At 42.1% G+C, this 1,153,433-nt stretch overlaps 1 protein-coding gene and 1 pseudogene across 6 annotated transcripts; both read right to left on the reverse strand.

Annotated features, from left to right (window-relative positions):
* Positions 1-19,261: 19,261 nt before the first annotated feature.
* Positions 19,262-521,573, reverse strand: spock3 (SPARC (osteonectin), cwcv and kazal like domains proteoglycan 3). 6 transcript variants are annotated; one of them, XM_072255934.1, is made up of 12 exons: positions 521,502-521,573; positions 521,183-521,344; positions 339,205-339,250; positions 259,228-259,336; positions 220,988-221,102; positions 193,877-193,991; positions 136,668-136,847; positions 89,638-89,763; positions 63,508-63,729; positions 30,893-30,955; positions 29,551-29,688; positions 19,262-20,804 (listed from the first exon to the last, which is right to left on the reverse strand). In XM_072255934.1, exons 2-12 carry the CDS (start codon positions 521,342-521,344, stop codon positions 20,641-20,643), a joined length of 1,440 nt encoding a protein of 479 aa, XP_072112035.1. In that variant the 5' UTR covers positions 521,502-521,573; the 3' UTR covers positions 19,262-20,640. The 6 variants fall into 6 exon arrangements, with proteins under 6 accessions (XP_072112035.1, XP_072112033.1, XP_072112034.1 ...); XM_072255932.1 differs by having other exon boundaries at positions 89,638-89,766; XM_072255933.1 differs by having other exon boundaries at positions 89,638-89,766; positions 521,507-521,570.
* Positions 521,574-971,975: 450,402 nt separating this feature from the next.
* On the reverse strand, positions 971,976-978,852 carry LOC140197068 (eukaryotic translation initiation factor 4E transporter-like; annotated as a pseudogene).
* Between the last annotated feature and the right edge of the window lie 174,581 nt (positions 978,853-1,153,433).

Below are 1,153,433 nucleotides of genomic sequence, written 5' to 3' on the forward strand. Positions count from 1 at the left end.
TTGCGTGGGTTACCTTAACAAATGCCTTGCTGAAATCCATGCACACTACATCTACTGCTCTACCTTCATCAATGTGTTTAGTCACATCCTCAAAAAATTCAATCAGGCTCATAAGGCACAACCTGCCTTTGACAAAGCCATGCTGTCTATTCCTAATCATATTATGCCTCTCCAAATATTCATAAATCCTGCCTCTCAGGATCTTCTCCATCAACTTACCAACCACTGAAGTAAGACTCACTGGCCTATAATTTCTTGGGCTATCTCTACTCCCTTCCTTGAATAAGGGAACAACATCTGTAACCCTCCAGTCCTCTGGTACCTCTTGCATCCCCACTAATTATGCAAAGATGATTGCCAGAGGCTCAACAATCTCCTCCCTTGCCTCCCACAATAGCCTGGGGTATATCTCAAGTCAAGTCAAGTCAAGTCACTTTTTATTGTCATTTCGACCATAACTGCTGGTACAGTACACAGTAAAAACGAGGCAACGTTTTTCAGGACCATGGTGCTAAATGAAACAATAGAAAAACTACACTGAACTATGTAAAACAACACAAAACTACACTAGACTACAAACCTACCCAGAACTGCATAAAGTGCACAAAACAGTGCAGGCATTACAATAAATAATAAACAAGACAATAGGCACAGTAGAGGGCAGTAGGTTGGTGTCAGTCCAGGCTCTGGGTATTGAGGAGTCTGATGGCTTGGGGGAAGAAACTGTTACATAGTCTGGTCGTGAGAGCCCGAATGCTTTGGTGCCTTTTGCCAGATGGCAGGAGGGAGAAGAGTTTGTATGAGGGGTGCGTGGGATCCTTCATAATTGTGTTTGCTTTACGGATGCAGCATGTGGTGTAAATGTCTATAATGGCAGGAAGAGAGACCCCGATGATCTTCTCAGCTGACCTCACTATCCGCTGCAGGGTCTCGCAATCTGAGATGGTGTAATTTCTGAACCAGGCAGTGATGCAACTGCTCAGGATGCTCTCAGTACAACCTCTGTAGAATGTGGTGAGGATGGAGGGTGGGAGATGGACTTTTCTCAGCCTTTGCAGAAAGTAGAGACGCTGCTGGGCTTTCTTTGCTATGGAACTGGTGTTGAGGGACCAGGTGAGATTCTCCGCCAGGTTAACACCAGAAATTTGGTGCTCCTAATGATCTCTACGGAGAAGTCGTCGAAGTTCAATGGAGAGTGGTCACTCTGTGTCCTCCTGAAGTCAACACCCCCACCTCGTCTGGTCCCAGTGACTTATCCAAGTTGATGCTTTCCAAAAGCACCAGCACAACCTCTTTATAATGTCTATTTGCTCAAGTTTTTCAGTCCACAGTAAGTCATCCCTAAGATTGTCAAGGCTTTTTTCCATAGTGAATACTGAAGCAAAGTTATCATTAAGTACCTCTGCTATCTCCTTTAGTTCCATACAGACTTTTCCACTGTCACACTTGATTGGTCCTATTCTCTCATGTTTTATCCTCTTGCTCTTCACATACTTGTTGAATGCCTTGGGGTTTTCCTTACTCCTGCTCGCCAAAGCCTTCTCGGGCCCCTTCTAGCTCTCCTAATTTCATTCTTAAGCTCCTTCCTGCTAGTCTTATAATTTTCGAGATCTCTATCATTCTCTAGTTTTTTGAACCTTTCGTAAGCTTTTCTTTTCTTCTTAACTAGATTTTCAACAGCCTTTGTACACCACGGTTCCTGTACCCTACCATCCTTTCTCTGTCTTATTGGAACGTACCTATGCAGAACTCCACGCAAGTATCCCCTGAACATTTGCCACATTTCTGCCGTATGTTTCCATGAGAACATCTGTTCGCAATTTATGCTTCCAAGCTCCTGCCTGATAGCCTCATGTTTCCCCTCACTTCAATTAAATGCTTTCCTAATTTGCCTGTTCCTATCCTTCTCCAATGCTATGGTAAAGGAGATAGAATTGTGATCACTTTCTCCAAAATGCTCTCGTACTGAGAGACCTGACACCTGACCAGGTTCCTTTCCCAATACCAGATCAAGTACAGCCTCTGCCCTTGTAGGCTTATCTACTTATTGTGTCAGGAAACCTTCCTGAGCACACCTAACAAACTCCACTCCATCTAAACCCCTTGCTCCAAGGAGATGCCAATCAATATTGGGGAAATTAAAATCCCCCACCAAGACAACCCTGTTATTATTGCACCTTTTCAGAATCTGTCTCCCTATCTGCTCCTCGATGTCCATGTTACTATTGGATGATCTATAAAAAACACCCAGTAGAGTTATTGACCCCTTCCTGTTCCTAACTTCCACCAACAGAGTGTCAGTAGACAATCCCTCCATGACTTCCTCCTTTTCTGCAGCAGTGACACTGTCTCTGATCAGCAGTGCCACACCCCCACCTCTTTTGCTTTCATCTCTGTCCTTGCTGAAACATCTAAAGCCTGGTACTCTAAGTAGCCATTCCTGTCCCTGAGCCAGCCAAGTCTCTGTAATAGCCACAACATCGTAGCCTCAAGTACTGATCCATGCTCTAAGCTCATTTGCTTTGTTCATGATACTTCTTGCATTAAAACCATCAGCCTGAGCATATCCCTTCTCTATCACCTACCTATCCTCCCTCTCCCACTGTCTGCAAGCTCTCCCGATTTGTGAGCCAACCACCCCTTTCTCCGTCTCCTCAGTTTGGTTCCCAGTCCCCAGCAATTCTAGATTAAACTCTCCCAATAGCCTTCGCAAACCTCCCTGCCAGGATATTGGTAACCCTGGGATTCAAGTGCAACCCGTCCTTTTTGTACAGATCACACCTGCCCCAAAAGTGGTCCCAATGATCCAGAAATCTGAATCCCTGCCCCCTGCTCCAATCCCTCAACCACACATCTATCCGCCACCTCATTCTAATCCTAACTCACTGCCGCATGGCAGAGGCAGTAATCCCGAGATTACTACCTTTAAGGGCCTGCTTCTCAGCTTCCTTCCTAACTCCCTGTAGTCTGTTTTCAGGACCTCGTCCGTTTTCCTACCTATGTCATTGGTACCAATATGTACCATGATCTCTGGTTGCTCACCTTCCCACTTCAGGATATCATGATGCGATCAGATAAATCCTGGATCCTGGCACCTGGGAGGCAAACTGCCATCCATGTTTCTTTCCTGCATTCTCAGAATCACCTGTCTGACCCCCTAACTATAGAGTCCCCTATTACTGCTGCCATCTTCCTTTCCCTACCCTTTTGAGCCACAGGGTCAGACTCTGTGCTAAAGGTGCGGGCACTTTTGCTCCCTCAGGTAGGTCGTCCCCCCCAACAGTACTCAAACAGGAGTACTTATTGTTAAGGGGGACAGCCACAGGGATGCTCTCTGGTATCTCACTCTTGCCCTTCCCTCTCCTGACTGTTACCCACTTATCTGTCTCCCTCAGCCCCAGTGTGACTACCTGCCTATAGCCCCTCTCTATCATCTCCTCACTTTCCCTGACCAGATGAAGGTCATTGAGCTGCATCTCCAGTTCCCTAACCTGGTCCTTAAGGAGCTGCAGCTTGACACACCTGGTGCAGTTGTGGCCATCTGGGAGGCTGGGAGTCTCCCGGACATCCCACATCCGACACCCAGTGCAGAACACCGGCCTCACAGACATGTTTCTTACTCCTATTCACAAACAACTTACCTCACCTTGACCCTTTATTGCCGAAACCCCGTTGAGCCAAAGCCCTCCTACTCTGACTCCCTCTACTCCATCGCCTGCTCCCCCTCCTCCACCTGCTCTACAAAGCAATCTTCTTTTTAAATTCTTCCCACCAGTCTAACTCTGTGACGTCCTTGCATCTGCACAGTCATGCTTCGATCAAACTGCTGAAGAAAAATAAATATTGAGAACGTAAGATGAAGACTCCTTGAATGTGTCTATAGGTTGTGCGAACATTTCAGTGATGGGGTAAGTGAAGTTGAATGAAGTTATCCCCAGTGGTTCAAGAGCATGATGGTTGAGGGGTAATAACTGTTCCTAAACCTGGTTATGTGAGTCCTGAGGCTCTTGCATCTTCTTCCTGATGGCAGCAGCAAGAAGAGAGTATAATCTGGGTGGTAGGGGTCCCTGGTAATGGACTCTGCTTTCCTGTAACAGTGCTCCTTGTACAAATGTTTGTAGGTATGCTCAATAGTGGAAAAGGCTGTACCCATTACATTTTGTAGGATTTTCCATTCAAGGGCAATTGGTGTCTCCATACCAAGCAGTGATGCAGCCAGTCAATATTATCTCCACTACACATCTATGGAAGTTTGTCAAAGTTTTAGCTGTCATGCTGAACTTTCACAAACTTCTAAGGAAGCAGAGGTGCTGCTGTGCTTTCTTTCTAATTGCATTTACATGCTGGGCCCAGGACAGGTCCTCTGAAACAATAACACCAAGAGATTTAAGGTTGCTGACCCTCTCTACCCTTGACCTCCTGATGAGGACTGGCTCATTGTCCTTTGGTTTCCTCCTCCTGAAGTCAATGATCATCACCTTTGTCTTGCTGACATTGAATGAGTTTGCTGTTATGAAACAACTCAGCCAGATTTTCAATCTCCCTCCTTCATATTGATTTGTCACCATGTTGGATTCAGCCAATGACAGTGGTGTCATCAGCAAACTGAAATATGGCATTGGATTTGTGGTTAGCCACACAGTCATAAGTGTAAAGCAGGTAGATTGGGGCTAAGTACACAGCCTTGTGGCGCACCTGTGCTGATAGAGATTGTGGAGGAGATGTTGCCAATCTGAACTAACTGGGGTCTGCAAGTAAGGAAATTGAGGATTCAGTTGCGCAAAGAGGTATTGAGGCTAAGATCCTGAAGCTTATTGATTAATTTTGAGGAGATGACAGTATTGAATGCTGAGTTGTAGTCAATTAAGAATATCCTGATGTATGCACCTTTGTTGTCCAGATGTTCCAGGACTGAGTAAAGAGCCAATGAAATGGACCTGTTGTGCTGGTAGACAAACAAATAGCGAGGTGATGAGCAGTAACTGTAGGAGTTGTTTAGGTGCAACCATGATTATACAACACAAGAAATGCTACAGTTTCATTTAGCCTTGTTGGACTGAAGTGCTCATTGAATTAATGTTGGCTTTGAGATCCTTATTGATGTGTTGGCAATGCTTCTTTTTACATTATGTGTCAATGATTTGGATGATGGAATTGATGGCTTCGTGGCCAAATTTGCTGATAATAGAAAGATAAGTGGAAGAGCAGATAGTTTTGAGGAAGTAATGAGGCTACAGAAGGATTTAGATAGATTAGGCAAACGGTAAAGAAGTGGCAGATGGAGTACTGTGGCAGTAGGTATATTGTCATGCACCTTGATGGAAGAAATAAAAGTGTAGACTATTTTCTAAATGGGAAGGAGGTTCAGAAATCTGAGGTGCAAAGGGACTTGAGACTCCTTGTACAGGATTCCCTGAAAGTTAATTTGCAGGTTCATTCAGTGCAGATGCAAAGATAGCATTCATTTTGAGAGGAGTAGGATATAAATGCAAGGGTGTAATGTTGAGGCTTTATAAAGCAGTGGCAAGGCCTCACTTGGAGTATTGTGAACAGTTTGGGTCACTTATCTAAGAATGGATGTGCTGATATTGGAGAGTGTCCAAAGGAGGTTCACAAAAATGATTCTAGGATTGAAAGGTTTGTCATATAAGCAGTGGTTGATGCCTCCGGGCCTCTACTCACTGGAATTCAGAAGAATTTGAGGGGGATCTCATTGAAGCATATCGAATGTTGAAAGGCCTCAACTGAGTGGATGTGAAGAGGGTGTTTCCTATGGTGGGGAAGCCTAAGAACAGAGGACACAGCCTCAGAATAGAACGGAGATGAGGAGGAATTTCTTTACCCGGAGAGTGGTGAATCTGTGGAATTCTTTGATTTAGGTTGCTGTGGAGGCCAAGTCATTTGGTATATTTAAGGCAGAGGGTGATAGATTCTTTATTAGTCAGGGCATGAAGGGATACAGGGAGAAGGCTAGAGATTGGTGTTGAGAGAGAAATGGATTAGCCATGATGAAATAGCCGAGCAGACCCAATGGGCCAAATAACCTAATTCTGTTCCTATATCTTATGGTCTTATAACTGGCTATAACGCCCTTCCATTATTTATCTATGTTCCTTGTGGTGTGCACCCATATTCAGTGCCCACTTTTAGCTCTCTTATAAGGCCCAACAGTCTCCCCACTGAAGACACTTAGAGACTGGGAGATGGAAGCTGTGCTTCCGGATAAAAGTTCACAAAACTTCCAGTTTTGAAGTTTGTATCCTGCTCCTGATACCAGCAAATTTCCACAAGGATGGAACAAGTCACCACAGAGTAGAATCCTACAGTGGTTAGGTCAGGGCTCATCTCACTGAATTTCTGATAATAATTCCAATCTTTCATAATATCAAAGAAATTGATCTATTTGTAATTTGGTCATATTAATAGAACATAGAACATAAAACAGTACAGCTCAGTGCAGGCTCATCAGGTCATAATGTTGTGCCAATATTTTAACCTACTCTCACAACAGTCTAAGCTTTCTCTCCAACATAGCCACTATTAAGGACCCCCATCACCCAGGACATGCCCTCCTCTCATTGCTACATCAGGAAGGAGGTACAGGAGCCTGAAGACACACATTCAATGATTCAGGAAGAGCTTCTTCCCCTCTGACATCAAATTTCTGAACGGACATTGAACCCATGAACACAACCTCACTACTTTTATTGCATTACTTATTTAATTTAATTATTTTGTGTGTGTGTATATATATACTCACTGTAATTATGTATTGCAATGTCTTCTCCCAGCGTGACAGCTCAGAATTGTAATTTCACTCATTCATCTCCATTGGGCTGGGCACGTAGTTTGCATGTCTGACACTAGACTTCTGAAACAATAGTTCAATTCTGAGTTCTATTATGAGAAGAGATTCCTAGATGAGTTCTTAAAGTCTCTTTGGAAAAAAAATGCAACATCCAGCTGACACTTTGGAATCTCTGACCATTAACCACTCAAAGCAGGAAGGAGAGTTCAGGATCGTATTGATAATCTCAAGTCTATGTACCGGGAGTTCATTGGAAAGAGTGTATCATTGAGTAACTGCCTACTTGCCTACCTTATCAGGGTGCTTCTTTTCACACATGCAATGGACTCTGCTGTACTACATTGGCTACATCAGTCACTTTCGAACCCATAAAACCAAATAGAAACAGGTTATCCTTGAAGCAGAGGACCTGCATAAGAAAATAAGAAGCTAAGGCAAAAGGGAAATTGTAGAGAAAAGCTGAATAGTTTGACTTTTGATGCTGCTACAAAACACAAAAAAATCCAAATTATTTCTAAATTAGATTAAAAATTCTAAATTAAAGCATAAGTTGATTCACAGGAAATGAAAAATAAAGAGAAATATCAAGAAGAAGCCATAGATGTTAGGGATGTGCTCAATGACCAAAACAGAGACTAGACAGAGCCATAATAAACCTTAAAAGCCAAAACTGTTATATTCACAAAGTTTCCTTCAAAATCTTAGACCAGCCCGAATATTTGATCTTAAGTAAAATGCTTCTACTATAAACCCATGATGCTGAATATGTTCATTACAGAGGACATTATTAAATAAATCATTTAGGACATAATGCCCGATGAGAGGTTTCACTTTATTTTTTTAATTACTCATAAAACATTATTAATACCTGTTTATTTACCAAAAAATGCTATACAGCCTTGAAACAGGCATAACTCTAAATCAGTGAGATTGATGATGAAGCACTTAAATGATCCAATCTAATCCCGGCACACAGAACTGCTTGAGAGACACTGTTGATGAACTGGGAAATCTAACACTGCCATCTTTGTATTGGCAAACTGCCTGTGGTAGTGTGACCAGAACTAACAGCCTGGAGTGGAAACACTGATCAATTTTCATCAATCCTTAGAACTTGCTATTGGACTGAAAAGGGCCACAAGCACTAGAAAATGTGTTTGTGGATTGCTTTTTTTTTGATAAAGTTCAAATTTGATCAGTTTACATTATTATATCAGTACTTTAAGTTGCTGGCACCTTAAAATGAAGACAGAATCATGCAAATTTGCTGGAACCAGTGGGGGAAGAGAGAGGGTGAGGATGCTGTTGCTGCTGCTTCTGCTTGGGAAGGGAAGGGGGTGGGGAATGTATCTGTCATTCATTTGCATTTTTTCTTCTGTTTCATGAACGTCTGCAAAGAGGATGATCTTCAGGTTGTATACTGTATATGTGGGCACGCGGCCAAGTGGTTAAGGCATTCGACTAGCGACCTGAAGGTTGCGAGTTCGAGCCCCAGCCGAGGCAGCGTGTTGTGTCCTTGAGCAAGGCACTTAATCACACAGTGCTCTGCGACAACACCGGTGCCAAGCTGTATTGGCCCTTGCCCTTCCCTTGGACAACATCGGTGTCATGGAGAGGGGAGACTTGCAGCATGGGCAACTGCCGCTCTTCCGTACAACTTTGCCCAGGCCTGCGCCCTGGAGAGTGAAGACTTTCCAGGCACAGATCCATGGTCTCGTAAGACTAACGGATGCCTTTATTTATACTGTATACATTCCCTGATATTAAATGGAACCATCGAAATTTTGCATATTCAAATTTTATCCTGGATAAACCCGGCATCATTACTAATTCAGTTTAATCCAGGAACTTTCCAAAGTGATGAACGTATCTTGAAATGAACTCGCAACAAATAGATTGAATGTCATAATTATATTTTGCCTAGCTCCATCACAGGTACTATTGTTCTAATATTTCCTGAAGGCTACGTTTTCCTGAAAATCTCAGGATAGATTTTGATGATGGATCACGCTCCTTGTTCTTGAAGGCTGATAGCAATCAAATTAGTTTTGATTTGATTGCTGACTGATTTTGATTGAGTGTAGAATATTATGTTGAGCTAGAATATTATGTATATTTTCTTTATTCTTTTCATAGTTTGTTCCTTTCTGGAAGAATGCAATCTATTCATATATGTCAGCAGGAATAGAATATAAATGAACAGCAGATCACTTTATAATGACATTGATAACGATGCTCAAATTACACAAAAAATAGATTGAATTGCATTTAATAAAACATCCACCAGTTCTTGTAGTTGTACAATATCCTTCAGGTTGCTGATCCTGAGGCCCTGAACAAGGCTGCAAATTAGGACGACAAATACACAGGTATCTGACCTGCAGCACCTTCCTGTCTTCTATATTCCAGTACAGTGAAGGCACAAAAATCAGGAATGCACTGACTGACCCATACACTTCGGCTTGTCAAATGCTCCTCCACGGACCTAGCAGCTGGCAATCAATATGATCCATTCTAGTTTGCAGAATTTAGAGAGATTTCTTCCCTCAACAGATAATAGTTCTTGCTGTTGATTTGTCAGATACTAGCTAGATATGATCACTGCAGTGTCGGAAAAAGTATTACTGCATCTAAATATGAGCAGTTTAATCATAGTTTAATCACAAATACTGCAACCTGGTGTCTCAACTTTTATAAATGATGCTTTTGCTTATGAAGTGCCAAAGCCTTTTTTCTCTAGCCTACCCACCTGTGTCACTACTTTTTAGGGAGTTATATAATTGTTTTCTAGGTCGCTCGAAAAGAGAGAGCATACAACAAAGCACAAATGAATGGGAAGACAGTGGATTGGGAAGCTTTTAAAAATCTATGGAGAACAACCAGAAGAATCATTAGGAGGGAAAAGATGAAATATGAAAGCAAGCTAGCAAACAATATCAAAGTGGTTATTAAAAGCATTTTCAAATATGTAAAAAATAAAAGAGAGATGAGAGTGGATATAGTTCCATTAGAAAATGAGGCTGAAGAAATAATAATGGGGGACAAGGCGATGGCAGATGAACTAAATGAGTATTTTACATCAGTCTTTACTGTGGAAGACACTAGCAATGTCCCAGATGTTGAAGGGTGTGAGGGAAGAGAAGTGAGTGCAGTTACTATTACAAGGGAGCAGGTGCTCAAAATGCTGAAAGACCGAAGGGTACATAAGTCACCTGGGCCAGATGAACTGCACCCTAGGGTTCTGAAAAAGGTAGCAGTAGAGATTCTGGAGGCAATAATAGAAATGATCTTTCAAGAATCATTGGACTCTGGCATGGTGCCAGAGGCCTGGAAAATTGCAAATGTCACTTCACTAAAAAAGAAGGAAACCAGCAGAAAGGAATTTAGAGACCAGTTAGCCTGACCTCAGTGGTTGGGAACATGTTGGAGTCAATTATTAAAGATGAGGTTATGGAGTACTTGCTAATACAGGACAAGATAGGACAAAGTTAGCATGGTTTCCTTCAGGGAAAATCTTGCCTGATGAACCTGTTGCAATTCTTTGCAGAAGTTACAAGTTGGATAGATAAAGGGGATACAGCCGATGTTGTATACTTGGACTTTCAGAAGGCATTTGACAAGGTGCCACCCATGAGGTTGCTTACCAAGTTAAGAGCCCATAGTATTATAGGAAAGTTACTGACGTGTTTTGAACATTGACTGATTGGTATGAGGCAGAGAGTGGGAATAAAAGGATCCTTTTTTGGTTGACTGCCAGTGACTAGTGGTGCTCTGCATTGGTCAAGGTTGGGACTGCTTCTTTTTGTGCTGTATATCAATGATTTAGATGATGGAATAGGTGGCTTTGTTGCCAAGTTTGCAGGTGATACCAAGATTGGTGGAGAGGCAGGTAGTTTGTTGAGGAAACAGGCAGGCTGCAGAAGGACTTAGACAGATTAGGAGAATGGACAAGAAAGTGGCAAATGAAGTACAATGTTGGAAAATGCATGATCATGCACTTTGGTAGTAAAAACAAATGTGCAGACTATTTTCTAAATGAAGAGAAAATCTAAAAGTCTGAAATGCAAAGGGATTTGTGCAGAACACTCCGAAGGTTAACTTGCAGGTAGAGTCAGTGGTGAGGAAGACAAATGCAATATTAGCATTTAGTTCAAGAGGTCTTGGATACAAGTGCAGGGATGTGATGCTGAGGCCTTATAAGGCACTGGTGAGACCTCACCTTGAATATTGTGAACTGTTTTAGGCTCTTCATTGAAGAAAATATATGCTGGCTTTGGAGAGGGTTCAGTGGAGGTTTACAAGGATGGTTCCGGGAATGAAGGGGTTATCATATGAGGAACGTTTAATGGCTCTGGTTCTACTCGCTGGAATTTAGAAGGATGAACTGGGATCTCATTAAAACCTTTCAAATGTTGAAAAGCCTAGACAGAATAGATGTGGAAAGGATATTTCCCATGGTGGAGGAATCTAGAACAAGAGGGCACAGCCTCAGGATAGAGGGGCATCTATTTTAAACAGAGATACAGAGAATTTTCTTTAGCTAAAGGATGGTGAATTTGTGAAACTTGTTACCACAGGCAGCTGTGAAGGCCAGGTTGTTGGATGTATTTAAGGCGGAGGTTGATAGGTTCTTGATTGGACATGGCATCAAAGGTTATGGGCAGTGGGGCTGAGGAGGTGGGGGGGAAGGATCAGCCATGATTGAATGGTGGAGCAGATGATGAGCCAAATGGCCTGATTCTGCTCCTTTGTTTTATGGTCTCATGGAAACATCAATGATCAAAAGGTCCCTGTCATTTACTTTCTATGTCCAACCAAAATTTGACGACCCATTAGCTCACACTAATTGGAATAAATTTCAGCTGTCACTGTTGTGCCCAACTTTCTATCGATCTATGTCTTGTGGTATTTTTAGACAACCTTCTCCATTATCAATGATAGTGGCAATTTTATGTCATTTGCAAACTTACTACTCATACCCCTATAGTCTCATGCAAGTCATTTAAATATATTACTAATAAAAAATGTCCCAATACCAGTCCTGTTGGTACATCACTGGTTACATCAATGTGCTGACATTGGAGAGGGTTCAAAGGAGGTTCACAAAAATGATTCCAGGATTGAAAGGCTTTTCATATGATGAGTGTTTAATGATTCTGGGCCTCTACTCAATGGAATTCAGATGAATGAGGGATGAACTCATTGAAATCTATCGAATGTTGAAAGGCCTCAATAGAATTGATTTGGAAAGGATGTTTTCTACGTTGGGGTGTCTAACACCAGTGGTCAAAGCCTCAGAGTAGAGGGACGTCCTTTTAGAATGGAGATGAGGAGGAAATCCTTTAGTCAGAGAGTAGTGAACCTGTGTAACTCGTTGCCATAGGTGGCTGTGGAGGCCAAGTCATTGCATATATTTAAGGCAGAGGTTGATAGTTTCTTGATTAGTTAGTGCATGAAGGGATATGGGAAGAAGGTGGGAGACTGGTGCTGATAAGAGAAATGGATCAGCCATGACGAAATGACAGAGCAGACTCAATATGCCAAATAGCCTAATTCTGCTCCTAAATCTTATGGTTAAGATTTTCATTCAGCGAAACATCCATCTGTCTCGTATTACCCAACTGATAATGAATCCAGGTTACCTACACACCTTGCCTTCCTTGTGCTTTCATCTTCTGGACCAGACTGCCATGCAGGACCTTGTCAAAGCCTTACCAAATCTAAGTAAACCACCTTGCCTGGTCTCCCCTCAATGACTTTCTTCATCACTTCCTCTGAAAACTCAATCAAGTTTATGAGACTTCTGCACAAATGCACGCTGACTCCACCAATCCCTGCCTTTCGAATTGAACTAAAATCTTATCTTTCAGAGTGGGGAAAGAAAAAGTCAAAGGATTTTGACTTGAAATTAGCTCACTTTAGTGGACAAGGAGAGTGTCTAAGATTAATTGAATCAAATAAACTGAGAAATCTATGCGTAAGAGATATTTAAATCTGAAATAGATCTATATAGTGAAGTATATTCTCACCACAAGAATAAATTATAGAGAAAAAAAAGGTTTTAATAATAATTAAGCAAGGAATAATATGGAAATCATAAATCTATATAAAATAAAATGCAGGTATATGAATGAGCACAACCAGCCCAAAGAGGGAGAAATAGCAGATGTTTTTAAACACTTGTAAAAAATTAAAGAATGGAAAAGGAGTGGTGAGAAAAGACATGATGGGTTTTCTTAGAAAGAAAAAAAAGTGCTTTTTACATTATTTATATTTTCAGGGAGAGGTGATTATAGAGAAGTGTGATGAGTGTGTGGCAATAAATATTTAAAAGAAAACACCGGATGGATATTTCTCTATTAGGATGAATAATGTTATGAGATGAAATAATTGCTTGGGTAGCACAGAGATGATATTTTTGCTTGAGTGGCTCGTACACTTCAGTGAAGTGTAAAATTAGGCACGGTGTATATGATTAATTCTACAGAGTATCTCACTTACTTACGTGTTTTAGATTTTGCATGGGATTATTATTTATGATGATAACCTGAACTTGAATTAAGTTTTCTCCATTAGAACACAATGACTTACATATCAAAGTATCTATATCAACATTACATGGAAAGTAATTTATCCAGGAGTATCATATATCAGATACAAATGGTTATCAGCATCAAATGAGCTTGGTCTGATGATATGTCTGGAGACTGTAACTCAAACGGTTCATTACTGTCATGGGAACAATAGCCTCTCTGTTATTAATGCATAATATCACCCACATAAAAAGATTAATGATTATGACATAATTAATAGAATCATAAAACAGCAAGGGTGTGTATATTCTATTAAAATAAGCAATGTTGACTATTGGGCTTGTCTCTGCTGAAGAGCATAACAAATATTTCCAGGCATTCTAGTATCAAAGGTAAAATCATATTCTTCCATCTTTAAGGAGCCAAGGGTGTTACTGACTTTGATATGATAATCATTTGAAAATCGAACAGAAAGTTGACCAGTCATAAAAGTGTTTGATAATGTGCAGGTCAAATTATTCATTTAAACATCATTAAAATGCTTGAACAGTTCGGTGAAAGTTTACAAATAATAATTTTCACTGTTTCTTTATACAGCAATCTGTTTAATCACTGTGATAATTTATTTATACTCTGGCCCACATCTAATTTGTGTTGAAATCAATTCACTTGTTTTATTGCTATGGTAAAACTCTATTTTGTTACCCTAATTAAAATTAGATTAAAGCTAAATTGCTCACTTTTTAGATGCAGTATTTATTCTTCAGATTCTGCAGTAATCACATCTAGCTGGCGCCCAACAAATGAAAAGAAAGTATGGTATTATTTGCTGAGATGTGCATCACCATTCAGACAGAACCCTGTTCACAAAGTTGTCCCCACGTTTCATGGAATTAAAGCAAACCTGACAATACTCACAAAGTCAGACAGCATCGATGGAGAAAGACAAAATTATCTTCTTTTTTGTCTATGAAACTTTCTCTCTTCAACGATTCTATTGACCATTTGAGTGTTCCAAGCAACTGAAGTATTTCCTTTTCACCCATCTCTTGTGAACGAAACTGATTGCCATGTAGTTAACTGGGAACAAAGCAAAGGTCTGCACGAACAGAAGGTCACGCCAATCCTGTCTGCAGCTTTGTTAACACACACTAATTTTGTTGAGGGTTGCCATTTTTTTTTTTATTTTCATATTATCCAATCCTGCCTGAAATATAAACAATTTAACTATGTATCATAATAATTTTGGTGAATAAATTCTGATTGTCCCTTTTTCCTTCTGGTATTAGTCTGAAATTCTGACCAAATCAACCAATAAGATTAATCTAGCAATCAGAAGGTCTAGAAAGGATAAAAGATCAGGGGAGGAATCCATGTGGGTCAGGTTTTTGAAGATGAGAGTAGAGGTGAAGGTGGTGAAAGAACTCAAAACATCTGTTAAGCTTGGAAATAATTGAAATGAAGATAAAGTTGAGGCCTCTTATGAGGATTGACGATTTGGAATCTGAGAGGGTAAGATTGAAAAGAGTAGTGAAAACATGGCTGAGGTCAGATCAGTTCAAGGGATGTGGTCAGGGGAAAGTGAAGGGACAGAAAGATCTGCAAAAGAGTGGAAATTCAACAATTCTAATGTCCATTTCTGCTCCATCTTATCATCCCGAAACTGAACTCTGTTCTTTCATCTAGATCCTGAGTGACCTGTTAAATATTTTTAGCATTTTCTAATTTTATTCCAGATCTCTTACACTTGCAGTTTATTTTTTGCTTTTCAATTACTACACAACCAATTATCTAGTTATTTTCATCCTTGTTCCTGTGTTCCTGTGAGGTTGATGTATGCAAGATAATCTGCTTAGTTTACTAATATAACATCTATTTCACACTATTCCCTTGTATGAAAAAAGTTTGGGATATTAAAGGTCATGAGCAGCAGCATATATTAATGGAAGTTTGCTTTTTTTTCAATGTTCAGCGTACTTTTGGTTTGCTATGATTTCACTCTCATATGCATGAATTTAGCTTTGTTTTGGCCATTGTTTTCCTCATTTGTGAATGTCTTCAGGTCTCCCACATTCTTTGGCACTTTACTAGCTCACAATTTATTCCAATAAATCTTGTGATATTCTGTTTTGCTTCTGTGCAATTAATTAATGTTTATAGGAATAGATTTTACAAATTAATGATCTTTGCGAGAAAAAGGCATTTATTTTAGAGATTCGGAACCGAAGGCAGAAACCCTTGACTGATTTTGGTATTTTAAATATTGGCGAAATGACATCCTGAAGTGTTCACTGCTCTCTGCTGATGAACTCCACTCATGCAAAGTTTTTTCCAAGTGATTTATTTATTTATTATGCTCACGTAGCTACTATTTCCTCCATAAAGTGCTTAATAAGCTTTCACAACTAGGAAGTAGCATTTGCATTAACTGTTGATCACTAATGAAATTTAAGAGACTACTAGGCAGGTATACAGAGGAATTTAAGGTGGGGGTGTTATATGTGAGGCAGGGTTTAAGGGTCGGCACAACATTGTGGGCCGAAGGGCCTGTACTGTGCTGTACTATTCTATGCTCCATTCCATGAAGATCCCCTTATAAAATGATCTAGATAGCATTTAATACTGGTAATTTCTACTAAATTCTTGAGCATTCCATTATGATCTCTTATTTCCATCTACTACTGCTGCATTATTGATATCCCGTTTCTCCTTGATTTCCCTGCTTGCACCTACTAAGTCTTCCTGGTATTCCACAGTAAATATTGTTCCCTGGTCCACTTCAGACTTCTGCTTTACAGCTCTTTCCCTTTGTTAAATGGGCCAATACACGAAAGCTTTGTCCTCCTTGGAGTGACAAAGAAGTTGCTTGTAAAATATGCAGAAAACTTCTGAAACTGCATGTTTAATGATTTGTAAAAAAGATATGCAATTTTTCATTTGAAAGCAAGGAAATATTTCATTATATTTAGTTTGTGCTGTGGTTAAAATACATCAAAGCTAATTAACTTCAACTAAATGCTGGAGCGTTGTATAATTTTAATTATTTGATTTGTACAAAGGCAGTCCTGTGATATTGTGAAATGACTTGATTTTGAAGCCTGATATTTTTCCAGGTGCACTTAAACCAAAAGATTTTCTCCAAAAAGTATTAAATTTTGTTTTGAAAATAATGTTGGTCAGTGACTGTTATTTGTGGATGACTGGTGAAAGATGTGGCAAGAAGCAGCCTCACTGGTAAATGTCGCTGTCTGAATTGCATCACTTTCATCTCATGTTTCCAGCTCTCCACCTCACCCTTGAAATGTACTAAATGATCAGGTTAAACGTTGGCAAAATATGAGGGGTGATTGATAAGTTTGTGGCCTAAGGTAGAAGGGGTCAATTTTAGAAATCCCAGCACATTTATTTTTCAACAAAGTCCCCCTCCTATACTTACTCACTTAGTCCAGTGGTCGTGGAGCATATAGATCCCTTCTTTGTAGAAGTTGGCATCTTGGACCTCCAGAAAGTGTCCATAGCAGGGGCAATTGATAAGTTCATGGCCTAAGGTAGAAGGAGATGATTTATACAGCTCTCGTTACATGCATGTGCAGTTCAACTCTTTGAGTGATTATGCAGAAAGTTTGAAGTTAATAACTCATCTTCTTCTACCTTAGGCCACAAACTTATCAATCAACCCTGCTGTGGACCACTTACTGGAGATCCAAGACGCCGACTTCTACAAAGAAGGGATCCGTATGATCCACGACTGCTGGACTAAGTGTGTAAATGTAGGAGGGGACTATGTTGAAAATAAATGTGCTAGGTTTTCTAAAATAGACTCCTTCTACCTTAGGCCACAAACTTATCAATCACCCCTTGTAGATACGAACTCACTTGTCCATTTCAAACAATATACTCCTCTAACATCTGCACCAGGAACTTTGATTTCCCTTATCCTGTATCTCTTGAAGCACGAAATACTCATAGCAATTTTAGTTTAATTTGATTTTCTTGCCCATTTTCATAGCCTTTTAAATTCTCATATATGCTCTTGGACGTTCCAGTAGGAAGACACTCAACAGATCTCACTTCATCTATTCTTGAGGCCATCTAGTAATACCATCAGTTATATTTCATAGGTTTCTAATACACCAGGGGAAATTGCTGTGTGATCTTCCTGACCTCCTGCAGTAGTTTCAGTTATTGGTGGAGGTAAAGATCAAAATGATGTTTACTATTTATCTCTCTGTAGACATGGTGAAGATTCACAAGAAGTCTGTTGAACATCCTACATTTGTTGGTACAACTTTATCTGATGATTATTAGTATGATAGAAATGTTCCTCCTGAATCATTTGTCATAGTATCAGGAAAATTGCAAATGCTGGGAGTCTGAAACAAAATAAAATGCTAAATATCCACTCAGAGGCCACCTTACAGGAGTACTTAATAAATTCAGAGGTTTTTTCCCCAGGGCTGAAATGGCTAGCATGAGAGGGCAGAGTTTTAAGGTGCTTGGAAGTAGGTACAGAGGAGATATCAGGGATAAGTTTTTTTTTTATGCAGAGAGTGGTGAGTGCGTGGAATGGGCTGCCAGCGACGGTGGTGGAGGTGGATACGATAGAGTCTTTTAAGAGACTCCTGGCTAGGTACATGGAGCTTAGAAAAACAGAGGGCTGTGGGTATCACTAGGTAATTTCTAAACTAAGTACATGTTCAGCAGAGGTGGGCCGAAGGGCCTGTATTGTGCTGTATGTTTTCAATGTTTCTAAACTGGCCACAGGAGAGGAACCCGGTGTGGCCTTCTGCTGCCGTAGCTCATCCACTTGAAGGTTCGATGTCTTGTGCCTTCAGAGATGCTCTTCAGTACACCACTGCTATAACATATGGTTATTTGAGTTACTGTTGCCTTCCTGTCAGCGTCAAACCAGTCTGGCTATTCTCTGACCCCTCTCATTAACAAGGCTTTTTGCCTACAGAACAGCTGCTCACTGGATGTTTTTTTGCACCATTTTCTATATATTCTAGACACTGTTATGTGTGAAAATCCCAGAAGATCAGTAGTTTCTGAGATACTCGAACCACCCTGTCTGGCACAAATAATTATTCCACGGTCAAGTTCAGTTAGATCACATTTCTTCCCCCACTCTGATGTTTGGTGACAATAACAAATGAACCAAAATGTGAATGTCTAGCAGAAGGTGCAAGGTGACTTCAATAGTGTCTGGGATAAGGAAGATTTGATGAAGATAAACAAGTGTTTAAGATATCAGAAACAGCAGAAATCTATTTCCACTAACAGACGGTTCAAGGATTAGCAGCATAAGTTTAGATTTTTAAGCAAAACATATCAGGAATATGTGAAGATTTTTTTAAATAGAGGGTGGATATGAACCAAAACACATTACTAGTAAAAACAAAATAAAGCATGGCTTTCAATAGGAAATAAATAGGAACTCAAAGGAAGTCAATTTGCAGGACTATGAGGTAAGTGGGGGGAGGGGACTGATTGCATTGTATTATCAGAATTCAGCACAGACTCAAAGAACTGAATGCTTTTGTGCCACTGACTGTACTATGATTGGCAGGTTGCTAATAAATACTAGCATATCTGAAACTCCTATTTTTCAAGGATGAATATTAATTTAGTATGTACTGATTGATAACAATTAGTTAATGGTAATAACATAACTGGCAATTAAAATGGAAAGATTGAGTAATGGTGAATACTTGGGAAAGCACAACTAAAATGGTGGTGGAAGCAGATATACTCATAGCATTTGTAAGCTAGTGAGTGGAAATATTTACATGTATACAATATATGCAGCAGATTGTATTTTTTGACAATGAGTAAACAGAAAACAGTAACGAGCTGCTGATACTGCTATGTACAGTATATATATTTTTGATTTTGCCATGTCAAAAAATAAGCAAAGCAATAATCATTTTCTTTTAATCAAAAGATCAATATTATGCCAAGTCAAATATTCTAATCAGCATAATTGGTTACAGGAGTCCTTTATTATTGTAAACTATACAGAAACAGTAAAAAAAAATGCAGCATAGCGTTTTCATTTTGTAACTTAAATCCAGTCTATAAAGGAAAATTAATTAGAATAAGTTACAGTGTTCACAATTTTCCTTTAGCTCAGATTTTAGGAGAAACATTTAAGACCAACAACCTTATGCTCTAAATAAACAGCACACAACAGTGTAAAGTTAATGTTAGTTACTACAAACAATGTTGAGCTTCATTGATAAAGGACTTAAAAGTCTTAACTCCAGTATGCATCAAGGCGGTGGAATTTCAATATGTCCATTCAATCAGTTAACATGCTAACATAAATACAGGGCAATTTAGTCTAGGCAAAATTGTTAAATGCTACTGCTACACGTTACTTGTATATACTTACAGTCCTTATGATGACTGCCATAACTATTGAAAATTAATTTAAAATTATTTTTCACTTATGCGAAGTTTGCAGCTGAAGTACTAATGCTGTGATCAGGTGTGCTTAAGTATTACCTGAACTCCTATCTTTAATACACAAAAAAAAATATTTCTATTTTTAATTTGAAAGGCACATCACCATGTGACTTCTATTTAGTTTGAACTAGTGGTTGAAATCATATATACTTTTAAAAAGATAACTAATTTTTGTTTTAAGAAAAACAAATCTCTCAGGTAGTCAAGGCATCCATGTTCTTTAGCAATATTCAGGTAGAGGCAAGAATGTTTTGACATCAACAACTGCTGTCTAAAAAAGCATTTTATCGGCTGTTAGCTGCAACAAATAACTCTTGAGAAATATCACTTGTTCATATAGAAAAGCTTATTAACTGCTGTCCAAAGTCAAATTTCTATTTGATGCAACAAGTTTATTTTAATTTTTACCTAGCCAGCCAAAAGTTTTGGAAACAAACTCTCATCAATGTTGTTTGCAATTTCAGAACTAATGAGCAGCGTGGGACAGACATGGTTAATGCACCTCAATCTACTGAGTCACGCTCAAACTAAGCATAATGACAAAACATGGCTTAAAGGGAACTGATCTTTGAACAAAAAAAGATTTCTTGCTTATTGTAATATTTCTCATTTAAAAGAATTACAATTTTGTTTCCAAAATGATACAGTGTAAAGAACTGCAACAATTTTTAAGGGATGCTGACTTCTTTCTGGAGTGTCCTTGTTTGAGAGTATAATTGTACAAAATATACACGCTGACCGAAATATTTTTGATCTTTTTAATATGACTAGTAACTCATGAAATCTGACTATAGAAACGTGCAAAATATTAAAGTTCTTGACATTTCCAGACTACCATATGTCACCACCTGCATCATATTCATCATCATCATCTTCGTCATCTTCATTGTCAACAGCATCAACTTCTTCATCAATGATATCTTCCTCATCATCTTCATCATCTGACCATTCATGAAAGTCAGCACTGCCAAAGTCACCTGAACTCTCTTGTTCACCTTCAAGAAAATAAACCAAGAATATAATTTTGAAAACATATGCTCCAATGTTTTTATTTCTGTGCTTACTTTGTTAAAATGCAAAGCTAATCTTAGTGTTAGTGTCTTAGGTTCATTGTCATCATATCAGTAATCTAAATGTAGCGATATTTGTTGTGTTTTACAGAGCCTAAATATAGATCAAATGGCAACTTACTGTTGCTCAGTGATCAAATACATCAATGTAGTGCCAAGCCAAGAGACTGAGTCACAAGCAAGGCGATTGTTTTTCCGTTCAAAAACAGCACTATTTCCGCAAGTTCTACTAAAGACTGCAAGCTTCACTTTTAAGCTTCTTAGAACATTGTCAGCTTTCCATGTACTGATGTACTGTTAGCTGTACTACTTACTTCAACCTGTTGCAAGGTTTCCCAGCTGCCTCTGGAAGCCCTGAAGCTGGGAAGCCACTCAGGACAACCACTCCAAGCAAGGTTGCCAGGGAAGTTTCTATGGAAATTAATTCCACACTAGTATACTGTGTTAATGTTTGCACTTTTAAGAAAGCTGCGATGTTAGCAAAATAATTGGTATCATGATTTCTGAGGTAAAATGGGATTTGGCATTCCCTTTGGGACCTCTGGGAGTTAGGAACTGAGTCAGCATTTAAACAATTCCCTGTGAAACAGCCACAGTTCTGTGGCAGGAATGGCTGCCTTTGTACCATAGAACCTTTACAGCATAATCAGCCCACACAGTCCATGCCAGCTTTGCTGAAAGCAATCCAAGCAGTACCATTACCCTATTCATTTTTTGTAACATAGAACATAGAAATTTTACAGCACATTACAGGCCCTTTGGCCGACAATGTTGTGCTGACCATGTAACCTACTCTAGAGACTGCCTAGAATGTCCCTATCTCTTCTTTTCTAAGCTCCATGTACCTATCTAACAGGCTGTTAAATGACCATTGTATCCGCTTCCACCGCCACCGGCAGTCTATTGCACATACCCACCACTCTCTGTATGAAAAACTTGCTCCTGACATCCCCTTAGTTCCTATTTCCAAGCACCTTAAAACTATGCCCCCTCGTGTTAGCCATTTCAGCCCTGGGAAAAAGCCTCTGGCTATCCACATGATCATTGCCTCTCATCATCTTCTACACCTCTGTCAGGTCACCTCTCATCCTTTGATGCTCCAAGGAAAAAAGACCAAGTACACTCAACTTATTCTCATAAAGTACGCCCTCCAATCCAGGGAACATCCTTGTAAATCTCCTCTGCACTCACTCTGTAGTATCTACTTGCAACTTCACTTCCTTTCAAAAGGTCCAATTTCTTTTTAAAATCATTATCTCTAATCCTATCACTCCTTTCGTCTGCAAGTCCTAAACCATTCTTATTTTCTGTGTGAAATGCTCTTTGTCTGGAATCTCTTGCCTAAATTATTAGATCAGAAACAGAATCAGGCAAATAAGACCATTGACTCTGGTCTGCCATTTCATAATGCCTGATCCATTTCCTCTCAGTCCCAATCTCCTGCCTTCTCCCGAGATCCATCCATGCCCCGTCTAATCGGGAATCTATCAACCTCTGTCTCCAATGACATGTCCTCCACAGCCACCTGTGGCAAAAAATTCCAAAGATTCAACACTCTCTGGCTAAAGAAATTCCTCCTCATTTCTGTTCTAAATGGACGACTCTCGATTTTGAGGCCGTGTCCTCTGGTCTTCGATTTCCCCCAAACCTAGTCTGTATCCTCCACTTGTTGTACCATCAGTTAATGGGTCTGCTTATGAGGTATCATCAGATAATAGCTTTCCTCTGTCTAACTTATCTATGCCTGACATCACCTTGTATAACTCAATTAAGCTTTCTCTAAGCCTCCTCTAATCCAAGACAATTTCACTTTATTCAACTGAAGGTTGTAGCTAAAATCCCTCATTCCTGGGAACTATTCCGGTAAATCTCCTCTACACCTTCTCAAAGCTCTTCATCACTCTCTGACATTATGGTGACTAGAATTGAATAAAATACTGTCTGTAGCTAAAGAGATCTTCATAATCGTTCAGCAGTAGCCATCGTACTTTGTGCTCAATCCCTCCATTTAGGAAGCTCATGATCGCACAGGGTGTTATGCAACTACCTTCTCAGTATGTCCTGTCATCTACAAAGACACCTCTAAGAACTGTGGTATCAAGTCTCTCCACTACTTCTGCCATAATGCATCATCATGCATTTGAATATATTAAATTCCACCTGCCACTTGTTCCATGATCTAATTTGGCCCTGTTACAGTCACACCCCACCAATTACATCTTCAGATTTTGTAATTGTTAGCAATTCTGGTTTCCAATATGAAATTTACTTCCACTTATGTGAAAACCAGTGGTCGTAACACTGAGAAGTACCATGTGCTATCCTCTCTAGCCCAAGAAACAAGCATTTACCAGGGTTTTCTGTTTTTGGTTCTCAAAGCCAATTTTTTTTCAGTCCAATTTGGCCATTTAAAGAGCACAAATATTGATACTTTCTAAGTTCCTGCATATTTCTGTAATCTTGCAAACAGAGAATCAATAAAAAAGTGAGGACCAACGTCAAACCAATTTGGTTCAATCTCTAACACCATTTTAAAATCTTTCTCACTGCAATGCTCTAATGCACCTGCAGTAAACTTCCGAAGAGAGTGAAGCTAATGCTCACAGCCAATAGGAAAGTCATTAACCTCTGCTGACTGCACGCAAGAACCAAGGTTAACTGAATACATGTAGCCAAGCTGCAGCGTGAAGATGTCTCTTAAGGTTGTTGTCACGTAGTAGGTAAACTCCAAGCCATTGTTAGCTTGCTCACTAAAGCATACAAGAGGATGGGCCTTATTCTCAACATGCACAAGACAAACTTCCCCTGCTATACAGCCCTGTCTTCCGACAGCAATCATTCACAGTGATACTTAAAAACATGGACACATGTGCTTGGAGTCATTCTCAGTGAAAGCGGATACTGATGATGTCTCATCTCGGTCTTTGGTCAGTGAAGGAAAAGGGTGTTCAAAGATCAAGATCTCAGAGCCAGCACAAACCTCATGGTCTGCTGATTCTTGAACTCCCATGTGCATCTGAGAACTGGACCACTTCCAGAATGTGCTTGAAGTCAATGAATGCAAGCAGTGCTCGATTAAAAAAAACCCTTCAATTGACAGGACGTGAATCAATCAATGGATTTGGAGGATGTCAACATCCCCAGCACTAAGGCACCGATTACGCTCAGTTGGCTCAAATAGGCATGGCATGTTGTTTGTGTTGCACCAGACTGCTGTAACAGACACACTGTCAAGGAAAAGGATTAGCAGGTGAACGGAGAAACAAATTTATGGCCATGTCCAGAGCCTCCTTGGATAAATGCAAAATCCCTACTCACACGTGCTCCATCATTCAGAGGAGAGAAGGAACATCAGGATGGTACTGACAATCCTAAATCCAAGCAGCAAGAGCTCACAGAAGACCTGCATAAACAATGGAATGGGTTCACCACCTCACAACCGTCCAGCAGTCTGACACTCCTTTCCCATTTTAGAAGATTCTGTAAATTGCACCCCAGCCTCATCAATCATCTCAGGCTACCTTAACTCTGAGGAATTGCCCAAGAATAATTTACCCTGTAAGTTTTCTCCTCTAACTCCAAGCCTACAGAATTATGAAGCGTTTTAAATCATGAGTCTAGGCTGCCTCTCAGTCCCTGTGGCGGTGAACAGAACCCTTCATCGAGAATGTATCTTGTTCACCACGACTTGCATGGGAAGGATCAACTGCAGTCTTTATGCTCTCCTTGTCAGCCAAAATGCATGTTACTACTACCTGGTTTTCACAGGAAGTGTGCTTTTAAAGGCAGACACCCTCTTCACCTGCTGCGCCGCAATAAGTTGGAAGATTTGCAAAATTAGGTGAGGTGCCACTGGCAATCTCACAGATCTTATGGCATAACACACTATGATGTGTTGTCATAATTAATTTTGTGATATCTTTGTGGAGAATCGATTGGGCTTTAGTGTGAAACACAAACACATCTTTATATCCCAAAAACTGGGCAATTCAACTTCTATAGAATTATTCTTTAAAGAAATTTCGTTACCACTAATCGATATATTGTTTTTTATTGGCTATCCGTTGGCTAGCCAATTCTTTGGACATTTATTAAAAGTACCAAAAAAGATTAAACTAGATAGGAATTCAATAAATAAAACTTGCTATTAGTGACTAGAAATATTTAGAAATGATTACAAACATTTAGAACTGCTGTTCTGAGAGTTTTTGCTTTATCCAAAATGGAACAATAATTTGGCCCTTACATGCAAATTTAGGCAAAATGTAAATAAGGCATATATGTGATTTATAAGTTTTTAATATATAAATCACATTTTTGAAGTATTATTATAAATATAATAATTACAGTGATGGATTTTGAGCGAGCAGATTTGGGCAGCCAGAGATGTAGAGAATTGCCTATGCTGATGAAAGGAATCACATTATTGGGCTACAGGGCAAGTAATGTAGAACTTTTGATGATAACATACCTCATCAATCAGAAGTGATCAACCTTCCACAGAATGCTGTGAGGCCATCTCACTGCATATATTTAAGAAGATGGACAGATGTTGTGATACAAAAAGGCATCAAGGAATATGGGGGAGAGGAGGGACATGTTAATGAGTCAGAGGATTTGCTGTGGGATGTCACAGAGGTTCAGTTAATAGAGTTGCTAACTTATAGCGCCAGCACATAACTTTAATCCTTAAAAAAGCATGGGGTTTGAACATTTTCCATGTGATTGCACAGGTTTCCTCTGGGTGACCAACTTCCCCTCCATTTCGTAAAATTTGCCCCTAGGTGTACAGCTACGTTGTGAGGGGTACAGGTTGCAGAGAGATTAGTGTCATGGAGCCATAGAACACTACAATACAGAACCCGGCCTGTTGCCTCATCCAGCCTGTGCCAAATCTACCTAATCCCATCGACTTGCACCAGGACTATAGTCCTCCATACCCCTCCCATCCATGTACCTATCCAATTTCTCTTAAATATTGAAATCAAACCCACATCCACAAATTCTGCTGGCAGCTCGCTCCACTCTCACCACCCTCACCACCCTCTAAGTGAAGGAGTTCCTTCACATGTTCCCCTTTCACCCTTCACAATGATGTCTATTCCTAGACTCACTCAACCTCAGTGGGGAAAGCCAGCTTGCATTTACCCTAAATATACCTCACATAATTTTGTATATCTCTACCAAATCTCCCCTCATTCTTCTACACTCTAGGGACTAAAGTCATAAACTATCCAACCTTTCCCTATAACTCAAGTCCTCAACTCTTGGCCACATCTTTGTAAATCTTCTGTGCACTCTTTCAGTCTTATTGGCATCTATCCTGTAGGTAAGTGATCAAAGCAGCCCACAGTACTTCAAATTATACATCTTATACAACTTCAACACCCCAACTCCTGTACTCAATACTTTGATTTACGAAGACCAATGTGCCAAAACCATTCTCTACAACTCTATCTACCTGTGATACCACATTTAGGGAATTATGGATCTGTATTCCCAGATCCCTCTATTCTATGTACACTTTAGTGTCCTACCACTCACCATGTTAAGTCCTACTCTGGTTTGTCCTCCTAAAATGCAGCACCTCACACTTGTCTGCATTAAATTCCATTTGCCATTTTTCCAGCTGATGCAGATTCTGCTGGAAACTTTGATACTCTTCCTCGCTGTCCACTAGACTCCCAATCTTGCTGTTATCCACAAATCTGCTGATCCAGTTTACCCCATTACCATGTAGATTGTTGATAAACAATATCGTCTCAACACCATACCCTGCGGCACACTATTAGTAACAGGTCTCCAGTCTGAGAGGCAACCAGCTACAACCACTTCTCCCACAAAGCCAAGGTCTAATCCAATTTACTACCTCGACTAACGTCCCAAAAGTCCTTGTCAAAGTCTTTTCAAAAGTCCATGTAGACAACGGCCACAGCTTTGCCTTCAAGTTAATTTCCGGATAACTTCCTCGAAAAACTATAAGATTGGTTAGATATGACATACCATGCAGAAAGACATATGAACTATCCCTAATCAGTATCCAAATATTTATATATCCCATTTTTTAGAATACCTTCCAATAATATACCCGCTCCTGATGTCAGCCTATAATTTCCTGACTTAATCTTAGAACCTTTCTAAAATAACCAAGCAACATTAGCTATCCTCTAATTCTCTGGCATCTCATCCATAGCTAAGGACATTTCAAACATTTCTGCTCAAGCCCCCGTAATTTCTGCATTCTCCTGGAGGGAATACATTGTCAAGGCCCAGGGATTTATTCAAAATAATTTGCCTCAAAACAGCAAACACTTTCTCCTCTGTAATCTGTACAAAGTCCACGACCTTACTGCTGATTTGCCTCACTTCTATAGACTCAATGTCCACCTCACAAGTAAATACAGTTTCAAAAACGCAAACATGAGGAAATCTGCAGAAGCTGGAAATTCAAGCAACACACACAAAATGCTGGTGGAATGCAGCAGGCCAGGCAGCATCTATAGGAAGAGGTACAGTCGACATTTCAAGCCTCTTCCTATAGATGCTGCCTGGCCTGATGCGCTCCACCAGCATTTTGTGTGTGTTGACAGATGCAAAAAGACCATTTACGATCTCCTCATCTCTTTTGGCTCCATGCATAGATAACCACTCTGATCTTCCACAGCACCAAGATCATCCTTTGCTATCCTTTTGCTCTTATTATATCTGTAGAATCCATTGGGATTCTCCATTACCCTGTCTGCTAGAGCAACCCCACGCCTTCTTTTAGCCTTTCTGATTTCTTTCTTAAGTGTTATTTTTATTTCTTATATTCTTAAAGCACCTCTTTTACTCGTTCCTGTCTATACCCGTTATGTACCTCCTTCCTTTTCTTCACCAAGGCCTCAATAGCTCTTCAAAACCAAGGTTTCCTAAACCTGTTATCCTTCTCTTTAATTCGGATAGGAACATAAAAACTCTGTACTCTCAAAATTTCACTTTTGAAGGCCACCCACTTCCCAACTACATCTTTGCCAGAAAACAACCGGTTCCACTCCACACTTGCCAGATCCTTTCTGATACCATCAAAACTAGCATTTCTCCAATTTAGAATCTAACCCAAAGACCTTCTCTATAATTATCTTGAAACTAATGGCATGATGATCACAAAATGAAAAGCGCTCCCTTTACGTCAGCTGCCCTGTCTCATTTCCTAATAGAAGATCTAGAATAACACTCTCTCTAGCTAGGGCCTCCATGTGCCAATTAAGGGCATTTTCCTGAACATAACAGACCATCTTTATCCCATCCAGCCCTTTTACTATATGGGAGTCCCAGTCAATATGTGGAATGTGAAAATCACCCATCACTGTTTCCTGCAACAGTCTGTGATCTCTCTACAAATTTGCTTCTCTAAATCCTATGGACTGTTGGCTGGTCTACAATGTAGCCACATTAATGTGGTCATCCCTTTCTTATTCCTCAGTTCCACCCATAAAGCCTCAGTAGATTAGTTCTCCAGTCTGTGCTGACTGAGCACTTCAGTGACATTTCTCCTGATTAGTGATGCCACCACTCACCCTTTAATCTCTCCCACTTTATCACATATAAAACAACAGAACCCTGGAATATTGAACTGCTAAGTCCTACCCCTCCTGCAATCAAATATCACTAATGGCTACAATGCAATAATTCCATGTGCTGATCCATGCCAGAAGCTCATTTGCCATTCCTATAATATTCCTTGCATTGAAATACACAATTCAGAATATTAGTCCCACCACGCTCATCCATTCAATTCCTGACTTTGTGTACAGGCTTAACACTATTCCCCACAACCACTCCACTATTTGTCCTGGTGCTCTCGTTCCCACCCCCCCTGCAACTCTAGTTTAACATCCACCCTCCCACCCCAACCAGGTGCAAATCATCCCTTCTGTACAAGTCCCACCTTCCTCTGGAAGAGTGCCCAACGATCTGAAAATCTGAAGCCTTCTCTGCTACATCAACATCTTAGCCATGTATTAAACTGAAAGATCTTCCTACTTCTGGCTTCACTAGCACGGGGCATGAGTAACAGTCCTGAAATCACAACCCTGGATGTCCTGCCCTTAAACTTAGCACAATCTCCCTGAATTCACTTTGCAGGCCACCATCACTCTTACTACCCTTGTCATTGCTACCGATGTGGACCACGACCTCCGACTGCTCACACTCCCACATAGGAATGCTTTGGACTCAATCTGAGATGTCCCTGACCCTGGCACCTGGGAGGTAACAAACCACATAGGAATCACGTTTTAGTCCACAACATATCCCTGTCTGTTCTCCTAACCAATGAATCCCCTAGCACCACAGCTTGCTTCTTTTCCCCCCATTCCCTTCTGAGGCACAGAGCCAGACTCCGTGCCAGAGATCTGACCACTGTGGTTATCCTTTGCTAGGTCACCCCCCACGCCCCACATCTCAATGCATCTAAACCTGTTGTTGAGGAGTACACCCTGGCTGTCTATTCCCTTTCCTCCTTTTAATGGGTAATCAGTTACTTGTGCCTTGCAGCTTAGATGTACGTCCTGTCGATCAACCCCTCAGCTGCCCAAATGAGGGAACAAAGGGATTGCTTTCTGAACTGGCATACAACTCAACACTTCATATAACAAATGGCTATGCTATAAGGAAATGTAAAACATACCACAATCAGAATGTCCATTTGATCTAGATCCTCCCAGTTCATTCCCGTATCGGTCAACACACCAGCATTGACCCACACTGCCATGGCACTGAGTGGCTTTATAATATCCATCTTCATCACAAGTGGGAAGAAAAATACCTGTAGGAACCAAATTCAAGTCATCATATATGTTGAAACATCTAAATCTCTGAGACAACCCTATCCTTTGACAGTTCCCTATTTGTCTATTGTCTAAAAACAGCAGTGATAAACTCTTCCAGTCATTCTTAACATTTGTTTAAGCACAAATCACTGGTAGAATATTTAAGTAGCTTATCTAGTGGCTCCCACAAGTACTACTAGTTATATAGTTATGGAGCAGGTTTATCCCTGGAAGTAACATACTGTCATCTACAGAGACAAAATAGAACGATCCCTTGGCAATTACTGAGACTCCTGGTGGCACAGCCTTAGCTGACTTAAGGCCATACGATTAATCATGATATCAACAAGAATGTCTTATACATCTCAATCAGTTTAGCATACAGCATTTTCATTTTCCAACTCAGTTAAAAACAGATAGCATAGGCTTATGACACATTGCCCTAGCTGAATAAAAAACAATTTAAAATAAACAATTCATGTCCAGGTTGCATCAGATTTCTGTTCCCACAAATTGTAATTGGAAACTGAACATCAAAAAGTAATTTGAAAGAGTAGAAACAAAGACAGACATGAGCTTTTGATTAAACTTCAAGTGAAATTGGATAAAAATAGTGAAGGTAATAGGGAAAGTTGATAAAATGTTGGCCATTATTCAGTCAATTGGAATGCAATAGAAGGGAAGTCATACCGTAGCTGCACTTGTGGGACCTCAGTACTGCAAGCAGTTTGGTTATTCTATTTATGAAAAGATATTTAGGTCTTTGGAGACAGACCAGAAGTTAACAGGCATAAACCCTGGAATTATGGTTATTATTCCGTCAGGAAAAGTTAAATAGATTGGAATTTTGACCTATATTATTGCCAGTCATAAAACTCAATTATTAAAATATTTCCAAAGAAACTGCTATCACAGATCCAATGTATTACAATGGCAACAATGAGCACAAATAAATCAATATTATATTTGTTCCAAATATTACCATGAACTGAAGAGTACTTGCTTAGTATTTAGATTAAATGCATATCTCTATTTAAATGTACAGCAGAGAGCTTTATTTGATCAGCATATAGTTCAGAGCACACTGAAAAATAAACTTAAGAATACTTTCAAATGGTTTTCAAATTATCTTATGATGCTGATTTACTTTTTCATGGTATTTCCAATTTAATGCCAGTTTGAAACAATAATTGAGCTTACCAAGTGGCTTCTTTCCACTTAGCTGCCTTTGAGTACTGGTCAGCTGCATCAGGCAGGGAGGATCTGCAAGGAATTCAACATGTTATAAGCCTTGTTGGAAACCACTGTTTTTATTAAATAATATTTTTATAAGATTTGTACTTTTTAACAAACTCATCTACTCTTCACACTCACTGCAGAAAGCCGTACGGCAGCTAAACTAATGGTTTATTACTTTTCCCATTTTTCATTGGTTGTGTATTAGCACATTACCCACATACTGTTTTAATTATGTAGCTTATTAACTAATTGACCACTATCGAAGGAATTTCTTTATCTTATCCATAAAAGTGATATATTTTTCAGAAGAACTACCTTTATTCTTTTATCTATACACCTCTTAGCAACGTTTCTCAGCTCTTTATTTGGCTTGCTTAGTATTTGTACTTTAAAACTGAAATCTCGGAATTGAGACTGCTCGTCATTTTTGACTGGCGGAGAACCGTGAGGATCCAACAGACATAGCGTTTAGCTCACCATTTCCTTGCTGATCACTAGTGAGTAAGTCATTGATGGAAAGAATTGTCCACTATACCTATCATTACTTTGCCATGCTTTTTGTTCTGTCCTAAGGCTAAACTGATAGTGTGATAATTAGCTGGATTGGACTAATTAGCTGGTTTTTCTGAACAAGGCATACCCGGGTAATACTATTGAGTAGTTGTTGGCATTGTAACAGTACTTGAAACGCCTGGGTAGAGATGCAGCTTGTTCCTGAACGCAGACCTGCAGTACAAGGGGTGATTGATAAGTTCATGGCCTAAGGTAGAAGGAGATGAGTTATACAGCTCTCGTTACATGCAAGTGCAGTTCAACTCTTTGAGTGATTATGCAGAAAGTTTGAAATTAGTAACTCATCTCCTTCTACTTTAGGCCACAAACTTATCAATCACCCCTGCTGTGGACCCTTTCTGGAGTCCAAGACGCCGACTTCTACAAAGAAGTGATCCGTGTGCTCCACGACCGCTGGACTAAGTGTGTAAATGTAGGAAAAATAAATTGACTCCAGCCTTGAACTCCAGGCCGGGTCTTTATGTGCTGCTATTGTGACTCCCGTCTCTCCTTCCCCCACCACCACTCTGCAACCCCGTCTCCCTCAGATCCCACCGTCAGCTCCTGGGCCCTCAGAGGCTCCATCTTCCTTTCACCCCAACCATCCCCTCTCCACTGACACCTCCAGCCTCCCCACTCCCGCCTCTGATCCGAGCTCTCAAGATTCCAGCCTTGAACTCCAGGCCGAGTCTTTATGTGCTGCTATTGTGACTCCCGTCTCCCCTTCCCCCACCACCACTCTGCAATCCCGTCTCCCTCAGATCTCACCGTCAGCTCCTGGGCCCTCAGAGGCTCCATCTTCCTCTCACCCCAACCCTCCCCTCTCCATTGACACCCCAGCCTCGCCCCTCCCCCCTCTGATCCCAGCTCTCATCCATGCCGGGTCTTTACAATCCTCTCCGACCTTCAACTGTCGGAGGCAGAGCGCTCTGTCCTCAGTAAGGGCCTCACCTTTGTCCCCCTTCGCCCACACCTCAGCGAGTTCCGCATTCGCCATGATGCGGAACTTTTCTTCCGCCGTCTCCGTCTCCGAGCCTACTTCTTCGGCAAGGACTCTTCCACCCCCACCAATGACCCCTTCTCCCATCTTCAACCCTCCTCTTCTTCATGGACACCCCGCTCTGGTCTTCTGCCTGCTCTGGATCTCTTCATCGCTAACTGCCGACAGGACATCAACCGTCTCGACTTCACTGCACCTTGTCCCCATTCCAACTTCACTCCTTCGGAACGCTCTGCTCTCCACTCCCTCCGCACTAATCCTAACCTTATTGTTAAACCCGCCAATAAGGGGGGTGCTGTTGTAGTCTGGCGTACTGACCTCTACCTTGCCGAGGCACAGCGACAACTCGCGCATACCTCCTCTTATTTACCCCTCGATCGTGACCCCACTAAGGAGCACCAGGCCATTGTCTCCCACACCATCACCGACTTTATCCGCTCAGGGGATCTCCCATCCACTGCTACCGACCTTATAGTTCCCACACCTCGCACTTCCCGTTTCTACCTCCTACCCAAGATCCACAAACCTGCCTGTCCTGGCAGACCTATTGTCTCAGCTTGCTCCTGCCCCACCGAATTCGTTTCTGCATACCTCGACACGGTTTTATCTCCCCTTGTTCAATCCCTTCCTACCTATGTTCGTGACACTTCTCACGCTCTTAAACTTTTTGATGATTTTAAGTTCTCTGGCCCCCACCGCTTTATTTTCACCATGGATGTCCAGTCCCTATATACTTCCATCCCCCATCAGGAAGGTCTCAAAGCTCTACGCTTCTTTTTGGATTCCAGACCTAATCAGTTCCCCTCTACCACCATTCTGCTCCGTCTAGCGGAATTAGTCCTTAATCTTAATAATTTCTCCTTTGGCTCCTCCCACTTCCTCCAAACTAAAGGTGTAGCTATGGGCACCCGTATGGGTCCTAGCTATGCCTGCCTTTTTGTTGGCTTTGTGGAACAATCTATGTTCCATGCCTATTCTGGTATCTGTCCCCGACTTTTCCTTCGCTACATCGACGACTGCATTGGCGCTGCTTCCTGTACGCATGCAGAGCTCGTTGACTTTATTAACTTTGCCTCCAACTCTCACCCTGCCCTCAAGTTTACCTGGTCCATTTCCGACACCTCCCTCCCCTTTCTAGATCTTTCTGTCTCTGTCTCTGGAGACAGCTTATCCACTGATGTCTACTATAAGCCTACTGACTCTCACAGCTATCTGGACTATTCTCCTTCTCACCCTGTCTCTTGCAAAAACGCCATCCCCTTCTCGCAATTCCTCTGTCTCCGCCGCATCTGCTCTCAGGATGAGGCTTTTCATTCTAGGACGAGGGAGATGTCTTCCATTTTTAAAGAAAGGGGCTTCCCTTCCTTCACTATCAACTCTGCTCTTAAACGCATCTCCCCCATTTCACGCACATCTGCTCTCACTCCATCCTCCCGCCACCCAACTAGGAATAGGGTTCCCCTGGTCCTCACCTACCACCCCACCAGCCTCCGGGTCCAACATATTATTCTCCGTAACTTCCGCCACTCCAACGGGATCCCACCACTAAGCACATCTTTCCCTCCCCCACCCTCTCTGCATTCCGCAGGGATCGCTCCCTACGCGACTCCCTTGTCCATTCGTCCCCCCCATCCCTCCCCACTGATCTCCCTCCTGGCACTTATCCGTGTAAGCGGAACAAGTGCTACACATGCCCTTACACTTCCTCCCTTACCACCATTCAGGGCCCCAAACAGTCCTTCCAGGTGAGGCAACACTTCACCTGTGAGTCGGCTGGGGTGATATACTGCGTCTGGTGCTCCCGATGTGGCCTTTTATATATTGGCGAGACCCGACGCAGACTGGGAGACCGCTTTGCTGAACACCTACGCTCTGTCCACCAGAGAAAGCAGGATCTCTCAGTGGTCACACATTTTAATTCCACATCCCATTCCCATTCTGACATGTCTATCCACGGCCTCCTCTACTGTAAAGGTGAAGCCACACTCAGGTTGGAGGAACAACACCTTATATTCCGTCTGGGTAGCCTCCAACCTGATGGCATGAACATCGACTTCTCTAACTTCCGCTAATGCCCCACCTCCCCCTCGTATCCCATCTGTTACTTATTTTTATACGCACATTCTTTCTCTTACTCTTTTTCTCCCTCTGTCCCTCTGAATATACCCCTTGCCCATCCTCTGGGTCCGCCCCCCCCGTCTTTCTTCCCGGACCTCCTGTCCCATGATCCTCTCGTATCCCTTTTGCCTATCACCTGTCCAGCTCTTGGCTCCATCCCTCCCCCTCCTGTCTTCTCCTATCATGTTCGATCTCCCCCTCCCCCTCCAACTTTCAAATCCCTCACTCACTCTTCCTACAGTTAGTCCTGACGAAGGGTCTCGGCCTGAAACGTCGACTGCACCTCTTCCTAGAGATGCTGCCTGGCCTGCTGCGTTCACCAGCAACTTTTATGTGTGTTGCTTGAAAAATAAATGTGCTAGGTTTTCTAAAATTGACTCCTTCTACCTTAGGCCACAAACCTATCAATCACCCCTCGTATTGCAACTGGGATGTTATGTGGTCTTATTGCCTTTGCAATTTCCATTGCTTTCAGTCACTTTTTAAATATCACACATAAAAGACTGGTTTCTTTATCAGCAGGTTGCTCAGGATGAATGATGTGCAGTTAAGCCCTTGTCCGGTCAGCATCCAATTTTCTTGCTACATTCTGCGTTTCTTCGAAATGTTGTTCAAATGAAGAAGAGTATCTTCATTGGCTGAGTAAAGATAGTAGGCGATGATCAAGAGGATGTTTCCTTGCCTACATTTGACCTTATGCCGCAAGACTTCAGGCAATATTGATGACTCTGATAAACTTCTACTCCTCGGCCTAATTACGCCACTATGCAATGGGATGTTGGATTTCCTAATCAGCAGACCTCAGTTAGTCAGGATGTACAACTGCTCCTCCCTCCCCATCATTCTCAACATACTTGTCCCCCAGGGCTGTGTGCTAAGCCCACTGCTGTACACTCTGTTCGCATATGGTTGCATGGCCAAAAGCACCAGTAATCACATAGTCAAGTTCGCCGATGCCACAACAGTGGTGGGGCTCATCACCATCAACGATGAAACAAACCGCAGAGAGGAAGTGGAAGAGCTCGAGGCCTGGTGCCAGGCAAATAACCTCTTCTTCAATGTCAACAAGACAAAGGAGATGGTTTTCAACTGTGGCAGGCAAGAATACCTCTACAGCGTGTAGTCAAAGCTGCTAAACGCATTACCAACACCAGCTGACCCAACATCAAGGACATATATACAGAAAGGTGCTAGAAAAGGACCAGTAACATCATAAAGGATCCCACCCAGCCTGCTGATGGGCTGTTTGTCCCGCTCCCATTAGGGAGGAGGTTATGTAGCATCCACACCAGGACCACCGGTCTAAAAACTGTTATTTTCCCCAAGCAGTTAGGCTGATCAACACCTCTACCCACTAACCCACCCCACCACACTCCCAACCACCACTACTTTATCATTTCCTGACAGAGTCACCTTATGTACAAATACTCCTGTGCCTAACATCATCTTATGGACATAAAATCAATCCATTTATATCAGCTAATATTTATTGCTTTTTTATTATTATTGTGTTTTTTGTGCTGCGTCAGATCTGGAGTAACAAAAATTTTGTTCCGCTTTATACTTGGGTACTGGACTGCCATTAAACAATTTTGAACCCTGCAGTCTGTATACCATTGTGCTGCCTCTTGTGGGCATATCCTGCCAATAGGACAATGTACCCAGGGATAGTGATGGATGAATTTGGCACAGATAGGTCAGGCTGTTTCTTCACAAGTCGGGGGTTAACTCTTCAAAGTAGTCATTAATTCCCAGATGTGGGTGAGCAGACACTGGTGAACCTACTGGGCTGGTAATAATTTTACCATGTCCAAGTTTTGGATCCTGTAATCACGCTAGTGGCCTGTCTGGTTAAATTTTTCTCCATTTGAATAAAGTATTTGCACATAATAAAACAAATGAATTGCCGAGAGGCCATTTCAGAGAGCATTTAACAATGGTATAGGCCAGATTAGATAAGGAAGGCAGATTTCCTCCCCTAAAGGAGATTGATGAGGCACATGGGTTACAAAAATGTGGTAGATTTTGTGATCACTGTTAAACTACTTACTAGGCCAAGATTATAATTTATTCACTGGCATCCTTAGGGATAAAACTTCCTTGAGATGTTTTTATGCTGTTCTTATTAAGGAATTTGCTCAAGCAGAGCTTCACTGTATGTATTATAAACCGTTTTTTTTTGTTTCTGCAGATACTTCAATGAGAGATCAAATGAAAAATCTTTCAAGTAATATTATGTTACTTCAAAAGAACACGATGTGCTCCAGTTGAACAAAGCCAATGTGAAAGATAAATATAGGATCACATCAGAGAACTTACAACTTGAAGAGGCAAGTAAATGACAGATGGCATTGCTCATTTCTAGCGATAATGTTTTCCAATTTAAAATCAGCACGCAAAGGCTTAACAAGAAACAAATAACAACCATAACATTAAATATTGCATTCAGTTCTGGTTGCCCATTACAGGAAGGAGGTGGAGGCTTTGGAGAGGTTGCTGAAGAGGTTTATCAAGATGCTGTCTGGATTAGAGGCAAATGTGCTACGAGAAGAGTTTGAATAAACTTGATTTATTTCTCTGGAGCACAGAAGCTGAGGGGAGACCTGATAGATCTTTATAAGAATATGAGGAGCATAGCTAGAGCAGAGCAAGTTGTTTTGTTTTAAGAGAGAGGGTGCATGGAAGGCATCATGATAGTGGAGGCAAATATGACAGATGCATTTAAGAGACTCTTAAACAGGCACAAGAATCTACAGAGAATGGAGGGATATGGACATATGGACATAATATGGATCTTAGACAGAATTAGCTAGCTTATGAGGTTTTTGATTACTTTAATTAAATGAGCACAATATCGTGCTCTGTTGCTGTACTGTATAGTTCTACGTTTGATGTTCTGTATACATTATTTATAGGAATACAGAAAGCAATTTCTATTTCTTATAGATACACAATGGGGAACATTTTGAAAGATAGCCAATAAATCATAGTTCTCCATTGTACCTGCCAACAAAATCTCCAAGGAAAATAGATTTGAAATATGCATTTTGAATGTTCTCATGAACAATAATCTAGTAAAAGCTTTACTGCTTTCAATGATGCACATGAATTTTAGATTCATTTCATCAGCTAGTTAATTAATTTTTCAGAAGCTGCGATTAACACTCAGACCCAAATCCAGAAATCAGCTCTGTGGTTGTGTTAACCTTTGGTATAATTTCTTGGCCTGTGCTTTTACTAGTAGGCATTCATTATGCTTCAGTTCAGTAATAGAGATAACTTTTGTTTTGTCTCAATAAATGACTTTTAAATTGTTGTTACGAGGTTAGACATTTACATGTAGAGATTAGGGGTGTATGTAAGTGCAACATTTTTCTGCTGTGAGATTTGGCTATTAAATGGGATTTGTTCAAACTAAGGAATCCATTTTGATATAGCAAGGAATAGGGGCTAGATTGAGGTGATATAGCAGATGTGAGATACATGATATCATATTACATATACTCAAGCAGCTTTTGAGTATCCAGGTGTACTGAACATGGCATAATTGTGTGGCTAAGAAAGTAGAGCTCTTTAAGAAACATGTCTGATTTTCCATTCATAGAATTAAATGAAAGGAAAGTGAAGAATGTTCCGAACAGGCATGCACTCAAACCCAGCTGATTTTCTGACGCTCACTGTGCCAAGCAATTTAGTTTGCCTGGGCACAGGCCCAATAAAGTGCTCCCTCAGAATTGGCAATCAATTCAAATTAGAGTACTTTTTTACTTATGTGACTGATTTCAAGAGACAGCACACTGTAATTCAGATTCATCGCAGCTTAATGGCCATTAATTCCAATTGAACATTCATTACTGATTTCCTGCCTTCTATTTATAAAATCTTCATGTTATTCTCCTTTTCTTTGCAGATAGTAGGGTACTCCACTTGACAGCTCTTCTTCTCTAGGACCTTCAATTGCAGCATTGGGCTAATTCAACATTCATTACAAGTTTACTGCTAATTCAACCTTCTTCTATGGAGATCTTCAAGTCTTTGGATCAGCTAGGTGAATGGACATAAATTAAGCTTTGGTAATTCATTTAAGTCTGGAATTTAGACCAATTAGAACCCATTTCAGGTGTTCATTGCAGGAGATCAGAGATGATGGGAGATGGTATGTGGTAAACCGAGAATGAATGGGAAATTGCAGACTTCAGAATTAGGCGCAGTGACAGGTAGACAATTGAAGGTTGGCATATTAACAAAGGAGGTTTTTTTAAGAATTTACTTGGACTTTCAGAAGGCTTTTGACAAGGTGCCTCACATCAACTGCTAAACAAGTATTACAGGAAAGATACTAGTGTGGATAGAAGATTAGCTAACTGGCAGGAGGTGAAGAGTGGGAATAAAAGAGGCCTTTTCTAGTTAGCTGCTGGTGACTAGTGGTGTTCAGCAGGGGTCAGATTTCGGAACTGTCAAGGGCCCAGCACATAAGTGCAATTAGGAAGAAAGCACAGCAGCATCTCTACTCCCTTGTGAGTTTGCGAAGATTCAGTATGACATCTAAAATGTTGACAAACTTCTATAGATGTGTGGTGGAGAATATATTGAGTGGTTCCGTCACAGCCTGGTATGGAAGCGAGCCCTTGAATGGACAATCCTACTAAAAGTAGTGAATACAGCCCAGTCCATCATGGGTAAAGCCCTCCCCACCATCGAGCACATCTACACGGAGCGCTGTCACAGGAAAGTAGCGTCCATTGTTGGGGTTCTCCACCACCCTGGATGTGCTCTCTTCTGGCTGCTCCCATCATGAAGAAGGTACAAGAGCCTCACAACTCAGAGCATCCAGTTTCAGAACAGTTATTACGCCTCAACCAAAGGGGATAACTTCACTCAACATCACCTGCCCCATAATTGAAATGTTGCCACAGCCTATGGACTGACTTTCTAGGACTCTTCACCTCATGTTCTTGATACTTGCTGCTTGCTTATCTATCTATCTATCTATCATTATTATGCCTTTCATTTTGCATTTACACAGTATTTGAATGCCCAAGTTGGTGCAGTCTTTCATTGATTCTATTATGGATTTATTGAGTATGCCCATAAGAAAATGAATCTTAGGGTTGTATATGGTGACATATATGTATATTGATAATAAATTTACTTTGAACTTTGACCTGGATGATGGAATTGTGGTTTTGTAGCCAAGTTTTCAGACAATACAAAGATAAGTGGGGGCAGGTAGCATTGAGGAAGCAGTGAGTTTGCAGAAGGACTCGGGCAGATTAGGAGAATGGACAAGAAAGTGGCAGATGGAATATGGTGCAGGGATAAGTATGGTCAAGCACTTTGGTAGAAGGAATAGGGATGTAGACTATTTTCTAAATCTGGAGAAAATTCAGAAATCAGACATGCAAAGGATCTTGCAAATCATAGAACATAGAACAGTACAGCATAGGACAGGAACAGGCCCTTCAGTCACAATGTTGTACCAAAACAATTAAGTTAGCAATAAGATAGCCAACTAAACTAACCCCTTCAGCCCATAGTGGGGGTGTCTAAACTAATCCCTTCGGCCCATAGTGGGGGTGTCTAAACTAACCCCTTCGGCCCATAGTGGGGATGTCTAGGAGCAGAGGGCAGAGCTTCAGAATAGAAGGACATCCTTTTAGAATAGAGATGAGGAGAAATTTCCTGAGCCAGATGGTGGTGAATCTATGGAATTCATTGTTACAGACAGCTGTGGAGGCCAAGTCACTGGGTATATTTAAAGCAGAGGTTGATAGGGTTTTTGATTAGTAAGGGTGTCAAAGGTCAAAGGAAAGTAGGCAGGAGAAATGGGCTATCAGAGACAATAAATCAGTCATGATGGCATGGTGGAGGAGAGCAGACTCGATGGGTTGAATGCCCTAATTCTACTCCTATGTCTTATGGCTTTATGGTCTAGGGAGAGGGGTCCCATTGTGATGCAGCTATTGTGAACAAGGTTAGCTTGGTGAAATCGGGAACTGCACTTTGTTGTGTTCATTACTGAGGGATAGTTCAGAGCACACCAGGACACCAGCATGTAGGATACACAACTGAACTTAATTGATAATCCTGTTTGTACAATATATGAACTCCTCTCATGTATGAGTGGCTAACTGAGTGGCCTGGGAATAACACTATTAACTATTACAACATCTCCCCTTCCTGTAAAAAACACTGGTATGCACTTCTTGCCAAGAGAACTGCATTATAATTGTAGTCACTGAAGCTGAGCCATTCAGTTCACTTTACTCATAGTACGCAACTTATGCTCCTTATATAACCAGCAAAAAGAATTACCACATTGTAACTGTCTTTCTCTTTGTTTTCAATGGTCTCTCACTCTTTGTTTCCCTCTTTTTTTTCCACCAATTCCTCTTTTTTTTAAAGACTAGTCTTATTTTCAGAAATATTTTCATATATTTCAGAAAATATTTCCCTAATAGAGGTCAGGGTAGACTACCTGAACACTCTGGCAGAGTGAGAGGATTGTTTTGCCTCTTTAGTCACTTGCCATAAGCAATTAGGTGATGGAGTATACATCTGTGGTGGGCCAGATAAATGACCCAATCTGGTATAGTTTCCTGGAAGTGTTGGAGCAGATGGGAGATTCTTGAGCAGATGCATCCACCTGAGGTAAGTGATTCTCATCTGAAGGCTCAGGACACTCTATTACTTTAGCTACATTTCACGGATTCTGAAGGCACAAGTGCACATGCCTCTTCCGCCTGAGTTCACCTTGTGATGTTCTGATCACGAACTATCATGGTGCATGCTGCCAGACTATTGTTCCTTTGGTGAATTGGTCTGAAACCCAAACAGCTTCACCACTCCTGAGCACAACAAAAATTCTGCTCTACATCTGAGATCATGCATGCTCTTCATTTTCTCATGCTGTGTTGACTCAAAACTTCTTGTTTTGTCTGAGTCCGGTAAGTGAGACTGGAGAAGGGAAGAAAAAATGGGCAGGCTTGTTCTCTCAGTCTCTGGCCCACCGACAGCTCTGATGGACTGCAGCCATTCGCAAGAGGTGTGGAGTGATAAGCTAGCAGTGCTTTGTAGGAGTCTTTCACCTTAGGTAGGACACTCCTAACAGTTTGCACTGCGTTTCTGCTTTTCCTTTTGCCTATGGGTATGCTGGACTGCTGGTCAGCTGCTTGAACTCACAGTCCCTGGTAAAGGCTTTGAATTGTGAGCAGCTGAATTGTGGACAGTTGTCTGACACAAGTATCTCTGGTATTCCATGGTGAGCAAGTACAGCTTTCAGGTGCTGTATAACTGTTGCTGACAATGTCGAGGACAGCCTGGACAGCTCAATATTCTGTGAGTAGTGATCCACAGTGAGAAGGCTTCATCTCTTTCAAGCTCGAAAGTATTCTTGCCTGCAATTTGCCATGGAAAATCGGGGAATTTTGTGGGACAGAGAGGTTCACCATGGTTTTTGGACAGTTTTCTGCAAACTTCACATAATCTCCTAGCTGTGTGCTTAGATCAGGCCACCATACAGATTGCATTATTCGTAGGTGACATCTTTCGATGCCTTGATCTCCTTGTTGGATTTGACTGATGATTTTGGTGCGCATAGAAGCAGGAATGATAGGTCTGGAGCCCTTTAGCTGCAAACCATCAAGAGCGGTGAGTGTGTCTCTTTCAAGCCAGTAAGGTCTGAGTTCATGAGCTCCTTTTGGAACAGTTGGCCATCCAAGCTCACAGTATTGCATGACCTTGCTGTAGTTTTAATCCTCTTTCAACTCAGCTTAAATTTCATCCAGTTTACTCTGTGATGCCGGAAAGCTTTCATGTACCTGAGCTAAGTAGATATTAGTAACCTCCATGAAGGCGGAGTCAGCTTCCATCCACTCACCTTTGCATGGCATCCTTGACAGTGTCTCGTGTTGTGAAAGTTTTGCCACAGTCATGTTCAATGTCATAACAGTATCACATAAGCTTCATTCTGAATCTTTGCAAACATGAAGGTAAGTCATCAAAGTGTTTTGAGCTGAGGAGGCTGACAAGTGGCTTGTGGTCTGTTTTAAATAGGAATTTAGAGCTTATCAAGCAGTGGCTGAAGCAGTCACAAGCTCACATGAGAGCCAGTATCTCCTTTTTGATTTAGCTGTAACGCTATTCAGTTGGAATCAGTGCCCTTGATGCATATGCCACCAATTTCCACACACCATACCAGTTTTGCATGAGCACTCCCCCTGGGACAAAGGAAGAGTCATCTGATGAGATCTAAGTTGCTTTACTCGGATCAAACAATGCCAGTGCTGGTGGAGAGAGAAGCTCTGCTTTAAGTGATGGGAATGACTTCCCCTGTGATGCGTCCCAGGTCCAAACATTTCTCTGAAAGAAAAGGTCACCTAATAGCTTTATTTTCTTTGCCAAATATGGAAGGAATTTTCCCAGCTGATTTACAAGGAAACTGAAGATCTCTGATACTTCAGTAGTTCTGAACTCCTGTCAACTTGTCTGAATCTGGTTGCACTGGTTCTGAGGACAGTTGGTGGCCTAAGAACTTAGATTAGATTAGATTATGAAGACACGCAGTCCTCTTTTATTGTCATTTAGTAATGCATGCATTAAGAAATGATACAATATTTCCTCCAGTGTGATATCACAAAACACAGGACAGACCAAGACTGAAAAAACTGACAAAACCACGTAATTATAACATATAGTTACAACAGTGCAACAATACCATAACTTGATGAAGAAGTCCATGAGCACAGTACAGTTCAAAGTCTCTCAAATGTCCCACATCTCATGCAGACGGAAGAAGAAAGAAAAACTCTCCCTGCCATGCCCGATCACAATCCATCTCTGAGTCATCCGAAAACTTTGAGCCTCCGAATCAGCTCTCTGACAGTGAGTACTGAGCGCCATCTCTGTCTGAACGATTCGACCTCAATCTCGGTCGCCAACAGCAGGCAAAGCCGGGGATTTTGAGGCCTTCCCTCCAGAAAATTCCCGACCGCACAGTAACGACAGCAGCGAACGAGCATTTCAGAAGTTTCTCTAGATGTTCCTCTGTGCTTTCACATCCTCCATCAAATCAGAATTGTCCACGGCCCCTATTTAACAGATACGATATCATTTTTCACCGGAGGGCTGCGCACGCACAGCGCGCTGCTCTCTCTCCTCCCGCCGTTTATCTCCAACTTTGCAAATTCACATTTCTTTTGGTTCAGAGTGATTCCAGCCTGTTTCATTAGCTCCAAGGCAGCTTCCACTCTTTTGTCATGTTCCTCACTTGAGCCTCCAAAGATAAGTATATCATCCATGTGGGAGTCTACTCCTTCCAGTCCCTCCAAAATTTTGTTCATCCTCATCTGAAGAGTTCAGAGGCTGATGAGATGCCAAAAGAGTGTGAGCTTCTGTGACTCAAGAACTTAAACAGATCTACAAGAACCCTGAGTTTGCATCTAGTTTGGTGAAGAACTTTGCTCTACCCAGCATACCCAATGTGTGCTCAATAGAGGACAGAATAAACTTCCCCCACCTCACTCACTGCATTATTCAATTTTGTTAGGTCAACACAGATCCTCACTGTGCCATCTGGTTTGGGAACATGGCCACACACCAGTTAGTAGGTCCATTCGCGCTAGTAATGATGTCAAATGCCTCCATTCTCTCAAGTTCAGCTTTGAGATTGTTCATCAATGGGATCGGTACACACCTCGCTGTGGTCAGAGAGTAGGCTGCCACTCCTGGCCTCAACTGGATAGGGCACTTTTCCTTCAGTACCCACAGGCCTGTGAACAACTCCGGGTACTTATCCTGCCACTGAAGATTGTTTAGCAAATCTAATCTTGCGATGAGGTTCCTCATCTTAATGCCATGTCATCCCAGTAGGATTGAAAAGAGACTCTGAACAAGGCAGACATTCTCTTTCAACTGTTCCTCATTTTTATAAATGGAAACATTTCTTTCACACTGAGCTTACGTTTCCCTGCCTCCAGGAGCACTTTCCTTTTTGGGTTTAGCATAATGCCTAGTTTGTCACCAGTTTTGTGATGGCTGTGACATCTGCCCCAGTGTCCATTTTGAAAGTCACTGCCTTATTTTGCAACTGAACCGTAGTACACCAGCCTTATTAATTTGAACCTAGAGCCCCAATGAAAGCTCTCTCTTTGTCTGAATTACGGTCTTCTATGACCTCCTGAAGAACTGTTTTAGAGTAACACTGGGTTTCCTAATGGCCAACTCCACTGCGCTGGTGGCATTTCACTTCTTTTGCTGGACAGAGCTCTTTGATGTGGAATGGAGACTTGCTGCATCTCCTGCAGTTGGACATTTTACCTGCTCTTTGTTTCACTTGTCTGTTTTGTTTGAGCTGAGTTTTACTGTCAAATCTTCCTGTAGTCTTTCTGTCTGCACCTTGTTTGTACCTTTCTTTTTATACAGCTTCCAGCTTTACCTCAGCATTGTTTTCATGCCTGAATTTTGCCTGTTGCTGACAAAGATTCTCACTGCCTGACCATAGTAATAGCTTTCTCTGGTGAGAGATTGCCTGCAAATGAAATCACATTGACAATTAGGTGTCCAGTAGCCCAAAAACAATCCTGTCTTAAAAAGCTCATCTCTCAGATTTCCATATGCACAGTTGTCTGACAGGGGATACACTTTCATCGGGCTCCTGTTTTCTGGAGTTGAACTTTGCTCTCTCATATATCACATTTTGCTTTCCAATGAAATATTGTTTGAATTTGTCCTGCACTGTTTAGTATTCCTTTTTCTGAGCACCTGTCAGTTCTAATCCACCCATGATGACATCTGCTTTGACACCCATACAGTATATCAGTGTGCTTACTTGATGCTCTTTGCAAGCTTGAGTGAGATTGCTTGCAGCCTCAAATCTCTCAAAGCATCTGAGCCATGTCTCATGGTCCCCAGTTTAGAGAAATCAAATGTCTTGCCGGGGGGGCGGGGTTCTTTATTAGGTAAGTAGATGTAGGTACTGGAGGAATTTGCTCCATTTTCCTGTTTGTTTGTCTATTTATTATTTTATTTATTTGGGCTACAAAATGTCTTTTCACTCCTTGGTAGTTGGACTGACTTCTCTGACATCACTGCTGTGTCTGTGTCTCTGTGCACTTCCTCAGGCTAGTGGACCACGGATTATTACAAAGTATCCACTTTTAGATGTAGCTTGAAGGTGTTGCCAAGCAACCCCGGCCCTTGCTCAGGTCATTATTCACGGTGCATACGATTAGCAACAAGCATAGGCAGTTTAGGTTGATAAGTCTCTGGATCATTTTCATATTTATATGTGAACAAAAACAGTCTTACTATAAATTCTTTCTTGCTGAGGATCTCACTTGGTTTGCAGCACCAATTTAATGATCAACCACTCCTGACACCATGTTGTGCTCGTTATTGAGGGATAGTGCAGAGCACACTAGGACACTAGCATGCAGGATACTCAACTGAACTTTATTGATAACCCTGCTTGTATGGGAAGTGAACACGTCCCATGGCTAACTGAATGGCACAGGAATAACGTACCATGACACACTTGTTAGGGTGGCTCATCTTGAACGATGAACAGTGCTTATTGAATTCAAATGTGTTTGATATATTTTACTTGCCTGGTTTACTGAGGCCCAGGTTCACCAATTGGTAGTGTGAAATTTAAAACTGTAGAAATCTGAGGTACACAATGCAGCATAATATTAAAATATGAAAATCAGCACTTTTTTTATTAAGTAATTGGGTAGCCGAATTCAGAGAGCTGGAGTGGATACTAATCATAGATATATAATACTTTAGCATTTTAACCCACAGGAAATTACATCAGTGATAGCTGAAAAACTTCAGGTCCCGAAATGAGACTATTAAAATAATGAGTATAATGTTCTGAAAAGATGTAAAAACCTAATCTCTCCACAGTCAAAGTAAAAGTTGTGTTTGGAATGTTAAATTTACTGTTCAGAATGACAGCAGAATGGCTAAAATATCTGGAGCCCTTGAGTTCACAGAATTGGTGTAATATTTGTTTCAAAATAATTCTCCTGGAGCACAAATACTATCACAGTGAAGTGGAACTTTTAGGGATGTGGTAATGTATAATAAGTAGAAAGAGGTTTCTGTTCTTTCAGCTTGTTGAGACAAACTTCATCTATTCTTGTCAGGCCATTGCTTGGAGGAGATGGAACCAGGTGGCAGAACAACTGTCTTCCACTTTGCTGCAGCAGATTGCATGAAATAACTTGTTGACTTCCTTCTTCTTCTAGAATTCTTCTCAAGTCTCTGAGTAAAAACTCCAATTTACTCGCTGTGAATTCTGTGACCCCCCCCTTGTGTTGGACTTCTTCATCCAACAACTTTGACTTCCGGCCCTGAATTTTTGATCTCTCTGTATTCCTGCACATTGTCAGGAGTTCTCTAGCAGTAGCATCAATCTTTCAGTAAATAAAAAGCAACCCCAGGAAGCACTTCATGCTTTATAAAACTTCTGGCAAAAGCAATTGGCTTCTCACTAATGTAAGACAGCTGCTGTTTGCTTTGATTCAGCAGGAAGACCAGGACAGAAGCCTCTGATTCAGTAAGTTTGCAACAGGATTATAGTATTACATATTTATGATCATTTTGCCCTTTGGCTACTCCTTCAGACTCCAGTAGTAACCAAGGCCTGTACCTTTGAATGACTTGCCATTGACACTGGATGAAAGTGTGGTTCGGACAGAGTTAGTATAACAGTGGAAGATGGGGGTCTAGAGGTGATGGGTGGGCTCAAAAAGGAGGAAATAAATAATGGGTCTTATCAGAGTAGCTGCAGGAGAAGCACTACATCCAACCTCATGTAGTACTTGCCCTAGGAGTGACTAATGGCAGCTGCACCCAAGGCAACATGGAGTAATTTCCCTAGTGATACTCCATGAGAAATTACAACATTTAGAGCACCTCTGATATGGAAATTATATCAGAAAAGCAAAATGTGGGTGTCTGTCAGGACAGGAAAAGGGAAACATCAGATAGTGGAAAGCACCACTGTGGCTGTCCCCCTCGACAATAAGTACTCCATTTTGAGCACTGTTGGGTAGACAACCTAGCTGGGGGAAGCAACAACAGCCATGCCTCTGTCACTGAGTTTGGCCCTTTTGCTCAGAAGGTTAAGGAACTGAAGAGGTTGCTAGCAGAATAGGGGACTCTATAGTTAGGGGGACAGACAGGCAACTCTGCGGCCGTGAAGAAGAAACACAGATGGTAATTTGCCTCCCAGGTGCCAGCATCTGCAATGTTTCTAAATACATCCACACTATCCTGAAAAGGGAAGGTGAGCAGCCAGAAGTCGTGATACATATTGGTACCAACTACATAGATAGAAAAAAGGGAGGAGGCCCTGAAAAAAGAATACAAGGAGTTAGGAAGGAAGCTGAGAAGCAGGAGCTCAAGGGTAGTAATCTTGGGATTGATGCCTGTGCCACGCAACAGTGAGGATAGTAACAGAATGAAGAGGCAGATAAATGCAAGGTTGAAGAATTGGAGTGGGGGCAGGGATTCAGATTTCTGGACAATTGGAACCTCTTCTGGGGCAGGTGGGACCTGTACAAAAGAGACGGGTTGCACTCAAACCTGAGTGGGACCAATATTCTTGTGGGCAGATTTACTAGAACTGTTGAGAGTGGTTTAAACTAAGATGACAGGGAGTAGATGGGGGCCAGTATGACAGAGCCGAGGATGAGCCAGAAGGTCTACAAGTAGATGATAGGTGTAACATGAATGTAAGGAAGGACAAGCCAATGATTGTGTACATATAAAGACAAAGCAAATAATTAAATTGTAGCACAGAGGCAAAATTCATAAGGGTGAAGAATGCAGGACTGAAGGTGCTGTGTTTAAATATATGTAGCATGAAGAATAAGGTGGATGAACTCGTGGCACAATTAGAGATTGATCTTTATGATGTTGTGGGCATCACAGAGTTGTGGCTGAAAGAAGGCCATAGTTGGGAGCTTAACATCAAAGAATATACATTGTATTGTAAGGACAGGCAGGAAGGCAAGAGGCAGTGGTGTGGCTCTGTTGGTTGGAAAAATGGAAATACAGCTTCATCTTTAGAAAGAGGTGACATGGGATCAGAGAATGTAGAACCTTTGTGGGTGGAGTTAAGATATTGCAAGGGCAAAAAAAAACGTTATGGGAATCATATTTAGGCCTCCAAATAGTAGCCAAGATGTGGAGTTGAGATTGCAAAGGTTGCTGGAAAGGGCATGTAGTAAGGCTAATGTCATGTCACAATTGTAATGGGGGACTTCAATATGCAAGGGAATTGGGAAAATCAGATTGGTGTTGGATCACAAGAATTTGTTGAATGCCTGTGAGATGGCTTTTTAAAGCAGTTTGTGCTTGAACCTACTTGGGGAAAGGCTATCTAAGATTGGGTGTTGTGTAATAACTGAGATCTTATTAGGTAGCTTAATGTAAAGGAACCCAAAGGAGGCAGTGATCATAATATATGATTGAATTCATACTGCAATTTGAGAGGGAGAAGCACAAGTCACGTGTATCAGTATCACAGAGGCATGAGAGAGGAGCTTGCCCAGATGGATTGGAGGAGGATACTGGTGGGATCATGTCAGAGCAGTGATGGCTGAATTTTCTGAGAACAGTTCACGGTGCAGGATAGATACGCTCCACAGAAGAAGTTATTTTCAAATGGCAGGGGTAGGCAACCGTGGGTGAAGGGAAGTTGAGGACTGCCAAGGAAAGGCATAAAAGGTAGCAAAATTGAGTGGGAAGTTGGATGATTGGGAAGGTTTTAAAATTCAACAAAAGGCAACTGAAAATGCTATATGAAGGGAAAAGATGAAATAAGAGGGCAAACTAGCCAATAATATAGAGCAGGATACAAAAAGTTTTTACAGTTATATAAAGAGTAAATGGGAGGGGAGAGTTGTAATTGGACCACTGGAAAATTATGCTGGAGGGGACAAAGAAATGGCAGATGCATTTAATAAGTACTTTGCAACAGGCTTCACTGTGGAAGACACTAGCAGTGTGCCAGAGGAGTGTCAGGGAGCAGGAGTGAGAGGCATTGCTATTACAAAGGGAAAAGTGCAAGGCAAACTGAAAGGTCTTAAGGTGGAAAAGTCACCTAGACAGGTAGACTACATCGCATCGTCCTGATAGAGGTTGCTGAAGAGATAGCAGATGCATTGGTCATGATCTTTCTGTTGTAAATCTAGTCAAGAATAAAAGGAGAGGTTAGGAAAGTTTCAAAAAACTAGGTAATGATATGAATCTAGAAGATTATAAGGCTAGCAGGAAGGAGCTTTAGAATGAAATTAGGAGAGCTAGACGGGGAAATGAGAAGGCCTTGGCGGACAGGATTAAGGAAAACCCCAAGGCATACTACAAGTATGTGAAGAGCAAGAGGATAAGACGTGAGAGAACAGGATCAATCAAGTGTGACAATGGAAAATTGTGTATGGAACTGAAGGAAATAGCAGAGGTACTTAATGAATACCTTGCTTCATATTTCACTATGGAAAAGGATCTTGATGATTGTAGAGATGACTTGCAGTGGACTGAAAAGCTTGAGAATGTAGGCATTAAGGAAGAGGATGCGCTGGAGATTCTAGAGAGCATCAAATTGGATAAGTCACCGGGACTGGACGAGGTATACCCCAGGCTACTGTGGGAACAAGAGAGGAGGTTGCTAAGCCTCCGGTGATGATCTTTGCATCATCAATGAGGAAGGGAGAGGTTCCGGAGGATTGGAGGGTTGCGGAAGTTGTTCCCTTATTCAAGAAAGGGAGTAGGGATGGCCCAGGTAATTATAGGCCAGTGAGTCATACTTCAGTGGTTGGTAAGTTGATGGAGAAGATCCTGAGAGGCAGGATTTATGAACATTTGGAGAGGCATAATATGATTAGGAAGTCAGCATGGCTTTGTCAAAGGCAGGTCGTGCGTTATGAGTCTGATTGAATTTTTTGAGGATGTGACTAAACACATTGATGAAGGTAGAGCCGTAGATGTAGTGTATATGGATTTCAGCAAGGCATTTGATAAGGTACCCCATGCAAGGTTTATTGAGAAAGTAAGGAGGCATGGGATCCAAGGGGACATTGCTTTGTGGATCCAGAACTGGCTTGGCCACAGAAGGCTAAGAGTGGCTGTAGATAGGAAATATTCTGCATGGAGGCCGGTGACCAGTGGTGTGCATCAGGGATCTGTTCTGGGATCCCTACACTCTGTGATTTTTATAAATGACTTGGATGAGGAAGTGGAGGGATGGGTTAGTAAATTTGCTGATGAAACAAAGGTTGGGGATTTTGTGGATAGTGTGGAGGGCTGTAAGAGGTTACAGTGAGACATTGATAGGATGCAAAACTGGGCTGGAAGTGGCAGGTGGAGTTCAACCCAGATAAGTGTGAGGTGGTTTATTTTGGTAGGTCAAATATGATGACAGAATGTAGAATTAATGGTAAGACTCTTGACAGTGTGGAGAATCAGAGGGATCTTGGGGTCCCAGTCCATAGGACACTTAAAGCTGCTATGCAGGTTGACTCTATGGTTAAGAAGGCATACAGTGCATTGGCCCCCATCAATTGTGGGATTGAGTTTAAGAGCCGGAGTAATGTTGCAGCTATATAGGACCTTGGTCAGGCCCCACTTGGAGTACTGTGCTCAGTTCTGGTCGCCTCACTACAGGAAGGATGTGGAAACCGTAGAAAGGGTGCAAAGGAGATTTACACCGATGTTGCCTGGATTGGGGACCATACCTTATGAGAATAGGTTGAGTGAACACGGCCTTTTCTCCTTGGAGTGACAGAGGATGAGAGCTGACCTAATGCAAGTGTACAAGTTAATGAAAGGCATTGATTGTGTGAATAGTCAAAGGATTTTTCCCAGGGCTGAAATGGATAGCACAAGAGGGCACAGTTTTAAGGTGCTTGGAAGAAGGTACACAGGAGATGTCAGGGGTAAGTTTTTTTAAGCAGAGAGTGGTGAGTGTGTGGAATGGGCTGCCAGCAACGGTGGCAGAAGCAGAAACGACAGGGTCTTTTAAGAGACTCCTGGATGGATACAAGGAGCTTAGAAAAATAGAGGGCTATGCGTAAGCCTAGGTAGTTCTAACGTAAGAACATATGCAGCTTTGTGGGCCGAAGGGTCTGTATTGTGCTGTAGGTTTCCTATGTTTCTACGACTGGAAAATTGCAAAAGTTACTCCAATCTTTAAGGAGGGAGTAAAGCAAAAGAAAGGAAATTACGGGCCAGTTAGCCTAACCTCAGAGGTTTGGAAAATTTTGGAGTCCATTACTAAGGACGAGGTTTCGGGGTACTTGGAGATTAATAATAAAATATGTCACAGTTAGTATCGTGTTTGTCAAAACAAATATTGCCTGACAGATTAGTTAGAGTTTTTTCAGGAAATAACAAGCAGAGTGGACAAAGAAGAGGCCGTGGATGTCATTTACTTGGATTTTCAGAAGGCATTTGATAAGGTGCCACACGTGAGGCTGCTTAACAAGATAAAGTCCATAAGACCATAAGACATAGGAGCAGAATTAGGCCATATGGCCCATCGAGTCTGCTCCGCCATTCAATCATGGTTGATTCTTTATTTTTTTCCTCCTCAACCCCAGTTCCCAGCCTTCTCCCCGTAACCTTTGATGCCATGTCCAATCAAGAAGCTATCCGTCTCTGCCTTAAATACACCCAACAACTTGGCCTCCACAGCTGCATGTGGCCACAAACTCACCACCCTTTGACTAAAGAAATTTCTCTAAATCTCTGATTTGAAAGGGCAGCCCTCTATCCTGAAGTTGTGCTCTCTTGTCCTTGACTCTTCCATCATGGGAAACATCCTTTCCAGAACTACTCTGTCTAGGCCTTTCAACATTCCAAAAGTTTCAGTGAGATCCCCCTCATCCTTTTGAATTCCAGCGAGTACAGACCCAGAGCCATCAAACGTTGCTCGTGTGATAACCCTTTCAATCCTGGAATCATCCTTGTGAACCTCCTCTGGACCCTCTCCAATGCCAGCACATCTTTTCTAAGATGGGAGGCCCAAAACTGTTCACAATACTCAAGGTGAGGCCTTATAAAGCCTCAGCATCACATCCTTGCTCTTGTATTCTGGACCTCTCGAAATGAATGCTAACATGGCATTTGCCTTCCTCACTACCAACTCAGCCTGCAAGTTTTACCTTCAGGGTGTTCTGAACAAGTACTCCCAAGTCCTTCTGCATCTCAGATTCTTGGATTTTCTCCGCATTTAGAAAAGAGTCTGCTCATTTATTTCTACTACCAAAGCACATGACCATGCATTTTCCAATATCGTATTTCATTTGCCACTTTCTCGCCCATTATCCTAATATGTCTAAGTTCTTCTGTATCCTAACCGTTTCCTCAACACTACCTGCCCCTCCATCAATCTTTGTATCATCTGCAAACTTAGTCATCTATTCCATCATCTAAATCATTTATATACAGCCTAAAAAGAAGTGGTCCCAACACTGACCCCTGCAGAACACCACCAGTCACTGGCAGCCAACCAGAAAAGGATCCTTTTATTCCCACTTGCTGCCTCCTACCAATCAGCCGGTGCTCTGACCATGTTGGTGACTTTCCATGTTAGTAACTTTCCTGTAATACCATGGGTTCTTAACTTGGTAAGCAGTCTCATGTGTGGCACTCTATCAAAGGCCTTCTAAAAGTCCAAATATACAACATCCACTGTACCCCTTTATCTTTCCTACTTGCAATCTCCTCAAAGAATTACTACATGTTCATTAGGCACAATTTTCCCCAAAGGAAACCATGCTGACTTTGTACTATCTTGTCCTGTGTCACCAAGTACTCCGTCACCTCATCCTTAACAATTGACTAACATCTTCCCAACCACTGAGGTCAGGCTAACAGGTCTATCATTTCCTTTTCGCTGCCTTCCTCCTTTCTTAAAGAGTGGAGTGACATATGCAATTTTACAGTCCACTGGCACCATGCCAGAGTCCAATAATTGAAAGATCATTTCTAATGCCACCACAATCTCTAAAGCTACCTCTTTCAGAACCCTAGAATGCAGTTCATCTGGTCCGGGTGACTTATGTACCTTTAGGTCTTTCAGCTTTTTGAGCACATTTTCTTTTGTAATAGAAACTATAAAAAAACTACAGCACAGAAACAGGCCTTTTGGCCCTTCTTGACTGTGCCGAACTATTTTCTGCCTAGTCCCACTGACCTGCACATGGACCATATCCCTCCATACACCTCCCATCCATGTATCTGTCCAATTTATTCTTAAATGTTAAAAAAGAACCCGCATTTACCACCTCATCTGGCAGCTCATTCCATACTCCCACCACTCTCTGTGTGAAGAAGCCCCCCCCAATGTTCCCTTTAAACTTCCCCCCCCTCACCTTTAACCCATGTCCTCTGGTTTTTTTCTCCCCCTGCCTCAGTGGAAAAAGCCTGCTTGCATTCACTCTATCTATACCGGTCACAATTTTATATACCTCTATCAAATCTTCCCTCATTCTTCTACGCTCCAGGGAATAAAGTCCTAACCTATTCAACCTTTCTCTGTAACTGAGTTTCTCAAGTCCCGGCAACATCCTTGTAAACCTTCTCTACACCCTTTCAACCTTATTAATATCCTTCCTGTAATTTGGTGACCAAAATTGAACACAATACTCCAGATTCGGCCTCACCAATGCCTTATACAACCTCATCATAACGTTCCAGCTCTCACACTCAATACTTTGATTAATGAAGGCCAATGTACCAAAAGATCTCTTTACGACCCTATCTACATGTGACACCACTTTTAGGGAATTTTGTATCTGTATTCCCAGATCCCTCTGTTCTACTGCACTCCTCAGTGCCTTACCATTAACCCTGTATGTTCTACCTTGGTTTGTCCTTCCAAAGTGCAATACCTCACACTTGTCTGTATTAAATTCCATCTGCCATTTTTTCAGCCCATTTTTCCAACTGGTCCAAGTCCCTATGCAGGCTCTGAAAACCTTCCTCACTGTCCACTACACCTCCAATCTTTGTATCATCAGCAAATTTGCTGATCCGGTTTTCCACATTATCATCCAGATCATTGATATAGATGACAAATAACAATGGACCCAGCACTGATCCCTATGGCACACCACTAATCACAGGCCTCCAGTCTGAGAAGCAATTCTCTACTACCACTCTTTGGCTTCTTCCATTGAGTGAATGTCTAATCCAATTTACCACCTCTCCATGTATATCTAGCGACTGAATTTTCCTAACTAACCTCCCATGCAGGACCTTGTCAAAGGCCTTACTGAAGTCCATGTAGATAACATCTACTGCCTTGCCTTCATCCACTTTCCTGGTAAACTCCTCGAAAAACTCCAATAGATTGGTCAAACATGACCTACCACGCACAAAGCCATGTTGACTCTCCCTAATAAGTCCCTGTCTATCCAAATGCTTGTAGATTCTGTCTCTTAGTACTCCCTCCAATAACTTACCCAGTACCGATGTCAAACTTACTGGCCTATAATTTCCCGGATTACTTTTCGATCCTTTTTTAAACAACGGAACGACATGAGCCACTCTCCAATCCTCTGGCACCTCACCCGTAGACACCAACATTTTAAATATATCTGCCAGGGCCCCTGCAATTTCAACACTTGTCTCCTTCAAGGTCCGAGGGAATACCCTGTCAGGTCCTGGCATTTATCCACTTTAATTTGCCTCAAGATAGCAAGCACCTCCTCCTTTTCAGTTTCCATGATCTCACTACTTGTTTCCCCTAATTCCATAGACTTCATGCAAGTTTCCTTAGTAAACACAGACGCAAAAAACCCATTTAAGATCTCCCCCATTTCTTTCGGTTCCGCACATAGCCGACCACTCTGATCTTCAAAAGGACCAATTTTATCCCTTACAATCCTTTTACTCTTAATATACCTGTAAAAGCTCTTTGGATTATCCTTCACTTTGACTGCCAAGGCAACCTCATGTCTTCTTTTAGCCCTCCTGATTTCTTTCTTAAGTATTTTCTTGCACTTTTTATACTCCTCAAGCACCTTATTTACTCCCTGTTTCCTATACATGTCATACAACTCTCTCTTCTTCTTTATCAGAGTTGTAATATCCCTTGAGAACTAAGGTTCCTTATTCCTATTCACCTTCACTTTAATCCTGACAGGAACATACAAGCTCTGCACTCTCAAAATTTCTCCTTTGAAGGCTTCCCACTTACTGATCACATCGTTGCCAGAGAACAACTTGTCCCAATCCATGCTTTTTAGATCCTTTCTCATTTCTTCAAATTTGGCCTTCTTCCAGTTCAGAACCTCAACCCTAGGACCAGGTCTATCCTTGTCCATGATCAAGTTGAAACTAATGGTGTTATGATCACTGGAATCAAAGTGCTCCCCTACACACACTTCCGTCACTTGTCCTAACTCGTTTCCTAACAGGAGATCCAATACTGCATTCCCTCTAGTTGGTATCTCTATATATTGATTCAGAAAACTTTCCTGAACACATTTTACAAACTCTAAACCATCTAGACCCCTAACAGTATGGGAGTCCCAATCAATATGTGGAAAATTAAAATCCCCTACCACCACAACTTTGTGTTTCCTGCAGTTGCCTGCTATCTCTCTGCAGACTTGCTCCTCCAATTCTTGCTGACTATTGGGTGGTCTATAATCCAACCCCACTAATGTGGCCATACCTTTCCTGTTTCTCAGCTCCACCCATAAGGACTCAGTAGACATTGCACCTTAAATTATATGATGAGAGGAGCGGAGTTAACGACATTATTGAACGTATCCGATGCAAGCTGTTGGTCTAGCCCTGTTTTTTTTTCTTGGGGTTTTTTTTCTCTTTTTCTTCTAGGTTTTTTTGTTTATATATAATTTTTTCTTTTTATTTTGTTTTTAATGTTTAATCTCATTATGAGTTTGGAAGTCTTTTATATCTATGTTACTTCAAATTCATGTTATATATGGTGATGAACATTTTTCCTCTTTGTACCAACTTTGTTATTGAGTTTATAATTTTGAAAAATTAATAAAAAGATTTAAAAAGAAAGAAAGAAAGACATTGCACCCACTTCTCGTCCTTCACACACATCGGGTATACTGCTAGTGTCTTTCTCAGTCAAGACTGACGCAAAATACTCATTTAGCTCATCAGCCATCTCCTTGTCCCAACGTTATTATTCCTCCTGCCTCATTTTCTAGCAGCCCTATATCCACTCTCATTTCTCTTTTATTTTTAACGTACTTGAAAAAACTTTTACTATCCACTTTGATATTATTTGCTAGTTTGCTTTCACATTTCATCTTTTCCCTTCTAATGATTTTTTTAGGTGCTCTCTGCAGGTTTTTTAAAAACTTCCCAATCCTCTATCTTCCCACTAATTTTTGCTTTGTTGTATGCCCCTTCTTTTGATTTGACAAAAGCTTTGACTTCCCTTTTCAGCCATGGTTGTACTGTTTTACCATTTGAGTATTTCTTCATTTTTGGAATACATACGTCCTGCACCTTTCTCATTTACCCAAGGAACTCAGGCCATTGCTGCTCTGCTGACATCCCTGCCAGCAGCTCCTTCCAATTTACTTCAGCCAACTGCTTTCTCATACCACTGTAATTTCCCTTACTCCACTGAAAAACTGCTACATCAGACTTTGGTGTTACAGGAAAGATTCTGGTATGGTTAGAGGAATGACTGACAGGCAGGAGGAAGTGAAGAGGAATAAAAGGGGACCTTTTCTGGTTGGCTGCCAGTGACTAGTGATCAGTATTGGAACCTCTAATTTTCACATTGTTTGTCAGTGATTTTGATAATGAAATTAATGGTTGTGAGGCAAATTTTGCAGATGACACAAAGACAGGTGGTAGGTAGTGCTGAGGAAGCAATGTGATTGCTGCAGGACTTAGACAAATTAGAATAGGCATCCGTTAGTCTCGTGAGACCATGGATTTGCGCCTTGGAAGGTTTCCAGGGCGCAGGCCTGGGGAAGGTTTTCTGGAAGACCAGCAGTTGCCCATGCTGCAAGCCTCCCCTCTCCACACCATCAATGTTGTCCAAGGAAAGGGCACTAGGGCCAATACAGCTTGTCATCGCAGAGCAATGTGTGGTTAAGTGCCTTGCTCAAGGACACAACACGCTGCCTCAGCTGAGGCTCGAACTAGCGACCTTCAGATCACTTAACCACTTGGCCATGCGCCAACACTAATTAGAAGAATGGGTTAAGAAGTGGCAGATAGAATACAATGTTGGTAAATGTATGTCAATGCATTTTGGTAGAAGGAACAATAATTAGATTAGTTTTTGAGGACACTCAGTCCTCATTTATTGTCATTTAGAAATGCATGCATTAAAAAATGATACAATGTTCCTCCAGAAAGGTATCACAGAAACACAGGAAAAACCAAGACTAAAACTGACAAAACCGCATAATTATAACATATACAGGTGGCCCCCACTTTTCGAACGTTCGCTTTACGAAACCTCACTGTTATGAAGAAAGGCAGTGCGCAAAAAAAATCAGTGCGCGTCCCGAGCAGCCGCTCCCCCTAGATTCGGAACTACATTCTTGCCGGCATTGCTTAAACACGTGCCTGTGAGCAGCTGCTTGCAGGATGAGTTCTAAGGTATCAGAAAAGCCTAAAAGAGTTCGTAAGGGTGTTACACTTAGCATAAAACTAGACATATAATTAAGCGTTTCGATCGTGAACGAAGTAAGGACAAAGTGAGTTTGGCTTGTGGAAGTTAACGAAGATGATGTTGTAAGAGGTTTTGGCATCCCATGACCAAGAACTGATAGATGAAGAGCTGATGCAATTGGAAGAGGAAAGGATAACAATCAAAACCAAATGCGATAGCGAAAGTGAAGTCGTCCAGGAACTGAACGTGAGGCAACTGCATGAGATTTTTGCTGCAATGATAAAGTACGACTTTAATTTTGAAAGGGTACGTCGATTTATTGCAGGATGGTTTGAGTGCTTACAAAGAACTGTATGATAGAAAAATGTGCAAGGCTAAGCAGTCAAGCAAGCCATCCACATCAGCCACAGCAATGAACCTCGACCTTCGCCACCAAGGCAGGCAGACATAAAAGAAGATGACTCTTCTGCCCTGATCAACAATGAGGTGACACCCCAGTGTCCTACCACCCCAACCCCCCGGCCCCGGACAGATACCGATTCGCGGAGAATGCAGCGGTAGCTGGAACGCACTCAGCACATCTTTAGAAAAAAGCCGAAATAAACAAGCTAATTAATTAGGTGCCGCCCGGCACGTAAATGTTGGCCCAGGTCAGAGACGATTGCCGATTGCGTCGCCTCTGATCTGGGCCGACATTTACGTGCTGGGCAGCACCTAATTAATTAGCTTGTTTATTTCGGCTTTTTTCTTAAAGATGTGCTGAGTACGTTCCAGCCACCGCTGTACCCCTGCATTCTTCGCGGATCGGTATCGGTTTGCTGCCCGGAGGGTGGGGGCCACTGCACCACCCAAACTCAGTCTAACTCACCATCATCAGTGTGCTCCATGTCTTCACGATTCCCGTAAGTGATACTACCCTGTACATACATTATTTCTACTTTATATTTGCTGTGTATTTTTACGTGTTATTTGGTATGATTTGGCAGGTTCATAGCTTAAAGGTTACTGGAGAGTGCTTGCGCCATGTTTCTGCCGAGAGCGCTTGCGTGAGATTTTCGCTACGGAGAACAGTGCGCAATGATTATGGAAAAGTATTTCTACTTTATATAGGCTGTGTTTTCATCATATCATTCCTGCTTTTACTATATGTTACTGTTATTTTAGGTTTTATGTGTTATTTGGCATGATCTGGTAGGTTATTTTTGGGTCTGCAAATGCTCACAAATTTTTTCCCATATAAATTAATGGTAATTGCTTCTTCGCTTTACGACATTCCGGCTTACGAACCATTTCATAGGAACGCTCTACCATCGGATGGCGGGGGAAACCTGTAGTTACAACAGTGCAAAGCAATACCGTAAGTTGATAAAGAGCAGACCATGGGCACTGTTTAAAAAAAAGTCTCAAGTCCCGATTGCCCCATCATCTCACGCAGACGGTAGAAGGGAGAAACTCTCCCTGCCATGAACCTCCAGCACCAGAAACTTGCCGATGCATTGGAAACACCAGACCATAGCCAACTCTGAGTCCATCCAAAAACCTCGAGCCTCCGACCAGCCCTCCGACACCGAGCACCAAGCACCATCTCTGCCGAGCGCTTTGACCCCGCCTGGGCCGCTGAGCGACAAGCAAAGCCAAGCACTCGGGGCCTTCCTCTCCAGAGATTCTGGATCACACAGTAGCAGTGGCAGCAAAGCAGGCATTTCAGAGGTTTCATCAGATGCTCTTCCATGCTCTCACATCTGTCTCCATCAAATCAGGATTGTGCACGGCACCCTACTTGATAGATAACCGATATCACCACTGGAGTGGCCGCTGCAAGCTGCGTTGCGCCACCATCTTCTCCTCCCATTGCGAACTTTATCAAAGTGGGGAGAAAATTCAAATATCAGAGGTGCAGAAGGACTTGGGAGTCCTCATGCAAGACTCCCAGAAGTTTAATTTACTGGTTGAGTCTGTGGTAAAGAAGGCAAATGCAATGCCGGCATTTATTTCGGGGAAATAGAACATAAAAATAAGGAGATAATGTTGAGACTTTATAAGACACTCGTCAGGCTGTACTTGAAGTATTGCCAAAAGTTTTGGGCCCATATCTCATAAAGGATGTGTTGTCATTTTAGGGAGTCCAGAGGAGATTCATGAGGAAGATTCCAGGAATGTACTCACTGGAATTTAGAAGAACGCGAGGGGATCTCATTGAAACCTACCAAATGTTGAAAGGACAAGATAAGGTTGATGTGGAGAGAATGTTTCCTGTGATGGGGGTATCTAAAACTCAAAATTCTGGGGAGACCCTTCAGATCAGTGGTAAGTAGGAACTTTTTTTAGCCAGAGAGTTGTAAATCTGGGGAATGCTCTGCTGCAGATAGCAGTTGATGCCAAAGTCTGTGCGTATATTGAAAGAGGAAGTTGATTGTTTCCTCATTGGTCAGGGCATCAAAGGACAGGGCGAGAAGGAAGGTGTATGGAGTTGAGTGGTGTCTGATGGAATGACAGAGTAGACTCGATAGACTGAATGCTCTAATTCTGCTTCTATGTCCTATGGTCTTCAGGTAAATTCTCATCAAGGCTGCTCAGTGGAATGTTTAGAGAGTGTGACCTGGAAACAAATACTACAATCCTGTTCCATGCTTGGTAATATATCCACTTCAAAAGCTTGGTGCTCAAAACTACATATCTAAATATCTAGGCTGAAGTATTTAACATTTTGATATATTTTTCACAAGCTACGGCAACATGAAACACACCCTTTTCACTATACAAACAGCCAGATTTTCCCCCATAATGGATTGGTTCTGGATAATAAATTCATCCTGTAAGCTTAGAGGAGATCCTTTATATGGCATTGGAGACCTGTACATAACCATTCCAGAATTACCAACAATTCACTCCTCCAGGATGACTTTCCCAAGGCCTGTAGCAATTTACTTTTCTTCTGGCTGGTGAAATAAGCTCCATAGAGTTCCATTTATGGAATATAGATGATGTTTATATTTTGAGAAAGTGAGTTGTATATTCCTTGCTGGGAATTCAATGAAACAATAAGCACAGGTAACAATTAACCAATCTGCTCTGGCTTATTTGTTATTTAATCTCAAGTTTTGACCACCTTGATATCTTCGCCCAGATTCTACAGTAAGGCTGATGACAAAATGATTCGTGTTTGTCTGCATGATTCGGTGAAACAAAGTGTAACTTCAGGATTTCAAGACACTAGCTTCACTCAGAAATCTCAGTTGCCCTAAGCTATTCAACTCTTCTTCGTGCTGTGCTGCATGTACTCTTCTTCTTAGACAGTCCCTCAAGATCAATGATAACCAGCTTCCACTCTGAATTGGTAGGGTTGAGGTTGCTAATGAGCCACATATTGTATCCTATAAATGGACGGGAGGTGGGTGATATGGAGGGTAGTTTAGGAGATGGTGCACTTCTTTAGTTGCCTTACAGGACTTTTGTGTGCATGACCTGGAGTTCGTCATATCATCCTGAGTGCTCCTTCAATACTTTGAATGTTCCACAGGTTCCCAGGAGCAAGTAGGGGTGCTGCAGTTCTTCAAGGAGACTGAGTACATCCTTGAATCTTTTCCTCCATCTGCCTGGTTATCTCTTATCATGACAGAGCTTGGAATGGAACATTTATTACAGAAGCTTGATAGTGTGTATGCAAACAACATGACCCGTCCAACATATTGGAACCAGGACTTTGACACTGAGAATATTGGCTTTGGATTAAAAAAATAATGTCTTTGGTTCACTTGTCTTTCTTGCGAATTTGAAGTTTGTGCATGAATAACACTGGCGGTATTTTTCCAAAGTTTTGAGATGCCTCCTCTGTACCACATGGGAGAAAGTTCTCTGTTATTTGGTAGACCATTCGTTTTTTTAATAGGTTCTGTGTCCTGATCTGAAAATAGCCACCTCCTCAACCAAGCAAAGGCTGTGCTGGGACAGCCCAGAACGTGGGGTAAATTTTACCATCAATTTCTGTCTTAGCAAAGAAGTCACTCTGAGATATGGGATTCAGTTATGTGACTTATTAACAACATATCAAGTCATAATTACTGCTTAGCTAATAATCTGACAAACAATTAATGTATGTAGTCATGATTTCTTTACATATTTCACTATATACAGCCTTTCTTTTTTAATATTCATTTCTGCTTCTATTTTAATCAAATGTATGTAATTGTTATAATTGCAATTGGTGTAATGATTTAACATTTAATTAGAAATTGCTTCTTCATTTTTCAGTCATGGGATTTTTTTTAATGTGATCAGTTTTCATCCCACTTGAAGTTGTATCAGCTGCTGGACATCAAGGATCACTTCGAATGACACTTAACACTAAACAGAATCAGGAACATAGATTTTTTTTTGCAGAGTGGTTGTCAGGACTTGAAGGACCTCTGACATTACTAGCAAGTGTTATTGTTTTGCTGCTCACGGTAAACCCTTGGCCCAAGTTCATACTTCTCATTTTTGTAACAATTCTTCTTTTGAACAAATTTGCTAAATCTGTGCATTGTATAAAGAGAATGGTAATCAATTTTCCTTCCTTTAAAATTAACATTAGATGAGTACAGAGTAGTTACATAATAAAATGAAGGATTATTTAGCAGAACAGAAAAGATCAAGAGGTTCGTCAGCATCTGTGGAGAAGAAAAACTGAGACACCTAAAATTTTCAGATCTCATGAGCATCCCTCAGAATGTACAATATATAGATAAAATAGTTAACATGCATATGTGCATATAGCACACCCATTTTAATCAAATCTCATCACAGGAGCTTTCACGAAAAACAAGATTCCTCAGAACAATAAAAAACTCAAAGTAATTAACTTCATTCATGCAATTTTGCTATTTACTATTAATCTTAATTTTACTGTATAATGGGAACTGTGCACTGTGATTTTAATTTAATGGATGATTATCCTTCACAGAGCAGCCAATTAAACAGTGATATAAGCAAAGCATCTATATCATACATAAAAGAAAGGAAAAACATCAAATTATTTACAATTTTAAATTGGAAATTATCACCAAAGACAAAATTTTTACAAAATTTTGTAACTAATTAATAAAAATATCCATCAACAATGAGCAATTAAATTGCAACATTGAGTGAAAACAACAGGGAAATCAAAATGAGAGAAACATGAAAAGCTTTGCTCTCAATGGAGACAAAATAATAAAAGTTCATTTACGAATTCAGCAGGGCTTGAGAAACTATGGTTACCACCATTACACTAAGAACTTTGCCAGAGCTTACCTTGATGTCTCTGAAAGCAGTAGCACCACTCATTGTTGGAAATGCGACCATCTCTGTATGTGTCACATGAGTTGAAAAATGGTTTCATGCATACGTCATGGTTATCAAAGTAAATGCTTCCCAGCTCTGATTGATCAAGTAATAGGTCATAGTTTGTGTCCAGTCTGTTAAACATCCACCCAAGTGAGTCCTTGCAAATGGGAAGAATGCTAGTGTCAAATCCTAAAGAACAGGAAAGGCAAGCAATGTTTAGTGAAAGAGTTATTATTTTGGAATTAATATTATATTCACATTAATGACAATTATGTATCAATTAAAATATTCAAACGATCCCTTGTAATATACAAAGAGATATAATTAATATCAAACCATTGCTTAGTTTTAAAATATGCTACTTATATGTAACTTGTTTTCAAGTACTTTCCAAGATGATGAAATTTAGGAGCACAATATCTAACAATACCTCTTACTCAATGTCAATAGGAACAAGGAACTGACTGTAGCCTTCCTTGGTCCATTAGCCAGTAATCATCAGAGGATTAGAGATGGAGAGGGTTAGTAACTTTAAATTCCTGGTTGTCACTATTGCAGAAGACCTGTCCTGGACCCATTATATAAATATAATTGCGAAGAAAACATGACAGTGTCTCTACTTCCTTGGGAATCTGCAGAGATTTGGCATGTCATCCAAAACCCTGACAAACTTCTATAGATGTGAGGTGGAAAATATGCTGACTGGCTGCATTATGGCCTGGTATGGGAACACCAATGCCTCTGAGCAGAAAATCCTACAAAAGGTAGTGGATTTGGCCCAGTACATCACGGGTAAGACCTTCCCAACCATTGAGAACATCTACGTGAAATGTTGCCTAAAAAAGCAGCATCCATCATCAAATATCAGACATCCCACCTCTCCCGGAAGTTTCAGGAGTCTCCTGCATATCGACAGTGGCTCCCTGATGTCTGCAAATTATATACAATATCCCAGAAATCGATTTTTTTGAAAACAAGTGAGTGAGAGGAAGAGAAGGGGAGGGAGGGAGGGGGAGAGGGAGAGGGAAGGAGGGAGAAAGAGAGCTTGAGTGACAGAGAGAGCATCCTGATTGGTCTCCCTTTGCGCTAAGTAGACCTATCAGTTTTCTCTGTGGGCGGGCTTTACAGTCGATTTAAAGGGGATTAGAGCGGGGTTTAAATTGGAGTGAAATTCCAAAAACGTCCGCAAAGACATTTTTAAAAACGCGATCGCAGCAAGCAAATTTTTCGTGGTTTTTCCCCGAAACACTTCCACTTACAGGTACATCAAAGCCCGCGATGGGCTGGGTTTAAGCACAGCCGTTTTCAGAAGAAAAACAGATTTTAATAAATACCCGGCCACCACCAAGGTCTCGTCATTCGGACAGTGAACTGTTTACCTGTGCTGCACACTTTATATACATTTTGAATTACACTTTATTAAATATGGTAAAGTATTGTTTTATGTGGTGTGCATGATGCACGTATTGTGGCTACAGATGGTCCGGACAGAGGTGGTTTCGTTTGTGGACAATCAGCCAGACGACAATAAACTTGAACTTGAAGATACAGAACTTCTAAATCACTCATTTAAAATCCCCCATATCGATGTAAAAAAGTAAGTTCTGATCCTGACTATTGTTTGGGGGGGGTGGGGGGTCTCTGTGTGTGTCTGTGGACGTATATGCGATCGGATGCAATAAGGTAAGGATACACCTTATGCTTTTATTTCTTTTAGGAACACAACATATTAGGGAGGCTAAGCGCAGGGAAGGCTGCTCAAGTATTTCACAGCTCTTTTCAGCAGAAAACCAAAGTCTGACAGAGAAGGTCACTAGAGCTAAGGCGTACTTTATATCTTTCAACGTTGAGCATAATCTGCCATCCAGGTGTGTAAGCACACAGGCTAGCTATTCAGGAAAATGTTTCCTGATTCAGAAATAGCAAAAAACTATGCCTGCTCGTCAACGAAGACAGCAGCTATTGTGAACATGGCACATTAAGACAGAATTCAGAGGTCAGCTGTCTCTGTGAATCTGGTGTCTTGCAAAATTAACAAATTCATTGACACAGACTGCTATGAAGTTGAGACCTCCCTGAAATGAGTTTTTGCAGGTTGGGATGTCTGAAATATCCTCACTATCCAGACCATGCTCTTTTCTCACTGCTGCCATCAGGCAGAAGGTACAGATACCTCAGGACTCACACCACCAGGTTCAAGAACAATTACAACCCTTCAACTATCAGGCTTTTGAACAAAAGAGGGTAACTACTATCATATAAGGACTCTTTTTTCTCGTTATTTTATGATCATTATTTATTGCTATTTATTTATTCTCTACCTTTGCACAGTTTGTTTACAATTTACAGATCCTATTTACAGTTACTTTCTATAGATTTGATGCCTGCAGAATAAGAATCTCAAAATTGTACATGGTGACATGTACTCTGATAATAAATTTTACTTTGAATTTTGACCTTTTAAACCTTGAACAGTGCTGTGACCCAAATTTAAAGTGTGATGTAGTAATCTGTGGAGATGGGATTAAAATTATGGGATGGAAGATCAGGCAAATTCTCTTTCAGAAACCATTTTTCCTTAGCCCAAAATTGGTTCACCAAACCTGCAGTGAGATTAGATAAATTCCTTATTTATTCCCTTAAAGGAGAAAACATTCAACAAAACATCAATCCTTGCTTCCACACCCCCCATCCCTTGTCATCTTTACCTCCTTCCTTCCAATACCCAACAGTTACCTTGCCTCTCTTCGTAACAGTAAAGAACTGAGCAAGGACTGGGAAAATGGCATTTAATCAAGCAATTTGAAATTACATGGTATGTCAACCCCGGTATAAAGGTTAGAATACAAAACTAAGATAGTCTTGCTGAGTTTCATGCTCTCTTATTTGCAGTACGGATGCATTTTAAGATCTCCATAATCTGGATGAATACTTGGCTTGGAGCCAGAGAATTAAAATTCAATATATTGACTTCCAGCTTGTCCTATGAAAAGACAAAAGCCTCAAAATCTTGGCTTTCAGTTGTGCATATTCAAGGCTGAAATCGACAGATTTGGACATGAAGAGGGTCAAGACAGGAATTAGTAAAATTGACAAGGAACAGGATCAGACAATATATTCTTCAATCATGAAGTAAGCTTAAACAGCTGGTAGGTATTCTGCCTCTATTTTCTTCACTTACTTTCCTAGGAATCTCCAAATTCATGGATTATTTGTTCTTCGATGTACAATCATATTTTTTAATCAACCATACTGTAGTTAGCTACATTCTAAAAGGATAAATAGATTCAACTACTTTCTTTGGGATCATGTTCTAATTCTAGTAATTTTTTTTCTATTCTCATCTAGGCAAAGAGCAGAAATACCCATCACCTCATTCATCAGATAAGGAAGGCCCCAAATCCTGCTAGCTATAATTTTCTTTCTATGAGCTTTAGGGAACAGAAGGATTATTTTGTGTTGGTAAACAATCTTCTCCATGTTGGCTGGCAGTCTCTTTTTCAATGCTGAGGCCTTTGTACATGACATTTCCTTCTTATTTTACATTTGACAGCATTTAGTCACTCAGCATTGAGACTAGAGCTTGAGGCTTTAAGCAAAATTGCCCAACATATACACTCTGTGGCCACTTTTTTAGGTTAACTCTTGTACCTAATAAAATGATCACTGAGTGTATGTTTGTGGTCCTCTGCTGATTTTAGCCCATCCATAGTACTCTTTTCCATAGATGCTAACTGGCCTGCTGAAAATTTCTCCAGCATTTTGTGTGTGTTGCTTGGATTTCCAGCATCTGCACATTTTCTCTTCTTTGTTGTAACTTGTGGTTATTTAAATTATTGTTATCTTCCTATCAGCTTGAACCAAAATGGCCATTCTCCTCTGACCTCTCTCATTAACAAGGCACTTTTTCCCACAGAACTGGATGTTTATCGCACCATTCTCTGTAAACTCTAGAGGCTGCTGTGCATGAAAATCCCAGGAGATCAGAAGTTTCTGAGATACTCAAACTACTCTGTCTGGCACCAATAAGCATTCCACGGTCAAAGTTACTTGGAATACATTTCTTCCCCATTCTGATGTTTGGTCTGAAAACAATTGATCCTCTTGACCATGTCTGCATGCTTTAATGTATTGAGTATTTGCTACGTGATTGGCTGATTAGATATTTGCATTAACGAGTAGGTGTACCTAATAAAGTGGCCATTGAGTGTATATTGTTTCAGTAAGGAGCCCGGCCATCCGGGATTAAGTGTCGGCTTCGGGGCGCCACCCAACTGACAGCCCGGGCCCCTGGCAGCTGGAAGTGGCAGCGGAGCCTCCCCCGTTACTCGGCCCGACCCGGAGCATACGACAACGCGACCAGCCGATCGATTCCTGCGGGACACGTCCACTAACATCAAAGAGCTGACAATAACACACTGCATCGATGGAAACCTGGAAAGATGCACTACTTACCGAGGAAGCGTGGGAAAAGAAGCCTGGGCTGCTGGTCAGATTGAAGCTGAAGGGCTTCAGGGTCCCTATGCCCACCATCCTCCTAGCTAATGTGCAAGCCATAGAAAACAAGGTGGATGACCTTAAAGGGAGACTCACCTACTGCAGGGAGATGCAGAACTGCTGTGTATTCTGTTTCACCGAGACCTGGCTCTCCCCTGCCACCCCCGACTCTGCCATCTCACCTGAGTGATTTTTATTAGGTGGACCGCACGGCATCTTCGGGCAAGAGGAGGGGAGGTGGTGTCTGCCTACTGATCAACACTGGCTGGTGCTCGGACACAGTGACACTGACAAGTTCCTGCAACCCGGACCTGAAACACCTGTTGGTGAAGTGTCGTCCCTACTAACTGCCACGGGAATTCACCCCGGTCATACTGACAGCGGTCTACATTCCCCCCCCCCAGGCAGATGTGGAGTGTGCTCTGAACATACTGTATGCCAACATCAGTGAACTTGAGACCAGGTATCTGGAGGCTTTGCTCATTACAGCCGGGGACTTTAACCAGGCTAACCTCAGAAAGGTGCTGCCAAAGTTATACCAACATGTCTCCTGCCCCACTAGAAGCCCGAATATACTTGACCACTGCTACATAGCAGTCAAGGATGCCTACCGTTCCATCCCACGACTTCACTTTGGAAAATCAGACCATCCTCCTGGCTTACAAACAGAAACTGAAGCGGGAAGTCACGGTGTCAAAAGTAGTGTCGCGCTGGATGGATGAAACGGATGAGGTCCTCCGTGACTGCTTTGAATCGGTGGACTGGTTAGTATTCAAGGACTCAGCAGCTAATCTCAACGAGTATGCTTCAGCTGTCACGGACTTTTATTTGGAAGCGCACGGAGGACTGTGTGTCTCGCAAGACGATCCAGGTATTCCATAACCGGAAACCTTGGATGAATTATGAGGTCAAGTCCCTTTTAAAGGGTAGAGCTGCAGCTTTTAAGTCCGGGAATACCAGTTGCTACGCAGAATCCAGGTGTGAACTCCGGAAAGCCATCAAGGGTGCCAAGAGGCAACATCAAGCCAAGTTGGAAGCCCAGGCTAACCAAAGGGATGCCAGTAGACCAGGGGTCCCCAACCTTTTTCGCAGTGCGGACCGGTTTCATATTGACAATATTATTGCGGACCGGCCGACCCGGGGGGGGGGGGGGGGGGGAAGGGGGGTGCGTGGGTAGGGTTGCCAACGGACAAGAGCAGCAGTCAATTACGTTGGGTTTACCCCCTGAAAGACTACAATGACCATGAAGCCTTGCGCGGGCACCAGTGCGCATGTGTGACTTGCGTATGCGCACACGTGCCGATTCTTTTGCTACAACTTGTCTTTGGCGATTCTGTTCGGGGGGTGGGGGTGTTAATCGCGACCGGAATATAGGTGATAAGTGGCTAATACACTCAATTTCGTTTCTAAAAGGGTTTATCTAACAAATTTAATATTAAACACACAGCGCATATTTTCCTCGCATGAATATAGCGATAAGACAATTATCAGGTGAGGACAGGGGAGTTTCAAGTAAGTGTTGAACGAACTTCCAGTAGAAGTGGCAGAAGCAGGTTCGATATTATCATTTAAAGTTAAATTGGATAGGTATATGGACAGGAAAGGAATGGAGGGTTATGGGCTGAGTGCAGGTCAGTGGGACGAGGTGAAGGTAGCGTTCGGCACGGACTAGAAGGGCAGAGATGGCCTGTTTCCGTGCTGTAATTGTTATATGGTTATATAAGTCAATAGCATCATAACATTTTAAGTAATGTTTGGATATTGAACACACAGCACATATTTTCCCCGTATGAACATATAAAATCATTGCAACGCACCAATATCGCTGAATCAGTGGGAGCCCTGGGCTCAAGATGGTCCTATCGAGGGGTGGCGGGAGACAGCGATACCCGAAGGGGGTTCCTTATGTCCAGTTTAGTTTTCGTTGCATTCATTGCAGAGATATGTTAGAAATGGAAGCAATGTTTTCGGTGCTTTCATGGCTATCTCAGGATACTTAGCCTTGACTTTGATCAGGAATGCCGGCAGAGATGTTATGTCAAACATACCTTGCAGCCCGTCGTCATTTGCAAGCTTGAGGAGTTGATCTCCTTCCCGCGCTGACATAGATGATTCATGCGTAATGACCCCGTGTGCATAGTAGCTCAACAGTGGGCGTGACAGGGAATGAGGAAAGGTGCAGCTGACTCATATCGCCAAATCATATCATTTCCTCGCGGCCCAGTAACGCATGCTCTGCGGCCTGGTACCGGTCCGCGGCCCGGCGGTTGGGGACCGCTGCAGTAGACTATGGCAGGGTCTAAATGAGATCACTGGGCGCAAAGAAAAGGCTGGGAATATCAATAACTGTGGCGCTTTCTCTTCCTGACGAACTTAACGTACTCTATGCAAGATTCGAACAGAAGAGGAGCGTCCCGCTCCCTTCGGATGAACCGGACCTGGTGGCATCGAGATTCATCGTCACCGAGGAGGACTTCAGAAGGGCCGTCCTGAAAATAAATCCAAAGAAGGCGACGGGCCCAGATGGCGTCCCAGGACGGGTTCTCCAGGCCTGTGCAAGTGAGCTAGTTAGAGCGCTTGCTGACATCTTCAACTGCTCCTTGCTTCAGTCTAAGATCCCCACCTGTTTTAAGAAGGCAACGATAATCCCAGTGCCGAAGAAGAGCAAGGTGGCATGCCTGAATGACTATCGACCTGTGGCTCTGACATCAATTGCTATGAAGTGCTTCGAGAGATTGGTTATGGCACACATCAACCAAAGCCTACTGGTCAACCTCGACGCTTTGCAATTTGCCTACCGGAGCAACAGGTCAACGGCAGATGCCATCTCTCTGGCCCTACATTCCTCCTTAGAACACCTGGAGAATAAAGACGCATACGTAAGGCCTTTTCACTGACTACAGCTTTGCCTTTAATACCATCATTCCAAAGAAAGTGATTCCTAAGCTCCAGAACCTGGGCCTTAGCACTCAGATCTGCAGCTGCATCTTCAACTTCCTCACAGACAGGACGCAGGCTGTAAAAATAGGGGACAAACTCTCCTCTACAATCACTCTGAGCACCGGTGCCCCACAAGGCTGTGTACTCAGCCCCCTGCTGTACTCACTGTACACCCATGATTGTGTAACCAAGTTTCCATCAAACTCAATATATAAGTTTGCTGATGACACAACAATTGTAAGCTGTATCTTGGGTAATGATGAGTTTGAGTACAGAGAGGAAATTAAGAACCTGGTGGCATGGTGCAAAGACAATAACCTATCCCTCAACGTCAGCAAGACAAAGGAATTGGTTGTTGACTTCAGAAGGAGTAGCGGATCACACAACCCAATTTACATCGGTGGTGCGCAAGTGGAACAGGTCAAAAGCTTTAAGTTTCTCCGGGTCAATATCACAAATGACCTGACTTGGTCCATCCAAGCAGAGTTCACTGCCAAGAAGGCCCACCAGCACCTTTACTTCCTGAGAAAACTAAAGAAATTTGGCCCGTCCCCTAAAACCCTCACTAATTTTTATAGATGCACCGTAGAAAGCATTCTTCTAGGGTGCATCACAACCTGGTATGGAAGTTGTCCTGTCCAAGATGGAAAGAAGCTGCAGAAGATCATGAGCACAGCACAGCAGATCACACAAACCAATCTTCCATCCATGGACTCACTTTACACCGCATGCTGTCGGAGCAGTGCTGCCAGGATAGTCAAGGACACGACCCACTCAGCCAACACACTTTTCGTCCCTCTTCCCTCCGGGAGAAGGCTCAGGAGCTTGAAGACTCGTACGGCCAGATTTGGGAACAGCTTCTTTCCAACTGTGATAAGACTGCTGAATGGATCCTGACCTGGATCTGGGCCGTACCCTCCAAATATCCGGACCTGCCTCTCGGTTTTTTTGCACTACATTACTTTCCATTTTTCTATTTTCTATTTATGATTTATAATATAAATTTTTAATATTTACTAATTTTAACTATTTTTAATATTTAATATTTGTAATCTAGGGAGTGGGAAGCACAGAATCAAATATCGCTGTGATGATTGTACATTCTAGTACCTTTTGGCGACAATAAAGTATAAATTATAAAGTATATACTCTGAGTCAGGCAGCATATACGAAGGAAAGAGATGGCAGGTGTTTTGGTTTGAAACCCTTCGTCTGGATTGACTATACACATTACTTATTAATAACTGGTGTGTGTGTGAAATTAGAGGTAAGACAGTGAAGCCATTTCTCGGACTTAAAATCTTTCTCGTGGTATATACTGGCATTCTTTGTGCTGGGATGGTGATGCTGGCAGAAGGCTGACAAAAGGGTGGGAGTGAAGATGCAGGAAGCTGTCTGGGACATTAGCTGCTAGGAGAGTAGGCAACTCTTGTGCAGGAGCACCCATCTTCAAAACAAGACCTCAAATGGCAGACAGCTCTACAACTCATACCTTCATCTATTTTTGATGAAGGGGCTGGACTTGAAACGTTGACTGTTTATTTCCCTCATAAATGCTGCCTGACTTAAGTTTCTCTAGCATATTGTGTGTTGCTCAAGGTTTTCAGCATATGCAGAATCTCTTATGTTTCTATGGAATTTGCTCTTAGCTGAAGAATTATGGTATGCAAGTCTCTTCATCTGTCCACACTGCTCACTCCCTTTCTCCTGATGAATTTACTTCTCTGTCCAAAGTACGCTTCACAACGGGACCAGGTACGGAGTACTGGCAGGCTATTGTCACGGTACAGGGAGTAAGGAGGAGGGGGAGAAGTAGCTGGAGATGGAGGAGGACATTGAGGATGAAGAAACTGTAGCTGCTGTGACAATGGAGATCATTCTACAACATTTCCTACTGAGTTGAAGGACAGAACACGTATCTGAGATAAATATTTTACCAGGGAGGCATCTGGCAATAGTGGGCTAGAGTATGACAGTAGGAGAAAGAAAACTATAAAGCTTGTGAATACAGTGAAACCTGTTGCCTGTCAGGGCAAATGGACAGGATAACTAAGAATAAATAGGTGTTTCTCTCATGCCTCATAGAAGGCTGTGCAAAGCCAGGAGTGTGTTATTACTACTCTGCTGATATGTAGTTCTGTGTGAGTCACTGTCAACATGCAGCAGCTTTTAGCTTCAGTGACAGAACCTGGTCCTCCCAGGGAGAAAAAACTCATCATGGACATATAATAAAGATAACGGCTTCCTTTACCATAAACGACCGGATGCCAACCACCGGGAGTGCATCATAACAATAGCCCTAGAACATCAAAGCCTAAAATGAATGGTAAGCACAGCAAGGAAGCACAATGCCTCACAAAATAAATTCACACATTAAGTTTTATTTAATGTTGATTTAAATGTAAAGCCACATATGTTCACATTATAATAAATAATAGTTCATGTTTACTCTGAATAAAACACTCACTTAAACAGCACTAAGAATGGGAAACAATTACAGAACAATGTATGGAGATGCTCAAAAGAAATAGACTAATTCACTGTTTATGTGGATTGTAACACAAAATATCAGGCGCAGCACCTGCAATAAAGTATAATTATGGATAGAAGTGATTAATCATTGACAGACAGGTCCCATATGCTTTTGTGATAATCAAAATTAAGGCCATGTCTAGAGTAGCCATGCCCAGTAACTGGGAGAGGCAAAACTGTTTTCAATTGCATGACACAGAAATGTAAACTCTTCTACGCTGGATCTAACCCTTGGTTTCTGTCTCCAATGGACAAAGAAACTCCCATCAGTAAATGTTTCTTTGCAGTTTGTGTAATAGAAACAATGTACCGATATTAAGGTAGCAATAGATACCTAATATTAAAGCAGAGAGTATCCTAAAACAGAAAAGAACCTTGAAGATCAATTTTGACATCAAGAGAAATAAAAGTCATGAAGGTTCACATCCCATTCTCAGAGGGTATTTGTATTGTTTAGTTATGGAACTTAAATTCTTAAAATTAATAATCCATGACTGACAAGAGTGTCTTCACCCTCAGTTTCATCATTCAGGGGCTCTCCTCATAAAAGGGTCAGGCACTCAGTTATCGGTTATCTGCTATAAGCAGAACCGACCAGAGATGACCTTTTAAACACAACCTTGAGAAGCAGAAGCTTCAGATACCACACACCGATTCACATTCTACAACTAAAAGTATCACCATTTAATCATTGTGTCATTTAATCTAACAGAACGTTGAGAATGCAGTTAGGTCACATCTTATTGGCTGTGAATTAAGTCGTGAAATTGACTGTTAACCACAAGCCTCTAAGAATACTGGGCTATTGAAAGCAAGAGTAGCTTATACTAAAAGGTGTTTGCCACGAGATATTGATAATGTTCGGAGAGTCCATTAAGAACAGCAGGTGTGATGTGCCCAGTCTGACTGGAAAGTTAGGAGCATTAATGGAGCCATTAGAGAAGGAATCAAAAGGGGTTGATATCAAGCTGAAACTAGTAGCATTATGAAAACATTCTTGCAATGTTTGCGTCTAAATCCTTAAGCCAGATACAAGTATACCATAATGAACTACCACGGTTGGTCTCCTCAAAATGCGATTTTTGCAGCCTACACCACTCTGAGATGTGCTGTCATTTTCACCTGTCCAGATCTTCAACTACAAGATTGCACACTTGGATGGAAATCTCTTGTGTTCATTTAATGAGTGTCCCTGCACTTTCAAGGACATTTCTCAATAGTCAGTGCAAACAAGGTCTGTGGGAGAAAACGGAACAACACTGAAGATTCTTTAAGATGGTATAAATAACCCTTGCCTGTAACGCAATTGTATCTTCTCTCCTATCTGGTACCTTACAAAGTCTGAGGGTGGTCTGGGATTCAATGCATATTTATCTTGAGAATCTGTGGACTATTAAATTGTCTCTAACAGAGTGCTCAGGAAGGCCTCCCTTTTGTTTTTTTCCATTGGTGTTGGGTCTGTTGACAGTGTGCACTAATGATTATTTACCCTCCCTTTGCTTCCTGCTCCTCCTCTTGCCGGGGCCCTCTGGCAAAGGCTCTGCTTGCCTCTTTATAAACTAGACAGTAAGCAGCTAATGAAACAGGATAACCTGTTGGGTGAAAATAGCAGCCCATCTCAGCGACCAACTGTGATAGCACTGTGCCTTCACTGTGCTTACACTCAGCTGCAGAGGCTGGACAAAACATGTATATGGAAGTCAGAAGTTTGCCATCACCCCACAATATCCATTCATCCGTTCAATGTTGTCCCTGAAAGTTACAGCTGTGATTGACTGTAAACAAAGGAATCACATCACCCCTCAACTGCACCCCAAAAGATGGAATTCATTGCAGTTAATGAAGTACTTCAGGTTGTGAACGGAAGTCTGCAGCATGTTGACAGCTAGAACCTTTGGAAAGCCTGTAAGGGTGGCAAACCCACTAGAGTAATGGCAGCTGCTACCAATCTGACATTAAAATATATAGCTCATGATTACTGAGTACTCCTGCTCCACGGAGATCTGCAGAGTCATAGAGTATAGAGCCAGGTCTTTCATACAAGCTAGGGCCATTTGTCTGTGTTTGGCCCATATCTGTTCAAACGTATCACACACCCCGGTAATCAAGCAGGTCACATTCACCACTGTCACCTCACATGTTGAGCAGCTCACATGGTTACAGCTTCGGAACATCATCTTCCAAACAAGTTTTAAATTATAACACTGCTAATTGTTTTATTTGTTCTAAAATGATGATGAATGATCGTTATCCTACCACTTTTGGCATAAGTATTCCTTTCTTTTCAGTACCTAAACACATGGAAATGACCTGATCCATCAGAAGTGAAGTAGTTAAATTAGGTGGAACATGTTCATTGAATAAACTTATATTTCATATTCCTGAATAGGCATTGTGGCTATATTGTTTCAATGGACAAACTGACTCTGGTTTTCCAATGAAAATCATGCCTTATCTGCATGGTAGGGTTTTAGAAGATTCTACCCTGTGCACCATTCACATACACACCTCAATCTTAAGACTTTGCTAGCTAAGCAAATAACAGTATTGAATCACTTTTACAGGTTTGAACAAGACGAGCTTCCAGTTTCTGTAAACTCTGTTGATGCACTCGACAGTACCAGGAGCTTCCTTTCTACAAGTCCTTTGCAGGGTATTGTTATTGAAACAACCCCCATTGTCTCGAGGGCAGTGTTATACAATTAATGACAGGATACTCACTGAATTGTTAATATGCTTTTCTGTACATTCTCGTGCTGAAGAATAAGTTCTCATCACACTTAATGATTTCTCTGAACAGGTTACAAATGATAATTGCTAAACAAAAGTCATGCATGAAAAGCATATTTGATAGCTTGTTTTAATCTATAGCACTTTCAACACATTCAGTATGACATGCAGACAACTGAATGTGCATAAACAAGTGGTTTCCCTTTTATTAGGACATTGGTTAATCAGGGCAGCAACTTATATGAGATCAGAACAAAAACTAAATTGAGAAAATAGCTGGGTTTCCCTTTGTTTATTTGGGACACTGTGCTACTAAACTGGCGCAGAAGACTGTTGTGAGCAGGTTCTAACTTGCATCAGTCGTGTGCACTTGCGTCAGACACAACTCCATGCTTACAGTGATCATTTTTTTAAAAAAATAGCATCAGTTGCATGTGTTTGTGTTCAAAAAGCAGTGATTTTTGTCACTGATAGTTGGCACGAAATAAGCAGCAAGGTAATTAGGAAATGTTTCACTCACTGCGGTTACAAGCATTCAGGCTTGGAGATGCCAGAAATGGCTGGGAGTGAAAGTGAAATGATTTCAACTACTTCAACGAGTTAGGAATTACAAAGGGATCTACAATCATCTTGAATGTTACAATAAAAATGTAGATTTGGAAAATGCAATTATCTAAAACATTGTATGAAGGCAGTCCATTATATGCATGAGGTATCTGTGCTGTTTTTGTTCATTTACAGTCAATCAGAAGAACACAGCAGATGAATACCTCTGTCAAAATGATTAGAAATGAATACAGTTTGAATACTGTAGAGGTAATGGTAGTGTTCTAATTTGTTTGGCATTTCATATAAATACATAAATTATTACTCGATTAAACAGTAGTTTGTATGTTTTTTATTTCAACAATTTCCACGCAACTTCCACTAATTAGGGCAGCTACTTATTTGGGCCAAAATGTACTGGTCCTGATGTGTTGCATTTGACCGTATCCACTGCATTTGCTATGTGCTTTAACATTTCGTTGTCAATGGCTTGTTATACTGGAACACAATAGAATCAATGAAAGACCTCAACTAATAGGATGGACAAACAACCAATGTCCATGAGACCACAAAGTGCAAATACAAAACAAATAATAATACCAGTAATAACAATAATAATAATAATAATGTAAGGGGTTTCTTCTTCTATGTTACTGTTAAGGCTAATAAAATGGCTTCTTTGTTATGTTATAATAAAATGGCTTCTCTGAGTTAACAGTAGCAGCTTGTTTGGGTTATAATTACTGATAACAAGAATTGTACTCATTTGCTAACCAATTGGGATAGATGTTATTCTTTCTTGTGCGTCTGTAAGCTTTTGTTTTCACGGGCTTTGGGGCAGGGGACGCGATGGGGACAGGGAGAGCAGCCGTGATGAGAGATGCTGTAAGCTGGGCGAGGATCGGACCCAAGAGGGAGTCCAACGCCCAGGGCTATTCGGGAGGAGAACCGAAGAGGAAGGACGTGCTGGACGTGCTCCGGTTGACCATCGTGGTTGGTCCCAGGTGGCCGGTCGAGAAGATCGGAGGGGATTGAATGGTGGAAAGAAGACTCCATTAATTGAGCTCCAACGGTTGTGCACGAAGTGGTTGAACTTTGATAAGTTTGGTGCCTTTTACTTTCTTTTTATATTGTATCTCTATTAATTACATAGTTCCAGTAAGATCTATAAAGCATAATAATTTAATCGCATATGGTGTACTGTCTGTTATTTGGCGTGGTGGGGTACATCACACAGCATCCACACAAACTTGATTACCCAGTTTGGTGGGGCCGAAGGCTGCTCCCCCTAGACGAAAACGAGCTGAGTAAGCCTGAGGCTTACCAGGAGGCTACAATAATAATAACAAATAAGCAATAAATATCAAGAACCTGAGATGAAAAGTCTTTGAAAGTGAGAGACCACAGGTTGTGGGAACAATTCAGTGATGGGGCAAGTGAAGTTGAGTGAAGTTATACCCTCTGGTTCGAGAGCCTGATGATTGAGGGGTAATAACTGTTCTGCAGCCTGGTGGTGTGGGGTCTGAGGTTCCTGATGGCAGCAGTGAGAAGAGAGCATGGCCTGCGTGGTGGAGGTCCTTGATGATGGGTGCTGCTTTGTGTAGATGCGCTCAGTGGTGGGGAGAGCTTTACCTGTGATAGATTGGGCCCTGTCCACCACTTTTTGGATGATTTTCTGTCAAGGGCACTCGTGTTTCCGCACCAAGCTGTGATGCAACCAGTCACTATACCCTCCACCACACAACTATAGAAGTTTGTCAGAGTTTTAGATACCATGCCAAATATTTACAAACTCCTAAGAAAGTAGAGATGCTTCTGTGCTTTCTTCATGAGTACACTTAAGTGCCAGGCCCAGGACAGGTCCTCTGAAATATTAACAGTAAGAAAATTAAAATTGCTGACTCTCTCCACCTATGATCCTCCAATGACGACGACTACTACTACTGTCAATAAGGCCAATGAAGACCAACTCAAGGATCTTCGGTTTCCTTCTTCTGAAGTCAATAATCAAGCTCCTTGGTCTTACTGACATTGAGTGAGAGGTTGTTGTTATGGCACCGCTCAGAAACAGGGAAAACTGGATGAAGGGGATCGACAGGCAAGGAAGGCTAAGATGGAGAAGACTGCATGAGTGGATTGCTTTAGGGGTAGCTTCTAGAATGGTCATTCCCGGAACTGAATGAATGTGGAAAGAAAGTGGGAATCCAAAGAGGTGATGTGGAATCAAAGGGGATAATGTCAGAAATGAACAAGGCAGGGAGAGGCACAACTTGAGTATTAAATCAAACTCATCTCACTGAATTGCAACTATTCAGATAGAAAAAATACTGAATAAAATTATCTAGGGTAAGAGGGAACCGCAACAAATGCTTCCAAGTCAATTGTCATTGTCGTGGCTATCCCTCAAGGTCGAGGATGATGGTCTTCATTCTGTTGATCTACTTATAGGCTCTCAAGTGGCTTATGAGTCCAATCTTCAAGTCAAACGTACCTACCATTTAATGGAGTCATTTGCTTGATTAGACATATTTGCCTCAGAGATACAGAAAACAGTTGACTCTTACCTGTTGGAAAAGGCAGCATGATTGAAAGGTTGTTTGCAGGGAATGCAGATGATAATCAGAGAAATGAATGGGGAGAGGTACGGGGTCCATAAAAGCAGCAGACATGTTGAATCAAGGACATCCATGCAATACTTGTTCTCAAACCTCCAACTACATTATGTTCAAACACAAGTCTGAAGAAGTCCAGATCGTCAAAATATCAAACGTTGTGGAGTCTGTCTCTGTTAACGTGAAATCAGGAATTCTGATGGGCTAGTGTATGGCTTCGCTCAAGACTCCAAATATGAGGGTCTGATAATGTGTGCTAGGCTTACTTACTTACTGTATGTAAAGACAAATACTCTGTCACTACAAAAGCTCAGACAGTGAAGGAACAAGACAGAGCCAGGATCACAAAAGCACATTCAGGTTTGAGCCCACCAAAAAAACAGGGAGCATTAAAATGCTCCTCACCTGAGCATATAACATCACAGATTCAAGATTAAATGTTCTCAGTCAAAGTGAAACAACTGAGGTGATTACATTACTTGGCCAACTTATACCCCCAATTTCACTTAATCCAAAAATTGATTCTAGAAAGAACAAGAACGCCTATGAAACCTAGAGTAAAGATACTCCACCATAATAAAAATTTAGGTCAAAGAATTCGAAAGTTACAATAACTTTATACTTTATTGTCGCCAAACAATTGGTACTAGAATGTACAATCATCACAGCGATATTTGATTCTGCACTTCACACTCCCTGGATTACAAATATTAAACATTATAAATATTAAAAACAGTTAAAAATAGTAAATATTAAACATTTAAATTATAAATCATAAATAGAGAATAGAAAAATGGGAAGTAAGTTAGTGCAAAAAAACCGAGAGGCAGGTCCAGATATTTGGAGGGTACGGCCCAGATCCGGGTCAGTATCCGTTCAGCAGTCTTATCACAGTTGGAAAGAAGCTGTTCCCAAATCTGGCCACGAGTCTTCAAGCTCCTGAACCTTCTCCCGGAGGGAAGAGGGACAAAAAGTGTGTTGACTGGGTGGGTTGTGTCCTTGATTATCCTGGAAGCACGCTCCAACAGTGTGCGGTGTAAAGTGAGTCCATGGGTGGAAGATTGGTTTGTGTGATGTTCTGCGCCGTGTTCACAACCTTCTGCAGCTTCTTTCGGTCTTGGACAAGGCAACTTCCATACCAGATTGCGATGCACCCTAGAAGAATGCTTTCTACCCTGCATCTATAAAAATTAGTGAGGGTTTTCGGGGACAGGCCAAGTTTCTTTAGTTTTCTCAGGAAGTAAAGGCGCTGGCGGGCCTTCTTGGCAGTGAACTCTGCTTGGATGGACCAAGTCAGGTCTTTGTGATATTGAACCCAAGGAACTTAAAACTTTTAACCTGTTCCACTTGCGCACCACCAATGTAAATTGGGTCGTGCGGTCCGCTACTCCTTCTGAAGTCAACAACCAATTCCTTTGTCTTGCTGACATTGAGGGATAGGTTATTGTCTTTGCACCATGCCACCAGGTTCTTAATTTCCTCTCTGTACTCAAACTCATCATTACCCAAGATACAGCCTACAATTGTTGTGTCATCAGCAAACTTATATATTGAGTTTGATGGAAACTTGGTTACACAATCATGGGTGTACAGTGAGTACAGCAGGGGGCTGAGTACACAGCCTTGTGGGGCACCGGTGCTCAGAGTGATTGTAGAGGAGAGTTTGTCCCCTATTTTTACAGCCTGCGTCCTGTCTGTGAGGAAGTTGAAGATCCAGCTGCAGATCTGAGTGCTAAGGCCCAGGTTCTGGAGCTTAGGAATCACTTTCTTTGGAATGATGGTATTAAAGGCAGAGCTGTAGTCAATGACAGTACCCTTTAAAAGGGACTTGACCTCATAATTCATCCAAGGTTTCCGGTTAGGGAATACCTGGATCGTCTTGCGAGACACACAGTCCTCCGTGCACTTCCAAATAAAAGTCCGTGACAGCTGAAGCATACTCGTTGAGATTAGCTGCTGAGTCCTTGAATACTAACCAGTCCACCGATTCAAAGCAGTCACGGAGGACCTCATCCGTTTCATCCATCCAGCGCGACACTACTTTTGACACCGTGACTTCCCGCTTCAGTTTCTGTTTGTAAGCCAGGAGGATGGTCTGATTTTCCAAAGTGAAGTCGTGGGATGGAACGGTAGGCATCCTTGACTGCTATGTAGCAGTGGTCAAGTATATTCGGGCTTCTAGTGGGGCAGGAGACATGTTGGTATAACTTTGGCAGCACCTTTCTGAGGTTAGCCTGGTTAAAGTCCCCGGCTGTAATGAGCAAAGCCTGCGGATACCTGGTTTCAAGTTCACTGATGTTGGCATACAGTATGTTCGGAGCACACTCCACATCTGCCTGGGGGGGGGGAATGTAGACCGCTGTCAGTATGACCGAGGTGAATTCCCGTGGCAGTTAGTAGGGACGACACTTCACCAACAGGTGTTTCAGGTCCGGGTTGCAGGAACTTGTCAGTGTCACTGTGTCCGAGCACCAGCCAGTGTTGGTCAGTAGGCAGGCACCACCTCCCCTTGCCTTGCCCAAAGACGCCGTGCGGTCCATCCGATGGATCGAAAATCCATCCGGTCAGATGGCACAGTCGGGGGTGGCAGGGGAGAACCAGGTCTCGGTGAAACAGAATACTCAGCAGTTCTACATCTCCCTGCAGTAGGTGAGTCTCCCTTTAAGATCATCCACCTTGTTCTCTATGGCTTGCACATTAGCTAGTAGGATGGTGGGCATAGGACCCTGAAGCCGCTCAGCTTCAAACTGACCAGCAGCCCAATTCTTTTCCCACACTTCCTCCGTAAGTAGTGCATCTTTCCAGGTCTCCATCGTTGCAATGTGTTGTTGTCAGCTCTTTGATGTTGGTGGACGTGTCCCGCGGGAATCGATCAGCGAGTTGCGTCGTTGGGCACTCTGGGTCGAGCAGAGTGATGGGGAAGGCTCTGCTGCCACTTCCAGCTGCCGGGAGTCCTGGCTGTCGATTGGGTCGGGCCCTGAAGCTGACACTTAATCCCAGATGGCCGGGCTCCTTGCTGAAACAAGTCCGTAAACCGAGTCACGGTGGCGGAGGCCTCCGCTCCAGCCGAGCCTCGGGCTCGATTTCCGAGGTCGGCGGCGGAGGCCTCACTTCCGATAACTGTGGATGGCCACCAACAGGGCTTTACAGTGGTCGCTCCAGGGAAGTGTCTGTGGCGCCTTGAGTTCTCCGCCGTCACTTCTGTGTGGTCGTCTGCTCCGGAGAGGTGCTGGTCGGAATGGGCCGTGTCTCCAAGCGCTCCGGCACGGTAGTAGATCGCGGGTCTTCAGGAACGTGGTGCACCTTGTTGGTCTGGTCAGGTGCGGTCCGGAGTTTAACACGCAGTTCTGGCGCAGTGGTCTCCAGCTGGGTCAGTAGCTTTGCCAGGGTGCTGTTGATCTTGATCTTGCTAGATTGGAGGTTTAGAAGGGTTTCTCGGGTATAGGATAGTGGAGAGGGCAGTTTGCTTGGGAGAGCACGCACAAAGTTGCCAGTTACCAGCGCCATCTTTAACGGTCTTTAACACATGTAGTGTAAAATAATATTCAACAGTAACTGAACCCTGTGGTTGTAGATGCTAACAGTGCGATTAATTGCTTTAGAAATTATGATGGCTTTAAGTCTACTGTGGAGATTTTATTTGAGAAATGTAATAATGTAAGTCCATTAAATGTGCAATCAGTGGCCACTGGATCAGGTACAGAAGTGTACCTAACAAAGGGCCACTGAAGTAGAACCTGGTGAGTTCTTTTGCTGCTGCAGCTCATCCATTTTGAGGTTCGGCATGTTGTGTGTTCAGAGATGTTCTTCTGCACACAAATGTTGTAAGGCATGGTTATATGAATTTCTGTTCTCTTCCTGTTAGCCTGAACCAGTCTGGCCATTCTCCTCTGACCTTTCTCATTAACAAGAATTTCCACTCTCTGGATGTGTTTCTTTTTTGCACCATTCTCTGTAAATTCTGGACTGTTGTATGTGAAAATCCCAGGGGAGCACCAGTTTCAAACCACCCCATCTGGCACCAACAATCATTCCATGGTCAACGTCACTTAGGTCACATTTCTTCCCCATTCGGATGTTTGGTCTGAACAACAACTGTATCTCTCGACCAAGTCTGTGTTATTTTATGCAGTGAGTTGCTGTCATGATTGACTGATTAGATGTTTGCATTAATAAGGTGTACAGGTGTACCTAATAAAGTGGCCACTGAGTGTAGCTCCAAGCTTAATTCATTATCATTTCATCTATAAAGAATTCCAATGCATCAAGTTCATGATCCAGACTGTGTATGATGACCTGCTTAGTTCAACAAACCATTCTACTTGGAGAAAAAGTGAGGCACTATCATCTAGTCTCTGCCCTGGCAGATGGACCGTGGAACACATCCTCAGGAGCTGCTCAAAAGCTTTGCGAGAAGGCCTCTTCTGCTGGTGCCATAACCAGGTGCTGAAGGCAGAGGCAGGAAATAGCAACACACATCAAAGTTGCTGATGAACGCAGCAGGCCAGGCAGCATCTCTAGGAAGAGGTACAGTGGACGTTTCAGGCCGAGACCCCTCGTCAGGACTAACTGAAGGAAGAGATATTAAGAGATTTGAAAGTGGGAGGGGGAGGGGGAGATCCAAAATGATAGGAGAAGACAGGAGGGGGAGGGATGGAGCCAAGAGCTGGACAGGTGATTGGCAAAAGGGATATGAGAGGATCATTGGACAGGAGGCCCAGAGAGAAAGGGGGAGGGGGAGAAAAAACCCAGAGGATGGGCAAGGGGTATAGTCAGAGGGACAGAGGGAGAAAAAGGAGAGAGAGAGAGAGAAAGGATGTGTGTATATAAATAAATAATGGATGGGGTACGAGGGGGAGGTGGGGCATTAGCGGAAGTTAGAGAAGTCAATGTTCTTGCCATCAGGTTGGAGGCTACCCAGACGGAATATAAGGTGTTGTTCCTCCAACCTGAGGCAGAAAATATCTCCTTGGCCATTAACAACAGAAAGCACTTCCACCAAATCAGAATGCCCATAGCCTCTGTCAAAGCTGGAGACCAACCACAGCCTCAGCCCAGATCACTAGCAGGTTTGCTCACCACGGAGTCTGACTGGCAACTGTAAATCAATCTTAAGCAATTAAAGTTCACTCAGGCCTGACACAGTCATCCTGTCAGAAACCCCAAAGCAGGTGGTCATGGTAGAACTGACAGTAGCGTGGGAAGACTAGAGTGAGGAGATTTTCGAGTGCAAGAAAGCCAAATACCAGGAGCTAGTGGAGCAGTGCCAGAGACAGGGATAGAGAACGTGATGTGAGCCGATAGAGGATGTGTGTCGGGGTTTTGCTTGCTATTCGCTCTGTAGAACCTACTCTCTCCTTGGCATTACGGGACTGCAATGAAGAGTCATCAGGACTGTCACCAAGGCTGCTGAGTGAGCCTCCAGATGCTATGGATCAAATGCTGTGACCTGTGGACCAATGCTGCTAGGACACAAGCTGTGGCCTTATCAACTCTGGATAGGACGTCTAGATGAGGGTGTCTAGTGTTAAAAGACCCAAAACACCCAATGATCATCAGTGATGACATGTCCCAGTGCATCTTAGGATGTACCTCAGCATCATACAGTGTAATCAAATACAGGTATGTTTTATGTAAAGAATGTTAGTAACTTTTCTCTGTGTCACGTTATTACTGATAGAACAGCTAAGTTACATATTTAAAACTATACTTCTAAAGATTTTGTATTGATCATCAAAACAAATATGGACCTTTTCAAACTCGGAGTTCTTCTCGAGCGTCTATGTACAAACAAGGAATTGTCTTAAAGAATGATTTTAGACATGTTGATTAGTTTTTCAAGAGAATATTATGAAAAAAATCAGATTACCATATTAAGTTTGTTTAAAGAGTGAAAAATAAGGAGTTTTAATTGTATATAAACATGGTAGACCAAAATCAAAATTGAGATTTCTTCATCACTTCTAATCTATAGCCATCTACAGCTCACGATATACAATTTTCACTGTAAATAGTTTTCATCTTATTGAAAACATATTGATAATTCTACGTGTAGGTCAGCATGATTTTAACAAGAGATATTCTTCTGAATGAATGACAAGCTAAGCCTTGAAGAAACACTGCAAAAACTGAATATCAAAGATTGTTCTTAAATACAAAATATTCTATCTAAACTAATTTGTGCTATTTAATTAATACTGACAGGTTACATAGTCAAATATTTTTCTAATCTCCATTATGTCATTAAGGGCTTTGCATGATTTTTTAAAATTGCTTTTTTATTTATTTAGAGATATAACACAGTAACAAGTGGCTCAACGAAACAAGCCTGCAGTATCCGATTACACTATGTGTAATCCACTAGTTAATCTACTAATACGTATGTCTTTTGAATGTATGAGGAAACCAGAGCAACCGTTAAAAGAAACCCACGGGGCCACTGGGAGAACATACGAATTCCTTACAGACAGCGGTGGAATTGAACCCGGGTTGTTGATATTGCAATTGAAATACGCGAACTGCTACAAAACCGTAGGGCATTCCATGATATTGATAAGAAATCAGTGTAAGTGTTTGTGCTTCTGTTACTTCCTCTGACAACTTGTCCCAGATAACTCAAAAATGCCACCACCAACAAATACACAATACCCTAAAGATTAACTTGCAGATTGAGTCAGTGGCGAAGAAGGCAAATGGCATGTTAGTATTCATTTCAAAAGGTCTAGAATACAAGAGCAAGAACGTGATGCTGAGGCTTTATAAGGCACTGGTGAGGCCTCACCTTGAGTATTGTGAACAGTTTTGGGCCCCGCATCTTAGAAAAGATGTGCTGGTATTGGAGAGAGTCCAGAGTAGGTTCACAAGGATGCTTCCAGGAAAGAAAGGGTTATCATACAAGCAACGTTTGATGGCTCTGGGTCTGTACTCGCTGGAATTCAAAAGGATGAGGGGGGGATCTCATTGAAACCTCTCAAATGTTGAAAGGCCTAGGCAGAGAAGTTGTGGAAAGGATGTTTCCCATGGTGGAAGAGTCTGCGGGAAGAGGGCACGGCCTCAGGAAAGAGGGACACCCTTTCAAAACAGAGATGCCGAGAAATTTCTTTAGCCAAAGGGTGGTGAATTTGTGGAATTTTTGCCACATACAGCTATAGAGGCCAGGTCGATGGGTGTAATTAAGGCAGAGATTGACAGGTTCTTGATTGGATATGTCATCAAAGGTTATGGGGAGAAGGCTGGGAACTGGGGTTGAGGAGGAGATTAAAAAAAAGGATCAGCCATGATTGAATGGCGGCACAGACTCGATGGGCCAGATGGCCTCATTGTACTTAAAATGTCTTATGGTCTAATATTATTACACTCTAAGTGCAAACATTATTTTTCTTAAGACTTTTGGATTGAGTTCTAAAAGATACTGATTCATAAATGGTATATTCCACAGGCATATATCTAGGGCTTGGGAGACTAATAACCAGGGGCTAAGAGAGCAGTGAATTTAGAATCATACTAGGAATGACAAACTCTAGAATATTTGATCAGATGACAGGAAAATGGGAAATAAGTGGATGAGTAGATACCGATAATAGGGATTAGAGAACAAGAGTGAAAGGGAGTAGACAATGTGATAAGAAACTGATAATGGAAAATGAAGATTGAGACTGGGAAATTAGTTCTGGAGGTGGGAGACTGGAATGGGGGCTCTGAAGGATTGACTGTCTGGGGAATGAGGGTTTATGATGTTTAGTGCTGGGCTCAGATAGAGATGGATACAGTGACTCAGGAGACTAATAAATGAAGGTTTTGGAAACTGGGAAAGGATTTGGAATTAGGGCTTGCAAATTGTAATATATCTTAAAATGCAAAATAAGGCAGATTCATAATCTTTTTTCTCTGCCTCTTTGTTTGTATTTTGGCATCACCGCCACATATTAAATCATAGAATTACGGAATTGAACAGTACAGAAACAGAAACTAAAGAAATCCAGAGGAGGGTCTTGGCCTGAAACATCAACTGTTTACACATATCCGTAGATGCTGCCTGGGCTGCTGAGTTCCTCCAGCATTTTATGAAGATAGAATCAGTTCCTTTCAACCCACCTTATTCATACCTACCATAATGCCTCCTAATGCGAAGCCTATTTCCTGCATTAAATCTATATTCCTCTAGGCCTTTCTCTTTAGTATCTCCCTTTCTAAGTATTTCATTTTAAACAGTGTAATTGTTTGTGCTTCTGTCACTTCCTCTGACAACTTGTTCCAGAAAACCACCAAACTGTATGAGAAGCTTACTTCTCTGATCTCCTTAAATTTTTCCTGTCTCTAGGTACACCTGTGCCCTTGAGTGTTAGATTCTCCAACTCTGAGGGGAAAAAAAAATCTATCCAATGTTTATCCCTTGTCTGGTGGGAATAAAGCTGGCCCATTCAATCTCTTTAAGTTTAAGCTTTTAAGTTCCTCGGCATCACCGAGGACCTCATGTGATCTGTACACACCAGCTGTATGGTGAAAAAGGCACAACAGCACCTCTTTCACCTCAGATGGTTGAGGAAGTTTGGTATGGGCCCCCAAATCCTAAGAATTTTCTACAGGGGCACAATTGAGAGCATCCTGACTGGTTGCATCACTGCCTGGTAGGGGAACTGTACCTTCCTTAATCGCAGGACTCTGCAGAGGGTGGTGTGGACAGCCCAGTGCATCTGTAATTGTGAACTTCCCATGATTCAAGGCATTAAAAAAGACAGGTGTGTAAAAAGGGCCTGTAGGTTCATTGGGGAACCACAATCTATTCCAGCTGCTACCATCTGGGAAACGGTACCGCAGCATAAAAGCCAGACCAATAGGCTCCGGGCAGCTTCTTCCACCAGGCCATCAGACTGATTAACTCACGCTGATTTGAATGTATTCTATGTTACATTGACTGTTCTATTTATTTATTTACTAAGATTGCACATTGCACATTTAGACGAAGACATAATGTAAAGATTTACCCTCCTCATGTATGTGAAGGATGTAAGAAATAAAGTCAATTCAATTCAACTCTCCTTGGAACTACAGTCCTTCATCCCAAGCAACAATCTTGCAAATTTCTTCTGCAGTCTCATTATTGCTACCATGTCCTTCCTGTAGTGTGCCAATTAGAACTATATACAGCTGCAGAAGGTTGTAAATCTAGTCAGCTTCATCTTGGGTACTAGCCTACAAATTATCCAGGACATCTTCAGGGAGCGGTGTCTCATAAAGGCAGCGTTCATTATTAAAGACCTCCAGCACCCAGGGCATGCCCTTTTCTCACTGTTACCATCAGGTAGGAGGTACAGAAGCCTGAAGGCACACACTCAGCGATTCAGGAACAGCTTCTTCCACTCTGCCATCCGATGTTTAAATGGACATTGAATCTTTGAATACTACTTCACTTTTATTTTAATATACAGTATTTCTGTTTTTGCACACTTTTTAAATCTATTCAATATATATAATTGATCAACCTGTTTATTTATTATTATTTTTATTGTATTTATTATTATTTTTTCTCTCCGCTAGATTATGTATTGCATTGAGCTGCTGCTGCTAAATTAACAAATTTCACGTCACATGTTGATAAACCTGATTCTGATTCTAATACTCTAAACGTGGTCTGTCTAATTATTTTGTACAGCTACCAATTGCCTTCTTCACTACTTTATTCAGCTATGTCACCACTTTCGTTGAGTTATGGACTTGCATCACAAGGTCCGCCTGTTCATCAATATTCCCTCAGGTCACTGCCAATTACTTCCAGAACTTGGCTTCACAAAATATACCTACCTCTTGCCAGGATTAAATTACATCTGCCACTGCCTTGCCCAACTTTTCATCTGTTCTTTGTGCTGCTGTATCCTAAGGCAGCCTTCTTTGCTATGACTCCATCATACAAAAAATTACTAATCAGATCACTTCCATTCTTTCCAAGTCATTTATATCTATTACAAACAACAAAGACCCCAGAACTGATCCCTGCAGTACAGAGTTCCATACAGAAAGACTATCCTCTGCCTTCTATCACCATGTCATTTTGGATCCAGTTCCAGCACTCCTCAGATCAATTGTGCCTTAACCTTCTGCGCTAGACTAAAGACCAGGAAGTTAACTTGTACAAAATAAAACATTCACATGACAACTGGTTATAAGTGAAAGGTTTTATATTACATCTTGCTTAAGAAAAATAGAATATTCAATAAAGAAAACATAATGAAAAAGCACTTACTAACTCGGTCCTTGTCCTGCCTCTGAAACGCGTGAGTCTTTTTGTTGTGGTTTCCATTTTCATGTAACACTTTGAACCAGTCTTTTAGCCCTGATACAACTTCTCTGAACTCTTTCTCACTGCATTCTGCTATAGAAATAACATTAGATCAGTTATTTAAAAAAGTGACCAAAGAGCATGAAACATTCTAATTTCCTCATTTCCTGTGGGTGCTCCAAATTCTTTGAAGTGAATATACCAACTCAATTTTTGGAAGTGAAGTACAAAAGGCATAAACCACTGTTTCTGAAATTTAGCACTTTGAATTAATTTTTAAAAATCTCTATTCCAAGGAGTTGTCAATAAACTGAAACACAACCCCCTCCCAGCACCCCCCCCCCCGAGTTTACTGCTAAAAGGAGGAACTTCAGCTCTTGTAGGTGTAGTACAACTGTGGATACAACTGTAGTAGATGAGGGCTTTATTTCAACATTTAAGTTTGGATAAGTACATGGATGTGAGGGGAATGGCGGGGTATGGTCCAGGTGAAGGTCGGTGAGACTAGGCAAAATAACAGTTCAGCACTGACTAGATGGGCTAAAGAACATGTTTATGCTGTAGTACTCTATAACAACTACCTATGATTATTCTGACAATATATTATAGCTGTATGTAGCTTCAGTGTTGGCACATGGCCAAGTGGTTAAGGCATTGGTCTAGTGATCTGAAGGTCGCTAGTTCGAGCCTCAAGTTGTGTCCTCAAGCAAGGCACTTAAAACACTCATTGCTCTGCGACAACACCGGTGCCAAGCTGTATCGGTCCTAGTGCCCTTCCCTTGGACAACATCGGTGGCGTGGAGAGGGGAGACTTGCAGCATAGGCAACTGCCAGTCTTCCATACAACCTTGCCCAGCCTGCGCCCTGGAAAACCTTCCAAGGCACAAATCCATGGTCTCAAGAGACGAACGGATGCATATTTATGTAATTTTCACACTGACTATATACCTTCTGTACTGTACACCGCTCTACGTACTTAGCTGGGGTTTAGAAGTATAAGTTTTAACAGTGTGTTTATGGTATAAATTTATTTCCATTCAAGCACATGAAACAATGAACAAGTGATTTTCAACAAAATCAAGACATGGTTGGGTTGAGTTATTCTTCGATCTTGGCAATCCATTTGCAACATTTCATCACCATACAAGAAAACATTATCAGAGCAGTGCTCATTTGTGGTGTATCTTCTTCTTCTTCTTCTTGCTGTTTTACAACGATTGGCCTTTATATACTTATTAATCAGCTGATTGGTCGTCACTATGGAAACTAAATTGTGACATAGGGAAGGGGTCACATGGCCATCACCCAGCCAAGCTACACATTTTTCGAGTTATTTCCAAATTCAAGGCATTTTATTATTTCATTCTCATACATGTCTGAAACAGACATAATATTTTTTGTGATCTAATACAGCCCAGCTCTCCAGATAACCCTATGGGTCTAGTGCTGGAAGTGCTAATAGGTTTTACAGAAATCTGTAGTCAGATGTAAAGAAGTAGGCCAGGATCATCCTGTGTGTGGAAGCTTTACCACCCAGACACTGCTTTAGCAGTGTAATTCTTTTAGAAGTAATCCTACTTCCTGAATAATTACTGTCAGTTGGAATTTCTCACAATTAATTAAGCATGGCTTAATGAATTAACACATAGTAACTAAAACATTAAGTAAACCAGTTACCAAGGACATTACTAAGCTAACCAGCCAAACTTCACATTGAATATTTATATTAAATAAATAGTGCGCGATCCACAGAATATAATTTTGTGCATTCTGTGACATGCTCTACCCAACTTTGACTACCATGGATACAACTTGCTTTTCTTTTCCATGGTTTAATGAAGCTCTTAAATTCTGACTGTAAACTATAAGAATATTTGCATCTGAAATTGCATTTCATTTTGATAATCTTGAGCATTCTTCTGCATTCCACTGCTTAAAATTGAATGGGTAGATTTATGCTGACTGCTGTTTATAAACTTAGCCTGTTTAGGGGCTTGTAAATAGCTTAAGAATAATTTTGTAAGGGTTTCCATTAATGAGGTAAACTTATACATGGAATGCCCTGAAAGTAAGGTTAAAAAACATTAGTATATGGATAACTTGCTTCAGAATTTACATGGACTTTTCACTAAGTTATGAAATTACCAAAGACTTTTGGTTCTTATGGGTGACCTCGCGTTCTGGTGTCTCGCCTTAATCTCTTCCACAGCAGGTAGGAAGCTCACTAAAGACACTGCACACTGAAGGCTTGAGAGTGGAGGGGATCTTTCACATGGCAGATATTTAATATAGTGATTTAAAGGTGTTTGGCAATTCACATATATTTTTCCAAAATCTCAATCATACTTAAAACAGTGATGCATTAAATATATTCTTAGAACACATTTTTAACACATGTTAACATAAACACATATTGTTTCAGAATCAATTCTTATATTTTTTGAAAATCAAAAATATACAAAATGAAATGCACTGGCTGCATATTTGATATTCTTAGATGTGAGCAGCATTGTTGAATGAAGTCATATTTCTTCTTGGATGGGCTGTTTCCAGTGTATAGTAGAGTTAAGCAGGGAATGCAAAGATCTGCAACTCTTCCGCTGAATATCAAAATTACAGTCTCAAGTATATTAAAGCAACATGTTGAGTTCTTCTTGTAAGGTATTACTAAAAATCAGCATACTAAGCAACTTTTTTGAACTCCCTAAGATGTCCCCTAAGATACTGTATCAATAGTAGTAGCTGGCATTGCAGTTGAAACTAGTTATAACAACCTTATTTCAAATCTCCTTTTGTGCACAAGGGGTTGATGTTTTTACCTAAGTGCAAGTGAGAATGTCAGACTACACACTTTTTTGCCTACAATATGATTGTATTAAAATGGAAGTTGTATGCAATCTACAGAACTTCTGTACATTGCACATTGAGTTAATCTGAATTATTTGTTTTAGGTATGCTTTGTTGCATTTTGGGAACCATAATACTGTGTTGATTAGGAAACTTTGGCTTGTCTTTGGGATGATATGCAATAGGTGTACATCCTAATTTTATTTATTTATTTATTTATTTATTGAGATATATCATGGAGTAGGCCATTCTAGCCCTTTGAGCTGTGCCTCCCAGCAACCCCCCAATTTAATCCTAGCCTAATCGTGGGACAATTTACAATGACTAATTAACATACCAGCCGCTACATCTTTGAGAGAAAACTGGAACACCCAGAGGAAACCGAGACGGTCTCAGAGAGAATGAATAAACTCCTTACAGGCAGTGGTGGGAATTAAACTCAGATCGCCTGTACTGTAAAGTGTTGTGCTATCCCCTACGCTACTGTGCCTCTCCAAATGAAAAGCATGATGATCAATGGAAATTGGTCCTCAGGACTGAAACTTGGCATAAGCGGCTGGGTTATTCCAATGTGAAATAATGGAAACTAATTTTGGACACTGTCTGACTGGCCTGACTTTCAAACCTATTTCCAGAGCGAGGACTAGAGGGAATAAATGTGGGAAGAATAAAATGACTGAAATTTTTTCCAATTAGAAAAGCCGTCTTACTGCTTCCGCAGGAATAGATTTTTATGTCTCACTGGGTTACAGGTGTCTGTCAAAGCTGGGTCAGAAGCTTGACAGACTTAACTTGAGCAAATGCCTTAGTTGAAGTGGATTCCCCTCGAACTATGAAGCTGCCTAGAATCCTTGAGTTAAGATGATTAGCCATTTTTAACAATGCCAACTCCATCTAATTCCTCCACCCATGCATACTGGAAATAGGCTTGAGCAGTGGTTGTGTTATCTGTTACTAATGTTGGCCAGGTGAAGCACATTTCCACTATGCAACTCCATGAGAGTAACCATCAGGTTCTACGCTGGAATATGATGTTGAGACAATTCTAATGTAAGGGCAAATAATACAAGTTCAGACTATTTCAAAATGAATCACGACACTTCTATCCCAAAAAGTAAAACTAGTAATTTAAACTGACCAACAAACAATTGGCTGTTAAAAAATATTCTTCAAAGGCATTGCTCTAGGGTTAAGAATGACTTATCTCAGATTCAGTCTTGTTTCTGAGGTAGCTGATGATATTGCTGTGGGGCCCAGAGACTCAGCTACATATGGGGACAGTGACTGGCAGAGTCAATCAAGAGGTAGTTAGAAAAACCGAACAAAGTTAGATGTTCAAATTTCAAAGTAAATTTATTATCAAAGTACCATATACAACCCTGAGATTCATTTTCTTGCAGGCAATCAATCACAGTGAGTACAAGAAACAAAACAGGATCAGTGAAAGACCACATACAACAGGACGGACACAATCAATATGCAAAACAAAACTAAACTCTACAAATACAAAAGCAAAGAGAGAGTAAAGCCATAAGACATAGGAGCAGAATCAGGCCATTTGGCCCATGAGTATTTTCCACCATTGATCATGGCTGACCCATTTCCCTCTCAATCCCATTCTCCTGCCTTCTGTCTGTAACCTTGTGAGCTCTGACTAATCAAGAACTTATCAGCCTCTGTCTTAGATACACCCAATGATCTGGCCTCCACAGCTGCCTGTGGCAATGAATTCCACAGACTCATCACCTTCTGGCTAAGGAAATTCCTCCTCATCTCCATTGTAAAGCAATGTACCTCTATTCTGAGAGATGCCCTTTGGTCCTAAACTCCCCACCATAGGGAACATCCTCTCCACATCTACTTGTATCAAGGTATTTCCACATCCCATAGGTTTCAATGAAATCCCCCTTCATTCTTCTAAATTCCAGTGAGTAAAGGCCCACAGACATCCATCCTGTAAAACTCCTCTGAATCCTCTCCGATGTCAGCACACCTTTTCTTAGATAAGTGGCCCAAAACTGCTCACAATACTCCAAGTAAGACCTCACCAGTGCTTTATAAAGTCTCAACATTACATCCATGCTTTTATATTCTAGTCCTCTCAGAATGAATGCTAACATTGAATTTGCCTTCCCTATTACCAACTCAGCCAGCAAATTAACCTGCAGAAAGATTTCCAAGACCCTTTGCACATCAGATTTTTAATTTTTTTCCCATTTAGAAAATAGTCTATGCATTTATTCCTTGCCACTTTTTTGCCCATTCTCCTAATCTGTCCAAGTCCTTCTGCAGCGTCCCTGCTTTCTCAACACTATGTGTGTTTCCATCTATCTTTGTATCATCCACAAGCTTCGCTGCAAAGCCATTAATTATGTCCTCCAAATCACTGACATACAACGTAAAAGGACTTATCTACCTTCAGCAGGGGCAGCGCTAAGGTGGAGCTAGCTGGTGCTATAGCCCCAGCAAAAATTGCAAAAGCACCAGCGTAGCACCACCAAGAAATTAACTGAAATTTCACATACTAATTGCAGCTGTTTTGCTTTCTCTGTATAGTTTTGAATACAACTTGTTTCTCCAGTTGATCTAGTGAAACAGCGCCACCAATTACTATAGCACCCAGGCAGCAATAAAGTTATAAACTCTGTCAGATCCACTCTACACTTCTGCTTATTCGTTCGTTGTCAATGTCTTGCCGTTGCTGTCCTCAGATCAGTTAAGCTTATCTAAGGGCACCGAAGGTGGTGTTGTCACTCACTCTCACTCACGCAAGAGATCGATAGTATACATCCAGGCGCAGATCCATGGTCTCGCGAGAATAACAGATGCCCCGCATACACACATTGTGCTTTTACAAGCTAGCGTGGGCCTGGCACGTGCAATATTTTGGCTGGCGTGAAAAATGGATCGATTTTTAGTGAGAAAATGACCTCATGGAATCAGTGGTGTCTCAGCCAAGGCCTGTCTTAATTGGAAGTGACATGCAGAAAGAAATAAGTGGGGATGAGGACAACAGCAGTTCATCGAAGGAGTGTGAGGGCGAAGTAGGGGAACAAGAAATGGAGCGCCATTCGGAAGAGAATGTGGATGAAGCTGCTGTTAGTGCTAGTGGGAATACTGTTAGCGATGTTAGCCAGCAGCCTGAGGAAAGACCCTGTCGGCCAGCATTGAAAAAGTACCCTTCGCTGCTTCCAACAGTTTGGCAATCAGCAAAGGAGTTTTATTCATGGCTGGTTTGACTGGCTGGAATATTCGATCACGAAAGATACTACGTTTTGCTTCGCATGCAGGCATTTCCTGTGTGGAGGATATGGGTTCCATTCTGAGTCTACCTTCACTGTCAGCAGTTACCCCAACTGGCGGAAAGCTACAACAGCTTTCAAAACCCACCATGTAAGTGCAGCTCATAAGTTTGCTATGGAAGCATGGGCTGAATTCAGATTGAGAAAATAAGATGGTTCAAAATTGAGAAATATGCTTGACAAAGGACATGCAAATATTGTCCAAGAAAATCGTGAGTATATGAGAGCAGTGGTTGGGTCTCTACGCTATTCTGCGTGCCAAGGCATTGCCCAGCGAGGACACCGGGGGGATAATGGATCTGGCAATAGGGGAAACTTTGTTGAATTGCTCAGTGTAATTGGTCAGTTTGATAAGACTGTAGCTAAAAAAAAAAATAGAGGACAGTTCTGGAAATGCAAAAAACACCCATCACGATATCCAAAATGAAATTATGGGTATTAATGGCAGATATGGTCAGACGTCAAATAAGTGCAGAAATCAAGGAGGCTGGGTATTTTGCCATCATGGTGGTTGAAAGTAAAGACTTGAGTAAAAAGGAGCAAATACCAGTGGTGGTGCGGTACTTGAATAACGAAACAGTGCTTGAAGAATTCTTGCACTTCACTCCAGCAGAAAGGTTGGATGCAGAGTCGCTTCTTAAAAGCATTGAACAGACACTCGCCCAGTGTGTTACTGATAAGAACGCGTGTATAGGTCAGTGTTATGACGGGGTGGCAGTGATGTCCGAGTGCAATAACGGGGTACAAGAAAGGTTCAGAAAAGTGGTCCCGCAGGCATTATACATACACTGCCATGCTCACAGACTTAACCTTGTTTTAGTGGATGTTGTGAGCAATGTACAACAAGCGGGTGAGTTTTTTTAAAATTGTGCAGCTGCTTTACAACTTCTTTTCAAACTCTGATGCCCACAATCTTTTCATGAAAAACAGAGAGAACTGGAATCAACTGCACAGTCCGTGGAGTTGAAGAAATTGTCAGATACACGCTGGGCATGGCAGTATACAGCTTTGTGGGCTTTAAGGAAATCACTGCCTGCCATTCTAGCTAGACTACAGGATATTAGGGGTCAACCAAATGCAGGGAGGAAAACGGAGGCCAGAGCTGTAAATGGACTGATTGACGAGCAGTTTCCTTTATTTCTCAGTCTGTCTGAGGATTTATTCCGAGTCACCAAGTTCACGTCAGACCAGCTACAATCTCACAGTTTGGATCTTTCATCCGCTGTGGACTTGGCTCAGTCTGTTATCGATGCACTCTCAGCAAAACGGGGAGAGGAATCATGGAGTGAAATTCAGACAAGAGCTCGGGACCTGTGCGTCAATGCCGGTATACAGAGCAGACCACATGAAAGGAGACAGGCCCAGCCACCCCGCCGCCTACATGATTTTGTTGTTGAGGCCCAAACCGAATGCACACTTGTCACATCCTCTGATGACCTTCGCAAACACTGTTTCTATCTGGTTATAGACAGACCTCTGACTGAAATGAAATGATGGTTCTTAATTGAGACTGGGGGTTTTCTGACTGGAGTTTCAGCATTGAGTCCCAAACACAAGTTCTTCCTAGACAAGAATTGTCTTTAGCCAATGGCCCAATACTATGGAGTGACTGAAGTGAACCTGACTGCAGAGCTACGTCAGGTTCGGTGTCTGCTGGAAACAAAACAAAAGCAGGGACAGACAGTGAATGACACAGTGGAATTTCTAGCTCTAATGAGACCCTACCGTGATATATTTATAGATTTATACGTTTGTACAAACTAATCTGCATACTCTACCTGTGACATCTGCCTCATGCAAACGGAGTTTCTCTTGCCTCAGATGCCTCAAAAACTACCCAAGGAATAGCAGCGGCGATGCTCGGAACAGCAACTTGGCTCTGTTGGCCATAAACAGCCGGAGGACCAAAGCACTTGACATCCAGAAAATCATTGATGCTTTTGCCACCAATTACAACAACAGACGGACTGTGCTTCCCTGAAAATATCAATGGCGAGTGCAGTTGCTTTTTTTAAAATTTGGGCCAAAACAAATGCCGATTATTATTATTATTTTGCGGTGGATACCATAGTCCTTATCTTTCCTGTAAATCCTAAAATATTGCATTTACTGCTATTAAACTTGCTTAATTTTTGCATAGACTTCCAAGCGGTGATTCTGTTGATTTTTATTTTAAATTCAGTAGCCGAACTAATTGAGGTATTGCATGGTCCGAGTACGATTTGTCCAACTCCTGGTAAAACCTTGCATCTGTTGTTTGCCTTATTTGACTTTAATAACGGTGTATCTTTTGGCATTGCCTATCTATGTAATGCAAATAGCAGTAGACATTGTGGGTTAGTGTTGTGTTTTCAGTTGAAAAGCATGCATTTGACACTGATTGCAGGATTTATGCGTGATTCACGTTGTGCGCTGTGGTTCGGATGCTCTGTTGGTTTGTTTGTTTATACCCAGGTTGTCTCTGATGCTGTTGACACTGTCACAGTTCACTTCCATATTATAGTTATCAATTGCTGTTGCTTGTGAATCAACAGAGGCATTTATAGTAGGCACATAATGCTTGAAACTGACTTTTGAATGCCACGCGTCTAGCCTTGCGAATACATCCCGAGTACATCCCTCAGCACCATCACTGAATAATTCAGCCCCACTGTAGCACCAACAAGAAAAAATCTCTGGCGCCACCACTGACCTTCAGACCTTTCAGTTCAAGCACCTTCTCTCTGGTAATAGCAACTGCACTCACTTCAGTCACCTGACATTCTCAAATTCCTGGCAGTCTGCTAGTGTCTTCCATGGTGCAGACTGATACAAAGTACTTATTCTGGTCGTCTGCCATTTCCTTGTTCCCCATTACCACCTCTCCAGCGTCAATTTCCAGTCATCCAATATCTACTCTCACCTCTCTTTTACTCTTTATAAATCTGAAAAAAAAACTTTTTGAATCCTCTTTGATATTGTTGGTTAGCTTACCTTCACATTTCATCTTTTACCCCCTTATGGCTTTTTCTTTGCCTTTTGTTGATTTTAAAGTTTCTTAATCCTCTAACTTCCGACTAATTTTTGACCCATAATATACCCTCTCTTTTGCTTTGATCCAGCTGCATATTGAAATCCCCCATGACTATCACACCATTGCCCTTCTGACAAGCTTTTTCTGTCTCACATTGTAATTTGTAGACCACATCCTGGCTACTGTCAGAAGCCTGTATATTACTCCCATCAGGGTTGTTTTATCCCTGCAGTTTCATAACTCTACCCACAAGGATTCTATTTCTACCGATCCTATGGCAACTCTTTCTAAGGACTTGATTTCATTTTTTTTTACCAAGAGAGCCACCCCACCCCTCTGCCTACCTGCCTGTCCTTGTGATACCATGTGTATCCTTGGATGTTAAGCTACCAACTGTTATCGTCTTTCATCCACAACTCAATGATGCCCACAACGTCATACCTGCCAATCTCTAAGTGCACTACAAGATCATCTACTTTATTCTGTATAAAACCTTCAACCCTGTATTGGACAGTTGAATAAGTTTAGCATGGAACCCCAAATCCTAAGAACTTTCTACAGGGGCACAATTGGGAGCATCCTCACTGGCTGCATCACTGCCTGGTATGGGAACTGTACTTCGCTCAATCGCAGGACTCTACAGACAGTGATGTGGACAGCCCAGCACATCTGTAGATATGAACTTCCTACTATTCAGGACATTTACAAAGACAGGTGTGTAAAAAGAGCCCAAAGGAGCATTGGGGACTAGAGTCACCCCAACCACAAACTGTTCCAGCTGCTACCATCCAGGAAACAGTACTACAGCATAAAAACCAGGACCAACAGGCTCTGGGACAGCTTCTTCCGCCAGGCCATCAGACTGCTTAATTCATGCTGATACAATTGTATTTCTATGTTATTTTGACTATCCTGTTGTATATATTATTATAAATTGCATATTGTACATTTAGAAGGAGATGTAACGTAAAGATTTTCACTCATTTACATGAAGGATGTAAGTAATAAAGTCAATTCAACACCTTTTTTAGTTTTGTCCCCCTTCATCACTGCAACTCATCTCACTGACTGCAATTTTGCCCTATCGTCTTGCCTGTCCTTCCTGACAGTCCCACTACACACCACCTCTGCTTGTAAACCAACAGCCCAGTCACTTCAGTTCTCTCTGCTAGGTTAGTTTAAGCCCCAGCAAAACCTGCCTGGAAGATACTGGTCCCCCTCAGGTTCAGGTCAAAAATTTGTCTGAAGAAGGGAGAAGAAGAAGGGAAAGAGTAATGAGCCAACACCCAGGTGTGTTAAGCAGGAGGGAAGGAACAGATGATATAATTGATGATCCATTTACATTAGCAGAAATGGTGAGAGCAATAAAGAGATCGAGACCAACCTCCCCAGGGAAAGATCTGATATGCTCTGTGATGCTAAAAAATCTAGGAGAAGGAGTGCTCTTGAAGTTGCTGCATTTTTATAACAGAGTGTGGGAGGAAGGAAGATTACCAAGTGCATGGGAAGAAGCAGTAGTAATTCCAATAAGGAAGCCTGGCAAGGATCTGTCAAAACCCACTAGCTACAGGCCAATTGCATTAACATCAAGTATATGTACGATAATGGAAAGGATGATAACAGAAAGGTTATCATATGAGCTTGAGAAAAGGGGAATGCTGGCAAGTTATCAGAGTGGTTTTAGAAAGAGAAGGAATTCCATGGACTCAGTGATTATGTTAGAGACTGAAATAAGGAAGGCCCAGGCAAATAGAGAGTCAGTAGTGGCAGTGTTCTTTGACATTGAAATAGCCTATGATATGATGTGGAAGGAAGGATTATTAATTAAACTGCACAAGATGGGGGTTGGTGGGAGAGTTTTTAATTGGATTAAAGATTTTTCATTTGGTAGAAAAATTCAAGTTCGGATTGGATCAGAAATATCAAAACAGGACATAGTGGAAAATGGCACACCTCAAGGTAGTGTGATTAGCCCGTTACTTTTCATCATTATGATCAATGATGTCTTCACAAAGGTACCAGTGGATATAGGTAGGTCACTGTTTGCAGATGATGGTGCCTTGTGGAAAAGAGGCAGGAACATGGACCATATAATCAGGAAACTACAAGAAGCAATTGATGAAGTGGTGGAGTGGGGTTATGATTGGGGATGTAGATTTTCAGTAGATAAAATTCAAACTGTTTTTTTTTTAACCAGGAAAAGGGTTGAGGTAGGGAAGAAGTTAAGGATGTATGGGGTTGAATTAGAAAGGGTTGCATCATTTAAATTTCTGGGAGTTATATTTGATTCACGATTAACATGGGCAGACCATATCAGGAAAGTTGAGGAGAAATGTAAAAAAGTAATAAATGTGATGAGATGTTTGACTGGTAGGGAATGGGGAGCAAGTTGTTCAGCTTTGAAGAGAATGTATGTGGCTTTAGTGAGATCTGTATTGGATTATGGAAATATAGTATATGGATCAGCAGCTAGGTCTCATAAGGAAACTGGATGTGATTCAGGCTCAGGCCTTGAGAGTATGCAGTGGGGCTTTTAAAACGTCACCAGTGTCAGCCCTACAGGTAGAAATGGGAATAATGCCTTTGGAACTAAGAAGGATGCAACTGATGGCAAACTACTGGGCTAACTTGCAGGGGCACAATGATTCTCACCCTACTAAAGGAGTGTTGCAGGAGTGCTGGGAAAATGGGAGGTTTCAGAGGGATACCTTTAGTCGGGTAGGGAATGATATCGCGAAAGAATGTGGAGTATTTGATCTAAGGATAAGTCCTTCAGTAGTTTATCCGGTTGTAGCTCCATGGAAGCTTGTATGGCCTGACATAGACTGGCATTTGTTAGAGGTAAAAAGGAAAGAAAGATATAAAACAGATTTGGTAAATGCATTTAACTGTCATGTGATGGAAAAGTATAGTGATTATACTCACATTTATACGGATGGTGTGAAGGAACCTGAAACAGGAGTGACAGGGTTTGGGGTGGTAATACCAGCAAAAGAAATTGGAATCAGCAGAAGAACATCTAATAAGTTAGGGGTGTTTACAGTGGAGATGCTGGCAGTGTTGGTTGCGTTGCAATGGGTGCAGAAAGCCAGACAAGCCAAAGCATTGATATGTTCAGATTCATCCTCAGTTCTAGCAAGTTTAAGGTCTTTTCACACAAACAGTCGGCAAGATGTACTTTATGAAGTCCTTCAGTTAGTTACAAGAATTGCAAATCAGGGAGGTCAGGTAAAATTTCTATGGGTTCCAGCACATGTAGGGGTGAAGGGGAATGAGAGGGTGGATGAGTTGGCAAAGAGGGCGTTAAAGAAAGAAAATGTGGAAATGCACATTAGTATCAGTGAAGCAGAGGTTAAGTGTGTAATCTGGGAAAAAGTCAACCGAATGTGGCAAGAAAGATGGGACAGGGAGGGGAAAGGGAGGCATTTATATCAAATACAAAAGAGTGTTGCAGTTACTAGGGTAGGTAATGGAAACAGAAGAGAGGAAATTGTGTGGACTAGGTTAAGGCTGGGGCATTGTGCATTAAACAAAACATTGAAAACGATAGGGAAACACCAGACAGGATTGTGTGAGGAATGTCAGGAAGAGGAGTCAGTAGAACATGTAGTTTTGTGTTGCAGGAAGTATGGGATACAGAGAGAGATGATGAGAAATAAATTAAGGGGGTTTGGGATGCAGGAATTTACATTAAAAGGGTTGCTGGGCATGGGTGAGAGAGCACAAGTCCGGGTATTTTTAAGCATTTTTAAGAGGTACAGGGGTTTTTTATAGGATATGACGAATAAAACAGGAATAGGATACTAGGATGGTCAAAGATGGGAGGGTGTAGTGTAGGTTTGTATATGTGTGTGTGTGTGCGCGCGATTGGGTGAAGAGGTTTAGAATGTATGTTTAGTGCACATTCCCGAGCAGAGGGTGGCGGTAACGCACCATTAAGCTGGATGCCAACCGCCGTAAAACAAGATACAGACAGACAGGTTCAGGTCCTGGTTGTACCAGTCATACCTTCCCCAGAAAAGATCCAATGATCCAGAATTCTAATACCCTACTGTTGCATATTTAATATTTCAGTAATATTTTGAGTAATCTTGTAAATATATTGTTTGATTAATCATTCTTTGTTGTTTATATAATTCATTATGGTTATATGTAAAAATATGTGAATTGCATAGGTCATCACGTGCCTCGCTTGTTTTCTTCTAATTAGTTTAACGTTTTGAAGTTACAAAACATAACAGTAGTAATGAGGTATTTTAAAAATGAGCCTGAAACATCTAACGATCTGTTGAAGTGCAACAAGATGTTTGAGTTAAAAGAAAAGCACAGCGAGGAACGGTGAGCAAAAAAATCAGAGCCGCACATGCAGAGACAGCCAAGATTTTTTTTTAAAGAAGACAGAAAACAAACAAATTCATGGGTTCATACACTGTGAGTACCAAGTGATAATACCAAAAAAAAAAAAAAAATCAGAATTGGCTACCTGCATTGGAAAGACAAATATGCTTGACTGCTCAACAGGTAACTGGCTCATGTAATCTGAGCAAATTGAGCAATATTTTGAAGCAAATAAAATACCCAAATAAAATAGTGCATTGGGTTTAAAGCGGTGGTCCCCAACCACTGGGCTGTGGACCGGTACCGGGCCGCAAAGCACGTGCTACCGGGCCGCGAGGAAACAATATGATTGGCGATATGAGTCAGCTGCACCTTTCCTCATTCCCCGTCACGCACTGTTGAGCTTGAACGCACGCGAGGTCATTACGCACGTGTCATCCATGTCAGCGCGGAAAGGAGATCAACTCCTCGAGCTTGCAAATGATGGCGGGCTGAAAAGTAAGTTTGACATAACATCTCTGCTGGCATTCTGGATCAAAGTCAAGGCTAAATATCCTGAGATAGCCACAAAAGTACTGAAAATGTTGCTTCCATTTCCAATATATCTCTGCAATGAATACAACGAAAACTAAACTGGACCTAAGGAACCCCCTTCAAGTATCGCTGTCTCCCATCACCCCTCGATGGCACCGTCTTGTTGCAGGGAACAAGTATTCAGCCCAGGGCTCCCACTGATTCAGCGATATTGGTGTGTTGCAATGACATTATATGTTCATACGGGGAAAATATGTGCTGTGTGTTTAATATCTAAACATTACTTAAAATGTTATGATGCTATTGACTTATAAAACCATATAACAATTACAGCACGGAAACAGGCCATCTTTGCCCTTCTAGTCCGTGCCGAACGCTACTCTCTCCTAGTCCCACCGACCTGCACTCAGCCCATAACCCTCCATTCCTTTTCTGTACATATACCTATCCGATTTTTCTTTAAATTATAATATGGGACCTGCCTCTACCACTTCTACTGGAAGCTCGTTCAACACTTACGTCAAGCTCCCCTGTCCTCCCCCGATAATTGACATCGCTATATTCATGCAAGGAAAATATGCGCTGTGTGTTTAATATTAAATTCGTTAGATAAACCCTTTTAGAAACAAAATTGAGTGTATTAGCCACTTATCACTTATATTCCGGTCATGATTATCACCCCCCCCCGAACAGATTCGTCAAAAACAGATTTGCAGAAAAAAATCCGCACGTACATGCATGCACACTGGTGCCCGCGCAAGGCTTCATGGTCATTGTAGTTTTTCCTGGGGTAAAAAACGTATTTGACTGCTACTCTTGTCCATTGGCAACCCTACCCACCCCGTCCCCCCTGGGGTGGCCGGTCCACAAGAATATTGTCAATAATAAACCGGTCCGCGTTGCAAAAAAGGTTGGGGACCCCTGCTTTAAAGGCACTCAGTTTGCTTCAAAGTTTAACTGCTCCAACTGAACCAGCTGAAATGAGCCTTTCTCCTATTGTGAAAGCAATGCAGGAACATTTCGAACCAAAACCATTGTTGATTGCAGAATGCTTTAGGTTTCATAAGTGGAATCAAAAGGAAGGGGAGTCCCTTTCAGCTTACACAGCTGAATTGAAGAGATGGTCTGAGAATTGTCAGCTTGGTATAAGGCTTAATGATGCACTGAGAGATGGTTAGTTCATGGAATCTTACAAGAAAGCATTCAAAAATGGTTCCTAATTAAGCACAGCTTATATTTAAAAGAGCAGTTGAAATTGCTCTATTAATGACAGAGATGCAATTGAGTTGCAGTCAGGAATGAAAGTGAGTGTGAACAAAATTGCAAAGTCTAAACAGAAACTGGCTGGCAGAACAAATTTTGTTACTGTTGTGACAGGGGCTCACATACACCAGACTAATAAACGTTTAAAGTTTATACTTGAAGAAATGCAACAAAATAGGACACATATAAATAACATGTTGGGTAGGCAAAATTAAGTGGACTGTATAGAGAAGTGAAAAAGCTAAAAAAAAAGTTGCAGTTTTAAAAAGAGCACTAATCCGCATGCTGATGATGAAACTTCTGATAATGATAAGAGTTACACAGGACTAAATAGCCTTGAGAGTTACTGTGAAAACTAGCAATAGACAAGCAATATGGCTTACACCAGAAATGAAGGGCAAATTAATTGGACAGTGGCTTGGCTGTTTCAGTCATACTATAAAATGAGTTTGAATGGCATTTCAAAGGTACTGAACTGAAGCCTGCAGATATCCAATTAAGAACTTATATTGAAGTGAAAAGATATCTCCTGTGGGAATGGCATTTTTAACAGTGAAATATAACAACCAACAAGCTGCATTGACCTCGCATGTGGTAAAAACAGAAGGGCCAGCACTACGGGGATGTGATTGGCTGAGACAACTACAAATAGCTTGGATATCCATTCACTATTTGCATGCCACATCCCCTGCAATTAAGCCAACTGAACGCGAATTAAGAAAAGTACTAGATGATGCCACAACTGTCTCCTTGTTGCACACTATGAACCATTGCCTAACAAAGAACAAACAAGCAACACACATCAAAGTTGCTGGTGAACGCAGCAGGCCAGGCAGCATCTCTAGGAAGAGGTACAGTCGATGTTTCAGGCTGAGACCCTTTGTCAGGACTAACTGAAGGAAGAGTTAGTAAGAGATTTGAAAGTGGGAGGGGGAGGGGGAGATCCAAAATGATAGGAGAAGACAGGAGGGGGAGGGATGGAGCCAAGAACAAACAAGTGTTGGTGCCAATCTCTGTGCCTCTGGTTGGAAAGTATATTGGGCCAAGGAAGGACCATGCTGCTCTGAGGAATTGTGAAAGTGATGAAAACTGTAGTCCGACTACAATAAGCATCATATCTAAGAATGCTTCTGATATGTTAATCAGGCAGTTACTTGTGAAATGTGGCTTGGTTTTAAGCTGGAAGAGAGTTCAAGGAGCTTAGAGAAAGTTGCATACATTCAACTTTTGTGAGTATAAAGAACCAGAATTTACTCTGTGTGCATTAAGGTTATTGCATGCAGTTCCAGTGGGAGACAAAAAGCTGCTTGTAAAAGTAGATGCAAAGACCAAAGCCCAGCTGGACGAATGGAAGGCCAAAGAGAAAGGAGTCATTGAATCAAAATCAGAATCAGAATCGGGTTTATTATCATTGGCATGTGCCATGAAATTTGTTAACTTAGCAGTACATAATATAGAAGAAAAAAAGTAAAAATAAATAAATCAATTACAGTATATGTATACTGAATAGATTAAATATCATACAAAAACAGAAATAATATATATTAGAAAAGTGAGTTAGTGGTCATGGGTTCAATGCCCATTTAGGAATCGGATGACAGAGAGGAAGAAGCTGTTCCTGAATTGCTGAATGTGTGCCTTCAGGCTTCCGTACCGACTATCTGATGGTAACAATGAGAAAAGGGCATGCCTTGGTTGATAAGGGTCCTTAATAATGGATGCTGCCTTTCTGAGACACCATTCCTTGAAGATGTCCTGGGTACTTTGCAGGCTATACCCAAGATGAAGCTGACTAAATTTACAACCTTCTGCAGCTTCTTTCGGTCCTGTGCAATAGCCCCTCCATACCAGACAGTGATGCAGCCTGTCAGAACGCTCTCCACTGTACATCTATAAACGTTTTTGAGTGTATTTGTTGACGTACCAAATCTCTTCAAACTCCTAATGAAGTATAGTCACTGTCCTTGCCTTCTTTATAACTTCATTAATATGTTGGGACCAGGTTAGGTCCTCAGAGATCTTGACACTCGGGAACTTGAAACTGCTCACTCTCTTTACCTCTGATCGCTCTATGAGAACTGGTATGTGTTCCTTCGTCTTACCCTTCCTGAAGTCCACAATCTGCTCTTTCATCTTACTGATGTTGAGTGCCAGGTTGTTGCTGCGACTCCACTCCACTAGTTGGTATTTCTCACTCCTGTACGCCCTCTCATCTCCATATGAAATTCCACCAACAATGGTTGTATCATCAGCAAGTTTACAGGTGATATTTGAGCTATGCCTAGCTACACAGTCATTGGTATAGAGAGAGTAGAGCAGTGGGCTAAGCACACTTAAACAGTATACTCATCAGATGATGTTGTGGATGAGGAAACCAAGAGGAGAGATCAGATCATAAAGGGAGCAATAGAAGGATTAATAAGAGATTACTGCAGTAGACTATGTGGACCTTCCCAAGATCAACATGCACAAACTAGAAGGAAGGGAAAGGACAGTGTCCAGAGGTGTCAGAACCACTTGCTGTAGTCTCAGAGTCACAGAGGAGGCCTCGGAATCTGAGATTGTTTGACAGCCTCAAGTCTCACCTGCCAAGCACAAGAGTAAGAAAGCCTCTGCTGCAAGTAAATCTTTAGGTCTGAATGGAACAATTTAAAAATTGACTATGCTGTGGATGTCTGCATTGTGGTTGTATTATATTGTATATTTTGTATCTAGTTGAAATGCACTCGATATTGAGTTAGAGTTTATAGCTAAGCAGGGAGGAGTTTTACATATAACCATTATGATTCCATGTAAAAATACATGAATTACATACATCATCACGCTACCTCATGATAAGTGCTCGCCTCGCTTAAAATAAAGAACAAACCAATAGTCGCATCATTTCAGACTCCCTTGTTTTTCTAATTAATGTTTTGAAATTATAAAACATGATGCCTGCCTCCTGCACCAGTTTCTCAGCCACACATTCATCTGCCAAATAATCTTATTCCTACCCTCACTGACGCGTGCGTGACAGAGGCAGCAATGCTGAGACAGCTGCCCTGGAGGTCCTACTTGTCAGCAGTCTACTTAGCTCCCTAAATTTTCATTCCAGACCGCCTTGCTTTTTTTACTTACGTCATTGGTGCCAAAATGTACCAAGACTTCTGGCTGCCCACTCTACCCCTTTAGAATATTGTGGACCCAATCTGAGACGTCCCTGACCCTGGCACCTGTGAAGCCATCCAGGTGTCTCTATCACATCCACAGAATCTTATGAGTACTTTTCTAACCTTAGAATCCCCCGTTGCTAATGTAGTCCTCTGCTCCCATTCTTCTGAGCCACAACACCAGACTCAATTCCAGAGGCCCAGTCAGTGCAGCTTCCCCCAGTAATTCATTCCCCTCAACGGTATCCAAAACCATATACATATTGTTGAGAGGAACGGCCATGAGGTAAATTAGAAAAAAAAGAAATAATAAGCATAAAAAAAGCAATAAATATTGAGACCATGTGATGAAGACTCCATAGATGATGGGAATATTTGAGCTATGGGTGAGTGAAGTTGAGTAAAGCTATCTCCCTGGCTGAAGAGCCTGATGGTCAAGGGGTAATAACTGTCTTTGAACCTTGTGTTGTGAGTCCTGAGGTTCCTGTGCGTTCTTCCTGATGGCAGTAGTGAGAACAGAGCCTGGGTTGGATGTGGGGATCTTTGATGATGGATGCCACTCAGTGGAGGGGAGGGCTTTATCTGTGATGGACTGGGCCATATTCACTGCTTTTATTAGGCTTTTCCGTTCACGGGCATTGGTGTTTCCATACCAGGCCATGATGTAACCAGTCAATATACTCTCCACACACATATATAGAAGTTGTCAAAGTTTTAGATGACTTGCAGAATCTTTGCAAACTTCTAGGAAAGTAGAGGTGCTGCTCTGCTTTCTTCATAATAGCACCTACGTGCTAGGCCCAGGACAGATCCTCTGAAATGATAACACCGAGGAGTTTAAAGTTGCTGACCCTCTCCACCTCTGATAACCTGACGAGGACGGGATCATGGACCTCTAATTTCCTCCCCCTGTGGTCAATAATCATCTCCGTGGACACTCAGTGAGAGGCTGTTGCTGTGGCACCACTCAAGCGGATTTTCAACCTCTTCCTATATGCTGATTTGTCACCACCATTGATTCTAGCAATGGCAGTGATGTCATTGGCAACTTAAAAATGGTATTGGAGCTGTGCTTGGCCTCACAATCATAAGTGTAAAACAGTTAGAGCAGGGGGCACCTGTGCTGATGGAGATTGTGGAGGAGATGTTGTTGCCGATCTGAACTGACTGGGGCCTGTGAGTGAGGAAATCCAGGATCCCATTGCACGAGGAGGTACTGAGGCCTAGGATTTGAAGCTTATTGATTAGTTTTGAGGGGACGCTGAGTTGTAGCCAATGAGGAACTTCCTGATGTATGCACCTGCCTTTGCTGTCCAGATGATCCAGGTTTGAGTGAAGAGCCAGTGAAATAGCATCTGTTGTGGACCTGCTGTGATAGCGGGCAAATTGGAGCGGATCCAAGTTGCTTCTCCGGCAGGAGTTGATATGTTTCATCACCAGCCTCTCAAAGCACTTTGTCACAAAGGTGCTAGTGCTATAGTAACTGAGGCAGGTTACTACGTTTTTCTTAAGACACCGATGTAACTGAAGCACGCTTGAAGCAGGTGGGTACGTCAGACTGCCTAAAGCAAGAGATTAAAGATACCGGTGAACACTCCACCCAGTTAATCAGCACAGGTCTTTAATACTCGACCAGGTAGCCCGTCTGAGCTGGATGCTTTCTGTCGGTTCACCCTCCTGAAGGATGCTCACATCGGCCTCAGAGAATGAAATCACAGGGTCATTGGGAGTAGTGGGCCTTCGTGAAGGCTGATCCAAGTTTTGATGGTCATAGCGAGCATAAAAGGCATTGAGCTCATCTGGGAGCAAAGCCTTTTTGGCACCTATTTCGCTTGGTGTTACTTTGTAGGAGGTGACAGCATTTAAGCCCTGCCACAGTTGTCGAGCATTCTTCACTGATTCAAGTTTGGTCCAAAATCGCCACTTTGCACATAAGATGGCTTTCCAGAGGTTGTACCTAGACTCCTGTATCTTACGATCACCAGACCTGAATGCCACAGATCTGGCAGATCTCATTGTTCATCCAGGACTTCTGGATAGGGAAGACTCTGAATGATTTTGTGGGGACACACTTTTCTATGCCTGTTTTTATAAGGTCCGTGACAACTGTGGTGTATTTGTTCCAATTCTCTGATGAGTTCTTGAATGCAGCCCAGTATACTGACTCAAAGCAATCCCATAGCTGTTCCTCAGCCTCCTGTGACCACCTCTTTGTGGAGTCTTGTGCTTTAGCCTCTGCCCGTGTGCAGGTAGGAGGATGTGGAGGACAGATAAGTGATCAGATTTCCCAAAGTGCGGTCTAGGCATGGGACGGTACACTCTTTCTGCTGCTTAAACAGGGCTGCTGTGTACTCTAGAATGAAGCTTTTAATGCCATTTTGAGTGAAAAAGGATCTAGTGCTTTCCCGGCATATATGACACATAAAGTCTTCTTGGGCTTCCAGACTGATCCAGGGGTTGATTTTAACAGACGTTTTGGTGACAGACTCCGGCAACTTCATTAGGGATGATGCTTCAGCATGTCTAGTCCAGAGGTATACCATATAAGCTCAACCCCCACTGTCCATTCCTCCTGATTTGTTAGTTCTCAATCAATCAGGTTTTTGCTAACCCATCTTGTTCAAAATCGCATTCCATTTCTTACTTAGAGTGAGACCTTCATCTTTGTTGAAATTCTTGTCCTCTAGTCCTACTTCAATGGCTTCTTTCACCAAGTGGTCCAAAAAGGCACTGGCGGCGCAGCACAGTAGTTTGTGCTGAAGTTAATCCTCTGATCTTTGTGTATGTAATGCTTTGCTATTGCCAATTTCTCTGGGTAACCTAAACCGATACATTTCCTATGCTCCTTGATGCGGGTTTCCACCATATGCCTCATCTGACTGATATAAACTGCTCTGCATTCACAGGGAATCCTATAAACTCCAGTCGTCCTGAGTCCCAGGTCATCCCTGACCCACATAAGCTGGGATTTGAGCTTCCTTACGCGTTTGAGGATGGTATTTCTTCAGGATCCTGGTGTTACGTCCAGAAAATAATTGAACTATAAGGAAGACAGGTTCCTTCTTGTTGTTAGGAAGCAAGCTCAAATCCCAGTTTATGCGAGTCAAAGACATCCAAACCCTGCTGGACCTGAGAAGAGTTTATGCACCATTCTGAATATTTCTTCTCTATTTCGAGCAATTATGCATCAAAGGTTCTGAAGAATTGGCAGTTATGACACTTTCCCATTGAGGTTTTGTGAGTATTTCTTCTATCTACCTTTAAATACCTTGCCATGACAGAGGTTGAGTAGTACAAATGATGAGAACTACTCATTAGTGACCAATTATTGCAATAATGGTCCCAATGCTGGGAATGCTGGTCTGGGAGAAGGCACTGGCATTTGAATATGCTTATATGCCATCAGTGGATTGGGAGGATTTTGTAGAGACAGTGTTGGTGATGGCCCTTCGGGGTTTAAACTGTATGCTATATCTCAGAGGAACAGAGGAGAACAGGGACCATTCAGATAAGAGGTTCTGAAATGCTGGAAATCCAGAGGAACATGTACAAACTGCTGGAGGAACTCAGCAGGTCAGGCAGCAACTATGGAAAAGAATAAACAGTTCGACATTTTGGGATGAGACCTTTTTCAGAACTGGAAGGGAAGGGGAAAGATGCCCAAATAAAAAGGTGAGAGGAGGGGAGGGGAAGGGAAGGAGGTAAAAGCCTGGACAGCAAGGAATTCGATCGGAGAAAAGAGTGGACCGTGAAAGAAAGGGCATCAGGGGGAGGTGACAGGCAGGTGAAAAGTGGTAAGAGGTCAGAGTGGGGAGTAGAAGAACAGGGAGGGAACAGTGATTTTTTCACTGGAAATTAGTGAAATCAATGTTCATGCCATCAGGTTGGAAAGCTACCCAGACAGAATATGAGGTGTTGCTCCTCTATCCTGAGAGTTGCCTCATCCTTGCAAAAGAGGAGACCATGAACTGATATGTCGTAATGGGAATGAGGATAGGAATTAAAATGGTTGCTCACTGGGAAATTCAGCTTTTGGCAAATGGAGTAGAATTTCTCCCCAATTTACATTGGGTCTCACCAGTGGAGAGGAGGCCACATGGGGAGCACCAGATACAGCAGGCAGGCAGATTGAAGTGTTGCCTCACCTGGAAGGATTGTTTGGAGCTCTGAATGGAGGTAAGGGAGGAGGTGAACAGGCAGGTGTAGCATTACTGTCACTTTCAGGGATATTGCCAGGACGGCGATTAGTGGGAGGGATGAATGGACAAGGGACTCATGGAGGGAGCAATTCCTGTGGAAAGCAGAGAGGGGAGCATGGTTTCTTTGGGGGGCAAATCTTGCCTGATAAATCTGAGGAAATAATAGGCACTACAGACAAAGGGGAGTCAGCAAATGTTGTTTACTCTGATTTTAAGAAGGCCTTTGAAAAGCTGCCACACGAGCTGCTTAACAACAGTCCATAGTTTTACAGGAAAGATACCAGCGTGGAGAGGAAATTGGATGACTTGCAGGAAGCAAACAGTGGGAACAAAGGGGGCCTTTTTGGGTCAGCTGTTGGTGACTAGACAATCACAGAACTGATATTTAGACAGATTAGGAGAATGGGCAAAGAAGTGGCAGATGGAATACAGTGTCGGGAAGTGTATGGTCATGCACTTTGATAGAAGGAACAAAAGTGTAGATTACTTTCTAAGTGGGCAGAAAATTCAAAAATCCGAGATGCAAAGGGACTTGAGAGTCCTCATGCAGGATTCCCTTAAGGTTAATTTTCAGGTTGAGCTGGTGGTAAGGAAGGCAAATGCAATGATGGTATTAATTTTGAGAAGATTAGAATATAAGAGCAAGGATGTAATATCGAGGCTTTATAAGGCATTGGTCAGACCTCACTTGTGGAGTATTCTGAGCAGTTTTGGGCTCCTTACCTAAGAAAAGATGTGCCAGCATTATAGAGTGTCCAGAAGAGATTCATAAGAATGATTCTTGAAATGAAAGGTTTAGCATAAGAGGAATGTTTGCTGGCTCTGGGTTGGACTCGCTGAAGTTTAGAAGAATGAGGGGCGATCGCATTGAAACCTCTCAAATATTGAAAGGCCTGGAAGTGGAGAGGATATTTCCTATAGTGTGGGGAGTCTAGGAGCAGAGGACACAGCCTCAGAGTAGAGGGACATTCATTTAGAACAGAGAGGAGAAGGAAGTTCTTTAGCCAGAGAGACGTAAATCTGTGCAATTCATTGCTATAGATGGCTGTGGAGGCCAAGTCACCAAGAATACTTAAAGCAGAGGTTGGCAGGTTGTTGATTAGTCAGGGCATCAAAGGTTAAGGGGAGAAAGCAGGTAAATGGGGCGAGAGGGATATGATGGAATGCTGGAGCAGACCTAATTCTTCTCCAATATCTTAGACTTATGGTCTTAATATGTGGAGCATTTACAATAATATCAATGAATTTATCACACAAGCATATGTAAATAGCATGGTATACTGTATCTGGGGTCGTGGAATTATAGCTGCAAGGAGATCAAGGATGAGAACTGAGTAAACATGGATAATCCATATTTAGGAAGGACTGAAAAATGAGCAGGTATAGTGTTGGAAAGGAAGGGTATTACCTTGGATGATGTGAAATTTCTTGGTGTGCATTAAGAAATATCAAGGGTAGAAAACATTAGTGCAAGCTGTACATAGATCTCCCAACAGTGGTGGTGATGTTGGGGTTGGTATAAAATAGGAAATGAGTGATGTGTAGAACAAGAGCACAACTGTATTCATGAGTAACTTTAAGTTACATATTGATTGGGCTAATTTACTTATTTGTCAATCATGTTGAGAAAGTAATCTTGGAGTTTACGTGATGTAGTTTTCCAGGCCAGCATATGGAAGAACCAACAGAAGAGATTGTGGTAGTCAGAGGGTTCAAACAACCATCACAGGAGGTTGCCACGTGCATAAAATCTTGATGGCCTGAAGTTCTATGAGAAACATCTAACCTCATCTTTTTGCTCCAGTCCTGAAGAAGGGTCTCAGCCCTAAACTGCAACTGTTTACTCTTTTCCATTGATACTGCGTGACCTGCATTTTGTGTGTGTTGCTTGGATTTCCAGCATCTGCAGATTTCCTCTTGTTTGCAATATGTACAACAATGTTTGTTGGCCCATTAGACACTCTGTCGTTACATGACTTGTTGAGGTTTGAATGAAATTAGTCTGATGTGATGAATGAAAAATCTTCTTGTCAAAAATTATTTGACGTGTGGATTTGTAGATTGAAGTATTTTGAAGATTTCTCTTCACATTTAAATAATTTGATCACAGAGTTACAGAGATCTGGGAAAGATGCTTGATGTCTTGTTTGATCATTTAAAAGCCTTTGAAATCAAACTGTGATACTGAAAATATCTCCTAAACCTAAAAAAATGAGATAGATTATAATTTCTGAAAAGCCAGACATCCAAGACATCATTGGTTCAACTATTGAACAAGTTCTTTAAGATTCACTAAGTTGAGGTCATTTGAAGAAACTGCAAAATCCGTAAGTAATGCAGCTAGTGTAACAGACAAACTAAATTTGGAAATGTTACAGTGGTAATCAGTAGTTATTTAGATCAGTTTGAAGTGCAATTGACTGATTTACAATTTGGAGACAAATGTTTCGTCAACTTAAGAACTGAACTAGAAAATACTGAAAGAGGTTAATTAGTGACTGGATGAAGGCATGAAAATCCAGACAATGTGATTCTGAAACTTTCATTTCTGAAGCTTTTAAATGCCTGGAAAATCTTGCATTGGCAATATTAACAGTATTTCATCTACTGTATATATTCTTGTGAGTCATTATTTTCAGTGACAAATTTAGTCAAATCTAATTATAATAGACTTACTAAAGGAACTAGTGCTACAATGCATAACTCTCAAAACAACCAAATACAAATTATATGTAAAATATTTGTCATTGTTAAAGCAGCAACAAATGTTGTACTGAGAATAAGGTTTATTTTCTATTCCCTGATCTTTTATAACTATGCACCAAAGATTATAATTTTGCATTCTCATTGCTTGTTACATATGAGCTACAACAACTGAACTATTTAGAAGTGGTGTTATTTTTAGATGTCTTTTAAAAAAATGTTAATAATTTTTGAACAGGTTTTCAAAAATGCTACACTTATTTCAATCTGTTTTGTTATAATTTTATTATTAGGAAAGCAATGAATACACATAAATAAGCAATAGGATACAACTTTTTTCCTCAAAGTCCATAATCACTGATGCTAATTCATTAATCAGTGATAACAACTACTCAGCATTACCATGACAGGTGAGAGGTTTGTTTTTAGGCACACACTCTCAAAAAGGTTCCCCACCCTGATCTAGCCTACACTGTTTTAACATACAGTGTGTAAAATAGGTCATTGTGGGCTACACTTTACTTAAGTAAGCTTATGTAATTTCTTTTTGTTGTAACAACTTCTCAAAGGATGATAACTACACATCTATATTAATGATTAATTTACATGCAAGTTCCTTAAGGTTTTTATAGCTGGGAGCGGTAATGGGGACAAGCTCCCATTAACTATTAAATGCTCCAAATGGTGTGCGCTTCAAAAAGCCTCTGACAACCAAGTCCAGCTCACTGCCTTCATGTGTAACTTAGCTACTAAGCCTGGTGGAACTGTTTCTACAGACAGGAGAAGGGGCAAGCTTGGGTTACTGGCGCCTTAAAACTAGGGAGATGAGGCTTGTCAGCAGTGGTTGGCAGCTCATCTAGAAGAAGCAAAGCTCTGATATCAAATATCCGCTGCCGTGTGGCTATACACGCCCATGGGGAAGTCTGTGTGTGTAAACACTGAGGGAAAAATCTGGAGCTGGAGTCCCTAAGGCAGTCCTACATTGAGGTCAATTCTAACTGGCAACTCCTGCGACATCGATGGTACCAAACTGTATCAGTCTCTGCATTTCCTTTGGGTTCAATTCATCAGTTGCATGGAGAGGGGGAGCTTGCTACATGGGCAACAGCTTGCTCACCGTATCATACTGCCCAGGCTTGCGTATCTAGACAGCTAGGATGCAATATCCATGGTTAATTCTGACCACCGGAGGTCTTAGAATTGGACAGACATGCAAGTATATATGTGCTTGTTTAACGCGTGCTCCCTGCAGTTTGTTTTAGTATAAAACAGAAAAATACACAGATTATGTATAAAAACAGCTTTTCTCTTTTTGAATACTTGCTAATTCCTGGAATTCCTCACAATGTGTTGAAAGTTTTAACATGAGTAAGGATATAATATTCAAGAATTTAAAAGGTGGCATGGTAGCACAGTGATTAGCACAACATTTTTATGGTATACACTACCAGGGTTCAATTCCCACCTCTGCCTGTAAGAAGTTTGTACATCTTCCCTGTGAGTGCATGGGTTTCCTCCAAGTGCTGAAGTTCCCTCCCACAATCCAAAGATGTGCCTGTTGGTAGGGTAATGGCCTTGTGATTAGGTTTAGATTAAGTCAGGGGATTGCTGGGCAGCTTGGCTCAAAGGGCCAGAAGGCCAATACCACACTGTATCCCGATTAATTAATTAAGCTATTACAATCAGGAATATATTTGTATTGAATTGTTTGCAGCCCAAAAAATGAGCACTGCGATTTAGAGTGTACAGTGCCTATAAAAAGAATTCACTCCCTTGTTTTCACGTTTTGTTGTTTTACAATATTGAATCTCAGTGGATTTAATTTGGCACTTTTTTGACACTGAGCCTCAGAAGAGCGAAAACAGATCTCTACAAAGTGAACTAAATTAATTACAAATATAAAACACAAAATAATTGACTACATAAGTGTTCACCCCCTTTAATATGTCATGCCAAATCACCTCTGTGCAGCTAATTGGTTTTAGAAGTCACATAATTAGTTAAATGGAGATCTGCTTTTGGAGAGCTATGTGCATTCAAGGTGTTTCAACTGATTGCAGTAAAAATACACCTGTATCTGGAAGGTCCAACTGCTGGTAAGTCAGTATCCTGGCAAAAACTACACCATGAAGACAAAAGAACAAAGGTTATTGAAAAGCACAAATCAGGAGATGGATGCCAGAAAGTTTCCGAGTTACTGAATATCCTTTGGAGTACAGTTAAGTCAACCATCAAGAGATGAAAAGAACATGGCACAGCTGTAAATCTGCCTGGAGCAGGCCATTCTCAAAAACTGAGTGACCATGCAAAAAAAAGGGGACTAGTGAGGGAGGCCACCAAGCCACCTATGGCAGCTCTGGAGGAGTTACAAGCTTCAGTGGCTGAGATGGGAGAGACTGTGCAGGCAACAACTGTTGTCCGGGTACTTCAGCAGTCACAGGTTTATGGGAGAGTGGCAAAGAGAAAGCCACTGTTGAAAAGAAAACTCACATCAAATCTTGGCTAGAGTTTGCCAGAAGGCATGTGGGAAATTCTGAAGTCACTGGAAGAAGCTTCTATGGTCTGATTAAACCAAAATTGAACTTTTTGGCCATCAAACTAAATGCATATAATCAAAAACACACCATCCCAAGCATGAAGGGAAGGCTCTGGAAGTCTTGTGAAGGTACAGGGTAAAATAAGTGTAGAAAAATACAGGAAATCCTGGAGGAAAATCTGATGCAGTCTGCAAGAGAACTGCAACTTGAAAGATGATTTGTTTTCCCGCAAGACAATGACCCTGAGCAGAAAGCCAAAGCTACACAGGAATGGCTTAAACACTACAAAGTTAATGGCCTTGAATGGCCAAGTCACAGTCTAGACCACAATCCAACTGAGAACTTGTGGCTGGAATTGGCTCACTCAAGATCCCCATGCAATCTGATAGAGCTTCATTAGTTTTGTAGAGAAGAATAGGGAAAAACTGCAGAGCCCAAATGTGCAAAGCTGATAAAGACCTATCCACACTGTCAAGGCTGTAATTCCTGTCAAAGGTGCATCTATAAATAGTGACTTGAAGGGGGTGAATAATTATGCAATCAATTATTTTGTGTTTAATAACTGTAATACATTTAGAGCAATTTGTAGAAATTTGAAAGAGTCTTTTCTCTTGATTAGTGTCAATAAAGCCACATTAAATCTTCTGTGATTCAATGCTGTAAGACAATAAAACACAAAATTTCCCAGGGTGGGTGAATACTTTTTTTAGGCACTGTACGTAATGGTAATCTAGGAGCACTTTGACAGATTCACAGATCTGGGATCATTATCAGACATGTTAGGATCTGCATGCATTTTGGATGTTGGGAGTCTGAGAAGAGGTTTGGGGTGCCTGTGGAAATACCTGGGAAGATACTGTAGAGCTGTCTGTTGGAATATTTCTGCTAATAGTGATGAGAGCACCTGAACAAATTAAATCCTGGGTCTAAGAAAACAGTTTAAGTTCATTCCAACTTGTTAATGAACATTGCCTGTTATCAGTGTGTAGGGTGACAGATACAGCATTAATAATGTCCCATAGAATGTGAAGTTTAGCTAATAAGGTACTCAAAAGTATATTGTACACACAGCATCAAGAGTTTTATAGTTAGCATAAAGCTTAGCCAAGGTAGAAGTTTTCAATGACACGTTATACCTGACTCAATAAGACTCTCAGGATATTAGTCCAACTGGTGGAATCAACATACAATAAGAAAGCTCTTAAATTTTGCTGTTCTTCTGGCCATGTGTCTGAATTTTCAGGCGATAGAATAGCTTGGGTTAAAATTTCAGGTCATCTATTCAGCTCAGCCCTTTACCATTATACTTGCAAGCATGACTGATAATGTTGCCAAATTAGTCCTAAAGTAAGTGCGGTGATTAGCATTCCTTAGTCTGTTTCCCATGACAGGGAAATCTGTTATCTGACACATGCAGATCTTAGCGCGTCTAGTTCAATAAAATATGCTGGTTAATCAAATCAGGGTTTGATTTGATTTACCAAGCTGACACAATAGCATAGCGGTTAGCACAATGTTATTATAGTGCCAATGATGCATGTTCAATCCCTCCACTGTCTGTAATGAATTTAAACGACCATAACCATGTGGATTTCCTCCGGATGCTCCGGTTTCCTCCCACCTTCCAATGACGTATGTGTTAGTGGCTTAATTAGTCATATGGGTGCAAATTGGGTGACGTGCGCTTGGGCTGGAAGAGCCCATTGAAGTGCTATATCTCTGACGAATCAAATGTCTAATGAAGATGATTGAAATCTAGGCCGTCCTGTTGCTGTTACAAATGATCTTGTCACATGGAGTGCAGCAGCAGTCATCTCAAATCATATAACAAGTCCTAGCAATTTCCTTGAATAAATCACGAATATCAACACTTTTTGTTGATTTTTGTCTCTTTTGCATTACAGTAGCATACATAATTAGCAGTGCTGAATACCAAGGCTGTGATTCAACGGATTGGAGGATAATGTTAAATTCAGCGGCAGCACTACCCTAGGTTATTTTGCCTCCTTCAAAAAAATCATGCTCAGAATTTTAATTACACTTTTTTCAGCACCTCAGATTCATTACCTTGTTTATCATTTCTGCAACAATTAACACAAGTATACTTCAATTGTTTTCTCTATTTCAAACACTCATCTATAATGCTATCATATAAATGTTCCACTTGGTTTATGAAAAGAACATTCATTATAATGTTAACAATTCCTGCTATGGTTGATTACTGATGTTGAATATTAAAGTTTTCAAATTCCTTTTCATTAAAATTACTTTCAACAAACATGACAGTGAGCTACAGTTTTCTCCAAGTTCTTACAATTTTATGTGTACTAAGTCCCATGCAAAGACATTGTAAAGTATCTCATAAATTCTGTAAAGTGACTGGAAATCTCAGTGTTGCTATAAATCATTGGTTTCATCAGGAAGATTTCTGATAGAACACACTTCAGGTTGAATGCCTCCTAGGTCCAGAGTTGTATCAAATGGTATACAGAGGCAAGAACATGGAGATGCTGATCGCTTAGAATGTCAGTAACATTTTATATCTTATACTCTTACTGTATTAAACCATACACAATGCACGTTAAGTTGACTTTGTCAGTTATTTCCAGCCATGACGTCTTTGCTGTAGCAGATTTCTGCCTCACATTGCTGGGCAATCCCTGGTGCACTATTAAACTACACCACAAGCTTTGACGGACCATCTTCCTTTCCTCATCAGTTTCTATATTATTATCATATGTTATATTGTAGAAAATCCATCTATACTTAAATCTGGTGTAGTGTGTAACCATTAGAACGTCTAGTTCCTAGGGCGGAACTGAGAACTGGGTTATTTGATTTGTAAAATTTGATTTGATTTGTTAACTTGTAAAGTAATTTTATTTTTTTGATGACGTCTAAAGTAAGATAGTTTTGAAGCTGTCAACCTAACTTTACTCCTATCTAATCAATACTGACTAAAAGATTACATGTTTGTGGATTGGACTCTGCAGTTCTAATTATGATGTGTTTCTGGTTTCCAGTCACTCCTTTTCCGGTTACAATTTTGGGCGATTTTTGAATCAGCATGGACTGCAGATAATGAAGTGAACTAAACTGAATATGCCTAGACTCTTTCGATTTTGTGTTTTATGGTCTGTATTTTGTTGCTGTTTGTGTGATTTGTTTTTTTTTCTTTACACTTGGGGGCTTTTGATATTTTTCTTTGAACAGGCTCCATGGTTTTCTTTGTTTCATAGCTGTCTGTGGGGAAGATGAATCTCAGGGTTATATACTGCTTACATACTTTGATAATAAATGTACTTTGAACTTCAAACAGGTAATTCCAAGGGTAACTTGAGCTCGCACAGAGTCTGATCTAAAACAACTGATATCACGGATTTTGATTTTTATACATTTTTTAAATTAATTTCTAAGCTTTGTCTTTTCCATTTAAGTTTTATTCATCAGTACATCAAATAGATTGGTAGCCTATTTCTTAATTACTTTAGTTCTGCTTATTTTACAGTTCTGTTAAATTGCTTTAATCTTCATTCTTGTATACAACCTTGTCTACTTATCAGCTTCTTTTCAAAATCATACCGATGAATTAAAAACGTGGCCAGGGAGAGACTAAGTCATCTTAGAGACTAGCATGTCTTAACCCACAGCAGTTGGGTGTTAATTTTAATGAGTAATTCTCCTTGTAGTTACAGAGGATAAAATCATGTTGACTCAGGAGACAACGGCAAAAAGGAAAATGTTTTGGAGAATATTCATATTACTTTCGAGGAGGTATTTTAAGGTGGATAGGTCCCCAGGCTCAGACCAAGTGCAATATTGATCTTTGTGGGAGTCTAGTGGAGAAACAGTGAAGGCCCTTCCAGAGATATTTGCTTCATCATTAGTCACTGGCAAAGTTTCTGAAGACTATAATGTAGCTAATGTTGTTCCGTTGTGCTGGACAGAAAGAACTACAATCTATAAATCAGTGAACAGTGATGAGCCAAGGGCAGTGGAAACAGATGAAGTAAAAGTCTTTGTTTTTGCCATGTGATGACAGGAATGAAGGTGACCATTTTGTGACTGGTTTGGTGAGCTGATTCTTGCTCTGGGATAACTTCGTCAGGGCATCTGAACATGGGCACAAAGAGGTTCTGCTAAAGCTGAGACCATTCTTAGATAAGATGCTGTTTGTTGTGTAAAATGGAAGGTTTGCAGAACGAACTGCCTGTGAGTTGGCAGACTGGGTCCAGTTTTTGGGTGACTGGTTAGACTGGTTTGAACCAGTCGAGCTGAACAGAATAAAACAAATAACATAAGATACAAAGATGAAGGGAGAGCCATAAAACAATACCGCTTGTAGCCTTGGACCACTTCCAGTCAGAAGATGACACAGGTCATTCAGATGACCTCATGTAGAAACGTTTAATAGAAATATTAGTTTAATTTGCTGGTCAGTGATGTCAAGGCAAACTTCTGTTTATAAAAGCAACTGGCCAGCTCTTAATTAGTGCAATATTTGAAACTGGTCAACTAACTTCTTGATACACTTTTACCAAGTTTATGAATCTCATCGTTTCCTGTATTTTTAATCCTTTTAGGACTAATAAGGTTAAGCAGTCTCTATAATTTGAAAAGCTTTCTGCTCCATGTAATTTTTACTGTTCTCTTGAATCAGCTGATCCATTAACAATTATAACCATACCATTAACACCATACCCACCAATCATCCCATCTCCCCAAACCCATGTTTTATCACTAGCTTTGTAAAGCATTGTTGTTACCTACTTTGGTTTCTCTCTGCAGATAGCTTGATTCTCATATTAAAATATGGTCTGGCACCAGAAAAGGTTAGGCTTTTCACCAACATTATTGGACAAGTAGGGCAGAAGCCCACATTTCCCCAGATTTGTCAGAATTAGAGGTTTAATATAATTTTCTAATACTTGTTTTCAATCTGCTCTTCATTAATTCTTTTTGTATTAACATTGCTGGAGAATATCTTAGATATGCCCTACTTATATTGCCAGCTATATTATTTACTGATTTTCTTTCACATAACAGGCTTCTCTGTATTTATTGTATAGTTCATCCTCCTTATATTGAGCTTTGGTTATAAGACTTACCTTCAGACAAGGTGCTATCCTGTTAACCAGCATCATCAGGCTTTTCCAGATACATGACTCCATTCACCAAGAATGCAACAAGAGTTGCAGGTAAAACCATCTTCAAGGGGCAAAATGGAGATTGCGGACCAAACTTGAATAAATGAGGCAACACACACAAAATGCTGGAGGAACTCAGCAGGCCAGGCAGCACCTATGGATAAGAGTACAGTCGACATTTCGGGCCGTGACCCTTTTCCATAGATGCTGAACCCTTGCTCAGTAAATCCTGAAGATATCTTGTTTTCAAAGCATGCCATAGAATTACCTTAGGTAAAACTTTCATCACTTCAAGTTCCTTAAGACCAGCTTTTGTACCCAAAGCCTTCCTGTTTACCACACCATGAAAGTTTTATGAGTTGTCCTCCAACAAATTTTGCAAGCAGATTGATGAAACCTGTTTTTTTTACCAGTCATGCTGAGTGCACCATCACTTGTCAAGTAAACTATTTTCGAAAAGTTAATTTGTTGACCAGGCAATTATTTTACTACTGCCTTACATATTTCAATCCTTGTGGTGTGTTCAGGTAACATTACCAAGTTAACCAGTACTTTCTATATTTCATCATCCCTATAAAATCAAGCAATAATGGCTAAGCCTAGCTGATGATGTAATATCAGCACTACCATCAAGAAAAATGGAGAGAAATTTACATGAACTGTTGTCTTTTGTTAGCTGTTCTGCTATGTTTGTTAGTATTCTATCTTTTACTGTGGTTCTGCTCACTGATGAACCCTGAATGTGCTAAATAATTTTATCTTTTTCTGGAAGACAATCAAAAAGGAAAGGAACACACTGCAGCAAATATATTAAAGGTTTAAAGTACATTCATTATATAAGTATGTATGCAGTATACAACTCTGAGATTTGTCTTCCCCAGAAAGACACAAAACAAATAAAAAACATGGCAGCCATTCAAAGAAAAGTATTAACCCCTCATATACAAAAAATAATTCACACAAATGGCAATAAGAACAACAAACCCCCTCATGCACAAAAGAACAAATAATTCAAATGACAACAAGACCATCAAGTCTCTCCCATGCAGTAAACAAATCATGCAAACAACAAGAACATCAACATAATCCACACGCCAAAAAAAAAGGCAAAAACAGAAACATGAGTGGGTTTTTTTTGAAACTTTATATCTGGCACTAACTTAAGCTGTAAAGACCTGAAATAACTGTTGAAGTATTTGACTATATTTTCTTGTTGTTGATTTATTTTCTCACAGTCATTTATAAACAGTTTCATAATGCCACTTTACAGACGAAGTCTTGCATATCACTGCTTCGCAACATAATCTGCATAATGCTTTATCATTTTTTGTTAATCATGTCAAATTTTTCACTCCACCAGTCTTGAAAATCTCTGCTGCTTCTCCTATTTTTTTTGTTTCTTTGCTGTTGTATCTTATATTCTGAACAAGCTTAAAAGGGCAAACAATTTAAAAATATTCATGGAGGCACTAAAGTGAATAGTGTTTATTATCCCTGAATATTCAGTGTTGATATACAAATGACAGAAGTAAAAATATAAGCAGATCGAAGCCAATTCCAACTGGCTCAACCCCTTATTAGTGAATTACCAATGCGCACACCAAGTCAGTGAGGATTTCAAAAAGTGTTATCTGAAGTCACATGCTCACACAACCATAGCTGGCATGAGACATTTCCTGTGAAAACATCTCACTGGTCTTGGGTTGTAAAAAGAATAATTCACTGCCTCATTTGGCAGTTAAGATAAACCATTATATACCTTTACATTGTGGGTGGGGTTTAAAGAATTGATGGGCAGAATTGCATGCTGTATGCCAATAAAACTTTTGCATGTGCTATCTTGGGTATGCATACCATTGGTTCACCACCCTCGGACTAGATCTTCCTCTCTTATCATTTTAGGCTATTTGTTGAAGTTCCCATTACCATGGCTAATATTCTGATATCAGGGTTATTAATATGATTTGGGCTCTGGACATTTGGCTGAATGGAATTGGAGCAGTATTTAGCAGTAAGCCTGCACAATAAGAAATGGCGAGTAGCATGACTACGCTATCAAATGATTAACAAGACATAATGGAAAATCAACAGCAATTCAGTTAACTTGTCTAAAAAAAAGACCAGAATAAAGAACTCTTCAATTGTCATTGACATTCCTGAATCCCCTTAGATCTTAATTACCCTCATTTTGCCAAGCACTAGAAAACTGACAATTTGTATATTTTCACTAATACCATAAAAATAATAAATCCTTCAGTGCAAATGTTATTTGGGTAGATTATTAAAATGCACACACACACGCGTTTTACTTCATCTACAAGTATAATGTATACCTGAAATAACTTTGTTCATCTGTAAGACAAGTGAAATTAGTAATTATACTAGGGACATGATGGTTTATTAGGTTGCTATATTAACATTTCACTTCTGTTGATATGGCATAAGTTGATGATGGGCAAGTCTATCGCTCTAAATTTTTAGTCAGAAGTTTGTCTAACTCTAGCTCCCACTGGGTTTAAAAGTGTTGTGCAAATCTCACCCAATTAGCATTATGCTGTACAGCTCACTTCGGTAGATCAGTAAATTTGCTGACGTAAAAGATTTACATCGCAAGTGGTTCAAGCTGCTAATACATATCCGGAAATACCCAATAACTGGAATAATGATAGAACCTACAAAAATTAGACAATTAAGATTTTATTATTACACCATGTATTATTATTTCTGATTTTATCAGTAAGTCATATTTGGCTTTCTTGGCTATGTTGGTATTCTGTTGTTGTTCTTTTTATATATATGATTTGATGTGGTTTCAGCCTTAATTAATAATGAACATTCCAAAACAAATTACATAAAAATACAGACTTTTTTTGGGGGGGGGGAATGTTAGCTGTAGCACTTTAAGCTAAAACAGGATCTTGCTAGATTCTGCCTTCTCATCAGAATTAAACTGAGGGACTGAAAACCATCATTGACTAAGACAACTGCTGAAAGCTGGGGGATACAAGTTTAAAAAGTTTCTCAAGAATTTTGGGAATGATATTCCTCTGTCAGACCTTTCATACAAATTGATCGATTCAGGTTTGCTAAGGAAATAAGAAAGCAGTAAGATACAGAGAATCATAAAGACGAGAAAATCCGCAGATGCTGGATATCCAAGCACCACACATAAATTACTGGAGGAATTCAGCAGGTCAGGCAGCATCTATGGAAAAAGGTATACAGTCGTCTGGGTAGCCTCCAACCTGATGGCACGAACATCGATTTCTCAAACTACTGGTAACTGCTGTCCTGTAAACTAAACTGGGAAAATGGTGCACGTGTGACAGGAAGAGCTATCAGTGTTGCAGAGGTAATGAATGGAGAATTAGAATGGCAGTTATACACACAAGATTCCTTTCTGTCCCTAGAGAACAATACAAAACACCTTACTCTGAATCTCATTTTTAAATGGCTGCTATGGATCTGAGGACTGATTAGCTAAAAATGTAGGCAAGGAATACAAGTTTCTGATGAAGAAATGAAAATCATGTCCTTCTTGAATCATGGTACAGAGGTTATTATGGAATGGATAACAACATTTTAAATGAATAAAATTGGGCTAAGAAATTTTGCTTTAAGGTGACTGGCTAAAATGTTGAGCAACACACACAAAGTGCTGGAGGAACTCGGCAGGTCCGGCAGCATCTACAGAGGGATATGAACTGTTGACATCTCAGGCCAAGACTCTTCATCAGGGAATGAGCCAGGATAAAAAGGGGAGAAGCACAAGTTGACAGGTGATAAATGATTCCATATGAGGGGAAATGCAGATGACTGGGGAATGGGAAGAGCAGTAAAGAGCCAAAGAATGATGAATCTGATGGGAGAAAATAAAGGGAGGGAGGTGATGGGTAGGTCATAATGCATAGAAGGAGAGAAGTGGAGACAGACAACCAGAATGAGGAAAAACAATGGGGGTAGAGGGGAGTGGTTACTGAAAGTTAGAGATAATTAATGTTCAGGCTATTAGGTTGGACACTACCAAGATAGAATGAGGTGTTGCTCTTCCAATGTGCATCTGGCCTCATTGTGGTAGCAGAAGCAACTACAGGTGGACATGTCAGTGTAGGAATGGGAGGTGGAAATGAAATGGATGGGCAGAGGGTGACCATGCCTGTTGTGTTAGATGGAACGAAGGTGCTCCACGATGGTGGTCCCACAATCTGTCTCAGGACACTCCTATGCAGCAGGGATCACACCGGTAGCATCAGATGCAATGAAATACCCCAAAAGACTCGTAGTTGAAACACTGCCTCACCTGGAAGGACTGTTTAAGGTCCTGAACGGTGGTGAGGGAGGAGGTAGGGGCAGGTGGAACATTTAACATGGTTGCAGAGATAAGTGCCGGGAAGGAGATCAGTGAAGAGAAGTGAGGGCAGATGTGCGGGTAATGTTAAAGATACAGTGAGGCAGCATCGACAGTAGTGGAAGGAAAACACCATTTTCTGAAAAAGAAAGAAAACATCTTGTATATGCTGGAATAAAAAGCCTCAACCTGATAACAGATGTGGCAGTGGCTGCATTTGAGAGACAGGAATAGCATTTTTACAAGTGACAATATTTTAAATGTTTAATCAAATGCAAATTAGATTTTCACAAATTTCAAGTGTAAACCATGACACCAATATGATCAAGTAACATTAATGCCAGAATGGTATCAAATTTTCTACATTTCATTTCTTCCTTCAGACATACATATAAACATGTGTGAGATATATAACTACTGGCTTTTAAACTGAATAGTTCCATTTCACAGATTTTGTAACTGTTGAAATAAAGGCTGCCAATATTATACTCACAATGTCAGTGTAAAAAGAGGTAGTTTCCTAATAATGCTTGAAAGGTCAAGGTGCATTACGTTAAGGATGTGGAGGCTCTGGAAAGTTTGCTCTGGAGAGTCAGGAACTGGGTGGGGGGGGGGGGATTGGCCGGGATAGATGCTTATAAAATTCTGAGAGGCAGAGAAAGGGTAAGACAGCCATAATCTTTATTGCAGGGCATAAATGTCAAGCACTGGAGCATATATTTAAAATGCAAAGGGAAAGTTTAAAGGAGATATGCAGGGCAAGTTTATGTTTTACACCGAGAGTGACTGGTAGCTTGAATAGGCTGCCAGGAATAGCGGTGGGAGCAGATGTGATAGTGGTCTTTAACAGGTAGTCAGATAGAAAAGTGAATATGCAGGAATTGGAGAGACAGGGATCTGGAAGAGGCAGAAATATTTCAGTTTAATTCGATGCCATGTTTAGTACAGATATCAAGGGCTGAAAGTCCTGTACTATATGGGTTCTATGAATAACCCAGATGTGAAACATCTTGCCTATTTTTCACCATAGATGTTGAAGTACATTTATTGTATTTTTAATATCAGAGTTGATTATGTACCAAGAGGCCCTTTACATTCCATTTGTCTAGCCAAAGCAAGGTGCAACATAATAAGAGATCTGAAAATAATAGTTGGCTTAGTGCTGAAACAATAAGTTGAGATTTTTTGAGGAGTTGCTATCCATTGAAAAGGCAATAAGGGACTGTAGCTTGATTTCTTAAGTACTTAGCAAAACATAATGAATTTTCTACTTCAGTTATCATGTGGTAAAGCATAATTAATAAAAACCCAAGATACGATATCAGGAAAGTACAGCTGCTTTTTCATACTGCCACAAAATTAATGTTCTGTGCATCAGACTTCTTCTGATTAATGTCTCAGAAAATATGGAATGATTTCATTTAAAGTGCTTTTGCATAAAATAAATTTAATCTATTTTTTGTGTGGAACTTAAGAAACCAATGAGCATCAATTGAAGCTGATTAATATAAAAGTGTCCCTAATGGAAGGTTCTACTTTTGTCTATTCATAAAATAAAAACTATTAGCCCCAGCTCAATCTAAATACACAGTAGCTTGCATATATTGAAATCATTGTGGCCAAATTCACACCCCATAGGGCGTAGCTATTAGCACAATGCTATAACATCTCTGGGCATTCTGGAGCTGGAGTTCAATTCTATCTCCGTTCTGTAAGAAGTCTTTGGATGTCCTCCCTGTGGAATGCGTGGGCTTTCTGCGGCTCCTCCAGTTTCCTTCCACAGTCCAAAGACGTGCCAAATAGGTTAACTGGTCATTGTAAATTGACCTGTGATTAGGTTAGAGTTAAATAGGGGCTGTGGAGTCGCTGGGGTGATGTGGCTCCAATGGCTGGAAGGGCCAACTCGGTGTTGTATTGCTAAAGCAAAAAAAAGACGTGGGGTTGCAATGTAATGACTTTAAGGAAAGAATCTATTTCACGTCCTTGGGAAGTGAGAAGTAACCAGAACAGCTAGTGCACCCACAGGCAGAGCTAGAACATACAAATCCCAGAAGATAGCAACCAAGGTCTTGAGAACTGGAACTGCAAACAAGCAATTTTGATTACTGCAACAGCATGCTGCCCAATCAATGGACCTGGATACAGCACTGCAAGCTCAAAGGTTCAGAAGCAGCTTCTGCCCCTCCACCATCAGATTTCTGAACAGCCCAGGAACTCAGCAAGACAACATCATTATTCTTGTTTTGCACTAATTATTTCTATAACTTAGATTTTTGTCTTTCAACTGTACTGCTGCCACGAACAGCAAATATTTCGTCAATTATCAGCATAACACACCTGATTCTGATTTTCACTATAGTGATTAAGGAGAATTATTATATCTTCCTATACCATATCAAATGTAATGGTGACCTAATGAACTGTCAATTCACCCCATCCCTTCAGGAACCTACCAATTTATTTTCTCATTCAGGACATCTGTTTAATCTCATCCTCAGTACAGTTAGCACAATTTGCAAGTGTCAGATTTACATCCCATAACTTATTGAGCCACTACTTCATCTGAACAGAATGCCAAACGCTAACCACCACTGTCCCTGCTACCTGAAGCACAGTTTGACCAATAGTTGTAATGTAGCCAACACAACTTATTACAGCAGGAACTAATGAGAGGACTCAGAATGATAGATATACTACTTGAGTAGGGGAGGTTGTCATCATCTTTAATGCATTAGGTCATGGCAATCAGAAGACACAAAACATTTGAAGGTATTGGAATCTTCATACCTAATTCTTCTCACATTTAACTCAAAACTTCCCGATGTATTTTGCAAGTATCATGAAGCAGGCACTCTTTACAGTTCCCCTCTCAATTTTACACATTTTCATAGAATTAGAGTTGTACAGCACAGCTCTGACTTATCACATCCAAGTTGCTTTGTCCTTCTACGTTAAACCCATTTACCAGCATTCGGTCCGTATTCTTCCTGTTAAGAGTGGCTATCCAAATACTTAAGCAGTGATTGCATCAGAATCTACCTAATTCTGGGCAGCATAGTCTAAACACTAAATATTCTCTTTAAGATTCCTTCTTCTCACCTCAAAACTATTCTCCAGAAATTCTCCACGTCCCATTCCCATTCTGATATGTCTATCCATGGCCTCCTCTACTGTAAAGATGAAGCTACACTCAGGTTGGAGGAACAACACCTTATATTCCGCCTGGGTAGCCTCCAACCTGATGGCATGAAGATTGACTTCTCAAATTTCCACTAATGCCCCACCTCCCCTTCGTACCCCATCCGTTATTTATTTATATACACACATTCTTTTTCTTTCTCTCCTTTTTCTCCCTCTGTCCCTCTCACTATACCCCTTGCCCATCCTCTGGGTTTTCCCCCGTCCCCCTTTTCTTTCTCCCTGGGCCTCCTGTCCCATGATCCTCTCATATCCCTTTTGCCAATCACCTGTCCAGCTCTTGGCTCCATCCCTCCCCCTCCTGTCTTCTCCTATCATATTGAATCTTCCCCTCCCCCTCCAACTTTCAAATCTCTTACTAGCTCTTCTTTCAGTTAGTCCTGGCGAAGGGTCTTGGCCCGAAACATCAACTGTATCTCTTCCTAGAGATGCTGCCTGGCCTGCTGCGTTCACCAGCAACTTTGATATGTGTTGCTTGAATTTCTTGCATCTGCAGAATTCCTCGTGTTTGCCTCCACAAATGCTGCCTGACCTGCTAAGTTCCTCCAGCATTTTGTGTGTGTTAAACTTGCGCCTTCTTGTTTTTGATACCTACCATGAGAAAAGATTCCAACAAATCTTTACCGTGACCCCCCACCATATTTTATAAAGCTTTATCAGGTCACCCCTTAGTTACCTTCGCTTCAAGAAAACAAGCCTTACATATCCCGTCTCTCCCCATAACTAAGGTCCTCCAAAACAGACACCAACCTGGTCAATCTCCTCTACTATCCTGACTCATAATCAATGACTTAGCCTATGAAGGTGAGCATGCCATATGCCGTCTTCACCACTATCTACCAGGATTGCTCTGACCATGGATTGTAGGACTTGAACCACAGGTCTCCTCATTCATCAATGCTCCTTAGTGCTCTGTCATTTACTATACATGTCCTATCGCTGTCTGAGATCCCAAAATGCAGAACCTTGCACTTGTTAGTATTAAACTTCAACTGCCAGTGTTATACCCAGCTTTCCATCTGATTTGTATTCTGCTGTAGCCTGAGACACAACACCAACAACAGTCATGCCATCTGCAAACTTACTAATTATACCTCTACGCTCACATCCATGTCATTAAAATTTATCACAAACAACAAGCATTCCAACACTGTTTTCTGCAGTACAGTTTCATCTCAAATACCCACAAACTGCAATAAGGTCAGGCAGAGAAGGAATGTGCAAGAAGTGAGTGGTGTTCTGTTCACATCCTGAATGCCAAGCTCCATCAGCACCAGCTCCAGCTTAGAAAGAGTTAACGACACAAAAATTGCTGTGTCCACCTTTTTGAGCTTCTAGGAATGCAATGCCTGGGCTGCACTGAGCCATAACTATAACTGCAACAGTTGGCAAATTTAACTGGAGCTATTCATATTATATCATTGACAGCAAGGTACACAAAATGCTCCAGGAACTCAGCAGGTCAGGCAACATCTATGGAGGAATTTAACTGGTTGACATTTGGAACCTAGACCCTTCATCAGGACAGTAATAGAAGGGGATAGAAGTTAGAATAAAATGATGGGGAAGAGAAAGGAGTACATACTTGTAGGTGATAGGTGAAACCAGGTGTAGGGTAAGGAGGGTGGTGGGGAGGGAAGATGATTTGAGAAGATGGAAGGTGATAGGTGGAAGAGGTAAAGGGCTGAAGAAGTTATCTAATAGAAGGGATCAGCGGACCATTGAAGAAAGGGAAGGAGAAAGGGCACTAGAGGGAGGTGATGGGCAGGTGAGGAGGAAGGGTGTGGGGGGAGCCAGAATAGGGAATGGAAGAGAGAAAAGGAGGAAGGGGGGAGAAATTACTGGAAGCTAGAGAAATCAATGTTCATGCCATCAGGTTGGAGGCTACCTGGACAGACTATGTCACTTCTTGTCAGTAGAGGAGGCTGACACCAGTAGAGGGGATCTGATATCGAGAGGCCACTGCATAAGATCAGAAAAAGTTACCTAAGGTTTCAAACTCAAGTCAGCTCCATCATGGGCATTAACCTCCCCAGCATCAATGACATCTTCAAAAGGCGATGTCTCAAACAGGCAGCGCCTATCTTTAAGGACCCCCATCACCCAGGACATACCCGCTTCTCATTGCTGCCATTGAGGAGGAGCCACAGGAGCTGAATACCCACATTCATTGTTTTAAGAACAGCTTCTTCCCCTCCACCATCAGAATGCTGAATGGATAATGACTCCACGTATACTACCTCACTATTTTTTTGCTGTCTTTTTGAATGGCTTATTTAAGTTAATTTTTATATACAGTACATATATATTTCTATAAGCTATATATTTATTGCTTTTTAAAACAATTATGTATTGCATTGTACTGCCTGATGTACACCACTAACTTTAAGCCTGATTCTCATTCAACATGTCGAAATAGGCAAATTCAAATTAGTGGTCACCAGGAAATCTGCTTTTCGTGGACAGAGCAAAGGTGTGTTGGGTCTCACTGATGTACTGGAGGTCACATTAAGGATGCCAGATACAGTAGACGACCCCGACAGACTCAGAGGTGAAGTGTTGCCTCAGCTGGAAGGACTGTTTGGGATCTTGAACGGTAGTGAGTGAGGAAGTGTGGAGGCAGGTGTAGCACTTGTCCCATTGCAAAATAACAGGCAGGATAGACAAAAGAGAGTCAGTGGATATTGTTTACTTGGAGTTTCAGAAGGCCTTTGACAAGGTGCCGCACATTAGACTGCTTAACAAGATAGTATTAAAGGAAAGATACTAGAATAGATAGAAGATTGAGTGACATAGGGGGCAAAGACTGGAAATAAAGGGAGCCTTTTCTGGTTGGTTGCTGGTGACCAGTGAAGTTCCACATGGGTTGGTGTTGGCACCACTTTGTTTCACATTATATGTCAATGATTTGGATGACAGAATTGATGGCTTTTTGGCAAAGTGTGCAGATGATGCAAAGATAGTAGAGGGGTACATTCTGTTGAGGAAATGGAGTCTGCAGAAGGGCTTAGACAGATTGGGAAAATAGGCAAAGAAGTGGCAGATGGAATTAGTGTAGGGAAGTGTATGGTCATGTACTTTGGTAGAAGGAATTAGATTCAAAGATTCAAGATTCAAAAGATTCTAAAAACTTTATTGTCATTCTAACCATACATCAGCTCTGCAGGGCAGAATGAGACAGTGTTCCTCAGGGGCAGTGCAATCATAACATAACAAACGCAACACTAAATAATAAACATAACAATAAATAGTGAAACACAACAGCCACATGCCAGTTAAATCAGATATAAGTGTCCAGTGCAAGTTAAAAGTGTCCAAAGTAGAGTCAGGTGGAGTAGCTATTTAGCAGTCTGATTGCCTGTGGGAGGAAGCTGTTTAGAAGCCTTGTGGTTTTAGTTTTGATGCTCCTGTAACGTTTGCCTGATGGCAGAAGAACAAACAGTTCATGGAGAGGGTATGAGGGGTCTTTAATGATGTACTGTGTCTTCTGGAGGTCTTTGACAGAAGGTTGGGAGATCCCAATAACCTTCTCTGCTCCCCTAACCACCCTCTGCAAGGCTTTTTTGTTGACAGTACTGCAGCTAGAGTACAAGGCTGTGATGCAAAAGGTCAGCACACTCTCAACCACGCCTCTGTAGAATGTAGTTAAGATGTTAGTGGGGAGTGATGCTTGTTTAAGTTTCCTCAGAAAGTGCAATCTTGGCTGGGCCCGTTTCACAATCCTAAGTGGTGTTCCTGGACCAGTACGTAGACTATTTACTAAATGGAGAGGAATTTCAGAAATCAGTGGTGCAAAGGGACTTGGGAGTTCTTGGACAGGATTCCCTAAAGCTTAACTTGCAGGTTGAGTTGGTGATAAGGAAGGCAAATGCACTTTTAGCATTCATTTTGAGAGGACTAGAATATAAGAGCAAGGATGTAATGCTGAGGCTTTATAAGGCATTGGTCAGACTGTACTTGGGAGTATTGTGAGCAGTTTTAGGCCTTTTATCTTAGAAGTGGTGGGCACGTGGACAAGTGGTTAAAGCATTCGTCTAGTGATTTCAAGGTCGCTAGTTCGAGCCTGTGGCAGCGTGTTTGTGTCCTTGAGCAAGGCACTTAATCACACATTGCTCTAGTGTCTCTGCGAGGAGTGGCGCCCCACACAGACTTCCAATCTGCGCCTTGTAAGGCATGAAAATGCCTGACGCAGGCCTCAAGGTCTGAGTCGACATTCCCTATCTTAGAAGTGAGATTTGTTCCGGGAATGAAAGGGTTGATGTATGAGGAGCGTATGATGGTTCTGGGCCTGTACTTGCTGAACATTGAAAGGGCTAGATAGAGTGGATGTGGAGAGGATGTTTCATATAATGGGCAAGTCTAGGACCATAGGTCAGAACTTTAGAATAGAGGGACATCCATTCAGAACAGAGATGAGGAGGAATTTCTTTATTTAGAAGGTGGTCAAAATGTGGCATTTATTGCCACAGATGGCTGTGAAGCTCAAGTCATTAAGTATATTTAAAGCAGAGGTTGAATGTTTCTTGATTAGTCAGGATATCAAAGGTTACAGGGAGAAGATAGGAGAATATAGTTGAGAGGGATAATATATCAACTATGCTGGAATGGCAGAGGATTCAATGGGCAGAATGGCCTAGCTCTGCTCCATTGTCTTATGATCTGGGAGCAAGTAGACAGCTTAAATGATATGACTGGTACACAATTAAAAAGAAAAACTCATGGTCACCAATTTTTACCTCATCTAACAAACAGAAATGAACATATTAATGTCTGAATGTTGTACATGGTGAACTTTCAATTCATTGGTAACCTCATTGGTAGATAGCCTACAAGGTAGGTTTGTAAAGGGTCAACAAATTGATGGATTATTTCTGATCAGATTTCAACTTACTTGGTAAGACTGAAAATTAATTCAACAGGCACCTCATAATTCACTTTCTTCAAGGAAGATTTTTCTATTGGCTTTTTGATATATATATTTTTCCACAAGATGGGGTTTTTCTAGAGAATCTAATATTTAATGAGAATCATGACAATAATAACATCACTACCCATACCAGACCAATGAGAGTCCAGTTGAAAGTTAACCATATTACCATAAGCCTGGGGTCATTTATAGATCAGATTGTTGAAGGGTGGCAGATGTGTCTCAAAGTCATTAGTGAACCAGATGGATTTTTATGGTATTTAGTCAGAAACTGAAAACCCTGAATATAATAATTGACAATCAGATGATTCATGATTATGCCTCTGAGTATATTACTGCCAGATGTGGCCTGGTTCTCAATGTCTACTGCTGTTAGTTTTAACTGGAATGGAGCAGAACTACCACAAAACTACCTTTAGCTATTCAAATGGCTGAAAATCCAAGATATCTGCACATGCACTGTTTAGACAGGTTTACTGCGTCTGACCATGATGTTCCAAAGAGTTGAGTATTCACAATATTGTTGTAACATAGGCTAAGCTTTTGTAAATATAATCAGTTTGATATCAATATGGAGTTAGCTTGGCTGCTGGAAATTTTTAAAACATTTACTTTCCCCAGGCAAACTGTATCTCATTGTGAGTATGCGTAATTCCATTCCAATAGGCCTCACAAGTGAAATCTTACTGAAGTGTCACACAGTAACTAATGAAACTGTTTAGCCATCTGGAATATAATTCAAATTTGTGGTTTTGTGCCATTTTAGTTTGCATTAAACAGCTGACACAAACACCAGGCAGGAGAGGAAAAATAAGTGGTGTATTGTTGTAGCACACACACAAAATGCTGATGGATCTCAGCAGGTCAGGCAGCGTCAATAGTGACAAATAAAGAACCAGCATTTCAGGCTGAGGCCCTTCATCAGGACTGGGAAGGAAGGGGGAAGAAGTCAGAATAAGAAGATAGAGTGAGGAGAAGGAGTACAAGCTAGATGATAGGTGAAACCAGGTGAGGGGGAAGGTAAGTGGGTGGGGGATGAAGGATGAAGTGAGAAGCTGGAGGGGATGGGTGGAAAAGGTGTAGGGCTGAAGAAGAAGGAATCTAATAGTAGAGCAGGTGGACCATGGGAGAAAAGAAGAAGGAGGGTCACCAGCAGGTGAGGAGATCAGATGTGGTAAGAGGAGCAAAAATGAGGAATGGAAAAAGAGAGGAAGGAGAGGGGGTTAGAAATTACTGTAAGTTAGAGAAATTGACGTTCACGGCATCAGGTTGAAACTTCAAAGTAAATTTATTATCAAAGTATATATGTGTCACTATAGACAATCCTGCAATTCATTTTCTTTTGGCATTTACAGTAAATACAAGAAAGACAATAGAATTAACGAAAGACCACACCCAACAGGGCAGACAAACAACAAATGTGCAAAAGACAACAGACCGTGCAAATACAGAAATAAAAAAAAACCAAATAAATGAACAAACTTACCATATATCAAGAACATCAGATGAAAGTGATGGGAACATAGGTTATGGGAACAATTCAGTGATGGGGTGGGTGAAGTTATCCCCACTAGTTCTAGAGCACAAACAAGGGAACATCTGCAGATGCTGGAAATCCAAGCAACACACACACCATGCAAGAGGAACTCAGCAGGCCAGGTAGCATCTATGGAAAAAAGTACAGTTGATGATTCACGCTGAAACCCTTCAGCAGTTCCAGAGGATGATGGTTGAGGGGTAATGACTGCTCCTGAACCTGGAAGTGTAAGCCCTGAGGCTCTTGCACCTCCTTCCTGATGGCGGCAGTCAGAAGAGTGTATGTCCTGGGTGGTGGGGGTCCTTGATGATGGATGCTGCTTTCCTGTGACAGCACTCCACGTAGGTGTGCTTAATGGTGGGAGCGCTTTATCCATGATGGACTGGACTGTATCCACTACTGTTTTTAGGCCTTTCTGTTCAAGGGCATTAGTATTTCCATAGCAGGCTATGATACATTCAGTCAATATACTCCCCACCACACACACATCTATACAAGTTTGCCAAAGGTTTAGATGACATACTGAATCTTCACTAACTTCTAAGAAAGTAGAGGCACTGCCAAGTCTGACTCTTTCCACCTCTGATTCCATGATGAAAATCGCTCGCGAACCTCTATAATCAGCTCCTTGGTCTGCTGACACTGACTGAGAGGTTGTCGTTATGGCACTTCAGCCAGATTTTCAATCTCCCTCCTAGATGCTGATTCATCACCACCTTTGATTTGGCCAATGACAGTGGTGTCATCAGTATACTTAAACTGGAGCTGTGCTGGGCCTCACAGGCATAAGTATAAAGCGAATAGGTTGGAGGCTACCCAGATAAAATATAATGTGTTGCTCGTCCAACCTGAGAATGATCTTATTGTAACAGCAGAGGAGCCTGTCTCATTTGGATCATCATCATATTGACTCTGAAGATGGCCATAAGTGAGATTCGGGACTGAGCATAAAGGATACAGAAAAAGGGAAGGACATGCATGGAATCAAAACAGTCCCTTAAGGTTACAGTGTTCTTTCAAGGTCATGTAAAGGTATTTTACCACAGAGTACTGAATTCTGTATTTACCAGAATCATTGTCACAATGTTTTCAAAGCCAGCAGTAGTTCAGTTACAATTTAATTGCAAACCTTGATAGATGGGGCAGTCATCATTCTGGAGCAGGGGATTTGCAACCTTGGTTAATGTGAGGGGACTATAAAAGGTTGGGAACTCCTAGTCCAGGGAAATCACTGGAAGCCACACTGCTTGACATACAATATATGACAGAGCCTGGTGTCAAAAATGCAGTTGTGCTGTTAGGCACTCAAGAAGAATCAAAATTTGTTAATTTTTTTTCCCCAGATGGACTTAATGTAGTGTGGATGGACAGAATAAATATCTATTAACAAAGGTAAATTAATTACTTTGCCCATATGTTTAGTATTTAGGAAATCACATTAAAGATAAATGCCTCATCCTGATTTGGAAAATATATACACACCTTAGCACAACATTTTACTGTACAGATGACCTGGGTTCAATTTCTGCCACTGCTTGTAAGGAGTTTGTACGTTAGTTTCCTCCAGGTACTCCAGTTTTCTCCCACAGTCCAATAATGTACAGGCTGGTAGGTTAACTGGTCATTGTAAATTGTCCAATGATTAGGCTAGGGTTAAATCAGGGGATTGCAGGGTGGTGAGGCTTGAAGGGCCAGAAGGGCCTCTTCCACACTGTATCTCAGTAAAGCCTGGTTTATACTTCTGCATCAACGCGTCACCGTAAGGTCTGCGTCGCTGCAAACCCTACGCAAAGCCGACACGGAACCCTACACGACAGCTAGCATTGCTGCGACGCGCACCTCTCCCAAAATGTAACCTCGCATTGTGGCAACACAGAACGCAACAATTGTGATTGGTCCACTTGGTAGCATCGCATGTCATCCTACGCTGTAATAGCTTCCCTTTGGGCAACTGAAGGGCAGGGAAGGAACTCTGGCTGCAATGCTTTCCATAAAGCCTTACAGACCTCCGAAATTATGGAGGACACATTTTGCCTGAGAAAAGACGCTCGCATCTTGTTTACCCCGAGACTACCATGACCATGAAGCCTTGCGCAGGCAGGTGAGTGCGCATGCGTGACATGCGCGAAATGCCGATGCAGACACACCAACGCTCAAGTATAAATGCTCACAATGCGCGTAGGCCACTTGCGTAGGTTACGGTGTCCAGTTAACGCAGAAGTATAAACCAGGCTTAAGTAAGTAAGGTGTGTGTGTGATAATACTGCAGCACCATGCAGCCTAAAACTTCCAGTACACGAAAGATGATAGAATACAGGGCTGAGATGGGTCTCAAGGAAAAGAAGCTAACTAAAGCATGGATGAAAGATGTAAGACAAAAGAATAAAGTTCAGATTGACGATTGCTGCAAGTGATGTTTCTATTCTCAACTCCAGTTCTGATATATCAAAAAAGATATGGATCTTGCACTTCCATATGGCCTTCATATCAACCCCAAAAGAGAGTTGCTAAAAAACAATGTTTCATAGGGTCTTGGATTTGGTATACAATATGATTAGTCAATATTTCCGAGAAGATCAACCAGTAATTCAAAGTTTTTTTAAATCAGCTAGTCAAGTTCAAAAATACGTAGTGGTGAGGAACTCAGCTGGCCAGGCAGCACCTACAGAAAAGAGTACAGTTGACGTTTTGGGCCAAAACCCTTCATCAGGACTGGAGAAAAAAAGATGAGCAGTCAGAGTTAGAAGATGGGGGGAGTGCTCCTCATCTTTTGTTCTGCAGTCCTGATGAAGGGTCTCAGCCTGAAATGTCATCTGTACCCTTTTCCATAGATGTAAACATGAGGAGTTCTGCAGATGCTGGAAATTCAAACAACACACATCAAAGTTGCTGGTGAACGCAGCAGGCCAGGCAGCATCTCTAGGAAGAGGTACAGTCAACGTTTCGGGCCTGAGTCCTGAAGAAGGGTCTCGGCCTGAACATCGACTGTACCTCTTCCTAGAGATGCTGCCTGGCCTGCTGCGTTCACCAGCGACTTTGATGTGTGTTGCTTCTTTTCCATAGATGCTGCCTGGCCTGCTGAGTTCCTCCAGCATTTTGTACGCGTTGCTTGGATTTCCAGCATCTGCAGGTTTTCTCTTGTTTGTACATAATGGTGGCTTTGTCTTAAGTTATTATATGTGTACATGCATTTATGGGAAGTTGAGATAAAAATCCATCATCACTAAATTAACTGAAAATTGAAACACTAGTTGGAGATCATTAGTAACTTTCTTCACTTTATGAATAAAGCACTGAAATTTCATCAGAGATTGAAGTGTCAGTGGAAATTTGAAATAGGAATTTCTACCAGGCAGGATGATCAGTAAATGCGAGACCTGGAACAATCACATGTACTTCATTAGATTTTCTGTTGACACCAAGCTGAAGGATTCAGAGAAAGCCTACAAAATCCTGTGTGGAATCAACACCTGGGTTGACAAATGGTAAACACAATTTAAAAGAGGGAAATATTAAATGGAACTTGTTCCTGGGGAAACAAATGCACAGCTATATTTAAGGGGAATCTGGGGAAACAATATAAAAGAGTATGTTAATCAGCTGGGATGATGTAGGGGTCAAATGGAACAAAAATATTACCTGGCAACACATACAAAATGCTGGAGGAATTCAACAGGCCAGAGAGCATCTAGGGAAGGGAATAAACAATTGACATTTCAGGCCCAGACCCTTCATTAGGACTGGGGAATAAAACCCTCACCCTCTGATGCTCCAGAGAAGACAACCCATTCATGTTTGTCTTAAATACCACATTATAACATTTGGACAATGACTTGTTCCGATGCTTTTCTGGTCAACTTTGCAAAAATCTGCATGATTGTGAAAACAGAACCTTAAGGTCAGGGCCAAGCAGAAGCTATTTTATAATTGTGCTACTGTGGATTTTGGAAGAAGCATTCTAAATTAGTCCTTCAGCTCAAACTTCTACCCAAAGCTTGTGCATATAAGTTCTTTATAAGTATACACCACATGTCCTACAGAAACTGTTTCTTTCATTGAACATATAACAGTACAGGAGCAAGCCCATTGATCCTGGATGTCTGTGCTGAATATGATTCCAATTTGGATAAATTCCACCTTCCCATACATGGTCTGTTCATCTGCTTGCCTAAATGTCTCTTAAATATTGTTATCACATTTGCTTCCTCTTCTTTCCCTGGCAACATGTTCCAGGCACCTAGCAATCTCCATCTCATAAATGTCCTTTAAACTTTATTGCTCTCTCCTTTTAGCTATGCCTTTTCTAATATTTAATATTTCCACCCTGGGAAAAAGACTCTGACATCTATCCTAACTATGCTTCTTGTAATTTTATACAGATCTATCGGATCACCCCTTAGCCTCTGATGCTGCAGACAAGGCAGTCCAAATCTGTCTAACCTTTCCTTATGGCTCATTCCCTCTAATCTAGCAAACACTTGGTGAGTCACTGCACCTTCTCCAAAGCCTCCATATCATTCCCGCAGTGCGGTGTTGGCAATGTACACTACATCTTAAGAGTGGCCTAACCGAAGTATTATCCAGATGCAACATGACTTCCCACTTGTACACTCAACATCCTGACAAATGAAGGCAAGTATACCATCTATCTTCTTTACCACCACCTTGTTGCTACTTTTCAAGAATTATAGATAGATAGATAGATACCTTATGGATCCGAAAGGAAATTACAGCATCATAGTAGCATTACAAGTGCACAGATATACAAATATTAGAAAAGAAGTAAGAAAAAATTTTAAGAAAGTTACTTCAAACAGTCTAACAGAAGGGATCATCACTTCCCTGGCTATAGGTTGACTCGTTATGGAGCCTAATGGTGGAGAGTATTGTGAACCCCCTACGGTTCACTTAGCTGTGGACTGTCACTTTAAGATGCAAAAGAGAAAGAGTGCTGAGTGTCAGCCGTTTTTTTGGATTCTGTTTGCTTTCTACCGAGAGAGAGAGAGAGGGGCGGAGCCATTCTTCGCTGGCAGCCTGTTTACATTTCTCTGCAGCGTGTTTGGACTTTTACAAGGACACACTCGTTTTCACAGTCAGAATCTGAGTGGGCATCGATCAGGGAAGAACACCAGTGACAGGGGGTCGCTGGTTAAAACTTTCAGTAGTCCACAAGGGGTGAGTCGAGTATCGATCCGGGGTATTGATGCGTGATTCTCATAAACAAAGTAGAGCAACTGTTAAGGACCGGGTCAGCGAAAGGAACTTTTGAGTGCCTACAAGGGTGGGTTAAGGATCGATCAGTGGCTATCACGGTGTGTATTAGGGTGACCCTGTGGTTACTGCCGGTGTGTTTACCCTAGCCTGGGTGGTAGTTTTCCCTCAAAGACGGTACCCTTTGTGATTAGCTACGTTTGGTTAACTCAAGAGGGGATTTGGAGTCCGACGATGGAAGACCAACAGCACCTGTTTATTCGTTCTTCTCCTATTGTGGATTGCAAACACCGCTCTCTCCCCCACCAACTCCGAGCATTGAACTGCACTTTCTTACATTACCATCGTAAGACTTTGAATCTTGTCACCTGAGCTTGACTGAGTTTGGGAATTATATTTACACACATATACATGCATAACACTGCTAACCTTTGATTTACCTGGTTTAAATTACTATATTAAGTAGTTACTAATAAATAGTGCTTCTTAGCATTAAAGCCAGACTCCAGGTGTGCTCTACTGCTGCCGATTCTTTTAAATCTGTTGCGTGTACGTAACAGAGGGTAAGAATGACCTCATATAACACTCTTTGGAACAGTGCAGTCGACTTAGTCTATTACCAAAAGTACTCCTCTATTCAGCCATGCTGGCTTGCAGAGGATCAGAAACATTGTCCAGAACTGCCAGAATTTTCCGGAGGGTCCTTTGTTCTACCGCAGCCTCCAGTGTGTCCAGTTTGACTGCTATAACAGAGACAGCCTTTCTAATTAGTTTATTAAGGCTGTTGGCATCCCCATGTTGATACCATTGTCCCAGCACATCACTGCATAGAAGATCGTACGGGCAGCAACAGACTGGTAGAACATGCAAAGGACAGGCCTGCATTCTCCAAAGGACTTCAGTCTCCTCAGGAAGTAGAGGCAACTCTGGTTCTTCTCGTACGCAGCCTCTGTGTTGGTGCTCTACTCAAGTCTGTCATCCAGGTGCACCCCCAGGTACTTGTAGATCCTCACCATCAATTGTAACAGGGAGCAGTGTATGCTTAACCTTCCTAAAGTCCATCACCATCTCCTTCGTCTTACTGATGTTGAGCTGCAGATGATTCAGCTTGCACCATTTGACAAAGTCCCTAACTAGAGCCCTGTATTCATCATCCTGTCCTCCCTTTATACACCCAACTATTGCTGAGCCATGATAAAATTTCTGCAGATGACATGACTCAGTGTTGTAGCTAAAGTCCGAGGTATACAGGGTAAACACAAAGGGAGCCAATATAGTCCCCTGTGAGGCCACAGTGCAGCTTATAGCAATGTCTGATACACAGCCCTGACGACTTACATCCCAAGATTTCACTGCACATCAATGCTCCTGATTCCTTTTTTTAAATTAAATATTGTTCTCTTAAATTTGCCCTCCCGAAGTGCACCACCTCACACTTACCTGGGTTACTCTCCATCTCACAGTTTTCTATTCCCATGTCGCACTGGTCTATATGCTGTTGAATTTTTTCAACCGTCCTTACTAATCCACACTCCACCAATTTTTGTAACATCCACAAACTTATCAATCAGTCCATCTGCATTTTCATCTGAATCATTTATGTACAATACAAACAACAGTGGTCCCAGAATGGATCACTGGTACATCACTGGTCATGGGCCTCCAATCAGATAGCACACTCTAACACTACCATCTGTCTTCTGTGGCTAGTCACTTTTGAATCTAACCTAAGAAGTCTCCATTAGCCTACAATGAGGAACTGCTGAATACTTTACCAAAATCCACATATACATCGCTCTAATGCCCTAACCTCATCAATCATTACATCACCAACTCAAAAGCCTCAAATTCCTAAGACACGATATCTCCTTCACAAAGGAACATTCACAATGCGCTGGAGGAACTCAGCAGGTCAGTCAGCATCAGTTGAAAAGGTTAGTCGACGTTTCGGTCCGAAACCCTTCGTCAGGACTGAAGGAAGAACTTTGGGGAGGGTTTGAAGAATGCTGGTAGTTGAAAAAAAACCAGTAATTTGAAAGACAAAGGGGTGGGGGAGGGGAAGCAGGGAGGTGATTGGCAGGAGAACAATGTGCAGTAGTAGAAGGAGGTGGAACTATGAGGGAGGTGATGTGAAATAGGGATAGTGGAACGGAGGGGGAGGGAATTACCGGAAGTTGGAGAATTCTCAGCCTAATGACAAGCCAATTTACAATGACCAACTAACTTACTAAATGGTACACTGCTGGAGTGAGGGAGGAAACCAACGTGCTCACGGGAAGAATGTGCAAACTTTCTTACAGAGGATGCCGGAACTGAAATGCAACATCCTGAACTGTAACATCCTGAACTGTAATAGCACTAACATGGCTCAAAAAGGAATAACATTAGCTGTTCATTAACTTAAGAGGTTCTGTAGATGCTGGAAGTGTTATTCCCCTCCATAGGTGTTGCCTGACTTGCTGAGTTCCTCTAATATTTTGTGTGCATTGAACAGAGCTATTCTCCATTCACTTGGGACTTTGCTTGGGGCTGCAGAGGAGACAAAGATTTCCATCAGGGCCCTAGCAAGTTTCTCTGGCTCTAATATGATCTACTAAGTTGATCTGATATGATATTAAGCAAACCTATCTTAATATTCTTGAAGCACCCTGATATTCCTCCTTCTTGATATGGAGAATAGTGAGATCAGTGAGGAATATCCGCATATTTCTCCCTGATCTCATGATTTTCCATGTCCTTCTCCCTAATGAAACCTGATGCAAAGTATTTGTTTCATACCTTGTTCACTACACTACATTGCGCATGCGCCGGTCGTGCATGCAGCTGGTTACAGTTGCTCCGTAGTTTCTTACTTTTAAACTTTTTAACTTAGTTATTTGTTGTATTTTTTTTCTCACTGTAACACGTTGAAGCTGCACCCTTTCTAACATGCTGGTGGAAAGAGTTTTATTTGTTTTTTTAGCGCTGGAATTAGTTACATTTGGACATGTCTCGTTAGCGTGGCAGCAGGATGGTTGCATTGTGTATTCCAGGGACCAATTGATTACGCTCATGCCCGCTGGTTTAGCGAACAGAGCAGTGGACATCCCGGCTGAAATCTGGAGGAAAACACACAGAGGATGCAGAGGGGGATCAAAAAGGCGAGGGAAGAGGACCGGGTCGAGACAACAGAGGCTTCTGGAGAAGAGAAGTTATAAGTCGGGTCTCCCCTCTCTTATCATGGGAAATGTGAGATCGCTGGGGAATAAAATGGACGAACTGACTGCGCTTGTCAGGAGTCAGAGAACATTTCGGGAGAGCAGTGTCATGTGCTTCACTGAGACGTGGCTGCACGAGGACATACCCGATCAAAGCGTTTCCATAGAGGGCTTCCAGACCGTTCGAGCTGACCGGAATTGCACTGAGAGCGGTAAGCGTAAAGGAAGGGGGCTGGCGGTTCTGGTAAATAACAGGTGATGCAATCCTGGGCATATTACGATCAAGGAATGTGTCTGTAGCCCTGATACTGAACTTTTTGCTGTTGGACTCCGGCCATATTATTTGCCAAGGGAAATCTCGCATGCAATTGTGGTTGTTGTATACATCCCTCCCTCTGCCAACCAGACGTCAGCATGTAACATCATTTACACCGTCATAGCCAGATTACAAACCCAGCACCCGAGTGCCCTCATTTCCATCTCCGGTGACTTCAACGAGGCTGTACAACCAGAGGGGAGAGGACTCTGGATTTGATGTACGCCTCCCCTCCCCCCACTGGGAAGGTCGGATCACAACCTGGTGCATCTAAAACCCTGCTACGTGCCTCTGGTGAAGAGAAAACCTGCAACCTCGAGGACAGTGAGAAAATGGTCGGAGGAGGCTTATGAGGCGCTCCAGGGTTGTTTTGAGGTGACAGACTGGCAGGCACTCTGTGAGCCACATGGAGAGGATATTGATGGGCTCACAGAGTGCATCACTGATTACATTAACGTCTGTGTGGACTGCAATATTCCGACAAGAACTGTCCTTTGTTATTCAAATAACAAGCCATGGGTGACAAAGGACATTAAGGACATCCTGAACGCTAAAAAGAGGGCATTTAGAGATGGAAATAGGGAGGAGCTGAGGGCAATACAGAGTGACCTGAAAGCCAGGATCAGGGAGGCTAAAGGCAGGTACAGGAGGAAGCTTGAGTGGAAACTCCAGCAGAACAACATGAGAGAGGTCTGGAGGGAGATGAGGACCATCACTGGGTTCCGGCAAGCTAGCAACAGAGGAGCGGAAGGCAGTGTGGACAGGGCCAATGAACTTAACCTGTTCTTTAACAGATTTGACATTGTGGCCCCTACTATCCCACTTGAGCCTTCTGTTGTCGGCCCCCGACCAACACATATTCCACTCTCCCGTCCTACCCCTCCTCACAGTCCCCCACCCTGCTCTCATGACTATACCTCTTCCCCACACGAAACCACCACGGTGGGCTTCACAGCCGAACAGGTGAGAAGACAGCTGAAACGTCTCAACCCAAGCAAGGCTGCAGGACCAGATGGTGTCAGGACCAGGGTGCTCAAAGCCTGTGCCCCTCAGCTATGTGGAGTACTTCGCCATGTATCCAACCTGAGCCTGAGGCTCGGGAGGGTTCCTGTACTGTGGAAGACGTCCTGCCTCGTCCCTGTGCCGAAGACGCCGCACCCCAGCGGCCTCAATGACTACAGACCGGTGGCATTGACCTCCCACATCATGAAGACCCTGGAGAGACTTGTTCTGGAGCTGTTCCAGCCTATGGTTAGGCCACACTTAGATCCCCTCCAGTTCGCCTACCAGCCTCGACTAGGAGTTGAGGATGCCATCGTCTTCCTGCTGAACCATGTCTACGCCCACCTGGACAAGCCACCGAACACTGTGAGGGTCATGTTTTTTGACTTCTCCAGTGCGTTCAACACCATCCGCCCTGTTCTGCTGGGGGAGAAGCTGACAGCGATGCAGGTGGACACTTCCCTGGTATCATGGATTCTTGATTACCTGACTGGCAGACCACAGTACGTGTGCTTGCAACACTGTTAGTCCGACAGAGTGATCAGCAGCACTGGGGCTCCACAGGGGACTGTCTTGTCTCCCTTTCTCTTCACCATTTACACCTTGGACTTCAACTACTGCACAGAGTCTTGTCATCTTCAGAAGTTTTCGGATGACTCTGCCATAGTTGGATGCATCAGCAAGGGAGATGAGGCTGAGTACAGGGCTACAGTAGGAAACTTTGTCACATGGTGTGAGCAGAATTATCTGCAGCTTAATGTGAAAAAGACTAAGGAGCTGGTGGTAGACCTGAGGAGAGCTAAGGTACCGGTGACTCCTGTTTCCATCCAAGGGGTCAGTGTGGACATGGTGGAGGATTACAAATACCTGGGGATACAAATTGACAATAAACTGGACTGGTCAAAGAACACTGAGGCTGTCTACAAGAAGCGTCAGAGCCGTCTCTATTTCCTGAGGAGACTGCGGTCCTTTAACATCTGCCGGACGATGCTGGGGATGTTCTACGAGTCTGTGGTGGCCAGTGCTATCATGTTTGCTGTTGTGTGCTGGGGCAGCAGGCTGAGGGTAGCAGACACCAACAGAATCAACAAACTCATTCGCAAGGCCAGTGAAGTTGTGGGGATGGAACGGGACTCTCTCACGGTGGTGTCTGAAAAGAGGATGCTGTCTAAGTTGCATGCCATCTTGGTCAATGTCTCCCATCCACTACATAATGTACTGGGCTGGCACAGGAGTACATTCAGCCAGAGACTCATTCCACCGAGATGCAGTACTGAGCGTCATAGGAAGTCATTCCTGCCTGTGGCCATCAAACTTTACAACTCCTCCCTTGGAGGGTCAGACACCCTGAGCCAATAGGCTGGTCCTGGACTTATTTCATAATTTACTGGCATAATTTACATATTACTATTTAACTATTTATGGTTCTATTACTATTTATTATTTATGAAGCAACTGTAACAAAAATCAATTTCCCCTGGCATTAATAAAGTATGAGTATGCCTATGAGTACATTTGGTTTCAGGCATTAATTTCCTCCTTTATGCTTGAGTGGCCCTAACCTCTGCCTTGTTACATTGCTTCAGTGTTCCAGGATTCTAAGTATGAAAGATATTCTTTTTGTTTCATATTTTTCTTTTATCTTGCTAATTATTTTAAATTCATAGCTTCTGAATGCTAAGGTTCTTGTCTGAGAAAACAATTTCTTCATTGCACTACCAAAAGCCACCACTGCTATAATTGAGACCATATCCTTAAGAGTCAGGCAGGTAGGTGACACATTCACACATTCACTGCTGCCTAAAACGCCAAGTGATATAAAGGGCAGTAAGTAAATTCTTAAAGGAAAATAGTTATAAGACAGGACTCTTGACTTTCCTAAAAAAAATCTTCCCAAGGAACCGGAAGCAACAGAAGTAACTTTTGGAAGCACAGCTCACCATGTGGCCAAACATTAAACAGTACTTCAAATCAAAACATGAAAATCTGCAGATGCTGGAAATCTGAGCAACACACACAAAATGCTGAAGGAACTCAGCAGGCCAGGCAGCATCTATGGAAAAAAGTACAGTTCACGTTTCAGGCTGAAATACTTCAGCAGGACTGGAGAAAAAAAGCAGGGGAGTAGATCTGAAAGGTGGGGGGAGACAGAGAAATGCCAGGAGATAGGTGAAACTTGGAGGAGCAGGGATGAAGCAAAGAGCTAGGAAGTTGATTGGTGAAAGAGACAGAAGGCATTGGAAGAAAGAAAAAATGTGGTGGGAGTGGTTGGAACAGCAGAGGAAGGTGATGGGTAGGCAAGGAGATAACAGGGGACAGGGACAAGGGGATGGGAAACGGTGGGGGGCAGGTAAGGCATTACTGCAAGTTTAAGAATTCGATGTTAATGTCATCAGGTTGAGGGTACCCAAGGCATAAGGTGTTGGTCCTCCAACCTAAGTGTGGCCTTATCCCGAAAGTGGAGGTGCTCATGGATGAAAATATTGGAATGGGAATAGGAAGTGGAATTAAAATGTGTGGTCACTAGGAGATCCTGCTTGTTCTGGCGGATGGAGCGTAGATGCTCCGTGAAGTGGCCTCTCAAACGACGTTGGGTCTCACCGATATAGAAGAGTTCACACCACACCGGGAGCACCGTACACAGTATATGACCCCAACAGATTCACAGGTGAAGTGCTGCCTCACCTGGAAGGACTGTTTGGGGCCCTGAATGATAGTGAGGGAGGAGCTGTAGAACTTGTTCCACTTGCAAGGATAAATTCCAGGAGGCAGATCAATGGGGAAGGACAAATGGACAAGGGAGTCATGTGTGAGCAATCCCTGCGGAAAGCAGAAAGTTAGTGGTGGGGAGGGAAAGATGTGTTTGGTGGGGGGATCCGATTTGAGATGGCAGAGGTTTCGGAGAATTATGTGCTGAATGCGGAGGCTGGTGGAGTGTAGGTAAGAACAAGGGGAACCCTGAACCTGGTAGTGTGGTGGGAGGATGGGGTAAGAGATGGAAAAGATGCGATTGAGGACAGTGTTGATGGTGGAAGAAGGGTAGCCCTTTCTTTGAAAAAGGAGGATATCTCCTTAAACTGTACTTGCTGTTTCTGACCATGGAAGATGTTCCTGGCCAGAGTAAATAGTGGTGACCTTTGGACTTGCAGACGACACAACCTGTGCGTGATGGAGTTTTAAGTGGCACAGCCATTGCACAGGGGCAATCCCACTCTCTTGTGCAGAAGAGACCTTGATCCAGTGGCACGGACAACCGTTACGGCTGGAGACCTCTCCTGCTGCAGTGGATGACCAGGACGTCTAAGTGCCTTGTCGTGCTCTTAGCGCTCCACAACGCCTGCTGGGCCTGCCTCCTTGACCGTTGGACCAGTAATCGGTCTCCTCCGCTCAATCCGCCAGGGCCAGACTTCACACGCTGGGATAGTCAGACCTCCTACCTCACCGAGGGTCGAAGACCCGTCAGCTACCCTCACCTGGTTTGGCCCGTCTGCCGAGCTGGTTTACCGGGGTGTGACCGCTGCGCGTGTTACAACCACTTGGAGCCACAGGTGAGAGCTGAGCACCACATGGGGACCAAAGGTGGACAAGTAACTAAACAATTCCCAAATAGTAAATTAGATTCTGCAAAGCAAGATGTAGATTAAGGTCTGTGAAGGATACTCGCACTGATACAAAATAATCAGAGGCTGGACGAAGTTGATAAGGATGGTTGACGGATAAAGATAGTCATTTAAGAAAATAATTGTATTCTGGAATGGAGGATTTATGTGGGCTGAAAGGCCTTGTATACCCAAATTTACCTGGTAATCCTGATTAACTGGAAAAATAATAATTTGCATTCATTGGCATGCCATGATTAATAAACAAAACTATCAAAGTAAATATGATATACATGCATGAATAACTGGATTTCAAGGTTTATATTATTTGTTCTAATAATCTTACCAACAGAAACGTAACAGCATGAGATATGAAATACTCCCATTTTTTAAATTACCACTCTAATTGTTTCATTTTCCAAAACATTACCAGAGAAAATAAGTGAAGCAAAAGAATAATTATCTCCCTTACTTAACATAAAACACACAAATGGGAATTAGACTACTGATGCTTCTTTTCAGTACAGTACAAACAAAAACTTTGGCTGGAGATAATATAAAACCTAACTAAAAAAGATCTGATAATACAGAAACCAAAATATTATCCTGGTTACATATATTAACATTTGATTACATGCACACTATTTTCATTCTTGATTTAGCAGTCAAATACTGCTGCAAAATCGAAATGTGGAGTGAGTACTGACTGTAATTGTTGTGTATATTCCACATGGTTTTAAAAATTCAAGCAAGAACAAGGACAGATTTAGCCTTTATTGATGAAATCAACACTTTACCTGTGTAACTGATAGTTTTGCTGGAAGCCGTGGCTTCAGTGCAACAACAAATGTGACACCTTTTGTATTTTATTTCTTAGTTATTTTTCTGAAAGTAGGTCTAAAAGGACTGAGCAGTTCCTTGATACCAACTGATCTTTACAACACTCCATTTTAAGTTTAATGCTAACGTTAGGTGATAGACAAGAGCTACAGGGAGGTAGTCACCCCAAGGCTACAGGAGACAGATAAATGGGTGACTGTCAGGAGAGGGAAGGGAGAACGTCTGATAGTGGAGAGCACCATTGTAGCCGTCCCTCTCAATAATAGGTACTCCATTTTGAGTACTGTTGTGGGGGAGCTAGCTGGTGGAAGCAACAACAGCACGGTAGGGAACTAAAGAGCATGGCCGCCGTAATAGGGCACTCAATAGTTAGGGGGACAGACAGGTGATTCTGTGGACACAAAAAAGACACATAGGTGGTAGTTTGCCTGTCAGGTGCCAGGATCAGCGATGTTTTTGAACGTGTCCACAATATCCTGAAAAGGGAGAGTGAGCAGCCATAAGCCGTGGTACATATTGGTACCAACGGCATAGGCAGAAAAAGGGAGGAGGTCTTCAAAAAAGAATCCATGGAATTAGGAAGGAAGTTGAGAAGAAGGACCCCAAGGGTAGTAATCTTGGGATTACTGCTTCTGATATGTGACAAGGAGAACAGGAATAGAACGGGATGGCAGATGTGTGGCCGAAGAATTCGAGTAGAGAGCAGGGGTTCAGATCTGTGGATCATTGGGACCTCTTCCGTGGCAGGTGTGACCTGTATAAAAGGAACGCCTTGCACTTGAATCCAATGGGGACCAATATTCTTGTGGGCAGATTTACTAGAGTTGTTGGGAGTGGTTTAAACTAATATGGCAGGAGGATGGGAATCAATATGACAGGGCTGAGGTTTACAAGCAGATGATAGATTTAACATGAATGTAAGGAAGGATGATTGGGTACAAATGTAGACAGAGCAAAGACTTTCATCGTATCACAGAAGAAAAATTGAGAAGGGCGAAGAATGCAGGACTGAAGGTGCCGCAGTTAAATGCAAGTAGCATTCGGAATAAGGTGGACAACCTCATGGTGCAATGAGAGATTGGTCAGTATGACGTTGTGGGCATCACTGAGTCATGGGTGAAAGAAAGACATGGTTGGGAGCTTAATATCAAAGAATATAGTTTGTATCGAAAGGACAGGCAGGAAGGCATAGGCAGTGATGTGGCTCTGCCAGTGGATGATGGAATTACATCCTTAGAAAGAGGTGACATAGGGTCAAAGAATGTTGAATCTTTGTTGGAGGAGTTAAGAAATTGCAAGGGTAAAAAAACATTATGGGAATCATATATAGGCCTCCAAATAGTAGCCAAGATGTGGGGTTAAGATTGCAAAGAGAGCTGGAAATCGCATGTAATAAAGGTTATGTTACAATTATAATGGAGGACTTCAATAGGCAAGGGGATTGGGAAAATCAGGTTAGTGTCGGATTGTGACAGAGGGAATTTGTTGAATGCCTATGAGATGGCTTTCTAGAGCAGCTTGTGCTTGAACCTACTCAGGGAAAGGCTATCTTAGAGTGGATGTTGTGTAATAATCCAGATTTTATTAAGGAGGTTAAGGTAAAACAACTCTTAGGAGGCAGTGATCATAATATGATTGAATTCAATTTGAGAGGTAGAAGCACAAGTCACATGTATCAGTACCGCAGTGGAATAAAAGGAAGTACAGAGGCACGAGAGAGAGGAGCTTGCCCAGCAGGATTGGATCAGCATACCGGCGGGGCTGATGGCAGAGCAGACGTGGCTGAAGTTTCTGAGAATAGTTCACAAGGTGCAGGATAGATATGTCCTACAGAAGAAGATGTACTCAAATGGCAGGAGTAGGCAATCGTGGCTGACAAAAGAAGTTAACAGCTGCCTAAAAGCCAAGGAAAAGGCTTTTCACTCACATAAGTGAGTGAAAATTTGGATGATAGGGAAGCTTTTAAAATTCAACAAAAAGGCAATTAAAAAGCTATAAGGGGAAATATGAAATATGAGGGCAAATTATCAATAATATAAAGAAGGATATCCAAAAAGGGAGTTGACAGTTGATACTGGACCACCAGAAAATGATGCTGGTAATGGGACAAAGAAATAACAGATGAACTTAATGAGTACTTTGCTTCAGTCTTCACTGTGGAAGACAATAGCAGTCTGCCAGAGGTCCCTGAGTGTCAGGGAGCAGGAATGAGTGCCAATGCTACTAAAAACGAAAAGTGCTAGGCAAACTGATCTTAGGGTGAATAAATCACCCAGACCAGATGAACTACATCCCAGAGATCTGAAAGAGGTTGCTGAAGAGATAATGGATGTGTTGGGTCATGATCTTTCAAGAATTACTTGATTCTGGCATGGTCCCAGAGGTCTGGAAAATTGCAAATGTCACTCAGCTCTTTAAGAAGTGAGAAAGACAAAAGAGAGGATATTATAGGCCAGTTAGCCTAATCTCAGTGTCTGGGAAAATGTTGGAGCCTATTATCGAGGATGAAGTTTTGGGGTACTTGGACACTAATGATAAAATAAGTCAAAGTCAGCATGGTTTCTGTGAAGGGAAATCTTGCCTGACAAATCTGTTCAAATTCTTTGAGGAAGTAACAAGCAGAGCGGATAAAGGAGAGGCAGTGGATGTCATTCACTTGGATTTTCAGAAGGCATTTGATAAGGTGCCACAAATGAGGCTGCTTAACAAGATAAAATCCTATGGCGTTACAGGAAAAATACTGCTAGGGATAGAGGAATGGCTGACAAGCAGGAGGCAGCGAGTGGGAATAAAGGGGGCCTTTTCTGGTTGGCTGCCAGTGAGTACTGGTGTTCCTCAGGGGTCAGTATTGGGACCACTACTTTTCACATTGTTTGTCAATGATTTAGATATTGGAATTGATGGCTTTGCGGCAAAGTTTGTGGATGATACAAAGAAAGGTGGAGGGGTAGGTAGTGCCGAGGAAGCAAAGCAATTGCAGCAAGACTTAGTCAAATTGGAAGAATGGGCAAAAATGTGGCAGATGGAATACAGTGTGAGGAAATGTACGATAATACGTTTTGGTAAAATTAACAATAGTGCAGACGATTATCTAAATGGGGAGAAGGTTCAAACATCAGTGGTGCAGACAGACTTAGAAGTCCTCATGCAAGACTCCCAGAAGGTTAATTTAGAGGTTGAGTCTGTGGCAAAGAAGGAAAGTGCAAAGTTGGCATTTATTTCAAGGGGAATAGAATATAAAAGCAAGGAGATAATGCTGAGGTTTTATAAGATACTAGTCAGGCTGCACTTGGAGTATTGTCAGGAAGGATGTGCTGTCATTGGAGAAAGTCCAGAAGAGGTTCATGAGTATGATTCCGGGAATAACAGGGTTAACATATGAGACGCGTTTGGCAGCTTTGGGTGGGTATTCACTGGAATTTAGAAGAATGTGATGGGATCTCATTGAAACCTCCCAAATGTTGAAAGGACTACATTAGGTGGATGTGGAGAGGATGGTGGAGGTATCTAGAACTAGAGGGCACCGCTTCAAAATTGAGGGGCCAGCTTTTAGGATAGAGGTAAGGAGGGATTTTTGTTTTTTAGCCACAGACTGCGGTGGAGGCCAAGTCCATGGGTATATTTAAAGCATAAGTTTATAGTTTCTTGATTGGTCAGGGCATCAAAGGACATAGCAAGAAGGCAGGTATATGGGTTTGAGTGGGAACTTGGGTCAGCCATGATGGAATAGCAGAGCAGACTCAGTGGGCTGAATAGCTCAGGTCTGCTCCTAAGCCTTTAGGTCTTATGGTTATTAAAAGTATTGTTATTTCTTTGTGCAAAAGGATATTTGCAGTTCCTAGAGATTACTGATGGGAAGATCATTCCAAGGTTAAGTGTCAATTTATTTCAACAGCTGGCAACAAGTCATTCGGGATGGCTACAAAACCCAGGGTCTTCTACAAATCTCCAAGACAAATTAATCACAGACACTCCACTCAGGACTAGGCAGGAAATGGGCTTATCCACAACAGGAGAACTGGCATCTATCCCTTTTGCCAATCAACTTCCCAGCTCTTGGTTTCGTCCCTCCCCCTCCTGTCTTTTCCTATCATTTTGGGTCTCCCCCTCCCACTTTCAAATTTTTTACCATCTCTTTTTTCCATTAGTCCTGATGAAGGGTCTCGACCCGAAATGTCGACTGTACTTCTTCCTATAGATGCTGCCTGGCCTGCTGCGTTCCACCAGCACTTTGTGTGCGTTGCTTGAATTTCCAGCATCTACAGATTTTCTCATGTTTGCGTCTATAACTCCTGTTCTCATTCTCTCTCTCTTCTTCCTCTCCTTTCCTTCTTGCCCCTCTATGCCATGCTCACCTATTCTCTGCCTCTAACTCCTTTTCCATTTCTTTCCTTTATTCCATCATTCTTTCACCCTCTTCCTTCTCCTGCCACAGCCTTTCCTCACACTCTCTTTCCCTCTCCTCTCCTTCCATCTCACTGCCTGTCTCTTCCTTTCCTCAAATCTTTCTGTTTGCCCTGCATCTCCTTGCATGTTATTCTTCTCTTTCTTGCTCTTCATTCTCCCTCTTTGGTCTTCATTTCTCCTACACCCTCCTGCATCATTTTTTCTCCAACCTTTACTGCTGTGAAGTTATGGTGGCTGGGGCTTATTATATTTTCCTGGAATGAATCCCCTTAGCAATTCTGGGAACATTTCCCACCTCAACTCATCTCCCACCCTTCCTCATCCCATTTTGGAGTATCACTGCGAGGTAAATTTAAGTATCATTCTGTGGTCTGTGGTAAGCCAAAACTGTACACTGCTAAGTAAACAAAGTCCTTTTTAATTTCTTTTCCCAGCCTATTATAGGTTGCATGGCACATTTAAAAAAAAATCACAAGGAAAATAAGGCTCTTTGTTCTGTATTACACACAAATTGCTGGAGGATCTCAGGTCAGGCAACACTATGGGGATGAAGAAACAGTTAATGTTTCAGACCAAGACCCTTTTCCGGGTTGAGAAGGAAAGGGGAACATGTCAGAATAAAAAGGAGGGGAGAGGCATTTAATTGTCTGCCTGCCCTTTCTCTTCTCTCTCCATTGCTTTTTCACGTCCTCTTTTTCTTCTGCCCATTCTCTTCCTCACTTCCCCTTCCACATTAAAAACGGGGTGGACCATTCAATATGGTACAGGGACTGGAGGTTATACCAACAAACATGCTTATGTAGTCAAAATAAGCCACATATAAATATTCAGCAGCAGGGGAAGAATGCAGACAGATTCATAAAGGTCTAAAGGGATGAGTTTGTAGTTCTGATTAAGCAACATGTAGCAGTGGATTAGCTGCCAGTACAAAGTAGGCTAACTGTGCAATGAATTTACCCACCTAGATTTTTTCAAATCAGCCTATTTACATAACAAATAATGATCTCATGTAGTTTTAGTCATGCATGGAAAGCTTCCCCAATGAGAGCACACTGATTAGGTAGTTATCTACGATCATGCATGTACTCCTTCAGTGTACAAGATTAAACAAATTGCTGTCGTGACACAGGAGGGCACATCTTGAATCTTAACTTGGATAAAATCTTTATACAAAGACCATGAAACCATTCAACGAAACCAGCTGCAGATGTGCAAGAACCTGGATAGAATAGGGAAATATGAAACTCAGTCATAGCACTAGTATCTATTTATATCTTCCACCCACTTTTCATTCAATTGCATCATTTCACAGACCTCTCATTTAGTAACCCTAGATTTCAACAAGACTGTTGATATGATGAATGGGATATTCAGTTGCAAGAAGCCTGGGCAAGTAGAAATTATCATTCAATAAGTACAAGTGTTAAATAATTAGTATGGAAAGAAGAAACTAAAGGAGAGATTTTCTATTCCAATACTTCTCGAAACTTACTGAGAGCGCAGTACACAAAAATCTCTTGCCGCAGTCCATCATTTTCAGTTCCTTCATGTTAATGAGTGGAAAATTGTAGACGAGGAGTGAGCTACTTTGTGTTATGTGCTCCAGCAGATTTAATTTTACAATATCAAAGTTAAAAAGCTGGCCTGCAAAAAAGGGGCCATGGAGTAAAAATACCTTTTCCAGAACGTATTGGGATCATGAAAAATTTCAATGGAAAAGAAAATTGGGTGTTGAATAAAATTGTTTGTGAAATGGGGACCTATTTTTCTCATCCTAATGGCAAAGGAAATTTTTGCCCTCTTGAGAAAAAGTGAAATAATGATACAGCTGCATGTTTGGGAAAGTTGTTAAAAAAAAACTGCTCAGTTGCAACAAAATGGGAATGAAGTATAGTAAAGGATTATGGTATCAAAATATTTTAAGTGCAAATCAAAACTAACACTGGAGAGAGTGTTGTTCAGGGGCCCGAATAAAAATATTTTGCAGTTCCAATCATTTAATAATATCCAAAGGGCAGAAACTCTAAAGTGTGGGGTGCTAATATAGTCTAATTTTGATTTAACCCAGAGAAGATCAGGCTGTAGACCATTTCTGAGAGCTATCGTTAGCAAAAGCAGATCACGCAATTTTTGCAATTAGTTGCCCTAGCTGGAATCGAAGGATGTTTTTTTTTGTACCATTGAACTACAGAGACTTGAGTGCCTCTGCTGGAAGATTGCAGGGACACCCTCTGCAAGTACCTCAAAGTCAGAATCAGAATCAGACTTATTATTACTGATTTATGAGCTGAAATTTGTTTTTTTTTGTGGCAGAAGTACAGGGCAAATAAGAATGAATATAAATTACCAAAAATAAAGACAGTGAAAAATAAAAGCAGTAGAAGATAGTGTTTATTGGCCATTCAGAAATCCAATAGTAGAGAAGAAGCTATTTTTGAATCAGTGACTTTGGATCTTTAGGCTAATGTACCTCCTCCCTGATGGTAGTAATGAAAGGAGGGCATGTCATGGCTGAGGAGTGCCCTTAGTGATAGATGCCCCTTTCTTGAGGAACTGTTATTTTTTTGAGATTTAAAATATGCAAAATTAGTCTACTCTGTACTGATAACCAAAGCACATCTCAGAATTATCAGAATTATGTGAACAAATGTATAATGGTATGTGCTCTTTAAACAAAAATAGTGGCTTACAAGATATGGCTGTGCAAACTGACACACACACGATCCCAGTATTAGAGGAAGGCAATGTAATTGGGCTGGGAATGCAAGCTGATGATGAGTCAGCGAGTGCAAGGATAAGGGATGAACATGAGATTCTGTTAAGTCACTTTTGAATGGACTCAGATTTATGAAAGATGAACAAATGTCTGCTGGGTGAGCTTTAGCATAGTTACAGTACGTTCACATTTGATAGAGAAACAGAAAACCAAGTGGTAAATTCACAAAAGAACAAGTGGGTGTATTTAGCATTTGAGTAATTATTGGATCAGAAACTTGTTTGGGTCAAATGGGTTGTAAGCATACTTCTTCTGCTTGAGATAACCACCAGGAAACAAAATGGAATATTTGCTAAAGATGCAGAACTCACGGAGAAGCTATGAGACAATAGAGCTGATCTTTCTCAAGTTTATTTGGATTACCTTTTCGGTCATTCAGGCCTGAATGTCAGACAGAATGTCAGAAGTAAAACTCATAATAAGCATGGTGAGCAGATTGCCAAAAATTTTCATCATCAGCTCATTTCAATACTTATTCATTGTTGCTTATGCAGCTTTATTTTGTGAAGGGAGCTGTACAAATGATAAATTTATAATCATAATTATAATTACTTATATTAATAATTTTAATAATGAATTAAAACTCAAATGGATATTTTAAAATAAACTGCTGCATTTGACAATAAACACATCAATCATTATGATGTTTAAAATCTATTTAAAATATTTGTCAAGTTCTCCTAACAAGGGCAGATAATGATAAATGAACTTATGCATCATGAACTACTGCTCATTTTCTGCAGAGGGGCCTGACTGTGAAGGGATGGATGTCTAAGTTAGACAGTTATACGGGACAGAGTATAAAATAGGAATAATATTCACAGAATGTAAAGAGCAATGGCTTTCTAGAGACAAGCCATGAAAAATGAAAGTGAAGGAATAGTTGAACAAACTCACAACTGAAGCACCAAGATGAAAAGAAAATGAATGGTTAGGCAGTGACAGTCTGAAATTATAGTTCATTAAAATAATTTCAGAGAAAAGTGTAATCTGTAGAGGGAGAAACAAAGTTATTGCTTTAAGTTGAAGACCCTTCAATGGATCTGTAATGAAAGGAAAAGTAATTGGCACAGATGATGGGACAAAGGCATCTCTGAAGATGTGCCAATGTTTGACAAGGGAAAAGCTGCAGGTAAAGTTATCCAGTTGGAGGGTTAATAGCAGAGCTTATTAAGCAAAGATACATAAAAATTATGTAATGAAGTCAGGTGCAGGCAACATAAATAAAGGAATGTAACTGAAATGCAGAACTTTCAGACATGGTCAGGCCAGGCAGTGGTTAAGGAGAAAAAGCTGAGCCTATAGAGATGGATAACTTACGGTAAAAGTAGCCAGAAAAATTTCTACCCCATCAATAAGATGTTCACATGTCAATGCAGTGATAAGAACTTAAGAAATTAATTAGTAAAATGATTTTATATAACACAATTCATAACCTCAGTACATTTCAAAGTGCAGCTCTACACGAATGCACTTTCTTTAAAGTAGGATGTCTGATGCACAACAGTTAAATTACAAACAGCAATGAAACAAATGAACTTTGTGTTTCTCATTCAATTCTGATTAATTAAACCAAGGGAAGAACTAATTAAGATTGCAATGATAAAGGATTTGTTCTGCAGTGTGATCCATGGCGAAAGCCCATCACAGCAGCAGTTACACGGCACCACAAAATGTTAAATAACATTGACAAGTTCTATTTAAAGATTTGTAACCTAGATATGTCACAAGGAGAAGAGTCTGTTGGATTGTGAATTTGCAGGTAGGTTTGTAGCTTTGAAACATTCCTCTGCCTTTAGAACATTTTCTCTGTAATATTGTGAAAAAAATAGATCCACATAAAACTCCAAACTAAAGGCAACTGAACTCCTTTCTTATTACACAGTTTTGGGTAATTTAGTATATTCATTACATTTTGGGGTGTGAATTGCTGCAATATATTGGAAGCCTTGGCATATTCATGACTTGAAAAATAGTAATAAAATCATATGTAAAGATGTATGTGGCATAGGATTCAGTAAAACAGGATTCCACTGTTTGAGTAAATGGCATAGGAAATATGATTGGTTTTGTTTAGTTTTGTTATGTTAATTTCCCTTTCACTTCTTTATATAAAATGGAGAGATACAAGATGGTCAATTAAGACGGTGCTGATAAGTGGCAGCTCCGACTGGAATTGAAAATTTCTCATTTAGGACGTGTACAGCAGACTGCACAGGCAATAATATGGATACTTAAGTACGTGGAATCGTTTTAAGACTTTTAAGAAATGTATTGAAACTCAAAATTGGTGGATCCCGGACTGTAGACTAGGGTCGTGAAGGCAGTTCCCCTTTAAGAAAACAGAAGCAGAAAAGACTTGCTGGGTTCTTAGAGGCCATAAACCATCCACTACCTTGGACTATACTTCTGGCAAATTTACCGTCCCTGGAAAATAAAACTGAAGACCTAAGAGCAAGATCGCAAGATTGCTGTATCAGAGGGACATCAGGGACTGCTATGTACGTTGTTTCACAAAAACAAGGCTGACCACCTCAATTTCGGATGAAGCACGGCAGCTCAGTAGCTTCACCATTCTCCGCAAAGACAGGACAGCTCAGTCAGTTAAAGGTAGAGGACGTGGAGTATGCTTTATGCTTAACTCATCATGGTGCACAGACATAGTGGTTCTGGTCTCTTGACCTGGAACACCTAGCATCTATTGTCCATTTTATCAGCCAGCGGAGTTTTCCGCCATCATCCTGGTAATGGTGTAAATTCCACCTCCATCCAGTGACAAGCAGAGATTGGAGGAGCTGGTCAGCAGTCACCAAACAGCGCAACCGGATGCCTTCCCCATCAGCGCGGGATATTTCAAGCAGGCCTGCTTGAAGCAGTCTCTGAACCACTAGTACCAACATATCACCTCTCCAGAGGAGCCAACGGACTTGACCACTGTTACACCACCATCAGGAACACTGACTGTGTCATCCCACACCTACACTTTAGAAAGTCTGATCATCCACTGTATCTCTACTCCCAGCACATAGGCAGAAATTAAAGACCGCATGACCAGTGGTGAGGACTAAGTAGGTATGATCAAGGCAGGTGGAGGAATGCTTACAGGACTTCTTTGTCAGTGGACTGGACCCTATTCAGGGATCTCTCTTCAAATCAGAATGCGAAAGCCACAGTTGTCACTGATTTCATGCAGACCTATGTGGATGAGTGTGTGCCTTTGAGAACATACAGGACATGCCCAAACTAAAAGGGTCATTGAACCAGGAGATTCATGGTCTGGTGAGGGCTATATTTTTTCATTCAAGATGGGTGATTGAGAACTATACAAAAAGTCCAGGTACAACCTACGGAAGGCTATTTCAAGAGTGAAAATAAAACAATTATGATTGAAGTTAAGAGTCAGAATTGGATTCACATCAGCTCTGGCAGGGCTTGCAAGCCATTAGATGTTGCCCGACCTGCTGAGTTCCTCCAGCATTTTGCACCTGTTGCAGTGAGAGATTGAAGATGTCATTGTTTAATTCTGCCAGTTGGATGACACAGGTTTTCAGTGCCCTACCAGGTACACCATCAGGGCCTGAGAATAAAATGGCAATGGATTAGCTTCTTGCAAGGAACAGAGGCAACTGTGCCATTATAAGCCAGGAATGTTGTATGTACATCACTGATGAGTCAGAGAATATAACAGATTTGGCTGACCACATCCAACAGTCAGTAGATAAGATATGTAGTGTAGGATATCAGCTCCATAACTATTATACCCCAGGAGGCTGGTGGGCTACTCTAATGCACTGGTGTGTTACTACAACCATTTTGTTTTTTGCTTGGTAGGATTGCAATTTGCTTGTAATATTATGGGGCATTTGTGGGGTTGTATTAAAGTCTGTGGGCCAGAAGTAATAGGGTTGTGACATTTGAGGGTCAAAATGTATTGTTAAGGGTTGATCGTCATGCTTGTTGAATGTTTCACCTTGAACATAACAGAATTAGTTGCAGGAGCTTGGAGAATGCAATACGACTATGGGAACAACCGTGGGGACATTAAAGTTAGGTGAATACAGGGGTGCTCTCGTGAAAAGTGGTGACAGATAATAATTAGCTCTGATTCGGTGGTTTCAGCTGGTGCTATGTATTGGTAATTTACTGCAGCATTACACATCAGCAGTTTAATATGGCACTGGTGAATCACAGTGACCACTTACTGGCAGCAAACAAAACTACTAACTACTTTATTAAGCACACATTCTCTGGAAAATGATCACTGCAATCAATAGTCTGTAATTTCCCTTTGGAATTGAGATTTTGAACCGCTTGCATGACCTGGCACTTTTGCAGTGTGAACTGAAATCTCAAAGGTGAAGGATGGTTGCAGCATGACATTGACAAGCTGAATTGAGGCCGTGGGGTATGGACCTGAGAGCAGGGAATAAGCCAATGTACGGTCATTGCTAGAGCTGACTTGGAGCTGATTCGAAGAGATGGATCCAAGGTGAGGCGAGCCGAGGCAGTGTGGCCTGTGTCTGAGAGATTCCTCACACCCTCTCCATGAACTGTTTGTTCTTCTGCCATCAGGCAAGCGTTACAGGAGCATCAAAACTAAAACCACAAGGCTACTAAACAGCTTCCTCCCACAGGCAGTCAGACTGCTAAATAGCTGCTCTACCTGACTCTGCTTTGGACACTTTTAACTTGCACTGGACACTTATAACTTGATTTTAACTGACATGTGGCTGTTGCGTTTTACTATTTATTGTTATGTTTATTATTTAGTGTTGCGTTTGTTATGTTATGATTACACTGCTCCTGGGAAATACTGTCTCATTCTGCCCTGCAGAGCTGATGTACGGATAGAATGACAATAAAGTTTTTTGAATCTTGAATCTTTCTGAATGAGGCAGTGTTTAACTCATTTAAATGCTGGGTCAGATTGGAACTGTCATGTACAGGCCAAATCGCGTCGACAGGGCCCAGGCCTAAGAGCATATTGAAGCATCAGGGAGTGGGTCTGAGAGTGAGGAACAAGACAAAGTTTGGCTGATTTAAGTGCTGAGTCAGACTGAAAAGTTCAGGGTATTGGGCTTGGAGATAGGAGACAGGCTGGAGTTCAGTTAGATGCTTTGCAAGGTTTAACCATCTCCGCAATGAACTGAGGCTGTAGCCTGCAACTAACAGGCTTCTGGACTGACTGTGACTGGTTCATGGCTGTGAACTCACTTCCATGAACTTTAGTTTTTAATGTTGTTTGCTTACTTTTTATGTTTTGCACATTCGTTTATCTTTGCAGATAGGGTGTTTGAGGTCTTTTTATATAAATGGGTTCTATTGGGTTTCTCTGATTTGTAGCTGCCTGTAAGGACACAAATCGCAAGGTTGTATATAGTACAAATGTACTTTGAATGCATATAAAAATGAAGCGGATAGGGGCGGGGGTGTGGCTTGGTTTATCAATGGGCTGGTCATTGATAGTGCTGCAAATCAGGAGGGAGGTGTGCTTGAGTGAGAAGGGCCTGCACACACCTAGATAATTGCTTTAATTTTTTGTCTGTTCTGTCCTAACAAACAAGGTTTTGTAGTTCTAAGTTGGTAAGTAGAGTTTGTGTCTTTCTGCCTTAACAAGCTGGTTCCAAGAACCTTTTGGTGTAACGTAACATCCTCCATAGCGGAAAGTGATGCAACCAGTCAAAGTACATCTACAGCAATTTGCTGGTCTTTGGTGACATACAGTAACAAATCTCCACAAACTCGTAATGAAATATAGCTGCTGGCATGCCATCTTTGTAATTATATCAATATGTTGGGCCCATGATAGATCTTCAGAGATGTTGACACCAGGAAATTGAAAATACTCCCCCTTTCTACCCATTCTCCCAGTTTCCCTTTCCAGAAGTCCACAATCAATTCCTTGGTCTCACTAACACTGAGCGCGAGGTTGTTGATGTGAAACCACTCAAGCAGCCAATATGTCTCAGTCCTGTGTGCCTCATTGCTGCCATCAGAGATTCTGCCAGCCGGGAGTTGTGTTACTGGTGAATTTATAGGTGATGTTTGAGCTGAGCCCAGCACACAGTCATGAGTACAGTAAAGAATAAAGCAGCAGGCTAAGCACACATCATTGGGATATGCCTGCGTTGATCATCAGTGAAGGGGACATATTATTACTGATCCACACTGTTACGGAAGTTAAGGATCTAGTTGTAGAGAGAGGCACAGAGGCCAGGGTATGAAGCTTATTATTAGTATTGAGGGGATGATGATGAGGAATGCTGAGCTTTCTTTCAGTGAACAGCAGCCTAACACAGGTATTGCTGTTGTCTCAGATACGGAGTGCTTGCCATCAGGTTTTCCTTTGAAGTCATTCTTCAGATATGAGCATTCTTAACAAAGGCAGGATTTATTGTCCGACCATTATTGATTTGAGAGGAGGATGAGGAGCCTGGTCTTAAAATGTTTCATATCAATGAACTGTTTGGTCCACCCATATGTATTGCTATGATTAAAAGTCACATATAGGCCAAAATTTAAGAATCACCAGCATAGTTTTCTAAAGAAAGAAGGGGAAGAAATTGTCCTCCGTCATTTGCACTAAGTGCATCGCAACGTGACAGCTGCAGATTGTAGATGTGTTGTCCACAAATGGACTTAAATTTACAAGCAAAGTATGAAGGACAGTGCATAATATACTTACACAACTAACTGAAAGAAAGTCTATGCCTGAATTTCTATTCTTGGGATCAAGCTTTGTGTACATTTGCCCCAACAACTCTGTGCAACCTTTGTAGTACCTAATAAAATATAACAAGTGTGAATTGCTCAGAAATTATGCCTCTAATTCTCCTGAGATCTAGCCTGTAATTTACTGGGTCCTTAAGAAGATCAAGACAGTGGGATTGGGTGATAGTGGTGGTCTTGTCAAACTAAGTGTTATGAAGCTCTTGTGTCTTATATACACATGGTTAATGAGCTTAAGTTAAACAAAACATGGATGAGATAAGTAAGTGAGGACAGTCAAGGAGAAACGAGATTCCAGAAGCTATTAACATCTCCTCTGCTTCATGAAATGTGGCACTGATTCTGTTCGTAATTATGCTGGTACACATTATGAAAGAGATGGAATAATTGGCTAAAAGCTGATGCATACATCTGTCAATCATTTCATTTATTTGTACTGAATCTTCAGAGGAAGTTTCTGACAGACTCAAAACAGCTATAGTCCAGGGAAGCTGAATCCACAAGCAACATTTCAAAGCTAAACATTAAAGAGAAAGATTAGCTTTATTTGTCATGTACATCAAAACATACAGTGAAATGCGTCATTTGAGTTAAGTGACCATCACAGTTCGAGTAAGTGCTGGGGGCACCCTGCAAGTGCTTCCAGCTCCAATACAGTATGCCGACAGCTTACTAACCCTAACTCATCCATCTTTAAAATGTGGAAGAAGGCCCACTGTCACAAGGAAAACATACCAACTCTTTATAGATAGTGGCAGGAATGAAACCCTGATTGCCAGCATTGTAATAGTGTTATGCTAACCGCTGCAGTACGATGTTGCCCTTGTAATTCTCAGTACATTGTACAGGCCAACTGTCTCTATATAACAGATGGGGCCACAAACCAGCAGATTAGTAAAACCGTTTGCCAATAAAGCTGCAGCGTGGTTACAGATGTGCTGGTGAGTTCTTGGCAGTTGCACAAACTGTTGTCTTATGATCACAGTCACATCTCATTTCAACATTCTCCAACTACTTGCACGTTTCCTCCAGTACATGCTTGCAAGTGGACAGGGTAACTTCATTTTCAGCTGAAACATGATTCAAAACTGCTCTCAGTATTACTTGGAAATTAAGAAAAACACCTTACAAGAATTTAAGCATAAGTATTTGGGGACCATTAACACAATGCTCCCTCAGTCAACATCTTCTGGATGGAGCACAAAACTATTTATTTCACTTCTTTTAAGTCTGTTTTTCTTCTTGAATGTGTTTCTGGAACTGTTGGAGCCTGTAATTTGCAGTTTGGAGATCATTTGACTGATTCAGCGCTTTGCTGTCTCCGAGAAGATTTCAGGAAGCAGCGAGCGCGAGCCTTGAGACAAGGAGGCTGCGGGGGTGCGCAAACCATTGGCGGAACTGAGGTGGTGCTTGCCAGTGCTATAGCACCAGTAGAAATTTCAATAGCACCACCAAGAAATTAACTGAAATTTGACATACAAATTGCAGCTGCTTTCTCTGTACAGTTTTGAATACAGCTTGTTTCTCCAGTTGATCCAGTGAAACAGCACCCCCAATTACCATAGCACCCATGCAGCAATAAAGTTATAAACTCTGTGCTGGTCTAAGCTCAGATCCACTCTACATTTCTGCTTATTCGTTCATTGTCAATGTCTTGCCGTTGCTGTCCTCAGATCAGTTAAACTGATCTAAGATCACTTACGGTGGTGATGTCACTTACGCGAGAGATTGATAGTATACATACATTGTGCAGGATCCAGGCGCAGATCCATGGTCTTGCGAGACTAAAGGATGCCACACATACAGTGCCTTTACAAGCTAGCGTGGGCCTGGCACATGCATTATTTTGGCCTGCGTGAAAAATGAATCTATTTTTAGTCAGAAAACGACCTCATCCAGAGGAATTAGTGGTGTCTCAGCCTGAGCCTGTCTTAATTGAAAGTGATATGCAGAAAGAAGTAAGTGAGGATGAGGACGACAGCAGTTCATCGAAGGAGTGTGAGGGCGAAGTAGAGGAACAAGAAATGGAGTGCCATTCGGAAGAGAACGTGGATGAAGCTGCTCTTAGTGCTAGTGGAAATACTGTTAGTGACGTTAGCCAGCAGCTTGAGGAAGGACCCCGTCGGCCAGCATTGAAAAAGTACCCTTCGCTGCTCGCAACAGTTTGGCAATCAGCAAAGAAGTTTTATTCGTGGCTGGTTTGACTGGCTGGAATATTCGATCAAAAAAGATACTACGTTCCGCTTCGCATGCGGGCATTTCCTGTGTGGAGGACATGAGCTCCATTCTGAGTCTACCTTCATTGTCACCGGTTACCCCAACTGGCGGAAAGCTACAACAGCTTTCAAAACCCACCATGTAAGTGCAGCTCATAAGTTTGCTATGGAGGCATGGGCCAAATTCAGATTGAGAAAACAAGATTGGGAAATATGCTTGATAAAAGACATGCAGAGTTGTCCAAGAAAATCGTGAGTATATGAGAGCAGTGGTTGGGTCTCTACGCTATACTGCGTGCCAAGGCATTGCCCAGCGAGGACACCGGGAGGATGATGGATCTGGCAATAGGGGAGACTTTGTTGAGTTGCTCAGTGTAATTGGGCAGTTTGATAAGACAGTAGCTAAAAAAAAAAGAGGACAATCCATCCTGGAAACGCAAAAAACACCCATCACGATATCCAAAATGAAATTATGGGTATTAATGGCAGATATGGTCAGACGTCAAATAAGTGCAGAAATCAAGGAGGCTGGACATTTTGCCATCATGGTGGTTGAAAGTAAAGACTTGAGTAAAAAGGAGCAAATATCAGTGGTGGTGCGGTACTTGAATAACGAAACAGTGCTTGAAGAATTCTTGCACTTCACTCCAGCAGAAAGGTTGGATGCAGAGTCGCTTCTTAAAAGCATTGAACAGACACTCGCCCAGTGTGTTACTGATAAGAACGCGTGTATAGGTCAGTGTTATGACGGGGTGGCAGTGATGTCCGGGTGCAATAACGGGGTACAAGAGAGGTTCAGGAAAGAGGTCCCGCAGGCATTATATATACACTGCCATGCTCACAGACTTGACCTTGTTTTAGTGGATGTTGTGAGCAATGTACAACAAGCAGGTGAGTTTTTTTAAAATTGTGCAGCTGCTTTACAACTTCTTTTCAAACTCTGATGCCCACAATCTTTTCATGAAAAACAGAGAGAACTGGAATCAACTGCACAGTCCGTGGAGTTGAAGAAATTGTCAGATACACGCTGGGCATGGCAGTATACAGCTTTGTGGGCTTTAAGGAAATCACTGCCTGCCATTCTAGCTACACTACAGGATATTAGGGGTCAACCAAATGCACAGAGGAAAACGGAGGCCAGAGCTGTAAATGGACTGATTGACGAGCAGTTTCCTTTATTTCTCAGTCTGTCTGAGGATTTATTCCGAGTCACCAAGTTCACGTCAGACCAGCTACAATCTCACAGTTTGGATCTTTCATCCGCTGTGGACATGGCTCAGTCTGTTATCGATGCACTCTCAGCAAAACGGGGAGAGGAATCATGGAGTGAAATTCAGGCAAGAGCTCGGGACCTGTGCGTCAATGCCGGTATACAGAGCAGACCACATGAAAGGAGACAGGCCCAGCCACCCCGCCGCCTACATGATTTTGTTGTTGAGGCCCAAACCGAATGCACACCTGTCACATCCTCTGATGACCTTCGCAACCACTGTTTCTATCTGGTTATAGACAGACCTCTGACTGAAATGAGATGATGGTTCTCAATTGAGACTTGGGGTGTTCTGACTGGCATCTCAGCATTGAGTCCCTAACACAAGTTCTTCCTAGACAAGAATTGTCTTTGGCCAATGGCCCAATACTATGGAGTGACTGAAGTGAACCTGACTGCAGAGCTACATCAGGTTCGGTGTCTGCTGGAAACAAAACAAAAGCAGGGACAGACAGTGAATGACACAGTGGAATTTCTAGCTCTGATGAGACCCTACCGCGATGCATTTGTAGATTTATACAAACTAATGTGCATATCACTGACTCTGCCTGTGACATCTGTCTCATGCGAACTGAGTTTCTCTTGCCTCAGATGCCTCAAAAACTACCTAAGGCACTGGGCCCAACCACCAGGCCGTGAGCATTTGCTACCGGGCCACACGGAAACAATTTGATTTGGTGATATGAAACGATATGAGTCAGCTGCACCTTTCCTCATTCCCTGTCACGCCCTGTTGAACTTGAACACTCTCCCCCCAACCCCCGTCGGCCAGTCCGCAAGAATATCGTCAACAGTAAAGTAAACCGCTCCACGGTGTGCAAAACCTTGGGGACCCCTGACCTAAGGAACAGCAGCGGCGATGCTCGGAACAGCAACTTGGCCCTGTTGGCCATAAACAACCCGAGGACCAAGGCACTTGACTTCCAGAAAATTATTGATGCTTTTGCCACCAATCACAACCACAGACGGATTGTGCTTCTCTGAAAACTTCAATGGTGAGTGCAGTTGATTTTTTAAAAATTTGGGCCTAGACTAATACTGATTATAATTATTATTTTGTGGTCGATACCCCATTGTCCTTATGTTTCCTGCAAATCCTAAAATATTACATTTACTGCTATTAAGCCCACTGGTTTTGCTTAGACTTCCAAGTGGTGATTCTGTTGATTTTTGTTTTAAATTCAGTAGCCGAATTTTTAATTGAGGTATTGCATGGTCAGAGTACGAATTGTTCAACTCCTGGTAAAGCCTTGCATCTGTTGTTTGCCTTATTTGTCTTTAATAACAGTGTATCTTTTGGCATTGTCTGTCTATGTAATGCGAATAGCAGTGGACATAGTGTTTTTTCAGTTGAAAAGCATGCATTTGACGCTGATTCTGGGATTGGTGCGTGATTCATGTGGTACGCCGTGTGTCGGATGCTCTGTTGGTTTGTTTGTTTATGCTCTGTGCAGCCCAGGGTGTCTCCGATGCTGTTGACACTGTCACAGTTCACTTCTATATTAGATCCATCAATTGCTGTTGCTTGTGAATCAACAGAGGCATTTATACTAGGCACATAATGCTTGAAACTGACTTTCGAACGCCGCGCGTCTGGCCTTGCAAATACATATTTACCATACAGTATATCCCTCAGCACCATCACTGAATAATACAGCCCCTCCGTAGCACCAGCAAGAAAAAAATCCCTGGCGCCGCCAGTGGCGCGAACCAATGCTCTATTCCATTCCGCCGACTAAAACTTCGATTGTTTGTCAAGGGAGGTTGAAACATCACGGAGAACGTGAAGGGTGAGTGCAGTCTGCCTGCCTTCTGATTGCTGGTGGCATAGCTCCAGTGCTGGAGAGAGGAGCATTTGTGGCCTCCCATTGTGCCTGGATGTTACCAAGGTTTTCTATGTTAATGGATGTGGATTCAGACTATGGACTTTTTCCAGTCTTATAGTTTTTTAAAAATCTGTGTCTTTGCCCATTCTTTTTAGTTTTATTGGGTGGGGGAAGGGAATTTGAAACTCGCTATTCTTGTTCCGTTTTGTGGGGGGGAGGGGGTCTAGGGGGGTCAATATTCTTGTTGCAATTTGTGCAGGGGACGGAGGTTGATGATTGTGTTCCTGTTCTTTTTTGTGCAGGGTTGGGGTGTGTTTGCCGTTTCTGTCTGAACTCCTGGCTATCTGGAGAAGAATAATCCCAAGAGTTGTATGCTGCATACATACTTTGATAACAAATGAACCTTGGAACACATTGTGGCTACAAGCTCAGGGTATCAGGAAGTTAATGAAGAATCTTTTAAATATGATTACCATTACAATGGTAGCAACATGGATTTCACTTCATTTTGTCATGTTAATTTTGCTCTAATGCCACATTGTGTGATGTTCTCATCCCTCAAAGAAACGATGAAGTACAACCTGAGGGCTGAGAAGTCCACTGCTACATTATTCACATTCTGACACATGAGAAGTGATTGGGGTAATTACAGAGTTCATTCCATGGTACTCAGGAGAAACCGGGGGAGGGCACTGGCGTAGAATCAGAGCAAGTAACAGTGAACTGCAGAAAATGGATTAGAGGAGGAAAAAGTTGGAAATTTGCAAGGGTGTCACCTCCCAATCCCCTTCCTCCCACAATGGGATGAGCCGATCATGGCACACGTCAAGTTATCAAAAAGGCACCGTAGGCAGCAGCAGCATGGGACTTCAGATCGAGGCATTAATGAACTGAAGATATCAGAGCACAGACACTTCAACATGAGCTCTGTGCTATCAGCAATCATATTTTTATACATTGAAATGACTGGCGGCACAGGATTTATAAAACATGAACACAATGTTTAGGCTGGGACATATTAAATCACACACGATTCACTACCTCCAGCATGATATACTCCTTGTTTTACTGAGAGTTATAAATGAGGATGTTAAGTATGACCCTTCGATCCAGCTTTTGTCAGGGAAAGTAAAGAGTGCTGCACATATTGATGATGTCATGATATGTGTAAAATATGATGAGGCAAATCTTAAAATGAGGATCATCAGAACAGAAATACTCAATACAATTTTTCTGCAATCATAGAAAACTACAGCAAAGCAAAAGGCCCTTTGGCCCAGCTAGTCCATGCTAGATCATTTAAACTGCCTACTCCAATCTCCCTGCACCAGGATCAGAGCCCTCCATATCCCGACCATCTACAATTTCTACATCTAAACACTTATGTCTCAGTTACATACAGTTGACGAAGATAAATGTATATTTTCATTCCAATTTCAAGGCAGGTCTATATTAATTACATTGACTGAGAGACAAGTATTAGTCAAGCTAGTCAAGTAGAATTCATGTGCTTCCCTTCAGAACTATGCCTTTCAATTGGTTGTTGGTCATGAGAACCCCAAAGTAATTCTATCAACCTGCTCTCTCTCCATTTACTGACTCAAATATTTACCCAACTTCCCCTTGAAAGATGGAGCAGTCTTTCACCCAGTCCCCATGACTGATCTTTTCGTGCTCCAAAATCCTTACTATGTTAGTGGTAATATTAAATTGACAGTCACCATATTTAAAAGGAAATCATAATTAAAAAGACATCTTTTTCTAATGCTTCCTAATAAAACTTGATAATTTTAAACCTCCACTTCAGAACTTTCACAGTTCAGTTGTGCATCTGTGTGAATGGAACGAACCTGGGCTGTTCTACCAGGACCATGTAATCTTACTTTAGTCATAGTCATACTTTATTGATCCCAGGGGAAATTGAAGGAATTAAAGGCAGATAAATCCACAGGGCCAGACAGTCTGCATCCCAGAGTGCTTAAGGAAGTAGCCCAAGAAATAGTGGATGCATTAAGTGATAATTTTTCAAAACTCTTTAGATTCTGGACTAGTTCCTGAGGATTGGAGGCTGGCTAATGTAACCCGAATTTTTAAAAAAGGAGGGAGAGAGAAACCGGGGAATTATAGACCGGTTAGCCTAACATCGGTGGTGGGGAAAATGCTAGAGTCAGTTATCAAAGATGTGATAACAGCACATTTGGAAAGCAGTGAAATCATCAGACAAAGTCAGCATGGATTTGTGGAAGGAAAATCATGTCTGACGAATCTCATAGAATTTTTTGAGGATGTAACTAGTAGAGCAGATGGGGAGAACCAGTGGATGTGGTATATTTGGATTTTCAAAAGGCTTTTGACAAGGTCCCACACAGGAGATTAATGTGCAAACTTAAAGCACATGGAATTGGGGGTATGGTATTGATGTGGATAGAGAATTGCTTGGCAGACAGGAAGCAAAGAGTAGGAATAAACGGGACCTTTTCAGAATGGCAGGCAGTGACTAGTGGGGTACCGCAAGGCTCAGTGCTGGGACCACAATTGTTTACAATATATATTAATGACTTAGATGAGGGAATTAAATGCAGCATCCCCAAGTTTGCGGGTGACATGAAGCTGGGCGGCAGTGTTAGCTGTGAGGAGGATGCTAAGAGGATGCAGGGTGACTTGGATAGGTTAGGTGAGTAGGCAAATTCATGGCAGATGCAATTTGATGTGGATAAATAGTCATAGTCATACTTTATTGATCCCGGGGGAAATTGGTTTTCGTTACAGTTGCACCATAATTAATAAATAGTAATAGAACCATAAATAGTTAGATAGTAATATGTAAATTATGCCAGTAAATTATGAAATAAGTCCAGGACCAGCCTATCGGCACAGGGTGTCTGACCCTCCAAGGGAGGAGTTGTAAAGTTTGATGGCCACAGGCAGGAATGACTTCCTATGACGCTCTGTGTTGCATGTTGGTGGAATGAGTCTCTGGTTGAATGTACTCCTGTGCCCACCCAGTACATTATGTAGTGGATGGGAGACATTGTCCAAGATAGCATGCAACTTGGACAGCATCCTCTTTTCAGACACCACCGTCAGAGAGTCCAGTTCTATCCCCACAACATCACTGGCCTTATGAATGAGCTTGTTAATTCTGTTGGTATCTGCTACCCTCAGCCTGCTGCTCCAGCACACAACAGCAAACATGATAGCACTGGCCACCACAGACTCGTAGAACATCCTCAGCAACGTCCGGCAGATGATAAAAGACGTCTCCTCAGGAAATAGAGTCGGCTCTGACCCTTTTTGTAGACAGCCTCAGTGTTCTTTGACCAGTCCAGTTTATTGTCAATTCGTATCCCCAGGTATTTGTTATCCTCCACCATGTCCACACTGACCCCCTGGATGGAAACAGATGGAAACACTTTCTCTTCTAAGGAATACTCTAGCACAGTGTTTCCTAACCTTAATTAGTGCAACACCCCCTAAGCACTTGCATAGTTGCCAACGACCCCCTGATGCACCTTCATACTTACCAATGCTCCTCTTAGGCACAAAACACTTTCAGTGCCCCCATAGTATAAAAAACATGTCTACTATATGCTAACATGAGAAAAATGATTTTGCTTTAAATGTTTATTTCTCTTTAAACCTAGCTTACACAGTACCTGTGCGCTGTACAGCAGCTTCGATATCAATGTGATCCTTGAGCCTGATGGTTTTTAGCAAGAGTTGAAATATCTGGTTCAAGTTGTGACAGAAAAATCCTTAAGTCCCCACGTGTAACAATGTCCAAGAGATTTCTGTTTTTTGTGAGTATCTGATTCACTGTGCTGAAGCCTCTTTCAATAAGGCAGAAGGATGAAAAAATACAATGAAGAGCAGTTTGGCTCTTCTCCAAAAATTAGGAAATTTTGTATGACAGTGTAGTCACATAACACAAAAATTGACATTTTTGAAAAACATTTTTGTTTCTTCAGCATTCTCAATTTCGATCATCTTCGCTTGCAAGCTCTCTTCCTGTTCCTCGACCTTGTAAAGAAATGGGTTAATTACCCAGTCTGGAATTTCCAGATCGTTTAAATCCTTAAATTGATTCTAAAAATCCTTCTTCGGTGTCCGCAGGTGTAAGCAGTAATCTTGCAAATCACCATCTGTGAAAGAGAGTGCCATAGTTTCTATGAAGGGAAACTGAGAGAACATTCTTCTCCCAATGTTTTACTTATATATTTCCAGTTTTCCAATAAAACTGGACACTGCACATTTTGCCTGCATTAAATTTAAATTCTCAGTTTCATATTTAGAATATTCACTTTGTCATATAGATCAGCTAAGTATGCCACATCTCCACGTAGTAGCTACAGTGCCTATAAAAAGTATTCACCCCCCGGAAGTTTTCATGTTTTATTGTTTTACAACATTGAATCACAGTGGATTTATTGACACTGATCGAAAGAAAAAGACTCTTTCATGTCAAAGTGAAAACACATCTCGACAAAGTGATCTAAATTAATTACAAATATAAAACACAAAATAATTGATTGAGTCAACACCTTCAAGTCAATATTCAGTAGATTTACCTTTGGCAGCAATTACAGCCTTGAGTGTGTGGGTAGGTCTCTATCAGCTTTGCATATCTGGGCTTTATAATTTTTCCCCATTCTTCTTCACAAAACTGCTCAGGCTCTGTCAAGTTTACATGGGGATCATGAGTGAACAGCTCTTATCAAGTTCAACCACAAATTCTCAATTGGATTGAGGTCTGGACCCTGAATTGGCCACTCCAGACAGTAACTTTGTTGTTTTTAAGATGCTGCTGTGTAGCTTTGGCTTTATGCTTGGGGTCATTGTCTTGCTGGAAAAGAAATCTTCTCCCAAGTTGCAGTTCTCTTGCAGACTGCATTAGGTTTTCCTCCAGGATTTCCTCATATTTTGTTGCATTCATTTTACACTCTACCTTCACAAGCCTTCCAGGACCTGCTGCAGCAAAACATCCCAACAGCATGACGCAGCCACCACCATGCTTCATAATAGGGATGGTGCATTTTTTGATGACGTGCAGTGTTTGGCTTACACCAAACATCGTGTTTAGTCTGATGGCCAAAACGCTCAATTTTGGTTTCATTAGACTATAGAACATCCTTTCAGCTGACTTTAGAGTCTCCCACATGCCTTCTTGCAAACTCTAGCCAAGATTTCAAGAGTTCTTTTCAACAGTGGCGTTCTCTTTGCCACTCTTCCATAAAGCTGCGACTGGTGAAGTACCCATGCAACAGTTGTTGTATGTGCCACTGAAGATTGTAATTCCTCCAGAGTTGTCTTAGGTCACTTAGTGGCCTCCCTCACTCAGCACAACCTTGCATGGTCACTCAGTTTTTGAGGACGGCCTGCTCTCAGCAGATTTACAGCTGTGCCATATCCTTTCCATTTCTTGATGATTGACTTAACTGTACTCCAAGGGATATTCAGTGACTTGGAAATGTTCTTGTATCCATTTCCTGAATTGTGCTTTTAAATAACCTTTTTGTGGAGTTGCTTGGAGTGCTCTTTTGTCTTCATGGTCTAGTTTTTGCCAGTATATTGACTCATCAGCAGTTGGACCTTCTATGTGTACAGGTGTATTTAAACTACATTGATTGAAACAATTTGACTGTCCACAGGTTCTCAAAAACAGACCTCCATTTAACTAACAGACACAAAATGCTGGTGGAATGCAGCAGGCCAAGCAGCATCTATAGGAAGAAGTGCAGTCGACATTTCGGGCCGGGATCCTTGGACCAAGGGTCCTGGCCTGAAACATTGACTGTACTTCTTCCTATAGAGTGTGTCTGGCCTGCTGCGTTCCACCAGCATTTGTGTGTGCTGCTTGAATTTCCAGCATCTGCAATTTCCTCATGTCTCCATTTAACTAATTATGTGACATCTAGAACCAATTGACTGCACCAGTGATGAACTGGCGTGTAATACTAAAGGGGCGTGAATACTTACGCTATCAAGTAGTTTGTGTTTTATATTTGTAATTATTTTAGATCACTTTGTAGAGATTTATTTTCATTTTGTACACAAAGATGTCTTTTTCTGTTGATCAGTGTCAAAAAAGCCAAATTAAATCCATTGTGATTCAATGTTGTAAAACAATAAAACTTGAAAATCTCCGGGGGGGGGGGGGTGAATGCTTTTTATAGGCACTGTAAATCTTGTTTCCCAAGCTCTTGTCCATTTTCAGCAAAAATTTAACCACAGCATGAAAAAGGTTAAAGAAGTGTTTTAAGGAGCAGTCTTTTGTTAGCCAATTTATTTCAGTGTGAAGAAGCAAGTGTTCAAACTCTTTCTTGGCATAACTGGTGAAATAGTCTATTTAATGGATGAGTTTTAATTTTGTTCATAGCAGATATTACAAGAGTCATGCTCGAAGAAAGTCACTGGATGAGGTTTTTCACTACGAGATGTAGACAATGAATTGCAAACAGATTTGGAATTTCTTTTTTCATAAATGCCACTAAACCAGCATGGCGACCTGTCATATATGGTGTTTGATCTGTTGCACAAGAAATCATTCCCTAATCAGAATACTTTTCTCCTCAACATACATTTTGAATTGTTTCTCTGCTGATATTTGTTTTGAATCTCTTCATAAACTTCTCCACTTTTGACAAACTATAATATGCCATCCTTGTTGTCACGCACAGTTGACTCATCCATTTGTATCCCAAATTCTGCTTTTTGTAGTTCTATGCATAGTTGTTGCTCAATGTCTTCATTCATTTTGTCAACATGATGAGCTATAGCATTATTACTCAGAGGAACTGATTTTAAACTACTGGTATCCATTTCGAGAAAAGTGGCAAACACTTCTGATACAGCAGGCATTATTAATCTTTCAGCACACTCTACAAATCTCTACAAATATTGCAAATTAGGGCAACTTATCTATACTCGTAGTTTCAATGGCCATAGTTATTGCTAAGTAAACCATCAGGCCTAAAGGCATTTATTTGCAATTCTTGCAGTCTGATTTCATCATATGAATTGTTCAAAAATAGATTTAAAAATAACACTCCTGTTAATTTCTAAAGCCTATTTCAGGTATTACAGCATATAATAATATACAAAAATAAAGCATGTTCCTTATTTAACACTTCAAATAATGTTTACAATAAACAAAAATTGTACTTTTTTTGATCTGCTGTCTGCAAAAATGCAGACAGCAAATGCTGATTTGCTAACCAGCATAATGAAAGCTCAGGTGCTGGGCACCTGCCATCAATGGGAAAGGAGGTGCTCATACCAGAGATCTTTGAGGAGAATTATCTTGGGTCACCTGTCTTTCATGGCTAATAATGGTGAGGGGCAAAGGATGCACAAGAGTGCAGAATTGGACAAGAGAATGAAGGTATTAGATCTGGAGAGGCAGGGCCATAGAGGGAATTTGAATACAATGGAAATTTAAATCATATCATTTCTGGTTATTAGGGTACATGATTTATCTTCAGATCAGTCTAAAGTTTTGATATTTTATTCTTTAATTACTTGACAGCCTGCATTAAGTTCCTTCCATCACTGGTTCCCCTTTGTTGCACCTTCTGCATTAGAAATAGTTCCAAAATATTTCCTTAGTACCCCAGTCATCCATTCGTTCCCAAAAGCAATTTCTCTTGCCATTGCCTCCATGGGATCCAGATTTATTTCTCAGTCATTTTCATATTTGTTCAACATCTTTTAAATTTTAAAACGTATTTCATGCTCATTTACTTTGCAATTCTCTTCCTATTTTATCACATTTTAATAATTCATTGCTGGTTCCTAAAAATTGCTCTGTTCTCAGGTTGACTGCTTGCTACTAGGAATCAGAGGAGCCTAAAGTGAACTCCGTTCCTCTCGCCATAGATTCAGGCTACACTGTTGTACATTTCTAGAATTTTCTATTTTTCCTAACGATACAAATTTCTTTTAGTATAACACAATCTTCATACTCTTTGCAATGGAAGAATCACTTCTTTCATGAATTTCTTAATTTTTCAACAAATTCTGAGCAAATCCTTTTGAACAGTGATGCAAGATCATCAGAGTGAAGTATTGATTGCTTTTCTCTCTGTTGATTCAGGCTGGCATGCAGATAATTCGCATAATTCATAGTTTTCATTTCAGTTTTCTGCTATTGGCAGGATTGAATTTATATTATTAACAATAACCGCACGTCTTGAAAAAGTGACAGTGTTCTATAACTTTTCATAATAATTTCCTTTCCAAACTGAAAATAAGTTCTCATAGAACACATAGAACATAGTAATCTACAGCACATTACAGGCCCTTCAGCCCTCAATGTTGTGCTGACCATATAACCTAGCCTAGAAACTGCCTAGAATTACCATACTGCATAGCCCTCTATTTTTCTAAGCTCTATGTACCTAGGAGTCTCTTAAAAGACCCTACTGTATCCACCTCTACCAGCTTCACTGGCAGTGCATTCCACACACCCACCACTTCTGTGTGTGAAAAACTTACCTCTGATATACCCCTTGTACCGACTTCCAAGCACCTTAAAACTATGCCCTCTCATGTTAGCCATTTCAGCCCCGGGAAAACGTCTCTGGCTATCCACATGATCAATGTCTCACATCATCTTATGCAACTCTATCAGGTCACCTCTGATCCTCCATCGCTCCAAGGAGAAAAGGCCAAGTTCATTCAACCTATTCTCACAAAGCACACTCTCCAATTCAGGCAACATCTATGTAAATCTCCTCTGCACTCTCTCTATAGTATCCACATCCTTCCTGTAGTGAGGTGACCAGAACTGAACACAGCACTCCAAGTGGGGTCTAACCAAGGTCTTGTATAGCTGTAACATTACCTCCCGGCTCTTGAACTCAATCCCATGGTTGATGAATGCCAATACACCATACGCCTTCTTAATTCTTTTGCAAAATTATAAAAAATGCTGAAGAAAAATAGCCAGTCTTCAAAACAAAGTTTCTATTATTGGTCCATGGTCTTCAGATACATTGAGTTAATCTATGAATTGAAACACTTTGCAGTGCAATCTGACAAAAGTTCCAGCAGACAACATGCTTCTACAATCACAAGGAAAAAAACTACTGTTGAAAATATGTCCCTGACATCAAGGCTTTTTATCAGAATATGAGAAGAATATCTGAGTTTGATATACTGAACCACTCCTTGTTAAGTAACATACACAAAATGCTGGAGGAACTCAGCAGGCCAGGGACTATCTATGGACAAGAGTACAGTCAACACCTCGAGCAGAGACCCTTCAGCAGGAATGGAGAAAAAAGATGAGGAGTAGAGTTAAAAAGTGGAGGACGGGGAGGGAGAACCATCAGGCGATAGGTGAAACCGGGGTGGGGGGGTGAAGTCAAGAGCTGGGAAGTTCATTGGTAAAAGAGATACAGGGCTGGGAAAGGACAGAAGGCCATGGAAGAAAGAAAAGTGGAAAAGTGGCTGGAGTAGTGGTGAACCAGAGGGAGGAAATGGGCAGGCAAGGAGATAAGTTGAGAGAGGGAATAGGGGATGGAGAATGGTGAAGAGGGAGGGGTATTACTGGAAGTTTGAAAAATTGATGTTTATACCACCAGGTTGGAGGCTACCCATATGGAATATAAGTCTGAGTGTGGCCTTATCGCAACAGTGGAGGAGGCCATGGATAGACATATTGGAATGGGAAATGAAATTAAAAAGGGTGGCCACTGGGAGATCTTGCTTTTTCTGGTGGATGGAACATAGGTGCTCGGTGAAGCGGTCTCCCAATCTACGTCAGGTCTCACCTATATCCAGGAGGCCACAGCAGGAGTACTGGACACAGTATATGACCCCACAAATACAGGTGCAGTGTCACAGGTGAGGTCCTCGGAGACAGCCAATCCTTATTAATATTATTCACTGTGAATCTTGGCTTTCCCTGAAATTAGATACATTGAACATTCCCAAAAATATCTTGAATTAGAGCATTGTAGACAACTGCCAAGATCTCAATTTATGAATCTGGATTTAGCAATTTAGGGAGACCCCTCCCTCTTCACCATTCCCCATCCCCTAAATCTTTCTGATCCTCTACCTCATTTTTCTATTCTAGAGGCAAACTTTAAAACCTATTTTGTTATCTGCCTATCACATATGCCCATGTGCTTTGATGTATTTTGATAGTATGATGAAAAATCATGAGATATTTTAATATGAAAAATGCAATAAAGTTTAAATTCCTATTACTTAAATCAGGTACCACATAAGCATTGATAGTAAGCATACAGAAAAATAAAAAAGAGCCTGCATTTATGTAACCTCCTTCAAGCCTAAGGACGTTGCTAAAACATCGCCGCCAATGTGTGATACAACTGAAAATCATGCAGCTAATTTGTACACAGCAAGGCCCAATAATAGCCCAATGAAAAATTGGTTGCTTTTTTAGAAATAAAAACACCGCTGCAATTGTTAATGGGAGTGCACCACAATATGGCTTGTAAAAACAGGACAGCAAATCAATTTTTTGTACTCTCTGGTGAATCTGACTTCCTAACTTGAGATTGGACTTTAAGATTGATTTTCCTGTTATGAATTATGTACATCACTGTTCACACTTTCCCTAGTGTTGATGAGGCAAACACAGACAATACCTGTTATCCTGCTGCCAAATGTATTTCCCCAAAGAGTAAGCAATTGAAAATTATCAAGGTCATTGCGCGTAACCTTTGTAATCAAGCAGAACCAGTAAGATATTTTTCAAAACACATCACCGGTGTACACTGCAGCAAAACTCTAAATACAGCAATCTTGATGCTATTATACACAATTCAAACCTACTTCACATCTTGAACTCATTTTATTACCAAGCTCTGACAATGCTTAAAGTGTACGGCCAGATCCAAAAAAATAGGAGTTAGTGAGTATCATGAAGGTTTAACATTTTACTAAAATACTCCAACTACTGGTGGGAAAAGTAAACCGTTCATTGAGGGTAAGAATTGGGCAGAGACAAGAAAACTTCTACAAAAATAAGTGTCCCAGAAAACAGCATTCTAAAAATGCATGTTAAATTGTTATCTATCAGTTTTCTGGAAGATTTCTGGGCTCAACCTGTTTTAACTGCATGAGATGCTGGATGTTGTCTGCCTTACAAAATTAAACTAATACAAAGGTCCTGTAATTGTGGAAGGTGGAGAGCAGAAAGTGATTTGGAGAACAGATTGGGGGCTGGGATGAAGAAAAGTTAAGTGTGGGTGAAATGCCAGGAAAGGGGATAGGTGGAAGGGTTCGAGAGCTACTGTTGAGATTACTGGAGGGAGTAAGAGTGAATAGGTACACTATCAGGGTTGAGTCACTAAGATGACTAGTTAAAGGGGGAATTTTGTTTGCACAGATAATGTGCGAAGTAGTAATGGTAGCCAATGCAAAATTAGTGGGGTAATCAATAAACACAAAATTCAAAAAGAAAACAGAAACTACATATTATCTGCCAATGGCCCTATTTGTGATAACCTGTTTCAGTGTTTGATGATTGCAGAATACAAGTGTAACATAGGCATAGAAGAATAATGTAAGTGATGTCAAAAGGGCTTCTGCAGGTCATTTGACATCCCTGCACGTGCCCAGCATGCTCTCTGTACTTGATAGACGTAAGCTTAGAACAATAAACTCTAATTTCCTTAAAATTGGACATAAGTTCTTGAGCATTTTGTTTTACAAGAGGTTATCACAGATCACAAGAACATTCTACTGCCTTGTAGAGTTTCTGGGCCTGTGAAATTGTAATGTTTCATTTTTGAAATTATGTTTGTTTTATCTACAAATTATTTGGGATTTGTATAAAGTAGTTATTATATAATTCTTTTAATTTTAAGGTACTCATCTCGTTATGACCTCTACAAGCAGAACACTAACTCTGCTCCTCTTCTCAAAGCGTCTTAAAAATGTAGCTAACTGCTGGAAAAAGCATAATTGAAGTTGCTCTGGCAGCTTTCAGGCCCACTCTTCAAATGAATGAATGTATAATAGTGACTTTATTTTAAGGCATCAACAAACCAAAAATCACCTTAAGCTGTTGTCAGCAGCCAGAAGGAAAAAAAGCAGCGTAAGGTGGCTGTGGTGGAGACCTCTGGCACAAACTCATGCGTGTTTGGCCATCAGAATTAACGTGGATGAGGCAAATTGGAGACAGGATAGCTGTGACGGCTCTTAGAAGATTGACCATCAGAACAGGGTGACCAACTAGCAGGAGGTTGCCAGTTATAGTACTGGGGAAGACTGGTACCAGTGAGCTTGACTGTAGCAGAGGGAGATATTATTGTAGTCAAGATAGATTGGTGGATGAAAGTTTCTTTAACAGTTGATATTTAAGAGAAATCGAACAAGGGACAGAAATAAAACTTGTTGGCTGTAATAAAGTCTATCAAGATCAGAATCAGGTTTAATATCACCAGCATGTGTCATGAAATTTGTTGTCCTTGCAGCAGCAGTTCAATGCAATACACAATAATAGAGGAAAAATGTGAATAACAATAAGAATATATATTAGGTAATTTAAATAAGTTATGCAAAAATTAAAATTAAATAAATAAATAATAAAAATTGCTTAATTGCAGGGAACATGGTCAACAAAATAATTGTGTTGCACAGAATATGAGTAACTAATGAAATACACCTTAAGTTCTTTTTCACGCTCCTCCTGGTAAAATTAAATCCAGTATTTTACTGGGTTGTCAAACTGGATATATTATGAAAGGGAAAGAAATACAAAATCAGAAGAGAATTTCATCACTGATGTATTTATATATTGTCTCAGAATAACTTGTTCTGATTTAAGAGCGGTTAGCTCAGATAGAGATAACATTAAAGTTAGTGTTTTAGGTTGATGATTTTTCATCAGATTTGATGACTTAGGTTGTCAACCTGAAATGTTAATTCTGTTTCTCTCTCTTTCTCTCTCTCTCTCTCTCCCCCCCCCCCTTCCTCTCCCTCCCTATACAGAAGCTATCTGACAGCTCAGCATTTGCTGCATGCTCTGTTTCATCGTTCATTTCCTGGTTAAGCATCTAGGTCGATAACCATTGAAGATCAATTAAGGTCAATTGACAGCAAAAACTGCAGAAATATTAGCAAGCTTTTGGTCATTTATGAAATTTATCTGGGCAACAGGACTTTGGGATAAACTGCATCTCACCACCGATCAAAAGATCTTATACCTTGGGGTGACCACATATCTATGTTATTCTGGGATAGTCCTTGAAGGAGGTAGAATGTTCCTGTACTCAGTCCACAAGCAATGTTGCGGAACAAGTGCTACACATGCCCTTACACTTCATCCCTTACCACCATTCAGGGCCCCAGACAGTCCTTCCAGATGAGGTGACACTTCACCTGTGAGTCGGCTGGGGTGATATACTGTGTCCGGTGCTCCCAATGTGGCCTTCTATATATTGGCGAGACCCGACACAGACTGGGAGACCGCTTTGCTGAACACCTACGCTCTGTCCCCCAGAGAAAGCAGGATCTCCCAGTGGCCACACATTTTAATTCCACATCCCATTCCCATTCTGATATGTCTATCCACAGCCTCCTCTACTGTAAAGATGAAGCCACACTCAGGTTGGAGGAACAACACCTTATATTCCGTCTGGGTAGCCTCCAACCTGATGGCATGAACATTGACTTCTCAAACTTCCACTGATGCCCCACCTCCCCCTCGTACCCCATCCGTTATTTATTTATATACACACATTGTTTTTCTCTCTCTTCTTCATCAGGTATGGTGCCTGGGCATGTCTAGTTCAGTGGTATTCATACCCCCAATGTCCCTCTCTCCTAATTGGATGGCCCTCATCCAACTGTTTCCACTGTTCCACCTTGTTTACAATCGAATTCCAGTTCTTACTTGCAACAAGATCTTCGTCTTTGTTGAAGTTATTTTCCTAAGTTTTATTTCAATGGCTTCCTTCACTGGGTGGTCCCAAAAGCCACTGGTGCTGCACAGAAGTTTTGTGCCGTTGAAGTCAATCCTATGGACATTACGGATGCAATGTTCTGTTAGCGCTGATTTCTCTGGGTAACCCAAACAGATATACCTCCTACGCTCTTTGATGCAGGTTTCCACCATTTATCCCGTCTGGCTGATATATGTAACTCCACATTCACAGGGAATCCTGTAAATGCCAGCTGTTCTGAATCCATGGTCACCTTTGACCTGCATAAGCTGCAATTTGAGCTTTGTTATGGGTTTGTGGATGGTATTTCGTCAGAATCCTGACGATCCTTCCAGAGACCATGGAAATATAGGGAAGACAGGTGGTAGGGGCAGGCTCCTCCTTGCCGATGGGTTTCCTGGTGTTCCCCTTGTGGCCATTCTTTGGGAACGTTGTATATAATCACCTTATTTCTTTATGGAGACTTTCCAGGACCAAAATAGTTTCCGCATGGTTAATCAAAATGGAACGAACCACTCTACGTTGGGAGGCGTGATGGTAGCTGTTGTTGTTGAGATACAAGTCCATGTGAGTGGGTTTCCAATAGACGCCACATCTGAGGCTACCGTCAGGTCCCCATCATATGAGAATATCCAGGAACGGGAGGCAATCATTCGTCTCCATCTCCATCATAACTTAAATGTTTGGATGTCTACTGTTCAGATGGTCCTGGAACTGTTGGAGTGCCTGGAGTCCATGAGGCCACACTACGAAGGTGTCATCGACATATCTGAAGAAGCAATTGGGTGTAAGGGTGATGAACTCAGAGCCCTCTCCTCAATGTCCTCTACATAGAAATTAGCAATTGCCGGTGACAAGGGCGATCCCATGGCCACTCTGTCCATTTGTTCACAGTAGTTCCCCTAATAGAGGAAGTATGTCAATGTAAGAATCTCAGGACAACTGACGTTTACAAGATTTTCTGTAAATGCGGAGCAGCGTATATCAGCCAGATAGGGATGCACGGTGGAAACCTGCATCAAAGAGCACAGGAGGTATATCCATTTGGGTTACCCAGAGAAATTCGCAGTAGCGAAACACTGCATTTGCAATAGCCATAGGATTGACTTCTACGGCACGAAAAGTACTGTGCCACGCCAGTGGCTTTTGGGACCGTCCGGTGAAGGAGGCCAATGAAATAAAACTAGAGGAAAAGAAATTTAACAAAGAGGAAAGTCTCATTCTAAATAAGAACTGGAAATCAATTGTAAACAAGGTGAGACAGTGGTAAACCTGATTGGATGAGGACAATCCAAGCGGGGGGGTAGGGCAGACGAGGGGGGTACATATACCACTGGACTAGACATATTTAGGCATTATCCCTGATGAAGATGGCAGAGTCTGTCATCAGAAAGTCAGTTAAAATCAATACCCGTACCTGCATGAAGCCCGAGAAGAGTTTATTCGTCATATAAACCGAGAAAGCACTAGATCCTTTTTCGGCAAATGCTTCACAATTAGCATACAGAAGTAGTAAGGACAAATCATATTCAATAACCCACTCTTTGGACATTCCTTGGATAATATGTATTACTGAGCTAACTTTAGGCCTAATGATTACACTTCACAAGAAACTAGCCCAGTTCACAATCTAAAATAAACACATCAAATTTATTTACTCTTTCTATTACATACGTGGATAGAGCGTTGGCTGATTGGCAGGAAACAGAGAGTGGGAATAAAGGGATCCTATTCTGGTTGGCTGCCGGTTACCAGTGGTGTTCCACAGGGGGCTGTGTTGGGGCCGCTTCTTTTTACATTGTACATCAACGATTTGGATTATGGAATAGATGGCTTTGTGGCTAAGTTTGCTGACGATACGAAGATAGGTGGAGGGGCCGGTAGTGCTGAGGAAACGGAGAGTCTGCAGAGAGACATGGATAGATTGGAAGAATGGGCAGAGAAGTGGCAAATGAAGTACAATGTTGGAAAGTGTATGATTATGCACTTTGGCAGAAAAAATAAACGGGCAGACTATTATTTAAATGGGGAAAGAATTCAAAGTTCTGAGATGCAGCGGGACTTGGGAGTCCTCGTACAGGATTCCCTTAAAGTTAACCTCCAGGTTGAGTCAGTAGTGAAGAAGGCGAATGCAATGTTGGCATTCATTTCTAGAGGAATAGAGTATAGGAGCAGGGATGTGATGTTGAGGCTCTATAAGGTGCTGGTGAGACCTCACTTGGAGTACTGTGGGCAGTTTTGGTCTCCTTATTTAAGAAAGGATGTGCTGACGTTGGAGCAGGTACAGAGAAGATTCACGAGAATGATTCCGGGAATGAGAGGGTTAACGTATGAGGAATGTTTGTCCGCTCTTGGACTGTATTCCTTGGAGTTTAGAAGGATGCGGGGAGACTTCATAGAAACATTTCGAATGTTAAAAGGCATGGACAGAGTGGATGTGGCAAAGTTGTTTCCCATAATGGGGGAGTCTAGTACGAGAGGGCATGACTTCAAGATTGAAGGGCGCCCTTTCAGAACAGAAATGCGAAGAAATTTTTTTAGTCAGAGGGTGGTGAACCTATGGAATTTGTTGCCACGGGCAGCAGTGGAGGCCAAGTCATTGGGTGTATTTAAGGCAGAGATTGATAGGTATCTGAGTAGCCAGGGCATCAAAGGTTATGGTGAGAAGGCGGGGCAGTGGGACTAAATAGGATAAAATGGATCAGCTCATGATAAAACGGCGGAGCAGACTCGATGGGCTGAATGGCCTACTTCTGCTCCTTTGTCTTATGGTCTTATGGTCTTATTTTACTCATATAGTATAGCAAGAAAGTGCAACTAAATCCAATCACTCATTTTAAATGCACAATTGCGGAGCTTTAGATTATGCATAGTGAGTATGTGCTAGATTGAAAAAGAGAGCAAGGCCTGTCAGGACTTCAATCAGAGCTTCAGATAACGTGAGCTATTGCTTGTGGTAAGCACCAGGTTTAACAAATGAGTAAGACCTGTCAGGACTTTCTGTGGAGCTTGAAATCACTTGCTTTATTATAATTGCAGAGCATTGCACATTGGTAAATTATTATTGTGTATATTATTATTCTGTACTTTTCTATTAGTTAATATTATATTTATTATTATTAATTACTACTGCTAAGTGCGTTTTTAAATGTTGCTGCTGTAACAAAATAATTTCCCATTTGGGATCAATAAAGTAATTATTATTATTGTGGAAGCAGCCATAGTGTGCATGGGTCAGTGTTAGCATGGGGGGCTGAGGCTTTGGTTCAAAAGGCTTTTACAAGAAGAGGCAGAGGTTAAGCTAAGTTTCTGATAAGTTTCTTTATTTGTTTCTGTCTTATTGCACAGTTAGAGCAGTAGGAATGACAGTCAGGATAGTGACGTGCTCCCCTGGCAGGATGTGGGAAGACAAGGTTCCCTCCAATTTCCCTGATGACAACACGTGAACTAAGTGCATCTTTTTAGAGACCACGCTAGGGAACTGCAGCTGGAGCTAGAGGACCTTCAGCATATTTGGGAAATGGAATGGTTGACTGGCAGGAGATACAGGAAGCTGGTTATACCTAAGGTGCAGGACACAGGAAAGGGAAAGGGGATGGACAGCCAGTAGAGGGTCTCCCTGTGGCTGTTCCCCACAATAACAAGTACATTGTTTTGGATACCATAGCGGGCAATCTAGCAGAGGAAACCACAGCAGTCAGGTCTCTGGCACTGAGTCTAGCTCTATAATTCAGCCGGGGGAAGAGATGAGCAGTAGCAATAGGGGATTAATTGTCTAGGGGAACAGACTGGAGGTTCTGTGGATGCGAAGGAGATTCCCAGACGCTGTATTGCCTCCCAGGTGCCAGGGTCAGAGACGTCTTGGATTGAGTCCCTAGCAATGTTAACAGGAAGCGTGAGTCCGCGTCACTACTAATGACATAGGTAGGAAGGGTGACAGCATCCTGCAAAGTGAGTTCAGAGTTCAACGTGCCAAATTAGCCAGCCGGTGGTGTAGTGTCAATTGCACTGGACTTCAAGGCGAGGAGTCCTGGGTTTGAATCCAGCCGGCTCCTTGCGTACTTTCCACTGGGCTGGGTTGGGTGTTGACCTAACAACTTGGCCTCATAAAAAACAGACACAAATGCTAAAGAAATAGCAAGGTTCATGCCCGGTGTGTCACAAGGCGCAAAAAGGAACAACAAGATGCCAAGTTAAAGGACAGGACCTCCAGGATGGTGATCTCAAGATTGCTACCCACGCTATGTTACAAATAGGAAGATAGGAAGTTGTATATTGCATATATACTTTGAAAATAAATGTACTTTGAATAATACTGTTTAATATTCGGCTAAGGAGATGATGCAGGAGGGAGTGCTTCAGATTTATGGATCATTAGGCACTCTTCCAAGGAAGATCGGACCTGTACAAATGGGACAGTTTGCACCTAAACTTGTAGATTAATTTGTCAATGTAAGTTGTCCCTAGCATGTTAGAATCCGGGTGGAGTTACTGGGAATGTACGGAGAATAAAGATTGTTGTTTGGTCACAAACAAGAGAAGATCTGCAGGTGCTGGAAATCTAAACAACACACACACACAAAATACTGGAGGAACTCAGCAGGCCAGGCAGCACCTATGGAGAAGAGTGCATTTGACGTTTCGGACCGAGACCCTTCAGGAAGTCTCGGCCCAAAATGTCAACTGTACTCTTTTCCATAGATGTTGCCTGGCCTGCTGAGCTCCTCCAGCACGTTGCGTGTGTTGATTAGTATTTGATGGTTGGCATGGACTCAGCAGGCAAAAGGCACTGCTTCAGTAATGAATGACTCTATCATTCCCTGGTCTATTGTACAGAGCATAGTCTTTTAAACAGCAATGATAAGATAATTACTTTATGATGCCAAAGGGAGATAAAAATTTAGCAGTTACTAGGGATAAGGCTACTACTCTTTCTCAAAGTAATGCCTTTGAATCTATTACCTCCATCTAGAAGTCTCAGTTTGACCTGTTAGCTGAAAAACAACACCTCAGAGTGCACTAGCCTTTCTTATCATCCTGAATTGCTTTTTGTATAAATTTCTGGAACAGGACTTTAACCCAAAAATTCTGACAGGCAGCTAATCGACAAAGGCATAGCTAATAGCTGCAGCTGTGCACATTTTGTAGACTGTTTATGATGCTTTTGCATTTCCTGTGTATATATTTTCTATTTGTTGTCTGTTATTCAATCTGCCAGGTCAACCCTATTGATCTTAGCTTTGTATGCAATCAATAACCATGCCTCCACAACTGTCCAGAATAATGAGCCTCCCTCTGAATGAAGACATTTCTCATTTCATTTCTAGCTAGTCTGCTCCTAATTTTGAGACCATAACCCCTAGTAGAAGACTCTTCAGCTAGGGGCAGCACTCTCTCTTTAGTTATTTCATTGAATTCTCTAATTTTCCGGTACATTTCCATGATGTCACGTTTTCATTATTACTAAAGAACTGAGGTCCAGTCTACACATCTCTGTACTAGTGATACACTGACTATCATGGGAAGCAGACTAGTAGATTTTCAGTGCAGTCTCCCCAATGCAGTCATGTCCTTTTTTCACCCTTTTGAGGTAAACTGTACACATTGCTTCTAGCTATGGTCTTACTAAAGACCTATAAAACTGCAAACCTCGTACATCTTTACCCTTGTACTCAAACACTCTTGAAAAAAAGAAGAAAAATACCGTTCATCTTCCTAACAACTTGCTGCACTAGATATTGACTTTCAGTGTTTTAAGTACAAGGGCATACAACACCATTTGAACTTCAATACTTAACCACTGAAAAGTACCAAAAGGAATGCACAACCACTTCCAAATCCTTAACCCTAAACTATCCAGCTAAACCCACTAGCACATGAAGGCACTAACAAGGAGAACTCGTGCCTCTCGTTATATCAGTGGCACAACAGTGGAAACTGCAAGCAGTTTTAGGCACCTAGGAGTACTCATCTCGCACAATCTCTCATGGTCCTATGTAGTCAGGAAAGCTCACCAATGCTTCTACTTTCCGAGGAGGCTGACGAGAGCTGGAGTATGTGCATCCACAATCACATCATTCGAAAGCGCCCTAACAAACCGCGTCATTGCTTGGTATGGAAACTGCACTGAGGCGGACAATGAGTAGTCAGAACGTCCAGCGCATCACTGGCATAAGCCTAATCACCATCCAAGGACATACATACAGAAAGGTGCCAATAAAGGGCCAGTTTCCTTCACATCCTGCTCATGGACTGTTTGGCCCACTCCGATCACAGAGGAGGCTACGTAGCATTTACGCCAGAACCACCAGACTCAAAAACAGTTACTTTCCCCAAGCAGCAAGACTAATCAACACATCCACCCACTAACCCATCCCTCCACACTCCCAGCCACCATGACGTTATCATTTCCTGCCAGTCGCCTTAAGTACAGACACTCCTGTTTCCAACATCTCTCAATGGACATACAAACAATGTATAGAAGCTATCTTACATATTTATAGTTATTTTTTATGAATAATATTAGTGTTTTTATCTTTTTGTGTTTTTTTTGTGCTGTACTGGATCCAGAGTAACAACTATTTTGTTCACCTTTACACTTGTGTACTGGAAATTGCATTAAACGATCTTGAATCTGATCTGGAATCTCACATTTAAATATTATGAAGCATAAACCCATCCTTTGTCATATGCACCAAAAATGTAATGCATGTTGAAGCCCATTTCTGAAGTTTGGTTCCATAGAACTTCAGAGTTTTAAATTCAGCTCCCATATATCAGACTCTATTTTAAACCTCCACTCATGGGGAATGCTTCAGGGGTAAACCCCAAGGAAGAAATCCGGAGCCGGGGTCCCTAAGGCAATTTGATGTTGTTTACGTCTTCACTCTGGCAACATCTGCGACTACACTGGTGCCAAGCTGTATTGCTGCTTGCCCTTCCCTTGGAATACATCAGTGACGTGGAGAGGGGAAACCCGCTGAATGGGCAACAGCCAGTTCTTCAAATCTTCCCACCCAGGCTTGTGCCCTGGAGAGTACACAGTCCACCAGAGCAGCAAACCTATGATCCCCTGGGATCAACGGTTGCCTACCACTCTACTAAGCCAGACAACTAGTGACTTTACATGGGGGCAGAATAATTCCTTAGCTCAAACCAGGCTAGCATTGTGGAGCAACAGGAGAAGCCTTACAATTTTGAGAGTTCTCAAATGCACATTTTTAGATGTAGATTCCTAGTTGTAGTTTTGACACTATTACAAGGACTTGAAGAAGACACACGAGCTCTGCTTTGGTGCTATTGTCATTTTCAGTTTAATTATTTATCTGATTTTCTGGCTCCATCAGAGCATTCTAATCAGTTACCATGGGAGTATACTGGAACACTGTGAATCTCAACTATTTGCTTTTCTTTACACGCTCATACATTGCCAGTTTTTTTGTACAGGGTGATTGTAGTGGTTCCATAATCAATCTTCAACTAGAGACACAATAATAACATTCATTAATGTTAACTAATTTTGGGAACTAAATAAGGTTTTGAATTACTGCACTGCTCCTTTGAGAAGTTGTCAAACAGAATTCCTGTCAATGTATCGCAACTGAAAGTCGAAGTGGCATGCTTATGTACAGAATTTTTCACACAAGGTATGACTTTTATTGTTAAAGAATATATACAATACTGAAGAGAGAACAGTTTTTGATTCTGATCTCTGACACAGTGTTGGAAGTGCCATTTTCTACAGTAACACTGTTAATTATTATCACACACAGAACAAATAAATATGCTCAAGAGTGATACCACAAGATTCAAGGAATATTTCCCCCACAGAATTTTATATCTACAATGAATGTCCATATACTTTCGTCACTTAAAGAATCATAACTTGAAAATGTGAAGTGACATGAAATAATTGGATTCATTGAGAAAGAATTGAGAAAAGTATCAATCATATCCATAAATGCTGCATTTATTAATATACTTGAAGAGTCTGATATTAAGAAGGGAATCCTCAAGTATGTATTAGATGTTCCCATTTACTTTTGTCTGGATCTAATTGATGAGAAAAGGCTAACGCTTGGGTCAGTTGTATCTAAATCTAACACTGCCTGTCAATTGGACGACCATCTCTGCGATCCATTGCCTCCAATGAGAAACAGTCTCTGCAGACAACTCAAGTACATTAATTAGGTTTCTGCTGATTAGATTTATTGGATGGGAATACTAAGATTCTGTGACAATAATCTGCTATCAATGCAGCTCCCACCAAGAAGTACAGCCCTGAAAATTGCCCATTACTATATAAAAAGCTTAAAATAATTTGTGCAGAAATTCTATAAGAGACTGTAATTGATTTTCAGGCTGTTATGAATTAAAAATAAATTCACATTTGTTAAATTTCAATGTAAATGACAAGAAATACTTCAAAATTATTTGAGGATATAAGAAGATATTTCGAGTTATTTTCCCCACAATTCAATAGAATTATGGTTAATTTTGTAGCTCAAGTCTATTTTGTATTTGATTCCTATTTCCTTAAGTGTCCAGAAATTTACTAGCCTTGATCATGAATGATTGAGCATTCACAGTTCTTTGGGGCAGAGAATTGTGAAGATCAACAACTTGCTGAGTGTAAGGATTTTCTCGTCTCAATCCTGAACAGTCCTTACACAGAAGTGATTATCCTAAGCTCCTGGCCCTCTAGCTTAAAAAATACATTCCTCACACCTACCCTTCATTTAGAATCTTACTTTCTAAGCTCAGAACAGTACAGGAAATCTTACTCAACCTCCTCCTCTCTAATCTTATCAATAGCTTCTTGGCAAATATATCATTCCACAAATCCGCCTGCAGTACTCTATATTGGTTCTTATTAAAGTCATATATATTTTTGCCAAGATTTCCTACTCTTGCCCAATTCCTTTGCAGAGTTTTTCCTTTCATTTCACATTCCTATCTAGTTTCATATTATAATCAAACTTGGATAATATTTTTTGCCCGTTTCCACCAAGTCATTAATATAGATCTAAATAGCTAGAGGCCAGGTGACACTACACTACTCTGTCTCCCATTCCTGTCCATGTTAATTATTTACCCCCAATCCCATAAGCCTTTATTTTTTATGCGGGGCCTGAACAAATAGCAGTGAACATTCCAATATACTTATTCATTGGTATCCTTTAAATATCCTGTTAATTGCATCCTTTAGATTTGTCAGGCAAAATTTTCCTGCCATGTTAAAATACCTTGCTAGCACATTCTTAATAATAGATTCTGGACTTTTCCTTAAGCGTCCAGAAATATATCAGCCTCGGTCATTTTGGAATTTCCCATTTATTTCTTATTTTATTGCATTTAGAGGTACAGCCTACAGGCAGTTCTTGACCAATGAGTCAGGCCACCCAATTACCTCCATGTGACCAATCAGCCTACTAACCTGTACATCTTTGCAATGTGGGAGGAAACCAGAGCACCCGGAGGAAACCCAAGTGTTCATGGGCAAAACATAGAAACACCTTAAGACAGTGGTGGAATTGAACTCAGGTTGCTGTCACTGTAATACCATCGTGCTAACCACTACTCCACCATGCCTCTTACAGGCATTTAGCTCTCTCTTTTGCTGTTGACTCTTTCAGAACTCTACAATCTAGGATGTTAGTTTTGCAGTACTGGAACAGGAATAATTCCGAATCAAAGTAACTGAAATAGCAGCATTAGAACGTTTCTTCAATGTGTAATTTAACATATATGCTCTATTTACAACATATAGGAGAAAATGTATTATCCACCAGAGAAATCAATGCTTTGAAACATAAACACGTAAAGCAATAAAACTTTTACGACTTACCTTTTGGTTGACTTTTTCCTTCGATTGACAATTTATCTGTTGAACAAGGGCATTGTCCTTCACATTTGACTGATATCTGCTTCCCTGAAACACAAGCTTGATATTCCAGTTTGCACTATGAGGAAATGAAGGAAGGACAGTGAAGAATTATTAAATCAGAGACAAACTGTTCACTAAATACTTTATTGCATACCTTTTTAATGTACAGTATTTTCCATAATTATGTAAGTTAATGAAACACACTTCATGTAGTATCAGTACAATCAATATGCAGAGTCTATTTGCAAGTAAGCTAACATCTCTTAGATAGTAACAAATCATGCAGAATTTTTTAACATTTGAGGAACATCATTTAGAACTCTTGCAAGATCATCAGTTGAAGTCAATGAACCAGTTACAGTTTTAAATGCATTTTCCTTTCTATGATAAATAATTTATTGACAACAATACTCAAGTTGCCTTTTATTAATCTGCTACTAGTTGTGATCTTTTGTACTAGCAGTACTGTTAGAATGAAATGCTCTTTTTGCATTACAAAATCATCTGAAATTCCACAGATTCCCTCTTATCTGTTTTTACTTCAGACCAGATTCTATCCTCCAGAGAACACAAGGATGTCATTCATCAGTCTAAAATACCTTTGCAGAAAGACCTCATTCTCCATCTGTTGATCTATTTCCATAACTCTACAATGTTTTCCCACGTTTCTTTCTATATATAAACCCCTTCAACCCAACAAGATCCAAGATATCTGACTGACTCTAAATGTAGTTTTTAAGTACTTCAGTCAATCATTTCTGATTCTATCTGAATTTTCCTCCCCAAACTGCATATCAACCTTTAAGATTCAAGATTGTTTATTGTCATTTTCAGTACACAAGTGCAAAGAACAAAATAGTTTACTCCAGATCTGATGCAGCATAAAATAAACATTAAAATTCACGATAAATATAAAAGCAATCCTATAAAGTATACTCTACAATTGGTGAGCACGGCCGTATATACATAAGATTAGCTTATATAGACTGATAGCATGTAAATAAAGTGATGTTCTGAACATAAGGTGACTCTGATAGGAAATTAACAGGTGAGAAAATGAATCTAGGCAAAAGGAGCTTTTCTAGGTAGCAGAAAGGCTTATGAAACCTGTGGAGGTGGGGTGGGTTAATAGGTGAATGTGTTGATCACCTGATGGCTTGGAGGAAGTAAATGATTTTGAGTCTGGTGGTCCTGGTGTGGATGCTGTGTAGCTTCTTCTCTGATAGGGGTGGGACAAGCAGTCTATAAGCAGGGTGGGTGGGATCCTTCATGATATTGCTGGCCTTTTACTGGCAGCTTTCTGTCTATGTGCCCTTGATGGCAGGTAGATGAGCAGTTGTGATACCCATTTGTACAGCCCTCCTATCTCTCTACCCAAGCTTTTGATCTGTGCCTTGACCTTCCTCTGCAGCATTGTGTCAAATTTTGTTTAATTGCTCTGCTGTGAAATGGTGTCAAGCAGTTTTGCTATTTGAGAGGTTTATAAATACAAATTGCTGTTGTACTTAAAGTTAGATTTTATCTGCTTCCTCCGCCTTTTTAAAGTCTTCCGGAACACGCACTATGCTTGAAAATGTTTATCTCCATTCCGATTCCCTCATTATTTTGAATCGTTGTTTCTAGGTTAATTTTGTCTCAGTTTCAATGTACTTATTCATAGTTTCACAAAAACTTTTCAAATACAGGTGTTCTGTGCATATTTCTTTGTGCTATTATAGTACTTGAATGATACTTAACGGAATTCAGTGATACTTAATCCTTTATTTGAGATGTAGCCCATACAATTTCCATACTACTCCAGCATCTTAGTTTCAGGTTCAACTTCATTGATTTGGGTAGAATTAGAAAAATTGCAAAATTCATTTATAAATCCAAGAAGCAATCCCTACAAGAAAGGGTAAGTAACAAAATGGTGACTTTGGAAAAATGATCCTTCTGCAAGTTTGCTCTGTTAGCTGCCACCGCACGTTCACGTTGCATTATCTCTTACTCTCTCCATTTACAATTCAACTGGCATTTAGCCCTTGTCGAGGAATGTTAAAATCTTCTCCCAGTTTAAGTTTTCAATATATGTCAATGGTCTTGCCTTTCCCTATTTTTACAACTTCCTCTAAGTCCTGCAACCCTTCAATATGTAGCCTGGAAATTTTTATTATCATTAGCAGTCATGCTGTCAGCTACCGTTGTCCTCAATTTTGTAATTCTGCACCTGAGTTTGTTGCCCCCCACCTTACCCCCGCCCACCAGAAGTTCTTCCTTAAAACTTCTCTACTCTTGCATGTCCTAGTTTTAATTTTGTTTTACAATTGTTCCTCTGAGTGCCGTTACACTTTTAAACAATACTAATGGCACCATTAGGACCATGCACTGTAGCTTCCAGTTTAATTTTATACTCAGCTCTTTTGTTATCTTTTCACCGCTGCACCATTTTCACTTTTGGAATATACCCAGTTAACGTGAACCTGCTTTTGTGCCCATACTGCTAAGGTTGGAAATGAAACAATCTACAAACTGTGGTGTTCTTTCTGTGTCTAAAACAAGACACTTCTGTAACAAACTGCTGTACTTAGGTTAATTTTAGTAGTGAACTTTGAATTCAAGAATCTAATGCAAGCTCACATTGCCAGAATAAAAATGTAGGTTAAAATTTACTGCTTCTACCTCTTTTAATATTTGCTGTGAATAAACCTGATGAGATATGAATCAAGTGAAACCCTTGTAATAATGTGTTCGAAGTAGTTGTTCAGTTGACCAATATTTGGACAATGAAGCTACTTTGCTCTGATCTTCAATAGATATTATGGGTTCCCGTTAATCTGAACAATTGAACCACTTGTGTGTTCCATAAATAACTGAAAATCTGCTAAACAGTGAACGTGTGATCCTAAGAAAGTAATTTACAAGCTGTACAAAATGCTTCTATGATTGGCTAGGGCCTTATCCTTCTTCAGGAAATTCTCTTCTCTACAGTGTTCTGTCCTGGTCATCATCGGTTTAGTTAATTTGATATTCTACTTCAAATGAGTCTGTGAAAATAATGTGTAATAAATTTCATCTTCTGCAGTCTAGGCCTTATTTTGAAAAAGGTTTCACAGGGCACTCAGTTGAGCAAATATTAAAATAAAACAATCATGTCTTTTAAGTCTAAAACATTTCTTCATACAGTTCTTGACACTAATCTTAAAATATTGGAATTTACCGCATAGTCTACTAACTCAATTGAAATGTTATACTAAAACTAGTGCTTGAATGATTAACGCAAACACGAGGAAATCTGTAGATGCTGGAAATTCCAGCAACATACACAAAAAACACTGGTGAACGCAGCAGGCCAGGCAACATCTATAGGAAGAGGTACAGTCAACGTTTCGGGCCCAAAATCTTCGTCAGGACTAACTGAAAGAAGAGGTAGTAAGAGATTTGTAAGTGGGAGGGGGAGGGGGAGATCCAAAATGATAGGAGAAGACAGGAGGGGGAGGAGATGGAGCTAAGAGCTGGAAAGTTGATAGGGAGAAAGAAAGGGGAGAAAGCCCAGAGGATGGGCAAGGAGTTATAGTGAGAGGGACAGAGGGAGAGAAAAGAGAGAAAAAAAAGGAGAAAAGAAAAAAAAATAAAGGATGGGGTATGGGGGGAGGTGGGGCATTAGCGGAAGTTAGAGAAGTCAATGTTCATGCCATCAGGTTGGATGGAGGCTACCCAGACGGAATATAAGGTGTTGTTCCTCCAACCTGAGTGTGGCTTCATCTTTACAGTAGAGGAGGCCGTGGATAGACATATCAGAATGGGAATGGGATGTGGAATTAAAATGTGTGGCCACTGGGAGATCCTGCTTTCTCTGGCAGACAGAGCGTAGGTGTTCAGCAAAGCGGTCTCCCAGTCTGCGTCGGGTCTCGCCAATATATAGAAGTCCACATCAGGAGCACCGGACGCAATACCCCTTCCCCTTCCTTTCTCCCTAGGCCTCCCGTCCCATGATCATCTCCCTTCTCCAGCCTTGCATCCCTTTTGCCAATCAACTTTCAGGCTCTTAGCTCTATTCCTCCCCCTCCTGTTTTCTCCTAACATTTTGGATCTCCCCCTCCCCCTCCCACTTTCTAATCTCTTACTATTCTTTCTTTCAGTTCGTCCTGATGAAGGGTCCCGGTCTGACTCTGATCCCGCTACACTTAACATGAACAGACATTCTAATTAAAACAACTGTTCTAAGGTTGAATGATAATAAGGAAAGTTGATTTGAAATGATATAACACTTGAATAAATGCTAATCTGATTCATGTCCATCATGTTTTACAATGCTTGGCATAACCAGTACTCCTACCATATTACAATTAAAGCAAGTGCAGACAACAATACAATGGCTTTGTCAACCTTTTTAAAAATATATATAATCCATAATTAATTCCTGAAGATGAAACTACATTCTAGCTGCTGGGGTCAATGTTGAATTGTACACCCATTAGGAACAACATATCAAATAATTCAATAACCGATGGCCTGGTTCCATGGTACAATTCTTGCCTTTTTAAAAAATTACTGCCCATTATGCCGCTGGCATTTAGGGAAGCACTCAGATGTAGAAGGATTTTTCATTGCTGTTTCCATAACAATTTTTTTTAACCAGTCAGGGTTGTTAGTCCTGAGCTGAACCAGCGAACCTGGAGGACTGATGGACTACTCTGTCTGTCCTTTACCCTTTGACCTGTTTGGCATAGGTGACCCTACCAAGATCCAAAGCATAAAGCCCTGATTCCAGCCAACACAGCTCTCTGGATCAACTGCGACAAGGCTGAGTTTCTCTTGAAGCCTTGCTTTGGAAACCAAAATTATTGGCCCATCACCATTCCAAGAAGATTACAGTTCAGTTGAACATTGAGGAATTCTTGGAGTTATTCCCTGCCATATGTTGAGCTAAATCCTTCTGCTTGTTGAAGTACTATTTAGAAGAGTCCTGATATTGTGGTTAACATTTACCCTGAAGTAACACATTTAAACAAGGAAGTTAAATTATTCATAATCTCCCTCCCTGGAAAATGCCAGTCTGTCAGTGTGTGTGTATGTGCGTGCGTGTGTGTGTGTGTGTGTGTGTGTGTGTGTGTGTGTGTGTGTGTGTGTATATATGTATTATATATATTATACATATACACACACACACGCTCAGTAACTCATGTGTTAGCCGACTCTCAAAATTCCTTCCCTGATTGCTGTGTATCCACCTGGGGATGAAATATTTTTCCCATAATACTTTCGCCCTCTGATCCTTTGTAGGGGAGGCTTATGCACATCTGGTGTGATCCGTAATAACCAAAACTTTCGCCATGTTGCTGGCATCGGGCTCTATTGATAGGAAATCCATATACACCAGATCAATTGGCCTCACACTCTGCAAATGGGATGACAGAGCGGCCCTCGTAGGCAGCGCCTTCCTCCGTACACACTGAACGCACAACTTGCAGTACTCTTCGACTTCCAGCTTCATTCGGGGCCAGTAAAACTGATCTCTGGCCAGTCCATAGGTTTTGCCAACCCCCAAGTGACCTGAATCACTATGATGTAACTTCAACACAATCCTTGAATACTGTACTCCTCAGGCAGAACCAGCTGGGAATGGCGAGGCTAGTCTGGAGGCAACGTGACCCGGTGTAGAATCTGGTTCTTCAACTCCAATCTGGGCCATTCTCTCAGTAGTAGAGATACCGCAGAGTGTTTAATCTCGTCTACTTAGGCCATGTCCCCTTTCCTAGCCACTGACCAAATGGTATCTATGCAGGGGTCATCTCGCTGAGCAGCAGCCACTTCCTCAGGACTTAACTCAAGCAACTGCTGTGTTTTCAGAGCAGTCAGGTTGCATTAGGCTTGAGGAATGGCACAACCAAAGGCTCCCAAATGATCTACCATTTGATTCTGCCCTTGCCTTGCCTCTTCCTTCCCAATGATGGAAAACCGGCATATTACTTTAACTCCAGGTCCCACTCTCTGTCCCTGTCCAGCCCTTCATGCGCACGTTGGGACAAAGCATCAGCATCAATATTCCAGCTCCCCGGCTGGTACTTCAGGCTGAAATCATAGGCAGACCATGCAACCGACCGCCAATGGCCTGTGGCATCCAATTTTGCTGAGGTTAGGATATAAGTTAATGGGTTGTTGTCCTTCCTCACCTCGAACTTGGCAGCATATAGATAGTCCCTTAGCTTATCAACAACAGCCCATTTCAACACCAGGAACTCCAATTTGTACGTGGGGTAGTTTTGCTCAAAAGGTGACAGACTCCGGCTGGCAAATGCAACAGGTCCCAATCCTGTGCCCTGATCCTGATACAGAACACCCCCTAAGCCTTTTCTGCTGACATCCATATGCAGTACATATGGCAATCAGGGGTCTGCAAAAGCCAGCACTGGCGCTTTTGTCAACAGCAACTGAAAGGTCTCTTCACATTTTGCATCCCATCTTGCTCCAAATCCCTCTCAAGGGCTAAAATACTCTTTACCCTCCTCTCCTTTTGTCCTCCTCCCTTTCTTGACTAAGGGAGGGTAACCACACAAAAGCTGATTCAAAGGGTGACTCACTTTAGAGTCGTCCTTCACGAACCTCCAATAGCACCCACAGATTCCAAGGAACAAGCACAAAGCACTCACAGTCTGGGGCCTTGGCCATATGGTCATCGCCTCTATCTTAGACAGATCCATACCTACTCCATTTTATGAGACTATGTGCCAACATAGTTGACAGACATCTTGCAGAACTGCCACTTGCCCAGCAAAAGTTTTACCCCTTCAGTTCTCAGGTAGCCCCTCGAACAGTACGAGATTGTCCCGGTACACCAGTACCTCAAGCAAGTTCATATTCCCCACAGTTTTCTCCATGACTTGCTGGAAAGTAATTGGGGCTCCTGATTTGCCGGGGGCATCCTTTCAAACTGGAAGAATACAAGTGGTCATATGAGTGCCATCTTCTCTTTGTCAGACTTACTCATGGTATCTGATAATACCTACTCAAGTCCAGCACACTGAACCACTTCGCACCACTCAGGCACGCCAACGTGTCCTCAATTCTCTGGACCGTATACTGGTTGGGGACTGTACCCGTGTTCAGAGTCTGATGGTTCACACACATCCGTACCTTCTTCCCATTCTTCTTCCTGACCACCACTACTGGGGACGCATAGGAGCTCCTGGACTCAATGATGATTCCGGCTTCCTTCAGCTTACGCAGATGCTGCTGAACATCCTCCACCTCTGCAGGTTGTCAGTTGCCATGACCTTTCTCTCAACGGGGTGTCCTCTGTCACCCAGACGGTGTGGCAAGTGCTCTTGGAACAACCCAGATCAAACTCATCAGCAGAAAAGACACCTTCTAGCTTCACCATTGTCTCTATCAACCTCTACTTCCAACGTCTAGGTACCGGGGATCCCTAAGGTTGAATGACTTGGATGTCAACTTTCCCTTTTCCGGAGGGTTTTTCCCCAGCTTGTCTCCCAGGGACACTAAACATTACCATCACCAGAAAGAGGTGCGCCATTGGCATCCCCCACCTGAGAGCGACCTCTCTCTCAGAGGTATTCCTGACAATCACTATCATCCTGTACAACCGAGGGCCTCACCAGCACCCCAGCAGGTTAAGCATGACTTCTCTTCATGGTCTTCTGGAGCACCCACCAAGAGAGCCTTGGCATCAGGCATTTCAGGAAATCTGAAGTTTCCCGTCACTCTAGCTACCTGCACAGGCTATAACATGATTGGTTTGAGCTGAGTGTAGCACATAGTCTTTTGTTTATGCTCATTATCCTGTCCTCCCTTCAGTGGGTCCGACTCCCTATCAGCTTTGTCTTGTGGGTGGCTACACCCGCTGATAACAACCGGGACATCTCCTTTCTGAACTCTGCCACAAACTCCTTTAACACTCCTGGGGGTGGCCGATCACTTCAGCAACAGGGGCTACTACCGAGGACTGTACTGAGCTGCATTCTCCTACTCTCGTAATTCTCTGATCAGCTCGATACATGAGGGAGGGGCACAGATTTTCCAAAACATTTGGAGTCCCAAGTGATCATGTCCTGTGCGCCTTTCGCCACTTGGTCCATTCTTTACTGATTCACCTGGGCCGTTTGAATGACTTCTTCATACCAGTGGTCCCCAACCACTGGGCTGCGGGCCGCAAAGCATATGCTACTGGGCCGCGAGGAAACAGTATGATTTGGCGATATGAAATGATATGAGTCAGCTGCACCTTTCCTCATTCCTTATCATGCACTGTTGAACTTGAACACCCACCTCCTCTCGGCCGGTCCGCAAGAATATTGTCAATATTAAACCGGTCCACGGTACAAAAATGGTTGGGGACCTCTGCCTTACGCCACAGGCAACTCAACTGTCTCTCTAGCCGGAAAATGTAGGCGGAATGTTTCTCCCCCTTCTTGTGAAACATATTCTGAAACCCCATCATAAGCTCCACTGGGCTTCCCGTCACACCAAAAACATTTTCTAGTGCTTGTGTGAAGCAGCCAAAAGGCTCTGTGCCCTTAAAGATCTCACTACATCAGCAGCCAGACCTCTCAGACTCTCTACCAATCGCTGCCTTTTCACATTATCAGAGCACTGCGACTCACCCAGCATCTCAGAGATCTGCTCCATCCAAGTCTCATATTCCTCTTCCCCGTCAGGGGTGGGCTTTATCCCTGAGAACACTCTGAACCTATGAAATCTGGGACTCTCCACCTGGGCACTTGGCCACTGATTTGCCAGGGAAGAAAAGGTCGATACCAACACAGAATGCTCACCCCTTGCTGGAGGACTCATTAGATCTTCCAAATCAGACCACTCCTTGCTCCGCAGAAACGAGAGCAATTTGTCTTTAAAGTCCCCGCCCACAGCTACGGGAAATTCGGCTTGCACATCAGCACCCTTCTCCACACTCCCCGCCTCCCGCAGAGTATGGACAGCCCATGCACCCCCCCCCAATAGTACCAGGCAGATCCACTGCCGTTACGTCAGTGCTAATCTGAACTAAAATGAAGTCTATGCCCACCATTTTGTCAATCCTCTGCTCCATGATCATAACTGTTCCCAATGCTTTAATGGTACTTAAGAGTCCTAATTAACAATTCATTGGGGCTATGAGTGTTCACCTCACTCAATTCACACACATTCGTTACTGGTAATTCCATTGATTTGCACCACTGCTCAATCCCTGCAGCGTCCATAACCATGTATCTTAATTACTTTACTGAACAATAGTTTAACGCATTCTCAAACGCACAACCCACTGGATCAATGCTAAGGGCAGTCACACAGCATCCAACAAAATCCATCCTGGTTGAGCCCCCACAATGAAACCTTGATTTCCTTGGGCTGCGTAAATCTAGGGAATACATACTCTGGTCCCACCAAATCCATGAGATTGGGACGGCTCTCTGATGCCAGTCCCAAGGTTTGTGTGAATGCAGTGTAATCTGCTATTCTGTTACAACTCAGTGCCAAGAAATACTGGACAGCACACTGCATACGATTAAAGGAATTATATTTATGAATAATAACTTAATAGAAGGGTTAGTAAAGGAAAGAAAGAAAAAAATAGCAAAAAGAGTCCATTATAATTAAACAGTCAAACGTGCACAGGTTGGAGCTCAGCTCTTCCAAAACTCATATTCACTGATCCTCAGTAGACTCCTGCACCTTGCTCCATTGAATCATGGTCCCCAACGGGTCAAACCCTACATCTGTTCTCTCCAACGTCTTCCAACTTCATCTCCTGCCAAACAAAGACCTCAACTCATACTGGGGTCAAGCACACAAAAAACCCCCGCTCCCCTGATTAACTAGCTCGCATTACGAAGCACCCGTTATCTCTAACCACAACCCAAACACTGTTTCTACAGAAAGACCATTATGTTAGCAGTGAAATCTCTACCTGGGCGTTACATGTACTATAGTTAATTCAGATGAAATATAATTTGTGACATGGTGTACAACTGTCCAGTCATAGACCTGTTTTTATTTCATCGGAGATAAATCAGAATTGAATTGCTTGTCTTAAAAATAATGTTACATCCTGCTACAGAATAACTGAGACAGTTTTGTTTTCCAGGTCATGTTTCTGGAACCCTCATCGTAAAATGCTTGGTTGGGTAGATGCAGGTTGTATGTTACTTAGAGAGAGCCACAACATGTTGTTTTCTTTCATATACTCACCATAACAACCAATAGATTAAATTATAAGCATTGGTTGTTATACTCATTATAAGCATTATAAGCATTGGTTGTTATACTCACCATAACAACCAATAGATTAGATTATAAGCATTGGTTCCTGCTATCCTAGATCTGTTAGCTCAATTTAGTAACTTCTCTGGTTACAAATTGAATCTTAGTAAGAGTGAATTATTCCCTTTAAATAAGCATGTACCTATTTATGGACATTTACCATTTAAATTGGTTACTGATTCATTTATATACTTAGGGATAACAATTACGAAAAAATATAAAGATTTATTTAAAGCTAATTTTTTACCTTTAATTGATCAGATTAAACCTTTATTTACCAAATGGTCCCCAATCTCTTTGTCTTTGATTGGTCGGATTAATGCTATTAAGATGATCATTTTGCCCAAATTTTTGTATATATTCCAATCCGTTCCAATTTTTATCCCAAAATCTTTTTTTGGTAACGTAGATTCAAAAATTTCCTCATATATTTGGCAGAATAAAAATCCTAGGTTAGGTGAAAGGTATCTACAGAAATCTAAAAAGGAGGGGGGGGCTCGCCCTCCCGAATTTTAGATTCTATTATTGGGTAATTAATATTCGATATTTAAAATTTTGGTTACAAGATTTGGACGCATCTTTAAACCCTCATTGGGTAAATCTTGAATCTAATTCATTACAAGGGTTTTCCTTGGGTTCGATTTTAGGAACTTTACTTCCTTTCACTTCTTTTAAATCATATAAACAAATGAACAATCCAATAGTTAAGCATACTTTACGTATATGGTTTCAATTCCGAAGATTTTTTGGGTTTAATCAATTTATTCTAGCAAGTCCCATTATATCAAATTTTCTTTTTCAACCTTCTACGATGGATCAAGCTTACTTTGATTGGAAAACCAAAGGTATAATATCTTTTCGCAATATATTTTTGGATAATTGTTTTATGTCTTTTGATCAACTCTCTAATAAATATAACTTACCCAGATCTCACTTTTTTAGATATCTACAGATTAGAAACTTTTTAATTACTGTCTCTCCTAATTTTCCACACCCATATCCAATGGACACATTGGAAAAAATCTTAGATTTAAATCTCTCTCAGAAAAGCATAGTAGCAATTATATATGATATAATTATGAATTTATGTCCTGATACTTCTAATAAAATTAAAGCTGACTGGGAAAGAGAACTTGAGATTAATATACCGACTGAAAAAATGGGAAAAATTTCTTCAGTTGGTGAATTCATCCTCTGTATGTGCTAAGCATAGGTTGATATAGTTTAAAGTAGTGCACAGGGCTCATATGTCCAAAGATAAACTATCTCGTTATTACTCTTATATTAATCCAATATGTGACAGATGCCATTCCGAGATAGCTTCTTTAACCCACATGTTTTGGTCATGTCCCTTGTTGGAAAAATATTGGAAAGATATTTTTGATATTATTTCAACGGTCCTAAATATAGACTTACAACCTCATCCAATTACTGCTATCTTTGGACTACCAATGATAGACTTAAATAATTTAACCTCTTCATCACGAAGGATGATTGCATTTCTTACTTTAATAGCTAGAAGGTCCATTTTGTTGAATTGAAAAGAGATTAACCCTCCTACTGTATTTCATTGGTTTTCACAAACTATGGTGTGTTTGAATTTGGAGAAAATTAGAAGTGCAGTTTATGACCCTTCCATTAAGTTTGAAAAAACTTGGAGGCCATTCATTCAGCATTTTCATTTGATGTAATTTGATCATTTCCAAACTTGTTTTATCTCTCTGTACCATTGTTGGAGGGGAATGGAGTCGTCGACACTAAGGTTTTCTTCTTTTCCATTTTTAAGTTGTTAGTTTTGCCCAAGTCTTTTAGTTTAATTGATTAATTTTGATTTTCTTTGGGGATGGGGTTTGTTTTTTTTTGTTTTTTTTTCTTTTTCATGATTTTTTTTTCCAGTTTTTTTTTGCTTTGTATTATCCGTGGTTAGTTCTACATGTTTGGGAGCTTTGTTAATTTACACTACTTGGTTTTGCAATTACTTTTTTTAAGTGTAACAATATATCTCCTACTATTTGTATTATTGCTATGTTTTGTTTCTATATTTTGAAATTAATAAAAAGATTGAAAAAGAAAGATTATAAGCATTGGAGCAGATATTTTATCAAGTGTTACACAGCCTATTTTGAGTGATTACAACTCATCTATCAGCTTTTCTCGAAGATGTTTCCCTCTGAAATGGGTTGTTTTTTTTTGAGAACTTGTACAATTAGGCCTTTCAATATTATTAAAAGTATCAGTGCTTGTGAATAGTACAATTTCAATGAAAGCATGAACTCCACATAATCTATTAAGAAAAAAATGATAATATAATGGACCAGATGTCCAACTGCTATAGACAGAAAAAATATGGATGCTGCTTTGTACATTACTATTAGGTAGAATGTTTTAACAATCTAGGGGATTCTAGTTACAAAATATCACCTCTGCATAAAACTGATAGATACTCAAACATGGATCACCCTTTGTAACTTCTGGTACTTTCTTCTCTATCCAAACACTCTATCCAGGTGAAGAAGCATCTTATTTGTACCTTTTCTAATTGACCATTGTATATTCACTGCTTACAAGGAGGTCGACTCTCTAATGGAGATTAGGTGATCACTTTGTAGAACATCTCTGTTAGACACTGCTAGAGTGAACTGAGCTTTTTATTTCGCGTCAGTTACCTTAACTCTCCATTTCATTCACATTCTAACGTACAGATCCAACAAACCTCCATGTAAGCTTCAGGCATATCACCTCATCTTTGACTAAACAAATTACTGCACAAAGAATTCAAAAATTGCAGCTGATCAACCATGCCAGTCTTGCATCCCACATAATGTTGTTTTTTTTAAAATCTCAAACACAAGAGATTCTGAAAATTTCGATTCCAATAATTGAATTCTGATGAATGATCTCAGCCTGAAATGCCAACAGCTTCCTGACCTGCTGAGTTCCTCCAGCAGTATTTCTATGCTGTTTTTCCAATCTCTACTCTTTAACCAATGTCATAAATTTATCGGCTTCTATTTACTCATCCACCATCAGCCTAAACTGGTATCGTTTGTATTATTATATTATCGAGGAATATAAAGAATGTAAAAAGAATCTTAAGAAAGAAATTAGAAAAGCTGAAAGAAGATATGAGGCTGCTTTGGCAAGTAAGGTGAAAATAAATCCAAAGGGTTTCTACAGTTATGTTAGTGGCAAAAGGATAGTGAGGGATAAAATTGGTCCCTTAGAGAATCAGAGTGGACGGCTATGTGCCGAGCCAAAAGAGATGGGGGAGATTTTGAACAATTTCTTTTCTTCGGTATTCACCAAGGAGAAGGATATTGAATTGTGTAAGGTAAAGGAAACAAGTAGGATAGTTATGGAAAGTATGACAATTAAAGAAGAGGAAGTACTGACACTTTTAAGGAATATAAAAGTGGATAAGTCTCTGGGTCTGGACAAGATATTCCCTAGGACTTTGAGGGAAGTTAGTGTAGAAATAACAGGGGCTCTGACAGAAATATTTCAAATGCCATTAGAAACGGGGATGGTGCCGGAGGAATGGTGTATTGCTCATGTGGTTCCATTGTTTAAAAAGTGTTTGAAGAGTAAACCTGGCAATTATTGGTCTGTGAGTTTGACGTCAGTGGTGGTAAATTGATGGAAAGTATTCTTAGAGATGGTATATATAATTTTCTGGATAGACAGGGTCTAATTAGGAACAGTCAACATGGATTTGTGCTTGGAAGGTCATGTTTGACAAACCTTATTGAATTTTTTGATGAGGTTACTAAGAAAGTTGACAACGGTAAAATGGTGGATGTTGTCTTTATGGACTTCAGTAAGGCCTTTGACAAGGTTCCACACAGAAGGTTAGTTAGGAAGGTTCAATCGTTAGGCATTAATATGGAAGTAGTAAAATGGATTCAGCAGTGGCTGGATGGGAGATGCCAGAGAGTAGTGGTGGATAACTGTGTGTCAGATTGGAGGACAGTGTGTAGCGGTGTGCCTCAAAGATCTGTACTGGGTCCAATGTTGTTTGTAATATATATTAATTATCTAGAAGATGGGGTGGTAAATTGGATTATTAAGTATGCAGATGATACTAAGATAGATGGTGTCGTGGATGATGAGGTAGGTTTTCAAAACTTGCAGAGAGATTTAGGACTTGTAACGCTCAGTTATATTGGCTCGTATATGTCCAGGGGAAATCCCGCCCAGCACCTGCCTCAACGCTTCCCACGGAATCAGTTGCTGCACCACAGCCACCCGAATCAATCCCAAACATCGATCATCAGCCAGCACACCCAGTACGTTTTACCAAGTACACTTCATAGATATTACTGTCTATGACATTAAAATAAATTCAATATGGAAAAGGAAGTATTAGAAAAAAAAGCGCCAGACTTATTAAAGTCCAAGTTCTTCGTGCACGTCCACCGTCCTCCCTGTCTCTCCTCCGACTCCCCACCAAAAACCCCGTTCCCAGTCATATGAGACAGTATTATCATCCGAGAAAAGCGATACATGAACACCCATTGGCTAAGAGCACCCTGCTGTCTGTATTAACCCAAGCAAATGTCTAGCTGGAGACTTTCTCAGCATTTAACATAACATAGAAGCATTCCCAAGTATAACATAACAAAGAAGCTATTTTAAATTTAACATACAAAAAAAAGACCCCATACAGACAGTTAAAAGAGTGGGCTGAAAGATGGCAGATGGAGTTTAATGCTGAAAAATGTGAGGTGCTACATTTTGGTAGAACTAATCAAAATAGGACATACATGGTAAATGGTAGGGCATTGAAGAATACTGTAGAACAGAGGGATCTAGGGATAATGGTGCATAGTTCCCTGAAAGATGGAATCTCATGTGGATAGGGTGGTGAAGAAAGCTTTTGGTGTGCTGGCCTTTATTAATCAGAACATTGAGTTGGGATGTAATGTTGAAATTGTATAAGGCATTGGTAAGGCCAAATTTGGAGTATAGTGTACAGTTCTGGTCACTGAATTATAGGAAAGATGTCAATAAAATTGAGAGAGTACAGAGGAGATTTACTAAAATGTAGCCTGGGTTTCATCTCCTAAGTTACAGAGGAAGGTTAAACAAGTTAGGTCTTTATTCTTTGGAGCGTAGAAGGTTGAGGGGAGACTTGATAGAGGTGTTTAAAATTATGAGGGGGATTGATAGAGTTGACGTGGCTAGACTTTTTCCATTGAGAGTGGGGAAGATTCAAACAAGAGGGCATGGGTTGAGAATTAGAGGACAAAAGTTTAGGGGTAACATGAGGGGGCATTTCTTTACTCAGAGAGTGGTAGCTGTGTGGAATGAGCTTCCAGCAGAAGTGGTTGAGGCAGGTTCCATGTTGTCGTTTAAAGTTAAATTGAGGAGATATATGGACAGGAAAGGAATGGAGGGTTATGGGCTGAGTGCAGGTCGGTGGGAATAGGATAGGGTAAGAGTTCGGCACGGACTAGAAGGGCCGAGATGGCCTGTTTCCGTGCTGTAATTGTTATATGGTTATTCACTTTCTCATGGTCTTCACCCTATCACAGACCTTTTGTTCATTTCATCCTCCCCTATTTTCCCCAATCCCACCCAATACAGGTGAGGAGCTGGAACTGAATGAACTCTGGATCATTCGGGAGGCTAAAGAGTTGATCGACAAGTGATACAGGGAGGTAGTTACACAAAAAGTGAAGGACAGAGGTAAGTGGGTGACCATCAGGAGAAGAGGCCGATAGACAACCGAAGTACTCATGCGCCCATTCCCCTCGATAACAGGTATTCTACTTTGGATATGGTGGGGGGGGGGGTGCAGTGGTCTGGTCCCTGACACTAAGTCTGCTTCTGTGGCTCAAGAGGGAGGTGGGGAAGGGGGAAGAAGAGGCAAACTATACTGATAGGGAATTCATTGGTTAGGGGAAAAGACAGGAGGTTCCGTGCACGAGAACTAGAATTACACATGCTATGGTGCTTCCTGGGTGCCAGGGTCAGAGGCATCTTGGATCGAGTCCACAGAAGTGTTATGTGGGAGGGTGAACAGCCAGAGGTTGTGGTCCACATCAGTACCAATGACACTGGTAGGAAGAGTGAAGAAGTTCTGCAAGATGAGTTCAGTGAGTTAGATGCCAAGTTACAGGAAAAGGACCTTTTGTGTTGAGATTTCAGGATTACTAGCCTTGCCATGGGCTAGTAAGGCCAGAAAGAGGAAGATCATACAGTTTAATACATGGCTAAGGAGTTGGTGTAGGAGGGAAGGCTTTAGATGTTTGGATCATTGGGCTCTCTTCCAGGGAAGTAGGGACCTGTACAGAAGGGACAGTTTGCACCCCAACTGGAGGGAGACTGATATCCTTGTGAGATGGTTTGCTAGTGTTACATGGTGGGGGCGGGGGCTGGGGTGGTGGGGAGAGGGAGTTTACTCTAGAGTTGTAGGGTGATGGGAATCAGAACACCAAAGCAGATAGTGGAGCAGTTAAGGGGAAAGATGTTAAACCTACACACAAAGTCAGTAATTAAAAGAATGTTCTGAGTTGTGTATAGTTCAATGCAAGGAATATCGTAGAAAAGGCAGATGAGTTTAGGGTATGGATCAGTATGTGGAATTATGATATTGTACCTATTAGTGTGATTTGGTTGCAAGAGGGACAGGACTGGCAGCTCAATGTTCCATGGTTCCATTGTTCTAGACAAGACAGAACAGGAGGGATTGAGGGGGAGTGGAGGGGAGGGGTGCATTACTAATGTCATTGCAGTGCTCAGACAGGACAGGCTGGAGAGCTTGTCTACTGAGGCTATAGGGGTAGAGCTGAGGAATAGAATCAGATGACCACATTAATGGCATTATACATCGACCACCCAAGAAGTCAGTGGGATATTGAGGAGCAAATATTTAGAAAGATTGCAGACTATTGCGAGAAACACCAAGTTGTGACAGTAAAGTGATTTTAACTTTCCACATATTGACTGGGACTCCCAAACTGTAAAATGGTTGGATGGGATAGTTTGTCCAATGTGTTTAAAAAAAAATTTTCTTAATGTCCAAATAGAAGTCCAAACTGGAGAAAGTATGATAGTAGATCTCTTATTAGACAGGATAGGTGACAGAAGTCTGTATAAGGGGACACTTTGCATCTAATAATCATAATGCCATTAATTTAATGATAATTATGGAGAAGGATAGGTCTGGTCCTTGGGTTGAGATTCCAAATTGGAGAAAGGCCAATTTTGATGGTATCAGAAAGGATCCGACAAGTGAAGATTGTCAAAGGTGTACTTGGAAAGTGAGCGGTCTTTAAAAATGAAATTTTGAGAGTACAGTTTGTGTGTTCCCATCAGAATAAAAGGCAAAGATAACAGGCCTAGGGAACATCACTTTTTGAGAGATATAGAGGCCCCAGTTAAGAAAGAGAAGGAGGTGCATAGCAGGTGTAGGCAGGCAGGAACAAATGAGGGTACTAGAGGAGTACAAGAAGTGCAAGGAAACACTTAAGGAGGAAATCAGGAGGGTTAAAGGAAGGCATGAGGTTGCTCTAGCAGTCAAGGTGAAGGAGAATCCCAAGGCATTCTACATATATAAAGCAAAAGGATTGCATCACACTGCTATGCTACCACGGTGCCTCAGTGTTTCAAAAGGTTTGCTAAACTTAGTCACTTCCCTAACACAATCAGCTAACAAGCCATAATCCGTAGCTCACTGTCAATAATCTCCAAGGTAACTCTTGTTTTGTAGAGTCCCAAAAGAAGTTGAAACAAAAATTCACCCACACACACAAGAGGAAAGAATGTACTGAGAGTGAGAGAATTCCCAAAATACTTTTACTGGAATAACCAAACTAAAAGTTCCTGTTAACCCTCCTCTCCGCTCAAGCAATACTGCAGCGTTTATGAAGCAGGGTTAGTTACTGATCCATAGTGATATTTCTTTCTATTGTCCTCTAACACACAGAGTAAAACGATAGTTTCTACTCAAGTGTTCAGAGACTCTGAAAACATTTTCCCTCCAAAGCAGAAGAATATGTATTCAGAAAAGGGAGAATATTCTAGCACAATCCTGACTTTTGCATTATAAATGGTGGGGATATCTAGGGGAGTGAAAAGGTGAATCACTCACTGCAGAATGTCCATTCTGGCCTGCTCTTGGAACCATTACATTTAACCAGTGCATTTGAGCTTCTAATTGATAACAACAGGCAGTGTATTGATTGTGGGGACTCGGCAACTGTAATGTCACTGAATACCAAAGATGAGTAGTCAGATTCATTTTTGGTCTGGATGGTTATTGCCTGGCACAAATATTGCAAGCTGCTTATCAGAGAACACCTGAACGTTGTTTTGATGTTATCTGAAACAACTCTATTTCCATCTTTAATATCTTTATTTTTCCCTTTCAGGGTTCTTTTGAAGACCCTGGCCCAGAGTTACATGCTGACTACGGTTCTTTGCGGGAATGGGACCCGCTCTCGGGGTTTCACGACTGGCCATTATTCGGCAGGCCAAGAGCTTTGCTGGCCTTTGAAGGTTCCAGATTTCGTGGCTCTGGAGACTGGCGGATCGAAGGTCGGTGTCCAGGCAGGAGATCGGTGTGTCATGGGAGGTGGAAGTTCTAAGGCTGTGTGCCCAGAGACCTGAAATCTTTGGGCACAGAGCTCGGGAAAAGCAATGCAACGGACTTTTAACATCGTAACCCTGCGAGTTGTTTGTTATATCTTCCCTCTCGCTATGAAACGCAGACATCTCTTTCTCCCTTATTAGGGAGAGAGAGAGACCTGCGGTATATTGAATACTGGGTGAACAAGTAGTCTTTGCAGTTGCTTTGCTCACGCTTGAGTGCTCCGTGGTGGGTGCCGATGCATTCCTTTTGTCGGTGGGGGGTGGGGGTGGGAATCAATGCTTGCTGCCGCTTACACGTGGGAGGGAAGGGAGCTGGGGGAAACTTTCGGGTTCTAACATTTAACTGTCATTCATTCTTTGGGGGCACTTCTCTGTTTTTTGTGGATGGTTGCGAAGTAAAAGCATTTCACGATGTACATTGTATACATTTCTCTGACATTAAATGTACCTTCGAAACCTTTGAAAGGTTGTGATGATCTACTGTCTTTTTCTGTGGAAGCGTTTTCCTATTTCGACGCTTTCATCTCAGTTTCACTAGGGCACATTTGATGCTGCACGCAGTCAAATGCTGCCTTGACATCAAAAGGAGTTACCTAACCTCACCTTTGGAATTCAGCTCTTCGATTCATGGGTGTGATGGATTTGAAGCTGGTAATCCTGCTGAGATCCAAACTGTACATTGCTGAATTAAATACAATGGACAACAATATTTTTTTTAAAATGTGTTGCTTCCTCAGCAATTTTTGTTGTTTATCATAGACCGCTTCAAGCTGGACACAGATATAATTCCAGAATAGTGTATCATTAGAAATTTGGAGAAATATATTGTATCCCCACATCACTTAGTTTAGTTTGAGGAGCTCTTGCAGTTAACACTTCGGCAGCAGTTATAGTCTAGATGTATTTGCATACTAAGTGCTTAATTAGCTAACTAATCAGAAAATGTCTAGTGAAAATAAACCTATTAACGTTTCAAAATAATTTTGTTCATATCATTTTTATCACTTCTGGTTAATGGATTGCTGCATTCAAAATGTAACTTTTTTGCAAAACAATGTAATTTTCACATTAATTAATGACACTGGCAGTTACCAATATTTTTACAGGAGCAATAAATGAATGATTACATTTCATACCGTTCCATTATGTTGCTACAAAAGGAAGATAAATCACTTTAGACAGAGACCTGGACTGTGGGAAAATGATGCAACGTAAGCACCACTAACATCCAGCCTTCAGATACAGTCCAAAGCATGAACTCTATCTTCCAGTGCATAATCACTGATGTATCAATAAATTCAATCAATAACAAGCACCTAAAATTGTGCCATGTTGTAGCAAGGGTGAGGTACTTTCCATCATTTCAATGAAAAATAAAACATAATAGTAAATGGGCACTAACTATAAATTTCAAAAAAGTTTTGTGCTTTTTCCTTCTGGATTCTCTGCTGTGCTAATGCATGGAGATACCCAATCATTGGCAATGGTTTCAGTGCCAACAAACACATACTGCAAGCAACTCTTTGCTATAAGGCTCAACACCAATTAACCTGATTTCTGTTATGAGCTTGACCATCGTAAGGTGCATGGAATTAAGACCTTTTGGTGTACAACGCCTATTTGCTGAAGCTTGATTTCTGGGACTTTGTGCGCTACGGAATATCAAAATAACAGAGCTTAAAACAAAGAAATGATTAGCTAACTACCAACTTTTAGCAGCTTCACCAGCACCAACCAACTTCCAGGTAAAGCTATTAAGTTGTAAACAACCTTACGGCTTGTGTGACAAGTTCTCTTCTACAAAAACTGGCCATATCTGTAAAATTTAATATTTCAAGCCTGCAATATTATTTCAATAGCAATCTTGCTCTGACTTTAAATTGCTATAAGGCAAAAGGAACTTTTCTCCATTTTTAATCGACCATTCTGAATTTGGTTATCCTTTAGTTCTAAGTTAAGGGATGGCATAGTAGCTTAGCACTGCCAGTGACTGGATTAAATTCCATCGCTGTCTGTCAGGAGCTTGCACCTTCTCCCCATGACTGTGTGGGTTTTCTGCAGGTGCACCAGCTTCCTCTCACGTTCCAAAGACATATGGGTTAGTAGGTTAATTAGTCATATAGGTGTAATTGGGTGGTGGGGGCTAGTGAAGAAAGCAATGTTCAAAACCCACATCATTCAAGGTCTTATGCTTGAGGCTGAGTTTCACTAAAGTAATATAAAGTCACACCAATTACTCATTGTCTATGTGCTTCTCTTAGATCCATTCAGGTTTGTGAGTTTTCAGGTGGCTGATAAGGTCACTGTCGGAACTGTAGACTCTCCCAAAAATGTGGCAAGATGTGGCTGACAATGTGGCCAGCTGATAGGGTAGTGCACCCCGCCTCCCCCCCGGGTCTTCTGTTGTCTACCCGCGATTTCAATACCATCCTGAATCCCGAACTGACTGCACGAATGCAGTGTTCAGTTGATTTCGTAAGCTAAGTGTTTAGGAGCATTGCACTGTGGCAAAGCTTAAACAAGCAAGATGGTAGAATACAATTATACATTAACTCTGACGGAGAGATCAAAGATCAGAAGGCACAGAGTTGAAACAATTGATAAAAGGGCGATGTGATAAATAGCCATTTTATCTGGCAGGTTGGTATGATCTGGATAAAGTTGCCTAAAGATGCATGGATGCAGATTGAATTGTGGCATTAAAAGCAGAAATGAATAAATATTTGCAGAGAAATAAATAGTAGGCTGTAAGAAAGAACAGAAGATTGGGAAGGACTGAACTTCTCTACAAAAGACTGGAGGAGCTAAATGCTTTCTCTGTAATTCTAATGTGTCTATTTCTTGAAGGCAAAGGATACCACAGAGAAAACCAAATTTCAAAATGGAGATAGGAGGGAGTTTCTGTGAGTCAAGCAGCATCTGTGGTGGCAAAGCAATGCTTGATGTTTCAGGCAGTAGATTAGTATAGGTCAGATTATTTCAAGAGTTATGGATGGAATGGAATTAAACAGGTTAAGGTTTGTGGAAATAATGAAAGGAAATGCCTGTACATATGCAATTCTTGTCATGGTGAGATGAAAAGTAGGACACTGAACATACTTCCAGCCTATCAGAAACTAAAGGAAACACTGCCAAAAGAAATATTCACAAAAAAAAAGGCAACGGTGTTTACAGTAGAGAGGGAATCTTATGAATTATGGACAACATGACAAATAGAATACTATTGAGTACTTCAAATGGTCACGCATCATAATGTGTTTTGCTTTGAGCTGTTAACCAGGATGAAAAATGAAAAACAACAATAAGTCATGTCTCCATATAAGTAAAGCAGCAACCCAAAAGGAAATACTGCGCATTGAGAACTGACCACTCCCAGGGCCGGGCAAAGCTCCCTACAAAGGCTGATGTTACACTGGTCCTTCTGGACCCTTACGCTTCATCTGCAACAAAGTAGCTTGGAAAATCAAGATTCAAGGTTGTTTAATGTAATTTCCCGTACACAAGTGTAAAGTAGAATAAAATAATTATTACTCCAGATCCGATGCATTACAAAAAATAATTAGATAAAGAACACCATAATAAAAATGAAAATGAATATAATTACATAAGATAGCTTATATACATGGATTGATTGTCTGTCCATAAAGTGACACTAGGCTCATAAGGTGACTGACAGAAAATGATAAAGTAGCGGTGGTTAGGAGCATGGAGGGGTGGGTTAATGGGTAGATCAGCCTTCCTTTTTGGGGAAAATAACTATTTTTGGTCCTGGCATGGATGCTATACAGCCTGCTCCCTGACGAGAGAGGGACTAACAGACCATGAGCAGGGTGGGGGTGGGGGGGTTCCTTCCTGATGTTACTGGCCCTTTTTCAGTACCTTTCTGTATATAGAGTATGTCCTTGTTAGTGGGTAGGCTGGTGTCAGTGATGCGTAGACAGCTTTGAGTACCTGGTGTGGAGCTTTTCTGTCTGCTGCAGAGCGGTTTCTGTACCAAGCAATGATGCTGTTTGTTAGGATGCTTTCTACTGCGCATCAGTAGAGTGATGTGAATGTAGATGTGCATAGTCCAGCTCTCTTCCGCCTCCTCAGAAAGTAGAGGTGTTGATGAGCCTTCTTGATTGTGCATTTTGTTTTCGGGGCCTATGAGAGGTTGTGTGAGATGTGCACTCCCAATTTAAAAAGGGAGGTATCTGTTGTGTAAATTCTCTTGAAGTCGATAACCATCTTTGACTTTTTCACATTAAGGAAGAGGTTATTTACCTGTAACCAGGCCATGAGCTCTTCCACCTCCTCTCTGTAGGCTGTCTCATCATTGAGCCCCACCACTGTTGTGTCATCGGTGAATCTGACAATGTTGATCTCTCGAGTGCTTAGCCATGCAGTCAAGTGTGAGCAAGGTGTACAGCGAGGGACTCAGCACACAGCTCTGTGGGACACCATATTAAAGATGACAGGGAGGGAGGAGTGGCTATACATTCTGACTATCTGAGGTGCGCTGGTTAGGAAGTCCAACACCCAGGTACACAGTGGTGTACTTAGACCGAGGAGCAGGAGTCTGTTCACCAAAGTCTCTGAGAGAATAGTGTTGAATGCCACACTGAAATACAGAACTAGCATTCTGATACAAGTGTTCTTGTTTTCTAGGTGTGTCAGGGCCATGTGCATAACAGATGCTATGGCATCTGTCGTAGAGCAGTTCTATTGGTAAGCATACTGGTGATTGTGGCAGGAATGCAGTTTTTGATGTGTGGCATCACTGGCTGTTCAAAGTACTGCATGATGATTGGCATCAGTGCCACCAGGCAGTAGTCATTTAGCTCCGAAGCTGTAAAATTCTTTGATACAGGTGTGATGGTAACTGATTTGAAGCAAGTGGAGAAAGCAGCCTGGATGAGTGAGGTGTTGAAGATGTCCATGGAGACATCAGTGAGCTGGTGTGCACACTCCCCGAGTACTCAGCCTGGGATGTTGTCTGACTCAGCTGTCTTACCTGTTGACTCTCTGCAGAGTTCTTCCCACATCTGATGCTGTTACAGGCAGTGGCTGCTCACCTGGGAGGGGGTAGCTTTTGTGGCCAGCGTTGTGTTGCATCCTTGAAGAGGGCATATAAGTTGTTTAGAGTGCAGAGAGGGAGGCCTCACTGGTACAGTCAATGCCGTTTTTCCCTTGCATAGTCAGTAATGCCATTGATATCCAGTCACATATACCATTATCAAACATATGTTCTTGAATTTTTAATGCATAGGCAACCTTTGCTTTCTCGATGCCTTAGATGAGGTTTCTGCTGGCTGTTCTGAGAGGTGTTCTATCACCAGACATGAAGGCAGCATCCAGCAGTTTTAATAGGGATCACACCCCTTCAATCAGCCAGGGCTTTCTAGTCGGGCTGTGAGATGACTGTTTTTGAGGTACCAATGTCGCCTACACACTTACTGATGTAGCCCGTGACAGATGATGCATATTCCTTGAGGTCGGTGTCTTCTCCAGTTGCGGCAGCTTCCTTGAACATCTGCCTGTTAGTCTATTCAAAACAGTCCTGAAGCATAGATTGCCTCATTAGACCACACAACTATGGTCTTCTTGACTGGTTTCTCCATTTTCAGTAGTGGTTGGGATTAAGATTATGGAGATATTGTCAGAGAGGCCAAGATGAGAGTGTGGGACAGATAGAGTTGATGATACTATGAAGCTCTCTAAGGTGTCTTTGGTGCTCGTGTCCAGTGCAGGTAACATATAGTGGTGATGAACACAACAATAAACTCCCTGAGCAGGTAATGTGGTCGGCATTTAATTGTAAGATGTTCAATTGCCCCAAATAACTACAGATGAATTTGTGCACCAACCTTTGTTAATGTACGCACAGATTCCACTCCTTTGGATTTCCCTTGCAGAGTTTCTGTTTGTGGGGAACAGAGTCATCCTGTTGAATTGGAATGCCAAGTCAGGCATGTTGTTGTTTAGCCACGTTTCAGTGAACCAGAATGCAGCTGTTTCTTATCTCTTTCTGTGCATTCCTCTTCAGTCTCAATGAATCCATTTTAATATCTAGTGATCAGACATTGGCCAGGAAATCAGATGACACCGCTAGCCTGGTCATGTTAGCTCTGATCCTAGCTAGTGCCCCGGCTCTCTTTCCACATTTCTGCTTCCTCTTGCGTCTCTTGAGCCTGCTGTTTCCTTGGCTGAGCCACCTAGTGCAGGTCACTGTTGCTTGGTCTGGTGCCTGTAGAATCCCTAGTCCACTGAGCACTGCTATTGACTCTGCTGAACAGTATTTTTGTCCAAGAGTTCAGCAGCGCTGTATTCATGGAGCTTTGGTTGACTGAAGACTTGGAAACATTATCTAAAACCATTACTGGGAGCAGGAGAAGCTGCTGTGTCTCTGCAAGCCACCATTTTCAATACCCATGACATGGAGTTTCACAACTGAATCGCAAATAGGTATCCTTTAGGTAACCTAACACAGAGCTTATGTGGAAGAACAGCGCAGTGGACAGAGCTGCTGCTTCACATCTCTGCCTATCTAAGGTCAGTCGTGATTTTCAGTGGGATTTGCACAATCGCCCAGAGAGCAAGTGTATTTCGTCCCACATCCCAATGGCGTGCCAAGTGGTAGATTAACTGGAAATTTTAAATTACTCCTAGTTGTAGGATCTGTGGGATGGGGGTATGGCAGTGTGAGGCGTTGACGAGTACTCAAGGAGAGTAAAATACAATCAGTAACAACCGGTTGCTAAATGGTTGATGTGCACGCAGAAGGTCAAAGGCCTGTCAAGCAATTACACAGCCCACCTGACTATACTAATCATCAAGTATCTATCTATAGTAATTCCATGCTAATTCTATATGAGATCTCAAAGAACATTTAATGAGGCTGTACAATAACACCCCGATTTCATATTCTAAACATGATAATGAAGACTAGCATCCGGTGTGTCTTATTTATCATCTTATCTACCTGTGCTGCCAACATTAGATCATTCACAGATCTTTGGATTTGTACACCAAGGTCTCTCTGTTCCTCCTTATTCCCCAGGGTCCCGCAATTCATTATGTATGTGTTACCCCCTATTTTACTTCATAAATAGTGCACCAATTTGCACTTACATCATTGCCATTGAGCTCAAACTTTACTCATGGGGATTCAAAACAGTCTTCCAACTAACCAAGGGAGATGTGGATATTCCATGCAGAGAAAGGTAATTTATAAAAATGACACTGCCTGAAACTAGCTACTCACATGTGTGGTCAGGGGGCCTTCGAAACATTATGGTTATTGATCCAGATTTAATCCAGCTATACAAAAGGGGGAGTATGAACAACAATGTCAATTTGGAAAAGGTTGAATTTTCATAACCATCATAAATACCTAAATCAAGAAATGGTCTATTTCAAAATTAGCTGCTGACATACTTGAATATACCACAGCAGTTATAACACTGAAGGAATAATAAGTCAACCAGCATTATAGAGGCATGCAAGGTCACATGTTTCTGAAAACATTTTTCTTGTACAATATATAAAGCTGAAATGAGATGGTTAGCTGAAGAGATTAGGATGGTGTTTAAATAACTATACTTAGATGCAGCTCAATCTTTATAAAGCTTGTTGAAGAGCCTATTTGACAATATTCTTTTAAAAAATGTTTTTGAATTCATGTTTTGTGATGCCATTTTCTTATCTTGAATTAATTGTGAGTTTATCACATTCCATTATGCAAAATTTTATATACGTACATATTATTTGAGTAGAATTTGTTTCCAGCGAAAGCTACAGTAACCTCATGTATACTAAAATGTCCATTCACCTTGATAGTGATACAGAAATCTGCAAATTTGATCAGCTTTTATGTCTTGGAAAAGACTGCTGAATTTATTGATTATCATTTAATCTAAAACTGTAGAATAACTCCATTAAGAGTCCATTATTATTAACACTTAATGTTTAAAAGTTTTTAGCCAAGATCAAGAAGTGCTGTTGTACAATCCTCAGTTGTGCCTCTCTCATAAACTGCCTTCTGGAAAGGGGTTTGTTAAAAATTAAGAATTACAAGGCAATGTGGTTTTCCTTAATAACAACTATAACCTTGTGATTTATCTTAAGATTTTTATAAACATAAATATTTCACTTATTTTTATATAGTCAAATAATCACTTATTTTTCAAGTCACACAATTCAGAAAGTGTCTTTATGTTTTCTATGTCAATTTGTCCTTACCGGAGATGAGTAGATGTGGCCATCAGTTCCACATACAGGATGAGGATGAACTACTGGACACGGTTTGCAGTTCGATCCTTTCCGTTGCTTGTGGGCCATATTGGTTACTTTCATACTGCACAAAATATAAGGTATAAAAAGGTAATTTCCTCACCTTAAAATGTTGTTGTATTTAAATAATGAACATCAAGTGGAAATACAGCAACATTTGCATTCATAGCAAAAATTAAGACAAAAAATCAACACATCTGAAACTCATTGTGCTTTTTTTTTAAAAGGTCTACGCAATCAACCAAGTTTATTATACAAAACAATGCACAGAATTTAATAATTTAATACAGCTCGCAACAGAATGCACTTCTAAGATAACGCTACCATCTGTGTCCTATATGACCAATGAAAAATGATTGCAAATTCTGACAGAGACCTAAAAATGGTTGCTTAAAGTTGACTCAAAGAATCCATGCACGTGTTTGTAATTCTGAAAGTTTTTCACCATAAATTTTTGGTACTTTTTTAATATTCTTTTTATTTTTTTTATTACAAACAAACAATACCCATGACATGGAGTTTCACAACTGATCCCAAACAGGTAACCTAATGCAGAATTTATGTGGAAGAACAGCGCAGTGGACAGAGCTGCTGCTTCACATCTCTGCCTATCTAAGGTCAGTCGTGATGTTCAGCGGGATTTGTACAATCGCCCAATTGTGCTTTTAACTTTATTCTAAATATCTAATTTAATTTAAATAACTATAATGTATATCATTGCTGCATATTTACCTGGAATATGAATCCAAATCTTTATAACATCAACTATTCTCTTAATTCAATTTCATATTTACTTTTTGCAGTTTTAAATTTATGAATATTTTAGTATATTGAAGTAATACTCTAGATTTCCAGTATGCAATATTTTCCATAGTTTGAAGAATTCCTTACTAAAAGTGATAAAAATTATAAATATATGCACCCCAGTTCAGAGTTTTCTTGTTCTGTACAGAAACAACAAAATTCTACAAATTTAGGTTTAGAGGATGGCATTTAAATGCCAGAAAAAAATATACAGACTGCTGTCCTTGAATATTTAACCATGATGCTACAGACTTTGGCTTAATATCACAACATTCTATTTTAATTGCTTTGCCTTCAATCGCTGGCATCATTTTAATGTCTCCATATTCCAATTAATTTTCATTTACTATGTATATATGATGTATAAACATTTGACAAGCGCATAATATTACATTTTTATTAAGATTGTCTCATTTGTCAACTGGCTGCCAGTTTCATGACCAATCTAAACACTTTTACAGTCCTTCCATATTTTCTCCAGTTATTTTAAACTACTGAAAACTTAACAGTTCCATTTTGTTTCATTTTACAGGTCATTAATGTAAACTAGAAAATAAAACATGATAGAAGCATGAAGATACTGCTAAACTCCATTCAACACTCTTCCTTAGGGTGGCTGTGGTGTGTTGACTATTCGTTCCAATAACGTGCCATCCCCTAGGATTGATCTTAAAATTACAATGAAACACTTGAATGTAAATTGGATTCACTAGCCATGTTATTGCAACCAGGTCTACATGTGTGCTACAAATATCAAAGATTGCACCTATGTGTTTTGAAATACATGTTCTATTGGAGAGATAATAATAGATGTTCAGCACTGTTGAGCAGAAGACAAGTGATATGGAAGTTATAAAGTTTACATTTTAAATAGTCCAAGGTATATACTTTGGTTTACAGAAAATCATTCAGAAAGGACAAGAGAACATATCTAACATGTTGAATAGCAAACACTTCTTGATCGGTGATCTGGGAATGCTGAAACTTAGTTTTTACTGAAGCCTGTTACCATAACCTTTATGCAGACATCAGCGTTACCAGCATCTGCAGATTTCCTCGAATCAGCATTACTTTACTGTTTTTGAATATCCATCAGAAACACTTAACTTGAAACACCTTTGTTTACGCTAATCAGCTGCCTTCCCACTCCAAATAAATTCAGAAACTTACAGGAACATAAACTCCTTTTATACTGAAAAAAGTGTCCAGTTCTGAGTGTTGGGAGTGAATGAAATACAATAAAACAAAAGTAGAGCAAAATAAAATGCATTCCTTCCTTCAGCAAAGAAAAGTTCAAGAGGAAGAGTAAAAGAGGTATTAATAACTTTGGAGTGAACAGGAGCTGTGAAGGGAAAAGACTTTTTGGAAAGCTGAAGTGGCAGAATGTTAAAATGCATTAGGTGGAAGTTTCCAAAACTGTGAATAGTGACCTGCTGAATATGCAGGCTGGTGAGATAGATAGACAGTCAAGTAAATGAAATCCCATTAAAATTATGGGAGTGGAAGTACCTGCCAAGTGTTCAAAGTAAAAAGTACATTTATCATCAATGTACAACTTTGAGATTCTGCTCTTAACAGGCAGCCACAAAACAAAGAAATCCAAAAAGCCTATAAAAAAGACCGTTGAACACCAAATGTGCAGAGACAAAAAAACACAAATCGCACAGACAATAACTGCAAGCAAATAATAATCTGAACTGACGTCCACAAAGAGAATCCAAAATCCATAATTCAGTGCAGAGTTGAGTAAATGTGGTGGAGCAGCGAGCTGAACCAGCCCTTTCCTCGCTTCAAGCCCCGATACCCTGACCTTTTCAAACTTGCCTAGCAACTAAATCAACGCCCAAACATCAAGTTCAACACCCTTGATATGGTCTGGGGTCTGGACTCTGACACCTCAATTCAGCCTGCACCCAACCTTTCCAATTTGGCATGGCATTTAAATCGATCGAACCTCGGTCTTCCTCGCTCTCAGCCAGCTCACCTTGGTTCCACCACATCAAGTTGCCACCAAGTCCAAAGGAAAGTTACAGACTATTACTTGTAATCACTGCTTGCCAGGACAAGTGTGATTAATAAAATATTTAGTTGTTTTTCTTGTTTTATTTGCCACCAGCTAGAATTCTCTGAGACTCACTAGCACCATCTAAAACCGGATGGTGCTAGTGAAATGTGGCACCTTGGTTGAGGAACATGGAAGACGATTTAGAAGTGATGTCTGGAACATTGCCAGTTCAAATCAAATTAAAATCAGAGAACATGGATTACGGGCTAAGGATTTGTTTGTACATTATATATAGCACAACACATATGAAAATTAATGTTTCCAAATTGAATGTTTTCTGCATTAGATGTACATATTGGGATAATATTGCTAGCATAGCATTTAGAATGTGCCCAAGGGAAACTATGTCATACTGAACTAAAGCATGCCTGATGTTAGTCACTTATAACTAGGCTCCAAGCAACTTGCTCTAAATCTGTGTGATTGCAGAGGATCTTCCTGAGCAGGACCTAGGATGGCCACGGAAAATTGACTCAAATTATATATCTAAGGTTATTTAATTACCAGCTCTTCTTCAGGTCCCTCTCCACCCCACACACAGTACAAATCTCCAGATCCCTTAGCTCCTCATTCTCATCAAATTACTGTACTAACCAATTATCTAACGGCGCTGTCAGTGTGTCCTAAAACACGCACTCCCAAACACAAGTCTTTCCCCATATACAAAAACTTCATCTCTTAGTTTGAGTCTCCTCATCCCACTGTTCACCAAGCCTCCCCATCACAGTCACCGACTCTCACATCACTGTCCTAACACTGGCGAATACTTGCTAGCCACGTCAACAAAAATTTCTGCCACCTATTCTTATCCTGCACTCCCTCAATTGGATCTACCCACTACTCATCTCCTCCCACCTCTACTGTTTCCCTTCTGAAATCCCCGACTTGGGTCACCAACTTATCCAAGTGCATGTGAAGAAGAGGCCTTTTCAGAATGAAGATGATTCAGGAATGCCTAACACACACTCCTGGAGCATCTGAAACTCCCAATGGCAATTCATGACACAAGTTTGCATGCAATCAAAACTAGCAGAGAGGTCTGGCCTGGTATACGTTTTTGTGGCATGGAATAGTAGTAGATCAGTGACACTGAAACTTGCATGTTAACTGTAGTATGAAGAATTCTAGTTGAGAAGATTATCGAAATGTTCAAGATGAAAATGCATTTTTCAGAATAAACAACTAAGCGTTAAGCACTTGCTTTAGTCAGTTGTACATTTGGTAGTAACCAAAACAAAACTGGTAGTGGTGCATTCCTATGTGGAAGGATCAAAATTATAATTTTGAATCATCTGTTATAAACTTATGCAAATAAAATGTACTAATCTATGCCTTATTTGTGTTCAGAGAATGTCTGAGTACCCTCTCAGCAGACTGAAATTCACATATAATCTGCTTGCAAATCAATTATGGAACATCAAAAATAACAATAGCTATTAAGTACCAGGAGGGAGGTCTGTGGTGGGGGGACAAATGAACCAGCCCACACTGCCCAATGACATCCATGTGACGAAATAATCTACAAACCCGTATGCATTTGGAACCATGTGGGTTTCCTCCAGGTGCACGGCCTTCCTCCTACATTCCAAATGCATACGTGTTTGTAGCTTACATGGATGTAATTGGGCAGTGTGGGCTGGTTAGGCCAGATAGACCTGTTTCCATGCAGTAGATTACTGCTGTATGTTAATTATCCCTCTCATCCCCCTGAAATATATTTTAAAGATCCTAGAATGTAGGCCTGCAAAGGTCAGACTGTGAAACAGTCAGTCAACGTCCATCAAAATAATTGTTGGAGTGGCTCTTCACGGTCGTTTGTTGAACAAGATTTCCACACAAAGTTCAGATCTAGTTAATCTGTGGCAGCAAAGCTGTTCAATTCTGACTAAGATAAAAATAGAAGATGTAGTATGATACACATTTTGTACGGATATGTAAAGTTTAATAAAAAGGATGGGGCATCTTGTTTTGCTGGCTATCAGTCTGATTTACAGACAAAAGTGATTTCCAGACAATGATCATTAGGAAGTAAAAGGCTGTTGCTTTCGAAGACCAGTGAAGGCTGAAGGAGGCAGCCACTTATCAAGTACTGCAATATACTCAGTGCCTTGGACATTCCATTAAATTATGTTCCTGTGACACTCGTACTTTCTCAAGTACTGCAGGCTGAGACAAGCATCCTAGGGCTCTAAATTGCATCTCCTTTTGCAAGAATGAATGTGTGAGATAGCAGATTTTATTTTGCTTCCAAGGAGAAGAATAAAGAATAGATTGCGTTTCATCATAAAGGAAAAATATATATTTTGAGAAGCAGGCATTTTAAAGATAGTGTATAGCACAAAATCTAATTATTTTTAAAGCCCATTTGAATTTGAATCAGAATCAGGTTTCGCATCACTGAAATGTGTCATAAAATGTGTTGTTTTGCGGCAGCAGTACAGCGCTATACACAAGTAATAAACCGTAAGACATAGCAGCAGAATTAGGCTATTTGGCCCATCAAGTCTGCTCCGCCATTCAATCATGGCTGATCCCCTTTTCTCCTCCTCAGCCGCACTCCCTGGCCTTGTCCCCATAACTTTTGATGCGTATCGAATCAAGAACTTATCAAGCTGCCTTAAATACACCCAACAACCTGGCCTCTACAATGCCTGTGGTAACAAATTTCATAAATTCACCACCTTCTGGCTAAAGAAATGTTTTTCATGTTGGTTTTAAATAAACACCCCTCTATCCTAAGGCTGTGTCCTCTTGTCCTAGACTCCCCCACCATGGGAAACATCCTTTCCATATTTACTCTCTCCAGGCCTTTCAAAATTCGAAAGGTTTCAATGAGTTCCCCCCTCATCCTTATAAATTCCAGTGAGTACAGACTCAGAGCTATCAGATGTTCCCCATATGATAAACCTTTCATTACTGGAATCATCCCGTCAATCTCCTTTGAAACTTCTCTAATGCCAGTACATATTTTCTTCGATAAGGAGCCCAAAACTTTCACAATACTCAAGGTGAGGCCTCACCAGTACCTTATAAAGCCTCAGCATTACATCCCTGCTCTTGTATTCGAGACATCTTGAAATGAATGCTAACATTGCATTTGCCTTCCTCACCACTGATTCTACCTGCAAGCTAACCTTTAAGGTGATCTGCACAAGGACTCCCAAGTCCCTTTGTATCTCAGATTTTTGGATCTTCTCCCATTTAGAAAGTAGTCTTCACATTTATTTCTACCATTAAAGTGCATGACCATGCATTTTCCAACATTGCATTTCACTGTATTACATATAAAAACATAAATGGCAATGTATAAATAAATAATAGAGTGAAAGAATGAGGTAGTGTCCATGAACAGCTCAGAAAGTTAATAGCAGAGCTGAAGAAGCGGTTTCTAAAGCATCAAGTTATGTCCTTACACTCCTGGACCTCCTCACTGATGGTAGGAATGAGAAGAGGACATTTCCTGGATGTTGGGTGTCTCTAATGATGAATGCAGCCTTTCCTAGCCATCACCTTTTGACGATGTCCTTGATGCCGGGGAGACTGATGCCATGAAAAAGCTGGCTGAGTTTACAACCCTCTGTGGCTTTTTCTGCTCCTGTTCATTGGTGCCTCTATACCAGGCGGTGATGTAACCAGTTAGAATGTTCTCCATGGTACATATGTAGGAATTTACTGAAATCTCTTCAAACTCCTAATGAAATATAGCTGCTGACCTGTCTTCATCGTATTTACATGAATAGGTTGGGCCCAGGATAAATCTTCAGAGACGTTGACACTCAGGAACTCGAAACTGCTCACCCTTTCCACTGCTGGGACCAGTGTTTTAGATTGCTCTGTGTTAAATGCTCAAAATCATTAAGACACTTCCCTTAAGCGGTGATGTATTCCCTTCTTTCTGGGAAAAGCAGTAAGGTCAGAGCAGGTGAACAGCTGAGTCCAGCTTGTATGCTTTCAGGAAATTCTAAGAATTTATAGTGGACATACATATTACACTAACAAGTCTCCAGGTGCATTTCAAACTGGGAGTCAGTCAGAAATGTTATCACTCTTAGAATTCAATATGTTCAGTACAGAGTCCGACGAAACAAAGTTAAGTTCTTGTTGATGTAGTAGCATAGCTGAAGCCTATAAGGGTCAGCTGATTATTCGACCTCCATTTGCTGAGGCTTCTCATAGAACAGGCAATTCAACAAGACACGTCAGTAAGGTTGAATGCACAGGGGTTTCACACTATCCAGAATAATAATTAATAAGTTAATCAAGACACATTAGAAGGGCAGCACAGTGGCATAGCAGATAAAGCTGCTGTCTTACAGCAACAGCCACATGGAATCAATCCTTATCTCTGGCACGGGCTGCGCAGATTTTGCATGTTTGTCTTGTATCTACATGGGTTTCCCATTGGAATCTCAGATTTCCTCCCATATACCAAAGGCGTGCTGTTCACTGTAAGATACCACCCAGTGTTGGTGTCTACTGGTATGGTATGCTACTGGTATGTTGATAGTTCGCTGTAAGATACCACTCAGTGCAGGTATGTACTGGTATGGTGTGCAACTGGTATGTTAATTGTTTACTGTAAGATACCACTCAGTATTGGTCTGCAGCTGAAGAATTGGAGGGGATTTGATGAGAATGTGAGAGAGAATATGTAACTGTGAATTTAGTGGGAGAGGGGTGGGAGGGAATGGTATTAATGCAATAGCTCTAAGAACAGCAATAGACTCAATGCATTGAAATAACTTCTACTACATAACAAAGATGTAAGATGAAATCTCAACATTGTTCCTTTTACCTCTACCAATTCCAGTCCCTCACTAGTGATACCCTGGAAATCATTAACGGTTGGGAATTAGTGTATTGAAGACAGTTTCTGTGGGTGCAAAACATAATGGAGGCTGTGTTTGCTCAGTGGGGCACTCAGCTCCTTGCCTGCATCAAGAAAACAAGTCATGGCTGCCACAGAGAAATATTGCCTCTATGCTCAGATCCAAATTCACACAAAAATGCTTTCACAGTAAGCGTGAAGCAGCCAACTCTCAGTGTCATTCCCTGAACTGTAGCGAGCCTATAGGTGACCTTGAAAGTCCTGTGTTTGGCCAGGAAAGGCAGTTGGCCGAGGGCATCTAACAGTGTTGGGCAATGAATAATGTGATCCTGAGAGTGGAAGCTAATTAATATTTCACAGAATGCCTCATGATCAGAATGAACAATCCTAATATTGTTTTCAGAAGAGGGATTGCTGGTGTACCACAGAATCCACAAAGCTCCTGCAAACACTGGAAACTAGAATATATTGGCAGCCAGATGACCTTGCATGGCACATCAGCTTCCACTGTCACATGTTTGTGTCTGTTGCTTCTGCCTGTGCTGCAAAAGAAACACCAGCCTTATGATACTTCTCATGGTTGGTTCCATATGAAGCCGGGCACCACTTTCATGCTGGAAAGCATTATGAAATAACCATCAGCAAAGGTGGAATGGTCTTCCCCATGTTCTGGGACATATTACACAGGTTTTCAGGCAGGCATTCTCACAAGCATCTCTATCTGCGTGCACGCAAGGATTCACAATATGGGCTGCCTCATTATAGGGGTCATTAACTCCTCCGGCGCAGGAATGATGTATGAGCTTGCTACCCAGAAAGGCAAACTTTCAACAAAAGTATTCAAACAAATTTGAAAGGATTGCATCACAGCTGGACTATTTTAGAACATGTTTTCACATGCCACTGAACATCCAGGATAGTATCTCCAACAGTGCGAATCTCCACAGTTAAACACTGTGTTTAAGTGCCAGGATAGCTTGATGGGCTTAATCATATTTACCTCCAGCTAACCTTTTGTAAAGGGCAGCTGGCAAGGTACCCCATGCAAGTGAACTCATTTCTGAATTCCCTGCACACCGAAAAGTTTAAGTCCTACATGAGCTAAAGATCAGATTGCCATGCATTTCATCTTACACACCACTGTCTTTGAGTACGATGTTACGTGGAGTTAAGACTTTGTCATTATTGATTCTTCCTTCTGCATGTGCACAGTTTGTTCTCTGCTGCACTCTGGTTAGGAGATCTTACACTGACTCTGTTATAGTTATTATTCTATAGATTTATTGAGTTTGCCCACAAGAAAAAAATCTCTGTAATTAAGTTCAATTAGTTGACAGTATATAAATTAATTAATTTTAATTTACCTAAGCCTTTTTAAACTATTCTTAACTGATTGATCATCAGACGTATTTTTGAGAGAAGCGAAACCTAGGAATCTGCTAGGCTGAGCTGCTTCTTCTGATATATTCTGTGTCATTGGGATGCTTGGACTCCGTAGTCCCTTTATACCTGGGTCAGGGGTTGGATACAGACGATTACACTCTGTGGGCCCTCTATACCTGGGTTAGAGCTTGGATATAGACAACATCACTCCGTAGGCCCTACATACCTGGATCACAGCTTGGATACAGACAATTACACTCCTTAGTCCCTCCAACCTGGGTCACAGCTTGGATACAGACAACTACACTCTGTAGGCACTCTATACCTGGATCGGGGCTTAGATACAGATGCTCTATAGGCTTGCCATACCTGGGTCTGGTTACTGCTGGCAAGTGGACTTGAGTTATAAATTCAGCACCTTCGCCCATTTATGAAGTGGGACATGAATTCACTGTGTAACACTTAATGCTGTTTCATTTTCAAAGTTTTGGATTTGAATCTAACCTTGAGTGATGAGAACTATTTTTGTTCTGTGTCACACAATGTGACAAGACTAGAAAATTTAATCCAATTTGTTTTTCCAGTCAATGTGTTCCATGCTTTTTCTAAAAACTGTTAATAAAACTGGCTGTTTCAAAAAAAAAAAATCTTCTCCTGAGGAAAATGGGACCTTCTTATTTAAACTAGCAATACCCTTTATGGTTCTATATACCCCAATTATGTCCCCTGTTTCAAAGAAAATAGCCTTAGCTTTCCCCAATGCTTGTCACAGTTATTAATTTTCAATTCTGGTCATGCTCTTATTAATCACTTCCGCAGCTCCTGCACAAGTTTTCCATAATATAGTGATATAAACTCTCTACAGTAGTCAAACTGTGGCTTAAGTAGTGTTGAATCCAGTTTAATTTTAGGGATATTGTTATTCTGAATTATTCCACTGTCTCCTGTATGTTTTTAACCACTGACTCTGTATTAACTTATCCTGCTATCTTTTAAAATCAATAGTTATATTACCTCAGGTGTTTTTATTCCACGACACAACTAAATATCCTGTTTTTTAAAAATGCAAACACGAGGCAATCTGCAGATGCTGGAATTTCAAGCAACACACATCAAAGTTGCTGGTGAACGCAGCAGGCCAGGCAGCATCTCTAGGAAGAGGTACAGTTGACGTTTCGGCCGAGACCCTTCGTCAGGACTAACTGAAAGAAGAGCTAGTAAGAGATTTGAAAGTTGGAGGGGGAGGGGGAGATCCAAAATGATAGGAGAAGACAGGAGGGGGAAGGATGGAGCCAAGAGCTGGACAGCTGATTGGCCAAAAGGGATATGAGAAGATCATGTGACGGGAGGCCGAGGGAGAAAGAAAGGGGGAGGAATGAAGCCCAAGGAATGGCAAGGAGTATAGTGAGAGGGACAGAGGGAGAAAAAAGGGGGGGGGGGGGGGAGAGAGAGAGAGAGAGAGAGAGAGAGAGAGAGAGAGAGAGAGAGAGAGAAAATATATATATATATATATATATCCTCCCTCACTACCATTCAGGGCCCCAGACAGTCTTCCAGATGAGGCAACACTTCACCTGAGAGTCGGTTGGGGTGATATACAGCATCCAGTGCTCCCGATGCGGCCTTCTATATTTGGTGAGACCTGGCGCAGACTAGGAGACCGTTTCGCTGAACACCTACGCTCTGTCCGCCAGAGAAAGCAGATCTCCCAGTGGCCACACATTTTAATTCCACATCCCATTCCCATTCTTAGACATACCACCTCTCCTGGAAGTTCCGGGAGTCTCCCGCATATTAATAGTTGCTCCCTGACGCCCGCAAATTATATACAATATCACAGAAATCAATTTTTTGGAGAGCGAGAGAGAGAAAGCAAGAGAGAGCGTGAGCGACTGCGAGAGAGCAAGCGAGAGCGCGTGAGCGACCACGAGAGAGAGACAGTGAGACATGGCAGAGTGTTCCAAAAAAAGAAAATATAAAAAGTACGTCACCTCAGACTACCCTAAAGTGTATCCCTGCCTAAAAGGGGTCAAAAATAATGACAGTGTTGCTCACTGTGCTGTTTGCAACAGTGACTTTTCTATTGCCCATGGTGGGTTAGGGCTGTAAAAGAGATGTTGAAGTGAGTTTAACAGGTGTCATTCATTCATTAGTATAGCTAACATTATTTAAACTAGCTGACTAACTGCTAAGGAGCTACTGTACTGCAGACATCCCACCTCTCCTGGAAGTTCCGGGAGTCTCCCGCACATTGATGGTGCTACCTCCCTGAAATGAGTTTTTGCAGGGTGGGATGTCTGCATTCTGATATGTCTACCCATAGCCTCCTCTACTGTCAAGATGAAGCCACACTCAGGTTGGAGGAACAACACCTTATATTCCGTCTGGGTAGCCTCCAACCTGATGGCATGAACATTGACTTCTCTAACTTCCGTTAATGCCCCACCTCCCCCTCATACCCCATCCGTTAATTTTATATATATATTCTTTCTTTTTCTCTCTTTTCTTTTTCTCCCTCTGTCCCTCTCACTATACTCCTTGACCATTCTCTGGGCTTCTCCCCTCCACCTTTCTTTCTCCCTAGGCCTCCCGTCCCATGATCTGCTCATCAATTTGCACTTTAATGCAAATTAAAATGATGAGAGTTCTTTGCTAGGATCAGAAAGCAGTAGCCTCCATGGCTCAGAGTTTACATCAGAAGGAGCTCAGAGAGTTAAAGTTCACGTAGTGGTCATCATTCCAGTAAAAACATTTAGAGGGGTTGTGCTCCCTGTGACAAAAGGGAAGGAAGTTCTATGATGGCCTGGCTCAAACCTAACACGCAGTAAGATGATTTCAGCAGTAATACACCACAGCAAGTATCTACTGAAATAATAAACATCTCTAATAATTACTCCATTTGAATGAAAAGACAGGTTTGCCGAATACAACCCAAAGTAGATCCGGTGAAAATACATTTTAATTGTTTTAATTTCTATCATCCCATAAATTGTCTGAATGCCAAAGAAATGCACTACCTTCACAAATTTAGCCAAGGTGTTCAAGGAGATCCATGAATGCTGCAGGAATGGGTCACATCCTAACCTTCCAACAACGTTATTAATTAGGCAACATGAATGCTGATCTAATCAAAGAGCAGCTTTGACAACATCAAGGCTTTCTACAAGTCATATTCACAATCGGTCTTGATAGTCTTAGCAAGTAGTTCATACAGAACTCACAGCATGTTGTCTGATAAGAATATTAAGCTTACATCATACTCGGGCCAGTCATAACTTGTTATGTCTAACTTGTTACCACCTGATAACGTGATGGTGACAGTTTCAATATGGTTTTTCAGCAGGGAATTTGATCAGTACTTTAGGACAAAAAATCTATAATTAAGGGTAGCAGAATTCACTGCGCTTGCAGAAGGCTGGTACATACTTAAAGGGCCAATATTACCATTCAATAATCCATGGAGAAACACTATGGATAAAGAAATCCAACTTCAGGTGCAACATCTTTTAACTTAAATAGTTCAAATGTTATCAAGGTTCAAAGTAAATTTATTATCAAAGTACATATATTTTACCATGTACAACCCTGAAATTCATTTACTTATGGGCATACTCAATAAATTGAATAATCATATTAGAGCCAGTGAAAGACCCCGCCAGCTTGGGGTTGGCACAATGTTTGGGGTGTATGGGGTGTCAGGGAGGGGTAGGACCTCTGGTGGGGTAACATGTCGCGTCCTCCCCACCTGGCACTCAGCTTTCACCTGTGGCTCCTTGTAGCTGTTTGCATGTGACAGCGGCCACACCCCGGGCAACGTCTTCGACAAGCCGGCTAAACCAGGTGAAGATAGCTGATGGGTCTCAAACCCTCGGTGAGATAGGGAAATGTCTATCCCAGCATGTGAAGACAGACTCCGGCGGATTGAGCGGATGAGACCAATGGAAGGTCCAACGGTCAAGAAGGCCGTCTCTGCAAGTGTCGTGGAACGTGTAGAGCACGACAAGACACAGAAGACATCCTGGTCATCCACTGTGCCTAGTCCCATCTCGAGCTGTCTCAATTCTTGTCTTGCCACTGGATCCAGATGGGAATTGGGAAGAGAGAGCGAGGCTGACGCTGCGCAACTCTTCTTCACTTAAATCCAAACCACGCGCTAGTCTCAACACCATCATCATCATTGACTAATGGTGTCGAGGTTTTCATCTATGATGACGATGGACGAACAACAATATGCAAAAGACAAAAAACGGCGAAAATACAAAAATAAATAAATAAACAAACACATACACAATAAATATTGAGAACATGAGATGAAGAGTCCTTGAACATGAGTCCATAGGTTGTAGGAACATTTCAATGATGAGGCAAGTGAAGTTGCGTGAAGTTATCCCATTTGTTTCAAGTGCCTGATGATTGAGGGGTAACAACTGTTCCTGAACCTGATGGTGAATGTGTTGAGACTTCTCTACCTTCTTCCTGATGGCATCAGTGAGAAGAGAACATGACCTGGTAGTGGGAATACTTAATGATGGATGCTGCTTTCCTGCGACAGCACTTCTTGTAGATATGCTCATTGGTGGGGACGGTTTTATTAATAATGGACTGGGCCATATCCACTACTTTTTGTAGGATTTCCCATTCAAGAGCATTGCCATTTCTATATCAGGCTATGATGCAGCCAGTCAATATACTCTCCACCACCCATCTATAGTAGCTTTTCCAAAGTTTTAGATGTCTGAGTTTGAGAGTTGGCAAAGATGCAGAATCTTTGCCAACTCTCAAGGACATAGATATGCTGCTGTGCTTTCATCATAATTGCTCTTAAGTTCCGGGCCCAGGACAGGTCCTCCGAAATGATACAACTGAGCAATTTAAAGTTGCTGACCCTCTCCACCTCTGATCCTCCAAAGATGACTGGTTCATGCACCTCTGGGTTTCTCTTCCAGAAGTCACTAATCAGCCCCAGTTCTTGATGACATCGAGTAAGAGGTTGTTGATATGTCACTACTCAGCCAGATTTTCAATCTCCCTCAGATTTCCTGAAATGCAGTCTGTGCATGGAACGGTAGGCATTCCTTAATTTAGGTTAACAGTGGTCTAGCACGTTAGACCTCTGGTCTTACAGATTATATGCTGATGGTAATTGAACAGGGTATCCTTTTAAATCAAACAAGCTTGGTTGAAGTCCCCACCTATGATTTGAAATGTGTTGGGATGGATGTTTCTTGCTTGGAGACACTGACAATTTTACCATGTTGCCAACGACATTCAGCCTTGCAATCACTCTTTTGACTCCAAGTTGTCAGGACAGCTTGTCCCAGTATCAAGTTTCTATAGTTAAATACTGAGAAGACAAATATCATGATCAATTAACCTTGTGTGAGAGCTACTCCTGTAACACTGATTCTAGCCATTTCCATGGAATTCTAGGGATTCCCTGAATAGTAGACAGACAAGTGATTTCATCTGAGAAACCTGGGGTCTCATACCTCAGAAGTCCAGCCTTCAAGACAACAGAACTTCAAGGTCTCAACCTCAAATGTAAACAGTATAAATACAGTGCCTTGTAAAAGTACTCAGCCGCAAACCGTTTGCTCACATAAATGAGTATTACAATCAGCGATTTTGATCAATTTAACTGAGAATATTTATTTGTGAATCACATGCTCATTTTTTTCAGATTAGAGCCGAAAACACAGGGAAATTTATAAAGCATGAAAATCTGAAAGATTCAAAAACTGAAATGTCAGTTTAAAAATATTCATCCCTTTTTGCTCAGTACTTAGTTAAACCTCCTTTCACAGCTATTACAATCAGTAGTCTTTTTGAATACATCTGTTAATTTTGCACAATGTCCTGGTTCAAGATTTGCCAATTCCTCCTTGCAAAATTGCTCAAGCTGTTCTTGGTTGACTGTGAAGCAGCGGCAGACAGCAATCTTGAGGGTATGCCAAAGATATTCAATTGGGTTAAGCTCAGCTCTCTGGGCCACTCAAGGGCATCAAATTTCTTCATTTGAAGCCACTCTATGGTTGCTCTAACAGTGTGCTTTGGGTCACCGTCCTGCTAAAAAATGAATTTCCTCCCCAGTTTAAGCTTTTTTTTAATCCAGGATCTCTCTGTATTGAGCAGCATTTATTTTCCAAGCAATCCTCACCAGATTTCCAGTCCCTGCTGCTAAAAAGCATCCACATAGAATGATACTACTTCCATCGTACCTTATAGTAAGGATGGCATTACCTGGCTGATGCGCAGTGTTAGATATACACCACACATATCGCTTAGCATTCAGACCAGAAAGTTCCACTTTAGTCCCATCCGACCACACGTCCTTCCACACCTTTACAGTACCTTCTAAGTGATGCTTTGAAAAGTCGTTACAGACAAGGATATGTTTTTTTTAGCTGGGACTACTTGACAATCTTCCATTAATACACTTTTTGCGCAAGGTCTTAGTGAGATTGTGGAGCCTTGATTGTTGCAGCCACTGACTTCTTCATCTCACTCAGGGTGATTGTTGGTATCACAGTAGCCTCTCTTACAAGTGTCATTCTTCTCCAGCAACTAAGTTTAGAGGAGCAGCCCAACCTAGGTAATGAGGTTGTCAGTTCATTTTTTTCCCATTTTTAACGACGGACCACACTGAGCTCCCAGATATGGGTCGGTTGGGCTAGGTGAGAATAAGAGTTCGGCACGGACTAGAAGGGCCGAGATGGCCTGTTTCCGTGCTGTAATTGTTACATAGTTATATACGGTTATATGTTCAGTGCCTTTAGGATGGTCTTGTACCCTTCCCAGATTTGTGCTTCTCTATTATCATTTTCCTGACTTGTCTTGAATTGTCTTCATTTTGGTTGGGTTTGTTGAAAATCTGCTATACCATTGGAAGAATTCCTTGAAAATGGGTGATCCTCCAATTGCATACATATACAAATTGGGTGAGTTCCTAAGGTAATATGCAGTAATGTGCCTGAAGAAAATTAACATATTAATTACAAAGGAGATGAATACTTTTGCAGCATCAAAATTTTGGTGTTTAATTTTTAGTAAATTGTTTACAGGTTTTGGAACTTTTCTTTTCACCTGACATGATGCACAATGTTTTGTAGGTTAGCTAAAAAAAAACTCTACTTCAACATATTTTAAATTCAGAAAACGGGACAGAAAAATGTGAAATTAACTGTGGGACTAAATTTTTTTCAAAGTACTTTATGTTCTGTGCTTAGTTAATGAAACACCTAGAAGGATCCCCAAGTAAATGGACAGTGCATTTCCCATGGCTAGTAAAAAAGTCAATCACAGATTCCAATGGCACAGAAACCGAACCCAGAGCCCAGCATGGCTGTGCTGACCATTTAGCACCCACTTACACTAATCCAAAACTAAATATTTTACTCTTCCCACAGTGCTATCAACTCCCCCTCATTGTGTATTTAATATTTCAGTAATACTTGAGTCATATTGTCCATATACTGTTTAATTAAGCATTCTTTCTTTGTTTAAAGAACTCATGATAGGTTCTATGTTAAAGTTTATGAATGGCATATGTCATTACGCCCCCATGTTATATGTGCATGCATCACTAAAGTAAAAATGAAGCTAAGGCACGTTCTCCTGAGCTCCCATGATTTATTTTTTCAAATTACTTTTATGTTTTGAAGTTACAAAACATAACAGTGTTGATGAGGAAGTTTTAGACAAAGCCGAGATGACTACCTACACACTGAAGAATTTTCAAGATTTAAAAAAAGCGAAACATGGTTGTTTCTTCACAAGAAGAAAAAGAAATCAAGTTTTTAAAAAAGGCAGAAAACAAATTTACCACTTCAAAAACAGTGATAATAATAACTTAAAAAAGAACTGAAACCATTGCTGATTGTAAAACCCTTTAGGTTTCATGAGTGGAATCAAATGAATGGGAGTCCATTTCAGCATATGTGGCTGAAATGAAGAGATTGTCCAAGTGCTGTCAGTTCAGTGATGGGCTTAATGACGCACTGAGAGACTGTTTAGTTCATGGAATCTTACAAGAAAGTATTCATAAATAGCTCCCAACTGAAGCACAACTCACATTTAAAAGAGCAGTTGAAATTGCTGTATCAATGGAAACAGCAGACGGTCACACAATTGAGTTGTAGTCAAGAATGAAAGTGAGTGTGAACAAAATTGCTACATGTAAACAGAAAATGGCCTGGCCAAACAAATTATATTACCATTGTGGTAGGGACTTACATACACCAGACCAATGCATGTCAGCAGCCACAAATAGGACTGCACAAGGAAGAGAAAAAGAAAAAAAGTTAACTTGCAGTTTCGAAAAGAACAGTAAATTGCATACCGTTAATGAAAAACTGATAATGATGAGTGACTTCAGACTTAGTCACCTTGAGATTTACAATGTGAAAACTAACAACAGACAAGTAATATGGCTCACAGCAGAAGTGAACAACAAATTAATTAAAATGGAATTGGACCCTTGCTTAATTGTTTCAGTCATTCCACAAAATAAGTTTGAACAGTATTTCAAAGATACTGAACTGAAGCTTGCAGATATCCAAATAAGAAGTTATACTGGAGAAAACTCCCATGGGAATGATATTCATAACAGTAAAATACAACAACCAACAATACACACTGGGATGTATGTGGCTAATAAAAAAGAGACTGAAGCAATTCTTTTCAAGATTAAGTGGAACCTATGGGCAATGCCAGTGGTCCCAGTAGCCAAGAAAAATAGGTCTGTCAGGATTTGTGGTGATTTTAATACTCAAAGGGTTTTATCACTGTTTTGGAGTGGTGTCTGCACCGACACTCTGGCAGAAAGCTATGGACTAGGTGCTGCAAGGCTGCCCAGGCACTCAGTGTTATCTGGAGGACATCACTGTTACTAGTGAGGATGACAAGGAACACCTCCAAAATCTCAAGACAGTGTAAAAAAGGATCACAAGATTATGGGCTCAGAGCACATCGAGACAGATGTGAATTCTTTAAACCAAGCATCACTTAGTGTAGTCACAGCATTGACACATAAGGATTACACCAGTGTGATGAGAAAATTCAAGCAGTGGTGGATGCCCCAAAACCAAAGGTCGGGTCAAATTTGCGGTCTTTTTTAGGATTTGTCTATTACTATTACAGCTTCCCGCCAAACCTGGCTACGGTGCTCCAGCCCTTGAAGTCACTACTGCAGATCGACAAGAAATGTCAATGGACAAAGCAGTGTCAGGTGGCTTTCCGAAAGATAAAGGAAATGGTGATGTCGGACACTGAACTCACGCATTATGGTCCACAACATCCAGTGAAACTTGCCTTATGGTATAGGTGTCACATGTTAAGAGTGATGGATTGAACATCACTTATCACATTCCTTTGCTGCTGCAGAGAAAAAATATGTACGGATTGACAGTAAAGCCTTGTGTCTGGTTTGGGGTATAAATGTTTCAACCAGAACTTGTATGGGAAAGAGTTTACCCTCGTTACTGATCATCAACCACTAGTGCCCGTTTTCAGTCCACAGAAGGGTGTTACACTAACAGCAGCAGCACAAGTGCAGAGATGGTCTCTGTTTCTTGGAGGCCATACTTAAAGGATTGAATTTAGGATGACAACTAACCATGGAAATGCTGGGATTGTCCAGTTCACACTTGGAAAAGGAAATACCCGACAAAAAATGTACAGAAGAGGACACTCCTCTTGACATATTCTCCCTAATGCACATTCAAAGTCTCCTCATTATACGGCAGAGATGACTGAAAGGGAAACGAGAAAAGACACCAAGCTGTTTCAGGTCTACATGGTCACTTGAAATGGCTGGAATGTGCAGCAGAAATATTGGTTCCTCCATTTTTACCAGCGTCAGGGTGAACTTGCCCTTGGCGGGTGTTGCCTTATGTGGGGATTGACAGCTAAAGAGCTGGGAGGAACAACATGACAGTCATCTAGGTGTGGTCAAAATAAAAGCTTTGGCCCAAAGCTCTGTCTGGTGGCCTGGGATAGATCAGCAGATCGGATAGCTTGTCACGCACTGTTCGGGATGCCAGCACGTCTAGAAGATGTGAAGAGCAGTGGTGCCTCTCCATCACTGGGAATGGCCTGTATTACCCCGGCAGAGGATTCATGCGGATTTTGCCGGACCATTCATGGGCACAAATTTCTTGGTTGTGCTAGATGCAGCTACAAAGTGGCCAGAAGTGCTCTTCATAGTCTCCACTACAGTGTCGCATCCTGTTGATGTGTTGAGAAGTCTCTCCCCAAGGACTAGTGTTCAAGAACACATAGTCAGTGACAATTAACTACAGTTTATTGCGGAACAATTTCAGTCATTCCTGAAAATGCATGGACCTGCACTGTACAACCCGGCTACAAATTGGCTTGGCAGAATGGTTTGCCTGGAGTTCAAAGGATGCACTGTAAGCAATGTCAGCAGAACACACTACACGAGCACTGAACCAGAAGCTTGCCAATTTTCTCCTTGCACATCGCAATGCACTACACTCCACAACCAACAACTCACCAGCAACGACGTTCCTGGGTCATCCCTTGTGATCACACCTATATCTCCTCACAGCCAATCTCAGGAGAAGTATACAGGACAAACAGCTGAGACAAATTGAGGGCTCTTCAAAAAAGGAAGTTCAATGTTTCACTCCTGGACAAACAGTCATGGCAAGGGATTTTAGCACTGATCAAAAGTGGGTACTTGGGTATACAGAGCTGTCAAAGCCATTTTCTCCAGTCCCAGAGTCAACTCCTACAACCACCACAGAGGAAGCTCCAGAATCTGAGATTGTTTCACAGTCACCTGCCAAGCAGTGTGATCCTCCTAGTCAGGAAAAATTTTATTCCACAAGAGTAAGAAATCCTCCACAGCAATCAAATTTTTAGGCCTGATTGGGACATTTTAAAATGTATTATGATATGGATATCTATCATCATCATCATGTGCCATGTTGTAAGACTATTTCTTGGCAAATTTTTTCACAGAGTGGTTTGCCATTGCCTTCTTCTGGGCAGGGTCTTTATGAGACAGGTGACCCCAGCCATTATCAATACTCTTCAGAGCTTGCCTGCCTGGCATCATTGGTCGCACAACAGGACTTGCATATGTAACAGCTGCTCATACGACCATCCACCACCTGCTTCCATGGATTCACGTGACCCTGATCGGGGTTCTAAGTGGGTGCTATACCTTGCCCAAGGGTGACCTACAGGCTAGCAGAATGAAGGACCACCTTGCACCTCCTTTGGTAGAGATTTATTTCCACCCTGCCAACCAAGGAAGTTGATACAGTAGTTGTATTATATCGTATACAGCGTATATAGTTGAGATGCATTCTATTTTGAGTTTGAATTTATAGCTAAGCAGGGAAGAGTGTGGTGCAGTTAATATTTTAGTACTATTTGAGTCATATGGTAAATACATTGCTCTTCTGCAGACTTAGGCTGTCTCACTTGCTTCTGTTTCTCCATGTAATCACAGACAGCCTTGAAGTTGTTGAGATCAGGGCTCTGTGGAGATCATATCATCTGAAAGCATATAAAAAATCTAGGTTGCCTAAGGAATTTGCACAGTGCTGTACAGCACATATAGTTATGAAAGCAGAAAAAAATGATATAAAATGACATAACCCAGGTCCCTGTCTTCAATAACCTGTGGATGGGATGCTCTCCCGGAGCCATGTTTCTGCAAGAACAAGTACCCAGCAGTTCCTTATCACAAGCTAATGCTGCTGCAGTGAACACCCAGCTCGTCTTCTGCTAGTGAACACTGGAGGGCAGCATTGATGGGAGGGGTCAGTTCCAATCCAGTACCGACTCCAGTGTGCCAACAGAGGGCTTTGCTCTCTCCCACACTGCTTCTGGCATCTCCTCTTTTGGGTGGCCGCTACAAGCGACACCGTGGCGGGAAGGCCTGGTCCGTGCAACATCAGAGGCAACACAGCTGCCCTGCCATTGAACCAGTGAATGAGAGTTGCACTATTCTACATTACCAACGTCCAACAGGGTCACGATCACAAGAAATATATCAGACATTTTGCACACTTGTAGCAATATCCATGGCCAACTAACCTACCAACTAGCATATCTGTGGAATATGGGAAGAAATGAGAGTACACATGCAGTCATGGATAGAACATGCAGACTTCAAACAGAAAACTCCCAAGATCATGTTCAGACCCAGTGCCTAGAACAGTGAAGGAGCAGCTCCAATAGCTGGCCACTGTGCTACTTTAAACACCCTATCTGGCCTTAAAACTATATACTCTATACCCTGAGACTTTTGACCCCAGTTTAGGTAGTAACCCCCTCTCCACAGCCTGTCTAGTCCTCTCAGACTTTGCACATTTCAATTACATTTCACATTCCTCTAAACTCCAGGCCACATTGACCCAATATCCCTTTCTACAATATTTCCCCATCCAAATTAGTCTGGTTTAACTTTTAAAGTACTCCCCATGACAAATATACACTTTCTCAAAAAAAAAGATGAAAAATGCAAGAAACACTACAGGAGTAGATGCTTTAATACCATGTATAATTGTAGTAAGACAAGTCTTGGAAACTATGGTGGTGCAGGCAATTTGTGAACATCAGGATGCAGGGGCCTGTTCTAAACAAATAGATAGCTTTCAAAGTGGCAGTTGTTACTTCTTCTTTGGTTTCAAGATCAGTTTGAACAGGATGACCTTACAGGAAAACTGCCCTGGGGAATATACAGACAATATAGCCAAGAATTACCAGATTGATCCCCGAGATGGCAGAATTGCCTTGGGAGGAAAGATAAAATCAACCATATTTGTATCCTTAGATTTTAGTAAAATAAAGAGGGTATATGATTGAATCTAGTTGAAAGTTTTAATAGAGCTAGATAGGGCTGGAAGTAGGAAGACATATTTCCATCTGAATGCATAGATCACAGTTTTAGGTTGCAGGGCAAGAGATTTAGAACTGAGATGCGAAACTTTTCCATTCTGGAGAATGTGTGGAATTTGTCACAAAGGGTTATAGTCTAAGTCACAGAATATATAAGGAGTAGATAAATTTCTAGATGCATAAAACATTAATGAGAGTAGTTGGCAAAAAGGAATCTGGTACTGAAATGTATAATCAGCCATGATTATACTGAATGCCAGATCAGGTTGCAGTTTCCCACGTTTCTTATCTTTTGCCAACACCCTGACACTGAGACCTGTTACAAAAACCTCAGGAATTATTCAGTGCTGTAAAGCTCCTAAGATTAATATTATTGTGTTGAAAAAGTTAAAATCCAATCCTGCAGGCCGGATCAGATAAACACAAAAAGTACACAACAGCCTGACATGGTGATCCGTGCTTGTACCAGCCCTCTCCAACATGGACATAGTGGCTGGCCATATGTCACAGCAAATCCCAGAATCATAGTTATGCAGACTACGTTGCACTAATGACATTTACATCAGTTCTGGAGGAATTACAGCTTTCAAAATGGTATTTCCAAAGCTGATGCGTCTGGTTCAACATAAATAAAGCAACAGTGTCAATGCTATGGTTGAACAATAAAGTTGCTGGGAAAAAGTTGAGTTCTTTCTGTATAAAGCTGTCTACCCATGAGCATCAGCCTGAATATTAGGATATCATACTAGATTAGATTTTATGTACTGATCAGTAAAAGTAAGAATAACTAAGATGACATTGTAATGAAATCTACCATAACATCTGGGCACATGGTGTGTCACTAGTCCCCATTTGCTGTTGCAGTATATTCCCCAATATCATAACTCCAACACAAATTAACAAATAAATGCCACCATATAGATATTCACCATCTGAAGGATGCCTTGGTAGAATCAGCAAAGTGATTCCTAAAAAAGAAAAAAGCACAAGGAATAAATGGATGACAGATGAAATCAAAAATCTAATGGAAGGAAGGAGACAGAAGAAAGCAAACCCTATAGAATATAAGTCCTTAGATAAAAAAGTTAAAAGCTTATGTCAAAAAGCCAAAGAAGAATGGTTAAACCAGGAATATGAGTAAATAGAAAGAATCCCTATTACAGATCCAAAAAGGTTACATCAACAAATCAAGAACACCACTGGTAAAAAGCTCCTCTGTTCTTCAGGAGGATGTTTGAAAGCAAAGGACGGTACTATTTTCATAGAAAAAGATGAGATTATGAACAGATGGACTGAGTATATTCAGGAATTGTTTGAAGACGATCGAGGCGAAAAACTAGAAATTAAGAAAAACATTGAAGGTCCAAGTATTTTAAAATCTGAAGTTTGTAATGCAATAAATAAGATGAAAAAAGGGAAGGCAGCAGGTCCTGATGAATTAGTAATAGGACAAATTATCACCCTTGAAGATTATGGAATTGAAAAACTTACTGATTTAATCAATGACATTTATGAGACTAGAATGATACCAGAAGAGATGAAAAAAATCAGTATTTATCACTCTTCCCAAGAAACCTGCAGCAATCGAATGTGAATTATATAGGAGCATAAGTTTAATGAGTCATATCACCAAGATACTTCTTTTTTCTTTTAAAATCTTTTTATTAAATTAGTACACAAAAGGTAAACCATATAGGCACTGATACACAGTTGCAATATAACTTTACAAGAGATATTAATACACAAAAAAAAGTTAGTACAAACAGTGCAGTTTAGATATAAAATATCAAGGTAATATAACAAGGTATACTAATTTTCAAACATGTCAATAAGGAAAAGGAAAAAAAAACCCAAAAAAACCACCGTGCAACTAATCTAAAAAGCAAAGCAAAGCAATGGGCTAAGTAAGTATCAAGTAGAGTTAAACAACTTAAAACAATCACATCCTCAAACCCGACCTCCATTAAAAACAGTTAAACAAAAAAAAGCAAGAAGGGAATGTCTATATGGCCAGAGAAAGGAAAAAAGTTACATTAAATGAAAATGTTGAATAAAAGATCTCCAAGTCTGTTCAAATTTAACTGAAGAATCATAAAGATTACTTCTAATTTTCTCCAAATTTAAACATAGTATCATCTGGGAAAACCAAAAGAATGTAGTTGGAGCATTAATCTCCTTCCAATGTTGTAAAATACATCTTTTCGCCATTAAAGTAAGAAATGCAATCAATCTACGAGCTGAAGGGGAGAGATTACTGGAAATTTTAGGTAATCCAAAGATTGCAGTAATAGGATGGGGAGAAATATCTATATTCAATACCTTTGAAATAATATTAAAAATGTCTTTCCAAAAAGTTTCCAAAGAGGGACAGGCCCAAAACCTATGAGTTAAGGAAGCTTTCTCCCCATGACATCTGTCACAAGAAGGGTTAATATGAGAATAAAAACGAGCTAATTTATCTTTAGACATATGTGCTCTATGGACAACTTTAAATTGAATTAGGGAGTGTTTAGAACAGATAGAGGAAGTATTGGCTAGTTGTAAAATATGAGCCCAGTCATCCCCCGGAATAATAAGACCCAATTTCTTTTCCCAATCTGACCTAATCTTATCAAATGGAGCTTTCCTAAGTTTCATAATAGTATTATAAATAATAGCCGTTACACCTTTCTGACATGGATTTAGGTTAATTATAGTATCTAAAATATATGTAGGAAGTAGCGTTGGAAAGGAAGAGAGTATAGTACTTAGGAAATTTCTAACTTGGAGATTTCTAAAAAAATGTATTCTTGGTAAGTTATATTTGTCAGATAATTGTTCAAAAGACATAAGGGAACCATCTAAAAATAAATCCAAAAACCGTGAAATACCATTAGTCTTCCAAATTTGAAAGGCACGGTCCGTGGAAGAGGGAGGGAAGAATATGTTGCCTAAAATAGGAATCGCAAGCCCAAATTGATTAAGATCGAAAAATTTTCGGAATTGAAACCAAATACTTATGGTATATTTAACTATCGGGTTACAAACCAGTTTACAGCGTTTCAAATCAAAAGGAAGAGAAGAACCTAAAATGGAGCCAAGTGCATAACCTTGAGCAGATTGTAATTCCAATACTACCCATTTAGGAATACTTCTAAGAATTTTGATGACAAGAGCTAAAATCAAGATACAAGCTGAAACAGGTAAAAGAACACTGTGGTTTTATGAAAGACAAAGGTACAAGAAACGCAATATTGATATTAAGGATACCACCAGAACGAGCTATTCAAACGCAAAAAGATATGTTTGTTTTATCAACTACACAAAAGCATTTGATAAAGTGAAGCACAATAAGTTATTTGAAATATTACAGGAAACTCTAGATCTAGATTCGAAAGACCTCCGCCTAATCAGCAATCTGTACTGGGAACAAACTGCCGCTGTAAGAATAGATGGAGAAGTGAGTCAGTTTACGAAAATCAAGAGAGGTGTTTGACAAGGGTGTGTTTTCTCCTCTGATTTATTTAATGTGTAGAGTGAAACAATATTACAAAAAAATAAGAGACATCTTGGGAATCAAAGTTGGCAGTGAAAACATCAATAATTGCAGATATGCGGACGACACTGCGTTAATTGCAAGTACGGAGGAACAACTACAAAACTTAATTGATACAGTTGTTGAAGAAAGTACAAAAATGGGTCTATCTATCAATTGCAAAAAGACAGAATGTATGGTGATATCCAAAAAGGAGAATCCTATCTGCAGGCTGAGAATAAACGGGGAAGACATAAAACAATTACAAAACTTCTGCTACTTAGGAAGCTGGGTGACATCAGATGGCAGGTGTGACATGGACATCAAAAGAAGAATAGGGATGGCGAAAGACACCTCTATGAGAATGAAGAGTATACTGACCAATACTAAATTAGGCATGACAACCCGCCTCAGAGTACTGACATGTTATATTTATCCAGTTATGTTATATGGCTCAGAATGTTGGACAATATCTAGTAACATGAGGAAATGAATTGAAGCAGCAGAGATGTGGTTTTTGAGGAGGATACAAAGAATATCATGGACGAAACGCAAGTCTAACGAGGATGTCATGAACAGAGCAAGCATAAAAAGAGGAATAATGTATGAGATCATGAAAAGGCAACGTAACTGATCGATATCGAAATGTGTTAACTAGGGGGCTGTGCACAATCCTGATTTGATGGAGACAGCCGTGAGAAGCACGGAGGAACACCTGGAGAAACTTCTGAAATGCCCGCTTCGCTGCCGCTGCTACTGTGCGATCGAGAATCTCCGGAGGGGATGGCCCCAAATCCTCGGCTTTGCCTATTGCCCGTTGCCGGGGCTGGGGTCAAAGCGCTCGGCAGAGATGGTGCTCGGTGCTCGGTGTCGGGGAACTGGTCAGAGGCTTGGAATTTTCGGACGGACTCGGAGTCGGACTGTGGTCGGATGTTTCCAGGGTGCAGCATCGGCAAAGTTGTGACGCTGCAGGTTCACTGACTTGCAAGAGACTTTGAGACTTTTACCGTGCCCATGGTCTGTTCTTATCAAATTACGGTATTGCTTTACACAGTTGTAACTATATGTTATAATTATGTGGTTTTGTCAGTTTTTCAGTCGGTTTGTCATGTGTTTCTATGATATCATTCTGGAAAAAACATTGAATCATTTCTTAATGCATGCATTACTAAATGACAATAAAAGAGGACTGCGTGTCCTCATAATCGAATCTAATCTAATTTCATTGGACCTGTGATTAGGAAAGAGGAGTTAGAATGCACGGTTATTATGGGAAAGATTAAAGGGAAGAAAGCAAGAGGAAGACAAAGACAAATGATGATGGAGACAGCAGCCAGAGAACTGGAAATGAATACCAATGAATTGATCCACTTGACCTGAAACAGCAGTGTGTGGGCCATGGCAGTCAAAGCTCAAACTGGGCACAGCATCTGATAATGATGATGATAGATATTAAAAGTGAAGTCCATCCAGACTGCTGCTGACACTCTCAGTCCTGTCTGTTATTAACCACAATTCCTACACTTACTGAAAGATGAGAGAGAAAAAAATCACAGTACCAAGTCTTTGCAAAAACACCAAAAAGGATTTAATATTTCTGCCACAGTAAAAAAAAATACAAATGTACGGGGTCTTTCTTTTGTTACATTTAAAATGGTGATTTTGTTATGTTAATCTGGGGAATGCGGCTTTGTTGTGTTTTAACGCTGCAGAGAGTTTGCGCTAACAGTTTGTTTTACTTTAAATTGAGGTAGCAGGTTCCTATTAGCCAATGGGTGGTTATGTATCGTTTTGTTTTTGGATACCATGCTGTATGATATGACTGCGGACGGGGTTTTGACGGGGAGTTGGAGGAGAGACGAGGAGGACCGCGGACGTGTGGAGAGGCTCCGGTCGGTCACTCAGGGTGGTCCCGAGCCATGAGTCGACGGAATTTGGGTGGTCGTCTGACATCGAATTGAGCTCCAACGGTAGCGCGCGAAGAACTTGGACTTTGATAAGTGTTGGCACTTTTTTTTTCGATTACTTTCCTCTCTGTATCAAATGCATATTAATGTCATAGAATTAGTAATATCTATAAAGTGTATTTGTTAAAATTTACTGGGTATGCTGGCAGATGATTGATGTTTGTGATTGATTCGGGCGGCGACTGACCCTGAGGGGAGTGTTGAAGCGGGTGCTGGGCGGGATTTCCCCTAGATATACACGAGCCAATATAACGGAACGTTACACAAAGATGTAAGAAGCTGTAGAAAAACATGTTCAACCTTGTAGCCATAAACTGCAATTTAAAAAGATGGAGCACTAAGGCCTTCATTTTGGTAAATTTGTTTTTTCTTTGTGTTTTCTGTATATCTGAACAACTCTCCACTGAGCCTGCAGCAGAGATCTCCAGGTTCATCTTCCCCTGCCATCAGTGGGCAATCTTCTGTACAGATTCAAGGATGTATCCACTTTATGTGCTCCACAAATGGCAGGTACTGGAAGGCCCAGAATTTGAAAATCTAAAGTCATGGAGTATCCAATGTCAACCTACACATTAAGATCTGTCATGCCTCATTTTTTCACTTAGGATCTCAGGAGACTGCTTACTTAGCTGACAAACTGGACATCTAAATTTGAGGCTGTGTATACCTCAGCATTACAAAACAAGACCAGTTGTCACCCCTTCAGGTTGCTCTGCAATTCAACAGAATCATAGCTGAATAACTTTCGGCTTAACACTACTTTCACTCTTTCCCCTTACCACTTGATCCCCTTGTAGTTTAAATGCCTGTCAGAGAACGCAGAACCATACAGCATTTGAACCAGCCATTTGGCCCATGAGCTGTTGTGCTGATCTTGACGCTAACTTTTATAAATGTTCTCCTTCTGTAGCTCTCCTTTCTTTTCATATTTTTGTGTTTATCTAAAACCCTCTTAAAATTCACAGACTGCCTTGCATCAATTTTTCTCTAGTAAGATATTCCCGGCACCTCCCACTCAAGTAAAAACTTGCTACTCACATCTCCATTAGTGTTCACCCCTCTAACCTTGAATGTATGCCCTCAACTTTTGCCACCTCTACTGTGGAGCAAAGGTTCTCACTGTCTACCCTATCTACAGTTCTCATAATTTTTAAGAACTGCTATCAAGTCTGTCAATCTTTGCCTTGAATACATTCAATGAGTCTGCCCCCCGACATTCTGTGACAGAGCAATCCAAAGTTTCTACAGCCTCCGAGAGAAGGTTATCCTTATAACTATCTAAACGGGATGGCCCCTGGCTCTGGATAGCCTTGCAACGGGAGACATCCTCTCAGCATTAATCTTGCCAATCTTTCTCATAACCTTACATGGCTCAGTAACAGTACCTCTGATTAATCTAAAAGCCAAATATTTGGAGGCTCAACCTGCTCAATCTCTCTCAACATTTCAATCCCTTCATGCAAGAAATCTATTCAGTACACATTCTTTAACCTGTCTCAAACATAAATGAATTCTTCCTTAGATAGGAAGACCAAAACAGAAATAAACATATCAGTACTCTAAAATCCCTTCAGCCCACAATGTTCAGCTAATCTTTTAACCTACTCTACAATCAATCTAATTCTTCCTTTCTTCAGAGCTCTCCATTTTTCTATCATCCACATGCCTATCCAAGAGTTTCTTAAATGTCCATAATGTATCTACCTTTACCACTACCTCTCGAAGGCTGTTTCATACTCCCATCACTCAATGTGCAAAAAAAACTTTACCTCTGACATTCCCTTCTATATTTCATATTAGCAACTTCAGGTATGGTCTCACCAACAGATCACCACTTCCATTCACTAAGACAATTAAACGCTCTACTAGAAGGTTCAAGGTACATTTATTATCAAAGTATTATGCAGTATGCACCCCGATATACATTCAACACCATGGAAGCCGTTCAAAAGAAAAACATCAACACCCCAACACACAAAAAAACCCAAAATCGCACAAATGGCAACAAGAACATCAAAATCCACATGTGCAAAGAAAAACAAATCGCACATAGGGCAAAAAGATCAACAGAACACTAACAACCCCCGCGCAAAAATTCAAGTCACGCAATCAGCAATAAGAACATCAACACACCAGTGCGCAAAAGGCAAAAGAACTTCAAACCACCCAATGCACAAAAAAACAAATCGCACAAATGGCAACAAGAACATCAAACGCTCATGTGCAAAAAAAAACAAATCATGGAAACGACAAGAACTCAAAAACCCCACCCAGCCTCGCACGCGCAAAAATAAACAAATTGCACAAATATCAAGAAGAACATCACAGCCCCCTGTGCAATAAACAAATAAAGGAAACAACAACAAGAACATCAATCTTACATGCACAAAAAAGATGATTGCAAATGGCAACAAAATCATCACCCCCACCCCACTCACACAAAAAAAATACATATCGTGCAAATGGCAATGAGAACATCAACCCCACCCTGCATGCAGAAAAAAAACAAATCATGCAAATGGAAACAGGAACATCAACCCCACCCTGCACGCAGAAAAAAAACTAATCATGCAGATGGAAACAGGAACATCAACCCCACCCTGCATGCAGAAAAAAAAACAAATCCCACAAACAGCAACAGGAACACCAACCCCAGCCCTGTCCCTCGCGCACAAAACAAAACAAATTGTGCAAATGGCCACAAGAGAGAAGAGGTGAAAACTCAATTGTTACATGCCTCATGGGTATCTTGTGACTGACTTATGACCATGATGTAATTGAGTATCTGATGAGCATGATGTAATGGTTGTAGAGATCACATGATGTAATTTTCCCACCGATGAGGTCACATGATGACATGTTCTCACCAGGTATATAAGGGGAGACCCCTGCTGTGATGCAGTTAGTTCTTCCAGTTGAGGTTTAAGTTTAGTTCGCTATTTAATTTATTAGGTACTCCGCTGTACTGCGTATTAATCTTATGATGCAGTTTCGTTTTAAAGTGGAGTTCTACTTTCTATTGTAAGTAGTGTTGGAGAGTGAAGACCTTACTAAAGTACAGGAACTTGCAGAGTCGAGTAGTGCGGATGTCGTTCGGCCGTTTTGGAGAGGATCGACCTTTATTGAAACTTCGTTCAAGAATTAGTGACCTGCATGAGATATCCTCTGCTAAAGCAGGAACGATTGTGCAGTGGCTATTCTCCAGAGGAAAAGGTCAGTTCCCTTAAACCGTTTGATTTCCGTCGTCGTGAATCCTGCGGACAAGGCAGGTTCCAGCTGGGATCAGTAGTAACGTCATGTCTTCGAGGAATTCTTTACTTCAGGAAAGTCTCTCCTAATTGACTGTATAAGTCTCTTGGACTTTTGAATTTACCATTCTAAGAACTGTGTTCGAATTTACCACTTTAAGATCTGTTTTCGCATTTACCTTTTTAAGAACTGTTCCAGAGTTGCCGTATAGCAGTTAACTTCTGGTTAAATTAGTCGTTTGAATATTTTTTTCGCTATTGTTGAGCAGAATTTAATAAATGTTTGTTTGTTTTTATAAAACCTGACTCAATTGATATTCATTGTTGCTGGTCACGTGACACAATATAAAAACATAAACTGCAGACCCAGAACTTTTGCACCATCCTCTGACAGCATCGAGGGAGAGACCATTCGAATGCAGAAGCCTTCCCTCTGACGGGATAGTAGATAGACTGAACACTTGCTCGCCTTAATGTTTCAATCTTCTTTGATGCCTTAATCAGTGAGATCGGCAATAAATAGAATCGATCATGGGCTTGTGCCCCATCTCAAAGCTTCTTGACTCAAGTACGCTCCCCTTCTGGAATCTTCTCGGAGACTGCAGAGCAGCAGGTTACTCAATCAACCCGAAAACACACCTTTAAACTGTAGATCACAGGCTCCAACAGTACTGGACACACAACTTCTTTTTATTTTAAATGTAAATGAAGTGTAAGAAACAGTTTTATGAAACAGTTTTGTGGTAGATGTTGCCTAGGTAACATTGTTCATTGATGCCATTTTGACCAGAAGCTTCAAGTTAAAGGGAGTTAGTGCCACACAATGCAAATATCACATCAACTTGCAGGATAGCAACAGTAATGTGCATAATAAATTCAACAGCAGGATATATGCACCGAATGCTGCCCGACCTGCTGAGTTCCTCCAGCGTGTTGTGAGTGTTGTTTATATGTACATATTCTCTACTCTCATGAATCTTTTCATTAAATTTAAGTTGTTGTAATATGAGACTTGTGGCAATGCTGCCATTCTGCCTGGATGTTAGAAATTCTCTAATAGCTACCTTGTTGACATACATAACATAAAGAGTTAAGGTGATTACCATTTTTTTACCTGATAAACTAAAGAATTAAAGGTATGCATAAAATTGAGCTGTTACATATGTAACTTCCAAAACCAAGTATGTTCCTTGCGCTTATGAAAGCAGTAGGAATGTATAGGAATGGAAAGCTTGCTCTCTGTTTCACACAACACACATAAAAATTGCTGGTGAATGCAGCAGGCCAGGCAGCATCTCTAGGAAGAGGTACAGTCGACGTTTCAGGCCGAGACCCTTCGTCAGGACTAACTGAAGGAAGAGTTAGTAAGAGATTTGAAAGTGGGAGGGGGAGAGGGAGATCCAAAATGATAGGAGAAGACAGGAGGGGGAGGGTTGGAGCCAAGAGCTGGACAGGTGATTAGCAAAGGGGATATGAGAGGATCATGGGACAGAAGGTCCGGGGAGAAAGACGGGTGGGGGGGGGAACCCAGAGGATGGGCAAGGGGTATAGTCAGAGGGACAGAGGGAGAAAAAGGAGAGAGAGAGAAAGAATGTGTGTATATAAATAAATAACGGATGGGGTACGAGGGGGAGGTGGGGCATTAGCCGAAAGTTCCTTGTTGATGGTTGAATGAACAGAGCATCACTGGCAAATTGTGTAGAATATTGAGCAGCTGCTTAACTGTAGAATATACAGAATGTAAGTCACAACATATCAGCTGGAAACATTCAGAGACAGTGTGTTCAAAGCACTCACCATTTCTACTTCAGTCAATACTAGTTTACTTTTTGAAGCAGTCTGGAGATATTAACCCAGAAGCTGTCATAACAAAGTAATTGTCTCTGAGAGATGGAAGTCTGACAAGGGAATACTAAAGAACTAGTAGAAAGACTTTTAACAATGACCTCTTTGGTCTGCAAACACTATTGACTGCATTTTACTGTTAACTGTTAGATATAAATGTCTTCTGCCATCTTTCAACCCTATTCCTTTCTGTTTTCATTCCTCCTCAGAACATAATGGAAAGATTCTCATTTTGAAATCTTCTGTTTCAGTAACAGGCCAAAATTTCCTATCCTCTCTATAGCTAATTGAGGATATTTTCAAAGAATTTACAGAGCACTAAACATTAAAAATAAATTAACACCCCAAGTCTCACACAGCTTCAGATGTACACTGAGTGGTGACTTTATTAGGTACCTCCTGTACCTAATGAAGCAGTCAAAGAGTGCAGGTCCATGGTTGTCTGGTGCTGTAGCCCATCCGCTTCATGGTTCAATGTATGTGTTTTCAGAGATGCTTTTCAAACTTCAAAATACATTTATTATCAAAGTACATGTACATTATACAACCTTGCGATTCGTCTCCTGACAGGCAGCCACAAAGCAAAGAAACTCAAAAGAACACAGAAAAATAGAAGACTGTCAAACACCTAATGCAGAGAGAGAGGAAAAAGCAAAATGTGCAAACTGTAGAAGTAAGAAGTAGCATTCAGAATGCAAGTGAGTCCACAGACACGAAGCCTGGAAATCCCTTGTGGCTAAAGGGATCAGGGGGTATGGAGGGAAGGCTGGTACAGAGTTCTGAGTTGGATGATCAGCCATGATCATACTGAATGGCAGTGCAGGCTTGAAGGGCCGAATGGCCTACTCCTGCACCTATTTTCTATGTTTCTGGACGAGTTTCTAAACAAGTTATCCTCTTGCTCCTGAGTTATAGGCACAATTCCCTGGGATTCTCTTTAATCTTACTTGCCAAACGCTTTTCATGGGCCCTCCTGGCTTTCCTAATTCCTTTATTGAGTTAGTTTCTGATTTCTTTATAATCCGTAAGGACGCTGTATGATTCTAGCTTCCTAAGCTTTCCAATTTTCCTTTTTCTTCTTGACCAAATTCTTTACCTGTCTCAACATCCAAGCTTCTCATACCTTGCCATCCCTGTCCTTCTTTCTGCCTGGAAGATACAGTACTTGTCCATTATTCTGTGCAGTTTGTGCTTAAACACACTTCACATGCCGGGTGTGGACTTGTCCAAAAACAGTAGTTCCCAATTAACTCTCCTCAGTTCCTGCCAAACTCTCTCATAATTTCCCTTACCCTAATTTACCCATATGGATTCAGTGAACCAACCCCCCCATTATCCCCCTTCTGAGTGCAGCTGTGATACTGTTCCTGATTGTAATGCAACTCTCCCCTCCTCTTGTACCTCCCACTCTATCTTTTCTAAAACATCAAAACCACAGGACATTAAACACTCATTCCTGCCCCTCTCTCAACCAAGTCTCTGCAATACCCACATCATATTTTCATGTATTGATACATGGCATGAGTTCCTCACCTTTACCTATAATACTCATAGCATTAAACCACACACACTTCAAACTATAAACTTTACCTGGTGTAGGTTCATCAGGCAATTTAGCCTACTTTGAATATTTGAGACTGGGGCGAAAGGTGGTTTATAACATCAGCACTTTTGTATTTGCTTGGGAATTCTGAACTTCCTGGCACATATGTAAAAAGTAAAAACAGGCCATCAGTTCCATGTGGAATTGTTGGCATTTTGCACTGTTAGGGCATATTCTGGAGATATGGACTATTAATTTCAACAGCAACCAGTCTTCAGATCTGAATATAGATTTTAGATTGGATTTAAAATGCAGTTCAGAACAGTGGTCTTCCTGGAGCTGCAGATTGGGGTTGATTGCAAACTAGGAAGCACCCCATTGACCTGAGATGTTTGCATATGTATGAATGTAGCTCAGACAGAGGTGATTAACATTTATCCAGCGTGTGTTGGTGTGAAGATCAAGGTGTTTGAAAATTATATGTAACTCAGAGAAGCATTATGAATATAGAAACTGTCTTATATAAATATAGAATTGTTCCATATAAATATAGAATTTGCTCTTTCGCATATAAATGTGATGTAATGTTGCACCAGAGAGCCTCTAATCAGAGTGACTCCAACTGTTGTTAGCTTGTGTGTGTGAATAAAGACTTTTATACTACCAGCTACGTCTCTCCAGTGGCTTTCATTGACAGTCACAACAGCGTGAAAATCAGAGTCAATGAATTTCTTTCTAAACACGGTAATTGTTTTTCTTAGCTAATATGCAGATGAAGAGATTTTACAACCAGTAAGGTGGCAAATAATCAGTTAAAGGAACTTGGTTATGAAGTATTAGTCATAGGTTAATTGGTGCAAACTTGATACTGAAATTGAGGTTGTGGTTTCAAATCATGTTCAAGAGACGTGAGCAAGAGTGTGTACTAAACCTTTTATGCAGTACAGAAATGGCTGCATTGTTGGAGGTGCTGTCTTTCAGATGTTCTCTCAGGTTATAAATATAGAACATTCAATGGCACTATTTGAAAAATAGCGAGGTTGATTTATCTTGTGTCCTAAACAATATCCCTCAATCAACGTTGTTAAAAATGACTCTTCTCACATCGTATTTATGGAAGTTTGCTTTCAATATTACAATAGTGGTTACACTTCTATACGTTCTCTATTATATGCAAAGTGTTTTTAGATGCCTTGAGGTTATGAAAGGCTTTGTTTAAATGTTTCGCTTTGGTTATTTAAAAAGCCTTGAGCAAGAGGTGAAGTAGAACAAATTTGAATCATGAAATGGGATCTAAGGCAGGCTAAACAGACAAATTAGAACTTGTATTAGTATCTTCCAAAGAAATACAGAAAGCTCTCTGCACTTTGATCAGCTAGCCTTTAAGCTAGGTTGAAAATTTCCTTTGTTATACTTCACAGTCATTTTTGGCTATTGTACTTAAGCCTCTTTTTAAAAATTCTTATGTGAGGGTACAAAGTACATGACGTTGCAGTTGATTTTTAGCCTCTTTTAGAAAGTAGATACTGGTGTCCCCCGCTTTTCGAGCATTCGCTTTACGACACCTCGCTGTTACAAAAGACCTACATTAGTTCCCTGTTTTCACTAACAGAAGGTGTTTTCACTGTTATGAAAAAAGGCAGCGCGCAGAAAAAAAGCTGCGTGCGCACCGAGCAGCTGCTTTCCCCCGGATATGGAACTGCATTCTCGCCGGCATTGCTTAAACACGTGCCTGTGAGCAGCCGTTTGCAAGATGAGTTCTAAGGTATCGGAAAAGGGTAAAAGAACTTGTAAGGGTGTTACACTTAGTGTAAAACTAGACATAATTAAGCGTTTCGATCGTGGTGAATGAAGTAAGGACAAAGTGAGTTTGGCTTGTGGAAGTTGACGAAGGTGATGTTGAAGAAGTTTTGGCATCCCATGACCAAGAACTGATAGATGAAGAGCTGATGCAATTGGAAGGAAAGGATAACAATCAAAACTGAATGCAGTAGCGAACGGACCGAAAGTAAAGTTGTCCTGGAACTGAACGTGAAGCAACTGCGTGAAATTTTCACTGCAATGATAAAGCAATGAAAGGGTACGTCAGTTTAGGATGTACTTGCAGGATGGTTTAAGTCCTTACAAAGAACTGTATGATAGAAAAATGCACAAGGCTAAGCAGTCAAGCAAGCCTTCTACATCAGCCACAGCAGACGACGAACCTCGACCTTGGACATCGAGGCAGGCAGACATAGAAAAAGATGACCTGCCTGCCCTGATCGACGATGAGATGACATCCTCGTGTCCCACCACCCCAGTGGTCCCAACCCCCGGGCCGCGGACAGATACCGATCTGCGAAGAATGCAGGGGTAGCGGGGATGCACCCAGCACATCTTTAAGAAAAAAGCCAAAATAATCAAGCTTATTAATTAGGTGCTGCCTGGCATGTAATTGTCGGCCCAGATCAGAGCCAATTGCCCATTGCGTCGCCTCTGATCTGGGCCGACATTTATGTGCCGGGCAGCACCTAATTAATTAGCTTGTTTATTTCGGCTTTTTTCTTAAAGATGTGCTGGGTACATCCCAGCTACCCCTGCATGCTTCGCAGATCGGTATCGGTCGGCGGCCCGGAGGGTGGGGGCCACTGCACCACCCCAACCTCCGAGGACTCAGCCTAACACACCACTGTCAGTGTGCTCGATGTCTTCCCGATTCCCGTAAGTGATACTACACTGTACATACATTATTTCTACTTTATATAGGCTGTGTACTTTTACATGTCATTTGGTATGATTTGACAGCTCCATAGATTAAAGGTTACTGGAGAGAGTGTTTTTGCCAACAGCGCTTGCGTGAGATTTTCTGCCGAGAGCACTTGCGTGAGATTTTCGCTACGAAGAACAGTTCAGGCAATGATTGTGGAAAAGTATTTCTACTTTGTATAGGCTGTGTATTTATCATATCATTCCTGCTTTTACCATATGTTACTGTCATTTTAGGTTTTGTGTTATTTGGCATGATTTGGTAGGTTATTTTGGGGTCTGCGAACGCTCACAAATTTTTCCCATATAAATAAATGGTAATTGCGTCTTCGCTTTACAACCTTCCAGCTTATGAACCGTTTCATAGGAACGCTCTACCTTCGGATGGCGGGGGAAACCTGTACTCAGGGGTTCAACCTCAGAAAAAAAAATGTGAATTTAAACTCAAACATTTGTTAGGTTATTCTGCTACTTAGCTACGTACTGATCCAAATATATATTTTAATCAAAAGATCATACTGAAGACAAATGTGGTGAGTAAATGACAGTTCCATGGATAGCTAATAAAACAGGATCACTGATTATTTGGTTTTTAATGTCTGCTGAACCTTTGCCATATTATCTATCAAGCATATAAAAGAATGTCTCTAACGGTCTGTAAGTTTATTTTTCTTCTCCTTATTAGTCTAGACAAACCTAGTGTAACCCTATAAATCACTTATATAATCAAGCTATCACCTGTGCTCAAAGTTAGACACAAATGTAGTATCATATACCCGTGTATATCTTTCTGAACAATTTGCAGTGTTATCTGGTGGTTTTTTGATAGATCATGAGTTTTAAAAAGTATGCTGCACATATTTTTTGTTATTCAGTCAAAAGTGTAGCTCTTGGGAAATTACACCTACCCACTTTAAACCAATCAGAAACACAATAATTAATATGATGCTGTAGAACACTATGTTAAATCCTCTTAGGTTACATAGCAGTTCACAGGGCAGAAATTCCACGGGATCCCAAACAATGCTCCAGAGGAGAATCTATGACGACCATGGAACAAAGTATGCAGAACAGTTCTAATATATCAATGACTTTGAGAACATTTTCTGTTTAATTCAGCTTGAATGATTTGAGAATTAATTAAAGCAACATTTGCCTCACAAAGGATTTACCATTTGGTAAAGATCAACTGCATAGTATAATGGAAAAAAAGATCAGAAATAAAAGCTCTATTATGTGCGAAATATATAAATGACCTCATTATTTAGCAGTTAATTGTTTAACATTAGCAAATCATATAAGCCTTGTAACTTTGATGAGGACAAAATTAATTAGCAGGTGAAAAGTAGTGAATATGTGGTATTAGTAATTTACCTGTGCGTTAGTCTTCTGTGACTAATGCAAACCACTCGATGGTTGTCTTGAGCAATGCACACTTTATGCCGGCTGCATTTCACATTTAGACAGGGATCTTTAGCAGCATCTAATTTTGGAGAAAGTAATTAGAAAGAAGTTAATATATTTGTGGTTCCAGATTGTACTCGTAATGGCTACAAAATTGAAACTAATTTGTTTGCACAACAGCTGTTAATTCCAGACCTAAATGTATTTGACATTTTTCTTTTCAGTTACAAGATGATTAGAACAGTGAAACGTTTTACCAAAATTGCAGTTGAGGCAGCAAGAATAAGCTTTTACAAAGAAATCTGATGATTGCATACATCATTGCATAGTAAATCCTGATTAAAAGCTATTTGCAATGTTATTTGGAATTAATCTAGGTAGTTGATACTGGTAAAGACTCATTTTGATAACTTGTCAGTTTCTGCTCTGTAATGTTTTTGGATTTCATATAAATAGACACAAGAACGTGTTAAGTACCTGAAGATATGAGCCACTAACACAACAATTTAGTTACACAAATTTTAAGTTTTTTATGGCGCTATCTGCTTGATGGATTTGAGTGATAGGAGTACACTTATATTGTTCTTTGCTATATAGTATATATCTTTCTAGTGTAAGAAACCATCACACACGATGTCCATTATAATTGAACTTTAGTGACATATTTATATAGACAATACTGAAAACTATGAAAAATTATTCTGAATATTGGTCTTAACTACTAGACACGCTAGGACCTTTGCAAATATATCTTAATTAAACATCCTTACAACCTGGCACAAAATGTGAATGTATTATTTTTAATTTAATGCTAATTCAGTAAAGCACAATGACAAATGTTATTCAACACTGAACTCTGCACTTGTGAGGAAGTCTACAATTTTTGCTTCTTTGGTTATTCTCCAAAGAAAATTAGCTTTCCTGTGGCATGCAAATACTTATTAAGATTAATGGCATTTCCACCATGTACCTACTTTGTGCGATTTTGTGAATAAGACATGTAAGGCTTGTTTTATGAGCTTTAACAAAATCTGCAGTCCTTTTCTTCCATTACAAACAAACCAAAACCAGTTGCCTTATACTGACCTCACTGCCTGTTAAAGCGAACACAACAACTCAATGATGGTGTTTGTGAATTATGTAGAACAGTACATGTCATCTATCACACGTAACATTATCCTATAACATAACCTGATTTGACAGACCAATAGAAGCAGGAAGTATCAGGGAAGTGCCGTGTGTAGATTATAATTTTTTCCTCCCAGTTTTGCTTAGAATAACAACTGACTACACAAGAATGAACTTACAAGATGTAAAAGTGAATGATGAAGAGCTGGCGAATTATCTACAGTGCCTTGGTCAATACTGTATCCTCAATCAGTGTCAATGAGATATTACAGCTAGCGGAGCTACAATCTCACAGCTCCACCAGCAGCTTACTCCATAACTCTACAGTTATAGGTCAAACTTCCAAATACATCTCACTGGCTGTAAAATTATGCAGTACATTTTACTAATCTCACTTAGTTTTCTATCTGAGATAAATTGACCATCACTTCAAATCTATTCTTCCTCCTTTCAGAAAAGACCAATCAGAAGTAGCAGGTTAGGGCAAAAAACACAACTGATCTGAAAACTTCAGACCCTCCTGATTCATTCAGTGAATGATACAACTCTCTCCCCTATAAAATGACAGTGAGTCTATGAGCTACCATTTGTATCTGATTTTCCAGTTTGTTCCTGTATAACTGATCATACATGACTGAGTTAAATCTGTGCTACTGCATATTACCATTGCTATCATTTGGTCCTGTAGAAGTTACTTAACCAAGGTGCCTCGTTAATTAATTATATTTCTTTTGGCTAATTATTTTGGCATACCTTTGAATACGCCACCGCAGTTCCCAACAACAATTTTAAACATCTCCAACACACAATGAGTTAAATTTGAGAATAAAGGCTGGGAATAGAAACAGACATTCTGACTCAATGAGTCTGGGTCAACCAGCAAGCCCCTATTTATATAAATCCCATTTTGCTCTTCTTACACTCTCATTATTTTTCCTTTGATTTTACCACCCATCTACACATTAGTGACAATTTAGTGGCTGATTAACCAACCAAACCACACTTCTTTGGGGAAGAAACAGGAGCACCAGGAGGAAATCCCACATGATCACAGGGAGAATTTGCAAATTCCACATACACAACACACTGGAATCAGCAGATTTCCAGCACCTGCAGTTTTTCTCTTGTTTGTGATTAGACAACACTGGAGACCCAGACTGATCTTAGGTTGCTGGAGCTATCAGGCAACAGCTCCACTTGCTGTGAACCAGTGCCTCCCAACTGTACTCACTCCTTTTATTTTGGGGAATCATGGAACTCAAGAAATTGGTGACCCTAGCATGGTGTTGTAATGTTTCTCCCGAGGAAAATATGTTAAAAAATCAAATATTCACCAGTTACTATATTATTCACTCAATTGGGTGTTGTTACTTATAATATCCTGAGATAGCTAGAAATGAAACTGTAGCATAAAAACTGGCATTAGTAGCATTTATAGTGATCAAGCTTGCAGTTCTCATAGTATTAATACCTACAATACCCGACCAATTGAATTGTACTAAAAAACATCACAGCTGGCGGCTTAGTCACGTAGCGTTTGGCGTAATGCTATTACAGACCTGGCAACACGGTTTTAATTCTAATGCTGTCTATAAGGTGCCTGTACACTTTCCCCATGACCGCATGGGTTCCCTCTGGGTTCCTCCCACATTCCAAAGTTCTACAGTATGTGTTAGTAGGCTAATTGGTCAAATCGATATAAATTTAGCTGTGGGGGCTCGTTGGGTCATAAGGGCCTGTTAATGTGCTGTCTCTAAATATAGCTAAATAAATATTGATGAGTGATCTTGATAATGTGATACTCCTGTCTCATAGTCCCAGCATCATCACTTAGTACTAATTTAGCACAAGCAACCAATGAAGAGTTTCTACCCCAATATTCACATCAAGCCTTACTTAGGTGTCAATGACAAAAGATGTCATAATTCAAAAAATAACTTATGACCTGTCATCATTAGAGCCCATCTCACTTACTGCTTGCTTCCAAGCCTGCCATGGTATAAACTGAACTACCTTATTTTTGGAAGATCAACTGAGTGAATTCTGAAAGCTTATCTGCAAGGCACAGCAGGCTAATTATAACATTCTGTTATGAAATACAGTATATGCCTTCCCTCTAATTATATCTATTTGTTGTAGAATAAATATAAGTTAAATATAACAATATTTAAGTGCTTCTTATGTTCATAACTGACTTCAAGCCAGGAACTGATTAGCAACACAAGGACACAGTATTCCCATAGGGTTGGAAACAAAGGAAAAGAGAAACATGAATTTCTAAAGGCCTTTTAATGACCTCAAAACATCCCAAGGATCTTTGCTGGTAACAAACTACATTTGTTGTCTAGTTACTGATATATTGGGAAACATTGAAGCTAATTTGTATAATCTAATAGGAATCAAAAACTAATTTTATTGACGTTAAATATCCTCAGCACCAACTTTAAATAGCCAGAACATTTACGTTCCTTTCCTATTCTGCTGCAAAACCCCCTCTATGCCCAATAAAGTCCAAGCAATCATTCTGTCAGCAGCTATTTGATCCCAGCCTTTGCTAATTGTCTGAGATCCTAAAATCCTCTCAATGTTATTCCACTCCAACATTCCTCTCTGTTGCCAGAACTGGGGTCTCCCAAATGATCTTCAGCATCTCATAAATGAGCTCCTAAACCATGTATTTTTCTTCAGTATTGCCATCACTCAAGACATAGTACTTTATGCTCCTAGCTTCCAGACTCACTTTTACATTCTTCATTTATATCCTTTTCCAGTACGTTCAGTGAGTAAAACTTCACATTAGTCACATAAGACATGGTGCAGAAATAGGCCATTTGACCCATGGAGTCTGCGCTGCCAATCGATCATGTCCCTTACTGCCACTGCCCGCAAGGAGTTTGTATGTCCTCCCTGTGAACGTGTGGGTTTCCCCTGGGTGCTCCAGTTCCCTCCTACAGTCCACAGCTGTACCAGTTGGTAGGTTAATTGTTGAGGCTAGGATTAAATCAGGGGATTGCCTGTCTCGAAGGGCCGGACAGGCACTTCTCTGCTGTATCACAACAAATTCAAAATAACATTCTTGGGCATCTTTCAGTTCCTATATATAAAGCATCCGTTAGTCTTACGAGACCATGGATCTGCGCCTGGAAAGTCTTCACTCTCTAGGGTGCAGGCCTGGGCAAGGTTGTATGGAAGACCAGCAATTGCCCATGCTGCAAGTCTCCCCTCTCCACACCACCGATGTTGTCCAAGGGAAAGGCAAGTGCCAATACAGCTTGGCACCAGTTCCTAATAGCTCTATAAACACTAGGAATGCTCTTCCAATGCCTGAACATCCCAAAACCCCAATACTGTCATTTCTAAGAGGGAGAAATTAGATCACAAAGGAGCACAAGTAATCAGATCATCTGTGCCCAACTAATCTGGTACAGGGTGCACATAAGGTTTGTGCTACATCTAATTTGCATAATCTCTCTGTCCTGGTAATGTTAACAACGCTGATATTGCTTTAAAGTACATTTGTAAGCCAAACTTCCAGAGTAGCCACAACAGTTAAAAATATCACACCAATTGAACCTTATCAGGTTGAATAACTTGCTTACAATCAGTGGCACAAGTTGTTCTGAAAGCCATGTAAATATAGTCAAAGCAAATTCAGAGCAAAAAGTCCAAATATTCAAGTCTGGATCTGAGTATTCCAGTTGGAGATATGCTCAATATGGCAGATGAGAGTGTAGTCTGTGAAATGGTGCACTCAATCCATCACGTATTCCAGGTATCTGTTTTCTCTCGTGGCTTTAGGCTCATGATCGTTCTCTAATTGAGCTGTCGTGGGCCGTGATGAAGCCATAGGCACTTGCATGGGCCTGAATGAGGACTGCCTTTTCATTGACTACATGAAGCAATCCATGTTCCAAACTCTTTCTCTAAATATTAAAGATCACATTCCTGGCGATTTGGGGCAGGACAGAGATGTGGTAAGCACACTGGAATCTGTGCTGTGTTGGGATCTGGTCCCTGTAGGCTGGCTCCCCTGTTGATGCTGCTCTCCAGTGTTCACTCCCTGGAAGACAGGCTGGATTGCTTTCATCTGTGGCTGACTCAGCCTGAGTTACTTGCACCGATATTATATTGTGACTATATATGCTATCGTAACTGTATGTGCTGTGTGTTGTGCGTGACTGCATGTACTGTGTTTTGCACCTTGGCCGCAGAGGAATGGTATTTTGTTCAGCTATGCACACGTGTATGGTTGAATGACAATTAAACCTGAATTTGAATTTGAACTTGAACTTGGATTGGTGCTGCCTCCTGCAACATGCAAAGCTCACCAATTCCATCACCTTCCATACTGTCTCCCACCCTACCCTCAAATTCAGCTGGTTCACCTTTGGCACTTTTCTCTCCTTTCTTGATCTAGCTGCTTCCATTTCAGGAGGCAGACCATCTACTAATATCTTCTACAAACCAACTGATTCCCAGAGTTACTTTGTCTATACCTCTTCCCACCTGTCATCTGCAAGGAGGCAATTTCCTTTACTTAGTTCCTCTGCCTCAGCTGCAACTATTCTCATGACAAGGCTTTTCACTCCATGACATCTGAGATGTCCTCCATTTTCTGAAAGTGGAGCTCCCTGACACTGCTATTGATGGAGCCCTCACTCGCATCTCTTCCCTTGCCCGTATACCTGCCCCATCACCCCGAGGCATAACAGGGACAGAGTTTCCATAGTTCACACCTACCACCCACCAGCCTACACACCAATACCTCATTTTACATAGCATTCACTGCCTCAAATGCAATCTCACTACCAGGAACATCTTGCCCACTCCTCCTCTCTACACTTTCCACAGGGAAAGTCCTTCCATGACTCTCTTGTCTGGTCATCCCACCCCACCAAACCACCTCCAGGCACTTATCTCTGCAACGGCACTAAGTGTTACACCCAGCCCCATACCTCCTCCCTCATCACCATTCAGTGCCCTAAATAGTCCTTGACATGCGAATCCGTCAACGTTAGTTATCACAATGGAGTTCTGTTAAATCGTTGAGGCCCAATGCAGATTGTGGGATAATTTTGGTGAGTACCTTCACTCCATCCGTACAGCAGCCAGGGTTCCCCTAGAGGCCAGCCATTTTAATTCCACTTCCCATTTCCACTCTGATATGCCAGACCTCTATCTCCTCCACTGCTGAGCGCAGTTAGATATAGAAACAGCAATTCATATTCCAGCTTCATGGTCTCCAGCTTGAACACTGATTTCTCTAACTTCTCATAGCCGTTCCCCCTCAGTTCCTTCCCCCTTTTTCTCCTGATCACACTGACCCTCACCATCCCATCTCTTTCCCCTTCTTCCAGCTGTGCATCACCCACATATTCCTCCCACCGGTTACCTCCCCACCTCCTTTCCTCTATCTCCTGCTCCATTGTCCTTTCTTATCAGATCACATCTTCTTCAGTCATTTATCACCTTCCAGGTTCCTACATCATTTCCAATCACCCTCTTACCCAGATTCACCTTTCGACCTGCCAGCTTCTGCTCCACCCATCCCCACACACCTTTTGACACTGTTATGTCCTGTCTTTCTTTCTAGTCCTGATGAAGAGTCTTAACTTAAAACGTGAACTGTCCATCATTTTCCTCCATAGATGCTGTCTGGCCCACTGAGTTCCCCAAGCTTCTATGTGCATTGCTCCAGTTCGCTGTGTTTCCCAGGTAACAGTGACAATGCCATACTTTTTCATGGAGACCTCCTCTGTCCACTTTCGCCATGAGACCAGAGAATAGTATTTATTTCAGGTATCTGTGTTGGCAGGTATAGAAAAAGCATGGAATTCCCCATGGAGTGAAATGAAAATTAGAGTCTCAATACTGAGTACATTAGCCTGAGTATGGAGAATGGCAATGATTTGCTTATTCTGCAAGTGTATTTGGCAGATTTTACAGGGACAGCATTGACTGTAGCTTATCAGGGCCTTAAGATGCTGTCTGTAGGTTCTGGATTTTGGTTTTGGTTTTGGTTATTACTGTCACAAGAACCGAGATAGTGTAAAACTTGTTTTGCATATTATTTTACAGATCAAATATTATACAGTGCATTGCGCTAGGATAAGGTAAAACAACAGCAAAGCAGAATAAATTTACCAATAAACTGCAGTACGGGAGTTCCGCCTGGTGCTCAATGGAGTAACATACAAATCCTGTGGCTGCCTTTAATTCCTCCTTCTCCCCAGTTTAATCCTTGAATTATTCAACTTTTATTTTCTGGATCTTGGAGGGAAATATAGAGGTTATTATGTCGTATCCTTTAAGAAGTGGAAAACAGCCTTTTGAACCCAGCAATGGAAAGGGAAAAACTTCGAAAGAAAAATCAGAAGACATGCCTGTCTGGGCTGAGTGTTTGGAATGTATGTTGATGGATCTCGATAATATAACAGATAACAACACTTCTGAGTTGAAGTCGTTCCAACATAGTTTACAGACTATTGAGGAAAATATTCTTTCCCTGAATACTGAGCTTAAAGAATCCAAATGTCAGATTGAGGATATTTCAACCCGACTGGAACAGGCTCAACGCAAAATTGTCGATTTAGAGGCAAAGTCTCGAAGAAACAACATCGTATTTTAGGTCTTTCGGAAGGTTCATAATCTGGAGATCTACTGGATTATTTTGCCAATATGTTTCAATCTCTGTTCCCGGATATTCTATCTCAGCCTCCCGATATTGAAAGAGCTCACAGAATTTTCACTGCGTCAGGTAAAGCTCGACCAATTTTAGTCAACTTTCTTCGCTTTAAAGCTAAAGACCAAATTATAAAATGTGCAAGAAAACAGAAAGTTTTTAAATTTAACGATTCCGAGATCCATTTTTATGAAGGTTATCCTTGGGAAGTTATGCAACAACGGGTTAAATTCAAACCGGTCATGAAGATTGCTTACGAAAAAGCTCTGTTTCCATCCCTGAGGGACCCAGCGAAATTAAAGCTATTCCCTAAAGACTCTACTCCTCGTGTCTTCTTGGATCCCCAAGCGGCACTGGATTTTGTCAATTCTGTTGTGGAATCGTCTGATGTATGAAAGATATTAGAGTCTCTGAATAATTCTCTGAAACAAAACATGTTTTTGGAGATCTCGGTATGCTGAAGATATCTTTTGCTCTTCTTGGTTTGATTAAAGAATGACTTTTTTTTTGAAGACTGTTTAGTACACGGAGTGAAATAATACAGCGGATAGATTGTGAACTGGTTTGATTATCTGTTTCTATTTTTCTTTATTAAGTGATAGGTTGCTTGCAGTTTATAGAGATCTTTTTTTTATTTTTTGGAGTGTTTAGTAATAGATAATTAGCTTTAATTCTTTCATTAAATAAGGTAGTAAGTTAAAGAATAATAGCGCAGCTATTCTCTCTTTAGAGATTAAACTGTTTGGGTTAATAGTATTGTTTTGGCACCTTTGGATACTGTCATTGCATTCTTTTAGCTTTTGTTTATTAAATATAAACATTTTTTTCTTTGCTGGGCTTTTTTTATCTTAAGGTTACGTATTTTCTTTGTAAGGAGTAGGGGGGAATTGGGAGAAAAAAACTTTTAATCATTATTTAAACTGAGCGGCACACAGAACCCCGTTCTTATGTCTTTTTTTGGGGATGCGTTCCGGCTCTTTCTATCTTTCGCCAGATTTTCTTCCTTGGGGATGGTGGGATGTCTGGGGGTATTTTTGTTTCTTGGGGTTTATTGTGGGATTTTTGTTTCACACACTTTTTGTATTTTTTCCCCATTATGGAGTTCTGGAGCATGCGCATTTTCTATTTGGTTATATTCGTCACCGCCATCTTTGATTAGCTCGCAATGGTATGCCTGTATTGCCGTGTTCAGAATAATATCCAATGGTATTTAAACAGATAAACTTTATTAGTTGGAATGTACGTAGCTGGAATCACCCTATTAAACGAAGGAAGACGTTTAAAGTTATTAATCGATTCCAGCCCGATATAATTTTTGCTCAAGAAACGCATATCAGAATGGGCGATCAAAATAGATATTTTAAAACATGAAAGGGCCTTCAATATCATGCTACTTGTCATAATAAAACAAAGGGAGTATCTATTTTTATTAAATCTAGTATTTTATTTATTCAAGAAGACATTGTTTCAGATAATAATGGTATATTTTTAATTATTAAAGGAACTATTTATAATAGAAAAATTATCCTGGTTAATCTATATGGGCCTAATGTAGATGATCCTTCTTTTTTTAAAAATGCATTTGGTTTATTACCAGACTTAAATGAATATATGCTGCTGATGGGAAGTGACTTCAACTGTTGTTAAAATCCTTTGATTGACAGAAGTTCAACCAATCAGCAGCCTCTGGTCGTTCGGCAACACTTAATAATTCCTTTTTAACTAATTATGGTTTGAAAGAAATCTGGAGAAATTTACATCCTAATGACAGAGAGTATTCTTTTTATTCACATGTTCATAATAAATATTCGAGAACTGATTATTTTGTAGCTGATTTCCGATTTTTGTCCAAAGTTCAGAAATGTGAATATGATGCTATTGCAGTCTCGGATCATGCGCCTTTAAGTTTAACTTTTGAGTTAAATGATGTTAGTAATGTAAACTTGCCTCGTAAGAGAGATGGTAGCTTAGCTTGTAACTATGAAGATATTAATAACATCTTTCAAGACTATTACAGTGAACTTCATAAATCTCAGTTTCCAGCTGACCCTTCTAATATGTATGCCTTTTTACAAAAGATTGATTTTCCTAGAATATCTGTTGAAGATCAGCAAATTCTTGATGCTCCTTTCACTGAAAGAGAAAGTCAGGAAGCTATTCTTTCAATGCATCCTGGATTGGATGGTTTTACTGTAGGATTTTATAAAAAATTTGAACTTTCCCTTACTCCTTATATGTTAGAAATGCATAAAGATTCTTTTATGTCAGGAGAGTTACCTTCCACATTTTATGAAGCTTCTATTTCCTTAATCCTTAAGAAAGATAAAGATCCTACTGATTGTGCTTCATAGAGACCTATTTCATTATTAAATGTGGATGCCAAAATTCTTTCAAAAATAATGGCTAATCGGATGGAGAATATACTAGCAAAAATTATCTCTCAGGATCAAATGGGTTTTATAAAAGGCCGTTATTCTTTTTCTAATGCTCGGAGATTGCTAAATATTATATACTCATCCCTCTCTAAAACCCCCCAATGTGTTGTTTCTCTAGATGCTGAAAAGGCATTTGATAGAGTTGAATGGGAATACCTAAAGTCTTAGAGAAATTTGGCTTTGATACTAATTTTAATAAATGGATTAGATTGATATATAAAAGCCCTGTTGCCACGGTTATCACTAATAACTGTAGATCCTCCTTTTTCCAACTTTCTCGGGGTACGAGACAAGGATGTCCGTTAAATCCTCTGTTATTTAATTTGATGTTGGAACCCTTGGCTATTGCACTTCGTGAAGCCAAAAATATTCAAGGAACTTCTATAAATGGGACTATTCATAAGATCTCCCTTTATGCAGATGATCTTTTGGTTTATATGTCGAATCCCAAAGAATCTATTCCTAGCTTATTGAAATTATTAAACGAATTTGGATTGTTTTCAAGATATAAATTAAACCTGCATAAAAGTGAATTATTTCCTTTAAGTGATTTTGCTTCTATATTTGATAAAATTCCATTAAAAGTTACAGATCATTTTAAATATTTAGGTATTACCATTACCAAAAATTATGCAGACCTTTATAGAGCTAATTTAGTTCCCTTAGTGGATTTTATGAAGCAATTTTTTTCTAGATGGAATCCTCTTACACTTTCCTTAGTAGGTCGAATTCATGCAGTTAACATGATGATTTTACCAAAATTTTTATATGTATTTCAAAACATTCCTATTTTTCTAACGAAGAAGTTTTTTGATCAAGTTGACTCTATTATTTCATCTTTTGTTTGGAATAATAAAAGACCAAGAATTGGAAAATGTCATTTACGAAAATTAAAAAAGGATGGCGGTCTTACTTTGCCTAATTTAAGAATGTATTATTAGGCGGTTAATATACATTATGTGTGTTCTTGGTTGTATTGGACCGATAAAAAGGAACAACCATCTTGGGTTGACTTGGAATTGAAAACTGTGAAACAATTTCATTTAGCTTCGTTATTAGGAGCTCCTTTACCTGTACAATTAGCCAAAATTTCTATTCTAAATATAAATCCTATGATTAATCAATCACTACGAATTTGGTATCAGTTTCATGAGTTTTTTAATCTCAGAAAAATTAACCACCTTAGTTTAATTTATCGAAACTATTTATTTAAACCTTCACTTAATGATCCTACCTTTTCTCTTTGGAGGAATAAAGGAATTTTTTCCTTTATGGACTTGTTTCAAGAAGGTTGATTGACGTCCTTTGAAAAATTACTAACTAAATACTCTCTCATATTCACATTTTTTGCAACATCTTCAGGTCAGACATTTTTTACAAGAATATTTAAGCAATTTTCCATATATACAAGATTCTGACCTGTTAGACATTATATTAAAAATGAACCCTTTAGTGAAAGGCTTTATTGGGAAAAATTATAATTTACTATTACAACAGGACAATTATCCTTTACTTAAGATCAAGCAAGATTGGGAAAGAGATCTTAATATGACCTTGATAACAGAGGATTGGTTGCGAATTTCGAAGCTGGTTAATTCTTAATCGATTTGTGCCAGTCATTCTCGAATTCAATTTAAAATTGTACATTGTTATTATTTGACGAAGGAGAGATTGTCTAAAATTTTTCCTAATGTAAATAATCAGTGTGATAGATGCAAAATTAAGACAGCTACATTGACACAGATGTTTTGGTTGGGTTCTGTATTGAAACAATTTTGGAAATCTATTTTTTCTATAATCTCTAAAGCTTTAAGAATCAATTTACAACCTAATAAATTGACAGTTTTGTTTGGTATAATTCCTCAACATATTCACAGTATTTCTATATCTGACCAATATGTAATTGCATTTGTCACATTATTGGCTAGAAAGGCTATTTCATTAAAATGGAAAGATGCCTCTGCTCCCACTTTGATACAATGGTTCTCTCAGGTGATGTTATGTCTTAGTTTGGAAAAAATTAGAAGTCAAACATTTGATTCTAAACACATCAAAGTTGCTGGTGAATGCAGCAGGCCAGGCAGCATCTCTAGGAAGAGGTGCAGTCGACGTTTCAGGCCGAGACCCTTCGGCAGGACTAGACGAAGGGTCTCGGCCTGAAACGTCGACTGCACCTCTTCCTAGAAATGCTGCCTGGCCTGCTGCATTCACCAGCAACTTTGATGTGTGTTGCTTGAATTTCCAACATCTGCAGAATTCCTGTTGTTTGCTTTTGATCCTAACTTTGACTTTTGAGAAAAGGTGGGGCTCTTTTGCCCGTTATTATCATTTGACTTGAGTTAATTAAGATGGTCCTTTTCTGATGCTTGGTTATACGAATTTGGTTGGTGGTTTGATGTCTTTTTTTTATGGAAACTTGTATGGCACCTAGCTCTGGGTTTGTGCTCCAAATGGGTTGTTTTTTTTTCCCCTTTTTTTTTTAGTTATTAGGGGTTTTTCTCTGTTTTAGTTAGTAGGGGTTCTTTTTTTTCCTTCTTTCCTTTTTTCCATAAAAAAAAGCTTTAATACTTTGTTTTTTGATTGTTATTGATATACTGTTTAGCCTGGTTGATAGTTTAACTTTTACTCTACATATGGATATGTTACCTTGATTATTTTGATGTATTTCTTCTGTTGTTGATTTTCAATAATAAATAATAAAAAGATTTAAAAAGAAAAGAAACTGCAGTACAGATGATGATAAAGTGCAAGATCATAATAAGGTATATTGCGAGGCCAAGAACCCAACTTACTGTACAAGAGTCTGGTAACAGTAGGGCAGAAGCTGTCCTTAAGCTGTCCTGGGGGTACATGTTTACAGACTTTATACCTTCTGCCAGATGGGAAAGGGAAGAGAGAATATTCAGGGTATGTGGAGTCTTTGATTATGCTGACTGCTTTACTGAGATAGTGAGAATTATAGACAGAGTCCATGTAAGGGAAACCACAAGAATTCTGCAGATGCTGGAAATTCAAGCAACACACATCAAAGTTGCTGGTGAACGCAGCAGGCCAGGCAGTATCTCTAGGAAGAGGTACAGTCGACGTTTCAGGCCGAGACCCTTCGTCAGGACTAACTGAAGGAAGAGTGAGTAAGGGATTTGAAAGTGGGAGGGGGAGAGGGAGATCCAAAATGATAGCAGAAGACAGGAGGGGGAGGGATGGAGCCAAGAGCTGGACAGGTGATTGGCAAAGGGGATATGAGATGATCATGGGACAGGAGGTCTGGGGAGAAAGACAAGGGGGAGGGGAACCAGAGGATGGGCAAGGGGTATAGTCAGAGGGTCAGAGGGAGAAAAAGAATAGTGAGAGAAAGAATGTGTGTATAAAAATAAATAACAGATGGGGTACGAGGGGGAGGTGGGGCGTTAGCGGAAGTTAGAGAAGTCGATGTTCATGCCGTCAGGTTGGAGGCTATGCAGACGGAATATAAGGTGTTGTTCCTTCAACCTGAGTGTGGCCTCATCTTTACAGTAGAGGAGGCTATGGATAGACATGTCAGAATGGGAATGGGATGTGGAATTAAAATGTGTGGCCACTGGGAGATCCTGCTTTCTCTGGCGGACAGAGCGTAGGTGTTCAGCAAAACGATCCCCCAGTCCGCGTCGGGTCTCGCCAATATATAGAAGGCCACACCGGGAGCACCAGACGCAGTATATCACCCCAGCCGACTCACAGGTGACGTGTCGCCTCACCTGGAAGGACTGTCTGGGGCCCTGACTGGTGGTAAGGGAGGAAGTGTAAGGGCATGTGTAGCACTTGTTCTGCTTACAAGGATAAGTGCCAGGAGGGAGATCAGTAGGGAGGGATGGGGGGACGAATGGACAAGGGAGTTGCGTAGGGAGTGATCCCTGCGGAATGCAGTGGGGGGGAGGGAAAGATGTGCTTAGTGGTGGGATCCCGTTGGAGGTGGCGGAAGATACGGAGAATAATATGTTGGACCCGGAGGCTGGTGGGGTGGTAGGTGAGGACCAGGGGAACCCTATTCCTAGTGGGGTGGCGGGAGGATGGAGTGAGAACAGATGTACGTGAAATGGGGGAGATGCGTTTGAGAGCAGAGTTGATAGTGGAGGAAGGGAAGCCCCTTTCTTTAAAAAAGGAAGACATCTCCCTCGTCCTGGAATGAAAAGCCTCATCCTGAGAGCGGATGTGGCGAAGCTTGCTCCTGCCCCACCGACCTCATTTCTGCATACCTCGACACGGTTTTATCCCCCCTTGTTCAATCCCTTCCTACCTATGTTCGTGACACTTCTCACACTCTGAAACTTTTCGATGATTTTAAGTTCCCTGGCCCTCACCGCTTTATTTTCACCATGGATGTCCAGTCCCTATATACTTCCAACCCCAATCAGGAAGGTCTCAAAGCTCTCCGCTTCTTTTTGGATGCCAGACCTAATCAGTTCCCCTCTACCACCACTCTGCTCCGTCTAGCGGAATTAGTCCTTACTCTTAATAATTTCTCCTTTGGCTCCTCCCACTTCCTCCAAACTAAAGGTGTAGCTATGGGCACCCGTATGGGTTCCAGCTATGCCTGCCTTTTTGTTGGGTTTGTGGAACAGTCTATGTTCCGTGCCTATTCTGGTATCCGTCCCCCACTTTTCCTTCGCTACATCGACGACTGCATTGGCGCTGCTTCCTGCACGCATGCTGAACTCATTGACTTTATTAACTTTGCCTCCAACTTTCACCCTGCCCTCAAGTTTACCTGGTCCATTTCCGACACCTCCCTCCCCTTTCTAGATCTTTCTGTCTCTGTCTCTGGAGACAGCTTATCCACTGATGTCTACTATAAGCCTACTGACTCTCACAGCTATCTGGACTATTCCTCTTCTCACCTTGCCTCTTGAAAAAATGCCATCCCCTTCTTGCAATTCCTTTGTCTCCGCCGCATCTGCTCTCAGGATGATGCTTTTCATTCCAGGACAAGAGAGATGTCCTCCTTTTTTAAAGAAAGGGGTTTCCTTCCTCCACTATCAACTCTGCTCTCAAACGCATCTCCCCCATTTCACGTACATCTGCTCTCACTCCATCCTCCCGCCACCCCACTAGGAATAGGGTTCCCCTGGTCCTCACCTACCACCCCACCAGCCTCTGGGTCCATAACTCCGTAACTTCCACCACCTCCAATGGGATCCCACCACTAAGCACATCTTTCCCTCCCCCCGCCCCCCACTTTCCGCAGGGATCGCTCCCTACGCGACTCCCTTGTCCATTCGTCCCCCCCATCCCTCCCCACTGATCTCCCTCCTGGCACCTATCCTTGTAAGCGGAACAAGTGCTACACATGCCCTTACACTTCCTCCCTTACCACCATTCAGGGCCCCAGACTGTACTTCCAGGTGAGGCGACACTTCACCTGTGAGTCGGCTGGGGTGATATACTGCGTCCGGTGCTCCCGATGTGGCCTTCTATGTATTGGCGAGACCCGACGTAGACTGGGAGACCGCTTTGCTGAACATCTACGCTCTGTCCGCCAGAGAAAGCAGGATTTCCCAGTGGCCACACATTTTAATTCCACATCCCATTCCCATTCTGACGTGTCTATTCATGGCCTCCTCTACTGTAAAGATGAGGCCACACTCAGGTTGGAGGAACAACACCTTATATTCTGTCTGGGTAGCCTCCAACCTGATGGCATGAACATCGACTTCTCTAACTTCCGCTAATGCCCCACCTCCCCCTCGTACCCCATCTGTTACTTATTTTTATACACACATTCTTTCTCTCACTCTCCTTTTTCTCCCTCTGTCCCTCTGCCTATACCCCTTGCCCATCCTCTGGTTCCCCCCCCCCCGGTCTTTCTCCCTGGACCTCTTGTCCCATGATCATCTCATATCCCCTTTGCCAATCACCTGTCCAGCTCTTGGCTCCATCCCTCCCCCTCCTGTCTTCTCCTATCATTTTTGATCTCCCCCTCCCCCTCCCACTTTCAAATCTCTTACTAACTCTTCCTTCAGTTAGTCCTGACGAAGGGTCTCGGCCTGAAACGTCGACTGTACCTCTTCCTAGAGATGCTGCCTGGCCTGCTGCGTTCACCAGCAACTTTGATGTGTGTTCCATGTAAGGGAGGCGGGTTCCCATGATATGCTGAGCTGTCTGCCACTCTGCAGTTTCCTGAGGTCACTTGCATAGCAGTTGCCATACCAAGCTGTTCTGTATTCAGACAGAATATTTTCTGTGGTGCGTCACTAAAAATTGGTAAATCAATGGGGAATGTCGAATTTCTCTATCCTCTTGAGGAAGAAGAGTGTACGCCACATTTCAAAAGCATACACAAGGAGAGGAGTCACAAATACTCAGAGGATAACAAAACTTTTCACATATCTGAGGTCTGTAATATTCATTTCCTCAATCAGCCAAAGGCTGCACTGAAATTTGCAGATAATTATTGATCTCCATTTTCACTCACACAGGGCTCCTGCAATTTGGGATGTAGTCAATGTGTTCTAGTATCTTGTAGAACTATCAGAGGGCACTGTTGTGCAACATAGGGAGGCTGGTTGAGAACTTTGATTAGCAGGTGTTAAATAAAAAAAAATCTCAAATACACGTCAGCACATAAGTTGGCAAGGACTTGTAACTCAGGCTCAAAACAATTGATTATGTAAAAGTAATTTGCATATCTCTATCTTATGTCATAAATGGGAACGGCATTAATTCTGGAGTGGATTGAACAGATTCATTCATTAAGAAGTGATTGAACAGTTTTCTCCTTAGCCTGATAAGCAGCTCCATTCAAGAGCAAAGCTCTTTGGAGGGAAGGTACAGCATTGCAGTGTTGGGGTAATGATGAAGCCTGCACTGAAAATTGGGATGTTGTGGATCTGTAGGGCTTGCATGACATCATGAAGCATACAAAAATTGGGCACAAATTTCTGCAGGAGATCAAATTTCAAAAAGATGCTCTATGATTTCTGAAAATAAAATCCCAAAAAGTATTGTGACATTGCTCCTTGCATTTTTCATGGAACTGTTGCTTGGTGAATAGACTGGCCACCTCACCTTTTGAAGTACTGAAACCACACCTATTCCAGAAGCAGTTGTACAGCCATTGGGAAATAATAGATCAGGAGGGGCCAAGGTGATAACTTTCCCTGCAGCAGAGAGCAGGAAGACCCATTGTAGTTACAATACTTGGATTTCACTTTTGTTGAAGGTGATTGTGAAGTATTTTTCCAGCATTTTTTGCTTTTATTTCAGATCAAGGCATGACTGCACAAGTTTCTGGACATCAGCCAGTTAGAACAGCGAGAAGAGTTTAAAAGAAGACAGCTTAAAAGACAGTTTAAAAGAAGGATGGTAGGGTACAGGAACCATGATGTACAAAGGCTGTTGTAAATCTAGTCAAGAAGAAAAGCTTAAGAAAGGTTCAAAAAACTAGGTAATGATAGAGATCTAGAAGAATAGACTAGCAGGAAGGACCTTTAAGAATGAAATTAGAAGAGTCAGAAGGAGCCATGAGAAGGCCTTGGCGGACAGAATTAAGGAACGCTTCAAGGCATTCCACAAGAATGTGAAGAGCAAGAGGATAAGACGTGACAGAATAGGACCAATCAAGTGTGACAGTGGAAAAGTGTGTATGGAACTGCAGGATATAGCAGAGGTACTTAATGAATACTTTGCTCCTGCATTCACTATGGAAAAGGACCTTGGTGATTGTAGGGATGACTTACAGCAGATGTTGTTCCCTTATTCAAGTGTAACATTCCGTTATATTGGCTGGTATATGTCTAGGGGACATCCCGCCCAGCACCTGCCTCAACATTCCCCACAGGGTCGGTCACCGCCCGAATCAAGCCCAAACATCAATCATCAGCCAGCACACCCAGTAAATTTTAACAAGTACACTTTATAGATATTACTAATTCTATGACATTAATATAAATTCGATACAGAAAGGGAAGTAATGGAAAAAAAAGGCGCCAAGACTTATCAAAGTCCAAGTTCTTCGCACGCTACCATTGGAGCTCAATCGAATCCGGACAACCACCCGAATCCTGTCGACTCACGGCTTGGGACCACCCGGAGTGATCGACCGGAGCCTTTCCGCACGTCCGGGGTCCTCGTCTCTCCTCTAACTCCCCGCCAAAAACCCCGCACGTCCGCCGTCCTCCTTGTCTCTCCTCCGACTCCCCACAAAAAACCCCATCCACCGTCCTCCCCATCTCTCCTCTGACTCCTCGTCTCTCCTCCGACTCCCCCCAAAAACCCCGTCCACAGTCATATGATACAGCATTGTATTCGAAAACAAAACGATACATGACCACCCATTGGTTAATAGCACCCTGCTATCTCTAATAACCCAAGCAACTGTCTAGTTAGAGACTGTCTCAGCATTCCCCAGTATAACATAACAAAAGAAGCCATTTTAAATTTAACAAAAAAGAAAGACCCCGTACACTCTCCCCCCACCACAAAAAGTCATGCTCTCATGACGTTAACAGAGTTCACCAGTGCTTCTTGGAAAACACAAATCCCAACCCAGGTGCATAAAGCAGTGACATAACTTCCCAGGGCAGTAGAGATCACACCCTGTTCTCCCGGCACTGTATAAGTTAGTCTCTCCGAGGGATGCCTACTCCTCTGAGGCCTCTGTACTTCCTCCGCTGACTCTCCCTGTTGAGGCACCGCAGGTGACCCCCCGGGCCTATCTGTCGGACCCTCCCCCTCACCGGGACCCCTCAGCCCCTGTGAGCCCTCTGCCTCAGGTTCTGGCTCCACCCTCTTCTCCCCCAATTCCGGCTGTAATACAGACGGCTCTGCAACACCCTCCCTCGGTTCCCCTAACTCAGTGATTGAAGGGTCAGGAGTCTCTTCTCCCGGCACCGGGGAATCAGCGAACGGAAACAGGTACCACACTTCCGAATCATCATCTTCCAATGACGTATCCCTTCCCGAGGTGGGGACCGGCCCTGTCTTCTTCACAGCGGCTCTTCCTTCACCCCGCGCCCTCGCAGAGTCCTCGTACTAGGCAAAACTCCCATTTCATCCTCTGGGAGGGTGTGGAGACCCCATGGCCCTGCCTCCCCCTGGACGTGGACTGTCGCTGGTAGTTCCAACGTCATGACGTCGGCACTCGTCCACACCAACATCCAGCTGGACTCCAGTTCTTTCCCACCCCTTCTAGCTATAAGTTCTACCTGCCCGATACCTTTAATCAAACTCAACCCTCGCACCAGTACATCTGCCGGAATGCAATAATCGACCCCACTTACCACACACGCATGATTCACCGGTACCTCCTCCCATTCACACCAACTTACAATCTTATCTCGATCCATCTTCGCACCACTTAACGCGACGACTATTACAGCTTTACCGAAAATCCAAATCCAGGACGGTAGCCCCCATTTATAACGTTCCGTTATATTGGCTGGTATATGTCTAGGGGACATCCCGCCCAGCACCTGCCTCAACACTCCCCACAGGGTCGGTCACCACCCGAATCAAGCCCAAACATCAATCATCAGCCAGCACACCCAGTAAATTTTAACAAGTACACTTTATAGATATTACTAATTCTATGACATTAATATAAATTCAATACAGAAAGGGAAGTAATGGGAAAAAAAAAGGCGCCAAGACTTATCAAAGTCCAAGTTCTTCACGCGCAACTGTTGGAGCTCAATCGATTCCGGACGACCACCCAAATCCTGTTGACTCACGGCTCGGGACCACCCGGAGTGATCGACCGGAGCCTCTCCGCACGTCCGCCATCCTCCCCGTCTCTCCTCTGACTCCCCCCCAAAAACTCCCGTCTGCCGTCCTCCCCGTCTCTCCTCCGACTCCCCAAAAACCCCCACACATCCACCGTCCTCCTCGTCTCTCCTCTGACTCCCCCACAAAAACCCCCGTCCACCATCCTCCTCATCTCTCCTCCAACACCTTGTCTCTCCTCCGACTCCCCGTCAAAACCCCATCCACCGTCATATGATACAGCATGGTATCCGAAAACAAAACGATACATGATCACCCACTGGTTAATAGCACCCTGCTATCTCTAATAACCCAAGCCACTGTCTAGTTAGAGACTTTCTCAGCATTCCCCAGTATAACCTAACAAAAGAAGCCATTTTAAATTTAACAAAAAAGGAAAGACCCCGTACACAAGAAACGGAGTAGAAATAGCCTAGGAAATTACAGACCAGTGAGTCTTACTTCAGTGGTTGGTAAGCTGATGGAGAAGATCCTGAGGGGCAGGATTTAGGAACATTTGGAGAGGCATAATATGATCAGGAATAGAAAGGCAGGTTGCGCCTTACAAGCCTGATTGAATTTTTTGAGAATGTGACTAAACAAGTTGTTGAAGGTAGAGCCATAGATGTAGTGTATATGGATTTCAGCAAGGCATTTGATAAGGTACCCCATGCAGGGCTTATTGAGAAAGTAAGGAGGCATGGGATCCAAGGGGACATTGCTTTGTGGATCCAGAACTGGCTTGCCCACAGAAGTCAAAGAGTGGTTGTAGACAGGTCATATTCTGCATGGAGGTCGATGTGCCTCAGGGATCTGTTCTGGGACCCCTACTCTATGTGATTTTTTTAAATGTCTGGATGAGGAAGTGGAGGGATCGGTTAGTAAATCTGCTGATGACACAAAGGTTGGGGGTGTTGTGGATAGTTTGGAGGGCTGTCAGAGGTTACAGTGGGACATTGATAGGATGCAATACTGGGCTGAGAAGTGGTAGACGGAGTTCAACCCAGATAAGTGTGAGGTGGTTCATTTTGGTAGGTCAAATATGTTGGCAGAATATAGTATTAATGGTAAGTCTCTTGGCAGTGTTGAGGATCAGAGGGATCTTGGGGTCTAAGTCCATAGGACACTCAAAGCTGCTACGCAGGTTGATCCTGTGGTTAAGAAAGCATACTGTGCATTGGCCTTCCTCAATCGTGGGATTGAGTTTAGGAGCCGAGAGGTAATGTTGCATCTATATAGGACCCTGGTCAGACCCCACTTGGGAGTACTGTGTTCAATTCTGGTCACCTCACTACAGGAAGGAGGTGGAAACCATAGAAAGGATGCAGAGGAGATTTACAAGGATGTTGCCTGGATTGGGGAGCCTGCCTTATGAGAATAGGTTGAGTGAACTCAGCCTTTTCTCCTTGGAGCAACGGAGGATAAGATGTGACCTGATTGAGGAGTATAAGATGACGAGAGGCTTTGATCATGTAGATAGTCAGAGGCTTCTTCCCAGGGCTGAAATGGCTAGCATGAGAGGGCACAGTTTTAAGGTGCTTGGAAGCAGGTACTGACAAGATGTCAGAGATAAGTTTTTTTATGCAGAGAGTGGTAAATTTGTGGAATGGGCTGCCGGCGACGGTGGTGGAGGCGGACACAATAGGGTCTTTTAAGAGACTCCTGAATAGGTACATGGAGCTTAGAAAAATAGAGGGCTATGGGTAACCCTAGGTAGTTTCTAAGGTAAGGACGTGTTCGGCACAGCTTTGTGGGCCGAAGAGCCTGTTTTGTGCTGTAGGTTTTCTATGTTTCTATGTCTATCTCCGGCATTTAGTGTTTTTTTTTTACCAGGTCTGTCCTGTAAAATCACATTACTGTGCCCCATATCTCAAATACGTGCACTGTACATTATTTAATAATGGATGACACTTAACCCAGAAACAGTACAACCTTAAAATATCTTCCTTTCCTGTAGAACACAGCACACAGACAAAGGTAAAGCTGGAACTTTACAAACATCTCCAGCAAGAAGTACCAAAAGCAATTTCCTCCTGAAATCTTCACCACTACAAAAGCCTCTCCAGTCAATTCAATTCACTTCAATATTAGTCAATGGCTGAATGGACTCAGTGTTATCAGCCTCAGGTACCAGGCAACATAGCTGCACTGTGTGTTCCACAATTTACTGTATCTCTGTAATCGTATAGATAACACATGGACATTGACTCAACAACATGGAAAATTGCCCAAGTCGGTGCATCCTATAAAAGACAAAACATATCTAGCTATCACCCATCAGCAATTATCTATATTGTGGTTATAATGCAAACTAGCCACTACATTTACTAAGCAAGGCTACAGCAACAGCACCTCCTGAAACCTATCCTCTGTTATTTAGAAGGGAAAGAGCAAAAGACCAGCTTTATGTCCTATGCTATAGAGGCTTTGAAGAATATTATATTTGCTCACGTTGCTGAGTCTAAATCCTGGAGTTCCTTAACATTTGTTCAAGGGTAACTGGGAACGCCAACCACTCCCACATTTGGAGGGATAAAGTTGAAGTTCAAGCTCAGTTTATTGTCATTCAACTGTACACATGTATACTGCCAAACAAAACATCCTGCAGACCAAGGAGCACAACATGGAATACAGAACTCATACACACCACACATAAAGTAAAATTATCATAGATAAATCAATAAATAACAAGGTGCATTTACAACATAAGTCAAAAAGTAAACAGTATAATGGCACTGGTGTTTCATACATAACAAGATCCGCTGGGTAGTGGTAGGGAGTTCAGTAGTCTCATGGCCTGGGGGGGAGAAGCTGTTTCCCATCCTATCAGTTCTTGTCCTAGTGCTACAGTACCTCCTGCCTGTGGTAGGGGATCAAAGGGCTCGTTGGATGGATGGCTGAGATCACTGACAATGCTCCATATCCTGAGTATGGAGTGCTTAGGGATAAATGTCTCAGATGGGTGGAAGAGAGACCCAAAAGATCCTCTCAGTGGTCTTCAACATCCTTTGTAGGGACTTGCAGTCAGATGCCTTGCAATTCCTGTACCATACAGTGACACAAATGGTCAGGACACTCTCGATGGTGCTCCTGTAATAAGTGGTTAGAATGGGAGGGTGGACTTGCGGTCATAATCCTTGCCATTCCTGTACCAGTCAGTGATGCAACTGGTCAGGATACTCTTGGTGGTGCTCCCGTAATGTGGTTAGAATGGGTGAGGGAAGAGGAGAAGAGAGCATTGCCCACCTCAGTCGCCTCAGGAAGTGGAGATGCAACTGTGCCTTCTTGACCAAAGAGGTGGTGAGAGGGATCAAGTAAGGTCATCCATTATGAGGGCTGCCTGAAGCTTGGTGCTCCGAACACTCTGCACAGAGAATCATTGATGTGCAGTGAGAAGTGGTCAGCCTGCACTTTCTACAGTCATTTCTTTGGTCTTGACCACTTTGAGATTCAAGCTGTGGTGCTCATCCCATTCTACCGGCCCTCTACCTCCTGTCGGTATGAAACTTAATAAATATTCTGAGCTGGAAAATGCAGACAAGTGGAGAGACAAGCCTGAGCAAAACAGCCTATCATGCTTTTGTTAACTACAGAGTCTGCCAGAAGCTGATACTGCTGCAGATGACAGCATTCTAATTCATTTAATTCTTCACACCACACTTTCCTTTCACATTACATTCTTCTGACAAATAAGCTGCAGACAATGTAAAGAGCCACTTCTTTCCAGACCCTATCTTGGCATGATTTCTCTTTTAGAAAATGAAGAACTCCCACCTGGCCAAGATGTAGTTGTTCATGAAGAGAAGTGTGATAAAGGCAGAGCTAATTTGAAATTCATCCTCTGTCAATGTCACATCAGAACAGAGAACAATGCATGATGTATCTGTGCAGCATGCTTAGTGCTATCCCAGTGGGACAAATTTCCAGGCAAAACTCATTTGATATGACATTCAAAGCCGCCGGCTTGGATACTGATACTCACCAACTTCCACAAGGCTTGAATGGAGGTTGGACATTATCCTTTCCAGCATGAAGTGGCGTCTACTTCTGTTCTGGCCATGTGACCCTAAGCACTAAGATAGTGACTCATATTCCACTACAGCAAAGGCAACAGCTGAGCAACTTAATATCTATGGACCTTTATTCACATGTTGTTCAAGCTCAGATGTTTATGATGCAAATTCAAATCACAGATGCTTATGTTCTGGAAAATAATCTTCAATGGGGCTCCAAGGGTTTCATGGCATATCCTCTAGCTCTATAGCACTGGATCCATGCAGCAACAATAGGTGTTTTCTCTCTGTAGGTCAGCATTTGAGATACCATACATGCCACTATCTCAGTCCTTTCACAATTGTCTTGACTGCCAGCTAGGTCAGAGTGCTGTCACTCAAGGTAAATCAGTGCAATCTGAAAGTGAGCTATTTTAGTATACTGCTGCTTAGTGCCATCTTCTTTGGCCAAATGCAGCTTTCTCCAACAGATGTGAAACATTCCACGAACTATAACACAGTCAGTGTAAGAACACTGCACAAGTATAAAGATAAGTGAAAGGCTGACACTGAGGGGGTTAACTACAAGTTAAATAATGTATATCAAAATTTGGTTCAATCATGCTTCTATCAATTAAACAAATAGTAGAATGACAAGAAGCAGTGGGAGGAAAGGTGGGAACCATAGGACACGTGGAAATTAATTACAGCAAGGCATTCAACAGCATTATACTAACCAACAAGCTTCAAAACCTGGTCTTTTGTACCTCCCTTTGCAATTGTTTCCTTGACTTCCTCATCGAGAGACCACAATCTGTGCAGATTGGAAAGAACACCTCCTCGTTACTGACAACCAACACAGGCACACCACAAGGATGCATGCTTTGTCTACTACTCTACTCTCTACAGTTATCATTGCGTGGCCAGGCACTCCTCAAATGCCCTCTGTAAATTTGGCGATGACACAACAGTTGCTGGCAGGATCTCCTACGCTGAAAAAGCAGCATACAGGGCTGAACGGTGTTGCAACAACTACCTCGCACTAAACCCATCAGTAAGACCAAGGAATTGATTATGGACTTCAGGAAGGAGAAGCCAGGAAAATCCACACAAACGCTCACTGAGAGACCAGCAAGGGGATGGTTGAGCAGCTTCAAGTTCATGGTGTGTCAACATCTCTGAAAATCTACTCTGTGACTAACGTATTGATGCAATTACAAAAATACATTTATTAGGAGTTTGAGAAAATTTGGTATTTTATTAAAGTCTCTAGCAAATGTCTACAGTTGTACAAAGGAGGACACTCTAACTGGTTTCATTACCATTTGGTATGGAGGTGCCAATGCACAAGATGGGAAGAAAAAGCTGCAGAGGCTTGTAAAGTCAGCCATCAAAGACATCTTCTATAAGTGAAGGTTCAAGGCGGCAATATCCCTCGTTAAAGACCTTCACCATCCAGGAATATCCTCTTCTCATCAGGAAGGAGATATAGGAGTACGAAGACACCCACACTCAACATCTTAGGAAAAGCTTCTTGCCCTCTGCATTTGATTTACAAACAGACCACGAACACTACCTCACTTTTCACTCTTTTTGCAATATTTATTTATACATTTCTTATTGTAATTTATAGTAATACTTAATATATTTCACTGCTGCCACAAAACAAGGAATTTCATGATATATGACAATAATAATAAACCAGATCCTGGTTCTGGTATGTGAAATACTTGTTTAATTTTACTCACTCATGAAATGTGGGTACTGTTGACAGCCCAACATTTAGTGATCACTCATTACTGCTGATCAGATGGTGGGGAGCCAGCATTATGCTTTATGAGCTGCTGCAGTGTGCACTTACAGCATTACTAGGTAAGGAACTTTAAGTCACGCACCTTCCCGTCTATGAGGTGAGCTGATAGCCTCAGTGTTCTGAATGTTGCTACTCCTACTCTAAGTTTCTAATAGGCCTAAGTGTTATCTCAGTTTTGCTGCTTGTAGTCATGGTGAGTTTCATTCTCTTAATGCCAGCAATTTATGTCACAATTCTTACTGCAATCAATCACTTCAGGATTGCATAGCAAGAGAACAACTCTCCAAATCACTCCTCTTCCTGTTTTACCACTACTGAAGAGGGCTGTGGAAGGCACAGCAAATCACCATGAATTAAGAGAGCCTCTCTGCATACACTCCTAGAGTGCTCCATGAGACAAAACCATTGGTTCAGCTCACCCACAGTCTGCCATGGCAGTGGGTGGCATGCCTCACATGTGGCACTTTGTCAAAGGTCTTCTGAAAATCAAGTAATCAACAGCTACTGATTCTCCTTTTTCTATCCTGCCTGTTATTTCCTCAAGGAATTCCAACAGATGTGTCAGGCAAGGTTTCCTCGTAAGGAAATCGTGCTGTCATTCTCCTCCTTATCATGTGCATCCACATAAACTGAATTTAAGGACCATAATTTCCATTTTCTGCCTTCTTCCCGTCTTAAGGAGTAGGGTAACATGTAATTGCCAGTCACATACTTGGAGGCTGCAGTGTGCAGTGATGTCAGGCAAAGTGGAATACACATCTGGACTTCACTTGAACAGATCATAACTTAAACAGTTTGATGTTTGCTTCTGTACACTAATAAAATGACTCTCCATGGAAGCTCAACTTTCTTTTGATGTGAGTTTGTAAATTCACACCAGAATCTAAGGGATTGTGCAAATGACAAGGGACTGGGAGGGTTGTTGACCAGACATGTGGTACCTGTATACATTGGCATAGAGAGGTGAGTATACGAGGGGTGATTGATAAGTTTGTGGCCTATGATAGAAGACATTTACACACTTAGTCCAGTGGTCGTGGAGTATACAGATCTTGGACCTCCAGAAAGTGTCCACAGCAGGGGTGATTGATAAGTTTGTGGCCTAAGATAGAAGGAGATGAGATATACGGCTCTCGTTACATGCACATGCAGGTCAACTCTTTGAGTGATTATGCAGAAGGTCTGAAGTTAATAACTCACCTCCTCCTACCTTAGGCCACAAACTTAATCAATCACCCCTGATGAGTTATTAACTTCAAACATTCTGCATAATCACACAAAGCGTTGAGGGGCATATGCATGTAACGAGAGCTGTATAACTCACCTCCTTCTACCTTAGGCCATGAACTTATCAATCACCCCTGCTGTGGACACTTTCTGGAGGTCCAAGATCCGTATGCTCCAAGACCATTGGACTAAGTGTGTAAATGTAGGAGGGGACTATGTTGAAAAATAAATGTGTTAGGTTTTCTAAAATTGACTCCTTCTACCTTAGGCTACGAACTTATCAATCACCCCTTCGTATTTTAGAAGCAAACATCAAACGCCTTAAATTATGATCTACCTGTGAAGCATATCTTGGCCTGCATTATGCATGTCTGCACATTCTCTTCAAGAGAAGTCAAAATGTGTATTTCACTTTGATTGACATCACTGCACATGGATAAATGAAAATTTTAAGTCTTCAGATGTAAATTCCCTTTAGGATAGAGATGAAGAGGAACTTTTTTTTAGCCCAAGGGTGGAGAATCTGTGGAATTCATCACCACAGATGGCTGTGAAGACCAAGAAATTGGATATATTTAAAGCAGAAGCTAATAGGTTCTTAATTAGTAAGGGCATCAAAATTACGGAGAATAGGTGGAAGAATCAGCCACGATGGAATGGGTGAAACACTCTATGAGCTGAATGGCCGAATTCTGCTCCAATGTCTTATCACCTAAAATACTTGTTATGAATACAAAGGTTCCATGTGATATTATTGTATTAAAATTATAATACAAATCTACCAAAACACACTTTGCAATACACTAAAAAAAATTTGTGATTATTTTGTGCTTTATCATACATTTCATGAAGATTCCATTGCATATCAGATCAATGAAATTACCTGAAATGCACAAACATATAAAACAAAACTCACTAGAAATGATCATATCTTTACATTCATTTTGTTGATAGAGATAAAGTATCTCAGAACAAGAAATCAAGGTGGGAAAAAGAGCAAGTTGCCAAACCCTACATTTAATGCAAAAAATAAGTTTTTCATTTCTCAAACTTCTGGATTATCTTGAAGATCGGGACTAGGTGACAGTCTCATTCACAGAAGCCATTATGTGAATAGAATGTCAATGTATGACAACAGCTTAAATGCATTTATGAAAATTTCCTTGATTTATTACCACAATGTACTTAAGAATTTACTGAGTAAAGCAAACAGCAAATCTCTACAGATATATTTGCAATGCCACTACATTTAGTAATCAGGAGGATTTTACTCTGGCATGAGCAACGGAAATAAAAATTACACTGCTAGAGAATGATTTGCTCTTTTAAACTGCAATTATAGCTTGGCATCGCAACATACAGCTTGTTACATTTTGTAACTTCGAAACAATAAATTAATTCAAAGGAAAACATGGGAGTCCAAAATATGTCTAACTTTGGGTTTACTTTAAGCGTGGCATGCATGTATCACATGCATGTAATTCATGTACTTATATATATAACCTGCAATGAATTATTCAAATGAAGAATGCTTTATCAACCAATATATATTTTACACAAGATTACTCAAATATTAAATACATAACTATAAACTTCAATTCAATGTAGAATACATGTCAACATCTTCAGCGCAGTAAATTTTTAAAGCGACCCCTTCAGGCCTAAAGATTTAACTGCTGCAGAGGCCTTCTTACTCTTGTGAGATAATGTCTTTCCTTACAAAGGGTGTCACTCTGCTCAGCAGGTGAGACTTGTGGCTGTGAAACAATCTCATGTTCTGGATTCTCCTCCGTAGTTGCTGAAGGAATTGACTCTGAAACTGCAGAAAATAGTTCTGACAGCAGCAGTCACCTTTCTTCCCCTTTTCTTGGCTTTTCCCTGTTTCTTTCTCATGTTCCTTCTCTCATTCGCATCTCTTTTCTTCTTGCACACATTCTTTCTCTCTGTTTCATCTCTCCTTTCCAACATATTGCCTCTCCTTTTCTCACTTTCCTTTTTCTTCTTCCCAGGATGTGCATCCCGATCTTGGGAAAGTGCAGTTAATCACTGGCTTATTTTCTTATTATTCCTTCTATTGCCCCCTTTACGATCTGATCTCTCCTCTTAGATTCCTCATCCACAACATCTGACAAATCCTCTGTTTTCATACTCCTCTCTTTTCATTTCCAATATTCTTATTATTGATTTTACATATAAGAATACACAGTACAATAAAAAAAAATATCAATACTCCTCTCTTTTGGCCTAACATCATCCAGCTGGGCTTTGGTCTTTGCATTACTTCCACAATATATTTTTGTCTCCCACTTGAAGTTCATGCTATAGCCTTAACACACACAGAGTAGATTTCTAGTTCTTTATACTTAAAAAAGCCAAATGCTTACAACTTTCAGGAAGTTGATTGAACTCTTCCAGCTTTAACCATTTCATAGGTAACTGCCTGATTAACATATCAGAAGCTTTTTCAGATATGTGGCCTACAAGCACTTTTGTGGTCAGAGCACTGCTTTCGTCATTTTCATGCTTCCTCTGAGCAGCATGGTCCTTCCTTGCTCCAAAGTGCTTTCCAACCAGAGGCACATGAGGTTAGCACCAACACCTGTTTATCCTCTGCTGGGCAACAATTCACGGTGTATAGCATGGAGACAGTTGTGTCATGCAAATGGTGAATAGATCTCCAATCTAGTTGTAGTTGTCTCAGACAATTATGTGGCACAACGCTGGTTCTCCTGTTCTTAACACATACAAGCTCAATGTGGCTTATTGGTTGTTGCATTTCAGTTACGAATGTCATTCCCACAGGAGGTACCTCTTCTCCAGTATAAGTTCTTAGTTGAATATCTGGAGGCTTCAGTTTTGTATCTTTGAAATGCCACAGAACCGGGGCTGGCTGGTGGTGCAACAACATCAGCGCCTGACCCGGAAGCGGAGGTTCCCGGGTTAGGAACTAGTCGGGTCCGCCCCCGAGTACGCTTTCCATCCGTGTCGGGTAGAGTGTCGAGATCGCAACTCGACCTCATAAAATAAAACGGAAAATACTGCAAAAATGTCTGTGTGAGGAGTGGCACGCCACACAGTCTCTCTCTCGCTCAGTGCCTTGTAAAAAGCCATGAAAAAGACATCATCACAGATGCGTGCATGAACACGCAGACGCACAGACTCGCACGCACGCAGGCACACACAAAAAAAAATGCCATGGAACCTAATTTTGTGGAATGACAAGCTGCTTGTTGTCCATTGTTGATTTTCACACAGTGAATCTCAAAGCTACACAGTCCTGTGTCACTCTCATCATTATCAGATTTTTCATCAGAGTGCTCTTTTTGAAACTACAACTTAACCTTTTATCTTTTTTCCTTCCCTCTGCAGACCATTTACTTTTGTCTGCCTGACATGCTCTTTAGAGCCCCGCCACAATGGCAATGCAATCTGTTTGGCCACCAGGCTGGTTTCTGTATAGATGCTGCAACTTTGTTCATGCTCTCTTTCATCCTGACGGCAACTCAATTGTGCCTCTGTCTGCGGTTTCCATTGAAATAGTGATTTCAACTGTTGTTTTAAATGGAAACCATGCCTCAATTAAATGCTTTTGCATGCTTTCTTGTAAGATTCCACAAACTAAACAATTTCTCAGTGCATCAAGTGCTTTACCGAACTGACAATGCTCAATCTCTTCAGTTCAGTCACGTATGCTGAAATGGACTCCCCTTCTTTTTGATTTTGCTTATGAAACCTAAATGGCTTTGGTTCTAAATGTTCCTGCATTAATTTGACAATATTAGGAAAGCTCATTTCTACTGGTTTGGTCTGAACAGTTAAACTTTGAAGTAAACTGTACGCCTTAAACCCCATGCACTCAGCAAAATGGTACTTGTTTCTTATTGGCTATCTCATTTGCTTCAAAATACCACTCAATCTGTTGAGTATATTAAATCAAGTTATAGTTTGTGTAATCAAACAAGTCTATCTTTTTGATGTAGCCAGCCAGTTCTGCCTTGTTTTTATGATTATCACTCAATATTCACTCTTTATGAACCCATGAATTTCTCCATTTACTGCCTTGCTTAAAAACTTGATCATGTCTTCTCTTCTGAAGAACCTGCATTTTTTTTTCAGTACAAACATCTCGTTATGCACCAACAGGTCAACAGGTTTTGGGTGCATTTTAAAAACGTCACTTTTGTAACTTCAAAACATTAGATTAATTCAAAGGAAGAAATGGGAATCTGAAATGTGAGTCTAACTCAATATGAATTATTTAAATAAACAAGATTACTCAAATATTACTGAAATATTAAATACACAAAGGGCTTTACACTGCAAATACAATGGATAGACTAGATCTTTCTGGAAGATAATATTGTTATCAAAGCATATTGTTATTGATGTGCAAGTTGGCCACAAAGTTCAGAGAATCAAGATATACAGCATGAGCTGCATGCCCCAAATTTCACTGATCAATTTAAACTCCTACTGAATGAGTGTCTCACATAATGGTAGCTCCTCGTTATCTTCGACAACTTGATGAATTTGCATATTAATTGCACAACAAACTCACCACACAAGGTTAACTAAGGCAATTATTCTGTAGGTACTTTTTACAATGTGATGATTATAAATTGAATATCAATCAAATTTTCTGGTCCAGAATGTGAAGAATTTAATGTATTCAATTCTATCCTTGCATGAGGTCAATGGTACAGATTTTAAGAAGGTCAGATTTAAATTGTTTTGATTCGTTACTTGAATACCGCCTTTTTGCTCATCTTTACAGAGGCCCCAAGTACCATCCCAGCAAGGTCAGGAACAGCTATTACTACACAACCATCAGGATCCTGAACCAGCATGGATAAATTGACTCATTTCAATGCTGAACTGTCTCCACAACCTGCAGAATTTCAAGGATTCAAAAACTCAATATTATTTACTTAATTATTTTTGTTTTTCTTCGTTTGCACATTGGTTGTTTGTCAGTCATAGATCTTCATAAATTCTATTGTGTTTCTATATTTGCCTGAATCTCAAAGTGACAAATACCTAACAAAGTAACCACTGAGTGCACGCTCGTGGTCTTCTGATGCTGTGGCCCCTCCACTTCAAATTTCTATGTGTTGTGCTTTCAGAGATGCTCTTCTGCACATCACTGTTGTAACATTTGCTTATTTGAGTTACTGTCGCCTTCCTGTCAGCTTGACCCAGTCTAGCCATTCTCCTCTGACCTCCCTCATTAGCAAAGCATTTTCATCCACACATTCTACTGCTCACCAGATGTTTTTATTTGTACCATTCTCTGTAAACACTGGAGACTGTTATGAATGAAAATCCCAGGAGATCAGCAGATTCTGAGATACTCAAACTACCCTGTCTGGCACTGACAAATGTTTCATGGTCAAAGTCATTTAGATCACATTTCTTCCTGCGTTCAATTGATTGATCTGAACAACAACTGAACCCCTTGACGATGTCTGCATGGTTTATGCACTGAGTTGCTGCCACATGATTGGCTGATTAGATATATGCAAAAATGAGCAGACATACAGGTGTACCTAATAAAGTGGCCACTGACCGTATATACTTTGAACTTTGAAATGTGGAACCAATTAATGAAGGGATGTTGGGCAAACGCAACTAATGTGAGGAAGGCAGAAGAGAACATGAAGGTGTATGGTAATAGGCCGATGGAAGCAGATGGGTGAGGAGAATAAACTACATGAGTTGGACAGTAGTTCACAATGACAGAGGTAGAAAGGGGAAGAGGTCCTGCATTCTGAGTATATGGAGTGAGGGAAACAGCTGAAGAATAGGACTTCCAAGGTAGTAATCTCTGAATTACTCTCAGTGCTACTTGCTTGGCCAGCTGGTGGCGCAGTGAGATCAGCGCCAGACTCCGGAGCGAAGGTTCCTGAGTTCGAATCCAGGTCAGGCCACCCCCGGGCCTGCTTTCCATCTGTGCCAGGTTCAGTGTTGAGCTAGCCACTCGGCCTCGTAAAAAATACAAAGGTCGAGCCATGAACGTTCATAACGTGACCCAGTTAATCCTGACACCACATGCCAGAATGGCTGAATGTCTGGTACAACACACTTAAAAAGTGCTACATGCTGATCAGGCCAGGAATAGGGTGATGGAACAGGTAAATGAGTGGCTGAGGAAATAGTAGAGGAAGCAGGATTTCCAAATTCTGGAACACTTGGATCTCTTCTGTGGAAGGTATGATCTGTGCAAAAAGGATGAATTACACCGAAACCAGAGGGGAACCAACATCCTTGCAGGCGGGCTTGTTAAAGCAGTTGGTGAGGCTTTGAACTAAGTTGGCAGAGGGCTGGGAACAGGAGTGATAGGGCTGAGGATGGAAGAGTTGGTAGCAAGTTGATGCAGCATGTAGTAAGACTGGGAGGAAGAACAGGCAGTTGTCGAGGCAAAATTGCAAGTCAGTGGGATGAGGTGAAATGCAACATGGGGCCACAATCAAAAAGGATGATAAATACAGGACTGAAGATGCTATATTTGAATGTATGCAGTGTATGAAATATGGCAGATGATTTTCTTGTTCAGTTAGAAAATGGCAGGTATGAAATTGCAGACATCATTGAGATGTGGGTGAAAGATCATGGTTGGAAGCTTAACATCACAGTTGGATATAGGTTTTCTCCACCATCCGAAGGTAAAGCATTCCTATGAAACGGTTTGTATGCCGGAAAGTCGTAAAGCGAAGAAGCAATTACCATTTATTTATATGGGAAAAACTTGTGAGCGTTTGCAGACCCAAAAAATAACCTTCCAAATCATGCCAAATAATGCATAAAACCTAAAATAACAGTAACATATAGTAAAAGCAGGAATGATATGATAAATACACAGCCTATATAAAGTAGAAATACTTTTCCACAATCATTGCCTGAACTGTTCTCCGTAGCAAAAATCTCACACAAGCACGGTTGACAAAAACACGGCGCAAGCGCTCTCCAGTAACCTTTAAGCTATGAAGCTGCCAAATCATACCAAATAACACGTAAAAATACACAGCTGATATAAAGTAGAAATAATGTAAGTACAGTGCAGTATCACTTATGGGAAATTGGAAGACATCGAGCACACTTATGATGGTGTGTTAGTCTGAGTTGTCGGGATTTGGGTGGTGCAGTGGCCCCCACTCTCCGGGCAGCGACCCGATACCGATCCGCCAAGCATGCAGGAGAACAGCGGTAGCTGGGAGGCACACAGCACATCCTTAAGAAAAAAGCCGAAATAAACTTGCTAATTAATTAGGTGCCGCCTGGCACGTAAACGTCAGCCCAGATGAGAGGCGATTGCCAATTGCATCGCCTCTGATCTGGGCCTACAATTACGTGCCGGGCGGCACCTAATTAATTAGCTTGTTTATTTCGGCTTTTTTCTTAAAGGTGTGCTGTGTGCCTCCCGGCTACCACTGCATTCTCCATGAATTGGTATCTATCCGTGGCTGTCGGCAAAAACACGGTGCAAGCGCTCTCGGCAGAAAATCTCACGCAAGCGCTCCCGGCAAAACACTCACTCCAGTAACCTTTAAGCTATGAAGCTGCCAAATCATACCAAATAACACGTAAAAATACACAGCCTATATAAAGTAGAAATAATGTATGTACAGGTGTCTCCCGCTTTTCGAACGTTTATTTTACGAAACCTCACTGTTACGAAAGACCCACATTAGTTACCTGTTTTCACTAACAGAAGGTGTTTTACGAAAAAAGCAGCGCGCGATAAAAGGCAGCACGCGCCCTGAGCAGCCAAGCTCTCCCCGGGATTCAGAACAGCATTCTCGCCAGCCTTGCTTAAACATGTGCCTGTGAGCAGCCATTTGCAAGATGAGTTCTAAGTGTCAGAGGAGACTAAAAGAGCTCGTAAGGGTGTTACACTTAGCGCAAAACTAGACATAATTAAGTGTTTTGATCGTGGTGAACGAAGTAAGGACTAAGTGAGTTTGGCTTGTGGAAGCTGACGAAGATGATGTTGAAGAGGTTTTGGCATCCCATGACCAAGAACTGATAGATGAAGAGATGAAGAGCTGATGCAATTGGAAGAGGAAAGGATAACAATCGAAACCGAATGAGTAATGATGAAGTACAGCTTTAATTTTGAAAAGGTACGTAGGTTTAAGGGATATTTGCAGGGTGGTTTGAGTGCTTAGAAAGAACTGTATGACAGAAAAATGCGCGAGGCTCAGCAATCAAGCAAGCCTTCCACATCAGCCACAGCACACGACGAACCTCAACCTTCAACATTGAGGCGGGTAGTCATAGGAGAAGATGAGCTCCCTGCTCTATCAGAAACAGATGACGATGGGATGACACCCCAGTGACCCACCACCCCAACCCCCAGGCCGCGGACAGATACCAATTCACGAAGAATGCAGAGGTAGCCGGGAGACACACAGCACATCTTTAAATAAACAAGCCGAAATAAACAAGCTAATTAATTAGGTACTGCCCGGCATGTAATTGTCGGTCGAGATCAGAGACGACACAATCGGCAATCGTCTCTGATCTGAGCCGACAGTGTGTATATATATATATATATACACACACACACACACGCGCGCGCACATATACATATACAGGTTTCCCCACCATCCGAAGGTAACCGGAATGCCATAAGGCGAAGAAGAAATTACCATTTATTTATAGGGAAAATTTTGTGAGCGTTCGCAAACCCAAAAATAACCTACCAAATCATGCTAAATAAGACATAAAACCTAAAATAACAGTAACATATAGTAAAAGCAGGAATGATATGATAAATACACAGCTTATATAAAGTAGAAATATTTTTCCACAATCATTGCCTGAACTGTTCTCCGTAGCAAAAATCTCACGCAAGTGCCATTGGCAAAAACACGGTGCAAGCACTCTCCAGTAACCTTTAAGCTATGAAGCTGCCAAATCATACTAAATAACACGTAAAAATAGACAGCCGATATAAAATAGAAATAATTTATGTACAGTGTAGTATCACTTACTGGAATTGGGAAGGGTACAGTGGTAGCCGGGAGGCACACCGCACATCTTTAAGAAAAAAGCCGAATTGCATCGCTTCTGATCTAGGCCGACAATTACGTGCCGGGCGGCACCTAACTAATTAGTATGCTTATTTCGGCTTTTTTCTTAAAGATGCGCTGTGTGCCTCCCGGCTACCACTGCATTCTCCGCGAATCGGTATCTGTCCACGGCCTGGGGGTTGGGGTGGTGGGACACTGAGGTGTCGTCTGTTTCCATCAGGGCAGGCAGGTCATCTTCTTCGATGCCTGCCGCCTCAGTGTTGAAGGTTGAGGTTCGTCGTCTGCTGTGGCTGATGTGGAAGCCTTGCTTGACTGCTGAGCCTCACGCATTTTTCTATCATACAGTTCTTTGTAAGGACTCAAACCATCTTGCAAATATCCCCTAAACTGACGTACCCTTTCAAAATTAAAGTTGTACATTATCATTGCAGTGAAAATCTCATGCAGTTGCTTCATGTTCAGTTCATTACTGCGTTCGGTCTCTATTTTTATCCTTTCCTCTTCCAACTGCATCAGCTCTTCATCTATCAGTTCTTGGTCATGCGATGCCAAAACCTCTTCAACATCATCTTTGTCAGCTTCCACAAGCCAAACTCAACTTTGTCCTTACTTCATTCATCACGATCAAAACACTTAATTATGTCTAGTTTTATGCTAAGTGTAACACCCTTATGAGCTCTTTCAGGCTTTTCCGATACCTTAGAAGTCATCTTACAAACGGCTGCTCACAGGCATGTGTTTATGCAATGCCGGCGAGAATGCAGTTCCGAATTCGGGGGAGAGCAGCTGCTCGGGGCGCGCGCTGATTATTTATCGCGCACTGCTTTTTCTTCATAACAGTGAAAACACCTTCTGAAAGCGAAAACAAGGAACTAATGTAGGTCTTTCGTAACAGTGAGGTTTCGTAAAGCGAATGTTCAAAAAGCGGGGGACACCTGTGTATCTTGTATCAAAAGAACAGGCAGATATGCTGAGGTGGTTCTGTTGGTAAAATGTGAAATCAAATCCTTAAAATGAGGTGACACAGGATTGGAAGATGTAGAGTCCTTGTAGGCAGAGTTAAGAACTAAAAGGGTAAAAACACCCTGACAAGAGTTTTATACAGATTGCAATGTTGTGATAATCATGGGGGATTTCAATATGCAGATAGATTGGGGAAAATCCTGTTGGTGTTAGATCCTAAGAGAGAGAATATGTAGAGCGGGGATAAAGGGGGCCCATTCTGGCTGCTGCCAGTGACAAGTGGCGTTCCACAGGGATGGGTATCGGGACCATTTTTTTCACATTTTACATCAAACATTTGGATGACGGAATTGATGGCTTTGTGGCCACATTTAGATTAGAGTAGATTATGAGGACACGCAATCCTCTTTTATTGTCATTTAGTAATGCATGCATTAAGAAATGATACAATGTTCCTCCGGTGTGATATCACAGAAACACAAGACAGACCAAGACCGAAAAACTGACAAAAACCACATAATTATAACATATAGTTCCAACAGTGTAAGCAATACCGTAACTTGATGAAGAACAGGCCATGAGCATGGTAAAAAAGTTCAAAGTCTCTTGAAAGTCCCATGATCTCACGCAGACAGGAGAAGGAAGAAAAGTCTCCCTGCCATGCCTCCAGTGCCGCAAACTTGCCGATGCTGCATCCTGGAAGCACCCGACCACAGTCTGACTCTAAGTTGTCCGAAAACTCCGAGCCTCCGACACCGAGCACTGAGCACCATCTCTGCCGAGCGCTTCGACCCCAGCCCCGGCCGCCAGCAACAGGCAAAGCCCAGGATTTGGGGCCAACCCTCCGGAGATTGTCGATCGCACAGTAGCAGCGGCATTGAACTGGGCATTTCAGAAGTTTCTACAGATGTTCCTCTGTGCTTCTCACGTCTGTCTCCATCAAATCAGAATTGTGCACGGCCCCCATTTAACAAATATGATATCATTTCACCGGAGAAGCTGCGCGCGCTGCGTCGCGCCACCATATTCCCCTCCCACCATTTGCAGACAAAACAAAGATAGGTGGAGGGGCAGGTAGGTTCAGGAAGCAGGGAGTCTGCAAAAGGACTTAGACAGATTAGGAGAATGGTCAAGAAAGTGGCAGATGGAATATAGTGTAGGGAGGTGTATGGTCATGCACTTCAGTAGAAGAATAAAAGTATATTATTTTCTGAACAGGGAGAAAATTCAAAACTCAAGAGGTGCAAAGGGACTTGGGGTCCTTATGCAGGATTCCCTCAGGGTTAACATGAAGATTGAGTCAGCAGTAAGGAAGGTAAATGTAATGTAGTTTTTGTTTTGAGAGGACTAGAATATAAAAGCAAGGATGTGATGCTGAGGCTTTGTAAGGCATTCTTCAAACTGCACTTGGAGTATTGTGAGCAGTTTTGGGGCCCTTATCCAAGACGTGCTGGCATTGGAGAGGATCCACAGGAGGTTCATGAAATTATTTCCAGGGAATGAAAGGATGAACACATATGAGGAGTCCTTGAGGGCTCTGGGCCTGTGCTCGCTGGAGTTGAGAAGAACAAGGGGGGAATCTAATTGAAACCTATCAAATACTGAAAGGCCCAGATAGAGTTAATGTGGGGAGAACATTTCCTATAACAGGGGAGTCCAGGACCAGAGAGTTCAACTTCTCTCTAGAGGGAAGAATAGAGGGACATCCATTTTGAACAGAAATGAGAAGAAATTTCTTTAGCCAGAGGGTGGTAAATCTGCGGGAATTCATTGTCACATACGGCTGTGGAGGCCAAGTCAATAAGTACATTTAAAGCAGGCGTTGACAGGCTCATGGTTAGTCAGGGTATCAAAAGCAGGAGAACAGGTTTGAAAGGGATAATAAATCATCCATGATGGAATGGTGGAGCAAACTCAATGGGCTGAATGGCCTAATTCTGCTCCTACGTCCCGTGGTCATTTGGACAGATAAAGGAGAACAGGTAGTGTGGGTTGCCTGAAGTTGAAAACTTCATTGTTTCTGCAGTTGGGTTGTATATTACCCAGAACAAGAATGAAGTGCTGCTCTTCTGATTTGCATTTTGCTTTACTCTGGCAGTAGAGAGGTCAAAGATAGATAGGTCAGTATGGGAATGGGAAGGGGAAGGGAACTGAGAGGTCACATGGTCTCTGTGGACTGAGTGTAGGATTTCTGCAAATCAGTCATATAGTCCAGCGGTCCCCAACCACCAGGCCGTGGACCGATACCGGGCCGCAAAGTATGCACTACCAGGCCGCGAGGAAACGATATGAGTCAGCTGCACCTTTCCTTATTCCCTGTCATGCATTGTTGAACTTGAATATAGGTTTGCCAACTGTCCCGTATTTGCCGGGACATCCCGTTTCTTGGGCTCAATTGGTTTGTCCCATATTTTTCCCACTAAGGTAGAGCGTTCCTACGAAACCTTTCGTGCTGAAATGGCGTAAAGCGAAAAAGCAACTACCATTAATTTATATGGAAAAATTTTTGAGCGTTCCCAGACCCAAAAAATAACTTACCAAATAACACTAACGTAGAGTAAAAGCAGGAATGATATGATAAATACACAGCCTATATAAAGTAGAAATAATGTATGTACAGTGCAGTCAGGAAGAATAAGCCAAAACTGACTTGTGGAGAAAAAAAATCGACACGCATGTGTACACATATGCAAGGTTTCATGGTCGTGGTAGTCTTCTCGGGGTAAACACAAGTGTCCCGTATTTGACTGTTACTTTTGTCCCTTATTTGGGAGTGAGAAAGTTGGCAACCCTAACTGTAAAAGACATGTTGAGGTGAGTTTAACCCTACTTGAACACCACTCCTCCCATCCCCCGTCGGCCGGTCCGCAAGGATATTGTCAATATTAAACCAGTCCGCTGTGCAAAGAAGGTTGGGAACCCCTGATTTAGTCTACCCATAGACTCACCAATGTATAGGAAGTTGGATTTGAAACCAGCTTAAAGCAGGAACTAAAAAGTAATGGATGCCAGTTGGTTTGTTGACTGCAAGCTTGTTTTCAGTGAGGATCTTTGGGGATTAGTGTCAGGTAGCTTGCTCTCTGCAGTATATATCAATGACAGGCATAAAGCTAGGACAATTAAGAATTTTTCAGATGATACAAATTTAGCAAATTTATTGACAGCGAGGAAGTAATGCTACAGACTGCAAGGAGATGAATAGACTGATCAAGAAGACAGAAAATGGTAAACATAATTTAACAGTGAAAACTATAAAACAGACTTGAGGGAAAGTATGCCCTGCTTTTGATGCTACAAGGTCATGATGAATATTCCCTGTAATACAGAAAAGATATGATTCACAGTGCATTCATATGGCATACCTAGGCCGGACGGAAGGCCTGCAAAACAGACATTAATTCTTTTCCTTTCCAATGCGGGCAGTGGAGGGTGAGAAGTTCCAGAGATGCCCAGTCTTCAAGATCTGTGAAGGGAGAAGTCTGGAGGATAATTCAGTGTGCCATCAGAAGGGTATAGTCAGCAACGAGGACTGGGCCTTCGTGAGGAAGGACCAGAGGGACCAGATGACAAGAGGTTTGCAGACATCTCACCTCTCCTGGAAGTTCTGGGAGTCTCCCGCAAATTAATGGCGCTATGTCCCTGAAATGAGTTTTTGCAGGGTGGGATGTCTGGGTTTGTGGCCTCAGGAACAGGGGAATTTGGCGAGGCAAAGAATCAGGTCACGAAACGTAGAGAAGGTCAATACCACAAAGAGTGGATTTTAGTTGAGTAGTTTCCCAGTTTGGTGGCTAAACCTCAATTGGGTACATGTCTGACACAGTCCCATTCTCATACAGTCTTGAATGTTACTTTACATCAAGCAATAAAAAGATAATCAAATACCTTCTGTTAAAGATTCAGGGGAGCATTACCTTTTCTCTCTCTTCCGCTTCAATTTTCCTACATGCATTTGCGAAGCAGCCAAGTGTTACATACTCCCATCAACAGCTACCTTATCTTATTGTTCAAACAGGACCCAGTAAATTACAATATTTCGCACAGCGTCTTCGGGCAAGACAAGGGGAGGTGGTGTCTGCTTACTGATCAACACTGGGTGATGCTCGGACACAGTGGCGTTGACAAGCTCCTGCAGCCCAGACCTGGAACACTTGTCGGTGAAGTGTCGTCCCTACTATCTGCCACAGGAATTCACCTCGGTCATACTGACACCTGTCTACATTCCCCCCCAGGCAGACGTGGAGTGTGCTCTGAACATACTGTATGCAAACATCAGTGAACTTGAGACTAGGTATCTGGAGGCTTTGCTCATTAGTCGGGGACTTTAACTAGGCCAACCTCAGAAAGACACTGCCAAAGTTATACCAACATGTCTCCTGCCCCACTAGAGGCCGAATATACTTGGCCACTGCTACACAGCAGTCAAGGAGACCTACCGTTCTGTCCCACAACCTCACTTCGGAAAATCGGACCATCAGGCCGTACTCCTCCTCCCGGCTTACAAGCAGAAACTGAAGTGGGAGGTCATGGTGACAAAAGTAGTGTCACGTTGGACAGAGGAAACGGGTGAGGTCCTCCGTGACTGCTTTGAATCGGTGGACTGGTTAGTATTCAAGGACTCGGCAGCTAACCTCGATTGAGTATGCTTCAGCTGTCACGGACTTTATTTGGAAATGCACGGAGGACTGTGTGTCTCGCAAGACAATCCGGGTATTCCCTAACCGGAAACCTTGGATGAATTATGAGGTCAAGTCCCTTTTAAGGACTAGAGCTGCAGCTTTTAGGTCCAGGGATACCATACGCTACACGGAATCCAGCCGTGAACTCTGGAAAGCCATTAAGGGTGCCAAGGGGCAATATCGAGCCAAGCTGGAAGCCCAGGCTAATGAAAGGGATGCCAGTAGACTATGACAGGGTCTAAATGAGATCATTTATGGCACACATCAACCACAGCCTACCAGTCAACCTCGACGCTTTGCAATTCGTCTACCGGAGCAACAAGTCAATGGCAGATGCCATCTCTCTGGCCCTACATTCCTCCTTAGAACACCTGGAGAATAAAGACGCATACGTAAAGCTCCTTTTCATTGACTACAGCTCTGCCTTTAATACCATCATTCCAAATAAACTGATTCCTAAGCTCCGGAACCTGGGCATTAGCACTCAGATCTGCAGCGGGATCTTTAACTTCCTCACAGACAGGACACAGGCTGTAAAAATAGGGGACAAGCTCTCCTCTACAATCACTCTGAGCACCGGTGCCCCACAAAGTTGTGTACTCAGCCCCCTGCTGTACTCACTGTACACCCATGATTGTGTAGCCAAGTTTCCATCAAACTCAATATATAAGTTTGCTGATGACAGAAAAATTGTAGGCCGTATCTCAGGTAATGATGAGTTTGAGTACAGAGAGGAAATTAAGAACCTGGTGGCATGGTGCAAAGACAATAACCTATCCCTCAACGTCAGCAAGACGAAGGAATTAGTTGTTGACTTCAGGAGTAGCGGACCGCACAACCCAATTTACATCGGTGGTGCGCAAGTGGAACAGGTCAAAAGCTTTAAGTTCCTCGGGGCCAATATCACAAATTACCTGACTTGGTTCAACCAAGCAGAGTTCACTGCCAAGAAGGCCCACCAGCGCCTTTACTTCCTGAGAAAACTAAAGAAATTTGGCCTGTCCCTTAAAACCCTCACTAATTTTTATAGGTGCACTGTAGAAAGCATTCTTCTAGGGTGCATCACAACCTGGTATGGAAGTTGTCCTGTCTAAGACTGAAAGAAGCTGCAGAAGATCGTGAACACGGCGCAGCACATCACACAAACCAATCTTCCGTCCTTGGACTCACTTTACACGGCACGCTGTTGGAGCAGTGCTGCCAGGATAATCAAGGACACGACCCACCCAGCCAACAGACTTTTCATTCCTCTCCCCTCCCGGAGAAGGTTCAGGATCTTGAAGACTTGTACAGCCAGATCTGGGTACAACTTCTTTCCAACTGTGACAAGACTGCTGAACGGATCCTGACCCGGATCTGGGCCACACCCTCCAAATATCCGGACCTGCCTCTTGGTTTTTTTGCACTACCATACTTCCCATTTTTCAATTTCCTATTTATGATTTATAATTTAAATTTTTAATATTTACTAATTTTAACTATTTTTAATATTTTTAGTATTTAATATTTGTAATCCAGGGAGTGTGAAGCTCAGAATCAAATATCGCTGTGATGATTGTACGTTCTAGTACCAATTGTTTGGCGGCAATAAAGTGTAAAGTATAGAGTAAAGTAATAAACCATTAATAGGTTCCTGAGTTCACCATTAAAATACAATCATTTCTGTCCAACAGGTGGTCAGCCTCATATATCAGTGTTTCGATAAAATGCTTGTCATATTGTCTTAACTGGGCACAATCCCAGGGGACACACAGGTTACACATTACCTGACTTTTAGAAATCCAACTTCAAACAAATTCTCCCAGACATTTTATAGAACATAGTACATAGAATAGTACAGCACAGTACAGGCCCTTTGGCCCACAATGTTGTGTCGACCCTCAAACCCTGCCTCCTAAATAACCCCCCACCTTATATTCCTCCATATACCTGTCTAGTAGTCTCTTAAACTTCACAAGTGTATCTGCCTCCACCACTGACTCAGGCAGTGCATTCCACGCACCAACCACTCTCTGAGTAAAAAACCTTCCTCTAATATCCCCCCTTGAACTTCCCACCCCTCACTTTAAAGCCATGTCCTCTTGTATTGAGCAGTGGTGCCCTGGGGAAGAGGCGCTGGCTATTCACTCTATCTAATCCTCTTATTATATTGTACACCGCTATCATGTCTCCTTTCATCCTCCTTCTCTCCAAAGAGTAAAGCCCTAACTCCCGTAATCTCTGATCATAATCCATACTCTCTAAACCAGGCAGCATCCTAGTAAATCTCCTCTGTACCCTTTCCAATGCTTCCACATCCTTCCTATAGTGAGGTGACCAGAACTGGACACAGTACTCCAAGTATGGCCTAACCAGAGTTTTATAGAGCTATATCATTACATCGTGACTCTTAAACTCTATCCCTCGACTTATGAAAGCTAACACCTCATAAGCTTTCTTAACTACCCTATCCACCTGTGAGGCAACTTTCAGGGATCTGTGGACATGTACCCCGCAGATCCTTCTGCTCCTCCACACTACCAAGTATCCTGCCCATTTACTTTGTACTCTGCCTTGGAGTTTGTCCTTCCAAAGTGTACCACCTCACACTTCTCCGGGTTGAACTCCATCTGCCACTTCTCAGCCCACTTCTGCATCCTATCAATGTCCCTCTGCAATCTTCGACAATCCTCTACACTATCTACAACACCACCAACCTTTGTGTCGTCTGCAGACTTGCCAACCCACCCTTCTACCCCCACATCCAGGTCGTTAATAAAAATCACGAAAAGTAGAGGTCCCAGAACAGGTCCTTGTGGGACACCACTAGTCACAATCCTCCAATCTAAATGTACTCCCTCCACCACAATTTTAAAAGCTTTTTTCAAGATAGTAACAACAATGATAAATTATCATGGTAAGTAATAACTGAACAATATACTCCGTGGCCACCTTATTAGGTACCTCCCGTATCTAAGAAAGTGGCCATTTAGTGTCTATTCGAGGCGGCTGTAGCCTATCCACTTCAAGGTTTGATGTCTTCTGCACACCACTGTTGTAATGCATGGTTATGTGAGTTACTGCTGCCTTTCCATCAGTTTGAACCAGTCTGGCCAATCTTCTCTGACCGCTCTCATTAACAAGATGTTTTTGCTTACACATTTTTGCACCATTCTCTGTAAACTCTAGAGACTGTTGTGCATGATAACACCAGGAGATCAGCAGTTTCTGAAATATCCCAGTCAGGCACTAACAATCAATCCATGGTCAAAGTCACTTTAATCACATTTCTTCCCCATTCTGATGTTTGATCTGAACAACTGATCCTCTTGAACACATATATTTGCATACATTTTATGCATTATGTTTTTAACTCTAAAACATAAAAACTAATTGAAAGACAAACACGAGAGTCAGGAGTGCAAGTCTAATTTTGTTTTTACTTTAAGTGAGGTGCACGCATATGACATGATGATATGATGACATATGCAATTCATGTAATTCATACATGTAATCATAATGATTTAAACAACCAACAAATGCTATATCAACAATATATTTACAACATCACTCAAATATTAATGAAGTATTAAATACACAGCAATGATTGGCTGATTATATATTTGCACTAACATGTAGGTGTTCCTAATAAAGTGGCCACTGAGTACATGTCCCATCAGCTTAATTATGGATAATGTTATTATTCAATGAAATAAAAGAACTATGGCAAGTGTACATAAAGCGATATAATCTGTGTAGTTTAATTGGTGTTAGGGACAGTTCTCAAAAGTGGAATCCTTATGTAACTTGGAGACTGCCTGTAATAGCACATTTCATTTGCAACAGCTTTTGGGAGTGCCTTTGAAATTATCGTCTGAAATGTGTTTTAGGGTACTACTCTATTTACATTCCTCCCAATACAGTAAAACAATTAATTTTCATGTGTATTATGCATAATTATTTTTTTAAATGCTCTCACCTAATCCTGCCTCATTTTTTAATGAGGCAGGATTAGGGAAAGGAAACTGTTAATCCTTTCAATCTGTTCCAAGCAGGAGGTTAGTGAAAAGTAGCTGCCTATTTTTGTCAGGTTTTGTGGCAAATCAACTGGGAACTATCCTATGCAATCCACCGCAACATGGGACTGGCAATCTTACCTGCAGACTTGCTCACCCAAGCTCAGGAAGGAAAGTGAGAAAGAAAACAATTTTGGTTCACTTTAAGTCCCAATGTCTGGTCTTGTAGGATTTCATTTTTACTAGCACTCGGGCTGTCTAGTAAAAATTGTGGTTTGGTCCATTGGCTTCAAAACCAGGCATACAGACATTGGAAAAGAATTGCTTCGTCAAATGAAAGTTCTGTCAGCTCCATGATATCCAAGTGACTGAGGCAAATTTATCAGTGGGTTGAGCTTTATTCAACACAGCATCAATAGAACTTCCACAGCAGTCTCAAGTAACGTTATAAATTATGCAAATATATATTCCTTTACACTTCTCCAGCCTATTTTTAGAATCACAGGATTGCACCACCAGGAATTGCCATCAAATAACGTATATTTGGCCTAATTGTGTGATTAATCCTCATACAAGATCTAGATTAATTTGGAAGTGTATACCAGTCATGCAAGGCTCCAACTGAGTTACACATGTATTTTAACCTAGTCATATCGTAGTTCAAATGTATCTTACAAATACAGCAAAATGTGCTAAAAATGGTAATTATAGTTAAAGTGAATTACAAATATTTCACTCAATTTATCAATTAATGGTTTCAATATTCTAAGCAGAAATCAAGTCATCTAAGACAAAGATATGTTTTCTGCAATGTGCAATAAACATATTGTCATGAGACTTCAGCTACACACTCTGCAATGATGAAGATCCCAACTGATTCAAGTGAATTCCAAAATGAATGATCACAACCAATTTTTAGAGCTGCTTACAATTCTGCTGAATATTCATCTTCCAACAACTCTTTATAAGTTTTGCAGTAGTTCCTAAAGACACAAAACAGCTGGAGGTTTCAAATGAAAACTTTATTCTAATATACCTACTTATGAAGCAAACTACACACATTGAATGGCATAAACAGCTGTGAATGCTGCCTGAGAGCATTTGGTCCATTTTTCTTTGTAATATTGGTATCAAAATCATCTTAAAATTGTTGAAGGATAATATTCCTATCCTGCATTCTGATGCAGTAGACTAAACTAAAGTTATAAGTCAATATAGTCCTCATTAACCATGTATTCTACTATAAAAGGTGAGGAGTGTTTTGGAAGTGTGCAACAAGGGAATACCCAATTCCACTATTCTTAGGTTTAGGTACATTGCATTTTACGAGCCATTTCTGGTCACACAAAGGACAGGTTACTGACAATAGACCTATTATAAAGAAGGTAATTCTATGCAACCACCGGCCTTAATGACGCACAGGATCTTTTAAACAAAGTAACTTAGTGGATGTCAGTAAGTGACATTTTGTTTAATTGATGGCTAATATTGTTTTGACATGATGTCAGCCTTGTATTTAAGTTTCCACCCTTTCATTTGTGCTACCTCAAACATCTTTATGAGTAGTCTGTGCATAAATGATACAGAGCATCAAAAGTGCACCCAACCACAATAATCAGTGGTGAAAGTGATCATGTCATGACAGGGAGGGTATCCTGAATGAACTGTATTGCACTGAATGAACAGAGAATAAAAGAATGGTTTATGATGTGTTCTAGCTTATAATTCTAGTCCTGGTCACTTTTTTCTGTTAATACTTTTGGGTGATTTTTGATTCAGGCTGGACTGCAGATAATGAGCTGAACTGAACTGAGAATTCCCTCTTGATTTTGTGTTTTATATTCTGCATTTTCGCTCATTTTTCTTCTTACTGTTTGCATGACTTTTTTGTGTGTGGGGGGAGGGGAGTATGATGTTTTTCTTTGATTGGGTTGATTCCATGGTTGTTCTTAGTTTCACGACTATTTGTGAGGGAGACAAAATCTTAGGGTTGTAAACTGCATACTTTGCTAATTAATGTACTTTTAATCTTGGAATGACTTCTCATCCACTTATTTGGTCATGTGATATTTGTTACAATTAGGTGGAGTGTACAAGGTGCATAATCCTGATTACTATCAGCCCACCTGATATTTGTACGAGGCAGCCTTTGGGTGCAACAAACTGACCAATTTGTTTACCACATACACACTCACTAATCTTCAACTGCCAACAATAGTTGGTGTTTATGTTTTGTAACTTCAGAAATTACTGGAAGAAGAACACGGGAGTCGGGAGATTTTCTTTGGTGAGACACTCACACGTGACACGATGGTGTAATGATATTATGCTATTCACATTGTTCCTACATAGAACTTGTAATGACCCATGTAAAGGTACAAAGAATGCCTAATTAATCAATATTTACAATATTACTCAAATATTACTGAAATATTGAATACACTACATTCCTTCCTGCTTACCTATAAACTCAAACATAATATAGAATGCATCTCAACTCAAATATGCAACGTATTATTACACGCAAACATAGTATACTATATAACACAATTACTATGTAGACATCTACAGTGTAGTACATTTTAAATTATCCCATTCAGGCCTAAAGATTTAATCACTGTGGAATATTTCTTACTCTTGTGGGATAACGTCTTTCCTGACTGGGGCAGAGGGGAGGGGCGCGGGGTCACTCTACATGGAAGATCAGAATTGGGGCTGCTAAGCAATTTCAGGCTTGGGATCCTTTTACCTTCTCCGGGGTGGTTGTAGAAGTTCACTCGGGGACTGCAGGAAGAGGTTCTGACAGCTCTAGACACTTTTCTTCTCTAACAATTGACACTGCTCTCCTCAAGTGATTGATGTGTTGTCTTGAGATAACATCAGATGACATCTCCACTGTGGAGGACAGTGGTCCATTGTGTCCTTAAGCTTTCCAAGTACCCAGCTTTGATCACCGCTGTAGTCCCTCACCAGGACTGCTCAACAAGGAGTGAAACATCAAACCTCCTTGTTTGAGAAGTCTTCAATATGTCTCGGCTGTTTGTCCTGCATGCTCCTTCTGAGATTGGGTTTGAGGAGATCCAAGCGTGATCACAAGGGATGACCCATAGCTGGTGAGTTGTTGCCGTGAAGTGTGTTGTATTGTGATATGCAAGGAAGGAGCTGGCAAGCTTCTGGATCCGTCTCAGTACAGAGTGTTCTGCTGACGCTGCTCACAATGAGTTCTTTAGACTCTGGACGGACCTTTCCACTGAGCCATTTGTAGCTGGGTGGGTGGTGCAGCGCAGTTGTAAAATGTCTTATTCCATTCATTTACAAGAACGATTTAAACTGTTCCCCCACAAACTACGGTTAATCATCATGAAGAGTTATGGAACACCAGTCCTTGAGAAGAGGCTTCTCAACACATTAACAGTGTGCGTGGCTGTAATGGAGGCTATTGTGAACACATCTGGCCACTTTGTAGCTGCATCCACTACTATCAAGAAATTTGTGCCCATAAATGGTCTGGCAAAATCCCCACAAATCTTCTGCGAAGGCAATGCAGGCTATTCCCAGGGATGAAGATGAGTTGGTCTTGGCATCTTCTGGAAGTGTTGGCATCTTGAACAGTGCATGGCGAATTCCTCGATCTTCTGATTTATTCCAGGCCACCAGACAAAGCTTCAAGCTAATGCTTTAATTTTGACCATGCCTAGGTGACGAGCATGTAGCTCCTCCAACACTTAAATTTTCAGCTTGGATAATACAACAACTCTCAATTCTCACATGAGCAAACCCTCATCAAGGGCAAGTTCATCCTGATAAAAATGGGGGAACTGGAATTTCTGCCACACATTCCAGCCATTTTGGCTTGCCATGTAGACCTGAGACAGTGTAGGTAGGGTCTTTACTAGTTTCCCTCTTGATTGTGACTGCCTTACTAGGGAGAGACGATCCGAAGTATTAAGATGACATTGCTGAAGCACAGTGATGACCTGCTGGTAGCAAAAACAGCTATTAACTACTTTATTAATCAATTTTTTTTCTGGAAAACGATTACCGCAATCAATAGCAATCACTACATCAATCATGCTCCCTTGCCGCTGCAGATAAAAATTACACACAGATCGACAAGAGAGGCCTTGAGTCTGATTTGGGTGTAAAATATTTCAACCATTACCTATATGGGAGAGTATATCAGCATACCCTCATTACTGACCATCAAGCACTAGTGTCCATTTTCAAAGTACCACATCTTTCCACCAGATTGCAGATGCAACTCCAAAAATAAGCCTAATATAACAATAAAGCCTCTTGTGAGTGCTTATGGTGAAAAACGCTTTGGACTCTTCATCCAACTCCATCTGCTTGTAGATCTCAGCTAAGTCCACATTATTTCAGTGTTTCCCTCAAGGGCAGAGGGTATTGGTATAATTTCAGTACTGGATGATGGTGACCTTAAAATCACACAGATCCTGACTGACACATTCTTCTTTGCTACTGGGACCAATGGCGTTGCCCACAGGCTCCACTCAACATTGGAAGGAATTCCTTCAGCCTCTATGAAATCTAGTTCACTGGCTACTTTATCATGTATGTTATAAAGAAATAGATGGGCTTTGTGAAACTTGGGTGTGGCATTTTCATTTAACAATACTTTACCTTTGATATATTTGAGATTTACCAGTGCCATCCTTGAACACAGCTGTGGCATCACGCAGTACCTTTCTGAATTTGTTTTCCGTTGATTCCGTTGCAGGAGGTGTGGCATGCAAATGGTGGATGGATCTCCAATCAAGTTATAGATTGACAATGGTTTGACAATGTTGGTCCTCTTGTTTTCTCCCCATATATAAACCCACTGTGACTTGTTGATTGTTGTATTTCACTGTTACGAATGTTGATCCCACTGGAGTATTCTTTTCTCCAGTACAAGGTCTTAGTTGGATATCTGCAGGCTTCAGTTCAGTATCTTTGAAATGCCATTCAAGCTCATTTTATAGAATGACTGAAACAGCTCAACTAGAGCAGTGTCCAGCTCATTTCTGATACTGCTTGTATTGCTGGTCTCTTGTTAGTCTTCACACTTTCATTCCTGACTGCAACTCAGTTGCATCTCTACCACTGACACAGTGAATTCAACTGCTCTTTTAAATGTGAGCTGTGCTTCAGTTAGGAACCATTTTGAATGCTTTTTGTAAGATTCCACAAATGAAACAATCTCTCAGTACATCATTAAGTCTATCACTGAACTAGCAATGCTCGGACAATTTCTTCAATTCAACCATATAAGCTGAAATAGGCTTTTTCCTTTTGATTCCACTTATGAAACCTAAAGTGTCAGCAATCAACAATGGTTTTGGTTTTAATTATTCCTACATTACGTTCATGATATCAGCAAAGATCACGTTGGCTGGTTTGTTTGGAACAGTTAAACTACTAAATAAACTATATGCTTTTCCACCCACTGCACTCAGCAACAGTGTTACACATTTTTCATTGGCTGTTTCAATTGCTTCACAATACTGCTCAATTCATTCAGTATACATCATCCAGTTACCTGTTGTGTAATCAAATGTATCTCTCCATCCGATGCAGCTAGCCATTTCTGTTTTTTATATATTTTTAAATTATCATCACCTGATACTCATTGTTTATCAATATGTTGCTTGTTAACTTTGTCCATTTTCTTCCTTTTTTTGAAACTCAAAAGTCTCTCTCTACTTTCAAGGAAAAAGAACGCACAGCACAAACTTCTCTCTCTCTCCCTTTCTGAAGAAAAATGTGCTGCATTTCAACAGGTAGGTGGTCATCGTAAATTCGTTTTAAAGCTTCATCACTGTTATGTTTTGTAACTCCAGAAACTAAATGAAAGAAAAGCACGGCAGCCGAGAGATTTGTCTACTTCGTTTGTTTTCAGTGAGGTGTTCACATATGTCGCACAGCAAAACAAGATATGCTGTTCGCGTACCTCTTACATGTAACGCATAATGAATTATGTAAAGGTACAAAGAATGCTTAATCAAGCAATATAGTTACAATATTAATCTGATATTACTGAAATACTGAATGCACTACAGTTGATTAGTCAGAAGTGGAAATACCTGTATATTGATGCTGGGTCAAAGCATGTAAATCAATGAAGGAGGATCAAGAAACTAAGCGGAAATTTTCCAGGAAGTTTTTAATTAATATACGAGAGGTGCAGAGGCAAAGTAGATGAGTTAGAAAACTTGCAAGTTACTTGTTCTCACATCACTGGATGAAGATCTGAAAATGGGAGGAAGGTAAAGCTCTGAGAAGAACAAGATCATTGCTGGATTTAAAGAATAATAATTGAAATTGAATCATTGGGAGACAAGATGGATCATTAAAGACTGGATGGTTGGAAGTCTGGTTTGTATCAGCTGCCTGGCAGTGTCATTTCTGATGAATTAAGAAGAAAGGTGGCTCAATTGACGAAGAGGGGAGTTAGAAGTCAGGTTACAAGACAAGGAAAGGATAAGGAGGAGTTAGAGCTCAAGACGGAGTACTCCATGATCATGCTCATGGACAGATATCAGCCGGCAAATGTTGTGGGCAGAGACCCGCGAAGACAGAGGATGGAAACCCCTTAGGCCAGTGGATCCTGCAGGCGAGAGACACAAGTGTGGGTGAACCCCTAGGTCGGCAAACCCGAACACTGAAGCTTGGAGTTCGGGGTCTCATCACCTACGAGTCCTGTGGTCAATACCAAAGATTGACATAGATGAATCTGGACATCAATGAGCAATGGTGAAGCCCTGGGTCTGCAAGTCCACTAGGGAAGTCGAAGGCCCCATGCCTGCGCGTCTGCAAAATGCAAAGACGCAAGTCCTGTGACGGCTGCAGATGGCTTGTCCTGTGTGTGTGTGTGTGTGTGTGTGTGTGTGTGTGTGTGTGTGTGTGTGTGCGTGTGTGCGTGTGCGCGCACGCGTGTGCATAAAGTGCAGGGAGGAAGGGAGAGGAATGAGGGGATGTGAGGGGGTGGAGGGTGGGAGAGGAACGAGGGGATGTGAGGGGGTGGAGGGTGGGAGAGGAACGAGGGGATGTGAGGGGGTGGAGGGTGGGAGAGGAACAAGGGGATGTGAGGGGGTGGAGGGTGGGAGAGGTGAGGGAGGAGGGGAGAGGGAGGAGGAGGGGAGGGGAGGGTGGAGGGCAGAGGGGAAAGGGAAGGGGGAAGGGGAGGAGGAGGGTGAAAGGGGTGAGGGGGTGAAGGGGGAAGGGAGAGGGGAGGGGAAGATGGGAAGGGGAAGGGGAGGAGGGAAAGAGGAGAGTTGGGTGGGATGAAAGCGGCAAGGGGATGGTGGGGCAGGAGGGGAAAGGTTGTGAGGGTGGAGAGGGATGGGGAGGGTGGAAGGAGGATTGGGGTGGGATAAAAGGGGTGAGGGTATGTAAGGGGTGAGGGGTTGGAGGGGGAGAGAAAAGGGAGGGGGAGAGGGGGGAAGGGGATAGGGGTGGAGTGGGGGGAGTGGGAGAGAAATCTTGTTTTGCTGTTCTTGTGTTGTTCTGCTGAACATTGTGGACATGTTATGTTGATGCCGGATTGTGTGGTGACGCGGGGTGCCTCCAGCACATCCTTAGGTTGTCCTGTTTGTTTATGCAAATGGCGCATTTCTCTGTTTTGATACATAAAATCGGAAATGAGATGCAGAGCGGTAAGTGAATTTGAGTTTCGAGGTGAAATGAATATTCATGAGTGGTCAGGAATAAATATAAGCTGTTGGAAGTACTAATGAGCAGTGCTATGAGGAGAGAAGGATTTGACTATTACATTAATTATCGCAGTTATACTTCAATGGATCTCTGTGTTCCTGTAATCAGTAAAATTCTTAACATGCATCCTGTGTTTTCTTCAAAAATATCAGTACTCCTATCATAGCAAAATATTAGAGATGTTTTGCAAATTTGTACACAACTCTTCACTTTGAACTGCTCAACGTCATTAGTCACCCAACATGTGCATCTATATAGTACATTACCAAATGGAAAATAACCTGTGCTACTTAATTGGCTGTCAGTCAAAAACATTGTTTCCATCTTTCATTAAACAGCTAAATGACCTTTTTTAAAGGTTGCTCAGAGCAATGTCCAGCTCTTAGAGACTGCCGAGCAATCAAGGAATGCAGACAGCATACAGGATATCAGCATGAAGGCATTTCCTAAAGGGGTGTTACATCTACTTCAGCCATGCTGGGATTTTTTTTTTCAGTACAATCATCATGCATTAAAAATCCTCCAAGTACACTTTGCTATAAGCCTGACAAATCTTGAATTCTGATACAGTGTGATCATCAAATATTTACTTGTTCCAAGAAGCAAAAATCAAGTAGCATAAGAAATAGGGAGCCAAGGGATTACACTCCCCAAATTCTAAAAGATAATGCTTTATGTTTTTTTAATAGTTTGCTTCAAAGGTTCTTGATATTCTCACAATGTAGACTCTAATATTTCTGCAATCTTTCAGAGAAATTTGAAGAAGCATGCAATAAAATTGTTTTCAAAGTGAACAATGATAACTGTATTTGCTGTTGTGCAGAAGAAAGAAATGTGTTCTGTATAGCCTTTAAACACTAAGGTTATTATGCAGCCTGATGGCACAATGTCATCCAATCCCTAATTCTTCAATGACATATCGATTTGCAGAACCTAGAGATGCCTCTTGGAGCTAAAACACTGTCATTTCCAGGCTATCAAACTTAACAGCAACAAATCAAGCTATCAGGGAAAAATAAGACTGCAAGTTTCAGCTTATCTCCAAGGTCACCTGGTTTTATACAGCTCCATTCCCACCCTCTCCCAATTTAACAAGGTTCTTTCTCTTCTTTACTAGTTCTGATGAAGAGTCTTTAACTTGAAATGTTAACTATTTCTCTCCCTTAGATTCAGTCTATTTTGCTAAGTATTTCCAGCTTTTCCTATTTAGGTTTTGAATATCGTAATTCTCATTTACTGGTCTATCTAACATTATGTCCCATCTCAAACTAAAGAAGACAATTATTTTAAAAGATGCTACATTCATCAATTTCAATAGATACAAGACCAAATGACGGTGGCAAAGGTTATCGGTCAAAATCAATTAAAAAAATCATTACTAAAACATATTAATATTCAAAATACATATTCTTGATTAGGTATTTAACAGTGATCTAATAAACAGAGAAGATTCAAGAGGTTGAGCTCATAAAAACTGAAGAATCTTTATATCAAACTTCTGTCATACACCACAGAAGGAGGCCATCTAGCCTATCATGCATAAATTGGCTCTTTGACAGAGAAATTATTAATCCTTTGCACTTTCTGCAATGTCTTGTGAAGTTTTTCATTATGCATTTATCTAATTACTTTGTGACTGACCCTATACTGCCACCCTTTCAGGCAAGAATTTGTAGGATGTTGTTATCTCAATGGTTGTTTCTTACTCAGCCACGTTAAGTTTGTGTCCATTTGCTACTGATTCTTCCGCTAACTAGCACAAATGTTCCCAATTTACCATAGGAAAGCCATTCATAATTTTAAACTTTTAATCAAATCTTTTAAACATCTTATCTGCTTTAAAAGCAACTCTACCTTCCAAATACTGCATATCACCATCATTTGCACTAACCTGTAAATCTCTACAGCTCTAACTCAAGTACAGGTGTCCCCTGCTTTTCGAACGTTCGCTTTATGAAACCTCACTGTTACGAAAAAAGGCAGCACGCGAAAAAAAACTGCGAGCGATAAAAATCAGCGCGTGCCCCGAGCAGCCGCTCTCCCCCGGATTCAGAACTGCATTCTCGCCGGCACTGCTTAAACACATGCCAGTGAGCTGCCATTAGCAAGATGAGTTCTAAGGTATCGGAAAATCCTAAAAGAGCTCATAAGGGTGTTACGCTTAGTTTAAACTAGACATAATTAAGCGTTTCGATCGTGGTGAACGAAGTAAGGACAAAGTGAGTTTGGCTTGTGGAAGCTGATGAAGATGATGTTGAAGAGGTTTTGGCATCCCATGACCAAGAACTGATAGATGAAGAGCTGATGCAATTGGAAGAGGAAAGGATAACAATTGAAACCAAATGCAGTAGCGAACAGGCTGCGGACAGACACCAATTCGCGGAGAATGCAGCGGTAGCCCGGAGGCACCCAGCACATCTTTAAGAAAAAAGCCAAAATAAACATGCTAATTAATTGGGTGCCGCCCAGCACGTAATTGTTGGCCCAGATCAGAGGCGACACAATTGGCAACCGCCTCTGATCTGGGCCGACATTTACATGCCGGGCGGCACCTAATTAATTAGCATGTTTATTTTGGCTTTTTTCTTAAAGATGTGCTGGGTGCGTCCCGGCTACTGCTGTACCCCTGAATGCTTCGCGGATCGGTACCAGTCAGCGTCCTGGAGGGTGGGGGCCACTGCACCACCCCAACCTGTGACGACTCAGCCTAACACACCATCATCAGTGTGCTCGACGCTGTCTTCCCGATTCCCGTAAGTGATACTACACTGTACATACATTATTTCTACTTTATATCGGCTGTGTATTTTTATGCGTTATTTGGTATGCTTTGGCAGCTTCATAGCTTAAAGGTTACTGGAGAGAGTGTTTCTGCTGAGAGCACTTGCGTAAGATTTTCTGCCGGTGGCCCTTGCGCCGTGTTTCTGCCGAGAGCGCTTGCGTGAGATTTTCGCTACGGTGGACAGTGCGGCAATGATTATGGAAAAGTATTTCTACTTTATATAGGCTGTGTATTTATCATATCATTCCTGCTTTTACTGTATGTTACTGTTATTTTAGGTTTTATGTGTTATTTGGCATGATTTGGTAGGTTGTTTTTGGGTCTGCGAACACTCACAAATTTTTCCCATATTAATAAATGGTAATTGCTTCTTCGCTTTACGACATTCCGGCTTACGAACCGTTTCATAGGAACGCTCTACCTTCGGATGGTGGGGGAAACCTGTGCTTGATATCCTTCCTAAAACAGAATGAAACAGGCTTCTCCACTTGAGGCCTGTCTCATAAAACTTTAAAACCTTAAAAATATCTTGAGCATCTGAGTCCCGAAAATGCAACAAAACTTTGTTAGAAATTTGAAATACAACAGGAAATAGTAGAAATGGTCAGCAAATCAGGCATCACTCGTGGAAGGAGAAATTGCTTTCTCTGCTTTTCCCAGTTCTAAGTAGGTGCTCCCCAACAAATGAGTACTTCCAAAAATTTCACTTATTATTTCACAACCAGACCATGGTGTGCTATTCAGTTTGTATTGGCCTATATATTAGTGATAAACGGCAGCATGTTAGTGGCATCTGCACTTGCATAATCAGAGAAGTTTATAAGCTTACTCATTTAGAGCTGGCACTGATCTCTTAAAGCTCTCTGTCATTCCACTCTCCAGGAAGGCCAGCCTGCTGATCTTCCATAGCTAGGAAAATTGTCTGACTGATCCTGCACCAGGGAATCTGCAAACTTTTTTCATATCCATAACTATTATAGGGTAGTCAAAAAGAAAGAGAAGGTGATCTTATTTCTTTCAATTTACTAAGTGCTAATGCTTTAAAATTAGGGTTAGCTCTATATTTTTAAACTATTTTTGAGATGTTTATGAATTTCGAAGCAGCTACTGGTAAAGTTGGTAAATCTATGATTAGCACTCTTCTCTTCAGGGGAGTTTTAATTGTGGATCTTGTCTAAAGATGGCGCCAAAGGTTTTTGCAGACCTGTACGACTTCTTCCAGCACATCTGTGAAACAGTTTAATTTTTCTCTTCTCATGTCTCTTTTTTCCTTTTCAAGGTGTCTGGGGTCCTGTTAAGAGTCCATGATGTACAGCTTCAGCTCAAACTACAGTTCTCCAAGAGCGATGCATTATTGCTCTCACAACTCGCCAAGTGGCCTGGTGTTTCGATATCTTTAGGCACGGCCAGGAAGACAAAAAGAAGGCACTCAGGCAATCTCTCCCTCTATTGATCTCAATGGTGAGTGAGAGTCTGCTGGTGCTTGAGTCAGAAAAACTCGAATAAATGATGCCACAGATTGTAACATCGAAACAGCGAGCTGTTGGTCTCGTCTCTTGTTTGTTGCAGGAGCAATATCTCTCTCTCCCTCGCTAGTGACGACGAAATGTTGGGATGGACAACAGCTTGTGAGGGATTCTAGATCATGGTTTCTAGGGACTTTGCAAATTCTTGCATGGTGGGTAGTGGGGGCTGATGCTTTTACTGGAGCAAGTTGTGGGAAGGGAGGTTCATGCTTCTGTTGCTGCTTGTGTGTGTGTGGGGGGGGAGCGGAAGGCTTTGGGGTCCTAAGGTTTTCTGTCATTCATTCTTCGGGGTTTTGGTTGTGTTTTGCTTCCAAACAGTAAGGATTTCAGCTTGTATACTGTATACATTCTCTGAACTATTGAATCATTTTGATGTCCGAAGCCCTACCACCATTCAGAGCCCTGAAAATGCAAACATGTATGCCTGGCAGAGCAGTCATCGTAGGTGGTAGACATGTTCCTGTCATGGTTCGGATTGGAGTCTCTTTAAATTTACTTTGTTTATGTTACGATCCGGACCGTTGACTCCCTGTTTCCCTTTGGTTCCCTGTTTTCCTGTGTCCCTCGGCCTTGGTGATTAGAGGCAATTTACTCTCGGCTGAACCGGTAGTTTATAGTCTCCGGTTTTCAGCCGTTTGGCGTGACAGCGTTTGCAAAGTCACTAAGGTATGGCGTGCCAATGTCCTCTGGCCGGAGCAAGCCTAGTCTCCGCCCGAAGCGAGTGCCGGTAATTCGCCTTTTCCTCACCGGAGTTACCTCGCCAAAGCGAGCCTGCAAAGTTTCCTCACCGAGGTGTGTCCATCAGTTAACCCGCAGGAGGGAATCAAGAACCGCTGTCTACTGTTCCCCGGCCGAGTCGAGAGCTCGCCACACCCGGAAGCTCCATGTCAAGTCCGGGCTCCGGGAGCATTCAAGTACCAAGTCAAGTCCTGGCTCTGGCGGCATCCAAGTACCAAGTCAAGTCCTGGCCCTGGCAGCATTCACGTACCAAGTCAAGTCCTGGTCCTGGTGCATCCACGTACGGAGACAAGTCCCGTCCCTGGTGGCATCCAAGTTCTGAGTCAAGTCCCGGCCCTGGCAGCATCCAATTTCTGAGTCAAGTCCCAGCCCTGGCGGCATCCAAGTTCCGAGTCGAGTCCCGGCCCAGGCGGCATCCAAGTTCCGAGTCCAGTTCCAGCCCAAGCAGCATCCAAGTTCCAAGTCAAGTCCTGGCCTTGGTGGCTTCCAAGATCCGAGTCAAGTCCTGGCCCTGGTGGTCGGTGATTCCTGTCCTACCCCCTGTCTGAGTCCCTTCTCTGCCCCTCTCGCCTCTAGCCCTCATCTGCACTTCGGTCTAGTTCTATCGCTGAAGCTAGATAGGTACTGTCTGGTGTTCTTTCATGTTGGTCTTGTCTTGTCCTCGCCTCCGTGGGGTAAGTCAGGCCGACTTGCTGTTGCCCCGCGGGGGGATCATGAGTTCCGGCCCTACGTCCTGTACTCAAGGAGGGGTCCCGGCTCTCTGTTCTGTGTATGTGTCCATGGTTCCATGTACCTGCTCTCCCGAGACCGAGGCTCTGTGTTCCCATGTTCCTCCTCTCCCTAGCCCATGTCATGCCCATGCCTGGTTCTGGGGTCCGAGCCCAGGGCACGACCCAGGTACTGGGTCCTTGCCCAGTCTCTGGCTCGGAGTCCATACCATAGCTTCTTCATGTCGCCTCTAGTTCTGGGAGCCGATTCCGAGTCCTTGCCCAGATTCCTAGTCCCAGTCTAGTCGTAGTCGTGAGTCCTTGTCCAGTTCACTATTCCTGTTTCTGCTTTGCTCTCCTGGTATCAAACAATAAACTCAATTTAATTAACCTCACAAGATGTGTCTTGCATTCGGGTCCATCCTTGCCCCCCCACCCCACCCCGCCATTATGACAGTTCCAGAAAAATTCAAATCAAAGGGCCTTCTAATTCTTTCCATCATCTCTCCATGTACTATTGTACAATTCTATTATAGCCCACAGCACCAGATTTTCCAGCAATTGCTTGCACACAAATTTCCTTTACATCTCTTACCTTGTGAATCTCCTCTTCTGACTGGTGCTCAGAGGTGCAGGTACATCAACACCTAAGCATCAATCACCATACGCTCCTCTGCTGAAAGTGTCACCTGTCCTCTCTTAGATCTACCACTCACCTCCTGTCTTCTATCATTTCGGATCTCCCCTTCCCCCTCCCACTTTCAAATCTCTTATTATCTCCTTTCAGTTAGTCCTGACGAAGGGTCCTGGCCCGAAACATCAACTGTACCTCTTCCTAGAGATGCTGCCAGGCCTGCTGTGTTCACCAGCACTTTTTGTGTGTGTTGCTTGAATTTCCAGCATCTGCAGATTTCCTTGTGTCTATGTCCTTTCGATGTTCCCTTCCCCAGGTGTACTTGCTCTTTCTCTACCAGATGGCGGAAGTGTAATCCATTTCTCATTCTCCATGACTACTGTGTTAAAGTTATGGCTACTGGGTCTGGTGCATCCATTTTGTGAAGCTTTAGCCTTCTTACATACTTTGACACCACCAGCACGGAGGCCTTATAGGGCAGCCAGTGCACAGATCAGGTTGCTCCAAGCCAACTTCACTGTTCAAAGCTGTACTTTAAAATATACAACCACTTAATTCTAGTGACTTAATCCAACCAATGGCAATGACTCCAAATGCACTGCACTGGCCCTTCACTACAAAAAGCAACCAGAGCCAATAACTACAACTATTCACAACTCAACATTCTTTCTTTCCCAGAAACTGTGAAGTTTCACCTGTACTTAGTCAACAAAAAGTGTTTGAATTATCTTCAACACACATATTGCCCGATGATTCTCTGGCTTGTAGCATATTCAAGATGCATACAGATTGATAAGTGCTCAACCTGTTGAGATACTCTGCACATTTATAGTACATTCTGTGTAACACCTCAACTCTACCTTTTGGCTCCCTTAAATTCTCACAAGTAATCAGACTCTGTCCTGAATATACTCACAACTGAGCCTCCACAGATCTTTTTGGACAAAGAATTCCAAAACCTTCCTAACATTGAATTAAAAATCTTCTTCTAAGTTCTGCTTGGAATGGCTGAACTTTTCTTTAAGACTCACACTTCTACAAAGCTAAGCCAAGGAAAACATCTTCCCCACTTCCGCATATCTACCCTGACGAATTTCTTTGGAACATTTTAGTAAGATTCTTCCATAATCAAGAAAATATAGGTCAGAGGGATGATCATGATGGGAAGAATGGAGTAGTAGTAGTGTGAATACTTACGTTGGGTAAGCTGCTCTTCTAAAGGTTTGCTTATGGCGGGTCCTCAGCGACTCCAGAGGCCAATCTGGGATCCATATATTCTGGTGCTGTGTGGATATGAGGGAAGCAGTGGCTATGGTTAGTGATTGGGTCTTTTGGTGGTCATTTTCTCCTTTCACAACTGCTGTTTGTTCTCTGTGGCACAGCAGAGATCGCCCTCATGTAGCACAGCTCCCTCTTGAACAGATTTCCTCTCGGTACATCTAATGAGTGCAATGTCTTCCTAGTTTTTAGATGCAATGTTGAATTCCTTCATGCTGATTTTGATGTGCTTCCTTTGCCCACTAGGGGCTCACTGACCTTCCTTCTTCTGGGAGTAAAGAATCTGTTTGTGGAGATGCGAGTTAGGCATCCAAATGGCATGAAATATCCTTTGGAGTTGGTATTGCTTTATCATAGTGGAGATGCTGTTGATGTTGGTTTCCTCCAGTATGCTGGTGTTAGTGTGCCTGTCCTTTCAAATGATCCTCAAGATCTTTTGTAAGGTTCTTTGGTGCTTTGCTCCAGGGTGTTCAGGTGTCTTCTGAGGGTGGTCCATGATTCAGCTCCATTTAGTAATGTCTGCTCTATAGACCAAAAGGTTTGTTTGGATCTGTGGGTTGTGGTCTTCATAGAACATAGAATAGTACAGCACAGTACAGGCCCTTTGGCCCACAGTGTTGTGCCGACCCTCAAGCCCTGCCCCCCATATAAGCTCCCACCTTAAATTCCTCCATATACCTGTCTAGTAGTCTCTTAAACTTCACTAGTGTATCTGCCTCCACCACTGACTCAGGCAATGCATTCCACACACCAACCACTCTCTTGAGTAAAAAACCTTCCTCTAATATCCCCCTTGAACTTCCTACCCCTTACCTTAAAGCCATGTCCTCTTGTATGAGCAGTGGTGCCCTGGGGTACCACTTCTTCAAAGATTCTTTTACTGAATTTTACATAGGCTCCACTATTGCTACTTAGGCAATGGTTGATCTCAGAGTTGATGTCTGCTTTTGAGGAGAGAATGATGTCAAGGTAGGGAAAGTGGAAAATATTTTCAAGGGCAATATCACCAATTTTTAGGGAGAGCTGGATAAATGGCTGGTTGGGTGACGGCTGATAGAGGACCTATGTCTTTATTTATATTCAAATACAACATCTAAGAATATACTGTGAATGGGAGATAATAGAAGGGAGGCTTGAGAACGGAAGGGTTAAATGTGGACAAAAAAGGGCATGAGAAACAGAACCCAGAGAGAAAGGCAGTGTGAGGAAGACGAAGCTCGTGGTGGTAACATGGGAAACGGAAGGAACAAGGAATCAAGACTTCAGTTTATCAGAGAAAGAAAGCTGGAAGCATGTACTGTATAAGGAACCTGGTTATGTAGCTAGAAGAGAAAATACTAAAGCAGCAGTAGGGAAGGGGCAGAGAAAATGTGGGAAGAGGACGTTGAGGGTGAAGATATTTGGAGGCAAGGGATTAGCAGAGAGAAGAATTTAACAGACCACAGATAAGAAAACAGGAATGGAGGAAAAAGACAAAGTCAGTACCATTATAAATTCAGAACAAATGTATTGAAATGCACTGCAACAGATTTGATCATGTTTAGGGATGTAATGTTAAATTTAAAATAACACATACAAAATGCTGGAGAAACTCAGCAGATCAGGTAGCATCTATGGAAAGGAATAAAGAGTCAATGTTTTAGGCTGAGACCCTTCTTCAGGACAGGTCATAATGAAGTGTCTTGGCCCTAAACAACTCCAGCATTTTGTATGCGCTACTCTGGATTTCCAGCATCTGCGCAATCTCCTGTATTTCTATTTTCAAATTAAAATATCTTCTGTTGTGCATAATTAATGATGTTTATTATAGATATGAGATCACATAGCTATTGTTTATTATAAACAAAAATTATCAATATGAAAATGTAGTTTGAAAATAAAAGTCACCTTCTTAAATTTCAAAACCTTTAAGGGATGACTAAAACCGTATCTTCATACAGGCATCATGAGATCGACTAGTCAGTTTTTAATTAAAATTTACCCTTTTGTAACCTGATCACTCCATGCATTTTAAGTATTTTGTGCTTTTAAAACATTCAGTAAAATCAGACTAAAAATTGTTAATGAATTTCGCAATTATTATTCTCCTGCATGACATTCCAGTCTCTACGATTAAAGAAAAAATACTCCTGTCTGAAGAATACTATATAGATCTTTGAATTCCATTAAATGTGCTTCACAATGGTCAACAACTACAATTGTCTGTATTTTTCTGTTCTGAAACTCTCTTTAGTTTCAACATCTGACACAAAAATCATTATTTATTAAAACCAGAAACCTTAATGTACAACCATGGTTTGTGGAAACAGACACAGGATGAACAAAATGACTCCCACCTTTCAAACAGATGAACATGAATGACTCCAACCATATTTCTATTGTGAACATTTTCTGCTATAATTTATTCATGTAATTGTTGAGATATTCCCACAGAAGGTTGGCGACTTCACTATGAATAGTGAGAGCTCTATCAAAGGGTCACTGAATAGTAAAAGGCAATCTTCTATAGCACATCCATAAACTAAATTAAATGAAATCGATTTCAAGGTTCCAGACCACTAATAATAACTACACCTCACCTGCAATCAAATGAACAGCCAATACTATACAAAACACAATGTTGTAAAAATCCAAATGCTGATCTCTCCAATTGTTGCTTATGTCATAAAATCATCTCTTAAATAGCTAGAAGGATCTTCTAATTCAGGAGAAAAATACATATGATATTTGAGAGGAGTTAAAGATTATAAAATAAAAAGCTATCATTCATGACTTTAGGCTCTCCAAATGTTTTATAGCCAATATTGTGCATTTAAAGTAATAGGAATTGTTGAAGTTAAGATCCCAAGTACTGTAATGAAATTAAAGAGCTTAGTGAAGATGATTGAAACATATCTATCAGTCAGGAAGCCAGAAGAGTTCCTTTGCCACTCCTTGAATAGCATCATCATATCATCTACATCTTCCTAAATGGAGAGACGGTGCCCTGATTTAATCTATCATTTGGATGGTGGCATAATTGGAAGTGTAGAATTCTCCCAGGACATGCTGAGTTACACGAGTGGGTCTTTAAACCATGACTCAGATGCCGGTATGCAATTGCCATGATCAATGGTGGTGAGGCTACTTGTCCATGAACATGCCCATCTGCAAACTGCCGTAAGGTTGCTCAGAGAATGCAGGTCAATGTCTTGCCCCCTCACTATCCGCAAAATGCAGCTTACACTCAAACCTTTCTGCTGGCTTTTAAATACTGCTTCAAAAAGTCTCTGATATTGTGCTTGCAAACTTTGACAGTTCCATCCACTGTGCACCCATGGTAAGTAGAATACTGCCCATCTCCATCCCACTCGACACCACAAATCTCACAATAAGCTACCAAAAAATTATATTTTAAAGTATAATTTTTCTGGGGAAACAGTGAAAAAGCACATCGTTACCTGGCACCAGATTATCTTCACGTCCTTCTGACTCAAAATTATTTGTGTCAACAGTGGCAGAAAAGAATGTGTGAATGATTGCTGCTGACAGGACCCAGTAACACACTTCAACCAATCTGACTGATTGGTTCTGACCAACTTTAGTCTCATTCTCCAAACAACAGGATTGATTCTGACAAGCTACAATCCGAATCTTAAAATAATCTGATGTGTTTTGACAGCCTTCAATCCAATCATCTGATTGGTTGATGAGGAAAATACCTAATTTCTTTGAAACATTCTCATCTTAAAGCAATCATGATTGGCATATATGGCCATTGCATTGCAGTATTTTAACATACATATCTCCTTATTATGAGGTATCTTTACATACAAGGCAGCCTTCTGGACTTCATTTCAACAATTTACAATCATCAACGTTGCCTCCCCACCAAACCGATTTTTGACTCACTTTGTTTCTGTTCCTGTTCCATAATTACCTCCTTGAATTTGTCCAGCCTTCCAACATGTCACAAATCTTCCCTTTAGTTCTTTCTGCATTTTTCCCTATTCTTTTCTATTAAACCAGATCATCATCCAGTCCTGACCTGGCAAAGAAGTGGCAGATGGATTACAGCGTAGAGTGTCTATAGTCATTGACCCTTGATAGAAGCGACAAAAGCACAGACGATTTTCTAAACAGGCAGAAAATTTTTAAAAACTCCGAGGTGGAAAGGGTCTTGAGAGTCCTTGTGCAGGATTCCCTTAAGGTTAACTTGCAGACTGAGTCGTGGCAAGGAATGCAAATGCAATGTTGGCATTCATTTTGAAGGGACTAGAATATAAAAGCAAGGATTTAATGCTTACGCTTTAAGGCACCATTGAGGCCTCACTCGGAGTATCGTGTGCAATGTTCGGCTCCTCATCTAAGAAAAAATGTGCTGACATTGGAGAGAGTTCAGAGGAGGTTCACTAGAATGATTCTGGGAATTAAACAATTGTTGTATGAGAACCGTTTCATGGTTCAGGGCCTATACTTGCTGGAATTTAACAGAATCTCCTTGAAACTTATCCTATGTTGAAAGGCCGAGATAAAAGTGGATGTGGAAAAGATGTTCCCTATGGTGGGGAAGTCTAGGACCACAGAGTCAAGCCTTAGAATAAAGGGATGTACATTTAGAACAGAGGTAAGGAAGAATTTCTTTAGGCAGAGGGTGGTGAATCTGTGGAATTCGTTGCCACAGAATGGCTGTGGAGGCCATGTCATTGGATGTATCAAAGGCAGAGGTTGATAAGTTCTTACTCAGTGGGTGTAAAAGGTTACAGGGAAAAAGCAGGAGAATGCAGTTGAGAGGGAAATGGATCAGCCATGTTGAAATGGCACAGCAGAATTGAATGGCCAAATTGGCTATTTCTGCCCCCATTACTTATGGCGTTATGGTCTAACATGGAAGGCTATCGCTTTCTATCTCATCTGCTTCTGCGTAACGTGAATTACTTTTACAGTGCTCCTCTCTTTTTATTAACATATTATGGTTCCAGTGCTACTTGAATGTCATACGGTCAACTGATTAGAGATTAATTTTACTTGTCACATGTATAGCAAGCAAGTTTATTGGTGTAGCACTTTCCAAACACAAGGCAGTTCAAAGTGCTTTACATAGAACAAGGTATAAAAATCAAACAAATCTCAGAAAATATACAAGAATAAAATCACACAAAAATAGATATGATAAATAGAAGTTACAGTGCAGGAGAGTCTAATTAAAAGCTAAAGCAAAAAGAAAAGTTTTAAGCCTCCATTTAAAAGAGCTTAAAGTTGGGGCAGACTTCAGATCCTCTGGAAGGTTTTTCCAGATATGTGGAGCATAGGAACTAAACGCTGCTTCACCACATTTAGTTTTGACCTTGGGGTCAGTAAGCAGACCTGCCCCTAGCCAACCTGAGCGTTCGGGAAAGTTCATAATGCAGTAAAAGATCGGAGACGCATCTTGGCCCTAGACCATTCAATGGTTTATAAACAAGTGTAATATTTTAAAGTCAATCCTCTGATGGACAGGAAGCCAGTGCAGCAATCTGAGATCTACTTTCTTGGTCTTAGTGAGGACTCTAGAAGCAGCATTCTGAATGAGCAGCAGCTGTTTACAAGACCTGGGAAAACGCCATTACAGTAGTCAAGCCTACAAAAGATAAACGCATGGACGAGTTCTTCTGGATCTTGCTGAGACATAACCTCTTTAAATCTCACTATATTTCTAAGATGGTTGTAGGCTGACTTTGTAATTGTATTAATGTGACGTTAAAATTTAAGTCTGAGTCCATCACAACACCAAGGTTTCTGGCTTGGTTATGGTCTGTAACAACAGAAACAATGAAACATACATTGAAACGTGTCACTTGCATCAGTAACCAACAGAGTCTAAAGATGTGCTGGAGGCAGCCCGCAAGTGTGGTAATGGTTCTGCTGCCAACATAGCACGCCAACTGTTTACTGACCCTTAATTGCCCATACATCTACGGCATGCGGGAAGAAGCCAGAGCTCCAAGAAGGAACCCAAGCAGTCACGGGAGGAATGTACTAACTCCTCACAGGCTACAGTAAGAATTGAACCTTATTTGAAGATTGCTGTTTGCTGGCACTATAAAGCTTTGTGCCAACTGCTATATTATCATGAAGCTCCCAACACAAAGCATATCAAACAATAACAGGAAAAGTTGCAAAAACTCATTAGCCAGTCAGAAACTAGTGTCAATATTTTATATCCTTTATCAGAACTTTATCTACGACCAGCAAAAGTATTGATGCTGAAATTATTTCCATTATTTTCTGTCCCTTCTCTGTACGCTCTAGTGGTAAGGGGAAACAGCGTCCAGTACTACATAATTAATGTAATTCACAAATATCCTTCATCACAAGATAAGACTACGGGATTGTTTCAACAAACTATCATAAAATGAAAATTGCTCAGGAAATTGCTGACTGCTTCCACTGCATAATGTCTAAAATATTTCAACCAGCACTGATGTTGCTAATCTTGTAAGTAAATCCCATTTGGTAAAAACAATAATAATAATAGCCTCAACGGGAAATTTTATGTGTGTGTGTGCACTAGAAAAATATACCACGTGCAAGTTAATGGTGTGCTTTCAGTAGACAAAAAAGCAGGCTACTGCACTGGGAACCACTGCACTTCTTAAGTTAACACTTGATAAAATGGAACCAGCCAATCACCACCTAATCAATTGTACTTCCAGAATACTTCAACTTCAGTGCAGATATCTACAAAATCTCAAATATAGTACTACATTATTTAGATAATGGACTTACAATGATTGCTACATTGAACAACAAGCATGATTCAATTCATGAATTATTCATAAAAATGTACACAGGTCTGATGCATATTTAAAAACTTAGTGGACCAGAGCTTTTTGGTGGATCCATGAATTTTGCACTATGAGTTTTCACAGGGACCTTACCATTTCTTGGAGGATACTTTCTGATGTAGTTTCTGACCACTACTTCAAAGGAAAATGATAAACAGGAGGTAATCCTAACAGAATGGATTTCCTGTATTTAGAATTACTGGATTTTGGATGTTGAAAGGAAGTAGCACAAAGCAAGGCAGAGGACTTCCACATCAGGATTCACATAGAGGGTTCATGGCTTAGTCATTCCACATGAAGCAGTCAGTGTTTACAACGGGGCTTCCTCCACACCGTAAAAATCAAATGCAGATTATGTCACCAACTCCATGCAGACTGCCAGGCACCACTGAGTTTCCAACTGTCCACCACTTTAAATCAACACAATCAATTTACTGCACTGTTCAATGGAAGACTAACATAAACTAGAGAAACATCATCTTCAATCAGCCTTTCAAACCACTCGGAATTCAACACCTTCAGGTAACTTGCCTTCTTTGTTTGTAACAGAATGGACAAGGTCTCAAAAGGTGATCGATCCGTAATATTTACTCAGTATTTCTCTTCACAAATTAAGAATTCATTTTTTAAGTTATTAATATAGGAATGTACTGTGCAAGTAAATTACAAGTTTTACTGTTTCTCAGCAGAAAAACAAACCGCATACATAAACACGAGGAAATCTGCAGATGCTGGAAATTCAAGCAACACACATCAAAGTTTCTGGTGAATGCAGCAGGCCAGGCAGCATCTCTAGGAAGAGTTGACGATTCGGGCTGAGACCCCTCATCAGGACTAATTGAAAGAAGAGCTAGTAAGAGATTTGAAAGTGGGAGGGGAGGGGAAGATCCAAAATGATAGGAGAAGACAGGAGGGGGAGGGATGGAGCCAAGAGCTGGACAGTTGATTGGCAAAGGGGATACGAGAGGATATTGGGATAGGAGGCCTAGGGAGAAAGAAAAGGGGGAGGGGGGAAAACCCAGAGGATGGGCAAGGGGTATAGTGAGAGGGACAGAGAGAGAAAAAGGAGAGTGAGAAAAAGAATGTGTGTATATAAATAAGTAACGGATGGGGTACGAGGGGGAGGTGGGGCATTAGCGGAAGTTTAGGAAGTCAATGTTCATGCCATCAAGTTGGAGGCTACCCAGACGGAATATAAGGTGTTGTTCCTCCAACCTGAGTGTGGCTTCATCTTTACAGTAGAGGAGGCCGTAGATAGACATATCAGAATGGGAATGGGACGTGGAATTAAAATGTGTGGCCACTGGGAGATCCTGCTTTCTCTGGCGGACAGAGCGTAGGTGTTCAGCGAAACGATCTCCCAGTCTGCGTCGGGTCTCGTCAATATATAAAAGGCCACATCGGGAGCACCGGACGCAGTATATTACCCCAGCCAACTCACAGGTGAAGTGTCGCCTCACCTGGAAGGACTGTTTGGGGCCCTGAATGGTGGTAAGGGAGGAAGTGTAAGGGCATGTGTAGCACTTGTTCCGATTACAAGGATAAGTGCCGCCCCCTCCAACGGGATCCCACCGCTAAGCACATCTTTCCCTCCCCCCCCTCTGCTTTCTGCAGGGATCACTCCCTACGCAACTCCCTTGACCAGTCATTCCCCCCATCCCTCCCCACCGATCTCCCTCCTGGCACTTATCCTTGTAAGCAAGGGGAAAAGGCATGAAGACAAATTTGTTTTTTGGTGGATACAGTGTGCATTATAGACTTCACTGTTAAAATTCATGAAAAGTTTATGGAAAAACTAGTATTGTTCTACAAATAATAAGCATGTTTGAGTGCTTGCCTAATTGTTCACAAACATGTGGTTCATAAGTTGTGTTGTGCCTTAAAGTAACAAGGAAGGGAATATTTTCAAAGTGGTTTCAAAATTTATAGTTTTCAGAAAGAGAATTTGATTAAATTTTTCAATAAGCTTTCTTAATCGTAGATTTAATTTGGATACTTGCATGTGTTGCAATTAAAATCTTCTCCAGCATGTTGTAATTTAGCAAAGTATCTGCACAAGTAACACAGGGACTGTTTGCAGATAGGTTCTGAATATATTTCAGAAATTGTAACTTTTAATTGTGATTTAAGTGAAGGAAATGGAGACATCTCAAGTGGGAAACTAGAGCTAGGAAGATCAAGTAGGCATAGTGAGGGAATACAATCTAAAAGAAAACTAAGGGGAGTATTGGATGGAGAAAGACGTCTCCAAACATGGAAGCAAAATGCTCGTAATGCTCAGAAATGTAAAGTAATGGAAGAAAGCCTCATTTTTCTGGTTCACTACTTAGAGGTGTTGGGTAGATTGCAGAAAGACACAAGAGGAGATGGGGAAGAATCAAGGGCAATGACCATAATCTCAAAGGTTAGAGCAAGGGAGGGAATTTCATGTTTGGTTTCAGGGAAGCAGCAGAAATATGACCATCATTGGGGCAGTCATAATAATTAAGATTTTACCCCAGTGCAGTGATTAATCATCCCAGAATACTATCTGACCTGCAGTCTCCTTTGGTTCACAGTTTATATCCAATGAAGATGTCAATACATACTTCTGACTTCTAAAGCAAGTAATTTAGCAAATTCTCCAATGCAAACTAGTTTGGAAAAGGTACTCCACCATTTACAGCAAGGCCCAGCATGCCAGAAGTATCTCCAATAACCCGACATCTCCATGAGGATGGGTTCAGATCAAACCATCTCATTATGCCTCTAGAAAACTCATTTCCTGTCTATCTCAATAACTTGGGGTACATTCCATCAAACCCTTGGGGCATCAAATTCAGCATTCTGCAAGAGACTCAAAACAATCTCTTCCATTATTTCAAAATGCTCTAGCGTATTGGCATGCTCTACCCCAATTTCCCTGTCCTCCATTCACTTCTCCTTGGTAAGCATTGTCACAAAGTATGTATTTAAGGCCTTGATCACATTTTCCACCTCCAAGCACATGTTTGTCCCTTTATCCTTGAGTGACCCTACCCTCTCCCAAGTTATCCTCTTGCTCCTGATGTATGCATAGAATGTCTTAGCACTCTCTGCAATCCTACCTGCTGAAGACTTTTCATGGCCTACTCTGGCTCTCCTAATTCCCTTAATAGAACATAGAACAGTACAGCACAGGAACAGGCCACTCAGCCCACAATGTTGTGCTAAACCATCTAAAAGGCAAATCAAAAACACCCAAACACTAATCCTCCTACCTACACCATGTCCATATCCTTCTGTCTTCCTTAAATCCATGTGCCTATCCAAACATCTCTGTGACGAGAATACACATAAATTAAGATGTTAGCTGGCCTGGGCTGGCACCAGTGGGATCAACAGTTGGTCTGCCACCTGTCTTCAGGAGAAAGAGAGATAAAGAAAACAATGGAGCAGCATTTGGAGATGTTAATGAAGGGACGGGAGAGTTTAACGGAAGGAGACACGGTCTGAGAGCTGTCAAGATCGGCTCCCCCTTTGAACCCTGAACTGTTTGAAGTGATGGACAGGCGATACCCCGGCAGGGGGATAAAAAGGAACAGGTTCGCTAAGGCAAGACACACGACACCCGAGGTAACGAGATCCTGGAAGCGGTTCGTCTCCCACAAGTCGGTGGGAAGTTTTGGAAGGCCGGTTGCGGGACCAGGCCATAGATGCACAGGGTGGAAAGGCACGATCGGTGGGAACCTGGTGTGTGTCCGCCCTTGCCTGGGTGCCAGGTTCACCGCAGAGAAACGATCGTATCTGGAAACGGAGGGGTCACGGTCGGTGACCTCAGATGACATCACAAAGGGCTCGCACGAAAGCTGACTGCGAAGGTCTGTGTGGAAGCCGTTTTGAATATTCATTCATCTTGCTCTCTCTCTCCTCCCCCCCCCCCCCACTGTCCATCTCCCACGGCAGCGATTACTGCGAACTGAACTGAACTAAATTGAACTGAACTTTGCGTCACTTTGAAACTGGTCATCTACCATGAGACAACGATAGAGCTTGATTGATCCTGTTATCTTAATTCTGTGTACATGTGTGTTTATCATTGCTGAACTGTTGCATTTATTATCCTTTTGATTAGAGTACTGTGTTGCTTGTTTCTTTAATAAAACTTTCTTAGTTCTAGTAATCCAGACTCCAACTGAGTGATCCATTTCTGCTGGTTTGGCAACCCAGTCACGGGGTACGTAACATAAGTGGGGTTCTCATCCGCGATTTTGAACGCTAAATTTGGGACGGAGTAAATTGATTGGGTTAAAATTCCGGAAAGAAAGAAAAGACAAACAGCAGAAATGGAGGCTGAGGAATTTATAAAGGCGTCGACCTTGGAGGCATTAGAGGATGCCAGGAAATCGGAATTGGTAGCTGTGGCCAAACGGTTGAATCTTGCTAAGGGGAAGTCGACAATGAGGAGAGAGGAGATACACAGAGCTATCGTAGAGCACTATGTATCTAAAGGTGTGTTTCCCCAAGGCGAGCTGGAGGTGGTGTCTATTGAAAAACCTGCTGGAGACGTGGTACAGGTGCAGCTTGAAAAACTGAGACTCGAGCACGAGTTCCGGGTACGGCAGTTAGAACATGAAGAGAAGCAGTTAGAAAGGCGGGAGAAAGAGAAACAGTTAGAAAGGCAGGAGAAAGAGAAAGTGTTAGAAAGGCAGGAGAGAAAGAGAAAAAGAGAGAGAGAGAGAGAGAGAGAGAGAGAGAGAGAGAGAGAGAGAGAGAGTTGGAGAGAGACAGTTGGAGCGAGAGGAGAAACAGAGGGAAAGAGAATTCGAGCTGGAGAAGTTAAGGATAAGGGCAGAGCAGGGGCTCGTGCCGAACCAAGGTGGAGGGTTCCGGGCGACCCAGGAGGTTCTCCCATTTGACGATACCGACGTGGATTGGTACTTTCTCCATTTCGAAAAAGTTGCTACAAGTCAGGACTGGCCAAGGGATAAGTGGGCTGTTTTGCTTCAGAGTGTACTGAAAGAGAAAGCCCAACAAGCTTACTCAGCGTTGTCAGCAGAAGATGCCCAGAGGTATGATGTGGTAAAAGAGGCTATACTCAGGATTTATGAGTTGGTCCCGGAGGCATACCGGCAGAGGTTCTGGAATGCGAGGAAGCAGTGGGACCTCACGTATTTAGAGTTTGCCCGTGAGATGCAGACATATTGTGAGCGTTGGTGCGCCTCGAAGGGGGTAGAGGGGGATTATGACAGACTGCTACAGCTGATCCTGATTGAGTAGTTTAAAAGTTGTGTCCCTGAGGGTATGAGACCCCACCTAGATGAGAAAGAGGCAGCCACATTAGCCCCAACTGCTAAGTTAGCGGATGAGTATGCGTTGACGCATAAAATGAAGTTTGCCCCGAGTAAAGGCTACCAAGGACGGCGGGGAGAGTCTGCCAGAAAAGTCAGAAAGTAAGCTGGGGACTAATGAGAAGGATAAGGTAGACCGGGAGCAGTCTGGTAGGAAGTCTCCTGGGGTCGTCTGTTATAATTGCGGGAAAGTCGGACACTTTGCGTCCAGGTGCTTTGCCCCAAAGAAGGAGACGGGAAAAGGAAAAACGGCGATTTTGACTGGCTGTATCGAGCTGGTAAACGAACCGCTAGACAGGTCTGCCAAAGTTCAGGAAGGGCGCGAGAGGTTTATCTCGGCCGGATTGGTGTCAGTGAAGGAGGAGTTAAAACCAGTTCCAGTGCGGATCTGGAGAGACATGGGACCGTGTCAGTCACTGATACTGAAGAGTGTATTAGAGTTTAGCTCAGAGACCCAGACTGGGGAGGTCAAGGTCAAAGGTATTGGGGAAGGGACAGAGGCAGTCTCTTTGCACCAGATACACTTACAAAGCAACCTGGTCTCTGGACTAGTCACGATTGGGGTGAGGTCCGAATTACTGATGAAAGGCGTGGAAGTCTTGCTCGGTAATGACCTCGCCGGGGGAATCGTGTTCCCAGCAGTGAGATTGACAGGTCAGCCTGCCAGCATTGAGGCCCCGCCCATGGACTCACAGGTTCATCACGGGACTGCAGTATTAAATTTAGCTGAGATGTTTCTGCCAGCCTTGTACGAGAAGGGGGTAGAAAGTGAAAAGAAGGAGTGTAGTGAAACAAGAGTTAGTGAGGGAGCTGGGACAGACTTAGCATTAGCCAGGAAAGAATTTGTGCAGGCGCAGGAGCGAGACGAGGGGCTGATGGTTCTGGCAGGGACAACTCTCTCTGACGCAGAATTAACAAGGGAATTAGTAGGCTATTGTGTGGAGGAGGAAGTGCTAAGGAGGAAAGGGAGACCAAGTACCATACCCACAGATGCAGAATGGGGGGTGGTGCAAAAGAGTTATGGGGATGAGATTTTTAACCTGGCCCACAAGGTACCCCTCGGTGGACATGTTGAGGTGCTGGAGGAAACAGTTGGTGGAATCCTGAAGGAGGTTCACTGGCTGCACCGGAGGAAGGATGTTATTGATTATGGCCGACGCGAACTGAGACAGTCACAGGCTTTTGATATGCTAACAAACCTAGTCGGTGTTAGCGCGGAAATCAATGAAGCTAGGGTCCCCCTGATAAGAGAAAAAAACCATTTTGAAAAGATGAGTATGGTATCGACCAGATGGGAGAAGGCTATTGTTTTGGCCAGCTCTGCTGATAAAGTCTCTCCCTTAATCCCCGAACAAAGCGACTCTTTAGGAGAAGTAATTAAACGACTCGCACACGTGTGTTTGATTGTCCTGAGGCAATGCAAAGAACTGGGACGTTGGGTGGTGTTTGTTATACTAGGCCAGCCTAGCAAGCAACACCCAATAGAATGAGTAATTCAGTGACGAAAGGGCTGACGAACACAGAGGTGTGTATTGGCGATGTAATACGGCTGTCTGAAGCCAGCTTGATAGTGAACCTTGAAAAAAACGAGTTCGGCCACACGAAGGTCACTTGCCTGGGAATTGGGGTGACACAGGGGCAGCTGGTAGCGATACAAGCTAAAGTGCGGGCTATCTCTGACATCCCAACCCCAACAGACAAGAGGGCCCTCAGAAGGCTCTTGGAGATGGTGGGGTACTGTAGGAAGTTTCGCAATAACTCCGCGGTTACTACCCCTCCCCCTCCTACTAAGCCCTTGCGAGAGAAAACTAAGTCGGAATGGGACGACCCTTGTTATTGTGGTCCGGGACGAAACCCAATGAGAGGTTACATTGATCGCAATTCATCAGTGTTTTTGGCCACTATGAAGTTTGCTAAGTTGGAGCCTGGTCTAAGGGATTATTAATAACACATATAAAAGGAACAGAAAATGTGATGGCTAACTGTCTGTCAGGTGTTGACAACTTCAAGTTCGCTGTATTAGCCAAATAGCTGATAAAGATGTATATTTGTGTGTATCAAATAATGTATTCATGTTTGTAATTTTTACCCCAGTAAAAATCCTTAAAGGTGGGAAGTGTGACGAGAATACACATAAATTAAGATGTTAGCTGGCCTGGGCTGGCACCAGTGGGATCAGCAGTTGGTCTGCCACCTGTCTTCAGGAGAAAGAGAGATAAGGAAAACAATGGAGCAGCATTTGAAGATGTTAAAGAAGGGACGGGAGAGAGTAACGGAAGGACAGCTGTCGAGATCGGCTCCCCCTTTGAACCCTGAACTGTTTGAAGTGATGGACAGGCGATACCCCAGCAGGGGGATAAAAAGGGACAGGTTCGCTAAGGCAGGACACACACGACACCCGAGGTAACGAGACCCTGGAAGCAGTGCGTCTCTCACAAGTCGGTGGGAAGTTTTGGAAGGCCGGTTGCAGGACCAGGCCATAGACGCACAGGGTGGAAAGGCACAATCGGCGGGAACCTGGTGTGTGTCCACCCTTGCCTGGGTGCCAGGTTCACCGTAGGGAAACGATCGTATCTGGAAACGGAGGGGTCACAGTCGGTGACCTCAGATGACATCACAAAGGGCTCGCACGAAAGCTGACTGCGAAGAATATCGAAGGTCTGTGTGGAAGCCGTTTTGAATATTCATTCATCTTGCTCTCTCTCTCCTCCCCCCCCCCCCCCCCCCCACTGTCCATCTCCCACGGCAGCGATTACTGCGAACTGAACTGAACTAAATTGAACTGAACTTTGCGTCACTTTGGAACTGGTCATTTACCCCTAGACAACGACAGAGCTTGATTGATCCTGTTATCTTAATTCTGTGTACATGTGTGTTTATCATTGCTGAACTGTTGCATTTATTATCCTTTTGATTAGAGTACTGTGTTGCTTGTTTCTTTAATAAAACTTTCTTAGTTCTAGTAATCCAGACTCCAACTGAGTGATCCATTTCTGCTGGTTTGGCAACCCAGTTACGGGGTACGTAACATCTCTCAAAAGCCTCTAATATATTTTTCTCCACCACCATACCTGGAAGCACATTCTAGGCATCCAGGAGCCTCTGAGTAACAAAACTTAACCCTCACATCCCATTTGAACCCAACCCATCTCACCTTCAATGCTTGCCCTCTGGTATGAAAAATTTCAACTCTGTGTAACAGATACTCCTTGTCCACTATCTACACCTCTTTATAGTCTTGTAAACCTCCATCAGATCTCCCCTCAGCCTCTGACGCTCTAGAGAAAGCAACTCAAGCTTATCCAGCCTCTCATGATAGAACATGCCCTTCAAACCAGGCAACATCTTGGTAAACCTCTTCTGCACCCTCTCCAAAGCTTGAACATCCTTCCTATGGTAGGTCAACGAAAGCTGTATACAATACTCCAGAGGTGGCCAACCAGAGTTTTATAAGGGTTGCAACATAACTTCATAACTTTTGAACTCAATGCATCGACCAATAAAAGCAAGCATTCCATAAGCCTTTTTAACCACCTTATCAACCTGTGTTGTCACTTTCAAGGAGCTGTGAACTTGGATCCCAAGATCTCTCTGCTCAGCAACACTGTTAAGGAACTTGCCCATTACAGTGTACTGTCTCCTTGCCTTTGCACTACCAAAGTGCAACACCTCATACTTATCTGGGTTAAATGCCATCTGCCATTTCTCAGCCCACATCTACAACGAACCTATATCAGGCTATATTATTTGCCAGTCTTCTACACTATCCATAGCTCCACCAATCTTGGTATCATCCACAAACTTACTAACCCACCCTTCTACGTTTTCATCCAGGTCATTTATTTACATCACAGACCGCAGAGGTCCCAGCACAGATCCCTGTGGAACTCCACTAATTATAGACCTCCAGCTTGAGTAAGTCCCTCCAACCTCTACCCTCTATTAAGCACAAGCCAGTTCTGAATCAAACAGCCAATTCACTGCAGACTCCATGCATCTTCAGCTTCTGGACTAGCATCTGATGAGGAACTTTGTCAAATGCCTTACTAAAATCCATGTAGACAACATCCAATGCTCTACTCTCATTGATCTCTCTTGTCACCTTGTTAAAAAAAACTCAATCAACTTGGTAAGGAATGACCTGTCACGCACAAAGCCGTGCTGGCTCTCCCTAATTAGGCCACGGGCTTCCAAATGCTCATACATATTATCCCGAAGAGTTTTCTCCAGCAATTTCCCTGCAACTGACATGAGATTCACTGGGCTATAGTTCCAGAGATTTTCCCTTGTTCCCTTCTTAATTAGAGGTACAACATCAGCCACTCACCAGTCCTCGGAGACCTCGTCTGCGGCTAGAGAGGGCACAGAGATACTGGGCAAGGGCCCAGCGGTCTTGTCTCTTGTCTCCTTCAATAACCTGAGATAAATCCCATCAGGCCTTAGGAATTATCCACCTTAATACTCATTAAGAGGCCCAACACTTCCTCCTCCTTGACTTCTAAATACCCTAACATAGTTATACACTCAGTACTGACCTACTGGTCCTCCATAGCCTTTTCCTTGGTAAATACTTCTTAAGTTCTTTTCTACCTTCTTTATAATTCTCAAGGGTTTTGTTTGATTTTAGCTTCCTCAATCTTGCATACCATTTCTGTTCTTGACTAAATTCACCACCTCTCATTTTTCTTGTCTTTCCATCCTTGTCCTTCCTTCTAACTGAAACATAACTGTCCTATAACTTGTGCAATCTCCACATGTCAGATGCAGATTTGCCCAAATATGGTTGCTCTCAATTAACTCTCCCTAGTTCCTGCTTAATACTCTTGTAATTTGCTTGGTCCTAAATCAGTACTCTTGCGCAAGGCCCATATTCATTTGGGTTATAGCTATCTTAAAACAAAGGAGCTATGATCATGTTTCCTAGATTCACCTCACTGAAAGCTCAGTCAGCTGGCTAGACTCATTTTTCAATACCAGATCCAGTATGGCCCCTCTTCTCAATGAATTTTCTACATACAGATTTAAGAAACATCCTGGATTAACTTAAAAATCTGTCTGTAATGGAGAAGTTGAAGCCACCCACAACAAGAAGCCTGGTGGTTTTGCTCTTTCCCTAATCAGCCTGCGTATCTGTTGCTTCACGTCCCAGTGGCTATTGAGGTCTGTAATATAATGCATCTTTACAACGTAATGTTTAAGAGTGCATGCATTTATTTCTGTTTCTATTCATTTCTGTTTCTACATCTTCTGAGTGCAGATGTGACACTGCCCCTGGTTAATTGTATAACTCCCTCCCACCTTTTAATTCTCTCCTCACCTTTTCTAAAACACCAAAACCCTGGAAGATCAAGCATCCCGTGCTGCCCCTCTCTCAATCAAGTCTCTGTAATGGCCACAACATCATAGTTCCATGTACTAATTCATTCTCTTAGTTCTTCACCTTTCATACTCTCAGTTCTTCATCTTTCATACTCCTAGCACAGAAATCAACACACTTTAACCCATTTGTCTCATCATTGCTCATGCCTCTTCTTCCTTATGATACTTATCTTGCTCTCTGCTTTCTGACCTGGTGCTCTGGTTCCCATCCCCATGTCAAACAATCTCTCCCCATCAGGATATTGGTTCCACTCCAGTTAAAGTTCAGAAGAGGTAGGTCAGGTGGGAGATATCTGCCACTAAGAATAAGTATTTCACTTCAGTGAATCTACCTGAAGCAGGTTCCCAGGCCAAACTCCATATGCTGTTACCTGCTCAGACAGGTTTTCTAAATTATAATGAATCTTCACTGCAAAAGCTTATTTCTGCATGAGTGCCAAACACTGTCCACAGGGCACACACATGCATAAAAACTAGACAACTAGCAACCAGAAGTGTACATACAACATCAGATACTGCTGCTCTCTTTATGTTAGGTATATGGAGGACAAAGAATGAAAATTATGGATTTTGTGGATGGCCCATTAGATTCCAGGTCATCCAAGAGTAAAGAAAAACTACAGGTACTAGATAAATTGCAATAGTAACAAGATAATGCTGGAAATACTCAGCAGAGCAGGCAGCATCTGTGAAGAACGAAACAGAGTTAATGTTTCAAGTTGATGACCTCTCATCTGAACATGCACCATCAGTTCATACTTCATGAGGGATTTTCTGATAAAGTTATATCTTAACTCCGCACAAAAATTTCAGGTCAGAGACCAGTAAAATGAAGGTAGATGTTTTAAATGCTGGGCACGTGGCCAAGTGGTTAAGGTATTGGACTAGCGACCCGAAGATCGTGAGTTTGAGTCCCAGCCGAGGGAACGTGTTGTGTCCTTGAGTAAGGCACTTAATCACACATTGCTCTGCGACGACACTGATGCCAAGCTGTATACGTCCTAATGCTCTTCCCTTGGACAACATGAGTGTCGTGGAGAGGGGAAACTTCAGCATGGGAAACTGCTGGTCTTCCATACAACCTTGCCCAGGCCTACGAGAGTGAAGACTTTCCAGGTGCAGATCCATGGTCTTGCAAGACCAACAGATGCCTTTATCTTTATTTATGTTTTAAATACAATATTCAAGTAAAATTCTCCTATAAATGATTTGGCTACTCACCCAACATGATCTCATTAGAACAATATTAATAAACAACTGCATCCAGCTTTAAAATTTTTAATCATTCATGCTATTTTAAAAACCTATTGGGAAAACAATGATTTTTTCAGATCATGTCAACATAACATTTTTTTTCAAATATCAAAGCCCCATTTTCATAATTGAAATAGTACCTTGGTCCATGTGTCGGCCAGTGTTCCAGTTCCTGAAATAGTCATCCTGAAAAAAGAAGAGTGATTACAATACTTCAATCTGTTTCTGGGTTAATAATGTTTTAACCTTGTGATTAAATAATGACAAGTACAATTTAAAAGAAGTACAAACCTCAACTTCCTACAAAGGCAAGCATGAGAAACAAGAGAGAAAGAATTAAATAATAAACTTGAAAATAAACTTGGTCAAAAATATAAACAAAACATAATTATGTCTAAGTTCCATTCTAAAATTTCACATCAATGTCATTTACAAGTCACAGAAATACCACCATATCTTAAGCACACACTACTCCATGACATTAGACGCGGTACAGAAAAACATTAAGATGCCAGACTAACTTATTCTCCAATTTCATAACCAATGTTTTTAGATCAATGAAAAGTAAAACAACTCAGCAATAGGGGCACAAGTAATTTGAATTGCTTGTATGACTGATATTTCATTATTCCTTTTTTTACTTACTTACATATTTAATGTCTTATTTTGAAATTAGTTAGGACGGTCTTTCCAATTAAACTCATTTTTTAAAAAAATTATCACACTATGGTCATTTGCTTTAAGTAAGCAAGCAATAAGAATTTGAGATTAAGAGTTCTGACTTTTTTATTAATATAGACTATATAAAAAGAAACTGATAGGCAAGTCCTATTTGCATGATGAATAGCAAGCCTCCATCCCCAATATTTATAAACACAAACACGAGAAAATCTGCAAATGCTGGAAATTCAAGCAACACACACAAAATGCTGGTGGAACATAGCAGGCCAGGCAGCATCTATTGGAAGAGGTAGAGTCGATGTTTCCGGCCGAGACTCTTCATCCCTCCCACTTTCAAATCTCTTACTATCTCTTCTTTCAGTTAGTCCTGACAAAGGGTCTCGACCCGAAACGTCGACTGTACCTCTTCCTATAGATGCTGCCTAGCCTGCTGCACTCCACCAGCATTTTGTGTGTGTGTTGCCAATATTTATAACATATTCTTTCTTTTAAAAGTAAACAAACTATGCATTCATCCTTCTCTGTATTTTTTTTAACTACTATCCTAAAGGCATTCTCCAAGGGTGTTTGTTGATTTCAGTTTTTTTTTCTGTAGTTTTTTTCAAATGTGCTGCTTAATCAGGTATCAGGGACAAAAATCAAAGTATGATATGATCTTGTTCTTATCAAAAATCCAGGATAACTTGTTGAAGTTATTGGAGAAGATAAACCATTCCTAAATTGTACTCCCAAATGAAATTGTAATACTTTTATTCTGGCACAGGTCAGTTGGCATTAGGCCTTTCTGCTCCCTGTAGTGCAATTATTTAAGTCAAATGCTCGAGAAATTATACTGAACTACAAAAGGAATAATATTCAGTATAAATTCCACCTATACAACATCTCTTCTCCAAGTGAAACTGGCTTTTAAAATGCATGCAGAGGTTCCCAGTGAATAAATACAATGGAATGAATTTTATGCAAATTAAATAGCAGTCAAACCAGTTTGGAAAGTGCTTCAACATACCAGGCATCAAACTAGGTCAAATCCATCAAACTCCCTTTCTAATGATACTTTGGGACAACCTTCAAAGTATGTACTGCAGAAGTTCAACAAGGTAGTTTACTACCATCCTTTCAAGGGCAATTATAGATGGGGATTTGGTTTTTCGCTAGTAATGCCACATTTCATGAATAAATTAGAGAAAACCTATTTGAATACTATTTTCACAAAAACTAATAATAAACAGTTGAAATGGAGTCTTCTTGTTCCTTGAAATCTCATTTGAGCCATATAATTTTAAAGAAGGTACTTTGTTTAAAACCAAGATCAAATGACTACCAATATCACAATGCATTCCGTGCATACTTACTACAATTTTTTTATATATGTGACTAGTAAAAGAATAGAAATGAGAAAATCTTTCATTTTCATCAATCCAGAACAGATCCACAGTCCACACTGCTTCCCGAACGGTTTGAGGAATTTTCCCTCTCTAGAAGTCTCGTCACTGATATACAACAAATTCTTTGCCCATTTGTTTACCTTTTTATTTTGGCAGAATTAATTTGGCATGGACCAGATGGGCCAAAATGTACGTTACTTTGCTGTAGTATTCTATGACTTGACAATTCAAAGCTGGTAAGTCAGCTACCCTGTTACATATCAAAACAACAGGCAACTCTCAGCAGAGCAGGAAGCCCTTCTTCAATCTGAAAGATGAATTATCTTTCCTTTCCATAGATGTTGTCTGACTTGCTGTCTTTTGAGCACTTTGCTTTTATTTCTGACTTCCAGCATCTGTAGTTGACGGTTTTCAATTTCTGCTGTAGATTGCTGCAGTAACCAGAGTGAACAGGATATAGTCACATTAACACACTCTTCCATGTATGTAAAAGTTACAAAACACAAGTGCCAGGTAATGATCAGCTCCAGCAAGAGAATCTACCCACCAACCTTTGATATTCGACAGTATTATCATCACTGAGTTCCCTTCCGCAATACCTTATCATTCATCAATGAAGACAGAGTCGAGTGGATAAACCAGAAATGCTATGAATATATATCTAAGTTAGATACATCTTGCAGTAAATGAGTCACTGGCGGAGTTAAGATGGTACCGGCAGGGTGGGGGGGGGTGTGCATATACACATACATAGATATACACATGCACACACATGGTGGGGGAGAGTTTGTTGCTGTAGATTCTTGAGTCAGAACTGGGTGGGGGGGGCGGGTGTGGAAACAGCAATGTGCCAGACTTTAATGTTGCAACCAGCAAACTGTTTTTTTTTGGTTTGTTAGTTTCCCCTCATGGTGTGACACCTCTCTGTCCCTTTATTAGGGGGATAGAGAGAGCCTCTGGCAGTTTAAGTCGGGTGAATGGTTACCTTTGTTGTACGGCAGATGATGGTCTCTCCTTGGGGGATTTGCTGTTGCTTGCCTGGTTGGTGTTGGGTGCTGATGTTTCCTGCTGAAATAAGTGTGGGAGGGGGAAGTTGAATACTTTGCTGTTACTTGTGCATGGGAGGGAGGAGAAGAGGGCTTTGGGGTTCTGGCATTTTTACTATTGATTTTTCTTTGGGATACCCTTCTGTTTTTGTGGATTTCTGCGAAGAGCAAGAATTTCAGGTTGTATATTGTATACATACTCTGATATTAAATGGAACTATTTGAACTGGCACTATCACAGAACACTTGCTTGAATGAGGGTAATTCTACAACACGCAAAAGCACCCAGTATAAAGTTGCTCTCACAATTGACACCCCGATTACAACCATAAACTTGCATTCCCTGCATTTCAAGTGAACTGCACCAGTCGTGTTTACCAGTAGAAGTTACGCAAAGTTACTTGCCAAGATTACTGCTACAGCACCCTCCAAATCAAAACATTAACAATAAGGAGAGCACAGGGATGCCACCAGCTCTTCAGGTTGCACACCATCCTGAGGAGGAAATTTACCAACTTTGTTTTGGTACTCTGTCTTAATCCCAGAGCTCCTTATATACAGTAATAGCAATTCAGGAGTGCTGACTCCGGGATTGTTGCGGTTGAAGGCAGCAATTTGTTGCTACCTTATCAAGATTAGAACATTAGAAATAGGATTTAAATGGTTACTCTTCAGTAATGTCAACATCGTGCAAATGAGTGATAATATCAGCATTATAATGGCTTTCCTGGGTTATTCATTTCAGACCATGGCTTGAGCACTTCAGTTTCATAGTACTGATGTCTCCATCTGACTGAGAGAAAAGACATTCTTAAAACCAATCTAAACAGCAATGTTAACTTTGGGGTATTTGCATCTTCCAGAGCCAACAGCAAATCCCACGTTTCACCTTGGACAGTTAGCATGGCAAGTGGTCAGATGAGATAGAGGAGAGCAAACAGTAGTGTGGGCAACATGGTGTTGCAAGTACAGATGGATATATTGCCAGCTGAAATATGTTAAACAATAGGTCTGACATCACAATTCAAATATATTTAACCTTCATGTTTATTTCTTTGTTAATTGTTAAAAATCTAAATGCAATACATTGATTGTTGATGTTGTTCCTTTCCATGCTCCGTGGCACACCTGGCAGCAATCTTGCTGTTTCTTTAGCACTTTTGTCTGTTTTGTTTTATGAAGCTAAGTTGCTAGCTCGATGCTCAACCCAGCACGGACAGAAAGCGTGCAAGGAGCTGGCCAGATTCAAACCCAGGACCACTCGCCTGGAAGTCTGGTGCAGATGTCACTACAACACCTACCATTTAATACATATAAATTAGCCTATGAATAAACGATGCACTATTTTGTCAAATTTGAAATTATTTCACTACTTTTAATGCTAGATACCAATCTTTTTCCAGAAAGATTAAGTAATGCTCACAACACCCCAGAAACTCAAAACTAGCTTACGAGTGCTTAAATTTATGAGAATATCATGAATAAAGAGCTTGACTTATATCTATATCACCCCTTTCATGACCTCAAGATCTCTCCAACCACTTGACAAACATTAAATAACTTACAGTGTAGTCACTATTAAAATGCAAGAAACATTAATGTTTGATTAATTATTCAATTGTGAGACACTCTGATGAAACTTCTGCACACTTCAAAAACAAGGGTTTCACCACTCCTGAACTTCATGCTTCATCTGCAACACAGGTGTCAAAGTATTATGTACAAATATTGTTTTGCTCAGGACTCTGATGATGATACAGAACATCGTAATAAAATCGATACTTTTGAGCAGTCATTAAGTCTGTATTGTCAATATCAAAACTAGACCTGAACTTTCATAAGACTGAAGTGGTAATTTTAGCTGGTTCTGAGGTATGAAAAGAACGTAATGAGAGTTGAATTGTTAGTCAATCATGCTTTCTTCAATAGAATGGGCCATGTCTCACAAAATCATTCAGAGGAACATTACTTTGAGTAGCAATTAAATCTAAAAAGGTGATTTAATTCTTTATCTACAAAGAAAATATTACTACATCAGAGGGTGTGCAAAAACTCTGGAGACAATCCACTCTAAACATATATGTTTTCTTATTCATCCATCACCAAACATCAGTTCACTCGATAAAAGTGCAAAACAATTTACACAATTGGTAAAGCAGCTGCAGAAGCCTCATAACTGCAAATTAGAAAATGAGAAATTGGGCCAGATTAGCTAACCCACTCTTACACCCTCCTTGTCCTTACCCAACCACCAAGCAGTCAGCTTATCTGGTGAATACTACGAATATCAGACTTTCACTGAATAACAGGTGATCAATCCTCATACTCACTGATCATTTATATTTCAAAGTTTATACAGACAGAGCTGAGGGAGAGAAGCCAACAAGTTTAGTAATACACTTCCTTACTGCCAAAATATTTCCTTGTGTGGCACAAACTTCTTCCTGAGTATTACCACCATATCCAAGGCAAAACACACTGCCTTTCCAGTCGAACAGCTCATTTTTCTCAAGTTAGTATGTCCGCATTTGGAAGACTATGGTATTGTTGACAGTGAAGAACAATCTACCAAATATTCCATTCTGTGATATGTATACATTGACATTATCCCATATGATAATGTAAAGTCACAAAACAGATTATCTAGCCTTACGTTGTATTCAGAGATGAAGTATTACATGAGTAATGTCAAGGGCTGGTTGAGGAATCAGAAAAAAAAAGCATTAAATGATTTTAGCAGATAGATGAAAATAAAAGCTTAAGTTTTGACAGCAGGCTGTTAAACGGTGTAATCTGAAATCAAGGGTATAGTTCTTAAGCTTTCCACACACACTATTATGAGCAAGAGACTCTGTACTTGGCACCTCTCAAAGTCAGAGACCCCAGTCAGATTCAATAATCAAGGGCACAAATAAGATGTTAGTAATGCTTGGATCATCAGGATCAGAGCCTGTCTGCTCTTGTGAATGCTGGAAGATTTATATTTGTATGGGAGCTTGGTTACATGGTGATGGACTAGATAATGGAGAGACTGAAAGGTCATTGGCAAATACCTTCAGCCAACCATCCACCCTCCAACCCAAAATGCCGTAATAGCTACAACTGTAACTGAAAGTTAGAGAATCAGACAATCTAGCCTTTTGTCCATCCAATAAGCATATTCCAGTGACCTTTCAAATAGTCTACATTTATATTAATATAAAATCTCAAGAGGCTATATTAAGAGCATATTTTTGTCTCAATTTTTCAAAGTACTTTTTTAAACATTCCTAGTAACAATTACAGGATAATCTAAATGTAGTTGTTCTCATCGATCAACTTTAATACCACTTCAGTGTGGAGATCAAGAAAAATAAATATTGTGGCTATGTCTAGTGACATGAAATGTTAAGCTGAGACAGACACAACAATTCTTTGTTAAAGCAGCCGTGGATGAGTGTGTCTCCATGAAATCATTTAAGGGTTTCCACAATCGGAAGCCCTGGATGAACAATGAAATCTGGAATCTGCTAACAGCCAGATCAGAGGTATTCAAGTCTCAAGATCAAGAATGCTACAAGAGGTTCAGGAGTGTTCTCTGGAAAGCCATCTCTCAGACAAAGTGCTGATTCCAGACTAGACTGCAATCAACAAAGGATGTTCAACAGCCGTGGCAGGAATTGAAGGCCATAACCTCCTGCAAAGTTAAATCCTGTATAGCCCCCAGTAAGCCTCAGGTTCGCTCAGCTCACTTTCGTCTAGGGGGAGCAGCCTCTGGCCCCGCCAAACTGGGTAATCAAGTTTGTGTGGGTGCTGTGTGATGTACCCCACCACGCCAAATAACAGACAATATACCATATGTGATTAAATGATTACACTTTATAGATCTTAGTGGAACCATGTAATTAATAGAGATAAGATATAAAAGGAAAGTAAAAGGCACCAAACTTATCAAAGTTCAACCACTTCATGCACAACAGTTGGAGCTCAATTAACGGAGTCTTCTTTCCACCATTCGATCCCCTCTGATCCCCTCCCCCACCCCGACCTGCCACCTGGGACCAACCACGGTGGTCGACAAGATGTTCCACACCAGTCTGTCTTCATCTCCTCTCCTCACCAAAGACCCTAGGCCTCGGACTCCCGCTTGGGGTCCGTCCCGCCGCCCAGCTTACAGCATCGCGTCTCCTCTCTCTGTCCCCATCGCCGTCTGCCCCAAAGCCCACGAAAAGCAATAGCTTACAGACACACAAGAAAGAATAACATCTATCCTAATTGGTTAGCAAATGAATACATTGCTCTTATCAGTAATATAACCCAAACAAGCTGCGAAAGAGAAGCACTTTCTCAGCAGTTAACATAACAAAGAAGCCATTTTATTCTAACATAACAAAGAAGCCATTTTCATTAGCCTTAGCAGTAACATAAAAGACGAACCCCTTAGAAGAAACCCCTTACACTTGTGACATAGGGAACAGCAGAACTTTACTTCCAGGTGAGGTCAATGGGCAATGCCTTCTATGCTTGCTTTGATCACCAGAACAGGAGGGCCGTGTCTCCTGATGATCGTTTGGTCTCAGTATCTGAAGATGATGTGCGGTTTGTCTTCAAGACAGAGTATCTAAGAAAAACATCTGGTCCAGATGGAGTACATAGCTGAATACTGAAGACCTGTGCCGACTAACTCTATGATGTATTCATGGATATTCATGGACAGAGAATCCAGGATGGTTTGTTGCCTCCCAGGTGCCAGGGTCAAGGATGTCTCTGATCGATTGCATGACATTCTGAAGTGGGAGGGTGACCAGCCAGATGTCGTGGTGCACATCGGTACCAATGACATAGCAAGGAAGAGTGAGGAGGTCCTGCAGAGTGAGTATAGAGAGCTTGGTAGGAAGCTGAAAAGCAGGACCTCAAGGGTGGTCATCTCAGGATTGCTACCTGTGCTAGGTGCCAGTGAGGGTATGAATAGGATGCTCTGGAGGATGAACAAGTGGCTAAGGAACTGGTGTAGGGGGCAGGGTTTCAGATTTCAGGATCATTGGGACCTCTTCTGGGGCAGGTGGGACCTGTACAAGAGAGACGGGTTACACTTGAACTACAAGGGGACCAATATCCTTTCAGGGAGGTTTGATAGTGCTATTGGGGAGGCTTTAAACTAGATTTGCAGGGGGATGGGAACCAGAGTGCCAGAGCTGACAGTGTGGCTGGGGTGAAAATAAATGTTGAAAGTTCAAGCAAATCTGCTGATAGAAAGGTTGTGAGTGGTGGTAAAAATCTTCTGAGGTGTATATATTGCAATGCTAGGAGTATTGCGGGGAAGGCGGATGAGTTGAGGGCGTGGATTGACACGTGGAATTATGACGTTATAGCAATTAGTGAAACTTGGCTACAGGAGGGGCAGGACTGGCAGCTTAATATTCAAAGGTTTCGATGTTACAGATGTGATCGAGGCAGAGGAATGAAAGGTGGGGGAGTAGCATTGCTTGTTAGGAAAAATATTACAGCAGTGCTCAGGCAGGACAGATCAGAGGGCTTGTCTACTGAGTCCTTATGGGTGGAGCTGAGAAACAGGAAAGGTATGGCCACATTAGTGGGATTGTATTACAGACCACCCAACAGTCAACGAGACTTGGAAGAGCAAATCTGCAGAGAGATAGCAGGCAACTGCAGGAAACATAAAGTTGTGGTGGTAGGGGATTTTAATTTTCCATACATTGATTGGGACTCCCATACTGCTAGGGGTCTAGATGGTTTAGAGTTTGTAAAATGTGTTCAGGGAAGTTTTCTAACTCAATATATAGAGGTACCAACTAGAGGGGATGCAATATTGGATCTCCTGTTAGGAAACGAGTTAGGACAAGTGACGGAAATCTGTGTAGGGGAGCACTTTGGTTCCAGTGATCATAACAACATTAGTTTCAATTTGATCATGGACAAGGATAGATCTGGTCCTAGGGTTGAGGTTCTGAACTGGAAGAAGGCCAAATTTGAAGAAATGAGAAAGGATCTAAAAAGCGTGGATTGGGACAGGTTGTTCTCTGGCAAAGATGTGATTGGTATGTGGGAAGCCTTCAAAGGGGAAATTTTGAGAGTGCAGAGTTTGTATGTTCCTGTCAGGATTAAAGGCAAATTGAATAGGAATAAGGAACCTTGGTTCTCAAGGGATATTGCAACTCTGATAAAGAAGAAGAGGGAGCTGTATGAAATGTATAGGAAACAGGGAGTAAATCAGGTGCTTGAGGAGTATAAGAAGTGCAAGTAAATACTTAAGAAAGAAATCAGGAGGGCTAAAAGAGAACAGGAGGTTGCCTTGGCAGTCAAAGTGAACGATAATCCAAAGAGCTTTTACAGGTATATTAAGAGCAAAAGGATTGTAAGGGATAAAATTGGTCCTCTTGAAGATCAGAGTGGTCGGCTATGTGTGGAACCAAAGGAAATGGGGGAGATCTTAAGTAGGTTTTTTGCATCTGTATTTACTAAGGAAACTGGAATGAAGTCTATGGAATTGAGGGAATCAAGTAGCGAGATCATGGAAACTGTACAGATTGAAAAGGAGGAGGTGCTTGCTGTCTTGAGGAAAATTAAAGTGGATAAATCCCCAGGACCTGACAGAGTGTTCCCTCGGACCTTAAAGGAGACTAGTGTTGAAATTGCGGGTGCCCTGGCCGAAATAATTAAAATGTCGCTGTCTACGGGCAAGGTGCCGGAGGATTGGAGAGTGGCTCATGTTGTTCCGTTGTTTAAAAAAGGATCGAAAAGTAATCCGGGAAATTATAGGCCGGTGAGTTTAACGTCGGTAGTAGGTAAGTTATTGGAGGGAGTACTAAGAGACAGAATTTACAAGCATTTGGATAGACAGGGACTTATTAGGGAGAGTCAACATGGCTTTGTGCGTGGTAGGTCATGTCTGACCAATCTATTGGAGTTTTTCGAGGAGGTTACCAGGAAAGTGGATGAAGGGAAGGCAGTGGATATTGTCTACATGGATTTCAGTAAGGCCTTTGACAAGGTCCCACATGGGAGGTTAGTTAGGAAAATTCAGTCACTAGGTATACATGGAGAGGTGGTAAATTGGATTAGACATTGGCTCAATGGAAGAAGCCAAAGAGTGGTGGTAGAGAATTGCTTCTCTGAGTGGAGGCCTGTGACTAGTGGTGTGCCACAGGGATCAGTGCTGGGTCCATTGTTATTTGTTATCTATATCAATGATCTGGATGATAATGTGGTAAATTGGATCAGCAAATTTGCTGATGATACAAAGATTGGAGGTGCAGTAGACAGTGAGGAAGGTTTTCAGAGCCTGCAGAGGGACTTGGACCAGCTGGAAAAATGGGCTGAAAAATGGCAGATGGAGTTTAATACAGACAAGTGTGAGGTATTGCACGTTGGAAGGACAAACCAAGGTAGAACATACAGGGTTAATGGTAAGGCACTGAGGAGTGCAGTAGAACAGAGGGATCTGGGAATACAGATACAAAATTCCCTAAAAGTGGCGTCACAGGTAGATAGAGTCGTAAAGAGAGCTTTTGGTACATTGGCCTTTATTAATCAAAGTATTGAGTATAAGAGCTGGAATGTTATGATGAGGTTGTATAAGGCATTGGTGAGGCCGAATCTGGAGTATTGTGTTCAGTTTTGGTCACCAAATTACAGGAAGGATATTAATAAGGTTGAAAGAGTGCACAGAAGGTTTACAAGGATGTTGCCAGGTCTTGAGAAACTCAGTTACAGAGAAAGGTTGAATAGGTTAGGACTTTATTCCCTGGAGCGTAGAAGAATGAGGGGAGATTTGATAGAGGTATATAAAATTATGATGGGTATAGATAGAGTGAATGCAAGCAGGCTTTTTCCACTGAGGCAAGGGGAGAAAAAACCAGAGGACATGGGTTAAGGGTGAGGGGAGAAAAGTTTAAAGGGAACATTAGGGGGGGCTTCTTCACACAGGGAGTGGTGGGAGTATGGAATGAGCTGCCAGATGAGGTAGTAAATGCGGGTTCTTTATTAACATTTAAGAATAAATTGGACAGATACATGGATGGGAGGTGTATGGAGGGATATGGTCCGTGTGCAGATCAGTGGGACTAGGCAGAAAATGGTTCGGCACAGCCAAGAAGGGCCAAAAGGTCTGTTTCTGTGCTGTAGTTTCTATGGTTCTATGGTTCTATATCTTCAACCTCACACTTTGGCAGTGTGTGGTACCCCCTGCTTCAAGCAGGCTTCATTTGTATTGGTGCCCATGAAGAGTGTGGTAACCTGTCTAAATGACTAGCGCCCAGTGGCACTTGCACCCAGTGATGAAGTGCTTTGAGAGTCTGGTTTGAAACACATCAACTCCTGTCTGACTGGTGACCTGCATCCACTCCAACTCATCTAAAAAGCAGCAAGTCTACAGTAGATTCTACCTCACTGGCTCTTCACACAACCCTGGAACATCAAGAATGTGAAGATGCTTACATCAGGTTGTTCTTTATTGATTACAGCTCAGCATTTAACACCATCATCCCCTGAAAACTAATCAGCAGACTACATGATCTGGGCCTCAATACCCATTGAGAAATTGGATCCTGGATCTCCTCACTTGTTGGCTCCAGTCAGTTCGGATTGGCAAAAACTTGGCAATCTCCATCAGTGCAGGAACACCACAGGGATGTGTACTTAGCCCCCTGCTCTACTTGCTTGACACCTACGACTGTGTGGCAAAGTACAGCTCCAACATTATACACAAGTTTGCTGACGACACCAGTGTTGTGGGTTGTATCAAAGGTAGTGATGAGTCAGCACATAGGAGGCAGATTGAAAATCTGACTGAGTGGTGCGACAGCAACCTCTCACTCAAAGTCAGTAAGACAAACAAACTGATGGTAAACTTCAGGAGAGGGGGACCAGAGGTCCATGAGCCAGTAATCAGAGGATCAGAAGTGGAGAGTGTTAGTAATTTTAAATTCAGAGGACCTGTCCTGGAACCATCATGTAAGTATAATTATAAAGAAAAGCATGACAGCGCCTCTACTTCCTCAGGAGTCTGCAGAGATTCAGCAGGCCAAACCTTGGCAAGCTTCTCTGGATGAGTGGTGGAAAGTGTGCTGATTGGCTGCATTACAGCCTGGTACGGGAACACCAGTGCCTTTGAGTGGAAAATCCTACAAAAGGTAATGGATTCTGCCCAGTACATCACGGGTAAAACCCTCCCAACCATTGAGCATGTCTACATGAAACATTGCTGTAGAAGAGCAGTATCTGTCAAAGATCCTCACTACCCAGGCCATGCTCTTTTCTCAGTACTGCCATCAGGTAGAAGGTACAAGGGCCTCAGGAATCACACTGCCAGATTCAAGAACATTTACTACTACCCCTCAACGATCAGGCTCTTGAACAAAAGGGGATAACTACACTTATGTAAGGACTCTGTTATATTGTTATTTCATGCTTTTTATTTATTATCTGCACTTGCACAGTTTGTTTGCTGTTTACAGTTACTGTTCTATAAATTTGCCAAGTATACCAACAGAAAAAAATCTCAAGGTTGTATGCGGTGATGTGTATGTACTCCAATAATAACTTGTACTTTGAACTTTGACGTCTACGTGCAATAATGAAATAGTCTGAAGTATATCATCATGGGACCTAGCAGATGATGAGCAGATGGAGTGAACAATGAAAACTAGAGACAGAAATTCATTACCAAAGTCAGCAGACTTAATTGCTGATTCCAGAATACCAAAGGCCTGAGAGAACATTTATGGTTCTTTATTCTAAAGATGAAAGGTCTGTCACACATACATTGACATACTGAAACCCTCTTGTTCTAAACAAGGAGGTGCATGGCACAGAAAATAAATTAATTAAACAAATATAGTAAAGCAACAGATTATAGATATGTGCAAAATCGTGTATATCCAACACTGAAATCTGCACATCACTTTGCATATTTGTATACAAACTGCTTCAGAAAATTATATTATCCTTATTTAAATATTGGTAGATTACATGGCCTTAATTCACTAAGAAAGAGGAAATGTGTTTTAATATATTTGTCTTAAGCACTTCCTTTGCATCCTGTTTTGATAAACAGTTTTTTGCATTGCTAATTTCTAGCACTTATAATCTATTTGGAAGAAGGGTTGAGCAGTTCAACAAGCAGGTCAAAGGAAGAATCTTTTTGATTGCATACAAACGAGGCAAAGGAATCTGAAATGCAGCCAAGCTTTCAGGCATTTAACAAAACTGTGTGATCCTTCTATAATCTCGACAGATCAAACAAACAAAAACGTTGAAAGAGTATTTCTCATTGGCTGGTTGATGAAAGTAACTGCAGATTTGTCACTTCCATAGCTACAGGACTGTGAAGCAAGGAACTAAAATAGAAGCATATGCCTAAGTAACAAATAGGTTAAAAGCAGTTAAAAAAAAACAAGTGCAGACATTATTGTACATGTGTAATCTTTCCAGTAGAGATTTGAGAATTGTTCCTCTGTCAAATAGACAATGCCAATCGGGAATTACAATGATTATACCAAACGAGAATAATTGCCTTGGAAATTTCTGCTTTTTTTCGGATATTGGACCAGGGTATATACTATTGAAGTATCATTAGCAGGATATTATTTTAAACTGAGTCTTTAAACTATAAAGCAATCTTTTATCAATATTGCTCAAATTAGCAGATGCCTAATTTAAATTTTTGCTAGAGTTTAGTGAAGACATGAGACCCTGTGTCGTGTGTTAAATCTCTTAGGATACAGCAGTTGCTAAGCATTAAATGCAGGAAATGCAAACAGAGATTGTTGTTGCAACATGCAAGGAATTTCCTCCAGAACTTGTCCTGACATGAAATGAGTGAGAAAATATTTCTCAAAAGATATCTATGAGTAGGATTTTGTTATTTAAACTGCAATCTAATTGTATTCCTATATTATCACACTATGTACACATAAATATTAACAGAATAATCGATAACCCACTTGAAAAGGAATATTAAAACAGTAGTATCTACATTCTCCCGCATAGAAATCTTTTATAAATCACTTGAAAGATGAGCATTTCCATTCATTACCACCCTGTAAATCACACCGTTTAAATTAGTGAATGATACAGTTCAGTACTGGATATATTAAGATGCAGTTCTTTACAGTTTTCCAACGTGTTTATTTAATGTATTTTTCAGGATCTGGGTATCATTAGCATTGCCAGAAAGCTCAAGTTCATTGTCATCTGACTGTACATACACAGAACTAAATGAAACAATGTTCCTTCAGACCATGGTGGCACCCACACAATATCAAAGTACATTTATTATCAAAGCATGTATACTTTATATAACCTTGAGATTTGTCTCCTTTACAAATATTACACACAGCACATAAACCAAAATATACTCCAAGTTACTAAAATATGATTCAAAATGCACCCAGTGACAAGACCTCAATGGTGGCAAGGTATTCATTAGTCTCAGAGCCTGAGGGAAGAAGCTGTTATCTAGTCTGGCAGTCCTAGTCCTGATGCTCCTTTAGCATCTCCTTGATGGTAATGACTCAAAGGGATTGTGGGATGGGTGGTAGGGATCCTCAGTACAGCTTCTGTAGCATTTATCCCTTACTGCCTTCGAGATGCAGCTGGAAAAGTCCTCTAGAACAGGGGTCCCCAACCTTTCGCGCACCGCAGACCAATTTAATATTGACGATATTCTTACGGACCGGCCGGCGGGGCGGTGGGGGGGTGTTTAAGTTCAACAGTGCGTGACAGGGAATGAGGAAAGGTGTAGCTGACTCGTATCATTTCATATTGTCATTGCATATCGTTTCCGCACGGCCCGATAGCACATGCTTGTGGGCCGGTGGTTGGGGACCACTGCTCTGGAACCATTACAACCCTTCTGATCTAACAACAATTAAGGAATGGCAAAATATTTCCAATTCAGGATGTTCTTTGAGTTTGAAAGGAACCTGCATGTACCAACTGCCACTGCGATGTTGGTGGTTGCAGATTTGGAGCTTGCTGTCAGAATAACCCAGGGAAGTAACTGCAGTGCATTTGTCGATGGTATACAAAGCAGCTAGGGTGCATGAAACATTGTGGTGCATGGCACACAAGTCAAGAGGTATGTCTCACATCCCCAACAATTCTCCATCTCCATTCATCCCAAGTCTCGCATCCCCAACAATTCTCCCCATCTCCATTCATCCCGTACCTCACATCCCCAACTATTCTCCATCTCTATTCATCCCGTACCTCACATCCCCAACAATTCTCCCCATCTCCATTCATCCCGCACCTCACATCCCCAACTATTCTCCATCTCTATTCATCCCGTACCTCACATCCCCAACAATTCTCCCCATCTCCATTCATCCCGCACCTCACATCCCCAACTATTCTCCATCTCTATTCATCTTGTGTCTTACATCCCCAACAATTCTCCTCCCAGTGCTTCTCCCATCCACCTCTACTTATTGCTATTTATACTAGCCAATCAAACAACACCTCTTTACAATGTGGGAGTACACTGAAGCACCTGAGAGAAACCCACTTAATCACAAGAGTGTGACAACCTCCTTGAACTGCTGAGAGATTCCAACTGCTTCTGTTTTTATTTCAGGTTTATCGCACCTGTATACGTTTTTTGACTTTCATCTTTAGTACTACTGCCAGAGTGTTGTCTAGTCCCTAATATTTCCTATATCCAATACTCTCAGCAGTTTCCATTGATCAATTATACACAATGGTTAAAACTGTTCTTTTCATGCATTGAGATAGCATGTATAGTGCCTGAATACTACTTTGAAATCTCATAAAGGGCACAATGTTTCATTGCAAATTTTAAAAGACAGCTTTTGTTGGGTTCCCATGTTAGAATGTGCTCCCGCTGTTTCAGTGCATGCAGCTTAAAATTACTAATGCAGTATCTCACAGCTGCCAGCAGTTTGTCATACAGCTGCAACCTCATCGGGCAGTCCTTAAAGACGCAAGTATCACACTATTGGCAGCCTTCCTGCTGGTGATTCATTTCCAATAGCAGCAGGTCTCATTCTTGAGGGGAAGGGCTGTGAACCCAGATTTAGAAATAGGTCAAAGGGAAGATGGTGGACAATATAACCCGTGGGAAATGTCCTGGGCCAGGAGAGAACAATAGAAGAGAGGACAGGGACATCGATACTGAGGGAGACAAACTTACAGATGTATTTCCCACAGATGTATTTCCAATGGGTAAGGGAGAAAAGCAGACCCTGCTTGAGACAAGCTTTTGTTTCATCTCAAATCACACTAACATTCTCTTACCAATACAAACTACATTTGTTTCACCTTCTCCGTTTCCTTTGTGGCATTTTCATGTCTCTGCTATTCTGCACGTATCCCTCCCAATCCCTAACTGCCTCCATTACTCTCATCTCCACGCGCTTCACTTCCTTTCCTTCTACCCCAAAATCAGTGTGTCCTATTTCCTCTGCTTTTGACCACTTCAGACCTCAGTTAGAAGCAAGTGCTCCCTTCACAGTGTGGACACTGAACAAAGGAGCTGTGTATGGCAGATGATACATATCAGCTGCAGCCCAGAAACAGTAGTAGAACTCACAGGATTCAATCCTGTCTGTGTGTAGTTTGTTTGGGGTTTGCAGGTTCTCTCTGTGGCTGCATGTGCTGCTCTGGGTCCTCCAGCTTCCTCCCTCATTCCAAAGATATGTGGGTTGGGAGGTTAACTGGCCATTTAGAATCGAGGGTGGGGGGGGTGGAGCTGAAAAAATATGAGGAGCATAAAAATTAGATTAATGCAGGATTAGTGTAAATGGACGGTTGATGGTTTGCATGAACTCAGTGGATTGAATGGCCTGTTTCTGGGCTCTATCTTTCTATGACATTAGAGTAGTGGAATTACATAATCACGATGCACAGCTAACTCACTGGATGGTACTCTGTGTTAGACATTAGATTTTTCCTGCAATTCCCCATACCAGAATCTGCTCTGATTATTGAATCAAATAATTGCTCAGAATTTAAAAAGGATATTAAAACTATCACTGTAAGTTGTGTTTTGCAATTGATTAGATCCCACTCCCTATAAATTTCCTTGATAGGTAAGCTCGAATAAATATACCAATCTACAGGAACTTCTAATCTGAATTTAATTCAGGACAAGTATTACACTATTCCAATAGTAACTAAAATTTGAAAATATCCAACATAAGCTAGTTTTCAAATTGTCAATTTATGAATAGCATGATTACAGCAGGAATCGTATTTGGTTATCTATTTACATCTTAATAAGGAGTTGAAGGACAAAAACAGCTCTTGTTGCAACCATATCTAGTTCAGTGATATCTCCACTTGAAGTATTAACCATAGTTTTGGTCTCAGGGTCTTAATAACTTAGTGTCAGTGAAGTACAGTCATGAAGCGATAGGACTTCCGTAGAAGAATGAGGGGAGATTTGATAGAGGCTTACAAAATTATGAGGGGTATAGACAGAGTAAATGTGAATAGGCTCTTTCTACTTAGATTAGGAGAGCTAAATACGAGAGGACATGACTTTAGGGTGAAAGGGGAAAGGTTTAGGGGGAACATTTGGGGAACTTCTTCACTCAGAGAGTGGTGGGAGTGTGGAGTGAGCTGCCATCTGACGTGGTAAATGTGGGCTCACTCTCAAGTTTTAAGAATAAATTGGATAGATACATGGATGGGAGAGGTCTGGAGGGTTATGGACTGGATGCAGGTCAATGGGACTAGCAGAATAATGTTTCGGCACAGACTGGAAGGGCTGAATGGCCTGTTTTCTGTGCTATAGTGTTCTATGGTTCTATGAAGCTATTATCTCAGAAAGAAGTCATCCTATGCGTACTGGAGTTTAGAAGAATGTCAGAGATCAATATTCAAGACATAACTGTTCACACATAACATGTTGAAGGAACTCAGCAGGTCAAGCACAGGTCTTGGCATGAAACGTCGACTATTTATTCTTCTCCACTTGCTGAGTTCCTCCAGCATCTCGAGTGTGTTGCTGCAGATTTCAATTCAAGTTTAATTGTCACTGAACCATATACGAATACCACCAAATGAGACAGTGTTACTCTGAGCCAAGGTGGAAAACAGTACCAACAGTCACACACAGCACAAAGCACATGTAGCATATACAAGGTGGCAAGCACATGTAGATATCTGTAAAATACATCCACACAAAAGAAGTCCAGTCCGAGTCAATGAATGCAGCTAAAATCTGCAGTTGATCACAATACAGCTTGTCTTCAGCCAAGCGAACACTGGAAACAGCACTGACTCCAGCCTGGTCGCTGTGCTACATGGCCCCCAGTGGAGTGCACCAGCTCAGACGCCTCTGTCCTGGTGGCTGTAAACAGGCAACACTGTGGCTTGAGGCCCTGAGTCCATGAACGCTGCAGTAATCTGCAGTCGACCACAATGTAACATGTCTTCTGCTGAGTGAATTCTTGAGGAGGGAGAGGAGGGGGGCAGTACTAACTCCTGCCTGTGCCACACCACCTCTCTCCTGGCGGCTGTAAACAGGCGACACCATGGCTTGAGGCCTAGTGCAGCCGAGGCCCAGCAGCACTCCTGCTGCCTGCTAATAAATCAGTGAATCAGACTTGCAGCATTGCACATGAACAATGTCCAAAAGGTTCTTGCGATCACAAGAAAAGCAACTAAGTCAGTCACTCACTATTAGACTGCACGCCTCCTTAACGCACCAACTCCTCCAAGCCTCCCTGATGCAAGCAACAGCACAATCTGCACCAAGTCTGGCTCCTTCACTTTCTCCACCAACAAGCAACTCGCTGATGTTTGAAGAGAAGAGGTAACACTCTTTGCTGACTCTGTAGAAGCTGCTGTGATCAAATGTGCCGCCATTTTTCCAGCATCTGCAAGACTCGTTTTCAAGGTGGATATTTAGATGTCAAATTTAGCATTTCCAGTAAAGCAGTGTACCTCGGTGAAAATTAGACCCTATAACTGTGCATCTTATCTGTAGAACTTGTGAATATGAAAGTAGTACCCCATTAGCATTAAAAATCTAGTATAATGTATCTTTATGGAAGATCTGATGAGTGCTTCCCTTAACGTGTTCCTTTTACACTGACGTTCTTAACTTGCCAAGCCTGTATATACTCAATTTTTGCACTCATACTTCAGATGGACATACTTCTACAGATCAAGAAAAGGAAGTTGTGAGCCTGAAAGGAATGTTTCAAATGACTAAATGAAAAACAGGGGTCTCAGTTGCACAAAAAAGTGTATTGTCTATAATGCATAATATGTGCAGACTAATACTCTTAAAGAATGGGAAATTACTCATATATGCATAATCCAGATGTACAAAAAATAGTGGTTTCTATCACCACATGCACTTGCAAATTTGGCAACTGATGATGTTGGGAATTATAGAAAGGTTACGGCACAAGACCATTATGTCCCCAATAACTTTCCACCATAACAACTCACCAACTTTATTGTCCCAGCTAATTCTCCATAGCCTTGTCAATTATGTCACAAGTTATTTATCTACTTTGTATTGAAGGCCACAATGAAATCTCTCTTTATTACCTCTGCAAATATGCATGTTGGATTTCAGGCACACACTGCATAGAAATTTTGCATCTATTAAAACCCCTCCACTCCTCATAGAACCAGCCACATTTTAGCTGCTCCATCTAGATCAGGGGTTCCCAACCCCTCAGTGAATCGTAGGGGTCCATGACATAAAGAGTAAGTTTGGGAACCTCTGATCTAGATGCATTATCATTATCTCCCCTCATTTTTCTTTTCTCTACACACCCCCCACCAACCACCCCCCACCTCCACCCCCAAATTACCATGTAACCATAGTTATTCATTCCAGAAACTATTCTTGGACATCTTTTCTGCACATTCTCTAATGTCTGCAAGTTGTTCTAATAATGAGGCAACTAGAACTCAACACAACATGTGTATTTAATATTTCAATCGTATTTGAAAAATATTGTAAACATATTGTTCGATCAAGCTTTCTTTTTCATTTAAATAATTCACAATGGGTTATATAAAAATATGTGAATTGTTTACATCATCACATTACTACTCGATATGTACACGCCTCGCTTAAAGTAAACACAAAGTTAGGTTCATTATTCTGGACTCTCTCGCTTTTATTACTATTAGTTTTTATGTTCTGGAATTACAAAACACAACAGTCTAGGCCAGGCCAGACAATAGTTTGATACAACTGATGAAACAGTATCATTAGTTAAGCATACACATCCAATGCTGAGAATATATATGCCAAAAGTGAGTAATTTATTGAAAGCCAGAATTTACACATTTTTGAGAATGAAGGAAATGAGAGCTCTGGAGACAGGGCAAGAAATACTGATATAGATCTTCAGTCATGATTTTATCAAATGATATCTAAAGATTTTAAGGATGACTTTAATTCCTAATTTCAATGCACTTATCTCACCATTCCCTAACATTGCATTCCATGTGCTCTATAATACGTTCATTTCCTCCTTCTCAGCAAGGATATTCTAATGAGTGAAAATTCTAATCTGTCCAAACATATTATAATCACTTTCAGTGCATTTTCTTCTTCACTAGTTCCTCTCATTCAGTTGTCTGAGTTCAAATGCAACCATTTGTATTAATTGAACAAAACACCAAGATTCAATTTCCAAAGTACAGAAACGTGCAATGTAAACTTATGCATTATTTAAAAGTAACACAGTAAGTGCAGGAAAGTCAGAAGAATGGTTAGTGTAATATTGACATCTACCATTGGCTGAATAGAAAGAACACCTATGGCTCTACAACGTTATGGCTATTAAAACAACAGATGTTGAGAGGGGGCTAGGTTGTACCATACATAATTAAACAAACAACCATACATAATTAAACAAACAATACCATCATACTGCCAGAATGATATTTATTTTCATCAAAATATAGTCTATATTCAAGGTTATTAACAGGAACTGCATCCAGTTGCAATTTTTAAGATAGTCTTATCAGTTAAATTGCATTCAAAGTTTATTTGAGCACAAATAACGTAACAACCCAGGCATCTGGTTTAGCTTTTGTTTGCTTTACACACAGCCAGAGCTCGGAAATTGTAAATGTACATTGCTGAGCTAATCAGAAAACTCAATTTGTTTCCTTTTAAAGTCCAAGCTAAATAGGCTGTAAAGTGCACTCACTTGTAAGTGGTTTTATGTTCATATTTTAAAATTGATTGACCTAATGTTGCATGAGAAAATCTCCAATTTCAAAGTTCAAAGTACATTTATCATCAAAGTATGTATATATTATACAACCTTGAGATTTACCTCCTTATAGGCAGCCACAAAACAAGAAAACCAAAAGAATGCATTTGAAAAAAAAAGACCAACACCCATGAGTAGAGATAGGGGAAAGGAAACAGAAATTGTGCTACCAATAACAGCAAGCTACATCATTCAGAACAAGAGAGAGTCCATAAACACAGACATCCCACCCTGCAAAAACTCATTTCAGGGAGGTAGCACTGTCAATTTGCGGGAGACTTCCGGGAGAGATGGGATGTCTGCAATAGAGCAGCTCCTTAGCAGATAGCCAGCTAGTTTAAATAACATTAGCTATGCTAATGAATGAATGACAGCTGCTAAACTCGCTTCAACATGTCTTTTACAGTCTTAACCCACTACGGCAATAGAAAAGTCACTGTTGCAACCCAGTGCAGCAAGCAACACTGTCATTATTTTTGACCCCCATTAGGCAGGGGTACACTTTAGTGTAGTCTGGGGTGACGTACGTTTCATATTTTCTTTTTTTGGAACTCTCTCGCTCTCTCTCGTGGTCACTCACTCGTGCTCGGTCTCTCGCGCTTGCTTTCCTGCTCTCGCTCTCGCGCTCTCTCTCTCGTGGTCGCTCTCACTCACGTGCTTGCTTTCTTGCTCTCGCTCTCTCTCTCTCTTGCTCTCGTGCTCTCTCATTCACGCTCGCTGTCTCGCTCTTTCTCGCATATTCTCTCACGCTCCTCTCAGAAAAATCAATTTCCAGGACATTGTATATAATTTGCGGGCATCAGGGAGCCAATATTAATATGCGGGAGACTCCCGGAACTTCCGGGAGAGGTAGGATGTCTGTAAACATGAAGCCTGGAACAGTAGAGCTGGCCTACAGCCTCAGCACAGTGAAGACCAGAGCAAACATCACTGCTTAAAATCGTGTCAACGCTGTTAACATGTTAATACTATTGTAAATGTTTTTACACTAAAATTCCATCATAATATATCCATTACCATCTCTAACATAACAGAGATGGTATAGATAGCAGAAAAATAAACCATTCTCAGGAGGCTTGTTGTTTAAGTATTTTAATGAGGCAGCCCAATCAGATATTGTTTGTCCTTGTTGGAAGCCCACCAGATAAAGGATTGCAGCATGGCTCAGGTGATGCCTATTCTGCAAAGCATTTGTGCACAAGACTGTAAATGTGCTGATCCCAGTATCACCCAAACTACCTACCCCACCGCCTCAACCTATTCCCCCTCGAGAGATCTCAGCCCTTTCCATTCCAAGAAGTGAAATCTTTTGTAACTGAAAGAAAAGGATATGTTTTATAATCATTGTACTTGATGGTACTGTTTATTCAGTCTGCTTACCACATGATGGCACATCTACACTCAGCGATGCATAACAACTGTCTAGTAATGTTGTTGTGTAACTATAACAAGTGTACCACATATATTGATGCCTACAACTATTGTATGCCATACTATATGGATCTGAATCTCTAACAAATGAAAGAACGACTGCTGGGCAGCAAAATTATGGTTTACCAAGGCTGTTTTGAAGGTAACTTGTTTACTCAGCAGCAGCTTATATATTCAGTCTCAGAATTTATTGTAATCCTTTGTCTACTGCATCATCTCATAACTGGAGCCTAGTTCTTGTCAACAACTAAACAGAGCAACGTTTGTGGAGCAGCAGTGACAAGTTTGAAACAAATGATGATCAGCGGAAAAGGAGCAACCTTTCCGGTCATGCAGCCTATCACCTTGAAACCAGATATCCTTACTCTACAAGTCCTCCAATTTCAAACACATTGCCAATATTAACTGTCATCTGCTTGAGTACAGTTTTAAAATATACACAGGTGAATACAGGTGCACATTCCTTTATCTGAAATTCTGAAATCCAAAAAGCTCCAAAAACCAAAGTTTTTATCGCCATGGTTTCACTCAGGTGTGACGTGGCAGCACTAGCAGAGGCCGCCAGACGCCAGTTGTGGCTCAGCGCTCATACTGGTTACATGTGCATTTGCTGTTTGCTGATATTTTGCGTTTATTGTTGACTTTGTGTTTAATTTCACCGTGTCTGAATTACCACTGTATATGATTTAAATAAACAGAAAGACAAGTCACTGAAGCTTTATAGTGACAGTGACAAAGATGTTCTACATTTATTCCAATAAGTCATTTACCATGTGTTTGATTCGGTTCGTTTGAAGCTGTATATTTTTATGTTTTATTGAATGTTTTTGTTGGAAATAAAAAATTTTCTTGTCATTATTCCCTAAACAATACAGTATAACAACTATTTACATAGCATTTAACTTGTACTAGGTATTATAAGTAATCTAGAGATGATTTAAAGTATACCAGAGGATGTGCGTAGGTTTGGCGCGTCGCTGGGTCTTAAAGTTCACAGCACTGAAACAGGTTAAATAAGGGACTTGAGCATACGTGTTTTTTGGTATCGGGGGGTGGGGGGGGGGTCTGAAATCCAAAAAATTCTGAATTCTGAAATGCAACTGGCCCCAAGGATCTCGGATAAGGGATTGTGAACCTGTACCTCACAGCGAGTGTATACATTAAGCTATCTATATACAATGTATCCTCTGCAATTTGCCTGCCTTTGTCCTGAATGTTTCTAGCATGGCTGGCTGCAGAGTCTTGGACAATTTCAATTCTAAGCTACACACTCCCAAAACAAGTAGTATTCACTCTATGTCTTTTATTAAGCTGTAATCAATTTGAAATTAGTTTCCACCATCTGCTGCAACTATACGGCACCTGCAGTTTTTCCAGACTGATCAATGTTAGCTACGTTTATTTATCACTGGCGACTAAAAAAAATGCTACTCCTTCTGATGAGATGCCAATCAACAGTACAGTTGATTTTGCTTAGTTCCTGAAATCAAGAAAATTCATAAACAGCGTCACACACAAAATGCTGGAGGAACTCAGGAGGCCAGGCAGCACCTATGGAAATTTAGATAGTTGAGCATTTCCAGCCAAGTCCCTTGTTCAGGACTGAGAAGGACAGAGGAAGCTGCCGGAATAAAAAGGTGGGGGGGGGGGAACGGGGAAGGAGGCTAGCTGGAAGGTGACAGCTGAAGCCAGGTGGATTGGAATGCTCAAGGGCTTGAGATGAAGGAATCTGATAAAAGAGGAGAGTGGACCACAGAAGAATGGGATGGAGGAGACGACCAAGGGGAAGTAATAGGCAGGTGAGAAGAGGTAAAATGTCAGAGTGGGAAATAGGGGAACGGGGGCGGGGAATTTGTTTACCGGAAGGAGAAATCGATATACATGCCATCAGGTTGGAGGGTACCCAGACGGAACAAAAGGTGTTGCTCCTTCACCCTGAGGATGGCCTCATCTTGACACAAGAGGTGGTCATGGAGCAACACATTGTAGAAGGAATGGGAATCATAATTAAAATGTTTGGCCACCAGGAATTCTCGTTTGTGGTGGGTGGTGCAGAAGTGCTTGATGAAGCGAGCACAGTATGATGTTGTTGCAATGTGAATTTGCAGAGCTATGGGGAGATGATGGGGGAATTGGTCCAGGTAAATCGCTGTTGCGTAATGCTGTATGAACTCAATGGGCATACTGGTCCCCTGTCACGCTGTAACTACTCTCTGCTTCTGGCTGCACCAAGTAAAGCGAGTGCATGTTATTTGTGCACCCTAGTCTCCAAGCCCATTTTCTACTACTTAGACTAAAGAAAATTACAGCACATGAAACATAACAACATAACCAAATGCAATGTTACTGTTAATGCCAGGTACAATCATGTAGATATGTTTGTGTGCGACAATCACTCATCATATACAAGGCTCTGACTCTCCAATTATGCACGCTGCACCTGTGGCCCTCTGCTGAGCGTTGGAAAATTTATCGTATGTCATACTTAAAAACAAGTTACTGAAAAATACGAATACACACACTATTTTACCCACTGTGAAGAAAAATAAAATCTTGATTCCTATAGCCCCTCCACTTAACAGAAGCTCCTGAGCACTGATACAAGTTTAGTAAACTTTCCTGCACTCTTAGCAAGGCTTTGACATTTTTCCTAAAAGTGTAGTGTATTGAATTAGATAAACTGGGATAGATTGCAGCTTTGTACAGAAGTGTAGGTGACATCTTCCTCACAGATCATTACACCTCTATCTTCCATACATGAAAGAGATAGACAACTGAAGTACCCAGCCAAGGAGCTGGAAACATTTCACACCTGGCCCCTTGTTTGTCACCACATAGCTGGCATAAAGAGTGTGACTGTACAGATTGAAAAGGTAATCTAGGACGATGGATTATTTTATTCATTTTCAAAGTTGTAAAGTTTAAAATTTAATTTCTAATAATGCAAGTTTCCTCTTTGTAAACATTAAAACCTATTTGACAATTAAGAACATTTACAGGATTTTGACAGCTATAAAGGTGTTTAAGAGGTGGGCCCTCGGGATCCATGGTAGAACAAAGAACAGCACAGCATAGTACAGGCCCTTCAGCAACAGTGCTGCACTGACCCTTTAATTTACTCCAAGATCAACCTAATTCTTGCCTTCTACATAGACCTCCATTTTTCTATCAAACATGTGCCTATCTAAGAGCCTCTTAAAAGTCCCTAATATATCTGCCTCTATCACCACCCCTGGCATCACATTCCATACTACTCTTTGTGTTAAAAAAAACTGCCTCTGATATCCCCCCATACTCTCCTCCCAATGCCTTAAAGTTATGTTGTCTTGTATTACCCATTTCTACTGTATATTCGGAAAAAGTTTCTGGCCATCCACTTGATCATCTTGTACACCTCTATCAAGCCACCTCCCATCCTCACTCTCTCCAAAGAGAGAAGCCTAGGCTCACTCAGTATTTCCTCATATGTTTTCTAATACAGGAATCAACCTAGTAAAGTTAGTAAATCTCTGCACTCTCTCCAAAGTTTCCACATCCTTCCTATAATGAGGTGCCCAGAACTGAAGGCAATATTCCAAATGTGGCCTAACCCAGATTTCATAGAGCTGCAATGTTACTCACAACTAATGAAGGCCAACACACCATATGCCTTCTTAAACACCCTATCAACTTGTGCTGCAACTTTGAGCGATCTAAAGACAGGAACCTCAAGATCCCTCCATTCCTCTACACTTTTAAGAATCCTGTCAGTAACCCTGAAACCATTTGATGCTGAGTGACTACTAATGCCTCACAATGCGATTTCAGGATCCAGTATGAGCCTGCTCATGCTCCAGCGGGCACCTAATCAGGGTCTTAGAAAGATTTAAATTCTTAAAGTATTAGTTAGAAGCTCTATTTATAAAGTTGAGGATATAATTGTAGAATTTGTGGTAAAGCAATGGTTAAAGACAATGTCCAGGCAAGGATAGCTCGGTGCAGTTGTAGCGTTCCCAGAGCTTTGAAATGAAACCACCAGAGTCAGTACTGCTCACTACAGAGAAGATCAGGGAGGGTGACTGCAGAGATGTGTATTCAAACTAGAACACAGCTTCCCCTACACGGTAGGGGGTGCCAGAGACAATCGAGATAGGATTAATGGAAGGATGTGAAATGCACCCAACAACCAAGGGACAATTGCTTTACTAACTTCAAAGTAGCTTCGGTTGTCAGCCTGTAGTTTCTATTGATTTTTAACACCTCTAATGTGAATGGTGATTGATTTTACATGTAAAAATATATACAATCTACCAGATGGTCAATATCTAACTGATAAGCCAATTCTGTATAAAAGTAGCAGTTTTCAGTCCTGGTTTCAGGGGTCATATAGACAGGGGTCAGGGGTCATATTGTTCTCATTGTGCACAAGTAAAATAAAGTGTGGCTGAGTGATAACAGTGTGTTCTGAATCCAGTTATTTTATTTTATTATCAGTGGTGACACCAACTACACTTTAATGACTATATAAACCTGACAGAAACACTTAGATCTTTGTGAACATTTAGTCTCTTCCTGCTCTTCCTATGTAACTGTGATATTCCGTTGATCTTGTCTCCTTCAAAAACTTATTTTTCCTTCAAAAATACACCTTAATTTAAATTATTGGCAATGCATTTGAATATCCTGTAATCCTCTCTATATATTCCTGAAGTTACTTACCATTCTCTTCAAAGCCATTTTATTGCATCCTATCCAACCTTTAAACTTGTCCCCAACACCCAATTCATTAATGTATACTAAAAAGAGCAGTGGTCCTCATATCAATTACCTCTATGCATATAATTCATCACTACTTTGAGCTCTCTGTATCTCAGCCCATTGCTTTATTCCTACATGAGCTGTAATCCTGTAGGCTTCAATTTTATTAATACGACCTTCATGCTGTTCCTATTCTAAATTGCATTATGATAGTCCATACATACACCTAAAGTAGCCCAAGTAAACTCCCAATTTATTAGAAATCAAACTATTGAAGTCAAATACTATCTAACTAACTAATTGATTCTGATTGTACTGATTAACCTACATTTTCTTTAAGACTTTTTTTCAGAGCCATCAGCTTCACAGAATGCAATTATGTCTTACTTTTAATTTTCTGAGAACAGCCATCAGAATTCCAACAGAGTTAAATCTGAAAATCTCTGAAAATGGACATAGAGATAGCAATGCATAATTAGCCTACTACCAATGCTTCCAAATCAGCTTGAACAATTAAGCCAGCAAATGTCTCAAGCAGGACTTCATTGTCACAAATGCTTAGCTGCACAAGAATTTAGTCTAGATTTTAAGCTAACTGACACCCAACAGTACTACACTGTGGCAGTATCAGATAGTAATAGGTGTGATAAAGGAAACCTAGAAAATAATGGAGATACGAATGACAACTGTCCATTTCCGTCTTTATAGATGCTGCTGGCCCACTAAGTTCCTCCAACAGCTTCAAGAAAATCTCCAGATTTTGGAAATCCAAAGCAACACGCACAAAATGCTGGGGGAATTTAACAGGCCAGGCAGCATCGATGGAAAAGAGTAAACAGTCGATGTTTCAGGCCTAGATCCTTCATCAGGACTGGATAAACAATGGGAAGTCAGAGCAAGAAGGTGGGAGGAGGGGAGGAAGAAGTACAAGATGGTAGGTGATAGGTGAAACTGGGAGAAGGGGAAGGGTGAATTAAGGAACTGGGGAGATGATTGGTGAAAGAGGTTTGGAGAAGGGGGAATCTGATAGGACAGCATAGAAGACTATGGAAGAAAGGGAAGGGGTAGCAGCACCAGAGGGAGGTGATGGACAGGTAAGGAAATAAGGTGATAGAGGGAAACGGGGATGGGGAATGGTGAAGGGAGGCCAATTACCATAAGTTTAAGAAAACGATATCCAAGCCATCAGGTTGGAGGCTACCTAGACAGAATATAAGGTATTGCTCCTCCAATCCGAATGTAGCCTCATCACGATAGTAGAGGAGGCAATGGACTAACATGTTAGAATGCGAATGGAAAGTAGGATTTAAATAGGTGGCTACCAGGAGAGCCCACTTTTTATGGTGGGTGATGCATAGATGCTCAGTCGACTAATCTACATTGGGTCTCACTGATATACAGGAAGGCACATCAGAAGAACCAGGACCAGACCATAAGATACAATGGAGCAGAATTAGGCCATTTGGCCCATTGAGTCTGCTCCGCCATTTCATCATGGCTAATCCAATTTTCCTCACAGCCCCAATCTCTGGCCTTCACCCCATATCCCTTCATGCCCTGACCAATCAAGAATCTATCAACCTCTGCCTTAAGTATGCATAAATACTTGGCCTCCACAGCTGCATGTGGCAAAGAATTCTGAATATTTCACCAAAGTTTAAAACAGTACAGCATCATTACTTTATAACATGGATTTTGTTTTCAACCATTAATAGAATCAAAAGAAAAGTCTATGTTTACAGTAGATGCCCCAGAAGAATCCCAGGTGAAGTGTTGCCTCACCTGGAAGGATTGCTTGGGGTTCTAATAGGTAGTGAGGGAGGTGGTGAAGGGGCAGGTAAGGCACTTATTCTGCTTACAATGGTAAGTACAATGAGAGAGATCAGTGGAGAAGAACAAATGAACAAGGGAGTCACACAGTGAGCGATCACTACAGAAAGCAGAAAGAGGGGGAAAGGGAAAGACAAAGATACAGTTGAAGTCAGAAGTTTACATACACCTTAGCCAAATACACTTAAACTCAGTTTTTCACAATTCCTGACATTTAATCGTTTTGGGTGGCTTTCCAAAAGCTTCTAACAGTGAGTTGTTGGAATTTTCTTCCATTCCTCCAGACGGAACTGGTGTAACTGAGTCAGGTTTGTAGGCCTCCTTGCTCACACACGCTTTTTCAGTTCTGCCCACAAATTTTCTATCGGATTAAGGTCAGAAAATGATGTCAAGTCTGGTTCATCCTTGGGAGCAATTTCCAGATGCCTGAGGTACCACGTTCATCTGTACAAACAATAGTATGCAACTGTAAACACCATGGGACCACGCAGCCATCATACCACTCAGGAAGGAGACACATTCTGTCTCCCAGGGATGAACGTACTTTGGCGCGAAAATTAAACCAATCCCAGAACAACAGCAAAGTACCTTGTGAAGATGCTAGAGGAAACAGGTAGACAAGTATTAATATCCAGAGTAAAACGAGTCCTAAATCGACATAACCTGAAAGGCTGCTCAGCAAGGAAGAAGCCACTGCTCCAAAACTGCGATAAAAAAGTCAGACGAGAGCTTACACGGGGACAAAGATATTAATTTTTGGAGAAATGTCCTTTTGCCTGATGAAACAAACATTGAACTGCTTGGCCATAATGACCATTGTTATGTTTGGAGGAAAAAGGGTAAGGCTTGCAAGCTGAAGAACACCATCCCAACCATGAAGCATGGGGGTGGCAGCATCATGTTGTGGCAGTGCTTTGCTGCAGCAGGGACTGGTGCACTTCAAAAAATAGATGGCATCATGAGGAAGGAAAACTATATGGATATATTGAAGCAACATCTGAAGACATCAGCCAGGAAGTTAAAGCTCAGTCACAAATGGATCTTCAAATGGGACAATGACTCCAAGCATACCTCCAAAGTTGTGGCAAAATTGCTTAAGGACAACAAAGTCAAGGTATTAGAGTGGCCATTGTTACATACCTCAAGGACATATGTTACATATCTCGTGACTTTCTTGTGAGAACGATGTAATAGTCTTTTGGAGGTCATCTGATGTAATTTTCCCCCCGATGTGAGGTCACGTGATGACATGTTCACCACAAGTATAAAAGAGAAGACCTCTGATGACGCTGTTGGTTTTCCAGTTACAACATCAATGACATACTCCGCTCCGCTGTGTATTTGCATTATGACACAGTTTCATTTTTAAAACGGAGTGTTACGTTCTATTGTAAGGTACAATAGTGCTGGACTGGTAATTTCTGCCAGGTTTGTTGACGTACCTTTTCAGTAGTATTGGAGAGTGAAGACTTCATCGAAGTACAGGACCTGAAGAATTAAGAGAAGTCAGTAATGTTCGGCAGTTTAATAAAGGATCGACCTTATTGAGTCTTCGTTGAAGAAGTAGTGACCTGCATCGAGATAACTCCTGCCAAAAGAGCAAGATAGTTCATGCAGGATTTGCTCGCCAAAAGAAAGGTCAGTTGTTTTAAGCCATTTATTTCCTTCATCTTGAATCCTTTTGGACAGAACCAGCAGGAAAGTCGCGTCTATGAAGAAATCCTTCTCCAGAGAAGTCTCTCCCAATTGAATGTATAAATCTGTTGGACTTTCGAATTTACCATTTTAAGAACTGTGTTTGACTTTACTGCTTTAAGAACTGCTTCCGCATTTATCGCTTTAAGAGCCAGTACCGAGTGGCGATTTGTTGAACGGCCACATAGCGGTTAACTTCCGGTAAAGGTTTTCGGTTTTTTTTATTGTTTATCCATGTTTAATAAATGCTTGGTTGTTTTTATATAACCTGACTCGATTGATATTCATTGTTGCCCGTTACGTAACACCATCACAAATCCTTGACCTCAATCCAATAGAAAATTTGTGGGCAGAACTGAAAAAGCATGTGCGAGCAAGGAGGCCTACAAACCTGACACAGTTAGACCAGTTCTGTCTGGAGGAATGGAACAAAATTCCAGCAACTTACCATAAGAAGTTTGTGGAAGGCCACCCAAAATGTTTGACCCAAGGTAAACAATTTAAAGGCAAAGCTACCAAATACTAACAAGGTGTATGCAAACTTCTGACCCACTGGGAAAGTGATGAAAGAAATTAAAGCTGAAATAAATCATTCTCTCTACTATTATTCTGACATTTCACATTCTTAAAATAAAGTAGTGATTCTAAGTGACCGAAGACAGGGAATGCTTTCTAGGATTAAATGTCAGGAATTGTGAAAAACTGAGTTTCAATGTATTTGGCTAAGGTGTATGTAAACTTCTACCTTCAACTGTATGCTTGGTGGTGGGATCCCATTGGTGATGATGGAAGTTATAGAGAATTATGTGCTGGACATGGAGGCTAGTGGAGTGGTAGGTGAGGACAAGAAGAACTCTGTTCCTGGTGGGGTGGCGGAAGGGTGGACATGCTCGAAATGAAAGAGATGCGGGTGAGTGCAGCGTTAATGGTGGAGGAAGGAAAGCCCCTTTCTTTGAAGGACATCCTCTTAGTCCTGGAATGAAAAGCCTCATCCTGAGAGCAGATGAGGCAGAGACGGAGGAACTGAGAAGGGGGATGGAATTTTCAAAGGTAACCGGGTGGGAAGAGGTATAGTCCAGGTAGCCATTGTTTATTTCTGGAAAATAATGGCACAACATGGGAGAAGATGAACACCAAGATTTCCACATTGGTACTGGATGTGCAGGAAAGTGGCAAAGTACAATATGCATAGTGTGCCAACATTCCCTCACAGGTAAAGACTATGAGGGCAATGGGATTAAAATATGAAGTTGACCAACGCTGCAAGTCACGTTCCAAGCGCTTGAATTCAATGTCTAATGGACAATGATTTGTAAAAGTGACAAATTTCAGTGAAGGCAGTATCCAATTCCAAAGCCCACCAACTACAGTCAAGCAATGCTCAGAACTATCTTACCCACCACAATATTTACTAATCAGGATTCATACCCAGCATTCATGGGTCCACCTCATCCCCAGTATTCACACACTTCCAGCTACATGGAGTTTCAGATATTCAAGCACAAAAAAACATCACCCAAGCATACCACAAGGGCTAATCAAAGGGAACTTGTGTGGCTTCATGAACTTGCCTCCATAGATGAGACAATTTTGCCATCAACCAGCATCCAGTGCTGAAGCGATGTACTGTGTTCAAACGGAAAATACCTTGTATCCCTTGAATCTATTTTTTTTCTTCAATCCCCTTTTTGCAAGAGCTACAACCTGGCCAAGCAATCTGGAACAGCAAGCTGATCACTAGAAAGAAGGAACACTCACTAATTCTGCATTCAAAACCACTAGCCCAGATACTTACTTCTTCCTTATAATTTACAGAATAGCTTAGAGCCAGGACATAGACAAGATAAGAGCCCAGAGTCAAATGAGCTATGTACACTGATCGATAAAATTGCTTGATAGCCTTCATCATTTGGATATTAAAACCCTCATCTTCAAGGCTTCTGATGCAAATCCCTTGGCAAATGTATCACCAGTTGCAAAAAAGAAAGCACCAAAATATTCATAACAAAAAGTGTATTAAAGTCTTAACAATGGATAAATAATTATCTCTTCTCAAAGGAGAACCTATGCCTGGTGGCTATTGTTATCTTTCAGCAACAAGGTAGGTTAGCTCTATTTATTGACAGACTGAAATATCACACAATTAAGTAAATACTAGTGCTTCCCTGGTTACCAAGGATAGGAATTATGGAAATCTGATCTTGTGCAAATACTCCTATAAGTTCTAAAGACATTGTTGAAATAGCAATCGTAAGATATTTAATGCTCATCATTGACAGCTGTGTACAGTGTATGTCACATTAGTTTAATTATGGAGAGTGATATGGTTAACATGGAAGATATTCAATGTAATGAAAGAATCCCAAGAGGTCAGAAAATGGATGCTTATGACCTCCGAAGAGAAAAAATCAGTTTATAAACAGTTCTCAGAAACATAGATCTAACCCGGAGACAGTCTGTATATGGATCAGACTCTCAAAATGCAGTGACCTTGTGATTTCCTCAACAATCTATAGTAATGTACAATTGACACACACAGATTTGGAAACTCCATTTTTACTATTATTAGGAATGATCTGTCATAAATAGAAACAGTGCACATAGTGAAACTTAGCCAGATAACATTCTGACATAACATCAAAATTGCTTTAAAAATCCTGTTAAATGTTGTTTCATTCGTACCAATGTCCTGGGATACAAGTTTCTAGTTACAGTGGATTACAGTTAATGAAAAACAACGGGGCCAGTACATTTTGGCCTGATGATAAGCAGCTGCCCCAAACAACCAAAGTTTCATGGGAACAGTTTAAAAGGCATAAAAAAGACGAACTACCATTTACCTGAGTAACAAATTATGTACTTAATTGAAATATAGAACAAATTAGAATACTACCAATACTACTACAGTACTATAAAACTGTGTATTAGTTCCTAATATTTATACTTGGAAGATTCATCGAGCGTACACTGCTATGTTCCCTCATTGACTGTAAATGAACAAAATCAGCACAGACACCTAGGGTAATTTTTTTTTAAAGTAGTGTCAAATTCATTAGTGGCATTCTGGCAAGGGTCTAAAACTTAAGGTCGAAATAAAAGAAAATAAAATTATCAAAAATCACTGCTTTTTAAAATCTCCATTTGTCAACCCAAATGGATAACATAAGTACATACAACTGATGCTATTTAAAAACTGTCCACTCTAGCTATATTGTAGTGTCTAATAGCCACGCAAGTGCACGCAACTGATGCTAGTTCCAAAAGTCTCCTGAACCAATTCAGTGGCACAGTGTCTCAGAATAATGAAGGGATTCCCATTTTTTTTCCTCAATGAGTTTTTATACTTTAAAAGCTGCCCAAAGTAAGTGGCTGCCCCAATTAACTGATAACCCATTTAACTGAAAATTGACTGTATATTAAGTTATAAAAGATCCAGTTGGAAATAAAATTCCAAACAGTGAAATAATTTTAAAAATAACATATTGTGGCGAACATTTGGTCCATAATGACAGACGAGGAAGCTCTTTAACTCAACAACCATTTCATTGTGATAAACACAAAACAGACTGGACACCATGACCCGGAGAGTGAACCAACCAGTCTCACACAGACGGAGGGAGGTGACCATCACACGCCCCGGTTACAGTTATGGTGATATACATGCAAATAACTGTATAACCCAAACTGAGGTGTAACAATAAATGAACTGGAACTTCCCACCATAATCCCACAAAAGCATTTTAACACAAGAACAATAAACAGTACTGGTCATTAGAAATGCAGGGGCGGGCTTTTGACAATGTCCCCCCAGATTGTCACAATATTAACCCCAATTAACATTAGTGTTATCAAAGGACAAGTTACTTAACGGATTTGCACTTCAGGCTACTGCCTACTGTTTGATCAGTAGGACTGACCCTCAAGATAAGTCAGATAGTATTTGGATGAAACAGGACATGATAAATGCATATTAATATTTACCAACTAGGTGAAATTTCTACTTACTAGGCCACAGATTTTGTAAAGCAACAAAATGCATGATTTTCATTTAATATTTAATTATCAATCCCCTGGTATTCCTTCTTTCCTCAGCCTCCAGATTTATGATCAATGAGTTTAGTGTGTTACGTACCCCGTAACTGGGTTGCCAAACCAGCAGAAATGGACCACTTAGTTGGAGTCTGGTTTAACAGAAGCTAATAGAGTTTTATTAAAGAAATAAGTAACACAGTACTCTAATCATAAGGATATAAATGCAACAGGTTAGCAATGATAAAACACACAGGTACACAGAACTAGGGTAATAGGAATCAACCAAGCTCTATCGCAGTCTAGGGATAAAATGATCAGTCTCAAGTGAAGCAGAGTTCAGTTCAGCTTAGGTCAGTTCGCAGTAATCGCTGTTGTGCCGTTGGAGAGAGAGAGAGAGAGAGAGAGAGAGAGAGAGAGATAGAGATATTCAAATCTGATTCAGCAGACCTTTGATGTTCTTCGCAGTTAGCTCTCGGGCGGACCCTTTGTTATGTCTTCTGTGGTCACTGACTGTGACCCCTCCGCTCCGGATACAACCGTTCGTCCGCGGTGAACCCGGCACCCAGGCAAGGGCGGACACACACACCAGGTTCCCGCCGATCGTACCCTTTCACCCTGTGCATCTATGGTTGGTTCCCGCGACCAGACCTCCAAACTCCCACCAACTTGTGGGGGCACACCGCTCTTCCAGGGACTGGCAAATGACACTTAAATGGTTGACGGTGGATATGCAATGGCAAGCATTTAAAAATCGCATGGATGAACTACAACAATTGTTCATCCCAGTTTGGCAAAAGAATAAATCAAGGAAGGTAGTGCACCCGTGGCTGACAAGGGAAATTAGGGATAGTATCAATTCCAAAGAAGAAGCATACAAATTAGCCAGAAAAAGTGGCTCACCTGAGGACTGGGAGAAATTCAGAGTTCAGCAGAGGAGGACAAAGGGCTTAAATAGGAAGGGGAAAAAAAGATTATGAGAGAAAACTGGCAGGGAACATAAAAACTGACTGTAAAAGCTTTTATAGATATGTGAAAAGAAGAAGATTGGTTAAGACAAATGTAGGTCCCCTACAGACAGAAAAAGGTGATTATGGGGAGCAAGGACATGGCAGATCAATTGAATAATTACTTTGGTTCTGTCTTCACTAAGGAGGACATAAGTAATCTTCCGGAAATAGTAGAGGACCGAGGGTCCAGTGAGATGGAGGAACTGAGGGAAATACATGTTAGTAGGGAATTGGTGTTAGGTAAATTGAGGGATTAAAGGCAGATAAATCCCCAGGGCCAGATGGTCTGCATCCCAGAGTGCTTAAGGAAGTAGCCCAAGAAATAGTGGATGCATTAGTGAAAATTTTTCAAAACTCTTTAGATTCTGGACTAGTTCCTGAGGATTGGAGGGTGGCTAATGTAACCCCACTTTTTAAAAAAGGAGGGAGAGAGAAACCAGGGAATTATAGACCAGTTAGCCTAACATCGGTGGTGGGGAAACTGCTAGAGTCAGTTATCAAAGATGTGATAACAGCACATTTGGAAAGTGGTGAAATCATCGGACAAAGTCAGCATGGATTTGTGAAAGGAAAATCATGTCTGACGAATCTCATAGAATTTTTTGAGGATGTAACTAGTAGAGTGGATAGGGGAGAATCAGTGGATGTGGTATATTTGGATTTTCAAAGGGCTTTTGACAAGGTCCCACACAGGAGATTAGTGTGCAAACTTAAAGCACACGGTATTGGGGGTAAGGTATTGATGTGGATAGAGAACTGGTTGGCAGACAGGAAGCAAAGAGTGGGACTAAACAGGACCTTTTCAGAATGGCAGGCAGTGACTAGTGGGGTACCGCAAGGCTCAGTGCTGGGACCCCAGTTGTTTACAATACATATTAATGACTTGGATGAGGGAATTAAATGCAGCATCTCCAAGTTTGTGGATGACACGAAGCTGGGCGGCAGTGTTAGCTGTGAGGAGGATGCTAAGAGGATGCAGGGTAACTTGGATAGGTTAGGTGAGTGAGCAAATTCATGGCAGATGCAATTTAATGTGGATAAATGTTAAGTTATCCACTTTGGTGGCAAAAACAGGAAAACAGATTATTATCTGAATGGTGGCCGATTAGGAAAAGGGGAGGTGCAACGAGACCTGGGTGTCATCATACACCAGTCATTGAAAGTGGGCATGCAGGTACAGCAGGCGGTGAAAAAGGCGAATGGTATGCTGGCATTTATAGCCAGAGGATTCGAGTACAGGAGCAGGGAGGTACTACTGCAGTTGTACAAGGCCTTGGTGAGACCACACCTGGAGTATTGTGCGCAGTTTTGGTCCCCTAATCTGAGGAAAGACATCCTTGCCATAGAGGGAGTACAAAGAAGGTTCACTAGATTGATTCCTGGGATGGCAGGACTTTCATATGATGAAAGACTGGATGAACTAGGCTTATACTCGTTGGAATTTAGAAGATTGAGGGGGGATCTTATTGAAATGTATAAAATCCTAAAGGGATTGGACAGGCTAGATGCAGGAAGATTGTTCCCGATGTTGGGGAAGTCCAGAACGAGGGGTCACAGTTTGAGGATAAAGGGGAAGCCTTTTAGGACTGAGATTAGGAAAAACTTCTTCACACAGAGAGTGGTGAATCTGTGGAATTCTCTGCCACAGGAAACAGTTGAGGCCAGTTCATTAGCTATATTTAAGAGGGAGTTAGATATGGCCCTTGTGGCTAAAGGGATCAGGGGGTATGGAGGGAAGGCTGGTGCAGGGTTCTGAGTTGGATGATCAGCCATGATCATACTGAATGGCGGTGCAGGCTTGAAGGGCCAAATGGCCTACTCCTGCACTTATTTTCTATGTTTCTGTGTCTCTTTATCTCGTGGTGTGTGTCGTGCCTTAGCGAACCTGTTCTTTTTATCCCCCTGCTGGGGTATAGCCTGTCCATTAAACTTCAAACAGTTCAGGCTGAAAGCAATCAGTCTGTCAATATCTGAAATGTGTTTCTTTCTTGTTAATCTCTCTCTTCTCTCTTATTAGCATTTTGAATGTTTCTCCATTGTCTCCCTTATCTCTCTCATCAGCATCAATCTTCTGATAACTTGGTTTGTCATCACAAGTGAAACTATGGTTATGCCTTGCAAAGTAAGAACACATTTAAAAATGGAGAAAATTTGCAGTGGAACTTCTTGTGATTTTCCATTAAGTGGCTGTATGGCTGTCACATCATCAATATTAGTCTTGCTACAATTACCTTTGTTCTCTTCTGAAATAAAATTTACAGTACGGTCTCATGTATGCACACTCCATTCATGGCACTGAGCCATTCTGAGCAAGAGCATGGGTTGTAAGAATGAACACAAAGCTCATTGATTATAAATGGACTATAATTGGTCATTGATTAAAAGCTGATGTCCTGAGATGGGATGTCAGGGAGGGGTAGCACCTCTGGTGGGGGGACATGTCATGTCCTTTTCAAGGCGGTTAGTCCACCATTGGTCCCCACCTGGCATTCAGCTCTCACCTGTGGCTCCCCATAGCTGTTTGCATGCGACAGCAGTCACACCCCGGGCAACGGCTTCGACAAGCCGGCTAAACCAGGTGAGGGTAGCTGACAGGTCTCAAACCCTCTGTGAGTTAGGGAGTTGTGTATCCCAGCATGTGAAGACAGACTCCGGCGGATTGAGCGGACGAGAACAATGGAAGGTCCAACAGTCAAGAAGACGGTCTCTGCAAGCGTCATGGATCATGTAGAGCAGGACAAGACACAGAAGACGTCCTGGTCATCCACTGCGCCTAGTCCCATCTCCAGACGTCTCGACTCTGTCTTGCCACTGGATCCAGATAGGAATTGGGAAGAGAGAGTGAGGCAGACGCTGCGCAACTCTCCCTCACTTAAATACAAATCACGCACTAGTCTCGACGCCATCATAATGGTGTCAAGGTCCTCATCGACGTCAACGATGGACGAACATGCCCTGAGAAGTTGAGGATCCAATACAAAGGCACAGAGTGGCGCTATGGTCAGCTGTTAGCCAAACTCCATTTTAGGATAACTTTATCCTGGAATTCAGTGTTAGCTTCCACTCATGGAATTTTATTGCAGGAATTCCTCCATCTTGTTACATCTCCGATTAATTAATTCTGTTGTTGTTCAGTCGTTAAGTCAAGTCCAACTCTTCATGACTTCATGGACTCCTGCACACCAAGCCTTCTTGTTGGAAACTGCCTCTCTAAGATCCCCCAAGGTCATACGCATAGTCTGAGTAATATTATCCATCCATCGTAGCATCTGCCATTTTCTCCTCCTGTTTACATAACTTCTGTTTTACATAACATGAGAATCTTCTCCAAGGAATCCTGTCTTCTCATGATGTGTCCAAAATATTTGAGCTTTTGTATCATAATCAAGCCTCCTAGTGAGCAGTCTGGCTGTATTTCTTCAAGTATTGACTTGTCGGATCTTCATGCTGTCCAACAAATTCTTAACACTTTGCTCCAGCATCTAAGTTCAAAGGCATCAATTCTTTTGTGTTCAGCCTTACATCACAACTGGAAATACCATACACTTGACTATGAGAAACTTGTACAAAGATCAAGAAGCAACAGTTCGAACTAAACACAGAACAACAAACTGGTTCAAGATTGGGGAAGGAGTACAACAAGGCTGCATACTGTCACCTTACTTATTTAATCTATATGCTGAATACATCATGAGGAATGCTGACCTAGATGACACCAATGTTGGAATCAAAATTGCCAAACAAAATAATAACCTCAGATATGCAGATGATACTACTCTAATGGCTGAAGGTGAGGAGGATCTGTGGAAGCTTCCAATCAAAGTGAAAGAAGAACGTGCAAAAGCTGGCTTGTTGCTCAATATTAAGTAAATTAATACAGGATCTTAAAAATACTATTTTACTTTTCTATGGCTTTTCATTCTCATGATTTATCTTGTTGTTTACAAATCGTGCTCCAAATTTAAGGCAGTTCAGAAGTATCGCCATCTCTCCTTTCACAAGTTGCAAAGGTTTTGTGAAAGATGAAATCAGTCCATAATCACTGATCAAAGTCTTCAGTTTCACTTTTTTAAAAAAACTTTAGCTCCTGCCATAGATGATAAGTAAAAGTTATCTGGGAAAACTGAAAACTGTGATCTGTGGTTGTCAATCACTCTCCTGACGAAAGGCAACAGAGTAGAGAAGTACCTGTAATTATATGGATTTTAACTTGGATGTCAGAAACTATTGTTTAATTAAGAACATAGCAGTTACAGGATACAAGGAAACATTTTTCTACATTCTCTATATACCAATGTAAGAATATTTACAAAAGAAGAACTGGCTGCAAAGACTCCTGTGGTCCTTCATGAATATTTCATGAATGTAGTATATAGTCTTTGATAAAGACATACTAAGAGGACCAGAAGTCTGAAATACATTCTAGGACTGAATTGCTTCTATCAAGATCATCTCAGTTTCCATTCTTTCTTTAACAAAAGTTCTATAAAGCCAATTCCATGTTACACAATTACATGAGATCATAGAACATAGAATAGTACAGCACAGTATAGGCCCTTCGGCCCACAATGTTGTGCCGACCCTCAAACCCTGCCTCCCATATAAGCCCCCACCTTAAATTCCTCCATATACCTGTCTAGTAGTCTCTTAAACTTCACTAGTGTATCTGCCTCCACCACTGACTCAGGCAGTGCATTCCACGCACCAACCACTCTCTGAGTAAAAAAACCTTCTTCTAATATCCCCCTTGAACTTCCCACCCCTTACCTTAAAGCCATGTCCTCTTGTATTGAGCAGTGGTGCCCTGGGGAAGAGGCGCCGGCTATCCAGTCTATCTATTCCTCTTATTATCTTCTACACCTCTATCATGTCTCCTCTCATCCTCCTTCTCTCCAAAGAGTAAAGCCCTAACTCCCTTAATCTCTGATCATAATGCATACTTTCTAAACCAGGCAGCATCCTGGTAAATCTCCTCTGTACTCTTTCCAATGCTTCCACATCCTTCCTATAGTGAGGTGACCAGAACTGGACACAGTACTCCAAGTGTGGCCTAACCAGAGTTTTATAGAGCTGCATCATTACATCGCAACTCCTAAACTCTATCCCTCGACTTATAAAAGCTAACACCCCATAAGCTTTCTTAACTACCCTATCCACCTGTGAGGCAACTTTCAGGGATCTGTGGACATGTACCCCGCGATCCCTCTGCTCCTCCACACTACCAAGTACCCTGCCATTTACTTTGTACTCTGCCTTGGAGTTTGTCCTTCCAAAGTGTACCACCTCACACTTCTCTGGGTAGAACTCCATTTGCCACTTCTCAGCCCATATCTGCATCCTATCAATGTCTCCCTGCAATCTTTGACAACCCTCTACACTATCTACAACACCACCAACCTTGGTGTCGTCTGCAAACTTGCCAACCCACCCTTCTACCCCCACATCCAGGTCGTTAATAAAAATCATGAAAAGTAGAGGTCCCAGGACAGGTCCTTGTGGGACACCACTAGTCACAATCCTCCAATCTGAATGTACTCCCTCCACCACCACCCGCTGCGTTCTGCAGGCAAGCCAATTCTGAACCCACCTGGCCAAACTTCCCTGGATCCCATGCCTTCTAACTTTCTGAATAAGCCTACCATGTGGAGCCTTGTCAAATGCCTTACTAAAATCCATATATATCACATCCACTGCACTACCCTCATCTATATGCCTGGTCACCTCCTCAAAGAACTCTATCAGGCTTGTTAGACATGATCTGCCCTTCACAAAGCCACGCTGACTGTCCCTGATCAGACCGTGATTCTCTAAATGCCCATAGATCCTATCTCTAAGAATCTTTTCCAACAGCTTTCCCACCACAGACGTCAGGCTCACTGGTCTATAATTACCCGGACTATCCGTACTACCTTTTTTGAACAAGGGGACAACATTTGCCTCCCTCCAATCCTCCGGTACCATTCTCGTGGACAACGAGGACATAAAGATCCTAGCCAGAGGCTCAGCAATCTCTTCTCTCACCTTGTGGAGCAGCCTGGGGAATATTCCATCAGGCCCCGGGGACTTAGCTGTCCTAATGTATTTTAACAATTCCAACACCTCCTCTCCCTTAATATCAACATGCTCCAGAACATCAACCTCACTCATATTGTCCTCACCATCATCAAGTTCCCTCTCATTGGTGAATACCAAAGAGAAGTATTCATTGAGGACCTCGCTCACTTCCACAGCCTCCAGGCACATCTTCCCACCTTTATCTCTAATCGGCCCTACCTTCACTCCTGTCATCTTTTTTTTCTTCACATAATTGAAGAATGCCTTGGGGTTTTCCTTTACCCTACTCACCAAGGTCTTCTCATGCCTCCTTCTTGCTCTTCTCAGCCCCTTCTTAAGCTCCTTTATTGCTTCCCTATATTCCTCAATAGACCCACCTGATCCTTGCTGCCTAAACCTCGTGTATGCTGCCTTCTTCCACCTGACTAGATTTTCCACCTCACTTGTCACCCATGGTTCCTTCACCTTACCATTCTTTATCTTCCTCACCGGGACAAATTTATCCCTAACATCCCGCAAGAGATCTCCAAACATTGACCACATGTCCATAGTACATCTCCCTGCAAAAACATCATCCCAATTCACATCCGCAAGTTCTAGCCTTATAGCCTCATAATTTGCCTTTCCCCAATTAAAAATTTTCCTGTCCTCTCTGATTCTATCCTTTTCCATGATAATGCTAAAGGCCAGGGAGCGGTGGTCACTGTCCCCCAGATGCTCACCCACTGGGAGATCTGTGACCTGAGCCAGTTCATTACCTAGCACTAGATCTGGTATGGCATTCCCACAGTCGGCCTGTCCACATACTGTGACAGGAATCTGTCCTGGACACACTTAACAAACTCTGCCCCATCTAAGCCCTTGGAACTAATCAGCTGCCAATCAATATTAGGGAAGTTAAAGTCATCCATGATAACAACCCTGTTATTTTTGCACCTTTCCAAAATCTGCCTCCCAATCTGCTCCTCTGTATCTCTGCTGCTACCAGGGGGCCTATAGAATACCCCCAATAGAGTGACTGCTCCCTTCCTGTTCCTGACTTCCACCCATATTGACTCAAAGGAGGATCCTGCTACATTACCCACCCTTTCTGTAGCTGTAATAGTATCCCTGACCAGTAATGCCACCCCTCCTCCCCTTTTTCCGCCCTCTCTATCCCTTTTAAAGCACTGAAATCCAGGAATATTGAGAATCCATTCCTGCCCTGGTGCCAGCCAAGTCTCTGTAATGGCCATGTATGTATCCAAGCTCTCAGTTCATCACCTTTGTTCCTGATGCTTCTTGCATTGAGGTACACACATGTTGGAAATGCTGGAGATGACATGGTGCCAAAACCAATACTGAATTTTATTTTTTTTTAATGTGCTTCAAGTTACTAGAAGTAACTTTTACAAGAGATGCAAATGTTTAAATGTAATGTCAAACTTGGTGAGTCCTTGAAGTTAGCTCAGTTCTTTGGTAGGTGGCTATTCCCTGATATCTGACCCATGATCCCATTTTAAAAAGTACTGCTTCTGAACAGAGCTGTGAAACCCAATGCATGATAAACAATGCTTCTGTAACATTAGTTAATCACAATTAAAGTTTGAAGCACAGCTTATGAAATTAGTTTGATGAATTTTGTAACACATTTCCTTGTCATTCATTACCAATGTAGGGAATCATTCTATGGTTGATTATAACATAAAACCTAACAAATAAAATGTTGTAACTGAAACATTAAGCAGTGTGAGCTATAGTCACTCAACCTTGAGTTTGCACCAATATTCACCAAGGTCATGAGTCATCTTCAACCTCAACACCAAATTTTGCACAATCCCCATGTCTGTTTTTTTAAATGTAATCAAAGGCTCATTTTCCACAGCCAGCCTGAGATACAGAATTCCAAGAAATTCCCAGCCTGTGTGAAGAAATTTCTCTAAATTGTCCTCTTAAATTTAACCTTTATTTTGAGACTATGACCCTTAGTTCAAAATTCCTTAACCAATGGGAAGATTCTCCCCGTATCTACCCAGTCAAATCACCCTGAAAACTTTGCATGTTTCAATAAGCTCACATTTCAACACAGGTGTCCCCCGCTTTTTGAACCTTCGCTTTACGAAACCTCACTGTTACAAAAGACCTACATTAGTTCCCTGTTTTCGCTAACAGAAGCTGTTTTCACTGTTATGAAAAAAGGCAGCGCGCGAAAAAAGCAACGCACAAAAAAAAAATCAGCGCCCGATAAAAGGCAGCACGCGCCCCAAGCAGCCGCTCTCCCCGGGATTCGGAACAGTGTTCTCGCTGGCATTGCTTAAACACATGCCTGTGAGCAGCCGTTTGCAAGATGAGTTCTGAGGTGTCGGAAAAGCCTAAAAGAGCTTGGGCGGCTCCTAATTAATTAGCATGTTTATTTCAGCTTTTTTCTTAAAGATATGCTGGATGCCTCCCGGCTACCGCTGGACCCCTGCATTCTTTACGGATCGGTATCGGTTCGCTGCCCGGAGGGTGGGGACCACTGCACCACCCCAACCTGCGACAACTCTGCTTAACACACCATCATCAGTGTGCTCTGAGCTGTCCCAATTCCGGTAAGTGATACTACACTGTACATACATTATTTCTACTTTATATAGGCTGTGTATTTTTACGTGTTATTTGGTATGATTTGGTAGCTTCATAACCTAAAGGTTACTGGTGTGAGTGCTTTTGCCAACAGTGCTTGCGTGAGATTTTCGCTACGGAGAACAGTGCAGGCAATCATTGTAGAGAAGTATTTCTAATTTATATAAGCTGTGTATTTATCATATCATTCCTGCTTTTACTATATGTTACCGTTATTTTAGGTGTTATGTATTACTTGGCATGATTTGGTAGGTTATTTTTGGGTTTGCGAAAGCTCACAAATTTTTCCCATATAAATAAATGGTAATTGCTTCTTCACTTTACAACATTCTGGCTTATGAACCGTTTCATAGGAATGCTCTACCTTCAGATGGCGGGGGAAACCTGTTTTCTAAGTTCTAGAGACTAGGGGCCAAGCCCAATTAATCTATCCTTGTGTGACAGACACAATATTAAAGTAACCAGTCTAGTGAATGTTTGAAATACTCCTCCTATAGCAAATATATCTTGTTTTCCAGATAAGGAAACAAAATTACAGTGCCTTACTTATAAGCATGTTGGTGATTATCATGATGGAAGCCTTGTTGCATTTCATGACACTGAACACAACTGGAAGACATTTTCCAGTAAGTCTGAATGAGGGCAGAACAGCTTATTATTGTTAATTTACTCTATTGTTATTTTAATGATCCGGCTAGGCATCTAGATGATTAAATGGCAAGTGGAGCTGGTTTGGTGGAAAAGGCTACCTTATTTATCTCACCGTACTGGATACCAGCTATCATTCAAAGAACTCCTCTTTCCTCTCTCTGTGTAAGAAATGCACAAGCAGGCAAATGTCCTTCAGAAGTATCAACATGCTGCCGAAAAGGCTGCCTTCCATCACCATAGCAACTTACAAGCTGCTCAGTGCCATCTCCAACTCAGCAGAAATCCAAAAGTTAGCCAGTTCTTTCTCGTGCCTTAAAGTGACAGTCCAACAGTTAGTCTTCGTCTCTCTCTCTCTCTCTTTCAAAACAACATGTCAGTGTTAAATAACTCTCTCTCTCTCTCTCTCTCTCTCCAAAAGCATAGTTCATAGGGGTAATTCAGGACGCCGTCACAGTACAAACTAGAATGCAACATAGGTGAAGCAATGTGGGTGGGGTAAGGGGAATGAAGTAAGAAGCAGGGAAGTGATAGGTAGTAAAGGTAGAGGAAGGAGAAGAAGGAATCTGATAGAGAGGAGAACGGACCACGGGAGAATGGCAAAGGAGGAAGAACACCAGGGAGAGATCATAGGCAGATTAGAAGAGAAAAGGTAAGAAAAGGGCCAGAGTGGGGAATGGAAGAAGAGGTAAGGGGGGAACAATTACCGGAAATTCGAGAAATTGATATTCATGCCATTAGGTTGGAGGCTACAAAGATGGAATACAAGGTGTTGCTCTTCCAACCTGAGAGTGGCCTCATCATGGCAGCAAAGAAGGCCAAGGACAGACATGTCAGAATGGGAATAGGTACTGGAATTAAGTGGTGGGCCATTAGGAAATCTTGCTTTTTGTGATGGAGTGAAGGTACTCAACAAAATAGTCTCCCAACCTACATCAGGTCTCACTAATGTAAAGGAAGCAGCATTAGAAGCACCAGACACAGTAAAGGACCCCAACAGATTCACAGGTGGTGTTGCCTCACCTGAACAGAGGTGAGGGGGGAGTTGAATGTGGAGCTGTAGCACTGCTTCCTCTTACAGAGGCAAGTGCCCAGAAGGAGATTAGTGGGGAGGGGTGAATGGACAAGGAATCTGTGTTGAAGTTGTCAATGGGTTAATCCTCCGCCACTCAGTTAGCTTCTCCCACATGGAGGAGTTGACATTCTGTACAAGCAGTGTTATGAATAAAGTTCAGTTGCATTGCCTGCATGTTGGTGTCCTGGTGTGCTCGGTACTCTCCCTCATACTGAACACAACAGACGGAGGGAATGATCCCAGTGGAAAGCGGACAGAGGGGGAGGAGGGAGTAAAGATGTATTTGATAGTAAGGTCCCATTGAAGGTGGCAGAAGTTGCAGAGAGTGATGTGGTGCATGTAGAGGCAAAATGGGGTGGTAGGTGAGGACAAGAGGAACCCTACTCTACCCCTGTTCAGACTGTGGGAAGAAGGAGGGAGGGCAGCATCAACGACAGAGGAAGGGAAATTCCTTTATTTGAAGAAAGAGGACATCGCTGATGTACTGGAAAGGAAAGCCTCAACCTTGGTACAGATGCGGCAGAGACAAAGGAACTGAGAAAAGAGACAGACAGATTACTGAGAATATGAGTTGTAAAGTCTTTGAAAGCTAGTCCATATTGTGGAATTAGTTCAGAGTTGAGGTGAATGGAATTATCCACACTGAACTGGTGTCATTGGCAGAGCTGGCCAATGCATCAAAGGGGCCGGCTGAGGCCGGGATGTTGGAGGAGGAGCCGACCAAGGTGACACTTGGGATATGGGATGAACCCACTACTGCATCAGAGGAGCCAGTTTGTATATGGAGTAGCTGCCCTGGCAGTAGACTGTGCTACCCTCTACTCAGAAGCCTCGAAGTTGGTGTAGTATAACCATGGGAGATCGTCTCAGATACTTCACTTGCAATTTCAGGACTCTGTTGGACAGTGAAAATGTAAGTTGCCACAGGCCTTTAAGCCTTGTCCGGTGGAGGGACAGTCAACATGGGAGCTCTGTAGCCTCAGTTGTAGTGAGAACTGGGCCACAAGCCTCGGTCTTTCCTGCTGCTGCACAGCAGGTGAGACACATGGAAGCACTACAGTATGGTAGAGTTTGGCTGGGGCCTGACCTTGCCCATCTGTGCTGTCCGCCTGTGTTTGACCTGTGGAATGTCAGATGGGATTGCACACATCTGTACACTTCCAGTAGTCTGTACCATCGTTTGCTGGACATGGGTGCTCGATTTATTTTGAATGTTTTGCACCTTGGCCCCAGAGGAGCACTGTCTCGTTCAGTTGTATCTATGTATGGCTTGAATAATAGTTAAACTTGATTTGATTTGCTTCAAGAGCCTGATGGTTGAAATACAATAACTGTTCCTGAACCTGTGGTGTGGGACCTAAGGACCTAAGACCTGAATGATAGCTGGTATCCAGTACGGTGAGATAAATAGGAGTTCAGATGATATAGACCTCAGACACATGTTTTGGACACGGAATGAGCGTTGTTGTGCCCGCAGAAACAATGGGTTTTTTTTTTGGAGGATCGATTAGACGGATCAATCAGTGGCTCTTGCACCGAAAAGAAAAGATAGTGACTGGTGGGGAGTTGTCCATGTGTCCACCCTTGCCTGGATGATAGCTCCATCACAGAAAAACGGTCCCCTTTGCTGAAGTCACAGTCGGTGACTTTTAAAGGATTTCGGAGGACAACACAAAGATCGATGGCGTCAGCTCACCTGAAGATTCAAATCTCTCCCTCTCTCTCCATCACTACTCAACTCAATACCACGAACTAAACTGAACTGAGCTTTACTCATCGTGAGACTGTATCTTTTTACCCCTAGACTTAAAGAAGCTTGGTTTTTCACATATGTTTCCACACTTACTGATTTACTTACTTATATATAATCATTGCTAACCTGTTTGATTTATCTTCATTTATATTACTGTATTGTGTAGTTACTAATAAATATTGTTAGTTAATAGCAATACTGGACTCCAAAGTGTTTTCTATTTCTGCTGGTTCTTTATTCCCGTCACGGGGTACGTGACAGTACTCTTTCCCCTCCCTCCGGTTTTCTTATTCTGGCTTCTTCCTCCTTCCTTTCCAGTCCTGATGAAGGGTGTCAGCCCAAAATATCCACTGTTTGTTCATCTCCTTAGATGCTGCCTAACTTTGAGCTCCTCCAGCATTTTATGTGTGAAATTTTGCTTCATTAGAGGCAGTTGAAGACTAGTAAAGAAATTAGCATTTGGGAAAGGAAAGAAATATTATGTGCTTGGAGTTCTACTTGTCCTTGAAGTATCTAAATGAAAACCACCCAGTATTACAGATGAATAGCTGTATTTGATGTAGCCATAAAGCTCACACAATATTCTGTAATTATTTTATTATGTGTTCATTTTTTCTAATCTATAATTGCTGTTGAGAAGGTGGTGGCGTAACTGCTGCAGCATCCCATTGCTGTTAGAAGAAAATTTAGAGGAAATTGATGCCATAACGATGCCGTTATCATTGTGTTTCCAAGTCAGGTTGGTGTGCAATTTGTGGAGAGATATTAATTTGTGATGTTTCCTTCAACTACCAACTTTGATGTCGTGCTGATGTCAGGCTTCTTGAATGAAACAGATACACCCCAGCATCTACATTAACGTTTAGCTGCAGTTAAGGTTAGGGTGGTTTAAGTAGCTGCCACTGTGGCCAGCTGTTTCATGCTAAAATAGATTGGTAACTATTTAACTGTAGAGACAAGTACAAATTCAGGTAGCTTGAAGGTCCAATTTGCCTTTGAAAGATCTGTTGTAGCTAAGTGTCAACTTAATGGTGATTATGGAAGATTCAATGCTCCAAAGAAATTCTCGGTCATAGATTTTGTTCTTGATGTCTATGGAACAGGAGATGACTTGTCCAGCAATTCTGCTTTAAGTATTTTCGAGATGGATGGCTCACAGGGAAGGAACTGAATACATCGGAGTGTTGTCTAAGATCTTTAGAATTCTCTTGCTGCCATACTATTTAAGTGTCTGACTTAACTAATTATTTTGGTCACTCATAATATACAGAACAAACTTCTTTTTTTGTAAAAGTGTAGTGGGAATGTTTTCAGATATCCATGGTGTAGTGACCAGACCAAACCAAAACAATTGCCGCTACCAGCAAACCTGCTTGCATGACGTGCCCTCATTCCAAAATTTGTTGCTCCAAAAATTGAGGATATATATTCGATCCTTTATTAGCAATTAGCAAACTTCCAATCTTGAAGCGATGAAATTTATGTTCTTGTGTAACCCAAGGGTAAGCTATGTGTGAGCTTTATTGAGTGGTCAGTAAAAGATACGACATCCACAGGTCCCCAGCTACTACAAACTATGATGAATAAAGCATGAATACATGACTTATTCCCTTCACTTTTCCCATGCCCCCCCCATTCATGTCACTAGTTACCATAACAGACATGCAACACAGAACAGGTGGGTGGCACCTGCACATGGTAAACAGTAAGATTTGTGCAAATCACATGCTTGTTACCATATATCACATGATACTGATAAATGGTAACAAGCCAGTTATGTTTGCAGATCTGGCTGATGACAGAACATTGTTTCATTTGAGCATAAGCTGCTTCTCTGTTTTGGAATTGAGCTAGAACAGTGAGATCATAAAGTGAATTGCAGACATACAAGTTTTGCGCTAACAGCGTATTGCCATTGAGGAGTTACCATTCAGCCCTGAGCCACAGGTCCGTTCAGTGCAGTGGCTGAAATATGGTGAGCAGGGACTGCCTCAGGATGAATATATTACATGATTTTCATGGAAGCAAGACATTAAGCTTTTTTTTGTGGCTACTCATAAATGACATTCAGGGTGTGATCACAGAGAATAGGATTGACATGGAACACACTGTGCCTTTTGGGGTATCTGTTTATTTCTTGAATCTTCAGATATCTCTGATCCTGGCAATTCCACGTTTCCATGATTTTTGTTAGTCTCTCCTCAAGGAAAATCAGAGAGGAGCAAAGCCGCTAAACAGACTTGCACAACCTTTGCCCCTAGTCTTGCGTTACCTTTGCCTTTGATCTATTGATCAAATTCAGTTCTGAAAGATGACTCTTCTTTCTCTGAATAGAGAGCATCCTTGACAGCATATATACAGCAATAAGTTGTAAACTCTGCTTTGTGGCAAGCAACAAGAAGAGCATATGGCCTAAATGGTGGAATTTACTGATGACAGATGCTACTTTCTTGCGTTAGTACTTCTCGTAGATGTTCTTAATGGTGGGGAGGATTTCCCATGGAATGGTATTTGGAAGTTGAAATGACTTGATGAACCGCCTGTGCCTACAAAAACATTCACTACATGCTCAATAACCAAAGTAAAAGATTGAAGTCCTAGAATTAGGTTCCTTTTGTATTCAGATTGTTAGAATTGATTGCAGGAAGAATGAGTGAATATTTTGAAATGTTGCTCGTGACATCAAAAAAAATTATGCAACTGATAGGACAACCTCTTGCAAAGAATGAAAATTCAGAAGGTGCCAGATGATTAGATCAAACTTTGTGTACTTCAGATTTGAACGCTATACTACCAATTTGGACAACAGTGATACACAGAACGTAGCATATAAGAACAAGAAATTTCACTGAAGTATTGGTCTTCATCCCAGCCCACAATATTTAAAAGGATTGTCAATTATATATTTCTTGGTAATTGACTGCAAGCATTGTCATCTGAGTAGGCTTAAGAGTGTTGTGGCTGATGAAACATTTTGCATAAATCAATTTGTCAAACATCGCAGGAAGAATAAAGAAAAGTGTTCAGTAAAGAGGACTACCTGTCAGAATTGGAGAAATTTGTAATCTAAATAGTACTCCATAAATTTCTAACTCTAGCTCTTTTCAAGGTATTGTCAGAGAAGTCACTCAATATTGCAGAAGATTATTTCTTGGTAGGGTAAGCATCTAGAACAACTTAGTAAAGCTTTAATAATCTGACACATTGGGATTTGGGTAGTGTCAGATAAGCAGGTTTTCTGGAGTATTACTTCACTTACTACTTAAAGGAACATCTGTTTCACTTTCTTTTAAAACATAACACCCAATAGTATGGTAAGTTTCCAGTGGACTCAGTAGCTTTAAAAAGGAGCCCAGAAAATGGTGTCCAGTTGAGTTGAAAGGTTGCACTGACAACATCAACAAATTCACAGCGTGCCCATTCCCAAACCCAATGATGGTTTATCCCCATTACATGAACAAATCTTCAGAGTCTGGTATCTTTGAGTCACCTGACCAAATTAAAGTCAAGTGCCATCTGCTCCACATTCAGTTCTTCACATCGGTTTGAGTCTCTTTCACAAGAACACGATTATACTTGTTATGTGCCCCGTAACTGGGTTGCCAAACCAGCAGAAATGGACCACTTAGTTGGAGTCTGGTTAACAGAAACTAATAAAGTTTTATTAAAGAAATAAGCAACACAGTACTCTAATCGTAAGGATATAAATGCAACAGGTTAGCAATGATAATACACACGTGTACACAGAACTAGGGTAATAGGAATCAAGCAAGCTCTATCGCAGTCTAGGGGTAAAATGATCAGTCTTAAGTGACGCAGAGTTCAGTTCAGCTTAGTACAGTTCGCAGTAATCGCTGTTGTGTCGTTGGAGAGAGAGAGAGAGGGGAGGAATATTCAAATCTGATTCAGCAGACCTTTAATGTTCTTCGCAGTTAGCTCTCAGGTGGACCCTTTGTTATGTCTTCTGTGGTCACCGACTGTGACCCCTCCGCTCCGGGTACGACCGTTCTTCCGCGGTTAACCCGGCACCCAGGCAAGGGCGGATACATACACCAGGTTCCCACCGATCGTACCCTTTTCACCCTGTGCATCTATGGTCGGTTCCCGCGACCAGACCTCCAACTCCGACCAACTTGTGGGGGCACACCGCTCTTCCAGGGTCTCGTTATCTTGTGATGTGTGTCGTGCCTTAGCGAACCTGTTCTTTTTATCCCCCTGCTGGGGTATCGCCAGTCCATCAAACTTCAAACAGTTCGGGTTCATAGCAACTGGTCTGTCAATATTCTGAAGTGTGTTTCTTTCTCGTTAATCTCTCTCTTCTCTCTTATTAGCATTTTGAATGTTTCTCCATTGTCTCTCTTCTCTCTCTCATCAGCATCAATCTTCTGATAACTTGGTTTGTCTTCACATACTGAAAATGAAGCAGATATCGAGTCCTCATATCCTTTTGTTGCCTGGATTGTTCTGGAAGTGGTTTTTGGTACAGCTGAGAACAGATGGGTGTTGTGCCTCATAAATTATGCAGAGAGTGTTTGCCATAAGTAAAGTGCAGGAGATGGTGGAGGAACAAAGAGAAGTGAATGAGGAGGAAAAGGGGAAATAACATTACAAGTCCTTCTTCAGCTGGGCAGTCAGAAGTAACCATTGCTTACATATAGTGAAAGCAGCCTAAATTTAATTACTCTGCATCAGAATGTGCCCTGGATTATCCACCACTGCTGCCCTAGCTCATTATGTGCAATGAGTTAACCTCTATTATTTGCAATACGTCAGTAGGTGAGTGTCAGATCAAGTGACGGACTGACATTTTTGTTGTCTGGCTGTTCCACTGCCACAACTCAAACAGATGGAAGCTCTTGCCTTTATGAAAAAGAGAAAAATGTAACCAGCCATGGGTAAGGTAAGAGATGTAGTAAATATGTATTAGCAGAATCAGGACATGCTTTCCTATATTGCTAGTGTTCCACATAGAACTGAAAACTTCTCCAAAATCCAGCTTTTTGTTATGAAGTGGTCATCATTAGGTTTATCAATCAAATTGTCCCATCCAGAAGTAATATAATAGCGACCACAATATTTGATATGTTATTATATTTGAGGCTTATATGTACACATTAAAGCCTTTCATAAAATGTACACCCTGTGTAAAAGAGATCAAAGTACATTATCAAATTATGTAGCAGTATACAACCCTGAGTTTCATCTTCCCCCAGACAGCCATGAAACAAAGAAACACTATGACACCTGCTCAATGAAATCAAACACCCAAAGCACAAAAAAGAACAAATCATGCAAACAGCAAAAAAAACACAGAATCTAAAACATCAAAATAAAGGGTCATTGAAATAGTCCAGGAGTGTTCAGTTTAGTTCAGTTCATTTCAAATGTGCACTGTGTCATTCACTGACTGCAGGCCGTAGAGCCAGCCTGCATTGATCAAAAATGCACAAAATAGCAATAAAAAAAAGAGTAACCAGAAATCAGAAACACATATAACATGAACTACAGCGTGCAGTCCAAAAACCATGTGATTAAGCATTGTCCAGGAGCCAGCAACATCCTCTGGCAGCATTGAGTGAAAGCGAGACACACAGGTCAAACGCAGGCACCTCCCTCCAGCCGCAGTGAGCGGGAGGGGGAGGGGGGGAAGGGGGGAGAAAAGGGGAAGAGGGGGAAGGGGGAGGGGGGAAGGGGGAGGGGGGAAGGGGGGACAGACCGACCGACTGGTCTAATGCAGGCACCATCCTCCAGCAGCAGCGAGTGAGAGGGAGAGAGAGAACAGTCAAACGCAGCCTTGCGCACTCATCCTCATTGATTTCAATCTTGCTCGACACTTTAATCGGCAAGAGTGATGAGAAATGGAGTCAATGATTGGCTTGTGTCCCGTTTCCAGGTTTCTCGGCCTCTTGCTGCGCACTTCGATTGAAACCTGACTGAACTCCCTCGGAGACAGCAAAGCGTCAGATCGCTCAATTTCCCCAAAAACACACCATCAACATGCAAGTCACAGGTTCTAACAGTAGCAGAATCATATTTGAAAGAATAAGCAAAAGTAAAAGTAGCAGTTGCATGAACTGGCTGAAGGGTGTAACCTTTGGTCATGTTGTTCACTGGTGCCATCTTCTTTCAACATTTAAAATGCACTGGACAGATAAGGAACAGTTGGACTGCAGAAGTTAACTTACAAATTGGATAGAAAACCAGCATGTGGAAAAGAAGCAGATGACATCATTCTAGCTAAAAATGTGCAAGATTTTATGTTATAACATCTTAGATATAGGCTACATGTGGATAGAGAATCTCACCTTGTGCAAACCAGGAGAGTCATCCACTGCAAAAATTCACTGAAAAATTTAGATAGAGAACTGGCAAGTGCAAAAGATCCAGATAAAATCAATCTGACCAAAAATGTGCTAAATTTTATAGTACAAATTTACATAATGTATTTTACAAACTAGCTATTTTATATACAGTAGTTGTATCTCTAACTTAGTCACAGAATCATACAGCATGGAAAATGGCCCTTCAGCCCAACTGGTCTATGCTGACTCAGATTCCCATCTAAATTGGTCCCATATGCCCATGTTTGGCCAATATCACTCTCACATTTTGCATCCATGTACCTGTCTAAGTACGTGTTAAATACTGCTAACATACTTGCCTCAACCACTTTCTCTGGCAGCTCATTCCATATAATGACCACTCTGAGTGGAGAAAGTTGTCCCTTAAATTCCTATTAAATTTCTCTCTTCTCCCCTTACACTAATGCCCTTTAGTTCCTGAATCCCCAATCCTGAAATAAAACAGTGCATTCACTCTATTATTTTATATACCTCTACAAGATCACCCATCCCTCCAACATTTCAACAAAGAAAAAAAGTCTCAACCTACTCAATTTCTCACCATAATTCAGATATTTGCATCCTGGCAAAATCCTTGTAACTCTCCTTTAAACTCTTTCCAACTTAATGTCATCTTTCCTCTAGCAAGGTGATCAAAATGCAACACCATATTCCAAATGTGGCCTCAGCAACATCCTGTACAAATGTAACATAACATCCCAACTTCTATACCCAATGCCCAAACTGACGAAGAACAACATGCTAAAGGTCTGCTTCATCACCCTGTCTACATGCAAAATCACCATCAGCGAACTATGTACTTGTACTCCTAGACCTCTCTGTTCTACAACACCCCTCAGATCCTATTGTTCACTGTGAAATTCCGTTCCTCATTTGGAGGACCCCTTCGCTGGGCACTCCGGCTCCATCCACCAAAAGTGCAACGTCACAGAGGCCAAGCATTTTAATTCCGATTCCCATTCCGACATGTCAATCCATGGCCTCCTCTTGTGCCAAGAAGAGGCCACCTTCAGGGTGGAGGAGCAACAACTTCTATTGAATCTGGGTACCCTCCAACCTGATGACATGAATATCAATTTCTCCCTCCCCTCCTCCTCTATTCCCTACTCTGGCTTTTCACCTCTTCTCACCTGCCTATTACTCCCCGCGGTCACCTCCTCTTTCCCTCTCTTCTATGATCCACTTGCCTCTCCTATCAGATTCCTTCGTCTCCAGCCCTTGAGCTTTCCAATCCATCTGGCTTCCCCTATCACCTTCTTGTTATCCTCCTTCCCATCCCTCTATCTTTTTATTCTGGCATCTTCCTCCTTCCTTTCCAATCAGTCCTGAGGAAGGGTCTTGGCTGTTCATTCATAGATGCTGCCTAACCTGCTGAGTTCCTCCAGCATTCTGTGTGTGTGTTGCTTTCCTCATCTACCTAAAATGCCACATCTGGCACTTATCCAAATTAAATTTACAATTACATATTTTGATTAATAATCCTATGACGTTTGTTTTAGCAGATGCTTTTGAATAGTAATCACAAGCAACCTTTACATTTGAGGAGCATTCTTCTTCCTAGAAAATGGCCCTGAATTTTCATGATGCAAAGCACGTGTTAAGAAATCCAGGTGACAAATGTAAATGCAAACAACAGGAATTCTGCAGATGCTGGAAATTCAAGCAACACACATCAAAGTTGCTGCAGCAGGCCAGGCAGCATCTGTAGGAAGAGGTGCAGTCGACGCTTCAGGCCAAGACCCTTCGTCAGGACTAACTGAAGGAAGAGTGAGTAAGGGATTTGAAAGTTGGAGGGGGAGGGGGAGATCCAAAATGATAGCAGAAGACAGGAGGGGGGGGGGATAGAGCCAAGAGCTGGACGGGTGATAGGCAAAAGGGGATACGAGAGGATCATGGGACAGGAGGTCCGGGAAGAAAGACAAGGAGGCGGGGGGGGGGACCCAGAGGATGGGCAAGAGGTATATTCAGAGGGACAGAAGGAGAAAAAAGAGAGTGAAAGAATGTGTGCATAAAAATAAGTAACAGATGGGGTACCAGGGGGAGGTGGGGCCTTAGCGGAAGTTAGAGAAGTCGAGGCTACCCAGACGGAATATAAGGTGTTGTTCCTCCAACCTGAGTGTGGCTTCATCTTTACAGTAGAGGAGGCCGTGGATAGACATGTCAGAATGGGAATGGGATGTGGAATTAAAATGTGTGGCCACTGGGAGATCCTGCTTTCTCTGGCGGACAGAGCATAGGTGTTCAGCAAAGCGGTCTCCCAGTCTGCGTCGGGTCTCGCCAATATATAAAAGGCCACATCGGGAGCACCGGACGCAGTATATCACCCCAGTCTCACAGGTGAAGTGTTGCCTCACCTGGAAGGACTGTTTGGGGCCCTGAATGGTGGTAAGGGAGGAAGTGTAAGGGCATGTGTAGCACTTGTTCCGCTTACACGGATAAGTGCCAGGAGGGAGATCAGTGGGGAGGGATGGGGGAGACGAACGGACAAGGGAGTTGCGTAGGGAGCGATCCCTGCGGAATGCAGAGAGACGGGGGGAGGGAAAGATGTGCTTAGTGGTGGGATCCCGTTGAAGGTGGCGGAAATTATGAAGAATAATATGTTGGACCCGGAGGCTGGTGGGGTGGTAGGTGAGGACCAGGGAAACCCTATTCCTAGTGGGGTGGCGGGAGGATGGAGTGAGAGCAGATGTACATGAAATGGGGGAGATGCATTTAAGAGCAGAGTTGATAGTGGAGGAGGGGAAGCCCCTTTCTTTAAAAAAGGAAGACATCTCCCTCGTCCTAGAATGAAAAGCCTCATCCTGAGAGCAGATGCGGCGGAGACGGAGGAATTGCTAGAAGGGGATGGCGTTTTTGCAAGAGACAGGGTGAGAAGAGGAATAGTCCAGATAGCTGTGAGAGTCAGTAGGCTTATAGTAGACATCAGTGGATAAGCTGTCTCCAGAGACAGAGACAGAAAGATCTAGAAAGGGGAGGGAGGTGTCGGAAATGGACCAGGTAAACTTGAGGGCAGGGTGAAAGTTGGAGGCAAAGTTAATAAAGTCAACGAGTTCTGCATGCGTGCAGGAAGCAGCGCCAATGCAGTCATCGATGTAGCGAAGGAAAAGTGGGGGACAGATACCAGAATAGGCACGGAACATAGATTGTTCAACAAACTTGCCTCTTGGCAAGTGGGCAAGTTGACAAATGTAAATTTAGTGTTTATTTCTTTATATTAATATAAATTCCATGAGAATGAATTTTATTCCATGCCTCAATTTCTTGTGTATTATATGTGAATTCTACAAAGGTGAATTTCTGTTAATCGAACAGCCATGAGATGGGGTCAACTGTATTTAAAAATCTGCACATATTTTCCCAGCAATTTGTGTAAGTCAGTTACATCTCAGCAAATCCAGGAACTATCATTTAGTGCATCTCAAATCAGTTGTATCTATGTGTTATGGGGAACAACACATGGGGAACTCTTACAGGGTTATTGCACAAAGGATATCTCTTGTTTGCATTTGTTAGTTTTTCTAGGAGTTACAATAAATGAATTGCACCTGGTGTAATTTTGCATTAACTATCATGTCACTGAAAGGACCAATTAAATATTCAGCAGTATAACAGCTTAATAGCATAGTAAGGTGCCACAATGTCTGAATGTATTCAGCCTGAGAGTACATGTTCCTAACCACAGAGCTCCTGATGGAAATAAAGTGCAGTATTGCTAAAAGTGCAGATCATTATAAAAGCAGTAACAAATACTGACCATCACAAAGAAGAGCAAAAGAAATGCAAGGGTACAGATAGATTATAGATTACTAGTGCATTAGTGAGTTAAAATGATGCTCAGGAAAAGACAATGCTGTTTGTCCCTGTACCATTAGCAGATGATTTATATGCACAAACCTAACGCAAGCACGTGTACACTCCTGAGAAAGCAGTCACTCTGTTTCCATTAGCACACATTAAGCACGACTAATTTCAGCAATGCACCTGCTGAATCTCAGCAGTGTTAAATGCTATCGTGTTTCTGTTTCATCAAAGTAACGTGCCCATAGAATACAACCGTTACTAGGGTCCATGGTGCAACTTGGGTAAAGAACATTCACTGCAGAAGTCCTTAGAGGGGACACCCTGCCTCATGATGCAAGTTTGGAAGTCCTCATTGAAGAGATGGGCATCTGTAGAGGAAGCTCATCTGTAGAATGATGCTTCTGTAGGACAAGGTGGCCAGTTTGGTCAATGCCAGAAGTCATGCTCAAGGATTTGGTTCTACTAACTCCTACAATAAAGCCGAGTGATCTCACATCTGTGTTCTACACATTACTCTGACAAACACACATTGCATCCCTAGCTATATTCAATCACATTAGCCATATCATTTACACACCTCGCAAGGATCTCAATGCTTCCCACTCTCTTATATTAAAGAGGATGCTTACAATTGAAAACTGGAGCAGCAGACTTGGAGGGAGACCCAATTGTGCTGAAAGGCTCGATCATTAGGTTGAGAAAATATTCAGATTTCATGGCATTGCAGCTCGTGGCCATCATGAAAAATTATGATAGGTTCTTAACAATTTTCCTTGTGTCCAGTTCTCCCTCAAACCATGCGTTCCTGCTTCATAATTTCCAAGTGATTCAAACAGGTACTTCTAAACTTGCCTACTCTTCTCCCTTGTGGCATACATTCTGCCTTTCTTTGGAATATACACCACAAGATAGAACATGGTAACAAGAAATGCAGAAGTCATTAACAAAATGAAGGAAATGCTAGGTTACTGCACCTGATACCTGGGTCCAGGCAGGCAGTGCCCAATAGAACTAGAGGGGAATTTATAGGCAGGTTCTGCAACCAAGATGGAAGGCAAGATAAAATGTACGTGCTGCTGCACAGAAAATGAACTCTCAAACCAGTGATAGCCCAATGAGGCCATTCACAGGTTGGAGGAGCATACCTCATGTTCTGTCTGGGCAGACTCGGATCTGACGACATGAAAATTGTCTTCTATAACTTCCTGTAATTTCTCCCCCATCCCCTTCTTCTTCCATTCCCCATTCGAGCTCACCTCTTACCCCTTCTCACCTGCTTATCTCCTCCTTCCAGTGCCTCTTCTCCTTCACATTGTCCACACTCATCTCCTATCACATTCCTTCTTCAGTTCTTTACCCCCTTCACCTATCAGCCCCCAGCTTCTCACATCATTCCCCTCCCTCACTCATCTTCCACCTCACAGTTTCAACTTTCACCCTCCCCACACCACTTTATTCTGGCTTCCTCCTCCTCCCCCCTTTCCAGTCATGCTGAAGGGTCATGTCCCAAAACATCTATTTATTACTATTTATTTCTCTCTATTGACGGTGCCTGACCTGCTGACTTCCTCCAGCATTTTATGTGTGCTGCTGTATTATTCTGTTACAGTAATTAATTTCTTAGCATCTCAGTGCTGCTGGAGAGACCAGATTTATTGACCATTCTATTTACTGCTTGCAAAGGTGTTACAACTGAGCAGCCATTTCAAAGAAAATATATTTAAAGGGTTAAAAATTTAGCATGTGTATGGAGTCCCATATAGATTGCACCTAATAAAGACAGCATCCTCCCTGACCACAGGAATAGTGCCAGAGGAAGGAGGATAGCAGATGTTGTTCCATTGTTTATGAAAGATAATAGTGGTATTCCTGGGAAGTACAGGCCAATGAGTCTTACAGAACATCAGTGGGGGGCAAACTGTTGCAAAGGTTTCCTCAGGATAAGATTTACAAGCATTTGGAGAAGCAGTCTTATTAGGGATGTTCTGCATAGTTTTGTGAAGGGCAGGTCATACTTCATGGGCCTAATTGAGTTTTTTTCAAGGAGGTGACAAAGCAAGTAACAGAAGGTACAGGGGTAAATATGATTTATATGCATTTTGGTAAGGCATTCAACAAGGTTCCCTGTGGCAGGCTCATCCAGAAAGCAGTAAGGCATAGAATCGATGGAAACTTGGCAGCATGAGTTCAGAATTGGGTCTTGCCCACAGATGGCAGAGAGCAGTAGATCAGTGACCAATGGTGTTCTGCATGCACTTCAAGGCCCCCAGTGCACTGTGACACCACTAGGCAAAATTAACAGCCATACCTTGCACAATGAGGTTGAGAGCTGTACATTTGCTACTAAATGGATGCCCTTCGAATGTAACACGATGGCAATCCAGGCACCATCACGACTGCTAGTATCTGCTGATGGCCAAACACATGATCATTCACCAAGTAAGCCAACTGCACCATGTATCCATCTCGTTACAACATTGCAAGAAGTAGATATCTGTCACTTCCAGCAGGTTGGCAGCATAGCGCCAGGGAGAGTGAATGTCAGCTTCCCCTTTCTGATAAACACTGGGCAAGAGTGCCCTGTACCTGCAAGGAAGCACAAATCTCCAAACTAACCTCCTTCAAAATTACTCTGTTCCCTTGCTGGTCTTTTACCGAATGCAGATGTGAACCACAAACTGGGCATTATGGCAAAGATTATCTTCAGGCCTAGAATGATCCAAAGACCAGCAAGTTGAATTTTATTATGACCTTAACCTTTGATCACCAGGTTAATCCTAGTGTGTTGCAAGTCTGGAATTAAAGCTACCGAGGTTACAGAACCCTGTGAGAACTCTATCAGTAAAAAGAAAGAGAAAATTAGAAATACTCAGCATGTTAGGCAGTCAGTCAGTCAGTGGGTGCCGTCCCAAATCCAGGGTTGGCGGCTATGCACCTCCATCTTCTTTGATCTTGCGACAGCACCGAGTACAGCCTCTCCTCCAGTTTTTTCTCGCTGACCGCCTTGGCACCACCCGCCGCCACCCCCACTGAACTCGAGCCCGAGGCCGTGTCGGCCTCCAGCCGTGGCCGCTTCTTCCGAGCTCGGCCCTTCCTTAGGCAGAGGCCTTGGGCAGGTCCAGGCACACAGTGCAGTGCCCAAGTTCATCATGTCTCTTCTAAGTGCATGGCATACGATTCATATATACATGGTGTGGCTTTAATCTCTTCCACAAAAGATGGCAGTTGGCTCACTAAGGAGCTCATCTGCCCTTTGTCAGGTCTTGTATATTTTTAGTCCTGCTGGGTGTCCTCACACCCTCCTCACCAGATTAAGTCCGGTGGGGGAGCCGGCCCAAGTCGCCGACCACTCGACCACGGCCCCCCGCTGAATCTCACCGAGCACCCGACTGAAAAACCATGGTTAGGCAGTATGAATAATAAAATGCTTCAACTTGAACAAAATGCAAGTTTCAAAGGAAGGGACACGGGTGGTATGTGGAAGGACATGGGAATACAGTGGCAGAGTGATAACAAAAATAAAGCAGAAAGTCTGTAATATGTTGGGGACCAGGCTAAATTGAATTAAGAGATTTGCAACTACAGCTTTAGTTAGGTGTCTCAGAGGTTAACCAGGAAAGACACCAAGGATACCATAACAGCCTGGCAGAAGACGATTACAGTTATTTCTTAGAGTTGTGAGGATCGTCATTCATTGGAGCAATGCAAAAATATATTTCACATTCCTATGAAAAATGTCAAGGAGAACTACAAGGCAGTGGAACTAGACGCAACAAGCATCTTCAGTAAATAATTCATGTCCATCAGTGCAGTCAGATCTGCAAAGCAGTAGACAAGAAGTTACTGTGCTAAGTTCTGGTCGCCTCACTATAGGAAGGATGTGGAAACCATAGAAAGGGTGCAGGGGAGATTTACAAAGATGTTTCCTGGATTGGGGAGCATGCCTTATGAGAATAGGTTGAGTGAACTCGGCTTTTTCTGCTTGGAGCGAGGGAGGATGAGAAGTGACCTGATAGAGGTGTACAAGACAATGAGAGGCATTGATCATGTGGATAGTCAGAGGCTTTTCCCCAGGGTTGAAATGGCCAGCACGAGAGGGCAGTTTTTAGGTGCTTGGAAGTAGGTACAGAGGAGATGTCAGGACTAAGTTTTTTTTTTACACAGAGGGTGGTGAGTGTGTGGAATGGGCTGCCGGCAACGGTGGTGGAGGCAGATACGATAGTGTCTTTTAAGAGACTCCTGGACAGGTATACGGAGCTCAGAAAAATAGAAGGCTATGTGTAACCCTAGGTAATTTCTCAGGTAAGGATACGTTCAGCACAGCTTTGTGGGCCAAAGGGCCTGTATTGTGCTGTAGGTTTTCTATGTTTCTATGTATCATTGGGGCCTTCACCTGATAATGGTCTGTTGTTAGTAACGACTAGAGTTTGGAAGAGTTCTACTTGTCTTCTTTGGAGTTATAATTCGACAGGATCCTTGTGAGAATCATCTCCATCAGTGAGTCCCTTGGATAGCACAAAGGGAGATGAAGCTGTGCTTGTTGACCAGGGACATCCTCTAAGCAGTTCTTCAGTCTTCATCCAAATCTTCTTTCTCTTGCTCTACTTCAGGTGCTGATGACAATCAGGCTACAAGTCTTCTCCCTGCTCTCCTTCCAGCAGCGCTACTACCTTTAACTTGAAGCATCTTATATCATGATTTTGCTCCTGTGTGTCTCTTTGAAATTGTTTATTTCAGGGGTCCCTAACCTTTTTAGCACTGCGGACCGGTTTAATATTGACAATATTCTTGCGGACCGGCCGACCCGGGGCGGGGGGGGGAGGGTTGCCAACGGACAAGAGTAGCAGTCAAATACGTTTTGTTTACCCCGAAAGACTACAATGACCATGAAGCCTTGTGCAGGCATCAGTGCGCATGCGCGTCGTGACCTGCCGATTTTTTTTTCCCAGCAAATCCTTTTTTGGCAATTCTGTTCAGAGGGGCGGGGGGGGGGGGGGGGGTGGTATTAATCACCACCAGAATATAGTTCCTAAGTAGCTAATGCATTCAATTTCATTTCTAAAAGGGTTTAATCTAACAAATTTAATATTAAACACACAGCGCATATTTTCCTCGCATGAATATAGTGATAAATCAATTATCACGGGAGCTTGAAGTAAGTGTTGAACGAACTTCCAGTAGAAGTGGCAGAAGCAGGTTCGACATTATCATTTAAAGAAAAATTGGATAGGTATATGGACAGGAAAGGAATGGAGAGGAAAGGGTTATGGGCTGAGTGCAGGTCGGCGAGACTAGGTGAGAGTAGCGTTCGGCACGGACTAGAAGGGCAGAGGTGGCCTGTTTCCATACTGTAATTGTTATATGGTTATATAAGTAAGTCAATAGCATCATAACATTTTATGTAACGTTTGGATATCAAACACACAGCGGATATTTTCCCCATATGAACATATAAAATCATTGCAACACGCCAATATCGTTGAATCAGTGGGAGCCCTGGGCTTGTTTCCCTGCAACAAGACGGTCCCATCGAGGGGTGATGGGAGACAGCAATACTCGAAGGGAGTTCCTTATGTCCAGTCTATTTCATAATTTAGTTTTTGTTGCATTCATTGCAGAAAACTCTGCTTCGCAGAAAAATGTTGGACATGGAAGCAACGTTTTCAGTGCTTTTGTGGCTATCTCAGAATATTTAGCCTTGACTTTGATCCAGAATGCGGACAGAGATGTTATGTCAAACATACTTTTCAGCCTGCAGTCATTTGCAAGCTCGAGGAGATGATCTCCTTCCGGCACTGACATGGATGACGCGCGGATAATGACCTCGTGTGCGTAATGGCTCAACAGTGGCTGTGACCGGGAATGAGGAAAGGCCCAGCTGACTCATATCGCCAAATCATATCATTTCCTCGCGGCCCGGTAGCACATGCTTTGCGGCCCGGTACCGGTCCACGGCTCCGTGGTTGGGGACCGCTGGTTTATCTCATGTGTTGGGCATGAGATGTAAAGAAAAGGTCATGGGTGCTACAGTATGTGGAAGGACAAAGGACTACAGTCACATAGTGATTACATGAATAAAGGAGGAAGCCTGTGATATGATGTTCCCTAATATCAGCAACAAGTCTCTTTGGAAAGGAGAGTTACAATCTCTCACAATGATGTCCTGGTCCTACAGAAGCTGTTCAAAAACGATCATACATTGTAGCCCTAAGCTGCAACTCATATCAAGAACTCTGGAAATGAAAGTTGTGTCAATAGCATCATTACCATTTGCACATCTGAGGCCAAGGTCTTCAATTTCCTCACTTGCAAACCCTAGTCAGTTCAGACTGGCTACAACATCTCCTCAACAATCTCCATCAGCACAGGTGCACCACAAAGTTGTGTGCTTAGCCCCCTGCTCTACTCCCTTTATACTCAAGTCTGTGTGGCTAAGCACAGCTCCAATGCCATATTCAAGTTTGCTGATGACACCACTGTCATTGGCAGAATCAAAGCTGGTGACAAACCAGCATATAGGAGGGAGACTGAAAATACGACTGAGTGATGCCACAACAACAACCTCTCACTCAATGTCAGCAAGACCAAGGAGCTGATTATTGACTTCAGGAGCAGGAAACTGGAGGTCGTTGAGCCAGTCCTCATCAGGGGATCAGAGGTGGAGACGGAGCACGGCAGTATCTCTACTTCCTTAGGAGTTTGCAAAGATTAAGCATAACAACTAAAACTTTGACAAACTTCAATAGATGTGTGGTAGAGTGTACATTGACTGGCTTTATCACAGACTGATATGGAAACACCAATGCTCTTGAACAGAAAGTTTACAAAAGTAATGCATACTGCCCAGTCTATCACAGGTAAAGCTCTCTCCACTGTTGAGTACATGCACACAGAGTGTTGTTGCAGGAAAGCAGCATCCATCCTGAAAGGCACTCACTACCCAGGCCATGCTCTCTTCTCTCTGTTACCTCAGGACCCACACAACCAGGCTCAGGAACAGTTATTATCCTTCAACCAAGCAGGCTCTTGAACCAGTGTGGATAACTTCACTCAATTTCACTTGCCTCATCACTGAACTGTTTTCATAACCTGTGCACTCAGAAGGACCGTTAATTTCATGTTCTCGGTACTTATGTAACCCTCGCTTTACCTAGTGGCATGATCGCGGGGCGTTAACCCCCTGCCTGGCCAAACCTTAGAATTCGCGTTTGGGTGGATGCTGTGCATTGTGTCCCGTTTCAAATTAGTGCCCCGAAATGACAAGCCGTACACAGTATGCAGTTAAGTAATTAAGATTTTATAACCCTTATTTGAACTATAGAATTAGTAGAGAACCAAAATATAAACTAAAAGGCATCAAGGATTATAATTAGTTTGTGCACAACGTTGGAGCTCACGCAATATCCTCAGACCATCATTTGATTTCGTCCGATCTCCAGCGGGTCCCAAGCCCCCGCTCAGGGTCCGCTCCGCTAGCCAGCTCACAGCATCTCTCCATGTGCGCCTTCTCTCTTCATCCCCATGGCGCGATCTCCCCAAATTCCACGCAAACAACGGCTTTCAGACACACAAGAGAGAATAACATCCATCCCATTGGTTAGCAAATGAATACAAGTCCCGTTATCAATAATTATAACCCAAACATGCTGCTATAGAGAACCCCATACCTCAGCAGTTAACATTACAAAGAAGCCATTTTATTATTACACTACAGAGAAGCCATTTGATTAGCCTCAGCAAGTAATATGAAAGAAGAAACCACTTACACTTATTGTTTTGTATTTATTACTTTCTTTTTCTGTATTTATAATTTGTTATCTTTTGCACATTGGTTGTTTGTCCATCCTGTTGGGTGCGGCCTTTCATTGATTCTATTGTGTTTTTAGATTTATGGTGTACGCCTGCAAGTAAATGAATCTCAGGGTTGTATATGATGACATATGTACTTTGATAATAAATTTACTTTGAACTTTGAAGGTCAGATGCACTAGTGTGAATCATTCATATAAATTCCAAGTGCAATTTCAACCAATTGTTAATGCAATCTACTCCCAACAACATATTTCTGCATGATGAATAGTTAAAAATATACCTCTAACTGATCCAAATGCAAGGCTGTATGTCCTTTTGAAATAAGTACCCTGCAATGGTAAAATCATTATATCCTGAAAAAAAAACACTAACTTATTCAATGCTCTTTTGTGCCTATAACGATCAATTTTAATCAGCAGAAAATACATGTGCTGCATACCTGCGACATCCCACAACACACTGTGTGATTGCTGTTGCCTGCAAATACAGAACTGGCTTTTAATGTGCTCTGTCATTGCAAATAGCAATTGCCATTTTCATTTTCCCTGTTGCATTAACTTAGTTTAATTCATCATTATTTGATATGTAATGCTATCTATCTATTGATTGAAATACAGCCCAGAACAGGCCCTTCCCACCCCTTCAGCCACGCCAACCAGCAATCCCCAATTTAAGGTTCTGGTTTAAGATGACACTACCGAAGACATGTGACACCTTACTGCTCGTTCAAAAGCAAAGGAATTTGATTAAAAACATTATTACATTTTTAATAACCTTTTTTTGAAGTAAATTGTGATGAACTATCACCACAAACAATGAAGAGGGGAGTGAAGGCAAAGACGTGACCTGCTGGGTGCGCTGCAAAATTGACGCACTTGGAGTTGGAGCCATGCTGGTTAAAGTGAATGATTCAGAGAGGAGAAGATGGGTCAGAGGTGTTCCACTTCCCATCCAACTGGCCAGGGTGTGGGAGTGCTGAGCCGATTTGGTGAGGTCAAGAATGGCAGCAAAATCTAGGTCCGGAGTGAATCACTGGGCGATGTGTTTTTGGCCCAGAGTGATTTGCCATGACGGGGCCTGGGTCCTAATGCAAGGTACAAGGCGCTGTTTGGACAATCTAAATGCTGGCCCAGATAGACTGGAAGGCAGGATGTCATGCGTGGTTGGATTATTCTGGGCTCTGAGCTAATTTGGAGCGGTCGAGAATGACTCTCCAGCAGCGATATCCAGGCCTGAAGTGATTTGCCGCAGCTAGGCCAGGTCCTAGTGCGAGGTTTGGACAACTTAAACACCAGCTCATATAGTCTGGGGGGCCCCTCTCTCCACGAAGCTAAGGTGGTGAGACTGCCCCCAGCAGCTGTACCTTGCGCCTGCCCCACTGATAGGATGAACTGAATACTGTGGCTTTGGGCCTACTATGGGCTACTCTGAGGATTTGGATCTAAGGACTCAATTTGGTTCGGAGTGCTGTTGTTTTTGCTCGCTTCTATTCTTTGCATGAGTTGCTTTGCATTTTTTATCCTCCTCTTTCTCTGTGGGCTCTGAGGTTTGGATTAATTTTTTTTTTAAATTGGGTTCTTTCAGGTTTCTTGCTTTGCGACTGCCTGTAAACAAATAAATCTCAAACACAAAATAATCTGCAGATACTGTTGTCAAAGGAACACTCACAATGCGCTGGAGGAACTCAGCAGGTCAGTCAGCATCAGTTGAAAAGATTAGTCGACGTTTTGGGCCGAAACCCTTCGTCAGGACTGAAGGAAGAACTTTGGGGAGGGTTTGAAGAATGCTGGTAGTTGAAGAAAACAGTAATTTGAAAGACCAAGGGGTGGGGGAGGGGAAGTAGGGAGGTGATTGGCAGGAGAACAACGCGCAGTAGTAGAAGGAGGTGGAACTATGAGGGAGGTGATGTGAAATAGGGATAGAGGAAGGGAGGGGGAGGGAATTACCGTAAATTGGAGAATTCTATGTTCATACCAAGGGGCTGGAGACTACCTTGATGGTATATGAGGTGTTGCTCCTCCAACCTGAGTTTGGCCTCATCATGGCAGTAGAGGAGGCCATGTATGAACATATCTGAATGGGAATGGGAAGCAGAATTGAAGTGGGTGGCTACTGGGAGATCTTGTCTGTTGTGGCGGACGAAGTGGAGGTGCTCGACGAAGCGGTCCCCCAATCTGCATCGTGTTTCACCGATGTAGAGGAGGCCGCACCGGGAGCACCGGATGCAATAGATGACCCCAACAGATTCACAAGTGAAGCGTTGCCTCACCTGGAAGGACTGTTTGAGGCCCTGAATGGTGGCAAGAGAGGTGGTGTAGGGACAGGTGTAGCACTTACACTTACAGGGATAAGTGCCGGGGGGGAGATCCGTGGGGATGGACATGTGGATAAGTGAGTCGCGGAGGGATCGATCCCTGCGGAAAGCAGAGAGAGGTGGAGAGGGAAAGATGTGCTTAGTGGTGGGGTCCTGTTGAAGGTGGTGGAAGTTGCGGAGGATAATGTGCTGGATCCGGAGGCTGGTGGGGTGGTAGGTGAGGACAAGGGGAACTCTGTCCCTGTTGTGGTGGCGGGAAGATGGGGTGAGGGCCGAAGTGCGGGAAATGGAGGAGATGTGGGTGAGGGCATCATTGATGACGGCAGAAGGGAAACCACGATCCTTAAAGAAAGAGGACATTTGAGATGTCCTGGAACGGAAAACCTCATCCTGGGAGCAGATGCGGCGGAGACAGAGGAACTGGGAATAGGGAATGGCATTTTTGCATGTGGCAGGGTGGAAAGAAGTATAGTCGAGGTAGTTATGAGAGTCAGTGGGCTTGTAGAAGATGTCAGTAACAAATAAATCTCAAGGTTGTATAATTTATACATTCTTTGATAATAAATGCACTTTGAATCTTTGAATTTAACCCTAGCGTAATCACGGGATAATTTATAATGAGCAAGTCAACTACCAACAGGTACATTTTTGGACTGTAGGAGGAAACTGGAGTACCGGAGAAAACCCACATGGTCACGGGGAGAACATACAAATCCCTTAGAGACAATAGCGACTAGGAACATTAGCAATAGATTTGCTATGAAAAATACTTTGTAATATGAAAATATCTGTACTTTTCTGCATTGGCTTGAAATGAGTGTTTTAAACATGAAATTCACCAGTATTCAGTCATTTCTACCACATCTATCTCCACTTGTGCCTTCCAAACATTGTTTTCATTTTTTTAAAATTTGTGTCAATTGACATAATTTTGCTTCAAGTAACCCAGACTACATTTTGGCTCATGTTCAAGGCAAATCATCTTGCAATAAATGCCAACACTAAAATTGACTTACTAATTGCTTCCTTTATACACACATTAGCTTCCAGTAATTCATCTACATGCATACCCAGATTACTCTAACCATGACATCTTTCAATTTTCACCATTAACAAAATATCTGCTTTATTCTTCCTACCAAGTTTGATAACCTCACATTATTCAACATTATTTCATTCCCTGTGTACCCACCTATTAACTTCACTTGTCCACATACACATCCCTAACCGTCTAACAGCTAACATAGTCATCTAGCTTTGTATCGTCAGGTAATCTGGAAATATAGCACTAAATCCCTCATCAAAATCACTGATATACTGATTCCTGTAGAATTCCTCCATTCACAATCTCACAGCATGAAAGGAAATGAAAATTATGGTATGCCTACTCTTCAAGGCTCCATAAGTTAATTAATATATTCTTTGGAATTTTTGAGCCTACAGGTGAGTTCCAGTGGTTTGCTGGAAGCTACAAAGACTGGGAGTTCTCCAAAAGATCAAATACCATCAAGGTTTTTTCCTTGTTTCCCTAGGTCGAGTTTCACTAATGGGATTTCAAGAGCAACATACTGAAATCTGTAATCGCATAGTCTACACGAGGCGTTACTTCTTCAAACAAATCGAAATCCCAACTTTTATTACACAGATAGTCCTGAGGTTTACTCCATTGACCAACAGCATTATTTCACACAGACTAGATGCTGGACTAAACGATTTGGACTTCCCCAATGCTCTTTATATCTTATATCACAAGTGCATAATCTGATTTAAATCGTTCCGCACCCATGTTAAAGAACTTCTTTATAAATGCTATCAGTGCCTTTTAATGTTCTCACAAGATGGAGTCAGAGATCCCATTCAAATTTCCATCAAACATACAGTGCATTGAAAAAGTATTCAGCCCCCAACTCTTTGTTGATATAAATGACTACTACAACCAGGGATTTTGATCAATTTAATTGAGAATTTTTATTTGTGAATCACATGCTCCTTTTTTACCCCCATAGTAGAGCCCCCAAAACAGGGAAAATTGTAAAAATACAAAAATGAAATGGTAGTTCAAAAGTACTCATCCCCCTTTGCTTAGTACTTAGTTGAACCACCCCTCACCACTATTAAAGTCAGTAGTCCTTTTAGCTAGATCTCTGTTGGCTGTGGTCAACATGATGGAGCAAGATGTGCCCATTCCTCCTTGCAAAATAGCTCAAACTGACCTGAATACTTTTGTCAAAGCACTGTAAAACTAAATCATTCATTTTATTTTCCAATCCCTTACTCACTCTTCCTTCAGTTAGTCCTGACGAAGGGTCTCGGCCTGAAACGTCGACTGCACCTCTTCCTACAGATGCTGCCTGGCCTGCTGCGTTCACCAGCAACTTTGATGTGTGTTGCTTTTATTTTCCACTATCGTTTTCCTGACCAATCCAAAAAGCGTATGTCATGCTCATGGAAAATAAATCTCTTTGAAAAAGTTAGAGGAAATGAAAATGTACAATTGCTACCAAAATTACTCTCTCAATGGTATGTTAGAAAAACATCACAAGATTGCTCCTATGTGCACTAACAAATTATGTAGCAGAATGTGAACAATAGCAGCACGGTTATTGTACCAAGCATCAATTGAAGAAAACAGGCTAACTGTTCCTCTTAAAAACTTACATTACTAAAAAAAAGATAGCATGCAGGTAAAATAAGATCTAGTGAAATCAAAGGGGATAGAACAAAATAATAACCAGCAGTCAGGAATAAAATTTTTACCATGGGAAGTCATTTCAAACTGCACAGCCAGAACCAAATCTTCACTCAATTATTAATTTTGAAGAACATAATGAATACAAATAGCACAAACCCTTATCTAAAAAAAACTAGGCTCCCAGTAACTACAGAAATTAAATTACTCTGTTGTCTGAATTTGTTGAAACAAATTATAAAACTAAAAGTACACGCCAACAGATGGACTCCACCAGGTGGCATTAGGAAAGGGCAGTCGCCATCAGATAGGAGATACAGAAGCCTGAAAACACACACTCAGCAATTCAGGAATGGCTTCTTCCCCTCTGCCATCCGATTCCTAAATGGACATTGAAGCTGTGAACACTACCTCACTTTTTTAATATATATTATTTCTGTTTTTATACGATTTTTAAATCTATTCAATATATGTATGCTACAATTGATTTACTTATTTTTTTCTTCTTCTATTTTATGTATTGCATTGAACTGCTGCTGCTAAGTTAACAAATTTCACAACACACGTCGGTGATAGTAACATAAACACGAGGAATTCTGCAGATGCTGGAAATACAAGCAATACACCTTGAGGAAGGGTCTCGGCCTGAAACGTTGACTGTACCTCTTCCTAGAGATGCTACCTGGCCTGCTGCGTTCACCAGCAACTTTGATGTGTGTTGTCTGGTGCTAATAAACGTGATTCTGATTCTCAGCAGTGTCTGTTTCACAACAGACTCATTATGGTACTCGGAAACAGTGGTCTTGTCTCACTGATTCCTCCTGACTTGGAGCATCTAGTGATTAAGTGCCAACGCATTCTACTTACCAAGAGAGTTCACCGCAATGACACTGACTGCAGTTCACATGTCACCAAAAGCAGATGACGCTCTAGCACTCGATGAACTGGGTGCCATAATTAATAAACAAGAAACAGACAATTCTGTTGACTTTCACATCCTTGCCGGAGACTTCAATTAGGCTAGCTTGAAAAGAATCTCTGCCCAACTACCATCACCTGCAGACCATAGGACCCAACGTACTTAACCACTGCTACACTTCCATCAAGAAAACTGCCATTCCATCCCTTGACCGCATTTCAGGAAGTTTGATCATCTGTATATTCTTCCCCTACCTTCATGTAGGCAGAGACTAAAGAGCAAGGCACCAGAGGAAAGGACAACAAAGAGATGGTTATGGGAAGACAGGGGAGCTGCTATGGAACTGTTCTGAGTTGATGAACTGGGGACTGGGTCATGTCTAAGCCTCCCGGATAACCACATCTAAACCAAGTGCAGCAAGCTGCAGATCCTGGGAAAACATGATAAGTAACTGGCACCATGACCTTTGTCTCATACAGGGGACTGGGAAAGTGATAAACAGCAGCTACAAGGAGGTAGTCACCCCTAGATAGCAGGAGGCAGGTAACTGTGGCAGTAAGAAGAAGAAAGGGAAATGGGCAGCCAGTGCAGAGTACTGCTATGGTCGTTCCCCTCAATAATAAGTATATCGCTTTGGATGCTGCTGAGGGGGACGAGGTACCGGGCTTGGGGTGGTGGGGGGGAGCCACAGCAACCATTTCAGGGCTGAGAGTGGTGAAGAGGTCTGCAGAAATGCAGGGAGATAGCATAGTCAGAGGAACAGATTCTGTGTGTGTGATAGAGACACTTGGATGCTCTGTTGCCTCCCCATGTGCCAGCGTCAGGGAAGTCTCGGATCAGGTCATGGCATTCAAAAGGGGGAGGGTGAGCACTTGGAAGTCTTGGTACATATGGGTACCATCGACATAGTAGGAAAGGGGAGGACGTCCTGAAGAGAGACTTTAGGGAGCTAGGTAGAAATCTCTGGATTGCTGCCTGTGCCATGCGCCAGTGAGGGCAAAAATAGAATGATTTGGCAAATGAATGCATGGCTGAGGAATTGATGTAGGAAGCAGGGTTTCAGATTTATAGATCATCGGGATCTCTTCTGGCGAAGGTACAACCTGCACAAAAAGTACGGGTTACACATGAACCCAAAGAGGACCAATATCCTTGCAGGCAGGTTTGCTAGAGCTGTTAGGGTGGGTTTAAACTAATTTGGCAAGGGGTTGGGAACTGGAGTGATAGTGCTGAAGACTGGGTAGTTGGTTTACAAACAGAGGCAGTGTGTAGTGAGACCGCTAGCAAAGAGAGGCTGATGATAGGGCAAAATTGCAGTTGATGGATGAGCTGTAATGTAAAAGGTGAGCAAAATCGAAAAGGGTGCATACAGGAATGAAAGTGCTAATATCTGAATGCATACAGTATATGGAACAAGGTAGATGAACTTGTAGCACAGTTACAGATTAGCACGTATGATGTTGTGGGCTTCACGGAATCATGGCTGAAAGCATAACAGCTGAGCACACACTTTGTATTGAAAGGACAGGCAGCTAGGCAGAGGGGGTGGTGAGGCTCTATTGGTAAAATAATGAAATCAAGTCATTAGAAAGAGGTGACAGAGTTGGAAGATGTAGAATCGTTGTGGGTAGAGCTAAGAAACTGTAAGTGTAAAAGGACCATGATGGGAGTTACATACTGACACCCAAACAGTAGTAAAGAGGCGGACTACAAATTACAATGGAAGAAAGAAAATGCATGCCAAAAGGGCAATGTCATAGAGAATTTCAATATGCAGGTAGATTGGAAAAATCAGATTGGTACTGGATCCCAAGAGGGGAAATTTTTCAAATGCCTAGGAGATGGCTTTTTAGAGCAACTTATAGTTGAGCCCACTAGGAGATCAGCTATTCTCGGTTGGGTGTTGTGCAATGAACTGGAATTGGTTAGCAAGCTTAAGGTAAAGGAATGCTTAGGGGACTAGTGATCATAACATGCTAGTGTTCACCTTGCAATTTGAGAAGGAGAAGCGAAAAATCAGGTGTACGAACATTACAGTACAATAAAGTGAATTTTAGAAGCATGAAAGGGGAGCTGACCAAAATTGATTGTAAGGGAACACCAGCAGGGATGATGCTAGAACAGTGATGACTGGAATTTCTGGGAGCAATTCAGAAGACACATCATATATACATCCCAAAGAAGTATTCCAAAGGCAGGATGACACAAAGGGAAGTCAGAACCAACATAAAAGCCAAAGAGAAAGCATATAATAGAGAAAAAAGTGGGGTGGGGTTAAGCCATTAGGAAGCTTTTAAAAACCAACAGAAGACAATAAAGTCAAAGAAGGAGAAGATGGAATACAAAGGTAAGCTGCAGAATAATATTAAAGAGGATACCAAAAGTTTCTTCAGATACATAAAGTGTAAAAGAGAGGCAAGAGTAGATATCAGACTGCTGGAAAATTATGCTGGACAGGTAGTAATGGGGGGACAAGGAAATGGCAGATGAACTAGGTAAGTATTTTGCATCAGCCTTCACTGTGGATGACACAAACTGTATGAAATACTTACATTACACGCAGCAAACCATGCAGTTCAATTATCTCTAACATAGCAGGTAAAGTTCAGTAGCCTCATTATCACCTGTCTGTTGTTCCCACTGTAAGCTGTACATCAACTTCCAACTTTATTCCACCTGCTAATTAATGGAGCATATTGTGGTTGACCAAATGTGCATGCACACAACTCTGAAAAAAAAGAGGAAGCAGCTGCTCATAATTTGTGTCACAGAAGTCACAAAAGTGTCAGCATACTGAAGGAGGTTGATTTCTTCAAGCCCACACGGTGAGCAATTCTATTGGAATACACTGAAATCTCACCATTATATAGTAATTTGTGAACAGTGCCAACTGAAGTCTGAATATTGTAGTGGAACAAAAATTTATGGCAACTCCAGCTGCTGTTATCTAGCTGAGCTCCTGTCATTTGGTTGTGGAACAGACAGGCTTGCATAGTGTTCTCCAACTACTGTTAGAATTGCTAAGAGTATTACAATTTTGCAGATGTGGCAATGACAAATCTGCTATCCTTTATCAAAGTGTTAGCATTCATCCCCCCATCACTGGCACTCTACCAGCCCCTTTGTCCATCAGCAAGTCAGTGCAAAATGTGTCTGCCATGCCGAGATGATACCAATCAAAGGTGAGTCAGGTTAGATGAACCTGCCTTTTATGACCACCCACAGAATCCACCACCAGGAGGTAACACAATAAATGACACAGGCAGATAGAACACTTGTATTAATGGAATAGCCAAGAACATTATATTTATATTTGCGTGTACAGGTCCACAATCCCTTATCCGAAATTCTGAAAACCAAAAGGCTCCGAAAAGCGAAGTTCCTTTCGTGGAGTGTAGAGCATGTCGTAACAAGGCTGATGTCACTCAATTCAAGTTAATTGCTGGCCTTGAACAACGTGCATTTATCAGTGAGCAAGATATCACGACAGTTTACTCAGTTAAAGAGAGATTGCTTAGGCTACGTCCACACTACGCCGGATAATTTTGAAAACGCTGGTTTCGAGTAAAAACAACAGGTGTCCACCCTAAGCGTTTTTCAAAATATCTCCGTCCACATTAGGCGGAAATTTGGGCGAACCTCCTCCTACTGGGCATGCGCAGGACACACAGAAAACAAGCGAAGAGGAAACTATATACTTAGCAACACACATCAAAGTTGCTGGTGAACGCAGCAGGCCAGGCAGCATCTGTAGGAAGAGGTACAGTCGACGTTTCAGGCCGAGACCCTTCGTCAGGACTAACTGAAGGAAGAGTGAGTAAGGGATTTGAAAGTTAGAGGGGGAGGGGGAGATCCAAAATGATAGGAGAAGACAGGAGGGGGAGGGATAGAGCCAAGAGCTGGACAGGTGATAGGCAAAACTGGATACGAGAGGATCATGGGACAGGAGGTCCGGGAAGAAAGACAAGGGGGGGGGGACCCAGAGGATGGGCAAGAGGTATATTCAGAGGGACAGAGGGAGAAAAAAGAGAGTGAGAGAAAGAATGTGTGCATAAAAATAAGTAACAGATGGGGTACCAGGGGGAGGTGGGGCATTAGCGGAAGTTAGAGAAGTCGATGTTCATGCCATCAGGTTGGAGGCTACCCAGACGGAATATAAGGTGTTGTTCCTCCAACCTGAATGTGGCTTCATCTTTACAGTAGAGGAGGCCGTGGATAGACATGTCAGAATGGGAATGGGATGTGAAATTAAAATGTGTGGCCACTGGGAGATCCTGCTTTCTCTGGCGGACAGGGCGTAGATGTTCAGCAAAGCGGTCTCCCAGTCTGCGTCGGGTCTCTGTCCCCCACTTTTCCTTCGCTACATCGATGACTGCATTGGCGCTGCTTCCTGCACGCATGCAGAACTCGTTGACTTTATTAACTTTACCTCCAACTTTCACCCTGCCCTCAAGTTTACCTGGTCCATTTCCGACACCTCCCTCCCCTTTCTAGATCTTTCTGTCTCTGTCTCTGGAGACAGCTTATCCACTGATGTCTACTATAAGCCTACTGACTCTCACAGCTATCTGGACTATTCCTCTTCTCACCCTGTCTCTTGCAAAATCGCCATCCCCTTCTCGCAACTCCTCCGTATCCGCCGCATCTGCTCTCAGGATGAGGCTTTTCATTCTAGGACGAGGGAGATGTCTTCCTTTTTTAAAGAAAGGGGCTTCCCTTCCTCCACTATCAACTCTGCTCTTAAATGCATCTCCCCCATTTCACGTACATCTGCTCTCACTCCATCCTCCCGCCACCCCACTAGGAATAGGGTTCCCCTGGTCCTCACCTACCACCCCACCAGCCTCCAGGTCCAACATATTATTCTCCGTAATTTCCGCCACCTTCAACGGGATCCCACCACTAAGCACATCTTTCCCTCCCCCCCCTCTCTGCATTCTGCAGGGATCGCTCTCTACACAACTCCCTTGTCCATTCGTCTCCCCCATCCCTCCCCACTGATCTCCCTCCTGGCACTTATCCGTGTAAGCGGAACAAGTGCTACACATGCCCTTACACTTCCTCCCTTACCACCATTCAGGGCCCCAAACAGTCCTTCCAGGTGATGCAACACTTCACCTGTGAGACTGGGGTGATATACTGCGTCCGGTGCTCCCGATGTGGCCTTTTATATATTGGCGAGACCCGATGCAGACTGGGAGACCGCTTTGCTGAACACCTATGCTCTGTCCGCCAGAGAAAGCAGGATCTCCCAGTGGCCACACATTTTAATTCCACATCCCATTCCCATTCTGACATGTCTATCCACGGCCTCCTCTACTGTAAAGATGAAGCCACACTCAGGTTGGAGGAACAACACCTTATATTCCGTCTGGGTAGCCTCCAACCTGATGGCATGAACATCGACTTCTCTAACTTCCGCTAAGGCCCCACCTCCCCCTGTTACCCCATCTGTTACTTATTTTTATGCACACATTCTTTCTCTCACTCTCCTTTTTCTCCTTCTGTCCCTCTGAATATACCTCTTGCTCATCCTCTGGGTCCCCCTCCCCACCTCCTTGTCTTTCTTCTCGGACCTCCTGTTCCATGATCCTCTCGTATCCCCTTTTGCCTATCACCTGTCCAGCTCTTGGCTCTATCCCTCCCCCTCCTGTCTTCTCCTATCACTTTGGATCTCCCCCTCCAACTTTCAAATCCCTTACTCACTCTTCCTTCAGTTAGTCCTGACGAAGGGTCTCGGCCTGAAACGTCGACTGCAGCTCTTCCTACAGATGCTGCCTGGCCTGCTGCATTCACCAGCAACTTTGATGTGTGTTGCTTGAATTTCCAGCATCTGCAGAATTCCTGTTGTTTGCGAACTATATACTTAGTGCGGGTTTGTCCAGTTACAGAGTAGAAAAACTTTAAAGGAATTGCTCTTGGCTGTCGCGCAGGAGGACTTAAAACTTAAAAAAAACAAATACTGGAGCGTATGGAGGCAACCGACAGGGAGTTCATGGACAGTATAACCCAGCTGACGACGAACATTGAAAAATTGACTAACTCTGTTGTATTAATAAAGCACCTTGTTAAATGTATAAAATGTCTGCATCAGCGTTATCTTGTATTTCCATACAATGTTACATTAGGCTGTTACACATCTATTGTCAGAGAAGTACTTGCATAAATATGTAAACCACCTTTATACAAGCAAGGACAGAAAACAGGGCGAAGTGAGCATACGTATTCACTTCTTCACTTCGTTGTTAAAACAACGAACATCTGTTCCGGCACGTCATGACAGGGTTTTTAAATATTCAAAAAAGCTCACTTTACAATTTAACTCTCACGCCGTTCACACCGACTGCGCGTTATAACAGCAGTACGGCAGTGCTTGCGCAGTGCCAAGCAGAAACAGAAAAAAGCATTGTTGTTGTGTTGTCATGACAACGTTTTTAAATCTCTCCGGTTATCCCGTACACACTACGCCGGATATTAAGCGTTTTCAGATTTATTCACTCTGGAGACTGTTTTCGAAAATCTCCGTTTTCGGGGGCTGAAAATGCCGGCTCAGTGTGGACTGGAGGGCAAAACGAAGAGAAAAAGCTTTGTTTCAAAATTATCCGGCGTAGTGTGGACGTACCCTTAGACATAAACCTATGTTAATGAGACAGATAACACTTGAAGAAGTCTTCAAAAACACCGTTTGTCATAACTTGAGAATCCTGTTCCAGGCCTATCAGGCATTTGTAGAGTATTGAGCTTTGTCTGCTGTAATGCAACTTAACTAGAGGTACCTGTACGTAATTAGCTTAGTTTGAACCTGTATACGTCCTAGAGTATTTACGTTCTACACTTATTCCAATAAGTCATATACCATGTGTTTGATTTGATTCGTTTGAAGCTGTGTATTTTTATGTTTTATTGAATGTTTTTGTTGGAAATAAAATGTACTGGTGTATTTATGATCTATAATTATCCCACTATTACATTTATCAGTATATTACTCCATAAATAAACTGTAATAGTATTCGTAAAAGTGCGTGGATCAGCAAAACCCAGAAGTTCTCTCTCCAGCACTCGTTGTTTGAGCATGTACAAACTTTTTTCTTGTCATTATTCACTAAACAATGCAGTATAACCACTATTTACATAGCATTTACATTGTGTTAGGTATTATAAGTAACCTAGAGATAATTTAAAGTATCCGGGAGGATGCGCATAGCTCCAGAGCTCCCCCAGGTCCTAAGATCCACCGGCACTGAAACAGGTTAATTATCAATATAATTATCAATTTTCTGAAATCCAAAAAATTCTGAATTCTGAAATGCAACTGGCCCCAAGAATTTTGGATATGGGATTGTGGACCTGTAATATCATTTACACTGATATGTAAATACGTTTCATTTTGTGTCAGTTTTGTTTTTATTATAGCATTTCGTCAAATAAGCTTCCAACAACAAAGGGAAAGTAGCCAATATGGCTGCTGACCAAGAGGTTACTGATGTCTTACTTACAAACATTGGTTCCTCTTTTTCCTGCTTGTCAAGCTGGTGCTAAATAATGTCTGCTCATGACAGAAAGATTTTGCCACTCAGGAATCTTGTTTGCCTTGAGGTTGGATCTGGGAAGGCTCTGCCAGAGCATATCAGGCAATGAAGCATGGTTTTATCATTACTTATCATATTTTATGTTTTAGAATTAACTTTTTGTGTCTGTATGTTTTATGTGATGATTGTTTACTGGAACTTTTAATGCTTGGTCATTGGAACATGAGTTAACAGCCACTTCAAAAGTCATAAAACTAGAGAAGCAAATCAGGCTAGATGCCAAGGGGACTGCTGAGAGAAGAGGAAGAGTTCATAATATACGACTGGATTTGAGCATCTGACTGAGAGTTGTTTGTCACAGAAAATAAAATAAATTATTTATTCTGTGCATGCAAATCAATGTACAGAAAGGCTGGAAGACATGGCAAATAATTGATGCTGAATGTATATATGTTATATGCTGGCTCTGTTTGTCGCACATCTGTTTAGATGGTTGTCTAATATTATACTGTGTAACTCATATAGAGAAGCACATTTGTCTTTCCATCATTCTCATACTTCTTTCATATTACATTTAGCTTCACTACAAAGCTGTCATTCACACACCATCGGGCAGCACTCTCCATTCTAAAAGCAAATACTTATAACTGTAAGTATCCAGTAAGATGACAGTGTGCTCAGATGCAACGGCCATTCTGGGTCCAATCAAAGGAGCATTTGTTCGTCTTGAGTCCTTTTTTCTACATTTTCTTGTTCCACAATTTAATAGAAGTGTTTTTTTTAGAAGTGATAGAAGGAGGAAAAGACTGTCCTTATATTGTTTTTAATCTATCATAGTCTGAAACAAAACAAAGGGCATGTCTTATGATGATAGACTGAGTGAGCTAGGACTTCTTTGGAGTGAAGGCGAGTGAGAGTTGACTTGACGAACATGGGGATGAGAGCAATAGTGAGATAGTGTTCATGTGTTCATTAACTGCTCAAAAATCTGATGGCAGAGTGTGAAGATGCTGTTCCTAAAATATTGAGTATGGGACTTCAGGACCTGTACCTCCTCCCTGGTGGAAATAATGAGAAGAGGCATTTCCAGATGGTGAGGGTCCTTAATGATGGATGCCACCTTCTTGAGCACGACATTTTGGAGATTATCTCAATGACGTGTGGTATCTTACTGTTCTGCACAACGTTACTCACATTTCCAAGTTCTGTGTCATTTGGAAATGTTGAAATTTGAGTCACAGAGTCATACAAGCAGTCGCTTTTGGTTCACCTTGTCAGTGCTCAACAGTAATCATTTGTGCACTAATCCTACAGTTACCCCATTTCATTTTCCCCACGGGCACCACCACGCACCCATGTCCTTCCACTCTTCTGGACAAGAACAGCACATTATGCCAGAATTGCAGAGGCTGGTCCAGTCCAAGAACCATTTGTCCCCCGGTCCTCTCCCTGGGTTTTGAACAGATTTTAAGATTTATAGTCCAGCTAAAGGAGGATTGCAACCAAAATTCTTAATGTTTCCTTCCTTCAGCAACCTCAGCAATATGTCATTCTGACTGGGAGACTATTCTACTGCTAAATACCACCTCTGCATTTCATGACACTCAACCGCTCTACCTCTCCTTGCTTGTGCTATCTATTTTATGATTCAAAGTGATTCATCTTGTAAGAAAGAATGGGGTGATAAAACGATTACATTTTAGCATTGTTATAAGAGGATGCAAAAACAGAGATTGGGGTTCATACATATAATGTGACAAGTTAATAAAGCTACAAAACATGCTTTGCTTCATAAATATTTTGAAAAGATGGAAATGTTTGAAAAAAAATAACTGCCACAGAGAACTTCTACAAAATGAAGTCTATCATCAGGTTACTGGTATTGACCTACATAGGGCCATGCCAGTTGTATATGGAAAGAGTGGGCTCTCCTTTTCTCCACACCCCATCATTAATTACAATGGTGGCCTGCATCACAATGAAGCTTAAAATTAGGGCAAGACATTGGGTTCAGATCTCCAGCTAAGATTTGCCAGGACAAAATGAAGGCCTACTGTGAAAAGGAAATCTTTTCTGGTTAAGAACCTTAAAGATCTTGCAAATACTGTTCAACGTCACCCAGAAATTAGCCAGACCCACAAGGTTACAGCCATAGTGCCCTTTGCTACCAGTGAAGGGAAACCCTTTGCTTTCTATGATTACAACTTTATTGCTCTCGCTGTATGTGTCTGTGTGTGTGTGTGTGTGTGTGTGTGTGTGTGTGTGTGTGTGTATATACAAAGCTAAGCATAATGTATATCGTGCCAGGCACTGTGCTGTTCACGTGCCTTATGGACACAGATGGTGTCTCTGCCAAGCAACAGGAGAATCCCAGCTGAAGAGTCAAGGAGGAAGTCTTGTCAGCAAGTGTAGCTTCAGGAGTTCATTCTGTTGCTGGGAATATGGTTGCACTCAATGAAAGATGGCAGGGGTAAGCTAATCTCCCCACTTATTGGCTCCATGCCAAATCCACTAACTCTCCTTCCAGCAACTATTGATATTCCAGAACATATCGTTAGAGTTCATAACGAAGTAGCTACATCAGATGGATGCTCAGCTGGCTCCATGCCATGCTCTGCTGCAGGTGTACTAGAACCAGTAGCCAAGGTACTGGCCCTGAATTTACAGCCGTATCTGGGTCTAATTCTTCTGAACTGTCAATTGGTTATTGGCACAGTTTCCTGGAGACCACTGGTGCTTGCCACACCGTGTGTTCATCCATGTTCTGCAATATATTGTTACTGTTTCTCCAGTTCTCCTTGCTACTCTCTAGTTTCTCCACCTCTCCAGATGACTGTCTTGTCCACAGTCAAAATGACTGCCTCTTGGGCTTCTCTGGCCACTCTCAGTATCTCACTCAAACTGCTGTCCAGTGGTGATTTATCACCACAGCCTGATGCAGCGAATGACAGCTGTGCAGTTGGTTCTACCATAGCTCCTGCAGAAGGGTGAGCCACTGATGCACTGGTGAACTCAGCCCTGGTGTGCTCTGATTGAGTGGTGAACATCCGTGTGCTTCTTACTTTCTAACTTAGATGAGGGTTCATCTTTCTTTGGGTTTGAATCTGAAGCAGAGGATGCAAGTCCAGGATGAGTACTGAGAAAAATTTGTAGAAAAGTAAGACAGGACACTGGCTCCTATCTTTACTGCTGCTTTGATTTCATCCTCTGCTGATCAACCACGTCTTATCAGAGGGCTTGCAACGATGGTTGGTTCTTTAGTCACATTCCAGAGAGACTGTTACCATCTAAGCCAGCTGCTGCTTCATATACCTTTGCCTCTGGTAAAGCAATATCAGCTTCATGCTTCTCCTTGAATTCACTTAATGTTGCCTCTACACAAGCGTTGTCCATTCACATTTCCACCACACTTAGCATATTCTGCTCTCACTCTTGCCACTCAGCTCTGGCGTGGGCTTGTGCTTCAGCTATGCCAATTGTAGGTTTGCTTGAGCATTTCAAAGATGCGATTGATGTGCCACACTCTGACCTGACTTCTGGGGCTTGACAATCAACGTCGCTCAAATCAGATGCTGATATTGTAGCATACGGCATTCAAATGCGTCTCCAGTCCACAGGCAATGCCTTTGAAGACGAGTTACCTTTTCACTTTACTGTCCTTGCAATGCACGTGTACAAATGCCTGAAAAAATACCTGTCTTCAGGGATTCTAATGAGAAACACTTGTGAAACTGCAGAAAGCTAAGTAAAATATGTATTAAATTCAATACAAAATCATCGCCACCTTAAGACACTAATGCCAACAATGATTCGCACTATCTGTGTTATCCAAGGTTAACCAACAAATGCAACATTCCATAACTGTGCTGCATAGACCAGGGCGAACTCGTGGCACAGTGATAAACATAATACTTCCTTCAAAGTACATCTACTAAATGTTTGCCAATAGTAAGAAAGTTCAACACTCACAGATATTGCAGTTTTAAGGGTCTATAAAGAATTGATCAAAAGAGATGACTTTCCTCCATGTGTTTCAAAAACAAATCTGAATTGCCTGTGCAGGAAATTATGTAAAAGGAAGCCAGCATACAGGAAGTAAATTCATACAAAACGAACAGCACCTTTAGAGACCAGGACAACAACTGTGGCCGAAGTTTAATAATGTTTAATCAATCTCAGTCCTTTCAGAGATTGCTACTCATGGACACCCAGGCAGGTTAGGTGGGTAAGCCCTGCTCTTCATGTTCCCTCTTCTACTACGTCATCCTCGTAAGCTCACCCTCACAGTTGTGCAAATTCCAAGAAGATCTATAAAATGCAATATGTCTCGAATAAACAAGCTTGTTTCGTTCAAAGCTTCTCATACTACTCCTAACAGCCTTTTAGAGCAACAATAGAGAGCAACAAAATCATGAAAGATACCTGGAACAATTTAACCAGAAATTAATTATAAATAGTTGAGGATCACTCTCAACTTTAGATGAATTGGGGGTACCTTCTACTAAATCTAGCTTACTGCTGAGAGTTTGAGAAAGAATGTTAGTGTCCACTGAGAATCAAGTCTTACCCTGGCATAAAAATATTGATTAAATGAGTTCAGTCCATTCATTTAAAATGCATGTGCAGAACTCTAACTATATCAGAACAAGAAAAAAATTTAGCTAAATCTCTGTTGCCTGACACAGTTTTGTTCATTTTATCTTGAAATCATTCACGTCTGACCACAGTACTCTAACATTTAATTTGACCATTATGCTTGCCTTTCACCAGCAACAGTGAAGCATAAAATGCAATCAAAGGGTAAAAAGGTAAATATCTAAAGGTAAATATCTAAGGTACATCTAAAAAGGTAAATATGACCTTGAGGTATCAAATCCTACCAACCGAATATGGAACAAAATAGCTGTAAGCTGTTACTTACCCACCTCTCAAGTGAAAACAGAAATGCCAACCAAAAACATAGTACTAAAAGAAGAGTAATGTTAGAGGGAATATATGGAATGATTAGAAGAGGCTGGAGTAAATAGCACAGTCAAGTTCAAAATGGGACTGATCTAAACCTTCTCAGAGATAAAGAGTTATAAGAAACTGAGCAACACACACAAAATGCGGGAGGAAATCAGCAGACCAGGCAGCATCTGGAAAAGACAACAGTCAACATTTTAGGCTGAGACCCTTCAACAGTCCTGCTAAAGAGTCTCAGCCCGAAATGTTGACGTAGAAGCAAAATACAGAATCACCAAGTGCCTTCAAGAAGTTCAAGAAAGAACTTCAAGGTAGTTACATAGGACTTTAAGGGCTTTGGGGAAAGAGCAGGGAAATGGGACTTTTGAGATTCTTATTTTAGATGTTGGCATAAATTTAATGGGGCCAAAGTCCTTCATTGATACCATAGCAATTCAATGATCCTTTCACCATCTTTCTGATCCTCTCCTAAAGTTGCAGAGGAAATAACAGTCACTTCCCATTGGAGTGAGTATATGTCAACCTTCATCAAAATAAGTGTAATTAAATATCCATAAAGTATTTCAATCAAGGTACAAATGACACTATTAACAAAGTACTGCAAAGCATATTGCATCACTGAGCATCATCTGTAATATTAATGAACTCAATCATGTGTCATTTTCATTACATGAATGATCTAATAATTTCATAATCCTGAAGCTTCAACTTCTAAAAGAGAATGTAGAAATATGCACAGCTAATAATTAGGCTGTTAACTGTCAAAATGCCAAATTGCTATCTCACATGACAAATAATCTTACTCATGCAAGTTTTTCTTATATATGCTACACAAGCTCTTCTTTGTAACATCAAGTGTTTCAGATGACATTAAAAAATTCATTCAGTAATTTACTTTGAAACTGACAAGTGTAAACATTAATCACTTAATAGGCAAGAACCCAAATTTGGTGATTTACCTGCATTCATATTTGAGCAGTGGGGCTAAGAGGGTTTGGAGTAAAACTTCATCCTGCAGGGTCTTTCTTTTTGTGATATTATTTTTCAAAATTATTCAAAACCTGATTGTTCTTATGTTAGGGCCTTCAAATAAAGATGACGTCGACTCAGACCTGAGAGGCCAGCATCGGGCATTTTCATGCCTTACAAGGCGCGGATCGGAAGGCTGTGTGGGGCACCACTCCTCGCACAGAAATTTTGCCGTATTTTTCTTTATTTTTACAAGGTCGAGTTGCGAGCTCAACAGTCAACCCTGCACGGATGGAAAGCGTACTTGAGAGCGGCCTGACTGGATTCGAACCCGGGAACCTCCGTTCCGGAGTCCGGTGCTAATGTCACTACGTCACCAACCGACCAAACATTATCCTTTAAACTAATTAATTTACTAGTTCTATGACAGTGGTGTAGTTTCCCTTGCTCTTCCTCCTGACTTAACTATCACCACCACTTCCTGGTCAAATTCCTTATTCCAGCCAAACTGACAAGGGTAAAAATATTAAATTTGCTTATATCAGGACTTTCTACAAGATTTATAATCAATGGACAGAGGTTTTGCACCACTTCTTCAATTGCAAAGCCAGCTGCCAGTAATATTTAATTTGCCACTTCATGAGTATCAGCGAAAGCAATGCCTAATGCAGCCAGCAAAACAGGCTCTAATAGTTCTCTGCCTTTAATTTTGAACACAAAAACAAAGTAGCAGAATGATACTTTCAGAAGAATTGAAAATAGTACTCACTACAAATAAAAGATTGAGTAGACGGTGAATTACCTCATCCTCCCATTAACAAATGTAATGCTATTTATTACAGTTTGAAACTTCAATCTGTTATTTTGGGTGCAGTATAAGACAACAGAAATGCCTGAATTTTCCTCCTATCTTAACAATTTTGACAACATAACGCTTCTCACTAAAGATAATTTCAAATTCTAACAAAGCACAAATAATAATTCAGCAATTTGGAGATACAGGTTTCCCCCACCATCCGAAGGTAGAGCGTTCCTATAAAACTGTTTGTGAGCCAAAATGTCGTAAAGCAAAGAAGCAATTACCATTTATTTATATGGGAAAAATTTGTGAGTATTCGCAGACCCAAAAATAACCTACCAAATCATGCCAAATAACACATAAAACCTAAAATAACAGTAACATATAGTAAAAGCAGGAATGATATGATAAATACACAGCCCATATGAAGTAGAAATACTTTTCCACAATCATTACTGAACTGTTCTCCGTAGTGAAAATCTCACGCAAGCGCCGTCGGCAGAAAATCTCACGCAAGCGCTCTCTGGTAACCTTTAAGCTATGAAGCTGCCAAATCACACCAAATAACACGTAAAAATTCACAGCCTATATAAAGTAGAAATAATGTATGCACAGTGTAGTATCACTTACCGGAATCAGGAAGACAGCACCAAGCACACTGATGATGGTGTGTTAGGCTGAGTTGTTGCAGGTTGAGTGGTGCAGTGGCCCCACCCTCCATGCCGCCGACTGATACATAGCCGCGAAGTAGCCTGGAGGCACACAGCATATCTTTACGAAAAAAGCCGAAATAAACTTCCTAATTAATTAGGTGCCGCCTGGCACGTAATTGTCAGCCCAGATCAGTGCCGATTTCCGATTGCGTCGTCTCTGATCTGGGCCAACAATTACATGTCGGGCAGCACCTATTAATTAGCTTGTTTATTTCAGCTTTTTTCTTAAAAACGTGCTGTGTACCTCCTGGTTACCGCTAAATTCTCCGCGAATCGCGGGGTGGTGGGACACTGGGGTGTCATCTTGTCATCTGTTTCCATTAGAGCAGGCAGCTCATCTCCTCCTATGACTGCCTGCCTCGATGTCGAAGGTCGAGGTTCATCGTCTGCTGTGGCTGATGCAGAAGGCTTGCTTGACTGCTGAGCCTCGCGTATTTTTCTATCATACAGTTCTTTGTAAGGACTCAAACGATCCTGCAAATATCCCCTAAACCTACGTACCCTTTCAAAATTAATGTCGTACTTTATCATTGCAGTGAAAATCTCTTGCAATTGCTTCACGTTCGGTACCTGGACAACTTCGCTTTCGATCCGTTCGCTACTACATTCAGTTTCAATTGTTATCCTTTCCTCTTCCAATTGCATCAGCTCTTCATTTATCAGTTCTTGGTCATGGGATGCCAAAACCTCTTCAACATCATGTTCGTCAGCTTCCACAAGCCAAACTCACCTAGTCCTTACTTCGTTCACCACGATCGAAATGCTTAATTATGTCTAGTTTTGTGCTAAGTGTAACACCCTTACGAGCTCGTTTAGGCTTTTCCAATACCTTAGAAGTCATCTTGCAAATGGCTGCTCACAGGCACTTGATTAAGCAATGCCGACGAGAATGCCATTTCGAATCCTGGGGAGAGCGGTTGCTTGGAGCATGCGCTGATTTTCCCTGCGCGCTGCTTTTCATAACAGCGAAAACACCTTCTGAAAGTGAAAACAGGGTACTAACAGGTCTTTTGTAACAGTAAGGTTTCGTAAAGCGAACGTTCGAAAAGCGGGGCACACCTGTATTCTGTGCCCATGTGCAACACCACAAGCCAGGCTATTTAATGGACATTCACTTTCTAGACCAAAAGCCTCATTGCCAACCTCAGCATTTTTAGCACAGCAGCAGAAACTGTCCAAGAATCAAGATACTACAGGTGTCCCCCACTTTTCAAATGTTCGCTTTATGAAACCTCACTGTTACGGAGGACCTACATTAGTTACCTGTTTTCGCTAACAGAAGGTGTTTTCACTGTTATGAAGAAAGGCAGCGCGCGGAAAAAAAGCAACGTGCGAAAAAAACAGCGCCCGATAAAAGGCAGCGTGCGCCCTAAGCAGACACTCTCCCCCTGGATTCAGAACGGCATTCTAGCCGGCATTGCGTAAACACATGCCTGTGAGCATCTATTAGCAAGATAAGTTCTAAGGTATTGGAAAAGCCTAAAAGAGCTTGTAAAGGTGTTATACTTAGTGTAAAACTAGACATAATTAAGCATTTCATCGTGGTGAACAAAGTAAGGACAAAGTGAGTTTGGCTTGTGGAAGTTGACAAAGATGATGTTGGATGTTTTGACATACCATGACCGAGAACTGATAGATGAAGAGCTGATGCAATTGGAAGAGGAAAGGATAACAATTAAAACCGAATTCAGTAGCGAAAATGAAGTCGTCCAGGAACTGAACGTGAAGCAACTGCGTGAGATTTTCGCTGCAATGATAAAGTACGACTTTAACTTTGAAAAGGTGCGTTGGTTTGGGGCATATTTGCAAGATGCTTTGACTGCTTACAAAGAACTGTATGATAGGCTCAGCAGTCAAGCAAGCCTTCCACATCAGCCACAGCAGACGATGAACTTCGACCTTCGACATCGAGGCGGGCAGTCATAGGAGAAGATGAGAAGATGATGATGACTCCTCACTGTTCCAGCACCCCAACCCCCAGGCTGCAGACAGATACCGATTCACGGAGAATGCAGCGGTAGCCAGGAGGCACCCAGCACATCTTCAAGAAAAAACCCGAAATAAACATGCTAATTAATTAGGTGCCACCTGGCACGTAATTGTCGGCCCAGATCAGAGGCAATTGCCGATTGCGTCACCTCTGATCTGGGCCAACATTTACATGCTGGGCGGCACCTAATTAATTAGCATGTTTATTTCGGCTTTTTTCTTGAAAATGTGCTGCATGCCTCCCGGTTACCACTGTACCCCTGCAGGCTTTGCGGATTGGTATCAGTCGGTGGTCCAGAGGGTGGGGGCCACGGCACCACCCGAAGTCCAATGACTCAGTCTAACAAACCATCATCAGTGTGCTCGGCAAGCTGTATTCCCGATTCCCGTAAGTGATACTACACTGTACATACATTATTTCTACTTCATATAGGCTGTGTATCGTTACATGTCATTTGGTATGATTTGGCAGCTTCATAGCTTAAAGGTTGCTGGAGAGAGTGTTTTTGCCAACAGCGCTGTGTGAGATTTTCTGCCGAGAGCGCTTGCGTGAGATTTTCGCTATGGAGAACAGTGCCGGCAATGATTGTGGAAAAGTATTTCTACTTTATATAAGCTGTGTATTTATCATATCATTCCTGCTTTTACTACATGTTACTGTTACTTTAGGTTTTATGTGTTATTTGGCATGATTTGGTAGGTTATTTTTGGTTCTGCGAAAGCTCACAAAATTTTCCCATATAAATAAATGGTAATTGCTTCTTCGCTTTACGATATTCCGGCATACGAACCGTTTCATAGCAACGCTCTACCTTCGGATGGCGGGGGAAACCTGTACTTGTTCACTAATTTAAATTTCTTTTTCAATATTTTTATTCATTTCGTACATAAAAGAATACAGAGTACAGGAGGGTATATACTATATATCAATTACAATATATTTAAATCACATTTATAGTCTCATTACCCAATATTCATGTAAATTAAATTGAATCGTAGTATTGAAAAGCAATAATTTTATTATACAAAAAAAATCTAAACCCAGTACCAAGAAAAGCTGTTTGGTAAAGAAAAAAAGGAAGAAATCCTTATCATATAGTAAAACATATTATACAACATACATCTGTACATAATAACAAATCAAAGATTTTGAAAATAATTCAAAAGCGGTCCTCACAATGTTAGAAAGTCATCTAGATTCAGAAATTGAACAATGAACCTTCTCTAAATTTAAGCATGACATAACATCGCTTAACCATTGAGCATGAGTAGGCGGAGCAACATCCTTCCACTCCCCTTATCATCCACGGTCGCCCCTTACTCCCCTTAGAATCTTTCTTCCTCTTTGGAATGAACCGATCCTGCACCTTCTGTATTATTCCCAGAAACACTTGCCATTGTTGTTCCACTCTCATCCCTGCTAGGGTATCTTTTCAGTCAACTTTAGCCAGCTCCTCTCTCATGGGTTCATAGTCCCCTTTGTTCAACTGTGATACTGACACTTCCAATTTCCCCTTCTCCCTCTCAAATTGTGGATTAAAACTTACCATATTATGGTCACTACCTCCCAATGGCTTCTTTACCTCGAGTTCCCTTATCAAATCTGGCTCATAACATAACACTAAATCCAGAATTGCCTTCTCCCTGGTAGGTTCTAACACAAGCTGCTTTAAGAATCCATCTCTGAGGCTCTCCACAAACTCCCGTTCTTGGAGTCCAGTACCAACCTAATTTTCCCAGTCTACCCGCATGTTGAAATCCCCAATAACAACTGTGGTATTACCTTTGCGACATGCCAATTTTAACTCTTGATTTAATTTGCACCCTATATCCAGGCTACTGTTTGGGGGCCTGTAGGTAACTCCTATTAGGGTCTTTTTGCCCTTACAGTTTCTCAGTTCTATCCATGCTGACTCTACATCTCCTGATTGTAAGTCCCCCCTCGCAAGTGACTGAATTTCATTCCTTACCAACAGAGCCACCCCACCGCCTCTGCCAACCTGTCTGTCCCTTCAATAGGATGTATATCCCTGAATATTCATTTCCCAGTCCTGGTCCTCTTGCAGCCATGTCTCTGTTATTCCCACAACATCATATTTGCCAATTTCCAATTGAGCCTCAAGCTCATCCACTTTATTTCTTATAATTTGTGCCTTCATATATAATACTTCTAATCCATTTAAAGTAATACTTTTACTCTCCTCACCTTTCACATCAATTCCTATTGCACTTGGCCATACTCTCCGATCCTTTCCTGAGCTTTCTGCCCCGTTAATTCTGTTGCCTTTCTTAACTTTTCTTATTCTCTCTTTCCCTTTAACTTCGGTTCGTCCCCTCCCCCCACTACTTAGTTTAAACACACCCGTGTAGCAGTGGCAAACCTGCCTGCCAGAACGCTGGTTCCCCCGTCTGTTAAGATGCAACCCGTCCCTTCTGTACAATTCATCCTTACCCCAAAACAGTTCCCAGTGGTCCCAGAATCTAAATCCCTGCCTCCCCCACCAGCTCCTCAGCCACACATTCAGATCCCCTATCTCCCTGTTCCTGTCCTCTCCAACACAAGGAACTGGAAGCAAACCGGAGATAACCACCCTGGAGGTCCTGCTTTTCAGCCTTCTTCCAAGTTGTCTGAAGTCACACTGCAGAATTTCTTTCCTCATCCTCCCAACGTTAATTGTGCTGACATGCACCACCACTTCCGGCTGTTCACCTTCACCCTTGAGGATGCCCTGCAATCAGTCTGTGATGCCCTGGATCCTGGCACCAGGGAGGCAACACACTATCCTTAAATCTCGCTTGTTGCTGCAGAAACCCCTTTCTATACCTCTCACTATGGAGTCCCTTAGTACCATGGCTCTGCCTGACCTCTGTCTCCTCAGCTTTGCTTCAGCGCCTATTTTTGACTCGCAGACCCGTCCGCCTCTCAGACTGGTGATGTCTTCTATCCCGACAGCTTCCAAGAGGGTGAATCTGTTTTCAAGAGGCACATCCCCCGGGGTCTCCTGTACTCCAAACATCCATCCCTTCCTCATCGTCGCCCCCTTCTCTCTTCCGGTATCTTAGGTGTAACAATCTGTCCAGAAAACTCTCCATTTCCCGGATGAATCTGAGGTCATCCACTTGCTTCTCCAGTGCCCCAACACAGTCCTTCAGGAGCTGAACCTGGATACACTTTCCACATTTGTAGCAGCCAGAGGCACCATCAACATCCCTGACCTCCCACACCATGCAGGCAGCACACTGAATCAGTTGACCTGTCATTTCTTCACCACTTCTCACCCTCTCCAACTGTGGCGTAGTCTGCTCCCTCAGCCTCCTCACTGAAGTCTCTCGAGACAAAGACTCGCACTTTTCCCTCCCCCTCCTGTCTTCTCCGATCATTTCGGATCTCCCCCTCCCCCTCCCACTTTCAAATCTCTTACTACTTCTTCTTTCAGTTAGTCCTGACGAAGGGTCTCGGCCCGAAATGTCGACTGTACCTCTTCCTATAGATGCTGCCTGGCCTGCTACGTTTCACCAGCATTTTGTGCGTGTTGCTTGAATTTCCAGCCTCTGCAGATTTTCTCGTGTTTAGGTTTATAAATAAGTTCTTCTGTATTACTCTCAAAATCATTGTGCTATGTGAAAGAATTCTGTTGAAAAGTCATTATCCTGAAACATTAAATCTGCTTCTCTCCCCACATTTGCTGCTTGACATGATTTCTGTTTTGATTTTCTATTTCTAGCATCTTTTTTCTTGTTTTACTATTTATTGAGTAACGCAGTTTATGCAAAAATATGTCATTGTGTTCATGGCATGTCAATATCATACAACCCTAAAATCAAATTCTTCTTACAAATGGGCACATTAATCATAAAAGTGCTCAATTATATTCCAAGGGATTACATATAATCTACTCACTGAAATAATGGAAATGTCAAGAAACAACTGAGTATAGCTATGACGACATTGAGTGCACCTGTTTGAGAGCATGAAATGAAATCAATAGATTATGCCCAACTGGTATAAGTGTATACTTCCCTTACTTTAGAAAGATTTAACTGTATCGACCTACACTACAAGGACTAATTACTACGCTACTTCAGTCTCTTCCTGAAGGGGTCTACCTGTCATTAAGACCTATTTTGAGTGGTGGGTTCCCTTTCTGAACCAAATAGGAAGTACTTCCAGCTAATGAAGAGATAAAGCACAATTTATTTTTAAGTGAAGCATATTGAATGTTGAAGAGTGATTCTTGACAGAGATTTATGACTGAAAAAGGATTTCCAAAACACAAGTGTAGTTCTTACAAACTATAAAGACATACCGATGGGTTGCAGGTAAGTAAGTCATTCCTTGTAGAAATTGACACCGAATATTTTGTGTCTTCTCTTTCTCCTCCCAATTCTGTCTTCTAATATTCATACTGTCTATCTACTAGTTGACTATCTGTATGTGATGTTTCTCAATTGCATTTATCAGGCGAAGTGGATAGGGTATTTATTAGGCTAGTGTGGACCCTTCTAGTGAAGGAGTGAATGAGCGGATTGGATGAGAAGGAGCCGTTCATTTAAAAACCAGTCGGGACTATCCTGCAACACAAACGTTCAAGGTCAGACAAGGTGCGACAAGTGAAATGAATTAGTCAAAATATCAGCCAATATAATCATGGTTTGCTCTAGGGGAGCGGCCTTGTCGAGAGAAGTGCCTTTCTTTCTTTCTCCCTAGGCCTCCCGTCCCATGACCCTCTCCCTTCTCCAGCCTGGTATCCCTTTTGTCAATCAACTTTCCAGCTCTTAGCTTCTTCCCTCCCCATCCGGTCTTCCCCTATCATTTCAGATCTCCCCCTCCCCCACCCACTTTCAAATCGCTTACTATCTCTTCTTTCAGTTAGTCCTGACGAAGGGTCTCGGCCCGAAACGTCGACTGTACTTCTTCCTATAGATGCTGCCTGGCCTGCTGCATTCCACCAGCATTTTGTGTGTGTGTGTGTGTGTTATTTATAAACCTAGTTTTATTTCCAAATCAATACCAACATGAGAAACAATTCCAGTGACACAATATCTTGAGTGGTATCACTGTGAACTGCCTAATGAACTACATAGACCATGGATCATGGGTCATGGGTTCAACACCTATCAGAACAGCATCAAGGAAGACTTAGTGCAAGTGCAGCATTTATGCTCACATTGGGAATACAAATTTCCTCCTATTGCCACTATCATACAAAAATGTATAAAGTAATTGAGTGAGTGAGTGTTGGTCACGGTTGATCATGGATGTTGCATATGCAAACCTGAGCAGTACAATATAGAGAGCAAGCTGCTGCCCATGTAGCAGGCTCCCCCTCTCCACACATCTCATGAACCCAAGGAACTGCACAGACTGATACAGTTTGGCACCAGCAGCATCACAGGAGATGCCAGACAGCATTGAACTCAACATAGGACTGCCTTAGGCACTCAAGCTCCGGACTTTTCCCTCAGTGTATATAGCTGCAAGGCCGCGGAGGTTTGAGATCAGAGTTTGGCTTCTCCAAGATGAGTCACCATCCATGGCTGACGAGCCCTATCTGCTCGAAGCGGCTGGTTTTAAGGTGCCTGTAACCCACTCTTGCCCCTTGTCTTGTCAGTAGAAACGGTTCTGCCGGGTTTAATAGCTAAGCCACATGTGAAGGCCAGGAGCTGGACTTGTTTGTCAGAGGCTAATTAAGAGGCACACCACTGGAAGCATTAAAGAGGTAGTGAGAGCTTATCTCCATTTCCGCTGCACCCCCCTCGGCAAAAACAACCATAAGATGTTATATGGCTGATGATTTGTAGATGCTTTAAAATTACTGAAGTTGGCAAATAAGTTAAAGAACAGTTCTTAGAACAGACTTCAGATTTAACCAGATTTAATAATCTAAATGGCAAAACCTTTGGAAGCTGGGAGTAGTTACCAACATCTAAGATGTCCTATAATTGCTGGCAGAAAGCATACTCTCCATGGTATAAAATTAACAGATTGGCTGTCCTACCTCTAGTGAGGCATCTTACTTGGCTGCCAGCTGAAAATTTAATACAACTCATCAAATATGAAGCAAGTTTCAATCAGGAACTGAAAGCTTATCGTGAGGATTTTTAGACAAATTTATGTTTTTACACAAATGTGAATATCATGCTGTGAGGGTAATTTTAAAATGTCAGACTATGTTATGTGATGATTATTTAGTTCTTAAATTGCACCATTTTTTAAAATCACATTAGTATATTTAACTTCCAGGTTTGATCATCATAAAATAATGTTTAGGAGATTGATTTTTTTCAGTGAGATCTGCCCACTGGGAATAAAAGCCTATAGTAGTACAACTTAAATAAAAGCATCTTCTGCATTTCCATTTTATTGATTGAACTTTCTGAGAGAATGCCTGTGGTACAACTGGTCACAAAAACATGCTGGTAGATTAACACGGCCCAGATGTATGGTCTCAACCCAAAACAGCGACTGTCCACTTACTTACCTTCACAGATGATGCTGGACCTACTGAGTTGCTCCAGCATTGCATTCATTGGTCATAGCTACCAGAGTTCAGGTAGGAAGCATAAGAACTAAATTGGAGTTGATTGGCATATGAGAGTGAATACATTTGTAAAAAGAAGAATTGCCATTGCCAGAACCAACTTCCAAAAAATGAAACCCATTTTTACCAACAGGCACATTTCTATGACAATAAGGCTTAGGCTACTAAAATGTTACATCTGGTCAATCTTGCTATATGCTTCTGGAACATGGACTATAACACCAGAACTCCAAAGAAATTTAGAAGCAACAGAAATGTGGTTTCTTAGAAGAATGCAGAAAATATCATATAGAGACAGGGTAACTAATGAGACAGTACTCCAACATGCCCATATAAATAATCTATAATGAGAACATTAAATGAGGGGAAACTTAAATTCAGAAAGGGAGAAATAGAATGCCTTACCATTACAAGGCCGTATGCCTGGGAAACGCGATAGAGGAAGGCAAAGAAGAAAATTTATGGACACTGTGAAAGAACTAACAGATCTAAGTGTGCGAGATATGACTGACGTTGCGAAGGATTGTTCAATGTGGAGCAAGTGTGGAACATGCAAGGCACATGAAGAGAGTACAAAGAGACATTGTAGGGTTACAGGGGAAAAGAGAATCAATCAGACAGATAAAATTACTGAGCTAGAAAGTGACAAAGACCCGATGAATTCCACATTAGCTACATTAGCTAGGTGGATGCATGGAAGAGGAAACCTCACACCACGACGCTTGTAGATTGGGAAAATCAGGAATTTGTAGAATGCTTATGAGATTTTTTTTTTTTTTTACAGCAGCTTGTGCCCCACTAAAGAAAAGGGCAATTCTGGATTAGGTGTTGTGTAATGAAGCAGATTTGATTAGGGAGGTTTAAGGTAAAGGAACCCTTAGGAGCCAGTGATTATAGTAAGGTAGAACTCACCCTGCAGTTTGAGAAGGCGCCACAGCAGCAGAGTGATTAATACAACACTATTACAACTCAGGGTGTTGGAAGTCAGAGTTCAATCTTGGCGTCCTCTATAAGAAGTCCATACATCCGCCCTATGGACTGCATGGGTTTTCCCCAGGTCCTCCAATTTCTACTCACTGTAGAAATACTGTGTAGGTTAACTGACATTGTAGTTTGCTTTGCAAATAAGTTAGAGTTGAATCAGGTTTGTTGGGGGTTGCTGGGTAGTGCAGTTCAAAAGGACAAAAGGGCCTATTCCACACTTTATCTCAAAATAAAAGAAAATAATTTTCCCTAATATCGATGGTGGGATTAGAGTGTACATTGTCATTTTTCTTGTAGTCTTCCCTTCTTTATGATTGCTTATATATTTGTATAATCAGCTGATTATAAACAATCAGTGAATTCTCAGTAACTTGTTGTATAACTGGTTCTTTATTTTTAATAGTTTCTTTGTCTATTACTGTATCATGGCGGCAGAAATCAGGCTGTCCTTGTCGCAAAGGCTGTTCTTATCAAATAAAGTTTCTTATCTGTCCAGTTTGAGCTAGCTTTTGATATAAAGAAAAGCACAAATCAAGGTTCTTTGTTCTGTCCCTACTTTTCTTTGTCCAGTTCTTTTTTCTTTTTTTTTGTTCTCTCTTTTCTCCTTACTAGTGGTGCAGTCAGTTGATTGTAGTTGGGGTTGGCTGCCTGCTGCTGTATTTTACTCTTTTTGTGATAAACATCTCATAGGGTGACTGAAACCTCAATATTTGTGACTCATTCTTGACTTCTGAACAACTTCCCAGACATTATCATCTTCAGATCAAACACCAGGGCTCAATTGATAGACATTTCTTGCAACATGCACCAACAACCATCCCATGCAGCAGAACATGTGTTCAAGATGGACAGCTTTGGTAGATTTAATGGTAATTAGGGCACAATGATAGTGTAGCTGTTAGTGTGACACTATTACAGCACGAGTAGAGTTCGCTGTTCAACCCCACCGTCACCTGTAAGGAGTCTGTACATCCTCCCTGTGGCATGCATGGGTTTACTCTGGATGCTCCAGTTTCCTCCCACAGTCCAAAGATGTACCAGGTGGTAGGTTAATTGGTTGTCATAAGTTGCCCCATGATTAGGCTAGAATTAAAAACTGCTAGAGATTTTATCTAATGAAGAAATATCACTAATTTTCTTTACACACATGCCCTCTGTATGAGCTGATGATTACCTTTGGTAATTTGGAAGGAGCCACTGAAGTTAAGAAAAGCAGTGACCTTTACTGCCATTGAGAGTGCTGTCACCACTGTGGAAGTATTTACAAACCAGATTGCAGCAGATGGTGCAAATTCATCATGAGGTCCCTAATGAAATCATATGGGGTGACAGCGATCTTCAGATGTTACCAGAAATATGTGGATCTGAAAATGCAGTTGCATAGATAATAACCAGTAAAAAAGCAGAACAAAATTATACATAATTTGCATCTTTCACTACCACAGCATGTCCCACAGCACTTTCCATTAATGAAGTACTGTATTTTCCTTTGGTGATTTAAAAGATACTGTAGGATCTTTATTAGCATCTCATCTAAAAATACATTTCCAAGATAAACACTCCTTCAAGACTGCACCTAAATACCAGCCTTACAATATTCTGCTCCATTCATAGGACATCAATTTGAACCCCAAAACATTGCAATACACAAGCAATGATGTCATCAACTGAAACCAAGCACAATGCCCAACAATAGGGCACGACTTCCCTTCGATATCCTCTCACTCATCTTTTTGCTCGACAGCCAAAATGTACAGAAGATTTATTTTGCTGTTTTTTGAAGCCAAAAACACCATTTCCTATCAATATCATTTCCTTCATCTTTTTGCTTGACAGCCAGAAAGAATACTTATAAGAACTATACTGCTTGATTTTTTTAACCTACATGACGAAGATCTTTGGACACATCACGAGGGTCTAAACCAGATCTTCTGGGAACACCATGGAGATCCAGCTATTTCTTTCCCCATATGAGAATTTCCCAGCAAGTCGTAATTTTCTGAACAAAAAGGACTTCAAGTAGCTTCCACACAATGAGACAATCAAAACTATTTTTAAATGATGCTGCAATGGCAGCATATTGGTAAATGGTAACTGGTTTATTATTGCAACACGTACCAAGATACAGCAAAAAGTTTTGCTTGCATGATGTCCAGTCAAGTCATTTTATACTTAGGCATATCAGGGTAAGACCATAAGATACAGGAGCAGAAGTAGGTCATTTGGCCCAGCTAGTCTGCTCTGCAATTTCATCATGGCTAATCTAATTTTCCTCTCAGCCCCAATCTCCTGCCTTCTACCCATACCCCTACATGCCATAACCAATCAAGAATTTAGCAACCTCTTCCTTAAATACATAAAGACTTGGACACACACCGCTGCCTGTGGCAAAGAATTCCACAGATTCACCACCCTCTGGCTAAAGAAATTCCTCCCCATCTCTGTTCTAAAAGAACACCCCTCTATTTTGAGGCTATGTCCTCTGGTCTTAGACTCTCCCACCATAGGAACCATCCTCTCCACATCCACTCCATCCAGTCCTTTCACCATTCCATAAGTTTCAATGAGGTCACTCCTCATTTTCCTAAATTCTACTGAATACAGGCCCAGAGCCATCAAACGCTCTTCATATCACAAGCCATTCAATCCTGAAATAATTTTCGTGAACCTCCTCCAAACCCTCTCCAGGTTCAGCCATCCATTCTAAGGGGGTCAAACCTGCTCAGAATACTCCAAGTGAGGCCTCACCAGTGCCTTATAAAGTCTCAACATTACATCCCAGATTTTATGTTCTAATCCTGTTGAAATGAATGGTAACATTGCATTTGCCATTCTCACCACTGACTGAACCTGCAAAGTAACCTTTAGGGAATCCTGCATAAGGACTCCCAAGTCCCTTTGCACCTCAGTTATTTTGTACTTTCCCACCATTTAGAAAATAGTAAATCCTTTCATTTCTTCTACCAAATTGCATGACCATACACTTCTCAACATTATATTCCATCTGGCATTTTTTTCCCATTCTCTTAATCCAAGACCTTCTATAGCCTATTTCCTCAAAACTACCTGCCCTTTTACCTATCCTCATGTCATCTGCAAACTTTGCAGTAAAACCATCAAATCCATTATCTAAACCACTGACATACAAACTAAAGAGAATTAGTTCCAACACAGACCCTTGTGGAACACCAGCAGTCACCAGCAGCCAGCCAGAAAAGGCACCCTTTATTCCCTTTTGCCTCCTGCTAATCATCCACTGCTTTATCCATGCTAGAATCTTTCCTGTAACACCAAGGCCTCGTAGCTTGTTATGCAGCCTCATGTGTGGCACTTTATCAAAGGCCTTCTGAAAAGCTAAGCACACAACATAAAGTAATTTTTCTTTGTCTATCCTGCTTTTTATTTTTTTAAAGAATTCCAGCATGATTTTCCCTTGAGGAAACCATGTGCCTCTAAATAACCCGAGATCTTATCCTTAGTAATCGACTCCAACATCTTCCCAACCATCTGAGGTTATACTAACTGGCTTCTGGTTTCCTTTCTTCTTCCTCTCTCCCTTCTTGAAGAGTGGGGTAGTATTTGCATTTTTTTCCAGTTTGCTGGAACTATTCCAGAATTTAATGATTCTTGAAAGAACCTCCATGATCACTTTCTTCAACCACCTTTTTCAGAACTCTGGGGTGTACACCATCTGATCCAGGTGACTTATCTACCTCCAGACCTTTCAATTTCCCAAGAACTTTCTGTCTACTTATGGTAACTTCACATACTTCATGCTCCCTGGCACCTGGAAATTCCACCATACTGCTAGTGTCTTCCATCGTGAAGACTGATGCAAAATATTTATACACTTTATCCACCATTTCCTTTTCCACCATTACTGTCTCTCCAGCATTATTTTCCAGCAGTCCAATATCCACCTCGCCTCTTGTTTACACTTTATGTATCTGAAGAAGCATTTGATATCCTCTTTAATATTATTGGCTAGCCTTCTTTGATATTCCATCTCGACCTCCTTAATGACTTTTTTTGCTTACCTTCTGTTGGTTTTTAAAAGCTTCCCAATCCTTTAACTTCCCACTAATTTTTGTTCTATTATGTGCTCTTTCTTTGGCTTTTATGCTGGATTTGACTTCTCTTGTTAGCCACGGTTGTGTCATCTTTCCTTTAGAATACTTCTTCCTCCTTGGGATGAATATATCCTGTGCCTTCCAAATTGCTTCCTGAAATTCCTCCATTGCTGCTCTGCTGTCATTCCTGCCAGTGTCTTTGTTAGACCATAAGACAAAGGAGCAGAAGTCAGCCATTCGGCCCACTGAGTCTGCTCCGCCATTTTATCATGAGCTGATCCATTCTCCCATTTAGTCCCAAGCCCCCGCCTTCTCACCATAACCTTTGATGCCCTGGCTACTAAGATACCTATCAATCTCTGCCTTAAATACACCCAATGACTTGGCCTCCAGTGCCACCTTTGGCAACAAATTCCATAGATTCACCACCCTCTGGCTAAAAACATTTCTGTTCTGAATGGGCGCCCTTCAATCCTTAAGTCATGCCCTCTCGTACTAGACTCCCCCATCATGGGAAACAACTTTGTCACGTCCACTCTGTCCATGCCTTTCAACATTCCAGATGTTTCTGAGGTCTCCCCTCATTCTTCTAAACTCCAAGGAATACAGTCCAAGAGTGGACAAACATTCCTCATATGTTAAACTTCTCATTCCCAGAATCATTCTAGCGAACCTTCTCTGTACTCTCTCCAGTGTCAGCACATCCTTTCTTAAATAAGGAGACCAAAACTGCCCACAGTACTCCAAGTGAGGTCTCACCAGCGCCTTATAGAGCCTCAATGTTACATCCCTGCTCCTATACTCTATTCCTATATTGTTCAATCAATTCTAGCTGACTCCTCAATCATACTTCTGTAATCCCCTTTTCTCTACAGTAATACTGATTGATCTGATGCCAGCTTCCTCTCAGATTTCAGGATGAATTCAATCATATTATGATCACTTGCTCCTAAGGGTTCTTTTACTTTAAGCTTTCTAATCAATTCTGGTTCATTGCACAACACCCAATCCAGAGTAGCCAATCCCCTAGTGGGCTCAACCACAACTGCTCCAAAAAGCCATCTCGTAGGCACTCTAGAAATTCCCCCTCCTGGAATCCAGCAATAACCTGATTTTCACATTTTATCGCATACTGAAGAACCCCATGACTATAATTGTAACACTGCCCATTTGGAATGCATTTTCTATCACACATTGTAATTTGTAGGTCACATCCTTACTAATGTTTGGAGGTCTGTATACAACTCCCATCAAGGTCTTTTTACCCTTACAGTCCCTTTGCTCTATTCACAATGATTCAATACCTTCCAACCCTATGTCACCTCTTTCTACTGATGTAATTTCAATTTTTACTAACACAGCAATGCCACCCCCTCTGCTTTCCTGTCTATGTGCTTTTGATACAATATGTATCCTTTGACATGAAGTTCCCATCTATAATCTTTCAGCCATGATTCAATGATGCCTACAACATCATCCCTGCTGATCTGCGACTGCGCTGCAGGTTCATCTACCTCATTCCATGTACCGCACACATTCAAATACAACACTTTCAGCCCTGTCTTCGCCCTTTCTGATTTTGTCACACCATGCTCAACCTTTTGATTCCCAACTTTGTCTCAACATCTGCTTCCACCACCTCTCTGCTAACTGCTCTAGCACTCTGGTTCCTATCCCCCTGTAAATCTTGTTTAGTTTAAACCCCACCATACAGCATTAACCAACCTTCCTGCTAGGATATTAGTCTCCTTCCAGTTCATGTACAAACCATCCCTTCTGTACAAGTCCCATTTTCCCTGGAAGGCAGCCCAATGATCCAGAAATCTTATGCCCTCTCTCCTACACCAACTCCTTAGCCAAGTATTAAACTGTATAATCTTCCTAATTCTATATTCACTAGCATGTGGCACAGGTAGCAATGTTAATATCATAACCCTGGAGATCCTGCCCTTTGACTTAGCCCTCAACTCCCTATGCAGAACCTCATCACTCATCCTATCGGTGTCATTGGTACTGCATGGTCCACAACTTCCGGCTGATCATCCTCCTTCTTAATTATGCTAAGAACTCCATCTGAAATATACCAGACCCTGGCACCCAGGAGGCAATGTAATACCCGGAAATCTCACTCTCATCTGATATAAAGAGAAGGAAAGAAACTTGAGCTTTTCTTTTCCTTGCTTTCTCTGAGTGAAGCCTCTCTTCTTTGAAGCCTTGAAGAGCTCATTCAAAAGGGAAAAATCAATGCTGACTCTAGTGTTACAAAGTATGTGCAGAGCATGCCAACAAGTGTAAACGCTATGGTCAGGTAGATCAAGACTACCTTTATCACATTATAAGTCCTTTCAAGTTGAAAGTAAAATTTATTATTAGAGTACCTACATGTCATCACATATAACCCTGGGATTCTTTTTCCTGCAGACGTACTCAGCAAATCTATAGAACAGTAACTGTAAACAGGATCAATGAACAATAAACTGTGTAAATGGAAATATTAATAAATAGCAATAAATAATGAGAGCATGAAATAACAAGATAAAGAGCCCTTAAAGTGAGATTATTGGTTGTGGGAACACCAGCAATGGAATGAGTGTAGTTATCTTCTTTTGTTCAAAAGCCTGATGGTTGAGAGGTAGTAACTGTTCTTGAACCTGGTGGTGTGAGTCCTGAGGCACTTTTACCTTCTACCTGATGATAACAGTGAATAAAGAACATGCGCTGGCTCATGGACCTCTGCTTTCCCTCTCCTGAAGTCTACAACCAGTTCCTTGGTTTTGTTGACATTTATTGAGAGGTTGTTGTTATGACAACATTCATGTATGCTGAGTCTTATAAAAGTGGGCTACTAACTGTCTGGTGGTATGTTTTTTCCAAATTTTTGTACAAACCCCATTTCCAGAAAAGTTGGGATATTTTCCAAAATGCAATAGAAACAAAAATCTATGATATGTTAATTCACGTGAACCTTTATTTAGCTGACAAAAGTACAAAGATTTTCAATAGTCTTACTGACCAACTTAATTGTATTTTATAAATATACACAGATTTAGAATTTGATGGCTGCAACACACTCAACAAAAGTTGGGACAGAGTTAAAATAAGATTGAAAAGTGCACGGAATATTCAAGTAACACCAGTTTGGAAGACTCCACATTAAGCAGGCTAATTGGTAGCAGGTGAGGTATCATGACTGGGTATAAAAAGTAGCCTCCATCAAACCATTGTCACTCAACACAGTCCGTCGTTGCATCCAGAAATGAAACTTGAAACTGTATTACGCAAGGAGGAAGCCATACATCAACTCTATGCAGAAATGCCGGCGAGTTCTCCAGGCCCGAGCTCATCTCAGATGGACGGAAAGACTGTGGAACTATGTGCTGTGGTCAGATGAGTCCACATTTCAGCTAGTTTTCAGAAAAAACGGGCGTCGAGTTCTCCGTGCCAAAGATGAAAACGACCATCCAGGTTGTTATCAGTGAAAGGTGCAAAAGCCAGCATCTGTGATGGTATGGGGGTGCATCAGTGCCCACGGCATGGGTGAGTTGCATGTATGTGAAGGTACCATTGACTCTGAGGTGTATATTAGGATTTTAGAGAGACATATGTTGCCAGCAAGGTGACGTCTCTTCCCAGGACATCCATGCTTATTTCAGCAGGACAATGCTAGACCGCATTCTGCACGGGCTACAACAGCGTGGCTTTGTAGACACAGAGTGTGTGTGCTTGACTGGCCTGCTGCCAGTCCAGATCTATCTCCTATTGAAAATGTATGGCGCATCATGAAGAGGAGAATCAGACAATGGAGACCACGGACCGTTGAGTAGCTGAAGTCTTATATCAAGCAAGAATGGACAAAATTTCCAATTGCAAATCTACTACAATTAGTATCCTCAGTTACAAAACGATTAAAAAGTGTTATTGAAAGGAAAGGTGATGTAACACGATGGTAAACATGCCTGTCCCAACTTTTGTTGAGTGTGTTGCAGCCATCAAATTCTAAATTTGTGTATGTTTACAAAATACTATTAAGTTGGTCAGTAAAACTATTGAAAATCTTTTCTTTGTACTTTTGTCAGTTAAATGAAGGTTCACGTGAATTAATATATCACAGATTTGTGTTTTTATTGCATTTTGGAAAATATCCTAACTTTTCTAGAAATGGGGTTTGTATTTTCTACCTCATGGAAAAGGGTGGGGGGGAGCAGAAAATAAGCAGAATGGGGTGGGGGGTGTCCACAATTATTTTGACTGCTTTCCCTGAGGTCATGTCCATTTTTACAGGCCAAGGTCACACAACTTGAACTTCTCAGATCCAGGCTTCAGCAGGGAGTGAATCTCTCGGTTCATCCATGGTTTGTGGTTGGAGAACATTTGGACTGATTTCTTTAGCTTGCAATTCTCTATGCACATGCTGATGAATTCTACCATCTGTGATATACTCATTTAGGTTGACTGGTAAGTCATTGAATATGGACCAGTACACAATAGATCTACAGGTCAGATTGGAATTTCTTTAGTAATGAGGCTGCTTGGAATTATACAATTGAAGGCGGAGCTGTAGTCAACAAGCAATAGTCTAACCTAGGTGCTTTTACTGTCCAGATGCTCCAGAGATGAGTGCAGGGCCAGGGAAATGGCAACTGCCATTGGCCCGTTTTGGTAGTAGGCAAAATGCAGTGGATTGAGGCCTGAAGTTAATGCATAGTATGATTGGCCTCTCGAAACACATCATGATGGCTGCATCAACTGGGGTATTAGAGAAAAGAAATGTTATGTTAAAATATATGATGATCAGAAGTAGCTAACAAAAATGTTAGTTTATATCTTCATTCAGGGCCCCAGACAGTCCTCTAGGTCTGCTGGAGTTGTCTATTGCTCCAGGTGTGGCTTCTTCTACAATAGTGAGTCCCATTGTAAATCAGGGGACCAGTTGTTCAAGCGCTTCCACTCCTTCAGGCAAAAGTGGAACTTCCCAGTGGCCAAACATTTTAATTCCAAATTCCAGTTCAATTTCAACACATCTGTCCACAGCCTCCTCTTATGCCAACATGAGGCCACCCTCAGGGTGGAATAGCAACACCATATATTATGTCTGGGTAGCCTCCAACCTGATGGCAAGAATATCAATTTTTCCTTTCAATAAAAAATAATTTCATCCCTTTCCCCTCTTCTTTTATTCCCCACTCTGGCCTTTTACATCTCCTCACTTGTCTATCACATCCCTCTAGTGTCACTCCTCTTCATCTTTCTCCTATGGTCCAGTCTCCTCTCCTATCAGATTCCTTCCTCTCCAGCCCTTGACCTTTTCCACCCACATAGCTTCACCTATCACCTTAATAGTGATTCTCCTTATTCTCCTTCCCCTCCCCCCCCCCAGTTTTTATTCTGGCATCTTCTCCCTTCCTCTCAATCCTGATGAAGGGTCTCAGCCAGAAATGTCAACTGTTTAGTCATTTCCACAGATGCTGCCTGACTTGTTGAGTTCCTCTAGCATTTTGTGTGTGTTGCTTTGAAATTTCAGCATCTGTAAAATTTGTGTTTATAGTTTGTTTATTGTTTGCTTGTATTACTTAAGTCTGAGAACCAACAACCATCCAAGTCATGAGGCCCTGATGCTCTTTGTTAAAAGTGAAGTTATCCTTGATAATTGCATTGAGGTACCACATCAGGTAGAATAAGCACTGGAGCTGTCCATAATGAAGCATTCTTTAATGTTTGCTATAATTCCAAGAACAAAATTAAACTCAAGGTGCATACTGACATTTTTGTTAGGTACTTATAATCATACCATATTCTAATATACAGTTTATTCTCTTATAACCAAGTTGATACAATTAATAATTAAAATGTGTCAAATACACCCATGTCTTACATCGGAGATTTCCATAGGTGTTCTTGGAAAAATGGGAGATTACCTGCACCAACACATTTTCATTAAGCAGAAATTAATGTAAGCAAAGAATAAAAGGAAATAATATCATTAAAAGTCAAGTGTATCACTAGGATTTATTTTGTTTAAATTAGAATTCATCTCCAGACCAACATGCATTTTAAGAAATACATTCGCTTACTTACAGAATAACCATTTTTCATTCTGCTGAATCTTATAAAAGGAAATATACTGAACAATGAATCTTTCACAACAGTGCATTCTCCTCAATAAACTAAATGTTCAATATTACAATTTGGTACGTCACAGGTTCCATTCATAATGTAAATCCACATAACCACATTAAACAGGACAATAAGAATTATGTGATGTAGACCCCTGAATGGGTTTTAATACATTTTTGATGCCCTGTACATTTCTCCTAGACAAAAGGCTTTGTTTACTATAATTGCTGTTATGCACAATTCCTATTCCCCAATTATTTATAGTTCTTCAAATCAATCTATATGGCCTTAGTGCTGCAGATAAGAGTTGTTATGGCAAATTTAAACATCACTATAAAGGATTTTGCAGGAAATATAAACATTTATCTATAAAAATCTTATGTAATTTCATTCCTGAATACATTCTCTGCACTGAAGAACGTATTATCTCCTGAACCAAATGAAGCATATGGAGATAATGATCTCCTCCAGAAAAGCCACACAGTTACATATGAAATTTGAACTCAATTTATAAATGCTTCTGGACCCAAATGTAGGAAGAAGACACCAGAAAATTACAAGTCAAAAAAATGTCTAAATTAATTTAACTTTCAAAATCACAGGGTTGAATGAAAATCCAACCAAGTTTTATAACTAACGGCACAATCACTGCAATAATTTACCACTCAGGAATTTGAAGTGAAACTTATTCTCACACACTTTTTACTTAACTTTTTCGTCAGTTGTTAAGATTCAAGGTGCCCTTCAACTGATATAACATATTGCTGGGAATCCAGTGATGTTACACAAAAGTACACTATAAGAAATTGATTGAAAATAGCAATTTATATGTGATGATTAAATCCGATGAATGTAACAACATTTACAACCTAACTAGTTTTATATACTCCTTACTGAATTAAATTTTGTGTAAACTGTGCCTGAAACAAAATTTTAAAAATGCTTATTATTTCTTGTATGTTGAAGACTGAACTTCTGCTTCACTTGGAGTGACACCTTGTAGTTGCATTAAATTTGCCCATCCCATTGTGTGGTTGCTTCAACCAATAGACTCTCCAGATGAATGAATCAATTATTTATCTTTTGGCTAACTCAATTCTTTATCAACACATCAAATAGTTATGCAAGACCCCCCATGACACTACTTAGACCATAAATACCATAAAACACTGCAGAATTAGGCCATTCGAACCATTGATCCTGCTCTGCTATTCCATCGTGGCTATTTATTATCCCTCTCCACCCCTTTCTTTTGCCTGCTCCCCGTAACCTTTAACAGTTTGACTAATCCAGAACTTATCAACCTCCGCTTTAAATATACTCACTGACTTGGCCTCCAGTCATCCATGGCAATGAATTGCACAGATCCACTACACTCTAGCTAAAGAAATTCCTCCTCATCTCTCTACTAAATGAATGTCCCCCTATTTGGAGGCTGTGCCCTCTGGTCCTTGAGTTCCCCCACCATAGGAAACTCCTCTCCACATCAAATCCTCTCGCCCAGTGGTTCCCAAATGTCTTTGGGTTACAACCTCATTTCCCCAGACCACATCCTTACAACCCCTTTCCCTTTCCAACCATTACATAAAAACTATAAAGAATTTTGATTTATGATGCACAATGAAAGATAGTAACTGCAAATTCAAAGCAGTGACAAATAACTGCAAAAATATTCAAATCTATTTAAAACTACAAATAAAATTACTTCTTTAATTACAATATACACAATTTTCATCAACAATTTTAGAACATACATAGGTAGTCCAACTCCTCACTACTTTACTGTTTCTTCACCTTTCAATGAGATGGATGGGCTTGGTGCAATGATATCAGCTTCTCAATATCAGGCTGAATGTCACTCAGGTGTCTCAGATTCCCACGTTCAGTAATTTGAAGTCTGTTTCATTATTTTGAAAGACCACAATGAAACTGTGCTTTACTAAATATGATGTCAGAAAGGCAATAAAGAACATCTTGACCTTTTTCTACAGCGCAGGATAGTGTTCACTGATTTGTCTCTGCAACTGAAGTCTTGATATGATATTTTTTGAATCTCAGCTTCAGCTCAGTCATTTTGTAATGAGATCAGTTCTTCTTCCATCCTTCCTGTTGATGCGTCGTTCCAAGTTTTCAGGAATGGATTTATTACCCAATCTGGAATTTGGATTGAGAATATCCTGAAATCTCTCCGACATGTCCGTATACAGCTCACCCAGGTGGGTACAGTATAATTGCAAACCTTCATCTGGTATTCTTTCTTCCTCGTACAACTCAGAGAGGTTCAGAAATTGGAAACATTTGTGGCAGTCAATGTTGCACTTAAATAGAGTTAACTTGGACAGTAATGTGGAGATGACTGATTTGACTTTGATAATATTAACATAATTTCTTTGCAAATGAAGACTGATGTCATTAAACTTTGCGAATAATACTGATAAATAAAGCAATGTCATACCTAAGATTGGAGTTAATTACTGAATGAAGTATTCGGGTCTTCGAAGAATGTAAGCACCATTTCAAAAAGCATATAAAAGGGTCTCAGGCAGGTTCCTTTTAAGAGCCATCTGACTTGTGTGTGCAACAACAAATTTTCAAACCATTCATCATTCTCAATACAAAAATCTCAAAATAGTACACAAAGGATTTCACAAAGTGTCTGAAGATAAGCCAAGTTCTCGTTTGCTTTATCAGAGTGTATTCTCTTCAAATGTCCAAGGAGGTTAGATGGTTTCATTGCCTCATTTGAAAAAAAACTTTCACACAACAGATATATTGGTTGCTTGGTGCTGGTATTAATCCATATTTCAGATACTCCACACTATACTGAATACAATTCGTTGTTGTTTGGTCTGTTCTTGTCACTTTCATTTTGGATTAATGATACAGTTTATTGTCTACTGTATAAGTCCAACCTCAAGCACTGCAATCATTTAAGGGGAGAGTTATGTCATAATAGCTCAGACGAAACCTGATTCTCTACCTAAGGGCACATAAAGTGGGCCATGAGATAGAGCAATGTGGTCAAGACCATGCGAAAGGACAGATTCTGAACTCTAACCCTTTGATAGTTGAATCTTAATTCACAGGAATTGAGTCACTGTGAGATCAGAGTATGGGGATCGTACTAGCTGACACAACTACAGTAGTGAAAAGAACTAATATATAGGCTGGACCTGGAAATAGCACCGTTTCTTCAGGCCAGTTTTGTCACATCACTTTTCAACAACTATAACATACTTCAGGCAAAGACTAAGAGAATGGTAAGTTAGCAATGAAGTGAATACGTAACTATTGTAATCAATTATGAGGCACTGAGGATCAAGTATTTAGAATAAGTAACTTGCTTCTTAAATTAAACATGTAATCACTTTTCTGCTCCCCCTGAAACTGAGAACCCCTCCACACTGCCCACTTTACATTTATCACTGCCTTAGAAACTCCACCACCTCAGTGGAGGGGAAGGGGTGGGGGACAATGTCGCCTAGTTTGGGAAACGCTGATCTAGGTATTTTAATATTCGAATCGTTTCAATGAGATTTCCTCCCTGATTCTTTTAACAGGCCCAGAGCAATCAAACAACCTTCATTTCTGGAATTCTTCTCAATCCTTCTGTGGACCCTCTCCAATGCCAGCACATCTTTTTATAGATAAGGGCCCAAAAATGCCACAATACTCCAAGTCCAGTCCAACCAATGCCTTATAAAGCCTCAGCATTACATCCTTGTTTTAATATTTTAATATTCTTGAAATAAATATTGGTATTGCATTTGCTTCCTTACTATGAACTCTACCTACAAGTTATCCTTTAGGGAATCCTGTACAAGCAGTCCTAAGCTTTTTTGCTCCTCTGATTTTTAATTTTTTTCTCCGTTTAGAAAACACTCAACACCTTATTTCTTCTACCAAAGGCATGACCATACAGTTCCTGACACTATGTTTCATCTGCCACCTCTTTGCCCATTCTCCTAATCCGGGGGTCCCCAACCTTTTTTGCACCGCGGACCAGTTTAATATTGACAATATTCTTGCGGACCAGCCGACCGGGGGGGGTGGGGGTGGGTGTTCAAGTAAGGTTAAACTCACCTCAACATGTCTTTTACAGTTAGGGTTGCCAACTTTCTCACTCCCAAATAAGGGACAAAAGTAGCAGTCAAATCCCGGGACACCTTACCCCAGGAAAGACTACTAGGACCATGAAGCCTTGCACGGGCACCTGGGTGCACATGCGTGACGTGTGCATATGATGTGCGCACGCATGTACGTGCCGATTTTTTTCCTTCTCCCACAAATCGGTTTTGCATTCATCTTCCCGACTATACTGTACATACATTATTTCTACTTTATACAGGCTGTGTATTTATCATATCATTCCTGCTTTTACTATATATAGTGTTACTTATTTTAGGTTTTATGTATTATTTGGTATGATTTGTTAGGTTATTTTTTGGGTCTGGGAACGCTCAAATATTTTTCCCAGATCAATTAATGGTAATTGCTTCTTCGCTTCACACCATTTCGGCACGAAAGGTTTCACAGGAACGCTCTACCTTAGCGGGGAAGTACAGGACAAGGGCAGTCCCATATGGGACAAACCAATTTAGCCCAATATACGGGATGTCCCGGCAAATACGGGACAGTTTACAACCCTATGTTCAAGTTCAACAGTGTGTGACAGGGAATGAGGAAAGGTGCAGCTGACTCGTATCGTTTCCTCGCGGCTCGGTACCAGTCCGCGGCCCAGTGGTTGGGGACCGCTGTCCTAATCTGTCTAAATCCTTCTGGAGACTGCATGCTTCATCAATGCTATCTGTCCCTTTACCTAACTTTACATCATCATGAAATTAGCCATAAAGTCATCAATTCCGTCACCCAAATCATTGACATATAACCTGAAAAGAAGCGCTCCCAACGAAAAAACCCTGCAGGACACAACTAATCACAAGCAGCCAATCAGAATAGGCACCATTTATTTCCAGTCTTTACCTCCTCCTAGCCAATTTTCTAACCGTGCTAGCATTGTTCCTATCTTGTTAAGCAATCTCATATGCGGACCTTGTCAAAGGCCTTCTAAAAATCCAAGTAAATAGCATCCATTGACTCTGCTTTGTCTATCTTATTTTCTCAAAGAATTACAAAAGATTTGTCAGGCAAGACTTCCCCTCAAGAAAACCATGCTGACTTTGGCCTATTTTATCATATGCCTCCAAGTACCCCAAAACCTCATCCTTAATAATGGATTCCAACATCGTAGATCACAAGGCCATAATACATGGGACAAGAATTAAGCCATTTGGCCCATTGAGGTAGCTCTGCCATTCAATCATGGCTAATCCTTCTCCCCCCTCCTCATCTCCACTTCCTGGCCTTCTCCCCATACCCTCTGATGCTGTGCCCAATCAATCTCAGTCTTAAATGCACCCATAGACCTGGCCTCCACAGCTGACAGTGGTAACAAATTTCACAAATTCACTACCCTCTGGCTAAATAAATTTCTCTGCTGCTTTAAATGAATGCCTCTCTATTCTGAGGCTGTGCCCTCTAGTCCTAGATTCCCCCATCATGGGAAACACACTTCCCAAATCTATTCTGTCTAGGCCCTTCAACATTTGGAAGGTATCACCCTCCCCCCTCAATCCTTCTAAATTCCCGTGAGTACAGACCCAGAGCTATCACACATTCCTCTTATGAAAATCCTTTCATTCCTGAACCTCCTCTGCCAGTACATCTCTTCTCCGATGAGGAGCCCAAAACGGTATAGAATACTCAAGGTAAGGTCTCACCAGTGTCTTATAAAGTCTCAGCATCACATGGCATTACAAGCCTGCTCTTGTATTCTAGACCTCTTGAAATAAATGCTAACATTGCTTTTGCCTTCCTCACCACTGACTCAATCTGCAAGTTAACCTTTAGGGTGATCTGCACAAGGACTTCGAAGTCCCCTTGCATCTCAGATCTTCTCCCCATTTAGAAAATAATCTGCACATTTATTTCTACTACCAAAATGCATGACCATACATTTTCTAACATTACATTTCATTTGCAACTTTGTTGCTCATTCTACCAATCAGTCAAAGTCCTTCTGCAGCCTACCCATTTCCTCAATACTACCTGCTAATCTTCATATCACCTGCAAATCTGGCAACAAAGCAACCTATTCCATCATTTATAGCATAAAAAGCAGTCCCAACACTGACCCCTGGGGAACACTACTAGTCACTGGCAGCCAACCAGAAAAGGATCCTTTTACTCCTCTCACTGCCTCCTACCAATCAGCCAATGACTCACCATGCCAGTAACTTTCCTGTAATACCATTGGCTCTTCACTTGGTAAGCAACCTCGTGTGTGGTATCTCGTCAAAGGCCTTCAAAAGTTCAAATATACAATATCCACTGCATCCCCATTATCTATCTTAGTTGCAATCTCCTCAAAGAATTCCAACAGGTTCATTATAAATGCCTCCACAACTTGTTCAGCTACCTATTTTAGAACCCTGGGGTGCAGTGCATCTCATCCACATGGCTTATCTACCTTCAGACTTTTCAGCTCCCCAAGCACATTCTCCTTATTAATAGCTCACTTCTGCTCCCTGGCATTCTCATATTTCTGGCATTCTGTTAGTGTTTTCCATAATTGCTAATTCCATCCACGATGTCTTTGTCCCCTGTTGCTACCTCTCCAGCTTCACATTCCAGAAGTTCAACATCCACTCTTGCACTCAACATTGAGCTCCCAACAATGATCTTCTTTCAGTCACAACTCAGTGATTGCCACGTCATTCCTGCCCATCTTTAAATGTGCCACAAGACCTTTAGCTTATTCCGTATACTGTGTGTATGCAAATATATCACCTTCAGCCCTGTATTCATCACCTTTTCGATTCTGCTGCTATGTTACACTTCAACTCATCCTACTGACTGAAGTTTCACACTGTCATCTGCCTGTCCTTTCTCAGTGTTGCCACACACTGCATCTATTTGTACACCAAATGCCCCATCCTCAGGCCCATCCCCTGCCAGATTCCCATCCCCTGCCAGATTAGTTCAAACTCTCCCCAACAGCTCCAGCAAACCTGCCCACAAGGTCCTCCTTGGGCTCAAGTTTAACACGTCTTGTTGTACAGGTCTTACCTTTCCCAGAAGAAGGTAAAAGACTTGAAGAATAGCTGAGAGTTCATCAACGATTTGGTCGATACTTATCCAACCAGGTTCCCCACATAAACCTATGTATCTTACAGTTACCCATAGCAGCTCACTGCACATTCGTACATTTAAAGTGCTCGATGTACCGTACTTTACCCACTCTGAAGTGCTTCCTACTGTTCTTAGGTCATGGAAAATACATAATATTTTATTAAGAATATAGATTAAATGACCCCAAAAATGTCAATACAATTAACACAGTAACACCATGATGAAATTAGTAACAGCTCTTAATCTTTATGGTCAGCAGAATTAACACCTTTATACTCTGAAGAAATCAGTACTGACCCCCAATCTTACAGTGTTCATTTAAATCAGAAAGTGTAAAATTGTTTCAATTTCTACGTATTTTTCTATAACTATTCTGTAAATGGAATATGTAACGGCCTCAAATGGATTACAGACAATTCTCCATCTGTTGCCAATGTAATTACAAGGTACTAGAAGAGACTGGATAGCCTCAAAAGTGTGACAACGTAAGCCAAGTTTCTGAGGGCAAAATAATTTTTCTACCATTCATGCAGTTTCACCCACTACATTTCTACCAAATACAGGTGTCCCCTGCTTTTCGAACGTTCGCTTTACGAAACCTCACTGTTACGATAGACCTACATTAGTTACCTGTTTTCACTAACAGAAGGAGTTTTCACTGTTACAAAAAAAGTAAGCGTGCGAAAATAAGCAGCGCGCGCCCCGAGCAGCCGCTCTCCCCCACATTCGGAACGGCATTCTCGCCGGTATTGCTTAAACACGTGCCTGTGAGCATCCATTTGCAAGAGGAGTTCTAAGGTATCAGAAAAGCCTGAAAGAGCTTGTAAGAGTGTTACACTTAGTGTAAAACTAGACATAATTCAGTGTTTTGATCGTGGTGAACGAAGTAAGGACTAAGTGAGTTTGACTTGTGGAAGTTGACGAAGATGATGTTGAAGAGGTTTTGGCATCCCATGACCAAGAACTGATAGATGAAGAGCTTATGCAATTGGAGGAGGAAAGGATAACAATCAAAACCGAATGCAGTAGCGAACGGACTGAAAGTGAAGTTGTCCAGGAACTGAACGTGAGGCAACTGCGTGAGATTTTTGGTGCAATGATAAAGTAAGACTTTAATTTTGAAAGGGTACGTCGGTTTAGGGCATATTTTCAGGATGGTTTGAGTGCTTACAAAGAACTGTATGGTAGAAAAATGCGCGAGGCTAAGCAGTCAAGCAAGCCTTTCACATCAGCCACAGCAGACAACGAACGTCGACCTTTGACATAGAGGCAGGCAGACTTAGAAGATGACCTGCTTGCCCTGATGGAAACAGATGACACCTCAGTGTCCCACCAACCCAACCCCTGGGCTGCGGACAGATACCAATTCGTGGAGAATGCAGCTGTAGCCCGGACGTACCCAGCACATCTTTAAGAAAAAAAGCAGAAATAAACAAGCTAATTAATTAGGTGCTGCCCAGCACGCAAATGTCAGCCCAGATCAGAGGCGATTGCCGATTATGTCACCTCAGATCTGGGCCAACATTTACGTGCCGGGCAGCACCTAATTAATTAGCTTGTTTATTTCGGCTTTTTTCTTAAAAGGTGTACTGGGTGCGTCCCGGCTACCGCTGTAGCACTGCATGCTTCGCGGATCGATATCGGTCGGCAGCCTGGAGGGTGGAGGCCACTGCACCACCCCAACCTCCGACGACTTTGCCTAACACACCATCATCAGTGTGCTCGATGTCTTCCCGATTCCCGTGATACTACACTGTACGTACATTATTTCTACTTTATATCAGCTGTGTATTTTTACGTGTTATTTGGTATGATTTGGCAGCTTCATAGCTTAAAGGTTACTGGAGAGCGCTTGTGCCGTGTTTCTGCCAAGAGCGCTGCATGAAATTTTCGCTACGGAGAACAGTGCAGCAATGATTGTGGAAAAGTATTTCTACTTTATATAGGCTGTGTATTCATCATATTATTCCTGCTTTTACTATACATTACTGTTATTTTAGGTTTTATGTGTTATTTGACATGATTTGGTAGGTTATTTTTGGGTCTGCGAACGCTCACAAATTTTTCCCATATAAATTAATGGTAATTGTTTCTTCGCTTTACGACATTCCGGCTTACGAATGGTTTCATAGGAACGCTCCACCTTCGGATGGCGGGGGAAACCTGTATTTCTCAGTCTATCTCAAAGTACCTGCACTTCAGGGAAATTACTTCTGCTTAGTGCATTCACTGAATAGTCAATCAGCGTTCTTTTTACTTAAAAACATTTGTTCAGCTCATTTTCCTTTCTCAGGGAGGTCCAGTCATTTTCAAACAACCAGTGATCTTCATTATACTTCACAGTTTGCATTATTTTTTGAGGAACAGATTTCCATGGAATCCACAGGTCTAAAATACTATTACTACATCAACATGTAACACAGTGGCCACATCATTAGCTACCTCCTGTGCCTAATAAAGTGGCCACTGAGCATTTGTTTGTGGTCTTCTGCTGTGGTAGCCCATCCTCTTCAAGATTCAATGTGCTGTGTATTCAGAGATGCTCTTCTGCACACTACTGTTGTAAAGCATGATTTTTTGAGTTACTGTTGCCTTCCTGTCAACTTGAACCAATACTGCCATTCTTAAAATAAATAAATGAAAAAAATTAAAATTTCTCACCTCTCTCAGTAACAAGACATTTTCACCTACAGAACAGCAACTTACTGTAAGTTTTTTTTGTTTTTTTTCCCCCACACCATTCTCTGTAAACTCATGACACTGTTGTGCATGAAAACACCAAGAGGCCAGCATTTTCTGAGATACTCAAACCTGGCACCAACAACAATCACTCAATATTATTGGTCTGGCACCAAAAATCATTCCACAGTCAGTCATTTACATTCTGATGTTTGGTGTAAACAACTGACTACGTCTACATGGCTTTTATGCATGGAGATGGTGCCACATGATTGACTGACTGGATAGTTGCAGTAACGGGTAAGTGTGCAGGTATATCTAATAAAATGGCTACCAAATTTGTAATATTATAATAACACCTGAGGCATAAGTTATTGCAGTGCTCTTTTTGGTGCACCAGACCAGTGAAACTTGATTGAAATATTTTTGCTATCCTATTACTCATGTTTCTTCCTTTCCAGCAGTACTTCCACCAGGAGGTTAAACTGCCAAGTGAATATACTGAGGTTGGTACAACAGGCAGTCAAAGGGTATACATGTGTTTAACACTAAGGACAAATTCCTTAAAAAAGACACAAGTCATTTTCTTAACAATTTTTAAAAGTTCCAACAAAAATTGAGTAGTTCATTAGCTCTACTTTTAAAGCAGCATAGTGGCATGGTCAGTGGGGGGTGGGGGGGGGGAAAGTATAGTTGAGACAATTCCTTTTAAATACTGTTTCCAGAATAACATACAGTAGCAATCATATTTCTCAGGCTTGCAATACTGTTCCTCTCAGCTCTGACCTCAAGTAATAGCCCTCAAGGACTACATAACCATTGGTGAAGATAGAGTGCATGATGTAGTGCTGGGCATGATGTAGAGAGGGGCAGGGTCCTCCCAACTGGACAGAAATTGTACAGGCCTTTGAAGCACTTCCTGAGGAAAAAGAAACTCTTGACAGGAAATTCCCAGGGAGGTGTCTAAAAGGTACATAGTCTTCTCTGCACTTTTGGCAGCCTTCCAGTACAGCTTCCTAGAGATATAAATGTACAACTTGCGTTCACCAATAACTGGAGGTCCTGCACTTTGAGCTTTTTGTCCCCCTGCACTGCATCAGTGCACAGCAAAACGATACATATGTCACACATCAGCCAAGACAGCCTGCAAATAACTTGAAACAAGATTTCTAAGAGTAAAGTGAAACTAACTTTGAGTATGAGAGCACTCGTCTCAAACACCTGTTTGTGAATACTTGTCGCTTTAAGTCAAAAACAAATCTCAAGAAAGACAGAAAATATTGATGGCATTGTGCAGAGATCCGTTACGGGGGACGATTCCGGAATTCAATGCCCAAGAACAGAAAAGCCTATAAAAAAAGGATACAGTCCAGTCGAATCGCAGGAAAAGCCCTTCCCACATTAAGCAAATCTCCAAAGAGTGCTGCCACATGACAGCATCCATCATCAAGGACCTTCAGCATCCAGACCATGCTTTCTTCTCACTGCTGCCATCAGGAAGGAGGAACAGGGCCGGCTGGTGGCGCAATGACATCAGCGCCAGACTCTGGAACGAAGGTTCCCGGGTTCGAATCCAGTTGGGGCCGCTCCTGAGTATGCTTTCCATCCGTGCCAGGTTGAGTGTCGAGATCGCAACTCAACCTCATAAAATAAAGGGAAAAATACTGCGAAATGTCTGTGTGAAGTGTGGCATGCCACACAGTACCTCTCTCATTCCGCGCCTTCTAAAGGCATGAAAAAAGACATCGTCCCGCCAACATCGCACACGCACGCATGCACACGCAGACACACACGCCAAAGAATAAAGGGAGGAGGAAGAGCCATATGACCCACACCATGAGGTTCAAGAACAGTTATAACGCTTCAACTGATTCCAAAACCTATGGACTTGCTTTCAAGGACTCCATTACCCATAATATCCGAATTATTTCTTTTTTATTACTACTACTACTTATGTTTGTCTTCTTTTGCATATTGGCTGTTTCTCAAGCTTTGTATGTGTGCACTTCTTTTTTTAAACAATTATTGTACTTCTATTGTATTTCTTTGTTCTACTGAGAATGCCTGCAAGAAAATGAATTTCAAGGTAATATATTTTGACACATACGTACCTTGATAATAAGTTTACTTTGAACAGACTAGTGATGAAGAAGAGTTTTGCGCCACCTCTTTAGACATGTCTTTCTCCAGTTTCTATTTATTACTTCTGTTTGGACAAACATATGCATGCCCTCTTCCGGCATTTCATACCATTTAATTTTGCGAAAAACCCTGTCGAAACTGGGCTTGGGTCTGGGCCCCCAGTTGGATCAAAGAATTATACAACAAAGAAATAGGCATTGGGACCCAACACATCCATGCCAAAGTGCCTTCCTGAACCTGTCTCATTTGCTTACAAGTTTGGCACATATCCTTCTAAAGCCATCCTATCCATGTATCTGTCCAATGTCTTAAAAATAACTGTATCCCACTATCACTTTCACTGGCATCTCCTATCATATACACGCTAAGAAAAAACTGCCCCTCTGATCCGCTTTAATTTTTTCTTCTTTCACATTTACAATTACTACCCTTTAGTTTTGGACTCACCTACCCTAGGGAAAAAGAATGACTATCCACTTTATTCATGCTCATGATTTTATTATCCTCTATAAGGTCACTTCTCACCATCCTTATCTCCATAGAAAACAATCATTCTATATCCAGTCTCTCCTTATAACTCAAACACTACAGTTCTCAAAACATCCTTCTGAATCTTTTTAGCTTAATCTGTGATGGGCATTACTGCCCAAGTCCAAAATGATTATTGCTAACCTCAGCTTTTTCAGCACCACAATAGAAACAGTCCAAAGTTCAAGAAGCTTAATATTAAGTAGTTTAAGCTTCTAACTTGTACACTTTGCCCATATTCTTGACATGATCAATTACAACAGTTTTGTTCATGTTGACCGAATTAAGGCTATGATATCTCATCCACTTAATCTGATCAAGATAAACAATATTGTCCACACTGACCTAATTAAGACAGTTCATCTACTCTTTTCCATAGATGCTGTCTGGCCTGCTGAGTTCCTCCAGCATTTTGTGTGTTGCAGTACATTCTCTTGATTTGATCTAAGAGAAACAAGATCAAAGTAATTGCAACATATCACATGCAGGTGATATTGACAAGTAAAAACAGTATAAATATTAGTAAGAGTTGTTAGGAGTTACAGAGAAGAAAGATTTTTGCCTACCCTAAAGCCTTCTTTCTGCAGTGAAAAATTTATATGTATGTGAGTCATTTGTATGTTTTTCTAGTTTGGAACAATTGTATTTTGATTTGGAAATCTTTTTTAAGTTTATCATCTAGTTAGAACTTACCCTTCAGTATAAAACTAGCTTCTGCATAAGACAAAGTCTCTCATGGTAGGTTCATCCAGATTAAAATGCATGGGATCTAATGGTGACTGGCCATTTGGATTTAGTATCGCTTGCCTATAAAAGACAGAGGATTATGGTTGATGGGGCTGGAGAACCAGGACTAGTCGTGTTCTTCAGGGATCGTACTAGGACCTCCACTGTTTGTAATACATGGGTGGTGTGGAAGAGGAAGATAATGACAGCTGACAGACGATCAGATAGTGCTAAAGATTACTGGAGTATCAATAGCCCTGACTACCAAAAGTTATATGGATTCTTTCTGTTAAGTACAAGCTACCAACAAGTCAAGTTTCAATGTCCCGCTAACCTAAGTTCAATATTGAGTAATTATGACTGCTTTCATAATAATAAGTTGCAACTTTCTTATGATGCCAGTACTTTTATCACCGACACATAAACAGCAATTACTGGAGGCTGCAGATGATAATTCCACAGAGAAGCTCAAATCTCTCTAAAGATACACAGTGGCAGTACTCTGGCTTAACTATGTACCAACCCATGATGCACTTGGGACTAACCGAACAGAGTGTTGGGTTTTCAATTGGTAACGCACACTCCAAAGTGAAGAGATACCAGGTGGTGATCGCATTGGCAACAGCCGAAAGATCAGATCAGAAATAAGGCTTTGTCCAATCAGTTGATGATACTCTGGGAGTTTTTAAATGGAGAATCATCATGCGTTCTCTGCTGCTGCTCAATATACTGGCAATTCTACCAGGAACATTTTTAACAAAAGCAGGGAAAAATGAGAAAACTCAAGCAAGAGATAAAGGATGAAATAGGCCAGCATTTCCTAGAACTTGCTGTTCTTAACTAAGATACATCACAGGAAAAACTCACTGATGATAGTTCTGTCGATACAGTTTTATATGCACAAAAATTGGATTGTGTTCGAGAGTATTTGCTCGAGTGAAGGATGGATGAATGGTGGAACACCACATGCTTCAGAAAACCATAAAGGCCAGTGTTCCTATTTAAAAGCAATTAAGGGAAAGTAATTACAAAAATATGGCTATAAAAATTGCAGATCTTCCCCCTCCCCCACCCTAAAGGCCGGTTGGATACGACCTCTTAATTTTAATTGTCACTTTCTTTGTAGTTGACAATCAATTACCTGCTTGTATTTAAAGTAGCCTTTACACACAGAACAGGTTAATATGCCTCTAGTGGCTGCATGAAGTGTAATTCTGGAAGCATATTAGCTTCTTGGTTCATGAATGAGTATTTCTCACTGGTTAACTTTACAGCATTATTAAGTATTTTCTCATTGGTTGTCTCTTGTCCATGGAATTTTTTATCCTTTGGGTCTCAAAGTAACTGTTATATGGTAGGTGCCATCTTTGGTTCCTCTTTTCTCAGTTTAGCAGAAACCCCCCATCACTGTTCCTGTTCTCTCTGTTCTATCAAATCTAAATAAAACAATCATGAAACAAGAAGTTATATACATCGTCCCTGAATGCTAAAAGAACCTTGGATTTAAACAACTGATTCTAAAAGTCTGTATGTATAAACATTTATCAGGGTACAGACTTGCTAAGTTCTGATAAGCCATCTGCAGCACGAGGTTCAGTGAATTAATGTTTCACTATAAAATAATTGAGTAATTTGCCAGAATTATTTGCCTAAGGCACAAAGCGAAATAATATCCATGCAGAGGAGTGGAACATGCTACCCAGTACGAAACATGCTTAGCAGGCATCAGCAATGTCAACCTGTGAGGTGCAAGCTTGAGTAACATAACTTACATTATTGCAGTGCCAGAATTGAGTTAGAGTAATTAAAATACATTGTCATAGAAATACTATGCCATAAATCTTGTTATTCTCTACTGATTTAGTCAGCCGTACCAATGGTTCAGCTGCTGGCTCACAGAGTTCTATTTCCTGCGCACTCTTTTAAACTCGGCAGCCTCAATTCCTGTACTCCCTTTAAACTCAAGCAGATGTTGTTTTCCACATTCCCTATAACTTTACTGGGACATATTGACAATTTCCTTAAATTCAATGGAGGCTGATTCCCACACTTCACCACAGCCCGATTCCCACACTCCTTTTAAATTCAGTGCGACCAGACTCCCACACTCCCTTTAAATTCAATGCGACCAGATTCTCACATTCTCTTTAAATTCACCTGGTCCAGATTTCCACACTCCCTTTAAATTCAGTGCGACCGGATTCCCACACGCCCTTTAAATTCAGTGCAACCAGATTCCCACACTCCTTTTAAATTCGGTGCGACCAGATTCCCACACTCCCTTTAAATTCGGTGCGACCAGATTCCCACACTCCTTTTAGATTCACTGAGACCAGATTCCCACACTCCCTTTAAATTCACCTGGGCTCGATCCTTACACTTCCTTTAAATTCACCTGGGCCCGATTCCCACACTCCCTTTGAATTCACCGCAGCCCGAATCCCACATTCCCTTTAAGTTCAGTTCGACCTGTTTCCCACATTCCCTTTAAATTTAGTGCGACCTGATTTCCACACTCCATTTAAAATTCAGTGCGGCCTCATTCCCACACTGCCTTTCAATTTAGTGCGGCTCAATTCTCACACTCCCTTTAAACTAACAGGGTGTCTTTTCTCACGCTCCCTTTAAATTCATCTCAATATCCTTCATCTTGCAATTATTTACAAATGTTCAGCATACATCTTTCCTTATATCCTATACAAGTCCATTTTTAAACAGCTTCAGTGTTTCTTGCCATCTTCAAAAGACCACATCTTAGTTCTCTGTCGTTCTTCATTCTTGCTGTCCCATTAGTTTCTTTTTTATCCATATTGTCTCTCCTCAGTTTCCAGCCTAAACAAGTCACTGCACTTTGCATTATTTTTAATCTGTTGCACGCCTGCCCAATTCATTAAGGGGTATGTTTTCTCCTACATCCCAGATTTTGAGGACAACATTGATTAACTTATGTAATTGATAACATTTCCCCAAAACAATAAGCAACTTTGGCTTTCTGCACAAATATTCCGCCAAAAATTATAGTTGTAGTCAGCAATTTATTGCTCTTTCCTTGACCATACTCTAATGCTGGAATCCTTGTAAAGGACATCACTTTAAAACAGATGAAAAGGAATTTCTCTAGCAAAGGATGGTGAATTTGTGGCATTTGTTGCCACAGGCATCCATAGAAGCCAAATCATTGTGTATATTTAAAGTGGAGGTTGATAAATTCTTGATTAGTAAGGATCTCAAAGGTTATGTGGAGAAGGTGGGTAAACAGGGTTGAGAGGGAAAATATATCAGCCATTATCAAATGGCAGAGTCGATTTATTGGGCCAAATAGACTAATTCTGTATGTAGTTACTTCAGGTGTGGCTTCTGATGCACCACCTCTGAAACCAGTTTATCTCAGGTTGAGTAGAGATTAACCAGGTTAATTTTGGGGATGAGTGGGCTTGTCTATGAGGAGAGAGTGAGTTGGCTGGGACTATACTTGCTTATAGAAAGATAAAGAATTATGACAAGGATTGATAAGATAGAGGCAGGAAAGTTGTTTTCACTGGTAGGTGGGACTAGAACTAAAGAACATAGCCTCAATATTCTGGAGAGTAGATTTAGGATGGAAACAAAGAAGGACCGCTTTTCCCAGACAGCAGCCAATCTGTGGAATTCTCTGCCAGGAGGCTGTAGAGACTACATCATCGGGCTAAAAAGGCATCTCAATAAAATAAAATTACATTTAAAACACCATTCAATAGATTTTTGCACAGTAAAAGAATTAAGGGTTATGAGGAAATAGCAGATTGGTGGAGCTGCAATATACTTAACTGCAATTCACATTTACTACTCTGTCTTACCATTAAACTACAACTATTGATATTCAAATGCACTAAATGACTTTATGGTACCCTTGAGTTGGTGAATAGGAAGGTACCTGCAAGATAAATCGAGGGAACTTGCCAGGAGAGGAATGCATCATCAAGATGCACTGCAGTCTCTCACTTTATTGACTGTTTACTACATTGATATGAAAGCTGAAAATTCAATAACAACATAACTCGGAAGCCAGGCATCTGATTTCACACTTGGCAATTTGATAATCAGGACACAATGAAGCATTTAAGTCATTATTAAGATTAGTACTACTTGTCACAGTTTAAACAATTCACAGGAAAAGTGATAATTCAATACATAATGTGAAAAATGGGAGTCCAGATTTTCTATGAAGCACATTTAAAAAGTAGTCTGTTCTTCTTACAATCATTCTGAATTGAAAAACATTGTTGAATATGGTAGATTTTTATATATATAACAGAGGTTTATTCAAAATGCTTTATTATAAAAGTATGTATATGATATGCAACCTCACGATTCATCTCCTTACAGGCAGCTACAAAACAATGGAACCCATTAAAAGAGTCTGTTACACCCAATATGTAAAATATGAACAAATCCTGCAAAGATTAAAAAGTAAGCAAATAACACTCAGAACTAAAGTTCACAAAAGCAAGTTCACAGCAACAAAGCCAGCCATCACTACAGCCAGTGCAGGAGCCTGTCAAGTTTCAGGGCACAGCCTCTGCTCTGTGCAGAGATGAGCTAACGTCGCTAAGCAGTGAGCTGAACACTGGCTCATCCCTTGCAGCTGGCCCCAACACCCTGACCTTTTCAATCTGACCCAGCGCTTAAATTGGCCAAACAACAGCTCAATCTTTGCTCTTGGGCTCGGGCTTGGGCCTCGCTGCCTCAGATCTGCCACTTTAAATCAGCTCCAAGTCCACTCCAGCAATGGCCAAACATTGGTTTGTTCCTTGTTCTCAGGCCCAGGCCCTCTGCATATTACAACTGTCCTGTACCTTCGAGACTTAAGTTCACACTGCAAAAATGCTAATTCTTACAGGCAGTTCAAATGCTCAACTCTGAAAGGGAAGTTACAGCCCACTGATTGTAGTGATAGTTAATGGCTTGCTCAATACCTGAGGTTCAATTCCACTCCTTCAAATCATTCATTCTATTGTGGTTCCCTTCTAGTTCTGGGGCAGAAATACAAGGCACCAGATGTGTCTGACCTCATTTAAATCCAATTTGAATTCTTATGTCGGCCTTAGGCAATACAATGCTGCTTCCTCCCTGGAGAAACATTAGAATCTCAATGCAACAGAGACAAGACCAGTACCAGGATGACATACTTGGAGGGGGAAAAAAAATTTAAAAGAATACATTTGGTGAATTATATATCCTTACCCTTCACTCTATCACATTATCAGCAGTAAAACTTGATTACGGTATTAAGGTACTTTCTTGTTCAACTTCTCTCTGGTACAATAAAATGTTTAAGCAATGTGCCAATATTTCTAAAGCCTAGAATAACTTCAGGATATTGCTCAATTTAAAAAAAAGTACAACATTCTCAGACTCTAGCTAGCTTATTTAGGGAAAACATTTCATGCTTCAAACTTTGGTGTTTGCTGCCACAATGCGATAAACCTTTTATGACATTGGTAATAGCTACGTCTCATGTTTGCCCACTGAAGTCAACAGATTGCACTATAATTGACAACAATGTAAATGGTCTTCGAGGTACTGTGTTCCTGTCTGCTGCAAAGTACTCTGCTTGCTCCTGAAATAGTGCCAGCTATTACATTTCTCAGCTTGTTACAGCAACAACTGCTTCAATTTTTTCCCCCCTTTAATCTTATACATCAAAGATGAAAATCATTGGTGATCTTACGATAAATTTCCCCTTACATTTTGTCGTGCTTATTTTACGTCATCACACTTTGTTGATCAGCACAGCCCCACATCAGCTAAAGAAAACATAATTGAAAAACAAAAAGGTAGTTAGAAAAGCTACCAATCACTGTAAGACTTATGAACATAACTAAATCTATACACCAGACAGAATAACTACTGAATTTATTCCTTTTCAAAACATATCTTAGGTCATGTCAAGCACCTGTCTCAGTCATGCATCATGCTCATTGTTGTGGAACCCCAGACAACGATGTCATCCATCGTGGTCTCGATGCTTGGTATGCCGTCAAAGATCACGTGTATCGTTTTATGGTAGACTTCTGGTATAGACAGAATTCCATACAGTAGCCAAAGAGAGCAATATGTACCTGTGGTGTGTTAAAAGTAGCCTCCAATTTGCCTTATCAAGCTTCATCTGCCAAAACCCAGATGACATATCAAACATGCTAAGCCACTATGCACCTGCAAACCTGGGCATGATCATCTCCCATGTTGGCAATTTAAAATGCTCTCTTTTAATGGCTTTATTGAGATCACTTGGGTCTAGACATATCAGTAATACTCCATTTTTCCTTTGAACAATGACAGTGAGCTCACCCAATCTGTTGGTTCTTCAATTTTCTGTATGATATTTATCGGTCCCATGCTTGTCAGTTCTTGACTAAGTTTGTTTCTAAGTGCAAACGGAACTTTTCTGCATGAACGGACATCAGGAGCTATTGTCTAATCTACATGACTTTAGTGTACACCTGTAGGCATCCAAGCCCCTCAAAGAAATCTGCATACTCTTCCATGAGCGAAGTGTGATTATCTTTGGTCTGTGAAGCCACTACGAAAACTCTTTTCATCAGATTGAGCTTTTCACATCCACTCAAATCTAATACTGGCTGTACTCACTTTTCTACAATCAGTAGCAGCGCCTTTAGGTGCTGCCCCTCATGCCTGAAGGTCACTATACAGCCTCCTCTTACTACTGTAAGGGGTTATACTTTATTGTCGCCAAACAATTGATACTAGAACGTACAACCATCACAGCGATATTTGATTCTGCGCTTCCCGCTCCCTGGATTACAAATATTAAAAATATTTAAAATAGTAAAAATTAGTAAATATTAAAAATTTAAATTATAAATCATAATTAGAAAATAGAAAAGTTGAAAGTAAGGTAGTTCAAAAAAAAACTGAGAGGCAGGTCCGGATATTTAGAGGGTACAGCCCAGATCTGGGTCAGGATCCATTCAGCAGTCTTATCACAATTGGAAAGAAGCTATTCCCAAATTTGGCCGTATGAGTCTTCAAGCTCCTGAGCCTTCTCCCGGAGGGAAGAGGGACAAAAAGTGTGTTGGCTGGGTGGGTCGTGTCCTTGATTATCCTGGCAGCACTGCTCCGACAGCGTGCGGTATAAAGTGAGTCCAAGGACGGAAGATTGGTTTGTGTGATGTGCTGCGCCGTGTTCACGATCTTCTGCAGCTTCTTTCAGTCTTGGACAGGACAACTTCCATACCAGGTTGTGATGCACCCTAGAAGAATGCTTTCTACAGTGCACCTATAAAAATTAGTGAGGGTTTTAAGGGACAGGCCAAATTTCTTTAGTTTTCTCAGGAAGTAAAGGCGCTGGTGGGCCTTCTTGGCAGTGAACTCTGCTTGGTTGAACCAAGTCAGGTAATTTGTGATATTGGCCCGGAGGAACTTAAAGCTTTTGACCTGCTCCACTTGCACACCACCGATGTAAATTGGGTCGTGCGGTCCGCTACTCCTTCTGAAGTCAACAACTAATTCCTTCCTCTTGCTGACGTTGAGGGATAGGTTGTTGTCTTCGTGCCATGCCACCAGGTTCTTAATTTCCTCTCTTTACTCAAACTCATCATTACCCGAGATACAGCCTACAATTGTTGTGTCATCAGCAAACTTGTATATTGAGTTTGATGGAAACTTTGCTACACAATCATGAGTGTACAGTGAGTACAGCAGGGGGCTGAGTACACAGCCTTGTGGGACACCGGTGCTCAGAGTGATTGTAAAGGAGAACTTGTCCCCTGTTTTTACAGCCTGGGTCCTCTCTGTGAGGGAGTTGAAGACCCAGCTGCAGATCTGAGTGCTAATGCCCAGGTTCTGGAGCTTAGGAAACAGTTTATTTGGAATGATGATATTAAAGGCAGAGCTGTAGTCAATGAAAGGGAGCCTTATGTATGAGACTTTATTCTCCAGGTGTTCTAAGGAGGAATACAGGGCCAGAGAGATGGCATCTGCCATTGACCTGTTGCTCCAGTAGGCGAATTGCAAAGCGTCGAGGTTGACCAGTAGGCTGTGGTTGATGTGTGCCATAACCAATCTCTCAAAGCACTTCATAGCAATTGATGTCAGAGCCACAGGTCGATAGTCATTCAGGCATGCCACCTTGCTCTTCTTCGGCACTGGGATTATCGTTGCCTTCTTAAAACATGAGGGGATCTTAGACTGAAGCAAGGAGCAGCTGAAGATGTCAGCAAACACTCCAGCTAGCTTGCTTGCACAGGCCTGGAAAACCCGTCCTCGGACACCATCTGGGCCCATCGTCTTCCTTGGATTTATCTTCAGGAAGGCCCTTCTAACGTCCTCCTCGGTGACGATGAACCTCGATGCCACCAGGTCCTGTTCATCCAGAGGGAGCGGGACGCTCCTCTTCTGTTCCAATCTTGTGTAGAATACGTTAAGTTCGTCAGGAAGAGAAGCGCCACAGTTATTGATATTCTCAGCCTTTTCTTTGCACCCACTGATCTCACTTAGACCCTGCCATAGTCTACAGGCATTCCTCTGGTTAGCCTGGGCTTCCAACTTGGCTCGATATTGCCTCTTGGCGCCCTTAATGGCTTTCCGGAGTTCACGCCTGGATTCCGTGTAGCGACGGGTATCCTCGGACCTAAAAGCCGCAGCTCTAGCCTTTAAAAGGGACTTGACCTCATAATTCATCCAAGGTTTCTGGTTAGTGAATATCTGGATCGTTTTGCGAGACACACAGTCCTCCATGCATTTCCAAATAAAGTCCGTGACAGCTGAGGCATCCTCATCGAGGTTAGTTGCCGAGTCCTTGAATACTAACCAGTCCACTGATTCAAAGCAGTCACGGAGGACCTCATCCGTTTCCTCTGTCCAACGCGACACTACTTTTGACACCGTGACCTTCCGCTTCAGTTTCTGTTTGTAAGCTGGGAGGAGGAGTACGACCTGATGGTCCGATTTTCCGAAGTGAAGTCATGGGACGGAACGGTAGGCATCCTTGACTGCTGTGTAGCAGTGGTCAAGTATATACGGGCTCTAGTGGGGCAGGAGACATGTTGGTATAACTTTGGCAGTGCCTTTCTGAGGTTGGCCTGGTTAAGGTCCCCGGCTGTAATGAGCAAAGCCTCCAGATACCTGGTCTCAAGTTCACTGATGTTGGCGTACAGTACGTTTGGAGCACACTCCACGTCCACCTGGGGGGGAGAATGTAGACCGCTGTCAGTTGACCGAGGTGAATTCCCGTGGCAGATAGTAGGGATGACACTTCACCGACAAGCGTTCCAGGTCCGGGCTGCAGGAGCTTGTCAGTGCCACTGTGTCCGAGCACCACGCAGTGTTGATCAGTAGGCAGACACCACCTCCCCTCGTCTTGCCCGAAGACACCATGTGGTCTATCCGACGGATCGAAAATCCCTCCGGATGGATGGCACAGTCGGGGGTGGCAGGGCACAGCCAGGTCCCGGTGAAACAGAATACACAGCAGTTCTGCATCTCCCTGCAGTAGGTGAGTTGCCCTTTAAGATCATCCACCTTGTTCTCTATGGCTTGCACATTATCTAGTAGGATGGTGGGCATAGGGACCCTGAAGCCTCTCAGCTTCAATCTGACCAGCAGCCCAGCTCTTCTCCCACACTTCCTCTGCAAACAGTGCATCTTTCCAGGTTTCCATCAATGCAGTGGGTTGTTGTCAGCTCTTTTAGGTTGGTGGACGCATCCCGCAGGGATCGATCAGTGGATCGCATCATCGGACGCTCCGGGTTGGGCCAAGTAACGAGGGAGGCTCCGCTGCCACTTCCAGCTGCTGGGGGCCTGGGCTGTCGATTGGGTTGGGTCCCAAAGCCGACACTTAATCCCAGATGGCCGGGCTCCTGGCTGAAATATGTCCGTAAGCCGAGTCACAGTTGCGGAGGTCTCCGTTCCAGCCAAGCCTCAGGCTCGATTTCTGAGGTCGGTGGCGGAGGCCTCACTTCCGGCAGCTGTAGATGTCCACCAACGGGGCTTTACAGTGGTCGCTCCAGGGGAGTGTCTGGGGCACCTTGAGTTCTCTGCCGTCACTTCTGTGTGGTGATCTGCTCCAGACAGGTGCTGGTCAGAATGGACCATGCGCTCTGGCACGGTAGCGGACCGCGAGTCCCCGGGAACGTGGTGGGCCTCGCTGGGTGGGTCCAGGTGCAGTCCAGAGTTTAAGAAGCCATTCCGGCGCGGTGGTCTCCAGCTGGGTCAGTAGCTTTGCCAGGGTGTTGTTGATCTTGATCTTGCTAGATTGGAGGTTTAGAAGGATTTCTTGGGTATAGGATAGTGGAGAGGGCAGTTTGCTCGGGAGAGCACGCACAAAGTCGCCAGTTACCGGCGCCATCTTTCTTTTATGTTACTGCTAAGGCTAATAAAATGGCTACTTTGTTATGTTAACTGCTTAGAAATTGCTTCTCTCTCGCAGCTTGTTTGGGTTATAATTACTGATAAGAGAACTGTATTCATTTGCTAACCAATTGGGATAGATGTTATTCTTTCTTGTGTGTCTGTAAACTATTGTTTTCATGGGCTTTGGGGCTAAAGACCCGATGGGGACAGAGAGAGGAGACGCGATGCTGTAAGCTGGCCGACGGACTGGACCCCAAGCAGGAGTCCAAGGCTCAATGTCTTCATCGAGGAGAGGAGACGAAGACAGACTCGTGTGGAGCATCTGGTCGACCCCAATGGTTAGTCCTAGTCGGCAGATCGAGCGAGTTGGAGGGGATCGAATGGTGGAAAGAAGACTCCGTTAATTGAGCTCCAACTGTGTGCACGAAGTGGTTGAACTTTGATAAGTTTGGCGCCTTTTCTTTTTCTTTTATATTTTATCTCTATTAATTACATAGTTCCACTAAGATCTATAAAGTGTAATCATTTAATTGCATATGGTGTACTGTCTGTTATTGGCGGGGTGGGGTACATCACACAGCATCCACACAAACTTGATTACCCAGTTTGGCAGGGCCAAAGGCTGCTCCCCCAGACAAAAGCAAGCTGAGCGAGCCTGAGGCTTACCGGGGGCTCATCCGGGATATGGATTTTTGGAGGAAGCTGTGTGATCACCCTCTCTAAATTATGCATGCTGCGGGGACGGAAAGCTGGTGTGCCTCGGTAGAATTGCTGGTTGTTACTGCATGTGTGTTGGGTGGGGTGGCTGTTGGTACCCCGGAGTTCTTGGTTCGAGTTCAGACTAGCGCTGATGAGTTGGTGGTGGGACTGCCAGTGTCTACTGGTGCCCCAGGTGAGGCGGGACCATGGGCTGACCAAACTGTTAGGAGAGAAAACAAAGAGTGGTCTGATTTGGAGGTAGTGTCTGCGAATAAATGTTCCAGCTATGGCAGGCCCCGCCTGGTTTTTGCGATAATGTCCACCCCTAAAGGGGCGGAGGTGTACGAGACGTGGGCAGAACGGATCTCTCAGTTGTTAGATGAGTGACAGTGCTCGGTTGAGGGAGAGCAGCAGAGATTGGTTGGAAGTTTGAGTAGGCGGGCTGTTGACGGTGCTAGAACTGTCAGGTTCAATTATCCTGTAGTGACAGCTGCCAGTTATCTGAAAGCGGGGGAAAATGCGTCTGGTTCGACTGGAAGAAAAATGCAGTGCCTTGCGGGGGCTTTCCATACCTGTGTTAGGAGATTGGGGAAAAGCTTTCAGTATATTTTCTCTGGCTAGGAGGGCAGCTAAATTGCTTGCACTGCCAGGGGGATCATTTAAGGGATTCAGCCCCTCCCTCAGTTGTTCAGCTGATCAGAGAGGTGTCAGGAAACTTAGTGGAGGCCCAGTGGGGGAACGGCTTGTGTCTCTTGGGGAGCACATTCCCAGCAATGTGCAAGAAACTTCCAAAAGGAAAAACCCTATTCCTGAAAGCTTAGAGGGACCACATCCTTGGGTGTCATTACGGATAGATGGAAGCTATGCTAAAGCCATCCTTGACACCAGGATGCAGGTCAAGTTGTTGTACAGTTCATTTTACAACTGATTTCTGAAACATTTACCCTTGACAACATTAAAGGCTGGAGATTTGGGGTACCAGTGCTAGTGATTATCCAGAAGACGATTATTGGTCAGTAGAAGTGGAGTTCATAGGGGCATTGTTAGTGCACTCAGTGTTTCGAGCTGCTTGTGAGGACGTGTGTAGCAGCCTTGGGCCAGTACCGAATTTAAATGAGAGTCGATTGTGGTACGGCCTGGGGGAAGTATCTGAGGGTGAGATCCTCTTAGTAGACGCTTTGAAATACCACGAGGAAGGGGAGTTGACCGCTGAAGACACTTCGGTGAGAGAGTGGTCGCGGCGACTGGACCCTGTAGCCGTGGAAGACGTAGGCACCGTGTGTGGATTATAGGACTCTGAACAGGCGCACTGTCATTGAACAGAATACAGCCCTGAGGGCCGAAGACGCGACGGTCTGTATGAGTAGTGCGACGTGGTTTAATGTGCTGGATCTGAGGAGTGGATGTTGCCAGATCCCGATGAGTGAGGCTGACAAGGAGAAGACGGCTGTTGTAGGTCACCTAGGATTTTTCCAGTCCGAAAAGATGCCACAGGGCATATCCAGAGCCCCTGCAACCTTCCCGTGGGGCATGAGGAAGACCATGGGGGATATAGAGGTGTTTGGAGTTTTGGTATATGTGTATGATCGCCTAGGGTTTGGATTTGCCTTGGGGGACTATGATGTGATGTGAGGTGAGTGCCAGGTCTGGAGAAAGATGCAGCTCCTGAGTGAGGAGATTTGCACCGCTGAACTGAACATTCAGAAATGCAGGCTGGAGACTGAGTGCTGCAATTTTGGGGAAACCATTGAAGAATTGGAGTTCACACTCGTCAAAGTGGAGACGGGGAAATGGAATTCCAAGCCAAAACTACGGTCATTTACTGATGAATTAATCCAGAGAGACGAAACAATGACCAGCCTTCAAAAGGATCAGCAGAAACTCAAGAAATCAATCCAGAACAGATTGGAAGAAGCTGGTGGTGTAATTGCGTCCCTGATGGAGATGGACACGAAGCATGAGTCAGAACTGCTGAGACTGGGCAAGAGTTCGAGAATTGGAAGAGTCAGAGAAGAAGCTGACATCTCGACTGCAGGAGGCTGAAGAGGCTGCAGAAGCAGCCCAGCCTAAGTGCTTCATTTTGGAGAAAATCAAACAGCAGCTATCGATCGAGGAAACGGGGAAGAATACGGATTCGAAGGATGATGTGCTGGATGTGTGGTACATGCTGCCTTTCGCTAATTTCCCCTTGATTGAGGAAGAGACTTTTGGCCCTTCTCCCACTGAGTCAGGTGTAGCGGGGTGGGCTAGCTGTGGGCAGCCTGGGTTACTGCAAGACCCTGAAGGAAAAGAAGCGGGACCCCAGACATGGGATAGGGGGCTCTGAGTTGCAGTGGCGGCATGAGTGAGAGATTGAGAGAGGAGTTGGCAAGCAGACCCCAGGTATCCCCAGTAGTGTTCGAGCCTGAAGGGTTTAGGTGAGGGGATACAGAGGTCTTGGAGGATTAGGAAACCCCCAGATAGTTTGGCCTATGAAGCGCCCGAAGAACAGGGCGTAAGGTCTACTGTTTGGGGAACAATGTCACTGTTCGTACCTGGATTGAGTTTTTGTGCCTGCAGGAAGGGTGGGCAAGTTATTTAGAAGTCATAACTAAATTTGGTGGGGGGGGGGGGAAGAGTGTAAGCAGTTTCTTCTTTTATGTTACTGCTAAGGCTAATAAAATGGCTTCTTTGTTATGTTAACTGCTGAGAAAGTGCTCCTCTCTCGCAGCTTGTTTGGGTTATAATTACTGATATGAGAATTGTATTAATTTGCTAACCAATTGGGATAGATGTTATTCCTTCTTGTGTGTCTGTAAAGTTATTGTTTTTTCAGGCTTTGGGGCAGAAGGCGCGTTGGGGACAGAGAGAAGAGATGCAATGTTGTAAGCTGGCCGACGGAACGGACCCCAAGCCGGTGTCCGAGGACCAGGGTCTTCGGCAAGGAGAGGGGATGAAGACGAGTCTGTCTGGTCGATCACCGTGGTTGGTCCCAGGCGGCGGGTCGAGGGGATCAGAGGGGATCAAATGGGGGAAAGAAGACTCCGTTAATTGAGCTCCAATTGTTGTGCACGATGTGGTTGAACTTTGATAAGTTTGGTACCTTTTACTTTCCTTTTATATTGTATCTCTATTAATTATATATTCCAGTAAGATCTATAAAGTGTAGTCATTTAATCGCATATGGTGCATTATCTATTATTTGGTGGGGTGGGGTACATCACACAGCATCCACACAAACTTGATTACCCAGTTTGGTGGGGCTGAAGGCTGCTCCCCCTAGACGAAAGCGAGCTGAGCGAGCCTGAGGCTTACCGGGGGCTACTCCAATATAACCTGTCACTTCTAACTTCACTGGGTTTACCCTGCTCTTTATTGGGAGAGCCTTGGATAACAGAGTCGCCTGGGTACTGGTGTCAAGTTTGAATGGAATTATTGTCTCATTCACAGTCATTGGAACAATCCATTCTATACTGCCAGCACTAGCAGCCTGCAGAGAATCCACAAAGACCTCCTTGATTTCCTTATCAACCATGTGCAGCTTTCTGTTGGTAGCCCCAGCTTTGCAGCACTTTGCAAAATGATTCTTCTTCCCCCAATTATTGCAGGACTTTGCATAAGGAAGGCATGTCCTTTGAATGTGACTACCTCCACATTTGCTGTTTGAGCCTGCCTCTGTGCTTTGCTGTTGCTTTGAGAAATGCCTTGTGCACTGCATCCCCACCCCCACCCCCCACGTTTTCACAGCATGCACTGCCGTGTCTGCCCTATCCAGCTCCTTAGCTTCTGCTTGTGTGGCTTCCACTGCCCAACACACATCCACAGGCTTTTTCAGCATCAAACCTTTTTCACACAGCAATCTTTTAATGAGCCCATTATCTGGAATTCAGCAAACTATTCTGCCTCTAACTAGTGAGTTTCTCAGATCTCCAGATTCACAGAACTTGCTCAGTGGGTGAAGCTCAGCTACACCTTGTTTCAGGTCAAAGGGGGGTAAAAAAAACCTGTCTCTCTCAAACATAACATTTTTACTTTGGACAAAATACTCATTTTATCATCAGAATGTCTGATGTCAAAGCTGTCTAATCAATTTGAAAGCTGTTGCAGATGTCCAGAGCATTTTCACCGATTACACGCAGGAAAATAACCGCTTAAAATTTTTTATCAGCCCTCCTGCTCCGCTAGCCGCTAAATATTTACTGAATTGCTGTTCGAAGCATTTCTGCTTATCTGTTAGACTGCCAGTAAACTGCATAGGTGCAGGAGAACTTAGCTCATCCATGACAGGAACACTCGGTCTCTTACCTGAACCCTGGGACACAACGTGCTCTCAAGCCTGCTAGCACCCCTTTCTCAGCCATGCACAGCATTAATGTACTCTCCGTGTTGAGTTCTCATGCCAGCTTCTGACACCATGTTATGTTTGTTCTCAGTGAAAATAAACATGGCGTGGGTAAATGCTGGAAAATTTTATACTGACACTGTTCAGCACTGAGCACGTACAACCAGCTCACCATCCAAGCTTCCAGTTCCAGGTGAATCACCTGCACTGCCCACTGGGAACTAAAGTTCTTTATTTTTTATATATACACACACACATATACATACACACACACACAAACACAGGGGGGACCCGGGGGAGAGGTAATAGGTAGGGGCAAAGAGGTGAAAGGCCAGAGTGGGGAATAGAAGAAGAGGAGGAAGGAGGGAGATTTTTTTTAAAAAACCAGAAGGAGAAATCGATATTCATGCTATCAGGTTGGAAGCTACCCATGTGGAATATAAGGTGCTGCTCCTCCACCTTGAGCGTGGCCTCAAATTGGAAAATAGATCTATTAACATGAAACCATGGGATTTAAGAGAATATAACTTAATCATCCCCATGTCCAAGTTCTCCAAAGACAGATTTAATAATAATTTACTCACAACAATCATAATACTGTGATTCCCTAGACTCCACATTTTAACAGAACAGTTGCTGCAATGGACACACAAGAAACTGTTGGAACCTGCAACAACTATATAAGGTGCTGCAGGGGCTCAGTGGGTCAGGTAGCGTCTACAGAGGGAAACAGGCAGTCAAAATTTCAGAGTGAGAGTGAAAGATAGAGAGGAAAAGGTCAGTAAAAATAAAATTGCAAAGTGTGGAGCAACAGCTAGCTGGTGATTGGTGAATCCAAAGGGGAGAGTGAGAATAGTACCAGCAAAAGCTGGCTGGTGACTCGTGGATCCAGTGAAGGGTGGATTGGCTTCAAGCCAAAGATGATGAAAATTGACAAGGAGAATAGAACATGGAATAAAGCATGGAAGGTGGGGACAGCAGAGAGGAGTAGTGAACAAGGGGAACAAGTGTGGGAATGTGTAGTTGAGTGGCAGATGTAGAGGCTAGGGAAGGTGAAGGAGACAGAGATGGAGGCCAGATGGTGGATCAGGGAGAGAGAAAAGATGTAGCAGTTATCAGAAGCTGGAGAGTTCAATGTAGACTACGCTGGCAGAGTATGATAAATGAAGTGATGAACCTCTGGTTCACATTTAGGAATGGAGAGGAGAATGAGAATGAGAATGGCTAGAAACTGGGAGATCTAGGTGGCCATGGCAGATGGAGCGTTAGTGTTCATCACTCAGTTTGCATCCAGTTTCACTGATGTGGCCCAGAGTTCCTCTAGCATTTTGTCTGCTGTAGCTGAATTTTTAATTGAATTGTCATGAAAGCATATTTATTAAGAATCATATGGTACAGATGAACTAGTTATCCACTGTAAATGTTTATTGTATAATTTTTTAATCTAGGAAGGTGTGATGGGGAAAGAGAAAGTAAAATAGGTTATCAAGCTATAAGTTCTTAAAGGTTTTCTTTGAAATCCAAATGAATGGGGTGACATTATGGCCTCACAGTTGTAGGGACTGGAGTTTAATCCTAACTTTGGATGCTGTCTGTGTGGAGTTGGCATGTTCTCCCAGTAACCTCACAGATATCACTTGGAAGCTCTAATTTCTACCTATGGATGTAATGTTGTATGACTGCTATAAATTACCCTTTATGGTGCTTGGTGACAAGAGTGATGGAGCTGATGGACAGTTGTGAGGGGACAGGTTGCTGGGTGTGGAGTAGGGAAATCAGGAGATAGGACTGAAGGGACTGCCCAAGAGCTGGCACAGACTTAAGGATCTGACTGGCCACATTCATTCCAACAGATGACAGGGTTTCCATTCACCACTGTAAATCCACTTTAAATCATGGCCAAATGACCTACAACTTTTCTGTAGAGTACCATCCTAGAAACCAGACTCTCATTAGTAATTATTTGAAAACCCTGATTGCTTGACACTTTTTTATTGTAAGATTTTCATTCAATGTCATATAAGCAACAGCTGAAATCGTTTTAAATTAGAAACCTTTAAAACTTGAATGAACGCAAGTTCAGCTTTTGCTGGTTGTGGTTCAATAAGTTTGCTTGCCTTAGTGTGCACACTACGCATACACTGCAGTTGTTGCTCACCATGGTGAACTATTTGCCTCAAGGGTTAGAAAAGAGATAGTGTGTTTGTAATACTCAAAGGTCGACAATAAAGGCATACATCTACACAGCTGAGTTCACTTCAAGAACACCGAAAACTCAGAACACAAAGATGTCAACTGTATCTATGTTATTTTCTACTTAGACTACAGTAATTAAGAAAGAGGACATTTTTCCAATTACTTCTTGTGAGCACTCATGCAGAATACCTCTTTTATGGAACATTAATGGACAAAATTCTCTATTCAACTCCATGCTTAAATCAATTAAAGTGCATATTCCCATTAAAAACTTGAATCAAAACACTGAACACTGATTGCAGAACAATGGTGATAATATTTTATTAAACAAAGCACCCTTTGCCTCAGAGTACAAATACTATTTTTATCTGTTACCATCAAAATTATAAAGCAAGCTCCAGCTTTAAAGAAAGGTTAAATGCTTTTGCTACAATCATCAGTCTGCATTGGAGACCAGAAATTACACATTTTGATTGCCAGTTAAGGTTCTCTTGGAAACTGCTGCCATTGGAATGTAGAAGAGTAGGTCCTGTTATGTGTTCTAACCTCAGAACATAAAACTGATTCAAAGGGAAACATGGGAGTCTGAAACACGAGTCTAACTATGGGTTTACTTTAAGCACGGTGCACACATATCACCTGGTAGTGTGATGGTGTATGTAATGAATGTATTTTACATATAATCTGTAATGAATTATTTAAATGAACAAAATCAACAAGAATGCATAATACATATACATACACACACAAGATTACTCAAACACTATTGAAATATTAAATACACAAGATTCCTTCCTGTTTAGCTATAAACTCCAACTCAATATAGAACGCATCTCAACTATATACACAGTATATTATATAAGTACTATATACAAATATTCATAGCATAGTAAATTTTAAATCGTCCATTCAAGCCTAAAGGTTTCATTGCTGTGGAGGATTTCGTACTCTTGAGGAATTACATCTTTCCTGACAAAGGAGTGTCACTCTGCTTGGCAGGTGAAATACGTGGCTGAGAAACAATCTCGGGTTATGGACGCATTTGTAGGAGTTAACTCTGATTCCGCAGAAAGTGGTTCTGGGAGCAGTAGCCAACTTTATTCTCCATTAATTGAATCTGCTCTCAAATGATCAATATGTCTTGTCTCCAGGTGATATCAGGCTCAATCTCCACTGTGTTAAAGAGTGGACCAGTTCTGTCTTTAACCCTTCCGAGCAACCACGTTTGATCAACTCTGTTTGTCCAAGAGTGAAACATTGAACCTCTTTGTTTGAGGAGCCCTCAATTTGTTTCAGCTATTTGCCCTACATACTCCTTCTGAGATTTGAGTTTGAGGAGATCCAAGTGTGAACACAAGGGACAATCCAGGAACAACATAGCTGGTGAGCTGTTGCTTGTGAGGTGTGCTCATTGCGATATGCAAGGAGAAAATTGCCAAGCTTCTGGTTCGGTGCTAGCGTAGTGCGTTCTGCTGACATTGCTCACAGTGCATTCTTTAGACTCTGGATAAGTCTTTCCGCCAAGCCATTTGGAGCTGGGTGGTATGGTACAGACTTAACATGTTGTATGCCACTCATTTTTAGAAATGATTGAAACTGTTCCCCCACAAACTGTGGTCCACTGTCACCGAGTAAGTGTTCTGGACACCAGTCCTTATGAAGAGGCTACCCAATAGATTAACATTATGTGGGGCTGTAGTGGAGACTATTGGGAGCACTTCGGGCCATTTTGTAGCTGAATCCAATACCACCAAGAAATTTGTACCCATGAACAGTCCAGCAAAATCCATGTGAATCTTCTTCCAGGGCACTATAGGCATTCCTAGGGATGGAAAGGCGTTGCTCTTGGATTCTTTTGGACATGTTGGCAGCTCATACAGTGCATGACAAGCTGCATGTTCTGCTGATCACCAGGCAAAGCATCGAGGCAATGCGTTCCTTTTAACCATGCCTAGATGACTGGCATGCAGCTCCTCCAACATTTTAGCTCTCAGCTTGGCTGGTACAATAACTCTCAATCCTCACATAAAGCAACCTCCATCAAGGGAATGAGACTGTGTGGGGTCTTTGGATCATTTTTGCCACAATAGGGAGTCTTTCAATTTGCATTAGTCAAGAGTTGTGTGTTTTTTTAGTAAATATTTCCATTACTTCCTTTTCTAGGGGTAAATGGGATGATCCATCAGCATTTCTATGATTAGTCATCTTCCTGAATTCAATTTTGCAATCGCCCTCCACGAAATAGACCCCACCTCTGCATCCATGCTGTTGTTGTTAGCGGAACACACTTCTATGGATCGAAAATGGAGACTAGTGGTCAATGATCAGCAACAAAGGTAAATTCTGTCCCATAAAAGTACTGGTTGAAATCTTTTACACCACACTCAAGGCCTCTGTCAGTCCGTGCATAATTCTTCTTTGCAATGGTAACAGGCTACAGGGCATTCATTTCCATCACTCATAACATGCGAGATGACAGCACCTATACCCCTCCCAGAAAGGGGTGTTCTTGGTTGCTCTAATAGTGTGGCAAGAACTCTTGGAGTAACCAACATCAGAGTCATCTGTAGAAAACACAATTTTGCATCCCAACATATTCTCAGTTAATCTCCTTTTCCATTCCTCAGACATTCTGGCAAGTTTGAGAGTTCCTGTCACTCTAGCTACTCCACCAGGACGTAACATGACAGGTTTAGATTGGGTGTACCACATGGTTCCTTGTTTCTGCTCATCATCCCGCTTAGGAGGATGTGCACCTTCTCAGAAAGAGCTCTGAACACAGGGTGAATGGACAAGGTTTTCAACAAGTTCTCTCCATTTCTCTCCTTGCATGCTCCCAAGAGCCTTCGCACAATGGAAGCATTTGTTCCCACAAGAATGTGTAACTACCTGGGGAAGGTTTCCCTGCTAATGTGATGGTTTCTCTGTAGCACAGTGTTTGGGTTATGACTACAGATAACAGGGGCTTTGGAATGTGTGGCGTCCAATGAGGGGGAGATGTTTTACTTTCCTGTGTGCCTGAGAGAAGGTTTCACGGTCTTTTGTTCACCCAAACAAGATTTCTTCAGTTTGGCCGGGCCGCAGGCTGTCTTCCCCTAGATTAAGCCGCTACCTGAACCTGGGGGTTACAAATAGAAGCTCTGCCCTTTGTAACTGGATCAGGGCAGACCAACACTGGCATGTCAATAGTCTCAGTTACTCCAACATCTGCTTCAGAAAACTCCAGCTTCAATGAGGAGCAACCATCACATGGGTACTCATCAGTACTGACTCCCAAATCTCAAGGGTACTGAGTGGCACCAATGGTAAAAGCGTCAGAGACCAGGTGTGTGGCCATGACCCCAGAGAACACTTCTAACTAACAATAATTTTGCCACTCTGCAGAAATACTTCTGCATTTATCAGACAGTGATGTAATAGCCAAAACAAACTCAGAATTTAAATCAACCGCTAAAGAACTCATTGGACCTTTCACATCAGACAGCTCCTTCTCCTCACTCCACAAAAACAAAAGCAACTTTGCTTTAAAGTCTCCATCCTCAGCTATGGGAAACTTATCTCCCAATTCTTCACCCCAGCCGACACCGCACCCTTTTCTAAATGGATGGCCTATTGCCCCGCCTTTCTGGCACCCCAATCGTACCAGGTAGATCCACTTTCATCATATTGCTAGTCTGGACTAACACAACATTCTTACCAGCCAATTGATCAAAACGCCGTTCAATGAGGGTAGCTTTCCCTCATACTTTAATAGTACTTAAAATGTTAATCAACAATTCATCTGGTTTATGGATATCCACCCCACTCAAAACACAAGCATTAGTTGTGCGTAATCTCGTTGAATCACACCAAAGCATAATCTCTGCAGTGTAGAAAATCAAGTATCTTAATTACTTTCCTGGACACTAGTTTAAACACAGGCTTGAACACACAAACCACTTCATCATTTCCTACAGCAAATACATAGCATTCAGGGAATCAAGCCCAAGATGAGTCCCCACAATGAAGCCCCCTTTACACCGCGCATCACTAGAGACATGGTTGTTAGTCCTGGTTAACAGCCACTGGACTCAGCAGTGAGAAAACCACCTTTCTCAAGCTCTGTATGTCTATGGTCAGTAATCTTGGGTAACACCAAAACCTGGAAGTTGGGACCTCTCAACCACCTGAACCCTGATGAGTGCGAATACTGTGTAAATACTGCCCCCAGGCAATTAGCCGACCGCGAGAAATAACAGATCATACACAGCATGCAATTATAAAGAATGTATACTTACAAATTTCAGCTTTATCAAACAGTTAGTAGGAAAAAGAAGAAAAAAATTTAAAAGGGCCCATTATAGTTTACCCAGCCCAAATGTGCACACAAGTTGGAGCTCATCTTGAAGTTGTCTTAAACTCACGTGCTGGACCCATGGTTGCGTGAAAGCACACTCCACTTTCCAAATGTTACTCAAACTCCATCTCGGACAAATAGGCTCCACCCCCCCCCGCCCCCGGGAGTATTGGTCTTCCTCCTTGAAGCCATTCACCTGTAACAAAGCACCACGTGCCAGAAAGATGGCATCCTCAGCCATCTTCCCTCCCGTCTTCTCCCAGCTCCCATCAAAAAGACCTCAAACCACATCAGTGTCTGTGTGTCACCAAAGACTTCCCATCCAGCATTCTCTAGAACTTTCTCCCAATTCCACTGTCCTGATTGGCTGACACAACATTCCTAAGTTGAACAACATAGCCCCTTATCTTTAGCTCAAACCCATACATGCTAAAAGCAGAGCAGATTGCTCTTACAGAACTGCTAAAATGGAATGCCTACTGCACAGTGGTAAACATCTTAACCAGGGCATTACAACTGGTTCAGTTGCTTTTAGAATACTGTGCAGAGTCCTGAACTGTACATTCATCGAAGGAATTGTAGCAACTGAACAGATACAGAGTAACAACAAAGGAATGATTGGATTATGTGAACCCATTAAGTAAATCTGGTAGACTCCCCCAACAGAAAGTGGAAGGCTGCAATGCCTACATTCTGCTCAAACAATAAGGAGCATGTCAGGATGGGCTTGTTTTCGGCAATGTTGGAACAAGCCCCAATATTTAACAGATGATTCTGAAGTAGCCAGACTGGCTGATATAATTGTGGATATTGCCTGAAATCATATTAAAAAAAGTAAAGAGAGGAAATGGAAAACATATCATACATTATCTGTTATCCATTTCAGAAATTATTAAACTCAAAGGTCAACAATAGAGGATTTTATTCAAGTATAAAATCAAAATGTTTTTGTCAAGACAAAATTTTAAATCAGACATCAACAGAGAGCAAACATGCACACTTCACCGCATCCAGAAGCTTGGCAGAATTCTTCCTGGTCCACCTTAACCATGGCTGTTTCTGTAACCTACAGATTAATGTACATCTTAATTGAGTCAAGTTCAGAGGCAGGTCACAGAAGTGTTGGTCATTCAAAGAATCTTACATCTCATTATGCCTGTAATAGCTATTTACAAAGTTCTTTCAAACCACATTCAGAGCCAGCAAGAGACATGGCCAGACTAGCCCGTGGTACTATACCCAATCTCTAGTGTAAAGATCTAGACTGCCTCTTAATGCTGAGCCTAATGAGACCTGAGACAAGGGTAATAGTTGTAAGAATTGTGTTCTCAAGTCTTCGGACGTTCTCCACAAGGCTCCTCCTGGACCTTTGGGTAAACGATGTGATGATATTGCCAATTTTTTTTACTTCTGCAGGGAACTAGAGAACCTATTCATTTGCTTCTGTTGGTTTTATGAGAAAGCTCAAGCCCTGTATCAATAACGTTTGGAACTAGCAACTTTCCTTTCAGATAGAGAAAGTCCCATGAAATGCAGGACTCTAGACCATCCTGGTCAAGTTCACCATAATGAGAGGGGAAATAAAATTGATGTATTCAATTAAAAAATCTTGTTTTGTGATGAAAGTAAACAAGAGCATTTGGAATAAAGTACATCAGTAATCCAAAATATGAATAAATACACCTTACAGGTTTCCCCGCCATCCGAAGGTAGAGCGTTCCTATGAAATGGTTTGTAAGCCGGAATGTCGTAAAGCAAAGAAGGAATTACCATCTATTTATATGGGAAAAATTTGTGAGCATTCGCAGACCCAAAAATAACCTACCAAATCATGCCAAATAACACATAAAACCTAAAATAACAGTAACATATAGTAAAAGCAGGAATGATATGATAAATACACAGCCTATATAAAGTAGAAATACTTTTCCACAATCATTGCCTGCACTGTTCTCCGTAGCGAAAATCTCACGCAAGCGCTCTCGGCAGAAAATCTCACGCAAGCGCTGTTGGCAAAAACACAGTGCAAGCGCTGTCCAGTAATATTTAAGCTATGAAGCTGCCAAATCATACCAAATACCATGTAAAAATACACAGCCAATATAAAGTAGAAATAATGTATGTACAGTGTAGTATCACTTACAGGAATCCGGAAGACAGCGCCAAGCACACTGATGATGGTGTGTTAGGTTGAGTCGTCGGAGGTTGGGGTGGTGCAGTGGCCACCACCCTCCGGGCCGCCGACCGATACCAATCTGCGAAGCATACAGGGGTACAGTGGTAGCCGGGACGCACCCGGCACATCTTTAAGAAAAAATCCGAAATAAACATGCTAATTAAATAGCAATCGCCTCTGATCTGGGCCGACAATTACGTGCCAGGTGGCACTTAATTAATTAGCATGTTTATTTCGGCTTTTTTCTTAAAGATGTGCTGTGTGCCTGCCGGCTACAGCTGCACTCTCCGCAAATCGGTATCTGACTGCGGCCTGGGGGTTGGGGTGGTGGGACACTGGGGTGTCATCTCATCATCGTCTGTTTCCATTCGGGCAGGCAGCTCATCTTCTTCTATGTCTACTTGCCTCGATGTCGAAGGTCGAGGTTTGTCGTCTACTGTGGCTGATGTGGAAGGCTTGAAAAACAACAGTATGCTTGACTGCTGAGCCTCGCACATTTTTCTATCATACAGTTCTTAGTAAGCACTCAAACCATCTTGACAAACATGCCCTAAACCGACGTACCCTTTCAAAATTAAAGTCATACTTTATCATTGCATCGAAAATCTCATGCATTTGCTTCATACTCAGTTCTTGGACAACTTCACTTTCCGTCCGTTCGCTACTGCATTCGGTTTTGATTGTTATCCTTTCCTCTTCCAATTGCATCAGCTCTTCATCTATCAGATCTATCAGTTCTTGGTCATGGGATGCCAAAACCTCCAACATCATCTTCGTCAACTTCCACAAGCCAAACTCACCTTGTCCTTACTTCATTCACCACAATCAAAATGCTTAATTATGTCTAGTTTTACGCTAAGTGCAACACCCTTACGAGCTCTTTTAGGCTTTTCCGATACCTTAGAACTCATCTTGCTAAGGGCTGCTCACAGGTACATGTTTAAGCAATGCCGGTGAGAATGCTGTTCCCACGGAGAGTGGCTGCTCGGGGCATGTGCTGCCTTTTTTCACACGCTGCCTTTTTCCGTATCAGTGAAAACACCTTCTGTTAGCGAAAACAGGTAACTAATGTAGGTCTTTCGTAATAGTGAGGTTTCGTAAAGCGAATGTTCGAAAAGCGGGGGACACCTGTATTTGGAATGAATAGCAGAATTTAAACTAGTTTTTCAAAGGCCCCTATTACAAGGCTATACACCAAAAGTTTAATTGCCCTAAACAACCAGGAACTCCAACATCCTATTAGAAACTCCTTCCACAGTTCCAAGCGGTAGAGAATTTCAAAAGAATATTGATCACCCAGGAGAAGGAATTCCTCATCTTAGTTTCAAATGGACAGCACCATATTGTGAAATTATACTCTGTTGTTCTTGATAGCCCCACTAAACTATCTTCTCATCATCCAACCTGTCACTCCATTGAGGATCTTATATCTTACATCATAGATCATTTCCCATTCCTCTAAACAGTACACGTCAAATCTATTCAACAGCCTCTTATGTCAGCCTATCCAACAAAGAAATGATCTCAGTGAAACTTCTCTGCACAGTTTCCAATACTCTATCACTCCTCAAATATGGAGACACAAATATCTGCTGTACACCAGGTGTGGTTTCAGCTTTATGTATAATGTTGCAATAAATCATTCCAGATTTATATTTCAAGTCCCTTGCAATAAAAGCCACAATTCCAATAGTTTCCGTCTTTACCTATGTGTTGACCCTTTGTGTTTCGAACACTTGGATCGCAGACTCCTTTATACCACAGCATATTGTAGCCTTACTACTCTTAAATAACAATTTGCTTTTTAATTCTTTCTTCCAGAGCAGATAATATCCCTTTTTCCCACATTGTACTCCATCTGTCAATTTTTGCCCACTCACCTAACCTATCCATATTCCACCGCAGAGTTTTTAAGTCCTCACCGAACACTAACCCACCTGTCTTTGCCTCTTAAGTGCACACATACTCTTCATCCAATTTAATAATATAGGCTATAAATAGTTGAGACCCCACACTGACTTCTGTGGTTCCTTAACTATTTATGGCTGATTGTCACCTCTTCATCCTGATTGTCTGTGTCAAGTAAAATTCATTCTAATAACTCTGAGCCACTAGAAATTGAAATATATTTTATAACAAAAATATATAATAAAGAGGACAAATTTTGTGTTGTACAATCGAAGAATCCACCTAACACAAGTTTAAAAACTTCAACCCATGTTTAACCTCTATCAGCTTGGGAATTTTTGGCAAAATATGTAAACTACAATTGAGTACAAGATCAGACTTTGAGCTAACCTCAAGGTCTTGAACGAAAAACATTACAGAAACCATAAGACAAAAAGAAATGAAAAAAAAGCTACAGGTGCTGGATATCTTACAAAATAGTCAACAGGTCAGACAAAAATATGTAGAGGGAAAAACAGTTAATGCTTCAGAATGATTATATTTTCTTACATTTACATTATATATAGACTTAATGAGCACTTTATTAGGTACATCCTGTACCGAATAATGTGTCCACTGAGTATGTTCATGGTCACCTGCTGCCCATCTACTTCAAGTTTCGACATGTTGTGCATTCAGAGATGCTCTTCTGCACACCAATGTTGTAAAGTGTGGTTATCTGCGTTGATGTCGCCTTCCTGGCAGATTGAACGAGTCTGGCCATTTTCTTTGACCTCTCTCATTAACAGGGCATTTTCACGCACAGATTTGCTGCTCACTGGATTTTTGTTTTGCACCATTCTTTGTAAACTCTAAGAAACTATGTGTCAGAATCCAAGGAGATAAGCAGTTTTTGAGATACTCAGACCACGCATGTGGCACCAACAATCATTCTGCAGACAAAGTCACTTATATTGCATTTCTTTCGCTTTCTGATGTTTGGCCTGAACAACAACTGAACCTCTTCACGATGCCTGCATGCTTTTATACATAGAATTGCTGCCACATGATTAGGGGCTTAAATATTTGCATTAATGATAGGTGTGCAGGTGTACCTAATAAAGTGGCTACTATATAAAATATTTTTCAAACATTTAGAACGTTAATTATTGAGAAAAACTGCTGAAGAAAGGCTAGATTTCTCTTTTAGCAATGTGATTTTTTTCATCATTTCTGATATTCTGAAATCAACTGGATTAACTAAAAAGCAACATTTTCTCACTAGGTTTCTTCCGCTCTTCACATTTGCATTTTGCTAGATTGGAGTTCCATTCATCTGTTACAGTGTAACAACAATGCATGACATGTCAGATGAAGAGTGCTGTATGCAACAACTTTCAGGCACAAATAACATATAACTGAAGTTTAATTAACAACAATGTATTCCAGACCCCAACATAATGATTAATCCAGATTTGAAGTAGAGCTGGCTGTACAAGGTGAATGCTCCTTCCAATACTTCCCCAAGTCCCAAATGCCTGCCAGAACCAAATGCTTAATAACACCATACCCTAGAATTCAATGTGATTCTGGCAAAGATAATCTGTGCCTCATTGTACTTCTTCACCTACTTACAGACGTTCCAACTGATGGTTACACCAACCTCCAGTATCATCCAGTCAGGTGTGACTACTTCTATTTTCTTCAAAAGAATTCTCTTTCCTCATCTCCACCCACTCATCAAACTCAACGTTCAAGTTCCTGGGCACCATTGATTCACAGGACCTCATGCGGGAGAGCCATAGTTCCTTCATTAACACAATGTTTGGGCAGAGGGGGTACTTCAAAGTTCTAAATTTCAAAGTTCAAAGTAAAAGTCTTAAGGTAGTTGATAAAATTTCATCTTTCGCAGAATATACTAGGGCAATTCTACACTGCCATCATAGAGGCTTCCTGACATCAGCCATTATTGTCTAATTTAGTGCAGCATCCTCCCGCAAAGTACGTAAACTATAGTGAAATGTCAGGTCAGCAGAAAGGGTCATCAGCTGTGCTCTACTATCACTGCAGGACTTGTATGTGTCCAGGATGAAGATGTGAGCAGAAAAGAATCATTACAGACACTACCCACCCTGCAAATACTTTTACCAAAAGTTCCCATCAGGAAAGTGCAATAGGTCTATGAGAACAAAAACTTCATGCCTTAAGTTTCTTCCCTCTAGGCAGCTGATCTGATCAACCATTCTAGTTAGCCACCCCCACCTCCAGCACCCTGTATTCCCCCTATCACAGCACTGTAAGTAATATAAATCACATTTTATATTGCTTACAATGTAGATATTGTACACGCTGTACCTATACTGTACACATTCAATCCATATCTGTATTTTAATCTCTAACCTTATTTTTATACAATTCTTATCATTGGTGAATTTTGTTTTTGTTGCATGTTATGCCCTAACCAACCCTCAACAGTAAATTCCTCAAACATGTAAATGTATATGGGGAATAAATCTGAACCATGATCGCATTCTTTCAACCTTGCTTACATCTTTTCTGTAAGTAGGTGACCAAAATTGCACACAATACTCCAACATAGGCCTCACTAACATCTTGTACAACTTCAATAAAATATTATCTCCTGTACTAAATACTTTGATTTATGGAAGTCAATACACCAAAAGCTTTATGACCCTATATACCTATACCAGCACTTTCAATGAATGATAGACCAGAATTCCCAGATCCCCTTTGTTTGGTCACACTGCTCAGTGCCCTACCTGATTGGTCCACATTCTGCCACATTGCCCAGAGCCCTAACTGATTGGTCCATATTCTGCCACATTGCTCAGTACCCTGTCTGGTTAGTCCACATTCTGCCACACTGCTCAATGCCCTACCAGGTTGGTCCATATTCTGCTACACTGCTCAGTGCCCTACCTGATTGGTCCATATTCTGCCACATTGCTCAATGCCCTACCTTTTTGGTCGACATTCTGCCACATTGCTCAGTGCCCTACCTGATTGGTCCATATTCTGCCACATTGCTCAGTGCCCTACCTGATTGGTCCATATTCTACCACATTGTTCAGTGCCCTAACTGATTGGTCCACATTCTGCCACATTGCTCAGTGCCCTACCTGGTTGGTCCACATTCTGCCACATTGCTCAGTGCCCTACCTGATTGATCCATATTCTACCACATTGCTCGGAACCCTGCCTGATCGGTCCATATTCTGCCACATTGCTCAGTACCCTACCTGATTGGTCCACATTCTACCACACTGCCCAGTGCCCTATCTGGTTGGTCCGACCAAAGAACAACAATTCTCACTTGTCTGTATTAAATTCCATCTGCCATTTTTCCAACTAGTTGATATACCGCTGCAAGCTGATAGTCTTCCTCTCTGTCCACATTATCATCCAAATCATTAATACAGTTCACAAACAACAAAGGACCCAGCACCAATCCCTCCAGCACTCCACTAGCCATAGGCCCTCAACCATTTAAAACTACTCTTTGGCTTCTCCCACAGAGCCACTGTCTAATCCAATTTGCTACCTCAACCTGAATGCCAAGTGGCTGAACTGATCTGAGCATGCAAGACCTTGTCAAATGCCTTGCAAAAGTCCATGTAGACAACATCCACTGCCTTGCCTTCATCAACTTTCCTAGTAACTTCCTCAAAAAACTCTCTAACATTGGTTAGGTACGACTTACCACACACAAAGCCGTGAAGACTGTGCTAATCAGTCCACGTCTATCCAAATACTCATATCTGGTCCCTTAGAATACCTTCCTATAACTTTCCCACAAAATTGTGTCAGGCTTACCGGCCTATAATTTATTAATTTATACTTACAGCCTTTCTTAAATAGGGGGACATTTGCTATCCTCCAACTCTTCGGTACCTTACCTGTTGCTAAGGATGATGTAAACATCTCCGCCAGCGACCCTACAATTTCTGCACTTGCCTCCCACAAATTCCAAGGGAAAAGCTTGTCGGGCCCCGGGGTTTCATCCACCCTAATTTGCCTCAAGACAGCAAATACCTCCTCCTCTGTAATCTGCATAGAATCCATGACTTCACTGATGTTTTGTCTCACTCCTATAGATTTGTGTCCGTCTCCCGAGTAAATAAAGATGCAAAAAATCCATTTAAGGTCTTCCCCATGTTTTCTGGCTCCATTCATAGATTACCATTCTGATCTTCCAGAGGACCAATTTTGTCCCTTGCAGTCCTTTCGTTTTTAACATATCTGAAGAATCCTTTAGGATTCTCCTTTGCCTTTCCTGCTAGGACAACCTCATGCCTTCTTTTAGCCCTCCTGATTTCTTTCTTAAGTGTCTCTTGCATTTCTTATACTCTATAAGTACTTCATTTGCTCCTACTTGTCTATAACACGCTATGCACCTCCTTTTCTCTCCCCTAAACAGGGTCTCAAAATCTCTTGAAAAACCAAGGTTCCCTAAACCTACTGTCCGTCTTTTATTTTGATAGGCTTTGTCCTCTCAAGATTTCACTTTTGAAGGCCTCCATCTTACCAGGTACACCTTTGCTAGAAAACAGCCTGTCCCAGTCTACACTGGCCAGATCCTTTCTGATAGCATTTAAATCGGCCTTTCTCCAATTTAGGATCTCAACCCGTGGACCAGACCTATCTTGTTCCATATTTACTTTGAAACTAAAGTCACTATGATCACTAGATGCAAAATGTATCTCTACAAAAAATTCTGTCAACTGCCCTATCTCACATGATCGCTCATTAGGACTTCTATGTTTTGATTAAGGAAACTTTCCTGAACACATTTGAGAAACACTACCCCATCTAGTCCTTTTACAGTACGGGAGTCCTAGTCAATATGTGGAAAGTTAAAATCACCAGCTATAACAACCTTATGTTTCTTGAGACTAGAACTAGGGGACATAGCATTAAGATTCAGGGGGGTAGGTTTAGGACAGAAATGAGGCTTTCCCAAAGAGTGATGAATCTGTGGAATTCTCTGCCCAATGAAGCACTGGAGGCTACCTCAGTAAATATACTTAAGACAAGGTTAGATAGATTTTTGCATAGTAGGAGAATTAAGGGTTTGGGGAAAAGGCAGGCAGGTGGAGATGTGACCATGGCCAGATCAGCCTTGATCTTATCAAATGGCAGAGCAGGTTCAACGGGCCAGATGGCCTACTCCTTCTCCTATTTTTTTTTAAATTTTATTTTTATTTGGATAAGGAATTCACAAATATCATGTGCTTTTTTCACACATATAACCTTTTCCATTTTTTTATATGTATAAAACTACAATTATTTATACATGCTTAAGTACACATTGAGATGATATAAAAGGAAAATAAACATTTAAATAGATAATTATGTGCAGTGGTAAATCTAAACTATTAGGCTAAGTAATGGAATTAGTTGTTAAGAAAAATGGTAATAATAGTTTCCATATAACCCTTCTGGACCACTTCCACTGGTCCAAAATGTTGTATATAAGCCTATGTATCAACCATTGTAGGTGTTTATATCCTAATTTGTTCATGCTTGCTCCTGCCCGCAGACATAATTATCCAATCCCCATGTACTTATTTACTTAATTTTTTCATTTTTTTAATCCCTTTCCCAAATCTTTCCCTTTACTTGTGTTAATTCCCTATTTTCCAAAAGAAAACAAAAAAAAAACAAACATTTAGACTAGGGGTGCTTACGTTAGCAATATTACTGTGTTGATGAGAAGAGCAGAATAAATCATTAGGAGAGTCATCTAAAGTCTGCTCGCATTGGGGTTATATATTCAATCCATTTATTCCAGATTTGATAAAATTTTTCTTTTTGAGTTCTCAGGGAGTAAGTCAACTTTTCCATTTTAAATATTTCCAAGATAATTTCGTACCTATCTTCTAATGTAGATGGTATTGGATTTAGCCATTTTCTAGTGATTGATTTCTTACTTGCCGCTAAGAGGGCCTGCAGCAACTTTATATCTTCCTTCTGTTCAAGAAACAATACATGCCCCAAATAGAGCGTCTCAAAGTTCAGAGGTATCTGGGACCTAAGTACCTTAACTAATGTTCTATGAATACCTTCCCAAAATAGACTTAATTTAGGGCAATCCCAAAAAATATGAAAATGATTTGCCTCCTTGGAGCCGCACCTTCTCCAACACATCACATTTGTATCTTTATATTTTTCCTGATATGGGGTCTTGAAGTATCTTATAATGTTTTTCCAACAATGTTCTCTCCAAGTCAAAGAATTAGTCAAGGACCATTGAAAGCTGCAAATTTTCTCCCAAGCCTCCTCTGAAAGTACCAACCCCACTTCTTTAATATACAGTGTATTTACATTTTTAGCATGGGAGAGTGCATTATATAATCGAGAAACTGATTTACTAGGTATTGAACTGCAAGCCGAATTCAGAATCTTGAAAAATTCTAATTCTACTGTTGATAGGTCTGTATATCTACAACTCTGGTTAACATAGTTTCGTACTTGAAGGTACCTAAAAAAGTCATGTTCTAGGCCATGTTTGTCCTGCAGGATTTGGAAACTTTGTAATACTCTTTTATCTATAAATGAGAGGTAGGTTGTAAGACCTTTCTTTATCCATAGCTCAAATCTTTTATCTCCTCTGTTGGGAAGGAATTCGGTATCATATGCACACCATCTAAAGAGTTTTAACATGTTATTAATTCCACATGAATTAACCACCTTCTGCCATACTTTTAATGTAAGATTTATCCAAGCGTTTTTAAATTTTTCCAACTGGGCCATCAATCCTTTGTCAGCTATTGAGGCCTGAAGAGGAAAACTGTCAACTAATCCAAATTCTATTTCCTTCCATCTAGCCTTATATTCCCTATTACACCAATATAACAGAGGGGTTATCTGTGAGGCATAACAATAATTTCTCTGGCAAGGAAGAACCATACCTCCTCCTTCCTTCCCTAACTGTAAGGTGTTATATCGAATTCTAGGTTTCTTTCCTTGCCAAATGAAGCGGGAAATCCATTTGTCCCATTCCCTGAATTGATTATCATCCACCTCCACCGGTAAAGTACGGAAAAGATACAATAACCGAGGAAGAATATTCATTTTTATAGTATTTATCCTTGAATTTAAACTTAAAAAGGGGATAAGATTCCATTTATGCATATCTGCTTTTATCTCTGAGATTAATGGCCCATAATTTACCTGTGACAGTGTTGAAAGATCCTTCGGCAGGGTTATTCCTAAATATTTTAATGATTTAGCTTCCCACTTAAGATCATATGTATCCTGCAATTTTTTTGGATGGTGTATAATTTAGGGACATAACCTGCGTTTTCTTTACATTTATTTTATAACCTGATATTTTCCCCAAAGTCATCCAACAGCGTAAACAATCCTATAAATGATTTTTCTGGTTCACTCAGATAGACCAAAACATCATCTGCGAATAACGCCACTTTCTGTTCAATCCCTGCCACCTTGATACCTTTTACGATTTCGCTCTGTCTTATTAGTTGGGCAAGCAGTTCAATATATAGCGCAAAAAGAAGAGGAGAAATTGGGCATCCCTGTCTAGAGCCTCTCTCTAAGATGAAAGAGTCAGAGAGGTCCCCATTTATCTTAATTCGGGCTGTAGGGCTGTCATATAGAGTCTGAATTACTTTAATAAACTTTTCTTGAAAGCCGAATCTTCCTAACACTCTGTATAGGAATGCCCAACTAACCAAATCAAAAGCTTTCTCAGCGTCCAATCCTACCACCATTGTCTCTGTCTCGTTCTTATTAACCTGTTCTAATATGTGCAGAGTTCTCCTTATGTTGTCCTGTGTTTGTCTTTGTTGAATAAATCCAGTCTGGTCTAAATGGATTAGGCCAGGTAAAAGCTTTTCCAATCTGCACACTAATATAGATGTAAATAGTTTGTAATCTAAATTAAGAACACTAATTGGCCAATAATTGCCACATTCTAGTTTATCTTTACCCTCTTTAGGAATAACTGAAATAATCGCTTCTCTCCAGGAAGGTGGAGTTTCTCCTCTCTGCAAGATCCAATTAAAGGTGTTAAGTAGTAATGGGGCTAACTGTGTCTTCAGGGACTTGTACCACTCTGAGGTAAACCCATCAGAACCCGGGAACTTTCCAGCCTTTAACCTAGAGATGGCCACGTTCAGTTCTTTGACAGTTACTGGTTCTAATAAACTTTCATTTTGTAAATCTGTAAGTTTAGGTAGATCTAAAAAATTCAATACACTGTCTATATAGGGCTCATTGGGGGCCTGGGGTTGGGAGTACAGCTCTCGATAATATGTTTCAAAACTCTCTTGAATTTTCCCTATTGTACTCTCCACAAGCTTTGTCTTTGGATTCTTTATTTTATGAATTGTATTGTCTGCTTGTTGTTTTCATAATTTATATGCTAATAATCTAGCTGATTTACCTCCTACTTCATAATTCTTTTGTCTCAGGTAAAGAAAATTTCTTTGAGTTTCCAACGTATAAATATCGTCAATTTCACTTTGCAATTTCCTAATTTCCTGTTTTCGATTTGAATTACTTTTGTTGCTATCTACAACTTGAAGTTGTTTTAATTTTCCTTGAAGGTCTGCTAATTTTTGTGCATTGATTTTTTTCATGTGAGTGGTAATGGAAATAATTTTCCCTCTCAGTACAGCTTTCAATGTATCCCATAAGATCACTGGTGATGTTTCTCCCGTGTCATTAAGGTCTAGATATTCTTTGATTTCTCCCTTTAATCTCTCCATTACTTTCGGGTTATTGAGTATATGAGAGTTTAGCCTCCATAGTGTTTTCCTCATTTTCCTTTCCAGGATTAGAGACAGAGACTGGGCTATGATCCGACAGATCAATTGTTGCAATATTACAGTTTTTTATCCTGAGTCTATCTGTATTAAAGATAAAGAAATAGTCTATCCTTGAATAGGCTGAATGAGGGAAAGAGTAATATGTATAATCTTTACTAGTAGGGTGTAATTCCCTCCAGACATCTATAATTCCCAACTCCTCCATCAATGAATTCACTCTCCGAGTCAGAGGTTTATTCTGAGTAACTATTCTTGAAGAATCTAATATAGGATTTAATCTAATATTAAATCCCCTCCACAAATTACTACCCCTTGAGAACTGACCATTAGGTCAAAAATGTGTCTGTAAAATGTCCATTCACAACCTGGAGGAGCATAAACATTCAGCAATGTTATTTCTGTACCTTCTATTCTTCCTGTGATTTTTACGAACCGTCCTTCTTTGTCTCTAGTCTCTGAAATATGTTCATAATTAAGAGTACTTGATATTAAAGTAGCTACCCCTCTTTTGTGACTCAGTTTATATGATGAATAAAATACATGCTTAAAGCCCATTCTTTTTAATTTTCCATGTTCAGATTGGCTCATATGTGTTTCCTGGAGGAAAGCTATTTGTGCCCTCTCTTTTTTCAATTTAGACATAATCTTATTTCTTTTAATTGGATTCAAAACCCCATTAACATTATAGGAAATTATTTTTACCAATTCAGTTTGCATTTTTCTCTAGTAGAAAAAAAACACTCTCCTTTTCTAACCAAACAGTAAGCAATCCCTTCTCAACAGTAAACCAAGACATATAACCACATCCTAGACATTTTTGAACGTGCAACATTTGAAAATTTTTCCCGACTTCCCACAGTGAGGCCTGAGCACCGACCCGCCTCAGTTCAGAGGGATAACCTCTATCTTCACCCTGTGTTAGAGGGCCCTCAGCAGTTTGAATAATCATAGAGAATTTTCTCCTATTTATGTCTCAACCATATTGCTATCATTCAAGTTATTCCGTCTAGTTTATTTTCAGTTACCAGTTTTCATTTTACCTTCAAGTCCGATTTACTCTTTTCAGTCATTTCTCTTAATTAATCTGTGTTCTCTGTACATTCGCGTCTGAATATTTGCAGCTTTTCCTTGTAGTTTGACACTCTGGTTCGTGTGGAGCGTCCTCGCCGCACTAACTGCCACGACTTCTGCCGAATACTCTCCAGTAGCGACTCCGGTTGGGTGATAACTTTAATAGGTAGTCCCCGGTCCGCCAGGTCCAATGTTGCCTCCTCCACCGTAGTGTAAGTTTTTGTCCCTTCGTCGTAAAAGACTCTCAGCCGAGCTGGATACAGGGTCTGGAATCTGATGTTGTTTTCCTTCAGGACTCTCCGTGTTTCCGTATATTCCTTCCGTCTGGCAAGGATCCCCGGTGCGTAGTCGTGGTCTAAACTGATTTTACAGTTGTTCCACATGAAACCTTTCTTTTGCCATGCCCTTTTAAGCACCTCTTCCTTCGTTCTGTAACGAGCAATCTGACCAGAATCGATCTGGGCTGGGAGTCTGCTGGAGGCTGTGGTGCCAACGCGCAGTGAGCTCTTTCTATCTGTAGGTCTTTTGCAGCCAGTATATCAAGGTTCTCTCTAAGTAGCTTCTCCACGAAGGGAATCATCAATCCGGGTTTACCTTCAGTTCCTTCAGGAACTCCGTAAATCCTCACATTTTCCCTTCCCTTCTTGATCTGTTAGTTTCCACTGGAGCTGGTCTTGCAGCTTCAGCATTTCTGCTATCACCTCCTCTGCGTTTTGTAGATTCTCTTCAATTCCAACATTCCTCACTTCGGCTTCATCTATCCGCGAGTTAGTTTTTACTATTTCTCCTTTAATATCTTCCAGCTGTTTGCTGTTATCTTGTCGGAACTCGCGAATCTCTCCGAGAATCAAGGACAGAGTCACCGATTCCCCCTCATTATCTCCATCCTGGCTTGCCGTGGGGGAGCTAAGCCCGTCGCCTTGCTGCGTCTCTTTATGTTTATCAGCCTTCGGAGCGGACTTTTTAATCTTGTTCTTAGACATCATCCTTGCCCCTTTTATTAATATAGTTATGCAATATTAAGTATTTGTCTAAATTCGATTATGGGGCAGTTTACCTTCTTTTTTGTCGAGAGACCTTTTCCTTACACCACCATCCCTTGATGACCCAGAAGTCCTCTCCTTCTCCTATTTTTTATGTTCTTATTTTACTGCAACAGTCTTGGATCGCTCTACAAATTAGTTCCTCTAAATCCTGCGGATCGTTGGGTGGTCTATAATATAACCACATTAACACAGTCATACCCATCTTATTCCTCAGTTCCACCCATAAAACCTAATCATAAAGTTTTCCAGTCCGTCTTGACTGAGCACTGCCATGACATTTGCCCTGACTAGTAATGTCACTTCTCCCCTTTTAATCCCTCCTGTTCTGTTGCATCTAAAACAGAAGAACTCCAGAATATTGATCGGCCAGTCCTGCCCTTCCTCAAACCAAGTCTCAACTATGGCTACAACATCATAATTCAATGTGCTGATTCATGCCCCAAGAAAATCTGCTTTTTCTATTATATTTCCGGCATTGAAATATGTTCAGCTCCAAACATTAGTTCTACCATGCTCATCCTTTTGACTCCTGACTTGTCTGACGTAATCACAACATCTGCCTCCACAATTTCTCCACTATATGTTCTGGCACTCTGGTTCCAATGGCCTTGCAACTCTAGTTTAAATACTTCCCCGCCCCCCCATTTCCAGCACAGCACCAGCAATTATTCCTGCTAGAATATTAATCCCCCTTCCAGTTCAGGTGCAAACCATCTCTGTTGTGCAGATCACACCTTCCCTGGAAGAGAGCCCAATGATCCAAAAATCTGACGCTCTCCCTCCCACACCAACTCCTTAACTACGTGAAATATGATCCTCCTATTTCTGTCCTCACTAGCACATGGCAAGGGTAGCAGTCCTCAGATCACAACCCTAGAGGTCCTGTCCTTTAATTTAGCATTTAATTCCATGAACTCACTTTGCAGAAACTTGTCATTCCTCCTACCTATGTCGTTAGTACCTACAAAGACCACAACCTCGGACTGCTCACCCTCCCACTTAAGAATACTAAGAACTCAGGAGGCAACATAACATCCAGGAACCTTGTTCTTGTCCACGGAATCTCCTTTCTGTTCCCCTAACTAACAAATCTCCTACCACCACAATTCTCTCCTTCTCACCTCCTCAGTTCTGATTCACAGAGCCAGACTCAGAGCCAGAGATCTGACCGCTGTGACTTCCCACTGCTAGGTCATTCCCCCCCCCACCCCACCCCAAACAATATCCAGCATACTTGTTGTAGAGGGGGATGACTACAGGGCTATATTTTACCTGCTGTTTAACCTCCTTCTGGAATATCTAGCATTAAAGTGCTGTCCTTTTCATCTACCACGGGAGTTCTCTGGGGTCATTTTGGTGGCAGTCTATATTCCACCTCAGGCCAAGGTCAAGCAGGCTTTAGATGATCTGAACAATGGGATCAACATGTACAGAACAGCGCACCCTAGCACCTTCACCATCGTTTTGGGGGATTTTAACCAGGCCAATCTGAAAAAAAAAAATCACTAAGCAACTACCATCAACAGATCACTTGCAATACCGGAGAAAACAACACACTGGATCATTGCACACCACCATCAAGAATACCTACTGTCTTATTCCATACCCTCACTTTGGGAAGCCTGATCACCTAGCCGTACTTCTACTCCCCGAGTATAGGCAGAGACTGAAGACTGCAGCACCAGTAGTGAGGACCAAGAAGGTATGGACAAGGGAAGCACAGGAGCACCTACAGGACTGCTTTGAATCGGTGGACTGGACTGTATTCAGGAATTCATCTTTGGATCTGGATGACTATGCTACTGACTTCATTAAAACCTGTGTGGACGAGTGTGTGCCTACAAAGACTTACTGTACATTGCCAAACCAAAAGCCACGAATGAACCAGGAGGTACATCTTCTGCTGAAGGTTAGAGCTGTGGCATTCAAGCCTGGCAACCCAGCCCTGTATCAGAAAACCAGGTATGATTTGCAGAGGGCTATTTCAAGGGTGAAGAGACAATTTCAAATGAGGTTGGAGGCAACATCAGATGCACAGCCACGCTGGCAGGGTCTACTTCCTACAAAGTGAAATCCAACAGCATGAATGGCAGCGATGCTTCACTACCAGATGAACTCAATGCCTTCAATGCACACTTTGAAAGGGAGAACACAACTACAGGTGTGAAGATCCCTGCTGCACCTGATGACCCTGTGATCTCTGTCTCAGAGGCGATGTTAGGCTGTCTTTAAAGAGAGTGAACCCTCACAAGGCGTAAGGTTCCGAAGGAGTACCTGGTAAGGCTCTGAAAACCTGTACCAACAAACTAGCGGGAGTACTCCAGGACATTTTCAACTCCTCATTGTTATGGGCGGAAGTTCCCACTTGCTTCAAAAAGGCAACCAGTGCCTAAGAAGAATAATGTGGGCTATCTTAATGACTATCACCCGGTAGCACTCACATCGACAGTGATGAAATGCTTTGAGAAGTTAATCATGACTAGACTGAACTCCTGCCTCAGCAAGGACCTGGACCCATTGCAATTTGCCTATCACCACAATAGGTCAATGGCAGACACAATTTCAATGGCTCGCCACACGGCTTTAGACCACCTAGACAACAAACACCCACGTCAGGATCCTGTTCATCGACTACAGCTCAGCATTTAACACCATCATTCACACAAACCTGATTGAGAAGTTGCAGAACCTAGGCTTCTGTACCTCTTGGATCCTTGACTTCCTAACCATAAGGCCACAATCTGTGCGGATTGGTGATAACATATCCTCCTCGCTGATGATCAACACTGGCACACCTCAGGGGTGTGTGCTTAGCCCACTGCTCTACTCTCTATATACACGTGACTGTGTAGCTAGGCACAGCTCAAACACCATCTATAAATTTGCTGATGATACAGTCATTGTTAATAGAATCTCAGGTGGTGATGAGAGGGCGTACAGGAGTGAGATATGCCAACTAGTGGAGTGGTGCCACAGCAACAACCTGACACTCAACTTCAGTAAGACGAAAGAGCTGATTGCGGACTTCAGGAAGGGTAAGACGAAGGAACACATACCAATCCTCATAGAGCGATCAGAAGTGGAGGGAGTGAGCAGCTTCAAGTTCCTGGGTGTCAAGATCTCTGAGGATCCAACCTGGTCCCATCATATCGATGTAGTCATAAAGAAGACAACGGCTATACTTTATTAGGAGTTTGAAGAGATTTGGCATGTCAACAAATATATTAAAAAACTTCTATACTTGTACTGTGGAGAGTATTCTGACAGGCTGCATCACTGTCTGGTATGGAGGGGTTACTGAACAGGATCGAAAGAACCTGCAGAGGATTGTAAAACTAGTCAGCTCCATCTTGGGTACTAGCCTACAAAGTATCCAAGAAATCTTCAGGGAGCGCTGTCTCAGAAAGATAGCATCCATTATTACAGACCTCCAGCACCCAGGGCATGCACTTTTCCCACTGTTACCATCAGGTAGGAGATACAGAAGCCTGAAGGCACACACTCAGCAATTCAGGAACAGCTTCTTCCCCTCTGCCATCTGATTCCTAAATGGACATTGAAGCTTTGGACACTACCTCACTTTTTAAAAAAAAATATACAGTATTTCTGTTTTTGCACTTCTTAAAAATCTGTTCAATATGTGTAATTGATTTACTTGTTTATTTATTATTATTTTTTATTTTTTTCCCTCTGCTAGATTATGTATTGCATTGAACTGCTGCTGCTGCTAAGTTAACAAATTTCACGTCACATGCCGGTAATAATAAACCTGATTTTGATTCTCCTTCCTGACTGTCACTGATTCTCCTGTGTCCTGCATCTTGGGTGAATCTATATCTCTATTCCTATCTTCCTCAGTCTGCTGAATGATCCAGAGTTCATCTAGTTCCAGCTCTGACTGCTTAATGTGCAGTGTTAGAAGCTGCAGCTGGATGAACTTTTTGCAGCCAAAGTCATTCGGGTTACTGGAGGTCCCCCCTGCCTTCCCACATCCCACAAGAGGAGCATTCAATTACCCAGCCTGCATCTCTACTGTCCTTACTGTGCAAATATAAAAAAGGAAACAATAAATAAACTGAGGAAAAAATCTACCTACAGCTTTTTCGTCTTCTCTCACTGGCTGAAACCTCGGAGAGCTAAAGCCTCAAATATCCACTCTAACACAGTCCACTCCAACAATGGCTGCTCCATTTGCCCCTTCCTTAATTCTATTTGTTCTTTCTTGCCAATAATTCCCAATTGCTGATTGGCTGTTGCTCAAACACCAAACTGCCACAAGTCGATGAGACTGCACTCAATCGGCGAACCTATGTGAGCTAAGCCTTTTAACACTCCCAATCGCTGACTGGCTGCTGTTCAAATGCCAAACTGCCACAAATCAATGCCTTCTGTACTCAATGGGTGAGCCTGTGTGAGCTATGTCTTCTCATCCTCCTGATTGCTGATTGACTGCTGTTCAAGGGTATCCTTTCCATACCCCTGTTATCATTCTGCAGGGATTTACCCTCAACTATTTCTCTGTCAAAACCACCTGTGATGTAGTTAGCAGATATTTTGAAATTTTTAGATAACTGAGAACAGGCAGAACTTCTGGTGTGGGTCTGCAACAAGCTTTGATGCTTTAAAGGCAATCAACAATTTAAATAACTCAACTGTTGCCAGTACCAACATGAAACCTCAGGAAGTTTTGCTCAAGTCCCACCTTTACCAGTCATTCACCCAGTGGTACCTACACTCAGGGTCATTCAGCTCATCAAGTTTGTACTGACCATCAAGTTTCCATTTATACTATTCCTACACTAACAACACACATCAAAGTTGCTGGTGAACACAGCAGGCCAGGCAGCATCTGTAGGAAGAGGTGCAGTCGATGTTTCAGGCCGAGACCCTTCATCAGGACTAACTGAAGGAAGAGCGAGTAAGAGATTTGAAAGTTGGAGGGGGAGGGGGAGATCCAAAATGATAGGAGAAGACAGAAGGGGGAGGGATGGAGCCAAGAGCTGGACAGGTGATTGGCAAAAGGGATACGAGAGGATCATGGGACAGGAGGTCCGGGAAGAAAGACGGGGGGGGGGGGGGCGGGAACCCAGAGGATGGGCAAGGGGTATATTCAGAGGGACAGAGGGAGAAAAAGGAGAGTGAGAGAAAGAATGTGTGTATAAAATTAAGTAACAGATGGGGTACGAGGGGGAGGTGGGGCATTAGCGGAAGTTAGAGAAGTCGATGTTCATGCCATCAGGTTGGAGGCTACCCAGATGTTGTTCCTCCAACCTGAGTGTGGTTCCTCCAACCTGAAGTCGATGTTCATGCCATCAGGTTGGAGGCTACCATAAGGTATTGTTCCTCCAATCTGTTTGTGGCTTCATCTTTACAGTAGAGGAGGCAGTGGATAGACATGTCAGAATGGGAATGGGATGTGGAATTAAAATGTGTGGCCACTGGGAGATCCTGCTTTCTCTGGCGGACAGAGCGTAGGTGTTCAGCAAAGCGGTCTCCTAGTCTGCATCGGGTCTCGCCAATATATAAAAGGCCACATCGGGAGCACCGGACGCAGCATATCACCCCAGCCGACTCACAGGTGAAGTGTCGCCTCACCTGGAAGGACTGTTTGGGGCCCTGAATAGTGGTAAGGGAGGAAGTGTAAGGGCATGTGTAGCAATTGTTCCGCTTACATGGATAAGTGCCAGGAAGGAGATCAGTGGGGAGGGATGGGGGGGACGAATGGACAAGGGAGTTGCATAGGGAGCCATCCCTGCGGAAAGCGGGGGGGGGGGGGGGGAGGGAAAGATGTGCTTAGTGGTGGGATGCCGTTGAAGGTGGCGGAAGTTACGGAGAATAATATGTCGGACCCAGAGGCTGGTGGGGTGGTAGGTGAGGACCAGGGGAACCCTATTCCTAGTGGGGTGGATGGAGTGAGAGCAGATGTACGTGAAATGGGGGAGATGCGTTTAAGAGCAGAGTTGATAGTGGAGGAAGGGAAGCCCCTTTCTTTAAAAAAAGGACATCTCCCTCCTCCTAGAATGAAAAGCCTCATCCTGAGCAGATGATGCCTGTTGTTTGTATTCCTACACTAATCTCATTTTATAATTTCCTACATTCCCATCAAATCATCTACAATTCTACATCTATCAGCAAATTAGGAATAAACTATAGGCAGTGTGCAGTCTAACCACGAAAGATTGCCTTGGATATTTCTCCTGTAATCACAAGACCCTGCTGGACATTGATAATGTCAGATGTCCCAGGCCTATTTCCCTTGTTTGGCAACGCGTCAGATGGCAGGGGAGCTGTGTGATCTCAGTTATAGTGAGGAGTAGGCCTTAAGCCGCAGGCTTGCCTGCTACTGCAGTCCTGGAAAGGAGACACAGGAGGGGGTGTAGTGTGATGACCGTGCTCAGTTGGGGACTGATCGCTCTATTGGTGCTGCCCTCCAGTGTTCGAGCAGTGGAAAGACAAGCTGGATTGCATGCTGTTTGTCTGCAAACTGGAGCATCATTTGCAGGACATGTCACTCAGGGACTTGGGCTATATATTTTTTTTTGCATGACTGTGTATGCGCACATTACCTTGAGTGTGCTGTGTTTTGCACCTTGATGCCAGAAAACAGTGTTCTATTCTGCTGTATTCATGTATGGTTAAATGATAATTAAACTTGAATTTGAACTATAGTGGCCAACTAACCTAGTAATTGACACTGTTTTACAGTGTTAGAAAAAACAGTATCTGGAAAAAACCCAGAGATCATCACAATAAACAGTACTGGAGGTCAGGACTGAACCAAGGTTGATGGAACTGCAAGACAGTGCTGAGCCACTGTGCCCCCCAGTGCTCCAAACGAATTAATGTCAACCATCCTTATTTCTCATATATACAGTGTCTCTCAATATCATCATCTGAATTCACAACGTCGGACTCTTATGTCTGAGCTGAAGAACTGCAGTTCCTCTTCACTAGCAACCTTGTCTATTTCCACAATCCACCATTTCCATGTTGTTTGACCGACATTTCAGTCTGGACTAGTAGAACCTTCCTCCAGCAAAATACATGGAAGACAGAAGCGATTGCTTTAGGATTCCACAACAAATTACATTTCTTAACAGCCAAATCCATCACTTTCCAGACTTCAACGTTACACCCATCCATAAATTGTCTTCAGATTTCAATAATATCACCTCTTATTCTTTTAAATTCCAGTAAGCACAGGCCCAACTAGCTCAGCTATTGAACACGGGACCCTGTGAGTCATTCCATTGAAGCATCCTAGCACTACTGCCAAAGCAAGGGATCCTTCCTTAAATTCTGAGGTCAAAAATACCCATGGTGTTGTATGTGTATTCTCAATGTCCTGCTAAGATGCATCAAAAAAAATTCTAATTTGTAGGATACTGCTTACAATACAAGCCACATTTCATTAACCTTGCTTATTTCTCATCATATATGCCAACTTTCTGTTTCAGGCACCAAGGCCCTCAAACACCTGTGTATAGGAAGATTTGTAGTCTTGCTTCATTTCCATAATAATTTTCTATTTCATTCTTCCTTCACAACTGGATGAAGTCATATTTTCCCATATTATGCATTAGCCACTAACTTCTTACCCATTTCCTTAATCTATCCCTTTACAGGCTCTTTATTTCCCTTCAACTTGCTAAGCTACCTATTTTTGTGAGACAGAAAATGACCTCGTGGTGAACTGCAAACCACATAACTGCACTGTTAAATGAAAATAAAACAGCAAATGCTGAAGAGCTAGAATAACTGTTCTGAAAAATGATCTTCAAACTGAAACATTAACTCCTTTCCTAAATTATGGCCTGACCTGCTGAGTAATTCCAGCATTTTCTGTTTTTATATTACAACTGCACTATTACGTGTGGGTGAATATCCCAACAGTAAGTATCTTGAATATCCCATGGATTTTCTCTTTAATTGTCCTGATTTGTTATGAATGTTAAATATTAGAAAAGCTACTGGTAAAACAACTTAAGCATTTTCTTTATCTTGAAGTTCATAGTAAATTGTATTACCAAAGTGCATATTTGTGACCATATACAACCCTGAGATTCACTGTCCTTTTGACATACTCAACAAACTTACAGAATAGCAACTATAACACGATCAATGAAAGATCAACCAGACTGCAGAAGACAATGGACTGTGCAAGTGCAAATACAAATAAATAAAGAACATGCAAAAATGAGATAGAGTCCTTAAAGTGGGATAATTGGTTGTAGGAACATTTCAATGATGGGCCAAGTGAGTATAGTTATCCTCTTTTTTTCCCCAAGAGCCTGATATTTGGGGAGTACTAACCATTCTTGAACCCGGTGGTGCAAGTCCTGAGGACCTTGTACCTTCTACCTGATGGCAGCAGTAAGAAGAGATCAATAGGAATGTGAATAATAATCCAATATCAAATTGCTTAACAATGTAAATCTTCGTGCAAAACCTAAATCTGCAGTTTTGATTACTACTGAATATTTATTTTGAGAGAACAGTTAACTATAGTTTACTTTCTAATAAAATCAAAGATACAAAGGAAATCGAAAGGGAGCAATGTAAGCTATTAAAAGAGTTGGTGCAACACAAACTCTATTTGGGAGGAAAGACCACATAATGAGAGCAGAGTACAACACCAGAATCTGGATTCAGGAATACAAACAGAACATGCTCTAAAGATGATAAAATGATTGTATATCTGAGTAACTCCACATAATGATTTCACCATGCTGATACTACATTGCATTTTCAATTGAGATTTAAAGCATTTTTCTATTCTTTAGCACACTTTCTACAAGCAAGCAGCTTAGATTGAAAATGCTTCACCCAGAACTGACACAGATCACAAATAGAATCAATAATATTCTGAAACGATTCCTAATGAGCTATTAAAGTATCTACAGAAAGTATTTTGAGCAATTTTAGCTACTGTAGCCCATCTACGATGCTTCCAACACTAAAATTTAAAATAATGATAGGTTGGACTGGGTGTAGCTACACATCCCTCATTGCTCGCAATATAATTAAATGTACATACAAAACTAACCTCAGGTAGGATGAAGTTAATAATTCCACTGTCATAAACACACAGATAATGAAATAATTCAGAAATAAATCCTGCAGACCAACAAATGACTAAACTGTGCATTCAATTTCACTTCACAGCAACTTGAAAATTGTATCTTGCTTGTGAACATGGTGCTTCAGTGTTCTGTGCCACTTCCATGCCAGGGTACATGATTTACCAATATTTTGCATGGTTATACATCTTAACTACATGTAACTTAGCTTAGAAGTCGAGTATAAAGCATGAAATTACCCACGCAATGTTTTATGATTAACTAAAGACCACAACCCTGAAACATCTGAACACCAAAGATACATATATCAGGATGCTATCGACTACAGTTCAGCATTCAATACCATCATACCCCCAAAACTAATCAATAAGTTTTAAGCAACACACATCAAAGTTGCTGGTGAACGCAGCAGGCCAAGCAGCATCTGTAGGAAGAGGTGCAGTCGACGTTTCAGGCCGAGACCCTTCGTCAGGACTAACTGAAGGAAGAGTGAGTAAGAGATTTGAAAGTTGGAGGGGGAGGGGGAGATCCAAAATGATAGCAGAAGACAGGAGGCAGAGGGATAGAGCCAAGAGCTGGACAGGTGATAGGCAAAAGGGGATACGAGAGGATCATGGGACAGGAGGTCCAGGAAGAAAGACGGGGGGGGGGGGGGCCGGAGGATGGTCAAGGGGTATATTCAGAGGGACAGAGGGAGAAAAAGGAGAGTGAGAGAAAGAATGTGTGTATAAAATTAAGTAACAGATGGGGTACGAGGGGGAGGTGGGGCATTAGCGGAAGTTAGAGAAGTCGATGTTCATGCCATCAGGTTGGAGGCTACCCAGATGTTGTTCCTCCAACCTGAGTGTGGCTTCATCTTTACAGTAGAGGAGGCCGTGGATAGACATGTCAGAATGGGAATGGGATGTGGAATTAAAATGTGTGGCCACTGGGAGATCCCGCTTTCTCTGGCGGACAGAGCGTAGATGTTCAGCAAAGTGGTCTCCCAGTCTGCATCGGGTCTCGCCAATATATAAAAGGCCACATCGGGAGCACCGGACGCAGTATATCACCCTAGTCGACTCACAGGTGAAGTGTTGCCTCACCTGGAAGGACTGTTTGGGGCCCTGAATGGTGGTAAGGGAGGAAGTGTAAGGGCATGTGTAGCACTTGTTCCGCTTACACGGATAAGTGCCAGGAGGGAGATCAGTGGGGAGGGATGGGGGGGATGAATGGACAAGGGAGTTGTGTAGGGAGCGATCCCTGCGGAATGCAGAGAGAGTGGGGCAGGGAAAGATGTGCTTAGTGGTGGGATCCCGTTGGAGGTGGCGGAAGTTACGGAGAATAATATGTTGGACCCAGAGGCTGGTGGGGTGGTAGGTGAGGACCAGGGGAACCCTATTCCTAGTGGGGTGGCGGGAGGATGGAGTGAGAGCAGATGTACGTGAAATGGGGGAGATGCGTTTGAGAGCAGAGTTGATAGTGGAGGAAGGGAAGCCCCTTTCTTTAAAAAAAGACATCTCCCTCGTCCTAGAGTGAAAAGCCTCATCCTGAGAGCAGATGCGGCGGAGGCAGAGGAATTGCGAGAAGGGGATGGCATTTTTGCAAGAGACAGGGTGAGAAGAGGAATAGTCGAGATAGCTGTGAGAGTCAGTAGGCTTATAGTAGACATCAGTGGATAAGCTGTCTCCAGAGACAGAGACAGAATGATCTAGAAAGGGGAGGGAGGTGTTGGAAATGGACCAGGTAAACTTGAGGGCAGGGTGAAAGTTGGAGGCAAAGTTAATAAAGTCAACGAGTTCTGCATGCGTGCAGGAAGCAGCGCCAATGCAGTCGTCGATGTAGCGAAGGAAAAGTGGGGGACAGATACCAGAATAGGCACGGAACATAGATTGTTCCACAAACCCAACAAAAAGGCAGGCTTAGCTAGGACCCATACGGGTGCCCATAGCTACACCTTTAGTTTGGAGGAAGTAGGAGGAGCCAAAGGAGAAATTATTAAGAGTAAGGACTAATTCCGCTAGACGGAGCAGAGTGGTGGTAGAGGGGAACTGATTAGGTCTGGAATCCAAAAAGAAGCGTAGAGCTTTGAGACCTTCCTGATGGGGGATGGAACATGTTGGAGCCTCCGGGTCCAACATATTATTCTCCGTAACTTCCGCCACCTCCAACGGGATCCCACCACTAAGCACATCTTTCCCTCCCCCACTTCTGCATTCCGCAGGGATCGCTCCCTGCACAACTCCCTTGTCCATTCATCCCCCCCCATCCCTCCCCACTGATCTCCCTCCTGGCACTTATCCGTGTAAGCGGAACAAGTGCTACACATGCCCTTACACTTCCTCCCTTACCACCATTCAGGGCCCCGAACAGTCCTTCCAGGTGAGGCAACACTTCACCTGTGAGTCGACTGGGGTGATATACTGCGTCCGGTGCTCCCGATGTGGACTTTTATATATTGGCGAGACCCGACGCAGACTGGGAGACCGCTTTGCTGAACATCTACGCTCTGTCCGCCAGAGAAAGCAGGATCTCCCAGTGGCCACACATTTTAATTCCACATCCTATTCCCATTCTGACATGGCTATCCACGGCCTCCTCTACTGTAAAGATGAAGCCACACTCAGGTTGGAGGAACACCACCTTATATTCCGCCTGGGTAGCCTCCAACCTGATGGCATGAGCATCGACTTCTCTAACTTCCGCTAGGCCCCACCTCCCCCTCGTACCCCATCTGTTACTTATTTTTATGCACACATTCTTTCTCTCACTCTCCTTTTTCTCCCTCTGTCCCTCTGAATATACCTCTTGCCCATCCTCTGGGTCTCCCCCCCCCCCCTTGTCTTTCTTCCCGGACCTCCTGTCCCATGATCCTCTCGTATCCCCTTTTGCCTATCACCTGTCCAGCTCTTGGCTCTATCCCTCGCCCTCCTGTCTTCTCCTATCATTTTGGATCTCCCCCTCCAACTTTCAAATCCCTTACTCACTCTTCCTTCAGTTAGTCCTGACGAAGGGTCTCGGCCTGAAACGTCGACTGCACCTCTTCCTACAGATGCTGCTTGGCCTGCTGCGTTCACCAGCAACTTTGATGTGTGTTGCTTGAATTTCCAGCATCTGCAGAATTCCTGTTGTTTGCGTTTTGAAAATAAGTTTTAAGACCTTGTGCGACTGGATCCTGGATTTCCTCACTGGTAGACCCCACGATTTCTATCAGCACAGCTGTATCACAAGGCTGTGTGCTTGGTCCCCTGCTCTACTTGCTTTACCCTTATGACAGTGAGGCCAAGCACAACTCCAATGCCATATTCAAGTCTGCTGATGACACCACTGCCTTAGGCTGAATCAAAGACGATGATGAATCAGTATAGGATGGAGACTGAAAATCTGACTGGGTGATGCCATAACAACATTTTACTCAACGTCAGCAAGACCAAGGAGCTGACTGTTTATAGACTTCAGGAGAAGGAAACTAGAGGTCTATGAGCCAGTCCTAGTCAGAAGATCAGAGGAGGAGAAACTAGCAATTTTAAATTCCGGGGTGTTATTATTTAAGAGGACCTGTCCTGAGCTCAGTACACAAGTGCAATTATGAAGAAAGCACAGCAGTGCCTCTACCTCCTTAGGAGTTTGTGAAGATTTGGCATGACATCTAAAACTTTCACAAACTTCTATAGATGTGTTGTGGAAGGTATATTGACTGGCTGCATCACAGTTTGGTATGGAAACACCAATGCCCTTCAGCAGAAAATCCTACAAAAAGCAGTGGATACAGCCCAGTTCATCACAGGTAAAGCCCTCCCAACCGGCGAGCACTTCTGCATGAAATGCTGTTGTAGGAAAGCAGCATCCATCATCAGGAACCCCACCACCCAGAACATGCTCCCTTCTCACTGCTGCCATCAAGAAGATGTAAAAGAAAGAGCCTCAGGTCTCAAGCCACCAGGATTAGGAACAGTTACTACCCCTCAACCATCAGGGGATAACTTCACTTGGTCCATCTCTGAAATGTTCCCACAACCAATGAAATTACTTTCACGGACTCTTCATCTCATGTTCTGAATATTTATTGCTTATTTATTTATATATTATTATTTCCTTTTTTTGTATTTGCAAGTTTGTTGTCTTCTGCACTCGGGTTGAATGCCTGAGTTGAGTGGGCTTTCACTGATTTTGTATGGTTATTATTCTATGGATTTATTGAGTATGCCCACATGAAAATGAATCCCAGAGTTGTATATGGTGACATATATGTACTCTGATAATAAAATTTACTTTGAGTATCAGAGCAAACTTAGGCTATTCATTTGTAAAGTGATGGTTGTTGATTGGAATCCCTATGGGAAGTAGTAATGCAGTTGAGAATGCTAGCATGGGCATTAAAATGAATTTCCTGCTTTTCTGATGCTCAGTTGTAATAGCGGTGCTGTGGTAAATGTCTGGAGAAAGGTCCAGAATACTTATACCCTTCCTGCCACTTACAAAACCATGAAATCTTGGTGCTCAATGTGCCGCGTTGAATTAGAATTCACATTCTGCGTTAAATTAGAATTCACATTCTGCGTTGAATTAGAATTCACATAATGGTGCAGACAGATACAAGTGATAAGAAGGACAGCATCATTCCATTGGAATTCATTTTTTCTGGCCAAAGCTTACACTACTATTGAGTTGCACAATCTTGCTGCAGCAATATCGACAGCACTGCATTCTGATTGGTATCACTGTTGTACATCTATGAGCTCATGTTCAGAAGCACACAATTCAAATGTGCATTTTGCTCCCAATTTGGCAGAAAACTTCATTTTTCAAAGACAGTTTTATATTCCAAGTTAATTACAACGTGCAAGAGCTTACATTACGTAAATGAATTTCCAGACAAATTTGCTTGGTTATCTTTCTGTGACATTTGCATGTCAGTGGTTGCGCTGCAGTTTTGTCTTATTTAATGTAGTCACTGTCAATCCTGTAATATTTTTACAAACGTGTATGTAATACTTTACACCGGATGTCTGTAGATGGCACTGTGCTCTAGTATATTATCACAATTATGACTGTGATAATGTGGCTGTAGCACAATACATCCCTGCATTCATTCTTGAGGTGAATGCTGAATGTATGAACTTATGCTGAATAAACATTAAAAATTGCTCTTCAGCTGTGAGCTTGTCTTTAAATAATGTAAATTTAAGCTATAAATACCTAACTACATTTGCAAAGATTCTGTATTACATATTTTAAGCATGTATTGGTCATCATTTCACTATAATACTGCTTTTTTTCTGTACCGAAAACTGCTATGTTTTGTAACTCCGTAACATAAAACTAAATCAAAGCAAAAGCATGGAGCCAGAAACGCCTGTCTTAGTTTCGTTTTTACTTTTAGCGGGACATGCACTTATGACACAATGGTGTGGTGTGATACCATTCACCTACTTTTACACATGACCCATAATGAAATATTTAAATGAATAAGAATGCTTAACCAAATATATTTACTATATTACCCAAATATTACAGAAATATTAAATACACAACACTCCTCCCTGCTTAGCAATAAACACCAACTCAATATAGAATGCATCTCAACACACACATAAAGTACACTATACTACACATACTATATGAACATCCACAGTATAGTAAATGTTAAATTATCTCATTCAGGCCTAAAGATTCAATCAATGTGGAGAATTTCTTATTCTTGTGGTATAATGTCTTTCCTGACTAGGAAGGACACTCTGCTTGGCAGGTGAGACCTCTGGGTATGAAACAATCTTAGGTTTTCAGGCCTCCTCCACTGCGGATATAGGGTTCAACTTTGGAACTGCAGAAAGTGGTTCTGACAGCTCTGAACACTTTCCTTCTCTAACAATTAACTCCTAACAAGGCAATGCGGGCTATTCCCAGGGATGAACAGGCACTGCTTGCTCTTAGCATCTCTGGATACGTTGGCATCCTGAACAGTGCATGGCAAACTGCTCAATCTGCTGAACTATCCCAATCCACCAGGCAAAGCGTCAAGCCAACACTTTCATTTTGCGCATGCCTAGATGACCAGCATGTATGTAGCTCCTCCAACACTTCAGCTCCCAGTTTGGACTCTCAATCCCCACACAAGGCAAGTTCATTCCATTGCTGATAGAACTGGAATTTCTGCTGCACATCCTTGCCATTTTGGCTTGCCATTTAACAGGGAGAAGTAATAAGAAGACTCCTGATTTGCATTGGGGATAATACATCAAGAGGATTGTGCATTTTTGTCAACTTTTCAGGTATTTCCTTTTCCAAGAGTGAAGAGGATAATCGCCCAACATTTCCATGACTAGCTGTCCGCTGGAATTCAATCCTGTAATTGTCCCCTTCAAGAAACAGCTCATCTCTGAACTTGTACTGCTACCATCAGTGGAACACCCTTCGGTGGATTGAAAATGGACACCAGTGGCTGATGATGAGTAAGAAGGGTAAACTCTCTCCCATACGAGTACTGGTTGAAATGTTTTACACACCAAAGCAGACCAAAGGCCCCTCTCTCAACCTGTGCATAATTTTTCTCAGCAGCAGTAAGGGAACATGATGTAAAGGCTATGGGGTGTTCTCTTCCATCCCTCATAACATGTGACATGATTGCCGCCATACCATAAGGCAAGGCATCACAGGAAAGCTTCACTAGATGAAGTGGATCATAATGTGTGAGTACAGTGTTGGACACCACCATTTCCTTTACCCTTTGGATAGCCACCTCACACTACTTTGTCCATTGCCATTTCATCCTGCTCTGTAGTTATGAGTTCAAGGGGTGGAGCACAGTGGCCAGGTTTGACAGGAACCTGTTTTAGTGATTGATGAATACTAAAAAGGACAACTTTGACATAGCCTTTGGCCTTGGGGCATCCACACTGCTTGAATTTTCACAGCCACTTGGGTAATTCTTCTGCATCAATGGTGTGACCACAGAAAGTGAGGCTCAGTTTAAAGAATTCAGAGTTGTCATGTACTTTTTTTTAAATCAGGCACAAAACTTACCATTTGCAAAATAAATACTAATGTAGTGCTGCTGTGTAAAGGAGAGATCACTTCCCTAGTGTTACCATGGACTCTGTTCCCAGTGGTCCCATTATTTGTAAACCAACTTCTTCCTTCTTTATCTAACATTGCACTACAATATATTGTAATGTAACAACTGACTCCAAATTAATGAGTGATTCCATCACCATGCAACTCCAGAAAGTGTTAAGTGGTGAAACAAAAATCTATTGTAACACATAGCAGACACTCAAACACTTTTTTCACTCTGCCCTTCCATGCAACCCCATGGTAGCTAATTAAAAACCAGGATTAAAAGCTATTTATTTCAATAACTGCATCTTTCTCTAAATTTACAACCTTGTTCCGCCCACCTCACTATTTTTAAATCTAGAACACTGAGTACATCCCTAATAGTTTTGACTAAAGGAACAGGAAATGAATATTTAAAACTAGATTACACATTGCATTGAAAAATAGAAATGTACGATTGGGAAAAAATGCACTGATTTTAAGCAGCTTCAAGTTAATTTGGAAAGATTTGTCACTTATAAGGTTTATTATTTATTAATAGTATTAATCAACACTATTTCAGCAGAAGTGACAGTGCAAGCCAAATGGTGTCCAAGTAGGGATAGTTCCTTCACTAATATTGCCAAAATTTTCTTTAAAAAATTAGTATCTATGGCCTGTCCATTGCAGCAAGAAGGATTTCCATTGACTATAATTTCTTGATTTGATTTAATCTTTAAATTGAATACGGAACAAGTACTGTCCCAGGGTTATTTGGCTCAATACTAACCTGGGATAGGATAATTATAAATCCTTGTCCTTCCTTCCACCTCTCATACCCTTGGAGCAAGAGCATACAGTTGCTAAACTTCAGTCTTTACCAAACTCTCACCCAGCCACTGCTTGTGAAAGAAACTGGTAGTAGATGGTCAGGTGGCTCACAACATAAGAAGCCACTGGTTGTTCCAAAGTGTCCCCAAAAGGAGGGACATTCGGAAGTAAGTTTGTGTATTGCTGCAGTCAGGCAGTCAGTGGGGAGTGAGAACTGTTCCCTTCTGATCATTGGATCTTTTCTAGACTGGGAACAAGCCTCTGATAGGCAGTCAAGCAATAAAGCAAAAATTTGTTTCATAATAATCTCATAAAGGCAACTTCCATGGAGATTCAAGATATGGATGTATTATCTGATTGCTTGCAACCTCCACCCCCCCAATTGACAAGACCAAGCAAAAAGTTTAAAACTATTTATATAAATAATCCTTTTAAACCTAACCGAGTTCCGCAAATAGATCCCATACCCATGCCACTGTAGTAGGAAAAACAAAACTGTTTCCAAAGTAAGATAGAGAACAGCACCACCTACAAATCAAGATCAGGGATTGCAGGATTCAAGGGAAATCTTTAAAAATCAGAACACTGGGGGCAGGGACAGAATGAAGATTTCAAAAACATGAAGGCAAGACTGTCGATGTAATTTTTTTGGAAATATAATTCTGTACTATTTTGATAATGCATTCATTATATTTAATGCATGCTGGCATTACTGATGGACAGAAATAACACTGAATAGCTATTTCACTCTTACATTTTCATGGAGTCATAGACAAACAGCACAGAAAAGATTCTTTTGGCTGATGACATTCTTCAAGTACATATTTATATTAATCCCACTCACGAACACTTGATTCATGTTTACTTTACCTTGGTAATTCAAGTGCTCGTCTGGATCCTCTTAAACATTATGAGAGCAGCTTCTCTGATAATGCGTTCCAAATTGCAACCAACACCTAGGTGAAAAGAAATTCTTCCGATTTTCTCTAAACCTTTTAGCCCTACTTTACAACTATGCCCTTCAGCCTTTGACAGCTCTGACAAGAAATGTTTATTACGTACTATCCATGCCTTTCATAATTTTGCGCATCTCTAATCAGCTCCCTTCATTGCCGCCGCGTCCTCCTCTGCAGCAAAAATATACCACCATCCTAGTTAATCTCCTTTGCATCCTCTACGGTGCAATCACATCCTTCTTTTAGTGTGCAGACCAGAACTACACACAATCAGTTGTAGCCTGATCAATGCTTCGTAGTGCTGTACCAAAATCTCCCTGCATTTATACTCTATTCTCCAGTTAGTGAAGATAACCATCCAATATGGCTTCTTCTGTCTTCTTGTGTTGTCAACTTCAGCAATCTTTGTTCTTTACCCCAATGCCTGCTTGTCCTGAATACTCCCTAGGACCCTGCTAACAGTGGTACATGTCCTCCTCTTCTACATCTTCTCAGCCTCGTCTCATACCTATGAGGAAACACTTCCTTGTGTCAGAGGTATTAAACACCAGTGTACTTTTAAGATGAAGATTAAGTGGTTAAGAGGAATCCAAGAAAGATATTTTTTTACCTAGAGGCTCAAAGCAATCTGGATTGCATCGGAGAAGTGATGGAGGCAGCTCTCACAACATTGAACAGCATCTCACTGAGCACCTGAATTGGCACGGCAAGGTAACCCACCAAGAGCTGATAAATGGGATGAATATAAATAAGTGCTTGTGGCTTTATGTCATTGTCTTGATCAAGGTAGCAGTTGATCAGTATTAATCAATAATTTACGACTATCTTCCTATCAAAACTACAATTTATGTCATAGTAAATTTATTGTGTATATACACACATATACATACATACACATGTTACCATATACTACCCCAAGTTTCATTTTCTTGCAGGCATTTACAGGCAAAATAAAATAGAATTTATGAAAACTAAATAAACAAACAACTAATGTGCAAAAGATGACAAACTGCAAATAAAAATATATAGTACTAAGACGTTTGTGCTATTAAGATATTTTATTCAAATGGCACAAAGGTATTTTTGCTTGTTTGTGTGTCAGATCCTCAAATGCCTTCTGGGATTCCTTATTCTGGATAGTATTCTTTTCATTTTGAATCTGTCTGCATACGTCTAATGGTTCTTATACATTTCTAAGAAGCATTTGAATACTGAGTGACTAAAGTTCTATCAAGAAGCAAGAAAAGCAAAAAAAAAACACACAGACCATAGAAACAGAGCACATTGTCCTCAATTCTGAGGACACGTCAGAGGAAAACCTTCTCCAAGGGGAAAACGTGACTGGTTCTAATTCCTCCTAACCTCTGACATTAGGTTTACTGCACTACCTCTCCTCTCTGGATTCCAAGCAGAATTTTGCTCCAGTCTTGCCTAGACTTCTTTTCCTCTTCAGAGCAACATACACAAAATGCTGGAGAACACAGATCAGCCAGCATCTATGGGGGGGGGGGGGGGGGGGGGGGGGCAGGGAATAAACAGTCAATGTTCCCTTCTGAAAAATGCAGTGTCAAAGCCACCAGGCTAGGTTTATATGGTGAAGAGGGCGTGGGATCATGACATAGAGCAAACAATGAATGTATAAGGTGCCAGAATAAGAGAAAATTAAGAGCTGGGCAGGGTGAAGGGGGGGGGATTGGGGGAAAGAGAACTATCATGGTAAAATTTATTTATTTAATTTCTTTGCTGATATACAGCACAGAATAGGCCCTTCGAGCCACACTGCCCAGCAATCACCCAATTTAATCCTAATCACAGGACAATTTACAATGATCAATTAATCCAGTAACCGGTACATCTTTGGACTGTGGGAGGAAACAAGAACACCTAAAGAAAACCCACCTGGTCACAGAGAGAACATATAAAGTCCTTACAGGTAGCAGCAGGAATTGAACCTGGGTCACCTGTACTGTAAAGCATTGTGTTAAACAGCACTTCACTGCACCACCCGTAAGATAAATAAATGTTCTGAATATGTATATCACAAACGTCTCTAGGTTAGTTGATGCAAAAGAAAACTTTGAGGCAATAAACAATGAAGAAAAAATAAACTTTAAAAAATGTACAGTCAAGAGGTATACTTAAAGAAAGGTGATAGATCGTTCATAAGTTGCCGGTAGCCGCTAAAGGGGCCAATTTATTCACAAAGTTCCACAAACAGTTAAGTTAATTCGACCAGATATTCTAGTTTAGGAGAGCTGCTTGAGATTTCCCAGCTCCACCTTGAATATTGAAAAGGATTTGTTTTACACCCAGTTGAACAAACAATTGTACCCCTGGTAGCAAACCTTGGGTAAAAAAGGCTTCTTTGACAATGATGCATATCTAGTTTCTGCGCTGAAGCCTCTATAGATGATGTATTCAGTTCCCTGGGGTGGTGTTTGAATTCACAATGTGAAAGTCAGCAGAATGCTGACATAATTGCAGGTGCTATAAAAGCAAGTGGGGTCAAACCATAACTCCATTGGTAAACTGATGGAAACTACTTGCAACAGAGGTTAGGAATCAGGTCAAACTTTTATTAGGAAATTCCTGTAGGTAATAGGTAATAGGTTGGATTTCTGCTTGTCCAGCATAAGGACATCACATTATCAGGAAAGATTCTCAAAACTACACCAGAACCGAAATTCGAGGAGAAGAATTAGACCATTCACCTCTTCATGTTTCCTCTGCAATTCAATAAAATCACGACTGACTTTCTAATCAAAACTTCCTGCTCCCGACCCCCTGAGAAGGCCATAAAGTGACACTTGAAATTATTTTCCTGAATGGTGGTCTTAAAATGGCATCCAGAAGGGTAAAAGTAATATCTTCTGAAGGAAGGAGGAGTTCATGCCATAGTGATTGGGTAAATGTTAAAAGTTATAATACAATTCCCTTCCTAATCTCCACCCCATTCACTTCATGCTCAAGCAAAATGATGTATTTAGGGGAAAAGGAGACGGGTGAAATAGACACCATGACACATGTGATATGAACACGTGGATCCCACCACTGCCTGAACAAGAGATTGTGTCATGCTGGAGAAGACTGGGATCATGGCCTGCCCTAGACTAGAGGGCTTCTCAGTTGTGCTTTCTATACCCAAGAGCTTTACCAATAACAAAGGCAGCGTAGGAACTCCACCACCTATGGATTATTCTTCAAGTATTTGAAAATATCTCTTGTCTTTCATTGGTATTGGCTAAATCCTAGAACCATCTAAACAACATTGTGGAGATACCTTCAATGGAAACCATTCCTTGAATTCCATGAGCAAATTTTTAAAAAACTGCTTATCCATTATATGCAAAGCAAGTTGTTGCATTTACAGCAACTGAACAAAAAAAAAATCCAAATATCTGTGTTGTTATATTTTAAGATATCGGTCTGGTTTGGCCTGAAGTAGAATTTTAAGATACACACTCTTGCACTTCTCCCAAGGGCAATGTAACTGGGAGAGCCATTAGAGGTGACAGTGACAGTGACAATGTTCTTTCATACATCTGCAAATGAATTTGCTTCATCTAATGAAAAGTCTTAAGAAAAAAAAAATCAAAAAAAAAAGAACAACAGAACATGGAAACAAAATGGAGGTGAAAAGTTAATTTGTAATGCTAACTGTGGGGGTTGCTGGGTAATGTAACTGGGAGAAATGTACATAATTAACAACCACCAACACTGAGTTGTGATTTCACTTCTACAGGCTGGTCGGACATGATGATGTTGTTGTTACAGAAAGGTTTTTAGCACACTTTTGTGTTTAGGTTTTGGAGTTCAATAAAATGTGTTACAGGTTTCATTAAAAATAAAATGCCTCACTTTGTTTTATTTGCAAAAACCTACAAGGCTACTAGTCCCAGCCTGCAAAGGCCCTATTTTTTACTACTCTTTGTTTTCCACCCGATTTTCAATTCGTACTTGTATGGTATCACAAATTTCATACGCTTGTTTATCCCATCCATCGCTCCAGGAATTTATCAAAAGACTTCTAAAAATCAGAATATATAATATCTACTGGCTCCTCCTCATCTACTCTATTTGTTACATCCCTTGAGATCTCTAAAATTCAATTATATTCCCCTTTCAGAATTCCTTCCTGACTTTGCCTAATCGCATTATATTTAATGTTTATAATTTCCTGTACACAAGAGTAAAGGAGAACAAAATAATTGTTACTCCAGGTCTGATACACACAAAAACAAAATACTAAAGATAAAGAACACAATAATAATAAAACAAACACAATAAATATATATACATAATGTAGCTTATATACATAGATTGATTGTATGTCCATAAAGTAATGTTTGGCAAAGGAGTGTCTGTACATAAGGTGTCTTGACAAGAAATAATAAAGTAGTGGTGGTTGGGAGTGTGGAGGGGTGGGTTAGTGGGTGGAGGTGTTGATCAGCCATTTTGCTTGGGGAAAGTAATTGTCCAGGCATGGATGCTACATAGTCTGCCCCTTAATGCGAGTGGACAAATAGTCCACAAGCAGGTGGGTGTTCATATTATGATGTTTTAAATCCCGTTACTGTGTTTTAAGTGCTTTCACAAGAGATCTTCATAATTGATTCCAGCATTTTTCCAACTACTGATGTAAGATTATCTGGTCAGTAGTTCTCTGAATTCTCTCTCCCTTCTAAGGGTCATGTTTGCTCCTTCCCATTCTGCAGGAAGGATTCCATAATTATAATATTTTTGAAGATATAACTATTTCCATATCTACAGCATCAATTACCTTTACAATTTTGGGAGGCAAATCATCAGGTCCTTGAGATTTTTCAGCTTTATTGACATGCCAGGCAGATTTTATTAACTTATATTTTATTTCCTTGTCTTTACTGGACCCTCGCTTCTCCAGTGCTTCTAGGGCATTTTTAACATCTTTTGTGAAGACAGTAACAAAGTTTTTGTTTAGTCTTCCTGTTTCATCCTTATTCCCTTTGCATTCTCTGTAAAGAACCTATAATTCCACCGACCTGCCTTCTTTTCAGCTTTATACATATAATCCTTTAGTGTCAGTTTTGATTTTCCTTACATTTTGAGAAAATATTGGAAATATAAACTCTGACACTGAGATATGTTCACTCGCATATTCTAAATTTTCCTGTAGTCCAGTTTTTCCTTTTGCCTACAAGTATATTTGCTGTAAATCATGCATTATTTCTTCACATGCTAGCCACTGCTTGTCATACTTTTTAAGTGTATTTTCTCAGCCAACCAAGCCAACCTTCCCAGATTTAAGTTTCATTTTTGATTGAAAACCCTGCTTTCATATTAACTACTTTAGTTCTTTCACATGATTAATTAACTCTTTTTGTTGCTCAATTCAAGATTGCAAATAGCTTGCTCCCTAGTATGTTGATATAGAAATCCATCCAGTATATGTTTCAGCAATTTTTCCTCAACATTGCTGGTTCTCCAGCCTTTGCATAGATTTAAGTCCCTCAATGCTCAGCCAATCAAATTTGATAATGGACAAACACTATACCAGTAATACCTACCATCAGCTCTCTCTGGTGCTTCTCTCTCTTCCCTTTCTTCCATGGTCTTCTGTCCTCTCATCAGATTCTCCCTTCTCCAGCCCTTTATCTCTATCCCCGATCTCTACATCTCCTATCTTCTTGTACTTCTTCCTTCCCTCCCTCCACCTTCTTACTCTGAATTCTCCCCTTCCTTTCCAGTCCTGATTAAGAGTCTTAACCCAAAACATCAACTGTGCTCTTCTCTATAGAGGCTGCCTTGCCTGCTGAGTTCCTCCAGCATTTTGTGTGTTACCAATAACAGGCTATAATTATTTGTGCACTCATATTTGATAGTTTAAAAAATCACAATAATATCAGTAATACAGATAATGTATCAGTTTTTCAGTTCAGAAACATTGAATTGTTCTTCCTGCACATACATGCTAACCTTCTGAGTTTATTTTGCGAACATTTTCAGAGTTATTTTTGTGTTTTTCACATTCATGGTGTTTTGATTTGTTTGATTGTATATTTTCACCAGTTTATTAGCCTTGGTATTGCTTGATATTTAACAAAAATAATAAACAAAGACATTGAAAATCAAGTGTTTGTTTTTTTGCTGGAGGTAAGTATGAACTTCTGCAATTATTTTACTTGGGAAAAACATTTTTTTTCTATCCAAGTAACCTCGATCTTGACAGATAATATATTTAGTCAGTAAAATCAAGCGATCTACCTCATCAGAATACAAAAGCACCGATTGAATACAGATTGAATCCGGTTGTGGATGTGGGCAGTCTTGGATCCTGCTGCACGTCCCTAATTGCAATGTACTGATTATTGTCCACCCACTTACATGCATCACACCAACAAACGAATGCTTGTATTTACACACATCTATGCTGCACCCAAGAAATTGTTGCAGTTTTCCCACAAAAGTGGTGCTCAGAAATGTGTGCCACTTAGCCGGAGGAGATGCTCATCTCCCTCGTACGCAATTATTTTCTGTTGTTTATTGCTTTCCACTGACTCATAACACATCTGCAAAAGCAAATCCGCACGCACCCCTCTTAAGTAGCTAATATGTTTAGTCAGATCGTCACGCCGCACCTGAATTTCTTTCAATCTCTTGTACAGTAGCGAACACCACATCAATAATCCAGTTACTTTAGCAAAGAGCTTCCCATACCACTTAGCCTCGTTTATTCATTTCAATCCAAGTGTCGAGTAAAAACTGATGAGTGCCCCAACAATCGACTGAAACTAACCCAAGGTGCCCAGGGTCAAGTGATGCCGAGCACTGGGGATTTCAAACGGCCTTGGTCCCACCAGTCCCAATACTTCCATCCGGATTTTCACTTTGCCTACTTGCTCAAATCGAGCACAGTGCCGTCCAAGAAACCTCTACCAACATCAATCCGGGCTCCGAATACACACAGACTTATGTTTATAGGTTAAGTTAACTGTACCGCAAACTATTCGCGAAACCCTTCAGATTTCGATATCCAGCAAAGTCACTTTCGAACGCGTTCACTGCCACAGAAGGTAAAGTTGCATGAAAGAAAATGCATTCAGCGCCTCATCCCCACACTCCGACGCCCCCGATATGTATGGAGTTTGCAAACACCGCAGCCAGGTGAAGGGAGTGAGCGTGCTACACCGACCGCCCCGAGTTTAGCCTGGGCTCGGCGGGAGGGCGCTCGGAACCGCTCGCTCACGCACCGCTCTCCTGCTCCAACCACCCCGGGCAACAACACAAGGCTGCACTCGGAAAGCAACAACAGTAAACAGGTACCTACGTCTCGAAATTTGTTCCAATGCCCTGGCTCCTTGTCATACTGTGAGACGGTGGTCAGCCATTGTTTATCATCCAGAAAATTGCCGTTGTCCGCTGTAGCTCGCTGTCTGCCTTCTATTTGCAGAAAGGCTACAGCAACAACACAGAGCAAGACCTTTAGCATCTGCAAACGAGGAGAGAATTTGTTTTTAAAAAAAATACATCAGTTCGGGAGGTGGAGAGAGGACGTTTTCGTGAGAGTGCAACTATAAAAAATATAATAGTGTTCGTGTTCTTTAAAAAAAACAGTGAATGTTGAGGAAAAGATGTGCAAGCTTCACCTTGCCTTTCGCTGCAGCTGCTGTGAGCTCGGTACAGCCTCAAGCTCCTCTCGATGCGCACGCGACCGACGGGCGCGCGCCTCTTGTGCGGGTGCACTGGCGGCCGCAGTAGGCCGGCGCGTTCCCAACAAGGATGCGAGCACAACCTGGAATAGTGCGGGGACGAGGATGGGCTCGCTGTTCCAGATACACTGGATAAATGGTTATTTGGGCCTTCGCTTCATCGGGACAGCCAAGTATTTGGGATAAGTCTTCAAGAAGAAAAACATCTATTTTATTTGGAACACCATTCCGCTTAATTAACTGTTGCTAAACATTATCGAACTAGGGTCATTCGCGTCCATGTCGTGTGGCCGTTAGACACAACATTGCTTAGAGCAATCAGTTTTTAAACAGCGTCACTTGCGTGTTTGTGTTCAAAAAGCAGGGATTTTGCCACTGATGGAAAGTAATAAAGAACTGATAAAGCAGTAATTCAGAACTGTTTTGTTCGCTGCTGTTTCAAGCATTCAGGCATGGAAATGCCAGTCAATGTCGGGAGTGAAAATGACACCATTTCACTAGTTCAACAAGTTAGACCTACAAATAATTTGAAGGTATCGACAATCACAAATGTTACAATGAAAATTAACATTTTCAGTATGCAATAATGCAACACATTGCTTCAAGGCAGTCAATTAACCATCATGTGTTTGTATATAATAATTGGCTGGAACAATACCTGTTTGTACTAGCCATTGAAATGCAATTTTCAAACTCTGCTCATGGACATGGACTCCACTCAGGCTAGAGAACATCTAGTAAATTTCCTGAGACTAAGGGTAGGAGGAAATTGCAGCATCCTTCTTAGTGAATGAAATAATGTGGCTATTTAAATTTTTTGTTAAATTTCTTAAAATATCTTTCTTCCCTGTGCAAAGGGATATGGACAGATTTTTCAGTCTTATTGTGTTGTTGATCAGTTATGAGTTTAAACAAGCTAACTAAAGTGAGATCAAACCAATTTGATCTCCAAATGTTGTTACTTGACCCACTAAGGGCATATAGTGTCACACCTGCACATGCAGGCTCCTCCCCATCTCCACCTGCCACTTATTCCCAACTCATCACCTGCAGCCTATTTAAACCACAGCTCTCATCCACAATTCTAGTTCACTTATTGAACCAGGTAGCCTCAACCAGATGGTTTCAGTTACCTTGTTGCCTGTTGTGATCAGTTGCTGTTCTCTCTTGTTTTGTGCCCCCCCCCACAGCTTGTTATTTTGTAGTTTATTAGTAAAATATAGTTTACTTCTAAAGGTCTCTGCAGCACTGCTGTTCGTTCAAGCCTCCTCTATGTTTTCTGATAGGATGAATGAACCAACAATTGACCCAACAGAGTTGTCAGCCTTGAAACAGCAACCCCAATTACAGTCACCCTCCTCCCTCAGAGGCCTGGATTCTCCAACTCCATACTGAGATGATCCGGGGTTTTGACCATCTAGGAAGTGAAAGGGTGCAGCGGATCTTATACATCACCCGCATCAAGGCTCAAACTCAGTGCTGGACTAATCCATGGAATTTGGCAGAAACGTTGCTGGCCCAGTAGCATCACTGCCTCTTAGAGTGCTTGAAAGACTAGCCATCTATCCAAATATGCCTACTGATGTCGAAATCCACATCACTGAACTGATAAGCATATTATGGAACAACTTTCCAAATCAGCAGCCAGAAACAATTGCCAAGATCCTTTTCTCTGGTGAATAATGAAGCAAAGTATTCATTAAGTACCTCCACTATCTCCTCCAACTCCATGCACACATTCCTACTATTGCACCTGATTGGTCCTATTTTCACATGGAAGAGGCTTCTGCTCTGGGTTGAACTATCCCACAATTGACACACATCTTCTGTCACGGGTATGTCACCCTTTGAAGTGCTTCATAGCTACCAGTCACCATTGTTTCCCATTGGGACCCCATCCACCAGAGCCCTGGTTCACTGCTGCCAGAATGCTGGGGAGAGGGTGTGGAGGTTCATCCTAGCTGTCAACTGCACCTACTGCCACCAGGCCAACCGCTGGTGGTGCCCAGCCAGACTACGCCATCCTAGAGTCTGTGTCTTGCTGTCCACCTGAGATCTGTCCCTGCACATCAACTCCCACCAGCTCTAACCCTGGTTCATTGGTTACCCATCACTTCAATCCAGCCACTTACCATCTCCAGCCATCACCTTAGGATCATACCTACCTTCCATATACTGCCTCAAGCCCGTTGTTCAGGGACCACACACCCTACCTGAGCTGGCAGCTCTGGGACCTGATGGTGGAAGGTGGTCTGGGGAACATATTTTGCCCGTTGATGGATTCACATCACTGTGGACAGACTGTCCAGTACCTGGTCAACTTGAAAGGGAACAGCCTGGAGGAGAGATCTTGGGTGCTGTAGATACATGTTGGATCTATCGCTTATTAAGGCATTCCACTGGGCCATCTAGATCATCCTGGGTTGTAAGGAGCCGGCCGTAGGTACTGGTGCTGCTCCTGTCAGGCCTGCACGTGCATCGTCCTCTCAGTCTCTACCAGGGGGAGAGTAGTCAACTAACTGCCACTCATTTCCAACTCATGACTTATTTGAACCCACTCTCATACACAGAATTTGTTCACTAATCAAACCAACCAAGCTTCACTAGTTGCTCCTAGCTTTCAGTTACTTTGTTGCCTGTTGTGATCAGTATATGTTCTCTTTTTTTTTGGCCTCTCCTGCATTTTATTGGCAAAGTATCATTTACTGCAAAACCATCTTGACTGCTCTGCTCAAGCATCCTCTGCAACGTTAGGAATTTTAAATTAATTTCAATAAGTGCAGAAAATAACATCTCCGTTTCACTCCCACCGCTTGACAATATCCGTTAAGATTAATCACTGATGAGGAACCCAAAGAAAGCCGCTACAAAGGTGTAATACGTTCCAGTTTCTAATACAATGTACTACTTTTTAATTGTCTCGCATGTTCTTCAATTGATTCAAAATTAATTTTACAAAGTTGCGAATGTTGGGATTTTGAGTTGGGATGTTGGGGTAGGTCGAGCATATGCGGTCGTCTGTTGAGGTCCAGGAGGAATTAAGCATACCTCGATATTCCCGTTAAGTATGTCATCAAAACGAGTCAATTTTATGGTTACACTCATATGTACGAAACTGTCTTTGCTAAAATGTCCTGCATCACACTCACTGAACTCATCTTAAATAATAACTATTAACGTTTTACTGTAAGATTTAATTATTGTTGCTGATGCTGAATTTGTTATTCTTGCAATTTGGTTTGCTAACTAAAACGTTCAACGTAAGTAATTACAAGATTGGTGCTGGGCTGTTCCCTTTGACGATCCAGTTCGGCGGTTACTTTGACTGTAGTTGCGGATTTGCGACCAGCTACAGCGTGGCCCATTTTACAAAGCGGCAATGCTCACTCCCGCTACCCTACAAGATCGACAAGACGCGCAAAGAAAGGAATCCGTCGCCACAACTTTCCAGTGGCAGATAATAGCGTAAGAATTGTGATCAGGAATAGGTCGGTGAAGTCTTTTAAGCCTATTTCGACATTCAACAAAACCATAGCTGATCCGCTCTTAGCCTCCGCTCCACTTTCCTCTAACCCTCCACTAATCTGGCGATTTCCGCTTTGGATGTGTTCGTTTGCAGTTCCACAGTGAATTTCACCATCCTTTGGAGAAATCCATCCCACACAGACGATCCCTCATTCAGCAACAATGTTCTAGAATCTCCCAAGGAATACGAATGTGAAGCATGTTCTGAGTTAAACTACCTGAAATTTGTTTCAAATTCTGTGCATTAATGCAGGTGACATTTTGCTGGAGTCTAAACAATATAAATTCATCTCATCTCAATCTTGAGATCTTAATCTGACTTTAAAAATATGTGTACCTAAAACGCTGGCGTATTACCGTGTTAAAATAAATCGTAGTGATTTCAAAGCACGAACTGAATACTGCTGGTGCCATGATTTCACGCTGGGGAGTGTGTTGCAGATTTCTGGGAGTGAAACCTGTTGATGGATAAATAGATGGTAACAGCAAATGCGCAGTGACTGTGACGTCAGACAGCAATAAAATCTCTCTTGGAATTTCTAATGCGAATCAGTGTCTGTATCAACTCCACAAACCTCAGGAATGCGATGAATCCAGCTAAAATAATTAATAATACGCGTTTGCCCGAGAAATTAAATTACCTAACCGTAACAGTGCGATGAACTAAAATGAGTGTGCAGTTTCCGAATGGTCGCATTTAGAGATTGCTAACACTTTCAGTACAAAGGAGCTGTTTTAAAAATATACAGTACAGTATTTCGCTAACGTCCAAAGCTTGCAAAGGTGTGTTGCCCTCTCAAATGTTAAAGACTCGCTGGAAATCCGTTCGTGACAGGGAGTATTTGTTCACACTCAATACCCCAGCCACATCAATCAGCCTCCCAAATTGTGCAATCGGCGTAATGATAGCTACCCGCTGGTCATTCGGACACAGCGATCACAGCAGGTATAGGAAACCCGCCCAACAGCGAGCCCCGCTGTTTTCCGAACTATGCTTAGCAATACACAACAGCTACAACTTAAATGATTGGACATGAGGTCAAAATCAGCGACTGCCACTTTGTTTCCCAAATTGATGCTCAACACTTACACGCTCCAAAGAACGGTAATGCCTAAACTATCTAATGGAACAGAAGGACGAGGCCACCCGACTTCGCAAGGCACTTGGTGCACTTCGGAATCACCACGGCGGCGGCGGCGCCGAGGTCTATGAGCGCCTCCCTGCGGCATTTACCTCCTTACCAAAACTGCGGCTCTTTCAGGTCTCCAGCGGGATTTCAGGACGGTTCGATTTTTTTATTTTCTACTTTTAAGCTGTATGACACGAACTTTGCTTAATATGTGCAAACGGCCGTAACACGTGTTTCTCATGGTGACCTTTCGTGGGCCGGGTGAAATGAAGTTTCTATTCATGAATTCAAAACCAGCATACCCATGTTTTTATTCAATTTTTAATACCACGTGTATATCCTATTTACTTCCGAGTTAAACAGCTTGATGTTTCAACAGAAGTGTTCTGAAATCTGTTAGAAGTGACAATTTTGTTGTGTTTCAGCGATCCGTGAACCCTTACCCCGACAGAGTTAAATTGTTTGAATTCCTAAGATACTGTATACAAATAGCCAATGTAAGATTGCTGGAGATATGAAGGCTAAAGCATACAGTAACTCTTTGGTAACTCTTCCTAACTATACACATACATTCTACATTCACGTATTAAAGCTAATGATATACACTATACAAAATGCTAGAACAACTCGGCAGGCCGGGCGACATCTGTGGAAAAGAGTACTGTCTACGTGATTGGTCTCAGCCAACTCTTTTCAATTTATGCTGCCTGGCCTGCTGAGTTCCTCCAGCGTTTTGTGTGTGTTATTTGCATTTCCAGTACAGTATCTGCAGATTTTTCCCTTATTTGTAGCTAATGATATAATTGTATTTTAATTTAGTAATTTATTCATTAGAGTGACGGTTTGCAACATCAGAACAGTTGCAGTCAGGTAATTTTACAAAGAAACAAAACTATTTACAAATGAATTTTCATAAATTAATACAACATGGAATAGGCATAGACCTCATGACATCCATAAGACAGCCATTTACACTAATCCTTTTCTTTTCTCACATTCCCTTCAACTCTTGCCGGGTTCTGCCATTTAGACACTACCCATCATTGGAGTAGGGCAAGAAATTGGTGCATCTCAGAGGAAGCCCATGTGGTTACATGGGGAACATGCAGACTTCTTACAGACAGCACCAGATGTCAGGATTGAACCCTCATCACTGCCTCTGAAGCTGTATTGTCCATTTGATTCATGTACACTTGATCTTAACACTGATTTGTCACGGGTATACTTAAGGGATCTATTTCATTTCTTGCTAATGATTTATGCCTTTGTTACTTCTCAGCTTAACTTTTAACATTGCTCTTGTACCTGTGCCTCCTCCAAAACTGGAGGTTTCCTAAATTTTACAATCTATATCCCAACTCATATCATGGCCATTCACCTATCAACCCTATGCTTATTAACCTAATCCACTAAGTCATTCCAGTAACACCTCCACTTAGAATGTTTCAATATTGTTATCAAGCTCTTGTGTTCATCCTCAGAACTTCCATGACCTACAACTTGCATCTCTACACCTCTGATCTGGGCTTCTCCTGCACCCTTACATTTCATTGCTCTGCCTTTTGTGGCCACGTCTTTTCTCAAAGTCCTGGAATTCACTCTATACCATTCTGCCCTTGCATTTTATATTCCTTAAAATACAGTTACTTAATTAGTATTTTGGTATAATTTCTATAACTTGGTGTTTATAGAAAAACATCCAGACTTTAGGACAGCAGGAAATTTGGCAAGTTCTCTATGTACCTAGAAAGTAGTCACGTCAATACAATTTTATAGTACAATGTAAAATGTGGTAATCAATTGCTACTTTTCTAAGGAAAATAAAAGATATGCTGCATGGACAGCTAGTGCTGATGTGTGGACAATGTTATTTATCTTGTGGACAACTGAACAACTATGGAATTGCAAAATCCTTGGTTGCAAAATTTTCCCACATTTGTCACTATTTGAAATAAACATGAAATAAGCATAGGCAAAGCCAATGAGGTGCTGTGTGCGGCAGAGTGAAGCCATTCCCCTGAGCTCTAATTTAAGTTCGCTGGGTTCCCTGCCAAAGTCTGAAGCTATAGGACTGTTGTTATAGCTCTGTGCCCAAGAGTAAAATACAGTCACCATTCCCCCATTCTGCGCCACCCCAAGGAAAAGATCATTTTTAAAAAAAGCAATCATAGATGTCATTTAATAAAAATACATAGCAGAGGAAACCAAGAAAGAAGGCATATATAAATTTAAATCCCGACTAATGAAAAATACTCTACAAATTAACCAGCAACAATATATAGCACTAATTAAATATTTTTTTTCATAAGCATCCTGTCATGGTTTATGAAATACCAGCCAGGCTTCTGCAACTTATTAAATAAGTTTTCTTCCTGTCATGTGGTTCTGTTCTAATTACCTTAAAACTATTGTCTTTGGTTACAAATGTTTCTATCACTAGATCATGTTTTTCCTTATTTATTCCACCCCTGTTATAATAATTTGCAGAACCTTCATTGCTCAATAGAACCAGGACCAATATCCTTGTAGGAAGGTTAAATGGTATATCAGATGGAGTTCAAACTATCTTGACAGGGGAATGGGAGTCTGACAGTAGTTTTAGAAGTGAGAGAGTCAAGATTGGATGTAGATTGTAAAGAGTCTGGAAAGCAAAATATTAAAATTTGAGAGTGGAGGAGGTGAAGGCCAGATGAGAAAGGAAAAGATAATTGATCGTGTCAAAGTGGTTATATTCCAATAGAAGAAGTCTTAGAAATAAATGTGATTAACAAAGGGCACAGAGATATGTAGGAGTATGATATTGTACCATTATTGAAATATGGCTCATTAAAGAGCATTTTAACTGGCTGCATCAATGTCTGGTTTGGGGGAAGCTATTGCACAGGATTGAAATAAGATGCAGAGAGTTGTAAACTTAGTCAGCTCCAACATGAGCCTCTGAAGCATCCAGAACATCTTCAAGGAGTGATGCTTCAAAAAGATAGCATTCATCATTAAGGATCCTCATCACCAGGTCATGCCCTGTTCTCATTGCTACCATCAGGAAAGAGGGACAGAAGCCTGAATGTACACAGTCAATAATTCAGGAACAGCCTCTTCCCATCTGCCATCTGATTTCTGAATGGACATGGCATGACCAGCACCTCACTACATTTTTATTTCTATGTTTGCATGACTTATTTAATTTAACTATTCAACATAAATAATTACTGTAATTTGCTTTTTTCCTGTTATTATATATTGCTACCACAATGACAACAAATTTCATGATATATGCCAGTGATTCTGATTCTGATTTTGAGAAAAGGAGTGGTAGCTTGCCATTCCTGATTACAAGCTTTCCATTCTAGATAAAGAAAAACAGTGAAAAAATTGTGTAGCAATATTAGCAAAGTAACAATTACCGCTGTAAGGGGAAAAGATCAACAAAGGGACAACATAGGTTGAACTGGGGCAGTCACATTGCTGGGAATATATTGCAGGCACTGAACAACTGGACAAAGCTAGATGAGCAAATATTTAAGACTATTACTCAGAAGACGATATGAAGGCAGTAATGGTAGAGGAGTTCAAGCAGTCTAACATGGATCAGGACAGTGGCTTAAAAGACATAGAAGGCACAGAATTCTTGAATTGCTCTCAGAACAACTCTTTTAATCAGTGTAGACTATAAACCATAAGACATTGGAGTAGAATAAGGTCATTTGCCCCATTGAGTCTGCTCTGCCATTCAATCATGGCTGATCCTTTTTTCCCCTCCTCCGCTCCACTCCCCGGCCTTCCCTCAGTAATTTTTGATGCCGTCCGTGCTATTCAAGAATGTATTAATCTCCACCTTAAATACACCCAATGGTGCCTGTGGTAATAACATTCCACAAATTCTCCACCTTCTGGCTAAAGCAGTTTCTCTGCATCTCTGTTTTAAATGGATATCCCTCTATCCTGAGGCTGTGCCCTCTTGTCCTAGACTCCCCAACCATGGGAAACATCCTTTCCACATCTACTCTGTCTAGGCCTTTCAACATTCAAAAGGTTTTAATGAGATCCAACCCCCATCCTTCTGAATTCCACTGACTACAGACCCAGAGCCATCAAACTTTCCTGATATGATAACCCTTTCATTCCTAGAATCATCCTTGCGAACCTTCTCAAAACCCTCTCCAATGCCAGCACATCTTAGATGTGGAGCCCAAAACTGTTCACAATACTCAAGATGAGGCCTTACCTGTGTCTTATAAAGCCTCAGCATCACATCCCTTTTCTCTTGAAATGAATGCTAACATTACATTTACCTCCTCACCAATGACTCAACATGCAAGTTAGCCTTCAGGGTGTTCTGTCAAGTTCCTTTGCATCACAGATTTTTGTATTTTCTGCCCATTTAGAAAATAATCTGCACATTTATTTCTTCTACCTAAGTGCATGATCATGCATTTTCCAACATTGTATTTCATTTGCGGTGGTGGAGGAGTACAAATACAAACGTACTTGGGTGTGCACCTCGACAACAGACTTGATTGGAAAAGTAACACCAAGGCTGTATACAAGAAGGGAATGAACAGACTATTTTCTAAGGATACTGAAATCCTTCAATGTGTGCTGCAAGATGTTGGAGATCTTTTTCCAGTCTGTTTTCTAGCGAGTGTAGTCTTCTTTGCGGCTTTATGTTGGGGGAGCAGTATCGGTGCTGGTGATGCAAAAAGGCTAAATAAACTCATTAGAAAGGCTGGATCCGTTCTTGACTACAACCTGGACTCCTTTGAGTTAGTGGTGGGGAGGAGGTGAATAAACAAACTGTTATCCCTTATAGACAATCTGATACATCTTCTCCATGACCTACTGAATAAGCAGTGGAGCACCCTTTCGAACAGGCTAATTCAATTCCACTGTCACAAGGGTCATTACAGAAAATCTTTCCTACCAAATGCAATAAGCATATACAACAGTTTATCTCCGTGCAATGGAGAACACACATCATAGTACAATAGTTTCTGTTTCATTATTTCATAAATTATTATTGGACATTGGAAAATTATTATTGTGTATATTATTCTGTACTTTATTATTAGTTAAGTCTGCACACTGCTAAGTGTGTTTTTAAATGTTGCTACTGAAATGAAAGAATGTCCCACTTGGGATCAATAAAGTATTTACTATTTTTTTTTGTTTGCCAGTTTCTTGCCTGTTCTCCTAATCTGTCAAAGTCCTTCTGCAGCCCTCCGGTTTCCTCAACACTACCTGCCTCTCCAACAATCTTCGTATCATCTGCAAACTTGGCAACAAAGCCATCTATTCCATCATCTAAACCATTGATATACAGCATAAAAAGAAACGGTCCCAACACCTACCCCTGTGGAAAACCACTAGTCACTGGTAGCCAACCAGAAAAGGATCCTTTTATTCCCACTCGCTGCCTCCTACCAATCAGCCAATGCCCTAACCATGCTAATGACTTACCTGTAATACAATGGGCTCTTAACTTGGTAAGCAGCCTCATGTGTGGTACCTTGTCAAAGGCCTTCTGACAATCCAAACATACAGCATCCACTGCATCCCCTTTATCTATCCTACATGCAATCTCCTCAAAGAATTCCAACCAGGCAAGATTTTCTCTTAAGGAAACCATGCTGACTTTGTCTTGTCTTGTCCCGTGTCACCAAGTACTCCACAACCTATCCTTAACAACTGACCCTAACATCTTTGAACCACTGAGGTCAGGCTAACCAGCCTATAACTTCCTTTCTGCTGCTTCCTCCTTTCTTAAAGAGTGGAGTGACATTTGTAATTTTCTAGTCCTTTGGAACCATTGGTCTAATGATTCTTGAAAGATCATTACTAATGCCTTTATAAACCCTACTGCTACCTCTTTCAGAACCCTAGGGTGCAGTTTATCTGGCCCGTGTGACCTATGTACCTTTAGGCTTTTCAACTTTTTGAGCACCTTCTTCTTTGTAATAGTAGCCGCACTCACTTACCTTCCCTGACAACCTGCATTCAACACCTAGCACCCTGCTGGTGTTTTCCACAGTGAAGACTGTTGCAAAATATTCATTTAGTTCATCTGCCATCTCCTTGTCCCCCGTTATTATTTATCTGGCCTCATTTTCTAGTGGTCGTATATCTACTCTCATCTCTCTTTTATTTTTTATATACTTGAAGATCCTTCTTCTATCCACCTTGATATTGTTTGCTAGCTTGCTTTGATATTTTATCTTTTCCCTCCTAATGATTCTTTGAGTTGCTTTCTGTAGGTTTTTAAAAATTTTCCAATTCTCTATCTTCTCACTAACTTTAGCTTTGTTCTATGCCCTCTCTTGGTTTTTTTAATTAGCTTTGACTTCTCTTATCAGCCATGGGATTGTACTATTTTGCTATTTGAGTATTTCTTTGTTTTTGAAATATATCTATCCTGCACCTTACTCATTTTCCCCCAGAAACTCAAGCCATTGCTGCTTTGCTGTTATTCCTGCCAGCATCTCCATCTAACTTACTTTGGCCAACCCCTCTCTCATACCTCTGTAATTTCCTTTACTCCACTGAAATACTGCTATGACAGAGTTTACTTTTTCCCTGTCAAACTTCAATTTGAGCTTAATCATATTGTGAAACCTGTCTCCTAAGGGTTCCTTTACCTTAAGCTCTCTAATTGATTCAGTTTTATTACATAACACCTAATCCAGTGTAGCTGATCCCCTTGCTGGCTCAATGACAAACTGCTCTAAAAAGTCAACTTGTAGGCATTCAACAAACTCACTCTCTTGAGATCCATTACTAACCTGATTTACCTGTGTCCTAAGGGGGGGGCGCTGGGAGCGGACCCAGATGCAAGACACAGACACTGAAGTACTAGGAACGGGACTCGGAGTGTCAAGAAAGCAGGGGAAGTGGGGAAGAAAGGACGCTGGACATTGACACAGGCCCTGGATGAGACTAAGATGCAGGGCCGGGGCTGGGACATAGATAAGAAACACAGAACCCGGACAAGGAAATAGGAACAAGGAGCCTGGACTAGTAACATGGAACTCCGGAACCAGAGCCTGGATCTTGTTTGGGACTCGGAACCCGGGTCTTGACTCGGAACCAGAACCCAGGTCTAGCTAGGACTCGGGACTAGGACCTTGGCAAGGACAGGACATGGCTACAGAACAGGACAAGAACACAGAGCCTTGGCTTGGACAGGATGAGAACGCAGAGCCTTGGCCGGGGAGGACAGGAACATGGAACACAGAGCCAGAACCCCTCCATGGGAACAAGACTTGGGGCCGGGGCTCTAAACAGAGTCAGGACCCTTCCTAGGGAGCAGGATATAGGGCCGGGACTCATACACAGAACACAGAGAGACAGTTCTCAACACAAGGTAGTGGCAAATGGCCGGATCTACCTAGCGAAGGCATGGACACAGAGACAGTTCCCAACACAAGTTAGTGGCAAACGGCCAGACCTACCTAGCAAAGGCATGGACACAGAGACAGTTCCAAACAATGCTAGAGAGTTCCTTATCTAGACACAGCAAGGCTCCGGTCTTGCTCCGGCGGTAGAACTTGACAGTGATATAGGCAAGGACACAGGCGAGGTTGCAGCCAAGTCTTCAGGCAGAAGGTGCAGTGCAGGGCAGGGAAGGGAAGGGGAAGGGGAAGGGGAGGGGGAGGGGGAAGGGAAGGGAAGGGAAGGGAAGGGAAGGGAAGGGAAGGGAAGGGAAGGGAAGGGAAGGGAAGGGAAGGGAAGGGAAGGGAAGGGAAGGGAAGGGAAGGGAAGGGAACCAGAAAACCTGGAATAATATTCGATGGACCAGACTGTGAACCGGAATGTGAACTGGACCATAACAACCTGCTTGTTAAAATCTCCCACGACTATAATAGCATAGCCTTTTTGCCACACCTTTTCTTTTTCCCATTGTAATCTGCAGTCAATATCCTAGGTACTGTTGGGAAGCCTGTATATAACTGTCGTAAGGGTCATTTTAACCTTGCAGTTGCTAAACTCAACCCACAAGGATTCAAAACCTTTTGATTCCATGTCACATCTTTCTATTTATTTGATGACATTCTTTATCAGCAAAGCCACACCACCCCCTCTGCCTACCTTCCTATCCCCCCAATGCAGTGTATAACCTTGGGACATACAGTGCCCATCTATAACCATCCTTCAGTGATAGCCACAACATCATACCCAACAATCTGTAGAAGTGCAACCAGATTACCACCTTATTTCTTATATCCTGTGCATTGAGATAAAACACTTAGAATACTATATATGCTACCCTTTTTGATTCTGCACCCATAATGAAATTGCACACTGCTGGCTGCAATTTTGTCCTATTATCTGCCTGCCTTTCCTGATATTCTGACAGCACGCTATCTTCTGACTGTTTTTTTTAACCATTCATCCTATCCTAAGTCCCTTCACTCTGGTTCCAATCCCCCTGCCAAATTTGTTTGAATCCTCTCCAACCGCTCTAATAAACCTGTCGGCAATAATATTGGTCCCCCTTGGGTTCAGGTGCAACCCATCCCCTTTGTACAGATTATACCTCCCGCAGAAGAGATCCCAATGATCCGAGAACCTGAAGCCCTGCCCCCTGCACCAGCTTTTCAGCCACACACGAATCTGCCAGGTCATCCTATTTCTACCCTCACTGGCACGTGGTACAGGTAGCAATCCAGAAATTACTACCCTGGAGGCCCTGCTTCTCAGCTTTCTGGCAAGCTCCCTGAATTCTCTCTACAGGACCTCATTGCTTTTCTGTCCAATGTCATTGGTACCAATATGTACCAAAACATCTGGCTGTTCTCCTTCCCCCTCCAAAATACTATGGACGTGATCAGAGATGTCCCTGACCCTGGTACTTGGGAGGCAACATACCATTCAGGTGTCTCATTCACATCCACAGAATCTTCTGTCTGTTCCTCTGACTATTGAATCCCCTATCACTACCAGTCCCCTCCTCTCCTCTTTACCTTTTGCACCATGACCTATGCTTAGTGCCAGTAACCTGGTCTCCATGGCATTCCCCTGGGAAGTCATCCCCCACAACAGCATCCAAAATGGAATACTTATTATTGCGGGGAATGGCCTCAGGGCTGCCCTACACTAACTAGCTGTTCACCTTCCCATTTCTTCTCTTGACAGTCATCCAGCTACCCGCCTCCTGCAACTTAGGGGTGACTACTTCCCTGTAACTCCAATCGATGATCTCCTCACTCTCCCATAAAAGCCAAAGGTCATCCAGCTGCTGCTCCAAATCCCTAACACGGTTTCAAGGAGCTGTAGCTGGATGCACTTCATGCAGATGTAGTTCCCTGGGAAACTCTGGGTCTCCTAGTACTCCAGCATCTGCAGGAAAAACACACAATGTCCATTTAACTTACACTCAGTACCCCTGACACAGTAAGAAAAAAGGGAAACTTAACAGCAATTTATCTGGACAACTTACTCAGGGCCAACACCTCTTCCAAGCTGAAGTCTCCTTTGAGTCAAAGCCTGACACTCCCACTCTCACCGCAGGACCACTCCCAACAATGGCCGCTCCGCTTGCTCTTCTGTACTGTTATTTACTTCTCTCTGCACTGCTTCCACCACTAATTGGGCTTTTGCAATGACACCGATCACCCACTAAGCTCTCCTTTCAAACCAGTGCTGCCAACTTGTGAGTAATCTCCCCGCTGTGCACTGTTCCTGCCACTGATTGGGCTATCAGAATGTAGCGATTCTAGTCAGACAGTGGCTTTACTGGGCACAATTTATCTCAATCCCCTGACTAATAAAGGTCAACACACCGTAAGCCTTCTTAGCAACCTATCAACTTGCGCAACAGCTATGAAGGAGCCATGGATGTGGATCCCAACAATTCCTTCACAGAGCTAAGGATCCAGCCATTAACTCTGTATTCTGCCTTCAAATTTGAGCTTCCAAAGTAAATCACTTCACACTTTGCCAAGTTTAACTCTATCTTCAACTTCTTCGTCCAGCTCTGCATCCTGTCAATGTCTCTATGACAAACTTCTACACTATCCACAACTCCACCAACTTCAGTGTAATTTGCAAGTTTACTGTCAGGGAATGTCAGAATCAGATTTAATATCATTGGCATATGCCAGGAAATTTATTGTTTTGCAGCAGCAGTACATTGCAATACACAATAAAAGCTATAAATTACAATAGGTGTGTGTATATAATATACATGGTACATAATAGAATACAAATACTATATGGACACCCACAGCACAATAAATTTTAAATTGTTTCACTCAGGCCTAAAGATTTAATCACTGTGAAGGTTTTTTTTCGCTCATGTGGGACAATGTCTTTCCTGACAGGGTGGTGATTTGCTCTACTTGGCAGGTGAGATTGTAGTCATGAAACAATATCAGGTTCTGGGGCCTCTTCTATGGTGGTTGTAGGAGTTGACTTTGGGACTGCAGGAAATTGTTCTATCAGCTCTGGACACCTTTCTTCTGGATGTGTTGGCATCCTGGAAAGGGCATGCCATGTTGTTCGATCTGCTGACCTATCCCAGGCTACTGGACAAAACTTCAAGCCAACACTTTCATTTTGATCAGACCTAGATGACCAGCATGTAGCTCCACAAACACTTTAGCTCTCAGTTTGGATGGTACAACATTTCCCAATCCCCACATAAGGGGAGTCCTGTAAAGGGCAAGTTCATTTTGACACTGACACAAGCAGGGGGACTGGAATTTCTGCTACACATTCCAGCCATTTGGGTTGCCATGTTGACCTGAGACAGTGTGGAGTTTTTTCTGCTTACCCTTTGGATCATCTCTGCTGTAATAGGGTGGCTTTCGATTTGTGTTAGGGAGAATACGTCAAGAGGAGATTACTCTTCTGCAAATTTTTCAGGTGTTACCTTTGCCAAGTGTAAATAGGACAATCCATCAGTACTTCCATGATTAGTGTTCTCCTTGAATTAGGTCTTTTAACTGTGCCCTCGAAGAAACAGAGCACATCTCTGGATTCATGCTGCTGCTGTCAGTGGAATACTTTTCCGTGGATTGAAAATGAACACTAGTGGTTGATGATCAGCAATTCTCTCCCATACAAGTACTGGTTGAAACTCTTTACAACCCAAATCAGACTCAAGGCCTCTCTGTCAATCTGTATGTACAGAATTTTTTTCTGCAGCAGTAAGGAAGTGCAATGCAAAGGCTATGGGGTGTTCACTTCCATTTACTCATAACACATGACATGACTGCACCTTTACCGTAAGGCAAGGAAACACAGGCAAGCTTCACTGGATGACATGATTTATAATATGTGAATACAGTTTCTGATGTCACCATTCCCTTTATCTTTTTGAAAGCCACTTCACACTGCTTTGTCCATTCCCATTTCTTCCCAATCTATAGTTCAAGGGATGGAGCACAGTAACAATGTGTAGCAGGAACCTGTTATACTGAATGACAAATCCTAAAAAGGACCAAAACTGTGACATGTCTTTTGGCCTTGTGTCATGCACCACTGCTTAAACTTTCTCAGCACACTTGTGTAAGCTTTATGCATCAATGGCATGACCACAGTAAGTGATGCTTGGTTTAAAGATTTCACACTTGCTGCACTGTGCTCTGACCCCATAATCTTTTAATCTTTTTAACATTGCTTTGAGATTTTGGAGATGTTCCTTGTCATCCTTACTGGTAACAAAGATGTCATCCAGGTAACACTGAGTGTCTGGGCAGCCCTGCAGCACCTGCTCCATGGCTGTCTGCCAGAGTGTAGCTGTAGATCCTACTCCAAAAATGAGCCTATTGTAGCAATAAAGCCCTTTGTGAACGTTCGTGGAGAGAAACACTTTGGAATCCTCTTCCATTTCCATCCATGCGTATGCCTCAGCTAAATCCACTTTGCTGAAGTATTTCCTCCAGAAAGGTTCACAATGACATCCTGTATCCTGGGCAGAGAGTATTGATCTACTTTCAGTACTGAGTTGAAGTTGACCTTAAAATCATCACAGATCCTGACAGGCACATTAATCTTGACTACTGGGACCACTGGTGTTGCCCTTAAGCTCCACTCAACCTTGGAAAGAATTCTTTAAGCCTCCATGTGATTTAGCTCACTTGGTACATTATCATGGATGGTATAAGGAAACAGATGGGCTTTGTAAAACCTGGTTGTAGCATTTTCATCTAATACTATTTTACCCTTGATATGTTTCAGTTTTCCAGTGCTATCTTGAACAGAGCTGTGGCATCATCCAGTACCTTTCTTTATTCATTTTCAGCTGACTATATTTCAGATGATGTGGCACACAGGTGGCGATCTCAAATCAAGTTGAGGTTGTCTCAGCTAATCACATCCACACAATGCTGGCCCTGCTTGTTTTAACCACATACAAGCCCAATGTGGCTTATTGGTTGTTGTATTTCACTGTTATAGATGTCATTCCCACAGGAGTTATCTTTTTCGCCAGTGCAAGTTTTTAGTTAAGTATTTTTGAAATTTTGTGGAATGACTGAAACAGCTGAGTCAGTGTCCAATTGCATTTTAATTAATTTGCTGTCCACTTCTGGTGTAAGCCATATTGCTTGTTTATTGTCAGTATTCACATTGTAAATCTCAAGGCTACATAGTCCTTTGTCAGTCTCATTAGTATGAGATTTTTCCATTAACAGCATGCAGATTAGTGCTCATTATGAAACGGCAACCTGACTTTGTATCTTTTCCCTTCCCTGAGCAGTCCATTTATTTTTGTCTGCCTAATATGCTCTTTGTATGTCCCCTACTTTGTTGCATTTTCTGCATGTTTCACCTTTAACTCTGCATTGGTCTGGTGTATGTGATTGCTTTCCACAAAGCTAACACAATTTGTGTGGCCAGACAGGTTTCTATTTAGATGAAGTAATTCTGTTCATGCTCACTTCCATTCCTGATTACAACTCAATTGTGTTTCTGGCAGCTGTTTCCATTGATACCACGATTTAAACTGCTCTTTTAAATGTGAGTTGTGCTTCAGTTAAGTGCCTTTTTTTAACGCTTTCTTGTAAGATTTCACAAACTAAATAGTTTCTCATTGTATCATTAGGCCCATTACTGAACTCACAATGCTCAGACAATCTCTTCAATTCAGCCATGTACACCAAAATAGACTCTTCTTTCTTTTGATTTTGCTTATGAAACCTAAATCTTTCTGCAATCAACAATGGTTTCAGTCCTAAATGTTACTTTCACAAAACCAGCAATACTAATTTAGTCTGGTTTGGTTGGAACAGTTCAACTTCGAAGGAAACTGTATGTTTTTCTACCTATAGCAGGTAGTAAAACTGGCACTTGCTTTTCATTTTCATCTTCATTTCATTTGCTTCAAAATACTGCTCGATTCACACACATATTCAGTTATCTCTTATACAATCGAAAGCATCTATTTTTCCAATGTAGCCAAACATTTCTGCTCTTTATAAAATCTACGATTATCATTCAGTACTCACTGTTTATGAACACGTAAACTTCATTCTGCTTGCCTCTTTTAAAAAACATTATATGTCTCTCTCTCTGCTTCTGAAGAACAAAGACATACTGCGCTTTTGTTTTAACTCAAACACCTCGCTGCACTTCAGCAGCACCTCGAGTTCATTTTAGATCTTCCTCATCACCACTGTGTTGTTTTTGTAACTCCAAAACTAATTGAAAGAAGAACACAGGAGACGGGAGGATAACTCATGTATTTCTTAGTTTTTCTTTAAATTTAAGCAAGCCGTGCAGATATGATATGATGTAATAACATGCGCCATTGAAATACTATTACATATAACCCAGAATGAATTATATGAACAACAAAGAATGCTTTATCAAACAACGTATTTACAATATTACTCAAATATTACTGAAATATTAAATATGCAGAGGCTAACTATATGTTGCAGAACCAGCTCTGCCATCTCAGTGGCTGTTGAAAGCTCAGTGAGGGACTTGGAGAACCAGTCCACAACTGTTAAGATCACTGTGATCTTAAATCTGTAATGAAATTCATGGTGATGTGGGACCACGGCAAGAAGTGGCAAATCTGCAATCATGGTAGGCTTTGAGAACTGGTGTTACAGAAAATCCAGAGCCAGTCATGCACCTGGATGGCCAGAGAGCAGTGAGGAGTGGGCTTGCTGGATGGCTTCAGAGAGCACAGCCACCAGCACGTACACATGGTTGTTGGGTGTGTCAGACGAGGCAGGCTTGTGTTTTAGGGCCTAGGAAACCTGGTTCTCAAGATCCCAGTCAATCAGGGTGAGGATCCGGGAGGGCAAAATGATGGGCTGAAGGTCAGTCTCTATTTCAGCTGGGTTGAACTCTCAAGACAGGGCGTCCAACTTAGTGTCCTTGGCAGAAGGTCGGTAGGAGATGGTGAAGTTGAATTGCTCGATGAAGAGGGACCAGCGATCCTGATGTGCATTGAGCTGATGGTTTTGTTGTATGGATACGAGGTCCTGGTGGTCAGTCCAGCTCAGGAAGAGCTCAGTGTTTCCAACCACTCAATGTTTCTATTCTCCAAGGCTCATTTAATAGCTCAAAGCTGCCTGTCTCCTATTCCATAACGGCACTGAGTAGAGTTGACCTTGCGTGAGAAGAAGGCACAATGACTTGTTTTCCCGTCCAGTTCTTGCTGGAAGAAGATGGCCCCGGTAGCCAAGTCAGATGTGTCTACCTCTACCACAAATGGTCCAGAGGGGTTTGGATAGTGGAGAATGGGAACCGTGCTGAAGCGTCTCTTGATTTCCTTGAAAGCATGGTCTGTGACTGCAGCCAAGGTTATCCATGAGGCAGGTGCGAGGAGTGATGATTTAGCTATAGTTCCTGATGAAACAGCAATAGAAGTTGAGGAAGCCTAAGAAGCACTGTAGCCATTTGAAGGAGTGTGGTCGAGGCCATTCAACGACAGTGTGCACTTTCTCTGGGTCCATAGTTGTGCCTTGGTGTGAAAGGACATAACCCAGGAAGGAAAACTCTAGGCTGTAGAACTGGCATTTTTCTATCCTACAGCACAGCCGGTTTTCAAGGAGATGCTGAAGGACTGAATGTACATGACAAATGTGGTTTTGAAGTCCTTGGAGAAGATGAGGAAATCATCAAGGTAAATGTACACAAACCCGTGCATGCCTTAGAGATCTGGAAAATAGCAGCACTTTTGGAAAACCTGAAAGGCATCAAGTAGTAGTAGTGGCCAGTGGATGTTACAAATGCCATCTTCCACTCATCCCCCGGTGGATTCGGCTCATTCGTATGGACTCTGTTGATCCAGTCTGGAGAAGGTCTGGTGTTCTGTGTTTCTGATGTGCTGTCCATCAAGGGGAGAAGTTCGCTGTTCTTTACTGGTGATTTTTTTGAGTCCACGGTAGTCCACGCAAGGATGAGGACCCCCACCTTTCCTCTTAATGAAGAAGAACTCTGGACCGGCTGGGGTTGGGAATGGGTGAATGAAGCCATGTTAGAGCACTTTGGCGGTGTATTCATTCATGACTTTGGTCTGAGGAGGGGAGAAGAGGAACAGACAGCCTTGGGGGGGGTGGTACCTGGGAGGGGATGGGTCATGCAGTCATATGGTCTGTGAGGTGGCAGAGTGTTGGCTCCCCTTTTACTGAAGGTGATGGCTAAGTCATAATACTTCTGTGGGAGCTTGGTGATGTTGAGGGTTTCCTCTATCACCATGGATTTACAGGGTGAAATCAAATGAGGTTGCAAGTGGGTCCCCAACTCAGCAGGTGACCAGAACAATGAAGTGAGGATCGTGAGTGGAAAGCCAGGAGTAACCCAAGATGAGAGGAGTTTTTGGCGAGTTGATCAGGAAGAATTGGATGGACTCGAGTGCTCTCTGACATTTATGCGCACAGGTGTTGTATGTGTTCTGACTCTTCCAGACCCCTAGAGTCATCCACCAATGGCCATGATATTGAAGGAGTGAAGAAAGGTTTGAGGTTTGGTAATGAGTGGGATGAAGAAAGTTTTCTGCTGCTCTAGAATCCACCAGAGCTTCCTGTCTGTATAGAGCTGGAGTATGCAGTTGGACGGAGAGAGTAAAATGGGCCTGTTGCTGGAACAAGGAGCTGGGGTGAGCTTGCCAGGTAAGAGGCCCGTCTCTACCAGGAGGCACCTTTCGCAGTTGCATTGAGAATTTGATGCATTGGTGTTCAGCTGTTCTGCAGAAGGTGCTTAAGTTGCTTCTCCACCAATGCCCATGCCCTCGCTACCGGAGCCTGAAATGTCAATTGTTCCCTTTTCCATAGCTTCTGCATGACCTGCTGAGTTCCTCCAGCATTTTGTGTGCGTTGATCAGATTTCCAGCAGTTTCTCTTATTTGTAATTGGGTTCTGCAGGTATTGCTGAGGAGCCTGTTCTGGGAGTGGAACTTAATGTCTGGCTAATGATCTTGAGGGTAGTTCCATAAGAGGCTTGTCAATATGGAGTACTAGAACAATAAGACTTTCGAGGTCGAACAGCTCATCTTTCAAGCACTTCAAGAGGTCACAAAGGTAATAGGCCAACAGCACTTCCGCATTCCAGTTGCACTCTGCTACAAAGGTCATAAATTCTATGGTGTAATCCAGCACAGAGCATGAACCTTGACACAGGTATCAGATCCACTGCCTCCCTTCCACTTCCTGGGTTGTTGAAAGCCTGGTACAACTTAGTGGTGAAAACCTCATATTTGTTGAAAATGGGTGTTTTATTGGCCCAGTTAATGGTGACCCAAGTCAGAGCTTACCCTGTCAAGAGAAAGATGAGGAAGGTGATCTTGGTCCAATTCATAGAATACTGAGACAGCTGGAGTTGGAAATGTAAGAAGCACTGGGACAGGAAGCTGTGGCATTGGGTTGGAGATCCATTGAGGCATTTGGGCACAGCAATCCGGGGCTCAGAGGGAGGAGGGTCACTGGTGGAGAGTTCCTACACTGAGGTGGTTAGTTGGAAGACCGTGGTGGGCAGATGGTCAATGGCTTCCTGCTGATTCTGGATCATGTATTCTGTCAGTGAATAACTTCCTTTAGATGAGCATACTCTGCTGAGTCAATTGATGGTTCACTGATACTGTTTGGAGATGTGGAGATAGGCCTTGTCCCAAAAGCAGAACAGCAAAGACAATTCAGCAGTCACTGATAACTTCAATGCTAGACAACAAAGTAACAAGTCTGAAGAGGCCACAAACCGAGACAGCACATAAACTAAACACAATGGGTGGCTGGCTAGCTCAACGAAGAAGAACTGTGGATGAGAAGCGGCGTTAAGTAGGCTGCAGGTGATGAGTCTGCAACGAGTGGCAGGTGAATACTATCAGCTGGGTGGATTCTGGGAGGTGCCTGCAGGAGGAGGCCTGACGCTTAGCTCAGCCTTCCTCCTCATCATCCAAGTCATTCAGAAAAATCACAAAGACCAGGGATCCCATCAGTCCCATAACCCCATTCTTTCTTCATCACCTTGGAAATTATTCTTTACTCAAGTGCCTATCTAATTTGAGATAGATAGCATTGATTGTATGGATAGTCAGAGGCTTTTTCCCAGGGCTGAAATGGCTAGCACGAGAGGGCACAGTTTTAAGGTGCTTGGATAGGTACGTGGAGCTTAGAATAATAGAGGGCTATGGGTAACCCTAGGTAATTTCTAAAATAATGACATGTTCGGCACAGCTTTGTGGGCTGAAAGGCCTGTATTGTGCTGTAGGTTTTCTATGTTTCTATGTTAATCTCTTCTGAATCAGGTAATATTTAATGCTCAGTATCTCAGTGCATATATTACCTCTCTAGACAAATAATTACAAAGCATAACCTTATTCTGAGTAAAGCATAACATCTGTGTATCTTTTGTCCAAAACTTTAATATTTTGGTCCTGGCCCTTGAACTGCTATGTGAAAGTTAATTTCCTCCATACACTCTTTCTAAATCTGTCATGACCTCGTGCACTTCTATTAAGTCTCTTCTCGATCTTGATCATCTTTACTTCAAGGAGGAACCCATCTAGTTTCTCTAGTCTAACCCTATACTTTACATCCTAGACCATTTGTAACTTTTTCTTCTACGTCCTCTCTAGAACATTCACATCATATAAAGTCCAATGATCTGAGTTGGACTCAGAACCCCATCAAGTTAGTTTTTAAAAATTGTTGCTTCTATTTATCAAACCCAGATTTCTATGCCTTGCTAACCCTTCACTCACATGTATATCTTTATAGAGGTCCCTGCTGTTCCTACATACCATTCAGAACTGTTTTGTTGGTCTATGCCTCTCAGTACTTTTCTCCAACAGTCTATCACTTTACACTTACTTTATTAAATGTCACCTGCCATTTATCTTATACTATTCTCACAATTTGCCCATGTCTTCTTGCAGCCTATTACTATTGTCATCATTGTATACTATACTTTCAAGATTTGTGTCATCTGTTAATTTTTGTTGTATACCTATGTCTAAGACATCATGGTGGTGCTTCCAGCTCTAAGCCCTGTGGAAAGTTACTTTCTGCCATTTCTCTCTGTGCTCTACTGACTGCCTATAAATTAATTTCCTTTCGCTGTTGCTACTGACTCTTTAAATCCACGTGTCTCCACTTTGCAAACCAACTTTGAGTGTATGAGTTGAATAAACACTTTTCAATATGAATAACATCCTTTCAATCACTTTCTCTGCCACTGATTAAAAAACGTTTGCTCAGGTTTTTCAGATTACAAATTACTAAAATGAACAAAAAAAGAGGACAGATTCAATCGGGCTTATTATTGCCTGATCAGCATAGAAAAGACAGGTGTCATCAACAACATTAACAAACAGCAATATTCATCCCACCAATGCCCAGCTTAAATTTTGCTAGATGGCTCCAAGCCCATAGATTTTTAGAAACACAGCACAGAAAAAGGAATATTGGCTCACCTATTCCTTGCCAACTGTAATGTCTCTACTTTGTAACAAGGCTGAAGAGTGCTTGGCTTTGCACATCCATACTCATGCCATTCTACAGATGCGCAAAAGAGAGATCCTAACAAGCTGCATCACTGCTTGGTACAGAAACTGTACTATGGCGAACAAGAAGACTCTATAACAGGGAGTCAAAACTGCCCAATGCACTACCAGCAGCAGCCTGCCCACCATCTCTGACGTATATGCAGAAAGGTGCCAGAAAAGGGCCAGTAACATCATGAGGCACCCTGCTCACGGACTGTTTGTCCTACTCCCATCAGGGAGAAGGTTACACAGTATCCACGCCAGGACCACCAGACTCAAAAACAGTTACTTTCCCCCAGCTGTAGGGAAACATCGAATGCCTCAACCCAAGCTACCAATACTCACCACGACCCAAAATGTAAATGAGTATTATAACCAGGTATTTTGATGAATTTAACTAAGAATTTTTATTTGTGAATCACATGCTCCTTTTCACAGTAGAGCCCCAAAATAGGGAAAATTGAAAAACATGAAAAACTAATATGAGATAACCCAGGAAATTATAGACCAGTGAGTCTTACTTCAGTGGTGGGCAAGTTGTTGGAGAAGAAGGATTTATGAGCATTTGGAGAATCAGGAAGGGAGGAGAAGATGGCAGTGCGACGCAGCGCACACGTTGTTCCGAATGATATTGTATCTGTGAAGTAGGATGCCGTGCACAATCCTGATTTGATGGAGACAAATGTGAAGAAGCACGGAGGAACAACTGGAGTATCTTCTGAAATGCCTTCTTCGCTGCCGCTGCTACTGCGCGATTGAGAATCTCCGGAGAGGAAGGCCCCAAATCCTCGGCCTTGCCTTTTGCCTGTTGCCGGGGCCAGGGTCGAAACGCTCGGCAGATTTGGTGCACGGTGCTCGGTGTCGGAGAGCTGGTTGGAGGCTTGAAGTTTTCGGATGGACTCAGAGTCGGACTGTGGTCAGATGCTTCCGGGATGCTGCATCGGCAAGTTTGCAGCGCTGGAGGTTTACCGTCTGCATGAGATGATGGGACTTTTGAGAGACTTTGAGACTTTACCGTGCCTATGGTCTGTTCTTATCAAATTACGGCATTGCTTTGCACAGTTGTAACTATATGTTATAATTATATGGTTTTGTCAGTTTTTCAGTCTTGGTTTGTCATGTGTTTCTGTGATATCATTCTGGAAAAACATTGTATCATTTCTTAATGCATGCATTACTAAATGCCAATAAAAGAGGACTGCATGTCCTCATAATCTAATCTAATAATCTGATTAGGGGTAGTCAGCATGGCTTTGCCAAGGGCAGGTCATGCCTTGTGAGCCTGACTGAATTCTTTCAGGATATAACAAAACACATTAATGAAGGTAGAGCAGTGGATGTACTGTATATGGATTTCAGTAAAGCATTTGATAAGGCTCATTCAGAAAGTAAGAAGGCATGGGATCCAAGAGACCTTGCTTTGTGGATCCAGTTTGGCTTGCCCACACAAGGCAAAGGGTGGTTGTAGATGGTTCAAATTTTGCATAGAGTTCTGTGACCATGGTGTTCCGCAGGGTTCAGTTCTGAGACCCTTCCTCTTTGTGACTTTTATAAATGACCTCGATGAAGAAGTAGAAGGGTGGGTTAGTAAGTTTGCTGATGACACAAAGATTGTGGGTGTTGTTGATAGTGTGGAGGTTGTCAGAGGTTACAGTGGCAGATAGAGTTCAACCCAGATAAGTGTGAAGTGGTTCATTTTGGTATATAATATGACGGTACAGAATATAATATTAATGGTGAGAGTCAGAGAGATCTTGGGGTGTGTGTCCATAGGACACTCAAAGCTGCTGCATGGGTTGACAGTGTTGTTAAGAAGGCATATGGTGTGTTGGCCTTTATCAACCGTGGGATTGAGTTCAAGAGCCATGAGGTAATGTTACAGCTACATATGACCTTAGACCCCACTTGCAGTCCTGTGTTCAGTTCTGGTCACCTCACTACAGGAACTCCCAGGAACTTGCTACACTTAACTCTCTCTACGAAGGAGCCATATATTTGCAGAGGGGGATGGTTCATCTGCACCTTCCTGATGTCTACAATGATTTCCATGGTCATATCCATGTTCATTGATGAAAATATATTTTGGAAGTTTTATCTGACTGTTGTGTAAATTTTTTTTTATGTCTGTTATTCATCTTCCTCCTTCTGTACAAGTGACATAGTGTTTGAGTGTACATAGTGTTCTTAAATTATTTCATTCTCCTTTACACTCGTGTACAGAAAATGACATTAAACAATCTTGAATCTTGAATCCCTCTATGTGCCTGTTTAGGCCAATATTGTCATGGTCCGGATTGGGGTCCCTTTAAATTTAGCTTGCTTATGTTACGATCTGGACCATTGATTCCCTGCTTTCCCATGTCCCTCAACTTTGGTGATTAGAGGCAATTAACGCTCAGCTGAACCGGTAGTTTATCAGTGTGTACATAATATGATATTCCAACACTTATACGCAAATCTTTTGCCTATGAAGGCAAGCATACCATATGTCTTTTTCACTACTCAAAAGTCACCATTTCCATAGAGCTGTAGGCTTGAACACCAGTGCCTCTCTATCCATCAACGCTCCTAAAGTCCTTGCCATTTACTGTTCATGTCTTACCAGAATTTTTACCACCCAGAGTGCATTAACTCACATTTGTCTAGATACAATTCCATCTGTCACTACTCCACTCAGCTTTCCTGCTGATCTGTGTCCCACTAGATCCCCAAACAACTTCCTTCATTATCTACCACTCTACCAATGTTCATATTGCATGCAGACTAAGTTACCATATCCTTACCTACTCATCTAATATTTATATAAAACCAACAATAAAGATCCCAGCACTGATATCTGTGTTACACCATTTGTTACAGGTTTCCAGTCAGAAAAGCACCATTCATCTGTACTCTCTACTTCCTGTCACTTTCCCAATTTTGGGTGAAGTTTTTCAATATATTTCAGATTCCATATCCCTTAACCTTTTAGGTAAGCATACCATATCAGGCCTTGCTTTGCAGGAGCCTTACTAAAGTCTATGTAAACCTCACTGACCCTGGTGTTCTCATCAATTGTCCTCAACACATCCCCATAAAACTATTTGTGAGACATTGTCTCGCTGCACAAATCCATGCTGACTCCTCCTAATCAGGCCCAGCCTTTTCAAGTGAACATAAATCCTGTCCCTCGCAATCTTTTCTAACAACTTTCCTACCAGTGGTTTAAGGTTCACCAGCTATTGTTTCCAGGCAATCACCGATGATCTTTTTGAATAACAGGATTACATTAGTTACCTTGCCATCTTCTGGTATCTTACCAATGGCTAATGACCATGTTAGCACCCCAGTAATTTTCATCCTTACTTCCTTTAGCATCCAAGGATAGATTTCATCCAACTAAGGTATTTCTCCACTCTAATGTGCTCCAATATTTCTAGCACTTCCTCCTTACTGATACAGACATACTCCATAACATTAGTGCATTTCCCCCTTAATTCTTCAGGCCAATGTCCTTCTCTCTGGTGAATACTAACGAGGAGTATTCATTTAGGATATTTCTCATTTCCTCTGATTCCACACATAGATCACCCCTCTAGTCACTGAAGGGATCTCTTCTAATGTAACACATTTGATATTCTCCTTTACTTGCTAAGGTAACTTCTATGGTCCCTTTTTGCCCACCTAATTACAGCCGTAGTGTAAACATGCACCATGAGATGCACTCTGTAAATGTGAAAAGAGTGATTGACTCAACATCAAGGCAGCATTTGACCAAGTGTGGTACCAAAGAGTCCAATCAAATGAAAGGCAATGGGCATTAAAGGGAGATCACATTAATGGTTGGAGTCATAACACACAGCCAGGGAAATGGTTATGGTGTTTGAAGATTAGTTGTATCAGTTTCAGGACATAACTGCCTGCTGGAGTTCCTCAGAGCAGTGTCTAATGCCCAATGATATCTGGCTGCATCATCATTGGCCATCCTTCTATCATAAGTTCAAAACTGGAGATGTTCACTAATAATCACATAATGTTCAGTTCTATTTTTACCATTCATCTACAAATGAAGACAGCATTCAGGCATTCCTTAGTAAGTGGCAAATGACATGCCAGACAATGACTTATCTCCAGCAAGAGAGAGTTTGACCACCTCCCCTTGATGTTTCATGTAATTATCAACATCATAAATCTCACCCACCACCACCACCATCAATATCTTGGGTTTCTCTATTGACTGCAACTCATTTAGAACAGCTATATTAAACCTCTATCTCGCAAAGTCCAACCCTACATCCCTGTTGCGAGAGGTGGAAATGGGTAAGGTCAGCCAACAGGGGCTCTGGCAAATTTTTACAGTCCAATCCCCTGTATATAGGATAGAATGGATCACAGAAACATTGAACTCCAAAGGAGTCATCAATGGCCTATGCTCCACTGGGAGCTAAGGACTCAAGAAGAAGAAGACATCGACACTGCCTGCAAGAGCAGGTTCAAGACTGGATATCATTTGATGAGTTGATCACGCCAAAGCCTTTCCATCAACTATGTGGAAAATCCAATATTATGATGAAATATTTTACACTTGCCTGGATTAGTGTAGCTCCAATAAATCTCAAGCACCTTGGCACTGTCCAGGATAAAGCAGACCTTAGATTGATACCCCTTACTTCATCGTATACATTCATTCTCTCTTTCATTGGCTCACAGGGGTTAAGATATGTACCATCTACAGGATGCACTGTATTTACTTGCCTTAACTATGACTGCATCTCCCAATCCACAATGTCTGCTGCCAAACAGAAACAGGACAGCAAGAACGTTCAGATTTCACTCCAATTCACCAACCACCCTGACTTGGAAGCATATTGCTGGTCCTTCATCATCCCTGAGTCTACACTTTGAACTTCTCACTCAACATTATTCTGGAGGCTCGTCCATCAAGAGGACTACAACTGTAGAAGAAGGTGACTGACTACTGTCATTTCAATTACATATGGGGGGTGGGCAATAACTGATAGTTCTACCAGCAATGCCCAAATTCCAAAAAAACCTAAGTGAAAAATAAGTGCCTCAATTATTTATGCAAAATTTTCCAATTTCCTATTTTTTTTCTTCTGGTAATTATTTTTGTTAGTTTCTATCTGAGGTAAACCCGACTGGCCTGGGGGTTGCTGGATATGACCTCACACACCTTTATGAGCAAGGTTGCTATATTTGTGCTTTCCTAGTCTCTAGCAACTCCCTTGAATGATGAGATGGCTAGAATATATTGGCAAGCCCTTCTGCAATTTCAGCTCTGAGCCTAAAATGTATCGTGAGCAACAGCATAAATCAGCACTTAGAGGCACAGGTTAATCAAGAACAGTCAGCATGAAATTATTGAGGAAAGGTCATGTCTGACTAACAACTGAATTTTTCAAAGAGGTAGGGATTGACTAATCCTTTGCATTTGATGGAATCAAAGCAGATTTCAGAAAGGGCTTTCCTACATGCCAAATGATTAGGAAAGTAAAAGTTTGTTGGATCCAAAGGAAAGTAGCAATCTCTATTAAAAATTGGCACAATGATAAAAATGCTTGTTGTGAGTTTTAAAGAAGTAACTAAAAATGGATTTAAATATGATTAAGAACTTTGCAAGTACTAATAAAAGTGCTATTGATCAAATTCAAGTTTAATTATCATTCACCCATACACGAATACAGCCAAATGAAACACTGCTCCTCTGGGGCCAACATGAAAAAGGTCCAAAGTTCTAGAAATGAAGGAAGATGTCAAAGGACTGTCCAGCAGGGTCATAAATGTGGCCCATGGAATTCAGTTTGGCAAAGTGTGAGATAATACCTTTCAAGAGAACAATCAAAACATGGGAATATACTAAGAACAGTAGGATCCAGTAAAAGTCAGATCGCTGATGATTCAGAAACCGCAGTGGTTTGGCTTCTCGATTACAAAGTGACATTTGCCTTGTTTTGTTCCCACTCATCAGAGCGTAGTTCATGTGCTGCCCCATCATTGGGGCCTGAGTACCCATGCTCCATTTCCATTCACTGGGTTCCTGTGCACACTCAGCATGTAAACTACCCTGATTGCACCATATTCATTACAATATTATGTAATATTTGAAAAAAAAGACCAGTTTAAAATGTATTGGCTTTTATTAGAAATGACATCCAATGGTCAAGAAAATCTGTTTGTCTGGCATCAAACCACGCCAAATTGTCAGGTCCTAGCTAGAGTACTGTCCACAGTTGAAACCAGCACATTATTGAAAGGATGTGCCAGCTGCTGAAAGGGTGCAGAGGAGATTAACCAAGATGTGCCAAGGTCAGAGAAATTTAGTTACGACTGTTCTGGTAGAGAAAAGGGTAACTGAGAAGAGATATCATAGGTAGGAACAAAACTATGACAGACTTCAGTAGTATGAGCATAGAAGGCCTACATCCTTTTAGTGAGAAGCTGATAGTTAGATGACATAAGTTTATGTTTATTAATCAAAGGATTGGAGGAAAGTTGAAAGAATAAAATTCTAATACCAGAGGGCATGCATTGAAGGTGAGAGAGGGTAGGTTCAAACAGAAAGTGAGGGGTAAGTTTTTTACTCAGAGAGTGGTGGATGCCTGGAATATGCTGCCTGCTATGGTGGGAGAGGCAAATACATCAGAGGCTTTTAAGAAACAATTAGACAGGCACATGGACATGGTGTAAGTAGGAGGTTTTTTGAGTTACTTTTTAGCTGGTTCAGCATAATGTTGTGGGGCAAAGAGCCTGTTCCTGTGCTGTACTGTTCTATGTTCTATCTTCTAGGATCTGTAATAGTGGAGTTAAGAAATGGATTCTTGTTTCACAGCTGTCCTGTTTAATGTATAAACTGACATAAGAAATAGAAAAAATTAAAACCATTACCGTCATTCCACAAAAAGAAAATGACTTTTGAACAGCTTTGAAATTCCCTTGGTTTCAGAAATCACCATAAAATGAAAACCATATGAGAATTTACGATCAAAGCCATATTCAATGCACTTAATAAAATAGCATATATTTAAATAAAGGCCCATCAAAACAAATTACAAACATTACATCAATAATTTCTGTGTTCTCTGTATTATCCTGGCATTGTCATCCTCTAGACAAAGTTTCACTTGTTCTGTTGCTTCTGGGCATTTTTTGTAATTCAGTACCAGTTTCTGTGAGTTTATATTTCCAGTTAACCCATCCGTTGCATTACAATCTGTTCCAGCTTAATCAATTTCTGATTCGCTACTGAGACTTGGAACACCTTATTGCCGTGCTCATTGTAGTCGTCGTATTGGTAAAACTAAACCAAAACCAAAATGAAACCATTGCAGCTGGCTGTGACCACTACTTTTTGTTATATTTGCATAACACACCCCAATGATTCCTCCAGAAGACACATCCTTTATTAACAATTAGCAGACATACAATCTTGAAGTGATGAATTTAAGTGTAACCAAATGTCAGCTCAGCGTTATTCAGCGTTCTCAGCAGTCAGCAAAAGATACGCCCTCCACTGGTCCCAAGCTACAAACTGTCCTGAAATAAGCAAGAATATGTAACGTATTCCCTTTGCCTTTATGACACTCCATTCATGTGATAAGTTACCATAATAAACATGATAAGTGAGCAACACAGAATACAAAGTGGTTAGAGAACAGAGAGATGGCTCCTACAGCCATATTTTGACGTGTATATTCTGCTTTCTTTGTTTTTGTATACTGTACTGAAGTATATTCTATTCATGGTATATACAGAATATTGCATTGTCTTCATTCATTGTATCAAACATACTACATTTAATTAGAATATCTACATGGTCAGCATTGCATCAAATTTCATTATGAAGCATTCTGTCAGCAATAAACTTGAGAGGTTATTACATAGCCCCTCAAATTTCAGTGGTTAGAGAACAACGTACTTTTCCCACTGAACACTCTGCCAAGTTTCAATGCTTCCTTGTTGTAACCACAGTTTGCCTCTGATTATTAACTTAAATTTCTAGCTATACGACTGAATTCTTCATCTACAATTTGGGGTGCCTATTTCAACTAAGGTTCCTTAAGGTTGTTATAGCCAAGGGTGTTATTGGGGACAAGATCCCACTATCAGTTAAATGCTCTCAATAGTATGTGCCTCAAATAGTCTCTGACAACCAAGTCCAGCTCCTGGCCTTCAGATGTGGCTTAGCTACTAAGCCTGGTGGAACCATTTTTACTGTCAGGAGCAGGGGCATAGGTGGATTACTGGAACATTAAAACCAGTCGCTTCAGGCAGATGGGGCTCACCAGCTATGGTTGGCAGCTCATCTAGGAGAAAGAAAACTTTGATCTCAAACCTCTGCTGCCTTGCAACTATACCCACTCATGGGGAAAGCTTCGGGAGTAAACCCCAGGGGAAAAATCCAGAGCTGGAGTCCCTGAGGGAGTTCTACAGTGAGACAATGCCGACTGGCAACTCCTGCAATGCCGCTGGTACCAAACTGTACCTGTCTCTGATGATCCTTTGGGTTCATCAGATGCTTGGAGAGGGGAGCTTGCTACTTGCTCCCCATATCGTACTGCTCAGGTTTGTATATCTAGAGAGCTAGGATGAAATATTCATGGTCAACTCTGACCAACAGAGGCCCTAACTCACTCATTTCAACCATAAGTCCATAAGATACAGGAGCAGAATTAGGCCATTTGGCCCGTCCAGTCTGCTCCATCATTTCACCATGGCTGATCCATTTCCCTCTCAGCTCTAATCTCCTGCCTTCTCCCCTTATCCCTTCATGCCCTGGCTAATCAAGAATCTATCAACCACTGCCTTAAATATTCCCAATGCCTTGGCCTCGACAGCTTCCACAAATTCACCACTCTCTGGCTGAAATACCTCCTCATTTCTGTTCTAAATGGACATCACTCTATTCTGAGGCTGAGTCCTATAGTCTTAGAGTCCCCCACCATAGGAAATATCCTCTCCACATCCACTCTGTCAAGGCCTTTCAACCAGAATCTATCAACCTTTGCCTTAAATATAGCCAATTTAAAGTAGAGATGAGGAGAAAATTTTCCATTGTGTTACAATTCTTTGGAAGGTTTTACTTCAGAGGGATAAGAATGCTCAGTTATAGAGTACCTTCAAAATTCTCAGATTATAAGGGAATTAAGCGATGTGCAGGAAGACAGCTGTAGTAAATGATCAGCATGCTTTCATTGCTTGGCTCAAAGTACTGATAGATCGACTATTGCTACAATTTCTTATGTTCCTTTTGTCACGTGTAATCAATTTAAGCTTGAAAGCTACATTATAAAAGGACAAAAATGGAATTTAATTGTTAATTTCCTCCGGGCACCAAAGCCTGCAGAAAGCAATGCATACTTACTAAGAGGGATTAACTGACAGTGAACCAGGCTACATTGTGAAGGTTCTACACAGCAAAAAGCCCATTATTGTTATTACAGCACAACAAAAGAATAGTGAGATAAAATTATAGTGTATCTGAACTGATTTTAACTTTAGAGTGGCACACGCAAAATGATTAATTCACAAATTCCTCATAATATTGCACTCATATTCATCGAAAGATAATTACTTATACTTTTGGAACTGTTGTGTGATCTGTAGATAATTGAAATGTTCATTATAAAGATAATTATGACACCTGAAATTTGATGGCACGAATATGGGTAATTAATAAAAATAGACAATGTATTCCAAAATAAACTACTTCCTTACTAGCAGTGATAAAAATCTAGATTTTGAAATGCTCTCAACGGGAGTCTGCTCAAGGATAATCTTCTACAATTTAAGGGTTTATTAAAGCTCAAGATCTTTATTCAGTGATTAGAAATAACATTTCATGGTATAATAAAGTTAGATATGTAATCATAATCAAATTGCAGAGAAAAACTAGTCCACAAATGATCACTGAGTAGAAGTGGAATTAATATGTTTAAACCATTACTTGTGTGGGAATATATCAGTAATTCTGAAGTATTTATGCATTTATAACCTTTATAAACTGTAATGTAACAAAAAGGAACTGCTGTGATCCCAGAGTGTTTTGCTAGTTTGGACAGAAGCTTACAAGAAGTCTGTGTGTGTTATCTGGTACGGGGTGTATTTATGATAAGGAATGTTTTGACAACAGAGAAAAATAGGACACAGCTGTCATGGAGGAAGAAGCCTCAAAAGACAAATGGACTGATTAAAGAACAGATACCAAGCACCAGAGATGGATCCAGATAAGGAAAGGATGTTATTATGAGATGGAGTGACCTCAAAGACATGAAAGTTGATGAATTACTTTGTAAAAGTATGAAAATAGTTTGCACTGAGCTGCAAGACTGAAGCTACCTTCCAAAGATTAAACAATTAGAGGTATTTCTTCTCTTGCAAGTAATAAACATGCTTATAATTTGGTCCACTCCGAATTTGTTGTAGTTTGTTACTGTATATTAGAAGATCTAGCTGAACGGTACATGGCACTTGTGTCTTGGATGCTAAAAATATTTCTATTGTTAACTGTTCTCGTTTTAAGCTTGATTTTGCATCAAATTAATTTCTCGAATATTTATTATTTTCCTGCCATACTAAAAAAAATGAGGTGTAAAATTGCAGGGCTCAGTGCAAATCTATCACACTTAAACAATCACTCTAAAGCCAATAATCATTAACAACCACTTGTTAACAGAGTTCATTTCCCACCACTGTCTGTAAGGAGTCTGCATGTTCTTTCCAAGGATATGTGGGTTTCCTTCCTTATTTCAAAGATAAATGGATTAGTAAGGGTTAGTAAGTTGTAGGCATGCTAAGTATATGACAGTTGTGGGCTTCCACCAGTATATCCTTAGACCAGGGGACCACAACCATTTTTGCACTGCAGACTGGTATTATTCTTGTGGACTGGCTGACCTGGGGGGGTGGGGTAGGGGGTGTTCAAGTAGGGTTAAACTCACCTCAACATATCTTTTACAGCTAGAGTTGCCAATTTTCTCACTCCCAAATAAGGGACAAAAGTAGCAGTCAAATCCCTGGACACTTGTGTTTACCCCAGGAAAGCCTACCATGATCATGAAGCCTTGCGCGGGCACCTATGTGTGCATGTGTGACGTGCGCATGTGTTTTTGTGCCGATTTCTTTTCCATAGATCAGTTTTGGCTTATTCTTCCCAACTATACTGTACATACATTATTTCTACTTTATATAGGCTATGTATTTATCATATCATTCCTGCTTTTACTATATGTTAGCGTTATTATGGGTTTTATGCGTTATTTGGTATGATTTGTTAGGTTATGTTTTGGGTCTGGGAACATTCAAAAATTTTTCCCATATAAATTAATGGTAATTACTTCTTCGCTTCATGCCATTTCAGCACAAAAGGTTTCATAGGAACACTCTACCTTAGCAGAGGAAATACAGGACAAAGGTGGTCCCATATGGGACAAACCAATCTAGCCCGATATACGGGATGTCCCGGCAAATACGGGACAGTTAGCAACGCTATGTTCAAGTTCAACAGTGCGTGACAGGGAATGAGGAAAGGTGCAGCTGACTTGTATCGTTTCCTCACGGCCCGGTAGCACATGCTTTGTGGCCCGGTGGTTGGGGACTGTTGCTTTAGACTGTGTTGGTCATTGACGAAAATAATGGATTTCACTGTATGTTCTGATGTACATGTGATGAACAAAACTAATCTTTAAACCAATTTTCCTTCAACTATTATGAAAATCAAGTTGCTTGAAGTGGACTGGTTTTGAGCCCAGTCACAGTTGTAAACTGAATTTCTAACAGAAGAACAAAATTTGTTAAGTAGTAAATGTGTGTTCTGAATATCTGAAACTAGGATTATTCATAACAGAATCAGATATTCTGAAATGTAGGCTCCCATATTTTCTTTCAGCTTTAGTTTAATTGATTATTTGCCCAGTGGTAATAAGTTTACACGTTTATTAAAACTAAAGTGATTTTTTTGCACAAGGATATTATGACATTTGCTGAAGCTGTGGTATCCATGAAAATAATCCTTCATAACTTTTAAGTGTTTTGGAAAGGGAGCCTTTGGTATGTTGGTAAGCATAGCATTCACAAAGCTGCTGTGAAAATATTGTTTTTTTAGTGGTGTATTTACTTTTAGCAGTATAACCTCTATTTTCAGTTTGTAGTGTAAATGGCAATATACGATTTCAGATGAAAGAGAAAGTCACAAAGATGTGTTATTCTGTTGATTTCTGATATTTTAAAACGTTTATTCAGTAGCAGTTCAATTATAGCCCAAGCAGATTTTTATTTTATTTCTGGGGAACTAAAAGCTACATTTCTAGGTTTTTGTTGATTATATTTCCTTTCAATTGTGAAGCCTTCATTTTGAATGAGGAGAAGCAGAACAAATCAGATAGATGAATATAAAGGGAGAGGGTATTAGGGGAAAAGTAATAAGCATATGAAAACTGTATGTACCAAGGAAGATAATTTAGTATTTACTATGCAACAATATTCAAAATGATATAATCTGTTAAGGGATTCATAGATATCTACCGAATGCTACCTTGGAGAGTTACTTTAATTCTTCTAGTTTTTCCAGTAATCCAACAACAATACCAGTCATTAATTGCTTTCGAACAGGACCTTACCAGATAACTGCAGAAAGTGCCCTTGATAGCACCATCAACACCTTGATAATATTATACTGTTCAATATTAAGCTTTACAAAACTTCACTTTTCAAAACAAAAGGGGCGGCCTGGTAGTGTAGTGGTGTAGTGGTTAGCACAATGCCTTACAGTACAGGTGACCTGGGTTCAATTCCCGGCACTGCCTGTAAGGAGTTTGCACTTTCTCTCCATGACCATGTGGGTTTCCAAAGCTATACTGGCTAGTAGGTTATTTGGTTTTTGTAAATTGTCCTGTGATTAGACAAGGATTAAATTGGGAGATTGCTGGGTGGTGCAGCTCAAAAGGCTGGAAGGGCCTATTCCATGCTGAATATCAATAAATAAATAAAAATAAAATAAGTAAATCTCAAAAATGGTTTACATAAGGTGATTGCTATTTGCACAAAAATACACATTGCATTGCATTGAATTCAATACATTCATAATTTAAGCTAACCAAAATGGAACAGGAACAATATTTTTAATTATCAATTTATGACATGGCAAGCAGCCGATTAACATTTCATTGGCATATTAAACAAATATCATGAGCTGTAAAATTTTAAGTAAATTCAAGTTGGTTGTACTGTTAAATTTTATCTTATGAACTTTGCATTGATTCAAATTAAACATTTACTTTTTATGTTTATAACTCAAAAATATTGTGTGCTGTGAGAAGAGCACAATTATTTGCAACCTTTAATGATGTAAGATGTCCAAGAGTGTTTGATTGACAAGAGGTATTTTATTTGATTGCATTCACCATGACAATGTGGGAAAAAGCTGGTTGCAATAAACAACCTCTTCATTCAAATTCAACTTGGGTTGTGACATTAAAGAGGATCAATGCTACTCAACTAATCTTTTACACCAAGGCAAAGATCAAATTGAATTATTGCTTAGAAATCTTCAGAAGTGGTAAATGTCACTTCAGACTGAACCGTCATTTAAACGTAATTTTCTATTTATGCTGGATCAAGCATTGTTTCATTGTTGTTTACAGCGGTTGAAAGGGGATGAATTTATTGAATTCAAAATGGATAGTATTAGACAGTTCTGATCATCAAGTTGACTGTAATCCCTTCTCCAGACTGGTAACCCGGTGGAGAAAGGTGACAACATGTCTGATTCAGATGGTCAGTAATTTGTGAATTTCACTTTGCTGAATTATATTCCAGAAGTTAATACTTGAAATTCATTCCTTAATGGATTTTATTTTAAACAATTTAGTTTTACAATATTTCATGAATCCATTGATAGAACTTTCACTAATTGATATGGTTGGATGAAAAATAAAGCTTTATATATTGTGTTGTTACAATTTGCTTTGTAGACATTCCAGCAAAATCAGTACCCATTTGCCTTTTTCAAGAGCTTAATATCTACAACTGGATTTGGATGCAAGGTGTATTCTCTTCCACACTCCAGTTAATGAACATAGAACTTAGAACAGCAAGCACAGATATAGGTGATAGATGTTGAACCACCTCCTGCTTGTCCTGATTTAGGGTGGGAGAGATGGTATATTTTTGCCTCATATAATCTGCACTGGCATGGGGTCTCCGGTGAATACATTGGTTCATTGGTGGCGTCATGTCTTCTATTGCATCATTTAAGACCATAAGGTATAGGAGCAGAATTAGGCCATTTAGCCCGTCAAGTCTGCTCCATCATTTCATCATGGCTGATCCAATTTTCCTCTCAGCTCCAATCTCTTTCTTTCTCCCGTATCCCTTCATGCACTGGCCAATCAAGAATCTATCAACCTCTCCCTTAAATATACATAAAGACCTGGCCTCCACAGTTGCTTGTGACAAAACATTCCACAGATTCACCACTCACTGGCTAAAGAAATTCCTCCTCAACTCCATCCTAAAAGCATGTCCTTCTATTCTGAGGCTATGTCCTCTGGTCTTAGATTCTCCAACCATAGGAAATATTCTCTCCACATTCACTCTATCAAGGCCTTTCATCATTCAATAGATTTCAAAAAGGTTACCCCTCATTTTTCTGAATTCCAATGAATACAGGCCCAAAGCCATCAGAAGTTCTTCATATGACAAGCCATTCAATCCTGGAATCATTTTTGTGAACCTCCTTTGAACCAGCTCCAGTGTCAGATAAGGGGCCTAAATCTGCTCACAATACTTCAAGTGAGGCCTCACTAGTGCTTTATAAAGTTTCAACTTGTTTTTATATTCTAGTCCTCTTGAAATAAATGCTGACATTACATTTGCCTTCCTCACCACAGACCCAACTTGCCAATTAACCATTAGGGAATCCTGCATTAAGGACTCACAAGTCCCTTTGCTCCTCAGTTTTTTGAAATTTCTCTCCACTTAGAAAAGAGACAATCCTTTCTTCTATCAAAGTGCATGACCATACACTTCTGGGCACTGTATTTCATCTGCCATTTCTTTGCCCATTCTCCTAATCTGTGTAAGTCCTTCTGTAGCCTCTCTACTACCTACCCCTCCACCATCTTCATATCATCTGCAAACTTTGCAGCAAAGCCATTAATTCCAGCATCTAAAGCATTGACATAAAAAGTAAAAAGTATTGGTTACAGTACAGACCCTTGTGGAACACTGTCATCGACAGTCAGTCAAAGAAGGCCCCCTTTATTCCCACTCTTTGCCTCCTGTCAATCAGCCACTGCTTTATCCATGCTGGAATCTTTCCTGTATTACCAAGGGCTTGTGGCCTCATGTGTGGCACCTTGTCAAAGGCCTTTTGAAAATCCAAGTACACAGCATCAACCGATTCTCCTTTGTCTATCCTTTTTGTTACTTCTTCAAAGAATTCCAACAGATTTGTCAGACATGATTTTCCCTTGAGGAAATCACACTAACTACAACCTATTTTATCATGTCCCTCCAAGTACCCAGAGACCTCATCTTTAATAATCAACTCCAATATCTTCCCAACCATTGAGGTCAGACTAACTGGCCTATAATTGCCATTCTTCTGCCCTCTCTCCCTTCTTGAAGAGTGGAGTGACATTTGAAAATTGTCCAGTCTTCTGGGACCATTCCAGAATCTGGAGATTCTTGAAAGATCATTACTAATGCCTCCATGATCTCTTCAGCCACCACATTTAGAACTCTGTGATATACACCATCTGGTCTGGGTGACTTTTCTACCTTCAGACCTTTCAGTTTCCCAAGAACCTTCGCTCTAGTTATGATAACTTCACACACTCCTTGCTCCTGACACCTGGAAATTCTACCATACTGCTTCCAGAATTAAGAATTAAAAATACACGTGGACTAAGATGTTAACTGTCCTGTGCTATCACCAGTGGGATCATCAGTTACTCTGCCACCTGTCTTCAGGAGTTTCGGCCTGCTTATGATCAAGACTCCCTCAAGGTGGTGGGCCAGCAGTGCTAAAGCACCCCCTCCCACTGGTGAGCTTAAAAACTTGGCAGCTGCCTCTGTCAGAGTTGTTGGTCACTTCCATCCAACAGATAGTCTGCTCTTCAGGTGTCTATGCAACTACTGAAGGGTTTGCAAAGTACGTAAACACTGTCTATCTGCCCCTCCGGACATACTTGGTCCACACCCATGTTGATCCTGTCTCTGCTGCCTCAGCTGCAGCCCTGCTGGTTGACTTGATCTCTCTTCTAGTGAAGCCAAGGTCACGCAGCCACTTCTGGAAAGTGAACACAATAAACCCACGACAGCCTACTTCGAATGGATAGCATGAGACCTTCCACCTTCTGTCTCTGCTCTCTGATCTTAATTCTGCATACTTGGTTAACTTTCGCTTGTGGGCTTCATCGATGTTGTCTTCCCAGGGGACTGTGAATTCACCAATAACGACTTCTCTACTGGTGTCAGACCATACGATTATATCTGGACGCAATGTGGTGAAAGCTATTTGCTCTGGGAAACTGCCTTTCCCATCCAGGTCAGCCTTGACACACCAATTATTGGCTGAAGAAAGTATGCTTGATCGTGGTCTTGCGCTGTACACCCTTGACTTGGAGCCTTCTTTCACAAATGATATGCGATGTTCTGTGCAGCATGGGGCATGAGATAAATTGTGCTGCAGTACTCTCTGCTCACCGGCTTCTGTTACAACTTTGTGAACGTTATGTCTCCAAGTGTACATGTCGCTGGAAAGGTTGACTCTGCATGCACTCAAAATATGTTGAAATGTTCCCTTCTCACCCACAAACAAGTCACCTTCATACCAGGTGCTGAGGTTGGCAGGTGTTGGGAGCAGATCGTACGCTGCTCTGCATAGAAAAGAAATGCGGAGCGGTTCCATCTGCCACAGAACATTCCAAGATAGATGTCATTGCTCAACACTTTCCCACCAGGTCCAAGCCCCTTGTTTGGCCAGGCCAGCTGTTTTAGTTAACCTCTTCTCCTCTTCTACCGCTCGTATTTCTTGTGTTACAAGCTCACGGTGCTCCTTACCTGTAGAAGATGACCACCACTTGTGGATTGTCCATCCAAGTCCCTGGCAGCCTAGCTGGATAGCCCCAACCGTCTCCTTGTGCTTCGATCTAGACTCTGCCTCATCAACTGCTACACGGGCTGACCACTTCTTGCCTGATCTCACATCCGGCTGGGTATTCTTGATGACAGGGTCTTTTGAGCCTCAAAGCATCAAGAATGATCTTACCTTGGCTACCTTGATCTCTTCAACAAGGGATTGCACTGGGATAGTAAGCTTTGTCTGGCTACTGTGGATTGCAACATTGGTGAGGCTGCTCGGTACTCCAAGCCACTTCTTCACATACTTGTTGATCTTCCGTTCCATTGCCTCAACATGGGACATTGCCACTTCATAGACAGTTAGTGGCCACGTTATCCGTGGCATCAGTCCGCACTGCAAGCACCACAACTTCAACTTGCCAGGCAAGCCACACTTGTCAACAGACATCAGACCTCTGCTGATCTGTTCTCCTGTCACTTGAACCCTCTTGGTGTCTCTCAGCTCCTCTGTGTACCATCGCCCGAAGCTCTTAACTGGTTGGTCCTGAATGGATGGAATCTCCTCTCCACAAAGGGTGAAATGAAAGTCAACCAGCTTTCCTCTCCTAAGAACAAAGCTCCTTGACTTCATGGTCTTGAACTTCATTCTTCCCCAATCCATTAGCTCCTCGAGTCGAGATAGTACATTTCCCACTGCCTCTGTGCAGGGACCCAAAAGGGTGAGATTGTCCATGAACGCTCGTATTGGTGGTAACTCCCCTCCACCATCAAGTGCGACACCTGGTCCCACTGATTCTGCAGCCCTAACAATGACCTCCATGACTGACACAAAAAGGATGGGTGAAATTGCACATCCCATTGGGATTCCAACATCCAAGCTCTGCCACCTATTTGTAAACTGCTGAGTGGAAAACCTCATCCGGAAATAGTTGTAGTACTACATAATAAATTTCTTCACCTTAGCAGGAATCCATAGGAATTCCATCGCAAACTCAATCAGGAAATGGGGAACAGAACCATATGCATTTGCTAGATCAAGCCAAACTACAGCCAGATTTCTTCTCAACCTTTTCGACTCCTGAATGGTATGCCATATCATACCAGAATGTTCAAGGCATCCAGGGAAGCCTGGTATTCCTGCCTTCTGCACAGATGTATTTACTAATCCATTCTCTATCACAAATGAAGATATTCTTTCTGCTAGGATGCCAAACATAATCTTCCCCTCTACATTCAGGAGTGAAATTGGTCGGAACTGATTCAATGTAGTAGAATTCCCTTCCTTCGGGATGTATACTCCTTCAGCCTCACTCTATGACAAAGGAACAACACCTTGTCTCCACACCACCCTTAACAATCTCCACAAGTATTTCCTCAGCTGTTCACACTTCTTCAACACTTTGTATGACACTCCATTAGGTCCTGGCACTGAGCCTGACCTTGCCTTTCTGATGAACCATTCGACTTCTGCCAGTTTGGGTTCTGACAGATCGAACTTCACTCCTGGCTTGGTAGGCTTCACAAGCCCTGAAATGTCAAGCAAAGGAGCCTCCCGCTGTTTGTTAGAGTAAGTGCTTGCCAGGTGATCCTCAAGTTCTTGCTGAGAGATGTTAAGCTGCCCACTCTTACTTTGTTCAAACAGTTTCTTTGTGAACTCGTGAGGGTTCTCAAAGAACGACTTTCTTGCCTTCTCTCTCTTCTTTCTCTTCTTATGTTATGACTCTGCATGATGGAGTGATGCTAACTTTATTCGAAAATGCTCTCGGAGATCAGCAAGCACTGGCTTGTCTCCCTCACTTGCTACCTTCCACCTCTGTCTCAATGATCTAAGCTCTCTCCTCAACCTACTAATCTACTTCTGCTGCCTGCTTGGTTGCTGTGTAGGCTTTGCTTTCTTCAGCTCAACCAAACCAAACCTGTACTTTCCAACATCGTAAATCATATCGCCCATCACTTCTAACTTTCTCTTTGATGTTCCCGTGAGAGTGTTCTCCAACATCATACTGATATCCTCATCAAACACACACCAAACCTTCTCATCTGCCATTGCTGGCCACTTGATCTTCCTCTTCTTCTCTACCTCCTCACCACCGCCATCATGCGAAGGATCTACCTGGGGACTGTGGTCTGAAACCTGACCTGACCTGGGTTATCTCTGCTCTGACCTGGAGTATGATGACTCTCTCCAGGTCAGAGCGAATCGCTGTGGCTTGTAAATCAATGGTTGAAAAGACCACATCATCTGTGCTTGGTGAAGTAATCTCATCTTCATCCACTGGATGGAATAGCACTTCAACTTTGCTTGGTGGACTGGTAAACCTCTAATGCTGGAAAACGCTCTCCCACACCAACACACTGGACACTCAGAGCCTCTTATCCTAGCTCTTGGTCGTAGTTGTTTCCTGTAATTAATTGTATCCGTCTGATTGGGTCCATCATTCTCCCTCCCTCTCGGATGACCCTGAGGGTATGTTTCTTCGTGTAAACTAGAAGCTTCAAGAGGTCGGTGCTCTTTTGAGCTGGTGCCCAGACTGCCAATCCTGACACCCCCGGTGCCAGTCTTTCCTGGCTGTCCGCTGTCTCTCCACGCTGTCACCGGACTATTTCCAGTTGCCAATCAGACTATTCCTGGTAGTCACTGGTGTCCAGAACAAAAGAATTAAAAATACAGGTGGGCTAAGATGTTAACTGTCCTGTGCTATCCCCAGTCGGATCATCAGTTGATCCGCCACCTGTCTTCAGGAGTTTCGGCCTGCTTATAATCAAGAATCCTTCGAAGTGGTGGGCCAGCAGTGCTAAAGCACCACTTCCCACTGGTGAGCTTAAAAGCTTGGCATCTGCCTCTATCAGATTTGTTGGTCACTTCCATCCAACAGATAGTCTCCACAATGAAAACTGATGCAAAATTCTTTGTCAGTTCATCCACTGTTTTGTTGTCCCCCATTACTACCTCTCCAGTATCATTTTCCAGTGGTCCAATATCCACTTTCGCCTCTTTTTATACTTGATGTATCTGAACAAACTTTTGGTATCTTCTTTAATATTGTTGTCTAGCTTATTTTCATATTCCATCTTTACCTTCTTAATGATTTTTTTTAGTTGCCTTTCTGTTGGTTTTTAAAAGCTTCCCAATCCTCTAACTTCTCACTGATCTTTTCTCTACTATATACCCACTCCTTGACTTTTATGTTGGCTTTGGCTTTTATGTTGTGGACTTAGAACGGAGGAAAATTTCTGAGGCCATTGAGTTTGAGGAAAGTATTCACCGTACTTTCTAGTTGACAAGACAAGCAGTTTTGTAAGGTCAAAAACCATCATGGGTGAAGTCAGTGTTTTTCATTAGGCCAGCCTCCCCTGCCCAAGGGTTCCAGGGTTCCAATTGCACTCAGCTGGCACTGACAGGCATGCCACATCATTACAATACCTGACACTGGACTTCTGAATTGGGAAGTCTGCTCTGAAATACATCATTGCAAGAGCATTATCAGGTGGACAGAGGAAGTACTCTATTAGAAATAATTCATAGCATTTCTTAAAAAATGTAAGAACCACATTGACTTTCAGAATCTCTGACCCACAGCTAATCAAAATTGAGAATGGTAAATGGACTAGCATTGAAGTTTGAGTCTCTTCATCTGAAATACTGTAGGTAGGTACTTAGTGAAACAGTAGAAAGTGTATATCACTTTCATTTCTAAGCATCCAACTGCCTTGTCATCCCACTTATCTACCTTGACACAGTCTACCAGGCCACATTGATCTCACAGGACACCTCAAAATCACAACATTGGAGTGATAACAAATTATCCTTAACTATAAGGGACTGGTTAGGTGGAGCAGAAGATGAAGAAGTTTAAGAATTGCATGGATCCTATTTTAACTATATTGTAGTGCATGGAACTATCTTTATATTTGTATTTGCAAAAGTGTTGCAGGAAAATGCTCAGAATTTCATCTTGAAATATAAAGGTAAATTAACAATTTATTTATACTAACTTCACTGCAGCCAGATTGGTATTTTGCACAGAAATAGGGAAAGAGGAGATAAATTATGAAAACTAACACAAAATTGAAAGGGGTGAAGTTCTTCATACATATATAAATCAGAAAAGTGTAGCTAAAGTGAACCTAGATCCTTAGAAGATGAGAAGGGGAAAGTAATATTGGGCAATATGGAAATAGCCAAAGCCTTGAATATCTTTTGTATCTGTCTTCAGAGTGGAGGACACATTTAACATGCCAAAAAGAGATGTTATGGATGCGAGGGGAGATAAGGACTATCACTAAAGAGGTAGTGCTGAGCAAACCAGTGGACCTAAAAGAATGCATACCAGGATACTGAAATAAATGGCAAAAGTTATAGAGGTATTGGTGATAATTTCCCAGAATTCTCTGAACTTTGGGCAGGTTCAGCTGATTGGAAGACAATGAATGTCGCCCCCGTTTAAAAAAAGGATGCTGGCAAAAGGCGGTAATTATAGGCCAGTTAGCTTAATATCTGTAACTGGAAAATTGCAGTAAGCTGTCATTAAGGAATAGTGAGAGCTTTGGATAGAAGTGGTTCCATCAGGCAGACGCAGCATGGATTCAGGAAGGCCGGGTCTTTTTGACAAACTTACTGGGGTTCTTTGAGGGTATATTGAGCACAGTGGATGGAGGGGACAAGTGGATGTAGAATACTTGAATTTCCAAAAGGTGTTCAATAAGTGCTGTATGAAAGACTTATTCATAATAGAAAGGTGCATGGAGTTGAGGGTAATGTATTAGCATGGATAGAGGATTCGTTAACGATTAGAAGCTAGAAAGTTAGGATAGATCTCTCTGCCTTCTAAAGGTTAACCAATCCTCTATCTCTGACTGGCAATCAATGGTAAATGGAGCGCTACAGGGATCGATGCTGGGCATACAACTCAATTACTATATACATGAACAGTTTGGAAGAGGGGACAGAGTGTAACATAATTAGGCTTGCTGACAATGGTAAATTCAATGGAAAAGCAAATTGTGCAGAGGATGCAGAGAGATGTAGGTAGGTTAAATGAGTGGGAAGCATCTAGCAGATGATGCAGTAATGTTAAATGTGAGGTCATCTGCTTTGAAAGGAAAAATAGAGCAGATTATTTAAATGGTGAAAGATTGCAGTATACTTTTCTGCAGAGGGACTTGGGAGTACTTGTGCATGAATCACATGAGACTGTGATTTGGCTGAGACTGTGTAACAGTTTATTCCCCCAAGCCATTAGACTCCTCAATTCCCAGAGTCTAGTCTGACACCAACCTACACACACACACACACACACACACAACTCCCCTCCCTTCGCAATTTTTGTTCATTTCTTTTTCAATTCCTGTTAAAACATTGTTCACATTTACATCATTTATTATTATATTGTAATTTGTCCTTTACTGTGCCTATTGTCTTGTTTATTAATTATTGTACTGCCCTGCACTGTTTTGTGCACTTCTTGTAGACCCGTGTAGATCTGAAGTTTAATGTAGTTTTGTGTTGTTTCACATAGTCTAGTGTAGTTTTGTGTTGTTTCAGGTAGTCTAGTGTAGTTTTGTGTTGTTTCAGGTAGTCTAGCGTAGTTTTGTGTTGTTTCAGGTAGTCTAGTGTAGTTTTGTGTTGTTTCAGGTAGTCTAGTGTAGTTTTGTGTTGTTTCACGTAGTCTAGTGTAGTTTTGTGTTGTTTCACGTAGTCTAGTGTAGTTTCGTGTTGTTTCAGGTAGTCTAGTGTAGTTTCGTGTTGTTTCAGGTAGTCTAGTGTAGTTTTGTGTTGTTTCACGTAGTCTAGTGTAGTTTCGTGTTGTTTCGGGTAGTCTAGTGTAGTTTTGTGTTGTTTCACGTAGTCTAGTGTAGTTTGTGTTGTTTCAGGTAGTCTAGTGTAGTTTCGTGTTGTTTCAGGTAGTCTAGTGTAGTTTTGTGTTGTTTCACGTAGTCTAGTGTAGTTTCGTGTTGTTTCGGGTAGTCTAGTGTAGTTTTGTGTTGTTTCACGTAGTCTAGTGTAGTTTGTGTTTTTTCACGTAGTCTAGTGTAGTTTTGTGTTGTTTCACGTAGTCTAGTGTAGTTTCGTGTTGTTTCGGGTAGTCTAGTGTAGTTTTGTGTTGTTTCACGTAGTCTAGTGTAGTTTTGTGTTGTTTCACGTAGTCTAGTGTAGTCTGTGTTGTTTCATGTAGTCTAGTGTAGTTTTGTGTTGTTTCCTGTAGCACCATGGTCCTTGGGGATTGTTGTTTCATTTTTACTGTGTACTGTACCAGCAGTTATGATTGAAGCGACAATAAAAGTGACTTAACTTGACTTGAACAAGGGTTAAGATGAAAAAAGCAGGTATTTTTTATTTTATTGAGATACAGCCGAACAGGCTCTTCAAGCCACGTTGCTCAGCAACCCTGGCCTAATCACGGGACAATTTACAATGACCTATCAACCTACCAACCAGTCGGTCCTTGGACTGTAGGAGGAAACCAGAGCAGCTGGAGGAAGCTCATGTTCATGGTGAGAGCACACAGATTCCTTACAGGCTGCAGCGGGAGTTGTAAAGTTTTGTGCTACTATGGATGGAGTAGATCGGCCATGATTTCATTGAACAGTGGAGCAGACACAACAGGCCAGAGAGCATAGTTCTGCTCTATTTCTTATGTTCATATTAATGTAGCAATATATCGTATCACCTCATGGAATCATTGATCTTAATTATTCTCGTAATCAAGATGGTGCTGAGCTGCAGCCTCCATCGAGCTTGCACCTCAGAATTAATTGTTTGTTTTAATAGATTTTTATAGGTTTGTAGGGATGATTTCAGAAACAGAGAGGGGAGTTAGGATTATTGTCAGGGTTGTGAAGGATTTAGAGGTGAGGCCAGAGTCATGTTCACAATCTAGCAACACAGATATGGGACATCGGTAGTTGACAGACCAGCATGTATGAGGGCTGCTAGCCCCTCAGAGTGAGTGAGTTGTCAGTGGGTTCCAGAGTTCTCTGCAGGCAGGAGGAACAAATTCTAATGATCCCCTGGCTGTGCAAATCAGTGATGCAGTAGTTTGATGCCTAGTGTTCAGGTCCCATTGTCATCAAGTGTAGAATTTGAGGTCTAGTGTTCCGTGTGTAGTGGGTCCTGAGGTCAATGCCAAGGATCAAGTGCCGAGAGCCGAGTGGTTGTCGAGTCCCATTGCTAGAGCCCTGAGTCTACGAAACTCTCCTAGTCTGCTGGGGAAGTCAAAGCCCAGTGTTTGTAAGTCCGCTGGAGACTGAAGACGGCACGTCCTGGGTTTGGAGGACTGTATATGTGCGTGAGTGGGAGTGGGGAATGGGGCTTCGTTTTGCTGTTGTTGTTTTGTTGGTTGTGTTCTGTTTGGTTGAGTTCTGTGTTATTCTGTCAAGCAGTTTGCACACGCTATGTTGGCACCTGTATGTGTGGTGGCACTAGCACCTTAGGTGTGTTGGATGTTAATGCAAATGGCACATTTCACTGTATGTTTTGATGTACATGGGATAAATACACTTGAATCTTGATCTTGAAGTTGATGCAGAACAAACAAAGAAATGCAAGAAATGTAAAACCAAGATAATCTAAAGAAATTTGTTAGTGCACAGACAGAAGTAATTTAAAAAAGCTGGTTTAATGTTAACTTGAATATGAGGTGCAGGGTAAGATCATTAAGGAACGGAAGTTATGTTTCAGTTATTACTTGGTAAACCTCAGCAAGACTGCGCTGTGTCTTATTATGTACCTTCACACATTGTGGCCGTCACTGGATGAGTAATACCAAACAAAACCATGGGGTACATAGCAAGTGTAGTTTATAGGAACATGTGTAGGCTGTTCCCTCACTCATGCACTCAATTCAGATTTGTACAAATTGCATAAGTGATACCAATTCTCTTCCAGGTGCTTAGCACTGGTGACTATAGGTGTAGTGTAGCGGTTAGCATGACACTTTTATGGTACCAGCAACGCAGGTTCAATTCCTGCCACTATCTGCACGTTCTCCCTGTGACTGCATGGGTTTCCTCTGGGTGCTGCAGTTTCCTCCCACAGTCCAATGATGTACCAGTTGGTAGGATAATTTGTCCTTGTGGTTTGTCCTGTGATTTGGCTAAGGTTAAATGGGGGGATTGCTAGGAGGTGTGGCCTGAAGAGGTAGAAGGACTACTCTGCACTGAATCTCAGTAAATAAATATACATAAAAACTTTCTTGTCATTATTTCATTATCATCACTTTTTAGAAATTGTGATGGTTCGACTGAAAAGTGCATTCCAACGATGATATTGAATAAATGTTAGATGTAACTGCAGGAAAGGAATTTCTTTTCAAAACAAGGCACAGATTTAGGTGCATTAATTTCTGGGCTTAAATGTTTTAATATACTTTAAAAATAAAAGTAAGGTCAGAAGGCAAATGTAATTCAATAGCATTGGGAGTTATAAGTGTAAGGGGATTTCGTCTTTTATGTTACTGCGTAGGCTAATTAAAATGGCTTCTTTGTTATGTTATACTTGGGAATGCTTCTTTGTTATGTTAAAGGCTGAGAAAGTTCTTGCGCTAGTAGCTTGTTTTGGTTTAGAGTGTGATAAGAATATGTTACGAACCAATTAGGATAGTTGTTATGTTTTTGGTGTATTTGAAGATATTGTATGCGCGGGGTTTTGGGGGAGAAGGTGGGAGAGAGAGAGACAGAGGATGGACCAGGTGCTGTGAGTCCACTAACGGGGTCGAACCCTGAGCAGGGCGTTCAGTGAAGAGAGGAGACGGAGACGGACTCGTGTGGAGCGTCTGGTCAACCACCGTTGTTGGTCCCAGGCAGCTGGTTGAGGTGGTCCGAGGGGTTGCAGGGTGAAGAAGAAGAGTCCTGAGCTCTAACTGTTTGTGTACGAAGAGATTGAACTTTGATAAGTGTGGCACCTTTTATTTTCCTTTTATATTTTATTCTCTATTAATTATATAGTTCCAGTAATATCTATAAACTGTAAATCATTTAATCGTATCTGGTGTATTGTCTGTTATTTGGGTGGGGTGGGGTACATCACACAACATCCACACAAACTAATTACCCAGTTTGGCGGGGCCAAGGGCTGTTTCCCTAGACGACAGCGAGCTGAGCGACCCTGAGGATGGCCAGGGGGGCTACATAAGCATTATTAACAATTTAAAACTATATACAATGTATGCAGATATTTGTGGAATATGTTGTACTTTTTGTAAAAGTGGTAGTGCATGAACAGCTAATGGTCACCAGGTAATGATGTCAATGCTCATATACCACTGACCTAACACTGACACAGTTACGTTCGCACTTAGCATTTCACTTCCTGCATTTTTATAACCTTGAACAGCTCAACACATGTTCAGCAGCAGGAAATTGGTATTTAAATGAATCGGCAAATGCCTTTAACCTAATTGCTGATTGATTGCTGTTGCAAGTACCTTGATTCTAAAACCCTTTGGTGCGATGTAGAATTCTTCATATGTGTTAAAGTTTACAGGGAGTGATGTGTGGCAAGTGCAGGATTGCATTGCTCTGACTCCAAGCTTTTTTCAAAGTTTGTTGCTTTCAGTTATAAAAACATTATGAGAAATTTGAATCTGGTGCATTAGGGAGAATGAGCAGTGGGCAAGCAGAGGAGGACAAACTTATCAAAGGAATGGGGCAGGCTGGGGGAAAAGTCTTTTGAGGGAAGGCCTTGTCTGCCAGGGATATTCAGCTAGCACTTCCCTAGGTTAATCCGAGTAATGAATGATATATTAGAACTCTATGCTTCAGTAAACATGTTCTCACTGAAATTTGACTGACTATTGACTTCTGTAGTGGATCTATAAGCTCAGTGCAGGAAAATGTCCTCATTCCCAATGCCTGTCCGGATGAGTACAACAATGAACATTCATATGTGTATGTTACTTCTGGAGAAGAAATAAATATATTTACATCTCATAGTCTATCATATCATACTGCACAAATAAGTTCATTGATGCATTCTTTTCATAGAAGGCTGACTTTGCTTCATTCTCTTTTGACAGATTCTACGTGTCAGCTTTGTGGAGTATTGCAATCAAAGAAGATTTTGTTCTTCCAGTGCCCACCCGACCTGAGACCACAAAGGCTTCATTATAGCGATCAGTCTCCGGAATTCTGCCTACCACAGTTGCGTTTCGTGGATTTAAGTCATCAATGAAATGGGTATCAAGGTCTGGCCATTGAAATAAATCCTGATAATATCTATGGACAAGTAACAAATGTCACCGTGCTGCATGAATTTTGATGGAGTATGCCATTAGATGCTGATGCAATACACATCCTGCTGCCTGGAGTTTTCTGGAGGGATCCAACAGTATTCACCATTGTGATGTACCAAGATCTCATGATCTAATGAGTGCTTCATTGTGTTGGAATCCACTGTTTTTTAAAATACGTTTTATAAGGTATTTGATGAATTAATGTACGACTAAAGTCATAGTTTAATCATAATTTGTACTTTTTTTTTAACAAACTCATCTATATTTCATCATATGTGTGCTTCATCCCCACTTAATGGCAGGAAGCAGTAGAGCAGTCACATAATGGTTTTTCACTTTTCTCATTTTTCATTGGCTAAGCATTAGCACATGACCTGTGATGTAATTGTGCAGCTGTTAATTGGTTTATTCTTATCTAAGCTATTCCTGTTATCTGGATAATGAAGGTGATGGATTTTTTGGAGGCACCACCTTTGCTTTCTTTATCTTTTCATTGAATCTCTGCTTATGTTGTCAGCTCCCCACTTAGTTTCAAACGTCATAACGTTTTGAATAAAGTATCAGTATGTGTCTGATTCATCCAGGTGCTCTACTTTCTATCACATTCCAAAGATGTGGGGTCCATAGGTTAAATGGTTACTGTAAGTTACCCCTATTGTAAGTGGCTGACAAGAGAATAAGGAGAGAGCTGATGGGAACATGAGCGAGAATAGGTACAGGAAAATAAAGTGGGGAAATGGGAGTATCAGGAATGCACTGGAAGCCAGCATAGATTCCATGGGCTAAATGCTTTGCTTCTACATTTCAACCAAATATGAGTATACACTCACTTGCTACCTTAGTACGTACTTTCTATACTCAATAAAGTGGCCGCTGAGTGTATGTTTGTGGGTTTTTTGCTGATGTAGAACATCCTTTTCAAGGTTCAATGTGTTGTTTATTCAGAGATGCTATTCTGCACACCACTGTTGTAACATGACATTATTTGAGTTACTGTTGTCTTCCTGTCAGCTTGAACCATTCTGGCCATTCTTCTCTGATCTCTCTCAGTAACAAGGTGTTTTTGCCCTCAGAACTGCTGCTCACTGTATGTTTTTGCACTATTCTCTGTAAGTTCTAGAGACTGCTCTGTGTAAAAATCTCAGGAGATCAGCAGTTTCTGAGATACTCAAACCACCCCGTCTGGCACCAGCAATCATTCCATGGTCAAAATTACTTAGACTACATTTTTTTCCCCATTCTGAAGTTTAGCCTGAACAATAACTGAACCTCTTGGCCATGTCTGTATGGCTTCATGCATTGAGTTGGTGCCACATGATTGGCTAATTAAATACAGCACTTGCATTAACATGCAGGTGGACGGGTGACATAATAAAGTGGCCATTGAGTGTAGACATAAGGTATAGGCATTAAAATAAAAGCAGTCCGATTTCATATTCCCCAAAGTCCTACACTTTACCTTCTTCTGTCACCAATTAACAATTCGCCAAAATTTATATATTAGCATAAATACATCAATGCTCATTTTCTTCTTCTCTCTACCTTTGACTGACCTGTGATCCTATGTAATGTTACACCATTATGGCAGAATGGCTTCTGATAGGCTGCTAAGATTTAATGGAATAATTACAAATCGTTGAATAGATATGAACAGCTCTAGGTCTAGCATGACGTGAAGAGGATCTGTTTAAGTTCGCTCTCTGAATGCTAACAGAAAGAACATTGGTGGGATGGAAGAGGTGAATGGACAAAATGTTGTCACAGTGACTGAAGAGCTCCTCCAGCAAGAGAGCTTAGCTTTTCCAATAATGTGCTGGAGGATGCAATGCTATATGGTAATGACACCTAAAAAGTCTAATATCTGCATCCATGATGGTGCAGCCTGAGTTTGCCTTAGGTAATTGACTATTGTCTTTGCTGATATCATTGACCTCCAACGTCACTGGTCTACTGTCCCTGTCTGCTTCAAGGAAGTATTCATCATTCCTTTTTACACCCCCACCCAATAGTGCCCTGTCTCAATAATCATCGATCAGTAGTTCTAACATTGACCATAATGAAGTGCATTGAAAGATTGAGAATGACTTACATCAGCTCCAACCTCTCAAACAATCTGGACTTCCTGCACTTTTCATTCAGGAAAGAGAGGTCCAAGGAGGATTCCATCTCCCTTGCATACATACGTACAGCTCTGGATCACACTGATAAAATCATTCAGGGTTTACCCCAGTCAGATACACTGGATGAGCCATGAAATCCAGAATTTTTTGAGAGCCAGATCAGAGATGTTCAAGTCTGGAGTTCAATACTGTTACAAGAGGTATGATCTTTAGAAAGCTATCCCAATGGCAAAGTGGAGATTCCGGACTAGAGTAGAATCAATGGGGGATGTTCAAAAGCTATGGCAGGGGTTGAATGTCATAACCTCTTACAAAGTTAAATCTTCTGACATAGAGGACAGTAGAGCTTCGCTTCCCGATGAGCTCAATGCCTTCTATGCTTGTTCTGACCATCAGAACAGGAAGGAACCATTGCGCAACCTCATTCCTCCAAACGATTTTTGGTCTCTGTATCTGAAGATGATATGCAGGTTGTCTTCAAGAGAGTGAGTCCAAGGAAAGCATTTGGTCCAGACAGAGTACCTGGCCCAGTATTGAAGGCCTGTGCTGACCAACCGGCTAATGTGTTCACGGATACCTTCAACCTCTCGCTCTGGCAGTTTGTGGTACCCACCTGCTTCAAGCAGGCTTCAATCGTCCCGGTGCCCAAGACTTGGGGCTCTATAGCACCTTGTGCTGGATCCTGGATTTACTCACGCAGTAACCAGTCAGTTCAGATTGACAAAAACACCTCCTCCACAATCTCTATCTTTACGAGAGCACCACAGTGCTCTGTGCTTAGCCCCTTCTCTACTCACTTTACACCAATGACTGTGTGGCTAAGTACCTACAAAAGGTAATGGATTTAGCCCAGTACATCTTGGGTAAAGCCCTCCCATCCATTGAGCACATCTACAGTACATGAAACATTGCCGTAGAAAAGCAGCATCCATCACCAAAGATCCTCACCATTCACTCTCCTCATGCTCTTTTCTCGCTGCTGCCTCATTTAGAAGGTACAAGTGACTCAGGGTTCGCACCATCATGTTCAAGAACTGTTACTGCTCCTTAACAAAAGGGGATAACTACACTGATTCTACTTCTGGTGTTCCCACAACTGATAGTCTCACTTTAAGGACTCTTGATTGTGTTACCTCATTCACTCATTATTTATTGTGTAGCCCCCCTGCCACCCTCAGGGTCGCTCGGCTCGCTGTCGTCTGGGGAAACAGCCTCGGCCCCGGCAAACTGAGTAATTCGTTTGTGTGGATGCTGTGTGAGGTACCCCACCCCGCCCAAATAACAGACATTACACCAGATGCAATTAAATGATTTACAGTTTATAGATATTACTGGAACTATATAATTAAGAGAGAATAAAATATAAAAGGAAAATAAAAGGCGCCACACTTATCAAAGTTCAATCTCTTCGTGCACAAAAACCGTTGGAGCTCAAGGACCTTCTTCTTCACCCTGTGACCCCTCGGACCACCTCGACCGGCTGCCTGGGACCAACAACGGTGGTCGACCAGACGCTCCACACGAGTCCGTCTCCATCTCCTCGCCGAACGTCCCGCTCGGGGTCCGACCCCGTTAGCGGACATCACAGCACCTCGTCCATCCTCTGTCTCAGTCTCCCGCCTTCTCCCCCAAAACCCCGCGCATACAGTATCTTCAAATACAGCAAAACCATAACAGCTATCCCAATTGGTTAATAGCACTCTCTTATCACACTCTAAAGCAAAAACAAGCTGCTAGCGCAAACTTTCTCAACGTTTAACACAACAAAGCCGCATTCCCAGATTAACATAACAAAGAAGCCATTTTAATTAGCCTCTGCAGTAACATAAAAGTCAAAACCCCCTTACAATTGCTATTTATTTATATTTGCATTTGCACAGTTTGTTGTTCATTGATCCTGTTAACAATTACTGTTCTATAGATTTGCTGTGTATTCCCGCAGGAAAAGGAATCTCAGGGTTACATACGATGAGATGTATGTACTCTGATAATAAATTTTACTTTGAATTTTGACCAATAAAAATACATTTGTCAGAATGTTATACATTGATTATACCTCAGCCATTTACAACATAATGCCTAATAAGATCATCTCAAACTCTTGGACCTTGGCCTTAGAGCCCTCATGTAGTTTCTAGACTTTATGATTGGCAGACCTCAGTTGCTTAAAATTGGCAATAAAACTTCTTTCAAGCTAACCATAAACACTGGGACTCTTCTAGGGCTGTGTACTCAGTCCCCTGCTGTACCCTATGAAAATCCATGACTGTGTGAACAAATACAATACCAAGTCAATTTTTTAAGTTTTTGATGATACCACTGCCATCGGCCTGATCAACAGCAAGGATGAAATGGAGAATAGGAAAGAGATTACAAACTTTGTATCTTTGTACAATCTAGTCTTTAATGTCAACAATGTCTGTTGACCTAAGGAAGTGGGAGCTGAACTTAATCCTGTACTTAAAAGAGCTGCTGTAGAGTTGGTCAATAGCCTCAAAATTCTAAGCATCTTTATCACTAGAAACTGCTCTTGGTCCTTTCATACCGATGTGGTAATCAAGAAAACATATAACTTGGTGGCCGCTTTATTAATGCAAATATCTAATCAGCTAATCATGTGGCAGCAATTCAATGCAGACGTGGTCAAGACGTTCAGTTGTTGATCAGACCGAGCATCAAAATGGGGAAAAAGTGTGATCCAAGTGACTCTGACTATGGAATGATTGTTGGTGCCAAACAGGGTAGTTTGAGTATCTCAGAAACTGCTGATCTCTTGGGATTTTCACACACAACAGTCTCTAGAGATGAGAAAGAATGGTGTGAAAAACAAAAAAAAAATTCACTGAGTGACAGTTCTGTGAGTGAAAATACCTTGTTAATGAGAGAGGTCAGAGGAGAATGGCCAGACTGGTTCAAGCTGACAGGAAGGCGATCGTTACAACAGTGACATGCAGAAGGACATACCTGAACACACAACATGATGAACCTTGAAGTGGATGGGCCACAACAGCAGAAGACCATGAACATGTACTCCATGGCCACGTAATTAGGTACAGGAGGTACCTAGTAAAGTGGCTACTGAGTGCAGGTATATGTACTTCCTTAGGCATCTGAGAAGATCAAGGATTCTTTTGAACTTCTACAGATGCACTATAGAAAACATACTGACAAGTTGCATCTCAGCTTGGAACAATGGAACCTGCAGACAAATACAAAACTGCCAGCCCATTATAGATTTGTCACTTCCTGTCAGTCACTCCATCTTCATGATGCCTTGGCATCTGGAATACTAATTGTATTGTCAAGGATGCTTGCCACCCTAGCAATCTCCTTTTCTCTCTTTTGCCTTCCTGGAGAATATACAGGAACTTCAAAGCCATGACAACCAGAATCAAGAACAGCCGCTGGTACTGCCATGTTATTGTGTCTCTAATGCTACCGCTTCTTACCTTTCTGCACTACTTCATACCATTCTGTTGTTTTGTGCTTGCTGCTATATATATGGTATTTATTCTTACCATGTGAGCTTCATACAAACAAACTGGAAGATGGATTATCCCAATTTTGGGAAGCTTCTGCTTGTGTTGTGCTGAGGGTTGAGATATAGGCCATAAGAATCTGTGTCGTGCACTGGCATGCTAATGGAATTATTCATCACTTTTATTGTATAACGTGGTTCCAAGTTCCATGCAAAGGCTTTCAAAAAGGTTGATGGCAGACTCTTCCAAATTTCATGCTCCTTTTATCTGGTCTGTCCTTTAGTCCCACTGATAATTCAAGTATTTCATTGTCCGTATCCATCAACTTTCTTCTGTAGGCTGCCCAGAGTCTGCCTCAGCAGAGTCTTTCAAAGTACTGTAGAATTCATGAGTGACTTGCCCATCTGGTGAACTGGCACCTGCACTTCCCTTTTCTCTTTCCAAAAATGCAGTTGCTTGTTGCAGGACATGGACATCAGCAGATCTCATCTCTAACCTAACTTCTGGTGAGTATAATGAAATCAGATGACAGCATGGCCTTATCATTACATTCATCATAATCTCTTATCTGTTGGTCTTTAACCAGTTCCTGAACACTTTAGAGCTCCTGTCTGTTTGAAAAGAGGAAGTCTTAATGCAGGTGTGGTAAGAGGATATAATTGATTGGGGAGATGAGGAGGATTACACCTGCAATGGCATTGGTGGATTAATTAGCTAATGAGCTGTTATGACCTCTTCTTGTATTCCTCCTTTTCTGCTAATTACAGGAATGTGTTAGATTCAGATAAAGTATTTGGCTAACATACCTCTCACTGTTGAATAGTATTAGATTATGTAAAAGGTGTTGAGTTGAGATAGGTGTCAGGTTTCAGCGGTGCAGGCTTGTCACATATAATATCAGCAACCAAAATCGTGCAGTTAGTACTTGGTTCATGTACAGAAGTTATCATGAGGATTGGTGGCAACCTGAAGTTCATATTCTTCCCACAGTAATAGACATGGATTTATTTTACATAACAGTCTACTTGCTGTTTTAGGAGCATTTTTTATTTAGACCCCATAATGGTTCCTTACCAATGATCATAGGGTGGTAAATATCCCAACTATGCAAAACGTTTCTGGATGTAAAATGGACAAACCATTCTTTGCTTTGTAATTCTTAAGGATTTAAATATGTCATGTTTGCATTTTCTTTTTCTAACAAACATCTGCATAGACACAGCAAATTTCAATAGATATTCTAAAGTCAGGACAACATTTGTACTGTTGTAGGGAACATGCAGTCCTTCTCAAAGATGCCAGCTGTGTATATGAACAACTGTTGATTTTCAATTATCAGAATAAATACTGTATATGAGGAAACTGTTGATTTAGCTCTGCTTTACATCTTCATTCTTTGAGAAAATAACATTTGGTCAAGTATCATTTCAATTTCTTAACATTTTTCATAAAGCTTTGTGTTCTCAATTATTTTCATCATCATAGGACTGAAAATGGGTCAGATTTCCAGCCAACAAGTTCTGACATTCATTGCCACAAATATATCTTATTTGTTAATCTCCAGGCCTCTAGATGATGTGGATTTCAGAACATTGTGGGAGTTCTTCGGACTGATTCTCTGCCAGATTAAATAGCGGATGCCTGTTAAAGATCCCTTATATCTTGCAGAATCTGGAAAATAAGGCAAAGCACATTTTGCATGGCATGGAACCCCCTATTTCATGACATAATTTTCTTTCTAGCCTTATGATGTTCATGAGTGTGTTACATAGAAACATATAAAATAGGTGCAGGAGTAGGCCATTCGGCCCTTCGAGCCTGCACCACCATTCAGTACGACCATGGCTGATCATCCGACTCAGAACCCTATACCAGCCTTCTCTCCATACCCACTGATCCCTTTAGCCACAAGGGCCTTATCTAACTCCCTCTTAAATATAGCCAATGAACTGGCCTTAACTGTTTCCTGTGACAGAGAATTCCACAGATTCACCACTCTCTGTGTGAAGAAGTTTTTCCTCACCTCCATCCTAAAAGGCTTCCCCTTTATCTCAAACTGTGACCCCTCATTCTGGACTTCCCCAACATCGGGAACAATCTTCCTGCATCTAGCCTGTCCAATCCCTTTAGAACTTCATATGTTTCAATCAAATCCCCCCTCAATCTTCAAAATTCCAGAGAGTATAGGCCTAGTCGATCCAGTCTTTCATCATATGAAAACCCTGCCATCCCAGGAATCAACCTGGTGAACCTTCTTTGTACCCCCTCTATGGCAAGAATGTCTTTCCTCAGATTAGGGGACCAAAACTGCACACAATACTCTAGATATGGTCTCACCAAGGCCTTGTACAAATGCAGTAGTACCTCCCTGCTCCTGCACTCGAATCCTCTTGCTATGAATGCCAGCATACCATTCGTCTTTTTCACCGCCTGCTGTACCTGCATGCCAACTTTCAATGACTGGTGTACAATGACACCCAGGTCTCGTTGCACCTCCCCTTTTCCTAGTTGGCCACCATTCAGATAATAATTTGTTTTCCTGTTCTTGCCACCAAAGTGGATAACTTCACATTTATCCACATTAAATTGCATCTGCCTTGAACTTGCCCACTCACCTAACCCCAATACCGTGTGCTTTAAATTTGCACACTAATCTCCTGTGTGGGACTTTGTCAAAAGCCTTTTGAAAATCCAAATATACCACATCCACTGGTTCTCTCCTATCCACTCTACTAGTTACATCCTCAAAAAATTCTATGAGGTTCGTCAGACATGATTTTCCTTTCACAAATCCATGCTGACTTTGTCCGATGATTTCACCGCTTTCCAAATGTGCTGTTATCACATCTTTGATAACTGACTCTAGCATTTTCCCCACCACCGATGTTGGGCTAACCGGTCTATAATTCCCCGGTTTCTCTCTCCCTCCTTTTTTAAAAAGCGGGGTTACATTAGCCACCCTCCAATCCTCAGGAACTAATCCAGAATCTAAACATTTTTGATAAATTATCACTAATGCATCCACTATTTCTTGGGCTATTTCCTTAAGCACTCTGGGATGCAGACTATCTGGCCCTGAGGATTTATCTGCCTTCAATCCCTTCAATTTACCTAACACCACTTCCCTACTAACATGTATTTCCCTCAGTTCCTCCATCTCACTAGACCCTCGGTCCCCTACTATTTCCGGAAGGTTATTTATGTCCTCCTTAGTGAAGACAGAACAAAAATAGTTATTCATTTGGTCTGCCATGTCCTTGTTCCCCATGATCAATTTGCCTGTTTCTGACTGTAAGGGACCTACATTTGTCTTAATCAATCTTTTTCTTTTCACATATCTATAAAAGCTTTTACAGTCAGTTTTTATGTTCCCTGCCAGCTTTCTCTCATAATCTTTTTTCCCTTTCCTAATTAAGCCCTTTGTCTTCCTCTGCTGGACTCTAAATTTCTCCCGGTCCTCAGGTGTGCCGCTTTTTCTGGCTAATTTGTATGTTTCTTCTTTGGAAATGATACTATCCTTAATTTCCCTTGTCAGCCACGGGTGCACTACCTTCCCTGATTTATTCTTTTGCCAAACTGGGATGAACAATTGTTGTAGTTCATCCATGCAACCTTTAAATGCTTGCCATTGCATATCCACCGTCAATCCTTTAAGTGTCATTTGCCAGTCTATCTTAGCTAATTCATGTCTCATACCTTCAAAGTTAACCTTCTTTAAGTTCATTACCTTTGTTTCTGAATTAACTATATGACTTTCCATCTTAATGAAGAATTCCACCATATTATGGTCACTCTTACCCAAGGAGCCTCGCACGACAAGATTGCTAACGAACCCTTCCTCATTGCTCAATACCCAGTCCAGAATGGCCTGCTCTCTAGTTGGTTCCTCGACATGTTGATTCAGAAAACTATCCCGCATACATTCCAAGAAATCCTCTTCCTCAGCACCCTTACCAATTTTGTTCACCCAATCTACATGTAGATTGAAGTCACCCATTATAACTGCTGTTCCTTTATTGCACGCATTTCTAATTTCCTGTTTAATGCCATCCCCGACCTCACTACTACTGTTAGGTGGCCTGTACACAACTCCCACCAGCGTTTTCTGCCCCTTAGTGTTATGCAGCTCTACCCATAACAATTCCACATCCTCCTGGCGAATGTCCTTCCTTTCTTTTGCATTGATCTCCTCTTTAACCAGCAATGCCACCCACCTCCTTTTCTTTCATGTCTATCCCTCCTGAATATTGAATCTCCTTGAATGTTGAGCTCCCATCCTTGGTCACCCTGGAGCCATGTCTCTGTGATCCCAACTATATCATATTCATTAATAACAATCTGCACTTTTAATTTATCCACTTGTTACGAATGCTCCTTGCATTGACACACAAAATCTTCAGGCTTGCTTTTACAACACACTTAGCCCTTATACAATTATGTTGAAAAGTGGCCCTTTTTGATTTTTGCCCTGGATTTGCCGGCCTTCCACTTTTACTTTTCACCTTACTACTTTTTGCTTCTACCCTCATTTTACACCCCTCTGTCTCTCTGCACTTGTTCCCATCCTCCTGAACAACAGTAACAAATGCTCCCCCTAGGACATTGGTTCCAGTCCAGCCCAGGTGCGGACCGTCCTGTTTGTACCGGTCCCACCTCCTCCAGAACTGGTTCCAATGCCCCAGAAATTTGAATCCCTCCCCCTTGCACCATTTTTCAAGCCACGTATTCATCTGAAATATCCTCCTATTTCTACTCTGATTAGCATGTGGCACTGGTAGTAATCCAGAGATTATTACCTTTGTGGTCCTGCTTTTTAGTTTATCTCCTAACTCCCTAAACTCACCTTGTAGGACCTCATCCCTTTTTTTACCTATATCGTTGGTACCTGTGTGCACCACGACCACTGGCTGTTCACCCTCCCACTCCAGAATGTCCTGCAGCCACTCAGAGACATCGAATGTGCTGGCCTCATTAGATCTGAAAGAATTATTTAAATTGATGAAAACTGGCCCTACAGCCATTTCCTTGTGCTATATTGCACCATGGGTTCTAATTTGCTGGAAGGTATACAAGCTGTCACTCCAGAACATAAAGCTAGGCTACCATTTTAGTATGATTTGCCTTTTGAATGCGGAATTTCAAATTCTAAATGTTGTTGGACAGCATTGCCTTGTAGTAATAACTCTTAGATCCTGATCCTTATATTGTGTTAAACACAGGGACACTTCTGCTTATTATGGTCAAAGTAACTGCAAAAATAAATTTCAGTGCTCATTTATATTTATTGCTGTTGATATCTACCAGGCATGTTTACCCATCTGCTTTATGTAGATTCCAATATTTGATGGCTTCCGAGCTGGTTACTCACTACTGCACTTATTGATCCCATTTCATTTTCCCTAAACCCTTGACTCTCCTTTGGACCAAAAATTGGTCTGTCTTTTATTTTGATAAATCAAATTAAATTTCCATAGCTCTCTGGGATACAAAATTCCAATCAGTCATCTTAATTGCATGTCTATTTATTCTAAAGCTATGACCCCCTTGTTCCAAATTCCCCATGGAAGGAAACTTATTCTGAATATCACGGCAATCATAACCCATCGGAGTGTTGAGTGTTGTATGTTTCAATAAGATCACCACTTGCTCTTCTAATCTTGACTAAATAAAATTTTGTGGATCTTCTTTGAACTGCACCCAGTTCAAGTAAACCTGTCCTTAAATAGGAAGACCAAAATTATACTGAGTACTCAAAGGTGTGGCCTGTTAGAACAGGGGAAACTTGCACAGTTTTATTTGAAATTGTGCCTAGGGCATAGAATTTACAGAACCGGTACAAGCATAGCCACTTGAGAAGATAATGAGTAGGCACGGAAATTCCAAGTGCTTCTAGTCCACTCACTACATATGATGATACTGATTTATTGACTTCACCTTGTGACTGTAAACTTCATTTCACTGAAGAATGAAGTCTAAGGTTTAACTCGTTCTGTCACCATGCCACCAGTATTGTTGCCATCTGCAAATTTCGTGATCATGTCTACATACTCCCCCAAATCATCAATATATACAATGAACGATAAAGGATCCAGCACCAATCCTTATGGCACACCACTGGTTTCAGGCTTCCTTTGTGAAAGAAACCTCTCCACCGCACTGTATGCCTCCTTTGTATCCAATATGCTGCCTCATCCTAGATCCCATGTATTCTGGAGCTAAAACCAAGTGCTGGAGGAATTCAGTGGGGCTGGAGAAATTCTACAGGGCATGCACCATCCTTGCAGGCAAAGAGATAGTTGATGTTTCGTGTCAAACTCCTGCATATCTGAATGTGATCTATCCCTTTGTCTCTACCAATGTTACCTGACTCGCTGAATTCCTCCAGCAGCTGGTATTGTATTCCAGGTTCCAGCATTTGTAGTAACATGTCTTTCTATGTATTTTAATATTCTGGACAAGGCTACAAAGCAGAAAGCTGTCAAAGGCTTTTATTATAGACAACATCTACTATTTAGCACTCATCATTTCTCTTGGTCACCTCCTTAGAATCTGAAAGACATGCTGAATATTCCTAGTAAGTTCTTGCCTTTACAAATATAAATAAATCCTGCCTCTCAGAAACCCTTTTAGTAATGTTCCTACCAGATCTTCTGAACTAAAGTTACAACATTAGCCATCCTAGTCTTCTGGTACTTCATCTGTGGCTAACAAAGATAGAAAACCTTCTGCCTTGCTTCCTACAATGGTTATGTTGCTGATAATTGTTTTTGTTCATTTACTGAGGAAAGACATCAATCATTGGCTACAAGAGAGTGTGTAGATGACAATTGGTATCTCAAGACCGGTTATTTCACGGCCCAACCAGAAACCCTGGCTGAACACAGAGGTGTGCTCCATACTAAAAGCCCAGAACATTGCCTTCAAATCCAGTGATAGAACTGCTCTCTGTCTGGTTAGGAGAAACCTCATCCTTAGTTATCAAGAGGGCAAAGACCACTTACACACAAAAAATTCACAAACATCTGCCTGAATATGTTCTCCAGCCTATGTCGATGGGAGTCAAGGGCATTACTAACTATGCAAAGAAAAACAGTGTCACTGTGCCAGTGATGCACTCCTCTCTGACGCTTTAAACAACTTTTATTTACACTTCAAGGATGCAACACAACGCCAGCCAAGAAATCTGACCACCCCCCCCACCGCCCTTCCAGGTGAACAGCCATTATCTGTAACAGCATCAGATGTGATAAGGGCCCTCCAGAGAGTCAACCCTCATAAGGCAGCCAGGCCAAGTACACAGTGCGTGTACACATCAGCTCACCGACATCTTCATCGGCATCTTCAATACTTCATGTATCCAGGCTGCTGCCTCCATATGCTTCAAATCAGCCACCATCATCCTTGTTCCAAAGAACTTTACAGCTTCAGAATGAAACGACTACTGCTTGGTGGCACTGACACTAATCATGCAGTGCTTTAAACAATTGGTAATGGCACATATCAAAAACCCCACTCCTGCCCCATTGGACACTCGCCATCATGCTTACCAACAAACTGCTCTGTGATAAATACCTTAGCATCTGTCATGCACCTGGCCCTGGCACACCTAGTAAACAATGACACTATGTCAGGATGCTGTTCCTAGATTTCAGTTCTGGCATTCAGCACTATTGTCCCACAGACCTTGGTGAACAAACTCCTTCTCCTCCGTCTAAATACACCACCCGTACAACTGGTTATTCGACTCCCAATGAACAGTCCTCAGGCAGTCAAGATGCATGTCTGCTTCTCCCTCTCCCATTATCTTCAACATGGGTATCCCCCTCCAGAGCTGTGTGCTGTGCCCATGACCGTATACTCTGCTCATACATGACTGCATGGCCAAATATCCAAGCAATCACATTGTCAAGTTTGCAGATGAGACAACAGTGGAGGGGCGCATCATCATCAACAATGAAATGGCCAACAGAGAGGCAGTGGAAGAGCTCGAGGCCTGATGCCAGGCAAGAAACCTCTTGATTAATGTCAACAAGAGAAAGGTGATGGTTATCATCTTCAGGAGAACTTGCACCACTGACACATTGGCAGCAGAGCAGTGGGAACCGCAAGGAGTTTCAAATTCTTGGGAGTGCATGTCTCGCACAAACTCTCGTGGTCTCAGAACACGTCCCACACTGCCAGGAAATCTTACCAACACTTTCTTTCTACTTTCTACTTTCTCAGAAGGTTGAAGAGAGCTAGACTTTACACATCCATACTCATGCCACACAACAGATGTGCAGTCAAAAGCATTGAAACAAGCTGCATAGAAACTACACTGAGGTGGACAGGAAAGGCTCTGCAATGGATAATCAAAATTATCCAATGCATCACTGGCACCAGCCTACACACCATCATTTATATATATACATACACACACACAGGACACAGGTGGCCCCCGCTTTTCAAACGTTCGCTTTATGAAACCTCACTGTTACGAAAGACCTACATTAGTACCCTGTTTTCACTAACAGAAAGTGTTTTCACTGTTACAAAAAAAGCAGCGCGCGAAAAAAGTCAGCGCGTGATAAAAGGCAGCGCCTGCCCCGAGCAGCCGCTCACCCTCGGATTCGGAAATGCAATCTCGCCGGCATTGCTTATACACGTGCCTGTGAGCAGCCATTTGCAAGATGAGTTCTAAGGTATGGGAAAAACCTGAAAGAGCTCATAAGGATGTTACACTTAGTGTAAAACTAGACATAATTCAGTGTTTTGATCGTGGTGAACGAAGTAAGGACTAAGTGAGTTTGGCTTGTGGAAGCTGACAAAGATGATGTTGAAAGGGTTTTGGCATCCCATGACCAAGAACTGATAGATGAAGAGCTGATGCAATCCGAAGAGGAAAGGATAACAATCGAAACGGAATGAGTAATGATAAAGTACGACTTTAATTTTGAAAGAGTACGTCAGTTTCGGGGATATTTGCAGGATGGTTTGAGTGCTTACAAAGAACCGTATGACAGAAAAATGCGTGAGGCTGAGCACTCAAGCAAGCCTTCCACATCAGCCACAGCAGACGATGAACCTCGACCTTGACGTCGAGGCGGGCAGTCATAGGAGAAGATGAGCTGCCTGCTCTAATGGAAACAGATGACGAGATGACACCCCAGTGTCCCACCACCCCAACACCCAGGCCGCGGACAGATACCGATTCGCGGAGAATGCAGTGGTCGCCAGGAGACGCACAGCACATCTTTAAGCTGTGTACATACATCTATTGATGCTTCTGGACACATCTTCAGTGATGTTCCTGGAATCATCGGGTGTTTCGGGTCTTTCAACATCATACAACCCCCTCCAGGCGAGCCAGCCGGGGCTGATCAGATCCCAGCTTGTGTCCAGATGGCTAGCTACTTATGACTCCATGGCTCCCCTCTTTTGAGCCACAGCCATCTTGATGCCCTCTCTGCCGCATCGGTGGTACTGCGGATGGCTCTCCTCTTCCTCTCTCCCTCGATGCCCAAAATGCTGAAGGCTCTAACTAAAGAACGGGCTACGAATCCCCTACAACCAACCTCCACTGGGAGACACCTCGCTCTCCATCCAGCCTGCTGACAGTTGCTGACCAGTCCTGCGTACTTGGAGCGCTTCCTTTCAAAGGCCCCCTCCAAGCTATCTTCCCATGGGACTGTCAGCTCCAGCAGCACCACTTGCTTAGTAGACTCAGACACTAGGACAATGTCTGGTCGCAGGTTGGTGGCTGCGATATGGTTGGGGAACTTCAGCTGTCCTTCGAGGTCCACCAACAGCTGCCAGTCCCTTGCAGAGGTCAGAATGCCTGCAGATGTTCTTTTGGCAGGTATTGGCTGCTCTCCAGCTCTGACAAAGGCAATGGTCTGCTTGGAGGGTCGGGACCGCTTCGCCCACTCAACTCCTGCGCTGACGGCTTCAGCGATGGTCTTCAGGACCTGATCATGCCTCCACCTGTACCGTCCCTCACCAAGTGCCCTTGCACAGCCGCTGAGGATGTGCTCCAGGGTTCCTCGCTTGGAGCACAGTGGGCACGCAGATGACTCTGCCTTGCCCCACGTGTGCAGGTTTGATGGGCTTGGAAGCACATCGTACACTGCCTGGATGAGAAATTGGATGCGGTGTGGTTCGGCTTTCCAAAGATCAGCCCAGATCACTTTCCTCTCAACCGCATTCTCCCATCTTGTCCAAGCTCCCTGTTGCTTCATTCCCACCACCTTGCAGGCTCTCATCTCCTCCACTACTGCTCTCACCTCCTCCTGAACTAGATGATGCCTTTCCTTCCCTCTGGTGTCCATTTGGGGAGTTGGAAAGGATCCTAGCCCAGCTCGGCCTCGTGTGACCACTCCCACCAGCCTCCTGTGATGCAGCCTCGCCTCTGCCTCCTGAACAGCTTCCTCTGCCCTCCACTTCCTGCCAGTCCTCACTTGGATCCCTGCTCAAACCACATTCGGATCACTTGAGTCCCTATACTGTAGCACTTCTCTGACTCTTGTTGCCTTGAATTCTTCCTCCAAGGATTTGAAGGGCAATTGCAGTTTGTTGTGGTGTCCATAGAGTGCGATGCTGCTCAGGCTCTTTGGCAGCCCCAACCATCTCCTGAGGTGGTTGCTAACCCTCCTCTCTAAGGTTTCGGCTGTCGAGATCGGAACTGCATAGACGAGGAGGGGCCACAGGATTCTGGGAAGAATGCCATGCTGATACACCCAGGCTTTATACTTCCCAGGTAGGCCAGACTTGTCCACAGATTTCAGCCAGCCATCCAACTCGGTGCAGGTTGCCTGAATGGATGTTGTGTCCCTTAAAGAGCTGTCAAAAACTTTGCCTAAGCTCTTGACTGGCTTTTCTGTGATGGTTGGGATGGCTGTGCCTGCGATGCTGAACCGGAACTTGTTCTCCACCTTCCCTTTCCTCAGCACCATCGATCTTGATTTGGCAGGTTTGAAACACATCCGGGCCCATTCCACCAGCTTTTCGAGCCCTTGCAGAATCCTCCGGCAGCCTGGGACTGATCCTGTGGTGACTGTAAGGTTATCCATGAATGCCCTGATAGGTGGTTGCCATTAAGCGGATTTCATTCTGGGCCCTCTGCACTCTGGTTCAGCAGATTTAGTGAGCATGTTCATGGCTAGGGAGAACAGTGTCACTGAGATAGTGCACCCTGTGATGATGCCATTCTCCACCTTGAAAAAGCGGAAATAAGCATGCTAATTAATTAGGTGCCGCCCGACACGTAATTGTCAGCCCAGATCAGAGGTGATGCAATCGGCAGTCGGCACTGATCTGGGCCGACAATTAATTAATTAGCATGTTTATTTTGGCTTTTTTTTAAAAAGATGTGCTGTGTGCCTCTCGGCTACCGCTGGACCCCTGCTTGCTTTACAGATTGGTATCGGTTCGCTGCCCGGGGGGTGGGGGCCATTGCACCACCCAAACTCTGATGACTCAGTCTAACACACCACCGTCAGTGTGCTCCGCGCTTTCCCAATTCCGGTAAGTGATACTACACTGGACATACATTATTTCTACTTTATATTGGCTGTGTATTCTTACGTGTTATTTGGTATGATTTGGCAGCTTCTTAGCTTAAAGTTTACTGGAGAGCGCTTGGGTCGTGTTTTTGCCAACGGCGCTTGTGTGAGATTTTCACTATGGGGAACAGTTCAGGCAATGATTGTGGAAAAGTATTTCTACTTTATATAAGCTGTGTATTTATCATATCATTCCTGCTTTTACTATATGTTACTGTTATTTTAGGTTTTATGTGTTATTTGGCATGATTTGGTAGGTTATTTTTGGGTCTGCGAACCCTCACAAAACTTTCCCTATAAATAAATGGTAATTGCTTCTTCGCTTTACGACATTCCCATCAGGGAGGAGGGTACATAGCATCCATGCCAGGACCACTAGATTCAAAAGCATTTACCTTCCCCAAGCAGCAATGCTAATCAACACCTCCACCCACTAACTCCATCACTACTTATTTATTTCCCATCTATTACTTTATGTAGAGCCTGGTGTCACTTTATAGACAGTGAATGGATGTATGGAAACTATCTTACATATTTATATTTGTTTGCGAGTTTAAAAATTATTATTATTGTGTTCTTTATGTCTTGTGTCTTTCTTTTGTGCTGTATCAGATCCAGATTGAAGGTTATTTTGTTCTCCTTACACTTGTCTACAGGAAATGACATTAAACTACTGTATCTTGAATCTTGAATATTGACAATGCCGGCATTCATTATCCATCGGTAATTACCCCTGAACTGATGAGGCATTAAAAAGTCAATAATTTGATGTGTCTGGAATTATTTATGTGCCAAACTGGATTCTTTGAAGATTTTTTCTGAACCAAGTGAGGTTTTTAAAGATAATCTGGTAGTTTATTTTACTAGCATTATTGAGACCAGGCTTTAGTTCAACCTCAGATTCTGTTTCAACCATGACATGACTTGACCTCTTGTAGAAACATAGAAACATAGAAACATAGAAAACTTGGGTTACTGATCCAAATTATGACTGACAGACCAACAATATAGATATTATTGTACTATACCCACCCCCTGCAGTATGAATACAAATCACATCAAAGCAGCTGGAATATTTGAGGCTCATTCACTAAATAGATCTTCAATATACAAGTAGTTGTGTTAGCGTGTGGCCAAGTGGTTAAGGCGTTGGTCTAGCGATCTGAAGGTCACTAGTTCGAGCCTCAGCTGAGGCAGCTCGTTGTGTCCTTGAGGAAGGCACTTAACCACACATTGCTCTGAAACGACACCGGTGCCAAGCTGTATCGGCTTCCCATGGACAACATCGGTGGTGTGGAGAGGGGAGACTTGTAGCATGGGCAACTGCCAATCTTCCATACAACCTTGCCCAGGCCTGTGCCCTGGAAACTTTCCAAGGCACAAATCCATGTCTAGTATTCTCTCTAGGCTTCAAATAATTTTGTTCACCTCCAGTAAATGTTTCTTCAGCATCTCTTTTCTAAAGACAACAATCTTCAACATAAATGGTTTTGCTTCATAAGTATTACTCTCCAGAATCTCCTCGATATACTATTAATAAGTGCAAATGACACCATATGGGCAGTGTGCTAATAATGAAATCACGAATGTCCTTTAACAAATAAAATCTGCAGTCTGTCCCTAGACTGGCCAGCACATGACTCTACCTTCAATATGATGTATTTTTACACTGCACTGTGAGGACTTGACCAGCATCTTAGTTGTTGAAAAAGCTTTACAGTGATAGAATGACTCACTACCAAATATCTGTATCCCATTTTGTTAGAGAGAAAAAGATGAGGAAAACTTCAAAGGTGAATGAATGGCTCTAGAAAAATGGAAGGAAATAACAGCAGGAAGAAAGGAATTTGAAATAACTGTAGATCTATAGCTTAAATTGACAAAAGTCCAATAAGTAGAATTATCAATGATGATTGGATTTCCAAGAAATATATCATGAGATTGAGAATGCAGATGCATTCATAATATTTAAGCTAATAGCTTTTTCTATCTATATTCAGTATAGATGATTCACCACATGTAATAACATTGATATTTTAACATTATTTCCATGAAAATTCTACTCAATGAATCTTCTCTTAAGATAGTGGATGTTATACTAATATAATACAATGAATAATTTATATTAAGACAAGGGGAATAGTTGGTCATGGATATTTTATTAAGAGCATATACAACTGGATCTGTACAAGGAACAGGACTCAAAACTGTGAAGTAGTGCCAGCTTCTGCAGGGAGAGGGAATGATGATAATGTGGACTTATTTTTCCTTGTGCATACAGCACATACCTCTTTTGTTGGACATCATGCACCAGGACGTCCATTTTCTCTTTCAAGATTTCTCTTTGGTTTAGTCTCTCACACATTCCAAAGACCTTTGCTATAAATCAGTCAGTGACTCCACCTCTTCAGTGGAACTGAGTATAAGACTTACATTAAGTAGTTCAACAACAATTTCTCCTAATCATTATGTGCTAAATTTGTCTGTTTTACCTCTTCCAAGAACATTCAAATTGTAGTTATTATCACTTAGTGCCAAAATCATAGGTTATAATCAGACTTTTGAATAAGCAGTCATTATTAGCACATTACACATATAATGTCATTTTCACCTATTAATAGTATATTGAGGAGATTTTGGAGAATAATACTTATGAAGCAAGACCATTTATAGAATATAGAAACATAGAAAACCTACAGCACAATTCAGGCCCTTCAGCACACAAAGCTGTGCTGAACATGTCCTTACCTTAGAAATTACCTAGGGTTACCCATAGCCCTCTTTTTCTGAGTTCCATGTACCTGTCCTGGAGACCCTTAAAAGACCCTATTGTATTCGCCTCCATCAGTGTCACCGGCAGCCCATTCCACGCACTCACCGCTCTCTGCGTAAAACACTTAACTCTGACATCTCCTCTGTACTGACTTTCAGGCACCTTAAAACTGTGCCTTCTTGTGTTAGCCATTTCAGCCCTGCAAGAAAGCCTCTGACTATCCACATGTTCAATGCCTCTCCTCATCTTATACACCTCTATCAGGTCACCTCTTATCCTCTGCACTCCAAGGAATAAATGCTGAGTTTGCGCAAACTATTCTCATAAGGCATGCTCCCCAATCCAGGCAACATCCTTGTAAATCTCCTCTGCATCCTTTCAATGGTTTCCACATCCTTCCTATAGTGAGGCGACCAGAACTGAGCACAGTACTCCAAGTAGAGTCTGATCCTCTACACTGCCAAGAGCCTTATCATTAATACTATATTCTGTCATCATATTTGACCTACCAAAATGAACCACCTCACACTTATCTGAGTTTAACTCCATCACCACTTCTCAGCCCAGTTTTGCATCCTATCAATGTCCCACTGTAACCTCTGACAGCCCTCCACACTACCTACAACACCTCCAACCTTTGTGTCATCAGCAAATTTACTAACCCATCCCTCCATTTCTTCATCCATGTTCTGTCACTTATAAAAATCACAAAGAGTAGGGGTCCCAGAATGGATCCTTGAGGCACACCACTGGCCACCAACCTCTATGCAGAATATGACCCACCTACAACCATACAACCACTCTTTGCCTTCCGTGGGCAAGCCAGTTCTGGATCCATAAAGCAATGTCCCCTTGGATTCCATGCCTCCTTACTTTCTCAATAAGCCTTGCATGGGGTACCTTGTCACATGCCTTGCTGAAATCCATATACACTACATCTACTGCTCTACCTTCATCAATGTGTTTAGTCACATCCTCAAAAAATTCAATCAGGCTCGTAAGGCACGCTGACTATTCCTAATCATATTATGCCTCTCCAAATGTTCATAAATCCTGCCTCTCAGGTTCTTCTACATCAGCTTACCAACCACTGAAGTAAGGCTCACTGGCCTATAACTTTCAGGGTTATCTATACTCAGTTTCTTGAATAATGGAATAACATCTACTACCTGTCAATCCTCCGGAACCTCTCCTATCCCCATTGATGAAGCAGAGATCATCGCCAGAGGTTCAGCAATCTCTTCCCTCACCTCCCACAGTAGCCTGGGGTGCATCTCGTCTGGTCCCTGTGACTTACCAAATTGATGCTTTCCCAAAGCTCCAACACAGCCTCTTTTTTAATATCTACATGCTCAAGCTTTTCAGTCCACTGTAAGTCATCCCTACTACAATCATCAAGATTCTTTTCCATGGGTAGTACTAAAGCAAAGTACTCATTAAGTACAACACCTCTGCTATCTCCTCCAGTTTCATACACACTCTTCCACTGTCACACTTGATTGGTCCTATTCTCTCACGTCTTATCTTCTTGCTCTTCACATACTTGTAGAATGCCTTAGGGTTTTCCTTAATCCTGTGCACCAAAGCCTTCTCATGGCCCCTTCTGGCTTTCATAATTTCTTTCTTAAGCTCCTTCCTGCTAGCCTTATGATCTTCTAGATCTCTATCATTACCAAGTTTTTTGAACCTTTTGTAAGCTCTCCTTTTCTTCTTGACTAGATTTACAACAGCCTTTGTACACCACAGTTCCTGTACCCTACCATCCTTTCCCTATCTCATTGGAACGTACCTATGCAGAACTCCCCTGAACATTTACCACATTTTTTCTGTACATTTCCCTGAGAGCATCTGTTCCCAATTTATGCTTCCAAGTTCCTGCCTGATAGCCTCATATTTCCACTTACTCCAATTATACGCTTTCCTGACTTGTCTGCTCCTATCCCTTTCTAATGTTATGGTAAAGGAAACAGAATTGTGATCAGTATCTCCAAAATGCTCTCCCACTGAGAGATCTGACACCTGACCAGGTTCATTTCCCAATAACAGATCAAGTACAGCCTCTCCTCTTGTATGTTTAACTACATATTGTGTCAAGAAACCTTCCTGAACACACCTAACAAACTCCACCCCATCTAAACTCCTCACTCTAGGGACATGCCAATCGATATTTGACAAATTAAAATTTCCCTTCATGACAACCCTGTTATGTTGCAAGGACGAGGCTGAGGACGAACCCAAGTGCAGGACTCAGGCACGCAGGCAGAGTCGTGAGGCATTAGCACTGCCGCAAATGGGCCACCGGTATCCAGGAGGGTCTTTACATGGAGACAAGGTTTACATAGAGTATCCAGAAAATGATGCGGAGCTTAGAACTGACAGTCCCAAGGAATCAGGAAACAAGGTTTACTCACACTAGAGTCGACCAACGAACTGGCAAAGCATGGCTGTGCTGCCCGAGTTTTATCCTCTGTTCGCTAACGGGAGCCAGGTGTGCTGTAATTAGTGGAACTGGAATGATTGGAAATCAGATGCGGGGATTAAGGCCCAATTAAGGAGGTAGTAGCAAGATGGGGAATTGCCAGATGGGACCATGACAATACCCTCCCTCAACAGGAGCCTCCAGGCAATCCTCCAGTGCTGTCTAGATGGTCCCGATGGAAGTCTCGGATGAGGGAGGGGTCCAGTCTGAAGGAGCAGGGAACCCAGTAACGTTCCTCTGGGCCGTACCCTTCCCAGTCGACCAGGTACTGGAGGCCCCTGGCCTGACGGTGCACATCTAGTAGCCGCCGCACGGTGTATGCTGGATGGTTGTTGATGATCCGGGCAGGTGGAGGGGTTTTGGTCGGAGGACACAAAGGGCTGACAGAAAGTGCTTTCAATTGGGAAATATGAAAAGTAGGGTGGATACGTATCGACCTTGGTAGTTTAAGTTGGACTGCTGTGGGGTTGCTGATACTATCGACCTTGAAAGGTCCCAGGAAGCAAGGGGCGAGTTCCTTAGGCTTGTTTTTGAGAGGGATATCATTGGATGAAAGCCACACCATCTGCCCAGGTTGATACTCAGGTGCAGGCATCTGGTGTCGATTGACAATCCTCCTATTGCGGTCGGCTGATCTGAGCAGGGCCATCCGTGTGTCCTCCCAAACCTTGCAGCACAGATCCATATCGGCCTGAACAGAGGGCACTGCAATCTCCTCTTCTTGCATGTGGAACAGTGGTGGTTGGTACCCAAGGGAGACCTTCCGATGGCAGTACTAACCAGAGAGTTGTAGGCATACCCAACCCACACAAGGTGGTCACTCCAGGTGGACGAGTTGTTGGTTGTAATACAACATAGCATCGCCTCCAAGTTCTGGTTGACCCGTTCTATTTGCCCGTTTGTCTGTGGGTGGAAGCCGGATGACAGGCTGACCAAGGCTCCTAAGGCTTGACAGAAGGCCTTCCATACCTGTGAAGTGAATTGGGGACCTTGATCAGAGATGATGTCCGCGTGGATTCTGTGGAGTCAGAAGACATGGCGGACAAGGTCTGCAGTTTCCTGAGCAGAAGGGAGTTTAGGGAGGTCTACAAAGTGCATCATCTTGGAGAACCGGTTTACCATGGTGAGTACGGTGGTGTTTCCGTGTGAAGGGGGTAGACCGGTGATGGAATCTAGGGCGATGTGGGACCAAGGAGGACCAAGGACAGGTAGGGGATGAAGTAATCCCGCAGGTGGCTGATGGGAGGCTTTTCCACAGGCACAGACAGAACATGCAGAGACATAGGAACTGGTATCTGCCTCCATGGACGGCCACCAAAAGTGTCTTTTCAGGAGAGTCAGTGTCTGATCACTCCTGGGGTGGCAGGTGAACCAAGATGAGTGCCCCCACCAGAGAACATGAGATCTGACGGAATCAGGCACAAAAAGGCAATCGGCGGGTCCATTGCTGGGGTCAGGGACATACCGTTGGGCTTCCTTCACTATGGACTCAATCTCCCAAGTGAGGGTTGCCACCACACAGAATGGTGGGAGGGTAGTCCCTGGGCTGGAAGTGTCCTCCCTGGAGTCGTATTGGCGGGAGAGCGCATCCAGTTTCCCGTTCTTGGACCCTGGATGGTATGTGAGGGAAAACTTGAACTGTCCAAAAAATAATGCCCAATGGGCCTGGCGGGAGTTCAAATTTTTGGCGGTCTGAATATATCCCAGGTTCTTATGATCAGTCCACACAATAAACGGGTGTTCCGTCCCTCCATTCCTCCAATTCTAGCTGGACAGCCAGTAGTTCCCGATTCCCCACGTCGTAATTCCGCTCGGCGGGGGACAGTCGGTGAGTAGAAGGCACAGGGATGAAGCTTTTCATCCGGACTTGATCTTTGGGATAGGACTGCTCCTACCCCGGAGTCGGAGGTGTCAGCCTCAACAATGAATTGACAGGAGGGGTCCAGTTGGACCAGGATGGGAGTGGTTCAGAACGGCCTCTTCAGGTCAGTGAATGCCAAATCAGCCTCGGAGTCCCAACAAAAAGGTATGGTAGATTAGGTAAGTCGGGTAAGGGGTGCCGCCACCCAACCGTAATCCCTGATAAATTGGTGGTAGAAGTTTGCAAACCCCAAGCGCCCACTGGGGAGGATGAAGGTCTAATAATGCCCACCGCGAGGGACTCACTAATGTATTTCTCCATGGTCTCTCTCTCCAGTCGGGATAAGTTATAAAGACGACTGCTGAGTAACGAGGTCCCGGGGAGAAGGTCAATAGCGTAATCATACGGGCGATGCAGAGGCAGGGAAAGAGTGTTGCTTGCTGAATACCTGTCCCAGGTCATGGTATTCTGCAGGGACTCCGGACAAGTCGAGGGGTTCCAAGACAGGCGGGGTCACGGTAGCCTCCCTAGGGGATGGAGCCAACCGCAGACAGGTGGCGTGGCAAAACGGGCTCCAGCTGGCTGTCCTCAATGTAGGGGGTGTGATGGTTCAGCCAGGGATATCCTAGAATTACAGGGGCTTGAGGAGAATGGAAGAGATTAAATCATACCTGCTCTTAATGGTTTCCAGACAGAATCAAGGTCAGGGGTGGCGTACAGTGGGTAACCCAAGCCAGCAGTTTTCCATCCAGCTCCCGGGCCTCCAGAGGGGTACTTAATGGCTCTCGAGGTACTCCAGCCCGAGAGGCTATGTCCTCGTCCAGCAGATTTCCCTCAGCATTGGAATTCACCAAGGCAGATAGGGACAGGGACAGTTGTTGATAATTCACGGTGGCCAGGATCTGCATCTGGGTCTGGGGGGACTGCAGTGTGTGTCATCCGGCTCACCAGGGTCCCCCGTTCTACTGCTGTGCCCTCCCTTTTGGCTGCAGAGGGCGGGTATCCTGGAAATGACCCGACTGGCAGCAGTAGTAACAATCCCTAGCTCTCTGCCTCCGGAGTCGTTGGGCAGGGAAGAGACGGTTCCGTCCCAGCTGCATCGGTTCCTCCCCCAGGGTAGCGGGTCGGTCAGAGCGGGAGCTACACTTGGAGTAGCTGGGGAAGGGAGGCTGGCTGAAGATGGTAAGGTGGGACGTGGGCTGACCCGAGGAGCGGGGCGACTGGTCTTTTCTCTCAGACGCTCTTGAAGTCGATTATCTAGCCTGGGGGCTAGAGAGATCAGAGAGTCCAGGCTGTCCGTGTTATCCCTCGCTGCCAGTTCATCTTTAATCTTATCTGAGAGGCCCTGTCGGAACACTTCCCGTAGTGCCTCGTCATTCCACTGGGAGTTGGCCGCTAATGTTCGGAACTCGATGGAGCATTTTGCTAGGCTTTGCGAACCCTGATAGAGAGTTAGCAAGTGCTTAGCGGCATCCTTACCGCAGATGGGCTGTTCAAGGACCTTTCTCATTTCAGAGACAAAGGAGGGGAAGGAGGAACAGATGTCTAGTTAGTTATCTCAGATCGCAGTGGCCTATGCCAAGGCATCCTCTCATAACAACCCCATGATGTATGCAATCTTTGATCTATCCGGGGTGTACATATGTGGCTGTTGCTCAAAGACCAAAGAGCATTATAATATGAAGGTTTTCCGTGACCTCTCTGAGCAGTTGGTCATGGGCACCCAGTAGGTAGCCCTGACTGGCGAGGGCCTGTTGCACGGGGTCCATGTCCACTGGGTTCATTCTTGGCCAGTTCGTTCTGTTGCAAGGACGAGGCTGAGGACGAACCCAAGTGCAGGACAAAGGCGCGCAGGCAGAGTTGTGAGGCATTAGCACTGCCGCAAACAGGCAACCGGTATCCAGGAGGGTCTTTACATGGAGACAAAGTTTACATAGAGTATCCAGGAAATGATGCGGAGCTTAGAACTGACAGTCCCAAGGAATCAGGAAACAAGGTTTACTCACACTAGGGTCAACCAACGAACTGGCAAAGCATGGCTGTGCTGCCCGAGTTTTATCCTCTGTTCGCTAATAGGAGCCAGGTGTGCTGTAATTAGTGGAACCGGAATGATTGGAAATCAGATGCGGGGATTAAGGCCCAATTAAAGAGGTAGTAGCAAGATGGGGAATTGCCAGACGGGACCATGACATGTTATTATTACACTTTTCCAGAATCTGTCTCCCTATCTGCTCCTTGATGTCTCTGTTACTATTGGGTGGTCTATAAAAAACACCCAGTAGAGTTATTGACCCTTTCCTGTTCCTAACTTCCACCCACAGAGACTCCATAGACAATCCCTCCATGACTTCCTCCTTTTCTGCAACCGTGACACTATCTCTGATCAGCAGTGTCACGCCCCCACCTCTTTTGCCTCCCTCCTTGTCCTTTCTGAAACAGCTAAAGTTCCGCACTCGAAGTAAACATTCCTGCCTCTGAGCCGGTGAAGATTGTTTTCTTTAGAAAAGAGATGATGAAGGAACATTAAATGGAGGTAGACAAAATTATTTGAAGCCTAGAGAGGACGAACAAGGAGGATCTATTTCCTTTGGTAGAGAGAGATTAGTTTGGATGTAGGCTTAAGTTAATTAGCAGAAGGTTTAGAAGTAAGTTGATTCAAAATATTTTCAGCCAAAGAATGACGAGTGCCTAGAACTGACTGTCAGGGTGGAGGAAGCAGAAACTCTGATCACATTTAAAATATAACTGAATATACTCCAACTGTATAGGGTACTGGTGAAGCCAGAATTCATAAGGAGAGGGGACCTTGTAGAAAAATATAAAATTATGAAAGGAAGGCTTTGACAAGGTGCTTACCAAGATAAGAGCCATGTTATTACAAGATAGATGCCAGCATGGATAAAGCAGTGGCTGATTGGCAGTAAGCAGAGTGGGAATATAGGCATCTGTTAGTCTCATGAGACCACGGATTTGCGCCTTGGAAGGTTTCCAGGGTGCAGGCCTGGCCAAGGTTGTATGGAAGACCAGCAGTTGCCCATGCTGCAAGTCTCCCCTCTCCACACCACCGATGTTGTCCAAGGGAAGGGCATTAGGACTCATACAGCTTGATGCCGGTGTGGTCACAGAGCAATGTGTGGTTAAATGCCTTGCTCAAGGACACACCACGCTGTCTTAGCCAAGGCTTGAGCTAGCGACCTTCAAATGACTAGACAAACCCCATAACCACTTGGCCACGCGCTAACAAGAGTGGGAATAAAGGGAGCCTTTTCTGATTGGCTGCCTGTGACTAGTGGTGTACCGCAGGGGTCAGAGTTGGGACCGCTTCTTTTTATGTTGTACGTCAATGATTTAGATGAGGGAATTGATGGCTTTGTGGCAAAGTTTGCAGATGATACGAACACAGGTGAAGGGGTAGGTAGTGTTGAGGAAGTAGAGGCTACAGAAGGATTTAGACACATTAGGAGAATGGGCAAAGAAGTGACAAATGGAATACAGTGTCAGGAATTTTATGGTCATGCACTTTGATAGAAGGAATTAAGGCTTAGACTATTTACTAAATGGGGAGAAAATCCAAAAACCTGAGGGGAAAAGGACTTGAGAATCCTTGTGCAGGATTTCCTAAAGGTTAATTTGCAGGTTGAGTTGGTGTTGAGGAAGGCAAGTTAAATGTTAGCATTCATTTCAAGAGGACTAGAATATAAAAGCAAGGATGTAATGCTGAGATTTTATAAGGTACTGGTGAGGCCTCTTTCAGAGTATTGTGAGCCTTTTAGGCGGAGCTTAGGAGGACGATGGCACATAACGGCGACTCTTTTGCTTGCATCTTCCGAAACAGTTCTGTTTCTATCTTCGATATCTACTTTTTTTCCTTTTCAAGGTTCTTTTGAAGATCCTGACCTGGAGTTACATGCTGACTTTGGTTCTTTCTGGAAATGAAACCCACACTCGGGGACTCCTGACCGGCTCCCTTTTGATATGCTGAGGATGCAGCCTGGAAGACAAGCACGCCTTCAGGGTGCCGGATTCCTGTGGCTCTGGAGATGAGCTGGTTCAAGGCTGCTGCTGCCACCTGATGTGTCGTGGGAGTACATGGAAGAATGAAAGCAGCAAGCTGGCTGCTGGCTGTGTGCCCAGAGACACAAGTTCTTTGGGCACAGAGTTCGGAAGAAGCGAGACAACAGACTTTTAATACCATAAATCAGCGAGATGCTTTGTTATGTCTCCCCTCTCGCTGTGAAATGGGGACACCTCTTTTTCCCTTATTAGGGAGAGAGAGAGCCTGTGATATGTCGAAAACCGGGTGAACGAGTAGATTTTCAGTTACAGTGAGTCTGCGGCTTATTTGATGCTTTGCTGCACATTTGAGTGCTCAGCGGGGACCACCGATGCTTTTTTTCTTGTGGGGGGGTTGCTTTGCTGCTGCTTATGCGTGGGAGGGGGAGTTCTAACATTTAACTGTCATTCATTCTTTGGGGCACTCCTCTAGTTTTGTGGATGTTTGCGAAGAAGAAGGAGAATTTTGAGATGTATATTGTCTACATTTCTCTGACATTAAATGTACCTATTGAAACCTATTCAGCAGTTTTGGGCCCCTTATTTAAGAAAGGATGTATTGACATTAAAGAGGGTTCGGAGGAGACTCTGAAGAATGACTCCAGGACTGAAAAGCTTATCATAAGAGGAAAGATTGATAGCTCTGGGCTTTTACTTGCTTGAATTGAGAAGAATGAGGGGGGATCTCATTGAAAACTATAGAATGTTGAAACACCTAGATAGAGTGGATGTGGCAAGGATGTTTCCTCTGGTGCTAGACCAGAGGGCACAGCCTCAGAATGGAAGGATGTCTGTTTAGAATGCGGATGAGGAGGTATTTCTTTAGCCAGAGGGTGGTGAATCTGTGTAACTTCTTGCTGCAGGTGGCTGTAGAGGCCAAGTCATTGGGTGTATTTAAGGCAGAGGTTGGTAGGTTCTTGATTCAAAGTTTAGAGGGAGATCTTAATGAATATTGGAGCAGGCTGGACAGGTCAGGTGACTAATTCCTGTTCCTATTTCTTGTGTGCTTATGCGTGTGAACCTGATATCAGTTGTGGATAAATTATTAGAAGGGCCAGGATATATAGTTTTGAGTACAGGAATAAAGTTGTTGTGTTACAGTTTATTGGTTTCATACATCAGCTGGAACTTAATATTGTTAGCAGCCCTGACATCACTAGAAGGGAAAATACTGGAACCTAATACAAAAAAAGGCAATACAGAGTTTGGAAGATTATAAAAGGATTGGGTAAAATCAACATGGATTTATGGCATCTGTGGAACTGCTCAATCATGTCCAATAAATTACCTTGGAATGTATTGAATTTCGGACAGTAAAATGGATTGTATTTGGATAGATATGGCATCAACCGTTCAACAGACGACGCCATTGCCATCACCCTCCACCTGGCCCTAATCCACCTGGACAAAAAAGACACGTACGTTCGAATGCTGTTCATAGGCTTCAGTTCAGCATTCAACACAATCATTCCTCAGAAACTGATTGGAAAGCTGAGCCTACTGGGCCTGAACACCTCCCTCTGCAACTGGATCCTAGACTTTCTGACTGGGAGACCTCAGTCAGTCCGGATCGGAAGCAGCATCTCCAACACCACCACACTGAGCAAAGGGGCCCCCCAGGGCTGTGAGCTCAGTCCACTGCTGTTCACTCTGTTGACCCACGAATGTGCTGCAACACACAGCTCAAACCACATCATCAAGTTCGCCGATGGCACGACCGTGGTGGGTCTCATCAGCAAGAACGATGAGTCAGCATACAGAGAGGAGGTGCAGCGGCTAATGGACAGGTGCAGAGCCAACAACCTGAATGAGAACAAAACAAAAGAGATGGTTGTTGACTTCAAGAGGACATGGAATGACCACTCTCCACTGAACATTGATGACTCCTCCGTAGAGATCGTTAAGAGCATCAAATTTCTTGGTGTGCACCTGGCAGAGAATCTCACCTGGTCCCTCAACACCAGTTCCATAGCAAAGAAATCCCAGCAGTGTCTCTACTTTCTGTGAAGGCTGAGAAAAGTCCATCTTCCAGCGCCCCCTCCCCCCCCCCCCACCCTCACCACATTCTACAGAGGTTTTATTGAGAGCATTCTGAGCAGCTGCATCACTGCCTGGTTCAGAAATTGCACCATCTCGGATCGCAAGACCCTGCAGTGGATAGTGAGGTAAGCTGAGAAGATCATCGGGGTCTCTCTTCCCGCCATTAGAGACATTTACACCACATGTTGCATCTGTAAAGCAAACAGCATTATGAAGGACCCCACACACCCCTCAAATAAACTCTTCTCCCTCCGGCCATCTGACAAAAGGTACCAAAGTATTCGGGCTCTCACGACCAGACTATGTAACAGTTTCTTCCCCCAAGCCATCAGACTCCTCAATACCCAGAGCCTGGACTGACACCAACCTACTGCTCTGTACTGTGCCTATTGTCTTGTTTATTATTTATTGTAATGCCTGCACTGTTTTGTGAACTTTATGCAGTCCTGGGTAGGTCTGTAGTCTAGCGTAGGTTTTGTGTTGTTTTTACATAGTTCAGTGTAGTTTTTGTATTGTTTCATGTAGCCCCATAGTCCTGACAAACATTGTCTCGTTTTCACTGTGTACTGTACCAGTAGTTATGGTTGAAATGACAATAAGAAGTGACTTGACTCGACTTGATTAAAGATAGTCAACATGGCTTTGTGCATGGCAGGTTACGTGTAACCAGTTTTCTAGAAATGTTGAAGGAAGTTACCAAGAAGCGAAGCTAGTGGAAATTGTTTACATGAACTTTAGCAAGGCATTTGACAATCTTCTGCATTGGAGTCTTGTTCAGAAGGTTAAGTTGCTTGACATTCAGGATTTTGGATGAAGAAATCAGATGAATTTAAAGTAAGTGAAGCGGGAGAATTCAAAGAGCAGTGGTAGATGATTGTATTTCTGTGACTAGTGGAGTGCAACAGGGATCATCAGTGCTGATTCTTTTGTTGCCTGTCATCTATATTAATGATTAACATAATAATGTGGTAAACTAGATCAGAAAATTTGAAGATGACAGCAAGATTGAAGGCATAGTGGAAAATGAAAAAGACTATCAAAGCTTGCGAAGTGATTTGAACCAGCTGGGAAAATGGGTTGAAAAATTGCTGATGGAATTTAATGCCAACAAGTGTAAAGTGTTACAGTTTGGGAGGTAGGACTTACACAGAGAACATTAGGGCACTGAGGTGTGCAATAGAACAAAGGGACCAGGGAATACAAATCCATTATTCCTTGGAAGCTGCCTCATGAGTAGATAGGGTCATAAAGAGAACTTTTGATGCATTGGCCTTCATTAATCAGGACTATGAGTACAGGAGTTGTTATATTGAAGTTGTATAAGACATTGGTGCCAAATTTAGTGTATTGGGTGCAGTTCTGGCCATCTCCATATAGCAAAACTACCAATAAGCTTGAAAGAATGCAGAGAAAATTTACAAGACTGTCCTCAGGACTTGAGGATGTACGTTACAGGAAACAATTGAATATGTTAGGACTTCATTTCCTGGAGTGCAGGAGAATAAGAGGAGATCTTACAGAGATATACAAAATTATGAAGGGTATAGATAGAGTGAATGCATTCAGACTTTTTCTCCTCAGATTAGACCAGGAGATATAGGAGCAGGAGTAGGCTATTCGGCCCATCAAGACTGCTTCGCTATTCAATCATGGGCTGATCCAATTCTTCCAGTCCTCCCCACTCCCCTACTTTCACCTCATACCCTTTGATGCCCTGGATAATCAAGAACCTATCTATCTTTGCCTTAAATACACCCAATGACTTGTCTTCCACAACTGCTCGTGGCAAGAAATTCCACGGATTTACCACCCTCTGACTAAAGTAACTGCTCCGCCTATCTGTTCTAAATGAATGTCCTTCAGTCCTGAAGATGTGCCCTCTTGTCCTAGAATCCTGTACCATAGGAAATAACTGGGTGACACTAGAACTAGAGGTCATTTGTTTAGGATGAAAAGTGAAAGATGTAATCGGAACTCCATTCAAAGGGCGTAGCAGACGTGGAAAGAACTGCTAGTGGAAGCTGTAGATGTGGGTTGAATTGTAACATTTAAATAATATTCAATTGTATATGGATGAGGGAGGTATGGAGGGTTATGATCCAGGTGAAGGTAGGTTGGACCAGGCTGGCATGGACAAGATGGGCCAAAGGGTTTGTTTCTGTGCCATAGTGCTCTATGAGGATTTGAAGAACTAAAATCTATAATGGTATGGAGCAAGAGCTGGGAAGTTGGAGTAATCTCAATAGCTGTAACTTTTAATTGACTTGGATACAATGGGCAGAATGGCCTTTCCCATGGAAATTCCATGATTCCACAATTCAAAAGTAGCTGCTCATATCCCAAAGGGAATCTTTGAACTGAGCATGCAAAAAACCTGAGTGTGATGAATCTGTTTGTTAATAGAATGGTGTATTATTTGGCTTCTGGGAGCTACTGTATATTCCATACTCCCTCAATGCTTGTCTCACCTTTTTATTTTAGCAATCCAGGAGTACACGATTTTCAAATTTACCAAACATGATCATTTGTACTAAATGTCAAATAAACCCAAGGGGATTAAATAGAATATTTTCATGAAAATTATAATGTGCAATTAACTCAAGCACATGCAGAGGTACACAGATAATGGACAGACTTTGCGTTGCCTGATTATTACAATAATTCTGCACACAGTCAGTGCTTAGTGTTGCAGTTCATTGGATTCATACATCAGCTGGGGTATAATATTGTTAGCAGCCTGACATCACTAATAGGAAAAATGCTAGAATCTAATACTAAAAGAAAGCTAATACAGAATTTAGAAAAAAATTATAGGGTTGGGCATAGTCAACATGGATTTATGGAATCATGTTTGATAAATTAGCTTGGAATTTTTTGTATTTCTGACCAGAAGAATGGATGAGGAAAATCTGTTAATATGGTACAGTTGGATTTTATGGAGGACTTCAATAAGCTGCGGCACAGGGATTTAGTGAACAAAATTAGAACACCTGGCCATGGGATTATATACTGATGTGGAATGAGGATCGCTTAATGGAATAGAAGATTCATTATTTGAGAGTACTACAGAGAGCAGAACTGAGGTTCCAGATATTGAACATCTGCGTCAATGCTTTGGATGTGCATCAAGTGTAATATCTTCATGTATGTTGATGATGCCTGGGTACTGGGTAGCATTGTGGATCATGAAGAGAATCCAGGGAGGCTTCAGAGAGATGTGGTCAGCTTAAATAAATAGACAGGGATGCAGCAAATATAATATAAGATGAAAAATTATGAATCAAATAGAAAGGAAGATTTTTTTTAAGTAATCAGGTTTGAAAGGTATGATGTTCAGAGGAACTTAAATATTTTGGCACACAAATCACTGAAAATTAATGTGCATGTACAGGTAGCAATTAGGAAGCAAGCGGTATTGTACAAAGCTTCAAGTGTAAAAGTAAACATCTTGCTACAATTACATATAACCCTGATAAGACTGGAGCTCAAATATTGTGTACTGGTCTAGCCTGTCAAACTAACAAAGGATATCCTTGTACTTATGACAGTGAAGATTAATCAGATTGATTCATGGCATAGTATTTTAAGCTTTTCACTCACACCTCACAGCCTGTATACTCCACGTATTGAGGACTCTACATATTGAACTGTTTGTAAGCATCAGGCTTAAAATGGACAATATTTTTAGGTACATCCAAGAGGGTTTCTTGAAACAGTATATACAGTAGATAGTCCAACTAAAGGAGAGATGGTATTAGATCATGTATTGGGAATCGATTCTGGACATTTGATGTGAGAGAGGGGTTTCAGTGAGAGAGGGGTTTCAGTGAGAGAGCATTTTGGGAACAGTGATCATAACTCTTTAAGTTTTAAGATAATTTGAACAAGGATAAATTGGGGCCTTAGGGAATGCTCTAAATTGGGAGAAAGAAAATTACAATGTTATTAGGCAGGAACTAGGGAGAGTAGATTGATAGTAGTTGTTGTTGGGCATCCAAACCTGCCGTGTGGGAGTTGTTTAAAGACTACATGATCAGAATTCAGCACTGGCATGTTCCACTAAGGAGGAATGACGAAGATGGAAACTTTGGATGAAAAGAAATGTTGTATGTTTAGTAAAAATGGTAAAAAAAATCAGTGTTCATTGTTGTAAGGATCAGTGTTGTTTGTGATATAAATAAATAACTTGAATTAAGTGTTGATGACCCGATTAGTAAGTCTATGGATGACACTGAAATTTTGGAGTTGTGGATAGTGAACAAAGGTTGTCAAAGTATACAACAAGATATAGATCATTTGCAGATATGTGTGGACAAATGGCAGATGGAGTTTAATCCGGGCAACTGTGAGATATTGCACCTCAGGTGGTCAGGTGCTTACAATAAATGGCAGGACCCTTAGGAACATAAGCTCCCTTAAAGTGGCAGCAGAAGTAGATAGGGTGGTGAAGGGGGCTTGTGGCATGACTGCCTTCATCAGCCAACTGCAACAAGAGTCCTGGACAAGGATGGTTTGTATCCCAGTACTAGAGTATCCGAAGCAAGGATCAAGACACGGTATCAAACTGAATCGAGAGCTGAGCACAAAACAAACACTAGACAATATCAGTCACAGAACTGACGATTGAGTGCCAAACCTCAGTTCAGCTGCTCTTTAAATACTCAATTCTTGGTGCCCAAAACATGATCGCCAATTAGCAAGACCTTCCTGAAATCTTAAAAGGGCCACAATAGCTATCCATATTCTGGAGAATTAGAGCATCTAAACGCGGAAGATGGCACAGTTGGCTGTGTGTTGTAACACAACCCCCTCCCCTATGGCCGACTCCTGACGGCACTGCCTGCTCTGAGAGACAATGATTGTAGTCATGGACGAGTGCCGGATCCAAGATCGCCCTTTCAGGAACCCAGCACCGTTCCTCGGGTAAAAATCCTTCCCAGTCCACAAGGAACTACCCATCACCCGAACAGTTCATGAAAGTCTGTTCCCCATTGACAAACCTTGGTGGCAGTGGGAGTGATGGTGGTGGGGCTAAAGGGCTGGTGTTCACAGGTTTTAACTTGGGAATGTGGAAAGTGGGATGACCTTGAGGGTCTTGGAGAGCTGCAAGGTGTAAGCTGCCAAGTTTACCTTCCTTAGAATCTCGAAGGGTCCAATGAATTTAGGAGCTAATTTCCTGCATTCCACTTGGAGAGGTAAATCCTGAGCCAACAGCCAGACCCGTTGCCCAGGCTGCAAAATTGGTCCCTGTCTTCTCTTTCAGTTAGCATTTATTTCAGCCTTCTGAGTAGAAGCTAACACATCTCTCTTGCCCTAGTCCATTTCTCCTTGTGGCATTGAACTAGATCCTCAGACACAGTAACACCAACCTCAGCTTCCTGCTCAGGGAAGAGTGGGGAGAATACCCAAATTAGCACTCGAGAGGGGACATCCCATGCAACAAATGCTGTAAAGTGTTATGGGTAACCTCTGCCCACATCAAATGGTCACACCACTCGTCCGGTCTTTCAGAGGCCAGGCGTCTTCGGGTTTGTTCCAAATCTTGGTTCACCCACTCTGCCTGGCCTTTCGACTGTGGGTGAAACCCAGAGGAAAGACTCACTGTTGCCACAATCAGCTTGTAAAACACTTTCCAAAAACATGACACAAATTGCGGACCAGTACCTCACACAATACCCACTGATAAACCATGGATCCTGAAGACAGCGAAAATTGCAGGACAATTTTGGCTGTCTCTGTAGCAAAAGGTGGTCTGTCCAAGGCAATGAATTTGCAGCCCCTTGAAAAATGATCCACAATTACCATGATAACAGTCTCCCCCTTGGAAGGAGGAAGACCCGTGACAAAGCCCATGGAGATGTGCATCCATGGACTGTCCAGAACAGGCAGAGGGTGAAGGAGCCCTTGAGATTGGGTGCTAGGCTCCTTGTTCCAGGTGCACACCTTGCATATATTGACGGACCTCATTCATCATACTAGGTTACCAATATCTTCTCTTCTCAGGGTCCTGGCAATCCCTGGATGAGCAGTCATTCTCGATGCATGTCCCCATTGAAGACCCTGAGACTGGACGGGACTAGGAACGAACAGCTGACCCGGAGGGTCACTCTGAGGAATCTCTCCTTGCACCTGGGCCTTGGAAACAAGTGTGTCAATTCCCCATTGATATGGTGCTATTCACCTCGGCTTGGGGCAAAATGGAGCTAGGCTGCTCCTCTCCTTCAGGTTCGTCAAACTGCTGGGACGAAGCATTTCACTTCTGGTTCTTTGACCTCAGTTGATAAGATCAGGATGAAATTAAAGCCATTAAAGAAAAGAGACCACCTGGCCTGTCTGGAATTCAGTCTCTTGGTCTCCTGAATAAAAGCCAGTTCTTGTGGTCTGTCCATATGATAAAAGGGTTCTTGCCCCTTCAAGCCATTCCTCCAGAGCTAACTGGACGACTGGCAGTTCTTTATTTCCAATGTCGTAGTCCACCTCTGTTGCAGATAGCCACCTGGAAAAGAAGGCACACAGGTGCAGTTTATTGTCTGAAGGCGCCTGTTGAGACAACATTGCGCCCACTCTGACGTCTAAGGCGTCTACCTCCATGCTGAAAGGAAGCTCTGGGTTAGGTGCAACATAAATGGGAGCTGTTGTGAACCACTGTTTGAGCTCTGTGAAAGCAGCCTCCACTTTAGGAGCCCAAACAAAAGGGCCCATGGATCTCTTAGTACTGTCAGCAGAGCCAACACTGAGCTGAAGTTTCTGATGAACTTTTGGTAAAAGTTGACAAATCCCAGGAATTGTTGGACTTGTTTCACATTGGATGGTTGTGGCCAAGATCTGACTACCAGCATTTTACTAGGGCCCATCTTGACATTGCCATTTGAGGTGATGAAACCCAAAACTGAAATGGTGGCTACGTGAAATTCAGACTACTCCAGCTTGATGTAAAGTCCATGATCAAGAAATCTGTTTAGAATATCTCTGATGAGACCAATGTGTTCTTCCACAGACTTCGAGAAAATTAGGATGTTATCCAAGTAGACAAAGACATACTTATGGAGAGTATCCTGAAGCATGTTGTTTATAAAGGCCTGGAAAACCTCTGGCGTGTTTTCAAGGCTGAAGGACATGACCGGATACTCATAGTGCCTTGTCGGTTTGTTGAATGCCATCACTCACTCATCACCCTCCTTTATCTGAACCAAGATGTACACACTCCGCAAGTGCAGATTCAAGAATACTCTTGCCTCTTGGAGAATCTTGAAGGCAGTGTTCATGAGTGGAAGAGGGTAACAGTTCTAGACTGTTATTCAACTCTCTATAATCAAGGCAAGGCTGCAGGCTTCTGTCCTTTATCTCTACAAAGAAGAAGCCAGCACCAACTGAAGAGGTGGAGGGCCAAATGAATCCCAGGGCAATAGCCTCCTTTACATACTCACCTATAGTGCTTCTATCCAGGCCTGTGAGCACGTATTATTGACCCCATGGAGGACAAGGACAAGGACCAGGCAGTAGAGCTATGTCACAGTCATAGGTTCGGTGCTGTGGAACAGTTGAGGCCTTTCCCTTGCTGAAGACCTCTTCCAAATTTTTGTAGACCAAAGGGATTTCTACTGGCTTGCATGCTGCAATTACCCCTGAATCTTCCTCTGAGGATGACTCCTGAGGCTTTTGAGGTAGCTGGGGTGATTTGGCAGAACCCAGAGTCTCCTCTATAGTTTCACAAGAATTTTTCATGGAGACATAGGTCAAATCATAGTCCAAATCCTTGCCTGTATCCTCAGACATCAGCAAGGTGCATCAAATCGTCCCTGTACTCTCAGGACTAGTCTCCAAGAGTCTTTGTTTTGGAACCTTCCCCTTCGACAGGACCTGGCAACCGGATCTCTTTGGTTTAGCTGCTGGAGTTCCCTAATGCTTGGGCACATCCTTGGTTTGCTCCTGAACTAGAGATCTAATTCCATCACACCCCTGACTGGACAGGGTTGGGATTCACAAACATACCTTCTTGCAGGGTCTGGACCATGTAGTGATCCTCCCTTTCATCCAAGTCATGGAAGGTTATGCTGGGACAGCCAAAGGTGCCCGAGGATCAGGCGTATGTGAGAAGACTCAATGATATAGAAACTAATGTCCTCCATATGATCCTCTATCATCATCTGCAAGACCAATGTCTGCAGCCAGATCTGCCCGGAACCAAGCGGATGGTCGTTCAGGACAGTTGCAGGCATGGGCTGACTCAACTCCTCTAGTGATAGGTTGAACCGACAGGCAGTCCCCAGTCCAGGAAATTTCCAGCTGCCCCAGAGTCCAAAAAATTATTCAGTACTCATCAGTTCATGCCCCAGGAGATCTCTGCCCTCAGCATGTCACCAAAATCCGTGAGGCTGGTGGTAATAGCTGTTGCTGTCACAGTCCACTCGACACTGGATGGTCGTAGCAGCTCTCCCACAGCTGCAGCTTTGGATGTTCGGCCCACAGGTGACCTGCTTCCCCGCAGTAATGGCAGCAACCTTGACTCCGATGTGGAACCTTACATTTGCAGAGATTCTTATGCGACCGATTTGTATGAGCTTGACAGCATTTTGAGTGGGAGATGAGCTGGTCATGGTCCAAGATCAGGGAGTGGAACTATGATGCATTGAGGCTGGGCTCAGGCTCACCCTCTTCGACCTTTTCATGTTGTCCCAGTTACGCTCTGAGGACAATTATCGCGGTGAATGACTGGTCGATCAGAACCTCGAAGTCCTCCGTTAGCTCTCTTAAGGTGACGGTATCCTTCAGTTCATTATAGACCAAGGCCTCCCCATTGCAGCCACTCTCTTGGTCCAAGGTTCTAAACTTGATAGCGTAGTCGGCTGCTGAGCATCCACACTGTCAAATCCTCATCAGACAATCCGAGGCTCAGCTAGCTGTGGCAGGGTGACGGAACACCTTCTTCATGGCCACCTTGAATTCCTCCAAATCTGAGCAAACATCCAGCCTTTGTTCTCAATGCGTGGTGATCCAGGCCAGGGCTCTTCCAGTCAGTAGAGAGATAATGAAGACTACCCTTCCATGCTCTGAAGGGAACCGGGGCAGGTGGAGTTCAAACAGTAATGAACATTGAATGAGGAAGCTGAGACAAGAACTTGGCTCACCGTTGAATCTCTCCAGCTTTGAAAGAAGAACTGGTTCTCCCATGCATCTCCAGCTTCCTCCTTGTGAAAGCTGACAAATGGCTTCCTGGGAGTCATGTATCTGCAGGCTCTGTCTGGAAATCTTCTCACTGTGGCTTGTCACAGTGGACAGGGTCCATACTGGCTCAATCGTACTGTGAGAGTCCTTGACTGGGATGGTTTGGATCCAAATGCTGGCATATCCGAAGCAAGGATCGAGACACAGTATCAAACTGAATCAAAAACTTCACACAAAATGAATTCTAGATGACATCACTAATTAGGCTTACAATTGAGCCCTGAGACTCTGTTCAGGTGCTCTTTAACTATTCAGTTACGATACATGATTGTCAACTAGCAGGACAGTCCTGAGTCATTAAAGGAACTGTGTCAGTGATCCATATTCCGGAGAGTCGGAAGCATCTAAACCCCAGAAGGTTTAGATGCTGTCTACAAGAAGAGTCAGAGCCGTCTCTATTTCCTGAGGAGACTGAGGTCCTTTAACATCTGCCGGACGATGCTGAGGATGTTCTACGAGTCTGTGGTGGCCAGTGCGATCATGTTTGCTGTTGTGTGCTGGGGCAGCAGGCTGAGGGTAGCAGACACCAACAGAATCAACAAACTCATTCGTAAGGCCAGTGATATTGTAAGGATGGAACTGGACTCTCTGACAGTGGTGTCTGAAAAGAGGATGCTGTCCAAGTTGCATGCCACCTTGGACAATGTCTCCCATCCACTACATAATGTACTGGTTGGGCACAGGAGTACATTCAGCCAGAGGCTCATTCCACCGAGATGTAACACAGAGCGTCATAGGAAGTCATTCCTGCCTGTGGCCATCAAACTTTACAACTCCTCCCTTGGAGGGTCAGACACCCTGAGCCAATAGGCTGGTCCTGGACTTATTTCCTGGCATAATTTGCATATTACTATTTAATTATTTATGATTTCATTACTATTTAATTATTTATGGTGCAACTAACGAAAACCAATTTCCCCTGGGATCAATAAAGTATGACTATGACTATGAAGCAGGCGCGGTTGGGTGCATGTCATAACACCAATGCATTGAGGTTAAGCGTCAGGAATTTCAAAGTACATTTATTATCTAACTATGTATTAATTATACAACTTTGGGATTTGCCTGCTTACAGGCAGCCACAAGGCAAGAAACCCTCCCAAGAAAACAATAAAAGACCAACACCCCGTGCACAGAAAATGAAGATAAAAAAAGCACAAATCATACAAACAATAAAAGCGAGCAACAGATTCTCCAGGAGGCGCTCATGGAGTGAAGTTGTTTCTGGCTTTGCTCCATTACCGGTACTTTTTTTAACTTATGATCTCCCTTATTTAATTTATGTTTACCTACACTAGAAGATGTATTCTATACTATTGATTTTTTCTTGAACAGTAACTGTGAAATTCGAAGAAATGAGCAAAGAAGTAGTACAAGATCTAAAGGACGAGATCCTAAAAATGGGAAGGATTCCGACGGGAACGGTAAAAAAAAGGTGAATCCAAGCAAATTGAACTATCTTATGATATTCTGTTGAATCTCTTAAACGAAAAATTTGATGAGCAATGTCGAAGTTTAACTGAAAAATTTGAACAACATCATCAAAGTTTTAAAGAAGATTTAAAGTCAATCACGGACTCTTTGAAATCGCTTGATTGTGAAGTTAAGGAACATCAAAGTAAAATTACTGAATTAGACTTTGAATCTCGGAAGAGAGATTTGAAAATTGAGAATTTGGAACAGAAACTATCTTTGACAATGAAACAACTGGAACATTTTAAATCCAAGATTAATGATCTTGAAAACCAATCTAGCAGACAGAACTTACGTATAATTGGTCTCCCTGAGGATGTCGAGGAACGAGACCCTTTAGAATTCTTCTCTCAACTTTTAAAGGATGCATTTAGTTCTGTATTCCCTGACGATCCTCCATTGCTTGACTGTGTTCACTATACATTGCGTCCTAAATTGGCCTCCAAATTTAAACCGAGGGCAGTGACCCTCTGTTTCCATTATGTTCACGTTAAAGGGCATCTCATTCGAATCGCCCATCGGCAAAGTATGATTAAACTTTGACAATATCAGTTCCGTTTAGTGGAAGACTACTCTCCTGAAGTGATGAAGGTGCAGCTGGCTTTTAAATCTCTGATGTCGGAATGTTACCAAAAAGGACTCAGACCAGCCCCTTTCTTTCCCGCACGTTTAAGAATTTCTCTTTCGGAAGGATCACGTCGTGCCTTCCATTCCACAAGTGCGGCTTGAAGTTTTTTGGATGAGCGCTATTGAACTGTTTTGGATACTTCATTCTAATTAATGTCTAGCTGTCGCAGTATCGGCTTTGCTTTTATGTGCTTTTTCTTTAGGCCTATAATTACCATATGAAGAAGGTCTTTTATAAGTTCAAGATTTTCGTTTTTGGATAGTAGTGTAGGTATTTTTCACATCTCAATTAAAGTTCTTTTCTCCTGTTGATGATTTCACTTTTCTTTACTCTGCTAATTTTTAATTACTTGATTTTCATTAATGATTTGATGGTAAATTTATACTGTATGGAGGAACATCTTGTTTATTTTTCGCTTCGTATAATTAAGATGGCGGTTTGTTTTTCTTCTTTCATAATATCTTTTGTTCTTTTTGAATATGCCATCTTCTCAGGTTCCTTCTTCCCATAATTTCTTTCTTTTTTTTTTTGAAGTGCCATTTTCAATTATTCATGTTTGTAATTGATTAATAATATGCATTGGTGCTTTCGTTTTTTTTCATTCATTTTAGAAATCTCAATATAAAGATTATTATAGCATTATGGCGACCCACTTTCTAACACACACGAACTGGCACGTGCCAGCAGAGAGGCCGGCCCCAAAAAGGGCGCCAGGCTATCTTCACCAGCAGGGGGATAATCCCGTGCGCGGGAAGGGTCTGCAAATATGCATTCCCCACAGCAGTCATGCCCGGGGAGGACGGGAACGGGAAGGCTTTAAAGGAGGCCGCGAAGTTTGAATAAATCTCTTTTATCGCAACTCCAACTCACCGACTACGTGTCGTTATTCTAGCGCTGTGTGTAGCACACCGCTACAATTGGTGACCCCGATGGCCCAAACGATATTTGGACCGGACCAGAGATGACCGATGCCACATTTGTTCACGCAGTTTCATTAAAACTGCCAAGCTTCTGGACGCTGCAACCCTGCTTATGGTTCGAACAAGCAGAAGCATAATTCCACATTCGGCAGATTACCTCGGATTCCACTCGTTACTACTACATGGTGAGCTCCCTCGACCAGGAAACAGCTGCGCAAGTTGAGGAGTTTATATAGTCGCCCCCGGAGGACGGTAAATACACAGCATTCAAAGCCCTGCTCATAAGGACTTTTGGACTCTCACGGCACGAACGAGCTGCCCGCTTACTGCACCTGGATGGTTTGGGAGACAGGCTGCTGTCGGCATTAATGAACGAGATGCTGGCCCTGGCTGAAGGACACATACCCTGCCTCATGTTTGAGCAGGTGTTCCTAGAGCAACTGCCCGAGGACATATGCCTGCTGCTGTCCGACGCAAATTTCAGCGACCCCCGGGAGGTGGCGGCCCAGGCAGATGTGCTGTGGAATGCCAAGAAGGAGAGATGGGCATCCGTCGCACAGATCACCAAGCCGCGTGCTCAACGGCAGACAAGACCAGGCCCGGCAGCAGAGCCTACAAAACCCGGCGATGGGAGTGAGGAGCCGAACGAACAACGGTGTTTCTACCACCAGTGGTGGGGCACAGAGGCCTGCCGCTGCAGACCACCCTGCAAATTCCCGGGAAACGCCAAGGCCCAGCCGCCGCTGATGGCTACGGCGGCTGACCATCAGGACAGCCTCCTATACACCTGGGACAAGCAGTCAGGACGCCGCTTTTTGGTCGACACCGGAGTGGAGATCAGCATCTTACCTCCAACGAGTTACGACACCCGCAACAGAGAACCGGGACCCACCCTGAGGGCCGCAAATGGCAGCACAATATGAACCTACGGCACCCGCACAGTGCGGCTACAGTTCAGCTCCAGCCGGTTCACGTGAGACTTCACACTGGCCGCCGTGGCCCAACCACTCCTGGGGGCGGATTTTCTACAAGCCCTCAGCCTGCTGGTTGACCTGCAAGGGAAGTGACTAGTCCACGCCAAGACTTTTCAAACGTTCTCCCTGGGTGAAGCCAAGTTGCCAGCCCCACACCTGGACTCCATCAAGCTGTCCGACGACAAATTCATCAGGGTCCTGGCGGATTTCCCATCAGTTCTGGCACTGCAGTTCACGGCAGCCATGCTCAGACACAGAGTACAGCACCACATCCCGACCCAGGGACCACCCCTCCACGCCTGTGCTTGAAGGCTCCCCCCCGGACAAGCTCCGACTGGCGAAGGAAGAGTTCAAGAAGATAGAGGAATTGGGGATCACACGACGGTCTGACAGCCTATGGGTCTCCTCGCTGCACATGGTGCCCAAGGCAACGGGGGGTCTGGAGGCCATGCGGCAACTACCGCAGACTGAACGAGGCTACAACGCCAGACCGCTACCCTGTGCAGCACATTCAAGACTTCGCAGCAAACCTACATGGCGCAAGGATCTTTTCCAAGGTAGATCTTGTCCGGGGATACCATCAAATCCCGGTACATCCAGACGACATCCCCAAAACAGCACTCATCACCCCGTTCGGCCTTTTCGATTCCTCCGAATGCCGTTCGGCCTAAAGAATGCCGCACAGACTTTCCAGCGGCTAATGGATGCGGTGGGATGCGACCTGGACTTTGCGTTCATCTATTTGGATGACATCTTCATAGCCAGCAGTAGTCGTCAGGAGCATCTGTCCCACCTCCGCCAGCTCTACTCCCGCCTGAGTGATTTCGGCCTCACGATCAACCTGGCCAAATGCCAGTTTGGACTCGACACCATCGACTTCCGGGGCCGCAAGATTACTAAAGACGGGGCAACCCCGCTGCCCGCCACGGTAGACACGGTCCACCACTTCCCCCGACCCAACGCAGTCAAAGGCCTGCAGGAATTCGTGGGTATGGTGAATTTCTACCACCGTTTCCTCCCCTCAGCAGCCTGAACCATGCGCCCCCTGTTCACTCTGATGTCGGCTAAGGACAAGGATGTTACCTGGGACGAAGAGGCCACAGATGCTTTCATTAAAACCAAAGAAGCCTTGGCAAACGCCGCGATGCTAGTGCAGCCCAGAACGGACGTTCCTACTGCCCTCATGGTGGACGCATCCAACACAGCAGTCAGTGGAGTGCTGGAACAACTCATCGAGGGTCGCTGGCAACCCCTGGCGTTCTTCAGCAAACACCTACGACTACCCGAACTCAAATACAGTGCTTTCAACCGGGAGCTATTGGCACTATACCTGGCAATCCGGCATTTCAGGTACTTCTTAGAAGGTAGGCCCTTCACCGCGTTCACGGACCACAAACTGCTTACCTTTGCGTTCACTACGGTTTCCGACCCCTGGGTGTCCTGCCAGCATTGACATCTGTCCTACATCTCCGAGTACATGACGGACATCCGACATGTCTTGGGAAAGGACAACATCATGATGGACGCACTTTCCAGACCGATCATCCAGGCCCTGTCCCAGGGGGTGGACAATGCAGCACTGGCGGAGGCACAGCAGGCAGATGATGAGATCCCTAGTTACAGAATGCGGTCTCCGGTTTGCAGCTCCAAGACCTCCCCATAGGCCCAGGTGAGAGGACCCTACTGTGTGACGTAGCTGCCGGCCAACCCCGCCCCGTCGTCCTGGCAGCCTGGCGGCAGCAAGTTTTCAAATCCATTCACAACTTAGCACACCCCTCCATTAGGACAACCGTCCGGCTGATCTCCAACGGGTTTGTGTGGCATGGACTTTGTAAACAGGCCTGTGAACAGGCCAAAACGTGCATGCAATGCCAAACGGCCAAGGTGCAGTGGAACACCAAAGCCCTGCCGCAGCAGTACGAACCCACCCACCGGAAGTTTGACCACATCCATGTGGATATTGTAGAGCCCCTGCCAGTGTCATGAGGAGCGCGGTACCTCCTAACTATGGTAGACCGGTTCACAAGATGACCAGAGGCAGTCCCGCTCACCGACACCACCTCCGAATCCTGTGCCTGAGCACTGATCGCAACCTGGGTAGCACGCTTCAGGGTACCGGCCCACATTACCTCCGACCAGGGAGCCCAGTTCACCTCCAGCCTGTGGTCAGCTGTGGCCAGCCTTTTAGGATCGCAGCTACACCACACAACTGCTTACCACCCACAGTCGCACGGACTAGTGGAGCGCTTCCACCGTCACCTGAAGTCGGCTCTCATGGTCCGCCTGGAAGGGCCTAACTGGGTGGATGAACTTCTCTGGGTCCTGCTCGGAATCTGCATGGTGCCCAAGGAGGATTTGCACACCTAGTCGGCCGAGTTGGTGTATGGCACACCCCTGGTAGTCCCAGCAGAGTTCATACCAGCCCCAAGGGAGCAAGAGGAGGAACCCGCAGCAGTCCTGGACAGACTACATGAGAGACTTGGTAACCTGGCCCCCATACCCACTTCACAGCACGGACAGAGCCCGACCTGCGTACCCAAAGACCTGTAGAACTGTAAGTTTCTTTTTGTACGATGGGGCGGACACTGGGCACTGCTACAGCGGCCCTACGAGGGGCCGTTTAAGGTGATCAGGAACCACGGGTCCATGTTTGTGCTGGACACTGGGGAGAGAGAGGAGGTTTTCACGGTGGACCAACTCAAACCGGCCCATGTGGACTTTACGCAGCCAGTCCGGGCTCAGGCACCGCGGCGCAGAGGCAGACCTCCGAAACAGAGGCCGATCCAGACTGTGGACATTGGGGGATGTATCGACGGTTCTGGGGGGGGGGGGGTTATGTGGCGACCCACTTTCTAGCACACACGAACCGGCGCGCGCCAGCAGAGAGGCTGGCCCTAGAAAGGGCGCCAGGCTATCTTCACCAGCAGGGGGAAAATCCCGCGCGCGGGAGGGGTCTGGGAATATGCTTTCCCCACAGCAGTCCCGCCCGAGGAGGGCAGGAAGAGGAAGGCTTTAAAGGAGGCCGCGAAGTTTGAATAAATCTCTTTTATCGCAACTCCAACTCACCGACTACGTGTCGTTATTCTAGCGCTGTGTGTAACACACCACTACAGCATAGCGTTTAATTTTTTTAATGAATTTGGGGGGGTTCTCTTTTTAACATTTATCATTGGAGTTGCCTTCTGGAGAAATGGGGGTAGATTTAGTGTTAGTTATTAGTTCTCCTTGTAGCCTTTTCTGGCTTAGTTTCGGGACTTTACAGGTGGAGGGTGGGGGGGTTGTCTTTACTTTTTTTATTAATTTTTTCTATTGGGCTGATTCAGTCCTACAAAGATGACTGCGGTGTTGTGACTTCCGGTTCCGCTCTGAATATATATTCCTCTTCCAATTCCATGTGTTTACATTGTGGTTAACTCTTTATGTACCAAAGAGTTGACATTAAATTATGGCTCAGATTATTAATTTTGTCTCTTGGAATACAAATGGCTTAAATCATCCAATAAAATGGAAAAAGATTTTTAAAGTATTCCAAAGACTGAATGCTCACATTATTTTTGTACAATGAACTCATGTGAGGAAAGAGGATAATCAACGTTTCTTTAGGTTTTGGAAGGAATAACAGGACCACTCGAACTCCCAGACTCGATGGGCCGAATGGCCTACTTCTGCTCCTTTGTCTTATGGTCTTATGGATAAAGTTAAAGGAGTTTCAATTTTTATAGGTTCCTCAATTACATTCACTCATCAAGACATTGTTTCTGATCCGAATGGTAGATTTTTGCTAATTACTGGGTTACTTTTTAACAAAAAAGTTGCTATGGTTAATGTTTATGCTCCAAATGTGGATTATCCTGAATTTTTAAGCACTTATTCACTTCTTTTCCTAACTTAAACTAGTATATGTTGATAATGGGTGGTGATTTTAATTGTTCTTTAAATCCCCTAATGGTTAGATCCATATCTAGTCAGGCTTTATTGAATAAGTCAGCTACTCTTATTAACTCTTTTATGATTGACTCTGGAATTTCAGAAATTTGGAGATTTTTATACCCTCAGGATAAAGAGTTTTCATTCTTTTCACATGTTTATCATTCTTATTCTTGAATTGACTACTTTTTAATTTACTCTCGTTTAATTCCATCTGTTAATGACTGCAATTATGACATTATTGCCATTTCTGATCATGCTCCAATGAAGCTTTCTATCAAGTTAATGGATACTGCTTCTACTATTAGACAATGGTGATTTAATTCTAATTTGCTTCAAGACCCGGATTTTGTCAAATTTATGAAAGAACAGATTGATCTCTTTTTTTCAACCAATATTACAGAAGAAATCTCCAACGGGATAGTATGGGACACTTTTAAAGCTTATATCCACGGACAGATTATTTCTTATTCTGTTGGTTCGAAAAAACGTATTAAGAATGAAACACTTTTGTTGGTTGATAAAATTAAAGAAATTGATAAGAAATATTGTATTGCTCCTAGTAAGGAGCTTTATAAACAGAGAGACGAATTTCAAATGGAACACAGCTTATTTTTAACATCCTCGATTGAAAATCAATTAATGAAAACTAGAAATGAGTTTTATATTCATAGTGACAAATCGGGTAAATTATTAGTTAATCAATTGAAAACTGATTCGGTTAAACGTCAAATTATCAAGATTCGCAAACATGATGACACCTTGATAGTTAATCATGACGAGATAAACAAATCTTTTCAAGAATTTAATACCTCCTTATACCAATCTGATTTTCCTTATGATCCCAATACCATGCATGGCTTTTAAGGAAATTGAATTTTCCGAAGTTATCACCCGAAGAATGTTTAACATTAGAAACTCCTATTAAGGATGAAGAAATAACAGCTATTATTTCTTCAATGAGCTCTTCAAAGCACCTGGTCCAGATGGTTTTACAGTGGAATTTTTAAAGTTTTTTCTTCTACTCTTTCTCCTTGGTTGTCTAGAGTTTTTAAAGAAGCAATCAGATTAGGTAAATTACTACAATCATTCTATGGAACTTCTATTTCTTTAATTCTTAAAAAGAATAAAGATCCTACTGATTGTGTATCTTACAGATCAATATCTCTTTTGAATATAGATTCAAAATTTTTTTCTAAAGTATTAGCAACCAGGTTCGAAAAGGTATTACCTCAAGTTATCTCTGTGGACCAAACTGGATTTATTAAAAATCATTATTCATCTTTTAATATTAGAAGATTAATGAATATTGTTTATACTCCTTCACTTACTATTCCGGAATGTGTTATTTCGTTAGATGCTGAGAAAGCTTTTGATAGAGTTGAATGGCCATATTTGTTTAGTGTGCTTGAGAAATTTAGTTTTAGTCCGATATTTATATCTTGGATTAAATTGATATACCATGCCCCTGTAGCTTCGGTTTGTACTAATAGTCAGATCTTTTTTCGCTTATCTCGGAGTACTAGGCAGGGATGCCCTCTTAGTCCATTATTATTTGATATTGCCCTTGAACCTTTAGCAATTGCTATCCGAGACTCAACTAACATTTTTGGTATTACCCATGGAAATGAAATACATAAGTTATTATTATATGCAGATGATTTGTTATTGCATATTTCTAATTCTGGGAAATCCATTCCTGCTATTTTATCTTTGCTGGCTCAGTTTAGTAATTTTTCTGGTTATAAATTGAACCTTAATAAGAGTGAACTATTTCCCCTAAATATGCAGGTTCCTGTTTATGGATGTTTACCATTTAAGTTAGTTACTGACTCTTTTACATATTTAGGGGTTAAAATTACGAAAAAGCATAAGTATTTAGTTAAGGCTAATTTTTTACCTTTAATCAATCATATTAAACTTTTGTTTACTAAATGGTCACCAATGTCTATGTCATTGATTGGACGGATCAATGCTATCAAGATGATCATTTTGCCTAAATTTTTATATTTATTTCAAACAGTGCCAATTTTTATTCCAAAATCCTTTTTTGATAATGTTGATTCCAAAATTTCTTCATATATATGGCAGAACAAAAATCCTAGGTTAGGTAAAAAACATTTCCAGAAATCTAAAAAGGAGGGGGGTTTAGCTTTGCCGAATTTTAGATTTTATTACTGGGCAATTAATATTCGATATTTAAAATTTTGGTTATGGGACTTGGACGTAACTTCAAGTCCACGTTAATCTTGAATGTAATTCTTTACAAGGGTTTTCATTGAGTTTGATTTTAGGGACCTTGCTTCACTTTACTCTTTCTAAATTGTATAAATGAATGGATAACCCAATAGTTAAATATACTTCACGTATATGGTTTCAATTTCGAAAATTTTTTGGGTTGAATCAATTCCTCTTAGCAAGTCCTATTATTTCTAATTTCTTCTTTCAACCCTCTACTATGGATCAAGCATATCTGGCTTGGAAAACTAAAGGTATAGTACAATTTTCTGATCTATTTTTGGATAATTGTTTCATGTCTTTTGAACAATAAACTAATAAATATAACTTGCCTAGATTCCATTTTTTTAGATATTTACAAATTAGAAACTTATTAAATACTGTTTCTCCTACCTTCCCGAATTTATATTCAATGGATATTCTGGAAAAAAATTTTAGATTTAAATCCTTTTCAGAAAGGAGTAATAACAATTATTTATAATATAATTATGAAAATACATCCAGATGTATTTAATAAAGTTAAGACTGATTGGGAAAGGGAACTTAAGATCACTGTTTGAAAAATGGGAAAAAATTCTTCAATTAGTTAACTCATCCTCTATATGTGCTGAACATGCATTATTGATACAGTTTAAAGTAGTGCCCTGGACTCATAAGTCTAAGGATAAATTAGTTTGTTACTATTCTCATACAAATCCTGTATGTGATAGATGCCACTTTGAGATAGCTTCTTTAACTCCTATGTTTTGGTCATGTCCTTTTTTGAAAAAATATTGGAAAGGTATTTTAGATATTATTTCAATTGTTCTGAATATTGACTTACAACCTCACCCAGTTACTGCAATTTTTGGGTTACCAATGACAGAACCAAGTCACTTAACCTCTTCAGCTCGTCGGTTGATTGCATTTCTTACATTTATGGCTAGAAGATCCATTTTGCTGAACTGGAAAGAGATTAATCCTTCCATCACATTTCATTGGTTCTCTCAAACTATGTTGTGTTTAAACTTAGAAAAAAAAATAAAAGTGTTAATTTTGATCCCTCTATTAAATTCAAAAAGACTTAGAGGCCATTCATTCAACATTTTCACGTGATGTAATTTGACCTTTCCAAACTTATTCTATTCCTTTTTAATATATGTTGAGAGGAGCGGAGTCAACTACACCGGTGGTTCCTTTTTCTTTGATGTTATATAACAGCCAATGGCTTTTTTTTCCTCTCTTAGTTTAGTTGATTAACTCTGTTTAGGTTACTTTTTCTTTTGGGGTATATTTTTTTTTCCTTTTTCATGATATTTAAATTTTTTTTTTGTTTATTACATTTGCATCCTGTATGATTTGGAGATTTAATACCCATATGTTAAATGAGTTTATATTTAACTATGTTAATCATAACAATGTAATCCCAACAACTCTGTGTCAATATAATGGTATGTTTATCATTATGAAACTAATAAAAGATTGTAAAAGAAAAGAAAAGCGAGCAACAGCATTCTGAACCAAATTGAGACAATAGACCTGAATCCCAGAGCAGCTGCAGTAGGCGGAAAGCCTCATTCTTGGTTCATCATATAGTGGGGTAAATCCCTGCGAAGTTCACGGACATGAAGCACGTAGCAGGCTGAGCATTCTTACAGCCTCAGCCTCAGTGTCAAGGACAGCAGAGTCACGTTGCAGCTGCATAAAACTATGGTTAGGTTGCATTTGGGGTATTGATTGTGGTTCTGGTCACTTCATTACAGAAAGGATAACTTTTGGAGTTTGTGCAGAAGTGGCTCACTCTGATGCTGCCTGGATTAGAGAGGAGAGCTAAAAGGAGAGAATGGACAAACTTAGATTATTTTCTCTGGATCATTGGAGGCTGAGTGGAGACCTGATAGAGGTTTATAAAATTATGAGAGGCATAGAGAGGGCTGATAGCCAGTCCTTTTCCCAGAGTAGAAACATCAAATACTAGAGAGCGTACCTTGAAATTGAGAGTGGGGAAATTTAAAGAATTTAAGAGTCAGATTCAGATTCAGTTTATTTATCACATGTACATTGAAACATACAATGAAATGTGTCCTTTGCATTAACAACCAACACACCCAGGGAAGTGCTGAAGGCAACCTGCAAGTGTTACAACACATTCTGGTGCCAACATATCATGTCTACAATGTTGAACACAGCAAGAACACATCAGACAGAACAACACAAACAGCAACAGCAACAATAGAACAAGCCAAGCCAACAGCACTGCACGCCCCTTTGCCACTCTCCCACCCCTCACACATGTAACCCTCCAACGCCAGGACAAGACACCTCAGAGCTTCCAGTCTTTAGTCCCAGACTCTCAAAACTGGGCCTGCAACCTCCTGTCCCTGGCCCAGACTTGCCCCCTACCTCCAGACTCGCTGGCTTTGTTTTCAACCTGCCAAGCTTTCTATGTCCAGACTCACAGAGCTTTAGGCTTTGACCTTCAAGCTTTGCACTCTGGACTTCATTGACCTCAGGATATCATGCCCAGAACTTGCCAATCATGGGATTTACCTTTGAGCCTTGACCCCAGGGCTTGTCAATCATGGGTTTGACCTTAGGGTCGCTACTGACCTGACGTCCGGGAGGGTTTGAGGATAAGCTTTTTTTTCCACACAGAAAGGTGCGTATATGTGTGTTTGCACGTGTGTGGGGGTGTCTGGTATGCACTACTAAGTGTTATAATTGAAGCAGACATGATGGGCATATTTAAGAGGTATTTAATCAAGCTCGTGAACACGCAGAGATTGGATGGATATTTTCCATGTGAACAGAAGAAAATCTGCAGATGCTGGAAATTCAAGCAACACCACAAAATGCAGGCAGCATCTATAGGATGAGGTACAGTCGATGTTTCGGGACGAGATCCTTCGTCAGGACTCATCCTTCCTGAGGAAGGGTCTCAGCCTGAAACATCGACTGTACCTCATCCTGTAGATGCTGCCTGGCCTGCTGTGTTCTACCAGCATTTTGTGTGTTTTCCATGTGAAGGCAGGTTGTTTTAGTTTAACTTTGCATCATGGCACTTGACAATGTGGGTCTCTTTCTGCGCTATACTGTTCTATGTTCCATGTTCGAACTTCTCCTACCTTCTCTTGCAGAAGAAAACTCTGCATAACTGAAGAAAGTAAGAACTAACCAATGTCAAGAGGAGAGTCCCAATATGTTCTGGCCCTGCAGGAGGCAGTCCAGGCCATGCTGAAGTTGTAGCCTTTGGCATCACTAAATCCAATGAAGATGACTAAATGCCAACAATTTGAGCATAGAACAAAGAACATAGAAAACCTACAGCACGATACAGGCCATTTGGCCCACAATGGTGTGCCGAACTTTAGAAATTACCTAGGGTTACCCATAGCCCTCTATTTTTCTAAGCTCCATGTACCTATCCAGGAGTTTCTTAAAAGACTCTATTGTATCGGCAATTTGTATCCCTTCTTTCCTTTCATTTTCTTCAGATCCCTAATAAGTAGCTGAAAGTGTGAACATGAACATTTTTCTACCCCAACTCTCTTCAACATGATCTATCTCTGAGTAATTTTGGATATTGAGGTGGCACAACCTCCCCAGACAGTGCCAATAGATGGGAAAGAGAGAGCTGCTGCAGGCAGATTGGTCATTTCATTTACATCTGCAGTCTGTGTTTCAGATAAGAAGTTTGTACATCCATAAGGACATTAGACCTGGGTATAAAGGTACTTCAGCCAAGCCCCATGTGCCAGAGGGTGAGTTTGTATACAAATTCTGCACCAACTATCAGGGTGGTATCCTGTGTGATGAAAGCAGAAAGACAGACTCTAGTGGACCAAACAAAAATGATTAGTTTATTTTTATATTTAATAAGTGAATTGAAAACTGGTGACCATAGAAATCATAGAAACCATAGAAACTACAACTCAGAAACAGGCCTTTTGGCCCTTCTTGGCTGTGCCGAACCATTTTCTGCCTAGTCCCACTGACCTGCACACGGACCATATCCCTCCGTACACCTCCCATCCATGTATCTGTCCAATTTATTCTTAAATGTTAAAAAAGAACCCGCATTTACCACCTCATCTGGCAGCTCATTCCATACTCCCACCACTCTCTGTGTGAAGAAGCCCCCCCTAATATTCCCTTTAAGCTTTTCCCCCCTCACCCTTAACCCATGTCCTCTGTTTTTTTTTCTCCCCTTGCCTCAGTGGAAAAAGCCTGCTTGCATTCACTCTATCTATACCCATCATAATTTTATATACCTCTATCAAATCTCCCCTCATTCTTCTACACTCCAGGGAATAAAGTCCTAACCTATTCAACCTTTCTTGTAACTGAGTTTCTCAAGTCCCGGCAACATCTTTGTAAACCTTCTCTGCACTCTTTCAACCTTACTTATATCCTTCCTGTAATTTGGTGACCAAAACTGAACACAATACTCCAGATTCGGCCTCACCAATGCCTTATACAACCTCATCATAACATTCCAGCTCTTATACTCAATACTTTGATTAATAAAGGCCAATGTACCAAAAGCTCTCTTTACGACTCTATCTACTTGTGACACCACTTTTAGGGAATTTTGTATCTGTATTCCCAGATCCCTGTGTTCTACTGCACTCCTCAGTGCCTTACCATTTACCCTGTATGTTCTACTTTGGTTTGTCCTTCCAAAGTGCAATACCTCACACTTGTCTGTATTAAACTCCATCTGCCGTTTTTCAGCCCATTTTTCCAGCTGGTCCAAGTCCCTCTGCAGGCTCTGAAAACCTTCCTCACTGTCCACTACACCTCCAATCTTTGTATCATCAGCAAATTTGCTGATCCTATTTACCACATTATCATCCAGATCATTGACATAGATGACAAATAACAATGGACCCAGCACTGATCCCTGTGGCACACCACTAGTCACAGGCCTCCACTCAGAGAAGCAATTCTCTACCACCACACTTTGGCTTCTTCCATTGAGCCAATGTCTAATCCAATTTACCACCTCTCCATGTATACCTAGCGACTGAATTTTCCTAACTAACCTCCCATGCGGGACCTTGTCAAAGGCCTTACTGAAATCCATGTAGACAATATCCACTGCCTTCCCTTCATCCACTTTCCTGGCAACCTCCTCGAAAAACTCCAATAGATTGGTCAAACATGACCTACCATGCACAAAGCCATGTTGACTCTCCCTAATAAGTCCCTGTCTATCCAAATGCTTGTAGATTCTGTCTCTTAGTACTCCCTCCAATAACTTACCTACTACCGACATTAAACTCACCAGCCTATAATTTCCAGGATTACTTTTCGATCCTTTTTTAAACAACGGAGCAACATGAGCCACTCTCCAATCCTTCGGCACCTCACCTGTAGGCAGCGACATTTTAAATATTTCTGCCAGGGCCCCTGCAATTTCAACACCAATCTCCTTCAAGGTCCGAGGGAACACCCTGTCAGGTCCCAGGGATTTATCCACTTTAATTTTCCTCAAGACAGCAAGCACCTCCTCCTTTTCAATCTGTACAGTTTACATGATCTTACAAATTGATTCCCTCAATTCCATAGACTTCATGCCAGTTTACTTAGTAAATACAGATGCCAGAAACCTATTTAAGATCTCCCCCATTTCCTTTGGTTCCGCACGTAGCCGACCACTCTGATCTTCAAGAGGACCAATTTTATCCCTTACAATCCTTTTACTCTTAATATACCTGTAAAAGCTCTTTGGATTATCCTTCACTTTGACTGCCAAGGCAACCTCATGTCTTCTTTTAGCCCTCCTGATTATTTTCTTAAGTATTTTCTTGCACTTCTTATACTCCTCAAGCACCTGATTTACTCCGTTTCCTATACATTTCATACAACTCCCTCTTCTTCTTTATCAGAGTTGCTTGATATCACTCTTGAAGATGTTCTCAACGGGGGCGGGGAGGGGCTTGTAAGGTTACTTGTATCACTCTTGAAGTGGTTCTCAACGGTGGGGGGGCTGTTGAGAATTGGCTCAGTTGCATTGATATTTTCTTCCCCTAATTCAGGTCTTTCTGTTCCCAATCCTCTCCTTCTTCCAAATCCTGCTCTTCGTATTCCTGTTCTTTATTTCCTTGCATTGCTGGTGGAGGCAGTTACTATTGCCTCAGGTTAAATGCACTATGTTGCACTTTGAGCCCAACCCCACTCAAAATTCCATTTCAATCGTTTTCAATCTACTTAAGTAGAGAACAGTTAATATTTGACAAGTAAGAAATCACATATCACCTTGAAGAATCTGGTGCAATTTCTAGCCATTGAGATTCCTAATAATCTCGGTACTACTGCCTGAGAGTCAGAATGAAAGTCTACTCTATCTAATCATTTATGGCAAGTTTTTTCATATAATGATAAAAGACTCTCGCTCCGTAAATGGTTTATATTGCTGGTTATATTCCAATGATAGATTAAATTATTCTGTTATGTCAATATGTATTACTTTTTAAATATTGCTTTATCACACAGATGAGTTGCTGATTGATGACTGATTATTATCTGTTTTAAGCAGAAACTAGCGCACGTTGTACATTAGTTATGTTTCATCAAATTAGTCTACGCTACACATGAGGTACTAATCCCAGTGTACTTGATAAATATTGAAGTTAAATAGAGCAAAAATAAATCAAATATCTGAGAAAAAAGCCTTTTTTTAATATTCTAGTCTTGGTTGCACAGGCAGATATTCTTCTTGGAACTAAATTAATGTAAGATAGTTGGTATAGATTCACCTTTGTATACTGCAGGTCTCTTTATAGCCTGGAAATTGCTTTTTTCCCTTAATTTCCTGCACCGCTGGAAATCATGCAGGTGGGCACAGTCATTTTGTATGTTCCTGACCTCGTACCTCATGCCTGCCGTGTGCAGTCCTAAAAACTTGTGATTAGAGTTACATTATGGTGTTGCAGCTTCTCACAAAGGTTGTGAACTTGCTTTATTATTGGTTCAAAGATGCTCATGAATACTAGTCAATGGAAGTCCACAATTTTCTCATTTGCTTCACCAACACCTCTGATGCAATAATCTGGCTATTTCAAATGCAGATTAAAAGCCAAATATATCTTACATGCTGAGAATTAAACTCATTTATTTTATCTTCCAAACACATGTATGAAATAGAGATTATTGCAAGTATTCACAATCATTTGAAATAGGAAAAAGAAGGATAAGAAAGAAATAATAACTAAGACTTTGGGCAGTACTGCACAGAATCTGACAAATCCCTCCAATAGGTTGCACAAGCAAATTACAGGCTATTTCATGAATTTCTTGTTTTGATGTCCACTGCTTTCACCTCGTATTGCATACAAGGTTATTCCAAAGGGCAGGAAACAATGCATTTAACAGTATGATCGTGTGGCACTGTGCCACATTGTTCAAGAAAATTTTCAGTCTGCTTTCTCATAGGGATGGCAAAACCAGAGGGCTTAAACACCTTTCCCTGACAACGGGACTGCAGCAACACACGTTATTTGTGCTGGGAGGAGAGGAGGACTCCGTGGGAAAGGGAGACAGTTCCAGCTTCACTCAAACGGACATTTTGGACTAAGATAGCTGCTAAAAATGAGGCACGTGTGCCATGGAGCAGGAGACAGGATCACCATCAAAGTTCAAAGTAAATTTAATATCAAGGTACATACAGTATATATCACCATATACAACCCTGAGATTCATTTTCATGCAGTCATACCAAATAAATAGACAGAATAATAACCATAATGGAATCAATGAAAGACTGCCCAATTAGGGCACTCAGCTAGAGCGCAGAAGACAATAAACTGTGCAAATACAAACAGAAAGATTAATAATAATAAATAAATAAGCATTAAATATTGAGAACAAATGGAGTCCTTGAAAGTGGGTCCATTGGTTGTGGGAACATTGCAATGGTGGAGCAAATAGGCAGGTAATCACACCAGGGCCTGGGGAGACAGATTAGTGGGTAACAGTCAGGAGATGGAAGGGCAGGAGTCAGAGGCAAGAGATCACCCTTGCGGCTGTATCCCTTGACAATAAGTACTCCTGCTTGAGTACTGTTGGGGAGGGGGGGAAATGACCTACCTGGGGGAAGCAACAGTGGTCGTGCCTCTGGCACAGAGTCTGACCCTGTGGTTCAGAAGGCTAGGGAAAGAAAGAGGATGGCAGCAGTGACAGGGGACTCTATAGTTAGGGGGTCAGACAGGCGATTCTGTGGACGCAAGAAAGAAGCATGGACAGTAGTTTGCCTCCCACATCCCGGGGTTCAGGATGTTTCTGATTGCATCCACGATATCTTGTAGTGGGAAGGGGAACAGCCAGAGATCATGGTATATATTGGTACCAAAGACATAGGCAGGAAAAGGGAGGTGGACCTGAAAGCAGACTACAGGGAGTTAAAAAGGAAGTTGAGATGCAGGACCACAAAGGTAGTCATCTCAGGATTACTGTCCGTGCCACATGATAGTGAGTATAGGAATAGAATGAGGTGGAGGATAAATACGTGGCTGAAAAATTGGAGCAGGGGACAGAGATTCAGATTTCTGGATTATTGGGACCTCTTTTGGGGCTGGAGTGACTTGTACAAAAAGGACAGGTTGCACTTGAATCCCATGAGACCAATATCCTGGCGGGGAGGTTTGCTAAGGCTACTGGGGAGAGTTTAAATTAGGACTTCTGAGAGGTGGGAAGCAAACTGAAGAGACGGAGGAGGAAGTGGTTGGCTCACAAATAGAGAAAGCTTGGAGACGGTGCGAGAGGGAGGATAGGCAGGTGATAGAGAAGCGACATGCTCAGACTGATTGGTTGAGCTGTGTCTACAGGTGTGCACCACTTAACATCCGATCACATATACGTCCACAGTCCTGATTGGAGAACGTGACATAGCGGACGTAACCAATCTCGTGTATCGTGCGTCTCTTGAGTGTAGTAGCGTTATCTCTCTGTTTAGTTTTCTTTCGAAAATATTACCATAAAGTGCATCTTGGCTTCCAAACACAGCAAAACCACTCCTAGTAATAGCAGCAGCAAGAGGCAGAGGAAAAGTTTTGATTTAGAAGTGAAACAAAAGGTTACTAAACAATATGAAGGTGGAAAGCCAGTGAATGCTGTTGCTCGGGATTTAGGCATGTCGCACTCGACAATCACCAGGATCCTGAAAAACAAAGAAAAAATTCTCGAAGCTGTTAAAAGACTGGCTTCACTGAAAACTACAAAGCTACGAAAATGTGAGAGGGACCTATGTCGGATATGGAGAAATTGCTAATGGCATGGATTTATTTTGTTAAGTATATGATATGGTGTTCACACAACGTTCAAATCACATAACGTCTGATTTCACAGAAAGTATTGTGGATGTTAAGCGATGCATACCTGTATTTTAATGCAAAGAGTATTATGAACAAAGTGGATGAGCTTAGAGCATGGATCAGTGCTTGGAGCTATGATGTTCTGGCCATTACAGAAACTTGGATGGCTCAGGGGCAGGAATGGTTACTTTGAGTGCCAGGCTTTAGATGTTTCAGAAAGGACAGGGAGGGAGGCAAAAGAGGTGGGGGCATGGCACTGCTGATCAGAGATAGTGTCACGGCTGCAGAAAAGGAGTAAGACATGAAGGGATTGTCTATGGAGTCTCTGTGGGTGGAAGTTAGGAATAGGGAGGGTTCAATAACTCTACTGGGCATTTTTTATACACCACTCAATAGTAACAGGGACATCAAGGAGCAGATAGGGAGACAGATTCTGGAAAGGTGTAATAATAACAGGGTTGTCGTGGTGGGAGATTTTAATTTCCTGAATATCGATTGGCATGTCCCTAGAGTGAGAGGTTTAGATGGGGTGGAATTTGTTAGGTGTGTTCAAGAAGGTTTCTTGACACAATATGTAGATAAGCCTACAAGAGGAGAGGCTGTACTTGATCTGGAATTGGGAAATGAACCTGGTCAGGTGTCAGATCTTTCAGTGGGAGAGCATTTTGCAGATACTGATCACAATTTTATCTCCTTTACCAGTGCATTGGAGAGGGATAGGAACAGATAAATTAAGAAAGTGTTTAGATGGAGTAAGGGGAAATATGAGGCAATAAGACAGGAACTTTGAAGCATAAATTGGGAACAGATGTTCTCAGGGAAGTGCACAGATGAAATGTGGTAAATGTTCAGGAGAGATTTGTGTGAAGTTCTGCATAGATACATTCCAATGGGACAGGGAAAGGATGGTAGGGTACAGGAACCGTGGTGTACAAAGGCTGCTGTAAATCTAGTCAAGAAGAAAAGAAGAGCTTATAAAAGGTTCAAAAAATGAGGTAATGATAGAGATCCAGAAGTGAGCAGAAAGGAGCTTAAGAAAGAAATTAGGAGAGCCAGAAGAGGCCATGAGAAGGCCTTGGCGAACAGGAATAAGGAAAACCCCAAGGCATTCTACAAGTACATGAAGCGCAAGAGGATAAGATGTGAGCAAACAGGACCAATCAAGTGTGACAGTGGGAAAGTGTGTATGGAGCCAGAGGAGATTGCTGAGGTATTTAATGTATACTTTGCTTCAGTATTCACTATGGAAAAGGATCTTGGCGATTGTAGGGATGACTTACAGCAGATTGAGAAGTTTGAGCATGCAGATATTGAGAAAGAGGATGTGCTAGAGCTTTTGGAAAGCATCAAGTTGGAAAAGTCACCAGGACCAGATGAGATGTACCCCAGGCTACTGTGGGAGGCGAGGGAGGAGATTGTTGAGCCTCTGGCAATAATCTTTGTATCATCAATGGGGACAGGAGAGGTTCCGGAGGATTGGAGGGTTGTGGATGTTGCTCCATTATACAAGAAAAGGAGTAGAGATAGCCCAGGAAATTATAGACCAGTGAGTCTTACTTCAGTGGTTGGTAAGTTGATGGAGAAGACCCTGAGAGGCAGGATTTAGGAACATTTGGAGAGACATAATATGATTAGGAATAGTCAGCATGGCTTTGTGAAAGGCTGGTTGTGCCTTATGAGCCTGGTTGAATTTTTTGAGGATGTGATTAAACACGTTGATGAAGGTAGAGCAGTAGATGTAGTGTATATGGATTTCAGCAAGGAATTTGATAAGGTACCCCATGCAAGGCTTATTGAGAAAGTAAGGAGGCATGGGCTCCAAGGGGACATTGCTTTGTGGATCCAGAACTGGCTTGCCCACAGAAGACAAAAAGTGGTTGTAGACAGGTGATATTCTGCATGGAGGTCAGTGACCAGTGGTGTGTCTCAGGGATCTATTCTGGGATCCCTACTGTTTGTGATTTTTATAAATGACCTGGATGAAGAAGCGGAGTGATGGATTAGAAAATATGCTGATGACATAAAGGTTGGAGGTGTAGTGGATAGTGTGGAGGGCTGTCAGAGGTTACAGAAATATATTAATAGGATGCAAAACTGGGCTGAGAAGTGGCAGATGGATTTCAACCCAGATGTGTGAGGTGGTTCATTTTGGTAGGTCAAATATGATGATGGGATATAGTATTAATGGTAAGACTCTTGGCAGTGTGGAGGGTCAGAGGGATCTTGAGGTCCCAGTCCATAGAACAGTCAAAGCTGCTGCGCAGGTTGACTGTATTTAAGAAAGCATACAGTACATTGGCCTTCATCAATCGTGGGATTGAATTTAAGAGCTGAGAGGTAATGCTGCAGCTATATAGGACCCTGGTCAGACCCCACTTGGAGTACTGTGCTCAGTTCTGGTCGCCTCACTACAGGAAGGATGTGGAAATCATAGAAAGGGTGCAGACGAGATTTACAAGGATGTTGCCTGGACTGGGGAGCATGCCATGTGAGAATAGGTTGAATGAACTTGTCCTTTTCTCCTTGGAGTGATGGAGGATGAGAGGTGACCTGATAGAGGTATAGAAGATGATGAGAGGCATTGATCATGTGGATGGTCAGAGGGTTTTTCCCTGGGATGAAATGGCTAGCACAAGAGGGCATAGCTTTAACGTGCTTGGAAGTAGGTACAGAGTAGATGTCAGAGGTAATTTTTTTACACAGAGAGTGGTGAGTGCATGGAATGGGCTCCCGCTGATGGTGGTGGAAGCGGATACGACGGGGTCTTTTAAGAGACTCCTGGACAGATACATGGAGCTCAGAAAAATAGAGGTCTATGGGTAACCCAAGGTAATTTCTAAGGTAAGGACATGTTCAGCCCAGCATGTGGGCCGAACGGCCTGAATTGTGCTGTAGGTTTTCTATGTTCTATGTTTCTAAATTGAGTGAAGTTATCTCCTTTGCTTTAAGAGCCTGATGGTGGAGGGGAGTAACCGTTCTTGAACCTGGATGTGTGTGTCCTGAGGCTCTTGTTCCTTCTAGCTGATGGCAGCAGTGAGAAGGAAGCCTGACCTGGGTGGTAGGATCCCAGCCGATGGATACTGCTTCCCTGCGACAGCTTCTCAGGTAGACGTGCTCAGTGGTTGGGAGGGCTTTACCTGTGATGGGCAGTGCCATATCTATTACATTTTGTAGTATTTTCTGTTCAGGGGCATTGGTGTTACAATGCCAGGTAGTGATGCAGCCAGACAATATACTCTCCTCTACGCATCTATAAAAGTTCATCGAAGTTTTAGGTGTCATGCCAAGTCTCCGCAAACTCCTAAAGAAGTAGAGGAGCTGCCGTAATTGGATTTACTGGTCCTTCAAAATAATAACACCTAAGAATTTAAAGTTGTTAGCCCTCTTCATCTCTGATCCTCTGATGAGGACCTCCGGTTTCCTTCTCCGTCTTAAAGCTTATTGATTAGTTTTGAGGGGATGATGATATTGAATGCTGATCTGTTGTTGATGACGAACATCCTGATGTATGCATCTTTGCTGTCCAGATATTCCTGGGTTGACTGAAGAGCCAATGAAATGGTATCTGCTGTGGACCTGTTGCTCCAGTAGGCAAATTGCAGAGGATCTAAGTAGCTTCTCAGGTCCTAATGAAGGGTCTCGGCCTGAAATGTCGACTGAGCTCTTTTCCATAGATGCTGCCTGGACTGCTGAGTTCCTCCAGTATTTTGTGTGTGTTGCGAAGATTAGTATAGAATGAGTGTAAAGGGTGGCTGATGGTCAGAATGGACTTGGGGGAGGAGATGATACTGAGGGACCTGCGTCCATGCTGTATCTTTCTATGCTTCCATGAATCTGCTACATGTGCTAGTGTGCTCAGTAACTCATTATGATTGCTAAGTCCACTTTGCTTTCATCAACAGCAGTATTCCATTGTGCACTGTCATGTTGACATGAAGGTGTTTTGGGGCACAGCTTTTGTGTGGGGCTGTCTTCTATTTTGCTTTTGCAGCACATCAGGAGAGGTCCCATTACTCGAAGCAGCAGAGAAGACCAGAGGGAGAGATGGATGAGGGAGATGGTGATGAAAAGAACTGGTAGCCCAGAGACTGGCACTGTGGGGGATGGGCAGGTTAAGTTGGAGTCATATGAACCATAGGGAGATACAAACTTTTTTTTTCCCATAACTTTTGATTTAGGCCAGTGGATCAAAAATTGCATAACATGTCTGTGACTGTAACAGCACTGACATGTGATGCAATCCTTTGATGAGTCAATTGTCTACACAAGGTAATGCACATGGAGGATCACTATGAGCAGAGTAAACTTCAGGTGAACATCACAGCCTTATGAGTTAGTGGCACTCCCTGAGTAAATGTTGAACATTCAATCTGTGAAAGCCATCAGATGCAAATGTTATCTTTCATCCATTCTCCAGTGACACCTACGTCAATAAAATTTGCTTTGGAAGTGCCATGAGTTGTATGTTGCTGATCTGTCAAGGCTCAGTGGCACTGGAACTACAGTAAGATGGTGGAAGAGGATGAGCTGAGCTATGTATTCTGTTCTAACAGTATTGTGACTAACTCCGAGGAAGGAACTCCAACAAGGGTCATCTGCTCTGAGTTGCCACTTCCCTAGGAGAGTCTCTGTATGGAGAGGTTGGAAGTGCCTTAATCAGGTAAGCAGCCATTAGTAAGTAGCGATCAGATCAGATTGGATTGTTGCAGTCTCAGTGAATTTCAATGCTTCTCCCGCTCATACTGCATTAGTTCTGCCCCACCGCGTAGAACCAAATGGTCAATTGGAGCAATTGCTTAAGAGAAACCATAACTGGAGTTTCATCATAATTTCTCCTTACTGAATGATCGTGAACTTCACTGGCTTGAAATGGTTGCTTCTCAGAGCTTCTCATGTATTGAATGCCAATCTAACCAATACGTAACTACAGTCATTGATCTCAGCCTTTATGGAGATATTGCAGTTAAGTAGCAGTCCACAGGGTTGAAACTTGCGTCCATGTCTGGATCTGCGGAGTGGCTAGCTGATTCAGCAAAAGTCTATTTTCTGCAGAGGTTATAGTTGATTAAGCAAGTACGCTCATTAGGAAATACGGTCATCATGTAGAAATGCATTTTATTTATAAGATCAGCTGATATATTCACTGAAAGTCGACACACACAGCAGGATATGAAGGGACTGCATCCATCATCTGGGCTTCTTGGCTGATTATTTTGAAGCACATTGGTCCCAAAGATCAAGGTGTCATTGAGTTTGCACTGTGGACATTTTAGCTGATTTCTTATGAAAATTATAATTGTATTAGAAGGCCCTTTATTTCTCATGTGGCAAATACATGGCCAGCTTTAAGATGAAGCCATGGATGCAGAGCTGGGACACATCGATGGGCTTCCTATACCACCTGCTCTTCTTCTTATTTTCCAGCCTTAGGCTTGTGGCTTATGGGAAGCAGGTATCAGAATCAGAATCAGGTTTATTATCACCGGCATGTGACGTGAAATTTGTTAACTTAGCAGCAGCAGTTCAATGCAATACATAATATAGCAGAGAGAGAGAGAGAAAACAAAAAGATAAAACATCATAATAAAGGAACAAGTAAATCATTTATGTATATTGAATAAATGTTTTAAAATGTGCAAAAACAGAAATGGTGTATATTAAAAAAGTGAGGTAGTGTCCGAAGTTTCAATGTCCGTTTAGGAATCGGATGGCAGAGGGGAAGAAGCTGTTCTTGAATCGCTGAGTGTGTGCCTTCAGGCTTCTGTATCTCTTACCTGATGGTGACATTGAGAAAAGTGCATGCCCTGGGTGCTGGAGGTCCTTAACAATGGATGCTGCCTTTCTGAGACACTGCTCCCTAAAAATGAACTGGGTACTTTGTAAGCTAGTGCCCAAGATAGAGCTGACTAGATTTACAACCTTCTGCAGCTTCTTATGGTCCTGTGCAGTAACCCCTCCATACCAGACAGTGATGCAGCCTGTCAGAATGCCCTCCACGGTACAACTATAGAAGTTTTTTAGTGTATTTGTTGACAAGGTAAATCTCTTCAAACTCCTAATAAATTATAGCCACTGTCTTGCCTTCTTTATAACTACATCGATATGTTGCGACCAGGTTAGATCCTCAGAGATCTTGACATTCAGGAACTTGAAGCTGCTCACTCTCTCCATTTCTGATCGCTTTATGAGGATTGGTATGTGTTCCTTTATCTTACCCTTCCTGAAGTCCACAATCAGTTCTTTTTTCTTGCTGACGTTGAGTGCCAGGTTGTTGCTGCGGCACAACTCCACCAGTTGGCATATCTCATTCCTGTACGCCCTCTCATCACCATCTGAGATACTACCAACAACGGTTGTATCATTAGCAAATTTATAGATGGTATTTGAGCTATGCCTAGCCACACAGTCATGGGTATATAGAGAGTAGAGCAGTGGGCTAAGCACACACTCCCGAGGTGCGCCAGTGTTGATCGTTAGCGAGGAGGATATGTTATCACCAATCCACACAGACTGTGGTCTTTCGGTTAGGAAGTCGAGGATCCAATTGCAGAGGGAGGTACGGAGGTCCAGGTTCTGTAACTTCTCAGTCAGGATTGTGGGAATGATGGTATGAAATGCTGAGCTCTAGTTGATGAACAGCATCCTCACGTAGGTGTTTGTGTCATCTAAGTGGTTAAGGCCATGTGGAGAGCCACTGAGATTGCAACTGCTGTTGAACTATTGTGGCGATAGGCAAATTGCAATGAGTCCAGTTCCTTGCTGAGGCAGGAGTTCAGTTTGGTCATGACCAATCTCTCAAAGCATTTCATCACTGTAGATCTGAGTGCTACCGGGCGATAGTCATTAAGACAGCCCACATTATTCCTTTTAGGCACTGGTAGAATTGTTGCCCTTTTGAAGCAAGTGGGAACTTCTGCCTGTAGCAGTGAGAGGTTGAAATTGTCCTTGAATCCTTACTTCCTTTTCTCTGACACCAACTGCAAGATGGTACTGCATGCAGTGGACTTTGATGAAGGCTTCATTTCTGCACAGTGTGTACTCCTGGTTGCTCACAGACTAATCCAAGCAATTAAATCTCAACTTCAAGACAACTATGGCCTTTTCCATTATGATCCTAAAGAAGAGAGATTAGCTTTGTTTGTCATTGTACATTGAAATTTACGATGAAATGTGTCACTTGCTTCAAATCAAGCCAGTGAGGATTGTGCTGAGTAGCTTGCAGGTGTTACCACACTTCTGTTGCCAACGCAGCATGCACACAACTGACTAATCATAGCCATATGTCTTTGGAGAGTGGACGGAAACCAGAGCACCCAAAGGAAACCAACACAGTCATGGGGGAAGGAACAAACTCCTTACAGACAGTGGAAGGCATTGAATGTCGATCTTACCACTGGTGCTGTGAAGTGTTGTGCTATCCGGTATGCTACCGTGTGGTCCATGGTACTTGTAATTATTGTTTCTTCACTTCACTGTCGTGCATGGATAGTGCATTGGGATGAGGAACTAGAGATGCAATGTAGAAGGTAGACTTTGTTCCCCAGACCCATCCATTTAAGCAATGCTAGCTACTGAAAACTGCCAAGGACTGCATACTCCCTCAGAGTGAAGGAACTTATGTGCTGCATGGAACTGTGGCTATTCACTGCTGGGAAATTATTCTTTATCATCCACAAACAACCTTTATGTTAAGGATAAGGAAACCTTTCATATTCATAAAATGATCCATTTTCTTAATAGGTGTTTATAGTGCCTGCCTACACTTGTGAAACCCAAGTGTACTGGAAAGCTGAAAAGCCTGTGATGTCAACCTGCTTTCAACTGAAGTCAAACTAGATGAAATCATTTCCTCAAGAGTACAATACCTGGGATGACTGTTCTCATGCTGCAATGGACTGCAAATTGGGGGACATGGCAAACATCTGCTGCAAGCTACAAGTGGTTAGAAAGAGCTTTTGGCAAATATGCTAAGAGTTAGGTAAGCTGGACCCCTGTAAGAGAAAAGTAAAAGGCCAGTGCAGTCAAAGGTCTCCTGCAGAGTGCTCAATAGATATGTGATAAAAGATTTGGAAAACCTGAGCCTGTCATGATCACTGTCGGGGGCCAGGTAGGCACAATGTGTTGTCACTGAGCAACAGTCTCTGGAGGGAGCTCTTGGGTGGTGGGCATTTACTTTCTACTCATAGGACACTAAACGGCCAAGCATGTGCATAATAACTCTAGTAATGGAGAACTGCTAGCATTGTCATAACTTAGACACCCATTGAATTAATATCTCTTAGTCTAATTGACTGGACAAAGCATTTGCTGCAAGATTAAGTACTTATCATAGATTTTAGAAAGTGTTTAAGCTGTCTGTACTTGGTTGTTAAACTGTTAAGTCAATCATACAACCATAAGGCAGAGGAGTAGAATTAGGCTATTCAGCCCATCGAGTCTGCTCTGCCATTCAATCATGCCTGATTTTGTAATCCTTTCAATCCCATTCTCCGGCCTTCTCCCTGAAAACTTTGACACCCCTACTAATCAAGAACCTATCAACCCTTCTTTCAAATGACTTGGCTCCCACAGCCATCTGTAGCAATTATTTCAACAGATTCACCACTCTCTAGCTAAAGAAATTCCTTATCATCTATTTTCTGAAGGTTGCAACAATGGATATAGAAATGAGTCAGGTTTTATAAACAAATAAACATTTATTAAACTCTGCTCAATATTAGTAAAAAGACAAACAAACCAAAACCTTAACTGGAAGTAAACTGCTATGCGGCCATTTAACAAACCACCAAACTCAGTACTAGTTCTGAAAGCAGTAAATGCGAACACAGTTTTAAAGTGGTAAATTAGAACACAGTTCTTAGAATGGTAAATTTGAAAGTCCAGGAGATTTATACAGTCATTAGGAGAGACTTTCCTGAAGTAAAGAATTCCTCGAAGTCTTGATGTTACTGTCGATCCCAGTCGGAACCTGCCTTGTCCGCAGGATTCACGACGACGGAAATAAAATGGTTTAAAGGCACTGACATTTTTCTCTGTAGAATAGTCTAGATATTGCACAACCTTTTCTGCTTTAGCAGAGGTTATCTCATGCAGATCACTCTTTCTTGAACAAATTCAATAATGGTCGATCCTCTCCAAAACCGCTGAACGACTCCTTCAGGTTCCCCTCTTCACTCTCCAATACTACTGAAAAGGTACATCAACAAATCTGGCAGCTATTGGTGAAACTGCAGGCCCAACACTTCCGTACCTTACAATAGTCAGTAAAACTCCGTTCTAAAACTAAACTGCATCATGGGACCAAATGCGCAACATTGCAGAGTATTTGACTGACGATTTAAACTGAAACTAACTGCGTCACCAGGGGTCTACCCTTATATACCTGGTGAGAACAGGTCATCACGTGACCTCACATCGGCGGGAAAATTTACATCATGTGACCTCCTCAAGACCATTACATCATGCTCATCAGCTACTCAATTACATCATGGTCATTAGACAGTCACAAGATATCCATGAGGTATGTAACAAGGTACGTCTTTCTATTCTGAGTTTGAGGCTTCTGGTACTGGGCTCTCTCATTATTGGAAACATCCTCTCTGCGTGCATTTTATCTGGACCTTTCAATATTTGATAGGTTTCAAAGAGATTCTCCCCTCATTCTTCTCAAACTCCAGTGAGTACAGGCCCAAAGCCATCAGACAGACCTCAAACATTAACTCTTTCGTTCCCAGAATCATTCATGTAAACTTTCTCTCCAATACCAGCACATCCTTTTTTATATATAGGGCCCAAAGCTGCTCACAATACTCCTAATGTGGTCTGACCACTGCCTTAAAAAGCCTCTGCATTATATCCTTGCTTTTAGACCTCTGGAAATGAATGTTAACTTTTGCTTTGCCTTCTTTACTACCATCTCAACCTGCAACTTAATCTTTACTGAATCCTGCTTGGGTACTCCATCTACACCTCAGATTTTTGAGTTTTCTCCCCATTTAGAAAATAGTCTACTCCTTTATTCCATTTACCAAAGTGCATGATCATACACTTCCCTACACTGCATTCCATCCTCCACTTCTTTGCCTGTTCTCTTAACCTGTCCAACACCTTCTGTAGACTTACTGCTTCTTCAAAGCTACTTGCCCCTCTATCTATCTTTGTATCACCTGCAAACTTACTAACAAAGCCATCAATTCCGTCATCCAGGTCATTAATGAGAACTATAGCAGACATAGCACTGATACATGCCATGAGTCAGCAGCGTCCAACTGGAAAAGGCCCCCTTTATTCCCACTCTGCTTTTTGCCTTTTAGCCAATATTCTATCCATGCTAGCACCTTTTCTGTGGTACCATAGACTTTTATCTTGTTTATTGGCCTCACGTGCTGCACTTTGTCAAAGCCCTTCAGAAAATCCAAGTAAACAACATTTATTAACACTCCTTTTTCTATCCTGCCTGTCAATTCCTCAAAGTATTTCAACAGACTTGTCAGGTAAGATTTCTCCTTAAGGAAACTATGCTGACTTTAGCCTATTTGACTGTGTGTCTCCAAGTACCCCAAAACTTAATAATAGTCAACAACATCTTGCTATCCACTGAAGTCATGCTAAATGGCCTATAATTTCCTGTCTTTTGCATTCCACTCCCCCTTCTTAAAGAGTGAAGTGACATTTGCAATTCTCCAGTGCTCAAGAATCATTCCCTAATCTAGTGATTCTTGTTGAAAGGTCACTATTGAGTCCTCCACAATCTCTTCACCTACCATGTTCAGGACCTTGGGGTGTAGTCCAACTGGTCCAGATGACTTGTGTATCTTCTGGTCTTTCAGCTTCCTAAGCATCTTCTCCTTATTAATAATGAAAAAAATATTTTGGTATCCTCTTTTACGGTATTGGCTAACTTACTTCATATTTCATCTTTTTTCCTCCTCATTGTTTTTTAGCTGGCTTCTGTTGATTTTACAAGCCTCCCAATCCATTATCTTCCCATTAATTTTTGCTATATTGTAAGCCCTCTTTTTTTATTTTCCTTGCCAGCCACAGTTGTCTCTTCCTTCCTTTATAATGCTTCTCCTTTTTGAGATGAACTGATCATGTGTCTTCTCTACTAATTCCAGAAATTCACCCATTGCTGCTCTACCGTCATCCCTGCCAGTGGCCCATTGCAATCAATTTTGGCTGGCCTCTCTCTCATTTTACTCCACTATAATACGGATACATCCAATTTTAACTTCTCCCTCTCAAATGGCAGGGTGAATTCTATCATATTATGATCACTGCCTCATAAGGGTTTACTTACCTTATATTCCCTACTTAAATCTGGTTCATTACACAACACCTAATCCGGAATTGTCTTTCCCCTCGTGGGCTCCAGCATGAGCTGCTCTAAAAATCCATCTTGTAGGCATTCTACAAATTCCCTGTCTTGGGATACAGCACCAATATGATTTTCCCAATCTATATGCATATTGAAATTCCTCATGACTATTGCAACATTGCCTTTTTTACGTGCTTTTTCTATCTCCCATTGTTCTTTGTACACCACATCTTTGCTATTTTTGGAAGCCTGTATATAACTCCCAGTCAGGGTCTTTTTACCTTTGCAGTTCCTCAGCTCTATCCACAAGGATTCTACATCTTCAGATCCTATGTCAGCTCTTTCTAAGAATTCTATTTAAATTTTTGCTAACATAGCCACCCCACGCTCTCTGCCCTCCTGCTTGTCCTTGGATGTTCAGCTACGAAATGTGATCTTCTTTTAATCACAACTCGGCTGACTTTGTGGGAACCTCAGAGAGCCCCTTTAAATAGTGACTAAAGCAACAAACTAGTCAATATTTATTTATTGTGATACATCGTGGAATCGGCCCTTTTGGCCCTTCGAGCCTCTCCACCTCGCAATCCCCTGATTTAATCTGAGCCTAATCATGGGACAATTGACAATGACCAATCACCCAAACAACTGGCAGATATTTGGACCCTGGGAGGAAACCAGAGCACCTGGAGGAAACCCACATGGTCACAGGGAGAACGTACTACCTCCTTACGTTGCGGGAATTGAACCTGGGTTGCATGTACTGTAAAGCTACTTGTGGTTAAAGTGAAGCTGTTCCACAATGGTCACGTTATGGAGTTTTGAAATCCAGGTCATATCAGTATGGTTGAAAGAGCACTGTGCAATTAATGATATAATAGATACTTTATGCATGTCACCAGCAAAGATCAAGACCAGAAGAACCTGTTCCAATCTTGTGATTAGCATAATTTAACTTGAGAATAATCACTAATATGATTTCCTCCAAGTAAAATCTATTTTGGATTTCACGGAGCTTAAGAAACATGTGCCATACCATTTCCAATTTCTAGGTTATTGAGTCAAAAGGACGTTTTGTGCAAATATTACATACCATTAATTGCACTAGAAGTAGCTCACAGATTTCATTCCATCTCCTTACTTTCATAACAGAAACGAGAATAGGCTACTAAACCTGTTTCTCCATCTACCTCTTTGCTAACTATTGTAATCTGTTTATATTTGTGGATGATATATTCTGTTTCTTTATCTAATTCATTTATATAAATTACGCATATCTGGGAGACCAATACTGAATCCTTTGGCACATCGCTAGAAAAGAACATTAGTTTTCCTCAGTGTTTTTTTAACCAAACTCTTTCTTTTCCTATATCTTAACCAATATGCCTTTTTTTAATTTAACAGCCTTTTACGTAGCACCTTATTAAATGTCTTTTGAAAATCCAATAGACTTCAACCACAGGTTTCCTTGATCTACCACATTGAATATATCCTCAAAAGAGCTCTCCTCAGTTTTCAAACATCATCTTTCCTTCATAAAACTATACTGTTTCTATCCAATCATTCTTTGATTTTTAAAACTCTCTAATTATCTGTCTCTCATGTCATTAGTTTGTTCTACATTGCTTTTCTAACAAGAAAATAAATTTGAAGTTGACTCATTGCAGTAATGTTGAAAGTGTGCCATCCAATTTACCAAAACAAGTTTCAACAAAAACTAATCCAGATGAAAGATCTCCATCCAAATATCAACTGTCCATTTCCTTCCATAGATGTTACCTGACCTGCTGAGTTCCTCTAGCTCTTTGTATGCAGCTCAATTTTTTGCATCTATCAATACGAGGGGTGATTGATATGTTCATGGCCTAAGGTAGAAGGGGTCAATTTTAGAAAACCTAGCACATTTATTTTTCAACATAGTCCTCTCCCACATTTACACACTTAGTCCAGTGGTTGTGGATTATTCGGATCCCTTCTTTGTAGAAGTGGTCCACAGCAGGGGTGATTGATAAGTTTGTGGCCTAAGGTAGAAGGAAATGAGTTATTAACCTCAAACTTCCTGCATTATCACTCAGAGAGTTGAACTGCACGTGAATGTAATGAGAGTGTCTTGGACCTCCAGGTGGTCCACAGCAGGGGTGATTGATAAGTTTGTGGCCTTGGGTAAAAGGAGATGAATTATACAGCTCTTCTTACATGAACATGCAATTCAACTGTTTGAGTGAAAATGCAAAAAGTTTGAAGTTAATAACTCATCTCCTTCTAACTTAGGCCACAAACTTATCAATCACCCCTGCTGTGGACCATTCTGGAGGTCCAAAACGCTGACTCTGCAAAGAAGGGACCTGTATGCTCCACGACCGCTGGATTAATTGTGTAAATGTAGGAAAAATAAATATGCTAGGTTTTCTAAAATTGACTCCTTCTACCCTAGGCCACAAACCTATCAATCACCCGTCGTATGTTGCTGAAGGATGTTGGCATCTGAGTGCATAATTCTTAAAAGGCAACAATCCATCAACAATGACTATCAAGCAGGATTTGTAGCAAACTTATGTGCTGTATCATAAGTTACAATGTTTTCACTGCTACATATTTCATACACTGCCAGCCGGTCAATGATGTGAGCCCGTGACAGAGTGGTCTGCACCTGCTGAGTTGCAGTTGTGGCTACAGCTGGTTTCAGATTTAAGTGAATAAGGCTTTGCTGAAAGATATTTATGTCCCACATTTTTCATTGAGGTCAACTAGTGGGACTGCTTTCTGAACATACTGTGCAGACGTAGCCTTATTCTGAGAGCCTTCTTTTGTTATTCTGCTCCATCTTCCAGCAGATTTTCCAGTTCTACCTGCCCTTTCTCCTCTTCAGTTACACTGAATTCCATTTGGAATGTTTGCTAATTCTACCACTCTCCTCCTGCCTCTGTTCTGTGTGTCTCAGAGAAATTGATTCGTGCAAAGGCTTTGAAATCGGAATTTGTTTGTTCTGCAGAACATGGTATACTGCTCCCTGAATATATTTCGAATCTAACTGAATCCTGGATAGTGGCAAGCAAACATGGATTTGTAATAACAACCAAACGAAATCAATCAGGAAGTTACCTGAAGGTGGTAAAGTCCTTTTAAATAGTTCTGTGGGGGGAGGTCTGTGCAGCATAGGAATAAGTAGTGATTATGAAACATGAGAGATAACCCTTCAAAGTTCAAAGTTAACTTATTATTAAAGTCTGATATGTCATCATATACAACCCTGAGATTCATTTTCTTGTGGGCATACACAGTAAATCCAAGAAACACAATGAAATCAGTGAAAGACCAGATGAGCAGACAACAAGATAAGCAGACAACCAATGTGCAAAAAAGCAACAAACTGTGCAAATACAAAAAGAAAATAATAAAATACTACTATTACTACTACTAATAATAATAGCAGCACTAGAACCAGGGGCGGCCAGTAGCAGCACCACTGCAGACAGGATGAAACGATAGCCGCAGCTCTGGCAACAGGAGCAGAGATTGGAAAACTCATCCTTCCAATCCTTAAGAGCAGAAATTGAATCCTTAAGAGCAGAAATAGCCCACCTATTGGAGTATAAAATGGATAACCCGAACAAGAGAATTAAGAGAAAAGCTGAGGAAATACTAAGGAAGTATAAGGTCCATACAAGATATGATCAGCCTAACTAAAGCACTGTAGAGTTTATAGATACACCAAAATAAAAGCTTGGTGTGTAAAAAGCCGGACTAAATAGATACATGAAATGCACCAGACAAAGGAAACAGAATTATCAGTTCAGAAACAATAAAAAGGGGTTATACAGGACATAGGAACTAAATTCAATGGACCAAAATGTCACCAACCCCAACACATAATTAACAACGAACACAGAGATAATGAACTTTTGCTTTAATACCTGGTCAAACAAGGTGACACACAATCAAGAAGCAAGCTGGATTGGAGGGGACAAAGAACACAAGCACACAACTAAAGAAATGCGAGTACCTGAAGTTACAATGTTTATGCTGAAAGAGGTTATAAAAAATACTCACAAATGGAAAAATACTGGCAGTTATAATATTCATAATTGCTGGTTTAAAAATTTACTTGCCTTCATCTGTACCCATTAATGCATACCAACAATTTTCTTAGAAATCCTGAAAATCTGAATATTTGACGGAAGATAAAACATATTTTTTGTCTAAAGGGGAAATCACAAAAAATTCATCGAAATATTGTCCTATTACTTGTTGACAAACTATATATAATATTGTAACATCAAGCATCTCACAACTAATTACAACTCAATTGGATAACCACAATATACTTACAGAAGAGCAGAAAGGTGGTGTAAGGATATGAAAGCACATAAAGAACAACTGATTAATAGATTCTGTAATTTTAAATCAAGCTCAGTGGAAAAGCAGAAATCTCTCATGTTGCTATATTGACTACCAAAAGGCATTTGACTCTATCCCACACTCATGGTCAGTAGAAGTTCTTAATATCTATAAACTCCACCCAATACCTGTGAAATTCCTGCAACAGGCAATGAAGTACTGGCATCCTATAGTCACCATATCTATTAACAACCTAAAAAGAACAACCACCATTATGAAAATAAACCGAGGCATTTTCTAAGGAGACTCTCTATGCCCACTATGGTTCTGTCTAGTTTTAAACCCGCTCTCTAATTTACTGAACCAGACAAAAATTAGGTATCAAATCTGAAACAACAAAATGACCTATACCTTCTAAATATGGATGATTTGAAATTATATGCTCCTTCATCAGTAAAGCTAAAGCAATTAATTCAAACAGTAGAACTGTTTTTGAAAGATATAAACATGAACTTTGGACGAGATAAGTGCAGAACATTAAACATAAAGCAAGGTGCAATAGAAATAATAGAATACAAAACAATACAATACAACTGATGGATGAATATGAAACATAAGTATCTGGGATATCATCAAGCAAAGAACATAGATTATAGCACAATAAAGGAAAATCTTTTGATAGAATTTACTTCAAGGCTTAAGAACATCTGCCATAAACAGCTCAACAGTAAAAATATAACAAAGGCAATAAACACATTCACTATACCTTTTTTAATGTATTCTTTTGGCATAATATCTTGGTCCAAAACTTATCTGGACAACTTACAAAGAAAAATAAAAACTGGAATGATAAATTTCAGAAAATATTATGCACACTCAGATGTGCTTAGATTAACACGGCCTAGGAAAGAAGGAGGAAGAGGAATAACAAGCACTAAAAATTTACATAACAGTCAGATAAAACTTCTGAGGATGTACTTTCATAACGAAAACAGGATTCAGCATTCCACATGAGCATATCCAATTCTGATAAGAAATAAACACCACTAAATGTAAATGAGAGCACAACCCAGAAAAATGAAGATATTACCATAATTGAAGGAAAACTTAACCAATGGAAGAGCATGACCCTCCATGGAAGACTTCCCCACAATCTGAGCAGACTAGATGTTGACAAGGAAGTGTCAAACTCCTGGCTCAGAGTTGGAGACCTCTTCCCAAAAACAGAAGGGTTCCTTGTAACAATATAGGACCAGGTGGTTAACACACAATACATTATGAAAATACCAAACAAAAGCCCATAAATACAAGATGATAAATGAAGAAAATACCAATAAAAAACAGAAACAATTCAACATATCCATACAGGATCCTGTCGCAGTTTAACTCAATCTGATTACTTACACTGGCACAATCAAGTGGCAAAAACATCATTCATACAAAATCTTGCTTTAACATACAAACTCATAAAATAAATCATACCTTACTATAAATATAAGCCTGATTCACTTCTAGAGTCAGAATACCTCAAATCATATTACAAACTCTCAGTTATTACGGATGGGACAATCCATAATAACTATCAAGATATAACAATACAGGATAAACAAGCAAGATGAACTTAATAAATATAGCCATTCTAAACACACATAACTTACAAAAATCATAAACCGAAAAACACCAAAAATTTGCTGAATTAAAAGAGGAAATCGAAAGATTTTGGAACATGAACAGGGTTGTCCCGATAGTAGCATCTACAACTAGTATCATCCCAAAGACACTACACAATATCATTAAACAATAAGGCTACACAGTAACATCTATGTAAATCTTCAGAAAGCCACAATACTAAACACCACTAGAATAGTCTAAAAGTTCCTAGCAATTGAGAAATGAGTGTGCTTGGCTATGTCTGTACCTCAGGTTTTACCAGCCTGAGTGGAGAAAAAAATGTAAAAAAAAATACGAATACTATGCTTGTTAGCTTTAAACCCACATTTTCATTTAATGTATCAGATGAAAACTGGATATCAAATCAGAGACAACCAGGGAGAATATACCTTAACACACCTTTTATATATGGACAGTTTGAAATTATACGCTCCTTCATAAGTAAAGCTGTAGCAACTAATTCAATTAGTAGAACTATTTTCCAAAGAAATAAACATAAACTTTGGACTAGATAAGTGCAGAACATTAAACATAAAGAAACGTGCAATAGAGCTAATAGAATACAAAACAGAGCAGCAGGATTCAATACAACTGATGGATGAATATGAAACATATAAGTGTCTGGGATCTCAACAAGCTAAGGAAAAAAAAATCAGCATGGTAAGGGAAAAACTTTGGACAGAAATGTACTTGAAGGCTTAAGAAAATCTACCAAACAGAACTCAATAGTGAAAGTATAACATAGGCAATGAAGACTTTTGCTATACCCTTATTAACGTATTCTATTGGCATAATATCTTGGTTCAAAAATGACTTGGAAAATTTACAAATAAGAACTGAAATGACAATTTTTAGAAAACACTATGTACACTCAATGCACTTAGATTTACACTAACGAGGACAGGAGGAGGAAGATGAACAACAGACATAAAAAATTTACACAACAGTCAGATTAAATTTCTATTTTTGTCAATGAAAGTAGGATTCAGCACTCCATTTGAGCATATGCAATTCTGATAAGAAGTACACACTACTAAACTTAAATGAAAGCACAACCCAGACAAATGAAGAACTAATTGCTACAGAAGTAAAAGGTGACTACTGGAGCTGCATGATCCTCCATGGAAGACATCTGCATGGTCTGAACAGATTACATGTCGACAAGGAAGCACTGAACACTTAGCTCAGAGTTTGAGACCTCCTATCAGAAACAGAGAGCATCATTGTGGCAATACAGGACCAGGTGGTTAGCACAAAAAAAATCAAAAATGCATAGTAAAAGACCAATAAATTCAAGATAATATATGTTGAAAATTCTAAGAGAAACCAGAAACAATCCAACACATTACAGGATCCTGCAGCAATTTAACTCAATCTGATTACTTGCACAGTCACAATCAAGTTGCAAACATCATTCACCAAAATCTTGCTTTAAAATACAAACTCATAAAATCACCATACATTATTATAAGTACAAGCCTAATCCAGTTTTGGAGTCAAAATCCAACAAATTATGTTATGACTGATAGATTATTATAGGTCAATCCATAATAACCATTTGGATATAATAATACAGGATAAACAAGCAAGAACAACTTATTTAATTGATATAGCCATTAGCCATTCCAAACACACATAACTTACAGAAATTAATAAATGAAAAACAGCAGAAATATGCTGAATTAAAAGACTTTGGAACTTGAACAAGGTATACGTTGTCCGGATAGTAATATCTACAACTGGCATCATCCCAAAGGCACTACACAATAGCATTTAGTGCTGCACAGTAATATCTACGTAAATCTCCAGAAAACCACAATAAAAAACAGCGCTAGAATAGTTTGAAAGTTCCTAGCAATTGACAAAAGAACATGCTTGGCTATGCCAGTACCTCAGGTTTCACCAACTTGAGCTGAGAAAAAAATAAATAAATAAGCAGTAAATATTGAGAATATGAGATAAAGAGTCCTTGAAAGTGAATCCATAGGTTACGAGAACAGTTCAGTAATAGAACAAGTGAAATTGAGTGAAGTTATCTTTTCTGCTTCAAGAGCCTGATGTTTGAGGGGTAATAATTGTTCCTGAACCTTGTGTTCCTGTGACTCCTGTACTTTCTTCCTGATGTCAGCAGCAAAAACTATAGCAAAAATTAGTGGGAAGGTAGATGATTATGAAGTTTTTAAAAACCAACAGAATGCAACTAAAAATCTATAAAGACAAGAATGATGAAATATGAAGTTAAGCTAGCCAATAATATAAAAGAGGATACAAGGCGGTTTGTCAGATATGCATATAAATAGTAATTGAGAGATGAAGGAGGATATTGGACTGATGGAATGATGCTGGAGAGGTTAGTAGTGAGGGTCCAAGAAATGGTAGACAAACTTATTAAGTATTTTGTGTTCATCTTCACTGTGGAAGACAGGAGCAGAATGCCAGCAATTTGAGAGTGTCAGGGGCAGAAGTGAGTGCCATTGCTACTAATAAGGAGAAGGTGCTTGGCAAGCTGAAAAGTCTGAAGGCAGACAAAGATCACCTGGACTAGAAGAACTATACCCCAAGTTTCTGAAAAACATAGCTGAAAAGATTGTGTAGGCATTAGTAATGATCTTTCAAGAATCACAAGATTCTGAAATGGTTCCAGAGGGCTGATGTCACTCCACTCTTTACAAGGGAAGGAGGCAGAAGAAAGGAAGCTATAGGGCATTTAGCCTGGCTTCAGTGGCTGGAAAGATGCTGGAGTCTATTACTAAGGATGAGATTTTGGGGTACTTGAAAGCATGTGACAACATAGACCAAAATCAGGTGGGTTTCCTTAAGGAGATATCTTGCCCAACAAATCTGTTGGCATTTGTTAAGGAAATAGCCGGCAGGCTAGACAAAGGAGCAGATATTATTTACCTTATAGTCAGAAGGCTTTTGACAAGGTGCTGCACGTGAGGCTGCTTAACAAGATAAAAGATCATAGTATTACAGGAAAGATATTAAAATGGATAGAAGATTGGCTCACTGGCAAGAGGCAAAGGGTAGCAATAAGGGGGAACTTTTCTGGTTGGCTTATCGTGAATATTGGTGTTCCACAGGGGTTAGTGCTACTTTTCACTTTATATGCCAATGATTTGGATAACAGAAGTGATGGCTTTGTGGCCAATTTTGTGGACAATACAAAGATAGATTGATGGGCATCTAGAGCTAAGGAAGCAGAGTGTCTTCAAAAGGGCTTAGATATATTGGGAGAATGGGCATAATGAGCAAAATGGGCAAAAAATGGTGCTTGGAATATAGTGTAGGGGAGTACATTGTCATGCACTTTGGTAGAAGAAATAAAGATATGGGCTATTTTGTAATTGGGGAGAAAATTCAAAAATCAGAGGTGGGAAGGAACTTGGGAATCCTTGTGTAGGATTCTGGAAAGGTTAATTTGCAGGTTGAGTCAGTGGTAAGGAAGTCAAATGAAATTTTAGCATCCATTTTGAGAGGATTAGAATATAAAAGCAAGGATGTAATGCTGAGGCTTTATAAGACTGCACATGGAACACTACGAGCAGCTTTTATAAAGTCCATGATAACTGTGGTGTATTCGTTCAGATTCTCTGATGAGTCCTAACATAGCTCAATTTACCAACTCAAAGCAATCTCGTAGCTGCTCCTCCACTTCCCGTGACTACCCCTTGGTTGTCCTTATTCCGGGAATCTTGCTCTTTAGCCTCTTCCTGCATTCAGGTTGGAGGAGGATAGCCAAGTGATCTGATTTCCTGAAATGCAGTCTAGGGATGGAATGGTAGGCATTCCTAATTGTAATATAGCTGAGTTTGAGTGTGTTGGGACCCCTGGTGCTGCAGGTTATATGCTGATGATAATTGGGCAGAGATTTCTTCAAACAAGCCTGACAGAAGTCCATGACAAGGATTTGAAAAGTGTCAGAGTAGGCTGTTTCTTGTTTGCTGCTGGCAGGATTCAATACTTCAAGTGTTCGTTTAACATCTGCCTTTGGAGGTATGTAAACTACAGTCAGGACCATGGAGGAGAACTCTCTTGGTAAGTAGAATGGTTGTCACTTAATTGTTAGATGTTCCAGGTCAGGTGAATGAGAGTGTGACAAAACTGCTGTGTCTGTGCACCACAAAAAGTTCATCATGAAGCATAGACTGCTACCTTTTGCCTTCTGCGAATCAGCAGTCCGGTCCATCCTGTGTACCTTGTACACTGTACTTTGTCTGATACATACTGTATACAGTACTTCAGTCAAAGCCATGTCATTCCCAATTGAGGGATCTTCATCAATATATCCACTTAGAAGACATTAGTTCACAAGGGAGGTCGTGAAGCTCTTTCTCATACCATATGGATACTGAAAAATACAAAACTAGCAATATTTATACCAGCCAACTGAATAGTCACAAAGGTTCCTCTTACCGGGCTCTGCATCGAACTACTGATATCTCATCTTTTATTACTGTAGAGCTCTGAACAGCACTCTTGGGGATGTAACGAGAAATTCTACACTGATGATCTGGTACTTCATATTCCAGAAAGGTATTAACTTTGAGAATAACTGATTGTGTCTTTTTAATTCATGAAAGGATTACTTCAAAATGACAATATAGAAATAGCAATGTGTTTTCAAGTTAGTGTGGTGTCTGATGTGTGTTTCTGTAACAAGATCTCATAGGAATTAATTGAAACTGTAAAATCCTAATCTGATGAGAGTAGGTTGCTTTGGAGTTGGGATAAATTTGAACAAAGATTGCACAAGGAATTGTATGGCAATCCTGAAATGAGTTGAAGTTGGAGTACAAATTATAACATTTATGTTGATCAGGCACCTCATTAGATCAGAACAATTCATACATAATGAAGGAATTTGAAAGTGTAATAGTCACCATTAAGTGAATATAGTAGTCTTCAGCAGCACATACAGCAATAGGTTAAGTGACTGGCTAATCCATATCTTTTATTGGTTGCAGTAATAACAACCACTTGGCAAGTGGAAATATTTTGTCTATGTATTATAATAGTGGTGTGGAATTGTACATTCATCTGAATAATTGGGGAACAGTAGAGATAGGCAGGAAAAAATCAGAATTAGAATCAGAACCAGGTTTATTATCATCAGCATGTGACGCGAAATTTGTTAACTTAACAGCAGCAGTTCAATGCAATACATAATCTAGAAGAAAAAAAACAAAATATAATAATAATAATAATAATAATAATAATAAATAATAAGTAAATCAATTGCAAAACTCACCTTTGGTTGCAAGTATGTGAGTTGGAACTGACTTCTGATTATGTTCACCTCTATAGCTTTTGCACCTTGTCATCAATAGATCTTAATTAGTGGAGGTAAGAACAGTCTACCCATGGTCAATGTTGTGACCAATGAATTTATCCTGGGACCTTATTAGAGGGATGACATTTCCTTCAATACTGCATTGGAAAGTCATCCAACATCAAATTGCAAAAGTTTGCAAAGGATGGAAATCTGACTAAAAGCTGAAAATGCTAAAGGATTCTACAGGTGAATCTGAACATTAACTCTACTACCTTCTCAAAAAGTAACATAAGCAGTCTTAGTGTGAGCAACAAAAGAGCCACCTTCTGAGCAGATGCAAGCATGTTAAGAACTGAGCTAAAAGGTAGAGTCCAAGTTTGTAATAAAACTTGTAACTGAAAAATTCACAGCTGAATTATGGTGCCCTATCAAATCTCTGAATATTGAAATGCTAATCATAATTGTTCCAGTGAAAATTTAAAGTTAATAAATTATCAGATTTACTATTGGCATGTCATGAATTATGTAGGTTTAGCTGCTTGAAAAAGGTTAATTTAATTATGAATAGTAGGGATTAATTTTCTCAAATGCAGCTGTGATCGTTCTGTCTATAATTCATTACTTAATTAATGAAGGAAAAGTTGTGCTGTAATTTTAAACAACATACTTGTTTCCATCATGTTCTCATGGTTAACTTGTAGGAGGTATTAAGCAGATCAGTCATTGTTATTATCTGTACTTTGCAATCTCCTAATTGGCTTTCATGTCACTCGGAGCAAGCACAATTGGAAATCTTGCGTCACTCCACCCCGGTGTGCTCCAATTTAATGTAGAAGAGCTTGCTCACTGCTTGCACACATGGGGAAGGTATTAGCATGCATAGAATGCTCCTTTCCACGTTCACTAAATTACCATTTCCATTTCATTTCTTAAAGATATAGACCCAAACTATCTAAATCTAGATGTGTACTACTTATAAAGTTTGATGGCTAGAATTGTAGCTACCTCCTTCTCGAATTGCTATCTTAGGGAGTGTGCTGAATTCTGCTTGAGGCAATTTAATCCAGCCTATCACATCTGAAAATTATACAGATTGTTCACTGTACTTTCGTCTTTCCATCAGAGAGTTGGTATATAAATGGATTGCTAATTTTGATATTTGGTTCCTTACAACAATGCTCCAAGTCTAGCTGATCCAAGCAGGTGGTTAAAGTGGGAAGAAAGGGAATGGCATTGCAAATGAAAAGCATGTAATTTTCCATAATAGTATAGATAGTAAAAATATCTCTGACTCTGCCTAAAATAGACATTGCATCCTTGGCATAAAAAAGGAGGACTTGAAAAATGTTGTGGTCTACGCCGTACCACCCAAGTGCCTTGAATACTTTAGACATCCAGTTGGTTGTGCTTACAAGTGGTCCATAAAGTTATAATCAAAATGTTGTGTTTACAGTTGTCCCTAGGTTATGAACATCCAGCTTCTGTAGAGTCTATATGTATGAGCAAATACTTGGGAGACAGGAGGGATAGATTTGTTGCAAGGCTGCAGGCATCTTCAAATGCCTCGGAACTCAATCTGTAGTTACATTCCCGATTTGTCGATTGTCAAGGTTATTAATCTTATGTAAGCTGGAAAAGACCTGTAAGATATATTTACCTAAATATAAAGACAGGAGAATCAAATTTGTTTGTTCGTTGTGTGCCATGTCGTATGACGTGGGCAATCATTCCATGGCCGTGATTGTCCTTGGCAAATTTTTCTATAGAAGTCGGGTGACTCTGGCCATTATCAATACTCTGCAGAGATTGTCTGCCTGGTATCAGTGGTCACATAACCAGGACTTGTGATATACACCAGCTGCTAATATGATCATTTACCACCTGCTCCCAAGGCTTCACATGATCCTGATCCTGGGCGAGGGAGGGGTTGTTGCTAAGCAGGTGCTACACCTTGCCCAAGGGTAACCTGCAAACTAGCAAAGGGAAGAAGCCCCTTACACCTCCTTTGGTAGAGATGCATCTCTACCCCACCAGTAAACTTCACATCTTATTCCACTGTTCAAAAACTTCGCTTATTACTGGGAGCCACTAGTTACTCCTTGTTTTTTCCATCTTGTCCATTTACACCCTTAGCTCCATTTATTGGGACTGCTAATTTCCTCATTCCCACTATCACTTTACCAATCTGACTCCTGCTCTTCTGACCCCAGCCGCTAACCCACATGATCACAGCCATCACCCATGCCTTGTGGGTCCCCCGCTCATGCCACTCTTTTGTAGATTCAGCAATGAAGAGAATAACCCCATCTGCAACGCCTCTTTTCTATTTGCTGCTCATGAAATGGCCTCAACTCAGATGTTTGAGGATATGAGATCCTAGGCACATTTATATGTGTGTCTAGTTCCATCCCTTTTGATTTTAGGATCAATTCCATGTGCATTCAGATTCCTATATCATCCTTACGTGGCACAGTAGTGTAGTGGTTACCATACGCTTTACGGTACCAGCTATCCATGTTCAATTCCTGCTGCTGTCCTTGAACAGGGTTCATAATGTTAGTAAACATACGCCGCATAGTGTGTATCCATTAGTGCATTACTTTACAACAACACCGGTCACTGATCGAGGTTCAATTCGCGCTGCTGACTGAAAGGAGATTATACATTGTCCCCATGACTGCATAAATTTTCTTCAGGTGCAAATGACACATCTCACTGTATGTTTTGATGTTTCAATATACATGTGAGAGATAAAACTAATCTTTAATCTTTTAATCTCTTTGAGATGAGACGACGGACCAGATTATGCTCAATCTAGTCCAAATTCACATTGGGAGATCAGATGCGCCTAATCAAAATTAAGAGAGTAAAAGTCAGAGTACAGCAAGCCAGAAAAAGTTTGGACAGATATACTGCAATGATTTCTATTAATATTTAAAGAGTTGGCAAAGTGAACATTACTCCAAAAGAAAGTAAGTCCGGGGAGTTAATCTTTAAAAACAAGGAGATAGCAGATAAATTAAATATGTATTTTCTATCAGTCGTTAGTACAGAGGATATAGGTAACATTCTAGAAATAGCTGTACACTGAGAATTAAACTGAAGTGAAACACACAAGAAAGTTACAGTCACTAGACACGTGCTGTGCAAATTGTCGGAGCCCTGAGCAATTGAATTTATCCTCGGGTCTGACGTGAGAGAGATATTTCATATATTGATCTGAATTTTCTGAAACTGTTGAGATGTGAGTAAGTTTCTATCAGATAGGAAAATACCAAATGTTCAAAAAAAATGGAGCGCAAAATGCAAGAAACTACAGGCCAGTTAGTTTAACATCCGTAATGGGAAGAATGTTGGAAGCTAATATTAAAGAATTTCTAAAGGGTCCTTCAAAAAACTCAAGGGGTAATCAGGCAAGCTCAATGTAGTTTGTTAAAGGAACATCATGTTTGATCAATTTTTGTATTTCTTTGAAGAAGTAATCTGCTGTGGATATAGCATACTTAATATTTCCAGAAGGCAATTAATAAGATGTTACATCAAAAGTACTGTGGAAAACTTAAAAGCTTCTTCCTCAAAGGGAAATCAGACTGTCTTTAAGGCAGAAGTAGCTAGAAGTGAAAGGTTTCCATGAGTAGAAGGGAATCAAGAGCTGAGGTTACAATCAAATCAGCCATAATATTATTAAATGGTGAAGAAGCAGGCTAGAAGTTTTGAATGACCTATTCCTGCTCTTCATTCATATGTCTGCAATGAAATCAATGACCCCTTAATTCAGCTCGTTTGCAATTTTCACCTGGATTTGGCATCGAGACTGAATGGGAGATTGGATGCACAGGCATCTGATCCTTAGTATGTTCCTGAACATACTAAGTTCCTGTGCAATGCACAGGAATTTGTTGAATCATGAAATCCATGCTGACAGGTCTAGACTTAATTGCTGTCAAAAGGCAAGTATATTTTGGCCCATTATCTTCCCATGTTTCTGACAGAACAATCATAAAACAGTAATTGGAAAGAGGTAGAATCTTTATTCCACATTTGCAAAGAAATATATCCAATATTCTATTTCATGTGACATTGCATGGAGCTAAATATTGGGCTCTGTGTACATATATCTATTGATGCTTCTGGACACATCTTCAGTGATGTTCCTGGAATCATCGGGTGTTTCAGGTCTTTCAACATCATACAACCTCCTCCAGCTGACCCAGCCGGGGCTGATTAGACCCCAGCTTGTGTCCAGATGGCTAGCTACTTATGACTCCATGGCTCCCCTCTTTTGAGCCACAGCCATCTTGAGGCCCTCTCTGCCACATCGATGGTGCTGCGGATGGCTCTCCTCTTCCTCTCTCCCTCGATGCCCAAAATGTTGAAGGCTCTAACTAAAGAACGGGCTATGAATCCCCTACAACCAACCTCCACTGGGAGACACCTCGCTCTCCATCCAGCCTGCTGACAGTTGCTGACCAGTCCTGCGTAATATATCTAATATTCTGTTTCATGTGACATTGCATGAAGCTAAATATTGGGCTCAATAAATGTGCCTGCAAATAGATACTTCTGGGAATTAAGTAAGTATTTTTACAACAATTATTAAAACTCTTCCACTGTAAAACTGTGATGTAATGGCACAACTAATATTTAAATCTGGCAGTCCTTAAATTTCTTATTTAGTTTAATTTGACATCATGTTATTGAAATAATGAAGAAAGTGACATTAAAATAAAAAAAAACAAAACGGGCATAATTGCCACCTTTTGGAAGAGAGGTTAAGTTCTCCCTATTATTCCTTTAATTGAGAAAAATTGAAAGTAATTTTGTTACAATGCTGATGGCCGTGGTGATCTTGGTTCAGTGTAGATGGTTGACAATTGCAGAATAAGAATCAGGTTCAGTATCAGAGGCATCTTCCGTGAAATTTGTTGTTTTTGTTGCAGCATTCCATGGACAGAAGGGCAGCTGTAGCTGTGATATAATGACAGGTTCACAATGACTGTAGATTATCTAAAAGTGAATTCCCTGCCATCCATGATACTGGTTATCCATCGCTGAATCTTATGCTCCACCAGTTGAGCCTCATATAGATTATTTGAAAATGAAGTATCTTGAATGACTCCAATGATTCTCAATTCTTCTTCTACTGCAGCAAACAATAATAGCCATTACACAGAGGCTAGTGCTGAAAGCTCTTCTGCACTTTTCATATGTCAGTACAGCGACATTGTAAAATATTTTCCTTCTTTGATCTGACTAATATCAGTTTTGCATTCAGAAATCAGTTTTTGTCTCTATTGCCCTTTGTAATAATGTATGAAATCTCATGACCAATCTTTAATAGGATTTTAATAGCACTTAACACTTCTTTTTGTTCTCTTTTTCTGCTAAGCTTCATTAACAGATTTTAAGAGATGGCAATACAAAGATAACAAATTCTGCTGTCACACTCTATCACTTTTTTCCCTGCTTAACCACCTGTACCTTTTACCTTATTAATATTCTGAGGAAAACAAAAACACTCACACCTGAGGCTCAATGTTTATTGCATTGCACCAATTTTCCCTGATGACTCAGTGTGTTCTGTTTTCGGTTTGTTTCCACTTGAAGAGCAGAATGTGCTGAAGTCATTAGAAAAAATGACTAGACCAGACCATGTTCTCAGTCTCTCATAAAACTGGCTGACCAGTCACTTATGATATGAACTGATTTGCAGTTGGTGTGAATAATGGATTTCCTGTTTTTATGTGATGTAAAAGATGTTTGCTTTATAGTATTTATTCATCAATTAAAAATAGCTGAAATCTAGCATATCTTCTCATTGTTACCATTGGGAGGGAGGTACAAAAGCATGAAGCATGAAGGCACACACTCAGCGATTCAGGGATAGCTGCTCCCCTCTGCCATCTGATTTCTGAATGGACATTGAACCTGTGAATGCTACCTCGCTACATTTTTCTTTTTTTGCACTACTTATTTTATCTTAACTATTTAATAGACAGATATACTTACTGTAGTTCAGCTTTTTTTCTCTATATTTATTTATCATGTATTTCATTGTACTGCTGCTGTAAAGTTAACAAATTTCATGATATATGCCTATTCTGATTCTGATTCCATAAACTGGAATAGGGTTTTGAGACCCATTGTTAATTTGGCTTGAACTATTTGTATGATATGTACAAACATGTTTTCAGCACTTGTTGTCTTCTGAGTCCATCACACCTAGGAACGTGGCAGTTTGTGCATTGCCCATGCAACCAGTAACAAAGTTACCAGGATATTAATCCTCATGTGATACTATTTTAACAACAGCCCTGCCAATTGGGCCTTGATAATCCAGCTATCACTTGGTTTTTAAACAGCAATCCCAGAACGTTAATCACAGTCAATGGTACCTGACCGACTCCACACATTCTGCAAACACAAGTCAGGCAGCATTCTTTAGCGGGATTATTGATTGCTCACAATTTTATAATTGCAAGGAGAATTGGTTACTTAGATTTGCTGGTGCTTGGTATTAGCAGTTTTCAGATAGTGTCGTGGCTGAAGAAACTGAAACTAAGATTACTACCTCACATGGAGACTGGTGACTATTCATCTGGGAGTTCAATAAGAAAGTAATGCAATAGGATGAATGTCAAGAGGTCCCGTGGAATAGACTACCTGCAGAATAGAGAAAGGGAGAAGCCACACTTTCACTAAGAGGTACTGAGCACATATGCCCTAGGAGAGAAAAGGCTTAGGAGAGCTTAGGAATGAAGAGGAGACTCAACTGATCAAAGAGGGATCTCACAAAGATCGACCAGAAATGCAGCCAGAAAGTAGGGCAGAACTACAAAGTTCAAATTTCAAAGCAAATTTATTATCAAAGTACATATTTGTCACCATGTACATAAAACCCTGAGATGTATTTTCTTGTAGGCATACTCAATAAATCCAATAACCATAATAGCATCAGTGAAAGACTGCACGCAATAGGACGGACAATCCATGTGCAGAAGACAACAGATGGTGCAAATACAAAAAAGAAAAACAAGAAATAATAATAATAAATAAATAAGTAATAAATATTGAGAACATGAGATGAAGAGTCTTTTAAAGTGAGTCCATAGGTTGTGGGAACAGTTCAGTGTTGGGGAAAGTGAAGCTATTTCCTTCGGTTTTAGAGCCCAATAGTTGAGGGGTAACCAACTGTTTCTGATCTTGGTGGCGTGAGTCCTGAGGCTCCTGTACCTTCTCCCTGATGGCAGCAGTGAGAAGAGAGCTCAACGTGGATGGTGGGGTCCCTGTTGATGGATGCTCCTTTCCTGCAACAATGCTCCAAGTAGATGCGCTTAATGTTGAAGAGTGCTTCACCTGTGATGGATTAGGTCATATTCACTACTTTTTGTGGGATTTTCCATTAAAGGGCATTAATGTTTCCATACCATGCAGTGATGCAGCCAGTCAATATACTCTTCACCGCACATCTATAAAAGTTTGTCAAAGTTCTAGATGTCACGCTGAATCTTCGCAAACTTCTAAGGAAGAAGAGGTGCTGCCATGCTTTGTTTGCCATTGCACTTAAGTGCTGGGCCCAGGATAGGTCCTCTGAAGTGACAACATCGAGGAATTTAAAGTTGCTGACCCTCTCCATTTCTGATCCTCTGATGAGGGCTGGCTGATGGACTTCTGGCTTCCTCCTCCTGAGGTCAATAATCAGCTCCTTGGTCTTGCTGATGATGAGTAAGAGGTTGGTGTTGTGGTACCACTCAGCCAGATTTCCATTTTTCCTCCTATATGCTGATTCATCACCACCTTTGATTCAGCCAACGACAGTGATGTCATCAACTTGAATATGACACTGGAGCTGAGGGTGTTGATGGAGATTGTGGAGGAGATGCTGGTGCCATTCCAAACTGGCTGAGGTTTGCAAGTGAGGAAATCAAGAATTGCACAAGGAGGTATTGAGAACTGGTCTATGACCATTTGCACAATGTTTTAGTAGTCAAATCCCAATACCTTAGAAGCAGTCAATAATTGTTTATCTACAAATTGTATGTTTTTAACCCATTTTTGTAGACTAAATGGGATTGGTTAATCCCAAAACCTAGCTCTTCATAGTAGGCAAATGTCAGAAATTGCAATAAAGCAATCTTTCGGTTCTTAATGTACTGTTTCTTGTTTGTGCTGGTAGTACCTTCCAGTATGTTACAAAGGATGCTTTAAGATGTTCCTGTTGAATGTTGGATCTCTGTGTCATACAATGCAGTAATTTCCTTAGTGTTAGGGGTATTTAAGGGGAGGGGAGAATAGTGAGAGCTCAGATCAAATTCTTTCCTCATAAATCAAAAGTAAAAAGGAGGGGAGAGGAGAAGTTGGAAAAGGGGAAACATGAAAAATCTAGAGCTCAATTCTGGAGAAACCTATAGAAGGTGAAGGAGTCAAGGTAGATGGGAAACTTAGAGAGCAAGGCCCAGAATGAAATGTATTTGGAGCTGAAATCAAAGAAAATACTCATATGTTTATAAATATGTGAAGGCAAAGACTTGGTTTGTTTAGTGGAACTGAATAAAGTCTATTACAGGCTTATAGAAGAAACTAGGGTCAAAAAAAGAAAACTCAGCCTTTTAATTTTGAATTTTCTTTGATTACTGGCATGATTGTACTGTACAGGACAAGAAGTTTACTAATATGGTGCTGTAAAGAGAGGGGAAGACCGAGGAATTTCAGGTTGGCCAGACTAACATGGGGGATAGGACGAATCATGGGAAAAAAATTCTAACAAAACAGCACAATCAGCATTTATACTCTAGATAATCAAGGACAGTTGTCTAGACTTGTTAAAGGAATACTGTCTATGAATAACTTTAATCTTTTTGAGGAGGTAATGAAGAATTTCAATAAAATAACACATATGTGTCCTCGTGGATTTTAGGGTGACTTTTGACAAAACCATACAAGTCAAATCGGTCAGAAAAGTAAAAGGCCATGGCATCTGAGGGAAATGGGAAGTTGGATTTAAAAATAAATTTAGTGGGAGAAGGCAGAACGCTCTAGTCAACAGATGTTTGAGGAACTGGAGTTGCTATATGCAGTAGGACAACAAATGTTTTATTGAGCATATCCACTCCATCCGCCGAAAGCGGAACTTCCCGGTGGCCAAACATTTTAATTCCGATTTCCATTCCCATTCCGACATGTCAGTCGATGGCCTCCTCTTGAGCTTCTTCCACCAGGCCATCAGACTGATTAATTCACACTGACGCTATTGTATTTCTATGTAATATTGACTGGCCTGCTGTACCTACTATTTATTACAAATTACTATAAATTGCACGTTGCACATTTAGATGGAGGCGTAACATAAAGATTTTTACTCCTCAGGTATGTGAAGCATGTAAGTAATAAAGTCAATCCAATTCAATTTAAGATGAGGCCACCCTCAGGGTGGAGGAGCAACACATTATATTCCATCTCGGTAGCCTCCAACCTGATGGCATGAATATAGATTTCTCCTACCGGTAAAAAATATTCCCACCCTCTCTCCTCTTCTTCCATTCTCCTCTCTGGCCTCTTTCCTCCTCTCACCACTCTATCACCTCTGCCTGTGTCCCCTCCTCCTTCCCTTTCTTTTGTGATCCACTTTCCTCTCCTATCAGATATTTCCTCTCCAGCCCTTTCTCTTTTCTACTCACCTGGCTTCACCTATCACCATCTAGCTATCATCCTTCCCCTCCCCCCACCATTTTATTCTGGCATCTTCCCCTTTCCTTTCCTTTCCAGTCCTGAAGAAATGTCTTGGCCTGAAACATTAATTGTTTGTTCATTTCTATTGATGCTGCCTGCAACTTTTTGTGTGTGTTGCTCAGTACTAGGACTTTTATATTTTGCGACATATAATTGGACTTAAAATCTTGCAGCATGATTAAAAATCTATATATATTATACCAAACCTTATAGGGTGACATGTGGAAAGCAAGAAGGTTTTGCATAGGGTGATATATCACTAGCTGGTTAAGTGGGCACAAAGCTGGCAAAAAGAAGCAACGTTTGAGGCAAAATATTTCATCAAGGCAAACATGGCAAGGAAAATATACAAAATATGGTTGGATCTCAGTGTAAAGGATCATGGAAGTGAACGTCAATGAATCCCCTAGAATAGGGCAGGTACCGTGGTTAAGAAGGCATAAAGAACACTATCTTTATTCTACATATTATTCTTTCACACTGCCACCAAACGAACACAATCAGCACTTAAACCAGTGCTGATGAACTGCCTTCATGATCAGCTACAACTCTCCTGGTGTAACCATTCCCATAGGGTCGGCAGTGCGAGACTTTTGACTCAGTGAAGATGAAGAATGGTGATCTATTTCCAAATCAGGGCAGTGTGCAAGTTAGAAGGAAACTAGAAGTGTTGGTGTTTCCATGTGCTTGCCTTCCTCTTCAATCTTGATAGAGACTGAAGGTTAGAAAAGTAGTGCTGCAGTGGCTTTGGTGAGCGACTGCAGTGTACCTACAAGACTACACATACATCCCTCCAGTCCGCTCCATCACCTAACAGAATCAAGAGTGAGGTGACTGTGCACTCAACCTGTGATAGCCTTTTATTTCTAGTTTGGGAAAGGTACATATTGCATTCTCTGTGCTGGAGAGAGAATGTTTAAGGGGGTGGATGCTGTGTCATTCAAACAGGTCACCTTGCCATCATTTGTTTCAAGCTTCTTGTGTTTTGTTGAAGCTGCAGTTGTTGGGTGGGAGTATGGAGACAGGTCTCTACCAAAGGTGGTGGAAGGCACTCCTTCTCTCCTCTAGCCTGCGGGGCACCCTTGGGTAAGATGTAGCATCTGCTTGGCCCCCTGATTGGGGGTTCATAAGGTCATGGGAGCAGGAGCTGGATGATCATAAGAGCAGCATATCACAAGTCCTGGTTATGTGACCACAGACACCAGGCTGCCAGGCAGAGTGTTGATAATGCCTGGATTCACCCGTCTTGTAAAGACACTACCCAGAAGAAGGCAATGGCAAACCACTTCTGTAGAAAATATTCCAAGAACAATAATGGTCATGGAAAGGCCATGATTGCCTCTGTCACACAACATGCAAATAACAAACGAGCAGTCATCCAGGCAAGTAAAGAGTATTCCCATTTTTCATGATGTGCCTTATCGATTGTGGAAAATGTGGAGGTGCTACGAAGTGAGTTGCTCAGTTTGGGTTACCCAAACTCTGACTCACTCTTGCAGTCCAATATGGCCAATTCGGTTGTTCCAACCCCAGGATATGAGAGTGGGGAATTCAGTGGTACTAGTGCCAAAATAAATGGACTTTTTTGAAATTGATCATTGTTTATCAGTTTTCACAGGGTCTAAGAGCAGAGAGGTCAAGATTCTAGGTGGCATCTGTTAGTCTTGGGAGACCATGGATTTGCATCTGGAAAGTCTTTGAGCCCTTGTGCTCTCTTGCTAAAGGCCAGTTCCCCATACAGCAGGTCTTTCGGGATCCTTCCGTCTGACATGCGGTGTACATGGCCCAGCCAACGGAGACAGCATTGTTGAAGCAGGGTGAAGAAGCTGGGTATCTGGGCACAGGCCAGCACCTCATTGTTGGTGACACGGTCAGTCACTTGATGTCCAGGATGTGTCTCAGGCTGTGAAGGTGGAAGGCGTTGAGACGCCATTCTTGTCTGTAGTAGGGGCTTCAGGTCTCGCTGCTGTAAAGCAGTGTGCTGAGGACACTGGCCCTGTAGACTGCAACTTTGGTGTACGTCGTCAGCTTTCTCTTCTCCCAGACTCTCTTTGTCAGCCTGGCGAATGTTGAGGCTGCTCGTCCGATCCATCTGTTGATCTCAGCTCGTGAACTACCTCCAGCTCGTAGTTGTTGATGATAATGGCAGGAGGGGCGCTCAACGCCTTGGCCCAACACGTTGGTTTTCTTCAGGCTGATGGTCAAGCTGAAGTCCTGGCAGGCTCTAGAGAAGCTGTCCATGAGGCGTTGCAGTTGCTCTTCAGAATGTGTTGCCAGTGCCCCATCATCTGCAAACAACATGTCCCTGATGAGTACTTCACAAACCTTGGTTTTTGCCCTCAGCCGGGACAGACTGAACAGCCTCCCGTCCAATCTGGTGTGGAGGTAGACACCATCAGTTGATGTTCCAAAGGCGTGCTTCAGCATGACTGCAAAGAAGATGCCGAACAGGGTGAGGGCAAGCACACAGCCCTGCTTCACACCGCTGTGGATGTTGAAGGCCTCCGAAGAAGAGCCGTCGAACTGAACAACGCCCTTCATGTCTGTGTGGAATGACTGATCTATCCTGAGGAGCCTTGGGGGACAACCAATCCTGGTGAGGATTTTGAACAAGTTGTCTCTGCTCACGAGGTCGTACAGTGGTTGTCTATGCTCTCTGCATTTCTCTTGTAGCTGTCGAAGGGAGAAGATCATGTCGATTGTGGAGCGTTCCGACATGAAACTGCACTGAGACTTGGGATATACCATTTCAGCTATTTTCCGCAGTCTGTTCAGGACCACACGGGTGAAGACCTTCCCAACGATGGTCAGCAAGGAGGTTCCCCTGAAGTTGTTACAGTCGCTTTTCTCCCCTTTGTTCTTATGTAGAGTGACAATGTTGCAGTCTCTCATGTCTTGCGGCACTGCTCCCTCTGTCCAGCACTGGCACAGTAGCTCATGCAGGTGGTTTTGCAGGATGCCCTTTGTGCGTATGATGGCCTCTAGTGGAATGCCATCCAATCCTGGTGTCTCTCCAGTGGGCAGGCTCTCAACGGCTTTACTCAGCTCTTCGGTAGTCGGCAATGCATCAAGTTCCTCCATGATAGGCAGGCATTCCACGGCGGCCAGCGCGCTGACCGAAATGCTATTTTCTCTGGAGAGGAGTTCAGAGTAATGCTCCACCCATCTCTCCAGCTGCTTGCCTTTGTCATTAATGGTCTCGCCTGTTATGGTTTTCAATGGTGCTGTCTTGCTCTGGGTTGGCCCAATGGCTTTCTTGATCCCCTCGTACTTTCCACGGATGTTGTCTGTGTCAAAAGATGACTGAATGCTTTCGCATAGTTGTAGCCAGTAGTCATTTTCACAGCGTCTGGCTGTTTCCTGGGCCTTGCTTCTTGCTGTCCTTAGCAATTGCAGTGTTGCCTGGGTGGGGTGGCGTTTGTGCTCTAGTAGTGCAACACGCTTCACCTCATCAAGGTCAAGATAGAACTGCATAAAGGTGATGGCTGGAGTCTAGCTTCACTGGTCAGTAAGCCCATTCCTGTGCTGTACTGCTCAATGTTCTAGTTTGACTCATGATTGTACCGGAAATATATGACAGCATAGGAAAAGGTATAAGGAAATTTATAAAGATTGGGAATTAGAACGATGAGAGATTGGTCAAGCTGGAAGATTTCTTTAGAATAAAGAAAAACAATGGATTATCTCATTATCTGAGTGAGAAGGAAGAGCACATTTTGCATAGCAATTTCCATCTTTATCCCCTTCCCCGTCTTGGGTCTGTCCTCTCAGTACACACACAGTTCATCCACAAACTCCTCCCACCTCTCTCCTCTTTGGTTCTGGTTCCCTCTGTAATTCACCTCTTCCCTAATGGTTCCCAATCTCACCTCTTTTATGTAACTGAATACAGTACTAGTTTCCCTTTGTGTTCCTGACTACCTTCTTCCAGCAGCTGTCTCCAAACTTCATAACCCTCCCCCCTACCCCTACCCCACCTCACTCCATCTTATGAATGTGTGCTCATTGTGTCCTTAACCTCAGTGGTAGGACATTGCTGAATGCATATGCATGACGTATTAAGCAGAATATGTTCAAAGTGTGTGTAGTTTATTCAAGCAACACACACAAAATACTGGAAGAGCTCAGCAGGCCAGGCAGCATCTATGGAAAAGAGAACAGGCGATGTTTCCGGCCAGTGTCTCAGTTTGCATGCGACAGCGGCCGCACCCCGGGCAATGGCTTCGACAAGCCAGCTAAACCAGGTGAGGGTAGCCGATGGGTCTCCAACCCTCGGTGAGATAGGGAGATGTCTATCCCAGCATGTGAAGACAAACTCTGGCAGATTGAGCAGATGAGACCAACGGAAGGTCCAACAGTCAAGAAGGCAGTCTCTGCAAGCATAGTGGAACGTATAGAGCAGGACAAGATATAGAAGACATCCTGGTCATCCACTGCGCCGAGTCCCATCTCCAGCCGTCTCGACTCTGTCTTGCCACTGGATCCAGATGGGAATTAGGAAGAGAGAGTGAGGCTGACGCTGCGCAACTCTCTCTCACTTAAATCCAAATCACGCACTAGTCTCGACACCATCATAATGGTGTCGAGGTCCTCATCAACGCCGCCGATGGATGAACACACGTTGTATGTACAGAAAGGTGCTGGAAAAGGGCTTGTAACATCATGAAGGATCCCACCCAATCTGCTCATGATCTGTATGTCCCACTTCCATCAGGAAGGATTCACGCTGGACCACCAAACTTTCCACAACAGTTACTTTTCCCCAAGCAGTAAGGCTGATCAACACCTCCACCCAATAACCCAACCCTCTACAGCCCCCACCACCACTACTTTATCATTTCCTGTCCGCCGCCTTATGTACAGATATTCCTGTGCCAAGCATCACTTTATGGACATACAATCAATCTGTAAGCATTTATGCATTTATATTGATTGTCTATTTTTTAATACTGTGGTCCTTATCTTATTGTTTTTCTTTTTGTGCTGCTTCAGATCTGGAGTAAAAATTATTTTGTTCTCTTTTACACTTGTGTATGAGAAATGACTTTAAACAATCTTGATTCTTGATATCTGATTAACTGGCTGCTGTCGAATCCCACACGTATCGGATTACAAAACTTTCACTGTATCGCTGTGTTGACCTTGTGTGTTACAGTCTCACACATATCACTTGACAATGAGTCTCCAGTTCCTCCTCCTTCCACCATATTTCAGTCATAAGGCCTGCAGAACCTCACTAAAATTTCTTCCCTCACTGGAGTTTCTTACTATTGCTCCTCCATGAAGCTCCTGAAAGAATGCGTCAATATGTACTTTAATTTTAATCACTTTTAAATATCATAATATAAACCAGGGGTCCCCAGCCTTTTTTGCTCTGCGGACTGGTTTCATATTGACAAAATTTTTGTGGACCGGCCGACCGGGCGGGGGGAGGCAGGCCAGGGGGTGGGGGGTAGGTTTGCCAATGGACAAGAGTAGCAGTCAAAACGTTGGGTTACCCCAGAAAGACTACAATGACCATGAAGCCTTGCGCGGGTGCCAGTGCGCATGCGTGACTTGCGCATCCGTGCTTGTGCCAATTTCTTTTCTGCAAATTGTTTTTGGCGATTCTGTTCGGCGGGGGTGTTAATCATGACCGCAATATAGGTGATAAGTGACTAATACACTCAATTTCGTTTCTCAAAGGGTTTATCTATCGAATTTAATATTAAACATACAGTGCATATTTTCCTCGCATGAATATAGCGATGTCAATTATCAGGGGAGGACAGGAGAGCTTGAAGTAAGTGTTGACCGAACTTCCAGTAGAAGTGGTAGAGGCAGGTTCGATATTATCATTTAATGAAAAATTGGATAGGTATATAGACAGGAAAGGAATGGAGGGTTATGGGCTGAGTGCAGGTCGGTGGGACTAGGTGAGTGTAACGTTCGGCACGGACGAGAAGGGCCGAGATGGCCTGTTTCTGTGCTGTAATTGTTATATGGTCATATAAGTCAATAGCATCATAACATTTTAAGTAACGTTTGGATATTAAACACACAGCACATAATTTGACCATATGAACATATAAAATCATTGCAACACACCAATATTGCTGAATCAGTGGGAGCCCTGGGCTTGTTTTCCTGCAACAAGACGGTCCCATTGAGGGGTGATGGGAGACGGCGACACTCGAAGGTGGTTCCTTATGTCCAGTCTATTCCGCAGTTTAGTTTTCGTTGCATTCATTGCAGAGATATGTTGGAAATGGAAGCAGCATTTTCAGTGCTTTCGTGGCTATCTCAAGATAGTCAGCCTTGACTTTGATCCGGAATGCCGGCAGAGATGTTATGTCAAACATACTTTTCAGTCCGCTGTCATTTGCAAGCTCGAGGAGTTGATCTCCTTCCCGCACTGATGTCGATGACACGCAGGTAATGACCTCGCGTGCGTTCAAGCTCAACAGTGACAGGGAACGGGGAAAGGTTCAGCTGACTCATATCGCCAAATCAAATCATTTCCTCGTGGCCCGGTAGCGCATGCTTTGCGGCCCGGTGGTTGGGGACCACTGATGTAAACAGCCTCACAGCTTTGATAGAGGTCAAAGCTTCAACCCAAGTTTTGACTTTTACCAAAGTCCACCCAGTGGGAGAGTCTCACTGCCCAATGCCCAATGAACCTTGCCATCTGACCAGGAGGTTAGGAGGCCCAAAAATTGACCCTCCACATTTGAGTTTGAGTGAGTACAGGTGGGTAGGGAATATGACAACTCCTTTGGCTGGTGTCAGTAGCACTCGGCCCATTGAAAGAACAGCACATAGTTTAAAAAGTTTAAATTTGCATATTTATGCAATAATAAGCTGCATGTATATAATTTGAATTTCATGTTCCATTGTATAAATTATAATCAGCTTAACTGTGTTGCAGTTATAAGACAAGTACAAATTTGAATTGTTTTTGCTTCTGTTTTATTGGCTGGCTAGTTGCAGGTGAAGGAAGATGAAAATGAGATTATGTACAGGAGAATTTACATCAATTTAGTTGACTGCTACCTCAGATGTCATGACTGTCATTTAAAATGCATATCCTCAGCAATTTGGACTGTCTGATTATACAGCTGCAAAGTAGTTGAAGAACAAGGTTCTTGGCAGGGGTATTCTTGGTTCTGTGATAGAAATGAAAATTGTGCATTGCAAGCAAACACAATACTGTCTGGGGAAAATTGTTGGCACAGCTTCAGTTCTGAAGTAATGACTCATTTTTGTGATTTCTTTTTACAATCTGTGGTTTTTAATTATGTCAAAATTTACTGAATTTTATCACATCTTATTAGCTCATATAAATATATCTACAGAGTTACAAATTTGCAACAGCGGTTTGCAGTTCATTTCTTTTGTCTCACATCCAGCTTCTATAATGTTCTTCTAGTGACACAATTTGTTAAAAAATAATGAATGCATCAGTAATAGATTAAGATCAACTTTGCATGACATCTGCTATGTAAGAAAAATATCCCGGTTTAAGATGGCACTGGTAATCTCAGCGACTACTAGCTGGTGGCTAATGAACCAAAGAAAATAACTAAATACTTCGTCAATCACTCTTCTTTTAGCAAATGATCACTGCATGCAATAGTCTGTAACTACCCTTTGGACTTTGAGGCAATTTGATGTGGCAGAACTGAGATGACAAGCCGAGGCAGTGCACCCGTCACCGAGAGTGAGGAGACCCGAGATTCGATCGATTTAAGTGCCGTGCCGAATCTGACAGGTTGGGTACAGGCTGAATCAAGGAGGCGAGGTCCAGTCCCCGGAGCGTATCAAGGCTGCTAAACCCAATGCTTGGACAATGAATGAGGGGCTGGGCCACATTGAATAGGTGGTTGTTGTGTCAGGGCCTGAAGCGAGGGTCGGGAGAGTTCAGCTTACTGCTCTGTGTTGGACAAAGGTCAGTGGATGGATGCTCTGTGGACTTCAGTTCAGAACACGGTTTGCTTCCTTTATTACTTGTGTGATTTCTTTTTGCACATTGAGTGCTTGACGGTCTTCTTTTTGGTTTCTTTTAGGTTTTCTTAGGTTCTCTTAGGTTTATTTCTTTTGTGGCTGCCTGTTAGGAGATGAATCTCAAGGTTGTATAATGTATATATACTTTGATAATAAATTCACTTTGAACTTTGAAACTTTTAATTCAAATATATAGTAGGTGTATTTTTTTCTCTAATTTCCACAGTTCTGTAAGAACTAAATGAAATCCTTTGGCAAAATATCACTAAATTTCATGAATCCATGTGTACAAAATAAAATTACTAACTTCAATGATGAGGGTGTGAACATGGATCCTGATATACGATTCACCTACACCCATCGAGAGAGACGGAGGTAATGTTACATCTTTGCTACTCAATGGCTAAATGTTTTGGCAAGCAAACAACGTTATGAGTGGAGAGCATCTGTCAAAGCTAATTAGCATGATGTCAAGCTAACCTGCTTCCATGAAACAAGAGAAAATCTGCAGATGCTGGATATCCAAGCAACACGCACAAAGTATTGGAGGAACTCAGCAGGCCAGGCAGCATCTATGGAAAAAAGTACAGTTGATGTTTTGGCAGAGATCCTTCACCAGTCCTGATGAAAGGTCTGGGCCCAAAAGTTGACAATCGTCTGTCCCAGACCGTGATCATGTACTCCAGGGCCTTCACTAGAACAGTCAAGACACTATGTTCAAGGGGTGATTGATACGTTCATGGCCTAAGGTAGAAGGAGTCAATTTTAGAAAACCTAACACATTTATTTTTCAACATAGTCCCCTCCCACATTTACACACTTAGTCCAGTGGTTGTGGAACATACAGATCCCTTCTTTATAGAATTCGGCGTCTTGGACCTCCAGTAAGTGGTCCACAGCAGGGGTGATTGATAAGTTTGTGGCCTAAGGTAGAAGGAGATGAGTTATACAGCTCTCGTTACATGCATGTGCAGTTCAACTCTTTGAGTGATTATGCAGAAAGTTTGAAGTTAGTAACTCATCTCCTTCTACCTTAGGCTGTGGACCACTTTCTGGAGGCCCAAGACGCCGACTTCTACAAAGAAGGGATCCGTGTGCTCCACGACCGCTGGACTAAGTATGTCAATGTAGGAGGGGACTATGTTGAAAAATAAATGTGCTAGGTTTTCTGAAATTGACTCCTTCTGCCTTAGGCCACAAACTTATCAATCACCCCTTGTAAATTGCTTTTGCATGCCAATCATCTTCCCTCTGATACTTTATGTCACACCTATGTATGGGTTACATGCTGAACACATTGTAAGACTGACAGCCATTAATATTTTAATCAGGAGTCTGGAGGTGGTATCCAGTTCACCTTCCAATCTGCAGGCTTATCGGGCTGCAGCAATGATACAGTTGAAACATTGTTTCAGTAATGGTGAACCTGCCTTGCAGCAGCACAATATCTTGGGAGGGGAAGTGGCAACGATTGGCTTTGGACAATGTAGATTTCCCATGAACACTCTCATTATTTGTTGCAAAGCAGTAAACTGCACTCTGCTAAAACAACAGGGCTCTCTTGGCCATACAATCTCACAAACCACCACTTATGGAGTTAATGGTGCTGTAATTTAAAGGTCTGAAGTTGTGCTACAACAGGCAGTTACTCTATCTCAACACACACTGGCCGAGATGGATTCTGATTTCTCCTTGGAGCTGAATTCTGCTGCAGTGAAGCAGATGGTAATGCTGGGGCTCGTTGTTGCAGGAGTCGTTGGAGTGTTTGTCCAGTTTCTCGAACAATCCTTCAAATTTTCTGCAGCCAATGACAAGCTATCCTTATTTCTACAGTTAACCCATTTCTCCCATTCTCCAACCACCAGTCTCATTTCACAAGGGCCATTTTCTTTCCTCCACTCCTCTGATCTTTCATGTCTCCCTTTTCCCTCACATTGCTTGGCTCCGACCATCAGCTTGACTCTGCACTCACCTCAGCACCATTCTATCCTGAGTGATGACCTTTCTACCTGATTTCCCAGCTTACTCCATATCACCCTCCCCCCCCGCCCCCCACTGGACCACTGCGTACAATTTCATCCCAGTTCATCCTTTTTGTTTCTTTTATTGCCGTCCTTTGTTTCTTTACTCTCAATTGTTGTGGCTGAGGAGATATTCCATTCATAGAGTCACAGAGGGATATAGTGGGGAAGCTTGTCCTTCAGAGCTTGCATTGAACGGCCCACGATCATCTGGCAGTTCATTGAAATCTCAGGTAGCCCACCAGCCTAAATATATACAACAAAAGAGGCATGGAGGTATGTCTTGAGATGCTATGTTCTGGTTCACCATCTCCTGCTCTGACTCAGTTATTTTTAATAAATCACAAATCTATAAAACTACATGGTGCAGTTCTCTCCAAGCACAGATATGTCATTTGTACAAATTCATTTTTATAGAGCAGAAGTTTGAACACTAGGGATACATTCTGGCAAATGGAATGTGAAAGTCAGGAAGCCCTGAAAGATAATGAATAAAAAAAATTGCAGAATCCACTGACTTTTAATTTTGCAATTATTTCTGGTGATAAAGCTTTATACTGGCAGTCTGAATTGGTAACATCTATTGCATTGTTCTGAATCTCCGGCTCTCCCATATACTGAAATTTAAAAACAAAGGATTAATGTTTCAGTGGATCATGGAATAGATGTGAATTCATGGTGTTACCATTACCACAACATGGTCTAATTAAGGGAAAGAAACTCCTTTGTGGTGTTTAGTGGTGTTAGTGTCATTAGTCCCTTTATTTTTAAGATTTGAGCATTGAAGCCACTTCCCTCATAGATCTCAGTGTATCTCTTTGTTCTGGTATTATTGAAATAAAATTTAAATTTGAGACATTTGTGATGAGTGGATTTACTAACTGCCACTCCGTTAGAACATTGGTTAAGAAAATACATTTTGATGCCGTGTTATTAAATTCGCAGATCTCCTATTCTATTTGTTTGACACACGATTTAATTGTGAAGGTTTACAACTTTTTGCAATTCTCCTGGCCGATACTGAAAGCGTATTTCAAATAACTAACTTTGCTGCTATGGCAGTAATTTGGAAGATCTGCTCTCCTAAATGATGTTGCTTGTATCATCTTTATAAATGATAACATTAACTGATAAGATTGTCAGGTTATATTTGATCTAACTTAAAAAATCTTCCATTGTTATTGATTTTCAATGGATTTTTCAATAGTAAAACATTTTACAAGAAAGATCTAAAAGAGAAGTGAAGGGGAACCATAAAATGTTTAATAACAATATAAAGATTTTCAAAGTGTATAGTTTGCATCTAAATTCATCATGTTGAACATATGCTACTTTCAAATTTAATATTTTTGATCCAAAATATATTGTATTATAATTTATATTTAAAATGAAAAAAAATGTTTCCATCATGTTGCAAATGTGTTTTCAAAATGATAAATTTTAATCTATCATTTTCCAGGGCTAATCTATCTTTAAAAGTGTTTTTAGATTTTAAAAAACCATTATCAGCCTTGGAAAAATTGGCTATATTTTTAAAAAAATATCTTGTACCAGTGTGCAATAAATAATAATTTATTGAAAGTGTGAATGAAACAGTCATATAAATATCGTAGGACTATTTTGGAGTATAGCTCAAAAAATTAGCTGTGGAAGTAAAAGGATAGAGAATAGCCATCAAATTGATATCAAAATTTAAAATGTCGGATCAGCTATGGTTATCCACTTTACAGAAGCTTAGTGGTGGCTTTATCAATCTATTGTTCCTGATCCCCTTTTCAGTCATCAAGTAACCAGGATATCATGGCCATTAATCTTATTGTAGGATTAAACAGAAAATATACACAAAGAAAAATTTATTGCGGTGCATAGGAAAATATTTGAATAAAAGGAACTGCTATGTTTTAAACATGTTGATGAAAATAAAGAGTTAACCTATTATTTCATTGTCAATCCTTTTATTGAAAAACATTATTTTTGTATCCAGCAACAGAGTATATTGCATTGTAGTGCTGATAGCTAATAGTTTTAGGATGTAAACTGCTGGGATACCTCATACCATGAATCACTGAAATTCTGATCTTTGTCTTATCATGCAAGTCAAAGACCAAGACTCCAGTATTTATAGAAACCATAGAAACCATAGAAAAACTACAGCACAGAAACAGGCCTTTTGGCCCTTGGGTGTGCCAAACCATTTTCTGCCTAGTCGCATTGACCTGCACACGGACCATATCCCTCCATACACCTCCTATCCATGAATCTGTCCAATTTATTCTTAAATGTTAAAAAAAGAACCCACATTTACCATCTTGTCTGGCAGCTCATTCCACACTCCCACCACTCTCTGTGTGAAGAAGCCCCCCTCTAATGTTCCCTTTAAACTTTTCCCCCCTCACCCTTAACCCATGTCCTCTGGTTTTTTTCTCCCCTTGCCTCAGAGGAAAAAGCCTGCTTGCATTCACTGTATTTATACCCATCATAATTTTATATACCTCTATCAAATCTCCCCTCATTCTTCTACGCTCCAGGGAATGAAGTCCTAACCTATTCAACCATTCTCTGTAACTCAGTTTCTCAAGTCCCGGCAACATCCTTGTAAACCTTCTCTGCACTCTTTCAACCTTATTAATATACTTCCTGTAATTTGGTGACCAAAACTGAACACAATACTCCAGACTCGGCCTCACCAATGCCTTATACAACCTCATCATAACATTCCAGCTCTTATACTCAATACTTTGATTAATAAAGGCCAATGTACCAAAAGCTCTCTTTACGACCCTATCTACCTGTGACGCCACTTTTAGGGAATTTTGTATCTGTATTCCCAGATCCCTGTGTTCTACTGCACTCCTCAGTGCCTTACCATTTACCTTGTATGTTCTACCTTGGTTTGTCCTTCCAAAGTGCAATACCTCACCCTTGTCTGTATTAAACTCCATCTCCCATTTTTCCACCTGGTCCAAATCCATCTGCAAATGTTGAAAACCTTCCTCACTGTCCACTACACCTCCAATCATTGTATCATCAGCAAATTTACTGATCCAAATTACCACATTTTCATCCAGATCATTGATATAGATGACAAATAACAATGGACCCAGCACTGATCCCTGTGGCACACCACTAGTCACAGTCCTCCACTCTGAGAAGCAATGCTCTACTACCACTCTTTGGCTTCTTCCATTGAGCCAATGTCTAATCCAATTTACCACCTCTCCATGTATACCTAGTGACTGAATTTTCCCAACTAACCTCCCATGCGGGACCTTGTCAAAGGCCTTACTGAAGTCCATGTAGACAACATCCACTGCCTTCCCTTCATCCACTTTCCTGGTAACCTCCTCAAAAAACTTCAATAGATTGGTCAAACACGACCTACCACGCACAAAGCCATGTTGACTCTCCCTAATAAGTCCCTGTCCAGCCAAATGCTTGTAGATTCTGTCTCTTAGTGCACCCTCCAATAACTTACCTACTACTGACGTCAAACTTACCGGCCTATAATTTCCCAGATTACTTTTCGATCCTTTTTTAAACATAGAAACATAGAAACATAGAAAATAGGTGCAGAAGTAGGCCATTTGGCCCTTCGAGCCTGCACCGCCATTTATTATGATCATGACTGATCATCCAACTCAGAACCCTGCACCAGCCTTCCCTCCATTCCTCCTGATCCCCATAGCCACAAGGGCCATATCTAACTCCCTCTTAAATATAGCCAATGAACTGGCCTCAACTGTTTCCTGTGGCAGAGAAATCCACAGATTCACCACTCTCTGTGTGAAGAAGTTTTTCCTAATCTCAGTCCTAAAAGGCTTCCCCTTTATCCTCAAACTGTGACCCCTCGTTCTGGACTTCCTCAACATCGGGAACAATCTTCCTGTATCTAGCCTGTCCAATCCCTTTAGGATTTTATACGCTTCAATCAGATCCCCCCTCAATCTTCTAAATTCCAACGAGTACAAGCCCAGTTCATCCAGTCTTTCTTCATATGAAAGTCCTGCCATCCCAGGAATCAATCTGGTGAACCTTCTTTGTACTCCCTCTATGGCAAGGATGTCTTTCCTCAGATTAGGGGACCAAAACTGCACACAATACTCCAGGTGTGGTCTCACCAAGGCCTTGTACAACTGCAGTAGTACCTCCCTGCTCCTGTACTCAAATCCTCTCGCTATAAATGCCAGCATACCATTCGCCTTTTTCACCGCCTGCTATACCTGCATGCCCACTTTCAATGACTGGTGTATAATGACACCCAGGTCTCGTTGCACCTCCCCTTTTCCTAATCGGCCACCATCAGATAATAATCTGTTTTCCTATTTTTGCCACCAAAGTGGATAACTTCACATTTATCCACATTAAATTGCATCTGCCATGAATTTGCCCACTCACCCAACCTATCCAAGTCTCCCTGCATCCTCTTAGCATCCTCCTCACAGCTAACACTGCCACCCAGCTTTATGTCATCCGCAAACTTGGAGATGCTGCATTTAATTCCCTCATCCAAGTCATTAATATATATTGTAAACAACTGGGGTCCCAGCACTGAGCCTTGCGGTACCCCACTAGTCACCGCCTGCCATTCTGAAAAGGTCCCGTTTATTCCCACTCTTTGCTTCCTGTCTGCTAACCAATTCTCTATCCACATCAATACCTTACCTCCAATACCGTGTGCTTTAAGTTTGCACACTAATCTCCTGTGTGGGACCTTGTCAAAAGCCTTTTGAAAATCCAAATATACCACATCCACTGGTTCTCCCCTATCCACTCTACTAGTTACATCCTCAAAAAATTCTATGAGATTTGTCAGACATGATTTTCCTTTCACAAATCCATGCTGACTTTGTCCGATGATTTCACCGCTTTCCAAATGTGCTGTTATCACATCTTTGATAACAGACTCCAGCAGTTTCCCCACCACCGACGTTAGGCTAACCGGTCTATAATTCCCCGGTTTCTCTCTCCCTCCTTTTTTAAAAAGTGGGGTTACATTAGCCACCCTCCAATCCTCAGGAACCAGTCCAGAATCTAACGAGTTTTGAAAAATTATCACTAATGCATCCACTATTTCTTGGGCTACTTCCTTAAGCACTCTGAGATGCAGACCATCTGGCCCTGGGGATTTATTTGCCTTTAATCCCTTCAATTTACCCAACACCACTTCCCTACTAACATGTATTTCGCTCAGTTCCTCCATCTCACTGAACCCTCTGTCCCCTACTATTTCTGGAAGATTATTTATGTCCTCCTTAGTGAAGACAGAACCAAAGTAATTATTCAATTGGTCTGCCATGTCCTTGCTCCCCATAATCAATTCACCTGTTTCTGGCTGTAGGGGACCTACATTTGTCTTTACCAGTCTTTTCTTTTTACATATCTATAAACGCTTTTACAGTCAGTTTTTATGTTCCCTGCCAGTTTTCTCTCATAATCTTTTTTCCCCTTCCCAATTAAGCCCTTTGTCCTCCTCTGCTGAACTCTGAATTTCTCCCAGTCCTCAGGTGAGCCACTTTTTCTGGCTAATTTGTATGCTTCTTCTTTGGAATTGATACTATCCCTAATTTCTTTTGTCAGCCACGGGTGCACTACCTTCCTTGATTTATTCTTTTGCCAAATTGGGATGAACAATTGTTCTAGTTCATCCATGCGATCCTTAAATGCTTGCCATTGCATATCCACCGTCAATCCTTTAAGTGTCTTTTGCCAGTCTATCTTAGCTAATTCACGTCTCATACCTTCAAAGTTACCCCTCTTTAAGTTCAGAACCTTTGTTTCTGAATTAACTATGTCACTCTCCATTTTAATGAAGAATTCCACCATATTATGGTCACTCTTACCCAAGGGGCCTCTCACGACAAGATTGCTAATTAACCCTTCCTCATTGCTCAAAACCCAGTCTAGAATAGCCTGCTCCCTAGTTGGTTCCTTGACATGTTGGTTCAAAAAACCATCCCGCATACATTCCAAGAAATCCTCTTCCTCAGCACCTTTACCAATTTGGTTCACCCAATCAACATGTAGATTGAAGTCACCCATTATAACCGCCGTTCCTTTATTGCACACATTTCTAATTTCCTGTTTAATACCATCTCCGACCTCACTACTACTGTTAGGTGGCCTGTACACAACTCCCACCAGCGTCTTCTGCCCTTTAGTGTTACGCAGCTCTACCCATATCGATTACACATCTTCCCAGCTTATGTCCTTCCTTTCTATTGCGTTAATCTCATCTTTAACCAGTAATGCCACCCCACCTCCTTTTCTTTCATGTCTATCCCTCCTGAATATTGAATATCCCTGAACGTTGAGCTCCCATCCTTGGTCACCCTGGAGCCATGTCTCTGTGATCCCAACTATATCATAATCATTAATAACAATCTGCACTTTCAATTCATCCACCTTGTTACAAATGCTCCTTGCATTGACACACAAAGCCTTCAGGCTTGCTTTTACAACACTCTTAGCCCTTATACAATTATGTAGAAAAGTGGCCCTTTTTGATGCTTGCTTTGGATTTGTCGGCCTGCCACTTTTACTTTTCACCTTACTGCTTTTTGTTTCTACCCCCATTTTACACCCCTCTGTCTCTCTGCACTGGTTCCCATCCCCCTGTTGTGAACTGACCTCCTCTCGCCTAGCCTCTTTAATTTGATTCCCATCCCCAACCATTCTAGTTTAAAGTCACCTCAGTAGCCCTCGCTAATCTCCCTGCCAGGATATTGGTCCCCCTAGGATTCAAGTGTAACCCGTCCTTTTTGTACAGGTCACGCCTGCGCCAAAAGAGGTCCCAATGATCCAAAAACTTGAATCCCTGCCCCCTGCTCCAATCCCTCAGCCACGCATTTATCCTCCACCTCATCGCATTCCTACTCTCACTGTCGCATGGCACAGGCAGTAATCCCGAGATTGCTACCTTTGTGGTCCTTTTTCTCAACTCCCTTCCTAGCTCCCTATATTCTCCATATAGAACAGAACAACATGAGCCATTCTCCAATCCTCCGTCACCTCACCCGTAGACACCAACATCTTAAATATATCTGCCAGGGTCCCTGCAATTTCAACACCAGTTTCCTTCAAGGTCCGAGGGAATACCCTATCAGGTCCTGGGGATTTAGCCACTTTATTTTGCCTCAAAATAACAAACACCTCCTCCTTTTCCATCTGTACAGTTTCTATGATCTCACGACTTGTTTCCCTTAATTCCATAGACTTCATGCCAGTTTCCTTAGTAAATACAGATGCAAAAAAACCCATTTAAGCTCTCCCCCATTTCTTTCGGTTCCACACATAGCCGACCACTCTGATCTTCAAGAGGACCAATTTTATCCCTTACAATCCCTTTACTCTTAGTATACCTGTAAAAGCTCTTTGGATTATCCTTCACTTTGGCTGCCAAGGCAACCTCATGCCTTCTTTTAACCCTCCTGATTTCCTTCTTAAGTATTTTCTTGCACTTTTTATACTTCTCAAGCACCTTATTTACTCTCTATTTCCTATACATGTCATACAACTCTCTCTTCTTCTTTATCAGAGTTGCAATATCCCTTGAGAACCAAGGTTCCTTATTCCTATTCACTTTGCCTTTAATCCTGGCAGGAACATACAAGCTCTGCACTCTCAAAATTTCTCCTTTGAAGGTTTCCCACTTACCGATCACATCCTTGCCAGAGAACAACCTGTCCCAATCCATACTTTTTAGATCCTTTCTCATTTCTTCAAACTTGGCCTTCTTCCAGATTAGAACCTCAACCCTAGTACCAGATCTATCTTTATCCATGATCAAGTTGAAACTAATGGTGTTATGATCACTGGAACCAAAGTGCTCCCCTACACACACTTCTGTCACTTGTCCTAACTTGTTTCCTAATAGGAGATCTAATATTGCATCCTGTCTAGTTGGTACCTCTATATATTGATTTAGAAAACTTTCCTGAACACATTTTACAAACTCTAACTCATCTAGACCCCTAACAGTATGGGAGTCCCAATCAATATATGGAAAATTAAAATCCCCTACCACCACAACTTTGTGTTTCATGCATTTGCCTGGTATCTCTCTGCAGATTTGCTCTTCCAATTCTCGCTGACTATTGGGTGGTCTTTAATACAAACCCACTAATGTGGCCATACCTTTCTTGTTTCTCAGCTCCATCCATAAGGACTCAGTAGACAAGCCCTCTAATCTGTCCTGCCTGAGCACTGCTGTAGCATCTTCCCTGACAAGCAATGCTACCCTACCCCCCCACCTTTCATTCCTCTGCCTCGATCACATCTGAAACATCGGAACCCTGGAATATTAAGCTGCCAGTCCTGTCCCTCCTGTAGCCAAGTTTCACTAATTGCTATAACGTCATAATTCCACATGTCAATCCACACCCTCAACTCATCTGCCTTCCCCGCAATACTCCTAGCATTGAAATATATACACCTCAGAAGATTTTTACCACCACTCACAACCTTTCTATTAGCGGCTTTGCTTGAACTTTTAACATCATTTATTTTCACCCCAGCCACATTGTCAGCTCTGACACTCTGGTTCCCATTCACCTACAGATCTAGTTTAAAGCCTCCCCAAAAGCACTAACAACCCTCCTTGAAAGGATATTGGTCCCCTTGTAGTTCAAGTTTATCTGATGGCTTCTGAATAGATAGCAAGCAATTATTCTTACACAAAACAGAAAGTTAGCTGAATTGGTTGAACCTGAAATCTCCTGTTAACCATACTAATTACTTTTGATTTCCATAGTTTGTGACTCAGTGAAGCTGCCAAAATGATTCCCCGAGTGACTAAGTTTCATTTGAAGTTCTGACACTGCTGAAGAGTGAAAGACACAACACATGGATATTATAAGATTTAATGATGTCTTATTGGAATTACTGCCTGATGTAGTTACAAGAATAAAGGATATTCTTCACAGATATGGGAGAGAAAATCTGTGGAGAAGATATGATTGGAAGTAGATAATCAGATTAGCAGCCAGAGTGTTCCCAGATCATGAATACAATATAAGAATGGTTTAATGATATAATCAAATGAGAATAAGAAAACATATTTGGTGATACAGCATATCCCACACATTAAGGCCACATCTTTTCATTTTGTCTTTTCAACATTCATCACTCTCCATAACCACAGCGCCAATAACCTTCAATTTCAATGCATTTCACCTCCTCCATCACGTTGGACAACACTGAAGCTCTGTAAGTGGCAGAAGGAACATACCACCTAACAAACATCCACCCGCTCAATCTGTGAGGCACCTCTTGCCCTCCTGTGGAAGATCTGAGTTTGTTCCATTTTGCAAGTTCAAAGTAAATTTATTATCTAAGTAAATGTGTCACTATGTACAAACTTGAGATTCATTTTCTTGCCAGCATTCACAGTAAATACGAGAAACACACTGGAAACAATGAAAGAATGACTCCAACAGGACAGGTAGACAATCAATGTACGAAAGACAATAAACTGCACCAATACAAAACGAAGGCTGCAAGTGAACAGCTGATTTTCAGAGCCAAGGCAGTTTTTACCACTCGGGATAAGAGAGAGGCAAGACTGCGCAGCACGTGACATCAGCCAGTAGAGCGCGAAAGGTTTAAAAAGAAGATTGCCATACCCAGCGGGCAGCGTTCGGAGTGGGTAGCAAGGTGAGAGGCAGCAGAGTGATAGGGCTTAGGCAGTACAGGATGAGGCGAGTTAAGTTTACCAGTGTTATTTGTGGAAAGGAGAAGTATGTGTGTGAGGCCAGTTATCTGTGCTCGGTGTCAGATGTGGGAGGTCCTGGAGTCTCCCAGCCTCCTGGACGGCCATACCTGCACCCGGTGTGTCGAGCTGCAGCTTCTAAGGGACCGAGTTATTGAACTGGAGATGCAGCTCGATGACCTTCGTCTGGTCAGGGAGAATGAGGAGGTGATAGAAAGGAGTTATAGGCAGGGGGTCACACCGGGACCACGGGAGACAGACAAGTGGGTCACAGTCAGGAGAAGGAAGGGGAAGAGTCAGGTACTAGAGAGTACTTCTGTGGCTGTACCCTTTGACAATAAGTACTCCTGTTTGAGTACTGTTGGGGGGGACAGCCGCCCAGGGAGAAGCAACAGTGGCCATGCCTCTGGCACAGAGTCTGGCCTTGTGGCTCAGAAGGGTAGGGAAAGGAAGAGGAAGGCAGTAGTGATAGGGGACTCTATAGTTAGGGGGTCAGACAGGCGATTCTGTGGACACAGGGAAGAAACTTGGATGGTAGTTTGCCACCCAGGTGCCAGGGTCCGGGATGTTTCAGATCGCGTCCAAGATATCCTGCAGAGGGAGAGAGAATAGCCAGTGGTCATGGTACATGTTGGTACCAATGACATAGGTAGGGAAAGGGAGGAGGTCCTGAAAAAAGACTACAGGGAGTTAGGAAGGAAGTTGAGAAGCAGGACCGCAAAGATAGTAATCTCAGGATTACAGCCTGTGCCACACGCCAGTGAGAATAGGGATAGAATGAGGTGGAGGATAAATGCATGGCTGAGGGATTGGAGCAGGTGGCAGGGATTCAGATTTCTGGATCATTGGGACCTCTTCTGGGGCAGGTATGACCTGTACAAAAAGGACGGGTTGCACTTGAATCCTAGGGGCACCAATATCCTGGCGGGGAGGTTCGCTAAGGCTGCTGAGGAGAGATTAAACTAGAATTGTTGGGGGGTGGAAACCGAACTGAAGAGACTGGGGAAGAGGCAGTTGGCTCACAAATAGAGAAAGCTTGTAGACAGTGCAAGAGGGAGGATAGGCAGGTGACAGAGAAGGGACGTGCTCATACCGAAGGTTTGAGATGCAACTATTTTAACGCAAGGAGTGTTGTGAACAAAGCAGATGAGCTTAGAGCATGGATCAGTACTTGGAGATAATGATGTGGCGGCCATCACAGAGATTTGAATGGTTCAGAGACAGGAATGGTTCCTTCAAGTGCCGGGTTTTAGATGTTTCAGAAAGGACAGGGAGGGAGGCAAAAGAGGTGGGGGTGTGGCATTGTTGATCTGAGATAGTGTCACCACTGCAGAAAAGGTGGGTGCCATGGAGGGAAGGTCTACAGAGTCTCTATGGGTAGAGATTAAGAACAGGAAGGGGTCAATATCTTTACTGGGTGTTTTTTATAGACTGCCCAATAGCAACAGGGATACTGAGGAGCAGATAGGGAGACAGATTCTGGAAAGGTGTAATAATAACAGAGCTGTCGTGATGGAAGATTTTAATTTCCCAAATATTGATTGGCATCTCCCTAGAGTGGGGGATTAGATGGGGTGGAGTTTGTTAGGTGTATTCAGGAAGGTTTCTTGACACGATATGTAGATAAGCCTACAAGAGGAGAGGCTGTACTTGATTTAGTATTGGGAAATGAACCTGGTCTGGTGTCAGATCTCTCAGTGGCAGAGCATTTTGGAGATAGTGATCATAATTCTATCTCCTTTACAATAGCATCGGAGGCAGATTGGAACAGACAAGTTAGAAAAGCGTTTAATTGAAGTAAGGGGAATTATGAGGCTATTAGGCAGGAAATTGGAAGCTTAAATTGGAAACAGATGTTCTCAGGGAAAAGCACAGAAGAAATGTGGCAAATGTTCAAAGGATATTTGTGTGCTGTTCTGTATAGGTACGTTACAATGAGACAGGGAAGTTATGGTAGGGTACAGGAATCGTGGTGTACAAAGGCTGTAATAAATCTAGTCAAGAAGAAAAGAAAAGCTTGCAAAAGGCTCAGACAGCTAGGTAATGTTAAAGATCTAGAAGTTTATAAAGCTAATAGGAAGGAGCTTAAGAAGGAAATTAGGAGAGACAGAAGGTGCCATGAGAAGGCCTTGGAGGGCAGGATTAAGGAAAACCCCAAGGCATTCTACAAGTATGTGAAGAACAAGAGGATAAGATGTGAAAGAATAGGACCTATCAAGTGTGACAGTGGGAAAGTATTTATGGAACCAGAGGAAATAGCAGATGTACTTAATGAGTACAGAGGTACTTCAGTATTCACTATGCAAAAGGATCTTGGTGATTGTAGGGATGACTTGCAGCAGACTGAAAAGCTTGAGCATGTAGGTATTAAAAAAAGAGGATCTGCTGGAGCTTTTGGAAAGCATCAAGTTGGATAAGTCATCAGGACCGGATGAGATGTATCCCAGGCTACTGTGCGAAGTGAGGGAGGAGATCTGGCTATGATCTTTGCATCATCAATGAGGACAGGAGAGGTTCCGGAGGATTGGAGGGTTGCAGATGTTGTTCCTTTATTCAAGAAAGAGAGTAAAGATAGCCCAGGAAATTATAGACCAGTGAGTCTTACCTCAGGGGTTGGTAAGTTGATGGAGAAGATCCTGAGAGGCATGACCTATGAACATTTAGAGAGGTATAATATGATTAGGAATAGTCAGCATGGCTTTGTCAAGGGCAGGTCATGCTGTACGAGCCTGACTGAAGTTTTTGAGGATGTGACTAAACACATTGATGAAGGAAGAGCTGTAGACGCAGTGTATATGGATTTCAGCAAGGCATTTGATAAAGTACCCAAGCAAGGCTTATTGAGAAAGTAAGGAGGCATTGGATCCAATGGGACATTGCTTTGTGGATCCAGAACTAGTTTGCCCACATAAGGCAAAGAGTGGTTGTAGGCGGGTCATATTCTGCATGGAGGTCAGTCACCAGTCGGCCTCATGGATCTGTTCTGGGACCCTTACTCTTCGTGATTTTCAAAAATGACCTGGATGAGGAAGTGGAGGGATGGGTTAGTAAGTTTGCTGATGACACAAATGTTGGAGGTGTTGCCGATAGTGTGGAGGGCTGTCAGAGGTTACAGTGGGTCATTGATAGGATGCAAAACTGGGCTGAGAAGTGGCAGATGGAGTCAAACCAGATAAGTGTGAAGTGGTTCATTTTGGTAGGTCAAATATGACGGCAGAATATAGTATTAATGGTAAGACTCTTAGCAGTGTGGGATCTGAGTCCATAGGACACTCAAATCAGCTGCGCAGGTTGACTCTGTGGTTAATAAGGCATATGGTGTATTGGCTTTCATCAATCGTGGAATTGAATTTAGGAGCTGAAAAGTAACGTTACAGCTATATAGGACCCTGGTCAGACCCCACTTGGAGTACTGTGTTCAGTTCTGGTCGCCTCACTACAGGAAGGATGTGGAAACCACCATAGAAAGGGTGCAGAGGAGATTTACAAGGATGTTGCCTGGATCGGGGTGCATGCCTTATGAGAATAGGTTGTGTGAACTTGGCCTTTTCTCCTTGAAGCGATGGAGGATGAGAGGTGACCTGATAGAGGTGTATAAGATGATGAGAGGCATTGATCGTGTGGATAGTCAGAGGCTTTTTCCCAGGGTTGAAATGGTTGCCACAAGAGGACACAGATTTAAGGTGCTGGGGAGTAGGTACAGAGGAGATGTCAGGGGTGTTTTTTACTCGGAGAGTGGTGAGTGTGTGGAATGGGCTGATGGCAACAGTGGAGGCAAATACGATAGGGTCTTTTAAGAGACTTTTGGATAGGTACATGTAGCTTAGAAAAGTAGAGGGCTATATGTTAGCCTAGTAATTTCTAAGGTAGGGACATGTTCAGCACAACTATATGGGCCGAAGTGCCTGTATTGTGCTGTAGGTTTTTTATGTTTCTATAAACAAAAGAAATAATAATATAATAATAAATATAATGATGATGATTATTTACCAAAATCTTGCTTTAAGATAAAAAATACATAAAAGACAGCATACCCTACTATATGTAGAAGCCTGATCCAGTTTTAGAGCTAGAGTAGTACAAATTATATTATGAGTGATCTGTTATTATAGGTAGGACAATTCAAAATAACCATACGGATGTACTATTGCAGTATAAACAAGCAAGAACAACTGATTTAATAGTTGTAGCCACTCCAAACACACACAATATACAGAAATCAAAGTGAGAAGCACCAATAACATGCCAAATTAAAAGAGAAAATTGAAAGACTATGGAATATGAACAGGGTCTATGTTGTCCCGATAGTGATATTTAAAACTGGTGTCATCCCAAAGTCACTGCACAATAGCATTAAATAATTAGGGCAACATAGCAATATTTGTGTAAATCTTCAGAAAGCCACAATATTAAACACCACCAGAATAGTCCGAAATTTCTGAGCAATTGAGAAAAGCGTATGCCCGTACATCAGATTTTACCAGCTTGAGCTGAAAAAAATATTAAGATATAGCTTTAAACTGCTCTCTAATTTGCTGAATTGAACAAAAATAGGTATTAAATCAGAAACAATCAAACAAATTATATCTTCTATACATGGACAATTTAAAATTATATGTTCCTTCATTAGAAAAGCTAAAGCAATTAATTCAATTAGTAGAAATATTTTTGAAAGAAATAAACATGAACTTTGGACTAGATAAGTGCAGAACATTAAACATAAAGAAAGGTGCAATAGAGTTAATAGAATATAAAACAGAGCAGCAGGATTCAATACAACTGATGGATGAATATAAACACGTAAGTATCTGGGATATCAACAATCAAAGAAAATAGATCATAGTGTGATAAAGGCTGAAGAAAAATTGCCAGATAGAGCTTAGTAGTAAAAATATAATAAAGGCAATAAATATCTTGGTCCAAAACCGATCTGGAAAACTTACAAAGGAAAAATAAGACCTGAATTGGCAAATTATAGAAAACACGATGTACATTTGAATGCTCTTAGATTAACACTACCTAGGGCAGAAGGAAGAAGAAGAATAACAAATATTAAAATCTACCCAACAGTCAATGAAAGTAGGATTCAGCACTTCATGCAAGCATATGCAATTCTAATCAGAACTACACACCATTAAAATTAAAGGAAAGCACAACACAGAAAAATTTAAAAAATCATCACTATAGGTGAAAATGTTAACCAGTGGAAGAGCACGACCCTCCGTGGAAGAGCACGACCCTCCATGGAAGAGATCACTACAATCTGAGCAGACTAGATGTCAACAAGGAAGCTTCGAACGCCTGACTCAGAGTTCGAGACTCTACCCAGAAATAGAGGGGATCCTTGTGGCAATAGAGGACCAGCTGGTTATGGGAACAGTTCAGTCATAGGACGTGAAGTTGAGTGAAGTGATTTGCCCTACTTCACGAGCCTGATAGTTAAGGGGTATTAACTGTTCTTGAACCTGGTGGTGTGTGTCCTGAGGCTCCTGACCCCTCTTCCTGATGGCAGCAGTGAGAAGACTGCCTGGCCTGGATAGTGGAATACTTTTGGTAGGCTTTTCCAAGCAAGGGCATTGGTGCTCCATACCTGGCCATATTACATTTAGTCAGTATATTTTCTACCACACACCTATAAAAGTTTGTAAAAGTTTTAGATGACATGCCACATCTTGACAAACTCATCAGAAAGTAGAGGCACTCTACTGATCCTGATCGGACACCTCAGAAACCAGGAAACCAGAGCCGAAGCAAGGTATACTTAATCAAAAGGAATAGCACAGGGAGCATGTCTGCCCATGAGCATTAATGCTTTTCTGAGTCCTTATGCAAAGAAATGCCTATGATTCACAGTGCCCTAACATAGCAGCAATCAGGTGTATAAGTGGTTTCAGTTACCCATTGCATTTTTTTTTACCTTTTGTTAGAAAAGAGAGCACTTAACTTCGGGGTAGATGAGCAGGCCAGAGGGGAATCCTTCTATAGTTATTATGTGGCCCACTAACACAAAAAAAGACTCTCTAGAGTGTTACGTACCCTGTAACTGGGTTGCCAAACCAGCAGAAATGGACCACTAGTTGTAGTCTGGATTACTAGAAACTAATAACGTTTTATTGAAGAAATAAGTAATCATAAGGCTATAAATGCAACAGGTTAGCAATGATAAAACACACATATACACAGAACTAGGGTAATAGGAATCAACCAAGCTCTATCGCAGCCTAGGGGTAAAATGATCAGTCTTAAGTGATGCAGAATTCAGTTCAGCTTACTGCAGTTCGCAGTAATCGCTGTTGTGCTGTTGGAGAGACAGAGAGAGAGATGCTAATTTGATTCAGGCAAACCTTTGATGTTCTTTGCAGCTGGTTTCGGGCGGACCCTTTTATGTCTTCTATCCCGCTGTGGTCACCAACTGTGACCCCTCCGTTCCGAATGCGACCGTTCTTCCGCGGTGAACCCGGCACCCAGGCAAGGGTGGACACACACACACCAGGTTCTCACCGATCGTACCTTTGTAGCCCATGTGTCTATGGTCCGTTCCTGCAAACCGGATCTCCAAACTCCAACCAACTTGTGGGGGCACACCGTTATCACGTGATCTTGTGATGTGTGTGTGTGTGCCTTAGCAAACCTGTTCTTTTTATCTCCCTGCTGGGGTATCGCCTGTCCTTCAAACTTCAAATAGTTCAGGTTCAAAGCAACCAGTCTGTCAATATTCTGAATTGTATTTCTTTTCCGTTATCTCTCTCTCCTCGCTCATTAACATTTTGAACGTTTCTCCATTGTCTCCCTTATCTCTTTCATTAGCATCAATCGTCTGATAACTTGGTTTGTCGTCACAAGAGAAAAATGTACATCATACAAGAGAGACACATGAGACTGCAGGTGCTGGAATGTGGTGCAAAATAAAAGCTATGGAGGAATTTAGTGGGTGATACAGCATTTAGGGAAACAAAGGAGGTTGACATTTTGCATTGAGATGCTGCATCAGGGCTGAGCAGGAGAGGGGAGCCAGGATTTCGCAGGTAATAGGTGGAACCAGGTGAGAGCGGGTGGAGCTAGGTGAGGTAGAGGCTGGAAGGTGATGCAAAAATGAGAAGGAACAATTGATTACGGAATCTAATAGATAAATAATGTGACACTGAACCAGGTAAGGAAGGGTTGAAGGGCAAACATAACAAGGTTATGGAAGACAAAGAAACTGGATAATCAGAGGCTTGGGTGGTGGTGGTGGGGAGGCAGAAGTGGAAAAAAGGAGGTGTCAGAGAACTTGGGTGGATCGGAAGGATAATATTCTCCTTTTCAAGATGAGGCTTTCTGTTCCAGGAGATCGGAAATGTTCTCTTTATTAAGGAAACATAGCTTCCCTCTACACTGATTAATGAGCCCTTGCTCACATTTCCTTCATTTCCCACACTTCTTCTCACAATTCACTGCACTTGCTCATAGAGTAGAGATTGAGTTCCCCTTCTCCCTACCTGTCATCCTATCAACCACTTCGGGAGAGATGCCTGTCTCGAGTGTACTGATCTTTAGCTAGTGGTTCTGTTGAGAACGGTGGGCCAATTGCTATGTGTAACTTCCATGCCTGAACATTGCAAAGCAGAAGTCAGAAGTGAGCCAAAGGTCAGTTGCGGGTGCACTAGATGTCTTGCTCCACCACTGGACCTAATGCATTCAAATAAATGGGGTTGCTACCTTGATTGAAAATTGACATCCAGGGAAATGTCAATTTCATTTACTTTATCTAATCTCAAAGTACTCCTTATTTTTATATTTGTTTGTTTTAAAATAATTTAAGCCTCTGAACTGATTTTTTTAATGTCTTGGATAAAAAAAGCAGCAAAGCTGTCAGTGCAAAATGAGATTGATGCAACTATTCTGAGAGCTGCAAAGACTTGTGAGAAGTGAGCTGATGAATGTAATTTTAATTTTTAGTGTCTAAAAGTAGCCTAATTGAAGTTTTTGAAATGTTAACGGTATTTGATAGGGCAGCTAAGAATGACAAAAGAGATGGGGGAGATCTTAAATTGATTTTTTTTTGCATCTGTCTTCACTCAGCAGATAGACACAGAGTCTATAGAAGAGAGGCAAAGCAGTAGTAAATTTATGGACAATAGACAGATTACAGAAGGGGAGGTATTTGCTGTCTTGAGGCAAATTAGGGTGGATTAACCCCCAAGCCCTGACCAGGTGTTTCCTCAGACCCTGTGGGAGGCAGTGCAAAAATTTCAGGGGCCCCAGCAGAGATATTTAAACCATCCTTAGCCACAAGTGAGGTGCTGGAGGATTGGAGGATAGCAAATATTGCTCTGTTGTTTAAGAAAGGCTCTAAGAATAAGCCAGGCAATTATTTATTTATTCATTTGGAGATGCACTGAAAATAGGCCCTTCTGGTACTTTGTACCACACTGCCAGCAATCTACGATTTAACCCCAGCCTAATCACGAGACAACTTATAATGACCAATTAACTCACTAACGGGTGCACCTTTAGACTGTGGGAGGAAACCAGAGTATCCGCAGGAACCTGAACGTACTCCATGGGAAAGATGTACAAGTTCCCTACAGGGGTTGCCAGGACTAAACTCTGAACTCCAACACCTCAAATTGTAATAGCGTCGACTTTTTCAAAGAACTTACTAGGAAAATTGATGAAGGCAAGACAGTGGATGTTATCCACACAGACTTTAGCAAGGCCTTTGACCAACCAACTGCATAGGAGGTTGGCATTCAGGATTAGACATTGGCTTTCAAGGAGAAGCCAGAGAGTGGTACTAGATAGTTGCCTCTCTGATGAGAGATCTGTGCCTAGTAGTGTGCGGCAGGGATCGATGCTGGGTCCATTGTTATCTGTCATCTATATGAACAAGTTGGATGATAATGTGGTAAATTGGATCAGCACGTTTGCAGATGATAGCAAGATTGGGGGGTGTAGTGGACAGCTATAAAAGCTATCACAACTTGCAATGAGATCTGGGCCAGCTGAAAATGGGCTGAAAAATGGCAGATGGAATTAAATGCAGTCAAGTGTGAGGTGTTGCACTTTAGGAGGACAAACCAAAGTAGGACTTATATGGTGTGCAGTAGGGGCCTGAGGAGTGTGGTAGAACAGAGGGATCTGGGAATACAGATTCATAATTTATTGAAAGTGAAAAGGATGAACAATTTCAAGTTCCTGAGTGTCAGCATCTCTGAGCATCTATCCTGCGTCCAATATCTTGATGCAGTTTCAAAGAAGGCACAACAACAGCTATTGTTCACTAGGAGTTTGAGGAGATTCAGTATATCACTAAAGTCATATGCAAATTTCTACAGATGGTCCATGGTGAGCATTCTAACTGGCTGCGTCACATCTGGACTGGGGTGGAGTGGGTGTTGGGTGCACTGCATAGGAGTGAAATAAGCTGCAGAAAGTTGTGAACTTGGTCAGATCCATCATGGTCACTAGCCTCCCCAGCATCCAGGACATCTTCAAGAAGTGGTGCCTCAAAAAGGCGGCTTCCATCATTAAGGACCCACATCACCAAGGACACGCCCTGTTCTCATTGCTACCATCAGGGAGGAGGTACAGAAGCCTGAAGGCACACCTCAATCATTTAGGAACAGCTCCTTCCCCTCTGCCATCAAGTTTCTGAATGGACATTGAACCCATGTACACTTACTATTTTTTTTTCTGTTTTTGCACTACTTATTTAATTTAATGAATATATACACTTCTTACCATGATTGGCAGTTTTTTATTATTACATATTGCAATGTACTGCCGCTGCAAAACAACACATTTCACAACATATGCCAGTAATATTAAATCTGATTCTGATTCTGAAGTGGTGTCACAGGTAGACAGGGTTGTAAAGAGAGCTTTTGGCACATTTTCCCTTCATAAATCAAAGTATTGCGTACAGGTGTTGGGGATGTTATGGTGAAGTTGTACAAGACATTGGTGAGGCCTAACTTGGAGTGTTGTGTGCAGTTTTAGTCACCTATCTGCAGGAAAGATGTAAATAAGATTGAAAGATTGTAGAGAAAACTGCAAGGATGAGCAACACATACAAAATGCTGGAGGAACTCAGCAGATCGGGCAGCATCTATGGAAATTAATAAACAGTCAATGTTTCGGCCTGAGACTCTTCTTCAGGACAGAGAGTTTTACAAGAATTTTGAGGACCTGACTTATCGAGAATGATTGAATAGGTTCGGACTTTATTCCCCAGTGTGCAGAAGAATGAGAGGAGATTTGATAGAGGTATACAAAATTATGAGGGGTATAGTTAGGGTAAATGCACTGAGGTTGAGTGATACTAGAACTAGAGATCATGGGTCAAGAGTGAAAGGTGACAAGTTTAAGGATAGATGGGGGAACTTTTTCACTCAGCAGGTGGTGAGTGTGTGGAACGAGCTGCCATCACAAGTGGAAGGCGTGGGTTTGATTTTAGTACTTAAGAGAAATTTCGATAGGCACATAGAATGGAAGGGTATGGAGGGTTATGGTCTGGGTGCAGGTCAATGGGACTAGGCTGATTAATAGTTCAGCATGGACTAGGTAGGCCAAAGAGCCTGGTTCTGTGTCGTAGTGTTCTATGACTCTGACTCAATTTCTAACAATTAAGGTCTTCTGAAAAGGGGGTACAATACTAGACCAAATCTATTTAGGAGTGAAATATAGAAGTACTTCTGAATGCAGAGTAGGTGGAAATCTGGAATTCTTTTCCCTGATGAACGGCTGTGATCAATTGATCCTTTGAAATTTTGAATATTGAGATCAATAGATTTGTGTTAGATAAAAATTTCAAGGAATGAGACAAGTAAATTATAGTAAGGAATATGGAGGCTTTGGTCTCCTTGCAGAAAAAGCTCCAGAAACTCAATGGTCATCTCCCATTTGTAAGTGTTTTTCTTATTAATGATATTACAGGAAATGTAATTTTATAGTTTCTTTCAATCTCACTATGAATTTGATATATAACTTCTAAAATGAACTAGTGATTGGGGATCATTTCCTTTTATTATTTAATCTCCAAGCCATCCACCTACTGTATCACCGATCTAATTCTTTGTTCTTTTCCTTCCCACTTCCTTCCACTGCATTTTAAAACTCTCCCATATCCATCCAATAAGCAAACATTATTCTGTAACTACAGATGCTACATGCTTTCTAAGCCTTTCCAACATTTTCCATTTTAATCTGAGACATATAATAAGGGCCTGATATGTATGTTTGTTTTGTGACTGTCTATTGGGAAGATGAATTTCAGCCTTGCAGAGTACTGCATGCATACTTGGATAATAAATGTACTTTGAACCTTGAACTTGAATGTAAATGTACTTTTAAACAGTCACACCAAAGCACCTGCAGATTCTACAGTGACAAGAGGACAGTACGTCGATATTTGAGGAAGTAACAGGATAGTGACCCGGGCAAATAAAAGAATGAACAGAATTCTGATTCTGGTGATGTTGTTAGGTACTGGATGTGTCAGTTATCTGAGAGATACGGACAGGCTTAGCAATTCACCTGTATATAGAACAAGTAATAGAATCTCTAAAGACAAACAATTTTGCTAATGTGCTGTGATACATGAAGAGAAGAAATTGATACTGTTGCTGCTGACAGTGACAGGGGTGACTGAGATGGTGGTTTACCAAACCACAAACTACAGATGGAATTTCATACTAGAATTCCATAAAAACATTTAAAGGTCATTCCAATCTTGAGACTTTTGCAACTGAGTTCATTGTATTTGGTAAATTACTGGATACTATGTATGATTGTGAACAATGTCATCATTTGTAAAAGTTATTAGCCTCTTAGTTAAGTTTTGCATGCACAGTTGAATGTACCCAGATGACGGCAAGGAGATGAAGAAGGAGAGAATTGAAAACAATGTATTCAAATTCATGAGTCAGGCAATGTGGAGGAAACTTGACCCAAAAGCAGACCAGCAAAGGTAATTTGGTATAATAGATAACTTTACTAATAGACCACAAATAATAAATAAAGAGAGCCCACAAAACAAGAGAACAGAAACTAACCATAATAGGCAGGAAGAGTGAAGCCTAAGAGTGTCTGGTTGTGGCCTGCTGGTTCAATGAGTGAACAAGGACTGTGGATAACAACTGGGTTAAATAGGCTGCTGATGAGGAGTCTGGAATGAGCAGCAGGTGAAAGCTATTAGCTGGGCGAAGACTGGGAGGTGTTTCATGTGCAGATGGGAAGATGCCAACAGGGGAAGACTTGATAGGACCATCCCTTCTACAGCCAACCCCCAACAACTCAGGACCAACAGGATGAAACATAGAAAACCTACAGCACAATACAGGCGCTTCAGACCACAATGCTGTGTTGAACATGTACTTACTTCAGAAATTACTTAGGCTTACCCATAGCCCTCTAATTTTCTAAGCTCCATGTACCTATCCAGAGTCTCTTAAAAGACCCTATTGTATCCGCCTCCACCACCATCTCTGGCAGCCCATTCCACGCAATCGCCACATAAAAAACTTAGCCCTGACATCTCTTTTGTACCTACTCCCAAGCACCTTAAAACTGTGCCCTCTTGTGTTAGCCATTTCAGCCCTGGGAAAAAGCCTCTGACTATCCACACGATCAATACCTCTCATCATCTTATACACCTCTGTCAGGTCATCTCACATCTTCTGTCACTCCAAGGAGAAAAGGCTGAGTTCACTCAATCTATTCTCATAAGGCATGCTCCCCAATCCAGGTAACATCCTTGTAAATCTCCTCTGCACCCTTTCTATGGTGGTTTCTACATCCTTCCTGTAGTGACGTGACCAGAATTGCGCGCAGTGCTCCAGGTGTGGTCTGACCAGGGTCTTGTATAGCTGCAACATTATCTCTCAACTCTTAAACTCAGTCCTATGATTGATGAAGGCCAATGCACTGTCTGCCTTCTTATGCACCGAGTCAACCTGCGCAGCAGCTTTAAGTGTCCTATGGACTCAGACCCCAAGATCCCTCTGACCCTCCACACTGCCAAGAGTCTTACCATTAATGTGGTGGAACTCGTTGGTGAGCAATGGATCCAGAATGTAACTGGACAGCACCTAATATCCCTCCACTGGTCAACCAGACACTCCTGTCCAGAGCATCAGGAATCTATCAACTGGCAAACCGAGTACACTGGACCACCTTCTATCGTCCTAGGTTCTGGAGGTGCCAGCTCATATTGGTTGAACGGTCCATAGAGGGACTTGAGGCAGGACACGTGGATGCTAGTTGTGATCCTGAGGGACAGAGGCAGCTGGATACGTGCCTATGTTGGTGTGATGAGTGATCTTGAAGGGATCAATGAGGCGAGACATGAGCTTGTGGGAGTTGGTGCACGGGGACAGAAATTGGGCTGTAAGGATGGCCCTCCTCCAAGCACTCTGACATTGACAATCCAGGGCCTTGGTGGATGGACCATGAAACATTTCAAAGGCTGACATACCCGTAGCTGAGGAGGTCTGTAGATTGTGGGACAGCTCAGCCCAGAGATGATACGTCTTCCATGTGGAAGGGTTAGATGCAGCAAACCATCGCAAAGATTGCTTCACTTGTTGATTGGCTCTTTCTGACTGACCATTGGTTTGCAGCTGATAGCCGGAGGACAAACTCACTGAGGTGTGGAGGAGGAAGTAGAAGGCTCGCCAGAAGTGGTAGATGAATTGTGGACCCTGGTCTGAGACAATATCCTAAGGGAAACCATGCAGGTGAATTACATGTTGGAAAACCAGGTCCATCGTTATTAAAGAAGGTTTGGAAAATGGCTGGACTGTTAGAGAGTCCAAAAGACATCACAAAGTATTTGTAGTGCTCAGTAGGTGTTATGAATGCCATCTTCCACTCATAACGCTGGTGGATGTGCATAGGTTGTACACACGTCGATCCAGTTTGGTGCAGATCCGGTCACCACAGAGTGTTTTTGATGGGCTATCCATCAAGTGGAGAAGGTAACAATTCTTAATTGAGTCCACTGTTGTCAATTCAGAGATAAAAACCCATGTCTGTTTTTTTGACCAGGAAGCATCCTGCACTGGCTGGGTACAGGGATGGGTGAATGAAGCTGTGCTGTAGGGCTTTGACGGTGTAGTCATTCATCGCTGGGGTGTCAGTACAAGGAAGGGGAACAGTTGACCCTGGGGAGGGGTGGTGCCTGGGAGGAGGTTGATCGTGCAGTCATGTAGTCTGTGAGACAATAGGGTGCTGGCTTCCCTTCTGCTGAAGGCAATGACTAAGTTGTGATACTCATATGGGAGTTTGGTGAGGTCAAAGATTTCCTCTCTTTCCACAGATTTACATGGTGGTCAGATTTAAAGATTCCAAGTGCAGTTATTATCAAATAATATATAAATTATACAACCTTGAGACTTGTTTGCTTACAGGCAGTAAAAAAGCAAGGACCCTGAAGGACCCAATTAAAAGAAAAATAAGGCGAGCCTGCAGTGCCCACAGTGAAAGAGGGGAAAAAAAGAACACAAAGCAAATCATGCAAACTATAGAAGCAACAACAACAGAACTCCATACCAAATTGAGTCCTTCGATCCAAATCCCCAAAGCAGCCCAGGTTAGGCCCGAAGCCTTGGTATTCAGTTCATCATGTTAGTGGGCAAATCACTGCAACGTTTGCAGATGCAAGGCACAGCAGACGTCGCAGCCTCAGTGGCGTGGAGAGAGTAGCCCCCAGACTATCTGGGCCGGTGCTTAAATTGTCCAAACCTCATACTAGGGCCCAGCCCTGTCATGGCTCCAGGCCTAGATTTTGATGCTGGAGAAACTGTTGTCAACCTCTCCAAATCGGCTCAGCATCCAGAACAATCCATCCTCGCCAGACACCCTGCCTTCCAGTCTACTTGGGCTGGCATTTAGATTGTCCAAACCACGGATTATACATCACATTAGGACCTGGGCCTCGCCATGGCGATTTGCTCCGGGCCTACAACATGGCACCCAGTGATTCGCTTCGGACCTGGATTTTGCTGCCGAAGAAGCCGTTCCTGACCTCTCCAAATTAGTTTGGCGTTTAGAATGATCCACCCTCGTACCCAAGCCAGCTGGATGGGAATTGGAACACCTCTGTACTGTCTTCTCCTCTCTGAATCATTTACTCCAACCAGCACGGCTTCAAATCCAAGTGTGTCGATATTGCAGCGCACCAGCAAGGCACATCTTGCGAATGCTTGCCTCTTCATTGCTTATGGTGATAGTTCATCACAATTTACTCCAAACAATGTTATTAATGATGTTCTTAATCAAATTCCTTTGCTTTCAATCGACCAGTAAGTTGTTGCAAATCTTCGGTAGCGCCATCTTAAACCGGAAGTTTCCAAGATGAGCTTGCAGGCAGGTGGTCAGGCAGATAGGTCCTCAACTCAGCAGTGAGCTGGATGACCAGGTGAAGTGAGAAGAGTCAGGAGTGACCCATGAGGAAAGGAGTACAGAGTGAGTCGATCAGGAGGAAATGGATGGACTTGCGGTGCTCTCCAATGCTCCTGTGTACAGACCGTGTGCACGCTCTGATGGTCCTAGATCACAAAAGATATCTGTCAATGGGCATGAAGGTGAAGAGGAGAGAGATATGTTCTGTAGGGAATCCAAGCTGCATACATAGGTTTCGATCCAAAGAGTTGGATGCTGTGCTAGAAGCTACCAGAGCCTCCTGTGTGAGTAGAGCAGACAGAGTGTGGAGGAGGACAGAGTGAGTGAGATGGTCTATGGTGCTGGAAAGAGGGACCAAAGAGAGCTTGGCAGATAGGAGGCTGCTCAACGCTACCTGGAGGTGCTGTCGTGGACACAGTGGGCATTCGATCGGCTGTTCTGCATTAGGTGCACAAGTTAGTCATAGTCATAGTCATAATTTATTGATCCTGGGGGAAATTGGTTTTCATTACAGTTGCACCATAAATAATTAAATAGTAATAAAACCATAAATAATTAAATAGTAATATGTAAATTATGCCAGGAAATAAGTCCAGGACCAGCCTATTGGTTCAGGGTGTCTGACCCTCTAAGGGAGGAGTTGTAAAGTTTGATGGCCACAGGCAGGAATGACTTCCTATGACGCTCTGTGTTGCATCTTGGTGGAATGAGTCTCTGGCTGAATGTACTCCTGTGCCCAACCAGTACATTATGTAGTGGATGGGAGACATTGTCCAAGATGGCATGTAACTTGGACAGCATCCTCTTTTCAGACACCACCGTCAGAGAGTCCATTTCCATCCCCACAACATCACTGGCCTTACGAATGAGTTTGTTGATTCTGTTGGTGTCTGCTACCCTCAGCCTGTTGCCCCAGCACACAACAGCAAACATGATCGGACTGGCCACCACAGACTCGTAGAACATCCTCAGCATCGTCCGGCAGATGTTAAAGGACCTCAGTCTCCTCAGGAAATAGAGACGGCTCTGACCCTTCTTGTAGACAGCTTCAGTGTTCTTTGACCAATCCAGTTTATTGTCAATTTGTATCCCCAGGTATTTGTAATCCTCCACCATGTCCACACTGACCCCTTGGATGGAAACAGGGGTCACCGGTGCCTTAGCTCTCCTCAGGTCTACCACCAGCTCCTTAGTCTTTTTCACATTGAGCTGCAGATAATTCTGCTCACACCATGTGACAAAGTTTCCTACCGTAGCCCTGTACTCAACCTCATCTCCCTTGCTGATACATCCAACTATGGCAGAGTCATCAGAAAACTTCTGAAGATGACAAGACTCTGTGCAGTAGTTGAAGTCCGGGTGTAAATGGTGAAGAGAAAGGGAGACAAGACAGTCCCCTGTGCAGCCCCAGTGCTGCTGATCACTCTGTCGGACACACAGTGTTGCAAGCACATGTACTGTGGTCTGCCAGTCAGGTAATCAAGAATCCATGACACCAGGAAAGCATCCGCCTGCATCGCTGTCAGCTTCTCCCCCAGCAGAGCAGGGCACATGGTGTTGAACACACTGGAGGAGTCAAAAAATGTGACGCTCACAGTGTTCGCTGGCTTGTCCAGGTGGGCCAAGTTGTTTCTGCACCGAAGCTTGCACTTGTGTGGGTGCGAAGGAAGATCTCCCTAACTTTCCCCGTGTGTTGGAGGTGCTAGTGATGAGATTCCTTTAACCTGAAATGGTTCTGGGAATGAAACTAGGGGTCTGACTGATGACCTGGAAGCTCATTCCATAAGATGCTTGTCAATATGGAGGTCCAGAGTGATGAGCTTTCGAGGTTGCTGGGCATCTCCCTGGCTAGAGAGCTTTCTAGCACTGACTGGCCATAATGGTATTTGGCCAGGAACACTTCCATATTCCAGTGGCACTCCATTGTGACTTCCGAATTCCACAGTACAGATCGGGAGCCCTGACATAGGCAAAGTATCAGAGCCTGATGCCGCCCTTCCACGTCTCAGATGGTTGAAAACCCGGCACATCTCAGCTTATACTTGTGGCAAGTGTTGGCACTGTTATCCCAGTTAGCAGTGGGCCAGGTTGGAGCTCGCTGAGTCAGGAGAGAGATGAGGAAAGTGACTGCCTGGTCCATGGGATACAGCCATTGACAGAGCTCGAATTGTAAGATCCACTGGGACGGGAATTTGGGGCATTGGTTGAGGAACCTGTCGAGGTATTCGGGCATGGGAATCTGAGGCTCGGGGGAGGAGATTAAGGGTATGGAGTCACTGCACTGAGGTGGAGAGTTGGTTTGGAGTGGCAGGCAGATGGTCAATGGTTTTGAGCTGTTTCTGGATTGCCTGCTCATGTCGGTGGATAACTTCCTTCAGGTGAACAGACTCTGTTGTGTCAATTGATGGCTCACTCAACCTCTCAGGAAGTGTAGAGGAGGCGTGATTCAAAAGTAGAGCAGCAGAGATATTTCAGCAGCAAACAATTATTTACTATTAGTCTACAAAGTAACAAGCCACGAGGAGCCATAAAACGAGAGAGGACTGAAACTAAACACAACAGGCAATGAGGCTAGGAGTGACTGGTTGTGGTTGGCTGGTTCTGTCAAGAAATGTAGAAGAGGGTTCGCCCAAAAGCAGAGCAGTGGAGACGAATTAGCAGTAAGCAATATTTTAATAAGGGAGGGAATGTCGAGGGGAGGGAATATCGACTCAGACCATGAGAGGCCTGCGTCGGGCATTTTCATGCCTTACAAGGTGCAGATTGGAAGCCTGTGTGGGGCACCTCTCTTCGCACAGACACTAGAGCAATGTGTGGTTAAGTGCCTTGCTCAAGGACACAAACACACTGCCACAGCTGAGGCTTGAACTAACGATCTTCAGATCAGTAAACAACACGTTAACCACTTGGCCACGCGCCCAACAAACTTCAAAATAACAAGCCACAAGGGTCGCAAGAGAGAACAGATACTTAACATTACAAGGCAGCAGGGTAACTGAAGGCTAAGAGCAACAGGGTGCAGCTGGCTGGTTCATGTGAGTAAACCAGGATTGTGAATGAGAATTGGGTTTAAATAGGCTGCAGGTGACGAATTGAGTGGCAGATTTCTCCTGTTAGCTGACTGGAGACTGGGGGGGGGCCTGACAGGTTCGAAGGGTGGACAAGGACTGTGAATGAGCACTGTGGTTAAGTAGGTTGCAGGTGATGAGTCTGGAACAAGCAGCAGGTGAATCCTATCAGCTGGGTGGTGATTGGGAGGTCCTTGCATGTGGAGGTTGGGAGGTGTCAGCAGGAGCAGGCTTGACATCTTGAAGACAATTACATTGAGACAACAAAGTACAAGAGGATGTGAAGCCAGATGTGTGTGAGGCACTTGTGAGGAAGTAGTCCATGGGAATGACTAGTGCCTGGAGTGCACTCTTCAGAGGTGTCAAGTGCAGCTTGTAGTGAAGGGTGCAATGAACTGGTGGAAGAATAATGAGAATACTTTGTCTCATCTTTATGACAAATTTCACTATATGAAGATACCCTCAACAGGACTCTCATTCTTTACGTAATAAACACAGCTTAAGAAAAACCCTGATAAGGTTTTTTAAAGTCTGCTAACCATCGCTGAAGCCGTCAGCGCAGGAGTTGAGTGGGCGAAGCGGTCCCGACCCTCCAAGCAGACCATTGCCTTTGTCAGAGCTGGGGAGCAGCCAATACCTGCCAAAAGAACATCTGCAGGCATTCTGACCTCTGCAAGGGACTGGCAGCTGTTGGTGGACCTCGAAGGGCAGCTGAAGTTCCCCAACCATATCGCAGCCACCACCCTGCGACCAGACATTGTCCTAGTGTCTGAGTCTACTAAGCAAGTGGTGCTGCTGGAGCTGACAGTCCCATGGGAAGATAGCTTGGAGGAGGCCTTTGAAAGGAAGCTCTCCAAGTACGCAGGACTGGTCAGCAACTGTCAGCAGGCTGGATGGAGAGCGAGGTATCTCCCAGTGGAGGTTGGTTGTAGGGGATTCCTAGCCCATTCTTTAGTTAGAGCCTTCAGCATTTTGGGCATCGAGAGGGAGAGGAAGAGGTGAGTCATCCGCAGTACAACCGATGCGGCAGAGAGGGCCTCAAGGTGGCTGTGGCTCAAAAGAGGGGCGCCATGGAGTCATAAGTAGCTAGCCATCTGGACACAAGCTGGGGTCTGATCAGCCCCGGCTGGGTCACCTGGAGGAGGTTGTATGATGTTGAAAGACCTGAAACACCCGATGATTCCAGGAACATCACTGAAGATGTGTCCAGAAGCATCAATAGATGTATGTACACAACAGGTATTTTTAAAAATATTGTCCCCTGACTGTTTGCATTCCTGCTTGCTTAAGCAAATAAACAGAATTAGAACTATAAACAGAACATCCTTCACTGAAGGCAGTAATTCTTAGCTGAACAGCTGTGTCAGGTACAAGAATATATCCAGGTCAATCTACAAGGTGACAAGAGAATATCTGCAGATGCTAGAAATGTGAGCAACACATGGCAAATGCTTGAGGATTATCACCAATATAGGTAGGGAGGGACTGAACAAGGGGAGATAAAACAGAGTTGAGGTATGCAGATATGAGTTAATTGTGGCAGGAACAAGCTGAAAAAATGGGTATAGCTGGTCAGGCAGGTTTGTGGATCTTGGGTAGGAGGTAGAAACAGGAGGTGTGGTGTGAGGGAACTATGAGGTTGGTGGCAGTGGATGGGAGATCCCCAGGGTTAATAAGGTTGGTGATGGTGTGCGAGACAATGGCCTGGTGCTCCTTAATAGGATTCTGCTCAATGGGTAACTAAGAGGAAGTGTCTTCTAGTTGTTACTGGGCCTGGGCAAGGTGGAGGTCAGTACGACAGACTACTACAGCACCCACCCTTATCTGTGGGTTTGATGGTGAGTTTAAGATTATTGCGGAGAGAGTAAAGAGCAGAGCATTTGGAAGGAGTGAGGTTGGAATTGGAGAGAGGAGTGTTGACGTCTAGATGGTTAATGTACCATTGGCAGTTGTCAATGAGAAGTTCTAGAGTAGGCAGAAGATCAGGGTATGGTATCCAGGTAGAGGAGGAAGGTTGAAGACGGGAGAAGAGGTCATTGGTGTGGGATGGAGAGTCCTTGCCAAAGAAGTAGGCATCGAGATGGAGGTGGCAGAAGAAGAGCTCAGCGTCGTGGTGGGCGTAGAACTCACTGAGGTGTGGGCGCAGGGTGACAAAGGTGAGGCCTTTACTGAGGACAGAACATTTTGCCTCAAAGAGGGGAAGGTTGGAGGGGATGGTTGGCAAAGTTGAGGCCCTTACTGAGGATGGAATGTTCTGTCTCAGAGAGAGGTAGGTCAGAAGGTATGGTGAAGACCTGGAATGGATGAGAACTGGGATCGGGGGAGGGGGGCGCGGGGTGGGAAAGAAGGTTGCTAGTATCAGAGGAGAGGGGAGGGTTGTGTTGTCCAGAAATGGTGGAGTGACTTGTCTTTCAGCTGTGCAGGTAGAGAGTCCTTGCCAAAGATGTAGGCACAGAAATGGAGGTGCTTGTCTTTCATCGGTATAATGTACATTAAGTTCTTAAAGATATGCTTACATATATCCTTATAAGTACATTATATCCTTCTAAAATCCATACAGAATTCAGAGAAAACTGATCCAAAAGCTGTACAATTGTAGTGTTCCATCTTAGGGTGACGATGTGGTTTTAGTTGGAGAGCGTATCCTTGGAACTGCTGGAGCCGCTGGGCGAGTGCAGCCCGATCCTCGGCTTCCTCCGCAAGAACCCTGACGGCGGCACCCACCACATTTGCCTGGAGGTGGACCACATGGCCGCCATCCTTCAGCAGCTGCGGGCCCAGTAGCTGCGTACCCTGATGCCGCCTCTTGGTGGGGCCGAGGCCGGGGCCCGGCCCCGGGCCACCCGCCGCCACCGCACCGTCAGTGGCCTGCAGCCAGTGCGAGGCGGCGGTGGGCGGAGGGGCGAGGCCCGAGGCCCGAGGCCTGGAGCTGGCCTGCCGCTTGTCGCGACCGCTGCTGCCCACCCACGCCGCCTGGTACGGCCAGCGCAGTGGCCAGCTGCGAGCCCACTTCCATAGGCCAGTAACCAAGGTGATTATCCCAATGGCGGAGCAGGCGGAAGAGGAGACATCTCCCAACGGCTGCAAAGGTGGATGAGGATGCCCAACAATGGGTTGGGAGGCTTGCGAACACGCCGCAAGAACTGCCGTAGACCCATGACACTCAGGGCTTGTCTACCTAGCGTGTGAAGCCTGGATTCGGCGGACTGTGCGGAAGAAACCATCACTGGTTCAACGGGCAGAAAGGTGATTCTCAGCAATGCGTCGTGGAGCGCTAAGAGGGCACAGTGAGACACACACAGAACACTGCTGGCCATCCACTGCATCCTGACCTATCTCCAGCCGTCTCGACTATGTCTTGCCACTGGGTCCAGATAGGCCGGGACGAGAGAGTGAGGCTGACGACCTGCGCAACTCTCCCTCACTTTAATCCAAGTCAAGCACAAGTCCTGACTTCACACCCAACGCGCAACCTAAAGTCCTGTGGCGATGGGGGAGTGGCGAAGCAGCAGGTACGGATACACTGGAAGCTGTAGTCACAGACCTGCACACAGGCGGCCCAGGGCATAGGCTCGCTCTCTACTGGACTGAAGCAGCAGTTGAGTTCGGCAGCCCCCTGGGTGTTTGAGCAGCCCTCTTTAGGATCGCTCTGCTCACCTCCATGGAGGAAGGGGCTGGAAAAGGTGCCTCAAACATAGTCTGCTTCACTTCACCCTGGCCAGCTTACCGCGGCTGGTGGGGATCCCTCATAGCGGTCGACCTACAACAGCGAAGAAGAAAGTGATGGTGCTCAACCTTGGCACATGGAACGTGAGAACTCTGCGAGATAACATCAAGGCAGACAGACCAGAGAGAAGAACTGCACTGGTTGCCAAAGAGCTAGCTCCCTACAACGTGGACATAGCAGCTCTCAGCGAAACGCGTCTAGCAGAGAAGGGCCAGCTGACAGAACGTAGTGGTGGATACACGTTCTTCTGGAGCAGTCGCAGCAGCGCTGAACGACCAGAAGCAGGCATGGGATTTGCCATCAATTCTAACCTCGCCCGTAAGGTCACCAAGCACCCAGAGAGCATCAACGACCGCCTGATGACACTTCAGCTCCCACTTGCAAACAAGAAGAGTGCTACGCTGATTAGTGCCTACGCTCCCACCATGACCAACCCAGATGACATTAAAGACAAGTTCTATGAAGAACTCGACGCCCTCATCTCAGCCATCCCACAGTCAGAGAAGCTCATCGTTCTCGGGGACTTCAACGCCAGAGTAGGGACAGACTACCAAACCTGGGAAGGGATCATTGGAAGACACGGCACTGGCAAGTGTAACAACAATGGCCTTCTGCTCCTCAGGACATGTGTCACACACGACCTTGTCATCACCAACACCCTGTTCCGCCTACCCACCCGTAAGAAGACGTCATGGATGCACCCACGCTCGAAGCACTGGCGTCTGATTGAGTACATCATCACCAGGAAGAGGGACAGGATGGATGTCAGAGTGACGAGAGCCACGTGTGGTGCCGACTGCTGGACTGATCACCGCCTCATTGTGTCCAAGTTCAGGCTTCGCATTCTGCCCATGAGAAGACCCCAAGGGCAGAAGACTGCAAAGAGGCTGAATGTCTCCAAGCTGAAAAGCAGCAGGGTTGCAGAAGAATTCGTCGATGACCTTGAAGGCAGACTGCCAGACACACCACAGGAAGACGGGACCAGTGTTGAGGAACAGTGGACGGCCTTCAGAGACGCTGTCTACACTACCGCCCTCGAACATCTCGGACCAGCAACCCGAAGAAACCAAGACTGGTTCGATGAGAATGATGAAGAAGTACAGGCACTACTAATGGAGAAACATCAACATTACAGAGCGCATCAGAACGACCCCACGTCGCTAGCCAAGAAAGATGCCTTTACCAATGCAAGAAGAAAGGTGCAGAAAAAACTTCGCGAGATGCAGGACAGCTGGTTCAGCAAGAAGGCCGATGAAATCCAGGGCTATGCAGACAGCCACGACATAAAGCGCTTAAGGCTGTATACGGACCCCAGTTCTCCGGCTGCTCACCCCTCCTCAACGCAGATGAGACTCAGCTGCTGACAGAGAAGAAGCAGATTCTGGATCGGTGGACTGAGCACTTTAACAACGTCCTTAACCGCCCTGCCGACATCAACAACGAGGCCATTGCCCGCCTGCCCCAGGTAAAGATCAACAAGAACCTCGACACCCTCCCCACAGTAGATGAAGTCAGGGAGGCAGTGAAGCAACTCTCCTGTGGCAAAACACCAGGACTCGATGCAATCCCTGCTGAGGTATACAAAGCAGGAGGCCCTGTCATGATGCAAAAGCTGACTGTTCTCTTCCAGTCCATGTGGAAAAAGGGACAGGTCCCACAACAGCTGAAAGATGCCAGCATAGTCCACATCTACAAGAGGAAAGGCAACCGCCAGTCTTGCGACAACCACTGAGGCATCTCCCTCTTGTCCATTGCGGGGAAGATTCTGGCCCGCGTCCTGCTCAACCGCCTTCTCCAACATCTTGAGCAAGGTCTGCTCCCAGAAAGCCAGTGCGGCTTCCGTGCTGAACGTGGGACCGCGGACATGATTTTTGCTGTGCGCCAACTCCGGGAAAAATGCCAGGAGCAACACAGCGACCTCTTCGTGACCTTTGTCGATCTAACCAAGGCTTTCAATACAGTCAGCAGAGAAGGCTTGTGGAAGATCATGGAGAAGTTTGGCTGCCCCAGCAAATTCATCGCAATCGTCCGGCAGTTCCACGACGGTATGATGGTGAAAGTTCTGGATGACGGCGACGAGTTGGAGGTCTTCCCAGTGACAAATAGCGTCAAACAAGGCTGCGTTCTTGCCCCGACTCTGTTCAGTATGGTATTCTCTGCCATGCTGACAGATGCCTTCTGTAACTACGAAGAAGGAATCCACGTCAGGTACAGGACTGACGACAGGTTGTTCAACCTTAGGCGCCTGCAGGCAGTTACAAAGGTGCGAGAGACTGTCATCAGAGACTTCTTGTTTGCTGATGACTGCGCACTCAACGCCAGCACAGAGCAGGAGATGCAGCGTGAAATGGACTGCTTCTCACAAGCCTGCGAAAAACTTTGGACTCACTATCAGCACCAAAAAGACCAAAGTTATGTACCAGCCTGCCCCAGGAAAGCCATACCAGGAGCCGCGCATCACGGTGAAGGGCCAGAACCTCCAGGCAGTCGACAACTTCACCTACCTGGGCAGCATACTCTCTCGCGCAGTGAATATAGACGCTGAGGTCAACAACAGGATTGCCAAAGCCAGCGCCGCCTTTGGGAGACTCCGTGAGAACGTCTGGGAGCGGAGAGGACTCAGCCTTACCACCAACCCGAAGGTCTACCGTGCAGTGGTCCTTTCCACCCTCCTTTACGCCAGCGAGACCTGGACTGTCTACAGCAGGCACGCCAAACAGCTCAACCACTTTCACCTGAGCTGTCTCTGCAGACTCCTCCACATCAGGTGGCAGGACAAAGTCCCCGACACGGAAATCCTGGAACGAGCTGGGCTCTGCAGCGTCTACACCCTCCTGCTGAAAGCCCAAGCCAGGTGGGCTGGACATATGGTCAGAATGCCAGACAGCCGATTGCCTAAGCAGCTGCTGTACGGAGAACTGTGTCAGGGCAAGCGCTCAGTCGGGGGGGCAGAAGAAACGTTACAAAGACTGCCTCAAAGCGTCCCTCAAAGGCCTGGGTGTCGACATCAACACGTGGGAACCGCTTGCCCTCGACCGTCCAGCTTGGCGCAGCAAGATCACCACAGGAGCCCATGCAGCTGAAGTCAGGCACATCATCGAGGCGCAACGAAAGCCTGCTGTGCGCAAGGCCGAAGCAGCATCCACTGCCACGACAGCACCCACCCACTTGTGTCCCACATGTGGGCGAGCCTTCAGGGCCCGAATTGGCCTCATCAGTCACCTCCGGACCAACAGCCACCAATCTCCCATTTGACTTTGAAGCCATGGTCATCTTCGACTACGAAGGGCGAACAACAACAACAACAACAACATCCTTGGGGAATCATCAGTTCGGCAATATAGGTGGAGATGAAGGGGATGATCACTTTGTTGGATTGTACAGTAGCTCACCCAATAGTCAGTGGGAATTAGAGGAGCAAATTATGTGGGAGGTAACTAAGAATACTATCAGTTGTAATAGTTGGGGATTTTAATACCCTAGACGTTGTCTTGGGCTACCCTCATGTTCAGGGCTTTGATGGTGAATAATTTGTTGAAGTCTTTTCAGGAAAATTGTCTTGAACAAAACGTAGAATGCTCTACTGGAGAACAGGCAGAACTTGACCTGTTCTGAAATAAGGCAGGACAAGTAACTGAAGTGTTAGTGGGGAGCACTTTGGGATATCACTATTTTAGTTATTTTAAAATAGTTATGGAAAATAATAGAATTGGTCCATAAGTTAAAGTCCTAAATTAGGGCAAGGCCAATTTTGATGGTATTAAATACAATAGGCAACAGGCTAGGAGCAACTGGTTGTGGCTGGCTGGTTCTGTCAGGAAATGTAGAAGAGGGTTGACCCAAAAGCAGAACAGTGGAGACAATTTAGCAGTAAGTGTTATTTTGCTAATAAACTGTAAAATAACAAGAGAAACTTTTAAATGTTGATCGAGGAAGACTGAAAAAAATGTGACATTTGGAATGTGGGAGGCTTTTAAAAATGAAATAGTGAAAGTTCAAGGCCAGAATGTGCTTGTCAGAGTGAAGGACGAAGCTAGTAGGAGTGGAGACTCCTCTATGACAAGACATCTTTAGGCTGTAGTGAAAAAGAGGCAAATGTTAGATTGGGCAGCTGGAATCAAGTGAAACCTTGAAGGGGTATACAAAGTGTAAATGCGTTTTTAAGGAGGCAAGCAGGAAAGAAAAAGGGTAGGGGAGGGAGTGGGGTGGGTGGAGGAAGGTAGCTTTAGTAGATAAGGGAAATGAGAATCCAGAGATTATACCTGCGTATTAATAGTAAAAGAGTAACTTTGGATAGAATAAGGCCCACAAAGATAGAGTCATACGACACCCCTGCCCTTTGGCCCAACTGCTTCATGCCAACCAAGATGCCACTTAAAAGGTAGTCACATTTTCCTGCTTTCACTCATAACCTTTCCCATCCATGTGCCTGTCTGCCATTTAAAAGCTGTTATTGTATCTGCCTCAACTACTTCCTCTGGAAACTCCACAAGGATACCACACTTTGTGTTAAAAATTGTCCCTTATGTTTCTCATGAAGTCTTTCCCACTCACCTGAAACTATGCTCTCTAGTTCTTGATTCCCCAACCTTGCGGAAAAGGCTGAGTGCATTTGCCCTGTCTATGTGCTTCATGATTGTACACACCTCTATAAGATCAGCTCTCAGTTTTCAGTACTCTACACCAGTGGTCCCCAACCTCCGGGCCACGGACCGATACATTGCTGCGAAGAATGCAGTGGTGCAGCGGTAGTCAGAACGCACCCAGCACATCCTTAAGAAAAAAGCCGAAATAAACAAACTAATTAATTAGGTACCACCCAGCACGTAAATGTCGGCCCAGATCAGAGGCGATTGCCGATAATTACAGAGATTTGAGAACAACTGGCCAAAAGTTGATTGGAAAAGGACACTAGCAGGGATGATGTTAGAACAGCAATGGCTGGAGTTACTGGAAGTAACTTGGAAGATACACAGTTATTTCATCCCACAGATGAAAAAGCATTCTAAAGCAAGGTGAGACAGTTGTGACTGCTAAGGGAAATCAAAAACTGCATAAAAGCAAAAAAAATAACATACTTATAATTAGTGGGAAGTTGGAGGATCGGGAAGCCTTTAAAAATAAACAGAAGGCAACTAAATCAGCAAGGAGAGAAAGATGAAACACAAAGGTAAGCAAGTGTTGCAAGGACGTGGCTGGGGACGAACCCAGGTGCAGGACACAGATGCTGAGGCAGAGTCGTTAGGCGTAGCACCTCCGCGAACGGGGAGCCGATATCCAGGAGACGATGCAAAGCTTAGAACTAACAGTTCTCAGGAATAGGAAACAAGGTTTACTCTCACAAGAGTCGACCAACAAACTGGCGGCTTCTTGCTGTGGTCACAGGGTTTTTATCCTGCCGTTTCTGATGGGAAGCAGGTGCGGGTAGTTAGTGGAACCTGGGAATGACTGGAATCCAAATGAGGTGACTGAGGCCCAACTCTTGAGGCAATTGGCAAGGTGAGGGATTGCCAGAAGGGACCATGACAGTACACCCCCTCAATGGGAGCCTCCAGGCGATCCTCCCAGCCTGTTTGGATGGTCCTGATGAAAATCCTGGATGAGGGAAAGGTCTAGGATGAAGGAGCGAGGAACCCAGGAACGCTCTTCTGCACCGTACCCTTCCCAGTCTACCAGGTATTGGAAACCCCTGCTCCGATGGCGCACATCTAGTAGTTGTCGGACGGTGTATGCCGGATGGTTGTCGATGATACGGGCAGGTGGGGGAGTCTTGGCTGGGGGACACAGAGGGCTGATGGAAACTGGCTTTAACTGAGACACATGAAAGGTTGCAAACAACAGGAATTCTGCAGATGCTGGAAATTCAAGCAACACGCATCAAATTTACAGGTGAACGCAGCAGGCCAGGCAGCATCTCTAGGAAGAGGTACAGTCGACGTTTCAGGCCGAGACCCTTCGTCAGGACTAACTGAAGGAAGAGTTAGTAAGAGATTTGAAAGTGGGGGGGAGGGGGAGATCCAAAATGATAGGAGAAGACAGGAGGGGGAGGGATGGAGCCAAGAGCTAGACAGGTGATTGGCAAAGGGGATATGAGAGGATCATGGGACAGGAGGTCCGGGGAGAAAGACAAGGGGGGGGGGAACCAGAGGATGGGCAAGGGGTATAGTCAGAGGGACAGAGGGAGAAAAAGGAGAGTGAGAGAAAGAATGTGTGTATAAAAATAAATAACGGATGGGGTACGAGGGGGAGGTGGGGCATTAGCGGAAGTTAGAGAAGTCGATGTTCATGCCATCAGGTTGGAGGCTACCCAGATGGAATATAAGGTGTTGTTCCTCCAACCTGAGTGTGGCTTCATCTTTACAGTAGAGGAGGCCGTGGATAGCCATGTCAGAATGGGAATGGGATGTGGAATTAAAATGTGTGGCCACTGGAAGATCCTGCTTTCTCTGGCGGACAGAGCGTAGGTGTTCAGCAAAGTGGTCTCCCAGTCTGCGTCGGGTCTCGCCAATATATAAAAGGCCACATCGGGAGCACCGGACGCAGTATATCACCCCAGCCGACTCACAGGTGAAGTGTCGCCTCACCTGGAAGGACTGTCTGGGGCCCTGAATGGTGGTGAGGGAGGAAGTGTAAGGGCATGTGTAGCACTTGTTCCGCTTACAAGGATAAGTGCCAGGAGGGAGATCAGTGGGGAGGGATGGGGGGGACGCATAGACAAGGGAGTCGCGTATGGAGCGATCCCTGCGGAAAGCGGGAGGGGGGGAGGGAAAGATGTGCTTAGTGGTGGGATCCCGCTGGAGGTGGCGGAAGTTACGGAGATGGAAACTGGCTTTAACTGAGACACATGAAAGGTTGGGTGGATGCGCATGGATCTAGGCAGCTTTAGGCAGACCACTGTGGGATTGATTACCCTTTCAACCTTGAATGGTCCCAGGAAGTGAGGGGCAAGTTTCCTATGTTCGTGTTTGAGTGGGTTGTCCTTGGAGGCCAGCCACACCATCTGCCCAGGTTGGTACTCCGGCGCCGGGATGCGATGTCGGTCGGCTGTCTTCTTATTTCGATTTGTTGATTTGAGTAGGGCCATGCGCATCTCCTTCCAAATCTTAAGGCACCGACTAATATGGTCCTGAACTGATAGTACTGCAATCTCTTCTTGCACGGGGAACAGCGGGGGTTGGTACTCAAGGGAGCACTGGTACGGAGACCTCCCAAAGGCAGAGCTCACCAGAGAGTTTTGGGCGTACTCAACCCACGGGAGGTGGTCGCTCCAGGTCGATGGGTTGTTTGCCGTTACGTAATGAAGTGTCACCTCAAGGTCTTGGTTTGCCCGTTCCGTCTGCCCGTTTGTCTGGGGGTGGAAGCCGGAAGACAGGCTGACCGATGCGCCCAAGGCTTGGCAGAAGGCCTTCCATACTTGTGACTCAAACTGAGAACCTCGATTGGAGATGATGTTCGCAGGGATTCCGTGGAGGCGGAAGACATGGTGGATGAGAAAATCTGTGGCTTCCTGACAGGAAGGGGGTTTAAGGAGGGTCACAAAGTGCACCGCCTTGGGGAATCGGTCTGCCACGGTGAGGACCGTGGTGTTTCCGTGGGAAGGGGGTAGACCGGTGACAAAGTCCAAGGCGATGTGTGACCAGGGGCGACCAGGGACAGGTAGAGGACGAAGTAGCCCTGCAGGTGGTTGATGAGAGACTTTTCCCCGGGCACAGATGGAACAAGCTGAGACATAAGAACGCGTGTCCCCCTCCATGGACGGCCACCAAAAATACTTCCTCAGCAGAGCCAGGGTCCGATCACTCCTGGGGTGGCAGGCGAACCAGGATGTGTGCCCCCATTAGAGAACCTGGGACCTGACGGAGACGGGCACGTACAGGCGATCGCCGGGTCCAATGCCCAGGTTGGAGTCATCCTGCTGGGCTTCCTTTACTTTAGCCTCTATCTCCCAAATGAGGGTGGCAACCACGCAGGATGGTGGGAGGATAGTCTCGGGACTGGAGGTGTCCTCCTTGGAGTCATGCTGGCGGGATAGTGCATCCGGCTTCCCGTTCTTGGACCTTGGATGGTATGTGAGGGTAAACTTGGACCGACCAAAAAACAACGCCCAACGTGCCTGGTGGGAGTTCAATCGTTTGGCGGTCTGAATTTACCCCAGGTTCTTATGATCAGTCCACAGCACAAATGGTGATTGAGGCCCAATTCTTGAGGCAAATGGCAAGGTGGGGATTTGCCAGAAGGGACTATGACAGCAAGACAGTATTATAAAAGTGTACAATAATAAGAAAATACCGTAAGATTTTTGAGATAGTTGAAGAGGTAATAGTATGGAACAAAGAAATAGTGAAAAAACTGAACAAATATTTTCTGTCAGTCTTTACTGCAGAAGACACCAGCAATACTCCAGAAATTCTAGAGCTTCTGAAGTCAGAGGAGCGAGTAGTCACTATTACTAAGGGGAAGATGCTTGGGAAACTCAAAGATCTGAAGGTAGATATGTTTCCTGGACCAGATGGACTACACGCCAAAGTGGAGAACAACATACATATATACCATTTTGCATGCTTAGGGCAAAGTGACTAATATATTGTGGGCAGCCTTTCAGTGGCAGCTGATTTTCAAAGTATTAACGTCATGTCACCATTCTATCAACATTGTAAAAATCAGATTTAAATATCTGTAGTTGGTCAATTTGTCTAATCACTCCAAGGGTCCCTAGATTGTGGTGATGGCCGGACTGGGACCACATGTCCTTATCTCAAACCCAGAGAATGAAATGATTCAGAAAAAATGGCAGTCACAAAGGATGAAGAATAAAGAACAGATTGATAAAGGTTTTTGATTTTATTAAGTTGTTCCAAAGTGGGATATATCCAACAATTATATTTACTGGTTGATTTTAGTCCAAGTCTGACTTGTAAGGATCCAGAAACAGTGTGGTGTAAGTGGCCAAGTTGTCTGCTTTTAATATTGTTGGTTGTTTAACTTGCCTGCACCAGTGCAAAATCTACCTGGCAGTGGGAATAGAGCAGCTTTTGTCAGTGATAGGAGAAATGTGACATTGTAGATGTTCTAGATCAGGGGTTCCCAACCATTTTTATGCCATGGAACCTTACCATTAATCAATAGGTCTGTGGGCCACAGGTTAGGAACCCCTGATCTATATGGTTGTTTCAACATCTCAGACACTGTTGAACAACTACTAATTTTATTTGATGTATTGCAGAAGTGTTCTTTTGCATGTTTGTCTCGTGCTTTGTAGAATGCACCTGAAAGTCTGCAGAAGCAGAATGGAAGCCTTGATCCCAAGAGACAATTTAAGAGGAAGATCATTGCACATATTCAGTAACATTGCAATCCAACGATTCTTTGTCTAGTAAGTACCCATATCATTGCTTCATTCACAGTTCAGATTGGTCTTCCAATTTCCCCATTAGATATTGGATGAAAAGGGGACCAAAAAGGTGTCAGGTTCCTTTTGACTAGAAGAAAGTGACAAATTGTACCAATGTGAACTGTGGACCATTTTTTTTAGAAAACAAACTCCTCAATGATGAACAACATTGTAAAGATTGACCTCAAAGTCTCTGTGATCTGTTGTGTAGGGTTACATAACTTGAAGAGCAACCGTTCAAATAGCTTAGGTTACCCAACAATTAGCTAGAGGAAATAATTTGTCCCAACTAAAAGAAAATCAAAGTGCACCCAAATGAAAGAATGAACCAGCAGCCTCCAAACAGATGTGACCTCTGGTCCTGACAAGAGCAAAGAGACTTCTTTGTCTCTGGCTACCACAGTCAGGTGAACTATTCCCATGTACTGAGCAGATCCTTCAGAATCTGCACCCGTAAAACCTTTGGAGTCACCACTCCTGCTCCAATTCACGCAACCTTGAATCACTGACAGTTCATGCTGCTCTCTCATTTCCCAATTCCAATTTGCTCCTTCTTGATAGTGATTTATGGTACACCACCAGACAGAAGTGCCTGTCAAATCAACAATTCCAGAAGTGCCAGGCAGACCTTTTATTTCAAACTTCACATCCTGTTCCAACTGGAAATGACAATGAAGAAAGCATTTGCTATTAGTCCGATTCCATTACAAAGGTAATAACTGCATTCATCCAGATGCTGGAGGCATCAAGTGGCAGCTACTGTAATGGTTTTCATTTTTCATCACAGGACAAGAAAGTCATTCATGCAAAAGCTAGGGCTTCCTTTCGTTCAATAACCTGTGAAGGTGATTCAATGTGGTAGCTTAGTTCATAGAAACTTTTAAGAGTGAAACATTCCAAGGAAGGAGTAAACTCTAGTACCATTCTTTTGCATTCATCACTGCTACTTTATCCAGGGCAGGTCACTGCTCATCCCTGTTGATACTTAATTGCAGAAACACAAACACTGGCTACGTAAATGTGTGTTTGTTTCATTTAAGCTTGGTAATGTGCTCCTGTACCCACTGAGTATCAACTCTAGCATAGGGTTCCACCCAATTTTATGTCAGGTTTCTTTTTCTGAGAACTTTTTGTAACCTGAATAGTTCACAAATCAAAAATAAAATTCCATTTAACAGAGTTGTGCATATTCAGTTAGTCAGATATGAAAGAACTTAAGGAACTCAGTATTGGTAAAATCATACAGCTACACAGTACGTCTATATTTGCGTATCATTTTGACTGAGCCTTTTTTGAGCAAGTTTTAAAACACCTCAAAGTATACTCAAGTCTTTTCTCTACCATAGCCTCTGAACACAAATCTGGTTGTCTACTTCTGATTACTGTCCCCCCACTGTTGGTTCCTCACCAACCACTGCACTGCTAACCACCCCCCAATGATATTCAAGACAACTTAGAGACTCCAGCAGGATGTTTCTGGAATAATGTGTTTTATTTAATCATTTGTTATTAATTTCAATATTTTGCCCATACTGATATCTTTGAAAAATATGAGACAATAATTATTGAAGAAACCTTGGATGAATAGATACCACACAAACGGAAATCTTATTTACATATGTAAAAAATCTCCTTTGAATTTACCCCCTCTCACCTGAAATGTATGCCCTCTGATGTTAGAGATTTCAACCCTGGGAAAAAGATCTCGGCAGTCTACTCCACCTATACTTCTCATCATCTTGTAAACTTCTATGAGAACTCCCCTCATCATCTGCTGCTCCAGAAAACCAACCCAAGTTTGTCCAAACTCTCTTTATAGCACATGCTCTCTAATCCAGGAAGAGCCTTGGTAAACCTCTTCAAAGCCTCCCCATTCTTGTTATTACGAGAGAACCAGAAATGTATGCAATACTCCAGGAGCAGCCTAAGTAGAGTTTTATAAAGCTGCAAAATAAGTTCGTGACACTTCAACTCAATTGCTCAACTAATAATGGCAAGCATGCCAGATGCTTTCTTTCCAACTCTAAAACCTGTGTAGCCACCTTCATGGAACTGTGTACTCGGACCACAAGATCTTTCTGCACATGAACACTACTAAGGGGCTTGCTTTTAACAGTGCACCGTCTCCTTACATTTGATTTCCAAAAATCAGTGCCTCGTATTTGGCCAGGTTAATTGCCACCTGCCATTTCTCTGCCCATATTTGCAATGGATTTATGGCTAGCACGAGAAAGCACAGTTTTAAGGTGCTTTGAAGTAGGTACAGAGGAGATGTCAGGGTTAAGTTTTTTTACGCAGAGAGTGGCGAGTGCGTGGAATGGGCTGCTGGTGATGGTGGTGGAGACGGATGTGATAGGGTCTTTTAAGAGACTCCTGGATAGGTACATGGAGTTCAGAAAAAATAGAGGGCTATGGGTAACCCTCGGTAATTTCTAAGGTAAGGATATGTTCGGCACAGCTTTGTGGGCCGAAACGCCTGTATTATGCTGTAGGTTTTCTATGTTTCTATCCCACTGTATCCTTTAATAATCTTCTACTCTATCCACAGCACCACCGGTTGTCTGCTAACTTACTAACCTGCCCATCTACATTTTCATTCAGGTCATTTGAACATACCACAAACAGCAGAAGTCCTAGTACGGATCCCTGTAGAACACCACTGCTCACAGAATTCCAGTCAGAATAAGTCCAATTCACTACTTCCCTCTGTCTTCCAGAGTGATTGCATCTTTCTTAATTTTGATTACTATTTGTAATATAGACTGATTATAAGGGCCTTTTATTGTGTTCCCTTTGACTGCAGTTTGACATTGTCCTTGATTAACAGTGTGATTCCCCACCCTAACTTTTACCTCCTTCTGTATTTTTCCTAAAACATCAAAATCCTGGAACAATAAGCTTCCTTTCCTGTCTCTACTTCAACCAAGCCTTTGTCATGGCCATAATATCATGGTTCAATATGCTGATACTGTTATGCCACACATTTAAACGCACCAGCTTCCGGGATTTAGATGCTCCAGCTTTTCAGAGTATGGATAGCTGGTGTGGCCTCTTTAAAGGTTTGGAACTGTCCTGCTAGTTGCCAATCATGCTTTGGGTGTCAGGAATTGAGTATTTAAAGGGCATCTGAACAGTGCCTTAGTAATATCATCTAGTTTTGTTTTGTACTCAGTTCTCGATCCAGTTTCATACTGCGTCTTGAGCTTTGCTTTGGATACTCCAGCATTTGGGTCCAAACCATCCTTGACAAGGACTCTTGGTACAGTACGATTGAGTCGGTATGGACCCAGGAGGGTATCAGAGTCTTTTCACCACTGTGGCCAGCCACAGTGAAAATATTTCTAGACAGAGCCTGGAGATACATGACTTCCAGTTAACCATTGGTCAATTTTTGCAACGAGGAGGCCAGAGTTGCTTGGGAGAATCAGTTGGTCCCACTATGGAGCCAGTACATCTGAGAGATGTGATCTGGGCTCTTGCCAAGACTTCCTTATTCAATGCTCATTAGTGTTCGAATTCTGGCCATCCCAGTCCCCTTCAGAGCTTGGAAAGATTGACTTCATTATTTCTCTTCTGACTGGAAGAACCCTGGCCTGGGCACCAAACATTGGGAACAACGGTCAGAGGTTTGCTCGGATTCAGAGGAATTCAGGCCTGTAATGAGGAAGGTGTTCCACCACCCTGCCAGAACCAGCCGAGCCTTGGACTGTCTCATGAAGATTTGACAGGGCCAACTTTGCTATTTAGTTTTGAAACTTGGCCCAAGAGAGAGGTTGGACACTCTATACTGCCAGAGATTCTGAGATGAACTGAAGGATGCACTTGCCTCGGAAGAGCCAACGGAGAACAGAGGTGCTGATCAACCAATTCATTTGTCAAAGTGTAAGAGGGCCTACATCAAGAGGTCAAAGAGGGCTAACCCAAGTCTGGCCTCAAAGTATTGTAATTCCACCCCCAGATCTTGGACCATGACCAGCCTGTCTTCAGCTCAGGATCCTATTGAGCCCATGCAAACTGGCTAAGAATATCCGTCGAAGAGAATTCCGGCATTTGAGTCAAAGTCATTACAATTACTGTGGGGAAGCAGATTACCTGTGGGCCGAATGTCAGAAGCTTTCAGGTGAACTGTTAAGACCATCTGGGATTGGGAGGACAGTGATGATAGCAGCCACTACACCCCAGCCTCATGGATTTTGGTGTCACACTGAGGGTGGTGATCTCCTGGGGTATGAACTAGCGAGAGGTGAGTGCAGTCTGGAACTCCAGCAACTAAGCCAAAAGGTTCCTGTTGCCAGGTCCTGTCAAAGGGGAAGGCTCCAAAACAGAGACCCTTGGAGCCCAGCCCCAGGAGCACAGGGGCCATTTGTCGCACTTCACTGATGTCTGAGGACACAGGCAAGGATTTGGACTATAATTTGGCCTGTGTTTCCATGAAAAATTCTATGAACCTATGGAGGAGACTTTGGGTTCTGCTGGATCTCCCCCGCTACTTGAGGAGCCTCAGGTGTCATCGTCAGAGGAAGGTTTGTATGTAATTGCAGCACCCAAGCTGGTAGAAATCCCTTCCATCTACAAGGATTTGGAAGAGTTCTCCAGCAAGGGTAAGACTGCAACTCTTCCTCCGCACCGACCCTATGACTGTGCAATAGATCCACTGCCTGGTACTTGTCTTCCATGGGGTCAGTTACTTGTGATCTCAGGCCCAGAGAGAGGCGCTGTGGAGGAGGCTCTTGCCCTGGGATATATTGGGCTCTCCACTTCTCCAGCCAGTGCTGCCTTCTTTGTACAGAAAATGGGCTGGAGCCCTATTGATGATAGAAGGCTGAATTGTATAACGGTCAAGAATTGTTACCTTCATAAAAAACACTGCCTTCAAGATTCTCCAAGGGGCAAGAGTATTTTCAAAGCTGGATTTGTGGAGTGCACACAGTCTGGTTCGCATAAAGGAGGGTGATGAGTGGAAGACAAAATTCAACACACTGACAGGGCAATATGAGTATCTGGGCATGCCCTTCAGCCTTGTGAAGGCCAGTGCACTTCCAGCCTTTATAAAGAATATGCTTCAAGATGTTCTCCACAAGTACACCTTTGTCCGCTTGGATGACATCCTAATTTTCCATGAAGGAGCACATCGCTCATGTCAGAGATATTCTAAAGGGGCTTGTTGATCATGGACTTTACATCAAGCTGGACAAGTCCGAATTTCATGTAACCACCATTTTATTTTTGGGTTTCATCATCAAATGGCAATCTCAGGATGGACCCTAGTAACACACAGGCATCTGGAGATGGGCCACAACAATCCAATGTGAAACAAATCCAATGATTCCTGGGTTTTGTCAACTTTTATTGAAAATTCATCAGAGACTTCAGCTCAATGACAGCTCCACTCTCAGTACTAGCCAAGAGATCCACGGGCCCTTTTGTTTGAACTACTGAAGTGGAAGCTGCTTTCACAGAGCTTACACCTCATAGCAAGAGGATTCGAGTACAGGAGCAGGGAGGTACTACTGCAGTTGTACAAGGCCTTGGTGAGACCACACCTGGAGTATTGTGTGCAGTTTTGGTCCCCTAATCTGAGGAAAGACATCCTTGCCATAGAGGGAGTACAAAGAAGGTTCACCAGATTGATTCCTGGGATGGCAGGACTTTCATATGATGAAAGACTGGTCGACTAGGCTTATACTCGTTGGAATTTAGAAGATTGAGGGGGGATCCGATTGAAACGTATAAAATCCTAAAGGGATTGGACAGGCTAGATGCAGGAAGATTGTTTCTGATGTTGGGAAAGTCCAGAACAAGGGGTCACAGTTTGAGGATAAAGGGGAAGCCTTTTAGGACCGAGATTAGGAAAAACTTCTTCACACAGAGAGTGGTGAATCTGTGGAATTCTCTGCCACAGGAAACAGTTGAGGCCAGTTCATTGGCTATATTTAAGAGGGAGTTAGATATGGCCCTTGTGGCTAAAGGGATCGGGGGTATGGAGGGAAGGCTGGTATAGGGTTCTGAGTTGGATGATCAGCCATGATCATACTGAATGGCGGTGCAGGCTCGTAGGGCCGAATGGCCTACTCTTTCACCTATTTTTTATGTTTCTATGTTTCAATGTTCACAACAACTTTCATTTTGGTTGCACCTTGATAGGACCTTCCCTTCATTGTGGAAATGGCTGCCTCGGATGTCAGAGTGAGTGCAGTGTTGTCTCAACAGACACTGTCAGACAATAAACTGCACCCACGTGTGTTCTTTTCCAGGCGACTATCCCCGGCAGAGGGGAATTACAACATTGGTAATAGAGAGCTGTTCGTGGTCAAGTTGGCTCCAGAGGAATGGTGTCATTGGCTTGAGGGGGCCAAGAATCCTTTTATCATATGGACGGACCACAAGAACCTGGCTTATACTTAGGAGGCTCGGAGACTGAATTCCAGACAGGCCGAATGGTGTCTTTTCTTTAACTGTCTTAATTTCATCCTGGCCTATCCACCAGGGTCAAAGAACCAAAAGCCAGATGCCTTGTCCCATCAATTTGACAAACCAGAATGAGTAAAGCAGCCTACCACCATTTTGCCCTGAGCCAGGTGACAGAGTCAATTCATTGTTTGCAAGGCCCAGGAGCAAGGGGAGATACCTCAGAATGGCCCTTCAGGTTGGCTGTTCATTCCTACGCCTGTCGGTTTCAGGTTCTTCAATGCATTGAAGATGACCACTCACCCAGGGATTGCCAGGACTCTCAAGTTCATTGAGAAACATATTTGTGGCCTGGAATGGTGATGGAGGTTCATCGATATGCGGTGTGCACCTGAAACAAGGACCCCCACACCCAGACTTGAGGGCTTCTTCTCCCTTTGCCTGTTCTGGACAGACCTTGGGCGCACATCTCCGTAGACTTTGTCATGGGTCTTTCTCCTTCCAACAGGAAGACCATTATCATGGTAATTGTGGGTTGTTTTTTGAAGGACTGCAAATTTATTGCCCTGGAAATCTACCATCTATAGCGGAGATGGCCGAAATTGTCCTGCACCAGATGTTGAAAATCCATGATTTTCTGGTGGACATTGTGTCAGATTGTGGTCTGCAATCTGTCTCACGTTTTAGGAGGGCATTCTGTAAGCTAATTGGGGTAGCAGTGAGTCTCTCCTCAGGGTTTCACCCACAGTTGAATGGCCAGACGGAGCGGGTTAACCAAGATTTGGTATGAACTCTAAGGTGCCTGACCTCTGAAAGACCGGATGAGTGGTGTGACCATTTGATGGGGCAGAGGTTTCCCACAGCATTCGGCGTATGGGATGTCCCCTATCGAGTGCTAATTTAGGTATTTTCCCCACTCTTCCCTGAGCAGGAGGCCAAAATTGGGTTCCTGTGGCCAAAGATCTTCTCGGACACTGCAAGGAGAAATGGACTAGAGCAAGGGAGATTTTGGTAGCCTCTACCAAGTAAGCTGAAATAAAGGCTAACCACAAGAGAAGACAGGGACCAATTTTGCAGCCTGGACACCAGGTCTGCCTGTCAACTCAGGATTTGCCTCTCTGAGTAGAATCCAGGAAATTGGCACCCAAGTTCATTGGACCCTTCAAGATTCTCAGGAAAGTAAACCCAGTGACCTACACCTTGGAGATTCCCAAGACCATTAAGATCCATCCACTTCCCACATTTCCCACTTAAAACCTATGAACAGCAGCCCTTCAGCCCCACCACCATCAGTCCCACTGTCACACAGGTTTGTTGATGGGGAACAGGCCTTCACAGTGAGAACAATTTTGGATTCACAAACTGTTCATGGTGATCGACAATTCCTCATAGACTGGGAAGGATTCAGACCTGAGAAACAGTGCTGGGCTCCTGAAAGGGACATCTTGGATCTGACTGTAATCCATGACTACAACCATCACCTCTCTGAGCAGTCAGGACCGTCAGGAGTCATCAATGGGAGAGGAGATTCTGTTACCGCATGCGCCCAAGTGCACCAACTTCTGGGGTTTAGACACTCTAACTCTCCAGTATGGATAGCTGGCATACCCTTTTTCAAAGATTCAGGACTGTCCCACTAATTGGCAATCATGTTTTGCACACCAAGAATGGATTATTTAAAGAGCACCTGAACAGAGCCTCAGTGCTCAGTCATAAGCCTAATAGTGATATCGTCCAGTATTTATTTTGTGCTCAGTCTCAATCCAATTTGATACCATGTCTCAATCCTTACTTCAGATACTCCAGCACTTGGGTCCAAACCATCCTTGCCAAGAACTCTCATCCCAGATCCATGCTGTAAGTTCATAATACTTCTAGCATTAAAGCACACACACTTCAACCTATCCATTCTTCCACCCATTACCTTGCTTACTGGTATGACATCTAAATTCATCTCAATCCCTCCATATTTTGACCTTGTTCTCTGGTTCATTTCCCCATGCACACCTCCCAGAGTAGTCCCTAACCCATGACCAGTATATTGGGTCTCTTCCAGTTAAGATGCAACCAGTCCCTCTTGTACAGGTGGCCCCAGCCCCAGAAGAAGTACAATAACCCAAGAATTTGTGCACCTTTCCCTACTCTGATCTCAATGGACTCCTTGTTATCTTCTATGGAGAGCTCCCAGTCATGCTGCCTCTTCACCAGCTTTCAATGAGAATTAGGAGTGCCATAGCTTTTTAAAGACCTGCTCCCACTTAAACCTAACAAATGTAGGGTAAAAAGCTTTTAAAATCTGTACTACTGCCTGAACATAATAATAATAACCTCCTTAGGAATATCTTAATTTCAGGAAGCTTTCCATTTAATCAGATAAGCAACAAAAAAGGAACTAATGTTAGTTGAACAGCAAAAGTGATTGTTGAGTTCTGTCAGAATTTCTATGCTTTTAATACCTTGGCATTTGACACAAATTGAGTATGAATATGTTACGTTGTGCTAATAAATGTTATTGAGATGTCAGAGTCAGTAGGACTGCAGGCACTTCCAAACATAATTGGCTTGAAAATATGCAAATGGAGCTCAGTCCTGTATTAGTTTTATCTGAACTCTTCCAAGCGCGGTGTAATACCTCAAAGAATGTGAGGGCTGATTATAAGGTCTCAGCACAGTGTCAGTGGGATTGTTAAGGCATTGTGTGTATTAGCATTGTTGTGTGGAAATTTGCCTTCATGCCATCATTATATATATAGAATATGTTGTTGTAAAAGTCAAATTAAGTACGTAGAGAATACGCTTCCATGAACTAGCAGATTAGGGAAGCAGTGTAGCAATTTGAAGTTATGTTTTATGCTCTAACTTCATTTGTTATCATCAAATCTGAACCCTTAAATACTCATCACATATTTGATGCACATAGAACATGCACATGTACATTAGCCTTTATTAATCAAAGTATTGAGTATAAGAGCTGGAATGTTATGATGAGGTTGTATAAGGCATTGGTGAGGCCGAATCTGGAGTATTGTGTTCAGTTTTGGTCACCAAATTACAGGAAGGATATAAATAAGGTTGAAAGAGTGCAGAGAAGGTTTACAAGGATGTTGCCGGGACATGAAAAACTCAGTTACAGAGAAAGCTTGAATAGGTTAGGACTTTATTCCCTGGAGCGTAGAAGAATGAGGGGAGATTTGATAGAGGTATATAAAGTTATGATGGGTATAGATAGAGTGAATGCAAGCAGGCTTTTTCCACTGAGGCAAGGCGAGAAAAAAAAACAGAGGACATGGGTTAAGGGTGAAGGGGGAAAAGTTTAAAGGGAACATTAGGGGGGGCTTCTTCACACAGAGAGTGGTGGGAGTGTGGAATGAGCTGCCAGACGAGGTGGTAAATGCGGGTTCTTTTTTAACATTTAAGAATGAATTGGACAGATACATGGATGGGAGGTGTATGGAGGGATATGGTCCGTGTGCAGGTCAGTGGGACTAGGCAGAAAATGGTTTGGCACAGCCAAGAAGGGTCAAAAGGTCTGTTTCTGTGCTGTAGTTTTTCTATGGTTTCTATGGTTTCTAAATTGAAAAGGCTTGTGACTCCTATCCTCATGTGGTACAGTCTATACTGTATATGAAGGATAAGTAGCCCTTAGAAACCAATAATACAGAACCATATTTTAATATTCGTATTAACATCGGAATAAAGCTCTCCATACCTTTTCCATCACTGGCTTGTTTTGCCTTCACTGTTTGGCAGACTAGCCGTTGAGGATCAGCTTCCAATTAGACATAGAGCCGATTATCCATTCCATTGAAATCAAGCTGTACAGCTAATCCACTCCTGCCATTTTTAAACCAGATGGTTAAGCTCTACTCCCATATGTGACAGCTTGCTGAAAAGCTGCCAAGTTTAGTCTTGCTTATTCAAAATTTGGTCCAATAATATATATTAAAGTTCAAAGTTGAAAGTAAACTTTATGATCAGAGTATATATGTGCCACCACATGCAACATTCAACTCTGAGGTTCTTTTTCCTGCTGGCACACTCAGTAAATCTGTGGATTAGTAATGATAACAGGATCAATGAAAGATCACATAGGGCGTAAAAGACAACAAACTGTGCAAATGCAAATACTATTAAAATAGCAATAAATAATGAGAGCATGAAATGAAAAGATAAAGAGCCTTCAAAGTAAGATCATTGGTTGTGGGAACATCTCAATAGATGAGTGTAGTTATCCTCTTTTGTTCCAGAGCTGGATGTTTGAGGGCTAGTAACTACTCTTGAACCTATTGGTGTGAGTCTTGAGGATCTTGTACCTTCTACCTGAAGGCAGTAGCAAGAAAAGAGCATGGCTTGGGTGGTGGAGATCTTTGATGATGGATCCTACGACAGCATTTCATGTGGATATGCTCAATAGTTGGAAGGGCTTTACTTGTGATGTATTGCACCCTTCACCACACATCTATAGAAGTTTGTGAAAGTTTTTGATGTCATTCTGAATATCCGCAAACTCCTAAGGAAGTAGAGGCGCTGCTGTGCTTTCTTTGCAATTACGTTTATATGATGAGTCCAGGACAGGTCCTCTGAGATAGTAACACCCAGGAATTTAAAGTTACTCACCCTCTCCACCTGAGATCCTTTGATGAGAACTGGCTCTTGGACCTCTGGTTTCCCTCTCCTGAACTCTATCTGTTCCTTGGTCTTGCTGACATTGAGTAAGGTTGTTGTTGTGACTCCAGCCAAATTTTCAATCTCCTTCCTTTATGCTGATTCATTACCACCTTTGATATGGCCCACAACAGTGGTGTCAACAGCAAACTTGTATTTGGTGTTAGAACTGTGCTTGGTCACACAGTCACAGGTGTAAAATGGGTAGAGCAGAGGGCTAAGCACACAGCCCTGTGATGCACCTGTGCCGAAGGAGATGGTGGAGATGTTGTTGCCGATCTGAACTGACTGGGGCCTGCAAGTGAGGAAATCCAGGATCCAATTGCACAAGGAGATACTGAGGCCCAGGTCTTATGATGGTATTAAATACTGTTAATTGTAAGAAGTGTACAGTGTGTTGGGATTAGTTGTGACATCAAGTTATTGTCTGTAAATATGAATGTGCCTTAGATGCTGCTTGGCCCGCTGAGTTCTCTGTTTTTATTTCTACATTCAACATCAGTGTAATTTTATGTTTCTTGTCATGTCATTTTTGAATTGCTTCAGTAGAGTCAGGCACAGATACCTTGGGTGAATGGACAGCTTTTGTCATGTGAATGTAATTTGATTGCCTTCATCATTTGTTTGTTAACATCTGGTTAAATTGTTCTTAAAAGCTTTACCTTGGAAGAGCATGAAGTTGGTTTGAATCAATCCTTCATTATTTTACTAAGACATAATTTACAATCCTTGGTCTTACTTGACACTGCAGAACAATATTGTGAAATGTTCTTCTTGGTAATGTTACAGTTCAGATATTATAATAATTATAAAGCACATTCCCACAATGATTTGGGAATAAAATATGCTCTACTAATTTTTTTAATGAGCTAAATTATGTTGTAACCATATAGTTGTATATTTTACATAAATGAATAGGGTTACAGGCAGACAGTTATTTTACCTTCAGCCTCTCCACTTGAACTGTTTTGCGAATCATTGTAATCCTTTTTTTTATCAATATTTAAAGATCTTCAAAAGAGCATTTAACACCTGAAATTGGGGATGCAGTTTCATTCCAACCTACCAGGCACTGTCTGAATAGCTGAGCAGTTAGGGTACCACAGTCAGGATCATGATATATGTGATTTTGAACCAGACTTCTGGAAGCAAGGCGAAGTTATTCACTCTAAGTTTTGGATCCTCATGGACAAATGAAGATCAACATCTGATTATCCGATATGACTGTGACAGCTACTTTAAAGCAAGCTGACAGTGAAATTCTACTTGATGGCATTAAACTGAAAAGCATACCACCCATGAAAGATTTTTGACATCAGTATTTTTAGAAGGGAAAGAAAATGTCAACAGAATTTGACTCAAGGCTCATTAGCCCATGGTAACGTTCCTGTTCATAGGCTCTAAATCTTCCAATTCACGGAAGGTGACATGTACATCCAGTGCTTTTTACTGTAAATAATTTAATTGGGGGATTGATAACCATTCCTGAAAGCTTTCTCCCTTTTTTGTAATCCCTTGACTTTGGCAATGATGAAGTTCTTCATAAAAATATCTTTAAATAGAAGTTCCTTCGGGCAATGAGATATGTTAAGCACTTTATCTAAATTTTTGAGATAGATAATCCAAGCTTCACATTTCTCACTTGCATTAACTACTACTGCAATACATTTTCTACCATTTTCAAGCACTGTGTCTCTATCTTGTGTTCATCATGATACATCTATCTGCTTTAATTTTGTTCTGATAATTACTCCAGCTATGTTATCTTTACACCACTGTCTTTGCACTCCACCCATGTATACTTTCTTTCCATTATCAAAAATCTGAAAGCATTTTCATTGATTTATTTATCGGGATCAGCTAGTTAGCTTCCAGTCACAAGGTGATGAGCTTAGATTTGGAACATAAACGCACACAAGGATCATTTGCCAATGCTTGCATCATAACTATTATGGGAGAACAACTGCTGACACCCTTTGCTAGCTATAGTGGCCAATTCTAACCAAATCAATTGCCGCTGCTGGTGGCCCTTACTTGTATGATGCACCTTCACCTCCAATATGATTGTTCCAAAGTTGAAAGTATGTATTCAATCCCTTATTGCCAATTAGCAAACATACAACCTTGAAATGATGTATCTAAGTGAAATGAAGTGTAATTGAGCGGTCAACAAAAGATTCGACGTGCACCAGTCCTCGGCCGCATCTGCCATGAGAAGAAGCATGAATACGTAACTTATTCCTTCGCTTTTACCATGCCCCCATGTGACCAGTTACCATAATAAACACACAACACAGAATACAATGCAGATACAGAACAGATGATTGGCTTCTACACTAGCTTTTATCATTTACCTATATGTTGTTATTATTCTAAATATTCTTTAAAAGAATAGGTAGGTTTCTTTAATGTCTATTGAATTATCAGCAATTTGGCTCAGGAGCTTGATTTACATTTGTCTGGAAATGCAAGTTTATGAGTAAAATTTCAATTCCTCCACGGCTGAAAGTGTAATGAATAAAAGATCATTTTATCAACACTTAATCAAAAAGTATAAGAAATAGGAATAGAGGAAAACTACACAACTTCTGGACCCTGCTCTGTAATTCAGTACAAGCAATGCTGATCTTCTAACTCAATCTCTTTTACCCGCCTTAGCCACACATTCCTTTAATTTCAGAAATCTATCAATTAGGTTGGAATGAAATCAATCCAGGTTAGAAAATTACAAAGATTCAGCATGTTTTGAGAAAAGAAATTTCCCTTCACTTCACTCGTAAATGGCTATCACTTATTTTAATACTGTGATCCCTAGTTTGTTTCCTTAAGGTTGTCATAGCCATGGTTGGTAGTGGCGATATTAAATGCTCTCAATGGCATGCATCTCAAGTAGCCTCTGAAAACAAAGACCAGCTCCTGGCCTTCACCTATGGCTTAGCTACCAAGCCCTGCGGAACCATTTCCATTGACAGGAAAAGGGGCAAACATGGGTTACTGGCACCTTGAAACCAATTGCTTTGGGCAGATGGAGCAAATCAGCTATGGTTCGTAGCTCATCTAGAAGAAGGAGAATTCTGATCTGAAACCCCTGCTGCTTTGCGGCTATACCCACACACGAAGAAGGCTTCAGGCGTAACCCCTGATGGAAAAAAAACTGGAGCTGGATTCCCTAAGGCTGGTCCATGTTAAGTTCAATGCTGACCAGCAATTCCTGTGATGCTGCTGGTGCCAAACTATGTTGGTTCCTTTGCTGTTCCTTTGGGTTCATCAGATGTGTGGAGAGTGGGAGTTGCTATATGGGCGACAGCTTATCTCCATTTTGTACTGCCCTGTCTTGCATATCTAGACAGCTAGGACACAACAACCATGGCTGACCCTGACTAACAGAGGCCCAAGATCCCTAGTTCTAGCTTCCTCAGTCAGGGGAAAATTCCTTCACATTGAGTCCTCTATGAATTTTGTATGTTTCAATAACGCTCAGTTGCTTCTAAGTTATAAATAAGAGGACTGGTTACTCCGTGAATCCATAAATAGCTGTCCAAAATATCTTTATTTAATGCTTTTCAAATAAAATTAACATATTGTGGTCCGTGGACAGACCTATTGTTATATGTTTGACATAATCCACGGGAACACAAAACTTCATACTCAAAATAAAAACAGAAACAGTTAAGTTCCTATGTTTACAAATTTCACATACTGACCAATGTAAAATGCATTGCCACACCATTGTTTCTTTTGGTTCTATGGATGTTAATCTTTAATTCTTTAACTTAGATTTTAGTTTTAGTCTTGAGCAATTATTTTTTGTGAGACTTGTGCACCCATTCCAGCTTAATGGCATCATTAGGAGTGGTTTAAACTGATATGGTAGGGGGATGGGAGCCAATAGATTAGAACTGATTTACAAGCAGGTTTGCAAGTAGGTGATGTAATATGTAATATGCAATATTAACGTAAGGAAGGAGAAGCCAGTGATTGGGTACGACAGCAGATAGAGCAAAGTGTTAAGTTGTACCACAGAGGCAAAATTCATAAGGGCAAAGAATGCAGGACTGAAAGTGCTGTATTCAAATGCACGTAGCATTCGGAATAAGAAGAACAAACTTGTGACCCAATTAGAGATTGGTCTGTATGACGATGCAGGCATCACTGAGTCATGGCTGAAAGAAGGTCATAGTTAGTAGTTTAACATCAAAGGAAACACTTCGTATTAAAAGGACACACAGGAAAGCATAGGCACTGTTGTGGCTCTGTTGATAAGAGAAGGAATACATCTTCAGAAAGAGGTGATATAGGGTCAGAGTATATTGAATTTTTATGGGTGGAGTTAAGAAACTGCAAGGGGGAAAAATTATGGGATTTTGTATATATGCCTCAAAATAATAGCCAAGATGTGGAGTTGAGATTGCAAAGGGGGCAGGAAGAGGCATGTAATAAGAGTAATGTCACAATTGTAATTGGGGGACTTTGATGTACAAGGGGTTTGGGAAAATCAAGTTGGTGTCGGATTTCAAGAATTTGTTAAATGCCTATGAGATGGTTTTTTAGAACAGCTTGTGCTCGAGCCTACTTTAGGCTATTTTAGGTGAGAGTTAATATTGGACCACTGGAAAATGGAAAATGATGCTGGTGAGGTAGTAATGGGATTCAAAGAACTGGCAGATGAATTTAGTAAGTACTTTGCTTCATTCTTTACACTTGCTGTATCCCTGAGGTCTCTACCTGTCAGGGAGCAGCAGTGACTGTCATTGCTATTACAAAGAAAAAGTGCGAGGCAAACTGAAATGGCTTAAGGTGGATAAGTCACCTGCACCAGATTGACTACATCCCAGGGTCCTGAAAGAGGTTACTAAAGAGATAATGGATGTATTGGTCATGCTGTTTCAAGAATCACTTGATTCTGGCATGTTCCCGAAGGACTAGAAAATTGCAAATGTCACTCCACTCTTAAGAACGGAGAAAGATAAAAGACAGGAAATTACAGGCCAGTTAAGCTAACCTCAGTAGTTGGGAAAGTGTTGGAGTCCATTATTAAGGATGAGATTTCAGAGTACTTGGAGACTAATGATAAGATAAGTCAAAGTCAGCATAGTTTCTGTAAAAGGAAATCTTGCCAGACAAATCTGTTAGAATTCTTTGCAGAAGTAACAAGCAGGGTAGTCAAAGGAGAGGCAGTGGATATCATTTACTTAGATGTTCAGAAGGCATTAGATAAGGTCTCTTACATGAGGCTGCTTAACAAGATGAAATCCTATGGTGTTACAGGAAAGATATTGGCATGGATAGCAGAATGGCTGACAGGCAGGAGGCAGTGAATGGGAATAAAGGGGGCCTTATCTGTTTGACTGCCAGTGACTAGTGGTGTTCCTCAGGGGTCAGTATTGGGACTGCTACCTTTCACATTGTTTGTTAACGATTTAAATAGTGGAATTGATAGCTATGTGGCAAAGTTTGTGGATGATACGAAGGTATGTGGAGGGGTAGGTGGTGCAGAGGAAGCAATGTGATTGCAGCAAGGCTTAGACTTTGGAAGGACAAACTCCAAGGCAGAGTACAAAGTAAATGGCAGGATACTTGGAAGTGTGGAGGAGCAGAGGGATCTGGGGATACATGTCCGCAGATAACTGAAAGTTGCCTCACAGGTGGAGAGGATAGATATGAAAGCTTATGGGGTATTAGCTTTCATAAGTCAAGGGATAGAGTTTAAGAGTCGCGATGTAATGATGCAGCTCTGTAAAACTCTGGTTAGGCCACACTTGGAGTACTGATTCCAGTTCTGGTTGCCTCACTATAGGAAGGATGTGAAAGCATTAGAAAGAGTACAGAGGAGATTTACCAGGATGCTGCCTGGTTTAGAGAGTATGGATTATAATCAGAGATTAAGGGAGCTAGGGCTTTACTCTTTGGAGAGAAGGAGGATGAGAGGAGACATGACAGAGGTGTACAAGATAATAAGAGGAATAGATGGAGTGGATTATGATTATGATTATGAAGACACTTAGTCCTCTTTTATTGTCATTTAGTAATGCATGCATTAAGAAATGATACAATATTTCCTAAGGTGTGCTATCACAAACACAGGACAGACCAAGACTGAAAAAACTGACAAAACCACATAATTATAACATATAATTACAACAATGCAACAATACCATAACTTGATGAAGAAGTCCATGAGCACAGTAAAGTTCAAAGTTTCTCAAATGTCCCACATCTCATGCAGACGGGAGAAGGAAGAAAAACTCTCCCTGCCATGCCGACCACAATCCGACTCTGAGTCATCCGAAAACTTCGAGCTCTGATCAGCTCTCCGACACTGAGTACTGAGTGCCATCTTTGTCCGAACAATTCGACCTCCTTTGCAGTCGCAAAAGCAGGCAAGCCCAAGGATTTTGAGGCCTACCCTCCGAAAGATTCCCCACCACACAGTAACGACAGCAGCGAACGGGTGTTTCAGAAATTCCTCCAGATGTTTCTCTGTGCTTTCATGTCCATTCTCCATCAAATCAGAATTGTCCACGGCCCCTATTTAACAGATACGATATCATTTTTCACTGGGGGGCTGCGCACGCGCAGGTGCACCATCATCTTCTCCTCCCGTCTTTGATAGCCAGCGCCTCTTCCCCAGGGCATCACTGCTCAACGCAAGAGGACATGGCTTTAAGGTAAGGGGTGGGAAGTTCAAGGGGGATATTAGAGGAAGGTTTTTTACTCAGAGAGTCGTTGGTGTGTGGAATGCACTGCCTGAGTCAGTGGAGGAGGCAGATACACTAGTGAAATTTAAGAGACTACTAGACAAGTATATGGAGGAATTTAAGGTGGGGGGGTTATATGGGAGGCAGGGTTTGAGAGTCGGCACAACACTGTGGGCCGAAGGGTCTGTACTGTGCTGTACTATTCTATGTTCTATTTTCTATATTGGAAGAATGGGCAAAAAGTGGCAGATGGAATACAGTGTTGGGAAATGTATGATAATGCATTTTGGTAAAAGGAACAATAGTGTGGACTATTATCTAAACGGGGAGAAATTCAAACATCAGAGGTGCAATTGGACTTAGGAGTCCTGGTGCAAAACTCCCAGAAGGTTAATTTACAGGTTGAGTCTGTGGTAAAGAAGGCAAATGTAATTTTGGCATTTATTTCAAGGGAAACAGAGTATAAGAACAAGGAGATAATGCTGAAGCTTTATAAGGTACTAGTCAGGTCACACTTGGGAGTATTGTCAACAGTTTTGGGCCCCTAATCTCAGAAAGAACATATTGTCATTAGACAGAAGCCAGAGGAGGTTAACGAGGATGATTCTGGGAATGAAGGGGTTAACACATGTGGAGCATTTGGCAGCTTTGGGCTTGTATTCACTGGAATTTAGAAGAATGCAGGAAGATCTCATTGAAGCCTACTGAATATTGAAAGGACTAGATAGGGTGGAAATGGAGAGGATGTTTCCTATGGTGGGATTATCTGGAACTAGAAGGTACAAGAAGGTACAACCTCAAAATTGAGGGGCAACTTTTAGAACAGGATGAATTTTGTTAGCCAAAGAGTGGTGAATCCGTGAAATGCTCTGCCACAGACTGCGGTTATATTTAAAGTGGAAGTTGATAGATTCCTAATTGGTTGGGCCATTAAGGGATATGGTGAGAGAACTGGTGTATGGGGTTGAATGAGACTCAGTGGGCTAAATGGCTAATTCTGCTCCTATGTCTTATGGTTTTTACTAGAACTGTATGCAGTATTTCAAATGTGCAACGTTGTAATATTCTGTCCAATTTCTGGGCTGAAGGTCCTGACTGATGAAGACAGATGCTTGTTGACCATCCTGTTTACCTTTGTTAACATTTTCAGGCACTATGTACTTGTATCCCTAGTTTTCTCTGCTATCCGACATTCTCCGGGGTACAGTCATTTACGGCCCTTGCTTAATTTCCCAAATCGTAACATTTGAACACTCGTCCAAGTTAAATTTCATCTTTTATTCTTCAGCCCTCTTTCCCATTTGGGATAACCTTCTGCGCTGTCTACGGTATCACCAACTTTGGGATCACCTGCAAACTTACTGTATTCTCATCAAAATCATTAATATAGATGACAACAACAGTGGACCCAATAATCATCCTTCTAGCAACTATTGAGTCTTACCACACTTTGACTTCTACTACCAAACCATTCTTATCTCCAATAGCTTGTTCTTCATGAATCTCACGTGATCTATACTTTCAGAGCAGCCTGCAATGCAGGACCTTGTCAAAGCATTACAAAAGTCCACACTGACAACACTTCCTGCCTTACCTTTGCAATCCACTTCATGTCTCTTCAAAAAACAACCAAGTTCAGAAGATTTGATTACCCATGCACAAAGCACTGCTGAATATCCATGAACAAGCTTTGCCTTTCCAAATGCAGATAAATCCTATATCTCATAGTCACCTGCAGAAACTTTGTCACACTGTTAGGGTCACTGACCATGGATTATCCTCAAAACTCTTCTCAAATAAAAGCACAATACAGGTATTAGCCATCCTCCAGTCTTCCGGTACCTCACCCAGGGATAATAATGATTCAAGTATCTCTGCCAGGGGACCAACAGTTTGAACCCTAGCATTCCACAATATTCTAGGGTATTCCTGGTCAGGCTAAGGCCTCAGCACCTCCTCTTTTGTAATATGGGTATGATTCAGGACTTCCAATTTTCTTCTCTGAATTCCCTAGCTTATATGAAATTCTCTACAGTAAGTATAGACAAGAAATGCTCATTTAAGGCCTTGCCCATCTTCTGTGAATCCACACCTATCATCAACATTGATCCTAAAGGAAATTTATTATCTCCCTAGTTACCTTTTACACTTAATATACTCATATTAACTGTATGATTTTCCTTTACCACACGCAGCTTATGGCAAGGTCTGCACTTCATCGCAGACTTCAAAGCTAAGTGCAGTGGAGTTCCAACATCGCTGCCTCTCTCCCAGATGAGCTAAATCTTTTTTATGCTCGGTTCGATGTTGCTAATACTGAGCCCCTGAGGGGATCTGCTGAGGTGAACTGTAGCTATGTCATCTCTGAGGCTGAAGTACGCACATTTTTCCAATGAGTGGACAGTCGCAAGGCTGTGGGACCGGTTGGCATCCCGGGGCTGGTATTTAGGATGTGCACAGCACAACTGGCAGGTGTGTTTACAGACATTTTTAATCTCTTCCTCTCCCAGTGTAGAGTGCGAGTGCTTCAAAATATCCACCATTGTCCCTGTACCTAAAAAGAACAAAGTAACATGTCTGAATGACTGGCATCCTGTTGCACTCACCTCAATAATAAGCAAATGCTTTGAGAAGCTGGTCAAGGAATACATCTGCAGCATGCTACCACCCACACTGGACCCCCTACAAATTGCCTACAGAGACACAACCAATGGACAGATGACACAATTGCCACAGCACTATACACTGCCATTACACATCAGGAGAAAGGGATGCTTATGTGAGAATGCTGTTCTTGGACTACAGTTCAGCATTCAACACCATCATTCCCTGCAGGCTCGACAAGAAGCTCAGAGACCTTGGCCCTCACCCTGCCTTATGCAGCTGGATCCTAGACTTCCTGTCAAATTGCTGGCGGGTAGTAAGAATGGGCTCCCTCACCTCTGCCCCTCTGACCATCAACACAGGTGCCCCTCAGGGCTGTGTCCAAAGCCCCCTCCTTTACTCTCTGTATACCCATGACAGTGTCGCCACCCACAGCTCCAATCTGCTAGTTAAATTTCCTGATGACACTACACTGATTTGCCTAATCTCAAATAATGAGGCAACCTACAGAGAAGAAATTATCACCCTGACACAGTGGGTCAAGAAAACAATCCCTCCCTCAATGTAACAAAAACAAAGGAGCTGGTTGTGGACTACAGGAGGTATGGAGACAGGCTAAACCCTATTGACATCAATGGACCTGGGGTTGAGAGGGTGAACAGCTTTAAGTTCCTCGGCATACACATCACCAACTCTTTCACCTCAGATGATTGAAGAAGTTTGGTATGGGCCCCCAGATCTGATGGATTTTCTACAGGGGAACAATTGAGAACATCCTGACTGGCTGCATCACTGCCTGGTATGGGAACAGTACTTCCCTCAATCGCAGGGTTCTGCAGAGAGTGGTGCGGACAGCCCAGCACATCTGTAGATGTAAACTTCCCACTGTTCAGGACCTGTATAGAGACAGGTGTGTAAAAAGGGCCCGGAAGATCACTGGGGACCCAAGTCACCCCAACCACAAACTGTTCCAGCTGCTACCATCCGGGAAACAGTATCGCAGCATAAAAGCCAGGACCGACAGGCTCCGGGACAGCTTCTTCCACCAGGCCATCAGACTGATTAATTCACGCTGATACATATGTTATGTTGACTGTCCTGTTGCACATAATATTTATTATAAATTACTATAAGTTGCATATTGTACATTTTGACAGAGATGTAACATAAAGATTTTTACTCCTCATGTATATGAAGGATGTAAGAAATAAAGTCAATTCAATTCAATTCATTTGCTGAAGTTTTCTCATGATTGCTTTTTGGTCTCTTAAGTGTACTGCTACATCTGCTATGTTTAAATGATTTATTTAATCCCAGTGCCTATTCTTGACATGTGGCTCCTTCTTTTTCCAGATCAGAACCTCGATGTTCCTCAGGAGCTCATATTCCCTAATCCTGCCAGCCTTGTCCTTTACTCTAATAGGAACATGCTACCTCAACTTTAACAGCCTCCCACTTGCTTTTACCTGCAAAGTGACTCCCCCAGTTACCCTTTGCGAGTTCTTCTCTAATGCCATTATCATGCCAAAATTAGCCTATCCCAATGTAATGTTTTATGTCTATAAGCAGTCCTATTGTTTTCCATAAATATTTTTAAACTCATTGAATTATGGCCACTGATCTGAAAGTGCTGCGACACTGACTCCTCAGTCACATGCCTTGGCTTACTTTCCTAATAGGAGGTCCAATGTTGCACGCTCTCTAGAAGGGCCAATCAGTATCAAAGTATCAGTCAATTTAATTTTCCAAGCAACAATTCTTTCCAGGCTGTTGAAGCCTCTGCCATAGGCAGGACAGCTGGTTATTTGGTGTGAAGCTGGGCCACTGTTATTGGGCAGCTGTGTGCGAGTGTGTGTTGCAATTTTTTCAAAAACACTTTAGGAACATTGTTGAGTGTTTTCATTTTCTTCTGTATAATCTCTTGTGATGGATTCAGAGTGAAGAATCTGTTTCATAAGCCCAGTGCTGAATATGCGAACAATATTTCCTGCCCAACAGGACTAACGGAGTATATCCTGGTCCTCAATACTGGGAATGTTGGCCAGCAGTCTACAAACACTTTTTGTTTATTCTACAATGGATTCAAATTATTCTGAAAAGGGATGATTGGCGGTATCTCTCCTGTTCTCTAAATTGCCTGATGTAGGTTTTCTAGGTCTCAGATGCTAAGTGTCAGTGATCAATGCTTCCTGGTAGCTCATGAGCTTTGGGCTCAGTTGAGGTCCTTTCCTTAGTACATTTGTCTTCAGAATTCCTAATGTTGTGCTTGTGAATCTCATCAGAAATGCCTGCCTCCGCTGAGAGCTGGCTTTGAAGTTACAGAAAATGCTTCTTGTGAGTCTTTGGATTCACTGTGGGGACAGATAGAGAACCCTTATTATGTAGTTGTTAAGGGTCATAAGCCTTGGGGAATGAATTGATAGTGACTTGGAGATCAAAATAATACCATGGCTCATGACGGAGGTTGGACAGACTCTCATTCTGATGTGAAAGTAACATAAACTTAGTGGATTCAAATTTGTCTTGTCCACTCAAACAGGAAGTTTGTTAGATGTGAGCTGCAAGACTATGGTAAAAGAAGATGAGAAAAGATTTGAATTGGTAACACAGCCCTCTTTGATCCCAGTCTATACTGTGATTGGGTCTGTCCATTAGAGTCACACCTTGAATGCAATTATTCAGTACATATTGAACGGGAACATAGCTACAGCCATTTAAATTACAACAATGCGATGGTAAAACAAATTTCATCAAATCAGTATGGGTTCATCACACATTTGATCTCAAAGCACTTATTTCAATACAATGTAACATATCAACAATCTACATCTTATATCAAAACAATATAGTTATTATAAATCACCAAGCCAATAAGTCATACTTGCTTTACTATTCTCTGTCTCTTGGATTAGAGTATTTCCCAATGAGCTTAATGTTTGTCTACACACACACACACACACACACACACACACACACACACACACACACACACACGCACACACACACACCACACACACACAGATACACACACACACACACACACACACACACACACACACACACACACACACACGCAAACACAGATATACACACACACACACACACAAAGTAAACTTGGTAATTCTTGTATCAAATACAGTAGCTTTTAGCATTTTTCACAATTGAATTATTTCACCATTACGGACACTTCAAGTGCATTCTACTTTTCAGTAGAACCACTGGTGAATGGATTGTACTAGTTTTGTCAGCCTGAATACATAAATCGACTTAACAAGGTAATGCCAATTATTTAAATACGCAGAAAGCCTCCAACCTAAAGCACACAAGTGATATATTAAAATGTTGGGCATCTGTGACAGAGTGCTAATTAGTCCAGTGATGTGTTCCATTTTCTAACTGGCAAGATCATCAATATTTCATCAGTGTGACTGCCTGAAAAAAAACTATCATCTGACAGTTTGAGTTAAGCAAATGAGCAGATAATGATGTGTGTTTTCTGGCTGACATCAGTATCCCCCGATTTATAAAAGAAAATGTAATAATACACTTCACCTTTTTATGGTTGCAAAGTTAGAAGGGTCAGAATTCTATTGTGAAAGTTTATCTATTGTCTAATGAAAGTTCATCAACAAGAGATATTAAATCTATTTCTCTCTCCATAGATGCTGCTTTATCTGCTGAATGTTTCCAGCAGTTTCTGATTTTATTTCCGAATTGTGACATCCTGGTCTGGTCAGGGAGAGTGAGGAGGTGATAGAGAGGAGCTATAGGCAGGTAGTCAGCCTGGGACCACAGGAGACAGAGAAGTGGGTAACTGTCAGGAGAGGGAAGGGCAAGAAGCAGGTGCTAGAGAGTACCCCAGTGGCTGTCCCCCTTAACAATATGTATTCCTGTTTGAGTACTGTTGGGGGGGGGATGGCCTACCTGGGGGAAGCAACAGTGGTCGCGCCTCTGGCACCGAGTCTGGCCTTGTGGCTCGGAAGGGTAGGGAAAGGAAGAGGATGGCAGCAGTGATAGGTGACTCTATAGTTAGGGGGTCAGATAGGTGACTCTGTGGACGCAGGAAGGAAACATGGATGGTAATTTGCCTCCCAGGTGCCAGGATCCGGGATGTTTCTGATCGTGTCCACGATATCTTGAAGTGGGAAGGAGAACAGCCAGAGGTCATGGTACATATTGGTACCAATGATATAGGCTGGAAAAGGGAGGAGGTCCTGAAAACAGACAACAGGAAGTTAGGAAAGAAGTTGAGAAGCAGGACCTCAAAGGTAGTAATCTTGGGATTACTGCCTGTGCCATGTGACAGTGAGTATAGGAATAGAATGAGGTGGAGGATAAATGTGTGGCTGAGGGACAGGGATTCAGATTTCTGGATCATTGGGACCTCTTCTGAGGCAGGTGTGACCTGTACAAAAAGGACAGGTTTCACTTGAATCCCAGGGGGACCAATATCTTGGCAGGAAGGTTTGCTAAGGCTATTGCGGAGAGTTTAAACTAGAATTGCTGGGGGGTGGGAACAGATCCGAAGTTACAGAGGAAAGGGAGGTTGGATCACAAATAGAGGAAGTTTGGAGACAGTGAGAAAAGGTGGATAGGCAAGTGATAGAGAATGGACACGCTCAGTCAAATGGTTTGAGATATGTCTATTTTAATGAGAGGAGTATCATCAATAAAGTGGATGAGCTTAGAGCGTTAATCAGCACTTGGAGCTATGATGTTGTACCCATTACAGAGACTTGGATGGTGCAGGGGCAGGAATGGCTAATTCAAGTGCCAGGCTTTGGATGTTTCAGAAAGGATAGGGAGGGAGGCAAAATGGGGCATGGCACTGTTGATCGGAGATACTGTCACAGCTGCAGAAAAGGAGGAGGTCATGGAAGGGTTGTCTACAGGGTCTCTGTGGGTGGATGTTAGGAATAGGAAAGGGTCAATAACTCTACTGGATGTTTTTTATAGACCACCCAATAATAACGGGGACATCGAGGAGCAGAAGGGGAGACAGATTCTGGAAAGGAGTAATAATAACAGGATTGTTGTGGTGGGAGATTTTAATTACCCAAATATTGATTGGCATCTCCTTAGAGCAAGGGGTTTAGATGGGGTTGAGTTTGATAGGTGTGTTCAGGATGGTTTATTGACACAATATGTAGATAAGCCTACAAGAAGAGAGGCTGTACTTGATCTGGTATAGGGAAATGAACCTGGTCAGATGTCAGGTCTCTCAGTGAGAGAGCATTTTGAGATAGTGATCACAATTCTATCTCTTTTACCATAGCATTGGAGAGAGATAGGAACAGACAAGTTAGGGAAACGTTTAATTGGAGTAAGGGGAAATATGAGGATATCAGGCAGGAACTTGGAAGCATAAATTGGAAACAGATGCTCTCAGGGAAATGTACGGAAGAAATGTGGCAAATATTCAGGGGATATTTGCGTGGGGTTCTGAGTAGGTATTTTCCAATGAGACATGGAAAGGGTGATAGGGTACAAGATCCCTGGTGAACAAAGGCTATTGAAAATCTAGTCAGGAAGAAAAGAAGAGCTTACGAAAAAGAAACTAGGTAGTGATAGGAATCTCAAAGCAGGAAGGAGCTTAAGAATGAAATTAGGAGAGCCAGAAGGGGCCATGAGAAGGCCTTGGTGGACAGGATTAAGGAAAACCCCAAGGTGTTCTACAAGTATGTGAAGAGCAAGAGGATAAGATGTGAGAGAATAGGACCAATCAAGTGTGACAGTGGAAAAGTGTGCTTGGAACCGGAGGAAATAGTGGAGGTACTTATTGTATACTTTGCTTCAGTATTCACTATGGAAAAGGATCTTGGCGATTGTAAGGATGACTTGCAGTGGACTGAAAAGCTTGAAAATGTAGATATTAAGGAAGAGGATGTGCTGGAGCTTTTGGAAAGCATTAATTGGATAAGTCACCGGGACTGGACGAGATGTACCCCAGACTACTGTGGGAGGCAGGGGAGGAGATGGCTGAGCCTCTGACAATGATCTTTGCATCATCAATGGGGATGAGAGAGGTTCCGGAGGATTGGAGGGTCCCGGATGTTGTTCCCTTATTCAAGAAAGGGAGTAGGGATGGTCCAGGAAATTATAGTCCAGAGGATCTTACTTCAGTGGTTAGTAATTTGATGGAGAAGATCCTGAGAGGCAGGATTTATGAACATTTGGAGTGGCATACTATGATTAGGAATAGTCAGCATGGCTTTGTCAAAGGCAGGTTGTGCCTTATGAGCCTGATTGAATTTTTTGATAATGTGACTAAACACATTGATGAAGTTAGAGCCATAGATGTAGTGTATATGGATTTTAGCAAGGCATTTGATAAATTACCCCATGCAAAGTTTTTTGAGAAATTATGGAGACATGGGATCCAAGGGGACATTGCTTTGTGGATCCAGAACTGGCTTGCCCACAGAAGGCAAAGAGCAGTTGTAGACGGGTCAGATTCTGCATGGAGGCCGGTAACCAGTGGTGTGCCTCAGGGATCTGTTCTAGGATCCCTACTCTTTGTGATTTTTATAAATGACCTGGATGAGGAAATGGAGGGCTAGGTTAGTAAATTTGTTGATGACACAAAGGTTGGGGTTGTTGTGGATAGTGTGGAGGGCTGTCAGAGGTTACAACGGGACATTGATAGGATGCAAAACTGTGATGAGAAGTGGCAGATGGAGTTTAACCCAGATGAGTGTGAGATGGTTCATTTTGGTAGGTCAAATATGATGGCAGAATGCAGTATTAATGGTAAGTCTCTTGGCAGTGTGTCGGATCAGAGGGATCTTGGGGTCCGAGTCCATTGGACAATCAAAACTGCTACGCAGGTAGACTTTGTGGTTAAGAAGGCATATGGTGCATTGGGCTTCATCAATTGTGGGATTGAGTTTAAGAGCCGAGAGGTAATGTTGCAGCTATATAGGACCCTGGTCAGACCCCACTTGGAGTACTGTGCTCATTTCTGGTCACCACACTACAGGAAGGACGTGGAAACCATAGAAAGGGTGCAGAGGAGATTTACAAGGATGTTGCCTGGATTGGGGAACTTGCCTTATGAGCATAGGTTGAATGAACTTAGCCTTTTCTCCTTGGAGCGATGGAGGATGAGAGGTGAACTGATAGAGGTGTTTAAGATAATGAGAGGCATTGATTAGGTGGATAGTCAGAGGTTTTTCCCCAGGGCTGAAACAGCTAGCATGTGAGGGCATAGTTTTAAGGTGCTTGGAAATACAGAGGAGGTGTCAGGGGTAAGTTTTTACACAGAGAGTGGTGAATACATGGAATGGGCTGCTGGCGGTGGTGGTGGAGGCAGAAATGATAGGGTCTTTTAAGAGACTCCTGGATGTCTATATGATGCTTAGAGAAATAGAGGGCTATGGGTAAAGCCGAGCTAGTTGTAAGGTATGGACATGTTCAGCACAGCTTTGTGGGCCGAAGTGCCTGTATTGTGCTGTAGGTTTTCTATGTTTCTATACCCTGTGATTCACCTTTGGATTATCTTCAATTTTGTTCCCATTGCGGTATATTCCTCAGTGATATGTTGCAGAACTTGCTGATCATTTATTTTCACTGTTTTAATTCACGAATATGCCTCATATTTTCAACATTTATTTTTTCTCTCGAATATTTTGTGAAAATCTTGGTACTGCACACTGTTCTTTTCAGTATTATGGAGTAAGAAAAGTGTAGGTAAAATTGTAAACAAGAGAAAATCTGCAGATGCTGAAAATCCAAAAAAAGTGGGATCTCCCAGTGGCCACCCACTTTAATTCCACTTCTCATTCCCATTCTGATATGTCTATCCATGGCCTCCTCCACTGTTGCGATGAGACCACACTTAGGTTGGAGGAACAACACCTTATCTTCTGCCTGGGTAGCCTCCAACCTGATGGCATGAACGTAGGCTTCTTGAACTTCCAGTAATGATGCCCCGCACCCTCCGTCACCTTCACCATTCCCCATCCCCATTTCCTTCTTTCACCTTATCTCCTTGTCTGCCCGTCACCTCTCACTCATGCTCCTTCTCCCATTTCCTTCCTTCCATGGCTTTCTGTCCTTTACTCTCAGACTCCCCTTTCTCCAGCCCTGTATCTCCTTCACCAATCAAATTCCCAGCTCTTTACTTCATCCCTCCCCCTTCAGGTTTCACCTATCACTTTGTGTTTCTCTCTCTCCTCCCCATCTTTTAAATCTACTCCTCAGTTTTTTTTTTCTCCAATCCTGCTGAAAGGTCTCAGCCTGAAATGTCGACTGTACTCTTCCACAGATGCTGTCTGGTCTGCTGATTCCTCCATTTTGTGTGTGTGTTGCTTGTAAAGTTGTAAAAATAGATTTCTAATGCTGATACCAGAACTGAAAGGGTACATATATCAAGATTTATCTAAGGATTTTTTTTCCTGAACTATAGAGCGTGGAGTTATCTGTATTTATAAATCTCTTGGAAAGGTTTCCTTGAAAAAGTTGATGAATTAAAAGAAAAGGTGGAACAAGAATTGTTGGGCTAGTCTTCGCTGACTGTTTATTCTCCATGCAGGTATTGATTGCTCTTCAAGTCTGTCACATTCTTATGTTTGCTTGATGCAGTTTGTACTTAACAGGAAGAACTGAAAAACTACTGGACAGAACAGAAAATGTGGAGGGGTGACATAATGAGGGTCAGTTAAATTATGAAGCTTTCATACGGCAGATAAACACCTATAAACATTATTGATACAGCATCGACGATGCTGCATATCACACAGTCAAATGGAACCCGCTAGACATTTCAGAAGATATGAGAGAAGATAATCAAAGGCTTGGTTTCAAAGAAACAGACTATAAAGAACAGTTTAAAGGAAGAAAGAAAGGTAGAGAAGAGGAAAGGTGTTAGTGAGTGGATTCCAAGATCTTGGCAGCTGCAGGGATTGCTGTCAGTACTGATGCAGTTGAAATTGAGAAGGGCTGAGCCTTAAGGATTAGAGGAATGCAAATATCTAAGATGGTTCAAGTGATGGAAGAGATTACAAGAATATGATGAGACATGATTATGGAGCAGTTTGAAGCCAAGGATGAGTACTTTAAAATCAAGTTTTCTAAATATTGTAGCTGTCAGTTAATTATCCCGAGACTTGGTATGGATGAAGACAGAAACACTGGGGTTTGGATGCGTTGAGATTTATAGGGAGCTCAAAGATGGAGGATAGGCATGAACATGTTATAATAATCAAGTCTAGTGGTAATAAAGTCAAAACAAAGTCTTTGGAAGTATTTAGATGAGCAAGAATGAGACCGAATAAGTGTGGATTTAGTGATGCTAAACATAAATGCCAAAAAGTCATCTTGAGATCAAAGATGATAGTAGCTTGTGCGTAATCTGCTTAATCCCAGTTGTAAATCTCTGAGAAGATGCTTTCAAAATTTAATGTACATTTATTATCAAAGTACATATATGTTACCACATATAATCCTGAGACACATTTTGTGAGCATACACAGAAAATCCAAGTAATATAACAGAATCAAAGAAAGATAGCACCTAACAGGACAAAAAAACAAGGGATTTGGAAAAGACAACAAACTGCAAATACAAAAGGAAAAAAAGCAATAATATTAATATATAAATAAGCAATAAATACTGATAACATGAGATGAAGAGTTTTTGAAAGTGAGTGCATAGATTGTGGGAAAAGTTCAGTGATGGGGCAAACGAAATCGAATGAAGTTATCACCTCTGGTTCAAGAACCTGATGGTTGAGGGGTAACAACTGTTCCTGAATCTGGTGGGTATGGGTCCTGAGGCTTCTGTACCTTATTACTGATGGCAGCAGTGAGAAGAGAGCATAGCCTGAGTGATGAGGATCTCTGATGATGGATGCTGCTTTTCTGCGACAGCATTTCCTGTAGATGTTCTCAAGGGTTGGGAGGGATTTACCTGTGATGGACTGGGCCATTTCCACTATGTTTTGTAGTATTTTCCATTTAAGAGTATTGGTGTTTCCATACTAGGCTGCTGATGAAGCCAGTCAATATACACTGCATCACACATCTATGGAAGTTTATCAAAGATTTAGATGTCATGCTGAATCTTCATAAACTTCTAAGGAAGTAGAGACATTGCTGTGCTTTACTCATAATTGCACTTGCCTGCCAGGCTCACAAAAGTCTTCTGAAATACTAACACAGAGGAATTTAAAGTTGCTGACCCTCTCCAACTCTGATCCCCCAATGAGGACTGGCTCATTGACCTCTGGTTTCCTCCTCCTGAAGTCAATGATCTGTCCCATGGTCTTGCTGACATTGAGTGAGAGATTAACATTATGACACCACTCAGCCAGATTTTCAATCTCCCTCCTATATGCTGATTCATCACCTCTTTTGATTTGGTCTACGAGAGTGTTCTTGAGAAAGATGGAGGTTGCACAAATTATCTGATAACTTAAGGACTGGATGAGACATAGTGGAGATGTAGACCTAGGTCTTCTCCAACAGTTTTTCCCAAGTGATGAGTTAAAGCAGATCTCATCAACATTAATATGGCAAGGCCCAATCTATGTATTCAGCACACTGGAAACTTTCACTTTACGCAGGTGTTGCAAAATATTTTCAGTTGTCTTTATTGAGACCCACTTGCAAAACCCCATTCACGTCTCTTGGATATGGACTAATTCTCAGATTTTTACTTGATTTTTCAATGCATGCCAAACTGGATACATGGGGTAACTGAAAAAAAGCCTGGCTTTTATTTTCTCCATGAAAGCTGGTGGAATGTGCCTTTGGTTATATTTAATTAGCAGCTTAATTTCATGTAGGACTAGAAGTTATTTGCTTACTCATTTCCTTAAGATAATTGTCTGGATTCAATTAATCATGCTGTTGACATGGTGCAGCTTTATCAACCCCAACTACTGTACTGTAATACTTCCAAGTACTGGGATGACACCTTTCCCAATTTCCTATAATGAAATCCACAGCACTGCACTTAAATACTTGGCTTCATCACCTTCAGGGTGCATCTCCCAGTCAGCTTCAGTGTGGTCTTATTGTATATAGAAAGTACATGACCTGTCGGACGTGACTGCACCAGCTATACCACAAAACTGATGACTTATTTAAGGAAGAAATTTCACAAAATTCGTTGAGCGAAGTGCATCGGGCTGCAGCTCCTTAGAGACTGGGTCAGGGAACAGGAGATGCAGCTCAATGACCTTCATCTGGTCAGGGAAAGTGAGGAGGGGATAGAGAGGAGCTATAGGCAAGTAGTCGCATTCGGCCTTGGGAGACAGATAAGTGGGTAACAGTCAGGAGAGGGAAGGGCAAGAGTCAGATACTCGAGAGCACCTCTGTGGTTGTCCCTGTTAACAATAAGTACTCCTATTTGAGTACTGTTAAGGGGGACGACCTACCTGGGGAAAGCAATAGTGGCCACGCCTCTGGCACAGAGTCTGGCCCTGTGGCTCAGAAGGGTTGAGAAAGAAAGAGGATGGCAGCAGTGATAGGGGACTCTATAGTTAGGGGGTCAGACAGCCGATTCTGTGGACGCAGGAAAGAAATGCAGATAGTAGCTTGCCTCCCAATTGCCAGGGTCCGGATGTTTCTGATCGCATCCACAATATGTTGAAGTGAGAAGGTGAACAGCCAGAGGTCATGGTACATATTAGTACCAACGACATAGATAGGAAAAAGGAGGAGGTCCTTAAAACAGACTACAGGGAGTTAGGAAAGAAGCTGAGAAGCAGGACCACCAGGGTAGTAATCTCAGGATTTCTGCCTGTGCCACATGACATTAAGTATAGGAATATAGTGGGGTGGAGGATAAATGTATGGCTGAGGGATTGGAGCAGGGGGCACGGATTCAGATTTCTGGATCATTGGGATCTCTTTTGGGGTAAGCATGACCTGTACAATAAGGATGAGTTGCACTTGAATCCCAGGGGGACCAATATCCTGGCTGGGAGTTTTGCTCAGGCTATTGGGGAGAGTTTAAACTAGAATTTCTGGGGTGTGGGAACCAAACTGAAGAGACAGAGGAAGGGGCAGTTGGCTCACAAACAGAGAAAGCTTGGAGACAGTGTGAGAGGGAGGATAGGCAGGTGATAGAGAAGGGATGCGCTCAGACTGATGGTTTGAGATGTGTCTGTTTTAATGCAAGGAGTATCTTGAACAAAGTGGAAGAGCTTATAGTGTGGATCAGTTCTTGGAACTATGATGTTGTGGCCATTACAGAGACTTAGGTGGCTCAGGGGCAAAAATGGCTACTTGGAGTGCCAGGTTTTAGATATTTCAGTAAGGACAGGGATGGAGGCAAAAGGGGTGGGGGCGTGGCATTGCTGATTAGAGATAGTGTCATGGCTGCAGAAAAGGAGGAAGTCATTGAGGGATTGTCTACAGGGTCTCTGTGAGTGGAAGTTAGAAACAGGAAGCGGTCAATAATTCCACTGGGTGTTTTATATAACCACCCAATAGTAACAGGGACATTGAGGAGCAGATAGGGAGACAGATTCTGGAACGGGGCATTAATAACAGGGTTGTCGTGATGGGAGATTTTAATTTCCCCAATATTGATTGGCATCTCCCTAGAGTAAGAGGTTTAGATGGGGTGGAGTTTGTCAGGTGTGTTCCGGAAGGTTTTCTGACATAATATGTAGATTATCCTACAAGAGGTGAGGCTGTACTTGATCTGGTATTTGGAAATGAACCTGGTCAAGTGTCAGGTCTCTCAGTGGAAGAGCATTTTGGAGATAGTGATCACGATTTTATCTCCTTTACCATTGCATTGGAGAGGGGTAGGAACAGACAGGAACAGAGAAGTTAAGAAATTGTTTAAGTGGAGTAAGGGGAAATATGAAGCTATCAGACAGGAACAGAAGCATAAATTAGGAGCAGATATTCTCAGAGAAATGTACCCAGAAATGTGGCAAATGTTTAGGGGATATTTGCGTGGCACACTGCATAGGTATGTTCCAATGAGACAGGGAAAGGTTGGTAGGGTACAGGAACCATGGTGTACAAAGGTTGTAGAAAATCTAGTCAACAAGAAAAGAAAAGCTTACGAAAGGTTCAAAAAACTAGATAATGGTAAAGATCCAGAAAATTATAAGGCTAGCAGGAAGAAATTTAAGAATGGAATTAGGAGAGACAAAAGGGGCCATGAGAAGGCCTTGGCAGACAGGATTAAGGAAAACCCCAAGGCATTCTACAAGTATATGAAGGGCAAGAGGATAAGACGTGAGAGAATAGGACTAATCAAGTGTGACAGTGGAAAAGTGTGTATGGAACTGAAGGAGATAGCAGAGGTACTTAATGAATACTTAGCTTTAGTATTCATTACAGAAAAAAACCTTGGCGATTGTAGAGATGACTTACAGCGGACTGAAAAGCTTGAGCATATAGCCATTAAGAAAGAGGTTATGCTGGAGCATTTGTAAAATATCAAGTTGGAGAGGTCACCAGGAGTGGATGAGATACCCAGGCTACTGTGGGAGATGAGAGAGGAGATTGCTGAGCCTCTGGCGATGATCTTTGCATCATCAATGGGGACAGGAGAGGTTCTGGAGGATTGGAGGGTTACAAATGTTGCTCCCTTATTCAAGAATGGGAATAGAGATAGTCCAGGAAGTTATAGACCAGTGAGTCTTACTTCAGTGGTTGATAAGTTGATGGAGAAGATTCTGAGAGGCAGAATTTATGAACATTTGTACAACCCAGACCTGGGCCGTACCCTCAAAATATCCGGACCTGCCTCTCGGTTTTTTTGCACTACCTTACTTTCCCTTTTCTATTTTCTATTTATGATTTATAATTTAAATTTTTAATATTTACTATCGATTTGTACTTCAGGGAGTGCGAAGCGCAGAATCAAATATCACTGTGATGATTGTATGCTCTAGTATCAATTGTTTGGTGACAATAATGTATAAAGTATAAAGGTATAATATGATTAGGAATAGTTAGCATGGTTTTGTCAAAGGCAAGTTATGCATTATGAGCCTGATTGATTTTTTGAGGATGTGACTAGACACATTGATGAAGGTAGAGCCGTAGATGTAGTGTATATGGATTTTAGCAAGGCATTTGACAAGGTACCCCATGCAAAGCTTATTGAGAAAGTAAGGAGGCATGGGATCCAAGGGAACTTTGCTTTGTGGATCCAGACTTGGTTTGCCCACAGAAGGCAAAGAGAGGTTGTAGACGGGTCATATTCTGAATGGAGTTAGTGACCAGTGGTGTGCCTCAGGGATCTGTTCTGGGACCCCTACTCTACGTGATTTTTATAAATGACTTGGATGAGGAAATGGAGGGATGGGTTAGTAAATTTGCTGATGACACAATGGTTGTGGATAGTGCGGAGGGCAGTCAGGTTACAGTGGGACATCGATAGGTTGCAAAACTGGGCTGAGAAGTGGCAGATGGGAGTTCAACCCAGATAAGTGTGATGTGGTTCATTTTGATAGGTCAAATGTGATGGCAGAATATCATATCAATGGTAACTAGAGAGCAGGCTATTCTGGACTGGGTTTTGAGCAATGAGGAAGGGTTAATTAGCAATCTTGTCGTGAGAGGCCCCTTGGGTAAGAGTGACCATAATATGGTGGAATTCTTCATTAAGATGGAGAGTGACATAGTTAATTCAGAAACAAAGGTTCTGAACTTAAAGAGGGGTAACTTTGAAGGTATGAGACGTGAATTAGCTAAGATAGACTGGCAAATGACACTTAAAGGATTGATGGTGGATATGCAATGGCAAGCATTTAAAGGTTGCATGGATGAACTACAACAATTGTTCATCCCAGTTTGGCAAAAGAATAAATCAAGGAAGGTAGTGCACCCGTGGCTGACAAGAGAAATCAGGGAGAATATCAATTCCAAAGAAGAAGCATACAAATTAGCCAGAGAAAGTGGCTCACCTGAGGACTGGGAGAAATTCAGAGTTCAGCAGAGGAGGACAAAGGGCTTAATTGGGAAGGGGAAAAAAGATTATGAGAGAAAACTGGCCGGGAACATAAAAACGGACTGTAAAAGCTTTTATAGATATGTAAAAAGGAAAAGACTGGTAAAGACAAATGTAGGCCCCTGCAGCCAGAAACAGGTGAATTGATTATGGGGAGCAAGGACATGGCAGACCAATTGAATAATTACTTTGGTTCTGTCTTCACTAAGGAGGACATAAATAATCTTCCAGAAATAGTAGGGGACAGTGGGTCCAGTGAGATGGAGGAACTGAGCGAAACACATGTTAGTAGGGAAGTGGTGTTAGGTAAATTGAAGGGATTGAAGGCAGATAAATCCCCAGGGCCAGATGGTCTGCATCCTAGAGTGCTTAAGGAAGTAGCCCGAGAAATAGTGGATGCATTAGTGATAATTTTTCAAAACTCGTTAGATTCTGGACTAGTTCCAGAGGATTGGAGGGTGGCTAATGTAACTCCACTTTTTAAAAAAGGAGGGAGAGAGAAACCGGGGAATTATAGACCGGTTAGCCTAACGTCGGTGGTGGGGAAACTGCTGGAGTCAGTTATCAAGAATGTGATAACAGCACATTTGGAAAGCGGTGAAATGATCGGACAAAGTCAGCATGGATTTGTGAAAGGAAAATCATGTCTGACGAATCTCATAGAATTTTTTTGAGGATGTAACTAGTAGAGTGGATAGGGGAGAACCAGTGGATGTGGTATATTTGGATTTTCAAAAGGCTTTTGACAAGGTTCCACACAGGAGATTAGTGTGCAAACTTAAAGCACGCGGTATTGGGGGTAAGGTATTGGTGTGGGTGGAGAATTGGTTAGCAGACAGGAAGCAAAGAGTGGGAATAAACGAGACCTTTTCAGAATGGCAGGCGGTGACTAGTGGGGTACTGCAAGGCTCAGTGCTGGGACCCCAGTTATTTACAATATATATTAATGACTTGGATGAGGGAATTAAATGCAGCATCTCCAAGTTTGCGGATGACACGAAGCTGGGTGGCAGTGTTAGCTGTGAGGAGGATGCTAAGAGGATGCAGGGTGACTTGGATAGGTTGGGTGAGTGGACAAATTCATGGCAGATGTAATTTAATGTGGATAAATGTGAAGTTATCCACTTTGGTGGCAAAAGTAGGAAAACAGATTATTATCTGAATGGTGGCCGATTAGGAAAAGGGGAGGTGCAATGAGACCTGGGTGTCATTATACACCAGTCATTGAAAGTGGGCATGCAGGTACAGCAGGCAGTGAAAAAGGCGAATGGTATACTGGCATTTATAGCGAGAGGATTTGAGTACAGGAGCAGGGAGGTACTACTGCAGTTGTACAAGGCCTTGGTGAGACCACACCTGGAGTATTGTGTGCAGTTTTGGTCCCCTAATCTGAGGAAAGACATCCTTGTCATAGAGGGAGTACAAAGAAAGTTCACCAGATTGATTCCTGGGATGGCAGGACTTTCATATGAAGAAAGACTGGATGAACTGGGCTTGTACTCGTTGGAATTTAGAAGATTGAGGGGGGATCTGATTGAAACGTATAAGATCCTAAAGGGATTGGACAGGCTAGATGCAGGAAGATTGTTCCCGATGTTGGGGAAGTCCAGAACGAGGGGCCACAGTTTGAGGATAGAGGGGAAGCCTTTTAGGACCGAGATTAGGAAAAACTTCTTCACACAGAGAGTGGTGAATCTGTGGAATTCTCTGCCACAGGAAACAGTTGAGGCCAGTTCATTGGCTATATTTAAGAGGGAGTTAGATATGGCCCTTGTGGCTACGGGGGTCAGGGGGTATGGAGGGAAGGCTGGGGCGGGGTTCTGAGTTGGATGATCAGCCATGATCATAATAAATGGTGGTGTAGGCTCGAAGGGCCGAATGACCTACTCCTGCACCTATTTTCTATGTTTCTATGTTTCTATGTAAGATTCTTGGCAGTGTGAAGGATCAGAGGGATCTTGGAGTCTGAGTCAATAGGACACTCAAAGCTGCTGTGCATGTTGACTGTGTGGATAAGAAGGTATATGGTTTATTGGCCTTCATTAACTGTGAGATTAGGTTCAACAGCCGAGAGGTAATGTTACAACTATATCGGACTCTGGTCAGACCCTGCTTTTCTGATTCTGAAATGAGAGAAAAGATTCTGCTTTTCACCTCACTCTTCATCACATTTTCCTTCTTCTGGTTGACCTCCTATATCTCTGTCCAGGCTTTGGAAAGGATGTGGCTCTGGTTGTCTGAATGCCCCTTTCTAGAGTTTATCTTATTTCACACAGTAGTTGCTCCTCAGACTTTGAGTCCCAGATTCCACAAACAATCTGAGTTCCACAGTGAGCGGGCAAATCTACACAACTGCAATTATATGCCAGCAGACTTAACTCAGTTAGGAACGGATCAAAAGGTGCATTCTGCTCCTGATTGCATCATGATACTGGTGCAAAGGCAACCAATGGCTTTTTCACCCAGACTTAGCAACAAGTGATGATCAACTGGGTGGGTCACGAAGTGTTTGTAATACACCTAATGCATTCTTCACTCTCATTTCAGTGCTTTATGGTATCATACAGCTCTCTGAGCTTGTAACCACTAAAATACATATTGTGTATAATAGCACATTCATTTTGGTCTGTCTCATTTATTTCAATATAATGCAAAGTTTTCTTTTCACTGTTGCCATTCTGTAGACAGGTTACTTGCCTGGAAATCCTTTTTATTCCATGATGCAGTATCTCACTTCAATCACACACAACACTCTTTCTCTCTGCACACCCATGTCATCTGAGCAATTTTCAAGCATGGTGTCTAAATGTCAAAGTTTCATTAACTACCACTTCAGGCACCATACATCAGAATCACTGATGAAGATTTTGGAAGATTGCCAAGAAGTTAAACAAACAAATTGTTTTATTAAACAAAATAATTTACAGCAGAGGGCAGAGCATTTTCTTTGCTGTGCTTTATTTAATTCACTTTTCAGGTAGCAGAGATATCATTGATGAGCCAGCATTTATTGCCTATTTCTAATTGTTCTTGGGAAGAGCACCTTGAACTCAGACACCTTGAGCCACAACAGAGTTTCTGGTAAAAATGCTGTCGCAATGATTTTGGTTACAGAGCTGCAGGATTTACTCCCAGTAATAAATAATGAATAGCAATATATTTCCAAGTCAGGATATGTTTAACTTGGATGGCTGTGTGTTGATGCTGCTTTTCCCATGTGTCTGCTACCTTTGTCCTTTCTGATGATACAGGTCATGACTTTGGGAGGTACTGTCAGGAAGAATCAGATGAGCATCTGTGATACACTTCGTGCCATTGCTCGACAATCAATCAGTTCAAGACATTTCAAGACCTGCAATATAACAGCATCCACATACAGATCACATGATAACATTCTTAAAGGTACACTGTCCTTTAAGGCAAGATCCTTAACAGTGTTGCTGAGCTGAGAGATCTTAGGAGTGAAGTTCATGGCTCCTTGAAAGTGGCTACACAGGTTCATAAGGTGGTTGTGAAGGCTTATGGAATGCTTGCTTTTATTAGTTGAGGCATTAAGTTCAAAAGTCAGAAGGTTATATTGCAACTTTATAAAACTCTGGTTAGGCCACATCTGGAGTATTGCATACATTTCTGGTTGCCCCACTATAGGAAGGATGTAGAGGCTTTGGAGAGGGTGCAGAAGAGGTTGACCAGGATGCTGCCTGGTTTAGAGGACATGTGCTATCACAAGAGGCTGGATAAACTTGGGTTGTTGTCTCTGGAGTGCCGGAGGCTGAGGGGGGATCTGATAGAGGTTTATAAGATTGTGAGAGGCAGAGATAGAGTGGACAGAGAGGATCTGTTGCACAGGGTTGAAATGTTGAATACCAGAGTGCATGCATTGAAAGTGAAAGGGGTACATTCAAAGAGAATGTGAGGGGTAAGATTTTTACTCAGGGAATGGAAAATGCTTGGAATGCACTGCCCGGTGCGGTGGTAGATGCATTAGAGGCTTTTAAGAGATGATTGGATAGGCACATGGATGTAAGGAAAATGGAGGGATATGAACATGGTGTAGGTAGGAAGGATTAGTGTTTGGGTGTTTTTGATTTGCTTTATAGTTGGTTCGGGCTGAATGGCCTGTTCCTGTGCTGTACTGTCCTGTGTTCTATGTTCTATGTCCTATGTCCCGTGCTCTATGTTCCATGTGCACACATCTAATATTAGATAAACCAGTGGTGAAAAATCAGATTGATATTCACCTGGACTTGCTTCAGACAGGTGCAATAGAAAGTATCCAAATAAAAACCTGAGCTCTGTAAGTTTTCACGTCTCCACTCCCTGAACAAAAGAAAGTTAGAAAAAGGACAGTAATAAGGGAGAGGCCATGCTGAAAATGGGTAAAGATTTTAATGTAGGCTAGGACAATAAAAGTGCATGGTTGAAACAATTATTTGGCTATGGTTTTGTAGATTCTGTGGTGACTGATTGGATCAATCTGGGGACTTTAGACTCCTGCTGTATTTCCTTAAGGTGGCTTTGAGGATGTCTTTGAATCTCTTTCTCTGTCTGCCTTGTAATCTTTTTACATGGCAAGGCTTGGATGAAAGTGTCTGCTTTGGATGTCTGGTATCAGGCATCTAATGATGTGACCTGTCTAAAATAGTCTACTGGGTGTAACCAGCACTTCATTGTGAGGATGGTAGCCTGAGAACAGACAATGAGTGTGATTTTCCAATTCTTCTAGTGAATATGAAGGATTTTGCAGAGACATTATTGGTTCTCAACCCTGGCAATTTAAAATTGTCTTTTAAGATTGGGTCGAGATGACTGTATTTAGTTGACTTTTCTAAAAAATCTGGCCTCCCAGCAAGCTGTCGTTGTTCTTAAAATAAACAGAAACATCAAGAACAGTGACCCTATCTGTGTTCCCATCTCTGTTAATTGTGAATCCCATTGAGGATCCTTTCTGACAAAGCATTTCCATGATCTTGTTGTGGCAATAAATCCTTCTTGGCTGCTTCACAAAGGGGCATGCACCTGAAATGTAGCTAATGGTTTCCCTGGCCAGTCCCCACCACCTACATTCTCCAGACGTAGTAGGTCTGGCCAGTGCAAGGATGTTTTTAACAGGATACAGCTTTGACTGGAGAAGCAGGCTGTTTATAAAATTATTCCTTACTAGATTGGGATCGTAATGAAAGTAACAAACCCCAATTCCCCTGATGACCAATTCTGCCCCACTGGTCAAATTTGACCATCTGCCAAATATTCCTATTAATTTCTATTGCAACTCTCCCTTCGTCACTCCTCCCTATATTGTCTAAAAAGGTGATGATATTAAGACAATTGAACTGTCTAAACTTCCTTATCATATCAATCCAAAATCACTGTGGCATGCTTGATCATTTGTGTATGACAAGTAACTCTCCCTGTCTTTTTTTGATGCTCTCATTACACCGGACGCTGAATACCCCAAATCAGCCCTGCCTATCCAAATGCTTATATATCCGATCCCTTAGAATACCTTCCAATAACTTACCCACTACTGATGTCAGATGCATTAGCCTATAATTTCCCGGCTTATTCTTAGAGCCTTTCTTAAACAATGGAACAATATTAGCTATCCTTCAATCCTCTGGCACTTCACCTGTGGCTAAGGTTGTTTTAAATATCACTGCTAGGGCTCCTGCAATTTTTGTACTAGCCTCCCACAGGGTCTGAGGGAACAGCTTGTCAGGCCCTGGGGAATTATCCACCCTAATTTGCCTCAAGACAGCAAACTCCTCCTCCTCTGTAATCTGTATATGGTCCATGACCTCACTGTCCACCATTAAATAGCAAATTATTTTGAAATGTTGCTTCCTCAGAATTTTTTTTATGATAAACTGCTTGAAGCTGAACACAAGTATAATTTCAGACTACTCGTATCATGTAGGAATTTGGAGAAACATGAAAATAGCTTTTATTGAATGTAATGTGTTTAATTCCATAACAGTGCTGCCACTGTGCAAAAGTTTAACTAAGACAAAAATGTTTTATTGATGATTTTCATTTGTACTCAGTGTCTGAAGCTTCTAGCTTAAGTGTCCAACAATAATCACCCAGCATTGATGGATTCCAGTTGCCTGGATACCGTTTCTCCATGACCGTAATGTACTGGTGAAACCTTTCACCTTGCTCATCACTGACAGGACCAAGATTTGCAGGGAAGAAGTGTAAATGGGAATGTAGAAAATTAAACTTTAGTGATATATTGCACTTCATGGTGTTGTATGTTCGAAGCATGTTGTCAACCAGATGCATGTAGTTTGATGATCTGTAGTTGCCAGGAAAATTTTCAACCAACATCCTTGAATGCCTTCCATGTGATTTTCTCCTGTCCCACAATAAGTCCTAGTTTGATTTGTGGCCAACAAAAATGCCTTCCTTAATCTTGGCAACAGTTATTCTGGGAAACATCTGTCTCAAATATCAAAATCCTTCATGGGAATTTTTACATAGAACATAGAATAGTACAGCACAGTACAGGCCCTTCAGCCCATAATGTTGTGCTGACCCTCAAACCCTGCCTCCCAGATAACCCTCCACCTTAAATTCCTCCATATACCTGTCTAGTAGTCTCTTAGATTCCACTAGTCTATCTGTCTCCACCACTGATTCAGGCAATGCATTCCACACACCAACCACTCTCTGAGTAAAAAACCTTCCTCTAATATCCCCCTTGAACTTCTCACCCCTTACCTTAAAGCCATGTCCTCTTGTATTGAGCAGTGGTGCCCTGGGGAAGAGGCGCTGGCTGTCCACTCTATCTATTCCTCTTAATATCTTTTATACCTCTATCATGTCTCCTCTCATCCTCCTTCTCTCCAAAGAGTAATGTCCTAGCTCCCTTAATCTCTGAACATAATCCATACTCTCTAAACCAGGCAGCATCCTGGTAAGTCTCCTCTGTACCCTTTCCAATGCTTCCACATCCTTCCTATAGTGAGCTGACCAGATCTGGACACAGTACTCCAAGTGTGGCCTAACCAGAGTTTTATAGAGCTGCATCATTACCTCACGACTCAAACTCTATCCCTCGGTTTATGAAAGCTAACATGAAAGCTTTCTTAACTACCCTACCTAGCTGTGAGGCAACTTTCAGGGATCTATGGACATGTACCCCCAGATCCCTCTGCTCCTCCACACTACCAAGTACCCTGCCATTTACTTTGTACTCTGCCTTGGAGTTTGTCCTTCCAAAATGTACCACCTCACACTTCTCCAGGTTGAACTCCATCTGCTACTTCTCAGCCCACTTCTGCATCCTATCAATGTCTCTGGTGTCTTTTGTATATGGTATCTTGAACCCAGTAATTCTGCTTTTGCCTTTGATGAATCCATGTCTCTAACCAGGTCATTTAACTCAGATTGAGTTATCAGATGAGGCTCACTCGACATAAAGGGATCAAAATCTGTATATCAGTCAACACACATCAAAGTCGCTGGTGAACGCAGCAGGCCAGGCAGCATCTCTAGGAAGAGGTACAGTTGAGTTTCGGGCCGAGACCCTTCGTCAGGACTAACTGAAAGAAGAGCTAGTAAAAGATTTGAAAGTGGGAGGGGGAGGGGGAGATCCAAAATGATAGGAGAAGACAGGAGGGGGAGGGATGGAGCCAAGAGCTGGACAGTTGATTGGCAAAAGGGATATGAGAGGATCATGGGACAGGAAGCCCAGGGGATGGACAAGAGGTATAGTGAGAGGGACAGAGAGAGAAAAAGGAGCGAGAGAAAAAGAATGTGTGTATATAAATAAATAAATAACGGATGGGGTACGAGGGGGAGGTGGGGCATTAGCGGATGTTGTATATCAACTGTATATCAGTATATACTGATACTGTATATCAATTTTGTTTTGCATTCCTGGCTCGTGCGTCATGGCAGCTTCGTTTGCCTCCTCTAGCCTCCATGTCTCGGGGCGGGGGGGGGCGGGGCTTCAGTACTGGAAGACTATCATCATGCGGTACAGATCTCATGGCTGAAGGGAGATTGGGGTATTCAATAGATTTCTTGTTATTAACAGAGAAACCAGTCAGACTGGTCAGGCAGGAGTAGTAGTCTGTCATGTGATCCTTCTGCTCATGCCGTATCATCGGGACAGTGAAGGGCATTGACTTCTGAGTACCTCAAAGATCGACAGCGCATGTTACGCAACAAAGGTGAGGAGGCCAGGCTTTGTCGTGGTTGGTAGTTTTACACCCAGAATAGAGCTCATAGGCTTTCTTAATAAGAAGAATCATGCCTCTTTGAGATTTAAGTGTATACTCATCACAAATATCGTGGCTGTTTCAACATTGGTGAGATATTTTTCTATCACAACAATTCCTGAAAAAACATTTACTTTATTATAATGAGTACACACAAAATGCTACGCATGTAGAGCATGCACATCAACAGGATCGCAAACGGATATCCCTGTCAACGCAATGCATAGAATGGTGTGTGTGATGCTTTTAAAGCCTTTCTAAAACTTGTCCTGTCATGCAGTATCCTTCCTGCCTAAACATGCCCAGGCGTGTCTGGACAAGATAGAAAACTTTGCAGTTTATATTGTGGGCAGCATTTTAAGTGACCTGAATTATGAATTGAATTAACAAATATAGGCAATTTCAAAAAAATGGTGCATGATAGGGGAATTTTATAGTGATTTTCGTGATCAGCAACCCAAATTCCATAAGGTACACTCGAAAGTATCCATGAAGCAAAATCTCTTTTGTCCAGTGTTATTATTCTTATACATGGCAGAGCTTTAGTTATGCTCAGTTCAACCATGGGAAGCAAGAGTTCAGTTTTTAAAATGAAAATAGTTTCCAAGAAAGAGAGAGGGAATTTGTCGGCATAATGAAAGATGCATGGGATATTAGATTATTTTAGCCTCCTTACTGAATGACAGCTGTAATTAGCAACAGTGGGATGAAGGCTTATTAAATTCATTCCTGGGAGGAAGGTGTTTGTCCCAAGAGGATATTGAATAGAATGGCCTAAAATCTTTGCATTTTCAGAAATTGAGAAGTGACCTAATTGAAGCATATGATGCTGTAATTATTATAAGTAACTGATAGAGTGGCTCCTGAGAGATTGTTTTGACTGTCCAGAGAGTGGTGCTAGATGTATAGCTTTAATAATAATAATAATAGTCTAATAACTTTTGGCTAGTTAGGACTGAGATGAGGGTGAGGCTAAAGGTGCAGGAGGGAAATATGTTGAAGTTGTCTGGTTAATAGCTTGATGAGAACAGTTAGAGAGAGATAAAAGGGACTGAGGAATGCAGAAACTGAAATGAGGGCAGGTAACTTAATTAATATCTCTCCACGTGACAACTCTGCTGTCACCCTATCAGAAATAATTCCAATGTTCTATCCATTCTCCCCACCTCCTCAACTTAAAACTATCTAGCTTCCTCTTTTTACCAACACTGAGTGGAGTCATTAACCCGAAATGTTTACTCTGTTTTTCTTTCCACATACACTGCTAGACCTGTTTCCAGCAGACAAGGGTCAGTGGTGATCTTATTGGGCAGGCTTGAGAGCCACAGTTCTTCTAGTTTGCATATTAATCCTGCTATGAAAATTGGAAGCCAGTTTAATGGGTCAGAATTTGTAAGTCCGGCACATTTAAAGCATATGAAGATTGGTTGATTTTTGGACTTCTGAAAGGGTAAGATGAGGACACACACCTCAGTCTTCATCGAGGAATCAGCAGTAGAAAGGGTGAGCAATTTCCAGTTCTTGGGTCTTAACACCTCTGAGGATCTATCCTGGGCCCAGCAGGAGTTTGAGGAAATTTGTTATGTTACCAAAGATACTTGTAAATCTCTACAAATGTACCATGGAGAGCATCCTAACTGGCAGTATCCTCGTCTGGTATGGAGGCTGGAAATAAGCTACAGGAAGTTGTGAACTCAGTCAGCTCCATCGTGGACACTAGCCTTGCCAGCATCCATGACATCTTCAAGGAGCAATGCCGTAAAAAGGAGGCATTCATCATGAAGGACCCTCGCCAGCCAGGACATGCCCTCTTCTCATTATTACCATCAGGGAGGTGGTACAGGAGCCTGAAGGCACACAGTCAATGATTCAGGATTAGATTCTTCCCTTCTGCCATCAGATTTCTGAATGGACACTGAACTCATAAACACTACATCACTACCTTTTTTCTCTTTTTTCACTATTTAATTTAACTTAAAAAAATATGCTTACTGTAATTTACAGTTTTCTATTATTATGTATTGTATTGTACTGCTTCCGCAAAGCAACAGATTTCATGACATATGCCGGTGATACTAAATTGATTCTGATTCTGATGGGTAGACCATTTAAAAATTGTACTGAAGTTAGGAGCCTGTTTTGTAGTTTTAAACCAAGTATCACATCTCAGAAAACCCAGGGGTTTGAGACAGATGAGGAAAGATTCTATAGAAAACAAGGAGCCCTAGGAGCACTATAAATGCGTCTGGAGAAGTAGGGCTAATTTTTTCTTCCTCCCATTCCACCTAAAAGAAAGAGTAATGTGTTGCCTTGCTCTTCGCCACCTCTGTTGCACAACGTTGTCCAGCCTGCAGCACAGAGCTATCATTCTGGGGATACTCACTGGCTCTCACTGAAGGACTGTCCCACTTCTATCACTGCTACCTGCCAGATTCCTTCAAACACTCGGTTGTCACCCTGCTCTTATTGCAATGCTCTGACACTTCAATGGTGGAGCTATATACGTGTACACTTGGTTGCTATGGGAAGCAAGAGAAGAGATTATGAGAACCCTGGCTGAGATATGCACCATTGTTAGTGAGGTGCTAGAAGACAGGAGCGTTGCTTATGTTCTGCTTTTAATTAAGGAGGGCTGTTAAAAAAATCCTGGGGACTGTATGTAACACTCAGGGCTATCCGCTCGTATTTATCTGGGGAAACCCCGTCTGCCCGGCAAACCGTGTCTCACGTTTGCGTAGTTGCTGTGTAACACCACCTGGTACAAACTCACACATCAAATAACAGACAGCACACAATGTATGATTTACAGATTACACTTTATAGATCTTACTGGAACTATGTAATTAATAGAGATACAATATAAAAGGAAAGTAAAAGGCACCAAACTTATCAGAGTTCAACCACTTCGTGCACAACCATTGGAGCTCAATTTACAGGGTCTTCGTTCCACCATTCAATCCCCGCCGACCTCGTCGACCCGCCACCTGGGACCAACCACGGTAGTTGACCAGAGCGCATCCAGCACGTCCTTCCTCTTCGGTTCTCCTCCCGAAAAGCCCGCAAACCTCAGCTCAGTGCACACATGCAAAATAGCATAACATGACTTCCATTGGCTAGCAAACGAATACAATTTCCATTATCACCAAGTATAACCCAAACATGCTGCCACAGAGAACTCCTTACTCAGCAGTTAACAGTACGAGAAACCATTTTATTTTCAGAGAAGCCATTTTGTAATAAGCAATTAACAGGTAACAGTCCATCTAATATTACTGAGAACCCTACATGTAGACTAGCAAACCAAACGTCTGTTGTAGGTAAGTAACTTGACGGGATTCTGATGGATACAATATATAAACATTTGGAAAAACAGGGGTTAATTATGAATGCTCAACATGGCTACGTACTTGGATGACAATATCTCACAAATTCGTTTGAGTTTTTTGAAGAAGCAACCAAGAAGGTCAATGAGGGCAGAGTAGCAGATGTCATCTATATGGACATCCGCAAGGCTTTTGATAAGGTTTATATAGTCTATATGGACATCTGCAAGGCTTTTGATATGGTCCGTATGGCAGGCTGCTATGGAAAGTTAGATCACATGAAATTCAGGGAGAGCTAACTAAGTGGATACAGAAATGGCTTGATGGTAGGAAGCAGAGAGTGATGATGGAAGGTTGTTTTCTAGACTGAAGGCCCATGACTCGTAATGTTCTCCAGGAGCTAGGCCTGTGCTATTCGTCATCTGTATCAATCAGTTGGATGAGAGTGTACAAGGCATTGCTAGTGAGCTTGCAGATAGGTGGTATCGTAGACAGTGAAGATGGTTACGGAGGGATTTTAATCAGCTCGTTAAGTGGGCTTTAAGGAATTGTAGTTGGAGATTAGTTGGAATATTGAGAGATGCTGCATTTTGAGAAGATAAATAAGGGTAGGACTTTCGCAGTGATTGGTAGGGACTTGAATTGTGTAATAGAACAGGGGAACCTAGAAATACAAGTGCGTGGTTCTCTGAAAGTGGCACTACAGGCAGAAATGGTGCTGAAGAAGGCTTGTAGCACTCTGGCCATCAGTCAGGGTATTGGATATAGAAGTTAGGATGTTATGTTGCTGTTGTACACAACATAAATGAGGGGGCACTTTGAAATATTGTGTCAGTTTTTGTCCCGTGCTATAGGAAAGGTGTTATTAAGCTGGAATGCAAAGCAGTTTTACGAGGATGTTGCCTGGACTTGAGTTGCTGAGTTATATGGAGAGATTGAGCAGGCTGGGATTTTATACACTGGAGTGTAAGGGAATAAGTGATGATCTTATAGGGGTACAGTATATAAAATTATAAATTGTAAGGCTAGTTCCTTAAGGTTGTTATAGCTAGGGGTGGTAAGAGGTACCAACTCTCACTTCCTATTATATGCTGCTAATGGTGTGCACCTCAAGACCAGCTCCTGGCCTTCATGTGTGGCTTAGCTACTAAGCCCAGCAGCACCATTTCTACTGTCAGGAGAAGGGGCAAAAGTGGGTTACTGGTGCCTTAAAACCAGGTGCTTTGGGCAAATAGGGTTTATCAGCCGTGGTTGGCATCTCACCTAGGAGAAGGAAAATTCTGATTGCAAAACTCCACTGCCTTGTGGCTATCCCACTCATGGGGAAGGCTTCAGGAGTAAACGTCAAGGGAAAAACTTGGAGCTGGAGTCCCTGAGACAGTCCTATGTTGAGTTCAACACTGACTGGCAGCTTCTGTGATGCTGCTGGTGTCAGACTATATTGGTTTCTGATGTTCCTTTGGGTTCATCAGAAGCGTGAAGGGGGGAGCCTGCTACACGGGCAATAGCCTGCTCTCCATATCGTGCTACCCTGGCTTGCGTATCTAGACAGCTGGGGTGCAACATCCCGGATCAATCCTGACCAACAGAGAGATAGGGTAAATGTGCGCAGCTTTTCCCCAGGATTGGGAAATCAAAAACTAGAGGGGATAGGTTTAGAGCGCATGGCAAATGAATTAATGGGAACCTGTGGGGCAATTATTTTACACAGAGTGTGGTCTGGATATTGAATGAGCTGAGGCAGGTACATTAACAAGATTTAATAAACACTTGGGCAGGCACATGGATAGGAAAATTTAGAGGGATTTGAGCCAAATGCAGGCAAATGGCAAATAGCTTTGATGGGAATTTTGGCTGGCATAGACCGAAAGGCTTGTTTCCATGCTAGGTAATCTATGAGTCTCTGATTTTATGATATTTATTATTAAGAATACTGAGGAACTGGGATGAAAGTTTCCTCCCTGGGAATTATTTTATTGCTAATTTTATGAAACAGCAAATTATTTTATGTCCTACTTTATGAATATAATGCAGAGAATTCTGTTCTATATTAAACCTAATAACTTATGTTGATTACTTTCTGATTTCTGGAGTAATTATTTTTTTAATGAGGTTTGGATATGGTTTTGTTTTGTTTCAACAAAGTTCCTGTTTTGTTGATAACATTAAACTTTTCAATCTTCCTAGGGAATTGATGAGGCTTGCTTTTGGCGAGAACATGCCCAATATGCAATTCTATTCACTCTGCTACTAGTTCTGCAGATTTAAAATTCCTGAAGTGTCTTCATGCACATTTAACTTTGTAAACAAAAACTATTTCAACTTAGAAGTAGTGGTGGAGTGTGATCATTTTCCTTCAGCAAAAAGCATTTGGCATTAAGCCATGGAGTTGGCTATTATACACCATGTCTCTGCGTATGAAAGGTGAGTGTTGTTAAGAGGTGTGTTCACAGTGCAAATGGAGGAGCCCAGGGCAGAGACTGGTGTCCATCACAGCATCACTTCATTCATATTTGCTGTCATATTAGCTGTATATAATTAGTAATCAGGCTAAATATAAGGACCCCTTGGAAAGCGTGACAATAGGATGGTAGAATTTTACATTAGGTTTGAAAAGATGTGGTTCATTTTTCAACTCAAAATTTCAATACAAACAAAGCCAGCTATGAAACAATGAAGGTTGGTTTGACTGAGATTGATCTGGAAACAACATTGGTCGTGAACTGCCAACGCCAGCAATTATCGATTAAATTGTGGCTCACAAATATTGCAAAATTCAAGTCTTCTCTAGGAAACCCAATTGTTCCTGTGGTCTTACTCAGCTAGAGATCTCCTCATTGTAACCATCATGATGTTCACAGCTATGGCTTCCAGTGATCTGTCCAACCTCCACGAAACTTTCTGTTCATCTACCCATCTAGTTCTTCTGATTCTTTCTCTGAAACACAGGGAGAAGTCTCTCGCCACCTCAACCAATCTCAATTCCTCCAGATGGCAGCTGATTAGGGAATGGGGAGTGATTGGTTAGAAGGTTATCAGTTCAGTGAACTGTTAAAGATTTTCCCCATTTGGCCATGTTTGACACAGACAGATGGGCTCTGTCAGGAAGTATGGTAACTTCTGATTACCGAGTCAATGATAGTTTATTTATGTGATGCAATTGAACTTTAAGTAACTACATTATCTTTGGCTCTCCCCTCTCCCTCATTGGTCAACTCTTTCCACCACATTTCAGTCACAGTCAGAGACTGTCAGCCACTCGATCATGCTCTCCGATTTGGTCACTGATTTGAAAGAGGAGGAGAAGATGGCGGTGCGACGCAGTGGGCACGGCCCCCCCAGTGAATGATATCTGTAATCTGTCAAGTAGGGTACCATGCACAATTCTGATTTGATGGAGACAGACGTGAGAGTACGGAGGAACATCTGGAGAAACTTCTGAAATGCCCGCTTTGCTGCCGCTGCTACTGTGTGGTAACTGAAATCTCCGGAGCAGAAGGCCCTGAGTCCTCAGCTTTGCTTGTTTCGGCGGCCGGGGCTAGGTTGAAGGCGCTCGGCAGAGGATGGCGCTCGGGAGGCTTTATCGGACGGGCTGGTCAGAGGCTTGAAGTTTTTGGATGGACGGACTCAGTGTCGGCTGTGGTCGGGTGCTTCCAATGCATCGACAGTTGTCTGTGCCTGGATGTTTATGGCAGGGAGTTTCTTCCTTTTGTCGCCTGCTATTGGGGACTCAAGAATCGATTCGGACTTGAGACTTTTTTTACTGTGCCCATGGTCTGTTCTTTATCAAATTATGGTATTGCTTTGCACTGCTGTAACTATATGTTAAAATTGTGTGGTTCTGTCAGTGTTAGTCTTTGGTTTGTCTTGTTTTTCTGTGATATCACTCTGGAGGAACATTGTTTCATTTCTTAATGCATGTATGCATTTCTAAATGACAATAAAAGAGGACTGAGTGTTCTCATAATATAATCTAAAATTTTCTTCAAATTGTTGAACATTTCCATCAGAGTCTCCTTTATTTTTTTCTTGTGAGCTCTGTGTTTTTCTTTTCTCTGGTATGAAATGGTCAAGGACAGTAAATTTATGCTCCACAGCAAGAAGAAGCAAGAATTAATGATTGCACTTGAACATGATGTGATCTCAAAACAAGGTGATTTGTGATTTGGAAAGTTGCTAAAGAAAACTATTGCAAATCCAAACCTAATCCACCTCCAAGTCACATCCAGGCTTAACTGCGCTTGGTGAAAGAGTAGGCAGTCAAGCAGACAGGCAGCATTTTAATGGGATTTGTCAATATTTAAATTAATCTGTGTAGCACACTGAAAGGAGGTGAAGACTCTTTTGGTGTGAAGTTAAATGCTTTTCTGCTCCACAGCCTCATATCATTAGAGTGCCCACAACACCTCTCCAGTTCAGAACTTCTACTGCAGTTCCTGATGGTTTTAGAAACTCTCCCTCCAACCCATCCCAACTCCTCCTGACATAACTGTGGTTATGTTCTGTGGTGCAGTACTTGCTACCAGCTGACACTGAATCAGGATGATTTTCAGGTGGAGATGCAATCCATGCCTGCACAGAAAACTTCACAGGATCCAGAGAAATCCAAGCAGTCAAGTTTTCTGATGTAAACTCTGCAGTTTCCTCCCTAAGAAACCTTCCCTATTCAATCACAATATCACCTTGGTTACTCGTCTGCTAATTTAGCATGTCATCAGACGTTCTCTCTTCAGATTTACATAAACAAATAAATAAGTGAACATGAAAAAAATAATCCTTGTGGCTGCTTGTTTCCTGCTTCATGAAACTAATTTATTTTGCTATTAAGAAATATTCAATGACATACATTGCTCAGAGGGTTAGCCTGCAACATATTGTTTCAGTGATGTCAGTTTGTGGCATATAATTATATGATTTTATATGTTTTATATTGTTATCAATTCTGCATTTAATTGGCATGTTGAAATCACTGAGATGCCAGTATCTTGGTATTGGCTAATCTACCTTTCTGCCACCATCTTAAATTAGGGTTTCAACACTCTCTTGAGACTCTTACCACAGGTAAGAAAGTCAGGAATATTCAAACAGTGGGTACAACTCAAACAAGGGAGAGAGAAAAAAATGGTTTCTATGGGCAGAGAGGTCAGGAAGTAGGTGGCAGCAAATGCAAGTAAAACAGCCAAAACTATCATGAGTTATTTTTATTGCAGAGTGAGTGGCCAAGGTCTGGAATACACTGACAGTTGTGAATACAGGTCTAATCACAAAATTCAATAAGGAACTAGATAAGCATCTGAAAGGAAAAGAAATGGACAGGGGATGGGGGATTGAGACTTTCTGAAATGCTCTGATATGCAGTTGGCAATGATTTAATGGGCCAAGTGGCCTCATTCTGTGAACACATTAGACTTTGCTGGCAATCTGACAGAGGGAAGGAAGGAAATATTCTTGAGAATTCTGAGTGAGTTGGGAGTTTGCTCCAGTCTGGTCTCAATTTCCTCAGGAACGCTGACAGTAGTGGTGAAATTCTGCTCTAGAACTTCCAGTCGAAGCAGTTATTTTCTTAGGTTCTAACCATGTTCTCTTGAAACAAAAAAGAAAAATGTCCATGAACTATGGATTGTTTGGGTTTTAGCCTCATTACAAATACATGTATAGTAAAATATTATTGCACAGAAGGGGGTTTTCTTGTTGAACTTGTTGACTAGTTTAGTCCCCATCTCCTAGCTTTTACCACTTTAATTTGAAAATTAGCCCTCTATAATTACATGTCAAATAGCCTTTTGAAGGTTCTTAAGGTATTTGAATGAACTACCCTCATAAATGACTAACCATTCTTCCTTCAACCTTCAGTATCAATTTAGTTCTCCTCATTTCCAATTAATTCTGCTGATTATTTTGTGGATCTCAGGTTGTCAGCCACTTGTCAGAGGTGTTAAGATTGGAGACAGTGGAAGAGTTCAGTTTAAAACAGAAACCATGTGGAAGCATTCAAGATTAGGGAGAGTTTAGCAAGGCATGGAATGAGAGCTACTTCTACTGCAGGTTCTGATCACTGTCCAGAGAGGGTTCCTGAAGCTTGTTTTGGGGATCAGAGATCACCTACTTCTCCAGATCAACAAGGACATGAAAAACAAATAAAAATTCTTAATTACTGCTTTTATCTTGGTAAAACTCTTCCGTGTCATCACCAGGACTTTGACATCCTTCTTAAAATACAATGGCCATAGTTGCAAACATGTCTTCGGCTGAACCTTAAGCTGTGGTAGGTACGGCATTACATCCTCTGCTTTACAAAACTTAGTATCTCATACGCTTTCTTAAGCTTATTGTCTACTCGTTTGATAGCTTCAAATTTAATGAGTTGGATTCCCACCTTCATGAGCACCCTCAAAATAGCACACCTTAGATTGTAGTTCCTTCTCATATAATTCCTCAGAAGTACACCATGCTGCCCTTAACTGCATTAATTCATTAACACCCAGTCTGTTAATGTCCTTCTGAAGCTGTCTCAATGTTCATCACATTGTAGTTCTATATATCAGCAAACTTTCAAATTGTATTTTTAAGCCAAGGTGACTTCCAACCCAGAACAATAGAAAATAAATGCTGAAGTAGCCCATTTAGATCTCCAAGGCTGCTCCGCCATACAATACCATCATGGCTCAATACTTTATTCCAACTCTTTCTTTTACTTTTTGATGCCTTTTCTATCTATAAGCACATCCCCTTTTTGGAAACTGTCCAGCAATTTAATTCTATGGCAATCTGTGCTAACAATTGCCTCATCTCTGTCCTAAATATCCTATCTTGTAACCAGAAACTGACCATTCATTCTAGACACCTCAGACACGGGTAAAAACTTCCTCCCTCATGCAGTCTGTCTAGTTCTGTTACAACTGTCACCTCTTTCATCCAGTCTGTCTAGCTTTGTCAGAACTGTACAAGTTTCAATGGGTTCTTCCCTTATTATTCTAAGCTCCATTTCATTTAAGTTTTCCTTACACAGCAGTTCCACCATATCATAATTTAGTCTGGTAAATCTTCATTTTGCTCCTTCTGTGGAAATTAAACAAACTAAAACTAAAAACACAAATTATTAATGCTACTAGACTGAGATTATTAGAGGAGCTAACTTTCCCCTTTACCTTATAAGAAAAGTATAGCAGTCCAATGGAATTAATGGGGTAACAGATTCTGATATAGCTCTAGCCTTCTTCATGTTCTGACACAGAATCCAACAGATAATTCCCCAGTGTAACTATCAGAGAATCTCTCCTAGACACAGCTCTGCTGCTGATTTCCTTGTGGATAAACTGATAGATTTAGTGGTCCAGATTTATCAGTAAATTTAGTATTTCTGCTTTTGACAATGTATTGCAGGTGCAGACACCCTGAACTTGCTTCCATTGAAAAGGATCAATGCTGACATTTCGGTTTTGGAACCACTGTCATTAACCAGCAAGATCCAAAGTTTAAAATTTTAATTTTAGTCTCTGGCAGAACCCACTACACACACGTCAGGAGTCTAAAAAGTATTGGTTAGCTTATGTTCATTATTTCTATCCCATAGACAATTATGTTTCCACATTACATTTGTGTCTTTAATTGTGGCAACTTTTGAAAGTTCACTTTTACAAAATTTCTTCTTTGTACTTCATTGTTTCTCTCCATTTTCTCATCAAATAAATCCCTGAATTTGCAATAGCTCAAACCTCATGGAAGCACAAACAAAATGGCACAGCTTTACATTTTAAATGAACGTCCTAAATTATTGCCTATTTGTTACTCTTAACTACAGTGTCCTATTATTATCAGGTGTCATTTTCCAGCACTGTTAACATGTCAATGATGTTATTGACAATGTGTAGAAGAATTTTATTTTAATACTTATGTTTAAGGTTGTTGCTCTTTTTGCACTTCTTACGCAGTACATACAGTATTTAATTTAACTTTATATATGTATTTATTTATTGAGCTACAGCACAGAATAGACCCTTCTTTTTAAATCTTTTTATTGAATTAGTACACAAAAGGTAGAACATATAGAAACTAATACACTGTTGCGATATAAATTTACAAGAGATATTAATACATAAAAAAAGTACAAACAGTGCGGTTTAGTTATAAAATAACGAGGTAATATAGTACTATACTAATTTTCCATATATATATCAATATAGAGAAGAAATAGCCCAAAAAAAGACCGCCCAAAAAAAAACCCACTGTGCAACTAAGCTAAAAAAGCAAAGCAAAACAGTGGGCTAACTAGGTATCAAATAGAGTTAAACAACTTAAACAATCACGTCCTCAAACCCAACCTCCATTAATAACAGTTAAAAACCAAGAAGGGAATGTAAATATGGTCAAAGAGAAAAAAAAGTTACATTAAATGAAAATGTTGAATAAAAGATCTCCAGGTCTGTTCAAATTTAACAGAAATATCATAAAGATTACTTCTGACTTTTTCCAAATTTAAACATAGTATCGTTTGAGAAAACCAAAAAAACGTAGTTGGGGCATTAATCTCCTTCTAATGTTGTAAAATACATCTTTTCACCATTAAAGTAAGAAATGCAATCATTCTACGGGCTGAAGGGGAAAGATTACTGGAAGTTTTAGGTAATCCAAAGATAGCAGTAATAGGATGGGGAGAAATATCTGTATTCAATACCTTTGAGATAATATTAAAAATATCTTTCCAAAAAGTTTCCAGAGTAGGATAGGACCAAAACATATGAGTTAAGGAAGCTATCTCCCCATAACATCTATCACAAAGAGGGTTAGTATGAGAGTAAAAATGAGCTAATTTATCTTTAGACATATGTGCTCTATGAACAACTTTAAATTGAATTAGGGAATGTTTGGAACAGATAGAGGAGGTATTGACTAGTTGTAAAATATGCGCCCAGTCATCTGCCAAAATAGTAAAGCCCAATTCCTTTTCCCAATGGAACCTAATCTTTTCGAATGGAGCTATCCTAAGTTTCATGACAGTATTATAAATAATAGCCGTTACACCTTTCTGACATGGGTTAAGGTTAATTATAGTATCTAAAATATATGTAGGGGGTAACGCTGGGAAGGAAGAAAGTGTGGTACTTAGGACATTTCTAACTTGGAGATATCTCAAAAAATGTATTCTTGGTAAGTTATACTTGTTAGATAATTGTTCAAAAGACATAAGGGAGCCATCCCAAAATAAATCCAAAAACCGTGATATACCACTGGTCTTCCAAATTTGAAAGGCACGGTCCGTGGAAGAGGGGGGAAAGAATATGTTGCCTAAAATAGGAATCGCTAGCCCAAATTGATTAAGATCGAAAAATTTTCGGAATTGAAACGAAATGCGTAAGGTATGTTTAACTATCGGGTTACAAACCTGTTTTATGGCATTTCAAATTGAAAGGAAAAGAAGAACCTAAGATGGAGCCAAGTGCATAACCTTGAGCAGATTGTAATTCCAATACTACCCATTGAGGAACGGATAGTGTATCTTGTCAAGTAACCAAAATTTCATGTGTCGAATATTAATTGCCCAATAATAGAATCTAAAATTAGGTAATGCCAAACCTCCATCTCTCTTAGCTTTCTGTAGATGTATTCTACCCAGTCTTGGGTTTTTATTTTGCCAAATAAATGAAGAAATTTTAGTGTCAACTTTGTCAAAAAAGGATTTTGGAACAAAAATCAGTAATGCCTAAAATATATATAAAAATTTTGGCAGAATAAACATCTTAATAGCATTAATATGACCAATCAAAGTTAGATAAAGTGGAGACCATTTTAATGAAAGTTGTGTAATGTGGTCAATTAAGGGTAGGAAATTAGTCTAAAATAAATCCTTATGTTTACAGGTAATTTTAATCCTAAGATATGAAAAATGATTATTAACCAATTTACACAGCAGGTTCCGATATAAGAGAACTTGCTTATTAATCGGGAAAAGTTCACTTTTATTGAGATTTAACTTATAACCTGAAAAAAGACTAAATTGTGCTAATAAATCTAAAGCTGCAGGAATAGATTTTTGAGGATTAGAAATATATAAAAGTAAGTCATCAGCATAAAGTGATACTTTATGAGACTTTAAACCACGAGTTATACCAATAATATGAGGAGATTCTCGAATAGCAATTGCAAGAGGTTCTAATGCTATATCAAATAATAAAGAACTAAGAGGACAACCTTGTCTGGTACCTCGAAAAAGAGGAAAAAAGAGTGAAAAGACCCTTCTGACCCTTTTAGCCACACTGCCCAGCAACCCTCCAGTTTAATCCTGGCCTGATCACGGGACAATTTACAATGATCAATTCACCTACCAACTGCTGTAGGAGAAAACCAGAGCACCCAGAGGAAACCCACATAGTAAGGGGAGAATGTACAGGCACACTTCTTACCGTAGTTTGCAGTTTTTATTGCAAGGGAGGAGAAGATGGTGGCGCGACGCAGCTCGCAGCGGCCGCTCCGGTGGTGATATTTGTTATTTGTCAAGTAGGGTGCCCTGCACAATCCTGATTTGATGGAGACAGACATGAGAACACGGAGGAACATCTGGTGAAACTTCTGAAATGCCTGCTTTGCTGCTGCTGCTACTGTGTGGTCCAGAATTTCCTGAGGAAAAGGCCCAGAGTCCTTGACTTTGCTTGTTGCTCGGCGGCTGGGGCGGGGTCAAAGTGCTCAGCAGAGGATGGTGCTTGGAGAGGCTGTGTCAGAGGGGCTGGTCAGAGGCTCGAAGTTTTTGGACAGACTCAAAGTCTGCTGCGTTCGGATGCTTCCAATGGTACTGCATCGGCAAGTTGGCGGCGCTTGGAAGTTCATGGCAGGGAGAGTTTCTCCCTTCTGCCGCTTGTGTGAGATGATGAGTTTATCGGGACTTTGAGACATTTTTTTACCCTGCTCATGGTCTGCTCTTTATCAAATTATGGTACTGCTTTGCACTGTTGTAACTATATGTTATAATTATGTGGTTTTGTCAGTTTTAGTCTTGGTTTGTCCTGTGTTTTCTTGTGATATCATTCTGGAGAAATGTTGTATCATTTTTTAATGCATGCATTTCTAAATGACAATAAACGAGGTCTGAGTGTCCTCATAATCTAAAAAAAAAGCTACAGCTGCTGCAACACAACAAATCTCATGACACCTGCCAGTGATATTAAAACTGATTCTGGTTCTGAGGTGAGGTCAGTACCATGGACCAATCTCATAATCTGAAATAGGTACTGTAACAGTGCATTTTTCAAAATATATTTATGATTTATCTACATTAGGTTAATAATTTAAGATGTTTAAATCTGAGGATATCTATGGAAAATGGAATCTGACTTACAAATATCACCTTCATGAAAATATGAAGTGAATGAATACTTGTGATGTGGGGAATGCTCAGCCATTATATACAAACAGCTCTAACTCCCATATTTTCTGTCACTGACACAATATAATTTTCAGATCAGCTATTAAAATCTTCTTTTTGATGTTAATAAAATCTGACTGTGAACTATGATTTCTTATGTACTCTCACCAAAGACTTAGAAACCCAAGACACTGAGTGAATCACGCTGGTAGTAAACAGTGGATCAGGGTCAGACACCGTTACAAACGTGGCAGACTTAGCATGATATGTCGTACTTTGTGACAAACAACGTTAGGAATCTGACAAATTATGCTAATGACACAAGAGCTAAGAATTTTTTTCATCATTATTTATCAACTGACAAATAACATGCCATACGACGGAAGAATTTTAAAATTTCCTTTCAATATAGCACCGTAGACTCAAATTAAATAAGAAGCACAACAAACGAAGTCTACCAACTTTTCTTGGAGAGAAAAACTGCAGGCTGGAGTTACAAAATCAAATCAGAAAATCCAGGGAGCACTGAGCAGGGCAAGCAACATCACTTGGGAAAGAATCAAAGGTGACATTTCAGGTCAAGGACCCTTCATCAGAGCTGGAGAAGTGAGAAAACAAGTTTATTTTAATATGCAGAAAGGGGGAGGGAACAGTGCAGGTGCCTGTGATAGGGCACAGATCAAAACTGTCAAGTCAGTAATTATTCTGAAAAGTGGCACTGGCCGCAAAAAAAACTGAAAGATACAGGCATATCTATGAAAGGAGAGAACTGCAAAGGTTACTTGAAAATGTTAAATTCAATAAAGGAGTCCAAAGTATCATAACCTATGCAGATGGAAGTTAAGATGCTTATCCTTGAAATAGAACAGTATTGCATATTACAGGCTCTTCCATACAGGCCCATGTGTTGTGCTGACATTTTAACTTATTCCAAGATCAATCTGCTCTAGCTTATCCTCTAATTTCCCCCACATTGCTGTCCCTTCTCCCCTTTTTGTCCCTAAAAACATCCCCATGAATACAATTAGGGAAGTTGAAGTCACCAATGTTATTGGAGAGACTTGTTCTGGAGCTGCTCCAGCCTATGGTCAGGCCACACTTAGATCTCCTCCTGTTCGCCTACCAGCCCCAACTAGGAGTTGAGGATGCCATCGTCTACCTGCTGAACCGTGACAACGCCCACCTGGACAAGCCAGCGAGCGCTGTGAGGGTCATGTTTTTTGACTTCTCCAGTGCATTCAACACCACCCACCCTGCTCTCCTGGGGGAGAAGCTGACAGTGATGCAGGTGGATGCTTTCCTGGTGTCATGGATCATTGATTACCTGACTGGCAGACCATAGTACATGTGCTTGAAACACTGTGTGTCCGACAGAGTGATCAGCAGCACTGGGGCTGCACAGGGGACTGTCTTGTTTCCCTTTCTCTTCACCATTTACACCTTGGACTTCAACTACTGCACAGAGTCTTGTCATCTTCAGAAGTTTTCTGATGACTCTGCCATAGTTGGATACATCAGCAAGGGAGATGAGGCTGAGTACAGGGCTACGGTAGGAAACTTTGTCACATGGTGTGAGCAGAATTATTTGCAGCTTATTGCGAAAAAGACTAAGGAGCTGGTGGTACACCTGAGGAGAGCTAAGGTACCGGTGATCCCCATTTCCATCCAGGGGGTCAGTGTGGACATAGTGGAGGATTACAAATACCTGGGGATACGAATTGACAATAAACTGGACTGGTCAAAGAACACTGAGGCTGTCTACAAGAAGGGTCAGAGCCGTTTCTATTTCCTGAGGAGACTGAGGTCCTCTAACATCTGCCGGACGATGCTGAGGATGTTCTACAAGTCTGTGATGGCCAGTGCGATCATGTTTGCTGTTGTGTGCTGGGGCAACAGGCTGAGGGTAGCAGACGCCAACAGAATCAACAAACTCATTCGTAAGGCCAGTGATGTTGTGGGGATGGAACTGGACTCTCTGACAGTGGTGTCTGAAAAGAGGATGCTGTCCAGTTGCATGCCATCTTGGTCAATGTCTCCCATCCACTACATAATGTACTGGGTGGGCAGAGGAGTACATTCAGCCAGAGACTCATTCCACCGAGATGCAACATAGAGCGTCATAGGAAGTCATTCCTGCCTGTGGCCATCAAACTTTACAACTCCTCCCTTGGAGGGTCGGACACCCTGAGCCAATAGGCTGGTCCTGGTCTTATTTCCTGACATAATTTACATATTACTATTTAACTATTTATGATTTTATTACTATTTAATTATTTATGGTGCAACTGTAACGAAAACCAATTTCCCCCGGATCAATGAAGTATGACTATGACTATTTTTGCATCTTTCCAAAATTTGCCTCCTGATCTGTCCCTCAGAGTTGTCTATAAGACTCCCAGTAGAATGATTACACCCTTTCTGTTTCTGACTTCTATCCACACTCATTAAACAATGCCTGTATGATGTCCTCCTCTTCATTTCTGATACTACCCCTACCCCTTTACAAAGTTTCACTTAGTATCAAAGTATACAACTCTTTTTCTCCAGGTTGTCATGAGACCAAGAACGAAGAGGATAACAGCAAATGATGGCTGGATATCAACCCCCAAATCCCCACTCCCTGCACAAAAAAAAATGAACAAAAATGGAATAGGCACATTGACACCCCTCCAAATCCTCCTCCCCTGCACACAAAAAAGCAAGAAAGAACAGGTGAAAAACACAGAATATAAAAAACTATAAGACTGAAAAGAAGTCCATAGTCCAGTTCCCTATTAATAACTATATCCAAAATGCAAAAAGCCTCTCCCTCTCTGGCAGTGGAATGATCCCATCAGCGATCGAAAAGCAGTCTCCCCTCTCTGGCAGCAGAGTGATCCCACCAGCGATCAAAAGTCAGTCTCCTCTGTCCAGCAGCAGAACAATCCCGTCAATGCTCAAAGGGCAGTCTCCTGTCTCCAGCAGCAGAGTGATCCCACCAGTGATCAAAAGGCAGTCTCTCCTCTCTGGTGGCAGAGTGATCCCACCAAAAATCGAAAAGCAGGCAGCTGTCTCCCACCCTCTGCATTTGCCGTGATGTTTCAATTTCTCTCATCTATTTAATCAGTGAAGAATGGAAGCACTTCTCAGTGAAATGGGGTCAAACACTGGCTTGTGCCCCACCCCCACCCCCGCAATGAGTTCTTCATGAATACTTTGTTTCAGTATTCACTGGTGAAAAGGACCTCGGCAATTGTGGAGATAACTTAAAATGGACTGAAATGCTTGAGTGTATAAATATTAAGAAAGAGGATGTGCTGGATCTTTTGAAAGGTATTAAGTTAGATAAGTTGCTGGGACCGGATGAAATATACCCAGGCTACTGTGGAAAGTGAGGGAGGAGATTGATGAGTCTCTGGTGATGATCTTTGCATCATTAATAGGGATGGGAGAAGTACCAGAGGATTGGAAGGTTGCAAAAGTTGTTCCCTTGTTCAAAAAGGGAGTAGAATTCACCCAGGAAATTATAGACTGGTAAGTCTACTTCAGTGGTGGGCACGTAGTTGGAGAAGATCCTGAGAGGCAGGATTTATGAGCATTCGGAGAGACATAATCTGATAGTCAGCGTGGCTTTGTCAAGGGCAGGTCATGCCTCACAAACCTGATTGAATTCCTTGAGGATGTAACAAATCACATTGATGAAGGTAGAGCAGTGGATGTAGTGTATGTGGATTTCAGTAAGGCATTTAATAAGATTCCCTATGCGTGACTCATCCAGAAAGTAATGAGGCATGGGATCCAAGGAGACCGTGCTTTGTGGATCCAGAATTGGCTTGACCACAGAAGGTGAAGGGTGGTTGTGGATGGTTTGTATTCTGCATGGAGGACGATGCCCAATGGTGTTCCGGGACCCCTCCTCTTTGTTATTTTTGTAAATTACCTGGATGAAGGGTGGGTTAGTAATTTTGCTGATGACACAAAGGTTGGGGGTGTTGTGGCTAGTCAGGAGAGTTGTCAAAGGTTACAGCGGACATCGATAGGATGCAGAACTGAGCTGAGAAGTGGCAGATGGACTTCAACCCAGTTAAGTGTGAAGTAAATCATTTCAGTAGGTCAAATTTGAAGATAGAATGTAATAATAATAGTAAGACTCTTGGCAGTGTGGAGGATCAGCGAGATCTTGGAGTCCATGTCCATAGGACACTCAAACCTGCCGTGTAGGTTGACAGTGTTGTTAAGAAGGCGTCTGCTATGTTGGCCATCATCAACTGTGGGATTGAGTTCAAGAGCTGTGAAGCAATGTTACAGCTATATAAGAATTTAGTTAGACCCCACTTGGAGTATTGTTTTCAGTTCTGGTCACCTCATTACAGGAAGGATGTCAATGCTATAGAGAGAGTGCAGAGGAAATTTACAAGGCAGAAGTTGCCTGGATTGGAGAGCATGCCTTATGAGAATAGGTTGGTTGAACTTGGCCTTTTCTCCTTGGAGCAATGGAGAATGAGAGGTGACTTGATAGAGTTGTATAAGATGATGAGAGGCATTGAGCGTATGGATAGCCAAAGACTTTTTCCCAGGGCTTAAATGGCTAATATGAGGGGGCATAATTTTAAGGTGCTAGAAAATAGGTAGAAGGAGGATGTCGGAGGTAAGTTTTTCACACAGGGAGTGGTGGGTGTGTGGAAGGCACTGCCAGTGAACAATAGCAGAGGTGGATACAACAGTGTCTTTAAAGAGCTTCTTTGATAGGTACGTGGAGCTTAGAAAAATAGAGGGCTTTGCAGTGGGGAAATTCTAGGCAGGTTCTAGAGTAGGTTACATGGTTGGCACAACATTGTGGGCCGAAGAGCCTGTAATGTGCTGTAGATTCCTATGTTTGTTACTCCATAGTAGAGGAAAACATATTGTGAACATTGAATGACATATACACCATAATATTTCTGTTTCACTTCGAAAAACAGTTTGAACCCTGAATGGAGGAAAAGGAAGAAGATAAAATGTATATTTCTTACCCTTTCTAGCTTGAGAAAGTGCTACAAGAAATCTTGCCCTGAGAAAAGTGAGAGGGTAGGAAGTTGGGAATTGTCAAAACTCATTTTTCCTAGATGATACGATGTTGTAATTTATATTTTAAAAAATTGAACTTGCTGTTTATGTTTATCTCAATGTGTAGGTTCACATTGTGATCTAATCAGGCAGCAAGGTCATGTGCTGTGCCTTCTTCTCATACAAGGAAATAGTTTCATACATATTTATTTTTGTTGCAATAGCTCCCAGGTAAATAGTTAATGTGCTGCCTGGAAAATGATTGGTATTGGATAAATATTTTCTGTTTCTCAGTGTATTTGGAAAAAGCATATATTCAGATCGGTGTTGTAATTATTGTAAATGTTGGTGTAAAACTTTATTCAACAGTTTAGTTTTATATTGCATGAATTACATTTGTTACAAACATTTTGGTTGGCTCATGATTTATTACTATGAGGAAACATCAAATTACTCTCATTATTTCTTACACAAAATCTGTTTCTTTTATCCTTGGGTATCTACTATAATTAACTAATCCCTTATTCTTATGTAGAAATCAATGTAAAAATGGTTTACAACTTTTCCCATGTTGCCCTTCATTTTAATTGAGCTTTGTGAAATGTAAATTTTAAAATTCAATTAAACTAATACATTTTTCACAAAGTACTCATTTTCCATGATGATGATATTCTGTAAAATGTAGAAAAACATAATTGATTCATTAAGTTTCATTGATTGTGAAGAAGAATATTAACACAAATAATTAAATGTTCCAATTAAAAAAAAACTCTTTGAATATAAGAATTACAGGTATTCAAGTCAATATTCTGGTGGTGAAATTGGTCTTTCCCAAAAAAACAAGACAGCTAACAGTGAAGTGCCACATTTTTTTTTACATGCCTGATGTTCACATCCATTTGGATAAAGTTCACCACCTCACCAACATCTGGGACATCACTGCTGGTGACATTGTGACAGATATTTGCTTACTAGGCCACTTGCTCATGTTTTCTAAGTTTTTTTTTCTAAACACAGCAGCTGCCACTTGTAAGATGAAACAATTGTGAGTAGACATCCAACTGATACTGATTTGTTTAGCTTCTGGTCTTAAAATGAGAGTGAGTATTCAGTTCTTAAAATGTAAGATCGAAAGTAGTAATCAGCTTGGAGTTAAAAACAGCTTTGGAAACAAGCTGAGTTTATAGCTCAGACTTATTGGCTCATAACTCATTTCTTATTGCTCAAGAGATTCAATATGAGATAATGGGTTACATAACTTGCCTTCTTTCAAAACAGAGAAACTGACTAAGCTGTTTAGTTCAAGAAAGCTTGCAAACCGGATGGATAATATCATTTAGCATATCAATCACTTATCTATTAATGTTTGGAGTTTTATGTACTCAAGAAAGTTAGCTTTATTAATTGTGAACCATGAACATTAAGCTGAGATCTATATCCTCAAAAAAGCTTGTTGTCCTTTGGTGTAAAATTGGTATCTGAAGGAATATCATATGTGTGTGTAGTTACCCAAGTTGATGAAAAAGATTTTCAATCTAAACTACAGTTCAAGTTTATTAGAAATTGGGTAAGGGGCATTAAGAAGCATAATAGAAACATGCAGTGAACCCATTCCTCTGGCTTTGATTCATTTGTCTGCATTGTTGGTATGTCTTTTTAGTTTGTAGGATTTGTACCTGTGTTATGGAAATCCCTTGTGCTTTATATTTTAGAAACGGTTTACAACTTTGAAATGTTTAAGATAGAAATCTTTTGTGAGAATGTTTGGATTTATATGTGTGTCACTGAACATAAATGCATCTGTAGATCTTCTCATGTTTGTGAGCTGTGTTTTAAACTATTTTGTTGGCTGAACGTATCTTCTCCTTGGTAGGGAGGAGGGAAATACCACTCAAATAGTGGGTGTTAGCAGCTAAGCTTACTATGGAGAAATAACAGGGAAGTGAACTAACTTTTGAAGATTGGATAGTTACGTATAATCTCTCTTTGGTGAGAGTACTCATGGCTATTTATATTTGAAAGGGCTTTGTTTGAGTTTCAAACTTAATGATTAGTGAACCTAATACCATCACAACACAAAAGTCTATATATGCTGGAATCTGGTAAGTAAGGAAGGTGATAAATGGATCCTGATAAAGAAACTGTGATTGGAAGATGGAACTTGTTGAGGGAGCGGACAAACAAGACAGTGGGTTAAGTGGTAGGGTGATGTAACCAGGCAGAGGAAGAAAATGAAGCTGGGAAAAAGGTGCTTGGGTTTGGGGGGTCAGGTTGGAAAAAGGGAAGAAAGAGAACCTTGTGTGGATCACAAGAGAGGGAGAACCACATGGGATGTGGGTCACTTGAAACTGAAAATTAACATGTTCACTTCATTTGGTTGTAGACAACTAGGACAAAATATGAAGTATTGTTCTTTTAGTTTATATTTGGCAGTGGAGTAGACTGAAGAGAGAAAAATTGATATGGGAATGAGAAGAGAAATTGACATAGCATGCAAGTGGCAGCTCAAGCTGGACCAGAAGCTTTAACTGACATTGGTTACATGGTGGGTGATTCCATGTATCCCTACAGAATGCAGCATAGTTAAGTCCTATGAATACTGTCAAAACCTTCTGAAAGCTTTGGAAGGTTATGTAGGATTGTCACTGCTATTCCAAGTGAAACACTCTGGTTTCCATTGGCTGTGTAAGTGCAGGGAAGACAATCTCTGGCCCCGCCAAACGTGTGTGGTTGAGGTGCGTGTCCACCCCGAAACTCCCTGTTTTGTGTGGATGTTGTGTGATTTGTTATCCTGTTACAATTCAGTACCATGAAATAACAGACAGTACACCACATACAATTAAACAATTTACCTTTATAATTCTTCATTTGGCTAAAGGGTTAGTAAAGAAAAAGCAAAAAAAAAGAAAAGGGTCCACTTTAATGAAACAGTCTAATGTGCACAAGTTGGAGCTCACGGTTTCCCCTTCGCCAATCCTCCTTTGACCTCCCTGGACTTCATTGAATCATGGCCTCGCTCCGGGTCGAGTCCTATGACCTCTTCCCTCCGGCGTCTTCTCCCTTTATCTGCCGCTGAACAAAAGACTGATCTCACTCCGGTGTCAGGCACACAACACGAAAAACTTACTCGCTGCATTGGACAGCTCACATGCCAAAGCACTCATTATCTCTAACCATTACTCAGAGATTGCTTCTACAGGAAGACTATTATGTTAGCAGTGAAACTTTACCCAGGGTGTTACATTAGCATCATTATATTGTCCTTCATAAAGAGTTAGCCAGCACATCACATTGATTATTAAAAACAGGCTCCAATTTACTAAGACTGTTATCAATGGCCATTGTTATGCACTAGATTAGTATTTCTTACAATATCATGCTAGGCACAAGTAAAGCTGTAATATCATACCAGTGATTGTAATCATTGACCTATAAACTATAAACCTATTGCTACACTCAGCTGGCATTTTCTCATTTTCCTGGACTGATGTGTTTAAGGGTGGCAGGATCAATGCTAGTAATTCATGATTTATCCTGAACAGATTTGCATTCTTGTATGGAGCTTTCCTATTTTTAAAATATTTAATGCTCTTGATGATGTTTTTCTTTTTTGGAGTGTTTCTGTAGGTATCACAATATTCTTTCTCCAACATATTAGGTTTTTCTTCAGGTGTCTCTCTATTCATCAATATCTGAAGTACCTAATGTTACAACTTCATAACGTACCAGCAGCAAATTGAGTCGGGGTTTAATATTAAAACCACTATATTTATTTACATCTACTCAAAAATATAGAAAATTAAATGAACTACTTTCTTAAACAGAAGTTAACAGTGTTATGCATCTATAGCTCCCTTACAGTCAAACATAGAACCCATTCTTAACAAATCTTACTCAAGCACAGTCGTATAGTGACGGTTCAGAGTCCCAGTAATTCAAAAAATAGTTGAGAGGAGAGACTTGTGGATTCACAATGCAGTGATGAGGCGATCATGATGAATTCAAAAGATTCCACGGCTAGCGAACGAAGAGACAGTTACTGAAGATCTCAGCCAAGGAATACTATTCCGAAGTCCACGAAGAGCAATTTTACAAAGTGACGGTCACAAAATCCACACCCATGGATCAAACAAAAGACAGACGCATCTCCACAATGCACAGTGTGCCGCTGATTAACCCATTCCTTTGGGTTTGGATAAGCATTAGACTTTACCCTTCTTGATCACAAGCTGTTCCTGGATAGCTCAAAGCCTGCAATCTTCACACTCTCTCTCTCTATCCTTTGACTCCTCCTCAATACTTTGACCACATTTCTTTTATACCATCAGCATACGTCATAAGGTAACGTTCACGGAAACAAAACTGTGGACTCAAAGTAAAACGAAACTGGGGACACGTGATGCCCTCAGTAAATGAAACTATGCACTCCCAGGAAAACGAAACTGTGGACACATAACACCTCCCCCCAAGAAGAGAAAAGTTTGATCTGTAAGAGAAAACTTTTAACTACAATCTACAATATGTGGCACAATACATATACAGTTATCATACAGCACACTACAAACTAATACAACATATTGCAGGAGCATATACAAATATTAAGTTCCACTCCATTATTAAAACTGCATTGCAAGTTTAACATCTGGAAAGACAATCGATAATTACATTATCTTTGCCTGTAATGTGAATTATTATGAGATCATACTCTTGCAAAATCAAACACCAATTTAGCAACCTTCTATTTTTGTTTTTCACCTTACTCAAGAACACCAATGGACTATGATCTGTATAAACCACAAGAGGTTTCTGAACTGTGCAACAATACACATCAAAATGCTGCAAAGCCAAAGTAAGTGATAATAATTCCTTTTCTACGGTGGAATAATATACTCATTGATGATGATGCTCATTGAATTTCTTTGAAAAGTAAGCCACAGGATGGTTAGCATCATCGTAATCATCCCTCTGTAGTAACACTACTCCTGCAGCTACATCACTGGTATCCACAGCTATGGAGAATGACTTGGCAATATCTGGTGACCTGAGCACACGTTGGTGACATAAGATAGCTTTCATTTTATCAAATGCCTCCTGACAAGGCTCTGTCCAAACAAACTTTTCACCTCTCTTCAGGAGGTTAGTTAATGGGAGGACAATATCAGCAAAGTTCCTACAGAGGGAGGGGGAGGAGGGGAGGGAGAGGGGAACTTTCCCGCCTCCCTCCTGCCCTCTTACAGAACTTGCGATAATATCCGTCTATTCCCAGAAATCTTCTACAAGCCCTTTTCCTGGTTGGAATGGGAACCTCAGAAATTGCCTGAACGTTTGCCTGAACAGGAGCCAACCTGCCTTGACCTACAACATAAGCAAAATAAGTCACGGCGGCATGGCCAAATTCATTCTGAGCTAGGTTAATTGTAAGGTTGGCTCTTGACAGCCTTTCAAACAGCTTTTCCACTGCAGAGATATGGGTTTCTCAGGTGTCATTCCCCGTTAATGGAACACACCAATATCCTTTTAACAGATCAATCTTTGTAAGAAACTTAGCTTGTACAGGGCTTGTTTACACAGGAAACAAAACAAGCACTTTATTTCCCAGCTTGAATGACCTCGTTCTGGCTTGTTTATCATACCAAGTTTTCATTCTTTTCTGGGCTGATTTTAAATTTTCCTTTGCTAGGTTGCAAGCCCTTTGCAATTTGTCCTTAAACTTTAAAACATAATCTAGCAAATTAACATGCAGGTCATTGTTAACCCACTGTTCCTTTAACAATGCCAAAGGTCCTCGGAACTTGTGACCAAACACAAGTTCAAAGGGACTAAAGGCTAGGGACTCTTGTGCTGACTCCCTTACTGCAAATAAAAGCAAATGAACTCCCTCATCCCAATCCTTATTTTCAGTACAGAATGTCTTAATCATGGTTTTGAGGATAGAATGGAATCTCTCTAAGGTTCCTTGGGATTCTGGATGATATGCAGACAACGTAATTTGTTTGTCTCCCAGTTTATAAACTACCTGCTGGAATAACCCTGACATAAAATTACTCCTTTGATCAGACTGAATTTCTTTAGGCAAACCAAATAAAGTAAAAAACTTTAAGAGAGCCTTCAACACAGTCTTGGCTTTTATATTTCTGAGAGGTATTGCTTCTGGAAAGCTGGATGCTGTACACATGACAGTTAGCAAATACTGATGACCAGCTTTAGTCTTTGGCAATGGGCCAACACAATTCACAATAACTTTAGAAAAGGGTTCACCAAATGCAGGAATAGGCTGCAGTGGGGCCACTGGGGTGACCTGGTTAGGTTTGCCCACAACCTGACAAGTGTGACAAGTCCTGCAAAATGTTGCAACATCTTTCCTCAAAATAGGCCAGAAGAATTGTTTTAAAACTTTGTTTCACACCTCGATGGACACCCAAGGGTTTACTATACGCCAAAGTTAAAATCTCATTCCTATAGGCTTTAGGAACTACAACCTGGTGAACAATTGCCCATTCCTCACTTGCAGGAACATCAGGTGGTCTCCACTTCCTCATTAACACTCCATCTTTGAAATAATACCCTACTGGCACTTTATCAAGTCGTCCTTTCTGGCATCCCCTAATGCCTTAGGGTCTGGAGAAGCCAGAAATGCTGCAATATCCATTACTGCTAGTTTCCCCACACAAGTCAATCAAAAGTGTAGCAGCCAATGAGATCGACAATCAATCAATAAATAAGTTCCAAATTTTGTTCATTTCACGGACGAGCCCCCAATTTTTTCACAATTTTGTGACATACCAGCAGCAAATTGAGTTGGGTTTTAATACTAAAATCACTATATTTATTTACATCTACTCAAAAATATAGAAAAATTAAATGAACTACTTTCTTAAACAGAAGGTAACAGTGTTATGCGTCTATAGCTCCCTTACAGTCAAACTTAGAACCTGTTCTTAACAAATTTTACTCAAGCATAGTCGTAAAGTGACAGTTCAGAGAGTCCCAGTAATTCACAAAACAGGTGTGGGGAGAGACTTGTGGATTCACAATGCAGCAACTAGGCAATTACAATGAATTCCAAAGATTCCACGGCTAGCAAACGAAGAAATGGTTACCGAAGATCCCAGCCAAGGAATACTGTTCCAAAGTCCATGAAGAGTGATTTCACAAAGTGTCTGTCATGAAATCCACACGAATGGATCAAACGAAAGACAGACACGTCTCCACAATGCACAGTGTGCCGTTGATTAACCCAATCCTTTGGGTTTGGGTAAGCATTAGATTTTACCCTTCTCGATTGTGCGCTGTTCCCGGATAGCTTGAAGCCTGCGATCTTCACTCTCTCTCTCTCTCTTTCCTTTAACTTCTCATCACTTTGACCACATTTCTTTAATACCATTGACATACGTCATAAGGTAATGCTCACAGAAATGAAACTATGGACTCAAAGTAAAACAAAACTGGGGACACGTGATGCCCTCAGTAAACAAATCTATGGACTCCCAGGAAAATGAAACTGTGGACACGTAACACTAATCCAGTTACTTTCTTGTTATTTTACTGCTGTTTCGCCCTCTGATGGCTGCTTTTTACACGGTTCAACTATATCAATTTATAAATGTTTTCTTGTTTGCCATAAGGACAACTGCATTGTCTGCTAATATACGTAGTTCGGCATTATTATGCTGTCAATTGATCTCCCTGTGTACCTTGTAATATTGTTTGTGATACTTGTCCTTTAACCTCTGGGATTTTGTGCCAATAATCTTTTCCTTCCAGATTTGTTTCCATAGCATCTATTAACTTGGTGAAATCTAGTAATTTCTTTTGCCTGTAGCCTAAACACATTTCACTGATCTGTTGATGGGTTTTTGAAACTATTTTGAGTTCTTGCTGATCGTATTATCTGTGTTTTCCTCCTTTGTCAAGGTATACAAGTGCATGAAACCTTTAACAGCAGAATAGAGGCTTTCTATAATGTTGGGGGAACAGTTAACATCAGAATGTCTACGTTACTTATCTGGTGAAACTACACTTCTCATTTTTAGCTTGAGGAGGCTGTTGCAAAGTGGTGGTCACTGCCAACAGTGACTCCTCTTTTCATTTTTACACCTGTTAGCAAGCGAGCCATTTTCCAGTGATTATTTTTGGTGCTACCTTTTATCTGTCATCTGGGCAACACCATGTGAATTTGTGAATTTCACTGTGTTAAAATGATGGTTCATTGGGTTTGCGCATGACTGAATCGTTCATGTTGTAGACGTCAACACAACTCTTTGTTTTTTTTTCTTATTGTTGTCCCACACATTATCCCTGATTTCTGTCAGTAATTTGTGTTGTTCTTACAGCCCCTTAGTTCTCCTGTTATGATAGCTGGTAAGAGCGTGATAAGCCCTCTACATGAGATAGAACTTGCCCATTGTATCTTCATCACTGTGATTTGTCATATCAAAGCACTGAATCACACTAATGCTGTTGTTTTACCCTTTCACTCTGGTTATTGTTAGCCTGTTGCTGATGTGCTTCCACTCCAGCAGGAAATATTCCACTCTATTCTTCACAGATACCGTAATTCTTTCATCCTGTACAGAAATCAAGTTTCTCCTAATGCTGCTGTTAATCTGCTTGATGCCATCTATCTACTCTTGCTGATGCTCCAGTTTTATTAATATGGTGTCTCATCTCTGCGGTGACTTCAATTACCTTTACTGCTTTGTTATTTACTCTAGACTCCAAAAAACAACCCTGATAAATGGCCCTTCACCTGAAACATTAACTCATTTGCTCTTGCCACAGATGTGGCATGACCTTCTGAGTATGTCCAGCATATACTGTTTATATATTAAACAATTTTGGCCATTGCCTTGCTATTGAACACATCAATCATTATGTCGATGTCTTCTTTAGGACCTTCACACAGACACTCATTAACTCTTAAGGCCAACACACTCAGTAGGAAATAAAGAAGCAGATAACTGGGCAAATCATAAGATCATAATAAAATATGGGGGCAGAACTTGGCCATTTGGCCCATTGACACTTCTTTGCCATTTGATCATGGCTGATTTATTTTCCTTCTCAAACCTCTTTTCCTGCCTTCTCCCCATAATCTTTGATGATCGTATCAACCGCTACTTTAAATATACCCGATGAGTTACCTCAACAGCTGACCAATGCAATGAATTCTACAGATTCACCACCCTCTGGCTAAAGAAGTTCCCCCTCATCATCCTTCCAATCTGAGGCTGTGCCCTCTGGTCCTACCTAGGCTTTCCCACTACTGGAAATATACTCTCCATGTCCACTCTATCCAGGCCTTTCAGTATTCAGTGTCAGGCCTCCTCCTGCTGACACCTCACAGTTTGTACATGCAGGCATCTCCCAGTCTCCACCCAGTTAACAGGATTCACCTGCCACTTGTTCCAGACTCATCACCTGCAGCCTATTTAGCCCCAGTTCTCATCCACAGTCCTTGTTCATTCTTCGAATCTGCTGCCCATAACCAGTTGCTCCTAGCTTTGTTGCCTGTTGTGTTTAATTTTTGTCCTCTCTTGTTTTGTGTCCCAACATGGCTTGTTACTTTGTGGTCAATCAGTAAAGTATCATTTGCTGCTAAAATGTCTCTGTTGCTCTTCTTTTGTGACAAACTTCCTTTAAATTCCCTGACAGGTTGAGTGAACCATCGATTGACCCAGCAGAGTATGCTCACTTCAAGGAAGTTGTCTGCTGACACAGGAAACATGATCCAAAAGCAGCAAGAAACCATTGCCCATTTGGATCATGTTCTTGTGTTGGCAGACAAATGTCCACCTTGCTGCATCAACTCTGTGCCAATCAATCTCCTTCCTCTGAGCCCCAGATTCGCGTGTCCAAATGCTTTGATAGATCTCCAACCTGATACCGCAACTACCTGTCCCAACACTTCACGCTGCAGACATCTCTGTCTCCTGTAGACCAGGCCAAGATCGCATTCTTCACCTCTCAGCTATGTAAGCTTTGGCCTGGGCCAGTACTTGTCAAGAAGAAAGATAGGGGTCCTTCTAACTGCATTGACTACTAGGGACTTAACAAAACAAAGAAACCTTCATCAAACTGCATCTGCCAGAGGGATGAGTGGAAGATGTCACCTATAATACCCACTGCCCCCTACGAATATCTGGTGATGCCTTTTGGACATTCCAACAGTCCAGCCATTTTTCAAGTCATCATAAGCAAGATCTTCTGAGACATGCTACACAGGTATCTGTTCATCCACCTTGGGCTTCTTCAGCTTCTGCCACCATTTCATCAGAAACTACAGCCAAATTGCCACTGTTCTCACTTCCCTCACCCAGTCACCTACCTCACAGATAACCTGGCTTGCTGCTCCTCACCATGGTTTTAAGGAGCTCAAGAGACGCTTCACCGCTACTCCCAGTCTCCTCCATTGGAAGCTCTTTGCACCTCTTGTGGCAGAGGTGGATGCATCTGATGTGGTTGCCAAATTCATTCTCTCCCAGCAAGGACTAGATTGGAAGACACACCTTTGAACCTTCATTTTGAACAAGTTCAACCCTACATAACACTGTTATGGAGTAGGAAAGAGGAAAATACTCACTATTAACTGGGCCTTGGCAGAATGGAGACATTGTCTGATGGGAAACACTGAGCCCTTCCTGACCTGGACTGACCACAAGAGCCTCATATCTATACCTATCAACTCAACCGACATCAGGCTCTCTGGGCCTCTTTGAAAAATTCAACTTTACCATCTCCTGCTGATGCATTTTTTGTTGCAAGTAATCAAAGTGTGATAATGGAGATTGCAACACTCACAACACGCTGGAGGAACTCAGCAGGTAGGGCAGCATCCGTGGAAACGATGAGTCGACATTTCGGGCCGGAACCCTTCATCAGGACTGTAGGGGGAAGGGGCAGAGGCCCTATAAAGAAGGTGGGGGGAGGGTGGGAAGGAGAAGGCTGGTAGGTTCCAGGTGAAAAACCAGTAAGGGGAAAGATAAAGGGGTGGGGGAAGGGAGGCAGGGAGGTGATAGGCACGAAAGGTGAAGAAAGAATAGGGGAAAACACAATAGATGGTAGAAGGAGGCAGGACCATGAGGGAGGTGGTAGGCAGCTGGGGGAGGGGGCAGAGTGACATAGGGATAGGGGAAGGGAGAGGGAGGGAATTACCGGAAGTTGGAGAATTCTATGTTCATACCAAGGGGCTGGAGACTACCTAGATGGTATATGAGGTGTTGCTCCTCTAACCTGAGCTTAGCCTCATCATGGCAGTAGAGGAGGCCATGTATGGACATATCTGAATGGGAGTGGGAAGCAGAGTTGAAGTGGGTGGCTACTGGGAGATCCTGTCTGTTTTGGCGGACGGAGCGGAGGTGCTTGACGAAGCAGTCCCCCAATCTGCGTCGGGTTTCACCAATGTAGAGGAGGCCGCACTGGGAGCACCGGATGCAATAGATGACCCCAACAGACTCACAAGTGAAGTGTTGCCTCACTTGGAAGGACTGTTTGGGGCCCTGAATGGTGGCAAGAGAGGAGGTGTAGGGACAGGTGTAGCACTTGTGCTTACAGGGATAAGTGCCAGGTGGGAGATCTGTGGGGAGGGACGTGTGGACCAGGGAGTCACGGAGGGACCGATCCCTGCGGAAGGCGGAGAGGGGTGGAGAGGGAAAGATGTGCTTAGTGGTGGGGTCCTGTTGAAGGTGGCGGAAGTTGCGGAGGATGATGTGTTGGATCCGGAGGCTGGTGGGGTGGTAGGTAAGGACAAGGGGAACTCTGTCCCTGTTGTGGTGGTGGGAGGATGGGGTGAGAGTTGAAGTGCGGGAAATGGAGGAGATGCGGATGAGGGCATCATTGATGACAGCAGAAGGGAAACCACGATCCTTAAAGAAAGAGGACATTTGAGATGTCCTGGAATGGAAAACCTCATCCTTGGAGCAGATGCGGCGGAGACGGAGGAACTGGGAATAGGGAATGGCATTTTTGCATGTGGTGGGGTGGGAAGAGGTATAGTTGAGGTAGTTATGAGAGTCAGTGGGCTTGTAGAAGATGTCAGTGGACAGTCTGTCTCCAGAGATGGAGACCGAGAGATCGAGAAAGGGGAGAGAAGTGTCCGAGATAGACCAAGTGAATTTGAGGGCTGGGTCGGAGTTAGAAGTAAAGTCGATGAAATTGACGAGCTCAGCATGGGTGCAGGAAGCAGCACCAATGTAGTCGTCAATGTACCAAAGGAAAAGTTGGGGAGCAGTAGCAGAATAGGTTTGGAGCACAGACTGTTCCACATAACCAACAAAGAGCTAGGGCCCATGCGAGTTCCCATAGCTACACCCTTGGTCTGAAGAAAGTCGGAAGAGTCAACAGAGAAGTTATTGAGTGTGAGAACCAGTTCTGCCAACCGGAGGAGGGTAGTGGTGATGGGGAACTGGTGAGGTCTATTATCCAGAAAGTTGCGCAGGGCTTTGAGGCCTTCTTCATGGGGAATGGAGGTGTATAGGGATTGGACATCCATAGTGAAAATGAAGCCGTTGGGTCCGGGGAACTGGAAGTTATTGAAGAGGTGGAGGGCATGGGATGTATCCCGGATGTAGGTGGGGAGGGACTGAACTATGGGTGACAAAATGGAGTCCAGGTAGGCAGATACAAGTTTGGTGGGACAGGAGCAGGCAGAAAATATGCGTCTGCTGGGACAGTCAAGCTTGTGGATCTTGGGAAGGAGGTAAAACCGAAAGGTACGGGGTGTGGGAATTATGAGTTTAGTGGCTGAGGATGGAAGGTCTCCGGAGTTGATAAGGGTGGTGATGGTACGGGAGGTAAGGGCGGTGATGGTACGGGAGATAAGGGCGGTGATGGTACGGGACTCTCTCGGTCTCTCAGTCTCCATCTCTGGAGACAGACTGTCCATTGACATCTTCTACAAGCCCACTGACTCTCATAATTACCTCAACTATACCTCTTCCCACCTCATATACCACCTAGGTAGTCTCCAGCCCCTTGGTATGAACATAGAATTCTCCAACTTTCGGTAATTCCCTCCCCCTCTCTTCCCTGATCCCTATGTCACTCTGCCCCCTCCCCCAGCTGCCTATCACCTCCCTCATGGTTCTACCTCCTTTTACTACGCATTGTGTTTTCCCCTATTCTTTTTTCACCTTTCCTGCCTATCACCTCCCTGCCTCCCTTCCCCCACCCCTTTATCTTTCCCCTTACTGGTTTTTCACCTGGAACCTACCAGCCTTCTCCTTCCCACCCTCCCCCCACCTTCTTTATAGGGCCTCTGCCCCTTCCCCCTACAGTCCTGACGAAGGGTTCCGGCCGGAAACGTCGACTCATCGTTTCCACGGATGCTGCCCGACCTGCTGAGTTCCTCCGGCATGTGGTAAGTGTTGCTTTGACCGCAGCATCTGCAGATTATTTTGTGTTTACGATAATGGAGATTGTTTTTTTTGGATTAGAGGCGTGTGACAACTGGTGAGCTTCAGGAATCTGTGGGCACCACGGCAGTGTAGCGATCAGTGCGACACTATTGCACCTCAGGGCACTGGAGTTTGGAGTTCAATCCTGGTGACCTCTGTAAGGAGTCTATATGTCCTTCTCAAGGAATGTGTGAGTTTTCTCCAGGTGCTCCTGTTTCCTCCCATAATCCAAATGTGTACTGGTTAGGAGGTTAATTGGTCATCGGAAGTTGTCCCATGATTAGACTAAGGTTAAATTGGGGGTTGCTAGTGGCAAAGATGGAGCGGGTGAGACGGACCGCCATGCACAAGTCCCTGGACAATGGGGGCAAGAACGTCCCCAATGTCGCCCTCACCCTGATGGCCAGCTTCGTGTGTGGCTGCATCAGGTTGTGCGTGGATCCCAGATACGTGGGCACAAAGTACTACTATGTGCCCAGGTTCTACCTGTCGCCCTGGCTACGAAGGATGGGTCTGGCCCCACTCCCGCGCAACGCCCCCGTCAGCTGGTCGTTGCCCCCTTACCTGTCCTTCGTAGAAAAATTCTTCAAGACCAACGCATTTGACCACAGGGCCATCAGGCAGTGGTCGGCACGTAGTGTCCTGCAGACACTGCAGGAGAAGGACGTGATGGACACAGTGGCGTGGTTCCCTGAGCAGACCGTCCAGTTCATCTGGCAAAATGCCTCATCGCCAGATCTCACGAACAGGCACAAAGACCTCGCCTGGCTGGCGGTGAGAGGGGCCCTCCCAGTCAGATCCCTCCTGTACGCCCGGAACATTTCCTCCACACTCCACTGCCCACGGGAGGACTGTGATGGGGTGGAGTCAGTGGCTCACCTCTTTGCACACTGTGGGTTCGCAAAGAAGGTGTGGAAGAGAATGGAAGGGACAGTACTAAGATTCATGCCCAGCAGCTGCGTTACCGAGGACTCCGTGATCTACGGGCTGTTCCCGGGGACGCACACGGAGACCAACATCCGGTGCTGCTGGCAGATCATCAATTCGGTGAAAGACGCTCTTTGGTCGGCCCGAAACTTGATGGTCTGCCAGCTGACGGGGATGTCCGTGACTGAATGCTGCCGACTGGCACACTCTCGTCTGCAGGAGTACGTTCTGAGGGATGCACTCAAACTTGGTGCAGCCACCGCAAAGGCCCGGTGGGGAAGGACCACAGTTTAACGTTCATCACCCGTAGGAGGGGGAGAGGTTGGGTGGGGAGGAGACCTACCCTCATCAGTGGTGTGGACAGATAATCAACATGGTGCCCAAGGAGTGGGTGGAATTGTTAATTTGGGAAAGTATTAGAGCCATTGCCTGCCTTTATTGTTGAAAATTTTGATTGTTAATAAGTCTTAACACTTGACCAAGAGTTGAGAGTAAACGCATGATTTACTGTAAACATCTTTCATTTGTAAATGAACAGAGTCAACGCAAAATTTTATTGTTAATAACTGTATTGAATAAGGACTCACAGTCAACGAATGGTTTTCTTTTTCTGTATGTAATTATTTTTATTTTGTAATATTTCTGAATAAAGTATTTTTGGAAAAAAAAAATATACATATATATATAACCTGGATGATAACGTAGGTGGCATGATTTGCAGATAACACCAAAACTGGTGGTATAGTAGACAGTGAAGGGTACCTCAGGTTTCAACTGGATCTGTACCAACTGAGGAAGTGGGACAAGGAATGGCAGGTGGAATTTAGCCTGACAAGTGGGAAGCTTTGGGAAGTTCCGTCAAGGCAGGGCCTATACAGTAAATGGCAGGGTCTTGTTGTAAAATTGAATTGAATTGATTACTTACATCCTTCATAAACATTAGGAGTAAAAATCTTTATGTTACATCTCAGTCTAAATGTGTAATGTGCAATTTATAGTAATTTAGAATAAATAGTACGTACAACAGGATAGTCAATATAACATAGAAATACAATTGTGTCAGCATGAATTAATCAGTCTGATGGCCTGGTGGAGGGAGCTGTCCCGGAGCCTGTCGGTCCTGGTTTTTATGCTGCGATACTGTTTCCTGGATGGTAGCAACTGGAACAGTTTGTGGTTGGCGTGACTCGGGTCCCCAATGATCCTTCAGTACCTTTTTACACACCTGCCTTTGTAAATGTCCTGAATAGTGGGAAGTTCACATCTACAGAAATGCTGGGCTGTCCTGTGATTGAGGGAAGTACAGTTCCCATACCAGGCAGTGATGCAGCCAGTCATGATGCTCTCATTTGTGCCCCTATAGAAAGTTCTTAAGATTTGGGGGCCCATACCAAACTTCTTCAACTGTCTGAGGTGAAGGAGGCGCTGTTGTGTCCTTTTCACCACACAGCCGGTACGTACAGTCCATGTGAGACCCTCGGTGATGTTTATGCCAAGGAACTTAAAGCTGTTCACCTTCTCAACCCCAGATCCATTGATATCAATAGGGGTTAGCCTGTCTCCATTCTTCCTGTAATCCACAACCAGCTCCTTCGTTTTTGCAACATTGATGGAGAGGTTGCTTTCTTGACATCACTGTGTCAGGGTGATGACTTCTTCTCTGTAGGCTGCCTCACTATTATTTGAGATTAGGCCAACCAGTGTAGTGAACAGAGACCCTGGGTACTTTGTTTCCTAAAATTGGTTACACGGTTAGTCAGTGGTGAAGAGGGCATGTGGAAAGTTTGTCTTCATCGGATGGAACACTAAATACAAGAGTTAGGATGTCATGTTATATCTATACAAGACATTAGGGAGACTGCCCCGAGGATACTGTATGCAGTTCTGGTCACCATAGGGTGTAATTAAGATAGGGAAGGTACATAAAATATTCAGAAGGATGTTGTTGGCACTGGAATGAAGGAAGCTAAGGAGTGATCCTATGGAGGTTGATAAAATCACAAGCAGCATGGACAAGGTGGATCGCCAGTCTTTTTCCAGTCTAAAACCAAAGGCCTAGTTGTAAGATGTGAGGAGAAAGATTTAATAAAGATCTGTGGGTAGCTTTTTCATATAGAGGGTGGCGGGTATATGGAACAAGCTGCCAGAGGAATCAGAATCAGGTTTAATATCACTAGCATATGTTGTGAAATTTGCTGTCCTTGTGGCAGTACTACAATACAATACAGAATTGAGAAAAGATCTGTGAATTACAGTAAGTACTCAGGCGGCCCCCGTTTTCCGAACATCCGCTTTACGATTCCTCGCTGTTACGAAAGACCTATATTAGTTATCTGTTTCGCTAACAGAAAGTGTTTTCACTGTTACGAAAAAAGGCAGCGCGTGCCCGAACAGCCAAGCTCCTTCCCCGGAACTGCATTCTAGCTGCCATTGTTTTAAACACGTGCTTTATCTCGATTTATTTTGTGCATCTGTTAGCAAGATGAGTTCTAAGGTATCGGAAGCACCTAAAAGAGCTCGTAGGGGTGTTACACTTAGCGTAAAACTAGACATAATTAAGCGTTTTGATCATGGTGAATAACATAAGGACGTTGTCCAGGCATTGAACTTGCCTGCATCCACCATTCACAATATTTATGCGCAGAGAGAAAGAATTTTGAAAGCTGCCGATGTTACTGTTGGTGGTGTTCGTAGCAAAGTGGTCTCTTTTAGTTGGCATTCAATAATGGATAAAATGGAAAGTCTGTTGCTTGAGTGGATTGATGGGTGTGTGAAGCGTGCAGTTCCGTTAAGTTTTCTTATACTTAAGGAGAAATCAGTCAGTCCTTTTAATAAGCTAAAACAGAAAGCACTGGACGATGGTGATGAAAGTGTTGCGAAAGTGGAATTTAAAGGTAGTCACGGGTGGTTTGATAGGTTTCTGAGGCGAGGGCAGCTTCATAGTTTAACGTTTACTGGAGAGAGTGCTTCAGCTGATACTGAAGCTGCCGAAAAGTTCCCAGCAGAACTGAAGAAAATAATTACAGATTACAGGTTACTCGTATAAGCAAGTGTTTAACTGTGACAAAATTGCAATTTATTGGAGTCTTCCCGATTCTGGTAATTGAAACTACACTGTACATACATTATTTCTACTTTATATAGGCTGTGTATTTTTATGTGTTACTTGGCATGATCTGCCAACTTCATAGCTGAATGGTTACTGGAGTGTTTCTGCCGAGAACGCTTGCCCCGTGTTTCCGCCGAGAGTGCTGCCGTGAGATTTTCGCTGCACTAGACAGTGCTGCAGAAAAGTATTTCTACATTATATAGGCTGTGTATTTAACATATCATTCCTGCTTTTACTATATGTCACTGTTATTTTAGGTTTTATGTGATATTTGGCATGATTTTGCAGGTTATTTTTTTGGGTCTGGGAACGCTTAAAATTTTTTCTCATATTAATAAATGGCAATTGCTTATTCACTTTATGACATTCTGGCTTACAAACCGTTTCACAGGAAAGCTCTACCTTCGGATAGCGGGGGAAACCTGTATACTGTATCTCTCTCTCTCTCTCTCTCTCTCTCTCTCTCTCTCTCTATATATATATATATATACACATATATAATTTATTTTAAACTAGTTAAATTAAACAAGTTGTGTAAAAATAGAAATAAGAAAAGTAATGAGGTAGTGTTCACAGGTTCAATATCCATTTGGAAGTCGGGTGGCAGAGGAGAAGAAGCTGTTCCTGAGTCGTTGAGTCTGTGCCTTCAGGCTTCTGTATCTCCTTCCAGTTGAGAACAGGGCATGATCTGGGTGATGGGGTTCTTAATGTTGGATGCTGCCTTTTTGAGGCATTACTCCTTGAAGATGTCCAGGTTACAACAGAGTGCCCATGATAGAGCTGACTAAGCCTGTAAATCTGTGCAGCTTATTTTGAGCCACCCTCCCCCATACCAGACAGTGATATAGCCAGTTAGAATGCTCTGTAGAAATTTGTAAGTGTTTTTGGTAACATGCCAAATGGCCTCAATCTCCTAATGAAATATAGCTGTTGTCATACAATTACAACATTTAAAATACATTTGGGCAAGTAGATGGATGGGAAAGATTTGGTAGGATCTGCACCAAATGCAAGTAAATGGGAGTAGCTTAGTTAGGTATTTTGGCTTGCATGGACTAGATGGGCAGAAAGACCTTCTCACAGACTGTTTAATTTTATGATCCAATACCTCCCTAAGGAAAAAGATGAACAGGAAATTATAGTCCTGCACTAGAGGAAACATTGATTTCAGCATGGTAAGTAAGACAAGATCTTGAAAAGTGAACAGCAACTTCCAAGTAATAGTGGTAAACAGAAGACACAGGTGCCAGTAGATGCTGGGACCGACAACAAAGAAACAAATTGCTGGAGAAAAGGAATGGGTCAAGCTGCATTTGTAGAGGCAAAGGGGTAGTTGACGTTTCAGGTCAAAACCCAGGACAGAGTGTGTAAAGGGGTGGTGGTCAGTATAAAGTGGTGAGGCAGGTACTGGCAGGTGATAGGTGGATTCGGATGAGGAGGAGTTGATAATAGTAGGAGCAAACAATATTGATATTTCAGGGCCATCCATTCCAATAAAGGTGAAAGATAAGATCAACAGATCCTAGAAAACCTAGATCCATGGATATTAAAATGATATTCAGCATTAGATAAAAGGAAAACTCTTACAAGAGAGGATCTATAGAAAGAGCTATTAAAGAATAGTAATTAGTAGAGTTGGGTGAGGGATGGGTAGCACTGGCAGACAAGATTAAGAACTATCCCAAAACATTCCCAACACATTCAGCAGTTACATTAAATGCAAGAAGGTAACCAGGGAAAGAATAAGGCCCATTAGGGACAAATGAGACAATCTGTGAATTGTATATTGATACAGAGAAGAACATAAAGTTAGAGAATTTAGGGAGGGAACAAATTGCCAATGGTAATTATAGGAACAGTGAATCCATCATCACTGGTAGGTAAAGTATCAGCAAACATTCTGAGGGATAGGATTAATCTACCCTCAGAGTCAGGGATTTAAATCAAGAGTGCTGCAGCACCAATGGCGATGTCCTGCAGACAATTCATGAAACAAATTCTTTTTCTTTCAAATATGATTCTGCTAATAAGTTGCGTGCAATTGGAACCTGTGATTTACATTCTGATGGTGTATTTTTGGGCCGATTGGGCAATATGAGGATTTGTTGTTTCTGAGGGAGTTCAGTGAGGTTTGGAGCCAAGTGTGTAGCCTGGAAGCCTGCAGACAAGCATGAACCCATGGTTGACTCCATTGCTTCTCTTTGATTGAGGTGTCAAGCAAGGTTGAAGTTGACAAGTACAAAAGTAGAAGACAGGCAGGTGTTTGGTGACATCTGACTGGTGTCCCTCTCTCTCTCTCTCTCTCTCTCTCTCTCTCTGCTTTCGAGGAAAATTGCAGGAGTCTTGGAATCCACATTGCAAGGATTGATCAACAAGGCTGTGGTCTCATTTTGGGGGACTTTGATGCTCATGTTGCATGCATTCCTCGATTCTGGTTACTCTTTACTTTTTTGCAGAGCAGCACACTAAATGTAAAATGCAGGAGGAGCTCAGCGAGACAAGCAGCATCAATGGAAGCATTATTCACAGATGCTGCACATATTATCAAAATTCACTCTTTATGGATATGTAAATAGGAAGGAAGCAACTAAAGTACATGTGGGACTTCCAGATAACGATCGCTATTGAGTTCATAACAGTGGTGAATCTGTGGAAATTGTTGCCATGGGTAGCTGTGGAGGCCAAATCACTGACTATGTTTAAGGCAGAAGCTGATTGATTCTTGATTAGTCAGGGCATGAAAAGATATGGGGAGAAGGCAGGAGATTTTGGGTTGAGAAGGAAAATTAGATCAGCCATGATGAAATGGCAGAGCACACTTGATGGGCCAAATGGTCTGATTCTGCTTATTGTGGTCTTATGCTTGAGGAATTCAGCAGACCAGGCAGCATCTATGGAAAAGAGTAAACAGTCGATGTTTTGGGCCAAGACCCTTCATCACATCCTGATGAAGGGTCTCTGCCCAAAATGACGACTGTTTGCTCATTTCCATAGATGTTGCCTGGCCTGCTGAGTTCCTCAAGTATCTTGTGTGTGTTGCTTTGCATTTCCGGCATCTGCATACTTTCTTATGTTTGTGACTTTTTTTTTTGCTGTTTTTGAACAGTTTGATCAATGCGGACTGGAGAGTTTCAGCGAAGAATGGCCCCACAGATTGCAGCCGGCGAGAGGCATGGTGCTGAATGAAATTGTGTACTACTGGTCTCCTGGTTTGATGTTTGATATTCCATGTGTTGTTTGCATGTTTTTTTGCCATTTGTGTACTTTGTTCTTTTTATCACGCCTTGGGTGTTCAATGTTTTCTTGAACAGGTTCCATAGTATTTTTTCGTTGTGTGGCTGCCTGTGGGAGGGTGAATCTCAGAGTTGTATTCTGTATACATACTTTGATAACAATTGTACTTTGAATCTCTGAATGTTTGAAGAATGTTAGTGCAGGTGGAAGATCGGATCAGGAAGGGATGAAGTGAATGGTCCTTGCAAAATGCTGATGGGAAAAGAGAGAGTAAGGTGGGTCTTCTGGTGACATATTGATGAAGTTGGCAAAATTGTCAAGAATGAATGTGAAGGTTTGTGGGGTGGAAGCTAATAACCAGAGGTTGATAGTGTGACAATATTTATAATGAAGAATCTTCGACCTGAACCATTAACTTTCTTGAATCCTGATGAAGGGTCTTGGCCTGAAACATCAACTGTTTACTTTTTTCCATAGATGCTGCCTGACCTACTGAGTTCCTCCAGCATTTTGTGTTTGTTTGCTTGGATTTCCAGCATTTGAAGATTTTTTTGTGTTTGTCATTAACTTTGTTTCTTTTTTAGAGATGTTGCCTGATCTGCTGAGTGTTTTCAGCAAATCTTGTTTTCATTTCATAATGCCCCTTGGTTATTTTATATTATTGCTGTCCTAATAACGAACAACAAAGCAGTTGTAGTTTGGCTAAAGGCCAGTGCACATTTATTGCATTAATAATTCTTCCTAAACTATAACTGAATTTCTGTCTCCCTCTGGTCACTAATAGACTAAAACTTGGAATTCACTGCCACAAGGAGAAACTGCAGCAAATAGTGTGGTTTATCTTAAGGGATTCCAGATGAATATCCCAGAGGCAAGGAAACTGAACCCTCCAAGAGGACCACAACCTTGTTGTGGTTTGGAGGCTTGTGTGCTGGAGTCAGAACTTCATGCATTGGCTCTTGGTAAAGTGACTCATAACAAACAGGTCAAAGGGTAGAGGCCAGATTAAGAGTGGTCCACTGTTCCTCCAGGTTCGGGGGATGGGGGGGGGGTGTCGCTGTTCAGGTCCCGGCTAACAATCCTGACTAGCCAAACAAACCTGTTACGGATACAGCAATAAAGAATCCTTCTACCTCGGTGCATGACAGTATTCCTGAGTCTCCACCCAGGACTTGCATGACTGACAGTAAACAGAGAGGAAGCTACTGACATGATGAAGTAAACTGTGCTGCCACCAGAGATGGAGGACTTCATTGCTGCCTTAAATGCCAGAGCATAATGGGCAAAAGAAGCAAGGAAAATAAATGATGCAGAAATAGGATTCAACAAAGAATGGTGCAATGGGGCTACTGTGGAGTCTAAGTGCTGTTTTGACAGATGATCTGTACCGTGCATTCCATTTGTTGATATTTAATATGGTTCTATGGTACAGATGGGGTGTCGAGGAGGGAAAGCACCTCTTGTGAAGGGTTCATTCTGGGGCAGCTCACTCACCTTTGGTCCCCACCAGACACTCAGCTCTTACCTCGTACATTGCTTCAACAGGTGAGCTAAACCAGATGAGTGTAGCCGGGGGTCTCATACCCCAATGAGTTAGGGACTGGCCTGTCCCTGCCTGCAAAGTCATCTCCAGCAGACAGGGCAGATGAGATCTCCAGTGAGATCCAATGGCCAGGAAGGTGATACTGCAACAGTTCGTGGAGAGCAAAGGGCAGGAGAAGGCACAGAAGATGTCATGGTCATCCACTGCAACCAAGGAAGACCCCAGTTGTATGACTTTTGTTCGAACCACTGGATTTGGAGTTCTAAGGTCAAGCAGGAGGAACTGCCTCAGTGCCACAGCTTTTCTACCTTAAAAATTCTCCCACATAGGTTTCCTGTCATCAGTGGACAGGACGGACAACTCCCACACAGTAGTGCATTCACCCGCATTTCCTCATGAAAGAGCATTAACCAGTATCTGTTGTCACCCATTTTACTCAATGGTGTGTTATGGATAATTAATAATTATGGAATATTGTGTATAGCAGGTAAAATGAGAGCCAGTCATCAAATAAAAACTTGAGTAAATGTCAGTTCCAAACTGCTATCAGTTTTGAAATTTAAAGGATAGCTTTGCAGATAAACAGTACTAGGAGGGGAGGAGGAGATGGCGGCGCGACGCAGCACACGCGGCCTCTCCGAAATGATATCGTATTTGTTAAGTGGGGGCCGTGCACAATCCTGATTTGATGGAGGCAGATGTGAGAAGCACAGAGGAACATCTGGAGAAAACTTCTGAAATACCCGCTTCACTGCTGCTACTACTGTACGATCAAGAATCTCCGGACGGGAAAGCCCCAAATCCTCGGCTTTGCCTATTTCCTGTTACCGGGGCCGGGGTTGAAGCGCTCGGCAGAGGTGGTGCTCGGTGCTCGGTGTCGGAGGCCTGAAGTTTTTGGACAGACACAAGAGTTGGCTGTGGTCGGGTGATTACAAGGTGCTGCATCGGGAAGTTTGCGGCACTGGAAGCTCGTGGCAGGGAGAGTTTATTTTTTCATCCTTCTACCATCTGCGTGAGATGATGGGACTTTCGAGAGACTTTGAGACTTTTTTTTACCGTGTCCATGGTCTGTTCTTTATCAAGTTACGGTATTGCTTTGCACTGTTATAACTATATGTTATAATTATGTGGTTTTTGTCAGTTTTTCAGTCTTGATTTGTCTTGTGTTTTCTGTGATATCATTCTGGAGAAACATTGTATCATTTCTTAATGCATGCATTACTAAATGACAGTAAAAGATGACTGTGTGTCCTCATAATCTAAATCTAAATCTAAATCTACTAGGCTGGAGGCTGGTCAAGAGATATGGTTTGTAAACCACCATGGTCATCAGATGCATCAACCAAATGTAAGACAAGGAGCTATGTTAACTGGGCTACATCTAAATAGGCATCATTGTGTCAGAGATCAAAGAAGGTTCCAGGCCAGCCTTGATCTCTGGCACTTAGCATGTCAAACATGGTCATGGGCATATTTTTCCTGTCTATCAATTATTGAAATACTTGTGTATGCAGAGACAAATAAACTCGTCTTGGGCTTTTGGCATAAGGCATGGTTGCAATCTGATGAAGATGGCAGAGTTTGTCATTGAAATGTTGGTTATAACTGATACCCGTACCGAACTGGAAGTCCAAGATGAGATTATTCACCTAGTTCTGAGTTAGTTCTGAGAAGTATAAAAAATTTTATGTACTTTGATTTCAGGAAGATTCTGCTTAAAGGAACTCAAAGAAAATGCTTGTTTGTCATGATGAATTCAAAACTTTTTATCTATCAACTTCAGTCTCCCCTAACTCAGAGATGTAACATGCCAAAGTCTGATTTTGCATGCATGTAGAGTAATATTTATGTGTCTTTCAGCACCTAAGTACCTAATAGAGCAGCTAATATGCAGGAAGCATTAAAATCAGAAGATAATGTAAGTATTTGCAGACTTGGCAGCACCTATAAAAAGACTCACAATTTATGGCATATTGATTATGCACTTTTTCTTGGAACTGACTAGTAGAACGTAAGCATGTGCGTGACTGCATTAGGAAAGCACAATTGAAAGAGGAACAGCCAAGGACAGATATATTAATCACAGGGATGAGGGAATGGCATGAGGGAATGGCTTGAGTGATGAATAGAAAGCAGAATATAATGGACTGGTTTGGGTTGCTGGCCAATTAGTTCTATAAATCCTATACACTTCAGCTCATTCCATATTTCAGCACCCATATACTCTAGCAAAGTAGCACGTAACGTGGTGGAGATCAGATATGGACATATTTAACCTCCAGCTTCAATCACCATTGAATTGATGAGTAATCTGAGGAACAAAATGCATCTTGTACTACACCATCTGTAGCTGGCACATCTACCTGTGAAAGTCATTAAATCAAAATAAATATAGTTAATTCTTTTGTTTATCTTTTCTTACTTAACAGTATTTTTTATGTCTTTGAAAATGAAGGGCAGTTGTCCAGGATCTCAAGATATAACACATAGAGGTCTATTGACCATCCTTTGTCTTCTTACCATAATGATGTGTAACCCAGTTTAATTAAACCTGGAGTTGTAATGTTAGAAAGTGTCACCTGTGGAGGGATGAAAACAAGGTTTATTGACTTTAAAAAAAAAGAGAATTTGAAAAAAAACATTATGTGAGGGCGGGGCAGACTGGACACAGGACGGACAAAGAGAGAAACGCAGCAACGATTAGAAGCTGAAAGATATGAACTGTTAAGAGTGGAGTTAGTAGTAAGTATCTTTACCCCACTGACTTGAAAACCTCAGGGTGAAACCCCTGGAGGAGAGACAATAGTGATAAATGATTTATTGAAGCTACAGTTATGACATGCAGCAGCTTTTATGAGACTATATCGACAGAGACCAGTGTCCATATCCCCACTGTGTAGTTGGGAATTAGTTCTGCAAAATCATACCAAGGCGTTTGGTCAAGATTTGTACAAATTTGTGAACTAACTTACTGTGGATGATCAATTATTTCATCTAATGAACCAAGAAACAAGATGGCGAGCCACCCAAGACGATGAACCAGCATAGGAATGAAATGTGTAAATGACGCAGAGGATTTAATATGGTTGGATGTATAAGTTTATTTTTATTCAAAGAATCTGAATTTGATTTTCTGCAAGAACTGATTATTTTTGTGAAGACATTAAGTTACTGAATGAGATTTACTGTGTTTAAAAGTTGTGATGTTGGGAAAATGTTGAGAAAGGAGTTAAACTGTATAGATATATAATCTTTGAACTTCAGTTTACACTTGTAGATATACTGTCTGGAACTGAAACTGAAGTTATTTGAGAATAGGAATTTGGTTTCTAACTAATTAGGGATAAGTAAAAAAGGAAGCTCAGTCTGTAAACTTTGAAATAGAGAATAACACTAGATCTAATTAGTTAGAGAACTTGGAGTAATCTAGAACCTTCTGATGACCTACATGCACCCAGTGTAATTTGATTTTCTCAAATGAGCGCGACAACTAGTCGCGCACGATAAGACTGGTGCTACACAGGTGCTACAGATGGTTGCAGAGATTGTTGAGAGGCATGTGTCTACAGGAGGTCAGAGTAGGGTCTAATGCTGATGAGGGTGAGGAGTTAGTGGTCATACTGAACATGACTCATCCTGCTGTCAAGGATTATCATGGAGGCAATGGAGAGATGCAATCCAATGATTTAGAAGGGGGTAGTAAGAATAAATAAAGGCAGCAGATCTGATATTAAAATATATAATTCTGGCAAACGTTGTGACCTAGAAGTGCTTTAACACTCCAAGGGAGTATTTAATTTGCAGTGCACAGTGAACTGATCATTTATTTTAGAAATAAATACACCATACCATAGGACAGTCACTGATAGTTAATGCACTGACAATCTGATTCTCTGCCGTTGCCATTTGTGGGATGGAAACCAAGTGTGCTGGTCTGTTTTTAAGGTTATGAAAGAAATGTGGAATAGAGAGACTGCCAGCAGGGGAGAGAGGTGGATATTGCTGGGGCAGATGTTGTTCATTTGTGACATCAAGAAGTTTCAACAGCTGTGGGATGGGGATTTCCGTTACGCAGTTGATTTGATAGGGTTATATTGGGTGGGGGTTTGCGGCTCTGGAGTGTAGATTGACAGCAATGGGGATGATGTAACCTAAAAATACTCCCATCTATAACAAAGATATGGTTCTCCATGAGTGGTCTGGACCTTCTGAAATTTATGCAAGCATTCTGAGTTTAAGGAAGCAAGGACCAATAGTGCATGTTATAAGTTACTGCACCTTCAAAATTTCTATGTATGTGCTGTGATGGATCATTCACCAATTTTCCTTTTATTGGAAGATATTCACATTGATTGAATTGTCTCCTGCACATTAACATTGTATGTGTTGGTGGAAGAATTCTCCAAGGAATACAAAGTAGTTTCAGTAAGGAACAGGCCTTTTCAGTAAATTAGATTAATTAGCCCATATTGGCATTTTCCATCTACTTAAGAAAATAGTCCCGAACACATTACCTACCCTATTTCAATATTCCTTTAATCCCTCTTTTACCATTCCGAAAGCCAATCTATTCATGAATATTGAGATAGTTTATACTTTCATAAATAATCTTGAACATTCATTCCATTATCCCGCAGCTTAACTTGTAAAGGAAAGCAGACAGAAACAGGTGAATTGATTATGGGGAGCAAGGACATGGCAGACCAATTGAATAATTACTTTGGTTCTGTCTTCACTAAGGAGGACATAAATAATCTTCCAGAAATAGTAGGGGACAGAGGGTCCAGTGAGATGGAGGAACTGAGCGAAATACATGTTAGTAGGGAAGTGGTATTAGGTAAATTGAAGGGATTGAAGGCAGATAAATCCCCAGGGCCAGATGGTCTGCATCCCAGGGTGCTTAAGGAAGTAGCCCAAGAAATAGTGGATGCATTAGTGATAATTTTTCAAAACTCGTTAGATTCTGGACTAGTTCCTGAGGATTGGAGGGTGGCTAATGTAACTCCACTTTTTAAAAAAGGAGGGAGAGAGAAACCGGGGAAAAATAGACCGGTTAGCCTAACATCGGTGGTGGGGAAATTGCTGGAGACAGTTATCAAGGATGTGATAACAGCACATTTGGAAAGCGGTGAAATGATTGGACAAAGTCAGCATGGATTTGTGAAAGGAAAATCATGTCTGACGAATCTCATAGAATTTTTTGAGGATGTAACTAGTAGAGTGGATAGGGGAGAACCAGTGGATGTGGTATATTTGGATTTTCAGAAGGCTTTTGACAAGGTCCCACACAGGAGATTAGTGTGCAAACTTAAAGCACACGGTATTGGGGGTAAGGTATTGGTGTGGTTGGAAAGTTGGTTAGCAGACAGGAAGCAAAGAGTGGGAATAAACGGGATCTTTTCAGAATGGCAGGCGGTGACTAGTGGGGTACCGCAAGGCTCAGTGCTGGGACCCCAGTTGTTTACAATATATATTAATGACTTGGATGAGGGAATTAAATGCAGCATCTCCAAGTTTGCGGATGACACAAAGCTGGGTGGCAGTGTTAGCTGTGAGGAGGATGCTAAGAGGATGCAGGGTGACTTGGATAGGTTGGGCGAGTGGGCAAATACGTGGCAGATGCAATTTAATGTGGATAAATGTGAAGTTATCCACTTTGGTGGCAAAAATAGGAAAACAGATTATTATCTGAATGGTGGCCGATTAGGAAAAGGGGAGGTGCAACGAGACATGGGTGTCATTATACACCAGTCATTGAAAGTGGGCATGCAGGTACAGCAGGCGGTGAAAAAGGCGAATGGTATACTGGCATTTATAGCGAGAGGATTCGAGTACAGGAGCAGGGAGGTACTACTGCAGTTGTACAAGGCCTTGGTGAGACCACACCTGGAGTATTGTGTGCAGTTTTGGTCCCTTAATCTGAGGATAGACATCCTTGCCATAGAGGGAGTACAAAGAAGGTTCACCAGATTGATTCCTGGGATGGCAGGACTTTCATATGAAGAAAGACTGGATGAACTGGGCTTGTACTCGTTGGAATTTAGAAGATTGAGGGGGGATCTGATTGAAACGTATAAGATCCTAAAGGGATTGGACAGGCTAGATGCAGGAAGAATGTTCCCGATGTTGGGGAAGTCCAGAACGAGGGGCCACAGTTTGAGGATAGAGGGGAAGCCTTTTAGGACCGAGATTAGGAAAAACTTCTTCACACAGAGTGGTGAATCTGTGGAATTCTCTGCCACAGGAAACAGTTGAGGCCAGTTCATTGGCTATATTTAAGAGGGAGTTAGATATGGCCCTTGTGGCTACGGGGGTCAGGGGGTATGGAGGGAAGGCTGGGGCGGTGTTCTGAGTTGGATGATCAGCCATGATCATAATAAATGGCGGTGCAGGCTCGAAGGGCCAAATGGCCTACTCCTGCACCTATTTTCTAAGTTTCTATGTTTCTATGTTTGTATAGAGAGAAAGAAGTGTTAGCTTTTCAGGGCTTGACTTTCAGTCAGAACTAGTAAACACCATTAGATAGAACTAGACCACTTGGCCATCGTGTCTGCTCCGCCATTTCATCATGGTTGATCCATTTCTCTCTCAGCCCCAATCTCCTGCCTTCTCCCCATATCCCTCTATGCCATGACTAATCAAGAATCTATCAACCTCTACCTTAAATATACCTCTACTTTAAATAGACTTGGTCTCAACAGCTACCTGTTGCAATGAACTCCACAGATTCACCACTCTTTGGCTAAAGGAATTCCTCCTTATTTCTTTTCTAAATAGATGGCCCTCTGTTCTGAGATTGTGTTCTTTAGTCTTAGACTCTCCTACCATAGGAAACATCCACTCTACATCCACTCCACTGAGGCTTTTCAACATACAATAAATTTCAAACAGATCCCCCCTCATTCTTCTAAATTCCAATGAGTACAGGCCCAGAGCCATCGAACACTCCTCATATGGTAACTCATTCCTGAAATCATTCTTGTGAACCTTCTTTGGATCCTCTCCAATGTCAGCACATCCTTTCTTAGATAAGGGGCCCAAAACTGCTCAGAATACTCCAAGTGACGCCTCACCAATCCCTTATAAAGTCTTGACATTATGGTCTTACTTTAATAAGGTTAAAGAGGCAAGGAAAGGAAGAAAAATCATGATATGGTGGGAAGGCATAAGTAACTAAATGCTGCAAATATTGCAAATTAAAAATGGATAGTAATGGGTTAAGTAAAGATTACTGTATTTTAAATTGAATGAAGGTAAGTCAATGCTTTAGCTGAAAGTAGTTTATAGTTGGTGGATTGAATGATGATGCCAAAATGCCTGAGGTTATGGAAATGATGAAAGGTGATTGTTTGAAAGCAGAAACTGGTAAGAAAAAGGATGAAATCAAAGGCAACTTTGTTGTGATCCTGCAAGGGAGACTGACGTGCAGGAAAAGGGATAGAGCAAATATGCTGGAGGGGAATACACCATCAAATGGAAAAGTAGACTTCCTAGAAGACTTTTACACATAACTATAGTAATTTTATGTATCGCACTGTACTGCTGCCACAAGAAAAAACTGACATATGTGAGTGATGATAGACCTGATTCTGATCTGCGTCTCTATTGTGGAGTGAGGATGGGAAGGGAGTAGGGAGAGGAATCGCGGTTGGGAAAAGGGGATGGGAGTGGGAAGAGAGTGGGAAGCATCAGAGAGACATTCTGTAATGGTCAATAAACTGGTTGTTTGGAAGCTAATGATCTTGCCTGGTATATCAGTGCTGGGTGTTTCTGAGCCCCTGCCTCTCTCTACCCTGGCACTCCTCTGCCACCTGTCCCACACCTATCCCACAGCATTCCACCCTCAGTATTCCCAACATCTTTTGCTCCCTCCATATTTACAAACTCACTCTCTACTCCATTTTGGCGAATACAGTACTGTGCAAAAGTCTTAGGTACCCTAGCTATTTATTAGATTCTGTGGATGTGAGCGGGACACGCAAATGGTTTGCCATACAGTGGATGTTGTATATTTGGACTTTCATAATGCCTTTGACAAGGTGTCACACATGAGGCTGCTTACCAAGTTAAAAGCCCATGGCATTAGGGGAAAGTTACTGGCATGGGTAAGGCATTGGCTGATTGGTAGGAGGCAGCGAAAGGGAATAAAAGGATCCTTTTCTGGCTGGCTGCCGGTGACTAGTGGTGCTTCGCAGCAGTCGGTGTTGGAAATGCTTCTTTTTATGCTCTGTATCAATAATTCAGATTATGGAATAGATAGATTTGCTGCCAAGTTTGCAGATGATACACAGATTGGTGGCGGAACAGGTAGTGTTGAGGAAAGAGTTAGACAGATTAGGAGAATGGGCAAGGGAGTGACAAATGAAATACAATGTTGAAAAGTGCATAGTTATGCACTTTGGTAGTAGAAATAAATGTGTGAACTATTTTCTAAACAAGGAGAAACTCCAAAGCTCTGAGATGCAAAGGACCTGGGAGTCCTCGTGCAGAACACCCTGAAGGTGGACTTGCTGGTTGAGTCATTGGTGAGGAAGGAAAATGCAATGTTAGCATTCATTTCAAGAGGTCTAGAATACAAGAGCTGGGATGTGATGCTGAGGCTTTCTAAGGCACTGGTGAGGCCTCAACTTGAGTATTGTGAACAGTTTTGGGCTCCTCACCTAAGAAAAGATGTGCTGGTATTGGAGAGGGTTCAGAGGTGGTTCAGAAGAATGATTCTGGGAATGAAAGGTTTATCATACGAGGAAAGTTTGATAGCCCTAGGTCTGCACTGGCTGGAATTTTGAAGGATGAGGGGGAATTTTTTGAATGTTGAAAGGCCAAGACAGAATAGATGTGGAAAGGATATTTCCCATGGTGGGGGAGTCTGGGACAAGGCGGCACAGCCTCTGGATAAAGGGGCATCCATTCCAAACAAAGATATGGAAGAATTTCTTTAGGCAGAAGATGGTGAATTTGTGGAATTTATTACCACAGGCAGCTGTGGAGCCAGGTCATTAGGTGTATTTAAGGCAGAGATTGATAGGTTCTTGATTGGACATGGCATCAAAGGTTACAGAGAGAAGGCAGGGAGTGAGGCTGCAGAGGGGGGAGAAGAATCAGCTATGATTGAATGGTGGAGCAGACGTGGGCCAGATGGCCTAATTCAACTCCTGTGACGTATAGTCTTCTTGTCTAAGTCATTTTCAGTGAAGTATTATCAACATAATTGTGCAAGTCATAAGCTTATGCTGTCAGTAGACTCCCACTAGAGAGACGACTAATTAAAACAGCTGGAGATGAACCATATAGGTTTGAGGGGGATGTAGCACATTTGTTTTGCTGGTGTCATTATGTAGCATTTCGTATCTCAGACTAATAAAGGAAGGAAACATCTGTTTATTGTGACAGTAAGACCTTAACTGAAGCTGGAAATATGGTACAGTGGTGTAACAATGTAAGCTCCATTTTATCCAATCATTCAGCTATCTATATCCTCACTGCCATATGCCTTCCTGTCTGTTTTCATGTCTTCAGGTACCTGAGAACCTTACGGTCTTATTTCTCCTCCAAGTCATTAATATAAATGGTAAGTAATTGAGGGCCAAGAATTGATCCCTTGGTGTTATACCTGGGTAGAACCTCTCCCTCAAATATCTCCACACTAAATTCCATACTAAGCATAATATAAAGGATGGATATAAATTATACAGTACAGGCTTAAAACCACTGAGTATGTACTGTAATCTTCCACTTGTCACAATGGGGTGCTGGTAACAGACAAATGCAAGACACAGACACTGAAGTACAAGGAACAGGACTTGACTAGAGTAGGGACGTGACAGAATTCAGACCAGGAGCAGGGACAAGAACACAGACCTGGGCTAGGGAAAGCAGGACCAGGACTAGAAACCATGGACTAGGAGACAAGGCTTCGACTCCAAGCCCGAGACTGGACAAGGACCCAGAACCTGGGTCTTGCCTTGGGCTCGGACCCCAGAACCAGGCAAGGACATGACATGGCTTCAGGATAGGACGTGGCTGGGGTCTAAAGGCCAGAGCTTGGAGACAGGCTGGGGTCTTGGGTCTTGAGCTTGGAAGCTTAGGGTCTTCGAGGCTTGTGTTCCTGGATCTTGTGGCTTGGAAGCTTGGGGTCTTCAAGGCTTGTGTTCCTGGATCTTGAGGCATGGAGGCTTGTGTTCCTGGATCTTGAGCTTGACCACGGGCTGGGGTCCTGGATCTTGAACTTGGCTGCAGGTTGAGGTCTTGGATCTTGAGGCTGCAGGCTGGGAGCTGGGGTCTTGGAATGCAGAGGCTGATAACTTGGAGGCTGGAACTCAGAGACAGACTGGGATCTATACGTTAACATAGAGCCGGGACTTAACCTTCAAAAAAATCTTTAACACAGCACCAACATGAGACAGGGCAGTACATAGACATAGAGCCAGGACTTATACTTAGACAAGCCAGGACTCAACTTCTTTTCCACACCAAGCTAGGACAGGACCACCTGTCGGGTAACAGCAGAACAGCCAGATGTACCCAACAGAGGCAAAGACAAGACAAGACAGATCCCCCTGTAGGGCAACAGAAAAATGGCCTGACTTACCTCACAGAGGCAAGGACAAGACAAGAGAGATTCCCCCACAGGGCAACAGCAAAAAATCTGACTTACCCCACAGAGGCAAGGACAAGACAAGACCACCCACAGGGCAACAGCAAAATAGCCTGGCTTACCCCATGGAGGCAAGGACAAGAAGAGACAACACCAAAGGATGACAGACAGTTCCATCTCTGCTCTGGGGTAGCTCCAAGTCTCAGTTCAACCAGCAACCTCAGCTGGCTACAAAAACAACCAGAGCCCTACCTAGCTCAGAGTGGCTGATGACCACTCAACTAGCCCAGGAAACAGCTAAATCCATACCACAAAGACTACTCCAACAAGTAACAAAACAGCTCCATGAAGCAGTGGTCCTCCAACCAGGCCTAGACATCACAAATGGTTTCACTAGCCTTCCATCAGCAGGTTGCTCCAAGGGGGACTGACAAGACAAACCAGCAGCCCACACTCAACCCCAAGGCTACTTATATTCCAAGCCCAAAGATGGGAATCAGGTGCTATGATTAACTCAACCAAACGAGGGACAGCTGGAAGACCCAGAGTCCTGAGTCCACGGACTGGACTGTGAACTGGAATGTGGACTTCACGGACCAGACCATGACACCAATTAATGCCACTGAACTCATGATGCCTTTTGTATTTCCTTTCATTTAAAACTCTTTTTACAAACTTATTCTAAAACACACAACTACACTCAAAAACAAATATGCTACTACACACACCCTTCTGGCACTCCAAATAGTCAGTCAATCATCTTTTGCAGCTGTTTCATCAAGCTACCCAAAACAAATTCTGGTCCTTTACACAAGCACACATACACAGACACCACACTTTTATATGAACTAGTTCAGCTCTCTGCTGTATTCCTTGATACTTTGTGATCCAGTGGTCATTAACCTGAACAGACCTATGTGTTGGTGCTACTCTTAAATGTACTTACCTCCTTGGACTGCTTAAGTCGTTAGCCACACAGTGGATCATCAACTTATCCCGGAGAAGCCCCCAAATAACTGATCAAAGTCACCAGAGAGACACTGAAGCTTATTCATCACAACAAGCAGGCATTCTCATGGAGATACTCTGGGTAGAGGTTCACAAACCCAAAAGTACGTTACATGTTTATACCTTGAAATCAAAGGCAACAGTAGGTGATTCAACACAAATTCAATAGTTACAATGACATTGTTTATTTCAATACTTTGGGTTGATAAATGGTTCCTTTGAAATACCGTAGAAGAATATGGCAATATGGCACTTCTGAAGGTCCAAACATCTTTGGGAGAAATTAATTAACACAAACATTCTAAAGCTTTTTGATGACGGAGAGCCATACACCAAAAATTAATGTTGTCAGGGCTGTCTCTGAGTACACAAATACGATAAGTATCCAAAAACAATTGATTGCCTATACCTGTGACCATGCTTGATGTGCTAAGTGACAACAAACTTCTGTCTGCCAGTTTGCACTCAAGTCACAATGGTGTAAATAACTTAGCCATGTTGCCTGGCTTGATACAAGCCAATTAATAAAACTCCCATTGTCTTAATTTTTGGCTCTTCCATATGCAATCTCTTAGTCTGTGGAGCAGCCTGTGCTTTTGTCTTCAAATTACTGCTTGCAATCATCAAAAAAAAAACTGCAGGCTAATTGCAAGCTTCCTGAACTTACTTACATTTGCAATAAGAAATGAAGCCTGGTTCTTGTTTGAATTAACATCTGCTATATTCACATAATAACACCTAAATAATATTTCGCATGTATGGTGAAGTATTGCATATTAAAAATGAATAAATGAATGAACAATGATCCCTCTTCTCAGATTCTTTGGAAAAAGTGGTAATCAATATATTCAAGCCAAGGTCTTAAACTTTTTACTCATTTATTTACTATATCCACTTAATGAAATAAATACATTTAAAACCTACTTAAATGCATGTATTTCATTACCTATCTCATCATCCAGTGTCGTGACCAACTGTTCTATCTTCCAGCTAAATGTTAATTCAAAATAATGATTTAGGATTTCTGCTATCTCCCTATTGTTACCTGTGATATTATTCTGTTTATTCATTAATGGCCGTATACTGATCCTAACCTACCTTTTTATTGATGTCTCTGTATTTTACTACTTTGTTTTAACTTCCTTGATAATTTGATTTCAGAGTTGCTCTATGTCTTCCTGATTACTTTTTTGACCTCTCTAATGCCTTTGTATTCCCAAGTATCTTTGCTGTCGGTGTATTTCATGTATGCTATCTGAAGTGAAGGATTGTCCTCTGCTTTTGACTAACACTGCAATTCTGTATTTCATGAACAGATTGGACCTAACGTTCGGCATTTATTTCTTCAAATTTAGATGGCAGTCCAAACTGAGGATTCAGACTTTGGATAGCACCTGATGTTGGATACAGGTATTTACTGAATGCCATTGGAGGTCTTAAAATGTGTTGAATGGAACTGTCGACTATTGGCTGAAATCACCTCTGATAGACTGTTAATAGCAAAAATTGCTCAGCTAGTTAGTCAATGCAGAGGTGAGTTGCTGTAAGATGGGTCAGATTCACTTGGGGTGACTGGCAATAGTGATGGAGAAATAATGGAGACTTGGTAAAAATAGTCAATGTGTAACTGCTGAAATTATCATGGTAAAACATCTTCATGTCTGTATTAGAGATTTAGGTGGCTGGGCCAATTCTGCTGCAAAGCTGTTCATTTGTAAAACTAAATCAACTTTTCTCTCTTCACACCTACAAAATGTTCTCTCTCCCCCCACCCCACCCCACCCCAACCTTGTCTTTCAGTGGCTCCAGTGATCTATTAACAAATTAGCACTGTAAATCCAGGGATCATCTGGATAATCCTGGCTTCATCCTACCAGAAATATTCCCATTGTGCTATTCACCCTCCAGCTCTGATGAAGGGTCTCCAACCTGAAATATTAACTCCAGGTATGTTTCCATAGATGTTGCACCACCAGCTAAGTGTTTCCTGCTTTCACTGTTTTATTAAGATGTCTTCTGTCTAAATTTCTTCATGAATGCATTTGAAGAACAGTTATCTTTTCACTCTACTACCTTCGCAGTGCTTGAGTACAAAGCTGGGCAGGGTGTTAAACACCTTCTCAGCAATCACCGAAACCAGTAGCTTTCTTCAGGGTTTTTAACAAGAAAGTATTTTGAACCTGCAGAAAGTTAAGTAAAATACATATTAGGTGCAATACAGAATCGTCAGATGCCTGAATTTACTAATACTATCAATTATTCTCATGTTCAACATTAAACAAGGTAATACAAGCATTCTACGGCTATGCTGTGGACTAGAGCAAACCTGTGGCACAACGATACCTTAATAGTGATGAATGATAAACATAATACTTCCTTCAAAGTATATCGACTGAATGTTTACAAATATTGAGAAAGCTTAAGTTTCACAGGTATTGTTGTTTCAAGAGAATGGATGGAGATGGATATCTTTCTACCGTGTTTGCTTCAAATCAAAATCCAAATTAACCTGCGCAGGAAATGATGTAAAAACAGCTTACAGACAGCAGTGATGTTTGTACAAAATAAACTGCACACAAAATGAATTCTTGAGGCAGAACACTCCCTGCCTTATGACATCCATGATGTCAAACTTAACTACTGAAACTGTAAGTCAAATGATCATTTCATTAAGTCTTATGCAAAAGACTTGATAGTCTGAAAGACTGGTCTTGAAACAGTTTTACTGCACAGCCTTTAACTGTTCTCGCTTTGAAAATGTGGGCCTTGATGACATACTTGTCTGTGGTAACATCAGAGTGGTGACACGGTGCTCACCCAGAATGACAATTGAGTGACGTACCTCTGAAATAAGTTGTGTTCTCTTAATATGCCCTGCAACTTGCTGTAGTGCCTCAGAGTTAAGAAAGGGACAGAATTCACTCAGGTAATTTTGTATTGGGTGAGGTTCCTGCTTTGTGATGCACTGCATACCTTCTGCATTCACCTGTCTTTGAAAAACAACAAGGATTATAACTGCTATGTTTTGCAACTTTAAAACAATAAACTTATTCAAAGGAAAATGAGAGCTGAGAGATGTGAGTCTAAATTTGTCTTTAAGTAGGGCATGCATGTATCACTTGGTAGCATCATGACATATGTGATTCACATGTTTTTACATCGATCTCATAATGAATTATTTAAACAAATAAGGAATGCTTAATCAACAGCATATTCACAATATTACTCAAATATTATTGAAAAATTAACTACACAACACTTCTCTTTGCTTAGCTATAAACTCCATTTATGTAAATTTTAGATTGTCCCATTCAGGTTAAAATAATATCAGCAATCTCATTTCTGCTGGCTTGATTGGAGCCGTTAAGCTTCAAAGCAAACAGTGTCTCTTTAAACCCAATGCACTGAGCAAAATTGGCACTCATTTCTCATTAACTATTCCACTTACTTCAAAATACTGTTCAATTAGCTCAGTACACATGAGCCAGTTACCTGTTGAGCAATCAAACATGTCTATCCTTCCAATGTAGCTAGCCATTTCTGCTCTTTTTTAAATAATTATTATCACCGAGTATTCACTGTTTATGAACCCATGAATACTTCTGTTTTTTTAAAACTTGACTATCTCTGCAAATGCTGTGCTGTTTAGTTTTTATTCAACCCTTTCTCACTATGCTGCTTTTTTAAAAACTCAAACATTTCAATGCTTCAGTGGGTATGTAGTCTTCTCGAGTTCATTTTAAAAAATACCTCATTGCCACCGTTAGGTTTCATGACTTCTAAAGTATTTTACTTTGAATTAGTTTAATGTTTTGAAGTTACAAAACCTAACCTTGGTCTGATTCACAAACACAAGAAAATCAGCAGATGCTGAAGATCCAAAGCAACACACACAAAATGGTGAATGAACTCAGCCAGCCAGGCAACATCTATGGAAAATAGTAAACAGTCAATGTTTTGGGTCGAAACCCTTCTTCAGGACTAGAAATAAAGGGGAGAAATTGGGGGGAGAGGAGGAATAAGTTCAGGCTGGTGTGTGAACTGGAAACTGGGAGAAGGTTTCCCCATTTCTGTTTTCCTCTCTCATCTTATCTCCTTACCTGCCCATCACTTCCATTTGGTGCTCCTCCACCTTCGCTTTCTTCCGTGGTCTGATATCCTCTCCTATAAGATTCCCCTTCCTCCAGCCCTTTATCTCTTTCACTAATCAACTTCCCAGGTCTTTTCCCCTCTCCTGGTTTCACCCATCACCTGCCACCTGGTACTTCTTACTCCCCTACCCACTCCTTCTTATTCTGACTCCTTCCCCCTTTCTCTCTGGTCATGAAGAAGAGCCTCAAGGTCAAGTCAAGTCAAGTCACTTTTTATTGTCCTTTCGACCATAACTGCTGGTACAGTACACAGTAAAAACGAGGCAACGTTTTTCCGGACCATAGTTCTACATGAACAATACAAAAACTACACTGAACTACGTAAAACAACACAAAACCACACTAGACTACAGACCTACCCAGGACTGCATAAAGTGCATAGTACAGTGCAGGCATTACAATAAATAATAAACAAGACAATAGGCACAGTAGAGGGCAGTAGGCTGGTGTCAGTCCAGGCTCTGGGTATTGAGGAGTCTGATAACTTGGGGGAAGAAACTGTTACATAGTCTTGTCGTGAGAGCTCAAGTACTTCAGTGCCTTTTGCCAGATGGCAGGAGGGAGAAGAGTTTGTATGAGGGGTGCGTGGGGTCCTTCGTAATGCTGTTTGCTTTGCGGATGCAGCGTGTGGTGTAAATGTCTGTAATGGTGGGAAGAGAGACCCCGATGATCTCAGTTGACCTCACTATCCGCTGCAGGGTCTTGCGATCTGGGATGGTGCAATTTCCAAACCAGGCAGTGATGCAGCTGCTCAGGATGCTCTCAATACAACCTCTGTAGAATGTGGTGAGGATGGGGGGGTGGGAGATGGACTTTTCTCAGCCTTCGCAGAAAGTAGAGACGTTGCTGGGCTTTCTTTGCTATGAAAGAACTCCAGAAAACTGAGCCCAGAACCTATTGACACTTCAGAAGAATTAGACCCAGCATCTTGGGCTACCCATGGCAAAGCACAGCAGGGAGCCAGCTGATGTAGTTACTACCCCAAACACTCTAAACACATATTCTGGAGCATCAGAATCCCCAAATGTTGCCTGTTTACTCTTTTCCATAAGTGCTACCTGGCCTGCTGAGTTCCTCCAGCATTTTGTGAGTGTTGCTATGCACTGAAGGATTGTTTGCAAATGTGTCAATCACTGCAAAGGCTGTCTTTAGCTATGCCACAGTGTTCTTTTTCATATGGATTCTAGTCTCATAGGGTCTGAAATGACTTGGATGCACATTGTCCAGGATATTAGTCTTAAGTGCACTGACAGTTGGCTGACAAGCACCATCGAGGCAGACTTCAGCCACTATGACCCAACCCAGGTCTAGTAATAGGGCATAAGGTGTACTGTACCAACCAATGTGCTGTTCACATACCTTATGTGTATGGATGATGCCTCTGCTAAGCAACAGGAGAATCTCAGCTGAAGAGTCAAGTGGGGAAGGGGGGGAATCTTGTCAGCTATGTTCTTAAGATGTGAACAATCGTATGCTGCTTCAGGATTTGGGATTTCATCCCTTTTGTTCTGGATATGTCTGAGTCAATGAGCATTGGCAGGATTAAGCAGACCTTCCCTCCTATTGACTCTGTAACAAATCCAACGGCTCTGCTTCCAGAAACTTCTGATGCTCCAGAATATGTCTTTAGAGTGTCTGGGGTACATCAGCTGACTCCCTGTTGTGCTCTGTCGTGGGTGCTGTAATCAGTAGCCCAAGGTGCTGGGTCTAATTCTTCTGAAGTGTCAATAGGTTCTGGGCTCAGTTTTCTGGAGTTCACTGGTGCTTGCTGCATCATGTGCCCATCTGTGTTCTGCAATATATAGTTACTGCTTTTCCAGTTCTCCTTACTACTCTTCCCCACACGCTCCACCTCACTCTAGATGACTGCCTTGTCCACATTCAAAATGACTCTGCCTTAGAGCTTCTCTGGCCACTCTCAGCATCTCACTCAAACTATTTATTGTCCAGTGGTGATTTATCACCACAGCCTGGTGCAGCGAATGACGGCTGTGCAGTTGGTTCTGCCATAGCTCCTGTGGAAGGGTGAGCCACTGATGCACTGGTGAACTGTTCAGTCCTGGTGTGCTCTGAATGGAAGCATCCATGTGCTTCCAAGTCAGGTGACCTTGGATCTTCTCACTTTCTACTTTAAATAAGGATTCATCTATCTTTGGGTTTGAATCAGAAGCAGAGGATGTAGGTTCAGGAGGAGAACTGGGAAAAGATTGTAGTGAAGCAAGATAGGAAGCTGGTTCCTGTCTTTACTGCTGCTTTGATTTCATTCTCTGTTGAGCAACCATGTCTTATTAAAGCTCTTACAACAATGGTCCATTCTTCAGTCACTTTCCTGGAGAGATGACGACCACTGTCTACATCAGTTGCTGTGTCATACACCTTTGCCTCTGTTAAGGCAGCCTCAGTTTCACTCTTCATTGTGTGTGTTTAATATTACTTCTACACAAGCTTTCACTAAGTCTGTGCATGCTTTCAGCATGTCTGTGGATCCTTTCTCCACATTTACACAAGCCTTTTCAACTAGCATTTCAGTTTCCTGCTTAGCATACACTGTTCTAATTTTTGCCACTACAGCTCTGGTGTGGGCTTGCACTGCAGCTATGCTAATTGTGGTTCTGTTTGAGTGTCACGAAGACAAAATCAATTCCCTAATTTCCAGAGCCTGGTGATAGATTTTGCAAGGGTCGGAAGCTGCCATTGTAGCAGGCGGTGTTCAGATGCATCTCCAATCCTTTGAATGCTTTTGAAGAAGGGTTACCTTTTCACTCTACTACCCTTGCAGTGCATGAGTACAAAGTTGGGCAAGGTGTTAAAACACTTTCTCAAAAATCACCCAAGCCAGAAGCTTTCTTCAGGGGTTTAAATGAGAAAGCTTTTTGAAATTGCAGAAAATTAAGTAAAACACATATTAGATTCAATACAAAATCATTGCATTCCTAAATATACTAATATTATTGACTATTCTCATGATTAGCATTAAACAAGTTAAAACACACACATTATATAGCTATGCTGTGGACTAGAGTGAACTCAAGGTGCAAGGATAGCTTAACAGCAATGAACGATAAACATAATACTTCCTTCAAAGTACATCCACTAAATGTTTACCAATAGTAAGAAAGCTTAAGACTCACCGATATTGCTGTTTTATAGATAGAGATGTCTTTTCACCTTGTGCTTCAAAATGAAATCCAAATTATCTGCACAGGAAATTATGTAAAGAACAGCTTACAAACAGGAAGTGCACTCACCCAAAATAGACTACATACAAAATGGACAGCACCTCTAGAGGCAGAGTGTATGGTATAGATTCTTAACATTTGTCCAGAGCATTTTGTATTTGTCCTCATTCTCCTTTAATATTAGAATGATGTATTTGGTGTGTCACCCTCAGGTTTGGCCAGCATACGTTTGTCTAGGGGAAGACAGCCTCTGGCCCAGCCAAACTGAGAAATCTCGTTTGTGTGGATGCTGCATGATATGTTGCCTGGTTACAAATCTGAACCGCAGGATATTGTCTATTACACCATATACAATGAAATGATTGATCCTTATAAATCTTAATCTGACTATAGGGTTAGTAAAGGAAATAAAAAGAAGAACGGTCTATTTTAATGAAACAGTCTACTGTGCACGTTGGAGCTCACGGAATCGTCCATTCAACACCCATCGACCTCCTCTGAGCATCGCTGACCTTTGGACCCTTGCTCCTAGTCCACTCCATCTGGTGGTCTACCAGCTCTCTCCGCTCGCATCTTCCCTCTTCATCTCTCGCTGACAAAAGACTGCAAAATCCCTGCTCCCAGACCCACAGGAAAGAACAACATGCCTCTCGTTGCCTAGCATACATTCCAAAGCCCCCGTTATCTCTAGTCATAACCCAAACGTTGCTGCTACAGAGAAACTATTACCTTAGCAGTGAAACATTACAGAGAGGCCATTACCTTGGCAATGAAACCTTACAGTGTGTTCCAGTTACACAAGCTATTACAACAGATTTGGTCTTATTGAGTAACATCACACAAATAGCGCCAACTGCCCTACTAGCCTGTTCTGACCAAAGGCACATAAATAGATTCAGCTTCATAGAAACATTGTCTCCTGCCAGCCCCTCAAGATAGTGCTGAGATGCAGGCAATCAGAATTGCTCACTGTCAATAGTTTTGTCTCAGGTGAACTTGCAATCATCTCAAAATTCTGTGTTTTTTTTCCTGATCTTAAAACCATCTATATGCTGATCCTTAACCTAGTTTGTACATTCTCACCATAACCACGTAGGTTTCATCTGGGTGCTCTGGTTTGCTTCTATATTCCAAAGGTGTACAGGTTTAGGCTGGTAAGTTGTGGGCATGTTAAATTGACACTGGAGGCATATGACACTCGCAGGCTGCCTCCAACATAATCATCAGACTGCGTTGGTTATTGATGCAAACAAGGCATTTAACTGTTTTTTTCTGTCATGTGACAACTAAAGCTAACCTGTTTATCAAATCTATCTTTTCACATTTGTTTGAAGAGCATAGGGCACAAGCCAAGGCTGGCACAAATGGCTTGAAATCCTGGTTGACTTACATGTTACCATTATGGCTAGTAAAGCCACTATATTCAGATTACTTTTGAATACCATTTTTAAAACTCATCTGATCCTGAGGGTGTTGTATATAACTAAAAACTTAGGAAGAAGAAGAAGAAGAAGAATATCTTTATTGTCATTGTTGTGGAACAATGAAACACAGTTTAGCAGCTCAACGTTTTACAGCATGACAAAGAATATATACATAAAATAAACTCTAAAACCTCGGGAGTGCAGTCCAAAATTAATAATATATGGATGGGGGGGTAGGACTATTGCACACCTGCCACTCCTGGAAGTGTGATGCATTTAGCTGCCGCCGTCTTAGGAGGGGGGGCTGGAAAAGGGAAAGGGATGTTATACATTTCACTGCTTGTGGGTAGAAGCTGTTAAGGAGACTCTTTGTTTTCATCATTAATGCTCTGTATCTCTTCCCAGAAGGTAGAGGGGAAAACAGGTGATGTCCAGGATGAGTAGGATCCTTTGAAATACAAGTAGCCTTCTTTTGAAGTCTGCCAGTATAAATGTCTCTGAGGGAGGGTAATGTTGTATCAATAACCCGCTCTGCTACCCTCACCACCCGCTGCAAGTCCTTCCTGTTCTGTTCTGTGCAACTGGCAAACCACACTGCACAGCAATACCTCTGGAGGCTTTCTGTAGTTGTCCGATAGAAGTTGATCAGCAGGTGATGAGGGAGGAGAGCGTGCTTTAGCTTCCTTAGGAAGTAGAGCCTCTGTTGGGCCTTCCCCACCTGATAAGAGGTATGGGCAGTCCAGGTGAGGTCAGCCGAGATGTGGACGCCGAGGAACTTGAAACTCTCTACTCTCTCCACCTCTTTCCCGTATATGTGCAGGGCAGAGTGCTCGACGCCTCTTGATTTCCTGAAGTCTACTATCAGCTCCTTGGTTTTTGTGATGTTCAAGTCCAGGTTATTATGACAACACCATTCTGTCAAATGCTGTACCTCCTCCCTATAGGCTGTCTCATCACAGTCTGATATGATACCTATTAGGGCAGTATCGTCAGTAAATTTGACAGTGGTGTTAGTGGAGTGAATGGTAGAGCAGTCATGGGTGAAAAGAGAATAGAGGATGGGGCTGAGAACACACCCCTGTGGTGTACCGGTGTTCAGGATGAGAGTAGATGATGTGTGTTCTCCCATCCTGACACTTTGGGGTCTGTTACTCAGAAAATCCAGTATCCATGAGCACAGTGAACTGCCAAGGCCCAGGTTGCTCAATTTCTGCACCAGTTTGTAGGGGATGACTGTATTAAAAGCTGAGCTGTAGTCCACAAACAGCATTCTTACATAGGTGTTATCCTGATCCAGATTTGTAAGGGCTCTGTGGAAAGCTGTGATGACTGCATCCTCTGTTGATCTGTTTGCACGATACGCAAACTGGTATTTATCAAGGTCAGCAGGTATGGCAGACTTAATATAAGACAGTATGAGTCTCTCAAAACATTTCATGATGATCTGAGTTAGAGCAACTGGGCGATAGTCATTAAGGCAGTTCACTGTACTTTTCTCTGGTATGGGTATTATTGTGGCTGACTTAAGGCAGGTGGGGACTACAGACTGTAGTAGCGAGAGGTTGCAGATGGTAGTAAATATTTCCGCTAGTTGATCTGCGCAGTCCTTAAGAATCCTCCCGGTGACTCCATCTGGGCCAGCTGCTTTCCTCGCACTGACTCGTGCAGGGCCGATCTGACCTGGAGTTGGTGTAATTGTATAGGGTCATCCTTCTCTGTAAGTGCTGACTGGATGCCAACTTCTCCATTCTGACTGTCAAAGCGAGAAAAGAACTGGTTCAGATTGTCTGGCAGTGTCCTATCTGAGGAGTTTGTGACTGTACAGCTGTCCTTGTAGCCAGTAAGAGTCTTTATTCCCTGCCACATACATCTGGAGTTGTTATTGGTAAAGTGCTCCTCTATACGCTGTTTCTATCTGCGCTTGGTCTCTCTGATGCTGCTTTTCAGGGCTCTTCTTGCCTGCCCATAGTCCTGTAGATCCCCAGGTTTAAAAGCAGCATCCCATGTTCTTAGCAAGGTCCTCACCATGCTATTGAACCAAGGTTTTTGGTTGGGGAACACCTTAACAGACTTGTGTTCATGACATTCTCAGCACAAAAGTTTATATATGAAAGAACAGCTGATGTGCGTCCTTCCAGATCCCCCCCTTCATCAAAAACTTCCCAGTCTGTGTTATTGAAGCAGTCTTGTAGAGCAGAGGTAGCCTCCTTAGTCCATACTTTGACTGTCTTCATATATGGTCTTTGTCTACAGCTGAGTGGTTTATATGCCGGGGTCAGGGACAGAGACAGATGGTCTGAGAGTCCCAAATGTGGCAGAGGGCTGGCTTTATATGCATGAGGAAGATTGCAGTAGACTTGATCCAAAGTGTTCTTTTTCCTTGTCGGGAAGTTCACATACTGATGGAATTCAGGTAAAACAGACTCAAGTTGGTACGATTGAAGTCCCCAGCTGCTATAACAATGCTGTCTGGTTGTGCGGATGGACACTGGCTAATGGAGTGATGTAACTTCTCCATAGCTAGCTTAGCGTTAGCCTGCGGTGGTATGTAAGCAGCTGCTATAACAACCGATGTAAACTCTCTCGGCAAGTAAAAAGGTCTGCACTGCAACATCAGGTATTCAGTGTCCGGGGAACAGTGAGTATCTATAACTGTAACTCTGTACACCAACTGTTATGTATATAAATACAAAGTTCCCCTCCTTAGATCTTGCCGGAGTGACTAGCCCTGTCCGCCCTGAAAACGGCGCGGCCCGCCAACTGGATAGCCGCATCTGGAATATACCAGTCGAGCCACGTCTCTGTTATTATCATCACACAATGATTCAAACTGTGCAAAGTAATCCACAGTCGCAGCTCGTCCATCTTATTATTTAGTGACCGGGTGTTGGCGAGAAAAAGGCTTGGGATGGCCGGTTTATAGGGATTAGCTTTTAGCCTAGCCTGTAGGCCTCCTCTTTTACCCCTTTTCTGCTTCCTGTGTCGTCGGCGTCTGCGCCACCTCAACGGGGGGATATTGATTCCTTCACTCGTGGGGTAGCACCGTATCTCCGGAGGAATAAAGCTCCAGCTGTTAAAGTCCAGTGTGCAGTAGTCCGCCATCGCTAGAATCTCAGCCCTATTGCAATGTAACATGTGCTATTACACAAATAAAAACACATAGAAACACTATGAAAATAAAATAGCTGCCAAAACTCGAAGAGCGCTGGGCCGCTGCATCTAGGCGCGCCGCCATCTTTTTCATGTCCTTGCAAAATTTGTGTAGCCAGTCCCTGACATAATGAAAGAAGGGACAGAATTTGCCACAATCAGCAACAGTGCAGTCTCAGTTCCTTCATGCCAAACCTCACAGGTAATTTCTCCAAGCTCTATTAATGTTTTCCTACAACTTAATGTTGTCACCAGCCAGCAGTGAGACAAAGTGAGACAGTTGTCTATTAGCTCCAGCAACTCAGGATTGAATCTGAGCTCAGGAACTGTTAGTGCGGACCTTGCACATTCTCCTTGTGAATGCACAAGTCTCTTCCAGTATTCTTACCCACTTCCACAGTTTGTTCCACAGACCCACTACCTTCTGTGAAAAAGTTGCCCGTCAGGTCCCCTTTAAATTCTTTCTCTCTCTTACCTTAAATTAGACTGTGACAATCTATGCTCCTCTTGATTTTATGAACTTCCACTAGGTCATCCCTAAGCCCCTTTTACTGAATTCAGGTATCTTCTGGTATCTCCTTATAAGCCCTCCATTTCTGGCAACATCCTTGTGAAACTTTTCACTACTCTTTCTAGTTTAATCATATCCTTTCTACTTTATAGCAATCACAGCAGCATGCAATATTACAAGTGCTATCTCACTAATAACGTGTACAGCTGTAGCATGATGTCCCAACTCTTGTACTCAATGTCCTGCCCGATAAAGGCAAGCATACCATATTTCTTCTTCACTACTCTAACTACTGTATGTTGTCAATTTCAGGGAGTGATATACTTGTAAACCTAAGTCTCTCTGTTCTACAAGACACTCCAGGGGCCTGTCATTCACTGTACACAGTAAAAGTAAAGGCATCCGTTAGTCTTGTGAGACCATGGATCTGCGCCTGGAAAGTCTTCATTCTCCAGGGAGCAGGCCTGGGCAAGGTTGTATGGAAGACCAGCAGTTGCCCATGCTGCAAGTCACCCCTCTCCACAACACCAATGTTGTCCAAGGGAAGGGCATTAGGACCCATACAGCTTGGCTCCAGTGTCGTCGCAGAGCAATGTGTGATTAAGTGCCTTGCTCAAGGATACAATACGTGGTCTTGGCTGGGGCTCGAACTCATGACCTTCAGGTCACTAGCCCAATGCCTTAACCACTTGGCCACATGCCCACTACTATATACGGTATGTCCTGCCTAAAATGTATCATTTGACATTTGTCTGAGTTAAATCCCATCTTCCATTCCTCTCTTTCATACCACATCATTTCAATAAGCTTTGTATGGAAATGTTATCAAAAGTCAAATCATTAAATAGTTTCAGATACTCTGAGAGTATGCAGCTCACTATCAGATATTCAACTTAAGACTTCAGTGCTGATCCACATAGGCCCTTGAAGCCATTGGGCAATGGTAGTACCTCCATTGGGTCTATATTGTCAGTTATGATTAAGGTTCTCCAATCTAAAACATTGATTCTGTTTCTGTTCCCAAAGATATGTTGAGTATCTCCAGCATATCCTGATCGTGCCCAAGCCAAAATAATCCTTTCTTGCATAAATAGGCACAAATGCCTTTCATCCATAAGATTCTACAATTACAGAAACAGAAGGTCATAGAGAAAGAAAACTGGACAGCAATGAGAAGATGGTTAGAATTGGGGCTTTGAGAAGATTTGCGTGTGTGGAGGTGGTGGTTCAGGAGGGTTGGGGTAATCACTAAGCTTGAAAAGAAGACTAATGCTTTAACCTAGCAGAAGCAAGATAAGATCTGGAACTGCCTATGCATAATTGCTTCTGAAGAATCTATGCACATGCATTGAAGGTTTGAACTGAATATCTGAGAGTGTGCTGGGTGCACACAAAGTACCAGAAAGCTTTAGTTATCAGCCTTTTGAGAGCATTTATATGCATGACTTTTTAAAATGCTGTGGTATGCAAGGGAATTATTGGGTCATAAATTCAACACAAATGATGTGATACCAAATCAAAGAAAAAACATAAAACTCAGAATGTTATGGTTAGGGTAATCCTGGTGGTTTATCTTCTGTTACTTTGTTTTCTATATTTTGTGTCAATGCAGACTGCTTTGCTTAAAATGGCTTCTCTTAAACTAGAAACAGTGAAGCTGCTGATTCATTGGGACTGAAAGTAATGGGGCAGCAGTAATCCAAAATTCAAAATTCATGAATGACAGTGTATGGATCTCATTAATATCTTGACTACAACAATTCTTCCTGGGGACCTGAATGACCAGCCAGCCTTCTGAATAGATATGTTAGGTATGGAAAAGAATTGTTAGATATGGCCCTTGTGGCTAAAGGGATCAGGGGGTATGGAGGGAAGGCAGGTACAGGGTTCTGAGTTCGATGATCAGCCATGATCATACTGAATGGCGGTGCAGGCTCGAAGGGCCAAATGGCCTACCCCTGCACCTATTTTCTATGTTTGTATGTTTCTATGAATATATTATGTGGGCAGTGGGAAAATTGCCCCTTTTGTTGGTCATGATCTTGTTACTAAGCCTTCGTTAACCAGGTCCAACACTTGCCTTTATTGGGATCTTCGTTCTCCTTACACATATTTTAAGGTTTTTGATTATGAATACGCTACCGTAATGAGTTTCTGACATGATTGGTGTCGGAGAGATGATATTGTACTGTAGGGAATGAATGCTTAGGTGTTGAGGTGTCTAGGCAAGGGTTGATGGGAGTGTGATGGCTAGTTTTAGATTTAGGCTTAAGCATAGGATTAGGGTGTAATTATGTGGGCAGGTGGAAAATTATCCATCTTGTTTTTCTTGATCTCGTTATAGAAATTTCAGTGACACTTGATCCTGCCACTTTGATTCGGCCCATGCCTTTCATTATCCTGGTTCAACACTACTTGGCTTAATAACCAAGTGTGCACAGGGACACATCATCGTTAATGTAACTTGGGGTATTTGGGCTTTTGGGTCTTTGAACACTAGACTCCCTCACCCAGGCGACCCAACCAGGGTTGATCAGCTTGTGTTTTTCCTCGTGGAGCAAGATAATGAAAGTCATGTAATTTCGAGGGTTAGGGTATTTTCGACCTCATTATTTGTTGAAACATATGTTGGCACTTTGTAAAGCACTGGTGAGGCTTCACTTGGAATATTGCGAGCAGGTTTAGGCCCCTTATCTTAGAATAGATGTACTGACACTAGAGAGGGTTCAAATGAGGTTCACAGAAATGGTTCCAGGATTGAATGGCTTGTCATATGAAGAGCTTTTGATTTCCCTGGACCGGTATTCACTAGAATTCAGAAGAACGAGGGGTGAACTCATTGAAACCTATCGAATGGTGAAAATCTTTGAAAGAGTGGATGTGGAGAAGATGTATCCTGTGGTGGGGATGTCTAAGACCAGAGGACACAGCCACAGATTAGAGGGGCGTCCTTTTAGAATGGAGGTGAGGAGGAGTTTCTTTAGCTAGAGAGTGGTGAATCTGTGGAATTCTTTGCCACAGGCAGCTGTGGAGGCCAAGACTTCATGTATATTCAAGGAAGAGGTTGATGGGGTTTTGATTGGTCAGGGCATGAAGGGATGCTGGAGATTGGGACTGAGAGGAAAATGAGATCAGCCATGATGAAATGGCGGAGCAGATGCAATGGGCCAAAGGCCTTACTCTGCTCCTATATCTTATGGTCTTATCTCTTTTTTTATTTTACCAGTCCCATATAAAGTGTTAGTTGTATCTAAAGAGAATGAATGAAAATGTTTTCAGGACTGGAATAGGTAGTCAAGAGAAAAGGCTGTGTTTTCTTTTCTACAGAAGCCTCTGAGTGAGGGCTTCATTGAGCTGGATAGAATAATGAGAGAGCCATCTACAGTAAAAAGGAAGGACTATTTTCACCTCAGCAGAGAGGTCAAAAACCAGGGAGCACAGAATAAAAGCATGCTTCTGAAATTCTTTTTTTCCTGGAACCCTTGAAAGAGTGGAAGAGATGAAAAACCTGCCACATGTGAAAAGTAACTGATGAGTATTTGAAGAACTTTCACCTGCAGGGCTAAATACTGCGTACTGGAAGGTGGGATTACGTTGAGTTTTCCTTTTGATGGGCAAAGACACAGTGAGCTGAATGGATTCCTTCTGCATTGTTAGTTTTCCATGATTGTATAACTTTTTCAGCATCACTTCACTCCAATGTGCCCCCTTACCACCCCCAGTCCCATCTTCAGTGCAAGTCTGCAACTTTTAAATGTTAAGTAAAGCAATTTATTATTAATTCCATGCATTTACATTAAAATATTTAAAAAAGTGATGCTAAGAATAACTTGCCTAAAGCTTACTGTTGAATAAATCCTCATATGAGTGAGATGTACGTGCTGAGATGAGCAAGCTTTGATGATGCCTCATTCAGAGAGCCGGGCTGAGCCTTTTCTGGTCCTTTCCAGTCTTCACTTCCATCGTCTTTTAACATTGAAGTAGAAGTATTCCCAATGAGAAATCCATCGTTCCCTTCCAGGGCAAAACTTTCTCCATGAAAATCAATAGCAAAATACTGGACTCAACAAAAAACTACTGCAGACAAAGAAACAGACACATCAGCAACAGAATATGTAAGTGACCGTCTGCTGGATAATAATGAGTTCATGATTACTTGGTGATAAGACAGGAAAGGAGGTGAAGAATGTGTAGTAGTTAATTAAATATTTTCATCCTTTTAGTATGTGGTAGAATGACATAGTATAGTTCTTATAGGGATCTCATAAGTAATTTTCAAAAGATCTGAACTGTGGGTTTTATGAATTTATTAATATCTGTTTCCAGTCCAAACACGTGTCAAATCCAGATCAGATGGTCAATTGACAGGATTACCAGGTAATGGTAGAGATATCATGAGAGACTGACGAACATTGATATTAACATTTGGAGAATGTTTACATAATAAAATTAAATAGAATGCATCTTCTGCATTGATGTTTAGCACATTGACATTCAAATAAAAATACAAAAACATTACAAGTAAAAGCAAGAATTAGCCTATTCAACTAACTTATGGATCGGAATCAGAATCAGGTTTATTATCATCAGCATGTGTCATGAAATTTGTTAACGTTGCAGCAGTTCAATGCAATACATAATATAGAAGGAAAAACAAATAAATAAATAAATAAATCAGTTACAGTATACATTATTGAATAAATTAAAAATCATGCAAAAACAGAAATAATATATATTAAAAAAGTGAGGTGGTCTTCATGGGATCAATATCCATTTAGGAATTGGATGGCAGAGGGGGAGAAGCTGTTCCTGAGTCGCTGAGTGTGTGCCTTCAGGCTTGTGTACCTCCTACCCGAATGATAGATGACTCTACAATTCAACTTGCTAGAAAAGAACATTACCAATAGCCTGGCAACACGCACAAAATGCTGGAGGAACTCCGCAGGCCAGGCAGTATCAATGGAAAAGAGTCAATGTTTTGTGCCAAGCCCCTTCATCAGGACTGGAAAAGAAAGATGAGAAGTTGGAGCAAGAAGGTGTGGGGAGGGGAGGAAGAAGTACAAGGTGGTAGGTGATAGGTGAAATTGGGAGAAGGGGAGGGACAAAGTGATAGGTAAAAGAGATAAAGGGCTGGAGAAGGGGGAATCAGATAGGAGAGGACAGAAGATCATGGAAGAAAGGGAAGGAGGCAGAGCATCAGAGGGAGGTGATAGGCAGGTAAGGAGATGAGGTGAGAGAGGGAAACAGGAATGGTGAATCTGGGGGGGGGGGTGCACAATTACTGGAAATTTGAGAAATCGATATTCAGCCAATAGCCTGTCCTAGTCAAACCACATTGACACCATGGCTAAAGAAGCTCACCAACAACTCTGCTTCCTCAGGAGGCATGTCCTTTTAATTTATCACCAATTTTTATCAATGTATACATGGATTAAAGTCCATGTATACAACATCCACTACCCTATCCTCATCAACTGTTTTCATCACTTCCTCAAAAAACACAATCAAGCTTGTAAGTCATGATCTCCCCTGTACAAAGCCATGTTGACTATCCCTAATAAGTCTATGCTTTCCCAATACTTTCACCACCGCTGATGTAAGGCTCACTTGGTTGTTTATTTGCTCTTTTTAAATGGAGGAACCATTTCTCCAGTCCTGTAGGACTTCTGTGGCTAAAGAGGTTACAGAGACATTTGTCAAAGTAATTTGACTTTTTTTCATAACCTATTCCACCCACTCACCCTGGACGTTTTCTCGTATCCCCTCTTTCATCGGGTAGAAGATACAAAAGCTTGAAATCATGTACCATCGGGCTACAGGATAGCTTCTATCCCACTGATATAAGATTATTGAATAATGCCCTGATATGATAGGATGGACTCTTACCTCACAGCCTGAAGAAGTGAGCCTTACATCAGTGGTTGTCTACATCATCATGTCCTTGTACCTTATTGTCTGCCTGCACTGCACTTTCTCTGTAATGGTAACACTTTAATCCTGCACTCAGTTTTGTTTTACCTTGTACTATCTCAATGCACTTTTGTAACGAATGTATTTAAATGCAAGACAAGTTTTTCATTTTACTGGTATATTTTAAAAAAAACAGTTTACCAATTTACCTCTTCACTATTCAATCTGATCATGTCTGATCTGTTATCTTAGTGTCACTTTTCAGTTTTAGACCTATATCACTTGGTTCTCCTCATGTCCAAATTTCTATTGACTTCTGAAGTGCATTTGCTCAGCAGCTGTGCCTTTAACGCTCTCATTAGAATTTAAAGGAATTTCTACTTTCTTTAGTTCTGAGTAGTTCATCTGTTATTTTTAAACTGTGATACTTGGTTCTAGACACAAAGTAAAAACCAATAAAAACTGTATGTGCTTCAGTGATATTGTGCACAAATGAAACCTACGCTAACCAACTGGTGGGTGTATTCAAAGAAATTTTCAACCTCTCACTGCTACAGTCAGAAGTTCCCAACTGCTTCAAAAGGACAACAACTGTATTAGTGCCCAAGAGGAATAGTGTGAGCTGCCTTAATGACTATTGTTCAGTGACATTCACATTTATGGTGAGGAAATGCTTTTAAAGGTTGGTCATGGCTAGAATCAACTCCTGCTTCAGTAAGCACCTGGACCCACTGTGATTTGATTATCACCACAATAGGTCTATGGCAGATGCAATCTCAAGGACTCTTCACAGGGCTTTAGGTCACCTAGACAACACAGACTCCTATGTCAGAATGCCTGTTCATTGACTGCAGCTCAGCATTTAACACCATCGTTCCTATAGTTGGTAATAACATCTCCTCATTGCTGATGATCAACACTGGCGCTCCTCAGGGATGTGTGCTTAACCCACTGCTTGATTCCCTCTATTCCATGACTGTGTGGCTAGGATAGCTCAAATGCCTTCTGTTAATTTGCTGATGAAACAACCATTGCTGATAGAATCTCAGATGGAGACGAGAGGGCGTACGGGAGTAAGATAAACCATCTAGCTGAGTGGTGTAGCAGCAGCAACCTTGCATTCAATGTCAGTAAGACTAAAGAGCTGATAGTGGACTTCAGAAAGTTTAAGGTGAGGGAACACAAACCAAACCTCACAGAGGGATCAGAAGCAGAGGGAGTGAACAATTTCTTCCTGGGTGTCAATACCTCTGAGGATCTGACCTGGTCTCAACATATCGATGCAGCTATAAAGATGGCAAGACTGCAGCTATAATTCATCAGGAGTCTGAAGAGATTTGGTTTGTCACCTAAAACACTCGAAAACCCTGGAGAGCATTCTGACAGGCTGCTTCACTGTCTGGCATGGGATGGGGGCGATTGCACATGACCATAAGAAGCTCCATCATGGGTACTAGCCTCTGTTAGTATCCAAGACACCTTCAAGAAGCAGTGCCTCAGAAAGGTACATCCAACAGTAAGGACCCCGACCACCCAGAACATGTGCTCTTCTCATCAGGAAAGAGATACAGAATCCTGAAAGCACACACTCAGTGATTCAGGAGCAGTTTCTTCCGCTCTGCCATCCAATTTCTAAATGGACTTTGAACCCGTGAACGTTACCTCACTTTTTTTAACTTAACTATTTAATATACTTACTGTAATTGATTCATTTATGTTCTTTTATATATTTATCATGTATTGCATTGAACTGCTGCTGCTAAGTTAATAAATTTCATGACACATGCTGGTGATAATAAACCTGATTCTGATTCAGATGTTCCCTTGCTATGGATCCCTGCTGCTGAATTACTCAGATCTCTCAAAGAGATCTCTTAACCTAGAGATAATTTTGTAAAGCTTTATGACAATCCTTTTATCACAGCTACATTCTTCCCAAGTGGGGGATCAGAATACTGCACAATATTTTAAGGTATGGACCCTAAAACAGCTTGAGATAATTTCAGTAAGTAGGTTTAAATAATTTATTCAAATTCTTTTTCTTCAATTTCCTGTCATGTAGAAGTTGTGCTTTTGTATTTTCTTTAACCAAAGCCAAGGAGTTCACATTTTATCACCTTATATTCTGTCTAACACTTCACATGTTCCTACCTCCTGAAGTATTTTTGCATCATCTCACAATTTGCACTGCTCCCAAATAGCAAACTTGGATATTGTATACTTGGTTCTCTCAGACATTGTAAACATTTCTGCCCCAGCACTGATGCCTACAACATCTCACTCACTGCAGCCTGAAAATAACCCATTTACTGTATGCCTCTTAACCAACATACAATCTATGCCAATATACTATCCAAATCCCATGTGCTCTAAATTTGTTTATAGGTTTTGTATGCATTTCATTGAAAGCCTCTAAAAAACCCAAATACACCACCCATCTCTTGGTCCCTACCCCACCCCATATTGTTACAGATGTCAAAAAACTCATTGTATTACAGGAAAGATACTAGCATGGGTAGAAGATTGGCCACTGGCAGGAGGCAAAGAGTGAGAATGAAGGCGGCCTTCTCTGGGCCTGTATGCACTGGAGTTTTTTAAGAATGAGGAGGATTTCTCATTGAAATCTATTGAATATTGAAAGACCTTGATAGAGTGGACATGAAAAGGATGTTTCACCTAGTGGGGGAGCTTAGGATCAGAGGACACAGCCTCAGAAGGACGTCCCTCTAGAAGAGATGGGAAGGAATTTCTTTAGCCAGAGGGTGGTGAATCTGTGGAAATTATTGCCACAGACCATAATGGAGGCCAAGTCAATGGGTATATTTGAAACGCAGATTGATAGTTCTTGATTAGTAGGGACATCAAAGGCTAAAGGGAGAAGGCAGGATGGTAGGGTTGAGAGGGATAATAAATCAGCCAGGATGGAATGGCAGAACAGACTGGATGGGTCAAATAACCTCATTCTGCTCCTATGTCTTATAGTCATATGGTCTCATGGCCCTGACAAATTGTCAAATTTGATTTTCCTTTTGTAAGTCCAGGATGACTCTGCTCCTTCCTGTTGCTGATGTCAGGTTAATTGCTCTGTCATTTTCCATTTTCTTTCTGATTCCTTTCTTAAATAGTGAAATGACTTTTTACAATTGTCCAGTCTCTGAGAACCATCGTCAACCAATGCACCTATTATCTCAATAGCAACTTCAATCAAATCCTTGAGATGTGAAGCTAATGTCTTGCCAGTGATTGCCACATCCCAAAACATGAATAAATTAAAATAAAGCAAGTTTGTTGTGTCCTTGGCAAATCTGTAGACGATCTTTCATGTGGGAAATTAAAACATGGTCCTATTTACTCTCTCGGGTAGATATGAACAATCACATGACAATATTCTTGAAGAAGAAAAGAAGCTATCCTCAGTATTCAAATATTTTCCCTCTACCAGCGGCGCAAAAGTCTACTTCATGCCCATGTGCAGGATAATCTCCACATCATCCAAGCATAGCATTATGATGGCAAGTGATATTCACATCAGATGCATAAATAGCCGTGACCATCACATTCAGCATCTTCAAGAAGCAAGTCAGGCATCTGGTGTAAAACTTAACACTTATCTGGATATTCATGCTCCAGCATCTAGAAACTGGACTCTATCCAGAAGAAAATAATTGGGATGAATGGTCTGCCCTCCCATACCACTCTCTCATACCAGAGCCGTATTGTACACCATTCACTGCTGAAGGTTCCTTCCACAGCACCTGCTAAATGGGATTTGCACCATCTAGAAGTAGGAGTGCGTGAAGTTCATGGGAACTTTTACACCTCAGCTCTCCTCCTGCACAAAGCACCTTCTATTGTATATTATTCCATTGTTTCATCTTCATTAACTGCTGGAATTCCTTCCTTACTTTGCTTTGGAAGCTGCATTGACAGACCATAATTTTCTTAAGGGCAATTGTGATGAGCGGTAAATGCTGGGCTACTCAGCAATGCCTATTTCCTGTGTTTAGTATGGATTTTTAAAAATGCTGTTTTATCATCTTCGCATTACTGTTTGCAAGCTTTTGATTAAGTCATTCTCTATCAATGTATTCCCCTCACATTCCCACCAATTTCCCCAGATTTTACCATTATTTACCAACTAACTTAACAATTAGTATGCCTTTAGGGTGTTGGGGGAAACTGGAACATCCATCAAGCTCAATACAGTTAGTGTTGAGGAGAGGAGTTATGAACCAGTAGTTATACTAGTTGCACCATTGCCACTGCATATGCATTAGCTACTCTGCAGCCATTGGATTCCAAAGTACTTCATTGGTTGATTGGGATTGAAAAAACAGGCACTATGTCAATGCATAAACATGAGAATATCTGCAGATGTTGGAAATCCAAAGCAACACACACATCCAATGCTCGAGGAGCTCAGCATGTCAGGTAACATCTATGGAAATGAATAGATAGTTGATGTTTTGAGCTGACGCCTTTCTTCAGAACTGAGAAGGAAGGTAAAGATACCAAAATAAAAAGGTGGGGGAGGGAGAGGAAAGAGGCTAGCTGGAAGGTGATAAATGAAGCCAGGTGGGTAGAAAAGGTCAAGAGCTGGAGAAGAAAGAATCTGATAGGAGAAGAGAGTGGACCATAGGAGAAAGAGAAGTGGGGGCACTATGGGGAAGTAATAGGCAGGTGAGAAGTCAAGTCAAATTTATTTACCAAACACATTTAAAAACAACCCATGTTGACTGTAGTGCTATGCAAACCATAACAGGTAGCTAAAATCACAAATACAAGAAACACAGTTATAAACAACAAGACACACAGCTTATAGGCACAAAATAAACAACACATGAGCCCAGCACAAGCAAAAATCAGAAGAGGTAAAAGGTTAGAGTGGGAATAGAGGAATGGGGGGGGGGAATTTGTTTACTGGAAGGAGAAATCGATATTCCTGACATCAGATTGGAAGCTACCCAGATGAAATATAAAATGTTGCTCCTCCACCCTGAGGGAGGCCTCACCTTGGCACAAGAGTAGGCCATGTATCGGCACATTCGAATGGGAACGGGAAACAAAATTAAAACATTTGGACACTGGGAAGTCCTGCTTGTGGCAGATGGTGCAGAGGTTTGTGATGAAGTGGTTCTCCAATTCAATGCAAATTGTTTTTTCTTGTCTCCCTATAATCTGTCTCCAAATGAAGAGAGTATAATGCGCAAAGACGGTTGCTTTTCTGAACTGTTCATTTATCTGTCTAAATTGCATATAACCCATTAACAAATTCTTGACATTTATACTTTCTGACATTTTATGTAGCAGGGATGATGGCTCAAAGAGTGTAATTTTTAAAAGTGGCTCTTTGCACTTTCCTTTGTCAATCATAAGATCTTAAAACGAATCATTAAACTATCTTCCAAATTTAAATAAAGCGAAATATGGCACTCAAATGTTCCATTTATAGAAAATATATTGGAGAAAAAAATGGTTTTAAAAAACAGCTGATAAGTTTAAATAGGGGACTCATTTTCTGATTGTTCTTGTTAAGTTTAATGCACTAATTAACTCTTATGCTGTCAGTTTGATATATTACTTCACTAATTGAAGTCCAACAAAACACTGTTAGGAACTATATTAAGTAGATAATTAACAAAATTCTATCAGACCCATTTAACAGAATGCCTTAGATAAATTGCTGAATAAAGATTTACAAGCTTGAAACAGCTGTCTCTTTTAATGATTCTCATGCTCCCAAAGTGACAAACAGCAAATCGACTCTTCTGCAATTTGCTGCTGTTTACTTACATCTACAACATTTAGAGTCTGCACAGATCTACCTTATCATTTAGATGATCAGATTTTTAGATTGTACAGTGAGTTTAACTTCTGTTTGTTTCTATTTTTTATGTCAATCATATTGCCGAATAGATGCAAAAATAAGGGCCTTATCCATTTCATCTCCTGGTCATACCTTCCACACAGCAGATTACGTTTTTTTAAAAATTCAAAACTGGTGCTATCAATTTGCTCAAGTTGTAATATCTTGTATGTAGCTCCCCTCCTGGTGGCTCCATTTTCTTCTCTATGCCAAAGACATACTGATTAAGTGATTACTGTAAATTGCCCTTGTTGTTGTCTTGATGGGTGGCAATAGCTTTATGAGAAGAGGGTGCGTGATGAGTTGGGTTGTGAGAGGAAAATGGGCATAATGCACACAGTTAGTTGCTTGATAGTTGATATGGGCGTGCTAAGCTAAACAGTTTGTTTCCAAGTTGTCTGACTCTAACTCCAAGTTGCAAATCCTTATTCTATGCAAAATGTTCGTGTTAACCATGCTGTCCTTGATAGAAAATTGAAAACAAACATGTAAGCATGAAAGGTTCTCAATTTAGAGGTAAAGGGATTACAGCTGTGCCAGATTCAGATTCCTCCAGGAGGTCCACAACCTCAATGTGGTTGGAGGGCTGTATATCTCAATGACCTGGAGCACTATGTTGGCTTGAGTCAGGGCTTTATGCTTTGGCTCTTGGTAGGATCACCCATGCCAAACATGCCAAAGGTCAGAGACCAGAATAAGTGTGGTCCATCGATCCTCCAGGATTGGGCGGGGGGGGGGGGGGCGCGGTTCAGCTCAGTGCTAACAATCCTGAGTGGTAAAACAAAACTGTTATGGAAACAGCAGTGATGAATCTTTCTGAGTGCGATGGTATTCCTGAGTCTCCATGCAGGACTGGTATGACTGACGTAGTAAATCTGAGAGGACTCTACTGACATAACAAAGGAAGCCCTGAGCACTACCAGAAAAGGAGGACCTTCATTGGTGCCCTAAACACCAGCGGTGTACAGGTAGTAAGTAGTAAACAGATTCAGATTACACATATTTAACATGACACTCAGCAACAACTGAGAGCCCTGGGCTAATTTCGGCACTGGTTTCTATCTGATTATTCCTAAACAAATCTATCTACTTTCAGGAGGCCTGCATATGCTCTTGATTGAAATGTTGGACAGTGTTGAGTATTTAGTAATTCAGTAATATTTGAGTAATCTTGTATATATTGCTTGATTAAGTATTCTTGTTTGTTTACGTAATTCATCACAAGTTATAGGTAAAATACAAGAATTGCATACGTCATCCCACTACCACGTGATATAGGCAAGCCTCACTTAAAGTAAACACGAAGTCAGACCCACGTTTTGGACTGCTATGCCTTCCTTTGAATTAGTTCAATGTTTTGAAGTTACAAAACATAACAGGCAGTGTCTGTCAAGATTATCTACTTCTCTCAACTTGCATTGACCAATTTATTGCCCAAATACATCCAAAGAAAGGGTAATGTATTCAGCTCTTTTAATATTTTCAAGCACCTTTTCCACATATGACAACATAAGAAAGATATGACTTTGCCACATTGATTTCACAAGCTAGAAGCGTCATTGTCATTATCCTGTGCTGTCATGTATTTAATTGTGTTGATGACTGTGGATGACAGCAAAGAGGAAGCACAATGTTACTATCTTGTTGTGAATGCTTGTAAGTGTCAGCAGGTTGACTTTATAGATCGACAGTGATGAATGGGAAATGTCAATTGGATTGCAAATATCAGCGGATATGTATAATGTCATAGAATGATAGATAATACTGCACAGAAGCAGGTCCTTCTGAGGTCCATGCTATATACTGTATAGATGACTCAAAATGCATTTCCTCACAATAATCTGGATTAAATTCCATTTGCTAGCACTTGTCCCAACTTTCCAGTTGATCTTTATCCTTCTGTATCCTTAGGCAACCATCCTCATTACCTACTAAATTACTTATCAGATCACCGACATAAACATCCAAATCATTTATGGATATTTCAAATAACAATGGTCCTCATGGCATGATTACTAATGTCCCAGGTCATACACCCCCTAACATATCCTTGCCCATCCAAGAGTTTATTAATCCACATATCAAACTTTCTCAACCTTTTTGTACTGAGGAAACCTTAAAATTTTTATCTGCATAAAAATTATTCAACCTAAAGCTCACGGTACGTTAGCATGATCAGGAAGCTGTAGAGATAATAGTCCAAAAATAATTGTCAATGTTCTTTTGAGTAGAGAATGAATTTTATCCAACCTTTCTTGAAAAAATTCAGATAGCTAAGATTAGCTTACCTTTCTTGAAATTATTCTTTCTCTATCTTTCATTAATTTTAAAAACTCATATAGCAAACATAATAAATTTCTCAGTTCTGGGTCAAACTTGAGATAAGCACTCAAGGATTTCACCTTTAACTGAAATGAGATGATTTCTATCCTGGTTCTTGAGGCTTAGTAAACAAGAAAATGCTTGCTCACAACGTAAGAAATTGAAAACACAGCAAAATGTTCATTGCTTTCCTATCAGTAGCAGGTTATCTTCATTCACAGAAATCCAGAACTTGTCCAGGGGCAGGTCAGTAAATCTTGAGTACATGATCAGAGTGCAGCTCACAAAGTTCTTCTTCTCTTGAAGTCAAGTTCTCAGGTTGAGCAGAAGATTCAGAGAAAGGGTCTGTCAACCCAATCATGCAGTTATGTTGAAAGGGAGGAAAAATGGTGTTCAATTTCGTTCTGCAATTCTTCCACATGATTTTCAATAGCACTTGAGACTTATCTTATCTTTGCTCACTCTCAAGCCCAAGCAGCAGTGGAAACATTTCAGGAGTTCCTTTTGCAGTGTAGTTTTTCAAAAGGTTCAGTTTCCTTTTAAATCCAAGAATCCCGTCACTTGAAGTCAAAACATTTTCTCCAGGGCCGTGCAAAGACTTGGTCAACTGGTTCCTATGATGAAAAATGTCTGTTAATTAGGCTAACTTCTGCAGCTATTCTTCATCTTCAAAGTACTTAGCAAAATCTGGCCTACTATTTTTTGAAACTACTTCCAGAATTCTGTATGTAACAGGATATTGGTGTGCTCTTTGACCAGGATTTCAATTTTTAATATATTCTCAAATGAACTAGTCTTAAACCTACTAAATAACTTGCCTCTTGTATCTTTTTACTGACTGTGACTTTATTTTCAAAAGTTTTAGTCTGTTTGTTTTGAGATTCCAATAGTCATTTAAAATTATCATTTACATGTCTTATGGCAGTGATTTATAGTGCCTTTTCAATTTTGCTGTAGCCATTGCCACATAAAGTGCGCTGTCTCACAAGATGCTAACCGTGCACTTCTGTGACACGCCAAAGTGCTTCTTGTACGGGCTGCTCTTAAAAACCTTTCACTTATTTGCCTTCGTCTGCCGAGCAGACTTGCTTTGGCGGTCTGTTTTACCATCTGGCAGCAGAGGAGGTCCCCAGTGGAAATCTCTTTATGCGGAGTCCTTCCCTGTACATTGGGGACCTGGGGTGGAAGGTGTTGTATAGAGTAGTACCTTGCAACAGGCCTTCACTGACACCCCATCCACCTGTCTATTCTGTGCCCAGGAGGAGTCAGTATACCACACGTATATGGATTGTGAGAGGTTGAAGCCCATGTTTGAGTACCTGAAGGGGCTGCTGCTCAGGTTCTGGTTGCTCTTCAGCCCTGCACTCCTCATATACGGGCACCCAGTATGGAAGGGGGCAGATCGCAAGGAGGATTTACTGGTGGGCTTGCTCCTGAGGGTGGCCAAGATGGACATTCGCTGGTCTAGGCAGTGGAAAGTGAAGGGCTTTGTCCAGGCCAACAGCCTGCCTCTTTTCTGAGGATGCATTTGTGCCCAGCTGTCTTTGGAGAGGGAGCATGCAGTCCCAATTGGTACACTGGGGGCTTTCTAGAGCTGTGAGCCCCCCAGGATCTGCTCACTCCCATAAGTCAAACAACAATAGGTAAGGCAAAGTTGGGGGAGGTAATTCAGGAGGGAGAGGCTGATGTCACACCCCGAGTTGGGGAGTCCATAAAATGCTCAGAAAATGCACTCCATGCTCCTCATCAGCCCACCGTCCTCCACTCTGTGCAATACAACACTCACCAATTAGCAGCCTGTCGACCTCCGCTCCGTGCAATACAGTGCTACTCTTAGGCCTACTGTCCTCCCTCAGTGCAATATAGTGCTCACAAATGATCAACCTACCGTCCTCCCCCATACAATACAACACTCACAAATAATCAGCCTACCGCCCTCCCCTCCATGTAATATAGTGCTCAACAATTATCAGCCTACCTTCCTACCCTCCAAGCAATAAATCACTCATCAATTATCAGCCAACAGTCCCCCCCTCCGTGCAATACAACACTCACCAATTATCAGCCGATCATCCTCCCTTCCATGCAGTACAGCGCTCACCAATTATCAGCCTGCCGTCCTCCCCTCCACGCAGTATAGTTCTCACCAATTATCAACAGCCACTCCTATCTCACATTAAAAACTAAGAATGGACTCAAACAAATAAACACGGTCCAACTGCACCCTGTCACACTGGGCTGGGTGACCTCTAGCAAGACTGTTAAATGGCTGCTTGGTCACTGCCCACCACTGCGAGCAGTTGCATCGCGTGTTATACAAAGTTCAAACAATGATGCTTATTTTTGAATTAATCATGACCTCTCGCAGAACCCAAGGGTTCTACGGAACCTCGGTTGAGAAACTCTGCCTTATATTATTAAAGTACAAGACAAAAGATCTTGTCATTGTCTTCAAAAAGATGCACACACTCCTGTCAACGGTGTTGAGGTTAAGAAGGAGGAGAACTTCAAGTACCTAAATGTGAACATCCCCAATACCCTGCCCTGGTTCAACCACATTGGCATCAGTGCTAAGATAGCTCACCAATGCCTCTACTTCCACAAGAGGCTTAAGAAATTTGGCATGTCCTCTTTATGCTTATCAATTTTTATTGATGCATAATAGAAAGCATTTCATCTGAACACATAACAACTTGATGTGGTAACCACTCTGCACTTGACTGCAAGAAACTGCAGTTATGGCCACAGCTCAGCACATCATGGAAACAAGCCTCCCCTCTACGAGCTCTGCATAATCAAAGACCCACCCATTCCAGACATTCTCTCTTCTCCTCTCTCCCATTCACAAGAAGACACAGAAGTCTGAAAACACATTCCACTAGGCTCAAGGACAGCTAGTATCCCACTATAATCAGACCCATGAACGGATCTAGTGTATAAGAAGATGAACTCTTGACCTTGCAATCTTCCTCATCATTGTGATCTTGCACTCTGTACTGCAGCTTTCACGCTTTATTCTGCATTGTTATTGTTCTACCTCCATCTAACTCAATGTGATCTGTAATGATTTAATCTGTATGAACGCTATGCAAGAGGAGCTTTTCACTGTAACTTGGTGCATGTGACAACCATAGATTAATACCAATACCAATATCCCTAAGCTTTTTTCCAGTAATTTCTCTACTACTTGCTAAAGACCATAAGGATTATGAGAGAATTAGGCCTTTTGCCCTATCAGGTCTGCTGTGCCTTTCCATCACGGCCTCTACAGCTGTTTTCGACAAAGAATTGTACAGATTCACCACCCTCCTCATCTCTATCTTTGCACCTGAGGCTGTGCCCTATAGTCATAGACCCCTCAGAGGAAACATCCTCTCCAGGTCCACTCTATCTATGCCTTTCAATATTCAATAGTTTTAATGAGAACTCCACTCATTCTTGTTCACCCCAGCGAGCACAGGCCTAGAGTCATCAAACATTCTTCATACGTTAACCCTTCATTCCCAAAATCATTCTTCTGGTCTCTCTTCAATGCCAGCACATTTTTTCTCAGATAAGGGGCCTGAAACTACTCACAATACTCCAAGTCTGGTCTGACCAATGACTTGTAAAGGCTCAGCATTAAATCCTCGCTTTTATATTCTAGTCATCTCAAAATGAATGTCTCAAGTTGTAAGGTAACCTTAAGGAAATCCTGCACGAGGGCTCCCAAGTCCCTTTACAGCTCTAATTTTTGAATTTTCTCTCCATTTAGAAAACAGTCTATGCCTTCATTCCTCGACCGAAGTGCATGACCATAATATTTTAGCTTCTCCCTCTTAAACTGCAGGTTGAATTTTATCATATTATGATCACTGCCTTCTAAGCAGCCCTTTACCTTCAGCTCCCTAATCAAATCTGGTTCATTACACAGCACCCAGTTCAGCATTACCTTTCCCCTAATGGGCTCAACCACAAGTGGCTCTAAAAAGCAATCATGTAGGCATTTTACAAATTCCCTCTCTTGGGATCCAACACCAACCTGATTTTTCTCACTCTACCTACATATTAAAATCTCCCATGACTATCATAACCTTGCTCTTATTGCATACTTTTTCAATCTCCCATTATAATTTGTACCTGATATCCTGGCTACTGTTCAGAAGTTGGTATATAACTCCATTCGGGGTCTTTTTCCCTTGCAGTTTCTTAACTCTGCCCACAAGGATTCTACATCTTCCAAAACTATGTACCTCACCTCCTCTGCCTACCACTTGTCCTTTCGATACAAGGTGTATCCGTGTATGTTAAGCTCCCAGATATGATCTCCTTTCAGCCATAATTCAGTGATGCCCACAACATCATCCCTGCCAATCTTCAACTGTACAATTCCACCCGTATACACCTTCAGTCCTGTATTCATCACCTTTTGATATTTTTCCCCATGTTACACTTCAACTCATCCCACTGACTGCAATTTTTCCCAACCATTTGCCTATCCTTCCTCATAGCCTTGCAATGCACAGCCTCTACTTGTATACCAACTGCCCCATCCTCAGCCCTATCACTCTAGTTCCCATCCTCTGGCCAGATTAGTTTCAACCCTCTCCAGCAGATCTATGAAAAGGTTCACCAGCCTAAAGTTACTTGGCTTATCTCTACTGTCCTTGTTGAACATGGGAACAGTAGCTACTTTCCAGTTTTCTGGTACCTCACCCATGGCTACAGGTGATGCATATTGTGTCAGAGCACAAGCATTCTCTTACCTTGCTTTCGTAATATCCTGGGAAAGATTGAACCAGGACCCAAGGATGTGTCCACCTAAATATGTGTAATATCTCTATCATGCAACTACTAAAGGTAGAAACCCCATAATTTTTCCTATCATTGGTTAGAGGATTAATTTATGTTTGTTTGTTTACAATTCGGATAAGACCAAGAAAAAGAAGATTACATGTGTTTACATCATATCCCCAGGTTTTCAGCAACAGAGTAGTTCCTAATTTCTCTGTCAATGTCAGGTAAAAGTGCAAAACATTTGTATTGGCAATATGATTAAAAAGGCTACAAATCTTTAATAAACAGTACATTCAGACACTGGATTAATTGTAGAAATTTCTTTCTTTTCTTCCTTTTAAAGTATATAAGATCCTACAGATGCTTGAGGAGCTATCCTGTGGTGATGAATTTCTTGGCTTATTTCAACCAATTAACTATGACATTGATAGATAACGAAAATAAAATGATTTGATGCTGAATACAGTTATGGTCTCTTGAGTCCAAATGAAGCATAATTAAAATCATCAATGCACATAAAAAAGGCATCAATGGAAATTAAGGGTTTAAGTAACCTTAACTCATTATAATGTGAACATTTATACATTACTTATAACATAATTGTATGAAATTTACTGTTGGCTATGTTGAATCTTTTTAGCACTGATTAAAAAGATCTGCAAAGCTAATATGTTAAAATTATATATGATTTACTTTTGCAAACACATAATTATATGGCCATATAGAACCCTCATTCTCACATAGTTCAAGTTCTCCTTGGTGTTCGGATTCTTGGCAGCAATTGTGCGACATGTCCCTAGGTGCTCAGGAGGACTATGTAGTTAGGTGTGGTATTGACGTTTGCTCTAATTTGTTTTACAGCTGCGCAGACCAACTATTGTTCTGTGCAAGGAATTTTACACAGCCTGAAAACTGCATGGCCCTTTAAATGATTTTTCTTTTGTAATATGCACACTATGAATATTGACTAGACAATGTTGGTGTTCAGCAGGCTGGAGTCTGCTTATTAACATTGAGCTACCGACTTCCATTCTGAGGTTTATTGTTAGAATTTGTAATATTGTAATTTGAAATACTGACAATTAAAGCTCCAAAATGTTTCAAAGTAAAGGTTGTAGTATGTTTATCATTTAGAAACTTTATGGATTCTATTCATGAATACATGATTAATCACAGGGTATTTCACAACTATATTAACATCATATAAAAGAAATTATGAGAATGAACACTAAACTAGGCATCACACACAAAAATTGCTGGTGAACACAGCAGGCCAGGCAGCATCTATAGGAAGAAGTACCTCTTCCTATAGGTGCTGCCTGGCCTGCTGCGTTCACCAGCATTTTTAGTGTGCGTTGCTTGAATTTCCAGCATCTGTAGGTTTCCTCGTGTCTGCGTTTTTAAACTAAACTAGGCATGACAACCCACCTCAGAACACTGAAACGTTATGTTTATCCAGTTATGTTATATGGCTCAAAATTTTGGACAATATCTAGTAACATGAGGAAACGAATTGAAGCAGCAGAGATGTGGTTTTTGAGGAAGATGCAAAGAATATCATGGACAAAACAAATATACAACAAGGATGTCATGAACAGAGCAAGCACAAAAAGAGAAATAATGTATGAGATCATGAAAAGGTAATGTAACTTCATTGGACATGTAATTAGGAAAGAGGAGTTAGAATGCACGGTAATTATGGGAAAGATTGAAGGGAAGACAAAGACAAATGATGATGGAGACAGCAGACAGAGAACTGGAAATGAATACCAATGAATTGATCCGAAACAAGAGTGCATGGGCCATGGCAGTCAAAGCTCAAACTGGGCACGGCGCCTGATGATGATGATAAAAGAAAATTCCAGCTGTTAAGGCCACAAAGGCTATGTGCATGGGAGCATTTTAGATAGTGTGCAGCCATACACATGTATAGCTTAGCAGGAACAGTGGTATTCATGTACCTGAATTGATGGCTAGGTTGGTGACAGATGGGTTGTCTAGTTTACTTCTTGTTGTAACTTTCAAAGTAGATTGAAACATTTTTAAAGGGCAGGAAAAATCAACGGCATTGCAGTTCATCTGGAATCATTTATAAACAGGACTGATTAAAAGCAGCATGTTTTCTTGGTAATGGACTTTAGTGAACCTACTCTGTCTGTAGAAGCACAAAGCTTCATTGTCAGTGGCACTTTTAGTTATGGTTAGTCCACTGTAGTTCCAAAGCTGAGATTGAGATCTTGGCACCATTTTGCATCTACCTCATAAGAACATGACTATTTTAGATGCTACTCTTTAGACAAGTTGATTCACTCCACATGTGTACTGATATAGCAAAGGGTTGCATAGACATTTTGACTATTTTGCTGAAGTTATGATTCAGAACAAGGCTTGCTTCTAAGCAAACTATTACAATCATGAGAAAATCTGCAGGTGCTGGAGATCCAAAGCAACATACACAAAATGCTGGAGGAACTCAGCAGTCAAAAGCATTTATGGAAAAGAGTAAACATTTAATGCTTCAGGACTATTTCAATACAGTGACAACTCTGGCAATAACTTTACAAAGTAGAAAGTGACCCAGCTCTGTCTATTATAAGGTTAGATATAAAGGTATTTATGAGGATAATTGCAAAGTGTTCAGATTCATTAAAATGATTCTGATATAAAAATATCCTTGCTTGAATAAATATGGTCTGTGCAACATCTGGACAAGGCAAGTAGTGGCAAGTAACATTGAAACCACACAAATGATCTGCCCTGAGCTTGAGCTGAGAGGTAGGAATTCTAAAGGGGATTTAAGTAGGAAGTTCTATTTTTTACAGAGTGGTTGTCATCTGCAACTTACTGTCAGAGGAGGTGATAGCATCAGATACGTTCACTATGTAGGGTTCTCAGTAATATGAACTGTAATGTTAACTGTTAACTGCTAATTATAAAATGGCTCCTCTGAAGTGTAATAATGACCTGGCTTCTTTGTACTGTTAACTATGAGGTAATGTTCGCTGTAGCTGAAATGTTCGGGCTATAGTTATAGATAACGGAGGGACTAACCAGTGGAAGCTATGTAAATCTATCTGTATGTGTAGGAACCTGGGTGAGTGCGGGGGTTTTCTTGGGAGGAGAACTGAAGAGGAAGGGCGTGCTGGACGCACTCTGATCGACCACCGTGGGTGGTCCCAGGCGGCGGGTCGAGAAGGTCGGAGGAGATCGAGTAGTGGACAGAGGACCCCGTTAATTGAGCTCCAATGGTTGTGCACAAAGTGGTTGAACTCTGATAACTTTGGTGCCTTTTACTTTCCTCTTATACTGTATCTCTATTAATTACATAGTTCCAGTAAGATCTATTAAAGTGTAATTTGTAAATCGTTCATTGCGTGTTGTCTGATATTTGATGTGTGAGGTTGTACCAGGGTGCATTACACAGCAACTACGCAAACGTGAGACACAGTTTGGCGGGCGGACGGGGTTTCCCCTAGATAAACACAAGCCGATATCCCTGAGCGTTACGTTGAAAAAACCTTTAGATGGGCAGTTAAATAAGCAAGGATTAGAAGGATACGGGCAAATGGGATTAGGGCAGAAAGGTTGGCCTGATATGATGAGTTATTTCTGTCTGGGATTGAATTTTGTGGATGCTGTGTAAATCGCCATGTTAAGTTAGTGCGGAGATGGATGTGGATAAGGTTGCAAGCTGGTGTGAGTCTGAGGAAGTACTGGTTAATTATGCGTGCATGTTAAGTGGGGTGGATTTTCGCACTTTGGAAGAAGTGCTAGTGTGAGGGTTGAGTCTGATGAAAGCTATCGGCAAGGTAGAACTGATAACTAGAAGGTACAGTAAAGTAGTAGAATCCAGCTTGGTGTTGGTTTGCATAAGTGCTGACGTCATGACGTTGGAACTGCCAGTGACAGTCAGCATCCCAGGGGAGGCGGGGCTGTGGGGCCTTCACACCCTCCCAGAGGACGAATGTGAGGGGACACCAAAGGAAGAGTTTGATGAGGCACCAGGGGAGGTGCCAGTAGCCAGTTGTGGAGAGCTGAAGGAATTTGCGAGGGAATGAGTTCTCGGGGTAATGAGGGAGGAGGGGCAAGAGGGGTCAGAGTGGGAAGGATTGGTCAGGCCCTGTCCCTCATCTAGAGGTGAGACCTCCGAGCTGGCAACCGCCATTACCTTCCTGACGAGAAGGGCCGAGGGGCCCTGCCCGAAGCTGAGAATTTTCTCAGGAGCCACGCCCATCCTGGAAGGGGAGGACGGTTATGAAATGTAGATTGAAAACACGTCCCAGTTGTTAGGGGAGTATCCAGGCTTGGATAAGGAAAAGAGACGGCGATTGGTGGAAAGTTTGCGGGGAGTGGCGGCTGGTGTCGTCCAGGGGCTGAAACTGAATGGCCCTCGGCTTCCCTGGCGGAGTATCTGGTAGCTTTGGAGGGTGTGTTTGGATTGACGGGAGGTTCCTGGGAGCTCTTAGGGGAGTTTCAAAACATGTGGCAGGGAAGAGAGGAAAAGCTCACAGAATGCATTTATCGGCTGGAGATAAAGCTTAATGGGTTGCTGTACCGAGGGGTAGTGAAGGCGGACGAGGTGGCGAAGTTGAGGATGAATCGGATATGTAGGGGTTCCCTGGGGGAGGACAAGGTGGCTTGGAGTCTCTGGCAGTCCTATAAAAGGGGCCCCCCCTTCCATCATTTACTCAGCTGATTAGAGAGGTGCGGGAGAATGAGAGTGCGTTGGGCCGGAAAGAGGACTCTAGCCACCGGGGACGATCCTCAGCAGTACAGGAGGTGGTGGCAGGGTTAAGAACCGAGTGACCCAAGGGGTCCCAGGTGGGTAGGGATCCCTCGCATGAGTGGACTGACAGGGAGAGCACCCCCTTCAAGGGGTGGGCTGCGCAGTGGGCTGGGAATGGCGGGTGTCCCGGGAGGAGAGGGGCAGCGGGTAGCGTGTGCTATAACTGTGGGAAAGAGGGGCATTTCCGGTGGCAATGTGAGCGGCAGGGGGTGTGCTACAGCTGTGGGGAAGAGGGACACTTCCAGAGGGATTGTGAGAGACAAGATGCCTGTGGAGGGCAAGCCCGTGGGTGACTAAGCAGGGAGAGGTGGGGAAACCTAGAGGAGACCCAGTGAGGGAACCGCCTGGTGTCTCTAGAGGAACACGTTCTCAGCGATGTACCAAGGAACTCCCGAAAGCAAAAGACCCGATTCCGGAAGGATTAGTGGGACCCCGATCCTGCGTGTTGCTACAGATAGAGGGAATCTATGCTAAAGCCATACTCGACACTGGGTCGCAGGTCACGTTACTATACCATTTGTTTTACAACCGGTATTTAAAGCATTTACTTTTGTCTCCATTCAGTGCACTGGAGATTTGGGGCGTCAGTGCTGGTGATTATCCGTATGACGGGTATTTGTCAGTGAGACTGGAGTTTTCAGAAGCCAATGTGGGAGTGTCTGAAGTTCTGGAGACGTTAGTGCTGGTTTGTCCAGCCCCGGTTGAGATGTGGGGTGTTTCAGTTCTGTTGGGGACCAACACCCCTGTGGTGCGGAGGCTCATGGGGGCCTGTCAGGAGAGTGCGGGTGAGAACTTTTTGGAGATCCAGGCTGTGCACCCAGTGTTTCCAGCTGCTTTTGAGGCAGTGCGGAGCCACCCTGGGCCAGATACTGAATGTAAGCGAAGGACTGTCGAAGCCTAAGGTAATAAGGTCTGGGGAAGTAACGAGTGTGATGGGAACCCCCAGATATCCCGGCATGCTTGATGACGAGGCCCTTTTAGCGGACACCCCGGAAGACCTTGGGGGGAGTTAGGATTTCTGGCTGGGGTGCTGGTGAGGCCTGAAATGCAGAGGCCCTTGGTGGTACAGGCGAGCAGGATAGCTGTGACTGTCAGGAACGCCACGACGAGAGAAATCACCTTTAAGAGAGGGCTGTCGCTGGCGCACTTGTTCCCGGTGACTGTAATGTCGAGAGCCCCTGTGAGGCCTGCTGGGGGGGGGGATGATTGGAAAACAGAGCAAAGCTGACTGCTGAGGCCTTTAACTTTGGGGACTCGCTGGTGCCACCGGCTTGGAAGAAGAGGCTGGTGGAGAAGATGTTGAAGCTGGAAGATGTTTTTTCCCTTGGCGAGTTTGATGTGGGTTGTTCCAAGAGCACTCGCCACACCATCCGGGTGATTGAGGACACACCGTTCAGAGAGAGGTCGCGGTGACTGACCTCTGCAGATGTGGAAGATGTGCACCAGCACCTGTGAAAGTTAAAGGAGGCTGGGATTATTATTAGTAGTAGCCTGGAAGAAGAACGGAAACTCTCCCTGGACAAATGCCAGTTCTGCAAGACGTCTATTAGCTATGTTGGGCACATAATCTCGCGGATGGAGTGGGTACAGACCCGGCTAAGATAGAAGCAGTGACCAGGTGGCTGAGGCCCCAGACTGTGAGCGCTCTGCGCTCATTCTTGGGGTTCTGTGGTAATTATTGGAGATTGGTGAAGGGCTACGCCAAAGTGAGTCACCCCTTGAACCAGCTTCTGTGGGGTTACCCTCCTTCCCCCCTGGGGCAGAAAGTGAAAGGGGACGGGAGACTGGAGACTATCTCAACCCGTCGGAGCCCTTCGGACAGAGGTGGGATGCAAAATGTGGGGAGGCTTTTAAATCGCTGAAGGAGTTGCTGAACCAGGCACCGGTGCTGGCTTTTGCAGACCCCCGGTTACCCTATGTACTACACACCAATCCAGCCGAGAGAGATTAGGGGCTGTCTTGTAACAAGATCAGGGTGCTGGGTTGAGACCTGTAACGTTTGTCAGCCGGAGTTTGTCGTCCTCCGAGAGGAACTATACCACACACAAGTTGGAGTTCCTGGCATTGAAATGGGCGGTGGTGGATAAGCTGAGTGACTATTTCTATAGGGCCAAGTTTGAGGTGAGCACGGACAACAACCCGCTTACTTATATCCTGACATTGGCGAAACTGGATGCTACAGGCCATTGGTGGTTGGCGGCCTTGTCTGTGTATGATTTCAGCCTGAGGTACCGGCCGGGGAGCCGGAACGTCAATGCAGATGCTTTGTCCCGACAGGCACATGAGGAACTGGAGAGGGACCAGGAGTGGGAGAGCATTCCTGCCTCTGGGGTGAAGGCCATATGTCAGTTTGCTGTCACTGTGAGGGCTGAGGAAAAGGAGATGCCGGATCGTGCAGTGGACCCATTGGGGCTTCCGACAATGCCCTATCCCCAGTTTACTGTGAGCTGACTGCTCTGAAGACCAAACAGCGGCTGGAATTGAGTCCAGGGGAAGTGGCAGCTGCTCAGCGAGATGACCCGGGCATTGGCACCTTTTGGTACGCGGTGGAAAAGGGGGATATGGCGTGGGCGGAGAAGATGAAACACGCTTTGGTGCATCCGTTACTGAGGGAGTAGCCTCGGTTGAAGTTGAGGAAACAGATTTTATACCAGGTCATGTCACCCCTGGGCCGACCTCAGTGTTGGCAGTTGGTCCTGCCTGAGAAGTACTGGAAGATTGCGTTGAAGTCACTGCACAACGTGTCTGGACATCTGGGGGTGGAGAGGACCGATGGATTGCTCAAAATAGGTTTTACTGGCCCCCAATGAAGTCGGAGGTTGAAGAGTACTGCAAGTCGTGCATTTGCTGCATACGCCGGAAGACACTGCCTGTGAAGGCCGCTCCTTTGTCACACCTGCAGAGTGCAGGACCCCTGGACATAGTGTGTATGGATTTTTTACCCATAGAACCCAATGTCAGCAACACGGCGAATGTCTTAGTCATCACAGACCACTGCACTAGATATGCTCAGGCTTTTCCTTCCAAAGACCAGAGGGCGACTACAGTGGCAAAAGTGTTTTGGAAGAAGTATTTCGTGCATTATGGCCTTCCCTGGCGGATACATAGTGATCAAGGACAGGACTTTGAGAGCAAACTCATCTATGAGTTACTGGGCATGCTGGGAATTGAGAAATCGAAGACCACACCCTATCATCCGCAGGGCGATCCCCAGCCAGAGGGGTTTAATTGGACCTTGCTGGTATTACATACCCCATGGGTATCTTGTGACTGTCTTATGACCATGATGTAATTGTCTTGTGATGGTGGAGTGATGTAATTTTCCCACCAGTGTGAGGTGACATGATGTAATTTTCCTGCTGGTGTGAGGTCACTTGATGGCATGTTCCAACAGGTATGTAAAGGGAAACCCCTGCTGTCATGCAGTAAGTTCATTAGATAGTTCGTTAGTTAGTTTTGCTGCATATTCATCTCATGATGCAGTTTCATTTTAAAGTGGAGTTTTACTTTCCATTTTAAGGTGCAAAGGTTGTTGCCGGCAGTTTCGCCAATCATTGCCAGTTTTTGTTTGCTGCACCTTTACAGTCTAGTATTGGAGAGTGAAGACCTTACCAAACTACAGGGACCTGAAGGATTGAGTAAAGTTGGTGTCGTTCGGTGGTCTTATAAAAGATCAACCTTATTGAATCTTCGTTCAGGAATAGTGGCTTGCATCTGAGATAACCCCTGCAAGATCAAGAAGGTTTGTGCAGTGTTCATCCTCCAGCAAAAAGGTCAGTTCCTTTAAGCCGTTTTATTTCCTTCGTCATGAAACCTTTGGACAAGGCACTTCTCGGCTGGGATCAGCAGTAACGTTACGTCTTCGAAGAAATCAGTTTTCAGGGAAGTCTCTCCTTACTGACTGTGTAAATCACTTGGACTTTCGAATTTACCACTTTAAGACTGTGTTCAAATTTACCACTTTAAGAACTATTCCTGAGATTGGCTGTTTGTTAAATTGTCGTATAGCAGTTAACTTCTGGTTAAGTTAGTTGTTTGCTTACTTTTCACTATAGTTGAGCAGAGTTTAATAAATGTCTATGTTTGTTTATAAAGCCTGACGCAATTCTATATTCATTGTTGCCGACCACGTAACACTAGACATGCTCGGGACTCTAGAGATCAGCAAAAAGAGCAGATGGAGTCAACATATTGGGCATCTGGTTCACTGTTACAACTGTACACGCAATGAAGCCCTATTATCCGATGTTTGTGCGTGAGGCGAGGTTGTTCATTGACCTCTGTTTGGGGACTGATGCGGGTGATGTACAGCCGAAGCCTTATCTGAAGTATGTGTCTGATATGAGAAGAGAGCTGAAAAGGGCTTATGAGTTGGCTGGGGTGGCGACTGCCAGGCAGAATTGGGGAAATAAGAGGAGGTATGACCAGAAAATGAGGTTCTTCCAACTCCTGCCGGGAGACCGAGTCCTTATAAGGAATTTGGGTTTACCTGGAAAGCACAAGTTGGCTAACCACTGGGCAGCCACACCCTATGTGTTGGAAAGTCAGATGCCCAACCTGCTGGCTTTCTGGGTGAGGCCAGAGGATGGGAAGGGGCCTGTCAAGATACTCCATCGGAACCACCTATTGCCCCTGGACCAAGAGGTGCCGGTGGATCAAGAGCCCGAATTGGAGTTTACATCTAGTACGAGGACTCTGCGGAGGCATGGGGCGAGGGAAGAGCCCACCCTAAAAGAGATAGGGCTGGGCCCAGCCCCGGAAAGAAATACTGAATCAGAGGATGAGGATTCAGATGTGTGGTACGTGCTGCCGTTCGCTAACTCCCCCGTGACAGAGGAAGAGACTCCAGGCCCTTCTCCCACTGCATCAGGGGAGGTGAGGGGGCAATTAGTGTATAACAGGGAGTGCAGCCAGACTCTGGAGGAGAGGGAGGGAGGCCCAAACCTGAGGCAGGGGCCTCCGAGGTGCAGAGGGGTTTGAGTGACCGATCGCGAGAGGTTTCGCCAGGTAGCCCCAAAGCGTCCCCAGTAGTGGCTGAGCCGGAGGAGCTAGAAGAGGGGGTACAGAGGTCTTAGAGGATTAGGAACCCCCCAGAGAGGTTGGCCTATGTAGCACCTGGGGAGCAGGGTGTAATCGCTACTGTTTTGAGGAGTTATATCACTGCTTTCTGCACTTGGATTGGGCTGTGTGTTCTTCAGGAAGGGTTGGCGAATTATCTGAATGTCATGAGGGCATGACTTAATTCGGTGGGAGGAGAATGGAGAGTTCTCAGTAATAACAACTGTAATGTTAACTGTTAACAGCTAATTATAAAATGGCTCCTCTGAAGTGCAGTAATGAAATGGCTTCTTTGCACTGTTACCTATAAGGTAATGTTCGCTGTAGCTGAAACGTTTGGGTTATAGTTATAGATAACGGAGGAACTAACCAATGGAAGCTGTGTTATTCTATCTGTATGTGTGAGTGCGGGGTTTTCTCAGGAGGAGAGCCGAAGAGGAAGGACGTGCTGGACGCGCTCTGGCTGACCACCGTGGGTGGTCCCAGGCGGCGGGTCGACGAGATCGGAGGAGATCGAATGGTGGAAAGAAGACCCCGTTAATTGAGCTGCAATGGTTGTGCACGAAATGGTTGAACTCTGATAAATTTGGCAGCTTTTACTTTCCTTTTATATTATACCTCTATTAATTACATTGTTCCAGTAAGATCTATAAAGTGTAATCTGTAAATCGTTCATTGTGTGCTTTCTGATATTTGATGTGTGAGTTTGTGCCAGGGTGCATTACACAGTAACTATACAAACGTGAGACACGGTTTGGCGGGCTGACGGTGTTTCCCCTAGATAAACACAAGCCGATAGCCCTGAGCGTTACAACTACACTGAAAAAAACCTTTAGATGGTCAGTTAAATAGGCAAAAAATAGAAGGATATGGGCAAATGGGATTAGGGCAGAAAGGTTGGCCTGATATGATGAGTTATTTCTGTGCTGCAGAACACAACAGCTCTGTGACTCAGTGACTCAATTCCATTCAGCATTATTTTAGCACCGCACTTGATGGCTAGTATTCTCAAGCAAACTTGTCTCCATTCCAGCTGTGAAGGGATCACTTCTATCGATGCTACTTTGAACAAATGTCTCTGCTACAGGGTTACAGTCAAGTAAATGTATCCCTTAGTCATAGCCTGGCAACTATGTCCTTAGCATTCAGAATACTGATCTTACAAGAACTCTTTTTTTTTGGCATTGAAGTTATTGAACATGGAACTCTGCTTCATCAATAGAGAAAAGACAGAGAATGGAAATAAGGGGGTTTCCTTGTCCATTTTAAGCCAGGTGCCATAACATTTCATGGGATCTGTATCAATATTGAGAACTCCAAGGCCAACTTCTTTCTATGTCTGCCACTGTTCCACCAACTCTGGTGGGTCTGCTCTGCATACCCAAGGACTTGTGATATCTCTAGGAGCTGATTCTCTGAATGCATTGGTATCAGGTTGTTGCTTGACTGGATTATAAGACAACTCTCCCAATTCAAACAGCAACGACCAAATGTTGGTGAAGACAACTTAGCAAGGCAAACTCAATTGGAAGTGACTTTGCTCTTTCTATATTTGGTGTCTAGATTAATGCTAGGTATATGGTTTTATTACATAAATAAGTAATTATAGTGTGGATTTATTTCCTTTTTAGGGGAATGTCGTGGAAGAGTGCTTCTCATAGAAAAGTCATTTGATACAGAATATAACACATGCTATTCTTCTAAGTCCAGTAACTGCTCCTTTCCATCCCTTTCTCTCTCTTCCTGAACCAACTAGCCCCATCACTGTCTCTTTTTCCTCCTCCACTTGCTGCATCTGCCCATCACCTACACACTGCTCCCACAGTCTCCTCTTCCCCACTGCTTATATCTGCCCTCTCATAACCCTCCCTTTATTCCATTCTCCACCTTCCTCTCCTATCAGATTCCATTATCTTCAGCTCTTTGTCACTTCCACCTATTACCTTCCAGCTTCTGCTGCCACACTCCTTCCTTCATCTGCCTATCATTTAAAGTTGTCAGATGACCTGCTAAATCAAACTTCCCATCATTTATTGCCCACTGCAAAAGCACACTGCTTCTTATAAAAGAACATTAAGTTACAGCACCACCACTAACACCTCACTGTGCATCTGAGAAATCAACCCTTATACTGCCTATTACAAAACCAATCACATGTTGCCACCTCACAATGTCCTTGATTCACTGTATAATTTCAGTCAGCACTGATTTCCCCAGGCAGCCTATAAGCAGTAACAAAAGTAATTGGACCTTTCAATGTATAAAATCAAAAAACTCAACAGTGGATTTTTTTCCATAATTATGATGTGGCAGAGAATGAGAGAAAAATTAAGCTATCATTTCAATGCTGTTCTTGGGATTTACCTTATTATTGCCCATTTCTAGCTTGGTTTTAAATAAATAAAGGCAGGATGGAACACATGAGAATGAGAGAATTCTTCCCACCTGCTGAAACTTTGTTTGGAGGATGGGAATCACAAGATCACAAGACAAAGGAGCAAAAGTAGACCATTCGGCCTATTGAGTCTGCTCCACCACTCCACCATGAGCTAAACTATTCTCCCATCTAGTTCCAATTTCCGGCTTTTTCCCCATATCCCTTGATACCCTGACTAATTAGGTAACTATCAATCTCCTCCTTAAATGCCCTCAATGATCGGGTCTCCACAGCTGTATGTGGCAACGAATTCCATAAATCCACAACCCTCTGACTAAAAAAAATTCTCCTCATCTCTGTTTTAAATGGTTACCCTCTAATTCTAAGAATGTGGCCGCTTGTCCTGGACTCACCCTCCAAGGGAACAAACCTTTCCACATCTACTCTGTCCAGCCCTTTCAACATTCAAAATGTTTTTATGAGATTCCCTCTCATTCTTCTATACTCTAATGAATACAGTCCAAGAGCCGACAAATGCTCCTCATATGTTAGCCCCTGCATTCCAGGAATCATCCTCATAAATCTTCTCTAAACTTTCTCCAACATCAGTACATCCCTTCTAAGATAGGGGGCCCAGAACTGCAAACAGTATTCCAAATGAGGTCTCACCAGTGGCCCATAGAACCTCATCAACACCTCCTTACTCTTATGCACTATTCCTCTTGAAATGAATGCCAACATAGCATTCGCTTTCCTTACTGCCGATCCAACTTGGTGGTTAACTTTTAGGGTATCCTGCATGAGGACCTCCAAGTCCCTTTGCACTTCCGATTTTTGAATTTTCTCCCCATCTAAATAATAATCTGCCCGATTATTTCTTCTTCCAAAATATACAACCACACATTTCTGGGCATTGTATCTCATCTGCCACTTCTTTGCCCACTCTCCTAAACTGACCAAATCTCTCTGCAACCTTTCCATTTCTTCAACACTTCCTGCTCCTCCACCTATCTTAGTGTCATCCGCAAACTTAGCCACAAAACCATTTAATCCATAATCTAAATCATGGATATACATTGTAAAGAGAAGCGGCCCCAACACTGACCCCTGCCGAACGCCACTAGTAACTGGCAACCAATCAGAATTGGATCCCTTTATTCCCACCCTTTGCTTTCTGCCTATCAGCCAATGCTCCACCCATTCCAATATCTTTCCTGTAATTCCATGGGCTCTCAACTTATTAATCAGCCTCTTATGCGGCACCTTATCGAAGGCCTTTTGAAAATCCAAATACACAACATCCACAGCCTCTCCCTTGTCAATCTTATTTGAGATTACCTCAAAAAATTCCAATAGGTTGGTGAGGCAGGATCTTCCTTTCATGAAACCATGCTGGCTTGGGCCTATCTTGTCATGCACCTCGAGGTATTTCATAACCTCGTCCTTGAGGATTGACTCCAATAACTTCCCAACTACCAATGTCAGACTAATAGGTCTGTAATCTTTTTGATGCTTCCCTACTTTCCTAAACAGCGGAACTACATTTGCGACCTTCCAGTCCTCTGGAACCATGCCAGTGTCTATTGATTCCAGGAAAATCATTTCCAATGCCTCCACAATCTCCAAAGCCATCTCCTTCAGAACCCATGGGTGCACCTCATCTTAGTCCATTTAGCTTCCCAAACACTTTCTCTCTAGTAATCTTGACTGTACTTAATTCTATTCCCTGAGACCTCTGGCGATCAGGTATGTTGCTAATGTCTTCCACTGTGAAGACTGATGCAAAATATTCATTTAGTTCCTCTGCCATCTCTTTGTTACCCATTATAATTTCTCCAGCATCATTTTCAATTGGTCCTGTATCTACCTGTATCACATTTTTACTCTTCATATATTTAAAAAAAACTCTTAGTATCCCTTTTTGCGTTAATTGCCAACTTCCCTTCATAGTTCATCTTTTCTTTCCTAATGACTTTCTTAGTTTCCTTCTGTAAGATTTAAAAAGTCATCCAGTCCTCAATTTTCCCACTAATTTTTACTTCCTTGTACGCCATCTCTTTTGCTTTTATTTTAGTCTTAACCTCTCTCATTAGCCACATTTGTGCCATTTTTCCATTCATGATTTTCTTTTTTCTTGGAATATATTTTTCCTGCACTTTCCTTATTTCTTGTAGGAATTTCATCCAATTCTGCTCTACTGTCCCTCCATCTAGCTTACTTTTCCAATCGACTTGGGCCAGTTCCTCTCTCATACCACTGTAATGTCCTTTGTTCCACTGAAATATCGATACACCTGATACTAGCTTCTCCTTTTCAAATTTGAAACTGAACTCAATAATATTATGATCACTACTTCCAAGGAGTTCCATTACCTCCAGCTCCTTAATCGCCTCAGGTTCATTACACAGCACCCAATCCAAAACAGCCGATCCCCTGGTGGGCTTATGGACAAGCTGCTCCAAAAAGCCATCCCGTAGGCATTCTACAAACTCCCTCTCCTGAGATTCAGTACCTTCCTGACTTTCCCAATCCACTTTCATATTAAAATCCCCCATGACTATCTTGACATTTTCCTTCTGACACGCTTTTTCTATTTCCAGCTGTAACGTGTGGTCCACATTCCGGCTGCTGTTTGGAGGCCTGTATATAATGGCGATTAGTGTCTTTTTACCCTTGTCGTTTCTTACCTCGACCCATAAGGATTCTACCTCTACCTCTACCATCTACCTTGATCCTATGTCTCTTCTTTCTAGTGATTTGATATTGATGCTTACTACCAGGGCCATACCACCCCCTTTACCTACCTTCCTATATTTCCTATACACTGTGTATCCTTGGACATTCAGCTCCCAATCACATCCATCATTTAGCCATGACTCGGTGATGGTCACAGTGTCATATCTTTTAACCTGTAGCTGTACAACAAGGTCATCCACTTTATTTCTAATGCTGCATGCGTTTAAGTACAGTACATTTAGATCAGTATCTGTTACTAATTTTGCTATATTTCTATCACACAGCAAATTATCCTGTCTATTCACCTGCCTGTCCTTCTTGCCATCTTCGCTGCACAGTGTCTTCGACTTATTTCTATTTTCCTCTTCCTCGACCCTAACACCCTGGTTTCCTTCCCCCTGCCAACTTAGTTTAAACCCTCCCTAACCGCTATATTAAACAATCCCACCAGAATATTAGTACCATTTTGAGTTCAGGTGTAACCCATGGTTTCTGTATAAGTCATATCTCCCCCAAAATAGATCCCAATGGTCCAAGAATTTGAAGCCCTTCCCCCTGCACCAGTTACTTAGCCACACATTCATCTGCTTAATTCTGCTATTCTTATCATCATTAGCATGTGGCTCAGGCAATAATCCTGAGATTATTACTCTGGAGGTCTGGCTTTTCAATTTTCTTCCTAGCTCCCAATAATCTTTCTTCAGGACCTCCTCTCTTTTTCTGTCTATGTCATTGGTACCAACATGTACCAAGACTTCTGGCTGCTCGCCCTCTCTCATCAGAATACTCTGGACCCGATCTGAGACGTTAACTTGAATGAAACTCAAGTTCTCCAGTACAGTATTAAGACATTGTAGCTTCTTCTTTTTCAGACACAACACTGAAGTTGCCAGTCTAAGCCAATACATCACCGGAAATATCACTGGAAAAGTGTTTTTGGTTCCTTGTCATCTCTTCAAGTACTTCATACATCACACAGCAGAAATTAATAGAAGCATCTGCAATGAGACCAAGCAAAAAAAAAGTCATGGATTGGGCAGACAGAGTTAAGAGCCAGACAGAGATAGGTACTTATATTTATTAAGGCCGTAAGATCACAAGATATAGGAGCAGAACACGACCATTTGGCCCATCGAGTCTGCTCTGCCATTTCTTAACCATTTCATAGATGAAATTATTTCTATCAATTCATTGTGTTCTTATATAATGTGTTTATAGCAATTCCAGCTCTACTTTTAATTGATGCATTATTATAGGTTAATAACTAGGGAACAAGTATTTAAGGTGCCTGACAGAAGTATTAGCTAAAGAAATGGATTTTTATGCAGTGAGCTGTTATGATCAATACTGCATTAATAGTTAACCCAACCTGTCTGTACTGAACAAGTACTCTACCTGAGCTAATTCCATTTGCCTGCATTTGGCCCATATCTGTCTAAACCTATCCTGTCTATGTACTTGTCCAAATGTTTTAAATATTTTAATTAAGCCCTGTACAGCTTCCTCTGGCATCTCATTCCCTACACCCAAAACCTTTTGTGTGACAAAGTTGCCTCCCAGGACCCTTTCAAAATTTTCCCCACTCACTTTAAGTCTATAAGTGTCATCTGTAAGTGTTGCAGAAACTAATTCAACTTTGACCTGCAAAAGAGAGTGGAAAGATAAAGCCTGCAAAATTTAGTGAAAAGAATGCATGAATGTAGACCTGTAGAAAGACAGGCAAAATCAAGATGGTCCAGATTACATTCTGCTGTGCCATATAGTTCTAAATTCCACAATTCAAAACTGACCAAAATTCACAATGATCTTTGTTTGAGTTTTTAAGGTTCAAAGATTCAATGTACACTTATTATCAAAGTACATATGCAGTGTACAACTCTGAGATTCATCTGCCCCACAAACAGCCACAAAACAAAGAAAACCGTGGAGCCCGTTCAAAGAAAAACATCGAATCCCCCTCCCAATGTGCAAAAACAACAAGTCCTGCAAATGGCAACAAAAAAAGAGCGAAAAACACAGAAGATAAAATACAAAATTGGAAGAGTCCAAGCATATTCAGTTCATCTCAGAGTTTGTTATCTGCAGGCCAACCTGATTCAAAATCATCCAAAATAGCAACAAAATATACAAATATATAACAAAATATTCAAATATATAACAAGGATCAAATGAGTGGCTATTATCTCTGCTTCCTTTATAAAGTTTGAATACTCTATAAGATAAATAATCTAGTATTATACAATTATTTCCTGAAGATTTTTATAAGCTACTGAATATTTATTACAAACCATCTGAAATGAGCAATGAAATGTATTCATTGTTTGGGTATGATATGACAGAAATGTGATTCAAAAATAACAATCTAAATTGCAAACAGCTGAGGCTGTGACAGTAAATATTCAATACTTGTTCTGGCATTAGAGATGCTTTGCTTCAGGGATCATTTTCACTTGGTACGTTTCACTCCTGCAAAACAATTTGCAGGGGATCCTCAGCTTGAATTCCTGCTTTATCTACTCACACTCAATTGAACATGGATGCCAGTGATCATTAAAGACGACTAACATTTTCATGGAAGAGCTCCAACACTCTTGTTTGAATTAAATTTATAGTCCCTGCTACAGATATGCTCTATGCAAAAGGAGACCTTTTCTTCTTTTCTGAGAGAGTCTTATCTCTGTTCACAATCCATTTCCAGAGCCAAGTTTCTGTGAGCAAAGGAATGCTGTAACATCAGGGCCAGAGCAGGGAGCAGATAATGTACAGAAAACAAACAACCTCTTGAAATAAAATGTCCAGAAGAGATTAGGTAAGATGAGTGAATTAGTCTTTACTTTCATTTCCAGCTGTAAGTTATTAACACCATTTCCAAAAAAGCAAAATGTAGTATCAATAAGAAGCCAATAAAGTTAAAAGGTGTGGGCACATGGCCAAATGGTTAAGACGTTCGACTAGCGATCTGAAGGTCGTGAGTTCAGGCCCCAGCCAAGGCAGTGTGTTGCGTCCTTGAGCAAGGCACTTAATCACACATTGCTCTGCGACGACACTGGTGCTAAGCTTATGGGTCCTAATGCCCTTCCCTTGGACAACATCGGTGTCACGGAGAGGGGAGTCTTGCAGCATGGGCAACTGCTGGTCTTCCACACAACCTTGCCCATGGAGAGTGAAGACTTTCCAGACGCAGATCCATGGCCTCGCAAGACTAATGGATGCCTTTCAAAGCTAAAGGGTTTTGTGCTTGATTGAAATTTCCAGAGCAGGCAAGTCCTCACAAAAAATTTAGCATGAGGCTTGGTATCATGGCCAACCATTTTGAATCTACACACTCAGCTGACATCATCACTTGAATCAACATGAGTAAGTCTTATCTATTAACAGGGTGACCTTCACTATTTTAATGGATTTAGCTGATTAGCATTTAGCTGTTGGAATACTTTTCAAGTTTTTTTTTACATTTCCATATGTGTTTGGTGTTCTCACTTATTTTTCATCAAGTTGCAATTGTCTATGGCAGGGCGACCCCTCTCAGGTACATGGATAGATTCCAGGGAGTTTGTAAACTTAAATGAGAAAAATATTACATCTTTATTTTCACTACCCTCTAAATGAAATATTGCATTTTCTTCAATTATGCATGTAGACAACAAACCGCAGTGGTATTAGCAGTACTGACGACTTTGCTAAGCAACAACAGCCTTCACACTGATATGCCTTTAAAAGTTAAAATTTAGTGTTAATTTGCCTATATGTATATATGTATATTTGCCTATATGTATAGTCTTGTTGTTTTAAAAAATTGATAAAGAAGTACATATATTGCCATATTACAAATCTGTTTTTTTAATATTTTGATACCTGTATTTTGATGGAATTGATTCTTTTATAATCCTACGCATTTTATTTTCTATAATTAAGTGCATTACCCTGAGAAGGGGTCCATAGGCTTCACTGGACTACCGAAGGGGTCCGTAGGCTTCACTGGACTACTGAAGGGGTCCATAGGCTTCCCTGGGCTACCAAAGTGGTCCATGGCATAAAAATGGTTAAGAACCCCTGGTCTCCAGGAGGTGGTGTAGTGAGTGCTGGTATTTCTCCACTGAATTGGAAGCTTCTGCACAAAGCTTCAGCTGTAAGTTGTGGTTGCATAATAGTGTGAAGAGAAGAGCAGGGCAGCCTGCTAAAAGGGGGATTAAGAGGAGGGAGAGATGAACTCTCATCTGGAGCCTGAGATGTGTCTAGACTATTAAACAAATAATTCTCCTCCTCAGCCACAAAAATGAATAGCTGATAGGATTTCTGAGCTTAGTGAAGAGTATTTGGCATAAGTCATTAAAAAAGTGGCCATCTCTTTAAAATTGGAGGTAGATACAGTTTTGGAAGTTTGGGTTCCTGAGGGCCAAGAGAATCTGGTAGAGGGCAAGAATTGAAACCTGGTTTAGATCAAAAAGATAATGTGTTACGCCTACCTGTGGTCCTAATTTCTTGCATTCATCTGATGTGTAAGTCACATACCTTGCTTTGAAAATATTGGCTTTTAATGAAATGATAGAACATGTTAGGGGTTATTCTGGAGGGGTGAAATTATACGTACTAATCCAGTTGGGATTCCTTGCCATTGTAAATATGTTATTCTGCAAAAATTATCTGTCTGCACTCAAAATGTTAAAATAGGTACAGTACTGTGCAAACATCTTAGGTACGTGTCTATAGCTAGGATGGGCGCCTAATGGCATGGGGCAGCTGAAAGAGGAGTGCCCGGGGCGTTGGGATGGCGTGGGTGTAGACATACACACACAGACCTGAGACACCAGGCAAAGTCATTTGATTCCAAACAAATGGTTTATTGATCATTACAGAATGTCTCTCTGTTGTTTCCTGCTTCCACCCCTCTCTCTTCTACTTTTCCCAGCCATGATTCCACATGACTCCTTGCCCCCTTCCCACTCTCAGTCCACAATAGATACCCATATCAAAATCACATTTATCATCATTACATATGACATGAAATTTGTTTTTTTTTAAATTTGTGGTAGCAGTACAGTGCAATATATAAAATTACTACAGTAATTACTACATTTTATATGAGCTTCCTATTATGGAAATCACCTGGGACTAATTCCTGTAACACAAACCTTAATTTTCCATTCAGCAAGAAAGGAATGTTAATGGTTACTGACCATTACAGTCCTTGTCTAATGACACACAGTATGTCACCATAGTAATAGTCCAAGCTTCCACTGTAGCTCTCAGAAACTGTGTGATTGGGTTTGGTGGGTGGGGGGACTAAAGTTGTTGCACTGTCTCGCCAATCGCCTGTGCATTGTAGTCTAAATAGATGAATTTTGGAAGTAAATTGAGAGTGACAGCTCTCATCAAGGCAGCATTTGAGTGATTATGGTACCACGGTGCTATGGTAAACGTGAAGTCAATGGACATCAAGGAGAAAAGGATCTACCTGCTGGACCATCTCTCTACAAAGGAAGATAGTAGTGGTCCTCATCAAAACTCTGGAGAACCCCCACCCATTGCCACTAAGCTTATAGTTCCCTTACCCTGTGCTGCTGCTTCTACCTCCTAACCAAGATCCACATACAAAATTGTCAAGGTAGGCCTATTGTCTCTACCTGCTCTTGCCCCACTGAACTCGTGTCCTCATACTTTGAGTCCATTCTATACCCTTTGGTTCAGTCCCTTCCACCTAAATCTGCAACACTTTTCATGCTCTCAATTTCCTCAGTAATCTTCAATTCCCTGGCCTGATCACCTCATAAATATTCAGCTCCTCTTCATTTCTACCCCCCCCCCCATCAAGAAGGTCTCAAATCCCTCCACTTCTTTCTCAACAAATGAACTAACCAGTTCCTCTCCATCACCACCCTGCTCCGTCTAGAAGAACTAGTCTTCACACTCAGCATTTTTTCCTTCTGTTCCTTCCACTTTCTCCAGACTCGAGGATAGCCAGTTCCTCTGCCTCCACTGCACCTGTTCTCAGGAAGCAGCTTTCCTTTCCTGGACATCAGGGATGTCTTCTGTCCTCAAAGAACATGGGTTTCCCTTCCTGCACTATTGATGCTGCCCTCATCTGCATCTTCTCCATTTCCCAAATATCTGTGCTCACCCTATCTTTCCGTCACCTTAACAGTGATAGTTCCTTTTCTCTTTGCCTACCGCTTAATGCATCCAACAAGTTATCCTCCACAACTTCTGCCTTCTCTGAAGTGTAACCTCTCCCACCCCCATCTTGCTTTCCACGAGGATTGCTCTCTCCACAATTCCCTTGTCCATTCATCCCTCCCGGCGCGTAACCCTGCAAGCAGCCTAAGTGCTACACTTGCCCATTCACCTACTCTGTCACTGCCATTCAGGGCCCCAAACAGTCCTTCCAGACAAGGCAACACTTCACCCGAAAATCTGCTACGGTCATTTATTGTGTCCAGTCCTCCCGATGCAGCTTCTTCTACATTGGTTAGACCTTTTGTAAATTGGGTGACTGCTTTGTTGAGCACCTCTGCTCCATCCAGCAAAAGTGGAACTTCCCAGTGGCCAAACATTTTAACTCTGATTCCCATTCCCATTCCAAAATGTTGGTCCATTGCATTTTCTTGTACCAAGATGAGGTCACCCTCAGGGTGGCGGAGCAGCGCATTATATTCCATTTGGGTAGCCTCCAACCTGATGACATGAGTTTCAATTCCTCCTTCCAGTAAAAGTTTTTTCTTGCCCTCTCCTTTTTTCCTATTCCCTCTTCTTGCCTCTTACCTCTTCTCACCTGCCTATCACCCCCACCAGTGTCCCTCCACCTACCCTTTGGCTTATGGTCCACTCTCCTCTCCTATCTGATTCCTTTTTCTCCAGCCCCTGACCATTCCCAGCCACCTGGCTCACCAATCACTTTCTAGCTATTCCCCTTCCCTTTCTCCAACCTTTTTATTCTGGCGTCTTCCCCCTTCCTTTGCAGTCCTGAAGAAGGGTCTCAGCCCAAATTGTTGACTGTTTGTTCACTTCAATAGATGCTGCCTGACCTGCTGAGTTCCTCCAGCATTGTGTGTGTTACTGCAGATAGTAATGGTTGCTTTCTGTCACCTATCTCAGCCTCAGGGCATCACTGCAGGAGTTTCCCAGATCAATATCACAGGCTCAACTAGGTTTAACTGCAAAGTCAATTGCCTTAATTCTATTATACGGTCAGTAGCAGCAATACTTGCTGAGAATACTCTGTTCCACTTGTAATTCCTCAGAAAATCATGCAGCACGTAGCTGCACCCAACAAGACCCAGACAACGAAGAGGCATGGGAAGTAAGTATTGATTAACATTTACCCCATAAAAATACAAAGCAAAACCCCTCTGAGAGAATTTTTACACTTGTCCTTGTCGTCCCACGCATTACCATGACTAAATCTTTTATCATCAACATCCGGGGATCACCATTGATCTGAGACCCAACTAGATTAGTCCCATAACTATAATGGCTACAGGAGCTGAATCAGAATGTGAATTAGATTTACTATCACCAATTTATATGTTGTGAAATTTGTTGTTTGTGAAAGCAGGAATAATGAGGTAGTGTTCATGTGTTTTGTGGGCCGAGGACAAATTAGTGTAGATGCCACAACTCACCAGCGCCTTCTAAAAGCCAATTAAAAACTTGCAACAGCTGCTGGTCTTGCTATTACTCTGATCTTGAAAACTGAATGGGTAAGAAAAGATTCAGCCATTTTCTTTCACATCACCTCTTCCTGCAATTAATTTCTTCATCCAAATGCTTTTATGCTGAGATTATATGGGACTTCTGATGCACTGATGCTTGTGCTATCCTCTGGTCCTCTGTCCTGGCACATCACACAAAGGTCTAGCCTGTCTCCCCGTCTATAATTTGTTCCTATTTAAGGTGATGCTTGCAGATGTGAAACCGAAGGTTTGCAAGTTTTCATCATCATATCTCCTGACTGCTTCTGCCCCATCTGGCAACAAGAAACTCCTGGATCCCTGAAATAAGACTATTCTTCTGAGAGAGCATGAAAGGGAGAAGTGCATGGGTAATCTCCTGCGGCTTGTAAACAGGTTGGTTTAAAGAAGAACTGCAGTATAAGAGATGGCACATGAGAAGGGCAATCCTTGACACTTTCAGCCCCCTCGCACTGCCTTGACAAACCTCAGAGGTCTGAAAATTAGATTAGATTAGATTAGATTATGAGGACACATGGTCCTCTTTTATTGTCATTTAGTAATGCATGCATTAAGAAATGATACAATGTTCCTCCAGAATGATATCACAGAAACACAAGACAAATCAAGAATGAAAAACTGACAAAAACCACATAACTATAACATATAGTTACAACAGTGCAAAGCAAAACCATAATTTGATAAAGAACAGACCATGGGCACAGTAAAGAAAGTCTGAAAGTCTCTTGAAAGTCCCATCATCTCACACAGACAGTAGAAGGAAGAAAAACTCTTCCTGCCATGAGCTTCCAGCGCCGCAAACTTGCCGATGCAGCACCCTGGAAGCACCCGACCACAGCCGACTCTTGAGTCCGTCCGAAAACTTCGAGCCTCCGACCAGCCCTCCAACACTGAGCACCAAACACAATCCCTCCCAAGTGCTTTGATCCTGGCCCTGGTAACAGGCAATAGGCAAAGCCGAGGATCTGGGGCCTTCCGCTCTGGAGATTCTTGATCATACAATAGCAGCGACAGCGAAGCGTGCATTTCAGAAGTTTCTCCAGATGTTCCTCAGTGCTTCTCACGTCTGTCTCCATCAAATCAGGATTGTGAACGGTACCTACTTACAAATACGATATCATTTCGGAGCGACCACGCGCACTGCATCGCGCCGCCATCTTCTCCTCCCCTCCTTCCCAAAATGGCGGGGGCGGGCGACATGTGGTACTGTTTGTCCATCTCATATTCAGGGATTCATCTTCAGACCTGAATGAACGTGCCACAGTCATAACCAAACAACAAGACTTGCAAGGATGAGTATGTGATTTTAAGAACATACTGAACATACCAAATCACAGGTCATGGGTGAAACATAAATGCCTTTATGCACACTTTTTAAGGGAGGATGAAGCTACATCTGTGCAAATCCGCACAGCATCTGGTGACTCTGATCTCTGTCTCAAAGGCTGACATCCTTCAAGAGGGTGACGCTCTCAAGCTGTCAGGTCCCAATGGTGTACCTGGCAGGGTGCTGTAAACCTGTGCTGATCAACTGGATGGAGTGTTCAAGGACATCTTTGCCCTCTCACTGCTGCAGTCGGAGATTCCCACCTGCTTCAAAAGTCATCAATCATACTGGTGCCCAAAAGAATAGGGGAGCTGCCTCAATGAGTATCACGCCGTTACATTCACATAGAATTCACACAGGGTCATGCAACCAGCAAGCAGGCCTTCCAGCCCACCCCATCCATACCAACTGTGTTGCCCAATGAGGCAGCCCATAACCCTCTGTACTTCACCTATCCATGTACTTACCTGGATAGATTGTTGTTTGATGGACTCTGGATCAAGCACTCTTTGGGGTTTTTGTTGTTTCTTCCATGGTGGGAGGGGATGGGGTTTCTGCTGGTATGGGTGGTTGGGGGGGGAGTGGGGTGTTGATCTTTTTGCTTCTGCTTGTGAGAAGCGAGGGGGAGGGGGCCTTGGGGCTTTGATGGTTATCATTCTTTTTTTTTGTTTTATGAATGTTTGAAAAGAGGATGAAGTTCAAATTATATACGTATTCCTACCCTGAAATTAAATGTACCTTTGAAACTTTAACAGTTGCAATGTCCACCTCAATCATTGTTTCTGGCAGCTTACTCCAAATAAGGACCACCCTTTGCCTGAAGAAACTGTACCTGATATCCTATATAAATCCGTCACCTCTGACTTCAAACCCATACCACTTGTTCCTAACATCCTCTCCCTGGAAAGAAGACTATGTGCGTTCACCCTGCCTCTGATGTTCATTATGTTAAATACTTCTATCAATCTCCTACATTCCAGGAGATAAAGTCCTTGTCAATACAACCTCTCCTTGTAACTCAAGCCCCCAAATCTTGGCAATGTCCTGGTAAATCTTTTCTGCACTCTTTCTATTTTAATGACATCTTTCACTAAACACAGTGACCAAAAGTGTACATGATACTTCAATCGTGGTCTCATGCCAACATTTTATATAACTGCAACATAACTTCCCAGCTCCTATACTCAGTGTCTTGACTGATCAACACACACAAAATGTTAGAGGAGCTTAGCAGGCCAAGCAGCATCTATGGAAGGGAATCAGCAGTTGATGTTTTGGGCCAAGATCCTTAATCATGTCTTCCATAGAGGTGCTATCAGCAAGCCATGCACTTGAATTCCTAGGTTCTTCTTTTTGGTAATACTCCCCACCATACATTCCCTGTATAAGTCCTACCCTGGTTACATCTCCCAAAATGGAATGCCTCACTTTTATCTGGTCTGAAAGTCATTTGCCATTCCTCAGACCACATACCTAGATGAGAGAGATCTCCCAGTAATTTTTCATAACTTTCTACGTTACCTACAACACCAACTATTTTAGTACAATCTACAGACGTACTAACCGTGCTTTGTACATTCACATTCAAGTTGTTTAAACTACAAACAGCAAAGTCTCACCACTACTTGACACTGACCTCCAGTCTAAGAAAGAACACTTAACCATTACCCTCTGCCCCTTAGCACTAAGCCAACTATGAATCCAATCCATTTTCTCCCCCTGGGTCCCATGTGATATAACTTTCCAGACTAGCCTGCCATGAGAAACTTTGTTAAGGCTTGCAGAAATCCATGTGGACCACATCCACTTCCCTATCCGCATCTACCCTTTTAGTTACCTCCTTGAAAGGCTCCAAAAATTTGTCAAGCATAACTTCTCACACACAAACCCTGTCTCTTCAAAGTTAGTAGATCCTATCCCTTAGGATATCATCCAGAAACTTGCCCACTATTGGTGTCAGACTCAACGACCTGAAGTTTTCTGGTTTGTTTCTTGCTACCCATTTTAAACAATGGCCATTCTCCAATCCTCCATAACCTCATGTATGGCCAGAGATGAAGCAAAAATATTTGCAAGGGCCTCTGCAATTTCTTCTCTAGCTTCCCACAAGTTTCAAGATTAATGCACTTTAGGGCCTCCAATCCCATATCCCTGCTATTGTGCACATAATCCAAGACAGCACCACTCATTTCTGCCATTTCTGTAGCTTCCTTAATTTTCTGCACAGTAAAAACAGACAGAAATATTCATTATTTCCTTTGGTTCCACACACAGTTGGCTATGCTGTTCTTTAAGGGAACCTATTTTCTCCATAACCATATTCTTATCCTTAATATACAGATAGAACCTGAGATTTTGTTTCACCTTATCTGTCAGATCATCCTCTTATCCATACCTTCTTTTGTCTTGTTAATTAGTCTCTAAAGTGCACTCTCACACTTCTGGTAGTCATGCAGAGGTTTACTAGTTATCAATTGCTAATGCATAGGTGTGCCTCCCTCTTTTTCCTTAATATTGTTTGAGCCTCTGTTTGATCATATAATTTTCTCCAGGAATATTTCTGCTCTTTTCATGTACTATCATGGTCTGGTCCGTGAACTCCACATTCCGGTTCATAGTCTGGTCCAACGATTCCTTATTCCGGGTTTTCCAGTTTGCCATTGTTCTATTGGGTGCCTTAATTGAGGCACTGGATTCTTGTTTTGGGCTGGCACATAAATACCTCTGCAAACTAAGGATTCCCTGCTGGACTGTTCCCTTCCCCTTCCTTCTGAAGCCTTGCCTGCATCCCTGTCAAGTTCAACTGCTGGAGTGAGACCGGAGCCTTGTCATGCCAAGATAAGGAACTATCTATTGTTGAGTTTGGAACTATCTCTTTGTGTCCCTGCGTTTAGTACTTCAGTGTCTGTGCCTTCCATTTGGGTCTGCTTCCAATGCCTCCTTGCAACATGTACAGGATATTCACCTATGACTTCTTGCATTTCACAAGCTCACATAATATGCAACAAATCCACTGTCGGCTATGACAAATGCTTTGTCTTGAGAATCCTATTCTCTATTACCTCACACTATATAATGTCCTGCTGTCTCTGAAGCAGCAATATCTCAAACTTGTTGAAAAAGTAGTGTCGGCAAGATCTTCAGTAAGAATAGTAATAAGAATTGAGCTACCGATAAAAATATTCTTTACTATAGGCAATCAGTTCTTAACTAACAGCAATAGCTGAAATAATATTGTATCAAAAGCCTTACCACGTTGTATTCACACTTCTTAAAAGGCACATTCATATTCATATATTCTGTATTTTGAATTACAGTCTGATAAACAGACTTTTAATTTGCACTCAACAAGTCCAATTCAGTTTTGTAATAGGAACACCAGCCTACCCACTATCAAGGATATATATATATACAGAAACGTGATGGAAAAATGTGAACAACATCATGAAGGATCCCACCCACCCTGTTCAAGAACAGTTTGTCCCACTTCTATCAGAGAGGAGGCTACAGATTCAGGCCAGGACCACCAGACTCAAAAACAGTTACTCTCCCCAAGGAATAAGGCTCCACCAACTAACCCACCCCACTATAACTCCCCCCACCACAACGACTTTATCGTTTCCTGTCAGAGTCGTCTAATTTACAGACACCCCTGTAGCTAGTGTCGCATTATGTACAGTACATACAATCATTCTATGTATATAAGTTATCTTATAGTTGTGTGTTTATATTATTGTGTTCTTTATTGATCCAGAGTAACAATTATTTCATTTCCTTTATGCTTGTGTACTGAAAATGAAAGTAAGCAATCCTGAATCATGTTTTTATTTACACTGTACTTACTCCCTCTTCAGCAATAACCTTTTTAATGTCATTTTGGCCATGGTTGTCTGCAAATTTGTGAATAGCAGTTTCAATGTTTCAACTTTATTCTTGCTCTCCTTTAATTTTTGATGAAACTGTTGTTCTGTTGCTGTGATGAAGTGATTTGAGAGGGTGATTATGACTAGAATTATCTCTGATTGAGCAAGGACCAGTACCTGCCACAATTTAACTCTCCACTGGGCTTTGGACCACCTAGACAGCAGCAAAATCTACATCAGGCTGCTGTTTATTAAAATTAGTTCAGTATTCAACATCCTCATCCTATCGGTACTAATCAGCAAACTTCAAAACCTCTAACTCCCTCTGCAATTAGTTTCTTGATTTTCTCATCAGGAGACCACAGTCAGTGCAGACAGGAAATAGCATCTCCACCTTGCTGACAATTAACACAGGCACACCTCAAGGATGCATGGCACAGATCAAACACCATCTATAAATTCACCAATTACTCCACTGTTCTGGTAGAGCCTCGGGTGGCCATGAGGCAGCAGACAGGGAGATATATTGGCTGGTTGAGTGGTCTTGCAACCACAGCCTTGCACTCAGTATTAGCAAGATGGAGGAATTGAATGTCAATTTCAGGAAGGGGAGGTTGGGAGAACACACACTAATCCTCATTGAGAGGTCAGCAGTGGAAAGGGTGAGCATCTCCAAGTTCCTGGGTGTCATCTTCTCAGAGGACCTATCCTCGGCCCAACACATCGATATGATCATGCCAGCAGCTATAGTTCATTACAAGTTTGAGGAGATTTGATATGTCACTGACATCTCTGAAAACTCCATTCATCCCTCCCCACTGATCTCCCTCTTGGCACTCACCCCTGCACGTGGAATAAGCTACACCTGCTCATTCATCTCCTCCTTCACGTCCATTCAGGGCCCCATTACAACATAATCAAGATATGGGCATGTAGTTGTGTGATGTAGTAGGAAAAAAAGATGGATAAAATAATACTTGGGGTGTTGTTAAAGAAAAAAACAATTCTCCCAGATCTTAGCAGAGCTTAGACTGAGGCAGGGCGTGTGGGGTGAAAGGAAGTGTTGGGAATGGAGGACAGAACATGTGCCTGTTGTCAATCCAAATGGTCTTTGCACATTTTGACATGGCTTAGCTCTTTCAGACTCTTCATAGATTAACAATGTCATTATCTGTTTAGTGAATGTCCACTTCACTTCATCTACTGCTGTTCATAGTTGACAAACTTTACTACTCTGCCCTGTAAAACTAACTTGTCTTCTTTTCCCTCAGATGCAGTCTGACCTGCTGAGTGATTCCAGCATTTGTCTTTCTATTGATAGAAAAGATTATCTGGCCATTAATTTCAATTATATTTGCAAGGACTTATTATGTAGTTGCTTGCACAGCAATGTATAGCATTGGTCAAGCAGTATTACAGATATTCTGAAAGGAGTCATAGAAATTATTTCTTTTACAACCAGCTAAACAATTCTGTCTGGATAATTGTTTGACTGTCTGTGAGCAGTGAAGTGCTTTGTCTCCTAGGAGACACATCAGAAATGTGTGTACTCAATTTACTGAATATTTTAAATGATGTTGTAACATTATCCCTAAAGTGCCCATTACAAAATTCTACATAACCACTGAACAAAGAAAATAAGTTATCCCAGTTTTCCTGATTATCTGCCATTATTTAGAGACCGAGTACTGAAAGCTATGTAATAATGGTGCAAACTGTGCAAAGATGTTCCATTTTCTTTAAAATAAAAGAATGAAAAACTACTTGATATATTCATGCTGACAATATTATTGAGTGAAGAAATGCTTGCTGAATTTGTGTGCATCTGCTGGTAGTTGGCAATCTGTTTTTCCATGATGTTTTACATTATCCCTTATGAGAAATGTACTTCTTTATTATGCACATTATTCTGAAAGTCTCCCTGATGTGACTTGGTAACAGCATGGCATTGTTATTAAACTAGAAAACAAGCTATGAGTTGTACAAAAGAATGCCTGTCAAGAAACACTTTAGGTATAATCACTGGGGTTTATTGATTTTGTAGGGAGTGTCAATAGCCACTGGTACAGTATAGAGCTCAGGTGAGACCAAATATTGCCACCAACGTTGCCGTAATCGAAGAGCAAGATCATGCTGATTCAGTCACTGGATTTGAATTGTCCTATATATTCATATGACCTGTGAATCACTGAAGTTCAAGATTTGCCAACATATTTGATAACTACATCAATCTGTTTGCTTCATCGCTGTATTCCAGAAGCAGTCAAATATGACCCAACTTGAAGCATAGAATATAGAGCACGATACAGAACAGGAACAGGCCTTTGATTTTGAGCTGAACATTGCTGAGTTTCCTGAATGCCCAGGATTCAATCCCCTTTGGATTTAAAAATTGAGTTTAGAGCGAAAATTCAGGTGGCAAGGAGGATGGTAAATTTGTTTGTAAATATATTTTTCTTTAGTTTAATATTTTAGTTATTAAGAAATGCTTTATATGTTTAATTCACTTTGTCAACATTAGTTTTAATCATTTTCAATTTATAGAATAATTCTGTTTTAAAAATTTATAACATCGCTGAACGTCAGAGACATTTGTTTTTATAATTATCACTATTGTGTTATGTTAGCATGTGGAGTCTGTTAATGAGTAATGTTTATGAAGTGTCTGTACAAGTTAAACATTGTAGGTCTGTTAATGTCTACAGGATGCTTGCTGGGTAAAATATAGATGTCTGTCAGATGATTTGATAGTTGGTTTGATGGATCCTTTTTGAATTCAGTCTTCTCGCTCATATGTAACCATTAATATACTTTTGTAAGTCCAAAGGAATATTGCGTCCAAAACATTGGTGGATAATGAATGAGGAGTGACCATTACAATGTCTAATTGATTTATGAGAGTATACTGAAAATTGTGTTAATGGATACAGGATGTGTTCGAGAAAAAAACAGGCTGCATTGAGACAAAAGATCAAAGAGCTTGTCTGTCTCTGTGTCTCTGCATTTGTGAAACTCCTATTTATGGGTGTACCTTTTCTAGCTTTGTTGAACTTTAACTGAGGGCTGGTTTCCTGAGTGAATTGACATTCAGAGTGCCCCCAATAACAGCAACAATCAAGTGGTGACTAAGAATGTGAGCCCTGAAATCTTTGTGGCTGGCAGAAATCTTTGTGGAATCATTATGACTCGCCATGTAGTATTAATGTCATTTATTTGTACTTTCTTTTTTATGATAATAAATTAGGCTTAAGTTACTTTATTGTGCTTGTACACTTCTCCTGGGCATGTGACTAGTTGGGTCTGATCTACCGAGCCTATCACACTTTGGCATTGAGAGCAGGGTTCAGGAAAATGTGGAAGTAGACAAGCAAGTTGAGCAATACAGTCGCTGGATGGACGGATAACTTTGATGCTTTAGACCACTGGTTAATGTTCTGAGTAAATGGGTTCCTTCCAGATGTTGGGAGAAGGTATTTGCTGGATTTTCTGATGTTATGTTGTCATGTGTAGTATCACAATGACTTAAGCATATGGTGTTTCCCTCTAAGTGGGATTCTCTGCCTCAAGTAGGGTGGATTTTTATGACTCTATTGTGACAGGTGAGTATTGTAACAACTGGCTTCTCTGAGGAAATGAAACGACTGCAGCTCGAGTTGGCCTCTTTGAGCTCTCAGAATATATTTAATGTGACATGCCACTGAGGGAGTAGGAGCACACTAAATGCTCTGAGCCAAAGCAGACTGGTATGATGGTGATTCAATGGGGATGAAGACAGCGTAATTGAGACACGCCCCACCTGTCATAAGCAGGAATACGAAGCTGATGAACACAATCACGCTGCAACGGCTGTCCCTACCACTGCCAGGACAATTATCTGTAAGTACACGAACACCGAGATACAGGATTTAGCCCAGCAACCAGAGGAATCCTTGCCAGCTGACTCACCCACTTATGGGATTTAGGAGCCTCCCAACTGTTGTTTAATGAACATGAATTGAGTCAGTTTGGGTCATTAATGACAGACCCATTGGTCCTGACTGCATTGCGGGCTGGTCAGGGTGATGGAGCTGAATGCTCCCCCTGGGGCAGTGGTCATATGAGCTGTCCGTGCTCACTACCCTGCTCATTTAGATTATGATGTATCTCCTTTGGATTATGATGTGTCTCCTCATCCCTGGAAAACCCCACTGGAAGTTATTTCTCGCCTCCATGATATGGCAGCAGAATCTGCCATTTCTAAGAATAAATCCTTTACCGGCCCTGAGACTGTCCCCTTTTCCCTTGGTATGTGCACTCAATTGATGAAATGGGACCGTTGATGGTGAGACATCTTGCTAGCTGAAGGGTCAGGAGCAGCTTAGAGCTACTTTTAAATCATGGCCACAACAGCAGGAGCGGCCTGAGTACATGCAGAATGGAAGTAGAAATGCCCCAAAGCAGCCAACAACTGTGCCTCTACCATCAGTATCAAAGAGCCCTTCATTATGTCCGAAACTCCTCACCATAAAACTAATTGAAGGAAAAGTGCGGAGCTGGGAATAACGTGTGTCTTATTTTATTTAGTGAGGCGTGCCCTTATGATGAAAGCCATTCACATACTTTTGCAAATAACCCATAATGAATAATTTAAATGAACATAGAAGGTTAATCAAACAATATATTTACAATATGGCTCAAATATTACTGAAATTCTTCTTCCTGCTTAGCAATGAACTCCAACCTGATATAGAATGCATCTCAACTATATGCACCCTATGCTATTGTCACAACCACAGATTCGGCAGCGCAGCAGATACGGCAATTCAGCTCGTGAATATGTATGTCTCAGCTAACTATTATTTCATTGTGATGGTATTTAACTCCATTCTTTTTGTTGTAGTGCTGGTCAAGACGAGCAAAGTACAGTAATGTTTCGCTGCCTGCTTCCATTCGGCCTTGCCTGAGAAATTGGACTGTTCAGTCAACTGGCTCTGAAGACTAGCGGTGTTTGTCTTATATTTAGTTATTCATTTCAACAGCAGTGTTGACTTTATTTTACATTTGAGAGTCTTAGTTAATGGCCCTGTTTAGCCTAGCTTTTATTGTTTTCTTTTCCCTCTAACTCTGTTCGCATTAAAGTCTGTGAACTATCGACCTGCTTCAGTGTCTCTCACTATGCACTTAGTCCATATCCGAACGTAATGACAACTGTATCATACAACTACAACATCAACATCCACAACATAGTACAGTTTTAAATTGTTCCAATCAGGCCTAAAGATTTAGTCACTGTGGAGGATATCTTACTCTTGTGGGATAATATGTTTCCTGACAAGTGCTCAAGGTAAAAGAACCCCTAGGGACAAGTGATCATCTTCTTCTTCATGTGCCTTGCGCGTTATACGCTTAGCCGATCATGGCTTTCCACATCGAATGATCCCATGCAGCGTCAATGATATCTCGCACACTTAGATCTGTTAGTTCTTTCACAGTGTCCATATATCTTCTTCTTTTCCTTCCTCTACCGCATTTCCCAGGCATACGGCCTTGTAATGTAAGACATTTTATTTCTCCCTTTCTGATGATATGGCCCAGGAATTTAAGTTTCCTCTCATTTAATGTTCTCATTAAAGATATTTTTATATGGGCACATTGCAGTACTGTCTCATTAGTTACCCTATCTCTACATGATATTTTCAGCATTCTTCTAAGAAACCACATTTCTGTTGCTTCTTAAGTTTCTCTGGAATTCTGGTGTTATAGTCCATGTTTCGGAAGCATACAGCAAGATTGACCAGATATAAAATTTTTGTAGCCTAAGCCTTGTTGTCATCGAAATGTGTCTGTTGGTAAAAATGGGTTTCATTTTTTTGGAAGTTGGTTTTGGCAGTAGCAATTCTTCTTGGTATTTCTACTTTACTTCTAGCATCTTGTGATATAAAGCTACCAAGGTAATTAAAGCTGGACAAGTGGTCATAATATGATCAAATTCACCCTGAAATTTTGAGAAGGAGAAGCTAAAGTCAGTTGTATCAACGTTATAGTGGAATAACGGGAATTACAAAGGTATGAAGAGGAGTTAGCCAGAATTGAATGGAAAATAACACTGGCAAGGATGACGGCAGAACAGCAATGGCTGGAATTTTTGGAAGCAATTCAGAAGACACAGGATATATACATCCCAAAGAGGAAGAAGAATTCTGAATGAAAGATTGCACAACTGAGGATAATAAGAAAAGTCAAAGCCAACATAAAAGCCAAAGAGGGCATATAATAGAACAAAAATTAGTGGGAATTTAGAGGATTGGGAATCTTTTAAAAACCAACGGAAAGCAAACAAAAAGTCATTAAGAAGGTAAAGATGGAATATAAATGCAAGCGAGCCTATAATATTGAAGAGGATACCAAATGTTTCTTCAGATACATAAAGTGTAAAGGAGAAGTGAGACTGTATATCAAACCACTGGAAGACGATACAGGAGAGGTTGTAATGGGGGACAACAAAATGGCAGATGAACTGAATAAGTATTTTGCGACAGTCTTCGCTGTGAAAGACACTAGCAGTCTGGTAGAAATTCCAGGTGTCGGGGACATGAAGTGTGTGAAGTTACCATAACTAGAGAGAAGGTTTTTTGGAAACTGAACGGTCTAAATGTACAAACTGGTGTAGATAGGTCACCTGGACCAGATAGTGTACACCCCAAGAGTTCTAAAAGAGGTAGCTGAAGAGATCATAGAGGACTTAGTAATGATATTTTAAGAATCACTAGATTCTGGAGGCAAAGAGTGGGAATAAATGGAGCCATATCTGGTTGGTTGTCAGTGATGAGTGGCGTTCCACAAGGGTTGGTTTTGGGACCAATTCTTTTTACGTTATATTTCAATGATGGATTTGATGGCTTTGTTGCAAAGTTTGCAGACAACATGAAGAAAGGTGGAAGGGAACATAATTTTGTGTAAGTAGAGAAGCTACAGAAGGACTTAGGATGATGTCTCACTTGGAGTATTGTGAGCAGTTTTGGGCTGCTTACCTGAGAAGGGATGTGCTGAAACTGTAGGGCATTCAAAGAAGGTTCACAAAAATAATTCCAGGATCGAATGGCTTGTTAAATAAATTGTTAAATTCACAGGAATTCAGAAGAAAGAGGGATGACTTAATTGGTACCTATCAAATGGTGAAAGGCTTTGATAGAGTGGAAACTGGAGAGGATGCTTCCAATGGTGGGAGAGTCCAGGACGAAAGGACACAGCCTCAGAATAGAGGGGCGTCCTCTTAGAATGGAGATGAGGAGGAATTTCTTTAGCCGGAGTGGTGAATCTATGCAATTCTTTGCCACAGGCAGCTGTGGAGGCGTATTTATGTATATTTAAGGCAGAAGTTGATAGATCCTTGATTGGTCAGGGCATGAAAGGATATGGGAAGAAGACAGGAGATTGGGACTGAGAGGAAAACTGGATCATCCACAACGAAATTGCACACTCGATGGGCCAAATGGCCTAATTCTGCTCCTATACCTTATGGTCTTTTTGATACTACAACTTGACTTTTTTAAAAATCTTCTTCTCTTCCCTATACAATCCATTTATTTTTGTCTGCATGACATGCTCTTCGTATATGTCGTATTTTGTTGAATTTTCTGTAAGTTTAGCCTTTAAATATGGATTGATCTGGTGTATGTGAGCCCCTGCCGCAACAGTAACAAAATTCTTTTGGACAGGCCAATTTCTGTTAGACATTGCAATTTAGTTCACGCTTATTTTCATTCCTGACTGCAACTCAATGCTCTTTCCATTGATACAGCAATTTCAACTGCTCTTTTAAATGTAAGTTTTGCTTCAGTTAGGAGCTCATTTTGAATGCTTTCTTGCAAGATTCCACAAACTAAATGATCTCTTCGTGTATCATTAAGCCCATTACTGAACTGACAATGCTCAATCTTCTCAATTCAGCCACGTAAGCTGAAATGAACTGTCCTTCTTTTTGATTCCACAAAAGCATTCTGCAATCAGACATGGTTTCAGTTCAAAGTGTTCATGTATTCATTTCATCATATCAGCAAAGATAAATTTGGCTGGTTTGGTTGTAACAGTCATACACTTAAGCAAGCTGTATGCTCTCTCATCCAATGTACTAAGCATAACTCGTTTTTCATTGGCTATTTAATTTGCTTCAATGTACTGGTCAAATCAACCAGTTATTTCTTGTGCAATCGAACATGTCAATCTTTCTCATGTAGCCAGACATTTCTGTTTTTTTTACATTTATTTTTATTATTATTGTTTATGACCCCATGGATTTCGGCTGTTTAGTGCCTTTTTTTAAACTTGAACATCTCTGTCCCTTCCAGACAAAACACCTACTGTACTTTCAAAAAAATTAGTATATCTCTCTGTGATTTTTTTTAAACATCTTGCTACGCTTCAATAGGTAGGTACTCTCATTGTCTCAGGTTCATTTTAAACTGCCTGATCGGCAATGTTATGTTTTGTAACTCCAAAACATAAAACTAATTGATAGAAAAGCATGGAGCCATGAATAAAATGCCTTAGTTTCATTTTACTTTAGTGAGATGCACCCTCATGACATGGTGGCACAATGATGTATACCATTCACATACTTCTACATATAACTGTAATGGATTATTTAAACAAAGAATGCTTAATCATACAATATATTTGCAATATAACTCAAATATTACAGAGGGATTAAATATACAACATCTCTCTTCCTATCTTAGTAGAAAGGAAATGTTTTGGTCCATGCTGAAGGCAGGGCTAGATAAGGAAAAATTTACAGTGTACCTACTGGACCTCTTCATGTGTTGTACCATGAGCATTGTGCCATAGGTGGTTTGCATTCTATAGCCCAGACAAAGGGATTGGTTTGTCTTCTGGCCCCGACACTGGAATGTAATGTTAATCCCGAAAGACAGGGCATTCTCCAATTATATATGGACTTGGGTTAATTGGACACTGGATGGCAGAATACTCAACTCATTGCCTAGTGATGTGGCCAAGGCTCTGGGACTGTTGTAGTTCCTATGGCAACTCATATTTCTGGCATGCCTGTGAGAGACATGAGGCCGTATGTACCTATTACACTTCGATTGTCACACTGTAATAAGCAGTGGCTAGACAGAGGGGCCGAGGTTACCTTATTACATGGGAATCCAGATCTAATTACAATGGAACAAGTGCATATTCAGGGATATGAGGGAGTGGTTACGGATGCTGTGCAAAGAAATATCTGTCTTGCTATTGGCTCTGTCCCCATGATCATCTCTCAGGCACTTGAGAAATTTTTGTTAATTGATTCATTAACAGGAACTTCTATCACAACACAGTTTGGCAAATTCACATTTGGGATTAGGAAGGGGTCTATTCTGGTTGGAAAGGCAAAATGGGAACCTGTCTTTATACCTTTGCAACCACAAATAGTAGTTGCTAAGCAATATTGTATCCTGGATGGGCATAAGGAAATCGATGAGACAGTTGAGTCTCTCATAAACCTGGGGGTTCTTCATTCTGCCTCATCCCCTCCAATAGCCCTATCTGATAGTTCAGAAACCTAATGGTTCATGGCATATGACCATTGATTATCACCAGTTAAATCGATTTGACTCTCTGCTGGCTCCAGCTGTTCCTGATGTTGTGACCCTGATTGAGGAACTTTCAAGTAGGACTGACAGTTATTACAGTGTTATTGATTTAGCAAATGCTTTCTTCTCCATCCTGTTGCTGAGCAGTTTCAAGATCAGTTTGCTTTTACTTGAAACGGCTTTCAGTACATCTTTACTCGGCTTCCACAGGAATATGTCCACAGTTCCACCACAGTGTGGAGGCAAGGGATCTGGGTGAAGGTGTCTTATCATTAATATTAAAGTAGCTCACTATACAGATGATGAGCTATTGCAGGGATCCTCTAAAGAGGAATTTTCTGAAGCCCTTAATACTTTGGTTGATTGCGTTCAATCGAGGGGGTGGGAAGTTAGCTACAATGAAGTACAGTGCCCAGCTACAACTGTTGATTTTCTGGAAATACAATGGGCTAAGGATGACAGGGTAATTCCAGATAAGGTCAGAAATAAGATCCTGGACATAGCACCCACTATGACAAAACAGGAAGCTCAAAGCTTTGTAGGCCTTTTGGGATGCTGGTGGCACTACATACCCATTTGTCTATGCTTCTACGAGTCCCTGTATGCTGTGACCAGAATGAAATTTAGTGTTGTATGGGGCCACAAGAACAATCAGCTTTTGAGGCTGCAAAGGAGGCAGTTGCTGTGACCTTATCCGTCTCCTCATTGAGAGGGCTTCCCCTTTGAACTGCAAGTTTATGTTAAGGATTATGTGATTGTCTGGAACCTTTGGCAGAAGCATGGAGGAAAGGATATGCCTCTGGATTTCTGATCCCGAAAGTTTCCTGATGCTGGCACCAGATACACTGTGTTTCAATTGTCAAGTGAAAGTGGTATATTTCTGAACAAACATAAAGGTACCGGACAGAATTAGTAAAATACATGAACTGGTTGCTGAGTCCCCTCAGGCTCCGTCACCCACACCTGAAGCTACTCTGGTTGAAGTCTCACCCGGCGTGTGGGACGTTCCCTTTGATCTTCTGACTCCTGCTCAGCAGCAGCACCCATGGTTCAACAATGGTTCTGTGATATGGAAGAATGGCTGGGGAACTGGAGTAGGGGGCAGGGATTCAGACTTTAGGATCATTGGGACCTCTTCTGGGGCAGTTGGGACCTGTACAAGAGAGATGGGTTACACCTGAACTGCAAGGGGACAAATATCCTTGCAGGGAGGTTTGTTAGTGCTTTTGGGGAGAGTTTAAACTAGATTTGGAGGGGGATGGGAACCAGAGTGCCAGAACAGATAGTTGAGTGGAGGTGAAAATAAATGATGTTAAAAGTTCATGCAAAGTCAAAAATAGAAGGATTGTGTGTGGTGGTAATAATCTTCTGAGGTGTGTCTATTTCAATGAAAGGAGTATTGTGGGGAAGGCTGATGAGCTGAGGGTGTGGATTGACACACGGAATTACGAGATTATAGCCATTAGTGAAACTTGGCTGCAGGAGGGGCAGGACTGGCAACTTAATGTTCCAGGGTTCTGATGTTTCAGGCGTGATAGAGGCAGAGGAATGAAGGGTGGGGGGGGTGGGTGGTGGCATTGCTAGTCATGGAAAATGTTACAGCAGTGCTCAGGCAGGACTGATGAGGGCTTGTCTACCGAGGCCATATGTGTGGAGCTGAGAAACAGGAAAGGTATGACCACATTAATGGGGTTGTATTATAGACTACCCAATAGTCAGTGAGAATTGGAGGAGCAAATCTACAGAAAGATAGCAGACAACTGCAGGAAACATGAAGTTGCAATAGGAGGGGATTTTAATTTTACACATATTGATTGGGATTCCCATACTGTTAAAGGTCTAGACAGATTAGAGTTTGTAAAATGTGTTCAGGAAAGTTTTCTAGATCAATATGTAGAGGTACCAACTAGGGAGGATGCAATACTAGATGTCCTATTAGGAAACGAGTTACGACAGGTGACAGAAGTGTGTATAGGGGAACACTTTGGTTCTAGTGATCATAACACCATTAGTTTCAACTTGATCATGGATAAAAATAGATCTGGTCTTCCAGTTGAGGTTCTAAACTGGAAAAAGGCCAAACTTGATGAAATGAGAAAGGATCTAAAAAGCAACACACATCAAAGTTGCTGGTGAACGCAGCAGGCCAGGCAGCATCACTAGGAAGAGGTACAGTCGACGTTTCAGGCCGGGACCCTTCGTCAGGATGGGGCCCGGCCTGATACATTGACTGTAATTCTTCCTAGAGACGCTGCCTAGCCTGCTGCATTCACCAGCAACTTTGATGTGTGTTGCTTGAATTTCCAGCATCTGCAGAATTCCTCTTGTTTAAGGATCTAAAAAGCATGGATTGGGACAGGTTGTTCTCTGGCAAGGATATGATTAGTAAATGGAAGGCCTTCAAAGGAGAAATTTTGAGAGTGCAGAGTTTGTATGTTCTTGTCAGGATTAAAGCCAAAGTGAATAAGAATAAGGAACCTTGGTTCTCAAGGGATATTGGAACTCTGATCAAGAAGAAGGGAGAGATGAATGACATGTATAGGAAACAGGAGCAAATAAGGTGCTTGAGGAGTATAAAAAGTGCAAAAAATACTTAAGAAAGAAATCAGGAGGGCTACATATAAAATAGGTGCAGGAATAGGCCATTTGGCCCTTTGAGCCTGCACCGCCATTCAGTATGATCATGGCTGATCATCCAGCTCAGAACCCTGTACCAGCCTTTCTCCCACACCCCCTGATCCCTTGAGCCACAAGGGCCATATTTAACTCCCTCTTAAATATAGCCAATGAACTGGCCTCAACTGTTTCCTGTGGCAGGGAATTCATCAGATTCACCACTCTCTATGTGAAGAAGTTTTTCCTAATCTCGGTCCTAAAAGGCTTCCCCTTTATCCTCAAACTGTGAGGGCTAAAAGAAGACATGAGGTTGCTTTGGCAGTCAAGGTGAAGGATAATCCAAAGAGTTTCTACAGGTATATTAAGAGCAAAAGAATAGTAAGGGATAAAATTGGTCCTCTTGAAGATCAGAGTGGCCGGCTATGTATGGAACCAAAAGAAATGGGGGAGATCTTAAATAGACTTTTTTGCATCTGTATTAACTAAGGAAACTGGCATGGAGTCAATGGAAATAAGGCAAACAAGTAGTGAGGTCATGGAACCTATACAGATTGAGAAGGAGGAGGTGCTTGCTATCTTGATGCAAATCAGAGTAGATAAATCCCCAGGACATGACAGGGTATTCCCTCGGACCTTGAAGGAGACTAGTGTTGAAATTGCAGGGGCCCTGGCAGATGTATTAAAAATATCTGTATCTATGGGTGAGGTGCCAGAGGATTGGAGAGTGGCTCATTTTGTTCTGTTATTTTAAAAAGGCTCTAAAAGTAATCCGGGAAATTATAGGCCGATAAGTTCGACGTCAGTAGTAGGTAAATTATTGGAAGGAGTACTGAGAGATAGGATCTACAAGTATTTGGATAGACAGGGGCTTATTAGGGAGAGTCAACATGGCTTCGTGCATGGTAGATCATGTTTAACCAATCTATCAGAATTTTTCGAGGAGGTTGCTGGTAAAGTGGATGAAGAGAAGGCGGTGGATGTTGTCTACATGGACTTCAGTAAGGCCTTTGACAAGGTCCCGTATGGGAGGTTAGTTAGGAAGATTTAGTCGTTAGGTATACATGGAGAGGTGGTAAATTGGATTAGACATTAGTTCAATGGAAGAAGCCACAGAGTGGTAGTGGAGGATTGCTTCTCTGAGTTGTTCCTGTGACTAGTGGTGTGCCACAGGGATCAGTGCTGGGTCCATTGTTATTTGTCATCTATATCAATGATTTGGATGATAATATGGTAAATTGGATCAGCAAGTTTGTTGATGATATAAAGATTGGAGGTGTAGTGAGGAAGGTTTTCAAAGCTTGCAGAGGGATTTGGACCAGCTGGAAAAATGGGCTGAAAAATGGCAGATGGAGTTTAATACAGACAAGTGTGAGGTATTGCACTTTGGAAGGACAAACCAAGATAGAACATACAAGATAAATGGTAGGACACTGAGGAGTGTAGTAGAACAGAGGGATCTGGGAATACAGATATAAAATTCCCTAAAAGTGGTGTCACAGGTAGATAGGGTCGTAAAGAGAGCTTTTGGTACATTGGCCTTTATAAATCAAAGTATTGAGTATAAGAGTTGGAAGGCTATGGTGAGGTTGTATAAGGCATTGGTGAGGCCGAATTTGGAGTTTGGTCACCAAATTACAGGAAGGATATTAATGAGGTTGAAAGAGTGCAGAGAAGGTTTACAAGCATGTTGCCAGGACTTGAGAAACTGAGTTACAGAGAAAGGTTGAATAGGTTAGGAGTTTATTCCCTGGAGCGTAGAAGAATGAGGGGAGATTTGATAGAGGTATATAAAATTATGATGGGTACTGAGGCTAAGGGAGAAAAAAACCCAGAGGACATGGGTTAAGGGTGAAGGGGGAAATGTTCAAAGGGAGCATTGGGGGGGCTTCCTCACACAGAGAATGGTGAGTGTGTGGAATGAGCTGCCAGATGAAGTGGTAAATGCGGGCTCACTTTTAACATTTAATAAAACTTGGATAGGTACATGGACGAGAAGTATATGGAGGAATATGGTCCAGGTGCAGGTCGGTGGGACTAGGCAGAAAAATGGTTTGGCACAGCCAAGAAGGGCCGAAAGCCCTGTGCTGTAATGTTCTATGGTTCTCTGGTTCTAATGGTCATTGTTGTTGGAAGGCTGCTGCCTTTAACCCTCTTACCCAAGAAGTTCTAAAGAAGGAAGTCTCCTGGGCATTTGGGGATACAGAATATCATGGGTGGTCTAGGCAATGGGGATTATTCCTTCCCTCTGATACAGCTCGTACAGCGGTAGGGAATTGTAGGCTTTATTTAGAAATTAAGGACCGGCAGCTTTTAAAATGACCCTTGGCTGCCACTTGCCGAGAGAGTGCCACTACTCAGGTTTGGCAAACAGATTATGTTGGTCCCTTTCTTAATATAAACATATAACAATTACAGCGCGGAAACAGGCCATCTTGGCCCTTTTAGTCCGTGCCGAACGCCTACTCTCACCTAGTCCCACCAAACTGCACTCAGCCCATAACCCTCCATTCCTTTCCTGTCCATATATCTATCCAATCTTACTTTAAATGACAATATCAAGCCTGCCTCTACCACTTCTACTGGAAGCTTGTTCCACACAGCTATCACTGTCTGAGTAAAGAAGTTTCCCCTCATGTTACCCCTAAACTTTTGCCCCCTAACTCTCAACTCATGTCCTCTTGTTTGAATCTCCCCTACTCTCAATGGAAAAAGCCTATCCACGTCAACTTTATCTATCCCCCTCATAATTTTAAATACCTCTATCAAGTTCCCCCTCAACCTTCTATGCTCCAAAGAATAAAGACCTAAATTGTTCAACCTTTCTCTGTAACTTAGGTGCTGAAACCCAGGTAACATTCCAGTAAATTTTCTCTGCACTCTCTCTATTTTACTGACATCTTTCCTATAATTCGATGACCAGAACTGTACACAAAACTCCAAATTTGGCCTTAAGAATGCCTTGTACAATTTTAACATTACATCCCAACTCCTATACTCAATGCTCTGATTTATAAAGGCCAGCATACCAAAAGCTTTCTTCACCACCCTATCCACATGAGATTCCACCTTCAGGGAACCATGTACCTTTATTCCTAGATCCCTCTGTTCTACTGCATTCTTTAATGCCCTACCATTTACCATGTATGTCCTATTTTGATTAGTCCTACCAAAATGTAGCACCTCACACTTATCAGCATTAAACTCCATTTGCCATCTTTTAGCCCACACTTCTAACTGGCCTAAATCTCTCTGCAAGCTTTGAAAGCCTACTTCATTATCCTCAACGCCACCTATCTTAATATCATCTGCTTACTTACTAATCCAATTTACCACCCCATCATCCAGATCATTAATGAACATGAGAAACAACTTTGGACCCAGTACAGATCCCTGAGGCAAACCACTAGTCACCGGCCTCCAACCTGACAAACAGTTATCCACCACTACTCTCTGGCATCTCCCATCCAGCCACTATTGAATCCATTTTACGATGACAATATTAATACCTAATGATTGAACCTTCCTAACTAACCTTCCATGTGGAACTTTGTCAAAGCCCTTACTGAAGTCCATATAGACAACATCCACCGCTTTACCCTTGTCAACTTTCCTAGTAACCTCTTCAAAAAATTCAGTAAGATTTGTCAAACGTGACCTTCCACGAATAAATCCATGTTGACTGTTCCTAATCAGACCTTGTCTATCCAGATAATTATATATATCACCTCTAAGAATACTTTCCATTAATTTACCCACCACTGACGTCAAACTCCCAGGCCGATAATTGCTAGGTTTACTCTTAGAACCCTTTTTAAACAATCTAACAACATAAGCAATATGCCAATCCTCCGGCACTATCCCCATTTCTAATGACATTTGAAATATTTCTGTCAGAACTCCTGCTATTTGCACACTAACTTTCCTCAAGGTCCTAGGGAATATCCCTTCAGGACCTGGAGACTTATCCACTTTTATAGTCCTTAAAAGTGCCAGTACTTCCTCTTTTTTAATCATCATAGTTTCCATAACTTCCATATCTGTTTCCCTTACCTTACACAATTCAATATCCTTCTTAGTGAATACTGAAGAAAAGAAATTGTTCAAAATCTCCCCCATCTCTTTTGGTTCCACACATAGCTGTCCACTCTAAGGGACCAATTCTATCCCTCACTATCCTTTTGCTATTAATATAACTGTAGAAGCCCTTTGGATTTATTTTGACCTTACTTGCCAAAGCAACCTCATAACTTCTTTTAGCTTTTCTAATTTCTTTCTTAAGATTCTTTTTACATTCTTTATATTCCTCGAGCAGCTCATTTACTCCATGCTGCCTATATTTATTGTAGATATCCCTCTTTTTCCGAACCAAGTTTCCAATATCCCTTGAAAATCATGGCTCTCTCAAACTTTTAACCTTTCCCTTCAACCTAACAGGAACATAAAGATTCTGTACCCTTAAAATTTCACCTTTAAATGACCTCCATTTCTCTATTGCATCTTTCCCATAACACAGTTTGTCCCAATCCACTCCTAAATCCTTTTGCATCTCCTTAAAGTTAGCTTTTCTGCAATCAAAAATCTCAACCCTGGGTCTAGACTATCCTTCTCCATAATTATATTGAAACTAATGGCATTGTGATCACTGGACCCGAAGTGCTCCCCAACACGTACCTCTGTCACCTGACCTATCTCATTCCCTAACAGGAGATCCAACACTGCCCTTTCTCTAGTTGGTACCTCTATGTATTGCTGCAAAAAACTATCCTGCACACATTTTACAAACTCCAAACCATCCAGCCCTTTTACAGTATGGGCTTCCCAGTCTATGTGTGGAAAATTAAAATCTCCCACAGTCACAACCTTCTGCTTACTACAAATATCTGCTATCTCCTTACAAATTTGCTCCTCCAATTCTTGCTCCCCATTAGGTGGTCTATAATACACCCCTATAAGTGTTACTATACCTTTCCCATTCCTCAATTCCACCCAAATAGCCTCCCTAGTCGAGCCCTCTAATCTATCCTGCCAGAGCACCGCTGTAATATTTTCTCTGACAAGCAATGCAACACCTCCCCCTCCTGTCCCTTTAATTCTATCACATCCGAAGCAATGAAATCCGGGAATATTTAGTTGCCAATCACACCCCTCCTGCAACCACATTTCACTAATAGCTACAACTTCATACTTCCAGGTATCAGTCCATGCTCTAAGCTCATCCACCTTTCTTACAATGCTCCTAGCATTAAAATAAATGCATTGAAGAAATTTTCCACCTCTTCCTCTTTGTTTATCACTGACGGTGCAAACAACTTTACCATCTCCTTTTTCTTCCTTCTCCCCTACATCTGTTCCTACACTCTGGTTCCCCTCCTTCCTTGTATCTAGTTTAAATCCACTGGAGCCTCTCTAGCAAACCTACCTGCAAGAATATTTGTCCCCCTCTGGTTCAGATGTAAACCATCCCATTGGAACAGATCCCACATTCCCTGGAAGACTGCCCAATTATCTATAAATCTGAAGTTCTCCCTCCTGCACCATGTTTTCAGCCACCTGTTGATCTGCGCTGTCTTACTATTTCTAAACCCACCTGCATGTGGCACTGGTAGCAATCCTAAGATATTGCGGACCTTGGCACCAGGGGGTCAACAGACCATCTGGAATTCTCAATCTCTTCCACAGAACCTCTTATCTGTCCCCCTAACTATTGAATCCCCTATCACTACTGGTCTGCTCTTTTCCCTCCTTCCTTTCTGAGCTGAGGGTCCAGTCTCAGTACCAGAGATGTAACCATTGCAACTTGTCCCTGGTAGGTCATCGCTATCAACAGTATCCAAAATGATATTCTTGTTATTGGTGGGAACAGCCCAGGGGCGCTCTACTCATTCTGTCTATGCCCCTTCCCTCTCCTGACAGTCACCCAGCTACCTGTCTCCTGACTCTTAGGGGTGACTATCTCTCTGTAACTCCTCTCTATTTCTGCCTCTGCCTCCCAAAATATTCGAAGTTCATCCAGCACCAGCTCCAGCTCCAGTTCCCTAACTCGGTTGTCAGGAGCTGCAGCTGGACGCACCTTTCGCAGGTGTAGTAATCAGGGACAATCGTGCTCACCCTGATTTCCCACATTCTGCAAGCAGAGCACTCAACTGCCCTAACTGCTACCTCCATTACCTACTCTTAAGGTAATTAAATTAATTAAAGGAACCTACCCGGCCTTACCTCACTTGGAGTGAAGCTCGTCCTCAGCCTCTGCTCGCCGAAACATCTCGAGCCAACGCCTTCCTACTCTGTCTCCCACTACTCTGTCACCTACTACAACATCGCCCGCTCCATTAATCTGCTCACTTTTTAACTCTCCCGCTGCCTCACGGTCTGATTTTCACGTGCTTGCACAGTCGTGCCCCGTTGAACTGCCGAAGAAATAGAAGTGATTCCAGTACCTCTTCACTATGGTAGACATATTGATGGCAATCCCTTCTGTTAAAGTTAATCAGGATGGTACACTTCAAGGATTAGAACATCTTGTTTCTGCATATGGCAATCCTGTTGAAATTCTGTCCAAAAGTGCTTAACACTTTTCAGGTTCTAGGGTACAAGAGTGGCCTGTCTCTAATAAAGTACGATGGGCTGTCGATATCCCATATTATCCTCAAGCTAGTGGCCTAATCAGTGGATTAATGACGTGAGAGAAAACGTGCTTAAAATCTAAGAATAAATATCGGGAATTCTTCCAGATTTCCCTAACTTCACGATAGCCTACTTTGATTTTAAGATTGAAAACTCTTATCCTGGCGTGAGTGGCTGAATGTTTTTCCTCTGACAGCCTGTTAAATCACTTCAATGGCTTCAGTTTGTTCATACTCAGCTTTCTAAATTCATTGCAAACCAGGCTTATGTAACCCATTCTCATAATTATATGTCCTGCTAAGTCTGCAACACGGGCATAGAATAGTCAAGGTCCAGCATAAACTGAGGTTGATTGGAGATTTAAAACAAACAACTCTAGCAAGCACGCTTCTGGGACCTTACCCTTTTCTCTCTGTGACAATGGGGAACTCCCCCAGGTACTCATCCCACATCCCATAGGTGTGCAAGTTGGTGGCCACTGGCCATTGTAAATTGTCCCTAGAGTGTAGATAAGAGGGCGAATCTGGAAGAAAACCAATGAAAATGCAGGTATTGTGATTGCTTTGTAAGCTGGCACAAACACGATGGTCCAAAAGGCCTCATTCTATGTCATGAGGTAAATATTAAGTACGGGATTGTTGTCTTTTGTAAACTGAAGAGGGTTTCCCTAAACATTTGCCATATCTCAGAGCTCCTGGAATTGTGCTGGAGGACATCTTATTATCCCAACGAGAGCAGCAAGGTGAATGGGAACACTTTATCCCTTTTCACTGGTGCTCATCAGCTGAGACTCTGTCTGCTTATTCATTCTTCCTTTACTGATACCTTATTCATAATCCTTCCTCTGCCTTGCCTGGTTTTGTCTTACTATTCTATTTTGATTTCAGATATTTAACATTTGCAATATTTTGCTTTCAGACTCACGACATGGGTAAAAGATATTGGAAAATGATGGATGAAAGATTCTTCTTCATTCTTTCAGAATTATTGTTGCTGGATTGCAGGAAAAGGTGGTTATGATTATTAATGCATTAACTGTTGTAGTACTACAAATCAAATATTCCATCAATGTCGTATTAGGAAACCTCCCCCAAGGGAAACTTTTATACTGTGTTCCAGCTATGATACATTACTAAAATGTACCTTATATGGAAAAAAAAACAAAGGCCTCACACAGCGGAATGTGATATTTGATTGGACAGATGCACAACATACACCTGCTGTCGAAGAAGATTAAGTTAATTCAGACCTAAGATCCCTAGTATGGTGTGGATTGTGTTTCTCTTTTGTTGGGCTTCCAGTGCAGTACAATTACACGTTCAATATATTAGAACTTAGTCAGATATTCAATCAGTGACAACAGTACTTTGTCAAATATGATTTTTCATCCTGTTTCAATGAACCATCGTCCAAAGGCATAATCCACACTGACATGCCAGAATTGTATCTCTCCTCCTGATATTTGCTGGGTCAATATTTGTATGATGAGACAAGTGCAACTATCTGTCTCATGCCGGATGCAATAATGGACATGTGCTGTCTGTTGTTTGAGCACCCTGCAGGGAATTGGTTCCAAATTAGTTTGAGATGCAAGAATGCACATTCAAAGCCATGTACAATTTTGATTTAATTATATTTTTATTTTTAGAGATCCAGCACCATTACAGATCCTTCCAGACCAATGAGCTTGTGCCGCCCAATTACACTCATGTGATCAATGAACCTACTAACCCATATGTTTTTGGAGTGTGGGAGGAAACTGGAGCACCCAGAGGAAATCCATGCTGTCGTGGGGAGAACAATCTCCTTACATACGGCTGCAGAATTGAACCTGGATCATTGGCACTGTCACAGTATTATTTCCAGAGTTACCAAATTGAATATTAACACTGAGTTCCACTCATAGGCAGGAAATGGATACACATAACTAAGCTACTTAACAATAGCATTAACTCGTTGCAGATTACTTGTGATTGATTTATGAAGTTTGCAATGAGGTGCAATTTGCAGTTTCTAGACTCTGGTTCAGGGAATGATAAGGCAGAAGCAAAACCCAGCAAAACCAGAACTGTATTGCCAATAGTTGCTAAAGTTAATATGGCCATCACCTCTTGTAGAATATGTGAACTCAAAGGTTTCTCTCTTCACAGGACATGATATACGACCACATCTCATGTTGTCTGGTATCCAGGAAACAGCCATTACCTATTGCATCAAAAACCACTATCCTATCTTCCAAACTTGAACCTAAGGTTTGCAAATAATATATACACTTAATACTACTGTGTCATTTGTGTGTGTGAGGACAATATATATACAGCAAATTTTGTTCCATCTCCCATAATGTTATATCTCAGACCAAACAAACATTCCAGTGGAAATATTGCCTTGTAGAGCAGAAATGAAAATTATTTGCAAACTTAAGTGCTGTATGTTGAATGGCCTTTCAACCAAACGGGACTTTGTGGGCAACGGCAATGAAACAAATTAGGGGAGAGGGAGAGAGGTGGGGGGAGAGGAGGAGAGGGCATGACATTTGACCATCTGCTCTGTGCCAAATGATTTAAACTGCCTACTCCCATCGACCTACACCCAGACTATGGCCCTCCGAACACTTGCCGTCCTTGTACCTATCCAAACTTGGTGTCATTCACGGTGCGGTGGGCTGCAGCTCCGGGAACTGGAGATGAAGCTTGATGACCTTCGCCTGGTCAGGGAAAGTGAGGAGGTGATAGAGAGGAGCTATAGGCAAGTAGTCACAACGGGGACTCGGGAGACAGATAAATGGGTGACAGTCATGAGAGGGAAGGGCAAGGGTCAGATACTAGAGAGTACCACAGTGGCTGTCCCCTTTACTCTTGTTTGAGTACTGTTGGGGGGGGGCAACCTACCTGGTCGCACCTCTGGCACTGTCTGGCCCTGTGGCTCAGAAGGGTAGGGAAAGGAAGAGGATGGCAGCAGCGATAGGTAACTCTATAATTAGGGTATCAGACAGGTGATTCTGTGGATGCAAGAAAGAAATACGGATGGTAGTTTGCCTCCCAGGTGCCAGGGTCTGGGATGTTTCTGATCGCATCCACGATATCTTGAAGCGGGAAGGAGAACAGCCAGAGGTCATGGTACATATTGGTACCAAAGACATAGGCAGGAAAAGGAAGGAGGTCCTGAAAACAGACTACAGAGAGTTAGGAAGGAAGTTGAGAAGCAGGACCTTAAAGGTAGTCATCTCGGGATTAATGCCTGTGTCACATGACAGTGAGTATAGGAATAGAATGAGGTGGAGGATAAATGCGTAGCTAAGGGATTGGAGCAGGGGGCAGGGATTCAGATTTCTGGATCATTAGGACCTCTTTTGGGGCTGGTGTGACCTGTACAAAAAGGATGGGTTGCACTTGAATCCCATGGGGACCAATATCCTGGTGGGGAGGTTTACTAAGGCTATTGGGGAAGAGATGGAGGAAGAGGCAGTATTTGATCTGGTATTGGGAAATGAACCTGGTCAGGTATCAGATCTCTCAGTGGAAGAGCATTTTGGAGACAGTGACGCAATTCTGTCTCCTTTACCACAGCATTGGAGAGGGATAGGAACAGACAAGTTATGGAAACATTTAATTGGAATAAGGGGAAATACGAGGCTATCAGGCAGGAACTTGGAAACAGATGTTCTCAGGGAAATGTACGGAAGAAATGTGGCAAATGTTCAGGGGATATTTGTGTGGGGTTCTGCGTAGGTACGTTCCAATGAGACAGGGAAAGGCTGGTAGGGTACAGAAACTGTGGTGTACAAAGGCTGTTGTAAATCTAGTCAAGAGGAAAAGAAGACCTTATGAAAGGTTCAAAAAGCTAGGTAATGATAGAGATCTAGAAGATTATAAGGAAGGCAGGAAGGAGTTTAAGAATGAAATTAGGAGAGCCAGAAGGGGCCATGAGAAGGACTTGGTGGATAGGATTAAGGATAACTCCAAGGAATTCTACAAGTATGTGAAGAGCAAGAGGTTAAGACGTGAGGGATTAGGACCAATGAAGTGTGACAGTGGAAAAGTGTGTATGGAACCGGAGGAAATAGCAGAGGTACTTAATGAATACTTTGCTTCAGTATTCACTACAGAAAAGGACCTTGGCGTTCGTAGAGATGTCTTGCAGCAGACTAAAAAGCTTGAGCATGTGGATATTAAGGTTCTGGAGCTTTTGGAAAGCATCAAGTTTGGCTAAGTCACCGGGACCAGGCAGGATGTACCCCAGTCTACTGTGGGAGGGAGGAAATTGCTGAGCCTCTGGCAATGATCTTTGCATTATCAATGAGGATGGGAGAGGTCCTGACAATTGGAGGGTTGCGGATATTGTTCCCTTATTCATGAAAGGGAATAAGGATAGCCCAGGAAATTATAGACCAGTGAGTCTTACTTCAGTGGTTGGTAAGTTGATGGAGGAGATCCTGAGAGGCAGGATTTATGGACATTTGGGGAGATGTAATATGATTAGGAATAGTCAGCATGGCTTTGTCAAAGGCAGGTCGTGCCTAACGAGTCTGATTGAATTTTTTGAGGACGTGACTAGACACATTGATGAAGGTAGAGCCGCAGATGTGGTGTATATGGATTTTAGCAAGGCATTTGATGAGGTACCCCATGCAAGGCTTAGTGAGAAAGTAAGGAGGCATGGGATCCAAGGGGACATTGCTTTGTAGTTCCAGAACTGGCTTGCCCACAGAAGGCAAAGAGTAGTTGTAGATGGGTCATATTCTGCATGGAGGCCAGTGACCAGTGGTGTGCCTCAGAGATCTGTTCTGGGGCCCCTACCCTTCATGATTTTTATAAATGACCTGGATGAGGAAGTAGAGAGATAGGTTAGTAAATTTGCTGATAACACAAAGGTTGGGGTGTTGTGGATAGTGTGGAGGGCTTTTAGAGTTCACAGTGGAACATTGATAGGATGCAAAATTGGGCTGAGAAGTGGCAGATGAAGTTGAACCCAGATAAGCATGAGGTGGTTTATTTTGGTAGATCAAATATAATGACAGAATATAGTATTAATGGTAAGACTCTTGGCAGTGTGGTGGATCCGAGGGGTCTTGGGATCCGAGTCTATAGGACACTCAAAGCTGCTGTGCAGGCTGACTCTGTGGTTAAGAAGGCATACAGTGTATTGGCCTTCATCAATCTGGGATTGAGTTTAGGAGCAGAGAGCTAATGTTGCAGCTATGTAGAACCCTGGTCTGACCCCATTTGGAGTACTGTACTCAGTTCTGGTCGCCTCACTACAGGAAGGACGTGGAAACCATAGATAGGGTGCAGAAGAGATTTGCAAGGATATTGCCTGGATGGGGCAGCATGACTTAGGTTAGATTATGAAGACACGCAGTCTTCTTTTATTGTCATTTAGTAATGCATGCATTAAGAAATGATACAATATTTCCTCTGGTGTGATATCACAAAACACAGGACAGACCAAGACTGAAAAAAACTAACAAAACCACATAATTATAACATATAGTTACAACAGTGCAAAAATACCATAACTTGCTGAAGAAGTCCATGAGCACAGTAAAGTTCAAAGTCTCTCAAATGTCCCACATCTCACGCAGACGGAGAGAAGGAAGAAAAACCCTTACTGCCATACCCGACCACGGCCTGACTCTGAGTCATCTGAAAACTTCGAGCTCTGATCAGCTGTCTGACACCGAGTACTAAGTGCCATCTCTGTCTCAACGATTCGACCTCCTTCTTGGTCACCAAAAGCAGGCAAGGCTGGGGATTTTGAGGGCTTCCTTCCGAAAGATTCCCGACTGCGCAGTAACAACATCAGCGAACGAGTGTTTCAGAAATTTTTCCAGATGTTCCTCTGTGCTTTCATGTCCGTCTCCATCAAATCAGAATTGTCCATGGCCCCTATTTAACAGATACGATATCATTTCTCATCGGAGGGCTGCGCACGTGCGGGGCGCTTCTCTCTCTCCTCCCGCCTTATGAGCATAGGTTGAGAGAACTCGGTCTTTTCTCCTTGGAGCAACGAAGGATGAGAGGTTACCTGATAGAGGTGTACAAGGTAATGAGAGGCATTGATCGTGTGGATAGTCAGAAGGTTTTCCCTAGGGCTGAAATGGCTAGCATGAGAGGGCATATTTTTAAGGTGCTTGGAAGTAGGTACAGAGGAGATGTCAGGAGTAAGTTTTTTAGGCAGAGAATGGTGAATGCATGGTGGAATGGGCTGCTGGCAGCGGTGGTGGAGGTGGAAATGTTAGCGTCTTTTAACAGACTCCTGGATAGTTACATGGAGTGCAGAAAAGTAGCGGGCTATGGGTAAAGCCTAGGTAGTTCTGAGGTAAGGACATGTTTGGTACAGCTTTGTGGGCCGAAGGGCCTGTATTGTGCTGTAGGTTTTCTATGTTTCTATGAGTTAACCATATTGTTATCCAGATCATTAATATAGATGACTAAAAACAATAGAACAGCATTGATCCCTGAGGCACTCCACTAATGACAGCCCTCCAGTCAGAGAAGCAACCATCTACTACCACACTCTGGCTCCTCCCAAAAGCCAATATCTAAACCAGGGGTTCTCAAGCCTGGGTCCTCTGACCTCTTGCTTAATGGTATTGGTCCATGGCATAAAAAAAGATGGAACCCCATCTGATCAACCTTCCAGCAGGACTTTGTCAAATACCTTTCTAAAGTTCATGTAGACAACATCCACTGCCTTGCTTTCATCAGCTTTCTGGTAACTTCCTTGTAAAACTCTATAAGATTTGGTAGGCATGACCTACCATGTACAAAGCCATGCTGACTATCCCTAATCAGTCCTTATCTATCCAAATACTCATAAATCTGGTCCCTTAGAATACCTTCCAAGCCTTTCCCACTACCTTATACTTTATACTTTATTGTCACCAAACAATTGATACTAGAATGTACAATCATCACAGCGATATTTGATTCTGCACTTCGCACTCCCTGGAGTACAAATCCATAGTAAATATTAAAAAAATAAATCATAAATCATAAATAGAAAATAGAAAAGGTAAAGTAAGGTAGTGCAAAAAAAACGAGAAGCAGGTCCGGATATTTGGAGGTACAGCCCAGATCAGGGTCAGGATCTGTTCAGCAGTCTTATCACAGTTGGAAAGAAGCTGTTTCCAAATTTGGCTATATGAGTCTTCAAGCTCCTGAGTCTTCTCCCGGAGGGAAGAGGGACGAAAAGTGTGTTGGCTGGGTGGGTTGTATCCTTGATTATCCTGGCAGCACTGCTCCGACAGCGTGCGGTGTAAAGTGAGTCCAAGGACAGAAGATTGGTTTGTGTGATGTCCTGCGCTGTGTTCACGATCTTCTGCAGCTTCTTCCAATCTTGGACAGGACAACCTCCATACCAGGTTATGATGCACCCTAGAAGAATGCTTTCTACGGTGCATTTATAAAAATTAGTGAGGGTTTTAGGGGACAGGCCAAATTTCTTTAGCTTTCTCAGGAAGTAAAGGCACTGGTGGGCCTTCTTGGCAGTGGACTCTGCTTGGTTGGACCAAGTCAGGTCATTTGTGATATTGACTCTGAGGAACTTAAAGCTTTTGACCTGTTCCACTTGTGCACCACCGATGTAAATGGGGTTGTGTGGTCTGCTACTCCTTCTGAAGTCAACAACCAATTCCTTCGTCTTGCTGACATTGAGGGATAGGTTATTGTCTTCGGTTTCTTAATTTCCTCTCTGTACTCAAACTCATCATTACCCGAGATACGGCCTACAATTGTGGTGTCATCAGCAAACTTATATATTGAGTTCGATGGAAACTTGATGTTGGGCTCACCAGCCTATAATTTCCTGGCTTATTGTTAGAGCCTCTGTTAAACAGCTGAACAACATTGGCTATCCTCCAATCCTCCGGTACCTCACCTGTCACTGAAGATTTAAATATCTCTGTTAGGGCTCCTGCAATTTTTGCAACTTATCAGGCCCTGGGGATTTATCCACCCTAATTTGCATCAAAACAGCAAACACCTCCTTCTCTTCAATCTGTGTAGGGTCCATGGCCTTGTTGCTGCTTTGCCTCACTTCTATAGACACTGTGTCCATCCCCTGAGTAAATACAGATGCAAAAAAAGCATTTAAGATCTCACCCATCTCTTTTGGCTCCACACATAGATTACCATTTTGATCTTCCAGAGGACCAATTTTGCCCCTTGCAATCCTTTCACTCTTTACATATCTGTATAATCCCTTAGGATTTTCCTTCATCTTGTCTGCTAAGGCAAGCTCATGCCTTCTTTTAGCTCTCTTGATTTTTTTTAAGTGTTCTCTTGTATTTCTTATACTGCATTGTAGCCTTATTTGTTCCTACCTGCTAGACATCTCCCTTTATTCCTAACCAGGGCCTCAATATATCTTGAAAACCGAGGTTTCCTAAACCTGTTATCTTTATCTTTTATTCTGACAGGCAGACACAAACATTCTACTCTCAAAATTTCAGTTTTGAGGGCCTTCCACTTACCAAGTACTCCTTTGCCAGAAACAGCCTCTCCCAATCCTTACTTGCCAGATCCTTTCTGATACCTTCCAAATTGGCCTTTCTCAAATTTGGAATCTCAACCCATGGACCAGACCAATCTTTTCCCATATTTACGTTAAAGATAGTAGCATTATGATCACTTGCTGCAATGTGTTCCCCTACACAATCTTCTGTCACCTGGTTGTCTCATTCCTTCATAGAGCATCAGGTATCGCTCACTCTTTTGTTGGGACTTCCACTTATTGATTAAGGAAACTTTTCTGAACACATTTGACAAACACTATCGCGTCTAGTCCTTTTATGGTATGGAAGTCCCAGTCAAAATGTGGAAAGTTAAAATCACCTACTATAAAAAGCCTTATGTTTATTGCAACAGTCTTGCGATCTCAAAAAATTTGTTCCCCTAAATCCTGTGGACTATTGGGTGGTCTATAATACAGCCTTATTAACGTGGCCAAACCTTTCTTATATTTCAGTTCCACCCATAAAGCCTCAGTAGACATGTTCTCCAGTCTGTCCTGACTGAGCACTGGTGTGACATTTTTCCTGACTAGTAACATCACCACTCGCCCTTTAATCCTTTCCACCCTGTCATGTCTAAAACAAACAGATCCTGGAATACTGAGCTGCCAATCCTGCCCCTCCTGCAACTGAACATCACTAATGGCTACAATATCATAATTCCATGTGTTAATCCATTCCCTGAGCTCATCTGTCTTTCCTACAATACTTCTTGCATTGAAATTTATGAAGCACAGGACATTGGTCACACCATGCTCAACCTTTTGATTCATGACTTGTCTGCGGTTTTAACAACATCTGTCTCTACAACCTCTCCACTATCTGTTCTGACACTCTGGTTCCCATCCCCCTGAAACTCTAGTTTAACCCACAACCACCTCTCTATGCAGTAGCACTAGCAAATCTTTCTGCTAGGATATCAGTCTCCATCCTGTTCAGGTGCAAACAGCCCCTTCTGTACAGGTCCCACCTTCCATAGAAGAGAGCCCAATGATCCAAAGATCTGATGGCCTCCTTCCTACACCAACTCCTTAGCCACATGTTAAACTTACGATCTTCCTACCTCTGGCCTCACTAGCAGGTGGCATGGGTAGTGATCCTGAGATCACAACCCTGGAGGTCCTGTCCTTTAACTTAACGTCTAACTCCCTGATGAAGGGTCTCAGCCTGAAATGTCGACTGTTTAGTCTTTTCCATAGATGCTGCCTGGCCTGCTGAGTTCCTCCAGCATTTTGTGTGCGTTATCTAACTAGCTGAAATCACTTTGCAGAACCTCGTCACTCTGCCTACCTCTGTCATTAGTACCTACATGGACCACGACCTCTGGCTGCTCAACCTCCCACTTAAGAATGCTGCAGACTCAATCCAAAATGGCCCATACCCTGGGAAGCAGCATACCTTCCAGAAATGTCATTCTCATCCACAGGACCTCCTTTCTGTTCGACTAACTAACGAATTCCCTATCGCCACATCTCTTCTCCCCACTTTCCTCCTGAGTCACATAGTCATGGTCATAGTCATAATCATACTTTATTAATCCCGGGGGAAATTGGTTAGAGCCAGACTCATTGCCAAGAACCCTACTGATGTAATTTTCCTCTGCTAGGTCATTCCCCTAACAGTATCCAAAGTCGTTTACCTGTTGTTGAGAGGTATAGCTACAGGGGTACTCTGCACTGGCTCCTTATCCTCTTTTTCCCTTCCTGACTGTCACCCTCTCAGCCTTCCAAATGATCCAGAGTCCGTCCAGTTTCGGCTCCAGCTCCTTACTGCAGTGTTAGAAACTGCAGCTGGATGCACTTCTTGCAGGTGAGTTGTCCGTTGTCTTCCTGCACTCCTACATCCTGCAAAGAAGCATTCAACTATCCTGCCCGGCATCCCTTCTGTGCAAATATAAAGAAGGGAAATAATAAATAAACTGGGGGAAAGAAATCCACCTACAGCTTTATTGCCTCTCTTACTCAAATCCCTCCTCCCTGAAGCTTCGAAGAGCTAAAGCTTCAAATACCACTGTAACTTTGTCCACTTCAGTAATGGCCGCTCCACTCACCCCTTAGGCTTGTTCTCATCAATCAATCCTGATTGCTGATTGGCTGATGCTCAAAACACCAAACTGCTGCAAATTAATACCCTATGTACTCAATTGGCAAACCTGAGTGAGCCACGTCTTCTCATGTTTCCGATCACTGCTTGGCATTACATGTTTTTACTTCCATAGGTTTCAGACATCCGGCATCTACCTTCAATAGGGTGACTGATTAATGTTCCTCGTTAGGCACTTTGGCAGATAATGTCACGTATCTTGCCCTTCAGGGATCAGCACGGCAAAATTATTTTTTTCCTCTGTGCTCGGATGCAGTAGGCCATAAGGTTCTCGGTTAGTCACCACCTCTAAGCTAATCTCCACAGTAAACTAGAACACCCTTTCCCTGCCGGTGCTGGTAGCTCTAAGCATCACTTCAACTCACAGTGACCCTCAACTTTTACTGTCTGTTCTTTAGTCAAGGCCATGTTAGGTTTCTTGGGTGTCTGAAGGTGAATACTCAAGGGTGGTGTTATGTTGAGTGAGAAGGGTGGTGGGGAGATTTGTTAATGGGAAGCACATGCTTAAATCATCTGTAACTTGTAAATCAACATTGAGTGTGGGATAATTGGATTTGGGATGATGCTGGTCAGAAGATTAGGTCAAAGCATACCGTCATCTTCAATGGTTTTATTCCAACACTGGGCATGAACTTTTCATAATCCTTCATATTATGGCTGGTATTCTCTCCCCATTAGCAGATGATGGTAGGATCGACAAACAATTTATCAGACTACACTTTCATTAAGCACAGTCCCAATTCCACAGCAGTTCTTCACAGTCATAGTCATTGTCATAGTCATACTTTATTGATCCCGGGGTAAAGTGGTTTTTGTTACAGTTGCACCATAAATAATTAAATAGTAATAAAACCATAAATAATTAAATAGTAATACAGTATGTAAATTATGCCAGGAAATAAGTCCAGGACCAGCCTATTGGCTCAGGGTGTCTGACCCTCCAAGGGAGGAGCTGTAAAGTTTGATGGCCACAGGCAAGAATGACTTCCTATGATACTCTGTGTTGTATCTTGGTGGAATGAGTCTCTGGCTGAATGTACTCCTGTGCCCAACCAGTACATTATGTAGTGGAAGGGAGACATTGTCCAAGATGGCATTCAACTTGGACAGCATCCTCTTTTCAGACACCAACGTGAGAGAGTCCAGTTCCATCCCCACAACATCACTGGCCTTACGAATGAGTTTATTGACTCTGTTGATTCTGCTACCCTCAGCCTGCTGCCCCAGCACACAACAGCAAACATGATAGCACTGCCCACCACAGACTCGTAGAGTATCCTCAGCATCGTCCGGCAGATGTTAAAGGACCTCAGTCCCCTCAGGAAATAGAGACGGCTCTGACCCTTCTTGTAGATAGCTTCAGTGTTCTTTGACCAGTCCAGTTTCTTGTCAATTCGTAACCCCAGATATTTGTAATCCTCCACCATGTCCACACTGACACCCTGGATGGAAACAGGGGTCACTGGTGCCTTAGCTCTCCTAAGGTCTACCACAAGTTCCTTAGTCTTTTTCACATTAAGCTGCAGATAATTCTGCTCACACCATGTGACGAAGTTTCCTACCGTAGCCCTGTACTCAACTTCTTCTCCCTTGCTGATGCATCCAACTATGGCAGAGTTATCAGAAAACTTCTAAAGATGACAAGACTCTGTGCAGCAGTTGAAGTCTGAGGTGTAAATGGTGAAGAGAAAGGGAGACAAGACAGTCCCCTGTGGAGCCCCAGTGCTGCTAATCACTCTGTCGGACACACAGCGTTGCAAGTACACGTACTGTGGTCTGCCAGTCAGGTAATCAAGAATCCATGACACCAGGAAAGCATCCACCTGCATCGCTGTCAGCTTCTCCTCCAGCAGAGCAGGGCGGATGGTGTTGAACGCACTGGAGAAGTCAAAAAGCATGACCCTCACAGTGCTCGCTGGCTTGTCCAGGTGGGCGTAGACATGGTTCAGCAGGTAGATGATGGCATCTTCAACTCCTAGTCAGGGCTGGTAGTCGAACTGGAGGGGATCTAAGTGTGGCCTAACCATAGGCCGGAGCAGCTCCAGAACAAGTCTCTCCAGGGTCTTCATGATGTGGGAGGTCAATGCCACCGGTCTGTAGTCATTGAGGCCGCTGGGGCGCGGCGTCTTCGGCACAGGGAGGAGGCAGGACATCTTCCACAGTACAGGAACCCTCTGGAGCCTCAGGCTCAGGTTGAATACATGGCGAAGTACTCCACATAGCTGAGGGGCACAGGCTTTGAACACCCTGGTACTGACACCATCCTGTCCTGCAGCCTTGTTTGGGTTGAGATGTTTCAGCTGTCTTCTCACCTGTTCAGCTGTGAAACCCCACTGTAGTTGTTTCGTGTGGGAAAAGAATATAGTCATGAGAGCAGGGAGGTGGACTGTGAGGAGGAGTAGGAGGGAAGAGTGGAATATGTGTTGGTTGGGGGCCGACAACAGATGACTCATGTGGGGGATGGGCAGGGGCCACAATGTCAAATCTGTTAAAGAACAGATTAAGTTCGTTGGCCCTGTCCACACTGCCTTCAGCTCCTCTGTTCCTAGTTTGCCGGAAACCAGTGATGGTCCTCATCTTCCTCCAGACCTCTCTCATGTTGTTCTGCTGGAGTTTCCACTCAAGCTTCCTCCTATACCTGTCTTTAGCCTTCCTGATCCTGGCTTTCAGGTCCCTCTGTTTTGCCCTCAGCTCCTCCCTATTTCCACCTCTAAACGCTCTCTTTTTAGCATTCAGGATGTCCTTAATGTCCTTTGTTACCCATGGCTTGTTATTTGAATAACGAAGGGCAGTTCTTGTCGGAACATTGCAGTCCACACAGAAATTGATGTAGCCAGTGATGCACTCTGTGAGCCCATCAATATCCTCTCCATGTGACTCACAGAGTGCCTACCCGTCTGTCACCTCAAAACAACCCTGGAGCGCCTCATAAGCCTCCTCCGACCATTTCCTCACTGTCCTTGAGGTTGCAGGTTTACTCTTCACCAGAGGCACGTAGCTGGGTTTTAGATGTACCAGGTTGTGATCTGACCTCCCAGTGGGGGGAGGGGAGAGGAGCTGTATGCATCCTTAACATTCCGACATCGGGTTGGCAGAGGGAGGGATGTACACAACAACCACAATTGCATGTGAGATTACATTATTTACTCTTTCCTGTAATGACTTGACAACAACTCAAAACTAAAAGCCAACAGCAGATCAACATTTTAAACCACATCTGTGCACCAAATCATGACAGGAAGCATACAAATAACAAATATGATCCCTTCCTATTCCTTAGTGACTGGCCAACATAGCTTTGCCTGACCCTGATCTCTGCACAGTGTTTCCACACCGTCTGCATCAAGCCAGTGGAGGAGACTGGAGATAGCCTTGGCAGACATTTGCCTCCTCGGGTCTATTAAGGCTCAAGTAGATTGTTACCAATTCTCTTTCCCCATTCTATCTTTATTAGCCCATTTCCAGCTTTCTTTACCCATACCCCAGTCTTTCTCAAGTCCTTTCTCTTTCTGTATAGAATTCCTTTCCACCACTCCATCTCTGTGTGAGATACATTTTGTGCAGGACACACATTTCATTCAGCAGCTTGTTGTTGCCAATGCTCATTGTATGCCAGAGTGTCCTGCAAGAGAGAGGAAAATACATTCAAAATCAATGCATTTTATGTTCGGGTCAATGAGGTTGTCAATGGTTTCAGGCAGTTGCCAAAAATAGGAATGGAGATTGTTGAGCTTTGAATGCAAGGGATCGGCATCTCTCCAAAGACCGACCATCGTGGAGTATTTCACAGACATGTGGAGATTGGAGCAGGACCATGAGGAACACCTGGCCAGCCATACTCCTTTCCTGGGTAATACGTTTTCTCTTCATTGACTGTTCATAGAAGGTCAGGGAATCCTAGTGGGTATGCACAGGTAGTTAGTTCATGAACCCACGTGTGTTTTAGCTGAGACAATAGATGTTACTTGTCAGTAAATGCAGATTCTCTCCATGCCTCTCTGATGATTATTATTAAGGGGCAGATCTCTAACAAGTTGATTGTTAATGATGGAGACTCTGAATGATGGGTTCAATTTTTCAACTGTTTAAAAACAAAACTTTAAATTGCTGACTACTAGATATCAGAGTTAGGCAATATAGAATCTATGGAATGATCCAGAGGACTGGTGGTGAGAAAGTTCACCAGTTATGTAGAAACTGCAGTGGTGCTTTAAATAATGTTGCCAAGAGATCGTGATCGTTGTGGCTATCCCTTGAGGTTGAGGATGATGGTCTTCATTCCACTGATCACAGAGCGAAGATGCCTGTGCGTGTATTTATTTGAAGTGTACTTGATGTTGCACTCTAAGAAGCACATGATACTTCACAAATCAACCAACTGATTCCAATGGCATGGAGACCATGACGATTGGAGCCGATGGATTTGTTGCACCCTTCGTCCGCCCTCACAGTCTTTGAGTTCAAAGTAACTTCATCCGCCTGTTCCACCGTTGAGGTCTTGGTTGGATTGTTCTTCGGCAGGGACCTCACCCTCAACCTTACCACCATGGGTGACCCTACCAGGAGCATAGCTCCAGACGGCATTGCTCTCGGGATCTCAGGACCACACATGCTTCTCCACCGCGACAAGGTGGCAATCCACAGAGAAGTGCCAAGAGATAGTTTGTCAATGAATTAACAGGCACTAGGGACAGGGCGGGTGGTGGGGAGGGAGGGGTGGAAGTGAAATGAAGAATCATTTGTGGTGATTCTCTAGTACAACTGGAGACGCCAGAACTAAAATTAAAACAAACTGCTGATGTCTGAAATAAAACAGAAAGTTCTAAAACACTCCTCAGCCTAGCGGCATCTGTGGGAAAAGAATGTGTTAACAGGAAGACAGATCTGCTGAGGGTTTCCACGGTTCTCTGTAGATAAGAATCAAAACTGGCAGCTTTGAGGAAACAGGAGAATAGAAATTTATTCTTATATTTTAACAAGCATCTCCCAACAAAATATTGGCTCATAGAAGTGACATGTAGGCTAACACCAAGTGGAAATCTAACAGCAGCTTCTGGCAAAAGGAACTATTCAATTAAAGGAGGAAATCTGAAATTACTGCCTCAGCTGCAACATTCCTGGAAAAGATTCTGAACATTACATTATTCCATGTTAATATATTCAACAACATTACGTTTCCAGAATTACTTCTGAAATAGAGATTAAATTTAGTACACTAATTTGGGGCAAATCTATTCTCGTCTAGGTATCTATTCAATGATTTGAAAGATTACTTACTGACAAACCCTCTGGCATTGAAAACTAATAGATTTCAGCATAGTGCCTTATTCCTACTGAAATTTATTATTGTTTGAGGTGTAAGTAAAAAATAAAAGTATTTTTTCTATATTCTGACATATACTGGTTCACTCAATGCTATTTAATAGCAGTTTTTCAGTCAGATGAGTTAAAGAGATATAGAGTTGCTTACGTAGCTCCCAGGTTCATTTTTAAGGGTGAATTATTTATGTCTGGTTACTTTACAATAAATTTAATGCAGAAACTCCCACATGAAGTTAATGGAAAAGCACATTGAATATCTGCCTCCGACCATTAAATTCCTTTCCTAAGATTTTCAGAAAATAACCAACTGAAATGATGTTGTGCTTTCAAAGTGTTATAAAAGTGTTATGGTTTAAATTCCACCCGACTAATCACATCAATTTTGTCCTCCTTGGTTTCACATTCATACTATACAGTTAAGAGCTCAGAAATGCTGCTGCAATTTCATCTGTGCTGGAGGATTTGTACTTCATCTGCTATCTTGTACATTCTAAGTTACTTTGACAGAACTCAAACCCAGGTTTTCTGCCACTCCTAATAGTTGTGAAATAACTTGTAGCCTGTTGTTAGCTACTTCATGGCAATGCTGAAGTATATTTCAGCTCCCTCATGCAGACAGAGTCACAGTTTGCCAAAATCAGGACTGTCATTTTATATTTCTGTATTCTTATTTTGATTTTCTTTTTCTGTTCTGTCTAGTTTCCTTGTATCTTCATTATGTTGGGGTCATGGACCAAATTAAAATAGTTTGTTGATATTAACTTCAAGAATCTTGCTTTCCTTTAAAGCATGAGACTCAACCCATTTTAATACCGATTTCCCACAAAATTTTGCCTTGTTACCTTAGCCAATTTTAATCGGGTGTTAATAGTGATGTAACACAAAGTTTATTGGTGGCTGATATGTTCCATTACAATCACTTGGATTTCATTTGTAAGTGCCCACCACATGACCTGGTGGTCTATCTTCAATACTTATCCAAGTTCACCAAGTCCATACTTGCAGGATCTACAGTTAAAGTCAAAAGTTTACATACACCTTAGCCAAATACATTTAAACTCAGTTTTTCACAATTCCTGACATTTAATCCTTGAAAACATTCCCTGTATAAGATCATTTAGGATCACTATTTTATTTTAAAAATATGAAATGTCAGAATAATAATAGAGAGAATGATTTATTTCAGCTTTTACTTCTTTCATCACTTTCCCAGTGGATCAGAAGTTTACATACACTTTGTTAGTATTTGGTAGCTTTGCCTTTAAGTTGTTTAACTTGGGTCAAACTTTTTGGTAGCTTTCCACAAGCTTCTCACAATAAATTGCTGGAATTCTGTTCCATTCCTCCAGACAGAACTGGTGTAACTGAATCAGGTTTGTAGGCCTCCTTGCTCGCACATGCTTTTTCAGTTCTGCCCACAAATTTTCTATTGGATTGAGGTCAGGGCTTTGCGATGCCCACTCCAATACCTTGACTTTGTTGACCTTCAGCAATTTTGCCACAACTTTGGAGGTATGCTTGGGGGTCATTGTCCATTTGGAAGACCCATCTGCGACCGAGCTTTAACTTCTTGGCTGATGTCTTGAGATATTGCTTCAACATATCCACATAATTTTCCTTCCTCATGATGCCATCTATCTTGTGAAGTGCACCAGCCCCTCCTGCAGCAAAGCACCGCCACAACATGATGCTGCCACCCCCATGCTTCACAGTTGGGATGGTCTTCTTCGGCTTGCAAGCCTCACCTTTTTTCCTCCAAACATTTATGGCCAAACAGTTCAATTTTTGTTTCATCAGACTAGAGGACATTTCTCCAAACAGTAAGATCTTTGTGCCCATGTTCAGTTGCAAACTGTAGTCTGGCCTTTTTATGGTGATTCTGGAGCAATGGCTTCTTCCCTGCTGAGCAGCCTTTCAGGTTATGTCAATATAGGACTCGTTTTACTCTGGATATAGATACTTGTCTACCAGTTTCCTCCAGCATCTTCACAAGGTCCTTTGCTGTTGTTGTGGGATTGATTCACGCTTTTTGCGCCAAAGTACGTTCATCTCTAGGAGAGAGAATGTGTCTCTTTCCTCCTTCCTGAGCGGTATGACGCCTGTGTGGTCCCATGGTGTTTATACTTGCATACCATATTGTTTGTACGGATGAACATGGTACCTTCAGGCGTTTGGAAATTGCTTCCAAGCAGACCAGACTTGGCATCATTTTCTGACCTCAATCCGATAGAAAATCTGTGGGCAGAACTGACAAAGTGTGTGAGCAAGGAGGCCTACAAACCTGACTCAATTACACCAGTTCTGTCTGGAGGAATGGAACATAATTCCAGCAACTTACTGTGAGGAGCTTGTGGAAGTCACCCAAAATGTTTGACCCAAGTTAAACAATTTAAAGGCAATGCTACCAAATACTAACAAAGTGTATGTAAACTTCTGACCCACTGGGAAAGTGATGAAAGAAATAAAAGCTGAAATAAATCATTCTCTCTACTATTATTCTGACATTTTACATTCTTAAAATAAAGTAGTGATCCTAACTGACCAAGGACAGGGAATGTTTTCTAGGATTAAATGTCAGGAATTGTGAAAAACTGAGTTTAAATGTATTTGGCTAAGGTGTATGTAAACTTCTGACTTCAACTGTGCCTTGCAAGGCGGAGACTCTAAAATCCAATATCAAGACTTGAATGGTACCAGTGCTCTGTGGATGCCGGGAATACGTTTCCTTTGGCAGAGGAGTCTGCAGCACATTCTCAGAATAAGGGATAGGCTGTTTAAAACTTGAGATGCTGAGAAACTTTGTCACGCTGTACATGGTGAATCTTTAGGATTCTCTACCTTGGGGCGCTGTGATACTTCAGTGACTGAGTTCTTTCTGAATGCACATCAAATAATTTCCAGATATTATGGGAATCAAGGAAAATGATGATTGTGCATGAAAATGGCATTCAAGCAGAAGATCAGATGTAATCTTATTAACACATTCACCAGGCCAAATGGCCTTTCCCTATTCCTAGTTCCTATGATCTTTTGTTAAAACAATGTAATGTTTTTAAATGTAAAACAATGGACGTGAAAGCACAGAGGAACATCTGGAGAAATTTCTGAAACGCCCGTTCGCTGCTGTCATTACTGCATGATCGGGAGTCTTTCGGAGGGAAGGCCTCAAAATCCCTGGCCTTGCCTGCTTTTGGCGACCGAGGAGGAGGTCGAATCGTTCGGATAGCAATGGCGCTCAGTACTAGGTGTTGGAGAGCTGATTAGAGCTTGAAGTTTTCGGATGACTCAGAGTCTGATTGTGGTCGGCATGGCAGGGAGAGTTTTTCTTCCTTCTCCCGTCTGTGTGAGATGTGGGACATTTGAGTGACTTTGAACTTTACTGTGCTCATGGATTTCTTCATCAAGTTATGGTATTGTTGCACTGTTGTAATTATATGTAATAATTATGCGGTTTTGTCAGTTTTTTCAGTCTTGGTCTGTCCTGTGTTTTGTGATATCACACCGGAGGAAATATTGTATCATTTCTTAATGCATGCATTACTAAATGACAATAAAAGAGGACTACGTGTCTTCATAATCTAATGCAAAACAACCCCTCAGCTCCTTGGAATTCCACTGAAAGTTTTGACAGCAAGCAAAATATTTCACCTCCGTATCTCAATATCATATTCGCCCCCTCTCCACATATCCCTTAATGTCCTGTGTGGATAGAAAGCCATATATTTCAGTCTTTTTCCAGTTTAGCAAAGTATTCCACAGGTCCACCATCCTTTGCAATAAGAAATTTTCCCCTCTTCCCATGTTTTACCCTTTATCCTGAGACTGTGATTCCTGATTGTAGAGCTATCCAACTAGAGTAAGTATTCTGTCTTTATTTGGCCTGCTGCACCCTTCCACAAATTTATGTTTCAGTTAGATCCCCTCCCATTCTTCTAAACTGAAGTGTGTATAATCACTAACAAGTCTTCCTCTTATGACAGTCCCCCCAGAACAAAGATCAGTCTGGTGAATCTCCATCCAGCCTTTCTATGCCAAACATCACTTTTCTTAGGTATGGAGATCGAAACTGCACACAATGCATCACGAGTGATTATTATAGGAAAACTTTGCTCTTGTACTTAAATATTATTGCAGTGAAAACTTCACATATCACTAATCTTAAACGTTTGCAATATCTGCATATTTGTATTCAGAAACCTTTGTTTGAGAGCACACAAAACCCATTTTTCATCAATCTATCATTAGTTAGGTAATATTCCACAGTTTTCCTTGTCCTGCTAAAAAGAATAACTTCATATTTATCCAGATTACACTACATCCACTGTGTACTTCCCTATTCATCTAACTTGTCTAAATCACCTTGAATTCTCTTGGCATCCTCTCTAGTCATAATCCCATCCACTTTCATATTATCGGCCAGCTTTGAAATTTTATGTTCGGTACATGCATCCAAATCATTGATGCGTTACTGGAATGCTGGCACTCAAGTGATGACCCCTGCGATATCCCATGAATAACTACCTGCCGTCCCCCCACCCCTACCAAAAAAAAAACTTTTACCCTTACTCTCTGTTTCCTGTCTGTCAACTTATTTTCAATCCATGCCATTACGTTGCCCCTAACCCTGTTTGCTTTAATTTAATCTTATTTAGAAAATTGTCAAAGGCTTTTTGAAAATCCAAATCTTCTCTACCAGTTATCCCCTTAAAGAATCCCAGTTAGTCTGCCAAACATGATTTTCCTTTCATAAGTACCTACTGACTTGCATGAGGATATCAATACTTCCCATGTGGCCTCTTCTTGCATCTTTTACAATGGATTCCAGCATTTCCCAGACTACTGACGTAAGGTTGACCAATCTTCGTTACTTTATCTTCCTTGTTTTAAAATAGAGGGGTTATATACTCAGTGGACACTTTATTAGGTACACCAGTATACCTCCTCTTTAATGTAATTTCTGATCATTCAATCATATGGCAGCAACTCAATGCATAAAGGCATACAGACATGGTCAAGAAGTTCAGCTGTTGTTCAGACTAAACATCAGAGGGGGAAGAGATGTGCTCTAAGTGACTTTGACCATGTAATGTTCATTGATGGATGCTAGATGGGGTGGTTTGAGTATCTTAGAAATGGCTGATCTCCTGGGATTTTCATGCACAATGTTTCTAGGGGTTACAAAGAATGGTGCAATTAACAAAAAAATATCCAGTGAGTTGTAGTTCTGTGGGGGAAAATACCTGTTAATGAGAGGGGTCAGAGAAGAATGGCCAGACTGGTTCAAACTGACAGGAAGACAGCAGTAATTCAAATAACCATGAGTTAGAACAGTGGTGTGCAGAAAAGCATCTCTGAATACACAACACACCGAAACTTGAAGTGGATGGGCTACAGCAGCAAAAGACTACAAACATACACTCAGTGGCCACTTTATTAGGTACGGCAGGTATGTAATAAAATGGTTGATGAGTGCATTTTCCTTCTCCAAACAGCAAAGACTACATCATCATACTTCCCCTTCTAGCTCCCTTGTTTTACAACAACACCTTCTCAATTTTTTATTCCAATGAACACTAATTGTTTCCTATTTTATTTTTGTCTCTCTTAATCAGCTTACATTCTTTCATGTGATGCCTTCTATTATTTCCAGAATGGTATATGTTCCACCACTTTGCAAGTAGCATATACCACCCTGGATTCTGGGGCTGCAGAGTAAATGTAAATATATTTTTAAACAAAGTTAAGTAAAAAAATATAATTAAGCTGATTTGGAATACATTGAAATATATTGAAATAAATGATAACGTTAAAATAAGTAACATAAGAAAGTTATTTGTTTCTTAATCTGCAAGTTGAGAAATCCCTTTGAAATGAATGGGATCTCCAATCCAACGACTGGGTTCAGATGAGAAAGGTAACATCTCATCATAATGTTGGAGAATTCATTCTGACACTGGACTACCTGGAAGGGTTATCATATGAGCAGTGATTGAAAGCACTGGGCCTATAATCAATGTAAAATCTATGCAAACATTAAAAGCTATGTCCAAAATTTACTTCTTGAGATTCCAATTTCTATGTGGTGACTAAATGTGAGAAGAAGTTTGTTTTAACTTTTACTGTTTAGTTTTGTTGAACACAAAACTTTCCCCTTGGGAGTCAAGGGGGCAGTTTGACCATAATGACAAAGATGCAGCATTACAGGATATTATAGTAAATCCTTTCAAAATCTATCGAATATTGAAAGGCCTAGATAGAGTGGATGTGAAGAGGATGTTTCCTATGACTGTGGGAGTCTAGGACCAGGAGGCACAGCCTCCTGAATAATGGGATGTCCCTTTAGAACAGAGGGGAGGAAGAATTTCTTTCACCAGAGAGTAGTGAATTTGTGCAATTCATTGTGACAGGCATGTGTGGAGGCCAAATTATTGAGTATATTTAAGGCAGAGGTTGATAGATTCTTGATTAGTCAGGACTTGAAGGGATACAAGGAGAAGGCAGGAGATTGTGGCTGAGAGAGAAAATGGATCAGCCATGATGAAATGGTGGAGCAGACTCGATGGGGCAAATGGCCCATTTCTGCTCCTATATCTTATGGTCTCATTGCTGCAAAAGTCTGGCATTTACTTCCATGGAATAGATGAAAAGCAGCTGTTCATATGAGGTCATGGATTACAGAAAGGATGATCTGCCTCGTTAACTGTGGATCTACATTCCCATTCCAGTTTACTAAAATCTGTTGTAAAATCTATGTAATCATTAAAAGCTATGTCCAAATTTACTTCTTGAGATTCCAGTTTCTATGTGGTAACTAAATGTGAGAAGAGGTTCGTTTTAACATTTTCTGTTTGGTTTTGTTGAACAGAAAACTTTCCCCTTGGGAGTCAAGGGGGCAGGTTGACCATAATACCAAAGATGCAGCATTACAGGATATTATAGTAAATCCTTTCATTTTATCTTACTGGTAAAAGGGCTCTTATAGAGATGAAAATTTTCAATAGTTTCAAGTCTGCAGATCTTCCCAGAGCAAATAAGCATTGTAGCATCACTCTGTTCTTTCATTTAAAGCTGCAGACATTTATATAGCTCCTCTTCTCTTTCATGTAAAAGACGAGCAATAATAAATATATTTGCACTGATAACCATTATTCTGAAAGCAACCATTTTGTTTTTTGATCACGGTGATAAATTGGCCGAAGAAAATTTCAGGTCTAACTGTGAATGCTGTGTGCTCAATTTTAAAATTAATTTATCATCATTCAGTTTGCTGTACATTGAGGTTTCAGTTATAATCAATTATATGTTAACTCTTACTCTCACCTCATCCCACCGACCTGCACTCAGCCCATAACCCTCCATTCCTTTCCTGTCCATATAGCTATCCAATTTAACTTTAAATGACAACATCGAACCTGCCTCAACCACTTCTGCTGGAAGCTCGTTCCACACAGCTACCACTCTCTGAGTAAAGAAGATCCACCTCATGTTACCCCTAAACTTTTGCCCTTTAACTCTCAACTCATGTCCTCTTGTTTGAATCTCCTCCACTCTCAATGGAAAAAGCCTACCCACGTCAACTCTATCTATCCTCCTCATAATTTTAAATACCTCTATCAAGTCCCCCCCTCAACCTTCTACACTCCAAAGAATAAAGACCCAATTTGTTCAACCTTTCTCTGTAACTTAGGAGATGAAACCCAGGTAACATTCTAGTAAATCTCCTCTGTACTCTCTCTATTTTGTTAACATCTTTCCTATAATTCGGTGACTAGAACTGCACACAATACTCCAAATTTGGCCTTACCAATGCCTTGTACAATTTCAACATTACATCCCAACTCCTATACTCAATGCTCTGATTTATAAAGACCAGCATACCGAAAGCTTTCTTCACCACCGTATCCACATGAGATTCCACCTTCAGGGAACTATGCACCATTATTCCTAGATCCCTCTGTTCTACTACATTCTTCAATGCCCTACCATTTACCATGTATGTCCTATTTTGATTAGTCCTACCAAAATGTAGCACCTCACATTTATCAGCATTAAACTCCATCTGCCATCTTTCAGCCCACTCTTCTAACTGGCCTAAATCTCTCTGCAAGCTTTGAAGACCTCCTTCATTATCCACAATGCCACCTACCTTAGTATCATCTGCATACTTACTCATCCAATTTACCACCCCATCATCCAGATCATTAATGTATATGACAAACAACATTGGACCCAGTACAGATCCCTGAGGCACACCTCTAGTCACCGACCTCCAATCTGACAAACAGTTATCCACCACCACTCTCTGGCGTCTCCCATCCAGTCACTGCTGAATCCATTTTACGACTTCAATATTAATACCTAACGATTGAACATTCCCAACTAACCTTCTGTGTGGAACCTTTTTAAAAGCCTTAGTGAAGTCCAAATAGACAACATCCACTGCTTTACCCTCATCAACTTTCCTAGTAACTTCTTCAAAAAATTCAATAAGATTTGTCAATCATGACTTTCCATGCACAAATCCATGTTGACTGTTCCTAATCAGACCCTATCTATCCAGATAATTATATATACCATCTCTAAGATTATTTTCCATCAATTTACCCACCACTGATGTTAAACTCACAGGCCGATAATTGCTAGGTTTACTCTTAGAACCCTTTTTAAACAATGGAACCACATGAGCAATACCCCAATCCTCCGGCACCATCCCCGTTTCTAATGACATTTGAAATATTTCTGTCAGAGCCCCTGCTATTTCTACACTAACTTCCCTCAAGGTCCTAGGGAATATCCTGTCAGGACATGGATACTTATCCACTTTTATATTCCTTAAAAGCACCAGTACTTCCTCTTCTTTAATCATCATAGTTTCCATAACTACTCTACTTGTTTCCCTTACCTTACACAATTAAATATCCTTCTCCTTAGTGAATACAGAAGAAAAGAAATTGTTCAAAATCTCCCCCATCTCTTTTGGCTCTACACATAGCCATCCACTCTGATTCTCTAAGGGACCAATTTTATCCCTCACTATCCTTTTGCTAATAATATAACTGTAGAAACCCTTTGGATTTATTTTCACCTTACTTGCCAAAGCAACCTCATATCTTCTTTTAGCTTTTCTAATTTCTTTCTTAAGATTCTTTTTAAATTCTTTATATTCCTCGAGAACCTCATTTACTCCAAGCTGCCTATATTTATTGTAAATCTCTCTCCTTTTCTGAACCAAGTTTCCAATATCCCTTGAAAACCATGGCTCTCTCAAACTTTTAACCTTTCCTTTGAACTTAATAGGAACATAAAGATTCTGTACCCTCAAAATTTCACCTTTAAATGACCTCCATTTCTCTATTACATCTTCCCCATAAAACAAATTGTCCCAAACCACTTCTTCTATATCCTTTCACACCTCCTCAAAGTTAGCCTTTCTCCAATCAAAAATCTCAACCCTGGGTCCAGTCCCGTCCTTCTCCATAATTATATTGAAACTAATGGTATTGTGATCACTGGACCCGAAGTGCTCTCCAACACAAACCTCCGTCACCTGACCTATCTCATTCCCTAACAGGAGATCCAACACTGCCCCTTCTGTAGTTGGTACCTTTATATATTGCTGCAAAAAACTACCTTGCACACATTTTACAAACTCCAAACCATCCAGCCCTTTTACAGAATGAGATTCCCAGTCAATGTGTGGAAAATTAAAATCTCCCACAATCACAACCTTCAGCTTACTACAAATATCTGCTATCTCCTTACAAATTTGCTCCTCCAATTCTCGCTCCACATTAGGTAGTCTATAATACACCCCTATAAGCGTTACTACACCTTTCCCATTCCTTAATTCCACTCAAATAGCCTCCCTAGATGAGTCCTCTAATCTATGGTGCCAAAGTACTTCTGTAATATTTTCTCTAATGAGCAATGCAACACCTCCCCCTCCTGCCTCTTCGATTCTATCACACCTGAAGCAACGAAATCCAGGAATATTTAGTTGCCAATCACACCCCTCCTGCAACCATGTTTCACTAATAGCTGCAACAGCATATTTCCAGGTATCAATCCATGCTCTAAGCTCATCCAGCTTTCTTACAATGCTCCTAGCATTAAAATAGATGCATTAAAGAAACTCTCCACCTTTTACCTTCTGTTTATCCCTTATGGTGCAAATAACTTTGTTATCTTTTTCTTCCTTCTCCCCTACATCTTCGGTTTGAATGCTCCCGTTCTCTGTCCCTTGCCTATCCTCCCTCACACACAGTCTACTAGCTTTCTCTATTTGTGAACTAACCTCCTCTCTCTTAGTCTCTTCAATTTGATTCCCACCCCCCAACTATTCTAGTTTAAAGTCTCCCCAGTAGCCTTCGCATATCTCCCCGCCATGATATTGGTCCCCCTAGGATTCAAGTGCAACCCATCCTTTTTGTACAGGTCACACCTGCACCAAAAGAGGTCCCAATAATCCAAATATTTGAATCTCTGCCCCCTGCTCCAATCCCTCAGCCATGCATTTATCCTCCACCTCATTCCATTCCTACTCTCACTGTCGCGTAGCACAGGCAGTAATCATGAAATTACTACTTTTGCGGTCCTTCTCAACTCCCTTCCTAACTCCCTATATTCTCCTTTCAGGACCTCTCCCCTTTTCCTACCTATGTCTTTGGTACCTATATGTACCATGACTTCTGGCTCCTCACCCTCCCACTTCAGAATATCTTGGACGCGATCAGAAACATTCCGGACCCTGGCACCAGGGAGGCAAACTACCATACGGGTCTCCGGACTACGTCCACAGAATTGTCTATCTGACCCCCTTACTATCGAGTCCCCTATTACTACTGCCCTCCTCCTCCTTTCCCTACCTTTCTGAGCTACAGGACCAGACTCTGTGCCGGAGGCACGACCACTGTTGATTCCCCCAGGTAAGCTGTCCCCCCCAACAGTACTCAAACAGTACTCAGTACTCTAGTACCTGACACTTCCCCTTCCCCCTCCTAACCGTGATCCTCTTGTCTGCCTCCCATGGCCCCGGTGTGACCACCTGCCTGTAACTCCTCTCTATCAACTTCTCACTCTCCCTGACCAGACGAAGGTCATCGAGCTGCAGCCCCTGTTCCTTAACAGGGTCCCTTAGGAGCTACAGCTCAGTGTACCTGGCGCAGATGTGGACATCTGGGAGGCTAGGAGATGCCAGGACATCCCACATCTGACACCGAGAACAGCAAGCTGCCCTCACACTCATACTTCCCGCTTTCCTCAAATAACAGTAAAAATTGAAAACCAAACCTACTTTGCCTCGCCCGTTTCCACCTAAGCTCATTGAGCCAAAGCCCCTAAGCCTTCACTCTGCTCCCGGCTCACTCTGCTGCCCGCAAAACGATGCTGCTCGCTGCATAAGGCTGTGTTCCTTTTAAATCTTCCGCGCTTCACTGCCCGACGTCACATGCCTGCGCAGTCCCACCTCCCTTAACTCCGATGATAAGAAGAAAAAATCAAAATGGCTTGCACCGCACTTCTGCTCTGATTCTCAGACTTCTTTCTCTGAATTAAACCCAAATCGGGATTTCTGACCTTTTTGGGTTTTATGTTACAAATGTATACTTTATAAATATCTGACTTCTGAATCTATGTTAATTTGACTGGGCTTCAAATGAATCAAGACCATAAAATATAGGAGCAGAATTAGGCCATTAGACCTATTGAGTCTGCTTCATCATTTCACTATGGCTGGTTCATTTCCCTCTCCTGCCTTCTCCCAGTAATGTTTCACACCCTGACTAATCAAGAACCTATCAACCTCCACCCTATGACCCGGCTGCCACAGCTCTCTGTGACAACAAATTCCATCAATTCGCCACTCTCTGGCTAAAGAAATTCCTTCTCATCTCTGTTCTAAATGGACGTCCCTTCATTCTGAGGTTGTGCGCTGTGGTCCCAGATTCCCACTATTGGAAGAATCCTCTGCAAGTCCATTCTATCTAGGCTTTTCAATATTTGGTAGATTTCAATGAGATCCCCCTTCATACTTCTAAATTTCAGTGATTACAGGCCCAGAGCCAGCAAACGCTCCTCATATGACGAGCCTTTCATTCCCAGAATCATTTTTGTGAACCTCCTTTGAACCCTCTCCAACGTCAGCACAACCTTTCTTAGATAAGGGGCCCAAAACTGCTCACAATACTCCAAGTGAGGCCTCACCAGTGTCTTTTGAAGCCGCAGCATTAAATCCTTGTTTTATATTCTAGTCCTCTAGAAGTAAATGTTTTCATTGCATTTGCCATCCTCACCACTGACTGAACATACAGATTAACCTTTACGGAATCCAGCACGAAGAACTCCGAGTCACTTTGCACCTCTTATTTTTGAATTTTCTCCCCATTTAGAAAATATTCTACGCTTTTATTCCTTCTGCCAAAATGCATGACCATACACTCCCAACACTGCATTCCATCTGCCACTTCTTTACACATTCTCCTAACCTGTCTAAGTCCTTCTTCAGCCTCCCTGCTTCCTCAACACTACCTGCCCCTCCACCATATCTTCGTATTGTCCACAAATCTGGCCACAAAACCATCAATTAATTAATGAATTCAAATGACTTTTCAAGCTAAAGGAGCATAGCTTTCCTAAACGATTGACTAATGAGCTATCTGATCACCAGTTTAATGGTTCAAAGTTCAAAGTTCTACATAAATTTATTATTAAGATATGTTCTGTATACTGCCTTGAGTTTTATTTCTTTGCAGGCAGTCACAGTAGAACAAAGAAATACAATTGAATCAATGAATAACTACACACAAAGAAAGACTGACAAGCAGCAGAAGAAGGCAAATTGTGAAAAAGGTAAATAAATAATAATAATAATGAGAACATGAGTTGTAGTTTCCTTGAAAGTTCATCCATAGGTTGTGGGATCAGTTGAAAGTGGACATAATTAATGTGGTAAAAATCTTCCAGTGCAACATTCTTGAATACTTTTACCTCAACACTTGTAGCTGGGCATAAATCTGTCATGGCTCTGTTTTGGAATCCCCCCTCCCCCACCACATTTTCCACTTCTCCACCTCCCTTGTCCTCATTATCTTATTGCCTCCTGATAAAGCACCTACAAATTATCTTAAGATGTTTTTGTATAACAAAGACATTCGCTGGGAGATTCTTTCACGTAGTTCAATATTTCCATGCAATATGTTATCGAATTTTATGAAAACTCTGACTGGTAAATACAATAGATTCTAACTATATTGCTTGCAATGGTTTTGGGTGTTCCATTTATGGGACTTTTTTCTGTGTATTAGCACCTGGACTTGCAGAATGGTGTCAAAGAATGTTCCATGTACATTTGGATATTAATCATCTAAAATATTTCTGTCCATGTAAGGCCATGTGTGCTTCAAAGCATTTTAAGTAAATGTGGCAAATATAGGTTACACCCAGCAGGAGGCTTTCTCCTGGCCAAATTGAATGGATCCTGAAGTAAGCCTATCGTGGGATGTGAGCTTGTTTAATAGGATGAGGTCTGTGCAGTTCATGTTTGGATAACTTATCTAATCCATCACCACTGATAACTTTGACACCCAGATTATCTTCAGATGTTCCCTTTAAGACTTTAACTTCCTTCTCATCTCTACTCATTCCGTCACTTCCAACAACTCTTCCTCTTTATGACTCCTTATTGTAGCACAACTATTTATTTCAAAATATTTCAATGTATAACAAATCAGCTTAGTTATATTTTTCTTACTTTAAGAAATATTTACTTTCTCTTTGTTTGGGCAGCTCAGAGAACTAGGACTGTCACGTGTTATGTCTCACTGAAATATGGCTTACACCTGCTTCAGCTGACTGTGCCATTCAACCTGAGAGCTTCTCAATTCACCAGATAAATTGTGCAGCATTCTCAGGCAAAGTTAGCGGCAGAGTGGTCTTCTCCTTGTTGTGCTTGGAGGTGATAGTTCTGCTAAGCTCCTGCTCACCTAACTTGGAATATCAAACGCTGCAGTGTCATCCATACCCACCTGCCACGGGAGTTCTCTTCAGCTATCCTGATGGCAGTCTACATCCCACCTCAGACTGAAATGAAGCCTACACTCAACAAACTCTACTCTGTGATCAACAGCTTAGAAAAGGAATACCAAAAGGCCCTTTTAATCTTTGTTGGTGAATTCAGCCAGACCAATCTCAAGAGTGTATTGCCACAATAGTTCCAGAACACTTCTGTCTCACCAGGGGTCCAAACACCCTCGACCATTGCTATGCAACCATCAAAGATGCCTCCTGAGCCCTCCTTCATCCCCACTTCGGAAATCAGACCACCAGGCTGTGCTCCTACACTCTGCATACAGAGCTGAAATGAGAGAATTCGGAACAGAGAGTTGTACAGTGCTGGTCTGAGGAAACATGAGATTCCATATGACTGTTTTAAATTGGTAGACTGGTCCATGTTCAAAGTCTCAGCTGCCAGCCTGATGAGAATATCGCTACTACCTTTCAGCTCAAACACCCTGTTGAGAACTCTTCCTCTGCTAAGCCACCGAATTTCTGTACAGGAGACTGGTGTGCTCTTTGTCCATGTTTTCGCACAGTTTTTAAACACTCTTGAGTAAACTGGTCTTAAATTTGTTTCCTGAATATTTTTACTGACTGTGACTTTATTTTCAAAAGCCTTAATCTATTTGTTTTCAGATTCCAACAGTCTTAAAATAATCAGCACTTTTACATGTCATAATCTGTGATATGTAGTTAAGTGTCTTTTTAATTTTCCGGGAGCCATTCCTACATTTGTAAGTTGTTTGCCACAGACTTGGCACAATGGAATAGGAAACTTGGATCACCAGTCCATGTAAAACCCATTGATAAGTAGCTTTCATTGTAACGATATGATACCAGCTGATTACTTTACTTCCACCCATTGCTTTTGTCTCCACGACTCAGAAGAGGATGTTGGCTTCTTCTGGGGCAACAGGAGGCACTGGGTCACTACTGTGGTCCTGAGTGTTCTGACTGCAGAGAGCAGTCAGTCATTGGTGGGTGTGTGTGTGTGTGTGTGTGTGTGTGTGTGTGTGTGTGTGTGTGTGTGTGTGTGTGTGTGTGCATGCGCGTGCGCAGGCGCACCCAGCTGGTGGTTCTCGGTCCCAGGACCCTGCAGAGATATCTGTAAGGCGACCACCTTCTGAGATTGCAAGCACTGGCAACACACTTTCTCCATGGGGAACACTGCCTGCAGGAGGGTACGGGGCTTCCAGCAGACAGTATCAAGGTCAGAGTCAGAATCAGGTTTAATATCACCGGCATATGTCGTGAAATATGCTTACTTTGCTGCAGCAGTACAAAGCAATACATGGTAATATAGAAAAAAACTGATTTATAGTAAGTATATATTAAATATTATATATTCATTTAACCGGGTGACTGTCGGATCATATTCAATATCGTTTAAAGTGTACTTAGGCATCCATCCAGGTAATGCTAAAATAGATGCCATTGCCTTTAAGGGAGACGGTGATGACATTATGCACGCGCGAGATAGTGGGGAGAACATTTTGCTTTCTGCTGAAGACGTGATAAGGCGTTGGAACTGGGTTCTTCCCAGAGTGTGCTGGGAATGGTGAGGAAAGATTTTCTCGAGTAAGTGACTCAACGCTGGATTGCGTGGCTTGGGCAAAGTTCCTCACCGGCCAAGTAGAATTGCCATTCCCGTATTAGTACCGTATTAGTTCTGGTATTTTTATATCATACGCAATTCTGTCCATACACAAGGGTGTGGATCGAAAGTTAAGCCGAGATTGTAACGGCAAGAACTGGTTGTAAATTCATTCACTTTGTTTTGCGACCCTCTTCTGGCACTTAAGCATTGAAAACCGACAAAGGAATTAAAACTCGAAAAAGTCTTTGTTGTCCTGAGTGTGTAATTTTCCCCAGGCTACATTTAAATTAGTAGTGCAAAATGGAAATAAAAAAATATAGTGAGGTGGTGTTCATGGGTTCAATGTTCATTCAGAAACTGGAAGGCAGACGGAAAGAAGCTGTGCCTGAATCATTGAGGGTATGCCTTCAGGTTTCTTTACCTCCTTCCTGATGGTATCAATGAGAATCAGAATCAGGTTTATTAACATCGGCATGTGTCGTGAAATTTGTTAACTTAGCAGCATAATATAGAAGAAGAGGAAAAAAGTTAAATAATATTAATAATAAATAAATAAATAAATAAGCAACAGTATACGTATATTGAATAGATTAAAAATCATGCAAAAAACAGAAATAATATATGTTAAAAAAGTGAAGTAGTATTCACGAGTTCAATGTCCATTTAAGAATCGATGGAAGAGGGGAAGAAGCTGTTCCTGAATCACTGAGTGTGTGCCTTCAGGCTTCTGTACCTCCTACCTGATGGTAACAGCGAGAAAAGGGCAGCCACTCTGCTTTGAGAGAACTGTCTCGCTTTTACCGAGAGATTTTGAGGGTATGGGTCTAGTCTCATCCCAACTGGGTGCTCCTGCGCTGGTGGGGGACGGTACTCTAGCTGTGAGAGAACTGGTCCCCATCCTATCACGGTGCGTGTCGAGGAGGCTTGGAGAAGTAGAGGGGTTCCGGTTGCGGGGGAGGTGCTCGTTTGACCCAGGCCTCGGGATACCACTCAGGAGAAGGTCCCACATAACGTGAGTTGTCTCACAGGGATGGCGACAATGCCTATCCATGACGCTCCAAAGCGGTTCTTGTACGGGCTACTCCTGCAGACCTTTCATTTCCTTCCCTCCGTCTGCCAAGCAGACTCACCTTGGCGGTCTGTTTTACCATCTGGCAGTGAAGGAGGTCCCCAGTAGAAATCTCTTTATGGAGGGGCATACATCCCCTGTACACCGGGGACCTGGGGATGCATTCCCTGCAGATCCCTTGTTTGTGTATCCGTAGGAGCTAATGCTCAGGTTCTGGTTTCATTTCAGCCCTGTGCTCCTTATATTTGGGGGCACAGTACGGAAAGGGGCGGGTCGCAAGTTGGAGCGCCTGGTGGGCTTGGCCAATATGGCCATTCACGGGCTAGGCAGCAGATAGTCAAGGGTTCCAGCAGGCCGACTGCCTTCCCCTCTTCCAACGATACGTCCATGCCCGGCTACCCTTGGAGAGGGAACCTGCAGTCACAAAGGTACGGTGGGGGATTTCCGAGAGCGGTGGGCCCCTGGGGAATTGACTGCTTTATAAACAATAATAATCATATTTTGAAGCAACAGAAATGTGGTTTCTTAGAAGAATGCTGAAAATATCATATAGAGACAGGGGGATGAATGAGACAGTACTCCAATGTGCCCATACAAAAAGATCTTTAATGAGAGCATTAAATAAGAGGAAACTTAAATTCCTGGGCCATGTCATCAGAAAGGGAGAAATAGAATGCCTTACGTTACAAGGCCATATGCCTGGGAAACAAGGAAGAGGAAGGCAAAGAAGAAAATATATAGACACTGTGAAAGAACTGACAGATCTAAGTTTGCGAGATATCATTGACGTTGTGCGGGATGGTTCAATGTGGAGAGCCATGATCGCCCAAGCGTGCAACGCTCATGGCACATTGAAGAAGAAGAATCATATTTTAATTTGAATTTATTCACTCTGTAAAAACTTAATGTTTGTATTTTGTGTATTTGTTGGTAAATAGACTTCTATCGTTTTGTAAAAAAAGACGGAATTTTTGTGTCTGTTGTTGCACTAGTGCAGCGAAATGACTCAGAATTTTGCAATTCTTCATTGTTAACCTTATCAGAATTGTCCAAAAGCCTAAGCATTGAATCCTCCTCTTCAAAAATCGCCACACTGGACTGTCTTTAGACTGAAAATTTCCCTCCAGTTTTCTAATAAACCGAAGGTTTTTTCGTTCCCATAAGTCAGTCGGTGGTATGTAAGGGGAAGTTGGGGGAGGCAATTTGGGAGGGAGAGGTTGATGTCATAGCCCAAGTGGCGCAAATCCATTCAATGCTTGGAAAACACTTCACGCCTACTGTACTCCCCCTATGCAATATAGTGCTCAACAGTTATCAGCCTCCCTTCTTCTGCTCCGTGCAATATAGCACTCGCCAATTATCAACCAACCATCCTCTCCCTGTGCAAAACATCACTCACCAATTATCAGCCTACTGTCCTCTGCTCTACGCAGTACAGTGCTCCCCAATTATCGCCCTACCATCTTCTCCTTTGTGAAGTACAGTGCTTGCCAATTGTCAGCCTACTGTCCTCCCCTCCACGCAGTATAGTGCTCACCAATTATCAACGGCCGCCCCTATCTGGCATTAAAAACTGAGGATGGAGACAACACGGTCCTACATTCAGGGCCCCAAACCGTGTTTTCAGGTGAGGTGACACTTCACCTGTGAGTCTATTGGGGTCATCTACTGTATTGGGTGCTCCCAGTGTGGTCTCCTCTATATCAGTAAGACTATGTATATCAGGTAGATTGGGAGACCACTTCGCCAAGTAGCTACCCTCCGTCCGCCAGAACAAGTGGGATCTCCCAGTGTCCACCCATTTTATTTTCACTTCCCATTTCCTTTCTGATATGTCAGTCTATGGTCTCCTCCATTGTTGTGATGAGACCACACTCACGTTGGAGAAACAACACTCTATATTCCGTCTGGGTAGCCTCCAATCTGATGACATAATCATCGATCTCTTGAACTTCTGGTAATGCCCCACACTTCACCATTCCCCATACTCTTTTCCCTCTCTCACCTTACCTCCTTGCCTGCCCATCATCTCCCTTTGGTGCTTCTCACCCCTTTTTTTTCTTCATTGGCCTTCTGTCCTCTTCTAGGAGACTCCCCCTTCTACAGATCTGTATCTCTTTCACCTATCAACTTCTCAGCTCTTTACTTCATCCCTCCCCCTCCTGGTTTCACCTATCACCTTGTGTTTCTCTCTACCCTCCCCACACCTTTTAAATCTACCTCTCACCATTTTTTCTCCAGTCCTGCTGAAGGGTCTCGGTCTTAAACGCGACTGTACTTTATTCCATACATGTTGCGTGGCCTACTGAGTTCCTCTAGCATTTTGTGGGTGTTGCTTTCCAGTTTATTGGTGACTTTCCTATAAGTGGAAGATCAGCACTGTGCACAATATGCCAAGAGCAGTCTCACCAATGTCATACACAACTGCAGCATAATGTCCCAATTCCTATACTCAATTACCTGAGTAATGAAGGCCAGGCTATTGGTTTCACAACAGAAGCAAAAAAAAATAAGGATTCCAGAAATAACAATATTTGTTTTAATTCCTTTGCTGCTGACTGATACTAACAATGCCACAGAGAGTTGTATCTTCTTGTCAATATTTCCACATAGCTTTATTTAAGAATGGTTGTTTCCAGGTTTTTGGACATCATTGCCATAGATCTCCTCTCATCCTTCCCAATCCAGTAAAAGCTTGCAGAATCAAAGCAGAGTAGTGTGTTGTACTGTCCACCCATCCTGTCATGTGCCAAGTAATATCAGTTTGCTGATACTTAGAGCTCCAAGAGATATTATGCAACACACCAAAGGCATTGAATAAATTCAGTGATTTTGGGTAACATTGCTCAACTCCACTTGGGGAAAGGCTGGTTTGGTAAATCTTTATCCAGGTTTAGGAAATTGGAGTTCACATCCTGGATGGTCTGAAATTTAGATTAGCATACAGTAACATCATGAAGACCATGCGAGGCATTCAGTTAAAAATATTACGTGATTCTGAATAAAGTAAGTAAGCAAACAGGACATTTTTGGGATATTGGAATATTTGGAGAAATGCCGGAGTCTACAAAGTTGAGGTCAGATGCAAATTTGAAGAACAACACTTCATGTTCTGCCTTGGTACCCTCCAACATGATGCCTTGAGCATCAACTTCTCTAACTTCCAGTAACCAGTCTCCTCTGCCCCTTTCTCTTTCTTTATTCCACCTGCCCCCACATCCCATCTCTTTACACTTCCCTGCTCTCTCAATCTGGCTATCACCTACACATCCCTGCCACTCTTTCCTCTACTATCTCCTTCCCTTTATTCCATATTTGGCTGTCTCCTCTTATCAGATTCCATTTTCTTCAGTCCTTTGTCACATCCAGAGACCCGGATGGTAGTTTGCCTCCCTGGTGCCAGGGTCCGGGATATTCCTGATCGTGTCCAAGATATCCTGAAGTGGGAGGGTGAGGAGCCAGAGGTCGTGGTACATATAGGTACCAATGACATAGGTAGGAAAAGGGATGAGGTCCTGAAAGGAGAATATAGGGAGCTAGGAAGGGAGTTGAGAAAAAGGACCGCAAAGGTAGTAATCTGGGGATTACTGCCTGTGCCACGCGACAGTGAGAGTAGGAATGCGATGAGGTGGAGGATAAATGCATGGCTGAGGGATTGGAGCAGGGGGCAGGGATTCAAGTTTTTGGATCATTGGGACCTCTTTTGGCGCAGGCGTGACCTGTACAAAAAGGGCGGGTTGCACTTGAATCCTAGGGGGACCAATATCCTGGCAGGGAGATTAGCGAGGGCTACTGAGGTGACTTTAAACTAGAATGGTTGGGGGGTGGGAATCAAATTAAAGAGGCTCGGCGTGAGGAGGTTAGTTCACTGCAGGGGGATGGGAACGAGTGCAGAGAGACAGAGGGGTGTAAAGTGAGGGTAGAAGCAAAAAGTACCATGAAGAAAAGTAAAAGTGGCAGGCCGACAAATCCAGGGCAAGCATTAAAAAGGGCCACTTTTCAGCATAATTGTATAAGGGCTAAGAGAGTTGTAAAAGAGCGCCTGAAGGCTTTGTGTGTCAATGCAAGGAGCATTCGTAATAAGGTGGATGAATTGAAAGTGCAGATTGTTATTAATGATTATGATATAGTTGGGATCACAGAGACATGGCTCCAGGGTGACCAGGTGTGGGAGCTCAACGTTCAGGGATATCCAATATTCAGGAGGGATAGACATGAAGGGAGGGGAGGTGGGGTGGCGTTGCTGGTTAAAGAAGAGATTAACGCAATAGAAAGGAAGGATATAAGCCGGGAAGATGTGGAATCGATATGGGTAGAGCTGCGTAACACTAAGGGGCAGAAGACGCTGGTGGGAGTTGTGTACAGGCCACCTAACAGTAGTAGTGAGGTCGGAGATGGTATTAAACAGGAAATTAGAAATGTGTGCAATAAAGGAACAGCAGTTATAATGGGTGACTTCAATCTACATGTAGATTGGGTGAACCAAATTGGTAAAGGTGCTGAGGAAGAGGGTTTCTTGCTTTGTATGCGGGATGGTTTTTTGAACCAACATGTTGAGGAACCAACTAGGGAGCAGGCTATTCTGGACTGGGTTTTGAGCAATGAGGAAGGGTTAATTAGCAATCTTGTCGTGAGAGGCCCCTTGGGTAAGAGTGACCATAATATGGTGGAATTCTTCATTAAGATGGAGAGTGACATAGTTAATTCAGAAACAAAGGTTCTGAACTTAAAGAGGGGTAACTTTGAAGGTATGAGACGTGAATTAGCTAAGATAGACTGGCAAATGACACTTAAAGGATTGACGGTGGATATGCAATGGCAAGCATTTAAAGGTTGCATGGATGAACTACAACAATTGTTCATCCCAGTTTGGCAAAAGAATAAATCAAGGAAGGTAGTGCACCCGTGGCTGACAAGAGAAATTAGGGATAGTATCAATTCCAAAGAAGAAGCATACAAATTAGTCAGAGAAAGTGGTTCACCTGAGGACTGGGAGAAATTCAGAGTTCAGCAGAGGAGGACAAAGGGCTTAATTGGGAAGGGGAAAAAAGATTATGAGAGAAAACTGGCAGGGAACATAAAAATGGACTGTAAAAGCTTTTATAGATATGTAAAAAGGAAAAGACTGGTTAAGACAAATGTAGGTCCCCTACAGACAGAAACAGGTGAATTGATTATGGGGAGCAAGGACATGGCAGACCAATTGAATAATTACTTTGGTTCTATCTTCACTAAGGAGGACATAAATAATCTTCCAGAAATAGTAGGGGACAGAGGGTCCAGTGAGATGGAGGAACTGAGCGAAATACATGTTAGTAGGGAAGTGGTGTTAGGTAAATTGAAGGGATTGAAGGCAGATAAATCCCCAGGGCCAGATGGTCTGCATTCCAGGGTGCTTAAGGAAGTAGCCCAAGAAATAGTGGATGCATTAGTGATAATTTTTCAAAACTCGTTAGATTCTGGACTAGTTCCTGAGGATTGGAGGGTGGCTAATGTAACTCCACTTTTTAAAAAAGGAGGGAGAGAGAAACCGGGGAATTATAGACCGGTTAGCCTAACGTCGGTGGTGGGGAAACTGCTGGAGTAAGTTATCAAGGATGTGATAACAGCACATTTGGAAAGCGGTGGAATGATTGGACAAAGTCAGCATGGATTTGTGAAAAGAAAATCATGTCTGATGAATCTCATAGTATTTTTTGAGGATGTAACTAGTAGAGTGGATAGGGGAGAACCAGTGGATGTGGTATATTTGGATTTTCAAAAGGCTTTTGACAAGGTCCCACACAGGAGATTAGTGTGCAAACTTAAAGCACACGGTATTGGGGGTAAAGTATTGGTGTGGGTGGAGAGTTGGTTAGCAGACAGGAAGCAAAGAGTGGGAATAAACGGGACCTTTTCAGAATGGCAGGCGGTGACTAGTGGGGTACCGCAAGGCTCAGTGCTGGGACCCCAGTTGTTTACAATATATATTAATGACTTGGATGAGGGAATTAAATGCAGCATCTCCAAGTTTGCGGATGACACGAAGCTGGTAGGCAGTGTTAGCTGTGAGGAGGATGCTAAGAGGATGCAGAGTGACTTGGATAGGTTGGGTGAGTGGGCAAATTCATGGCAGATGCAATTTAATGTGGATAAATGTGAAGTTATCCACTTTGGTGGCAAAAATAGGAAAACAGATTATTATCTGAATGGTGGCCGATTAGGAAAAGGGGAGGTGCAACGAGACCTGGGTGTCATTATACACCAGTCATTGAAAGTGGGCATGCAGGTACAGCAGGCGGTGAAAAAGGCGAATGGTATGCTGGCATTTATAGCAAGAGGATTCGAGTACAGGAGCAGGGAGGTACTACTGCAGTTGTACAAGGCCTTGGTGAGACCACACCTGGAGTATTGTGTGCAGTTTTGGTCCCCTAATTTGAGGATAGACATCCTTGCCATAGAGGGAGTACAAAGAAGGTTCACCAGATTGATTCCTGGGATGGCAGGACTTTCATATGAAGAAAGACTGGATGAACTGGGCTTGTACTCGTTGGAATTTAGAAGATTGAGGGGGGATCTGATTGAAACGTATAAGATCCTAAAGGGATTGGGCAGGTTAGATGCAGGAAGATTGTTCCCGATGTTGGGGAAGTCCAGAACGAGGGGCCACAGTTTGAGGATAGAGGGGAAGCCTTTTAGGACCGAGATTAGGAAAAACTTCTTCACACAGAGAGTGGTGAATCTGTGGAATTCTCTGCCACAGGAAACAGTTGAGGCCAGTTCTTTGGCTATATTTAAGAGGGAGTTAGATATGGCCCTTGTGGCTACGGGGGTCAGGGGGTATGGAGGGAAGGCTGGGGCGGGGTTCTGAGTTGGATGATCAGCCATGATCATAATAAATGGCGGTGCAGGCTCGAAGGGCCGAATGGCCTACTCCTGCACCTATTTTCTATGTTTCTATGTTTCAGACTATCACCTCTCAGCTTCTTACATAATTCCCACTCTTCCCTTTACTTGCCTGTTATCAGCTCCCTCACATCTCCTGGATCCACTTATCAACTGCCTTCCTTCCTTTTACCTTTTTCTATTAGCTATCCCTCTTCTTTGTTTCCAGTCCTAATGAAGGGTCTTAACTTGGAACATCAGCTGTCTATTTCCCTCCCTAGATGCTGCCTGGCCTGCTGAGTTCTTTCAGCTCACCTGTGTGATGCTCTAGATTTTCAACACCGGCAATCTCTTGGGTCTGCCAGAGGAAAGTATTGATTTCCATCAGCAAATTTTGACAGAGTGAGTAGAGCTTGCAAATGTTGGATATGGGAATAAAATGTTTAAGTTGGTGAGTATCCAAATATTATGAATAAGCAGAGTCTATGAAGTAGGAAAGAATCAGAATTCCTCTTGAACACCCCTCTAGGTTTTGTATCCTCTTTTGATGCTCTCATATCCAACTGCAGGCATGACATCAACTGCTTCTCCACTCCCTGGCTGGCTCCAATTTCATTTTCAAAGTTCAAATTAAAATTTATTATCAGAGTGCATGCATGTCAGCACATACATAATACCCTGAGATTCTTTTTCTGGTCGGTGTACTCAGTAAATCTATGGAATAGTAAATTTAAACAGGATCATTGGAAGAGCATGTGGAACATAGAAGATAACAAACTGTGCAAATGCAAATATAAATAAATAGCAATAAATAACGAGAGCATTAAATAATAAGATAAAGAGTTCTTAAAGTGAGATCATTGACTATGAGAACATCTCAATAGGTGAATGTAGTTATCCTCTTTTGTTCAAGAGCCTGATGGTTGAGAGGTAGCAACTGTTCTTGAACCTGGTGATGTGAGTCCTGAGGGACTTTTACCTTCTACCCAATGGCAGCAGTGAGAAAAGAGCATGGCCTGGGTGGTGATTTTCTCCAAATACCCCTTACTCTTTGACACACCCTCTAGGCCTTTTACCTTCTCTCGATATTTTCAACTTTGGTTGCTGCTGTGTCATCAGTGAATCAATTTCTCCATTCTCCTAGCCCATTCTAACCTTACTTCCTCTGAACCTTCGACCTGCTGAGCTTCTCCAGCAGATCGTTTGTTGCTTCAGGTTTTCCAGAAACAATTTCCAACAAAAAGGAAAAGACTGACTTTAAGTGGATGTGGAGATGAAAGGGATTTGGAGAAATATATTTGCAGAGGGCATTGTTGGAAAATGCATTGTTTTGCGACAAAGCTGCCAATTTCACATAACAACTGTGAGAAGCAGATGCAGGTGAGATGTAAAGTAGAGGAAAAAGACTAAGAGCAGAAGTGTGAGATTAGTTTCAGATTACTCCGCGTGTGGACCTAGGTACTATAAAGACATGGTTCTCCTCTTCAATGTGGACTTTCTGCAGAAAAATATATTGATACACCCGGATGTTCTGATACAGGGTCTTCACCCAAAATGCTGACTTGCTTCATTTACACCACAGATGCTACTTGATCTGCTGAGTTCTCTCAGTATTCATTTTTTTGATCTAGGTCCCAACATCTGCAGTCCCATTTATCTTCTACTGGTTTACACATCTGTGTCTATCGTAGGCCTAATTCATTGCTCTTAATTAGGGTTCATTTGTGATCAACACGGTCAAACACTAAACACTCTCTTCTGTTATTTTCTGTGGAATGCAATGCAAGTAAACATTTTGGGGTGCCTGTAATAAAAAGAGTGTCCACAACTGGAGAAAGAAGAGTCCCAGAGGACCCAGAGTGGCAGATCTGTTTCTGGAAGAACAGAAGAACCAATGAAGAACGTCAAAAGTTCATTCATGCAAAGCAGACAACAATGTCTTCAGAAGGCAGTTCCCAGGACAGACAAAGATTTGGCAACAGCTGCATGGCATAGCTGTTACCTTATAGGTGACAACTCTGAAAAACAGTTGTAGGAGAAAGGGAAAGAAGGACAATACACATATAGAAACATAGAAACATAGAAAATAGGTGCAGGAGTAGGCCATTCGGCCCTTCGAGCCTGCACCGCCATTTATTATGATCATGGCTGATCATCCAACTCAGAACCCCGCCCCAGCCTTCCCTCCATACCCCCTGATCCCCGTAGCCACAAGGGCCATATCTAACTCCCTCTTAAATATAGCCAATGTACTGGCCTCAACTGTTTCCTGTGGCAGAGAATTCCACAGATTCACCACTCTCTGAGTGAAGAAGTTTTTCCTAATCTCGGTCCTAAAAGACTTCCCTTTTATCCTCAAACTGTGACCCCTTGTTCTGGACTTCCCCAACATCGGGAACAATCTTCCTGCATCTAGCCTGTCCAATCCCTTTAGGATTTTATACGTTTCAATCAGACCCCCCCCCTCAATCTTCTAAATTCCAACGAGTACAAGCCCAGTTCATCCAGTCTTTCTTCATATGAAAGTCCTGCCATCCCAGGAATCAATCTGGTGAACTTTCTTTGTACTCCCTCTATGGCAAGGATGTCTTTCCTCAGATTAGGGGACCAAAACTGCACACAATACTCCAGGTGTGGTCTCACCAAAGCCTTGTACAACTGCAGTAGTACCTCCCTGCTCCTGTACTCGAATCCTCTCGCTATAAATGCCAGCATACCATTCGCCTTTTTCACCGCCTGCTGTACCTGCATGCCCACTTTCAATGACTGGTGTATAATGACACCCAGGTCTCGTTGCACCTCCCCTTTTCCTAATTGGCCACCATTCAGATAATAATCTGTTTTCCTATTTTTGCCACCAAAGTGGATAACTTCACATTTATCCACATTAAATTGCCTCCGCCATGAATTTGCCCACTCACCCAACCTATCCAAGTCACTCTGCATCCTCTTAGCATCCTCCTCACAGCTAACACTGCCTACCAGCTTCGTGTCATCCGCAAACTTGGAGATGCTGCATTTAATTCCCTCATCCAAGTCATTAATATATATTGTAAACAACTGGGGTCCCAGCACTGAGCCTTGCGGTACCCCACTAGTCACTGCCTGCCCTTCTGAAAAGGTCCTGTTTATTCCCACTCTTTGCTTCCTGTCTGCTAACCAATTCTCCAACCACATCAATACCTTATCCCCAATACCATGTGCTTTAAGTTTGCACACTAATCTCCTGTGTGGGACCTTGTCAAAAGCCTTTTGAAAATCCAAATATACCACATCCACTGGTTCTCCCCTATCCACTCTTCTAGTTACATCCTCAAAAAATTCTATGAGATTCATCAGACATGATTTTCCTTTCACAAATCCATGCTGACTTTGTCCGATGATTTCACCGCTTTCCAAATGTGCTGTTATCACATCTTTGATAACTGACTCCAGCAGTTTCCCCACCACCGACGTTAGGCTAACCAGTCTATAATTCCCCAGTTTCTCTCTCCCTCCTTTTTTAAAAAGAGGGGTTACATTAGCCACCCTCCAATCCTGAGGAACTAGTCCAGAATCTAATGAGTTTTGAAAAATTATCACTAATTCATCCACTATTTCTTGGGCTACTTCCTTAAGCACTCTAGGATGCAGACCATCTGGCCCTGGGGATTTATCTGCCTTCAATCCCTTCAATTTACCTAACACCACTTCCCTACTAACAAGTATTTCGCTCAGTTCCTCCATCTCACTGGACCCTCTGTCCCCTACTATTTCTGGAAGATTATTTATGTCCTCCTTAGTGAAGATAGAACCAAAGTAATTATTCAATTGGTCTGCCATGTCCTTGCTCCCCATAATCAATTCACCTGTTTCTGTCTGTAGGGGACCTACATTTGTCTTTATAGTCTTTTCCTTTTTACATATCTATAAAAGCTTTTACAGTCAGTTTTTATGTTTCCTGCCAGTTTTCTCTCATAATCTTTTTTCCCCTTCCTAACTAAGCCCTTTGTCCTCCTCTGTTGAACTCTGAATTTCTCCCAGTCCTCAGGTGAGCCACTTTCTCTGGCTAATTTGTCTGCTTCTTCTTTGGAATTGATACTATCCCTAATTTCTCTTGTCAGCCACGGGTGCACTACCTTCCTTGATTTATTCTTTTGCCAAACTGGGATGAACAATTGTTGTAGTTCATCCATGCAACCTTTAAATGCTTGCCATTGCATATCCACCGTCAATCCTTTAAGTGTCATTTGCCAGTCTATCTTAGCTAATTCACGTCTCATACCTTCAAAGTTACCTCTCTTTAAGTTCAGAACCTTTGTTTCTGAATTAACTATGTCACTGTCCATCTTAATGAAGAATTCCACCATATTATGGTCACTCTTACCCAAGGGGCCTCTCACGACAAGATTGCTAATTAACCCTTCCTCATTGCTCAAAACCCAGTCCAGAATAGCCTGCTCTCTAGTTGGTTCCTCGACATGTTGGTTCAAAAAACCATCCCGCATACATTCCAAGAAATCCTCTTCCTCAGCACCTTTACCAATTTGGTTCACCCAATCTACATGTGGATTGAAGTCACCCATTATAACTGCTGTTCCTTTATTGCACACATTTCTAATTTCCTGTTTAATACCATCTCCGACCTCACTACTACTGTTAGGTGGCCTGTACACAACTCCCACCAGCGTCTTCTGCCCCTTAGTGTTACGCAGCTCTACCCATATCGATTCCACATCTTCCCGGCTTATGTCCTTCCTTTCTATTGCATTAATCTCTTCTTTAACCAGCAACGCCACCCCACCTCCCCTTCCTTCATGTCTATCCCTCCTGAATATTGAATATCCCTGAACGTTGAGCTCCCATCCTTGGTCACCCTGGAGCCATGTCTCTGTGATCCCAACTATATCATAATCATTAATAACAATCTGCACTTTCAATTCATCCACCTTATTACGAATGCTCCTTGCATTGACACACAAAGCCTTCAGGCGCTCTTTTACAACTCGCTTAGCCCTTATACAATTATGTTGAAAAGTGGCCCTTTTTAATGCTTGCCCTGGATTTGTCGGCCTGCCACTTTTACTCTTCTCCTTAGTACTTTTTGCTTCTACCCTCACTTTACACCCCCCTGTCTCTCTGCACTGGTTCCCATCCCCCTGTTGTGAACTAACCTCCTCACGCCTAGCCTCTTTCATTTGATTCCCACCCCCCAACCATTCTAGTTTAAAGTCACCTCAGTAGCCCTCGCTAATCTCCCTGCCAGGATATTGGTCCCCCTAGGATTCAAGTGTAACCCGTCCTTTTTGTACAGGTCACGCCTGCGCCAAAAGAGGTCCCAATGATCCAAAAACTTGAATCCCTGCCCCCTGCTCCAATCCCTCAGCCATGCATTTATCCTCCACCTCATCGCATTCCTACTCTCACTGTCGCGTGGCACAGGCAGTAATCCCGAGATTACTACCTTTGCGGTCCTTTTTCTCAACTCCCTTCCTAGCTCCCTATATTCTGCTTTCAGGAATCATCCCTTTTCCTACCTATGTCATTGGTCATGTACCACGACCTCTGGCTCCTCACCCGCCCACTTCAGGATATTTTGGACAGGATCAGAAATATCCCGGACCCTGGCACCAGGGAGGCAGACTACCATCCGGGTCTCTGGACTGCGTCCACAGAATCGCCTATCTGACCTCCTTACTATCAAGTCCTCTATCACAACTGCCCTCCTCTTCCTTGCCCTACCCTTCTGAGCTACAGGGCCAGACTCTGTGCCGGAGGCACGGCCACTGTCGCTTCCTCCGGGTAAGCTGTCCCCCCCAACAGTACTCAAACAGGAGTATCTATTGTTAAGGGGCACAGCCACCAGGGTACTCCCTATTACCTGACTCTTCCCCTTCCCCCTCCTAACCGTGACCCACTTGCCTGCCTCCTGTGGCCCCGGCATGACCACCTGCCTGCAACTCCTCTCTATCAACTCCTCACTCTCCCTGACGAGATGAAGGTCATCGAGCTGCAGCTCCAGTTCCGTATCGCGGTCCCTTAGGAGCTGCATCTCGATGCACTTGGCGCAGATGTAGACGTCCGGGAGGCTTGGAGACTCCAGGGCCTTCCACATCCGTCACCGAGAACAGCAAACTGCCCTCACACTCATACTGCCCCCCTCCTCAAGTAACAACAGAAAATGAATGCCAAACCTCCCTCGCCTCGCCCGTTTCCACCTAAGCCCGTTGAGCCGAAGCCCTTAAGCCTTCACTCTGCTCCCAGCTCACTCCGCAGCCCGCAAACTACGCTGCCCACTCTATGTCATGCCCCATCTTGCTTTTTTATAGTGGAAGCAGAGGGAAGGAACTTTCTCATTCGGTTAAATACACCAACATAATCAAAGCAACACACACAAAATGCTGGAGGAACTCAGCAGGCCAGACAGCATCTATGGAAAAAAGTACAGTTGACATTTCGGGCCGAAACCTTTCCGCAGGACTGGAGAACACAATCGATTTGTCAAATAGCCTTATTTACTGATTTCTGTATTTCTGCTGCTCATTCTAATTTTAAATACTGAAAACATAAGTGTCATTTAAAATAATAAGCTACATTATTAAAAATAATTTGTTTCTGTTGCATGTTTTGGTGTTGCCAATGCAATTACTTGTCTACATCTACCTCATTGACTTTGTGTTTGCAAAACAGATGAGGCTCATGGGTTCAATACCATCGCTAGTGCTGTGAGGGAGTTGAACATAAGCTAAAGGGAATAATAGAGTTCAGGGAATCATAGTAAGTCAGAGAATGATTATATAGAGTACATTTAAGAGGAGGCAAGATAAACACACGAGGGAGAAATAAATATAAGGTTATCTTGACAGGTTAGATAAAGGTGAGAGGTATCTTCAATGGAGCGGAGGAGTGAATTTGGATCATTTGGATCAAGTGACCTTCTGTAATGTAGATTATAAATAACCTTTTGTATGTGAAAAGTTTGATGATTCTATGGTACAAGGCTGATTAATCTGACTGCATTCAGAGTGGTGTGTATTTGTTAACAGATTCTGATAAAATAAATCATTCATCAGTTTGCATGTTTATCTGGAAGATACTACTAACACTCTCTTTCTAACCCAAGGCACTGATGAACATTGAGAATTTTAAGCATTAAGAATCTTTATTCCACATACTGATGAAGGTCCAGTGAGTGATCAGTGCATGTAAGACCATATGATAATGGAACAGAATTAGGCTATTTGTCCCTTTGAACTGACTCCGTCATTCATTCATGGTTGATTTGCTTTCCCTCCCAACCTCAATTTCCTGCCTTCTACCCTAACCTTTGATGCAGTGACTAATCAAAAATCTGTCAATCTCCATGGCCATCTGTGGCAATGTATTCCACAGATTCACTTGCTTCTGGATAAAGATCTTTCTCTTCATCTCAACTCTAAAGAGAAGACTCTACTCAGAGTAAATACCTTCTGGTCTAGACTCTCCCATTATTGGAAACATCCTCTTCATGTCCATTCTACATAGGACTTTCAATATTTGGTAGGTTTCAATGAGCTAGCCCTCATTTTTCTAAATCCCAGCGAGTGCAGGCCCAGATATTCTAATCAGATGAACTGGCTGAAGTCTGCAAAATAATATACGTTATCACAACAGTCCACCATCTGTCATCATGCAACATACAAGCACCCCTGAGACACCATCCAGGGAGAAGGGCCAGCAGCTACTTGGAGCACACCATTTACTGGAAACACAATATTGCTCTTCCTGCCATTATCTCTTGATCAATAAGAACATAAGAAAATAACAGGAGAAACAGAAGTAGGCCAAATGGCCTCTCAAGCCTGCTCAATTAAGATGATATGGATCTGATTATGGCCTCACATCCATCTGCTCATCACTTCCACCTCCAGCTTAAATGGGAAACTACTTATCTTGTAATTGTGCTGTCTAGGTTCTTCTAGCACCTATCCTACATTTTTCGATCAATTATGCTCTGATAAGATCACCTTTCATTATTCTCAGTGCAGAGTTTAAGACTACAAAAACAGAAAATGCTGAAAAGACTCAACATGTCAGACAGCAGGCATTGAAAAAGAAACAGTCCACAGAAGACCTTTCCTCATTTTAGAGATGACTTAGCTGTTGCATCTCAGCCAGTCAACAGAGATTATAGTCTCCCCCATGAGTTGTCACAGCCTGAAGATGGTCTACAAGATCCTGTAGATGCAGGTCTGCTCTGGGTCACTCTTCAGGGCTACCTGAAGTGCCCTCCACTGAAATTCAGCAGTGTTCTAGTAGACAAGTTGCAACCAAAGTGTGGGAGAATTAGGACTGGCATAAGCACGCAGGAGATAGGCTGGGAAGCAGATGCAAGAATGAAATTACCTGGCTGGTACATGCGGCAAGATGCTTCTAATTATAGCTTGAATTATTTATTGTGAGTTGCCTTTTTTTTTACATTTTGCCAAGTGGTGGTCAAGGACAATGGTGAGAGGCTGCTGGGAAACTAGGTTTATAATTATTGATATGCCATTTGGATGAGATCTTTAAGGCATATGAAGCATAACAAGGCTATCTAGCATGCCTATTTGCATTCTTCTTGAGAACCCACCTCCTCCTCTTCTCATTCTCCTGATCCTTCTCATATAGATGCTGGTAGCAATTATGTTCACATTACAATAAAGTTGTTCAGAAGGCAGCAGGTCACCATGAATCTTGCCTGCCATTCTGCCAAGTATTACTATCACCTCTAATGAGACTCAGGTACAGATGCATTGTGTCACCATGCCTGTGTTTGCATTCTCAGATTTTGTTCTGTAGAATGGCTTATTGTATCCATGTAGGTTGAGTTAGCCACTGGTGTTATTAGTCATGTGATTTCTTGACTGCTCTTGTAAGCTAACAGTAAATGCAACTAGTATATTGCACGGTATCCAGAATACAGTGTTTTGACCTGGAGTGTTTGTTTCCTATAACTATGCACTAGGTGGACATTGACAGATTGGGATAGGCTTGTGTTGAGTACATGAGAGATGGTGCCCACAGAATGGTGTACACACAGTTAATGGCACCCTGTACTGAGGGGAAGCCTATAAAGTCATGTGCTTTCTTCACTTATTTGTTTCGGGCAAGACAGAAAAACAAAATTTAGTCAGCTCTTCCAGCACAGAAATCATTGGTGAACTTTATTACGATTCAAAGGACTCAAAGTACATTTATTATCAAAGTATGTATAAATTAGACAACATTGAGATTTGTCTGCTTATAGACAGGCACAAAGCAAGGAATCCGAAAGAACCCAATTAAAACAAGGAAGACCAACACCCAATGTGCAGAGGAAGAGAAAAAAACACAAATCACGCAGACCGTAGGAGCAAGCCACGGCATTCCAAACCAAATTAAGTCCATGGGTCTGATTCCCTGGAGCAGCTGGAGTAGGCCCAAATTCATCATATGGTGGGACAAATCACCGTAAAGCTTGCAGACACGAAGCATGGCAGTTCACTACCTCAGCGCCACAGAGAGAGGAATGAACCTCGCGGGAGAGTGAGTGAGATCAACATGACCCTTGCTTCCAGTCCCGGCACCCTGCATTTCCAGTCTATCTGGGCCACCATTTAGAGTATCGAAATGATGGATTGTGCCGCGCTCATGGACCTGGGCCTTGGCACAGCAATAAACTCTGGTTCTAGACCTCACCACCCAGCCCAAAGCTGTTCTCGACCTCTCCAAATTGGCTGAGTGCTTAGAGCAATCTAACCTTGCACTTGGGTTAGGTGGACGAGCACCTAACCCGGTTATCGTTAACTGTTTGTTATGATACAAACAATGAAATGCTGTGAACATCTCTAGTACCACGCAAACAAGTCAAGTACCAAAAAATGCACGGGCATAGTGCTTTGGTGCGTGCTAGCTGCAATGGTCCTTTTCCTGCTATGAGGTTACAGTTATGGCTGCAGAAACTGTTGACTTCACACAATTCCATACAATTCCTTGTTGAAGAATTTCTTCCTCATCACCTGGAGCAAAGATAGCCTCCCATACCTCCTTTTTTCTCCTCTTCTCTCCTCCTCTAGATTCCTTTGTCTTCATGTTGTAAGGGAAAACAGTATTGGACTCACTCTGTAAAGGATAGATTACTGCAGAGGACTTAAAGAACTTCAATGTCTACAAACGCCATTTTTAAAACGTAAATTTTAAAACTTGAATCAATAAAAGGAAGAACAAAGTACCGCAAAGAGTTGCAGCAATTGCCTGATGTATCAATTAGCAATTAACCTGTAATTGTGAACTATCTTCTTAAATATTTTGGTGGTGTGTCCTGGCAGCTGCAACATTCAAGATTCAACATTCACTGGTGGGTAGACAAAAGTCAAAATTAAAATTCCTGTGAAGTGATCTGACTCTCACAGCAAAAGCACAAGTTATTAGTACACAAATCATTGAGAGTACAAATCTGCAAAGTCTGTCAAGTTCGGTCTGATAAATCAAGGAAGCATAATTTCAACAGAAACAATATTCAGCAGCTTGGACCTTTAGCATAGTAGTTTGTTACTGCCACTCTATGTTATTCCAACACTTCTATCCTTGGCCACTACATGTTTCAGTGAAGATCAATATACATCAGGGAATAAGACTTCATTATTAACTGGGCACATTACTGCCTTCTGGGCTCAAAACTGAGTACTGAATTGGCAGCCAAATTTGGAAATAACTATTAGTCGTATTTTGCTAAAAAATGGCTGAACTTAAAATTAATTAAACTATTTTAAAAGTTTGAGTAATTGTAACACATTTAATATTGAAGTAGGAATAACTGAAACAAATTAAAGCACCTTAAAACATTGAAAAAGACTTAAACTGTTAATATAAATCAGAGAATACTAACATCTTAATCCCCAGCAACCTTTCATCTCCATTGAATTCGATACGAGAGTATTCACCTTGTGACTGGTCAAATGGATTCCATATTAGTCCAGCATCACAGGAAATCTTCAGCAGCAGCAGCAAGCTGCTCTCAGCTACCTGCAGCTGCGCATCCTATACATGTCTGTAAGCAATATCCAACCAAGTCAGTATGAAAGAAAGGTATTTTTCAGCATATTATCATCTACCATAAGCTGGTATATTGGTGGCTTTACAAGTGACTGTCAAAGAGGCACCTATTTCCACCTTCCAAGGCTTTACCAGAAATGTATCCGGGATGTTGCAGTCAAAAACAATTGCAATTTTCCAATACCATGTTTCCCAGACTGAAGAATTACATTAAATTTGGCATTAATACAACAATTGGAGTGAATGAGTGTTTAAATGAAAGTTCAAAGTAAAATTTATTATCAGAGTACATACAACCCTGAGATTCATTTTCCTGAAGGCATACTTAGCAAATCTATAGAACGGTAACTGTAAACAGGATCAATGAATAACAAACTGTGCAAATGCAAATATATATAAATAGCAATGAAATAACATGAAATGAAAGAGCATGAAGTAACAAGAGTCCTTAAAGTAAGACCACTGATTGTGGCAACACCAGAAATAGGAGTGCATTTATTCCCTTTTGTTCTAGAGCCTGATGGCTGTGGGGTAGTAACTTTTCTTGAACCTGGCAGTATGGCAGCAGTGAGCAAAAAGCATGGCTTGGGTGGTGAGAATCTTTGGTAATATATGCTGCTTTTCTACATCAATGTTTCAGTGGATGTGCTCAATGGTTGGGAGGGCTTTACCAGGGATGTACTGGGCCGAATCCACTGCTTTTTCCATTCAAAGGCAATGGTGTTCCCATACTGGACCATAATGCAGCCAATCAGCACACTTTCTACCACACATCTATCGAAGTTTGCCAAGGTTTTTGACGACGTGTCAAATCTTCGCAGACTCCTGAGGAAGTAGAAGTACTTGTGTGCTTTCTTTGCAATTACATTTAAGACCATAAGACAAAGGAGCAGAAGTCGGCCATTCGGTCCATTGAGTCTGCTCCGCCATTTTATCATGAGCTGATCCATTCTCCCATTTAGTCCCACCCCCGCCTTCTCACCATAACCTTTGATGCCCTGGCTACTCAGATACCTATCAATCTCTGCCTTACATACACCCAATGACTTGGCCTCCACTGTCACCCGTGGCAACAAATTCCATAGATTCACCACCCTCTGGCTAAAAAAATTTCTTCACATCTCTGTTCTGAATGGGCGCCCTTCAATCCTTAAGTGATGTGTTCACGACAGGTCCTCTGAGATAGTGACACCCAATATTTAAAGTTACAGATCTTCTCCACCTCTGATCCTCTGATGAGTACTGGCTCATGGGCCTCTGGTTTCCCTCTCCTGAAGTCTACAATCAGTTTCTTGGTCTTGTTGACATTGAGTGAGAGGTTGTTGTTATTACACAACTCAGCCAAATTGTCAATCTCCCGCATTGGGACCTGGGTGAACTTGGTGTGCATTAGATTTTATTTATTTATTTATTTATTTCCTGGGGTACAGCACAGTATAGGCCCTTCTGGCCCTTCAAACCACGCTACCCAGCAACCATAGGTTAATCATGGGACAATTTACAATGATCGATTCACATATCAAACCAGTATGTCTTGGAACTGTGGCAGGAAACCGGAGCACCCGGAAGAAACTCATGCAGTCACAGAGAGAATGTACAAACTCCTTACAGGCAGCAGGGCGAATTGAACCTGGGTCGTTGTTACTGTAAAGCAGTGTGCTAATCACTATGCTACTGTGCCATCTATCAATATCCCCAAGCTACCTAGCAGTGCTTATTGACCAGAAGGGTTGGAGAATGCAAACACAGTAAGATCATTTTCCAACTGGATGCATGAACCAAGTAGTCTTTGTCCTTCAATTAATCATAGAGAAGAAAAGGAATAAGATATGAATATAGAGTCAGAGAGTCATAGAACAGCAGATTCAAAGATTCAAAGCACATTTATTATCAAGGAATGTATAAATTATACACCTTGGGATTTGTCTGCCTACAAGCAGCCACAAAGCAAGAAACCTGAATAACTTAATTAAAAAAAGAAAGACCAAACACCACTGTGCAGAGAAAGAGAGAAAAAAAACACAAATCATGCAAACAATAGAGGCAAGCCAACAACAGACCGAACCACACCGAGTTCCCAGATCCACTCACAGAGCAGTCGGAATAGGCCCAAGCCTTGGTCTCAGTTCATCACACCAACATGGTAAAAACGCAGAGCAGCCGCATCAGTACACGGCCTCAGTGCCGTAGGAAAAGAATGAACATTTGTGAGAGGGTGAGCAAAACCAGCCCAACCCTCTTCCCTGTTCCCGGCACTCAGGATTTCAGTCTGTCTGGCTTGGTCTTTAAATTGTCCAAGTACGGGGTAGTGCCTCACTCTAGGACCCGGACGCTGGCACTACGATACGCTTGGGCCGCCCAACCTGAAGCCATTCTTGATCTCACCAAATTGGTTCAGTGCCTGGGCAATCCAACCTTGCACCTGAGTTAAGTGAATGGGCACCGAAACTCTTCTTAATTAACTCCTCTCCGGCAGCAATACCAACTCCGTCTATGACTCCAGCTCGAACACATTGCACCTCGCATGGCTCATCCCCCAAACTAGCCTCAGCTCCGACTGCCTCCTCGCTCTCTGCGGCAGATGTTCTTCACAATTTGCTTCAGGATCAATGTAATAATTGAAGTTTTTAGTCAGATCTCCTGCCGTCCAAACTACTAGCAAGCTGACACACACCTTCGGTAGTGCCATCTTAAACTGGAAGTTTAACCAGCACAGTACAGCACAGAAACAGGCCCTTCTGCCCATCTAGTCCATGTTGAACCATTTAAACTGCCTAATCCCATCGACCTGCACCCAGACCATATCCCTCCCTACCCCTCCCATCCAGATATGTACCTATCCAAACTTCTCTCATGTTAAAAAGTTGTACAATAACATCGACTGTAATTGCTTGGCTAAAATAAATTAAGGCAGAGACAAGGGTACAGCATTGGTCATTGGCTTTGGAATGCTTATGTCTTGACTATGGGGCTGCATTTGTGTTAGCTTACATGAAACTGATTTCCAAGTCTGAGTCTAGTCTGTCAGCAGCACAAAATAGTCATTTTAGAAATGAGGTCTAAGGAGTGTTGTATCATTTTATCAGCTGGCCCAGATGGCACTCCTTACCTCCCTCTAACTGTGACAGCACAAAACATTGCGAGGGCTGCTAGATATCTTAAATCCACATGGTTCGTGCTTGCCTTGATTTTTCAATGCTGTCTGCACAGAGCTTGCAATAGGAGATTGAATTCAGAGTACACAAATTATTTGTCTCTGCCAGAGGCATAAAACTTGTTATTCATCATCTACCTTCAGTTCCCAATCCTGCAGTACTGTACACCATTTCAGTTGCAGCCCTGACATTGGGAAGAAAAATGTATTTATTATCCAAATGAAGCTACCATCAGCACTGTTACAGATGTGATCTCAGTATTAAATCTAAAGCTAACTCCATATATGCTACTACACATGCAGGTTTCAAAAGTAAAGGTTAGCTCAAGTGCACATGAAAGCTACTATGCAGAGTTACTGTAATATACTCAGGGAAAGTGACTTTGAGATACAACAACTTAAGTGTTTATAAGTGCTGAACTATGGTTTGCACAACATAAAGTTCCTTCACAACACACACAAAGTGCTGGAGGAACTCAGCAGATCAGGCAGCATTATGGAAATAAATAAACACTCAATGTTTCAGGCCAAGACCCTTCTTCAGGACTGAGAAGGAAGGGGAAAGATGCCAGAATAAAAAGTTGGCGGGGGGGAGGGAAGGAGGCCAACTGAAAGGTTATAGGTGAAGCCAGGTAGGTGGGAAGAGTCAAGGGCTGAAGAAGAAGGAATCTGATAGGAGAAGAGAGTGAACCATTGCAGAAAGGGATGGAGGAGGGGACCCAAGGAGAAGTGATAGGCAGGTGAGAGGAGGTAAAAGAAAGGAGTGAGGAATGGGGGGGGGGATTTTTTTCACTGGAAGGAGAAATTGATATTCGTCCCATCAGATTGGAGGCTACGCAGATGGAATATAAAGTGTTGTTCCTCCACCCTGAGGGTGGCCTCGTCTTGGCACATGAGAAGGCAACATTCGGTGACTGAAATTCCTTCAATCACTTTGCAGTAGCTTATTTGGATATATGAATTGAAGTGATCACTGTGCAAAATAAGCAAGATTGATTTGAAATTGTTTTTAATAGAAGTATTCCCAGTGATTCTATGCAAACCCAGATTATTATTGAGCTAGAAATTTCCTCCACTGTCATTTGTACAGATAAGTGAATATAATGGTTTTTAATACTCATTAATTTAATCTTCCTGCATTGGATGAACTTCAGATTGCAACTAGGTCTCCTCAGTAACGGATTGGATGCAATGCTCAGCCGAGCTACAGATTTAAAAAAGATTATGGGGTTTAATTGGATAATCTTTGAAAATGTTCATAGGTTTTGTGATACAACATTGAATTATTGTCTTCTGACTGGAAACAGACAGCACAACAAATTTTGCCCTGCCTAATTAACATCATAAATTTCACACTCAGCCAATACTAGCTATATTTTTATCAGCACAGTGTATCAGTAAGGGTACAAGCACCAGTTCAGATCAACTTATTCTTCATGGTCACCATAGATCCCTTAAAAGGGATCTGAACTTTAGCACCAAAGGGCAAATTCAATCCTGGAGCATCACTAGCTTTTCTTTCTCACATTCAACAGACTTCTATAGCTGTTCATATTTAGCATGACAGCATGGCTGTCATGCAAAATTAACATGGTTTTGTGAGAGGGAAGTTCTGTCATCCAATTTATTGAAGATTTCAAAGAAGAAGCAATGTGTGCTTCAGTGGCTTCAAATCAGATTATTGTATAAATCTTCTTGGTTAACAAAATCTGCTGATGCCATGGGAGCAGCAGTTGGAATAGCTGGATTATTTAATAAGGAAAGAACAGATAGGATAGGATAGTGGGATGGATAGCAGGAGTTGATTGCAATATATCAGAAATTGAAGAGTCTTGAAAGGGTGGATGTGGAAAGGATATTTCCTCAAGTAGGAGAATCTGTTTAAAAATAAGATGTTGCCTATTTAAGACATAGATCCTTTTTTTCTCTCAGTTGGCTGTGAGTCATTGGAAATCTTCTCTAAGGTGTTGGGGATACAGAGATATTGAGTGTTTTCAAGGCTGAGGAAGGCTGATATTTGATTATCAAGAAGTGATAAGTTATCATGAAATAGATTAGAATTTGAAGTAGACACTTGGCTCACATGCAGACCTGTGCCGTCACATCAGGGGCTGAAGTTCAAGTCAAATGACAGACTGTACCACTCAGAACACGCTGGAGGAACTCAGCAGGTTGGGCAGCATCCGTGGAAAAGATCGGTCGACGTTTTGGGCCGGAACCCTTCGTCAGGACTGAAGAGGGAGGGGGCAGGACCCCTATAAAGGAGGTGAGGGGAGGGTGGGAAGGAGAAGGCTGGTAGGTTCCAGGTGAAAAACCAGTAAGGGGAAAGATAAAGGGGTGGGGGAGGGGAAGCAGGGAGGTGACAGGCAGGAAAGGTGAAGAAAGAATAGGGGAAAACATAATGGGTAGTAGAAAGAGGCAGAACCACGAGGGAGGTGATAGGCAGCTGGGGGAGGGGGCAGAGTGACATAGGGATAGGGGAAGGGAGGGGGAGGGAATTACCGGAAGTTGGAGAATTCTATGTTCATACCAAGGGGCTGGAGACTACCTAGACGGTATATGAGGTGTTGCTCCTCCAACCTGAGTTTAGCATCATAGCAGTAGAGGAGGCCATGTATGGACATATCTGAATGGGAGTGGGAAGCAGAGTTGAAGTGGGTGGCTACTGGGAGATCCTGTCTGTTTTGGCGGATGGAGCGGAGGTGCTCGACGAAGTGTTCCCCCAATTTGCGTCGGGTTTCACTGATGTAGAGGAGGCCGCACCGGGAGCACCGGATGCAATAGATGACCCCAACAGACTCACAAGTGAAGTGTTGACTCACTTGTAAGGACTGTTTGGGGCCCTGAATGGTGGCAAGAGAGGACAGGATCTCCCAGTAACCACCCACTTCAACTCGGCTTCCCACTCTCATTCAGATATGTCCATACACGGCCTCCTCTACTGCCATGAAGAGGCTAATCATGTTCATCATGTCTCTTCTAACTAAGTGCATAGCATACAATTTGTAGATACGTGGTGAGGCTTTAATCTTTTCCACTGAAGATGGCCGTTGGCTCACAAGGAGCTCATCCACCCTTTGTCAGGTCTTGTTTTTTTTCAGTCCTGCTGGGTGTCCTCACACCCTCCTCACCAGACTAAGTCTGGTTGGGGAGCCGGCCCAAGTCGCCGACCACTCAACCATGGCCCCCGACCGAGCGCCGGGCGCCCGGTCCCCGCTGAATTTCACTGAGTGTCCGGCGACCGACCAAAAACTATGGTCGAGCAGCCGGCTAATAGGCAACCAGAAATGAAGCAAATCTCAAAATTCAGCTTAACTACTGTTTTATGAAGCCTCAACAGGACTTCCCAATTCTTGAACTCAATTCATGTTATACACATTTGCCATCCTAGCAACCTGTGTAACCAGTTCTAGGGTGCTATGAACCCAACATCTCTCTATACATCAGCACTGTTAAGGATATTGCCTTTAATCATGTTCTGTTTCTTTACATTTGATCTCCCAAACTGCAACCTTTCATTTTTCGTGGGGTTAAACTCCATCTGCCATTCCTCCACCCATATCTGCCCTGTATCCCCCTGTATCTGTTGTCAGTCATCTACCCAATCCACAAAACCACCAATCTTTGTATCACATGCAAACTTGCTAACCCACACATCTATGGTTTCATCTAGATAACTTATACATATATCACAAACAGCAATATGGATCTCTTCAGAACATCAGTCTTTGATGCAGAATAAGTCACATCAACCACATGTCTGTCATCTATGTGAAACTAGTTCTGAATCCAGGCAGCCAATTTACGATAGATCCTCTGCATCTTAATCTTCTGAATGAGCCTCCCTTGAGGTGCCTTGTCAAATGCCTTATTAAAATCTATATTGACAACATCCACAGCTCTACCCTCATCAGTCTCCTTTGCCGCCTCCTCAAAATATTGTCAAGTTAGTAAGACATGGCACATTTTTTACATATGTCCCAAAACAATTCATACTTTTGTGTTGTACAGTAGTAAAAAAATTCAGACCTCAATGTTCCTCCCTGCTGTGTGTGGAGTAAGGGATAAATTGTTCCATTTCACATTTTGACTAGGATAACTTACAAGAGTTCGTGGCAGCCACTTCAATTAGCAGCTATCAGTCAGCTAAGGACATTTTCTAGAAATTGGCTAATGCTGAGCAGAGCATGCAAGAAAGTCTTCAGACAGAATACTCAAAAGATTTCAGGCTTTCTGGTATTTCTTGCTACTTAACCAATGATGCCTTCCAGGTGCCAATAAAATGTTAAGCTTCTCCTTTACAATAGATCTGTTTGTGGAACTTGCTAAAGCAGAAATGCTCCTGCTAGTTCTGCAATTACTCTTGCGGTTTGCCAGGGGTCCATGTATGCTCACTACCAGCTCTTTTATCTTCCATTCACAAAGAAACTACTGGCATTGCAGCTGAGAAAAATATGTTGGTGGGGTAACCACAAGCATGTGAGATCACCATGGAAGCTTCAGGACAGGAATCTATTTTTGGTTTTATTTTACTCATGCTGTCAGGAGAAAGGAGCAGGAAGATGTAGAACAGCAATATTTTTCAATAGAAGTTTTTTTAAAGTAGAGAGAACCAACATGTAGAACACAGCTGAATGCCGAATTTGGTCATGATGTACACTGCTGGATTTAAGCAACTAGGAGTTGCTTAAATCGTCATACTTGCCAGGTGGCTGTCAGAGAGTTGAACCTATTTTCCTGATTTGCCACCGTTCATTGCAGTGAAGTCCCCCCACCCCACATTCTTACTCTGACTTCTCTTTCTTTCCAGTCCTGATGAAGGGATTTGGCATGAAGCGTTGACTTTACTCTTTTCCATAGATGCTGCTTGCTGAGTTCATCCAGCTGTCATGGTCCGGTCCGTGAAGTCCGCATTCCGGTTCACGGTCCAGTCCATCGACCCTTGCTCCAGGTTTTCTTGTCTACCCTGTTGCTGTTCCTGTTGAGCACTAATTGAGGCAGCTGATTCTCGTTGGGGCTGGCTGCATAAATACCTCCAGAGACCAGGGTGTGGCTGCTGGATTGTTTTTGTCCTTACTCCTTGTATCCCTTCCTCTGCCTTCTGTTTCCTCACCTGGAGCCTAGCCTTGTCTTGCCAGTAACTCTCGCCTTGCCTGAAGTTCTTGTCTCACCTTGCATTGCCTGAAGCCTTGCCTTGTCTTGCTGGTAACTCTCGCCTCGCCTTGCCTGAAGTCTTGTCTTGGAGCCACCCTGTACCTAGCTCCCTTCCTGTCCCTTGCCTCCATTGGGTAAGCCAGGCCAGATTGCCGTTACCCTACGGTGGGTTCTGTCCCTTCCTGTCCCTTGCCTCTGTCGGGTGGAGATCCGCGCCCTGCCCAGGAGGAGCTTCAAGAACCCAAGCCTCTAGCCAAGCCTCGCCTCAAATCTCTAGCCGAGCCTTGCCCCAAGCCAAGCTTCAAGACCTCGAGCCTCTAGTCTCAAGTCTCTAGTCTCCCGCCTCGCCTCAAGTTTCTGGTCTCCAGCCTCGCCTCAAGTCTCTGGTCTCCAGCCTTGCCTCAAGTATCTGGTCTCTAGCTAAGCCTGGCCTCAAGTCTGAAGACTCCAGCCTTGTCCTGCCTGCCTGCCAAGTCACGTCCTTGCCTAGCTCTGGGGTCCGAGCCAGAGGCAAGACCCAGGTTCTGGGTCCTTGTCCAGTCTCTAGCTTGGAGTCCAAGCCCTGGCTCCTAGCTCTCTTGTCCAGTCCTGTTCCAGGTTTCCGGTTTTCCTTGTCCATGTCCTAGCCCTCACCCTGTATCCTAGTCCTGTCCCTAGTCCTTCAGTGTCTGTGTCTTGCTCTTGGGTCCGTTCCCAGCCACCTCCTTATGACATCAGCATTTTGAGCGTGTTCCTTTGATTTCTAGGCCTTGGGTAATTTTAAAACTAGCCAGAATTAGCTTCATTTGCAGTTAACTCCCAAAATCATGGCTGAGATTTCAGCCTGTCAGTCATTTGGGATATTCAAACGAGCACCATGGTCGAGTTTCATTTCCTTGTAACACCTATATTCTTAAATGTTGAGATAACATCTGTTTCAATTATGGACTGTGGTGGGATATCTTACACCTTCAGAACTATTTGTACCATCTACTCCAGTTCCCAAATTCATTGGATACAATTTGTACCACGCTGTTCAGTCATTTTATAATTAGAAGAAAATGTAAAATTATGTCATAATTTCCACCTAAATGAAAATAAATCTCATATTTTGCAAGTCTTCCTTCATGTACAGTATATTTTCCTGTGCCAGGAAACATGTTAACAAATTTAGACTTTACTCTGTCAATATTTTCAACTTTGTCCTATAGCATGGCGTTAACTTTTGCACTCAATAGCGGACAGAAGCAATGCACACTTCCAACAGAAATAAACATTGAGGGAAACCATGGCACTACAAAGTAGAGATTTCAGCACCTCGATTATTTGGAATATCCTACTCTATACAGCTCTGTGGTAACAAATCATGTACTTTACATCGAGTCATTAGCATGCATAGGCATTCAGGGGTTGCAGATAAGGTCAGTAGATCAGATGGCTATCAAGCTGTACTGCCTGGAGCTTCCAGAGAATCATGTCACTGGATAATCTCTTGCTAATGTCATGCAATGTAACCCTATATCTCATCCAGTTTCTTCTGAAAATTTTGTCTTTGAATTTACATTCACTTACCACCTTCACAACTGTATAGAAATTTCAGTTTTTAACGATACAGAGGAATTCAACAAGGGATATTTTATGTCTAACATGTTTTCTCTGGATACTCCGATATCTCACCTTCATATAGTAACTGATCAAATAATTTGTATTGAAACCACACGCTTCATGCTATAGCCTCCTTCTCTACCTATCATACACTAGCACAGTTAGTCATATACAAATTTTAACTGCTGGCAACACCACAGCTAGATGAATTGCAGGTGGTGATCAGTCAATGAATAACAGTGAGGCAGGTCACCTGGTTGAGTGGTAATGAAAATGACAATCTTTGGCCCATTGTTGGTAATATGAAAGAGCTGATTGGTGACTTCGGGAAGGGAAAGGAGGGTGAACATCTGTCCATCTATATTGGGGGAATTGCCAATGGAGCTTTAAATTCCTGGGTGACCTGAACTGAGCCCAGCACATAGATGTAATCACAAGGAAGGTGTGCTAGCATCTTTATTTTCTTGGACAGTTAAGAAGATTCAGCATGTCACGAAGCACTCTAACAAACTTCTGCAGATGTACTGTTGAAAGACTCCTGACCGGATGCATCATGCTCTAGTATAACAGTTAGAATGCTCAGGAACATAAGAAGCTGCAGAGAGTACAAAGCTCAGCCCAATACATCATATGTATATCCCTCCCCATCACTGGTAGCAGTTACGTGAGGAACAGCCCCAACATGGCAACATCTGTCATCAAATATCCCCACTATCTAGGCTATGCTGTCTTCTTGCTGCCACCCACAGGCAGGAGGAACAGAAGCCTGAAGACCACACCAACAGCTTCAAGAACAGCTACTTCCCTTCAACCAAATGTTTTTTTGGACTAACCAACACAACCCTGATCTCTAGCTCATTATAACAACACTATGAACAAGTTACACTTCAATGAACTTTGTTGTTTTGCTCTAATTGTGACCTTTCTTGTAAAAACAAGTGCATAATTGATGTTTAGTTTATGTTTTTCTTGTGAATATTGTATACTTGTTGCTACAGTATGTGCCTATGATGCTGCTGCAAGTGTTTGTCACACTTATGTAGACATGTGTATGACAATGACCTCAAATTTGACTTCGATTTAATGAACAACTATTCAGCGAACAAGGCCAGGACAGAGTGACTTCAGTTATACTGGACCCTTTAGACTTGTCTTAGCTGCATATGAAGGCATATGTATTTTTGGTTCCTATGTTAAACAATTAGATGTGCTGGAGGAAAATCTAAGACAAATCTCACTAGGTTTCTCTTTATTTGATATACCTTGCCAAATATAAATTAGCATTTAAAAGCAGCTCCAAAAAATCACAAATCTTCATTTTTGTATTATCATATGCAGTAATAATGCTTATGCATACATGTGCAATTTACTTACTTTTAAGAAATGGCAAATGCAGGATGTGTGTGTTTTATGGTTAAATCTTGTTGGTGGTCCGACATGGTGGTTCTGTCAAACTAGTGTTCCCCTGACTTGGGACATCTGACGGTCAAATGCATCCATTTGATTTACATCAGGATTCTCCTGTGCTATCCTGACTATAATCAAGCACTTGTGACACTGCATGATGACATCTGCAAATGAGAAACAGACCATCCTGATGCATTTCAAATTATAGTCAATGACTTTACCAAGCTTGTTTGAAGTAATCCCAGCCCAATTACCACCAACACATAACCTGTAGCACTAGAGGTCCCAACACATTAGACTACTGTTATTCCAAGATAAGGAATGCCTATCATTCCTTGCCCAGACCGCATTTAGGTAAATCAAATCATGTGGCTTGTAGTTTTTTATATTCTGTGTTTTTTGACCAATCTTTTTTTTTTGCATGTGGGGGAGGGAGATTTGGGGGTTGAAGTACCTGTTCTGTTTTAGCTCTCTTTTTTGTGCGAGGAGGGGAGGCTTGGGTGTTGATGATTGTGCTACTGTTCTTTTCTTTCTTGGTTCTGTAGCTATCTGGAGAGAAATAATTTCAGAGTTATATATTTTTATAATAAATGAATCTTTGAACCTTTGGCTGCCCTTCTCCACTCTGCATATAGGGAGAGGCTAAAAAAAAAAACAAAGCTTCAAAGATTAGAACAACAAAGAGGTGTTCGCAGGAGGCATAGGAGTTATTACAGGACTACTTTAAGTCAGTGAACTGGGCCGTGTTCAAGAACTCAACTGGGGATCTGAATGAGTAGATGACGGTTGTCACGGACTTTATTAAAACAACTGTAAACAAGTGTGTTCCCACAAAATCATTCAGAGTCTTCCCCAGTCAGAAGCCCTGGATGAACCATGAAATCTGAAATCTGGTGAGGGCCAGATTAGAGGCATTCAAGTCTAGAGATCAAGAAAGCTACGAGAGATGCAGGTATGATCTCCGGAAAGCCATCTCACAGGCGAAGTGGAAATTCCGGACCAAACTTGAATCAATGACAGCTCGACAGCTGAGGCAGGGCTTGAATGCTATCACTGCATATAAAGTTAAATCAAGCGATGTGGGAGACAACAGGGCTTCGCTTCCAGATGAGCTCAATGCCTTCTCTGCTCGCGTTGACCATCAGAACATGGAGGAGCCATCACAAACTGGCACATCCCCCATGATCCCATGATTTGAGTGTCTGAAACTGACATATGGGCTGCCTTCAGGAGAATGAATCCATGGAGAGCATCTGGACCAGATGGGGTACCTAGTCACATGCTAAAAACCTGCACTGACGAACTGGCTTGTGTCTTCACTGAGGTCTTCACCCTCTCACTTCAGCAGTGTGTGTACCCATCTGCTTCAAGTAGACTTCAATTATACTGGTGCCCAAGAAGAGTGTGATGACATGTCTCAATGACAATCACCCAATTGTACTTACATTCACAGTGATTAAGTGTTTTGAGAGGTTGGTGATGAAATATATTGGCTCCCGTATGAGAGGCAACTTGAATCCACTCCAATTTGCCTACTGGAGCAAAAGGGTCCGCAGCAGATGCCACCTCACTGGTTCTTTCCTCAATCCTGGAATATCTGGACAGCAAAGATGCATAGTCGATAAAGATAAAGTCGACTACAACTCAACATTCAATACCATCATCCCCACTCAAAACTGAACAATAAGTTCTAAGACCTTGGCTTCAGTACCTCTTTGTGCAATTGGATCCAGGATTTCTTCACTTGTAGACCCCAGTCAGTTTGGATTGGCAGCAATATTTTCAGCACAGGTACACCACAAAGCTGTGTGCTTAGCCCCCTGCTCTGCTCACTTTATACTTCTGACTGTGTGGCTAAACACAGTTTCAATGCCGTATTCAAGTTTGCTGACCACACCACTGTCATAAGACAAATCGAAGGTGGTGATGAATCAGCATATAGGAGGGAGATTGAAAATCTGACTGAGTGGTGTCATAACAATGACTTCTCACTCAATGTCAGCAAGGCCAAAGAACTAATTATAGACTTCAGGAGAGGGAAACCAGAGGTCCATGAGCCAGTTCTCATTCGATGATCAGACGCAGAGAGGGTTAGCAACTCTCAATTACTTGGTGTTACTATTTCACAGGACCTGTCCTAGATCCTGGAAGCCTTCCTTTCCAGTCCTAATGAAGGCTATCAGCATGGAACATTGACTCATTATTCCTCTCCATAGATGCTGCCTTTCCTGCTGAGTTTCTCCAGCATTTTGTGTTTGCGTCACTCAGATCTCTAGATCCAAGAAGCAATTTACGGTGTTAGAAGAACAGTGAAAAGTTAAAGGGAGACAACAAGCAATTATTAACGGTAATGATTTTTCACTTTATGAATATGAAAAGGAGAATTTATATAAAACAACACACATCAAAGTTGCTGGTGAACGCAGCAGGCCAGGCAGCAACTCTAGGAAGAGGTGCAGTCGACGTTTCAGGCCAAGACTCTTCGTCAGGACTAAGTGAAGGAAGAGTGAGTAAGAGATTTGAAAGTTGGAAGGGGAGGGGGAGATCCAAAATGATAGGAGAAGACAGGAGGGGGAGGGATGGAGCCAAGAGCTGGACAGGTGATAGGCAAAAGGGATATGAGAGGATCATGGGACAGGAGGCCCAGGAAGAAAGACAAGTGGGGGGGGACCCAGAGGATGGGCAAGGGGTATATTCAGAGGGACAGAGGGAGAAAAAGGAGAGTGAGAGAAAGAATGTGTGTATAAAAATAAGTAACAGATGGGGTACGAGGGGGAGGTGGGGCATTAGCGGAAGTTAGAGAAGTCGATGTTCATGCCATCAGGTTGGAGGCTACCCAGACGGAATATAAGGTGTTGTTCCTCCAACCTGAGTGTGGCTTCATCTTTACAGTAGAGGAGGCCGTGGATAGACATGTCAGAATGGGAATGGGATGTGGAATTAAAATGTGTGGCCACTGGGAGATCCTGCTTTCTCTGGCGGACAGAGCGTAGGTGTTCAGCAAAGCGGTCTCCCAGTCTGCGTCGGGTCTCGCCAATATATAGAAGGCCACATCGGGAGCACCAGATGCAGTATATCACCCCAGCTGACTCACAGGTGAAGTGTCGCCTCACCTGGAAGGACTGTTTGGGGCCCTGAATGGTGATAAGGGAGGAAGTGTAAGGGCATGTTGTTTGCATTTATATAAAACAATAAGTTTAATACTGAGTGAAATTTTCATATATTGTAATGCTCTGCAGAGTCATCTGTAGAATGACACAACACAGAAGGGGACGATTAATCCTTCATGACTGTATTGGCTTCTTGTAGAAGCTTTTTAATTAGTCCCCTTATCACTTCTGGCCTCACTCAATTTCTGCTATAAGTATTACAATTAAATCTGCTTCTACCCTTTCATCCACTGCATCCAGATCACAAGCATTCACTCTAGTACTGAAACTCCTATGGCTTTCTAAGCTAGATTAGTCATTTAGCATCAAGGTGGAAAGTCTCCACACAGTTTTTTGATAAAACGGGGCAAAATGTTCAATCTGATGTTTACGAAAGCAATCTAAGTGTAACATTCAGACTTTTGCTTGATCTTCTTAAATCAGTTTCTTCCATTAACTATAAGCACAAGCAACTCTTGCAGATGTTGGAAATCCAAAGTGCTGGAGGAACCCAATAGATCAGACAGCATCCATGGAAATGAATAAACAGTCAACGTTTCAGGCCGAGACTCTTCTTCAGCCCAAAATGTCGACTGTTTATTCTCTTCCATAGATGCTGTCTCACCTGCTGATTTCCTCTAGCATTTTGTGTGTCTTCCATTAACTGCCAGCTTGGCCACTGTAATGATCCATCAAAATCATTCATGATTGAAATGTCTTCATTCAAAATATTTTAAATTTTGCTGCTCTAAGGATAACACTTCTGCTCTATCTTCTCCATGTAACTAAATTCTTACATTTTCAAAACCATTCAAATAAATCTTTTCTGTACCCTCTCTAAAACCATGATGTATTTTTGACATTTAATAGGGAAAAATAATAACAGCAATTTGCTTAAATTGCCATAACAACGAACTGGGACATATGATGAACCCACATGAGCTCCTTGTTTACTGTCAACAGAAATTATTTAGTGTTTCATACTTAAATTCTGTAGTTGATTAGCTAAGAAGAGATCCCACTAAGAGCAATTAGGCAAATAACCAAATAATCTATTTTGATAATACAAATGTACTTACCCACAATCTACCTTCTGATCACCTAGGCAACTCCCTACTCCTCCTTCAAAAGATGTTCTCTTTTAAATCTATCTGACAGAGTAGGTTTAGCATTAGATTGTAGATTAGTTTTATTTGTCACATGTACATCAAAACAAACAGTGAAACGCATTGTTTGCATCAAATCAAATCAATGATGACAGTGCTGGGCAGCAGACAAGTGTCACCATACTTACAACGCTAACATAGCACGTCCTCTGCTCACTAACCCTAACGGTACATCTTCGGAAATTGGAAGAAACTGGAGCACCTGAGGGAAACCCACATGGTTACAAACTCCTTACATGCAGTGGAGGGATCAAACCTTTCATGATCACTGCTGTTGTAATAGTGTTACGTAACTGGTATTTTTCCAGCAAAAAGATGCCTTCAGTCTGAGATGCAGATGGGTGATGTGCCCACTTCTGAGAGAGGCTGATGTGTTTGTGGTCCATCAACAAACTAACCTGGTACTAGTAAGTACTGGATAGGCATTGTCCAGTTTGAATTGCCAATAAAACCATTGGATGCTGGGATTTTGGAACAACTTCATCCAATACAGTAAAAATACATTACTTCAACAATCTATGTGGTATGGAAGTCGAGAAAACATTACATTATGATCTTGAGAGTCATCAGAGGTTATTGGTCTATCTAGTCTCTGCTGTACAGAAGAGGAATCCTCGATACTGACACAGAGTGACAAATGTTGTAAAGTGTTCCAGTCCTGAGGCATTCCTTGGCTTTCTCAGCTGGAATGGATATTTGGAACAACACAGTACAGGCCCTTCAGCCCATGATGTTATGCTGACCCTTTAACCTTCTCTTACATCAATCTCTCCCTTCCCTCCCACATAGCCTTCCATTTTTCTTTCATCCCTGTGCCTATCAAGGAGTTTCTTAACTGTTCTAATGTATCTGCTTGTACCACCACCCTTGGCAGTGCAGTCCACACACCTGCCACTCTCTGTGTTAAAAAAACTGACTCTGACATCCTTCAGACACCATAAAGTTATGCCCTCTTGTACTAGCCGTTTTCACACTAGGAATAGGTCTCTAGCTGTTCACTCCACCTATGCCTCTCATCGTCTTGTACACCCCTAACAATTCACAGATCATCCTGCTTCCTGCTTCACTCCGACGAGGGAAGTCCTAGCTTGCTCAGCCTATCCTCATTAAATGCAGTATTCCAATGCAGTAAATCTCCTCTGCACCCTTTCTAAAGCTTTGACAACCTTCCTATAATATGGCAACCAGAAATGAATACAATACTCCACACTGCTTGTTTCTCCCTCCACTCAAGATCCACAAACCTGACTGCCCATGTAGACCCATTGTCTCTGCCTGCTCCAACCCCACTGAACCCGTATCCACCTACCCGGAATCCAGCAGTTCAATCCCTCCCCACCAACATCTGCAACACTTCACATGCTCTCAAGCTTCTCAACAACTTTCAATTCCCTGGCACTGACCACCTAACCATCACCATGGATGTCCAGTTCCTATAAAATTATATCCCCCATCAAAAAGACCTTAAAGCCCTCTGATTCTTTCTTAACAAAAGGCCCAACCAGTTCCCCTCCTCCTTCTGGCAGAACTGGAACTCACCCTCAACAATTTGTACTTTGGCTCATCCCATTTTCTCTAAACTCAAGGGGTAGCCATAGACAACTGCATTTGCCCCAGCTATTCCTGCCTTTTCATTGACTGTGTGGAACAGTCCATGTTCCAAGCCTTCCTTGGTAACTCTTACTGCGCTACATTGTAGAATGCATTGGTGCTGTTTCATGCACCCATGCTGAGCTAGTCAATTTCATCTACTATGCTTCCAATTTCCACCCTGCCCTTAAATTTACTTGGTCTATTTCTGACACCTCTCTCTCCTTTCACAATCTCACAGTCTCCATCTCTGGAGACAAAATGTTTACTGAGAACTTTTATAAACCTGACAATTCCCAGAGCTATCTTCACTGTACCTCTTCCCACCCTGTCTCCTGTAAAAATGCTGTTCCCTTTTCTCAGTTCCCTTGTCTCCACCATATCTGTTCCCAGGATAAAGCTTTCTTCTTCAAAGAATGGGGTTTCCCTTCTTCCACCACTAATGCATCCTCACCCACATTTCCTCCATTCTCTGGACATCTGCGCTCATCCCTTCTTCCTGCTGCCTTAACAAGGATAGAGTTCCTCTTGTTCTCACCTACCACATCATGATCCTTCACATCCAACACATCATTTCCTACAACTTCCGGCATCTACAATGGCATTCTACAACCAAACACATCTTTAGTTTCCCCCACTCTCTACTTTTTGCAGGAACCATTCCCTCTGTAATTCCTTTATTCATTCATCCCTCTCCACTAATCCGGAACATATCCCTGGAAGTGGCAGAAGTGCTACACCAGCCCAATCACCTCTTCCTTCACCTCCATTCAGGGCCACAAATAGCCTTTCCAAGTGAGGCAACACTTCACCTGTGAATTTGTTGTGGTCGTCTATGGTATTCAGTGCTCATGTAGAGGCCTCCTCTACACTAGTGAGACACAATGTAATTTGGAGGACCACATTGTCGAGCATCCCCACTCCACCAACAGAAGTGGAATTTCCTGGTGGTCAACCATTTTAATTCTCAACCCCATCCTCATTCCAACATGTCTGTCCATGGCCTCATCTTTTGCCATGTAGAGGCAGTTCTCAGAGTGGAGGAGCAATAGCTTATATTCTGTCTAGGTAGTATCTAACCTGATGGCATAAACATTGATTTCTCCTGCAATTTAAAATTGTTTCCCCTCCCCCTTCCCTCTTTGTCCATTCCCCAGTCTAGCCTCTTCACTCTCCTCCTCACTTTCTGTCACTTCCCCCAGTGCCCCTCCTTCTTCACTTTCTCCCATTGTCCATTCTCCTCTCCTATCAGATTCCGTCTTCTCCAGCCCTCTGTCTTTCCCATGCACTTGGCTTCACCTACCATCTTCTAGCTTGTCCTCCTTTCCCTCCCCGCATCTTCTAATTCTGGTATCATCCCCCTTCCTTTCCAGTCCTGATGAAGAGTCTTAGCCCAAGACATCTACTTACTTATTTTTATTGATGCTGCCTGACCTTCTGAGTTTGTGTAGAATTTTTTTGTGTGTTGCTCTGGATTTCGACCATCTACCGAATCTCTTGAGTTTAGAATACTCCCTGTGGTCTAACAAGTTTTTTATAGCTGCAGCATTATGTCAAGAGTTTTGAACTCAATCCTTCGACTAATGAAGTCCAATACAGCATATATTTTTTAACCATCCTATCAAATTGCATTGCAACCTTCAGGGATTTATGGACATGAACCTCAAGATCCTACTGTTCCTCAACATTGTTAAGAATCCTGCCATTAACCCTGTATTCTTCCATCAATTTTGACCTTCCAATGTAGATCATTTCACTTTTTTCTGGATTGAATTCCATTTGTCTCTTCTCAGCTCTGCATTCTATCAATGTCCTTTGGTAAACTATGACAACTTTCTAGACTATCCACAACACAACTAACTTTCATATCATCTTCAAATATACTAATCCATCCTTCTACTTCTTCATCTTAGTCATTTATAAAAATCTCAAAGAGCAGGGGTCCCAAACCAGATAGCCGCAGATCACCACTAGTCACTGACCTCCAGGCAGAAGAAGCTCCGTCTACTATCACCCCTGCATATTGTCGGCAAGCCATGCAACCATGTTTCCCTGCATCCCATGCATCCTGACTTTCTGAATGAGTCTGCCATGGGGAATTTTGCCAGATATCTTACTAAAATCCATACACACCACATGCACTGCTCTGCCCTCATCAATGTTTTGTCACTACCTCAAAGAATCCAATCAGGCTCATGAGGGACAACCTGCCACTCAGAAAGCCAGGTTGACTATTCTACACAGACTATGCTTCTCCAAATGCTTGTATAGTAGATCCTGTCAATAATTTGCCCACCACTGATATAAGACTCACTGGTCTATAATTCTCAGGGTTATCCCTAGTCCCTTTCTTGAACACAGGAATACATTTGCCGCTCCTCAATCATCTGGTACTACTCCGACTCCTGTGACCTGTAAGGATGCAAAGATCATTACCAAGGGTGCAGCAATCTCTTCCCTTGCTTCCCATAGTAAGCTGGGGTATATCCCATCCGTCCCAGGGAGTTATCTACCCTGATAAGTTCCAGCACATCCTCTTTCTTAACATTGAAATGTTCCAGCATATCAGCCTGTTCTACGCTGAGCTCATATTCATCAAGGTCTCTCTCACAGGTGAATACTGAAGCAAAGTATTAACTAAGGACCTCCCCTATCTCCTCTGACTGCAGGCACATGTTTCCTCTTTCATTCTTGATCAGACCTACATTGACTCCGGTCATCATCTTGTTTTTCATGAACATGTGGAACACCTTAGGGTTTGCTTAATCCTATTCACCAAGACCTTCTCATGACCCCTTCTAGCTCTCCAAAATCCATTCTTGAACACCTTCCTGGCTTCCTTGCAACTATCAAGTGCCCTGCCTGATTCTTGCTTCCTAATCCTTAAGTATGCTTCTCTTTTCCTCTTGATTAGATGTTTAGTATCAAAGTGGGAAGCATCTGCACTGTTTCTGATATCTGGGAGAAAGTGTTCAATCCAAAGCTTACAAAAAAAACCACATGTTGGCCTGTGACACTGAAGCTAAAAGGATATTGGCATTCACCCAAAGTAGAACCATTGCAGGCTTTGGATATTTCTAATATGCAATTGTGTAGAGTGAACAAAGGGGGTCAAAACCCATACACCTGCTTTAAAAAAACCAAGTCACTTGGACCAGTGCAGATTTCAAAAACAGGCTAAGGCTAACAGTTCATTCAGAGTTACTCCATATCAAAAGATGACAATTAAGAATTTGCTTTATAAATCTCTTCAGGAAGGTTGGTTTATTTCTCTACTTAAATGAAATTGCTTTTCCCAGAGTAAAGCATAATAATCACCATTTCTTAATGTTTCAAGTCACTACAGAATTTTATTTGGGCTCTTTCTAGTGTGAGTTGCACTTCGGGAGTGAAGCTGTCGTCATATCAGTTGTTCCCCTAGTGATACCAGCCCATTTGAAATGCTGATCTTTAATGCAGCTTGATATCTTCCAAAACTAGCCTGTTGTCAGCCGCCCACCAGCTAATCAAATTCCATAATATGATTGCTCTGTGGGTGCAATCATACTCTGAGACTTTGACACTTTTAGGTATTGTGATGGTGTAGCTATTAAATTATCAGAAGCCTGAGCTAATAAGCTAGAGACATTAGTTCAAATCCCACAGTAGCAGCTGTGGAATTGGAATTCAGTTAGCAGTCTAAAATTGAAAAAAATAATCTCATTGTAAGTAATGAATATTACAAACAACTATTTTGTTCTAAGATGCTCCTCAAGGAATGGAAGACTGCCCTTTCTGCTCTGCTGTGCAAAGCTCCAGTTCTGAGTGCTGCTGAACAGGAAGAGCAAGCTCCCAATACATTTGCATTCTTGGTGATGGCAGTCCCGACATACGTGTGCTAAGTAGATGTGTCGCAGCAAAACTAGCCCATAAATCACAACAAAATGCTTGCCGCTAGCCCGCAACCGCCACAGGGTTGTTACACTTGCATGACACATCCTCAACTCCAAGGAAATTATGGTCCAGAAGAGTCACATCCTTTAGTCAAACCTTTAATAGCAATTAGCAAACATACAATTTTGAGGCAATATTAAGTGGCTAGCAAAGATTCAACCTCTGCTGATCCCAAGCCACAAACTGCCATGAAATAAGCAAGAATACATAATTTATTCCCTTCATCTTTAGCATACCCCACCCCCAAAAGTTGGTGGTGTGAATTCTGTACGTTTCTACCAATTACATTACCCCACCACATTGTCCCCCCCCCCCCCCAGGATTCACTAAAAATGGCATTGTGAGCCTGGCTGGAGCTCAGATGAGCTGCCTAGCTCAGACACTACGTTCCACGGGCGGAGGACCAGCAGGACAGCAGGTGCCTCTGGTTCATCCAGAGGTACGTTGACACGCTTATGGTCATGTCTTGATGGCAGGGGCATGGTAGTGGAATCCTCCAAACCTCGGTGGACCAGTTTAAGCCGATCTTCCAAAACACATACAGATTTACCCCTCATCTATGATAAAAGTCTTTTCTCTCCATTCCAAAATTCAGAACAGTCCTTCGTAAGGGAGCCTAAGGGGATTTTGCTGTGCATCGTGGTGGATAAAAACAGACGAGGTTGAACGTATGTCAACAAGAATCCAAGTGTGCTGTACGCCATGATGGGAGGTAGGAATATGTGTAAAGGAATTGAATTTCTTGAGGAGGGTGGAACACTGTTGAGAGACTAACCAGGCGGTCATTGCTTCTGGAATAGAATCATCTGGCAATCATAATGGCTGCCTGAATGCCAATTCAGCCACGGATGACTGCCGGTCCTCTTTTGGAGCTGTTGAATTGAATTGACTTTATTTCTTACATCCTTCACGTACATGAGGAGCAAAAATTATTATGATATGTCTCCATCTAGATGTGCAATGTGCAATCATAGTAATTTATAATAATTTATAATAAATAGAACAGTCAATGTAACATAGAAGTACACTCAAATCGGTGTGAGGTAATCAGTCTGATGGTCTGGTGGAAGAAGCTGTCCTGGAGCCTGTTGGTCCTGTCTTTAATGCTGTGGAACCATTTCCCGGATGGTAGCAGCTGGAATAGATTGTGGTTGGGGTGACTTGGGTCCCCAATGATCCTTCAAGCCCTTTTTACACACCCGTTTTTGTAAATGTACTGAATCATGGGAAGTTCACAACTTCAGATGCGCTGGGCTGTCTGCACCACTCATACAGAGGTACAGTTCCCATACCAGACAGTGATGCAGCCAGTCAGGATGCTCTCAATTGTGCCCCTGTAGAAAGTTCTTAGGATTTGGGGGCCCATACCAAATTTCCTCAACCGTCTGAGGTGAAAGAGGTGCTGTTGTGCCTTTTTCACCATACAGCTGGTGTGTGTACAGAGTACATGAGGTCCTCGGTGATGCTGTTCACCCTCTCAACCCCAGATCCATTGATGTCAATAGAGGTTAGCCTATCTCCATTCCTCCTGTAATCCACAACCAGCTCCTTTGTTTCTGTGACATTGATGGAGAGGCTGTTTTCTTGACACCACTGTGTCAGAGAGATGACTTCTTCCCTGTAGGCCACCTCATTATTATTTGAGATTAAGCCAATCAGTGTAGTGTCATCAACAAATTCAATTAGCAGATTAGAGCTGTGGGTGGTGACACAGTCATGAGTATACAGGGAGTAAAGGAGGGGACTTAGTACTCAGCCCTGAGGGTGTCCTGTGTTGAGAGTCAGAGGGATGGAGGTGAGGGAGTCCACTCTTTCCACCTGCTGGCGATCTGACAGGAAGTCCAGGACCCAGCTGCATAAGACAGAGTCAAGGCCAAGGTCTCTAAACTTCCTGTTGCGCCTGGATGGAATTAATATGCCGATTGCTGAACTGTAATCCAAGAACAGCATTCTCACACAAGCATCCTTCTTCTCCATCTGTGTAAGAACAGTGTGTAGAGCAGTGGGTTGTGCCAGCAGGCAAATTGCAGGGGGTCCAGTTTGGGTGATAGCAAGCTGCAGATGTAATCCTTGACCAGGCTTTCAAGGCATTTGCTTATTATTGAGGTGAGTGCGATAGGATGCCAGTCGTTCAGACATGTTACCTTGGTCTTTTTGAAGCAGGAGAGCACTCTACACTGGGAGAGGGAGAGATTAAAAAATGTCTGTAAACACACCCGCCAGATGTGTTACGCACATCCTAAGTATGCCGTCCGGTCTCGCAGCCTTGCGACTGTCCACTCGTTGGAGACATCTGCGTACATCAGCCTCAGAGATGACCAGGCTGCAGGTTGTAGTGGTGGCTTTCCTTGGAGCTCAGAGTTAGCAACATCAAACCGAGCATAAAAGCGATTGAGCTCATTGGGGAGAGAGGCCGCATTGTTGGCGGCTGAACAACGTTTGGCTTTGAAGTCTGCGATGGTATGCAACCCTCGCCCCAAGTCACGTGTGCTATTTGTAGTGAATCTTGACTCAACCTTGTCCCTTTATTGATGTTTCTCAGCCTTGATAGCTTTGCTAGATCGTAGCTGGTGTTCTTGAGCTCCAGATGACTGCCGGCAGTGTAAGCTCTCTATCGTGCAGTAAGTGTCGCTCGCACGGAAATAATAATCCAGGGTTTCTGGTTCAGGAAGACTCTGACCAATTTCTGGGGGACAACATTGTTGATGCACTTCTGGATGAAGCACGTGGCTCCATCCGTGAACTCGGAGACATCCTGATCATGGAAGACATTCCAGTCGATGTCATTGAAGCAGACCTTCAGCGTGGAGGCTGATTGGTCGGACCAACAGTGGATGGTTTTAACTATGGCCGCCTCTTGTTTCAGCTTCTGCCTGTACATCGACAAAAGCAGGGTCGAAGAGTGATCTGATTTTCCAAAAGCTGGCATAAGGATAGCTTTGTAAGCATTGCGGAAGGGAATGTAACAGTGGTCAAGTATCTTATCTCCACGAGTGCTCACCTGCACGTGCTGAGTAAACTTCAGAAAGATTTTCGTCAGTGACGTTCGATTAAAGTCACCGGTGATGATGAAGGCAGCCTCTGGGTGTGCAGTCTCCAGCGTGTTGATGGTCTCGTACAGTTCCTTGAGAGCCAGGTCAGTACGAGCCTGTGGCAGAATGTACACCGTTGTGATGATAACAGCTGTGAACTCCCTCGGCAGCCAGTAGGGTTTGCACAGCAGCCCCAGGTATTCCAGTTCTGGGGAACAAAAGGATTTGAAAACGTGAACATTCTGGGGGTCTCACCAAGCGTTGTTGACCATGAAGCATACCCCTTCTCCTTTACTGAGCCCCAGCAGGATCCAGAGGACACAGTTGTGCCAAAACTCCTCGGTCAGGGAAGCCCTCAGAGCAGCCTTTAAGGAGCGGTGAAACTACTCGAGTAGGCCATTGGACTGTGGGTGTGATGTAGCCTAAAGCCACGGTTCTGGGCCATCACAGCCCAGAGGTCTGATATAATTGGGGGAGCACAGTCAGAGGGAATATCAGATGGGGTGCCAAACTGAGCAACTCAGGTGCTGATGAATGCCTGAAACACATCTGCAGCTGTCATCGCCGCTAGAGGTTCGACCTCTGACCATCTGGTGGTACAATCCACCATGGTAAGGAGGTGCGTGAAATCACAGGAAGAGGATCAACAAGGTCTACACTGACATGGTCAAACTGTTGCTCAGGGACCTCAAAAGGTGCCAATAGCACCTGGGCATGACAGTTAATTTTGCCCATTGGCATTCCACACAGGTTGCAGTCTAATCACGCAGCCCTTTCTGAGTCATGCCAAACAAACTTTACTGCAACCAGTTTCTGTGAGGCTTCTGTCCCGGATGCGAGAAGCCATGTCTGGAGTCAAAAACATTCAGCCTCCAGTTTGCAGGCACTGTGGCAAGAGGCTGACCGGTTGCGACATCGCCTAGGAGAGAAACCCTACTTCCCCAAACTTAATGTCAGCCAACTGAAGGTTTGTGACTGCTATTCAGTAAGCCTGGACCTCTGGGTCAGTAGCTTGGTTCGCCGCCATGCCCTCTGTCAACCCCTATGTGTAAGGCCTCACCAGCCTGCTGCGTGAGGCAATCAGCCACAGCATTATTTTTCCCCTTGATATGTTGTACAATCAGTTGTGAACTCTAATATGTAGGCCAGTTGGCATACCTGCCGTGCAAACCAAGGGTCTGGTACTTTGGTCATCATCTGCACAAGGGGTTTGTGGTTAACAAACGCTGTGAAATGGTGACCCTCTATAAGAAAACAAAAGTAGTGGACAGCCAGATAGAGACTGAGAGCTCACGGTCTAATGTGCTGCATTTCCTTTTAGGGGGAAGGAGAAGCTAGCTGAAGAAGGCAAGTGCTTGCACTGCACCCACAGCATGGAATGAAACTTGAGTAGTAATGGCTACGGGTGCATTGGGGAGCAGGTGTGCCAGTAGGTTTGTGCTAGAAAGAGCTCATTTGGTATCATCAAATGTCCTGGTTATATCCGCTGACCAGTCAAGCATATGATTAGTGGTATGGCCTTTAAATGCATTATACAGGGAAAGCATAAGTTCAGTAGCTTGCAGAATGAAGCAGCAATAGAAATTCACAAACTCCTTTAGTTTTTTGTCATGCAAGGCAGTGGGAAATCCATAATAGTGGTACCTTTGATGGAGGGGCTTTCAAACCTTTTGCAGAAATGCGATGGCCAAGTCAATGGTTGACAACCCAAACTGACATCTAGTAGGGTTAACAATCGACTCGTGTTGGCTTAAGCACTCAAAAAGTTAGTGGAGATGAGATATGTATTTGAATTTGGATGCTTTGGTGACAAGTGTGTCATCCAGGTTAAAAAAAAAGAAAATCTAAGTCTTTTAATACAGAGTGCATCAGCTGTCGGAAATTCTGTGCTGCATTCTTCAGCCCAAATGGCACGCTCAGAAATTCAGAGGCCAAACAGTTACCACAGCCGTTTTGGGAACGTCCTCAGTACACACAGGTACCTGATGGTATTTTCTAACTAGATCGACTTCGGAAAAAATTTACTTCCTGGCCAGTTGTGCCGATAAGTCTTGGATGTGTGGGATCGGGTAATGATCGGGGTGGTGGCCTTGTTAAGGTGTCGGAAATCACCACACAGGCGGCAACAGCCACTGGACTTAGGGACCATCTGGAGGTGCAAAGCTCGTGGCTATTTGACAGGCGTACAATGCCAAGACTTTCCATGTCGGCAAACTCAGCCTTTGTGGTTGCCAATCAACACACACAAAATGCTGGAGGAACTCAGCAGGCCTGGCAGCATCTATGAGAAAATAGAACAGTCGATGTTTCAGGCCGAAACCCTTCAGCAGGACTGGAGAAAAAAAGCTGAAGAGTAGATTTAAAAGGTGGGGCGAGTGAGAGAGAAATGCCAGGTGATAGGTGAAACTTGGAGGGGGAGGGATGATGTAAAGAGCTGGGAAGTTGATTGGTGAAAGAGACAGAAGGCCATGGAAGTAAGAAAAAGGGGTAGAAGCACCAGAGGGAAGTGATGGGCAGGCAGGGAGATAAGGGAGGGAGTTAAAAGGAAATGGGAAATTATGAAGTGGGGGGATGGGAGGCATTACCGAAGATGAGAAATCGATGTTCAAGCCATCAGATTGGAGGCTACCCAAATGGAATATTAGGTGTTGTTCCTCCAACTTAAGTGTGGCTGCATCACAACAGTGTAGGAGGCCATGGATGGACATATCGGAATGGGACTGGAAAGTGGAATGAAAATGGGTAGCCACTGGGAGATCTTGTTTTTTCTGTTGGACGGAGATGCTTGGTGAAGCAGTCTCCCAATCTGCATCGGGTCTCACCAATATACAGGAGGCCACACCGGGAGCACCAAACACAGTATATGAACCAAACAGACTCACAGGTGAAGTGTTTCCTCAACTGGAAGGACTGTTTAGGGCCCTGAATGGTAGTGAGGGAGAAGGTGTAGGGGCAGGTGTAGCAATTGTTCCACTTGCAAGCATAAGTGCCAGGAGGGATATCAGTTGGGAGGGATGAACAGACAAGGGATTCATGTCGGGAGCAATCCTTGCAGAAAGCTTGGTGGTGGGTTCCCATTGGAGCTTGCGGAAGTTTCAGAGAATTATGTGCTGGACGTGGAGACTGGTGAGGTGATAGGTGAGGACAAGAAGGATCCTACCCTTGGTAGGGTGGCAGGAGGATGGGGTAAGAGCAGATATGTGTGAAATGGAAGAGATGCGGTTGAGGGCAGCATTAATGGTGGAAAAAGGGAAGCCTCTTTCTTTTAAAAAGGAGAACATCTCCTTCATTCTAGAACGAAAAGCCTCATCCTGAGAGCAGATGCAGCAGAGACAAAGGAATTAAGATAAGGGGGTGGTGTTTTTACAAGTAACAGGGTTGGATGAGGTATAGTCCACGTAGCTGTGAGAGTCCTTGGGTTTGTAATAGAGGTCGGTCGATAAATTGTCTCCGGAGATAGAGACAGAGAGATCAAGAAAAGGAAGGGAGGTGTTAGAAATGGACCACATGAATTTGAGGACAAGGTGGATGAAATCCATAAGTTCAGCATGGGTGTAGGAAGCAGCACCAATGCAGTCGTCAATGTAGCGTAGGAAAAGTGAGGGACAGTCACCAGTGTAGGCTTGGAATATTGACTGTTCCACATAGTTGACAAACAGGCAGGCATAGCTGGGACCCATGTGAGTGCCCATTTTGTTTGAAGGAAGTGGGAGGGGCTAAAGGAGAAATTATTAAGACTGAGGCAGAGGAGAGTGGTGGTGGAGGGGAACTGGTTAGTTCTGGTGTCCAGAAAAAGATGGAGAGCTTTGAGGCCTTCCTGGTGGGGGATGGAGATGTATAGGGACTGGAAGTCCATAGCAAAAGTAAAATGATGGAGCCCAGGGAAGTTGAAATCCTTGAAAAGATCGAGAGCGTGTGAGGTGTCATGGATGCAGGTGGGAAGGGCTGAATCAGGGGGGATAAAACAGAGTCGAGGTATGCAGATATTAGTTCAGTGGGGCAGGAACAAGCTGAAACAATGTGTCAACCTGGGCAAGCATGTTTGTGGATTTTAGGTAGGAGGTAGAAACGGGAGATGTAGGATGCAGGGACTACGAGGTTGGTGGTGGTGGATGGGAGATCCTCGGAGTCAATAAGTCGTAAGCAAATTGTAGAAATATGATGCTTGTTGCTATGTTTTGTGACTGTAGTGGAGAATGTGGGCTTGGTGAGATTTGGGAATTCACCCAGCATTCGTGTTAACTCACATGCGGAGGTGCACGTTCTTGACAGAGTCATTATGGGGAACTTACTGGTAGAGCAGTGTAATGACCCAAATCCAGCAGTTCTTAAGATCAACAGTCCTTGGGCACACAGTAAATCTGCACTGATCTGCGGTCGAGCCACTTTAGCCAGAACAAAGTCCCATGCGTAAAGTCACACACTGAAGCAGAACATCACTCATTGTGTCCCTTAGTTCTGGATCCCGCTGTCATTGGCAGCCTCCAGTGAGGTTTCATTGCTCTCTGCGTTCTCATCAATAGGTGATGCTGGCAGCACACTCACTTGAGCACCCGTGTCACACAGGAAAGCATCGCCCTGAAAAGGTGTCCATAATGAATGGTAGATGACCCTGACAGCTGGAACTCACTGTGTTCACAGACCTCTGGTGTCCTGATGTGCTGGCACTGTCGAAGCTGCAAGGCCGTCAGCACTTCCTAATGTTCATAACAAAGCGAGCCTGGTAAAATCACAGCCCTGGCATTGTCTGTTTCATAGGCGAGGGCAAACTTACGTTGGGGTCCTTGCTGACCAGGCTTGTTGAGGCAAGGAAAAGAGGAGGAATTAAGCACCTCTGCATGCAGACTACCAACCATTTTAGTAAGCTCCCTATAGTCCATCATGGGTGCATTAGTGAGGTGTATGCAAACTTGATCAGACATTTGCTCAACGAAGAGCTCTTTATGGTGATTTCCCAGGAGAGATAGCATGTGACCCCTTAGCTCCGGAGGCTTGCCATCACCAAGGCCGGGCAAGGAGAGCAGTTGTTTGGTGTGCTTGGACTCGATAGTCCAGAAGTCTGTAGCAGGTGAGTTTTCAGCAATCGGTATTTATCATGTTCAATTGGGTGCTCTAGTAGATTCATTACTCTCGCAGCTGTGAAGTTTCTGAGTAATGCTACCATACAGTAGAAACTGGTGTCACCAGCAGTGATTTCTCACAGCCTGAATTGGGCCTCGTCTTGCACACACCAAGCATTTTGCTCCCAAAGCTCCAGCAGTTTCAAAGTGACTATATTGGCCAATATGGTTAATAACTCTGGAATCGTCCTAGAGCATCGAGATCACCAATGCAGGTTTTCGTAAACAACCTGATGTGAGGCATTTTAAATTCAAGAAGACTGTAACAACACACATGTTAAGCTCTAAACCCTGAACACAAAAAAGCGTGCTAGAAGTCCTTTACATAATTTCCTCCTCACGACAGACCAGCCTCTTAAAGTGAATGCCAACCCAATGTCAGTGGTTGTGAATTCTATTACGTCACCCTACAATGTGGCAATCTACTATAACAAGCACCACAGCGCAGACTACAAAGTGGATGAAGAACAGATACATGGTTCCTACAACATGGATGATGCGTTCACAACCATTGAGGGAATAATCCACTGCAGGTTTCTCTCATAATACTCAGTGTGCATGAAGTCAATCTTGAGTTAATTAGATTCACTCAACATGACAACTCAACACTTTGCTAAAGCAGGACCTATCCAGTCAGGTTAATTACTGGCCAATCAATCAACCTTCAGTCATCAGTAAAGAGCTGGAATATGTCATTAACAGTTCTATCAAATGCCACTGAAGCTTTAATATTCTGCTCACTTATGCAGAGTTTCCGTTTTACCATGCAGCTGAATTCAAGGTGAAGTGTGGTTGGCCCAGCAGACTGATGAGACCGCAAGCTGGTGGCCCCACCACCCTCTCCACCAGTTAGCAAGTCATTGGCAGGTTCCATGATCAAAGTTAGAGTTCTGTGTTTGCAAGAAGTTTAAGTTCATGTACATTCTCATTCAACCATATATAAAGATCAAAGTACATTTATTATCAAAGTACATATATCATATACAACCTTGAGACTTGTCTCCTTACAAGCAAACAGGGATTGTCAAACACCCAATACGCAAAAAAAAAGGATTGTGCAAACAATAAGTAAGAAAACAACATTTAGAACTGAAGTTCACGAAAGTGAATCCACAGCCACGAAGCCAGTCATAGCCGATCCAGAAGCCCATTGGTTGCAATCCACAGCCTCAGTTCAGCGCAGAGATGAGTAAACTTCATGAATGCTGAGCTGAACACCAGCCCAGCCCTTGCCTTCAAGGCTCAACACCCTGACTTTTACAATCTGGCCCAGCGCTTAAATCAGTCAAACAGCAAACATGCCATGTCGCAACTTCCCTTATTTTAAATGTTTCTTTCCTTTCCCACATACAGATCAGCTGCTGAACTATTAATGTTTAATGGAGTAAACATCCAATTCAACCAACAACAAAAAACATTTTTTTTCTAAGCTAGGGAAAGACATTAGACTGCCTCTATTCCCAGGCATAACCCCAGGGATTTTTCTGCCCCATCGGCTAAGGGTTAGTCATGAAAGAAAATGAGAGGAGATCATACAAAAACATACGATTATGAAAGGGATAGATAAGATAGAAACAGGAAAGCTGTTTCCACTGGTAGGTGAGACAAGGGGACATAGCCTCAAGATTTGGGAGAATAAGTTTAGGACAGAGATGAGGAGGAACTGCTTTTCTCAACGAGTGGTGAATCTGTGGAATTCTCTGCCCAATGAAGCAGTAGAGGCAACCTCAGTATATATATTTAAGGCAAGGTTGGATAGATTTTTGCATAATAGGGGAATTCAAGGTTATAGGGAAAAGGTAGGTAGATGGAGATGAGTCCATGGTCAAATCAGCCACCATCATATTGGATGGTGAAGCAGGCTTGACAGGCCAGATGGCCAACTCCTGCTCCTATTTCTTAAGTTCTTACGAAACTAGAGATTCAATCTGTCGAGAGGCTTTCTGTTCCTGTGGAGGTGCCAATGACCTGGAAGTGACGCCAAAGTCATTTTATCACTTGGTGGTGTACAGTGTGTATAGATCTTGCATTATTTGTAGGGAGAACCTCAGAAAACACAGGTGATAAGGGATGAAAGGTCTTCCTGGTTATGACTGCCAAGCAGATCACCTAGAATATCTGGGGATGGAGGCCACATTACAGAGGGTGGTAGAATTTCTGGGGGTTTTGATTTCAAAGGCAAGGTTCCACTTCATACTGTTAACTGGCTTATTGAAAGCAGTCATATTGGTGTTATTATTTTTGTATCTGTTTTGGACAAATTGATGCAGTTACAGTATGTTGTAGATATTCCACCAGGAACAGGCTGGCAAGCTTCCTTTCACACTCCAGCCTGATGGCAGGAACATCGATTTCTCAAACTTCCAGTAAAGCACCCCTCCCCCACTGCCCTTCACTATTCCCCATTCCCATTCCCTCTCTCACCTTATCACCTCCCTCTGGTGTTCCTCCCCTTTTTCCTTCTTCCATGGCTTTCTATCCTCTCCCCTTCTCCAGCCCTGTATCTCTTTCATCAATCAACTTCCCAGCTCTTTACTTTACCCCTCCTCCCATCTGCTGGTTTCACCTATCACCCGTGGCTCTTCCTCCCCTCCTCACACTTTCTTTCTCTGACTCCTCATCTCTTTTTTGCCCCTGGTCCTGATTAAGGCTCTCAGCCCAAAACGTTGACTGTACTCTTTTCTATTGATGCTGCCTGGACTGCTGAGTGTGTTGTTTGGATTTCCAGTATCTGCAGACTTTCTCTTGTTTGAGAGTTTTCACTTCTGCTTGGATCTCTTCCACAGACAAAACCACTCCAGTCTGCGAACTCTCCTTTAGTTTCTCCTTGTTGGCAGTGAGTTTGGATAGCAGTGGTTTCACATCCATATTTGCTTTTTGCAATATTTCTAAAATATCTGCCTTTTTATTAATCCCCTTATTATCTTCTCATGATGGAATGGGAGCAAAGTAATTTTCAAGTTGCAGAACAGTGGTTGCAACCCTCTACAATAGACAAGATGTCTTTCAAGTTCTTCATGTGAGGTAGACCTCTGGGTACTGGAGCGACTATCTGGTCTACATAGGTTACTTGACAGCCACTTACTGAACTGCCTGGGTGACACTGATCCTTCACCAAGCACCTCTTCAATCATCGATGCTAGTCCACGTATACTTCTCTCCATGTTGAAGAACTTAATGAAGTCGAAGTCCGTCAATGAGGGTTCAGGCAGGACTGCTTCCTGAGGAGCTTCTTGGTTAGCATCCGATACAGAAACAGTAGGTCTTGGGCACCTGAAGCATGTTTCCTTGTAGTCTCTTTCACTTCCTTCTCTAGCATCTCTGTCATGCGAGTCTTTGTCTCTGTCATGCTGATCAAAGGTTCTTGATGTTATTACGTGCTCACTTCTAATTCTCCACTGACAAACCTCCCCCCCCCCACGAATATTTTCATTCTCTTTATTTTCCAATGGGCTTCCAGATCATCGAATATTGAAGATGTTGGATAAGTAACAGCCACCCCAAAGCTTTGGTGCTGAGGACTAGGTACAATACCAGGAGCATCTTCCTTTATTCTCTCTTGTGGATCTGCAATTCCTCGCTTGAGAACTGCTGTCACCAAATCTAAAGCATAGCCTTTCTTAGTTCCATTCAATGTCAGACTCCTGCCAGTCATATTTTACCACATGACATGCTGGTCTATGCTTTGCATATGGGTACTCCTTGATTTTCAGCAGATTTTCCTTGGAATAGCTATATGGTTTCTTCATGTCACACATTTTTATTGTATCATTTAATTGATATTTTCTTCAATGCATCCTTTTTTTCTATGCTGCCCCTGAGGCTCAGCGCCTACCTCTACCACTCCGCTAAGAACCCAGGCTTAACAGTGATTCCTTTCATACTGTCCAATTCTCCATTGAATACTTCTGGATGTTTCTTCAATACTTCTTGTCAACCAGGGCTTCCATTAATCAAATGCACCTCATGCCAGATGAGTTTGAGCTGCTCCAACCACGAGCTGTTATAAGATGCTCCCAAACACACCAGCTTTCGAGATTTAAATGCTCTAACTCTGAGGAGCATGGCTAGCTGGCGAGGCCTCTTTAAGGGCTTAGGATGTTCCTGTTAATTGATAGTCATGTTTTGGGCACCAAAAATTGAGTATTTAAGGAACACCTGACCATAGGTTAAGTGTTCAATTGTAAGCCTACCAGTGATTTGTTTTGTGTTCAGTTTCTTGATTTCATTTGAGACCGTGTCTTGATCCCTGCCACGGATACTCCAGCAATTGGGTCCAAGTCATCCTCATCAAGGACTCCCATCACAGTACGATTGCGCCAACATGGACCTAGTGGAGTATCAGAGTCTATGGTCCGCTATGACCCGCTATGACCAGCCACAGCGAGGATATTTCCAGATAGAGCCTGGAGATTCATGACCTCCAGGTAGGTATTGGTCAACTTTTCCAAGGAGGAAGACAGAGTTGCTTGGGGGTACCAGTTGCTCCTGCTCTGGAACCAGTCTATCTTCTAACCCCGGAGAGATTCAACGGTAACCTGTGTTCTAGCACGGCCTCCTCATTCAATGCTCATTAGTATTTGAAATTCAGCTGTCCCAGTTTCCTTCGGAGCGTGGAAAGGTGGTCTTCATTATCTCTCTCCTCACTGGAAGAGGCCTGGCCTTGGCCACAGCGCATTGGGGAATGTAGGTCAGAGTTCGATGCGGATTTGGAGGAGTTAATGGCAGTCATGAGGAAGGTGCTTTATCAACCCACTGGGGTCAGCTGAGCTTCAGACTGCCTGATGAAGTTTCAACAGGGGGACAGTCACCGGATGACTAGGCAATTAAATTTCAGACCTTGAGCCAGGAGAGTGATTGGAATGGGGAGGCCTTGGCTACGCTGTACCACCACAGACTCCGAGATGAACTGAAGGATGCCCTCGCCTTGAGAGAGCCAGCAGAGAACTTAGAGGTTCTCATCAACCAGTCCATCCATCTTGATATTCATCTGGCAGAGCAAATATGGAACCACTTTAGAAGGTCAAAGAGAGCTGATCAGAGCCCGGTCCCTACACATTGCAGTTCCACTCCCCAACCTCGAGCCATGACCAGCCTGCCACCTGCTCACGTTCCAGTCGAATGCGAAGTTTACCTGGTGTAAGAACTTGAGGTAGGTAAAGGCTTTTGTGGTCTTGGGTGCAGCGGGTAATTTTCTGGATTTAAAAACCGCCTGTTGGTACAACATACCACCACAAAAGTTGAGCCAGTTCTTGCCCGCAACTATTTTGGACAGCTGCCCGCTAGGGTCCGAGCTGATCCAGCAACAGACTGTGGAATTGCAGATGAGGACAGGGGATCATATGAAAGACATTAGTTTCTATATCATTGACTCACCACTCATACCCCTGATCCTTGAGTACCCTTGACTGTCCCAGTGTAACACATCTGGAGACTGGAGAGAGGGGAGAATCATTGCTTGGTCCAGTCATTGTAAGAGGCTTTGTTTCCAGCATAGTGTTCCAACACCCAGATTTTCTAGTGACCAATATCCTCTAAGAGGGCAGGCTTCAGTGCAAAGGAACCTGAGACCTTCTGGAGACCTAGTGCAGTCCTCAAGAGTGGACATGCCAGTTCTGGTTAACAGGACAGGGCAACTCCCAACACAGTCTAGTCAGAATCACACAGGAACAAGAGGGAGGGAATTTCTAGGTCAGGAGAAGACCATGGGGATGCCCGAGCAGTCTGGAAGATTTGCCACTAAGCTGAAGGGAAACAGCCACCGGTTCTCAAGGAAGGGAAAGACTCCTTTATGCTGATCCTGGGGATGCAAGAACCCTCTGTAATACCTCACTGCCACTACCTGTCGATACAGACGCGGAGTCGGATTCTGTTCTCATGGATGAACTTTCTGAGCTCAGAGAGAGGACTCTGAAGCCCATTGAATCACCCTTGTCACCAAAGAATTCTCAGAAGCTAACCTCAAAGGAAGGTCTGGAGGAGTTAGCAACACCCAAACTGATCAAATTCTCCTCTGCTTACAAGGACTTATAGGAGGTCTTCAGCAAGGGAAAGGCCTCGACAATTCCAACTCACCGGCCCTACAACTGTACCATTGACCTGCTCCCTGGTACTTGTCCTGCACGGGGGCATTTGTATGTGCTCTCAGGCCCAGAGAGAAGCAACATGGAGGAGTACGTAAAGGAAGCTCTTGCCACAGGCTTCATTCAGCCCTCCACCTCACCCACCTGGGCAGGTTGCTTCTTCATACAAAAGAAAGATGGGAGTCCCTGCCTGTGCATTGATTACAAGAGATTGTGACCCCCTTCCTCATGAATATGGTTTTCGAGATGCTCCAAAGGGTGAGGGTATTCACAAAATTAGACCTCTGGAATGCCGACAATCTGGTCTGTATCAGGGGATCAGTGGGAGACTGCATTCAATACACCAGCAGGCCCTATGAGCACCAGGTTATGCCCTTTAGCCTTGCAAGTTTTCCAAGCATTTATAAATGACATACTCTAGGATACTCTCCATAAGTATGACTCCATCCACCTGGATGATATTCTGATCTTCTTGAAGTCTATGGAGGAGCATATCGCTCACATTAGGGATATTGTAAAGAGGCTACTATGTCATGGACTTTATGTCAAGTTGGAGAAGCCCGAGTTTCATGTGACGACTGTTTCATTTTTGGGTTTCATCATCTCCAATGGTGATCTCAGGATGGACCCTACCAAGACCCAGGCACTCAGAGACTGGCCACCACCATCCAATATCAAATAATTCCTGTGTTTGCAAACTTCTACCGGAAGTTCATCAGGAACTTCAACTCAATGGCAGCTCCACTGATGCCATAATTAAGAAATCCACGGGCCCTTTTGTCTGGACTACTGAAGCGGAGGCTGCTTTTGCAGAGTTTAAACAGCAGTTACTACAGCTCCCATCTTGGTTTTTCCTAACCTGGTCCTCCCCTTTATTGTGGAGCTGCATGTCTCAGACATCGAAGTGGGTGCAATATTGTCCCAAAGGATACCTTCAGGCAGTAAACTGCACCTGGGTGCATTCTTCTCCAGGCGGCTGTCTCTGGCAGAGAGAAACTGTGACAGTGGGAATCAGGAGCTTCTTGCAGTTAAGTTAGCTTTGGAGGAATGGTGTCACTGGCCAAGAACCCTGTTAGCATTTGGACTGACCATAAGAACCTAGCCTACATTCAGGAGGCCAAGGGGCTAAATTCCAGGCAGACAAGGTGGTCTTTGTTCTTTAACCGGTTTAATTTCATCGTGACCTATTGACCGGGATCCAAGAACCAGAAGCCAAGTGCCCTGTCCTGTCAGTTTGACGAACCAGAATGAAAGGAGCAGCCTCCCAGCATTTTGTTCCAAGCCAGGGTGAGAGCACCAATTCATTGGAGAATCGATGTGCTTGTTCACAAGGCCCAAACACAAGGAGAGATTCCTGAGAATGGTCCTCCAGGTCAGCTGTTTGTACCATGTTCCGTCTAGTCCCAGGTACTGCAATGGGGACATTCATCAAGAATAAATCATAATCAGGTTTATTATCACCGGCATGTGACGTGAAATTTGTTAACTTAGCAGCAGCAGTTCAATGCAACACATAATCTAATAGAGGAGAAAAAAAAATAAAATAAAAAAATAATAATAATTAATAAAATACAAGTAATAATCATAATAAACAAGTAAATCAATCACATATATTGAATAGATTTTTAAAAATGTGCAAAAACAGTAATACTGTATATTTAAAAAAAGTGAAGTAGTGTCCAAAGATTCAATGTCCATTTAGGAATCGGATGGCAGAGGGGAAGAAGCTGTTCCTGAATCGCTGAGTGTGTGCCTTTAGGCTTCTGTACCTCCTACCTGATGGTAACAGTGAGGAAAAGGCATGCCCTGAGTGGTGGAGGTCTTTAATAATGGATGTTGCTTTTCTGAGACACCACTCCCTAAAGATGTCCTGGGTACTTTGTAGGCTAGTGCCCAAGGTGGAGCTGATTAGATTTACAACAACCTTCTGCAGCTTCTTTCGGTCCTGTGCAGTAGCCCCTCCATACCAGACAGTGATGCAGCCTGTCAGAATGCTCTCCACGGTACAACTATAGAAATTTTTGAGTGTATTTGTTGACATGCCAAATCTCTTCAAACTCCTAATGAAGCATAGCCACTGTCTTGCCTTCTTTATAACTACATTGATATGTTCGGACCAGTTAGGTCCTCAGAGATCTTGACACCCAGGAACTTGAAGCTGCTCACTCTCTCCCCTTCTGATCCCTCCATGAGGATTGGTATATGTTCCTTTGTCTTACCCTTCCTGAAGTCCACAGTCAGCTCTTTCATCTTATTGACATTGAGTGCCAGGTTGTTACTGTGGCACTAATCCACTAGTTGACATATCTCACTCCTGTACGCCCTCTCGTCACCACCTGAGATTCCACCAACAATGGTTGTATCACTAACAAAGTTATAGATGGTATTTGAGCTATGGCTAGGCACACACTCATGTATATACAGAGAGTAGAGCAGTGGGCTAAGCACACACCCCCGAGTTGCGCCAGTGTTGATTGTCAGCATGGAGGATATATTATCACCAATTCGCACAGATTGTGGTTTTCCAGTTAGGAAGTCAAGGATCCAATTGCAGAGGAAAGTACAGAGACCCAGGTTCTGCAACTTCTCATTCAGGATTGTGAGAATGATGGTATTAAATGCTGAGTTATAGAATGACTTAGCAATTGCCAGGACCCTCGAGTTTATCAAGAAGAGGTATTGATGGCACGGAATGCTGAGAGAAGTTTGGCAGTATGTGCAAACATGCGAGGTGTGTGCCTGCAACAAGGAGCCCCATTTGCAATCTCAAGGGCTCCTCACCCCTACCTGTTCCATAGGCTTTGTCACGGGTCTCCCGTCATCCATGGGGAAGTTGGTCATCATGGCGGTTATCAATCGGTTTCATTACCTTGGAGAAGTTGCATTTCATAGTAGAGATGGCCAAGATTGTCCTGGACTAAATCTTCAAGGTCCATGGATTCCTGGTGGGCATGGTCTCAGATCGTGGTTCATAATTCTCATCACATTCCTGGAAGGCGTTCCGTAAACTGATAAGGGCACCAGCAAACATTTCCTCTGGGATTCATCCATAGCCCAATGGCCAGAATGTGCTGACCAATCAAGATTTAGAACGAACCCTGAGATGCCTGGCCTTGGAAAGACCTCATTGAGTGGTGTGGGCAGAGGTCACTGACAATACTTTACAGCATTCGGCACATGGGATGTCACCACTCGAGTGCCAGTTTGGTTATCCTCCACCTCTCTTTCAAGAACAAGAAGCTGAGGTTGAGGTCCCTGTGGCAGAAGATACAATGCTGCAAGGAGAAATGGATGAGGGCAAGAGAGATTTTGCTGGCCTCTACCCAGAGAGTGGAGACCAAGGCAACTGAAGGAGAAACCGGGGACGCACGTAACAGGTCTAGCTGGCCACTCATGAATTGCCTCTCTGAGTGGAATCTAGAAAGTTGGTCCCAAGTTAATTTGTCCCTTTAAGATCCTGAGGAAAGTAAACCGAGTGGCTTACACTTTGCAGCTCCCCAAGTCCCTACATTTGAACCCCACCTAACACATCTCTAACATAAAACTTCCCTGCACCATCCCTTTATCCCCACCACCATCAGCCCTGTCGTCATCCAAGTTTAACAAGGGGGAACAGGTCTTCATGGTGAAAAATACTTTCTGACTCACCCGCTGTTCGAGGTGTTCGGCTATACCTATTTGACTGGGAAGGATTTGGACTGGAGGAAAGGTGCTGAGTGCTGTAAAGAGACATCCTGGATCTGGCTGTCATCCACAATTAACATTATTGCCTCTCTGAGCAACCAGGGCCGTCAGGTGTCGGCCATGGGCAAGGGGGTCCTGATATGAGACGTTCCCAACCATACCAGGTTCCAAGATTTTAACACTCTAACTCTCCGGAGTACAGAAAGCTGGTGTGGCCTCTTTAAGGGTTTAGGATTTAGATTTAGATTATGAAGACATGCAGTCCTCTTTTATTGTCATTTAGTAATGCATGCATTAAGAAATGATACAATATTTCCTCCGGTGTGATATCATAAAACACAGGACAGACCAAGACTGAAAAAACTAACAAAACCACATAATTATAACATAGTTACAACAGTGCAACAATACCATAACTTGATGAAGAAGTCCAGAGCACAGTAAAAAGTTCAAAGCTCCTCAAATGTCTCACATCGCACACAGACAGGAGAAGGAAGAAAAACTCTCCCTGCCGTGCCGACCACAGTCCGACTCTGAGTCGTCCAAAAACTTCGAGCCTCCGATTCAGCTCTCCGACACCGAGTACTGAGCGCCATCTTTGTCCGAACGATTCGACCTCAATCTCGGGCGCCAACAGCAGGCAAAGCCAGGGATTTTGAGGCCTTCCCTCCAGAAGATGTTCCCATTAATTGATAATCATGTTTAGGGCACCAAGAATTGAGTACTTAAGGAGTATCTGAATATCAGTTCAGTGCTCAGTTGTAGGTTTATCAATGATTTCGTCTACACTTGTTTTGTGCTCAGTTTCTTGATCCCGTTTGATATTGTGTCTTGATTCCAGCCTCGGATACTCCAGCACTTGGGTTCAAGCCATCTTCATCAAGAACTCCCATCACACGAGCAGCCCAACTACCTTTAACAGTGCAGAGTGAAAGTTTCTTTCTGCTTGTAATCTCCACTCTAACATGTGCAACTCCCCTCACTGGAACAACCTCACCAGTGTGTGTCTTTAAAGTCAACCTTTCCACTTCCGGAGTGTGTTGCTGCAATTTCTCCTTGTAAATTGTCTGACATCAGTGATACTGCAGCACCCGTGTCCACCTGTATCCTCTCTGTGGCCCCATCCAAGCGTGGAGTCACCCAGTAGCGGTCTTTTTGTCCTGAAACAGATAAAACATCATAAAGCTTCATCAACCACGGAGAGAGAGACACTCAGCCCATCCTCTTTCAAGAATCACTAAATTCTGGAATTTTTCTGGAAGACTGGAAAATCGCAAATGCGACTCTACTCTTTCAGAAGGGGGAATGGCAAAAGACAGAAAATTATAGGCCAGTTACCTGATTTCAATCATTGACATGATGTTGGAGTCCATTATTATGGATGACATTTCAGGACACATAGAACCATATGATAAAATAGGTCAAAGTCATATGATTTTCTTATGGGGAAATCTTACTTGACAAACATGCAGGAATTCTTTGAAGAAAAATAACATAAAATAAAATTTTAAAAGTAAAATAAAATAAAAGGCAGGATAGCCCAAAGAGTGTCAGTGGGTGGTGTTTACTTGCAAAGAGCATTGGGAGTCCCAGTGCAAGATTCCCTAAACTTTAATGTGCAGGTTGAGTCAGTAGTAAGGAAGACAAATGCAATGTTAGCATTCATTTCCAGAGGACCAGATTATAGAATCAAGGATGTAATGCTGAGGCTTTATAAGGCATTTGGTTAGAACATATTTGGAATATTGTGAGCAATTTTGGGGTCCTTATATAAGAAAGTAAGTGCTGGCATTGGAGAGAGTCAAAAGGAGATTTACAACAAAGATCCCAGGAATGAAAGGGTTAATCTATTAGGAGTGTTAGATGACTCTGGGATAGTATTTGCTGGAATTTAGAAGAGTGAAGTTGGGAGGACCTTATTGAAATCTACTGAATGTTGAAAGACCTACAAAAAGTGGATTTACAGAATATTTTTCCAATAGTGGGAGAGGCTAGGACTGGAGGGTGTAGCCTCAGAATAGAAGGTCATCTCTTTAGACCAGAGATGAGGAGGCATATCTTTAGCAAGAGGGTTTGAATCTGTAGAATTCATTGTCACAGACAACTGTGGAGGCCATGTCTTTGGGTATACTTAAAGGGGAGTTTGGTAGCTTCTTGCTCAGTAAGGGTATCAAAGGTTATGGGGAAAGGACAGGAGAGTGGGGTTAAGAGGAAAAATAAATCAGCTGTAGTTGAATGACAGAGCTGAATAGCCTATTTCTGCTCTATCTGCTCTTGTGGCCTAAATCTTGAAAAGTAGATTTACAAAGAACTCTCATGTTCCACTTCTCCAGTCTGCTTGACGGCTGCTTGCTCATTCTTAAAACCAGTTGTTAATCAGCTGTAGTTCAGAACTTGGAAAAAAAACTTTACGAAGTATACAGTACATGTGTGGTCCACCCACCATTGTTATTCAAAGGAGTAACCGCCCCACTCCACAACAATTCGACAGAGCAACGTGCATGCATGCTTTTTTTCTGGATGGAGAGTAGCCAGCTGATTTCACTTCAGTTTGGGAGGGAGTGATGTGGCAACAGAGACTGTTTTTTTTCCAGGGCACATGGCCCAGTGGTTGCAGAGTAACCAGACCCAGGGCCGGGAGCTGGGGTGAGTGTTGATGGTTGAGGTGATGCTTTCTGTTCCTCTCTGGAGTGAAAAGCTCTGATTTCTTGCAAGTTTATACTTTATGCAAAGGTGGGGAGAATTAATGAAGTGGCTTACTTATCGAATATGTTCATCTCTGGATTGTCAGTGCATAAAGGGGAGAGAAGAAGCTTGTGGCTTTTTCTGGGTGTAAGCGAGAGTGAAAATGTAAGAGCTGATTCCTGATGTGATTTTGTTATGTAGCGCTCTCACCATCACATATCTTCCTTCTATTTCTACATTGCTCCATCTGTCGGGTGTTCTGCTGTAGGAAACCATCCCTCCTGCAACTTTCTCGTAGTTGCACATGGCTGTTGCCCCAGATGGCTCTGTACCTCTGCCCAGACACTAAAGGACCCCTTGGCTTGTGTGCATTGCCTCCATTAAATCAGTGAAGCGTGGGTTCTCTCCCTCCCATCTCCTGACTCTTCTGGACTCTTTGTGGATAATTACCACTTGCAGAATGATGTTTGATTTGTAGTGCCGCCACTTGAACGGCTGGAGCCCCAAAGTCACAGCTGTGGGTCTAAGAGCTGACAGCTGCACAAAATTCAGCTGAAGATCTGCCAAAGAGGAAATGTTTGAACAAAAACTATTGAGCTAGGCTCTATTTAAAGTCATCACAAGGACAACATACAATGCTGCTTCAATACCCCTCTTTGGAAGGAGATACATTTCTAATCTGTCACTTTGCAGATTCATACTTGAGACAATAAGGCTTTAGTTTATGCAATGCATATATTCAGCATACTTATTTCCACAGTCAACAAGAGGCATATACTCATTGTGCTAGCAAGAATAATTCTACAGGCATATAAGGTCCGGTTTCAATCTAACCAATTGGTTAACCAATAACCAATAAGACACACTCATCTTCGATCTCTGTTTTGCACTACATCTGATTTTGCGCTTCATTATCTTAAAGGGAATGTAAAATTGAATGGTGTTTAATACTGGCAACCAAGCTGATCCCACTTTGATCTTGCTGAATGAGATTGAAATCTGATCTACGAGTTGAATAAAATTAAAAATAACACATAGAATTGACTGATACTGGGTGTTCTTTTGTGGCAGTGCTCGTTGAATTAACAGACTCTATGTAGTTCAATCTATAACTGGTACTTTGTGGAATAGACCAAACATTTGACTGATTCAAAAAGGTTAATATATTATCTAACCCTTTGGATTGAATAAAGAAAGAAAAGGCACTTTATCAGATCCATTATTAAGGATTTGGATTAAAAAATAATCACAGAATCTGAGTGGAGGCAATTGATTTGCTGGTCTTGCACTGCATTTTCAAGTTAAAAGGTGACATCACAACTTTGAATTTCAGCAGCTGGTGATAATTCTAGCAAGAGTTAAATTATTATATTTCATGAGGGAACTTCTGGAAGTATTCACCGTAAGTGATGGCAATCATAAGTTTGCAATTTTGACTCACCTTGCTTCATTGCAAATAGTATTCCAAATGTACAGGTTTTGACAGTGTAGATAACACAACTGTGTGAAGAACATTGATTACAGATGGAATAATTTCAATATAATCTGTAAATAGGAACCCCAAGGGGACACTACACCCAAAGTCATTGAGTTTGAAATAGCTCCCCAGGCTGACTATCTGAATGGGTCCAAAATCATCTATATTTTTCATGAAAGAACATAATAACAAGGAATTGCAGTAGACCATTTATTCCTTCAAGACAACTCTGCTATTCAGATAAATCACCATTGATCCTTACACTATCTCTGCCGTCTGACTGCCTTTGATTTCCTTAGCGTTCAATAATACATTAATTTCCATATTGCACATACTCTGAGTTATTATCTACAGTGATCTGGAATAAAGACTGAAAAAATTCCAAACATTTTAGCAAAGACATTTCTATTCATTGCCATCCTAAATGGCCAATCCATTATTGTGAGATTATGCCACTTTGTTTTAGAGTCATAAATTCAAAGACAGTCACAGAGTGGTAAAGCACTGAAACAGGACCTTTATTGTATTTAATCACACACTTCTGAGGAACACCACTAGTCACTGGCAGCCAACCAGAAAAGACCCCCTTTATTCCGACTCACTGCCTCCTGCCTGTCAGCCATTTCTCTATCCATGCCAGTATCTTTCCTGTAATGCCATAGGACTTTATCTTGTTCAGCAGCTTCATATCAAGTGCCTTCTGAAAATCCAAGTAAATGAAATTCACTGCCTCTCCATCATCCACCCTGCTTGTTAATTCCTCAAAGAACTGGAGCATATTTGTCAGGCAAGATTTCCCTTTACAGAAATCATGCTGACTTTGACTTATTTTATAATTAGTCTCCAAGTACCCCGAAACCTCATCTATAATAATAGACTCCAACACTTTCCCAACCACTGAGGTTAAGCAAACTGGTCTATAATTGTCTTTCATTGGCCTTCCTCCCTTCTTGAGGAATGGAATGAAATTTGCAATTTTCTAGTCCTCCGGGACCATGTCAGAATCAAGTGATTCTTGAAAGATCATGACCAATACATCCGTTATCTCTTCAGCAGCCTCTCTCAGAACTCTGGGATCCACCTTAAGACCTTTCAGTTTGCCTAGCACTTTTTCCTTTGTAATAGCAATGATACTTACTCTTACTCCCTGACACTCATGAACCTCTGGCAAACTGCTAGTGTCTTCCATAGTGAAGACTAATGCAAAGTAGATCATTTAATTCATCTATCATTTCTTTGACCCCCATTACACACTCACCAGCATCATTTTCCAGTGGTCCACTATCAACTCTCACCTCCATTTTACTCTTCATATAACTGAAAAAAGCTTTTGGTATCCTGTTTTATATTATTGGTTATTTCACCCTCATATTTTATCTTTTCCTTCTTATAGCTGTTTTAATTGCTTTTTGTTGGATTTTAAAAGCTTCCCAGTCGTCCAACTTTGCACTCACTTTTGCTACCTTATATGTGTTTTCCTTGGCTTTTATGCAGTCCTTAACTTCCCTTGTCAGTCACAGTTGCCCACCTCTGCCATTTGAGAACAACTACTTCTGTGGGACATATCTACTCTGGCCTTATGAACTATTCCCAGAAGCTCCAGCCACCTCTGCTCTGCCGTCATCCCCGCCAGTTTCCTCCTCCAATCCACCTGGTCAAGCTCCTCTCTCATGCCCCTTTAATACCCTGTATTCCATTGTTATACTGATACATGTGACTTATGCTTCTCCCTCTCCAATTGTAGTATGAACTCAATCATATTATAATCACTGCATCCTAAAGGTTCATTTACATTAAGCTCACTAATAAGATCACAACACCCAATCTAAAGATAGCCTTTACTCTAAAAGGCCTCATAGGCATTCAACAAATTCCCAGTCTTGCGATCTGACACCAACCTAATTTTCCCAATCTCCTTGCATATTGATGTCCCCCATTACAATTGTGATATTACCCTTATTACCTGACTTTTCCAGCTCCCCTTGCAATCTTAACCCTATATCTTGTCTACCATTTGGAGGCCTATATATGATTCCCATAAAGTTTTTTGTACCCTTGCAATTTCTTAACTCCACCCACAAAGATTCAGCATTCTCTGACCCTATATCACCTCTTTCTAAAGATGTAATTCCATCTCTTACTACCACAGCTACACCACTGCCTAAGCCTTTCAATGCTCGCAATATTATACTGACCAATCTCTAATTGCACCATGAGTTTGTTTAACTTATTCCAATTGCTAAATGGATTTAAATACAACACTTTGAGTCCTACATTCTTCACCCTTTTGAATTTTGCCCCTGTGGAACAATTTAACTCTTTGCTCTGTCTGCATTTGTACCCAATCATTGGCTTGTCCTTCCTTGCATTCATATTACATCCATCATCTACTTGTAAACCTGCTGGCTCATCCTCAGTTCTATCATACTGTTTCCCATTTTCTTGTCATATTAGTTTAAACCACTCCCAATAGCTCTAGTAAACCTGTCCACAAGAATATTGGTCCCCTCAGATTCAAGTGCAACCCATCCCTTTTGTACAGGTCACACCTGCCCCAGAAGAGGTCCCAATGATCCAGAAATCTGAATCCCTGCCCCCTGCTCCAATTCTTCAGCCACTCATTTATCTGCCACCTCATTTTATTCCTATCCTCACTGTTGATTGGCACAAGCAGCAATCCCTTGAGGTCCTGCTTCTCAGCTTCCTTCCTAACTCCCTGTATTCTGTTTTCAGGATCACCTCCTTTTTTTGCCTATGTAGTTACTACCAATATGTAGCACGAGTACTGGCTGCTAACACTCCCTTTTCAGGATATTGTGAATGCGTTCAGAAGCATTGTGGACCGTGACACCTGGGAAGCAAACTATCATCTATGTTTTTTTTTCATATCCACAGAATCTCCTATCTGTCCCCCTAACTATAGAGTCCCCCATTACTGCTGCTATTGTTTTCAATTCCCTATCCTTCCGAGCCACAGGGCCAGACTCAGTGCCAGAGGCACAACCGGTGCTGCTTTCCCTGTGTGGGTCATCCCCCCCTCCAATAGTACTCAGAATGGAGTACTTATTGTTGGAGAGGACAGTTTCTACTATCTGCTGTTCTCCCTTCCCTCTCCTGATAGCCACCTATTTATCTGTCTCCTATAGTCTTGGGGTGACTACCTCCCTGTAGTTCCTGTCTAGAACTTCTTCACTTTCCTTAGCAAGCTGAAGGTCATTGAGTTGCAGCTCCAGTTCCTTAACACAGTCTCTTAGGAGCTGTTTCTCAGTGCACCTGGTGCAGACCATAACAGAGGCTGGTAGTCTCCAGAAATCCCACATCTGACACCCAGAACAGAACACTGGCCCTGTAGACATACCCCCTATTCTCTCAAGAGTTAAATTAGAAAAAGGAAATAAGAAATGAGGAATGAACTTACCTACTTATCTTGCCTCTGCCTGATCTCACTGACACCTTCTGAGCCAAAGCCTTACTGCTCTGACTCAGACCATTCAGCTGATGACTGCTCCCCCTGGATGTACCTCTCTTTTATGGAGATTGGGTTTTTAAAGCTCTACGCCAGGCATCCACAGGAATGTTTCTACTGCATCTGTACCATGCTCCAATCAAAGACTCCTGTTGAAAAACTATCTGTTTTTTAAAGTCCTTTGCCGGACTTGCATGGGGATGTTTCTACTGTGTTTCCACTGTACTTCAATCAAAGACTGAGGAACCACAAGGCCACAATGAATAAACCCCTCTCAGGCTTCCAGCTGGGTACAGGTATTGATTACAGTATAATCAACGTTCCAATGACAAACTCTAGAAGGTGACAGAGTTTCTCATCAAAATGTCGGTTATAATCAATACCTGTACTTGGTTGGAAGCCTGAGAAGACTATTCATCATTTACTCCAGGAAAGCACTAGATCTGAGGCCATGATCATGAATTCTTTTGTAGTTAAATTGTTAGAGGGAATTCTGAGGGACAAGATATTCCATCATAAGGAAGAGTCAGCATGGTTTTGTGTGTGGGATGTCATATCTAACAAACCTTGTGGAGTTTTTTGAAGAGGTATCTGTTATGTAGTCATCTATATTTTGACCATTACAGGTTGCTTTCCAGCTTCCCTGTGTGTTATGTACTGAACATATTGTGAGGACATTTTGGGCAGGTAAGTTACAAGTAAAATAAACAGCAGCACATTTTTTTCCTCACTTCTCTGTCTCTTGTGTGTGTTGTTCAGGGCCATCCAGCTTCCCAGTACCACAAGTGTAACAACTGACAATGAGCTGACAAGTCCTCATGCAGTATTTACTGTTTTGCTCCATTCAGCAAAAATAAAATCTGTGTGCATTGCTGGTAGTGTACCGCTGGATAATGTAGGTGAACAAAATGAAGATGCCACACTTGAAAAACAAATGGCCACAGGAAGCGAGGTGAGTGAAAAATCCGAGGGGAGGGAACCAGAATAGGAAGGTTAAATGAAACAAATAAGAGAGGGAGGGAGAGACGGATAAGACTAGTTAACTTTTCTGGAATGTGATTGAATTTGAAGGTGGTGCCAATGTTTGGAAATATGGGGCTTTTTGACAAAACAACAACACAATGGAGTTCATATACTGAAGGATTAAAATATTTTGCACTGGAAAATTGAATTTCAGATGATAAACAGGGGAAAGCCTTGAGATTCTGGAAATTTCAGATGGTATTTGTCTTCCAACTTTTCCGACTGTGATGGGTGCAAAAACATTTAATTTATTACGCAATCTCGTGCAACCTGCTAAGCCTGGTGATAAGCCTTATGAGGACACAGTTAAAGTGTTAAAGGGCCACTATACACCTAAGCTTTTAACTGTTGCTGAGGTTCAGATTTCATAAAAGGAATCAAGAGGAAGGTGAGTCTGTTTCACAGTTTGTGGTGGCGTTGAAACAATTGTCTGAACTCTGTGATTTTGGGCATTTGTTGAATGACATGTTATGTGATAGAGACATATGTTCTGTGTAGTGAGGCAATTCAGAAATATTTGCTTACAGATGACAGACTAACTTTACAGAGGGCAAGTGAGATTAGTACATCTCTGGAGATGGCAGCAAAAGAAGCATAGCTATTAAGTGCATCTCACAAGTTCATAAAGTTTCTACTGACTTTAAGAATAAGGCACCTACTGTATTGGCAATCAATATTACCATTGTGACAAAACTGGGTACTCAGCAAAAGAACATTGGTATAAGGTTTTAGTTTGCCAAAGCTGTGGCAAAAAGGAACATAATGAACATGACCATAAAAGTAAAAAGATACTGTAAACTAAAATACTGCAATAAAGAAAAATAATATTTGGAAAAACAAAAAACAAAAAAGAAACATGTGAATAAGATGGAACATAAGATGGACAGACTGAGTGACTCTTATTCTGAGGTTGAATTAGCTTTGCCTGCTATATCTGTTTCAGGACAAAGAGACAGTTATTGACAGAGCCAGAGACATGCAACCCCACGGTTGCATGGGGCCACAGTAAGTATGCAGGTGGACACGGATGATGTGTATTGCTGGCATCAAAGGCAGGTTGCAAGGAGAAATTGAAGTATCTCACCTCAGTTTAAAGACTTAGGTTGTTCCAGTGAGGGGAGTAGCATGTTACAGTGGAGATTAATGAATTGAGAAAGAAGCTTCCACTGCACGTTGTTAAAGGTAATTATCCATCACTTCTGGACTGCTTGTGGCTGGAGCAGCTCAAGCTCACTTGACTGGTGGGAGAAGTGGTCTACACGGTATTGAAGAAACATGTGCAAGTATTCAACATAGAATTGGGCAGTTATGCCCAACAAAAATACCCAGATGTCTAAGGCAAGCCCTGCTCCATATGCCCTCAAACCAAAAATAGCAATATTGGAAAGACAAGTCCACAGTAAGGTACTGGAACCTGTGTGTGTAAGTAAATGAGCAACTCCAGTCGTTGCTGTCCTAAAAAGGGATGGGTTTTAAGGCTTGGATCGATCCTGAGTGGGTTGACAGGGATGTGATGGTATTTGGATGACTTACTCATTACTGAGAAAAGTGAGCATGAGCACCCACAAAACTTGGATACAACATTACAAAGACTCAAGAACTATGGGCTAAGGGTCTGGAAGGCCAAGTGTGTGTTCTTTTCAACATTCAATTGAAGGTTTGGGCCATGTGATCAACACAACACTTGGTACAATCAGAGATGAAGACAATCATGGAGGCTCTATCACTATAGAATGTAAGTCAATTAAGATCTTTCTTAGGACTACCAAAATAATACGTAAAGTTTGTTACTGACCTAGCCAGCTGAAACCATGTTTTGAGCTTTTAAATAAATCAGCACACTGGTAAAGGACAAATTGCTGTGCAGAGGCTTTTAAAAAGGCTAAACAAGCTCTGCCACAATCTGAAGCACTCACCTGAGCAACACCTTATATTCCATCTGGGTAGCCTCCAAACTGATGGCATGAATATTGATTTCTCCATCCGGTAAACAACTCTTTCCCCACCCCCTACCCCACATTATTCCCCACTCTGATCTTTTACCTCTTTTTACTTCCCCATGGATCCCCTCCTCCTTCCCTTTCTCCTATAGACTACTTCCTCTCCAGCCCTTAATGTTTCCTACCCACCGATCTCCTTTTATCTATCCTCCTCCCGCTCCCCCCGCTCCCCCCACCTTTTTTATTCTGGTCTCTTCACTCTTCCTTTCTAGTCCTGAATAAGGGTCTCGGCCCGAAACATTCATTTCCATAGATTCAGCCTGTCCTGCTGAGTTCCTCCAACATTTTGCGTGTGTTGCTTTGGATTTCCAGCATTGCAGAATTTCTTATGTTTAAGATACAGCAATATTTCTAATTAGCATTTTCTAATTCTCTCTGGCTGATATCATAGTTTTGCTGAAGAAGAATGACTGGAATAAAGTAAGTAATATTAGACATCGATGGTGGTATAATTGTTTGAAAATCTTCTGAGGATTAGTATTTATTGTTATTAATCAAGCAATGTAAGCAGAATTTCATTAATTGAAAGCTGAGTCTGCCTAATAATTAGATGGGAGCATATAAACATCCAAATTGTTTACAGGATTAGGCCATTTGGACCTCTGGGCCTTAAAATTATTCAGCTTCCAACACTCTTTGAGGAATCGACAAGGTACAGACAATAAGAGCAAGGAGAAGGCCAAAGGAAGGTGTTATGCATAATTCTGACAACTGCTTTGCAGAAATGATATGGTGTTACTGGGAATGCTTCAAAGGAAACTTATGAAAATATTTAAAAACAGTAGTGAAGAAAGATTGAAAATACCACATTTCTTTCGACAAAGGCGGTCAAGGAAGACTTAACTTCTTTGCACAGTATGTATTGAAGCGAGGAACCCTGGAGCACATTCTCAGTGGCTGTGCAAGGGCGCTTGGTGAGGGACGGTACAGGTGGAGGCATGATCAGGTCCTGAAGACCATCGCTAAAGCCGTCAGCGCAGGAGTTGAGTGGGCGAAGCGGTCCCAACCCTCCAAGCAGACCATTGCCTTTGCCGGAGCTGGGGAGCAGCCAATACCTGCCAAAAGAATATCTGCAGGCATCCGGACCTCTGCAAGGGACTGGCAGCTGTTGGTGGACCTCGAAGGGCAGCTGAAGTTCCCCAACCATATCGCAGCCACCACCCTGCGACCAGACACTGTCCTAGTGTCTGAGTCTACTAAGCAAGTGGTGCTGCTGGAGCTGACAGTCCCATGGGAAGATAGCTTGGAGGAGGCCTTTGAAAGGAAGCTCTCCAAGTACGCAGGACTGGTCAGCAACTGTCAGCAGGCCGGATGGAGAGCGAGGTGTCTCCCAGTGGAGGTTGGTTGTAGGGGATTCATAGCCCGTTCTTTAGTTAGAGCCTTCAGCATTTTGGGCATCGAGGGAGAGAGGAAGAGGAGAGCCATCTGCAGTACCACCGATGCGGCAGAGAGGGCCTCAAGATGGCTGCTGCTCAAAAGAGGGGAGCCATGGAGTCATAAGTAGCTAGCCATCTGGACACAAGCTGGGGTCTGATCAGCCCCGGCTGGCTCACCTGGAGGAGGGTGTATGATGTTGAAAGACCTGAAACACCCGATGATTCCAGGAACATCACTGAAGATGTGTCCAGAAGCATCAATAGATGTATGTACACAGCTTACACCCTGAGTTCATCAGTGACAACTAGGAAAGACTGGGTGACAACCACGAAAAGAGTGGTGACGACTGGAGAGTCAGTGACAGCTCGGAGAGACGGCAACCAGGGCAGAACGGGCTGGTAACCCAATCTGCGTCCTCTGAGAGGAGGACCCCCACAAAAGCCACAAAGAATCTAAGGAAAAGATACCCCCAGGGGTGCCTGAGAGGGGGGGAGGATGAACACCCCAGTCGGATGGACACAACGACATCAGACCCAGGCAATGAACAAACGATGATGAGGAAGCAGTGTGCATGTGGCAAAATCTGCAAGAACGATCGCGGCTTGAAGATGCACCAAGCGAGGATGAAGTGTTTGGCGGGAGCAGGAGCAGCACAACGCGCAGGTGTCCAACCTGGTGAGACGACGGAGGGGCCAGGCCCGGAGTCACCCCATAGTGCCCGGAACCTCCAAGTGTTGCAAACTAATCCCTCGAACATGAAGTCTAACAGGAGGTGGATCAAATGGCCTGCAGCTAACATGACTTCACTGTGAGACAGTTTGATGAAGATGTTAACCAAATTCTGGAGGCAACGGCAAAGGGAGGGGTTGATAGGAAGCTGCAAACCATGACAACAATTATTGTTAGTATTGCAGCGGAACGATTCGGAGAAGAGGAGAAGGAAGGCTCCAAAACATCTTACTCGAAGAGCCAAAGAGCATTGAGGATCCACAACATCAGGCAGGAGATGAAAGCGCTGAAGTTCCAATACAAGGAGGCAGGAGAAGAGGAATGCATTGGCTTGGCCCAGCTGATGTGCATACTACGAAAGAAGATCAGGTTCCTCCGCCGGGCAGAGTGGCATCGGAGGCGGCGTCGTGAAAGGGCCCGAAAACGTGCTGCCTTTATCGCCAACCCCTTCAAGTTCACCAAGGAGTTGCTGGGGGAGAAGCGCAGTGGGAAACTGGCCTGTTCGCAGGAAGACATAGACCAACATCTGAAGAAGATATATAATGGTCCTGAAAGAGAGCAGGAGTTGGGAGAGTGCGACATCCTAATAGACCCACCTGAACTGGATGTGCAGTTCGACATGTCAGAGCTGCAACTAATGGAAGTCAGATAGGTCGTCCGCAAAGCGAGGGCAAGCTCGGCTCCAGGACCAAGCAACACCTCGTACAAAGTGTACAAGAACTGCCCCAAACTCCTGCTGCGTCTGTGGAAGATCCTCAGAATCTTCTGGGGAAGGGGGAAGATCCCAGAACAGTGGAGAGTGGCTGAAGGGGTGTGGATCCCGAAGGAGGAAAATGCCACCCAGATAGATCAGTTTTGCATCATCTCCCTGCTGTGTGTCGAGGTGAAGATCTTCTTCAGTGCCGTTTCTAACCAGCTGTGCATCTACCTATCAAAGAACACCTATATTGATACATCAGTCCAGAAGGGTGGCATTTCAGGGATGCTGGGCTGTCTGGAGCACATCGGTGTGGTGACACAGCTCATCAGGGAGGCCAGAGAGAACAAGGGCAACCTGTCAGTGTTGTGGCTGGACCTGGCAAATGCATATGGTTCCATTCCGCACAAGCTGGTGCAGCTCACACTGACCAAATATCACGTCCCCAGCAGAATCAGAGACCTTATCGCTGATTATTACAGCAACTTCAGGATGAGGGTCTCTTCAGGAGCAATTATATCAACCTGGCACAAGGTGGAGGTCGGCATCATCACAGGGTGCACTATCTCAGTGACACTGTTCTCCCTAGCCATGAACATGCTCACTAAGTCTGCTGAACCAGAGTGCAGAGGGCGCAGAATGAAATCCGCTCAACGGCAACCACCTATCAGGGCATTCATGGATGACCTCACAGTCACCACAGGATCAGTCCCAGTCTGCCGATGGATTCTGCAGGGGCTCGAAAAGCTGGTGGAGTGGGCCCGGATGTGTTTCAAACCAGCCAAATCAAGATCGATGGTGCTGAGGAAAGGGAAGGTGGAGAACAAGTTCCAGTTCAGCATCACAGGCACAGCCATCCCAACCATCACAGAAAAGCCAGTCAAGAGCTTAGGCAAAGTTTTTGACAGCTCTTTAAGGGACACAACATCCATTCAGGCAACCTGCACCGAGTTGGATGGCTGGCTGAAATCTGTGGACAAGTCTGGCCTACCTGGGAAGTTTAAAGCCTGGGTGTATCAGCATGGCATTCTTCCCAGAATCCTGCGGCCCCTCCTCGTCTATGCAGTTCCGATCTCGACAGTCGAAACCTTAGAGAAGAGGGTTAGCAACCACCTCAGGAGATGGCTGGGGCTGCCAAAGAGCCTGAGCAGCATCGCACTCTATGGACACCACAACAAACTGCAACTGCCCTTCAAATCCTTGGAGGAAGAATTCAAGGTAACAAGAGTCAGAGAAGTGCTACAGTATAGGGACTCAAGTAACCTGAAGGTGGCTAGAGCAGAGATCCAAGTAAATACTGGCAGGAAGTGGAGGGCAGAGGAAGCTGTTCAGGAGGCAGAGGCGAGGCTGCGTCACAGGAGGCTGGTGGGAGTGGTCACACAAGGCCAAGCTGGGCTAGGATCCTTTCCAACTCCCCAAATGGACACCAGAGGGAAGGAAAGGCGTTGTCTAGTTCAGGAGGAGGTGAGAGCAGTAGTGGAGGAGATGAGAGCCTGCAAGGCGGTGGGAATGAAGCAACAGGGAGCTTGGACAAGATGGGAGAATGCAGTTGAGAGGAAAGTGATCTGGGCTGATCTTTGGAAAGTCGAACCACACCGCATCCAATTTCTCATCCAGGCAGTGTATGATGTGCTTCCAAGCCCATCAAACCTGCACACGTGGGGCAAGACAGAGTCATCTGCGAGCCCACTGTGCTCCAAGCGAGGAACCCTGGAGCACATCCTCAGCGGCTGTGCAAGGGCACTTGGTGAGGGACGGTACAGGTGAGGCATGATCAAGTCCTGAAGACCATCGCTGAAGCCGTCAGTGCAAGAGTTGAGTGGGCGAAGCGGTCCCGACCCTCCAAGCAGACCATTGCCTTTGTCAGAGCTGGGGAGCAGCCAATACCTGCCAAAGGAACATCTGCAGGCATTCTGACCTCTGCAAGGGACTGGCAGCTGTTGGTGGACCTCGAAGGGCAGCTGAAGTTCCCCAACCATATCGCAGCCACCACCCTGCGACCAGACATTGTCCTAGTGTCTGAGTCTACTAAGCAAGTGGTGCTGCTGGAGCTGACAGTCGCATGGGAAGATAGCTTGGAGGAGGCCTTTGAAAGGAAGCTCTCCAAGTATGCAGAACTGGTCAGCAACTGTCAGCAGGCTGGATGGAGAGCGAGGTATCTCCCAGTGGAGGTTGGTTGTAGGGGATTCATAGCCCGTTCTTTAGTTAGAGCCTTCAGCATTTTGGGCATCGAGGGAGAGAGGAAGAGGAGAGCCATCCGCAGTACCACCGATGCGGCAGAGAGGGCCTCAAGATGGCTGTGGCTCAAAAGAGGGGAGCCATGGAGTTATAAGTAGCTAGCCATCTGGACACAAGCTGGGATCTGATCAGCCCCGGTTGGGTCACCTGGAGGAGGGTGTATGATGTTGAAAGACTCGAAACACCCGATGATTCCGGGAACATCACTGAAGATGTGTCCAGAAGCATCAATAGATGTATGTACACAGAAAGAACCCATATTCCTAAACAGAGAGACTAGTAACAGGGGATTTATATTTAAAGTAATTGGGGCAAAGATTAGAATGAAAATGAAGATGTTTTTTCATCGAAAGGACCTGGCAGAATAGAGATCACTGCTTGAAGGTGGTGAATGGAAAACTTAATTAAAAGGTATTTGAATACAATAAATAAATTGAAAGGTTATAAACCACAGGTGGAATATGAGATGAGGCAGAATAGTTATTCCATGGCAGTCAAATCTAATGGGATGAATGGGCTCTTTATGTATTGTAAAGTTCTATATGTCTATGAAAATGGCTGGCATAATATGAAAGTTGTTACTTTGGTACTGAAGGGCATCATTTGCTTGGCACAGTCAGCTCACTTATCAGAGGACAACTTGTACAAGAACAGAAACATGTTTAGACATGCTGAGACATCAACACAGATTAAGCTAATAGATGGAACCTGACTCAGCAACATCCTTTAATCTGAACCTGTACTAACCAGGCACCTTCTCAACTGAAAGGAATACCTGAAATAGAAGCAGGAAATTCTCCAACTGCTCAACAGGTCAGTCAGCATCTCTGGAGTTCAAACTAGAGTTTAAAATACATTGAAGTTCATCAGAATTAAAGGTAAATCAATTTTTAAACAGGAACTCAGTAAGAGAAGAAAAACTGAAAAAGAAGTTACATAGATGGAAGACAGGAGAGATTAAATAATATTGATGATAACTGATCAAAGCAAAGGGGAACAAGTAAAGAACAAGAGATGGGCCTGGAAATATTAGACTCAGCGTTGATCTTGGAAAGTTCAAAGTAAATTTATTATCAAAGTGCATAGGTGTCACCCTGAGATTAATTTTTTGCAGGCATTTACAGTAAATCCAAGAAACACAATAGAATCAATGAAAGAATGATGCCCAACATAATGGACAATCAGTGTGCAAAAGAGAACAAACTGTGCAAATAGAAAAGGAAAGAAGGATTAATAATAATGGTAATAATAATAATAAATAAGCAACAAATATCAAGAACATTTTATGAAAAGTCCTTGAAAGTGAGTCCATAGGTTGTGGTAAAATTGAGTGAACTTGAGTGAAGTTATGCCCTGTGGTTCAGGAGCCCGATGGTTGAGGGGTAATAACCGTTCCTGAACCTGGTGGTGTGTGTCCTGAGGCTCCTGTACCTTCGTCCTGATGGCACCACTGAGAGGAGAGCGTGTCCTGGATGGTGGATGCTTCTTTCCTGCAACAGTGCTCTGTGTAGATTTGCTCAATGATGTTGGAGTAGGAGGCTTTACCCATGATGTAATGGTCCATGGCCATTACATTATGTAGGCTTTACCATTCATGGGCCTTGTATTTTAAGGGAAGATAATAAAATGAATGGAAAATGAGGTTCTCCTTTTATAATTAGGCTGACATTCAGTAGTGTGGATGATCAAAGCCAGCAAGTCCGAGTGGGTGGAGAATTAAAAAGACAAGAGATTGGAAACTTTGAACTACATTTGTGGGTCAGCAAAACTATTCACATTTCTCAAGACTTTGCAGCACATCTGAAATCAGGAAAATCAGAATAGTCCAGATAGAATCACAACCCTCATTTTAATCACAAGAGCTCAGTTCATAATTAAACACAAGTAAGAGATGAGCATCAGGTATTTTGATCTGTTTTATCGCATTGTATTCCTGAAAGTATTTTAGTTGTTAGCTGGAATGATTCAGACTCATTTACATCCACCCTGTGGCTCGTTTAAATTAAGATCCTTTAAATATTGGAGTCAATTCTCATCTCTGAGAATATTATTCAAGACAGTAAAAATTATTTTGTTTAGGAAATTCCATGCCAGCATAATAATACTTTACACAAGTTTGTTTCACAAGTTACTCGAAGTACATAATTGTTCAGCCATGTGCAGAAAATAATTTAAATCCAAATGAAATCTTCAGTATTGTAGGAAGAATACTGATGCTGCTGTGCATACTTTTACTTTACCAAAGCACCCTGCTCAAATACTCGTTTTTTTTCTCATATGAATCATTTGCAATTTGTTGAAACATACTTATTATCTGCATTATAAAACTGTCTGAGTTATACTAAATAAGATGAGCTGTGAAGTGAATAAATACCATACAGCCCAAGGGAGATCATTAGAAGCTGTCAGTAAATTCAGATTAACCAGATGTGACATTTTCAGTTTGGTTTTACTAGTGAGAGCAAACCATGGGCCTTTTAATTGACTTAGATACCATGGTGGTTTTCATTACATCAAAATACATTAATTATGTGATGAATCTGCATTGCAGTCTTATTAATTGCAATGCTTTTGCAAAATTGCATATACACTTTATGATAGTTCATATGAATTTCCTTCTTTCAATGTTTCCTTTAAAATGTTTCTAAGCATTCCAAGCATATTTACCATTTTGTTAGAAATACCAGCCTGAACAAATTGAGTTCAAGTATTTGCAATCTGAAACAGGGGCCATGCTAAACAACCATCATAATCTATCACCTCTTTGTATGTTACCTTTGCTTGGAAAACTGCATCATGTTCTGAGAGTGATCTCTACTGGCATATGTTGTGCACCCCATTCTTAGGCAGAACAACAATAATTCTCATTAATTTTCACTGATTCTCACATTTCACTCACCAATCTCCACATCCTATATATTTGCTGCCATTTCTACCAGTTCCAACATAATCCTTTTCACGTTCTACAGGAACTGCTCCTTTCCAGATGCCCTGGTCCACTCATCCCTCCTCATACAGTCCTCCCCATCCCCTGACACTTTCTTCTGCAATTGTAGGAGGTACAATACTTGTCCCTCCACCTACTCCCCGACTGTAATCCAGGGGTCTAAACAACCTTTCTGGTGGGACAGAAGTTCAACTGCACCTCTTCCAACTTGCTCTATTACATTTGGTGTATTCAATGTGACCTCCTTTGTAATAGTGAAACCAAGCGTAAAATAGCTACCTGCTTTGTGGAGCATCTGTGTTCTGTTTGTAATGTTTCAATTTCACATGAGGTGACTGAAATTGAGTAAAGGACTGTCTTCTCCAGTGGTGGAGATCTAAGGAAGGGACTCTGGCTAAACAAAGTGGCAAATATTTCAGCTTCCTGCTTCTGCTGCCCTTTATCTCTTTCACCAATCAACTTCCCAACTCCTTACTTCACACCCTCCCCCTCTCCCAGTTTCATCAATCACTTCTCACCTGGCACTTCTTCCTTCTCTCACCCTACCTTCTAAGTTTGACAACCTCCGCCATCCTTTCCAGTCTTGAACAAGAGTCTCGGTCCAAAAGGTTGACTGTCTACTCTTTTCCATAGATGCTGCCTGGTCTGCTGTGTTTCTCCAGCATTTTTGTACGTGTTCCTTTGCTCAACAAAGAACAAAGTGTAACAGCTACAGAGGAAGTACAGTGTGGGTAAGCAATAACGTTAAGGATCATAATGAATTACATTGTGAGACCTGTTGAGTTCTTCCAGCATTTAGGTTTTTTTTAGTATCTGTGGCAGTCTGTTGTCTAACTCTATAACCCTAATGCTTCTCAAATTCACATGAGGTGACTAAAATTGAGTGAAGAAGTGGTTTCTCCCTTGGTGCAGATCTCAGGATGGGACTATCCACTCCGGCTAAACATAGTGGCAAATGTTACAGCATTGACTTACGTTCCCCATACTTATGTTCCACCATTTTTAAGGATGTTATTGTTCTTGAACATTCCTTCTTTTGTTAGTTATTTAATTATCGATTTCCATTCATGATCCAATACAACAAAGCTGTAGAATTTGATTTAATCCATCATTGTGCTTAAGTCTGTCTACTTCTTGCCAATTACATTATGTACTAAATTTTTGTCAGGCTCTCACCTCGTTAACATGTATGGGATGTTCTGATCCTAACATGACCTATACTCCACATTGATTCATCCCTCCCAATCAGTTTAGTTGCAATGATAGACTGAAGGTATGCCAGGCCATTATAATTGATTGTGGTGGAAATCTATTCTATTGTTGCCAATGTTGATGGTATCAAGAGTCTCATGGAGACCTTACTTAGAGTTGCCAGATGCATACTAAATTTATTCAATTGCAAGTGCCATATCTGAGTGGCTGTTTTCTGGACCATTTCAGAGGACAATTCATGTTGTAATTCATATTGCTGCAAACAATGTAATTGTAGCATATCATATTGTAAACCATGTGGCACGTGGCCAAATGGTTAGGGTGTTGGATGAGCGATCTGAAGGTTGTGCTCCAGTCTACCCAGCTGAGAATGGGTATGGGCAAAAATGCTGGGGGTTAACTTCGCGATAGATTGGCGTCCTATCTGGGGGGAGGGGTGGAAGGGGGAGTCTCGTACTCTCAGTCACTTCACACCACGGAAACCGGCATAAGCACCAGCCTGATAGGCCACAAGGCTCGTGACAGACTTTAAATATTGTAAACTGGACCAGGTAAGGACAACTGATTTCTTTTCTTGAGGAATCAGATAGCTGTTTTGATAATCCAGCAGTTTCATGATCATTATCAAAACAGGTTTTTTTTCAATGCCAGATAAATTAATTAAATTAATTTAAAATCCACAGCTGCTAAGGTGGGATTTGAACACAAGGTTTTCAATTGTTAATGCTGCCTGGTTTATGAACCCAGTCTTTTAACCAACTGGAACTATATTTACAACTGATTTACTGATTTACAGCTGTAATTGTTTGTACAGTTTACAACAAATTGTAATGTTGTTGCTGATGTCCATAATGATATGATTGAGGTAAATTGTATTTTTCAATATTATTTAATTTGTATGCCAAATTGCTCATTTGTTCTGTCCTTGGAACATGCTTAGGCTGCAATACCAGCCTAGTGTTTTACTCTAAAGACATTTCACAATTGAGTGGTCTGTTGGCTACCTCAGATGGGATTAATAATCATCCATGCAATGGCTCAGTTTACTAAGCACCTATCTACAAAGTTTGCAGTGTTGAGGATGTTGTTGGTTAGCATGGTATAAAATGGAGGTATTTTTTTCCCATTTTCCATTCTAATTCTGGATTTGAAGAGTTTATAATGCAGAATTTACTGGAATCTCCGTAAGTAATTTACACAAAGTATGGTGGGTATGTGAAACATCCTGCCAGCTGGAGGCAGAGGAAGATGGATTAGAGACAATTAAGAAACTCTTGGAAAGGCACCTGAGTGATAGAAAATAATGGAGGGTAACGTAGGAGGGATGGGTTAGCTCAATCTTAGAGTATGTTAAAAGCTCCATGCAACATCATGGCCGAAGGGCCTGTAATGTGCTATAATATTCTATCGTCTATGTTCTATGTTCCTTGTTTCTTCCCCCAAGCCGTCAGACTCCTCAATACCCAGAGCCTAGCTTGACACCAACCTACTATACCCTCTACTGTGCCTACTGTCTTGTTTATTATTTATTATTATTTATTGTAATGCCTGCACTGTTTTGTGCACTTCATGCAGTCCTGGATAGGTCTGTAGTCTAGTTTAAAAACGCAAACACGAGGAATTCTGCAGATGCTGGAAATTCAAGCAACACACATCAAAGTTGCTGGTGAACACAGCAGGCCAGGCAGCATCTCTAGGAAGAGGTACAGTTGACGTTTTGGGCCGAGACCCTTCGTCGGGACTAACTGAAGGAAGAGTTAGTAAGAGATTTGAAAGTGGGAGGGGAAGGGGGAGATCCAAAATGATAGGAGAAGGCAGGAGGGGAGGGATGGAGCCAAGAGCTGGACAGGTGATTGGCAAAAGGGATATGAGAGGATCATGGGACAGGAGGCCTTCTCCTATAGGTTGAAATGACAATAAAAAGTGACTTGACTTGACTTGACTTGGATCTATACTATTGCACTGGCTCAGAAGTTTCATGAAAATATGGCATAGGTGATCTACTTTTACAGCTGATTTATCATAAAGAGTAAAAGACAGGTGAGAGTAGATATAGGACCGATAGAAAATGATGCTGGAGAAATTGTAATGGCAGATAAGGAGATGGCGGAGGAACTGAACGAGTATTTTGCATCAGTCTTCACTGAGGATGACATCAGCAGTATACCGGACACTCAAGAGTGTCAGGGAAGAGAAGTGCGCGCAATCACAATTACGACAGAGAAAGTCCTCAGGAAGCTGAATAGTCTAAGGGTAGATAAATCTCCCGGACCAGATGGAATGCAACCTTATGTTCTGAAGGAAGTAGCTGTGGAGATTGCGGAGACAATAGCAATGATCTTTCAAAAGTTAATAGATTCTGGCATGACTCCAGAGCACTGGAAGATTGAAAATGTCACTCCGCTATTTAAGAAGGGAGCAAGGAAACAAAAAGAAAATTATAGACCGGTTAGCTTGACATTGTTGGAGTCAATTGTCAAGGATGAGGTTATGGAGTACCTGGAGGCATATGACAAATAGGCAGAACTCAGCATGGTTTCCTTAAAGGAAAATGCTGCCTGACATACCCATTGCAAGTTTTTGAGGAAATTACAAGTAGGCTAGACAAGGGAGATTTCAGTGGGTGTTGTATATTTGGATTTTCAGAAGGCCTTTGACAAGGTGCCACACATGAGGCTGCTTAACAAGATAAGAGCCCACGGAATTACGGGAAAGTTACACACATGGATAGGGCATTGGCTGATTGGCAGGAAACAGAGTGGGAACTGTTATGGTTCAGTCCTTGAAGTCCGTATTCCAGTTCACGGTCCGGTCCAACGACCCTTGCTCCAGGTTTTCCTATCTACCCTGTTTCTGTTCTTGTTGAGCTAATTGAGGCAGCTGATGCTCGTTGGGGCTCGCAGCATAAATACCTTCAGAGACCAGGGCGTGGCTGCTGGATTGTTCTTGTCCTTACTCCTTGTATCCCTTCCCGTGCCTTCTGTTTCCTCGCCTGAAGCCCTGTCTTGTCTTGCCAGTAACTCTCGCCTCGCCTGAAGTTCTCTTCTTGCCTTGCTTTGCCAGACCCCTTGCCTTGTCTTGCCGGTAGCTCTCGCTTCTCCTGAAGTTCTCATTTCGCCTTGTAATGCCTGAAGCTCTGCCTTGTCTTGCCGGTAACTCTCGCCTCGCCTGAAGTTCTGTCTTGCCTTCCTTTGCCTGAAGTCTTGCCTTGTCTTGCTGTCTTGTCCTGGAGACACCCTATACCTAGCTCCCTTCCTGTCCCTTGCCTCCGCGCAGGTAAGCCAGGCCATCTTGCCATTACCTGGGGTTGGTTCTGTCCCTTCCTGTCCCTTGCCTCCGTCGGGTGGTGATTCGTGCCCTGCCCAGGTGATCCTCGCCCTACCCAGGTGAACCTCATCCTGCCCAGGAGGAGCCAAGCCTCGCCTCAAGTCTCCAGCCTCCAGCCTCGCTTCGCCTTGTCTCCTGCCTCCAGCCTCCAGCCTCGCCTCGCCTCAAGTCTCCTGCCTCCAGCCTCGCCTTGCCTCAAGTCTCCAGCCTCCAGCCTCGCCTCGCCTCAAGTCTCCTGCCTCCAGCCTCACCTCGCCTCAAGTCTCCAGCCTCCAGCCTCCAGCCTCGCATCAAGTCTCCTGACTCCAGCCTCCAGCCTCACCTTGCCTCAAGTCTCCAGCCTCCATCCTCGCCTCAAGTCTCCAGCCTCCAGCCTCACCTCGCCTCAAGTCTCCAGCCTCACCTCGCCTCGTCTCCTGCCTCCAGCCTCGCTTCACCTCAAGTCTCCAGCCTCCAGCCTCCAGCCTCCAGCCTCACTTCACCTCAGGTCTCCAGCCTCCAGCCTCACCTCGCCACAAGTCTCCTGCCTCCAGCCTCCAGCCTCGCCTTGAAACAAGTCTCCAGCCTCCACCCTCACTTTGCCTCAAGTCTCCTGCCTCCAGCCTCCAGCCTCACCTCGCCAGAAGTCTCCAGCCTCACCTCGCCAGAAGTCTCCAGCCTCACCTCGCCTCAAGTCTCCAGCCTCACCTCGCCTCAAGTCTCCAGCCTCCAACCTCGCTTCACCTCAAGTCTCCAGCCTCGCCTCGCCTCGTCTCCTGCCTCCAGCCTCGCTTCACCTCAAGTCTCCAGCCTCCAGCCTCACTTTGCCTCAAGTCTCCTGCCTCCAGCCTCCAGCCTCCAGCCTCGCCTCGCCTCAAGTCTCCTGCCTCCAGCCTCACCTCGCCTCAAGTCTCCAGCTTCGCCTCGCCTCGTCTCCAGCCTCCAGCCTCGCTTCACCTCAAGTCTCCAGCCTCCAGCCTCACTTCACCTCAAGTCTCCAGCCTCCAGCCTCACCTCGCCACAAGTCTCCAGCCTCCATCCTCGCCTCGCCACAAGTCTGCAGCCTCCAGCCTCCAGCCTCCAGCCTCGCTTCGCCTCGTCTCCTGCCTCCAGCCTCCAGCCTCACCTCAAGTCTCCTGCCTCCAGCCTCGCCTCAAGTCTCCTGCCTCCAGCCTCCAGCCTCGCCTCAAGTCTCCAGCCTCCAGCCTCGCTTCACCTCAAGAATCCTGCCTCCAGCCTCCAGCCTCGCCTCGCCTCAAGTCTCCAGCCTCCAGCCTCGCCTCGCCTCAAGTCTCCTGCCTCCAGCCTCGCCTCGCCTTGTCTCCTGCCTCCAGTCTCACCTCGCCTCAAGTCTCCACCCTCCAGCCTCGCCTCGCATCAAGTCTCCAGCCTCCAGCCTCGTCTGGTCTCCAGCCTCCAGACTCACCTCGCCACAAGTCTCCAGCCTCCAGCCTCGCTTCACCTCAAGAATCCAGTCTCCAGCCTCGCCTCATCTTCTGCCTCCAGCCTCCAACCTCGCCTCAAGTCTCCTGCCTCCAGCCTCCAGCCTCGCCTCAAGTCTCCTGCCTCCAGCCTCGCCTCAAGTCTCCTGCCTCCAGCCTCGCCTCAAGTCTCCTGCCTCCAGCCTCCAGCCTCGCCACAAGTCTCCAGCCTCCAGCCTCTCCTCAAGTCTCCTGCCTCCAGCCTCGTCTGGTCTCCAGCCTCCAGCCTCACTTCGCCTCAAGTCTCCTGCCTCCAGCCTCACCTCATGTCTCCAGCCTCGCCTGAAGTCTCCTGCCTCCAGCCTCCAGCCTCGCCTCAAGTCTCCTGCCTCCAGCCTCACTTCGCCTCAAGTCTCCAGCCTCCAGCCTCGCCTCTCCTCGTCTTCTGCCTCCTGCCTCCAGCCTCTCCTCGCCACAAGTCTCCAGCCTCCAGCCTCGCCTCACCACAAGTCTCCAACCTCCAGCCTCGCTTCGCCTCAAGTCTCCAGCCTCGCCTCGCCTCAAGTCTCCAGCTTCCATCCTCGCCTCGCCACAAGTCTCCAGCCTGCAGCCTCCAGCCTCACTTCACCTCAAGAATCCTGACTCCAGTCTCCAGCCTCACCTCACCTCGTCTCCTGCCTCCAGCCTCCAGCCTCACCTCGCCTCAAGTCTCCAGCGTCCAGCCTCACCTCGCCACAAGTCTCCTGCCTCCAGCCTCCAGCCTCGCTTCGCCTCAAGTCTCCTGTCTCCAGCCTCCAGCCTCGCCTCAAGTCTCCTGCCTCCAGCCTCCAGCCTCGCCTCAAGTCTCCAGCCTCCAGCCTCGCCTCGCCACAAGTCTCCAGCCTCCAGCCTCACTTCGCCCCAAGTCTCCAGCCTCCAGCCTCCAGCCTCGCCTCTCCTTGTCTCCTGCCTCCTGCCTCCAGCCTCACCTCACCACAAGTCTCCAACCTCCAGCCTTGCTTCGCCTCAAGTCTCCAGCCTCCAGCTTCCATCCTCGCCTCGCCACAAGTCTCCAGCCTGCAGCCTCCAGCCTCACTTCACCTCAAGAATCCTGCCTCCAGCCTCCAGCCTCACCTCGCCTCAAGTTTCCAGCGTCCAGCCTCACCTCGCCACAAGTCTCCTGCCTCCAGCCTCCAGCCTCGCCTCATCTCGTCTCCTGCCTCCAGCCTCCAGCCTCGCCTCAAGTCTCCAGCCTCCAGCCTCACCACAAGTCTCCAGCCTCGCTTCGCCACAAGTCTCCAGCCTCCAGCCTCACTTCGCCTCAAGTCTCCTGCCTCCAGCCTCCAGCCTCGCCTCGCCTTAAGTCTCCTGCCTCCTGCCTCCAGCCTCACCTCGCCTTAAGTCTCCTGCCTCCTGCCTCCAGCCTCGCATCAAGTCTCCAGCCTCCAGTCTCGCCTCACCTCAAGTGTCAAGTCTCAAGCCTCGCCTCGCCTCAAGTCTCCTGCCTCCTGCCTCCAGCCTCGCCTCACCTTAAGTCTCCTGCCTCCTGCCTCCAGCCTCGCATCAAGTCTCCAGCCTCCAGTCTCGCCTCACCTCAAGTGTCAAGTCTCAAGCCTCGCCTCGCCTCAAGTCTCCAGCCTCCTGCCAAGCCTTGCCTTGTCTCCTGCCTAGCCCCGAGCCTGAAGACTCTGGCCTCCTGCCTCCCGCCAAGCCTTGCCTCTAATCTCTAGCCTCAAGCCTGAAGACTCCAGCCTCGTCCTGCCTGCCTGCCAAGCCTCATCTTTGCCTATTTCTGGAGTCCGAGCCAGAGGGAAGACCCAGGTACTGGGTCCTTGTCCAGTCTCTGGATTGGAGTCCAAGCCCGGGCTCCTTGCTCTCTTGTTCAGTCCTGTTCCAGGTTCCTGCTTTTCCTGTCCATGTCCTTGCCATCGCCCTGTTTCCTAATCCCGTCCCTAGTACTTCAGTGTCTGTGTCTTGCACTTGGGTCCGTTCCCAGCCACCACCTTATGACCGAAACAAAGGGATCCTATTCTGGTTGGCTGCTGGTTACCAGTGGTGTTCCACAGGGGTCCGTGTTGGGGCTGTTGCTTTTTACGTTGTACATCAACGATTTGGATCATGGAATAGATGGATTTGTGGCTAAGTTTGCTGATGATACAAAGATAGGTAGAGGGGCTGGTAGTGCTGAGGAAACAGAGTCTGCAGAGAGACTTGGATAGATTGGGAAAGTGGGCAAAGAAGTGGCAAATGAAATACAATGTTGGAAAGTATATGGTTATGCACTTTGGCAGAAGAAATAAATGGGCAGACTATTATTTAAATGGGGAGAGAATTCAAAGTTCTGAGATGCAACGGGACTTGGGAGTCCTCGTACAGGATACCCTTAAGGTTAATCTCCAGGTTGAGTCGGTGGTGAAGAAGGTGAATGCAATGTTGGCATTCATTTCTAGAGGAATAGAGTATACGAGCAGGGATGTGATGTTGAAACTCTATAAGGCACTGGAAAGACCCCACTTGTAGTACTGTGAGCAATTTTGGTCTCCTTATTTAAGAAAGGACATGCTGACATTGGAGAGGGTTCAGAGAAGATTCACTAGAATGATTCTGGGAATAAGAAGGTTAACATATGAGGAACGTTTGTCTGCTCTTGGACTGTATTCCTTGGAGTTTAGAAGAATAAGGGGGGACCTCATAGAAACATTTCAAATGTTGAAAAGCATGGACAGAGTGGATGTAGCAAAATTGTTTCCCATGGTGGGGGAGTCTAGTATGAGAGGGCATGACTTAAGGATTGAAGGGCGTCCATTCAGAACAGAGATGTGAAGAAATTTTTTTAGCCAGACGGTGGTGAGTCTATGGAATTTGTTGCCACGGGCGACAGTGGAGACATTGTGTGTATTTAAGGCAGAGATTGATAGGTATCTGAGTAGCCAGGGCATCAAGGGTTATGGTGAGAAGGCGGGGGAGTGGGACTAAATGGGAGAATAGATCAGCTCATGATAAAATGGCAGAGCACACTCGATGGGCTGAATGGCCGACTTCTGCTCCTTTATCTTTGGCCTATTATGTCCTCACATTATTGAGAAATGTATATGAACTTTATCAGCACTGTGCTAGCAAATAGCTCCTATTTGATCTTGAGGACGAAATCTACAACTGTTATTCAGTGACCTCATTAAAATGTCATCAATGACCAGCGAGAATTAGTCACATATTGCAGGAGCCTCTCTTGCAAGAGCAAACTAAGTTCGTGAAAGTGGTAGTAGATACAGGTAGTGGTCAACACAGTACAGAGACTGAAGTTGTTGATGCATTGAAACCTAATATGCCTCTCACTTTCCCCTCACTCCATTTATTTTCCTGATTTATAAGCTTCAGGAGCCATAAGCAGTCATTTCCAAATTTACCCCACTCCTGCCTTGCCACAACTACTCTGTTCCATTCCTCTTTCATACTGACAGGAACCGTTACCCAACCAGCACCCGTGCATGAAAAGAACAAGAGGATACTACACCACCCACTCTCATATTCAAAGATATTAGCCAGACAATGGTGAATCTGTGGAATTCTTTCTTTGCTACAGGTGGATGTGAAGCCCAAATTAAGGCAGAGGTTGATAGATTCTTGATTAGTTAGGGAATAAAGGGATATGGGGAGAAGACAGGAGATTGGAGCTGAAAGAGAAATGGATCAGCCATGATAAAATGGTGGAGCAGACTCAATAGCCAAATAACCTAATTCTGCTCCTATATCTTATGGACTTGCGGTCTTATATACAGACACTCCTGTATTGGGGAGTCATTGGGCATGAGATGCAGTTCAGGTGACAGTTCATTTGTGGATAAGATCACTTGTGCTCTGCAAATTCCCTCTTTAATGGAAAATACAACTTCCCTGTTGAACTGTTTGCAGGAACTTGGTTACAAAAGGAGGCTGTGAGTCACTGCCCGTTAATTCTCCAACACCAACTGAACTGCTCAGCAGTCAGTTTAGATTATTATAAAATTGTGTTCTGGTCTTGGCACGTTAAAGTTGGAAGGGTATTAAAATTTAAATTTCTGCCTGATATTGAAAAAATAAATATCAGACTGCAACGTCAATAATTAATGAGCAGCATATTGCCACAACGTGTGAGCAAGTGATTATTACACTTGTACGAGAAGAACTGACCTTTAACTATTAAAAAAAGTCATCTGATATAACTCATCTGGCCAAACCCATTCTTAACTTCTCAGAATCAGAGATTTTAACCAGATTATGTTGCGAATACTTTGGTTTTCCTCCTTGTCATAAAACTCAAGAGTGAAATATTATGTGTGACTATGCATTTTTTTCTAAATTAAAGATTATTTCTACTCGGTGAACCTTGCAACCTTGCTATTAAATATTGAGATGGCAGTAGTTTGAGTAAAGGACCTTGGATTATCACAGTCTTGACTGTGCCATATTGTCATGAATTCTGCAGCATTTTGCTTTGTGGTGTTGAAGGAAATGGTAGGCAAAAGTCTTTATCGCCATTCAGCCACTCATGAAATTTCTAAGTGAATTTTCCTCTGGTTACTAGCATTCTATTGTAACATCATCAACATCTGTATTCACTTTTGAAGTTACTGCACAAGTAGTTAGATAAGGAAATAAAAATCAACTTGAGAGAACTGGTATAATTGAAAAATCTCCAAAACAGAAAAGATGGAAAGATAAAAGATGTTACAGATGGCCATTTCTATTCTCTCCTAAGATTGCAGTGTTCATACTACATTGCAATTTCTCCACCTTGTGATAACTAAAGTTTACTTTAAATAAACCAAGCACTGTTAACTGTGGCATTCCATTGGTAAGAACATGGAAATCCTGTATGAGCACCATTGAAACTAATTATGAACACTATAGGCGAGGCAACATATACTTTTAAAAGGAATATGTAAAAAGATAAGTACATGTTTTCCAGACACAAGATGTATTTTATCAACATTGAACATTGCTGCCAGCATTGGTGCTAAGGGCCTTTCTTCCAGATCTCTGGTTATATTTGTTATGTAACCTATTCCTACTTATTTCTTTCATTGTCTTTTATCATAGCAGCGTAGGAGGTTCCAAGGGTAGAGGAGTGTTTAAAGGTGTTTATTGCAAAAGGAGAATTCTGAAAAAGGCTGCTCAGGTTTTTATCTGTGGAAAAATTTCTAGCTCTGGAAGTTTCAAAAATGTGGCATGGTATTAATAGAACCAGCTGAGGAAATTTTATTATCCAACAGGCGAAAGATTATAGTTTGGAATCATTGGAAAACTAAATCTTGATTGATTATCTTTTTTTGTCATCACATAATCAGTTTGAGAATTGAAATTGGAATTGGTTTATCATTTTCACATGTACCGAGATACAGTGAAAAGCTTGATTTGCACTCTGTTCACATAGATCATACCATTACATTGTGCTTTGAAGTACCAAAAATTAAAGCAATAAGAGAATGCAGAATAAAGTGTAACAGTTACATAGTAAGTGCAGTGCAGGTAAACAAAATGGTGCAGGATCGTAATCAGCTCAATTGTGAGGTCAAGAGCCCAGCTTATTGTACTAGGGAAGCATTCAATACTGTTAAACAGTGGGGTTGAAGCTTTCATTGAGCATGTTGCTACGTACTTCCTGGCTTTTTAATTTGCTGTCCAATGGAAGATGGGAAAAGAGAGAATGTCTGGGTGGGTGGATGGAATGGATGATGAAACAAGTCAAATTGCCTGAGGAGATACTTATATCCTCTTTAGCCAGAGAGGCCCTACAGGACTGGTAAAAAGGCAATGCTGTTCCTCTATTATAGAAGGGAAAATGGGACAACCCAGGAAATTGTAAAATAGTGAGTCTTACATTAGTGGTAGTGAAATTACAGGGAAAGCATAAAATTATTAGGAATAGTCAGTATGGCTTTGAGTAAGCAAGATCATGTCTTTCAAGCTTGGTTGCTTTTTTATGAGGACGTGATGAAGATGATTGATGAGGATAAGGATGTGGATCTTGTATTTTAATAAAGCTTTTGAGGAAATCCCTCATGATAATCTAATATCTATAAGATTAAAGTGCATAAGATCCATGGAAACTTGATAGCTTGGATTCAAACTTGGCTTGGCCAAAGAAGATAGAGGGGAATCAGATAGCAATCATTGAGTTATGTTAATCTACCAATCCAGTCAGCACATTCCAAGCACCAACTAATCTCTGTGTAAAAAGCTTTCCCTGCACATTTCCATTGAACTTACCTGCTCTCACCTTAAATGAATGCCCTCTATTATTACATATTTCACTCTTGAGAGCTGCCTTCTCTATGCTTTTCATAATCATGTAAACTTCTATTAGGTCTCCCCACTCCAGAGTAAACAACTCAAGTTTGCCCAACCTCCCCTTATTCCACATACCCTCCAATTCAGGCAGCATCCTGGTAAACCTCTTCTGAACCCTCTCCAAAGCCTCCATATTTTTCCTATAATGGGGCATCTAGAAATAAATGCAATATTCCTGATATGGCCGAACTAGAGTTTTATAAAGGTGCAACATTACTTCCTGACTCTTGAACTCATACCTCAATAGCTAATGACATATATGTCATATGCTTCTTTATTGCCACTTTCAATAAGTTGTGGACTTTGCCACTAAAATCCCCCTGTACATCAACACTGTTAAAGTCATGTGTACTGTCTGTTTACATCTGTTCTCTCAAATTGCAACACTTTCACTTGGCTAGATTAAACTTCACATGCCATTTTGTCTGCCCATATCTGGAACTAACATATATACTCTTATCTCTTTTGGCAATTTGATACACTATCCACAAAGCTACCAATATTTGTAGCATCTACAAATTTATTAACTCACCCATCCACATTTCCTTCTAAATCAGTTATTTATATCATAAACAGGACAAGTCCCAGTCAGGATCCCTGCTGAATACCATTGGCCACAGACGTCTAGTCAGAATAAGTCAAGGATCACAACCCTTTCTATTCCATGGGCAAACAAGTTCCTAATTCAAGTGGCCAAGTCATCATGGATGTCACCATGCCTCTCAAACTTCTGAATGGAACTACCATGTGGGACTTTGTCGAACACCTTACTAAAATTCATATACACAACATCCACAACTCTATCCCCATCAATCACCTTCATTGCCCCCTCAAAACTTAATCAGGTTAGTAAGAACATGTCCTGTTCAAAGCCATGCTGACTATTGTTAATTAAGCCATGGCTGGCCAAATGCTGATAAATCCTATTCCTCAGAATAGAATCCTTACCACTGACATGAAACTCACTAGTCTACAGTTATTGTGATTATCCCTATTTCTTTCTTCAACACTGGGACAACATTAGCTCTTACTACTCCTCTGAGACCTTGCATGAGGCAAGAGAGGACACAAAGATCTTGGGCAAGGCTCTAACAATCTCATTTCTTGCCTCTCTCAATAACTTTGAGTATATCCCATCATTCCCAGAGTCATCCATCTTAATGTACCATAAGAGAATCAGTGCTACTCATTCCTTCCTCTCAAAATGCTCTCCCATATTAGTGCGCCCTACATTGATCTTATTATCCCACGTTTTTCTCGTTGATAAATACCGACACAAGGCACTCATTTAGGATATCTCTGATGTCTTTGATGTCCAAGCACGTATCCCTTGAGTGGTCCAACCCTCTCCTGAGATATCCTCCTGGTTTTTAATGTACAGTACCTATGCAATGCCTTGAGGTTTTATTTATTCCTACTTGCCAAGGACTTTTTATCGCCCCTTCTGGCTCTCCTACTTCCCGTCTTGAGTTCTTTCCTAGTTTATTTATAATCCTCAAGGAGCCTGTTTAATTTTAGCTCCCTAAACCATAAATTCAGTTCCCTTTTCTTCTTGACTAAATTCACCGCCTCCCTCATAATCAAAGAATCCTTTGCATTGCCATTATTGTCCTACCTTCTTAATGGTCTTTAAGTACCCTCCACATGCCAGATGTCAACTTGCCCAGAAAGAACTATTTACATTGAATTCTTCCAGATCCTGCCTAATACTCTCATAGTTTGCCCTGTCCCAGTTTAATACTCTCCCACAAAATCAATATTTAACTTTATATTCACCTTAAAAGTTATGAAATTATGATCACTGTTTCCTTGAAAGTACTGTCTCCAGGTCAAATTCATTTCCTAACACCAGGTCCAGTATGGATCCTTCTCTAGTTGCACTATCTACGTACTAATTTAAGACACCCTCTTGGATGCACCTACCAAATTCTGTTGCATCTAAACTTCCAGCGCTAAGGTGGTCCCAGTCTGTGGTCTATAATCAGGTCTACACATCAGTTTTGTAGAATACCTCTGTTCTGTTTACAATAGCCGTCTTGAGCTTTTGTTCACTTGTTGTCATAATTCTTCCCACTCCCATTTCCTGATGGAAGAGGGAAGTCAGGATTGAACATCCTGGATTTTACCCAGAGGAGTCCCATCACTAGTTAAAAGGACACAAGCAGTCTTAAAATGGATCAGTGCATTTTTGCAAGTTTGTCACTTTTTATTTTTGGGTACACCAGTATTAATTACTGCCACAGTGTAGAATGTGATGTGTGAGCAAAAGCTCACTGCTGTACTTCAAACAGAATTCAAAGCTCCCTGCTTGTCTCACCTGTATAACCCTCTCTGTGTAGTACAACCCCATAGTATGGGACACAAGAACCCACAAGCCATAGCTCATTCCCTTATATCATTTAAGCATAACTTTCCATTGATCATTCCAAGAGGGAAAGGAAAGATCAGAAAGTGAAGTTGCAGAAACATGAATGAGCAGAAAGTCTGAAACCTCAATGCCTTTCACCTCTGGTAACCAGACAAACCAGGGTCAGAGAATTATTGAACTTTGGCAGTGTACAACAAAAGAATGGGCCTTCTTGGTCCACCTCATCAACGCTGACGATGATGCCTGACTACACTCATCACATATGTCCGCCTTCAGCCCACATCTCTTTATAACGTTCTTATTCAAGTATTTACCTGGTTACCTTTTACACATTGTAATTGTATCTCTCTCCATCGCCTCCTCTGGTAGTGCAGATAGTCACCACTCTCTCCATAGACCTGGGTCTTCTGGTTCTACATTTTCCTGTTCTGAGTGAAAGGTTCTAGCTATGCACCCCATAATTTTATAAACCATTATAATGTCACCCCTCAGCCTGCAACATTCCAGTTAAATCCAGTCTGTCTAATCTCTCTTTGCAACTACAAACTTGTTCCAAGCAACATTCCAGTGAATCTCTTTTGCTCTCTCTCTATTACTACTGCATCTTTTCTGTACACAATAAGTGCTGCCTAACCAATATTTGGTACAACTGCAACATGATGTCCCAGCTCTTGTACTCGATGGCTCACCACCGAAGGCAAGCCTATTAAATGCATTTTCCATTATCCTATCTACCTGTGTTGACACTTTCAGGGAGTTGTTAGGGCATATTCTGGAGTTAGGGTATTTAGCAAATATTAATTTCATTAGCAACCAGCCTTCAGATCTGAATGTGGATTGTAGATTGAAATTAAAATGCAGCTCAGAACAAAGGTCTTCCTGCAGCTGCAGACTGAGGTTGATTGCAAGCCAGGAAACGCTCATTCACCTGAGATGCAGCTAGGGAGACAAAGGTGATTAAAATTCAATCTAGGGTGTCTGGAGTATTGGTGTGAAGAGTAAGGTGTTTGAAATTTATATGCAACTTAATGAAGCATTGCCAACACAGTGTGTTGAAGTAAACAATGTTCCAATGACAATGTTACAAGTTACAATGTTACATTGAAACTGTATTAAGTTACCATTTCTTGAAGGTATAAAAACATGATGTACTTTGAGTTTGGGAGCCTCTTCTTCCAACAGTGTCTCCAGTACGATGCCTGCTGCTTGCTTTGCTGAGTAAAGACTTCTACAGTATATCCACCAGATTTAACATCTCTCTGGTGACTTCATTCACAGTCACAACAGGAGCCACGGACTTTCAATCCACTGTTTCCATGCTGCTGTTACTGTGTGGTCCAGAATCTCTGGAGGGGAAGGCCCCGAGTCCTCGGCTTTACTTGTTGCTCGGCGGCCGGGGCGGGGCCGAAGCACTTGGCAGAGGATGGTGGTCAGTGCTCAGTGTTGAAGGGTTGGTCGGAGGCGCGAAGTTTTCAGACGGACTCAAAGTCCGCTGCGGTCGGGTGCTTCCAATAGTGCTGCATCAGCAAGTTTGTGGCGCTTGGAGGTTCATGGCAGGGAGAGCTTCTCCCTTCTTCCGTCTGCATGAGATGATAAGGCTATCGGGACTTTGAAACTTTTTTTTATGCCCATGGTCTGCTCTTTATCAAATTATGGTATTGCTTTGCACTGTTGTAACTATATATTATAATTATGTGGTTTTGTAATTTTTAGTCTTGGTTTGTCCTGTGTTATTTTTTGTGATATTCTGGAGGAACGTTGTATCATTTTTTAATGCAGGCATTTCTAAATGACAATAAATGAGCACTGAGTGTCCTCATAATCTAAGAATAAACTAAGAAAAAAATTCCTTCTCATCTCCGTTCTAAATGGGCATCTCTTTATTCCGAGGCTATGGCATCTAGTCCTAGACTAACCTACTATCTGAAACATTATCTCCTCATCCACTTTTTCTTGGCCTTCCAATATTTGATAAGCTTTAATGGGATTTCCCCTCATTCTTTTAAACTCCAGCGAGTACGGGACCAGAGCCATCAAATGCTCCTCATATGTTAACCCCTTTATTCCCAGAATTATTCTCATTTATCTCTTCTTGACCCTTTTGAATGCCAGCAGAGCTTTTCTTCGATAAAGGGTCCAAAACTGCTCACAATATTCGAGCTGCTCACAATACCACAACCTTATGGTTCTCCTCCAAGCTGTGCATCGTTCTAAATTGGAAACATATAAAAGTCATGAGACCAATTCCTGAACAGTAGGAAGACTTCCACCACAATAAATTAAAGAAAGCTGGTCAACAATATCTTCTATTAGGGGTGACATTACATGTTATCTTGTCAGTTAGAACTACAGTACAGGAATAAATAATTTAGAGAATTTTCACAGAATCATTGTCATCATGCCATAGAGCAGTACAGTAAAAAAGTCACAAAGTCCATGCTGACTTCTCACACTTTTGCACCACTTATATTTGCCTGCCTTGGAACTGTATTCCTCCATATTGTCTATTTAGGTGCTTCTTAAACATAGTAATTGCATCAAATTCCACCACCTCCTCTTGCAGCATGTTCAGATATCTGCCAATTTCAGTGTAAATATTTATCACGCAGATCCCCTTTTGAACTCTTTCCTCTCGCCTAAAAAGTAGGTTCTCCATTTTTAAAATCCTGAGCATGGGAAAAAGATTTTGATGATCCACATTTTCCACAGCTCTACTAACCTTGTGTTTTTCTGTTAGGTTACTGCTCACTCTCTTTTGCTCCGGAGAAAACAATGCCAGCCTGTCCATTCTCTCCCCACAACTAAAGTTCTCTGATCCAGGCAAGCATCCGGATGAATCTCCTTTGTATTCTCTGTCACAAAATCATGCCTTTCCTAGATGTGGCCACCAAAACTGCACACCACGGTCAGAGTGCTGTCCAACCAATGGCAAGGAGCAGCCAGTCAAAACATACAGTTCTTGCACTTCGGCACTTTGTGGATCCAAAACATGGTGGTTGCTTGCAATACTCAAGTTTATTTACTGAGCATGGAGCTAATGTACCCACACCTCTACACCAAAGATCTCCACAATCACCCTCTGTTTTATTTTTCACAGATATTATAGTAGTGTTCATTGGAGTACCTAGAAATATCTCCTGGGAACTACATTATGAATGTCAGTTTCTCTTGGACAAACTTTTCACGTGGCTAGCGTCCAATATTACTGCTGAAGTTAACTAGCTCACATTAGGATGAGAATACAAAAGCGAGGGTGTAATGTTGAGGATTATAAAGCACTGGTGAGTCCTCACTTGGAGTATTGGGAGCAGTTTTGGGCTCTTTACCTATGAAAGGATGTGCTGACATTGGAGAGGGTTCAAAGGAGGTTTATGAAAATAATTCTGGAATTGAAAACCTTGTCATATGAGAAGCATTTGATGGCTCTGAACCTCTACTCACTGGAATTCAGAAGAATGGGACATGACCTCATTGAAACCTATCAAATGTAGATAGTCCTTGATAGAGTGGATGTGGAGGGGATGTTTCTTGTGGTAGGGGAATCTAGGACCAGAAGACACGGCCTCAGGATAGAGGGGCGTACTTTTAGAATGGTGGTAAAGAGGAACTTCTTTAGCCAGGGAGTGGTAAATCTATGGAATTCATTGCAGCAGATGGCTGTGGAGACCAAGTCATTGGGTACATTTAAGGCAGAGGTTGATAGATTCTTGATTAGTCATAACTTGGAGGGATACTGGGAAAAGGTAAGATATTGGGGCTAAGAGGGAAAATGGATCAGTCGTGATGAGTTGGTGGAGCAGACTTGATGGGCCAAATGGCCTAATCTGGGTCCTAAATTTTATGGTCTTATGGTCTTAGTATTCTTACTAAAGATGGGCAGTGATTTGGCCACCACTGCCAGCCCACCAACTGGAGAGTGTCGTGGTTAAGGGTCAAAACACTCAGTGAAGGTTGGGAACCACCTGATGACATCTGCTCCTGGCTGAAGGCTATGGTTACCTTATAAGGTAACTGGAGAATGCACCCTAATGGGTGTCTGTAACAAGTTTCAATTAATAGCAGGGGTAAGATGCCAGCATGCTTCACTGTTTACACATATGTGGACTTCCCTTCAGTCTTTAGACCCTACAGTTATTTACATAAAAAGATCATTGCGCATTACCTATGGTGGTGACAAATAACAAAGTAAATAAAGCATGTCTTGAGTGAAAATAAATTGAATATGAATGATATTAGCAATCTGAAGACAAATTGAAAATAATTTGGCAAAGACCAGTGTTAATTTTTCATATTTACTCATTTAAATAGTATCTTAATGAGAAATTTCATTAAATATTTAAAACAATTTTGTTTGTTTATACTTCAAGGACTAGTATAATATTATTGCTTTTATTATGTGAGGTAAAGATATTAGAAAGACACTTTACAATCATCTTGTTTCACAGCATTCTTGATTTTGCACCCGAGAGATTCAATTTAAGATACCACGTGAAAAAATGTAACAACTTGGGTTTCAATTGCACTCTGGGTTCACAGGAAGAATGAGCAAAGTTCTTCTGTTTCATAATTGCAGCCCAGGACAAGCCATGTTAATGCATGGAAGATGATTTGAACTCTCCTTAATTTTCCAAACAAATCCTGCTATCAAAAAAAGACCCTAAAACCATCATTATTAAACCAAATGTGATGTTTATCAGACTAATTTTTTTTGATGAATTTTCCCGTTCTGTGTTCACACACCATGATCAGGATATTACAAATTCACTGTTCATTATTTATTTATTTATTTTTAGTGCCGAATAGGCCCTTCCAGCCCTTCGAGCAATGCCACCCAACAATCCCCAATTTAATCCTAGCCTAATCATGGGAAAAATGGCAATTCCAATTACTTTACCAACCGGTACAAACACACGCGGTCATGGGGAGAACGTACAAACTCCTTATAGACAGCGGCGGGAATTGAACTGGGGTCATTGGTACTGTAGAGCATTGTGCTAACCGCTACACTACCGTGCCAACTTTTCCTAGCCTTTAACTGACTGGAATAAAAATAGTGAAGTTCTCCCATGACCTCATGACCTGTCCCTTGGTAACAAGACTCTGATGACATTGTAAGATCACTGAACTGGCTTTTTATTGTACTGACGTGAAATTGAAGCAGCAGACATGGTATTGACAAGTTCATATGCGAATGTGACAATAAATGTTACTTTATGACTAATCTAGCAGAAGCTCTACTGTTGTAGGTGAATGCATGGTGTGGTAATCAGTGGATCAATAGATCAGTCTGATGCATTGACAGTTAATAGATAAGATGGGTTTTATTTTTAAAAGAATGAGAGATCTGTTGAAGGAATGAACATATGTTATGGCATTCTTTAATATTCTGATGTTTATTCCCTGTTGATTCGTGGATCGGACAACCATCCTGAGCTGAATGATGAATGTTAACTTAAAATAATTGAAAGTAATCAAGCATTAAACGACATTGATTCAAAACAACAGCACCATATGATGGCTAATCCAATGGAACAGTATTGGTGAGGGTTTCTGTATAGAATATGTAACAGAATCATACATATATTTATAAGCAATAAGTTTACCATTTACTTATTCATCAAGCACAGTGGAAAGTGATGTTCATTGTTTAAGGAATAAGGCATAGAATAATTGCTACGTACAAATTTTATAGATTACAACCAAAGGCAACATACTGTACACCATATGGAAATTAAGACACACCTTTTGTTTATATATTTTCCTTCCAATATTCCCTACAGTCAACTAATCTCATAGAATAAAGGGATGCAATTATTCAGCCCATTCTGCCTGTGCTAGCCCTTTGTAAAGCTTTCCCATTCCCTGATTCTCTTCTTGTGTTCCAGTACTTTTGCCTTTAAGAAATTATTCTAATCCATTCTGAAAGTTACCTTTTACTGGCCATTGTGCCACTTGCATTTAGGGCAGCAATGAAGGTCCTCCATTTCTGGTGGTGTTCAGGGCTTCCTTCACCATGTCAGTAGCTTCCTCTCAGTCATGCAAGTCCCGGGTGGATTCACACAGGAAAACTATCGCACTCAGATGTAGAAGTATTCTTCATTGTTGTCTACATAACAATGTGGTTTTATCAGTCACTGATGTTAGCCCTGAGCTGAACCCTTGAATCTGGAGGAACGGTGGACCACTCTTCGTCTGGCCCTTTGATCTGTTTGGCAAGGGTGACCCTACCATGAGCCAAAGCATAAAGCCCTGACTCCTGCCAACACAGATCTCTGGATCATTGGGGCACTCAAACCTCCAAACTATGACAAGGTTGTGGTTCTCTTGGAGGACTCTGAAAGATAACATTGTTTTTTCCACCATTCTTTCAGGCTGTGTATTTTGGATTATTTTTTGGTTAATAAGAAGTCCTTCTCTTCATCTTGTTGGTTCTTTGACCAATTACTTTAAACCTTTCTCTTTTAATTAATGGCTTTTCTATCACTCCAACTCAATGCCTCCCAATTTACTTCTCAAAATTCTTTACTTCTTTGGACACTTTTGTTAAAAATACCCTACTTTCCTCCACATTTTGATCATAATCCAAATTTGTCTTCATGTATCTGCAGTCATATCATCTGTGATTGCACCCTGATGAATCTGATTCTCCTCCGAGATCCTAATTTCTGTCATCTATAAATTGAACAAGATGATAGCTGACATCAGATTTAACAAAATTGGGCATGTTTCATTTTTGTATTCTTTATTCTTACATTCGATTAAAGATTTTCTGGATGTACTCACATTTCAAAAAATTCAAATATTGGTTCTTAGAGTTTGCTCTCTGCAATCACATGATGCCTACTTGCCTGCTTCCACCCTTATGCCTCTTATATCAAAAAGTACATGATTCAATATAATAACTTTGTTCACTTCCTTTACTTTGCTTAAGTGATGCTTTCACAGGCCTGCAATGCCTGTTATTCTATGATCGGATTCCGCTTCTCTCCCACGTTACTGTCAAATGTCATATAACTACACTTTGAAAAACTCGACTCTATTTTACCACCCACTCGTTCTCCACTTCTTCAAAATCTTCTTGAAAGCCTAATTTATTTATAATGCTTTCAGATGTTTCTCCAGTACGTTTTATTGCAGGCTGGTGCTCTGAGACCTCCTTTCATTTGAGGGATGCTATATTAACACAGTCTCAAACTGCAATAATTTTCATTTCAAATCATTTTTATGACATTCAATACTTCCTTTCACTGAATTTAAGTGAGTTGTGCTATTGTGCATAGAATAAATGCAGCAGTAAGTGGTGTAGATGGAAGATGAAATGCAACACCTGACACAGGCAGGACAGTTTTCTGTTTTAATCCAGTAAATCGCTACAGGATGAACAGTGTGCTGGATCCAATGCTATAGATGCTGATTTGTTTCATATGCTTCTCAAGGTGCAGCCCCTGTACTACATTGATTTGATACCTACCTTTCACACTGGGCAGAGTGTGACTCACAGGCAGCAAACCTGCTATTTACATATCACCGAGAGAACCACACAGAGCCAGAAGCCTCAGCCCTTCCCACCTCCAGCTCGATATATTAGTAATTGAGTAGTAGGAGGTTAAGGCATTCATAAAATAACATTACAGATCATTAAAGGAGGGAAAAGCAATGCACTCTGTATGCAATATGCTTTAACAAGTTCTCGATTGGAATGTTCAGTGCCCTCTTTGGCTGGAATTAATGAGGTGTTTTTGTGGTCCTTCTTCAGGCTTTAGAATGGAGAAACAGATAAACCAAAGGGCAGGAAAAGCTGTCAGAAAAGGCAATGAAATGCAGGGAGAGGGAAGGTCCATTTTCCTGGGATCAACAGGGTCTGCATTACCTGGTGCTCCTCTCAGAGAAGCCACGCATGACAGTCAGATTTCCCAAACAGATGGTGATCAAGACCTACTTTAAACTGCAGATGGAAACCTAACTTCAAAACCTGGGGCATAAATATGAACATCAGAATAGCTTGTTTTGATTTCTGTTCCCTTCAGTCAGAAACCAGAAACATTACTAAAATCCCTCATTGTGCTGTCTACACTAAAATAGTACAAAGTTCAAAAGTAAATTTACTATCAAAGTAATTACTGAATGTTACAATGCAGTACCTTGTGATTTATTGTTTTTTAGGCAGTTACAGGAATAAGAAATACAATTTATTTTATGAAAAACTATTCATAAACAGACAAAGATTGACATACACCAATGTGCCAAAGAAGACAAACTGTGTAAATAAAATAATATTATTGAGAAGATGAATTGTAAAGAATGAGTTGCAATAAGTGGTGTGGGTCTCTTCTCAAAGAGAAGTAGATTCACAGCTCAGGTCACGAGCATCACTGTCAGGTGGCTTCCTTGTGACGCAGGGGTGACAGGTTACAGGGAAACATAGAAACATAGAAACATAGAAAATAGGTGCAGGAGTAGGCCATTTGGCCCTTCGAGCCTGCGCCGCCGATCAGCATCAACTAGATGGAGTCTACCACACCCACTTGCCCAATTACCATTTGGGCTGGTCAATCATTGACTGCCATTAGCAAAATCTCTTCAATCTACAATACAATTACTGTGGCCAGGTATTATATGGCAAGTGACTCTTCATCCCCAGACTCCACAAAGACTTCCATGATCTTTAACATACAAATTATGAATCTGGTGAAGTACAGTCCAATTTTTAAAAAAGAATGCAGCTCAGAACAAAGCTAGCATATGATTGGCACCCAGTTCACCACCAGCACAGTACACAACAGTCCACCATGGCTGATGGAAGAACGCTCGCTAGCCTAATGCAGTCTCTAAGCTCTATGCAGCTGGACTCCCTGTTCAATTTTACTAAGATTTTCCAAAGGTCCTGTCATTCTAAGTTTCCCGATGTATGTACCTATCAGCCTTTTTTAACGGCTACCCCACTGAGGACGTCAGATGTGTTGTGCTGTATTAAAATTTTGTGAAATATTAGATGAATGACACTTTAATTCTTTGTGAGCTCACAGCATGTAAGGTGTCAAGGAGTCTTACAAGTTAAACATTGTCAATGTCCAATGTTTGCTGATAGTGGTGGGAGTCTTTCTTGGACTCAAGACACAAGTGACATAATTGAATTGAATTGAATTAAATTCTTACATCCTTCACATACATGAGGAGTAAAAATCTTTACATTATGCCTCCATCTAAATATGCGATGTGCAACCATAGTAATTTATAATAATTTATAACAAATAGAACAGTCAATGTAATATAGAGTACCTGTACACTCAAATCAGTATGAATTAATCAGTCTGATGGCCTGGTGGAAGAAGCTGTCCCGGAGCCTATCGGTCCTGGCTTTTATGCTGCAGTACCGTTTTCCCAGATGATAGCGGCTGGAACAGTTTGTGGTTGGCGTGACTCGGGTCCCCAATGATCCTTCGGGCCTTTTTTACACACCTGTCCTTGTAAATGTCCTGAACCATAAGCAGTTCACAACTACAGATGTGCTGGGCTGTCCGCACCACTCTCTGCAGAGTCCTGCGATTGAGGGAAGTACTGTTCCCATACCAGGCAGTGATGCAGCCAGTCAGGATGTTCTCAATTGTGCCCCTGTAGAAAGTTCTTAGGATTTGGGGGCCCAAACCAAACTTCTTTAACCACTTGAGGTGAAAGAGGTGCTGGTGTGTACAGATCATGTGAGGTCCTTGGTGATGTGAATGCTGAGGAACTTGAAGCTGTTTACCCTCTCAACCCCAGATCCATTGATGTCAATAGGGGTTAGCCCATCTCCATTCCTTCTGTAATCCACAAACAGCTCATTTGTTCTTGCATGTCAGAGAGATGACTCCTTCCCTGTAGGCCACCTCATTATTGTTTGAGATAAGGCCAACCAATGTAGTGTCATCGGCAAATTTAATTAGCAGATTGGAGCTGTGGGTGGTGACACAGACCTGGGTATACAGGGAGTAAAGGAGGGGACTCAGTACCAGCTCTGAGGGGCTCCTGTGTTGAGAGTCAGAGTGGTGAATTTAAGGGATCCCACTTTAACCACCTGCTGACGATCTGACCGCAAGTCCAGGATGCAGCTGCACAAGGCAGGGTCAAGTCCGAGGTCTTTTAGCTTCTTGACAGCCTGGATGGAACTATGGTGTTGAATGATGAACTGTAGTCCAAGGATGTCTGTCAATGAACATGAGTTATTTGAATGAAAGACACCATGCTGAGTTAATGGCATGAGAACAAAAGACCAAAAAGTTTGTCTCTGCGTTTCTGTCAACATTTGTGTATTGACCTCTATTCATTGAGGTACCTTTCTCTCGGATCCTGGGACTTCACCTAGACCAAATATATGTGATTGATAGGTGCCTAGGACAGACCCAAGGTGATTTAATGAGTCAAAATTCAGAGTATCCCCAATGACAGTACCAATCAAGTACTCCGACAAAGGTGACAATCAAGTCACAGCTTAGAATCATGAGCCCTGAAACCTTTGTGGAAATCTGTGTAACTTGCTATGTTGTATTTTGTGTGGTTTATTTTGTGTAGTTACTTTGTTGTGCTTGTATGCTTATTACCTGCACATCTCCTGCACACTGGAATTGTTAGGGTCTTTTGGGTCTGATCAACCCAGCCAATTACATCATAGGACACTTCATCTTCCTGGAAGTTGGCCCGTGACTATGGTCTTGCTCCACCCCTGGTTCTAGGCTATTCATCATGCCTGAATCAGCTTGTGCAGATTCTACTTATAAAGTTCAACATTGATGCAAGCTTTCAAATCCCATGTCTGCTTTAGGAATCAATTCCATTAATTGCTTTCTCTGTACATCATTAGGGACTGATTGGGTGCTTATCAATCATTCCAGATCTCTTCCTCACAGCACTAACATGGATTGTTCTTAGAAGTACACTACATACTGTATATATTTAATATAGTAATATGAATCTTATGGTACTGGTTTACTCATGAGAGAAAATTTATTGGACAGAAAGCTCAAAACAAATTTCAGTATACAATTCATTGGAAAGAAGTAAATTATTATAAATTGATCATTAAACCTCCAGCAGAAAACAAATGCATTTCAGAGGAACACTCACACAATGCTGGAGGAATTTAGCAGGTCAGGTAGTATCTATCAACATAAATAAATAGTTGATGATTCCTGAGACCCTTCCTCAGGACTGAAAAGAAAGGAGTAAGATGTCAGAATAAAAAGGTAGTGGGTGGGGGGGGGGGGGGAAGTAGGATAACTAGAAATGAAGCCTGGTGGGTGGGAAAGTTAAAGGCTGGAGAAGAAGGTACCGGATAGGAGAGGAGAAAGGGAAGGAGGAGGGGACCCTGATGAAAGTGATATGCAGGTGAGAAGAGGTAGGAAACTAGAGTGGCGAATAGGGGAAATTTGTTCACCAAAAGAAGGGATCAATGTTCATGCCATTAGGTTGGAGACTACCCAGGCAGAATATAAGGTTTTGCTCTTCTACCCTGAGGGTGCCTCACCTTGGCCACGGACCGATATGTTGGAATAGGAATGGGAATCAGAATTAAAATTTTTGGCCATTTTCTTGTGCTGCACCCATAAAGGAATCACCTAAGATGATCCATACATTTTTAAAGGAACAGAAAGTTACTCCCTCTTCCATTGTTATCAAAGTTTTTACTTGATGCATATGCTGAGTAATTCTTTATTATTAATCATAATAATTTCAGTGTAAGTAAACGAGTCTTGCTAAGAAGCTACCAGGAAGCGGTTATTAAAGTAAGTTTTCTTGTGCTGTATCAGGGGACTTTTCTGACACTTTAGTAGATTGATGTACTGTTAAATGATGCACTTTGCTTTCTTATAACTTGATTAAAGGTATTTAAGTCTTTAGCATATTTGTTGTTGTTTTTCCAGCTTGTGTAAACTATTAAAATGAGTCCATTTTGTTTTAGTCTTCCAATTACTTTCACATGTAGACAGACAGATAATAACTTATACAGCTTGGTATTCTACCTTGCTCTTTAGGTCAGTGGTCCCCAACCTTTTTTGCACTGTGGACCGGTTTAATATTGACAATGTTCTTGCGGACCAGCCGACTGGGGTGGAGGGGGTTAGGGTTGCGAATGGACAAGAGTAGCAGTCAAATACGTTACGTTTACACAGAAAATACTACAATGATCATGAGGGCTTGCACAGGCACTAGTGCGCATGCGTGTACCTGCCAATTTTTCTTCTCCCTGCAAATTGTTTTTGCCGATTCTGTTCGGGGGGGGGGAGGTGTTAATCACGACTGGAATATAGGTGATAAGTGGCGAATACACTCAATTTCGTTTCTCAAAGGGTTTATCTAATGAATTTAATATTAAACACACAGCGCATATTTTTCTCGCATGAATACGGTGATCAGTCAATTATCAGGAGAGGACAGGGGAGCTTGAAGTAAGTGTTGAACGAACTTCCAGTAGAAGTGGCAGAAGCAGGTTCGATATTATCATTTAAAGAAAAATTGAATAGGTATATGGACAGGAAAGGAATGAGGAGGGTTATGAGCTGAGTGCAGCTCAGTGGGACTAGATGAGAGTAACGTTCGGCATGGGCTAGAAGGGCAGAGGTGGCCTGTTTCCGTGCTGTAATTGTTACATGGTTACGTAAGTAAGTCAATAACATCATAACATTTTAAGTAACTTTTAGATATTAAACACACAGCACATATTTTCCCCGTATGAACATATAAAATCATTACAACACACCAATATCGCTGAATCAGTGGGAGCCCTGGGCTTGTTTCCCTGCAACAAGACGGTCCCATCGAGGGGTGATGGGAGACAGCGATACTCGAAGGGGGCTCCTTATGTCCAGTCTATTCCGCAATTTGGTTTTCGTTGCATTCATTGCAGAGATATGTTGGAAATGGAAGCAACGTTTTCAGTGCTTTCGTGGCTATCTCAGGATATTCAGCCTTGACTTTGATCCAGAATGTCGACAGAGATGTTATCAGCCCGCCGTCAGTTGCAAGCTCGAGGAGTTGATCTCCTTCCCCCGCTGACATGGATGATGCGCGGAAAATGACCTCGCGTGCATTCAAATTCAACAGTGGGCGTGACAGGGAATGAGAAAAGGTGCAGCTGACTCATATTGTCAAATCATATCGTTTCCTCGCGGCCCAGTAGCACATGCTTTGTGGCCCAGTACCAGTCAGCGGCCCAGTGGTTGGGGACCGCTGCTTTAGGTGATAGAGAATCCAAAACCTGTGCTCTCACAGAGCTGTTTAGGAATTTGAAAGAACAGAGTGGTAAATGATATAACCTTCTCTCATATTCTTAATATTGTAATATAAAGAAGCTAAATAGTAGAACTAATCTCTAGTGCCAAGGTACATATTTCCCTTGTTTATTTGTTTACCTTCACGTCACTAAAGTAGCCTTAAAATCCTGTTCTGTTTAGTGAAATGGGATAATTTCAACGGTTTTGTTTTTCTCCAAGTAGATTTTCAAGAGAAACTTTAATTGTTGATATTTACAGATTCATTTATGTTGAGGTTGCAAGCCTGACTTTTAGATTAGTTGGTTTAAAACCAACTACTAAAAAGAGAACTAAGTGGCAAAATTTTGTCAATGAACACTGCACGCACATGCTACACTTTATAAAGTGAATGACATTATAGTACACCCACAATGTAACCCAGACACAGCTGCTGATGTGGCTGTGCATCTTCTGGAAGAAGAGTGGATCTATGAAAAGTGTTGGAAGCATGCTATTTAGCCCTCTATGCCATGCCAACCAAAACCAACAATAATGTGTTGATGGATAAGGATGCATATTTGCCATTGTGACCTATTGCCATGCATTCTGTTTCCTTCATTGCTTATGTGCTTCTCAGTCTGTGGTGTGGGTCTCAAAGATGCTTGCCAATTTAGTTTATTTTCTATGGAGCTCAGTTTCCATCTTGATAGTATCCTTCCTCATTTAATGGAATCAGTACTGAGAAGAGGGAGAGTGCAGATATATATCCCTGCAACGTTATTTAAAATAGCCCAACTTGTTCATTTTTAGAAGGTTGTCAGATCCCATGATTTTGTAACAGATGCTGTCTGACTCAATGTTTAAGCACCCCAGTCAGGCCCAGTGAGATCAGAATCTGAATATGCTAATTGAGATCTGACATAGGAACCTGAGCATAGGATTAGTAACCAGTCAAAAACTCTTTCTTAACATTCTCAGTAATAATTCCATGGGCCTGTGTTTTTGATAGGTTGCTTCTCCAGCCCCTAATACCATCTGATTTCTCTGCTAATTGTCTGAGCTTCCTTATATCTCTCCAGGTGCCTCCATACAACTGAATTAGTTTGTGTGTGTAAAATGTAGAGTTAACAGCAATAGATGTTCTTTAACAGCTTGTTTGACCATCCTTGTTTCTTACCTGATCAAGAGATTTTTGGTTCTCCTTTAAATGTGAATTCCTCTCAATGCAAACATTGGCATGTGTTCTAGCCCAAGTGTTTCAAAACCTTCTGAGGGTTTATTGTTGACTCCTGACCTTATTGCAATTGACTGCACTTTAATATAATGCTCCATAACTGAAGTCTATCTGTGTGGCTGACTAGCAGTAATTGATATATCACTAAGCTCCAAGACCAAGAATAAAGTGGGAATAAAATGAGAGAACATGTTTTCTGGGATCCTCCACTACATTATGTACCTGTGAATGTTCTTGCTTGCGGCACATTGTGTGCTTGGCAAGCCAGATGGTCAATGTGCTTCATCTGGACTTGAAGGCAATTTATTTTCATGAAAGAAAACAATGCCAGGAATGAAATGATAATAACTTGCATTCTAGCAAAACACACAAAAAATGCTGGTGAACGCAGCAGGCCAGGCAGCATCTATAGGAAGAGATACAGTCGACGTTTCGGGCCGAGACCCTTTGTCAGGACTAACTGAAAGAAGAGCTAGTAAGAGATTTGAAAGTGGGAGGGGGAGGGGGAACATACGAAATGATAGGAGAAGACAGGAGCTAAGAGCTGAAAAGTTGATTGGCTAAAGGGATACAAGGCTGGAGAAGGGAGAGGATCATGGGACAGGAGGCCTAGGGAGAAAGAAAGGGGGAGGGGGGGAAAAGCCCAGAGGATGGGCAAGGAGTTATAGTGAGAGGGACAGAGGGAGAAAAAAGAGAGCAATAAAAGGGAAAAGAAAAATAAATAAATAAATAAATAAATAAGGGATGGGATACGAAGGGGAGGTGGGGCATTAACGGAAGTTAGAGAAGTCGATGTTCATGCCATCAGGTTGGAGGCTACCCAGACGGAATATAAGGTGTTGTTCCTCCAACCTGAGTGTGGCTTCATCTTGACAGTAGAGGAGGCCGTGGATAGACATGTCAGAATGGGAATGGGATGTGGAATTAAAATGTGTGGCCACTGGGAGATTGTGCTTTCCCTGGCAGATAGAGTGTAGGTGTTCACTGAAATGGTCTCCCAGCCTGTGTCGGGTCTCGCTAATATACAGAAGGTTCTGTTAGCTTAATTGAATGAAATGTTGCACCGGATGATCTTTTCTGGCCCAATGCATAGGTAAGGAAAGTGTGCCAGTGTCTTTACTTTCTTAGGAGGTTAAGGAAGTTCGGCTTATTAGCGAACACTCTTAACAAAATTCTACAGATGTGCTGTTGAAAGCTTTCTTACTGGTTGCATCATAGTCTGATGTGGCAACACAACTGCACAACAATTTATGAAGCTGTAAAGAGAAGTGAACTCTGACCAATAAATTAGGAGCACACCCCTTCTGTACATACTTGGTAGTATTTAGAGGAGACACTGTTCCAAGAAGGCAACATTTATCAACAGAGACCCCCACCATCCAGTCCATGCCATCTTTTCAAGCTACCATCAGGTAGAAAGCCTGAAGTCCCATGCCACCAGGTTCAAGATCAACTCCTTCCCTTCAACTATTTGGTTCTTGAACCAACCAGCAAAGCTCAAATCACTTCAGTTCTGCAACACTTTCACCCCTTTGACCACTGACCTGATGTCCATCAGTGTGAAACTGAGTGAGAATGTGCCTTCATAATGACTGTCTTCTTCCAACAAAATTCAGACATAATATGATCTAATTCTGTATCGTCTGTACCACTGCTACTTGCTCCCTCACAATGAGTGGCCACATGACTTGGCTGCACGACCGCACTACGGACGTACATGCCTGCCTGCGGCTGCTCATGCTACACTGCTCCGAAGTGCCCATATCATCACATGGTAAACTATGACATGAGCTCTGGCTGTCTCTTAATGTCTCATTGTTCAGCTCCTTGCTGTTTCTCTAATATGTACTTTGAAAGAATCACCGAGGGGACTCTGCCAATAACAGATGTGATATCGACAAATTTGTAGATGGTGTTTGAACTGTACCTAGCCACAAAGTCGTGGGTGTAGAAAGAGTAGAGCAGTGGGGTAAGCATGTGTCCTTCAGATGCACCAGTGTTAATAGTCAGTGAGGGGGAGCTATTATTTTTTGATCCATTCTAACTCTGGTCTCTTGATGAGGAAGTCAAGGATACATTTGCAGAGGGAGGCACAGAGGCTCAGACTCTTAAGATTAGTACTGAGGGGATGATGGCGTTGGACACTGAGCTATAGTCAATAAACTGTAGCCTAAAGTAGGTATTGCTGTTGTCCAGTGCAGAGTCAGTGAGATTGTATCTACTGCATACTGTTTGGAAGGAGGTAAATTGCAATGGTTTTAAGACCTTTCCTAGGAAGGAGTTAATTCAAACACTGAAACCAGTTCATCACAGTAAATGGGTGATAGTTGTTGAGGCAGCTCAGCCTGCTCTTCTTGGACACTGATATGACTGATACCCTTTTGAAGCAGGTGGGAGCCCTGCCTTCAGTAGTGAGAGATTAAAGATGTCCTGAAACACTCCAGCCATTTGGTTGGCACGGGTTTTCAGTGTCCTATCAGGTACACCATTAAGGCCTAATGCCTGGCAAGAATTCACCCTCTTGAAAAGTATTACTGTTGGCCTCTGAGACAGTTATCTCAAGGTTGTCAGGTGCAGCAGGGATTCACACCACAAGATCACAAGATCACAAGACAAAGGAGCAAAAGTAGACCGTTCAGCCCATCAAGTCTGCTCCGCCACCCCACCATGAGTTAAACTATTCTCCAATCTAGTTCCAATTTCTGGCTTTTTCCCCATATCCCTTGATACCCTGATAATCAGATAACTATCAATCTCCTCCTTATCCCTCAATGATTGGGCCTCCACAGCTGTATGTGGCAATGAATTCCATAAATCCACGACCCTCTGACTAAAACAATTTCTCCTCATCTCTATTTTAAATGGGTACCCTCTAATTCTAAGACTGTGACCTCTTGTCCTGGACTCACCCACCAAGGGAAACAGCCTTTCCACATCTCCTCTGTCCAACCCTTTCAACATTAAAAATGTTCCTATGGGACCCCCTCTCATTCTTCTATACTCTAATGAATGCAGTCCAAGAGCTGACAAACGTTCCTCACATGGTAGCCCCTGCATTCCAGAAATCATCCTCATATGTCTTCTCTGAACTCTCTCCAATATCAGTACATCCCTTCTAAGATAGGGGGCCCAAAACTGTATTCCAAATGAGGTCTCACCAATACCCCATAGAGCCTCATCAACACCTCCTTACTCTTATACACTATTCCTCTTGAAATGAATGCCAACATAGCATTCGCTTTCCTTACTGCCGATCCAACTTGGTGGTTAACCTTTAGGGTATCCTGCACGAGGACCCCCAAGTCCCTTCACACTTCTGATTTTTGAATTTTCTCCCCATCTAAATAATAATCTGCCTGATTATTTCTTCTTCCAAAATGTACAACCGTACATTTCTCAACATTATATCTCATCTGCCATTTCTTTGCCCACTCTCCTAAACTAACCAAATCTCTCCGCAACCTTTCCGTTTCTTCAACACTTCCTGCTCCTCCACCTATCTTGGTGTCATCTGCAAACTTAACCACAAAACCATTTAATCCATAATCTAAATTATCAATATACATTGTAAAAAGAAGCGGCCCCAACACCGACCCCTGCGGGACACCACTAGTAACCGCCAACCAATCAGAATTGGATCCCTTTATTCCCACCCTTTGCTTTCTGCCTATCAGCCAATGCTCCACCCATTCCAATATCTTTCCTGCAATTCCATGGGCTCTCATCTTATTAAGCAGCCTCTTATGCGGCACCTTATCGAAGGCCTTTTGAAAATCCAAATACACAACATTCACAGCCTCTCCCTTGTCAATCTTATTTGAGATTACCTCAAAAAATTCCAATAGGTTGGTGAGGCAGGATCTTCCTTTCATGAAACCATGCTGGCTTGGGCCTATCTTGTCATGCACCTCGAGGTATTTCATAACTTCATCTTGAGGATCAACAATAACTTTGCAACTACAGATGTCAGACTAATAGGTTTGTAATTTTCTTTTTGCTGCCTCCCTCCTTTCTTAAACAACACAACTACATTTGCAACCTTCCAGTCCTCCGGAACAATGCCAGTGTCTATTGATTCCTGGAAGATCATTTCCAATGCCTCCACAATCTCCAAAGCCATCTCCTTCAGAACCCATGGGTGCACCTCATCCGGTCCGGGAGAATTATCTATTCTTAGTCTATTTAGCTTCCCAAGCACTTTCTCTCTCGTAATCTTGACTGTACCTAATTCTATTCCCTGAGACCACTGGCTATCAGGTATGTTGCTAATGTCTTCCACTGTGACGACTAATGCAAAATACTCATTTAGTTCCTCTGCCATCTCTTTGTTAACCATTGTAATTTCTCCAGCATCATTTTCAATCAGTTCTATCTACCCATGTCACTCTTTTACTCTTCATGTATTTAAAAAAAACTTTTTTATGTTAATTGCCAACCTCCTTTCATAATTCATCTTTTCTTTCCTAATGACTTTCTTAGTTTCCTTCTGTAAGTTTTTAAAAGTCGTCCAGTCCTCAGTTTTCCCACTAATTTTTCCTTCCTTGTACGCCATCTCTTTTGCTTTTATTTTAGTCCTAACCTCTCTCGTTAGCCACATTTTGCCATTTTTCCACTCATGATTTTCTTTTTTCTTGGAATATATCTTTTCTGCACTTTCCTTATTTCTTGTAGGAATTTCTTCCAACTCTGCTGTTCCGTCCCTCCATCTAGCTTACTTTTCCAATCGACTTGGGCCAGTTCCTCTCTCATACCACTGTAACTTCCTTTGTTCCACTGAAATATCGATACACCTGATACCAGCTTCTCCCTTTCAAATTTGAAACTAAACTCAATCATATTATGATCATTACTTCCAAGGGGTTCCATTACCTCCAGCTCCCTAATCGCCTCAGGTTCATTACACAACACCCAATCCAAAACAGCCGACCCCCTGGTGGGTTTATGGACAAGCTGCTCCAAAAAGCCATCCCGTAGGCATTCCACAAACTCCCTCTCCTGAGATCCAGTACCTTCCTGACTTTCCTAATCCAGTATAGTTTTATTCTCCTTTTCGAAGTATACATAAAAAGATTTCAGGTCAAAGTCAAATTTATTGTCATCTGTGGAGGCATATAGCAATAGATTAATATGTGGAGCATGTCAAGGTCAGGAAAGAGAATGTGCTGGAACTTCAGAAAAACATTAGGATAGATAAATCCTAAGAGCCAGATGGGATATACCTCAGTTTACTACAGGAAGCAAGAAAGAGATTGCACTATTAACTACAATATTTGTGTCCTCCCTGGCTACAGGAGTGGTACCTGAAAAAGTGAGGGTGGGAAATGTTATTCCATTGTTCAAGAAAGGTAATAGGTATAATCCTGGGAATTATCAACCAAAGAGTCCTAACTCAGTGGTGGATAAACTATTGGAGAGGATTCTTGGAGACAGGATTTACAAGCATTTGGAGAAGCATGATCTAGTTAGGATAGTCAGCATGGCTTTGTGAGGGGCAGGTCTGATTGATTTATTTGATGAAATGACAATATTACATACATCTGTAAGGTCATTCCTCAGCCCTCAATACTCCAATGAATAAAGTCTTAGGGTGCTCAGCCTCTCCCAATAACTCAGGGTCCCAAGTCCTGTCAACATTCTATAAATCACATTGCACTTTTTCCAGTTTAATGACATCCTTCCTGTAACCCAAACTACAAAATACTCCAGCTGCAGCCTCACTAATGTCCTGTACTGATGCAACATGCAACATAATATCCTTGCTCCCAACCTCAATACCCTGACAGATGCAGGCCAATGTGCCAAATCCTTTCTTCACCAAGATTGACTGACACGATTACAGTAATCAATCAAGTCTTTCTCTGCACCCATCCTCAAATCCTCCACACGTCAATCTGACTGCTAATTCATCCTATTCAAAGCACATCAAAAAATGTTAGCCCTTGGTTTTCAGCCGAGAGCAGTAGAGATGATATTAAAATGCACTTAAATTTCATAAAAGAATGATTAGAATGGTTACAACTTGGTTTCTTAACAAAATGCAATCAATAGACATTTAACATATGTTGGAGAGAGAAACAGGAATGCTGAAGAGAGGCAGGGTTCTTACCCATCGTTATTCTTTTATCATCTCTACATCCTACTAAAACTCCCTACCCAGTAACACATTAAGGGTTATGATTGTTCAAGAAGACAGGGCACCAACAACTGTTCAAGAGCAGTTAACTTGATAACTGCTCAATAAATGCTGACCTTGGAAATTATGCCTGCATCCCATAGGCAAATAAAAAATATCTGCCAACTTTGTAAATGTTTACTGGGCATTTACTGTGCATTTCTTAATCTCCTTACCAATTCTACCTTTTCTCTGATTTAACAGCTCTTATTGTACCCAGAAAACAGTTGTGTCCATCTATTTATTCCCCTTTTGTAATTTCTTTCCTCCTTCAGTCTCATTCCATTTGCCTTAACTCATTCATGATATTCATCTCCACAAATAACCTGTTTTGAGCATTTTGTTTGACACTAACTGAATGAAGTCAATTAGTTCTTCCTGAGTCAAGGTTAGCTCTCTTATATTCCAAAAAGGATGCCAGAAATAATGAAGATGGAATTTTCATTCCTACAGAGAATAATATGAAAATGAGCAAAAAATCATTTTAAGATTTACTAAGTAAATTGTAAAACTGGTTGTCAACTTCTAAACATCTTGCATGGATTCCAGGTATCTGATAATTTCAGCAGAGCAAAATAAACAAGCTGAATTATATTTCAAGAACTGACTCATATATGAAGGTCAGAGAACAAGGACGGCATGGTGATGTAATGGTTAGCACAAGGCTTTACAGTACACTGACTGAGGTTCAATTTCGGCTGCTGCCTGCAAGGAATTTGTACCTTCTCCCTGTGACTGACTGTGTGGGTTTCCTCTGGGTGCCCTGGTTTCCTTCCACAATCCAAATGTACCGGTTGGTAGGTAAATAGTCCATTGCTTAGGCTAGGGATTAAATTGGGGGTTGCAGGGGGCTCAATGTCCCGGAAGGGACTATTCTGTGCTTTATCTCAGTAAATAAATAAATAAATCTTGTGCAAATTCCAAGTACATGTTAATTTTTCAGAGCTGAAAAAACAAGCAGAATCATATTTCAAGAACTTACTCATATCTGAAGTCAGAGAACAAGTTGAATCCAAACCAAAGCAGAATATGAACGCTCACTTTTTAAAGGCAGAATGTTAAAATTGCCAAATGAGAGATGAACAAAAAAAGACCTCAATGTAATAAGCCAAGTTGTAAGCAAGATCTGCTCAATTGTGCACTGACCACACAGTCTGCAAAGGTTCAAGAAGGCTCCTCATCACCAGAAAGGCAAATTCAGATGGACAATAAATACTGCCCTTGTCAGTGACCCGGTATTACACAAATGAATAATGATCTGGATGCTTAAAGTTGAGTGCTGAGACAGCAGTTGTTTAATTCAAGTAATATTTGCTTGCATTCTTTCGTTGTTCATCCCAGTTTGGCAAAAGAATAAATCAAGGAAGGTAGTGCACCCGTGGCTGACAAGAGAAATTAGGGATAGTATCAATTCCAAAGAAGCAGCATACAAATTAGCCGGAGAAAGTGGCTCACCTGAGGACTGGGAGAAATTCAGAGTTCAGCAGAGGAGGACAAAGGGCTTAATTAGGAAGGGGAAAAAAGATTATGAGAGAAAACTGGCAGGGAACATAAAAACTGACTGTAAACGCTTTTATAGGTATGTAAAAAGGAAAAGACTGGTAAAGACAAATGTAGGTCCCCTACAGACAGAAACAGGTGAATTGATTATGGGGAGCAAGGACACGGCAGACCAATTGAATAATTACTTTGGTTCTGTCTTCACTAAGGAGGACATAAATAATCTTCCAGAAATAGTAGGGGACAGAGGGTCCAGTGAAATGGAGGAACTGAGCGAAATACTTGTTAGTAGGGAAGAGGTGTTAGGTAAATTGAAGGGATTGAAGGCAGATAAATCCCCAGGGCCAGATGGTCTGCATCCTAGAGTGCTTAAGGAAGTAGCTCAAGAAATAGTGGACGCATTAGTGATAATTTTTCAAAACTCGTTAGATTCTGGACTAGTTCCTGAGGATTGGAGGGTGGCTAATGTAACCCCACTTTTTAAAAAAGGAGGGAGAGAGAAACCGGGGAATTATAGACCGGTTAGCCTAACGTCGGTGGTGGGGAAACTGCTGGAGTCAGTTATCAAAGATGTGATAACAGCACATTTGGAAAGCGGTGAAATCATCGGACAAAGTCAACATGGATTTGTGAAGGGAAAATCATGTCTGACGAATCTCATTGAATTTTTTGAGGATGTAACTAGTAAAGTGGATAGGGGAGAACCAGTGGATGTGGTATATTTGGATTTTCAAAAGGCTTTTGACAAGGTCCCACACAGGAGATTAGTGTGCAAACTTAAAGCACACGGTATTGGGGGTAAGGTATTGATGTGGATGGAGAATTGGTTAGCAGGCAGGAAGCAAAGAGTGGGAATAAACGGGACCTTTTCAGAATGGCAGGCGGTGACTAGTGGGGTACCGCAAGGCTCAGTGCTGGGACCCCAGTTGTTTACAATATATATTAATGACTTGGATGAGGGAATTAAATGCAGCATCTCCAAGTTTGCGGATGACACGAAGCTGGGTGGCAGTGTTAGCTGTGAGGAGGATGCTAAGAGGATGCAGAGTGACTTGGATAGGTTGGGTGAGTGGGCAAATTCATGGCAGATGCAATTTAATGTGGATAAATGTGAAGTTATCCACTTTAGTAGCAAAAATAGGAAAACAGATTATTATCTGAATGGTGGCCGATTAGGAAAAGGGGAGGTGCAACGAGACCTGGGTGTCATTATACACCAGTCATTGAAAGTGGGCATGCAGGTACAGCAGGCGGTGAAAAAGGCGAATGGTATGCTGACATTTATAGCGAGAGGATTCGAGTACAGGAGCAGGGAGGTACTACTGCAGTTGTACAAGGCCTTGGTGAGACCACACCTGGAGTATTGTGTGCAGTTTTGGTCCCCTAATCTGAGGAAAGACATCCTTGCCATAGAGGGAGTACAAAGAAGGTTCACCAGATTGATTCCTGGGATGGCAGGACTTTCATATGAAGAAAGACTGGATGAACTGGGCTTGTACTCATTGGAATTTAGAAGATTGAGGGGGGATCTGATTGAAACATATAAAATCCTAAAGGGATTGGACAGGCTAGATGCAGGAAGATTGTTCCCGATGTTGGGGAAGTCCAGAACAAGGGGTCACAGTTTTAGGATAAAGGGGAAGCCTTTTAGGAGCGAGATTAGGAAAAACTTCTTCACTCAGAGAGTGGTGAATCTGTGGAATTCTCTGCCACAGGAAGCAGTTGAGGCCAGTACATTGGCTATATTTAAGAGGGAGTTAGATATGGCCCTTGTGGCTACGGGGATCAGGGGGTATGGAGGGAAGGCTGGGGCGGGGTTCTGAGTTGGATGATCAGCCATGATCATAATAAATGGCGGTGCAGGCTCGAAGGGCCAAATGGCCTACTCCTGCACCTATTTTCTATGTTTCTATGTTTCTATGAATCAATTAGCCCTAACTTTGTTACTAACCACATATCAAGCCTGCACATGCAGGATCCTCCCTGCTAACAGAAGTCACCTGCCACTCATTTCCAACTCAGCGTCTGCAGCCTATTTAAACCCAGCTTGCATCACAGTCCTTGATCACCAGCCAGCCTCGACCAGTTGCTCCTAGCCTTCAGTTATCTAGTTGCCTTGAGTTTAGTATCTGCTTTCTTATAGCCCATCATGGCTTGTTATTTTGCAGTTGATTATTAAAGTTATTACTTACTGCTATATCATCTCCACTGCTCTGCTTTTGGGTCAAGTCTGCTCTACATATCCTGACACCACGTGAGGAATGCTAATACCTTGGACAATTTGAGGAGTGGGAAGGCAGAATAAGTGTGTTAAAGATATAAACATGGAAAATGCTGCCCAGCCATGATTTCAGCTTACAGCGTAAAGGAAGTGGATTGCTGAGAGACACCAGCAGAATACTCCCTACAGATCCCACACCATCCTTCAGATTCTCCAAATGAATTTATTTTCAGTCCCATGCAATAGAACTTTGTTATGCCCTTGATTTACTTTTTACTCTATTGCATCATCTGTCCTTCCACTTGACGACGACTTGACAGAGATAATTTCTATCCAATAGGCACACATCTGGGAAGTTGCCGGTTGGGAATAGAAGTACAGAAATTTAGGTTCAATCCCTCAGGGTCAGTGGAAACCTATATTTCATGATTGACAATAGGGCTACCTACTCTTCACATTTTGCACTGCTAGAATAAATATTCAGAGTCCACATTTCTTTACCTACTGGAAGAACATCAAGAACATTGAATTGAAATTTATGTTGCCCATTGGCAGATTCTCTTCTATATTTTCTGCTGTGTGAACTCATTTCTTTCTCTAGAAATTTTGGAAGTGAGTTCCTAATGCTTCCAAATGTGTGGCATTTTTTTTTTTTGCTGACCTCTCTACTGAAAAAAGTAAAAACAATGTTGTCCATCTTAGGTGGATGGATGCTAATGTTTTAATGCTTCAGCCCAATTTTTGATCTCGTCATTGTTAAACAAGCTGCTCTTTTGCAGTAGCCTGTCTGGCATTACCACTCAAGATGAATTTATGTAACAAATATGTTCAATACATACTTAGGGAAAACAGAAAAAGCAAGGAGCTAAAGGTTGTTACTCAACTGAGCTTTCGTTTATGAATTCTGCAAAGGTCAGGATTCAGCAAGGAAATTAAAATTTAATACATTCTTTCATTCACAACCTGTTGAGAAGAAAATCATTTCTTCTGCATTTGGGAATGAGGATTACAATGTATTATTAACATTTTAGTTATTAACTCCAGAACCAGGTTAATTTATAGCAAAATGCATGTTGTAACATCCAGCTCTAGCATTCATAAACCTATGCTCCCATCCTTTATCAAAATTGTTTTGTATATTTAAGGCAGAAGTTGATAGATTGGTGGTTAGTTAGGGCATTAAGGGATGCGGGGAGAAGGCAGGAGATTGGAGCTGGGAAGAAAATGGATCAGCCATCATGAAATGGCAGAGCAGACTTGATGGACCAAACTGCCTAATTCTTCTCCTATATCTTGAGGTCTTAGGTCTTAGGGTCTTTATTGGTTTAACTTCCAAGTCAAACCAGCAGGATATTGTGAGACCACATTAACTTTCCACTTCTAAACTTTTTGCTTCTTAAAATTAATTACACTAGACAGAAGATTTTTGCTTGAGGAAAGTGTTGCTTCCTCAAAATATCTATTCTTTATTATAGACTATTTGAAGCTGAAATAACTTCAGCCTACTTGTATCACATAAAAAATTTGGAGAAACAGGAACTTAACTTTTATTTAAGATAATGCATTTAATTACATTTTCGTGCCGATGCTTTGCAATAATTCAACTAAGTTAAAATGTTTTGTTGATGATTTTCATTTGTACTCAGTGTCTGAGGCTTCTTACTTAAGAGTCCAACAATAATCAGCCAGCAATGATGGATTCCAATTTCCCTGATACCATTTCATTATGACCACAATGTCTTGGTGAAACCTTTCACCATGCTCTCCATTGTCAGCACTAAGGTTTGTAAGGAAGAAATCTATATCGGAATGCTGAAAATTAATCTTCACTGAAATGTTTCACTTCATAGTTTTGCATGCTTGAAGCATACTGTTAACTAATTACATGTAATTTGGTGCTCTGTAGTTGCCAAGGAAACTTTCAACATCCTTGGATGCCTTCCATGTGATTTTCTCCGGTCCCACTGGAAGTTATTTGAATTGCCTGTCATTGATGACCTGTTTGATTTGCGAACCAAGAAAAATGACGTCCTTAATCTTGGCAACAGTTATTCTGACTTGAATTATGAATTAAAATAACAAATAAAGATTATTTCAAAAAATGGTGTGTGATAGGGAGATTTCATGGTGATTTTCACAATCAGCCCCAAATCCATAATATACACACAAAAGAATTCAGGAGTAAAATCTTTGTTGTCCACTGTTAGCAAAGGAAGTAAAACTTTTCAAACACTCCCACCCCATAAAGTACATTGACAGAACCAAGGAAGAGAAAGAACAAGTAAAAAAGTCTAAACTTACTTTGTGAGGAAATCAAACTATGTAAAGGAGCAGTAATAAAAAAATAAAATATGCAGATGCTGGAAATCTGAAATAAACACAGAAAATGTTGGAAGTTTTTAGCGAATCAGACAACATTTGTAAAAGGAGAGAGTTAACGTTTCAAGTTAAGGACCTGGAACAGATTCTAAGCTGCATCTCAAAGAAGCGAAAGACATGGGAAAAATTATATTTTTGTTATAGTGATTAATTCATAATTGAATAGACTTTCCACTAGATTGTTTTCAACACTACAGTTCATGAGCCGAACCCTGTCTCAGTGCTTTTCTGACACTGTGAGGTGTTTGTATTTTTGTTGTACATCTAGTTGCATGGTCAACTTTGAAAAAGCCTGCCTTGATATTAATACAAGATGCAATATGTACTTATTACAGTCTCAGGATTCGACTTCAAACTGGCCCACACATTTAGCCAATTCACCATCATGTCACTTTATTTTTATAGCTAAATCAACATAACGTAGTTGAGCAATATTAATAGCTTCAATTAGTATGTTTATTTTCAAGACTTCTCCTACACGTGAAGAACAATTTCCCATTGATATTCTTATCAGGACCTGCTGTCATCTACAAGATTGGCAATTTCAGACACTACATCAATTGTCGTAAGGCATTTTGGCTGAAAGTCAGATATTTAAATACATGGTGCTATGGCCTTTCCTGATAAGTAATAACTTGTTGGAAGTGACTACCATGTGCAAATGAAGGATATGCATGTGGTGAGAGATAAGAAATGCATTACAATTGAAAATAGTTTATATCTTACCCAGCAGAGTGTTTCCTTGGAGGTTTTTAAAATGATTTTTTCTACCTTTCAGTTTTGATAAAGTGAATCCTATTGTACATGTAGTCTTGTGATGATTGCATTGCCACCACTTTCCTGTCTCTTTAATATGCCACCTACAGTCTCTTTGACTTGCCGACATGCTGCCTCTCTTTATAAACTGTGAAGCTCCCTAGATCAAACGCAATCAAATCAAGCCCAATTGCCCAATTTTTTTTGTGTGTGCTGTATTAACCTTGTAAACTGGCTATTAAGCATCAAAATCTGCGTATTTCTAAATGGAGAATCTTAGACCTGATTAAGAGAAACCATTTTGGGAAATGAGTCTTCAGAGGCTTTTCTGAGAAATAAAATATAGGTTACAGTACGTGTACTTTGCAATTCTCATAAGGTTTTAACACCAGCTGTGTATTCAGCTAAGAGCTGCCTGGAGCTATAAGTGTAAAAAAACATATTAAAGACTTGACTGAGAATCTCTTTTCTAGTCATATGTCTATTAAAGTTTTATTTCTTAAGTTACAGACCATTTGACAACTAGATTGAATCACTATTAATATACTTTTGTGTTTATACACAAGACTAATGAAGCATTCAACATACAATTACTTTTTTTTCTTTACATGTCTGCTATCTGCTATTACCTTCTCAAATATTTAATTCTGATCAGAATCAGAATCAGGTAAGCTGTGAAATTTGTTGTTATGCAGCAGCAGTACAAAGCAATGTATAATAAGGACTATAAATTACATTAAGTGTGTATATATATTCTTTACTGTAATTTATAGCTAAAATATAATAGAACATATGTGTGTGTGTGTGTGTGTGTGTGTGTGGCTTCAGACTCCTGTACCTCATCCTTGATGGTAGCAATGAGAAGAGTGCATGACCTGGGTAATGGGGGTCCTTAATGAAGGATGCCACCTTTTTGAGGTATCACTCCTTAAAGATCTCTTGGAAGCTGGTTCCCATGATAGAGCTGACTGAGTTTACAACTTTCTGTAGTTTGACCCCCCATACCAGATGGAGATGCAGCCAGTTAGAATGTTCTCCTCAGTACATTTGTGAGTGTCTTTGGTGACATACCAAGCCTCCTCAAACTCCTAATGGAATATAGCCATTGTCATGCCTTCTTTGTTACTGCAACAATATGTTGGGCCGAGGATAGATCCTCAATGACATTGACACCCATGAAGTTGAAATTGCTCACCCTTTCTACTTCTGATCCCTTGATGACGACTGGCGTATATTCCTTCACCTTACCCTCTCTGAAGTCCATAATCAAATCCTTGGCCTTAGTGACGTTAAGTGTGTGGTTGTTAAGTGAGGAGGAGGAGAAGATGGCGGCACGACAAACCGCGCGCAGCCTCTCCGGTGAATGATATCTGTAATCTGTCAAGTAGGGGACTGTGCACAATTCTGATTTGATGGAGACAGACGTGAGAGTACGGAGGAACATCTGGAGAAACTTCTGAAATGCCCACTTCGCTGCTACTGTGTGGTAACCGGAATCTCCGGAGCAGAAACCCTGAATCCTCGGCTTTGCTTGTTTCAGCGGCCGGGGCTAGGTCGAAAGTGCTCGGCAGAGGATGGCGCTCGGGAGGCTGTATTGGAGGGGCTGGTCGGAGGCTCGAAGTTTTCGGATGGACGGTCTCAGTGTTGGCTGTAGTTGGCTGCTTCCAAGGTATCGGCAGTTGTCAGTGCCTTGGAGGTTTATGGCAGGGAGTTTCTCCCTTTTGCCGCCTGCTATCGGGGACTCGGGAGTTGATCGACTCGGGGACTTGAGTTTTTTTTTACGGTGCCCATGGTTTGTTCTTCATCAAATTATGGTATTGTTTTGCACTGCTGTAACTATATGTTATAATTATGTGGTTCTGTCAGTGTTAGTCTTTGGTTTGTCCTGTTTTCTGTGATATCACTCTGGAGAAACATTGTATCATTTCTTAATGCATGTATGCATTTCTAAATGACAATAAAAGAGGACTGAGTGTTCTCATAATCTAATTGTTCCTGTGGCACCACTCAACCAGCAGATCTATCTCATTCCTGTACGCCTTCTTGTCACCATCTGAAATTCTGCCAACAATAGTTGTGTCATCAGCAAATTTATAGATGGCATTTGAACTGTGCCTAGCCACAAAATCATAGGTGTAGAGAGATTAGAGCAGTGGGCTAAGCACACATCCTCGAGGGTTACCAGTGTTAATATCAGTGAGGTAGAGATGTTATTTCCAATCCGCATCAACTGTGCACTTCCAGTGACCAAGTCAAGGATCCAGTTGCAAAGGGAGGTACAGTGGCCCAGATTTTGGAACTTTTTAATCAGAACTGTTGAAATGACTGTATTAATTACTGAGTTGTAGTCAATAAACAGCAGCCTGACGTAAGTATTAGTATTGTCCAGGTAATCCAAGGCCACTTGAAGAGCCAATAAGATTGCATCTGCTGTAGCTCGTGTTGTGGAATTGGCAAATTGGATAGGCAAATTGCAGTGGGTCCAAGTCCTTGCTTAGACAGGAGTTAATTCTAGCCAGAAGCAACCTCTCAAAGCACTTCATCACTGTAGATATGCGTGCCACTGGACGATAGTCAATAAGGCAGCTCACACTACTCTTCCTGGGCACAGGTATAATTGTTGCCCTTTTGAAGCAGGTGGGAACTTCAACCAGTAGCAATGAGAGATTGAAAATGTCTGAACACACTGCCAGTTGGTTGGCATAGATTTTCAGAGCACTACTAAGTACACCATCAAGGCCTGTTGCCTTGCAAGGGTTCAGCCTATTGTAATGTTCTGATGTCGGCCTCTGAGACAGAGATCACAGGGTCAACGGATGCTGCAGGGATCCTTGTAGCTGTAGTTTTATTCTCCCTTTCAAAGCGAGCATAAAAGGCCTTGAATTCATCTGGGATTGATGCATCACTGCGATTCATGATGGTAGGGTTTGCTTTGTAAGAAGTAATGGCCTGCAAACCCTGCCAGTTGATGTGCATTCGATTCTGCCTGTAACCTGAAACAGAATTATTCTTTTGCTCTTGAAATAACTCTCCGTGAGTCATACCTGGCGTTTTTGTATGGTCCTGTATTGCCAACTTAAACGCCACAGAACAAGTCCTCAGCAGACTCAAAATCTCCTGGTTCATCTGTAGCTTTTGATTCAAGTATGTACAGAATATTTTCATATGCACACATTCATCCACACAGGTTTTAGTGAACTCAGTGACGGCTAGGAGTATTCATTCAGACTTGAAGATGAATCCCTGAATACAGTCCAGTCCACTGACTCAAAATAGTCCTGTAGTTACTCCTCAACCTCCCTTGTCCCTGCCTTCTTAGTCCTCTTTACTGGTTCTCTCTGCCTTTTCTCAGGGAGTAGAAGTACAGCCAGGTGATAAGACTTTCCAAAGTGTGGGTATGGGATGCCACAGTAAGTGTTCTTGATGGTAGTATAACAGTGGTCCAGTGTGTCGGTTAACTACAACAAAATCGTATCGTTTTATGCACTGCAACTTCAAATACTGTAGCTACATAATAGTGTTAACTTGATACAGATTTGACAAAAGTTACAGGAAGAAACTTTTCGGTATGCCTGTTCATTGGGAGTTGGCTGAGGGTGTGGTTAGAATAGTGGTATAGGAACATACAGAACATATGAATTAGTGGGAGTAGGCTACTCATCCCTCTGGCCCTGCTCTGTCTTTAAATCTGTTTGGAATTTCACCTTCCTAGCTCCGTAACATTTATCAAGAGTCCAGCTGACTTAAAAATGTTCAATGACCTTACTTCCATCTGCCTTTAAGGAAGAGAGGGCCATCTCCAAAGAAAAAGTATGCTTGACCCCTACATTTAATGGGAAACTCTCATGTTTTAACTCAACTGTTTTAAAATAATGACCTCCTAATTCGACTTTCCTCCATAATGGGAAACATCCTCACCATATGCACCCTGTTACAACACCTCAGTACCTCATGATTCAATCAAGCCCCCTGTCACTCTTGTTATCTCCAATCTATCCAAGTTTTAGCCCTGAAATGCTTGTGGCCACTGCTATTTCATCTACTGGGTTTGAACAATATCCACAATGCAGGCAAGTGTTGCTTTCTCTAATATTTGTTGTCAGAGCCTGATATGGGCATAAACGTCTTATGTAACACACACAAAATACTGGAGGAACTCTGCAGTTCAGGCAACTTCTATGGAAATTAAATAAACAGTTGATGTTTCAGGCCGAGGCCCTTCTTCAGGACTGAGAAGGAAAGGGGAAGACACCAGAATAAATATGTGGAAGAAGGGGAAGGAGGCGAGCTGGAAGGTATAGGTGAAAGTCAGGGGAGTGGGAAAGGTCAAGGGATGGAGAAGAAGGAATCCGATAGGAGAGGAGAGTGGATCCTAGGAGAAAGAGGGGAAGGGGGAGACCCAGAGGGAAGTGATAGGCAGGTGAGATGAGGTAAAAGATCAGAGTTGGGAATAGAGGAAGGTGGGGGGGGGGTGGGAAATTAGATCTTATGGCAATTTTATCTGTTGTTCATAGCATTAACATCCATTACTGGTGCCAACAGTAAAAACTGATGATAGATGATAAGAGGAGAGAGATCTGAAAGACACCTAAGAAATAACTTTTTTTTACACTGACAGTACTCAGTATCTGAAATAAGCTGCCAGAGGTAGTCAAGGTGGGTACTATTTACTATTGCAATATTCAAGAGACATTTAGATGTGTACACTGGGGCGGTGGGGGTGGGGGGGTGGTGTTTATGAGTTGAACATGAGCAACTGGGACTAACAGGGAGGATAGTGTTGTTGGCATGGACCAGGCTGTTATCATGATGAATTACTCTATGTATGCCTCAATGACTCCTTGTCCAGGGTTGGGGAATCAAGAACTAAGGGCATAGATTTATGGTGAAAGCAGAGAGATTTAATAGATTGCTGAGGTACACTTATCACCCAGAGGATGGTCAGTATATGGAATAAGCTGCCAGAGGAAGTTGTTGAAGCAGGTACATTAAGTCCATTTAAAAGGTACTTGAGCAGTTACATGGATATGAAGCTTTCAAGGGATAATGTGCGAATCTGGGATAATGAGACTTGCTTAGATGGGAATCTTGGTCAGCATGGATCAGTTGGGCTGAAGGGCCTGTTTCTGTGTTGTATGACTCTATGAATTATATACATTTTAGTAAGATTACCTTTCAATTCATTTTATCTCCTGGGTTACTTTACAGTATATTACTTTCATTTGCTCTCAGATATTGGTAGACAACAAAGATTTTGCTTCCTGAATAGTTTTGGGTGTACCTTATGAACTTTGGGCTGCTGATCATGAAAAGCACAATGAAATTTCTCTGTCATGCACCTTTTTTTTGGAATCACCTAATGAAAATGTTCCCCATAATGTAAGCTGGAAAGTTTTCTATCTTGTCCAGAAAAACCTGGGCATGCTTTGGTTTGCCAGCATGACTATACAACTTATTCATTTACCTTGCCATAATTCCTGAACTACCATTTTAAGGCTTCAGCTCACCAATAACTTTGTCCTGGGAACTATTCCCAGATAGTTTGCTGCTAATTGCAATCTTGTTTTAGTCTACTACTAGATGAGAAAGAAATCACTTGATGTGTAGTTCACAGACTAGATTTGTGGCAGTGGCATCATTATTGTTAGTGACGAACTATCAAATTCAAAGATCATAAAAGCTAGTACTTAAAAGCTCTAAGTCACAGAATTTGTAGGTATGGAGGAAATGAAGAACAGCTGTATAGTTTGTCTCAGACTCTACACTCTGACATCAGATTTCATATTTTTTCCAGAGCCTTTGATCTCTGAGAAGTTATTTCCTTAAGGGGTGGTAACTTTCCTCCTAACAGAACAGCACTAGTTTATCATGGAACAACACGACAGTCAAGGACCACAACTGGTGGGAATTTGAAAAGGCTGGAAATACTCAGCAGATGAGCAGCACCAGCAGAGAGAGAAGCAAGGTTCATGTTTTGGTGCATTGACATTCTGTTCCATATTTCTTCAGCTACTCATATTGTCTTATAACTTAACAATAAATAGACATTATTTTGGTGAATGGTTTGAAATGAATCTGTGCTGCTAAGTATCAAGACTTTATGCAGGAATTTATATAAAGATATAAATCTTTAGGCAGGAAGATATAAGATTGTGGGCACGTGGCCAAGCGATTAAGGTCTACGACTAGTGACCTGAAGGTCGTGGGTTCGAGCTCCAGCTGAGGCAGGGTGTTGTGTCCTTGAGCAAGGCACTTAACCACACAGCGCTCTGCAATGACACTGGTGCCAAGCTGTATCGGCCCTTGCCCTTCCCTTGGACAATATCGGTGTCATGAACAGGGGAGACTTGCAGCATGGGCAACTGCCGGTCTTCCATACAACCTTGCCCAGGCCTGCGCCCTGGAGAGTGAAGACTTTCCAGGTGCAGATCCATGGTCTCGCAAGACTAACGGATGCCTTAGAAAAAAAAAATAAAGATAGGAATGCAGAAAGAAGTCAGCCAGCCAAACAACATCTGTAAAAAGAGAAACAAGCCAACACTTAGAGCCAGTGATTCTTCCTTATAATTGGGAAAAGAATGGGGTGGTTCATATTTTTCAAAACAGAGCTGAAAGTAAGAGTGAAGTGTTAGGCTACAAACTATATAGAGATTGGCCAAGGAAGAACGGGTAATAAAGTACAAGGTACTGACTACTAGCAAGGCATTTAAAAGATTGATAATGAGAAATATTGGCAGAGCCCTTTACTTGAAGATGGAGAACACAGTGTACGTTCCAGAGTGTTGCAAAGTGCTTAGATCAAAGACATTGCTCTTGTAGTTTACGTTGGGCCTCAATGCAGCAGTGGAGGAGGCTGCAGCAAACAGGTTCAAAAGGGAATGATATTGTGAAGCTCAGAAACTGAGCACAGGGGCTCCAAAGATCAAGCACCCTGTCTGTGTTTGGTTTCTCCAGTGTTATGTAGGCTGGTCAGCTTGCTGCTAACAGGGATGGAAAAAATGGGTCCTTTTGAGATTGGACAGAGATAACTAGCTTAGCATGGCAAGGTTCAGTTCTTGGCCCACAATTTTTCACTATTTACATTAATAACTTTGAGAAAGGAACAGTTTGTAAGGTTTCCAAATTTGCTGATGAGATAAAATACACAGAAGAGCCTGTTATGATAAGAAACTGTAATTCTGCAGTCGGATATAGATTGATTGAATGGTAAGTAACAGGCAAGTGGAGGTTATTGCAGGTAAGTGTGAGGGCATACGCATTCATAAGAGAAAGCAAAGACAGATTACTATCTAAACAGCTATATGAGCAAAATGCAGAGGGACCTGGGTGTTGTAGTGGCATGAGTCACAAAAAGAAAGCCGGAAGATAGAATAAATTGTTTTCACTTTTATTGAGAAAGGGTTGGAGTATAAAACTGGAGGGGATTTCTTGCAATTGTACAGGCCTCGTCTGGAATACTGCAAACTGTTTTGACTTGCCTAAAAAGAAAAACTGTGATAACATTAGAAGCAGTACAAAGCAGATTCAGCAGGCTAGTTCCAAGGATGAGAGGATTGTCCTATCAAGAGATACTAAGTAGCTTGGAACTGTATTCCTTGAAGTTCAGGAGAATGAGAGGTGATCTTATTCAAACATTTAAGTTCCTGTGAGGTTAGACTTGTTAGATGTTAAAATGTTTTCACCAATCAAAGTTGCAAACAAGGAGACATAACTGCATGATAATGGGCTAGATATTTAAGAATGAGATTTGTAGAAACTTCTTCCCACAGATGGTGGTGGATCTTTGGAATTCTCTGTCCCAGCAAAGTGATAGAAGCTGAAACATTAGAAGTACTGAAAGCAGAGGTAGACACATTTGTGTTAGACCAAAGAATAGAGGAGCATGGAGAGATGGATTAGCAGAGAAGCTAATCAACTATGATCATATTAAATAGCAAGACAGGCATGAAGAGCCGGATGCTTAACCCTTGCTCTATTTCTGGTGTTCTTGTGAGGCCTGGTTTTGAATGCAGTCTACAAATGCAGTAGACTAGATCGGAAGTATGCAAATTAATTCTGCTTCACTAAGTATGATTGCTTGGGCTCCTGGATGTTGGTTACAGAAGAGGTGACAGACATGTGTTGTATTTCTTCCAGCTGTGTAAATGTGCTGTAGTGCAGTATTTAGAGTAGGACAGTAGACAGGAGCAGGGATTTACAGTAGGACAGTAGACAGGAATTTCTGAGAAAAAAAGTGCAGAAAGAGCAAGTGAAAGGTGTGACTGGTGGAGGGATTATGTTGGAATTGATGGAAATTGTAAAGGAAGGTGAACGCTGTTGAAGTGAAAAATGAGTATCAGAGGAAAGAGGGGTGAGAGCAAACATACTGGAAATAGGAGAAATACCACTGACAACTTCATCTACCGTGGCAGGAAGAAGGGTGATTTTTGAATGACAGTAAAGCAGAAGGCCCCATCATTGAATAAAATGTGCCAGAGATGGTGAAACTATGATAAAGCATTGGCACCATTACAGGAGGCAAACTAGGAGCATGTGTAATCAAGTTAACTATGTATGTCTGTGGTTTTGTAACTGGTGGTGAGATAGTGTTAGAACTGGTGGAGTCCTCTTCTCCAGCCTCACCGACCATTTTTGATCCCATAGCACCTTCCCATGCAACAAGAGAAAAACTCAAAACCAGTACACTCTTGTCTTTCCTTTTGACAATCCAGGGACACAAGTAATCATTTCTAAGTGAAGCAGTGATTCACCTATAATTCTTCCAATTCAGTCTACTGCATTGGTCTTCACAATGTGACCTCCTCTAAATCAGAGAAACCAAACTCAGCTTTGTGATCATTTCATGAAACAGCTCTGCTTAATTTGTCGCTGCTTCCTGTTGCCTGCCATATTAATTCCTATTCCAACTTATCTGAAGCCTCCTCCATTGCCATAGTGAGGTCCAAAGTAATCTAGAAAAACAACAGCTTATCTTCTATCAATACAGCTGGAATGAAATCTGAATTCTCCTTCGTCAGTTAATGTGCTCTCTCAGTGTTTCCCATGATCTCCTTCATGTCCCTTTATCACCCTGGTTCTCTTAAAAACCATTCCCATACTGGGCTCAACTACCAGCTGCTCTAAAAGCTGTCTCATAGGCATTCTACAAATTCCTTCTTTTGGAATCCAGAACCAACATGAATTCCCAATCCACCTGCATATTGAAGTCTCCCATGACTATCGTAACATTTCCCTTATTACATACCTTTTCTATTTCCCATTGCAATTTATATCACATAATTTGGCTTCTGTTCGGGTACCTGTATGTAACCCCCATCAGTGCCTTTTCACCCTTGCAATTTCTTACCTCTACCACAATGATTCTACATCTTCTAATTCTATGGCACCTCTTTCTAAGGATTTGATTTCATTTTTTTTACAAACAGAGCCACTGCACCCCCTCTGCTAATCTGCCTGTACTTTCAATACAAGGTATATCCTTGGTTGTCAAGCTCCCAACTATGATCTTCTTTCAGCCACATCTCAGTGATGCCCATAATGTCATACCTGTCAATCTCTAACTGCACTACAAGATCATCTACCTTATTCCGTATACAACATGCATTCCAATATAACACCTTCAGTCCTGTATTCATCATTGTTTTCAATTTTGCCCCCATGTTTCACTTCACCTCAATCCACTGACTGCAGTGTTGTCCTATCATCCTCATAGTCTCACTACACGCTGCCTTGACCAACCACACACTACCAACTGTCCCATCCGCAGCCCTTACAATCCGGTTCCCATCTCCTTGCTAAATTAATTTAAATCCTCCCCAACAACTCTAGAAAATCTACTTTTAAGGTTCAGTTGTAACCCATCGTTACTGTACAGGTTATACTTTGTACAGAATCGATCCCAATAATCCAGAAATCTGAAACCCAGCCCCTTGCAGGGAATTTGTTGAATGGCTACAAGATGGCTTTTTAGAACAGCATGTGCTTTAGCCTACAAGAGGAAAGGCCATCTTAGATTGGGTTTTGTATAATAATCCAGATTTTATTAGGGAGCTTAAGGTAAAGGAACCTTTAGGAGGCAGTGATCATAGTATGATTGAATTCATACTGCAATTTGAGAGGGAGGAGCATAAGTCAGAGGTATCAGTATCGCAATAGAAATTACAGAAGCACGAAAGAGGAGCTTGACCAGGTCGATTGGAGGGGGATACTGATGGGGAGGATAACAGAGCAGAGGTGGCTGAAGTTTCTGGAATAGTTCACAAGGTGCAGAATAGATATGTCCCATGGAAGAAGTTGTTCGCAAATGGCAGGGCAAGGCAACTGTAGCTGACAAAGGAAAATAAGGACTGCATAAAAGCCAAGGAAAGGGCATATAAAGTAGCAAAAGTGAGTGGGAAGTTGGATGATTGGTTCATTTTTAAAATCCAACAAAAGCAACTAAAAAGCCATAAGAAGGGAAAAGATCAAGTATGAGGGCAAACTAGCCAATAATATAAAGCAGGATACAAAAGGATTTTTCAGTTATATAAAAAGTAAAAGGGCGGTAAGTGTTGATGCTGGACCACTAGAAAATTATGTTGGTGAGGTAGTAATGGGGGAAAAAGAAATAGCAGATGAACTTAATGGGTACTTTGCCTCAGTCTTCACTGTGGAAGACGCAAGCAGTGTGCCAGAGGTCCGTGAGTGTCAGGGAGAAGGAGTCAGTGCCATTGCTATTACAAAGGGAAAAAAGTGCTAGGCAAACTGAAAGGTCTTCTGCTAAATAAATCACCTGGACCAATTGGACTACATCCCAGAGTTCTGAAAGAGGTTGCTGAAGAGATAACAGATGCATTGGTTATGATATTTCAAGAATCACTTGATTCTGGCATAGTTCCAGAGGACTGGAAAACTGTAAACATCACTCCACTCCTTAAGAAGGGAGGAAGGCAAAAGAAAGGAAATTATAGGCCAATTAGCCAAACCTCAATGGATGGGAAAGTGCTGGAGTTCATTATTGAGGATTAGATTTTAGGGTATTTGGAGCCTAATGATAAAATAAGTCAAAGTCAGCATGGATTCTATACAGAGAAATCTTGCCTGACAAATCTGTTCGAGTTCTTCGAGGAAGTAACAAGCAGGGTGGACAAAGGAGAGGCAGTAGATGTCATTTACTTGGATTTTCAGAAGGCATTTGATAAGGTGCCACATATGAGGCTGCTTAACAAGATAAAATCCTATAGCATTATAGGAAAGATAGAGGAATGGCTGACAGGCAGGAGGCAGTGAGTGGAAATAAAGGGAGCCTTTTCTGGTTGGTTGCCAGTGACTAGTGGTTTTCCTCAGGGGTCAGTATTAGGACCGCTGCTCTTCACATTGTTTATCAATGGTTTAGATAATGGAATTGAAGGATTTGTGGCAAAGTTTGCAGACGATATGAAGATAGGTGGAGGCGTAGGTAGTACTGAGGAAGCAATGTAATTGCAGAAGGACTTAGACAAATTGGAAGTATGGGCAAAACCGTAGTAGATGGAATATAGTGTTAGGAAATGTATGATAATGCAATTTGGTAAAAGGAACAAAAGTGCAGTGTATTATTTAAATGGAGAGAAAGTTCAAAGATCAGAGGTGCAAAGGGACTTAGGAGTCCTCGTGTAAGTCTCCCAGAAGGTTAATTTACAGGTTGAGTCCGTGGTAAAGGAGCCAAATGCAATGTTGGTAATTATTTCAAGGGGAATAGAATATAAGAATAAGGAGATAATGCTGAAGCTTTATAAGTCATTGATCAGGCCGCACTAAGAGTTTTGTCAACAGTTTTGGTCCCCATATCTCAGAAAAGATGTGTTGTCATTGGAGAGAGTCCAGAGGAGGTTCATGAGGATGATTCTGGGAATGAAGGGGTTAACATATGAGGAGCATTTGGGAGCTTTGTGTCTGTACTCACTGGAATTTAGAGGAATGCAGGTGGATCTCATTGAAATGTACCAAACGTTGAAAGGACTAGATAAGGTGGATGTGGAATGGACATTTCCTCTGGTGGGGGTATCCAGAATGAGAGGACAGAGCCTCAAAATTTAGGGGTGACTCTTTAGAACAGAGGTAAGGATGAATTTTTTGGCCAAAGAATAGTGAAACTGTGTCATAGTCCAGTCTGTGAAGTCCGCATTCCAGTTCATGGTCCGGTCCATCGATCCTTGTTTCCGGTTATCCTGTTTTCTCCCTTGTTCTGTTGAGTGCCTCAATTGAGGCACCTGATTCTCATTTTGGGATGACTACATAAATAGCTCCTGGGTTCAGCTTCATTTGCTAGATTGTTCCCTTCCCTTCTCCTTCTTCCTGAAGCCTTGCCTGCAACCTCGCCTGCGTCCTCGCCTGTAACGCCGTCAAGTTCAACTGCCAGAACAAAACTGGGACCTTGCTCTGTCAAGATAAGGAACAATCTGTTGTTGTCTGGAACTGTCTCTTTATGTCCTTGTCTTCGCAAGGTAGGTCCGGCTGTTTGCCGCTACCTTTAGTTAGGAACTGTCTCTGTGTCTTCGCGTTTCCCAGGTAGGTCCGGCCATTTGCTGCTACCTTGAGTCAAGAACTGTCTCTTCGTGTTCAGTGTACTGTGTATAGAAAGAGCCCCGGTCCTTGGTTCTGTTCACAAGAAAGGGGTCCTGGCTCTGTGTGCTATGTACGAGTCCCGGCCCTACGTCCTGCTGCCAAGGAGGGGTCCCAGCTTTGTGTTCCATGTTCCAGTCTCCCAAGTCCAAGGCTCTGTGTTCCAGTCTCCCAAAACCAAGGCTCTGTGTTCCAGTCTCCCAAGACCAAATCAAGGCTTTGTGTTCTCATCCTGTCCATGTTCCTTGCCCAGCCAGGAGTTCCTCACCCAACCCGGTGCTGGAGATTCCTAGTCCTGTGCTGGGGTACCTCGTCCTGTCCTGTAGCCATGTCTTGTCCTCGCCTAGATTCCGGGTCCAACCCAAGCCATGTTCTAGGACCACGTCCTGTCCAAGTCAAGGCTTTGTGTTCTCACCCAGCCCAGGAGTACTTTGCCCAGCCCTGTGCTGGATTTCTCTCACCCTGTCCAGGAGTCTCACGTCCTGTCCTGTAGCCATGCCTTGTCCTGGCCTAAACCCAAAGTTCCGGAATTCGAGCCTGAGTCAAGACCCAGGTTCTGAGTCCTTGCCCAGTTTCTGGCTCAGAGTCCATACCCAAGCCTCGAAGAACCCAGGCCTCGATGTCCAGTTCTGTAGCCACATCATGCCCTCGCCTAGTTCCTGGATCCAAGCCCGAGTCAAGACCAAGGTTCTGGGTCCTTGTCCAGTCTCTGGATCGGAGTCCAAACCCAGGATCCTAGTTCCCAGTTCCTCGTCCTGGTCCCACTTTCCTAGCCCAAGTCTGTGTTCCTGTTCCAGCTCCTAGTCTGTGTCCAGTCCAGTTCCTTGTACTTCAGTGTCTGTGTCTTGCATTTGGGTCCGCCACCAATGCCCTCCTTATGACAGAACAGTCCAGTCAAGCATGGACCCAGCAACATAGACAGTGTCATTTTACGCTCGCCATCTTGGGTTCCCTCCTGTTTAATGCCACACCCCTACCTGCCCACGATGTCCATAGACTGGGGAAGCCTTCTGGGTCGCCAGGAGGCTCCCATTGCGGGGGGAGGGTACTATCATGGTCTGGTCCGTGAAGTCCACATTCCGGTTCACGGTCCGGTCCATCAATCCTTGTTCCGGGTTTTCCTGTTTTCCCCCTTGTTCTGTTGAGTGGCTCAATTGAGGCACCTGATTCTCATTTTGTGCTGGCTACATAAATAGCTCCCGGGTTCAGCTTCATTTGCTAGACTGTTCCCTTCACTTCCCCTTCCTTCTGAAGCCTTCGCCTGAAGCCTTGCCTGCAACCACGCCTGCAACCTCGCCTGCGTCCTCACCTGTAATGCTGTTAAGTTCAACTGCCGAAGCAAGACTGGGGCCTTGCTGTGTCAAGATCAGGAACAGCCTGCTGTTGTTTGGAATTGTCTCTGTGTCCTCGCCTTCCCTAGGTAGGTCCAGCCATTTGCCGCTACCTTGTGTTGACAACCATCTCTTTGTTTCCTCGCCACCACTGGGTAGGTCTAGCCATTTGCCACTACCTTGAGTGAAGAACTGTCTCTTCATGTTCAGAGTACTGTGTATAGAAAGAACCCCGGTCCTTGGTATTGTTCCCAAGGAGGGGGTCCTGGCTCTGTGTGCTGTGTACGTGTCCCAGCCCTACGTCCTGCTCGCAAGAGGAGTCCTGGCTCTGTATTCCAATCTCCCAAGACCAAGCCAAAGCTTTGTGTCCTTGCTCAGCCTGGTGCTGGAGATTCCTAGTCCTGTGCTGGGGTACCTCATCCTGTCCTGTAGCCACGTCTTGTCCTCGCCTAGATCCGCGGTCCAGCCCAAGCCATGTCCTAGAACCCCATCCTGTCTAAGTCAAGGCTTTGTGTTCTTGCCCAGCCCTGTGCTGGAGTTCCCTTGGCCGGTGCTGGAGTTCCCTCATCCTGTCCAGGAGTCTCACGTCCTGTCCTGTAGCCACGTCTTGTCCTAGCCTAAACCCAAAGTTCAGGAGTTCGAGCCTGAGTCAAGACCCAGGTTCTGTGTCCTTACCCAATTGGAGTCCATACCCAAGCCTCGAAGAACCCAAGCCTCAAAGTCCAGTCCTACAGCCACATCATGTCCTCACCTAGTTCCAGGATCCGAGCCCGAGTCAAGACCCATGTTCTGGGTCCTTGTCCAGTCTCTGGCTCGAAGTCCAAACCCAGGCTCCGAGTTCCCAGTTCCTTGTCCTGGTCCCGCTTTCCTAGCCCAAGTCTGTGTTCCTGTCCCGGCTCCTAGTCTGTGTCCAGTCCAGTTCCTAGTACTTCAGTGTCTGTGTCTTGTATTTGGGTCCGCCACCAATGCCCTCTTTATGACAATCTGTGGAACACTCTGCCACAGACAGCTGCGGAGGCCAAGACTGTGAGTATATTTAAGTGAAAACTGCTAGTTTCCTGGTTGGTCAGGGCATCAAAGGTTATGGCAAGAAGACTTCTGGGATTAAATAGGATCCAGGAACATCCATGATGGAATGGTGGAGTATACTTGATGGGCTGAATGGCATAACTCTGCTTCTTTGTCTTATGGTCTTTGTCTTGTTATGCACCACTTCCTTACCCACTCATTCATCTATACCTTTATCCTATTCCTGTCCTGACCAGCACATGGTACTGGGAGTAATCCAGAAATTACTACCCAGGAAGTCCTGCTCTTCAGCCTTTTCCTTATCTCTGCACAGGATTTCTTCCCACTTTCTATCTCTGTCATTGGTGCCAATGTGCACCATGACATCTGGCTGCTCACCCTCCCTCTTGAGAATCTTCTGCAGCCTCTCTGAGACAATCTGGACACTAACACCTGCGAGGCAACACATCATTCTGGTTTTTCTTTCACAGCAGCAGAATGTCCTGTGCACACCCTTCAGTATTGAGATTTCCATCACTCCCGCTGTGCCTGACACTAACCTTCCCTGCTGAGCCTCAGAGCTGGCCACAGTGACACTAGCCTGGTTTCTGCTGCTGTGCCCTTATAGGTCATTCTCCCCCACACTGCCCCACCAGCAGTATCCAAAGTGGTACACTTGTTGGTGAGGGGAATGGTCAAAGGGGAACCCTGCACAGACTGCTTACTCCTCTTACTTCTCCAGCTGGTCACCCATCTATATCTGAAGCCTGTACTGAAGTCTGATTTCTTTTTAGCCTCCCAGATGGTCCACAGTCCCATTTCCTTGCCCTTGTCAGTCAGGAGCTGAAGTTGGATGTACTTCCTGCACGTATAGTTATCAGGGAGACTGGTAGTGACCCTGAAATTCTACATCTCACTGGAAGACCATTCCACTGCCTGAATTACCAACCTGCCTGCACGCTTTATGCCCCTAACTTCTCAAACTTAAGTTCTAGCCTATGCCTGCTCTTGCCCAAGCCTGTTGAGCCAAAGCCTGACCACTCTAACACTATCCACACACTCAATGGCTTCACTGAACATTGCTTCTTCTTATTAGCCCTTGCTAATAATCCTAGTTGCTAATAACCAAAGCAATTTCCTACTCCTCAGTTAAGTTCCAACCAGCCCTGCTCGCTTTTTAAAACTGGTGAGTACAGTCCACAAGGGATTGTGTCCACTCCATGATCTCCCTCTCCACCATCTTCAATGCGACTTAGACCATAAGATATAGGAGCAGAAATAGGCCATTCAGCCCATCGTGTCTGCTCCGCCATTCAAACATGGGCTGATCCAATTCTTCCAGACATCCCCACTCCCCTGCCTGCTCCCCATACCCTTTAATGCCCTGGCTAATCAAGCACCTATCTATCTCTGGCTTAAATGCACCCAATGACTTGGCCTCCACAGCCGCTCGTGGCAACAAATTCCACAGATTTACCACCCTCTGACTAAAGTAATTTCTCTGCATTTCTGTTCTAAGTGAATGTCCTTCAATCCTGAAACTGTGCCCTCTTGTCCCAGACTTCCTTACCATGGGAAATAACTTTGCCATATCTAATCTGTTCGGGCCTTTTAACATTTATAATGTTTCTATGAGATCCCCCCCGCCATTCTCCTAAACTCCAGGGAATACCGCCCAAGAGCTCCCAGGTGGTCCTCATACAGTAACCCTTTCATTCCTGGAATCATTCTCGTCAATCTTCTCTGAACCCTTTTCAATGTCAGTATATCCTTTCTAAAATAAAGAGAGAAAAACTGCACACAATACTCCAAGTGTGCCATATAGAGCCTCAACATCACATTCCTGCTCTTATATTCTATACCTCTAGAAATGAATGCCAACATTGCATTCGCCTACTTCACCACCAACTCAACCAGGAGATTAACCTTTAGGGTATCCTGCACAAGGACTCCCAAGTCCCTTTGCATCTTTGCATTTTGAATTCTCTTCCCATCTAAATAATAGTCTGCCCGTTTACTACTTCTACCAAAGTGCATGACCATATACTTCTCAACATTGTATTTCATTTGCCACTTTTTTTCCATTTCCCTTAAACTATCTAAGCCTCTCTGCAGGTTCTCTGTTTCCTCAACACTACTCGCTCCTCCACCTATCTTTGTATCATCGGTAAAATTAGCCACAAATCCATTAAACCCATAGTACAAATCATTGACAAAATACATATTCAGTTCCTCTGCTATCTCTGCATCTCTCATTACAATATCTCCAGAATCATTTTCTATTGGTCCTATATCTACCCTCAACTTTCTTTTACCTTAAAAAAGCTTTTAGTATCTTCTTTGATATTAGTCACTAGCTTCCATTTATAATTAATCTTTTCCTTCCTAACGACCTTCTTAGTTTCCTTCTGCAATTTTTTAAAAGCTTCCCACTAGCTTTCACTTACTTGTGTGCCCTCTCTTTTGCTTTTACTTTGGCTTTGACTTCACTCGTCAGCCACGGTAGTGTGCTTCTTCCATTCAAAAATTTCTTCTTATTTGGAATACATCCGTCTTGCACTTAAGTGAGAAATGAGGTGTCCTTGGACAGCAACAGCAGCAGGCTTGCTATTCCTGGCTCACAAAGAAGCTCAAGAAAAAAAATAGTGCAAATAATTTTCCTGTGGTCAATTTTCTTGCTGTCATCTTTCATTGGCAAGTTAGAAACAGTAAGGGCTTTAATCAGAAGCAAATCAAAAATCAATCAGGAAATAATTGTGTAATTTAAGCAAGAGTCCCACTACTCCTTTAGTCAATGACCTATGCCTTAAGTAAAAACGCTAGTAAAGCATTAATCTCTTTTCAGTGTTAATCTACTATATGCAACTCCTCAGCACAGTGGTAGTGGGTAAAAATTCATGGAAGTACAGTACATGCAGTAGAATATCATAGTACGCCATTTATCCCTAATGGTCCATGACATAGTTTATGCTCCAAACAAGTCTAGCCCTCATCTTATCTAACTCTATTCCGTTCTCTATCATTTGCTTACAAGGCTTTCTAGCTATCATTTATAAATGTACTTGTACTGTTACGTCAGTTTCTTGGAGTCATGAATTCCACAATCCTTCCGTCCCCTAGAAGAAGGCATTACTTTAATTTCCCCATTTCATTGCTCAATGACTTAACTCTTCTCATTTGCATCTTTGTGAACTTCCTTAGAATTCTGAAACATATTCATGCTGAACTTGGTGATCTCCTATTTCTATCAATTTACATTTTGAATGCAGTGGATTGGATTCTGTTGCTGCTGATGAGACACATAAATAATGGGATAACTCTGATTAAAGTTCAGATCTCTCTTACAGCTCATCCTGTCAGTCGGTTCAATCCCTTGGAAAGGGATCTTGAAGAGAACCAGGGTCTTTATCAATGGCAAGATCACGTTGTGCATCAAAACAAGCTTCACCCAATTAACAGCAGAGAAGAGCTTGAAAATGAATTAATCAAAGTTTTCAAAGGTTTTAATATTGCTTACTTTTAAAAATATGCAAAATTTTTCAAGCAATCATGAAAAGTATCTCGCATGAAAAGTATAAAAATTCTTATTTAATAAAGCAAGAAAAAATACAATAGTGATTAAATAAACTCAAACAACATAAAAAGATCTGCAATAATTTCCCTCCATCAAAATGTATGGAAAGTATTCACTCAATTAGTCCAACCTGGCAAAAGATACCCAGCTGGTTTCCCAGCCATGAATGGAGGTCAATCATTGCAACTTTGTGTTTCACCACTGAACTCCATGTGAAGCCCAGTGTTGGAGGAAGATAACTGTAAAGGACTGATCTCAACTTTGGGATTTCACAAAGATGCTGACACTTATGCAGGGAAGATTCATTTGATAAAATCTGTTCCAAAACACAAGAGGTTGTGCAGATTCTGCATATCACACACACAATGACGAAGCAACCCAACAAGTCAGGTAATGTCATTGGAAAGGATAAACAGATGATGTTTAGGACTGAAACACTTCATCAGGACTGGAAAGGAAGGGGGAAAAAGTTGGAATAAGAAGGTGGGTGGAGGGGAAAGAGAACAAGCCAGCAGATGATAGGTGAGATCTGGTTACAGGGAGCTAGGTGGGTGGGAAAAGGGGAATTAGGTAAGAAGTTGTGAGGGGATAGGTAGAAGAGGTGAAAGGCTGAAGAAGGGATATAGTATAAGAGAGCAGTGGACCATTGAAATAAGGGAGGGGGAGGAGAACCAGAGTGAGGTGATGAGCAGGTAAGAAGAATAGAAGGGGTAAAAGGGGAACCAGAATCAAAATATAGAAGATATATCATAGAACATAGAAATCTACAGCACATTACACGCCCTCCATAATGTTGTGCTGCCCATGTAACCTACTCCAGAAAGTGCCCAGAATTGCCATAGTGCATAGCCCTCTTCTTATTTATTTTTGGATTTTATTTTTTATTAAAGTTCATCATCAAACAAACATTTCCATAAGATGTATCTCAGATACTGTACATATATATCATATAATCATATTCATCACAAATCTCCACATTATATTTACCTGAGGTATACACTTATAGAAAGGAGAGGAAAGAAAGAACAATCAAAAGAAGAAAACTATGTACAAAGCAGGGAGTGATCTTCTTTTTTTCACAACATATTCATTGACTTGTGAGAATAAAATCAGGCCTATGAGGTGTTATGTAGTTAAACCATCTTTCTCAGTATGAATAAAAATTGTTCCAATTAAGCTCCATGTACCTATCTAAGAGGATCTTAAAAGGCCCTATTGTATCCGTTTCCACACTGCCACTGGCAGTGCATTCCATGCACCTACCACTCTCTGCGTTATAAACTTAACCCTGACATCCTCTCTGTACCTACTTCTAAGCACCCTAAAACTATGCTCCCTCGTGTTAGCCATTTCAGCCCTGGGAAAAAGCCTCTGGCTATCCACACAGTCAGTGCTCCTCATCATCTTATACACCTCTATCATGTCACCTCTCTCTCCGTCATTGCAACGAGAAAAGGCCGAGTTCACTCAACCTATTCTCATAAGGTACGCCCTCCAATCCAGGCAATATCCTTGTAAATCTTCTCTGCATCTATAGTATCCACATACTTCCTGTAGTGAGGTGGCCAGAATTGCACTCAGTACTCCAAGTGGATCTGACCAAGGTCTTATATAGCTGTAACATTACCTCACGGCTCTTGAACTCAGTCCCATGGTTGCCATGAATGCCAACACACCATATACCTTCCTAACAACACTGTCAACCTGCACACCAGCTTTGAGTGATCCCCAAGATCTCTCAGATCCTCTACACTGCCAAGAGTCTTACCATTAATATTATATTCTGTCTTCAAATTTGACCTACCAAAATGAACCACCTCACACTTATCTGGGTTGAAGTCCATCTGCCACTTCTCAGCCCAATTCTGCATCCTATCGATGTCCCGCTGTAACCTCTGACAACCCTCCTGACTATCCACAACACCAGCAAACTTAATAACCTGCCCTTCATCCAAGTAATTTATAAAAATCACAAAGAGGAGGGGTCCCAGAACAGATCCCTGTGGAACACCACTGGTCACCGACCTCCATGTAGAATGCGAACCATCTACAACTACGCTTTGCCTTCTGTGGGCAAGCCAATTCTTGTTCCACAAAGCAAGCTCTCCTTGGATCTCGTGTTTCTTTACTTTCTGAAGGAGCCTTGCATGGGGGAGCCTCATCAAATGCTTTACTGAAATCCATATGCACTACATCCACTGCTCTACCTTCACCAATGTGTTTTGTTACATCCAGATAAAGAAAAAGAATCTGTGTATTTTACATTCAATAATGAGTTTACTACATTCTCTTCAGATGCTCTATAGCCCATGTGTAGAAACTGGTGAATTATCTGCCCTACTCACTAATTCTCAGTACAAGGCTGCACTTGCAATACTTAATGGACATGCCCATATAACAGAGCATAACAAAAGAAGAATCACAAGTTCAACTTCACAACTGGCCTTTCATTCTCAACCAATTTTCTAATCTCTTTACTTCCACTGTTCCTGAAACTATTCATATCTTTCATTTCTGCCAAAATTTTTCATCTAAAGTGTTCTTAAATATAACTTTGATGTGTCTTTTTTCTTGTCCATGAAATTTATTATGTACCTGCTTCTGTAAAATTAAAATACGTTTATGTAAATATTTTGTGCGTGTAGATGCCCAGTGGAAAAGATTAGCAATACATCCTTCAGCCATTATAGTAGTAGCTGCAGTAAATGTGCACCTCACAAATAAAAGTTTGACTAAACATCAGCAAAAGAAACCTGTTGTAAAATTTTAAATAAGGAAGTCTGCAGATGCTGCAAATCCAAAGCAACACACACAAAATGCTGGAGGAACTCAGCAGGTCAGATAGCATGGAAATGAATAAACAGTTAATGTTTCGGCAGAGGCCCTTCTTCAGAACTGGAAAGGAAGGGGGAAGATGCCGGAATAGAAAGGTGAGGGTGGGAGTGAAAGGTAATAGGTGAAACTAAGCCAGGCAGGTGGAATAGGTCAAGGGCCGGAGAGGAAGGAATCTGCTAGAAGAGGAGAGTGGACCATAGGAGAAAGGGAAGAAGGAGGGGACACAGAGGGATGTGTTTGACAGGTGAGAAGAGGTAAAGAGTCAGACTGGGGAATAGAGGATGGGGGGAGGTGAGTTTTTATACCAGAGGAGGAAATGGATATTCATGCCATCAGGTTGGAGGCTACCCAGATGGAATATGAGGAGACGCTCCTCTAACCTGAGGGTGGACTCATCTTGGCACAATAGAAGACCATAGACCGCACATCAGAATGGGAATGGGAATCTGAATTAAAATGTTTGGCCATCTGGGAGATCTGCTTGTGGCACACAGAGTTGCTCGATGAAGTGGTCCCCTAATTGTAAAGTTTATTAAGGATATGATTAAATTATTTGCAGCAAAGCACCGCACAGAAAAACTATGGCACCAAGAACATGACCTGGCGTGACCAGAGACAGACTGCTGACCTGAATCAGAATCAGAATCAGATTTTACTACCACTGACGTATGTCATATAACTTGTTGTTTGGTGGCAGCAGCATGGTGAAATACATAAACATTACTGTAAGTTACAATATATATGAGTAGAGCAAATGATGAATAACAAAATTGCGTTCACAGTTTTGTGGACTTCTTGGAAATCAGATGGTGGAGGGAAAGAATCTGTTCCTAAGCAGCTGTCCACTTGACCAAATTGCATTCAACGTGCAAAGTAAAAGTTATCGTCAGAGTACATACATGTCACCACATAAAACCCTGAGATTCTTTTTCCTACAGCATACAGTACTTAGAAAATCTAAAGAACAGGAACTGTAACTAGGACCAATGAACACCAAAGTGTAATTGCAAATATAAATAAATAGCAATTAACAATGAGAACATGAAATAACAAGATAGAGTCCTTAAAGTGAGACCATTGGTTGTGCGAACACCTGAAATGGAATTAGTGTAGTTATTTCCATTGGTCAAGAGCCTAGTGACTGAGGGGTAGTAACTGTTCTTGAACATGGTTTTGCGAGTCCTGAGGCTTTTGTATCTTCTACCTGATGGTGGTAGTGAGAAGAGAGCACGGCCTGGGTGGTGAGGATCTTTGATGATGGATGCTGCTTTTCTACGACAACATTTCATGTCAATGTGCTCAATGGCTGTGATCATTACCCATGATGTACCAGGCAGAATTCAAGGGAAAAAAGAAAAGCAAATTGATCAAATATATTTTTAAAATTCATTTACGGATGTGGGCATCGCCAGCTAAACCACCGTTTATTGTCCATCCCTAGTTGCCCTTGAGAAAGTGGTCATGAATTGTCTTCTTGATCCACTGCAGTCCCTGGAGTGTAGGTACACCCAAGTGTTATAGGAGGGAATTCCATGATCATTACTCCAGTGACAATGAGGGAATGGCAATATGTTTCCAAGTCAGGATGGTGAGTGACTTGGAGGGGATTTCCAAGTGGCGGTGTTCCCAGGTATCTGATGTTCTCATCCTTCTAGATGGTAGTGGTAGCTCTAATATTTAAATCAATATTAGAGTTTATGTTAAGGAAGTTTACTGATGACAATACTGAGCAAAATGTGTAGTGATGTTAGAAACATAGAAAACCTACAGCACAATACAGGCCCTTTGACCCACAAAGCTGTGCCGAACATGTCCTCACTTCAGTAGTTACATAAGGTTACCCATAGCCCTCTATTTTTTCTAAGCTCCATGTACCTATCCAGGAGTCTCTTAAAAGACACAATCATATCCGCCTCCAGCACTGTCGCCGGCAGCCCATTCTATGCACTCACCATTCTCTGCGTAAAAAACTTAACTGACATCTCCTCTGTACCTGCTTCCAAGCACCTTAAAACTGTGCCCTCTTGTGAGCCATTTCAGCCCTGGGAAAAGCCTCTGCCTATCGACAAGATCGATGCCTCTCATCATCTTGTACACCTCTATCAGGTCACCTCTCATTCTCCGTCGCTCCAAGGAAAAAAGGCTGAGTTCCCTCAACCTATTCTCATAAGGCACGCTCCCCAACCCAGGCAACATCCTTGTAAATCTCCTCTGCACCCTTTCTATGGTTTCCACATCCTTCCTGTAGTGAGGCAACCAGAACTGAGTACAGTACTCCAAGTGGGTTCTGACTAGGGTCCTATATAGCTGCAACATTATCTCTCGGCTCTGAAACACAATCAAATGATTGATGAAGGCCAATGCACCATATGCTTTCTTAACCACTGAGTCAATCTGAACAGCAGCTTTGAGTGTTCTATGGATTCAGACCTCAAGATACCTCTGATCCTCCACACTCCCAGGAGTCTTACCATTAATACTATGTTCTGCCATCATATTTGACCTACCAAAATAAACCACCTCACACTATCTGGATTAAACTCCATCTACCACTTCTCAGCCCAGTTTTGCATCCTGTCAATGTCCCACTGTAACCTGACTGCCCTCCACACTACCTACAACACCCCCAACCTTTGAGTCATTAGCAAATTTACTAACCCATCCCTCCACTTCCTCATCCAGGTCATTTATAAAAATCATGAAGAGTAGGGGTCCCAGAACAGATCCTTGAGGCACACCACTGGTCACCAAACTCCATGCAGAATATGATCCGTCTACAACCACTCTTTGCCTTCAGTGGCAAGCCAGTTCTGGATCCACAAAGCAATGTGTCCTTGGATCCCATGCCTCCTTACTTTCTCAATAAGCCTTGCATGGGGTACCTTGTCAAATGCCTTGCTGAAATCCATATACACTACATCTACGGCTTTACCTTCATCAATGTGCTTAGTCACATCCTCAAAGAATTCAATCAAACTCATAAGGCACGACCTGCCTTTGACAAAGCCATGCTGACTATTCCTAACCATATTATGCCTCTCCAAATGTTCATAAATCCTGCCTCTCAGGATGTTCTCCATCAACTTACCAACCACTGAAGTAAGACTCACTGGTCTATAATTTCCTGGACTATCTCTACTCCCTTTCTTGAATAATGGAACAACATCCACAACCCTCCAATCCTTTGGAACCTCTCCCATCCCCACTGATGATGCAAAGATCATTGTCAGAGGCTCAGCAATCTCCTCCCTTGCCTCCCACAGTAGCCTGGGGTATATCTCGTCCGGACCCGGTGACATATCCAATTTGATGCTTTCCAAAAGATCCAGCATATCCTCTTTCTTAATATCTACATGCTCAAGATTTTCAGTCTGCTGTAAGTCATCCCTACAATCGCCAAGATCCTTCTCTGTAGTGAATACCAAAGCAATGTATTCATTAAGTACCTCTGCTATCTCCTTCAGCTCCATACTCACTTTTCCACTGTCACACTTGATTGGTCCTATTCCCTCATGACTTATCCTCTTGCTCTTCACATATTTATAGAATGCCTTGGGGTTTTCCTTAATCCAGTCCACCAAGGCCTTCTCATGGCCCCTTCTGGCTCTCCTAATTTCATTCTTAAACTCCTTCCTGCTGGCCTTACAATCTTCTAGTCCTCTAATATTATCTAGTTTTTGAACATTTTGTAAGCTCTCCTTTTCTTCTTGACTAGATTTACAACACCCCTTTGTACACCACGGTTCCTGTACCCTACCATCCTTACCCTGGCTCATTGGAACGCACCTATGCAGAACTCCACCAAGTATCCTCTGAACATTTGCCACATTTCTTCCATACATTTCCCTGAGAACATCTGATCCCAATTTATGCTTCCAAGTTCCTGCCTGATAGCCTCATATTTCCCTTTACTCCAATTAAACACCTACCTAACTTGTCTGTTCCTATCCCTCTCCAATGCTATGGTAATGGATATAGAATTGTGATCACTATCTACAAAATGCTCTCCCACTGAGAGATCGGATACCTGACCACGTTCATTTCCCAATACCAGATCAAGTACAGCCTCTCCTCTTGTAGGCTTATCTACATATTGTATCAAGAAACCTTCCTCAACAAACCTAACAAACTCCATCCCATCTAAACCCCTCACTCTATGGAGATGCCAATCAATATTTGGGAAATTAAAATCTCCCACCACTACAACCCTGTTATTATTACAGCTTTTCAGAATCTGTCTGCCTATCTGCTCCTCGATGTCCCAGTTACTATTGGGGGGGGGGTCTATAAAAAACATCCAGTAGAGTTATTGACCACTTCCTGTTCCTAACATCCACCCACAGAGACTCCGTAGACAATCCCTCCATGACTTCTTCCTTTTCTGCAACCGTGACACTATCTCTGACCAACAGTGCCACACCCCCACCTCGTTGCCTCCCTCCCTGTCCTTTCTGAAACATCTAAAGCCTAGCACTCGAAGTAACCATTCCTGCCCCTGAGCCAATCAAATCTCTGTAATAGCCACAGCATCATAGATCCAAGTACCGATCCATGCTCTAAGCCCATCCACTTTGTTCATAATACTCCTTGCATTAAAATAGACACATCTCAAACCATGTCATGGTCCGGTTCACAGTCCGGTTCATTGACCCTTGCTCCAGGTTTTCCTGTCTACCCTCTTTCTGTTCTTGTTGAGCTCTAATTGAGGCAGCTGATGCTCATTGGGGCTGGCTGCATAAATACCTTCAGAGACCAGGGCGTGGCTGCTGGATTGTTCTTGTCCTTACTCTTTGTATCCCTCCCTCTGCCTTCTGTTTCCTTGCCTGAAGCCCCGCCTTGTCTTGCCAGTAACTCTCGCCTCACCTGAAGTTCTCATCTCGCCTTGCATTGCCTGAAGCCTTGCCTTGTCTTGCTGGTAACTCTCGCCTCATCTCATCTGCAGTCTTGTCCTGGAGCCACCCTGTACCTAACTCCCTTCCTGTCCCTTGCCTCAGCCCAGGTAAGCCAGGCCATCTTGACGTTACCTGCGGTTGGTTCTGTCCTTTCCTGTCCCTTGCCTCCGTCGGGTAAGCCAGGCCGTCCTGCCATTACCTACGGTTGGTACTGTCCCTTCCTGTCTCTTGCCTCCATCGGGTAAGCCAGGCCGTCTTGCCGTTACCTGCAGTTGGTTCTGTCCCTTCCTGTCCCATGCTTCCGTCGGGTGGTGATCCGCGGCCTGCCCAGGTGATCCGTGCCCTGCCCAGGAGGAGCCTGCCTAGCCCCAAGCCTGAAGACTCCAGCCTCCTGCCTTCTGCCAAGCCTCGCCTCTAGCCTCAAGCCTGAAGACTCCAGCCTCATCCTGCCTGCCTACCAAGCCTCGTCCTTGCCTAGTTCTGGGGTCCGAGCCAGAGACAAGACCCAGGTACTGGGTCCTTGTCCAGTCTCTGGCACGGGGTCCAAGCCCGGGCTCCTAGCTCTCTTGTCCAGTCCTGTTCCGGGTTCCCGTTTTTGTGTCCATGTCTTTGCCTTCACTGTGTATCCTAGTCCTGTCCCTAGTATTTCAGTTTCTGTGTCTTGCACTTGGGTCCGTTCCTAGCCACCTCCTTATGAGAAACCATCGGTCTCAGCGCGTCCCTTCTCTATCACTTGCCTATCCTTCCTCTTGCACTGTCTCCAAGCTTTCTCTATTTGTGAGCCAACCGTCCCTCCCTCCATTTCTACAGTTCAGTTCCCACCCCCAGCAATTCTAGTCTAAGCTCTCCCCAATAGCCTTAGCAAACCTGTCCGCCAGGATATTGATTCCCCTGGGATTCAAGTGCAACCCGTCCTTTTTGTACAGGTCACACCTGCCCCAGAAGAGGTCCCAATGATCTAGAAATCTGAATCCCTGTCCCCTGCTCCAATCTCTCAGCCACACATTTATCCTTCCACTTCACTCTAATCCTATACTCACTGTCATGTGGCACAGGTAGTAATCCCGAGATGACTACCTTTGTGGTCCTGCTTCTCAACTTCCTGTTTTCATGAAGAATTTTATAAGGTAAATTAGAAGTTCAATAGGGAGTCTTTGCTCCACATAACATTCTGTGCCTTGATACTATCTCACTCAATTTCATAATTGCATTTCATCTCACACTTCCACAGCTTGCTTTTGAATTGGTCAGCAGACATGAGAGAAATAAATTACAACACCTTCTCTGAAAGATTGTTCCAGTAGTAAGTGTATACTTATCAATAATTTAGATACTTTAAGCCCCAAAATTCAGGGTGCAGTAATGTATTTGGAATTCTTTTATGTTTCTGCAGATTTCAGTTATTATATTAACCTGTCCTTGAAAGCAACTTTGGAAAGATTGAGAACCAGCAGAAGAGTCTGACAATGAGGAGGTGGGGCAGCTGACAGTTGGGAGATGGAAAAGCTGGCAACTGGGAGGAGAGGAACTTAGCAGACAGGAAGTGAGAAGGAGAAGATTCATCAGAAGAGGAAGCTATCAATCTGAAGATTAGGAAGCCGGCAAACAAGAAGTAAGGTGTTCTTTGCTCAGGGCCCAGCACATGCTGGCCTTGCTAGCTCACAAGAAGAACAGCCATTAATCTTGAGAATTGTCAACTCTTAATATTTTCTTTGTGTTTATTCCCCTCCTCCAGGAAAATAGTTATGCATTTAGTTGGTTCCCAGTTGCACTTGGATATAGTACTGAATTTAAATACATTTCCCACTTTTTCTCAATGGGACACTTTATGTCTTGAAGTCTCCCAATGCCAAAAGGTATTTAGCATGATAGTTTTGAGAATTATTTTTTTCATTTCCTCCCTCCCAGCTCTGATCTCTAACCGCTCTTTGCTCTGGCATTTTGAGGTCATAGCTTCCAAATAACTTTTTTTTTGGAACTCAGAGATGTGGTTTTCTTGTTAATAAAAGTCTAATATATAGCTGATTTTTCTGTTGTTATTAAATTTATCTTTTCATTTTAAAAGCATGAGTGAGATTTCTTTTGGGACCACTACTTCTTTAGGGAAATCTTTTGAAAGTAGTAAGGGACTTTCCTAAATTAAAGTGAAAAATTATTGTGACTTTTCCCTCTGTGCAGCAGATAAAGCATCACCTTAAATTTAGGTCATACTGCAGTTCTATTTTTAGAGATTCTCTGCATCAATCACAATGCAAAGTTTTTGGACGAACAGAACAATTGATTTTATCTAAAATGTAATGTGTTTTGTGTTTTCAGAAGGATTAGTTTTTCAGGTGCAAAGATAATCTTAGTTGCAGTTTGCAGTATTACAGAGAATTACTTTAATCGGGGTGAAAGCATATAAAGGCGGTATTAGGTACAACCAAGAAGTAAGTAAGGCTGTTTTAAAATAAATGTTTAGTTGCATAATCTAAAGGGAATGTTTGCCAAATGTTGAAGAAATAAAATATGCAGGTTTACCATGAAAAAAATCAATGCTAACAAGCTATTCAAAATCAGAATCAGGTTTAATATCACCGGCATATGTCATGAAATTTGTTGTCTTTGTGGCTGCTGTACAATGCAATATGTAATAGTGGAAAAATGTGAATTACAGTAAGTATATATATTAAATAGTTAAATTAAATAAGCAGTACAAAAATTAGAATAAGGAAGTAGTGAGATAGACTTCATGGGCTCAATATTCATTCAGAAATCAAATGGCAGAGGATAAGGAGCTGCTCCCATTGAGTATATGTCTTCAGGCTCCTGTATCTCCTTGCTGATGGTAGCAATGAGAAGAGGGCATGTCCTGGGTGATGGGGGTCCTTGATGATGGATGCCAACTTTTTGGGGCATCTCTCCTTGAAGTTGTCCTGGATGCTGGGAAGGCTACTGCCTATGATGGAGCTGACAGAGTTCACAACACTGTGCAGCTTATTTCGAGCCTGTGAAGTACCACCCCAATGCCAGACAGTGAAATATAAGTTAAGATACTCTCCACGGTATACCTGTAGAAATTTGCAAGTGTGCTTGGTGACATACCAAACCTCCTCAAGCTCCGAATGAAATATTCAGTTTGTGTAATTCAGTTCATATACTGTATGATTCAGCTACCATTTGTTCAATGTAGCCACACCATATTAAGAGAGGGTTGTGGAAGAAAGATTAATTTAAGAATTTGTGGATCATGAACCCTCCTTAACCTTCACATGCTCACTGACATTTTCTAGCAGTGGTACTGGAGTGCTTGTCTATCATGCTCTGGAGAGTTGAACAAAGAATTCTAATCAATGAGTTATAACAAAAGCTCATCAATAACAAATGACAAATAAAAGGAGAAAATGTTGGAAGTGCTCAAAGATAAAGGAATACGAGATATGACCATAAGACCATAAGATATAGGAGCAGATTTAGACCATTTGGCCCATCGATTTTGCTTAGCCATTTCATCATGGTCAATCCAGTATTCAACTCAGCCCCAATCTACTGCCTTCTCTCCATATCCATTCCTGCCCGGACCAATCAAGAATCTATCAACATCTGCCTTAAATATACATAAAGACTTGGCCTCCACAGTTGCTTGTGGCAAAAAATTTCACAGATTCACCACTCTCCTGCTAAAGAAATTCCTCCTCATCTCCATTCTAAAAGGACGCCTCTCTATTCTGAGACTGTGTCCCCTGGTCTGAGGCTTTCCCACCATAGGAAACATCCTCCCCACATCCACTCTATCAAGGCCTTTCACCATTCAATAGGTTTCAATGAGGTTACCCGACTGTCTTCTGAATTCTAGTAAATACAGTCAGATCCATCAAACACATTTCATATGATAAGCCATTCAATCCTGGATTTATTATCATGAACCTCCTTTGAATCCTCTCCAGTTTCAGCACAGATAAAGGTCCCCAAACTGCTCATAATATTCCACGTGAGACCTCACCAGTGCTTTATAAAGTCTCAAACTTTTATTGTTGCTTTTATATTCCAATCCTCTTGAAATCAATGCTAAAATCACATTTGCCTTCCTTACCTCATACTCAACCTGAAGATTAACTTTTAGGGAATCCTGCACAAGGACCCCCAAGTTACTTTGTACCTCAGTTTTTTGTTTTTTCTCTCCAATTAGAAAACAGTCAACCTTTTCATTTCATCTACCAATATGCATGACCATTTACTTTCTGACACTGTATTCCATCTGCCAGTTCTTTGTCCATTCTCCCGATCTATCAAAGTCTTTCTGTAGCTTCTCTACTTCCTCAAAACTACCTGCCCCTCCATCTACCTTCACATCATCTGCAAACTTTGCAACAAAGCCATCAATTCCATCATCCAAATCATTTATATATAAAGTGAATGGGGGTCAGGAAGGGGTAGCACCTCTGGTGGGGTAACAGGTCGCGTCCTTTTCAAGGTGGTTAGTCCACTTTTGGTCCCCACCTGGCACTCAGCTCTCACCTGTGGCTCCCCATAGCTGTTTGCATGCGACAGCGGCCACACCCCGGGCAACGGCTTCAACAAGCTGGCTAAACCAGGTGACGGTAGCCGACCGGTTTCAAACCCTCGATGAGATAGGGAGTTGTCTATCCCAGCTTGTGAAGACAGGCTCCGGCAAATTGAGTGGCCGAGACCAATGGAAGGTCTAACTGTCAAGAAGGCGGTCTCTGCAAGCATTGTGGAACGTGTAGAGCAGGACAAGACACAGAAGATGTTCTGGTCATCCACTGTGCCTAGTCCCATCTCCTGCCATCTCGACTCTGTCTTGCCACTGGATCCAGATGGGAATTGGGAAGAGAGAGCGAGGCAGATGCTGTGCAACTCTCCCTCACTTAAATCCAAATCACGCACTAGTCTCGACACCGTCATAATGGTGTCGAGGTCCTCATTGATGTCAATGATGGACAAACACACATATAAAGTGGAACACTACTAGTCCCCGGCAGCCAGTCAGACAAGGCTCCCTTTGCCTTCTGCCATTCAACCACTGCTTTATCCATGCTAGAATCTTTCCTATAAAACCATGGGCTCACAACTTGTTAAGCAGCCTCATGTGTGGTGCCTTGTCAAAGGCCTTCTGAAAATCCAAATATACAAGATCCACCAATTCTTCTTTGTCTATCTTGTTTGTTGTTTCTTCAAAGAATTCCAACAGATTTGTCGGGCAAGAAACTATAGCAGATTAACTGGCCTATAGTTTCCTTTCTTCTGCCTATCTCCCTTCTTGAAGAGTGGAGTGACATTTGCAATTTTCCAGTCTTCCAGAACCATTCCAGAATCTAGTGACTCTTGAAAGATCATTACTAATGCCTCCATAATTCTTCAGCTATCTCTTTCAGAACCCAGGGGTTCACACCATCTGGTCCAGGTGCCTTATCCACCTCAAGAACCTTCTCTCTAGTTATGGTAACTTCACAAACTTCATGCCCCCTGACACCACATTGTTAGTGTTTTCCACAGTGAAGTCTGAGGAAAAATACTTATTGAGTTTGTCCACCATTTCCTTGCTCCCCATTACTAGCTATCTAGCATCATTTTTCAGCGGCCGATATCCACTCTTGCCTCTCTTTTGCACTTTATGTATCTGAAGAAAGTTTGGCTATCCTCTTTAGTATTATTGGCTAACTCACTTTTGTATTCCATCTTTGCCTTCTTAATAATGTTTTAGTTGCCTTCTGTTGGCTTTTAAATGCTTCCCAATCCTCTAACTTCCCACTAATTTTTGTTCTATTATATTCCATCTCTTTGGTTTTTATGCTAGCTTTGAATTCTCTTCTTAGCCAGAGTTGTCATCTTTCCTTTAGAATACTTTTTCCTCTTTGGGATGTATATATCCTGTGCCTTCTGAATTGCTTCCAGAAATTGCAGCCATTGCTGTTCTGCCGTCATCCCTGCCAGTGATCTTTTCCAATCAAGTTTGGCCAATTCCTCCCTCATGCTTCTGTAATTCCCTTCAATCTTCTACATCTGACTTTGCTTCTCCTCCTGAAGTTTCAGGGTGAATTCAATCATATTATGATCACCTTCTTCTCAGGGTTCTTTCACCTTAAGGTCTCTAATCAATTCTAGTTCATTGCACAACATCTAATCCAGAATAGCTGATCCCCTAGTGGGTTCAACCATGAGCTGCTCTAAAAAGCTATTTCATAGGCACTCTGGAAATTTTTTCTCCTGGAATCCAGCACCTACCTGATTTTCCCAATCTACCTACATATTGAAATCCCCCGTGACTATTATAACATTGTCCTTTTGGCATGCACTTCTATCTCCCGTTCATCCTTACTACTGTTTGGGGGTCTGTATACAACTCCCATCAGGGTCTTTTTACCCTTGCAGTTCCTTAGCTCTATCCACAATCCACCTTCTGACCCTATGTCACCTCTTTCTAATGATTTGATTTCATTTACTATCAACTGAGCAACGTCACTCCCTCCGCATTCCTACCTGTCCTTTCGATACAATGTGTATCCTTGGACATTATGCTCCCAGTTATAATCTTCTTTCAGCTGTGGTTCAGTGATGCCTACAACATCATACCTGCCAGTCTGCAACTGTGCTACAAGTTCATCTACCTCACTCTGTTTACTGCGTGCATTCAAATATGACACCTTCACTGCTGTATTCACTCTTTACGATTTCTTTCGCCTTTTATATTGAAGCTCATCCTGTTGACTGCAATTTTGCCCTATCAACAGCCTCTCCTCACTACACATTGCCTCTGTTTGTAAACCAGCTATCTCATCTTCAGCACTATCATCCATCTTTCCTACGAAACTTCTTGCATTGAAATATACACAGCTCAGGACACTAGTCGCTCCATGCTCAACCTTTTAATTACTAATTTTGTCTGAGGTCTTACTAACATCTGCCTCCACATCCTCTCCACTAACTGTTCTGGCACTCTGGTTCCCCCTGTAACTCTAGTGTAAACCCCACCATGCAGCATTAACAAATCTTCCTGCTAAAATAATAGTCCCCCTCCAGTTTAGATGCTAACTGTCCCTTCTGTACAGATTCCACTTTCCCTGGAAGAGAATCCAAAAACCTTATGCCCTCTCCCCAAACAACTCCTTAGCCATGTATTAAACTGTATACTCCTCCTACTTCTGGCCTCACTAGCACATAGCATGAGTAGCAATCTTGAGATCACAACCATGAAGGTCCTGCCCTTTAACTTAGCACCTAGCTCCTTGAACTCCCTATGCAGAGTCTCAAAACTCTCTTGTTACTGGTATCTACATGGACTATGACCTCTGGCCGTTCACCATCCCACTGAAGAATGCTGAGGACTTGATCCAAGGTATCTCGGGCCCTGGTACCCAGGAGGCAACTTACCATGTGGGAATCTCATTCTCACCCACAGAACCTCCTGTCCATTCCCCTAACTAACAAATCACCTATTGCCACAGCATGCTTCTTTTCCCTCTTCCCTTCTGAGTCACAGAGGCAAACTCAGTGCTGGAGACTTAACCACGGTGACTTTTACCTTTGGAAAGAGAAACAGAATTAGCATTTAAGGGTCTGTGACCTTGGTGAAACTTTTTGATCAAGCTTAATGGCCTTAAAGCATTAGCATGTCAGCATTTTCTGATTTTGAATCAGGAGCAGTATTTGGTTTTCCTCTGTAGGGTGTCAGTACACGTTTGACTTAACACAGGTTATTGATACTGCAATCCCCCTCCTCATCAACTGGAACAGCTACAGCCATTGCTTTTTATTTATTTGCCAAGACAGTTTAACCCTGCAGCTAGGAAAGATGACCTCTCTGCTACATTTACTTAATGAACCAAAGCATCCAAATGGGACTCAGTATACAGATCTTTATCTCTTTGTGGGTGTATTCCTTGGTTTGCTTCTTTTCGTACCTCTGTATTAATTTTCAAATAATTTTATCATTGTGAATTGAGAGTTCAAACACTGGTGATCAAATTACATCATGTTCAGTAGAGATATGAAATACAGAATTAAAATTCTAATATGATATCCACATTGAAAATGGATTATTGCTACACACCAGGATTTACTACGCACTAAAGTACTCTAAAACACATTGTATTTCTTTTCATTAACATTAAATCCTCTACCTTCACTTACATTCATATCAATAACATGTTCAAAATAAGGCATTTGATTGTTCATCATTTCATTAATAATGCAGGAAATAAAAGCAAATCCTGTTTGGTTAATTGGTCAACTTGATTAGTTAATCAAATAGCACTGCATGTAGGAATAACTAAATGCATGATCATCTTTACTTTTTCAACCTAATCCTTGATAGACTAGTGGAAGGTAAAAATAAAGAGCTCATGAAGTATCCATTAGGCACTGATATTTGGTGCATTACTTAGACAGAAAGGACCTAAGTGTATCTAACTACAGCATGAATTAATCAGATGAAATGATCATACATTTTTTCTGAGACTGAACAGTAGGACATAGGAAGCAGAAGGAGGAGTTGGCCATTGATAGTAGACTGGTGCTGCTTACTTTCTGGGCTAGTTCAAATCCATTCCACTGTTTGATAAAATCACAGCTGTTCACATATTTAAGTCGATATCCTTCTATCAACAGTCCTTTCTTTGAGTCTGGATTTTATCAAAGCTCAATTATGCTAAAAATAGAGCATCATTACCCTCTGGGGCAGACAATGTCTAAATGAAGCAATTTTTCCCTACCTCGATCCTAAAAGGCCAAACCCTCATCCTGGGATTACACCTCTAGTTCAGATTTCTCTAATCTGAGGAAATAGCCTCTTGCAATCACTCTCTCAGACTCTCATAACTTCCAATGAAATAATCTCTTGTTCTTCCTAACTCGACTGAATGTTGGTCAATCTTAGTTTTTCCACACAGTATAACTTCTTACCCCAGTAATCAATCTAGAAAGCCTGCTTTGCAATGACTCCAGAACAAACATATTGTCTCTTTGGTAGAGAAAAGAAAACTACATACAATACTCAGGAGTAATATCACTGAAGAAGAGCATAATTACATTGAGATTTCCTTGCTTTCATAATCCAGTCCTCTAAAATTAGTATTAATAATTTCCTTCCCATATTGTTTGCAATATCGACATGTTCTCCATGTTTTGTGAAGCAGGACTTCAAGATCCCTCCATATTGTGCAGTTTAAAAATATTTCATTTTCAATTCTCCTTTTTGCATTTTCTCATATCTTAGTCCACCTGCATCTATATCACATTGCATAGATTTTATTTCTTCTCATCTTCTTAACCAACTTTGTAATCCTATCAGTGCACATAGATGTGTAGCTCAAGCACGTGGGCAACGCTGCTATCTTCATTCCCTGTAATACAAATGTGACCTTTGCACATAAACCGTGATTCCCTTTGAATACTGCAGTGCATAAGTTCAGAGTTCTGATGGACCACTGTCATATTCTTAGAAGGACATATTTAAATATTACTTGAAAAGACAGCCTTAAGGAAAGGCAAATACCTTCAAACAAAATTAAACACATTATTAGAGAATCCTTCAAGAAGAACAAGCCAAATTCTCCCAGGTCAATAAAAATTGAAATCTTAGGACAGAATCAGCATGGTGATGTAAAAGACTTTACAAAGGTCATAATGAGAACAATAAGATATTTTATGATATCTGTCTTATAAATTCTCTGGATAGTTCTCTCTCCCAAGCAGTGAGGCTAAATTTACTGCCAGTTAGAGGCACTATACTGGCCACATTATTCACATGCCAGGCACCAGATCCCAGAAACAGACACTCTGTTTTGAGCTCTGCCATTGGAAGTTGGTGTTTTGGGCTGGATAGGCCAGACCCAACTATTCGAGTGTCCAAGAGATGTGGTAATACACATACAAACACAGCAAAGTAATTTAAATACAATTTAGTACCATAAAATAGAAAGCACAAATAAACCACTCAACATACTACATGGCGTATCACAAAGATATCTGGGCTCACAATTCTTAGTCACCACTTGATTGTTGCTGTCAATGGAACTCCAAATCCCATCTTGCATGTGAAACCACCCCTTGGTCCCAGTCCCAGCTGAAGTCCAAAGGAAATCTCGAAAAGAAGTTTCATATATATATATATACACACACAAGTTTCACAAGCATAGAGTAACCATGTGACAGACAAATATTTTGTTCTCATCCATTAACACATTCTGATTTTTTTAAACACATCATGTGTCCATAAACACAGCTTTCAGCATGCCCTCATAAATCAATTGGACACTTTAATGATCTATTGAGGAATATAGGGAAGCAAGAAAGGAGCTTAAGAAGGGGCTGAGAACAGCAAGAAAGGAGCATGAGAAGGCCTTGGTGAGTAGGGTAAAGGAAAACCCCAAGGCATTCTTCAATTATTTGAAGAAAAAAAGGATGACAGGAGTGAAGATAGGACTGATTAGAGATAAAGGAGGGAAGATGTGCCTGGAGGCTGTGGAAGTGAGCGAGGTCCTCAATGAATACTTCTCTTCGGTATTCACCAATGAGAGGGAACTTGATGATGGTGAGGACAATATGAGTGAGGTTGACATTCCGGAGCATGTTGATATTAAGGGAGAGGAGGTGTTGGAGTTGTTAAAATACATTAGGACGGATAAGTCCCTGGGGCCTGACGGAATATTCTCCAGGCTGCTCCACGAGGTGAGTGAAGAGATTGCTGAGCCTCTGGCTAGGATCTTTATGTCCTCGTTGTCCACGGGAATGGTTCCGGAGGACTGGAGGGAGGCGGACGTTGTCTCCTTGTTCAAAAAGAATAGTAAGGATAGTTCGGGTAATTATAGACCAGTGAGTCTTGGTGGGAAAGCTGTTGGAAAAGATTCTTAGAGATAGGATCTATGGGCATTTAGAGAATCGTGGTCTGGTCAGGGATAGTCAGCATGGCTTTGTGAAGGGCAGATCGTGTCTAATAAGCCTGATGGAGTTCTTTGAGGAGGTGACCAGGCATATAGATGAGGGTAGTGCAGTGGATGTGATCTATATGGATCTTAGTAAGGCATTTGACAAGGTTCCACACGGTAGGCTTATTCAGAAAGCCAGAAGGCAAGGGATCCAGGGAAGTTTGGCCAGGTGGATTCAGAATTGGCTTGCCTGCAGAAGGCAGAGGGTGGTGGTGGAGGGAGTACATTCAGATTGGAGGATTATGACTAGTGGTGTCCCACAAGGACCTGTTCTGGGACCTCTACTTTTCGTGATTTTTATTAACGATCTGGATGTGGGGTTAGAAGGGTGGGTTGGCAAGTTTGCAGACAACACAAAGGTTGGTGGTGTTGTAGATAGTGTAGAGGATTGCCGAAGATTGCAGAGAGACATTGATAGGATGCAGAAGTGGGCTGAGAAGTGGCAGATGGAGTTCAACCTGGAGGAGTGTGAGGTGGTACACTTAGGAAGGACAAACTCCAAGGCAGAGTACAAAGTAAATGGCAGGATACTTGGTAGTGTGGAGGAGCAGAGGGATCTTGGGGTACATGTCCACAGATCCCTGAAAGTTGTCTCACAAGTGGATAGGGTATTTAAGAAAACCTCTGTGTGTTAGCTTTCATAAGTTGAGGGATAGAGTTTAAGAGTCGTGATGTAATGATGCAGCTCTATAAAACTCTGGTTAGGCCACACTTGGAGTACTGTGTCCAGTTCTGGTCGCTTCACTGTAGGAAGGATGTGGAAGCATTGGAAAGGGTACAGAGGAGATTTACCAGGATGCTGCCTGGTTTAGATTTTACGCATTATGATCAGAGATTAGGGGAGCTAGAGCTTTACTCTTTGGAGAAAAGGAGGATGAGAGGATACATGATAGAGGTGTACAAGATAATAAGCGGAATAGATAGAGTGGATAGCCAGCGCCTCTTCCCCAGGGCACCACTGCTCAATACAAGAGGACATGGCTTTAAGGTAAGGAGTGGGAAGTTCAAGGGGGATATTAGAGGAAGGTTTTTTACTCAGAGAGTGGTTGGTGTATGGAATGCACTGCCTCAGTCAGTGGTGGAGGCAGATACACTAGTGAAGTTTAAGAGACTACTAGACAGGTATATGGAGGAATTTAAGTTTGTGTGTTATATGGGAGGCAGGGTTTGAGGGTTGGCACAACATTGTGGGCCAAAGGCCCTGTACTGTGCTGTACTATTCTATGTTCTATGTTCCATGTTCTATCACTACCTCATTCCAACCTGCCCAGACGCACAACATTCCTTGGCCTTACAAAGTACATTATGTTTTCATATAAGTAATAAGCCCAAGTTGAAAAAAAAAATCTTTAATCAAGCTACTAGTCGGACATTCTCAGTGTTTATTGACTGATTGACATTATGTCACTAACAGGCCTACAGAGTCTACTCTACAGACCTCACATGCTGTGAGATCAGAAAGAGTGAAGTTGTCATTTATCTGACAGACATTCATTCATTGTTTACCAATCACATTCACATGCTACAGATAGAGAAAATGTTACACAGCTGTTTCAAGCTTCCTTAAAGAAGCCAACAGCCCACTGACTCTTAGAAATCTCTGGCTCATGACCATTCAAAGTTGCATTCAGAATGGTATGAAGAATGCTATCATCATATATCAGAAGCACGTGGAAGCCTTCTCTTAATAGTAGAAAAAGCACAAACCTCACAAGCTATACACAAAGCCATCTTACCAGCTGCTTCCTACCCTATCTGTGGAAGAATCTGTGTTCCCACTTTAGCCTAATTGGCTATGACTGACCCTATCAAACTGGCACAGAAAAGAAATCATTTTCATTTCTGCGGTATTAGGTAAGAAGAAGAAATTTATCCCTCAGTACTCACAATGATAGAAAACTTCACACAATGGTTTTGATAATTGTACACAGCTTTGATGTCCTCATTTATGAAAATTGGAGGCAGTTTTCCAGGCTCATTCCTGGGATGAAAAGGTTGGTCTTTCACGAGCACTCTAACAAATTATATTAATATGCTTCGAAGCTTAGAGAATGAAGTGTGATCTTTTAAAACATATAAGGTCTTGAGGAAGTATGACACTGCAGATAACAAGATGCTTCTACTAGAATGGGTAGACAGAATTATAAAATTAAGAGACAAATATTTAAAGTTGTGATGTACAGAGACTTTTTCTGGTAGTGGTTGGTGAACCCTTTATTTTTAATTCAGTGATACAGCATGGTGAGAGCCTATTCCAGACCCAGGACCCCATGCCATCTAATTACACCCATATAACCAATTAACCTATTAACCATTATGTCTTTGGAATGTGGGAGGAAACCCGAACTCCTGGAGGAAACCTATGTAGTGAAGGGAAGAACATACAAACTCCTTACAGACACTGGCTGGAACTGAACCCAGGCCATTGGCACTGAAAAGCAGTGTGCTAACCACTACACTACCATGCTACCCAGTAGTGAATTTCTGAAATTCAGCAATTCTCTGCCCTTGAGGTTAGTGGAGGCTGCATACTGGGAGTATTGTTACATACCGCAAGGAGATCTTGTGACTTTCTTGTGAGAATGATGTAATGGTCTTTTGGAGTTCGCATGATGTAATTTTCCTGCCGATGTGAGGTCACGTGATGACATGTTCACCACGGGTATAAAAGGGAAGACCCCTGGTGATGCAGTTAGTTTTCCAGTTAGAACATCAATGAGATACTCCGCTCCACTGTGTATTTGCATTATGACACAGTTTTGATTTTAAAGGGAGTTTTATGTTCTAATGTAAGGTACAGAAATCTGAGCTGGCAATTCGACCAATCGCTGCCAGGTTTGTTAAAGTATCTTTTCCGTAGTATTGGAGAGTGAAGACGGGACCCTGAAGGAGATGTTCGACGGGTTTGGAAAGAATCGACCATTATTGAATTCATTCAGGAAAGTAATCTGCATGAGATAGCCTCCGCTAAAAGTGGCAGAAAGGCTGTGCAGTATCTATTCTACAGAGGACAGTCCGTTCCTTTAAAACTGTTTTATTTCCATCGTCGTGAATTCCGTGGACAAGGCAGAATTTGACTGGAAGTGGCAGTGACACCGTGTCTTCAAGGAATTCGTTACTTCATGAAAGTCTCTCCTAATTGACTGTATAAATCTCTTGGACTTTAAAAATTGTCATTCAAAGAACTGTGTTTGAATTTATCGCTTTAAGAACTGGTTTTGCATTATCGCTTTAAGAACTAGTACTGAATAACGGTTTAATGAATGGCCGCATAGCCATTTACTTCCGTTTCGAGTTTTCGTTTTTTTTTCATTATCAGGGTTTAATAAATGTTTGTTTATAAATCCTAACACGATATATTCATTGTTGCCGATCACGTGACATTAATTGGGGGCTCGGCCAGGATATGTTTTGATTTTAAGTTTAAGTGTTTGTTTAATTATCAAACCTGATTTGGAAAAGGGAATATACCTGATTCTTTTGTTTGATTGGGGTGTGAATGGTATTCGGCAGCAAAGGATGTTGATGAGTTTATGAAAACACCAAACCCGGAGGCTTCAGTGAATGTGAAAAAAACTGAGGTGTCGGAGATTGCTAAAAGGTTGAACCTTAAAGGTATTACGAAGGGTGCAACTAAGCCCATAATTCAGAGAAACATCGCTGAGCATTATGTGAGTTTGGGGGAGTTTGATGAGGAGGTGTTAGGGAGGTTTCCAATGAGTACACTGGAAGTGCAGCTACATCTTGAACAGATAAAGTTTGAGAAATTGAAAGCAGAAATGGCTAAAAGAGAGGCAATTAAAATAAGAGAATTTCAAGAAAGAGGAGCTGAATACCTGAGGAAATTTGTGCTAGAGATGGAGAAATTCAAGATGGAAAATCGATCTTCTGGTTCTAGGAAACAGTTTGTAGCAAGCCGTGAGGTTGTTTTGGCTCCTCCATTTAATGAGACAGAAGTGGATAAATATTTCCAGCATTTTGAAATTGTTGCTCTGAGTTTAGAGTGGCCGAAAGAGAAATGGCCAGTGATGTTACAAAGTGTAATTAGAGGAAAGGCACAACAAGTTTATACAGCTTTAAATGCTGAGCAAGCACTTGATTATGATATTGTGAAGCAGCATATATTAAAGGCGTATGAGCTAGTTCCAGAAGAGTATAGAGAAAGATTCAGAAATTTGAAGAAACCAGTGGAAAAAAGTGTATGTGGAATTTGCCTAAGAGAAATGTGTGTATTTTGAGAGATGGGTTTCCTCTGAAAATGTGAATGGGGAGTATAATAAATTAGAGGAGTTGATTTTGCAGGAGGAATTTAAAAGAAGCATTCCTGTTGAAGTCAGGACATATTTAAATGAAAGGGACACTGCTACATTGCAGGAGATTGCTAAATTGGCTGATGAGTATACTTCAATTCATAAGAGTAAATTTTCTCCAGCTAGAACCTTTAAGAGGAAAAATAGCACAGAGAGTCAAAGTAAACCAGAAATTAAATCTAAAATTAGTGAGATAGTTAAGCATGTGAAGGAAAGACATTTTGGTATTATTTGTAATTATTGTAAGAAACCTGGACATGTAATAGCTAACTGTTTTCTATTGAAGAAGAAAGAGAAGGAAGCAGCCCCAGATGCTTGTGTGCAACATATTGAAATACCTGTCAAGCCACAGGGTTCGGAAAATACAAATGAGGTTTTGTTAGAGTCTGACCAAGTTAAGAGGGGATATGAACATTTTATAACAGAAGAATTTGTATCCTTGAAAGAGGGATCCACTCCCATACCAATAATGATACTTAGAGATACTGGAGCTTCTCAATCACTAATATTAGACAGTGCTATAAAGTTTAGTGATGTGTCTGACATTGATGAGGTAAATTATATAAGAGGAGTTGAGAGTGCCTTATGCTGGTACACTTACATAGAGTTAATTTAAGGTTAGGGTTAGTTACAGGGCCTGTTAAAGTAGGACTACAACCCAGTTTACCTGCGAATGATGTTGCGCTGTTGTTAGGGAATGACTTAGCTAATGGACAAGTTTTTTCCTGATGTACATTTGACAATAAAGCCTATTTCTGAGGAACCACAGAGGGATTCTAACACGGATACTTCCTGTGTTGTAACAAGAGCTATGGCTAAAAAGACTGATGTACATGGTGAGATTGTCTCCCATGACAGTTCAACTCAGGATGCAAATTTTGAGGATGTGTCAGAAACTTTCTTACCTTCATCATATGATCAAGGTTTTTATGATAAGTCTGATCATGAAGACTTGACTTTATCTTGGAAGGAGATGATAGCAGGGCACGGTGGAGATCCTGAGATAGTTAAATTAAAGGATCAAGCTCTTCCAGATAGTGAAGTTGAGAAGGTGCCAGTAGGATATTATTTCGAAAAGGGAGCACTAATGAGGAATTGGAGATCACCTACAATTCCTGCCAGTGAAGAATGGGAAGTTAATCACCAGGTAGTTGTTCCTAAAATTTATCAAAATGAGATTTTAACTATGGCTCATAGTATTCCTTTGGGAGGCCATTTAGGGGTAAAGAAAACTATGAACAAGGTTTCTAAACATTTTTACTGGCCTTGTTTAAGAAAAGATGTAGCGACATTTTGTAGAACGTGTCATACGTGTCAAATTGTGGGTAAACCTAATTAGATTACTCCAGTGGCCCCACTGCAACCAATTCCAGCATTTGGTGAGCCGTTTTCAAAAATCATTGTAGACTGTGTAGGTCCTTTGCCAAAAACTAAAACTGGACATCAATATTTGTTAACTATTATGTGCACAGCATCTAGGATTCCAGAGTCAATACCTCTTAGGAATATAACAGCCAAAACTATGACAAAGGCTCTTATAAAATTCTTTACTTATTTTGGGTTGCCTAAGGAAATACAATCAGATCAAGGTAGTAATTTTATGTCTGGATTGTTTCAGCATATAGTTTATAAACTGGGAGCAAAGCAGATTATCTCATCAGCCTATCATCCAGAATCGCAAAGAGCCTTGGAGAGATTCCATTCTACATTAAAAGCTATGATTAGGACATATTGTGTGGAAAATGAAAAGGACTGGGATGAAGGTGTACATTTCCTACTTTTTGCAGTACAAGAGAGAGTGCAGGAATCATTAGGTTTTTGTCCTTTTGAACTTGTGTTTGGGCATAGAGTTCGAGGACCTTTGGTCTTGTTGAAAGAACAGTGGATTAATAAAGAGGTACACACTAATTTGATGGATTTTGTTTTAAAATTTAAAGAAAGATTACATAAAGCTTGTAGCTTGGCCAAAGAAAATTTAAAATCAGCTCAAGAAAAGATGGAGACTTGGTATGATAAGGAAGCTAGGATGAGGTCATTTAAGCCTGGAGGTAAAGTGTTGGTTCTTTTCCTGGTGCCAACAAACCCATTACAAGCTAAATTTCATGGTCCTTATGAGATTAAATCCAAAGTAAATGATGTGGATTACGTGATAAAAACTCCAGGTCGAAGAAAGCCAACATAGCTGTGTCATATAAATATGATAGAACTGTATTATGAGAAACAAAATGCTACTATGACTGTTGTGGTCAATAATAATGAATTTGATCCCACTGAAAACTTAAGGGATGATTCATCTGAAACTCATTTTAAACCCAACGTTATTTCAGCTGGAAAATATTGATGAAAAATTAGCTCATTTACAGCCAGAGCAGAGAGAGCAGATGAAACAATTAATTTTTAAATATAGGGATTTATTTCCAGACATTCCTAGAAGAACCACCTACGCATGATGTAGATGTGGGAGATGCAAAGCCTATAAAACAACATCCATATCGGATGAATAGGGAAAAATGTGAACTTGCTGAACAAGAAATTAAGTATATGTTAGAGAATAATATTATTAGACCTTCACATTCGAATTGCAGTTCATCGTGTGTTATGGTACCTAAACCAGACAATAGTATTAGGTTTTGTACAGATTACAGGTAAGTGAATGCTGTGACAAAGACTGATGCATATCCAATCCCTAAGGTAGATGATTGTGTGGATAAAGTTGGACAAGCCAAGATCCTTACAGAGATTGATTTGTTAAGAGGTTATTGGTGTGTTCCATTGATGGATAGAGGTAGAGAGATTTCTGCATTTGTAACCCCATCCAGGTTATATGAATATAATGTTCTTCCATTTGGGATGAAGGATGCACCAGGTACTTTCCAAAGGATGATTAATGAAGTGATTCATTTGTTAAAAGATACAGATACCTATAGTGATGATTTAGTTACTGGAACTAATACTTGGAAAGCACATATTACTGCGGTGGAGAAACTATTTGAAAGACTTTCAAAAGCTAACTTAACTATTAACTTAGCTAAAAGTGAATTTGGCCATGCCACTGTGACTGTTAAGGAAAAGGGTTAAGGAAATCAAACTCCAATTTAGTAACACAGTTTAATGTTACAGGAGTACAATATTTTGATCACTCATATTAAAGGTAAAGATAATGTGATTGCTGATTGTCTATCTAGATGTTAAATATACAATGAAAATTTTTTTATGGAGTGGTAATTTAACATTTGTAACACTCCTACTGTATATTAGTTTGTAAAGTGCTAAAAGATAACACTGTGTATATTGTGTATGTTGTAAATATTATACCTTTGTATTTTTTTGTGTAAATCGTTAATTGTTAAAATTTTGTTCCTTAAGAGACATTGTTTTTTTGGAGGGAGGTGTTACATACCTCAGGAAGATCTTGTGACTTTCTTGTGAGAAGGATGTAATGGTCTTTTGGAGGTCACCTGACGCAATTTTCCCGCTGATGTGAGGTCACGTGTTGACATGTTCACCACGGGTATAAAAGGGAAGACTCCTGGTGATGCAGTTAGATTTCTAGTTAGAACGTCAATCAGATACTCCACTCCACTGTGTATTTGCATTTTGACGCAGTTTTGATTTTAAAGGGAGTTTTATGTCCTAATGTAAGGTACGGAAATCTGAGCCGGCAGTTCGACCAATCACTGCCAGGTTTGTTAAAGTATCTTTTCAGTAGTATTGGAGAGTGAAGACGGGATCCTGAAGGAGACGTTCAACGGGTTTGGAAAGGATCGACCATTATTGAATTCATTCAAGAAAGTGATCTGCATGAGATAGCCTCTGCTAAAAGTGGCAGAAAGGCTGTGCAGTATCTATTCTATGGAGGACGGTCAGTGCCTTTAAAACTGTTTTATTTCCATCGTCGTGAATTCTGTGGACAAGGCAGAATCTGACTGGAAGTAGCAGTGACGTCGTGTCTTTGAGGAATTTGTTACTTCATGAAAGTCTCTCCTAATTGACTGTATAAATCTCTTGGACTTTAAAATTTACCATTCAAAGAACTGTGTTTGAATTTATCGCTTTAAGAACTAGTACTGAGTAGCGGTTCACTGAATGGTCGCGTAGCCATCTACTTCCGGTTAGGGTTTTTGTTTTTTTCATTCTTTATCAGGGTTTAATAAATATTTGTTTACAAATCCTGATTCGATATATTCATTGTTCCCAATCACGTGACAGTATTCAAAGAGGACATAGGTACATCTATTAAATCTCCTTCTTCAAAGAATGGGGTTTCTCTTTCTCTATTTTTATTGCTGCCCTCACCTGCTTCTCCTCCATTTTGTGAACAACCACACTCACCCCATCCTCCTGCCACCTTAACAGTGATAGAGTTCCTCTTCTCCTTACCTAACACTTGATGAGCCTTCGCATCCAGCATATCATTCTCCACAATTTATGCCAGCTCCAAAAGGTTCCTACCACCAAACAAATGTTTACCTCCCCCTCCACTTTCCACAGGTATCACTCCCTCTGGGATTCTCCTGTCCATTTATTCTTCGACACTAATCTTCCTCCCTGCACTTATCTCTGCAAGTGGCCAAAGTGCTTTACCTGCCCATGCCTCCCTCACCGCCATTCAGCGCCCCAAACAGTCCTTTCAGGTGAGGCAACACTTCACCTGCAAATCTGCGGGGTTGTCTGTTGTGTCCAGTGCTCCTAATGTGGCCTCCTCTACAATGATGAGGCATATCATAAACTGGGGAAATGCTTTGTCGAGCACCACCACTCCTTCCGCCAGAAGTGGAAATTCCAGGTGGCAAACGTTTCAGTTCTGATTCACATTTCCATTCCAACATGTCAGTCCATGGTCTCCTCTTGTGCCACAATGAGGACATCCTCAGGGTGGAGGACCAACATCTTATATTCCATTGGGTAGCCTCCAACCTGGTGGCATGAATATTAATTTCTCCTTCTGGTAAAAAAAAACCCTCCCCTTCCTCTCTTCTTTTATTCCCCACTCTTGCCTCTTATCTCTTCTCACTTGCCTATCACCACCCCCTGGTGTCCCTCCTCCTACCTTTTTGCTTATGGTTCATCCTAATCTCCTCTAAGGTTCCTTCTTCTCCTGCCGTTTACCTCTCCCAGTAACCTGGCTTTACCCATCACCTTCTAGCTTGTCCTCCTTCCTCTCTCCACCCCCAACCTTTTTATTCTGGTGTCTTTCCTTTTCTTCTCAGTCCTGAAAAAGGGTCTCAGCCCAAAATGTCAACTGTTTATTAATTTCCATAGATGCGGCCTGACCTGTTGAGTTCCTCCAGCAATTTGTATGTGTTATATTTTTGAAATTTCAGTTAACTGAATGCTATGGGGAACCAACACAAAAATGAGGTGAGACCTGGGGCAGATTAACTGCGATCATATTGAATGACCGGAAGACCTGAGGGGCAATATGCCCTACTGCTTTTATTTTCTTATGTTCTTCAGTAATACAGAGTCTGTTTACTGCAATGATAACAGATGTTCTTTGTCCTCGTGGAATCATTGCCTTGAGCGACAACTGTACGGTAAATCAAGCCAGCATATTTCCTCTGAGGTCCAACCATATTGAAAATCTATTCTTAACTATGCAAATGGTTTGATTAAATTTTTACTTACTTGCCCTATGTTCTGAAAATAGTCAGGTAATGTTATTGATAAGGAAAAATCTTAAGATGATAATATTAGCTGAGACTTTCCATTGGGAATTTTTAAAGCAGATCAACTGCCTGACTCATTCTATATTCCATTGACTTCAGCAGCATTTATTTGAGTGCCAGTTGATGCCAGTATAGCTGCTGACTAATGAAATGCACCATACTTAAAAATGTAAATAATCTTTCACACTTAGGGTTGCGGGGTGGCGGTATTCAGAATCAGGTTTAATATCGCCAGCATAAACCTTTTTATAATGGATCTATATCTAATTTTAGATATATCTCTGTATTGTGATAAATATAATAATGGAGAAGCTTCACTCATTTATATGTTCTGGACATGCCCAAGTCTTGGAAGATATTGGAAAGAAGTATTTCAAACTTTCTTGATACTTTTCAAAGTGAACTTTAAACTTAATCCTTTGACTGCTTTATTTGGTATTGTTGGAGGAAAGGATATTATTTTGGAGTCACCTGATTTACACATTTTGGCTTTTATTTCTCTTATAGCCAGAAGGACGCTCTTGCTTAAATGGAAAGATGTGGTCTCTCCGATTCACGCTCAATGGTTACGTGATGTGATGTCATGTTTAAATTTAGAGAAGATCCAATGTTCAATCTCTGAATCTTGCCAAGACGTTCAAAGATTGTGGAGACCTTTTTTGAATTTTTTTCAAAACCTTTGATTTGCTGTTAAAGCATAGATGATGACTAATAATTTTTTTTCCTTTTTTTCGTTACTAATCAGTTTCAGTCTTGGTAGTGGGTTAGATTTTTTTATATAATAAAATTACTATATTTCAATGTTATGAAATAATTAATCTGTATGAATATAGGGTAAGGAGTCTTTATATGTGATTTAGTATAATGTATTGATATATATTTTTTCTTGTACTCTGTATTCTCATATGCAAATTAATAATAAAAGTATTGGGAAAAAAATATCACCAGCATATGTTGTGAAACTTGTTGACTGCAGCAGCAGTATCGTGCACTACATGATAATAGAGAAAGAACTGTAAATAACAGTAGGTATATATGTGGTATATTAAATAGTTAAATAAGTAGTGAACAAATAGAAATTTTAAAAAAGTGCTCAATGTCAATTCAGAAATTGGACGACAGAGGAGAAGAAGCTGTTCCTGAAATATTGAGTGTGTGCCTTAAGGCTCTGTACCTCCTTCCTGATGGTAGCAATGAGAACAAGGTATGACCTGGGTAATGGGGGTCCTTAATGATGGATGCTGCCTTTTTGGGGCATTGCTCCTTAAAGATGCTCTGGATACTATAGAGGTTAGTGTTTATGATGGAGCTAACTAAACTTAGAACTCTCTGTAGCTTACTTCTATCCCATGCTGATCCCCAACAGCACCCCCCCCCCCCCCACTTACCAGATCATGTTGCAACCAGTTAGAATGCCTCCATGGTACATCGGTAGAATTTTTCAACTGTTTTTGAGAACATACAAAACCTTCTCAAACGACGAATGAGATATAGCCACCATTGTGCCTTCTTTGTGGCTACATCATTTAGTTGGGTCCAGATAAGATCCTCAGAGATATTGACTCCTAGGAATTTGAAATTGCTTATTCTTTCCATTTCTGATCCCTCTATGAGGATTGGTGTGTGTTCCCTCATCTTTGCTGCCGCTGCTACTGTGCAATGGAGAATCTCTGGAGGGGAAGGCTCCAAATCCTCGGCTTTGCCTATTGCCTGTTGCTGGGGCCGGGGTCGAAGCGCTCAGCAGAAATGGTGCTTGGTGCTCGGTTTTGGAGGGCTGGTCGGAGGCTCGAAGTTGTCGGACAGACTCAAGAGTCGGCTGTGGTCGGGTGCTTCCAAGGTGCTGCATCGGCAAGTTTGCGGCGCTGGAAGCTCATGACAGGGAGAGTTTCTCCCTTCTACCGTCTGCATGAGATGATGGGACTTTCGAGAGACTTTGAGACTTTTTTTTACCGTGCCAATGGTCTGTTCTTTATCAAATTGCGGTATTGCTTTGCACTGTTGTAATGATATGTTATAATTATGTGGTTTTTGTCAGTTTTTTTAGTCTTGGTTTGTCTTGTGTTCCTGTGATATCATCCTGGAGGAACATTGTATCATTTCTTAATGCATGCATTACAAAATGACAATAAAAGAGGACTGCATGTCCTCATAACCAAATAATCGCATCTAATCATCTAACCCTTTCTGAATTCCACAATCAATTATTTGGTTTTACTGACATTGAATGCAGGATGCTTGCCACAACACCACTCAGCTAGCTGATATATCTCGATCCTGTATACCCCTTTGTCACTGAAATTCTGCCAGAAATGGTTGTAATGGAATCCAATATGCTTTACAAACTTTGTGAAATGTAGTTGCTGTTTTCATATAGAGAACAGAGCAGTCAAATCAGTACACAGCAAACTTTCACAAACAACAGTTTTATAAAACAAGATCATCTGACTCAAATTAACATCATTATCATCATCCTTATGTATCGTGTCATATGATGTGGGTCATCATGGTCTCATGAGCATGATTTTTCTTGGCAAATTTTTCTACAGAAATAGTTTGCCATTGACTTCTTCTTGGCAGTGCCTTTACAACTCCAGTGACCCCAGTCATTATCAATATTCTTCAGAGATTGTCTGTCTGGCATCAGTAGTTGCTGAACCTGGACTTGAGATATGCACCAGCTGCTTATTCAAACATCCACCACCCGCTCCCATGGCTTCACATGACCCTGACGAGGGGGCTAAGTCATTGCTACACCTTGCCCAAGGGTGACCTGTAGGCTAGCAGAGGTAACGAGCATGTTATATCTCCTTTGGTAGAGACATATCTCCAACTCACCACACAAGTTAACATCTTAACTGAAAGTTCATCTCCTCTAGCAATGCAGGATTCTTTTAATATTTAATTGAAATATATATCTAAATTTTATGTCCTCCAGTCTCAAGAGTGCAACAAATCAAAAACTGTTTATTTTTTATTCATTTCCAGGATGTGGGCTTCATAGGCTGAGCCAGCTCTATTCGTCCATCCTAATTGCCCTTGAGAAAGTGGTGGCGAGCTCCCATCATGCAGGAGGTACAAAAAGAAGCCAGAAGCTCCACAGCACCAGGTTCAAGAACAGCTCCTTCTCTTCAACCATTCTGTTCTTGAACCAAGTAGCAAAACTCAGACTACTAAAGTTTAACAACACTATGACTACGTTTGTGTTTATGGTTAATTTATGTTCGTCCTGATAATATTGCATATATGATGCCATGTGCCTGTAATGCTGCTACAAGTAAGTTTTTCTTTGCACCTGCGTATTCTATATATAAGAATAAACTGAACTTTGACTTTGAACTGATGCAGTCCTTAACGTGTGAGTATATCCACAATACTATTAGGAAGAGAGATCTTGGATTTTGACACAGTCACACTGAAGGAACGCTGACACTTTTCCAAGTCTGGATGGTGTGACTGGGAGAACAACCTTTCGGTGATTCAATAAGCAAATTGCTGGAGGAACTCAGCAAGTCATGTAGCATCTGTGAAAAAAACAAATTGTCAATATTTTGGGCCTGTGTGGCACAATTTGCACCTACCAGCCCAGACCTAGATATCACCCATTCTTACAGCATTTAGATGTGAACCAATTCATTATCTGAAGAGATGCCAATTGTGCTGAACGGGGCTTCCCTTCCCCTTGATAAATTGGTAAAGTGATTTATTATTGTTTCAGGTACAGTGTACAGCTATGTTTTGGATGCTGATAAAGCTCATTTCATCACATCAGTACATCAAGGTCATACAACCCCTACTTTCCACCTTATGATTGAAAGGAGGTCATTGATGAAGCAGCTGAAAATACTCGGCCCTACCGCCCTACCCTGAGGAGCTGTGACAGAAATGTCCTGTGGCTGGGTTGATTGACCTACATAGTCCCTTGTGCTAGGTATGAAGTTCCCCAACTTTTATTGACTTCAGTTTAACAAAGGCTCCTCGATCCCATTCTTGGTCAAATTGTGTCTTGTTGTCAAATGTAGTGTGATGGTACTGCGCTTCCTAACCATGAATTTCTAAACTCAAATGAAGACCTTAAGCTCTGTCTGATATACAAATCTTTGCAAAAGTCTTAGGCACATATATATAGCTAGATGCCTAAGACTTCTGCAACAGTACTGTATATTATTATATCGTGAAACAATGTAACCAATGGATATCAAGTTACAATCAGTAATTTGTTTACAAGGCTTAGTTTCGGGAAACCTGTGTGAAGTCGTACACCGCATTGGAAGCAATGTGAACACCCCTGTGAAAGAGATTAACCATCTTCAAGCTCATTGAGAGACATTGTCAGCTGACCTGATGAGATAACAGTGATTTTAACTTGCATCAAGAAAATGGCATGAACTATTTGTGGCAAAGAAGTTCTTAAAGATGGACTAATATGGACTTATCGTATAATATGGACATTGATGTGTTATTGTCTCATGTTTATGGAAAATTATAATGGTGATATTCCTTTGAGTTTTGGGAAATATGTGTAGCTGAGATTGAAGAAGTGATGTTTAGATAGGCACATGAAACTGAGGAAGATGGGGGGATATGGACATTGTGTAAGTAGGAGGGATTAGTTTTTGGACTTCTTTCAATTTACTTTTTAGCTGGTTTGGACAACGTTGTGGGCTAAGGGCCTGTTCCTGTGCTGTACTGTTCTATGCTCTAAAAAAAAACACACAGAGAACCCCTTACATTGGGAGTTCATTGACTATCAAATTGAAGAGAACGTTTTCTAGCGCTGGTAACCTACTGGAACTGATAGAGGAGTGATAATCTGTTCCCAAGAGGAGTCTTGGTAGAAGTCGTGATCTCGATGCTGATATCAGTAGGATGGAACTGGTAACCTTCACTTAACAAGAGGGAAGTGTGATGGATATTCATTGCTCTGGGACAGGAGTTCTTATGTTTGCTAAGCTTGCTCTCTAAACACTAGCAGCTACCACTTGTAAAATCAAAAACTGATGTATGTAAACTTCCAGATAGTGAATATCTGAACCCTCACGGGCTTCCAGCTGGGTACAGATACTGATTTTAACCCACTTTTTGAAGACAAAGTCTGCCACCTTCATCAGGGATAATGCCTGAGCATGTCTAGTCCGGTGGTATTTATACCCCCGTCATCTGTCTCTCCTGAGAACACCAGACTAGACACACCCAGGCATCATCGCTGATGAAGATGGCAGAGTTTGTCATCAAATATGTTGGTTTAAATTGATACCTGTATCCGGCTGGAAGCCCATGAAAACTTTATTCATCACATACACCAGGAAAGCACTAGGTTCTCTTTCCAGTTAACCATTTGATTAACTTCTGGTCATAAAATGAAGTTAGTCTTCAGTTCTTAAAATAGAAATGGAAAGCAACAATCAGATTGAGGTTAAAAAACACTCTCTATAGAAAAAACTCTGTATATAGAAGATACTCTGTGGGAATTCACTGCACCCGCTTTATTATTGCACAAGGTAGAGTGTAAGACAATGGGTTGTTTAATTCAGTTTGTTTCAAACAGACAAGTTGACTTTTAAGTTGCTTCGTTCAAGGAATGTTGAAGAACAGATGAATATTATCATTTAGCATATCAATAACTAATGTGCTTATTATTGGAAGAGGTTTATGTGCTCAAGGAGGTTAGCTTTACAGCATTAATTGTGAAATGTGAACATTAAGCTGAGATCTGTGTTTCTGAAAATGCTTTTAGGCAGTTTGTGCTAGAAGTATATCCAAGGAAATATCATATGCTTGTGAAGTCACTCAAGTGGCTGAAAAGGGTATAAATGTAGCAAGCAGTTCAGGGTTACTAGGAATAGGGTAAGGAACATCAAAAAGAATCATGAAAGAAACATGAGTTGAATCCATTCCTCTTGCTTTGGTTTTTGTGACAGAAGACTTGTTTGTCTGCAACTTGAGGGTACTGCATATCTTAGTTAATAGGAATTATACCTGTGTTTTGGAAATCATTTTTCCTTTATGTTTAAGAAATGCTTAATGTTTATGAAATAGTTGTAATTTGGAAATGTTTAAGATAGAAATCCTCTGTGAGTTTTAAATGGATTTAAATGTGCAGCACTGTAAGTTAATGAACTGTGTTTCAAGCTACTTTGATTGCTGGATGTATCTTCTCCTTGGTGGGAAGGGAGGAGTGACCACTCGAATAGTGGGTATTGGTAGCTAAACTTGCCATGGAGAATAAAGAGGGAAGTAAACTTATCTTGGAAGATTGGGTAATTGCAATATGCTTTCCCTTTAATGAGAGTACTCATGTGGCTATTTACCATACTGTGCAAAAGTCTTAGGCACATATATGGAGCTTTGTATTGTACAAGAGAAATGTACATTTACAAAAATAAGAAAATGCAGCATTCTCCTATTGAGAATTCTGTGTATATCTTTGATTCTAATTCCCCAGAAAAAATGTCATTACAAAGGAATTGGTTATGTCCCTCCCATGGGAGTGAACACCCATTGGTGTGCTGTTAGCTTAGCATTCTGATACCAATCATATCATCTGCAAAAATTTCTTCCCATGTTGGTGATTCTGGACTCTGGATATAATTATTCATGTCTTTCCCCTTTACTTTCTTGAGGGTTGGACCTAACTGAGAATAATAGACACATCTTCCCAACTTTTCTGTTTTCCCAGACTGACTAAGGCTACACAAGCAGAATGCCTTCTATAGCAGAGCTTATTTGCAAGGCTGTTCTATAGAGAGTGCTTTTAACTTCAACCTGATTACTGCTTTCCATTTATATTTTAAGAAATGAAGACTGACTTCATTTTATGACCACAGTTAAACAAATTGTTCATTGGAAGCTTACTTACATGTGCTTTTGATCTTATGAGTGGTAGCTGCTTGTGTTTAGAAAGGAAGCTTAGCAAACTAAAGACCTTCTTTCTCAGAGTAGTGAATATCCATCACTACTGTTACTCTCACTTCATCTCTTTTCTGCATATTTGCACCAAGGCCAGGAGCAAAGTGAGTTGGGTGACTTTTCAAAATTCTCCAGGTTGTAAGATAGAAAACATGACAGCAGTTTTCAAAAACTGAAGAACAAGGCAAATTAGCACCATAAACCAATCAGCTTAGCACACGTAATCAACAACATGATAGAATATAATTGTGCTAATTAGGTACTTAGAAAATCATGGCATGATTGGGCAGTGAAAATCAAAGGATTAGGTAGAGTTGACATATTCAATGACCAGGAAAATTGTATTTGACAATGCAAGGGTTTTTAGATAAGTGGGAGGTGGTCTGATGTAACAAGATTTTAATAAGACATTTGATAATATGTCATGCAAGACTTGTTCCTTAGAAGTTCATAGGATGAGGGTAATACATTGAAATGTTTGGAAAATTTGATAAAGAAGGGAAAACAAAGAGTAGGAATAAATTAAGGTTTTAAAATATTCTTTCTATGCATTATTAGTCTACCCACCAATTTGGGAGAGATTTTGCATCATTCCTCCAGGTTTGTTTTTGTTTTTGTGGTTATTTGGACACATGAGCTTGCCAGCTAATGGACTTTTAGAGTCCAATGGGGTACCTCAAACTTCCACAGCTTTCTAACCTAGATTAATGTGAAATTGATGGGGAAAATTAGCTGTTAGAACAATGTAAGTAGAGGGTTGGATTAATTAAATAACATCATTTGTTCTTTATGAAATTAATCACAGTAAGAAACAAGCAAAAGGAAAAAGAAATATAAAACTGCATTGCTCCTGCATAATATATATGGTTAAACTGGGCCATGACATTTTTGTTTTCTGATTCTAATGACTTGTTACTAGCAGTTATAGTCCGGGATGCATGTGTACACTTCCCATGGTACTTCACAGGATAGCTCCTTGATAAAGAACGTTAGTGTTCATCTACCTGAAAACAACGGTCAGGAATCAAAGGAGACAGATAACAATGCAAGTCATGAACAAGCATTGGCGCTGCTGATTTTCATCTATAGAGTGAAAGGATGTATTATTTGAAAATAAACTCATTCATCTTGACAGTTGTTCTCAGATCATCAATCTCCTTCCTGCACTAACTACTACTTCTTCATACTGCCTCCTGAGCTTCAGCCTTTAAGCCTTCCACTCCATCCCGAGGTGGACAGAGCGCATCTTTCTTTCTTTTCGCCTTTTACAACAAGATTGATAGAGCACTGTTGAAAATGCTTGACCTTGTTCACTTCCACCTTCAGCCATTTCTGTAGTATCACAGCCTAAGTTTCACTCTTTAAAAACTATTATCATTGCTTGGAGCCACAGTCCACATATGTCTGCATGTAGTGTGCATGCAGTTTACTACTGCAGGCAGTCTGTGAACAGCACAGTAAATGCAAGCTGCACACAGAAATAACTTAACACAGCGGCAACACCTTTGCCATTATGTAGCTAACATATTGAGTAGGTCCAGTTTAATTATGTACCACAATCCCCATGCCTAACATTATCAGGAGCCTATTTAATCCATATGAAATCTATCTTGTCTCAAACCCTCAGACACCTATTTGATTAATGGCTGTTCTATACAAAGGCAATCAAGCAAGTCTCCTGGTTATTTAACCATCTTGTGTATTCCACCCTCTGTAGATAAACTCTTTTCCCAAACTCATTTTGTACATGGATAATTATGTTTATTACCTGCAATTTGATTGACATTTCTGAAAATGCTTAAGGAAGGAGACAATTGATGCAGTATTAACAGGCTACACACACAAATTGCTGGAGGAACTCAGCAGGCCAGGAACCATCTATGGAAAAGAGTATAGTTAACTCGGTGCTAGGCAAAGCGATCTGCCAATCTATGTCGAGTCTCACCGATAAACAGGAGCCCACATCAGGAGCACCTGTTACTTGTAAAAATGGCATCTCCTTCTCTCAATTCCTTCATCTCTGCCGCATCTGCTCGCAGGATGAGGCTTTTCATTCCAGAACGAAGGAGATGTTCTCCTACTTCAAAGAAAGAGGCTTCCCTTCCTCCGTCACCAACGCTGACCTCTACCTCATTTATTCCATTTCGTGCACGTCTGCCCTCACCTTATCGTCCTGACACCACAACAGGGACAGGGTCCCTCTTGTCCTCACCTATCACCCCACCAGCCTCTGCGTCCAGCACATAATCCTACGTAAATTCCGCCACCTCCAATGGGGTCCCACCACCAAGCACACCTTTCCTCCCCCCCCGCTTTCTGTTTTCCGCAAGGATCATCCCCTTGTCCATTCATCCCTCCCCACGGATCTCCCTCCTGGCACTCACCCTTGCAAGCGAAACAAGTGTTACCTACATCTCCTCCCTCACTACCACTCGGGGCTCCAAACAGACCTTCCAGGAGAGGCAACACTTCACCTGTGAGTCTGTAGGGGTCATCTACTGTATCCGGTGCTCTCAGTGTGACCCCTTCTATATTGATTAGACCTGACGAAGATTGGGAGACCGTTTCGCTGAGCACCTATGCAGCATCTGCTGAAAAAAGTGGGATCACCCAGTGGTGAACCATTTTAATTCCACTTCACATTCCCATTCCATCATGTCAGTTCATGGCTTCCTCTACTATTGTGATGAGGCCACACTCAGGTTGGAGGAGCAACACCTTATATTTTGTCTGGGTGGCCCCCAACCAATGGCATGAACATTGATTTCTTGAACTTCTGGTAATGCCATTTACCCCCTTCATCATTCCCCATTTCCTTTCCCTCTCTCACCTTCTCTTCTTCCCTGCCCATCACCTCCCCCTGGTGCTCCACCCCTTTCTTTCTTCCATGGCCTTCTGTCCTCTCCTATCAGATTCGCCCTTCTACATCCCTGTATTTCTTTCACCAATCGACTTCCCAGCTCTTTACTTCACCCCTCCCTCCCTCCTGGTTACTCCTATCACCTTGTATCTCTTCCTCTCCTCCCCTCCCCCAACTCTGACTCCTCATTTTTTTTCCCTCCAGTCCTGATGAAAGTCTCGGCCCAAAATGTCAACTGTACTCTTTTCCATAGAGGCTGCCTGGCCTGCTGAATTCCTCCAACATTTTGTGTGTGTTGCTTGGATTTCCAGCATCTGCAGATTTTCTCTTGTTTGTGATTTAAGTATTAAGAGGCTATTTTGTTCCACATAGATGCTTGTTGAAGGGAAAACAGAATTACTTCTTGTCTCACTTGAATAAATGTGGTTTATTTTGTGAAAACAAATGCACATTGTCTTAATGAGTTGTACCAGCTTAGAAATTTTTTTTCAGCTTGTAACATTGTGCTTGTTGTTGATTGCTGTGATTTAAAAGTCCCTGGAGGCATTAAAACCAATATCTCAACATTGAACACTTGTGTAGTAGCAATTTTCCCAGACCAGTATATCTAGCCTCCACATAAGTCCCTGCACTGAAGATATGGCGGACACTGACTAATAAAGGGTACAAAGTAACAGGATTGTTTAATAATAGGAACACAGGAGTGCAAGTTTGCTAGGAGCAACAATGAAGATCTTAATAAGTAAAAGTTAGCAAAGGAGGATTTTCTCATACTGAAGACTGAAGGGAAATAGCAGATGTGGGAGGATATTACTATGGATATTATAGATAGCAAACCTACCCAATAAACATGGTTCCCGAGCTGCAAAAAAACAGTGATTTGGTAGGATTCCATCTCACAGAGTATTCAGTTGTAAGTACTGGGCATATTTTTGATTATGATTCTGATCCAGTCCTCCAACAACTTCATCACAGGGTTTGGAGGCTTGCGTGCCTCAATGACCCGGAGATCTATATTGGCTGGAGTCAGGACCATGTGCTTTGATTCTTGGTAGGGTCACCTATACCAAACAGGTCAAAGGGTAGAGACCAAACTAAGAGTGGTCCTCTGGTTCTCCAGGTTAGGGTTTCAGCTCAAGGCTAACAACACTGACTGGTCAAAAAAGAAGTTACAGAAACAGCAATGAAGAATCCTATATCTGTGTGCGATGGTATTCCCGAGTCTTCACCCGGACAGTAGTGAAAACCAAGAGGAATCACATCTTCTTCATCGCATTTTCTTTGGCAGTTGAATGGGGCATGACTGCACAAGCGCGTGTAAGTCGGCCTGTGAGGCAGCGGGAGAGTTTAAAAGAGAGCAGTTTGTGGAAGTCGGTCATTTTCTTCGACAGATGAACAGGGCACAACTGCGCAAACGCGTGTAAGTCGGACCGTGAGGCAGTGGGAGTGTTTAAAAGCGAGAAGATTAATGGAGCGGGTGATGGAGTAGAGGGAGACAGAGTAGGAAGGCTTTGGCTTCTGAGGCTTCGGCGAGCAGAGACTGAGGAAGAGCTTCACTCCAAGTGAGGTAAGGCTGGGTAAGTTCCTTTAATAAATCTAATTACCTTAGGAGTAGGTAATGGAAGCAGCAGTTAGGGCAGTTGAGTGCTCTGTTTGCAGGATGTGGGAAGTCATGGCAAGCACAATTGTCCCTGATTACTACACCTGCGAAAGGTGCATCCAGCTGCAGCTCCTGACAAACCGAGTTAGGGAACTGGAGCTGGAGCTGGATGAACTTCGGATCATTTGGGAGGCAGAGGCAGAAATAGAGAGGAATTACAGAGAGATAGTCACCCCTAAGAGTCAGGAGACAGGTAGCTGGGTGACTGTCAGGAAAGGGGAGGGGCATAGACAGAATGAGAATAACACCTCTGTGGCTGTTTCCACCAGTAATAAGTACATCGTTTTGGATACTATTGATGGGGACGACCTACCAGGGACAGGTTGCAGTGGTTGCGTCTCTGGCACCGAGCTGGGACCCTCAACTCAGAAGGGAAGGAGGGAAAAGAGGAGAGCAGTAGTGATAGGGGATTCGATAGTTAGGGGGACAGATAAGAGGTTCTGTGGAAGAGATCGAGAATCCTGGATGGTCGGTTGCCTCCCTGGTGCCAAGGTCCGTGATATCTTGGATCGAGTCTTCAGTATTCTCAAGAGGCAGGGTGAGCAGCCGGATGTCGTGGTCCATGTAGGGACCAATGACGTGGGTAGGAAGAGTGAGGAGGTACTGAAAGGAGAGTTTAGGGAGTTGAGAGCCAAATTAAAGGACAGGACCTCCAGGATAGCAATCTCAGGATTGCTACCAGTGCCACGTGCAGGCGGGTTTAGAAATAGGAAGATAGCGCAGATCAAAATGTGGCTGAAGATATGGTACAGGAGGGAGGGCTTCAGATTTATAGATAATTGGGCAGTTTTCCAGGGGAGGTGGAACCTGTTCTGGCGGGACGGTCCACATCTGAACTGGAGGGGGACAAATATTCTTGCAGGTAGGTTTGCTAGAGAGGCTCCAGTGGATTTAAACTAGATATGAGGGGGGAGGGGAACCAGAGAGTAGGAACAGATGTAGGGAAGAAGGAAGAAAAAGAAAATAGTAAAGTTGCTTGCACCATTAGTGATAAACAGAGAGTAAGAGGTGGAAAGTTTCTTAAATGCATTTATTTTAATGCTAGGAGCATTGTAAGAAAGGTGCAGGAGCCTAAAGCATGGATTGATACCTGGAAGTATGATAGAAACCATAGAAACTACAGCACAGAAACAGGCCTTTTGGCCCTTCTTGGCTGTGCCGAACCATTTTCTGCCTTGTCCCACTGACCTGCACATGGACCATATCTCTCCATACACCTCCCATCCATGTATCTGTACAATTTATTCTTAAATGTTAAAAAAGAACCTGCATTTACCACCTCGTCTGGCAGCCCATTCCATACTCCCACCACTCTCTGTGTGAAGAAGCCCCCCCAATGTTCCCTTTAAACTTTTCCCCCCTCACCCTTAACTCATGTCCTCTGTTTTTATTCTCCCCTTGCCTCAGTGGAAAAAGCCTGCTTGCATTCACCCCATCTATACCCATCATAATTTTATATATATCAAATCTCCCCTCATTCTTCTACACTCCAGGGAATAAAGTCCTAACCTATTCAACCTTTCTCTGTAACTGAGTTTCTCAAGTCCTGGCAACATCCTTGTAAACCTTCTCTGCACTCTTTCAACCTTATTTATATCCTTCCTGTAATTTGGTGACCAAAAGTGAACACAATACTCCACATTTGGCCTCAACAATGCCTTATACAACCTCATCATAACATTCCAGCTCTTATACTCAATACTTTGATTAATAAAGGCTAATTAAAGGCTTTGATTAATAAAGTACCAAAAGCTCTCCTTATGACCCTATCTACCTGTGATGCCACTTTTAGGGAATTTTGTGTCTGTATTCCCAGATCCCTCTGTTCTACTGCACTCCTCAGTGCCTTACCATTAACCCTATATGTTCTACCTTGATTTGTCCTTCCAATGTGCAATACCTCACACTTGTCTGTATTAAACTCCATCTGCCATTTTTCAGTCCATTTTTCCAGCTGGTCCAAGTCCCTCTGCAGCTCTGAAAACCTTCCTCACTCTCTACTACACCTCCAATCTTTGTATCATCAGCAAATTTGCTGATCCAATTTACCACATTATCATCCAGATCATTGATATAGATGACAAATAACAATGGACCCAGAACTGATCCCTTTGGCACACCACTAGTCACAGGCCTCCACTCGGAGAAGCAATTCTCTACTACCACTCTTTGGCTTCTTCCACTGAGCCAATGTCTAATCCAATTTACCACCTCTCCATGTATACCTAGCAACTGAATTTTCCTAACTAACCTCCCATGCGGGACCTTGTCAAAGGCCTTACTGAAGTCCATGTAGACAATATCCACTGCCTTCCCTTCATCCACTTTCCTGGTAACCTCCTCGAAAAACTCCAATAGATTGGTCAAACATGACCTACCACGCACAAAGCCATGTTGATTCTCCCTAATAAGTCCCTGTCTATCCAAATGCTTGTAGATTCTGTCTCTTAGTACTCCCTCCAATAACTTACCTACTACTGACGTTAAACTTACTGGCCTATAATTTCCCGGATTACTTTTCGATCCTTTTTTAAACAATGGAACAACATGAGCCTCTCTCTAATCCTCCGTCACCTCACCCGTAGACAGGGACATTTTAAATATTTCTGCCAGGGCCCCCGCAATTTCAACACTAGTCTCCTTCAAGGTCCAAGGGAACACCTTGTCAGGTCCTGGGGATTTATCCACCTTAATTTTCCTCAAGACAGCAAGGACCTCCTCCTTTTCAATCTGTACAGTTTCCATGATCTCACTACTTGTTTCCCTTAATTCCATAGACTTCATGCCTGTTTCCTTAGTAAATACAGATGCAAAAAACCTATTTAAGATCTCCCCCATTTCCTCTGGTTCCGCACGTAGCCAACCACTCTGATCTTCAAGAGGACCAATTTTATCCCTTACAATCCTTTTGCTCTTAATATACCTGTAAAAGCTCTTTGGATTATCCTTCACTTTGACTGCCAAGGCAACCTCATGTCTTCTTTTAGCCCTCCTGATTTCTTTCCTAAGTATTTTCTTGCACTTCTTATACTCCTCAAGCACCTGATTTACTCCCTGTTTCCTATACATGTCATACAACTCCCTCTTCTTCTTTATCAGAGTTGTAATATCCCTTGAGAACCAAGGTTCTTTATTCCTATTCACTTTGCCTTTAATCCTGACAGGAACATACAAACTCTGCACTCTCAAAATTTCTCCTTTGAAGGCTTCCCACCTACCGATCACATCTTTGCCAGAGAACAACCTGGTGTGGTAGCTATTAGTGAAACATGGTTACAGGAGGGGTGTGATTGGCAACTAAATATTCCTGGATTTAATTGCTTCAGGTGTGATAGAATGGGAGGGACAAGAGGGGGAGGTGTTGCATTGCTTGTCAGAAAAAATATTAGAGCGGTGCTCTGGCAGGATAGATTAGAGGGCTCGTCTAGGGAAGCTATCTGGGTGGAATTGAGGAATGGGAAAGGTGCAGTAACTCTTATGAGGGTGTATTATAGACCACCAAATGGGGAGTGAGAATTGGAGGAGCAAATTTGTAAGGAGATAGCAGATATTTGTAGTAAGCACAAGGTTGTGATTGTGGAAGATTTTAATTTTCCACACATAGACTGGGAAGCCCATACTGTAAAAGGGCTGGATGGTTTGGAGTTTGTAAAATGTGTGCAGGATAGTTTTTTGCAGCAATACATAGAGGTACCAACTAGAGAAGGGGCAGTGTTGGATCTCCTGTTAGGGAATGAGATAGATCAGGTGACGGAGGTTTGTGTTGGAGAGCACTTCCGGTCCAGTGATCACAATGCTATTAGTTTCAATATAATTATGGAGAAGGATAGGTCTGGACCCAGGATTGAGATTTTTGATTGGAGAAAGGCTAACTTTGAGGAGATGCATAAGGATTTAGAAGGAGTGGATTGGGACAATTTGTTTTATGGGAAGAATGTAATAGAGAAATGGAGGTCATTTAAAGATAAAATTTTGAGAGTACAGGATATTTATGTTCCTGTTAGGATGAAAGGAAAGGTTAAAAGTTTGAGAGAGTAATGGTTTTCAAGGGATATTGGAAACTTGGTTTGGAAAAAGAGAAATATCTACAAGAAATATAGGCAGCATGGAGAATATGAGGTGCTCGAGGAATATAAAGAATGTGAAAAGATTCTTAAGAAAGAAATTAGAAAAGCTAAAAGAAGATATGAGGTTGCTTTGGCAAGTAAGGTGAAAATAAATCCCAAGGGTTTCTACCGTTATATTAATAGCAAAAGGATAGTGAAGGATAAAATTAGTCCCTTAGAGAATCAGAGTGGACATCTATGTGTGAAGCCAAAAGAGATGGAGGAGATTCTGAACAATTTCTTTTCTTCGGTATTCAATAAGGAGAAGGATATTGAATTGGGTAAGATAAGAGAAACAGGTAGGGAAGTTATGATGATTAAAGAAGAGGAAGTACTGGAGCTTTTAAGGAATATAAAAGTGGATAAGTGTCTGGGTCCTGACAGGATATTCCCTAGGACCTTGAGGGAAGTTAGTGTGGAAATAGCAGGGGCTCTGACAGAAATATTTCAAATGTCATTAGAAACGGGGATGGTGCCGGAGGATTGGCGTATTGCTCATGTTGTTCCATTGCTTAAAAAGGGTTCTAAGAGTAAACCTAGCAATTATCGGCCTGTGAGTTTAACGTCAGTGGTGGGTAAATTGATGGAAAGTATTCTTAGGGATGGTATATATAATTATCTAGATGGATAAGGTCTGATTAGGAACAGTCAACATGGATTTGTGCGTGGAAGGTCACGTTTGACAAATCTTATTGAATTTTTTGAAGAGGTTACTAGGAATATTGACGAGGGTAAAGTGGTGGATGTTGTCTATATGGACTTCTGTAAGGCCTTTGACATGGTCCCACACGGAAGGTAGGTTAGGAAGGTTCAATCGTTAGGTATTAATATTGAAGTTGTAAAATGGATTCAGCAGTGGCTGGATGGGAGATGCCAGAGAGTGGTGGTGGATAACTGTGTGTCAGATTGGAGGTCGGTGACTAGTGGTGTGCCTCAGGGATCTATACTGGGTCCAATGTTATTTCTCATATACATTAATGATCTGGATGATGGGGTGGTAAATTGGATGAGTAAGTATGCAGATGATACTAAGATAGGTGGAGTTGTGGATAATGAAGTAGGTTTTCAAAGCTTGCAGAGAGATTTAGGGTGGTTAGAAGAGTGGGCTGAAAGATAGCAGATGGAGTTTAATGCTGATAAGTGTGAGGTGTTACATTTTGGTAGGACTAATCAAAATAGCACATACATGGTAAATGGTAGGGCATTGAAGAATGCAGTAGAACAGAGGGATCTAGGAATAATGGTGCATAGTTCCCTGAAGGTGGAATCTCATGTGGATAGGGTGGTGAAGAAAGCTTTTGGTATGCTGGCCTTTATAAATCAGAGCATTGAGTATAGGAGTTGGGATGTAATGTTGAAATTGTACAAGGCATTGGTGAGGCCAAATTTGGAGTATTGAGTACAGTTTTTGTCACCGAATTATAGGAAAGTTGTCAACAAAATAGAGAGAGTACAGAGAAGATTTACCAGAATGTTACCTGGGTTTCATCACTTAAGTTACAGAGAAAGGTTGAACAAGTTGGGTCTTTATTCTTTGGAACATAGAAGGTTGAGGGGGGACTTGATAGCGGTATCTAAAATTATGAGAGGGATAGATAGAGTTGACGTGGATAGGCTTTTTCCATTGAGAGTGGGGGAGATTCAAACAAGAGGACATAAATTGAGAGTTAAAGGGCAAAAGTTTTGGGGTAACATGAGGGGGGACTTCTTTACTCAGAGAGTGGTAGCTGTGTGGAACGAGCTTCCAGCAGAAGTGGTTGAGGCAGGTTCGATGTTGTCGTTTAAAAAACTGGACAACTATATGGACAGGAAAGGAATAGAGGGTTATGGGGTGAGTGCGGGTCGGTGGAACTAGGTGAGAGTAAGAGTCTGGCATGGACGAGAAGGGCCGAGATGGCCTGTTTCCATGCTGTAATTGTTATATGGTTATATGGTTATAGGAAGCTACTGGCACAATGAAGGAAGCCCTGAACGCCAGCAAGATCAAGACCAAAATTGGCCAAGGAGAGACAGAGATGGAGGACCTTCACTGATGCCTAAATGTTAGTTAGCTAACAGGCAGTAACTATGATCCAGTAGAATCATAGTCATAATCAACAATATGCACAGAGCTCACACCTCCTCGCCCTTCATATTCCATGTCCTTGCCAATACACACCTGCACAATCACCATTTTTCTCTTCTATGCAAGAGACACTTTAAACTGCAGATTGAAGTAAGGAGACATTTTGATTCTACTGCTTGTGAGAGGAACAGGTATGTTATTGGTCTGCCAAATGTAATATAAAACAAAATAAATAATCTCGGAAATATAAAATAAGAGTATTTATGAACAACATGAATCAGATGGTGTTTGGCAAGCATAACTAAAACTAATCAGTGAGCAAGTGAATGGAGTAGGGGAATTTTATGAAGTTAAAGAGAAAGAAAAGAAAAACAATATGAGAGCAGCAAAGTGGTAATGATAACTAGGCTCCGTCAGGGAAGGACAGAGTATATAAACAGATAGAGATTCTTCAATTAAGGTCAGAGTAGGAAAAGATGGTAAATAGGTAAAATATTTTTATGTCACGGTACACACAGAATTGTAAAAAGATAGATGCATTCATAACACAAATGTAAATAAAAGGGCATTTTCCAAAAGCCATTACAGAAATAGAGCTGCAGAATGACCTAGACTAGTATTTCCATTTGGGAAATAAGAAAATGGCAAATAAATATATATTTTGTGCTATTTTTTTTCCACAAAAGAATACACAGAATATATCCCAAGATCATGACGAATAACTGCTTCAGAGTAAATCAGTAGATAAAAAATACATGGCAGTAATTTTAAAAAAAAGAAATTAATGGGATTAAAAGTCAATAAATCCCCAGGATGTGATCACTATCGATCAAGGATTTGAAAAAGGGGGTGATGGAGATAATAGTTGCACCCATTATCATCTTCCACAATTCTACAGATTATTAAACATTTCTTACAGAATTAGAGGAGAAAAAATATATCCTGGCCACTTAATAAAAATGGAGAATGAAAATTATGAATCACAAACCAGTTAGCTTAAAATCAGGTATAGGGTCTTTAGGAAAGAAGTGTTAACAAAGCCCTTAGAAAATAATAACAGAACTGGGCAGATTCAGCACAAATTTAGAATTTCTTGATAATTGATATGAGATAGGACAAATTGAGTGGTGCCACAAAGCAATCTCTCACTCAGCATCAGTAAAATTAAAGAGCTTCAGAAAGGGGAAGGAAGGCAATTCTATAGCAGCCTACATCGGGAGTGGGGGGATGGGTGGTGGAGAGAGTCACCAGCTTTAAAATCGGGTGACCTGTGCTGGACCCAGCACATAGGTGCAGTCAACAGGAATGGGTGTCAGGATCTTTTCTTTATTTGGAGGTTAAGCTTTGTGGCTTGTCACTGAAGACTGGAACAAAATTCTGCTGATGTATTGTTCACATTATTCTGATTAATTGCTTCATGGTCTGGTACAGCTGTTCAAATGCACAGGAAAGCAAGAAGCTGCAGAGTACTGGATTTGGTTCAATACATCACAGGCACATCCTCTCCACCATTAGTAATGTCTACAGGAAGTGCTTCCCCAAGAAGGCAACATACCTTATCAAAACTGCCCACCATCTGGGCCATGTCATCCCCCTGCAACTACCATCAGACAGGAGGGACAGAAGCCTAAAGTCCCATACCACCACGTTCAGGAACATCTACCATTCAGTTCTTGATTCAATCAGCACTACAGTTTAGCAGCGCTTTGATCATTTTGATCACTTTGCATTAAAATGGATTCTGTTTTTGTTTTGTTCTAATTGTGTACTTTCTCATAAAAATTGTGAGTAATTGATATTAGTTTGAGTTTCACTTGTGAATGTTGCCGTTACGTGCCTGTGATGCTGCTACTAGCAAGTTTTTCTGTCACAATCAAGGGTCATTTTTAAAAGAAAAAGAAGAGATTTTTTTTCAGTTAGCATGTGGACTGTATTTTCTTCATGTCTCCTCCTGGGTTTGTGATGTTCCTTGGATTGTTTACCTTTTATATCTAATTGTTTGTCCTTGACTAGCTCTGGGTTTTCACTTTGTTTTGCAGGTGTCTCATTTGGGATCATGGGGATTGTTAAACTCTCTTTGTACTTATCACTTTTAATCAATTTGGGCTAATTTAATTAGCACGGAATTTTCAATGCCTTGCTCGGTCGTTGTGGTTCCTTGTCTGCTGTAACTCAGACCGAGTTCTTCTATGCATTGTGAGCGATTTCAGGTTGTCACAATTCTGTTCAGTTTGCCTGAGTTATTGTTAGCTTTGTTGGTTAATTTCTGCAATAAATCTTTAGTTTTGTTGGATTTGCCAAAGTCTCTGTGATTCTTGCACTTGAGTTTGCTGTGACTCTTACATTTTCATTGCATCCGTGCATCTATGCGCTTGTGCATAGTACAAGGGACTTTATTACTGTCACATTTACTTCATTTTGCAAGTTAACTAGACAGATCTTTCCAAACATCAGTACATTGGGGTAGTACAAAGGGAAAAACAATAATGAAATGTAGGATGTAATGACAGTGACAGACAAAGTCATTTCAGGTGGACAAATGAGATTCAAGGACCATGATGAGACAGACTGAGGTATCAAGATTTTATCTTCATCAGATTCACATTTATTTATTTATCTCACGTACTTCAAAACATACAGTGAAATGTGGCATTTGCACCAAAAACCAACAAAGCCTAAGACTGTGTTGGGGACAGACCACAAGTATAGCCATACATTCTGACACCCAACATAGCATGTCCACCGTGTTCACAGAACATACTGAGCAACAAAACAGATCTCTTACTTCCCTCCCACCCAGCCAGCTCTGCGCACACAGACACAGTCCTCTCATCCCAGGACAGGATGTTTCCAGCCTGCAGCCTCCAGTAGACTCAGATTCATAGAATATTGGGCCTTTGACTTACCCAGCCAACTTGCAGACTAGCAGACCAAAGCTTTGGCCATTATGTCTCACATGTGAACTTCCAGTTGACCTTTAGGCTTCTCTCCTTGGTATTCACCCCAAGATGCACCAACGACAACAAATGAGGACCCTGATGAGGACTGCAAACTCCAGGCCTCGTACTCTGGGCTCGCCATAGACAGGACCCAAAAAACTAGGCCTTGACTTCTGGTCTCACAGACTTGCATCCCTAGGGGTTCACAGACCTTCATACCACATGGAAATCTGATCCTAGAACTCACTGGTCACTCTCTTGCCTGGAGGGCAACCAGCCCTTGTCCTCACTGATCTGCTGTCCTGACATCTGACCATGATCAGCTCAAGAGTCTTATCAAAGTGGGTTAGCAGCAGTTTCTTCTGCCCAATAGAAACAGAGGGAAGAGACAATGGCCATAGTGGGAGGAGTCTAAGCTGCCTTTTTTTAATTTCAGAAGTCGTCCTACAGTGCTACAAGAAGTTAATAAACTAAACTAGTGCAGATGGCTTTGAAGTGTATCTACTGAGTTGGATTAAAGGGCAATGGACAAAAATTGGGAACAAAAGAGATTGGTCCTCAGTACGAAACGTGTGCTGGCACCAAGTCTTCCTCCACGGGAGTGGTTTGCTTAAAGTTGTCACAAGACTTCCATTGAGGAAACCAAACACAGATTGGGTGATTACCCTATAGAAAGTCTTTGTTCAGTCTGCAAGGGCAACCCAGAACTTTTAGTTGCCTTTTACTTTGATTCTCTGTTCCATTCCTACTCTGAATTCTCTATATTATTTCAATGATGCTCAACATAAGCTTGAGGATCAGAGCTTCAATTTCTATTGAGCTATTTTGTGGCCTTAGGACTTCATATTGGACAACAATTTCAAGTGGCCACACCTTTTTCCTCTCTCTGTATTTATAACTATATTTTTCTATTCAACTAGTTTTCCTTTTTTTTCTTTTTGGTTTCTGCAATTTTTATGACAACTCTGATCTACACCTCATCATAGGCATTCATTAGGTTCTTTGCATCCTTCCTCACCTCTGCCTCCAAAACTTAAAACGCAGTTATTTCCTTACATTTTCATTTCTGAAGAAGATTCCTTGACCTGATACTTCTGCTCTTTCTTTCTCTGTGGATGCTGCTTGGACTGCTGATAGCTTCCACCATTTTCTGTGGTTTTTTGGATATCCTGCATTCTGCAGCTTTTCTCTCTACCTTTCATTCTCTCTTAGCAGAGCCCAAAAGTAGATAGAATGCATAACTTTGCCAGTACAGATGGCTTCTAAATGCATAGAATGGCATTTTGTAAATGAAAAATGAGCATTCATTGTTGATCCATATTTAATCTTAAACTGAAAAGTTAAAAGGCAATCACATTCCTGTGGAATTGGAGTCACACAAAACCCTAAAGACCATAAAGACCGGCAGTTTTACAAAGTTACTCCCTCCTGGCACTTATCCCTGCAAGCTTGGGAAGTGCTACACCTGCTAATTCACCTCCCCCTCACCTTCATTCAGGGCTGCAAGCAGTCCTTCACCTGCAAATCTGTTGGGGTCATCATCTATTGTGTCTTGGTACAGCCTCCTCTACATTGGTTAGATCCAATGTAAATTGTGGGACTGCTTTGCTGAGCACTTCTGTTCCATCCGCCAAAAGCAGAATTTCCCAATGGCCAACCATTTTAATTCCTATCCCCATTTGGGTTCCAACATAACGACCTCTTCTGCCATGCTGAGGCCTCACTCAGGGTAGAGTAGCAACACCTCATATTCCATCTACGCAGCCTTCAACCTGATGGCATAAGCATCGATTCCTCTTTCCATTATTTTTTTTCTTTGCTTTTCTTTTCCCTTCCCCCTTCTTTTATTCCCCTCTCTTGCCTCTTCTCCTCAGCTGCCTATCTCCTCCACTTGGTTCCCCTCCTTCTTCCCTTTCTTCTATGGTCCACTCTCCTTGCCTATCAGATTCCTTCTTCTCCAGCCCTTTACCTTTCCCATTCACCTGGCTTCACATATCACCTTCAAACATGTCCTCCTTCCTCTCCCTCCTGCTTTTTTATTCTGGTGTCTTCCACCTTCCTTTCCGGTCCTGATGAAGGGTCTTGGGCTGAAGCATCAACAATTTATTTATTTCCTGACCTGCTGAGTTCCTCAATATTTTGTGTAGCAAGGAAGGCAAATGCAATGTTAGCATTCAATTCAGGAGGTCTAGAATACAAGAGCAGGGATGTGATGCTGAGGCATTGGTGAGGTCTCCCTTGAGTATTGTGAACAGTTTTGGGCTTCTCATCTAGGAAATGATGTGCTGGCATTGGAGGTGGTTCAGAGGAGGTTCACAAGGATGATTCCCAGGAATGAAAGTGTTATCATATGAGGAATTTTTGATAGCTCTGGATCTGTACTCGCTGGAATTTAGAAGGATGAGGGGGATCTCATTGAAACCTTTCAAATATTGAAAGCCCTAGACAGAGTACATGTGGAAAGGATGTTTCCCATGGTAGTGGAGTCTAAGACAAGAGGGCACAGCCTCAGGATTGAGGGGCATTCATATAAAACAGAGATGCAGAGACATTCCTTTAGACAGAGGGAGGTGAATTTATCGAATTTGTTACCACAGGCAGCTGTGGAGTCAGGTCGTTGGGTGTATATAAGGCAGAGATTGATAGTAGGTTCTTGATTGAAAACAGCATCAAAGGCTGCGGGGAGAAGGCCAAGGAGTGGAGCTGAGGAGGGAAAAAAAGTATCAACCATGATTGAATGGCAGAACAGTCTCAATGGGCCAAATGGCCTAATTCTGCTCCTATATCTTATGATCTTATGTTGTTCTGGACTTCCAGGATCTGCAGAACCTCTTGTGTTTACTATTATCACTATTAGCTTTAGATTTAACTCTGTTAACTGAACTTAAATTCCCCATTGCTATGGTGAGATTTACATTTATGCTTTTGGGACACTTGTCCAGATCTCTGATTTTAGTCTAGTGATATAACTATTATATTGTCCTCCCCTTACTGTACTGAGGTCAGAAACCAGAATCAAAAGGGTTCAGTTTTTGTGACTTCCAGGCATTGTCTGATCATCAAAAGTGAATCATGTAGATCAGTACTTTATATCCAGATGCCTTCATTCTTTGGCATTCCACAGTCAGGGACGATACGTCACCGGAATTTGAATTACCATGATATACCGAGGAGGCTATGATTCAACAAGGCACACTCACCAACGATATCCAACAACAAGGAGACCAGTGTGAAATCTATGCACATATGCAACATTGACACAATGGAAATCTTGAGCAGAGCAATTCATTCCCAACTAGGTCATTCTGAGGCCACACAGCAGAATGAAGTAAAGTAGATATCAACGCTCATTGAAGGTTACGTACTGTATAGTCTTACCACCTCCTCGTCACAAACCAAATGTGGACCTAGACTTGTAGATGAAGAGGATGACAAAACAAGATAGAAAATCAAGTGGGTCTTTTCATCCTAAGATGTCCTTGAAGTTACTTGTGCACAATAACAACATCAATTTTTCTTTCACCAACATCTACTTAATCTACCCATTACTTACCCATTTTATACCAAAACTAAGGCAATCAAGAAATAATTTGACCCAAGTTCATGACTGAAATCATAGCATGATGCATGCCAAAACTGAATAATCTCCATTGTGTTTTCACTCACTGCTTGTCTTCTGTGCAATTTGTCTGCTCCACTGCTACCTCAGTGACTGCAGCATGACTCTATGATCTTCTCCACTCAAATCCTAGCACTGTATATCTAGAATTTTTGCTAAAGTTATCGAACTGTGGTTAACTTCCATTGTTCCATTCAGTTGTGGTCAAATAGATGGCCGCAGTTCCCACTAACCACTGTGGCAAAAACCATTAGATTACACCCTATTGTGCTTCTTGATAGATCTGCTATATGTTACCTGATTGATCATGAGGCTCTTCTCTGCTACTTATTCTCCATTATCCTGCTACTTAAGATTCCATTTCAGACATCCTGAGCTGGAAAAAACCCAAATGGCATAGCTGCCAGACTGGCTTTTCAGCTGATAATGAGGAAAGGGATATGAGAAGATAATCTACTTGAAAATTCCATTGTGTATTTGCTCATGACAGGGCTGTTAAGAATGAAAACTACATAATAATTTAGAGAATTTGTCTTGCCTTCATAATACAGACATCCTCCATTGTATCATATTGTACTATGTAAGTTAGATTTAAAACAGATACAGCCGACCAAAACAGGGCATTTGTTTTTCATTAGGTCCTCACTCCTTTTTTGCATCAGGTTGGGTGACCAGCACTGATGTAATAAGTTGTACATGAGAAAATGCTTGAAAATAATGAACATCATATGCATTGTAAATATTAGAACTGGAAGCAAGTGTTAACCCAGTAAGTTTTTGGATCAAGGCTTTGAAGTCCTGCAAAGTCCAATGACTGGTGGTGGACAATTGTGCATCGGACTGAAAGGACCTTCATGGCTAACGCATTGGAGCACAGTAACTGAGTGACTACTGCAAGGACAAATGGTCAGAATCATCTTCAATCAGAATTGCCATGTGATGAAATATTTCACTCTTCTCCTGAGATTCTCACATGATGCTAGTCTTCATGTGGTTTAATTCATTCCATATGATATTAAGAAATAGCTGAATATCCAAAGGACAAGATTCAAGGTTCAAAGTACATTTATTATCAAAGTTTGGATACATTATCCAACCCTGAGATTCATCTATTTACAGGCAACTACAAAACAAAGTAATACAAAAAAAACATTTTTAAAAAGACTGTCAAACTCCCAATATGCAGAGAGAAAAAAAATTTTGCAAACAATAAAAGTAAGCAAATAGCATTCAGAATGAAAGCGAGTCCATTGACATAAGGTCCAGAGCAGGCCACAGCCTCAGCCTCCGTTCAGCACAGGGCTGAGCAAATGTCACAGAGCAGTGAGCTACACCGGCCCGGCCTGACCCTTGCCTCTAGTCCCAACACCCTGCTTTTCCTATCAGGCCCAGTGTTTAAACTGTCCAAACATCAGGTTGTTCCTTGCACAGGGACTTGGGCGGTATCACTTCAATATGCTCTGGGCCCTGGAGCCGCCGTCACATTTTGGCCATTACACAAATTTTTCAAATCAACCTGGTGCTTAGATTAATCAAACCTTGGGTCTTTCCTCACTCACAGTTCAGGTGGACATCCTTGATTTTTCCTCGCATCCACTGGCCCCTACTTTGCCTTGAATCTGTCTTGACCTTGCCTCGATTTCAACTCACACCCATTAGCTTCAACCCTGACTGCTCCTTGCCTCCCTCCACCTCTCTATTGTTTGCGGCGATTGTTTGCTTTAGATTTTACCAGAAAAATTGTTATTAATAAAGTATTTAGTTTTATTCTTTGTAATGTTTGTCACTGAGCTTCACCAGTACCATCTTAAACCAGAAGTGTTGTCAACCTTTTGGCTGTACTGTTGAAGAAAATGAACTCCAGAACTACCTGCATATCTAAGGAAGTTGTTGCAAACCCAGCTGCAACACTGGCATCTATTTAACAATGTGGAAGATTGAATCGAGGTTAACTCCCTACAAACAGCAGGACAGATAAAAGACAGCATTCTGCCACCCTGAATACAATCAAGGCCATGCCTACAAATCCTAGGAGTAACTTGATGATCAGTTTTATTAACTTCACTGTAAACTTAGTTACTCAAAGTGATCAAATGTAAAACTTCATATTGTGACGCTCGACAGTCCGCCCCTGCATTTCCAATGACTAACACTGTTTATTGTTCTTGTGTTAAAATGATTTTGTGGGATTATGGTGGGAAATTCCAGTTCATTTATTGTTACATTTTATCCTAGGTTATACACAGAAACATAGAAAGCCTACAGCACAATACAGGCTCTTCGGCCCACAAAGCTGTGTTGAACATGTACTTACTTTAGAAATTACCTAAGGTTACCCATAGCCCTCTATTCTTCTGAGCTCCATGTACCTATCCAGGAGTCTTTTAAAAGACCCTATCGTATCCACCTCCACCACCGTTGCTGGCTGCCCATTTCACTCACTCACCACTCCTTGTGTGAAAAACTTACCACTGGCATCTCCTCTGTACCTACTTGCAAGCACCTTAGAACTGTGCCCTCTCGTGTTAGCCATTTCAGCCCTGGGAAAAAACCTCTGACTATCCACATGATCGATGCCTCTCATTATCTTGTACACCTCTATCAGAACACATCTCATCCTCCACTGTTCCAAGGAGAAAAGGCCAAGTTCACTCAATCTATTCTCATAAGACATGCTCTCCAATCCAGGCAACATCCCTGTAAATCTCCTCTGCACCCTTTCTATAGTTTCCACATCCTTCTTGCAGGCATCCCACCTCTCTCAGAAGTTCCGGGAGTCTCTCGTATATTGATAGTGGCTCCCTGATGCCCAGAAATTACATACAATATCCCGGAAATCAATTTTTTTTGGGAAGGAGAGAGAGAGGAAGAGCAAGCATCCTGATTGGTCTCTCTTCGTGCTAAGAGTTATCCCCAACCACTGGGCCACGAGGAAACAATTTGATTTGGCGATATGAAATGATATGGGTCAGCTGCACCATTCCACATTCCCTGTCATGCACTGTTGAACTTGAACGCACGCGAGGTCATTACGCACGTGTCATCCATGTCAGCGCGGGAAGATCAACTTCTGGAGCTTGCAAATGATGGCGGGCTGAAAAGTATGTTTGACATAAAATCTCTGCCGGCATTCTGGATCAAAGTCAAGGCTGAATATCCTAAGATAGCCACGAAAGCACTGAAAATGTTGCTTCCATTTCCAACATATCTCTGCGAAGCGGGGTTTTCTGCAATGAATGCAACGAAAACTAAATTGCGGAATAGGCTGGACATAAGGAACCCCCTTCGAGTATCTCTGTCTCTCATCACCCCTCAATAGGACCGTCTTGTTGCAGGAAAACAAACCCAGGGCTCCCACTGATTCAGCGATATTGGTGTGTTGCAATGATTTTATATGTCCATACAAGGAAAATATGTGCTGTGTGTTTAATATCCAAACGTTACTTAAAATGTTATGATGCTATTGACCTATAATTGACTTATCACTATATTCACGTGAGGAAAATACGCGCTGTGTGTTTAATATTAAATTTCTTAGATAAACCCTTTTAGAAATGAAATTGAGTGCATTAGCCACCTATAAGTGACTTATAGTTGACTTATCACCTATATTCTGGTCGTGATTAACACCACCCCCCCCCGCCCCCTCCGGGTCGGCCGGTCCGCAGGAATATTGTCAATATTAAACCGGTCTGTGGTGCAAAAAAGGTTGGGGGATCCCTGCTAAGTAGACCTATCAATTTTCTCTGTGGGCGGGCTTTACAGTCGACCTCAAAAATAATGACAGTGTTTCTCACTGCACTGTTTGCAACAGTGACTTTTCTATTGCCCATGGTGGGTTAAAATGTAAAAGATAGTTAGATAGATATACTTTATTGATCCCGAGGGAAATTGGGTTTCATTACAGCCGCACCAACCAAGAATAGAGCATAAATATAGCAATACAAAAACCACGAACAATCAGACAACAAAATGCAAACTATGCCAGATGGAAAATAAGTTCAGGACCAGCCTATTGGCTCAGGGTTTCTGACCCTCCATGGGAGGAGCTGCAAGTTCGATGGTCACAGGCAGGAACAACCTCATGTGCCGCCCAACGTTGTGTCTCGGTGGAGAATGGCCGAAGTCCAACAGTAAAAAGTTCAATATCTGGTCTGCAAACACGTTCCTCGATCGTAATATGATCCGGATTGCACCATCTGTTGTTAACCGGAACAGTAAGCACCCAACTCCTTTACGTTTACTGCTCTCAGTGCCCTCCCGGTCAGCCTGAACGGTCTGGAAGCCCTCCATGGAGAAGTTTTGATCAGGTATGTCCTCGTGCAGCCCCGTTCCAGTAAAACACATCACACTGCACTCCCGAAATGTTCTCTGACGCCTGGCTAGCATCGCCAACTCGACCATTTTATTACCCACCGAACTCCTCTTCTCCATAAGTCTCTGTTGTCTCGACCCGGTCCTCTTTCCTCGACTTTGTGATCCCCCCTGCATCCTCTGTGTGTTTTTCTCCAGATTTCAGCAGGGGTGTCCACCGCTCTGCTCGCTAAAACGGCCGGCATAAGCGCAGTCAGTTGGTCCCTGGAATAAACAATGCAACCATGCTGCTGTCCCACTAATGAGACGTGTCGGAATGTAACTATTTCTAGCACTAAAAACCCAAATAAAACTCTCTCTACCAGCATGTTGAAGAGGGTGCAGCTTCGATGTGTTACCGTGAAAAAAAATGCAAAAAATAACATAAGTTAAAAAGTAAGAAGATAAAAGTAAGAATACTGATCGGAACGGCTGTAACAGGCCGCATGCACGACCGGCGCATGAGCAAAAGTCATGTTGAGGTGAGTTTAGCAGGTGTCATTCATTCATTAGCATAGCTAATGTTATTTAAACTAGTTGGCTGGCTGCTAAGGAGCTGCGCTATTGATGTCCTACGTGATGAGGCCAAACTCCCTGTAGACTTGCTTAAAGTTGTAATAGAATAAACATGATAATATAATATAATATAATATAAGTACTTATTTTAATGTCACACGTTGTAGATATGAGAGGATGGGTACCAAGGTAGACGCCGCCAGGGCAAGAGCAAGACCAAAGGGCCTCGACGATTTGCACCTCAATGTCTACCCTGAAGCTCCCCAGATACAATATCAGCCGCCTGGAGCCTTACCTGGCGCAAGTCAAACTTGCCGCATGGCACAGCGGGTGGAGCCCCACTGAGATGGCGGTGCACCTTGTCCTGGCACTGGAAAGAAATGCCCTGCAGGCCCTCCTCGACCTAACACCGGCAGAGTGGCGTGACTACAGGGCCCTCGTACTGGCGCTCGAGCGGCGTTCCGTGCAGAGGCCCCGGGCCAAAGCAATGAGGGAAGAACTGTGCAGCAGACAGCGCCGTATGGGAGGAAACTTGGGGGCGCTTGCAGCAGATCTCCGCCACTGTGCTCGACGTGGATACCCCGAGTTCCCTCCCGCGGCCCAGGAGGAGCTTGCCCATCATGCCCTTGTAAAGGTGCTGATGCCAGAGTGCCTTCGGCAGCATGTATGCCTGACATCATCGTCATTGCTGGACGAGGCGGAGAGGGTAGGAACGATTTTAGCCCTCCAAAGTGTTCCAGCGTCATCTCACTTGCAGCAAATCCGGGTTTGTTTCACCGAGGGCAAGGAGGAGCCACGAGACAGGTCTGCCCAGTGCCAAGCCGACCCCACCGGCGGCCATGAAACGACCTCTGCTACCGGTGCGGTGAGGCGGGTCATTTGGCCTGGGACTGCCCGCACCGGCACCACGCCACAGCCCAGAGCAGCCATTGGGAAACAGTGATCAGGCAGCGCCGTCCGAATCCTCCAGCAGAACCCCTCTGTTGTCGCCCCTCCGGGTGGGCCGTTTGGATGAAGAGCGAGGCTTATACGTGGACTGCGTGGTGGAGGGTATCAGATGCCATGCGTTGGTGGGCACGGGGTCAACCATCACTATCATCCGTCCCGGTGTTCTCCCCAACACGGACCAGCCATCTCCACCTGGGTGGACAATTACAACGGTCCAGTTGACTACAGTCACCAGCAACTGTGTGGCGATGAGAGGGAAGAGGAGGCTGCACATCGCAGTGTGGGGGTGGGGCGGAACACAGTGGAGCACGAAGTGTGGCTCGCTGACATCCAAGACCCGCCGTCCCGCTGGAGGGCCTGAATGGATGTGTCGAGGCAACAGTCTACCTCGAAGCTGGCGCTGTGGTTCTCCAGCAGGGCAACTCCAGGAAGCGGTCGCACCGGGGGCAGCAACCACGACCGGTCTCACAGCGGCCTGGAGCCGTGCAGCACGCCCGGCAGTGGCCCAATACCACACAGCTGAGCCATGGGCAAGCAACAGTGACGGTGTTTCAGGTGACAGCCGGCGACGACCTCCCCACCGTGGACCAGCAGCTGCGCAGCGAACAGGTGAGCGACCCCTGTGTTGGCTCGGGTGAGGGAATGGCTGACTGGGACAATGGCTGGAGTGGGCAGAGGTCCCCGCCCTGGACCCAGAGACCAAAGCCCGATACTCGCTGTGGGGAATGCTGGAGATCCACAACGGGTTGCTGTTCAAGCAGTGGCAGACATCTCTTGCAGCTTCGGTCAGTGCACGGGCTGGTGGGAGCTGGCCATCTCAGAGTTGTAAAGACGTTGGGCAGGCTGTGTGAAAGCAGGATGTGGAGCTGTTCGTGCACTGATGCGAAGCTTGCACTCCCAGAAGGGGCCAGGCCGCCGGTCTTGGGTGCCAATGCTGCAGGACATGGTGGGGGTCCCAGTATGAGTCTACTGCCCCTCCCGAAAGAAGGGACTATCCCCCAGGCTTAGGAGCCACTGGAAGGGGCTGGGAGAGGTGCTCGACCACATCTCCGATGTGATATATCGGGTGCGGTTGCCTGAGCAGCGGAAGGCAGTTGTGCTGCACTGGGACACGCACCAACCACTGCCCCCCGCCCCCCCGCGACACAGCAGCTTGATGCCCAGACCTCGCACATACAAATCAACAAACCCATATCAAATATTAGTAAAATACATTGTAGAACACGGTTCCCCAATTTAGTTTTCCACAAGGGCCAAATTATGTCAAGCATGCCAAGCCAAGGGCCAAAACATCCAAGGTTTTTTTTCATTGAGCCAGTAAGTTGTTTTATGGGCAGATGTTGTTGTTGCTGCTATCACCGTTATTATTAGTAGTAGTAGTAATAGTGGTAGTAGAAATAATTTAGGCCAGGGATTTTCAAAGCCTGTGTTGTGGGTCACTCAAAAAAAATGCACCCCGAAACAAAATAAGTCCAAAATCAACCATTTAATTATGACTCTAGCTATCACAACTGTAGGCTGTCACATTGAGAACTCATCTGAGACTTAAAATATACACACACACACACACACACACACACACACAAAAGAAACAGTAAACATGGTAGTCTTCACCACTTCTCTTTCACACAGAGTTTTAGTAGTACTGCCTTTTAATCTATTTGTTCTTTTTAATTAAGATATTTAGCATTTGAAGTATGAAGGGTAGCTATAAATAAAATTATCAGTATTGTTGTTGTTGTAATATTATTATACCACAATAAGATTGACAAAGGGACAAAAATAAACCAGTGAGAGAAGCGACAGCGACAGGATGAGGCAATCCTCCTGATGTCGGGCCTGTATTCTGTTGTGGCAATAGGCGACAATGGCACCATCTTCAATAGCTCCACAACCGCTTTCTTGGTTTTCTCCTCATGACTTAAACTTCACCAACTATATCAATTGCACACGTTTTAATCAACTCGGCATCAGCAAATGGCTTCTTAGCTTTGGCAAGATTCCAGGACACATGCAATCATGCAGATGTTGCGCTCTCTTCTGCAGATGTTGAATTACAGATTGTAGAAACAGTGTGCTTGTTTGATGTTATCATATTTTCAATTTTTTCTTTGCGTTGATCTGATTTTGCGGGGTAGTTGGCATTAAAACTGGCAGCATGCATAGTGTTGAAGTGCCGCTTCCGATTTTCTGATTTGCAGACAGCTACAGACTGCATGCATATTAAGCATGTCGGTTTAGCATTGGCATGGTCCGGTAAAATAAACCAAAACTGATCAGTCCAGTCAGATTTGAACTGACTGTTTTCCTGGTCAACTTTGCGCTTTTTCGCGCAGGCCATGGTGTTCTTGGTTTAGGCTCCATGACTTACTGCAGGTAACAATTCGCTTAGACGACAGATTCACTTTTAGATGACAGATTCACTTCTTAATTGACAGGTGGGTAGCCGGTGCGACCGAGAACTGTAGAGAGCGCACAGTAGGTCGCGCGCTGTACGGGGGTGTAGGTTAAAGTGTATGGTGTAGGATGAGGTTAAAATAAATTAGAGCAGCGCGCACTTTATTTACGTGTTATGACTGGTGCGTTCACATTAGTGCCAATGGGTCGGCATGATCCAGACATTTGGTTTTCCCGGTCCGCCTATTGAGGTTGTCTGATGTGGAATATGTATAGGCCACAATTCCTGCTAGGTGATACCACAACTTATAGTCCCAGTGCTTACATATACAGTCACTTACAGAATATTAGTAAAAACTCAACTGGACAAAGGTATATATGTTTATAGTGCAGACCCCTCAGTCAACCATAACTGCCCCCAGTAGATCATGATGGTTCGAATGCCTCTCCCCAGCAGCCGAAAAGCAAGCGACCACGTAGCTTGAGGCCCGAGTGACCCTGTTCTGGGCACCAGTCCCCGGTGAAGCGAACGGATTCATCTTCGTGCTCTGGAGGCTGCAAATCGGCGACATCGTGGCTTCAGTCCTAGGCCTCGCTGTGAGCAAGGCCAGGGAGCTCCCCTGCCATCTGCCCCTGCTTTCATCCAGCAAATTAGGCAATCAAATTTACAGCATTCCAGATTAACAATTTCCAAGAGGGTCTGGCAATCACAAGGAAAGTGACTATGACGGCCACTCGCTATTTGACAGTGAGCCTCCATCGACTCGGACAGCAGCATGATGCACAGCTACATCATTACCTCAACCAGTGAGCAACTCGCTAATGGTGTGGACCTGCAGTACTTTTAAGTTCTTAATGTTTTCCCATATATATCCCGTATTACTGTTCTTTGGATCTCGTCACCATTATTCAGCGTTGTTTTCAAATTATATTCCGCCTTACCAGCTCTGGGTCAATACTTTTATTGCCCTGGAGATGTTATGCTCTATTTTAACATCAGAATTCTCCACACTATTCGCCATCTATTCTATTAGCAGTCGTCACTTATACTCTCTGCTACCACCTAATATTTTCATCCTTCCTAATTAACTGTCTTCTAGCTTTGAAACATATTTCACAAAACTCTTTCCTGAAAGCTATATTTTCTTTGGGCCTTTCAGCCTTGCAGTTTCTTTTCCGTTCTCTCATGATAGATGTCCACACCATTGTTTCATCCTCCCCCCACGAATTATCTTTTAGATATAAGGAGTGTTAAGTGAATGCAAGCTGTTGTATTTTCTAGGCTTTATTGCTAGCAAGTTATTGCAAGAAGGAACATTAAAACTAATTGCAGACTTGCATAAAAATCAAGAATTTGATTAGTTGGTATAGTTGAGATAAAATCTTTCTGACTGGCTTGCAAAATAGCACTGCTGAATGATAAAAGCAAATCTTACAACTTGGTTTATAAATTCTGGTAGGTTTGAGATTATGTATTTATGATGTTATTTCTCAACAGGACTGCATTGATTAATGTGATATTATTAATATTTGTGTGGCGGGGTGGAGATATGTCTCTACTAAAGGAGAGACATGCTCCTTCCCTCCACAAGCCTGCAGGTCACCCTTGGGCAAGGTGTAGCACCTGCTTAGCCACTGTGATCAGGGTCATATGAAGCTATGAGAGCACGTGATAGATGATTATATAAGCATCTGGTGCATATTACAAGTCCTGGTTATGCAAACACTGATGCCAGGCAGACAATCTCTAAAGAGTATTGAAAATGGCTGTGGTCACCTGTCTTGTAAAGACACTGCCCAGAAGAAGGCAATGGCAGAGCACTTGTGTAGGAGAATTTGCCAAGAACTGTGATGATCAAGACCGTGATTTCCCATGCCATACGACGTGGCACATAATGAATTATAAATGTCTACTTTTGCTGATTTAATTCAGTGCACTATGTGAAGAAAACTTGCAACTGGTCATTATATGAGTTCACCAGCGTTAGGATGGTTAGTTCAAGGCTTCGTCTCAAGAGGTTTAGATGAAAAATAGCAAAGGCTCTTGGTGTGTTTCCAGTCAGTTTTTTCTTTCTTTCTTTCTTTATTAGTGCATAGCTAGTGAAGTGAGAATGGGTCCAGGTCAGTGGTGTGTTCTTTATGTGTGATATGGAAACTGTGGGAGACCTTCAGTCTCCCTATAACTACATCTGCATGAAGTGCACCGAGTTGCAGATACTTACAAACCGCATAAAGGAACTGGAGGTGCAGCTGTATAACCTTCAGCGTAGACGGGAGAATGAAGAGGAGGTAGATAGGAGCTACAGGCGGTAGTCACGCCTAAGGTACAGGAGGTAGGTAGTTGTATGACTGTCAGGAGAGAGGAAGGAAATGGACAAACTGTCATGGTCTGGTCCGGTCCATCGATTCCTTATTCTGGGTTTTCCTGTTTTCTCTTGTTCCATTGAATGCCTTAATTGAGGCACCTGATTCTCATTTTGGGCTGGCACATAAATACCTCTGCAAACCAAGGATTCCCAGCTGGACTGTTCTCTTTCCCTTCCTTCTGCAGACTTGTCAAGTTCAACCACTGGAGTGAGACCAGAGCATTGTCATGCCAAGATAAAGAACTATCTATCGTTGAGTTTGGAACTATCTCTTTGTGTCCCCATGTTTAGTGTCCGTGTCAAAGAAGAGTCCTGGCCCTAGGTCCTGTTCCCAAGGAGGGGTCCTGGCTCTGTGTTCTGTATTCCTGTAGTCCAAGTTCCAGGTGTCATGTTCCAGTCCTGTCCAAGTCAAGGCTTCTTGTTCTTGTCCTGCCCATGTGCCTCGTCCAGTCCAGGAGCCCCTCGGCAATTTACCTTGGCAGTTCCATTGGCAAGTGTCCTCGGCAGTCATCCCAGCCCTGCGCTCCAAGGAGCAGTCCTGGCTCTGTACCCAAGAGCCTAACCAAGCCAAGTCCAAGAGCTGAGCCAAACCTAGTCCAAGACCCACATCCTGCCCTGGAGTGCCCCGCCCAGCCCTGGAGTACCTCGCCCATCCCTGTGCTGGAGATTCCCTGTCCTGCGTTGGAGTCTCTTGTCCAGTTCAAGCCATGTCCAAGAACCTTGTCCAGTCCAAGCCACGTCCAAGAGCCTCATCCTATCCACGTCAAAGCTTTGTGTTCTCATCCTGTCCATGTGCTCCGTCCTGTGCAGGAGTTCCACGTCCAGTCCCGTAGCCTAGCCACGTCTTGTCCTCGCCTAGATCCGGGGTCTGGTTCTGAGTCAAGATCCAGGTTCCCAGACCCAACCGAGACCCAGGTTCCAGGTCCTTGTCCAGGCTTTGGTTTCAGAGTTCCGTGTTCGTAGTCCAGGCTCCTTGTTCCTAGTTCCACGTCTGGGTCTCGTGCTTCTAGCCCAAGTCCTCGCCCAGGCCCTGAATCCTAGTCTCGTCCAGGGCACCGTGTCACTGTCCAGCGTTGTTTCTTCCCTTGCTTTCTTGACAAACCTAGTCTTGTTCCTAGTACTTCAGTGCCTGTGTCTTGCATTTGGGTCTGTTCCCAACCCCCTCCCCCAGTAACAGAACAGTCCAGTCATACATGGACCCAGCGATGCAGACACTGTTGTTTAACTCTTGCCATCCTGGGTTCCCTCCTGTTGAATACACCCGCCCCCACATGCCCAGGTCGTCCATAGTCCAGGAAAGCCTGTTAGGTTGCCAGGAGGCTCCCATGGGCGAGGTACTGTCATGGTCTGGTCCGTGAAGTCCACATTATGGTTCACGGTCCGGTCTGTTGATTCCTTATTCCGGGTTTTCCTCTTTTCCCTTGTTCCATTGGGTCCCTTAATTGAGGCACCTGATTCTCATTTTGGGCTGACACATAAATACCTCTCAAACCAAGCATTCCCAGCTGGACTGTACACTTCCCCTTCCTTCTGAAGCCTCACCAAGTTCAACCGCCGGAATGAGACCAGAGCTTTGCCACGCCAAGATAAGGAAATATCTATCGTTGATTTTGGAACTATCTCTGTGTTTAGTGTCCCCTGTGTCCCTGTGTTTAGTGTCCATGTCAAAGAAGAGTCCTGGCCCTAGGTCCTGTTTCCAAGTAGGGGTCCTGACTCTGCATAAAGCCCCGGCCCTAGGTCCTGTTCCCAAGGAGGGGTCTTGGCTCTGTGTTCTGTGTTCCTGTGTTCCAAGTTCCAGGTGCCATGTTCCAGTCCTGTCCAAGTCAAGGCTTCATGTTCTCGTCCAGTCCAGGAGTCCCTCGGCGATCATCCCAGCACCGCGCTCCAAGGAGGGGTCCCGGCCCTGCGCTCCAAGCAGGAGTCCCGGCTCCATACTCAAGAGCCTACCCAAGCCAAGTCCAAGAGCCACGTCCTGCCCTGGGTACCCCGCCCAGCCCTGTGCTGGGGATTCCTCATCCTGTGCGGAGTCTCTCGTCCAATCCAAGCCATGTCCAAGAACCTCGTCCAGTCCAAGCCATGTCCAAGAACCTCATCCTGTCCATGTGCCTTGTCCTGTGCAGGAGTTCCACGTTCACTCCTGTAGCCACGTCCAGTCCTATAGCCAACAATGTCCAGTCCTGTAGCCACGTCTTGTCCTCGCCTAGATCCGGGGTCTGGTTCTGAGAGAAGATCCAGGTTCCAAGTCCCAACCAAGACCAAGGTTCCGGGACCTTGTCCTGGCTCTGGTTCTGGAATTCTGTGTTCTTAGTCTAGGCTCCTTATTCCTAGTTCCACGTCCAGGTTCCATGCTTCTAACCCAAGTCCTAGCCCAGGCCCTGAATCCTAGTCTTGTCCAGGGGCTGTGTCAATGTCCAGCATCGTTTCTTCCCTTGCTTTCTTGACAAACCTTGTCCTGTTCCTAGAACTTCAGTGTCTGTGCCTTGCATTTGGGTCCGCTGCCAACACCCCATGTAACACACAGTGCAGTATCCTTTGCCATTCCCCTCAATAATACTCTGGATACTACTGGGGATGCTGTGACCTATCAGGGGAAATCTGCAGTTATTAGGTCTCTGGTACTGAGCCTGACTCTGGGGCTCTGAAAGGAAGGGAAGAAAAGTGGTGTGCCATGGTGATAGAAGATTCAATAGTTAAACTAACAGATTCTATGGATGTGAAAGAAACACCCGGATGGTATGATGCCGCCCAGTTGCCGGGGTCAGGGATGTCTTCAATTGAATCCACAGCATTCTAAAGGAGGAGTGTGAGCTGCCAGAAGTCATGGTACATGTGATGTTGATAGGAAAAGGGATGAAGTCATGAAGAGACAACATAGGGGGCTGGATAGAGAGCTGAAAAGCAGGATCTCAAGTGTAGCAATCTCTGGATTGCTGCAAGTGCCATCGGCTAGTAAGGATAAGGGATTGACTTAGTAGATGAATGCGTAGCTGAAGAATTGGTGTTTTGGACAGGGTTTCAGATTCCTGGTTCATTGGGATCGCTTCTGGGAAGACATGACCTGTACAATAGGGATGGGTTACTGCTGTACTTGAGAGGTACCAACATCCTTGTGGGCAGGTTTGCTAGAGCTGTTGGGGAGGGTTTAAATTTATCAGGGCAATGGGAACCAGAGCAATTAGACAGTTGGTATGCAAGTAAATGCAACGTGTAGTGAGCCTCTGAGGAAGTATAGGCCAGTGGCAAGGAAAAATTGCGGTCAGTTGGATGAGTTGAAGTGTGTCTTTAAATTAATAATGAGGACTGGGTTCAACAGTTTGAAAAAGTGAATAAAGTAAAAGAGGAGAGTGCAGAGAAGGTTATCAATGTCTCCAGAACAAATAAAAAGATGAACATTTAGAACGGGATAAGAATTTAACTTGCAGTATCATTGAGGCAAAATTGAAAAGTGACTAATACAGGACTGAAGGGGTTATATTTGAGTTCACACAGTATATGGAATAAGGTAGATGATCTTGTAGCACAGTCAGACATTGGCAGGAATGGTGTTGTGGGATTCACTGAGTCGTGGCTGAAAGAAGATCATAATTGGGATGTAATATCCAAGGATATACTTTTTATCAAAATCACAGGCAGATAGGATGTTGTGACTCTGTTGGTAAAAACTGAAATCCAATCCTAAGAAAGAGGTGAAGTAGAATCTTTGAGTATAATTCAGAAACAGCAAGTGTAGAAAGGCACTGATGGGAGCAATGTACTGGCCTCCAAAGAGCATCCTGTATTTGGAGTACAAATTACAACAGGAGTTAGAATGATAGATAAAATGTGTAATGTTACAAAAGTCATGAGTGGAGGGGGCAGTGGTTTCAATATGCAGGTCAATTGGGAAAATCAGGTTGGTACTGGATTCCACAGAAAATAGAAACATAGAAAATAGGTGCAGGAGTAGGCCATTCAGCCCTTCGAGCCTGCACCACCATTCAGTATGATCATGGCTGATCATCCAACTCAGAACCCTGTACCAGCCTTCCCTCCATACCCCCTGATCCCTTTAGCCACAAGGGCCATATCTAACTCCCTCTTAAATATAGCCAATGAACTGGCCTCAACTGTTTCCTATGGCAGAGAATTCCACAGATTCACCACTCCCTGTGTGAAGAAGTTTTTCCCAATCTCGGTCCTAAAAGGCTTCCGCTTTATCCTCAAACTGTGGCCCCTCGCTCTGGACTTTCCCAACATCGGAAACAATCTTCCTGCATCTAGCCTGTCCAATCCTTTTAGGATTTTATACGTTTCAATAAGATCCCCCCTCAATCTTCTAAATTCCAACAAATATAAGCCTAGTCGATCCAGTCCTTCATCATATGAAAGTCCTGCCATCCCAGGAATCAATCTGGTGAACCTTCTTTGTACTCCCTCTATGGCAAGGATGTCTTTCCTCAGATTAGGGGACCAAAACTGCACACAATACTCCAGGTGTGGTCTCACCAAGGCCTTGTACAACTGCAGTAGTACCTCCCTGCTCCTGTACTCGAATCCTCTTGCTATGAATGCCAGCATACCATTCGCCTTTTTCACCGCCTACTGTATCTGCATGCCCGCTTTCAATGACTGGTGTATAATGACACCCAGGTCTCGTTGCACCTCCCCTTTTCCTAATCGGCCGCCATTCAAATAATAATCTGTCTTCCTGTTTTTGCCACCAAAGTGGATAACCTCACATTTATCCACATTAAATTGCATCTGCTATGAATTTGCCCACTCACCTAACCTATCCAAGTCACCCTGCATCCTCTTAGCATCCTCCTCACAGCTGACACTGCCTCCCAGCTTCATGTCGTCCGCAAACTTGGAGATGCTGCATTTAATTCCCCCATTTAAATCATTAATATATATTGTAAACAACTGGAGTCCCAGCACTGAGCCTTGCGGTACCCCACTAGTCACTGCCTGCCATTCTGAAAAGGTCCCGTTTATTCCCACTCTTTGCTTCCTGTCTGCCAACCAATTCTCTATCCACATCAATACCTTACCCCCAATACCGTGTGCTTTAAGTTTGCACACTAATCTCCTGTGTGGGACCTTGTCAAAAGCCTTTTGAAAATCCAAATATACCACATTCACTGGTTCTCCCCTATCCACTCTACTAGTTACATCCTCAAAAATTTCTATGAGATTCGTCAGAAATGATTTTCCTTTCACAAATCCATGCTGACTTTGTCCGATGATTTCACCGCTTTCCAAATGTGCTGTTATCACATCTTTGATAACTGACTCTAGCATTTTCCCCACCACCGATGTTAGGCTAACCGATCTATAATTCCCCGGTTTCTCTCTCCCTCCTTTTTTAAAAAGTGGGGTTACATTAGCCACCTCCAATCCTCAGGAACTAGTCCAGAATCTAAAGAGTTTTGAAAAATTATCACTTCCAAGAGAAGGAACTTGCAGAATGCCTATGAGATAGATTTTATGGGCAGCTTTATGGTTTAACCTATTAGGGAAAAGGCAATTCTGGAATGGATGTTGTGTAATGAACTAGATTTATTTAACTTAGTTAGAGAGCTTAAAGAAATCCTTTGGAGTCAGTGATCATAATATGATAAATTCACTCTTCAGTTGTGAGGGAGGAACTAAATTTATGTATATCAATATTACAGTGAAGAAAATGGAATTACAGAGGCATCAGAGAAGAATTGGTCAAAGTTGATTGGAAAGGGATGCTAGCAGAGTTGATGGCAGAACAACAATGGCTGGAGTTCCTGGGAGCAATTCAGAAGGCACAGGATAGATTCACCCCAAAGAAGTACTCTAAATGGAGGATGAGGCAACCATGGCTAACAAGGAGAGTCAAGGACAACATAAAAGCAAAAGGAGGGTATATAATATAGCAAAAAAAATGGGTAGCTTTAAAAAGCCAACAGAAGGCAGGTAAAAAAGCACCAAGCAGCAAAGGGATGAAATATGAAGGAAACCTAGCCAAGAATATAAAAGAGGATACCATAAGTTTTTTCAGATATATAAAGAGTAAAGGAGAGGTGAGAGTGGATAATGAATCACTGTAAAATGATGCTGGAGATGTAGAAATGGGGGACAAAGAAATGAGAGATGAACTGAATTCATATTTTTTGTCGGTTGACACTATGGAAGACATTTGAAACATGCCAGAAATTTGAGATTGTCATGGGGCAGAGGTGATTGTAGTTACTATTACTAAGGAGAAGGTGCTTGGGAAGGTGAAAGGCTTGAAGATAGGTAAGTCACCTGGAACAGTTGGACTACATCCCAGAGATCTGAAAGAGGTAGCTGAAGAAATTGTGAAGGCATTAGTTATGATCCTTAAAGCGTCACTAGATTATAACACAGTTCTGGAGGACTGGAAAATTGCAAATGTCACTCCATTCTTTAAGAAGCAAGGAGACAAAAGGTAGGAAAATATCGACCAGTTAGCATAACTTCAATGGTTGAGTAGATGTTGGAATCCATTACTAAGGATGTGATTTTGGAGTGCTTGGAGGCACATGATAAAATACACCAAAGTGAACATGGTTTCCTTAAGGGGAAATCTTGCCTGGCAAATTTGTTGAGATCCTTTATGGAAAGAACCGGCAGTATAGACAAAAGAGAGTCAGTTGATGCTGTTTACTTAATTTTCAGAAGGATTTTGGCACAGATAAGAGCAGGATAGATATCTGAATGGATAGAAGATTGGCTGACTGGCAGGAGGTAAAGAGTGGGATTTAAGGGAGCCTCTTCTGGTTGCTTTTGACTATTGGTGTTCTGCAGGGGTTGAGTTTGCAACCACTTCGTTTCACGTTATATGTTAATGATTTGGATGACAGAATTGATAGATTTGAGGCTAAGCTTGCAGATGATACAAATATAGGTAGAGGGAGGGGTGGTATGTAGTATTGAGGAAGCAGGGAGTCTACAGAAGGACTCAGACAGACTAGAAGAATGGCTGATTGAATACTGTTTAGGGAAGTATATGGTCATGCACTTTAGCTGAAGCAATAAAGTTGTACATTAAATTTTCTTCCATTTAGAAATTAGAAATCAAAGGTGCAAAAGTACTTGTTCAGGATTCCTTAAAGGTTAACTTGGAGGTTGAATCAGCGGTAAGGAACGCAAATGAAATGTTAGCATTCATTTTGAGAGAACCAGAATATAAGTCTAGGATGTGATGCTGAGGCTTTACAAGGCATTGGTCAGACTGCACCTGGAGTCCTGCCAAAGGTTGTCGGCTTGGAACATCGACTGTACTTTTTTCCATTGATGCTGCCTGGCCTGTTGAGTTCTTCCAGCATTTTATGCGTGTTGCTCAGATTTCCAGCATCTGCAGATTTTCTCTTGCTTGAAGTATTGTAAGAAGTTTTAAACTCCTTTTCTAAGAAACTGGTTTCTGGCATTGGAGAGGATCCAGAGGAAGTGGACAGCAATGAGTCCAGGAATGATTAGGTTAATTCATGAAGAGTGTTTGATGTTTCTGCTTATTACTTGCTGGAGTTTGGAAGAATGAAGGGGGAGTCTCATTGAAACCTACTGAATATTGAAAGACCCAGTAGAGTGGATGTTTCCTATAGTGAGGGGTCTATGACTGTGGGGCACACCTCAGAATACAAAGATATCCTTTTAGATCAGAGACGAGGAGGAATTTCTTGAATCAGTGTGTGGTGAATCTGTGGAATTCTTTGCATAAGACAGCAATGGAGGCCAAATCATTGGAGGTATTTGAAGTGGAGGTTGATACGTTCTTGATTAGTTAGGGTATCAAAGGGTATGGGGTGAAAGCAGGGGAATGGGGACGACTGGAAGAATTGGATCAGCCCATGATTGAATGGCAGAACAGACTCGATGGGCTGAATGGCCTACTTCTGCTCCTATATCTTATGGTCTTATGATATGGGGAATGAAAACTTGAATTGAATTATTATCAGCCTGCCAGTCTGTGATCTTGTTTGATATTGAACAGACTTCCATGGCAAGATAAATAAAACTAAGTTAACACTGCTTAAAAAAAAATGTTTAAAGTTTATTTTCTGACCCTATACTTATGGTCCGGAATGGTTGGGATCAGAAATGTTCTCACTTTGTGCCTAGTGCCCCTTTTGTGACCGGGGCTCAAGAGAAAGCACTTATTGCTTGGTAGGTTTTCAATGGAAAGGAATTAGATGACAAGACGTTGCAGGGTTTGTACAATATCCTTCAGATTGCTGTCATCCAAAGGCCTTAGGTGCAGAGTAATTAATAAATTTCTGACTATAGCTTGGGTAAAATACTGTGGAGTTATCCTCTTTCATATGCCTGACCAGAGGCGTTGGTTAAAAATTCTCCAGTAAAAGTTTTCAATGGACAATAATGGCCACAACTCAGCCCTGACAACAAAATCTAATTTTTAACAATTTGATGTAATAAAAATCCAGTTTGAGGAGGACATAAAGAACTACAAACTGTAAGAAACTGAGAAAGGAAAATCTGTTACATATGGAGGAAATAAACATGAAAAGTAATTTATGTGTTTTGCCATAGAGGTACCTTCCAAGAGTAGCTGCTGGGTAACAATAATGGGTGACAAGCAAAGTAAGGATACTTGTTCACAAAGTAGCTCTATCTTATTTTGACTTAGTTTACTTGAACTTGGGCAGAATTGAAGATCAATTTGGTTCTGTAAAGGTAAGTGATCTGCTCTGCTGAAGTACAAGATGAAAACACGTCTCAATAAGTACAATCTCTTTTGAATGTTCCTCAGATCCTATACACTATGCCTCAGGAAACGACAATCAAAATTCATTTTTGATATACAGTATCTGGGTACCTTTTAAAACAATCTATATTGTTCGTGATGCAACAGTGGCCTTCCTCAGTTATTTATTCCACAAGCCTCTGAATTTAAGTACTTTACTATGGAATGTGGATATCACTGAATATTGAACGTAAGTAAGGAAAGGGAGAAATGACAGAATTAAATAAATTGATTAGTTAAAATTACTGTTTTAAGACAGGCGTGGAGGGGCAAGTGATGTCTTGCAGCTCTGGTTGGAATTGATGGAAACCAATGGTAAACATGGTGATCAGCTCTACAGCAAGTATCTAGCTTGAGAAAATCTGATTCAGAACTGATGATCTAGAATCCAAGATCCGGACTCTCCAAAGTATTGGATAATAAGGGGAATGCTACCTTGTTCCAGGAGGGTAAATATTATGGAATTTGAATGCGAAGAGTGACAGAGGAATGAGTGTTCAAGCTGGGTAGAGAGCTGAAGAAATCGGCTTTAGAGGAGTCTCCATATGAGATTCTATGTGATGAGAGGAAAGACTCCAGTGTCATTGTGCAAGCTGACCGTGGCATGACAATACTGGGGGTGATTCCAGTTAAGAGAGTGCAAAGAAATGTGTGTCGGAGCCATGTAACTGTTCTCTATCTACTTTGTATTTTGTGCTGCTGGGTTTATTATGTTTATTATGGTAACTCGTTACATGAGAGAGAGCATGGTAAAATTGAAGGGAATAAGTTGTGTATTCGTGCTTATTTTGTGACAATTTGTTGCTTGGGACCGACTAAAGTCATATCTTTGCTGACTGGTTAATATCGCTTCAAGATTATATGTTTGCTAATTACTAATAAATAATTCAACTCTTTGGAACAATCATTTCATGGGAGCTGAGGGCGTGTCATGCAAGTATAACAATCATGGTGGTCACCGATTGTTTTGTTTTGATTTTGGATTGGTTTTGCTGCTACAGTGTAGTACCCATCAGATTCAAGGGTTAAAGACTTTACCACAGAGTTGAAGAGGAATTTGGAGTGGAAGAGTGAAAATTCAGTTGTCATGATCCATGTTGGATTCAAGCCATAGACAGGATAAAGAAACAGGTTATGTTGAATGAATAGGAGCACCTAGATTCAAATTAAAATGTAGACATATAACTGTAATAATCTTTGGATTATTATCTGAGCCACATACAAATCGGAAGGAATGAATAGGGTCAGGGGATTGATTCTGTAGCTTGAGATTGGTCTGGGGAGAATTCGATTTAAACTTACAAGACATTGGCACCAATATTGGGGAAAAGGGGACTGCTCCATTAGAGTAGACCATATGAATTGAGCTGGAATCAATTATAACAATGTCTCCAATTAGAGTCAAAGCAGAGGAAAATAATAAAATGACAAAATTGATTATATTTATCTGAATGTGCATAGCATTTATAAAAAAAGACTAAGTAATGGCATAAATAAATATAAATGGATATGATTTAATAACATTGAAGAAAGTGACAAAATGCTGCAGGAGGTGGGGTAGATCTGACAATGAAACATGAGAAAAATTAGAAGACAGGAAGGAATTTAGCTCATGATGAGGTAAAGTAATGATAATATGGTAACATTTTATACATGTGGAGCTTAGAAAAATAGAGGTCTACGGGTAAGCCTAGGTAGTTCTGAGGTAAGGACATGTTTGGCACAGCTTTGTGGGCTAAGGGGCCTGTATTGTGCCGTAGGGGTGCTGGAAATGGACCCAAATGCAAGACACAGACACTGAAGTACAAGGAACAGGACTTGACTAGAGTAAGGACCTGACAGGATTCAGGCAAGGAGCAGGAACAAGACTGCAGACTTGGGCTAGGGAAAGCGGGACCAGGACTAGGAACCATAGACTAGGAGACAAGGCTTGGACTCCGAGCCCGAGACTGGACAAGGACCCAGAACCTGGGTCTTGCCTCGGGCTCGGACCCCAGAACCAGGCAAGGACAAGAGTTGGCTGCCACCTGGGGTCTTGGGTCTTGAGCTTGGCTTGAGGCGAGGGTCTTGGGTCTTGAGGCTTGACTTGAGGCTGGGGTCTTGGGTCTTGAGGCTTGGCTTGAGGCTGGGGTCTTGGGTCTTGAGGCTTGGCTTGAGGCTGGGATCTTGAGGCTTGGCTTGAGGCTGGGTATTTGGGTCTTGAGGCTTGGCTTGAGGCTGGGGACGGGTCTTGAGGCTTGGCTTGAGGCTGGGGTTCTTGGAGCTTGGCTGCGGGGTCCTCGTGGCTGGGGTTCTTGGAGCTTGGCTGCGGGGTCCTTGCGGCTGGGGTTCTTGGAGCTTGGCTGTGGGACCCTCGAGGCTGGGGTTCTTGGAGTTTGGCTGTGGGATCCTTGAGGCTGGGGTTCTTGGAGCTTGGCTGCGGGATCGTCGAGGTTGGGATTCTTGGAGCTTGGCTGCGGGATCGTCGGGGTTGGGATTCTTGGAGCTTGGCTGCGGGATTCTCGAGGCTGGAGTTCTTGGAGCTTGGCTGAAGGGATCCTCGAGGCTGGGGATCTTGGTGCTTGGCTGCGGGATCATCGAGGCTGGGGTTCTTGGAGTTTGGCCGAGGGATCATCAAGGTTTGGGTTCTCAGAGCTCAGAGACAGACTGGGAATTAAACATCAACATAGAGCCGGGACTTATCCTTCGACAAGCCAGGACTCATCTTTAACATGACACTAACATGAGACAGGACAGAAAATAGACATAAAGCTGGGACTTATCCTAAGACAAGCTGGGACTCAACTTCTCCACACCAAGGTGGGACAGGTCCATCTGTTGGGTAATGGCAGGATGGCCAGACTTACCCAACAGAGGCAAAGAGAAGACAAGACATGTCCCCCTGCAGGGCAACGGGAAACGGCCTGACTTACCCCATGGAGGCAAGGACAAGACAAGACATGACCTCCCACAGGGCAATGGCAAGATGGCCTGACTTAGCCCACAGAGGCGAGGACAAGACATGACCACCCCCCCCCCCCCCCGTGGGGCAATGGCAAGACGGCCTGACTTACCCCACGGAGGCGAGGACAAGACAAGACAAGACATGACCCCCCGCGGGGCAATACATGCAAAAATTCAGTGCAAATCATATGTAAACATGCCCTCTACCACTGTTGCATATGTCCAAATGCCTGTGTCCCTATGTGTAGCATACACAGATAGAACAGTGAACACATTTAGTACACAATTCTGTTTTGATTAAATTACTTCACCTATCATATGTACGTATGTATCCTGCATGTAAAAATTTGTAAGTCCTTCTATCCAGATGAGTCAGAAGTAAAACTGTTAGGTGGAACCCTGTTAGACAGATGTATTCATCATTGATAGTATATATTTTGATAAATCAAAGTAGGCTGCTGCCAGAAGCACAAACTAAAAAAAATATCTGTTCAAGCCTGATGTGCTGGTGCTTTGATCCACAGGGTAGGAAAGTAATTGTCTTGGCCTCACAGTAGCTTGTGAACCGAGCCCAATCTATGAGGAACTGGGGACAGATCAGAATCAAATTCAGAATCAGGTTTATTATCACTGATATATGTTATGAAATGTTCTGTTTTGCTGTAGTAGTACAGTGCCAGTGCAATACATTAAAAAATTACTGTAAGGTATAAAAAAATCTATAAAAACTAAACAAATAGCGCAAAGGGAGAGCAAGCTAGTGTGGTAATTTTCATGGGTTCATCAACCATTCAGAAACTGATGATGGAGAGGAAGAAACTGTTCCTAAATGGTTGGTTGTGTGTCTTCAGGCTCCTGTACCTCCTCCCAAATGGTAGTAATGAGAAGAGAGTATGTCCTGGATGGTGAAAGTCCTTCATAATGGATGCTGCCTTATTGATGTATTGCCTTTTGAAGATGTCCTTAATGGGGGGAGAGGCCTGTGCCCATGATGGAGCTGGCTGAATCTACAGCATTCCACAGAGTTATCCCGATCCTGTGCCTCGGTACCTCCTCCATACTAGATGCTGATACAGCCAGTCAGAATGCTCTTCATGGTGCACCTGTAGAAATGTTCCTGTCCTTAGTGACATGTTCCTTATTTTTCCATTTCCCTTTGCTTTACCTTTACTCTCACTGCTTTTGAAGGGGAAGTACTTTGCAGTTTCGGGATCCTTCTTATAGATGTTGCCACTGGTGGTTTCTTAATTACGTGAACCTACGAACCTTCAGTCTCAGTCCCACGTTCCTCTATGGCTTGAGGGTATGCTTGCAATATGTTTTCTGAATTCTGCTTGGGTTTTACTCTTGACGAAACTCAGAAGAGAAATCATATTTGTTGTTATTTATTTAACATGTGCACACAATCCCCAGCTAACACAAATTTTCTTGGAGATACAAGAATGCAGGTGTTGAAATTTGGAGATCTTGAGGTGGACAGGCATCTGTGTGGGTTGATTCTTACAGACTGAAGTGCTGCATCAAGACCTTGGTCTGGAAACTGGCCATGAAACTAGTAATGTGGTCTTCCCATTTGATTCTGAAAATGTAACCAAGGCATTACCGCCGTGGTCATCTATTGTATCCAGTCCTTCTGATGCAGCCTCCTCTACATTGGTGGGACCTGTCATATATTGAGCGAACTGCTTCATCGAGCACTCCGCACCACCTGTCACATATGGGACTTCCTGGTGGCCAAACATTTTAATTCTGATTTCCGTTCCCGTTCCAATGTGTCAGTCCATTGCTTCCGCTTGTGCCAAGATGAGGCCACCTTCAGGACAGAGAAGCGACACTTTATATTCCATCTGGGTGGCCTCCAACCTGAATACTGATTTCTACTGCTGGTAACAAATCCCCCCCTCTATTCCCCACTCTGACCTTTGCACTACTGTTGATATTGCTCTAAGGTTTTTTTATTGATACAAAATCTGAGTTTCACAACTTAAAGGAAAAGAGAGCTTTGACACGACATTGCACACAATAAGTTTTGTTGGGATCATAGATCCTGGTGTTGAAGATGCACTGGTAAACTTATATACTTAGTTCTGTCTATATCTGCTGCTTGGGAAAAGCAATGGGAAAGACATCTACCTGGGTAAGAAAGTAGTCTACGTTTATGCATTAATTTTGACCTAAGGTGGTAGGAAGATGTTATGTTTTGTAACTGTAAAACATAAAACTAATTAAAAGCAAAAAGACAGGAGCCCAGGATAGCATATCTTAGTTTCACATTTACTTTGGCAATATGCATGCATATGATGTGGTGGCGCGATGACATATGCCATTCATGTACTTTTACGTATATAGTAACAGGTAATGAATTATTTAAATGTACAAGAATGCTAATAAAGTATTATATTTCCAGTATTACTTAAAGATTACAGAAATACTAAATACAAAACACACTTTCCTGCTTATTTATAAACTCCAACGCAATATAGAATGCACCTCAACTTACATACACATATAGTATTGTACAAAAGTCCTAGGTACATGTAAAAAAATTCTATAAAGCAAAAATAGTTTACAAAAATTAAATGAAAAGTTTCTAAATATCACAAAATGACTATAAAGTTCAGTAAACAGTGTAAAACAAAATCAAATCAGTATTTAGTGTGACCATACTTTACCTGTAAAGCTGCATCAATTCTTTTAGGTACACTGTTGTGCAGTTATATCAGAAAGTCAGCTAGTTGGTTGTTCCAAGCATCTTGGAGAACTTGTCATGGTTCTTCTGCAGACTTTGGCTGTCTTACTTACTTCTGTCTTTCCAGGTAATCCCAGACAGCCTCGAAGGTGTTGAAATCAGGGCTCTGTAGAGGCCGTAACATCTGAAACCATTTAAAAAATCTAGGGTGCCTAAAACTTTTGCACAGTATTGAATATAAACAATCTACTGTATAATAGAACTTCTATATAGAAATCCACAGCATCGTAAATGTTCAACTGTTCCCATTCAGGCCTAAAGATTTAGTTACGGTGGATCATTTCCTACACTTGTGGAATAACATTTTTCCTGACAAGAGAGGTTACTCTGTTTGGCAAGTAAGACTTATGGCTGTGAAACAGTCTCAGGTTCTGGGGTCTCCTCGTGGTGGTTGTAGCAGCAGCTGACTTAGCGACTGAAGGAAGTGGTTTTGACAACCCTGTACACCTTTTTTCTGGACCTGTTGGCATCCTGAAGAGTGCCTGGCAAGCATCAATGGAGATATGGACATTAGAAGTACAGTGTCAGACATTACCTTTTCCGTTGCCTTTTGGAAAGTCACCTCACACTGCATTGTCTATTGCCATTCCTTCCATTTCCTGAGCAATGAGTTCAAAGGGTGGAGTACGGTAGCCATGTTTGGCAGGAAGCTGTTGTATAATTGACAAATCCTAAAAAGAACCACAACTATGACATGTCCTTTGGCCTAGGGACATCCTCCTCTGCTTGAAGTTATTCAGCACTATTGTATAATCCTTGTACTTCAGTGGTCAGACAACAGTAACTGATACTTGGTTTAAAGAATTCACACTTATTGCGCTGTGCTCTGAGCCAAAATCTTATTATCATTTTAATACTGTCCTGGGATTTTGGAGATGTTCCTTCTCATCGTTATCAGTAACAATGACGTTATCCAGGTAACACTGACAGCCTGGACAGCCTTGCAACACCTGTTCCATTGCCCTGTGCCAGAGTGTAGGTGTAGATGCTACCCCAAAAATAAGCCCATCAGAGCGATAAAGCCCTTTGTGAGTGTTTATGGTGAGAAACACTTTGGACTCTTCTTCCATCTCCATCTGTGGATAGGCCTCAGCTAGGCCCACTTTGCTGAAGTGTTTTCCACCTGAAAGGTTTGCAAATATGTCCTCTATCATGGGTATGGGTTGATGGTGACCTTAAAATCATCACAGATCCTGACAGACCCATTCCTCATAGATACTGAGACCAGTGGTGTTGTCCATGGGCTCCACTCAACCTTAGAAGGAATTCCTTCAGCCTCCTTGCAATCTATCTCACTGGCTACTTTATCACAATACTATAACAAGCTGGATGGGCTTTGTAAAACTTGTGTGTGGCATTTTCATTTCGCACAATTTAACCCTTGATATTGTTGAGATTTCCAACACCTTCCTAAAACACTGCTGCGGAGTCAACCAGCACCTTGTTTAATTCACTTTCATTTGACTATTGCAGGGGATGTTGCATGCAAATGGTGGATTAATCTTCAATGAAGTTGTAGTGGTCTCAGCCACTCACCCCCACGATGCTGGCCCTCCTGTTTTTATCACACACAAGCCCAATGTGGTTTGTTGGATTATTGTATTTCACTGTTATGAATGTCACTCACACAGGAGTTATCTTTTCCCTTGTATAAGTTCTTAGTTGGATATCTGCAGGCTTCAGTTCACTGTCTTTGAAATGCCTTTCAAACTCAGTTTATGGAATGATTAAAACAGCCAAGTCCATGTCCAATTCTGTTTTAATTAATTTGCCGTTCACTTCTAGTGTAAGGAATATTGCTTGTCTCCTGTTAGTTTTCACATAGTAAATCTCAAGTCTACCCAATCTTGTGTCACTCTCAACAATATCAAGGGTTAAATTGTGCTAAAGAATTTTCAATAACAGCATGCAGATTAGTGTTCTTTTTGAAACTGCAACTTGACTTTATCTTTTTCTATTCCCTATGCAGTCTATTTATTTTTATCTGCCCAGCATGCTCTTTGATGTGTCTTACCTTGTTGCATTCTCTGTAAGTTTCACCTTTAAAACCGCTTGGGTCTGGTGTATGAGGGTCCCACCGCAACAATAACCAGGCTAGTTTCTGCTTAGACTTTGCAATTTTGTTCACACTCACATTCATTCCTGACTGCAACTCAATTGTGCCTTTGTCTGCTCTCTCCTTTGATACAGCTACTTCAACTGCTCTTTTAAGTATAAGTTGGGCTTCAGATAGGAGTTATTTTTGAATGCTTCTTGTAAAATTCCACAAAGTAAACAATCTCTCAGTGCATCATTAAGCCCATCACTGAACTGACAATTCTCAATCTCTTCAATTTTGCCACGTACACTAAACTTCAAGGGGGATATTAGAGGAAGGTTTTTGACTCAGAGAGTTGTTGGTGTGTGGAATGCACTGCCTGAGTCAGTGGTGGAGGCAGATACACTAGTGAAGTTTAAGAGACTACTAGACAGGTATATGGAGGAATTTAAGGTGGGGGCTTATATGGGAGGCAGGGTTTGAGGGTCAGCACAACATTGTGGGCTGAAGGGCCTGTAATGTGCTGTACTATTCTTTGTTCTATGTACTAAAATGGACTCCCGTTCCTTTTGATTCTGCTTATGAAACCCAAACACTCTGCAATAAACAATGGTTTCAATTCGAACTGTTCCTGCATTATTTTCACAATATCAGCAGAGCTTGTTTTGGCTGCTTTGGTTGGAGCAGTCAAACTTCTAAGTAAACCTGATGCATACAGCAAAACTGTCACTTGCTTCTCATTGGCTATTTCATTTGCTTCAGTATACTGCTCACAATTTATGAACCTGTGAATTTGTCCATTTTCTGTCTTTTTTTAACTTGAACATCTTCACCTCTTGTGAAAAAAGCATGATGTCTTTTTCTCTTCAAAGTCTCGCTGCACCTCAACAGGTAGGTTGTTTTTCCGGGTTTGTTTAAGACTTCCTCATCACCATTATTATGTTTTGTAACCCTAAAATATAAAACTAAATGAAAATGAAAATACGGTAGCGCAGAAGAATGTTTCTTAGTTTTGTTTTTACTTTAGTCAGACTCACACGTATGGTGTGGTGGCGTGATGATATATGCCATTCAAGTACTTTTACATGTAACCTGTAATGAATTATTTAAATGCACAAAGAATAATTAATTAAACAATATATAGTATTTACAATATTATTTAAGTATTAGTAAAATATTAAATACACAACAGAATGCCGTTGAGTACCTGTAGAGTACTTTGTTTTCTCAACGTTATCAGTGAGTCCCAAGCATTTGAATGTATTTGGGGTTTCACCTAATCTGCAACATCAAAATTGAACTAAAGTGCTCTGGGCCTTCAGAGTTAAAAGAGCTTTAGAGAGATCAATGAAAGCAACAAAGAGTTCTTGATGATGTTCTGAACACTAGGACAGAAGATGGGGAAGGCTTATTAAAGCAAATCAAACATGTTTTAAGTTACAACGCAGTGGAAGTAGTGGACAAACTGCAGACCTATAGCAACTGAATGATACAAATCATGGTGATGTCATCTTAGAAGGAAGTGTCCACTAATCACTGTGGTCATTCTGGAGAAAACATAAATAGAAAGAAATGAAGAGAAAAAGGCATGGAAACAGCAGGAATCTCAAGCAAAGCAATAGTACTTAACAAACCTTTGAGGGCCTGGCTCTATGTTAGGTTTAGAGTATATTCTTTCAGTAAATGTTAAAGTAAAGTAACTTTGAGCCAACATTAGGAAACTCAGTAATGATAGCTGCAGCTGGCTTTGCTCGTTTTATGGGTAATAAAGGTCCTGCTCCAGTTGACCATGACGTGATTTCAAAAAGTCATAAATGACATTTGGTGAAAGTTCATATTACCCATTGCTCTTGTACGTGCCCCAGGCAAAATGTGACCCAGAGTGTTGTATTAACAGAAACAATCTGCAGAATTATGTGTGAGAAGACCTAGAAATCAAAAGCATGTTTTTATTTGCTGTAGATTTCCTAGCCCCTGTGTATAAATCCAGAAGATGTTATTAACAAGTTTAGTGAGCCATTGGACAAAATGTTGTGTCACAGTGATCAATATCAGCTGCTGACATTTCTTTAATACAGTGGAAGTTCCTCACCTTTGACAGCATTTTAGGATATTAACATTTGTTTAAAAAATAATGTCCAGAACAGGAGGCAATGGTTCAATTGGTCTTAACAAATGAATTATGGAGATTTAACATTATATTTTTTTACTTTTAGGCTCTGCCTTTCCTAATAATGTTATCATGTTCTTCAACAAGCCCTGCATTCTTTGAAGATGTGTGCACATGTGCTTTGTCTGACATAGAAACATAAAATATTAGGAGGAGGAGCAGGCCATCTAGTTCTTCAAACCAGCTCACTATTTAATAAAATGATGGCTGATCATATATCTCAATATAATATTCTTGTCCTCTCTCCTTTCTGCTTGATATCTTTCACATGTAGAAACTTAGCTATACCTTCCTTTAATATATTCAGTGACTGGCCTCAGGTGCACTCCATGGTAGCAAATTCCAAAAGTTCACCACCCAATGCAAGCAGAAATTTCCCCTATATCATCCATAAGTGGAAACTTTTCAGGTATCCAGTCTGACTAACACTGCCAAGTTTTAGTAAATCTTAATTAGATCTCTATTCCTCAGCACTATAGAAAGTACAAAGTCAGTTGGCCTAAGCTCTCTCGTGTTAGAAATGATAGTGCAGAGGATGAAGCAGTTGGTTTACAGCAGGCAGTGGGATTGTGAGGAAGGATAGGCAGTTGATGGGGCAAAATTGCAGTCAGTGGAATGGGTTGAAGTGTGTCTGTAAACTGAATAGTCAGTTCAACAGTTTGACAGTTTCAGAAAGTAAGAATAAAGTAAAAGAGAAGGTGAGTGCAAGAAAGGTTGCAGAATTCTCCAGAACAAATAGAAAGACAAAGTTAAGAAAGGAAGAGTAAATTAACTTTTGGTAACATGGGGACAAAATTGAAAAGTGTGCTGAATGCAGGACTTGAGGTGTTTGAATGCATGCAATATATAAACTTAGGTAAATTATCTTGTAGCACAGTTAGAAATTGGCAGGTATGATGTTGTGGCCATCACCAAGTCATAGCTGAAAGAAGATCACACTAGTGAGCTTAATATCCGAGGATATATATTGTATCAAAAAGGACAGGCAGGTAGGGAGAAGGGGTGAAGTGGCTCTCTTGGTAAAAATGAAATGAAGGTATGGATAATGAGTAATGTTATAAACATAAGGGATTTCAATATGCAGGTAAATTGGGAAAATCATTTTGGTGCTGAATCCCAAGAGAAGGAATTTGTACAATGCTTACAAGATGATTTTTAGAGTAACGTGTGGTTAAGGTCACTGGGAAAAGGTGACTCTGCATTAGGTGTTGTGAGCTTAAGGTAAAGAGCCCCGTGGAGCAGTGATGATAGAGGATTTGGCCAAAGTTGATTGGACGTGGATACTAGCCGGGACGGCAGCAGAACAGCAATGGCGGAGTATCTGGGAGGAATTTGGAAGCTGCAGGATAACTTCATCCCAAAGAAGAAGAAGAAGTAGTATTCTAAAGAGAAGATGAGGCAATCATCCTTGACAAAGGAAGTCAAAGACAGCATAGAAACAAAAAGGAGGACAAATGATATATCAAAAATTATTGTGGAGTTAAAAGATCGGGAAGCTTTTAAAAAGCAACAGAGGGCAACTAAAAAAACAATGAGAGAAAAGATGAACTATGAAAAAGGTAAGCTAGTCAATAATGTAAAGGAGGATTCCAAAAATTTCTTTCAGATATATAAAGAGTAAAGGAGAGGCAATGGTGAAACCCTAGAAAATGGCACTGGAGAGGTAGTAATGGAGGACAAAGTCAGTAAGTATTTTGTGTCTCTCTTCACTGTGGAAGACACCAGCAGTATGCCTGAAATTCAAGAGTGTCAGGGGGCAGCAGTGACTGCAGTCACTATTACCAAGGGGAAGGTATTTTGAAGCTGAAAGGTCTGTAAATAGATAAGTTAATTAGGCTAGATGTATAACTTCCCAGGGTTCTGAAACGTAGCTGAAGGGATAGTGGAGGCATTTGTAGAGATCTTCCAAGAATCAGCAGATTCTGAAACGGTTCCAGAGAACTGGAAAATTGCAAACATCACTCAACTCTGTAAGAAAGAAGGAAGGAAAAAGGCAAGAAAATTGTATGTCTGACTTCAGTGGTTGAGAAGATGTTGGTGTCTATTACTAAGAGTGGGGTTTTGGGGTACTTAGAGGCACACGATAAAATAGGCTGAAGTTAGCACGTTTCTCAAAGGGAAAATCTTGCTTGACATGTTGGAATTCATTGAGGAAAGAACAGGCAGAATGAACAAAGGAGAGTCAGTGGATGTTGTTTACTTGAATATAAGAAAGTCTTTGACAAGGTGCCACTCATGAGACTGCTAAGAAAGATAGGAACCCAGGATATTACAGGAAAGATAATGGCACAGATAGATCATTGGCTGATTGGCAGGAGGCTAGGAGTAGGAATAAAGGGAACCTTTTCTGATTGGCTGCCAGTGACTAGTGGTGTTCCACAGGGGTCTGTGTTGGGACCGCTTCTTTTCTCATTGTAAACCAATGATTTGGATGACAGAATTGATGGTTTTGTGGCCAGGTGTGCAGATGATACAAAAATAGATGGAGGGGAAGTTGCAAAGTAGCGTTGAGGAAGCAGAGAGTATGCTGAAGGACTTAGATAGATTAGGAAAAGAAGTGGCAGATGATTGTACATTTTTGTAGAAGGAATGAAGGCATAGACTATTGTACTGTGAAGGGTTAATCTTTGAGTGTGTTGAAGGTTTTCATCACCACTGTGGCCTTGATGATACATGACTGGGACAGTGAAACTGCAATACACCATGAGAATGCAATACGACTGTGGGAATACAACCATGAGAACATGAAAGGCCAGTGATCACAGGGTGCAACTCATGAGGGGTGATGACAAATGGTTGGTTCGGTGGTTTGAGCTGTTGCTAATGTAATAGTCCACTTACTGAGCATCTTAGTGGGTACAAAAGTACAGAGATCGTGGGTTTGACATCATGAATATGCTGGTCATAAATGGCACCATGTGGGAGGTATGCTGAAGTGAGAAGGGCCTGTGCACACCAAGATAATTGTTTTAATGGTAGCTCATCTGTCTTAATAAACAAGGTTCTGTAGTTCTAAGTAGATAATTTGAATTTGGAATTTCTGCCTTACTGAGCCAGACCATAATCCTTTTAGTATATTATAACAACTATTTAAGCAGGGAGCAAATTCAGAAATCAGAGCTGCAACGGGACTTTGGAGTTCTCGTGCACAATTCCCTAAAGGTTAATTTGCAGGTTGAGTCAGGGGAGAGGAAAGCAAATGCAATGTTATCATTCATTTCAAAAGGACTAGAATATAAAAGTAAGGATGTAATGTAGAGGCTTTATGTCGTATTGGTCAGACTGAGCTTGAAAATATTGAGAGCAGTTTTGAGCCCCTTTTCTAAGAAATGATTTACTAGCATTGGAGAGGGCCCAGAGGAGGTTAATGAGAATGATCATGGGAATGAAAGGGTTAATGATTGAGGAATGGCTCTGAGACTGTACTCACTAGAGTTTAGAAGAATGAGGGGGACCGCATTGAAACCTAGATAGAGAGGTCAAGGAAAGGATGTTTCCTGCAGTGGGTGAGTCTAGGATCAGAGGACAGAGCCTCAGAATAGGATTTAAACGCAAACAACAGGAATTCTGCAGATGCTGGAAATTCAAGCAACACACATCAAAGTTGCTGGTGAATGCAGCAGGCCAGGCAGCTCTCTAGGAAGAGGTGCAGTCGACGTTTCAGGCCGAGACCCTTCGTCAGGACTAACTTTCAACTTTCAAATCCCTTACTCACTCTTCCTTCAGTTGGTCCTGACGAAGGGTCTCGGCCTGAAACGTCGACTGCACCTCTTCCTACAGATGCTGCCTGGCCTGCTGCGTTCACCAGCAACTTTGATGTGTGTTGCTCAGAATAGGATGTCCCTTTTGAACAGAGATAAGGAGGAATTTCTTCAGCTAGAGGGTGGTGAATCTGTGGAATTCATTGCCACAGGCAGCTGTGGAGACCAAATTATTGGGTATATTTCAGGTGGAAATTGATAGTTTCTTAATTAGTAAGGGTGTCAAAGGTTACTGGGAGAAGGTTAGGAGAATTTTATTGAGAGAGATTAAAAAAACATCCACAATGAAATACAGAGAAGATTTGATGGGGCAAATGGCCTAATTGTACTCCTATGTCTTATAGCCTTATGGTCATTTGCCTGTCTTTGTGTTACTGGAATAAATCTGGTGAGCCTGCACATGATACTTCAAGTATAGCAAGCCATTTTTTGTCCTGCACTCAATTCTCTTGCTATGACACCAATTGCCTTCTTAAATGCCTGCTGCAACTCATGTCAGCAAGGTGTACAAGCATACCTGAGTATCTTGGAGATGAACATTTCTCACTTTAATACCATTCAAATAATACAAATCTATTCTGTTTTGTTTTCTTTCCAAGTGGATAATCTCATATTTATCTATGTTTACTGTATCTGCTAAGATTATGCCCACTCTATCACACACACTATCACCTTGAACCATTCTAACATTCTCCTCAAAATTCACAAACCCAACACTTAACATAACCAGCAAACATCGTAATATTATCTTTTGTTTTTTATCATCCAGATTAATGATACATTTTATGAATAGCAGAGGCCCAAACACAATCTACTAGTTGCCACCTTTTAAAGTTTAATACATTCCAACTTCCTTCATACTCCTGACATGTTGTAAACTGCCTGTATCTAATTTGCTTGAGAAATTACTTTATTAGTAAAATGCAATAGTACATATAAAAATTGTAACAAAGTAAAACAACTCATGTTTAGAATACACAAACAGAGAAAATAACACATTTCTACCCCGTCAGAGAGAAGTTCAAAATTATCACAACCTTTTGCATGACAACCATGTTGGAGTGTTTACCTTCAATATCCTTTGGCACCACTCACGATCCTGGTCTGAAGGTGAAGTCGTTTCAATCATTCCTGATGATGGAGAAAATAACCAGTTCTCAGGAGATTCACACAGAATTCATACATCATTTGTCCTGTTGTAGCTCCTTGAATTAACAGCGAATGTGTAGCAACACACACTTGCTGGAGAAACTCAGCAAGTCAAGTATCAGGATAAGTCCTGATGAATGCTCTTGGCCTGAGACCTCGGTTGCTCTTTTCCAACCCCAGATGCTGCTTTACTTGCTGTGTTCCATCAGCATTGTGTTGCTACACGTTCACCGTTGTTTCAAGGAACAGCAACAGAAGAAATAATGCATGAATACAGTGTCACAACATTTAAAATATATTTGAACAAGTATGTTGATAGAAAAGGCTTAGAGACATCTGGACCAACTTCAGACAAATGGAGCAGCTCAAGATGACAATCTGATTGGTGTGCTGAAGTTATGCAGCATAATTCCATGAATCTATGTATTCAGAGACTCAGAAAATTTCTAATAAACTAAGGTAGAATGCATGATGTCACTATTCCATACTGATTACAATGCTCTTGCTGTCTTCCCCATCATACTACGCCAGTGACATGAATCCCTCATCTATCATGTATTAAATCGTCCTGGTCAGGTGTCTCCTGAAATCTGTTAAGATTTTTGTCACTTCCGTATATTCCTCGCTGTCTTTAAACTAGAGAAACATGCCCCATATGCAAAATTCATGGTCTTTTAATGATATAGACTTCAATTAATATAGGAGGATGAAAACAATACATACATTTTGCATAAGGATAAATACCAGTTTTCAGTATATAGCTGGTAATCCCAAATCATTTTTTATTTCAACATAAGATCTATGCATTAGCAGAAAGCACAGCATTTGTTGCCTGTTTCTAATTTCCCTACAGATGAGTGGTCTGTGAGCTTTCAGAGGGCAGTTTAAAGTTCAGTACATTAGTATAGCTCTGAAGACAACTGGTGCCATTACAAGATTCCTGGATAGTACTGTATATTCCAAACTGGATGATACGAGTTTTTGTTTTTGCAATTTGGCATTTCAGAACTAAATCGAAGCTATTATAACAGTAAAGTTTTTAAAAAAGCAGTAGTAACAAAGAATTATTGCCAAATAGCATACATATGTACTTGTAGAAATGTTTTGATTTTCTAAATGTTCATATATATTTGATTCTTGTGGAAGTCATTATCTAATACTCATTTGTTGATTAGGTTCGGCAAAAAGGACAAACCTTGAATCAAAACTCACAGATAAAGTTATTTTGCTACTTAGATTCTTTATACTTTATTCACAAGTTTCATCTACGACTTGAGTGCAGCCTAGACTAAAGAGAAATACTTAATCTTTCTATTGGCTATTGGGCACCAATATGAATTGGATTAATTCATCAGTTAATATTTATCAAATCTCCCAGCACTCAAGTGTGAAATTCCATAACAATTACCTGCATCCATGAAGAAAGAATGTAGAAACAATTAAAGACAATGAGCACCCATCTGGCCAAAGTCATGTCTAAGCCTTTCTCTCAGATCTTTGTCATTTGCTGAAATAATGGCAAAGGAAATTAATAATTGACTATTATTTAAAATGTGGTTATTTTTAACTGGTTTGCATCTGTTTACCAGCTAGTTTGTTTCTTTGATCATGTAGTTCTTTGTAGGAGATAGTGTATTTCTTTATAATGTATGTTTCTTCGTGGTTAGCCAGATGCTTTGTGATTGATAGCACCCCATTTCCAAACAGCTTCCTGCTGCAGTGGACCCAATCTACATGACAAAATTGGAGACCATTATACATACATCCTCTCCATTTCAGGACCATAGTTATCCCAGCTTATTTTATTGAGCTATTGAACAAAACAGTGCTTGTGTATATACATGAGCTTATGTGCCAAATCAGCAGTGGTTCATCGAACCATATAAGAAGATACACCTCATAATTAACATCTGAAAACACATCTACCAAACTTGCTGTGCCATAAAAATGAACATATACAGCGAGACCCTGTAAGGATGGATGACACTTATGTTCACACTCACATTCAATGTACCAGTATAGACTTGCCTGTGTAAGGAAGAGAGTAATGGTAGTGTTTGATCTACATTTCAAACCCTGAACAAAGCTCATGTTCTGCAAGGAAACAATGCTCCCAAGGGTTGGATTACCCACAATACTCACATCAAGGCATTGCAGGGGTACCATTAATGCTGTCTTCACAAAAACCTGCAAATCTAGGTACTTACAAAATTAGTGATCCAATGTAAAGGACCTCTCCCAGGTTAACATCCTCAGCACTAAGAACCAGGTTATACACAGGCGGCTCTGATAGGCACTACAAAATGATTCATATCACGCAACAGATTCCCAAAACAGGCAGTGCATTCCAAGGAAAGAAAAGCATAAAACTGCAGATGATGAAGTCAAATCAAAACAGAAAATGCTGGAAACAGGTGAAGCAAAATCCAATGAAAGAGAAACAAAATTTTAACCTGAAAACCCTTCATTAGAACTGGAAAAGTGATAAAATGGGTTAAAGGGTGGAGATGGTGAGGGAAGGAATGGATAGGACAAAGGGACTGCTTCTGAAAGGGTGAGGAGAGGGTTGCTGTGGGGTTAGATTGTTTGGTGAAGCTATCTCATTTACAGGTTAAAGAGAACAGTTAAGGAGAAAGCATAAAGGAACATGCAAGAGCCAAGAAAAGAAGAGCATAAAAAATGTTCAAGGGGTCAAGCTGCGATAATAGAAAAAGAAAAGCTGAGTCGACCTTATAATGGATGAACTACAACAGAATTTCCTCATTCAGAATCAAAGGGAAAACACCTGACATTGCATTTGATTTTAGCTTTGGAAGGCTGCACAATGCCCAGATGAAAGATGAGGCAGTGATCCTCAAAGTGACAGTTAACCTCGTTAAAAAAGCTCAGGAGGCAGAAAAGAGATACGTCTAAGTAGGAGTGTTGGGGAGTGTTAAAGTGACAGACATTTGATAGCTCAAGGTTGCCCCTGTGCAAATGCAGGGTCTGTGCATAGCAGTCACTTAGCAATTAGTTTCTTCAATGTAGAGGAAACTACCTATTGAACATACAATAGATGGAAGAATTAAAGTGAATCACCTCTTCATTGTTTGGATTGAATTGGTGAAGAAAATGATCATTTTGCCACCTCCATAATAGTGATTGTATTAGTGTAAAAAGTAAGTTGGGCAATATAGCACTTTAATACTTATATATACCTAGAAGAACTATGTGTACCATGCAGTTCAGTATTGTTGTACTGATGTCTGCTATTAGCTGAATGTTCTCAGTCATCAATAAAGGATGTCTCGTTACTTGCCTTACTGAATCACAACATAGAAAAGAACCTCTAAATGCTACAGAAAGAAAAAAATCGAAGACTTGGATTTATATTGCATCTTTCAAGACCTCAGAACATTTTAGAGTATTTTACAAAAAGAAGTAATATTTTCTGAAGTGCAGCATGTGTTTGCAATGTAGTACGTGTGGAATACAGTGGTGGCATTGCAATGACCTCTCTTGACTCTAATTTTGATGGGAGTTTTACTCATTAGATTGATGAACCTTGAATAACAAGCCAGTTGTAAAAGCTTCAATAAATATTGTGGAGGAACTGAAGTTTAATGTTGTGATTTCTACCATCTAATTTTGAGCTCTTTTTATTTTTTGCTCATACATGGAATTTCTAGCAAGGTAATTATTTAATTCCTATCTGCAATTGCCCTTGAGAGAACAATTGCATTCCTGGATGGCTATAGTCCTTGTCATGAAGACATGTGCAAAGTGTTATGAAAAAAATTCCAGGACTTAACCACTGCAGAGCAGTGCAATGTTTAAAAGCAAGTTGAAAATTATAATAGTTGTCTTCTAATTGTACCCAGGCTGAGAAAGTAAGCTTTCTTGAAACATAACTAAATTAAAAGGGCCTATTTCATTATTATAGTTGTGAAGCCAGTAGTGATGTGGCAAGTTAAGCTAAATGTGTTCATAACAGGAAGGAAATTAACACTCTCTTGTTTGTGGCAAAAAAGGAAATCTGATCTTTCAATGCATCAGCAGTCATGAGACAGCACACACTGATGTCTTACTGGTCATTGCAGGGGACTTCAACCAAGCTAGCCTGAAGAAGTCTCTGAACAACTACCACTGACATATCACCTGTGGAACCAGAGGAGCCAATGTACTTGACCACTGTTATACCACCATCAAGAGTGTTTATCATCCTATCCCACGCCTGCACTTTGGCAAGTCGGATCACCTGGCTGTACCTCTGCTCCTGGAGCACACACAGAGACAGAGGACCATAAAGGTATGGTCAAGGGAGTGGAGGAGTGCTTACAGGACTATTGTGAATCAGTGGAATGAATAATAGAAGGGTCTTTGCCCTAAACGTTGCCTGTTTATTCATTTTCACTGATGCTACCTGGATTCAGCAGGTTCCTTCAACATTTTTTGTGTTGGTTTGCTCTCTAGTTCTTGATTCCTGAACTTTGAGAAAATGCTGAGTGCTTTCATCCTAACTATGCTTCTCATGATTTTATATATCTCTGTAAAGTAGCCTTTCAGTCTCCAATGCACCAAGGAATAAAGTCCTAGCCTATACAACCCCTCCCTATTACTCAGTCCCTCAAGAATTGGCAACATCCCTGTAAACCTTAGTTGAACTCATTTCAGTATCAAAGTACCTTTTCTGTAGCAGGACATCCAAAATTGAACACAATACTGCAAGCGAAATCTCAATAACAGCTTGTGCAACCGCATCATGACCTCCTAATTTTTATACTCATTGGCCTAACTTAAGAACACTAATGTGCCAAAAGCCTTTTTCACCACCCTGTCTACAATACTGAACCAGAGGGACATTAGGACTGTGTTTCATGGAATGCTGGTTAACCCCTTCCATACCAGAAGCAGCTATCCAGATTAACAGGTTTACTATACACCGTCAGACTAGATCTATAGAGTCTCTCAAAAGCATAGGTGGAGGAGTATGCCTCATGATCAACTCTTCTTGGTGCACAAATATATCAGTGCAGTCCCAATTCTGCACAGTTGACCTGGAATATCTAGCAGTTAAGTGCCTACCATTTTACCTGAATCATTTTGGTAGCGGTATACATTCCACCTCAGGCCAATGTCAAGCAGGCTTTAGATGATCTGAACAATAGGATCAATGTGCACGAAACAGTACACCCTAATACCTTCACCATTTTAACTAGGCCAGTCTGAAAAGATCACTAAGTAATTACCATCAGCAGATCACTTGCAATACTAGAGCAAGCACCACACTGGATCACCATTACATCACCATCAAGAATGCCTACCAGCACGGTACCACACCCTCACTTCGGGAAGTCTGATCACCTGGCTGTACTTCTACTCCCTGAGTATAGGCAGAGACTGAAGACTGCTGCACCAGTAGGAGGACCAAGAAGGTATGGACAAGAGAAGCACAGAAGCGCCTACAGGACTGTTTTGAATTGGTGGACTGGACTGTACTTAGTGATTCATCTTCGACTCTGGATGAGTATGCTGCAGTTGTCACCGATTTCATTAAAATTTGTGTGGATGAGTGTGTGCCTACAAAGACTTACTATACGTTCTCAAACCAAAAGCCGTGGATGAAACAGGAGGTATGCCATTTGCTGAAGGCTAGGTTTGTGCAATTCAAGTCTGGAGACCCAGGTTTGTACCAGAAAACTAGGTATGATTTGCAGAGGGCTATTTCAAGGGCAAAGAGACAATTTTGAATGTTGGAGGCGACATCAGATGTACAACAACTCTCGTAGGGTTTGCAAGACATTACGTCCTACAAAGCAAAACCCAGTAGCATTAATGGCAGCAGTGCTTCACTACCAGATGAACTCAAAGCCTTCTATGCACGCTTTGAAAGGGAGAATATAACTACAGCTGTGAAGACCCCTGTTGCACCCGATGTCCCTGAGATCTCTGTCTCAGAGGCCGATGTTAGGCTGTCTTTAAAGACAATGAACCCTCACAAGGTGGAAGGTCCCAATGGAGTACCTGGTAAAGCTCTGAAAACATGTGCCAACCAACTGACAAGAGTATTCAAGGACCTTTTCAGCTTCTCACTGCTATGGGAAGACCACCTGGACAACGCAAACACCTATGTCAGGATGCTGTTCATAGACTACAGCTCAGCATTCAACACCAGCATTCCCACAATTCTGATTGAGAAGTTGCAGAACCTAGGCCTCTGTACCTCCCTCTGTAATTGGATTCTCAACTTCCTAACTGGAAGACCACAGTCTGTGCGGATTGGTGATAACATCTCCTCCTCCCTGATGATCAACACTAGTGCACCTCAGGGGTGTGTGCTTAGCCCACTGCTCTACTCTCTCTATACCCAGGACTATGCGGCTATACATAGCTCAAGCACCATCTATAAATTTACTGATGATACAACCATTGTTGGTAGAATCATCGATAGAGATAAGAGGGTGCACAGGAGTGAGTTATGCCAACTAGTGGAGTGGTGTCGCAGCAACAACCTTGCACTCAACATTAGTAAGACAAAAGAGCTGATTGTGGACTTCAGGAAGGGTAAGACAAGGGAACACACAACAATCCTCATAGAGGGATCAGAAGTAGAGAGAGTGAGCAGTTTCAAGTTCCTGGGTGTCAAGATCTCTGAGGACCTAACCTGGTCCCGACATATCGATGCAGTTATAAAGAAAGCAAGACAGTGACTATACTTCATTAGGAATTTGAAGAGATTTGGCATGTTAACAAATAACACTCAAAAACTTCTATAGATGTAATGTGGAGAGAGTTCTGACAGGCTGCATCACTGTCTGGTATTGATGGGGTAGGTTGCTACTGCACAGGACTGAAATAAGCTGCAGAGGGTTGTAAATTCAGTCAGCTCCATCTTGGTTACTAGCCAACAAAGTACCCGGGACATCTTCAAGGAGCAGTGTCTCAGAAATAATAGTAATAATAATATTTTCCATTATTAAGGACATGCCCTTCTCTCACTGTTACCATCAGAAGCTTGAAAGCACATCAGTGATTCAGGAACAGCTTCTTCCCCTCTGCCATCCGATTCCTAAATGGACATTGAACCCTTGAACACTACCTCACTTTTTTAAAATATATATTATTTCTGGTTTTTTTTGCATAATTTTTAATCAATTCAATATATGTATACTGTAATTGATTACTTATTTATTTGTTGTTATTATTACTATATTTATTTTTCTTCTCCTATATTATGTATTACATCAAACTGCTGCTGCTAAGTTCACAAATTTCATGACACATGCCAGTGATTAATAAACCTGATTCTGATTCTGACTCTTTGCAAAAGTCTTAGATACAGCTTGGCTGTTTAAGATTCTTGCATAGTGCTGTAGTAATTGTATGTATTGCACAGTACTGCTCCGCAAATATAAAACTAATTTCATGTCTTAAGTGAGTGATGATGAACCTGATTCTCAGCTGGGTCTCTATTGTGAACTGAGAATGGGAAAGGGGAAGGGAGAGGGCAGAGAGTGGGAAACACCCGAGAGACATTCTGTAATGATCAATAAACCAATTGTATGGAATCAAATGACCTTGCCTGGTGTCTCAGAGCTGGGTGTGTCT

The sequence above is a fragment of the Mobula birostris genome, chromosome 4 (assembly GCF_030028105.1).
Source record: "Mobula birostris isolate sMobBir1 chromosome 4, sMobBir1.hap1, whole genome shotgun sequence".
NCBI lineage: Eukaryota > Metazoa > Chordata > Chondrichthyes > Myliobatiformes > Myliobatidae > Mobula > Mobula birostris.

Excerpts from the sequence above, each read along its gene's own strand:
- spock3 (XM_072255932.1), bottom strand. The coding sequence starts at position 521,344 with ATGCTAAAGGTCTTGCTCTGTGTTGTTGCTGTAGCCTTTCTGCAAATA. Across the intron at positions 259,337-339,204 it reads TGGCCGACACATGGACCAAG|ATGCTGCTAAAGATCCCTGT; the intron begins GTACTATTTCAA and ends CTCCAAAATTAG. Across the intron at positions 221,103-259,227 it reads CACAGAAGACTAACGCACAG|TATGAAAGTAACCAATATGG; the intron begins GTAAATTACTAA and ends TATTTTGTGCAG.